Raw genomic sequence first — 1,153,433 nt, forward strand, 5'->3', positions numbered from 1 at the left:
GGGGCCTCAGCTGCATTTCTAGCTTTAGCTAAGGAATGATGGGGGAGGGAACACCACTTGACGCTGAATGAGATCTGCTGAATAGCATCAGTGCAACAAAATGAGTGCTCAGTTGTCTGTTAATGAATGACCATTATTTAAATATATATTTTATGTTAGAGTATGTGTAGAAATGCTCATAGGTCACAATCAGCTTTATAAAGTTTATCTCTATACCTGCCTTAAAAACATTAATATATAGCATCATAATATTTGATAATCACTCTGGAAGTCATTACCTTTATAGATTTCATATAGGTGTGCTTTTCTAGGAAATGTAAATGGCTTTAATTTCCAGGTAAATAAAGACTCATAATAGTCAATGCCTCCACAATTAAACAATGTGGACAATACTTGAACAACAGTCATTATGAATGTACTCTTTTATTTACTTGATAAACCCTTCATTTTGGTTCGTGATATTATCAACCCTAAAATTTCACAAAGCACATAACTGAATGTCTTGATGAGACTAGATATTGTTGTATTTATTCATAGAAATATGGAGGGGATGAGGAGTTTCTTTCCCACACTTGTGAAGGTTGTTCATAGAGAGGAAAACTATTGCACTTTTTTTGGTTCCATTTTTATGTCTTTATTTTTTATTTGAATAGTTCGACTCTAATGGCAGAAGAACTATAAGAGAAATTGTTTTAATTTCTCTCACACTTTACTCTTAAAAGCAGAGGAGAATGACTTATCTGATAACAAAATGAAGAAAGACTGTACAGGCATGGACTTTATCTTTTCCAGAGTGACATGTTTTCAGGATTCATTCATTCTCTGTGTCCTGGGGCAGGCCGCACCCTCTGAAGAAAACACAGAGGTTCTATGGTGTGCCTCACAGTCATGGGTGAGTCTGGCTTATTCACAGATGAAGGGTTACAGTTTGGCCACAGTCCAAGCAAGTATCTTTATCTCTGTGTCTCTAACTCCTGAATCTTATTTCCCATTGCTACAAAAAAGCTCTAGAGGGAGAGTCAGGCTTGCTTACCTCCCCTAAAACCCTAACATGAATGAAAATCGATCCAGGTGTTCTCTGGAGAAATAAACACATGGCATATGTATGAGTATGTCTTATTATCCTTGACAGCTTTCTGTGCCTATTTTCCTATCTGAAAGAAATACAGATGACGTGTTAGCCCTTGTTTCAAGGCCTTAATCCCAGAATCGTTCTCTTCTGCCTTGGCCAACAATAAAATAACCTCACTTACTAGTCTACCTGCCAGCTTTCTGGACTTGGGATTTCAGTTTGATAAAACTTGCATGAATCTTGACTAGAAAGTGAACTGAACTTCTCCATGAATTTCTCTAGAAAATGATTTCATAGACCAGAAGTTTAACTCTTTGAAATCGTATTTTCAGAACATAGGTATTAAACCCCTCAAAAGTCCGCCTTGATTTCTAATTAAGAGCTGATTTACCCACATATATTTATCCAACAATTAGAGTAGAAATTATCACTTTGGATGTTGACCAAGAATTAACACACTACAATCAGGAATTCAGAACATTTATTGCAAGAGCTGAATAATTGTAAATAACGTAGAACTGGCAAAGCAGTAACAAGGATAATTGTTTAGATATTGATTCTGTCAAAGTCATCAAACACCCCTCACAAACCGACAAAAATGTACTTCAATAAGCAATGCACCCCTACCCATTATTTTCCATTATACTGTGGAAAAACGTGAATTGCTATTTACAAAGTAATTTTATTTTTGGTAAGAACAAATTAACTATCAGATTAGCAAACCTTTTTTTTTATTTTTTATTTTATTTTTTTTTTACTTTTAAACTGATGTTGAACCGTGGCATTAAGATAACTTTCACTTCTTTCAATAAAGACATTTTGTTGCATGCTATTTATTTGTTTAAATCATCTGTCATGCCTTAACAAAAACCTCCTAAGAATGTTCGAATTTGGATTTGTTTGCACGTGCAACTGAGATCTTATGAACATTTGTTGTCACTCTGTTGGTTGGACCTAAGTGACAAGATGCTGGTACCTGCCAGGCATTGACCGACTATGATAACAAACAGTTAAACAGCAATAATTAGAGGTTTATCCCTTTATTTCCCCCAACTAGCCTACCTGGAGAATGTTCTGTTACATCATGAAGGCACAACACATTAAATATTTTGTGGCTATGGTCTAACACTTGTGTTACAACAACATTATTGTATATGAGGATCAACACAAACTCCGCCATTTCAACAAAGTTGTAGACACACACTTGCCCGGTTGAAACTATTTTTGAATAGTAATTTTTCTTCAATATATGCTAATTTTGATACATTAGTTTTGTATGAGTGACAAGCACAGGATATTGTATTACTTGCTGAAGGATAACACTTTCCCATTACTCTCACACTTAATGCTACTGATTAAGTGATTTTGCTTTCGCCTACTTTGAAAACAAGGATGTCAAGAAAATAGGTTCTGAGTTTCCAAGCTTTTGCAGAAGTCCTGTTCTTATATAAGGTTTTCATTTTATCTTTATTTTTTATAGAATCCCAGCATCATAAGCAATCACAAAAGAAGCAGGATTCCTGAACCTTTTTTTAAACACAAGCGTTTGAGATCCTTTGAACAATGTGTGTCAAGACAGACTACTAACGCAGAAACACCTCACTGAAAGAAACAACAAAAATAACGACAAAGAGGCAAATTAAGAATAAGGAAAGAAGCAACCATAAAACACGGAATTATGCTACAACATTTTTTAGGTGAACGTTGTAAGTACACAAAAGTTGTTAATAATAACTTGCTTCTATTTACAAATACTTTAACACTGATTGACTTACAAGTATCCACTAACGTTGTTAACAGCACAATAGGTTTAATGCTTAATCTTTTTAAGTTTCGTTTGAAGTATAATGTCAAGTATAGCAGTCCCAGCACAAATCAATGACAAAAAGAGCACAATTTTCTAACTGGATATGTTTGTCAGTCACTCTAATCCATGGAACTTTCTTACTCTCCAAATGCATATTCTATTGTTCATAGCAGCAGTCCAGGGTCAAAAGTAAAATGCAATTAACAAAAAAAGAAAGAAAGAAAGAAAGAAAGAAAGAAAGAAAGAAAGAAAGAAAGAAAGAAAAGAAAAAAAAGAAAAAAAAGAAAAAAGATATTTGCACAATGGAGTGATCATCTCTGGAGAGTTTAATCAATTCTAGTAAACAAGATCACATGGCTAGTAGAACTATCTTCTTTTTTATGTTGTAAAATATTGTATCCTCCATGGTGCTAACACAAAGTTATGGATATCCCTGCTATAAAGGGGCATAGTTATAGTTATAGAGATCTATTGAATACATAAAGCTCTGACACACACAGTATTAGCATGTCTATTTAGATTAAAGTTATTAGGTCCCATATAGCCTTTTTTTTTTTTTTTTTTTTTTTTTTTTTAGAGTTGGTGCTCCTTCGGACTCTCAATAGTACCTCCTGCTTGCTTATAAGACTTCAGATTTGCCAGAGGAATGTCTGTCATGTGGCTGCCATTGTTGAAATGGCCTTCATTGGAGCCATACTGCTTACGGTCATTGAACTGGTTCCTGTTGCTATCTTCTTTCCAGGCTCTGGTAAGGGTGTGCCCATTCACAAGCTTGTCCTTCTTGACCCATTCTTTCTGGGGTGCAAAGGTTGAGAGAGGAGATTTAGGGTGTTGATATGGGCCCAAGCCAGGAGGCATCCAGCAATTATCAGAGTGACCCAAAACCAAGCACTCTTGAGTGCACATCTCTGTGGCTTCAGCTAATCCTCGGGGACCCAAAGGCCCATCTACAGAGGGCAAGAGACAGAGAAAATAAGAAAAGAAAGTGGTTAGAACTGTAATTTAAAATTGTCACCTTTGAGAAGAAGTGCATTGGTGATTTCATTTTCTTATGAAAGTATAATAAGTTACGCAATTCAAAGAATTCAGTCTTTTAAGAGGAACAGAAAGAATCGAATTCCTTGTTGTGGAAGTAAGAATCATCTCTTTCCTTCAGCCTTCATTTATATCGAGAAACAGACATGAGTAAACAGATATACCCACAAGACACCATTTCTGATCAACTGTTTCTGTCGAGTATGTATTGTTACTGATTTACCGTCTAATTCTCAACAAAAAGCCCTTATTCATGAAAAATTATGAAGAGTCGAAAATTTTTATGTGTGATGTTGAAAAATATGTAAATATGTAAATGTACAACTTCATAAAAACAAAATACTTGAAATATAATATTAAAAAATAAATACTCTAAATGATTATATAAAATATCAGTTTTCCATAAAAACATGTTATTTTTATACAAAACCACACAAAAGTAATTGTGCAACATTTTTAAATTAAAAAAAATTAAAGCATATTTTAACTGTGTGTATTACTAAAGGAACACCTGGTCTGCTGCAAGCATTCTGAAATCCAAGTAAATAAAGAAGTCATTTGCATTCAAAGACAGCATTTGGTTGTTTCCAAACCTAACCTATTTTCTTTTCTTTTAAATTTTTTTAATGTTTATTTACTTTTGAGAGAGAGAGAGAGAGAGACAGAGTGTGAGTGGGGGGAGGGGCAGAGAGAGAGGAAGACACAGAATCTGAAGCAGGCTCCGGATTCTGAGCTGTCAGGACAAAGCTTGACGTGGGGCTGGAACCCACGAACCACGAGATCATGACCTGAGTTGAAGTCGGACGCTTAACCGACCGAGCCACGCAGGTGCCAACAAGCCTAAACTATTTTCTATATTTCTAAGCGTATTAAATAAATTCACTAGAATGAAAGTCTAGCTAAGTTGCAAATTGGATCACATGGAGTCTAATATTCAGGGGGGAAAAAGGCATTGTAGATATTTATCTATTGGTTTGCTTGTTTTTCCTAGCAGGCAATCTAGAACATATATTTTAACCTTCATTTCAAAAGTAAACTCTTTTCTGATTATATAAAGAGGAAATTAGCCCTTTACTGAAAAACAACAGCCAAATGATTCAGGAAAAAACTGTTTTGTTTTGTTTTCTTTCCCCTTGATTAAACAGTCAAGTGATAAGTGATAGGCTGGAAATTAGGAATTGATTTTACGAAGGAGGTTAAGTGGAGAGGCAAGAATGGCTGAGGCAAAAAGCATTTTCAAAATAGTCACCAGAATAAAAATGTAGAAGAAAATGAAGAAAACATTTCTGCAACTTTGCCTCATCAACAATTAAAACACTTAATCCATTGATTGGAATGTATGTTTTTGCTAAAGCCCAAGTTAGCACTACTAACATTTTTAAGTGCCCCAAATTGTGCTTTTTAATTTTAACATCTATTTGTCTTACTAATATTCCAGTTATTCCTTGCATATGAAAAAATTCCTGCTTAAATAGGTAACAGTTGATACAAATACCTGAGACCACAAAACACAAGCAACATCAGAATGGTCACCAGATGTGAAAAAAATGTGGCTAAAATTTACTCTTTCCTGCAAATTCAAATTTTAGTCATTTTTAAAATCTAAAACCTTCTCTTTAGAACAACTTTAAAATTCTTTCTCATCTGACCTGTATTTCCATCCCGCCAAAAGCAAACAGATTTATTTCGTTTAAACACACGCTCATTACTCAAAACTATTTCTGTCACAAACCTCCAAAGATTACTTACATCCTAGTATATTTAATTTGAACTTCTCTATGAGCCTTTCTTTGTCCTCAGAATTCTGCCCACCCTTCAAAAGTTCAAACTAATTTCTCCCTTTTAGGTTCAGTTTAGTGTGCTCAGTGATTCTGTATCCACAAAGCGAACACATTTTGCTCAAACCAATTCATGCTCCTTACATTGAGATCACAGGTTTAGAAGATGCTTTTTGCATGCTTTGGACTATTTTCATTTAATTACTTATTCTTTCAAGGTCAGCTTGCTTCCCAAGTACCAAAGCTAACTCCCACAACTACACCAATTCATATTTTGTGTGTACCTTGAAGATATCCACAGATCTCCTCTTAGTGATGAATGACAATTTTCCTAATTGAGCTTCCTCAACTCCTGCCTTAATGATACCTTTTTCTTTTGAGGGAGGTTCTGTACTTTCGTGAGTTTCATTTTATTTTTGTTTTATCCCAACTAGATTTAAAATCCATTAATGGAAAAAAAAATGACTTCTCAGTCTTTTGATTCCTTATTGTGCTAAGCAACAGTGATGATCTATGAACAATGTTAATTGTTAATTAAAATTTTATGAGGTTGAAAATGTTCTGAGAAATAATTAAAAATATCCTCTGCTTAAAGGCAGACCTTAAGTAATTCTAATAGAAGATGCTGATTTCACAAACATCACACCAAAAGCTTCCTCAACAGCACATCTCTTTGCTTCACAATACTTTGTGACAGATAATAAATGAATTATTTAACTTCGCTGTTAAACATATTCACTCCTTTCAAGACATCAATGGAGATAAAGTAATCACCAATTTGATGTGCAATCTAGCTTGAGGCCTCTAAACCAACCTTCGTTTTTTACTTTTCTAGAACCATTAAGTTTTTCTTTTTTTGTTGTTGATATCTCAAAGGAAAACAAATAATTAGCTATCTCAGAAATATCAATAGAACTAGGTTTTTATTGAGTACATAAAAGGAAAGAATATGCAAGATTATTTTTGTTTTATTTATAAATATTTTTATTTATTTTTAATTTTATTCAAATCCAAGTTAGTTAACATATAGTGTAATATAGCTTCAGGAGAAGAATTTAGTGATTTATCACTTACATATAACACCCAGCTCTCATTCCAACAAGTGCCCTCCTTAATGCCCATCACCCATTTAGCCCATCCCCCCACCCAACACCCCAACACCCCTCCAGTAACCCTCAGTTTGTTCTCTGTATTTAAGAGTCTCTTATGATTTACCTCCTTCTGTTTTAATCTTATTTTTCCTTCTCTTCCCCTATGCCCATCTGTTTTGTTTCTTAAATTCTACATATGAGGTAATCAAAAAGTATGAAATCTTGGCTTTTGTAACAACATGGATGGAACTACAGGGTATTATGCTAAGCAAAAGAAGTAAGTCAGGGAAAGATAAGTATCATATGATTTCACTCAAGATTGTTTTTTAAAATAGCTTTATCCAACATTCATTATCCTCATATTAAATTAAGAAATTACCCAGGGGGCACTTGGGTGGCTCAGTCAGTTAAGCACCTGACTTTTCACTTAGGCTCAGGTCATGATCTCACAATTTGTGAAATAGAGCACCATATGAGGCTCCGTACAGAGTCTGCTTGGGATTCTCTCTCTCTCTCTCTCTCTCTCTCTCTGCCCTTCCCCTGCTGACACACATGTTTTCACTCTCTCTCTCTCTCAGAATAAATAAACTTCTAAAAATATTTAAAAAAAGAAAGATTACCCAGAGATTGAGAAAGTGTGTGTGTGTGTGTGTGTGTGTGTGTGTGTGTGTGTGTGTGTATCAGAATATGTGGACCCTAAGTCTTCAGCAATGAGTGACACATTTTAACAAATACTGTATTTTTTTTTCAGAACTGGTAACATTTATTTATTCCATAAATATTTACTGAGCACATATTATATGCTGACACTGTGACAGGCACCAGGAATACAGTAGTGGTCAAAATAGATGTCAACACTGCCCTCATAGAGTTTTCAGGTTACCCTGGGAATTTTTAAAATTCTCACTACTTTTATTTTACAAGCAGTGAACAAAGAGGGAAGAAAAGGGTATCCTTAAGAAGGAACAGGTGTCATTAGCAGTCAACTGATTTAGGAAGGCTTGTCTCTTTGCAAGGTAACAGATGGACTTTTTTCCCTATTACATCATTTCCACCTTTTTCTGAAAGTTCCTCTTACAGATAATTGACAAGTAAAGACATCTACAGTTATGAGTACTATACAAAATCCTGACTGGTAAAAAAATGAGCTTCTTGGGGCGCCTGGGTGGCACAGTCGGTTAAGCGTCCGACTTCAGCCAGGTCACGATCTCGCGGTCCGTGAGTTCGAGCCCCGCGTCAGGCTCTGGGCTGATGGCTCAGAGCCTGGAGCTTGCTTCCGATTCTGTGTCTCCCTCTCTCTCTGCCCCTCCCCCGTTCATGCTCTGTCTCTCTCTGTCCCAAAAATAAATAAACGTTGAAAAAAAAATTTAAAAAAAAATGAGCTTCTTTGCATTAAATAATATCAATCGCTCTTTGCGAATTATACTTAGATTTATTCGCACAAGTAAATTTGAAGGCTTTTGATAAAATGCATAAATATATTTCCAGACATTTCTAGATTCTTAGGTAAGTCTTTCAGGTAGCTGATTCCTGTATAAGATTGAAAGATCCACCGCAAGGTGGAACACAACACAACACTTGAATGAAAGCCAGAAGTCTGTGTTCCTTATGGCTCTAAAAGAGAAAAGGCCACGGGCGGGCGGCACAGAAGGTTGCACCAGGAAAAGGTGAAAAAGGGGGAATTTCGGGGGGGGGGCATTTATGCCTGGCAGACAGGGTTGGTGGGGTGAGCTGGTTCCCTGGGCTGTCTGTGGACTGATGAATTTGAATAATTTCTCACATTCTAGGGGACAGGGGCTGTCTGAAGTTGTCTGGTATGTCACCCCTGGGCAATTAAGGAAGGTGCATAATGATCTAGGAGTGTGAGGTCTCTAGAAGGGAAGTAATGTGTGGTGTGGGATCATTCAAGGGGAAGTGACCAGACTTTTGCCAGGACCTCAGCACTCACTCAACACAGCATTAAAGAAAAAACATAAGTATATGAAATTGTATGACACAAATTTTCTTATATGCTTGAACCACATGGTTGGGAAATATACTTCACTTTATGTTTTGGTTAAGTTTTATTTAGGGACATGACATTGAATAAGGAAATTTTTACTTGTTTTATTTGGGCCTATATTTAATCACCAGTAGTTGCCTTGATGTTAAACAACAACAAACCACCCCCTACTCCTGGGTTTTATTTTGGAAAATAACAATGCTTCCAAATTGTCATGATTTGGTAAGAAGGGGAAAAAAACACATTTTTAAAATTAGGGATTATTAAAGGGAAAACAGTCACACCTCTGGTTCCCTAAAAGTCCCTGTTCTTTAAAAGTTTACAATCAGGGGGCACCTGGGTGGCTCAGTTGGTTAAGTGGCTCTTGATTTCGGCCCAGGTCGTGATCTTAGAAGTCGTGAGTTCCAGCCCCAGGTCAGGCTCCGCACTGACAGCGTGGAGTCTGTTTGTCATTCTCTTTCCCTCTCTCTCTGCCCCTCCCCTACTTGCATGCTCTTTCTCCCAAGATAAATAAACTTTAAAAAAATTATAAAAAAAGTAAAAGTTTATAATCGGAAGCATGCTAACCATGGAAGAGTTACCATTCATTGCTTTCATTTTTAGATACAATGACTGAATTGTTTTGTACTTTTTAAAAGGAGAAACACATTCTTTATAAAGCACTGATATTGAATACTGTCACTTCCCAAAATATGATTAAAAACAATCAACCTATAATTCTCCATCAAATATATAGCACTTAAAATACCAGGACATTTTTGCTAAAATATGAAAAATATAGGCACTAAAATATTGCTCTTCATCTTTGACTATAATTATTTTTAATAGTATCATAATAAGTAATTATCTTAAGTGATGAATAATATTTTCCATTCATAAGTTCCCTCAACAAGTGTATACTGAATATCTATCATGTACCACACATATCAGATACTACGCTGGATTCTTAATAAATGCCTTAAGATTTTATGCGTGTACATGTGTTTGTGTGCACATGTGTTTTTCCCATTTCTCCAATTTTTTACACATTTTAATGTCCTACTTGTGCTACCTCATACAATATCTGTTTAGAACCCAGGTCAGGATTCTGAACTGCACATACAATATTTTCCACAATTTCAGCATTGCACCAAGTTATTTCCTTTCTCTTCAAAATAATTAAAATACACCATCATGATTTTTCTAAGACTGAAACATGTATTGATTTTTTTTAAAAAACTAAATTATTTGTTCCCTTTCACAATCTGCAATCTATGGGTTTGGTTATCGTTCCAGGTTTTTGAATGTATAAAGACACGAGGGCTGATAAAACTGTACAAGCCATCTGTCTCTGCATTTAAATGTTGAAAGCAAATACAAAAGCACATAACCAAAAGCTTGAAAGTTGTCTCAGTTAATATTTATATCAGGTGTCAATGTATTTCCCTCTCCACCTTTGCATAGCTCACCTTCTCACTCAAAACCCAACAAAATACTTTTTCTATGGTTAGGCATCAATAGCTGTCAGAGAGCTGCTTGAATTGCTGAGTTTTAAAGATGTGAGTTTAAAATGTGAAACGATCCAAGTTAATGGATCTCCAGCTATACCTAAGTGGTAGGATAGCTGAATGGGTCTTGATCTCATTTTATTATACCCAGAGGCAGAACCGTTACTTCATTGATTAACTCAACTGCTGTAATTAACAAGTACCTTCTGGCTTGTGGTCCACCTACTTTTCAACCTGAGGACTTGAAACCTTTTAATTCCAAAGCTTGGAACTGATATTTTTAAAAAAATCATGATACCTTTCCTATTCCTGGTTAGGCTTCATACTATATGAATATTTGGCCTTTTATGTGAATGAATTTTCTCTAGAATTTTTACTGTGGGGTAAAATATGATTAAACAGACTACCAGGATTGAATTGCAAAAGAGAGGAGTCATTTTTATATCATTTGTGATCAAACTCATCCCATTTCACTCAATTTTTCATTTCACTTGATTTTTATGATAGAAAAATACATCTTCTATGCAGAACACACCTGATTCTCATGTTACAATGGCCTTTTTTTGTGGTAAGAACATATATCAGTATTTTTATGCAAAACATTTGTTCTTAAGTTCAATTTTGCTGATTTCCCCAAGATTTTATGGTAGCAGGTAGGAAGTTCGCAGAGCTGTGCATCACTAAGCACCTTACAGTGAAGGAGGCATTCCCAGATTTGGATTTGCTGCAGCAGTTTCCCAGATCTCTAGGCAAATGATAAAATTTCTTCACTTGTTTTAAATAAATTTCCATTTTACGTAGACTTTCATCCTATAATTTTGCTTTACACTTGCTGTTATTAATATACTGTGAAAAATCTTATTTTTCATGATTGCTCTTTGCCTTAATCAATTTTCCTATAATAAAAGTTCAGGGAAACAAATACTTTCACCCACTACATTTGAAGTTAATTTTAGCATCTCTAAGAGACCAATACAAAAACATCAGTATCTTTGCTAGCTCATTCTCACCCTCATTTTCAGCTTATGTCTTTCATTTTTCTCTTTCCCTTCTTTTCTTTCTTTCTTTCTTTCTTTCTTTCTTTCTTTCTTTCTTTCTTTCTTTCTTTTTCTTTTTTTTTTTCTGGCACTATGTAACAGTGTAACGATTTCTTATCATCGCTGTGGATTACCTTGAATGAAAAGCTGAAGCTAAATGCTTATGCTTATGCAAATATGGAGGGACCTGAAAAATGGGTCAAATTCATTTGCTAGGCATCCCTCCTCTCTACTATTCTATCACCACTTACTATATTTATTGAACAGTTGCTGTTAAAAATCAAATCAATTAATTTGCTTCCCATCTAAACTATGGCCAAAATTAATTTCAAATATGAGAGTTGGCATGAGAAACAGAGGAACTTGCTTAGCATTACCCACATTCCCTTTTGAGACATCATTCTACTTCAGATCACAATACACAATGCCAAATCAAAATTTTTAAATCAATGTCACATGGTTATTCCCATATCAGTTATTACTCTTTTATATAGAAAAACAATCAAAAAGTATAATAAATTCCATTGCCATTAATGTTGCCATTCCATTGGCATACGAAATAGTGCAGCACAGTTATGTGGACAGTCTAAGACCCAAAAATAGATCTGGCAAATTTGAACACACTTATGGGAAAAATATTTTTCATTCATTCACTCAACAAGCTTTGTTTGATCATGTTAGGCTCAAGAGATTGCTAAATAGAATATCTAAAATCAGAACCATCAGGTCACACGGATAGCTAGGTCAAACAGAAATAGATTTAAGTCACAGTCAAACAATGAATGAATATAGACTTTGTGAAAGTAATTTTAGATTCCTAAAAGATTTTAGCTAGTCCTAGTTTGTCATCTATAAATTAAGAGTAAGAGACTAGATTTTCATGCATGACCTCTACCATTTTCTTATTCTCTCATCAAATACCACTGTGGTTTGCCATAGATAATCAAACTTTTCAGTGTTGTTTTCATTTTAGTTATGAGAAGCCCCAGACAGAGCAAAAAAATTATAAATCAATTTTTCCTGTAGATTACAGTATTATTTAGGTCACATTCAGTTTTTTGAATGTGAAACTATATTTAGAACAAGTATTTATGTTTCTAAATCTAAGTAAAAAAAAACCCTAATGATTTAGTCAGAGTTTAGCTTATAGCTCAGATTTAAACGCTACATTGAGACTGCACCTACAGTCACCTTGAGAAGCAAATGCAAAAAAAAACCCACACCAGCAGGATTTGACAAAACCTTTGGTTAACAAGTAAACAAGGATTAAATGTTTTACACACTCCTCATACAGATTTTTTTCCTTGGTCACAGATGAAAAGTCAACATTTGCAGATGGAGACGGTCCAAATACAATAACACACGGCCGGCCCAAGCAGCAGATTCTCTGAGGGAGAGGATATTGCTATTTGGACAGACTTTATAGCTCACAAAGAATGGAGAGCACTTCCTTATAAGTCTTTAGCTTTCTTCTGCATGGCATAAATATCAGCTGCCTTTGTCTCACCTGCAAAAGCTAACCGCTGAAAAGAAAATTATCAGAGATAATGTCATTTATTAACTATTATTAATGTTTGATGTTGCAATCAGTTGAATAAAAAGGTCTAAGGTCATTCACTACCAAATTTTGACCAAACTGCATGATGTGAAATATTTACATTATCGCTGATCATATTTAGTTTCTACCATAGTTTACCACATTTTAAATTATATTTAATATCTTTCATTTTAAATACTCATTCTCATATTGATATTTCCTGAATTATTCTCCATTGCTTGGAATTTGCATTATTTCTCAAAAGCATGTAGTGTGGCTTATTTAATGTGCAACAGACTTTAAGGAGCCAATCTAAGGTATTGAGAAATGAAGTAATTTTTTACAGATTTATTTCAGGCCAAGATCCAAATGTAAAATGGAGAAGCGGCCTATGTAATCTTCCATCTCCTTAAAAACATTCTCAGCTGCTTATCTAAAAACCAGGCCAGGAGTATAAGTATAAGTATTGACTAAGACAATGGCCAAGGGGACAATGCAGACATAATAAAGTCATTTATCAACTAATAAAGTTGGCTTTTAGTTAAATAAAGAGAGATTATCAGGTAGGCCTAATGTCATCATGTGAGCCCTTGAAAAGCAGGGGATTTTCAGCAGCAGGTAGCAGAAGGGAGCTCATACTCAAAGCACAAGAAGGATTCAATGGGCCATTGGTGGCTTTCAAAATAGAAAAGACCACACAGAAAAGATCTGAGAGCTGCCTCTAATGGCTGACAGCAACTCCAGCTGGGCAGTCAGTAGGACAATAGGGATCTCAGTCCTACAATGAGAAGGAACAGAATTCTGCCAACAACAGAGTTGTTTTAGCTAACAGAGTTAGTTAAAAAAATGGATTCTTCCTCAGAGACTCCAGAGAAGGGTTCAGTCCAGCTGATACCTTGATTTCAGCCATGGGAAACCCTAGGCATACTGAGCCCACTTGCACTTATGAGATAATAAGTGGACAGAAGCAGAGATAATACATTTGTATTGCTGTAACCAGCTAAATTGTGGTAATTTGTTACTCAGCAATAGAAAACTAATAGAACATCTGTCGTTTACTCAAGACACATAGTCAGTCAGCAAGTTCTTTAGTCTACCTACTTCCCTGAAAACCCACCAGCTCAAACCACTATTATTTCCTAACAGGACTCCCTTTTTCTTTAAGCTCAATCCCCAATGTGGGCCTCAAACTCACAACCACAGGATTAAGAGTCTCATGCTCTACTGACCGAGCCTTCGTCTACTCTTTTGAAATTCTATTCTCCAATCTTTAGAGTCATCTATATATTTTAATTAAGTGATAGATATAGATAGATAGATATAGATAGATGATATAGATATAGACAGATACAGATATATAGATATAGATAGCCCTTCAGGCACCTGGGTGGCTTAGTCAGTTAAGCGTCCGACTTCGGCTCAGGTCATGATCTCGCAGTTTGTGAGTTCGAGCCCCACATCGGGCTCTGTGCTAATAGCCCAGAGCCTGGAGCCTGCTTCGGATTCTGTCTCTCCCTCTCTATCTGCATCTCCTTCACTCACACTCTGTCTCTGTCTCTGTCTCTCTCTCTCTCTCTGTCTCTCTCTCTCTGTCTCTCTCTCTCTCTCCCTCAAAAATAAATAAACATTAAACAACAACAACAAAAAAGATATAGATAGCCCTTGAACAACATGAAGGTCAGAAGCATTGACCCTCATGCAGTCATATGACTTTTGACTCCACCAAAACTTAACTATTAATAGCCTACTGTTAACTATAAGCTTTACATAATACAGTTATTATAACTGTTATAGTTGATTAACACACATCTGTATGTTGAGGTATTATATGCTGTATTCTTACAATAAAGTAAGCTAGGAAAAAGAAAATGTTAAGAAAATCATAAAGAAGAGAAAGTACATTTGTAGTACTGTACTGCATTTATCGAAAAAAATTCATGTATAAGTGGACCCACACAGTTCAAACCCATGTTGTTCAAGGGTCAGCCAGAGTTGTAAGTATATAACTAATATACTTATATTAGTCTCCTATTTCTGCTGTAACAAATTACCACAAACTTAGTGGCTTAAAGCAACATAAGTTCATTCAATTACAGTTCTGGAGGTCAAAAGTCTGAAATCAATTTCATTAAACTGAAGTCAGCATGTCGACTGCAATGCTTCCTCCTGGAAACCCTGTGGGGAGAATCCATCCCCTTTCCTTCTTTCAGCTTCTAGAGCCATCCATGTTTCTTAGCTTCTGGGTCCTTCCCCCATTCTCAAAGCACATCTCTCCAATCTCTGCTTCTTTTATCACATCACCTCCTCAAATTCTTCCTGAATTCCTCTTATAAGGACCATTGTAATTACATAATACCTAGGTGGATAATCCAGGATAATCTCCTCATTGCAAAATCCTAAATCTAGTCACATCTGCAAGGCCCCTTTGATAACATTGTCACATGTTCTGGGGACTACGATTTAGGTACATTTGGGGGCTATTCAGCCTAACTCGATATTTAGAGCAGAATACCTCACTAACTCGATATTTAGAGCAGAATACCTCACTCCTTTGCTTCGCATCACATCAGAGTAAAAGACAGGGTCCTTTCCATGGCTCAAAAAGTCTCACATGATCTGGCTCCTGCCCAGCTCTCTGACCTCGTATCTGCCAACCCTCCCACCTGTTCTCCTGTACCCTATGTTACTCTGCTACACTCACTTTCTTGCTGTGCCTCAAATACACCAAGATCCATGAGGTCTCAGGGTCTCCGGATTTGCTATGATTTCTGCTTGGGATATCTTCTTCTCATTGGCTCTGGAGAAACTCACTCACTTAATTTAGATGTTTCCTCAAATTAAATTCTTCATAGAGGCATTTCCTGAGCTCTTTATTAAATATATATATATATATACCCCTACCCAGTCACTCTCCATTTCCTTACCCAGCTGAGTTCTTCTTAGCACTTAGCACTCATTGCTACCTGTCATAATATACTTATTTGTTAATGATCTAGCTCTAAGAGTAGAATCTAAGCGCCACAATGCCAGGTAATTTGCTTTTTGATAACTGCATCCACAACATGTGTTACTATGGCCTGGAACATTATAGATAATTTCTGGATACATTTTTTTTAAACAAAACATAAATGAAGCTTGTTCTGAGTCCTCGAATCAGCGAACTAACATAAAAACTGTATGTAGAACATTATGTGACAAGTAATTTACATTTAGAAAAATAGTGATCCAATAGTTTTTACCTGTACATGAGAAACACTGCTAAGAGTTCATAGCATAAAATTTCACTAAGATAATACTTGGAACATCTAAATGGCATTAATAAATGAAAGAAGCTGCATTCAAAAGCACTTATGCACTATCCTACTTTGGACTTGAAGCAAGTGAAATGTTCCAAAGTGAAACATAATTAGGTTGCTTCCTATATCCTATCAAACTACTTTATCATGCCAGAAAATTCGTAACTCCTTTAACCATCAGAGCCCTTTAGATGTCTTCAGAAGTCCAGATTCACAGAATACATAACAAAATAATTCTTTAAAGCCTGAAGACACCAAAGTAATTATTAGCAATTATTCTAAAGCAGAGCCCTAATGAGATGCATATAATTGTGTAGGATTTAGCTCTTTGATACAGGTATGCTCAGGTAAATGGGATGCCATTTAGAAAAAAAAAAGTTGATTAGGGAATGTATTGAAAACTTAAATGTAGTTTAGCCTCTGTAAATATATTGGCTTACAATTATAAGAGATAAAATTATTGTTCACAAATTTTAGGGGATAAGGTGATTTTAAAAGAAGCTAATATGTCACATTAGATTACATATAGAATGTCATGGTAAAATTCATTGCATAAATTCAGTTGTACATAAGGAAAACCTACTCTAAAAATGAGAAGTTTAATGTTATATTTTGAAAGAATCTCCTAAGGGAACTGTTGAAAATAGGATTACTTCATTATTGAAAATGGCCTGTATAATAGACTATTGTGGAGAGAAATCTTGCCCTCTCAGGGTGATGCATAGAATTACCCATTCCAATCTAAAATGTCTGTTTATCTCTGGATGCACCTTGCAAATCCAGAGAAATTACTTCATTAATATCAGTCTTTGAAAGATAAATTTCTCTCTTAAAATAATAAGAATTACATGTGAATTTTATAACATCTATGTAAATTTGGCTGAGATTTCCTGCATTATTTTCTGCTCTGCCTATTGCCAATCAGAGACCATAGTTTTCTGACACTAGAAAACATCTCTTTAATATTTTGATGTTACAGGTAGTTGACCCTAAGTCCCAACTATTCAACAGATAATAATATTGACATATTTATCATAAAAAATCACTGTCATGATGATTTTATGTTATGAGACATATGTCATTATCATTTTTCGGAGATAGAAAAAAGTTTGTTGTAACATCAATGTGCTTTAATATCTAATCAAAAATATTTACAAATTTCTCATGGTTAAGCTGATGTGTACGTGCAAAATTTTAGGCAGACTCTTGGAATTAAGTTTCACAGTGAATATAAGAAAACAAAATAGGGGAGAGGGGCTGCCATTAATTCTATATCTAGAGAAAAAATCTTGGTAAGCAAAATTTGACCTTATCTTCTGAGGGGTCATCTTTTTTCTTCCTCTGGATTACTTCAATAATTTCTTTGGAGGAGTGGTCACAATCACATCTGCTTCCTATCTAGGTCTCCTGTCCCTTTGCAATTAAATATGTTTTTTATTATTTTTCCAATATGTCTCACGAAAATGACCTGTCTCTCGGGCATAATTGGTGGTTGGCTATTCTGACAAACTCATTAATCTTATAATGTCATCGACTAACAGGCTAAGTGTTATCCTTTGGAAAAAAAAGCTACACGTCAGTAAGAGCCAGATAAAGATGCTTTAGTCTGCACATAGGAAGGCTTGAGACATGATGGCAGATGAATAGAGAAGGCTTGGAGGCATCCGTCAAATCATAACGTGAAAATATGCCTCTCCATGAGCTGGCAGAGCTTGGGTACCTTTCAATGTCCTGGCATGGAAGAGATGGCACTCAAAAGGATTCCCTCAAAAGAGTTTAATGAAGGAACTCTGTGGAGTATGGGCTGGGAAAAGAAAACCAATAAAAAGTAGAGAGGGAAGCAAGGACCTGGAAAAGTATGATGTTATTACCACTCCTATATCTAAAGGGGTAATCAACAGGGAGGGCGGAATGGCCCTGGAATCTAGAAAGAACTATGGAAGGTCTGGAAGAAGGTATTCAGGAAACCAGAGAGTGAATAGACAAGATAAATGGTAATATAAAAGATAAGTACAAACACGGGAAAGTCTTTGTTTCTGTTTCTTTTGTGAATCACTAGATACAAAGCCAATAAGTATCCTTCCAACTGAAATCCAACGGTAAAGTCTTCACTGGTCTAGACACATTTTCAAATTCCTTTATGGTCATCCACCGTAAATCCAAGTGTGATCAGTTTGGAAACATTACTTCCTACTAACTATGCATAATATATGAGCCAACGATAAGGATAATAACTCAGAATAAATATTATTTAAAAATTCAGGGGCACTTGGGTGGCTCAGTTGTTTGTGTCTGATTTTAGCTCAGGTCATGATCTCCCAGTTCGTGAGTTCAAGCTCTACATCAGGCTCGTTGCTGACAGTACAGAGCCCATTTCAGATCATCTGTCCCTCTATCTGCCCCTCCCCTGCTTGTGCTCTCTCAAAAATAAATAAATCATTAATAAATAAATAAATAAATAAATAAATAAATAAATAAATAAAAATTCAGAGTAACTGGGTCCTCTGTCCCTCTCTCTCTTTGCCCCTCCCCTGCTTGTGCTCTTTAAAAAATAAATAAAACATAAAACATAAATAAATAAATAAATAAATAAATAAATAAATAAATAAAACATAAATAAATCAATTAATTAAAATTCAGAGTAACTGTGTGAGTTGGTAAAAAGAGAGTTAATATTTTTAATATTTTAGTAAAAATTCTTCAAATGTTGCACTTCAGATTCTCACCAAAAATCTCATTCTTTGTATATGTGAATCATAACAAAAATAACTAACCTAGTATATCTTCATCGAAAGTAAAAATTATTGGTAAATTTCATAAGTTGTAGTTTCTATGTCTTTTTGACTTTACGCAGTAAAGTATGGTTAAAATATTTGATTCTTGTTTCAAGTTCTTGAGTTGGCCTCTGTGCCTCAGTCTACCACATCAATAAAACCACAAGACAGCTGGCCTTTGCCAAACATTACCAATACTGCTTAGGATGTCAGTTAGTTTCTCTCTAATAGAAGTGACCTGCACAATGAACCTTTATTTTTTAATCTGGATGACAGTCAAAGGTTCTGAGATCTGTGAACCTTTGGCAAGATTTATAAAGTTAAGTTGTCATCTAGAACAACTGGTGTGGCTTTGGTTCAAAATCAATCACTAAGAGTATTTTGTATCTGGCTGAAATACTCCAAAATGTTCTCCCTGTCAGCATGGAATGTAAATAGAAAAACAAAAGCATATTTTATAATCATGTTAAAACTAATAAATTACTTGAAGTTACTCCTTGGGACCTACATATATATGTATATATACATTTATGTACATATACACATGTGTAGACATATATGTGGGTACATATATAAATACACATATGTGTGTATATACAGATAGCATTATTTTTGCTAATATAACTATATAGTGTAGGTCTTATTTACATTCTCCAAGCCTCATTTTCCTAAAAGATGACAAAGATGAGAGAAGATTAAGTGGTGTTAGTGGATTAAATAGACTACTTAAGATCACAAATTGCTTGAGCGTCCTCCCTTCAAGCAATACCACTGAACCAAATTTTTTTCTCTCAGAGTTTTTCTCAGTGAATCAAAAGCATTTTCCTCTCAGGTGAATAAACACCTTATGCAGAGCTAAAGAAGTATACTTTGTGTTTCTACACAATCATGCCTGATTGGGTTCCTGAAGCAAAGTATGAATATATACCAGTGACTACAAACTGTCCTTCAAATTCTTTGACATAATGTTGAAGAGAGCCAAAGTCATGAACCAGGAAAAATATCAAAGATCTTCCTCAAATGCGGGTATTATTTTTCCATTACATTTTTTTTCTTGTGGTAAAATAAAGATTCAATGATTTTTTTTTAATTTGCTTGTTTGCAGGGGATGAGAGGTTGATGTCTAATTCATTTTACAAAGAGCTAGAAATGACAACTATAAACTATATTTTCCTTATGTAAAGATTCATTTTTTAAATTTTTTAATGTTTATTTAATTTTGAGAGAGACAGAGACAGAATGCAAGTGGGTTGGGGCAGAGAGAGAGGGAGGCACAGAATCTGAAGCAGGCTCCAGGCTCTGAGCTGTCAGCACAGAGCCTGACGTGGGGCTCGAACTCACGAGCTGTGAGATCACGAGCTGAGCGAAAGTCAGATGCTCAACCGACTGAGCCCCGCAGGTGCCCCAAGATTCATTTTTAAAGTTGGTATCCAGGTGAATGAATAGGGATGAAGGTCAAGGCGACACTGAGAACTTATTTGTACTTATATTAATTATTCTTGGTTAATGATCATCACTACTATTTTAGGAGCTAAAGCTGTTTGAAAGTGTGTTATTTGGCTGGCTGCCTATTCCAATGCCCTCTGAATCCCTAAGAGGGTCAGGTCAATACAAGAAACTCAAAGCTGCTTTCATTTGTTTAATTAAAATAGTCATTATAAATGAACAGATTGTGTTTGTAAACTTATAGAGCTTTAAAAAAAACTTACTCTTTCTAATTGCTACATGACAAGATAAGCAGTCTCTATGAGCGTTTTCGGAACTCCTGCAAGACTTGAAATTACTATTTAATGTTCTCATGTTCTCTCCTTCTGGGCTGCTCAAAGTCTCTGCACGCTGTCTCACTGTAGTTCACTTTTGTTTCCTGTGATTCTTTGTTTCTTCCCTGTCTGAACACCTCAGCATCTTCAGTACACAGCTACAGTGTCAGTAGACTAGAGATGTCTAGGCCTGTAGTGTTACTGCCTCACCAACTATTACTAAATCTAAATTATCAGTGAGACTGATCAAACGACCCAGATTACAGTAACAGGCTCTTATATTTTGGGAAGCACCAATTTTGGGATTATTTTTGTTATTTGGAATTGCTGCTAAATTGAAGTCACATTATTTTTGCTGTTTTTCTGAAGGACACACTGGAGTTTTTAGACTTTATTTTACTTATTTATTTATATTTTGAAACAGAGAGAGCAGGTGCCCAGGAGGGGTAGACGGAGAGGGACACAGAATCTTAAGCAGACTCCACACTCAGTGCTGAGCCTGATGTGGGGCTCTATCTCATGATCCTGAGATCATGACCTGAGCCAAATCAAGAGTTGGACGCTTTACTGACTGAAGTCACCCAGGTGCTCCCATGCTGGATTTTTTTTTTAATTCCTTTCCATAAGAAGACTTTCCTGGATCCAAGTATTTGAGTACCTAACAAAATGTACCAAATGAATGGATAGAAGCCAAGCCATTCCATTCTCTCTAGTTATCTCAGTGACAGATGTATATTAACCTATGATCATTGTGGCTGAGACGATCAGTATTGATTGTGAAAATGGCCACAACTCAGTTTGTGACATACAGATACTGCCTAAGTGTTTAAAGGCATGAATCAAAAATCTGACACAGTTAAGTTCAACTTGAGTGGCAGCACTTAGTGCGACGTAGGGACTGGAAAATAGGCTGGATTTGAGGTAAGCTGGCAATCTATCCCTGTTTATGATTTAACACCGTGCACTGACACATCTTTTTTTCGAGCCATCTGCTTCCTTCATATCATTAGAGAACAAGGCATAGGCCACATTTCCTCTGTTTATTTAACAGCATGCTTGTTAGTGACTGCATGCATACCATCCTTATTAATTCAAGAACTCGTGTTTTCAGATAGGAAAGTGTGCTATATGGATGTTGGAAATGATATATTCCAGGAACCAATAAGGTTAAGTTTTCTGAAGTAGATCCAATGATTTCATAATTAGTATTTGGTGTACATTTCAGTTTCATTTGCATATGCACATATGTTCATTCTTAAGCTTTGCTAACAAAACTAGATGTATGAAAAATCTCTACATATTTCATGTCCAAATGGATTACAAAAACTATGGCCTGGTAAAGCTCTCTGGCTATTTTTCTTTCTTCTTCTCCTCTTTTAAAAATCATCCAGTCATACTTAACAGGAAAATTCCTCCACTGTGAATTATGATATTTCATGAGTTTCCATTTTTTAAAGCAAAGTATAGTTTTAACAGAACCATTAAGTGAGATCAGGAGTAAAGGAATTACAGCATTCCCAAGCGTTAACATATTCAGTGTTTCCCTTTCTTACAAGAATAGCAGTGCAGATGTTAATTATAATATACAGGAATGACCTGTCAAGACACCTAAAATCCTTGGTCTTTGATCCTCTGGTCCTGTGCCGGGTTTGATGACTGGCTTATGAAGGAAAATAAGGAAATGGATCTCTAACAGTCATTTTAAATGAGCTCTTCATCTCCCACCCTTTCCAGAACATCTGGCTTAACCTCAAAAATTGGAACGATTGTAAAATTTTCATTGAGAGAGTCTGCTGTTGCACTTTAACCAGCTACTTACCCTTCCACTACTGGACTCAATTATTAAGGAACAATTCCAGCACAGTGAGCTGTTTGGAGGCAATAGCTGTTAAGTGTGTGTGCCCACGCACACAAGGAGAGATCTCAAATAACAAAAATAATAATATCACAGTACTTACATAATAAAATAAAATAAATCATAGTGTCACTGAAGAAACAAAGAGGTGTTTGGTTTCATTTTAGGGAATTAAAGAGTTTGCTCCTTTGGCTTTTCTCTTGTCATTTGAATCATTGCTTCTAAAGCACAGATTTTACGGGCAGTGTGGAGATTCTTTTATGATAAACTGATTTGCATTTTAAATATTTTCATTGGTTTTGTTTTGTTTTGTTTCGGAACTTGCGTATTTGGAACTGCAGTGCCATCACATTCTAAGTAGGTGTTGAAGTGAGCGCTTAAGGCAAAATTCAGGGGTAGTCAGAAGGACCCTGGCAGCCCCCTCAGCCTGTCAAGTTGGTTGAGTTATAAGGAGCATGAGGGACCCGGGGGAACAAGCATTTGTTACTGTCCAGGGAGGAATTACTAGTAGAATCACCTGGACTATTTTTTTTTTAATTTTTTAATGTTTATTTATTTTTGAGAGACAGAGACAGACCTCTAGAGGGGAAGGGCCAGAGAGAGCAGGAGACACAGAATCCGGAGCAGGCTCCAGGCTCTGAGCTGTCACCACAGAGCCCACTGCAGGGCTCAAACTCACAAACTGCGAGATCATGACCTGAGCCGAAGTTGGACACTTAACCGGCTGAGCCACCCAGGCACCCCTCAGTTAACTACATCTGTCTCCTCGCTATTTCTCCATCTTGGCTCGGCAAGTGTAGCTGAAGTTGTATTGCTAAAATGCACATGCCTACACAGGATGTGACTTCGTTCTCTGAAACAGTGGTGACTTTTTGGTTGCAATTCTTTCCCAGCTCCTCCCTCCTTTCTTTTGTTTTTTCCTACAGAAGGTCTGTGAAGGAGGAAGAGCAGAGTGCTCTCCAGAAGAACAGCAAACTATGAAAGACCACATGAAACATGTGAGGCTAGGCGTTCCTAAGAGAATACCTCCGGGGCCATGACATGCACCATCTCCCTCCACTCTCCTGCCATGTTCTTCCCTTCACAAGATGGAAAAAGGTAGGTACGTTGGTGGATAGTGTAGATAAGATGAGATGTTTTCGAATTGTTGGAGAGAGATAGTACAGAGCATCTCCCTTGGCCCCATCATTTTCATGAGGTGAGATGGGTCGAGAGAGGTAAAGTGACCTGCCAAAAGTCACTCAGCTCTTTAGAACCAGGCCATGATTTAGAGCTTCTAATTCAAAACAGACAAACAAACAAACAAACAAACAAAAAAACAAAAATAGTGCCGCATGCTGCTGCTTCTCTGTCATTGACAGAGGACATCAAATTTTAGATTAATAATGGTATTTAAAACAAGCATTATAAAATAAAATGAACTCCATATGTCAATTAGAATAGTCTAAAGTGCAGGTGCAACCATAAGCCATTCTGTGGAATGAAAACACTTCAGAAAGTAGAATAATAGCCAGTGCAAGAATGGCACAGAAAAATTGGCTGCAAGGTAAAGTATTATAAAAAGTGGAATTTCATAAGCAAATAGAACAAAGTAACTTCCTAAACACAGAAATACACTGCCTCTAAACTGGGATTATTCGTAACACTTAGATTAATACAATTCACCAAGTAAGCATTTAGAAGTGACAGGTTCACTACTTGCCACTAATGTTTCTGGGTTGGTCCTCAAAACCTGGAAAACTTCCTTGTGCTGAAAATAAGTAAATGTGTACATATATACAAACTTAGAGCATCTATTATCTTTCACTCCCAGTCTGGGTAACTAGACATCAACCTCTTCACTTGGACTAAATTACCAATACTTTGACTTAGTATAGCTCATAAAAAAATAATTTGCTGATGCAGCAGAAACAATACCTTTCACGAGAAATCTACATTACTCAAATTCTGGAAGAGAAAACAGGTAGGAAATCTGCAGTGCATACTTCACGGGTATTTTTATAACATGTCCCCTCCCTACTCTTAGTTCTGTATAAGAAACAGAGGCCGCTCTATTCCAGGGTTGGATTTTGTGGCTTTTGCTAAAAGAGAATCATTATTCAAAAAGCTAATCTATAAAGACTAGAAGGGGAAGCACCGATCTTCAGGTTTGTGACACAGTACTTCTCTTCCAAGGGTTAAGGTTTAAATGCACTCACGACGTCTCTGGGACTTGTGATGATTTGTTTTTACCAAGGAAATGGGGGAAAAAGAGTTTCCAGAAGACCAGAAAATTGTTAAGGACAGAGATAACATTTGTGTCAAGTTAAACTATGTCAGTTTATTGTACAATTAGAGCTGCCAAGTTTAAATTTCTGATATTCTTTTAAACTGAATAGGCCAGCATTCAGACAAATACAAGAATGTCTCTCTTTTTCTTGTTCCAGAATTTACTTAGAAAAGTGGTACTTAAGAATAATCACTGTGCACCTGCATTTACATACTGTATATATTTTCTGTAGGGTCACTGTTCCTGTTACAGATATTTAATCCAAGAATACATCTGTGAGAAGTCACTCTTATTTTATTCACAATCATTAAAGCTAATGCTTTTGGTTACGACTAATGAATACAAGTATTTTCGGAAGATACTGAGAAAAAAAAGTCACGGAATTAGATTAACTATGTGATCTTGTGTCCATGGAGTTGGACTGAATCAGAATGAGACAGCTTTGAAGCAGAGGTTCATTACAATCATAATGAAGCAAAATTGGCATATCATTCCCACCTCTTATTCAGAAATCTGACAGGCACTGTGGCTCACATTTTCCTTGTAAGACGTCTCAGCGACACTATTCCTCTCATTATTCTATCAGACCTCTGGCCAGGGGCTGGTTGACTCACATCCTGAAAACCCTAATAGCCTTGTCCTTACCAGTCTCCTGCTTCTCACACCGTTGGCTACTTGATTCTAAATACCATGACAACAAAATTATATTCCTCTTGTATGACCTTGATTACATCTTCATATGGTTCTAACCAGGGCATAGATGGATTAAGAACTGAAACACATAATTGCCGATCCTTTCCAACTTACATGTTTGTAACCCCTTAGGTCCTCTCTTGGCTGTATATTCTCTCTTTCATATTTCCCAATTATAAGTCCTTCAGCCTTAACAGCCATGTCTTTTACATTATTTTATAAACACCCATAGATACCAGAGCAATTCTATGGCTACATTATGTATGTAGCTTCAACTCATGGTGATTCTATTCCTAAGGGTGAAATTAATGACAATGACATCACAAAATTTTATTCCATTGTAAACTTTCTAGATAAAAATAAATGTATTGGCTTTAAGTAAAAATAAACTACTAAAATTATAAAAACCAATGCCTCCCCTCCCCCACCCAACGTAAGCACAGTGCCTTAGGTTAAAACCTATCATTTCTCCCTTAGATAAACGCAGTACCTTAGACTGGGCTCCCTGTTTCCACAAAGATTATTTCTTTCCTTTAGTTTTTCTCTCCAAGGAAGTTGCAATCATCATTCTTAACGTAATTATCTTTCAAATGATTAAGACACTCTTCTGTATACAAAGCTTTAGGAATGGCCTTGAGAATCCCCTAACCACCTCTGAAATAGTCACATCAAGTCAGAGTTCTAAAAATGGAGTATGTACTCATTTGCCTAAAAACCTGCCCAACAGACCAATACGTGTTAAGCTTCTGATATCAGGGATGCCTTTGTTGTTTTGGAAAACCTAAATCCCTCAACTACTATGGTCCCAGGTAACCATAAAGCCACGGTATTTTAGTTTATATTTGGTGGAAAGGAAAGTAACAGACCGCTAGTCCCTTGAAGTTTGCTTGTCTTTACTTTGGTTTGGGAAGCTCACCTTTAGGAGAATATGAGAACCTTTGGTACAGAGCAGAGCTTTGAGAAATGAAAGAAATTATTTTGTCCTGAAGTATATTCTTCACAAGTCTTTCCTTTTTCCTAAATGTACTGTTAGCCACTTTAAAAATACTAACCCAGCAGTAACCAATAAATAAATAAATAAATAAATAAATAATAAACAAACAAACCAACCATGTAAATATGTAAAACATATTCTCATGAGAGGCAGCATAGTGTGGGCAAAAGAGCTGTGGACTCCCTCTTGAGCTCCAAGTTTCAAATACCTATATCATCATTGGTAGTGGATGTTGGGGCATTATCTAACATCTCTGTACCTTAAATTCATCTCTAAAATTATAGACTATACTATCTGATTCATTGGGAGGTTACTGTGAGCATCAAAATCAATTGGATAAATATGTTAGGTGACACTAGTGCACAATCACAATAAAAACAAAATGAAAGATACATGGGCAACGAATCCAAGTGTTTGTACTCTATCTTCCTCAGCTATGGAACCTAGAATTGACTTAATTTTGTTTCTTCCTGGTGGTGTCTTTAATCTTTCTGAAACTATTTGTATTTTTCCACAATCCTTGGAGCTGATTTGGCATCATGTAACATCTAGTTAATAAACCTTTAGTTACTCATTAAAGATCAATGTTGAAAACATAAATAAAATATCACTGACCCTTCAAAGATCCCATTAGGTATCAAAAATGAACGTAGGATACTTTACAATTTGTTGTTGCGTGAAATTCATCAGCCAGTGTTTAATTTTCTTAGGTTTACTTCTATCAAAGGCAGAAATATTTGTTCTCTTTAACATATTTTTGAGGTGTCGAATGAAATGCTTTACCAAATTACTCTCATTTGTTACTTTTATCCTCTGGTTTTGTAATTACAGAAACCAAACTAAGGATATTTAAAAAAAAAATCTTTTTAGTGTTTTATTTATTTTTGAGACAGGGAGAGACAGAGCATGAACAGGGGAGGATCAGAGAGAGGGAGACACAGAATCTGAAACAGGCTCCAGGCTCTGAGCCGTCAGTGCAGAGCCCAACGCGGGGCTGGAACCCACGGATCGCGAGATCATGAACTGAGCCGAAGTCGGCCGCTCAACCGACTGAGCCACCCAGGAGCCCCTAAGGATGTTTTTCAGATGGAGATATTATTGGCCCAGGTCTGTCTGTGATTCAGTGGGCGCACGCAACTTGAGCTCGCGAGTGCCTGGCAGCATCCAAAGAAAAACATTACGAGAGTAAGAAGTACCTTCTAAGTGTGCTATTGTCTTTTATAGGAACGAGAGAACAGTTAAGGTAGGACATGAATCTATTATTTTCAATGACTGTTTTATTTTTCATATAAATACAGCAAATTTACAATGTGGTACTACAATCCAACCTCCTTGTGTGTCACGAGCCCTCCTGGGCTGCTCACCATTCCTACTGAGTCTCAAATAACCTGAGTGAGAGTTGACGTCTATATGTCTTAAGGGCAGTGGAGTGGTTTATATTCTTTCCAATTGATCCATGTTAACTGAGAATGGGTTTTCTGCCTGGATTGAGGACAGTCACCAAGTGTGACTAGCATGACTGACAGCAGCAACACAAGTAAGCACTTTAGTGTTTCAGTATGATTTCTACAGTCAAGATGTGATTTTTTTTCCTCTTAGACAAAGATATCGAATTGAACTTCAAAGAAATATCAAAGCATATTTTCTTGGAGACTTGCCCTAAAAGTTGAATGTTCTTTTTAAACCATAACTTAAGGAATTCTTAAACCTCTCTTTAAAAGATCAGTTAATGTTTTAATCTGTGAGCTTTCAGTTAATCATTCAAGGATGTCATTCGCTAGCAATACTTCCCCTTACTATTTTCTTTTTTTCATTTTCAAGAAAGTAAGCTTACAAATAATTCCCCTTCAGAGATCATTTTTTCTTCATGTTAACTATTGGGATTTAGGACACTGAAAAGTGATAATGGAAGAAGATGGAGAATAGGAAGTCACGTCGGAAAGCACGTATCATTTAATCAAGACAGGTTTTCTATAAACTAACTCTCTGTAATTTCAGTACTTTCATATCTGTAACTTGGAGTTAAAGCCCTCAGGCATAGTTGCCCATGTGACTGTGTGACTGGTAGATTCTGAATACTTAACAATTATTCTGATATGTACTGCAGTGTAGAAAAGCTGTATTAAACAGTTTGGAAAAAAAAAAAAAGTTACCATCTACTGATTCTGGTAGCTGCTCAGTCACTGAATTGAAGATTCAATTCAAGTATATAATTTTAACATATTATCCCACTTACCCTCACCACCCCCACCTCCCAGCACTGCTGCCCAAAGGAATCTCTGTTCAGTGTTTTTCCAGCTTGAGAACGAGTCACATTCTAAGGAGAATGTCTCAGCTGATGAAGGACGCCATGATTCATGATGCTCTCTACCGTCTTTCCCTGTGGCTAATACATGGAATGGGCTTTTCATACAATGTCCAGGAATCCCTTTGAAGCCCTGGTCAACCAAAGGAAGCCTTGCTGTTGCTCAGCTCTTCAGAGCAGTGGGCGCGGGTGTGTGCCATGCAGATGGACACAGGGAGGCTGCGTGGAGAGGAGAACAACAAAGGTCTTCTGAAATGACAAAGACAACCCCATAAAGGTGAATTTTCTCTTCTCAGCCACCGTCTATTGAAGAAGAAAAATAGGTATTGCTTATTTTATGAAAGTACTGAAATTCTAGAAGAAAAAAATGCGTAACTTCACATCTACAATGAAAAACATCTGGTGGCGGTTCTGAATATAAAACGTTTTATTAAACACTTAAAATGCATCTTTTCAGTGCTAATTAAATGAATTTAACCCAATTAGAGGATTAAAAACACTTTGTAAGTGCTTGATAGCAGGGCTGCTTGAGAAACATTACACTCCGTCACTTCTTCCCCTTACACGCCACTTGCACATGGCATGAATCATATGGAAGTCTGTTCAATGCTTATTTTGATGGTTTCTTCCTGTTTTTCTTTGCTCTTTAAAATCCTCTTGTCCAACGGCTTGGCACCGGTTGCTTATTCAGGATGCTTGCTAATTCACCACATAATTACTCACAGGGACCCATTTTCAGAATTGAAAAATAGAAGTGGGGAGATCTTCTGTTTCCTGCTGATACAGTGACATATTTAGAAGCAGTTGTCTATACAAGTGTCTGCCTCAGCATGTCCTGCGGCAAAATTCAGCACCAGAAGCAGTTGTCCATGCTGCATATTCACCGTGTTTCACACACTCACCCTTTCTGCCAACACCTACTGTGCTTCAGCTATAGTCCACTGGACAGATTTGTGGCCAGTGCTCAGTTTGTTTTTCCAACCCTATTCCCTTGTAAGGTAAGAGGAGGGAAATGTGATAAATAAAACTATTCCTTAAAAGAAAAGATCAGGGACAAAAATAACTTCCAGAAAAAGAGTGTTTTGGATTCTTCTGGTATAGTATAGATAGAGTATGGATTTAAAGACTTTTAAGACTTATTTTTCATCAGGGAGCAGGGATGAAACTCCTGCATATAAGCACACGATTCTGTATAAAATGAATGCCTTCGGTATGTTATATGCTTAAGTACAAATGGCCTATATTCATCACATCCAGCCTTAGCATTAGATAGTCCCTGAACTGACTACTACATTGTAAGCAAGGAAGTTATTGTTTAGGGGAAAAAAGGCTCACATCTGAAGGCTAGGCAGGTTTTTGGGAATAAATGTGTGTTGTGGGATATTTTATTGATGTCTGAGATAATGTCTCCCAAATGCACTTCTCCATTAAAACAACAACAACAGCAAAAACAACAACAAAAATGTATAATTAGAAGGATACTGATTAGAAATTAGTGGACTCAGGCCCAATGATAGACACAAACTTTAAACTCTGCTCAGAAGAGGAAGTTTGTGTGTCTGCACATGCCTGCATATGTGTATGTGTTCCTTGGAACATATACTCAGTTATTTAAAATAAGCATTTATACTGTGTGAAAAATATAGGGTCAACAAGTCCTCATGATTGCCAGACAACTTGGGAGATCTTTTGAATTAAAGTACAGTCATATCCGATGGTCACTGGGAAGAGTTGAATCTTGGCAAATCCATTCATGAAAGAGATGATGTTTGACCGATGCATACTGAAATAGTATTATGGGAGCACTCTGGCCCCAGACTACATGAGAGCCAGAAGAAAAGTGGTGGTTACAATAAATCTCTTTCTTCTGTTTAATGTTAGGTGGAATTTATCAGTAGGCATCTCCATGTCAATTAAGGAACAATCATGTAAGTGATCCAAAATTCTTGGAGAATTTGATGAAGCAAGTTTTATTTATGTTTTATTTAAAAACATTTTTTTAATGTTTAATTTTGAATGAGAGAGAGAGACAGAGCATGAGCAGGGGAGGGGCAGAGAGATAGGGAGACACAGAATCCAAAGCAGGCTCCAGGCTCTGAGCTGTCGGAGCACAGTCCAACAGGGGGCCTGAAACGCATGAACCGTGAGATCATGACCTGAGCCAAAGTTGGACACAACTGACTGAGCCTACCAGGTGACCCAATGAAGTAAATTTTGAAAGTAGCATAAGATGGTATAAAATGTCTTATGACATAGTGACAAACTTATTTAAACTGGTGATCAAACCAAATGAGTTGGCAGAAGGATAACTATTCAGCAAACCTTCAGTGATCCCCTAGTTGTTTAGATACTGCTGGGGACAGGGGACACAGCTAAAACAAGAAAGTTTATCCCCACGATGACGGCAGTATAGTAAATGAGTAAACAAGGCAGACTTGCTCTAAATGAGAACGCAGGAGCAGCAAGATCCTTGGCAGGCAAGCAAGGTATTTCTCACCTGAGAAACAATGCATTTATTTAATTCCTGTGCTTTACGTGGAGGGTAAGCTTGAGAATGGTTAAATGAAAATGGAGAGGAGATGCAGAGGCTGGATTCTGTATTGCCTCTTTGGCTCTGCGGTGAAATAACCAAACACTTAAAAATAATTACAGATGGTGATAAATGCTATAAAGCAAGGGAAGGGTGTGTAGTGAGAGAGAATAATAGAGAATCAAAGTTGCCAGCAGGTGTTTTCTAAAAAGCAAAGAGAAGGCTGCTCTCAGTGGTCCCACTAAGGAGAGGATTCAAAGAACTCTCCACGCCTCCCTGGCTCACCGAGGAGAGAAGTGCCTTCCAAATTGCTGAGGCATTCAGGAGTGCTAAGTAACTCTCCATTATGAAGTGATACTGCTGTGCCCATTCAGGGTAGATGGAGGGAATTCGAAGCAAAGAGTGAGAAGCTGGATTAGAGATACAGTACAACATGTTAGAAAGAGGTTCTTTAATCAACTCTTGACCAGCCATGGCTTGCCCATGACCGTCTCTGTTTTGTCAAAAGAATGTTGCCACGCCCTTTTCTTAACACAATCTATAGCGTTCTATCATTATTCTTAAATCAATAGAAATCACAAGTTGTGTATTGATTCATTCACTCAACAAATACTAATTAGGCAGCCCCCAGTGCGAGGTGCTAGGGAAATAAAGAACTTCAAGGAACTCATAGTCTCATGGGTGAGACACACAAGTCAGCAGGTCCACGGTGGCAAATGCCATGACATATACGTGCTATAGAGTACTGAGGTCTGGACTCTCAGGGGAGGAGTGGTCAGGGCATGCTTCCAGGGAGAGGTGGCTCCTGCAATGAGTTCCCTGGAAAGGGCATTTTGGGGAACAGGAGCCGGAGTCAAAGGGGACAGAGCAGCACACCCTGGAAAATCACATGTTCTTCAGCATAATGCGAAGGAAAGGTTTATATAATATAAATCACTACCTGTGAAAATATATGTACTTATTAACTCTGCTCTTTGACTGAACTAAACAGGGATTTGTTTGTCACTGCTCATGGAGATGACAAGCTCATTTCAATGCAGTTAGAGTTCTACTCTCCGAGCATTTATGGCATTATTTGCTCTCTTACATCGATGCTGACAGATGCTTGGTTTATATTTAACCTAAAGGTGGCATTTACAACTGCAAAGACTCTTAATTATGATAGAATTGAAAACATACAGGATTCCCATTACAAGGAAGACTGTCTTACCAGCATACTTTTCCATTTAAAACATCAACTACAAGGTAAACCTAAAAAAGAAAAGACCCAGGAACTATTTTCTTAGGTAAGAGAAATAAGCATACAGTGCGTATAGATTTTCAGGAACCAGAGTAGTGTAATGGTCTCAGAATATTTGTCAAAAGGATAAGATGGAGATTTTATTTTTAACCTGGTCCCAGACATTAACTGCAGGAGACATCAGAAACCTGCAATGTTCTTTGTACACAAATATAGCACTGAGGTAAAAATGATGGGCTAGGCACCCCCCATGAAGGCCAGACCAGCAGGGGTGCTGTGTCCTTCACAACACAGCCATGAGCGGCTAGTCCCCTCGCAATGCTCTTTCTCCTCCAGCTTGAAGTAAACAGTGGGGTCCCCGAGGGCCAGATACTTCTCTGAAGGAGAAAAATTACTTTGGATGGAAATTTTAAAATGGTATGACCTGAAAACAAAGATCTTCAATTCCGATTTTCTTTCTTTTGTTGTTGTTATTGTTGTTATAAAAAATTGGATTTAAAAACAGAAGAAAAAGCTTAAATAAAAATATATTTCTTTCAGAAATAGCTTTTGAAGGATTATTTTGTTGTGTTTCTGCTGCTGGTACTTGGAGTATTTATTAGTGATATAAAAATCAGTTAATAAGAAAATAATTTAAATTCATTTAAAAAACATGGATACAACCCTGTGATAGTTAATTTTATGTGTCAGTTTGGTTGGGTCATGATACCCAGATATTTGGGCAAACACAAGTCTAGATGTCATTGTGACGATTTTTAAAGATGACATTAACATTTAACTCAGTAGACTTTGAGTAAAGCAGATTATCTCCCTAATGTGGGTGGGCCTCATCCAATCAGTTGAATGTATTAAGAGAAAAAAGGCAGACTTCCCCCAAGGAAGAAGGCATTCAGCCTCCAGACTTACACATCTGGGTCTCTAGTTTGTCATCCTACCCTGCAGATTTCAGACTTACCAGGCTAGGGGTGTCTGTGTGGCTCAGTTGGATAAGCATCTGACTTCCACTCAGGTCATGATCTTGTGGTTTGTGAGTTCAAACCCTGTGTCAGGCTCTATGCTGCCAGCTCAGAACCTGGAGCCTGCTTGGGATTCTGTGTCTCCCTCTCTGTTACCCATTCCCTGCTCACGTTCTCTCTCTCTCTCAAAAATAAACATTAAGAATTTTTTTTTTTAATTCAGACTTATCAGCCTCCACAATCATGTGAGCCAAAACCTTAAAATAAGCTTCTCCGTCTCTTTCGCTCTCTGTCTTCCTCTCTGCCTATGTCTTTCTGACTGTCTGTCAATCTGTCTCTCTCCCTCTACACACACACACACACACACACACACACACACACACACACTATTGTTCTATTTCTCTGGAGAACTCTGACAAATACAAACCCCCATAGCAAGTAATTCTTCTCTACTTAAAAAAAAAAAAAAAAGTTTACTTGTCTGATTATACACCTAATTTTTCTTTATGACTTGCTTTTGATGTTCACTTAATGGAATTATTGTGATTGGGCACAAAGTCCCATTCTTATAACAAAGATGTCTCTTTTGATTCATATTTTATAAAGAACAGATAGTGGCATGGCCCTTCATACTTGAACCTGTAATATACTCTAAGTATGTCCCTATAATCCTGGCAACTCCCCCAAATAACAGTTTAATGTTTCATGGCACATTTATATTCATTGATTTCATACTATTAAGTCTCTCTCTCTCTCTCATACACACACACACACACACCCTAAGGTATAGGTATTTTTACATTTATCTAATAGATGATCAATGAGGATGAGTCTTGCCCAAATCTTAACAATATAAGTGAATAAAAAGATGGGGGAAAGACATTTTCTGAGCATGTCTCCTGTACCAGACCCAAGACCTGGAGCCCAGAGTCATATCCAGCAGTACATCCAGGTGTCCTAAACTTATCTCAGGACTAAAACAATGTGTGGCAGAGTTAGGACTGAAATTCACCTCGCTTCTTCCATCATGTCACAATTGCCTAAGTCCAAAACAGGCATTATGGCAATCCTGATGATCTGCTCTGCGTTGCCTTTACATGTTAGTCCAGCAGGAACATACAAACAAAAACATGAGGTGGACACCTCACTTCTGCTTATTTCAAAGTATTAAATTTCTGGATCTTAATTGCTTCCTCCTCATTTGGTACTTAAGAATTTTCCCATCTCTTACTCATCTCTTCTTAAAACAGGGCCTGCTCTGACCTCTTGTACATGCGTGATCCACTTAATATTTATGTATTTCCTAGCTTGTTAGCTTCTTGGATAATAACATTAACAACAGTAATAACCAACATCAACATAAAGCAAATTAAATAAAGAAAAAAAAGTTAACATTTGTTTCAGGACTAAATACGAGGCACCATGCCAAGAATCTGATATGCATTATTTTTTAAAATTCTTAATAATCTTGCGAAGTGGGCCTTTTTTTTTTTTAATTTTAGCAAAGAAGAAACACAAAGTCAGAGACATTAATTTGCACAAAATAGCTGAGCTCAAAAGTGGCCAGACCAGCATCTAAACCAAGGGTTGTCTGATTACAAGATATACTTTTGGCCACAGTGGTAGTTAGGATAAAATATTCCTTTATTGTGAAAAGTGGTTTAACCCTGCAACCTTTCTTCTTGACAGTTTTCCATGGTTTTTAATAATAAACAAGAAAAACTGACTCTTCTCTTTATTAGTCAATAAAACATTAATAAAAAGTACAAGGGGCTTCTGCTGAATTTGAAAGCACAGCTTGCTGAGGCCTGTGTTGTCACTTTCAAGTAAGGTTTACTGCATAAGAGCCATGCGACAATGACTGGTCTTTCACAGACTGGAAAATCCTGGATGTACAGACTGTCCAACTGGAGACCCCAACGTTCTCTGCACTGCAGCCCCTTCTAAAGATAAGCAATCATGTGTGGTAATGGGCACAAGGGCAAGCAGGTTACACCACAGCAGAATGTGCCTCTTCGGCATGTGGATTATTTCGACCTAAGACAGCTGGGGCCCTGGAAACTTAGGATGAACTTCTCACCTCCCCCTGAACTGCCTAAAATAATTTAGATGGGGGCCTATACCAGGAAGAAAGCTATTCCCAGAAACAACTTAAAAAAATTTTTTTTAATGTCTACTTATTTTTGAGAGAGAGAGAAACACAGAGTGTGAGCAGGGAAGGGGCAAAGAGAGAGGGAGACACAGAATTGGAAGCAGGCTCCCGGCTCTGAGCTGTCAGCACAGAGCCCGACACAGGGCTCGAACTCACCAACTGTGAGATCATGAACTGAGCCAAAGTCGGAAACTTAACTGACTGAGACACCCAGGCACCCCAATAATTTATCCTGTATTAATTTAATTTTTTTTTTAATTTTTAGATAGAGAGAGAAAAGGAGAGTGTGCATGGGGTAGGGGCAGAGGGAGACGGACGGAGAGAGAGAGAACTTTAAGCAGGCTCCACACCCAGCACAGAGCCCGACTTGGGACTTGATCTCACGACCCTAAGATCATGATCTGAGATGAAATCAAGAGTCAAAGGCTTAACCGACCGAGCCACCCAGGTGCCCCAATTTATCCTATATTCTAGTACCCCACCCAAAGGCTTCAAGTTGCAGGTATTTGTTTGAGTACAAAATCCACAGTACTATACCAGCAGAGAACACACGTTTGGACTGCCAGCAATGGGGTAAGATTTGTTGTGCAAATGCAAAATCACAGCCTAGACCCGATAGGGCCTGTGTTACTCACTTCAGAGCTGGTCAGGTAAGTTAGAGGAATGATGTAACACTCTGGAAAAAGCAAAGTTATCTCAATTATTTCAATAATAGACATCACTGAATAAAAATAGTTTAAATTAATAAAATGTGACAAGTATGTTAACAAAAAATAGACAAGTATGTTAACAAAGAAACAAAATTATAAATGCTTTTAAAAGTGCCAAATAACCTTTTAAGAGAACTGAATGAAGAAAAATAGTTTAATGTTCTTGTAGCTTTACATAAAAGAAAATAAATGAGCTTTGTTATTTGGGCACAGTGGGCTGAAGTTAAATTTTAAAATGCACATAGTTTCTAAGTTCTAAATGGTAAAATGCATGTTGGTAATTTGTGGGTCTTTAACATCATTTTTTTTATCGTAATGGAGTAAGTCAATATAAATTCTATTTTTAAATTGTTTTGTCAACCTCAGCCCAAATTCTTCTCTTGTGTCTCATAAGAATCAGTTTCTTCCTAATTCCAAATGCTCCAGATCTCTTAGCAACTAAATATAGGCAGTTTTGATTAAATCAATTATATGCAAACTATCTAAAATTAAAAATTAAAAAATAAAATGAAATAAGTGAAAATAATGAAAATTCTCCTCTGCAATTATAAGATACAGTGCAATAATTAATTAAACAATTTTCTTCTTACAAGGTTTTTTTTCCTTAGGGAATATTATTTTCCCTAAAATAAAGCTTGAAAAACACATGAATATAAATCAACATCAAATACTAAACAGAGGATTTAATGACTACATGTACAAAATCATAGAATGTAATAATAAAGTAATATTTGGTGTCTCTCAATATCCAATTTAAAGTACTTTATAAAAAACACTGTAAATGATATGAGGTCAAAATTGGGCTCAATGTGCATAGATTTTGAAATTTAGGGTTGTTTTGAAAATTATTTCCTGATACTTGATTTGGTCTCTGGAGGGAAACACAAATACGAAATAGGTAACTACTCTTAAAAATACAAGAGGGTTTCATTAATGGCCCCAGTACTGATTTGCCTGAAGTTAAGGATTTTCTGCCCCAGAGGCTTTTGGTGACTGAGGTATGAGGCTGGCATATCTGGCTTTTTAATGGTTATATCCCTCTTAAAATCTGATTCACCCTAAAGGCAATGCTATTGGATTGTAATTCCGCAGTTCAGTATTTCCAACCATCCCCCATTGGATGTAAACTCACCTGGGGGATCCTTGTGAAGAAACAAACAAAAATACAGCCTAACGGCCCTCTAATGTCTGTTAATGATGTGAAGTTCCAAATCTAAGTCAAAAACTGCTCAAGTCACTTAGGGACATTTTAAATTTTGAGGTCACCAACCTCAAAAGCTTTTGTAACTTCCATAAGGTTCAAAAACCCTAACTATAGGCCAATATATTAAAGGCATAGAGCATAACATAATGTATAATAGAGGCACTAAATTATATATCATTATACAAAATAAATGAAAGGGTAATGGATCTCTATTTGAGTAACATTCATTTAAAATGAAAAGTGATTTAACTAAATAAATCTATAGAATGACCTTGAGAGAGTAATCTGTGCTCCTGATTTTCAAAAAGCAACATGCCATTATGAATATGACATAAGAATTATGCATGTATATATGTGTATATACATATATATGCATACACATATACACATATAAAATACACGATAAGGTGGATAGAGGAAATGCCCACAATCAGTGAACAATTTTTCTTTTCTACATTGGATTCAGATGGAACTGGCTTCAGAAAACTGTATGTTCTGTGTGTGAGCATCGCGACTTTGGGTAAATTAATTAGACAGGCAGAACTCCAATTTTCAATTCTGTAAAGTTTGGAATGGTAATGCCTACCTCTGAAAATCATTGTGAAGTTTGTTAAAACACATAAATAAAATCACGTCATCTAATACACAGAACATACTGGTGTCCAATTAATATGCTTCCACTCTTTCTTTTCTTCCTCCCTGACATTTATCTTTTTGTGTCAAAATTTTTGAAGGACAAAACTATCACAGTCCCTAGTGAATTATATAAATGTGAATATACACCCAACATATTAAAAACATTATTTAGCATAAACATCACCTAGTGTCACTACTGAATATTAATTTAATGTTCTCTAAAAGCTAATAATCAAAATGAGGGGTTTTACTCACTTTAATATGATAAGAAATGGACACCTAAGCATTAATGTTGTATTCTGGGTATGGGAGTCAGTAAATCTATCTGAAAACTCTTTCATATGGTACTTATTTAGAATATTTTGTGAACTTAATTAACAGTTATTCTTAAAAAGGAGAATGCCTTTTTTCAGACATTATACCCACTGGTAGGTGAGTGCTTTCTCTTCTCAGCATAATTTGCTGTGAAAGATGTGGGGGTGGGGGGGTTTCTCTGTGTAGAAATTCTATCTGCCCTCTAGCTAAGTTTGCTTCAGTGGAAATGAGATCCTGACCACTGGGCTGATGGATGTACACATAACTGACTTGTTCAATTCTAATTTAATTCTGGAAATCTATCTCCTTTATGACTTTAATTTTTCTGACGTGAAAACATTCTATCTTTTTAGGCTTCCATTGTTTCTGCAGAACAGAAGTATTCTCTTGGTGGAAGGAGGGAGAAAAAAAAGCAGTAAAGAAGCAGCAATAAACAATCCTGCAAAACCAATTTTCACATTGGCAGAAAAACACAAGAACTCCAAATAGCCATAACTTGAAACAGTAGCAGATCCTTGGCAGCGTGTGATTTGAAATTATTAATGAAAACTTTCACCACAAACATGCACATCTCTTAGTTTCAGGGGACTTGAGCTTTACGCATAGGCAAGAGTCTAAAAGTGAATTAGACCAGAAGAGAGAAAACACAACTTCAACTCTTAGCAAAGCTACAGGGATAGCCTTTATGACCACAGCTGAAACAGACTCAAGAAGGTGTTCATTTCAATTTTCCATACTATATAGTATGAGAAAAACAACAACAAAAGCACAAGGATGATTCTAAGAGGACTCTGTCTACATTTCTTTGTTTATTCTCAGTCACTGAGATGACCTCAGTCTCCAGCTTTCCAGCTACATTAATAGTTAGGTTTTTTAAGAAGTGTTTTTACTTGCCTCTTACATCACAGATAGCTTATTAAAAATTACTGAGATAATATACCTAAAGTACAAGACATTCAGAATAAAGATGTTAAGCGAATGTACCATATCATGATTTTATTTTTTGCTGTGAAGTGTATGCATTGCTTTATTTCCAAACATTAGGGAGTAAACAAAATATATGCATTAATTTTCCTCTATTTTTATTTTTTTAAATTTTTTGAATGTTTATTTATTTTTGAGAGAGAGAGAGAGTGCGTGCGCGTGCATGAGCGGGGGAGGGGCAGAGAAAGGGAGACACAGAATCCGAAACAGGCTCCAGGTTCCAAGCTGTCAGCCCAGAGCCCAATGCAGGGCTCAAACTCAGGAGCGTGAGATCATGATCCGAGCCAAAGTCGGAAGCTCAACCGACTGAGCCACCCAGGAGCCGCTATTTTCAATTTTTTTGAACACACTGCTTGTGGTTGACTTGAATAGCAGGACGAGAAAAGACAGCTCTAGCCACACTTTGGAGGCACTTTTTAAAAAGGGGAATATTATAGCAACCAGTGGCTTCTTCTGGTTCGCTTCTCTGGTTTTCTTCAACCCTTCCATCATATCAAGAATGCTCTTTATTCATTTTTTGTTTCTCTTGGCACATAATTTTCACTCTCTTTGAAGCAGACTCTCTCACCACCTCTTAAAATTCTATTGTTCTTTAGGCTCAGTAACCTATTGACATGAGCTTCCTCTTTTACAGTCCCTGTGAAATTCTCCTTGAGGGAAAAGATGAAGAGAGAAACTTATTTAAACCAAAGCTGATTCAATGATTTCCTCAATTAAAAACTCCAGAGCAATGCAAATATCCAGTCACCAAGTAAATCAATACTGTGATAATGTCATATTATTTTCAAATATCTCAAATTGAACTCCTTATACATAAAGCCAAAATTAATTTGGTAAGAATAAGCTAATGGTTTAAAAGTCCAGAGGATCTTTTCTATTTTGTGCCCAACTAGTTTGATCCTAGCAAATTTTCTCAGCCAGGAGAAATTCAGAATTGGGAAAAATGAAAGATCTTGTATTTTTTTCTTCAGGGAACAGTTTCATGGTGATGCTTTTCCACTATGTGGCTTGTTTTTTCTGCCCCAAGCCAATGGGCTTGGAATGAATGTAAATGAGGGGCACCTGGGTGGCTTAGGTGGTTAAGTGTCCAACTTCAGCTCAGAGCATATGATCTCATGGGCTGTGGGTTCGAGCCCCGCATTGGGCTCTGTGCTGACAGCTCAGAGCCTGGAGCCTGCTTCAGATTCTGTGTCTCCCTCTCTCCCTCTGCCCCCTCCTACTCATGCTCTCTCTCTCTCTCTCTCTGTCAAAAATAAAATAAACATTAATTTTTTAAAAAAAAATTAAAAAGAATGAACGTAAATGGTATGGAAAACTGGCAAGGCTAGATCTAGTTTTAATGACAAATCAAATAGCTCCTTTCACACTTTAGCTATTCCCATAGAATTGATAATTCAGCCGTGACAGTGAAACTTTCTTTTAAGGATGTTCCTCAATAAGGATCTGCAAACACGTACCTTTTCATATCTGCGGAATGACTTGAAAAAGGTTTATTCCTTTCAGCTAGGCATTTTTCCTAAGTTATTTACATAGTCTATTTAATTCTTACGGAAAAACTCTAGCCACAGGTCCAACTCTATCCCCCCATTACAGGCAGATGTTGGGTGACCTGTTCTAGAGCAGAACTTGCCGCAAGTAGCTCATAGGTAAACAGACATTTATTCTTTTCCCAAATCTGAGAACTACTAGAGATTGTTTATGCTAGGGTTTCTGCACGTAGTAATACTGAAGTCCAAATGCCAAATCCCTGTGGGGTTTATACTATTACCTGAAGGGAAATTAAAGTTTCACAGGATCCTGATGATTTTAGTTGTCCTTACATAAGAGCAGATACCAAGTCTGTATTCTCATAGCAAAATGCAAGTACTTTGAGATGATTAAGAATTAAAGTGCACATTCAAAGATACTGTCACTTATTCACAGGTGACAATGACTTGCTTCAAAAGAACATAATTACTAAGTTTAAATGTTTTTGCTGCGCCAAGTGTGGTACAAGGAGCAGTAGCAGTGGCCTCCCCCCGAGGCTTTTAGAAAGGTTGACTCAGTCCCAGCTTCAGATCACCTGAATCTGAATCTGCATTTTAACAAACCCAAGGCTGATTCCCATGCACAGTGGAGCTTGAAAGGCACTGATTTAATTAATGACTCTGTTGATTTTGGGTTGTACAAGTGACCCAAAGAGAAAACAAACATCTTATATCTATGTGCGTCCTGGGGTACAAGGTGTGCGCCTGCACTGAGCTGGTTTGCTAAAATGACTCCTGCACTAACGGGCACAGGACTTTTGTGTAGCGATGGTCGTAAATCTCCAGAATGAGGGCACGGTCAGGGCAGAACAGAGGCAGAATGGAGGAGCGCTTGTGGCCCCCACTGCACTCGAGGGAGACATAAATATGCACACTTGAAGTGTGTGTTTACATACTCTTTGCTAGCAGCTGCACAGGCCGCAAGTGCCCACCTTAGTGATCGAAGTCTTGGTAAAACTGAAAAAAAGAAAACTCTCGCTTCTTCTGGTCTGGGCTGGATGGGGACGGCAGGCTCATCACTAACGTTTTCATAAATTCAAAGGAAGAAACTTGACATGATTATTTCTGCGAAGGAAAGAACTGTTATTAAAACTGTTAACTCATATCTCACTGGGATTAAAATTAATCTTTTTAAAAATGTTTTATTTATTTTTGAGAGAGAGAGAGAGAGAGAGAGAGAGAGAGGGGAGGGAGAGAGAGAGAGGGCAGAGAGAGAGGGAGACACAGAATCTGAAGCAGGCTCCAGACTCTGAGAGTTCAGCACAGAGCCCAATGCGGGGCTCGAACTCTAGGACCGCAAGATCATGACCTGAGCCAAAGTTGGACATCCAACTGACTGAGCCACCCGGCGTCCCCAAAATTAATCTTACATACAGATTATTAGATCTCCATTTTATGGAGCAAGTCTCACATCAAGGTTGACTAAATACCATTTAAGAACGTGTTTCAATTTTAAAAGAAATGGCAATTCTGTTGCAAAATTTTAAGCTCAAGGACTGCTGCTATTATATTTGCAACACATTAGAAAATTAATAAAACATAACAATTCCTAATTTAAACAGAGTTCCTACTGAAATAGCTAAATGCATCTTCTACAGCTATAAAGATGGACAATTATAATAATCATCAAATAATTTAGACTTACAAAACACCTAGTATATGCTAGATGTTACATGCATTAACTTATTTACTCTGCATAAACAGGACAGGTGCTATTATTACTCTCCTTCTATAGATAAAAAAAACTGAGGCACAGAGACGTCAAGTAACTTGCTTGAGGTCATAAAGCTAGTAAAATTGAGTCACGATTCAAACTCTTTTTGTCTGTCTCCAGAGCTCATTTAATCAAGTTTCACACATCCATTCTGATGTGTTTTTGGTGATCAGAAGGTTCTCTTCATTATTTCCAAATAAGCAAGAAAACATGCAATAAACAAACAACTCACAACTGAATTACTAATATCTGAACAGTTACTAATATCTGTAATTGGTATAGATGGTAACTAGTACTTAATTACACAGGTAAAAATAACAGTTGAACTGCATATGTTCCGGGAAGGGTAAGTTTCTGAAAGGATACCAGAAGACAAGTGTATTAACTTTATATTGCTAATGTAACAACCTATCCCAAATTAATGGCTCAACAAAATCCATTCATCCTGTCCCAGTTCTGTAGGTCAGGAGTCTGGGTAGAGTGACCGAGCCGGGTCCTCTGCAAAACAGAGGTATCTGCAGCACCACAGTCTCCTCTGGAGGCTCTGGGGATTAATCCACTTCCAAGATTACTCCGGTTGTTGGCCAACTTCACTTTCCTGTGGTTGTTGGGTGGAGAGCACTATTTCCTTGATAACTGTCAGCTGGGGGCCATGGTTGGCATCTTAAGGTCTCCTACATTCCTTCCTCCGTTGCCCCTTCCATCTTTAAATCAGCAACAACATTTGAATCCTACCTCTACTTTAAATGCCTCCAACTTCTTCCTCAGCCCTATGTCTTTGGGCTCTGGCCAAGGAAAGTTACAAGCTTTTAAGGCTCTATGTGATTAGATTGAGTCACCTAGGTAACAGAGGAAAATCTCTACATATTAAGGTCCCTAACTGAAGTTACATCTGCAAAGTCCCTTTGGCCATGTAAAGTGACATATTCACAAGTTCTAGGGGTTAGGGCATGGGCATTTGGGGGGAGGAAGCATTCTGCCTGTGTCACTAGGCTTAGAAGAAGTGAAGGATGGTAAGGGAGCCCAGACAGCCTAACTGGGGGACCAAAAATAAATTTTGCGATCACCTAATTTTGTCTAACATAATGCTCCCCTCTCACACATAATCTTTAATTATTTGCTTTATGCAAGACAATGTCTTCAACTATTTACCAAATATTCACTGAAATGAATATCGTTGAAATTCATAAAAAAAATTGCCCTTGTAATTTAAGCGAAAAGTATGCTACAAAGTGTCAGTTTCCTCATTAACTTTTGTCCAAAAATTACAAACTGGATGCGGAAATAAAATCTTTTCAGTTTTGACCTCATGCCACATATTTTTAGCACAATCAAGTGGATGTAGAGATGACATAGCATGGTGAAGAAATGTGAATCTTACCACAACAACATAAAACAACTGCGCTACTCAAGTCTCAAGCGAACAAGTGTGATACGTTTCACATTTGCATAAATGTAAAAACCATTAGAGGGGGCAAAATAAATTTTGGAGTTCTGCCCTTAAGCTCTCTGATAGCTTTCTATTTATGATGTCTTTATTGTTTGAGATACTAAATATTGTCATTACTAATTCTCTAAATATGCCAGGCTTGCCGCTGTGGTTATTAATGTTTTTAACCGTCCCTTCTGTAAAAACCACGCAGCTTAAACCAAAACACACATGCACATCTCCAGAGCAGAGGACTGACACCGGACTGCTGACACATGAATGGGATGCTTTGTCTAACTAACACAAAAATGCAAATGAATTTCAGAGAAAGAAAACTGAGGAGTTCAAAGGCTTTCTTGATTGCCTTCTTTAAAATGCCAAGAACTTAAGCTGGCCTTTCTTATCTCCCACTACATGCATGTGACACTTTAGGAGGTCTTTCTTATTGTGCTATAATTCAGGGATTGTTCCAGCTCTGTGCTCCATGCCTGTTTCCAAAGGGCAGCCCGAGATGTATAATTCGGGTAATGAACAGCTGCATAATTTAAGGGTCGAGCTAGTAGGGCACCGTTCCTTATTTGTGTTGCTTTAGCAGTTGCCAAGATGTTCCGGGCCTATTTAGGAATACAATTTTTTGACTGCTTTATTTCTCTCAGATGATATATGCTGGGATTTGGTTGTGTTCCAGAAAGTGAATTTTATCAGCAGAAGTACCAGAGCAAGCTTTTCTCTCATTTTACTCCAAAGGGCAACAGCACTGAGCTATAATGAGGTAATTTTTTTTCCAGCCATGCACACTCTGTGTTCTGTCAGGCAGGGTTGTTTAAACCCAGTCCTGTCCCTTTCCAAAGCATGATAGACTCAATCACCAAGCTATCAAAGGCATTTCCACACTACATCCCTCTCACACAAGGCCAATCTTCTGAACGTTGAAAAGGGCCTGGCAGCGAGGCCCTTCAAGATGAAGGCTGCATGCTGATTAATCAGTTGCTTTTTTATTCCATCTTGGCAAGTATTCCCTGTTTGTAAATAAAAGGTTTACCCTGAATTTCCTGTAAACTCAGAAACATAAGGCTGATTTGGACCTTAGTCACAGAGCAAAAACAATGCCTGCTGTCCAGCCCACAGAGATGTGCACTGTCCACAGTCACAAAACCTCCTTAACATCTGGAAGCATATCCCAAGTATAAGCTAATCTGAAAACAATTGTCATCTCCTAAGATAAAGCAGAGCAGGCCGACTTAAAATTTTTTTTCCATCTCTGTGACTTTAACACTCCCCATTTTGGGGGTGAGATCCCAGTGAGCATATTTGCAAAGGTATTGGAGTTTACCCTACACAATAAGCTTGTGGGGGTAGGGAGGAACATCAATAAAACAGGAGATCTTTTTTTCAACAAATAAATTAGTGTACTCTTTCACTCGTCAGATGGTAAATAGCTAATGGAAAAGGAATGTGACAGACCACAAGGACTAAGAATTGTCTGCAAACTGGCAGGCGCAGTGATTTGCAGATGACCCAAATTATTTTCAGGCAGTTTGGCACATCTCTATTTGTCACACGTATACTACCAAGCCAATTGCATTCAATTAATGTGGAGTATTTTCCTTTTCTTAAAGTGGGAACAAAACAGCAAGCATTTCTTGATTACTCTCAAACACCCCCAAACAGCAAGACTTCTAAGCCTCTTGTCACCATTCACCTTAGGTTATCTTTCACGATGAGCATAGGACCACTTAAAGATTCATTCTTGACTAGGGATTTTGGTGCATACGGAAGCATGTCTGCTGTATGCACTGAGTGTATGAGCTCCAAGGGCTTAGACAATATGGTTCTTGAAACAACCTTCTGTGATAAAGATTTGGCATTTTTTCTTCTCAGTTTGAAAGCAAGGTAAAGAGGCTTATTTTGCGAGAGGTGAAACCCTCTGAATCAATACCAGGGGTTGACACTAGGATATAAACCCATCCATCACAAGGCGGCCATTATAGCAATGCCTCACAATAGGGTCCATGCAGTTGGTGGGGCAGCCTGGGTACTTAGGGAAATGCAGGAATGAGAGTTTTATTTCTAAAATCCCTTCCTCAATGCGGCAGAATTCATGAGCTACACAGTCCAGAAAATACTGGTTAGGAGGCCTTGCTTCTAGTCCCAGCTCTTTCCCCACCTGACCCCACGTGTCAGCTAACCTGTGTAGGTATGGCTTTACACACCCTTCAAGCGAAGAATTAACCCAGACAAATGCAAATGGCACCTCCCAACTCTAGGAATCTATGAATCACAAACACCCACAGAAGGGTTTTTATTAATTCCAAATGAATGCATAAAAGTCAGAACGGCTCATAACAAAAGCAAACAACCAATAGGCAAAAGAAAAATGCTCATTTCCCCCAAACACAGTCATTTCATTATATTAAATTTAGGATTATGGGGGTACGTTAACTCTTTCAGGCCTTGAGGGCTTTTGTGTCACGACAACACCTCTTTACAACTAAAATTGCACTATGTATTACAATTATAAGTTATAGCTAGCTATATAAATTTTATACACGGATATAAAATGTACCTGGCACAGGAAATTTAAGAATGTCTCTAAAGAAAAATATATTAAAGCTCCCGTTCAATTGCATACCAAATGTATTTTAATGTATTCATGTTTCTGAACATATGTAATACACAAATAGAATGCAATAGTATTTCGCATTTACATCTTGAATTTTAATAGTTTTAGTGAGTCGCTCTGTTTAGATGGAAAAAAAAAAGATCTTTAACAGTTACAATTCCCTTATCATTCAGTGTACTTAAAATGTATAAATGTTTCAGGCCTTAGGCTATGGTTGAGACTGCAAATTAGAAACCAAATGTCAAAATGGGCAAAAATGATTCTACCACTCCGTATTGCCCCACTCCCAGAAAACTTGACTCCTGAAATGATCTGCAAACAAAATCCATCACATCTCCTTTCTCCTGCCCACTCAGTGTGTCCCCCACCCTAATTGAGACCTAAGATACTTTGGGCGCTTTCTGCCCCCCGCGTTCTTGAATTTCTTTCTGGCCGCACCAGCCCTCTTGCCCTGGCTTCTCCCCTCCCCCCATGAGCAGGCATTTTGGGTCCTCCTGCAAGGACCTTATAAAGCCTCGCTCTGCTGACCTGCAGTTCTGGCCTCCTTGCTAATTCTTTACCCTGCAAAAGCCTCACCCGTCTGCTTCCTTTGCTTCTCTCTCGAGCTGCCAGCTAGCGCTGGAGCAACTCCGAAACTGGTGTTGACAGGCTCTTCTACAAATCTGTGCTGTTCAACCTCCACTCGACCCTCCCTGGTGTTCAACAATTCCTGTAATGATCGCTTATTGACTCACGGGAGAATTCAACATGGTAGCTTTTCTTCAGGCCTCAGTTCTGGCCCAAACGCTTCATTCTTGGCAAATGACACCATCTGTTACTTAACGGAGAAGCCTTGAATTGGAGCCTTAATTTTCTTTATCTTTTCCCTTTACTCTCATTCCTTTTCTTCATTAGTCTCTCAGAGAAAGAACCTCTACCCTGCTTTGGCCCTAATCTTTCACCTGTTTTCTTTTATCTCTTTTGCTGTCACATTCCTGGGATCTTGCTGGTTTACCAGCACACCACTGGATCTTGATCTGTAAATCTTCACCCACCCTCCCTGACCAGACAAGACACAGTTCCGTTCAACTTCCCCGTCTGCAGATTTCTTCCACTGAAGACGTAACTGCCCTGCCGCCAAACAAGAAACCAAATTCAACAAGGAAAAACACTTTCCCCTAACCTACTGCTCTCTCAAGTGTTCACATGGTTGTAATTTACCTTTCTTTTTGCTACCAAGTTTCTCTAATGATTAATAGCCTAAGGCCTAATAGATTCCACTTCCACATCGCCTTTCAAAGTCCTTGCCATCAGCACCCTCCCCCGACTAAAATTATTTTTTCAAGGTCACATTTGACTTCCACGTCAGCCAATTGCGTTTTATTTCCTGCCAGCCATGTTCCTTTCCCTCCTTCCGGCACTCCTACAGCTTGTCACGCCCGTAAGCTTCCTCCTTCCTGGTGCATTAGGAGTTTCAGCCTAGGATTCAAACCTTGTGCACACGTATCATTCAGATAGAAGCGGGATGCCAAAAGCAATGGTGACCAAACACATCCGTGCATCACAGCAATCTGGAAAATAGATTCCTGGGCTCACACCAGACCTCCTGATTCAGACACTGCAGTGGTGCGATTCTGAAGTAGTCAGTTTGTCAAGCATGGATCCAGAGACCTGCAGGGATGAGGTAGCTACAAGAGGAGAACACCTCCTCATATGATAACCAGTAGGCAGTGTTTGCTGGAAGAAGGATGCTGAGGCATGCTGGGCTCTCAGTAAAGGTTTGCTGAAGAAATGAGTTTATGAATGACTGCCTTGGCTATTAAGGAGAGGCCATGATTTAACATATAATCCTGCGTTTTTTCCCTTTTTTTTTGTTTTCTGTCCAGTTCTCATTGTCTCAGGGATGACAAGCTACTGCTATTTGATATTTAGGACCCAGAGCAGAAATTATTGTGATCAACATAGAGAAGGTGAGAGAAGGTTTCCTCCTTCTTTGGATCAGAGTGTGGCACTGTGCTTTGGAGGAGATGGAAAATGTGTCATAGCTTTGGCACATTCAGAACTCTTTGCACAGCAGCAGTGCCCACAGCCCTGGCAGGTCTCGTAGCATCCGACATGCCAGGGGCACCAAGTGCCAACATCTTCCACGGCAGCTGATGGGAGAACCAGGGCTTTGGAGCAACAGGAGAGATGGTATTATCAGCAGTAATCCCAACAGCAGTGGTGCTACTTTTACCTGGCTTAGCCAGTGGGGGAAATTTGGCCAAGTGGATTACCAGAAGAGGGCCGAAGAAGGGAAATGTTAAACACCAGTTACAAGCTGCAGGAATGGAGCCCATGGAAGCTGCACGTCTTGCAAGGTCAGAAGGATTAATGCTAAGGAACTATTGGTTCTTATTACCGGCTTGATTTCCTCTTTATCTATAGATGTGTATGGTCAAAAGAAATCCTTGACATTAAAAATACTACAGAGTCAGGGGCACCTGGGTGGCGCAGCCAGTTCAGCATCCAACTTCGACTCAGGTCATGATCTCACAGTTCGTGACATCGAGTCCTGCGTCAGGCTCCAGGCTGATAGTGTGGGGCCTGCTTAGGATGCTCTCTCTCTCTCTCCCTCTCTCTCTGCCCCTCCCCCACTCACTCACTATCTCAAAATAAATTTAAAAAAAAACTTAAAAAAATATTACACAGTCCTGGTTCTATTGATATTGCTCTCACTGACCCTCTACTCTTTTAAATCATTTTTATCATACCCTTAAATTTTAGGCATTCCCAAGGGACTTCTGTTGGTCACTTCACACTCTACATGCTCACTGATATTATCTAATCCCACATTCAACATAATCTCTATTCATATGATACTCAACTTATAACTTCCAAACTTGTCTCAGCTCTGACCTCCAGATTCCTAGATCAGTAAAAAATATCTGACTTGACGTCTCACGTATACTGAGTCAACTCATCCTAAAGTCAATTCATTAGCTTATGCCCCAAACTTCTTCTTTCCGACCCCCAATGCATATTGCATTGCAACTTCTTCTTTCCGACCCTAGTGCATACAACAACATCATATTCCCAATTATATAGGCATGAAATCTTCAAGTAATCCCATCCCTCTTCACCAGGGCACTACACAGTTAATCATTTCCTTTTCTTGAACCAGTATATTCCCTTCCTTTGGTTTCGAGCAAACACCCTGCTGGAGTTCTTCCCTGACATCACTGCCCACTCCTCCTCCAATTTTTTGGTGATAGACTACCAAGTGCTGGAGTATTACAAGGCACAGTCCATAGTCCTTAGACCTCTTCTCTTCTCTAACGGTATTCATGGCAGATGGAATCTCATATAGTCTCAGTTTTCTCTTGTGTATCTTAGTCAGTGAAAAAACAATGCTCCTGGTGTCTCAGGATGAAAATCTTATAATTATTTCACATAACCATCTTTTACTCCACCCCATGTTCATTGCACAGTCACATTCTGTGGGTCTTCGTAAGTAATCCAGGGTCTGCCACTTCTCTCCATGTCTAGCACCCTTGTCCAAATTGCCATCATTTCCTGCCTTGATATTACAATAACCTCCTAACTGGTCTTCCTACGTCTTATTTCTACATGTATTCTTCAAACACAATTAGAGCGAATCTCTTGATCTTTATGTCAGATTGCGTCATTTTTCTCTTTACGACTCTCCTAAAACTTCCATTTCACTTTAATCACTAGATCGATCATTGACAACGTCTATGCTACTTAATAGCTTTCGAAATATCATAGGCCAAAATGCTACTTGCCTTCTTGACAAACTTCATGGCTAATCTTTTCTCATTTACATTGTTCCAAAGAATACATGACCAAGGATATGGGTGGTGTGACCCATAGGATAAGCATTATAATATTAATAATCATAGAAATTAAAAAGAGCTATATCAGCAATAATCATTCATAAAGAACTTACTTCAGTCCAGACACAATACTAAACACTTCACATGTATTCTCTCATTTAATCCTGTCTACAATTCCATAATTTAGTTGTTAAAATCATTCTTCTTTGGCAGAGTAGCCGAGTTTTGACAGATGAGCCCGGCTTGGCCAGCTATATTTTGGGTAAGTTAATTTAAAGAGTACTAGAAGATAATGGTATTATGATAGTAACTAATAATGGAAGAGTAATTTGAACCACATTATACCTTCATGCCAGGAGTCTCCTACGGCTAACAATACCAAAAACTACCAGGAATGAGGCTACTTCTGTTCTTTCTAAGAAATTGGTTGTATATTGTATATTTAAAGTAAGGAAGTAGTAAAAGAAAAAAAAAAGTGTATGTTTGATTTATAGTTATCCTACAGGAAAAACACAACTACAGTTGACCCTTGACCAATGTAGGGGTTGGGGCACTGAACCCTGTGCAGTTGAAAAGCTGTGTATCACTTTTGACTCCCCTAAAACATAACTGCTAATGGCTTACTGCTGATCAGGAAGACTTACAAGTAACACACAGTCGATAACACATATTTTGTGTGTTATACGTATTATATGCTGTACTGTTATCAGAAAGTAAGCTAGAGGAAACAAAAATGTTATTAAGAAAATCATAAGAAGGGTGCCTGGGTGGCTCAGTTGGTTGAGCATCCAACTCCTGATTTCGGCTTGGGTCATGATCTCCTGGTTTGAGGGTTTGAGCCCCACATCAGGCTCTGCACTGTTAGTGCATGGAATTCTCTATGTCTCCCTCTCTCTGCCCCTTCCCTGCTCATGTTATCTTTCTCTCTCTCTCTTAAAATAAGTAAATAAAACTTAAAAAAATTCATAAGAAAGAGAAAATACACTTACAGGACTGTACTGTATTTACTGGAAAAAAAAAAAATCCATGCATAACTGCCCATGCAGTTCGAACCCATGTTGTTCAAGGGTCAACTGTATTTACTTTATTCAAGGTCAATATTCAGTGAAATAATGGAAAATGGGAACAGCATTCCAAATTCTCAAATATTTTTGAGTGCTATTACCACACACTGAGCTAAGTTACTCCATATTACCTCATTTATTTAAAAAAAATTTTAATGTTTATTTATTTTTGAGACAGAGAGAGACAGAGCATGAACGGGGGAGGGTCAGAGAGAACGGGAGACACAGAATCGGAAGCAGGCTCCAGGCTCTGAGCTGTCACCACAGAGCCCGACGCGGGGCTCGACCTCACAGACCATGAGATCATGACCTGAGCCGAAGTCGGAAGCTCAACCGACTGAGCCACCCAGGCGCCCCCATATTACCTCATTTAATCTGCACAATACCACAAAGTTTATCTTGCTTTTACACATGAAGAAACTGCATTTGAAAGAGATTAGCTGACATGCTCAGGACCATAAGGCACAGATTGACTGAATAAATATATTCCAAGCTATATCTTCTTAATTTTGGCCTAGTTTAATTCCTCACTGTAACAAAATAAATACAAAACAAACTGGCTTCACACTATACATTCCTTTCCTATGCCACATCCTTTCCCTCAAAGTTGTAATTGATGCTACACATGGAAACATTCTCAAGAGAGCTGCTTAACTTTAATCACAAATAAATAGCGACTAAAGATACTTCCATTTTGCCTTTGTTTGTAAGCCACCTAATTAAGAGGTTTCTCTGAAATTGTCCATGCTTGGGCATGTCATAATTCTTCTTTATGCCCTATATGATAGTAGGGTCTGCTTGGGCTGCCATAACAAAGTACCACAGGCTGGGTTGCTGAGACAACAGAAATTTATTTCTTAGTTCTGGAGATGGGGAAGTCCAAAATCAAGGTGCCAACGAGGTAGGTTTCATTCTGAGGACTCCTTTGGCTTATGGGTGCCAGCTGTCTCTCTGTGCACTCACCACACCTCTTTCTTTGCGCTCTCGTGGAAAGAGAGAGCAAATGCGTGAGCTCTCTGGTGTCTCATCTTATAAGGACACTAATCCTACCAATCAGTGCCTCACGCTTATGTCCACATTTAACTTTAATTATTTCTTTACAGACCCCATTTCCAAGCACAGCTACACCAGGGTAGGGCTTCACATAGGAATTTTGGAGGGACAAAAATATTCAGGTATAACAAGAATCCATTTTGTCACTGGTCCTGTATACATGTTTTATAACCAATAGCTGGAAGTGTTTCCAGAAGGTCACAATTCCAAAATAAAACTGCTAGTTGACATGGATTGTCACAAACATCTGGCAACCTACAGATGGATCACATTGCTGTGGAACACTAAATGGATTCTTCCATTCGGATCCATCCATTAAATGATAACCATGACCTAATGCACAGTCGTGATCAATACAGATGTACACAGTGGCTGTAAAACAGCCTCTCTAATCAGGGAGGGTAATCCTCCATTTTACAGATTTGAAGAGCCAATCAATTAAACACTGGATAAGGTCAAATAGTATTGATTCAAGATTCAATGGAATCTCTTCCTTTACCTTCCCCTGTTTTGATTTTGTGTGTGTGTGTGACCTAAGTATGGTTTCTTTAAAATACATTTTTACAGTGGCTGCACTTCCATATTGGTAGCAAGTGAGTGGTCCTCAAACATAATGATTCACTGGCATTGGAATCAATAGTGTTATAAAACCTCGAAGGCATGAAAAGGTTGAAAAATAAAAATATTAATGCCTAAACTTCAAGAGCATACTTAAGAAGTAGAATTTAAGAGATGCCCATTGCTAGCGGGAGGTAGGTAGTTTATAAATCAATTGAGACAAACAACTCCCTCCAGTGTATCTGTGAGTGTTGAAAATAAAACAACATAAGGATATTGTTAATAACGAGCTTAAGTGTTCTTCATTCAACTCTGATTTTTGACACAATTTCAGATTACTTCTCGAAAGTGCTCTTGGTACTTACAAGGCAAATTTTGTATACACTTTATGCTTTATTCTGTACCACTTTTGGTTCTACTGACACCTCTTTTTGCAGCTGATAACCCTTTTCGATGTCATAATCTAAAGTCACGTCTTCTAAGCTTACTCAATATGATGATGTTTTCATCGTCCTAAAAATGTAATAAAATAGTGTTTTGTAAGTGGAACAAATGCATTTCAGAGCTCTGTCTGCATTGGAGTCTCAGATACTTAAGTACATTCCTTTGTCTGGAGACAGAACTGTTTGCTGCTGTATTTTTATCTAACTGTCTCCAGGAACTAGTAAACAGAGAATTGTAAATATTGCATGCTTGGAAAAATTCCACCTGGCACAAATCAGTCACTAGGTGGCTGAATATTGTGAATGGAAACAACTGGCAAGAAGGAAAATCCTCTTGTTAGAGGACAGCAGCACACAGTGTTCTGTTTCGAAAACAAAAATTTGCTTTTAGGAGCTTTGATAATGTTTTAACAGAAACAACAGCCCTTTCTCTGTTTACTCCTCTCTTGTGCTTTCTTTTTAACCACATGAATTTTGAACTTGGTTGGAGTGGGTTTTCTTTTCTTTTTTTTAAACTTTACCCAAAGAGAAGCTAGAGAATACAAGATTAAATATCAGGTTCCCTCTTATTTTCCGGATTTATTCTGTAGTTGGAAGTCTCTTTGACATTTTTATTTTAAAGAAAGACATTCTTTAATCAACTCAAAAAAGCTGAAATAAAATATGAAGGCATTTAATAGCACAGCAATTCTTAAACTCTAATGTGGCTTTCTCTTGCTTTTAAGATGGAAGTGAGTTGTTTGTTTTTGTTTATTTATTTTAAAGTTTACTTATTTATTTTGAGAGAGAGAGAGAGCATGAGCCAGGGAGGGGCAAAGAGGGCAAAGAGAGAATCCCAAGCATACTCCATGATGTCAGCAAAGGACCCGACCCACAGCTTTATCTCAGGAATCTCGAGATCATGACCTGAGATGAAACCGAGAGTCAGACACTTAACTGAGCCACCCAGGCACCCCATCTTTTGTTTTATTTCTAGTGAGAAAAATTATATGTGCAGAGATCTTGAGAGTGGCATATTAAAAATCTAATTTCCTGTCTGTTGCAAAGCTTTCACTTAGAAAAAAATTGACACACTTCTTTCCCATGTGATTAAAGAAGTGTAGAAAGTGACAAACACTTTAGAACAGAAATAAAAGTAAGAAAAAAATGGAAAAGAGAAACAGTTGCTTACAAAATGGAGTTTAAGAATGTCATACTTATTGAACAAGATCATATGTGGAAAGGCTTTCATTTTGACAAGGATGGTTTAGCTAAGTAAAAAAAAAAAAAAAAAAAAAAAAAAGCCCCTCCCTCTTCCTAACACCATTTAGGACCCACTGCTTCCACTAGTACATTTCTATAGCATAAAACAGCTACCTATAATTTTCATATATACTTCCCTCATTCCATCCCAGGACTCATACTAGTCAAACTTTAATATGCATATAAATTGCTATGATGCATATTCTTCTTAGTAAGTCTGGGGTGGGGCCTAAAAGTCTGCATTTTCTTTTTCTTTTTTCTTTTAAATGCTTATCTATTTTGAGAGAGAGAGAGACAGTGTCTAAGAGCACACCAGCAGGGAGGGACAGAGAAAGAGAGAGAGAATCCCAAGCAAGCTTCACACTGTTAGAGAAGGGCACACTGGAGTAACAAGGCTAGAGTATAAGCTGAAGGTTAAGTTTCTCCAATACAGTCTAGAGGCACATTTATAGATGAGTCATTGCTTGATTGTGCATAGTGGTTTCTCACCTTATAACAACTTAAACCAAGTGAATACTACATTTTAACTCTCCAGCTGGAATAAGAAGCAAGAGCAGTCAATCTTCCTTATTCACAAATTCTGTGTTTTGAAATATAACTACTTACTAAAATGTATTTGTAATCTCAAAAGTCAATGACCATGCCTTTGCAGTCAGTAATGGACATGTACAGAGCAGTGGAAAATTTGAGTCACCTGATGTACATGTTCACAGCTGAAGTTTAAAATAAGGTGACTTTCTGCTTTCTTGTTGCAATTCTTACAGTGTAAACAAGTGTCCTTTTGAGGTCTATTTACTGCCATATTATGTTCCATTTTTTTGTGCTTTTTTTTTTTTTTTTTTTGGTGATTTCACTGTTTAAAATGACCCCAAGCATAAGGCAGAAGTGCTGTCCAGAGTTCTTAAGATCAAGAAAGCTGTGATGTGCCTTACAGAAAAAGTACATGTGTTAGATAAGCTAAGTTCAGGCATGAGTTATGGTGCTGTTGGCCATGAGTTCAGTGTTAATGAATCAACAATATATATTAAATGAAGTGTCTTCAAATAGAAACATGCATAAAACAAGTTCATATATTGATTGATGAAAATAATGTGACCAGAATTTCAGTGGAACATAACCCTATACTTCCCGAAAGAACAATTCAGTGTTGGCTAATTTAGTGTTCATGGTGACTTTATAGAATACTACTACTAAAAATAACAAGAATTGACTTTACCTTTTGTACTATTCTAGGAAAAAACTTCAATGGAAACATATATTCCAAATTGATGTCCCCCTTGACTATAATATTCCTTTTTGGGTGTCCACTCTAACAGACTCTCAAGCTAGATATTTCCAAACTCTTTTAAGCAGTAAAAAATAGTTTATTAAATGAAAGGTTAAGCTTTTATGGAATTGTTGAAGCTTCACAGAAGCTTTGCATTTTAAAGGTTAGCTTGAAAACCATTCTTTTGAAAGAATCTTACAGTTTAGGCATTTGACAAGGTCATTAAGTTCTACAATATGTTTCCTCTTCCAACTCCTGTCTTTGATAAACCAAAATCAGTTTTCTTCAAAGCTCCTCTACAAACCCCTTAACAGGTTCATAGCTCTTGTTCTACAATTATAATACCTTATATTTATTTTTCTCACCAATATATTTTTTTGGTCAGTCCTTTTTGCTCAAAAAAAGAGAGATTGAAAATTCATCATCATATGAAAGACAATAATGTAACTTGTTTACAAAAGGCAATTGAAACAAAGTACAATAACAAAGATGATGTGTCAATACCATTAACAGTGACTGTGTGGGGTCCAGATAGACTAAATTAAGGACTATTTTTTAAAAGTAAAAGGAAATCCTGGAGTGGTAGCCAAATCACTTACCACTGAACAAATATATGTTCAGTACCTGCTATGTGGGTTTATGCACGAATTCAGTGTCTTGTGTAATTCTCACAACACTCCTTTGATGACAGGGCTACCTTATGAGGAAACTGACACACAGTGCTTAGGTAATTTGCTCAAGGTCACAATTAGTACATGGCAGAAGTAGAAAACAAGCCTGGCAATGAGAGCCAAGGCCCCACCTTTCCACTTTGTCCTCTTGATCAGGAAAAAAAAAAGAATTAGAAGGATAAGAAAGGCATGTCCACTCACGATGGAACTTGCAGCTTCTCAGAAGAGAGAAAAGAAGTACAGAATATCACAAGGAAAAATATGATCAAGATTTGAGACAAATTAAGCCAAAAAAATAAATTCAGAGTACCCACCCAAACTGTCGTAAAGAAGGTTGCATCAAGATGAGCTTTGGTGAATAGGCAAGATTCAGATGGATAAAGAGAAATGTAGACAGCATTTCTAGCAAGACGAGTAGAGAGAATTACAACAGACAAACAAAAGTAGAAAGTTTGAATGAGGACATTGATGAAATCAGATTTTCTGAATCAGAGGATTTCTTCAGGGCAATGTTAGGGAGATAAACCTTGAAGGGCAAGCTATTAGGAAAACTGAATGTTTTCCAGGTGAAGGTAGGGGGTATATTGTTTACTCTAACAAAGATTAGCCACAGATGCCAAAATGAATGAAACAATTTATCAATTAATTCTTTGAATAATTTAAACCAGCAGGCTCTCAATCCTTTATAGCCAACTTCAGACTCTTCAGGGAAGAAGGTAGATCACAAACATAGGAACACATTTGACAAGGTGTTAACATGCAAAGATTCAACTTCACATGATCACTTCCTCTCAGATGTCTATTTCCTGTACTGTAAGACCACAAAGAATAGAAACTATCTCATAATCAATGTTTATTTGATCACTGAGGTATACCTTGATTAAAACTCATTTGTGTGCTCTCACAACAATTTCCCTACAGATGAGAAAACACAATTTAGGTGACTAAAAACAATTTCTGCACTACACACACACCATTAACTATTAGCACAAATGCCTTTCAAGTGTAATCGATATCATATACTTTTAGGTTATTTCCTGATATTATTCCAATAAGTTTATCAATGGAGAAAGCTCAGAAGATTTTTTATTTAATTGTCATAGTAATTGGAATAGATGTATTGCTTCATAACCAGCATGGAAATATTCATCAGTGATATACTCTGAGCAATGCAATATGACTTATAATTCTATTTAAAGTTAAATTTGATACAGTGTAAGCAATATAATTAAATTGATTACCAAAATTAAGTTTACGTTGATGATTATGTAATGATAATACTTTGATATAATTTTATAATCTCCCTTTTGCAGCATATAGTAAATTATTACTCACATTAACTTAAGCAAAACTACTGATTAAAGGAAAATATTGATTTTATCAAATGTTAATAACATAGTCATTTCTATGTCAGTGCGACACCTTTGGCAGGAGGTTAATTATTTTCAACATTTTTATTAGTCTTTGTCTAAAAGTATTTAAAATGTTAGAATGAATTTACCAGATTTCGTGTAACTATTGTTATATAAAAACAAGACAAAATTCTTATTAATATGTATGTTGTTTATAAAAGGTCCTTCATAAATTTAAAAATTATTTTCAAAGTAGATAAATTCACTTTTCTAGGCTGAACAATTACAAACTCTCATTTTTATAAAAAATAACCAACATATATGGAAAATGTTTTTTTTTAGAACGCCCATTGTTTTTCGAACGTTGACTTGGAATGAATTTATTTTTTGTAAACTATTACAAAACAGTTAATTAGCAATTGGATTTCAACAGTAGTATAAAACCTGATTATGCAAGAGCATAAGAGAACAAATCTATCTCTTCTACAACAAAATAAGTGTATGGTACATTATGGGCTACGTCTATCTTCCACCTAAGCATTAGTCCATTAGTTTCAGCATGTCTCTTTGTTTGCCTGTGCTGTTTTTCATGGGGACAACTGACTCTCTTGCAAGGTGATTTATAAATAGAGGTCTGTAAAATGTTAACATACAAAGTGCCACATTTATTTTCAGTTTCATTTTAAATGTTACAAACTTTGTTTTTGTTTTTGTTTTCACAAAGCTTCTTTCTCTCCCCACTATGGTTTGGTGAATAATTTTTTTCTCTGAAGTCACGTAAATTAGTTTTAATTTCAGGCAAAAGACAATTGCTAATGGTGATTTCATACTATACTGGCTTCTTGGGTCTCTTTTTGGCTACTTTCAAGTATAATCAAGCCTGATGGGTATCACAGAAATAAAATAAAACACTGAAAGTAACACAGTTGACATTGAATGATATAATTTCACAGTTTCATCATAAAATTGACTACATTTCAGATGCCTAAAGTTTTAATTCAATACCTAAAAGCACAAGAAAAGCATTACATTCTTATTGCATCATTTTTCGTCTGAAAGGCATTTGAGTCATTCGGAAGGTTTTTTAGTTTGAAGGAATGTCAGCATTCCACAAAGGCTGTTGATATTCTTCATTAGCTATAACATAGTTAAAATCTAACACCTGCAATAAATCAAAGTATTGGAAGATTGCATTAAAACTTATGACAGTTTCAGAGTTTGGTGGGTGTTGGTTGTTTTTTCCTCCCCAGTATTCCAGGGTCATCACTCATAATAGTGAAAAGTATAGCATAAAGGGGAAAAAATTCAGAATGTTCCTAAAAATAAAATAGAAAGCCCTCAGGAGCCCTTTCAGAACAACAATAAAAAGTATTGCTAGCTGTAAAATTTGTAAGCAGGTTCCATCCTGTCGGCACAGAAACAATGAAGATGAATTACATTCTAGGAGAAACATTGAGACTGTCTGGTAACATAGTGGCAAATCTACTACAGTGAGGACAAAGTACAACTATTTCTTCAGTGTCTTAAGTTGAAGGTTGTCTGAACAGGGCTGGGTGAATTAAATGGTAACAAAGGACCATCTTTAGAAATGATCTCTTTAACCATTCAATTCATTCATCTGGCCACTATTTGGGCTATTCAGTTTTCAGAATCTCTGTTATTACCTCTGAGCTCATAAAGGCCAGTATGTAATTACATGGGTTAACAGTATAAGCATGTGTACTTTTAAAACGTAAGACATGAATATGAGTTAGGGTGATGACAGTTATTTATATCTCGTATACATATCTTTAGGTGTGATGGAAAACAGGTTTGAGGTCTGTTTGGCTAGCTCTAAATAAAGGTGCTTTTGTCTCTCGGGTAAAAGGACATTAAGCTACGTGGTAAATGTTGGCAGCTGGCAGGAAACGTTGGGGAGGACCCCACGGAGCTCTGCAAAGCAAACCTGGTATACAGAGACTCATCTGTACAGGAACTAAGAGTCTTGTTTTGCATATGTCCTTGTTTGATGCCCTGGATATTTGTGTGGTAGCTGAAAAGACATGCTGCTAAAAAGGGAAATATATGGATAGGGGTTGTTTTGCAAAAGCTGATGCCCACCTTGATGGCAGGTTGTAAGTTTATTAACAGACTTTCCATATCCTAAATCAAGGTCAGCGTATGCAAAATCAAACTCACACCACAGCAGAAATAGGGAGAGTGTTTATTAAACCTTAACTGTGATTCTCAGAGGATGTTTTGGTGTGCAATATGCCTACCCTCTCCTAAAACAGCTTGGCTTTTAATTTAAATTTAAAACTCAGAGGTTTTCTTTCTTAGGTGTTTATGAATGTTAATTAAAAGAGACATTGGCTAGTTTGAACAACTATTTAAAGTCTTTATTTGACAATATTTGAAAGTTGCTTTCCTTTTATGCTGTTATTCAAATTTTCTACTGGTAAGTAATGAATGTGGCTTGAGTCAATTGTACATTAAAAATTGAAAGTAATATTAGGTTCTCTGGAAATCACTGAAAATTGCCATAATTCATGTTCCAGAGTCTAGATGATTGATTGCATTAAAGCAGTAGTGGAATTCAAGGTGAACTGAAATAAATGTTAAATGAAGGTTCTTTTTAACCTCATCAATACCTTTCTAATACATCAAAATTTCTGAGTTTGAGGTATAACTAACAGTAACCAAATCTCAAGCAATTACCCAGCACTAGATATGGTATTTGTGTGAGTACCTGATAATCTCCTAAACCTATCCTTTTCCCAGCTGAGCTAATTTTTGATGGAACACCATTGAGAACAATAGGTCACTCAGAGCAAATGAAGTGGGGCTGCCACTGTGTTCCTCAAGCGCTCTCATACAGCCCAGGGTTGGATGGCTGATGAGGTAATCTGCATAATAACATGGCCCTAGTGGGTTTCTATTAAGTCAATGGAGCATTGACTCTCTACAAAAGTGCTCCTGGCATCTATGAAGTGGACTGGATCTACAGACCCACAGTGCCTTTACTCATCTGACAGGAAGAATTGCGCACTAATCCCATAATTACACCTCTTTACTCCTCCACTCAGTTCAAATTTTGTCTGTTGGCAGTAAAATAAGTAGCATTCCAAGTATAATTCTAATTAAATGAGTTAAAATACATTGCTCTGATTATTTGTGTGTGTGTGTGTGTGTGTGTGTGTGTGTGTGTGTGTATTATGTGGACTAGATATGTGTAAATCATTACTAACTCAAATAATGAATTTTAATGCAAATATACCTAAAATAATACACAGTAGTATTCGTATGGAGTTAGAAATAGATGAAAAATGTGATCTATTTAGGAAGCAATAAATACAATAGTCTTTCATGGCGTTAGTTTTTCTTGTCGAAATAGCATTCTCTTTTTAAAGATGTCATTCCTTTGATATCTCCAGTGTCAGTAATATCATCATAAAAATGAGATTTCAAAATTGAGTTCTTAGAATGATTTTAGAGCATATATTTCAAGATGTTTGCCAAGTTCAAGAAAGGAGTAAAAAACAAATGCCTACCACATAAAATCAATTTATTTTATATACTGATCACCAGAATATACATTTTAAGGTAAAATAAATTTTCACCTATAAATTGCTCAGAGCACTGGATTTTTAAAAAGGCATATGCTATAGCACAAGCTTATTAAAAAATGTGTAGGTTTATGTGCAGTGATAGTGGCCGCCTCCATTAGTGTTCCAGCAGCCCTCCAAAATCCTTTATTTAGCTGCCTAATGTGATACCATTTATTGGCTTATGCTAACACTTAAATTTCAAAGAAAAAATCTCTTAATTTTGTAATGTCAGATTTTTTAATTGATAATATTTTGATTAAATTAGGCAGAGTATTATTTTAAATCCCTGGTTGAGATATCAGATTCATCTTCTTCCTCTAATCATTTTGGAAATTTTAACTGATTTCCATTAGAATTTCTATGGAGTAGTAACTGTCATTAGAAGGCACTTTAATAAACATTTTAAAAATGTTATTTACAACATTTAAAAATGGATAGAGTACCTATGTGTTTAAACAATAATTTAAAATCTTCGTTTAAAAAATTTTTTTAATGTGTATTTATTTGTCAGGGAGGAGACAGAGGATCTGAAGCAGGCTCTGCTCTGGACAGCCCAATGTGGGGCTCAAACCCAAGAACCCTGAGATCATGATCTGACCCGAAGTCAGATACTTAACTGACTGAGCCACCCAGGAGCCTCTAAAATCTTTCATGAGCAGTTAAAACTCAGTCTACCAACTTAAAGAAAATAATTTCTCAATGTTATGTAAACATAATGGAAATCTATCTTTCAGTCAAAATTGTTGAACACTACATTTCAGGAATATCTAACTTAAGCATTAGCAAAATTTGGGGCCTTCCTATTAGGGAGCTATTCTCAAAGTCTTATCACAGTATGATTCTAACATTCTATGGATCCGACTGGGATTCTATGGGTGAAAGCCTCTATTCATTGTGAGAAAACTCTATCCATGAATATGTCCTTCCTACATTTTCTTTGTATGAAATAGAATGATTAAAATCTTACAAGTTCCTAGAGCTGACCAATATACAAATGCATGTTTCTCTTCTTCTCTCTCTTTTCTCTCTGTTTCTCTTTCTCTGTCTCTCTCTTTATAAGGATTTGGTTACACACTGAGCGGTGTGTGTGTGAGTGTGTGTGCACATGCGTGTGGATGCGTGTAATCTTACAACATATCAAGACTGACCAATTGAGGTAGAAAGTGTAAAAAAAGGACAACCATATCACACTCTAATTGTAGCTCTTGTGCTAACTATGGGCAATATCTTACACAACTTAAATATTTTATCTAGTTTACCTCTCCCTTCACTTATAAAAAGAAATTTATGTAAAGATCTTTACATTTTGTGATTCTTAAGTGTTACCAAACAATCCAAATGCGTTTAGGTTTGTTTTATTTATCATCACCTTAGTAGATCTTTTTATTTTCTCCAATGGCAAAATTAAAAGTACATTTTCACGTTTCCTTTAAGTCCTTTGGCCAAAAAAAAAAAAAAAAAAAGGGATCAAGATTAAGACTGTCTACTGGTATAATCCAACTTAACATTACCCAGAAATCAATTGAGAACTATACGTATCAGGTTCAATGGAAATAAAAGGATAAACCATGAAATTAGAATAGAAAATTATAAAATAGAAGTTTGGTATGGAAATAATATCTTTGGGGGTTTACTTCAAAAGAAATACCCTTAAAATCTGAGAGAAAATTATGAAGATTACTCCAAGTCCTCCTTGCTTATTTTATAGATTCAAGACAGACTCCATAGTAAATTCTATAACTAAAATATGTGAAAGCCAGATGGCAGAGTTCAATTTTTACTGACTTCCATGAGAAAATGTACTTAAATATGAGCAACTATATTGGTACATGTGAGCATATTCTGTTCATGCATTATGCATTCTCTTCCGCATGTCAGTGTGTACATATTTCCATGAACACACGTTGAGGTTTGGAATAATGATGTTGGGCCTACTACTTTTGCAGTTTCTAAAGAAACAAAATTTTCTCATTTCCTTTTTACTTTGTGTTTATTTTATTTAAACACATATTCATACAGTGGAGCAGGTTTGGTAAACTATCGTTAACTTGATTGTCTACAAATACACGGACACCTTTAGCCATGGAGCTGAAGGGTGGTGGAGGCCCTAAGTCTTCCATCATGGATGACTATTTGGTCTGTCAAAATCTTCAGCAAGTCCTCCATCATTGGAGCTATAATATTGATGGTAATTGGTAAACATTTAAGATGTTTATACTGAAAAGAAGATGATTTCATTCCAACAGCTGTCTGAAGCATGATCTTACCCAGCAGTAAGTTTATTTTTTTTAAAGTCGGCTTTGCAGAACTAATATACTTAGGATATATGGGGAAATGATTAGGAATATCTTCTTTCTACCCACTGCATTAAATTGCCTAATTTTCTGACAGCTAGAAGTACATTACCAGAGGACATAGAAAATAGAATGAAATAGTGAGTGAAACCCTATGCAGATTAAGGAAAGAAAAAATGATCTCTATATGAGAAAGAAAACCTTGGAGGGAGGAAATAGCTAGATACTGCTACATCCTTTAAATATGTGAGTCAAAGATTGATTTTCTTGCATTCTGCAAAGTAGATGCAAAGATTATGCTGAAAACAGGAGAGAACATAATTGTACAACTGCCAATGTGAATTGAGGACTCAAGTCGAATAGAGGCTCTGCTGCTAACAAATTTAAAACCAGGGAAAGGCTCAGGAGGTATTCCTAACAAACTCTTCCAACCTTTTAATTCTGTAGCTCTGTACTTCAGAAAGGATGGGTGCATCCTCAGATACAGTTTTTATCATGAATGCCCTTTTGGAAGCATCGGCCCTTCTTTCGTCATAAAAGGGAGTAACACAGAAGGACTTAATTTCTTTCATTTTATGCTACACACCGTTGTTCGCTATCTTCCTTTACTCTATTTTCTGGCTCAGCACATTGCTGGAGTGAAGCCCCTATAGCAGGCAGGGAGCAGAACGACAAGGTTCCCTCTTGGAGAAATGTCACCTAATGGCTCTTGTAGTCCAAGTGATGTGCCACCTCTGGAGAACACAGTTGTCTGACAGTTATTTCTGAGTCATCTTGGTGTATTTGAAACACTTGATTCTCTTCCTTAGACACTTGTCAACATGTGCAGATGATGTTTTAACTGGCACATTGTCACCAGCTACATGAAATCAGGAAAATCTGAGTAGCTGTGAAAACTGTGACTTCCAATTCAAGTAAGAATTAGAGTGCTAGAAACAGAAACAGACCTTTTCCAGAGTAGGTATTATTTTTATTCCTTTAAATGTGTGACTATTGTGTTAATAGATAATCAGTTGGATTTTTTTTTTTTTTGAGAGTGAGAGATCAAGAAAGAGCTTGCATGAGCAGAGGAGGGAGAGAGGGAGAGAGAGAGAGCGAGAGCAAGAGAGAGAGCGAGAGAGCAAGAGAGAGACATAAGCAGGCTCCACGCCCAGCATGGAGCCCAAAGAGGGGCTCAAAGCCACGACCCTGGGTTCATGACTTGAGTTGAAACCAAGAGTCAGACGCTCAAACAACTGAGCCACCCAGGCACCCCCAGGTTTATGTTTTCACTTCCTTTGTCTTTCTTGCACCATGGCAGAGATGAAGAAAAGAATGGTGCTTATTAAATTAAAACATAGAGAAAAATGATAAAATGGAATTTTTTTGTTGTTGTTTGGTATGTGGATGGCATGTACATATCACTTAGATTCCATCTCAACTGGCCTGTGATTTTTCTCTTTGCAGTAACAAATTTTGTTTACCTTTGAATAGCCAGTGCCTAGTACAATTCCTGATATATTACCAGGGCCCAATAAATGTTTATTGAATGAGTGCTATAATTATTTGTTGTTAAAAATTATATAATCCGTATATAGATTTCATATAATCATATAGGAGTAGAAGTTTACTATAAAATAGTTTTGCAAATTTTAAAAGTATCACTTTGTGATTTATTATAATACTTTTAAAATACTTTAGGGGCGCCTGGGTGGCTCAGTCCGTTAAGCATCCGACTTCAGCTCAGGGTCACGATCTTGCCGTCCGTAAGTTCAAGCCCCGCGTCGGGGTCTGGACTGATGGCTCAGAGCCTGGAGCCTGCTTCCGATTCTGTGTCTTCCTGTCTCTCTGACCCTCCCCTGTTCATGCTCTGTCTCTCTCTGTCTCGAAAATAAATAAACATTAGGGGCGCCTGGGTGGCGCAGTCGGTTAAGCGTCCGACTTCAGCCAGGTCACGATCTCGCGGTCCGTGAGTTCGAGCCCCGCGTCGGGCTCTGGGCTGATGGCTCAGAGCCTGGAGCCTGTTTCCGATTCTGTGTCTCCCTCTCTCTCTGCCCCTCCCCTGTTCATGCTCTCTCTCTGTCCCAAAAATAAATAAACGTTGAAAAAAAAATTAAAAAAAAATAAACATTAAAAAAATTTAAAATACTTTAAAATGTACATGTAGTAAATTTATTTATCAAGGTATACTCATATTAGAATTCATCAAATCAAAATGAGGAGACAAATAACAGCAAAGAGAATCTATAATTTCTTCCTTGGACTTCAGATTCAACTTGGGTGATTTACAAGGTTCTTGCAAATTCCATAAGTTCATGTTAAAAAATATTTTTCCTACCCAAGTTACTATTTTTATTATCACAAAATTGACCTCTACAGAATTAGAAAGTTTGTTTCCTGATTATAATCATTCTTTAATTCTATGTATGTATCACCTAATGCCAACAGATTATATCCATGAAATAAACATGTTACCTGAATTTATTGACTAAAATAATCTTTTCCTAACAACTTTTGGGGGGTGTCTGGGAGGCTCATTTGGTTAAGTGTCCAACTTTGGCTCAGGTCATGATCTCAAGGTTTGTGGGTTCAAGCCCAGTGTCAGGCTTTGTGCTGACAGCTCAAAGCCTGGAGCCTGCTTCAGATTCTGTGTCTCCCTCTCTCTCTGCCCCTCTCCCACTCGTGATCTGTCTCTCTCTCAAAACTAAATAAACATTTTAAAAAACTGGTATTTTTCTCTTCCATTACAGTATCTTACAGGTCACCCTAACCCAGACTCCGTCTTTTTGTGAAATGATACTGAAATGGATTTCTCTCTCTTTTAAAACATCCTTACTAAAATTTACTATTTTTTAAATTAGTCATGAGTTATCATATTTCTATTAATGTCTTGACTATTTTTTAAACTTTTATGTGTAAGTATACTATTTACCTAATGAAATTGCATGTTCCAGAGGGAAGTGAATGCATCATACTTTTAATTTCTCATAGAAGATTGCACAGTTCTTAGATCAATGTGTATACATTCCTAGATATATAGTATCTGAAAAATATCAGCTGATTAAAATAGCAGAAGCCCAATACATAATTGATTTCATTATAATCCAATGTACCTGGATAGTGTATATAATTATAATTAAATTGACCTGGCTCATCCTAAATTCTTTTAAAAGTATGTGGTAAAAGCAGTCTGCCTCACAACTGTCTACCAAAAATCTACCTCAACTATTACATGCACATTAAAGTGCAGCAATTCTCACAAACTGTGGTTATGTTTAACAAGGTTCAACACTAATCATAATTTTACTTTTGATGTCACACATGATGTATAACAGAACTTACTGTCACATTCTTTTGTGCTGCTGATTAGCAACTTTTATTTTTTCAGGATCATATATATGTCTACCCCAACCAAACCAACATTAAACAGATATTATGGAGGTCAAATATCCATTTTATTTTGCTCCCACTGATAAGAATGTTTTTCTGTTGTGTATTCTTTTATTTCAAAAAAATCATAAATAACTGATAGACTCATTCTAAGAAAAATTATACGCAAAGAAAAACAAACCCAAACATTTGGAGTGGGGACTGATATACAAACAATGTCTACACTGTTACAGAATAGAGGTTACAGTATACAAACACAGATGGATGCATGCTAGAAAATAGTGAAAACGAAGTCAGATTTATAGTCTAGTTACAGTAATGTGTCAATGTCAGTTTTCTGGTCTTGATATTGTAGTTATATTAGATGTCACCATTGGGGGAAGTTCAGGGAAGGATACAGAGGACATTCTGTACTATTCGTGCAACTTCTTTGAGCCTATAATTGCTTCAAAATAAAAAGGTTTTTGAAGGTAAAATAAAAGACACTTTTTTTTAAAAAAAGGAACAATTGTTTAAAATAAATACACATTTAACAACCTTTCCTTGTCAACTAAAACATGGCTTCAATTCTAAATATTGTGTTGGCATTGCCATTATAGGGTGAATCTTAAAACTCAAATGTCACTTTCCAAGGAAACCCTTTTAAAAAAGCATTCTTGACAGGTTAATTGCAATTTAACATCAAGATTGGAAAATTATGGGTTCAAAGGTGACCAGTGAAAGGAAGAAGCTTCATGTGACCTTGTAGTAAGAAAGAAAATAGTGTGCCAGGGGAACTGACCAGCAGGGTCCCAGATGATGGAGCATGACAGGAATTTACTGAGACAGTGAAACAAAGGGCTATCCATGAAGGGCTTTTACAGGTGTTGGAACTTTATTATGATGAGGAGAAATCATTAAAATATTTTTGATGACATGTAATAAAATTTGATTTAAAATGGTAACTCTAGGAACTCCGTAATACCCTGAAAAGGTGGAAAAAATGCCAGCAGAACATAATCCAAGACCAAAATCTATTTTTGTACAACATCAATGCAATGCTTACAAGTTATGTTAAATCTCTACATCTCTTAAAGTCCCATCAAGATGTCAAGATGTAAATATATTTTTGAAACACAAGTAGAATGTTTACATTAAGAATTTTAAGTGACAAAATTAAATATTTAAAAATAAACTAGGTATACAAAATTTAGTTTAAAAAGGAAAGAAAAAACAATGGACTCTATTGTAAGAACAATTAAATTTGACATTTCCGGAACAGACAGTGAACACTCTATTGGTCTCTTTGTTAACAACACTAAGTGAGTTAAAACTTGACTGAGAAAATTAATTTGAAAGCATACAGGTTTGTCTTCCTTTCACTGAAGCATGTGCGCCGTATATGTTCTAGTATTTTCAAGATTAAATAAAAATATGTGCCCAAATTATTTAATATAGTGTCAGAGTAAAATTTTAAGATAGTCTCTTTCCTTCCATAGGTGTTTGTTAGTTCCTTACAGCATCCAAATACCGATTTATATGGGTTTACCTAAATCAGAGACACTTCTAATTTTAAATTACTCATGACATATTACATAAATCTCCCTGGTAAGTTTCAGAAACAGTGTCTGGGGTAAAAACATTAAATGTTACGAACTTAGGTTCTACACACCCTGTAAAATATATATGGCTGGAGAGCAAATGTAGATTAATTACACTATCACATTTGTATCATTGGGATTCCTGTTTTGATTTTCCAGTGAAAATAAAACTAAGGAAGTTCAAAAAAGATTTTTCTTTGGTTTGGGTGTGCTTACAGAGTGCTTGGTAGTCCTTAGAAATGGCTGCATCTGCAGAGCATAAATGTGTCTTAATTACAGGTTTTTTTTTAGGGTGAACATCTGTGCCCTTTTCTGCAACTATGTAGATACTTTGATGGTTATCTGAGAAGAATATGTGGTTAAATTTGTACCCTGTAGTCACTTGCTAATTCACTTTATTTAGTGTAAATCAGGAATATTTAAAGGTTTATGTGTACAACTTTGACATACCACTTTATACTTAACACTGTTATGTTTTCTATAATTAGTTTACAAGATAAAATTAGAATCAGATCATTTCTTTAATTGAGATTTTGCGTGGCTGAGAAGAAAACTTAAGATCTCTTCCGTTTCTCTTTTCTTTAGTAAAGTGCTAGTTTCTTAGGTGGAGAATAGAGTCCCCTTCTTTTTTACACTCTTTGGCTTTAAAATCACTTTGGCTTTAAAATCACATGCTATGTATGAGAGTACAATGCCACTTATTTTTGAAAAAGGAAGTTACTTTATTTTACTTTTCTTATCATATAAATAATTCTAGCATGGATGAAAGAACACAGGGAAACTTTTTAGTCACAGAATATGAACTTAGGCACTTAGAAATAACAGCTCTTTCTGAATTACTAAGTAAGGAAGCATGCTGTGAAGTGAGGGTGGGTTGAGAATGATCCAGTAAGAAAGATTTTTGATAAAAAGGCAGGTATTTGGAAATTGTTGACAGAAAAGCCTAAAAATTGTCTATTTCTACTCCTCTGTGTATGACATTTTATTTGTCAAATGTATTGAAAATTAACTTCCCCCAGAAAGCAATGAAATACTTCCTTTGGGAAGAATTTCTGTCACACATTGGGTCAGAATCAACTCCAATGCAAAGTGTAGTATAGGACAAATTCAAAATTTCTCCTATGTAGATAACATTCCTAAAAAGCAAATATCTACTGTGACCAAGAAGGCCAGAACATCTCCTCAGTTTGACCCAAACTTCAGAAATGTTTCTTCCTGACTCTAGTACCCTACCTCTTTTTCTTGAAGCATTTACTATAGAGAACTTGCAATGGTAAATTCTTTCTCTACCCCTTTGAGATAGAAATCTTCTACAATCCAGATATGTCTTTCTCTCAGACCTGGAAGCCATCCCTTTGAAATGTAATCATCGTGTATATAAACAAACAATACTACGTGGCAATGAGAAAAAATGAAATACGGCCTTTTGTAGCAACGTGGATGGAACTGGAGAGTGTGATGCTAAGTGAAATAAGCCATACAGAGAAAGACAGATACCATATGGTTTCACTCTTATGTGGATCCTGAGAAACTTAACAGGAACCCATGGGGGAGGGGAAGGAAAAAAAAAAAAAAAAAAAAGGACGTTAGAGTGGGAGAGAGCCAAAGCATAAGAGACTGTTAAAAACTGAGAACAAACTGAGGGTTGATGGGGGGTGGGAGGGAGGGGCGGGTGGGTGATGGGTATTGAGGAGGGCACCTTTTGGGATGAGCACTGGGTGTTGTATGGAAACCAATTTGTCAATAAACTTCATATATATAAAAAAAAATGTAATCATCAAGCAAAAATAGGACCCCTGCTTCCCAGTCCCTGTAGGCAGGTAGGAGATGAACCTGCATAAGGGAAAATTAAGAAATACAAATGACTTAATCATTTAGACCAACCTCTTCCTTAAAGTAATTTTCCATTAGCTCACCACTCTTTGGTTTCAGCAAACTGAGTTCAACTTTCTCCCCTGATTGCAACAGTCTTGACTGCTATTGCAATAGTCTTGAATAAAATCTCCCTTGCAATCTTTAACGAGTATCTGGTACAATTTTTCTTTTACTGCCGTCATTATTTCTTTGGATTTATGAATTTGAGCCATATTATTCAATCATACCTTTGAAACTTCTGGACATGGGTAAATTCATAAAATAATATTTTGCTGAATTTATAAGAAACATATAGAAATGATAATGGCACAGATTTAGTTGATTATAGCTTAATGAGGTTTGGAGAAAATCATAAATGTTCTCTTTTAATTTTAAGACCATCGGTCTTGATGATATATGATGAATTTTTTTAAGAGACAGAGAGAGCATGAGTCTGGGAGAAGGAGAGAGAGGCAGAGACAGAGACAGAGACAGAGAATCTTAAGTAGGCTCCATGTTCAGCATGGAGCCCAAGTGGGGCCTCATCCCACAACTCTGGGATCATGACCTGAGCCAAAATCAAGAATCTGACACTCAACTGAGTGAGCCACCCAGGTACCCCATTATAAGATGATTCTTAAAGTAATATTATGAGTACAAAAATGTTACAAAGTTGATCAAATTGTTCTCTATATTTGCCAATGTCTTTCATGAATCATATTTTTCCAATTTTTTGGTCAGTTATTAATTACAAAGAAGCGTATCCCAGAAATAGTCAATCAACCTGAAGAACATGAGAAAATTAGTTCAGTAACTTTTCAGTTAATTTGTCATTGACACGATATTGAGATTTTATTGGATATTTGGGGATCATACATTCTTATTGTTCAAACACCTGTATGTACAATTTGCCAGAGTAGCACTTGACTTTCTATGTATTCTGCCTGTGTGGAAGAGTTTGTCTATATTTCAAAAGAAATATTTTCATTTCTTACATACAGTGTTGCTCTTTATAGAAGGGATGAGTACCAACATGTATTTTGTAATGTTTCTAAGGCAAAATTTAAGTGTGTTCAAAATGATGTGTCCTTTTGTAGCTATTTGGCTACAATAAAACTCTTTAAAATATTTTTTCTCTCAATGTTTTACTATTCCTGAAATAAGATAGAGATAGAAGTTGAAATACCTAACATATTAAAGTGACTCTTAAATTAATTTTAAATTGAGCTAGTTTTAGTGTTCAGGCGAATATATTAAAAAATAATAAATAATTTATACAAAACAGGATTCTAACTACCAAATAAAATACGACTACTTATTGATTAGCAAAATCCTACTGCCACTACTTACAATTTTCCTGAAACACATATTTCAGAAGCTAAACTTTTTGGATGGTTTCCTCAAATAGCTCCCTAATACTCAGAAAAGACAGAAGTAGTTCACCTTAAAGGATCTGTGGTTATAGGCTCAAATGCCAGCCCTGTTTGAATATGTCTCTCCTTGCTTCCTTTCAGCAAATATAAAGTTTTCACCAATTTTAAGTATCTGAAGAAACTGTGTCTGTCCCAGTCCATATACGTATTTTACTTGTTGATTCATTCCCTCAAAACATACGTATTGATTGCTAATTGTGTGTGAAATACTTCATTATGTACTGAAGAAGATTAAAAGATGAAAACACAAACACACACACAGAATATCTGCCCTCAAACTGCATGTTGGAAGCTAAATCTTGTAGGAAATTTAAGATACATAAATAACTATTGTACAAGATAGGAAGTGATAAATGCGAACAGAATAACAATCAATGAAGTGTTATTAGGATCCTGGGTTTGGAGAGGTTATATAAAACCATGAAATCTGGAATGGCTTCAGAATTTTAGCTGGGGCTTAAAAACATGAAGGATTTGGGTGAGAAGCAGAGTAAGTATGTCTAAAACATTCCAGATGGTGAACAGCATACAAACAGGCAAGAAGATCAGAAAGTAAAAAGTGTAGAAAATATGTCTGTAAGTAATTCAACCTGGCTAGAACCCAGGCTTGGTAAAGAGAAATAGTGAAACCTAGTTTGGAAAAGAGGTTGAAATTATAGCAAATCTTGATCACCAGACTAAGCAGTTTTGATTTTATATGGTAGCCAATGAATGTGGAGGCATTTAAATATCAAGCAAAGGAAGGACAATATTAGAGCAATAATGTAAAAAAAAATTATTTGGCAGGAGTTTAAAAACATGTTGGAGGGAGAAAATGACCATTGGCAAAACAAGTCCCTAAGCACCTAATTTTAATTATCTGGGTATGAGGTAATTTGGTATGTAAACATGGAAGCATCAGGATATGCTGAAGAAATAGAATCTGTAACACATGATCAGTGATTGGATGTGAAGAATAAGGCATAGAGTAGACAGAAAGTCTTAGATCATTCGAATTCAGCCTGGTTCCTAAGAGGTCTTGTACTATTAATGCCCAGCACAATGGCTATGGAAAACAGTATGGTGGTTCTTAAAAAAAAATTACCATATAATCTAGCAACATTACTTCTAAGTATATACCCAAACAAATTGAAAGTATGGTCCACAGATAGTTGTGCACTCACATTCATGGCAATATTATTTCAAAAGCCAAAAGGTAGATGTAACCCAAATACCCTTTGACAGATGAATAGAAACAAAATGTGGCATATATGTACAATAGAAAATTATTCAGTCAAAAAAATGAAGGAAATTCTGACACATGATACAATGTGGATAAACCTTAAGGGCAGTATATTAAGTGAAATAAGCCAGTTACAAAAAGACAAATACTATCTGATTTCACTTAGATGAAGTACTAAGAGTGGTCAAACAGAAAGGAGAATAGTAGTTTCCACATTCTTGGGGGAAAGAGAGATGGGGAATTGTTGTTTAGTGGGTATCGAGTTTTAGTTTCACAAGACGAGAAAGTTCTTCAGATGGATTGGTCAACAATGTGAATATACTTAACATTACTGAATGGTACAAGTAAACTCTTTTTTTCAATGTTTATTTTTCAGAGAGAGAGAGAGAGAGAGAGAGAGAGAGAGAGGGTGAGTGGGGGAGGGACAGAGAGAGGGAGGAGAGAATCCCAAGCAGGCTATGCTGTGAGCTCAGAGCCTGATGAGTGGCTTGAACTCACAAACTGAGAGATCATGACCTGAGCTGACATCAAGAGTCAGACGCTCAACTGACTGAGCCACCTAAGCACCCCTCAAGTAAGAATCATTATCATGATGGTAAATTTTATATCATATGCATTTTATCTTAACCAAAAAATTTTTAAAAATTATTAGAGAGAGAAAAAGAAAAAAAAAAAAAAAGAGAGAAAAGGACCAAAAACAAAAAGCAAAGAAACAAAAAAAAAAAAAAAGGAAAAGAAACACATAGCCATATACACATATAGTTAACCAAAATTATTTCCTCAATACACTGCATAGTGAAGACAGAATGTAAACAGAAATGGCCTTGTAAATTTACCACTATCGGGGGCGTCTGGGTGTCTCAATCGGTTGGGCGTCTGGCTTCAGCTCAGGTCATTATCTTGCAGTTCGGGAGTTCAAGCCCCGTGTCAGGCTCTGTGCTGACAGCTCAGAGCCTGGAGCCTGCTTTGGGTTCTATGTCTCCCTCTCTCTCTCTGCACCACCCCCCCCACCCTGTTTGCACTCTCTGTCTCTCTCAAAAATAAATAAACATTAAAAAAATTTAATTTACCAGTATCCATTTAAGAGCAACAGGAACAAGGCAGGTACAGCTGGTCTATTTAAGGGTAGGTGTTACTATTTATTGCAACAGATGTATGAAATTAATTACTGGAACCTGTCAAAGAAAGATTTTCAAAGAGGCCCCGCTGTGTATGTATGAGGATAATATAACAGGAGGTCTAACTTCCAGTCCTGGCTTCTGACACTTTCTATTTATAACACCTTGGAAAAGTTACTTAATGACTCAATTAAAACAAACAATTCATAAATAATAATACCTGCTTATTTCATGGGATTATTATGAGATTCAAATAATGCATTTATTAGTGGTTGGTATAAAAGAAAGGCAAATGTTATTATTATCTGCTGACCTCCTTGATGGGTTTTGTGTAAACAATGGTAGCAATTTCTAGGTTAATTGCTGCAGAGAATATCGTCAGGCTGTCAAGGGCAGGCCGAGACCATTACTAGCTATGAACGTCACACAGGGCATTCAGGTCAGTGCTGAGAACAAACTAGATCATTTATTTTTTTTTTTAATGTTTATTTATTTTTGAGAAAGAGAGAGAGGGAGTGCGAATGGGGAAGGGGCAGAGAGAGAGGGAGACACAGAACCCAAAGCAGGCTCCAGGCTCCGAGCTGTCAGCACAGAGCCTGACATGGGGCTTGAACTCACGCACTGCGAGATCATGACCTGAGCTGAAGTTGGACGTCTAACTGACTGAGCCACCCAGCGCCCCCAAACTAGATCATTTAGACTCAAAATGCTGGACTCGGGGCGCCTGGGTGGCGCAGTCGGTTAAGCGTCCGACTTCAGCCAGGTCACGATCTCGCGGTCCGTGAGTTCGAGCCCCGCGTCAGGCTCTGGGCTGATGGCTCGGAGCCTGGAGCCTGTTTCCGATTCTGTGTCTCCCTCTCTCTCTGCCCCTCCCCCGTTCATGCTCTGTCTCTCTCTGTCCCAAAAATAAATAAAAACGTTGAAAAAAAAATTAAAAAAAAATAAAAAAAAATGCTGGACTCATTTACCAGGTATTTATATTTGCATTAATATGGTTTATGTAGACAAATCCAGAACTTCTTTACTCCTTGCTATACTTTGCTAATAAGTGTAGATCTTTCAGGTAAATTCTTTTCATTGCAACAGAGAGGAAGGGATGGAAAGGGAATGGGGGACCTATGTGAATATGACAGAATATGAAAAGGCAAGAGAAAAATGAGCATTGAGGAGGAACTAAAAGTGATGGAATAATACTACTTTTAGAAATGTGATTAGGGAATTCTCATTCATTTAGATTGCAACAGACAGGAAGCTGGGGAGAGAAGGAGCAGTTTCCACCACTGAGCTCAGCACTTCACACATTTCATTATATTCAATTTTCACAACAATTCTAGAAAATAGACTTTTATCCTCATTTTTCAGAGGGGGACACTGTAAATTCTTTGACGCAAAGCACACAAGTAGTAAATGGTGGGTGTGTTTCTAGACAATTCTCTCTAGCACCTGTGCCCAGGCATTTTCTAGAATACCGTCTGACCAAACTTCAACTTCTCAAAATGCACTCAGGTGGTTTACCAGAAAGATCACAGCCTCCATGGCATTTTATGTTGTAAATATATGAACTGTCTCTAACTGGAGGGCATATATCTATAAAACAGAATATATTCCTTTGGCGAACAGCAAAATATACTTTTTCCATGAGGACAGACAGGTCAGAGTAGTTTGGAGCTGATAGGATGCCCAGAGATCACCACAGCTAATGTTCTCATTGAGGACAAGAGACCCAGAGAAAGGAAAGAATTTCTTCAAACAGGCTCAACCAGTTGATACCCTTCCAGTATATTATGTGGCCGCTTCATAAAACACTGCCAATTTCAGGTAAATAGATTTAAGTGGCTAAGTATTCCTTATCAATATTCTAAAGCCATTCAGGGATTAATAGAGTATTGTCTAATATGTGATTAACTCCATTAAAAACACTGAACTTGTCACTAAAAGCAAAAGAAATTTCATTGCCAATGGCATAGTTACTTTATCAAAAGCCGTCAGTATTTGCCAGATGGAGTTATGCTACTTCTTTTATAATTACATATTATGACCCAAGTGCCTACTACTAAGTGATATTTTTTCTTAACGCTATCACCAAAATTCTTGGAAGTTACTCCGTAGTATTAGCTGTAATCAGTAAAATGTAGTAAAAAAGTGGTAGCAAAGCTGGCACTCTTTAGTTCCCATCCTTTCAGTGAATCATTTGTTTTCCTGATACAATTCCTCCTTACTAATTTCATCCTTTGTATTAATCCCTAATACTATGCTGTTGCTTTATTTTGATCGACATGACAGGAAAAAAAAATTAGGCAGTATGTTTCCCCTTTCATTCTCTTTCATTATAGTTAACACGTGTATATTTTAATAAGAAACATCAGGACAAGTAATAGAACTGTGCTTCCTCAATACTTGGTGTGACTTACAGGACTTGAAAATTCATCCTGTATTAATCCGTAGAGATTTATAAAGGGAATGTAGCCATGCTGGAAAACACTCATCAAGCTGCAATGTAATATTAGGAAAACGCAGGTAACAAATTGAGAACAGCTTATAATAATGGAGTTAATTACTATTTAAGATGAAATATGATTTGAATAAATGTAGTAATTCAGCCTTTAAAATCATTATTTCAGGGGCACCTGGGTGGCTCAACTGGTCAGGCCTCTGACCCTTGATCTCAGCTCAAGTCATGATCTCACGGTTCATGGGTTCAAGCCCCACATCGGGCTCTGCGCTCATGGTGCAGAGCCTGCTTGGGATTCTGTCCCTCCCTCTCTCTTTGCCCTTCCCCGACTCGTTCTTTCTCTCTCTCTCTCCCTCCCCAAAAATAAATAAATAAACTTTGGAAAAAAAAAGAGAAGCTGTTCTTCTATAATAAATAAGTAATTAAGTAAGTATGTAGTTAAGTAAGTAAGTAAGTAAAATCATTCTTTCAGAGCCAAGAACACACCCCACGACCACTACCACTACCACGCCATCATCCCATAGAATAAATTGAGCCTCCTTTAGGGTCAAAGTCATGCATGAGGCACTGAAAGGAAAGGAAAGGAAAGGAAAGGAAAGGAAAGGAAAGGAAAGGAAAGGAAAGGAAAGGAAAGGAAAGGAAAGGAAAGGAAAGGAAAGGAAAGGAAAGGAAGGGAAAGGAAAGGAAAGGAAGGGAAAGGAAAGGAAGGGAAAGGAAGGGAGGGGAAGGGAAGGAAAGGAAAGGAAAGGAAAGGAAAGGAAAAAGAAAAGAAAAGAAAAGAAAAGAAAAGAAAAGAAAAGAAAAGAAAGGAAAAGAAAGGAAAAGAAAAGAAAAGAGAAAGCAATCATGCTTCAGTTCTCCTTTGTGAGTGCTGTGCATCTAATGAGAAACAGATGTTCAATTTATACACTACCAAAAAACAAAGTCAGAAGATCCTCATAACTGACTTCCTATAGAGTTAGACCACTCCAAATTTCCTAAAATTTTGATTCACACATGCACAAATGCACAGAAAAAAAAAGAAAGTCAATGCCCCTCAATTTACCATCACTTAAAACAGAAAAAATAAAACAATGTTGAATCAGAGAATTAGCACAATAACCCATATTCTAATATAGTAGAAGGTCACTTACCATCAGACCTTAACCAACTTACCTGTTAAAAGGACCTCTGTTTTTAAAACCTAAAGATAGGAGCTCCCTCATCCACCCGATGCTGAACAGATTGCTCTAGTTCACTGGCCTGCTTTCCAAGAGTTGCTGTGGATTGTTCTCAAATTTGATCTTAATATTTTAATTGTTTTTAATAATCTAATTTAATTAACATGAGATATTTTCTATAATCCTTCTTATAAATACATAGTTAAATATGATACATTCCATTAAAATTTAAGCATTAAATAGTACTTTTCATCATGAAAAGTATGATCTCTCTTGAAAGGCAAAATGAAAAAAATAAGTTATCTAGACAAAAACAAACCAAAAAAGCACTTCTGAATTATATGTGGGTAAAATGTGTGAAAGTTGGGAGAGAAATATCATAAAAATGCAAAAATGTTCTGTATCAAAAAGTCTTTCTTGGGGTGCCTGGGTGGCTCAGTCAGTTAAGCATCTGACTTCTCCTCAGGTCATTATCTCATGGTTCATGGGTTCGAGCCCTGCGTCAGGCTCTGTGCTGACACCTCAGAGCCTGGAGCCTGTTTTGAATCCTGTGTCTGCCTCTTTCCTATGTCTTCCCCTCCCCTGTACCTGCTCTGTCTCTCTCTATCTCAAAAATAAATAAAAGTTTTCAAAAGTTAAAAAAAGTCTTTACTTGTATTTTATTATTTATTTATTTATTTATTTATTTATTTATTTATTTATTTAATATAATTTATTATCAAGTTAGCTAACATACAGTGTATACAGTGTGCCCTTGGCTCCAGAAGTAGATTCCCATGTTTCATTGCTTACATGCAACACCCAGTGCCCATCCCAAGTGTCCTCCTCAATGCCCATTACCCATTTTTCTCTCTCCCCTGTCCCCCCTCCTGCCATCTGCCATCAACCCTCAATTTGTTCTCTATCTTTTCTTGTATTTTAAAAATTCTAGAGAATCTTTCACTTAAATATTACAAAAATGGATGAATTATAGTATGGATTAATCACAAAAACCATACAAGTTCCTTAAGGAGACTAATGAAAAAATAGCCCTGGCATTACGTCAAAATAATTGGCAAATAGTTATACATTTACATGTTTTAACTAAGATGTTTTTGTTATTCCCACTTTCATCAACTCATTTAAATAATCAACAACCTATCTAGGCAAATAGCATCAGTATCATATATATGTAATCACAATAGTAGAAAAATACAAAGAAAAACGGTGCTGAAACCAACACTAGCCACCAATTTAATTAAGGTTCCTTCCCAGAATGCAATACGTTTGAAGGATGTTGTGCTTTGCTATGGTTATCTTGTCATCTGTAAGCAATCATGGTGGCTATGAGCAAAATATAATTGAGCCTGAATCGTCAGTCTTCTACACACATGGACTGAAGTGAGACCGACAGTCATATTATTTTTAGTGGACACTTGGTCTGCTCAGCTCACCGTGCAACGCATGCTCCAGGGCACCAGTTCTCAAGTTAGAAGGATCAAAATCACCTGCAGGGCTCCTTACACCCCAGGCTGCCAAGCCCCACCCCTGGAGTTTCTGATTCCAGAGGTCTGGGATGGAGCTCCAGGATTGCATTTCAAAGGAGTTCCCCTGTGACACTCTTCCCACTGGTCCAGAGACCACATTTTAGGAACCAAAAAAAGGAACTATTTTAGAAACTATTTTAGATTGTTAAAAAACAAACAAAAACACTTTCGCTGGAAAACTTTGCAGCACTTGTCCTGATTCGCACAGGATGTATGGAAGGGTTGCGTCACTTATTGTACACCTGAAACTAATATAACTCTGTTAACCAACGGGGATCACAATAAAAACTTAAAAGAACATTTTGCAATCTAAAAAAAAAAAAAACTCACATAAGCTGAAATCACATGCAAAAAGCAAGCCATACACATAATTTAATATATAAGTTCACCAATTGGTTGTCCACTGATGCATCCCAGAGTTGGCTAGAGTTCATGATACAAAGGATTTTAAAGGAAATAGCCAGAAAATCTTCTTTCCCAAGAATAAAGCAAGGTAATTGAATAATTGTAGGAACAGACAAATGTGCCTCAGCATGTGCTAGGAAATATTTTGAAAGCAGGCTGATAAAAGTGTATGTCCCCTTTCTTAAAATTTGACTATACAAATTAGAGAGAACTGAAAAGATTTTTACTATCTATCTTCTCATATCTGTATCCCTATCTTTCCTCCTCCTTACCTTTTCTGCCTGACATTCTTGTTTTCTCTTCCTTTCTTTCTTTCTGTCTGTAGTTTCAGATATAGTCACTACCATAAATGAGGTGGGTTTTTAAAAATTTTTTTAATGTTTATTTATTTTTGAGAGACAGAGCATGAGCAGGGGAGAGGCAGAGAGAAAGGGAGATACAGAATCTGAAACAGTCTGCAGGCCCCGAGCTGTCAGCACAGAGCCCAACACGGGGCTCGAACCTACAAGCCGTGAGATCATGACCTGAACCGAAGTCCGATGCTCAACCAACTGAACCACCCAGGCGCCCCAACAAATGAGGTTTTTAAAGTCTGTATTTCAGTAATAGCTCCAACTGGGTCACAAATTGATCCTAAAGGTACAATTCTGTTCATTAGTATAATAGATTAAAATCTGTTTGGAAAACGTTTTTCAAAGAAATTTAAATTGTGGAGAGAAAGGAAAAATTCACTCAGAGACTCTAGGTTACATTTTCTTCTCCTCTTTAGAGGATTGATTATACAAATAACTCTGCTAAAAAGCCCTGAGGATGAAGAGCAGTGCAAACTGTGTGGTTAAATGAAAATAGATTTAATCACATGAACTGTGCTGGAATTATTTTCGTTCAACATTTCAAAGACGTAATAATTTTTTCACACCATCTTGCCTGAGCCCTGGTTTTTGTGAGAAGTAATCCATCCTGAGTTCATTTTACAGTTGTTAGCTCCTTAACTGTGGATGGTAAGTGCTTGCCTTGTATCTGAAGTTATGCTCTCTGTAAAACAGTACTTTGAGATTGGGACAATAAGTACCTTTTGTGTGTGTGTGTGTGTGTGTGTGTGTGTGTGTGTGTGTGTGTGTTTTAAAACTATACATTTTCACACTGACTCCAGAAGAAAGTGTCATTAAGTCATGGGATGTGGTGGGGGAGGAGGGAAGACATTTTTTCGAAGCTAAATGAGAAACCTGAAAACAATATGAGGCTCTGATTTTAGGTGCTGCGTTAAAGAACTCTGATTCTAGAATTTAACTTACCTTTTTCTATATAAGGGATGTGTGCTTTTTATTAAAAAAAAACTGTTTTTATGTGCTCCAGGAACAAAATGGGCATATGAACATTACTTCTATGTATACACAGAAAGGAAATGAAAATGGTCACAGCTTTAGGCTTATAAACTAGATACAGTAAAAAACTAAATTTTGATATTACTTTTATTAAGTAAAAAACAGCATAAACTAAAAATGAGTTTTCAATAGAATATTAAGTAAATGCCATGTATTTCTAATGTGATCACTGAATGAAATTACAGGATGAAATTAAAACCTAATTCATTTTGAATGCCATGCTATCCAAAAGACAAAAATATCAAAATACACAGAATTACCCTAAAGCACCATATTTTACAAGTGTAATATTATACTTCTGTATTTCACAGATAAGTCCAAACATATCTACTCCCACCCATCTCACCCCCAAGCATGGAATACACTTCAAGGAAGCTATGCGTTTTCATTTCTTCAGCTAGACTTGAGACCTCTTGAGGTTAGGAAATGTATTTTTATATCTTTATTTTATTCATTGTTCCAAAATATGTACTTATCGACTATTAAAGGGGAAAAATCTAAGAATACTACAATTTTGGTAGCTCTTAGAACTTGCTATAACTTCCTGTTTATTAACCAGTTGAATATTTACACATAAGAGGACTAGTCTCAGGTTTTATGCTGTCATTCATAGTCAATACTAGTATGCAAGGTTAGGCATTTTAGAGGTCTGAAAATGGAGAAAAGATTTTTAGGTCATTCAGTTCTGTGAACCTGCAGTTTGCTGCTGAATTAGGAAGATGACAAAAGTTCACCAGGCGCATCACCTTCAAGCCGTCAATATATGGCCTTTGCCTCTCCAGGGAAACCGTTCACAAAGAGACACTTAGAAGTTTTCCACTGTATAGGCAATCCCTACCTAATTGTTTCACAGCAAGAATCCCAACAATCTGTACAGCAGATGTGACTACCTCACTTAACACTATCATAGGAAGAAAATAAGGGCAGAAGAGTCATATGCTCATGGTAAAGACACAAAGAGAAACTGCTGCATGAGCACAGATAGCACACCTCTCTCTGGCCATCTGTTCCACCACGTGTGCCGCACATCACAAGAGGATGTGAAGAGAGTGGACAGCTGAGCAAAAGTCACAAATAAGTTTTCCAGAGTGGCAAATGACGGCTTTCAACAGCAGGATGACACCAGAATGACACGGGAGTAGAAGAGTTTTTATTGGTATTTCAAGGAATGTGCTGCCACTGTTGCTTAAAGGACCCCAAGGCTTTAAGTATTAGATAGATAGATAGATAGATAGATAGATAGATAGATAGATAGATAAATTTTTTTAAGGGGCACCTGGGTGGTTCAGTTGGTTGTTGAACATCTGACTCTTGGTTTGCGATCGAGCCATGATCTCATGTGGGATCTGCGCTGTCAGCCAGGATCCTGCTTGGACCTCTGTCTCTCTGTCTCTCTCTCTGCCTCTCCCCTGCTCGCTCTCTCTCTCTCTCTCTCTCTCTCTCTCTCTCTCAAAATAAATAAATAAACTCTAATAAAAATTTAAAAAATAAATTAGTGTGACGTTATCCTTTTCTGTCCACACCACATTCTGCTGTCACTCTTGAGTGGCAGAGAGGGTGCAGAGTTAATCTGTGACATAGGAATTCCACAGGGTGGCTTCTTGTCTAGGACACCCCTATGGGTGAAACGAAGGCTGACGGGGGCTTGCTGTAGGGTGTCACGGGCCAATTTAATGCTGACAAAGTTCTGAGACAAAGAAGTATGGTATCTATCCTGCAGGGTTACCCTGATTATTAGTGTTGACATCAGGTCAGAACTTGGCATAATATTTTAACACAGTTCAGGTGTTATATTAACTAATCTTTACTTCCAAAGCTCAAATGTAGGAAAAGAAAAATTCTCCTCCTGGCACACATAACTGGATGAATGCATCTTTGGTGAATGATTACAAGGATAGAGTCATTTCGTTGACGTACAGGAGGTGGCCTGAAGAGGCAGGATTTGGGTGATAGGTTTGAGTGGGGGGCTGCCATAGGTCTTGGTGCAACTGGGATTCATCCCTGGGGATGAAAGGGCTGTGTGTAAGGGCAGAGCACAACCTAACCTTGCTGTGTTCCTTAGTAACCTCACTAAGGAAGAGGAGGAAGAGGAGGAGGGAGAGGGGAAGGGGAAAAGGAGGAGAATAAAAAGGGAGGGGGAAGATAAGTAAAAGGAGGAGAGGAAAATCTGCTTGGAGAAATGGAACACAGGGAGTTTAAAATCAAATTCGTGCATTATGTTTGTGCATGGATATATAAAGCTGATGAAGGCAATTAGCCTTCCAGAGTTATGTCTTTAAAAGGAGAAACTACTCTTGGCTGTTTCATAAGGGGTTCAGAATAGTTGGGAAAATGGCCTCTGCCCTAAAAACAAAGAATGAGCAAAACACAAAGATTAGATTTTTGTTTCCAAGGTAGAGAAAAAGATCAGTCAAAAAGGGTTACACTTAGAATATATATGGACCCAGGGGGTGCCTGAGTGGCTCAGTTGGTTAAGCAACCAACTTCGGCTCAGGTCACGATCTCATGGTTTGTGAGTTCGAGCCCCACGTCAGGCTCTGTGCTGACAGCTCAGAGCCTGGAGCCTGCTTCGAGTTCTGTGTCTCCCTCCCTCTCTCTCTCCCCTTTCCCTGCTCATGCTCTGTCTCTCTCTCTCAAGAATAAATAAAAATTAAAAAAAAAGAATATATATGCACCTAGTGAAATTAAAAGTCATCCAAACACACAGTTGAGATCAGGGATTTATTTATATGTAGCATATAGAAAAAGTACGTAACTTCTTTCTAAATTGGCTGTTTAGTCATAAACAATTTAGAAGAAGCCGTAAAGATTTTAATCCTGAGGAATACATTGGGTTTCATGAATTATATATATTAAGCAGCTTTCTAATACTGAGATAATAAGAATCACACTAGACAAAATGATAGCTCTATCTTTGGAAGTTCAAGGCAGAAACTTCAAAACTTTTGTTCATTCCAATATCCTCTGAGGATATTTCATATTATTTTCCTGTTTCAGTGATTTCATTAAACTATACACTGAAACCACTGTAAGCAAGCTGAGAGACTTGGGAAACGATAAGACATAAGCAATACAAACCTCCATAGCGAACTGACATTGTAATAAGGACAGTAGATGGCACAGATTGCTGGGAGAAAAAGGATGGAGAAGGGATTGTGGTTGTTTTAAGGGAGAAAATCACATTTTCCACCATGGTCCATAAAATATGATATTATCTGTTTTCCTTTTTGTGACCCAAAAATGTAACCCTGATTCAAGTTGAGAAAAAAATTTTCATGTCAACCCTCAGTAAGAGAAATATAAAGTTGTGTTTCTATCAGTGTATACGGTGCTTGTGACACCATATAGTTCCCTCATCTCTATAGGTGTAAAAAATAAAACCCATTTTATTGCTTTGAGGAATTGAATTTGAAATTATATTTTTTTAAATAGCAGTTATGATACTTCTCCTTCTGAGGACGATTGCCCTGGCAATAGCCTCTCTCTTAGGGATAGTATTTTCATTCCTTAACTCAATCAGGTCTTTAAGTTTCTATTCTTCAAAAGACAAACTTACATCTTATAATTTATAAAGGATTAGAATCCATTTGGGAAATTCATGGGAAGAGCTTTTTTAGCATTCAACAGTAAAGAGAACATACAGGATAAATATCTGGAGCACCTATTTCTTTGTTTTACAGTGACATAAAATATTTGATGAAAATATGTGCCCTCAAATAATAAGAGAAAACCCAGGTATATGAAAACTATCATACATATATCTGAAGTAACTTCTACAGAATTAAAAATAACTCAGGATGATTTCTTCTTGTCAGACTGTAAGTCTTGGTACTGACGCTAAACAATGCCAAGTTTTCTTATGACTTAGGGCAGTTTCCTCTGAAAAAACAAAACACATCAAAAAAAGTCCTAAATCGGAAGTATAGCAAAAGGTTCTCAGGGAAGAGAAACATAAAGCGAGTCAATGAGGCCATTACATTCTAGGGTGCAAGTAAAGAAGCTAAAATTTTAAGCTAGATCTGGTCATGCGACTTGAATATGAAAAAATCTCTTGCTTCTTTCCTTTCCCCTTGAAAAAAAATTTTAAAGTGTACAAACCTCCCTGTAAGCATCTTATCTATTAGTAGTTTTAAAACTTTGAAACTCTCATCCAGACTGTACTTTAGAACTGCCGTAAATTAGACAGGAGTTTGTAAGTTGTCTCTAAATGGCTATAATTAAACCCTCACTTAGAGCTTTGCCATCTATACCAAGGGCAAACTCAATGTGATAAGGGGTGCGTACGAGTTGGATTATTAAAAGGAAAAGAGGAAAAAAGAAAGAAGAGCTGTGACTTGGTATAGATGCCTGTGGAAAGAATATGGGTTAGGCACGCCAATAATTTCTCCTAAAAAGAAATTATTATATGAAGATCAAAAAGGGTAGGTGAATAGAGGAAACATATTACAACCTTTCCTTTAAAGCTATGCTTAAAAATCAACTCTTAGCCAGGAAATCTATTAATTGTTAAACTTTTCATCTTCCAAATACACTGTGAAAACAAATGTACTTCTTGAAAATGACCCTAATTCAAATCCAAGGTATACCGGTAGGTCAAATTCTTTGAAGTGAATCTAATTAGCAAGAACAGGCCACCTAGCCCACGGGTAAGCAAAGCCATCTGATGAGAGCTAGAAATGGGGATGCTATTAATGTCAAGGATGGCAGAATTGGTGGCTAATGACACAATACGGTTGCTAGGTGGAATGAAAAAAAATAAAAATAAAAAACAGAAAACCTCACTCTTTGAGACAAGAAGGGAATTACCAATTGCTCTTTCCCTAACTCCTAAAGAACTTAAAATATCAGTATACACATATGACATTGCTGCGGTTTCAATTATGACAGTGTTTCAATGATTTTTTTTGTGAATTTATTTACTTGGTCATTTAATAAACCACTCTTCGTTTCAGGAACAAAACTTTCCGGAGAAGAACCGAACACTTATGAGAAGCTGCTGTCCAAGGGTGAGGATTTGTGATTTTTTTTTTTTATCACTAAAAGACACTCTCCAACTGTGATACAAGGATAATAAAATATCTTTAATTATTTCCTATTTGAGGGAAAATGTACCTTACCTTTACAAAGCATAATATAGTTCACATTAAATGTTAGTAGGCATTACTTTCTCTGATCAAGGAGACTGTCACAGAAGAAGGAAGATTACAATATGAGCCTTTATCTGATGAGGCAAACCAGATACAAAGAACACAAAAAAATGGCATGGGTCTGTATCAGTGCTTCCCCAATATATAAGTAGAAGGATCTTCTGACTCTTAGTTCATTGCGTTTCCCACATCCATAAGTTTGGTTTAAAAGTACTGTCACCCCAGGGCGCCTGAGTGGCTGTTAAGTGTCCACTCTTGATTTCCGCTCAGGTCATGATCTCATGGTTTGGGAGTTTGGGCTCCACACTGGGCTCTGTGCTGACAGCACGAAGCCTGCTTGGGATTCTCTTTCTCTCTCTCTCTCTCTCTCTCTGCCTCTCTCTCCCTCTCTCTCTCAAAATAAATAAATAAATAAATAAACAAATAAATAAATAAATGTTAAACAGATTAAACTGACTTTGCCAGGTGATAAAATTCTGTTCCATAATGAACTTAAAAACAAAACAAAACAAATAAAAACACCATATCCCATTGCCTTTTTTCTAAAGAAATGTGAGCTCCTGGTGCTCATGTTTCATTTGAAATGCTCAGAAATATCTTATTTCCTCGGGGGAAGTGCAATGCCATTTTCAAGGATGGCACACATCAAAGTCAATTTGCTAATTGGTTTTAGTTGTTTTCCAAGAACTATGATTGCTACCTAGTTATTCCAGCAGCCATTCTAAGGGAAGCGAGGCTGATCATTTGATACCAGATTTCAGCAAAAATAACAATAATACAGTGTCACCATGATTTTCAATATAAAGAGACTAATATATACATCTTGTTCGTGCTAGTGATCCATTTATGACCTGATATCAGTCTTTTCACTCTCTAGGAATTTCTAACAACCACTAATTTTCCAAATTCTCATTTTCCGCATATGCATCATTATGTGGAGATCAATACAAACACTGCTAAAGGTTTCTAACTAAAAATAATTAAAATAAAATTTGTTTAGCAAGATGACCTTCTAACAGAGGGGTAATAACAGTAGAAAGATACAATGTTTCTACTGGTATATTGTTTATTTATATTAATTGCTTACAGGTGGTTAGTGGACATTATTAAATATGCTTGCTCCTTTTTCTTTAAATATCCTTGTGTTTCAGAAATTGGATTTCAAGCACAGAATCTAAACTAAGTCACTATTTTCAAGTAAAAATACCTCAGATCAGAGTATAAATAACAGTATATATCATATATAAATGAACATTTTTATGTGTACACTCGAGCTATGGATATTTTAATATTTGATGTTTAACGTATTTATACCCTTGCTTTGATTACTAGTTAAGCATCCTATCTTAAAAGTTCAAAAAATCTAATGTTATTTGTGTGTATCTGTTGATTTTACAAAGAAAGAGAGTTGAGACATGTTTAGGTAAGAAAACATGAAGAATATTTACACCAGTTTTCAGAAAAGGTAAAAAATAAATAAAATATAAATGAAATGAAATATACTGTGTAATTTTTTCTCATGCCTACCGCCACCCTGCCCATCCCCTCCCATCTCCCCACCCAATAGAACGGTGCTTCAAAAAAACACTAATCCAACTGTTGACTCAGCATACAATCACTCCTTGTCTCCCATTCCAGTCCCACAAATTAACCAGAAGTGTTTCAGACTATCTAAATGAGGTATTGATGATGTCATGGAAGTGATTAATCAGGCTTATGATGATATGATCACCACCTTCTCAGAGCTTTTGTCTTCTTTTTCATTATCCTTACTTATAATTGAAATGTATAGCTTAGGGTAAAAGGTTATGGATTTTTAGAGGATTCTTAACAGTAAGATTATAAGAGGGTAGTCATTATAATAAGAGTAAAATGGGTTCAGTTACATTTAAATTCTAACAATGGTTTCAAATATTACCTGTCTGCTAGGGTTTAACAGAAAAAAAATCAAGTTTTAGAACTCTGGGGAATAATATGTCAATCTTGGGAAAAAGCCTGGAATGTGAAAGTCTTTGGTGGACAGGCACTTAAATGTGTTTAATGTAGCAAATGAAAGACGGTTACAACTGTATTTTCTATTTTGTTCTAAGAAACATGTCTGACAAAGAAAGGAAAGAAAAGGTATCTTAACTAGAGTCAAAGATGTTGGTAATAAATCAGTTTAATGGCTCATAAGATTCTTCTCATATATATATATATCTATATACAAATTATATATATATATACATATATACAAATATATATATATATACAAATTATATATATTTTGCAACAATGTTGCACATTATCTATTAGTCTAAAACCTCACTGTGTCTGTACTGCTCAGGAATAATACTAGGACAGTATACATTTTCCTCTTAACATTATTACTTACTATCATTTAATGAAACTGACATTAATTCTTCCCTCTCAATAGAAAATCTGGTGAAATGTATTCCCTTCTCCATTACTACAGGTTGATTTTTTGTTTTATTTTTTGAAAGTCAAATATTGTCTCTACCTTCTTTGTTCCCATTCCACTCCACCCCATGAAGTCCCTGACGGACATATAATGAATATGCTTTAGGTTTTTATTTGGGGAGAAGGGGTGAAATGATGAAATTTTAGTTGGATAAATGTCTTAATACCACCAGAGAACAAAGGAAGTGCTTACCAAATGTAACTTGAAAACATAATGATTTATTTCATTGTACTCACACAGTATAGTCTTACTCATAGTAGTAAAACTATTTTTATTTTTCAGTCAGATTAATCCATTATAAATAATTATAATATGACCCCCACTTTGCGAATGGGTTCCAAAAGTTATGGTGACATAGAAATATGCTAGCAGTGATTGTTAGAAGTGGAGGACTACTTAATTCTAACTTCAAGACAAAACTGAGTAGCCTCCAGCACCAGCATGCACGTGTTACATGGCAACACTATCTATCAATATTAACATTAATTTATTGGAAACAAAACACCAAACAGAGATCTGTCAAATAGACCAAGGTATTAAGCTATATCACTGAACATCAGCTTTGCCACATGATGTCACAGTTTCTCCGTCTCTCACCTCATGCCGCAATGTCAAGATAGTTACATTTTCATTTTTAATAATTCTTGAATGTTTTACTTTCCACAAGGAAATCATAACTTGTCAATTTAATGGTACCCTGAGACACAAAACTCAATTCTGTAATTAATACTCAGTATTGAAATAACCACTTATCATTCTGCACTCTAAAGATAAGACACTATTTTGGAGAAAAGTTCTTCAGGGATATACTTTAAAAAACAAACAAACAAACAACGGGCGCCTAGGTGGCTCAATTGCTTAAGCGCCCAACTCTTGATTTCGGCTCAGGCCATGATCTCAGGGTTTGTGGATTCGAGCCCTGCATAGGGCTTTGCACCAACAGTGCAGAGCCTGCTTGGGATTCTCTCTCTCTCTCTCTCTCTCTCTCTCTCTCTCTCTGCCCTTCCCTGCTCTTTGTCTCTCCATCTCTCAAAAATAAATGAATAAATATTTTTTAAAAATTAAAATTAAAAAAGATAAACAAGCAAAAAAACCCTCAGATACAAAGCATTATTTTACCTTATTTTTTCCCTCCTGACCATACACTTACCAATTACAAAACTTTCTTCTCCAGCCAACCAATTAAGCAACAAAAGTCCCCACCTTTTGATTGATTTCTACTTATCTTTCAAATGGATCTCAAAAGTTATTTCTAGTGTGAAATTTCCCATGAAATTACAAAGAGCTTGCTGCTTCCTCCTCTGATCTCCCTGGGCAGGCTTACTGACAAAAACTCTTTTTCTGCAATTATTACTCTGATTTTCACCAGAAGGTTCTAACATGCAGCCTTCTGCTCCATTTGTGTCTGTCTCCAGAGCCTACTATGTGCATGGTGCATGGCTGTACCAATTATTTGATGAATAAATAATTAAAGGCATTAAATATATATAAATAGGGTTCTTTCCCTCAAGCTGATATTGGGCAGTTTTTAAAAGTCAGTTTGCTATTATCTGGATGCCAATCAAATCCCCTGGAATATGTATCTAAGGAGAGGGTGATGATTGTAAACATATTTTCAAAAAGCCTCCTATCAGAGACTATCATTAATTTATAGTTACCTCAATTTTTATCCATGACCACTCAATGTAAAGATATATTTCTTTTAAATAATTGTGCTTGCTAACAGAATGAACTCTTCTAGACTAAAAGGAATGGTAGATATATCATTTATATTTATGAAACTCTGAGATGTATGACTATATTTATACTCATAAGAATTATACTCCCTACTCACTGGAAATGGAATCAGTCTATACTGGGTAATGATTTCACCTTCAGAGAACTGATTTTAGCTTTTTCATTAATGGATTAATATAGATTTCACAGTGACTGTTACCAAGGTTCAAAGGTAGTCAATGTGGTATTTATGATTTTATCAAGTTTTTTTTTCCTTCTTCTTCCTACTACAACCACTTTGTAGGGTTTTTCAGTAATATTTAACCGGTTCTATGTGGAGTTTTTGAAGATTTGAAGGTTTGACTTATTTTTTAATTTTTTTTTAACATTTATTTTTTTTTGAGAGACAGGAAGAGACAGAGCATGAGCAGGGGAGGGGCAGAGAGAGAGGAGACACAGAGTCTGAAGCAGGCTCCAGGCTCTGAGCTGTCACCACAGAGCCTGATGGTGGGGCTCAAAATCACTGACCATGAGATCATGACCTGAGCTGAAGTCGGACGCTTAGCCGACTGAGGCACCCAGGTGCCCCTGAAGGCTTTACTTTTGACTGTGAGATTGTTTACTGTTAGCAAGTTTTTTTAAGAATTAAAAGAAAATGTTCATGCCTTTTATCCAAGTGTTGTGATTTAATATTCACAAAAATTAGTTAAAAGTCATTTTAAATGTTAATTGTAATCTGAGGGCAGACATTTCCATTTTATATGCTACTGTTGTTCATGCTGTTGAATATCACAAACACTTGTTTCAAAATCCTGCTAACCAACATATATTTTCACAAACATGTGATCATGCAAGTCTCTTGGAAAAACAGCCCATCTTCATAAATATGTAATGATGTACCTTCTCAGAGTAAAGTCTACATATACATTCAGATCACATTTCCAAGAAACGAAATTAGTAACAACCAATATAATTATTCTGAATATGACTTATTTTATCATGTCTTATATTATTCTAAAATAGATTACAGTCCTCAATTTTCCTTTAAATTGTGTGCTCAATCTCATTTTGTCTGTCCATGTGTTTTCATGTTTCTTCACACTCTCAGAACATGCATTTGTAAAATCATTGTAGTAACATAAAATCATGCAAGAAGGAAACTCTCCTTATTTTATGAATAAAGTCATTGGATTAAGAAGTTAGCCACTTCAAATTTTACCATCTAATCTTTATCTAGATAATGTGTTTAAAGTATCATCCCAGGGCCCCGTTACCATCTTCTATTCCCCAACATTTAGCTTCCTCCTGTTTCTCAAACTCTTTTTCAAAATGGTTGAAACCAGTGTGGAAGATCATTAAAGAAATATGACCTTTTTCTTTCTTGTATGCACACAGGAATTGGTTCATGAAAACTGATTTCTAAAAACACATGAACAAATATGTTCTGCCATTATACATAAGTCAAGTTCTGAGTCAAGGATTGAGGATGACCACTTGAAATGATAACAATTCTCAAAAACTGTTAAATTTTCTAGGACCTTCAAAGAATTTGAACCAAATGGCTTTGAGACTTAAACATAAATTCTGATGGTATATAAATTCATTTCAACAGCATCTCCCCTGTATATTAAAACAGGGTCCAAAAGAGGCTTAAAAACTTGATGTTTATGCTCTCAGGTGGTTCAAAGTTAGCTGGAAAAGAGATTTCAATTCCCTTGACTAGTTAGAGGGGACTAAATGTAATGTCAGATAAGCAGAGCCATATTGATTTGTTTTTGCTTCCTAGAAGCTAATCTTCCAGTTTCATGCAGACTCAAAAATGTAGTCAATGACTTTATCCATGAAAGTTCTTTCCAGATAGTGATCTTTACCTCAACTAAAAAAACATTTTATAAGGCTTGCATAGCATTTTATACAGATATATGTGTCTATTTTAATGAAAATGCTATCACCTTTCTATTGTCTTTGCTGTAAGAAAATGCTGCCACACACACACACACACACACACACACACACACACACACACATACACACATACACACACACACACGCCTTGTTTTCGTAGTCACATATTTTTCATAATGAGAAAGAGGGAGGGAAAGAGAGAGAGAAAGAAACAGGGACAAAGATATAGAGAGACAACATTTAGACATATGACTACAACTAAAAATGATTGTTAGACAATTTTCCATTGAAAAAAATCTTCATTGATAAACAATGTCTAAAATACACACATCTATGTTTCAAAATGCTGATTCCAGAAAGAATTCATTTCCCCAATGATATGAGTTAATCCCCACTTCCCTTAAACTGTGGACAAATGGCAAGCATGGTAGGCCAAGTCTCTGTGATTTTTGATATGAGAATCAATCGGGGCCACTGATCTAGCTTACACTCCTCCATCTCGTTTTTACTCTGACCCAAAAATAGAAGTCACCCTGTGACTTATGATTAGATCACATCCTCTAGTAGATTCTCTGAATAAACAATAATTCCTGGGGAGAGAGCAGCCAGAAACAAATGGGATACCTGGTAGTTGCCTAAAACTTTGGACAAGATCATCCCACCCACAACACTGCTTTCTATACTATGATTTTTATCGTATAGCACCCACTGTCCCATGCCAGGAAACGGATGGAATCTACATGATGAGCATAGACATTGTTATCATGGAGGAATGGAACTAGCTTCCAAGGTCATCAACCTTTCACACTTCCATTTATCTTATACCTAGGGCTGTCTTTTCATTGTTTTTCTTTTCAAAGCTTCCCATATTCTTACTTAAATTAGTATTTGTCTCTATTAAGTGGAGAGTGAGGAGCACCAAGGTATTTTTCCTAAGTCTGTGCCCTCTATCCCAATCCAGCATGCTATTATCACGAAAAAATCAAATGTGGAAACAACAACAGTTTTTAGTTTGCAGTTCTTCGAGAAAATAAACTCAAATGGCATCTTTATGTTTTACTAACACAGTCATTGTAAAGCAGTGTATAATATGTTAGATTATCAGCATCATTCCTTACTTTAACACTAATCCATAATTCATGCATTATTTTTTATCTTGTTTCAGTAGAATGTTGTAATAGAAAATAAACTGTCATCAGTAAAATGTCAAAAAAAATAATATCCAATAACAACCAACAATTTTTTGAACGAGAATTGTTCTACAGTAAGTGATCAGAACCTATTTAAGATTTTAGGTCCTGCATATGTACTGTCTGCTGACAAGCTATGCAATTATAAATGTATTCTTCATGTCAATGTCTTGAAAGTTCCTAATGAAAATTGTACAATGTAACTAGGAGGTTCCAAATATTGTTAAACTCTACAAATTCTCTGTTTTATCATTTTCTTCAGTGAACAGGTACATTTTTAAGGCACCCAAGTGTCAACAAGTGTATCTAATAGAGCCTTGAGCTTCAGTGATTTCATAAAAGAGGAACTTGCCAACGAATTTAGGAAACTCACATTATATATTCAGGTTAGATTCACAAATCCAATGTTGCATGGCAAGAAGTCTATGCTCATTTCTTGGTATCATGAATTGCAATTTTTCCCCCAATTCAGAGAACCAAACCTAAACCTTCATAAATGAATGAACAACTCAAAGGTAGCTCAGACTGTAGGAGTCTTAGAGAAGGAATTTATCATGTATTCAGTTTAAAGGGTTCAGTTTATGACAGCCATGAAAACGATCTATGTCCAATCTATCCTGATATGGAATCAAGTCACCCAAAATAAATCTGATAGATAATTTATAGTAAAAATACACCTCAACCTCTTCATATATACATATAGTATATATACACAAACACATACACTCTCACATAGATATGTGTATGTAAGCTTTTCTTTTTAATTTACACGGTAATTTTTGTTAAGAGAAAACAATATATTAAGTGACACACTTGCAAACTTCTTAAAATCTACTGCTATACGAAGCTAGGAATTAGAGACAAGTTTTGAATCATCGGAAACAGGGAAATATGCCTTGCTAGTTTGTATAATCTCAGTACTACATGACATACAGTGTGTATCAAATATAAATTTGACAAATGAAAATGAATGAATGAATGAATAAATAAATAAATAAATAAATTTGTCAAATGAAACTGAATTGAAATACTAAAATCAGGAACTCAATGGAAAAAACATGTATGTTTTTCCAAGGTTAACAAAATTATTTCAGCCAATAATTTGAGGAAATAACTTACAAAGCCAATTAAGACATAAATCTTAGGTAGGAGTATTAAATATATGTATTTTAGTGATAGATGAAATACAACGCAAAAGGATTATAATTCATGACATTTTCAAAAATACTTAGGTATCTCTACCATTTAAAAAATTTATGGTTAGATATATAATTCAGGTTAAATATTTTATAATAAATCCCAAACACATTTTATTCTCTCACAACACATTTTTTCGTTCCTTAAGTTGTTCCTCTCAGTCTGTGTGCAGTGCAATTTTCTGTTGTTCTTTGCATGTAAAACAGAGTTGGGGCCCCTGGGTGGCTCAGTCAGCTAAGTGTCCGACTGGCTCAGGTCATTATCTCATAGTTGATTTTGAGCCTCACATTGGGCCTTGCATTGACAGCTCAGCGCCTGGAGCCTGCTTTGGAGTCTGTGTCTCCTTCTCTCCCTGTCCCTCCCCACTCACACTATGTCTCTCTCTCTCTCTCTCTCAAAAATAAATAAACATAAAAAAAAAATAAATAAATAATAAAACAGTGTTGTTTGCCTTTGGAATTGGTAACTTTAAAGTCTGCAGAGCACAAAGTGAAGCAGAGATGGGTCAGTGGGTTAAACATATTTTCCTTGGCAGTCTACACTACTGGGTTTGAACTGAATACTTTCATATCTTATGGAGAGAAAATTGGCCAATACTATTTCAGGGTAAGCTGTGTAAAAAGTGCTATGAAGGTCACATCTCTGTTTCTGAATTGCCCCACCATGGCAGAGCTAGAAGAAGCCTCTCTAACTCTACAAGCAAATTATTGCTCTCCTTTTCTTTTTTTTTTTTTTTTAATTTTTTTTTCAACGTTTTTATTTTATTTTTGGGACAGAGAGAGACAGAGCATGAACGGGGGAGGGGCAGAGAGAAAGGGGGACACAGAATGGGAAACAGGCTCCAGGCTCTGAGCCATCAGCCCAGAGCCTGACGCGGGGCTCGAACTCACGGACCGCGAGATCGTGACCTGGCTGAAGTCGGACGCTTAACCGACTGCGCCACCCAGGCGCCCCTATTGCTCTCCTTTTCAAATGAGGAGAGTAGCAGGAAAATATGGGCATTGCTTCTTTCCTAAAATAGGACTTTTAAAAATCCACTTGAAGAGGACTTAATTGATTTGTTCATTGCATAAACAACATTTATTACACTGATAGTTACTTCAATCTTGGATGTTTTTTAGATGCAAATTAAAACACTTCTCTAGGGGCGCCTGGGTGGCGCAGTCGGTTAAGCGTCCGACTTCAGCCAGGTCACGATCTCGCGGTCCGTGAGTTCGAGCCCCGCGTCAGGCTCTGGGCTGATGGCTCGGAGCCTGGAGCCTGTTTCCGATTCTGTGTCTCCCTCTCTCTCTCTGCCCCTCCCCCGTTCATGCTCTGTCTCTCTCTGTCCCAAAAATAAATAAACGTTGAAAAAAAAAAAATTAAAAAAAAAAAAAAGAAAAAAAACAAAATAAAACACTTCTCTATACTTTCACTTTTGTTGTTTTCTGTATATTTCATCTGACTTGTTGCATGACCTTGAGCTGAGATTTTGGACAGTTTGGGCTCAATTGTTCCAAATGTAAATTTCCTTCTAGTCTTAAAATGATATAATTCTTATTTGTTGATGTTTAAAATCCTGTATCTAAATTCTTTTCCTTTAAAAAAATTTCTGCACACTGATAATAGAAAAGCCAAAATGTAGATGGCACTTCATGTCAGCAAATAGCCACATGCCCATTCAGACAAGACAAGTAATGATTTATGTTATAAGAATAGGGGGAGAAAAGAAGACTTGTAAACACAACCATGGGCACAGAACCACTGCTAACTCCTTTTATGCAAAGAGCTGAGTTGGCACACTGTCTCCAAAGCTCTGCAGGGAGAAAAGCTGTCAGTGGAAGAGGGAGCTGATGTCTGGCTGGGGAACAGAAACTCAGCAACATTGAAAATAGTGCAAAGTATGGACACATTGACAGGCAAAAGAGATTCATGCCATTGGGAAGGCCAGCAGGAATCCAATGTAGCTTTTAGCAATGACCAGTCATTAACACATAATTAATGCTGAATAAATATTTATTAAATAGTGAATGGCTTTAAAGGCATATCATGCATAAATTGCATGAATAAATAAATGAAACAAGTATACCTGAAATGTTCTAGAATCACAAAACTGTGGGTAGGTGTAATGGAGAAGGTTCCAGGTTAACTGAAGGTAAGATGTGTTTCCAGAGGTGACTCTTGAGTTATCTTTTAAATGAAGAATACACTGTAAGTTATTGAAGCAGCACTGAGGTTCCTTTATCCCTGTGTCTACTGGGTAGTTAGGAAATATTAATGGAATAAGAAAGAGAGAAGGTGGGGCAAGAAACAAGTCTATAGAATTTGTTAGGCATAACTGGTACAATGCTAAGGCATTTGTTACTATACTGTGGCTGACAGGAGAAATAAATAGGTTTTCATCTGGTAGAAGGGTGGAAGGTGACTCAGTGAGCTGGAATGAGGCGAAAGGGAGTCTAGTTAGAAAACTCCTGTGATTATCCATATAGGATGAGGAAGATCTGAAAACCAATGGCAGTGGAGGACTCTTCTAGATTTTCATGGGTGATCAGCCTCAACGATAAACTGTAAAGTTTACCTTCTACAGCACTGCAGTGAAACAGATCTTTTTTTGGTAAAATATAAAGGAAGTTACCTTACTATAAGAAATACCAGCACCCAGACTTCCTTCCATTTAAATGTATACCTTCTACTGTTTACAGAAAGAAGTTAGTGTTTGTTTGTATGGTGCTTACTTATAGATCTACCGATTTACTTGGGGATGGGAAGGAGAAGATTGGGAATAATAAATATTTCCATGTTTTGTGGTATTTTCCTTAATGGCCAGCCATAATCAGTTACACAAAAACCTACAACAACATAATCATTTGCCCACAGCAGAACCAAATAGGCTTATTAATGTGTGGCCTAGATATATTTGCATTCACATCTTTGCAAACTCTGGAAAAAAAGTGAGAATTTTCAAACTTCCATCTCATTTGTAATACATTAAGAAGCCATCATCTTTACAATGCCAACTGCCCTATTTCTAATTTGATGTTTGATTTTAATACAAAATGTTCTAATTAATACAGAAGTTTGAGAAATGGACCAGAAAAAGAGGTGTAATAGATTATGTTTCTTTAATGAACACGGTCTACTTTTTAAATGAATACAAGGGACAATTTCATATAGTAGAGGACACAACACAGTTAATTTTAAATAAATGTAGCTGTCAGATAACCAGAAGATGAAAGGATACTATTCTATACTGGATAAAATATACTGAATAAAGTTGAATTATTGTAATGTATGCCAATGATCAGAGCATGGGCATATATATTTAAGTAATTCTGATGGTCTCTTGATAAGAGGGGAATTCCAAAAATGGCAGAGCTCAAGGGAATATCCTTGCAAAACAATGTTGGTCATGTACAATGTTCTTTTTGTGCATTTGTTTGTTTGTATATCTTTGCATCTTAAAAAAGAGAAACATGATATTACCCTTCATATATGAGAAAAACTTCAAATGTTAATGCAACATTCAACAAAACTCGAAATTTTAGTGTTAGAGCTTAAAGGATGGGGAAAAGTAAAAGATACTTCATCAGTACACGATTGATGGATATTTTTGTGCACTAATGGTTTATTCAAGAATCTGAGGTACCCCTACTGAATGACACCACTAAAAAATAAATATCTATAGGAAGTTTGAAATACATAGGACTGAACTTATACAGTACCCAGAGAACATACTTATATAATGAGAAAAATATTCTGTATCAGCAAAATACTCTCCTTCTTAAACTAAAAGGTCATTAGGCACTTGGAAATTATGGGGTAAAATATGAGGTAAAAATTTATACACTAAAAAATGCCCTTATGTTGTCTCTTCCATGGTGTATTTACATAAACTCTAAAGTCTCATTACACTATCAGCTATTTAACTATCAAACATTTCAAAATTTCCTACCAAGTAAAAATCATTCTTCTAGCATAGCCTGACCCATGCATAGATTATGGAATGAAGATAAAAAATAACTACAATTTATTTTGTCAAAGAAGATTTAAATCTATTGAGGAAGCCATATATAAATATCCGGAGAAAGTATGGGTAGGAGGGCTGAGTTTGTGTATAATATGCATCTAACATGTTTTAGTGTTTAGTAATGTTTAGTAATAATGGAGAGGAGGGGATAAGGACAGAAATATTAAGTATCAGAATTACCCTGAGAACTTGGGTAAAGCACTTTTGGTCTCTCATGGAATATCACAATATTAGAGGAGCCATCCAGGGGATATGGGTGATAATTCTGATCATCATAGAACTCCTCTCAACTCCTCCTTCACAGATCACCATTTTACAAAAATGAAAGTTCTTCAAAGGCAAGAACTTTGTCTTATGCACATTTTTATTCCAAGAGCCTAACACCTCCCAAAGGCATAGTTGCTTCTTTAGGATATGTGATGAACTGGCCTCATGGAATGTGTGATGAGCCCATGCTGAAGACCTGAGTTAAGGCTAACTCTACACAGACTGTTAACTACCATTCACTGTGACTCTAACAATGATCCCAAATGTCACAATTACTCTCAGCACCGGTCATTACAACCTATAATGTTTGCTTCCTATCCATGATCAGAAATGAACGAATGAACGAGTGAATGAACAAATGAACAAAGAAACGAGCAAAGGTCTGTGGGTCTGGAGGCAGCTCTGTTGCAGTGGAAGGCACACTAGATTTGGAGTAAAAGTATCTCAGTTCAACTCTTGGCCTTGTCACATACTAAATCCATAGATATGGACAGTGACAACTTTATTCATAAAACTGCTGTAAGCAATAAATAAAATAATGTGTATAAAAATGTTCTTCATGGGGCCTGGCACATATTAGCTTTCAGCTGAGTAGATGATTGTAGATTCTTTTTTTTTTTTTTAATGTTTATTTATTTTTGAGAGAAAGAGACAGAGACAGAGACAGAGACAGAGCAAGAGTGGGGGAGGGGCAGAGAGAGAGAGGGAGACACAGAAGCCAAAGCAGCCTCCAGGCTCTGAGCTGTCAGCACAGAGCTCTATGTGGGGCTTGAACTCTTGAACCACACGATCATGACCTGAGCCGAAGTCTGACACTTAACCAACTGAGTCACCCGGTGCCCCAATGATTGTAGATCCTGAATTTGGAAGGCATCAAAGGGACATAAGTGATATAGGCCAAGCATGAGAAAAATAAATGAGAAAGAAATATTAATACAATGGAATCGGAAAAAGGAGATGGGTGAGTCATGGAGAATATATTTTAGTATAATTCTATGAGAAGCATTAACATTTCTGCTTAAGAAAATGTTACTGATAGCAGGGAGCCATGTAAATACAGATCTTCTATTTGCCTGATAATAAAATCAAAATCATTTACTGGATCAATGACTTCAGCATATCAGCCAAATGTATGCCCACACCTCTTGAATCATAAACATACTTTGAATTTAGGAAATATGTTGACTCTAAGAAGATATCACAGGTTGATATCATGTAATCAATGATTGAAATGTATTAAAGGAGTATTCAGTCCTGTTTCTAACTACAGTAATTGTAAAGCATAAACGGATTGCAATTAATTTTTTAAAAAATATCTTTGTGAAATTGTGTTCTACATGCTTCTTTGATATCATTGACTGGCTAAACAGTTCTGTACTAATTACTGAACTAATTTTCCTTTTTTTTTTTAAGTTTTTTAATTTATGAGAGAGACAGAGCATGATTGGGGGAGAAGCAGAGAAAGAGGGAGAGGGGGAGAATCTGAAACAGGCTCCCTGCAGTCAATGCGAAGAGCCTGATCTGGGGCTCAAACCCACGAAACTGCAAGATTATGACCTGAGCCAGAATCAAGAGTCAGATGTTTAACCCACTGAGTCACCCAGGCACCCCTAATTTTCCTTTTCTGATTTTTAATTAAATTTATTTATTTATTTTGGGATAGAGAATGAGGACGTAGGAGGGGCAGAGAGAGAAGGAGAAAGAGAAAATTCCAAGCAGGCTCTGCACTGCCAGCACAGAGCCTGATGTGGGGCTCGAACTCATGAACCGTAATATCATGAGTTGAAATCAAGATATTAAATCATGAGTTGAAATCAAGAGTTGAACACTTAACCCACCGATCCACTCAGGTGCCCTAATTTTCATTTTCTAAGCATGTTCTTTTATTCTCCATGTAAGAGGAAGGTAATGACACCAAGCTTCTCAATATGAATGCCTGATAATAAAATTTATTGGTGTGAAGTGACTATTATTGCTTACAGTAAACTTTAAAATTATTATTGCCTTCGTGAAATAATCAGGTTTTTTTAGAAAAAAATTAGATATACTTAAATTATAGAATTAAAAATAGCAACATATATGTAATTCAATCAATCCTAGTTATTCAAAATTAGAAAATACTCTTAGTTTCATCTTATGAAACAGAACACTGAGATTCCAAAAGGTTACATGATTTGTCCAACGTCATATAGTACATGATAGGCAGAGTTAGAACTGGAAGAAATGAGGCCACCACATACCACATCTCATGCTTTAAACCAAAGTCAGGAATGAGGACGATAGCAATAAGCAAGTAACTTCTGAAGTGCTCAGTAGAAAGTACAGGATGTTTTTGGTTGATATTTCTTGAATTATTATAACTTCATTCAATAAATGTACTTGGAAATTCTACTGTTGGAATGATTATGACTTCATTTTATAAATAATAGATTCTTGGGTTTAGGTTTATACGAGTGAAGAGTCCAAGAGACCTTGGAGCCTTAAAGGTATTTTAATTTATTTAGGACTTGATTTGTCTATTAAAAAAAATGTATATCTGCCTTAGATTTTCCTTTCCCTTGTGTTGACTCTTACAAATATGTAAAATTGAGATATCCTCATTAAAGGTGAAAGAAAAAAGAAAAAGTTTATAGGTCACATTTAAGGAAATTTTAAATCGAATTCTGGAGTCACGTAAAAATTTAAATATATAAGAAAATAGCATTTTAGTACCTACTATGAAAGTTTAAAAACTATGACCAATGCATTATCTCCGTCAATCACCAGACTATAGCTAATATTGACTGAAATCTTGGAGAGTAGTTTTTATTACAAGTGAAAGTGTGATTTTCATCCACTAAACACAACAAACTTACAAAAAAAAAAAAGAAAGAAAAAAACATATAACAATAGCATGCACCTGGACAAAATAATTTTTAATTGCATGCTGTGAGACTTGTTGATTATGCTGCAAGGGATAAGGCAGTGTTCATCTCACCACTCATTAAGACAGTAGCTTTTTACTGAGTGGGAAAAACTTGGGAGTTAGGCACACCTGTAACTGAATCCTGGTACTACCACATGCAAATAGGGGACCCTGGACAAGTTATTAGGCTATTCAGAGTCTCACTTTTTTCATTATAAATTTTGGGAATCATCATTCCTATCCTGTAGAGCTACTGTGGAGTGTAAATGAACACGCACTTGAAGGTTCCTAGACTAGAGCCTGACATCACACATGTTCAAGTATTTTTCCCTCCTGAATAACCAGCCTGGGTCTCTGCCTATGGTCTTCACTGACCTGAGCTAGGCATATCCATCAGCTCACACAAGGTAAGACTATGCATTTTCTGTGCTAGAAAGAAACTTCTGAAAGGCATGTGCTACACCTGGGGTAAGGCCAGCATCTTTCTCTCTCGACAGCAGCTTATTTTTGATGTTCAAGTGGTTTATGCAGGAGCAAAGATTTCCTGCCTTTTCTTCTGGTAGTGCTTAAATTAGGAAGCTGGGAAATTAGATGTGGTGATGTTACTGATACTTCTTTGGAATTAGGATGGGAAGGTTAGAGTAAGGAAATACGAGAACATATTTGATTATCATACACAAATATTTTTCATTTTTTAGTTAAATGAAAAAAGTGAGCATGAGATCCTAGGTTACAATTTATTGTCTTACATTTTTTTTTTTTGACATTCCAGTTCAATTCAGAGAAAAAAGCTGGGTTCATTAAGCAAAATTATTCCCAGTGCGTTCCACAACATCACCGGTAATCCTGTAACAGCTCAGGGGTTTCCACACTCACTCACACTCTGTAATCACTTTAGGTCAGTGCATCCTGACCCACTGTCATAGGTCATCTAAACAAAAATCGATTTAGGGAAAGTATTATTTTATATTCATGTTTTAGCATAAAACCTGTCCACTTTATTTGTAGCAATCAGCTACAAATACATGTCTCTCAAGGTATAGCTTTGCTTATCAATACCAGGATGAAACTTCTTGATACATACTATGAGTACGAGTCCTAAGAAAGGAGGCACTGTTCGTCAAAGAGTAAAAAAGGTATTTAAAAAAAAATCTTTACAAGTACTTCTTTTTTTTAAACTTTTAAAAAAATGTTTTTTTATTTATTTTTGAGAGAGAGAGACAGAGAACTAGTGAGGGATGGGCACAGAGAGAGGGAGACACAGAATCCGAAGCAGGCTCCAGGGTCTGAGTTGTCAGCACACAGCCCAACGTGGGGCTAGAACTCACAAATTGTGAGATCATGACCTGAGCTGAAGTCGGGCACTTAACCGACTGAGCCACCCAGGTGCCCCCTTACAAGTACTTCTTAATCAAAGGCAATGCATGAATAATAGATCATATATGCACAATAAATTACTAAGGGCAAAAATGTATGATCATCACTTATCCATAGTTAGTAGTTGCTCTCCAATTATGTCTTTCCTTATTGAAAAGAGTCTTACTATATCCAGATAAGTTTATAAAGTTGCACTTACAGTAATGAATAGCAAGAGTGACAGAAGCAGCACAGTCACTGTTGCTGGGTTTCCACCTTCCCTGGAAACAAAATCATGGAATATCTATCCTCCAGGCAAACTGCAGTGGGCTAATCAGATTGGATTATAAGGTTGCTGCAGGATTTGGCAATTAACTGACTGAATCTCAAGTGAATTTGTGTGGAAAAAGCACAGTCTTAATAATCATTATATAGCATATTCCATAAAAACAAGGTGTCTGATCTCACTGTTCAACTTGAAAGCACAGTTTTAGAGAAAAAACAAAAGCACATTAGTGGGTCCCAAGCCTCTTTTCTCAGTGATTTCACTTCTTTTGTGCTTAAAATTTTTTTTAATGTTTATTTATTTTTGAGAGAGAGTGTGTGTGAGCACGAGCATGGGACGGGCAGAGAGAGAGGGAGACGCAGACTCTGAAGCAGGCTCTATGCTCCGAGCCATCAGCACAGAGCCGTCAGCACAGAGCCCGATGCGGGGCTCAAACCCATGAACTGTGAAATCATGACTTGAGCTGAAGTCAGATGCTTAACCAACTGAGCCACCCAGATGCCCCCAATTCCTTTGTGTTCTAGAGGTTAAGAAGACCTCACTAGGAACTGACAATGTAATCTAACAGATGGCAATAAGGAATTCCAGTCTCCTTGGAGGACTAACAGAGGGGAAAAAAAAAAAAAAAAGACATGACTTCCTCACTCCACTTTAAATGTGCACAAGTACTTCATTGAGCTAGCGCAATGCTATGACTATGTCGACATGCATCCTACTGGTTTAATCTTAGCACTGCGTGTATGTTGAAACATACCCATGCAAAGATGAGGAGAAATGTATAGCAACTGCCTTCAAACAAGTACAATTTGTAGTATGAAAAGTTGGCCTTCCTTATTGAAATCACTTCAGATTGTTCATGCCGCCTAATGCCTTAGATAGTATATTTCCATTTGCCTTTCCACATGACTTTCTTCACCTGGCTAATTCTTCCCATGTCTTCTAGATTCGGATCACTTATCCACCCTTCCAGTGTGCCTCCCCCAGCTACTGAGACAGGGCTTCCTGACCCTCTTGGTTTCTGAGCATCCTGTGCATGTCCTTGTTTTTATCACGTATCAGTTGTGGCAAAAGCTGTCAGTTTCCCATTCAACAGGACTGACCCCCTCCATTCCTAATAGAACTAATATGTTTTTCAGAATGTCAGTGTGCCCGGCCTAGAAAGTGACTGAGAAGTATAAACTAGCTATTCGAATCTGAGTTTCCACAAATGCTGACTTTCCAAGATTTGCTTGCACTAAGGGATGGCTATATGACACTCCAGGACAGTAACACATTAGGAGAAGTCTCTTGAAGGTGCCTGGGTGACTCATTCAGTTAAGTGTCCCGCTCTTGGTTTTGGCCCAGGTCATGATCTCATGGTTCATGGGATCGAGCTCCATGTCGGGCTCTGCACTGACAGAAAGGAGACTGCTTGGGATTCTCTCGTACTCACTCTCTGCCCCTCCCCTCACTTGCGCTCTCTCTGTCTCTCTGTCTCTCTCTCTCTCTCTCTCTCAAAATAAACATTAAAAAATAAACAGGTCTCTTGGAGGAATTCTGAGAAGATCTATCCTTCTTGTTTTAAAAAATTAATAAACAAGTCATCTCTTTCTCAGGGACTGCTTTCTGCCTTAGAAGACAGAATTAATATGTGCAATTTCAATTCAGTGCAGACATATTGAAACCAATGAAAGGGAAAAAAAAGGTGACACAGTAGAAGAATAGAAAACACTCAGCCCTTGATGACATCATTAAAATACCATTAAACCAATTCTGAAACTGAGTAGAACCAGAGGTCTTATTAAGTAAACAAGAAATGTCTTTATGGTTCAAAGAAATCTGATTTATTTGAATATGTTTCTTTAATAAGAGAAACACTGAATCTAAAAACTTACATAAAAACTTATTCATTAATATACCCAATATCTATGTTATTATTATTATATTATTAATGGCCACATAAAGTAAATGCCAATATGGTTTAAAGATTTATATCCATCCTCCTAATTTAAGGCTTTGAAACTATAATGATCACAATCTGATTGTTGATTGACCTGGTTCTTTGATTTATTAAATCATCTTAATGGATGCAGCAGGGATGTCACTATTAATTTTGTTATAAATTCAAATTCTTATTAATGCTGACATGCCATTTAAATGTGTAATATGTTAAATTTACCTCTGCTGAAAACTTCTGTTTCTCAGCATTTTAAACTGAAATAATGTTGACTCTTAGTCATGCAAAACGTACTCAACATACTAGTAAACAACGAAAAATAAAAGCTACTTATCCTATGGATACAATAATGACAGAGATATTAAGCAAAAGCTAATCTACATTATGCCATTATGTGTTTTAAATCATCTTTCCAAATGCCAGTTATTTATTTTTATCAAAAGGTGATGGCAGTTGACTAAAATCATATCACTACTAACACTCCTTAATGAAATAAATACGAATGTCTCTTTCTTTAAATACCGTTTAACAAATAAAGCACACTGTCCTCAGGCTAAAAGGTTTTTAGAGATACAGAAAGTGTACTAAGAATGAAGAAAAATGCTGGAGAACTACTGGTAAGTCTTAAGAGAAACTATCATAGAAAAGGCTGGTAAAACCACTTCAGCTGCAGGTGTACAATTACAATTTCACCAAGTATGAGAAATAAGCAAAATATACTTGCAACTTTACACACATTATATATATTTTATAGTTATCATCGTGACTTGGTATATCACTACCCCTGACTGGACTGGAGCAACAGTTCTCAAATATTTGGTCTCGGGAGCTCTGTAAGCTCTTAAAAGGTACTGAGGACTCTAAGAAGCTTTTGTTTATGTGAGGCATTTCTGTCAACATTTACCATATTAGAAATTAAACAGAAAAAATTTAAAACACAGGAATACCAAGCACACACCCTATTAGTGATCAGAGCAATAGAGCCATCACACGTGATGTCTTTGGCTACCTCTTCTACCTGAGAGAATGATGGTGGTGTCTTAGTATTATTGACAAAACAGTCGTGATCTTTCGGAAACCTGGGAGTCCCCAGCCCTTACTTTTGATAACCACTGGCTTACAGTAATGGAAGGAAAAGTTGGAGCAAAATGAATAGACCAAAGCTGCTGGGAGGTACATTGTTGTTCAGGCAAGTATTCAAAAAGAACAATTGATTGAAGGAACAAAGATAAAACGTAGATACTCTCCCGAAAAGCCTGCAACATGGAAAATGCTTTTTCTAATTCAGTTTGTAGCTGGCAGTGCTTATGGGTACATTAACCACCATGAAAACTGCTAGACGACTCTGCTATCTAAAAGTAGAATATCTGATAAAATTTAAGACTTGCCTTGAAGTCAATTTTATCTCACTGAAAGTAGAAATAAATAGAGGCACTGCTTCCTCCTGGCTTAATTCGGATAAATAAGGAAAAACTGGTGCTTGTTTATGTGTAAGTGGTAGGAATCCTCAGAAGACATGAACTGTTCATATTTTAAATAATAAAGAAAAGAACCTATAGTCAAGCAGCAGTTTTAGATGAGCTGAGTCCAACATTTCTATGAAAAGAAACAGGATTTTATTGGCAGAATTTCTGAAAAATAATACTGATAAGAAGGGGGGATCCTAAAAATGGAAATGTAGTAGTATAACTATACAGAAAGCTAATAAAGAAGTTGGTCTAAGAGTCTTCTAAGAAAATTAGGTTCAGAAAGAAATTGATTATCTTAGGACTGTAAGTAAATAAAATGAAATGAATGAATAAAGCAAGCAAGAAGAGAGGAATAGAGGGAAGGAAAAAGAATAAATGGAATTATGAATCAGAGAAAAAATCATGCAATTTAAATACATTACTGAAATTCACAATGTGATTCTATGCTTTATAATTAGCCTATGCTGTTTTAATAAGGGTTTTGTTGGCGGGGGGGGGTGCTAAAGAATTTTTAAATGTTTTTACTTGCATCTCCCTCTTCAATGACCTTTCCCCTACATTTTACTTTGAGATAAGTGTCTACAGATTAAGATATATTTTCTATCAATTATGAGTTTTATGTGAGTTTTAAGGTAAATTATTAAAACACTCCTGCTTGTAACTATGATACTGTAAAACCAGATTTATAGTCCCCTCTCTTTCCTTTTATTTATAGCTTGCTTGCTCTTTAAATGCTCTATTTATAACAAATACTGTTTTCAAAGACATCAACTATCACAGGTATCACAGATACCTGGTAAAGATGGACAACCAATTTCAGCAAATTCACTGATTCTAAACAGATCCTGAAACTCAGTAGAATCTGAGGGAAATCATAATAGCTATATTGTGTCTCATTTCTATTTGCTCTATTTTCTTTCCTTTCTTTGTCCCCCACCCCTGGGTTCAATCACCTACTGAACACTCTGCTTATCTCTTCACTCCTCTTCATTATTCCTTTCGAAAAGATTTAAGCTAGCAGTCAATTTCCAAGATGTTGGTTGCAATAAGAAACTGCCTCAAATAACTGGTGGTTGCCATGATAGGAAATTTGCATTACAGTTTACAAATGCCTCTTCCTTTGAAGAGATACTTAGCTATGATTCAACAAACCATTTTACACAGCACATTTCCTCCCAGATACGCAGGGTGTGTATTTGGGCACTGACCAAAGGATTGCAGGAGAAAGTAAAATATTTTTATCCAAAGATCCCCTGAACAGAAAATAGATTATTTAAATGTTATAAGAAGGTGCTGGTTACTCATCTCCCCTTGGTCTGAAGGAGCAAGACAGGTGGAAATTGCTATCACACAACTATAGCAGGTGGCTGAGTACCAGCTGAGCTGCGTTAATAGTGTAGTGACTTTACTCTGGCCTAAGGGGGAAATGTTTATGTGTCCACTTATCGGGACAAAGAATATTTCTCCCTTTTATGCTCAGTATTTTCCTAATCTAACATACAATCTAAACCTTGGACTCTTGTAAATAGAATGACCCTACATCTTAGTTTCTCCAGCATATAGCTGGTTTACAACTGTTAGCTCAGAATAATTACCATTAGTACCCCTTAATACTCCCCAAAACGTTCCAGTTTGGGAGATAAATTATATGGAGACCTAGGTATGCAGGCACAAATTTGGAGTGGAGTAAGTCAGAAAAGAGGTGATTCTAGAGAGAGATTATTTTAACGGTGGATGGCCAAAATCTGCTCCAAGGTTATGTAGCCAGAGGGCTGCTTTTATGAGGAGATTTGCTGGCTGTCTTGCTGCTTTTAGAATACAGGCTTGGGAAAGGGAAAAGTTTTTCTCCCAAATAGGAAAAAAGAGAAGAATGGCTGCTCCAAGCAGTGCAAACCCCGGATTAAGGTAATGCAGCAGAAAACACATGGACTTTGGCATCAGATGAATGTGGTTCAAGTTTTTGTTCAAAGAAGCAGCTGAGACTCGGATGAGTTTTACTTAGACTCTTGCCGTAAGCCCCAGATCCTCCAGCCATAAAACATAATGATTATACACCACTTGCAGGATGGCTGCAAAGTTTGCAGACGATATTTGAGACCCACACAGTCAATGTACAAGCTGGTATATTATTAGCATCTAAGCACACGTCAAATACTACTAGTAACTAATATTTATTATACACTTCCTGGAAGTTAAGTCGTGTCTTAGGCTCCTTGCTTTCATTATGCAACATAAACTCCAAGAAAGTGATTACTGTTTTTTACCCATGAACATATTGTGACTCAGAGAATTTGCAATGCATATCCATCTACATAGGGCTAATAATTGGTGAAGTTAGGATCACAGTTTAAGTCTGTTTAAATTCAGTTATATCCTTGATCTTTGAATTACTTAGAATTTACATCCTTTAAGGAAGACTGTGTGTGGTTTTCTTCACCACTGTATCATCAGTGTCTGGTATAGTATAAAAACCAAACCCAAACAGAACAAACAAAAAACAACCATATAAAATACATAGATATAATATCCATAAATGCCACAAAGTTGTCGATTCTTATATTTTTCGTCCAGTATTACCAATTTTTGATTTCAAATATATATGAGACTTTTAGCTGCAGAGAAATTTCTATTTTCCATGATTCAGCAAACCCATATACAGTGGTTTAGAAAGAAGCACCCAAGAGACGACTAAAGAAAAGCCATGCCTTACCAAACCAGAGTTTATATGTTTCTCTCAGAAGCAAGACACAGATCTCACTTACAGCCCAAAAGACCCACTTGAAAAGCATTAGAGGGTAAACCTTTCCACCGGAGCAAAGTCCTCCTATTACACGGCTTTTATCATTTCTCCTCAGAGATGGGGAACTTCTCAAAGTTTAAAGTGCTAGTAATACTAACAAAGCAATGAAAAAAGTAGCAATAGATATGCTCAAGCGTAAATATATCTGAGAGAGAAAAACAAGGCAAGAAATAGCTTAGGAATTCTGCCTGACAAAAATCTCTTTCTTCTAATCTATGCTCACTGTTGCATGTTAAACACTGTGTTCAATAAAGGACATGGGTTTGGACTCACTAATAGGAAGATGTGCTTTATCACTCCAAATGTATTCTGTGACACTGTACAGAGGGGAGCCAATTGTGTGGCCTGCCCTTGGGCAGCATTTATCTAATTGCAACCGTGGGCAGAAGTTTAAAAAAAAAAATTAAGGTTTATTTATCTTGGAGAGAGACAGAGACAGAGCACAAGCGGGGGAGGGGCAGAGAAAGAGGGAGATACAGAATCCCAAGCAGGCTCCAGGCTCTGAGCTGTCAGCATAGAGCCTGACGCGGGGCTTGAATCCACAAACCATGAGATCGTGACCTGAGCTGGAGTCGAACGCTTAACCAACTGAGCCACCCAGACTCCCCAGGAATTTTTACTTTTTTTCTTAATTGCTGCTGCTTTAGGTGGATTTCTGTGTATGTAAAACATACGTTAGAACATTTCAGCAAATCAGATCTTAAATATTTCATTGTAGCACCTACAACATTCATGGGAAAATTGTTTCCATTTTATCGCACTCCAAAATATTAGAAATACAACCTATGGCCAACACTAATTTTTAGCATTAAAGCTTATTATGTTGTAAGCATTTAACATGAAGAACTGCAATCTCTCAGTTTTGGTATTCCTGAGATTCACTGTGTTTAAAATAAAACACAACGCATTTGTTTCTACTGAAACAAAAGGCCCTTAGATGGCTCCTTTAATGTTTTAAATTAGATGTACAGTACTTACTTAATGAAATTTTATCTATGTGGTCTATCCTATTTCAGTATTTTGAACATGGTTACATAAAATAAAGTCAGGTTCACTATACCACATGAATTATAGAATTGAGAAAGACAATTTAGACCTTAAACTAAGTTAAAATGAAAATACTCAGAACTGAAATGGATCCTTTATTGGCAAGGGTCACTTTTGAAGGGCAGAGAATCAGAAGAACCAGGGTGTGGCTAATTGAGAATTGTCTACATTTATAATTTTCCTGACAGGGACTACATAATTTAAAATGTTGATACATATAACAAAAATAACTATTTTTTTCTGGATCTACATTAGCAGACTTGGGATAAATATGAGAATAACAGGAAAACACATGGATCCAGTTTTAGTTGATATTCTTTAAAACTCTGGAAAGAGAAAAGCATAATTGTGACTCCTGGTTTTAATTTCTTTTACTTTAGCTAAACAGTAGAACCTACTTTAACCATTTGGATAAGTCATTGTGAATGTCTACTTGCTCTGAGTCTTGAATAGCCATTACAGATGCATACATTTACCTCTTCTTGTTTCCCTCCCCTCACCCTACTCCCATTCTTTTTCCTTCTTCTCTTCTTCCTTTTCTGTGTCTTTCAAATAGCAATTATAGAGGTGATGCACACTAAATCCTTGATTAGGTTCAGGTTAAATGGCATTAAGTAGCAAACATCTTCCTGCTTCGACATGACTATTTCTGTTTCAGTTGATAAATTTTAGCTTTTGAGGTTTTCTAGGGGGGAAAAATATGCACTGACACGTAAGGAAGAAAATCTCCCTACTTGGAAATTTATAGAAACATATTTAAGGATTCTGTGAAGTAAAGCAGACAGTATAGAAATTCTTTATACGTAAGGATTAGGTAACACAATGGAAGAAAGACAGACAGGAATAGGATGGGAGGCAAGGGAGAGAGAGGAAGAGATTAAAATGAGGATGAGTACATGTGGGACCAGAGAGATTTAATGCTTGAATACCACACAGACTTTGATAAATGAAGAAAAGAAGCCAGGAAGCCAAGAAAAACCCATAAATATGAGAAAATAAATACAGGGTTTATAATATTTTTTATATATTTTGATAGAAAACACCTTTAACATTATGTTGCCTTCCTATGAATTCCATGGTCTTTTAAAATATGATTATTTGCTGCATTTCAAAATATAGCTTCAAACATCAGATTTAAGTATTTAGTTAGGTATTGTACTAATTATTTTCACCTTTTTTTCCCTATTAAAGCATATGTTGTAATGGCAAACTCTGTAATGCCAGAAATTCTCTTCCACAATTGGGTGTACCCAGAACAGTAAAGTTTCCAACATTTTCTACATTTGAACATCATCACAAATTCTTTGGTACCAGAATGTTTATTTTTTACAGATATCCTTTTAATTTGTAGCCAGCACCAAAGCTAGTTTTCTTTAACGTGTGCATTCTGAAAACTGCCATCCGCTAGATTAAGCAATCCAGGTATTATAATAACATTGAAGTCTAGACCTAGGTTCCCAGGTGGCCCGTATAGGCAAGATCATCCCATTTTTATTGCCGAATCATGAATATGAGATGGAAAGCAGGACATGGTTGTGACATCTGGGCTTCCATCTATGGCATTCAGCAACGTCAGGATCTAATAAGTGAGTTAGTCCCACTGGTCTAAGTACAACATACCCTGCCCCAAATCCCTGGTAGACACATATGCCTACTCCATATTCCGAAAAGTTAAACCTGGCAATCCTATTTTAAGGTTCCCAGTAGCCACTTAACAGCAGTGAGAAGCAGCAGCAGGAAAGAATGAGCTTTGTCTGCCTTTCCCCTCTCCTAAGCAGATGGTTGGCTAAAACTCACTTCACATGGGAAATCAATTTTAGATTTTTAACTTGGATATCAAGTAATAAACTACAACTGCCAAGTATGAGAAAAGTAGCCTCTGCATTTATTTTTATCTGTAATGATAATAATGGAAATATGAGAAATAAAATTGTATTTCTGAAATCACTTATTCTTTAAAAAAAAGAAAAAGCTCAATGGTGTCAAAGAGTGGCATTTTTAGGAAGACTACAATGTAGGAATGTGTTCTCCACGTAAGGGTTAGCATTTTAACATAGTTTTGCAATGCCCAAACTGTGGCATGTTCATACCTTTGAGCACAGTGTAGAATAGGAAATTAGACAGAATCCCATAAGTAATGTCGAATGTTCCTGAGTGGCCACTGGAAACTACAACTTGTGCCAATGTCACTCTCTGATTATTTTCCTTAGTTATTATGGCCACTTTCAGGGCCAGATGTTACTATTCAAAATGAATGACTTCTGGTGTTCCAGAAAAGTGGAAGGCCAGAAATTTGGAAACTCACCAGCCCCTGCAGCCATACCTGAACTTCTTGGTAAAAAGTTTAGCTCCTGAGGACAGAAATGTTGCTGAGCATGGGGAGGTAAGGAGGTGAGTGAGAAGCTGGGTATCACTCATTCACTGAATAGTGCCTTCTGAATAGAAGGCTTAGACTTAGAATCATACAGCTCTTTTTGGCCCACAAGCTCTGTATCAACTACCTTAATGGAAGACAAAATGCTAACTTTTTTTTCCTAAACAAGACAGAAGATTTTGGTAATTTAATTTTTTTCATGCTTCTCTGTTGCCAGGGATCTGTAAAAACTTTTGACTAAGAAATAGGCTGTACGGGGCTCCTGAGTGGCTCAGTCGGTTAAGCATCCGACTTTGGCTCAGGTCATGATCTCACAGTCTGTGAGTTCGAGCCCCACGTTGGGCTCTGTGCTGACAGCTCAGAGCCTGGAGCCTGTTTCAGATTCTGTGTCTCCCTCTCTCTCTGACCCTCTCCCGTTCATGCTCTGTCTCTGTCTCAAAAATAAATAAACGTTAAAAAAAAAACTTAAAAAAGAAATAGGCTGTATGAATGCTAAGCTGGTCTAAAACCCACAAGTTCCCCCCTAAACAATGAAATTCCTAACTGCTGACAGAGTTCTTCAAACAAATTCAATACTTGCCTCTGTTAGCCCCCATACTGGTAACAAGTAAAAGTTAGAAGAAATAATATCCATCAGTAGTTTTATTTTCCCTTTTGATTTTGCTTCTTAAATGTCCCAAACTTATATTATCACTTAAATGATTGGAATTTTTCAGTCATGTCACTGGGAAGAAATATTCTGACTGTCTTAATGACAAGAGAGTTCTACATAAAGACTGATATTCATATCAGTTGAAATCTTTCCTTAAACTGGATAAACTGGATAATCACTTCTTGGTGTAGTAAGTTAAATATCATTTATCTTTGCCTAAAATGTTACAGAAAAATTCTTGAAATGCTGACTCTTACAATTTTGAAAGCCTGGCTAGCATGCTTGACTTTAACCAGTGAAGATAGATAGATAGATAGATAGATAGATCGATAGATAGATCGATAGATTGATCGATAGATACATACATACATACATACATACATACACAGATATCCTAAAATAAATACCTTAGAGGCAGCGAGGAAGAGAAATTCACTATGTGTGTATATAAGAAAGAGATTCTCTTCTGAAATGTGTACAACCTTTATTCATGTAAGGTCAACCTTTTCCAAATGGTTTTATTTCAATATTGATCTAGACAGATACTTACAATGTGGCTATAGATGCTGAAATTCAGTATCATTCACTAGAGTGGAGAGCTGCTCCCAGAGAAATAGAAATATCACCCTATAGATATTTTCAAGTAACACTCCTCATTGAAAAACAACAAAGAGGGGAGCCTGGGTGGCTTATTTGGTTAAGCATCCGACTCTTGATCTCAACTCAGGTCACAATCTCACAGTTTATGAGTTCAATCCCTGTGTTGGGCTCTGCGCTAACTGTGGGAGCCTGTTTGGAATTCTCTCTTACTCTCTCTCTGCCCCCCTCCCCCACTGGTTTTCTCTCTCTCTCTCTCTCTCTCTCTCTCTCTCTCTCAAAATAAATAAATAACTTTAAAATTAAAAAATTTTTGACATTTATTCATCTTTTGAGAGACAGACACAGACTGTGAGCGGGGGAGGGGCAGAGAGAGCAAGAGAGAGATGGAGACACAGAATCTGAAGCAGGCTCCAGGCTTGAAGTTGTCTGCACAGAGCCCGACGCGGGGCTTAAACCCATGAACCGCAATATCACGACCTGAGTCGAAGTCAGACACTCAACCGACTGAGCCACTCAGGCACCCCAAACTTTAAAAAATAAAAAATAAATAAAATAGAAAAACCAATTCCATAATCTATATAGGGACCATAAGAACATATATCAAATAATTCCCTGCTGTTGAACTTTTCCTAGGAGAATTTACATATAGAGCTCTCAAGACCAGTTTGAGAGCAGATATGAATGGTTGGGACCCTGTTCAAATTACATCCAAAACTCAGAGTTATAGTCTAGTCAGAGGGATATGACTAATAGGACCTTCCTTTATCGGCATAGATATAGGCCAGGCAAGGAAGAAGGATTTTTCTGTAACACACCATTCTTTGGAAAGAAGATTTTATGTATATTATTACTACATTTATCATAGAACGCTTACAGCTATTCTTTATTTATGTATAAATTAAATAATCTCTTTAATTTTAAGTATTATTTTTCCCCTTCAGTAGAGATAGATAATTGGTATCCTGAATATAAGATACAATCAGATAACTGAACAATGCTATAAAGTAACTTTTTCCTCCCTTAGGCTAACAGCCTTTCCATACCAATCCTGGTGTCCAAACTTGTACTCACTTTTTGTATCTCAGTTGCTTTCCTTTGGCCTCTGCCCAATTTTTGTCCTTTTGTTAACTGAGTAAAAATAATCTGGCATGACGTTAAGCGAAATGAAGGCTGGATATGGTAAATTGCTCTAGATATCTAAAATGTTTTATAGGGAAAGCTGAAGGCACTGCTTGAGCTCAACAAACACACACAGGGAATATGTTCATTATTTGCTACCCCTATGCACGAAAGGATATTTTCAGTGGAGTCTGCAGAGATTTAGATTAACAAGCCTTGTTGCTGTTAACAAGCATCGTGTGCCTAATTCCAAGCACATTGTTCTGCAAGTTGACACCTCCACGTTTGAGTAAAACTGTCACAAGACAAGGAATCTTACAAGGAAAAAATGCAAGTGCCTATAATTCATTCCCCATCTTTTCATATCTTACCATCTTCCTGTATGGCCATTTACTTATGGTCGCAAGGGTATAGTTCTTGATTTTTAAATACTAAATTTGTCCTTAAAGAAATTCTGAAATCACTACAATTTTAATACGTTCACAATTATTTAGCGATATGTTCTATGAACACCCATGTACCTATTATGACACAGATTTAATATATAAATTATCTTTTCCAAGAATTCTCAGACTATTTACTATTTTTTATTTAAAAACAATCTTTGTTAAGATTGAGCTGTAATTTGTGATTGTAAACTAATTACTGACCTCTGATATGAGGCAAACGAGCAAAAAATAAATGTCCCTCTAAAAATTACCAAAGTTGTCTCCTAATGTAGCTTCACATACTCAGTTTCAGATATTAAACTTGTGTCGTGGGTATCTAATGTTAAAATGTACTTTTTTCCTTTTGTATATGAAATTCTCACTTAGATTAATAGGTAGAAAGGGGCCCTTTCTTCAAACACTTGAAAATTGAAAGAAAAAAAATACATTTCTATCCTAAAAGATTAAAAAGAAGACTACATTAAAAAAATCAAAGACTAGACATGCATTTTGTGCAGTTCATTTATTTTCATCTCTTTCCTAACACTTTAAATTTCACTCTGCAATTTGGAACAGATTTGATCAACTTGCTTTCATGTGTCAGTGTTTTTCAACTGCAATGAAAATAAACAAATGGGCTTGGTTTTCTACAAACTTGTGGAAATGCTGACTTAGCTACAACAGTTATTTACTTTGGCATATGTCACATTGTACAGCTCTTACAAAATAAAGTAGGGCCTTGGTTATGCAAAGTTTACATGAAACTCTTGAGCTGGCCCCAGGTTCCTTACAGCAATAAAGCCCCTTCTTGATAGAAAGGAGAGTGTTCCCACAACTCTTCCCTTCCTGGATGGAGAACATTTGGCAAGACAAAAGCTCCCGGGTGGGTGGGGGTGGGGGGGTAGGGGGGGTTGGGGGAGGTGGGCATGTATGGACTGTTTTATGATCCCGAGGAAGATCTTCTTGTTTTAACTTTATGGAAACATAAATACATTTGCTTTGTGCACTTGAGCTCTGAATGGTCTATGACAGGGGTTAATAAAGTCCAGGAGTTAAACAAGTTCAAAGGCTTAGAGTTTTCGCAGTATGCCACCAAATACTGCTGAAAATGTGGAACATATGTTATTTCTGAGAGATCAGACTTGCCCATGTGATCAAATTACTACTACAATTCTTCACACTATAATTTGCCATCAGCTCTGGATGTGTAATATTTCAACATGACAACCATTATGTCATACTTTTTATTTTGCCCCCCCCACAGAAAAAAAACAGATTTGAATTTTGAAATGGTAAAAATGTTACAGACGCACAAACAAAACTACATGCATATCCGCTTTCCTTTGTGAAGAGACAGACTTATAAAAATGGGACAAGTATGACTTCTGAAAGCATAAAAATAATACACTGAAAAGAACTAGCATTGCTTAGAGGAAGATGCTCATAACTTCTTAGCCATCACTATGGTATTAATAGATGAGACTTTTGATGCTAAAATTGTGAATGAGATAAATTGATGAGACTGGGTAGACCCAAATGTAGTATCTGGGATTAAGTTTTTAAAATAAACAGGCTGAAGATATTTTGTAAGTTAATTTTTAAAAGAGAATGTGGTTAAAGACATCCATAATGTCAAGGAAAACTTAGCTCTCCCTCCAACATTATTTTGACCATCTACCTCTCACCCCTTATTTAAATGAAGATAGCTGTGCTATGAAGTGAAAGTTCAAGGGAGTGTTTATGATGGAAACATTCTCTGCCAGAATGCCTCCCTCAAATGCATCTGTTCCAGAAAACAGTTCAGATTCATTGACCCCCTGCTCTACATTGCCACACTTTCAAATCTGTCCACATTGTGATAAACGTCATTTCTTCACGGGTAGAATCCACGGCATATTTTTTTCCACAACCCACAAATAAGTTCTACTGTAACTGGCTAGGTAATACCCAATGTATAACAACTGTCACAGCGTTTTGCTACCAGATGCTCCACCCTGTGCTGACTGCTGCTATCTTGCATTCCCTTATCATGCTCTGTCTTTCTTCTGGAACCACTTCCCAGTTCCCTTCTACCCTCATCCAACTTCAAAGAATGAAAGACATTATCATCTTAAAAACAGATAGATAAGAATGCTAAGGGGGAAAAAAAGAGCCACATGAAAAATAAAAGAGATACAAGATAATAGGAAAAACTGAGAGAAGTGACAGAAGCATCAGTCTTATGCCTTTTACCTTTTGATTATAAAAGACGAATCATTGTATTATATACAAGGAGGCTGTAAATTAATTCATATGAGATCACATATTGTTTCACCTTAAAAACCATATTATAAGAATGAACTTCTAATGTGTAATTGCTTCAGAATATTTCCTGATTACTATCAGGAATTTTTATTGGTTTCCCTTCGAAATTTAGTCTACAGCAAAAATGTTAACAGATGTGAAGCCAGAGGAATGCCTCATTACTAAATTCTAAGTGTTGTTGCTTCAGTGAATTCCAAGCTGTTTTAATAGATATTGCTACTTTGTTGGGGTGGAAGGGATGAAAAAAAAAAATTTTGTTAATAAATGACAATAGCATGTGGAATACAACCTTTTATATTTTTTGTCTGTTGTTTTTCTGGGCACTCTGAAAGCAGTGTGACCTGAGAATTCTGAAACCATCTACTTTTTCAATGGTGTGAGTCAAAGTTGAAAGGAGATAACATTTGGGTACTGTTGGCGCTTTATGCACTCCCACCAGACAGTGTACATTACCAGCCCAAAGAAAAAGATATTTAAAAAAAAGCAAAGAAAAAAATTAAAATAAATCATAAGAATTTCTAAAAACTCCCCTTCAGATCATATCCAAGACTCCAAAAGTGTACTGATTGGGCAGTAGATTTTTTTTAATTTTATTTATTTATTTTGAGAGAGAGAGAGAAAGCAAACACAGGCAGGAAAGGGGCAGAGGAAGAGGGAGAGAGGATCCCAAGCCGGCCCCACGCTATCAGTGCCGAGTCCTATGTGGGCTAGATCCCACAAACTGTGAGATCACAACCTGAACTGAAACCAAGAGTCAGATGCATAAACGAATGAGCCATCTGGGGGCCCCTAATGTGGATGAGATATTAGACTTTTTCTGTATGATCCTAAGTGGGATAAGTATGTGATAATGATAAAATGGATTTTTATTCCATTTTTGAAAAAAACAAAATTTAAAATCTGAGCAAGCCTAAGAAAATTGAGTTTCTTCAGAGGAAGGTGTGAGTTCCTTTCCCCAGAGATATACAAACATTGTGTGAAAGGCCATTTGGGAGTAGTATAGTAAGAATCTAAGCTTCAGGCGACCTGGACAGATGGTCTCCTCCAACACTGAGACTCTATCATTTATAAAGGCCACAGACCAGAAAATGGAAACCTAACCTGAATTAAGTGCCACTGGATGGCAACATTGTTAATTTCCCAATTGTCCCACAAGTGTTCATGATAATTCTGAAGTCCTATTACACATTCCTTGTACACTGCCCAAAGTTTATACTACCAAAACAAATACACATCTATGTTTTTAAAAATAAGAAGAAAAAAAGAGAAAGAAAAGGTCATCATATTATTAGACTCATCATTTTATTTGATTGTCCTCTGAGTAAAGTTGTCTGGGGGCACGTGGGTGGCTCAGTTGGTTAAGCATCCGACTTCAACTCTGGTCATGATCTCACGGTTTGTGAGTTCAAGCCCCATGTTGGGCTCTGTGCTGACAGCTCAGAGCCTGGAGCCTGCTTTGTATTCTGTGTCTCCCTCTCTCTCTCTGCCCCTCCCCTACTCATTCTCTCTCTCTCTCTCTCTCTCTCTCTCTCTCTCTCTCCTCCAAAAATAAACAAACATTCAAGTTGTTCAGAATTTGCAGGGTAAGAGGCATGGGGCTAAATCTATGTAAACTTCTGCAAGATCTTAGCAATGCTTAGAATTATACTAGTCAATCTTTACTTTTAATTACTCTACTGAAAAGTAAAGAAATAGATACCTGGAAACTTCATCAATGATACTTGCAGTTATACCCAAAAGCAATACATACAATCTCAGTTCATTTGCTAAAGAAATAATGTTTTTGCACAGGATGGTCAAACCATAACAAATGGAATGCTAGTATCAGTGCAGGACAACTATTTTGCATAATTTGAATGAAAAATTCAAAATCTAAAGTTCTATTATGTTCATCATTTTATGGTACTTGCTGTTAGACACAAAAGAATAGTGAATATTGCACTACATATCTTGTTTGAATATATGTCACTAGTAAACCAATAAAACTTCATCTCTCTTCCTGCCTAAAGAGCTTTGTGAAAGACATTACAGATAAAGACCATTAAAGTTGGACGATTTTGGTCACAGTGAACTTTTTATTCCCAATGCCTTCTGAAGTTATAACATTTAATGGTGCAGCAGTCTCAGCGACTTCCTTTCGCACTAATGTGTAACTTGGTTTCCCATGGCTTGTCACTAATAAAAGCAAGAATCCAACAAACCACAGCTAGTAAATAACAAGTTTATTTTTTAATTTTCCAATCTAATCAAAGACCTTTTGTCCATTTATTTGGGAAGACAATCCATCCCAATGGCCTAGAGCTTAACCTATTTTCAGAAAATGGGGGGAAAAAGATTTGCCTATGAATGTGCCTTTGTTTCACAAAAGTGCTCTTAGAAAATTCTCCTAAGGCATAAATTATGTCTTAGGAGTTGAGGAGGTAGCTGAAATGTATATGTTCAGGTTACTAGGATTATCTAGCATAGCATTTTACATGTATATGTGCAGGCCAAACTTTTGGGGAAATAGTTTTATACAAAATCCTTCCTGTTAGAATAACTAGTGTTTATTATAAATTAGACGCATTTGGACATCTGTGGGTGGTATACCAAAGGAAAAAAAAAAGGTATCCTACTAGAAGTTTGGTAAATACACTCTTGGTTGAACAGACAGGGGTGACTTCTGAAGTTCATTAAGAATTCTAATCCCTATCAAATCTCATCAGCAGCAAGAAATGAAGACATCCATCCAAAATGTAATTAATGAAAGCTAAGTTATAGTCTAATTAATTATAAACATGTCCATCATAACGTAATGCTGTAATGACAGAAGCTGATCGGTACTGATAGCCATGATAGAAAATGGAGAGGTAGGAGCAAAATGTTTCTTGGTTTGTACTAAATACTGATTATGGAAGAAAGTGATCAAATCGGCCACGTGGACACTAGTCTGTTTAGTAGGTAATAGGACAGTGATTCTTTCTTTCTATTCAACTCATCGCATTAATGAAAAAGAAAAAAAATATTGCCTGCCAGAAGCAGAGAAATGGGGTTCTGCATGTTAATGCAGTCTGAGGAGAATAGTAGACAGCATAGTTCTATTTATCTTTTTTCAACCATAGATATACAGTAGAATATATGCGCCATAAGTATATTCTCTGAACTTAAAGCACATCTAGAGAGAATACCTCCACTGAAGTGGTTAATATTTAAATAGTCCTTTAATTTATTCAAGCATCTATTTTAATATATTGTATTTTCCAGATTACCGCTTGACCTTTGAACAGTACAAATTTAGGTTTACGTTGATACTGTTCATAAACATGGGGAAAATTACACCATGTAATGTTGAAAACTCACTCACTGAAATCACTATTCATTATTATTATTATTATTATTACTATTATTATCATTGTTATTTTTAAGAGTAAATATGTGGAAACTAAATGTACCAGTGGAGTTCCACATTAAAAACAATTCTTTAACATGATTTATAATTAGAGCATTTTATCACAGAATCTTACATAGCATGATTACTGTCTAGTTTATCTATTGTATAAATTCTGATATTATATATTTAATTTGAAGTCAGTGAGCTATGTGCTGTCATTTTTATGGCATACAAACATATGGAAAAATGAAAAAGGAACAGGTTTCAGTGACAATGCCAACATCAGAAAATTGGACACTGTTGCTTTGAAAAGATTAACAAAATGTTTTTTTACGTAAATAGAAAAAAAAAACACCACTTGTAAAGGTACTAATTTTCTAAATTACTAATGTATGCCATGAATCTGTGAAAAATAATTGTTTAATATAGATGGTAAATACTTCTGAATACAAAGCTATATCACTATCGTAACAGTTAAGTCCTAATGCATAATCCTTGATTATCTATAGTACCTCTTGCCTGCACGTTCATTGGCAAAATGAAGCTTGTTTAGTTACTTGACTTGTTTGCTATTATATCTCTTTTATTTGTCTACAAATGAATGTCTTTTCAAATCCATCTAATCTCATGTGTGGGAAACTAGCAGCTCACTGGTTTACATAGATTCATGTTTTGTATGAATTCCAGATAGGAAAGTTTGTTCTTGTCATAGTTGTAAATTGGAAGTCAGGAGCCCAGGAATAAAATCTGGGTAACTGCCCCATTTCCATTTGAGTTGCATCCTCACAGAATGGCTTCCTTTATCTATTAAAAATTTTGAGAATGTAAAATATACCTTTCCTAGCCACTTTTTTTTTTTAAGTGTGGTTCATTGAGGATTGAATGGACCTAGTCTTTTTTTTTAAATTTTTTTTTTTCAACGTTTATTTTATTTTTGGGACAGAGAGAGACAGAGCATGAACGGGGGAGGGGCAGAGAGAGAGGGAGACACAGAATGGGAAACAGGCTCCAGGCTCCGAGCCATCAGCCCAGAGCCTGACGCGGGGCTCGAACTCACGGACCGTGAGATCGTGACCTGGCTGAAGTCGGACGCTTAACCGACTGTGCCACCCAGGCGCCCCTGAACCTAGTCTTATAAAGAAGCCCATCAACCAAGTTTTGGAGACTTTGGCATCGAGTATTCTACTTCACAGGTGTTTTTCATGGTAAGCTCAGTCATCACCAAGGGGGATCACCCTCAGTAAATGTGTTTTTTTGATGATGATGAAAGAAAATGAGCCAAGCTCAGTAAAAATGGCAATACATATAAAGAATACAACTGGAGAACTAGCATTATATATTTGGAGGTAATCAAACATTATTAAGTAAACTTGAAAGCTAAAGCTTGATAATTTTCTCTCTTCTTTATTGTAAAAATATTTGTATTCAAAACATTATTTGGCTATAAGTAGTAGCATTTTAGCTATCCCATTTTTGCTGATATTTTGAAAAAGTTCAGTGGAAGTTTTGTATATGAATCTCCATATTAGATGGTGGATCATGTTTGTCTACAATCTTTTTTAAATATCTGATTTCATTCTGTATAAGCCAATGCATAAAAGATACAGAAAAATCACAATCAGTGAATCTATAAATGTCATAAAGTTTTATCTTAAATTAATAATAACCATATTAGAAATATTAACAAAGGTCATAAGGAACAATACATGTCCTTGCACAACCTTTATACAAAAATTGTTAAACTTTTTACTGTAAGCTTGACTTATAGCCCCATGAAACTAGATCAAGGTCTTGGCAAGGGACTATACAGAATGGATGTAAAACTGTAGCACTCTGAACTCCCTCAGGACAGACCTTGGAACTGTGTCATCTTTTTATTGACAAACATTAGTCTGCAAATGTAGTGAAATGTAAAAGACAGTAGAGTGCTAATACACATTTCAGGAAAGCTAATCTTTTTATCCTCAGCTGCCTCCTCGGCCAAGTAGAGAAAAAAAATTTACTACTATAGAGTTATGATAAAGATTGAAATTTATATTTATATATATCAACTGGATAGATGCTGAGTGACTGAATGCATGTACGAGATATCTAGGGTTAATGGGCTTATATCATTCCCAGATAGTCTTTCTTCCTTTTCATCAATTGTATTATTAAATTCAGCTCTTGTTTTACCAATCATTTCAAGTCAATAAAAATGGAGTATTAGCTCAGACCTGACAGCAATTAACATATCAATCTTTTTAAGATATGCCTCAACATTTAAAGAAAGTTAAATTTGTGAAAAATAAATCTATACATAAAAATAACTAAACATTTGGTGGATTCATAGCCACATTTTCATTGTGTACAATCGGATCTAAAATAGAGAAGAGAGGGAAGAGAACTTTAGTTTTATTGTAGCATGCATATGATTAAATTAGTTCTAGCACACGCAGTTTTACAATGGTGACCTGAAATAAGAAAGAATGCACACTGTGTCCTATTTGCTTTGTGGCAAAATATGTTTATACAGTAAAATTTATTCTGATACGACTGCAATTTAGCAAAATGTAAGATTACACTCAGACCATAGATAAATAAAGCATTTAAAGAATGACACATCTGAGGAAAGCGAAAGGGATTAATAAGAATGTACACAAAAGAATTCGGTGCATGGGGAGAAACAAGCCAATGTCATTTCCTGAAGAAGCAGCAGTACAAATAGGAGTGGGGGTGGGAGAAATTATGTAATACGCAATGATGACTATGTGAACCACAAAAATCTCCTGGTGTGACTTGATTTTTGTTTTTTCATTTCCTTTTTCACTTTTTTTTGTTTTTTTTTGTTTTGCACCCACAGTAGGTAAGAAAAATAGACCCCCCAAATTTTTTTTAATACAGAACATTTTTTCCAGAATAAATATGTTACAAAGGAGGTTTGGAGGATACAAAACATGGAGCCTGAAGAGTGCAAACTGAAGAGCTCCCTCAGAGGGATCTGAACTCGGTCTATAAATATCTTCAAGGTAACCGTGTGACTAAGGGAAGGACATCATTCATATGTCAAAAGATATAAGGACACAGAACAATGGCCTGTAGCTAAAGAGAAGGGGAAAAAAAAAACTTTTGCTGGTTATTTTTAAAGTTCTTAAGACTGAGGTCAACTGGTTTGAATCACTAGCAGACAAGCTCACAGCAATGATTGCTGTTGATAGTCAAGGACATTTTGTTAAAGGTACTAGCACAGATCGTGAAGTTAGCATGTTAGAATCCAGATCATCCTTAGCATTACAGGGCTTATCCAGAGGAATGCAAATACCAGTGAGGCAAATCAAATGTACCTTCATCAACTCATCCTCCTCACCATGAGGTAAGTGTGCCTCAGAGGATAAATAACATTCCTAGAAACTGTACTTGTGTATGTAGATGGGCACGAATCCAGACCCGTTGGCCATTATACATTCTATTTCTAGTCCGAGTTACTTCTCCGTTTCAAAAATAGCTTATTTTTTCCTACTTCTAAAAGTAATACATGTTTACTACAAACATTTAGAGAAATAAAGATTATTCTTAATTCAACCACACAATGACAGGTACTGTAAGTATTCTGGTTTATATTCACCTGTATTAACGGCAGACAAACTTGTACTTTTTTAAAAAAAAAATGGGATCATAGTATCAGGGCATATTTCGACATCAATAAATAAAATAAATTTGGGTCAGAATAAGAATAGGCTAAGCTAAAAGTAGAGTAAGAAAGAGTGAAACTAGTCCTCTATTTTCCTCCCAGCTGCAAATCTTGGCTCTGCATAGTGTTCTCTTCAAGGGACAGTGGAGTATGCATTTTTTTTTTAATTTTTTTTTTCAACGTTTATTTATTTTTGCGACAGAGAGAGACAGAACATGAACAGGGGAGGGGCAGAGAGAGAGGGAGACACAGAATCAGAAACAGGCTCCAGGCTCTGAGCCATCAGCCCAGAGCCCGACGCGGGGCTCGAACTCACGGACCGCGAGATGGTGACCTGGCTGAAGTCGGACGCCTAACCGACTGCGCCACCCAGGCGCCCCGAGTATGCGTTTTTAAAGATGTTAAATTCTTCCAGTGAGGGAGTAACAGTATATTCATTCATTCATTCAGCAAACATGTACATGTACAGGAAAAGACATTAGCCCTGTGTTAGTAGCCAGGCAACAACAACATGGTGACAGGGTCCTGCCATCAAGGGTTTCTCTCTGATTCCTTACCCTGCTATTGCCTCTGGGATAACAATACACATTTTTGATTCATTTTATCACCGACACATAGCAGAGTCTTGGAATGTTGCTAAATGAACTGGAGGGAGCTATACGTGTAAACAGTCATTTAAAATATGTTGTGGTAAGTATTACAGTTTTAGACCGACTCAAAGTGAGACACAGGCACAAAAGTTCTGGGGTGTAGGCATAAAAAAAAAAACCTCCTCTCAAAGTTCAGGAGAAATTTGAACTGTTAATTCCCAAGTCATAAGGAGACTGGATGAAGCAATTCACAAATTCACAAATAAATTTGCAAGTCTACAGTTTAGCAATAAGGCATACTTGAATAATGTCAGTTTGAACACTTTGTTTAAATAAAACTGCAATATCTGTACATCTTACCAATTACGCCTTCTGAAGAAATGTGGTGATAGTGTATGTATGTCGGTCTGAGGAAAGGGGAAGAATAAGTTTTATAGGTTTATTTATCCATTTGAGAGAAACAAGACAGCATGAGTGGGGGAGGGGTATAGAGAGAGGGGGAGAGAGAGAATCCCAAGCAGGCTCCACACTGCCAGCACAGAGCCCGACATGGGGCTCAAACTCATGGAACTCGAGATCATGACCTGAGCTGAAACCAAGAGTCAGACACTCAACCGACTGAGCTACCAAAATGCCCCAGAATAATTTTTTATTCAGCTCAAATCTGCATCTATAATTGTGCATAAATTCCTATTACTACACATTCTTATTCAAAGAAGAAAAATTTGAGGCTTTTTTTTGACTCATAACAAAACAATTTAAAATGTATTCAGCATCTTCTATGTGTAAGGAACAATACAAAGTACTCTCTATATGCTAATTTAATTACCATATCAATGCTATAAGTATTAATATTTACATTTTATAAAAAGGCAACTAAAATTCAAACAGGCTAAACAGATTGATCAAGATAACAAAGCTAGCAAATGGTAGAGAAGAGACCAAAACTCAAAGAAATCTGTTTTTATTCCACTATGCTGTTTGGTCCTATTCAAACTGTTTAGTGTTTATGTCTATTTATCAATGATATAGTTTGTTAGAATTGTAAGTCCATAAAGGACATGCAGCATATCTAATATTAATAGATCTTCTTAAGGCTCTTACTACATTACTAATCGAATATTAGTTTTCTCCTGTATAACATGAACATACAATGGTTTAACAATACATGCTGACTAAAATCTTTAGCAAAATTAAAGTAGAACTAAATTCTACTTTAATTAGTAGAACTAATTCTACTAAATAAGTAGAACATATTTCATTTCAATATGCTATATTTTGAAACCAAGATACCTACAAACACATTAAGTGATCGCTTAAAAAGCACCGGTGATATGCAGAGAGACTTTAAAAAGAAAACCTTGCAAAAACATGGGCAATAGCATTGTAATGACTTCTGAGATTTATTAGGGTTTGTGTTTCATCATGCTCCTTTCTATGCTTTCATAGACTACAGAAACAAGACCAGTGAAATGATAAGCCAATTTGGTCAATGGGCAGATTTCTAAAAATGTTGGTTTTGATGATTAACAATACTTCTTTGTTACATTCAATTTAGTAATTCTAAATAGTTTCGAGGAATATGCTTCAAATGGCAAGATTTTTTTCTGTTGGTTGTATTTTCAAAGATATTAATGGTATAGTTTTCTTCTGTGTGAAATTTCTTTTATATATAGGGAAACATGTTTTATTTAAGCAAATTCTTTTTACTTACTTGTAAGTAAGTAAGTTCAAGAATAGTTTGAGTTCAAGAAAATATTAGAAAATAAAGGAGATAATATTTATTAGCCAAATGTTTATATTTAGGTAAACCTTAGCTACACAGAAGTTTTGAATCAAATGGAATATTATGGCATTGCCAGGTCTAATATGCCCAATGTATCATGAAAATCCAACAGGCCGATAGAATATGAGATGAGAAGGTTGCTTAGAGCTGCCTCTGGGAATTTATGACAACTTGATACCTGAGATTTGAGTTAATTTACCTGAGGCAAGTAGAGAATGAAAACTTTCAAAGTAATAGTAGTCAATTCTTCACAGTTTTTACTTTAACTATAAAAACACGGTTGATGTTCTTAAATAAAATTCCTTTTCATGAAAGCTATTGTTTAGAATTTTAAAATATGCAATATTTAGTAAAATTAGATGAATTAATGTCTTGTCCTGAAAGGTAAGTTGGACAGAGACCTCTTTAAGTACTAGGATGCAGCAGGAAGAAAAACGCAGACTACAAAGGAAAAGACTAATGAATGTGGTGGGAAAACTTATTTTTCATCAATCCTTACAGAAAGCAAAGAAGAGGAAAAGATGGTTGGAGGAGATGAAAAGATAGAAGAGAAATTCCTACTCTGGATCCCACCCTTCTCAGCTGTCAGGACCCTCTCAGTATTAGCGCTCTGTGGCCCACTACATGTTCCTATCACAGGTGAACGTGGGACGGAAGACACGAGATAGCAAGGAGGCAGATTTGTAGCTAGTGCTTGGAAAATAAAAATGATAGCTTCAGAATGAGGAAGAAATGGTGACTACCATCTAGTCTAAGTAGTTATTTACTAAATAGCACCCCACTGGTCCGTACGAGTTCACACAGCTCCCAATGTGCCTCAATTACTCCCAGGGCATAGATTGTGCACACCAGGAAAATACGGCTCAATGCCCTTAGGAAGATGTCTAATTTACTACAAGGTAGTAAATTCTGTACTGGGAAAATCCTATGCAGTATAAATCATATAAATAACAGTCCTGGGGCCAGAAGAATATTAAAATTCTATTGTTCTTATTAATCTGTGAAATGAAAGGGATGCTTAAGCAGGTAATTGTCATTTGAAATGGAAGACAAAACAACATATATTTTAATCAACACACTTATTAAATGTCAATTATAATTTTCATCAACTAAATTATATCACACTAACTTGCAATAGCAAGTTTGCCAAATGTTAATTAAAAGAATAAACGTTAACTATTAGTTTAATTTTAGTGCCTTTGGAGTTTTCACATTTTTGTATTTATGATTACTAAGCAATTAATCTTCCCTCACTTTCATCAGATTTTTAAATCTAACTTAACATACAAAAATGCTCTCGTAAAAATTACCGTAATTAACACGTAATTGAAAATTAATGAGAAACTTATTTTTCAAGCTATTTATCTATTTCATAAACAGATCTAGAGACCAGAGAATAATGCCTATATGCTAATACGAACAACTCACATGCTACGGAAACAAATTTTTTTCTTGACATACATTTAAACACATGCATGTATTCATATTAAAGTGTATCTCTTAATTGGTTTGTAGGAGTTGAAAACCTGAGCTATAATCAGTTGTAATGTTATAATGCTTATTATCCAATACAAAATATAACACTTCATGTATTAATATGCTAGGTATTAAAAATATCATTCAAACCTTGGTTCCATTCAAATCTGCCCACATTTAAGTTAGGTAAAATACATTTTGTTGTTTTTATATACTCTTAAATTAGAAGGCTCTCTTTCGTAGATGTAATATTAAGTTGCAGAGCTAGTCAAATAAGCATCTGTCCTAGTAAAAACTGAAGAAAGAGTGTTAATTAGACTTTCACAATTGGATCTTTATTTCAATCATGTTAACTGACCTCTTGTTTGGATAATCTTGCTTGAAACCAACAGCATGATCAGATAGATATTATCTATGGTCAAGAGGCAACAATTAATTTTTTAGACCTAAGGGCTAAATACAGTAGTGTTGATAGAGTTGGATCCAATGTTACTCTAATTGAAAGTGTATATGGACAATAGAAATATATAAAATACAAAATTATCAAGATAGTCTGTGAAAATGGTTGAAAATTTCAAGAATTGGATCAAATCTGTAATGAAGGCAACTTTATCTATGTGATACTGATTCATTTTTCCGACAAGATCTTCACATGAATCTCCCCAATTCTCTTTAAACTGACAAATATCCAGGGCATTTTATCAGGTATAAGCATTCTGGATTTTACATAGAAAACACAATGTATCAGATAATTTTTGTTCGTATTCTCAGTCGAATTTCAGTGTTTAGAAGGTAAGTTCAAATGAATTGTCCTTTAAACTTAATCAAAGCAGCTGTGCATTTCTTGGGTTGACATCATATGTCACATATTCATTTTTTTGTGTTCCTTTTTCCCTGACTCTAAAGCAAGGTACATTAAAGTGGAAAATTTCTCAGTTTTGTTCACTGTTGCATCATTAGTAGAATTCAGTGTGTAGCACATAATGGTGATCAATGCTTGTCAACTAGATAAAAGTATGAAGAAAGCCAAGAAAATTGAAATATAGTAGTAAAAACTGCCATCATTTTTTAAAAATTCCATGAATTTAGAATATATGTACATTTTAAAATGGCATTGATATAAAATGAAAATAATGGTCAAATGTTTTATTTTAAATTTTATTATATTTTAGAGAGAGAATGTGAGTAGGCAAGAGGGGTCGGGGGGAGAAAGAAAGAGAGAGAGAGAGAGAGAGAGGGAATGAGAATCTCAAGCAGGCTCCGTGCTCAGCATAAAACGCGACCCAGGGCTCAATCCAATGACCCTGGGATCACGACCTGAGCCAAAATCAAAAGTCCCACACTCAACTGACTGAGTAATCCAGTGCCCCTCAAACATTTTAACTTCATTTGTAAGCTATTTTCTAAAGCTAAACTGTAACACAGTCATTCATTCATAAAAACATTTATGAATGTTTCCATGATATGCCAGCCATAATAGTAGGAGTCTATGAATCATATTCTTAGTCTATAAGAAGGAGAGTGACCTATAAAAATAATTCAATAGTAATGCAAACATGCTACAATGGAGCATGGAAAAAAAATGTGCTAGGAGAGTCCAAAGAAGGAAATGTCTGACTGCCTAGAACTCAGTATAGGCTACATTGAAAGTGAGGTTTGATTTAAGACTGAAAGGAGAAATCGGGAATGTGGAAATCACAAGTCAAGAAGGTCATTCTGGGAAGATGACAAAAGTGCAAAGGAATTCCTTATATGGGCTGGGAAGACTGCTCATTGTTTAAAAATAAGTTGTGTTGCAGGATGTGTTGGGGGGGTGATAGCAAATAAGTTTAGGAAAGTAGCTGGTAAAATTAATCATTATTTGTGAGTGGAGAATTAAGTAAAACTATAAATTATTGTGCTTTTGACAAAGGAGCTCTATCTATAACCAGTTCCTTTTAAGTGGAGATACATTTGGAAAAAGAAAAACAGGATATATGATTACCTAAATATCATGTCCATAGTGGATATTAGTACATTATCTACAGCATATAAATCAGTTATTAAATGGAAACTACCAGGGTTTTATCAAAGCTGGTAATTCAATATAAAACTCTTATCATAATATTTGTATTGGTAGTATTCTAATTGCTTTCTTATCACATGAGCCAAGTCAGAGTATGGAAGTCACTAATATGTTAAAGTGGTGATAATACTTTAAGATGTATTAATAACTTTACGAAGATTAACCCATTTCATGTTCACTCACACGTTAAGGCTTTAATGTTATATATAGCAAAGTACTTTCACATAATATTCATTAAAATTGAATTCATTAAGACAAAGCAGAGACTAGAGAGATTATATATTGCCTGAGAATAATGGATGAACTACAAGATGTTTCTGTTTTAATCATTCACAGATATTCACAAAAAGCTGAATAGCTAAGAAGAGAAATCCTGTATTAGGAGCCCATGATTGAAGGCAGAGGCACACTGGAAGATCCTAATGGAACCAATGTCTGAAGCCAGAAGATGGTTTTCTCTAGTGCTCTCTTTAGTATTATCGTGGGACCCTGGATACCAGAGATTCACTCTTCATTCTAATAGCTCACAGATTTGACAGTATTAGGACTGTCAGAAAAGCAACAGCATTATTTTTCAAAGTAATTTGGGACACAAAAAATCATTGCCTGATAACCATAATAATAAACCTCATTTTGCTAAATTTTCTTATATTTGTTTTATGGCTCAGTGTTATTTTAATTTAAATTACATACGGGGATAGTCATCATAATCTCTGTAGTGTTGGAGACCATCAGGGGTTTTATCCATTTTTGGTTCCAAAAATAATTCTAGGCCTCCCAGATTTGCTTCTGGATTGTTCAATTCAACATCTACATCCTGAACTCTGTCTCTGAACACAGCATGGTATACTAACTTCACCTCTGAGGTCATTCCTTCATATCGAGTTGAGTATGGAAACCTAAACTGTGCCTTAATTTCAATTAAACTGTTATAATTCTTGACATAAAGATAATACAGGCCTAAGTTCCATACCTTTAAATTGCTTAAACTCATATATAACATATGATTGTAATCTCTTTTGAACTGAAAGAAAAATTATAAGAGAGAAAGCTTATAAGCAATTTCCATTCAATGGTGTGTTAGATTTTTCTTACTGATTTCTTCAAATGAACATTGTTTTCAGAAGCTAAAAATTTTAGGAATGGCAAAACAGTCATAATAAAACATTTTCCTTCCAAGTTCAGGTGAGAATAGACAATAGGTGATTCTCTTTGGTGTGCAGTAAAGGAATTATGATCAAACATACCAGGTCCCCTGTTACCACTTTCCTCCATGATGAGAAAACTACAATCTAGGATGCAGATCTCATCCTGTGGACAGTTCCTGCATTCTGATCTTGTTAAAAACAAGGGAGAGAAAACACAATGGTACCTTCTCAATTTTCAAGACATAATTTGAAATTAAACAGAAACAAATAACATTTAGGAGTGGGATTCCCATCACATAAATCAGAACACTTTGTGACTGAAAAAGATGCTTACTAACATTAGCCATTGAGGACATATGAATAAAATAACAGTGAAATAGTTTATATGCCAATAGAACGGCCAAAATGAAGAAGACATAAAATACCAAGGAGGAGAGCATGTAGCACACCCAGAAGTCTTATGCACTGTAGGTGGGAATGTAAATTGGCATTAACAACTTTGGAATGCTGCTTGGTTTGGCAGTATGTGCTAAAGCTGAAAAACAAACAAATAATAATAATAATAATAATAATAATAATAATAAAACATGTCTTATGCCCCGTAATTCCATTCCTACGTATATACCTAAAATAATTCCACATGTATGTTCACCACAAGACATGTACTAAAAGGGAATCGGAAGGGACCCCTAAAAGAAATTCTGGATGGAGGTTATGTTCTGTTTCTTGATCTGGGCACTGTTTATGTGGTTGTTTTCAGTTTGTGCAAGTACACTTCTGTGTATTTTTATTTAACTATATTATACTTTAACAAAAAGTTTATGTATTAAAAAAAAAAAGAGCATCCTGGCCACTCTTTGACATCAGAAGCAAATTATTTTATCTGAACTGGGCATTCCCACCATGTATCCTATTTATTTAGGCACTAGTAAGGGAAGGCATGCTAAATAATTGTTGATAGCTTATTTCAACCAGGAAACCATTCTAGGACAAAATGGAAGTCTGGTTAATTATTTACAAAACTATTTTTTTTTCCTCCGGGCATTCATTAAGAAAACTTTCCCATTCTTTACTGTTGGTGGATAGCAGATATGTGACTGATCTGACCAATGCAATGTGTGCATTGTCATTCATCATCTGCAGTCCCAACACATAAAATCCCACATGAACCTCTTCCATATCTCTCTACTTGTCTAAAAGAGTTAAAGGATTGAGAGAGGAGTCTAAGACCTAGCCAATTGTGTAACAACAAAAAAACCTCATCTCAGACTCACTCTGAACAGTGATATAAGAATAAATAAATGGTATTGTGTTTAGTCATTAAGATTTGGGGTTATCAAAACAGCAAGCATGTCCTAAAATACTAGCACTGAAACCAGTACCTTTCAGTAAGAAAGGTAGCTAAGAATAGTCAAGGAGGATGAGGAAGGATAGTTCTGCCCAATACTGAAACATTTGGTTCAATATACCCCATCATGTTTATAATCTGGACAGTCTGATCCTAAACAAAAGTAAGTGGGTCTGTTTGAAACCCAAGATCAAGGAGAAAAATTTATACAGAAAATTCTGTACAAACGTTGTGACTCAGCATAAGATTAAACACTCATTCCTTCTTAGATTTTCAGTGTGGAGTTGCCATTTTCCTTAGGAACATCCCTATTTTTCATTCCTGGCCCAACATCGTGTCTTCAAAACAGGAACTGCTTTAATTCATTTCCCATAGTTTACCTGAGTTTTATCTGAAATAGTTACTTCTTATCTGCGTGAACTTGGGATGAAATTTAATGTGTATAGATATCACTTATCTCATTTATGAAATGTGGTTAGTAATATAATAGTATCTTTGTTTAGCTCATTAAAATATAAATACATGTAAGGTATGCTGCTTCTCATGCAGTCATCAGTCAATAAACAGTGGCTGCCACAGCTGTTATTGTTTTTGTTGTTGTTTTTTAAATTGAGAGATTCTAGTTAGGGTTTATTCTTTAAAATAAGAGCTTATTGTTCCACACGATTTATTCATAGAGGAAGGGCTCAGGGCCTATTATAATTTATACAAAATTTTGTATACACATCCCTTTTAGTTTCTCACCAAATCCTTTGAAGTCGTCCATGGCTTTCATGAGGTTCAAATTGGTTTCGTGCCACCAAATAGCTATCACAGCTCTACTATGTTAAGGGAGTTAATAAAGGGTTAGAAGAATTTATTTTTGAATCCAACTCTACAACCCATTATAGTCTATACGTAAGTTTATATTTTCTCCTTAATTTCTCAAGTATACATTTGTTGAGTGAATTAAAGTTTACCTTGAGGTAAACAAATATCACACAAGATAAAATGCCTAGTCACATTGAGGTAAAAAAGAAAAAAAGCAGTAAGGATTCTTAAATGTATGGCATAACTGATGAATAGTTCTTTACACTGAATGAATTTCTCTCCACGTAATGTGAGTTATTCCACCAACAGTTGGTATATATGTATACCTTCATGTGCTACAAGCAGGCCAACTTCAGCCAGTGCAGTAATGATTGTATCAGGAGATCTTGCATGTTTGTCATAAAAGAATGTCTCAGAATTTCCCTTGTGCATTTATGGTTTTTGACCCAAGAGGCATATATACCAATGCTGATGTCACTTGCTACTTTGATTTATAGGAGAAACTGCCCAAACCACTGCTAAAAGAAATTAGGGCATTGCTTAATTTATTATCAACTTGTGTTCGATGTCTAGAAATAATTGTTAGATTTTGGCGGAGACTTCAAGAGTTAAATCAATTTCTGTAACGAATATTACATTTATAAATACCATAGACTAATAAAGATATTTTGAAATAGGTTAATTTCACAATGTATATAAAGCTTTTATGTTCTTTGCAGTATGATATATGTAGAACAGACACCATCAGCTCCAATCTATAGATGAGAAAATAAATTCAGAATGCCGTAAAGTCAAGTCTGAAGGCACACAGGTAACAAATGGATGGAGTGGGACTCAAATAGACCAGGTCTTCTACATCCTTGGTAATAAGCTCTTTTGCATTTCTTCTTTCATTAATGAAAATGTGTGACAAATGTATCTAACAGAACATTATTTTCAAACCTCTTCTTGTAAAGAACCTCTCATGTTCTTATTCTTATTTTCTGTGCCTTTAAAAAAATTTTCTTCTTTGCCAGCATGTTCCTCCATGCATCCAACACAGAGATATGATATGATTTCAAGGAAACATACAGATTTACATCACATATATCAGCCACACAGCCACAAGATCAACTGCAAGCATAATTAACTTTAAAATGACTCAACTTTCTTCAGCCATGATCATCCTGTCTTTATTGAATTTTAATGTCTTTTATTTTAATCAAACAATATCCCTTTGCAGGATATACACTAAGAAATGAGTTTTCCTAAATGAAATTGCTTTTTTATTGCCATTCTACCATACACTCCATTTACATCTCTAGAACATTAAAACCACTCTTTGGATGTGACTTCACCAGCAAGTGAAGTGTGTTATTCGTACGATCTCTGGCGAATGGAGTACTTCCTGTATGGGTACGGGCAGACAAGCTGCATGAACAAGTCTGAATATTGCCAATGTTTTCACAAGTATCCACCAGAGCTGAAGACAAATTTTGTATTCTCAAAGCAATGAAAATTTAAGAGACTGGGGTGAGTTTTTTGTCTATTTTAATATTTTTGTGTTGTAAAGAGGGGCAGTAAATTATTAGGACAACCACCTAAAAATACATTGAAGCAAAAATTGTTTAATTTTAGCATGTACTTTGCAAAGCAAGATACGTTTTAAATAAATTCTTCCACTCTAACAGAACTGGTTTCTCTTAAATAATTATTAAAAGATATTTCAAAAAATATATACAGGCATAGAGTGTTTTAACTTCAGGGGTTTGTTTTGAAATTCATAAATGCAAGGACAGAGTTTCCAAAGCCAATAAACTATCTTTATAAAAATGATCTTCAGAACAAAAACCACATTAAGCCAGTTCTTTTATATTTTATTACTTTATATTTTCACTAAACTCATTAGGGTTTTTATTTTAATGAATTAAAAGAGGAAAAGAATAATCATTAGTGAATAATGAAAAACACTAAAAGTATCTTTAAAAAAAAACTGGGTAGAAGCAGTGCATGTTTTATGACTTCTCAGTACTACATTTCTTTTCTACTCTACAGGTTTCTAGGTTTTTACATTATAAATCTTAAAACCATTTCTTTATATATCCTTAGATTACACCTAGCTGCCAGGTTACGTATGCAAATAGCAAATTTGAAAACATTACTCCAGTAGAATAAACTAGTTGGGTCCTTAATCTAAACTTAATGCTAGACAAATGTATCTGATTGTATCTACACCATAAATTTACCTGTTGCGTTTTCCAACCACATAAAGGTATGGGGCAGGATTCTACCTCCTACTTCTAGAAACTTTCTTATCTAGTGACAAAGCATGACTGTATCAAAACTGGCTGTTACCGACAGCAATTGGCTTTGACTCTCCTGTGAGTACCTTGCAATGGCTGCCCGAGAAAGTATATACCTAAAATGTTAGAGATCACCACCAAGGTCCCTGGACAATACCCAAAGTATATAGATGCACTCTTAAGAAAAATGGGAGAAAAGTGGGGATAAAACAGCATACTCTAGTCTTTCAAAGAGAGGATATATGTTCCTCCTCTTACATAAAACCACAGAGGTTTCTAGACAAAGATTACTGTTAAATCAGCTCTTTAATTAATTAGTTGGAGAAATGTCCAAAAAGATTTCTCCTCCTTGTTCATTAGGTCATGGACCAGCATTCTTTTCATGGAAAAAGGATGTAATGAAATAAATCTAGGGTAACAAAGAAATGGATGATCTCTTGAAGGATGGGATAGCTTATGAAATATATAAAATACTTTAATTATTCAAATATGTAAATTCTAGATTTCAGACTAATGAGAACTACTCAAATGGAATTGCCTAAAAGAATAAATTCTTTAGATTGTTGCTCATTAATTTTATCTGATCTAAATCATTTTGTCATGAGCTTTAAAGGTATTATTAGTATAAAATATTAGTTTAGTGATAATGATTAATTCAATTTTGAAATTGTTTGGACTCCCATAGTGGCGTCTCTGCTCACCATAACATTATTTCTTTTCAGATTTTTGAGAATTAACTGTTGACCAAAAAATCCATATTAAATAGACATAATTTACCTTCACGATTAACTTTATTAAGTTAGCAAAGGGTGTAAATGGTAGCTCCTAATTCCAGGCACATCCACATATTTCCTTTTTCAGTTTACACAGCTGCAGAAATTAACATGTTTAATCAGGGCACGCCAAAAATGCATGGCCCAAGTGCCAGTTCAACCCTCTGACTCCTTCTGAATGCCAACACAAGAGCAAAACAAGGGGCTAACTACACACACCAGAAAACTAAAACAGACAAGAAATATATAAAGTAACATTCAAGGTAAGAATGGCCAAGAAACAGTTCAGAAAATAATGGCTTGGTTTTATCTTATCATTCACAAAAAATGGATTTAAGACAAAACCACATACTTAATGAGCATTTCAAAACAAACTCATTCATTCCTTGGCCAACATGCTGAAACAATTTTAGTCGTCATTGATAATGGATTTTAATTGGTCAAAGAATGTATATCTTTCTAATTCTGACATAATCGTAAAAACTATGACATTTTTTCAAGGTTACAAGTTTCAGTTGGTCTGAATGAATTAGTTTCACATTGCTATTAATCTTGAGCTTCCATATACTCATTGTAATACGAACAAACCAGCGAGACAAAAGAGTTTTAAAATGTTCATGATTAATAGTGACAAAATGCTAACATAACTAATAGTCCTGGTTTTCATGTATTTTTTTTTTTAGTCTTGGAATATAAACTGAAAGTTTGGGAAATACTTATGGTTTTGTCACAACTTTACATGACATGAGTTTGCGTGATGATTCTTTTAATTAAGAGCTTGTTTTCAGTTCTTGGCAGTATTTATTATGTCAAGTCTGATTTCACAATTTTTACATTTTATTTTATTTTGGGTCTGCATTTTTAATGAGTTAAGAATGTCTAACATGAGATCTACTCTTTTAACCATTTTTAAGTGCACAATATAGCATGATAAATATCTTGATGTAGATACGTAAAAAAGATCCCTATGCAGCACTATGCCTCTCATCAGACATTAGTCATCATCCTCCACATCATCTCATGTATTTACTTATGCAAAGAAGGAGAAAACTGTTGAGTGTTATCATTCAATTTCTTGGGACTTACATAAATATTATTTAACAAATTTCTTTTTTAAAATTAATTTATTTATTTTGAGAGGGAGGGAGAAAGAGAGAGAGAGAGAGAGAGAGAGAGAGAGAGAGAGAGATTGATGAGAGGTAGAGAGACAGAGAGAATCCCAAGCAGGCTCCACACTGTCAGCAAAGAACCCTACATGGGGTTCAAACTCATGAACCATGAGATCAAGACCTGAGCCAAAACCAAGAGTAGAATTCTTAACCAACTGAGCCATCCAGGCATCCTTTTTATTTAACAAATTTCTAATTCTTGTTCATTCTGTCTTTCTTGTTTAAATTCCAATTTGACAAGGCAATGACTTGGTTAAGCCAGCTTTAGAAATTATTTTCCTCCTCTACAAATTCACCTGTTTATCTCTAATCCCTGGGTAGTGCAAGGCTGATCCTATAATCTGTTAATATCTAATTTACCAAGAGCCAGTTGTGCCCCATAGAGACTAAGCCATTCTTGCTCTCCAGCACATTAAGAATTAATATTTACCCTTACTGGACCTTTCAGCCTCCACAAGAAACTTTAACAAAAGCTGTGCAAATCCCTATCCAACATATACTAGGAGGATTAATAATAATTCCTTTTGATCAGAATTACTTGGTTGGCCAGCAATGGTTTCCATGGTAATCAGGTGGTAGACAGGGCTGAAACTGATTTCATCAGTTGTAAGACATCATTAGAATTATCCTACATGTCTAATTATAACTTACTAGGAGTGACTTCTACATAGTGTAGCTTAGAGGCAGAGGAAATGAAGTTATGAGTTTTAAGTGTTAGAAAGCTTCCACAAGGAAAGATATTATTTTGCTTTTTCCTAATAAGACTTTTTCTTTCTCCAGCCAAGAATATTATGCATTAGAAAGAAGATACTTTGAAAAGAATTTTTATAAGAAATGGAGCTGAGAGTTGTATATCTATAATGAGAATTTCACTGAAAGTTTGTTGTGCTAATAGAAAAATAATTTGTAATACTAGAGAGCTTATATTTTAGAAAATATTAACATATTAGAAAGAGTTGCAATACCACAAACAGATATCTAAAAATATGTTTCTTTATGCTTGTTGCAGGTTAAAATATCTGCATCCTTTTATGTTTGAAACAGGAAGTCCATTAACAGAGTTTTATTCCAGTGTCCAGCTGGTAACCCTAGAAAAAGAGTAGCAAACATTTGATAACATGCCAGTTCAATACTTAATTCTTATTAAAGGCAAAATCAAGAGGACAGTTGAGGACAGCAATGTAGGAGGACTCACCTCTTTCACAGGCCCACCAAATTTACAACTACTTATAGAAAAAATCTCTCTGAAAAATACCTGAAAACTAGCTGAACAGCCCCTCCACAACAAAGGGTAAAAAGGCCACATCGAGATAAGTAGGAGAGGCAGAGATGGAGTCTAGTCAAAACCCACTCCCCCCATTGTGTCATGACCCTCAAGCAGGAGGGATGGCAGGGCTGGGGAGCATATGCCTGAGGAGCAAGGGGTTTGAGTCCACAGCAGACACCCTTAGCTCTTGGGATTTGCACTGAAAAGATGAGTACACAAAATATTTGGTTTTGAAAACCAAAGGGACTTGTGTGTAGGAGACCAAAAGGGCAGTAGGAAACTGAGACTCTTATTTCTAAAATGTTTATTTATTTATTTTTAGGGAGAGAGAGAGAGAGAGAGAGAGAGAGAGAGAGAGAGAGAGAGAGAGAAGAGGAGGGCCAGAAAGAGAGGGAGTGAAAGAATACCAAGAGAGAGTCTACACTCAGGGTGGAGGCCAACATGGGGCTCAATTTCACAACTGTGAAATCATGACCTGAGCTGAAATCACCATTTGGGCACTTAACTGACTGAGCCACTCAGGCACCCCCTGAGACATTGTTCTTAAAGGGCCCACATAAAGACTCACTTTCCTAGGGACTCAGCACAAAAGCATCAAGTTGAAGAGTGCCTAGACCCTATGTGAAGGAGATTCATTGACTGACCTTAGAGCCTCTTCTCAAGGGCAAGGAATTCTCTCTGGCAATAGAGGTGCTGGCAGACACCATTTTGCGCTCTCATTCTACCTTGTGAGCTCTGTTTGTCATGACTTTGTGCTCTCCTGCAGCCTTGCCCAACTAATCCTGGCAGGTGGACTTGCCTGGACTGGTGCTCCCCCTCAGCCTCACTATGCTAAAAGCAGCAGTTCCCCATGGCCCTGCCCCACTAAACCTGGCAGGTGGGCTTGCTCCAGCTCGGTGTCCACACCCCCACCCCCCCCCCCCACAGCCCCACCAAAGCAAGTAAGTGCACACACTGCACACACTCCATACAGAAGACACTTCTTGAAGCCCTGGCTCTAGTGGTTAGGGGCGGTTATGTTTCTGGGCCCTATAGGATTGAAACAATCAAAGAGACAATTATCAGCTGACTATCACTTCCAGGGCACTTCACAGATAGTGGACTAAAACACACTCTCAGTCTTCCTGTGAAGTCCCACCTAATTCAGGGAAACAAATACAGAGAGCCAAGCAAAATGAAGAAACAGAAGAATATGTACCAAATGAAATAAGATAAAACATCAGAAAAAAAGCCATAATGAAACATACATAAATGATTTACCTGAGGAAGAGTTCAATCTAATGGCCATAAAGCTGTTCACCAATCTCAGGAGAACAATGGATAAACACAGAGAGAACTTCAATAGAGAGATGTTAAATATAAGCAAGTAACAAACAGAAGTCACAGAGTTGAAGAATTCAATAACTGAACTGAAAAATATACTGGAGGGGTTCAACAGCAAAGTAGATGAAGCAAAAGAAAAGATCAGTGACTTGGGAGACAGGGAAGTGGAACTCACCCAAACAGAGCAGCAAAAAGAAAAAAAATAAAGATACTTTAATGCAAAAATTTAAAAAAGTAAAGACTTATGAGAAAACATCAAGCAGAACAACATTCACAAATAGGAGTCCCAGAGGAGAAGAGAGAGAGAAGGAAACAGAAAGCTTATTTGAAGAAATAATGGCTGAAAATTTCCCTAACCTAGAAATGGAAACAGACATCCAGATCCAGGAAGCTCAAAAAATTCCAAAAGACAATAGAAAAGGTCAATGACTAAGAGCTAGTTCTTCAAAAAAATAAACAAAAATGAAAAACTTTTAGCTAGACTCACTAAGAACAATAGTGACAGGGCTTAAACAAATAAAATTGGAAATGAAAGAGGGGAAGTTTCAAATAATACCAAAGAAATACCAAAGATCAAGAAATTAATTATACACCAACAAATTAGAAAACCTAGAAGAAATGGAAAAATTCCTACAAACACAGATTCTTCTAAGACCTAATCAAGAAAAAGTAGAAACTATGAGTAGACTGATTACTACCAAGGAGAATGAATCAGTAATCAAAAACCTTCCAACAAACAAAAGTCTAGGACCAGATGGCTTTACTGGTAAATACTAGCAAACATTCAAAGACAATTTAATACCTATCCTTCTCAAACTTTTCCAAAAAATTAAAGAGAAGCAAATGCTTCCAAACTCATTTTATGAGACTAGCGTTACCCTAACACAAGAACCAGACAAAAACACCTCAAAAAAGACAATTATGGGCCTATATCCCTGATGGACATAGATGCAAAAATCCTCAATAAAATATTAGCAAACAAAATTAAACAATACATTAAAAAGATCATACACCACAATCAAGTGGGATTTATTCCAGTGATGCAAGGAAGTTTCAACATCTCCAATTCAATCAACATGATAACATCACCTTAACAAAATGAAGGATAAAAGTCATAAGACCATCTCAATAGATACAGAGAAAGCATTTGACAAAATTTGACATCCATTTATAATAAAAACACCTAACAAAGTGGATATAGATGGAATATTCCTCAACATAATAAAGGCCATATGTGACAAGCCTACAGCTAATATCATACTCAATGGTGAAAATCTGAAAGCTTTTTCTCTAGGGTCACGTAAAAGACAAGGATGCCCACCACTATCATTTTTATTCAATGTAATATTGGAAGGTCTACCCAAAACTAGGCAGGAAAAAGAAATAAAAGACATCCAAATTGGAAAGAAAAAAGTAAAACTCATTATTTGCAAAAAAAGCCCCCATAATTTTATATATAGAAAACCCTAAAGACTGCACCAAAAAAATGTTATATCTAATAAAAAAAAAAACTCAACAAATTTGCAGGATACAAAATCAACATAAAAAATTATGTTGTGTTTTTATACATTAACAAAAACTATCAGAAAGAAAAATTAAGAGGGGCGCCAGGGTGGCTCAGTCGGTTAAGCGTCCGACTTCGGCTCAGGTCGATCTCACGGTCCGTGAGTTCGAGCCCCGGGTCGGGCTCTGGGCTGAGGGCTCAGAGCCTGGAGCCTGCTTCCGATTCTGTGCCTCCCTCTCTCTCTGCCCCTCCCCCGTTCGTGCTCTGTCTCTCTCTGTTTCAAAAATAAATAAACGTTAAAAAATTTTTTTAAAAGAAAGAAAAATTAAGAAAACAACCCCACTTATATTTTTTTCAAAAAGAGTAAGATCACTAGGAATAAATTTAATCAAGGAGGTGAAGGACCTGTACACTGAAATCTACAAAAAAGCCGATGAAAGAAATTGAAGATACAATGAAATGGAAATGTATTCTGTACTTACGGATTGGAAGAATTAATATTTTTAAAATGTTCATATTATCCAAAGTAATTTATAGATTAAACGCAATCCTTATGGAAATCCCAAAGGCATTTTTCACAAAATAGTACAATCAATCCTAAAATTCTATGGAATCTCAAAAGACCTCAAGTGGTCCAAGCATTTTTGAAAAAGAAGAACAAAGCTAGAAGTATCAAGCTCCCTGATTTTGAGCTGTATTACAAATGTGTAGTAATGCAAATTGTATGTTTGGGCATAAAAGCAAATGCAATGTAATGGAATAGAGAGCCCGGAAATAGACTCATGCAATATATGGTCAATTTATGACAAAAGAGCCAAGCACATACAATGGGGAAAGGGCAGTCTCTTCAATAAGTAGTTTGGGAAAACTGGGCAGCCACATGCAAAAGAATGAAACTGGACTATTATCCTATATCATAAAATTAACTCAAAATGGGTTAAAGATGAATATAAGACCAGAAACCTTAAGCCTCCAAGAAGAGGGCACAGCTGGTAAACTTGACATTGAACTTGGGGATAGCTTTTTGGATCCCACCCCAAAGGTAATGGCAATAAAAGCAAAAATAAACAAATGGGACTATATCAAACTACAAACCTTCTGCACAGTGAAGGAAACCATCAACAAAATAAAAAGGCAACATACTGAATGAAAGAAGATATTTGCAAATCATATATCCAATAAGAAGTTAATACGCAAAATACATAAGGAATTGTTACAACTTTGGAAACCAAAAGAAATCTTAGGTAGCTATACTTATATCAGATGAAATAGACCTTAAAATAAAGACTGTAATAAAAGACAAAGACAACACAACAAAAATCCAATTAAAAATAGGCAGAGGACTTGAATAGATGTTTTGCCAGATAAGACATACAGATGGCCAACAAGCACATGCATAGATGCTCAATGTCCCTAAGTATTAGGGAAATGCAAATCAAAACCACAAGGAGATATCATTTTAAACCTATCAGAATGGCTATTATCAACCTTTTTCAGATTTGGCAATGATGTGGAGAAATGGGAACCCTCCTGAACTGTTAGTGGGAATATGAATGGGTGCAGCCACAATGGAAGACAGAGATTCCTCAAAAACCTAAACACAGGCATACTACATGATATAGCAATTCCACTTCTAAGTAGTATCTGAAGAAAACAACAACACTAATTTGAAAAGATATATGCAACCCTAATTCACTGCAGCATTATTAGCCTAGCCAAGGTATAGAAACAAAGTTTATGTAGACTACAACTCAGGCATAAAAAATAATGAAATCTTGCCATTTGCAGCACTGTGAATGGAAGTAGAGAGTATTATGCTAAGTGAGATAATTCAAAGAAAGAACCATATGATTTCACTTATATATGGAATCTAAAACACACAACAATACAAAATTCATAACTGCAGAGAACAAATTGGTGGTTGTCAGAGGCAAGACGGGTGGGGAGAAATGGAAAAAGGGGGTTAAGAGGCACAAACTTTCAGTTTTAAAATAAATAAGTCATGGGAATATAATGTATAGTATGGTGACTATAGTCAATATTATATTACATATTATTTAACTTTATATGATGATGACAGAAACTAGACTTCTTGTAATTATCAATTCACAATGTATACAAATATTAAATCACTATATTGTAAACCTGAAACTGACATAATGTTATATGTCAATTACACCTCAATAAAAAAATTGCTAAAAATATTACTGATGAGTATACTGTTACAAGGGACTGTTTCAAACTTTTCATAGTGTTAACCCATATTGTTCCTAAGAATTAATCTTATTGACATAAACTTACAGATAAAAGGTATTTATAAAAATGTCAAGAAAAGGCAAATCAGCACTTGGGAATTAAAAAAAGGAAAAGAAGACAGCTAGAGATTATGATATCAAATAAGCACTATGGATTTGTAAGTTTATTCCAATGTTTTCCTACTCAGATAAAAATAGTGTTATTGGAATTTCTGAAGGATGGGTGGAAAAAGAGAACCCAAAATAAGGTTTACCAGAAGAAACTAGAATTATCAAAAGTTCTTATAAAGACTTATAAGGAATATTAACATATCCATGCTACATCTGAAAAGAATGTTGCTAATTTTCTGTTCCATAGGAGAAAGCACTTTTTATACTTAAGATGAAGCAGGTGAATGCAAATTTCCTTTTGATTCCCTTAGGCAATGACTAAAAGATCAGGAAATAATATGTTTGTACTAAATGAAAGGATGTTTATGTTGACTATCATATTTAGAAATATTAAAATCATAGAATCTGCTAAATGTAGGACCCTTTTCATCTAGTGAAAAGTGAAATTGTGGGCTCTGAAAAATGCAAATCCATATTTTTATTCTGATATTCTGGCATACAATTATTTTTTAAATAAATAAACACATAAAAATGCATTTATAAATGAATGACATATTCTGCAAATAAATAGGTAGGGATAAACAAAAGATTCCCTAAAATGTAACTAGGGATTTGGGCTGTAAAATTACAAAGTTAACATTTTCTTTCTAGCTTGCTGATAAGATTTGTCTGTAAGCATTTTTTTCTTCACTCTAATAGCAAAATTTTTCAACAAACATAGGAATACAAACTTTATATTCATCATCTATTTACAATCATAAATATTTAATGAAATCTATGAGGTGCTACTTTTCTAGCTCTATAAAAATTGTTGAAAAGGCTAAAATACAGTTTTTAAGTTGCAAAATAGATTTCCTTTATCAATTAAGCCTTTATTTTGCGATATCTGCAACACAACTCTGCTTGAACATGTGTAGTCAGAGTTAACATAGCTAATAGCCTGGGAGATTTGAGTCTAATATTAGGCTTATAAATTGCACTGTGTTCATAATAAACTGTTAATGCTTAAGAAACATAACTGGGAATAATTACCACATATTATGAGTCTATGTCAGAGGAATCTGCCCATACTAATGCAGCTTTTCCCAAGAAATTTACTTGTGACTTTTTTCTTTCTATAAAAAAAATCATTTCACATTCCTTTCTACTTAATATTTTAATATTCTGTGCTCAATTAAATCTCTATGAGGTAATCAGAACTCAGTTCCTTTTTATCAGTTTGTCACTTATTGTAGTTCTTTAAAAATGCCAGGTACTTAAAGGTTACAGAACTTAATAAAATCAAAACAGAAAGTATGGTTATCGGGGACAAAGATAATCTGTTATTAGAATTGCTTGAAAAAATAGTAACAAATAAAGTGAATAAAAGTCGTCTTACAATTTTTAAACCTGAGCATCTAACAAATTCAGTTTAATGTTGCAAGGACAAAGTAAAACATGATTAGATCTTGATCTTTCATGTTCTACAAATCACTAATCAATTTTCAAGTACTGAAAAAATACCACGTAGTGTGACATTGTATCTGAGTAGTTTCTATTATGTTAGAGAGCAACAACATTCTACCCCTTTCTCATTATATGAACTTCACCTTAGTCATTTATGCCTTAATCATTTAGTTATCACACTGTAATTAAGTCCTGATGTTTGGCTGAATTGGTTCCTGTTTTTTCCTCATTAGCCAGTAAAAAAGATAAAAAGCTAGTGAGAAATTTAGTTATTGACTCTTGAAAAAGGAATTTCTCAGACCAAAATAGACACAAATTCAAGTCCAAGAAAGTGGTGGATTTGAGATGTGAAAATCTATGTCGTGTAGTATTTATGGATGACCTAATGCCAGAAATTCACATAGCTTTGTGAAAAGCAGCTATAGAAGTATATTTTTGATGGCTCAGACCCACAGAACTCCAATTACATCCCCAGAGACAGAGCCGTACATTGTGTGTAGTGAATGTGTATGCACGGTCCACGTGTAGGTGTGAGATAAACTGAGTGAAAGCTGCATTTCACATCGTAAGGGTCAGGCCCTAATTGGAGTCCTGTGTTAGTTCTTTTCACTACATAGCAAAAAGACATTGCAACACTTTAAAGAAAAGATTCCCCAGAATTGTAGCGAGGTTAATCCTAGGATTAAAGAGACTGAGTTATGAGGACAGGTTAAAAATCTTAGTGTGAAAAGAAAGTCTTTCAAATTGCATGTACCGACCTATCTTGGAGGTATGTATAAGAGCACATGCAGTTTTGATAATACTACATCAAAGAAACTGGGACAGGATTTAATTGTGGGCTAACAAAGGTAAATTAGACCATATGTCAAAAGTACCACATTAACGAAAGGAAAATACTTAGAAATACAGCCGAAAGGAACATCTATTGCTTTATAACACAAAGAACTAAGACATTTGCTGCTTACTGTTTTTGACTTTCAAATAATTTTTTCAGCCAAGTTAGTAGATTTGTTTCAAGGAAATTAAGTTATACTGCAAGACCTTCTTTGAAACATGAAATAATTCTAGCTGAAAAAATATCTATCATGGAAATTTATCAGCCACATTTTGGTGCTTTTGGCCCTTTTAGCTGTCCAATTCTTAGTTTCAATCAACCTTTCAGCCCCTAGTAGAGGTGATAAGCCTTTGATATAAAGAAATTTAATAGTCCAGACAGTCCTCTTAATGCAGCTCAGCAAGAGACAAAGGGATAAAATAATCTGCTCCTCCTAGTGAGCTTATACAATCTTCTATGAAAAACTGACTGGAACTGAAAAAGGAAAAAAAAATCAATATTTTAAGGTACTTTAATAAGAAACACCCAATTAGCCACTAGTATTTAAACATGTAACCAGGGAAAGGCCTTCAGAATGTTTCAGACAAACAGGAAAATTAACAAGAGTAAAATTTAATATTATTTCATGCTTAAATATGCCATCTAATGTCAAGGTATAACTTCAAAGTGATTATTTATTCTTCCTTTTATTTCTCACTATTATGTCTTCCTGTCTGCCTTCTTCCCTCCTGTTTCTTCTACTGTATTCGGTTTAGAATGCAGATTTTTTTTGTTGAAAGAAAACAATGATCTGGACTTGGTATTTTGTTCTGCTTTGGGACTACAGGGCCTGTCACCTGAACTTTATCATCTTCCACTGTATTATGGGTATAATAGTGTCATTAATACTGCCCTGGGCACCTCCCATGAGTGTTAAGAAAATCCTATCTTACAAATATAGTGTAAAGTTAAAGAAAACTATAATTAATAAAAAAATACCAATATCTGTTTGGCAGGTTTTCAAAATGAGTGAAATAATCAAAATGTATTTAAATTTATGCATAATACCTTTCTAGAATTTTATCAGACTTCTCTACCCCAATTTCACTTGAGTGTAGGCATATTATAATATTGCTTAAACAAATATGAGTACCATGACTCCATACATGATTCTTTTTAAGGGTTAGAAAAAGTTTTCCTACATGTACTAATTATATTAATTGTACATAAGCAATTATTTGTGACTTCTAAAACATGGAACAGTTGAATATTCCATCACCTTGATGAGTCTTACCTTCTCTACACAATAGACAGGAATATTGTTTTGAAAATTGCCGTCATAAAATATAAAGAAGGCAGTAGAAGTTTAGACTTTAGTACTTCCAATCGTTCCCTTCAAAGGAGTTCATTATTTTCAAAGAATAAAGAAACAATGAAAAATATAGAAAACTGAATCTGATCCAAGAAAATGTCAGTAGTCATCAGTTGATTTTATTCATAATATTTCAAATTGTACAAAATCTAGATTGTGTGCAAGTAGTTAATAGCACCATAAACTAATTGTTGTTTTGCAACAATTCAACAAAACATAGTTAATGAACACCTATTATATATATATATATATATATATATATATATATATATATGCTCTTATACAATATGCTATAAGATTCAGACATCACTACCAAAGAGTCCTTGCCTCCAAGAAACTTTCATTCCTACAAACATGAGAACACAAGCAACTAACGACAATGAATGACAGGATATTTTCCAGAGAATTCCGACTAACGGGCAATGATGAGTCAGAGAAGGGAAAGCACTTTCCTGTTGGCTGGAAGACTCTGCAGACGCTTTGAAAGAAGATTGAACATTTACAAGGAGGCAGGAAGATCCATCACATTTCAATTGGAAGATACTGGAGAGCGGTAGAGAGGGAGAATAAGCATGCTTTTGGACATACAAGAGCATGCTTGAACACTGCTGTTGGCCCGAGTGTATTCAGAGTTGTGACATTACTAATGTCAAATTGTAATCAATATTTTATGTAATTTTTATGCCAAAATTTCTGATAGATTAGGAAATTAATGGCTATTAAAATTCACTCAAAAAACTGTATTTCTAAACCCAGGTCTATTCTACACAAAATGAGGGAAGAAAATACTTTTACAGAATAAACTTTAGGAAATGTATAAACCTAATTTACACAACTGTCTATTCTTCATATTTCACAGAATTCTCTCTATTTTGCTGAATGTTTTTGATATAGTTTACTTAATCTGGCTTTGCAAAATAGTAAATAGGATCTATTCTTTCAAGTTATAATGTCCCAAGCATGAGCTATGGTGACATTTTAATATAAACCTGAGCATAAGAATAACTTTGATTGGGGCACCTGAGTGGCTCAGTCGGCTGAGCATCTGATTCCAGCTCAGGTCACGATCACACAGTTTGTGAGTTCGAGCCCCGCATCGGGCTCTGTGCTGACAGCTCAGAGCCTGGAACCTGTTTCAGATCTTGTGTCTCCCTCTCTCTCTGCCTCTCCCCTGCTCTCACTCGATCTCTCTCTCTCTCTCAAAAATAAACATTAAAAAATTTTTAATAAAAATCTTTGATTAATTTCAACATACCTTTATCTACTAAACTATTATTTACTTGATATTTGCAAAGTTATTGTTAATTAGTTTAACAAAACTTTAAAGTAATATTTATATAAAATAATGCTAGCAATTGTTTGTATTCAGTGCATTTTGTATTCAATATTCATGCACATTCAGAAAACTGTTTACAAATGAGGAATCTAAGATTTAGAGAGACCAGATCAATTCCCAGAAGTCACAAAACTAGCAAGTGAGACATGCAAGACTAAAAATCAAGCATTTTTGTAACTAGGTATCTAGAAAGTGCTCTATTAAAAATGAATGCATAGGAGCACCTGGGTGGCTCAGTCAGTTAAGCATCTGACTTCAGCTCAGGTCATGATCTCACAGTTGGTGGGTTTGAGCCCCACACTGGGCTCTGTGCTGACAGCTCAGAGCCTGGAACCTGTTTCAGATTCTGTGTCTCCCTCTCTCCCTGCCCCTCCCCTGCTGTCAATCTCTGTCTCAAAAATAAATAAATGTTAAAAAATGTTTTAAAAAGAAAAAAACAAATACACAAAAATCCAAAGTACACTATCAACACGTGAAAAATTCATCTAGAGTTATAAATTGGAGATCCTATGATATTCTCTTTTCACTAGACCATTTAGGAACTTATAATAAATTTACATACTATTAGAGTCCAAAGTTAATAATGACAATTACTATCTTTTGCAATAATTTTGATAATGTTGACAAGATTTCCTTCAGTGTTTCTGTTTGGTTGTTTGTTTTTAAGCTCGAGCAAAGGTCTCACCTGTCATGGGGCCCCTAATTCTCAAATATTCTTTTGAGGCTTGATGACCCTTATGTCTTCAATAATCCTCTGGAAGACATGAACATATCACTTTAATGGATAACAACTCCATCTGCTAATATCCAAGAGAAAATATCTTGATATTGTAGCTGACAGGAAGAATGCAAAATTGCCGCATGTAGGTTGCACAGGGAGAAAATGATGCTTTCTGAGGAGGGGGAAAGGGCTTCTTCATTATTCTAATAATGTGGCCCATAACTGGTTTTTGTTATTGCTATTAAATTAGATTATTTAAAATGCATTCTATATTATGTTTGATAGGTCCAAAGCATAGCTTATTAGCCACCTACCTCAAGCAAACTATCTTTGGCAGTTTTCCATTCTGCCAATATTTTACCATTTTCCCAACAGGCAAACTCAAAATTTTGGATGGATTTCTTACTGTTCCCTCTTCATCACCCACATTTGTAATATATATATATATATATATATATATATATATATATATATATATATATATTTCCTGGAGATCCTATCTTTAGAGTGTTCTAGGCCTTGTCTGAACTACTACGTCCTCACTGCTACTTTTCTGGTCTATGACCTCATTGCTGTATGCTCAGATTACTACAATAGGCTCCTAGTCACTAGTCTTTCAGTCTGCTCAAATTACTACTTTCATGATGCCACTCTCCTAAGAGCTCTCAATGACTTTTTCAAAGCTTCTTTGGTCAGGTGCAGACTCACATTTGTGGCCTCTGAGAAGCGCCATATATAGATTTCACTTTACCTATACAACCAAATATAGAACTTTAACTAAATATATACTGTTTCAGACAGGATATTGCCCTGACTTTTACAACTACTCGCTAGGTATCCTTTCTTACATGACTTTGACCAAGTCAATTTTTTCACGTAAAATATATCCATCCATCCACCATCCATCCATCCATCCATCCATCCATCCATCCATCCATCCCATCCATCTGCCCATCTATCTGTCTGTCCGTCCAGTCAAACAGTCCACATTTTAGGAAGAGATCCCCACACCGTGCTAAACACTAGAAATGCAGACTAAACCACTGTTCTGTCCTCAGGATATCCCCAGTCAAGTTGGAAGACAGACATTACTTAATTACATGGCAGCATATACTACAAATAAGGTGTGTTAGAAGAGAATTTGAAAGGACTTTTAACTCAGCTTGCAAGAATCAGGAAAAGAAGGTGAAACCTAAACTAAATCTTAAAATCTTCTCTCTTCTTATGTCTGCCCATATAAAATCCTGCCCTGAAAAAAAAAAATCTGACTCCACTATTTTCAATGAAAATCTCAAGTCTAACTTCCTACATAAAGCTGTCCTCAACAAAGTGAGCTGACCTAGAAAGCTACTCTTTTCACTGGCTGTCAAACACACTTTCAACATAGTAAGATCCTATGTCATATTGTTCTCTAATATTTCCTTTTTGCAAGTCCCAGAACTATAATCTATCCCCAGGAAATCACTAGCTTCATCAAAGGCAGGCTGGTTCTCCTTCTTTGTTCCTCCAGTGCCTATTATAATGATGAATTACTTTTAAGTGTGCTAACATAAACACTCTTGAAGTTAATTAAATCAGCTCCTCTTCCCAGTAATCCTGCAGCCACTGCGGACACCCATGGGGACATCTGTGGAAATGTCATTTTGGAGGCAACCAGTAGCCATGTTTCTGCTGTGGTACAAGGCCCAAGCTGGGCTGAATCAGATTTCTTTTGAGATTTTGAAATTAGGACATCAATGGATTCTACATTGGTCAAAGTTGGGTTTAATTCCTGAATTATTAAGAATAATAATATTTTTGAATTATTACTGATTTGTACATATACCACATTAGTAATAATTCAGGATTAAAAATAAACAAAATAAATCTTTTCACCCCAACTCATCTCATTATCAATAATCAATCCCAAAAGCACAAATGACAGTTTTTTTTAATTAGAGAAAACTATGATATTTCTCTCTGGAATAGTAACTATGATATTTTTACAGCACAATCACTTTATTTTACATACAAATGTATAGTCCTGGAACTAAAAACTTTACAAGACCTTCTTTTTTTGGCTTTTCTAATAAGGATATTTCATAATTATAGAATAAAGATAAAATATATCCTCTAATCTGGGGGAAAAAAGTCTCCAAAGACTTGTTTCTTTAAAAGAATGCATTTTCTTCCTAAAAATAATATGCAGTTTATGGGATAGTTTAACAACAAAAAAACATTATTCTTACAGCTACATAAAAGTTTATATCTGAGCAAATAAAATATAATGAGGTACAATGTAGGAGAAAAAAATAGCAAACTTGAATTTCCTCACCATCAGATTTTTAATTAGCACCTATAATATTTAAGAACATTCATAGATGCACTAAATATACAAATCACAGAACGGTAATAAAAAAGCTCATAAGGATCTCTGTTCTCTGTCTATGCAAAACATAAATAAAATTTGACCTCCCCAATGCTGTATGATGGACAAACGGAAGCAGTACCAATGCAGGAACTATTCCTTCCTTCCCACTCAATGGGAATTATACTAAAGACATATGGGGGGCTGTGATCTTCTTATCCCTTAAAGATGCATTGCCTGAAGTCACAGAGGACTTGAAGAAAAGAGACCCAGACAAGGTCTTCTCTTGTAGAAGAAGGGGTGAAACATAAAGGTCAGGGGATTGCTGGTAAAGTTTTCTTTCTTCCTGGAAAACATGATCTTTGCATATCATTTTTTGGCAAAATCTAGGAAAAGTTAATTCTGAGATAGGATTTTGTCCTCTGAGCTTATTAGTTGATCCTCTTGAATGTGTAATTGTAAAAATTACCAAGTTTCTATCTTAATATGAGGAAATCTTGTTGAGGAACAATGAGAATTATTTTTTCCAATTAGGTATTTTAGTATAGCAATTATTTGTGTTAATTTTCTCTGATATGTTTATGTCTTTTAGAAATGTTTGCTGATTTTCTTTTCACATATTTCTGCAGTTATACAAAAAAATCAAGGTAAGATCATTACCTACCTAATTCAATGAGGGGTTTAATGATTTAATTGCAAAATAAACTATTATACTTTTTTCTGTTTATATTTACTCATTTAAATTCTCTTAACCCCAGTCTAAGGTATTATTCTTTTGTTGACACTGATCAACAATTCCTTGCCTTCTCACTCATATATTTCCATATTTTAAAACCTAAAATGTTACATAAAATAGAATTGTTTTTTGCATAAATTCTTCTTCCCCCCACATAAAAATGTTCACTTTTTTATACTCATAACAACATTTTCACAATAGTTTTCAGTATTTTTATAATAAACACACAAAATTCTATTAAGAATATTCCTTGTTGTTCCCATACTGTGCCAGATAGCAAAGGAAAACTAGTATGCTTTAATCTTGGTCCAATATAAGGCACTTACTTATTAGATTCCCAATAAATGTTTTTAGACTGAGAGTATTAAAAAATAAGTGAATAAATTCTGGTTAATTCCAGTTGGGCAATTCTTCCAATTTGGAATTTTTCTATTTTAAATTGCTCAGTGTGACCATTCATATTTACCAGATTTGTATTTTTAGAGCAACAGTGTGCATGTGATGCTGAAGGAGTTTCTCTTCACTTATAATATTTAATTTCTTACATTGGTTCCCAAACTTGGAAAGTAATATTTTACCTTTTTAATTGTTAGTATTCATCTTAAGTGAAAATATCTAATCATTATGATGCCTTATGTTAAATTTTCAAATGCTAAAAAAAAAAAAAAAGGAAAGAAAACAAAGACTATTTTCAAGGGTATTTTATAAATTGCTTTAATGTTTATTATTCATTTTTGAGAGGGGGAGACAGAGAGAGAGACAGAGCACAAGTAAGGGAGTGGCAGAGAGAGAGAGGGGGAGACACAGCATCTGAAGCAGGCACAGCATCTGAGCTGTCAGCACAAAGCCCAATGCAGGGTTCGAACTCACTAACTATGAGATCATGACCTGGGTCAAAGTAGGGCATTTAACTGACTGAGCCAGCAGGCACCTTAATTTTCAAGGTTATTTTAGTCTAAAGATAAGATACTCAGTTTGGAACCCATGTAGCAATTGCAGAGTGGTTTACATAAGCTATGAAATTGTATGAACAATATTGCATTTTTCTGTGTTGAGGGTCCATTGATTTTCAAATATCTCAAAGAGATCTCTTAACAAAGAGAGTTTAGAACTGCTGTTAGAAAATATTATGAAAAGTTTATAATGAACACATTGTAATATATTTGAATAATCCAAAAACAAAAATAAAATGTTTTCTATTTGATGGTTGAATATTTACAAAAAATAAAAATTTAATAAAGTTATCCAGAAAATTCAAGCCAAAAATTAAGAAAACCCACATTCTAGTAATAAAGAATTGGATAAATATAGATTGGATAAATTGTCTCTATTGAGTTTCTTCTTGGTTTGGTTTTACTGTATTAAAATCCGACTCTGAGTCTCAGTTCCCCTATGAAAAGACTGCAGTATCCCAATTCTTTCCCAGCTTGTTAAATTGTTAAAAATATGTTATAACCGATTCAGTTTGGAATTTTTTATTTTTTTCTTCCAACCATCACAACCTAATTTCTTCTTGTATAGTTTAAATAACAGTAAAATTGGAAGGAATCTTTCACTTTTTCTATGGAATTTTTAAAAATTTATTTATTTTTGACAAGAATGTATATATTTAAGGTATTCACCGTGATGTTTTGATTTGATTACATTGTGAAATATTTACCATAAGCTAATCAACATATCCATAACTTCTCAGAGTGATCTTTTGTGTATTTGTGGTGAGAACAGTTCAGATCTTATCAAATTTCAACTATACATTATTATTAACGATAGTCACCATGCTTTACATTAGATCTCTGAAAGTTTGTAACATTTGATCATATCTTCCTTTTTTAGCCCCAAATTCCAGTAACCATCATTCTACTCTCTCTTACTAGGAATTTGAGCTATTTTTTAAAAATTATACATGTAAGTGAAATCATGTGATAGTTGTCTTTGTGTATCTGACTTGTTTCATTTAGCACAATATATTCCAAGTTCATCCATGCTGTCATGAATGGCAGGATTTCCCTCTTTTTTAAGGCTGAATAATATTCTATTATATATGTGTGAATGGATGAAGAAAATGTGATATACAGCAGTCATCTGTGGATGGATACTTAGGCTGTTTCCATATCTTGGCCATTGTGAAAAATGCTATAAATGAATATGGGAGTTGAAATATCTCTCAGGAATAGTGGATATATACCCAGAAATGGGATTGCTGGATTGTATCGTAGTTCTATTTTTAATTTCTTGAGGAAGCCCCATACTGTTTTCTATAGTAGCTGTACTGTACCCCAGCAACAGTGGCCAGGGGTTCCTGTTTATCCGCCATCATATCAAAAACTGGTATCTTCTGATTTTCTGATAACACCCATTTCTACAGGTGTGAGGTGTGATATCTCATTGTGGTTTTGATTCACATTTCCTTGATGATCATCAATGTTGGGCACATTTTACATATCTATTGGTCATCTGTATATCTTCTTTGGAAAGATGTCTGTTTAGGTCTTTTGCCCATTTTTAATTGGATTATTTGGGGGTTTTTTGCAGTTCAGTTTTATGAGTTCTTTATACATTTCGGATATTAACCCTTTAACAGATGGTTTGTAAATATTTTCTAACATCCCAAGGGTTGCCTCTTCATTTTGTCAATTGTATCCTTCGCCTGCAGAAGCTTTAGATTGCTGTAGTCCTGCTTATTTAACTTTGTTTTTGTTGCCTATGCGTTAAATGTCATTTCCAAACATTTTTTGCCTATGTTTCTTCTAGGAGTTTCATTGGTTTTGGGTCTTATGTGTAAGCCTTTTAATCCTTTTGGATTGATTTTTGTAGACAATGTAAGATAAAGTTCAATTTAATTCTTTTGCATGTGGTCGTCCAGTTTCCCCAACATCACTAGTTAAAGTTATGGAACATGTTAAGTACAGGGAAAACTATAAAGAATAATATAACAGACACATATGTATTACCATCAGCCTTGCCAAATCTTATCATTTTGCTGTATTTGATTGGGATATTATTTAAAGGAGTTAAAGATAACAACTGAGTACCCCTTTATCATTCTATTTCTTCCCACATTTCCTAGAAGTAATCACTATTCTAAATTTAGTGAATGTTATGCCTTTCCATGTGTTTTATGTTTATTACATATTCTTAAACAAGAACAATTATTTTATATCGTTTTATAATTTATATGGATGTTATCATACTATGCCAATGTTTCTTGAGTTTTCCTTCTCTAAAAAGTTTATTTTGATACTTATTCTCATTAATCCTCATTAATATGTAAGCCTTCAATATGTTCATTTTGAATGCTATATAGAATTTCATTAAATGCATCTGCCAGCTGTTGACAACCCAAAGAACCCGTATTGCTTTTTGAATCCAAGTAGTTAGAAAGCATATCTAATTATAAAATACAAGGTATATTTACATTTAAATACAATTAAGAAAAGCTGTAAATACAAAGTTACTGCCTATTCAAAAAAGAAAAAAGCCTCCCTGATATATTTCTCTTTTTAGAGGGTATCACATTCATGCCAGTGATCCCCCCAAACCGCTGTACCTCAAAATAGGCTAGGAAGTTTTTGAAAATCCCAGTGCCTAGCTCATACCCCATAATAATCAAATCAGAATGTTGTGAAGTGAAAGCCAGGCATTAGTATTTTTAAAAGATCCCCAGGTAATTGCAAAATACAGCAAAGTTGGCAACCACTGAGTTATGCTGAGCCATTTTTTAAGTATTGAGATTTCGACATTTTCCTCATAGCCCCAAGCACACTGACTAACTCCCATAACCTTCCTCTACTCTAGGAAGGGTTTTCCCTGAGAAATTTTTATTGGCTCATTTTCTTTATACATGTTACCCCTAAAACTACCTTCTCTAGTCCCTGAATGATATACCTTAATGTGACTTAACTCATCCTGTTCTCAGTTTTGTTCTTTGTTGTTGGTAAGTCCTTTATATATGTTTTTATTGTTACCAGTTGTACATCCTAAGGTCCTAAGAATTTGGAACCATGTCAGTGAATTAGCTCTGTACGGTACCTAACAAACTGGTACATGCAGATAAACAAATTGTGCTTTTTCTGATAATGATTATCTTGCAGAGAATAAAAATTATAACTCTAAAATCTGGTATCAACTCTCCTCAATCATATATAATACCTGAGCCGTTTTTTTGTGCTTTGTTTTTATTCAACTTTACCTATTGTATGCAATTATAAATAGCTTAAATTGTTTAGTTTTTTTACTTAACTTCTTTCAGTTCATAATTTTATTCGTATTTACTTAAAGATAATCACATCTAAATTAAACAGAAACCAGATAGCATGCATATTTAGAGCTAACAATGTATGCTCCCCAAATATTTCATCTTTTGAACAGAGAATTATCTTCAGTACAAAGGAACTTATGTATTGAATTCAACCTAACCTCAGGAAGCCAGGACACCTCCAGCTGACGCTAAGGTACCATGAGAACACATCCTTTTCCGTTGTCCTACATTTTGCTGATTTCTACTGCTTTCCTTACTTTCTCCATCTCTCTCCGGCTTTATCCATCACTTCCAAAGGTAATATAAAGTCTTTAACTTATCTACATGTGGGTAGATAAGTTAATTGATGGAACTGATGGTGTGGTGGAAGGTACTCAGGCTACATGCATCATCAGTACAGTTGGAAAAGCACCCTGACCCCATACAAAATCTTATTTAAGGCAGTTTGGATTATTTACTGAAAGGGCAAATAGTGACATTCAAAGACTACAAACTTACTGTGCATTACAATTTCTACATTCCCAAATTTTCCCATGAGAAAAGACTATCATTATACATTAGGCCTAGCCATTTAGTTTAAAAATGAAATACTCTAATTCAAATTATGTCAGTTGTACGTTGCTGCTCTCGACTAAGGTGACATTCTGCAGGAGGCAGTAATGTTTATGCGGTAGGAAAGCCCGAAGCTAGTGACAAATATATCAGGGCCATTACATGGAATCAAAGTGATATACTTTTTGGAGCATAGGGATAGGGGTACTTTAACTCCACAAAGACCCAGAGATGCTGCTTCTGACTTTTGAAAATAACAACTTATAATTCAGGGTTGTCTGTTTTCAGTTGAAACTGCAGGAAATACTACTTTCAGGGGCCTGATGTTCCAGGTGGAAGATATTAAGCCTGTGGTAAGTCGTTGCCCGCGGAGAGGTTGACCCAGAGGAAAAGAATCCAACCAGCTGAGTCACAGAAGCATGTGCACTTATGGGTTCTGCTTCAGGGTTGTTTACAGTGTTAGAGGGTCCAGTTCCTAACCACGACTGTCACCTAGTTCAATAGTACAGAGAAATAGAGAATTGACAGCATTTATGACATTGGTATCATCTCTGAATGAAAAACAGAAAGATGTTTATTTCTGCCTTCCATGTGGATGCTATTGATCGAAATGACATGAGGTTTTATTTTTGAATTTAAGAAAAACAACTCTTGGAGTTTAATAGCTTTTAAGTTCAGGTTAATAAATTGAAAGTCTATTCACTGATGTAAATTTCTGGAGGGCTTAAAAATATAAAACCATAAAATAGATGACAACCCACAAAAAAATAATAACAGAAAAAAAATAGTTTGTTTTTAGAGGAGTGTGAGAAAGGCAGAAGATTTCCACTTCGGTATCTAACCGTTTACCTCACATTCCTAATGAATTTGAAGACAAAATGTACTATCATGCTTAAAGCTATACATTAATGTTTAACGTTATAGCATCTAATAAATATCTGCATATCAAATTGCATTCTAGATTCAAAGTTTGCGCTGGGATTGCTTCCGAATCCTTTAACATTTAACATTTATACAAATTATGTAAATCATACACAGCACACGAAAATATGGTGAGGAGGTGGACAACTGTTTTGCTTATGCAGAGTGACATTATCTAAACCCCACCTCCACTTTGTAGCTGCAGTTTGTTTTGTTTATTTAAAGAGGATCTGTATTCCAGTTTAAAGAAGTGAGGAACAACACCAGTAAGAAAACTAACATGACATTTGAACGGTCTCATGTGTCAAATCAATAGCGCTAGTTTAATATCTTTATCATATACTATTTAATTGTTTTCAGGCTTGGGGCTAGGCAATGACTTACGTCTAGACTTACAAAACATATTGTTTGTGTTGCTTGAAATATACAACTGAAATTAGTATGACAGAAAATCAATGACACTATCAAGTAAAATACACTGAGGTATAGACCTAAATAATAGGAGAGATAAGAAAAATAGGAAAGCAGTTTATAATTTAGGAATATAATATAAATATCTAAATGTAGGACTGTTACCTCTCGTAATTTAAGAGCTTTATCAGCCTGGAGCTACTTGAACAAGAAATAGGAAAACATGAACTCTAAGCCAGCCCAATATGGCTTACTTAATAAGAATTTTCTCTATCTAAGGTGACAGTAGGATGTCAATAATTGTGGAGAGAAATGGTGGGTATTCAGGAACACTTCCAAGTGAGGGGAAATTCAAATTTCAAAAGTAAGAACATAACTCACAGATAACAAAAAATTATAAAAAGCCTTGGCCTTTTCTAATGGGGACTGCAAAGTGTTGAATGGATGTTGTACCAAGGTTACTATGAGATGGTTAAATATAAACCTATTTCCTGTTTTAAAGATATCAGAATAAAGAAACCTGGGGTTTTAAGTGACTTTTTCCAAGGTCACATAGATGAGTCAGTGGGAGAGACAGGTATAGCTGCTGAGTGACAGAGACGGCAGGAGCTGTAGGCTCTTCTCTCGCTCAACACCTGCAAAATTGCCTAAACTACTCCAGTATGTAAGCCCTTCACTGGTGACACCATCCTAATCATTATAGAATCTCAGCAGAGATGACAACACTGGAAGCTTCTACCTCCACTCTGGTTGTTACTTCATGTTTAAAAATAATACTGTTTAGATTACTAACATTTATGGGGCGAACACCACAAGAGAAAGTGGTCAAAGGTTTTTCATATCCGTTCAGACAAATTATTAGATGTGAAAACAAGGAAGGTTAATGCTGGTCAACAATTTTGAATGCACCTTGTCTGCCTGCCCACCACTAAGGGATGCCTCAAGAGACTGTCTTCAAAATGCTAAAATAAATTAATCAGGAGTCAGTTCCTAAGACGTCACTACCACATTAAGCCTTCTTAAAAGATTATGCCTGATTCACATACTTCTTTGATTATTCATTCATGTGGAATTCAAGACTACAAATCACATTTGTTGCATTTTAGAAAATTCCCGTTGCATAGTTTCAGTTATATCAAAATGAAATAAATCATCTTTAGCCAAAAATACTTTTTAATCTTCAAGTTCCTCTGGGATACTGTAGGTTTCTATTCTCAGACTTCACTGAATTCAAATTAGTGTTTTGTGTTGAATGGAAAAGAAAATGTTGAGAAGTAATATTGATCTTGAAATAATGGGTCAGCAAAATAATGGTTTTAGTTTAAATGACTAACACTGCAAATGCATACCCCTTCTAATCCATGTTAAAACCTGAGTGTCCATAAAATCAGCTATGCCAAAAAAATTAATATGCTTAACATGGATTGTGATTTTGTTTTCCTTGCAGGAGACATCATGACATTAATGCAATATGCACAAAATGTGAGGCCTACAATTTTAGTTTATTGTTTTATGTGTATGTATAGTCCTTTTTGTTTCCAAGAAATGTCATACAGCGCCTAGAGAATTAATCAATAGCTACTTTAGGTCCAACGTCAATTGCATTAAGCTATATGCAATTTTGAGGTAAATTGTGAAGAAACAATATGAGAGTACCAAATGCTAATTTTTCTTTAGTTATTAAATAAATGAGCATATTGGAATATAAAGTTAAACAATTTAACATACAAGTGAACAGATGTTAATGTCAAAATCCACATGTAATCAGAGCCCTTGCTCTAGTTTTCCTATTCCTCACTCAGTGATCCTATTCAGCACCTGTATGTTTTGAGCACCTGATTCAGGGGTGCTCTGGAGCCAGCTCACGCCAGCTTGCGAGAGCTGACTGGTAAGTGTTCTGACTCTCACAACCCATCATTGCCATCGCGGGAGAATTTACACTACGGAAATTGGCAAATACTATAAATTATGTCTCTCCCTAGCCCCTTTACTAATACACCACTATAAATTATTCAGAAAAATCTGTGCAGGAGTGCTACAGGGGTAAAAATTAATAACTAAACCCCAGCCCCAATTCTTAACATACTTATTTGAAGAGACCAAATTAGAGAGATGAGGCATAACACTTAAAAGAGAAAAAGTCAAAGCTAATTTTTGGCAGCTTAAACCTTTATGATTTGGAGAATGAAAGTGCCATTATCAGAAACACAGAATTCGGGAAGGACATTCATTTGGGAAGTTTTCTTGGGACCCGAGCTGTTTGCCTCAGGATGAAATTCAATGGAAAGATCAGGGGAACTAAATACGGGAGTTGAAATCATCCACGATAACATTTTTATGCATGACAATAGTTCCCCAAATTGTCTAAACATTAAAATTAGCTAAGAACATCAAGAAAAAGTTGATGTCTGCATACCACCCCCAGAGACTGTGGCTTAATTGGTCTGGAATGTGGTCTGAGCTTTGGAATATTTTGAAGATGCCAAGTGATTCTAATGTGCAGACATGTTTGAGAAACTCTGGTCTATGATTCAAACATTTAAAAGTCTTTTAATGCCTTAAGTTCCTGAAAGACAGAGAAAAATGGAGACATCACAAGCTTTAGAGCCTTTCAGATCCGTCCCTCAAAGCATGCTAGTTACTGCCATTACTCAGAGCTAAGGTAAAAAAGCACTCCTATTTTCTACCACATAAGAGGAGTTGAGTTAAATGAATTCAGTGGCTTTCCACTACCCCCACACTTTAACAGTTGGTAGTCAGGGAATCGTGAGGAAAAAGTTAGTTGTTCTTGCTAGAAACTGAAATGTGATGTCACACTTGCACACAGCTATCCAAAATAAAATGTCTCATACCTGGCATAACGCATGTCTAACTCACCAAATATAATTCCATAAACATTTTTGAAATTGTGGTGTAAGAAGTAGCTCAATCACTCCTAAGTGACACTTTGTAAAGAAGAGAATTACCTCCTTAGGCATATGCTCTCCCCACAGAGAGAATTCAAGATTATAAGTAATCAGCTTGATTCTACGCTTTGCATTCAAGAGAGTACAACAAACAACAAGTCAGAGAGAGGGTGGAAACAGGTCTGGGAGGCAAGGATTTCCAGCACTTAATATGCATTTAAAACACAGATTGAGTAGTTTTGGACCTGAGATTCTCCGTTTTTACCATGTTCCCAGGGGAAGTTCTTGCCGTTAAAGTCTATTGGTACATGCACCTCACTTTGAATAGCAAGATGGTAAACGCCCAGAATAAAAAGTTTGTTGGATCCATTGGATTCACTCCCTTTACACCCTAAAGCGTTCATGGAAATACTGGGCTCAGATGGAGAATATCATAATACATAGTACATGGGACTATCTTCCCCGCAACCTTACTCCAAAATCACCACATTTCCTCAAAGGTACAATTAGTCATTGTTAGCAAAGAATGTTTTTTCAAGTATTGGCTTAAGTTGGCCATGAATCTACATATGATTCTGTATTATTTATTCATGTGTAAGTAGATGTCTAGGGGGGAAAAGGCAAAACAATCCATCAGCATTAAGAATTCAAATTTAACTGATGCCAGAATTACAGAGCGTATCTGTTTTACACTATATGCACCAAAGTGATCGATGGCATCCTTTCTGCTCATTTATTTTGTAAATATGAAACCAAAATATTGAAGTCTCCTCTCCTTATAAGTATTTGCACAGACCAGTAAGCAGACTCAACTGTTTAAGCCAGGGAGGACTCCGGTACACAATGAAAATTAGCCCATTAACACAAGTGCAGTCCCTGACATATGAAGCAAAGCAAATGATTAAAAAAAAAAAAAAAAAGTGCTCCTGTGGCAGCTTCATAGTGTGATCAATGGTATTCACCTTCCTCTTTCAATGTAACCGGAATGTCTATCAAAACCAGAAAACGGAAGGCTTCAAAAGCATTATGTAGCTAAAAAGGGAGACTATTTTACCCATTAGTAATAAATGTACCTGCTGAGCAGAACACAGTTATACCTGAAAAGGTTCCACAATTCTCTTTTGCTTGGCTCTGCCTGCTACGAGGGAGCCAGTGTGCTAAAGAGCATTTTGTAAAAGCAAAAGATTTTACATAATTGACTTTACTGGAATTAGAAGACAGAGTACAGTATGCTCAAACTGAAGCAGCCCAACTCTATGATGATGGAAAATTGCACAATTTAATAGCCAGATATAGGGACTGTGCAGTAATAGAAGTAATCAAAGGGTGGACATACTTAAAGGAACAAATCTCTTACTCTCCCCTTTAGCCCGGAGAGGGGACTGATAGTGGACTATTTGTAAGAGAGTGCTTGGGCACATCTTCCTAAATTTGGGTGGCATTTTTAGGAAAAAGAGGATTTAGAAAGGGACAAGTGAAAGTATCTTCATGTTAGTGTGTCTCCTGGAAATTTGATTCTTGTGTTCAAAGGTTCTATGTGATATGAAACACTTACAAGAAATATATTTAATTTATTGCAGTTATTTTCCCATCCTCTTCTACTTGGCCACACCAAATTTCACCTTCATTAACGATGCCATCTTACTCTTTCTAACACATATTTTTCTATAGAAAGGCAACAACTAAGCCGTATTTAGGGTGAAAGCATATTAGCCTTTCTTGAACATCTGGTGGAAAGTGAAGTTTCAGCAGTAGCAATTTATACATCTGTACCATCTTGGGGGGAAATGTGACTTGAGTGATTTAATAGCAAGAAGGAGCACTGATTTACAGTGCAGTTTTCACCCTGTGAAAACCAAAAGTATCAGGATCACGACCTTGGATGATCTTAACGCAATCTTGATGTTACCAGGATTCAAATGATAAAAAAAAAAACAAAACAAAAAAAAACAAAAAACATTTTATAGCAGACCAAAGTACGTTTGAACAAATCCAGAAAATTAAATATAGAAATTTTGATGGACCCAAAAATGCTTTCAAACTCATTTAAATCTTGTCATAACCCGAACCTAACAGTATTTATAATGACTCAGACTAAGTAGTTTAGCTTTGGATTATAACTAAATTGCCAGTTAAACACATATAAAATGAATTTTAGTAAAATGTAAGTATATGTGACAGTTCAATTAGTATGATTTATATACTTCAAAATAATTGTACTATTAAGGTAGGCAGGACACCGTCTAGTTTTATTCACATCAAAACTCTTTCTCATGCTTTGGTGAGCTTAAACTAACCAGAGCATGATAGAAGAATGAACACTCAAGGGCTCTTGCCTTGCTCTAAGACTCAAAATGCTGTGTCGTATCATTGTGCCTCAGTTTGTTCATTTGTTAAATTATTATATAAGTATAAATTTGTTTTTATCGTCTAAATAATCCCATGGAAATTAAATGCCTACGTTTATTTTAATAAATGCCTAAGTTTTTAAGTAAAAGCTCCTCTGTGTTAGCCAATATAATATTTTATTAAAATGTATAGATATGGTAAATTCAAGCTAAGCTAAAGAAAAAAGGAATAGTACAAGCCTCTTATGCAAAATCCTTACCATTTGGTAAGTTAAGAAAGGCTGCCTTAAATCAAATGTTAATGTCTTATGTTCTTCAAGAAGCACCAAGTTCACCAAGAGAAATAAAGAACTCTCACAATAAAAAAATATAGACTCTGAATTTTCACTAGAATTACTTTTTTTCCCAAATACTGGTGAATTTATTTTTCTCACGGAAATGAAACTATAGTTCTTCACAGAATTTTTAATTCAGTACAAAACTAGAAAATTCACTTTCCTCCCTCCTTCCTTCCCACTCTGCTTCCTCCTCTCCACCCATTCCCCAACCATGCAGAGGAGAGGAAGAAGAAATGTTCATATTAGAAATATTTATCTTGTTCTATCCACTGATGTACTACTTACAGTGTAACAAATCCATTTCTGAATTTTAATGCTCTCCCCACCTCCCACCTGCCCCATCTCACCAAAAACTCTGCTTTTTATCATGAACCCTGATCTTCATTTATGGGATCAGCATTCCCTCAAAGCCAGTAATTGAGATTCTTTCAAGCCTTCCATTCCCTCACCCATCAAACATCTGTTGAGTCGCCATGTACGACTCAACAGGGTCTAACACCTCTTAAGTATGTCTCAGATCTTATTTGTGCTTTCTATTCCTATTGCCTTGGTTCCAGACTCCTTACTAAGACAAGCAGTGAGTGTAGCTTCTGAAAGCCCACTCCTACAGAGTGAGTTTATTCTCTTTGGGACTTCAAGGGTAATCTTTCTAAAATGATATCTGATCACCTTTACTTTTCCTTTAATGACTTCCTATGAAGCAAAAATGTAATTTTCAAACTTTTGTATTCAAGGGGATGATGTCTGAACACACTCGGAGTGATAGCAAACCGTGCTTTAACATGTATCTCAGATGTTTCTAATACAGGTATTTGGGAAGCACACTTTAGAAAAACTGCTTTGGATCTAGAGGTACAGCATATGGATAAGAGCACTGGAAATTATTCACAATTTTGTTTAAATGTGAGGGTCCTTGAGATGACCTAAAGAAGCACTGAGTTCCACAAAGGCTTGCTCTTACTCACTCCATCACCATTTGTTATTAACTCTGTTTTCCTCAACGCCAACCTTCAGCCTCGTCAGGCCTCTTCCACAAAGACAATCATTATTCCTGGTTTCTTATGGATTCTTGAGGAGATCTTCTGTGCACTATCCAAGTCTACTCGCTAGGAATTGTTCACCTTCTCTTTTTTCAAACTTCCAGTGCCTTCTTTCTCAACCTCATTCTTAGATGATGACTTTGCTATCTACTTCACTGAGAAAGTAGAAGCATCCCGCATTTATGCACTAACATCTGTGTCCATATCCTCAGTCTTTCCTCATCATTCTGATTGACTTGCCCATTCTCCTGTCTAAAGACATGCTCTGGATACCATCCTCTGTGTTCTAGAAAACTAGCTCTTGTTGCTGACTCAAGAATATTCTTCCAGTGATTATCCGTCTATCCAGTACCACTTAAGTTTTCTTTCAAATGCATCATATCACACTTAGAAAAGGAAAACAAAAACAAAAACAAACCAAAAATCAATCTTGATCCCTCATCCCACTCCAGTTATTACATTTTTCTGCTCTTATTTATAGCAAAAAAAATTCTCAAAATTGATTACACTTATTTCTCCAGTTTATCTCTTTCGATTATGTCATGAGCCCCTTCCAATAGGTTTCATGCTCATTTCCCTTCACTGAAACCTCTCTTATCTATGTCAACAGTGGTCTTTCTGTTACTAACTCCCATAGAAATTCTCAGTCCTTATCATACTTTATCCTCTGCCTCTCTTCTCTGAAATCTGTATTTGTACTGCAAGCTGTCCTCTCGATTTGTTTGTCCAACTGTCTCCTCCATACCTGCAATTAAATGTCTGATAGGTTTCTTAAACTTAACATATCCCAAACTAGTCTATTATCTCCTTCCCCAAGCATCAACCTGTCTACCCTGTACTCTTTTTCATCCCAGGAAATGGCACCACCATGCTTTTTCAGAAACAAAGCCCAAACAACTTTAGATCATCCTTGGCTTTTCTCACACATTACTTCTAATTTCTCATCAAATGCTTTATCTCAAAAATAATTTGCCAATCAATCCATTTCTGTGTATCTCCACTGCCTACCATCATCTCAGAGACTTCTCAAATGATATCTCATATCATTAATCCAGAATCCAGAATGAGCCTTTTAAAAATGTAAGGTAGCTGGGGCGCCTGAGTGACTCAGTCGATTAAGCATCCCAGCTTAGGCTCAGGTCATGATCTCATGGTTTGTGAGATCGAGCCCTGCATCAGGCTCTGTGCTAACAGCTCAGAGCCCGGAGCCTCATTCAAATTCTGTGTTTCCTCCTCTCTCTGCCCTTCCCATGCTCATGCTCTGTCTCTCTCTGTCTCTCAATCATAAATAAACGTTAACAAAAATTTTTTTAATGTAAAGTAGTTAACTATCATTCCTCTTAATCACCGAGTATTGAATCTCTTAGTCTTGCCCACTTTTTATTAACCACTTTCCTAATCAAATTTCTTTTTTTTTTAATTTTTTAATGTTTTATTTACTTTTGAGAGAGACAGACAGAGGGTGAGGAGGGAGGGGCAGAGAGAGACAGGGACACAGAATCTGAAGCAGGCTCCAGGCTCTGAGCCGTCAGCACAGAGCCCAATGCGGGGCTTGAACTCACTAACTGTGAGATCATGACCTGAACCGAAGTTGGACGCTTAACCAACTGAGCCACCCAAGTGCCCCACATACTCAAATTTCTTGAAAAGAAAATCCATCTTCATGAATCACACTTACACTTCATGACAATACATAGTCTGCTTGCAGTACAGGGATAATGTAAATATTCTCTGTTAAATGTCTCTCAAATACAAGGCATATTACCAGTTACATATATTTTTGACTAGTGCCCTGCTTTATTCATGAATAAACCATGGATAAAATAATTCTTTGTTCAATGTCTTGTGCACCTAACTTGTTTTGTATTAACAATTAGGTTACATACCTTGTTTCCATATCTACAAGTACCTCACATTGGTCATGAGTTGAATAAAGGTGTGAGTAGACCCTCTCCATAGAGAAAGTTTCTAAGCATTCTTCTGTATACTTCCCAAAGAGGTTTAAATACCTAAAGATACAAGCTTGCCCACCCTGATATGGTAATTCTGCATTCAAGGAAACAGGATTAAGGAATAAAGTTGGACAAAATATGTAACAGCATTACTCTGAAAACATAATGCAGGTAGGGAAGCTCTCTAAAGGACTCATTTATGCATGCCTTTTAGTGTGCTGTGTGTGTGCACGCACATGCGTGTGTGTGGGTGCTGTGGAGTATATGTGTTTGTGTATGTTTATAGGATCTAAAAGGAAATTGGGTCAAAAATATCCCTATTGCCTAATTAGTGACTAATAAATGTCTTCCTTATGTCTTTTCTCAATTTGAGACTGCATTGCTTCCATTTTTTAAGTTCTAGTTATTATTTCTTTTCATATTGCTCCAAAGCTGCTTGTAAATTTAATAATTAGATACGCAGTTCAGTTGACAGTTTAATTTGTTTTAATGAGGACAGTACCATACCTGTTTACACAAAAAGAAGCATTTTGCTATGACAAAACCACATTATGTTGTCTTCTCAGATACCTACTTAAATATATATAGTATATTACTATTGACTTACAAAAAGGCATTAATTATAGAAAGCTAGGGAGAAAGGAAGGGAGAGGAGAGGAAGGAGGGAAAAAGGGAAGGGGAGGAGGGAAGGAGGAAGGAAGGATGCATGAAAGGAAGGAAAGAAAGAAGAAAATAACTGCTCATAGTGTAACCAAACACTTCAAACTGAATCCATTTTCTCTCCTATTTTCCAGGCTTTTTATAACTAAGAAGATATTGATATAATTCCTTCTATACCACTGAGCATTTTTATTATACTTCACTTTTCATATTATTAAATAGTCCTTAAGTTGTGGTGATGGTACACTGAAAATGTGAAAAATGTAGTATCTCAGAGGGCCTCCTATTTGTACACAGAGCTGTGCTACTTTTCCCATTATGGCTTTCTGCAGGCTTCTCATTCCCTAATGGTTTGCTTTCTCTCTCTCTCTCTCTCTCTCTCTCTCTCTCTCTCTCTCTCTCTCTCTCTCTCTCCCTTTAGCTTCACCCGTCTCTCTTTTCCCCTTCTATCACGGACATTGTATCTGTCATGTCTGTAACTGATAAAGCCACAGCATTTCATGGACAGGGGCACTTTAATCATCCTTAAAAGCTAATGGCAAAGGGGTGATCCTGTGAATTACACTGCCTGCCTGTCTTTCTAGACTTTGCCCATTTTCTGCGGTGGTCTCTGGTGAAGCCCTTTCTCTGGTGAAGTTCTATCTTTCTCTCTGTTTCCTGTGTTTGTGTTTCACAGGAATGTTTCTATTCTTTCTAAGTGATTAGGCAAGTACTGATTAATGCCACTTCTATATTAGTATAATTGCTTCCAGAATTAAAAGAATATGACAGACCCTTCCTTGCTAGTTTGAGTTGTGGCATCTGTAGGTATGTATATATACATATAGATGAGAACGAGAAAATAACAAGAAAATAAACTCCAAAAAGAAACAGTATGACTTAAGATGCTTTTATACTTAGAAATATATATATATATATATATATATATATATATATATATATACACACATCCTTCTGTTGAATTTTAGTACATGTGCACACCCAACACATGGCTTGCCATATTTATCCAGTGCCTACTCCCTAAAATTCAGGCACTTATATAAGATGCATTAACTCAATTCCCTAAGTACATTACCACTAGTCACAAAAATAACTGGAAATCTGAAAGTGTTAATGCATCTTTGAAAAGTGCAATATTCCTGAAGAGTATTTGGTGACTTACCAGAATCTGGGTCAGTTTAACTGTGAAGAAAAGCTCACCTCAGCAGGGCCACACTCAATAACATACACAAACACATCGTTATTTTCTATTATGAGGTACAAAATACTAAAAATGTGAAATCTTAAATACCTAGAGGAAAAAGCCAAGAGGGGTGGATCATGTGGCTTTGTACAGATATGAGCCTTGAAATCCAAAAATACTTTTGGAAACTCATGTAGGAATTAACATTAAAGATTGTATAGACACATGACTGGGTTCAAATCCTACCAATTCTGCTTCTCTCTGTACAACCTGGACAAGTGTCTTATCTCTCTAAATATAAACTTCCACAGATATAAAATGGAGACACAATATGTGGCCCTTAGGTAACTTAGAAGAATTAACTTTTTAAAATAAACACATGTGAAGTACACAAAGTACATTGGATAGTAAACAGTAAGTACTCAATAAAAGGCAGCCTTTATTAATGTTGTTCAACTGTTAATATCTAGTATGAAGAAAATACTTCTATTGAGAACCTAGGGGAAATGATTCCTTAATCCAGTAAACCAGACCACCATAGAACCTTACCTAGCACTTAAAAAAAATTGCTACTTGCACATAAAATTTATCTGTGTTTTCTACTTCATATTTTTAGCTACAGTTTTAAAAGGACTGATCAGTTAGTACATGCCTTTTTTCAGGGGAGGGAGGCAGTGAGAAAAGGTGACTGTTAAATTGTTACCTTGACAACAAAGAGAACCAATTGTGAGATAAGCAAAGAGACATTCTTAGTAGTCACATAACTCCTACAAGTTTAGCTAAAAACAGTCCATTTCATTTAATTGATCTTATAGAGAGATTGTTTAAAAAACATTACTGCTGTACATTTACTAAAGAAATGTGCAGAAATAAAAGTTGGCAATAATTTTAATTCCATCATAATGGATCTCAATTTGATCAGCTTGTATATACGTAATGATTCGCTATGACTGAAACACGGACACACTTTTGAGTTTAGCATTGTAGCAGCTAACACATATGCCATATTCGATTTGCCAGACACTATTTAAAGCAATTTACTTATGATGAACATGTTTAATCTTCATAACAATTCTATGAAGAAAATCCTGTTATTGTCCCATTTCACAGGTGAGACAACAGAGTTTAATTAGCTTGCCCAAATTTACATAGCAACTAAGTGATGTAATTAGAATCTGAACACTGGTATCTAGTTCCATCTTGTACCCTCATAACAACCATCCTGCTACTGTCAGAAGAATGTATAAAGCAATAAAAAAGAGAATGTGTGTTGGTTCAAGATCTGGATTACTTTGTGGTCCCCCAAAATTATATTTCTTTTTTTAAAATTATATTCCTTAATATAACATTTTTACTGATTTAAAATAGAAATATAGTTCATCTTTGTCAGAAAGAAAAATGAATCTATGCTACAATTTTGCTTTGTTGATTTTCCTACTTGAAGTTATGGACTATGGACATCTGTCTCAATATTGAAAATAATTCCAGAACTCTCATCTTTGAAAACCTTTTTTTCTAGTTAAAAACCTTCTAACTGAGTTTTACAGCTGAAGTGTCCAAGCCTGTTTTATTATTAGAATTGTCTCAAACTCAGCACTAGATGGGAGGAAAGAATTTGAGAGCTACGTATTTATGCACTCCATATATTTTTTATAAATCCTGTGAGGGTTGATAACCCTAAATAGTTTCCAAAAGTTTAAAACATCAGTGTATTATTGTTAGCTATTATATTCGAAACTATGATTTCTAGTTGTATTTAGTCCATTTACATACAAGTATGTGATCATGAACTTACGAATTTTTTTCAGTATATTTTATACTTTTTTGTTTTTTTGTTTGATTTATTTACAGTAGCCCCTGAGGAACTTAAACTGACAATTGTATAGTCTAAGATATTAAACCACAGCAGCTTATTTAAGCTTCCTTTGGATTCCACAGAGATGCTAAGTCTTATAGAAAAAATCATATAGCTTATGATTATTATCTATATGGAAAACTTTTAAAGTTATGTTGGTAGAGATTTTAACAAAAATATAAAGCAGGTATATAGCATAAAATTGAAAAAAATTAGCAGGCAAAAAGAACTGAAGTATTAACATTTGCCAGTTTTACTTTTAATAATCTGTCTAATATAAATATGAATGATAAATTAATAGTAATGAAGGTATTATATGTTCTTTTAAAATTTCTACTGGCATATATACAGATAATCCACTTAGAAACATAAGTTAGAATTATTACAATGAATACTACTAATAAATGCATACTGAAACTATACTTGTATATCTCTATTAAAATTCTATCAATAAGTCCTGCATAATACATTTATTAGAATTCATGTTGCAATGTAACTATTAATTTACTGAACACAATGTGATAAATGACAAAAGATGAGCCCTTCAAAATCATTCCGTATGTGTCATTAGCAATTCACTTCACATTCTTACCTATACAAAATATCTCCAACCACTTAGCTTTCTAAAGAGATCCCAGTTCAACTTATTAATATCTTTATTTAAATGCAGATTTTGACTTTTCCCTGGGGACTAGTAAAGTCCCATAATGTTGCAAAGAGAAGATCAAAGTTTCATTCATATAGTATCCATAAAAGAAACAGATCTGGCTCTTTATCTCCTATGAATATGTAGACTATATGTTTGCATAGGTTTTCCATTTAGCACTGCCATAAATAAGTGTCTTAATAAAAGATACAAAATCCTTAACTCTTTCATCTCGATGTGCACATACCAATCACAACTTTTTAAAAAAAATTTTTTTTTTCAACGTTTATTTTTGGGACAGAGAGAGACAGAGCATGAACGGGGGAGGGGCAGAGAGAGAGGGAGACACAGAATCGGAAACAGGCTCCAGGCTCTGAGCCATCAGCCCAGAGCCTGACGCGGGGCTCGAACTCACGGACCGCGAGATCGTGACCTGGCTGAAGTCGGACGCTTAACCGACTGCGCCACCCAGGCGCCCCACCAATCACAACTTTTAATGACCATCCAATCTTAAAAGATCAAAATAAAATTTCCATTTATTTAGCTTTTATTTAACATCAATTTTAAGGAAATTGGATAGGACAATCAACATATTCAGCATATTACTATAAACCTAGGCATAGATAATCTCTGGATATTTTTATTATCATGACCAAACCTAGGCATAGATAATCTCTGGATATTTTTATTATCATGACCAAATTTTTACTATCATGACCAAATATTATCATGCAAAACCACAAGTTTGCATCCATTTCTCATTTGGGCTTATCCATCTGCATGGGCAAACATTGTATGACTCAGGAAACACAGCTCCATGGCGCATAGTACATAAAGACAGTCCCCAGTGAATAAGATGGCCCTTATTTCTCTGAGTTCATACAGATGTTAGATGTTTTGAAGACATGATTTAAACAGATAAAATGAGAAAACCACAGAAAAACATAGAGATTCACTTCTAACATCTGACGTACTTACTAATCTGAAACTATATAGAGTAGACTGAACCGTAAATGATAACATAAGTTATATTAAGCACCAGTACGTATTTGCTGAATTGAAAATTTGAAAGTTCTATGTAGTCAATATTTGGCCATAAGGGTCTTTACTATTCATAGAAGAAAACATTAAGTAAAGTAAAAATCATAAAAATTATGGAATAAAATACACCAAAATACAAACATATCAATAATAGTTATTGAGTAGGATTAAAATGCAACATAAATTTAGGTTTAATATGCAGAAATTTTATTTCAATAAATTATTTAAATGACTGGAGTTGAAAGGTAAATGGGATTGATATTTCTTGGCTCATCACCGTGTATCCCAGAATCAACACGCGATTCTTAGACTAGTAGTTATCACACTTAACCCTCTATCTTTTTTATCCAGAGTTGAAATTTCAGAGTTCTGAAATGTTTGTCCCTATGGTTTATGTTCTTAGTACTAATGAATTCTGAGGTGGAATGGAAGACATTACCTAGAGTCTCCTTGAAAGAGTTTCATTGTCATCCCAAAGAATAATTGAAACTTGCCTACATCTACAATTTTTTCCTATGGGTAAATATCATCCTGAAACGCTATATCACAACAGATAGGTAGAAAATATAACCTATCAAGTTAGATGATGTGTGAAGACTCTCAGACTGGTAGAGAAGATGAATTCTATCAAATATCAAAGGAAAGGAGACTGCTGAGTATAACAAGATGGTTTTTCATTATACAAGTGTTATATGCTTATGGCATAAAGAAACGCATTTGTTGTTGGTTGTGGAGACTATCTAGATACAAGATTAGCAAATATCTGCCAGTTTTGCTAAAAGAGACCATATGTATAAAGCACACTTGTTGGCACATAGTAGATGCGCAGAATATGTTAATCACCTTCTTACACCCCTGCTGTCACTGTGACTTGAAAATAGGTTTGCAAAAAACATGTTTCTTTATAAGGGTTTTTTTTATCATGATATTTTACGACATGCTATTCAATTCATAAACAATAAGTTTTAAAACTTCTATATTCTCATAGATGTCTAAATTCATCCATTCTGAGATGAACCATTTGGAACTAGCATACTAGTTTTTGCAACTTTCCAATTTTTTCTGCATGAATATATTCCTTTTCTCCCATCTTCCCTTTCACTACACTTTCTTATCTTTATTCTACCTACATCCACACAAGGTAGATGAAAGAGAATGCAATAAACATATATTTGATATGAGCTCTACTTAGTAAGGTGCCCTCAAAATGGCCTCCTGTCAGGATAGAAAATCCTCAGCTCACCACTGAAGTCCTAACAGCCGCATGCACAGAAAGGGAGGTTTAATGCTTACTTAGTCACAATGAACTGTGAACATTAGTTCAACTTAAATACTACGATAAAGCATTAGCACCAGATGGTCTTTCTCTTTCTCTTTCTCTCTCTCTGAATTCAAGTGCCTCAGTTCACCTCCAAGTCTCTTCCACAACTGAGCCCTGTCTCCTGACTCTTCCCTTTTCCTTTATATTTTACTGTCTTTGAGTTAACTCTTCAAGTGTTCTGCCCTTTTAGGTTTTATGTCGTTTTTTTTCCCTTTCGGTCCGCAGCCTTCTTCAATGAGCTCCTCACTTGCTGAGAACTGGGTTCTCTTTCGGTTTTTAAAAACCTTCTCAAAATTTGTTCCAAAGACAAATGTCCTACAACTTTACCGTGACCTCACTTAAAACACACACATAGCTTTATGAAGTCAAAAAATTAGTTCTTTGCTCAAATATTCTTGATGCAGCCCAGGAGTTTGTTCTGCATCTGTCCACTCTCAGGTACAAATTCAAAATACTATCACTATTTACCCAAAATCTTCTCCCCCCCAACAGGAGAGTTGTATTTTTTAAATCAGTAAAATATTATATACCATTAACATTACCCAAGTTATTAGGCTAGGTTACATAAAGACAGATAAAACATAATTTTGTTATAAAAAGAATTGTCAATAGAATTACTATTATATGCATTCAGTGAGATGTTCCAATCTTGTTTTTTTAAACAAATTTTTTTAATGTTTATTTTTGAGAGAGAGAGAGAGAGAGAGAGACAGAATACAAATGGGGGAGGGGCAGAGAGAAAGAGGGAGACACAGAATCTGAAGCAGGCTCCAGGCTCCAGACTCCTAGCTTTCAGCACAGAGCCCCACATGGGGGGAACTCACGAACCGCAAGGTCATGACCTGAGTTGAAGTCAGACGCTTAACCGAATGAGCCAACCAGGCACCCCAGTCTTGTTATTATATTTGACAATCCTAATTAATTATAACTATATTAAAATATTATAAGATTAAGCAAAATGTTATCATAAATACTTTTTAAATAAAATAAGTATATATTTTTAATATTGGAGATGAGTTATATTTCAAAAATTTAAAAGATTTTAATAACAACATCTCTGCTGCAAAGTGGATTTAATGTATACCTCTTAGATGTCAGTGCTATGAAACCCAGTAAATGGGATGCTTGCTTCTTTCTCATATCACCTAAGAAAAGTATTTTTTTAGGAGTTGACATTATATTTTTAATGTAAAACATGATTTTATTCATTAACTTCAATGTCCTTCCTAACTAAATCTGTCAGCAAATCCAAAAAATTAGTTTGACTCAGTAATGATGGACTTATTTTATTATCATAAACTAGGAAACTACAAGTGTCTTTTGGAGACTAATACCTGACAATATTGTCAGGAAAGAAGGTACAACATTAATTTGATGATACCGGTCGATATTACTTCAACCCTCCATTTGTCAGATAAATATCTCTGTGTAAAACACCACTTCTTGGATGAAAAGATCCTTAGACCATATCCATTTAAATAAGCAGGTAAAATATGGGTAACTCAGTTTTGTTAGCTTTCCTAAGAGTTATTATTCAATGATATGGATTATAGAGCAAATAATTCAGTAGTCATTTTACTTAAATAATTAACTCTATTTCATTTATCTCAGTCATTAGGAAGAAAGCAAAGTATGAATTTTGACATGAACAGAGAGGGTCTTCAGTGTGTGTAAGTGTGTGTGTGTGGGTGTGTGTGTGTGAAATAAAACAATATCATAAGGCCATACATTTTATTAGGAAAGATTTGGTTAGAAGCAGATACTCTAGTCAGACACACCTAAAAGCTCTGGATGTCTAAGCTATGTGACTTAGACAACTTACTCTCTGAACCTGTTTTCCCATCTATAAAACTAAGTAATAACAATACCTGATTAAGAGGATTAGTGTGCGGATTAAATGGGTTCATAACACTCAAGAACTTTACAGTGTGCATTTCATATCTGCTAATGTCGTGACTAGTTATGATTATGATCTGATTTATGGGAATTTGTGCTTACCTAAATTAAATGAGATTTGATGCTTACATAAATTATATGAGATTGGAGATGGATTATAGGCCAGTTACAGATATGAAAGAAGAGCTAGCCAGCAAATATCCCAGGCTTGGATTATCTCTACTGTTACTGGCTATATGACGTTTGGAAAACTGCTTTATTTTTCTGTGCTTTGGTCCCTCATTTGAAAAGCAGGGATAACAATAGTACCTATCTGGGGCTGTTTGTGAAGATTAAAAGAATTACCATGTAGGGGCGCCTGGGTGGCTCAGTCAGTCGGGCATCCAACTTCAGCTCAGGTCATGATCTCACAGTCTGTGAGTTCAAGCCCCGCGTCGGGCTCTGTGCTGACAGCTCGGAGCCTGGAGCCTGCTTTGGATTCTGTGTCTCCCTCTCTCTCTGCCCCTCCCCTGCTCATGCTCTCTCTCTGTCTCAAAATAAATAAAAACATTAAAAAAAATGTACTCCCTGCAGTAGCATTAAAGATCTACTGTTATTAAAAAAAAAAAAAGAATTACCATGTAAAACATTAATTATAGCACCTGGCATATAAGTTTTCCAGCAAACCATACTGAATCATTTTCCTCCAGATTATATATATATATATATATATATATATATATATATATATGACAAAATAACAAGAAAAATCATGCTCCATCCATCCACTTAAAATATAAAAATGGGGCTTATTTTACATAAACTTATAATTCTTTTTAGCATGACCTTATATGACCATGAAACTATGAACGGATTATTATGAGAAACTATGTTGTCAGTTAAAACATCTGTTTTGTGAAATCAGTTTCAAACAGCACAACACAATGCTGAATTACTCAAAGTTAATTGTAGATCCAATTACAAATGTTTGTCTCTGAAAAAGTAATCAACAATTGTAATCTATCTTCTTCTACCCTATGCCTTAAATTAAGCAAAATGTAAAATCTCCACTTCTTTAAGAGAATTGAAAGATATCTAAAGCAATTGGTTATCAATATTCAGGTCCATCTACAAAGCTACTTTGAATAGTACTTCTATAAATGAAGACTTCAAAACTTGCAGTAGGACCACAGCCTTTTTTCTCCATCTCAGTTTCATGTTTATTGAAGCCAAATTGAATTTGCTGATCATATCGGAAATGAATCCTTACTGACTCTCAAAAAAAAAGAAAGAAAGAAAGAAAGAAAGAAAGAAAGAAAGAAAGAAGGAAAGAAAGAGAAAGAAAAAGATATCCAAAGCAAAATCCATTAACAAAGACATTTCAGGAAATATTGAAAAAAAAATCACAAGTCATTAAAAGTAACACACACACACACACACACACACACACACACACACACACTAATGCAAAATAAAGCACAAATACAAAGTTGATAAGTGACTCAATTCAGTATATCAACCAAAATCTGTAAACCCAACTGACGTAATCTTTTCATCTACTTGCAGATAGTAAGGGGGAGATTATTAGTTTGGAATGTTCTCAGCTTCAAGCAATAGCAACACAGTTTCTAACTGTGACCTGAGCAATGAAGGCATCAATATCCCACAGAGCAAGATGGCTGGTGAGAAGACAAATGATGGAGCTACAGCTCAACAATGTCTGCAAGGGCCAGTCTCTTTCTACTTTTCTCTCTGCCATTTTTGGCAGTTGGTCTTTTGACCTGATGTTTGTCATTTTAGTCTCCCAATACAGCTACTTCAGCTCCAGGAATAGCATCTAAAAGCAGTCTCAGCCACTGCTGTCCATTTCTGGTAGACTTCTCTTCATTCCTTACTGATCTGAAGTGGGTCACTCTACCATCCCTAGCTACAGTGAGGCTGAGAAATTAAGTGCCTGACAAAATGAAATCAAATTTTCATGATAATCTTATACAAATCATGATTTATCACATAATTCCGGGTATACTGCCACCACAAATTGAGTCATGCTCTGCAAGCAAGGAAGAAAGGTACCTATGAGATGGATATTGGTTGTGCAAATCCAAGCATCTACAACAAACAGTTATTTCAGCAGCAGCAGCAGCAGCAGCAGCAGCAGCAGCAGCAGCAGCATTTGTATTACAATGGCATGATTTATTTTCCTCTTACTTTTCTTCTAGTTAGATCTCTCCAAATAGTCAGTTAATTCTGAGAATTTGCCAACACTCTTGGGCAAAAAAATTATTCTTACTAGGACAACGCCAAGTGAAACATCCAACCTGCATCGTTGAGGCAAACAACATGAAATAATCTTGAAATACAATTTTATGATGCTTACAGAATAAATGGTTCTGGATAATATTGTAAGGGCCTTCTGGCTGTCTCACTTCTCCTGGCTGTTGGTATCCTCCCACACATACTAAGCCCCACTGTGTTTCTCTTAAACCTGTGGACGCTACAGAGAGTTTTTGCTATAAAGAAGAATATCAACCAGATGACTGAACATAGAAAAATTGTTCTTTGTGATCCATGTTCTAAAGAGTCTACAATCGATTTGGAAATTGTTAATTTGTCTGAAATGCACAAAAGAGAGATGTACAGTTACATCTGAATGTTTGCCTTCAAACATTTTTAATGATTGCTTGAAAGTAATTATGAACCTCTGATTAGAGAATATACTCAAAACTACACTGCACTGTCACTTTCTTTTATTAAACTTTTGTCTCATGGAAACAATTGTATACCCCACAGGAATTACAGACCGAACATACTATGGGTAGAGAAGGAGATAGTTGTGTCAATATTTTTATTTAAAAGGACAACTGATGTAGGCAGGTCAAAAGTCAAGTTTATCATTACCATAACTGTGTCACCATAGCAATCTCCTGAAAAGTGAAGAAAGCTCTATTTTTTTCTCTCATTAGGAAATTCATTTAATGAAGGAATAAATTTTTACACAAGATTTTAGAGAATAGTAAGAGAGCTAGCATACATAATTTGTTCCAAGGCTAACTTAACATGATCTAAGCCTCTAGTGTCAGTAAAGGAAATTTTAGAGGCCATCTCATTCATGAACATAGATACCTTGATCTTAATCAAAATATTAGCAACTCTCACCCAGAAATACATAAGGTTACATCATGACCTAACTGGGTTATTCCAAGAACACAACATTATATAAAAAAGAAAAACCTATCTGACATAGGTTACACCACCTCCAACATAAGAAAACTCTCATCACCAGCACACATATACATATGTTCATTGCATATATACAAAAGCAAGGAAAAAGTCATTTTATTAAAAAATACATTTAAAAATTGAACAGCCATATGGTCCAGCAATTCCACTTCTGGGTATATATCTGAAGGAAATGCCATCACTATCTTGAAGAGATATCTGTACTCTCAGGTTCATTCCAGCATTATTCACAAGGGCCAAGTCATGGTAACAACCTAAGTGCCTAATGAAAGATGAATGGATAAAGAGAAGGTGATAAATCTGCAGCTGTCAATAGACAGGTTGTTTCCATGCCTTGACTATATATACAAAATGGAATATTATTCAGCAGTATAAAATAAGGAAATCCAGCTATTTGTGACAAAATGTATGAACCTTGAGGGCATTATGCTAAGTGAAAGATGTCACAAAAAGATAAATTATGCATTATCTCACTTATATGTGGAATCTAAAAAAGTCAAACTCAAGACAGAAAGTAGATTGGTGGTCAGGAGCTAGGCAGTAAAGGAAATGAGCAGATGTTGGTCAAAGCATACAAACTTCCAGTTATAAGATGAATAAGTTCTGGGGATCTAATGTACAGCATGGTGATTATAATCAACAATAATGTATGGTAAATTTGAAAGTTGCTAAGAGGATAGATCTTAATCTTCTCATCACACACACACACACACACACACACATTGTGTGTGTGTACAGTGGTAACCTTATTGTAGTAAAGTACAGTGGTACTTTACTGGGATGTAGAGTGGTAACCTTATTGTAGTAATCATTATATATATATATATATATATATATATATATATATATATATATATATAATATACATGCACATACATACGCATTATATATATATAATGGCCAGGTTATACACTTTAAACTTTCCCAAGGTCATATGTCAATATTAGATGGGAAAAAAATTCCTCTTCTAAAAGTACTTTGGTATCTACATTTCTAACAGGAAAGGGCAATACAGTGCATTATTCTTAACCAGTATTCTCCTATAAAGTAACCCAAATTAGAAGAGAAAAAGAAAATTACAGAAAAGTATATTTCTGGGTAGTTTTTAGCAACATACATGCAATTTAAGTGATTTTTTTATTAAATTACAATTATTCCCCAGCTGTCTTGCCAATGATATTGAGAAACTCTCATGTAGACACCTATGTAGGATAGTTATATACTGCCTGGAAAATTTTATACCATGCTAATATGCATGTACAGTGACAGAGCACTAGAGTCATAGTATGGGAAGAGTGTGATCCGAATCCAGATATGGCTTTGGATTCAAATTCTGCCCTTGGGAGTATCACTTAACTCCTCTGAGACTTTTTTCTTTAACTATAAAACAACAAAAATTATGTGAATATTTCATTCACTTGTTGTAAAACTCAAGTAGAATAAAACATGTACTAGTGCTTTTTAAGATAAGAGGAGGTATAAAAATATTTGTAATGTTTGAATAAAGGATGTATAGACATACACAGGTACCCTTTAAAGTTTTGCTCTAGTATTAAAAAATAAAATGTACCTGCAATTTGGATTATTTATGTGTTCACAAAATCAATTTTAAAACACTGATATCTGTCACTTTTTTTTCCCATTCTGCAAGAAAGTGAAGTATAAGGGTGGATGATAAATTCTAAGGTGTTCAGCTCTGACAGTTAAATAGTATTCTTGAAAACCTGAAGTATAGCTTGGGGAAAATTTGAAACTACTTTTGTTTTCTATTTCTTTAAAAAAGTAAAAAGCTGTGCCATGGAAACATGTCTAAAACTCATGGAATAACCTCGTCAAGACTAATTCTCTGCCTAATTTCTTTATGTACTAGTCACTCTGAAATTCATTTTTAAAAGCTTATTCTTGAGGTGCATAATTATTTTCATGCACCTAATGACTTATTTTGAGATTATGAACCATTAGATTTACAAAATAATATGCTAGATGGTTTGAAGTAAATTTCTTCATTTGGGAAACATTTACTGGATATCTACCATGTGCATATATTAGCCAATCAGTTCTGAGTTCAAATTTAACAATATTAAATAAGACTTGGTCTTTGCATTCAAGAGCTCCTATATTCAAAAGACAAATAGGGAAAGGAGAGATGTATGTACATACGAGTGTATATGATATACATGCATATGAATATATGTATATGTTATATATGTTTGCGTGTGTATGTATGTGCATGTGCGTGAGCGTGCGTGAGCGTGTGTGTGTGTGTGTGTGTGTGTGTGTGTGTGTGTGTGTGTGTTTATCAACCTGACAACCTCTAGTGATTGGATTGCCAACCAATCAAATAAGGTTGGCACTGGCAACATGTGTGTGGCTCATAATAACCCACTGGATTGTTAGCTAGTAGTGAAATGTCGTAAATGACCTAGAAAGTACGTACATGCCAGTAACCGCACATTATTAAAAAAAATTCTTTGGAACCATTAATGGTGTGCATATATATAAAAACTTTTCACAAGACTAATTTAGAAATTAATTAAACTTTATTTGTCTGATAGATGTATTTTTTCTTTTAAAGATTTTATTTTTTAAGTAATCTCTACACCCAATATGGGGCTTGAACTTAACAACCCAAGATCAAGAGTCGCATGCTCTACTGACTGAGCCAGCCAGGCACCCGTGATATATGTATTTTTAAAAGGAACATTGAACATATTACCACATTCTTAATAGTAATATATCATGTTAGCACTAAATATATACATTTGCAAAGATTTTGACAATTATTCATTTGTCTTGCCAGGATGTGGTGCCAGGAATTTCCTTTGTGAATCAAGTTGGACTGTGAATGTTTAGAGAATAATTTTAGGCTCTCAATATATACGCTAAGTATATGAACAAGCTAACTGTATAAACTACAATGTAGAAAGATGAGATGTGTTTGTGACATTTAATAATCCCTCAAAGCATTGTCTAATGTGGCACACATTTAGTTTTGTATGACCTAGAAAAAAAAAGGATAATTTCCATTTATGTCAAAAGGCTTAGTTTATAGTTATCAAGTGACAAAAAATACGTATGTGTCTCTCACTAAATTTCCTCCTACGGATGTTTTCATTTTTAAAGAAATTGTGCCTGTAAAGTCAATAGAGCCTGCATATTTATAGTATAGATATGATAACATGTTTTTTCCATCATTTGCCAAACTTACCTTGTCAATATGCATAACATAAACTGTTAGGGATGTATATAAAGACAGTGAAATGGCTCGTTGTATGAATAATCGAAAATATTCTCTCTCTATGAGAAATGAGCTATTTCAAAATCTGTACCAAGGATAGTTTTATTGGGTGAATTCTAAGAACATACCTGAAAAAGTCTCATTTCTCCTCCAAGACCAACTCTAATTTTGCCTCTCTGGAGTCAAACTGATAGCTAGGCCAGCTAGATGCAATGAGGACCAAAGATCTATGCAGGGAAGTTGATTAGAGAAGCTTTTAGGCCAGGATCAGGAGAGCCACTGGTGACTACCAAAAAGTGCCACTTCTTGAGAAGATAGTGGCCGGCAGAAATCGGTGTGGCAGAAATTTCAGCGCCGAGCTGAGTGGGAGCTGAGGACTCCAATGTAGGAGGCTTGCGACACAGAGCCACAGCAGCCCTGCAGCAGAACCACAGCATCCAACAGGTTTCATGACCGAGGACGGACATTTGTTTTGTTCTGTTTTGTTTTGTTTTGCTGCTGTTTTTATTTTATCTTATTTTATTTTTTATTTTTTTTAATGTTTATTCATTTTTTGAAAGAGAGAGACAGAGCGTGAGTGGGGAAGGGGCAGAGAGAGAGGGAGACCCAGAATCTGAAGCAGGCTCCAGGCTCTGCACTGACAGCACAGAGCCCGACACGGGGCTCAAACTCATGGACAGTGAGTTCATGACTTGAGCTGAAGTCAGACGCTTAAACGACTGAGCCACCCAGGCGCCCCAATTTTATTTTAAGTTTATTCATTTATTTTGAGAGAGAGAGTACACGTGTGAGCACGGGGAAAGGGCAGAGAGAGAATCCCCAGCAGGCTCTGCACTGTCAGCGCAGGGCCCCATGCGGGGCTCGAACTCATGAGTGAGGTCATGACCTGAGCTGAAACCAAGAGTTGTATGTTTAACCAACTAAGCCACCCAGGTGCCCCTGGCACTTGTTTTAAAACCACTGAGGATGATTTATACTGCAGCCAAACTGTTGACACTGAGGAAGTCCAACCAGCGCTTCTGACCTAGGAGCCACCATTGAGCAGTAAAACTCACGCTAATGTAGTAATGTCATATCTGGAGGTGGATCAGTCCAGAGAGACACAGACAGATGCAGTGAGCCAGAATTACACAGGGGGAGAGGTGGCCTACAGAGATTCAAATATAACATCAAGGAGAATTCTGGACCTAATAAATCTGATTTCCCAATTAACAGTTGAGTGTGTGAACTGATAAAGTGATGGTCACCAGTGAGGACCAAATGAGTGCCTGGAGAACAAATGCAAGAGATGTCATGAAGCAGAGATTAAAAAATAAATACTCTTAACAAGTGGTAAATTATGAAAGGATAGAAGACTTTAAGGAGTAATTGTGTAGCACAAATATAAAAACCCAGAAGTTTATATGGAAAACTAAACACCCCAAAGAGTCAAGAGTAGGAAAAGAATGAAGTTGCTTTAACAGATACCACAAGATTCCGCAGACTCACTGTAATAAAAGTAACGTTGTATTGGTTGAATAATTTATAGAAATAAAATAGAATATATGTACATATACATACACATACATATGAGAATTTATATACCTGTGAGAATTGAATGTATGATACTGGTAATAGTTCAATTCTGTGTGAGTAGGATCAATTATTTAATAAAAGTTGCTGGCATAAAAAGTGCTGGTAATCCATCTTGAGGAAAATAAAATTGAATCCCTATATTGTGTTACATAAAAATGTTTCTCAGATGAATTAGACACTGAAATAAAACTAAGCAATAAAAGCAGTTTATTAATTAGTTTAGTAATTAGTTCCCACAGGTGAGTGTACCAGAATATACAAAATGTAAAATATATAAAAATAAAATGTTTGTGTATGGACACTGACATAGCTGCATGTTAGTTGCATTGTAAATTATTTGTATTTATTAGCGGTTTTAAAATTTTAACAACTTGTAAAGCTTTTAATCCACAAAATCATGCAGGTAGATGCTTTTCAAACTAAGTATAGATGGTTTTAATTTTATATTTTGTCCTTTTGAGTTAGTCATGATACTTCTTAATTGTGGCATGACTAACAGCTGATGCCATATATTGAATATTCCTGTGTGACTGCACTGAAAAACCATTTTAATGCCTACTCCCAAAGGAGTCCATCCCAAACTGGGCTTTTTGCTCCTTTTTCTTATTCTAAAATTCCCTTAGCATATTTTTTATTAGTATACAATTACATATCCACTATGTATATATCCATGCACTCCACTGCAAATCCCTTCAGGAAAATACCATTTTGTAGGCCCAGTGCTTTGTGTAATTTTGTTGATCCCAGTGAACACATACACAGAGAGAAAATCAGTGAAGGATACTCATCAATTACACACATTATTACTAGCTTAAAGTATAACCAGTTTCTGTCATGACCATAACTCGGAAAGCTACAGTCGAAAAATTTTCAGTTTTTATTGTCCTCAAACAGGAAAACCATTTTAATTACAAACTGTCAGCAACCGAGTAAGCTAGTGATTTCCTGATTCCTGTCGAAACACAAAAACTCAAGCACTGGGTTGAAATCTTTCTAAAGCTTGCATCCGCTTTCCTGATTCTTAAGGAGACTATGTTGAAAATAATGCCCCAGTGTTATCATTAGCAATAGAAATGCTTGTCCTCTGCTGAAGGACATCGATGCCATCAAGGCCTCATGAGTTTTTCAGTTTTTTTTTTACCTTTTTACCAAAAGTCCTAAATGGTACTTTCAAGCTTTCTCTGTAGATGAGCTGGGTCCTGTCACCCTGTCATGCTAGCGGCCTTACTGGTCCTGTTCTCAGGGTATCAGCTGCAGCTAACCATTTCTCCTAATTTGCTTCTTTGATCATTGTGCACTTTAAAACCAGATAACTGAGCTGGTAAGAATATGGACACATCTTTTGTGGGTGTAGTTCATGAGATTTAGCACAGGTTTTAGATGTGTTTGTTTGTTTTAGATCTATTACATGTATTTCTGTGACTTATGGTTTTGTTTTTATTTGGGAGGGATTGTGTTTGATCAGCTTGTGATGTTAAACTATTTTTAATGGGTGAGGTGTTGGCCCAAAAGAGTGTTTCAAGCAAGAAAATTGTCGACTGTGTGAATCTATAACTTGCTTAACTATTTCGTGATAGACAAATTAGAGCACATAAAACACAAAACAATTTCCTGACACAAAGAACTCTGAGCAAAGCTAGGGCAATTATCTTCCTGGCACCTGATCCAAATAAGCTTTTCTCTTACAGATAAAAGTTGAATATGTATAAAATTTATTTCTTTGGTCAGAACTTTCTGTGGCTTTTCTCTACGCAGCATGCCTGTCCCTGCTTCAGGCTACCCTGTAGAGAATCACAGCTGGTCTGGAAGCCAGCCTACTTCTTTCAGCTAATTAAGCCCTCAGTTTATAGAAATGAGATATCCTCCCACTTTGGGGTATTAGCTTTACAGCCTTCTCAGCTTCTCCTCAACATCTATTTTACACTGAAACTAAACCTCACTAAACGCTTCCAGGGCTCCTAACAAAACGGACACTTCCTTTGCCTTTTGGTTTCTTTGTTTTAATAAATACACACTTGGATCGGACCCAGGTATCTGGATTGAGTTTAATTAGTCCATAGTTCTTTTTTGTCGACAATGGTTAAGGATCATTTGGCCTAACATGCAAATAGGGAAATTTAATGAGAAGCTAGCTTTTATTGAAATTTTCAGGTAAATTTTGCTGCCTAGAACTAAATAGGTTTTAGACAAAAAAAATGGGGTGTGTGGGGGGGTTCAGTCAGAAAATATTGAGTGAGGACCAACTATGATCCAACAGAGAATACAAACATTTTTTATCTAGTACCAATTAAGGGCTCCCAAATACGCCACACTAGTGAATGAAATAATGTGTTGGTTTCCAACTTCAATGTCTGAGAAGTTTTTTGTTTCTTCTTTAGTAGCTACCCTTTCAATAAAGTAAGATACCAAAAACAATCTGGTTCCTCTTAAGGAATTGGCATTGTTTTTGAATTATTCGACATAATGTGTAGATACTTGAGGACTTAACTCGTATACTGTATCATATAAATATAATTATTTTATCACAATATCATTTGCTCAGATAATTGCAAATAATGTATCTGTTTGCTTTTATATGGCATTTTTTCTCATAAGGCAAGATAAATGTTCATTACAGTAATTTTTTTATAATTGTTAATTATATTCCCTCTCCCCCTTTTGAAAGACATGCTTTATTATCCATGTCTTCCTTCTGTAGTTCATGTGCTTTGATTTAGGCTGATTTCACATCAAGGGAATGTATATTGATATGTCCCATCCCCTATTCTATATAACTTGGGTTAAAGGGATTGATACAGCCACACATGCATGCCATTCTTCTAGTCATTAGTCTGGTTTTCAAATGGGCGTACAAAACCCAACCTGGATCAATAAAATGAGAGAGAAGACTCATCTCAGGACTTCTGAGAAAGAAGTTCCCTTAAAAGAAATATCCTGGAGAGAAACATAGAAGAGACAACTTTCTGTCTTCTCTATTGTATTATCACTCTCTCATGGTATTTATTCTTAGATTCCTTGATTTGCAGTTATTTGCTTTCATGGCTATACTCCCTTATAAGACACTAAGGTCCTTCAGCTTAGGAGGCTTGTCTTGTATATGCATATATCTCCATACCATCAAATTTTCTCAAATCAGTAAAGAGAAAACTAAAGCTTCCTGAAGGTAAGGAGATATCTTGTTGATCATTCTATCCTTAGCATTAAATAGACGTTCAATATCTATTTCTTTAAAGCTGGGTTGAACAAATGGGTGATGAATAGATGGGTGGATGCTTTGCAAGTAGCAGAAAGCATGATGCTAGGATAGTAACACTGCAAACTGTCAGAGAAGATAGATGGCTTTGCTGGTCATGCTATAAATAACCACCAGGTGCCACTCAGAGCTGATGGAAGCCTCATTCTGCATGACAGTCATTGATCTGCAGCTCGACTAAGATGCAACCTTTTGTGACACCACTCGAGGAGAAAAGGTTATGTTTCACATTTAAGCTTTGAATAATAAGGTCATGATCAAATTAAATGAATTTCTCTGGTGAATACATGAAATATATACAAATTAATACAACAAATTAGAGACATTATTTCAAAGAAAAGGTGAGCAGGCTAGAGCTAAGTGTGATCCTGGAACTCAGTGCTACTGAATGTTTTATTAATGAAGTGAAAATCCTGCCTCATTAAAAATATCCTGAGTTCTCACCACCTATGGGGTAACCCTAAACTCCAATCTAGACTAGAATACTATACAATAAATAAATAAAATACTAGATATGTTTCCTAAGTGGCTGTAAATTTCTTAGAGCATATTCCACACACACAAGTGAAATGTTCAGAGGAAAATAATGTATATAAACGCTCACATTTACATCCTTTTGCAGATTTGTAGTAAATCTCACATTTGGTATTTAGAGGAAAAGTTCAATTGTACTTTACATCAGTTTGGCAAATATATTCCTGTGAAATTTGAATACTAGCTAGCAAGTCTTCCTTTATGAGACAGAGCAACAAATTATGTCCCTAACTTCAACTTCTAAAGCTACTGCAAACTGTTCTCTTTGCCCCCCTTCTAATAATCAAGTCTTCTGTTACAACAGTTGTGTTAGTAAATTTAGCACACACATATATATTTATTACTCGGCATACTTGAGCAAATCACAATAATTTCATTCTTATACAAGCAAAATTGTCCACTTATGTTTCATACAACCTTGGTAATTTAATTGATTAGCATAAAAAGTATTTTAAACTCCTAAGTGTGAGTGGTAAAAAAACAAAACAAAACAAAACAAAACAAAACAAAAAAACCAACTTAATTCCAGGTTTCTCAAATGCAAATAACTTTAATGTCTAAGTGTCCACAGTTATCAAGGAATTGCCACACCAAGGAAAATGCCATAACTTATATTGAAAACACTGTTGTATTATCAAAACTATGCACTCACTCATTCAACAAATATTTATTAACGTCCTACTCTGTAGTAGCCACTGATGAAGGAATTTGACAGATTGGCTAATTTATAAAAACAGCTCATTTTGTCAATACATTTGCCTTTTTTATGTATTCACATTATGGTATACCACATGATGAAACATAATTATTAATGATAATTGCAATGCTTAAAAGGTTTAATAACATTTTTCACTATAACAGTAAATATTTATGATGATATAATATGTCACTAATAAATAACAATGGCAGTAATGTCCAGGATCACTGAGTAATTGGTTGAATTTAATTTGTAAGACCTATGAGTTAAAAATCATTTTGTTAATTTATAGAGGAGGAAAGAAATTGTAGCAAGTGAAAGGAAATGGAATGTAAACTTTCTGTGGATGAGAATGCAGAGATGTGAAACATTACTAGAATATGCATCTGATTGGCTAAGGAACAAGGTCAACAGAGCTACTTACCCAATGAATTTTCTATTCAGAGACTTACATGCTTTTAGGTTGGCAGACATTCAGTAAACAGCAAGCTCTCAGCTTTCAGGGCATGAAATTGTACTAACTGATAACAGTCAAGATACTGAGACATTCCATCATAGCATGAAATATTAGGTCTAGATGATCCTGACACGGACAATAATCCACCAAGCCCGACAATGAAGTGGCAAATCTAGTGGAGGTGGTTTTTGATTTTGTAAAGAAACAATTAGATAATCAAAACAGCTCTCAAATTTGCCATGAGTTTGAGGAGATGAATATATCCTGACCATACATAAGAATTATTTAAGTATATATGTGTGTCTGTCTACCTATTTATCCATCCATCTATCCTCTATCTATTGACCATTACTCTCCATCATCCTCTACTTCTTCCAACAATTAAAGCAGAAAACAAAAAGTCTGGGGTTAGTAGTCTTTAAGATATATACACATTAAAGATATTCATATATATTATTTTTCATTAAGAGCAGGGAACCATAACCAGATTGTGGGAGATTTCATAGGAGAATTGGCTTGGTTTCTTCAACATATTCATTACATGAAAAAATCATTTAAAATGGGTGGGGGGATTGCTTTAAATTTAAAAGGACTTATTACATATTATACTTGTTATACATAACAACCAAAAGCAATGTCTAAATTTTGTTTGGTCCTTCGTTAAAAAAAATGCACAAACACTCTTCTTCAAACAGGTGTGAATGTTTCAATATAAATTATAGTAATGAGGCATTGTAAATTTTATTAGATGTGATAATGTCATTGAGTTATATAAGAAAATAACCACATTTTAACTATGCACATTAGAGTATGTAATAAGAAATGACATGATGTCTCGGATTTGCCTTAAAGTACTTCAGTGAAAGATAACAAGGAAGAAAGAGGTAGAAAGAGAAGAATGAAAAAAGATGGTAAAACTTCAATTTTTATACCTGTTGAGCTTAGTAGATGGGTAGATAGAGGTTCATTAAACCTATGACTACGATTTTCATCACTAAAAGAAGCAAAGAAAAAGTTTCTGGCCAACAACTAGAGATTCTTATATATTCGCTGTCAGGATTTGATTTCTAATTCTTGTTTGGGCCAGAAACCTGTATTTTAAAAACACACCAAATACTTTTCATGGCACCTGGCACCCCTTCATGGCCAGGTATGGATTGGGAGGAAGTTAACCGTGGTCCAGTTCTTCCCTGCTGAGCATGAAGGTGATGCTACAGATTTAACATAGTGCTTTGGAAACAGCTGGCACTCAATGAATGACTGCCTGCCTGCTGAGAAAAACTCTGGGTTCACAAGTGATCAGTCTAAAACCTTGCTTCTTTTTTCATTTTTATTATTTAAATTTTTAAAAATATTTATTCATCTTTGAGACAGAGAGAAAGAGAGAGAGAGAGAATGGGGGAGGGACAGAGAGAGAGAGCAAGACACAGAATCCGAAGCAGGCTTCAGACTCTGAGGTGTCAGCACTGAGCCTGACTCAGGGCTCAAACCCACAAGTCATGAGATCATGACCTGAGCCTAAGTCGGACTCTTAACCGACTCAGCCACCCAGTCACCCCTAAAACCTTCCTTCTTAAAATAGAACATTATAAAAGGACAGAATTGTTGAAGTTAGGACTAGCTAGTGATCATAATCATGACTCTTTTTCCTCCTCTATTGGCTGCATTTCTACTTCCTAAACAGAGAATGTGTAGTAAGCCGCTCAATGCAGCCCTTGACGTCTGTAGGATCCACTAGACACTAATAGTACCTAGAAATTAAGAGCTTACACTCTGTAATCAGACTACCTGGTTTCAAATCCTGGCTACCATTGATTTAGTATTCTTGAACAGATTGCTTTACTCTTCTTCTCTGGGACGCAGTTTCCTCTCTGTAAAATAGATGTAATAGTGATATACTGCCTTGCTAAGGGGATTATATGGTTTATATGTTTAAAGTGCTTAAGATTGTGTCTGACCCCCAATAATAAAACTTTGATACTTACTATTGTTATTATTCCTCAGGGCATTAACACTCAAAAATCTATCTTCAATACTGTCTTCATTCATTCTTCCCTGACCAGGAAAAATGTTAACTTGGTGGGTACCTGTTAGCTGGCCCATATTCAAAACAGTACTCTTCTGCTACTTAAACTAGATCACATTTTTGAAAACTTAACATCTGTCCAGTAAATTAAGTGAATACATTAACCCCCCTAACCAATTTTTATCTTTGTTCACCATAGTCAAACTATCTTCCTGTCTTCTATATTATGTATTTCAGGTCTTTTTTTTTTTTTTTTTTTTCTTTTCCTGCTCTCCAAATCCTGAAGTTCATTCTCTTCTAGATAACAATTGTCCTAATATTCCATTCTTCCATTCTTTAAGTATTTCTTACACCTCACACTGGTACATTCATTTCCTCCCCTCATTGCTAACATTGAGCCCCCAGTACAAACTTTTACATTGGTTGAATGAATACGTTCTCTATGTCAATTAGATACTGTGAATATTGGTTGACAGAATAAACGTTCTGTCAATCAGATATCGTGAATATCTGTCATAAGATGACCTATACAGGTTTACACAAGTTGGTAATTTGAAAAATGGAACCCCAGTATCAATAATTCCACAGTGTGATACAATATCATACTTGTACCAACAATTAACTACTTGTAACTTATTTAATAGTGAACATGGCCTCATATCACAAGCAATTAAGTTCTTAATAGTCAATTAGTGGCAAGACCAAATGCAAGCAAAATAAATGTTTTTTTTAACATTAAAAAAAAATTAAATCCCAAGGCAGTGTGGGATTATTTGTCTATATTCTATTAAGGCTCTTATATCCAGTGTGTAACTGGCTGTAATTAGTTATCTGCTTTCACATAATTCATGTATTATCTTTGATTCTTCTTCTCTTGACACCTGACAACCACAAGCCTTTTTTTCAACACTTTTACATTTGCAAAAAATTTTTTAAAGTTTCTGCTTCTCAATAATTTGAGAATCATATCAAGAAGAGCAATACTCACAAATCATCTGTATTTAACAAGCAAGGCTTTGTTTTACTTACCAGAATTTTAACTGAATTCCTCACTTATCTTAAAGTCCTGTAGTCAATATAAATCTGAGTTTATGCTAAAAAAAAAAAAAAAAAAAACCCAGCCATCTCTCTTCCCTTCTTTCTCCAGTTGTGTTTATAACTGAGAGGGATGTTAGAGATCACATTTCAAATGCCACATACTAACAGTTAGAAATTTGAGACCAAAAAAGTTTAGAAACATTTTTGGCATTGCTAGGCAGTAGTAAAAGCCATTGATAATCCACGTTCCCAGACTTAGAAGCAGGTGTTCCTTATACAGCACGAATTTCATCCCCATAAGGGACCAAAAGCTAAGAAAGTGTGCAAAGAAAAACTGCTATAGTCACTCTCTTTGTTTTTGACACTCTCATCTCCCTAAATTGCAACCTCCTAGTCCAATGTCCCCTCTCTCAAGTTGGAAGAACATAGACCAGACGTGTCATTAGGGAATACTCTTGCATTAACTACTAAGCTACACTACTAACCGACACACTTCCTAAACATGCCTGTGGTTGGAAAAGAAACAACTTTTGGAACTTGTTCCCTATACATAATAATGTAATGTCACATCTCATTCCCAACCCCTACAATAATTCAAATTTTCAAGTAGAACATGCTATAGTTTAAATTCAAGAAATATTGTTACAATTTAAATGGATGTTCTAACAATAAAATGCTGATATCTTATTCCATATGATGTGGGGAAAGAGAAGAACTAAAGGAGCAGAGAAGTAGTTTTCCTCTTGCCTTTGGATAAATTCGTTCTTACAGTTGAGCCTTGAGTTTGGCTCTTAGGTCGGTTGGCAGCTACACCAAAAGTTGATTTCCATCAGCAGAATCAAAATAAAGAGCAATTTTTAGATTTAAAAACATAGAATGCCATTCTCAAATGCCACATGGCCATAGTTCATTTAAAGAACAGCAAACAGAACGAAGTGTTAAAGAAATATTTTACTTTTCATCATTGCTTATTTATATTCTGATGGCTATGTTAGACCTGAACACCCAAAGGCAAATGTAGGAGAGAGACAAAGTAAAAGCTTACAGAATTGGGGCTAGAAGAATCTTTATGCCATATATATTTTATCCCAGTATTATGTTTAAAATATAATACTTCTACAACAAGAAAGGAAATATTTGAGTGAAAAGAGGAAAGATTGATGTGGAAGAGATTTATCTTATTTATTCTTTTCTTCATACCAAATCTTTGAAACAGATATTTTTATTTCAAAAATGCTCATTTGTGAAAAAAATCAATTTCCATGATTATATATTTGAATAATGATGGAAGAATATAATACACAGTAACTCATTTTTAAAATGTGTCCAAAGCAGTATGTCAGGATGTAAAGAACACTATAGTTCCAGTTAACCAGCTATATGATATGAACATCTCTGTGACTCAGCTAGAAGTCATAATTCTCTAGTTGGTGGTGATGGAGGCAGTGTTGTTGGTGGATTTCAGAATCCAGTTCAAACCACATAGCCCATGGGGGTGGATGGTGAGTCAGAAGAGTCATTAATCATTTCCTCTGAAATGTACTGAGTGCAAAAGCACTGATAGAAATATGCTGTGTGAATACCATAATGACACATAAAAGGTGGGCAACCTACTAAGATAATCTTCTCTCATTCTATTGTGTAGAATTAATAAATTATTAAATGTATGACATAAAAGAGAGTAATTACATTGTTAAAATAATTCTAATTCCAGCTTGTAAGTCCTGTGTATGTTTCAGGGATTTCTTTTTCGTTTCTTTTTTTAAAAAAAAATATATAAGACAGGAAAAGTAAAATTTCCTACCAGGGTAAATTTCTAATGAGATAGTGAGTATAAACCATTTATCAGGGTAATTGACTCTCAGAAAGAGATGGTTATTGTTATTTTCATTGGTACTATCCAAAGTCTGAAATGCCAAGGTTTTTATATCATGAAAATTACAACTTTAACATACTTTATTGCTGATAACACTGGTAAGTTTCAAAAAAAAAACTGTTAATTCACTTGAAAGACTACATTATACTCTTGGTGTTCAGGCTTTCCTATATGTTTCCTATTCTTATTTTCTACTTTGTTTCTGTAGACTATATTTCATTAATTTCTAAACTAATATTCTAATATCACCATTTCTATTATGAAATCTACTCCTTGTACAACACGAAAATTACTTGTTCCTTTTTTTCTTCTTTCCACATAGCATTTTCTATTTGGTTGAAATTAATAATAAAAAATACTAGAAATAGCTAATACCTGAAATATAATAATTCACCTTTCCAAAACTTTACTAGGTTTAATTATATTTCTATTTTTTTTTATTTGAGAGAGAGAGAGAGAGAGAGAGAGAGAGAGAGAGAGAGAGAATCTTAAGAAGGCTCCACACTCGGCACTGAGCCCTAATGGAACTCGATCCCACCACCCTGAGACCATGACCTGAGCCAAAATCAAGAGTTAGACACTCTACCTACTGAGCCATCCAGGCACCCCAGGTTTAATTATGTTTCTAATAGCTGAGTTAACGGATTAGCTGTTATTTTCTTAGGAAATATTTCATGGAAGAATAACAGAAACTTTCAAATTTAATGCAAAACATAAGAAATCTCTTATACATAGTGGTAAAAACATAAATTGGTACAGCTACTATGGAAAACAGTATGAAGATTCCCTAAACAATGAAAAATAGACCTACCATATGTAACTATATCTATCTCACAGATCTCAAGGGAACTCTTTTGCCTCTTAACCTCTATGTCACCAGGGAATGTGCTGAGAGACAGCTAGTAGAGCTGACTCACACCGAGTGTCTCTTGCTAGCACATGGCCAACAGGGGACTGGTTCCTGACACTCTGAGTCAGGAATGTAGTGCAACAGGTGGTGGGATTCCAGGGTTCTCTAGGCCTGTGGGGACACATCCATCTAAATCCCTGGGATACTGTTCTGAGTAAAAGGGGACCCGCACAATACAATCTGAAACTAGGGCTGCAAAGGTGGCCATAATAAGTCTCCATTTAGTCCTGCTGTTGATGGGGTCCCCGGCCTCTCAGGTGTCTCCTAATCCACATCACCCCAATCATTCCAATAAAGGCTACAGGTTCTGGCAATATTTGGCTTCTTGGTGCATAGGGAAAAGGAAAAAAGAAAGAAAGAAAGAAAGAAAGAAAGAAAGAAAGAAAGAAAGAAAGAAAGAAAGAAAGAAAGAGAGGGAGGGAGGGAGGGAGGAAGAAAGGAAGAAAAAGAAAGAGAGAAAGAAAGAAAGAAAGAAAGAAAGAAAGAAAGAAAGAAAAAGAGAGAGAGAGAGGGAGGGAGGGAGGGAGGAGGGAGGAAGGAAGGAAGGAAGGAAGGAAGGAAGGAAGGAAGGAAGGAAGGAAAAGAAAGAGAAAGAAAGAAAGAAAGAAAGAAAGAAAGAAAGAAAGAAAGAAAGATTGCTAACAAGGAGATCTTGTTTAATTTAAAACTGAAAATGCACATTCTTAACAGTATTCCATGTGTTCCTTGTAAGGTTTGTGCCCAGTTTCCCTATGAGAGAGCCATCTCCTTCCTGAGAGATTCAGGAACCTGAGTGTTTTACATACCATTTCTCCATCAGGGATAAAGCAGTCTTCGACTCTAAGGTATTTCACCACGTGGTGAATCATTATTAAACATTTTGCTGACTCTCAAATGTCAAACATAATCTCTTGTGTCATAAAGAATTTCATTAAACAACACAGAAAAAAAGAACAGAGTGATTTTAGGAAATTTTCCTCCTCTCTATTCATTCATTATGAGCCTTATTATTCCTTTTCCATCCTCTGTTCTCCTGCCAACTATAAATCATCTCTTCCTCATCCAAATGCTTCTACCCCAATTGTCCATTTATATATTTAAGAAAAATGTACCTAGACTTAAAAAGTCACTTTTTCAATAGTCAGCAACAATCATCATACTAGTGAATTCTAACAGGCTCAAATATTAAACAATTAAAATAAATGAGAATCCCAAGAAGTATTCATCATCGTAGTAATATGCACCGTAAAGAACTGAAAAATCAAACTGACCCCCCAAAATCTCCCCTCCACCAGTCAGTAGCACACTCACTTTCAAGGACCTTTAAATAAGCTACGTGCATTTTACTTAAAGGCATTAAGCTCTCCAGAAAGGATAAAGCAAATAGAGTCAAAGTGACTTCTGACACAGCACTGTCATCTAACAGGAGGTAGAGTTATAAAATAATTCATACAGTCTGAGAACCCTTCAGTGCTTTCTGTTCTAAAGTTGTGTGTTAGGCATCCAGAAGGTGATATAAAGGTTTAATTAATATATAGGTGAGAAACAGCAGTATTTTGCAATTTTGCCGATGGCTAGCTTTGATAGTCTTTCTCTGCGCTCGCTATCCAATAAGGTGCCTATGACACACATGTGGCTATTGAGCACTGGAAAGGTGCCTAGAGGCTAAATTTAATTAATTAAATTTTTACTCCACAAACTGAAGTAAAATATTTTTCTGTTAAACAGACTATTGTTCTAGGAAAACTTCATTTCACATTAGCTGTCACATTGCATAAGGTGTTATTGTAGTACACATACACTTCTTACCTTTATTTTTAACACAGCTACTAGAAAGTTTAGAATTTCATATTTGGCTCACATACGTCTATTCTACAGGGCTGCTCTATTAATAGGCTACTTAAAAATTATGGTCTTTAATATGATCAAAATATTTTTTCTTAAAGTTTATTAGATTTTTAAATACAAATGTGATTTATTCTTTATAAAAACTGAAACTATATAAAAACTGAAACTATATAAAAACACATTTAAGTAACATAACAATCTCCCAAGGCTAGCAATTTTAATTGCCAAAATTTTAAAACAATGTTCCCCTTGTATTGCAAAAGGATAAGAATATGGAAGTATATGCATGTGAGGAATGTCTAGATATATAAATAGAAGTAAACTGAATGAAGATAAAACTTTTAATAAAATAGAAGTAAACACTCAAGGCAGTTTGTAGAAATATTGATAGAGTAAAAATCCCACTGTAAAATCTTCCTTTAAGAACCAGTCAATTCCTTCCACAAAAATGCTTGTTATCTACAACTTGGAATTGCACTAAATCTTACTGCTAACTTATCTTCATAAATGTGTACTTAATCGCTAATATCACATAATTCTTGTTTTATGCCATAATTATTAAGCAATGGAATAACTCATTTCCCAAAAGTTTTCAGAATATATGTCTTTATCCTGTGAAGAAACATGAAGACACTGTTTTCCAAAATATAGTGTAGGTAATATCAGTGTTTCTGGAGAGAGGTTAAAAATCTGTATTTCCAGAGTCTCCACGGGAACTGTTTGATTTAGTTAGAATCAACATATAAAGAGATGATTCTCTTTCATGGTTAACCTAAACAATAATTTAGAATTGTTGTAAGAAAATACTAGTGTGTAATTTTTTTCTCCTTTACTGATATATTCTCCTTGTTTTATTCTTTGAAGAAAAAGAAAGCATGAAAGGTCATATAGTGTATTGGATAAGGGTAATTAGATCCACTGATAATTTCTGAGGGAATGTGAGCAAGCAATTTGATTTATTCAAGCTTCATTTTTCTTATCTTTACAAAAGCGATAATAATTATATCGATCCCATCTTATTTTAAGATCCAAAAGATCATAAAGCGATGTACATCTTTCAATGACTGATTTAAATCTTAGTATTTCCAAGTTATTGTTGTTATCTATTCCCCTACCTCTTTCACTCAGATTACATCTATTGACCACCCTTTATGTGCAAAAATTAGGTAGGGCCTTGTTAAATGAAGGAATATAAGATATCATCATATCCCTATAAATCTGTAAAGTCAAGAAAAGAGACAAATAATGTGTGAGACACGCCAAAACAAAAGTTTAAAACTTCTTACCATCATGCACAAATCCATGAAGCAGAATGGATGGTTCCCAACTACAAATCCAACTTCATTTCAAGCCACTTGGCCCTTAGAGCTCACTGTTCCTCAGACACACTGACCTCCTCTCTGCTCCTCAAATACCCTTTCTTTCCTGCATCTGCAAGATGAGCCATTGTACTTGTTGACTCATTTTGTTTTTCAGGTTGCAAATTAATACAACTTTCCTAAAAAGGTCTTGGCTGATTCTTTTTTCTAAGGTGATCTGCTCGATTCATGTCCATCTCATGACAACATCTATTGCCTTCAAAGTATTTTTTGATATTTGTCATTTTCTTTCTTTCTTTCTTTCTTTCTTTCTTTCCTTTCTTTCTTTCTTTCTTTCTTTCTTTCTTTCTTTCTTTCTTTCTTCCTCCCTCCCTCCCTCCCTCTCTCTCTCTCTCTCTCTCTCTCTCTTTCTTTTCTTTCTTTCTTTCTTTCTTTCTTTCTTTCTTTCTTTCTTTCTTTCTTTCTTTCTTTTCTAACTCCTCCTATGGTCAGATGCCCAAACTTCCTTTCAGCTTCTCCCTTCAAAGGATGGAGTCTATTTATCTATCCTTTAATCTGGGCTGGCCATGTAAGACTAGTATAGATCACCAAGTCCAGCTAATTGCCATTGAATGCAGCCCCAAGTGTAAGCCCAGATTAGACCAGTAGAATATTTCAGGGTGAACCCACAGAATTTTGAGAAAGAAAAATGGCTATGGTTTGAATGGTTTGTTTATAGGTAATTAATTCATATACCCTCAAGAAATTAAACTTTGAGCACAGAGATTGTCAACATTGGCTATTTCTGTGTCCACAGAGCCAAGAGCTATGGCTAGAATAATGTTTAACAAATACATGTGGAGAGAGGTGGCCAGATAAAAAAGTGGACTAATAAATTTTGACTTCTAGGAAAGGTATCAGGGGCACTTCACAGGATCTGAAACAGGATAAGTAATGCTTACGAGGTAAAACACTTTCCAAGTAAACATTTATTCCCTTGGTTATCTTTCCTTAAATAGTCTTAACAAATCACTTCCCTTCAATGGCTTCTAATTTCATCAGGATAAATGCAAACTCCTCAGCAGAGTAAACATGATCCGTCAAAAGCTGGCACTTGTATTCTGTTCCATAGTTATCTTCAGAAATTCCAACTTTACACATCCTACACTCTTTCCATATCAGATTATGTCCCATTTCCAGACACACTTCCAACTTTGAGGATGATGAACCTCTCTTAGAATGCCCTTTCTACTTTTCTGAGTATGGGCTGACTCTACAGAGCTTTCAAAGCCTATTTTTAGTTTCATGTCTCATGAGATGCATTTACTAAGGCAGGAGAGTAATCTGTACTCCGCATAGTTCGTGACATACGTAGAGTATATTTCTTTTAGTAAGCTTTAAAAACTTCTTATTTTCTCTCTTTTAAGATTACATATTCCTTGAGGGTAGACATCTTACCTATTGTCTTCCCTATCTTTGGCAGATAGATATTCACTACAAACAGTTGTGAGGTGAACAAATAAGGCTTAGAAGTATTTGGTGAGGGACAGCAATCCAATATTCATGCTGTGAATTTTACGAGCCTGTAAGCTTACACATATTTTGTTTATAGATGGAGTTGAATAGTCCCACAAAACAAGGCTGGAAAATTTCTATGATCATATTTCCCTAACTCAAAACTTAAAAAGCTGTAGATTCCTGCTATTTCTCATTCTTTCCTCCCACCCTGGAAGATGGACATAATAAGAGTCTATTTCAAGGTTCCCTGGAAACAGAAAAACATGTCAGAAATGAGAAAATGCTTGTGGATCATAATAAGAAAGAAGACCAATTTATAAACATCATTACTAGAAAAGACCAGGCTGTTATAGTCATTATTCTTTAACTCAGTAAGTAAAGACAGTGAGTGGGCTTAAGTCCATTCTGTGGTTATAGTAGGTTATAGGCCGCTCTCTTCTAATGGACAGAGACCATGTCTGTTTTAAATCCTGGTTATGGCGCCATGCAACAAGGAAGCTTAATAAATGCTTAATGAGGATAAGATACCATCTATTGCATTCAAAGCGATTTGATTTTAAAACAAAAATGCAAATTAGTTTTAGAAGCTAACTTGAAAAAGTGTTCTATGAAAGCACCTATGCTTTGGTAAATAATAGCCAAAAGGAAGAAATACTTTTTCAATATCTTTAAATGTCTATGCCTCGCTTTATAACACTAGATTAAATACATGGAAAATTCTTTGTTGTGTCGGAAAAGCTGCAAGGCTGTAACAAATGATGGACAAGTTCTCATTCTTAGGCATTGCCTATAGCTAGGGACTTGCATATTTTTATTGTTATGATGGTATTGATTGTTAAGTCAACAGAAAGCTATCACAAGGGATTGCAAATTTCTATACCAATACTCTGTTCTGTAACATTAAAATGTCATTACTGAATCACCAACTTTTTACCCTGCTGTAATATTATTCTCTGTTGATTGCCTGCCTGAGCTGAAATTTGAAACTGTCACCCTCAGACTTGCAAAAGTGATTCAACTTCACTTATAAGGAAAGTGAAATTAAATATTCATTCACAGGCTGCATTTCAAGTTCAAACTGTCTGAAGCTCCTTAAGGCAAAATGTATTTAAGTTGAAACACATTTTTTCTTCATTTTTATGCAGCAAAAATTCAGAATGGGTATCATGGGTGGACAAATTGCAAAATAATAATTTATTTTGAACTTTACATGGGGAGAGGGTCAGGCTTTCTTTCTTCCTTATGCAACCTCTTTACTGTTTCTGGCCTAAGCCATCTATCTCCTTTGTCAGGAAAACTGCATGTATTTGTGGGTGTTGTTTATTGTTTGATTTTTTTTTGTATGTGTCATGTTCTAGCATTAATCAAGTTGTAAAGCATCTAAGGATTCAATGAAAGCATAGCTGTGTCTATGCCTGCCACAGGGACATTGGATTACCTGGTCCTAAGTGTGCAGACTAAATGGGTACAAACCTGGCTCTATTTCCTGTTACCTATGACAGCTGTTTAACCACTATGATTTGACTTGTCTACAAGGCTGCTGTACAGATAAAATAAATTATTTGATATAAACCATTGAAAATAGTGCTTGGGACATGGTACTTTCTAAATAAATGTTGCTCTAAAGGAGTGTTACCTATTATTTGGACACTTCGTGATGGTAACCATTTGCATTTGAAAAAGACCTGACACAAGAGAATTAAAAGCAAAAAGGAACTATTGGGACCTCATGAAGATAAAAAGCTTCTGCACAGCAAAGGAAACAATCAACAAAACTAAAAGGCAACCAATGGAATGGGAAAAGATATTTGCAAATGACATATCGGACAAAGGGCTAGTATCCAAAATCTATAAAGAACTCACCAAACTCCACACCCAAAAAACAAATAATCCAGTGAAGAAATGGGCAGAAGACATGAATAGACACTTCTCTAAAGAAGACATCCAGATGGCCAACAGGCACATGAAAAGATGCTCAACGTCACTCCTCATCAGGGAAATACAAATTCCCACCTCATGCCAGTCAGATGGCTAAAATGAACAAATCAGGAGACTATAGATGCTGGCGAGGATGTGGAGAAACAGGAACCCTCTTGCACTGTTGGTGAGAATGCAACCTGGTACAGCCACTCTGGAAAACAGTGTGGAGGTTCCTCAAAAAATTAAAAATAGATCTACCTTATGACCCAGCAATAGCACTGCTAGGAAGTTACCCAAGGGATATAAGAGCGCTAATGCATAGGGGCACTTGTACCCCAATGTTTATAGCAGCACACTCAACAATAGCCAAATTATGGAAAGAGCCTAAATGTCCATCAACTGATGAATGGATAAAGAAATTGTGGTTTATATATACAATGGAATACTACTTGGCAATGAGAAAGAATGAAATATGGCCTTTTGCAGCAACGTGGATAGAACTGGAGAGTGTTATGCTAAGTGAAATAAGTCACACAGAGAAAGACAGATACCATATGTTTTCACTCTTATGTGGATCCTGAGAAACTTAACAGAAGACCATGGGGAGGGGAAGAGAAAAAAAAAAGAGAGGGAGGGAGGCAAACCATAAGAGACTCTTAAAAACTGAAAATAAACTGAGGGTTGATGGGGGTGGGAGGGAGGGGGTGGGTGGGTGATGGGTATTGAGGAGGGCACCTCTTGGGGATTAGCACTGGGTGTTGTATGGAAACCAATTTGACAATAAAATTCATATTAAAAAGAAAAAGAAAAAGACCTGACATTTTAGGGACTTCTCACACATTATCTCTTTCATGATCAGAACAAGCACATAAAATAGTCACAAACAGTAAAACTTACATACAAATTTGTGGTGGATGTTGTACATTGGCTGTTTAAGATCCATACTACCCCCTTCTCTGTACCTTCCTGTACTACGGAAGGTGGAAAGATAAAACTACATTTCCCAAATGTCTTTGCAACCATGGTCTCCATTAAATTTAGATTTTCACCAATCAGATGAACTTACATTTATATTCAGAACTGAGTTAAGTGAAGGACAGGCGAAGTGCCAAGAATCAATTTTGCTGGTGTGGATTCTAACAGTGTCTCTCTCTTTGTTAGCAGCTTTGTAATTCAATGGCTCCTTACAAAGTCAGCAGGAGTTTTCCCAATCCAGGACAGGGCTAGTGTCTCAGAGGGCCTGGTAATCATTATTGGAAGCTGAGCCTAGAGCCTGCCCCTACAGTTCATTCACTGATTCTGTAAGCCACCTTTCTATTTAAATAAGTTAAAGGGGTTTTGTTTGAAAATGAACCTTAACCTATTCAGCATCAAAGCCAAATGGACTTGGATGGAATTCTTATTTCTGTTTCTTAAAGGTATGAACTTGGGTAAATGGTCAAGATGATTTTTTACTGTAATTTAGTCATCTATAAAATCTAGATCTAAAAGGGAAGAACATATTTAGGGGAAGAAAATAAGGCTCAGTTTGTTAATTGGCTGATACAAGGGGCTATTTTGTGGTAGATTCAGAATAAGAATCCCCATCGTCAAACACCTAGTCAAATGCTCTTTTCCATTATACCATGCTGCTTTCCAGAAGGAGTAAATATTGCTCAAATTATTCTCTGCTTGTAGGAAGGGATGTAATATTGAAGAGATGGCTTGCTTTGACAAAATACTTGGAATGTCTAAGACTATAAGCTTTCACACAGAAATGACAAATTGTTAGCTATATCCTTATACTCCTGACCTGAGACAGATGGGTTAATGTTTGCGTGTGTTTATTCGTTTTACCATCAATATGAGGATACAGAGCAATGGATCTCAATTCTGTCTAATATTAGAATCACCTGGGAAGATTTCAAGGATTATGAAGCCCAAACTCCACCCAGTCCAAATGAACAAGAATTTCTAGAGGGGCACCTACGTAAATGTATCCTTAAAAGGTCCTCAGGTAATTTTAAAACAGAGTCATGAATCTTTGGTACCGAGCAACACTCTATTGCCATCTGAGCGAAGGCATATCTGGAAGTAGCTTCTTTACCCTTCTTTCTGAAAACTAAGGCTATTTTTCTAAAAAAAAAAAGGGGGGGGTTATTTATTTATTTGTTTATTTTCAAGTGTAGTCATTTATTTTGAGAGACAGCATGCACACATGGGGGTGCCGGGTAGGGACAGAGGGCGGGGGTGGGGAGAGACTCTCCCAAGAGAGAATCTGACAGTGCAGAGCCGGCATGGGGCTCAATACCACCAACTGTGAGATCATGATCTGAGCTGAAATCAAGAGTTGGACGCTTAACTGACTGAGCCACCTAGGCACCCCTCAAAAAAAAAGGTTTTACATCACAGAGTAGTAAAGACCTTTTTAGAGCATCATATCTCAGCACTCACTCCCAGGGAACCGAATGACTTCCCCATACCATCCTGGTCTCTCAGCCACATGCTGAGAGGAGAAATATATTGCTTTGTGTACCACCTTCAGGCTGTGGGCCTGGATGCCACATTTCCAAAGTACTGATTTACATGCTTCTCAAAACATGTTTGTGTTTTCTCTTTTCCATGTGCTTTTCTCTAATGCACATGTTCATTGAAACGTGTGCTAATCAGATAACAGACGTTGAATTCTTAATTTTTGTGTTGCTCACTACTAATCATAATATAGAAGTATCAACAGGTACTTTGAAATGCAGATATCAAGTAAGTACACAAGAACTTTGTACTCAATTAATCAATTTTTCACAAGCACCAAACTTCATTAGACAGGGAATCTTGACACCCCAGAGATATTCACAAAAAGCCCACATCAAATAATGTTACTCAATACCATCCATCATATTAGCCAGTCGTCTTACTCACTCCCACTGTCTTGCACCGTATGGCAAGATTGAGTAACAGACGTCGTGCCATCCAATCTACTTTATGAAAACACGTTTATGTTTGTAATGAAGAAACGGGTAGCTACTTTCTTTTGAAAAACTCTTGGGGAGGTAATACTGTGCAACTGCGCTTTGGTGTCAGACAGAGCTTGATTCAAATCCCAGCCCCGTCACTTACGGACCTCCCAAGCTTCCTCCCTCATAGGTAAATTGTGACAATGAAAAAAAAAAACAAAAAACTTCTCAGGATGTTGTGAGGACTTGAGATCATAAACATAATGGGTTTGAATTCTGCTTGGCATATTGTACGTATTTATAAATGTGCCTATTGTAAAAGATTATTATAGAATATTAGGTGTAAAAGAGGTGGAGGTCTGTAGTAGCAGTTAAAAAGAAGCCAGCAGATTCTCAAATCCGACTCTATAGTGTAACTGAGTTCTGACCAAGGGCCCCTCAGCCTGACTAAACTTCCGATGTGTTTCTTCCTGACTCTAGACCCCTGAACTCCCTGCTCTTAGAGCATTTACTTTAGAAAGCTTGAAATTGTGAGTTCATTCTCTATTTCTCTGAAATATTTGCATATCTTCTCCCAGGCTCTTATCAGTTTTACAACCCAGGAAATGCCTTTCTCAAGGACCTGGGAACCATGTCTTTTAAATGTAAACTTTGGAGGAGGGAGCATCCCTATATCCCACTCTCTGTGGGAGCCTAGGAGCCCAACTTCTTAGATGGGTGGCAATTAGCAAACACAGTTGCCTCAGTCAGAGGAAAACAACAAAAAAGTCACCCGCAGACTCAGGAGTACCTAAAGTAACTTAACACCGCCCACTGATCCACCTCTCCTACAGTGGCCTCCAGTGCTTGCCTATGGCGCACCCAGGGCTTCAAACTCCCCCCAACTTTTGTTTCCTCAGTCAGTCTCTCCCCTGTGCTGCAGTAATCTTGAACAAAGTCTTCCTTGCCTGTTTAATTTTAGCTGGTGCAATGTCTGCTTTGACAGTTCGCGCGGAGCCCGGTGACATCTTCCTGGAACTCACAAATTTACACGAAGATTGGGAAGAAAAAAAAGCAGCTTACCTGGACACTTAAGACATTTTTCTATGAAAACCAACATGTGCATGTTATGGAGAATTCAATTTTCATATGTACTTATGAGGTAAAGAAATTTCACTGCATTTCCAAATGAAGACTGATCAATTTGGTCTGGACTTGCAGGTTCCCCTTGTTTTCTGTTCACTCTTCTTCCCTCAGAAAAGTACAGCAGACAATTTTGAAAAGTTCTGTCTCAAGGTATCTCTCAGGATTATAAGTGGTGGAGCCAGGACCCAACAGCTACACTGAACTACGAGTTATTAATATGCATCATTATTTCTATATCTTCAATGAAAGCATTTTTCTTAACAAAACTATTGAGTGTTTTGCATTTTAATGGGCCTCGTTTAAAAAAAAATACATGCATTGCCATGCTGTTCAGGGATTTAATAATTTTGTTTTTGTTTTCCACTTATAAAGCAGCCAAGTCCTGAATTGCGTACTTTGATTTGAAAGGCATATTTTTAACATCTTTACATTACATCCTCTACTTACAGACTAGCTGTGTTTGAATTTTTAAGAGGATGAAATGTATGCAAAAGTAGACCTTTCAGATGACCCCTGAAATTTCTCATCAGAGTGCTGTTAAATTTTTGTTAGCTATAAACAACTAGGTGAAATTTGGAAGCCAAGAAATTTGTTGTGGCAATGCTTCCTTTACTTACTAAAGAAAACCACTCTTTCCAATAAACACGCAGGATAAATGGTGTCAATGAGGCCTGAAATTGTGATGAGCTTTGAACGTTCCAGTGCTCCTCTCAGGATTAATATCCAGAAAGATTCTGATATTAAATCTGTCGCATCGCAATTCCTGAAGTATTTATGTAACATACAATCACTGTAAATTGGAGTACTGTTCTGAATAAATATGAAAATGCTTACATTATTTGCATTGTTGTTGTTTTTCATTGTATATATACAATATAGGATAGTGTCCTATTGAATTTCATTGACTCTAAATCCCTATAAACTTGAATTGGAATTTTTATTCCTCCATTTACTAGCTGCATGCTCTGGGGCATATGATTTAACCTCCTCGGGTATTAACTGCCTCATCTCTAAAATGCAGATAAGAAGATCACACATGCCTCATAGCCTTCTTAGGAGAATTAAATGAGATCATGAACGCCAAGTCCTTGTACAGCTTCTGCCACAGTTGTAACTGCTTCGTCACTGCTCCGTGGATGACGGTAGTGGTGGCCGTGGTATAGACTGGTCAAGTTATCATAACTGATGGGTCTTACCTACGTTTGATAACTTTTTAGCTCCACTCCATTTTGAAAAGAAATTCAGGGGCAAGTTTGCCATGAAGTTCACGAAGCTTAACTTTTAGGGATTCTCCCTTGTATAGGTCTCTTTCTAATTCACACTTATAAATATCCACATTTATAATTTTAGATACTATCCTTAAAAAGGGTCCCACGACTTTTATGGTATTTAGGGCTGGATCCATGGCTGCCTACTTTTTGACTGAGCTTTTAGTGAAACAGAAAACAGTGTAATTTATCCAACAAAAATCTATATATGGATACATTAAGAACTAGATGCATATAAGAGTACGTGGGTGGCTGAGTCGGTTAATCATCCTCCTCTTGATTTGGATTCAGGTCATAATCTCATGGTTTGTGGGTTCCAGCCCTGCATCAGGCTCCATGCGATCAGGATAGCTCCTGCTTGGGATTCCCTCTCTCCCTTTCTTCCCCTCCCCCACTCTCTCTCTCAAAGTAAATAAATTAATTTAAAAAAAAAAGAATTAGGGGCGCGTGGGTAGCTCAGTCAGTTAAGCGTCTGACTTCGGTTCAGGTTATGATCTCACGGTTTGTGAGTTCCAGCCCTGCATTGGGCCGTGCACTGACAGCTCATGGAGGCTGCTTTGGATTTCTGTGTCTCCCCCCCCCCCCCCCGCCCCCTCCGCGGTTCGTTTTCTCTCTCTGTCTCTGTCTCTCTCTCAAAAATAAATAAATGTTAAAAAAATGAAAGGAAAAAGAATTAGATGCATACAATGAGAATGATTCATAGAAAAGAGGCATTACTCATTGCCAAATGGATTATATCAATCGTGTATAAAGACTTGTACTTGATAACATCTATGTGGCATTTAAACAACTTTATTTCACGTTCTCTTTGAGAAATCAGAATGCACAAAATATCAAGTGAGAATAGGCTCTGAGAGTTACCAGACAGTATTTCAAAGGAGGGGAATGAAGATATTTCACACTGTCTGTGGTCCTAGCTGGATCTCTACAATTTCCATTGATGCTGTGAAAATCTATCCCCATCAATTTATAGGCTTGCCTGTATTATTTGAGAAGTTTTAAAGAACACATACACATATACACACATTCACATACACACAGTCTTTACTTTTACAAAAAATAAGAAAAAATATTATTTCATATTGGATGTTGTTTATGTGATGAAAAGTCCCCTGAAATTTAAGCTGTAGGAATATTAACTCTAGCAAACACACACCCCCACACTCACACACACACACACACACACACACACACACACACACTCCCCCATATACTACTATAAAAACAGACAAATTTATTTTCTGTTTGTCTATAAATAGATTTTATATGTGGGAATTCAATTCCCTTTTTTTGCATTTTAGTATTATTCTCATCAACAGCAAATGAAAACTCTTACAAATTATCTGCCATGGTTTATGTATATTCTTTAAAAATAATAATCTACTTTAAAAACATAAAATAAAGCCTCATGTTTTATTATGTATCTAAGGTGTTAGAATACTTTCCCCTCCATTCCCTTAAAATGACCCATCCCTAAATAGTGCTACCTTTTACATAATTTCATCCATCTGCTAGCAGTGTTCTTATGCCCTTGTTCTCTACTGAAGACAAAAGAAGACAAAAACTACAGGCCCATCAATCAAAAACAACACAGTCAGCACCAAGTCCAATAATGAAAACCATGATTTCATAAATCATCTTCTACAGGTTGGGGTCATCTTTAAAGAAAAAAAAATCTTATCAGGTGCAGCTGAATATTCTCATGGTCTCTCATTCTTCAGTCTTTAATGAAAACAATAGAATGGCTGACAGAATACAAGTGTGTAACCTTTCTTAACTTGAAAAAAAAAAAAAAACGCCCTGACTGTGCCCTTGAAATAAGTTGTAGTCAGATATTTTTCCCTCAAAAGGTCCATCCATTCTTTAACAGTTTGGCAATGAGATAACTTTTTTTTTTCCCTCTTCTTACTCTCTTTTCAGATATGTGTGTTTAATTCAATCAAGTGGAGATTAAATTTAAGAACTCCTTTTCAGAAAGCTATTTCCTGGCAATAACTAGCACTAACAGCAGAAGGAGGTTTGACATGGCATTTTTGTTTTAGCTGAATCAACAACTCTTGGGTAAATTCCTTTCTATGACCCCAAGCCCACATCCACATATTAGGAAGTAAAATAAGCAGCTGGTAATCACTAGGTGGATTCGGACTGAGCGGAGATTTATCTCTTTAAAAATATGGACTCTGTATTTGCAAACCTGGTTAAATAGGTCTGAGTAAAATAAAGTTTGATTCGGCATACACAGTACTGTACACTTAATCAAAGTTCTCAAATTGATCTTGCTAAGACATTGCTGCCTGGCATATCCCAAGTTCCTAAATGTGATTCAATAAAATCTATGTTTTTGGACTTGAATTAGCCACATTTACTGGGACATTCACCTTGTTCAAAGATCTAGACCCGGTTTGTACAATATAAAATGCATTTAGTAGCGGGACTGAGACATGGTGCAGGGTATTTCTTCATATGTAGACAGAGAATGGCAGTGTGCCTCAAAAATTAATTGTGTGAGTGTAAAAATTAATGAATGGGAAAATGAGGTAGAAACAATGAAGACAGACATGCAAAACTGGTTTCTGAGTATCAGAAGGAGATGCCTTAGGCAACAGATTACATTAAGGTTTTCTCAAGTATATTATATAGAATTCAGAAATTCAATGCAGAAAATTTATTCTCCAGGTGTGCTTATGTGGCTGACATAAGAAAACCAGTTGATTTAGCAAGTTTCCATTGTCTTATTTAGTAAGCATTCTGGAAATCTCTATTCAGAAGAGGTTGCTATTTACAGGCATTTTGAATTCTTACCAATTTTCTGCCTGCTACATAATGTAAAAGCAATGAATGGCTACACTGCATTGTTCACACTTTCAACTATATGTGATTATCTGGTCCACTGGTCTACTGTAGTGTATTTCTGAAATGAATTGAAGATAAACCTGTAATAGTCCATTTCACACAGAGACATTTGTCTCAGTTTAAATTCAGGGCCCAAATATCTACTTATTTCCATTCTGTTTTATAAGTACAGTGTTTTCATCATCATAAAACTCTATTAGCTTCCTGATTATACCTGGAATTCTGCAAGTTCTGTGAGAGAGCTACCAATCTCATTCCCAGTTCTTTAGTATCCCCACTCGAAAATGAGTAACACAGTTACTGAAGAAAAGGGCTGAAGATTCAGAAAGGATTTATGGAGAGTTTCCCTCTAGATAATGCATGATTTCCAGCTTTGTATAAATAAATGTATTTATTTGTATTACCAAGGTACTCATATTAACCTTGTTCTGCTCACATGAGCACAATATATTATATTTGAGTAAGAAATCAAAATATGATTGATGGCTAAACAAATTCAAGTTTATAATTATTCAACAAATTAGAGAGAGAGTTACTAATACGTTCAGTAACTGTATTTTAATAACTTCAGCTAATCAAATTTCTTGTCATTAAAGTGTTCTTAAGGTAATCTCGTTTCTAAAATAAAAGTTATAAAAGGATAAATGCATGATATCATCTAGGTAAATTTTAAAATAAGAAAAATTATCATATATTGCTTGGGGAATACCTATTTATTTAGAAAAATCATAAAACCACACATACATGGAAAGACATTCCTGGGTAGAAAGAGAGAGAATGTTCTTTCCATAATGTTTTATTTCTTTCATAAAAAATTAAGCAAACAGAATCAAGGATAGTAAAATGTTAATATCTGTTAAGTCCAGGTAGTGAGTACATAAGCATTTCATTTTTCCCTATATTGGAAATCTTTCATAATCAAAAAAGGAAAAATTAAAAATATCCTTTAGCTTAAACACAAATGAGTAGTAAAATTGATAGAAGATAATGGATAATGTAGAGGCATTCTATACAAGTTTTGCACAAAAGCGAATTTATTGCTGTTATTTTCTCCAATTCTTGGTAAAACAAATTTATAATCCCTCCTATAACGAATTTCAAATTTGTAAGCAATAAAAGTTTCTTTGAGAACACAAAATTAGGGTACAAAAAGAGATTGCTTTTCTATATGTATAGGAATGACTTCATATAAATTAAACCTACTGACTGTGTCGTACTATTCTTGATTTAGCCTTAAAATCAGTTACACTTTCTTCCGATTCTGTGTCTCCCTCTCTCTCTGCCCCTCCCCCGTTCATGCTCTGTCTCTCTCTGTCCCAAAAATAAATAAAAACGTTGAAAAAAAAATTTAAAAAAATGGGGCGCCTGGGTGGCGCAGTCGGTTGGGCGTCCGACTTCAGCCAGGTCACGATCTCGCGGTCCGGGAGTTCGAGCCCCGCATCAGGCTCTGGGCTGATGGCTCAGAGCCTGGAGCCTGTTTCCGATTCTGTGTCTCCCTCTCTCTCTGCCCCTCCCCCGTTCATGCTCTGTCTCTCTCTGTCCCAAAAATAAATAAAAACGTTGAAAAAAAATCAGTTACACTTTTGAGGAATCTACGTTGTTTTTCTGTTTTCATACAAAGGAGGATGACTCTAACGTTAATTTCTAAGTTTACAGTGTAACATTTTCCTCCCATGACCACTGGTTTTTGGTTTTGTTCTTTTTGAACATGAAATATTTTTTAAAGAATTTTTCTGAATATCATTTGAAATACATCAGTTTTAGAAGAAAATATTGGCCCACATAACGTTGCTTTCTTTGTTAACTCTCATCAACGTGAAAGTAGTAGAAACTAGTATAATAGCCCAAGGTAATTTTATTTTCCTCAGTACAATTCAATAGATAAAACATATATTAACTTTATAAAGCAAAAGTCTGCAAAATATATACAATATTCAATGGATACAATTTGCAAAAATATTCAGAGTTATGAATATAGTAGCTTAAGATGATATAAAGACCTTCAAGAGAACTACCGAATATCTGCAATATCCTAGAAGGTAATCATAATCCTAGAAGGTGTGCTTCTTTTTTATTCTATAATTCTCTGTAAAGGCAAAAAAGCCAACATGATATCCTAAGCCTTTCATATTTGCTCGCAAGTATTTATTAATAACATTTTAAATTTTTTTTTCAACGTTTATTTATCTTTTTGGGACAGAGAGAGACAGAGCATGAACGGGGGAGGGGCAGAGAGAGAGGGAGACACAGAATCGGAAACAGGCTCCAGGCTCTGAGCCATCAGCCCAGAGCCCGACGCGGGGCTCAAACTCACGGACCGCGAGATCGTGACCTGGCTGAAGTCGGACGCTTAACTGACTGCGCCACCCAGGCGCCCCTATTAATAACATTTTAAAAACATACCCTAACAGGGGCACCTGGGTGGCTCAGTCGGTTAAGCATCCTACTCTTGATTTAGGCTCAGGTCATGATGTCAGAGTTTGTGAGCTGGAGCCCTGTGTCAGGCTCTGTGCTGACAATGTGGAGCCTGCTTGAGATTCTCTTGCTCTGCCCCTTGCTTGCTTTCTCTCTCTCTCTCTCTCAAAAATACATAAACATTTTTTTAAAAATAAATAAATAATAAATTAAAATAAATAAAAAACATACCTTAACATATGTTCCAAACTGGAAAAATTCTAAAAAAAAAAGTATTTATGAAGGTGGAGTAGGAAGACATTCCAACATGGCTTAACATATTTCCATATATACTTTGTCAGCAATTCAGTACTTTAATTAACGGATCCCGTTATTGTCAGAGGCTATTTGATACTTTATTTGACTGCATACCTCAAGGTGACAAGATACCACCCTCCTAAAACTATTTATTCTCAACATACACATACACACACTGTGTGCATGTGCCTGCCATTTTATCTACTCAGGACACAGTCTTTTTTTTTTTTATGTTTATTTAGTTTGAAAGAGAGAAAGAGAGGGGGAGGGCAGCAGAGAGAACAAGTGGGTAGGGGCAGAGAGAGAGAGAGAGAGAGAGAGAGAGAGAGAATCTCAATCAGGCCCTGCGCTGTCAGGGCAGAGCCTGACATGGGGCTGGATCCCACAAACCATGAGATCATGACCTAAGCCAAAATCAAGAGTCAAAATAAATGCAGCCACCCAGATGCCGCATACTCAGGACATGTTCTAATTCACCTTCCTTATTAAAGCCTTTGGCAGCTATCTGCTTACTTAAGGATCTCTATTCCCTTAAATTCAAAACACATCCGTAGTCAGCGTCCCATGGTTTAGAACTAAGTTCAATGCTATTTTCTGTAACAGGGGTTTGCAAACTAGTACCACAGTCCAAATCCAGCCATGCCATTTGTTTAGTATTGTCTATGGTGTCTTTCCTTCTACAGTGGTAGGACTGAGTAGCTGCCAATGAAGCCTTTTATGGCCAGGAAAGCCTAAAACATTTGCCATCCGGCCTTTACTGAAAGTTTGCTAACTCCTGGTAAACTATGTTTAATAGAGAATAGAACATAAAAAATATTTAACTGTATTTTCCCAACATCCTTTAATTTCAGTAAGTGCATTTTTCTAACCAAAATGTAATATACTTGAGATTAAGAATAATTTTTTAAAACTTGTATTTTGAGTGTGACCTCAAAGTACCTCATGCAGCTCAGGGGACATATTGGACACTCGATACCTAATTGATTTATTAAATCATTGTAGAGCAAGAAATCCAATTATGGCATAAACCACATTTCCTCTAAGCTTGATCCCTTTATCTAGTGAGATCACCAGAGTACTACATAACTGGGCTGCGTAACTGTAGGATTAAAGATAGCTTTGAGGACCTTTGACAATAATTATGCTTTTAGCTTTTCCAATGAAACAGGCATCCTTGGAAGTCTCTGTAATTTAAAATAATAATAATAATAATAATAATAAGCATCAAGGACAACATCCACTATGTTCTTCAAAGCTTCTTTTAAAAGCTCATGTTGAAATACTTCCCAGAATTCAACATTAAAGAAAAGTATGTGTTTCCTAATGAACTGCTATGTTTCCCTTTATTAAACAATGACTGCTACCCAATCCACTGTCCTTCCCTTTTAAAATTGGCCTTCTGCAAACCCAGAGCTAGTATTAAAGCTCAATTTAGTAGCTACTTTTACATTTTCCTTCCTGTCATGCTCTCCACACTTTTGCACTCCACTCTTCTGATACATAATTCCTGTTTTTCTTCTTTTTAATATTTTATACTTAAAAAATTATGTACAATAAAATCGTATTGGAAGTAGACATGACAAAAAAGTATGAATGAATGCATGAATAATTAAATGAATAAAGGAGTGGATAAATACATTCCAGATTATGGCATTCATTATTCCCAAGGAGATAAACTGGCAAATTCTATCCAATCCTAATTTCCTATATCATCAAAACAAAGTCACAATAGAATAATACCTTTAAAAATTTCAGTAGTAAAATTTAGAAACAATAGCTGATTTCTGACTCTAAGTTAGGAAAAATCTTCTCCCAAATAAAAACCAGATTTAAGTATTAATCTAATCTGATATTATCTAATCTGTCTAAAATGTTTCCTTATATATTAAATATTAATTAATATTATGGAGATAGACCCCTGTACGTACAAGACTGGGGTTTTTAAGCAGACTTTAAAATGGTACACTTTGAGGTATTCAAAATTTACGTTAGTTTACTTACATCAAGGGTGAGAAGTTAGTCACCTCAAAGCAGATAATTGGTTCATGAGGAAACACCTGAAGGTTGTAAATTTAGGAGGAATATGAATTTATTTGAATGAAAGTTTTGACTCGCCGCACTCTAAAATCCTTGTTCTATGGTGTTGTTGAGTTGGTGGGAGGCCCAGGGGAAGAAGAGCAAGAGAATTCAAGGAGAGGCCAATCCATTTTTACAAAGAATTTTAAAACATTTAAGGTAAGAGGGACCAGAACCCTAACCCATTATTTGAAATCAGGGCAAGCGTCTTTACTAGAAGAAAGTAAAGAACCCAGTGGCCCCAACAGAGGCCTAGAGGCAATCAGGGCAAAAAGATCTCTGAAGTAAAACTACTTGAAATAAAGGAAATTTTGTCGGGAGACCCAGACATAACAAAAACTTTTGACAGAGTTCATGAGGAAATGCCTGTTTCTAGGCATAGTCTGTGTTTGAGGCTGGGAACCTCAGTGGACCCAGCCACTTGGGAGTAACATTGTGCTTTGGGAAAGCTGAGTGAGCATTTGAACTCCATGAACTTAGATGGGTTACTTCTGCTGCCAGTGCTTTGATATCCTATTTGGAAAGAAGGTGATGACAATAGTGTATTCCCCTTGGGGTTCTGTAAGGATTAAATAAGTTCATATATGTAAACCCTTTAAAAAATCAGTTAGCTAATAACTCCTACATGAGTGAATGTGTATTATTGTAGCCAATCAGTACAACTGATTGGCTGAATTCACCATTAATTGGGTTACATATGTAACTGGTGACAGAAAAATGGGCAAAAGCTTTGCGATGATCAAACTGACCATCAACGAGGAGTCAGAAGGACACTTTTTATAATCTCAGGCTTGTTTCTAATTAGCAGTATGTCCTTGAGTAAACCACTTACAGCTCTGAGACTTAATTTCCATATCTGAAAGATAAAAAACGAGTTAGTCTAGAGAATCCCAAAGGTCCTTTTGGCCCTAAGATTTTATTAGTCTATGAATCCTCTTCAGACCTTCACTAGGCATTATGAAAGAAACAGACAAAACACAGACTGGTTTGCTTCCCTACCAGAGGTTCCAATCCTGCTATGACTAAAGAGCCTTTTAATCCACATTTGCACGACACAATAACATTATCAATTATATAAACTTTGTTAAGAATTTTTCTAATTTGGCAGACTGAAGCGGCTTTAGGCCATTGGAAAACTTGCATAAACCAAGATGGCCGGGATTCAAAGGTTCGGAGCTTCTCTTTTTGAGTGAACAGTGGCAGTCTATTAAAACAGAATCTACACTTTCACATTTTACTGACAAGGGATTACACTAAATAAAACTTTTTTGACTGACACATATTTCCTATTACTCAGATTGTCCTTTGCTGCCAAAGCAGCAACCCAAATAGGTTCACGACAAAAAAGTGAGGAGGCCTTGTCCTCTCCTGACTATTAGCGATGACGAGAGGGAGCAACGTGTCTCCCAGCAGTCAGAGGCTATAGGGCTGTTTGTGACTTCACCTCTCTATGTCCTTTCTTCATCCTTAATACTATTATTTATTTTAGCATCTTTCCCCTTTAACTTCTTAAACTGATAAATACTAGGTAGTAAAATGCAGACTTCCCTGAATTTGTATTAAATATGTATATAATGACTTCTCTCTCTCTCTCTCTCTCTCTCTCTCTCTCTCTCCCATTTAATTTGGAATTTATAATTGTCCTGAAATTCCTTAGGCCTTCTTTTCCGTTAATAAAAGAAATCAGTAATCTGAACATGAACTAAATACATTTAATTTTTTCTTTTCATGACTGTGTGTGGGAGATAATATCAGGTCAGAAATTGCCAGGTATCGTGTGCTCCAGTGCTAGTCTTGCAATTGTCCTTCAGGTCACCTTGCAGTCCGGAAGCCACATGAAAACCTAAGAGGCAAAGTCGTCTCCCTGGGACCACAAGCTTATTTTAATGCTCATTGCCCTAAGAATTCATCTATCAGGTATCTGATTATTTAGACAGTCTTTTTTAATGGCAGAATTTTTAGGTCCTGTGAATTGGCCTGATGAGTTCTTAACTCTGGACCTGTACTGTTTAGAACTAATAAAATCCACAACAGAAGCACCTCTGAACCCTAAATGGGGCATTTGCCTCACAGTAATTGAACCATATGATGTCTTGTACTTAGGTATCCTATGTCTTGATTCAAAACCAGTTTTAAAAGGGCCTGTTTCCATGACATCAGGAAACCCTTGTCTTCCAGGATAGAGGAGAATGAAATGCTTCATGATTAATGACACTATCTAAATACTGGCACAAGCTGGCGAGCTCGTGCAAAGGAGGCGTGTTTCACTGCATTCTGCCCAACACAACAGCTCATTAAGCAATATTTTCCCCATTAATGTTTAGTATTAAACACTGAATGAAAGACTAAATATCATATGGAAAAACAAATTGAAAACAGCACAGTAGGGTTTAGGGTACTTGGCCAACAGCATCCCCTTCATTTGGAAGACAGCTTGCATACCTATTCCAAAGATTAATGAGCAATCAGTTCTAAATTAAACCAAGACCTGCATTTAAATCTTTTTTTTTTCCTCAGTGGAAAGCATGACTATGCATTTCACTAACCGAGATAAAATACAGTATTAGCCTTTCCATGTGTTGTGTAATGTGGTTAGAAACATGAAGGATTGTTTCGGAAACATTTCCTTCACATTTTTTCATCATTTATTTTCCTGCACAATTTGAAAGGAAATGGGCCATGATGAGGTCAGTAGTTTCTGCCACATGATGTAGAATCTTGCTCTCTGTCAGTCACTCAAAACACAGTCACTTCTTTGAAGATGGAATAAGAAAACTGCTTTTATGAACATCATAGATCCTATCACAGGCGGCTAACATAGAATTTTAATTTTATAAAAACTGTCAAAAGAAACTACCTTTCAGTAGGAGCACTGATATTGTTATCATGAGTGAAAACAGGGAAGAGCCCGCTATATCACTCAGGCCTCCGGACACTTGTGGTATGCCATCGTGAGACATTTGTATTAACAGAGAGGCTTGGTTTAAGCCACAGTGTGACTGAATCCTCAAAATGCAAAACTGGTCCAAAAAGAATTACCTTAATTGGTGGGACTTGCTCTAGAAAAATTTGATATAGGAAACAATTCACAAAAATCACTCATTATTCAGGGATTTTTTTTTTTTTTTAATACAGGTCTAAGTTTGTGACTGTGTGAAAGGGCTTGAATGGACATATGTGAGCACACATACATTCAGCATTTTTAATACATTATTTTGTTTGTGTGTATACATATATATACACACGTTTCTGGGGATGATCCAATAGCCAGCATCAGATTTTGAAAGAAAAAGTTGATACCAAACTTTTAAGAATTATTGCATAAGACAGTGTCTCCTATACCTTGTCTGTACTTCAAAAATTACCTAGGGAATGTTTTTAAATGTCAATAACAGAAACCTTTCTGAAGATGAATAAAATCAAAATATCAAGGAATAGGATCACAGCATGGAATTTCTTCTAACGCCTTAAACCTTAAAATAACACATAAGCAGAACAGACAATATATGCTATTAACATGGAAAATGGGAGCCTGATATAAATTTGAGTGACCAGAGAAGATCTTCTGGAAGAGATCTGACTAAGACATTAGCTGAGGATTGGGTAGCTTTTAGAATTAAGGAAAGAGATTAAGTAACTTCAATATGGATTAAGAAGGGTAATTTCACAGTTATTTAGAAATATAGCCTCTTATGACATAAGTATATCTGCAGGAGGTTGAATCATGGCTCCAAAAAAGTATGTTCACATCCAAATCTCTGGAATTGTTGAGTGTCATTTCATTTGGGAAAAGGATCCCTGTAAATGAAATTAAGGATCTAGGCATGAGATCATCCTGGATTCTTCAGTTGGGACCTATATCCAGTGACAGGTGTCCTTAGAATGGACTCGCAGAGAGGAGAGACACATAGAAATAAGAAGAGGAAGCAATGTGACCATGAAGGTAGAGACTAGAGTAAGGCAGGCACAACCCACAGAACATGTGCCTTCCCATAGAAACTGAAGATCCAAGGAATAAGATCTCTCCTAAAACTTCTAGAGTGCAGTAACTCCAGCACCTTGATTTCTAACTTCTGGCCTCTAAAAATAGGGAGGAGGGGGCGCCTGGGTGGCGCAGTCGGTTAAGCGTCCGACTTCAGCCAGGTCACGATCTCGCGGTCCGTGAGTTCGAGCCCCGCGTCGGGCTCTGGGCTGATGGCTCAGAGCCTGGAGCCTGTTTCCGATTCTGTGTCTCCCTCTCTCTCTGCCCCTCCCCCGTTCATGCTCTGTCTCTCTCTTTCCCAAAAATAAATAAACGTTGAAAAAAAAATTTAAAAAAAAAATAAATAAAAATAGGGAGGAGAAATTTCTGGTTTTCAAGTAACCAAGTCTGTGGTAATTTGTTACAGCAGCTACAAGAAACTCCTAAAACATCTTATTCTTATTTTAACTATGAGGACAGTAATAACCTCATTTAGTTTCTGGATTGAAATTATAATCTTGGGAGAGAGTGTGCTGTGTTCCTCTTACTTGTAGAGTGTTTCTTCAAAATAACCTAAAAGCAAGGATGATTTTAGGTGAAGTCATAGCAACGTGTCCAGGGAAAAACCATCAGCATTCTTGAAAGTTAACTCACTCTCTCATACGCCTTTCCTGCACCATTGCCTTTCTGTGAAATGTCCATCATCATCGTCCCCAGTGCCATCATTGTCATTACTTACAATTACATAGCACTTGCCCTATGCAAGGTTTTTATAGATGAGGATCTGAAAAACAGAGCTGAGTAACTGCCCAAAAGTGAAGTAAAGAAAAAGAATTGACATGAGAAAAAAGAAACTGCCTACTGGTAACACTGTGGCAGATAATGACAATAATTCATTTGCTCAAGTAACAGATGATATGTGCCTTCGAAGAGCACAGTTCTTCCCCCAGTAAGTTCAGATGAACTTAACTTGTATCTAAGAATAACATGGTAAGCACAGTGTGCCTTCGAAGAGCACAGTTCCTTCCCCCAGTAAGTTCAGATGAACTTAACTTGTATCTAAGAATAATATGGTAAGCACAGTGTGCCTTCGAAGAGCACAGTTCCTTCCCCCAGTAAGTTCAGATGAACTTAACTTGTATCTAAGAATAACATGGTAAGCACAGTGACTGGAGAGAAGGATGCACATGCCCAGCAGTCCACAAGAGTGTGGGGGAGTTGGATTCAGGAAAAGAGGTAAAGTCAGGAGTGAGAAGAGATTAAGTTAATGATGCTTTTTATTATCATCATCATTATCACTATGAACATGATTGGATCAAGTGATGGCACCTGTAGACTCACTCTCATCACCTGGCTTTCTCTGCTGGCACAGAAGTAAAAAACAAAAAACAAAAAACAAAAAAAAAACATGTATCATGGTGGGGTGGGGGGGACATCTTAGAAATGGTTCTTAGAAGTTTCAACTTTTGAAAGATACTTAAATAGAAAATGACTTACCTAGAAGAACAATCAAAAAGTTTTGAATTGGGTTATATACTTGAGGTTCAGTGTACAACAATGAAACCTCCATTGCTGATAATCCATGCTGATAATCAAGGTCAGTATAGCCCATTATGAAGTGATGCTAAATAATGATTAATGTGTTTAATCATTCAGAACTCAGGTAGAGAACTGAGGGGAAAAACTACATAGGTAGTGGGAAGGGTTTTAATGAGTTCATGGATTTGCTGAGATAAACTCCGAATCTTTTATTACAATCTAATTGTAATAATTATTCTGTTAAAATCAAACAAATTGAAAGTAATAAAAATACTTTGAAAGCATCTTATGTCTGATAAATCTTCATAGTTTTATAATCATAAATGGTTATTAATTTCCTTTGGAATATGCATCCCATTTGTATCAGAAGTATCAGATTGTTTTTTCTTATGACTTTTCCCTTTGTGTCGATCTTTATTCTGCCATGGAAGCCTGGCATTTTAATTTGGGAATCTTGTATGGCTTGAGCTTTTATATATAATTCCAGAACAAATAAGCAGCACCCTTTCTGTTCAAGAATATCTAAAGAGGGTACAGGCAAATCTGACAAATTTCAAGACCAGTTAAAAACTCTCTTCTTTTCAGCAAAAGGAGAGTGTTAATGGTAACACAATTTGGATTTGCAAAATGACTTGGAGAAATCTGGAAATGCAAAGCTATCAAAAGGGCAATCCAAAAGGAGAGGAACAGAAGTGAGAATGTTTGATTATCCCACCCTATCCTTCCAAATGTTAACTCAGACTGTTGAGAAATGCAAAAAGGGCTAAAGTGGTTACGTGAGCTTTCCAGTAAAGCCAATAGAAGCCCACATGTGGCTGTTTATCGTGATATAAACTGAGCAATAAAAAAAGCAGAGAATATTCATTCTTAAAATAGAGAATATGATTTTTAACACAAAATATGTAGATACCCCCAGTATATTGAAAAAATTCCATCTTTTGCTCCTGTTTTAGCATAGCTGGCAATCTCTACTAAAAATCTGAAGTGTGTGTGTGTGTGTGTGCTTGTGGGTGTGTGCATATACACACATGTAGATGCACGTGCCCTTGTATGCCTCAGGAGAAAAATCCCAGAATTGCACGTTAGTGTCCCAATGACTCCGTGTTTCTAACCTCAGCCCTATCTCCTTAGTGTTGCCAGTCAGTGCCTGCTAGTTCTCTCTTTCCCTCTCATTCTCCTTCTTTACAGCAGCATTTTAAATCTCCCTTGCTCTCTGTAACCCCTCATCTACACCAATCTCCTGTCTTCTCTAAAACGGCCATTCCTATTCTTGGAAATGGACACCATCAGTAGGCAAATCCCCTAATTTGCCACCTCTTTACAATCCTCCTGTATTGCTCACTTCTCTTTTCTGCTTCGGTGTGTTGAAAGTTAACACTGGTCTGTCTGCTTTCACAACCCAGTCCCTCACTCCACCCAATTTAACTGTTGGAGGTTAGCTCCTAAAAGGTACTTAAATCCCTCCATTTATTTACACCTCCACTGCACAGCTCTTCCCTTTCAAAGCTCTTATGTTCACTACTCAATTGAGTACCGGTCTGATTCCCCCAGTAGAAGGGGCTATGACAGTATTATTCCTTATTATTCCTAGGACTGAGCACCAGGCTTGGACATAATTGGTGCTCAATAAAAATAAATAATAGCCGCAAGCGGAAAGCCGCCTCTCAATTCCTATCAAGAAGGGCAGAAAGCTTCCACTAACTGGAGCTTCCCTATTGTAAGTGCCTTAGAGAAGAGATAATGCTATTTATTTTAATTATGAACTGAACAAGCGTAAAGAAAGAACACCTGAGGTCTGAGTTACAAATGTTATGTAAAATGACTGTGATCCTGTGGTGCTAATAAAAGATAAAAATAAGAGTCCTGTGTCTTGCACAAATATTTTGATTAACAATTTTGTCAGAATGAAGATTCCCCAGAAGAGGAATATCTGTATGGCTCAAAGTTCAGAAATGTTGCCAAGCTAGACTGCCTAAAAATCGTGATAGTCTTAAATTCCGTGTATTTTTAAATGTATGCAATGTTTTGAAATCTCTCTCCCTCTCTCTCCTCCTTCCTCTCCTGAATCACTAATATTCTTTATTTTGGCATAATTTGTCCTCTTATTTTATGAGTATTTTGAAAGAGATCAGTTCTCATCGCATTGGGAGTTAACATCCAAGATGCTTTTGATGCTCTGGTTTTTCTCTGAATGTCGGAAACCTAATATCTGGAACAAATACCTGAAATGAATATTTGAAACAACAATGTCAAATTTCACATGAATGGAAGCTCAAAACACACTTAACACATCCCCAGGAAGAGTATCTCAAAGTCACATATTTTTTAAAAGTTAGAATAATTTTTTTAACAAAATCTGTGTGAATAAGGGAACTTGTCTGTCTTTTGGATTTCTTATAAATGATAAACTTACACGATTGCTTTTGGTGCAAGCAAAGGTGCATCAAAGGACTGTGAGCCATTCCCTGCTTGCCTGAGCTACATTTGAGCAGGCAGGCCTTGCAGTGGCTCTGGAATTTGACTATGAATGTTCCTGGGATTTCCTCAGTCCTTGGCCGGCTTTGTTTTGGGACGCTAAAACAAGGAGCACTAATCCTCTACAGGAGCTTTTCAGAAAACATCATCACTCTCACTGGACACTCCTTGGGGAAAATATCTGACTATGTAAGACGTATGTTGTTAGTTTTGTCCATTTTTCCGTGTGTAATCATTCCCAAATTACTGTAAGTGTCAGGGTGGAACACAGCCGGCCGCCTTGTTTTATTCAAGCTACTAAAAAGAGAATTCCAGACTGGCAAATATTGTCCTGTCATTTCTTTTAATTAAAGATAGAATTCTCTCTCTGAACTCATCGTTTAGTATGTTACATATAAATCTTTCCCACTACTTTGACCTACAGATGATTGGTTTCTCTTTCTCTGCACTCATCTCTGCCCTCTCTCTTTCAATTTATGTAAAATAGGCGACCGTATTAAGGAACATGTGGGGACATGGTGCTGATACTCCACAGTAGAAAGTCCAGGGTTCTGGACTTCTTATTTCATAGACTCAGTTCCCTTTGGCCTGATGAGGTTCCATATGTTAAAACCTACATAAGGAAACCTGCTTGCCCTATTACCTTTTTAAACATACCTTGACATGATGGCCCAAAATGTATAAGAAAGTTGAAGACATGGGGCACCTGGGTGGCTCAGTTGGTTAAGTGTCCGACTTTGGCTCAGGTCATGATCTCACAGTTCATGAGTTTGAGCCCTGCGTCGAGCTCTGTGCTGACAGCTCAGAGCCTGAAGCCTGCTTTGGATTCTGTGTCTCCCTCTCTTTCTGCCCCTCCCTCACTCACACTTTGTCTCTCTCTCATAAATAAACATTAAAAAAATTTATTTTAATAAAGAAAAGTTGAAGATAAAAGAAAGTAGACAAGAATGGATCATTTATTAGAGATAACTTATCAAATGCAGTAATGATGCATACACGTATCAATTGTTCAAAGATACCCATATGCGTCCCTAAATAAATGCTAAAAAGAATCAAGTTACAGTAGCTCCATTGGTGAGTTATTATGAGGTAGTCTCTAAAGTAAGAGGGGTGAAGATGTGATTACAGGAAAAAACCCTAAATGACAGCAATAATAACTAATATGTTGTTAAAGTAAATGGTGACAACCCTGAAGGAATAGCTTTTTTTTTTTTCCTTCCAGCAATTTCACCTTCTCTCAATGACTAGAATTAGAACTATAAAAACAGAAATGGCAGAGGAAGAGGCAGTCCAGTGCCTTTGGAGCTAGCTTTATAATTTTTGAAAGATCCACCCCTGCTTTGTTATCTTGTGCAGTGAAAACTCTCAGCAGTTCCCTTCACAGGGGAATCTTCCATTTCCGACCCGGCATTCCTCCCCAGCCATACAAGGTCACTCAATTATCCTCTCTTCAGATGCCAGCCCCACAGAAGGAAACTACTCTACTGAGGAAGCTCCTAGTGATAGTGCAATTGTACACACAGAAACAAAGTACTGGCATCTTGCTAAAATGTGTTTTCCCAAGCAAGTGAAGTGTAATTTTCAGCTGTACAGTATCAACTACAAAACTACACACAAAATGTGAGTACCTAGTCAAAAGGAAACAACCTTTCTTCATTCTAAGCCAGCCATACCTTTTGTATTACCCTGTAAAGTATCATTTATTTAAGTCAGAGTAACCTATCCATAGACAGGGAAAATCCATTTAGAAAAGTATTACATTAGCACAGCAACCGCTAGCAAAATTCTCCTAAGAGGATGGCAGGAAGAGTATAACAATGGCCTCCTTTTTTTCCTTTTAAACAGTAAAACCGCACTGATTTACAGTTTAGAAGAGCTGTAAAACTCTTGCTGCGAATTAAAAACATTTTTTTCTTGAATTTATCCTAAGTGATGTATCATTCCACTACTCACTTAGATAAGTTTGTAAGGTAGGAGTTTTAAAAATGTCCTCCCATTACTCAGTGGATTTTCAAAGCAGTGGCAAATTCACCTAGAAAACCACTGTTCAACTTTGAGTGGCACCCTTCTTGCTCTTCGCTAGCGGACTTATGGGGATTGATGGCTTCCACAGTTAAATAGAATATCTACTTTAATCTCCTCTAACTGCTGTTGACCTATCTCTGCCATTGCCTCCCAAGTATATAATAAATCAAGAGCATTTTACATGAAAAATGAAGTAATTACTCAGTGAATCCAATGGCTAATTGCACATAGAGGCCTCTGGGAAATATGGGACAAATCAGTGTCAGATTTCAAAAGGCAGAAAGGAAGTTGAAGTTAATAACTCTCAAATACTGACAGGTTGAAAAGGACTTGAAATGCACCATTTCTTCAGACACAGAATCCCCACTTAAGGGAATTGGAAAATTCTAGCTATACACCCAGTCTTTACGCCAATAATAGTACTGACAGCTGAGAAAATAGAACCTATCGCACTAAAGTGAACTATTTCAGAGAAAAAGTAACTACCTTTTATTACCATTTGTATGAAGTTTTCTGAGCAACAAAAAGGTTTGTATCTCTTTCTTTTTGTTTGCACGTCGGTAGAGTCAAATTTGTTCCTAAAACTAACAACTACACTGTTGGTTGAGATGTAATGAAATCTGATTGTCTCTCGAATACTCAATAAAATTGTATTGGAACTGAATATTATGCAATCTCTTTTTATTATAAGAAGTTTTTTAAAAAAATTTTTTCTGTCTGCAAAAGTATCTGATAGATCAAACCTATTCATTTGCATTTTCTTCTTATATCTGTCTTGTAGAGTAGGTAGTATATATCTGTGTCATAAAAATATGATATATACCACCATTACAGAACAAAGATATAAAGGAAAAGGCTCCTCATACAGATCAATACCACATAGGCACAAGATAGTGCTGCATACTACAAAGAACTTATATTACCATACTATGGGCAGGGGGAGGAGGAAAAGGACTCTACTTGTTTCAGAAAAAAAAAAAATTCTCTTTTGCAGGAATTCAATGATCCAAACAAAACTTTTATGATGAGAGTCATAAATATATACACAATGCATTCACAAAGTATACCCTGAACACACACACACACACACACACACACACACACACACACACACACACACTCTCTTATCTCCCTACAAATGTAATTAAGTTATACTGATAATTTGTTATTGTCAATCACTATTAGCGGAATTTAATAAGCAATAACTTCTCTGCTTACAATTTCAAATTCAAGTACAGGTTTTAACTTTAAATTCTTTTTAAGCTTCTCCCACTTCCTCCTGATATGGCCCAGGGTTTTGAAGGTCTTTTGTCTATGGAAAGAAATTATTAATACTGTCAGAGCATGAGAAGATATGTGTTTGTGACAAGGATTCCCAATGGCCTACCTTTCAGACTTCATTACTTTTAGACAGTGTGTGGCTTATCTCCTGAAACCACCTCAAATGAGATGAAAACTTAATGCTGACTTAGTAACATTTTACTTCTCTCTTACCGCAGGGCTTTGAGTATTGGATATCTATTAATTGAGGTAGATTGGTTCCATAGTCATATCTCTATTTGGGGATTCTTATCTTTGTGCCATCTATTAAGTGTCTTTGTGGTATCTTTTTTTTAAAAGTAAACTGTCACATTAACAAGAAAAAGAAAAAAAGTCTTTATTTTTCCTCAATCTAGTATCCCATACATGCTAAAATAAATGCTATTTAGAAATTAGCAGAATCCTCCAAATACAATTGGTACTTCCATATGCCTGCTGATGAATGAAACCATAAAATTCTGGTTAATATCACCAACACAGTTTTCCCTCTCTTCTTACCAGCAAATAAACTGATAGTGAGCAAATCAGAGATTTTATGCAATTATAGCACAACTAAATCCTTTGCTGATGTTGGTTGCATTATCATTATCATTCTGAGAACTCACTCTGGGGAGAACACTGCCTTCTGAAATACTTTACTAATCTCTTTCTCTTTTGAAGTGTTTATCTACCTTTAAGTGCAACTCACTGACTTCTACCAATATTTTCTCCTATTTCTTCAGGCCTGGCTGTTAGATGCTTGATGTTAAAAACTCTGTGGTTTTTAATCCTCCATTGTTTTCCCCATGCTTATTATCGTGATAGTACTGGAGTGCTTTAAGAAAAAGGACTTTAAAAATAACTTTAAATGATAAAGTGTTGGAGGTAAAAACAAAATCCCTGTTTTGTTTTTGAAACCTTTTTTTTTTTTTTTTTTTTTTGTCTTTGCTTCCTTTGTCCCCTGTCTTTGATCCCTTTTGTCCCCTGCTTTCTTGGTAATATTGGTTCTATCAGACTCAGGTGGTGATAAGAACTCTGGTCTAAAGAACAAAAGACAAATGAGAACTTGCTGATAACAGATAGCTCCCCTTTTGCATTTATTTTCAGACTGGGAGGATGCTGCCCTCTATACCTATCAAGTACAAGAAAACAACAGTCTTTATCCCCCTTTAATCTCAGTGTATTGCTGTGATGTACTCATTAAAAGTTATATATGGGGAGCTGATTAACAATCATTGTTTTCAACCTGGCGGTGGAAAGCACTGTTACCAAAAAGACATAAGGTTAAAATAAAAGGATTGTATATTATGAACATCTGAAGAAGCAATCTTCTTGTTATGGTATGAGTCTTTTTCCTTCACTTGAAATTCTTTACTCCAAGAATGTGTAGTAAAAGACGAAAAGCCTCCTCTAAATTTTAGCGGCTCTTCTAAGAAATATAGATCATGTTTTGAGATTCATTTGGGTTGGTGGTCCACTCCTTACACCTGTAAAATATAAGAAGGCTCCTGGACAAACGAACAAGAACAAATTTTCATTTGAGGTTTTAAATAGTATTCATTTAAAAATGATGTTTAGAGGTGTCTGGGCGACTCAGTGGGTTGAGCTGCTGATTTCGCCTCAGGTCATGAGCTCATGGTTTGTGAGTTCAAGCCTGGATTTGGGCTCTGTGCTGACCGTGTGGAGCCTGGAGCCTGCTTCAGATTCTGTGTCTCCTTCTCCTTCTGCCCCTCCCCAGCTCGCTCTCGGGTCTCTCAAAAAAAATGAATAAATGTTAAAAAAATGTTTAATGCTGTTTATACATTCTAATTAGTGAAGCATTAAAATAACATGTCTGTGGAATTTTAAGTTAGATTTCCATCATGTAATTATAAATTAATAATAACAAAAAAGGAACTTAGAGACTTAGGCTACAGACTCCCATTAACTTAAATTCTCTGGGTTACAATTTCTTTCTCTGTAAAATGAGGAGAATGTCTATACATCTCTAATTGCTCTGTTTCATCCAACCTAAGGTATTTTATTTGTGTTTACTTCATAAGTTGGAGACCTCTATGGTTAAACATGTCCTATATGTCAGCATATCAGTTGTCCAAATAAGGATTAGAAAAGCTTCACAGTTAGACTTATGAGTTTTAACATTTAAGACACTGAAAATGAGTCGTAAATGAAGAAACAAATTTAAATGTTTTTCAACATTCTTAGCAGTTAATTGTATGTTCTTTTCTGTTCCAAATATATAAATATTTGATTCATTTCATCTTTGATTGATCACCCCCATATCATAGTAGCCATTCACCATGGCTTTCACTTTTCTTTCTACCTGTTATTAGTGTTTGGCTATCAAAGCTTTTTTTAAGAGTGTAATACACTGTGACAGCATGAGAACTAATTTTAGTTTTTAGAAAATGGTTTAACTACAGATAAGATGTAGTAGCTTAAAGATATGCATACCTCAAAGTGTCTATGGAAAAGTTAAAAGGTTACCCATGGTCTTAGTGACACATCTTCACACAGGCTGAGGAGGCCACTTGTACCCTCATGCACCCAACACCCTGGCAGTTCTGTGCTGCTGGCATTCGAGGATTCTGGACTGATGTTATTTCTGGCAGAGAGGCATAAAACCGGAGCCTCCACTTGAAGCAATGGTGAAAGGGCACCAGCTGTTTCCAGATAATTGTGGATATGCTCCAGACTATCAATCTATTCCTTTTTTTAAAATTTTAACTCACTTTTCTATTTTCTCATAATGACTACTGAACCCCTTTCTACATCTCACAGGTTATACTTTTTTAAGGTTAAATATTGAGAATATATAAAAGTAAATAGAAAGTACAAAACTACATAGATACTCATAAATTAATAATCAAATTCCCTTTGCCTTTGAGTATAATAATTACCTTGAGAAAGAGGTTTTTTTTTTTTTTTTTAAATGAATAGCATTGTTCTTTGGATCCTAAGATCCTGTTTTAGCTAGATCCTAAAATGTTAGTTGTTTCTAGTGTTATGTAGTCAACTTAGTGGTTGAAGTCAGCAGCACAAATAGAATGTGAAAGTTTTCTGAAATATGTTGTTCAAAGGAAAAAAAAAGACTTCCCAACAACATGGCAAGCTTGATTTCTTTTGCCTTTATACCCACATCTATTTATACATCTTGAAGATATATACGAGACTAAAGCCTGAGAGAGGAAGCTATGGAAATTTTAACTATCTATATTTTTTACATCTCTGTACCATTTAACTTTTTCTTTTTTTTTCAAAGAACTATGATTTTTATAATAAAAATATTTTAAAGAGTATGTGAAGACTATGAAAATAAAAGAAATATCCATAATGATTTTATGATTTCATTGAACATGAAAGATAAGGTAGCCACTAAGTTGAATTAAGTTACAAACTATTTTCCGAGCTGTAATAAAATATATTATACTTTTAAAATGGTTTTATATAAAAGTCTATAAGTTCCATATAGACCTCTAAGTTTTAAGTTCTATAGAAAGGTTCTAGTAGTTAAATAACTGAAAAAGAAATGAAAGGCACAAGCAAATATAAAAAAGGAAGTAATGAAAAGTACCTAGGCTTATTTCCTGGAAGAAATGTTACAATAACAGTAAAAGTACTGAATACACAGGGGCGCCTGGGTGGCTCAGTTGGATGAGTGTCCCAGTTTGGCTCAGGTCATGATCTTGTAGTTTGTGAGTTCGAGCCTCACGTTGAGCTCTGTGCTGACAGCTTGGAGCCTGCTTTGGATTCTGTGTCTCCCTCTCTCTCTATCCCTCCCCCGCTTGTACTCTGTCTTTTTCTTTCTCTCAAAAATAAATAAATAAACTTAAAAAAATAGTACTGAATATATAGATTAAGTTTATAAAGTACATAATCATTTAGTAATTCTGGATTTCATTTGCTAAAAATAGGAAAAATTTTATCTTCTAGAAGAGGCTGTAAGTATGTTATCTTTCACTTTTGATGAGTAAACACTATTTTTGATCAATATCCTATAAGATGGTTAAGAAATTGAGAAGAATACATTATATTGAAAGGATCCATGTGATTTAAAAAAAATAGTTCTAATGTCCCCAGTGATTATAACATTTTGTTTAGCAGTTTTAACTGTTAATGTCATGGGCCCCATATGCCTCACTTAGAAGCAAAACTGAAGTAGAAAGTCTTATTTTAAAATCATTGATTTTGGGGATGCCGGGAGGCTCAGTTGGTTAAGCATCCAACTTCAGCTCATAATCTCACAGTTCATGATTTTGAGCCCCACGCTGGGCTCTGTGCTGACAGTTCAGAGCCTGAAGCCTGCTTCTGATCCGTGTCTCCCTCTCTCTCTACCCCTCCCCCACTCTCTCTCTCTCAAAAGTAAACATTAAAAAATTAAAAAAGAAATAAAATCATTAACTTAAAAAAATACATCGTCATAAAGCGGTGCCTGGGTGCTCAGTCAGTTGAGTGTCCCACTCTTGGCTTTGGCTAAGGTCATGATCCCAGGGTTGTGAGATCCAGCCCTGCATTAGGCTCCACAGTGAGCATGGAGCCTGCTTAAGATTCTCTCTCTCTCTCTGCCCCTCTCCCCCACTCGCTTCTCTCTCTCTCTCTAAAATAAAATTGAAGAGAAAACTAATACATGGTCATAAAGCCAAGTAAACTATACCATATTGAAGTTACACCAAAAAGGAAGAATTTTTCTGAAAACTCTTCTAAACCTGTTTCACGTATTTTCCCATGTAGAGCAAGTATCGATGTATTACAATTAAGAAACAGCAGTAAATTATTGAAAGTTTAAGCATTTATCTTTCAGTCTCTTGCAAATTTAACAATCAAAATACTCCTAAAATCTACTTCACTTTAAAAGCATTATATCCCAATCTCCCATTCTTACACTCACTGATGAAAACATCTGCTTTTAAGCACTTTTTCTTCATGTCACTAAATTCAAATAGATGAAATGTCATTACTTATTCATCGCACGATGCACTTATTTAACCACAATATTGTGCTGTTAGCTTTAAGAGGCATAAGCCTAGAGAGAAGTCAACAAGTATTTTGCATGGCTGTCCAACAACTTTATTAATTTGATCATATAATCTAACAACATATTTTGGTTAAAATGAAACCAAATACAAAGTTGCAAAAAGAAAAACCAAAAAAAAAGCAAAAACTACCAAAATTTATTTTATTTAATCAAACCCAATTTTAGTGCAATTGGTTGACTTCTGGAGCTCTGTATGGGCCACACATTTATGGAGGATGGAAATCCATCCAATTAGCCAATTTGAAGTATAACCAAAAATAACACCACGTAATGGTTACCATGACAGAATATACACGTTGTTGGGATTCACTTGTTTTCCTTCCTCTTGCTGTAAGAAATGCTATTTTCATTGATGCATGTTGATATTTCAACCTCAAAGAATGAACCAGATGAATTCAAAATTGGAAATTCAGCTGGTCCCAACTCTAGGATGTCATTTAGATACAACTATATAATTCAGAAGAGTCAGGGTAATTTTTGGAGAAAAGTCAGGAAAATATGAAAACTCTAGTTTTTTTTTTTTAATGTTTTTTATTTATTTTTGAGACAGAGAGAGACAGAGCATGAACGGGGGAGGGGCAGAGAGAGAGGGAGACACAGAATCAGAAGCAGGCTCCAGGCTCTGAGCCATCAGCCCAGAGCCCGACGCGGGGCTCGAACTCCCGGACCGCGAGATCGTGACCTGGCTGAAGTCGGACACTTAACTGACTGAGCCACCCAGGCGCCCCGAAAACTCTAGTTTTATAAAGATGAATAGATACTTTTAAAGGATGTCTTCATTAAAATTTTATTACGTTTCCTTTCCTTTGTCTCTTATACACACTTTCTCTTTACATTGGCCTTAGCTGCACCCATTCCTACGAGAGTTATTCTACCTGTGTCTCTGGACTCACTGCAACTGTCTAATGAATGCAGCATACATCAAGGCTGACAGTCTTTCTAGAACCTTTATGAATATTGGCAGCATAATCTTGTTGTCAGAGATTCTGAAATTCGTAACAAATTCAAAAATAGCTCTTGTGAAGTGTGACAAAAGCTACAGTTATTAATACCTGGCAGGCATATTTTAGTATAAGACAGTGGCTCACCTTTTAGTTTTTCTCAATTTATTATATAAAAAACACCTGGCCCCCAAAGGATAAAATGTCTCTGTAATAAAGAAGTACTATTGGGTCCTCTGATCCAAAGCTCTTTGTTTATGTATACATGGTATAAATGGACACCAAACCAGAGATCCACTAATTTTTTTTTGGCATTCTGATTAGTGAAAGATCGTAACAGAATAATATTTAAATGATATTTTTCAGAACATGCAATATTGAAAAGCCAGAATATGGCCACTTCGATATTTAGTAACAGTAGAAATGATAAACTGTATAGAGGGGACATTAAAAATTGTTAGCAAGAGGGAAACATTTTCTTGATATGCCTGGTTTCTTGTGCAGCATCTCACCACTAGGCCCTGAGTTACACATAGAATAAGATGGTCCCTTTAAGCACACACACACACACACACACACACACACACACACAGACATACACACTGAATATTTTTGCAACCCCTTTAAGTCCAAAACACGGTACTATTATCACAGATGTTCTTGTGGAAACTCTTAGAATAACAAGCTCCTAGCTATACATACAACTTTTTCTGCCCAGCCCTCCACTAAATGAACCAGACATGAGAAGAACAATAGCTGGAATAATCCCAAATACAATTTTATGCCACTTTGTTTCTAAAGTATCATTTTAACTTATGATCTGCCAGAATTTCATACCAAACTGGATTGACTCAGAACGTAAGAGGTGAAAAGCTCTGCAAAGCAGATTTTATGGTTACCAGTGGATTCTAGATAATTCTCTTCTAATTTAAACACCGTGTTTAGGAAGGGCTCCGATTGACACTGCTTGCGTACCTTCCCTCCAACTTTCCAAGAGTCAGTGACACCATCATTGGCAGCCTCATCATAATCACAGCGTTGGAACAGTAGTATGAAGGAACAATTCCTTCCAGGAATATAATGCTAGTTCCCAGAAGAAATTTCAAAGTATAACTCCAAAATGGCCACTGTAAAGTGCTTTTGTAAAGAATCCTAACTACATTTGTAATAATATCAGTGAAATGAGGTAATCAGTTATCAAATGTTATCTTAACAACCAAGGGTATGTATCTGCACAGACCACTCAGACATATCTGTATGGCCCATTAAGTTTAGAAAGTAATTTTTCAAGTATTATTTCATTTGATTATCTTCACTATCCCATACAGTTTTAGGAAAGGTCTTATTGGCATTTTATAGATAGTAAGCAATTTGATTTTATCAGGTGACTTATTCAAGGTCATAAGCCTTAGGGATTGGGGTAGCTGAGGCTCCAACAAACGTCTTCTGTCTCCTCATCTACAATCCTTTCTTCTGTGCCTTGCCTTGCCTTTCCCAGTGCCTTTCTTCCTTTTGTGCAAGGAAGGATGTACCTAAACCAAAATATATATATATTTTAATGTTTATTTTTGAGAGCTAGAGTGTGTGTGGGGGCGGGGAGGGGCAGAGAAAGAGAGGGAGACACAGATCTGAGGCAGGCTCCAGGCTCGGGAGCTGTCAGCACAGAGCCCAAATCAGGGCTTGAACTCACGAACTGCGAGATCATGACCTGAGCCGGAGTCGGACGCTTAACCGACTGAGCCACCCAGGTGCCCCCTGAACCAACATATCAATTAATACTAGGAATAAGTTTAATCATTTAGCACCATTTCGTTAAACATAAAAATAAACTTATTTGTCTGGTTTTTAGAAAAATATTGTTGTGCCCTTGTTTTATGGACTTCTAAATTCTTCCCATGTGTTATCACACTCAATCCTCACCTGTCCGTGATGGAAAGATAAGACTCAAAAGGAAGCCTCATCTTCCTATTATCTACGTGGCTTCTGCTGCTGAATGTTAGTAGTTAAAAACTCTGGCACATCTTTTTGGAGTATTTTGGGGGTGCAACATAAGCTTATTAAAATTGCAGCTCTAAAGGAATTAGCTTCTTTAGCTCTCCACACTATTGTTCTGAGGAACAGGCCTCAATTTTAGAAACGATGGAGATGAAGGATGGAAATAATATATAGCTATCTGGCATGTGTTTCGTGGGAGTCTTGGGAGTGCGCTCAGGTATTTCTAATTATCTGCCTAGATGAGAACCACTAGTTGCATTGCACACAGTGATCGTGAGCACCCTGGTTATGAGCACCCTTGAGTCTTCATGGCTCATTAGTCAGCTAATGATGCATTATGTTCCGCGAGGGCTGAGCACTGCCATCGCTCTTGGAGATACAGGATCTGGACTGGAATGAACCCAAAACCTATCTACGGTGTCCATATTAACTATTTAATTAATTAATTATATAATTAGCAGACAGTTTTTCGATATACATAATAAAGAGGTAAGATGGATAGGATCAGTTGACATTTCATGTAGCGTAAAAGATCCACTGAGCATGTGACATTTAAACAGGTAACCTCAGAGAAGCGAAGGAGTTTGAAGATACCTGGGTGAAGAACATTCCAGGCAGAATTAGCCTTGCAGGTCTGCAGAATAAACGGAAGCCTGTCGTGCTGACGTTGAGAGAAATAAGGGAGATGTGTGGGGAGATGAGGTCAAGGAGAGAGCCAGCGGCCAGATTATGTAGAGCCTTGCAGACTATTGAAAAGTCTTTAGTGTTTACTCTGTAAAGATTAACACAGAAGTCATTCAAACAGTTATTCTAATTAAAATAAATCTTTTATCCAGGGCACATTTGGTCACTGAATAACTTAGTCACTGAACAGGAAGTCCTCTAGGCTTTGGGTATTCAGTGACCAAAGTGAGGGGAACGTTTTTTTCACAACTTCCTATTAAAAGCTACCCAGTAAAATTTTCATTAAATACTAAAAAGACCCTCCAAGTAAATCATTGTGAATTCTCCCTGTGGAAAAACTAGTGTGCTTTTCTATTTGACAAGACCACTAGTAAACCAAAAATGCAACACAGGAATAAAAGAAGGTAAAATATTTTTTTATACGTCTCATTAGAGTTACCTTGGTTGTCTAATTCAGTGACAAGAATACTCTTAAAAAGTCTTCCGTGCTAATGATGTTCAGACAATACAAATGTTTCACTTATATTTTCATTAATTAGGGCTTTGTGCTCTTTGTTTCTGCATATTATTCACAGAGACAGAATGAAAGGTAATAGGGTAACAATTAAAATATGAATATGGAAAGCAATTAGGAATGGGGGAAACATCTACAAAAAGCATATATCACCGGAAGGTAATAATTTAATACTTTCATTTATACAAATGCTCAGAAAACACTGTCCACAATTAGAAAGTTCAGAGAAATTATTCTTGCCAGAATGGAACCTTTTACCAAATTATATTTCCTAGACCTTCAATATTCACCTCTTATAGGGCATTAGGGTTCTCTAGAGAAACATAACTAATAGGGTCTCTGTGTGTGTGTGTGTGTGTGTGTGTGTGTGTATATGAGAGAGAGAGAGAGAGAGAGAGAGAGAGAGAGAGAGAGAGAGAGAGAGAATGAGATTTAGTATGAGGAATTGGTTTATATAACTGTAGGATCTGTCAAGTGCAAGATCTGCAGAGTATGTTGTTGGTGGGCTGGAGACCCAGGGAAGAGTTCAAGTCTGAGTCTAAGGGAACTCTGCTGACAGAATTCCCTCTTCACTGGGAAGGCCACTTTTTTTTTTTTTAATGTAATTTTTTTTTAAGTAAGCTTCACACACAACACAGAATCCAACCTGAGGCTTGACTTCAAGACCCTGAGATCAAGACCTGAGCTGAGATAAAAAATCCGATGCTTAACTGATTGAGCAACGCAAGTGCCCCAGACCACCTTTTTTCTATAAAGGCCTTTAAGTGATTAGACAAGGCTCACCACAATTACAGTGAATAATCTGCTTTACTCAAAGTCTGCTGGCTTAAATATTAATCTCATGTAAAAATATCTTCACAATAATATCTAGAATAATGTTTGATCAAATATCTGAGTACTGTGATGTAGATAACTTGACATATAAAATTAACCATCATATATGGGATAAAGTCCATTACAGGTTTGGAGTGGAGTAAGATTCTCTCTAGGGAGTGTGAAAGGTTCATCTCAGCAAAATATTTGACAAAAGATTATACTTCAGGGAGATGTCTTTAACATCACTCAACACCTTACTACAGTTTACTGGAACCACTTTCACTAAAGCCATCATTGACCTCTGTAAGGCTAATGGGTATTTTTCAGTTCATTGATTGTATAGGCTCTTTCTTCTCGACACTCAACATTAGCTTCCAAAAGTCCATGATCTTCTTTATCTCCTTTATGGGATCTCTATTTTCTGATCATCGCAGGATTTTGCAGATTCTCTTCTCCCTCCCCCAAAACTCCAAGTCAGTATCATTCACTTGGAATGATTTGAAATTTCTATTAATTTGGGAAAATTTACTGTTTACCTTCCGACACCCACCCCCCCCAGATAATATAGGGTAATACCCAAGCTCTTTACGTGATGTCCCAGACCCCGTGGCACAGACTCAGCTTTACCACTCTTCTGCTTTGCACTGCACTTTGAACACCACGTGATATCTTTGTGAAAACTGGGATATTTCCCTTTTTTCTGTCTTACTACTTGCTTCACACTCCCTAATGACTGGTCTGACATCTTGTCCTCACTAGTCAGATTTAGTTCAAATAGAACCTCCTAGAAATTCTTCCTAAGAACCACACTCTCAGATATTTTATGTCTCTGCTGCTTGTTGAATGAAATAAAGAAATAAAAATTCTGACATACCTTAACCACAAACTTGTACTCTTTTTTGTATTGTAAGACACTCCATATGAAGTACATGACATTGAAATAAGCACCATTTTAAAACCAAGAAGCATAAAGAAAGATGTTCTCTAAATTTAAATAGTTTATAATCCAGACAACCTAAAAGCTTTATAATAAAAAGACCTATTTTTTTTTAATGTTGCAATGCTTGGTAGTTTCTCTTTAAAAAAAGTGAAACTATTATACTTTACATACATAGCATTTGTAACCTAATTTTTAGACGCACATATATAATATATGTATATAACTGATCCCATTATAAGCCTATATAATCCCATTGTTTTTCTTTCTTAAGTTTTAATGTAAATTCCAGTTATTGAACATAGAGTATAATATTAGTTTCAGTAGTAGAATATGGTGATTCATCATTTATATACAACATGCAGGGCTCATCACAGCAAGTGCCCTCCTTAATACCCACTGCCCATTCAACTCATTCTCCCTTTCCTCCCCTCCAGCAACCTTCAGTTCATTCTCAATAGTTAAGAGTCTGTTCTATGGTTTGCCTCCTCTTTTTTCCCATGTTTACCTGTTTCATTTCTTAAAATGCACATATGAGTGAAATCATATGGCATTTGTCTTTCTCTGACTTACTTTGCTTAGCATAATACACTCTAGATCCCCCACGTTATTGGAAATGGCATGATTTCATTCTTTTTGATGCCAAGTCCATTGTATATGCAAACCACCTTTTCCTTATTCACTCATCATTTGATGGATATTTGGGCTCTTTCCATAATTTGGCTATTGTTGATAATGCTGCTACAAATGTTGGGGTGCATGTACTCCTTCAAATCAGTATTTTTGTATCCTTTGCATAAATACCCAGTAATGCAATTGCTGGGTCATAGGGTAGTTCTATTTTTAACTTTTTGAGGAACCTCCATACTGTTTTCCAGAGTGGCTTCACCAGTTTGCATTCCCACCAATAGTGTAAGAGGGTTCCCCTGTCTCTGCATCCTCGTCAACACTTGTTTCCTGTGTTGTTAATTTTAGCCATTCTGACAGGCATGAGGTGATATCTCATTGTAGTTTTGATTTGCATTTCCCTGATTATGAGTGATGTTGAGCATCTATTCACATATCCGTTAGCCACCTAGAAGTCTTCTTTGGAAAAATGTCTATTCATGTCTTCTGCCCATTTTTAAATTGGATTATATGTTTTTTGGGTGTTCAGATTGAGGAGTTCTTTATAGATTTTGGATAGTAACTCTCTATCAGATATGTCATTTACAAATATCTTCTTCTATTCTGAAGGTTGCCTTATAGTTTTGTTGATTGTTTCCTTTCCTGTGCAGAAGCCTTTTATCTTTTTTTTTTTTAATTTTTTTTTTCAACGTTTATTTATTTTTGAGACAGAGAGAGACAGAGCATGAACGGGGGAGGGGCAGAGAAAGAGGGAGACACAGAGTCGGAAACAGGCTCCAGGCTCTGAGCCATCAGCCCAGAGCCCGAAGCGGGGCTCGAACTCCCGGACCGCGAGATCGTGACCTGGCTGAAGTCGGATGCTTAACCGACTGCGCCACCCAGGCGCCCCAGAAGCCTTTTATCTTGATGATGCTTTTGTTTGCCTTGACTCCAGAAATATATCTAGTAAGAAGTTGCTATGGCCAATGTCAAAGAGGTTGTTGCCTGTGTTCTCCAGGATTTTGATAGTTTCTTCTTTCACATTTAGGCCTTTCATCCATTTTGAATTTATTTTTGTGTATGCTATAAGAAAGTGGTCCAGTTTCATTCTTTTGCATGTTGCTGTCCAGTTTTCTCAATGTACAGAAATTGGTGGCATTCTATACACCAATAATGAAGAAGCAGAAAAATAAATCAAGAAATTGATCCCATTTACAATTGCACAAAAAACCATAAGATACCTAGGAATAAACCTAACCAAAGAGGTAAAAGATCTGTATTCTGAAAACTATAAAACACTTAAGAAAGAAATTGAAGAGGACACAAAGAAATTAAAAAAAAAATTGCTTGCTCATGTATTAGAAGAACAAATATTGTTAAAATGTCTATACTACCCAAAGTAATCTACACATTTAATGCAATCTCTATCAAAATACCACTAGCATTTTTCACAGAACTAGAACAAATAATCCTAAAATTTGTATGGAGCCACAAAAGATTCTAAATAGCCAAAGCAACCTTGAAAAAGAAAAGCAAAGCTAGGGGCATCACAATTCCAGACTTCAAGCTATATTACAAAGCTGTAGTAATCAAGATAGTATGGTACTAGTACAAAAACAGACACATAGATCAATGGAACAGAATAGAAAACTCAGAAATGGACCCACAACTATATGGTCAACTAGTGTTTGACAAAGCAAGAAAGAATATCCAATGGGAAAAAGACCTATTGTTTTGAAACTTGATGGACAAGGACATCAGTTTTTAAATTGATCTATTGGGGCACCTGGGTGGCTCAGTAGGTTAAGCAACTGACTTCGGCTCAGGTCATGATCTCACAGTTTGTGAGTTCGAGCCCCCCTCCCCAGTCAGGCTCTGTACGGACAGCTCAGAGTCTGGAGCCTGCTTCGGATTCTGTGTCTCCCTCTCTCTCTGCCCCTCCCCCACTCACACTCTGTCTCTCTGTCTCTCTCTCTCTCAAAAATAAATTAAAAAAATATAAAAAGTAAATTGATCCATTAATTTATAAGTATAAAATAATGGACTGGACTGAATAAGATATTTAAAAATAATTAATATAAATTACTCTATGTAAAGAAGGATATTATTTTTAAAATCTGTAGTAAGACAAATGTGAAATGCTTTCTTAGATGACTAAAGTTAAATGGTAAGACTTACAGAACTGAAGGGACATTAGAATTATCAACTCTTAACTTGTTATTTCATTGGTGGAGAAATTAATACTTAACAAAATTATGACTGACCCCAACTTTATGAGAACAAAGGTACTTTGAGTGTCACTATGGGCTGTTTCTGTTCTATAAATATTACTGAAGTAGTTTCTAGACCAACCATATTAGTATCTTTGTGTGGAATTAGTATCTTCATATTTGACAAGCATCTTGTGATAGGCTACAAAAGGGATCACAATTCTCTATCTTACCCTACAGTCACTTTTTTTTTTTTTTTTTGCATTGTGAGTTGGCAGCTTCTCCCATTGATATATTGAGTCTATTTATGTATGTCTTATATCTTGATGGGTTTTGTGACTTGCTTTGAGTAACACAGTATGGGATAAATGGAACTGTGCCAGTTCTAAGCTTAGGACTCGGGAGGATTTTCCCACTGCCACTTACTTTCACCACTAAGACACTGCAAAGCTGCCCATGAGAACAACCTTATGTTAGCCTGTGGGATGATGGGAAACAGGTGGCCTAATTGTCCTTTCACCTCAGCTGACATAAAACTAACAACCAGAGATGTGAGTGAGGCCATCTTAGACCATGCATCTCCTGCCCAATCCACCATATGACTGGCAGCTGAAATACATTCACAGAATCCAGCCATATATTAAAAACAAAACAAAACAAAACAAACAAACAAACAAAAACACCCAGCTGAGCCCAGCTCCAGCTGCTGACCCAGAGAATTTAAGCTAAACAACTGGCCATTACATCAAATCATGCAGTTTCAGGGCTTTCTTTGTTAGTTTTCGTTTGATTTTACACAGTAATATATAATCAATATACACCCTTAGGTTATTTCCTATAAACACTAAAAGTTTAACATTTACTACTTTTTTTGTCTTGCTGCCTCTCCAAAATTCATTTCTAAGAGATTCCCAAAAGGAGAGTTACAATTTAGAATATGAACAACTGACTACTGAATAGCCTTCTAAATAAAAGCGAACAATACACTGAATTGGGGGGGGAAGCTATTTATACACACATATTTATGAATAAACTATTGAAAAACAAATTGTAGGTTCATATAAACACAGTCCATTGTGGTGCAGGTTTTGTAAATTTAGTAATTTTAATAGGAAATTAAATTTGACCTGAACCACATATCAAACTGTCAGTTCTATTCATGTAAACTAAATGTAACCTATGCTGCCTGAACATAATCAGAAAATTAGCTATTAAGCTGTCTTTGCATGGCAACTAAAGTTCAAAGTTCTTCTAAAGCTCTCAAGGATAATTTTATATTAGAAGCTACCCAGGATACAATTAAAATTTTATGACAGTTGTCAGAAAATGTCTTGAGAATGTAACACACATTTATATCTGTGTATGAGTAATTAATACCCATTTCCAAACGGGTACCTCATGTACCAAAGGAACTGAGGACTCCCTTTGGGTAGATTATAACTGCTGTGTCATACCTTAGATATACATAGACCATTGATGGTCATTAAAATTTATTTTGTAATAGTGATAAGCTAAGAGATCATTAAAGGTCATGACTTTGTCCTTAATTATTTGGGTTATTGTTGTTATTTAATTAAACGAGTTTAATGAATCTTTGGTTACCACGTGGCTCTAAACTGAGCAATACACTTCAAAAGACCATGTTTTTGACAGCTTTGGCCGCTCTTTCTTATGCTCATAGAAGTAACTTATTGTACTCAACACACCGCAGATTAGGTCAGTTAATTCTCTGGGCAAGAACAAATTGGATGGGAAAAGCATTTTGACTAAATTTAACAGAATTCAATTCAATTCAGTTCAACTCAGTTCAATGCAACCAAATGGTATGTTGGACATTTTCATGCAAGAAGAATCCCTTCCTTGGCAGAGTAAATGACAGTCTAATTCATTCCATTACTTCTACCATGCAAGACTCTGAAGAAAAGTGCCAAAATGGGGCATTCCCTCTACAGACAAAGTACCAAGAGTGTCTTAGATTTAACACAAGTCAAGCTAGATTTAAGATTCATCATTCCTTCCTAAAGTAATGTAAGGAAGATGGAGAAAGATCCAATGGTTAATTGCAATAGAGTGTATTCATGTCTTAGACCTGTCATACTAAATTACCACAAATTAGGTGGCTTATAACAGCAGAATTTTTTTTTCTCACAGTTGAAGCTACAGTCCCAAATCAAAGTGTCCGCAGAGGTATGCTCCTCCTGAAGGCACTGAGGAAAATTTTTCCTTGCCTCCTTCAATTTCTGGTGGTTTCTGGTGTTCCTTGGCTTCTGGAAACCTAACTCCAATTTCTGCTTCCATCTTTATTGGGCCATCTTCCCTGATTGTTTCTGTTATCTTCACATGATATTCTCCTGTTTCGCACCCTCTCACCCTGCCTTTTTTTCTTTTTTCTTCTCTTTTCTTTCTTTTCTTTTCTTTTTTCTTTTCTTTTCTTTTCTTTTCTTTTCTTTTCTTTTCTTTTCCTTCCTTCTTTTCCTTTCTCTCTCTCTTTCTCTTTTTTTTTTATAGGTACACTAATCATTGGATTTAGGACCTTAATCCAGTATGACTTCATCTTAACCAATTACATCAGCAAAGAAACTATTTCTAAATATGGTCACATTATACTCAATTATAGGCAAAACACAGAAAGAACTAGAAAAATGTGCTCATGCATCTACTTGAACCATAGAATCAAGACATTCACTGCCATTTTCCTTATGTGTCAGTTAATGGACTTGAATTATATATACCCTTACAGTTTTTAGTTCTGCAGTGTTTGTTTACATGTTAAAGGCTTGCACATATAGGTAAAGTGAACTTAGGAGAAGTACTGAGAAATCTTCTATAGGTAGTAGTAGATGAGAAGGCTTTAAATGAAGTGATGTGAAAGTTTTGGGTAGGTTTAGACTAGTAATCATCACCATACACTATATCATTTATACCTGCTTTATTAAGGTCTATGTGAAGTATCAAACAGACTATTTCCATTAATGATACCAGGCTATGAAACTAAATTAAATTTGACCATCAGATTTTACCAGTGAAAGGTATAGGGTTAGTTTTATGTATCAACGAGGCTAAGCTATAGGACACAGTTATACAATCAAATTATAATCTTGGTGTTGTTCTGAAGGTGTTTTATAGATGTGGTTAACGTCTATAATCAACTGAATATAGGAATGTTACTCTAGATAATATGAATGAGCTTCGTTCAACTAGTTGAGGGCCTTAAGAGAAAAAAAATTGGCATTTCCTGGGCAAGAAAAAATTCTGCTTCAAGGCTACAACATTGACTCCTGCCTGTTTCCAGCCTGTCATCCTTCCCTATGAATTTTGGACTTGCCAGCCTGCACAAACATGGGAGCTAATTTCTTAAAAATAGATCTCTTTTGTATGTATGTATTTTACATTTAAAATTTTATATATTTATCATATTGGTTGTTTCTCTGGAGAACTCTTACTAATAAAAATGGTGAGTTACACAAGTCATCATTATAGAGAAATTCACAATATTTATAATTTTCAAATGAATATATGTGTGTAGAAAGTTATATGGTCATAAAATGTACCTTCAATGTAGAAGAAACATATATAAGGATTATTGTAATTGAGTGTTGACCAGAATATCTTTACTTTTTAATAACATATTTTTTCCTTTTTATTCTCTTTACATACTCATTAACACAATGGTGTTCTTGAGGAAGAGAATTAAATAATTTAAATCAATTGCACATTAAACTGTGAAAATCCCTGACACATTATTCTTTCCTATCACTAGAAAGTAGAATAAAAATAATCAGCAGTATATCTGATTTACACCTCAAACATGTATATGTAATCTGGTCAGGTAGTGTAATTCCTCTCAGTCTGAGAAATGAATATTTGTCTCACAAACCCATTAAGTGCACTGTAAAGTAGTTAAGGAAAAAAGAGAAAAGTCAATTGAATTACACATTTAAAAAAGACAGTTCTATTTTTTTCTTTTAAACAGCATGTGTTATACAAACAAATAATACAAATAAAATATAGAAATGTAACACATTGGTGCCCTGCTATAAGAATTTTGTCTTTAATCAGAAATTGTCTAGACCCAAACTACCCTCTATGTGCTACATAAGGAATGAGACAGAATTGGGACACACCATTTGTTATCCTGAGATTATATAATACATTAAACAAGAAAAACATAAAGTATATTTAATTTCCTTTACTTGATTTGTATGTTTATCCTAATTATGATGTTTTATTGTCACTTAGAATCACAACAAAGAGAACAGTAGTCATTTTCATTGAAAAACCTCAAGATTTGTTTTTCCCTTGGTGAACCAGAACAGAACATTCTGATATCGATTAACTTATCCCTAGGTTTTCATTCTCTGGGTTAAACAGACATAAGATAAAACATACCAAATTAGTTAATAAAAGATTTCAAGAAATGTAATAAAAATCAAACTTGTTTTAATTCGATGATGGAATATTTCTGTATTTGATAAAATTGGACTTTTGTAACTTGACAAATTATATAGGTCCATTATCCTATAACTACTTCAGCCTTCAACCCAGTTACTCACAGCACCGACTTCATAGAAATGAAATTCAATTGATAACTTTTAAATTAATCTGGTACCATTTGCCATGTAAGCAGCAATTGCTCAAAAATATTTTATTTTATCGACCACTTAAGTCAAGCTGTGGCCTGTATACTCTTTGTGGGACTTTGCAGAGCCAAGAGTGTCATAGGGGCATTTATTCTTAATATGGGGACATTATTACTGAAAAAGAAAAAAATATTTTTACATTCCTCATTTGATAAGTGAATGTTCAAATCAACAGAGTACACAAGGCTATTGTTTGGGAGCTTAGGTTAATTAGATTAACTTCCTAGTAACCACTGCCACTGTCTTCCGCTGAACCATAAAGTAGATTTTCTTACCGGCATTAGGGTGATTGCATTCTGCATTACTTCCAGTATTGGCGAAAACCTTCCCACATCCCACCTATATTTGTTTGGGTTGTGATCTTTTCCCTAATCCTCTTAAAGATAAAGGTGCCCTTGCACATTTTCCCCCTAATTTTACAGAAGGATAACAAAGAACTACCCTATTGTTGTTTATCTTTAGCAACCTGTGGAAGGAAATTTTCCTAGGGGTGTTATTTTAAAAAGTGACATTCCTGTTTTCTCTTCCAAATAGAGCAAGATATACTTAAGAATGCAACACAGAATGTACATTTTTAAATAATCTAAAGAGTCAAAGGGATATGTTAATATATAAATTAATTCATGTAACTATTTAAATAATATTTCATTAAAAAATAATGACCTTACAGACACTATAACTTGTAAAAAGCTTTATGGTGTGTGTGTGTGTGTGTGTGTGTGTGTGTGTGTGTGTGTGTGTGTTTTAGTGCCTGTTTTTCCACTGTCTTAATGTTGAGGAAAATAACTATACCTTTTTTATTGTGTAATGAGATGTGGTATACTAAAACATAACAGTAATGCCTTTTAAATAGATATTTTAACTTCTCAACATTAGAACTTTATAATTCAAAACATAACTCTATTTTTTTTAAGATCTATTCTTTAAATAGAAAATTATAAATGCTAGTTTTATTCTTTTTAAAATTTTAGTAACTTCCTATAATTTATTGTTGTGAACATAATAACTATAGTGATATCCACTTTATTTTGTATGATATATTTTTCATTTCAGTGTAGTTGACACACAATATTACATTAGTTTCAGGTATACAACATAGTGATTCAACTTCACTATACATTATGCTCTTTTCACCACAACTGTATCTATCACTATACCATCAGTATTACAATATCATTGACTATATTCCCTACGCTGTGCCTTTCACTCCCATACTTTCTTCCATAATTGGAAGCTTGAAATCAGGAGCTGTGAGATCATGACCTGAGCTGAAGTCGGACACTTAACTGACTAAGCCATCCGGGTGCTCCGACTCTATAGGATTATTATTCATAATACAGTTGGATTTAAAAAATGTTAGCTCAGCAAAATTAGAGATTCTTTATATTTGATTTTAATAAATACACAAACTAACCATTTATACATCAGTAATGATTCTCATCATTTCCTAAAATGTTTTACACAGAATACTGGTTCTATGAGAACTGATTAATTGATTTTAGAATAGAGGACAGGTAGTCAAATATGTTTATATATCACAATTCTCTCTGGAAAAGGTTCAGTGAAGAGTAATGTATTAGAAGATCTTCAAAATGTTCCATCATAGAATTCTGCTGAATTTTGTTAAACCTAGTATTTTTAAACTTGCCCAAATATGTGATTATGGAATTAAATACATTTTTATAAACCAGTGAAAAATCAATACAAACATACAGGTAACTTTGCGTGGGTGAGTGTACAAATGTGTATACTAAACTAGTTTTAAAAGGAACATATTATATTGGAAACATTGGTCCAAAGGCTACTTTATCATGAAAGATTTTTTAATTTGTTTAGTGTTTATTTATTTTTGAGAGACGGACAGAGCATGAGTAGGAGAAGGGCAGAGATAGAGGGAGACGGAATCTGAACCAGGCTCCAGGCTCTGAGCTGTCAGCACTGAGCCCGATGCAGGGTTTGAACCCATGAACTGAGAAATTATGACCTGATCCGAAGTGAGACACTTAACCAACTGAGCCACCCAGGCACCTCTATCATGAAAGATTTTAAAGACGGTTGAAAGATTTTAAAGATGGTTGACAAGTCAAATTAGTTTTGTAAGTTTGATGGTCAAAGATATGTTCTAAAATTTAAGTATATCTTGGGGTAACTGTAAAGCTAATTTTCTTTGTTAGATGGTTCTCATTAAAGGGAATAATAGATAAGTCTATGAGAAATGCCACTTCGGATTCATGGATATAATAATACTATTTTTTAGTAGAAAACAAATTGTAATAACATAAACTGAAAGAAAAAAAATTTTTCATTTCAAAATTTGCCCTCTGTATTAGCAAAAGACAACCATAATTGAATAAAAAGAAAGTCTATAATTTCAAAACACTTTTGAGTATAAGGCAAAGAGATGACTTTCGAATTATTGATACATATAATCCATATCCTCATCTGTTTACTGGTGTTTTGCATTTGTATTTTGTAATTGTTGAATGACTTAAGCTTAATGGATAAATTCAAGTAAGAGAATATCATGCAAAGTTTACAAAATCCTTAGTAAGTCATGGACTCTGAAATTCCTTTGGTGTTTCTACAAAAAATTATAGTACAAGAATATTAATATTTTGTAAGACTTCTCTGAAACAAAAGAGGTGCAGAGACTTCTAGTTTTCCTTCTACATCTATCCCTCTCTTGTTGCATGGAAATAGACATTTGGGTTGGGCATGTGGCCACCATAATATATTTTCCAGCCTGCCTGGAGGCTAAGTACTGGGCAATGGATTATAAACAGGGGTACCTCTCAGATGTTTCTGGCCTCTTCTTCATCCCCTCCACCATTCCCCTGCCTGGGTTTCAAAGCTGCTGTCTTAAGTTAGAGGCAATACATGGTGAAGTAACAAATACAAAGCAGCTGAATCCCTGATAGCACAAAGCCTTAAACTTGTATACAAGCACAAACTAAATTATTATTTTGTTAATGTTACATGCTATTTTGGGTTTTGTGTCACTTGCAGCTAAACTTCATCTTAACTAATACAGGATTGTTGGAGGGAAGAGGGATGATGTTGACTAAGTAGCCTGGCATTTTTATCAAAGAACAGTCATTCTTTACCTTTTAAGTGATTCACGAACACACAAGAGAGACATTACATACTGCATGTTTACGACATTACAAATGATACTCTAGACTAATATCCTTGATTTCTCTACTACAACTTGTTTGATTAGCCCCTTGACACTCTACTCAATTGAGGGAAAGAAAAGTAATTTATGACATTTTCAGAAATTTGGCCAATCTACTTTCACAAGCTTGTCAGCTGGGGTTTGAAGCTCAGGGTGACTCAGTAGTTAATTTTTCTTCTTTTTAATTTCTAATTTTCTGAGAAATGTAGAGCTTTTCTAGGGACAAATCCTTCCCTTTATGTTGGCCAAGAGTGTCTTTTCCTTGACTTGATGTGACACCTCCTTAAAATGACCTTGGAACTAGGATCCCAAAGGACCATATCCAATTTAAGCCCTTTCTGCCAAAAGGAGCCTCACTGGTTATTTTTTACAGCAACAGACTTGAAGCACAATGCATCTTGCTGCAGAAAAGATAGAGAATATGATTCATAGCAGCCATATGATTCATAGCATTCATAGCTCACCAACTTTGGGAAAAGCACCTGGAATCACATGCCCTTCTGCTGTTCATTGGCTTTTTCTCCATTACAAAGAATTATATCAGAAAGAATTACAAAGAAGGTGGCAACACAGAAGAAAACAGGGAGGGAGGAGGTAACAGGAAATGGAACAGTTCTAGAACTCATGTCAAATTTAAGGCAAATGCATAGTGACAGCTAACCAATTTTTAAAATTCTCTATGCACTCTGTTACCTACCTGACAGTATAAACAAACACTGATGCCCTAATGATATAGAAGAATGAAGTTCTTTAGTAGAGCTTGGTGTTAAGCAGAACAAAGTTTGTTAATTTAAACTCCAAGGCTACGATTAGCTATTGATGTGCATTTTTTGACTGTCAATTTCTAACTTTTTGCATTGCAAATAATGTAGAATAATTCTCTACCTCAAAAACAGTGGAGCAAAAAACTGTGGAGCATCCTAAAATATAAGATGAAATTTCAGGAGCCAAATAACCTACATTTCCTTTATTCAGTTTCATGAATAAAAAATAGATCTATTTTATGTGGGGATTTTACCCTAATGAGGGAAGTACCTGATTTTTCTATGGCCTATTGCTGAATTTTAAATGTAAAATGAACCCATTTATGGACAGACCAAATACTAAGAATACTAATGTACATTGTCTTATAGCTGTCAGTCCCCAACAAGTTGTCTCTCCAGACCATCAAAGATGAGCCCACAGGTGCCTTGTTTACTATGCCAGTTGGCCCTACCCACTTTCCACACCAGTCTGGTTCAAGGCGGATTATTATCCATAGCACCCCAAAACTCTGGTCTTAGTTGAAATTTCCTGATATTGATTCTTAGATTCTAGAGTATTCCTCCATCTCAGCCTATACTACCTTGGTGTCTAGTTCTGTGAAGAGTTCTGTGGAGAGCCTCTGAGCTATTTTTTTGTGGTCCCCTAGGTTCAACATTTATTTGCCTCTCTGAATGTTTACTTCCTTCCTCTATTCTCTAATGCTAGGCCATCTCTTTCTTTTGGCATCATTATGTTCCACCTTGGACTTTTAGTACAGATGTGTGTAAGAGAAAACCAAAATTTGGATGGTGTTATTCTCTGTCAGGTATCAGCTGGGCATAATCCCGATAACTTCTGATGCACTTACTGAGTCCAGTGACACAGTCTGATGCCTATCCCAAATCCCTTTGTGTTCTTGAGATAGTCTTATGACCAATTCAGTTCTACAAACAATGTTGCAAACCTACAGAGTTCCAGGCACCGGATATATGAAAATTAATAAGGCACTGATTGTATCTTCAGGGAAAGTCATACATCTGAAAATCAACATAAGGTGTTCACTATGTTGATGCTTGGTCCAGAGATTTAACAGTATGAAATAGCTAAAAGAAGAAAGATTGACATCTGCACTGGTCAAAAGGAAGTCTAGTTCTAAAATAAAATCACTCAACTAATTCGGAAAAAAGATTAAAGAAAGAACCAACATAGAGCAGAATGTCCCTTGTGTGTTCTTGTATCCCCAATGCCTAAAATATAGCTCAGTACATTGTAGAAATGCACTAAATACATTTTGAATGGATTGATTATTCTTACAGCAGAAGCTGTCATATAAATTAAATAGTTTCATGTGAACTTCTCACTGACACAGATCTGTAACTCAAATATATATACCATAAGTACTAAATTGTAACACATAAAGTTGATTTGTAAAGTGGCTTTATACATTACTTCCATCAGGACAAAAACTGCCCCAAAAGACAGAGAACACTTCTGTGGAAGATTGAAGAGTTAACTTGGTGACTTGTGTTAAGAAGTTATTCAAAGGCAAAAAGACCTGACCTTCAACAGGAATGTGATTTGGGTGAATGCCAGGGGCCTACACAAGCAATTCTATCATTTGAAAATTAATAAAGGTCTCAAGAGAAACCTCTTCATAATATAAAGTTTCTCCAAAACATATATATATATATATATATATATATATATATATATATATATATATGGATATTTTATTTCCTCTGCCATTTGGTAATATACCCATTTTTACACATTTTGGAGCCTCTTGTATTTCCATTACAATCATATAAATCCAGAAGAATTATTTAATCTTAGTTTCACAAAGTAATTATAAACATTGAGTAATTATTGATAGGTACTATAATTATTCCATTCAATTCACTCAGAGTTTATAGGGCTTCAGTGGGGGTTTCCAAGCATTCTCTCTTTTAAATGCCGGAATAGTCTTTAGTGGTAAAGTGCTCCTTATATCAAAGCTCCTGAGATGCATAAGCTATGTCAAAAGGACATTTCAGACAAAGAAATGGTTAGTCCAAGCCAGACTAGGGAGAACACAATATTGTTTATAACACTCTGTTCTGTATTTTAAGACCTTAATAACCCTTCTAGAGAATCTGAGCCAATTGCTAATCAATAGTAATTACTTTTTTTCTAACCACCTAAAAAGTACTCTTTAACCCCTAGAAGTAAGTTTTTAGAATGCTATATACCACACTTATTTTCTAAACATTAAATATGTAGCTATAACTTCAGTTTTGATATTTATAATGTATTCTGTTGCAACTTTACAGGAGGACCACTTACAGCAACTGAAAGTGAAATAAGATCTTTTCCAAGATGGTAGTTGTAAAAGTTGTAGTTTTTTGAAAGATTAAGGCAGTAAAATACTTCAATCAGCCTCAAAATTTTATTGAATAATGACACAGAGACATTAAATGGATAGCTAGAAATATAAACATACTATGAAATATTTCTTCTGAACTCAAATAAACTAATAGTTAAAATCCATGTAGTTTATATCCAAAAAGTAAAGGCTGATAAATAAATACGCAGTTGGACATTTTTTTTGTTAGTTTACAGAAAAACTGCCTAGGTGTCAGATTTTATTGAATAAGTGTAGGACATCATCATTAGCAAGGTTAATAGAAAATATTACAAAAATCCAGAGCAGTTACTAAAGATTAACAAGGTATTTGCAGGAAAAACAAATGACATGCTAGCAAATTAATGGTTAAAATTGAGTATGGCCCAGAGGCACATCTACTGAAAAGTATAATGTACAACTTAAAGTAGTTCTGTGTGTCCATTTTAAAAAGTGCTCCTTTGATTCCAACATGCTCACGTTGGAGATACAAGAGTTATTTCACAGAAATAAAAAGGCACTTTCTCTCTAATGTTCTTACTTGTTTTTTTATAGATTCTCTAATATAATTAGTGGAATTACTGGGTCATTTATACTAGAAACTAGATAGCAATTTTAAACTTCTTTGTTCCTTTTATCATCCAAACGCTGGTCAAATTCAGAAAAAAATTATCTGCAAACATACTTTTCATTTTTTCGTATCATTGTTACTGCCTATTTCACATTTGCATTATTTCTTTTAATCTTCCCTCCTGAAACAATCTAAAGTTCTTTTTGCATATTAAAGTACTCAATTAGTTGTATTAATCTAACAGTTATAATAATCAGCTTTGAAGTTTTCCGTTTACACATCGATGTTCTCCCTTACACTGGTAAATCTAGAGGGTAAAGGTCCCTGACATACTCATTTCTTTAACCTCTATCATCTAAGATAGTACAGGAGTGGAATGAAATTAGTTTCTGAGCATACACCATCAATACTAAGCTTTGAATGCAATATAAAACCCATTCTAAATTCGTTTAGAGTCCTGTAGTAGTTTAATTAACAAGATATATAGTCTTAAACATATCATTAAATTTAAAAAAAATTTGCAGGTAATGAAGACTTCAACTTTATGTATGTATACAATATAGTATTATGTATATTATGTATATAATATGATATAAATTGTATATATATATTTTTTTGTTTTTTTCTGCTAGAGCCTGAATACAAGGTGTGGGTACTGGGAAAAACTAGCTACTATAATATAAATAGTTTGTGGGGCACCTGGGTAGCTCAGTCAGTTAAGCATATGACTCTTGACTTTGGCTCATGTCAAGATCTTGCAGTTTGTGAGTTGGAGCCCCACATCCGGCTCTGTGCTGCCAGTGCGAAGCCTTGGGATTTGTCTCCCTCTCTCTCTGTCCCTCCCTCCTTGCTCTCTCTCTCTCTCTCTCTCTCAAAATAAAATAAAAATAAAAATTACTTTAAAAAATTATTTAAAAAATAAATAACTGGACACTCAAGTATTAAGGCATAAACTCTATTTCTCTGTATGTAAAAAGGTATTTACTTTTGGGTGGATTTTCTTCAAAGAAACAAATATAGGTAATTTCTGTTTCCACATATAGAATATGTCCTAACATTCAAAAAATAGAAGGAACTCAATCTTTTTCTTCACAGGTAGTTAAACACTTCAGAACTTTAAAAGCAGAATTAGATTTTTAGACAAATCAATGTGAAAAGATCAAAAGCTTTATCACATTGTATACGAATTTCTATTAAAACACAGTATATTATAAACAGTCCTTAGTAGATTCCAAAGTGGTTTTTAATATAAAATTTGAGCCTGAGATAATTAGATGCAAATTACATATAATTCAGTGGAAACAAATCACATTTTGAACACTTTCTGAAGATATTTGACAACTGAACCTGAGAAAGTAACATCAAAATAATCTAGGAGGATTTTTAAGTAAGTTAAAAAATGTCTTCTTGGAGGAACCGGCATATAATATCTTCAAAACCTCTAGAGATGTTCTGCCCTTGAATCTTCGCTGGTAAGATGAATTATAGCAAGCACAATTCTTTCTGTTAACGAACAATTTCACTCTTTTCTGGTTTTTCATTCACTCTTATCCTTGGCATGGAAGTGGATGAATGGAATAATAAGAAACTCCCCAATTTAATATAGAGAATATTATTATAATAAGATTTTTCTGAAAGTTCTGCAGTGGATTTTCATGAGACAGACATATCAGTGTAGGTGGTGACCTGATCATTTCTACTTGTGAATTAGTCTAAAATTATATTATCCAGGATAGGCTACATTACAATGTAAGAACAAAATAACTGAAAATGTGCTATCATTAAACAAAAATTTATTTCTTGCTAATTTCACTTCACCTTTGCAGGTGTTTCCTTACAGAGTCACTCAGAGGCCAGACTAACCAACACTCCATTCTCCCCTGGAACATGCAGCCTTTTAGGTCACCTCAGCTGAAAAAGAGTCTCCAGAACTGGGCTCTTCATTAGCCTGGAAATGAAACACTCCATTCAATTGGCCTGCATGAGGGAGATGGATCTGCCTGGCTGCAAAGCAGTTGGGAAGGACCGGGAAGCAGATGGAATATTTTGGGAGAAGGTTACTCTTTCCACCGCAAGTCTATGTGTTGTAAATGGAACTGTAATTGTACGGTAAATTATGTTTATAATGCTTTTCTGAAGCACATAGTTCAATCGTGAATATTTTGTTGTAAAACTAAGGAAAAAATCCTGAATTACAGTTTTACATTGTTTTACTTAGGACCATTTGTGGCAAACACTCAAACTGCAGTTGTTGTTAGGAAAAAAAAAGTCTACAGTGCTTCTTTGAAATAGAAGAGGATACTATTTCATAACAAAAAGGGTAACAACCATTAGGTAGAAAGAACAAAACCGGAGAACCTATGTTTGACAGGCAAAACTAGATCAGCAGCTATGTTTTGTTATTTAAAATCAATACTTAAGAACCTTTCCTTCTTCACAAAGATAAAGGAGTTATCAGAGCTAACGGTTGATGTGAATGCTTAGCACTGTTTTAACAGATTACAGGTCGATTTTAATTTTGCTTTACAAATTACAAAGGAGACCATCAATAAGATTATGGACGAGGGACACCCAAATACTGCTGAGGAAGTAGTCCACCATTTCAAGTTCAAATGGATTAAAGAAAAACATAAAGGGAAAAAAATTGCCAGCCGGTATGTAAAAGGAATGCATTTTTTTGGTCAGTGTGTAAACCATGTAAAAATCGTACAGACATAATTACAGTGTAAAAAAAAAAAGCTGATAATTATTTATCATAAAAATTTGGTTAGTTTAGAAGAATTTCCTTGGTTAATCCAAAAATGTGAACACAAATTTTTTAAAATACACAAAAGTATCACTACAAAACAATATATTCATTGAGATTTTGAATATATAATACAAAGTGCAATCTATCTTACAAATGTAGATTATAGAACTATTTTATTTCACAGAAAATTAGACAACTTCAGAAAAACAGGCTCTCACCTGCTAATAAATGTAGGTATTGCCATGTCCATGACTAATGATTCATACTGCTTTCCCTTTACTGTATAGGAACCCATTGGAGTTATTACTGAGGATGGAGAGATTATACACAATGCTTAGCCAGCTAAAATGTAACAGGGAGATTTCTGGTTAAGCTTGGGAAGGGCTTGGGTGGGTCTTTGGAATGCTGGAGGCCTGCTTAACCGCCCTGATTTTGGAATGGTCAGGGGGCCAGCCCTCCCAGGTGTTTCTGCAGTCCTTGGGGAACTCCATTCTAAACACTGTATACAAAGTTTAGCAAAACAACAGGACAAGTAGACCCTTGCTACATAGCTCTGATTTGATTAGTCTGTCCTGTAATTGTTCACCTTTAAGTCATGCACTCTTTGTTTTTGCATGCCTGAAATGTTATACGCCCTCTGTACACCTGAAGCCAACTGAGATTTGTGATTGGCCTGATGCTGCAAAAAATGAGAATACAAGTGCAGGGAACATTGTGAGGTCTTCCACTGTGAACATTGACCCCATGCCTTCTCCTCTTTTTCTCAACAAAGTGTGGAGTAATATTTCATCCCTCTGTTCACGGTTTGCTGGCCATTCCCGGCAGGAACCATTATTTCCCTCTGCACTAATTATAATAGAATTCTCTAATAAGTTTGATAAGCAATTTTAAAAACAGGGTAAAGCTAATGCAAAAAAAAATCTAGTCTGTTATAATGTGATAAATGTTCTTAAGTTTATAGAATACTGTTATATTCTAAGAGTATGATCAATAGATGATAGAGAAAAGATGCAAAGTATTGTCGTGTGTACGTGCATAAAGATATATTAAGAGTGCACATCTGGACTATGATATGTAGACTTCTATACAAAGGTCATAATCAAAAGTATGACCAAACTATTGACAAAGAACAGAAGCGAACGATAATAAGCTGGCCATGCCCCTATTCCTTTTATTACTAAATAGCGTTGTTATCACATGAAAGTCTGTTTTAAGTGAAAAGACTCAGCTTTTGCAAATCGTTTTACATAGTACTACACAGATTTGGCCTTTAAGAAAAGCCTTTTAAGACATGACAATTTTAGCATAGTCAAAAGAGAGGTCGAAAGTTCTGTCCTGCAGCCGCCCTGGGAGGGGGTCAGGGGAGGCTATACTGAACTGCACTAGACTCCTAGCTACACTTTTCTGAACTCATTTCAGAGGGCCTCTGGTGAGATTCCATTCTCTGCAAAGTACACAGAAAGATGTTTCACAAGGGGAGAGTTAAAGAGTTGCTGAGGAAGAAAATACCCCAAAGCCCTCTTTGGCACAGACAGAAATAAAAAAAAAAACAAAAAACCTTTCTTCCCTCCCTGAAACTTTAAGAAAGTGCCCTGGTACACAGTGAGTTCCTCTGGAGCAATTGCCGGAGTCAGCGCCTCAAGCAGAGAGGGCAGGCGCTAACAGTAAAAGAAGGCAGTGATGCAAAGTATGGGCTTAGTCTGGAAAATGCTGGATTCCCTTCAGACCACTCTGGATGCAGTCAGCCAGAAGCTGAAATTTGGTTCTCAAGACTCCTCAGGGCAAAGGTTCAAATGGCTTATTCTATAAGTTGTTCCTAGGATTGTTTTTAGTTGTAATTAAGGGAAGTGAATTTCTGTAAGCTAAATGGAAGACTTTGTCAATGAAGTGAGACATAATTACCTGGTGGTAGTTGAAAGTTCTTAATTTGTGCTTCAATGACAAAGCTGACAAACACAGAGTTTTGAAGACTTGAGAAGCGGGGTCAGAAGGAATCATTACAAGGCTAGGAGTGGAAACTTTGCGCTTAGTTTGTTTTGTGCACCGAATTTAAAACCTGTTGTTTCTGTTAGCAAAATTTACCTTTGGTCACAACCAGAAGGGGACTGTCAGGAGAGCAAAGAATAAAACACCTAACCTTTTGACTACTTAAAGCTATGAATATGTTGACTTTCCTAGTGTCTGGCAATCTTGGTGATCTAGAACATATTTGTGGAAACAAATAAGCTACTAAGCACACATATTTCTTAAACCTCTTCTATGCCCACAGAGTAGGAAAATTTGCCCTTTGACATTTTATCAGAAGACACTACGTGCTTACTATATATGAACAGTATTTTATTATATGTTGCTTCATTTCATCTCAAGGCAGACAGTATCTCTACTTTAATGTGAAAGTGGACTTCCTAGAAGTTAAGTACCTATTTGATATCAGCTCACTGAAAGGGTGGATGAGGATTCAAATGGAGGTGAACCTGAGGCAAAGCCCATTCTTTCTCACATCACCAGCTCTGTCTTCAGTTACTTTAATATGCACAGCTAAGGAGCAACATATCTTTCTGTATGCAGAGCAACAGAAATGAAAAATTAGAAACACGAAGCGTATTCTCTCTCAACTGCTTCTCAGTTCTGGGAGACGTAGTTTCATGCAAAGTCTTTCAGCTCTCACTGGACCACATGAGAACAGGACTAGAGGCTACGGGCCCTCACAGTCTATGCCTGCCTGGCTTGGGAATATCCTTCTAGGCTTGATGTGCACTCCTTTACTCTGCTTAAGCACTTGAGTCCATGGACCTCAGGCACACCCTCAGATTTCTGCACTCAGACCCCGTGGCAGGGGGGGTGGGGCCCTTCCACTGCAACACCAGGTGGGGGCGTGTACCTCCATTGCCCACCCAGCTACAGGGTGGGTCAGCTGGCCACAAGGGACCCAGCCATTGCAGGCGCTGGGTCTTGTGCACTCTCCCCCTTCTCGCCGTAAGTAAAGGCTGCACTGCTTGAGCCTGGTGTGCGTGTTTTCTGTTCTTAGCAACACTGAATCATAATCTGGTCTCTTCCCTGGGTGGCACTTATCTGCCTTTTAATCTTGACTGCACAGCCTGGCCTCCCAGTGAATGGTGAAAACACTCAGCTCTGGATGTCTTAGTAGGTAATTATGTGAATTCAAATAAATGGTCAATTAATAAAATTGGCTGCAAGCTACTTTTGAATCGCAGAGTTGAAAGGGAAGATTTGACTCAAGACATCTTTGTCTCCGGGCCATAACTTAAAACCTCTTTTTGATTTAAGGCTACCTTATCTAACTTCTACTTTGGTTGAATACTCCCACAGCCTCTGCCACAGTTCTGACTGCCCAGTCACCTCTCCATTTACTTATGGAAATGTGATCGGATCTCAGTCCAGCAGCCAGGGACTGTGCAATTCTAGAATTTCTTGAACTATGCGAGGCACTACTTCTGCATAAAAATGTATCTCAAGGGAAAAAAAAAAGAAAGTATTCAAACACAATGAAATGTAGATCTATTATCACTGATGACATCATCATCCTGATACATTTTTTTTCTGTGCCCAGCATGTAGGCTGCTGTGCTTTACACATCATTAAACCTTTAAAAAGCTCCTCGTTTTGGACACAAATAGATCTCAGTAAAGCAGATATAAGAAATGCATGAGTGGTCAGAGCAAAGCCGTCTCCCCTGAGTAAGTCAATGGAGAGTTATGAAACCGAGTTACAAGACTCCCAGAGCCACCCAGATGAGACAGAGTCAAGCATGACTGGCAGATCAGGGTCCCGCCCCTCATTTGTATTGAAACTGCAGGCATGTGTGTATGCATATTGGTGTGTCTGAAGTATATATATGCTGCCTACACGTATGCTTGTATAGTAATACTTTAAACAACATTCAGTTGAACACATCCTTTAACAGCTTTCTTCTCTGGTTGAACTCATTGACTTTTGTGGAGTTTATTTAACATTCATGGGGTTGGCAGGACATCACTCAGGCCTGGGGAATTAGATATCACAGACTGATGTCTCAACTTTGCTGTCTTCTATGTTTCTCTATCTTTACTTACTCTAAGTAGAATTCTTGTTGATTCTTCCTTGCATAAACCCATTTCTGCCCCACTCCCACATCCCAGTTCTCATGCCAGCATCACTATCTACCCAGTTGTGAGGTGGAAAACCCAGGAGCCACAGATAAATCCAGTCTATTAGCAAGTCCTGCTAGCTGTGCCTTCAAAATAGATCTTGCGCGTGCACTTGACCTCTTATCTCTTGACTCCTACTACTTTAGCCCAAACCACCATCACAGCGCCTGCTGTATGCTCCAAACGATTCTCCATGCCTCTACAGGGTGCTCCTGAAAATCCACCTCTAGACTCAAGCCAGAGAAATCCATCAAAACTCTACATGACAGCTTGCCATTCTGCCTTAAACACCACGCTGTCTTCTCCTTGTGCTTGAAACAAAACCTGAACTCATTTTCAGAATAAGGTGTTGTGTGGTCTGACTGTTGCTGGCTTTTCTCATCTCCCACCACACCCAACCTCACTTACTCAGCTCCACTTTCAGTGGTCTTTATTTTGTTCTTCAGGAGAAAAGCCCATTCAATCCTCAATACCTTTACATGGCCCTATTTTGAAAGGCTTTTCGCCAAAACCATTGTCCTACCCTTGACATCTCTCCGTTTTCATGTTTGAGTTTAAATGGTACCTCTGAGATAGGGAGTCCTTATCTAGCCATGTTAGATTAGCAGCCTAACTGCCCACCTACCCCCCTTTTTGAATCCATTATCCACTTTTATTTTCATCAAAGCACTTTTTGCAACCAAAATAACAGAGTTTTGTTGTTTTTTTTTTTTTTGCTGTTGTTTTTTGTTTATTAGTTCTAACCTCCCTCACTACAGCCCTTGGTAAAGGTATTGACTGCCCTTGCCCATTATATTCTCAGGGGCTAAAATATACCTATCATGCAATCCATGCTTAAGAAACAATTGTGGGACAGGAATGAAAGGGCTTTGTTGCTGACAATAGACCAGAAGGATACAATCTTAAAAAGCTGGCAGACCCAGAAGGAACACTGACATTGACATCCTGTTTCAATATATGTATGAGAAACTTTGATATTCTCTTACTAACGGCTTGGCAGGGATTTTAAAAATGGTTTAAAAAATTTTTTTAATGTTTATTTATTTTTGAGACAGAGACAGAGCATGAACAGGGGAGGGTCAGAAAGAGAGGGAGATACAGAATCGGAAGCAGGCTCCAGGCTCTGAGCTGTCAGCACAGAGCCCGATGCAGGGCTCGAACTCACAGACCGTGAGATCATGACCTGAGCCGAAGTCAGAGGCTCAACCGACCGAGCCACCCAGGCGCCCCCAAAATGGTTTTTAAATATGGCAAGCAAGATTAATGAAGGAGTAGTGGCAGGATCACCACATATGATGTCACTGAAATGACAAGTAATATCTTCTGAAAATGCAAGACCATTTTAAAGCAGGGAGAACTATGTGTTCTTGTTGTTGTTGTTTCTTCTTCCAGTTATTTGAATTATCTTCTCGGAAGTTAGTATATTGGTCATAAAAATATTCCATCTAGTTGCTGAAATACCACTCCATTTTACTTTTTTCCTGATGCACAGTCAATAGGGAGTTGTCTCTCACAAGTAATTTTTTTCTACACCTTTCATCCATCTCAGAAATGCAAATAAAAATTAAACTCACTCAGATACATATGCATATAATGTAGGTTTTTATTTTATTTTTTTAATTTTGATACCCTAAGGATTTGTTGTTATTCTTCATAAATCAATGGAAGGGTTATACTCATCCACACAGATGTAACCTCTTTTCTCTCTGATAGACATCATGTGGAGAATATTCTTCCCTTAGGAAGCTATACAAGTATAATACAATATCATAAAATTTGTACATATTCTTTTAACTGTTTCAAATCAATAAATGTACATTTTGAATACCATATACTCATTTATGTTGATCGGTGCCAAAAGGCTATGTAAATCATTTTTGTTGGTAAATTGCTATGTCTTGAAATTGTAACCTCAGATTGATCCTAATGCTGATATACAAAGTTTTCAGTCTTGTATGGAGAACATAGCAGCATGCGAATAAGTAAACAGTGATAACAACTGAAGTGCCAAAAAATAATTATCTAGTTTTGTGATAAGGATCGTTCTTTCATTTCCATGAATGGATGTGCCCTCAAGATTCACAGGGTACGATGAAGAAAAGCTGGGTGAGAAGCCTAGAAAGTGCAGTGAAACAAATTCCTGAAATGAACTTTCCCAGTCCTGGGTTCATAGAAACTAGGGAGAGTGACGGATTTTGACAGAACAGCTGTTAATGCTAGTACAGAGAGATCTTCAACTTCTCTCCATCTTAGATTTCGTGCTCTGCAGTACACCTCTCATATGCTTAGTGGTCTCATCTTTAGGACTTTCTGTCATTGGACATTTTCATACTCAGATTTATTTTTGTGCTAAAAATGTGATTTTATGAAAACACACACATCTTGATAAAACCTATGGCCAGACCTACGTTCCTTAAGAAAATATATAGACATTCACATACATTCGTGTATATTTAAGTGCATTCCTTCCAGAACACTGGTCTATGAGAATATAAATACAAAGTGGTAATCTATTCATTGTCAATTTAACATCTGGCCCCCATATTTCCTCTGCTGGGGAGAGACTCTAAGAATTCAGAAAATGATGGCAAGCCAACATGGAAAATCCCTTGGAAAAAGAAATTCGTGGTTTGTATGTTATTTGTTTTGCCCCAGGAGGGCAGGAGGAGTGAGAACAGTAGAGGAGGGGATTTGGAGAAGAGACAAGTGAGAACAGTAGAGGAGGGGATTTGGAGAAGAGACAAGAAAGGAATAGGAGAATCTGGCTTCAGAGTAGGGCTAGTTTTGGGAGAAATTCAAAGTGACAAAGTCCCTGAAAGGATTTTTAAAAACATAAAAGCTTAATGTTAAATTTGAAGTTATTTGGCCTTTGAGGTAACTCATCAGATGTTCCTTCATCCTGGAATATTAAGAAAAAAATAGTTCACTACACATTGAAAAATACTTTCCAGGAGTGTGTATTAAAAAATAATAATAATAACACTTCACCTTTGGGGAAGTAGAATGCAGAGAAAGAAGAAAACTTCTGGAGGTAAACCAGCTGTAGGAATGCAAGCCCACTTTAGATATCCATAAAATAGAGCGTTTTGGGTTTCCACAAGGTAACCAGGGCCACCAATGATCCATTTTTATCTTGATATCAAGAAGCAATGTGCCTTTAGATGATTTCTGTTTTCTATATATATGTGCCTTATCTAATAAAGGAATAGCAACAAGGTCTGAATAGATTGCCTATCCCTTTCTTCACACCAAACAACTACTCAGAGAAAAGGTGAGAGAGTATATAACAAAAAATTCAAAGCAAATAGAATGACTATCCCCAAAGTGCTCTCTTTTGCATGCATTTATTTTACTAACAGTATTATTGCTTGTCAGGGATTTAATAATTGATATATCAAAGTGATTGGGCCTGTTATTAGTTGTTCTGAAGTAGAGCTGTCTTTAAAATATCTTGGAAACCAAATTAATGGGTGGTTTTGATGGTCAATTGGGTCATAATTTTAACATCTAGTTATAATTTTGTTAGACAGCATCTTATAAAAAATCATATGCAGACTTTTGATGCATTCATTTAATAATATACCAAGAGTAAAGCATAGTGTTTTAAATGTTAACAGAGACTGTTTTGACATCTCACACAGTTACACAAGCAAGCTGCAATTAGTAAACCGAGGAAGGGGATGATAGGATCTCAGCAAATCCACTGGGATTATGTGGAAAACATAGGTAAAATAAAAATGATACCTGATTGGAAGAAAATAGTGAGGGGAAAATTCTCCATTTTTGTGATTAAAAAAAAAAAAAGATCCAATTGTTTCCTGGACCTTTAGCCATTCCTAAGGGGAAAACTGATCAATTCAGTGTTGCTCAGTTTAAGTTAATTCCGATTCAGAAAGTGCATTCAGTTTTCTCTGGGAAGAGCACTGTGCTGGTGATACTGAGGATATGACGGAATCTACATCTCTCCTTCTTTCTCCAGGAGTTCACTCTCTAGTTACTTAGGAAATGTTTACATGGATAACATTACCAAACTAGATTAGAATAAAAAGTGCATGGTATGGGGTAGGTCTATTTTTAATTTTCTGAGGAACCTCCACACTGCTTTCCAGAGCGGCTGCACCAATTTGCATTCCCACCAACAGTGCAAGAGGGTTCCCGTTTCTCCACATCCTCTCCAGCATCTATAGTCTCCTGATTTGTTCATTTTGGCCACTCTGACTGGCGTGAGGTGATACCTGAGTGTGGTTTTGATTTGTATTTCCCTGATAAGGAGCGACGCTGAACGATACAGGAGTACTGATGCATAGGGGCACTTGTACCCCAATGTTCATAGCAGCACTCTCAACAATAGCCAAATTATGGAAAGAGCCTAAATGTCCATCAACTGATGAATGGATAAAGAAATTGTGGTTTATATACACAATGGAATACTACGTGGCAATGAGAAAAAATGAAATCTGGCCTTTTGTAGCAACGTGGATGGAACTGGAGAGTGTGATGCTAAGTGAAATAAGCCATACAGAGAAAGACAGATACCATATGGTTTCACTCTTATGTGGATCCTGAGAAACTTAACAGGAACCCATGGGGGAGGGGAAGGAAAAAAAAAAAAAAGGACGTTAGAGTGGGAGAGAGCCAAAGCATAAGAGACTGTTAAAAACTGAGAACAAACTGAGGGTTGATGGGGGGTGGGAGGGAGGGGCGGGTGGGTGATGGGTATTGAGGAGGGCACCTTTTGGGATGAGCACTGGGTGTTGTATGGAAACCAATTTGTCAATAAACTTCATAAAAAAAAAAGTGCATGGTATGGGTTATGTAGTTTTCAGGGCTGTTTTACATTTTTTTTTAATAAGCTCTCTTTTTCCCTGATACTTGTCTTCTTTCTCCCTTTCCCATCCATTACATCAAAATGCCAATCACTGACTGACCTTCAATTACTATTTCGATTTCTTTCATTTTTACAACACTGAATAAATCCATCCTTCAGCTAATAAATCTACAGTCTTGACCTCAACAAATGTTATTACAATACAAATGCATGATCCCAACAAAGAAATGCCTAAACCTACTAACCCCTTACACTTCTTTCTTTTGCATTAAAAGTCAAGAGGACATGTTTGGAGCAAATATTTACTGAAACACAACTTACCACCAGTACCAACAACTCAACAGAAAGTTTTCTTTAAAACTGTCAAAAGTACCATTTTAAAATGCAAAAGCAAATTCAATTGACACTACAGTCAGTGACTTTTCACTATCATATTATGTAATCATCAAGAAATTATCCTTATGAACCCAGAAAGACTATAGTGTTTTTAGAGTTTCTGCTCTAAATTGAAATTTTAATTATTATATAAGCCACATAGAACGACATCCATGCTTACCTAGTTTAGAACTATGTATTGGTTGCAAAATACATTTTTCTTTGGTTTGTGGCAAAAGCCTAACGGATTGCTTAATAAGCAAGCCCATTATGTTTTATTCTGTGTGCTATGCATTGAACGTGCTTCCCCTACCCGTCCCCAAATTCATATAATTGAAGCTCTAACCCTGAGTGTGACTGTATTTGGAGACAGGGCCTAATGAGGAAGAGATAAAGATTAGATGAGATCATCAGGGTGAAGCCCTCAAAGAAAAGGTCTGGTGCCTTTATAAGAAGAGGCAAAGACACAGGAGCTTTATGTCTCTTCCACCAGGTGAGATACAGTGAGGAAGTGACCATCCACAAGACAGGAAGACAGCTCTCACCAGGAACTGAATTGGCTGGCACCCTGATCTTGGACTTCTCAGCCTCCAGAACTATGAGAAAATGAACTTTTGTTACTTAAGCTACGCAGTCTGTGTTAATTTGTGATGCCTGCCGAAGCAGACTAAGACACTGCACAATTAAGACCTGGGGATATTTATACACATGTCTACACCCATGTACACACACACGCACACATACACACACACCAACTGGTAAGAAACATGTAAAGAACATTAAGGAGAAGTGACAAGTGAAATTCAAAAGTCTCTTTACCACTTAATGGAAGTAAAGAGGGCAACAGCAAAATTCATTCACAAAATTGCACAGGTACATCCATAGCAACATTCTAAAGGAAAAGAGGGATGTAAGCTTATAAATAGAAGGTGAAAATTAATGGAAGTTCTGGAAAGGAGAAGGTTTCTTCAAACCACTTGGATGTAAGAGAGATGGGTTTTGATGTGCAAATACTAAGTAATATGTATTATGAAATGTTGGTGTGTTGGGATTCTTTATTAACTGTTTCTTTTCCTTATAAATTGCCATTAAAAAAAGAAGTTGCTAATGAATAAAAATACATTATAAAGTCACATACAATGCTATTACTCAAAGTTAAACATAATAAACATTTTGATTTTTCTTTCTATATAATGTACAATACATACAATCATGTGAGCCTTTTCCACTTAAAGATATATTATCCATTTTTCAATGTCATTATATACTATAGTTATTATATATATTTTTAAAAGATTTTATTTTTACATAATCTTTAAACCCAACATGGGGCCCAAATTCAAAACCCTGAGATCAAGAGTCACATAGTCTACTGAGTAAGCCATCCAGGTTCCCCTGTAAATACATTATTTTTAAGGTTACCACGGAGTCCACTCCATACTCAAAACTTTGTGCCATCATATCACCACTTATGGGCTTTTTATTTGTTTATTGGTTGGGAGGTTCTTGTATTTATGAAGAATATCCAGAGAATTTTAAGGTTTATTTGGCAGAAGATGGAATGATCAAAACTTAATTGAAGACAACACCAAATGTTGGTGAGGATGTGGAGACAGTAGATCACATTAGATTCACAACTGGATACATTGCTGTGAAAATATAAAATGGTACAGTCTCTCTGGAAGCTCAGACTTACGAAATCTTATAAAACTAAAGCTGCAATTACTATATGATGTGCTCTTGGTCACTTATCACATAAGAACAGAAATTTATATTTACATGAAAACCTGTATACATATCTTCTTCAGCGGCAGCTATATTCTTAGTAAGCAAATCTGGAATCCTATACAAATCTGGATATCCCAGATAACCTTGAACAAGTGAACGATTCACCAAACTGATTTTATCATGGAATACTACTCAGCAATAAAAAGGATTTAATTGTTGATACATGCAACCACTTGGACAAATCTCCAGGAAATAATGCTGAAAAACCCTGCTGATACCAAAAGGCTACATACTGTATGATCTCATTAATATTGGTAAAGTGACAAAACTTAAGAAATGGAGGATAGGTTAGTGGTCACCAGGGGTTAGGGATGGTCTGGGAAGAGGACAGGATGATGGAAAGAAGATACCTAGGGTTATAAAAGAGCAATAGGAGAGATACTTATAGTGTGGAACTATTTAGTATCTTGACCGTTATCATGGATACATAAACCTACCCAGGAGATAAAATTGTACAGAACTAATTACAATACACACACACACACACACACACACACACACACATACACACACACACACACACACACACACACACACACACGAGTACCAGTAAAACTGGTGAAATTTGGATAAGATGAGTAAATTGTACAAATGTCAATACCCTGACTGTGATTTTGTACTATAGTTTTGCAAAAATGTTACCATCTGATACACTGGGCAAAGTTGAGTGGGACTTCTCTGCAATATTTCTTAAAACTGCAAGTAAATCTTTAATTAGGTCAATAAACATTAAAAAATTAATTGGAGAAGAAGATTTATAGTGGAAAAAAGTAAAGGCAAATGAGAGTTTAGAAAAGGAAATGTAAGTAGTTAGCTTCACAAAGTGATTAGAGTTAGGCAATGTATTTTGAATACAGAATTGTAAAGGTTGAAGACTACAGAATCCATATGTAACAGTTATAAGACATAAAATAAGATTTTACTTCATATATGAATTAGAGGACACATTTAAATAAATGGCTCTTGAAAACAGAAGAAAATTAGTCTAGAATGCATATTTTATAATTTCAGCACTTATATGATTGAACATTGTGTATCAAAAAAAAGGTAAAATTGACCAGACTGTATTAACATCTATATCAGTAAACTCTTCAATAATGGAAACATATAATTTTTTATATTATAAATAATATTTTATTATCAGGCACAAAAGAATCAAAATTTTACCACAGGTTCAAGGTAACTTCTCAAGAGCTTTTGCTTTATCAAAATATATTAGATGAAGCCTAATAAAATTTGAAGTATGTTTCCTATGAGAATATGTTCAATATGATATGGTAAGTTATCCTACCTAAATAGCACACTCACATATAATATCAGATACTGTGCTCTAAGGCTGGTCCTCCTAGGCATTTACTATGAATTGTTCTTATCTCAAAAAATATTCTAATACATTTGGAAGCCTCTTTATAAGCAATAAATACATGTAATTTAAAACATTGACCCTTCACTTGTTATTTGTAGACCTATCGGAATGATTTACTCACCTAACTATATCTGAGAAATTATAATAGCCAGAGATTGAATGTTATGGATAAATAGAAGGGCATTATCAAAGTCTTAGCAAGCTCTATTTAGGTTAAAAATAGCAATTAAATGGCATTGATGTTCTTTTTTACCTTGTTGCCATGAGAAATAATTGTCCTCTTCTGCCCTACATACCAGATGTACTCCCAGCGAACACCCTCATTATCACTTGACAGTTCAACTGCTAAAGGATTGCTGTTTTTATGTAATTATTCTTATTAGCCATTTTTCATAAAAAGCTTATTAGATAGACTGATAAGTCTACTGCATATGCAATTACAAATGAGAAACCTCAATAGTGAATGGGCAAATAATTCTGCTGAGGTCATAAAATAGTCAAATGTTCCCGTACAAGTTTTTTTTTCCCTTTTTCCAGTCTCTTAATCCGACACTTTTGTTGCTGGCTATCTTGGCTGGGTCTTGGAAGCAAATATGTCATTGCATATGCCTGAATTAATATGAATGTCTGATTACATGTTAAAATCTGCAAGTCCCTCTAATTGCTCTTGTGGCAAATTGGTGATGACATTAACTTTTAAATACATGGAATTTTGCAGACAGTATGTCTAAGTGGGGAAAACAAAGTAATAGGATTTAGATTCAGAAGAGTTGGATTCTACTTCAACTTCTGACTTTTTGATCACTTAATTTTGGGTAAATCTTTTAAAGCCTCTGAATTTCCCTGTTCTCAGCTAGGATCCAATTTAACTATCACCTTCTTTCTGTAATTTTGTATGACTTTCCTAAACAGAATTCTCCATTGCCTTATGGGAGTTTCTTGAAGGTAAGGATCACAGCTTGTTCACCTTGTATCACTGGATTTTAGTACACTATCTGGCTAGATACAACCTTGAGATAGCAGGCTGAGATAATGTATGTTTGGTGCTTTATAAACTGAAAAGTGATTTAGGCTTACATCTTTATAATTATGGCTATTAATGGTAGTCACACAATTAAGGGTATTGAGTTGAGTGATTTTTTTTTTTTTTTTTTTTTTTTTTTTTTTTTTGCGGGGCAGTACAAAACCAACGGAAATGCAATACAACTAATTAGTCAACATTACCTGCATAATGACACAGGCATCCTGAAGAATTCCACTACAGGTCCTTTTACCTTATAGCTACTTTCCAGTGAATTTTCTCCTTGCTTTCTTTCTCTCAATTACTCTACTCCAGATTTATTTTTCTTCCCTGCTTTTCATTTTAAAAATCTGTTCTCCAAACTGAGGCAAATAGAAAAAAAAAATAAAATGAAAAATTCTATAGTCTGTTCATAAAATCCCTTTACTCAATAGCCTACCTGCCTTTGTCACTCTGGGCAAAACCACCAAGAAAAACACCATTTCCCAATAAATTCGTTTCTGCTTCCCTCCATGTCTACACCCAAGTTGTTAATCATTGCTGGAGAAAAACCACATCACATAACCAGGATGGCTTAGTGACATATTTGCGATCACTAGCTTTTAGTGAAAGCTGACCATTGCTTTGCAACAACTGCATTGGTTCTCTGGTCAGTCTGTAGTACCCTCTCCACAACCACTTTTGCCAGCCAGTTTTCACGTGCTTCTTTTAAAATGTAGTGTCTGGGGGTGTCTGGGTGGCTCAGTTGGTTAAACATTCAGCTTTGGCTCAGGTCATGATCTCACAATTTGTGAGCTCGAGCCCCACATTGGGCTCTCGGGCTCTCTTCTGTCAGCCTGGAGCTTGCTTCACATCTTCTGGACCCCCTCTCTCTGCCCCTCTCCTGTTCTTTCTCTCCCTCTCTCTTTTTCTCTGTCTCTCTCTCCCTCCGTCCCTCAAAAATAAATAAAAAAATAAAATATTATAAAATAAAAGCAGTGTCTGTTATTTAATTTTTATTTCTGGGTTTTATATTAATCCTTCTAGGCTTCTCCATACCTTACTGCTGTTAAATCAATCTCTTTTGTATCTTCAAACTCCTACTCTCTTATGGGTCTTTCAAATAGTTTAAAACATGTTCATCTTCAGAAATAATTTCCTCAAGTCAGTGTCTAGCTATGACCTTAAGTTTCTTACTTTCCACCAAAGGTTCCTGAAAAAGTCACATCCTTTACAGTTTCCAACTCAACTAACTCCAGTGTGGCCTCTGCCCTTGACTGTTTCAAAGAAGGTGGCCTTACTCTAAATGCCTTAGAAGGAGAAAGAAGGAGTGGTCTAGCAACAACACAGATATTTATGTTTGAAAATACCTCTGTTCACATGTTCAGCCCCAGATCTTTCCTGGTTCCTAACAGAAATATCCAGTTGTATTTCTCACAAGCATCTATGATTCATCCAGTGGTTTGGTTCCTACTTCAGGACATAGCACCATAATCTAGCAGGTTTCTTAAGTCGGAAACCTGAGTGTCTTTACTGATACTTCCTTTGATTCCTCCCCACATCCAGTCCCAGCAGCATTTACTGAGAATCTGACAAGGGTTCTCCACTGCTTTTAGAATCATGTTGAAAAGCTTTACATGATTCACAAGCCCTTACATGATCTCCCTCTGTCTACTACTCTCTTTTACAGTGATTAGTATGCTCTAAGCCAGTGCCTTCATTTCATTCTTTAAAGATATATGCCTTGTTCTTATTTCCTTCCAAGCCATAAGCACCTCTTGTTCTCATTAGGTGGTATCTTCTTCATCCATCCACACCTTTCCATTCTTTAGGTCTTAGCTGAGATGTCGTTTCTTCAGAGACATTCCTTACCCATTTCCATCCAATTATACCAAGTTTCTCTTTAATTAAGTCTCAAAACACCCTGTAATTTTTCTCAATTTATGTAGTTTTTACAAAGTAATGAATTATATGTTATTCCCTCACTAGACAAATCTAATGAGAGAAAAAATCATATATATAGATATAGAGATATATCATAGGTAATAATACAGGTATTATATATACACCCATTATACCTGATCCTTAGCATGGTCTTGCAGATAGCAGCTGCTCAATAAATACATTAATTATACCTTTTTGTTCTTAAAATTAACAATGGGTATAGAACAAAATATAATCAGACAGGAACATGTAAGCTGAACACCTTGGATTATTTTCAACCTAAATAAGAAAAGCAATTTCTATAAAACATCACAACAGAAAATAAACGAAAATTCTTCAACAGTCCAAAACAGGTAGTCTTTAGTTTTATAATCAACATGAGGTTAGAACCAATCAACTATTTAAATATAAACATTTTATTGCTTTGATAGTTTCATTCCTTTAAAATTTCGAAGTTAATATATAATCCAAAAATGTTCCTTATAAATGAAGTGTATACTTCTATGTAATGAACTGTCATATGTTAACACCTAAGTTTCCTTGCACACACAGATACATACATATTGCTGTGTGTATATCTATTTCTCTTTATAATGGCCATAATCGTAACAGTCAAATTTAAGGTTGTAGCCTCAAACCTTTACAGCTACTGCAGAGCCTATAAAGGAATCCTGCTTAAGATTGTTAAAGATAGCATTCACAGTTAGTCTTAACCTTGGTAGATCATTAAATAAGAAACTACTAATGAGACATGCCCTTCTTCTAGCCAATGCTTCTTTTTTATTCAGCATGACAGCATCATCCACGCCATAACTGCAAAGTAATCTGTTTTGTCTGGGAATCATAATTACATATTGACAAGTTAAACTGTGAGACCTAAATCAGGGGAATTTAAGCTATTATGGGAGCGTTCTCATGGGGAAAACCTAAAGGGACATCAATTATTTTGCCACAATCTCACTCCTTTTCAATTTTCCATTCTTGTGTGGAATGAAATCCTATGAGAAAAGAAGCTATAGAAAAACTGGATGCAGTACTTTGCCTTGGGATTGAGAAATAGCTTCTATGAGTAATTAAAATAAAAACAGGTTATAACTCATCAGTGAATGTATTCAGGGGCAGACATTTCTATCAGTGCATTGTATTTTTTCCATGTAAAATTACATTAAAGAGAAATAATATATATTATGCAATTATATATATTATATAAAAGACTTTACAGCTGCCTGAATAAAAAATAGCATATCATTTCACAGAACAAGTAATTGACAAGCTATCTCCCTGAGAAATAATTTTATATAACATAAATTAATTTCAAAAGTCTTTACAACTGTTATAAAAGATCAAAATCATTGGTATTGATTTCTTCCATGAACCAGTCTACTAACAAATAAATATATGGTCAATTAAAATTAGAAATATTATCATGCATACTCTTTGCCAATGGTATACAAATTAAGATGGATCCTTAAATTAAAAAAAAAATTATTTTCAGAATTGATTCATTCTAGGGGTGGAATTATTATTTGCAGTAAACAAACTACCCTGGATTTCAGGAATAGGAATTACCAGGTAAATAACAGAAACAAAAATGGATAACAGTATTTTTTTTATTTAAATTTTGTTTCACTAGTGACATTTCGGACTAACATGTATATTATCAATATTATACAAATTCTACATTTGGAGCACAAAGTACTTACACTGCCAGGAAACCATGTATGGTCTGACACCTTTTTCAGAGTTTTGTCCTTTTCCCTAGTTGGTAGTCCTGAAATACAGTGCATTGGGTGTTTCATTCATATCTGTATTTTTATTACTTTTGTATCCCCAAAGAAACTGAAATAGAAGCAGCCTCCTTCACTGGCAGGGGACTGCATTCTGATTTTCTTAAGTTTTGCAGTTCCACTTGAGTTGAAGAGCATTAGTTATTGGTTAAGAGAGGGTTTTCAAAGCTCTGGATCTTAGCACATTGTTGACTGAGGATTCTGAGGCTCAGCAAACCTGGCTAAAATCCAGAAGATGATAGATGTATGCAAAGTTGAAAAATAGGACACACAACTGTAAACTCAGCTGATAAACTCCCATCACCAATTTACTAGTTCTCTAAAGTGCTGATACGGAGGTAAAGGTGGGAAAGCTATGATAACAAACACATTTCTGGCCCTTTCCTCTTATCACAACTAGCAATTAGCCTGAGATCAAAGTTAATATTTGTCTTTGTGTAACACGTATACTGTATATCTATCTAGAAGATTATATACATTATCTAACAAGGTTTGATATTTTAAATATTTCCCTAACGTATTAATATGCTCCATGAAGACCCCAGAAGCAAGTATAAAAACAAACATTAGTAAAATCCATGCAAACTAGAAACGTGTACTCTTTCAGATAACTTGTCAAAATATTTTTCAGCTTCAAAGAAAACATCATACTGTCTGGGCTCATATTGTCTTGTCTTGTCTGAGTGTGGTGCCTCTCTGTTCAGGGAGGGGTATCTGCAGGAAGGTTTTTTTCAACCAAGAAAGTTGACTTTGAATTGAATGTTTTTGTCTGACTTTGAACAAATTACATTAGTTTAATGAGCTACAGATTTTTTTATCTTTAGAGTGAGGATAAGAACTACTCACTCTCCAGGGTGATGAGGCACAAATGGCTTGGAGCTGGTCTGCTATAGGGCCTGGATACGTGCTCAGTCTGTCATAGGTTTGCCTTATGAGGACAGAACCACTAGGAAGCTTGCTCACAATAGCAACTTCTAAAACACTGATCTCAAATGTTTCAATCTTAGACAAACGTATTTCACAAGAAAGAAACAAATTTCCAGAACTAGAAACTATACTGAAATCTCCAATAGTCCATGAATTAAGGAGAAGACAGGGAAAGTTGAGTTTCAAATGATCCACTGAAAACGATTGCCTGCACTTATTCTGTAAAAACAATACTAAAAAAACAACAATGATAATAACATAATAGGATAATAACATAACAATGGTAATAACCCTTAATATGAGGTAATACAATAAATTCAGTAAACATTGAGAAAACCAGTGGAGTTCATTTTGTTCCCTGCCACCTAGCCACAAACCCTCCCCTCCCTTGAATTTCCAGTTAACTTAAGCTTCTTTAATCTTTGCAGATCTGAGGGCTGCTTAACTATCTCTGCAAGGCAAGGCTACTTATAATTCTATCATTGATCCCCACTGGAGACACTCAATGTGGGTCTTTCTCTTCTTGCCTGTATAGGTCAACACTTAGTGATCAACCAGTAGGGCTGGGCCCCTAGAATAAACATCCTCCCATTTTTCATAACCATGGATACTACATATTTAATAGAAGCCCCTCCATTCTACAGGTACATGGTCTCTTAATTGCTTTGTCTGTAGTTTTGGCATACATAATAAATAGGAAACTCTATCTTCCGAAATTGATGCTCCTATTAGTTTCATTCTGCAGTAGCCATTAACCACAACTAAAATATAAATATATAAATCATAATAAGTGTTCCATAATGGAGATCATAAAATCTACTACATAAAATGGCTTCATATAATATACTGAAGTATATCAGCAGCCAAAATGCTAAACTTCGAACCAGAAAAATATTGCGACAGGGACAAGCAATGTTAAATCACCAGCAAACAAAATATTGCTACATTCATTTACTGAAGGTCAAAAACATGAATGAGAAAATGACTGTTATGAGAGATATGGACCAAGAGTGGAAAAACAGATTCTCTTTGCAGAAAATTTTGCTGTGAACCTGGCCATTTAATGTGTTGGTGTGATGGGGAAAGAGAAAGTTATCAAGCAACGATGTTTTTACAATAAAAAATATGGTGAAAATGGGGGTATCGATCAGCTAGACTGGACTTATTTGTTTTTGCCCACCTTATTCCAAAAAATGGTTTGAAGTAGCTTGACTGTCAAACATTAAAGCAAAATAGTGCCTGGTGTATAAATATTGAAATATCTCAAATATTTGAAGTGAAGAAGAAGTTAGGAAGAAAAAGAAAAAAAAAACAACAGTGACAAAGGTAGAATTTATGTTAGAACTCACAAAGCTGGTGTTCTTAACTATAAACCTAGAAAAAAAGTAATCTTCAAAGAACCTTCATTGGAACACGTTAAATGAGTCAATTGTGGACACAATTAAACATCCAGATACTATCTCCAGAGTCAAAATTAGATCTAAATCCCTCCCAAAATTTTGTGAAGGTGTTCAAATATCTTTCTTTAAAATGTATCTTTGAACTTTCAAGTTTCTAGTATCCAAAGGATCTATATATCTTGAAAGACTATAGATTCAGGCCTGACATAAACTACGTCAGACAGGATCATGAGAAATGAACGTTTTAATAAAAAAGCAATAAATAATTCCATACAGTATGTATGTATAAACCATTTCCCCATTCCAGATAAATTGTAACCAAACCTTCCTTTGAGATTACATATCAATTTAAAACATCTTTGTTGAAATATCTCTCTCATTTTTCTAGAAGTATGGCATACATGATTTTATTCCTTACTAGATTACTTACTTACAAGTCTGCTTGAGGCCTGAATCCGGTGTTATATTCATCCTTCCATCCTACTCATCGTGCTGTCTGACACTTGGGAGATACTCCATAAAATGCTTTTTAAACAAGCATATCTCTGATATCACCATAATGCATGTGTGGAAAAGGTCATTAAGTCTTGCATGAAGTGCTAAATATTGTCAAATACGAATAAGGCACGCAGGGTGGTGGTGGCAGGAAGTGATTACTAACGGATACAGGTTTCTTCTTGGGGTGATGAAAGTATCCTATAATTGAAAGTTGATGATTACACAACTCTGTGAATATACTAAAAATCACAGAAATGTACACTTTAAATGAGTGCATTTTAGAATATGCAAATGGTATCTCAATAAAGTTGTTAAAAATACAAGAAGCTCAATTATTGCCATGTCAATTTTGACATTTTTTCTTCTACATTCTCAAGCTCATGTTGAAAATCATGGAGAGGGATCAGAACAGGATGGGACGTACATGGAAATGCAAGAGGATTACAGGAAGTGGGAGTTTGCTCAATTAGTAGTGAACATGGCCTGATTTCTGACCCACGCAGAGGTGTTCAGCGAGCGTGACCTCTTGGCTTCAGCCTTGCCAATCTTCAGTTCCACAGATATTCCTACATTTATGAAGCCCTGATTCTTACATTAAATCCCTTTATTCCCATTTTTAAAAAGGCTATGAGAGCTACTAAGGTTTACCATAAAATATGTGATGCCTCACACTTTCCGCAAATAGGAACCATGAAGTCGTTAAGTTTTGAATTCCAGACAGTGAAAATGTGTAAATAGATTATGTTTGGAAAATGGTTTCGCTTTCTAGAGCAAATTTCAAAACGCAAATCAAAGTCTTGAGACTTTATTGCCACTGGCAAGTCACTGTCATTCCACGGATGGGATAAAATAAGCTTCAAGATAGCATGATTATTAAGCCAGGCGATAATTTGCATTGTGAAGGTTTCCTGCAATACTGGGTGGCGGATAATAAGGAGACTAACATTAAATACACCATCTGTCGTGGGTCTTCTGTCTCAAAGAAGATGCACAGCAAAACTGAATTCCCTGAAGTACAATGTTATCAGAGATGCTTTTAATTATACCATTTATTCCTATTCCTCATGACAACAAACTTACGTTGGAAGAAACATGCAAATAAGACTATCAAAAGGAAATACACCACTTCAAAACTTAAAAACAAACAAACAAAAAAGTTCTCTTCATGAAGCAGAATCATTTAATTACTCTCACATTTCCTCCAAAGATTTAGATTTCATCCCCAGAAATTGAATTATAGTCCAAGTGTGCCCAAGAAGTGAAGGGTGCCAGGTGCTGTGAAAACCAGACACTCAATGGCAGGTCCCTGTTTTTGCTTCAGTCTCTTTGTGGTTTCAAATGCCTACTGCTTGAGGCTCTGCCTCAGAGATCTACATAATGATAGAAATTTACACTGTCCACCAGTTATCCTATTTAGATCTTGAAAAAACGTACCTCATCTAGCCAGCATTATAACTATTCATATGGATATGCAACAAATGATCCACTAATCCATTTCTCTTCAGGCCCCCTCCATCAGTCACTCTCAAACTTAAATCTTTCTCTGGAAAGCCAGTGAGAATCTCATGCTCCATCAGGTCATTCTGGGTAATATGTTGAGACCAAAGTATATATCATTACACACCTAACCTATTGAGATAGAGAAAAGTACTCTTATTTTTTAATAGTAGTACATAATACTGGGTTCTGGTCTCTTCAAAAAAATTGGCTTACCTTTGCAATTTCACACTGCTATATTTGATATCGGAAAATAAGATTTCTTTATCTAGATGGCACCTATTCTAAGAACAATCTGGATAAATTAAAATGTCATTAAGCCATTTCAATAATCATCCTCATAGTTCACTCATCTCAGGAAACTATCTCATATTAAGGATAAAATATTAACTAGTTGACTGATAATTGCTACTTCTAGAGAGCCTTGTTCTTTTAACATTTCTTAATGGAGACTAACAGACATACCTTTTATAATCTCTCATATTTAGTACAATTACTTAAAAGTGATTTTTATTTCATAAAAATTCTGAATGCTGACAACACTATTAAGTCCAAAAATCTGCAAAACTACTACTCTGTGGTCAAAACTACCTAAGTAGTACAGAGGCATAAGTAGACAACCAGATTGGGAATCATAAATTGTCCTCTCTAAGCTTAGTTTACCATTAGCAGAATCTATTATACAATCTATTTCTCAGTAAGCACAAGGAATTTACAGAATCTGAAGCAAGGCCTTGGTTCCATCTTAATAGTGTTCTGAGGACAGGGACCCACCATCAATTCCTGTTAATATTTCTTTACATCTCTCAAGCTCTCTTTGTGCTCCAAACACAAATTCTCCATCTACTCTCTACCAAAACACCTGTAATAATCTTTCATCTGGTTTTTATGCCTCCTTTTATCTGGGTGCCAACACCAAGTTTAGTGTTCCATAAGCCCTCATTTTCATTATGTTAGACTGCTTTTTTACATTTGTCTCTCTCTCCTTTAGTCTCATTTTTATCCTCCCCTAAACAAGATCCATACATGGGCTTAAGACTGATCCTGAAATTATATGCAAAATTGAGTATACATGCATATGCATTTTTCTTTTAGTGGTTCATTTTGGTGTCACGAATCACATTGGTGATCTGATTAATGAAATAGATATCCTCTTCAGCAAAATATTTGCATACATGCACCTGGCTATGACATCTTGATAATTGTTATTTATTTGAGACTACTATATTACCATCTGATTACCTATTCAATATTTAGAATTAAAGCTTTCTTTTGAGAGAAAGAGAGTGAGAGGGGGAAGGGACAGAGAGATGGAGAGATAGAGATAGAGATAGAGATAGAGATAGAGATAGAGATAGAGAATCCCAAGCAGGCTTCACGCGGTCAGCATGGAGCCAGATGCGAGGCTCAAGCTCATGAACCATGAGATTGTGACCTGAGCCAAAATCAAGAGTTGGTCACTTAACCTATTGAGCCACGGAGGTGCCCCTAGAATTGAAACTTTTCAAAATAATTTAATGTCCCATGCTCTGTTTAATCACTTCATATGTCAAGAAAGAAACTATGCCATGGAAAATACTTCATGGAAAAGCCTTAGAAAGCTGTTTCTCAAAGAAATCCTAATAAAATATACACTTGATCCCTGAACAACACTGATTTTAATTGTATGGTTTTACTTACAGGTAAATTTTTTACAGTGCAGTACTATAAATGTGTTTTCCTTATGATTTTCTTAGTAACATCTTCTTTTCTCTAGCTTATTTTATGGTAAGAATACAGCATATAATACATATTGCATACAAAATATGTATCAATCTATTGTTTATGTTATTGGTAAGGCCTAAGGTCAACAATAGGTAATTGGTAGTTACATTTTTGAGGAGTCCAAAGTTAACACGCAGATTTTTTTGTTGTATGGGGATTGGTGGTCTAACCCCCACATTGCTAACGGGTCAACTGTATACTCAACAAGGTTGTTTTTGAGCAGAGAATTAATGTGATTTCTAGACTTGAATGAAAACCACGAATCTTAGATTGTAACCAAATATTACTGCTCCAAACAACTTAGGCATTTCCATTTGATTACTGCGAGGTTCAAGTTACCAAATCATTGACCAAAGTGGAGAACCATTAGCTATTATCACCATGCAATTCTTAAATGAGTGACAAAAGTTTCAGTTACTTCAGGTTCCAATGGTTCAAGTGATACCAATATAATATTCGTTTTAACCTTTATACTTCATTGATCTCTATATCATCACTATCTCCAAAAAAAAATCTTGAACATTTTTCATAATTATCTTCATTATTTCAAATGCTGCCAAGAAAATATCATTAAATTCAGTTCAAACAGCATTCATTTGACTCCAAATATGTATGAGGCATGGCAGTTGATAAAGGAAGAAATGAAATATTGTCCTTGACTTCTAGAGGCTCATAATTGAAGTATGAGGCAGTTTCGTAAATGCAAAAAGTTGTAACACGTATCTTAAGAAAGTGAGGGAAACTGTTTAACTCCAACAGAAATAAGCTAAGGGCATTTCAAAGAGAAGGTAGTATTTAAATTAAAGATAAATAAAACTCTGCTATATAATAAGAAGTGGTAAGATCATTCCAGTTAGGGGAAATAGTTTACACAAAGGCATATAAGTAGGAAAGCACATGAATTAGTAGCTTGGGGAGATGAATATGGGGGTACATGTTGGGAAAGTGTACAATATAAAACACACACAAATAAATTGCCTCTGTGCTGTTTAAAGTTTTGATTATCAGTGAGAAGTTGAAACTAATTAGGTAGTTTTCTAGTATAACTAGTAATTTTAATAACCCTTACATAAATATCAAGTGCAACCAATTAAAATTAATTTAAATGTGTATCTCCTTTCTATATATTTAATAGATAATCTTATCTCTGCGTTCCTGAGAAAACTTCCTGAGTGAGACTGTGCAAGGCTGCTTTTTATCTTATCGGGTTTTTTTTTAAAACAAAATAAGTCATTTTAAAGAGTATTTTATCCACTCTTTTAAGAAGTTAAAAAGGTATTTTTGAAATCAAATCCTTTAAAATCCCCCCTATTATTCATTATTTTCTCTTACAAATTACTGGCATGCATCATAAAAATAAAACGCGAGTGCTACTGGCAGTAGGCAGGGGACTTGAAGACCTCACCCTCTCTATCAGAGGACCTCCAAAGTGGCTTGTGGTGCTGCCATTGGCCCTCTCTTTTCCTTTTGGAAAAGACGGACAACTACTTTGAACTGTACTGCAGTGTGTAGAGGTGAACCAATGATCATATAACATGAATTTATGACCAACAAATTCAGTTTCAATTCTGACCTAAGACAAAGCAACTAAAAGAGGTCTTCCGTGTCTTTTGCGGCCAACACTTTGTTCAAGCTGAGACTATTAAATGAGGGATTTATCTTGGGTCAACTCTATTGGGTTAGTACACTCTATCCAACTTCGTGATACAAGGTTGGTCCATTTCAAACCACATCAAACACGGACCTCTTATTATAAAAGTCTATCTATGGAATAGGAAGGAGCCAGAGAAAGCATTCACATCTGAGTATCAGCTCATACACTTGGTAAGTATACTGGAGATAATGCCCTGACTATTTAGACTCTCCACTAGATTAAAGGAGAAATAAACATAAACGAACTAAAAGTAGTTAAAGCACTAGCAGAGTGACGCGTTAGACTTTAGACAGATTGATGCCGGCACATTTTTAAAAAAGTGAACACTATCAAGAGAGCCCAAGTAAGAGTATGTTTCAGCCACAAAAGGGAGACATGTTAGGTATAGTTCAGAGATTAAATTTCAGATTTTTTTCAACCGACTGTAATTTTCAGCTCAAGCAATGCCTTTTAGAAGAAAATAATCACCACAACACTGTGTGCATTTCTGAGGAAAGCACATCTACCTACATGTGTAGCTATTAGCCTTTGCTGCAAGTCTTTTGGCAGACAGACCGGGGTCTGGGCTCAGCTGGGAGGCTGCATGGAAGTCTCAGAGTTCCCAGCAGCAAAACAGAGCAAATTCCAACAAGCCTACACTTTCCCGCCTTTTTATGGGAAGAGTTGCAAAATAGCATGGCTCTTTAAAAGAAATCTACCATAAAATTAATACACAATATGCTCAGGGCTAGAGCGTTTAAGTAACAAATCTTAAAATAAATTCAGAGTTTTTGGCTAGCATAATCTATTTCCAAAAATGGATTGAAATAAACAAAAAGCAAAAACAAAAAACCAAAAACTATCTCCTCATAGCACCGTTTTTTTTTTTCATTTTTAAGGTTAACTGGTAGTATTGATTGAACTATGTTATTATTAATTCCCTGCCCAGATAAATATAACATATTTAAAGAAAAATTAAAAGTAAAATTAAAGTATTATGGCTTAGAATACAGTATAAGTCAACGTAAGTTACAAAACTACAAATAAAAAATACAAGCATGCAAACCAAATGAACATTATGTCAAATTTAAAAAATAATTGGAAATATCATCTTCACTGGCTACCAACGTTTGGCCTATAAGGAAAATCTAAGAGTAATACTGAGTTAGCACTCTAAAGGTAAACCCACCTCAGTACCGGCGAAATTTATGTAACCTCTGTCATCACTACACGTTTCTGGCTGGGAGTATATCGATGTCTTCTCCCAGAGCTCTGAATCTGAGGGTATTTCTCATTGTTGGCAGCTGGACTGCTGATGGCTGTGTGACAGTAGCTGCCTGAAAATACAGTCCTCTGTGTGTGTATGTGATACTTAGGTTTCTAATACGGTCAGAGAGAAAATTCCCGAATTAATTCTTGAAGCAGCGTCTCAAGTGAAAGCATGTTGCAGCAATATGCAGAAGTTAACTTGCAATAAAAAAAAAAGAAGAAAAAAGTCTTGGAGATTTCTGAACATCCATAAAACTTTCAAACCAAATTAAAACACCGCCAAACAATCAAGAATGCTATACAGCTGGAGTGTAATGATTCTTGAATTTTACATCTTTACTTGCCCTCCCGTTTTCGGTTGAATGCCACTGAGTGATCCACTCACCTCCAAAATCTCTCTCTTGTCTTACAACTATCTTGTTCTTCCATATTCTGGGAGATGGGCAAAATGTGGGAAGAAATGGTCACAACCTCTTCATTTTTTCTTTACAATAACTTTGTAAAAAAAATCATCTCTTGCTTGACAGAATTTCCCTATGGCATTGGGCCACCTTCACATAGCCATCTATAATTTTTCTCCTGCTTGAAACAATTTCCCACATGCCACTCTTGTTAATGACTGAGATACCCCCTGATGGTGCTTAACATTTAATAGTGCTAGAGCTCCACATTTGCCCAAACAACCTTTTCCATTTACCTTACCTCAAAGGCCTTCTAATTTTTCTTCAGAGACAGAAATCCTTTAAGCCCATTGTATCCTTAGGCTACAAATTTACTGAGATTTAGGTTTCCAATAAGAGCGTTGAGATGAATGCCACCATCTCATTTATGAATCAATTTTTGCCCATCGGCTTTTTACTGTTATTACTTTTTATTTTATTTTTCACTCAAAGGAGAGAACCTTTATTACATGTGTGTGCATTTATGTGTGTGTTTGTGTGTATATACATACGTGCGCACACATATATATTCACGTGTTTCGTATTTATTAAACTGCTGAAAATTTAAAGAAAATTAAAGTCTATGAACACGAAAACTTCTAAATAAACTTCTTGCCCTAATATCTGTCATACTTTGTCCTTCATTTCTATGTCCACAGGAGAAAGATATACAGGATAAAATTTCTAAGGATTATATTGAAAGCTGATTAAACAAGTTATTTCCCTGAATATAATTCATGGAAACTCAGTAAGCTGACAGCATAAAACATTTTATATAATTTTATGGTTTGGTGTTCTAATGAAGACGGTACCTTGAAATGGAGAAATAACAAAGAAAAAAAAAACCCTAGTTTTCCAGGGAAATTACACATTATTATAAAACTATTTTTTAAAACCTTTCCATTGTTTCAAAAATGAAGAACAAAGGTTGGCTTTTAAATTACCTAATGATCAATACTTCTGAAAGGTTTCCCATGCATTTTTTTTTGCTTTTGTTTTCTTTTAATATGGATGTTTACATTAAATGACTGCTTTCACCTCAACCAAAAGGTGCTGCGTTAGTGGTTGGCTATTGTTTATCCAGTTCCTAAAAATGTTTGAATATGTTCTATTCATTAAATTCTGTTAATTGAATAATTACCGCATGATTTTATAAATACAGTTAGTCGGTGCCTCACTATCTTCAATCTTACGGATATGTCCAGATTAGGTACAGCCAGTGTACTTGAAATGAAGTAATAAACCCTGATAAATTCTGTCAATTATATCAAAACTATAGAGCGGGATCATGAACATATTAAAAAGTTAGTTTTAAAGTAACTCTATAGGATAGTCATGTAGGATGGCAAGATTTCAGAGTAGTGCTCCATAGGTCCCTAGGAGCTCAAAGGTGCCTGAGGGTCTCTTGGGAGGTGGTCACCATTGTGGAAGCTGGGGTGGTTCTTGGGAAGGCAACAGGCTGAGCTCTGTGTTGTTTGTCGTCTTTTACCATAGCAGCCATTTGATACTATAAATAATAATGCATGTGGTTAAGAAGTTTTCTAGTTGAAATTAAAAAGTCTGAGAATACCTATTATAGTCAATTTAATAACCTACAGCTGGGGAGATTATGTGACTGCAGTAATTTCACAGAGCTCTTTAAGAAATCAGAAGCAAATATACTATGTCATGTCAAGAAAAGACTGGCATGCTTTCCAAGTCAGTTAAAAGGAGAGATTCATTGACTTTGTACATATAGAAATGCCTAATCAAATAGAAAAATAGGAAGAACTCTAAAAGAAAAATAAATGATCAATTTCTATAGATGTCATGTAAGTTTGTTTTGCGTTGCTTAAGGCCTCCTATTTTTTACACACATATATTAAGTTTCTATTCTCAAACCAACTAACAAAATTGATTAGATTTGTATTCCACAGTGATTATTTAACTAACATGTTAACTTTTAAATTTGAGGCTTAGCTAAGAAATTCTGTTATCTTTAAAAAGTTATTAACATGATTATTTTCTCCAACTAATATTCTAAAGATATATTTAAGAAAACATTAATGAAAAAGTATTTAGGATTCCTAAAGACCTCTTGATTCCAAAACTCCTAAGCATGAATTTTTTAAACCCTAAAGTTTCTAAATATAAAAATTGACAATAATTCTACAGATGTTATAAGTCTTTTATCCTTGTTCTGGACATTAGAGTCTTGATAAATAGCAGTAATTCAGCCTTCAGAACAGTTGAAAAATCTATGTAGCCAGCAAGAGAAAACAAACAAATTTTTCTTGAACCTACTTTTTTAAAAGTTAGTGTAATAAATATGAGACAAAGTCTTTCTAAAAATTATCTAACTTTATGTTAAATCGTGAGTCTGTAGACAATTACACTAAGTGAAACCTAGATTCAGAGTATGAAATAATAAAGCACACACCATTTATCAGGGAATTAGAATCTCTTTAATGAAGTCCAAATCTAATCTGCATCTACCATTTTCAGAAGAAGATTAGAAGTTGTCAGTCGAAATATACAGGTATTCAGTGAAAGCTGTTCTCAGTGTTTGCTTTTGGGTTTTGTTGCAAAGCTGTAGTTTAGCTTTCTTAAAATTTACCCTTCCCACTCATACTCAGAAATCCCAAACGAAATCTAAAAGTTGAAGTCTATTTCTTTAACTGTCTAGATTAAAATGTTATATTTTCTTTATATATCATTCTATATCTTGATTTTTTTCCTTATGTTGTTTTACTGTCTCTCTTCCTTTAATATATAACCTAAAAACAATAACATATGCAATTTAACACAAGGGCATTTTAAAAAATATAGGTATCTGAAGTAGCCCCCAAACATGTATTGGGTTCTGTCAAACCATAATTTTTAAAAATGCAAAATTACATTTCAACTGTGAGTAATCTTTATTTGATGTTAAAAAGTAATATGTAACTCAGTTGCACTTTATTATTTAATGTTACAGGTTAATGTTAATCTATGATAAGCAAAAATTTGTTTTCTATATTTACTTCATATAAAAAATTCTATAGGAATTGTATGTTAATGTCCCACAGAGGGCACTGACATCAATCCATCATCCATTTCTGTTTCTTCTTTATTTTATTATTGGTTTAGTTTGTTGTTTTGTACCTAAAATAAAGCAACTGTGATATATTGGTTTTTCTAGAATATCATATGCTTTATGCAGCTCTTTTATGTCAACATTTTGCAAATAATACATTTGGCCTAAAATGTTTTTCTCATTTAAATCTAGATTTTGCTAATATTGCATTTACCTTAAGATGAATCACATTAAGAGAAATAGTAGTATGAAAACTAAGCCAGTATGAGCCAAACTTTTTCCCACAGATGGTAACTATCTTAAAAGAAAAACTAAAAGAAAAATCCTACTTTTGGAATCTTGTCAAGTAGTTTGATCTACTGCAATAAAGAAAGAAGCCAAATTAAACAGAAATCAATTAGCATGTAACAAGTAATGATCAGCTATGATTTAAGCTTCAAGGGAAGAAGAGTTGACTCAGACAGAATTACAAGAAGATTAGAACACATTTTAATTTGTAATTATCTAACAACAATGAATTTTGAGTAAGCTGGAAAAAAAGATCTGCAATGGTTATAGCCTTGATAATATTGAAATAGCATAAAAGTTTTATGATTTAGTTATCTCAATGCAAAGTAATGTGGGGAGAGGTACTGGAAGGAAAACAAAACAATAAAACAATTTTAAATACTGAAGAAATATCTTTACTATTTTAAACATTAAATAGTAACATTACAAATAAATGAAATGTGTTTTCATGACAATCTTGACTGAAAAGTATCTAACGAAAATACGGCAATAAAAAGAGAAAATTGAAAACATCTGCAGCTTGTGAGAAGGTCAACTATTTAATGAATTATACATTATCCAGAGAGAGTTTCAAAGAGTATTAATTTGGTGTGAGCCTCTTTGCAGTGGTAACTCTCAGAACATACAGTACAAATAACTACAATAATGGAGAGGCTTTATTTAGATCCTGCATATGATTGGACTAAACTCATCTTTAAGAAACAGCAAGACTGGATCAACAAAATATATATGTTCCACAAAACACAAACAGTAGAATACAACCTTAGTTTACTAGAATGATGGGCATGAATCATTTTGATGCATCTAATGTTCTTGACTCAGAGATCAGTATTAAACTTTTAATAAGAAAGAAAGGGGTATGTGTGTGTGTGAGACAGAGAGAAAGAGAGAGAAAGAGAGAGAGGCAGAGAGAGGGAAAAAGGAAGGATAGATGGAAGGATGGAAGGAAGATTTTAAATAGTCTATTTAATGGTTTCCTGCCTCAATATTTAGTAGTTAATTAATTAGTTAATTAATTTTAATGTTTATTTATTTTTGACAGAGAGAGAGACAGAGCATGAGTGGGGGCGGGGCACAGAGAGAGGGAGACACGAATCTGAAGCAGGCTCCAGGCTCTGAGCTGTCAGCACAGAGTCCAACGCAGGGCTTGAACCCACAGACCGCGAGATCATGACCTGAGCCAAAGTTGGACACTCAACCGACTGAGCCACCCAGGTGTCCCTATAGTTAATTTATGCTTCAGGACTTTTCAGAATGTAGTGCTATTGAAATATGGTATATCATTGGCACAAGATATTAAAAGCAAAATAAATTAACTAAATCTATACTGATACCAGGGAAAGATAGTGCTTTTCAAAAACACTATAATTTCCCTTTATTTTCTGTGATTTTTGTCTTTCTTCTAAAGTCATATGTAGACAAAAAAGTTCCAGTGAATTGAAGATTTCATATTGCTTTATTCCAGTTATACCTATTTTTACTGTAAATGGCTTGTTTAAACTTTTCTTTATTTTGTCTTTGGTGAGGCAAATATAGCTTAATTTTCTGTAATATCATTTTAGGGACATGACTAAGAAAATTTTCAAAAGAAATGTAACAAGGGGATAATGACAAGAATAAAATAAATTATAAAAAGAGTTTATTAGTTAAAACTATTTTATATAAACATGTTTGTTTAGAAAGTAACACATAGATATAATGTAAGAAAGAGGTAAAATAAAAATGAAAATAGAGAAAGATAATGTTTCAATGCAGTCAGTTTCCTATTATCTTATTTAAAAAATAAGCATTACTTGGACATTTATTTCCCACTGTACCTTAAGATTAAAGGTTATGGCAATAATAACAAAGGCCCAAGGAAAGAAAATAATTCAAGAATACAATGGACCATAAATCTTCAAAACTAGTTCTGGAATCTTTTCTAAATTTGGAAGTATTTATCAAGAACTGTTAAAACTCCATGGAACATTTTTGTTGTCTTATTAGATACAGTGCTTATATGGACTCACTGCGTATAAGCAGACACTGCATTAAAGACCATCTACTTAGAGCATTTTTTCTTGTGATTGTAAAAGCTAATTTTAATGATGTTGTATTAACCAGAGCTATATTTTCATGTGATGAAGTAGAAAGGAATTTTAATGATACCCCTGGAAGATTTGGAATGCAGTAAGTTAACGTATGAAGTTGTAAAAACAAATTCAAGACAAGAGAATATGGGATCGAATTCTTAAGAAATACATTCCTCCCCTAGAAGGTGGTTCTGATGTAGATCCAGTGAGTAAGGATAGCACTATATTTGTAAAGGATATGGCTTTATGAACAAATTTGCTTTATTCTGTATATATAAAAAATCATTTATAACACAGAAAACATTAAAATACATGTTTTTTTTTTACTTGGTAATGGTTATAGAGCCAGAAAAATTGTTTTTCTAACACCCTAAAAGCATTAGTCAATAGTCTGATTATAAATAACCATGGCTAGAATTATTTTTAAGGCAGAGAGGGATTTTTTTTTTAATTCTAAGTTCAAATTTGAAAACAAAGGGAAAAAATAGTCCTTTCAAGAAGGAAATAGATTTGTAATTCGTTGTACTCTTGAAGGGTAGCACCTTGGGGAGTTATTCATTTTTCTCTGGGTATCTCACGCATATATATGAAATATAAAATGCTAGTAAACCTGGGTGGTGATTTTTTTCATGATAATCTGTCTTTTATTACAGACATCTCAGCCAAGAACTCAGAAAGGTAGAGGAAAAATTATTTTTCCTCCCCTATACTCTTTAAGTAATTTTATTTTAAATGATATCAAATTCTTCTATACATCAGTATACTGCTCATCAGGGTTTGGAACATGGTGGAATTAATATTATTATAAATAAAGTATTTTTATAGAGTGTTTAAGAATGAATGCCTGGGGCAACAGATGGTATGACATAACTGAAGCAATTATGTTTTATTAATATAGCATACTGTAGAACCACACGAAACACCCACTTGGAAACAAGGCTTTGCTAAATTTAAGTTAATTTAGAAGTAATGAATCAAGGTAAAATATTTTCTGAAGTCAGAACAATAGGACTAAGAAATGTGTGACATGAGGGAAGAGAGAAATAATATGTCCATTACATTCTCATGAACAATATCCTACTTAACATGTTGCAACATCTGAGTATAATCTTCGGAAACAAAGACTAGGAACAAAACACCTCCAACCCTGGTTCTCTGAGAAAATATCTAGGAGAAAATTTATATGAAAGCAGTGTGCATCTACCACATCCATGCCTTATTTTAAGGAAAACAGATAAAGGGCACCTGGGTGGCTCAGTCAGTTAAGCGTCTCTTAGTTTCAGCTCAGGTCATGATCTCACCAGTCATGGGATGGAGCCCCTCATTGGGCTCTGTGCTGACAGTGTGGAGCCTGCTTGGGATTCTCTCTCTCTCTCTCTCTCTCTCTCTACCCCTCTCTGTTTGCATGTGTGCATGTTCTCTCTCTCTCTCTTTCTCTCAAAATAAGTAAATAAAACTAAAAAAAAAAGAAAATAAATAAAATTCCTGGAGAGAACATATTGTTGAACATAGACCATATAACTGGTGAAGGTAGCCAAAATTAAGGTAGCATCAGGTTAGTTTAAACAATTAGTTTTAATGGCGTAAGTACAAAAGACAGTTATAAGTAAAAGATTTAATTCTCTCCATCAATAATAAAGCAGATTACCATCCTTTCCTTTTTTCTTAAAGCATTTACTTTATAAAACTTAAAATTGTAAGTACTTTCTCACCTGTTTGAAATATATGTAAATCTTTTGAAAACTAGAGAGGCCTTTGTCATCTTTATAATCCAGGAATAATTCTCAAGAACCTGGGAGCCACCCCTTTGAACTGTACACATCAAGGTAGATAGCACCCCTGTCTCCCAGTTTCTGTGGAAGGATAGGAGCCTAAGTTCAGTGGGCACCTTGCTACAGGTTGCAAATTTCTCTCTTGTCGTAAAGATATGAGACATGAATGAGCCAATACAGATAGTCACCCCTGTAACTGTAAAGTTAGTTGCACTATATGTGAATACTGGTGCTATGAAGTTCTGTTCCTTCAGGACTGATTATTGTCTATCTTGAAAACATATCTGTAGTGGGTTGTATCTGCTTGTAGATACAGAGTGGGGCGGGGGGGAGGCGCAGGGGGAGATTCCTTTCTGTCTTTGCCATCTCTCAGAATTGCTTGCCTATGATGCTCCTCACATTCTGGTCCAATGCATATTCAATTAGGAAAGTGCTTTCTTTCTCTTCTACACTTGTAGAAAGGATTTCTGGGTTGATAGAAAATTTTGTTTTTAATGATAATTTCTCAACAATGGCCAAAATCAGTCAGAAACAAAGAATTCAGGATATGTGCACCAGAGAGAAAATACATGTCAACATTTTAGTATTAGTGACATAAGTTAGAATAAATTTATGCACAGTTATTGATAAGCACATTTCCTAAATACAGTGTACTAACAGCTAGGAATTATTCCTTTTTTTCAGTAAAAATTAAAAAAAAAAAACTCATTAAAGAGTGTCAGACTCCTCTTAGCCCATGAACACCATTGTTAATTAAGCAAGCAAAAAACCCTGACCTTACAAAGTAAAAGTAACATTTGGCATAATCTTTTAGCAGAATAGGATTTTAAAAATGCATTGGACTGGATAGAATATTAAATACACAAGGTCATATGCTGTGTTAACAAACACTAAAAAATAATTATTTTTAATCAATAAGATCATATAACAATGATATGCAATGATTTATTACAAACTAAACAAATATTTATTGTATTCCCATGAATCAAATGAAGGTCACATTGTTTTGATGCAGTATTAAAGGTATCCAAGAAATGCAAACTTTAACTCCACAGTGTGTAGAGTTTCCTTTTATTACACACACATACCCCTTACCCTGGCAGGGGAAAAATTGTCATATTATGTCTTCATTAAATATCTACTATATCTTATTTCCTAACAAATGATTCTTCAATGCATACGTTAACAAATTGAACATTGTCCATTTTTTCTCAAAAAGTTCCTTAATTTAAAAAATAAAATGCAAAGATTAAGATGATTTTAGGTACATATTTATGTATATACATCTATTTATATATGCATACTCACACAAACATTTAGACTTATAGATATTTTCATTTCTTCTATATGTAACACATACAGGTATTTGCTATTTGCAATTTTCCTTTTATGAATTTTACACATGACACGTTAAATAAGTGGATGAGTCAAAGACTTTATAAGAATTTAGAAATAATGTTCTCCATCACTGGATCATTGTTTTCCTTAACTATAATATGTCAAATGATTAAACACTCAACACAAATATTTGAAATCTATATGATAGAACTCCCATATGTACTATGCAATAGTTCATTATTCTACCAGAAAAAAAAAATTTTTGCTTTGATTCATGTTTTTGCCAAGTAACCACTTTCATAAAGTTCAAAAAAAAGGGAGAGGGTAGATTTGCCCTGGAGCAAAAACATGGCTATGCAAAAGAAACTAATTTTTTGTACATTATATTCCTTTATTTTTCTTTACCTTAAATGAAAAATTAAACAGAGAGGATATATAGAAACAATATACAAGTTGAGAGAAAAATTTTCAAATACTGTAATGATTTATATTCAAAATTATGCTCAAGAAATTAATACATATTTATCTTTTTTAAACTAATGAAGTATTTGAGCCAGAAAGGTTAAAAATGGCTCAGGGAACAACCATGCTAAGTAAATGTTTTAGGGCCTTGATTTATGCAACAAGTTCAGTTTAATAATGAGCAAAACTGCTAATCAGTGCCCACAGATATTAGATAATAAATTCAACAGGGCCAAATGGATATTTGCAGCATAGCAACTACTGGCTTAATGATTTAATTAATCTAAACATGCAAAATTTTGTGCTTGCTTAAATTTGTTTAGCACATGACACATTAATGGAGATTAAAAACTAAGGGTGTATTCATAAATTTTAAAAGTGTTTTAGGGGAAAAGGGACAATTACCAGATCTTACATAAATGCCTCATAAGAACTGTATCAGGAACTTGAGGAAATGAGTTCATATATTTGGCCTTGTAATTATTTACCTTATATTGCTAAACTGAAATGGCTTTGATTAGTACAGTGTATCTATAAAACTGCTCTAAAGAAAAGACAGTGATAATCAAAGTAGAATATAATTAGAATACTAGCTTTCTTTAGAGCTTCCCTGTTGTAACAATTACCTCAAGTGAACAATTTAAAATCATGCAATTTATTTTTCTCGTTACATCTAGAATCTTAGAATGGTTTCTTTCACAAAACCATTATTTTGAACATTTAAAAACATTTTAATTTTAAGCTGTTTTAATATGAGTGATATATATATCTATTACTGTAAGTGGTAGAACAAGTTTACTCAGAAGAAGGAATGATAAGAATAAAATAGATGAAAAGACAATTAGGGAACTCACAGTTAACTTTTTTTTTTCTCTGCTCATTTATTTTATTGCTGTTACTTTTTTAATATTTATTTTTTAATTTTGATAGAGACAGAGAGTGAGTGGGGGAGGGACAGAGAGAGAGGGAGAGAGAGAATCTCAAGCTGTCTTCACACTCAGCACAGAGTCAGACATGGGATCGTGACTGTGAGATCATGACCTGAGCTGAAATCTGGAGTCGATGCTTAACTCACTGAGCCACCCAGGTGCCCCAAGTTTTTTTGAAATTTTTATTTAAATTCCAGTTATTTACATACAGTGTGATATTAGTTTCACATGTACAATATAGTGATTCAACACTTTCACACAACACCTGGTGTTCATCACAAGAGCACTCCTTAATCCCCAGCATCTGATTAACTCATCCTCCCACCCATCTCTCCTCTAACCATCAGATTGTTCTCTATAGTTAAGAGTCAGTTTCTTGGTTTGCCTCTCTCTCTCTCCCCCCGCCGCCCCCGCTTTACTCATTTGTTCTTTTCTTAATTCTACATATGAGTGAAATCATGTGATATTTGCCTTTCAACTGACTGATTTAGCTTAGCATAATACTCTCTCGTTCCATCCACATTATTGCAAATGGCAAGGTTTTATTCTTTTTTATGCCTGAGTAATATTCCATTGTACATATATACCATATATATGCATTCATTGGTTGATGGACACTTGGGCTGTTTCTGTATTTGGCTATTGTAAGTAACGCTGCTATAAACACTGGGGTGGATATATCCCTTTGAATTAGTATTTTGTATTCTTTCTTTTAATGTTTTTATTTATTTTTGAGACAGAGAGAGACAGAGCATGAGCAGGGGAGGGGCAGAGAGAGAGAGGGAGACACAGAATCAGAAGCAGGCTCCAGGCTCCAAGCCGTCAGCACAGAGCCCAATGTGGGGCTCGAACTTACAAACCGTAAGATCATGACCTGATGCCTAGTCGGATGCCTAACTGACTGAGCCACCCAGGTGCCCCATAGTATTTTTGTATTCTTTGGGTAAATACCTAGTAGTGCAATTGCTGGATAGCAGGGTAGTTCTATTTTTAACTTTTTTGTTTAGCAATATTTCCATTAATTGTCCATAATAGAAATTGGGTTCTATATTTTACTATTTGGTAGATTTATGAAATATACTCATATAAACCTCCCTTCAAACAAAACTTATTTTTTCTTCTGGGAATTCAATATGTATTTGTTTTGACTGAGCAGATTTTTTAATTAAAAAAATATTTAAAATTCCTATTCAGAAATATTTAAAACACCTAAGGTCTTAGTATATCACTCAGTGGGTTACTTTTCTAGTGTTTTCCAACTACTACAAGTTACTAAATTAAATGTTAATATTTTGTTTATGCTTGCAAGTGCTTATACTTCTTGAAAAATATTTAATTATACTATACATCATTAACAATTTTCAAACTATGCACAATCATTTTAATTATTTTAATGCAATCAATTTAATTATGTGAATGCTCTATATACATATTAAGGAGAAAACAAAATGCCAGAAACTAACTTTAGTACTTCAATATTTTCTGTGATAAATTTTGTTCCTAATATAATTTTATTACTATTTTATTAAAGAGGGATTTCAGAATTGGGTTTCAATTTTAATATTTAACAATGATAAGGTTCCTGGTTAATATGATGTGATGCTTACAAATGCCCCATTACCTCAATTATAGCAGTTTTCAAATGGAGACCATATCTCATTTATATTTCTTTCCTCAGTTATATATAAACCCCAGTAAATTTTAAATCAAGAAAAGCACGAATAAATGAATGGAATATGCATTCAGAAGTGGAATTAAACTAGACCCTCTCCAAGTACTTTCAATGAGTTTATTAGACCAATAGACCAAGAAAGAAGTGTTAAATATACTGTGCTGGTTTCCAGAGTGATTTGAATTCCAGAATGTGTACATCAAATGTAAAAATTCATGATCAGAACCATGGCTTTAGAATTCATTTGAGACAATCCAAAGACAAACATTTTAGTACTACAGAGTCTCCTGAGGAACTGTCTAGCAGCTGATATTATTGATTTTCAATTATGTCTTTTTCTAGAAAACAAAAAATCGTATTTTGATCTGCTGATATTATTTCTCTTGACTTGTTTTCTTGTGTTTCTAATAAGCTGACAAAAGATAAATACAAACCAGAAGCACTTCAAGTAGTTCTGTAATTACACATTTTTCTTGTAACATATTGTATAAGTGCATGATAAAATACTTAACTGCCCTATACTAGCAATTAGCAGTTGGTCCTGTTACATGTTCTGCACAAGTAGAATATTATATTGTCATATCTGTCTTGTGCTTTACATTTTATGCACACTAATTATGGATATTGGTATAGACGTAAGCATTGGAGTTTATGTCTGAACTCCTTATCTGTCCAAGAAAACACATGTATAACATTTTAGACAAATTAAAAGTATGTGTGTTTTTTTAAAAGAGCTAATTTTATGCCATATTATAATTGATTTGTTTCCTCTCTCTAGACTTATGCATTAAGACTGAAATTGCACACAAGTCCCAGGGAGCACTCTAATTTACTTGAAAACAGTAATTTTTTTTCATGTTTCTTTTCTTAATTACTGTAAAATTCCAAGGAGAGAGTGCGGGGCGGGGGGGGGGGCAGAATATAATTCCATTTCTAGTACTTTTCACAAATAAATTGAACAAATCTTTCCCAGGAACATACCTGGGATTCATTTATACACTTCTGTGTACTCATATTATAAGAAAATACTGCTTTATATTTGAAGGGTCTTTTTAACTCAGGTTATGCTATTTTGTTCATAAAACATATATGTCACATAGAGAATCATACTCTTTAGATGATAGCTCCGGGCTGGGTCTTACAACTTCCAGATTTTATTTCCAGCTGATAGTTTTGAGAGGTATCCTTTGCAAAAGGTATTGGTGCCTTTTGTCTGTCTTTAAAAAGTAGGTATTTAACTTTTCTAAATGCCGTGTACAGATCTTCTTAAAATGTATTTTGTTCTATTTAAAACACAGAAACACACACATACATGCACATAAACACACACACACCATTCAGAAGAATTTTTGCTAGAGAATGATATTGACCACTTACAGGTAGTACAAGTGCAATTAATTTGTTAGTTAATTGACTAATGCAGATATTAAAAATAGATATTAGTTTCACTGGGTAACTGAAATTGGCTTCATTTTATTTGGTGAGTGTATAGGAGGAGTTAAATAATCAGGATACCAAACTATTAAAGCTGTAATTGACTTAATTGTGATAGTACATCCTCTCTCAAAATTGTCCTCATTAGTATCATAATTAAATCAAATCAAATATCTTAATATATAAAACATATTATTTGTATTGGCATTTTATCAAAGGGTTGTATTACCAGACAGAAATATTCTAAAAGCATATTTACAAAATAAATTATATAAGTTCAGAAAGGTAAGCAGAGTTAAAAAGTTTTCTTAAGAACACTACTAATCTCAATGCTATCGATGACTATGATGAAATTAACTATTAAACATGTAGAAATCCAATAGAGTTTAGATCATTTAGAGAGAGATTGGTTGCCTTCCCACTTGGAGAATGTGGCAGTGATAAACACAAAAATGTCTTTTTTATTTAAAATTCATTTGAAAATATAGTTTCTTCCATGTATTCAGCATAAGTCTTCTAAAATTCTAAATATTCTTGTACATACTATCAAAGAGATTTATTCCGGGTACAAAGAGTAGTGACACTTTAGTCATTGAGAAATTGTTCAATGTATTTCATATGTATCCAAGAAATTTTATAGAAACATATGACTGTACATTTATACTGAATTCATACAGTGAGCATTAAGAAATAGTTGAGCTTTGGTCAATGTGTTTTCTTTATTATAAACAGCTCCTTTTTACCACTTTTATATTCCATCTTAGGTTGTGACACGTATTCATGGAAGTGTAAGAGTTAAAAAAAAAAGCATGGCATATTTCTGCTGTCTCAGCTATGTTTTAAAGTTTTATATTTTAGTTGCCTGTAGAAATCCTCCCATTGTTTTAAAACTTTATCTAATTATGCAGTTCCAAACCAGTCGAAAAATACGTGACATTACCAAACAAATCACCAGTATGAAAACAAAAGCATAATAGACACCTGTTCCATTAAACTTTCATGTAGTTTCTCATTCTACTGATTTTCTCTAGTAAAATTCTCGTTAATTAAACATGCTGTAACTCTGCACTTCCTTTTCATTTATGATAGATATTTTGACTCCTCTTTATAAATATAAATACTACTTTTTATAATTTGTGTTTTAGGTTGTGAGATTTATATTCTACAATATAGTTCCTGAAAGTGAGCACGCAACCTTGGCCTGCTTCTTCCTCACTCTCTGACTCCCTGTCTCTCTGGCCCTTTGTTACTTTATGCTTTCTTCCACTCTGTCAGCAACTCTCTCGGCAGCTCAGAGTTCTTCTGCTTGCTTCAAAGAAAGAGATTCTTTTTCAGGTTGAAATCAATGTTATCCCAATGCACCTGACTCAACATATGATTTTTCACACTATAATCTTTCTTTGCAGCGTGGAATATTCTAAAACAAATTTAAATGTGTACATAGTTAGAGAAAAGTTATATATGTACACTTTACTTCCATCAATTCGTTATGATAATGGGACAGGTAATTGTTTTTATTTAACCTAACAATTTTTTTTTCTGCTGACCTAAATATAAAAAAAGGATCTCTATTATTTTGGGTAAGTTATTGTATATTACTAATTATACATTTATGCATTCAAAAATTAGCATATCTCTCTTAATTAACATGAATTTCAAGAAGTGTTAATGACCAGATGGGTAACTGATTTATTCTAACATGATTACCAAAAACTGTTAGCTCAGTGTATAAAATAATTTTTAAAAATTATTAACAAGATTTATTTTCCTTAATGAGAAATGAACACAGGCTTGAAATATAAAATTAAAATACACAGAAAAACAGAAATGCTAAATTCCTTCTCAACCTTATCACTCAATGGAAACCATCCATTAGCAATATGTTTTCCAAGTCTTTTCTATGCACAATTTTTCCAAACATATCTCCGCTGGTGGAGCAACAAATGTATCAGTTTCCACAGTAACTCCTTCTGATTTAACACGTGCTGTTAAGTAAGGCTGAAAATTTCGAACTAGATGTAGTCACATATTGATCAAACCATGACATTTACTAGGTTTCTGGGTGCTGTCTCTCTCTCTCTCAAAAATAAATAAAAACATTAAAAAAAGAATGCTTGAGATTTGTATTTAGCATACTATTATGCTAGCTATTATAGCTAAACTGAACTTTCCTATATTAGTGCAATTATATTAATTGCTGGAATATTTATGACGTAACAAATATACCTTCCATCTAAACTTACCACAACTGGCATACACACACATATATAACCTGGAGTTGTAGATTCATCTGTATTTTCTACATATTGGACCAAATACTTGACCAAAATAATGTCTGTACTAGAACGGACCCGTTATGCTATCTGAAGACAAAACCACTGGATTTATGCAGAAACTGCATTTGGTAGGAATGAGAATCAACAAGTATTATATGTGTTACTCTCTGTGGTATGCAGGACTCCTTGTACATGCTTCCTATGATATTTTACATTGTTGAATACAAAGGTTAAGAATTAAATTTCTAAAAGAAAAGACACAAAAGAACAAAGGAGAAAATACCAAAGGACGATACATGACTTTTACAAGCAGCTCTTACAAATATTGAACTGTAGGGCTTAATAATAAAGCCTCATCTATATTTAAAAGTTATTGTCTACTTGGCTCCTGGTCTGTCCTGTTCAGCCCTCAGCTAAACAGTAAATGAAGTGTCCACATGACAGACTATTCAGCAGAACTGGCACTCTGATTACTTATTTAACAGTTTTATTTATTTATCAGTTTTGCCAGATGAATAAACATGTTTTCCATACATTATCTTAATAGACTTGATGATGCAAAGACAATATTATACGATGTCATGTGTGTGTCTCAAACGATTGCAGTTTTTCTTCTAGAATTCTCAGTGTTAGATAGAAACATTCATTTATCGTGTGCTAGGTCATTTTTTTTTCCCCAATAGCAACATTGGCTGAGTTCACGTTTTCAAGTACAATTCATTATTCTGGATAACAGGGGCGTCCACCTCCTTGAGGGTCTGCCAAGATTTGCAGGATCTAAAATGCAGTTTGGTGGAGTGAAATGGAAATCAAAAGGCTGCCTTCAGCATTCATGCAGCTCTTTAAGCTGCAGGCAGCCCTTTCATCTATCAACGGGCCTTGGGATTAGAGTTTACAGAGAAACAAGGCTCACCCACTCACTTATTTTTCCCACACAAAATCAGAATTAGGAGGACAAGCAGTGAGAACAAATGGCTGGTTCACTGCCTCTGGCACAGAGGGTCACTGCAACATTTTTTCTGCTTCTATCAGTGGTAAGAAAAATGTACACATTTCCCGCCTTAATAAATGTTGAATAGCCAATACAACTGTAGTGAGCACTTTTCATATTCATTCATTGCTTTTTTAAAACACATTTATTAAGTGTCCCCTGTGTGGTAGGCATCATTCTAGGCACTGGGGACACAGCACCAAGCAAACCTTCTCCTGAAGCTTCCATTCTATAGAAACTCATAAATATGTTAGATGGCAACGAGTACTCGGCAAAATACACCAAAGGGAATAGCACTGGAAGATATTCTGGAGGAAAATCTGCTTGCTTCACTGGGAAGGAGGATGAATTAACTGGTCTTTTTCTGTTTTCATTGTAATGGTGATCCAGATCTGTGTGCAACTACTATCAATAAAATTACTAATAGTAAAGCATAATCGATATTTTCCAGTAGGTGTAAGTGTGCCAGATAAAATATCAGATACTCAGTTAAATATGAGTTTCAGATAAACATAAATATTGCTTCAGTATAAGTATGCCCCTGATTAATCACGGTGCATTAAAAAAATGATTATTCATCTGAAATTCAAATTTTACTGGGTGTCCTGTATTTTATTTGCTAAAATGGGCAATTTAACCAGGTGGTACTTTGTTTTTCTTCAGGTAGGCTGTTATAGCATAAGCAGCAGCCTTTCTCTTTTATCTGAAGCTTCCAAATTAGGATCATAATCATCTAAGCACTGCTTAAATAAAAGTTGATTTTTATAAATTTTTATTTATTTTTAAGGTAGAGAGACAGAGCATGAGTGGGGGAGGGGCAGAGAGAGAGGAAGACACAGAATCAGAAGCAGGTTCCAGGCTCTGAGGTGTCAGCAGAGAACCTGATGTGGGGCTCAAACCCACAAATCATGAGATCATAACCTGAGCCGAAGTCAGGTACTGAAACAACTGAGCCACCCAGGCGCCCTGCTTAAATAAAAGTTAAAAGGAGGTCAGAGCTATGGTATTAATGTTTCTTATAACCCACATATTTACATTGAAGTCATGTTACACTATGATCCTGGCTGTCCTTTTGTGATGTGAAAAGCAAAGCTTAGCTGATGGCTAATCTGAGATGACTCATCTCACTCAAATTCAGGAGTCCAAAATTCAATGGTTTTCAATGGGTCTGGTAAAATGCTAAATATCCCTCATTGAAAAATGATTTGCTAAATATAAAAATATGAAGATTAACAACAGAACCTTAGTTAAGGAGTGTCTTAAGGAGCCATTTACTTTAGTAGCTGAAAGCTGAATTCAAGCCACTAATCTCCACTCATTAGCACTGAGGCCATGAGGAATTTATTAGCAATTTATTAGTGATTTCAAACTTCAGGGTTTTTTTCCTTGTATGGGAAAATAATACTTAATTCATAAGGTTGTAATGAGGATGAAATGATTTCAGCCAGGAACATAATGTATCACAGTGCTTTGCACATTGTAAGTGCTCAATAAATGATAGATCTTATTATTAAAGTCCAAACTGTATAACAAATTATGTAGTGTCTTCCACTTTTCTTTCATTAAACTCGGCTGTAATCACAGTTGTACGAGGTAGAAAAATTATGGGGGCTCCCTACAAACTGAACTCCTATTAAAAGCAAACTTGGGGCACCTGGGTGGCTCAGTCGGTTGAGTGTCCAACTTTGTCTCAGGACATGATCTCACAGTCTGTGGGTTCGAGCCCACAGACAGCTCAGAGCCTGGAGCCTGCTTGGGATTCTGTGTCTCCCTCTCTCTCTGCCCCTCCCCTGCTCATGTCTGTCTGTCTCTCTCTCTGTCAAAAATAAATATAAACATTAAAAAAAATTTAAAAAAATAAAAGCAAACTAAAGCATCCTCAGGCACAAAACAATGTATTCTACCAAAGTTAATCCTAATTTCTAATTAAGTATGTCACAAAAAGACACCAGATTAACATCTTATACATAAATACATATGTGACATACATGTTTGTACGTGTTTTTATAGTACCAATGAATCGGCCTCAAAATTTACTTGATTGGATTGGCTATAGGAAAGTATGTCCAAAATCTAAACATCTGCTAAGTGGAATACTATGCACATTGTTGGCTACTGTAAGTAGCTGTAAAATTTTCCAATAGATATTCATCTAAGTCATAATTAAAACGACTGAGGAAATCTTCCAGTTAAGGAGTTGAACATTTTTGAGACTATTTCATAATTTACTTAATTATTATTATGTGACTACATATTTTATACATAATCCTCTTTTTCATATAAAGTGTGAATAAAATGGGCATTGCCTAAGTAGACAAAAGTAAATTAACAATAGCATGTTTTTTAAATGCTTCTTCAGATATCCTGCAACATAAGTTAGAAGTCAGTAAAAATTGGCCAAGTGTGTGAATAAATAAAAAATGAAATTTTTGTAATACATGAAATGCTTTTTGAAATAAGTTAAAATGTTTGAATGAAAGAATGAAGCAATGAATAAGGTGTAGAGAGAAGAAATTTGCTTCTTTGGGAACAATCTGGATCAGAGGGAATTTCATCACTGTGTATTTTGTGGTATATTTATCCTTCAAAACATAAACAGATAAAAGCTAATAAAATTTTTCAGTAAAACTATCCATTAGATGTCTATGATAATTGATTATAGAGTTTACAGAGTATCATTAAGTTTAAGATTAAACTTTTAATTTATTGTGTAATTTCCATAAGCTGCTCTTATTGCCTGGAGAAAACACGCTAAGGTCTAAAATTTCAAGGACACCATACCGATTTTTTTTAATAATTACAAAGTCCCACATATTTACGATCTCACACATTTCTTCTGAATACACATTGGAGGGAAAAAACAATTTTAATATTTAAAAAGTCCCTTCATTTTGCTTTACTAGTGCAAAGAGGCAGCATTATAGTTAACGTTTTGTTCCAGCTGCTTCCAATAAGAGGACAAGTCACATTGTTCACTCAAACCTCCAATTCCCCAAACTAATAGTGCTAGAAAAGAGGCGAAGGGAATAGACAGAGTTTGAACCTCACCCTAAAGGCTAATAGAAGAAAGTTCTGTCAAACTCCTCCAAGCAGGAGATACCCTAAGCTACAGTCAGGCTTAGAATCAAACCAAGGGACTCCTTAGGCGTGCTGCTCCATTTGACCTCCACATCACCACAGGGTAAGAAAGGAAGTCACAGTTCCTAAAATAGTGGGAAAATAGATTAAAAATGTTTTAGGTCAAAATTAGCATCTTGAATTGTGAGAGGAGGGAAAATATAACAGTAAGGAAAACTGAAAGCGGATGATCTCTACAGAATATAATCTTGAATTGTAGCAAAGGAATTTACTTATGGACCTCTCATGGTCTCCTTTACTTCTCTGCCTTTTCACTCCATGGAAATCGCCAACTTGGTGTGTACTAAGTGAGGTCTTTGGGTGTCAGTAATGTTGCAAGTGTGTGATCACATGGCAGCTAATGTCAAAGAGGAAGGGGACGCTTAGCCATGGAGAAAGGAAACACTCCATTCAGGCACTCATGCAATTCATTGAAAATGAGAAAGTCAATGCCATGTATCAGGCTTTCTAACAATGAATCAGGAATATCTGCCCCCAATTCATTTGGGGCCCAAATAAATAAGCAATTCACATATATAAAAAAAAATGGAAACATACTCCAAATGAAATAGAAATTTCCGTATCAATAGCATTTTGATTTCCGTATCAATAGCATTTTGAGTGTAATAAATCATTACAAATATATCATTTTTGTTAACATATACACACATAAATATATATACATATATATATACACATATATATACATATATATATATATATATATATATATATATATATATAAAATAAAAGCAGATGTTGTATTTTGTCCTTATCTTTCCAACAACAATTTTATCTCATTACAGGTTACTATTACTAATTCAAATATCTATCAGTATAACATAAATCTATAATACATGAATTTTTATCATGTGAAGATATAATAGAAGACAGAGTGGGTCTTCAACTTTAAAAACTATGAAAATTTGTACTTTCCATATATATTTGGCAGATTATTTTGACGAGTTGACCACATGAGAATTTTAAAACTATTCAGTAACCACCTAAACTATCAAAATTATGCATATTGTCTTTCCTCCGATTTTATATTTTAAAAAACATTTTAAAATTATTTGAAAAAAACAATTCTTTTTGAAAGCTATGAAGTAGATACAAATGTTGTCTGAACAGTCAAAATACAGTTCCTTGTATTCATAAACAAATTCTGGCACATGATTCATGGAAATACCCCACAGGTGTCTCCTCATTTGTTTACTTACATTATCGTTTTAGTTTATTAACTCAAATTTCATTAGAGACATCATAATGACAGGACTAGGTGTGAGGAGAAAAAGCATTTCTCACTTAATAACAATGATATTGACATTTTTGAGCTCTTATTATCTGACAGACCTTATTTTGGACATTTTGCTTATATTATTTCTAATACTCCAATAGTTACCTTATTATCTTAAAGGGACAGTGAGTGAGCAAGACTGAAAAAACAAGAGAGACAGAGGAAAGAGAACAAGATTGAGAAATAGAGAAAGGAGGACACACTGAGAGAGAGAGAGACTGAGACTTAACATCACTAGAAAGTGCAAGGCCAGTGTCAACCTCAATTTTCCTTATTTTGGAGCACATGTTCCTAGGTCCCTGCAGATAGTAAAATACGTGCCTATTCCATACTTTTTTAAACAACAAACAAACCAAAGCACTAAAAAGCCTTCCAACTGTGCTAGCATCATGTAAAATTGATAGACTACAGACCAATTTCCCTTCTCTCTTATGCTGTTTGTTGCTAATGTCAAAACTTTACTGCATGTGGAGTATTGGTGTTTCTGGCTCAAAATACCTGGACTTCTTATTTTAAAACATAACCTACTGCACAATAGTTTTGACTTAGGAGGGACTACTAAACAGTTACTGTTAGATATTCTATAGTTACTATCATTTTTTTAAAATGTGTTCTATTTATTTGCGTGAGAGAGAGCGACGGAGTGTGAGCGGGGGAGGGGCAGAGAGAGAGAGGGAGACACAGAATCGGAAGCAGGCTCCAGGCTCTGAACTGTCAGCACAGAGACCGACGCGGGGCTTGAACTCACCAACCGTGAGATCATGACCTGAGCCAAGTCGGACGCTTAACCGACTGAGCCACCCAGGTGCCCCTATAGCTATTTCTCAAGGAGCTTCAATCAGAACTCCACATTGTCTTCCAAATGAAGAACACTCTTTTACGTCTTTTAAAAAAATATATTTCCCTATTAAAAAGAGGTCTTGAGAAAATATTCCACTGAGACACCACTCTTCTTATGATAGGATGGTACCTTCGCTAAGACTCAGTGTGCTGTTTTGTGGGGCCCCTGCATCTATTTTTGGTCTCTATAGTTTCACAATTGTCATATTGTGCTTAGTTGAAGACTGCATCTTCAAAAAACATACAAAATAATGTACACCCTTCCTTAACTAAAGCAATTTCTTTTTTCTTTCATGGAATACTTTATTTTATTTTATTTTATTTTTTTTTTTTTAATTTTTTTTTTCAACGTTTATTTATTTTTGGGACAGAGAGAGACAGAGCATGAACGGGGGAGGGGCAGAGAGAGAGGGAGACACAGAATCGGAAACAGGCTCCAGGCTCTGAGCCGTCAGCACAGAGCCCGATGCGGGGCTCGAACTCACGGACCGCGAGATCGTGACCTGGCTGAAGTCGGACGCTTAACCGACTGCGCCACCCAGGCGCCCCAAGAATACTTTATTTTAATTTGTAAAATGTTTATATATTTATTTTGAGAGAAAGAGAGAGCAGGAGAGGGGTAGAGAGAGAGGGAGAGAGAATCCCAAGCAGGGTCCACACTGTCAGTGCAGAGCCCAATGCAGGGCTCGATCTCACAAGCCAAGAGATCATGACCTGAGCCAAAATCAAGAGTCAGACACTTAACTAACTGAGTCACCCACGTACCCCCATGGAAATTTTAAAACATAGCCTAAGGGGTGCCTGGATGGCTCGGTCAATTGAATGTCTGACTCTTGATTTCAGCTTAGGTACGATCCTAGGGTTCTGGGATCAAGCCCGGAGTTGGGCTCCACATTCAGCATGGAGCCTGCTTGAGATTCTCTTTCTCTCCCTCTTCCTCTCTCTCCCCCTCTTTCCCTTTGCCCCTCTTGCCCACTCACTCTCTCTCTAAAATTAAAAAACAAAACAAAACAAAAAACAGTTTAAGTTTTCTTATTTTATGCCAATGTGAAGGGTTTATTATTTGAATACTGAGGAATGATAAAATACTTTTTCATATCAAAACACAAAAACATGAAAAAAAATCAATGAAACCAGTGCCTGCACTTTAGGAAGATTAGGTTTAATTCTTTCCTTCCAATGAGCATTTAAATTGTAATTGTCATTATGTTATTTTTCACTGCACTGTTTATTTGCAGAGATTAAATGGCAAATTTGCTCAAAGTACAGTATATTGCCTGTTTGCAGATTTGACAATGAGTTAGGTTATTACTAATTGCAAAGAAATAAAGAGTTTTCTGGCCAATTAGGAATAAATCTGTAAAGGTCCAAAATGCAAGTGAAGATTAGGATTCTGGAATGTCCTAAGATTTTCATTAATATTCCTCTTATATAACTAAGTGCTTACCAGTTAATACTATTTGTAGATGCTTGAGTTGATCTTATAGAATTGCCAAATTCCCTCCATGTTATTATTCAAAAAGCACACACACACTCTCTCTCTCTTCAAATTGGTATTAAATCACACAATTTTTTCAAACAAAATTTTCTATATATGAAAGTAAAGTGGAATGCAGAGTTAAGACATATTGATAATTCAAAATACACTAAAAAAACAAACAAAAAAACAATATCTATCTTTCCTTAACTGGTCAGCAAGAAATTGGAATTTAGGGAAGATGGGTCCCCTGTTTCTTTCCGTGTATATTAGTGTGAGGACAGAGTTGAAGGCAAAGAGTTTGCTTAGATAATTGTTTGACTTTAATTCTTATACTTACAGCTAACATAATTGAAAACTTACTATGAATCTAGAACTATTCGAAGTGAGTCACAGGTGTTGACCCGTTGCAATCTGTACAATAAGTCTGTAGTCTGGTGCTCATCCCACATGGCAGATGATGTCACTGGGGCAGAGTAACTGGCCCCAACTCTCTCAGCCAGAAAACGGAAGAGGCTGGTTTGTGCTCAGTCTATCTAGCTCCATGGCAATTAATGAGTGTCTTTTGTTTGAGGTCTTTAAAACGTATTTTGTGTGTTTTATACGGATATATTTTCTAGGAAATGTAACCAAAGCCTTAAAATTTCAGGAACAAATTTATATACTGTCTCTTCCTCTCTCTCCCTTTCTCTCCACCTCACCCTCCTCCCATGTTGACAAAGGTTCTCTTGGAAGTGGTAAGATCCTAAAAAGTATAGATTAGATCCTGACAGTAAAGAAAGGACATAAAAGTCAATGAAAACATAAAGAATCCTAAAATATGATGTATTGCAAGAACCATCAAAGCAATAAATAAATAAATAAATAAATAAACAATCAGGAATCAAAAACTTTAACCAGAATTTCTGTTTGAAACAACAGTAAAAGACCAACATAGATATCATCATTCAGCATTGGAACAGTACATTTACAGTGTTATATATAAGCACAAACTGAATTTCCAATGTTGAAATATGATTATTTTCTGTACACAGGAATTAACATATATATAATATATATTATATAATATTATATTAATGATATATAAATGATTATTATATATTAATGATATATAAATGATGTTTTTACATGAGGCAATGTTGCATGACAAATTCTAATATAAGGTCAACAAATCACTGATCTGAATATTATTTACAATTAAATATATACCCAGGATAGATTTCCTCATAATATTTGAATTATATGATTTAATTCATTCAGTGTATCATTAGGGTAAAGCTACCAGATTTAGAAAAAATAAATAAATTTAAATTTCAGGTAAACAATAAATGTATTTTAGTCTAAGTAACTATTAAATATTACAAGGTATATTGCAATATTGCTATATTTGGGATATACATAGATCTCCCTCTAGAATTGTTTATATGAAATTCACTATTTATATGAAATTTAAATGTAACTGGTCATCCTGTGCTTTATCTGGCAAACTTACTTCAGGGTTATTAAAATTTGGGTAGTCATATATTTGTTAGTCACATAAATCTGAATATATCTCCTGGCGAAAATGTATGTCAAATAGCATTAAGGTAAATTTGGGACATTTTACACAAACAGCTGTATTTCTTCAAAACTTTCAAATTGTTTTAAAACTCTATAGACATTTTATTTTATTTATTTATTTTTATATATTAAGATAAAATAATATGGGGTACATGGTGGCTCCCACGATTTAGTGTCCAACTCTTCATTTCAGCTCAGGTCATGAACTCAAGATTGGTGAGATCCATCCCTGCAGTGGCTCTGTGCTGACAGCGTGGAACCTGCTTGGGATTCTCTCTCTCTCCCTCTCTCTGACCCTCTCCTACTCACACTCACGCTCTCTCTTTCTCTCCTACCCCCCCCTTTCAAAATAAATAAATAAAGATTAAAAAAAGATAAGAGACATCACAAGAGACATTGATTTTATGAGCATATGTCCTTTGTAATTAGTAATTATTTCCACGCTTTTCTGTGAGATGGCTTTATTTTGAGGTTTAAAAAAAGAACAACTTAGTTTTATGCTTCTAAGAGTTACTGAAATCAGTAAGCTCTTTTTAGATATCACTACTGATTTACCTATCACTTCTACCAATCTCAAAATATAAACAGAGACATACAAACAGTTTTTCACCACTAGGGCATACCACACGCTCAGGGTTAAGTAACATCATTTCTCTTTATGGATCCGTAGAAGAATGCATCACATGACAGCATATAGCTAAGGAAATTCAATTCCTCCAGCACACCAATGAAAGTTGACATTACCCTTACTTTACACTAGGAGGCATATTGTTACTATAGATTTTTCTACTATAATACTAAACACTTTGTGACCCGTTTAATAAGCTTAAATGCAAGAGAGTATTTACTAAAATGTTTTAAGTATTTACAATAAATGAGTACTCAAAGCTAATTATTTTTGGGAATTAAGTCATACTTTGAATTGATGAGATCTAAAACTTTCCAGCAGGAAAGCTTGTGTCCCTGCCTGCTTTACAGCCATCTTTTAACTACATTAAGTAATATTTTATAAAGTCATCTAATTGTATCTTTTTTTTAAAAAAATAAAATGATAATAAACAGAAAATATATTGTGTATAATTAATAACAAATACTTTAAAAATATTAAACTGAACATAAGTATTTTAAAGTAAAACAATGCAAATACTGGAACATAAATATGCTTTAGTACATAATTTTTACCAGTCTTTATTTAGCAAAAATAAAATAGTGATGCTCATCAGATACGATAAAAAAGTCACATGAAAAGAATTTAAAGCATAAAGTTTTTTAGAATTTGAAGCTAACATTTTTTTGGAATTTAATTTCTTCAAATGTATAACAATTTTTCATTTCATTTTATTTTTTTTAATGTTTATTTATTTTTGAGAGAGAGAGAAACAGGGCATGAATGGGGGAGGGGAAGAGAGAGAAGAAGGAGACACAGAATCTGAAGCAGGCTCCAGGCTCTGAGCTGTCAGCACAGAGCCCGACCTGGGGTTCAAACTCACTGACCTAGAGATTATGACCTGAGCCGAAGTTGGATGCTTAACCGACTGAGCCACCCAGGTGCCCCAACAATTTTACATATTAAAATTCACTATGGTAATTTTTAAAACCTGACTGGAGCCTATATTGTTAAATAATCAGATACATATTTTGCTTGTTCTATACTTTTTCACTATCTAGTGATAATACTAGTATTAAAATATAATGATACCTGTAAACTGAGCATGTTATATGCCAGTGGCCCGCTGGCCCCAACCTTCAGTGTGTTAGGTCATAGGTTATTTTGATTCCATAGTCTTTGTTCTTAATAACAATTCCACACTGCTCTCAAAAAAAGTCATTAACTATATACAGGACTTAAATCTCCCCAGAGTTTTCAAATATCTTTACTCCACTCCACCTTCACCTTTGCCTGCCTTAAATGCTAAGGTTTGTTATGATTTCTTTCTTGGGTTCCTTGTCTCTCCTCATAATTATGATATTTTCTCAAAGAATTTCATTCACGTTGTTTCATTAGTTTCCAGTTTCCAACCCAGAATCATATTCCCACTTCCTAGATAATCTTGTCCAGCAGTTCAAACTTCAACATTAAAGGAAAAATTGGTAATTCCTAACCTGAGTTTTTCTCTTATATTCCCTCATTTATTTCATTTCATAATTTTCCAATGTCTCACAAACTGAAATCTTGAAAAGACCCTCAAGTCTTTCTTTTCCCTTCTCTGCTATATCCTATCCTTACCATCATTTAAAATCTGGTCCCAACCTATTTCTGAATCCAGTTTCATTTATTGTCACACACTCAAACAATTTAATATCAACCATTCACGGAGTATCTACTATGTTTCAGGTTCTGTGCTAGGTTAATATCTGTATCAAATAACTGTAATTTTTATAATAATATTTGTATAGATTATTAATAGTCCCATTTTGGAGGTTAGGAATCTCAGCCCAAGAAGCAGACCTAATCATATTTTCATGTGCTTCAAAGTTATTGAACTATTCACTGCTTGCCCAACTGGCCATGACCTTTAATAGCACCAAGAAGCCTACACTGGCAAGAGTGCTTGCACACGTGCACACATGCATATGCACAAACATTTTATTTACTTAGACAATTTCTATTCATTCAATGCCACTTCTTTAAAGCATCACTTTATCAAAAGAATCTTTACTGATTACTTATTCAAGACTTATTGTATGCTAAAACCCACTTTTTTATACACTTAACCATTAGCATATTATAGTTCACTAACGTATTAGCATCCAGTATCTTCTAAGGAAATCAGTGCTTATTTTCCTTTTTCTTCTAATTCTTTTTTTTTTGTTTTTTGTTTTCTTAACAGTCTATAAAATGCTCATATCATACCATCATAGAAAAAAAAATGCAAAACAATTTCAGGAACTTCACACATTTCCCAAAAACCTTCTCGTAGGCTTTGCCAACTAAGGAACTCAGAGTAAGAACTTTTGCTCTCCTAGTTTATAGTAACAGTGAGTTTTTGTAAGGTTTTCTAAGTCTCAGTTTTAATGTCTATTCTAGAACCTGTCTTAGTACCTGGTATACAGTAGCCTCTACATGAGTATTTACAGAACGAACAGACAAATTAATAAATAAATAAGTAAATCATGGAAAAGCCAAGCGAATAAAGGATCTGAAGCAAAAAACTTTAAATACTAAGATATATCAGGATAACTAAGTCTTATATAGATTATGGTAGAACTACTCTAGGGTGGCCCCTCATAGCCCCTACCTCCGGGTGTTCACAACTATGTGTATACCATTTGCTTGAGTGTGGGCAGGACCTGAGACTTGCTTCTAACCAATAGAATACGGAAATGGTGGTGGAATATCACTCCTGTGATTAAGTCTGTAAGACTTAATGCTGCTACAAACTCACTATAGAGACTCTGTCTCCCTGATGGGCTTTAAAGAAGTAAGTAGGCATGTTGGAAGGCAGCTGCGGGTGGCCTCTAGGAGCTGAAAGCAGTCTCCAGTTAAAAACCAGAAAGATGCTGGGGTTCTTAGTCCTACTAATGCAAGGAAATAAATTTTGTTGACAGTCTGAAAAATCTTAGTAAATTCTTCCATGGTTTGCATGCAAATAAGAATGCAACCTCCCTGATACCTTGGCTGTAGGCTTTTGAGACCCTAAACAAAGAACTCAGCCAAGCTATGCTCAGACTCTTGATGTAAAGATACTATGACATTATGAATGTGTGTTGTTATAAGGCACTAAGTGTTGTAATCAGCAAAAGAACACAGATGATAGATAGATAGATAGATAGATAGATATGGAGGTGAGTAGATACATATTTGGTTTATAATCTCGATGATTCTACTCTAGAAAACTTTCTGCCCTCTCTGATTTTGAGGTGAAAATAGATAACAATAGATAAGTTTTGAGGTTAGGTTTAGAAAAATATATTTAATAAAGCAAAATTTTAAAGTGTCATAGGATTAAAAGGGCAATAAAATTATTTTTTTAAGTTCCTGAGTTTTTGTCAACCTCCTCCCCCTTAAACTCAAATCACAGTAGGACTGATTACCTTTTATTTATAATATTCCCTAAGGATCTCTACATTCATTAACTTAGGGCCCCCTATGCCAGGATCACCATGAATGGATTATAAAAATCCCATGGGGAAATGAACACAACAGGTAACAATATAAAACTTCTGAACAATTTTCTTTGAGTTTGTATAATTAGCTCAACCCAGGCTACTTACAAAAACATTTAAATACAGATCATAAAACTATTTAATACAATACTATACCAAAAAAGTCAAATTCATGCTTAATTTAATTCTCAAAGCATATTATTGTTACTGATTTTTTTCCCCCTGCAGGTTAGTAGTAGCACAAATTCTTAGGATTGGAATTTGGATTTAATTATATTTTTTTCTGAGTTTTTTAAAGTCTTTTTTTACTTTACTAGTTTTTCTTTTCTCCCCAAAATGACAGTCTGTGTCTTTTGCCCAAATATTTTAAATTTTCAATATTTCTTAGCATATAAACTGATGGGAAGAATATTTTAATGTAAAATTTTACTAGATATAACAAATATGTATGCATTAAGAATGAATTTTTTCTCAGCTCTATATCAGGTGCCTTCCATTCATGTCACCTCATCACCAAATGAAAATATAATTTTGAATACATTATTAAAATTGTGAAAAATATAGACAATTAAAAAGAAGAAATCAATGCTCCAAGCTAAAGATAACCACAGTTAACATGGTGTAATTCTCTCTAGTTTTTGTTTGTTTATTCATTTTTATCTTGGTAAACACCTTTAATTTGTCTGATTATGTTTCTGAAATATTGATTTATTCATTCAGTCAACAAATATACATGGCTGGCCTACTCTAGGCCAGGTTCTGTTATGCAAAGAGAATATAAAGGTAAGCAAATTGTCCTTACTGATTAAAGGGAGAGACGGTTGTTAATCAAATAATCATACAGGTTTGCTCTGAGGAGAGAGTATAAGGGTCTTGAAAAGGAAAAATTTTTCCATCGAAAAAAACAGTAAACAAGAGTTGGCATATATGAGTTCACTCACAAGCTGTGTAACTATAGGCAAAGCCTTCCCTTTTCATGACTCTTTTATGAAAATATTTTATACTGTATGATCTGCAGGGTTTTATGAAGCACTAAATTGTCATTAGCCCAATGTCAAAAAAACAAACAACCCTACAAACGAAAACTACCAGAGGAGATCTTTCACAAGTTGTTCTCTAACTATCAGACCATTCAAAAAACTTATCTTAAGATTCAATTTCTCAAATTTTCTCTTAAAAATAAGATTAGTGTTGACAAGAACTGCAACATGAGAGCAGAAAGGTGAGTCCAACTTCACATCAACCAGATCCCTAAAGTCCACCCAGAAGCATGGAAAGTTTTCTCCAACAGCCTGAGAAGGAACATTTTTACAGGGTCTAGTGAGTACATGAGGCTTAAGGCAGCCAGAAAAAAATAAAAAAAGTAAAAAGTAAAAAATAAAATATATATATATTTACATTAAAATATAAAAATTAAAAATATATGTTTAATACAAATTAAAATATAAAAATTTAAATATATATATACATATGTGTGTGTACACACACACACACACACACACACGTATATATATTAGTGTCCTAGAATTTAAAGCTCAATGTCAGTGATGACACTGCCATAAAATATGTGTATACTGAAGGTAGTTTCTCTGAATAGTAAGAGCATAAGCTGTTGAGTCAGGCACTCCTAATGTTCACATTCTGCTTCAGCTACTTGCTAAGTAGCTTTAGACAAATAACTTTAAGTTTCTGAATTTATTCAGTTGACTTATAATACTATCTAACTTGTATTATTGGTGTGGGATCATAAGCAATATATTAAAACATTTACTGGCATTCCTGACTCATAAGTAGACCGAATAAATATTACCCATCGCATAAATATCCTCAAGTATCAAAATTATCCTTAGTGAAAAGTTCACCAACTGATTCACATACAGTCCAGGTAGAATCAGGAGCATATGAACAGATAGGGCTTTAATAAAGTAAATACAATCTGCAATTTTGCACATGATTAAACAGCAGAAAATCCTTTAAAGTGACATTTAAAAGAAATGCCAGATATGAAAATGACTCTATTCATGATTCTCAATGGGACAAGATTAAGCCTTTATTCTGAATTAGTAGTAATAAGCTCTTCCTGATCTGATCACATAATTGTTTTTGTTTGCTTTTAAATTAGTGAGATTGTTTCATCAGTCTAGTTACAGTTGTTTAAATAGCAACCTTCAACTGAAAATCCCCTTAACTATTTTCTTAGAAGTAGTGATTTTATCGAATTATACTTGGAGTGTATGATAACATTAATGAGTTAACTTCTTAAGGAAATATTATTTACTCTGCTATTTGAGAATAGTATAAATTTCTATACGCAGAAAAGGTGACAAAATTCTGTGCAAGAAATTCTGCATGTGAGTGTGTTATTTGTGGCATAGTTGACCAAGTATGCTTTAGGACTCAGATGTGCCTAGAACACAGAGATACCATCTATTTGGTTGCCGTAGGACGCTTGTCATGCCCTGTCCTTAAATTCCCCCTGGGTGTCATACAAACAGAGCAGAGCTGAAGTTACTGCCTAATGATTTTATTGCTATATTCTAAAGAGAACTTTTCAAAGACTTTATATTACTCAAAAGGACTTTAATGGAGGCATATACCAATTTACATTCTGGTTTTCTAAATACAAATGTAATTACTGAAAATCTCTGTCTAATTGCTATTTCACCATTTGAAATGTACTTCGATGTATAAAATATGCTTGCTATATACAAAACCATCTGGCTATAGTTTTGTAAAATACACTATATCTTTGGATCAAAACAATTAATAGAAAAAGGAAGAACATGTATATTTCACATATTGACTCTGACCTTTATATCACTCTCTCACTGTATACTTAAAATAAACTCTGTATTTGAGGAATTTTAAAACTTTTCAAAAATTAGAGACAACAGTATAATAAAGCTCCCTACAGCCATTATCCAACCTCAACAACCACTAACATTTCATTGTTTAATTCCTGTCATCACTCTCATCATTATCATCATTATTAGTATTTTGTTGGAGTATTATTAAAACAAATTCTAAACATCAAACTGTTTCTCCATTAAATTCACAATCTATCACTACCAATAAGGATTTTCTTTTAATAAAACTACAATTTCATTATCACATCTAACAAAATAAATAATTCTTGATATCATTTAAAACCCAACACATACTCATAAATCTGCAATTGTCATAAAAATTCTTTTATGACACTGAAAAAAGAAACAAACTCACTGGTCACCACTGGAGGCTTCTAGGGCACCAATTCACTTTATAAATTAATAAACTAATCAAGTATATATCTTAGATTTCCTGTGAGAACTGAATTTCATGTGGTAATCAATGATTAATGGGGTTGGAGTTATTCACCATATGTTTTTAAAAACCACTTCATTAAAAGGGAATAATTTATTTTACTTATCACTTTTATATCCACCTACTATAAAATTTAAAAGCATGCTCTCAAATTGTTTTAGCAATAAACACAAATATCATTTTACACAATTATTTATGAAAATAATTTTGAAATATACATATATTTTTTTTCTTCTTATATATATCCCTTTACCTACCCCAGCCTATTCATACAGGTTTTGGTATTCATTGCATAGATGAAGATGAAACAGGGTAGAGAATAGTAAAAACATCAGTTATTTTGCAAAATCCTAAACCTACCATGGTGATTATTTTCTCAATAGCTACTAAGCAAAAAAAAAAAAAAAAAAAAAAAAAAAAAGGAGAGAGATTGGGGGGATTGTGTCTTTGTGGAAAACTATCAAGAAATATAGTGGGGATCTCCAACTCCAGACATTAAAAACATTAACTTAGCCTGGCTAGGAAGGAAAGGGATGAAAAGAAATAGTAATAGAGGGAGAGACTTTACATGTGCTTGTTGGGCAGAACTCTGAAAAACCTAAAGAATTAGGATTAGACAGACCTGAGTCAGAGTCCAGGGAGGTAGGAAGATCCTAGAGGGTGATAAACATACCACACATCTAGGCACTATGGGCCAGAGATAGCCACGTGCAAACTCTTTGCCCATTAGTGGCATGAAGAAAATGGCAGTAATCCTGAAGGAGCCAGGAGGACTGGGGCGAAGGCAGTATCATTTGAGACCCATGTGGACACATAAGACAATGGGCATCTCAGTAGACATGTAAATGGGTGGATGTCCCAGGGACCAGAATATTTCAACTTTTTTCAGCATGATGTAGAGCCTGTGAAATTGAGGGGGAAAGAAAAGTAAAGTCTCTGCCACACTAGTGAAATGTGGGCTTGATTTTTTTTTCAATGTGAGAAAAAAAGAAAGTTGTATGTCCAGCACATCTAAATTATTGGCATGAGTCATATCTGATATAAAGATTACTGTAGATTTTACACAATATTATTTACAAAAGCCATAAACTATAGCATAATTTGCAAACCTTATTTTTGGCACTGTATGTAAAGACCTTCATACTTTCTTCACCTTTTTCAAAATTCATGAGCTTCATATAATATAAAATTTATGATGCCAACAAACCCAAAGTATAAAATTGGAAGGAAAAAAATATTGTACATCATGTGTGTGTTTAGAAGCAAGACTCTATATTAAAGCCCAATCTTTCCAAAAATCTCTCCCATAAGATACCATTTTCATTAATTTCTTTTAAAATATATAATGAAAAAAAGTTACTTTTTACTACTAATCTTTAAAGATTTATTTTTATTGAGAAGCTTAATATTTGGGAAAAAAAGGTATCCATACAGATTTGATACTTAATAACTCTACAGATAATACCTACATTCATGATTTATATGAAGATAGCATGGTTACTACAAAATCTTAGCTCTTCAAGAATTATCACACCACAGACAGAAAATCCCACTGAAGACAAAAAATACAGTTTAGATCTAAATAGCAAGATTATTACTATTGAAGATTAGTGCTTCAATTATTCTATACCTCACTTCACAAATTCCTCAAAGTTAATTACAAAATGCAACTACAGAATTTTCAGATAATATATCATAATACGATCCTAATATGAATTACCATTTAGTTATGAATCTCTTAATATTTCTAGGCTATTCTAATTAATTCTGTTCTAGACATTTACAAAGGAAGTTAATATTTTAAGTCCCATTAAATATCAAAAGCATAGTTGGCCTCCAGGGGCCCTCAGGGCTCCTCCTTTCCCTATCTGCCTATTTTCTTCTTTTCTAAAGATAAATAAGGATGCTGTCTCCACCAAGGAGCACTGTTCAGTTTAACACATTTTATTGACTATGATTCTCCCGGGTGGAGTCACTTTGTTGAGTTGAATGTTGCAGTGTGCAAGGGTGCATCATCCCTTGGCTTTCTTTTTCCATGTGACTGGATTGGTAAAAACTCTGGGGGCCTCTTCAAGCTTAAAAGGGACTTATTTGGAGGGGGGGTGCTTTAGAATCTCTTCTGCCTTCTCCCATTTGGCAGCTCATTTAGTGCTATTGCCCTGGTCTAAGGAGTCATTGGGTGAGTAGTTACACATTTTGGATAAAGTTCTGGCCTAAGGTACCTTAGGTTAACCATATTTCTGTATGCCTTTTTCCCCCCTTTACTTCTGTAAAAACAAACAAACAAATGAAAAATCTTTGGTGAATTGTATAGACAAGGCATAAAAGTATCTGCTCTAAATGGAGTCTTAGTTTTAGCTAAGGCCTGAAGATAAGAGAATCCAACCATTCCCATAACCAGAAGAGGAAGCCAAGAACCAGTTTTGGTACTCTTAGCTTAATGCCAATAAGAAATGTTTCAAAACTGGGAAGAGGGAAGTTGGAAACCAGGAAATCAGCTTAGAAAGAGCTATCCTACCTATGTCACCATTTCATACAAGTCCAGGAAAGGATAAGTCAGCGCAACCACTTCGATTCAGTGGTACTTTAGAGACTAATCAAAACCAAGAAATCTAAGGCGGACAGTGGGCCAGTCTACCAAATGCTGTATAATGAGAAGTTGCCTCTTTGCATATGGCCTGCCCCTCTGGGTATGTGAAGTAAAAAGATGCACTTATGTTTTACTTATAGGTGAACATATATAATATGAAAGATTAAAAACCAGAGCTGGTGTGTAATTCACTTAGGTCTTCCTAAGTGGGAGTAGGGAGAAACTGTAGCAGAAAGAAGATGCGAAGGTAACTACACAAGCCAAAGAGAAGAAAGACATCAGAGAGACATGGAGAAATGGATGCACAGCTTGGGAGGGGGCAGGTAATACGTATAAAAGATCCCCACCACCACCCTGGAAACAGAGTCCGTTTAAAATCCTAGAAGTCAGAGACCACCAACACCAGGACTAGTTATGAAGGCCTTTTTGTGCTTTTTGGCCTCTCCTCGGTATTCCACTTCAACCATAGAACTGCCAGAGGCACATTAATGTCTACAGCTGGAGAAGAGAAGTAGCTAGCAAATTAGGGAAAACTCACCCCATCCCCATCTCTCACCATAGGCGACCAGTTTGATGCAGGTTCAAGATGAGTTTGAAAACAGTTTTAACTTAAATTGAATAGAAATCATGGTCATTACTCTGGACTGGAAATAATTATTAAATCAGACTTTTAACTTTTTAATAGAAGTGAGCTAGTCAGTGATGCTTTCTAATAACAGTAAATAGCATCACCAAAATGGTACAGCACTTGCCAAAATTTCCTCCAAAGACAAAGAAAGAAGGAACTTCAAGGGGCTTACTTTGAAGGGGCAGTGATTTCTGAGGTGGGGTATGGATCTGTGGAGAATAAAGCCATTTGCCAATTCCATCCCACTCTTTCCACTTGTTCAATGCATTGTTTAAAAACATACCCAACAATTGAAACACACAAAAAAAGTAAAACCCCAAAACCATTATCACCCTCTTCACACTTGTTTTAATCAATCACTATTGTATCGTTTAAAAAAAACAAAAGCCTTTGGAAAACAGCATTTCACAGAACAAGAAGCACAGTAGACTTTAAATATTTTGAATACAACAACAATAAAGCCAGCAGAAAACAACCGACTGTCCGTGTACTTCCTTCCCCCAATCACTGTTAAAACTCGAGCGCACACAACAGCAAGCCAGAACTCCAAGCAGTCAGAATTGACAAGGGGACTCACCAGAGTTGGGGTCGGAGTTGCCATCTGCTTCGGTCCTCTTGTCCGGAGAGGCCTGGTCGTAGAACTCGTCCTGTGGCTGAACCAGAGGAAGAGGGTGTGAGATCAGGGTTCCACTACCCACCGGCTCGTGGTCGCCTAGACCACTGTCACTGCAGCTTTCCTGGGAGCCGTCGGGGAGGTGAAACGTAACGCGGCGCTGCGACTACAAAGAAGACCACAGGACACGCCAATTAACACTCCTCTCAGGTAAAATGGGTGCAGCGGAACACAACAGCAAAACAACTTTCAACAGATGACACAATGTAAACGAAAACATAAAACTGGAACAAAGCTAGGAACAAACTTTATCATTTGCTATTTGCTACGTAATGTCCAACTTGCAAAACACAAGAAGGAATTTCGGTCTTGTTTAATTTAAGAACAAAAAAACCTAAGGGCAAATTGTCAAAATGATAGCAAGAAAGACAAATATATATATGTAAATATATATATTAATATGTAAAATATTAATATACTAATATCTGAAATGTAGTTCTCGTACAGAAAGAAAAAAGCTGCTATTTTTAATTTTACTTTTTTATATATTATACTCTCATGTGAATTTAACCCTTTAGAGAAAACCAATAATACAAGGATTTTCTGTTTCAATATGCCCATAACTAATCAGTATCCTTTTGTGATAAACACAGTATTAAGGACAATGACCAGGCCACCCATTATAAAACAAAAACAAAAACAAAAACAAACTTGAAATAAGCAGAAATATGAAAATATTTGTTCCATAGATCTGAATAAAATACATACATAATGTGACATTCCATTTCTTTTGAGTGAACAGGCATTTTGTTTACCTAATGATTTTAAGGTAGTTTTTGCAATGAAGTCATTATTGCCACTGGCTCAGATATTACTACCAGTCATTGGCTATAGAACATTCCAGCAGAAAGATGTTTGGAATATTATTTTGGCATCTGTTTGTACAATGTCACTGTCAGAAGTGACCTAAAATATGTAGATGGCTACTTCAATAAATTTTAATGTTCTAATAAAATAAAAGTGTGCATTTCAGCACAGATTGTTGCTTAGTACTCTTGGTAAATATTCTTTTAGCTGATGTAATCCACAAGATATGGGAATACTTACAGCAGTGTGGGGTGGAGATTTATGACTTTTGGAATTATATGAGAGTAGTAAATTTGTGCTGTATGTCTGAGTGCACTTAATTTTCATTCTGCTCTAACAGCCAAAAGACCTTTCAATATCATGTCACATGTGACCACTCTTACTCATATTTAATAAAACTATGATTATATAAATAATAAAGTATATAAAATATAAATGTATAATGTATAATCACTTTATAATACCTAAAACTTGAGTGTTTTTCCAGAAGATGATTTATAGATTATATCCGTTTCAAAGAAAAAAGAATGCAATTAGACACAAAATGCTATAGATATACTGCTACTCTATAAATGCATTTTTATAGACAACAATAGAACATAGTCTATTTCCTATGAGTCACTGGTTCAAATCCAGCTCAGAGTCATAATGGAGATACCCCTTTATTGCTGTTCAATGACCTGTGTGAAATGATTTGATAGTTCAGTACATTTTTAATGAACTGATGCCAACATCACATAAACTATACTCATAAATGGTACTAATTGAGTCTATTGTAGCACATTCACCTTCATGCACAACTATCTCGGTACCATCAAACCCCCACCCCCAAGAGATTTTGAAATGTGCCTAGGTGAATGCTACATGAAAATACCAGTCAAACTTGAATATTAATATCTGAGATGTATTTCTTCTTGTATAGAAAGAAAAATGTGGCTATTTTTAATTTTTTTAAATTTATTATACTGTTTCCTCTCTCGTGCTAAATTAACCCTTTAGAGAAAACCAATACAAGGATTTTCTGTTTCTGTTTCAATATGCCCTTAACTGATCAGTATCCTTTTGTGATAAACACAGTATTAAGGACAATGACCAGGCTGCCCATTATACATGACTCTCAAACATATCTTTTTAAAGTGATTGGCCTAACAAGTACAAACCACCAAAAAATAATAATAATAAAATTAAATAAATAAATAAATAAAGTGGCCTACTAAAATGTCTGTAGTTTCAGTGATTAAAGTATCTTTGGTACTATCTCTGGAGGAATACTTCTTACTTATAACTCAGCTAAATGTAAAACAAGTCAAATATCAGAGAAAGACAATGGGACACATTCTTCAGTCTTTATAAGGCATTTCCAGGCCTTATAAGCCATTATAAAGTATATGTTTCATAGAAGAAAAATGGAAATTTTCCATCTATGATCTTCTAAGCATAATAATACTGCTTTAATTACTATATTTTTTTCTCCTAAGAAATGTCCAAATCGGCAACACCAGTAACACCTGAACCCAGCAGTTCTCACAGTACTATAATTTCACTGAGAATTAGAAGAAAACTATTTCAAATATACCTCACATATATTATATTATGATATTTCTTTACCACTTTATAAGTGAGAATAAGCAAAGTTAGAAATCTAGCATAATTTATTTGTAATGACAGTGTAAATTAGAGTGATATAATGCTTAAACTACTGTGGCTTATGGAAATATTTCCTAATTAATTTGACTCAAAGATGTTTAAGTCTTAATTGGCAAAAGTGTGCACAATTTATCAGTCTAATGGGAAGTGGGGGTGGTAATGCATGCGGACTAAGAACTGGAACACAGATATTATGGTACGAAGCAAATTGATCAAGCAAATCTATCTTTAATTTATCATCATAATGATTGATGCAGGTACAATAATGTCTGAAATTTCAAGGTAGATATAAGGAAAGGATCTGAATAGACTGAAATGAAGGAAAACAAGGATTCATGAAGTGTTAAGAATCAGGAGTTGTAGGTGTCATCAAGGACTCAACAATACTTGCTCAGCTATTGCACAACAGGACCAGGTGAAGAAGCCAGAACCAGACCTCTTGGCCAGGAGTCCTTGCTCTGCAGAGAATGGCCCAAGGCAAGTGACTTTACCTCTTTGAATGAGTTCCTGGCTTTGTAAAATGGACAAAATAGTGCCAAGAAGTCTTGCTGGTTTATAAAACTTGACACATAGTAGGTACTCAATAAAAAGTAGTTATCATTCTTGAAATTTAGAGCTGCATATTCTCTTTTAACGCCCAGGGCCAAGCTGTTTTAAAGATGTGATTCCTTCACCACTGGGGGAAAAAAAAAAGTATTGTCCTTTTGTAGGGGAACTGCCTGCACCCCATAACCTTGGCATGCCTCCTAAATTGTATATCATGGCAGCTCAGAGCCTTTCTGAGGGGAAGCTGTTTTCATGGAAGCCATAGACGAAGACCAACAGTTAATTTTTTTTTTAATGTTTATTTATCTTTGAGAGAGAGACAGAGCATGAGCAGGGGAGGGGCAGAGACAGAGGGAGACACAGAATCCGAAGCAGGCTCCAGGCTCTGAGCTGCCAGCACAGAGCCTGATGCAGGGCTTAAACCCACGAACCATGAGATCATGAGATCATGACCCCAGCCAAAGTCGGACGCTCAACTGACGGAGCCACCCAGGCGCCCCAAAGACCAACAGTTAAAATACATGGTTTCTCCTTTAAAAAAAGTGAAGGTTTTCCCCATTATCCTTTCAAGAAACCTATAATTGTTAGCACATTCAAAAAAGAGGAAGAGGATAAGCTATTACTTACTGCCTCTGGGAATTCTGCTTCTGGGTTATCCCCATGGAAATATACCCAATTTGCGTTATAAATACAGTGAAGCGCTGCCTGACTGAATTGGGACAACATATGTTATCATGAGACTACTTCAGATTTTCCAAAGCCTTCGCACTCTTGTTTTCCTAAAATCTAGTTCCTATCCATTCCGTTTTCTCCCATGGTAAACATTATTATTATTATTGGCTATGTCTTGTTAACGGTTTGAATGTCACATTTGTTTATCTGATGTATCACTAACAAGTTAGCTCTAGGTCCCTGGCTGCCCTGAGAAAGAATAAGATGGGAACCAGTAACTACTAAAGCTGCTTCATGTTATTTTATCTCAGAGCTGCTGATATGAATCCTAACCATGTGAAACTTTCATCAGAAATTCTGTACTCTACACAAGCATAAAGGGCCATGCATACAAATAAAGGTTCAGGATGCTGCAAGTCAGAAGAGGCCACACTGGTTTAATTTAAGAAACATCACCAAACACTTTCACTATATTTTTTCGTGTAGATTAGTAGAGAGGAAAGGGAGGGAAAATTCAAGATGCTCAGGTAAGATACACATGTTTCTATATTGGGCACTGTTCTTCAAGAGTTGCTAAAAGAATAAGTCATCTATGAAATCTCAACCATTGCTTGAATGCTTCTCTTGTGCATTTCTTACTGGTACAGAATATTATTCTATTCACCAATGAATGACTCACATTCAAGTCTACAATCCCAGTCCCATTAACCTACAGGGATTCCTAGGTGCAAAGATTTGGTGGTCAAGTTCATTGTGTCTTTGCATAAAATAGCAAAAAGTTAGAAATGAGCGACATGCCTAATAGGTATTTAACTAATAAATTATGTATCATACAATTGAAAATATCATAATACTTAAAATTATATTAATATTTACTGATACTGAAAATATTTGGAATCTATTGTTAAGTGTGAAAAAGGAAGTTAGTAAAGATTTTACTTGGTTGAATTACACTTTGTTAATATGTTTTTGTGTGTGCATATGCATAAGCTAAGATCTGACTATGTGTATACTAAGTATTTAAAGTGGTATTGTCTGGTCATGGAATATGGTATTTTAAAATTTCAATATTTTGGCCACACTAAAATTTGCATGGATGATCTTGGTAATATTACAACATATTCTAATATTTAAGTATTCCTCTTCATCATTTATAGCAATTAGGAAAAAAAGAAAAGGAAAAGTCTAGTAGATAGTAGGTGGGCTTTCTCTTGAGCTAAGGAATGCTAAACAATCTGATTATCCTTGCCCTGCTATTCTAACTTCTTTACTTTCTTTACCTAACATTTTAAATCACTGTAATTAAAAATGCTTGCCTTCTCAAATCACAAAATAACAACAAGAAGTTGGCACACTAAGCCAATTATTACAAGACAAATAAACAATTTTACCAGTTAATAACTGACACTTAAAATAATTATTCTCTGTAAAATTACACACTAATATTGTTGGAAGTAGGGAAAAATGCACTTTAGAATTGTTTAAATATGGTTTCATTTGTGCAGAATTCCTTAAATATCTTTTAAGGAAATATTCCTAACTCTGATTTAGTTCTTTTAACCACATTCAAGAAATACGAATGCATCATTCATCTATCTAATCTCTAAATAGTATACATATACACACAACCTGCCAGAAATTACTTACAATGAAGTAAAAAACAAAAATAGTATTAAAGTTCAATATGTGAACTTGTATTTGTTTTACCTCAGCATTAAATCCAATAAACATATGCTTTTTATTGATTTGAAATAGTATTTTCCTATATGTCCCCTCTTAAGGTAGCAAAGGAAATCACCCCAAAGAGGATTAAAAGAAAATAAGAGACTAGAAACTGTAGTTTAATACAAATACTTCTAATAATATTAATTGGACACATTTTGACCTTCCTTATTCTTAAGAGAACATATTTTTTTAAAAAAAATTAATGTTTATTTATTTTTAAGAGAGACAGAGAAAGACACAGAGAGAGAGCAGGGGAGGGTCAGAGAGAGAGGGAGACACAGAATCTGAGCTATCAGCACAGAGCCTGATGCAGGGCTCAAACTCATAAACTGTGCGATCATGACCTGAACCAATGTCAGACACTTAACCAACTAAGCATCCAGGAGCCCCTTAAGAGAACATATTTTAATTGAGATCTAAAAAAGAACTGTCATGAGTGTCGTCTTAGGTTGCAAGCTCTGAGGAAAGGAATATTTAAATGACTATATGGTCAGTGCTGGATGGCTGGTTTGTACAAACACACCCTGAATGCCCCGTTAATCACTATCTTGAGAATGTACCGATCCAGTCCCCCCTTTATATTTCCATCAAGCAGAACGTGTAGAGAAACAATTCAACATTCAAGGTCAGGGGCCTGGGGTCACCAACCTGGAGTGTCTCCTTTGTAACAAAGAATGTCTGGATGGCAGGTTTCAATCTCTTTGGAACACTGGCCATGCAAGGAAGGAGCAGCTACAGATAATTGTTAGGCTAGTTGCTACATTATAAAAGCTTGCTGCATGTAGATTTTAGCAGGGGATGCTTTGTACAGTCTCCTGCTCCTGGACTCCCTGTGTGTAAGTTCCCCCAATGAACCTACATCTTAATTGCAATCTTTGAGTCTTTTCCTCAGCTTTGCCAGACCATCACCCACCCTGGGCTTAGAGTCCACTAGGGTGCGGCTGCACAATGACAGAAGAGCACATTTTCAGCTGAAACTACTGATTCAATTCAACAGCAAATTCCTCAATAGCTTCTTGCCATCTAAAAATCAATGCACCTGCATCCTCTTAATAAAATCCAGAATTGAGCAAAACTCATGGTAAATTAGAAAGTAAGGTAAATGGGACCCAAAAAGCAATCTGTGGTTATAAATTTAATTTGCTACTACTCAATACTTGCAGGCTCAACTAAGGAAAACCATTATTAATACACACATGTTCTTCTTCATTCATGTTTGAAACATGAGGTCCAAAGTGGTAGAACAAGAAAAGATTTCTGATATTAGTTAAATAAAATTTAAATTAAAAAAAAAGATTTCTGGATTTATAGCTTATGAAAATTATTAGTAATTGTGAGTAAAGTGAGCCCATTATCAAAAACAAGGAATAGTTTTGAAGGACAAAATCCTAAGGAACTTTTTTGACTGGTGATAAGTGAAATGTTTGGAGTACAGAATTATTTTATAATGAGTCATTTTATTATTTGAAACTGACAAATTGAGTCATTCTCCTCTCCTATTTATTGGGAATACATATGTTAAAATGGTTCGGCTAAGGTATACTTTATTTACTTATTTTAGCTGGAAATCACTTAGGGATTTTCTATTTTAACGTTACATTTTTTTTTCAGATGAGGAAATAAAGTGACTGTCTATGTAAGTTACAATGAAAATCAGACCCTCATTTTCTGATTTCAACATGAAGCACTACTCATTCATTCATCTAGCTATTTAATAAATATTGTTGAGCACATACTATTTGCTAAACACCATTCTAGGTGCTAAGAATAAAATGGTGGACAATACAAAAACTATATCCCACAACTTCTTAAAAAGTCAATTTCATTAAGCTAGTGTCTACCAGTTCTGAGGATGTGTTTGGCCAGCAGCTTTTAAAATGTCATTTCCTTCTAATTCTTGCAAACTCTGCAGACCTAGGCAAGGTCAGTGCACAAATGAGAGACCTTCACTAATTAACAATAACCTAGAGAGAAAAAAGAAGGAAGGGGAGTGCATTATGAGTTTATGCCAAAACAATCCCTAGTCTGTTACCATCCTTGGATTGGAATTCATTGCCAATTTGTGAAAGCAAAAAATAAAAGGACTAAAAGAGTAATAAGACTGTTAGAGCACACTATTCTTGACTCAAATGTAGAATCATTTTAACTTTGCACATCCTTGAACAATTTTTTTCATCTCCAGGTAGATACAGAAATGTTAACAACCTCAAATAAGAATTGATGAAATCAAATCCATCAAGTTTTTCTGAGGAACATATACACTTCACATTTTATGAGCTTATAATGAATATTTACTAGATGAAAATGATTTACCCAGAATTGAACCAGGAAATCCAAAGAGGATGTAGTAGCAATGAAGCATCATTGTCCATCTTCCAAAAGTGATTTCCCATGAGAAAAGTTCTCTGTCTTTCCAGCAAGAAATTTACAGTAAGTTCTGCCTTATTTTAAAAGTAACAAAATGAGGGGCGCTTAGTCAGTTTAAACATCCAACTCTTGATTTTGGCTCAGGTCATGACCTTGCAGTTCATGAGGTCGAGCCCTGCATTCGGCTCTGCAGGGACAGTGCAGAGCCTGCTTGGGTTCTCTCTCTCCCTCTCTCCCCGCCCCTATCTCTCTCTCCCTCTCTCTCCCTCTCTCTCTCTCTCAAAATAAATAAATATAAACTTAAAAAAAACCACAACCCTTTATTTAAAAAAGTAACAAAATGAAACATGATAACTAAAGTAACCTTCAGTCTTTCCTTCTTTCCTCTTTCATTGTTTACATCTTAGAATATTTGGAGACAAATGGGAAGGTTCAGTTTATGTTTGAGAAAGCTGTGTAACAACTTCACTGACCATAGGTGATGGATGTAAAGGTGCCAGCAACTTTAAAATGATTTTTTGTTTTGATTCTTAGTGCTGTCTGTGTTATACAAAAAAGGACTAGGGTGTGGAAGATAACTGGCCACATAAAGCTTAGTAGCATTTTCCACGGATTTGAAGAGTGTTCATCCATACCCATTGGCTATCTGCAGCTAAGGACTGCTGCATTTTAGGATAGATCTGTCAACTTATTTTTTGAACTTCACTACTCAACTGTATGTTTAGTTTGGGGAACTTGTGTCAACATGTGTGGGAAACACACATTAACTTAAACTTAGCCTGCTGACTTAGTTTGTAGGCTTACTGTGAAACAGCCCTCAAAGTAAGGACCTATGTATTCTTGTGCTTTGTACATGAAGTGCATTGTATACCTCTTAGCACCTATGGCTGAAAGACTCATGTTAATAACGTGTGGTGAAATTTTTAATATAATTTTGTTTTTATTTCCTTTTGATCTCAGTATGATTTGTGAGAAAGTTAGGTCGCATTTCTCTTCGTGTGCAAAAACGATAGCTTTAAGAATGAAAGTAAATTCTTTGTACTCTTTTTGGGAGTAACCTTGGTGCTTGAATTTAAATATTAGAAAAAACAAACAAACACAAAGCAGGAGTCTCCTCCCTGCCTCAAAAGGGTTTGAATCAACTTTCCCCTTTGGATTGGTGACATGACCCCACCCTTAAGTTTCCTCTGGGGTCTCAGGCAAGCAGAGAGGATTCAGCATTGTGAATGTTGTTGGTTAGTTTGCTTCTTATATTCTTATTTAGTTCCTGCTATCAGAAACAACCTCAACCTATTTCTCACAGTTAAATGTTGCCCAGTAGGAATGCAGCACTTTATCTGAGCATACAAAATATAAAATGACTACATTAAACAGGAGGAGCTGCTCCTGAATCTGCAAGCAGAATTTCTGCATCTATAAATTCTACGTACAGAAATAGGGAAGAAACGACTCAGCAAGAGTCCTTTCCAATTTAGTCTTCTAGTACAAACAAATCCATGTGACAAAGTAAGTTACCCTCATCATATTTACAAAATCAGCATACATAATAGTTATAGCAATTTAATTAGAAATTACACGAAGTCATCACTGTTATTAAGTAAAAATATAAAACCCATTGACATAGTGTTGATCTTTTACAAAACGTGAGTCTTCCTTTGAATAACAAGAAATCACTAAAAACTAATGTGTCAAATATATAAGTACTGATAGCAGAAATAGAGTTTGGCTCAGTGTCTGGAATTCAAGAATTCATCTCAGGTCATTTTAGCAGAATTGACAAGAGAGATAATGGGCATCTCTCTAGCATATCTCTTAATAACTCTCAACACAAAACAGGACTTGTAAAACCAAAGTAGGCCCTATTTTCTTTAAGTCAGTAGTATCTTTTAGGAGGTAGCCCCAATTTTATAATTAACCTCAGACCATGGGGATTTAACTCAGAAGAGTTTAAGCATGCACCCACACCCATACACTTGTCCCCCCCCCACACACAAACACATACAAACACGTACATACACACTTTAAACTTCCCTTATATATTGCTGAACAGGCACAAAATCATAATTACCTAGGAGGAATAAAAACTAGTAATTTGTGGCTTTAGAGGACAGATCATGTTATTCTATGTTAGAGAATGAAACACAAATAGAGGGGTGGAAGAAATTACCTTTATATCACAGTTTGATTTTGTTTATTTAACTTTTTGGTCCTATTTTTGAAGTATAAGGAGGAATGTTAAAACTCTTTAGAAGCAGTGAAGGAGTAAAAAGTTATTTGAAGTAGTCCTAACACATGTAATGGATATCTATCATTGGCAGCCCCTGGCTTATAATTAATTCTCAGCCATCAATCATATCTCCCTCAGCAAAAAAAAAAAGAAAGGAAAATGGCAATGGGAATAATACTCCAAGAAGAGCGTCCTCTTTATTATAGTCTATGATTTACATGATTCAAATATGGAGATGGTCTTATAATAATCAGTATAGGAGCCACCCCAACAGTCAGTCATGACAAAGAAAATGATCCCCATAGAAAAGTTAATGTCAGGGGGCTGAGTTGCATGGAGAAGATGGATAGTGGGACACAGTCCACAAAACTTAGGTAAATATCCAAGTTACACTAATATGAAAATGTGTATAGGGGCACAGAACATGACGATGATGCTATTAACCAACTACTGAATTTGCTCTTCTAGGCTTTCCTATAAACATGACATGACTTTTCTAAAATGAGAAAAGTTTCTCCAGAGTGGGGAAGGCAAAAGCAGTGCAGATAAGGAAGAGGTTGTCTTTGGCAATATAGGTCACACACACACACAAACAAGCATCCTTGGATTTTCGACTGAAATCTTAGAATCATTGGTAAATCATCTAACAGGTGACATATTGATAGATATATCAACCTATGATGAATTAACTGCATTAACTATCAAATTTTTAAAAATTGCTAAGAACCTCATTCTTTGTAATTGTATTATGAAAGACACTCCATTGTGAAAGACAAGCATTTTTTAACTTTGCCTTTTTTTAGTTCTCTCAAAGGAAGTCAATGAAAATACTGCTTACTGTTGAAAATTTTGATTCGGAATGTGTGATATCCACGTCATATCTTTTTCAGAGTAAGTTAGGAAGAAAATGAGGGTACTTTTAAGAATATAGATACAACAGGGGCACCGGGGTGGTTCAGTCAGTTAAGCATCCAACTCTTTGTTTTGGCTCAGGTCATGATCTCATGGTCTGTGAGTTCTAGCCCCCCATCTGGCTCTGAGCTGACAGTGTAGAGCCTGCTTGGGATTCTCTCTCACTCTCTGTCCCTCCCCTGCCTGTACATTTTCTTTCTCTCCTTCTCTCTCTCCTCCACCCCCTCAAAATAAATAAACTTAAAAAATATAGATAAAACATAGATATAAATTTCTGTGTGTATATTTATACATGCATATATGTTACAAAAGTTATGCACAAACTCCACTACAGACAGATGTCTTAGAACATACACTTTTCCTATTCTTAGACAAGGAAATTAATTATACCTGAGATCTGTACTTTATTAATTTTAAAAATGAAATCCAAACTTTGTTAATTGAATCTAATTTGTTAACTGAATCCATCTAGAAAAATTCTGATACCATAAATTCCATTCTAGAAAGTCTCTTTGTGATTATATTTAGTGCCATATAATATATAGTCTTGCCTGGTGATAAAAATTACTTGTTTAGCAATGATATTTTATTTAGGGTAGAAGTCATCATAGAAGATTGTGATTATTAGATGAGGAAAAACATTTTTTAATAAACAAAAAATGTATAAAGCATCTATTTAATTATTTAAAAGAAGAGGTACTTAATCATCTAAATACTGCAATGATACCACAATAATTTAAATATTTGGAGTTTGTGGTTTTGAGTTGTTATGAGAGCATGACATTATATTGTACAGTCTCAAGGCGCCAGCTCTGAATTTTGTGATCTGATTTTACTCTCTGAAACAACTAAAAGCCATCTGTATTGGTGACCAATAGCATTTTAAGAAGGAGTGATTGCAAAATGATATGGCATATTTTCTTCAATGGCTTCAAAACTCTTTGAGGACCATCATGAAAGAGGAGTGTCAAAATATTTTGAGAAATTACAATTTTAAGTGTAGGCACAAAATAGGGCAAATTTGAAGGACAGTACTCATCTAAGTGCATAATTTCTGTTCCCTGAGATAAAGATCAGTCTTAACTTTATCCTCAGCTAATGTACAGGAATGTTCTCTTTGGATCATAAATTTATAAAGTATAGTGAAGGAGGTATAGTATGAAAGAATGAGATGAATGTGATGGCATTCATAGGGGTTTTGAATTACAGAATAAGTCTTCAAAACAAGTTTGTTACCTATGTACAGAGCAGTAACATTTAGATACGGAAATCATGTCAAAATATTTTTGAGAGAATTAATAAGCATTATTCTGTAGCGTGTAAAACAGTGATGTCCTGATAAGCTGGAGGAAAATGTTTTAAGCTTCTATTGCTTTGAAAAATGTCTACCTCCTCTACTCTGAAAGAATCAGAGCCTTATAATGATCTTAAGAAAACAGAGAAAGTAACCCAGTTGGAATAAACATAAGTAAGACTTTATATCACTTTTCTCCTGGGTAGAGAGGTCTTTGTTCTGAAGTCAAATTGGCTGGACTGTATTTAAAAAAACATATCCATTTATTATTGCAGACAGTCACTGTCATTTTGAGCCTGATATCTGAAACAAAAATCACTCCTACATCTCAGTGATAATCGCACTTGCCCTGTGGCTCTTAGTCTTTCCTTTGAAAACATTACCGAGTCACCAATCTCAGTTATTTGTGCACTGGGGATAATTTGTTTTCCCTGAATACAAATATAAACTTCAAACATATGTCAAGAACTTCTGTATGTCAAAAGCTTCTGTAGATTTAGGTAGCATCTATAAAATAATGTGCTGTACTCAGAAAAAGGTGGTTACTTTTGAAGAGACAAAACTCTCAAATATGTTCCAAATGTGAATACACCAATCCAGAAGGTAAAGATCCAAAAACCTGAACATTATTTTTTTGAAGAGAAGAAAGTAAACACCTGTAAGTCCACTTGACCCTAAGATCCAACACGTATGTACAGAAATGCCTTCTAAGTTTTTTCTGGGGCAGAGAGGAAAAGACAGTTTCAGAATGAAACTTCACAAAATTTTCCCATCGGGGTAACTTACTATATAGTACAATTTAGCCTGTGCACTAAAAATTTAAGAACAGTGAGGCAGCCTGAAATTTGAAAAGAAAAATATTAAATCTCCTAAAGCTTATACTTAGGACTTTGAAATTTAGGAATATATTAGCCTATTTACAAAATGTTATAAATGATAAATAAATTGCTAGTCTAGAATATTGTTTTCAGAGGAATATTGGAGTCAGCAATTATTTATATGTGTGTTTAAATGGGGGGAGTACAATCAAATATTTGAAAGAAAATTTTATTTTCTAGAATATATTTAAAAAGATTAGAATACAAAGAGGCAACACATAAACTATGGACTTTAGTTAATAATAACACATTAATATTGTCCATCAGCTGGAACAGGTGTACCAAATTAATGCAGGATGTTAATAGAAGAAACTGTTCAGGAAGAAAGTATATGTGGGAAGTCTGTATTCTTTGTGTACAGTATTTTGATAAACCTAAACCTGCCCTAAAAATGGTCAATTTAAGGGAAAAAAAAGAATTAGACAGGGAGAGGGGTAGGCAAGGACTTACATAGTGAAAGTTAAGGAAATGTCAGGTCATTTTCAAGGAATTTAAATAATATCACTATTCTATATTATGTTGAATATTAATTCTAGTGTATGTGTGTGGGGGGGGGTGCACGCACGTGTGTGTGTTGGAGATCCAAATACTCATGTATCATTATATTTAGCCTTGTTCGGTGTTTTTAAGTCATAAGGGAGGATTATAATTCACATAATTATATGTATTTAAAAAATATTTCTATACGCACATAAGTTTTATTGTTGTCTAAAACTATCCTTTGTTCCTTTAAAAATATTTGAAACAGTATACACTTTTAAAGGTACTCCATTAAAAAGACACTTTAATTCATATTTTACAATGATATAAACCAATCTTGACACTTCTAAGAACGTATTTCAGAGTTAACTTCATGAAGATGAAATGAAATGTTCCTCATATCAGAAAATAATTCTGATCTAGTCCATGTCCCTGCGTGACAGATGAAAGAAGATAGATGATGGTATTTGGGGAATTAAGGAATTACCTATCCTGGAATAGATCATAGAGCTTAGAGTCTATAGAAGGAATTTTATCTTAGGTTTCACAGACTGACAAAATACATACAGAATGCAACTCAGAGATCCTGTTTGATCACTAACTTTTCATAGATATGAAAATCTAGCAGATTTTTATCAGACCTGCAGTTTGGGTGATAACTGATTAAACATGGCAGCTAACCAATTTTAGCTCCTGGGAAACTCAGTTGGAAAAAAGTTCTTTCAGTGCAAGGGCATGATCACTTGACTTACCATACACATGTAATCTCTCCTAAGGTCTGTAGGTAACATTATTAGACCAAACAGTACAATTATCACGTTTCTGGTGAAAGAAGGAATTAAAAATTCACAACTTGAGATTTAAAGTTATTTTAGCAACATGTGTTAAATATATTCTAAATATATAATGGTACTCTGATATAGCTTCCATTGTTTCTCTCAGGATTTATTTAGATGATTGAAATACATTTTTAGTTTATTATCTGAAATTATGGTCAAAATTATACATGAAGAAATTATGACCAATCAGAACTACAGTGGAAATTCCTGAAAGGGAGGAACCATATGTTCTTTGATTTGACATATCTAGTGCCTTGTATAGCCTTTAACACCTGAAAGGCACTCAAAATATGTATTGAATGAAAATATATAATAGTCTACATAATCACGAAGATTTCTTTTCTTTAACAACAATGTCAAGACAAAATAACTTTCTTGACTGGGTTTTCCTTTAAACATGAAAAAAAGTACTTATCTGTCAAAAAAATACTAAAAATTTATGAGTTGACAGATGGAAAGAAAGAGAAGGAGATAAGCTCTGCATTTCTTTTAATAACTAAAAAAGCATATATGAATGTGAGTGAAATGGACTCTATATAAGTGCTCATTGCCTCAATGGATTTTTCCACCATTTTAATTCTGAAAGCCATCCAAAAAGTTGTATTCCTTCCTACAATGTCTTCTTCTCTGGTAACTATAAGGGACTCTGCCATGGATGACCCCTTGGGTCATGAGAGAAAATACAGAATCACAGCCTGAATTGCAACAATAAAAACCATTGGGTCAAAACCGATGACCCAATGAGTAACCCCCTGACAAATGATGCTCAGTTTCTTGTTCATATGTTAAAAAGAAGAAGAAGAAGAAGAAGAAGAAGAAGAAGAAGAAGAAGAAGACGATGACAAAGAAAAGGTGGTACAAAACAGCTGTACAGAGTAAGTAATAGAAAAGAGGCCTTCAAGGGACATCTGGGTGGCTCAGTCAGTTAAGCATCTGACTTTGGCTCAGGTCATGATCTTGTGGTTCATGAGTTCGAGCCCTACATCAGGCTCTGCACTGATAGAGCCTGCTTGGGATTCTCTCTCTCTCTCTCTATCTCTCTGTCTCTCTCTCTCTCTGCCTGTCCCGCTAGCTCTCCCTCTCTCTCTCTCAAAATGAATGAACTTTATAAAAAAAAGAGGCCTTCAAGCATCTCCTTATTCTCACAAACAGAAAACATTTAAAATATTAGGTCTGTTTAATAAAATTCTAAATCTTAATACATTCAATGCTGAGAAATGTTGTAATAAGACAATGTTGGCTAGAATTTTTTTCATGCAATCTTCTTAATGTGTCTTCTCTTTATGTAGTCAATCCATTAAAAATATTCAGGTTGTGTTTTAAAAATTCCAATGCAAGAAAATATAAGCCACTCTGACCATATAATGATTTATGAAGGAAATACGTATTTATGATAAGCATAATTAAATAATGCTCAGAAACAATATAAAATCCTTACAAAAAACATTAAAATTTATTTATTACACAAATCTTTTACTTAGGTAAATAATTTGTTGCAATGGCAATTGGTAGATACATTTTGATGCAGAAAGACTAATGACCTTCGCTGGAGTCAACAAATATCCTAGAATATATTTACTCCCAATAGAGTTTAATTTCATATTACGATGATTAATCAGAGTGAATGACTTTATTTTCTGCTGCTTTAACTACAAGAAATGATCTCTTCTGTTTTTATCCTATTATAAGGATCGTTACAAAAATGGGAAACAATTAACACCGGGTTTAATGCCTGAGTGCTATAGAGCTGAAGTAATTGCACTCAAGGTCTGCTAACTTTTTAATCAGGCATTTGGTTGCAAGCTGCTCGCAATTGATTCTGAGAGAACTAACACTATCTAAGGAGGAAAGCAGGTGTGCCAGAAAAGCAGGCATGTTGGCAAAACAAATGAAAGATTTTAAAAGGAAAAGGAAAAAAATGCAAAACCAAAGCAAAATGCTTGTCAGCAGGCCATTTACTTGGCTCAGACTGTTACTGAATAAAGCCAGTTGTGCACACAGGCATGTTGGTGGAAGCCCCATTGGCCTATTGCTATCAAAGTGTAATACTAACGCTTAGCAATGAGGAGCCCTGTCCATCCCAATATTAGTGAATTCAGTTAATTAACAGAGAAGGCTTGAAATTTCCATATTCAGTAGAGTTGAGACACCATCAGAGGTTTCTGGAATTACATTCTAATTAGAAAAAGTTCCCTCTTCTTTGCATCCAGGCTACTCTTTGAAAAACAAATTTGGTTAGGTACTTTGTTCTCTCTTAAAAGACAAAAAAAATCTACAATTTCCTCCAAAAGCTAATGACATTTTTCTTTTTCTTTTTTAATAAGTGTCACTCTCCAACTGTGAAAGTGACTCCTTCTAGGCATGTGGCACACATTTAAAGGTGAATGCATTTCTTAAGAACACTGCAGGGTGGGGGACATTTCAAAAATGCCCTCCTCCTCCACAGTCCCTTGAAAAGGGAACTTCCAAGAGTTAATGCTCCTGTGCTTTCCACTAATAGGAGAATAATCTGACAAGAAGTAGACAAATATTTATAAAATTCCAAGTTAGAAATTTCTTAGAATGTTTAGGTACACTGTAGATCTCCCTTTACACAGACAGAGGAAAACAAATGACAGATTTGGCCATTTACCTGGTGAATTCTCAGAAGGTTGCCACTGCTTTCTTGAGTCCCCAGAAGAAAGCAAGAGCATTTGAACATTTGCCCCAGATGAGCAAATCAGAGTAGAGAGAATAAGAAAAAGAAAACAGCAGAAAGGAGCTTCTGAAAGCAACATCCTGTGTGCATTTTAATTACGTGTGTGTGCCTGGGCCACCAGGCAATCTACATTAGAATCTGTTAGGATGTCTCAGTATGTAGAGATAAATGGATCTAAAACACGATAACCATTTATATGAGTTTCCACTCTAGCTCCACTTAACTTATGGAAGACTCCACCCATTTGTGTGGATCACTTAACTTCCCAAGAGCTCTTCCTTATTCTCTTCTTCTGTAAACAGTTCTCAATGGGTCACCACAGCATCTGCTGTTTCTAGGTGAAGGGCTAATACAAATGAAAGAAAGTCATCTGGCACCAATCCATCTGCACATAAAGCTCCTTAATCATATGGGACCCTCACATGGGTATCAACCCTAGCAGTTCAGGAAGTAGGAGGAGAATAAAGAGACTAGTGGACAAGGATAGCTCAGATGTCACAAAAATGTTTTTTGTGAGATTAACAACTATGCACTTTCTAATTCCAAATGTGACTTTAAACAAAATTTTCATTCTCTGTGCAGAATTTTATAGCAATCGGATATCCTGTATTGAAGCAATCTTTTGGAATCCAGTAGATCTGAATGGGGGGGGTGTATTTCATTCCAATAATTCATGGAAAGATATTCCCACAATACTCCTCCTGACAGTGGAGCAAGGAAAGGCATCCCAAAGACCTGGGCTCATTTCTGAGTGCCAAGTGCCATCACTTACATGGATTAGCTGTCCATCAAGTTGTCTGTTATAAGCCTAATGCTAGTCTTCAAGTGTCTCCACATCAAAGAAATCTATCAGGGGCGCCTGGGTGGCTTGGTCAGTTAAGCATCTGACTTCAGCTCAGGTCATGATCTCACAGTTCATGAGTTCGAGCCCCACATCCGGCTCTGTGCTGACAGCTCGGAGCCTAGAGCCTACTTCAGATTCTGTATCTCCCTCTCTCTCTGCTCCTCCCGCACTTACACTCTCACTGTCTCTCAAAAATAAGTAAATATTAAAACATTTAAAAAGATATCTATCAGGAAAACTTTGTCTTTGCTAGACTTTGATATTTTGTGTTGAGTGGTTTGAGTTTTCTCAAGTTGTTTATAACAATCAAATTTATTTTCGGAAAAACATTATTGGATGAGTTGGTTGAATGATGTGAATATCATTAATTATATTTAACTTTTTCTGCTTAAAAAATAATTAATACAATAAGAAACACTATTATGTTAAGTTGTATTTAATTTTTGAGTATTTCTTATATCTATTCTAATTTCCCAAGTAGAAATAAGATAAATTTATTTTAGCTTATGAGATACCTATAGTTTTTAAAGATTGCTTATTCATTTGTTCCAGTCCATTGCTTAAACTACCAAATAAGCAATTCTTAAGGGTAATGTTTAGTCATGATCCTTTACTGGTTAATTTACTTTTTATTTCCATGTCCTTTCCTCAATACACACATGAATGTATACACATATAGTTATCAATTTTATCTTTTCTCTATATCCATTAATAAGAGTTATCTTAAAATTTAAAACACCACCACCATTACGTCTCATGAGCACAATTTAAACACCCATTTCTTAAAATGCATACATGCATTCTAGATTCAAGATGTGTCATATAATCAATGTGCTAAGAAGGTATCATACTGTAATTTGTCAGCATTATTTTCTTAATGGTACATAAAACAATGATACTCTGTACTTTGCAATCTATGCCTTCTCAGAACTGATGAAATACTATCTTAATAGCCAGGAGAAGAAAAAAAATGGAACTGACATTTTTTAACATTTATTACTTTCTGGTTACTAAACTAGGTACTTTATACTAATGATTATATTCAACAAACTGACTTATAAACTAGAATCCTCTTTTTGCAGAGCAAGAAATAGACTTAAAGAGGTCCAGTAATAACTTGCCCCAGGTCATATTTTTAAGTGCAGTTATCAGGGTCAAATCCCTTGCCTGTTATTTGCATGTACTGTCTCCATTGCATAAACAAAACAAACATAACAAAAACAAAGGGAAAACCTAAATTATCTCCAATGACAGGACAAGTAACTAAAATATTTAAAGTGATAAAAATAGAAAATAACCAATACAATGATAAATTGACTAATTTTCCACTAGTTTATAAGTACCATGAAGACAGGGTCATGTTTGTTTTACCGTCAAATATATCCCTAGTCTTACAAGCTGTGCTCAGTGTGTATTGACTGAGTCACAGAATTTCAGTCTCCAGTGAAGGCTGATTTTGTGCATTCGCCATTTATCCAAAAGGAGGTCTAACACCATCAGAGTCATCAGACTCCATTATAAGTCTCTCATCCTTGGGAGGACCCATGTTCCAAGTAATTCCAGAATGATTTATGGAAAAATAACTATGCTAAAGCAGATGTTGAAACATTTGAAACCAGATGCAGTTTAATGTGGTTTATCCCTCCATTTAGGGTACATGTTTTGTGTGTTTGACAGAAGAAGCAAAGAAAAGAGTGTTTGCCTATTCTTTAGCAGGTTTTAATTTTCTTCTCCAATTTGAAATCACATACATCCTGCTGCATTTTCCTGGAGTGACTTTTTAAACATTTATTTGCAATTTGTTTCTTTCCCCTGCTCCCTCTACACCCTCCCTTCCCGGCTCAGGTATCTTCTGTATCTATTCTTCTCTTGTTCTCAACTCCACTCATGGAATTATTAAAAATGTGGCCTCACTGCCTGAGAAGGGATAAATATTTAAATCTTTCCAATATTCAGAGACATATAAGTGCCTAAAGTCTCATTCTTTCCTTCTCTCTTTCTCTCCACCTTTTTCTGTGAGTTGAAAATGCTAACACACCATTGTACACTTGAGCAAATCATAGCTTGTTGGGGCTAGGGATATGGAAGAACACTGGAGGAACAGAAATTTTCCAGCCTGGTAAGTGTTCCTTGGAAAAGTGGGATTATTTATCTTATTTTAAATGTGTTTGGCAACAGCTTCGTTCACCCAGAGAAACAAGAGCAATCCTAGTTACTTGCATTACAGAGTTGAGGTCTTTATTTTTCCACCCTTGTCTACATTGGGTTTGCTTTTGTTTTGTTTTTATTATTCTTACTAATTCATCATTTGATTGTCTGAGCAACAGGCTATGTTGAGACAAGGTGGCCTGAGATTATGAAAGAAGTGTGTTCCAATATTGATCACTGATTATTATTATAATGACCTATCTACTCAAATATCTGATTTCAGTGTCCAATAAATTTACATGTAAAACTTTTTTGAAGCAAAACAAACAAATTTGGGAGGGGGGTTGAAGTTTTCCTTTAATATTTAATTTCTAGGGGTGCCTGTGTGACTCAGTCAGCTAAGCATCCTACTACTTCAGATCAGGTCATGATCTCACAGGTCATGAGACAAGCCCCATGTCAGGCTCTGTGCTGACAGCTGGAGCCTGGAGCTTGCTTCAGATTCTGTGTCTCCCTCTCTCTCTGCCCCTCCCCTGTTCGTGCTCTGTCTCTCTCTCTCTCTCTCTAAAAAAAATAACATTAAAAAATTAAAAGAAATATTCTATTTCTAACTGCAGTGGTAGTTTTAAGGTTACACAATGCAAATTATTTTAGTGATGTTTTTTAGAAATGCATCTAGCAATATTATTCACAATATGTTATCAGCCATTTAGCATGAATAACAGATCTAAAACAATTCATATAGAGTATTAAAAGAAAATAATTCTTGAAAATACAAGGGAGGAATATCAATAAAAAATCAAAATTTAACAATTTGGCATTTATAAACAAAAAAGTGAAAAACCAAGTCCATGTATGAATCTTCCCCCCCCCCTTTTTTTCTGAGGTGAGGATTTCAATTTGGTGACATGTTGGCTTAACTATAGCCGCCACTTCTTATTTCCTTTAATAAGTAAATAAAAATTAAGAACTAAGAATTTCAAGATGAAGAACCTTATTTCTTACAGAAAGCTAACCAAGCATTTCCCTCTCCTGGCTGTAACTGCAGAATTGAGAGAACTCCAAAGCCTGACACTTTGATATGAATTCTAGTGCCAGGAGGATGAGTGTCCTTCACTTTGATCTTTACTTCCAGGAAGTCACTTTAAGTGACACTTCTCATTACCCCTCACCAGCTCTTCCCCAAAGCTCCCTGTCTTTCACAGGTGGCGAATGAGAACTCTGACTAATGGCACCAAGATCTTCTGCTGAACAAGATCGTTTGTTTGAATGCGCAGTTGCAGGATCTTTTACTAATTAAAATCGCTTTACCACTGAGAGGTCCCCTGAGGTTTACCCTTATTTATCTGAGTTAGACCATGATTTCATGGTCGTATCAACCCTGGGACCATAATTTGTTCCATAATTCAAATGAAAAAAGTTGAAACTAAATTGATAAAATTGGCTTGCAATTTAAAAATGTTTAAATGTTTTATTTGTTTTTGAGAGAGACAGAGACAGAGTGAAGGTGAGGGAGGGGAGAGAGAGAGGGAGACACAGAATCTGAAGCAGGTTCCAGGATCTGAGCTGTCAGCACAGAGCCTCTTGCGGCGCTTGAGCCCATGAACTTCGAGATCATGACCTGAGCTGAAGTTGGACACTTAACTGACTGAGCCACCCAGGTGCCCTGGCTCTCATTTTTATCCACACGCAAATACCTAAGTTCATCATAAACCAAATAAGATCATGTGCAGATATACAAACTGATATGAGAAGCTAAACCCTATCTGTGGACCAGTGGAGCTAACTTCCAAATATGCAAGGGGGAAGGGTGGACTTTGAACAAACTACATTTTCTGGCTGATTTACACTTCTAACCATATAGTTCTGGAGTGCTAACAGCATAGTCCTTTGGTGTTAACCAACACATACTTTTTAGGATATAATCACTCAAAGCCAACCAATAAAATAGCTCAGGCTGACATCCCCACATTAGATCAATGCAATGACATGCTGGAAAATTATCATTAGTGTCACGTGCTTTGTAAGCATATGTGTGTGTGTGTGTGTGTGTGTGTGTGTGTGTGTGTGTGTGTGTTGGGAGTAAGAATAGGAAGGCTTTCAGAAATTTTAATCCCTTCAGTGCAGCTAATAGCTTTGTGAAGAAAACTCTTAGGTATATAAAAGATGAGACCCAGAAGGACTAGTAAAATGAATGATTCAAAGGCAATGTAGAAAACAGAACTTGAATGTCAAAAACTAAACAAGTCTTCTAATTAAATGGATTGTCTAAGATATTTCATATTCAGTGTCCCACAAGGGACCAGCATGTAGCAAACCCTCAGACATGAGTGAAAAGGTAACAGGAAAGGATGGATTGGCAGATGAAGCATCAATGGGTGAAGGAAGGAGGTGGGATAGGACTGTGGCTTGTTCTTCTTCAGCTCAATCAGTCAAGGGCAAATAGGAGAAGACAAAGAAAGTAAGACCTAAATAATTCTGTTTCATAACATGGTGGGGTACATGAAAATAAGTAAGGAAAACTATGAGAGAGAGAATTAGTGGCTAAGACTTATAACTAATTTTGAATTGAAACATTTCTAGCTTAGATTTCAGCTGTCCTTATTTCCAGTAACCATAGATTATCAGGAGTTCTCTTACAATTTTAAAAATAAGTAACAATGTTGCATTATTTAATGTTAAATGACACAATTCAGTATCTTCTTTTTTCTGCATCTTTTTGAAAAATTGGTCTCAAAAGGAGAATCTTAGCAACCATAGCTTAAATGATGTGAAGGGAAGTAAGCAGATAACACAGTAAATTTGTCTTGTTCCTGGTTAGGTCGTAGTAACTATTGGTATTTTGGGCATATGATATTTCATAAATATTTTGGCAGATTGCTCATTTATATTACCTAGGAGATTACTGTCCTGGGATATTTAAGGTGTATATTCATCCAAAGCAAACACACAAACACACAACTTGGAATTCTCTATAATCATTACTATCATTTCAGGTTTAGGGACCTCTGAAGGCAGGAGGATCCTTCCAAATGTCAAGAAAAAAATCTGGGCAGAACCTGACAGCATGAGAGAAAAATGCTGCTGAATTAGCACTGTCTGGAAAGGCCTTGGGGAATAGACCATATATTATCATCTTTGGTAGTCAGTGTCAAAAAGAGGTTGGAGAAATAAAGATGAAGGTTTTCATAACTTAAGTCAGTATCTTCGCTAATGTAGAAAAGTGGCCTATAACCTAAAGCATACAATTTTTTTCATGGAATAAAAGGATATACATATACATCTTTCTGCATACATCTTACCTGTACCACTGAGCTTTAAATTATTACTATAACTCCCTACACATGAACTAGATGCATAGAAAGAATCCAGACATGAAAATTTGCTAATTTTGTACAGTCTTTATCCTAATATCCTAAATCTCTTTCAAATATACAGTTTAATCTGGTTTATTCTGTAATTCATAATTTCCTATTGTGAATTACAGACGTGCACAGGCCTTGAAGTTTCCATAAAGTCCTTGTTAGGTAGAGTCTGATCTAAAATGAGGCATATGTTAAAGCTTCTTACACAAGGCCAGACTCTCTTCCTGCTCTGCACCCCACAGTGCTCATTCGAGTGAAGAACCATCTTTGAAGGCAATAGGAGCTTCTTGCTTGGCTGAGCACCATGGAGCTTGGAGCAAGATTAAAAAAAAAAAAAAAAAAGAACCACAGACTTTCAACTGTAATTCTGCTAGCAGGGCACACTGAATCCATCCAACCAGACCAGTGAGGGATAAGTTCACTAGCCCCCTAGCTACATAAAAAATACAATCTTGTCGAATCAGCCAATAGTTATTCCCATTTAAAAATGAGAAAACTGTTTCTAAACAGCTTCAAGATTTATTTTATTGAAATTCTCTTCTGAATAATTTGTCTGCATGCATACATAATTATGCCATTTACAGTCTGCATAATTTTGTCTATCGTGGATAAGGACAAATAAGAAATTCATTTTATTGAGTTACCATTAAAATAACTTACAGCAAGGCCAGCAGGTCAAAAGAGCATTAGTGGCAGTTTGTTATGACTTCAGGGAAAGCTGGAGGTTGCGCATACATACTCTTGTCCTGCCATCAGCAATTTTCAGATCTCTTCCCAGAGAGCTACTTGCTTTTTTCAAAATAAAGACTCAAACATCCTACCTAATACCTACTAACTTTTTAAAAATTAACAAGTTATTCAAGTGATTCAGATACACCATCAAGTTTAGGGACCATTACACTAGATGATATTGTGGCTCCTAAAAACTTCTATGATATTCAAGACAGAATTCATTTTTAAAGTTTTCTTTCTAAAAAGAGAAAAGGGACTCCTTTCTCCTTTAAACTATGATCTGTATTCCCCACGGATAATAATATGCTTAGAAGTGCAGATATAGTTATAAACATTGTAGCCTTCTGATGTCTACTCTATGTGACATATCTCCCATCCACTCTTTCTTATCAATTCTCTTTTACTATCTTTGTTTCAGCACTTACACTCTTTTACCTGGAATATTTCTGAGGCCTCTCCCTATCCCTGTCATCCCACTCCCAGTCTTTCTCCCATACAACATAAAAAATGATCTTCCTAAGGTGTAAGTAAGATATGCTATGTCTTACCAGTACTACATAACACAAGATACACTTCTCACACAAGCTTTGAAGCTCTCTGGAAAATTCCAGCCAACCCGTCAATGTTGTTCTTGGATTATTCTCTTGTACCAACATTATTCTTTTGCCAAAGTAGAAAGCTAGTTACTTTACTGATTGTGTTCCATATTTTACCGATTCCCCATTTTCTCCCTTAACTGTTTTCTCATCCTGTTAGTTCCACATGTATTGCCCACTTGCTGCCCAAATCCTTCTAGTTCATTAAGATCTAAATCAAATTTTACCTCTACAAGGAAGATTTCCGTGGTGTCACCAATATACACCATTTCTGCCAGCTGTAAATGTACTCCCTTTGCTCTGTTTATCTTGTTGTTATTTAATGTACCTGTAAGTTACTTGGCATTGCCTGATTATTATTTATATGGTTATTCTATGTCCAGTATTGTCCTCTATACATGCTTTCCCCTTGTATATGCTCAATATAATTTTAAATTGAATTATTGATATAGATTTATGTAAGTTAACACTTGGATCATGCATAGAAGAGTAAACACATGTCGGCAGGATTGATTTACTTATGGCTTCAAGAGAGATTAGATTAGTGTAAGGAAGTATTCCCCACTAAGGGTGAGTAATGAAGTGCTGTTTCAAAGCCATCCACAAAAGAGGGACATGGACAGGACCCAAATAGCATCAAATAATCAAACTGAAGTTTTCTCCTTCGGGCCCATTTTTGAGACCTTGGGTCTGGACTTCAATCCAATGAGTGAAACCAAAGAGGTTCTTGTTGAATTAGAGGCCTGAAGCAAGTGTACAAATAAGGTTGCACATTCATCCAAAGCTAGAAAGAGAGCAGCCGTTTGTGCGTGAGTGCAGAAGCTGTGACCAGAAGCCAGGCTGAGTCAAAACCAAGGACTGGTAGTCATGGCAACAGGGGCACCTCCAGAAGTCAGAGCTGAAAAACAGAGCAGGTCGAATGTGGAACAGGCTGTTGGTCAGGGCAGAGAGGTGACAGCCAGAGAACCAAACTAGGTCAAAGCCAGGGAATGCTTTGTGCCACTCAGGCTGCAAGGGTAGTTTCTGTGCAAGCCCAGATGGAATTCTGCTGGATGTCTGGTCTCAGCTCCAGCTGGCTCAGGGTCCCATTTGCTCCTCATGCTCAGATTCTTCCAACTGGCTTCTGATGTTCTATGGTTTTCTATCTTTTGGTTGCTCTCGAAGAAACCTGGTAAAGCTGTTTTGCCAGAAGCTCTCGAAGGTGACCCCATTTATAGAAATGCCAGGAGTAAATTAAAGGATAGGTTTTTCTTTATAACTACCTAGAAAGATAGATACAATATATCTTTCTGTACTCTAATGAAACAGTTCAAGAATTCTCACCATGCTAGCCAGGCAGATTCCAGAATGAGCTTCCGGAAGAATTGTTCTACAATGAGCCAGATTCTCCACAGGAAAACACCTATTTATTTATCACTATTAATAATCATGATAATAATTTCCTATTCAAAACAGACTATACTGTGAGAGTCAAGAGATTTTCACATTGCATCCTTTACTTCCTGGTAACGGCTGGCAATTATTGATTCTTGCTTTGACTCGTTATATTCCAGGTATTAGCAAAAATATTTGAATATATGAAATTTATACTCAGTTTTATTTTTTACACAAACCTACAAAATGGGCTATTACTACTCTCCTCCTCCTTCATAGGTAAGGAAAGTGACATTTCGATATACTTGTGAACCAAATAAGAAGAGGAACCATGATATATAGAAGGAAGCTATAATGCCAGCCTTAGTTTCAAAATATAAATCATCTATTTAGGACACCAAGCTTTAGAGCTAGCAGGGTGGCTGTAAGCACATTTTATCTTAAAAAGTGAGCAGACTAAGCTGAGAAAAGGAAGGGAGAGGAACAAATTCTGTCAAAATGGATCTAACAGTGGACACAAGGTGCCCATGCCTAACACAGTACCCGGCTTGAAGACTGGGTAAGGAAGAAGGGAAGGGGGAAGGAGGAAGGACAGGGAGGGACTGAGGAACTTGGGAGTGCATACCCATGTGAAAGGTCTTTGCAAACTATAAAGTGCTCACAGATGTGATGGTTTATTACTTATGAGGCTTGTTGTTCCCAAACATTTGGATGTTTCATAAAACATCTGCAGCTATGGAAACATAAATATACTAGAATAAAATTTTACAAAATAATTCCTTACTCTAAATTTAAATTTTGTTTATTTCTTTGTTTATCTAGGTTTCTTCGAAAATCTAATGAAATCGCTCCAGCAAAATGCAAACCCCGCACATGCTGGGGTTTACAGGAACCCTGAGTATTGAACCTAGGTCCATGGATCTAGTGAAGTTCATGAATCATAGGTTAAGAACTACAAATTTGTAATATGTTATTACTTATTAGCCTAATAAGTCCTTCTGAATTATGAAAATCTAGGGTCTGTCTACACCTACAAATGGGCACGTTTGAATTCATTCTGGTTGCCATAGAGAGTCAACATTATATTCCCTTAACTACTGAATTTATTCCTGATAGTATACATATCTCGTAATACACACAGTGTTGTATTATATACGATTATATCTCACCAATATAATTTGAAGGCAAGCTACATTTAGCTTCACAACTAAATGAATCTTAATAAGTATCTGTCTACGTAGTATTAACTAAGTATTGGAAAAACCCTGCAAATGTGGTCATGATACATAGTTTTAAATAACTGTAGTCTAAGCTTGTTCTAAAGATTTATAACCAATAGCAAATAAAAGGATTATGTATTTCTTTGTACATCTAATTTTACAGTGGAATAACCACAATGAATAAAATCCACTGAATGATTTGAAAAGATATGAGCTTCAGGAGGTTGGGAATTAAATTACTTATTTGTTTCCCTGTCTCTGTAGATTCTATAGTTATAATTCCTAGCAGCCTATATTCAGTAAGGCAGATTAGGGTGATTATTTTTCTCTGCCTCTTCTTTAGGAACAGTTTGAAAATATGAGTGATAAAAATATAAACAAAACACTGGCAACCCTTGTTTTATAACTAAAGATATAACTAAAGATTTTTTTTTTTTTTGGTGTCATACATGGTTTTTCTTGGCCTTCAACCCAACTGGTACACAATAATTTGTTTTTGTAAGAGTTTGTCTGTCTCTCTTTCCACTCATCTCTCTTATCCTCCAGGATCCCAAATCTTACATCTTTTCCATTTGCACATCAATCTCACATACATAGTGGGATCCTACCCACAACTGCCCCATACTGAAAGGCCCTGAACTCAGAAATACTAGTATTTGACTACTGCCATCCAAACTTTATTCATTCTCTTAAAAATATACTATCTAGGTATCCCATTTGTTCAATTTAAGCAATTCAAAATAAGACATAAATTTCTTGGTAAAATGTCGATGGTAAATATGGAGTGATGATACAGAGAGCCCTATAACAATTTGCAGAAGAACTGGCTTTCACCGACCAAAATTGTAAAAGCAACTTGTTATTGAAAATCACTCTTTTTCTGAAGAATTTTTATTGCTCTCTTCCTTCCAAGGACATTTATTTGACATCCACTATGTATAAGTTAGCTCATTGTTAATGAAGGGACATTTTATGTTCTTTGCTCGGATTTTTTAAATCTAGTGTATTTAACAGATTGTACTCTTTCATTGTAGCATTATTATTTTGTATTTGTGTTCAGTAATTTCTGTCCCCCTGCTTTCTGATTACTGATTTGATAGACAAAGCATTTTCAAACTCTTTAGGGAAATATTTCACCTACCATTTTTGGTAATAATTGATTCATTTTACATTTGATTTTGAATTTGATTTTACCTCATTGAATCTGTTTCATTTGTTTTTTGTCCTACAATAAGCTGATGGAATATCTACACGCATGCTTATGGATCTAAGCGTACATCAGGGAATTGTTTCACTATAGGGATGAGATTTAGCTAGCAATTGGTTTGAAACATAAAGAATAAAATGTGAACATTGCACTGTCTATCCCTCTGTTTTCATCTCTTCATATCTATTTGTTCTTTAAGAAAATATATCCTACAGTAAATTTGCTACCTCCACAAACAAGAATGGAAACTCAGGTTGTTTTCACTCTGGAAACAAAACAGTTTCTCAGCCATTGTGTTTTATGTCTGAATTGTCTAACTTAAATTGCATGTCCTTGGGGCAGAGAGTGGCCTTCCATCTTTTTTTTCCCCAGCCAAGTATCCTGTCACTGTTCTACAAAACAATAAATAATGAAGCGAATTGAAGATGTGTGAATTGTGCCAGGTTAACAGAAATGGAGCCAATGTTCTCAGAGGTGTTACAGCCGTATTTCCTAACAAGCAGCCCAAGCCTCTCTCTAACATCTCAGAAAACGAAATAGAAATGGAGGATAAGAAAGTGGAAGTAAGGAGAAAAGCAAGAAGACAACATAGGTATAAGAAAATATTTACTTGGAGTTAACTAGTCGCTATTTGAGCTGACACACCTACACAAAATGAACCAAGATAGTGAAGGGACTTTGAACCATCAAGCTTGTTACAAGGATCACTCTTCTTGACTACACACTGAAAAACAGCTCTCTCACAAAGTTTTTACTTTATACATGTAATTTGTAAATAAGAACACTAAACATAGGTAATCATATTTGTTCAAAAGTTTTTTACTTGGTTTCTCTTATAAACGGCCAAAGTGCACCTCCTCAAAGAAGACCTCCTTGACTCTAGGTAGCCCCACCCATAAATTTCTCTCTAACATGATTCCCACTATCCTGTTATTTTTCTTCTATAATTTACTCTTTTTTGTTTTAAGTTTTATTTATTTATTTTGAGAGAGAAAGAAAGTGAAAGCCAGGAAGGGGCAGAGAGAAGAAGAGACAGAATCCCAAGAAGGCTCCACGTTGTTAAAAGAGAGCCCAATACGGGGCTTGAACTCACAACCCGTAAGATCATGACCAGAGCCAAGATCAAGAGTCAGAGATGCTTAGCCAACTGAGCCACTCAGGAGCCCCTCTATAACTCACTCCTATCTGAGATTGTTCATTTAGCATTTTTAAATTCTCTGTCATAGTATGAGAATGTTTAAGTTCCATAAGGGAGTGGCTTGATTCATCCTGTTTCACCAGTACCTAATAGGATGTTAGAATATGATAGGTATCAAAAATATATGTTGAAAGATAAAAGAAATTGAGTTTCAAAATAAAATAAGCAATTAAGTAATCTGTCCATTTGATTGAAATAATACATAGTGAGATATACCTAACCAAAAGGTGCAGCACATAGTAGGTATTCAATAAATGCATGTGGAAAGAAAAATGGAGATTTGAGATAAAGCCTACACAAACATCATTATCTTGGTTCTGGGTTGGGATCCAAAAATTTAGAACAGTACTTTTAAAAATACTGAACCAGGGGCGCCTGGGTGGCGCAGTCGGTTAACCATCCGACTTCAGCCAGGTCACGATCTCACGGTCCGTGAGTTCGAGCCCCGCGTCGGGCTCTGGGCTGATGGCTCAGAGCCTGGAGCCTGTTTCCGATTCTGTGTCTCCCTCTCTCTCTGCCCCTCCCCCGTTCATGCTCTGTCTCTCTCTGTCTCAAAAATAAACAAAACGTTAAAAAAAAAATTAAAAAAAAAATAAAAATAAAAATACTGAACCAACTTGATGGCATGAATATATTTTCCCTTATCTCCCAGAAGACAACAGGTACTCAATTAAGTGTGAAGAGTGAGGAATGTATAAGGAAAGATACAAATTGTGCGACACTAACTGAAACAGAAATATATTTCCTTACATTCACATGTAACAATAACTATTTCTGGAAAATACTGGTCATATAATCAATCTTTGTGCATATGTTATAGATTGTATTATGTCCCCCCAAAACTGAAATCATAATCTGTAGTACCTGTGATTGTGACCTTATTTGGAAATAGAGTCTTTGCAGATGATCAAGTTACAATAAGGCCATTAGGGTGGGCCCTAACTGAATAGGACTGTGCCATTATCAAAAGGAGAAATTTGAACAGAGACAAGCATATGGAGATGTGCACAGAGGAAGGATGATGTGAAACAGGAACAAAGGAATGCCATCTATAAGCCAAGGAAATCCTGACGCTAGGAGAGGGGCCTGAAGCAGATTCTCATTGTTGGGCTTTTACAAGAAACCAAATCTGAGAACACCTTAATTTCAGACTTCTACCTTCTAGGACTATGAGACAATAAATTTCTTTTGTTCAAGATACCCAGTTTTGGTACTTTGTTATAGCAGCCTTAGCAAACTAACACACAATCCATTTTCTTTTTTCTTTTTTTTTTTTTTAATTTTTTTCAACGTTTATTTATTTTTGGGACAGAGAGAGACAGAGCATGAACGGGGGAGGGGCAGAGAGAGAGGGAGACACAGAATCGGAAACAGGCTCCAGGCTCGGAGCCATCAGCCCAGAGCCTGACGCGGGGCTCGAACTCACGGAACGCGAGATCGTGACCTGGCTGAAGTTGGACGCTTAACCGACTGCGCCACCCAGGCGCCCCCACACAATCCATTTTCGATGTTAGTGGTGCACGTCACTACACAGGCTCGATGCCTAGATATCTGGACACAGGCTCAATTAATTTATTAAGTTCCATGGCATTCATTTAAATAATTTACATTATTTAATAACATTTAATTTAATAATTTACTTAAATAATTACAGAGTTTCAATTAATTTATCTTTCTTGTGTAATTCTCTTGCTATAAAATTCGTTTGTGGTTTCATTCTATTGCCATCAGTACATTTAGGGAATTATAAAGGCTAAAATTAGAGTAATTATTTTGAATTTTATTTGTAGAGTGTATAAACTTAAATATTATTACAATTTGCACATTAAATTATGGGAAGTTAATTTATAATTTTTGTGTCCTCTTCAAATATCAGACGAGATTTTCTCACCATCCAGCAAGATGTTTAATATTAGGAATAGAAATGATATAACATTTTAAAATCTAGGGGCGCCTGGGTGGCGGAGTCGGTTAAGCGTCCAACTTCAGCCAGGTCACGATCTCGCGTTCCGTGAGTTCGAGCCCTGCGTCGGGCTCTGGGCTGATGGCTCGGAGCCTGGAGCTTGTTTCCGATTCTGTGTCTCCCTCTCTCTCTGCCCCTCCCCCATTCATGCTCTGTCTCTCTCTGTCCCAAAAATAAATAAAAAACGTTGAAAAAAATTTTTAAATCTATGGTGATAATTTTATGAGAGTGATTTAAAAATCTTTATATCCATATTAAATGAATATTCAAAAATAAACATTATCTGATAGAATTATCAAAGGAATGATCAGTTATTTGTTTCAACCCTAAAAATTCACATTCTACTTGACTCTCTATAGTATAAACTAAAAAGAACTATCTGTCAACAATATAATAGCAACCCTTATGTATGTAGAAAGGCTTTCTGTTTTATATCTTATTGATTTAAACATGATTGAATGCAGATGGATAACCAGTAGTATAGTTTAATATTAGTATAAATGAGCTCTGTGGGAAGGTGCACCTTGGTGGCTCAGTCAGTTGAGCATCTGACTTCTGGTTTTGGCTCAGGTCATGGTCTCACGATTGGTGAGTTCGAGCCCTCCACTGGGCTCCGTGCTGGCAGCACAAAGCCTGCTTGGAATTCTCTCTCTCTCTCTCTCTCTCTCTGTCTCTCTCCTTATCTCTCTGCCATTTCCCCACTCATGCTCTCTCCCTCTCAAAATAAATAAGTAAACTTTTAAAAAAATGGGATCTGTGGGCAAACCATTATGCTAATTTGTTTTGTAATTTGGAATTGTATAACCTACAAAGAAGCTGCCATTTTTAGTTTTCTTTTTCATACTGTAAACTTGAACATAGGAGTTTTTCACTAAACATCAGTGTTATCAAAGGCATACAATAAACAATAAGGATTAGGATAAAATAATAACTACTTTTCTTTTGCTTTTATTTAAAAACTGCACCATAGTTGTGGATATGTGAGTTTGAATCAACCATCCGTAAAATAAATGTTTGCCTTTAATGTAATTCACTTTAATTTAATTAATATTTACTTCGCTTCTCTAAGATGCTGTAATATTACAGAAAAAAAAACTCAACAAACAAATTTTCTTATTATAGACATGAAAACCTACATTGAGTTTAGTTATATGTAAAAGTGAGGTTAACTGATGCTTCCACTGAAGTAAGGGAACTACCATTAAATTATTATTCTAAAAACATACCAGCATGTATTTAATTCTAAATCTGTCCTGATAATATTTGAATTTAACTCTTGTCATGATTTGTATTTCCACTTACTACTGCGGTCTTAATTTTTGAGGGGTTTGTTTAATGTCACTGGAAAACTAAACAGGAATTTTGCAGAAATAGGAAACTTAAACTCCTGATGCCTGCCATTCCATATCTGTACAAATACACTGAAGATTTTCAGATAAAATCCTACATTTGCATTTTGTAGACTTTTTTTGTGGAGTTTCAGTTCTGAAGTAAAGAATAAAATTCAATAAACACAAATGACAAAGACCTGTGTGTTCCTTTCAGAAGCCTGTTGCTTGTGTCTTTCCTATGGTTTGATTTTTATCCAAGTGCTCTTTTTTAAAATCATAAATATCACTTTCATGCAATCTTGAATGATATTTTTAAATGAGCAAAAGAAATGCAAATATATCTGGCTTTCAAAGCTTCAAAGTTTTGATAGATTTAGCAGAGAATTATGCTGGTAATTGTTTTGTGAATGTTTCTGGTTATGAATGCTACTATCTCCTTCAAAGTAGTCAAAAATGTTCACTTTCGATCAGGATCTATATTCAGTACTTAGAAGGAGAGGAGATTGAGCCTTTCATCCATTATTTGGAGTTATTCACTTGTAAAAGAACAAGTCACTTAATGAAATTGAGTTTCAGGTGTCCTCCCTAAAGTGATCATAATGATGTCTACACTGTGGGATGATTAACTACACAGCGTTAAAGTGCATAGTACAGAATCTCCAACTGTCACCTAGCAAATATTACTTCCTTTCCTGACCCTTCCTTCATCTTTCCTCAGAATAGTTAGTGCAGGTGCCAGGATTGTTGGCTTTTGTAGGGCCCTCACCAAAAAGCTCTGGTTCCCGAGCAAGTCAGTTAAGCACTCTAAGTATTCTTGTTTGTAGAAAGAGGGGTTTAACTTCTTAGATCTTTTCCTTTTCTTTCTTAGATCTTTTCATCTCTACTGTTATTATTCTGGTCTATTTTCAAGCATCACACAAAGTAATTTGAAACAGGGAGATTGCTCAATTCCCCTAAACCTTGTTTAACAACTTAGTACTGCATCTAGACAATTTTAACATTCACAAACAGGTTTTTTGTTTTGTTTTGTTTTGTTTTGTTTTCTTTTGGTAGGTCCAGACCTTGTTAAGGACATCTATCATTCGTCCGTTTATGTGCTATTTTTTTTCATATATTTTATCTCAATCCTCACAGCATGAAGAACCACAATTTCAGGAATTTCATTTCATTTCAGTTAGCTTGGCATCGCACTGTTTAAAAAAACAGTGAGAAACTCTTTGCTTCATATTTCAATATGATTCACTGAATTACTCATCTTATACAAAAGAAATCAATGTAATCGTTGCAGCCCAATAGACACACATCCAATGGAGACATAATATTCGTAATCGGATCCTATTCCATCAGATCAAGTTTAAATATTAATTATTTTAAATCAGTATAAACAATTTTCTGAAACGTCCAAAGGTATAAGAGGTAAAATTAAATACTTCTGCCCATATCCTCAGGTGACTTAAAATATACACTTAAAACTTGGAAAGTTGTGGATAGGTTGTCAATTTCCTGAAGCTCGTGTGACAAGTTATTGATGAAGCTAAGATCTTCATCTAGGTCTGTTCCTCCCAACATCAAGGCTCTCTTCATTAATTACGTCATTCTCGTAAAAAATGACATTGTTACTGAAATTAAGGATTCATAATGTGTAACTATCATCTACCTCTTGGTGAATCTAAAATCTAGCTAAGGAAAAGAAAGCAATTCTGTATTTAAATATGCGCAGGTGACTCTCGTTCTATAACTGATCGGCATGCATGTTTTAGAGTGCAGATCAGGCACTCCTAACTGTTAAAATCATAAAACTGTAGACCTTTGGGTGTACAAGAGCATCATTTTCTGTAAAATATTCATTGCACTTAGCAATCCTAACATAATTCATATATTTGTTTTCCCTTATACTGTTAAAACATGCAAATCTATTTACATGTCAATATTGATTCATTTCCCAACTATTCATAGTATGTATGTGGATTAAAACTTCTTTTAGGCTCAAACTCAAGAAGATATAGATAGTGATACATGAATGTCTTAAAGGTTAATGGATTGGCCATAGTTAGAAAATCATTAAAGGGTGTATAGCCATGAGGGTACCTGTCCTCTTAACTTCTTTATAAAGCAATTTAGAAAACCATAAACACAATGCCCAGACAGCAGTTTTAAGATAATAGACTTTTTTAAAAATGCTATCTAATCAATGTGAAACTTCATTTTAAGTACCTTGAACTTAAAAAAGCCACTTCTCAATGTTTTTATTATTTTTTTAAGTTGTATAAATATTTTACATTGGTAAAATTCTTTTATTCTATTCTTTTAAGCTCTACAATACTAAATAAGCTGGTTTAAGATATATATAAACATGTACAAAGCTTTTTTTAAATAAGTAGCACATATAGTATTGACAAGATTTCTTAAAAATATGTATTAGCTAAAAATACTCTGCTTTGGTAACAGTTTGATTTCCTTTTAAAATACTTGCTTTGTATTTGGATATTTGTTCAAAGAAGAATTTCACTTTTACTTAAAGATTAGAAATAGTAATTTCTTTTTTAACTATAATTAAACAATCATGAACAGAATATTTTAAAAAGACATTTACCATATTATTGTAAGTTATTGTGTAAATTATGAAAATTTATGATTATTTTATAAAGTTTGTTATGGTTCTCATTTTCTTACCTACCTACTCTTGGTGTTAGTGGATAAACATTGGCCTTACCTTGCTTTATTCTTTATTTTTTATCCCATTATCCTTTATTTTTCACTATTGGTTTATTTCTGATATTCATTAATAATTATAATAAATATTACAGTCAATTGTTGGCATGGTAAATCATGTGCTTTTAAACGTGAATATAAATTGGGGCGCCTGGGTGGCGCAGTCGGTTAAGCGTCCGACTTCAGCCAGGTCACGATCTCGCGGTCTGTGAGTTCGAGCCCCGCGTCGGGCTCTGGGCTGATGGCTCAGAGCCTGGAGCCTGTTTCCGATTCTGTGTCTCCCTCTCTCTCTGCCCCTCCCCCGTTCATGCTCTGTCTCTCTCTGTCCCAAAAATAAATAAACGTTGAAAAAAAAAATTAAAAAAAATAAATGTGAATATAAATTAATGTAATTAAATAAATGAAGGGACACCTGGGTGGTTCAGTTGGTTAAGCATACGGCTCTTGATTTCGGCTCAGGTCATAATCTTATGGTTTGTGAGATCAAGCCCCCTCTGGGCTCTATGTTGACAGCACAGAGCCTGCTTGGGATTCTCTCTCTCCGTCTATCTGAGCCCCTCCCCCACTCATATACATGCTCTCTCTTTCAAAAATAAATAAACATTTTTTAAAAAAGAAATGAATACATAGCAGTATAGCATTTAGATATTATCTCCATTACTCTACTATAATGGAAAACTCCTTAAAATTTAGTAGCTAATTAAAAATGAAGGAACCAAAATTGAACACAAACCTGTCTACTTATTATAGAAATCAGTCACTGAGGTTCTTGATATACATTATTTTATGAAATACCCATTTTAAAGGTTTAGAAACTAAGCCTCAGAGTGATTGAATCACCTAGTTAAAATACATAACACTTACTACCAGCTAGGCACTATTCTAAGCTTATCATATATATATATACATATATATATTACATATTTATATGATATATACATATAATTTACATATATCATATATATACACATACATATATTACATATTTATATGATATATATGTATATATATATATAAAATTTATTCATGTACAAAGCCAAAAATAGTTATTAAAAAAGCCAAGACTGGAAACAGGTGTTGTCAATACAAAGCATATGTTCTGCATATTATCAACCATGGTGATTATTCCTTTATATGTGAGGAACATTTAATAAGAGAAAGAATTTTCTTAGAAGAGAATAGGAAAAATAACTGGATTACAAAACAGAAAACGTGGGCCCTTTAACTATATTTACCACTAAGCTTCAGAGAGCTTTGGGCTAGTCACTAATCTGATATTTAAACGTATAAATAATAAACATACATGTAAATATATACATATGTGGCGGGGAGAGAAAGAGAAAGAGGGGAAAAGAGAGAAAAAGAGAAGAGAGAGAGTGGAAGAGGGAGAGAGAATTTTCTCTAGGAGCTGCATATTATGTGAATCTTCGTGAATTTTGCAAGGAGGTCAGAATATCAATCAAACAATTTTGAGGTCAACAGGATACTCTACAGTCCGCTTGCCTGGGCACATAAACACCCATGGGTGGCACGGGGTGTTTACAACATTAAGTTATTTTTGTTCCAATTTGTTTACTTCACTAATACTTTTATTGGTACTATATAAACTAATTAGATGTTATGAAATAATATGAACTTACAGTGAAGTATGAGCACAAGAAAATAAATATTGTTTCTATGGAGACTGAGTTGAGTACTTACGTAAACTTTGATGAATTGGTTAAAAAGTTCTGTTTAGATTGATAAGAGAAATTGCAGAAAAAGTAGAAAGTCAAAAAATCTCTATTGATTCTCACTCTGACTCTTGAACCCAAACCTAGGATTCATAGTTAATGCATTTTTTTTTTTGCTTGTTTTTTAAGAAAGCAGGGGCAGAGCTCCAGTAATCATTCAAAGAAGGGCCATGGCCTGTACATTACACGTTCTGAGGCAAAATAAGTATTTCAAGGTACATATTAATTATATGTAACCCATTAACCATGATCATTTTGGACGCACAATTACATGATATAAATAAATACATAATATATGTGTTCAAATGAAACTTTAATTAATTGTCCTTTTCCAGTATTTTTTTCTCAAAAGATTTAAATGCATTAATTGTTAAGCTCTTGAACCCTTTGTATACACAACTGGAATTCTGAAAAAGCAATAGCATGTTTAAAAAATTGGGGGAGTATAGTCTCTTAATAACCTTATCAATTGTAAAAATTCATAAAATAATGCTCATTGTGCCATAATACAAAAATCAACATAATTATAATGACAGCCTGGTGGAATTGAAACCTTGAAAAAATTGAGCTCAGTTGCATTTTACACACCGTAGTTACACCTGCATTCACCAGCATGTACCCACACAGGAAAAAGCCCTTTATCCAATAATGGGCCTTTTGAAGCTTTTAGGCTAAAGATCCTGACTCAACATAACCTTCTCATGTGTGTTTAATTTTTTTTGTTCCAAATTATTATTGCAATGCTCCAAAAGATGAAGAGAAGAAAAGGTTTAAATTGAAATTAATGTATCTGAAACCTTCATTTTTGTATGAAGATAGCAATGTTAATGTTACAGTAATTTAATTTGAAAAGCAAATCCCCAATAGATTATTTAAATATGTTATCTAAGAATATAGAGACATAATTGCTTTCAGTGATATAATATGCATAGATTTCTAATGCTGAAAAGAACAATTTATATAATTTTTATATGCAAATGCCTTTGAAAATTAGCTCACATGATACATGGCAAGGTCCTGAATGCATCTTCAATTAGATGATCTTTTGGAAATTCTATTTAAAAAGAGGCAGATGATTCATGGGATAAACCATCACATTAAACTGCTTTTTAAAAATCCTTAATACTACTAAAGAATTTTGATAATCTAGCGAGGGTTTTCATATCTTTTTCATTCTTGTTATTTATTCTAGTAAGAATTAGCATGTGTTTAAGAGTTTAGGTTCACAATTTCAACTCCCAGATTTCTCTGGCAAATATTTATGGAAGATCGCCTATGTCCAAGGCACGATAGAAACTGACATCAGCATGGAATATATATATATATATATATATATTGTCCCCAGTTTTATGCTGCATCATCTTGGACTTCCATAAAAGTGACCCACGTCAGGCAGCAACAGAAATAATACACATAGAGTTAGACACTGATTTTGTGCTTCCTCACTTTGAATTAATGACCATGGTATTTGTAGACAATATAGAAAGTTTCTTTTCACTGAGAAGAGGCGGAGATTAGTGGGATATTGCCAGTTTAGAACACAGCCAAACAATCAATCAACTAATTTTACAGTCCACTATACTTAATACACAGATTATTCTCTAGATAACCTGGGTAGTTTTATTTGGGTTAGTTCTTTCATATTTTTTTTTGAGTATTTTAAATTTAAAGACGGTATTCATATCCCTTTACTCTGTAACTATCTGCCTTCTTGGAGTCACTTTTTCACAAAGTGTGTTTGAACAGCTTATGGTTTTTTCAGGTCTTACTTTCATCCACACGTTACTGCCATAAAATAAAATTGCATTGTCATTTATAATTTCCCAATTTGATTAATGGTATTTCAAAAGCCCTGTAGCCTTCTAAATGAACTCAGGGGCTACTACCAATGAGAACTTGTACACAATACACAGTACCAAAATAAACTCCCCTGAACACAAACTCAAAATAAAACAACAAAAGTCACCCACTTCAAGGAAATATGAATTTAAATATGTTTTGTAAATACTCGTGCAGCCAAATATAATTCAAAAAGGAGAAAATAGCAACAAAATTAACATACCAAAAATACAAATTATACATATGTGCATAATAACTATGCACTGATACAAAATAAAACAGACAATAGACTTTTATATTTTTATGCCTTCACTGCAGTGTATTTTTATGTTCATATGTAAACTATTTACATCCTACGAAAGCTTTGATTGTTAAATTCTCACAGTTTGTCACCTGCTTTATAGAAAATATTTTGAGGTAAGGTTTTGGTTTATATTCACTCCATTTGTGAACAAATAAAGAGCATCGATAGGGTGGTGGAATAATTTAATGGATCGCATATCCTTGTTAAGGAATTGGCTTAAAATCTTCTACTCCTTTTCAATTTTACTTTAAGAAAACATAACAGGTGTTCCAAAACGTATCTTGACTACAGCTCACAGAGGAACTGCAGCTTCCCATCGATAGACTGGCCCCAACAAATCCATAGAGATTATATAATGATCCCAATGTTGCAAATAGAAATCATATAGGTCAAGAAAACCAGCTTAATTATACTCCTACTTTTATTCAAACTCTATGTTGAGGCATTCCCCAACAGGGACTGCCCCATTAGCTGCAGAAATGTATGACAATTGTCACAGGCATCTTATTTCAAACTGTCCCCCTGCCCTATAAAAACTTGTCATGATAGTTTTACCCCCTACAAGTACACTACCTGTATACGGTAGTCCCCCACTTATCCATGGAGGATACATTCCAAGACCCCAAATATGTTCAGGATGCCTGAAACCATGTATAGTACCAAACTCTTTTTATACTATATTTTTTCCCTAAAAATACATACTTGTGTTAAAAGTTAATTTATACCTCAGGCATAGTAAAAGATAAACAATGATAACTAATAATGAAATAGAACAATTATAACAGTACACAGTAATAAAAGTTATGTGAATGTGCGCTCTCTCTCCTCCAAAGTATCTTACTGTACTGCCCTCATCCCTGTTTTTTTTTTTAAGTTTTTATTTATTTAAGTAATCTCTACACCCAACATGGGGCTTGAACTCACGATGCCACAATCAAGAGTCACATGCTCCTCACCCTTTTTCTTGTGATGACTGAGATGATAAAATGCCTACGTAAGAAGATGAAGCAAGGGGAATGACGTAGGTATTGTGACCTAGCATTAGGCTACCATTCGCCTTCTGAGGTAGGTCAGAAGGAAGATCATTTGCTTCCAGACCAGGGATGACCTTGGAGAACTGAAGTCACACAAAACAAAACCGTGGGTAAGGGGGAACTACTGTATTTGACAAAACAAGCCATCGCATTCTTCACTCCAATTTCCAGATAGCATATTGCCGAGCAAGGATTCCAGCTTTCAGAATTTTTATTTTAAACAAGAGCTTAAGGTTGTTGCAAGAGTATTTACTAGTACTTGGAAGGAAATCTGTTGTTAGATATTTATTTATTTTACACTGGAAATTTAACTTGACCTAATCCAGGTTTTTAGTCACACAATCCTGAGGAATCACTCTCCTTCTTAAAATTCTGTAACAATTTCCCTATCCTTTTGGGATGTATTCCAAAATGCTTACCATGACATATGTGGCCCCCATCTACCTCTGAGTTCCTTCTTCAGCCTCAATGTCCTCAACTGGCCTGTTTCTTGCCTCCAAATCTCAGCCTTCTGGATCCCATTTGTTTACTTGAACACATCACACTGCCTCTGCCTTCTGGAGTTTTGCCATGCTGGTACCTTTGCTTGTAACGCTTTCTTCTGTGAACTTTGCCTGGCTGCCTTCTATTCATCACTCAAGTCTCTCATTAAAAGTCACCTTCCAAGGGCTTCTCTGCTACATGCTCTAAAAACACTGTACTTCTTCCTTCCTTCTAGCATCCTCCCTGCTAGTAATAGTTTGACCTCTGATTTAATCTAGCTTATATTCCCCATATGAGCATATCTCCGTTCCAGAGGAGGTACAATGCCTAGCATATAGCAGGCACTTCATAAATAACTGTGAAGCTCAGTTGAAGTTAAATGTATGTTCATCTGATATCAGCATGGATATATTCACATAACCGTTTGGGAGTTTTGTTTTGGTTTGGTTTGGGTTTCCATGATGCTGCTGTCCTGTGAGCCCTCTCTCTATAATTAGAGGGCCTGATTGAAGTTACCTATGACCCAAAGTCCATATATCTATATCAGTGTTTCTCAGCATTTTTGCATTGTCTCACTGCTATTATTAGGCACCTTTTCCTCTAATTGCCTGTGCCCAGTGAAGTTGTAATGCCATGCTCATGCACGCACACACACACAACTGTATAGCTCTTTATGTACTGTGACCCTTTGTAGGGTCTATAACATCTAAGATTTTTTTTATTCTTCAAAGTGAATTTTCACCCCTTGGGGCAATATTGCCCCTGTTGAGAATGTATCATCTATCTTTATTTCTATGTCTTTCTGTCTATCTATTTCTATCATGTTTTTTATCTAGAGAGAAAAGGAGGGAGGCAGTCGGGAAAAGAAGAGAGAAAGTGCCCAATTGATCACTCTTTGATGTATTGCTTCAGCTGCTCTTTGCAGAATCTTTTCCTGGTTCCAGTTTAGTCTCAGAGTTTGGCCCAGAGCGCTTTGCACAAAAAGAGCGTCCTCTCTGATTGTTGTGTTGGTCTCCTGGCTACTATGTACTTTATTGAGTGTTAACAAAACATTAATTTGTATGGAAATATTAAAGTCAGAATGTATTGTAATTTTAGATTTTCATATTTTGTATTTACCATAGTTATAATTTTATTCATGTCAGTTTCCAAATGAAATGTTTTATGTGTTCCCAACTGGAATTAATTTTCTTTATCTAATTACTTTCAAAGCTGTATCAGAGTTGAAGCTTTAAAAGCTATTGGTGGCATTAGGATCTGTTCAGTTTCCACAGGCAGCTTGAAAAATAACTTTCTACGGGCAAACATCTCAGGTGCAGGGAAAACTGTGGTCTTACATGAGCAGCTGCAGAGAGAATGCGATTGCAGCCCTATTTCTTACTCTTTCTGGCTTTTATTAGTCCACAGAGTGGTTAGAAACAAATGGCAGGGGTTTGCTGGGAACATTTTGCAATGCCTCCAGGGACCACCACCTTGTTAAATCTACTTACAGTGGTGGTTGTCATTTAAATACAGTGGTACAACCTGTTATGACACAGAAGGTGGGTGTCAGGTAAAAGCCCACAATCAAGGAAGCTTCAATGATGATGCCAAATATAAAAGACACTTTTTATTTGTCTTTTTTTTTTCCCTTTTGCCCAGCAGGCACTCACAAACTATCTGCCTAACACCAGGTTAGTCCAGATACACTGTCAATTTGCATGGTTTAACTGCCAAGTCATGCTTGTCACAAGTCATTAGTTGCTTGCCTCAGTGGAATCATCCAATACCACATTGGCTTCAGAACCAAACAGGCATTAGTTACAGCAAAATTTAGAGAAGTTTCCACATGTTCTCAAATCCCCTACCCCACACTAACCAGAGGGATCATAATATCTAATTTTGCTACTGTCACGGACCCTCTCGTCCAGTCCCAGGGATGCACCCGTAGCCCAGACCTTGATAATAACAGCTGGCACCCACTCTGTTGGGAGACAGTGTGTTGAAGTGTTTCATGTCATTTATCCTCACACCAACCATATGTAGGAGTTATTACCGTTCTGTTTTTACAAATGAGGAAACAGCCAGGAAAGAATAGATCTAAAAATGGATCTAAAGAACAGAATCAAAGCATGAGTGCGTGTGTATAGAACCCATGGGCTTACTCTTTATGCTGACCTGCATCACCTTGCTCAATATTATAAAACAAAGCCAATTGTGTTTCCCCTTCAACACACGTCTCCAAATTTTAGCCATTTTATCATTTTATGTATTATTGTTTAACTTTTCAAATTTATGCTATAAGTAGATCACTTCTAAACAGATTAGAAGGTTTAAGAGGAAGGAACTATTTCTGATACTTCTAGTATGTTTTATAACAAGTAGCACAATGCTTTGTACATAGTAGGCAATTGTTAAAAAAAAAAAATCCTGGGGCACCCGTGTGGCTCAGTCAGTTAAGCATCCGACTCTTGATTTAGACTTAAGTCATGATTTCACAGCTTGTGGGTTCGAGCCCTGCTTGGGATACTTTCTCTCCCTCTCTCTGCCTCTCCCCCACACATGCTCTAAATCTATCTATATATCTATCTATCTATCTATCTATCTATCCATCTTTAAAAAATTCCTTTGATTTAGCAATAGCTGGGAAATGTCTAGAGCTACCATATACTCAGCTTTTCTACTCTTTTACTTGACTCCTACAGAATACTCAATTAAGAGTCATGTATTTTAATTAAAATTGTGCCCCTTGGTTACTCGATGTAATTGGTCACTTGTCTGATTTAGCCTACCTATTGCTATACTCTTACTTATCAATGCATGAATAAACACTTGAAATTCTTTGCACAAATTACAGAATCTCTTGGAAAGCTCCTAATTATTTTAAGTCAAATTTGAAGGGCAGACACACAAATATGAAAAGCAGCAGAAGAGTCTCCAGCAGCAAACAAATAGTTATTGACCTAGTAAATGAAGTGGTCTTAGCTCCCAAGTACACAAAATTATTACTTCATTTGTCCCCAGAATTTTGCTTATTGGTTTCTTTCTTGTTTTCCAAATAGAAAAAAAGGTGTATATACATACACAAATGATTATTATATGTATATAATATATAGATAGACAGAGCTGGAGAGAGAGAAAGAGAGAGAGAGAGAGAGAGAGAGAGCAAGCAGATCAAGACACCAGTGACATTTTGATCAAGAGAAATGGCATGAAAATCATGACTATTTAGGAAGAAATAATAGTGGCTGTCTAATAGTAATAATGGGAAACCAGACCTAAAAAGCTTTTATGGCAACCTAGAATCCAAATTAGACAGGAAACCACACAAGTTGAAGCTAGAAGATATGGTTGCATCTAAGTGGTTGTAACCCTTGACAAATAATTTGATTTTCCCAACTCTTACTTTCTCATTTGTAAATTAGTTAAAACATATCCTACACATAAATCACTTAAGTGTTTATGTCCCTAATCATTGTTATAGGAAATATTACTGCAATTATGGTCATCATCACTACACATTGCCACTTTTTTCAAGTAGTTTTGATAAATTATGGTAAAGAAATAAAACGTAACACTACGAATTATTCATCTAAAATATTCAGTCATTAGTCAGTGTAACCTGGTGATAAACATTTTTTTTAATTATCTACTCTTGTCATTGATTGGTATTTTGAGGAAACTATTATAATTAAGCTATTACAAATGGAAATTCTTGAAGTTGGAAGTTTACAACTTCTCTATACAAATTTAAAACAGGAATTGAGTTATAAGCTTTGCCTATGAACTCCTGCTTTGCTTATAAAATGGATATTATATTTTGTGATTCAAGTCTTGGCTTGAATCAGCATGATCCTTACTAAAAAGCAACATAAAAGGAAGAGAAAAGAATTTTCCTCATGCTCTATTATATATAGTTTCAACTCTATTTGAATATAGTCCCTTTGAAAATTGTATCATTGATTACATGTATTATGAAGAAAGCCATTGTCTTGCATTTCATATCTAAGAAATAAAATATGAGTTGTGATAGTAATCATTAGGAGAGTTTGAAGTATACTTTGTTTATTAACAGAAATTTATTTTATTTCTTTTTAAAATTCAACTCGCATTTACTTCTTGGAAATTTGTTAGAATCTTCTAAATCAATACCAAAATTATTGAATAACTTAAGAGCATACAATCAATGCAGTGCTATCTCAAGTCTCTTGGAGGGATCAACCAACATAGTCAACACATAGGCTCAATAAAATGTTTGCATTTAAAAGAACAAATTAATCCCAATTTTTCAATATGCTGCAAAAAATCATAGGGCAAAATAAGTATTATTTATTCTCTAGAAAATGCACATTGATCTCATCTACTGTATCAGAAATACAGTTGTAGGTGGTAGTATAACTACTTCTTACCTGATACCACTTTATAACACTTATTAAAGAGTGAGTAATTTGCTAAGTGAGTAGTTTGCTAGTAAGTAGCAGACCCAGGGTTTGAATAAAGGCCTCATCCTCTCCTTCAGAAGTGACATTCTGAGGCAGAATATAGGACTGGCAAAAAAGAGCATTACTCGGTTCAGAAAAATTCTCAGAAGTATAGATTGTCAAAAATTTAATTACGACTTACAAACTCAAATCTGAGGAGATGGAACATAGAGAAGTGAAACTTTTAAAAAAAGACTGTTCAGAACAAAAGTCCTGGGTCTTATCCATGCCCAAAGAAAGACAGATTTCTCACATAACGCAGGATCAGATAGAGTTTGGGGATCTGCAGGGTAAAGTGCAGGTGACCCATGAGACAAAGGGTGATAATGGGAGAAGCAGGAGTTACTTTTGTGAGGCAAGCACCGACTCCAATCAGCTGAAAAGTTTTTCTATGACCAAAGTGAAGAGTACACTTGATTCAAACTCAGAAATATAGGAAAGGAAGAGATAGTAAATCCATGAGTTAATCTCTTTTTCTGAGATAAGCATTTCCATTCTCCAGAATTTGAAAATGCTAAGTAGCCATTCTTTTTTTTTTTTTTTAAATTTTTTTTTTTTTCAACGTTTATTTATTTTTGGGACAGAGAGAGACAGAGCATGAACGGGGAAGGGGCAGAGAGAGAGAGAGACACAGAATCGGAAACAGGCTCCAGGCTCTGAGCCATCAGCCCAGAGCCTGACGCGGGGCTCGAACCCACGGACCACGAGATCGTGACCTGGCTGAAGTCGGACGCTTAACCGACTGCGCCACCCAGGCGCCCCTAAGTAGCCATTCTTTAAGTTCGGCCTTACTGATGTCTATTTTTTTCATATGTTTCCACTTTGTTGCACTTACTCCTTTGTTTTACTTTGAGTCATAGCAATTTTTTTCTTATAGATCCTCAAAAGCCCATTTCCTGGGGACTTCTTCCCTCTGTCTTTACTATGTTCAGACTTTATGTCTAACCTAAGTTCGATTATCACTCTATGTAGATTTTTCCAAATTCCACACACTTAGTGTTGAGTTCTTTTTCAAGTTCTGTACTTGCATTTTTTGTTACGTTTGAATACCTACAACTATATATTCTACTGGCTTCTAGGACTTTAGTGTCTAGCACTTATTTTGAATGAATTGGTATACAAAGCCATGCACCTTTATTGCCTCTTATTCCTTAATTTTCCTCACTCTATTCCCACTCATATCTACTGATCTCATCTATTTCAAAACTTAATTGTGAAATGAAGTAGCAAAGTGCCTTCAACTGTTCCCTTTTCATAGCTTTCATTTTGTGCTATAAGATTATTCTCTCCAAGAGATCTTGATATTTTCCTGCCACCAATGCCTATACAATAAGTCCTAGAGGGTAAAGTTTAAAATCCTTTAGTTTGAATTATAGTTTAAGTAGTGGAATTAAGTCTTACTCTTTTGTGCCTGGGAAACTTTGCCCATGCTGTTCTTTCTCCTTAATAATCTTTTATTCATTTGTACTTTTCAGAATGTTACCAAAACCCCAGCCTGTGTTTCAAAGACTGCCTTGTTTATGAAGCATTTTCTACACTTATATCTACATATACTATTCTCTTCTCTTAATGTTTCCCTATTTTGAGACATTTATCATAGTCTGCCTTTTTCTATAGCTATTTATGTACCTACATTATACATCTGACTCAATACACTTGCCTTCTTTTTTCTGTCACAAATGCCTGAAGTGCATTCCCTTTATCCTTACACCTTTGTTACACTTCATACATCCATTGTGTTACCTCAGTAACACCAAAATAATTAAAATTACCAAAAATAATTAAAATTAGATCATGAACTCCACCTATTATTGTTCATGTAGATTGATCTGTCTCCCACTCTTTCTCAGTTTTTTTTTTAATTCTTTTTTTTTTTTCAACGTTTATTTATTTTTGGGACAGAGAGAGACAGAGCATGAACAGGGGAGGGGCAGAGAGAGAGGGAGACACAGAATCGGAAACAGGCTCCAGGCTCTGAGCCATCAGCCCAGAGCCTGACGCGGGGCTCGAACTCACGGACCGCGAGATCGTGACCTGGCTGAAGTCGGACGCTTAACCGACTGTGCCACCCAGGCGCCCCTCAGTTTTTTTTTTTTAATATTTATTCATCTCTGAGAGACAGAAAAAGACAGAGCATGAGCGGGGAAGAGGTAGAGAGAGGGAGACACAGAATCCAAAGCAGGCTCCAAGCTGTTAGCACAGAGCCGGACGCGGGGCTTGAACTCAGGAACTGCAAGATCATGACCTGAGCCGAAGTTGGACCCCTGTTTCTCAGTTTTTAACTGATAAATAGAGACCATGTGTGTAGGTGTCTTATATAAAAGTTCTTTTCCACTTTTCAAAGAGTATTTAGGAACAGATGCGCACAAAGTGTTGATATCTATTCAGCATGAAAGTAGAAGTGGAAGGAGCATATTAGCTTGAAACTAAAAGTTGATATACATAAGCTTGAAAGCCAAAAACAACAAGAATTATCTTTGTTTGTGGTGTGGTTTTGAAAAAATTGCTTTCCCAACAATGAAAGTTTTTCTAATCTAATCCAGTCTGTTATGTTCTAGAAGCCATGTTCTGAAAACCATTACACCATGGAAACTTACTGATTAATAGCGATAAATACAGCCACCTTATATTTTTACAGCACTTGCATATTTTCAAAGCATTTTCTCAGCTATTACCTCATATCAGCCCCCTAACCACCTGCTGTTATGAATATGGCACACATAGGAACAAATTCATTGTAACTACACGCTTTTTTTTTTTTTTGCAGCCTACATTAATGTGCTCCATTACAAACATATTAATTGGGTAAGAAAATATATTGCCTCTGATGGCTGTATGGGAAAAAAATCTATGGCCACTTAAAAATTCAGGTATGGCTGCACTGAAGACTGATACATTCAATAAACAGGTGTTCTCAGCTTTGGTAATTATGCTTTGAAATATACTGGATAAAAGGAAGCACGCATGTGTGTATCTAGCCCCTGGTATACACGATACTTTTGAATTCTGCTGATATTTTTGCATTTTCAAAGATTGAGAGTTGATTTTAATATATAATGTGAACCCCATCTTCTCAGGGATTCCAGTACCATTACAGGTTACTAAAAAAAAAGACTTATACAGCCCTCTAGTGTTCCAAAGCTAGAGACCCCCAGTAGAAAATACATTCAAGCATGGCAAAACTCATCCCCTCACCCACCTCCTTTAATGCAGAATCACTGCTGACAATACCACTGCTAGAAGCACATATTATTTAAACTACTGAAATTATAGCGTTGGCAGTGGGAACTGAACTGTTCTCACATCACTAGGGAAAGAGCGCTGAGTACATGACAGCTTAGAAACTGCCTTCATGGGGGAAAATGTTCAGATAAATCAATTTTCTGCAGAAAAAAAGGGGAAAAATTAATTTGCTGTGTACTTATTTAAACAGCTGACTGAAGAGTTTATTATGCTTGATTGCAGGCCTTCAGCAATAGTTATTGCTTCCTTTTCCTTCTTTCCCTCTCTCCCAATGAATTCCCATTGACAGAGCCTACAGCTATCCTCTCAGAAATCATATAAAACCTGACACTGCTAAAAAATTAACCTCAAAAAGGTGTCTTCGGGTGTTGCCTTTCAAATCAAATTTTAATAGACAACAGTGAGCTGAGAGCTCCTTCTTTAAAACGTGATCGCTAAGCAAGATTCACAAGCTGTCCCTGGTCTGCAGATGGAGCTATTGACAAAACAGTACTATCCACTTGAGAAAAAAGCAGGGCCCAGAGTTTTATTGAATGTTTCTTTCCGTTTTGTTTTGTTTTGTTTTGTTTTGTTTTGTTTTGTTTTGTTTTGTTTTGTTTTAAGGATTATGCCTCAAGACATATCCTAAGTATTATTGTATTCAATTAAAATAAATCTATCCTTTGAAAATTAAAAACAGCTTCAAAATTTGATGTGCATTATCTATCTTAGTTCACAGATTTGGAACACATAAAACTTACATAAATAAAAATAGAGATACATGTCAGTGAAAAGTGATTCAAGCACATAGAGAGGCAGTGTAATATAAGAAATGATAGTGCAGAAAAAAAAATTTTTAAAAAAGGGGGGGCACCTGGGTGTCTCAGTTGGTTAAACATCCGACTTCGGCTCAGGTCATGATTTTGTGGTTTGTGAGTTCGAGCCCCACATCGAGCTCTGTGCTGACAGCTCAGAGCCTGGAGCCTGCTTCAGATTCTGTGTCTCCTTCTCTCTCTGTCCCTCCCCTACTCACGCTCTGTCTCTCAGTAATAAATAAACGTTAAAAAAAATTAAAAAAAAAAAAGAAATGATAGTGCAGAAATAGACTCTGTATCACTCCCTTCCCTAATGGAAACTTAGAACATGGCACAATAAGTTATCTAACATTTAATATTCAAAATACTTTCTGCGATGGAATACATTTTTTTCATCAAATATTCCATCATCACAATATAGCAGGTAGGCGACATGGTTACTTAAGAAAATCTAAGTATGGAATAGATGAATATAGAACTAATTTTTAAAAAGTTTGAAGGAACTTTGGTGATAATCCAGACAAAATGTGTACATTTTTAGAGTTAGAAGAGAACTAGGAATCGTTCATTCATTCTTTCAACAAATACAAATGTAACTCATGTGAATGGTTACATTTGGTTAGTTTTAGGATTAAAGAATTACCTAAACCATCTCCTGCTTTCAAGAATTTTACAGTTAAAGTACATAATAGACACATCAAAAGCTTTGGGACAGTGTAAAGTTCTGTGGAAATGGAGGAAGAAACTGTAACCATAAGTACTGTGTTATGTCAGAAAGGCAATTTTAAAAAGTCAGTTAAGCTGAAGTTTTAAGGTCACCTAGGAAAATTTCATTATTTTCCAGAAGTAGAAACTGACTTGGCAAAACATCACGGCTGATAGGTGTCAAAATCAGGGTCAGAAATGAGCTTTCCCTGTTTCCTGAATTCTCTCAACAACAAACACGTTTCTAGGTGAAGTATATATTAGCATCTGCTCAGAATGGAATTAAAGAGTCCTAGGAATGATAGTCAAATAAGAGATGCTAGAATGCAATCAAAACATTAGTTCTCAACTATGAACCTTATGAACTGTATCAGGAATCTCATGGATTTAGTCCTGAGCCATACTGCACTGTTTTTAAAATTATTAAAACTTTTCTAAAGTTTAAGCAATTTCTTTTACCCAAATTTAAACACTTTTCAACTGCTGTGTACTTCTACTGAGTTCACTAGAACGACAGAATACTGAATTCACGTCATGATAGAATGCTTAAAGTGTGCTAAGAAATAACATCTGGTCCACTGTATTGTCAAAACACCTGTCCTCTTGTGTTTTGTTGCTGTAGGATTAAAAAAATCCAAAAAAACTGATTCTGATACTTCCTGATTATTTTAACTTTTTATGTGATAAGCAATATAAACTTACTTAAACATAGATGCTTTTGCATCTGAAAATTACTATAATATCTGTCTTGATATCTCAGAGGAAAAATAAACTTAATCACTATAATCACCATTGGGAAAATAAACCCACATATTCTATACTCATTGAAATTAGAGTTCTTTAGAAAAGAACAAGAAAAAGATAACACATTATGTTTGTAAAAAATGTGTTCAATGCCATAAAATGCTAAAAATATGATAATGGTATCTTTTTAAATTTCATATTAAAGTCATAATATTTGAAACAATGGTCAGTATCTTTACTTCTGATCTCCAAATAGATGTTTGTGTTATATTTAGTTTCATTGAAAACATGACACATTTTTAAATAAAAGTAAGAGTTTTCACTGGCAAAAGCAGGGAAGGAAGGATACTGTACCACCTGATTAAAACTGGGCAATGTTTAATGCGCATGGAAAATAAATTTTTAAAAATCTACCATCATGTATCCAAAGCTCTGGCTAGGCCATTCTAAGCCATAGAGCATTGAGCTCCTGAATTTCTATTTAAAATCTTACTGTTGGGGCGCCTGGGTGGCGCAGTCGGTTAAGCGTCCGACTTCAGCCAGGTCACGATCTCGCGGTCCAGGAGTTCGAGCCCCGCGTCAGGCTCTGGGCTGATGGCTCGGAGCCTGGAGCCTGTTTCCGATTCTGTGTCTCCCTCTCTTTCTGCCCCTCCCCCGTTCATGCTCTGTCTCTCTCTGTCCCAAAAATAAATAAACGTTGAAAAAAAAAATTTAAAAATAAAATAAAATAAAATCTTACTGTCAGTGTACAAATTTAACAGATTACATGATGCCTATGCTATGGAATCTTCAATCCACCTTCTAAATTATACAACTGAATGAGAAACCATTTCAATTTCTTGAAAGAAACTTAAAACTATAGCCTTATCATCAATGTATAACATGTTAGAACCTCAGAAACAAAATATTTCCTTGATCATAGTATATAAATTATTAAAAAATAAAGGAAAAATTCTAATTTTGGAGGATTGAAAGAATCATATTTGGCTTTGAAGACCTATACATAATTCAATGTTCTGAGTCTCCAGTAAGACATTGAGAAAGAAGTGTTGAGGTGTAACAGTAATTATGTTTACTCTACAGGTATTGATTAAAGTTCATCTGCCAAGCATTAAGGAAAATAATATTCTTAGATTTTATTTCTCTTTTCTAAGATATTTCCAATCCCGACGCAGCCAATGTTTTTGAGAGCATCCACACAAACCCATACTAATCCATAACCAACCATTTACACATTATGTTTTGATTCAGTGTAAGATGTCATATAGTATCTTACACAAATACCCTTAGTTATGGCATAACAACATAACTTAGACATCACGAACATTTCAATTACATTTATAATTACTTTTACTTTTCATTGCAAATTATCCAATCATTGCATTATTTAGAGATATACTGATGAAACAATTATGTACAATTTTTAATCAAGAAGAGTACCATCGTATACTACTCTATCACTAGACAGTTATCAACATGGTATTGTACTGGGCACAGGTGAAACAAATAAGGGATCAATTATTTGAGGAGAACTGTAAAATATGCCTATAATACAAGGAACTAAATATAAAACACTGAATATAATGAGTGGACATTAACATCTATTATGAGAAATCAAAGATACCAAGCTCTCTGTGGTGGAATTATTTAAGGTTTAGGGAAAACTTAGGGTAGTGTATTATCAAGTGCATGGAGAAGACATAAATTCTAATCCAGGTTCTAACATTAACCATGTCACCTTGTCAAAATGTTTTACTCTTTGTGAACATTAATATCCTCAGATGTAATTGGAATAACATTTTTTGCTTGTATCACTGAATTATGGCATCATACCTATTTTCATAAACTTTATATAGCTTGAACATTGTCAAGTCTCAAATACATACTGATTATAAATGATTTCTTATTTCTGCTATCTTTTTCACTAGGCTTTTTAAATTATTATACTGAGAAAAGAATAGTTTGGCTTAAGATTCCTACAGAACCCACAGACAAGAATAGAAAATAAAAGGGATTTATAAGGAGCCATATATCACTGTGACCTGAGCATAGTAACCACAAATAAATACTTGGTGAAAAATCTATCTATTATTTATTTATAATTCATGATTTTATTAAATCCATTATTTATTTTTTAAAATAGAAACATCAGTATGTTTCCTGAGATTACTTTTTATGGACAATCTGCCAACTGTTTACATATCCAAAGCCCTTGAATTTGTCAGCTGTTTTCCCAATAACAAAATTGTTTTGGCAGGCTTTATATTTCTCCAAACTGTATACAGATTGGTCAAATTGTCTCCTCCTAAACAGAAATATGTAATATATCCACATGATAAATGACCAATATGTCATTAGGTGGATCTAGTTAATTAATCCTAATATTAGTAGCATGAGGTAGAGTGGTAGATAAGATATTCAGTTCCATCTGTGAGATATTTTTGCATGGCAAACAGCAGTGGTTCAGTTAACAGTTTTGTTAGAGAGATTAAAACACAATGACATATCTCCAGCTACACATTATCTCACAAATATTGTGAAATACACAAGAAATAAAAAGGAAATGAAGGTGGAATTTGCAGGTGGCCTTCTGTGGGGTTGGAGTATAGGACACTCCTACAGGGACATCCCAGCTGAGAAATCTAGTTAATGTTTTGTTGTTTTAAAAATGTTTTTATACTACCATTTGACAATATTCTATAAATGTAAAAAGTCATCTATGGGTGACACTGTAACTCAAAGCTGGAAGGATCTTATCTGAATTTCTATAACGGATGTCTGTAATAAAGGCTTGTATATAATGTGATTTCAAGAAATGCATTACCAAAGCATAAACACCTTGCTAATAGTGGCTGTGCACAGCACTGGCCTAAGGGGCTGTCAGATGATCAACATAAACCAAAATATCAGAAAACAACTGTGTGGGTTTCAGGCAAGTTAATTTATAAGGTCAGTTAATGTCTTTCCAGACATTATCACACAGCTGAAGGTACATTTACTCCTCAGGAGTATTTTGGTTTATATTGATTGCATCAGGGATACCCTCAGGTGATATCAGGCATTAATTTGTGGTTACTCTCACACAAATGCACCAGTAGGTTAAAAAATATGGCCCGTCTAGGGAAAAACATCATTCCAAAAATTTGTGGTTGTTGTATGTTAACTGGCTATTTTAAACACATTTTATAGAAGATATTAGAGTCAAAGTAAATAGCCAAATATAATATATATTATGTCATAGATTTTAGAAACTTCACAATTTTAAAGGCCTTTTTTCATTAATCTTTGCATATCTAGCAATTTAGACAGTATCAGGCACACTGCAGGTGGTCAATAAATACTTGCTGAATTAAATATATGAGCATTTCTTTAAAAATACACATTCATCATTTATGTAAATATTTTAATCACTAATTGTGTTATATTGACACCAGTTTAAAACTGAGAATCAAAATATGCAGGTTCTAGTTTCTGTCACTAAATCTGAGACTTAAGTCCTATAATATAATCTATTTTTAATGTGGATTCTTCCAGCAATTGATTCAATGAAATCTGAGTCTAATGTCAAACTACCATATTTCCAAGACAGGATATTTAAAAATAAATCTCAATAACCGTGACTCACATGAGATAACTATCTTGAGCACGTATAACATGATCGTGCTTTCTCCTCCAGTAATTATTTTCAGTACACTAGTAAGTTCTAGTGAGTTGATGGTAATTTCCTATGCTAGAAATAAATGTAACAGCTATTATTCTCTCAGAGAGGCTTTGAAACCAGCTTTGGACACTGTGCTTGTTATTAAACGATTGTCTGTCAATTCCAAGCTGTTCTCCTAGTCTCTACTTTATGGGACAGAAGCTGAACTCTGCAAACTGCGTTCCTTTTTTGAGAGCTGGCTCCCTGGTAGTTGCTGCCCGGATGGGGCACTCAGCTGAGTCGAAGGAAGGAGTCGCTCCTGCTGCCAGGCTGGTGCACACAAGAGGGGCCCATGGAAGATGTAACCCACACCTTGTAGGAGAGAGATTCTGTCCATTCCTAACAGCACCACCGAAGCAAAGGCACATTATCCAGGTTGTGGCACTGGTTCCAACTGAAATTCATTTTAGAGCCTAGCTTCTTTCCACACTTCCAGACCCGTCATGACTCACAAGATATACCCCTGGTGGCACCTCTTCAGAATTCAAATTCCACAGGTCCATCACCTGAGCTACTGGGGTTGGGACTCTATCTCTGTGTAACTTGACCTGCAAGCTCATGAGAGATCTGCACTAGGCACGTGGGCCCCTCTGCTCAGTAATCCCAGTATGATAGGGCACCTCCTCCAAGTTCCTGGATTCCAAACACCCTCTTCCCTTTGATCTGGGGTCCTAAGGATGGTAACTGTTTCCAGCAGTTACTACTTCAATGTCCCTTCAGTGTTCTCACTTTGTCGTTTTTGTCTTCCAATATTTCTTTAATCTTTTGCCTATAATAAAAACTCTCTAAGGGGAGACACCTGGGTGGCTCAATCAGTTAAGCACCTGACTTGATTTCGGCTTAGGTTATGATCTCATGGTTCATGAGTCCCAGCCCCGCACTGGACTCTGCATTGACAATGAAAAGCCTGCTTGGGAGTCTCTTTCTCCTCTATCTCTGCTTCCCCTCCCCACCTTCACCCTTTCAAAATAAATAGTTTTTTAAAAAAACAAACAAAAAAAAAACCCTCTCTATTGAAATAACTACCAGGGTTTCTGTTTTCCTAACTTCATCCTGGCTGACATGAGTACTTTTTAAAAAAATTTTAGTCCCATAAAATTCTTTTATTAATCAATTGATTGCATTGTAAACACAAAAATATGCGTGTCCATTTTGATGTCTCTGAGCTTGAATGTGAGATTAACTGTAGTTTACATATTAGTTTAATTATGAGGCAATTGTATTTTATTATATTCTTGGCCCATCTCAACATTTTCAATAAGTGGCTAAATAATCAATATTAAAATTTACATTTGTGACTATATGTTAAAAAGCAATTGGGGGGTATGAGTGGCTCAGTCCATTACGCATCCGACTCTTGGTTTTGGCTCAGGTCATGGTCTCATGGTTTGTGGGCTTAAGCCTGCCATGGGCTCTGTACTGGCAGCCAAGTCTGCTTGGGATGCTCTGTCTCCCTCTCTCTCTGTCCCTCCCCCATTCTCTCACTCTCTCAAATAAATATTTTTTTATTTAAAAAAATTTTTTTAACATCTGTTCATATTTTGAGAGACAGAGAGTGAGTGGAGGAGTGGCAGAGAGAGAGGGAAACAGAATCCAAAGAAGGCTCCAGGCTCTGAACTGACAGCACACAGCCCGACGTGGGGCTCGAACTCAGAGACCATGAGATCATGAACTGAGCCAAAGTCGGACACTTAACCAACTGAGCCACCCAGGTGCCCCCTTTAAAAAAAAAAAAAAAGCAATAAGAACATGGGGCATCTGGGTGGCTCAGTCAATTAAGCATCTGACTTTGGTTCAGGTCATGATCTTGCAGTCCATGGGTTTGAGCCCCATGAGAGGCTCTGTGCTGGCAGCTCAGAGCCTGGAGCCTGCTTCGCATTCTGTGTCTCCCTCTCTCTCTGCCCCTCCCCTGCGCATGCTCTGCCCCTCTCTCTCGCTCTCAAAAATACATAAACATTAAAAAAAGAAATGTTTAAAAGAAGCAATTAGAACATGATTTTCTTTGCATTATCATGCATTATCTTTGCATTTATCATGACTCAGGAAATATGAACATGATGAGTAAACACAATAGATTTAGCTAGTTATCTATCCTGGATTAAAAAATATAGGGGTGCCTGGGTGGCTCAGTCGGTTAAGCATCCGACTTCGGCTCAGGTCATGATCTCGCGGTCCGTGAGTTCTAGCCCCGCGTCGGGCTCTGTGCTGACAGCTCAGAGCCTGGAGCCTGTTTCAGATTCTGTGTCTCCCTCTCTCTCTGACCCTCCCCCGTTCATGCTGTCTCTCCCTGTCTCAAAAATAAACAAACGTTAAAAAAAAAAAATATATATATATATATTTGTTATATTGAAAAGTATACAACCTCATGAATTATTTTGCATGGTGATTAAAAAACAGAACATTATGCACTGATTAAAAACCACTGGTAGTTAGAACTATTCTACAGGTGATAAGTGAATCTGGTAGATTTTAAATCATTTATCTGTGACTCTATAACACTGAAAAAAAGGAGAAATAATTTTCAGTTGTATTAAATTAATGATCACTAAAACTTCATTTATGTTATAATTCAATATTTCAGTAATTATTGATGTGGCTTTCTGATAATTTTAATCTTTCTTGTAGAAAAGATAACTGAAATATTAATCTTTCCTTTTACTTTGTGCATTGACCTATCTTAGAAAAGACATAAGATAACCCCTCTTACAATAGCTTCCATATTCACAGCCTCACCAAACAAAATAACTATTCTCTACCTTTCCTGTAAAAAGGAGTATTCCTCATTCATTTATTGGGTGTTCTACAATATATATCTTAGTTGATTTCTACACAAACCATCACCCTTGTTGAGCTATGTAATTGACTTACTGAAAGCAAAATTGGATTGATGGGGGAAGAAGTTTTGATTAATAGTATACTATGTAACTTTAATTTTGTGCAGTCAAATGTTTGTAGTCACACTTTTTTACATCTAACATGGGAACCAAATGACCAATCCTCCAGCTCTGACTTTGAAGGAGACGCTTTACTAGTTGTCCATGCAGATGCTGGGCTAAGAGCTGCCAGTTAGCTAGGATCTAGCCGTGGATGGCAGAGACTAAAGACTGAATAAAAGCTATAGTAAGACAACACACAAGTTTGAAAGCTAGGTTTGGTCTTTGTTTGGCAACTTTGGCCAAGTCAAAACTCTCTGGGTTACAGGTTCTTCACTTGTGAAACGGATTGACTCAAGGGATTTGAAATGGCAGCATGAGGACCAGCAGAGAAAAGATTTACCTTTGGACTACCACTCATTAGCTGGGTGGTTTTGAGGAATCTATTTAATCTCCTAGAATGTCAGTTTCTTTATCAATGAAATAGGTATTGTGGATTCAGTGCAGTCATAGTTACACAGTTCCATTTACAGTAGGCCCTTTACAACCTGAAAATTTCTTCTAGCTTGAAATTGTATGACCACTAGACGTTTTAAATTCTTTTCTATAAAGTAGTTTCTCTTCTAATTATTGTTTGTCAAATTCTTCCTGCAAGGTTTTAAAGGGCCCTAATGTATTTACCTTTTAAAAATATGTTCATTGAACAAGGGAAAATTATAAGCTTTTAAGCTATGTTCTTGGAACATAAATTATGATTTCATAAATTATTTTCTAAAAGTTGCCCCCCCCAAAAGCCCCCAACTGAGTGAAAGGCCGTTAAACATCAATCCTCTTCACTGCACACCATGTAAACCAATATTAGAGAGCAGAGCAATGGAAGAGGAAAGAGGTGATGGGCCCTCACACAGGGAAAGAGAGATTGTATTGTACAATGATCCATGGTCGGAGCGTTATTTATAGAAGTATACAATGCGATATCTGGTATCTCTCTGACAATATTTGGAAGAATTAAAGTACTAGAATCAAGATCATTCTTAATTTAAGATTTCTTTAAAACAGAGTTTCTCAACAGGGGCACTATTGAGATTCTGGACCAGTTAATGCTTTGTTTATGGGGAAAGGTGCTATCTTGTGTATGATTGGCTGCTTAGCAGCATCCCTGGTTTCTATCCACCAGATGCAAGTAGCACTACCACCTCTGGTCCTGACAGTAAGAAACATTTCTATAATATGATGGTTTCTCAAAGAAAACAAACAAACAAAAACAAAACAAAAACAACAAAAAACAAAAACAACACACACACACACACACACACAAACCAACAACAAAAAAACCCACAAAAAAACTAAACAGAATTATCATATGACCCAATAATTCCACTTCTAGTGTGCATACCCAAAATAACCAAAAGCAGAGACTCAAGTAGCTATTTATATATCAATGCATATAGTATATTATTCACAATAGTCAAAAGGTGTAAGCAACAGAAATGTCCAGATGTGGTATATACATGCAATAGAATATTATTCAGTCTCAAAAAGGAATGAAATTCTGATGCATCCTAAGGCATGGATGAGCCTTGAGAACATTATGCTAAGTGAAATAGACAGGTGCCGAAGGACAAATACTGTGATTTCACTGATATGAGGTACCTAGAGTAGTCAAAGTCATAGAAACAGAAAATAGAAGAGTGTTTTTCAGGGCTTGTGGGAGGGAGGAATGGGGAATTATTATTCCATGGGTACAGAGTTTCAGCTCAGGAGACGAAAAAGTGCTGGAGATGAATGATGGTGACGGTGGTGATATGCAGATACTTAGTGTCACTGAAAAAAAATGTACGTGAAGTATATTTTGCCACAATGAAAAGAAATGTCTCTAGACATTACTAAATATTCCCTAGAGACTGGGAAGAAGGGACAAAATCACCCATGATTGGGTACCACTGTTCTACAACATAATTTGTATTTACATTTCTTTAATTTTTAAGCAATAACTTTATTTCTCATAATGTACTGCTATTTCTTTCACATTTCAAACGACTTTCTTACAAGGAAAATATTTTTTTCTTTAAAAAAAATAATGCTTATTCATTTTTGAGAGACAGAGACACAGCGTGACCCATGGAAGAGCAGAGAGAGAGGGAGACACAGAATCAGAAGCAGGCTCCAGGCTGTGAGCTGTCAGCACAGAGGCCGGCATGGGGCTCGAACCCAAGAACTGTGATATCATGACCTGAGGCAAAGTTGGACACTTAACTGACTGAGTCACCCAGGCACCCCATTTTCTCCTTGTTTAACTGATCAATACTACTTTTCTCCCAAGCCCATTTTTAACTAGAAACAGTCTCCATTTTCAAGTGAGTCTTTAATTAGTACAACAGAAAATAACTTTCAAAGACCAACAAATACGTGACAAATCACTAAGCATCCTGGCATGTCTGATATGTAGTGGGTTGAATGATGGTACCCAAAAATATATGTCAATGTCCTGATCCTGGCACCTGTAAATGTGAATTTATTTAGAAAAAGGGGTCTTTGCATGTAAAACTCAGGTAAAGATCTTTAGATGAGATCATCTTGGATTATCTAGGTGGGCCCTAAGCATAATAACAAGTGTCTTTATAAGGGACACATAGAGGAGACACACAGAGAGGAGAAGTCAATGTGATGACAGAGGCAGAGATTGGAATGGATGCCACCACAATCCATGGAATGCCAACCAAGGGTTGCTGCAACCACCAGAAACTAGAAGAAAGGCATGGAAGGGATGACTATCCTGAGCCTCCTGAGAGCATGTGGCCTTGTGAACACCTTGATATTAGGCTTCTACCCTCAGAGTTGGGAGAAAATAAATTTAAGGCACCCAATTTTTGGTAATTTGTTACAGCAGTCACAGAAGACTGATACAAAAGGCAATTACAAGTTGTAATTCAAAACACCACACTCACTGTTCTCTAAAACAAGATTTCACATATTTAACCTTATCTCAAGCATGACGTTGATAGGAGAGACCACGTGAGGCCATACTTTTTGCCTTTTAAGGGATGCTGCTATAGAGTGTGTGTTTTTACCCAACACTAAAAGCATCATATAGCATTGTCTGTAACCGTCCTAAACATGTTCATTTAGAGACCTCAGAAATATGTAAAGGAAGGTGCCTGCCTCTGTTCTGTGCTGTTAGGGCCGTTTGACTGGGATACAGGAAGCTCGTTAACATGCAGGTACAGTAGCAGACCCCGGCACCTGTATCGCAAGCACTAATCAAAGTGCTCCTTCATGGGGTGAAAGAATCGCTATTTGTAATGCAATAATTAGGCTGGGTGGAAAGGCCTGTAAAGTAAATCAATCTAGTCTGCTCTTGAGATCTGACTCCATTCTCTTGGCAGATTGTTAACATAATGAGACAGAAGCCTACAAGAGGTCCCGCAGAAAAAAAAAAAAAAAAAACTGGTGTCATTTCTTTCCCTTCTGTATTTAATTCTACAAAGGTTTCTCAGGACATAACTGAGATTAAAACTAATATAAGCTGTTGATAAAACAAGGGATTCTAAGCTTACCAAAAGGTTCTGAAAAGGATGAGCTGGAATGCAGTACTAGTCTGAACCCATTAGTCACAACTTCTGGGTTGTCTCGCTGCAAACTCTCAAAAGAACACAAGAATTCCCAGCAAGTAATTACAGTTGAGGGAAAAACAGGGAAGAACATCCAAAGGCCAGCTTGAAAATAGCGGGTTGATTAATCTGAAGTTCAACAAAAGGAAACAAATTAAGTGCTCTTTATAAATCAGGACAAGACTTTCAAAAGCAAACTTATTTGTTCTGTCAAACATGTGCTGAATTGGCAAAATGTGCCGACCTACTCCAACAATAAGCTGTCTCTTATATCCAGCAAGATTCATATGCAATCTTTTAAAAATATATGTCCGTGGAAATAATTTTTACATATGGACAAATTATTTTGTAACTTTTCCATGCTTCGAAATCCTCTTTCTAGAAATTCTACCGTGTACATATTTCTTTTCCTTTTCGTAGGCACAAAGAATTAAATTAGACTCCTCTTTTCCTCTACTTGGATATTTAAAATTTTTCATTGAATTCTATTTTCCGGTAGTTTTTGTCTGGAATAAACAAACATACACCCTAACTAGAAGTAAAAAATTACACATATTTGCATTCCATAACTTGCATCAGACTGACATTTATGTGAAGACTTCAGATACCTTGAAGAATACCATCAGACTCAGTCACTCAGTCAATGAGACTTTTCTGGATAGAATGATGCCGCATGCTTTCTCTCTGATCAGATTTTTGGAACATGGCTGCTGTGAACAAAAATACTGTATGCTAATCTGTGTGCATGTGTGTGTGTCTTTCTCTATATATATAATTATATATATATATGTAAATATTATATATATATATATATATTTGTGCATGCATGTAATACATATATACATACATATACATGTGCTTGTATGTTTCTACATTTTGTTGAGGCTCAGGCTACCGAATGCTTGAGATTAATTCAACAGAAGTTAAGGAACCATAAAATTCCTAATTATCATGATTATCTTTTTGCTTGACCTGATATTTACTTATGTGCAGAATGAAACTGTATTTTTTAAATATTTATTTTTGAGACAGATAGAGAGAGCGGGGGAGGGGCAGAGAGAGAGGGGGACAGAGGATCCAAAGCGGGGTCTGTCCTGATAGCAAAGAGCCCAATGCAGCCTTGAACTCATGAAAGCTCGAGCTCTCAAACCATGGGATCATGACCTGAGCCAAAGTTAGACACTTAGCCAACTGAGCCCCGAAACTGCGTTTTTTTAAAGGGCAGCTTTAGAAGCCTTCAACAACCGAGTTTACTCTTGATTGTTGCCTCTATTATTGTTTGGTTGGTTTTGTTTATTTATTTATTTTATCAGTAACAAGATAACTTTTTAGGCTTTTGTACGCTGAATTTAATTTATCTCATATTCTGTGTTAAGGCATAATAATAATTAAAAATATAGTAAAAAAATGGCAAAAGTTTTCATTTAATGCTGGTTAACTCTGTGCCCACACCATGCATGTTCTACTTTAATCCTGATCAGGTCCATTCCCGTGATACAGATATTGTTATTTGCTTGTTTTCATATGAAGAAATGAGAGTCTAACAAAAGAGTAACTTGCTTAAAGCCAGGAATCTAGGAAAGGCACAGGTACCGGGTCTGTTTCTGAAGTACATGTTCTCACCTGGGAAGTCCTGCTGCTGCAGGAGAGCTTATTTATTTCTACTCTTCTTTTTTTTTTTAATTTTTTTTAACGTTTATTTATTTTTGAGACAGAGAGAGAGAGAGAGCATGAACGGCGGAGGGGCAGAGAGAGAGGGAGACAGAATCGGAAGCAGGCTCCAGGCTCTGAGCCATCAGCCCAGAGCCCGACGTGGGGCTCGAACTCATGGACCGCGAGATCATGACCCAGGCTGAAGTCGGACGCTTAACCGACTGGGCCACCCAGGAGCCCCATTTCTACTCTTCTTTTACATATATCATGTTTCATTTCGACTGGCAACATAAGCAACACTGACGCATACAGAGTTCCATGATATGAAGTTAAAATTTCCTGATTTGCTTGAATACATACTTCCTTTAAAAAATGAACTTGTATTAAAAAAAAAAAAAGAACTTTGCATGAGAGAACGTTGGAAAATTATGAAGCACTAAATATACTTCAATTATATTTTAGCACTAACATTTCTATCACTAAAGGTATTTAAGAGGAAATTAAAAATAAGCTTTTCAGAACACAGATTTTAAATTTTGGAAAATAGGTATACTAACACCCTGATAATAAAGGAAATAGGAATCAAAACATTCAAATGGAGGGGCACCTCGGCGGCTCAGTCAGTTAAGCATCCAAGTCTCCATTTCGGCTGTGCAGAGCCTGCTTGGGATGCTCATTCTCCCTCCCTGTTCCCATACACACACACTCTCTAAATATATAAATAAACTTTAAAAAATAAATAAACTTAAAAAAACATTCAAATGGATAATGACAAAGCTTCCAGTTTTCCAAGGAAAAACATAAATTTGGAATCTATGTCATATGAATTCTATTTGAATGTTTCAAATTCCAATATCACCACTATCATTTTTTAAAAAAATGTTTATTCATTTTTGAGAAAGAGAGCATGAGAAGGGGAGGGGCAGAAAGAAAGGGGGACAGAGGATCTGAAGCAGGCTCTGAGCTGACAGCAGCAAGCCCAATGTGGCACTGGAAGTCACGAACCCTTTGAGACTGTGACCTGAGCTGAAGTCAGATGCTCAAATGACTGAGCCACCGAGGTGCCCCTGTATCACCACTATCATAATGGAATGAGACTCCCAGTGATGGAAAACAAATCAATTTTGAAAAATAAAATGCCAAAATATACATATGTATAAATGTATATATGTATATTACATATGTATATATACTTATGTATGCATAGATGTATAAATACATGTACATATTGTGAGTGTGTTTTTTTCAAGATAAATTTAGAACAAACAATGAAATTATACATTGAATACAAATTAGTACAATGAAGTTGGTATTTCTAGGAAAAATGTCCTAAAATAAATACCAGTATAGGTTGCCCAGAATTTTAATATTTCAGTTTACTACTATCATGCAATGCATTGTATTATCATTATATTTTTGTTAAGTGCACGTAATTCTATTCAAGGCTTACAACTGACCCAATTACTTCCTTCTAGGGATTGTCTTTCCCCCTCTTGCTCATACAAACAATACCACAAATAACTCACTGGCTTTGACTCTGAATTTATATAATGGATTATATTTCTTCGTTTATACAATTAATTGAACAAAGTGCTAGCATTTTAATAATTGGCCTCATGAATAACAGTTAAATGCTAAGATAGATCAAGCTTTGTGATAAAGACCTGAAACAGTCATTGTCAACTCTCTTGGCGTTGATCACCTTTGGATCGAGAAGAGTTGACGGAATTAAGAAATCATTTGTTTTCTCAAGACGGTCTATATACATTTGATAGACAAATACATTAAATTAAATTAATAAAGATTTTTCCATTAGGTAAAATATTTACAGCCATACATTCTTATTCATTGGTATTGATTCAGTCCATAAAGAATAGAAAGTAACAAAACATATCTGCCCTATTATTTTTTCTTTTAACAATACTAAAAATGCTTCACTACACTTCATTACACTCATGGTGCACAGTTTAAAAATAATTTTTTTCTGAATATTTTTGCATACTCAGGAATGTAAGCCATACAGAAGGAAAACTTTGAATAGATGCTTAGTTCTGATTAAAATAAGCTTGTTTATGAAATGAAATTTGAAATCTTCATTTATAGATGAAATAAAATCGCTATACATTCAGGAAAAAATGATAGCTTCAATTTTGTAACATGCCTTCACTATAGTTAAAGCATAAACTGATATTTTACATCTGACAGGCAGTTTAGTTGCCTGAGGCTAAGCTGATATAAGCCACAAGACTAGACATTTCTTAGGGCTGTTTTCTTTCTGTAACATTTCTGCCTTACATAGATAATTCATGTTTTATTAAGAGTCTAAATAAAAGCAAATTTAGTTGGATTTATTCTTTCCTTAATGTAAAATGTAAAAATGAAAAGAAGGTAAGCTTCTGGCACTTAAGAAAACTAAAGCAAATGCAAAAGGCAATTGGGAAGAGGGGAGAAGAAGATTTCCAATTTATTTATAAATTATAGTAAATTATTATAATAGAACCAGGAAGAATGATGACAATGGGAATGATGTCATGAAAGAACAGGACACTGGGAAGTGTAACTTTTAGCATAGGAAAATAAACTCACATTTCCATTATAATAGATACTGTATTGAAACATATTCTAGAGAAACAGTTCTCTGTATACTAATTTAGAAAATGCAGTGGCTCCCTGCTGTATAGCAGACCTCTAGGACCTATGCATCTTCTGTGACTAAAATTTGTACCCTTTAACTAATATTAGCCCATTCCTCCTTTTTCCAGTCCCTGGAAACTAGCATTCTATTCTCTGGTGCTATGAGTTGGATTATTTTAGGTTCCTCCTCTAGGTGCTATCATGCAGCATTTGCTGATGACGGATATGTTTATGGTATAGGTTACGGTGATGGTTTCATGGGTGCATACTTATCTTTAAGCTCATCAAGTTGCATACATAAAATATATGCAGCTTTTTGTATGTCAATCATGCCTCAATAGAGTGGTTTAAAAAAAGAAAGAAAATGCAAGTGACATGAAGCACCTAATCTGCTCATTTTTGTTCTATTTAGAGTGTCTTTTTTTTTATTATTTTTTTAATGTTTCTTTTGAAAGAGGGAGAGAGACAGAGCACAAGCGGGGGAGGGGCAAGCCCCAGGTTCTGAGCTGTCAGCACCGAGCCCGATGCGGGGCTTGAACCCACAAACCATGAGATCATGACCTGAGCTGAAGCCAGACGCTCAACCAACTGAGCCACCCAGGCGCCCCTAGAGGGTCTTAAAATATTCTCTTCATTTGGGTATATATTATATTGGTATTGAAATATTAGTGCACTGAAGCCTATTGCCAATACTTGACACTTTACCATTATTTTATAGTTTATAGCAATTTGTGTTCATGAATGCTAACATATAAAAATTTAGTTAAATTTGTAAATTTTATTTTATAACTTTTAATATCCCTTTCAACCTGAAACTATAAAATATACATCTTTTCTCTAATCAAAAAACAGTTATTCCAGAAATGCTTACAAAGGGTTAAATTTATAGTGATTTTTTATACGATATTTTATGAAATAGATAACTCAGTTCTTTCTATTCATGAAAATATACAAGGTTTCTTGGGATGATTTTACATCCTAGGAATATTATACATAACACATGTGCATACAAGGACATCATTTTCTAAAATGAAGAACAAAGGCAAAATATGTGGCATAAAATCTGCTGCTATTGTAATAATGTTTATAGGAGACATGGGAAAGATTGTTCTCCACGCTGGCATTAATCAAATTTGTATGCTAGCACATTTCTCCAAGCTTAACTATATGTTGATTCAACATGTTTGTTGCTTATGTTGACTTCCTCCTAAATTATACAGTTAGCTAGAGGAAAACAACAAATCGCCCAGTCCCCCATCACGCCTAAATAAAGTTCACCTCATCTATCTTAGAAGGAGAAGCTTGAAAGTGCCTGTGAATTGGTGTCATGTATGGCATTTTTCATCAATAAATTCATATCCCATATATATTAAAACTTGGCAAACAAGCCTCTTTTGTATGTGAAAATATATTATAGAAAGAAATAAAAACTAATATGCAGTTTCACTCTTCTCTACCCAAAGACAGAAATACAGAATTACATGAGAAGCACATATACTAACAAAGGAGAAAATAATATATCATAAGACAGGATGACAATTTAAAACTTAACCGAGGATTTAATTCCATAAACCATATAAATAATCATAAACATAAGGGGGCTATAAAAAACTTGATTCTACTCATAATAAATATATTCAATTGTTCATTATTTAAAAGTCCTTCATCTCATGGCTACTTTTTCTTGGCCCTGTAGGCATCTGACTTTAGACAATTTCCTTTGAAGTTATTCATCAGGTATTGATCACAACCCAAGTGTCTGTAATGAAATACTTTGATTAGGGAAGAATAAAAAGCACACTTGGGGCCAAAAGACAGCTAACATTATGTAAATGAAGAGTTATTAATTATAGTTGAGCCAAAACATGAAGAGTAGAATGTGTATTTGAACAGGAGAAAATACTCTTTAGAAGAAATAATTTAACTTAGAAATGCTTAGAAACCTGGGAGTTAAAGCAAGACCATGAAACTCTGGCATCATCATTGCCAACTTCAAGAACACCCTCAGGTGTAATGGGTTATGTTGGGTGACAGAGATACAAAGATACTGAGTTAGATTCAAAGACTCTTTCTTCAAAGTTCTTATGACTCAGTCTAATGTTGGTCCAAATTTATACTCTTATCACTTACTAGGTGCACAAATTTGGACAAATTCATTAACCTCTTAACCTCTTTCTTTTTCTAGAAAAAGAAACTATTTCTTTAATAATACAGAGTAAAGAAACACTTTGATCCCATGTTTTTGTGTTTCATTTGTTTTGTTTTGTTTTTAGTTAGGATTGTATCAACTGAGATGTGTAAAGTGATTCCTGACATATGTGGTAAATATTACATGCTTGACAAACATGAAAACACTGGTAACTGCTGGAGGGGCAGCATCAGTAATATTTATGAGTTATTAACAAAAACATATCTATATATCCAAGACATAATGCAAATGCCAAGTGCCAAACAATGTGTTAGACAGAAATATCAGAGGTTGTGACTGATAAGCTAAGGCTGGAAGGCTATGAAAGATAAGAGGCCAGCCATTACTTTTTTTCTTTATCCCGTTAAACCTCTGGAAACCAGAATTGAGATAGTTAAGAAGAAAGGAATTTAGTTGTCAGGGCCAGGACTAAACATAGTCAGTTATCAAATGGCTCACAGGTGCTGCCCATCAAGCCAAGACAATGGGTTGTTGGTTGACATCTAGCTCAGTCATAAAGCCTCTCATATTTTGGTGTTAGGTGGGCATCAGTCCACAGATGTTGGGCTCAGCATTCTAAGACTCTAAGAAGACAGATGTAAGACCTAGGGCTACGGTCAAAGCTTTGAGCCAAAGGTAAGCTCAAATCTGACTAAGTAATCTTGCAAACTAGTATGTGCTAAGGTTCCTTTAAAGTTTTTCCCCCAGCAAATATTTTAATTTTAGTAACCCTCCACCATTACCCTAAGAGGTATGGAATATACCATTGATGTGAAAGAGGTGAACTTAGCATGATCATACTTGGTCCTCAACCAAAGCATATAGCTATAACAGAGTCTCAGAAGCTAAGTAGTTGCCATTTAAGAAAGGCTCAGGTTGATAATTTCAACTTCTTTTTGCCATTTCCAACATACAGAACATCTTTGACTGGGTTTCTTACTCTAAATATTTGTGCTGTTGACTTATTTCACAGTGCAGAATGAGGAGATACAATGATGATGAGGCATTTAGGAAAAATAAGGGTTAGATCCCAAAAGCAGCATATAAAGCCACTTGGGAAGCTATAGTAACCCTCACGTCCTGGCAATTTAAAATGAACTTGCCTTAGCTTAGGCAGCACTTAATTCTCTCTACACTTAAAGGGAATGCTCATCACATTTATTTGCTAGGACCGATCAGCATAGGGATAAATGAGATTACATAGGCCCTCTTACTAAACTCAGATAATAAACATTAATTAATTAACTCATCAATGAAAATAACCCACAGAGATTCTCAAGATTTTAAGGATGACAAATTAGTAACAATGGAAAAGAAACATGTTCCTCTTTTTGCTCAGGTCACTCATTTGATTGAATGCAAGGGGGTGTTTGGCAGGATTTTATCTAATCACCATCAATTAACATTTATTGAATGCTTCATGAATATATCACTCTGTATTGAATTGCCAAGCAATGTAATAATGATTTACTAGTTAAAATATTTATATGATTTAATACGCTTTCCTTGATATGCCATGATAAGCACCTCTTTCTTGTTCTTCCTGGAAAATTACTCTGCTTATTTATTAACTTCTTGTTGTTATACCAATTTCTTGATGCCAATCTTCACACCAATTGACAGAATTTTCTTATCTTTTGATTCTGTGTTTCCTTCTTGATTTTCAAGGAAATGTTCAAATTAAACACAGGGAAACCCCTTTATTTTTAATTCTTCTTTTAAACTTAGAAGTGTATGTGGTGATTCAGTTCAATATATTTTTTTCTTTTTGTCTAGTCTGGTTTGAAACAGCTAGGCAACAATTGTACTTCTGGGTGGTGTTCCATAAGACACTATTTCCTCAGGCATAATATTGGTTTTAGAAAAATTAACAGCCATGGAAAACTATAGGCTGATACTCACATGTCTCTTAATGACAAGTGAAATCGATATTCCAGTTTTCCATATAAGAAAGGACCATGAACATACACTATCACAGAATCATTTTCCACCTCAAAAAGATACAGATCTATTGAAAATACATGCCTTCCTCAGTATAAGTTTGTGACCCAAATAATGGACACTGCTTTCAGCGATAGGAGAATCAAATTTGCAATTAAACCCAAGACCCTGTAGCTCAAAAGTAGAGTGTTGATAAAACAATCCTTGGCTTCAAAAATAACACCCAAGAGCAAAATCCATGACATTCTGCTGCTGTTTCGATAGAGATCACTCATTCTGCCCCCAACCAAATTTTCAGAGGTTTAGTTTTAGGGAGATGATTATACCACCCAAAAGTGTCATAGTAGTTATGGTGTGCTCTGATATATCTTTGGGAAACATACCATTTCTAAGTAAGCCCTTGGTTCAGGGACAAGATCAGAATTGAGATTGAAAGCTTTAGCCATAAGATAGTCTTCAGGCTTTTTCATTTGTAGGATATAGTGAGATGTGCTGGTAGAAAACACGACTTGACAATTGATTTACTGCACAACTTCCTGGAAGGAGGTTTTTCCAATCCACTGGAAAAATAACATAATATTTTCTATACCACTGTTATTAACATTAACAGACTTAGGGAATCATGGCACTGTGAAGGACAGCAAGCGACTACACATTTAAACTGATTATCTTACTCTAAAAATACTGTATTCATGAGTATATTTTATACTATTTTAAAATGTTTCCTAGTCTCCACAATAATTAAATGCAACTCTATCAAAGAAAAGAAGTATTTAGCATTCAGAAACACTTATCTTATCATTCAGAAACACTTCTGTTTCCAGTTTCAGTTTACCTAGGACAGGATACATGGTATCTTGTGATTTTTTTCTAAAGCCAAATTTCAAGTCCCCTTCTCTAAGTAAGCACATGAGTTAACAGATATCAGAGAACACAGCTTGATTAGTAATCTACCCATAGGTGGCTTTATGAACAAAACAAAACAAAACACAACACAACAAAACAAAACAAAACAAAACAAAGAAGCAAACATCAATTCCTTCTCTGGTGCCTGGAAATTTCACTGTCAAATACATTGTTTTGAGTCAAGACATTGGCCTTTGAATGTTGATGTTAAAATGAATATGTTTGCAACATGAGAATAATATGTTAAAAGTAACTGCCAATGACTAATTCAATTTGTATTCTAGCAAAAAGCCCCAGTGCTGTGATACAGAACATGCATGTTTTGATGGGATGATAGAAGATGTACAAGAGGGAATATATTATTGACAGAGTCACGGCAGAGGCAAATTTGAGATCTCCCCTCATCTAAGGAGACATATGTATTTTAGAAGAAGGATGTAGTAGTCAAGGTAACAGGATGTCAAAGAAAAATATTAGTGTCTTTGTTATATTTTCTAAGGCTAATTCTGACCAACGATTTGGGTTGAGACAATTAATCATTCAATACACGTGTGCATACCTGTATATATAAATAAGTGAAATATTTAAATACTGTCAGAAAATGAAATATCAAATCATTTAAATACTGTCAGAAAAGAAAGTATCTTCTTATGTAAAATAAATAAAATTTACCACAGTGATTTAAAAACATTAATGGATTTCCCTGTGTTTTTAAAATCTGTGGGTTAAAATTACCCAATGGTCGGCCATTAAGACATGTTTAATAAATGCAATCATCAATTAATTTGGCATTATATGAATTTATTATACAGTCTGGGATGAGATTTGTGGCATTAAGTCTGTACTATTCAACATATAACTGGAACTAGAATACTTTTTTTTTTCTTACTGAAAATTAATACATAACTTTCTTTGCACATGATATGAGAATGTTTTATATCTTCTATTATTTATTGCTCTGGTGCAGCAATTGACTGAATTTGATTTCACTTCTAGCTCCAGGAGAAAACAGAATGCACTGTATTATTCTGGTACCATAAACAATAATACCTAACCATCCACTTTTTATTTTTTTTTTTATTTTTTTATTATTTTTTTAACGTTTATTTATTTTTGAGACAGAGAGAGACAGAGCATGAACGGGGAAGGGGCAGAGAGAGAGGGAGACACAGAATCGGAAGCAGGCTCCAGGCTCTGAGCCATCAGCCCAGAGCCCGACGCGGGGCTCGAACTCACGGACCGCGAGATCGTGACCTGGCTGAAGTCGGACGCTCAACCGACTGAGCCACCCAGGCGCCCCAACCATCCACTTTTTAAAGAGAAAAGCATATATGATGACAAGACAGCAATGCCCTTTGCTTTGTATAACATTTGCTTTTACTGTAAAAGATGTATGTTTTTTGACTTGGCAGGCTTTATACCTCTTTTGAAACACTTAAAGCTTGCTATTATCTGTATTTTAGTAGCTCTATTTCAAGAAGTGGCTATCTACAGAAATGTTAATACAAGCATAAATGTATTAGTTGTCTCTTGCTGCTGTAACAAATTACCACAAAGCTAGTGGCTTAAAACAAGCCAGGTTTATTATTTTACTTCTATAGGTTGGGAGTCTGATTCAGTTCTTATTGGGCTAATATCAAGGCAATTCAGGGCTACATTCCTCTTCAGGCTATGTTTCCTTGCCTTTTCCATTTTCTAAAGCCTGCTCGAATTTCTTGGCTCATGACTCTCCATCTTCAAAGCCAGCAATGTTACATGTCTCTGACCATTCTTCCCTGGTCACATCTCCCTCCAACTCTCCTATTCTTCTCTTTTCCACTTTTAGAGACCTACTGATTGCATTGGGAATACCCTGGTAATCTAAAATAATCTCCCTACCTCAAATTATTTAATTTATTCACATGTCAAAGTTCATTTTGCCATGTAAGGTGACATGGTCACAGATTCTGGGGATTAGGATATGGAGTTTTGGGGGAAGGGAGCATTGTTTGCCTCCTGTACAAATAAAAATATAAAATATTATTTAAATTCACATTAAATTGAAAACTACATAGAATTAACTAGTTAACATAGAATTAACTAAGAAAATTCTGATACACACATGCAATGCAACATTACACACCTGTTACAAAGAAAAAGACAGCCACACATATAGTGGAAGAGAATATGATAACAATATTAAAAATGTTAAATACAAAAAGCAAAGTGTTCTCCAGTATGTTTGTTAACACAATTGAATTCGTGGATTCAGCTCCACTATGTTCAGATCCAAGTCTATATATTGACTTCTTATAGGAACGAATTTATATGTATTGAGGAAGAAGAAAATTGTAAAATAAGGTAAACTGAATTGCAGCAACCAGCGTATTATAACTTATTTTATTAAAGGTCATATGGAGACCGTGATGTTCAGAGTATTCTATTTTTCAGGCCCTATTCTTGAACATTGTGGAGTCCCAAAAATAAAGAACAAATTCAGTAGTATGTTACTTTAAAAGAAGTGTTATTTAACGTTCATGTCTTACACATGAAAGATTATAAAACCCAAGACTGGTAGACACTGGGTTATGTCAGTAATTTTGGAAATAATGAAAACTGGAGTTAAAATTACATTTGAAATATGTTCATTCCTTACCACCAATTACTTATCCCTCTTAAAACCCACGGTCACATTATTGGAATCATTTATACTCTTAGCCTTGAGCTTTTTGGAGCCTGCTCTATGCTCAGTGTTTCAAGGAACATCTGCTGCAATAGTTTCACTTGATTTTTTAGCCCTTGTTGGCTTCTGCTCTGGACAGCAAGCATACTGCTGAGATTTTATTCAAACTCACAAACAGCAACTTCACTTCTATTTTATGTCTCTGCTTCCCAATTCCCAGGTTTATGACATTGCATGATCCCTTTCCAGCTCATGAAGTTTGTTTTTTTTTTTTTTCCCCCTCTCTCTTTCATTATGTTCCTCCTTCATGGGTTATAGAGCAAGAGTACAACTTAGTAGTTAATCTGAATTTTTAATAGTTATATAAATAGATGTTTGGGAAACTGAAAGGGGACATTTCATTTGCATTTGTTGAAATTCTGAACTAATTTAAAACTAAATCAAGGTTTAAACTAAATCGCTAAAACTAAATCAAGGTCATTTTCATATTTTATTATCTCCAGGACTATTTGTCTTTTCACTTTATCAGAGGCATTAAGTAGTTAAAATTATCATAGAATGCATTTGTTAGATCGCAGTGAATGAAAACCATATAAGGTTTTTATTCCATAAAAATGATAGTCAAGAGAAATGGAATGAAACAAAACATAACAAAACAAAAAAATCAGCATTTTTCATTTTGCACTCAGCTTAAATATGATAGATAGGGTCATGTTAATGCTTGTTAAAATACAAGTCTGAAATTAGAGTTCTGATTTTCCTTAAAATAGCCTTCACACAAATATGATGATTTTCATTTATTTAATGTGAAAATAAATATTATAATGGGCACAAGGAAATGAAAAACGAATACAGAAGAATTTCCTATTAAAATTTTAAAATAAGATTTCCTTTTAAGAGGAATATGGACACTGCCACACTTTGAAGACAAATCATTTAGATAATCTTGTCAGTTCTATACTAGCAATCTTATCTTCAGATGACTCCAATTTTTTTTTCCTATTGCTATTAGTTTTGAAGATAGAATTGTGGAACTATTGATGTTGCATAGAGATCACATATTTTCTAGTACATTGTAACAAAATTGAAGCCTTTGGATTGGCTTTTTCTACATAAGCTAGAAAGGCACGTATTATATTAAATCTATGAGAGATGCCTGGGTGGCTCAGTCAGTTCAGCGGCTGACTTCAGCTCAGGTCATTATCTCACAGTTCCTGAGTTCAAGCCTGGCATCAGGCTCTGTGCTGACTGACAGCTCAGAGCCTGGAGCCTGCTTCGGATTCTGTGTGTGTGTGTGTGTGTATGTGTGTGGCATTCTCTCTCTCTGCCCCTCCCCCACTTGCTCTCTGTCTCTCAAAAAAATGAATAAATGTTTAAAAAATTATATATATACATACAAACATATATATGCAAAGAGCAAATGGTCAAATTCAGGCTTCAATGTCAAATTCTAAATACTTAAGTCCAGTTTAGTTGAGAAAGTACTTGCAAAAGTAAGAGGCCAATTAAAATATCAGATTACCCAAACCTTGAGCTCCGATTTTGTTTGCTGAGCTCTTGGTTGTTTGTTGTCAGTGAATGTGTTAGTAGTCCAACATCAGTATGTTTCCAAATTGCACATCAGAATTTTAGACAGAATGAGCTAGTGTTGGGTTTTTTTATTTATCTGTTTGTTTTGGAGGTAGTGGGGGACGAACTGTTTACTCTTGAAAAACCTGACAGTAGAGATTTTTGGGTTCAAAAAGGAAGCTTGGTCTTGAAATAAGGTGATCTTACCAAGATATTCTCAAAAAAAACAAAACAAGGGGCGCCTGGGTGGCGCAGTTGGTTGAGCGTCCGACTTCAGCCAGGTCACGATCTCGCGGTCCGTGAGTTCGAGCCCCGCGTCGGGCTCTGGGCTGATGGCTCGGAGCCTGGAGCCTGTTTCCGATTCTGTGTCTCCCTCTCTCTCTGCCCCTCCCCCGTTCATGCTCTGTCTCTCTCTGTCCCAAAAATAAAATAAAAAACGTTGAAAAAAAAATTAAAAAAAAACAAAAACAAAAACAAAAACAAAAACAAGATAGAAGCAAGCAACAACAAAAACAAAAAGACACTAGAAAAAAATGTCCTTGCCTATTTTCAAATTATGTATGTTACAAAAAATGTTTGTATTGTGTGCTTCATGTCATTGCCATATTGCTTTGAATAAAAGGGTGGCTCTCTTAGATTAAAAAAAAAAGAAATAAAAACTAAACTGTAAGTCATTAAACTTTGTCCAACTTTCTTTGGAAATTTTCTGGCCATTTTAATACTATAAGCATCTATGCCTTCTTTTTTAATTCTAGTGTTTACTAAATCTGATTATCATTTTCCCAAGATATTCTTTTTCTATAAAATCATTCTTTAAAATAAAGGAACTGGCTTTAAATAAATCAAATACACAGAAAGTCAGATGTATAAAAACTTGAGTCATATTTATTTTTGAGAAGAAAAATTCTTCTGCGAAAACATTTCAAGTCAAAACTAATTGAAAGAGCTAAGACATGAAGTGTATTCATGTATGTGTGTTTCTATGTGTGTGTGTAGGCAGGTGTGTGTGTCAGTGAAAAACAGATACTGCTACTTGATTTATAGTGTTTTGAGCTCACTCATAATAATGTACAAAATAATACAGTCTGGCTTGTAAAGGAAAATATATAAACTATTCACAAATAGTGGATATCATTCTAGCTGTTTAACAAAATCTTATTACATAATCTCAGGGGTAATATTTCAGTATAATACTTTTTGTTTTTCAATGAGCAGGGACTTCTTGGGAATTGAAACCTCTATTTGGTTCTTTTACCTTTTCTCTAATGTAGGAAGGCAAGTGACATTCCTGAGTGAAAAAGACAACCCATAGGCCACTTTTCCAAGAAGTTATTTTGACAATATATTCACCCAAAATATATTTTCTGGGATATTTACCTCTAGAAATTATTCCCATTGCAAATATAAAGGTGTTCTGCTAACCTATGTAAAGTAGACTATACCTCATTCATCAAACAATAAAATTATATTAAATTTTATGGGAGAATATGAGTTCCTCTCTGGAATTTTGAAGGTTTCATCACAGTCTACACTGTCTAATCAAATAGAACAGAAACTATGTGCTACATGAAAATTTAACTAAATAGACATAAATTAAATAACATATTAAAATTATATATCTTAGCCTTTTTTTGGAATGTTTCTAGTGAGTGAGAAAAAAAGTGAGGCAAGATGTTAATAAAAGTATTACCATGAAGAGCTTCAAATATAAAACCCTACTTATGCATGGTGAGGCAAATTACAACTTAGACTAACATTTTGCATCACGAGAAATGTTTTATAGTCAGGAGCAGTAAAAATTAACTTTTAAAAACTGGATTTAATTTCAGTGGGTTACCACTAGAAAAAAAAAAAAAAAGCTCAGATGATTTGTTTTATGCTGCCCTAAACATTATATGCTTCTTTAGCATGAATAATCTAGACACACTTGGACCATTCAAATTTCAGAGAGAAATGCTAAAGATCAAAAATAAATGAATGAGTGGCATTTGTGTTTCCAATAGGAGATATAGATATACACATACACACAGATGTGTATATACACACACATATATATACACACATACACACACATATATACAAGTATAAATATATGTATATATTCATATATGAAATATATAAAGGTGTATATATGAAATATATATATATGCATATATATGAATATACAAAATAAATAGATGGAGAGAGAGAGAGAAAAGTCAGATGTACACAAGCAGCCAGAGACAGAAATCTTACCAGTGCTCCCTCTTGGCATTTCCTTCCCTTTGTCCTTTCCATTCCCTGCTCCATTTAAACCTCTCTGTCTCTCTCCCAATAATGTACATTACCTTGCATTAGCAAGGTAAAGCATTAGCACCACCGGGAAAGAATAACAGCAGGAATAAAGAAGAATTAAAAGAAAGGTTTTTGTTTTATTTCGTGAGTACGAACATGAGATCTGGAGGAAAAAAAAAAAAAAGTGACCCAACTGTCATTCTTTCCCTGTAGCTGTGTGAATGCAAGTTCTTTACTTAAAGCCTCTGAGCTTCTGTTTCCTTATCATTAGGCAGAGCTGTTACGGAGGTGAGAGATGGAATGTATTAGTTGCATATTTAATGTGCCTATTTTAATGATGGTAGTTATATTTCCATGCTCTAACCAATGGGTTCTGTCTCAGTATAAAAGATAAAATGTGGGGTGCCTGGGTAGCTCAGTTGGTTAAGTGTAGGACTTCAGCTCAGGTCATGATCTCGTGGTTTGTGGGTTCAAGCCCTGCATAGGGCTCTGGGCTGACAGCTTGGAGCCTGGAGCTTGCTTCAGATTATGTGTCTCCCTCTCTCTGCCCCTTTCCTGCTTATGCTCTCTCTTTCAAAAATAAATAAACATTAAAAAATTTTTTTAATTGAAGAAAAAAAGATAAAATGCTCAGAACTGTGGTAAGTCTGGGAGTTCTACTGTATAGTTGTACTTCATTTCAGTTCTTAAAGAACACAAAGAATCATCTTTATCATTTATTTATTGAGCATCAATTATGTGTCTTATTCTAACCATAGAAAAAGAGTAGTTAAAAGAAAAAAAAAAAGCTGGCACAAGTGAATCTTATCTTCTACTGGGAAAGAGAGACAATAGACATAATAAATGAGTAAGGATAACACAGTGATAAGTGCAAGGTAAAACAAAGCAAAAAAAAGAAATATGAAATATTTGGTGCAGAGTTTGAAATTTTGGACTGAGTGCCAAGGGAAGGTCTCACTGAGGTAACATGTAATAAAAACTCAAATGAATAAAAAAGCAAATGAATGAATGAGTTTCACCATCTGGACTAGGAAGCTAGCAACCATTCATCACATTTTCTCTACAAGAAAATTTATTTGTGGTTCTAAACAACTGACTTACAAATGAACACAAGCTGAAATATACTAGAATCAAACTGTATTTTCTAATTAAACTGAAAGTTTTGCTAATACCACTTGCTGGCTATTCCAAGTTCCAGTTGGCCTTAAAATATTCAAAAGCAGAGTAGCTAAACAAGATCATTTGTAACTGCCAAATACAATTCAATACATTACCCTAAAGAAGCTATAGCAAGAGTGTAGCGATACCTCATAATGTGTAAAATGTTTGATTTTAAGATAAACCATCGCATTTTCTATTAATTATTTTATGTATCTTTTATAACTACTACAACTCTAAGGACATGTATGAAGACTAAAATTAAATATTCTAAAGGAAATGAAATGGATGTTTTCTGCAAAAATAAGAGTTGACAATGATCTGTTGTCTTTTATCCCCTTATTGGCTGTGCAACCAAAGATAATAGGATAATATCCAAATTTGTAGAATTGATGCTTAATAACCTGAGAATAGATAATATTATTTTTGTAGTATTATCAGGAAAAGGTTCATATCAAATTTAGTTTTATTATGTTTACTGTTCTTTAATAAATCTTTTCTACACCCCTTTTTATAGCTCATGATGTCATTATTGTTTAACACCTCTGCAAAACATTTAAAATAATTGTCTAAATTAGCTCATAAATGTAATGATGAGGGGCTAACATTATAAACCACATGTAAATTCCAGTATTGGAGTATTTGGATTAATTATTCTTTCAGATTATCTCTGCAATGGCTCATTACTTTTAAATATTTCTGACATATTTAGGTATTATGTTTCATAATATTTCTGACATATGTATGTTTAATGATATAGCTAAATCATAACTATAAGTGAGTAGAGCCTTCCACACACATTTTTTAAGACCATAGGCTTTCTCCTCTTCAGTAATAAAGAACACATGGAAAAGGATATACATCTCTCCTTTTTAAAAAAAAAATTGTTTACATTTATTTATTTTTTAAGAGACATAGAGAAATAGAACACAAGTTAGGGAGGGGCAGAGAGAGTAGGAAACACAGAATCCGAAGCAGGCTCCAGGCTCTGAGCTGTCAGGAAAGAGCTTAACACGGGGCTTGAACTTACAAACTGTGAGATCATGACCTAAGCCGAAGTTGGACACTTAACTGACTGAGCCACCCAGGTGCCCCTACACCTCTCTCTTTTACCCAGTAACTATTCAGTCTCCAAATCTATGTTCAAACTCCCATCCCTAACAGGGACTCTCTCCCTCTCCTGATATTTTGTTCTGGTTCCCATATTACCTTGTTCTAAAAAATTATCTTGCTCTAGTTATTGCCTAGGAAAGAGGACAGAAATTAAACATATTATCAAATAAATACACAAATATAACTTTTTATAAATGAGAAGAAGCAAGGAAATAGTGCATGCTCTCTTAGTATCTCCACTGCTTAATATATTGTTGAGACCTGGTGAACAAATGGATGCTACAACCATGAGCTTCTATGAATGGGTGGATTTAAAGTTACATGAATGATCCTGTGTGAATTCAAAATAAAATTGAGTTCTACTTTTTCATCCTTAGCTTTTTCCTTTCATTGCTGTGCACATTTGATGCCCATACCAATTAATAGTGTCAGTCAAATTGCAATGGAGTACGTTAAATCTCTGTGAGGTAAGATGTTCGTGGAACTTGTTGAAGCTCTCATAGCCCTCAACTCCTTCAATGCAAGGGCATAGAGAGCGAATCCTGCTAAATATTATTTTTGTTCCTGAAATCATTTGACCTCTAACTATTGCTTGTGAAAGATTGATCCGTTAGTTTGATCATTGTTTCCTTATTGTATAGTTTATTCTAAAGGTGATAAAATTAATAGATTTTTGAAGGTTATATCAGATTCCTAGGCTAGTAGATAGCTACATAAATGTTAATGCTATATAATATAAATAAAAACATAATTTTATACTAGGGTATAGATGTTTCATATAAACAAAAGGGTGTTGCTTATCAATGATGTGCTAAAGAAAACATGGCATGTTATTTTATAAACATGGGGAACAATTTCAGAGTCTAACAATGCAATAAGTAATGGAAATGAAAATATTAATACAATCAGGGGCGCCAGCATGGCTCAGTTGGTTGGGCGTCCGACCACGGCTAGGGTCACAATCTTACAGCTCGTGAGTTCAAGCCCTGTGTCAGGTTCTGTGTTGGCAGCTCAGAGCCTGGAGCCTGCTTCAGATTCTGTGTCTCCCTTGCTCTCTGCCCCTCCCCTGCTCATGCTCTCTCCTTCAAAAATAAATAAACATTAAAAAAATAGGAAATATCAATACAATCAATAAATAAATGGTATATGACTACATTTCTATCCATCTATCTATGTATCTATGTATCTATGTATCTATCTATCTATCTAATCTGGTTTACTTAGGTATTCATGCAAACTGGTTCCATTTCTATCACACCACCACTTAAACTGAGATTATATTAATTGCTATTTACTGAATGTTATAAGAAAAGTATAATTTTGCCATTTTTTGTGGCTTGAATTAAGATAAAAGACTCCCATTTTCTTTCTAGTAAGTTTTCCTTGCAACCTAAAATAGCATGACCTTTTCTTGAGAAGCAAGGAAACATCAGAAATTCAAATAGTTTTAATTATTTAAATTCTATTAACTCATTGTTACTACCTCTCCCCAACCCCAGCATGATAATATATAGCTGAGGAATTAAGTCAGGTATCAGCAACTGATTGTGAATTTTTCCAAAAGCAGTGGTCATATTGCCCCTATTGGAGAGAGCAAGAATGATAAATATTTGTGGTCTTGTAGAATTACATGGACGTAAGAACATAAAAGTTAGTATCTTTGGAGCAGAAAACAACAAGCACATAGCAACAGCTATGACAGCTGTCATAGCAAGCCACTTCTAACTTCAGCCCTAAATCATTATTTAGGTGTGTTTTTGCTTCACTAAGCTGACAGAGATTCTCTAGAATATGGTATTTGGTATTTCTTATCATATGTATGGGGTCAGCTTTTGCAATATGTATATGGCCAAAATTCTAAATTACTTCATATCACACTGCATCTGCTATTTATATTTTCTGCTATCTTGACCATACTTTTTCAAATCTGAAGTGTTAAATTATCTCACTAAAGTGGTCAATATTTTCCTTCTCAAGGTTATAGGTTTTGTTGCTATTTCCTTAATGCTAACTATGGGTTTACTTGGGTTTCAAAGATATGATTTAAATATGAGGTGATTAATAAGAAGAATATGTAATAATGAGACATTTGTTTACCTGAAAATAAGAGGATCCATAATTTAGCCATCAACATGTTGTATTTATAGTATGCTTGAGCCATATATAACTTATAATTGGGTTTCAACTCAATAAATTAAGTCAATTATTTACATGGCCCTGTAAGATGTTATAGTACAGATGATATACATATCTAATTCATCATTGTGCATGTAATGCGCTATCTGTTTCTACAACACTCTACTTCCCCATAATAAAAAGTCTAGTCTTTATCCAATTCCTCTAGGTATAAGGTGTCAATAAATAATGCAGAGACAAATAAATGCAACAATAAACAGATACTAAGAACCAATAGATCAATATGAATGTGCATTAGTGTCTGCATCTCAGACTTGGTTTAACTGAAAGAAAAGCTCTATTTCACATGCATGCCTTGCCTTCTTCCCTCTTTCAACATCTTCTGCTTTCCTAGATATACTAAAGTATATACTTAGGATACTAGTGTACAGGAGCACCTGGAACCTTCAAAACATTTCATAAAGAAAAATAGAAATAATGGATTATTCCTATCTGTAAGAGTTATAGAAACTGCTCTAAGAATAGAGACACTGTTTTTTGTACAAAATAGGATTAATAAATTTCATGCTTGATCTTATCAGGGAGAATCAAGAGGGGAGCTGTAAAGCATCGAGAATAGGTTTATATCTGATTTGTAATTGCTGCTTTTCAAATTTCAAATGATCAGCTCTTAATTTATTTTGTTTTTTCCTAGAATTTGTTTTTGTCTAGAAGACCAGTAAAATCTCTGCTAATATAAAGAGTGCTACAGGAAAATAGCTATGTTTACTTCATGAAAGCAGAAATCTGAGTTACTGAGTCAACATGTGGGCTGTCTGTCAAATACCTTCAGAGAGATAATTAAGTAGTGTTTAGGCTTGGATAAATGTATGTGTATAATCAGTAAGTCTGTTTATTAATTCACAATGAGAAGTACAGAAGAGACAAGAGAGGCAGGATCATTTTGCCTTTTCATTCTATAAACAGAGGACTGGGGATATTGGAGTGGAGGAAGAAGAGCAGTGATAAGGTTTAGGTTGGGATTAATCCAACCTTGGCTTTATAAATAAGGAATCAGATGCTGGTAGGCTTCCAAAATGACCAGATGGATCCATCTCACAATACTGGCACTTTTGCTGACAAAACTCAAAATCTCAAATCTATTATCTTTGATTCTACTCCTTGGCATTGCTTAGGTGGACAATGTTAATATTGGTCTCAGGGATTCTCCTGGTTATACCATTTCCTGGCTGACCCACTTTTTTCTTATTGACATGTTATTCTTTCACATAAGCTCACCCATTAATCAGCTCTACTTAGTGGGAGACTAAGCCTGAAGCTCAAGAAACTTTACCCCCTCACTTGATCAGGTCTCTTCCAAGGTCTGAGAGAAGCCAGAAAAAAATGTTCACATGGTAATATATTTTTATAACATTTGAAAAATAAGGTATTTGTTATTGAAATTTCTTCCAATATAAACTTTGGTATCCACAAAACCCGAATTTATTCCTGGTTATGGTTAAATACAGTAGTCCTAGTCTAGGAGCCATTTTTGTCATACCATGGTGATTTTTCATGTGTATATTCTAATCTTAAAGTGTAAGTTTCATAAAATTATCTTCTTTCTTTTTAACTTTGTAGAGACTCTTCTAGGTGTTTTCCACTTACTTACACCACAAGGCACCTTAAAAATAAAATGAAACCAAAATTTAAGTAGTATAGGATATGTCTGATAGATGAGGACAACTTCACTTGAGTTTATGAATCTCAATTTATTTACTGTGTGCTGTGTAAATAGCCCTAATATTTGCAGACTATTTTACACATATCCCACAAAGTTTTATAATCAGACTGCACTGGGTCTTTGTGTAATTCTTCTATCTCCAAATTCTTAAATATTCTTTAGTGTGGTATTTTCTAAGTAGGTACTAATGTTAATGTTTAATCTTCCTAGATCTGATTCTCAGAATAAACTTCCTAAATGTCTCATATGTGCTTATTGATATGTCCTGCAAAGTTTATAAGTAATCTATTTATTTATTTATATAGTCCCATGCTTCTCAAATAGAGAAAGATAGAGATTATTTTGGTATTCCAAACAATGATCAAAATAATCAAGATTATTGTAACACAAACCATTGTCTTTTCATAGCTTAACACTTTCGGCAACTATATGTTTTCTTTCATACTGAAAAAGAAAACCACCAACTGATGGAGGGCACATCAAGTGGATTTGGATGATGAGACAATGATGGGATGAAAAAAAATTATCTTTTAACCATTGTACTTATTTAAAATATGCTCATGGTCAAAATACCCTGGAAACAATTATTTTAATTGCGTTTTGCAGGTGAGCAAATTGGGGTTCATATACTTAGTAAAATTAAAAGATAAGTATGAGGGCTAGAATTTATATTTAACTTACTCACCATAATATCTATTTATACAAAGAGGGAAGGTGATATATATATCCACACATACATAAACACACACACACACACACACACACACACACACACACACACACACACTAAGAGGTAAGGTTCTCTAGACACAAACACACACACATATCACTTTATAAAGTGTTTTCATATATGTTCTGTTATTTATGCTTCACAACCATTTTTTTGTGTCTTTGTGTCAAATTTTTTGTAGGTATACAAACTGACATTCCAAGGGGTTAAATGACATTTAAAAATACTCCTATAACCCACTGAGGTGGGACTCCAGATGTTGTTGAATCTAATTTGATAATCCACTACACCATAGTAGTAGAAAAATGACTCCTGTTTATGTGTATATCTTAAAACTATGAATGATAGAATTAGAAGGTTGTAAAATATTCTTTGTCTTAAAATTGCTAAGTGCTAACAGGCAAAAAAAAAGGCATAAAAGTCATCACAGATAATAATTTCTAGAAAGCTAATTATTAAGTTGTCATAAGAATTATAAGCAATTGTAGAGGGAACAGGAACAAATGTTTTGATGATTCAAACTTTCCAATGAGACGGAAGCACCCAAAAAAGTACTGCCCCCCAAATAAACACCAGACTCAAGCATGTCTTATGATAGTTCTGAGTTTAAGCATGGCCTGTAAGAGAAGAGTCCTAATATTTCCTTGAGTAAATTTATTTTTATCTTCCCAAAGCCTTGGTGTTACATGGCTGGAAGCATGGGGGAGGTGTCCTGGAATCATGGGTGCAGGACTGTTCCAGGGGCCAGCCTATAGCTGAGCAGACTCCAAGCCTATGAGTCGGTGATAAAGAAGCTAGTGAAAGTATTTCCTGCCGCAGATTTAGTTTTTAATCTAAATTTACAAACCTTAGTTAATATGGCTTAACTTTTTATTTCTTTTTTTTTTTTTTTTTTTACATTTTTTTTTTTAATTTTTATTTTTGGGACAGAGAGAGACAGAGCATGAACGGGGGAGGGGCAGAGAGAGAGGGAGACACAGAATCGGAAACAGGCTCCAGGCTCTGAGCCATCAGCCCAGAGCCTGACGCGGGGCTCGAACTCACGGACCGCGAGATCGTGACCTGGCTGAAGTCGGACGCTTAACCGACTGCGCCACCCAGGCGCCCCAACTTTTTATTTCTTATATTCAAACAGGAACCCACTGCCTAATGTAAATGTGAATAGTAAATTTTTCAGATATTACAGAAGAAAGGGTGGTTTAATAGACTGAATTTGGTCTTGGAGGCTTCGATCCCATCTTTGCTACTCTGTAGCTAAATGGTCTTAGAGAAGTCTTTAATGTCTTGTTTACTTAAAAATAATCTCTCTCATTTTCATGAATGTGCTGATATTATGGATTAAATATGAACATGAAACATGAGTTAGTGCTCAGTATAAAGTGATGATAGAAATGATGAAGGTAGCTAAACATTTGTATTACTTTTGTTTAAGTGAATAATGTGAAGAAGATTTTAGATCTGTTACTAAACAACCATAGTATAGTTGATTAGCATCAGAATTCAAACAATATAGTAACTTGAAAATGATTTCAGATCTCTTTTCTAAGCAACTCTGATGAAGTTATTCATCTAGGACATAATAACAAATGAGGGGACATATTGTTGACAGCACCAGAGGTTTAAGTAACAACAAGAATGGCAGTTCAGTAGAAGAAGGAAGCATCTGTGGCCCTAAAGCTATAATTGAATCCTCCACCTCCTTGGTTGGCTCCAAGGTGCAAATTAATTCCTCATGGCCAAGCCACTACGTCTGACCTCTTAGGTAACCTAAGGGAGAAATGGGCAGAATCAATATTAAATGTTGTTAAATATCTTTAATTTAGGACCAGCAACTAGATTTCATTTAAAATATTTATATTAGATGATATAAAAACAAAGGGAAAAAACATTTACATAGAGATATAACACCAGTAGTTATTTTAAAAAAATGGGGAGGGGCGCCTGGGTGGCGCAGTCGGTTAAGCGTCCGACTTCAGCCAGGTCACGATCTCGCGGTCGGGAGTTCCAGCCCCGCGTCAGGCTCTGGGCTGATGGCTCGGAGCCTGGAGCCTGTTTCCGATTCTGTGTCTCCCTCTCTCTCTGCCCCTCGCCCGTTCGTGCTCTGTCTCTCTCTGTCCCAAAAATAAATAAACATTGAAAAAAAAATTAAAAAAAAAATAAAAAATAAAAAAATGGGGAATATCCAAACATTCTTTTTCTTCTAAGAACCACTAGAACTCTACTAAGTGCCATATAGGCCACACACAATTCTTTATATATATATATATATATATATATATATATATATATATATATATATATATAAATACTGTTTATATATATTTATATACAAATTTATATATTATATACATATATAATATATGTATGTGGTGTATATATATATATACCACATACAATTCTGCTACAAAATGCAAAGTTAAGAAAGTTTAGGAGCTGTATCTTTCAGGAAACCAAAAATATTAAATACATTCTATGGAATGATTTTTAATATTTAGAGGTCAATCATGAAACAAAACCAAGGGAAAAAAACCCCTCAACACATTAAGTAAAACTAAGATACCAATAAATTCTGACACATAATAAAGTACAAAAGAGAAGGTTATAATAATGAGATAATTAGAGAGTATAATAGTAACTTGATGACTGTATATTCTTTTTTTTTTTTTTTTTTTTTTATTTTTGGGACAGAGAGAGACAGAGCATGAAGGGGGGAGGGGCAGAGAGAGAGGGAGACACAGAATCGGAAACAGGCTCCAGGCTCTGAGCCATCAGCCCAGAGCCCGACGCGGGGCTCGAACTCACGGAGCGCTAGATCGTGACCTGGCTGAAGTCGGATGCTTAACCGACTGCGCCACCCAGGCGCCCCAATGATGATGACTGTATATTCTGGGCCCAAAAATCCAGACAGAATTGTCAGTATACACAGTAAAAAATTTTATACAGTAGAATAAAGATAAATAGCATTAAGTGAGTCCATAATATCTGTGCACCTACACTGAATATGACTATATCACAGTGTAAGAGTGACTGTCATACACATAAAAAAATCCATTTATGCAACAGTTTCTAAATGTTATGGGTTTGTAACCACTAGTATTAATTTAATACAAATGTGTTTATACACAGACCATGCAAGTGCTTTTAATGAAGTATGTATAAAACCATCCTGCTGTTATATAGGCTGTGCTGGTTGCATTTTACTAATTTGGGGACAATATAATGCAATATGAAGAAACAATGTAACCAAGTTATGTTTCCTCAAGCTGGGTCCTTAGAATACCAAGAGTGCACCGAGCTCAAATATATCTTGGAAATTCAGCATATTACATATTCCTGTCTTGGATGTATAAAGCACATTGGCATACTGAAGTCTCTGTGAAGTCCTGTCCTGCAGTACAGATACTTATTTATCTTTGTGTAATTTAGTGTGTTTTGTTATCACCTATTAACATTTCAAGAATGTATAATATGCATTGTGAAATGCTGATCTCAACTATAATTATGAAAGTTCTTTGAATATATTTATATTAGATCTTGGATATTTTTTATTTTTCTTGATTTTTCTCATAAAAAACATGACAGAACTCATATTCCCCTACAGCCATATCCTGGTTCAGAAAGAAACACCTAGAACTTACAGAGCAATTTATATTTTTAAAATACAGTGCATTTCATCTGGCAATATTCTCCTGAAGCATTAGCAGCTACCCCAAATACGAAATCAGGAATCCTCATGTCACAGCTAGATCTCTGAGAGCCAATATCATTAGCACCTAGTCAGTATGTAAACCTCCGATGTTTTTCTAAAACCACTGAAGTCTGTATCTTTCCTTTTGGCCTGCCACAGTCTTCTTTTACAGTGCTGCTCTCAATCTATCTCAAGTACTAGAAATTCCTCTTATCGCCCCAAACTTCCAACAAAATGAACCTCCAGTTTATAACCTTACTACGGTTTCTACTCATTTTCTGAGGGGATAAATTTATGAACACAGACCCAAAAGGGATATCCTGCTCTCTGGTTCCTTCTACTGGGTGTCATTTATCTTTAGCCATTGTCTAAATACACTTGCTCAAAGGAAGACTTTAATACCCTCCTTACTTTCTGCAGTACTTAGGGTGACCTAGATAATCATGGACATTTGCCAGAACTGTCATCCATGTGCAAATGGCCTCATAATATTAAAAGGTAAGTGCTGCTTGCATTTTCTTAAAACTAAAGCTATATATCAGGTACGTGAATATACCAAATTAGAATGTGCTCCACGATAATTACATAGTTAGAATATGATGCACTTAATGTTTTGATTTTGGCAATAACAACAGCTAGCATTTATTGGTGATCTTATTTAGTGGTAGGCACTGTTATCCTCATTCTACAAATGAGCACACTAAATCTCAAAGAGATTGAGCACATTTTTCCAACTTAAACAATTAGGAAGTGTGGGAGATAGACTTCCCTGGAAGCCATGATTAATTGTACTATGCTACCCTTCTTCTACTCCAACAATTATTAATTGGACTCGGTTGTTTTAGATAGGCCAAGCTCAGTACCTTCACTCTGAAATTCTCCTGTGGGAGACATTCCTGTCTCAGTGTCAGCTAATCTTTTGAATGTGTGATTTGTGGGGCAGCCATTTTTCTCCTTGTGGAGAAAGACAAGTGGAAGAGAGAAGAATAAAACAAATGTGATAAAAAAAAAAAAAACAAAACAATGAAGGACTCCTATTCTTACTCCTGCAAATTTCTAATTTCTGCTCTTATGTTACAAGGTATACCCATAAATTTTCATATTAAATCACCACACAATTATATTTCCAACATAAGTAATTTGGCATTGCTTTATATTATATGCCACCAAATAGTTTCTTGCTAATATTCTAAGTCTGCCTGATTCTTTGCCTTATTATGTGGCTTTTCCTTTAAGTTTCCTTCTCCTGTCTCTCTTAAGTTAGGAAGGAAGGAAGGAAGGAAGGAAGGAAGGAAGGAAGGAAGGAAGGAAGGAAAAGAAAGAAAGAAAGAAAGAAAGAAAGAAAGAAAGAGAAAAAAGAAGTTATGCCCTTCCTTTCTGGATATCTATAAAACAGAGCTCTACATGTAACACTTCATAGAAACGGAATCATCCTTGATAAAATGAACAATCATTCCTAATTGAAATTTTTAGAATAAAGTGTTGAAAAAGCGAACAGAATTAGGTTTTACAAATTCAGGGAAATGCTGTAAGAAAATCACACCAAAGGATCTGTATGTGTTTAAAATAACTATAAATGAAAGTTATCTCAGTGCTCTACTTAAAAATACAGTTGCAAATAAAGTCAAGTAGTTATACGAAGTATTGACTGTGGTTTAAGGTAGGGAGTTCACTTGGAAGCAGATGGCCTGAAGAAGGAAGGAGAAGGGCATAATCATAAATCATAACAGAAGAAGACAAAGGACGAGGAAGCAAGGCAAGGAGGGTAAAAGAAGCCAGATAACAAAAGATCCAAGCAGAAGCAAAAGAGAAGGGGGTAAAAGGAAGGGCACAGTAATAAAAGGAAGGATAGGGATGCCAACATGATGTAACATGCCCAGAATTCTAATGAAAAGCTGCAGCACTGGAGAGCAGAGAGCTAAGGAGCAACAGTAAAAGGCCACACAACAGTAGGACAGTTTTTAAATGTAGCATTGTGCCAGGGGGCTTGTAGTGAGCCTCACCCCACAGAGAGTCCTTTAAAATTTAAAGTACATCGCTTTGCTGAATTGGAAGTCATTCTTTAAAAGAAGGCCACAGGTTTAGGGAAGAAAAACCTGACAACAGAACGCAATGAAAGAAGAAAAGAGGTGAAAGACAAAAGTGGGCAACAGTACAATAACAGCAGTGGTAATCAATTACGATGTTGAGATGTTGACCGTGCCCAGAATGTTTTTTTCCTCCCTTTAGAAAACCTTCTGCTTCTTTCCAAATTACTTCAACTCATAGTTAAGGTATCCCCACATATCAATCTAATACTTGGGATTTCCACACAATTCATTGGACTATTTTTTACTACAGGTGTTATTTGAATAAGGCAACAATCATATTTCAGTTAGCTGTGTCCTTGCAGAGATGAGTTAAACTTAGGTCAGAAGCATTACGTGGAAAACTACAAGAGCTTAGAGCTTAAAGATGCCACCAGGAGTCATGATTCATCCAACGTGGCAACAAAATTCTAGACACGTTGATATGGATGTAAATCTTCATATTTCTACCCTTGTCTTTTTTACCTAATTTACTTCCATGGTCATCTTATTTAGGGTGAAAGACTGAATATGCAGGCAATGACCAGACAAATATGACAACAGAACTCTGACCCACATAAAATGTCCATTAAGCCAAGCCACAATCTCTGCAGCAACTATTCCAGAACAGTTAGTACTTTGTCAACAAATGCTTGCTATTTTGCTACCACCCCTTTCCCTTTACAACTCAAGTGAGACCAAACAGTAAGCCAAATCACCTTCTGGAACCAATCTGAGGCCCCACTTTTAATGAGCTCACCTCCAGCTTCCCCATGCCAACAACCTCCAATTAGAGCATATCTGAAGTCTTCCTTTTTTTTTCCCCTTACTCCCCTGCCTGTCTTGAAAGATGCCAAACACAAGTGATGGCTGAGTCCCTTGATGTAATAAGCTCTGAATTACTGACCTCTCTTTGTTCTCATTTGGGTGGTCTTTTATATTGCTACAAATGCCTGGGTTAAAAATATCATATCAATGCTCATGACTCCCAGTATTATACTTCTAGCCCAGACTTCCCCTGAATGCCTGACTTCCTTCACAACATCAATACATGGAAATTGAGTGACTTTGTTAAAGTTATCAAGTGCAAAAATACCCACACCCCACACATTTCCTAAATGCTCCACCATTCCAGTGTCCTAAGTCCAATATTTTGACAAAGCTCATGATTTCTCTCATTTCACATGCTTTGCATCGATTCAATGGTAAATTCCAATCACCCAAAAGATATCCAGAATATGATTAAATTGTACTGTTTTACCATTACCTACTTAGTTGTTTGTCCACGGTATCATCACCTTTCTTCCAAATAACTGTAATAGCCTTTTAATTGATTTCCCTGCTTCTACCCTTGACCTCCTATTTCCTGTCAAAACCACATCCACAGTGGTCCTTTTAAAGTGTCAATCAATTTGGCACTTCTCTGCTCCCTTTCTCACTCGGAATAATTGTCAACGTTTTAAAATTCTCTACAAGGTCTTACATAATCTAGTTATCACCTTCTCTCCCTCAGTTAACTCCCAGCTACAGCTGTATGGAGTGTGCTAGTTACCTCTCCAAAGGCTGGGCAATGACCTTTGATAGAAGTCTTGTTTGAAAAAAGAAAAACAAGTGTTAAAGGATAAATTTTAAAAAGAATAAAACCATAATTCTCACACAAGTATAACATAAATGGTGTCAAATAATTTATGTATCTTTTAATTAATGAGGGAACCAGTAAGATGTTACAACTTGTTCCATGGAGATCCAAAAAAAAAGCAGAGACATATACAGAGACTAAGGGATTCTGAAATGAATTTACAAATAGATGCAGATCAGAATTAGCCAAAGGAGCAATTAGTTTTCTATGTATAAGGATCATATCCATCATTATCACTTTTCTCCAACCTCTGCAGTTTTAAAATAGTCCGACACTATGAAAGGAAGAAACAGGAAATAATCACATGAGTGAGTTAGAACATTTCCTAGTGTTTTCTTTTTTTTTTCTTTTTCGTTCTTTTGTTTACTTAAAAATGTTTCAAAACTTTTCCTAGCAAAAGGAAGAAACTGGGAGGAAGAGGGGAGGAAGGGGGAGAGGAGGAAGGGGCAAGGGAGGGAAGGGGAGAAGAGAGAAAGGGAGGGGAAGAATGTGTTTCTGTGCATCATGTGAAGAGAACTCAACTTTCTTTAAAATTTGAAAGAGGCAACATGGAAAGATCACACAAGTCAAAACCAGACCTGAAGATGATAAGATGTATTGTGAGAATTCAGGAAATGGATTTTGAGCTGTAATAGGGAAGTAGAGTTGGGCTAAAGAAGGCTTGATAAAAAATTTTTAGGTTGTGAACTCACAGTCGTGGGTTTGAGCCCCAGGTCCGGCTCTGTGTTGACAGCTCAGAGCCTGGAGCCTACTTCGGATTCTGTTTCCCTCTCTCTCTTCTCTTCCCCCACTTGTGTGCACATGCATGCACACTCTCTCTCTTTCAAAAATAAATGAGCATTAAAAAAAAGCATACATATACAGAGAGTGAGAAAAATGGAGAAGTATAGGAGTCTCTTTAAAGCACAACATTAGGATGAAGATTCAAGAGTTCTTACTACTCTAGTCCCTACAGGTACATTTGAGTCACTATGTCTCTCATGGTTATGAGAATATACTCCCATCCCTGTGAATGCCAGCTGTTCCAAAGGCTTTGGTGGGATTCCTGTTCCACTTACTCCCAAAATTATCTCAAAATAACCTTGCGATATTTGAGGTAGCTTGAATTAGTCTTTTTCCCCCTCCTACATAGCAAAGACCCCAAATATAGCACTATTCATGTATTTGATTTCTACAACAATTCTTGGGGTGTAGTATGAGTTACATAAATGCTTAGACAACGAAAGTGTCTTGAACAAATGTAGTCACATTTCTTGAAGTCAGCCAACCCGTCTTTTCGACTCCTTGTGCATCTCAAGTATATTCACTAAGAGCAAGAAGCTTCTTCTCACATATCAGCCCCATTTGTTCACCTCTTTTCTCACAGATCTTTAGGTATACTGACTTTTTTAACCCAAGAGTTTCAATAACATAGTTATTTACACATTAAATTTACAATCTCTTTCTCTTTCAAATATAGTAAAAGAGGGTAGGTAGTTCAGTGTTTTCCTTTAGTCATCTGCCTAATAATGAAATTTTAAGCCTCTGTTGCTCATTGTCTATCTTTTACTCTATGCTCTATTTCTCAAAAAATAAAACTATGAAGAGATTTGTTGAAATTCCTAAAAGAGGAAAAAAATCAGTAGAATATACTACAAAATTTTGAGTTTTAACCATGAAAAAACAAAAGTCTAATAAAAATAGATTACACTTTTATAGGTAGTATTCTACTCTGTGTGTGTTAAGGATATAGATATAGAAAGAAAAATGGGGGTGCCTGAGTGGTTCAGTTGGTTAAGTGTCTGACTCTTGATTTTGGCTCAGTCATGATCTCTCTCATGGTTCATGAGATTGAGCCCTGCATCAGGCTGTGTGCTGACAGCATGGAGCCTGCTTGGAATTCTCTCTCCCTTTCTCTCTGCTCCTCCCTCACTCTCTCTCTCTCTCTCTCTCTCTCTCTCAAAAACAAAACAAAACAAAACAAAACAAACAAAAAAACCCAAAGAACAAAACCCTTAAAAAAATACAAATAGGAATTTATATACGACAGGTAGAGCCACATTATTCCCTTCCTCTCTCTCCTCTCCCTCATCTTACCTTTTTTCTTTTTCTTCTAAAAATGTGATTAATGTAGAAAATTAATTTAAACTGAGTACAAAAGGAAAAGCATCCCCATGGTTCATTTTTCCAATGAGGTACCAATATTGGAAACATCACTTTATAACTTAAAGAATTTTAAGGCCTTATATCATCTAGGAGACTATAAAACAACTAGTAGTTGGTCTTTAAAACACTCCTAGAAGAGTCTCAGTGTCAAAGAACTCATGATTTTGAGGCAGACATTTTACGTACTGATAACTATGAGTAAATTTATTTTTGTACATTAATTCAAAAATATTCCTCTCTGTGGAGCACCTGGTGGCTTAGTCGGTTAAGTATCTGACTTCGACTGAGGTGATGATCTCACAGCTCATGAATTCAAGCCCCACATCAGACTCTGCTGTCAGTGCAGGGCCCACTTCAGATCCTCTGTCCTCCTCACTCTTTGCCCCTCCCCCCATGCTTGCTCTCTCTCTTTCCCTCTCTCTCTCTCTCCAAAATAAATAAACATTAAAAAAATAAAACTATGTTTCTCTGTAATTCCTACTTGATCATTCAGAATAATACAAAAATAAACCTAATTCCCTTTTTCACATGATAAATCCTTAAATGTAAAAGAATTGTTATACTCTTCCTAAAGCATCTCAGTCTGGGTAACTATCCTTCAACATTATATGATATACATACAATTCACTATTTTAATTATATTGTTCAATAACTCTAATTTTTTACAATTACTTTTATTTTAGGGCAACAATGCTATACTGCTAAATTCCTCTGTACACTGGAGTTACCAAATAACTGTTTGTTCTTAAACCATATTCTCATCTTTCTGGGGCCTGTGAATTATGTAGATATGCCAATTAATAAAACCTAGAAGCTTCATTAGGGATATTTTGTTTGCTTTTAATTTTTATATTTTCTCTTCTGTCTCTGTCTCTTTGTCTCTTTCATCATGCTATATTGCTATTCCTTAGGAGATAATAGTTAATTTAATTCTCCAGGTTCAATACTCTCCAAACTAGATCTCGCCCCTTCCTAATTTGTGCAACTGATTCTTCAATTTGGTACTTTTACATTTGTCTTGTTAAGATTTCTTTTGATTCTTCCTTCAATATATAAATCATCAATCTTTAGACTAAGTAAATAAGTATCATTGGAGGGGAACTTCTTAAACTTGATAAAGACTATCTACAAAAAAAATCCCTAAAGTTAACATCATACTTAATGGTGAGAAACTCAAAGATTTCTCACTATGATCAGGTACAAGGCAAGGATGTCCCTCTCACTACTCCTTTGCAAGGTCATACTGGAAGTCCTTCCTAATGCAACAAAGCAAGAAAAGATAATAAGGGTATACCCATTGGAAAGGAAGAAGTAAAACTGTCTTTGTTCACGGATGACATCATCATCAATTACCACTTATTTGTTGATGATTTGTGTTGTATCTTCAGTGTAGATATCTCCTCTGAGCCTTGAACCTAGAAATTTGACTTTTTATAGCATTGAGTATCTATGCCATATTTACTTGTATGTCTTAGAAATCTCTAATAGCCAACATATCTAAAAGTAGGCTCAACATCTTATTCTCAAACCTGTTGTTCTTCTTGTGTTCCTTTGATGAGTGAATTAAGATAGTATCATACTCTTCCCAGTCATGTGATACCCAAATTGGATCTCTGCTGGATATCTTCAGTCCTCCATTTCTTTTTGGCTCAAAACTTATCACAAATTCCTCTTGGATCAGGCTGTCATCGTTACATTCCAGTGTTAGTACAATAGACAATCAAGGGCACTCCTTACTTTTATTCGTGTGTGTGAGTGTATGCTACTAAGCATGCATTTTTTTTAAAACTTCACCATTATTCTGCTTCCAGTAACATTTCCATAAAATGAAAATCAATTTGTTACTTCTCTGTTTAACAATCTTCAAAACTCCCTTTTAGCTTCAGTAGACAGTCCAAACTTTTTAGAATATATGACATGCTTCTAGGGACTGTTTCAGTCTTTATTTTCAGCTGCCTTTATTTCCAACCTCTGCACTCTTTCCTTCCTGTCACTGAACAAATTGCTATTTATCCTAGTTACCAACTTATATTGCTATCGTTGCTCCTTCTGCTTTGGAAAACTCTTTCAAATACCTACTAGGTCAATGTTGCTTGGTTAACTCCTATTCTTTTTTCAGTCCATGAAGACTTTCTTGAGATTTCTTGACATTTTATGCACTAACTGTCCTTTGTGCTAACCAAAATTTTAGAACTTATCACAATGTGCTAAACAGTAAGTCAGACTTTCTGCTTGTCTGACTTGCCAAGCAGACTATGGATTATTTAAGAGCCCAAAACACAGCATCTTATTCCATCTTAGTCCCTATAACTTCAAAGACTACAGAATACCTATGTTTAAGAAAAGTTTTCTGAATGACTGTCAAGCCATTGCTTTGTGTTCATTTCATTTTTAAATACATTTCACCAACTACAGTGGACCTGTTGCCCCATTATGCATTTTCTACAGATTTATGGTTTTCAGTATATTCTGAAACTTCTAATCATTTAACTATTTAATTCTAATGACAATATCTTATATCTTTATATATATAGTCAAAGAATGGATAAATATAATTCCAAAGAGGGACAGTTAATTGTGATTCAATAAAAATCCTTAGGCTTAGAAAAGGATCTTTCCAAGAGAATAGCCAGTTTTTTTCCAAGTCTATGCAGGAGGAAATGGTAGTAACCAAAGAATAAACCTTCATTAGAGGTTTTAATTTATTTCCAATAAAAAGCTTTAGAAACTAAAATAACCTGCTAAGGAAGTTTATGGAATTTCTTCTGTACAAGCATGACAGCTATATATAGGATTGCTATTGAAGTCAGACAGTTTGTATCCAATTTGTGTCTGAATATGGTTCTAGTGAAAACAGAGAAGATAGCTTTTTAGGGTTATTTTTAGCCTTTTAGATTTTGAATCCACCTTATTTTATTTATGATCATGAAATTCTTGAATAGTATGCCCAGATAATACTCCATATTGTTTCATTAGCCTAATAAAATAAAACCTTGTGTTTCCTATACAAGAGAAATGTAAATTATCTGTACAATATTAAGTTTATAAATGTGTTTTCCAAGACACAACATGATGGATTATAGTCCCACTGAACATTCAATATGAGTTCTTGCATGGAAAGGAAAAGGAAATTCACTTTGAACTGAATTGAGATAAACATATCTCATAAGTGAATCAAGTTTCAATAATTCACAAGCAGTAAAACCCAAAGTAAGTCAAAGGAAATATATTATAAGTGCCATAGCCCAAATCCAAACTAGTATTATCATAATATTAAATTATATGTCCTATTTATCAATAGATTTCTCTTCCACACCTTTCTGGAAAACACAGTTTGAAATATCTCATATCAATATTCAATAAAAGTGTATATTTTATATCATTAAATATAGACTCTGCTATATTTCTTAAAACATTTGATGTTGCTTTATTATCTTTTGTGAACCATAAAAATGTCACCATATGTGGATGGCTATAAGCACTAGTATACTTCTCTTGAAAAGTCAAAATATTTTTGGAAAAATTTTTTTCTCATTTATTTTCTTTCTTACATCTAAGATTCTTTTTGATTTGAAAATAAAATGCAATCTTCAATTTTTTAGGCAATATTTTTAAAATTCAACCTGCTATTATCATCTGTGATGTAATATAAAATTTAATGTCTACACTGATCTGGCTTAAATAATATCTAGATGTTTGCATATAGGCCAAATTTGGGAAATAATTTAAAGTTATTCAATTATTAGCTTCTATTTGAGGTAAGAGAGAAAAATTTCACCACCCTAAGGCAAAACTAATGGAGCATTAAAAAAATTTATTTTTCAAAGTCATTAAAGTCAAATTTCTAAATCCCAAATATCTAACAAATACCTTCATTGTTTTGTTTCCATTTTAGAACTAAATAAGGATTGATAGTTTATTTCTGCCAAATTGCCATGTTTCCAAATTTTGTTAACATAAAACTAATCGAGTTCTTGAATTTAGACAGGCTTATTTGACAATTAGCATTTTTATTTCTATAAGGATAAGTATATGAAAATTAGCCTAAGAGGTTTTTTTTATTTTTATTTTTTTTATTTTTTTTATTATTCTTTTTTTCAACGTTTATTTATTTGTGGGACAGAGAGAGACAGAGCATGAACGGGGGAGGGGCAGAGAGAGAGGGAGACACAGAATCGGAAACAGGCTCCAGGCTCTGAGCCATCAGCCCAGAGCCCGACGCGGGGCTCGAACTCACGGACCGCGAGATCGTGACCTGGCTGAAGTCGGACACTCAACCGACTGCGCCACCCAGGCGCCCCAGCCTAAGAGTTTTAATTGATCCACAAACTTCAAAATCTTCCAAGAGATGCAGTTTACGAGAGAAACTTTATGATACGTATTAATTGTTGATATTTTACCTACTCAGTTCTTGAAGCTCACATCACCTCACTTTATTTAGCTCATCTCACCTCAGTATGGATATGTGTGATATTTACAATCTCTGATACTAAAATGGAAATTTACAATTTAAGCATATATGTATATATTTTACTAAAATTAAATATTTTAACAGAAACAAGTGTTGGTTACACCATCAAGAACACAAATAAAGCCTTATAGGTCATGATGTAGACCAAGTACTATTACAGATTTAAGACCTGGTTCTATGGCTTTGAAAATCTAACCTTGAAAATCCTCTGCATATAATTTTATAAACTTAGTCATCAGGGAGTGTTTTCATTCACATAATTGTCCTATTGAGGATATTTCCACCTCTCACAATGTCCCTTTAACTCTGACATCAATAGGACAGAAACTTAGAACTCTTCCTTACAGTTCTATCAGGTGTGGCCACAGATTATTTCTTTCATGTTTTTAAATTTAAAAAGTGCTACTCAATCACCTTTAGTTAATTGTTTAGATCACCTTCCTCCACACTAATCAATTTTGATGGATATATTTATTAGTCTTGTAATTAAAAACATACAATCTGCAAAACTGATGCCAAGAATTCATTCCCCAAATTAGCAGGTATAAGCTATTGAATATGTGCTCAAATACCACAAATTAACAATCAAGGCAGACAGTTCAATTCTCTATTCAGAGCTCAACAAATTTCTGTGGCAAATATTTATAGGTGTATTGTATTCCAATCTTTCTCAGTGTATATTAAGATTAAGGATACTTTTATAGAGAGAAAAAGGTATCAAAGTGGCCTTTTTTAAATAGCATTAACATTCTGAAGGCCTCACAGCTGTCAAGCCAACTTGTAGGTATGCTTATAGTATTAAGAACATCATTATAATAATGACTATTGGAGATTATACTTTGAAAATTTTCACGATAGCAACATTTTGTACTTTTGTTCATATTTTATATTATCTCAGTAATCACCTAACCGGGCTATTATAAAATCACAGTGCGACAAACAAATAACAAATCAGCTTACTTGTACAATTCTGGCAATATAACTGTGTAGTCAACAATTTAGCCTTACCCAATGAGAAGTCTGACCTTTTCCCTTGGCTTCTGGAAGGTAATCTATGTCATACCTGATATGATTGACTTTGTTTAGGGCAGAGGCTGACTACATCAGGTATTGTGGTGATGCTAGTTATACCCCAAACACCGTAGGGAGTGGGTTGGCCGGGCCACAAAACACCAACCATGTGATTTAGGGTGAGCCACATGGTATCAGTTAACATGGTAACTAAGTCAACCACATGGGCAATCAGTGAATCAATCAATGAGACATATGTAATGAGACCTCAGTAAAAACTCTGTACATCAGAGCTTTAAGGTGAGCTTCCCAGGTCGGCAGTACTCCCTGAATTTTGCCATACATCAATGACAGGAAGATAACACATTCCAACCACATTGGAAGCTTTGCATTTGGTACCTTCCCAGACTTGGCCCTTTGACTCTCCTTCTCAGGCTGGTTTAACATTCATCGTTTCCCTATAATAAACTGAACCATGAGGGGCACCTGGCTGGCTCAGTCGGTAAAGTAGGCAACTTGATCTTGAGATTGTAAGTTTGAGCCCCACGTTGGATGTGGATATTACATACAAATAAAATCTTAAAAACAAACAAACAAACAAACAAAAAACAACTGTAACCATGAGGATAATAGCTTCCATTGAGTTCTGTAAATTCTCCAGTGAATTATTGTACCTGAGAGAGGTTTTGCGAAACCCCAAAATTGCAAGTGGCATCAGAATTGAAGGCAGTCTCGGGGACTGTGCCTTCAGCCTTTTCTGTTTGGCAGTTTTCAATCCTCTAGCATACTACTAGTGTATACTAGACATCAGTTTTAGTTGATATCTCTACCCCTGCTTAGTTGCAAATTTTTGAAAAATATTTAAAATATGTAACTGGTAAAATAAATAGTAGTTTTACGTATCAAGTGTAACTATACGGTAGGCTCTGCACATGTATTAAAAACTGCTTTATCTTATCGGTCTGTGAAACAGATATTGTTATGTCTGTTTCCAGAGAGGAAGAGAAATGAATAGCTTGTCTAAGACTCAACACCTACTGTGTGGCAAAGCCAGAATTCAAAACCAGCTCAATTTCAAATCCCACACTCTGAATGACTATCAAATGCAGCCTTTCCTTGTTAACACAGCTCCCAAACCTATTTTGAGGCTGAGTTGATTAAGTCTGAAATATCTTAAGGCTAAAAGCGTATGCAATTTTGATTAACATGATTAGCTAAAATACAAGGAATAGCTGGTGAAGACACAAAAATATAGTGCTGGACACTTTTGGTGAACCCAAAATATACAGTTGTTCATTGCAAAATTATATCTACAACAGATTGTGCTACTGACTTCTCAAAGTTTCAAGAGTATCAGCTAATTAGGGCAGCTGTGAAATCTCAGGCTGATTTTACTACTTTCATTTGACACAACATGCTGCCAAGATGCTCCCAAATATAATGTGAAGTTTAACTATCAAACACTTGCAAAATCTTATGTAACTAAAGCTCATTGTATTAGGACTGGGAAGGTTTCTAACTATTAAAATAGGGAGAGATTTGTGAGATATCAGAAAATGTCTCATAAACCAAAGACTGGGTACACTTTGTGCACAAACACAAGGTTATCTGGTATCACATACATTTACAAACATTTAGATATGCACATAACTGTATATGTATAGAAACGTGGGACGTAGGCAAACCTAACTGAAGAGAACCACAAATATTCTTGTCCAGGCACATATAGGAATTATATAGGCATGACGGAAACTGATAGAAAAACCAATAAATTTGAAGTCAGAATTTCACGAATTTTAATCTGAGGTTTGTCTCTGTATGATTTTGCTCATCTCCTCACACAGTAATTGTAAGAATTTAATGAAACATAATGTGTTTGAAAATGTTCCTTATACATGTTGAAACATTATAGTTGTTCAATAAAACTTAGTTGAGGATATTAAGCTTTTGATTCATATATTATATTAATTATATGTGCTATTATAGTTTAATATATTTATAATATTTATTTTCTTACAGTCAGAACTTTGGAGTTTGTTATGGCATGAATTATATATTCCCCTAAAATTCATACTCTCGAGCCCAAATACACAGGATTTCAGAATGTGGCTGTATCTGAAAAGAGGGTCTTTAAGATGTAATTACATTAAAATGATGTTGACAGGGTGGGCTCCAATCCAGTTTGGTGTCTTATAAGAAACGGAAATTTGGACACACAGAGAGACAGGGATGTGCACTCACAGAGAAAAGACAATGTGAAGACACCATAAGGTAACAATTTGCAAGCCAAGGAAAGAGGCTTCAGAAGAAACCAAACCTGCCAACACCTTGATCTTGAACTTCCAACATCCAGAACCGTGAAAAAATAAATTTCTCTTGTTTAAGACATCTAGTCTTGTTTTGTATTTTGTTATGGTGGTATTTTGTTTTGGCAGCCCTAGCAAACTAATATAGTCTTCTAATTAAAAAAAAAACAGTTTCAGATTAACATTTAATTGGCAGTACAAATGCTTGTTCAGACATTGAAAACTGGTCACTACTACAATAGTTTTCAATGCATGAATCACAGCATGCGAGTAAGTAGCTCTATTCTCTTTAACTTGAAGATGCTTATGACAGTCTCCCAGAGACTGTGCTCTGTGCTCTGTGCTCTGTGCTCACAGAGCTCCCATTTCTGAAACTTACACTTCCAATACATCTACCTGAATCTAATCTGTCACGCAGAAACTAGCTCACTCCATAAAGATGTAACCAATGATTCAAGCCCCCAGAGATCCTTCCCCGGAATTGACCCTTACCTTTTTTATCTGGTAACCTTTCAGGATCATTTGCCTTACTTATAAAGCAATATAAAATGTAATTTCCTGAGAGAAAAAAGCATGGGAGCCTATAGTTTGGGTATTTTACACAAGCGCCAGGAGAATGCATTCCATAAAATAAGCATGAAAATGATGTTGAATTAATGGATAATTTTAATAAAATATTAACAGGTGAAAATTATTATACAATATTTTTATTTTGTATTCATTCATCAAATGATAGCTGTTTTATACAGGTTGCAGTAACCAATTAAAAATATTATATAATAAGATATTAGATATTAGATAATAATAAGAAAAATTCTTATTTCTTTTTGTCATATAAAAACACACATTTGGGGCACTTTGGTGGTTTAGTCAGTTAAGCGTCTGACTTCAGTTCAGCTCATGATCTCACGATTCTTGGGTTTGAGCCCTGCATCAGGCTGTGTGCTGACAGCTGAGAGCCTGGAGCCTGCTTCAGATTCTGTGTCTCTCTCTCTCTCTCTGCCCCTCCCCTGCTCGTACATATTCTCGCTCTCTCTCTCTCTCTCTCTCAAAAATAAAATAAACATTAAAACATGTTGGTTTTGTCTGGTTTCCTTTAATGTCATTACCATAGTGATTCAAGATGGATACATTTAGTGGTTCTTGAAGCTTTGTCAGATATCTCCTTCAGAATCTCATCAAAAGCTATAGATTTTCTCACTTCAAACTCACACACACACACACACACACACACACTTCTCTGCAATCAGTGTCAGAAGTTCACAGATTCCTCAAAATTCATGTCTATGATCACCATCTTAAACACACTTAGAGTGATTAATAGGCTATTATCATGGAGATCACTAGGTTTTTGTAGGAAAGCGATATGTGAAAATGGTCAAGTTTTCATTTAATGAAAGTATACTCACTGCTTAAGTGAGGAGTATACTCACTGCTTAAGAAGGATCTATGCAGTGATCCTTCATGGTGAATGAAGGATCTTGAAACCTTCATGGTGGTGCACAAATAACTTGGAAGAGCACCATGAAATTTGCCAAAGTCATAACAGGACATCTATTGCAATTAAGTAATTCAATAGATATCATTTTATCATGTTCCATTTCATTGTTTTAACCAGACAGGTTATTTTATTGTACTTTTATTGAATTATTTTGTAAAACAAATCTTTTGTAAGGAAACAAAAACAAGTGAAGTCACAAGATACAACTTAAACATGTGTAAGACATGTGCCTGTTTTTGAAGTAGCTTAAAGTCCACTTAGGAAAATAGACACGTCCACAATAAAACGGAACACAAAGATGCAAAAGAGAAAGGAAAGATGAAGTGCTATGTTCACAAACAGCCAGCCCAAAGGTGTCAAATAAGATTACTGCTTTACCCCTGTTCATTTGAAACCCTCTCTCGGCACTGTGACTAGAAGTAGAGAGTTAACTCTGGGTAGTGGAATTCTGATGCTTGTGCCTGAAATTCCTAAGCTGTAAAACATTTTTTTTTAATATTTGTTTTTGTTTTTGTTTTTGTTTTTTTAAATTTTTTTTTCAACGTTTATTTATTTTTGGGACAGAGAGAGACAGAGCATGAACGGGGGAGGGGCAGAGAGAGAGGGAGACACAGAATCGGAAACAGGCTCCAGGCTCTGAGCCATCAGCCCAGAGCCTGACGTGGGGCTCGAACTCACGGACCGCGAGATCGTGACCTGGCTGAAGTCGGACGCTTAACCGACTGCGCCACCCAGGCGCCCCGTTATTTGTTTATTTTTGAGAGGGAGAGTGTGTGAGCAGGACAGAGACAGAGGGAGACAGAGGATCCAAAGCAGGCTCCGTACTATCAGCACAGAGCCCGACTATAAAACATTTTTTAAACAGTTACCGATTCTTAGGAGTCATAATTATTATTTTGATAATAATCCATTTATAGTCCCTGAAAGATACTTTATGCCTCTATGAAGACTAAATGTGCCTGAAAGAACAAAAATTCTTATTGTATTTATGAAATAACTAAGCAATTTATATACTTAGACCAAATGCTCAAAACTATGAAGATGGTATCCAAAGCATGACTTTGAAGTAAAAGTTAATCAGGAATATCAGTGAATTACCATTTTTAGAGAAGCCCAAAACTAAATGAAAAGCATACAACCACTGTCCAAATTAAACATTATGATTGTGTTAGTCTTTCAACATCCATCACCCACAATACATGTCCATACGAGAAAATACACTCCCCAAACTTGGTTAATTACACATAAAGTCAAGTGTGTCATTGTTTTACTTTCTGTAGTAAACAAATGCTATATAATAAAATGAATCTTTATTATGTTGTTCCCTCCATACTCCATACCATACCCCACACACAAAAAAAAGAAAAAAATCCAGATATAAAGAATCACATTCAGTTCAATGTTATTCTTCCAAGGTAACAGTTTTAGACTGAAAGAAAATATGGCTCTTAGTCCCAATCAGACCACCAATCTATTGACTTTCATAATCTGATATCTCAAATTTATCAGTTCTGGCATTTACTAGCTACTTCCTCACCTATAGAAATAAAGAGATTGTCTGTAAATATCTTAGAAAAGTTTCTTGTTTCTTTGCACGTTCTCTTTTGTTTTATTCATGTTTTTCCTACATTCAATTGTATACAATGAGCAAATACTCCAGAGTCAGAGTGTCTAGATCCAAATTCCGGCTCCATGACTTCTTAGTTATAAAACTGTAAATAATTTATTTTTTCTTTCTGTATCTCAGTTTTTCTGTATCTCAGTTTCCTTAGAGAATGAGAGTAACAGTATCTGACTCCTAAAGATGATGTGAAGATCAAGAGTTAACCTTCAGCAATTAGAATAACGCTCCACATTTAATGAAGATGAAGTAACTGTTAACTCTGATTGTTGCTAATGACGGTGATGCTGATGATGATGGTCTCTTATTCATGTACCAATTTTATGGATTTTTTTCCCAAGTATTCTACCTGAAGAGGTTCATAAGATACAGAAAGCCATTCCTTTCAAACTCCTAATACTCAATTTCCTTCTTGAGTTAAATTCATCACTGCTTGTACGACAAGCAAAAGGAACACCATCTTAAAATGTGACCAGAATAATAGGCTTGATTCAACAAAAAGTAAATTGCTCCTGAGCAGGAGGTTTCCTAATTTGACTTGAGAGATCAACCAAGCAGGAGTGAGCTGGTTCCAACACCTCAGTACAATGCTAATGATTTTTTCATGTTGAATTAATAGGATTGAAATGTTTGTGATTTCAGCAGCTGTTGGGAACAGTGGGAGGGCTTTCACCAATACACTGACAGCCTTGTGCCCCTCACATGGCTGTGTTTAGATAAAACAGGAATGCTAACAGTCTGTCTAGAGTATGCTAATCTTAAATTAATAATAATTATTTCCACCAAAGGCAGATATCGAACATCTCCTCCATCCCATGGAGAATTTGTATATTTTTTTATGTGTGCATGAAAGGGTAATTTGTTGTGTACATAAAGCAAAATTTATGTTTTGAAGCAGGTGAGTGGCTAGTACTTAGCTGTCTGATTAATTATCACAGCAAGAAATGATTAAGATTTGCCAACATGGAGAACATTTTTACTTTGCTCAAGCACATTATTACCCCCTTAGATCCTTTCCCTGGCTCCCGATGGCCTCCTGTTTAAAATTTAAATGTTTCTTCTACATCCGTATTGAGATTTTCTCCTCTCAGAAACGCTACTAACTGATTCATTTCTGCTCATTTTACCCAACACACTGATATATTCGCTCAAATCATTTTTTCTTGTTTCATTCTCTCTCCATTCATTTGGCCTTATCTGTATGTTGTCACATACCTTAAATTTGTCTACTATTTTAACTTCAGATTGCAAACAATATAATGGGAATGTTTCCCTTTACTGTACTAAAGAAAAAATTATTGCAGTGCTAACAGGAGGAATAAATAGAATTTTCAGATATGAAAGTACACTTTAAGTTTCATTTAAAGAATAATAATAAATAGAATAAATTATATTAAATAGAATAAAGAAAGGAAGGAATAATGGTATATGAATCAAAAGAGGATTGACAGCCATTACTAATAAAAATCTCCAAAACAAGTAAGCACAAAAATTCAGTTGAAATTCTTTTAAAAATTCACAAAAATGGAGGGGGTAGAAGTTAAGATGGCAGAGTAGGAAGGGGCCTCTGGGCTTGTCTGGTCCGTTGAACACAGTTAGATCAACATCAAACCATTTTCAACACCTAAGAAACTGTTCTGAGCATTAACAGAACAATCCGCACAATTTGAGGGAGAGAACACGGCAGGTACATGGTAAGGAGAGGAGAATTGGAGGAGAGAAGAGCCATGGTGCCACAGAGAGGAGAGAGCCATTTTTGCGGGGGGAGAAAGACAGAAGGGGAGAGAGAGCAGCACATCAGGTTTGCACAAGAAAGCACTCCCCCTGAAAGCAGCTAGAGAGAAAGAGTGAAAATGTGCACAGGGAACTGCACAAGAAACTGTTCCCCAAAACCACTGATGGGGGAAAAAGAGGGTTGCAATCCCACCAGTGGAGCATAGAGCCTGAAGTTTCAGAGGTCACCCCCTGGTGGTGCTCTGGCAAGGAAGCAGGATGGAGCCCCAGGAGCTGGCAGCTCCATCTAAGGATTGCCTAGGATGCACAGGGAGAAGCAGTTCCCCTGCTTGGAGTGCATTTGGTAGAGGTGATACGGGCTCTCCATAGGCAAAAGACCCAGAAGGCACCCTCAAGCCACCACACTATAGGTATAGGAACAAATACACTGGCTGAGGGCAGAAAACCTGGTGTCGGTTGTGTGTTGTGATTTACCATAAAATCTGAGCCACTGCTGCTGTGTGGTGGTATGACCATTCCTTGGGACAAGCCCGCCCTGGCCACAGCTCAGCAAGACCCTCCCCCAGATCACAGCAGGTCCAAACCAAGGGGGTCTCTGAAACGTGGAGTTTTGAGACACAGCTGTGCCCTAGATAAAACTCTGGAAGGAAGTACCTCCTGGTAGGGGAGAAGGTGGGGAGCTGACTGAAGTGGGGGACACAAGACACATATTGATCATACTTTTTTGAGGGTGTGAACTTCCCACTCTGGAGAATAGAGAGTGAGGTGAAACCATTTTCATCATTAGCCCACCAGCACTGATCTACCCAAGTGAGCTAAACAGTCCCACCAAGGGGAGAAAGCCGCGCCCCTCTGAGCCTTCCAGCACATCTTCACTAAGGCAAGTAGGCCTGAGAATCAGAGCAACAGGCCTCTAACCCAGAAGACGGAGACAAATTCCTTACACCAGCTCAGTCTATAGTACAGGGAGTGCTGCAAAGTTTCAGCTCCAGCGGAAAGTGGACATAGCTTCATTTGGGTTCTTTGGTTTGATCACTTGTTCGGTTTTTTTCTTGTTGTTGCTTCTGGTTTTGTTTTTGTTGTTATTTGTTTTTTCTGTTTCATGGATACAGATAGAGTAATTTTTTTTTAATTTTAATTTTAATTTTTTAAATTTTATTATGTCTTTAATTTTTAAATGTTTTCTTATATTTTTTTTCTCTTCTTTTCTCTTTTTTTCTACCAAGCTTCTCTTAACAAGCAGACCAAAACACACCTAGGATCTAGCTTCCTTTGTTTTAATTTTTAAATTTTTTTAATATTTATTTCATTCTATTATTATTATTGTTTTTTCTTCCTCCAAAATGACAAGATGGAAGAATTCACCTCAAAAGAAAAAACCAGGAAGAAATGACGGCCAGAGACATAATCAATCTAGATACAGGTAATATGTCAGAACTAGAATTTAAAACAATGATTATAAGGTTAAGGACACAAGCTGAGCATGTAAAAAGCATAGAAGACACCACAGAATCCCTTTCTGCACAAATACATGAATTAAAATCTAGTCAGGCCAAAATTAAAACTGCTATAACCAAGATGCAAAACCAAATGGAGTCCATAAAAATGAAGATGGACAAGTCAGATGAGTGAATTAGTGATACAGAAGATAAAGTTATAGAAAATAATGAAGCAGAAAAGAAAAGGGAAACAAAGGTGAGGGATCATGAAGACAGACTTTGGGGACTCAGTGATTCATTAAGATGTAATACATTTGACTCATAGGAGTCTGAGAAGATGAAGAGAAAGAAAATGGGACAGAAAGTTTATGTGAGCAAATTATACCTGAAAACTTCCCTCATCTGGGGAAGGACACAGACATCAAAATCCAAAAAGCACAGAGAACCCCCATTAAAGTTAACAAAAGTCAGCCATCGCCAAGACATATTGTAGTCAAATTCACAAAATGCATAGACAGGGAAAGAATCCTGAGAGCAGCAAGGGAAAAAAAAAAAGTGCTTAACTTACAAGGGAAGACAGATCAGGTTCGCAGCAGATCTGTCCACAAAAACTTGGCAGGCCAGAAGGATTAGCAAGATACATTCAATGTGCTGAATAGGACAAATATGCAGCCAAGAATACTCTATGTAGCAAGGCTGTCATTCAAAATAGGAGAGATAAAGAGTTTCCAAGACAAAAACCAAAAACCACACCAAAACAAACAAAAAAACTAAAGGAGTTTGTTACCACTAAACCGAATCCTACAAGAAATTTTAAGGGGGGCTCTTTGAGCAGAGAGGAAAAAAAAAGCAACAAAGACTAGAAAGGACCAGAGAACATCACCAGAAATACCAACTCTATAGGCAGTAAATTCATATCTTTCAATAATCATTCTGCATGTAAATGAACTAAATGCTCCAATCAAAGACGTAGGGTATCAGAATGGATTAAAAAAAAAACAAGATCTGTCTACATGCTGCCTACAATAGACTCATTTTAGACCTAAGACACCTGCAGATTGAAAGTGAGGGGATGGGCAATTTATTATGTGAATGGACATCAAAAGAAAGCTGGAGTATCCATGCTAATCTCACACAAACTAGATTTTAAAGCAAAGACCAACAACAGTTAGAGAAGAGCATTACATCATAATTAAGGGGTCTATCCATCAAGAAGGTATAACAATTGTAAATATTTACACCTTCAACTTAGGAGCACCCATATATATAAATCAATTAATCACAAACATAAAGAAACTCATTGATAATAATACCATAATAGTAGGGGACTTTAACATTCCACTTACAGCAACCGACAGATCACCTAAGCAAAAAATCAACAAGAAAACAATGGCTTTGAAAAACACACTGGACCAGATAGACGTAACAGATATATTCAGAACATTTCATCCTAAAGCAAAAGAATACACATTCTTTTCAAGTGCACATGGAACATTCTCCAGAATAGGTCACATACTGTGTCACAAATCAGCCCTCAACAAGTACCAAAAGATGGAGCCATACCATGCATATTTTCAGATCACAATGCTATGAAACACATCAACCACATGAAAACTTTGGGAAGCCCTCAAATACATGTAGGTTAAAGAATATCCCACTAAAGAATGAATAGGTTAGCCATGAAATTAAAGAAGAAATAAAATACATGGAAGCAAATGGAGATGAAAACACAACAGTCTGAAACCTTTGGGATGCAGCAAAGGCAGTCCTAAGAGGGAAGTATATTGCAATTCATGTCTATCTCAAGAATCAAGAAAGATCCCAAATACACAACCTAACCTTACACCTAAAGGAGCTAGAAAAGGAACAGCAAATAAAGCCCAAAGCCAGCAGAAGAAGGGAAATAATAAAGATTAGAGAAGAAATAAATGATATAGGAACAAAAAAAACCCCACAGTATAACAGATCAATTAAACTAAGAGTTAATTCTTTGAAAAAATTAATGAAATTGATAAACTCCCATCCAGACTTATCAAAAAGAAAAGAGAAAGGACCCAAATAGATTAAATCACAAATGTAAGAGGAGAGATCACAACCAACACCACAGAAATACAAATAATTACAAGAGAATACTATGGAAAACTATACAGCAACAAACTGGGAAATCTGGAAGAAATGGACAAATTCCTAGCAACATACAAACTACCAAACTGAAACAGGAAGAAATAGAAAATTTGAACAGACCCATAACCTGCAAAGAAACTGAAATCAGTAATCAAAAATCTCCCAACAAACAAGAGTGCTGGGCCAGATGGCTTCCTAGGGGAATTCTATCAGACATTTAAAGAAGAGTTAACACCTATTCTTCTCAAATTGTTCCAAAAAATAAAAATAGAAGGTAAACTTCCAAACTCATTCTACGAGGCCAGCATTACCTTGATTGCAAAACCATACAAGGACCCCACTAAAATAGGAGAATTACAGACCAATATTCCTGATGAATATGAATGCAAAAATTCTCAACAAGATCCCAGCAAATCAAATTCAACAGTACCTTAACATAATTATTCACCATGATCAAGTGGGATTTATTTCTGGGATATAGGGCTGATTCAGTACTTGCAAATTAACCAATGAGATACATCACATTATTAAAAGAAAGGATAAGAACCATATGATCCTGCCAATAGATGCAGAAGAAGCATTTGGCAAAATACAGCCTCCATTCTTGATAAAAAACCTTCAGAAAACTTCAACATCAGAAAGGCCATATACAAAAGACCCACAGCTAATATCATCCTCAATGGGGAAAATCTGACAGCCTTTTCCCTATGGCCACGAAGAAGACAAGGATGTCTGCTTTCACCATTACTATTTAACACAGTACTGGAAGTCTTAGCCTCAGCAACCAGACAACAAACAGAAATAAAAGACATCCAAATCACAAATCAGCAAGGAAGAAGTCAAACATTCACTATGTGCAGATGACATGATACTCTATGTACAAAACCCAAAAGATTCCACCAAAAAATTGCTAGAAGTAATATATGAATTCAGCAAAGTCACAGGATATAAAATCAACATGCAGAAATCTGTTGCATTTCTATACACCAATAGTGAAGCAGCAGAAAAAGAAATCAAAGTATCGATCCCATCTGCAGTTGCACCCAAAGCAATAAGATACCTAGGAATAAACCTAAGAGGTAAAAGATCTATACTCTGAAAGCTATAAAACACTCATGAAAAAAACTGAGGAGGACACAAAGAAATTGAAAAGCATTCCATGCTCATGGATTGGAGGAACAAATATTGTTAAAATATCTATACCACCCAAAGCAATCTACACATTTAATGCAATCCCTATCAAAATACCACCAACATTCTTCACAGAGCTAGGACAAACAATCCTAAAATTTGTATGTAACCCCAAAAGACCCTGAATAGCCAAAGCAATCGTGAAAAAGAAAAGCAAAACTGGAGGCATCATAATTCTGGATTTCAAGCTGTACTACAAAGTTGTAGTTATCAAGACAGTATGGTACTGACACAAAAGCTGACACATAGCTTAGAAAACCCAGAAATGGACCCATAGCTACATCGTCAACTAATCTTTGACAAGGCAGGAAAGAATATCTAACGGAAAAAAGACAATCTCTTAAACAAATGGTTCTGAGAAAACTGAACAGCAACATGCAGAAGAATGAAACTATACCACTTTCTTACACCATACACAAAAATAAATTCAAAATGGACGAGAGACTTGGATGCCTGGATGGCTCAGTCGGTTAAGTGTCCACTTCAGCTCAGGCCATGATGTCACGGTTCATGAGTTTGAGGCCTGCATCAGGCTCTGTGCTGACAGCTCAGAGCCTGGAGCCTCCTTCGGATTCTGTGTCTCCCTCTCTGTCTGACCCTCCCCTGCTCATGCTCTGTTTCTCTCTCTAAAATAAACATTTTTAAAAATGGATGAAAGACCTAAAAGTGAGACAAGAAACCATCAAAATCCTAGAGGTGAACACACATAGCAACGTCTTTGACCTCAGCTGGAGCAACTTCTTACTAGACATGTTACTGAAGGCAAGGGAAACAAAAGTAAACATGAATTACTGGGACTTCATCAAGATAAAAAGTTTCTTCACAGCAAAGGAAATAATCAACAAAACTAAAAGGCAGTCAATGGAATGGGAGAAGATATTTGCAAACGACATCTGATTTGAAGGGCACCCCAATGTTAATAACAACATTATCAACAATAGCCAAAGTATGGAGAGAGTCCAAATGTCCATCAACTGATGAATGGATAAAGAAGATGGAGTATTACTTGCCTTCAAAAAGAATGAAATCTTATCATTTGCAATGACATAGATGGGGCTAGAGTGTATTATGCTAAGCAAAATAAGTCAATCAGAGAAAAACAAATATGATTTCACTCATATGTGGAATTTAAGAAACAAAACAGATGAACATATCGGAAGGAGGGTAGGGTAGAGAAGAGAGGGAAACAAACCACAAGAGACTCTTAATGACGGAGAACAAAACTATGGGTTGATGGAGGGAGGTGGGTGGAAGATGGGCTAGATGAATTGGGTACTAAGGAGGGAACTTGTTGTGATGAGCATTGGGTGTTGTATGTCAATGATGAATCACTGAATTCTACTCTTGAAACCAATATTGAACTGTTAACTAACTAAAATTTAAATTATAAAAATAATAAAGAACAAGAAAAAAAATAAAAGCATGTAATACAAACTCATATAATTAATATAGTAAGTACAGTTTAGTTTGCATAAAATATATTTAGGGGTCTTTTTTCTAAAATAAAGTCAATATATCATCTATTGCTCTATTGCTCTACCTATCTATTGATAGGTAATTTGGCATCAAACTTCTTTCAAATTAAATAGCTGTATTTTAACTCTGGAAAGGCAAATTAAACTAAAATGTGCATAGCCAAAACCAGATTAAATTTTTCTCACCACCTTTGTAAAACAAAACAAAACAAAACAAAATAAAAACAAAAAAAAACACAATACTTTGGAGAACCAATACTAGAAGGGGTATGTATAACAATGTTTGGTACTTTTTGTGTAACAAGGGTGTTGGATTCCTTTTTTTTTTTTTTATTTTTTTATTTTTTTTTATTTTTTTTTTAATTTTTTTTTTTCAACGTTTATTTATTTTTGGGACAGAGAGAGACAGAGCATGAACGGGGGAGGGGCAGAGAGAGAGGGAGACACAGAATCGGAAACAGGCTCCAGGCTCTGAGCCATCAGCCCAGAGCCCGACGCGGGGCTCGAACTCACGGACCGCGAGATCGTGACCTGGCTGAAGTCGGACGCTTAACCGACTGCACCACCCAGGCGCCCCAAGGGTGTTGGATTCCTAATGTGGTTGTACCTCCCTCCCAACTTTCATAATTTGTTAGATTTCTTGTTATTATTTCCACCTACATATCAAAGTGTATCAATTTATAAAGCTCTTCTGCAAAGACATGTATTTATAATGAAAACAAGATGCCTAAATCAGTTAAATATATGGCATGATCCTAACACTTTTCATTAGAGTATTTTAACTGTAAACAATATGAATATTTTGTTCAAACTCCAAGCCAGAGAGAGAGAGAGTGAGAGAGAGAGAAGATTAATGATTCATAAGTACTAGATACATTTATAGAAGAATATATTAAACTGGAAATAAAGCTTTTGACAAATAAATTGAGAATCTATTATGTAGGTTTTTTTTCTCCAATGTATGTATGAATATTTACATATACAACATATATACATATACTGCTATATATAACCTAAAAATAAATTATTCTAAATCTACATTTTGCCAGGGATTTATCTAAAACAGACACATATACACACACGTATACCCTAAAGCACATGTGTACATATATAATATCTACATTATAATGGAAGGTTTAAGATTTCTACTTCATAAAAATATGAAGATAATCACTAAGCGTGGTATCTAACCTCTAAAACTGTACTGTCAGACCTTGTTCATTATGCAGTAATTAGAAAGAGAGCATTAGCATCAATGCTGTGAACTTTTCAATGTAGTTCAGTATATAGTGTGGCATAACCAATTAAAACAAAAACATTTAAGGAGGCAAGGAAACCATTAAAGCCAATTCATTAGACCTTCATATTTTGGGTTCAGTGCTACTGAACATGCACATTCAAGCAGAAAAACTTGAATTGCTGATATATCCCAAAGCATATTGTAAATCTGAGAGGTAGGATAGCCTTAGAGTACTAATTATACATTGACAAGGCTATCATAAGGATTTAAATAGCTGTTAGGAATATAGAGACCTAAACCAATAGCAATGGAGAAATATAAAGTGGATTCTCTTAGAATTATGTTGTATATTGTTTAGACAAATATAATTTAGGCTGATTTATACAGCTGTCAAAAGTCAAATTCATTCCTAAAGTAGATGAATGCACAACAGTTAAACCATAATACATCACAAACGGAGGTTCAGGCATTTCTCCCATTCTGAAATTCTCCAGACCATTCAAGTACCACTAAGATAATTCTCTGGAAGTGGCCATGTATTTTCAAAAGATGATGTGCATTTGCTCTGATCTTTATTATGCTCCATAGCTGTATCTTTAAAAACATGGCCACTGTTTCTTCTTGACCACATAGGTATAGTGCATCAGCAGCACACACTCCATATGCAACTCATCTGAAAGTTGCTCACGGTGACTCAGAAAGAAACCAATAGTAATGATTATACAATGATTTGTGAGACTCTCCCAAATACAGTCATCATTATCAAAATATAATATTACTGAAGGATACACATGCAAATACATATATATGTATCACTCAGCTAGATTATTAACTCTTTAGCAGCATAAAGAATTTTATCTTCTTTTTTATTTATTTTTTATTTTTTATTTTTTCAGAGAGAGAGAGAGAGAGAGAGAGAGAAAGTGCATGTGAGTGCAAAACAGGGAAGGGCAGAGAGAGAATCTTAAGCAGGCTCCATGTCCACAGTTGTGAGATTACCTGAGCTGAAATCAAGATTTGGATGCTTACCCAACTAAGCCACCCAGGTGCCCCAGAATTTTTTTGTCTCAAATGTCATTTCCACCAATAAGATGATGTGGGCATAGAAAGCATTTCAAAATATCTGTAATATGTAACAGTGACTGTACCCACTTTAAACTCTGCCAGTATCAAGAAATGTGCTGATAGGATGATCAAAATCCATCTGTACCTTCCTGCACCCACCCTAGAAACAATAACAACAAATAATATATGACAATCAGCAGTCATTTTTGAGGTACTTACCATGTGTCAAGCAATTATCTCTTTTTATCCTCACTCGGAACAATGCTATGACATAAGCATTACAATTTGATTTTTCACACAAAAAAATTATACTTTAGGAATCAAAGATATAATCATATTAAGAATGCATGGGGGGCGCCTGGGTGGCTCAATTGGTTAAGCGTCAGACTTCAGCTCAGGTCATCATCTCACAGCTCATGAGTTCGAGACCCGCATTGGGCTTTGTGCTGATAGCTCAGAGCCTGGAGCCTGCTTCAGATTCTGTGTCCCTCTCTTGCTCTGCCCCTCCCCCGTTCATTCTCTGCCTCTTTCTCTCTCTCAAGAATAAATGAACATTAAAAAAATGGAAAAAAAAGAAAGGTTAGTATGATTGGAATTCAATTTAATTCCAAAATCAGTTATCTTAACCACAATAGAATGTTGGCTTTCCCATTCCTGCCAGTAGCTTAACACTAGATTTTAGAAAGAGTCCAAAATATTTCAAAGTAAAAATGCACAATTCCTAAATCCAGGGTAAATTTCTCTAGTAGAAGTTGGACACTTACCCCTTATTAGCTATGTACCTCTAGGTTCCAACATAACCCTCTGGCTTAAGCTTTGCTTGAGGAATAGAATGAACTAGAAGACAAAATCTACTTCATAATCAGAGGCTTGACACTGACCATCTCTTTTATACTGGCTCTATTCTACAACAGAAAATCCCAGCATGAAGGAAAAATCAAGAATAAGCATAAAAACAGTCTAGGTGCAATGAGAAAGTTTTAGTCAATATCCCTTCCTCTCTAACACACACAGACACACACACAGACACACACACAGACACACACACACACACACACACACACCCCAGAAGTTACTGAGTGACTCTTTAAAAATGGGTATCATCTAATCTCAGACACAGAGGACAAACATCATTACTATTAAATAAGAAGAAAATGATGGAAATTCTTTAACAGAAGAAATCAAATTATTAAATCACTAAATTATTACTAGGTACAAAATATACTCAGGAATAGAAAAATAATTTTATGTAGAAAAGAAAAATAATATATGTAGAATATAAAAATAATTTTACAAAAAGTGGTTTGTCATGAGTAATAGCAATTTCCTAAATAAGTGGCAATCTAGATGATATATTTGACTCAAAATAACTCTCGTAGATGTGTGAAGGCTGAATTAGAAAGGGACAACAAAAAGATTCTGAGACTACAATGGTCCAGGTGAGAGACGACCTTATCCTGAAATAAGGAGGTGGCAGCAGGATTGGAGAAAAGAGGATTTAAAAGGTTAAAAAAAAAGATGTAAATAGGTAAGTTTTGATGATTGATGAAATGTGAAATTGAGAGAGAAATAAGAGATTCCTCTAACTCTGGCAAATGTTGTTACAGGTAAGATTAATCAAGATTGGCTTATCATTTGTGAAGCCCAGTGTAAAATGTAGAGTCTCTTGTTCAAAAGTATTAAGAATTCCAAGATGGCAACAGCAGAACATTAAACAAGCACAGGACCCTTCTGTGGGCCAATGTCCACAGAGCCAGTCCTGAAACTAATTCACCAATATCCTAGAACACTGATCAGGGAAGCAAAAGAAAATAAGTCAGAGATATTACTCAACCAATATATTTTTAAAAATCCGTGTTAGAAAAAGGATAAACAAGAGTGAATCTCTTACATGGCCTCCCCTTCTGTCCTCCTTTGGGATTCTTCTATCTGTGGCTCTTCTGCCTTTCCTAGCAAACTTTGTCTCTTACTCCCAGGGTGGGGATAGACACACCCACTCAGGTCTTGGCACTCTGAGAGAGCAGTAGAGCCCCACGACATCACCCAGATCCCTTAGTGCCTTAGCAACAGAACTCCTGTGTGTATATGTACATGCACGTGTGTGTCTCCTGTGTGTGTGTGTGCATGTGTGTGCGTACAAGAAAGTGAAAGGATGTCACTGTCCTGTCCAGTCCTGCCTTATGCTTCCCTGCATTCTCCCATACCTTCTGTGTTCTGGTGGAGCTAAGGTTTTATTCCTCACAACACTGCCAAAAGCATAGTACTGCCTGTGAGTTGGACCCAACTCCCAGCCTCTTGGAGCCAGGGTGAAAGCAATCATGAAAGAGAATTTTAACTACCTCCATTCTGACCTGTCTGTACTTTCTAATTGATTAAGTTCTCCTTTCCAGCTTATGTTTCAACTCAGGCAAAAGACCCAGCAGGCAAAGCATCCTGCGATGGGAACCGAAACTACCACCTCAAGCAATAAAGACCTCACATGATTGACCCCAAGACAATGATCGATCTGACCCTTACTGCTCACCTGCATGGACCCACTCACCTTTGTACCACATTTTCCTTATATAACCTGGATGTATTTTCAGCACTTTGGAGACAGCCTTTGGGACACTAGCCAACTGTCTTCCCAGTGTGGGCCTCACTGAAATAAATTCCTTTCTAGTGTTACCACCACTACTCTCTCTGCCTTTGGATTTGGTCAGTGGTAAGTGGGCATAGCCTGGTCTGTTTGGGACCCCTGAAGCCAGGTGCGCTTGCACCCCTGCTCCTCATTTATAATCGTCCTCACTGTGGCCTATTGGGTCCCATGACTGGGGTTGACATCTGCCTAACAGCGGTTACGGAAGAGAGTGGGGAGGCTTCCTCACCGTGCACTTAAGTGTGTCATTTACCAGCCAGGCTTTGAGACACAACACTGCATATTTCTTTTTCTCAGTCCAAAGCACATCCCTTTTTCAATCAAGTGAGGCCCCACTGTCCTCTTACAGAGAGAAAGAGAGAGAGAGCGCACATGAGAGAGAAACAAGAGAGAGAGAGAGAGCGCTTTTGAAATACAGGGCACACTTATATATTTATGTGGGTGTGGGCAGATGGAGCAGAGGGGATTCGGACTTAGGACCTACGTTCCTGTAGTTAAGTGACAATTTCTGACATGCAATACAATTCCCAAGCTGGGATTAGAGGAACAGAGAATGGCAACTGGCCTGTTACTGCTAATTCAAGGTGTGGAGGGGTAGAGAAGGCATCTCCTTGTGTAAAAGAGGCCTCAACTATGAAGCGCAATTTCTGCTTCTCTCTGAGCCCTCAGGTCACTGAAGCTGCCTTTGTTTTTGTGACAATACAATGCCATACCCCCCATCCACTATTGTACAAAAACAAAAACCCAAAAAGATAAGTCACAAAAGCATAAATTAGAATGTCACATAAAAATTTAACTACTAAAACTAAATATGACAAATATAATCAACCAAATTGATTCATTAAAATGAAACCTATATCTTTGGTGGAATTTTTTTTCATCTAAATATGTTTTGCCTAAAATAAACATAAGGAGCCTTAAAAATAAAATTTCATAACAAATAAAAAAAAATGAAACAAGCACAGCTACAGTTGAAAAACATTAGCAAAAGGGAAGCAGGTAGAGCTATATTAATATCAAGTTAATATTTAAACCTTCTGAGGCCAGATGATGTGTTTTACTTATAAATATAATGAATAGCATTTGTTTAAGACTCAATGAGACACATTCATGGGGATGGATTCCTAAGTCATGAAACACCAGAAACACAGAGGGCACTGCCATGCTGTATAAAACATTAGCTCACAGGGGCACCTGGGTGGCTCAGTCGGTTGAGTGTCCAACTTCGGCTCAGGTCAGGATCTCACAGTTTGTGGGTTCAAGCCCCGTGTTGGGCTCTGTGCTAACAGCCAGAGCCTGGGGCCTGCTTCGGATTCTGTGTCTCTGTCTCTGCCCCTCCCCTACTCACACTCCATCTCTCCCCCCGCCTCAAAAATAAACATTAAAACACACACACACACACACACACACACACACACACACACAAAAGCTCAGAACAAACAGCTGACAATAGACCCAGACACCCAGGCATTCTAATTCTTCTACTTTGTATTTTTACTAAGTTCTGTACTCTATCTTCTAACATTTCCATTCCCTCTTCAGAGACTCCAGTTTTCCTTGGCATCTATATTTCATAATAACATAGGTGCCTTGCAAGTTTTGAAGTAGAGCAAATAGACTGGCAATTCATCAAACATATTTTATTTCATTTTATAGATACATGAAAAGGAACAGCATTTTGCCCCCTGGCATAATTCTTCTATCTACTATTCCTGTTTGGATCTCCCAATGACTTCAAAGAAAAATTTTCTGTGAAAGAAGTGAGCAAGGTTTGTAATGTATAAACTGAAGTTTTTTAATGTTAGGACATAAAGTAACAATGATTCACATTAGTTAAAAACTAATAAAAAAGGCCAACAAAAACAAAAACAAGTTTAAAAATCCCCCACTATTAAAAATATCTTTGCCTTATTATAAAAGATAAAATTTCAGTAAGTCCATGTGCCAGTAATGTATGATTTTTACAATTCTGTGGTATGTTAACAATTCTTAGTAGAATAACATAGCAATCTCTCAGAAGCAAGCAACTAACCTGTTACTCATTCTAAAGCAGCACTATTCTTTTTTTAATGCAGTCATGGATATATTCTCTACACTGTCTAATCTGATAGCCACTAGCCTCACGTGCCTATTTAACAATTGAAACGTGGCAGGTACAATCGATGAATTAAACTTTTAATTTTATTTAATTTTTAATTAATTACAATTTAAATTTAAAAAGCTACATGTGTCTATTGGCTACCATATTGGACACCACAGTTCCAATATACTAGGCAGGTGCACAGTGAAAAGTGAAACCAGTCCTAGAATTTATGGGTTAGTTCTGGTGACAGTGAACAAAGAAAGGAATAAATAAAGAAGATTCCAATGGGAGCTGATAAAGAAGAAAAGTGTGACACACATTCATACCTGTATTCCCAAAAAAACTTATTAGTAGATTGTTAATACAAGTTTTATTAAAGTAATTTTCCACTTAAATATTAATGGGGAAATGTCACCTGATCAACAAAACTGGATCAGTGGATCAGTGGGGGGACAAGGTGAGCAGAGTGGGCTGTCTATCCTATCACTATTTCCCTCGTGACTACACTCCCACTCTCACATCAGCTCTACCTATAAAAAGTTTCAGTGCATTGACACCAAGCTCAACACTATTTAATCATTCTAGATTAATTATACTATACTCCAGCTCTAAGCAGTATGGCAAAAAGGCATAAAATATGCCATAATTTGTTTAAACATATGGCATCCAATCAAAACTGTCAAAACACATATAGGGACAAATAAATGTTACACACATCAAGTTTCTTGTAATCATGTCAATTTTGAATCTTAATATTTTTCTGTTAGTTTTAGAAATTCATTGATTATCATAAGTAAATTTAATCATTATGGGTTTTTTTTTTAATTTTTTTAACGTTTATTTTTTTTTGAGAGAGAGAGAGAGAATGCAGGAGAGGGAGGGGCAGAGAGAGAGAGAGAGAGAGAGAGAGAGAGAGAGAGAGACAAGATCTGAATGAAGCAGGCTGTCAGCACAGAGCCCAACGAAGGGCTCAAACTCGTGAACTGTGAGATCATGACATGAATAGAAATCAGATGCTTAACTGACTGAGCCACCCAGGTGCCCCTAATCATTATGTTTTTAACATTTTATTTGAGAGAGAGAGAGTGAGAGCGAGCATGGGAAAAGGGAAGAGAGAGAAGGGGAGAGAGGATCCAAAGCAGGCTTTGTGTTGACAGCAGAGAGCCCAATGCGGTGCTCGAACCCATGAACCAGGAGATCATAACCTGAGCTGAAGTCAGTCACTTAACTGACTGAGCCACCCAGGCTTCTCTAATCAATTTTTTTCCCCTCTAGTTTCTGGTAGTGCTGTCATCCTTTTCTTCCTGAACCTATTTATTTTAACTAAATGGCTTCTTAACTTTTTCTTCATTCTCTTTGTTGAAAGAGCTGTGGGGTGTGTGTGTGTGTGTGTGTGTGTGTGTGTGTGTGTGTGTGTGTGTGTTTGAAAGAGAGAGAGGGAGGGAGAGAGAGAGAGAGATGCTGGGGTAGGGAAGGGGTAAACTCACTTATGAAGCAAATCTTGTAGTCCAGAGTTGTCAAGAAATATTGCATGAAAGATTTTTTTAAAATATATCATGCTATACTTAATCTATAGGCTTTAGGAATTCTGATTCCCTGAGAATTCCATAAAGAAGCATAATTGCTAATTGACTATTTTCATAATTATGTAATAAATACATTAACCAAATGAAAATTATATAAGTGGAAATAAATCAAGTATTTATATTAGAAAATAAAATGAAGCATTTGGCCCTTCCTAGATCAAGACTATAAATCATACTGGTAATTCACTGATTCCTCTTATTTGTGAGAAGTATTAACTAAGGAAGAAATTACATATATGTATTCATAAATACACGTATATATATGTAATATTAATACATTAAGGCAGGTTGAAGTTCATGTGAAATGAATATATCTCTAGGATTTATTTTTATGTAAGGAAACCACCAGTGAAAAATAAAATATATGAATTATAACAATGTGAAAAGAATTTGTGATAAATTGTTTATCACCAGCTTGTAATGTACTTTAAGGATATTTAGTTTTTGCTTCCTCTATATAAAGACAATATTCAAACAACCCCTAAAACTGCAGTGTTAAAATTTTGAAATTAATCCACAGAAGGAAATTTTGCTGACCTCAGAGTAAAAACATAAAAGTTCATATGTATCATAATTATGGGAATCAAATAACATCATTTGATTTCTCATAATATTCTTATGAGGCAGATCTTATCCCCTTTCTACAGAAAAGGAAACTTGTCCTTATAAATATGAACTACATTGTCTATATCACACAGCTGGAAGACTGTAAATACTTTTGAGAACTATGACTGTCTTATTCTTTTCTGAACCTATAGTGTATAGTTAGGAGAGTAACTGACATATCTTAGGAATGCAGTACATGTCTGTTCAATTGAAATAAAATATTGGAGCTGGGAATAAAAGTAAGTATTTTTTTAGCACTAAAACTCATCATTTTTCCACAGTGTTACATAACATTCTGCTGAATAAATAATTTCTTTTTGTCACAAAATACAGGTGTCCAGTACATTGCAAATACCTCCTGCTTAACCTTCTTTATTGTGAAAAGAAATTTTGGTTTTCTGAAATACATACTATATTACAAAAAATAAAAAATAAAAACATAAAACTAACTGAAATTGGGAATCGAAAGTGTTGGGGGATGGAGACAGATGAATCACATAAAATCTGCCAGTTGAGGAAATAAGAAATCTATGCCGTGGATTTTGAAATGTCCAAGAAAACAAGGATGAACAAAACAGTAGAGGAGCACCAAGAGAAAATTCCAATGATTAAGAAATTGACAAGTATAGAGAATTTCTCCAGATTTTGAATCCTAGGTCATGTGTCCTGATGACTATGTACCAGGAGGCCTCTGCATTTAAGTGGCTTTATGTGCACGTCAGAATCATTTGGATCCCTTACAGCTCTCAACAAGGTGCCTTATTAATAACGAGTGCCTGGACCCCATGCCAGGCTCTGCTCTAGGCAAGGAGCCCACTTAACATTTTCTCTCTTCCTCTCCCTCTCCCTCTGCCTCTCTCTCTCAAAAACAAAAACAAACAAACAAAATAACAAATGCCTAGTAAGTATGGTCATATCTTGATATCATGGACTTCCAGAAGAGGCAGAGCAAACAGCACACTACTCAAGGGTGCGAAGTATGGATGCTCTTGAAAACAGTCTAAAATTAGATTTAGATCTACAAACTCATAATTAAATGGCTTTCATGGGTAAATCAGTGTATTTAGTGCTTAAGAAACAAACAGCTATACATTCAGAATAAATATATTTTTAAAATTATGAGAAATATAAGATGAATATGAATATATATACTGAATCCTAGCATATTAGAACAATGAAAAGTCAAAGAAACTTGAATAAGATTAACAGATATTTTATAAACCATGAGTTAACTCATTAAATTGATTACCATATGAGGCTATAGTCTGAATATGTAAATAGTTTTAAGACTTTTGGATGATATACCATTGTACATTATTAAAGATAACAAGGAGATACTGGCAAAAAGATCAATAACCTCTGATGCTGTTATCAGGGAGGTCAACAACGTCTTTCATGGGATAAACTCTGATGCAACACCAGTATGAATCTAGGGCCGCACATGATTGGAATGACAATTCTAATTCCCATGTTTGTGAGATTTATTTCCGAGACTTATACTTTTTTAAAAAATATATTTTTTATGTGTCAAGGGGATTATGGTGGCTATTGGTAATTGTATACCAAAATCTGTTCTCTGCTTACTTTATAATAATAGAGTTTAAGTGAGAGTTAGTGACCACCTAAGGACCATATTTTCCAGCACTCCCTGTAGCTAGGCATAGTGATGTGTTGCTTTCTGGGCCAACTTGCATGTTAGATGCTAAGTTTTTCTTCCTGCACCTTTTCTAGAATGACATTGGAGAGCACTGGTTGAAGATGACAGAGCTACCCTGGATGATGCCATGGAGTACAACAATTCACTGACCTGGAATAGCTAATTTGGACTATTAAAATAAACTTATTTGTTTTACTTTATTCTTTTTTTTCTGTATTCTTTAAGTAACTGAATTATTGTAGGTCCCTTGACAAAAGGTTAGTTAAATTAACTACTAAAGTAATATAGTTCTGAAAGTTCAAGCCCAGGTTTACTTACATTATCATCATATGATTGTTTTATTCATTTATTCATTCAGTTCATTTCTATGTGCCCTCATTTAAAAAAATGAAAAATTCCTAGAATGTGGACATGTTGGAAAACAGACTAGAGTTTACCTTTCAGGATATAAGAGTAGAACTCAACCATGACATGTAAATTACAGAGTCAAACTTACATAGCACATGAGGGAAGGTATTATATCACCTTCCCCCAAAATAGGAAAAATATTTAACTACTGTGGAAAGAAAACATCCAATAGTAATTATTCAAATTCTCCTATGCACCAGTTAGTGTCAAGCTCCTCAGTACAAATTAAACTAAAATGTTTTTGTGTAGATGAAAGAGTAAAGAAGTACAGAAAATAAGACCTTGCCAAACTCTAATCACATGAATAATACAGAAAGATATTCCAATTTTCTATTATTAAGGAACCAAAATAGATCAAATGTCTAGTCAAAATTCCTTAATGTATTCTTAAATGGATTTGAAATTTAAAATGTCAATTATTTCTTAAGTACAGCCAACATTATTACATGTTATTGGCATGATACTAAAGATAAGGAATATACAAAGTAAACAGATGGTTTCTAAGGTGCATATATTAAAATTTATTTGATGTTATGAAACATAAGTTATGGTAAATCACTGGGTTAGTCCATACCATATGAGCATCCAAATTTATTAGCACAGAACTCTTGAGAACTGAAAAAGAAATTTGATGAACTCTATGAATCAGTTCACATTTAAATTCAAGGTTCAGCATTTAAAGTAAAAGTAAATTATTTTCCAGAATTACAAGAGTACTTAGTTTTTTTTACATATGTATTTATAAATTTTATAAAATAACTCATATATTTTCTCTATAATCTATATACATGAGTAAAGGAAAACATAAATACATATAAAATCAGAAAATAAGCAGAATTCAGACAGGGCAACAGGCAAACAAAAACAAGCCATATTTAACTAAATAGCAGTTGTACTGAAAGATAAAACCAGAGTCAAATAAAAGACAGTATTTAGTGGCAAGTACAGTTAGTCTGTAAGCATAAGGGAGAGGACAGTGAAGATGGATTAAGATAAAGATGATTCCACTAAGGATAACAGAATTTTAATTCCAGATTTAAAACAGAGCTAAAGCCAAATACTTTATACCTGTGACCTATTCGCATCCCATTTTCCTAGAGATGCCCAAAAAACTTCCAAAAGAATGGAAGAAATTACGTTATCATACTAAGTAGGAAGGGGTAAAAAATCATCCTTATTACAAGTGAAGCATTTTGTAGAAGAGGTGAGACAGTGTCAAGGCTGACTATAGGGATCCCACACACAAGACAACCAGGAGACTCAGTCTATGTTTCTAAGGAGTCCTGTGCCAAGTTTGTCTGTCCTAGATCTCATTTATTTAATGGTACGCCTGAGGAATTTATTCTCTTTGATAGTTAAAACTAGGCAATTGTATGTAGGGCCTTCTGTATTATATTTCTCAAGAGGTGGAATATGGAGAAGGTCTAAATAGTAGAAATAAAAACACAATATTCAATCATGCGCACACGCGCGCGTGCACACACACACACACACACACACACAGGTGAACCAAAACTAACAAAAACCCTTCGATCTCATCCTGTCTTTATTTTAGAGAAGATTTTACTTAAACAAAGTCAAGGTCAATTAAAAGATATGACCCAGGCAACAAGGAGCCTGTGACTTAGAAAGGAGTTAACTTACTTCAATTCCTTTGGGATACAGCCCTTAACGTTTGCACGTAAAACTTTCTATACAGATTATATGAGATGTTCCAATTCCAGACTTTGAAAGAACCATAGATCATTAAGTTACACCTTTGTTAAGCTAAAGGTTAAATAGTGTGAAGGAAGTGACAAGAATTCTCATAACATAGTATCATTTTATAATTTAGCTTTAAAATGCCTGTTTTCCAAAATGAAAAAGAGGGGAAAAAAATGAAAGGAAGGAGCAACACAATTATTCTACATCTTCTAAAGCAGAGCTAGGGAATGAAGTTCAAAGTCACGTGCAGTGCAAGTTCAATAGCAAAGAAGGCTACAGTTGATCACTTCCACTTTCCTAGTACAGCACAAATTCAGTGATTTATGAGCAAGCAAAGAAATGATTGACAGTGACAAAAATGCTATTACATCTTTTTTGTATGTTAGTGGATGTGTACATTGATAAGAAAACCCTGATTTCTTGATGTTTTCTATTTATATACACATAAATATATAAAATATGTTACTTGAACCTTGAAATAGCACAAAAATACAAGACGAAATAAAAATATATTTTTTCCTAGGTGCTATACAAAATGTACCAATTCAATGAGTAATTAATACACAGAGATAAAAAAATTTATTCAAAATAATTATCTCTTTATAATTTAGGAAAAATTGGGATTTTTTTCCCCTGTGGGCCCCCAACTGATAAATATTTGCTACATTCTTGTCCTTGGGGTATTCTTCATATATAAGATCTTATTTATGCCTGCTAATATTCTTGGAATGGGCTGCAAAATGAAATTGCTTCATGACAAAAGTTGGTTCTTGTGAATAGATGCACCTGGTATTAGCTAAATGGTTGAGGTTTTTAATTCACATGTAATGTTCTTCATAGGTATTCGTTGTGATCAGCTCTAAGCCAGGATTCAGAGTCTGGGTTACAAAATGACATTAATAATTGCCAAGTGTGTGAAAATGACTTTTTACAAGTAATAAAGATTCAGAATGATTTATTTTAAAAGTATATTGGAATAGATTCACAGGTACTTCAGCACAGAGATCAGTCTTAACTTTCACTCAGATATGTCTTCCTGAAGGGGAGAAAAATAGGTGGATTTAGAGCTGTCTCACAAAAAAATTGTACCCAGTTTGAGTGCATCCATTTGGATGTATCCCAGTGGGAAAAATGGACGAAGGCTAGGGGTCTACATGTGACCATACAACAAAAGAAAAAAGAACATTTATACATTTTAAATGTTTATTTATTTATTTACTTTGAGAGAGAGAGAGAGAGAAAGAGAGAGAGAGAGAGAGAGAGTGTGCATACAGGGGAGGGGCAGAGAGAGAGGGAGAGAGAGAATCCCAAGCAGGCTCCAGTGTGGAGCCCAATATAGGGCTTGATCTCCTGAACCATGAGATTATGACCTGAGCTGAAATCAAGAACTGGACACTTAACTAATTGAGCCACCAAGGTGCCCCAAAAGAAGAGCATTTCTTGCAGTAACGCATATATTTGTTAGCTTCTCAATAACTTTGTTAATTTGCAAATACCATATTGTTATTTAAACTTTTCAAATAAAGTAATACTAGGAACACTTTTAAATACATTAATACTAGTCTATTAATACAGGCAAATTTTATCATTTAAAAAAAATTTTTTTTCTCAATGTTTTTATTTATTTTTGGGACAGAGAGAGACAGAGCATGAACGGGGGAGGGGCAGAGAGAGAGGGAGACATAGAATCGGAAACAGGCTCCAGGCTCTGAGCCATCAGCCCAGAGCCTGATGCGGGGCTCGAACTCACGGACCGCGAGATCGTGACCTGGCTGAAGTCGGACGCTTAACCGACTGCGCCACCCAGGCGCCCCCTTTTTTTTTTTTTTCTCAATGTTTTTATTTATTTTTGGGACAGAGAGAGACAGAGCATGAACGGGGGAGGGGCAGAGAGAGAGGGAGACACAGAATCGGAAACAGGCTCCAGGCTCTGAGCCATCAGCCCAGAGCCTGATGCGGTAAAATTATTTTAAATTATCCTAAAGAAATGATTAAATGGATAATATACTCAAAATGAGAAAGTACTGAAGTCATATATCGGCGCTAATGGAGTAAGGGAAAGAATGAAATTTTCAGTCAGAATCCTTAGGTTCTAGCCAAGAAACAAACTCTCAATATTGGTACTTCAGTTTCTCTACCTGAAAATAACAAATATCTTCTGTGAACATGATTATTTACATTCTTTTAAAGTATAGTTTCATTTAATTGCTCAGAGATTTCAAGGTTTTTTAAAATTTTGAAACTTCTACACCTTCATCTATATAATGGAGATTAAGATCTGCATTTATTTTTTAGGCTTGTTGAGAAACCATAAAATCATGGCTGTGAATTGCTTAGAACAAGGATTGCTACAGAGTATTCTACCCACAAATATTAGGTAGTGACAGTAGTATAACTTATATAATAACAATTACAATTTATTTTCTATTACTTGGAGACCAGTCTGCCAGGATCCTTTGGTGTTAAATACAGAAAAGCCCAGCCCCTGATTAGCAAAACTGAATTAAGACCCTAAGGAGCATACCACATGTAACTGTAATTGCCTAGTTTATTCACAATATAAAACAACTGTAATTTTATTTGCTTGACCTACGCTGGTGATACTTTTCAGGTTGTGGTGGGACAAGAGACATAACTGACCATCACAGAGAGAAGGAAGTGAGCAAAAAGAGAAAACATGAGAAGAAAATTTAAGAAAAGTATGAGGTGGGAGGTGTCTGGGTGGCTCAGTTGGTTGAGCATCAGACACTTGATTTCGGCTCAGGTCATGATCTCATGGTTCGCGTGGGATTGAGTCCCGCATTGGACTCTGCACTGACAGCACAGAGCCTATGTGGGATTCTCTCTCTGCCTCTCCCTCTGCCCCTCCCAGTTCATGCTCTCTCTCTCTCTCTCTTTCTCTCTCTCTCTCTTACTCTCAGAATAAATAAACTTGAAAAGAAAAGAAAAGAAAAAAGTACAGGGATTTTCAAGTGGCGGCAACTCTAGAATGAATGCTGGAGGTTGACTGGGTCAAATAGCTGCGGTCACTGTGGTAGCTGTTGAGAACCAGTAAGAAAGAGAAATCCACCATCCCACAGCCTTGCCAAGGTAGAAGAGGCTATTGCTTAGGAAAGGAGGTGGCAAAAACTCTCTCAAAGACTTGATGCACAAATATAGGACATAATCATTTCCAAAAATAACTGAACATTAAAGGGAAAGGTAACATAATCCAAGATCTACCAAAACACAATCCCTACCAACATTTTTGGGTTTGTGCAGATGGTTCTAATGAGGAATAACACAGCAGCAATCTACAGATCTGAGTTAGAATAGTATTTTATATCTCAGAGAGGAAAAGAATAAGAAGAAAAGAAAGGGTAGGAATAAGAAAGAGGAGGAAGAAGAGAAGGAGGGGAAAAAGGAGGAGAAGTGGGGGAAAAAAGACTTGGGGAGGCAAAGGAGAAGAGGGAAGAGGAGAGGAGCAAGGAAGAGAGGGAGAATACTAAAATTACTTTTTGTCATTCTTGACAGCATTAGATATTCTAACATTCTAAATCCCATGTATTTGGGAAATTTAATTATCGGGATGTGTCAATGATCGATGGTACTGGATGACTGAAGATCACTACATAAAACAGCAAGACCCAAATACAAGTTGAGATTTTAGTTTCCTCAATAAATATATCTCACAACTGATAACGGCTATTGTAACGTGGTATTAGAGTACCACACAGTGGTTTCATTCAATAAGCTTTCTGAACATCTAATGTAGTTGTCACTTGAAGCTACAGGTAGAGCTCTGTATACCAAAACAGTGAAGTAACACTGATTTCAAACTAGTTAAAACATGCAATCAACAACTAATGGTTTGAGTGGAGATGCTTACAATCTCATTACGTAAACTGAGTCCCAGGTCTGATCTGGAGTCTAAAAACATAACTGCAGTAAAGTCACACATAAAGAAAAATTGTGCCCATCTGAAGTGGGTACGGTTGACAAAGCAGCAAGGAAAAGGAGTCACTGAAACACACATTAGCAGTAACTTTCAGGGACTGTGTTGGGGAGAAGATCTCTCGTAAGACCAAAAGGGGAGGTTTTGTCTAAAAAGTGCAGATGCATTAATGTTAAGGCAACATCTTAGCCTAATTCCTTTAAACAGATCCCACTGTTGGAATTCCTAGATCAATAAACAATATGCTAGCAATTTACTTCCCTTCCAATTTTCAATTTGAGAAAAACTAGGAGTCAAGATAATCTGAATTATTCCTGATTTAATGTTTGTTCAAGTATTCTTCATTTTCATTTAATAACTGGAGAGTCTGGTTTACGTACATTTTTGTTAGTTCATGCCAGATGGAGACTAAAATTGACCCTCACCGTAACTGTGATATATCCATTGATGCTTTTGAACTTCTACTAACAGTACATAGCAGGTAACTTTCAGGAAAAGAGTTAATGATATTGACCAGCATTGACAGCAAAGAGCTAGAAACTTTGTTGGCAGCAAAGGGTGGAATGCAGGATGAAGTGAACTCTGTTGAAAGGCCTCAAGACCTTATAGATGTTTATTCTGTAAGTACTGAAAGAATGTCTGTAGTGGTTAATTTTGTCTCTAGAACAATCCCACGACATAGATATTAAAAGTGATCCTTCTTTCTCTTCTCCCTTCCTTCCATAAACATTTATTGAAAGTCTTGTAAATACTCCAAGCAATACAGAAAGAGCTGCGCCTGCAGAGATTCCTAAGGCTTAGTGCTACACTTACCCAGTCTAGCAGAGCGGAAGACTTGAAAAGTAATAATAGCAACAAAGTGTGATAGTTGCTATATGGGTTGAGAAATCAACTCATCAGTGGAAAAGACTAGAATTGAGAAAATGCTACAGTCAAGGTCTTAGTTTATCATTATAAAGGTTCCCAGTCAGGAAAGATCTATTTTACTGCAAATATTCTATCTATAGGTGCTTTTGATACATTTATGACTTTTATTGTTCGCTGACATCCTACAGAAATATGGCTCCCCATTAAGTAAGTTTTTCCCGCATAGCAATAGTAGACACAATCTAAGGCATAAATAATAAAAGAAACTAGACTGAATTTATATCTCATGTGGTTAGCCAGATTTTCCAAACAAAAGCTTAAATTCGTACTTATTTATATTAGGCTGAGTATATACAACAAAGTTTTTGAAGTAATTCAGTCCTCATGAAGGCTAACTTCCTAAATTCCTGTAATGTCAATAAATTGAAAGATGAAATGGTTTACTTTCCTTCCCTTCAGGGAAATGCACTCTATGCCAGTGAACAGGATATACAGGATGTGACAAAGGCACTTGTACTCCTACAAAGTTGTATCAATTCTGAATTTAATGAGGTTTTACTCATACATAAAACAATATTATTAACAGCTTAGAAAGTTGGACAAGAATGACACAATTTTAGATTTTAATCTACAATTTCAAAGAGTTTTCTTGATGAACTCTAAAAAGAAGGCAAGAGTATACGAGCTACCAGAAAGAAAATATAAAAGAAACCCCTTGCTGACAAAGTAACCTTTTATCCTTCGTACTTTATCTATGGCCTAGAGGAGATTTAACAGGCAAAATGTCACTGTGGATCAAATGTCTTCCTTCTAGAGCTCACTTTATTATATCTTAATTTAAAACATAAATTAATGTCCTTAAAGGTAATAAAGTTAACAGGTAAATCAGATAGTATAAAAAAAGAAGCAGTTAATTCTATGCCAATTTTCACATTCAGGGAGATAATGCAAAAGATCAATGGGATTTAATAAGAAAAATGTTAAACTTAAAATATACAAGAGATGCCTCATCTCACTTTGTACATATTTGCCTTTAATTTTCATAGAGAAGGACTTGCATTTATATCTCTACTCAAAAGACTCTGGTTAAAACTATCATCTTTATTAAATCTCAACTAGCCATCAAACAAACAACTGCATTTCAAAGTAGTATCCCCACACTGCAGGGTTCCAGTAGAGGAAATAATAAAATAAAATATGAAAAAGAAAAAAAAAGATTGTTCTTTGAGAGGAAGAGATCTAATTAAAAGGAGTCCCTAACAACTCCATGGATTAATTGGGAACCAGCTGAGATAATTGGACCTATGGGAATATGATTACACCCATCATAAACTGCTTTTTTCACAAGTATAGGTTAAGTGCTTGATGCTTTAATTGGGTGTAGCACTATAATAAAAGTAGGAATAATATAGAAAAATTAATATTTGGGAAGGCAATCTCCTGAAGTTCTCTGGCATCATTAATAGCTACATTCTTTTTTTCAAAGATGCAATTCTCTAGGTTTCTTGGAGCCACTTTGTAACAGTGTGGTTACAATTCTATCAACCAAAATATACTTATGCTATTAAAAGCTGACCTACAGACCACATGTAGCTGCTTTGCAATTAGATATTCAACAAGATCACATCACTCTGTGATTGAAGTTAAAATAGGCTGCTTTTTTGAAGATGATGTCCTTAAATGTTCACTGCAACAAACACTGGCTTTCAATTAGGTGATCTTCCAGGAAACAGAACCACAAAATTGTAGAGCCTCGGGGAACCTCATTGATCGTTTATTTGGTCAAACGCCCTATTTTTACAGTTGAAGGGACTGCATGAAAATAAATGATTGAAAGTTCTAGAACAAGTCTAGGTCTTTATTGGGGGCTAGGCGGTGTGGGAGCTCTTTTGGTCAAGGCAGGGTATTTTCTTTAGAAAATAAATCACTGAGAAATAAGTAGTCATTTGCATATATCTCAAAACCTTGTGATTCTATAATATTTTAAAAACAACTCTCTACAAAGAGAAACATAGAGGTGGCAAACAGAGAATCACTATTTGCACTGGGAAATGGGGTTGCTTGTACCATTTAATAATGAAAAGTGTGTTACGTAAAGAGGCAGAAACAATACTCAATTCTTACTATCAACAGAAAGAGGAGAATACCTACATACGCAAATGGGTCACCTTGAATAATATGTTCAGTAGGATCTAGCATCTGCAGGTTTTATAGTAGTACACTGTCACCAGCTAGACCCCAAGACCTAAACTTACTGCTCACCTGCTTGTACCCACTGACCTTTGTCCCATATTTTTCCTTAAGCTCTTTCCAGCTTATCTACTAATTCAGGCAAAAGACTGGAGGGGCAAAGCATCCCATGACGGAAACTGAAACGACCCCTCAAGCAAAGACAACTGCCTGAACAAAGAGTTCCAGCCAGCCCAGACCATGCAGACCAGTTTGAGCTTAACCTCTGACTCACAATGGCACAAATGGACCATGGAGTGACTCACAGTGACCGACAGTTACCTTTATCTCATTGTAATACTAAAATATTTGCTCAAGGGGGAGCACAACACACAATGTATGCGTAGTTTTTTACATAATATACAATGCATGCATATTAAAGTGCATGTGTGACCTTATGCCTGCCTCTACATGTGATGGCAAGGCTCCTTTATCTAAACATTCATCCCAACCCTAAAAACAAACAAATGAACCAACAAACAAAAAAACATTCACTCTTGTTCAAGGAGTCATGACTTTCAAAGTTATTTCTGTGATCTTATTTGAGGCAAATAAAGTTTACTTTGTGTAACAACTCCATCTAGTATAGTTCCTTTCTGTTTTTTTTTTTTAATGTTTATTTATTTTTGACAGAGAGACAGAATGGGGTTGGGGCAGAGTGAAAGGGAGACACAGAATCTGAAGCAGACTCCAGGCTCTGAGCTATCAGCACAGAGCCCAATGCAGGGCTCGAACTCACAAACTGGTGAGATCATGATCTGAGGTGAAGTTGGATGCTTAACCCCTGAGCCACCCAGGCACCCCATCTGGTATAGTTTCTAGCTATGACTCAACAAGGAATGAACTCACATTAGTTTGGTTATAGTATGCCCAAAAGTCTTAGATCAACTCACTCAAGAGGACTATCTCTTTCAAGAAGACTAATTTATAACTGTGCTGGATATTTTGCCTTCTTTACCTGTTTTGAGCTCAGAAAGCTGACCCCTGTAGACAGTCTCAAAAGAACCTCCTACCCTCTGTCTTCTTATTGGGTTCAGGCAAGATGACATCAGTAGGGGATCGGATGGTGGACAGAGAAACAAGTCTGGGTAATTATTCCCTGGGATCCCTTATGAAAGGGCTGTTCTTATAGTCAGTCACTGTGTCCCTCCAAGAAAAGTCAGTTTCTGCCAAAGAGCTTCTGCTGTAATAATAGCCTTCTCCCTCATCCTGGAAAATTCTCTCCTTTTTGGCCCTTCAGGCAAAAAGGAAAAAAAAAAAAAGAAAGAAAAAAAAAAGAAACAAAACAAAACATGTAGCCCCCTTAAGTCTGTTTCAAACAGTGAGGTCAAAGGAACTTTTCAAAAATATAAATACGGTCATTGATAAATCCTAAATTGTTAACCTGAGTTATAAAACACAGTAGGTCCCGGCTGCTCCCTAACAGCCCAGTTTCACCTGAATTACCTCCTACTTATTCTTCAGGACTCAACCTAAATGTCACATTCTATTCAGGTTCATATCCCTATTGTGTCCAGTACTTCCTCACAGCAATCATCTAAAAGTGAATAATTTGTTTAATTAGCTTTTGACTTGCAGGAGAATATGGACCATTTTCTTTCTTCCCTCCTCCCACCTCTCTCTCTTCTTCTCTCCCTTTCCCCACTTCTTTCCTTCACTCATGTCTTTAGTCTTCATCATTCAGTCTTTCTTTCAGTTTGTTCTTTTCAGAAATATTTAGCAGGTGCTCACCATGGTTCCTGCTGTCCTGGATATTACATTTTGACAGGGAAGGCAGATCTTAAAACATTAATTGAAATACTAATCATTTAATTATAATCATGACAAAAACTAGAAGGACAACATTCAAGGTCGTATACCATGTTTACTGCGTTAACATCAGAACCAACAGAAACTGGCAGATAACAGACCTGCCATGAGGGCAAGGACACAGTATAGAGTTTTGATAAAGAACATTGGTGGGCTGTCAGTTTTAATTGGATTCAAATTTTGGACTCTGGCTTTCCTTACCTGTGGACAGTAGGCAAATTGATTTATCTCCCTAATTCTCAGTTTCCTAATTATAAAAAGGATTTATAAAATCATCCCTATGGAATTAGTGTAAACATCAAATGAAAAAAAGTTACATAAATCATTGAGAAGAGAATCTGATAGACATGTAGAGGTAGCATTTAGGTAGCAATCCTAGAAAAGCAAAGATATTTTGGTCTATGTATACAAATGTGTAAAAAAAAAGGAATCAACATAATCAAAAATAGTCTATATCTTTTCTATTTTTAGAAGGCTATCACAATTTAAATTAAGCATAATTAAAACTTTACAAAAACACGAAAAAATTGAATTTTAAACACAAAGCATAAGGTAGCCAACATTGTGGCATAAGGAATTTGAAAAAAAACCCACATTATATGAGCTTCAGAAATATAGCTTTATGTACAAGAAGCCACCTGGCAAATGCAATAAAACAGCTTTATTAATACAGTATGTTTCATGCATAAATCTGATCAGATTTGCTCTAGCAATCATCCTGTGTGCCTCAAGACACCTGCAGTAGGAGAAAAAATCATGTTTCTATACATTCTTAAAACTCCCGGGGCGCCTGGGTGGCGCAGTCGGTTAAGCGTCCGACTTCAGCCAGGTCACGATCTCACGGTCCGTGAGTTCGAGCCCCGCGTCAGGCTCTGGGCTGATGGCTCGGAGCCTGGAGCCTGTTTCCGATTCTGTGTCTCCCTCTCTTTCTGCCCCTCCCCCGTTCATGCTCTGTCTCTCTCTGTCCCAAAATAAATAAACGTTGAAAAAAAAAAATTAAAAAAAAAAAAAAAAAAAAAAAAACTCCCATCCTTTGTGGCCTCTGCTGAGTGTTCATTTGCAATCCAAAGTTAAGTCATACCTCTTTATCAGGGGTAGGCCTTGCTTACATGCAAATATTCAATTTTTAGCTGATTCTTGCCTCTTTTATAAACCTACTTTGGAAGTTTTTTATATTTGACAAACTGTAAGCAAATAAAAGCTATCTTTAATTCTTTTATATTATAGACTCTGTTATTGAAGCATTTGTTTGAATTGTCCCTGAGAAAATTATGCCAATCAGAAACACTACTGTCTTTTAATTTTCTTTATTCCATACCATGTAAACTTAATATAAATAAGCTTATAACATTCTGTTCCTCTTGGTTTACATAATATTTATAAATGTCACAGAGTGGGGGTCAGCATAGGTATAAAAGAACATTTTAGTATACTATATCTTTTTTTATCCATTCAGCAGTACTACTCAGAGATGACAAAGAATAAAATCTTGCCATTTGCAACAACATGGATGGAACTGGAGGGTATTATGCTAAGTGAAATAAGTCAGTCAGAGAAAGATATCATATGATTTCACTCATATGTGGAATTTGAGAAACTCAATAGATGAACATAGGGGAAGGGGAGGAAAAATAAGATAAAAACAGGCAGGGAGGCAAACCAGAAGAGACTCTTAATTACAGAGAACAGAGGGTTGCAGAGGTGGGGGTGGAGGGATGGGTTAAATGGTAATGGGCATTAAGGAGGACACTTTTCAGGATGAGCACTGGGTGTACATAGGTAAGAGATGAATGAATCACTGAGTTCTACTCCTGAAGCCAAGATTATACTCTATGTTAACTAACTTGAAAATAAGTTAATTTAAAAAAAAGAACATTTTAATAAGAATAACAAAAAACAAAACCATGAAAACTTTGAAGTTTACCTTATAAGTTGAAAACACAACTTTTTGATTGTTCATTCTCAAATATCAAATTATATAATGATTTACACATTACAAAGCATATCAGTGTCATAGGACTATCAACATTTATGCCTAGCACATTAGCCATTATTATTTTCTACTGTCTATGCATAGATTCACATTTGGTAGAAAGTAAGCCAGGAATAAAAAAGCTCTCACAAAAATAGTTTTAGTCATTTAAATTTAGTTGATTACAAAGGATGCCAGCAACTCTCTTAAGTTTAGTTGATTAGACAAGAACGGCATAAATTAAACTAAATGTATAAGTTGTAGAATTTCACTTCTTCTGGTAATATGAAGTATCCATTCAACCACATGACTGATTCTAAGTGAGCCATTTAAGACTGTTCCCATGGTATGTCATCCATTTAAGACTGTTCCCATGACATCAAATACAAAAGAAAGAGAAACTTATATGCTTGGTCAGTGCTTTCCATCAGAACTTTCTTCAGGGATGGAAATGTTCTATATCTGAGCTGTATAATATGGTATCTTCAAGCCACATGTGGGCTATTGATCACTTGAAACGTGCCTACTGTTTACTAAAGGCCTGATTTTTTTATTTTACTGAAGTGTAATTAACTTAAATCCAAACAGCCACATATAGCTAGGGGCTACAATATTGGACAGCAAAAGATTATCTGAATAACTGTCCCTATATCTATTTCTACAAGTTTTAAAAATAACATTGGCATCAAGAAACAAGACAAATATGTCCAAACATATTAATTATAATCTGTTTCAAGTTGCAGAATAGGACTCTTCCTGAGTCTCCTTACTTATATTCATAAGGGACTGAAGATCACAAGAGACAGACTTGCTATTATGAGAGGCAATGTCTGACTCACCCCATCTTTACCTAGGGGAATAAAAAGCCACCTTGCAAACCTAACGTGCTTGCACTGTCCCTGCGTGAATCACCGTCTGCTTCTGCGATGAGAGGAAGAAGGCAGCTCCCAAACAGATGGTTTATCACTGTGCCGAAAGACGGGGAAAGTGATGGAGTCATTTTTTTTTTCCTCCTCATCCACGGCATTTTCACTCTGGGGGCAACTCATCACCAAATTTTAAAAGGTATTTAATATATTTCCAAAGCACATAAAATGGACAGATTGAGGATGTCATGCTAAACATAATGCACAATGCTTGTATTTTAGTACTACTTGTTCTATAAAAGAAGCCTATGTATTTATTGTGCTTCATCACGGTACCAACACTTGGGTATTGTTCACCCCTAGAGTTTTCATATCGATCCCTTGAGGTGATTTACAATACTCTAAATGACGTATTGTTATTATCACCCAAGCATTAAAGTGGCCTACATTCAAGCAAAATCAGTACTCTGTGGGTAATAATTCTATTGTGTATAATTACAATTACCCATGTCCTTCTAACTTTTAGCCACTGTTCATACACACTCACCTTCAAACAGACAGCTTTGTTTTATCTACTCAAGTTTGGGTACTTGTCTCCCTGGGAAAATTTTCCATTTTACCACTGACTAGCTTGTTACTTTTCCGCACTTGATTTAATTTTGGTATTATTTTCTAAGTATATGACATTGAAATCTTTTATAATTATCAGATTCTATATGTATGATAATTACATTACTATTTTTATGCTGATTACTGCTAATGCTTTATAAAACGAAGAGCCTTTTACCTGAGCAGCTTTGATTTATGGATTATGAACTAATACAGTGTCTATTTCAAAAATGACATAACATTTGTTTGCCTTTTAAAAAGGATCATTTTAAAGACTAAAAAGTGGAATAAAGAAATTTATCAGTGTCTCAGGAAGCAGGGCATATATGTGGTAAAATCAAATCACTTTACCTTTTCAATATGCCTAATGTTGCTTTCAGACTTGGGTACAGTGTCCACATAATTTATCATACCAGAATGGGACACTTTTGAGAGTGAAATCAGGCTATGTAAATAATTAAGCTAGCATCTGTAACTGGGGTAAACTAGGACATAGTGACCCTGGATTTAAGGATGCTTGGATATTTCACAGGAATTCTCCTTCAAGGGAGATGAATCCTTGGGTACGTAGTAAAACCAAGCTTTCTCTGACGTCAAGCCTGAGTTCCCTTTTGTTACAAGGCAGTTTATTAGTCTACCGTATTGAAGGCCCCATTAATGTTTCTGTTTTTATGTCGTCTTTTCGCACACTCACATTCTGGAAGATCTTGCTGTTTATCTTATTCTCTGAAATATCGTTACCAAATTCCATTTCAAAATTCTTTCCACAAGTATTTGCTTACAGGCTGAATGCTTATGTCTCCCCAAAATTCATGTGTTGAAAACTAAGCCTCAATATGATGCTATTTGGAGGTGGAGACCTCATGAATAGTGTTAGTGCCCTTCTAAAAGAGACCCCAGAGACCTCCCTTGTTCCTTCTACTGTGTGAGGACACAGCAAAAAGACTGCTGTCTGTGGACCAGGACATGGGCTCTCACCAGACACTGAATTGGCTGGTACCTTGATCTTGGGCTTTGCAGCCTCTAGAACTATGAAAAATAAAAGTTTGGTGTTTATAAGCCACCCAGTCCACAGTAGTTTTGCTACAGCAGCCCAGATAAAGGCATATTCTTTTCTCTCCAGTACCACTTTCCAGGAACACCTGTGAAAGTATTTACTTTGGCTTCCATGTTTAGACTGTATATTTTACCTCTTATTTTCAAGTGTGTTTCTTCATATTGCAGATAATTATCTACAAATCATGCCCCCAAGATGGCAGGAATGGTGCCTTTCCCTTTTTTGCCTTGCCATGATGCCTGTCACAGTGTACTTACACACAGTGTTTACTGAGTTGATTAAACAGATTACTGAAGAGGTAATTACACAGGAATTATACTACAGTTATATTACTAGCCCCAGTTGTTGTCTATGTACCCACCACTGTGATAAATACTCTAAAATATTGTTTCACATAATTCTAAACTGCACATACCTAACACGGCAATGATGAAGCTGAGTGAGATTCAAAAACTTAAATATTATGTCTTGAGTCATGTAACTACTAATTGACCAAGCTGGGATTGAAACTCAGGCCTGTCAGTATTTTGTGGGGGTTTTTAATGCAATAACACAACCAGCGACACTCTATGGATCACTGCCTACTCTCTTCTGTTAATATTAACCTTAAGTGGTAAACCTCACCTTTTTTATCTTATTTACAACATAGGTTAAGTAAATCACCTTCAAATTCTTTGACATTTCTACATATTGTAGTGCATTCAGGATTTGAGCTTTAAGAACATCATTTTTTTTTCCACAAATTAAGCTATCATTTTGTATTTATCTTTGGTTCACTTCCAGTTTATCCTATCAATATTTCATAGCTTAAAATATATTTCACAATTATAAAGTATTAATTTGTCAGAGATCTCCCTATGCAGTCACCTCGATTTTGGGTTTATTTATAATTTTACAGTATTATTATGTCATTTTTATATTTCCCTTCTCCTTGAGCAATATTTCAATTTAGAAAGGTTGTGTGTAAAAGCAAATCTCTCCTTTGTTTTAAATTTTATTTTTTAAATTTTATTTCCTAAGGATACGGTTTATATTTCAGTAGGAACAGCATCTGTGTCTTTCTATTTAAACATGACCACGTGAGGCCATGCTGAGTATGGAAGAGAGTACACTTTGGTTGCCAACCCCCAGGCTCAGATCCTGACTGCATGCCTTCTGCTGTTCCCCAAGCACACCAGGTGCTCTCCTGACTTAGGAGCTGGGTATGTCTCCTCTGACTAGAAACATGGCTCCCTATAGCCAGCTTGCTCTCTTTCTTGGGATCCTCACTGAAGAGATATTTTTTCAATGATAATTAAGACCATTCTATTTAAAACTGTGTATACATATAAAAATGTGTGTGTGTGTGTGTGTATGTATACACACACACACACACACATAGAAGATATATACATATATCTTAGGTGTATATATATATATATATATATATATATACATACATACATATAGATATCTTAGGTCTCCTTACAATAGAATGTAAGTCCTAGAAAAACAAATGACTTTTGGTTTAGCTCAGTGCTTCATTCCCAGTACCTAAAACAGTACCTACAATACAGTAGGTACTCAATAAATATTTTTTGACTAAGTGAGTAAATTAAAACTCTATTTTACTTTTTACCATAACACATGCACTTGAAAAGGCCAATAAAAAAATTAAGTGAGGTAATGGCAGGAAGCCGTAATTGAGGAATTTCAGGCCATGTTATTATGATATTATACAATAGCAATACAATATTAATAAGATACTATAATTTGTAATTATAATTTCCCCACAAATTACTTTATGATGTGGCCAATATTAAGTAGCATAAAACTGGGTGGAATTTGCTATAGATATGTTTTTGATACAAAGAATAATGCCAAGAGATCTTTTTATTTTTAATAGGGTTGAATATCACACTTGCTTTAAGTATTATTTGATTTTCTTTATATGTAGATTATTAAAATTATCTAACAATCAAACAGAAAAATGATTTTTGGTTCAGTTACCTCTGTATATGTCAGTCACTGCACATTCTGCCCTTAACAGCAACAACTGCACTAGGTTTCACCTCTTTCAGGGCAAAGTCAAAACATGGATTTAATCCAACTTTTAATCAGCTGTACAGATGGGTTTATTTCATGAATACACTACACTGCACAGATGGAAGTTCCTGAAGGCCTGACAAGGTGTTAAAACTGTTACTGATATTACAAAGGAATTAAAAATCAGCATAGGAAATTATAATTAGTAGGGGCTTGATCTCCGAAGATCGTGTTAGTTCAGCACTTATATTTTGTCCTTGGCAGGAAAAGAAAACATATTTGAGAAGAAAAATGTAAAAGTAAACATTAGGCTTACATATTCTCTGGTTTCATAGGAAATAGTTTTTTGGCCAAGTAAGGACTTAGTAACTTCAGTAACATGCCAAGCTGGTAGAACATATGAATTCATGTATTTTAAAAAATGTTTCAGGGTATGGATTTTTAAAATTATATCTTATCTGAAATAGAATTATAAAAGCAATACTTCAATCATGCAATTAGTACATAACTTACTTTAGTGATATATTAAACTATTTCAATAGGGGCGCTTGGGTGGCGTAGTCAGTTAAGCGTCCGACTTCAGCCAGGTCACGATCTTGCGGTCCGTGGGTTCGAGCCCCGCGTCAGGCTCTGGGCTGATGGCTCAGAGCCTGGAGCCTGTTTCCGATTCTGTGTCTCCCTCTCTCTCTGCCCCTCCCCTGTTCATGCTCTGTCTCTCTCTGTCCCAAAAATAAATAAAAAACGTTGAAAAAAAATTTCAAAAAAATAAAAAAAAAATAAACAAAAAAAAATAAACTATTTCAATAAAATAAGTCATATAGGGGCGCCTGGGTGGCGCAGTCGGTTAAGCGTCCGACTTCAGCCAGGTCACGATCTCGCGGTCCGTGAGTTCGAGCCCTGCGTCAGGCTCTGGGCGGATGGCTCAGAGCCTGGAGCCTGTTTCCGATTCTGTGTCTCCCTCTCTCCCTGCCCCTCCCCCATTCATGCTCTGTCTCTCTCTGTCCCAAAAATAAATAAAAATGTTAAAAAAAAAATAAGTCATATAATAATGAGTTTTAGGATAAAATGGCTCTACCTAGGGTTCAAGCAATGAACGGTATCCACATACAACATGATAATTTGCCCCCAAACACCTGTAGTTCTTTATTATCAGCTTATTTTCTTCATGGAAAAGACCTAGTAAATAGATCCGATATTTTCATTCTTCTGTTCAAGTAAATCTCAATATATTAAACTCACTGTATTCAGAATTTGGCATTTTATTTTTTTGCCATTTTCTAAGCATTAATATCTTACATTGCATTGCATCTCACAGTCTCATCACTACATCTCACATTCTTAACCTTACATCTTGCTTTGGGTGTTCTTCCTCTCTCTTACTCCTATTCACCCCCTCAACACACTGCAGTGAGAATATGTCCCTTCTATTTATGAAATGGAAATTCCTATCTCCTATGAATTAGAAACTAGAAAGAATTGCATCTCTGTGAACACACAATATAAATTATTTCATAGTCTAATGAAAGAATTAAAAAAGCAAGAAGAGTTTAGAAGAGATGGCTGTCAGCTAGCTGACTTATTTATTTTAAAGGGGACCAGAGGCTAATGGTATCAGTCATGATAATCTCTAGAACCAGGCTGCCCAATATGGTAGCCAATCACCACATGAAATGTGATTAGTTCCACCTGAGATGTGCTTGAAATGTAAAGTATACATTATATTTCAAAAGAAATATAAAATATTGCATTAATATTTTCACATTGATTTCATGTTGAAGTGATAATGTTTTAGATATATGGGATTAAATGAATCATATCATTAATATTAATTATTTAGTTAATGGATTAAAATTAATTTCCCCCCAATTCTTTTTACGTGTGCCAATACAGCTACTAGAAAATTTTAAATTACAAATGTGGCTTGCATTTGTGGCTCACATTGTATTTCTATTAGACAGCAGTTCTCTAGAATTCATTTAGAGAGACTATCTTAAATAGGGGAGTGTGTCCTGCAAGAGGTAATTACACATAACTTTAGTCAGATAAATAAGCTTTCTTTTCTGTCAAATCATAATGGATATTATTAATATTTCTAAATTAATGACCCACTATACAGTATGGCTCATTTAACGTAAATTAATCTAAACAATTCCACATTTATGTGTTTTAGCTTTGTTCTTCCCATTGTAAGAACAGAAACTTTTTCTAAAGCAGCAGGGCTGGTCTAGACTAGAATCAAAGCAACTCCAAAGGCCATTTCAACTCTCTGAAAGACACATACATGGTCTTTATTGCCCCATAGGTTTCTACTTGTCTCTGTATGCAGACTCTGGAATTCTCTCTAGCCCATGTTTTCTTGACTTCCTGTCCTGCTTTATTCCTTGCCCCCCTCAGATTTGGCCCTTACACGATTCCCAAGGGCTGTCCTCCAGCCTCTCTCTAATTGTGATTTTTTTTTTTTTGCTTTTGATCCCTGTGTTCTCAGTTGATCCCGCTTTATTTTAAAATTCACACTCCCTGCAAAGGGAATCTGGTTCTCCTTGTTTATCTTCTCATTCCCTGCTGTAGCTCAAAGGTGACTGGCTAACCTCTGGATGCTATAACAATCAGGGACAAGGTTGTTTGGCAAAAAAAATCAAAGAGACACTCAGATCATACCTTTGCCCAGGTTATGAGCAGGGCAGTTTCTTTCAAAAGTGCCATTCTAAGCCAATTTTATCATGAGTGATGTCATACACAGTGAAAGAAATGAAATAAACCTAATTGAAACTAATGAACAATGCCCAGTACAAAAATAGAAACTCCTATGTTTATCAAAAACATGCATAGTTTTTAATAATTACTATTTTAATTCATTTTAGTGGATTTAAAAATATATAGAAAACAAATATGAAAAAAATCCCACACACATTACTGAATGAAGAAACAAAATGAAGGAGATAATCATACTGCTGTATTTCTTAGTAATGTATAATATATTCATTAGACATTCCATATTCTTTCCCCTAAAAATTATCACTCCTTTCATCCCTATACATTTTCTGACTTACTTTAGGTACAACACAGCAGAACTGAAATATCTTGAGCATTATAAAACTGCATTCAAGATGGCATAGTTATTCTTTTTAAATTCATTTTTAATGATTGCTCTATCATTGAATATGATTTAATTTTATCTAAGGGCTGACATATAACAGAATAAATCTCCAATTTCAAGATGGCAAAATGGGATTATATAATTGAGAAGAATTTCATAAACAGTTTAGATTAAACAGAAATTTCATTAAGGAAAGGACAGTGGTATCACAAGCACGAATAGTAGAAATTTAATTATGCAGAAAAAGCTGTTGATTGCGTCCCCCAACAACTATTCTTCTCTTCCACCTTAGTAGTAGTACTGTAATATTTAGTTTTTTAGCTAGCACATGCCACCACACATTAAAAAAAAAAAAAAAAAAAAGATCTGCCAGTGCCCCTTGCATCTAGGTACTACCAGATGGTCTCAATTTGAGCCAATGAGATATCAGCAGAAATGTGTGAGACATGTGGGAAGTCTTCTGTAAAAGAGATTCACCCATTGTCCTTCCTTTCTGCTTCCAGTTACCTGGAATGAAGGAATCCAGTCTAGAGTTCACATAACCTTCTAGGATCTGTGGTGAACTTGAGAATGAAGCCATATACCAGGATGTTGCAGCAGGTCTCTGAGCACACAGGGAAGCAATCCAGAAACTTAAGACCACCCACCTCCAGACCTAATTTATATGCAGATAAATAAACCTCGGTATCTTTTAAGTGATTGTTATTTTGTGTTTTTCTATTACATGCAACTGAATCTAATCCTTATTGATAGATTATTACTAACATTAAAGTCATGTTCTTATTTTAACTCACATGAGCATTTTTTCCCAAAATCGTAAGTGTAAAACTTCTACTGGTGTCTTTACAAAAGGGTTATTTTAAAAAAAGGTCAAGCATATACTTCATAATACAAAATATTTAGACTGCCAATAGCATCTTTATATAAAAAGGTCAGTTAAAACATATTCCTGATGTCAATACATCTTAATATTATTTCCAAAAGGAAAATCATAATTATGATGCCTATACTTCCATAAACTATATGTAATCTCTAAGTAATAAACATATATCTTAATAATTTTTCTAAACTTTAAAGGGATCTGCTGAAAATTATCTTTCCCTTTTCTCTCACTGTTGAAATTCTGCTTTAGTAACTCTACTGTTATTGAAACTAATAAATCTAAAATGCATTAAAAATACTAATAATTGTTGTATATTTACCTTTAAGGAGGTGACACATGGGATGACTCTAACTGCAATTTTTGAATTTGTTTTATTCACTTAACATGATAACAGCTTTATTAGCCATGACATTAAATATCTATCATTAGATATTATTAAGTTTGTTTAATGCTTTACCAAAATACAGCATGGTAACAAGTTAATAAATCCATGTCTGCATCAATTATGCCTTTGGAAAATTGGTGAGTGTAATTTTGAGTCCAAAAGTATGAGTATTTTTAATATTTTTGATGAATATTTTCAAATCATTCTCTTTGAAAAGTGTATTATTTTAGTCTCCTTCACTGAGACTAGATTGATCATTTTTTTTTTATTTTATGGACAATACTTTTGATTCAATTTGCATTCATTTGATTAATATATTTCTCTTGGTTTTTAATATGAGAGAGGTAGACTTTTCCTAGAAACATTTACCTCAGAAAGCATATATCTGTCAAGGCAGGGATGGTGTCATTGGTTTTAGTCTGCTTCAGAAACTTACATTCTATTGATAAGTGACAGACCATCAGCAACATCAAAGTGACATATCTGCAAGTCTATCACTCTGATCTACATCCTCTTATTTTGTCATCCAATAGAAAGCAGCTAGCAGAATGTAATGATTAATATACTATTTCACCATTTTCCTCACTTGAAGAGCATCACTGAACACGGCATATGTGGGACATCCTGACTTTTGCTCACTGATTAGTGTTGAGGTTTCATGGTTCCTACCAAAAAAAATTTAACTACTTGAGAATGTCATTTATCTAGTTCATAGAGACTGGAGGAGACAGTAATGATAAATTTTCACATTAAAAAAAAAATAATAGTGATATGAACATAATACTGTTATAATACAACTATGTAACAATTTTGACAATAGATCATTGCTCAGTATTATATTATTACTTCATGCCATGTTACCTCACTTAATTTCTTAGTTCTTTATGAAGTAAAGTTTTAATCTCTACATTTATATTGCTCTGAGAGCTTTATCAATGTTTTCCTGGTCACAGAGCTAATTAGCCCCAGTGGTAAGTTGGTTGAATGCTCAATATCCATTTCTTCCTATCCACTTCATTATAGACCCTTGGTGTCATTTGAGGTGTCTACTTCTCCCACATACAGCCACATGCACCAACAGCAGGGCACATGCCAAGCTCCAGAAAGTAAATCCTTATGAGGATCAGCCATGTGGTATTGCCCTGGTGACTGCTCCTGATCAAGGATTAGAACCATTATATAAGCTGGTCCAACAGGATCAAAGGAGAAAGTTTCATGTTTGGAGAAGAGGTCTGCTTTTATGGACTCCTGCATGTAAAGGAAACTGTCCAAATTGTCACTCACATCTATCTTGTAAACATGGAAACAGGAATAAATCTGATGCTAGACAGAATACAGAAGAAAGTTCTGGATTTCTCCACATTGTTGAGTCATTGATCTGATTGTGTCAAGATAATTAAGTGAAATACACATTTTCTTATTTTTTAAAAAACCGGTTTGAATCAGGTTTTCGATTACTTGTAGCTCAAATCATCCAATTTATTCCTTTGGCCTACCAGCGCATCAACCTTCTTCCTTCAACTGTCCTATCCTTCCAGAAAGTAGGGCTAGGGAAAATCCCATTTGGGTAGACATAGGATTTAAGGGTAGCAAATAGTTTAATGATTCAAACTGGAAACCCTGTCAATTAAGACAAAGTTGTTCAGTGGAGAAAAATTAACCTTGATTAAATTTTTAAAAAATGAAACATAAGAAAAAGACTTTGGCTTGTAGAATAAGGAGAGCGAAAAAAAATCACAAACAATGGTGTGTTACAGGAGATGTCTAAGCAGCATATTAAAAAAGGCCAAAGATGGGGCGCCTGGGTGGCTCAGTCGGTTAAGTGGCCGACTTCGGCTCAGGTCATGATATCGCGGTCTGTGAGTTTGAGCCCCGCGTCGGGCTCTGTGCTGACAGCTCAGAACCTGGAGCCTGTTTCAGATTCTGTGTCTCCCTCTCTCTGACCCTCCCCTGTTCATGCTCTCTCTCTGTCTCAAAAATAAATAAACGTTAAAAAAATTAAAAAAAAAAAAAAGGGCCAAAGAAGACAACAGAGAGGATAGCAATAGATTCTCAAAAGCAAATCAAAATATTAATCTGACTTCCTAAACGAATGCTCCCAAACCACTAAGACTTAGTTAAAAATTAATCCTGATTGGAAAATGTAGGTGGGAAGTAGAATTCATAATGGATTTCTAGTCTATGATAGTCTGCCACCGAAGTAATCAGGTTTGCTACTTGCGTTTGTTTGTGAGTGTATGTGTTTATAGTAAGTTGCATGAATCAAATACCTTCAATGTTGTTTGGTGTAACTCTCATCTCTTAAACTAGTATCTCTGACATACAAGGTTGGAAAAGAACACACTCAGTAAAAAACACAGAATGCTTTCTATATGATACTGTATTACTAATGTTTTTCCAAAGTGAGGACTGTTAAAATGTGAAAGTTAAGAAAATGTTAAATTTGTAATTGCTGCTTTATTTTAGTTATTTTTATTTTTTTAATATTTATTTATTTACTTTTGTGAGAGAGAGAGAGAGGAAGGGAGAAGCCAACAGAGGGAAAGAGAGAATCCCAAGCAGGCATGGGGCTCACTCTCACAAACTGTGAGATCATGACGTGAGTTGAAATTAAGAGTCACACACTTAGCTGACTGAGTCACCCAGGTGCCCCTACTTTAGTTATTAAAAAAAAAATTTAACGTTTATTTATTTTTGAGACAGAGAGAGACAGAGCATGAACGGGGGAGGGTCAGAGAGAGGGAGACACAGAATCTGAAACAGGCTCCAGGCTCCGAGCTGTCAGCACAGAGCCCGACACGGGGCTCGAACTCACGGACCGCAAGATCTTGACCTGAGCCGAAGTCGGCCGCCCAACTGACTGAGCCACCTAGGCGCCCCATACTTTAGTTATTTTAAATAATGCTTTTGAATTGTAACCCAGTGATTTTCAAATGTAGCTAGCCTTTAGAATCCCCTGGTGAGAATTTTTTTCCCCAACCAATTAAAGACCCGGTGCTATGAAGTCCTTATTGTCAAGGAGAATATACACCTTCTATATTACCAATGGACCATATTAAAGTCTTTGATAGGAAAGTATGTTGAGGAAATTAACTCACTTTTTAAAAAGAGGAATTCTTCAAAATTTAAAGATATAGACCTTGGAAATGAAAAATCTTGTTTTTGCATCTTTTTTGGTTTTGTTTTTATCATTTCATCTCATGTTCAAAGCGGTCAGGGAGATGGCATGGGCACAAGACACCGGGACTTGGTTTAAATCCCTGTTTACCATGTTACTGTTTGACAACTTTGAGTAAATTATATGCTTTGACTGTTGCCTTCATCATCTGTAATTATAGTAATAATAATAATAATAATAATAATAATAAAATAATATATATGTCATAGGAATGTGACTGTTACGTTGAATGGCATTTGTAAAGGCATTTAACAATGCCTGGCACATTTAGCATCCCCCTGTTGTTCTAATATTAAGTGTTGGAATTGCTTGCTGGCCCACAGACTTCTCACTCTGAATTTCAGGGTGAAATTTCAGTCTATTATCTCCCAGGGTACACAAAGAAACAGTATTTGTTTCTCCCTAGGCTTCAGGTCAATATCTTAAAGGCTCTAAGGAAAAATCAAAACAAAATAAAGCAATAAACATCCCAGCAAATTAAACTCATCCTACTATGTCCTCCCTGTTAATCTTCCTTCTTTCCTAGCAACAGAGGATACAGAGTTTTGTCGAGATACAAGTTCCACTCTGACTAGCACATCCAGAATTCCCTTGGTTCTTTACAAATCCACTGGGCTTTAAAAATTGCTCCCCTCTTCGGGGTGCCTGGGTGGCTCAGTGGGTCGAGAGTCAGACTTCAGCTTAGGTCATGATCTTGCTGTTGGTGGGTTCCAGCTCTGCTTCAGGCTCTGTGCTGACAGCTCAGAGCCTGGAGCCTGCCTCAGATTCTGTGTCTCCTTCTCTCTCTGCCCCTCCCCTGCTCCTTCTCTTCCTTTCTCTCTCTCTCTCTCTCTCTCTCTCTCTCTCTCTCTCTCTCCCTTGCCCTCTCTCTCTCTCTCTCAAAAATATAAACATTAAAAAAATTGGTCTGCTCTTCTTCCTCTCCTGGCCTTCCCCAAGAAGACTCAGCAATTGTAACACTCAAGCAACAGTTACAACAAACATCTCCATTTATGAGTGCTTTCCATGTGTCAAGGGTCTGAAGTGAGACATTTATAGATGCTGTCCAATTTGGTTCTTATAAAGTCCCTTTGGATTATGGGTAATTCAGACACTGAGGAACTTGCTCAAATTCAGTTGGGTGACATCTGGCAAAGCTGAGATGTGTGTAAATGTCTATCTGACTCGGTAGTCCAGACTCTTAACCGGCACTCTTCCATCTCGAGGCAATCTTGTAGGTGGCTTACAGCTCTTATTAGCCAGGCCTTTAGCATTGGAAGAATTTCTATTTCAACCAGTGCCTGCTGTTCTAGGCATAATGAAGTGTTTCTTTCCTTGGCAACTGGGTAAACTTAAATTTTCACCTTTAACTTATCAAAATAGTCTCCATATAGTAAGGCATTCATTTATCCACAGTGATTTCTTTTTTTTCGGTTAGGAAGTTTTTAATTGTGAACCTAGTGTTGACTGACAGAGCAACTGAAGCTACTTCCAGACTCCAAAATGGATTACATATGTCTTCCTGGCTCAATATCCTCTATTAGTAAAGCAAAATTTAAGACTGCAACTTCCACTGGCCCTGTTTCCCTCTTTCCTGTTTTATTGATCTTGCTAACAGTTACCATGTTACAATATACCCCATAATTTGTTTGCTTCTTTTGTTTATTATCTGGCCCTCCTTCATTAAAATGCAAGCTCCATGAAGACAGAATTTTTGTCAGTGTTGTTTGCTGCTATATCCTCCATGTTTAGAATAATATCTAACATATAATATGTGTTTAGCAAATATTTGCTAAATTAATGTTAAAAAAGTGAACAATAGACAGATATGTCTATTCTTTGGTAGAGGATTCTGTTAATTTTGAGTAATGCTAAAGTCTGCAATACTTTATCAAACAAGATTATTTCCAGAAAACCTATTTTGTAGTAGAATAGCTGGATTATGGGGCATTTACTAGGTAATGCTAACCTATAGTTAAAGTGGATCTTCCAATTTTTGTTTCCAAGATGAATAAGAATTTGACAGAAGCCGCATGCAGACCACTTGGTATTGTAAGACTTTATTTTTTTTTTCAACCTGAGAGGTGTGAAATGGTATTTCACTATAATTTTACTAGCATTTCCCTCATAATTAACAAGATGAGACATCATTTCATACAACTGTAATTCTTTCTTTCCTGTAAAATTACTTTGCCAATTATTTCCCAATGGATTATTGTTTTTGTTCTTATTGATTCATAAGAGTTCATTATATACTTTGCACAGTAATCGTTCATAGATTTCACAGACTAAATAAGTGGAAAATATGTTCCAGTTAATGGTTTAACTTTTCTTTCATGTCTGGTAACTTCACATAAAGTTTCTTATTAATTGTATTTGAACATATTAGCCTTTTTCTTCATGGTATATAATTTTTTGTATATTTTAAAAGAGGCTCTGGTACTGCAGAGATATATTTCTATATTGACTTCTACAAGTTAACTAGTTTTTCCTTACATACTTTGTTCTTCAATGCATCTGGGGTTGATTTTTGGGTATGGTGTGAGACAGGAGCCTATTTAATGTTTTTATTCAAATGAATAACCAACTCTCCCATCAATATCTATTGAAAATTCTATCCTTAACCCAATGATATGCAATGCCACCTCTCTTATATATCAAATATCACTATTTCCTTTTCAACTGCCCCATCTCATATATAGTTTTAAACAATATTCCTCCATTTGGCCAGAAACCCGTCACCCTGTTTTTAATCTGTGAAACTTTATACAGGATTCAAGAAGAAATCTCAAGTCATACAGGAATCTAACCACCTAAGCTGTTTTTAAAATTGTATTTTATCTACACCAGTCAATGTAAGTTCTCTGTGGGAGTTACATTTCAATAAATAATCAATCAAACACAATGTAGGAAAGTTAATGCTCAAATGTGAGACAATTTCTAAACAGGCAATTTACTATCACTATGCAAATTTTCCAGCTCTGAGCCTGTAGCAAGGCAGACCCTATTGTGTAAGGTTAGCTATCATCTTTCACCACGCAGTGGATTTATTGCCAGAGTAGGTGGAGTGACTTCACTTTCTATTGTAGCTCTGTTAATCTGCAATACTGCGAGAGCAAGGCTTTGCACATTAACACATCAGGGAATTAATACATTTTAAATAAATACAGCAAAATCAAGGTTGGTGAGTCAGAGCACACAGAGAATTTAATGTTTGACAATTATTTTATGTTTTGAATTTGTGAAGTAGTCAGTATATTATAACTTGGGCAGTGTTTTATAAAAATAATTAAGTGTATGTTTAAAAGAGAGCTCTTTACAAGGTTATGCTGGAAAACGCTTCAGTGAAATAAATTTAGGCTCTTGGCACTGTTCAAATGACTAACTCTGCAGGACTGTAAAGATTTTGAGATTTACATGTAATGCATACAATAACATTTTGTTGTAACAGCTTTCTAAACATATATAAACCACACTATCTTTAATCTTGTCCTATCATGTGAACTTTCCTACAATATAAGTATTATAGTGTATCAATTACCACCCAAATATATCGAATTATGTCCCCAAAATCTTTGTTGACCCAAAGTCAATACATACTTATTCTAAGACTCTTAAAGACCTGGGTTATGAATTTTACAATGGAAATCAATAATTTCCTATTTAGAATGCTTACTTTGCTACACCAGAGCACTTTGCAAATTTCACTTCACAAAACTCCAATGGTCTATAAAAGGCATATTCATGTGGTTTTATGTAATACAACCATTGAAAATATTTTTCTTCTTGGTCAGTTTATCACCTTCAGGATTTATTCCAGGGTCATGAAGAATTCCAAAGTAGTAGGAAACTGACTATATTAATATATACAGCTGGGGATAAACTATTACAAGGATGTGCCAGTTAAAATTATGTGAACATGGGCTTTTATTAAATATTAACACATGTATACATATTAATTCTATACAGTTAGGAGAAAATAGAGTATATACATGTGGCTTATTATAAAACCAAAGCCTGTGATAATTTGTTGCATTACTATATGTTACCTTTGAAAATGTCTGATCGCTAAATTGACTCTATGTGCATATATATATATATAAATATATATATATATACCCACACACACATACATATATGTCATGTATATATGCCTATGAGTGCATACATAGGTCACACATGTGTCGTATACATGTCATAGATATGTTGCATATATTATGTATAAGATATTTGCTACATACAACATTCATAAATATGTATAGACTTAATTTTGTGATTAGAATTTTTTTCAATAATATATTTGTGGATTTTGCACTTAAGGGTAGAATGACAAAGCAAATCAAACACTAAACAAGAATATTCAGAGTAGTTACATAGGGTATATTGGTATCTAAAATATTAAATAGAATCACTGAAATAATTTAAAAATAATTTCAACAGTGAATCAAAGAATGAGTAATATTTTCCCCTTGGTTGGTTGGATTCCATTATTATGGAGGGATCCTTTGTGAAACAAAACAAATACAAAAAGATTAAAATTGCCATTTGCTACCAAATTAACAATCTCACAATATTGCATATGTAATATATAAAAAATAGACAACATAGTAGCTTAAAATGCATTGTCATATGACAGTCAGAAGACCTGAAATCTGGCTCCACATTTAATCTGTGAACATCTATCATATACCAGTTCTCATCTTCAGAGAACTTGGACTCTACTGATTTACTGTTAATTAACCATGATTGTATTCACGCTTCAAGCCTACAGTGATATATATTTACCTATAATCTTTCATCAAATATTAGATTTACTGCAAGAGTGGGTGTAGTGAATTAAGATAAGAATAATATAGCTAGAAAATAATTTAATGCTACTCTAGATGAATCATTGATTTCGAAGGTGAGGAAAAGGAGGGCCCAAGATGCAATTAATTTTAAATATCACTACTACATTGAATCTAGTGATACCATACACTCATGTTATCACTGCACTGAAATATATCTAAACAACCCTCATGTTGTCTTTCAACATTTGTAATGTTCTTATTTATTTATTAGTAGTGCCAAAACACTTAATTGGAGTATTATGAAATGAGTTATTGTTCTGTCAAATTTATCTCTCTTTGTAGAAAAATATATGATCATATCGTTTAAAATCCAAGGGAAGAAAAAGAGGGTATAAGGACTTGGCTATTAGAACCTAATTTCTTTCAGAAAGAATTGTGTTGAAAACACAACATCTGTTGTACTTGATTATTGAAGCTTTATTTTCATTGGCTTCCCCCAAAAATGCTGCTACATTCAAGCAAGTAGATTAAATGTTATTAGCTTTAATACCTTTTAAAACAAGTAATCTGTTGAAGTGATAATGGAATTTAAAGTAAGTACATTCATTAAATTGGTTTTTACACTATTGTGGTTTCCCTGTTGGCCACATGAATCTCTAAACCTGACATTGCTAATTACAATTATAATAAACGGTATATGTATACATGATTAACTTCACCCTACACTTAAAGCAGACATAGAGGTAATTGAAGAACTCTACTGTCATATATAATTCTAAAAAAGAAAAACTGTGTTTGCTATTTTTTTTGTCTTACAAATAAGAAATAGAGGTTATTCACATAAATGCACGAACCCATTATAATCAGAAATTTAGACTGCAACAATTACTTGCTAACTTACTATTGGATGAAAGGTAATGAGACTCATTGGGAAGGGAGGGAAGGAGGAGGGAAGGAAGGAAGGAAAGAAGGAAGGAAGGAAGGTTACTGGAGAACATCCAAGAGCAATCTTCCCATACTAATACACCCCAATTTAAATTTTCAGTTACTTAGGCTTGAAGAATTGGCTCCACTGTTATACATGGCTAGAGGCATAGTTTCAATACTTCTTTTTGTGTCAAGACACCTGTCTTTTTACTTCAGTGCCAGAAGGGTTTAGCATCTTGTCACTGAAGCAACACAGCCTGCACATTTATAGGTGTCACTCACTCTACCATCTGTTCCTTAGGATAACAGCCACCATTATCACCCAGCCTCCACCTGAGGCTTTAACAATCTCTGTGGATTAAAGTTCAGATCTACAAGGAAGAATGGTTAGCAGTAATGTTGGCATTCAACTTTGCTTGACCTTAACTCTACTGCTGTCAATACTGTATTGCAGCCTGCTAACTTGCGTTTTCATCCTGTATGTATATTGTACTGTGAAGTTCTTGATTAAGCAATGAAACCATATAAAAGCCTTTGCACTGTTATTAGCATTTTTGGTCTTTTTTTCTGCTTTTACTTTATCAAAACACTCAAGGCTAGATCTATAGTATTTTAATAAATATATTTAAAGTGAATGAACCCTAATGAAATTTCAGTTCTAGGGTCACTAATCAGATAGTTTCATAAATGGAATTAAACACACACACACACACACACACACACACACACACACACAGACTGAAATAAGAAAAAAAGATGGTATTGTGTTGAAAGCTAACCAACACATGATAATCAAGTTCTGAAGGACTTATTTAATATGACATCAATTATTTTTCCTTTGTAGTCTAAAATAAATAACATTGTGTATAAATATAAATTATAACATGATTAACAAATACTTATAGCCTACACTTTCATAAAAGGTACCACCTGACAATTTATAAATATCTTTAACCAAACAATTCTAGTCAATATATAACTGGAGGAAAATATTGCAATGTGATATTTTCCCATTCTTAATTTACTCTCCTTCTTTACTGGTGAAATGAAATGTTTCCACATTAGAAGTGTTTTTTTTTATGCCCCCTGTATTTTAATGGCTGTCATTATTTTTATAAAAGGTACTCTTCCACATTCAAATGATAGGGAAAAGGAAGTGGGCTCTGTTTATTCATTACCGATCAAGCTAATAAAAATGTTTTGCAAAGATGGTAAAACATGATAATGCTGTCAATTTAAAGCAGTTCATTATGAGGAGGAACGTTTGTGCTCATTTTGTTCTACAACTGAACTTTTACTGTGGCTATAAAACAGCATCCCTTTGTTACTACAAACAGTGAAGTCTGCTATATCCTCTTGCTCTCCCCACCAATTTGTTTATGTGTGTGCTCACTGCTTTTAGAAGGATTCAGCTCCTCTCTCCTCTGGGAAGCAGTAACTGTTGCCCAGTAATGTTCTAGGATGGCTGTCTGCAAACTCACTCCCCCATTTTATACAGGCAATATTAGCAGGTTAATCAGTGACTTACTCTATGAAACAAATAGTTTAGGGTTTCACTGCACTATATTCCTATGACAATCAGTGTGATCTTTGGGAGCATTTTTGGAGACCAGTTATCACTAGCCATTGGCTTATGGGGAACTGGTGGCTTTCATCTGAAGTTGTGTCGTGACTACACCTGATCCATTTAAATATGTGTGAAGGAAGCTCATTTCTTTAGCCAGTTCACACTTACGATAGAATGATGGTATTTCTGTAATGTGCACAGAAGCTGAAGAAGAATAATGTTGCAGCCCCTTGTATGCAAAACATGTGAGCCTACCAAGGAACAACATGATAATGTCAATGTAACGTTCTCATTATTGCAGTGGTATCGCTTGTAACTAATTTCTTCAATTAGTGACAATCACTTAAGAGGAACCCAAGTCTACTACAGATAGTGGCAACTTCCTCAAACAATTCTGCTTCTCTAGTTTGAAAAAGAAATTAAGTACAACTGTTTTTTAGTTCTGGATGATATTGATATAAGGCAAATATAACTCAGTGATCCCAATAGGAAGTATATATACATAATAAACTGAACAAATGAAAAAATAGCATTATTCAGAATATAGTTTTGTTCTAGAGAATTCATTCACTCAACAAATATTTATTGAGCTTCTTCCACACATTGTTTATAAAAAATGATGAATAAAATAGCTCCTGCCTTCAAGAAAGACAATGTCTAGGGAGATAGACATGTAGATACATAATCATACTATATTTGCATTATTGATATAGTAAGTGCCAATCAAAGTGCATTAATGTTCACGAAGATAATAATTAGCACAGTAGGAGAAGTAGGAGAATGTTAGACAAAGTCATAAAGAAAAGGAAAAGTTTCATTTTTGACTTTAAAATATGGGTAGTGGGGAAGAAATTTCTGTGCAAAGAAAATAAAAGGTACAAAGACATAAAGCAAAGAAATAATATGGCTCAGTACAGTAAATTTCAAGAAATTTGATATGACTAATTCATACATTGAGACAGAACAACCGAGGGATGTAAACAAAGAAACAATGGAAGGTGTTGTTCTATGCTATGTAAAGTAATTAAGACTCTATTAAGGCACGGGTTACAGGGATTTGTCGATTGGGAGTTTACTCTCAAAATAAGCACTGCTTTAATTTTTCTAGTGCTTTAGGCCATTGTCTTGTATTGGTTTAAAGACATCCAACCTACCCATATTTGGATTTCTTGGGGAAAGTGAGATAAGGAATGATTAAAAATTCAAGATGACAATATGTTTTATTTAAAATTATTTAACCCGTAATCCAAATGTGCGTAGGTTTCTAAGTAGAATTTACCACTTTGCCATACTGACATGGCTCTCTGAATTGTAAGAGTTAATCTCTGGCTGCTTAAAGTTTATTAAAGAATAAAGTTACTGCAGAATATAAAATATTAATCTAGTATATGGAATATTCCATATAAATCCTAACTTTCAAAAATAATTGTGCACAAATGGTAAATGAAGACATCACCAAGTCAGTACATATGTTGCAGTGCATAAAACACATATGATTATTTCTTACAAAATAACTTAACATTGAACCTTCTCCATATGACATGTCTTTCTTTTGTATATAATTCCCCCACATAAATGATTGTATTTAAAGAGTATACACATTAAAATAAATACAAAATGTTTTTTTTTAATAAGGGGTATCATCATATACATACAAGAACAGGAGATTATAACTCTCAGTAGTCATTAATCCCTTTTCCAGTTTATCTGGAATCTTTCTCTTTAGACTAATCTACCAATCATGTGTCTGGTTACAATGTGTTGTTCTCAGCCCATACACACAGAGAGCATTCAATGTTTTATTTTCTTTCATTTTGTGTATGCAATAAAAGGAAGGAGGAAAAGAGAAAGGAGGAAAGAAAGAGTAAGAAGGAGAAAGAGGAAAATAAGGAGAAAGAAGGAAGTCATTCTTGGGAATCAGTCTTTTTTTCTTATTTTTCCACATGCTAATATTAAATTAGATATTCACTAAATTCTTTATTAACACAAATACCATTCTGCAAAATGTATGACTGTCTCCTCAAAATGTGTTCTAAATATGACTTATCACAATATCCTATTGACTTTTGAATACTAAATATCCTAAAGGATTTCGTTTAATAATTAAAACTATCACCTTTTCCTGGTCAGTGAATCTCTAGAACCAAATGCTCCTTTAGGAGAGTCTCTACATATCTTCTCTGCCCTTCATCTTCCTTTCTCCTTTGGAGTTATGAGCATTTCTATTAGCAGGCATAAGTGTCCACTGACATTGGATGTAGACAAAAGAGTAATGTCACAGAGAAAAGACTCCAGTTACCCCATCAAAATTAGAAAGGGAAATGTTGGTTCCCTCTGCATTTGATAAAGGTAGACATATTTGAAATGATCTTTTGGCAATAGAGGCAGTCATTCTGAAGGGGAGTTTTGCCTAATGGAAACCTGTTGGTCAGATGCTCAACAGGACACTCAGACTTCAGGGCTGCTTCATTCATTTATTCATTCATTCAATCAACTTCCTAAGAGGAAACACAATCTTAGACCCATAATATTTTCTTCCCAAAGAAGGTGCTTTCAATCAGAAATCACTGGTGCAGTGTAAAGATGCAAAAGAGGCTCCAAATTATTTGAATTATTTTGCTATTTGATCTTTATTCCACTCCTTTTTTTTGAAGAGAATATTTTACCATGATATATCTTATACATTTCACAACCAAATTTTACCACATACTTTAAACTCCTTCTTATCTTTAATCGCTGGATTTACATCCACATTTTGCCCTTTTCTAAGCTGGATAGCATAGGAGTTGGTTTATATAATCAAATGGTCAAAAGTAGGCACCACGACTAAATAAACACAGGTAGTCAGCTTACTGTGAAGAGCCTCCCATCACACACATCATGCCAAGGCTATGTGATTTGCAAAGTGGAGACACTGCACTATAAAAATCACTTTAGAAATTTTCCTGCATTTCAAAGCGAAACTACAATGAGATATCACCTCATATCTGTTAGAATAGCTATTATCAAAAAGATATGTGGTAACAAATGCTGGTGAGGATATGGAGGAAAGGGAACACTTATACACTGTTGGTAGGAATGTAAATTGGTGTGGTCACTATGGAAAACAGTATGGAAATCCCTCAAAAATTGAAAAATAGAACTACTCTATTATCTAGCAATCTCCTCAGGATATACCCAAAGAAGTTCAAATCAGGATCTCAAAGAGCTACCTGCACCACCATATTCATTGCAACATTATTTATGATAACCAACACATGGAAACAACCTGTCAATGAAGGAGTGAATAAAGAAAATGTGATTATTTATACAGGGAGATAGAATAATATAATTTAGATATATAAATTATATATATTTATATAGAAGTAATATATCTGGATTATAGAATATGTAATATATATTATATATAAATATATAGTATATAAATAAAATAATATATGATTATAATGTAATATATTATATTTATAGATAAAACTCAGCCTTAAAAAGGAAATCTTGTCCAGTTGCAACAACATGAATGAACCTGGAGGACATTATGTTAAGTGACATAAGTCAGACACAGAAAGCCAAATACTTTATGATCTTACTTATATGTGGAATCTAAAACATTCAAAATCATAGAAACAGAGTAGATTGGTGGTTGCCAGGGGCTAGGAGGTGGGGAAAGTATATATATGAATGTATATCATTACATTATACACTTTAAATATATTATAACTCTATTTTTCTGTTATACCTCAATAACACTGGCAGGGAAACAATCTATTGCTTTGGAATATTATCACCATTAACTTATAACCCTGATGAGTCACCTATGAACATATGATTGACTTTACTAGCAATGTGGTCAATATGTAATAAAATTATTTTCCTTAATGTATAGCAATATTCAGTAATTATAAACTAAGAAATATAAAAACCAGTATTTATTTCATTTATAATTTATTATTAGGGAATAAAGAATTACTACATATTGTCTGCTCCTATATTCCCTTTAATACAACCACTGATTTATAAGGAATAATCAGTGATTTTAAATTATCTTTCCTCATAACTTTCATTAAAACCCTACCTTTTTGGGGCACCTTGGTGGCTCAGTCAATTAAGCATCCGACTTTGGCTCAGATCATGATCTCACTGTTGTAGGTTCAAGCCCCATGTCAGGCTCTGTGCTGATAGCTCGGAACCTGGAGACTGCTTCAGATTCTGTGTTTCCCTCTCTCTCTCTGCCCCTCCTCCGCTCATGCTCTGTCTCTCTCTCTCTCTCTCTCTCTCTCTCTCTCTCTCTCTCTCTCAAAATTAAACATTAAAAAATAAAATAAATAAAACCATATCTTCCCTCTTTTTTTTTAAGTTTATTATTTACTTATATTGAGAGAAAGCACACAAGCAGGGGAAGGAGAGAGAGGGAGAGACAGAGAATCCCAAGCAGACTTGTTCTGTCAGTGCAGAGCTCAATGAGGGGCTCAAACCCACAAATCGTGAGATCATCACCTGAGCTGAAGTCAAGAGTCAAACGCTTAACCTACTGAGCCACCCTAGCCCCCCAAAGCCTACCTTCTTTTAAATGTCAATTCACAATATCAGAAACTAGGTCAAAAAATGGAGTATTTTAAGAGTCTGCCTGAAATTTGGACATTTAGCAGTCTGGGTGACAGCTTTAAAACTCCCACCCATCAGAAAGTTTTGTTGGCTCAGCCATTTAAATATTTCCTGAATCTGACCATGTCCCACCACTTCTATACCATCTAGGCCCTAGTCATCTGGATTGGTACAGAAACTTTTGACTTACCTGGTTGCTTCCCAACTTGCTGTCTTATAATCTGTTTCCTATACAGAAACCAGAGTCATTATTTAAAATAATAATCCAGGGGCACCCAGGTGGCTCAGTCGATTGAGCACCCAACTCTTGCTTTCAGCTCAGGTCATGATCCCAGGGTCATGGGATGGAGCCCTGTGTTGGGCTCCGTGTTAAGCTGAGTGTGGAGCCTGCTTAAGATTCATTCTCTCTCTCTCTCTCTCTCTCTCTCTCTCTCTCTCTCTCTCTCTCTCTGTCTTCCTCTGCCCCTCTCTCCCACTCTCTCTTTCTTTCTCTCTCTATAACAAACAACAAAAATAACAATAAAAAATAAAATCATAATCCATAGCACTTGATTTCCTTCCTTAAAAATCTCCATTGGTTTCTTATCATATTTAGAATTAAATCCCAAGTGTTTTCCATGGCCACTGAGTTACAGTTGCAGTCTAGCAGTTGCAGTCTGAGAATTTATAGTACACTCACTTCAACCCTTTGATCTCTTCCTCCATAAAACCAATCTCTTCTCTCCCCCTAGGGTCTATTCCTTCTTCTTGAAGTACTTTCCTTCATATTGTTGAATTCATCCTCACTTCATTCGTTGAAATCTTTGTTCAACTAAGCAATTCCTAACTACTCAAACTACAACTTAACGTTATCAACCCCCACTGTCAATCACCTTGTACTACTTTGTTTTCTTACCACTTCCTGAGAGTATATTATGCATATATTTATTTGTTTATTTATCATGTATCTCCAACATCTTCATACAAGCACCCAGAGCACAAAGTTTGTTTGTTTTACTGAACAACAAATCTTCAGTACCTAAATAGGACAGCTTGGAGATGCATTTCAACGTTTATTTATTTTTGCGACAGAGAGAGACAGAGCATGAACGGGGGAGGGCCAGAGAGAGAGGGAGACACAGAATCGGAAACAGGCTCCAGGCTCTGAGCCATCAGCCCAGAGCCCGACGCGGGGCTCGAACTCACGGACCGCGAGATCGTGACCTGGCTGAAGTCGGACGCTTAACCGACTGCGCCACCCAGGCGCCCCTGGAGATGCATTTCAAATGAATAAATGAAAAGTACTTTGCTAATCTAAAAATGTTGAAACAAGGTTTTAGTCAGTAAAATGCATCACTTGCATATTAATTTTGATTAACTTTCTTGGTATATTTTAATCTAACCAGAAAATCTTGGTAGAAATTAAACTCTGAGAGGTGTCTAGATGGCTCAGTCGGTTGAGCATCTGACTCAGAGGACTCAGGTAACTCAGGGGACTCAGGTGACTTTGGCTCAGGTCATGATATCGCAGTTCATGAGTTTGAGCCCTGCTTCAGGCTCTTCTCTTACACTGTGGAGGCTGCTTGGGATTTTCTCTCTGTCTCTCTGTCTCTCCCTCTGCTCCTCCCCCATGTGCTTGCACATGCTCTCTCTCTCTCTCAAAAATAAATAAAATTTCTTTTTTTTTTTAAATTTTTTTTTCAACGTTTATTTATTTTTGGGACAGAGAGAGACAGAGCATGAACGGGGGAGGGGCAGAGAGAGAGGGAGACACAGAATCGGAAACAGACTCCAGGCTCCGAGCCATCAGCCCAGAGCCTGACGCGGGGCTCGAACTCACGGACCGCGAGATCGTGACCTGGCTGAACTCGGACGCTTAACCGACTGCGCCACCCAGGCGCCCCAATAAAATTTCTTTTAAAACTTACAAAAAGAAATTAAACTTTGATTTTAAATCACAAGGCACATCAAATTGCTCTTTATGCAAACATATTTAACAACCTCTCTATTCTCCATTTCCCGTATTTAAAATGGTGATAATAATGATATGTACTTTCCACGGTTGTTGTGAAAATTAAATGAACTAATATATGTCAAGCACTTAGAATGGTATCTGGTACTTTATAAGCACTCAATAAATGTTGACTCTTATTATTACTATTACTATTTAGTTCAGTTCAAACCAAAATGATGTGATTCCTATTTCACAGCAAATGTATCCTTCCTAATTCAAAATGTGTAGTCTGAAAGCCCTCGGAGGCCAAAGCAAGTCGAAATGTATCCCCAGCATCTCATATGTTGCCTGGAAAAAAATAGATATTAACAAATTCTATTTGACTAAATTAATGAACATGATTAAAAATAAACCTGATTTTTCAGGGGTAAGAAGGTTAACCAATGACATTAGTTTTCTTTTGAATAATGAGGGCTTTTTGCACAGATAGTGTGTTTATCTAGAACTATGTATAAATAAGTAGTAACCAGAGGAAAACATAGTGACCTTAAATTTCCATTTTTGTGTGTGTTCTAGGACAAAAGTATAGACATTGCCAAGGTCACAGAATCAAATGCTCATCGGGGCTGATTAATAAAATTATACTTACCGATATTTTCACTGTAACAAATTTCCATCTTAAAGCTAAATGAAGTTTACGTATTGCTGCAGGCATTGTGCAAATTAGAACTTCATTGAATATTAATGAATTACTCTTTGTGGCCAATTGTTATGCAAATTACAAGAGTGTCAGAATTTATCATTTTATTTGGTTGAGGATTTAGGGAAAAAATGCTTTTAAACATCAAGCAGCTATCTCTACAGACTACTATGTAAGTTCAAGCAAGAAAATGTTATATAATTCTTGAATGTTCAAAATTGCTATGTCAGTTTTTGGTTATTTTATATTTTATATTATATATATGAATTCAATGCATATGTAGTTCAAATTTCAGAAAAGTTAAGATATATTAATGCAAATGGAGACTGGCCTCTGCATTTTAAAATTCTTTTGAACATTTTTTAAAAAATAAAATCTATACAGCCTATTTCTCTACAAATTGTTTAAACTGACTATATTAACTTCAGAAAATGATTTAAATAGCTTATTTCCAAATAATTTATCAGACCCCCAAATTGGGATTTTAAAACATATATCATATATATATATATATGTATGTATATATATATATATATATATATATATATATATACACGATATATTGAATTCTTAATTTTTATAATGTGTGGACTAAGAGAATTTTTTTTATAAAAGTTTCCAAAGGAAATATAACAAAATGGTAATAACACCTCTAAACCAGTCAACTATGCACAGAATTCATTAATCAGTTTTCTTTTTCCCTTAGAGCTATTTATTATTTGCTTTCATCTGCTTTTAAAAATTAATTTTAGTCAGTATATATCAAAGTTGCCAAAATACAGTTCTAATAACTGATTTAGTCTTAAGTGATCCCAGATACTGTTAAAGAGAAAAATACTCAGCTACGCCTTTTTTTCTTTTCTTTTTTTTTAGGCTCCACACCCACAATGAAGCCCAATGCGGGGTGGACTCATGACCCTGAGATCAAGACAAGAGCTGAGCTCAGATCAAGAGTGGAATGCTTAACTGACTGAGCCACCCAGGTGCCCCCTCAGTGAGCTTCTTAAGACTGCTAAGGCAAACTTTATTCAGGACCATTGTGATAGGCACAGGGCCCACTGCAATGGGATTTTACAACGTGGGCGACAGATTAGGCTCAACTCCAAATCCAGCTTGCAGGAATTTTTAGCCAAGGAGCAGGATGGGGGTCAGTGGATGGAAAATTACTAAGAGGAAAAACATCAGGAGTAATGGGGATTCTGGCTGAACCAATCTAATGGGACAGGCTGGGGTAATGTGACATCACCTGGAAAATGGTGGAGGATGAGGAACTGGGACAGATATTGAGGGTGATCGGATATCAAGGGTGGAGGTTATAGTTCAACTAAATTAGCATCATCCTGCTAAAATTGTATTTTTTAAAGAAGTGCACTGATGAGCCTTAGACAAGGCTCAGGAGCCTGACTAAAGTTTGGTTAAGTCAGGAATCTTTGTCAAGACAAAACTTCTCAAAAGGGTGAGTTCCTTTTGAACATACTGCCCCTCCAGTATAAAATCCTGTGAAGAGTCTGGCACACACAAGGCTATTTATTCATATAGAATATTTAAAACAATGAAAATGTGAATTAATAACTATTAGGCACAGTTTTTCTCAATAAGGAAAAAATTGACATTATTCACATGTTTTACCTTAGGAATATTTTGAAATCAGAGATGTAATAACTGTCATTATGATAACATATTTTGTATGGCCTACTTCTTAAAGACAATGGAGAACCTCATTCAAACGAAAACTACTGCAGGTACTGTCCATTTCATGTTATTTAATCTCTTATAAAGTATGTCCGGTACCATGAGTTGTTGTAAAGCTTGAAAGTACTTAATTTTTCTCTCATGAGAGTCATTAAACTATAAAAAATCCATCCAAATAATAAAAAAAACTATTAATATATGGTTTGCAAAGTAATTTACTTCTGTAGTATTGCAAAGCAACTGGGACAATCTTAAAATGTATCAATTTCTCACTCTGTCCTTTCATTTCATTATTTTTCAATTATTTCCAACTAAGAGGTGACTTGCTAATTAAACAAGAGTGACAGTGGAGTCACTAGTACTCTAACAGTACTAACAGATTATTATAGGGGACCTTCTCTCTCCCAAATTCAACCAGGTGTTGAACCATCTTTAACTTAGCAGTCAAGTCATAAAGTATGGAAGACATTACTACTTTAAAGATCTATTTCTAGAGTTCAAGTTATTAAAGTGTGCTATACAGTTTTACAAATGGGATCAACTCTGTACATGGTGGAGTCAAGACGGAATTCCTATGAAACAAATGGGTGTAATTAATTATGATGTCAGCCTCTCTAGAGTGGGTATCCTGTCCCTTGAGGTACACAACTCATATGAGCTGTTCTCAGCCCTATGCCATAAAACAAGCACTCTTTTTCTCTTCTTTACTTTCTATAAACATGCAATCCCTGATGCAATAAATGACTGGAATGAAAAGCTGTCCAAAGCAAGCATGAAGAATGCATTGCTATTGAGGAAACCTATGCAGTAGTAACTACATCGAAAGGTGACGTTTAAGAGCTCAATGAAACAAGTGTCCACTCTCAACCACCCCTATTTTCAAATGCTACCATTTCATAATATTCACGGTAGCAAAGCCTCAGCGAATCTCCCTACACATTTGATGCCTACTACTGAGTATCCAGTAGGGACCACCTGCCCCCAACCACAGGCTACAGCAGAACTCCTGCAGCCACTCTCTGAAATCACAAACCACATGTTCACTGAAGCAATCCCTTTTCTCTGGCAGTCTTCAGTACGAGGCCAGGAGGTTTTTTATTTCATTTTCCCTTCCCTCTTCATTACTCTAGGGTGTTTGGAATTTCATTACAATAATGACTCCTTTCATATGCATATGGCAGACAGGTTTAGAGACTGCTTTTTGTAAAAACGGGTTGATAATGTTACAGTTAACTTGACCCATGAGAAGGAACTGTCAGCTATATTCTTTTGCTTAGTAAAATATTTTAAACAGTATCTGGAAACATGTGTGGCAACTGTATTGGCTTGCAGAATAATCTACAAAATATGAAGGTGCTTTCCAACTTGCTGAGACAGACATGCTGTTAAGTGATCTGTGTGATTAGTTCAGTGTAATAACCAGTTGTCTCTGGCTCACTGGGTGCCAGGGATAACTCTAACAGCTCAGCCCTGAGCCTGACAGAGACTGCTGAGTGACCACAACATGATTTTGATACAGGCAGCCATTTTCCTGGTTAATATCAATGAAATCCTGCTGTAATAGCAGCATTTGGCCATGTGACTCCACTGTTATCAATCAAGAGCCTGCCTATCTTATTTTCCATATGCATCTAATTCTCCCTTCCTCCCCTCTCCAGTAAGAGGTCACACTTTTCTACATTTCATTTTGGACCAACCACTCAATTAAGTCAGCTGTAAAACTGATCTCTGGGTTAAGAACCTTGTCAGTAATTTTTTTCCCTAAAGATTAGTAAATATTTTGATCATGAGAATGTATTCCCACAATCACCATACATGTAAAGAACAGAGGAGACTGGTACTTGGCATAACTAAATGCATAGATATATTTTATGATATTTTGCATGATTCCTAAATTGCTGAACTTTTAAGGTAAAATTTAAATTATTTTAGTAAAGGGTCCTCGTTGGGGAGAAGATGAAGATTGTAAAGGGGACATGTCTTCACAAGCACTGCAGCACGATTGTCAGCTGTCTTTTACATCTTCCCATTAGAGGTGCAAGGGAAGAAGTATTAACAAACAAATTAATACCTAAAATAAATACATAGAGAGGTGCCTGGGTGGCTCAGACTCTTGATTTTCAGCCTCAGACTCCTGATTTTGGCTCAGGTCATGATCCCAGGGTCTTGGGACTGAGTTCTGCGTAGGGCTCTGTGCTAAGCATGGAACCAGCTTAGGTTTCTCTCTCTCTCCCTCTGCCCCTCTCCCTGACTTGTGCTCTCTCTCACTCTAAAATAAAACTAAAGAAAAATAAAAATACACACATACATACATACATACATACATACATACATACATAGAAAGCCTCTTTGCCCTATTACTGCTTAGAAGATCTTTTAACTAATTAGAATTATTCTCATAACAGTCAAGTTAGTTCATAGCCATAGCTCATATACTTCTCCTAAATGAAAATTATTATTGCTTTTTCTAGAAAGTTGGAAATATAATTGATACATCCCAAGTTTGTCCAGGAATGTAGGAGAAAGGGTTATGAAGACCTGAAGTTCAAGTTCAAATCTAGAAAGTTGGTAGGGATTTCTTTCTTTCCTTCTTTTTTAAAGTTTATTTATTCTTTTAAAAGACACAGTGTGAGTATGGGAGGGGCAGAGAGACAGAATCCCCTAGCAAGCTCTGCACTGCCAGCACAGAGCCTTACCCGGGGCTTGAAACCACAAAACCTTGGGATCATGACCTGAGTGGAAACCAAGAGTCAGAAGCTTAACCTACTGAGCCACCTAAGAGCCTCAAGGGATTTGTTACACTTCCTTCGTAGAATGATAAATTATTTAATTACCCAATTTCACACACTTTTGAGTGTAAAAGAGGTTGCTGTTAATAATTGCATGAAGATAACCAGCAGGGTCCTAGACAAACTGGGATATATGGTCAACCTACCTCTAAGCAATGTTTTTGGAGGTTCTAAGGGCATTGCCTAAGCTTACATAGAAAGGTTCCATGGATGGGGTACCTTGGCCAGAATGTATCCTATTCTACTATCTATCTTCCTTGTCTTACAGACACCTAATAAATATTTTGTAAGCCATTATTTATTTATGCTCCTTTGGGTGCTTAAATGCTTGATTTGATGGTACCATATAGCACCATTTTTATTCAGTTTACAATAAGTAAATAGTTCTAAGTTTTAAAAATCCAGTTTTGCAGTGTTTCCTAAAGTACACGTACTATAGAAATCCTACAGGATGTATAGCAGATCTCTCGAGAATATTTTTATGTTCTAATTGCCGAACAAGGGAATTAATTCTACAGTCAAACTTATTCAGCATACTCAATAGCAGTGGTCCAAAGACAATAATTTAAGGCTTGAAGACATTTTAGGAGAATCCAAGGATGACAAGTCTATATCCACAGGGAATTTCAAGAAAGATGCAAACTTTAAACCAAAATAAATAAAAATAAAATCTTATATTAGTGTGTAAAATTAGAAACATGGATTTTTATTGCTAGAAGGAAATGAGTAGTGATGCATTTTAATCCCTTTATGTTACACAGGCAGACATCAAGATCACTGAAGTTAAAAAATAGGCATGAGTTACTCAACCTGCCACTTGCCTACTGGGATTATAACCTTCCCTCCATTATATATTTTATGAAAGAAAAATATTAATAGGTTTGTTGACATAAAAAGTAGTCACTATTCCAATCCCCTCATATTTTCTTCAGATTAAGATGATACTGTGACTTTTTCCTTATTTATTTTGCTACAGTATTTTTATCCACTCTGAATACAATACAATATTTGGCAGATTGCCCTTTTGGCTTAGCAGAGTTGATAAAAGGTTGCCAAATACCACAGTAGTTCATATTTATTTTCTGTTTTATGACATTTTTTCCCAAAGCCCAATGTTCTTTTCCGAAGTAAACCATCAATCAATTCTTGAAAAAAAAAAAATGACTTCTTCAATGGGTTGCCAATGTAGCTCTAGCTGCTGACAGCATGTCTTTTATGAATGCAAAATATATTTTTAATAGTTCAAATCCAGGGGAAAATGTCAAATTTTAGACTCTTGTGTAGGTAGGTGTGAATAGATGTAGATCTATCTATACATACCCACACATAGATGTGTGCTCATCTATGTATAAACATTCCCACTAAAAATATTTACATTAAATTTTATTTTAAATCTCAAATACAATTCAATTTAATTTTTCCTTTCTGAGGCTTGGTATCATGAACAGTTCAGTGTTACCAGACTAGCAGCTGTTCAGAGCTCTGGTAGTTCAGAGTAGCCCCAGGTGGTATGATCTAATGTTGACTAACTCACAGTTTAGAAGATGTTGGAAGAATAGATAACCACTTCTTGCTGGAAACTTGTGTCCAAGCCAGTATCCAACATGAATCAGACTATTAGTTACTATATTAGAACAGGCCCATCTGCTGAACACTTTTTGCCCAGTGTAATCTTGGCTGTGTACGATTACCTTTGTCGTTGTTATGGAAGCAAACAGCTAGTCATCTATTCTACAAACAGTTCTCCAACCCACATATACTCATTAGCATAATTAAATAACTACTATATAGATTAGGACAGTTCCTGGATTTTGTAGACTCTGCTGTTTATAATTCTTTCCGATGGAACCTACAGTAAAGCACTCAATCTAAGTCTGTTTATAAATTTGGGATAATAATAATATAAACTTGGGATAATATACCCTATTTTGCTGTATTTAGTGAGACAAATTAGTACAGTGCTTAGCACAGTGTCTTCCATGCAAGCATCCATCAATCAATCCATTTAATTTTCAAATATTGGCAACTAGCACATGCATAATGGTAGCAATTATTATGCATTTTGCAAAAGGAAAACAGGGTCATTTGTGTCCATTTATACTTTTAAAAATCTAATCTTAATTCTATATTTCATCACAGCTACTGTTCTACCCCAGATACCTACAAATTAAGTTAGGAAAGTATCCTAGCTGGCACTTTACTTTTATTTTTCCCTTAGCAATATAAACAAAAACTCCATTAACATACTCAAACCTGAAGTTTGGTCCATAATTAAGTCTCATATTTATAGAATATTTTTATCAGTATGAAATTAGATCATTTACAACCATTTTTCTTCTCTAATGAGAAATATAAATGCAAATATACAGTAACTTTCAGGATTATTTTAGATGATAGTTTAAAAGCTATAGTTTTATGATTCCCCTATAATTCCCTTTCTTCATCAAAAACACACTTTGTTCTAGCCCATAGCATTCGAAATCTAAGAAAAAACACTGCATTGCTTAAAAGTTTAAATGACTATCAAATAGATATATATGGATTTAGACAACACTGTTAAATACACTATTTTTCAAATGCTTCAAATTGAAAAATTAGAAAAGCATTATAGTCTAATATATCTTATCGTTTAAATACAAACAATTTTGTAGGGTGGTATAAAAGAACTTTGGCTAGGATCTGAAAACTTTCTAACTACTTCTGTCCTTCAACAGGTGTGTGAGTTAGTTAACTTCTCAGGCATCAATTTCCTTCTCTGAAATGGGAATAATAACCAGCATTTTAATGAGCTGTAATGAGATCACGTACATGAAGAACTGCACACAGTGCATAGCATAAAAACATGAGATATTTGTGATTATTATTAACATAATTTTAAATAATTTGAGAGTTATAAGTAGTAGATGATGAAATATATTGTTTTTAGGTCCTGAGAATTTTTAATCCTTTGTATTATTCAAAGCAATACACAAGTCTTAATAAACATTAATTAAATATCTTAATAGTTCTTTATTCTTCAGAGGTATTCATAATTATAACAATCTATAAACTTTCTGAACTCTTTAATGGTAAAAGATAAAGGGAGGCAGATGGATAGCCATCCAGTTGGTTTCCATTTTCCAGATGTATCCTGGGAAGGCTGGATGTGAAGGAATAGTGGTGGGTGTGGTAGGGGTGAATGGAGGAACATTCAAGAACCAGCTAGAAAAGCAGACCAAAGGACAAGCTTTCTCAATTTAAGAGTATTCTGGGTAGTTTCCTCTCAAATTTGCAACCAAAGTAATGCAAATGACCAGACCTGCAGGAAAAAGCTGGACATTACTATCAAATAATAAAAATATATACAGCAAGGGCACCTAAGTAGCTCAGTCGGTTAAGCTTCCAACTCTTGATTTCAGCTCAAGTCATGATCTCAAGGTTCATGGGATCAAGCCCAGCATGGGGCTCTGCACCGATAGCATGGAGCCTGCTTGGGATTCTCTCTCTCCCTCTCTCTCCACCCCTCTCCTGCTCTCTCTCTCTCTCTTTCTCTCTGTCAAAATAAATAAATTTAAAAGAAAAAAATATGTAGAACATTTATAGCCCACAAGTCTATCCTAATGAACAAAGCAAATCTTGGCAAATGTAAGGATATGAATTATATTTGGGAATCTCGATTTCTTTCTCTCTGATAGTGAAGCAAGGCAGGGCATATGAAATTTGATTTTAATCAAATTTCTATAGTGCAATGATATATCATCAACATGCCATGAACAACACAGACTAGATAAAAGTCAACATAGGCAATATGTCATTACTATTTATAGCAAATAATGATATGTGATTTTTATATTTATAAAAGCATTTTTTAAACAATTATATAGTCATGGAATAATTTAACCTCAAATTATTCTACTGTTAAAGTAAAAAAAGAGATTTTAACTGTTAACAGACTTAAGAGCAGGTAATGTGACCCAATTCCTGATACTTGCCTGATAAGTCTTTCAAATTCAATCTGATTAAATTCAAGTTCATTGAATATATTTCCATTCCTGCTTCCCCATAAAGCACTACTAGGCTAATTGACCACAGAAGTTAAATATGCTATCAGCCTTACAAAATGCAGATTAGTCATGACTACTTTTGCTCCTGCTTCTTCAGGTGCAGACCCTAAACCAGCTGCATCATCAAAACCTAAAAGCTTAGTAGAAATACAGAACCTCAGGCCCTACCACAGGATTACTGAATGCATATCTGCCTTTTAACAAGTTCTCCAAGGGAATTGTATGCACATTACATTTTGAGAAACCACACTAAAGGTATTCCTATGATTTAAAGACAAAAACAATAATTTTTTTTAACAGAAAAGAAAGGAAGAACACCTGGAGTCTGATGACTAAGTAGAATACGTCTTAAGATTTATAGAAAACTTTATTCAGCTTTCTTATAATGGAAAACAGGCAAAATGATAAAGATGACAAGATCTCCCTAGAATCTACTTGTTTTAGTAATTATTCTATAGTAAACAAGAATGTTTAAATTATTACCAAATGTGTGGCCAAAGTAGGAAAAGAAATCAGTAAATTCTACAAAGGCACTAAATACAGTAGCAGGTCTCTCTGTCTCTCAGGGTCAATATCATTATTGAAATGGCACTTTTTTGTGTGTTTCCTGCAAGGGTTCATGATCATAACAATTTAGCACCAATCTGTATATACTTCCAGTTCAGCGCCTTCTAATTTCAGTGTATCTCTTTGTTTCTACTTCTGTCTTGTAAGTACTTACAGGCTCATTAAAGTAGGGATCATGTTTTATTAGCTTTTGTACTCTAGTTATCTACCTTAGTCCTTGGCAAAAACAATGGATGCTTAATGAATATTTATTGAATACCACTGAAAATATATTCAACAAAGTCAATATGATCAGAAGCTTTCATAAATTTTATAAGAATATTCCATATTTTGGCCTGGGCCATTGTTACTAGATAAAGCAATGTTATCAAAATAATAATTATCATAAATAAAAATAAATCTATTATTGAAGCATACACAAGGCATAATAATAAAAAAAGAGGCATAGAATATCAAGTGAAAGACAACAAGTCATAAAAGAGAATATGTGTGGAAAGTGCTAACCAAAAAGGACTATATGCTATAGAATTTTTTTATTACTGTCATTTACTATCATAAAAGCATGCAGACACAATTCACTGAGTATGCTGTTAACTTTACAAAAAGGTTTTGATCATAGGTTTGGAATAATTTCTTATGGACTTAAAATTCTCTTTTGGAAGGAAAGGATTAGTATAAATACAGATTTTTTTTTCTCTAAGTTACCTTCTGTCTACATCATAGTTTTAATACCTTGTAAATCAAAATGAATCAGTATGAAAAATGTAGGATTTTACAGTCCAATGAATCCACTCAAATTTAAGGTTAGTGTTGTCATTTACTTACTAGTTGTATGACAATGGATAACTTATTTAACTTCTCAGGCTCCCAATTGCCTCATCTGTTAAAAAGTAGATTAAAAAAATGTATAGTTTTTAATGTTACCGGGAATATAATGAATGTAAAATACCAGGGCAGGTAGGTACTCAGTTAGTAGTAACTATATTGTTTATTCCACTTTATATAAGCAAGAAGGAGCACTGAAGTATATGATGACACAAGCTTAAATTACACTTCTAACACTAATACACTTTGTTTCTATTAAGAGAGCTATATTAACCTCTAAATATGTATCTAAAAGACACCAAAAGAAGTTTGAAGAATCTTATAACTAAGTGCCAGAGAGCAAAACATTTTCAAGTAGCAAATATTACTTTGGTGAAATATTCCAAGCTTAGGAAAACTAAACATCATTATGGAAGCTGGTTGGGAGTTTTTCTATGGTATTGTCAATAACACTACAAGATACATATTGCTAACTTTTTTTTTTTTGCTATCTTCTCTTATACATGAAGAAACAACACCCATATATATCAATTTTAGCTAATACAAATATATTTTTTGTCACACTTACCATTTGTGATCATCTTAACACTGATGATGAAGTGGAACTTCTAATAGCACTTTTTGAGACTTGATTGCAATTTCATTGAATATTATTTTAGCATAGGCATTTTTGTGTCAATAAGAAGTCATGCCTACCACAAATTCTGCCTCATATTTGTTTATAAATAAAATTGTATTTTAGTTCAGTAAGGAAACAAAAACTTATTAGAACAGTGAATATCAAAACACTGTGACTGCTGATTTCAATTATTAGTTTATAGCCTCATAAATCTTTTGTCCACCAGGGGGAAAACAAGTGGAAAGAGGTATTCTTGCCATTTTACAAAGAAATTCTAATTGACAAAGGGGGCAAAACAGTTGTACTGAAGAATCTGCTAATGAGGCCCCTATGGTCCTGCATTAAGCATCTTCCAGTGTACCAGGTGTGTGATTGTCAAAGATTTTGTAATCATGAGGGGAATAACTAATAAAGATATTTTAAGGAATGCTCCCATTCAGCTTCCATAATAATGCTATTTTTCTATGCTTAAAATAATTCATCAAATTAATAGCTCATACTTGAAATATTTTTGCTTACTGGCAGTTAATTCCAATATTCTTCAGACCCATCTCTCTCTCTCTCTCTCTCTCTCTCTCTCTCTCTCTCTCTCTCTCTCTCTCTCTCCCCCTCTCCCTCTCTCTCTCTCTCTCATTCCTTCTTCTTCTTGGTTACAAAGTTTGCAGCCCAAAATATTTTCACAAGCCTGTAGAAAATCATGAAACATAAAGATTTCATAAAATTACTTCTGAATTGAGACTCCTCTTTCAATATTGTCTTATGGGTAGAACTTTCAGGATACACATCACACCTATAAGGATTAAAAATGTAGTTTAGAGGAAGGAGGTATATTATATATATATAAGGTGATAAAATATAAAATCCCTAATATCACCATATACCAAATCTTTGAGAATCAGGTAATTCTAAACTACTAGGCATCTAAAAAGAAAAAAGAAAAGAAAAGAAAGAGCAAAGGAAAAGAAAAACTTGGAGGGTTTAGCTTCCACTCTAATCAAACAGTGTTGGGTCAGGAGGACTCTAATATTTAAAAGACATATTATAGACACTGAAAAATCACTATGTCAAACACTGAAATTATTACACTCTGATGATACCGAGAAAGAAATCATTTGCATATAAAATGTATCTGATTTGTCTAGAAGCAACTTATTTTCTATTCCGATTTCACAGCCTAAGGCACTGACGCAGCCTGGGGGGATTTAAAGTAGTGTGTGGAAGAAAGAGAGCATTTGAGTGCCATAAAATAGAATAGCGCCAAGTACAACATCTGACTATGGACTGTTATTTCCATAAGCAGTAACACACACACACACAAACACTAATCTTATGACTGGGTGACCACAGGTTAGTTGTTACAAGATTAAAAATAACATTTGAGAAAATAATTAAGAACAGGTTTATCAGTTATTTTTCTTTTGGCTTAAACATTATTTCCTAAAAAGGTCAGGTAGTAACACCACTCTCAGTATTTATAGTTCCAGTGGCAACCATCACAGACACCAGTTTGTTCCAGCATTATCCCAATCCTGTGGTTATATGTGTTCACGCTTGCTAGTAACACTGGAGCAGCCTAAATGGGGATAGGCAATCAATAGACAATCAGCGTAATTCCTCACACGCATAAATGCAAATTGTTCACATGGAACTGTTCACTTTCCCCTTTTCTGGCAGGAGCATGATGAATGGAGTCAGTGATGGTTGTGGAAATTGATTTTTCATAAGCACCAACTCTTTTCACTTGTCAAAAAATGAGAAGATCGCTACCATGGGCTGATGCTCCTGGAATTAATAGAATAGAGATGACCGCCTCAAGGCATTCTGACTCTCAGAATTCCTAAAGCAATTCCTAAAGCAGTAAAAACACTATCTAATTTGAATGTAAGCAAAGAAGGCAAGCATTAAAATAAAGTAGATGTATTGTATTCTTTAAGCAGAATATAAAAGAAAACACAGATTTTTGCCAAATAACTCCTGGTGCATAGTTGATACTCAATAAATATTTGTTGAAATGTGTAAATGAATGGAAAAGGAAGGAGAGAAGGGAGGAAGGACTGAAGGAAAAAAAAACAGATATCAAAATAAAGATGAGTTTTATTTACCTAGCATATGTAAATAAAAATCTGAAAGATAAAAACAAAGATATCTTTGGAAACTGTATTGATTTCATGGTGGTTTTTCAGATAGTATTGAATATAATTTGCCTATTATTCTGTTCTTCATTAACTATAGCAGCTTTTATTCTTTGTTGTTAACCATACTATCCAACTTGGCAAATTATTCTTCCATTGTTCTTTTTTAAAAATTGTTTTCTTAATGTTTATTCATTTTTGAGAGAGAGAGGGAGACAGAGTGTGAGCAGGGGAGGGTAAAAGAGAGAGGGAGACACAGAATCCGAAGCAGGCTCCAGGCTCCGAGCTGTCAGCACAGAGACTGACGCAGGACTCGAATTCACAAACCGTGCACAAGATTATGACCTGAGCCGAAGTCAGATGCTTAACCAACTGAGCAACCCAGGGGTCCCTATCCTTCGGGTGTTCTTAAAAAGAGAACAAGGACAAGTGTTCTGTTATACATGACATAGTGAAATTCAGGTTCAAAAAGAGCCTAGCCTCTTTAAACAACCAAGGGGGGAAATCTGAAAAATAATGAATGTTACTACCAAAACCCATGCTTTTAAAATACGAGCAGGACAGAGTGGAGTCAGAGACAAGCTACCAGAAGTTTAGTACTAATTAGTAAAACATAGTCACATTAATGTGGAAATGTAGTTCTGAAGTAAAACATGTAAATGCCACTAGTGTTTAGTTTACCCACTGGTCACAGGGAACAATGGACAACAGGCCTCTTACCTTTTAAAATGTCAACACATAGTATTTAATGTGGCTACGCCAAAATTGTGGCACAGTATCAGCAGAAAAGGCAAGAAAATAAGACTCCTTTTAGTTATGAAGATAAAAGACGTAACATTAAGAAAGCTATGCCTTCCAAATAAACAGGCTTGTTCAGAACGTTTTTAATAACTTATTGCAGACTAATTATAAATAATCGCCATGGAAATTTAAGCCCCAACTAGTGTAACATCTTTGTAGCTTAATTATTTCTTCTTTCTCACTTACAATTTTCTCTAGCATAAATTTATTAAGCTGTTATTAATCAATGATGGTTATGAGACAAGATGCACAATTTCTAACTAATTCCAAAGTCTGCTTAGATATTCATATAAATGCAATTTGAGTGTTTATGCTATTAAAGTGATATATTTGCATAAAAATAAATACTTATCATATTAGGTAATAGTATAAGTCTGTTAGTCACCAATGCCTGGAGCAAGCCTGGCTTGATGCACAGAAAAAATATATACATTTACCTATCTGGGTACAAATATCCAAATATTCATTATTGGGCTCCCAATGAAATAATCAGCTTTGAATGCACTAGTTCTATTAATTGACTTTTAAATTAAAATCAAATATTATGTTGGGCTGGTCATCCTCATTACATAACACGATTCTAATACAAATGCATATATTTTTCATGATATTTCAAAGTTTAGAGAAAAGTTTATTGAGTACTGCTATTCATTAGGACAGGTGCTTTACATATATCATATATGTTTCCCAGATCAAATCTTTAAGTTGTAGATTTAATTCCTTCTCACAAACTAGAAAATTAAGATGTGAAGAAATCAAGTAACTACAGTAAATTTACTAAAATGTTAGCCGTACAGAATTTAGCATGTACACCTGAGGACAGACTGGATACCCTTTCCAGGACACTTTGATCTAGCCCTCGATAAAGGTGTCTATGAAACCAACAAACTAAACCAGTTCTAGATCAGTAAGATTGTGATCAAGTGCCAGTATGCCAAGAGTCAGAACCCAAGTGTACGGGGCATGTGCACAATCAATTCCCCCAACACACACACACACACACACACACACATACACACCACATACTCTCAAAATATTTTTAAACTGGATTTCCTTGACTTTACCTAAGTTAGCATTAATTTTCCTTTCTAGGTTTGTGGATAGCCTAGAGAGAGTAGGAGGGGAAATTTCTCTGTAGGTATTTCAAAAGGTCATGTGTACTTTCATAAATATTTTCTATCTTGATGGGTTATTAAAGAAACTTTTTTTGTGTGAAACAAGCCATAGTTTTGTAAATCTTGGTGTCTTGGCAATATTGTATAGAGTATGAACTCAGTTGACTGTATAATAATTACTATTTGCACGGCTAACACATTGGGATCAAAGTTTTGGAAGTTTATTAATTCCTTTAATGATGAATGTTGTATATACCTGTTCCCTTTTCCTAAATTAGGGCCAAGAAACAGAGTCTGCAAAAGACTAAAACTTCAAAGGATACCATTTTGTTTAGGAATTTTAATTTATATAAAATGTTTCTCTTTCACACGCACGTGCACACACACACACACACACAAGACACACAAACAGATACACATCTATATGTCTCTTTCACATCTATGTGACTGATTCATATCAATTGATAACTACAGTCCACTTACTGAACCATTTGCAATAATCTGCTTTGTGTTTTAAAAAAACTACCTAATACATAGAAGCTAAATGAGTACATTAAATACCTTAGGATTTTCTACTTTAGTTCCAATTTTAACAGAATATCCTAATAATATTGTAATGATATTTTGATATTTTTAGGTAAAATTAATTAAGAAATTTCATGTCAATAAAATTATGCATTTAATTAGATTTTCCAATTTATGGAGAAAAATAGTTGATCCCAAGAATTTTTTTTATCACTCTAGAGAACTATTTTACTAGGGACCAAAATAAAAATATCCAAATAAATCACTGCTGCTGAATATAAAATATACAGAGATTTCCTTCTTAAAGAACAGAATCTCATCTAGTTTCTTCATTGATAACATTTTGAGAATATATATCTATTATCAAGATTTGAAATCTTGACTGGTTTCAGAACACTGCTGTGGTAAGGAGCAGCCTTTATAAATTCAGGTGTATGATTTTGCCCTTTTTCTCCTAGCCACGTGCAGATTCACTTGCTGAGCAAATGACAAAACACACATTTTAATTAAAATGTGTCCAAAAAAAGAAGTCTTAAATTCTCTTTTATAGTTAGTTATATTGCTATCCTTAATTGGTGTTTAAGTTCTGTTGTTTCTTACTGTTATAATTAAAAAAAATATTTGATCATGTTTCTCAGGAGAGGAGGATTTATTTCAACTCCAAGTTCAATGAGCATCTAATTTTTTAAATAAAAATTCATTTATCCTGAATAAGCACAGAAAATGACGGTGTCTAAACTCTTATATTGTGACACAGTATCAGCAGAAAAGAAAATTAAAAAAAAAAACTAAACTGAAAATATATCAAATCAATAGACAAATTAATAACTCATAGTATTCCTTCCCTTCCATGTTACAAATGCTGACAAGGTCAGAAACATACACAGAAAGAAAAAGAATTCGTGTTCTCTGTCAAAAGGTATGATAATTTATTTCAAATGAAAAGCCAAAGTTGTTTAAAGCTTAAAATGGGTGTCAGTGTGCGTGATTACAACAAGTACCCTACAAAGAAGGGGTCTGTTAGGGCAGCCAAAACCAAAAGAATGTGTTCTATGTCATCACTTCCTTCAACTGAGCATAAGAAAGATAAAGCCCTTGGCTGTGGAGTCCATATTTTAACAAATAAAAAGAAGCGTACCCGAACCACTGTTTTGCCAAACTTGGATTTTCAAATCTTAACGGAGCTGTTTATTCAAGCATTGATTTATATATTTATTTTTCCCATCATAAAACTTTCCATTTGCTTTCTCCCACAGCAGTTGATGAGAAGGAAAAACAAATCCTTCAACAGGGATTTTGCTTGACTCTTTATTAAAATGAACAATCTTGAAAGGACTGTAGGGAAAGACTAGACTCTCTTTTTTACCCACTCTGTAGTCCAGAGTGGTTCAAATTAATATTCACTATGACAAAAAATATGTAGATTCTTTTATGGTTGGAACCTATTTGATTTTAAAAGTCAACACCTCTAGTTAGGCTTTCATGAAATCCCTAAATATGAGCACATTGGAGAGAGTAACTGTTGTATTTTTTTAAAATATGCTTTGCAATTTCTCTTCATTCTAATTCATTCTAAGGAACAAACATAAGGTTTAACAGAAAAGAGAACTATGGTACATTAAGATAAAAAAAATAATGCTTACTTCTTTCTCTTTATTCAGAGTAATTCAAAGTAAGTAATTTTTAGGGTATTAATATTATTAATATTATGAATAATCAGAAAATTTGAATATTTATCTTATTCTAATAAAGTATTTTATAAACATTTAGATTAAATTAAAATGCTTATCTGCTTTCCAATGACAATAAATTTAGTCATTAAAATACAAACCAATGGGGCGCCTGGGTGGCGCAGTCGGTTAAGCGTCCGACTTCAGCCAGGTCACGATCTCGCGGTCCGTGAGTTCGAGCCCCGCGTCGGGCTCTGGGCTGATGGCTCAGAGCCTGGAGCCTGTTTCCGATTCTGTGTCTCCCTCTCTCTCTGCCCCTCCCCCGTTCATGCTCTGTCTCTGTCTGTCCCAAAAATAAATAAATGTTGAAAAAAAAAATTTAAAAAAAAAAAAATAAAATACAAACCAAAACATAATCTATCTTATGTGCTATTCATGGTATTAGATACTATTATAAGATAAAAAGAGGATTTATGTTTGGTGAAATAAATTTCCAGGCCTAAAATGGAACCTCTCCTGCCCACGTACCACATCAGCAAACCAAAACTTAAATAACTTCTGTATCCCTGTAAATTCTCCACTTGATAAGACACAAGAGTATTTCTAGGCAGCCAATCCCCAAATGCCAATCCAACTCGCAGTCTTCTCACCCCAAACAAGGTAGATTATATTGCCCCAGCCAATCAGATATTTTTTTCTATTTTTTTCTCATTCTCTATTCTTTATCCTTTGAAAGTTTTCTTCCTTCTGACCCATTCTGCAGTTATCTAAAAGGAAGCTGCCCACTTCATGAAGCATTAAGTAAATGTCTGTGTCACCTAAATTGTTTTTCTTCAATCATTTTTAAACAATTTTTGGTGATAAGGAATGAGGCTGCTAACAGCCTGCAAGACAATGAGATTCACAGGCCAGGTTGCCACTGAACCCTTTGAGTTCACTGTTTTTGTCATAGTAATGAGAACTGTGAGTAAGCCACTCGGATTTAAGCTCTGCTCCTTTGTGTGCAGCTCTGATAGAGAGAGAGAGAGAGAGAGAGAGAGAGAGAGAGAGAGAGAGAGAGAGAAATTGATTTCAGAAAGGTTCTGAGGTCCTGAAAAGATTCAGGAAAAATTCTGGGATAACTACATTGGGAGTCCACTGTGGGTGGTAGCTCTTAGGAAAAAGCCTTAAGGTAAATCCACAGCATAAACTGATAGGGGACATGGGAAAAGAAATTAAAATAAGAAATTCATCAAAATAAAAATCTAAGCAGGCGCAAATGGGACTATTAAAAGATATTAGGGTATCCACCATTGTAAAGAAATCTTCTCTTGAAAGGAATAATAGACCAACTGCAAATGGCAATCTCGGAAGCCAAAGCCACAACATTGGTAGACGTGGGGTGGAGCACTATAAAGCTGTTAAAAAGCTCACAACCTAACTCTAAGACTCCTGTGCTGGAATAAATTGGTCAGGGAATGGGTTAGATTGACACTAAACCAACCTGCTAATCTCAAGAAAATTTATGCACAGTGAGGTACAATGTAAAATATCACAAACTCCCCAACCCAGCAATGTACAATGTACCCTTCTTAGGTATTAAAGTGGCTTTGAGAAACCCAAAGTTTAGTTACAGAAATGGGATCCTCAAGTTTCAAAGAATTGAGCATACCATCCTTTTGGCACATCTGCTTATTTTATGTCTAAGAATTGTGATCCTGGAAGCTGTAGATACTGACAAAAATGGTAAAATCTTACTAAGACAACCAAGAATTACAATGACCATTATGAGGAGCATACCAGTTAGATAAGACCATTTACATCAACAAGAGTGCTTGAAAGAAATCGTTCCCAAATCAAACAGAATGAAATGCCTATTTTAATTATCATGCAGAAGCTATCAAAAGGCTTCAAAATTCCAAAATAGCTTCACCGGATGATTCACTGCAAAGGTCAATGAAAAATTAAAGACACATGTACTTTAAACAAAAACATATAGGACTGAAATAACTTCTACTACTTTCCTCTATCCTCCTTTATCTGAGTACTCACAGTCTACTTACCCTCTATCTGAATTGCTTTTCCACTCTGAAGAGATCACAAGCCTATAAACGAAAGTCCATCGAGCTAGTGGGCTTACAATTGCAACAGCTTAAAGACTAGAGATGTAAAACACTTCGGACTCCCCTGTGCACTCTGCTAGGGGTCCATAATCAAAACTGACCCTGAATTCCAATGTCTCAGTTTCTCTCAAACAGCTTCACTGAATAAACACTTGGGGGAAGTAGACACAGTTATTTAAAAATATATAAATAGGCCAACTGACTTATAGAAGTATTCCTCAATTTGGGATTTCTTGACTTATTTGATTCTGGCTGATTTGGGTCATGGGGACCCTGGCTCAGGAGTATTCTCAAAACCATGGACATTGTTTTGTTGCTAATAATTACTATTGTCTAATATGACATGTTCTCTCAAAAGTTTTAAATGCACATGGGCAGCTATTGACCAGCTGACACATGGTCTCTGGAATGACAGAAGAACAAAACGTTGTAACTATGTGTAAGAGTATACTCTGACATGGTTTCTTGTGTATACTACACTGAGACCTGAAAAGACAATGGTAACTAAGAGTCACACTAAGACTGATATTTTTGATCAAACCTCTTAAATGGTCAAGAGGATGATCAAAAGGGGGGAATGTTGAAATAAGTTTCTAGGTCCAAGATAAGGTCCTGTAAATGTTCTGCTTGACCAGAACACAGTACGTCTAGGCAGCCGATCTCCAAACATCAAGCCAACTATGGTCTCTACACTTATTTCCTTATTCCTTTTCACCCCAAACAAGGGGGACTCTGTGGCCCTAGTCAATAAGATATTTTTCTATTTTCCTCTTTATTCCTTATCCTATAAAACCTTTCTGCCCTCTGTCCCATTTTGCAGTTCTCCAAAATAAGACTGTTTCATGAAGTGTTAAATTAAGTTTGTTTTGTATCACCTAAATTGTCCTCTCTAACCATTGTTAATTTCTTATCTGTTCTACTTTTAGGTTTGTTTTCTTTTAGGTTTGTTTTCTTTTATTGATACTTCTAACTTTCTAGTCTCTATTCAACTCATTGAGATTAAAAGGATTCCTTCTCCGATAAAATTATTTATAAACTAGGGTTACTGGGTTCTGATTATAATGTAAATTCAGATTGAACTCTATGTCTTCAGTTATTTCTATTTTGTAAAACTTTTGTATCTCTGGTGACCATGAATTCTTTGTTGTACAATTGCACGTTAAAGGTGGAAATGTTTCTCTCCATTTTTATGTTCAGCTGAAAGCAGTATTTTACACTAGATAAATAAGTACAATCATGTTTTCCTACTCAGATCTCTCTTAGACCTCTGGATTAGGAAAAAATGAAGATACTTCAGAGGATCAAAAAGAAATAGGCAACAAGAGGAAAATTGAATCACAGAAATATAGTAGCTATTCCTTTTTGAACCTTACAGAGTAATAGGGTTTATATAAACATAAGCTAAACGGACCATTTTATATCCCTCTGAGACTTTCTGGAAGCCAAACTCATAAGAGTCATACTTCACTAGCAATGGCACAACATATCTTCTACCAAGTACTTAGTCAGTTTTCATAGAAAAAGGCAATATTTTAAATGGCATCCTTAAGAGAGTAAGCCAGACCATTTATTTTCTGGAGGAAATAAATTTGGAGTGGTAAATGATGCAGGAACTTTTTTTTTATTAAGTCATCCTAATTTCATAGCAGTTCTACAAACTCTGTGACCAGAATCCCCAACTTAAAAATAAAAACATCTGTTAATTGTTCCTGTATGAAATTGTTTATCCTTATGTGAGGATTTTTGTGGTGCACTCAATTCCCAATGTGCCGTAATATCATAACTGGAAATAATTAGCAACATGTCTAGAAGATTTAGCTAAGAAACATGTTAATTTGGCCTGGAGATAGTTCTTTTATCTTGCACATTTATTTTCACAGATTTCTTACTGAGTTTGTCTATATGATTTTATGTCAACTGACTACTCAAAATTGCATACTATATGAACACTGCTTTTATAAAATGTTGAGAGTTGTTTTATTATTGAATTTTATGCCTCAATCTATATCAATAATTTGAACATGTCAGTATAAAGCAGCATGAGTCAGCTCACTAGTCCCTTAGCTTTTCATTCTTTTTCTTTTAACTTCATTGAGGAATAACTGACATAAAATTATGTATATTTAAAGTGTACAATGTGATAATTTGATATACATATACATTATAGAATGATCACCAAGACCAAGATAATGAACACAATCATCACTTTGCATTAGTTAATATAGGTAACTTTTGTCTGTGTGTTGTGAGAATGCTTAAGATCCACTATCAGCAGCTTTCAAGTATACAATACCATAGTCCATGCTGTTCATTAGACCCTTAGAACTTATGTTTCTTACAACTGAAAATGTGTACCCTTTGATGTATCTCACTGTTTCCCTTTCTCCTCAGCCCCTGGTAACCACCATTCTATTTTGCTTATGTGAAATTGGCCTTTTTTTTTTTTTATTCCACATGTAGGTGATAACATACTTTCTTTTTTATTTTGCTAGGCATAATGCCCTCCAGATACTAACAGCATACATTTGACTCTCATGGGTGGTGGTGGGGAGGGTATGGGACACCATCCTCTCCCCCCTTGCAGTGGAAAATCTGCATATAACTTTTAACTCCCCAAAAACTTAACTACAAATAGTATATTGTTGACTGGAAACCTTACTGATAACATACACAGTTGATCAACACATATTTTGTATGTTATATGTATTACATACTATATACTTATAATGACATAAACTAGAGAAAAGAAAATGTTAATAAGAATACTATAAGGGAGAGAAAATACATTTACAGTACTATACTGCATTTATAAAAAAAAAAAAAAATCCGGGGCACCGTGGTGGCTCAATTGGTTAAACATCCAACTCTTGATTTAGGCTCAGGCCATGATCTCACGGTTTGTGAGATCAAGCCCAGGGTCAGGCTCTGAATTATTTGGGATATTTTCTCTCCCTCTCTCACCACCACTCCCCCACTTGCACATGTGCTCTCTGACTCTCCAAAAATAAATGAATAAAGCTTAAAAAAAATCCACGTGTAAGTGGACCCATTCAGTTCAACCTTGTGTTGTTTAAGGATCAAGTGTTAATATGTTTCATTTAATACATAAGCACATTGGAATTTTTTATTTACACACATAAACATATGTATAGGATTTATTTACTTCATGTATTTACTTTTGTCTCTGCATGCAGATCTTGAGTATACAGCAGGCTCAGTAATTTCAAATTTATCCATAATTACTAGGGAATGAATATCTCTGATGAAATTGGTTAAAAAGTTAAAATGTATATGCTTAATGGATGACCAATATTCAAAGATTTAGAATTTGTATCATATCAAGCAAATCCCACTTTCAATTATTGACATGTTTCAGTCATAATTATGAATAGAAGTTTTTACTATGCAGTGTTACAGCTATGTTGAACAAGAAATTAGTCTGAATTTGTGATACCTTAGAGTTTTTAAATCATTAACCTATTATTGATTTTCATTATTACTTTTAAAAGATATGTTTTAAATAAAGACAATTGACTTCTCTGAATTCTGGATGGATATAAGCTACTACCTATGTACCATATGGCTATTATTCATATATTTGTATATAATAACTGTATTGTGAGACTTTAACATATATTTCAAATAGTTTTGAGTTTTTAGAGCCTGTAGTATACACTCATCTATACATTTAATAATGCAATGTAAAATATTAAAGACATGTAAAATTATTGAGAAATAGAAATGTATTCTATCTCATATTAGATTATAAATTTAACAATACTAAAAATTATATATGTAAAGGAATTTGAGACTATATTTATATGCTAAACAGAAAAAGTGACTCTACTTTTAATATGTTTACGTTTTTAGTTTTCCATAATTATTAAAATATAAAAATTAAGTCATTTTTATGATTACAGTATTTTCACATATCTAACAAAGACAGCATACTGAATCATGCCCCATTTAAAAACGGGGCATTATAGTGGCTCCTGGGTGGCTCGGTCGGTTAAGCATCTGATTTCGACTCAGGTCATGATCTCCTGGCTCATGAATTTAAGCCCCACATTGGGCTCTGAGCTGACAGTCCAGAGCCTGCAGCCTGCCTCAGATTCTGTGTCTCCCTCTCTGCCCTCCCCATTTGTGCTCGCTCTCTCTCTCTCTCTCTCTCAAAAATAAATAAACATTAAAATTTTTTTGAAAAAAATGAATAAAAACGGGGCATTATATACATGTTTCCAATTTAATGCAAAAAGTATAAAGTATTGGGGCGCCTGGGTGGCTCAGTCGGTTAAGCAGCCAACTTCGGCTCAGGTCATGATCTCGCGGTCCGAGAGTTTGAGCCCCGCGTCGGGCTCTGTGCTGACAGCTCAGAGCCTGGAGCCTGTTTCAGATTCTGTGTCTCCTTCTCTCTGACCCTCCCCCGTTCATGCTCTGTCTCTCTCTGTCTCAAAAATAAATAAACGTTAAAAAAAATTAAAAAAAAAGTATAAAGTATCATTTATAAAGACAATCCCTTCAAAATATTTAATTAAGTATAGGCAGATTTTAATAAATAAGCCATGAATATATAGGGAAAAAACATAGATTAAATAATTAAAATAGAGATTTTATAATATAGAGTGAAAGTAACAATTTTGCAAGTTGCTTCTTTATATCAAAGGGTTAGCCAAGGATTTCCTTTGATAACGAATTTTCATAAGACATCTTAATATAATGTTAACTGCATGTGATAATGCATTGATCTTTCAGGAACACAGATTAGTTATTGAGAATGCTTAAAATCTCACCCTATTCTCAAAGCATATTTTGGTTCATCTCAGCCACTGTGCCCTAATATTAAATATTAAACATTCTAAGTAATTTTAGACAGAGCTCATAAAATTGTCCAGGATATTTGCAGTATATTTTAGTTTCAGACCACAAAGAACTTGTTTTAGTGAACAAAACTCATTTCTCTGACACTATATTACATCAGTCATCAAAAATGTCAGGTTTTCTGATTTCCTTTTCTATGCAGTTATCTCATCTTATGTGTTCACCCAGTCAACCAAAATTTATAAAACATGTAATATTTATGAAACATTCTTCCTAGGAAGGCACCATGTGGACTTCTCAAATGAATGGTACCTAAGCAACTTTGTTAGAGCCTTAGTTGTTTGTATCCAAAAATCCCTTTCATTATTTATTAAATAGTCAAAATTAATCAATTCAACTTAAGCCATTAAAAACATTTTACTTATTAATACAAAATTGCAATCTATTGAATCGATTTAACTACTTCAAATCTATTTTTTAACAACTTGTCTTAACATACTAAGATATTTTCAACAAAATTTATTCTTTGACTTGTCAAAGGTAGCTTGGACTAAATTTTTAATTCCACTTTCCTTTGCTTGAAATAATATGTATATAGCTAAATGTTCAAAAAATGTTAAGTCCAATTGGACATAGGATTATTAAACTTGATTTTCTAATTCAAAAAAATGAGCAAGGTGAGAGAATGGAACATATTCCAGAAATATCCCAAAGTCTGAAGTCCATCCAAAAGATTATACCCACATAAAAGGATGGGTTTTTGTAGCTTTCTTTGTGGCCCAACACTAAAGATTTCAAGCCACAGGAGACTTCTATTATCAGCATAGTCAACAAATTAAGAATAGAGGCTAAACTCTTCAGGAATAAAATAGCCCCATAAGTTTAAGATACTTATGTTTATTCTGTTATAATCTACAACATGGCATTCTTTAATTTTAATTTGCTAGCATTTTCTAATCATCTGAAAGAGAAACATGGTTCTAGAATGCTTTCATTCCATATGGCCTGTCACTAAAGGACACATGGAACAAATGCAAATGTACTTGCTACTTTAGGATACATTGTATTTTTTTCATAGCATATTTGAGGAGCATTGAGGACCAGTACTAAACTTTACTTGTATAAATTCTCAGTATCATGAAGCAGGGTATTTCAAAAGCTTTAACAAAGTTTAATGCAAGTTTGTTAGGTTGTCTGTTTAGCTAAATCAAAATTGCCAAAGTAGTGATAAAAGTCGACTGTCTCAACAAAATCAACATGATGAAATTCCTGTTTTCTCACACACCCATGCAACTACTCCACATGAACGCGTCTATTCAAGAATTTGGCTGATAGACAACCAGCTTGATAAAATAAATGGTGCCAAAAGAAATCACAAAATACATGACACTATAGAAGGAAGCTATTCTCATTTATTTAAAATATTATACTAAATGTTTGCATATTGATCATAATCATTGACTTGGTAAGGCATTAATATTTATCCTTAAAGAAACAGTAAATTTAGTAAAATGCATTACCTGTATAAAATTACATTTCTAGTATCAAATTAAAACCTAGAGACTCCTTAAAGATTTCAATAAAACTACCCAAAGAATGAGTGCATTTAACATTCCAGAATCATTTTTAGGATGATAGAAAGATAACTTGCATGTTAAAGACCATATTGTATAACATATTCAAGGACTTACATAAATCATTCCCTGAGCTTGAATTCACCACATGGTCATGGAATGGATTCCAAAATGGCACAATGTCAGGAAAGCACTGACAATAGCACTTATTAGCATATTACTCTCCAGGATTCCCTGAAAAAATGCAAATGATGTCTGTTCTGGGTTTGGTTCTTCTTGTTGTGGCTAATGTAGATGCATACTAATAAAGGTCATGATTAAATTCCATTAAAAAGAAAGAGGCAATATAAAGAATGTGGATTTTCAAGTTAGAAAAATCTGAGATGAAATCTCATTTCTACACTACTAGATCTGTGATCTCAAACAATTAACACCTGTGAGTCTCAGTTTTCACTCCTTTGTAATTGGAATAATATACTGTTTACTCAATATGTATTAAAGAGATTACTATGTTCTTGCCAATATAGTTAATCCAGGGAATGCATCAATGAACAAGATAAAAACCCTGTCTTATGGTGGTGGAGTCAATTACATATAAATCCAAATAAAATAATATCAGAGTTATATGGGCTGTGAAGAAAATAATGCAGAACTAAAGAGCGAAAAGGGAAGAGGAGGAGACTTTTAAAATATGGAGTCAGGAAAGATCTCTCTGAAGAAATGGCTTTTGAGCAGAGACCTAAATGATGAAAAGAGACCATATTCTGGACAGAAAGAAGAAGCAAAAAACTCAAAGCATATAAAAAGTTTAAGTTTTGGTTTCTGCAAAGCAATTCAGGGCTGTGGTAAGTTGAGTAATGACTCCCAAAAATATGCAAGTCCTCATCCCTGCAAACTGTGAATGCTACCTGATAGGACGAAAGGGACTTTGCAGATGTGATGAAGATTCTTGAGGTGGGATAATGACCCTGGATTACCAGCAATTACATGTGTTTTTGTAAAACAGAGGCAAAAGGAGAATTGACTCAGAGGGTGGTAGGAGATGTGAAGCCAGAGACTGGAGTGGTGCAAAGAATGGGTCACCAGTTAGGGATGCAGGAAGTAAGAAAAACCAAGCAAACAGACTCTTCCCCAGCATTTCCAAAAGGAACAATCCACTGACATCTTGACTATAGGTCAGCGAAACTGATTTTGAAATTTCATAGGTAACTTTGTGTTGTTTTAAGCCTCTAAGTTTATGGTAATTTGGACAGCAAGAATAGAAAAGGATACTCTGAGCACCAGATGATGGTAAATTATACCTGGGGAGTGGTGGTGACTGAGGTAGAGAAAATGCTGAGGTGTGGGTTATATTTTGAAGGTGGTGTAGACAGGACTTGCTGATAGTTAGGATTTGTGGAGTGAACACATCCAAAAACATGGAGAAACTGGGTGATTGTGCACCATTTACAAGAGATGGCTAAGCCTAAACAAAGACGGTAGGAAATGGTGGAAAGCGAATCAAGAGTTCATATCTTCTCCATGTTCTATTGTAAGCAATGGAGTTGTTTTAAATGTTAATTAATGAATGGGTAACAAAGAGATTCAGCTAAAAATAATGAACAGGGACAGTAAGGATGATAGTCCCTTTTGCTCCCATGGGACAGTTAGAGGACATTATTAAAAGACAGAAAAAGGGGGGCGCCTGGGTGGCGCAGTCGGTTAAGCGTCCGACTTCAGCCAGGTCACGATCTCGCGGTCCGTGAGTTCGAGCCCCGCGTCAGGCTCTGGGCTGATGGCTCAGAGCCTGGAGCCTGTTTCCGATTCTGTGTCTCCCTCTCTCTCTGCCCCTCCCCCATTCATGCTCTGTCTCTCTCTGTCCCAAAAATAAATAAACGTTGAAAAAAAAAAAATTTAAAAAAAAAAATAAAAAAATAAATAAAAAAAATAAAAAAATAAAAAAAGACAGAAAAAGGGGTGCCTGGGTGGCTCACTTAAGCATCCAACTCTTGATTCAGCTCAGGTCATGATCTCACGGTTTGTGAGTTCAAGCCCCGCATCAGGCTCCACATTGTTACCATGGAGCCTGCTTGGGATTCTCTCTCTCCCTCCCTCTCTGCCCTTCCCCCACTCGCTCTCTCTCTCTTTCAAAATAAATAAATAAACCTTTAAAAATTAAACAAATAAAAGACAAAAACAAAAACAAAAAAAATGACTTCCCCAGAGATCACATTATCAATAATTAGTAATTAAACAATAAAACCAACCATTATTTAAAAAAAATTTACTGAATATAAAAATAGATCTCATCTCTTCTCTCTATCCAGTTTCTTAGAAGTAAAATTGCAAACATATTCACTTACTAATTAAATTCAAGCCAGTATCTTAACAACATCTGAGGAAGATACTGGCACACAGAACAGAAGAAATAACATAGAATACTAAGTTTAAAACATGAAAGTACTAATAACTAATATACAGGGCTGATGTAGGGATAAATGAAAGCATAAATGAAAATCAGTATACCTGTAGTATATAGAGGTAAATCAAGGCACAATTTGGGACTTCAAAGTCCTATGTGGTAGTCAGTTTTATCCTAAACACAAAATAATTCCAAAATTCCTGTGATGTAACCACTTCAGGAGATAAATATAAATACAGCACTCCAAAATTAAACTAATGACAACATTACTGAAAACAGGACTAAATACTAAGTCTGCCCCTAGTTATAAAAGTATATATTTCTTCTCCAACACACATGAGTCTTTTAATTATGCTATTTAATCAACATTTTGAGGTAAAACCAGCAGCATCTATAAACAATACTACATACCATTAATCATCTAAGAAAATCATTGTTTTTTAAGTCTATCAGTACATGATGTTTTAGAACAGTAGGAAAAAGCTAAAATAATTAAGATGTCCATAAATCACTCATCTGTCTTAGTCAACACTAACATAGTATACTAAGGAAAAGTGACAAAGAGTGCAGGGAATCAGAGAGAAGGCATAGAATAAAAAACTTTTTTAAAGGAATTTGAATAAATTATTAAATGTACCCTGAAGATCCACAGTGATTGTTCCTTAAATGTTCATGAAGGCCATATACAAAACAAAAAACAAAAAAACAAAAAACAATAAAAAAAACCAACAGGTAATATTGTCCTCAATGGTGAATAACTGAGAGCTTTCCCCCTATGGTCAGGAACACAGACAGGAATGTCCACTTTCACCACTGTTATTCAACATAGTATTGGAAGTACAAGCCTCAGCAATCAGACAACAAAAAGAAATAAAGGGCATACAAATAGGCAAATTTTTTTGTACTAAAAATCTATAAAATACCTAGGAATAAATCTAACCAAAGAGGTAAAAGATCTATACACTGAAAACTATAGAAAGCTTATGAAGTAAATTGAAGAAGACACAAAGAAATGGAAAAACACTCCATGCTCATGGATTGAAAGAATAAATATTGTTAAAATGTCGATACTACCCAAAGCAATCTTACATATTCAATGCAATCCCTATCAAAATAACATGAGCATTCTTCACTGAGCTAGAACAAACAATCCTAAAATTTTTATGGAACCAGAAAAGACCCCATATAGCCAAAGTCAGGTTGAAAAAGAAAAACAAAGATGGAGGCATCACAATTATGGACTTTAAGCTGTATTACAAAGCTGTAATCATCAAAACATATAGTATGATACTGGCACAAAAACAGATATATAGATCAATGAAACAGAATAGAGAACCCCGAAATGGACCCACAGAGATAAGGCCACCTAATCTTTGACAAAGCAAGAAAGAATATCCAATGGAAAAAGACAGTCTCTTCAGCAAATAGTATTGGGAAAACTGGACAATGACATGCAGAAAAATGAACCTGGACCACTTTCTTACACCATATACAAAAATAAACACAAAATGGATAAAAGACCTAAACATAAGCAAGACAGGAAGCCAACGAAGTCCTAGAGGAGAAAACAGGCAACAACTTCTTTGACCTTGACTGCAACAGATTTTTACTCAACATGTCTCTGGATGCAAGGGAAACAAAAGCAAAAATGAAGTATGGGGGAGGGCACCTGAGTGACTCAGTCAGTTAAGTGTCTGACTTCAGCTCAGGTCATGGTCTCATGTCAGGCTCTGTGCTGACAGTTCAGAGCCTGGAGTCTGCTACTGATTCTGTGTATCCCTCTCTCTCTGCCCCTCCCCCACTCATGCTCTTATCTCTCTCTGCCTCTCAAAAATGAATAAATGTAAAAAAAAAATTTAAATGAACTATTGGGACCTCATCAAGATAAAAAGTTTCTGCACAGTGAAGGAAACAATCAGTAAAACTAAAAGGCAACCAACAGAATGGGAGAAGATATTTGCAAACAACATATCAGATAAGGATTAGTATCCAAAATCTATAAAGAACCTATCAAACTCAACACCCCAAAAAAGAAATAATCCAGGGAAGAAATGGGCCAGAGACATGAATACACACTTTTCCAAAGAAGACATCCAGATGGTTAACAGAAACATGAAAAGATGCTCAACATCACTCATCATCAGGGAAATACAAATCAAAACCACAATGAGATATCACCTTACACCTGTCAGTATGGCTAAAATTAACTCAGGCAACAATAGATGTTGACGAGGATGTGGAGAAAGAGGAACTCTTCTGCTCTGCTTGTGGGAATGCAAACTTGTGCAGCCACTCTGGAAAACAGTATGTAGTTTCCTCAAAAAATTAAAAATAGAGCTACCATATGATCCAGCAATTGCACTACTAGGTATTTATCCAAAGGATACAGGAGTGTTGATTCGAAACATGCACTCCAATGTTTATAGCAGCACTATCAACAATAGCCAAAGTATGGAAAGAGTCCAAATGTTCATCAACTGATGAATGGATAAAGAAGATGTTGTATATATATACAATGGAATATTACTCAGCAATCAAAAAGAATGAAATCTTGCCATTTGCAACAATGTGGATGGAACTAGAGTGTATTATGCTAAGCGAAATAAGTCACTTAGAGAAAGATAAATATCATATGATTTCTCTCATCTGTGGAATTTAAGAAACAAAGCCGATGAACATAGGGGAAGGGAAAGAAAACTAAGATAAAAACAGAGAGGGAGGGTGGTTTTTAAAGATAAAAACTGTTAAATACAGAGAACAAACTGAGGGTTGCTGGCAGGGTGTTGGGGGGGAGGATGGACTAAATGGGTGATAGGCATTAAGGAGGGCACTTGGGATGAGCACTGGGTGTTATATGTAAGTGATGAATCATTAAATTCTATTCCTGAAATCCTTATTCCTCTATATGTTAACTAACCTGTATTTTAATAAAAAAATAAATTTAAAAAGAAAAAAAAATTATTGTAAGCCATATATCAAAATACTGGTAATAATTTGAGGAGAACAAACACGTTTCTTTATCACTTAGGTGAGTTGAGTTAAAAAATATACCTCCTACCACAGCCACATTTGATAAGGATGTCTGTCTCCATTAGATGTTGTCAATAGCCATAAAAAGAAACTAGTAATGACATTATTAAAAATGAAAGACAAGTAAAAAGCCAGAATCAAAAGGTTACACAATGTAAGATTCTATTTATGTGACATTCTAGAAAAGGCAAAAATATTGGGACAGAAAACAGATTAGAGGTTACCAAGGGATGGGATTGGGGGTGGGGTCAACAATAAAGGGGCAGAGGGAATTATTGGGGATGATAGACATGCTCCGTATTCTGATCGTGTAACTGTAGAACTGTATCCATTTGTTGAACATACAGCAACTGTACACTGAAAAGGGTGGTTCCACTGTATAAAATTAATGACTCCGTAAAGTTAACTTAAAAAAGTGAGAGAAAAAGATATCCCTTTGAAATGTTAAAAAACTATACATTCGTCCGAGAATTCTAAGTTCTAGAATTTATTCCAAAATCTCAAGTTTACAGCCCATTTTTAACTTAGCAAATCTTTATTCAAAAATCTAAAGTTTAGGGGCGCCTGTGTGGCTCAGTCGGTTAAGCGTCCGACTTCGGCTCAGGTCATGATCTCACGGTCCGTGAGTTCGAGCCCCGCGTCGGGCTCTGTGCTGACAGCTCAGAGCCTGGAGCCTGTTTCAGATTCTGTGTCTCCCTCTCTCTCTGCCCCTACCCTGTTCATACTCTGTTTCTGTCTCAAAAATAAATAAACGTTAAAAAAAATTTTTTTTTTAAATCTAAAGTTTATATTAAAAAATAACTCATTTACATTCAACCCTAAGGCTACAACATATAAAAATCATATAAAAGAAAAGGAAATTGTTCCAACTTTTTATTACTTTGGTTTTGAGTTTGTTGAGAGGAAAACAAAACAGCATGAACTGGCCAAGCGGGGTTATAAATATTACACAACCGTCATTGAAACCTTAATGTAAATAAAGCCAGAGCAAATCCTTGGAGCAAGAGACAAAATATGCAGCATGTGCTTTGCTTCTCAGTGACTAGCAGTGAAGGACCACAGATATGGAGGGAAACAAATACTGTCTGGTTAAACTAGTGATTTCATGATGGCTCAAATTCCACTTGATTTTTTAAAAGGCTAATGGCTACTTACCTTAGGCAATTTGGCTGGTTTGTCAGTGGTCATTAACACACCTCCACTATTGACTTCTCCAAAAACGAGCAGGTCACATTAAATATATTTCCATAAATAAACATCATCTCCAGGCTCTTAAAGCTAAGTCATAAATATATTCTAATTAAATATAATATGAATGGAAGATAAAATATTAATATATGTATACTCATAAATATATAACATATAATCAAAGGTATTATTTATAATTATATTATGAAAAAGGTTCAAGAGATTAAGTTCTGAGTTATAAGACATGGGTATTTAAATCAAGGTCCTATACCCTAGTTGTAGCTGTCAACACAGTAAAATTAGTGGATCACTTCTCTGAAATTCAAAATGTCTAAATTTTAGAAACTTTAATTGATCCACGGCCAATAAATGACTGAAGATATCTTAAATAAAGACTTGATAGGTTTTCACAATTACATAAATAACTTTGAAAAAAACTTTTTTCTAGGAAAAAGAGAATGAGTTTAAGATGATTAGCACATATATATATTAAAGCTAGAGAATGTTTTTTATTAACTTCAACTTTTCAAATTATACCTTTCACAAACTTTGTGCCTGGGGCACAAACATCAAAGTAAAAACATTAATAGAAAACACATTAAATGGAAACAGCTGCAGCTATTACAAAAGTGAGGTCCCTTGGGTAGGTTAAAGCAAAGATATGAATTTATAGCATGGTTTGTTACAAACAGAAACTAGATGGAAGAGGAATATGAGTTACATAGAGTCAGGCTCTCGATAGACAGGTGCACGCTGCAGATGAGGAGTTCTTTGGGTGTAGTGGTATCTCTTTCTGTCATACAGATCTTTGGTGCATGCTAGGTTGTTGATCCAAAATGTGAATGATCATTTCTACTGACTGTTATGCAGCATTCTACATTTAAAAAAAACAAAACAAAACAAAAAAAAAAACACCTTCGACTTCTTTTTGTTTCAAGCTAAAAGCCTTTTTAAAATTGACAGTATAAAGTATGAGGTGTGGCTTCTGGACACCAATCTTCCGAGAGATTAAGCTGCACTAAGCAGGCGATGTTTTCCTCGCCTTTTACGTTCTAAGTTGTTACAAGAGAATTCCAAAATGATAGCAGCTGTGACGAGCATACTAATTCTTGTGCACCACTTGTGTTTGTTAACTGGCAGGAAGAAATGATCTCTGAGATGGAGAGGTAGGGATAGGGATACGGAAATAAAACCTAGATGGCACACTGGTGTCATATCAAAGCTGAGGACATTTAAACAGCAGAAAAGCCTAATCTTCAGTTGACTTCCATTTGATTTTCACAAATAGGATTTCATCTGAAGCACCAAATTAAATCTGAGACTGAGAAATGGGCCTGTATATTAAGATGCATCCAAATTAATTGTCGTGATGAGTGGCTGGTTTTCAGCCTCAGATTTGTATGTCACTATTAGTATACTGGGGTTACAGTCCGGGGGTTGGGGGAATTTAAACATAGATTTTACCCTCTTAAGCACACGGCTCTTATCTTCTGGGACAACACTGCTAACAGATCTCTATCAGTTGAGCGATATAATGAAAACATCAGTGGAAAAAAACAAAAGCTCAAAAAGGCTACATAATTCCTTGTATGTCATCTTTATATATATATAATATATATATATAAAATTATGGGGAAATGTTTTATATATATATATAAAATTATGGGGAAATGTTTCAAATACATTTGTTTTCTCTTCACACAGTTGCTTAAATGTGTTACTGGATTCAGACCAAACCACAGGAGACCACTCAATTTTCACAGAGTTAAAGAATGACAGTAACTGATCAACGACCTCAAAAAAAAAATTCTGTTTGCTACAATAACAGTACACAAAGGGTATAGGAGCACAGCTGGCTGAGAAGAACACAATCTAACCCAAGACACAAATCATTCTTTAAAGATTATAAATAAAAATTGTTCATGTCTGATCATATTCAAAAAGTAAAACGTATAATAAACTTAGAGCATATACAATTTTATATACAATTTAGTGTATTTAAAGGTGACGAACAACTAAAACAGAATTAGAATGATTGGATTCAATAGTATTTAAAACACCTTGCAAAAATCTAAACTCACTATAATACCATATGTTTTCCCCTAAGCTTTACCTTAAATGATAAGTTCTAATTACTAATGTTTCATAGACATTTATGCAAAATCAAATCTATAGAAATAGTTTTCACATATACTGATATATGTTTATATTTAGTATGTGCCATACATGAATGAGTATATATAGATACGAGTAATGGTTATTCATTTCTCAGTCTCAATATAGGATGATCCCATTTGGTGAAATTTAGGTTATAATACCTAAATCCTTTTCCCAAATGTTTAATCAAATAAAATTAAAAATGTATTTTTTTCTCATGATTGTTATCTTATAAAACAGCTGTTATTATCAACTCAGAGATGTTTAAACATTAGCTCCAATCAGATGACTACCCAATGTTTCTCTGGTCCTGGACCCTTTCCCAAGGTCTTTAAGCCACTGGATGATATATCAGCACTACACTAATCATGCATAGCGCTGAGTTTATTTCTAAGGCCATCAGTATCCTTCCTCTTGTCCTTAAGCTAGTTGATGGAACCAATAAGCTCTAAGTCCCTCTGGTCGAGATCTGAATGCCCTGCCTCTTCACACCATAAAAGAATCAGTTATCAAGTCTTTTTGCATCTCAAAGTGTTTCTTTCTTTTCATTCACAGTGCCCTTATTCTAAATCAAACACTTCACCAAGCAGTGTCCCAGCTTATCGATCTTTCCTTTCCCAACAATCCTACACCTTAATACTTGGTAAACTACCCCAAAGAGAGCTGTGATGCTCCTTACTGATTCCTCACGGTAACAGAGAATGCGCCCATCTTGTTTCTTTCTTTCTTCTTTCTAACAAAACTAAAGTGAAACTCCTCCCTGGAGCCCAGGTCTTATCTTGACCATACTAATCCTGTTGACTTTTCTCCTTCCTTTACTCATATTTCTAGAAGTATAACTTCTGCTTGTGGGCATCATTGGAAATGCCAACTCCCCCATAACATCCTGGCTGATCCTCTCTCCATCTCAAGGCCACGGGAATCATACTCTCATCTTCCTCTCACATTATTTTCCTTCTTGTGGCCAGCATCAAATTCTGTTTTTTGTTGTCTTTTTTTTTCTTTTCTTTCTTTACCTACTGTGTACCTGTCCTTCCCATTAGGGAAATACGACCACATTGAAGGTAGGCACTGTTTCTTATCTTTGTATTCCTCAAACAGCCAGGAACATTATTTTAACTGGGGTACATGTTTGATGATTTTTAATAGATGAATGAATAAATGATTGTAACATTCCTCCCTATTTCTACATATAGTTTTTAGTTTAAGTTAGCAATTTCATACAGAAAAGAGGTCACAATTGTGTAAGGTAACTGGTATCTGATAATGTTTGCAGAGTAGGCCTTTTACAGAGAACCATTTTTGTAAACTTGAAATTTGAACAAATTCTTCCTTGGTTGTGTATGAAAATAGAATAGGTGATTAGTAACAGAAATGACCTAACCATGACTAGTTTCACCTTGTATTGTTTGTTTGTTTTTTTAAAAATTTTTAATGTTTATTTATTTGTGAGAGAGACAGAGAGAGACAAAGACTGAGTATGAGTGGGGGAGGGGGCAGAGAGAGAGGGAGACAGAATCTGAAGCAGGTTCCAGGCTCTGAACTGTCAGCACAGAGCCTGACTTGGGGCTCAAAGTCACAAACTGCAAGATCATGATGTGAGCCTAAATCAGACGTTTAGCCCACTGAGTCACCCAGGTGTCTCCACCTTGTCCTGTTTAAATAGCTGAAAATTAGCTAACATACTTAAGTTCAGTAAAACCACTACCAAAATATATTTTTCTATGGAAGAAAAGAATACCTATTCTACCTTGTGGTAAAGTGAAAAAAACTCAGCTTTTACAAATCCATTCCTTTGCATTAATATGGAATTCTTTATTTCCACATAGTCTTTATGTTCTGGTATCCCCTTAACACACATTTGCCAATTCACTATCCTGAATATAATTTCTATATGCCTAATAATCTAAATGTTTATGCACTTTTGGATGCATATATATTATAAAACCATACCCAAAATTACAATTTACAGGTATTTCTAAATTTTGTAAAAGCCCAGAAGAACACTAGAATCATTGCAAACTCTAGGTGTTTGCTTTATAGGTCATTCAAAAAGTCAGTATATTGTGCTGCTTGTATAATTAGCTATTGAACACCAACCAACTGCTGTTAAGATGACAAATTCATAGCACGTTGGGGAATCTAAGAGTTAAGCTTCCTGGTGGTCTTTCAGTTAGAACACTTTTCGGAAAGAATAGAGCAAAGAGTCAAAATGCATAAGTCTTAAGTTAAATGCCACTAATATTTAAACATACCTGTAAGTGAAGCTTCCCACTGTTCCATTTAACACTTTAGCAAAAGACTAATGAACTGAGGAGTACTTGGTGCTTTGCTTAATCTGGATGCTATGTTTAATAGAATGTTTAAAAGAATGACCTCTTTCAAGTTATAGGAGCAACCCTCTTCAAGTCGAGATCAGAAAATATCTGTTTAGCAAGCTTACTTTTAAACTTCAAAACAATAACTTAAATAATCAGGTGCTGAACAGCGCTCCACATTTCTTACAGGAGTGTTTTGACCTGCGCCGTGTTAATTGGGCTTTGGTTCTGTCTTGAAACTGAAGTCCAAGTGCTAAGCATGGTATGTCCTGAGGACTGACTACTAAGTGTATTTAGGACACAGTTGCTAAAGACAATCGCCAGCTAGGCCCAGTTCCAATGGGAAACGATTTCCTCTGGCAGCTTTTGAAGTTTGTTTTTATAGGAAATTGCCTCTTGGAGCATATAAAGCTAATTCATGGCAGTTCCCAGAGCTCCTGCATACCCGTCTGGAGGTCCCCTGTGGACAGAGACGTCTTGTTGACATAATCGGGCTCAGCTCTTGGCAAAGCTCCAGGTGTTTGCGTGGAGCCAGTCAGATTAGGTTGAAAGCCTCTAAATCTTCCCAAGCGTCCCCAGGAAGGGAATATAAAATGGTGATGGTGATGTGGCAAGACCCAGGGAACACAGCAAAGTCGTGACATTTGTATTTGGGTCTGTCATTGTGATTCAATAACACAGACTTTGCTAGTGGATTCAGCAGAGGTCATGATACAAAAGTGATGGATGATCTGCAGTTCCATTCTTCCCACCGAATCTGCGTGAGATGCTGAGTTAACGTTACTCTGAGGGTTTGTTATCATGCTATGAAATTTGTTTTCCTCCTAACCATCACAGCAGATATTTTTTGCATTAGAACCCTAGCCTATGTACATTTAAATAATGATTTTAAAATCAGTGGGCATTATTTCTTTTATACAGAAATATTAGGTAACAAGCTTATATTTTAAATTTGAAAGGGATTATCCTCCCCCCCAGTCCATATACTTATTAACAGATTTTTAAGGACAAAAAAGCAATTTACTCAAATTATAAAAAGCAAGGAGGACAAAAGCTTAAATATGACCTTAGACATCTAATTGGGGATAAAAGTGGAAAATCAAAAGCACTATGAATTTGAAAAATACAAGAACAAGCATTTCTTTTTCCAGGTGTAAGAAATACTGAGGTTTGAGCAAAAAAGTAATGTTAAGTGAGTTGAAACATCAGAAACAAAGAAAACAGCAGCTGGGTACAGAATAGATAGAAACAAAAGTGACAGTACATTTAGTCACATGGAGAAACAGAGTTGAAAGAAACTGTATTTGTTTGAATTTGATATTGTCCACTGAAGGAACAGTGGGAACAGTAAGGAACCCTGAAGTTGAAAATGCAGAGCTGCTTCTCTTATACCTTTGGCCCCTATTTTTGGCTCTATATTTCTTAGGAATAAAAGAGAATGAAAATCTGATGTGGGATCTTCTTATCAATAGCCTACTTAAATTTGACGACTTTTTTATGTTATGCAAATTTTACAGATTGTCCTTTCTTTTATCTCACTGCTTTCACACTTAAATATCATTTTCATATGATTTTTTAAAAGATGTTCTTTTGTTTGGAAAGCCATCCTGGCACCTATCAAACTTCTTGACCTTCTTAGTGATTCCATTCACAGTCTCCTTTCTCTACTATGTCTTTACCTGAACCCCACACACGAAAGGACAAAAGTTAACTCTATTTTCTGTGCACCTTCAGCACTTACTTCACTAAATGGTAATTCTTGCTTATATGTCTGTCTCATCCAAGAAAAGCTGAGCTTTTTGAGATTGGGAATACCATCCTCTCCAACCCCCCATTTTTGCTTCATTGGCATATCTATTTTCTGGCCCTTTGTGGAGTAAACGTTTCTGAATGAATCCGTCAGTGGCTTTCCCTGTGTCTGACATTCCATTTTCTATGACTGATAGGTAAAAACCAGACTCCAGGTCAGATTGTCTTGGCTTGAATTTCGCATCCCTGATGGACTAGGTGTGTGACCTTCAACAAGTCATTTTTCTGGGCCTCAATACTTCCCCTATAAAACAGTCTACTCATAACAGTTGGCCCGAGGGGTAAATGCGTTAATGTACAAAAACTGCTCACAAAAGACTTCGGCACATACTAAGTACCCAAGCAAGCACTAACAATTAGCATTCTCATTAATGCATGGAGCCACCTGTATCGAAACCGTGAGGATTTCCTTGGCATGTGTACCCATGGATGGAATTGCTAGGCCACAAGAGATACCAAAATTATGAAGGTCCAACTGCCTAGCTAATACTTTTGAAGTACTGTTTAGGGTACATGTTTTAATTTTTTGTCTGCCTTAATTCCAAAATCTCTCAAAAGCAAATAGCCTTTTGAGTTTCCCTTTACTTTGTATTTAACAAATGCTCACCCAGCAATTTCAATATGGCAGGTCTTTTCCCAAATGTTTCATACATAGTAAGTCACCTAATTCTCATGAACTAACATGCTGTTGTTAGTGGCTTCATTTTACAGAGGAGGAAAGTGACAGATAGAGAACTCAACTGATCTGAACAAAATGAGGGAAAAATAAGTGGCTCCAAAGACCATGCTTAGAAGAATCACTGCATTCCTCTGTCCCTCACCTAGCTGAACTCCTTTTGAACACCCTGCCATTTTTAAGCCTCTTCTGCCTCCCTTTCTTTTATTTCTTGTTCTGATTCTTTTCCGCTTCCTTTTTCCAAATCAACTAGCTGGTAAGGGAAGGAGGAAAACAAACTATGTAGTGGACAGAAACCTTTCTTCAATTTTTGCCCTGCTCCAAAAGCCTACGAAAAATATGTAGAGTATTACACGTCTCAAATTTTTATGATTCAATGACTTTGTCTAGAAATAGCAACCTTCTAAGCCATCTTTGTGTAGCTATGAGGTTTGGTAATATTTTCATCAAATAAGCTTTAAGAAAATAAAGGCAATCCCCAGGAAATAGATAAGAGTTACACCACAAGACTGCCAAACACACACCCATGGGAATTAACACCAAGCGCTTCTTCCTCTCCCATTTTAATCAGTGCCAGAAAGTGCATAGCAATTGGAAGATGGTGTGAATGAAACTGAATACTTGATTTTCACTGAACATAAAAGAAAAAATTAAACATCAAAAATTAAAATTAAAGCATAAAAAATTAAAAATGAGATTAATCCACTGTGCCAAATTTTCCAGTTTTGTACTCATTACCATTACTTCCAGGTTTCTAAATATATATTCATGTTACAGAACATATATTTCATTCCACATTATCTTTTCTCATCTTTCAGTCTTCTGTGAATCTCGACAACCTCACTAGAGTCCAACCAGAAAGCCATTTACATTTTCTCCTTTAAAGATCTTCTCTAGGTACACTTCAGCCATTTGAGATATGTAGACTAGTAAAATAAACTCAGCAGTACCATGGACTTTTAAATTTTATGTTTATGAAAGTATTTTATTTAATCTTCAAAAATATTCACATTTTTAAAAGAGCACATTTTTGATGTGTTGATGATTTGGAAAAAAGTAAATTCTGAATTTATTGTAAATAAAATAAAGTATTACATGTTCACAGATAACTTAAGAATAATGTAAAAGTTAGCCAGGCTTTCAATAGAGAAACCTTGCTCTGATATTAATAGCTAAAATGTATTTGATAGATTTTACAACCTTTTGTTCTGCTTCATTAAAATTGAACCAATATTAACACAATTTTTCTTGCTAGCATGAAAAACTATAGTACATAAAAACCCATGTGAATGTTTGCATTTTAATATTACAATTGAAATAAAATCTATGAGTTTATAGCCATGTCTTATTGCAAACATAGCTAAATGTAAGTGCCATGTTTCTACTCTTTTTTTCACTTAAAAGGAAAACATGATATACTACAATTATTTAGAGCAGCTCATTTGTCTGTTCTGTTCATAATGTATGAGGCACTAATCTCTAGTAACAGACTTTTATTCAAAAGGGAGAAGTGATCACTTTAAAAATAACGTCAGCTATTTGAATAATTCAGAACAAAAAGAAAGGAACTGCAAATAAATTTTAAATTGGTGTAAGAAAACTAGCTCTTCTAATGATAATCCAATCTGTGCTTTCATAAACTGCAAAATATAATAATGAGATTTTAACCATTTTCCTTTCCAATACATTTTGTATAAACATAAGTTATTTCAAGGGAAGGGTGGTATTAAAATTATTTAAAATAATATATTATTAATTTATCAATATAGTTATGTTCAAAAATGGCCTCTTATAGAAGATTCTGAAACATATGTAAAATATTGTGTAACTGGTTAGTATGCAATCATTACTTTTTAATGTATATCTAATCTGACTTTTCTCCAGATTCCTATCTCTAAATAATTATTTTGCACTGAATCTAGATATAGCAACAGAATTTTCAAGATATTAGGTGCCTAATTTCTTCACATTATCTCCCAAATCTCTTTTTCTCCAATATCCATCCCCTCTCCCCAAACACACTCACCATCTTCTACCAATATTAAAACAGTGTCCATTCAGTCAGGCTACAGATATCTGGGCCATTTGCCACATTTTCTTTGCTTCACACTTCATGGACTCTTATGCCAATTACACGTCTGAAATGTCTACAATGTCATGGGCACTCCCCAGGTCTTCTGTTCAATTCTGGTATCTTATGTGGTTATTTAAGCAACCCTTTAACTCATCTTCCTGCCTTTACTTCTCTATCCTTAAACCCACTGGCTATAATATCATCAATCATTTTTTCAAAAATACCTCTCTGATAATATCAGTTATTCATTCAGCTTTCTGCCTCAGTTAGCTAATGAGCCCTTGCAGTCTCACTGGGGCTCAGAGGTCTGAGTTGGATTCTAAAACCCTTGATTGGTACCCTAGCACAATCCTAAGTACTTGTCAATTATTTTTGCCTCTCAGCCTGGTCCTCACATTCTCAGAGATTGGCTGAGTTTCTGCTAAAAATTAAAAAGAATATTTGCAATATGAAGTTGTTATTCATTCTATTTCCTGATTTGCCACTACCCAAATATTTTACTTCCATATTTTTCCTTCTGGATCTAACTTCATTAGATACTTACTATATTCATTACATATTTACCTAAAAAGTCTTAATTTAATGGACATTTTAATTGGATGTCCCATTCCACCTGTAGAGGATTTTCCATCCTAAGAAATGGCCAATTACCCTAGACTCTGTCCTGCTCAGTCCAGGTTCTGTCTCTCTCTATACTAGTTAAGCTACTCTGGACCTAATATATCCTCACAAAAGCCTATCAAACAATCTACAAGGCGCCCAGCACTATTTTTGAATATATACTATATCCTATAATATGGAATCAATTACTCAAAGTCCTTTATATTATATTGGAAAGATAATATTTCTTTTTATGCAAAGGGTTCTTGAATCACTTGAATTACTCTTGAATTACAGATGTAATTATAATTGGAATTAATTGATTTGGAGATTCATTTTGCATTTGCAAGTATTTTTTTTAAGAAATATAGTTAGCTAATTCAAATATCTCGATTTATTCCTGAACAAGACATTTTCCTATAAGCTTAATTATTTTAATAGTGGTGACCAGACTTGACAAAAGTCTATAGAAAGCCCTATTATATTTGTTAAATTGTCTACATTATTCTGTGAAGCCCTTATTCTAGATATGGAATCATGTAATAAGACTAAAGAAGAATCACCACATAGCCAACAGATATTACGATTTGTTTGCAGCAACAAAGCACTTGCAAGGAGGAGAAAAATCACAGAATGTTGAGAGAATGGGACTGTGATATAAGAGTGGATCTGATTTCACTCTAGTAGGGCAGTTTTTCCATCTGCCACTTTCAATGTTTCTGTTGTACATCTGTTGCATGACAAACATAAAATGGTTGGGTTCACTATCAGTTACAGGCTGGAACAAGTACGATTTCAATTACAACAGGAGAGCAAAACAGCTGGGAAATCCCCAAGGGGAGGTGCAAGAACCAAGGGGGTGAAGCAGGCATCACAATGGTACATTGCACACTACTAATTAGAGAGAAATGAAGTCAAGTTAAAAGAAAATATACCCCTCGATGTTCTGTTAGGTGGAGACCATTTGGGTACTGAAAACAGCACCTCAGTGGCTTGTCTCAGTATGAATTCTCATGTAATTGTTGCCTCATGAGCAGCTTAAAAGCAAACTCTAATATAAAAATATCTTACTTTTTTTAAAGGCAACTTATTTTTAAAAATTCAATGTGATTAAATCTAGGCATTTAGATTAGATCCAAATATGTTTAAAAGACAGGGTATCTATCTTTAAGGGTAGCAAAGTGAAAAAAATGAAGAAAATTATGATAATGAGTTTTACAATAGCCTGCAGGTCCCTAAATAAGCAATGCATAAATATAGGCACACATAAAAGTCTTCCCGACAAACATCTTAGTCTTAGGAAAAAATCAGGAGTCCTTCTACTATGTATACTGCATGAAAATTATGTGATTTGCCCCCTCTAAGCCTGTTTTTCTTATGTTTAATTAAGTGAACTATAAGCAGTGCAAATTAAAACAGCATAATATGCTATTGAAAATAAATTCAGTATTTTTTTTCTAACATAGTTAGGATCTAGCAATACAGTTAAGAATTAGCCATAGGTTATAAAATGTTAGAGCTCTATAGAACAGCATATTTTTTCTGTACTTTTCATAATTAACATATTTCATAACAATAATGAAAGAAAACAATAAAACTAACTTTATAACTATGCCATATTTGAATTGCCCAATCTATAACCCACCCAGTCCACTTTCTTAGGAAATTCACATATATGGATTTAGGAAAATAACAACAATAATAACAATTATTATTATTATTTTAATAAATATCAATGGAGACTCTCCAAGATCTACCCTGTAGCTCACACATCCCTGCTATCAACGTTGGAGGAGTGAACACGGATCTGAAGTTTTACCTGGAGTCCTCCTGAAGTAAATCTCTTTATTGTTTTATTTTTCTCACTAGAAATTTACATGGGAAGATATAAAATCATTATATTAATTCAGATAAAATATGATTAGGGGCTCATTTAGGACAGTGTGGGAAAAACATGACATTCTAAAGACAGGAATTAGGTATTAGAGAACAATTTAGGTGAAGGTTAGGAAATGGAGAGAGTAGGATAACTGGGATTCCCGGCTTAGGAAACTAAGAGTGGAGAACACTGTAGAAAAATAAGATGGGAATACTGCCATGGATTTATCCAGGCACACAATGCCATACTTTACTAACATCAACTGTAGCTTCATTTAACTTCAGAGTTGAAAATTATCTTTTATATTAATTTGTTTCTATACAGAATTATACATAAGGTTTTTGAAAACCAGTAAATCCTCATAGAGTTACCATTATGTATGAAAGCAGTGTCAGCTATAAAATAATTCAGCAATGACCTGGGTCTTATTTTAAACATTATCTTGGAAAAAGAAAATTTATTTCCTTTACTCCTTTTCTCAATGTATGCATAGCAAATTAATTCTAATGTGATTCAAATCCCAGTTCTTTAAAGCCACATGCACTGAAGAGGGAAGAGCAATTCATGGTCTCTTCCCCTCTCCCCGCTCTTTTCTCCATTAATGTGTTCAGGCTTTGAATGAATGATGCCTTCAAAAGGAACAGTAAGCGTCTCACTGGAGCTTTGACCTACTGTAGCCCCCAAGACTATTTATACCTTATTTTCCTCAAATTATAGAAATAGGGAAACTTAATCTCTTTTCTAAACTGAGGACGGCATAAAGCTACTTCCAATCTGAGCATAAAACAACATAGTACCAGGTTTTTATGTACATGTTTTTGGTATTACCCATTTTATTAATCCTGATGTTTGAGACCTAAGAATAAAATATCATCTGCCGATGTTTAGGTAATGAGAATGAAATATTATAATACTATTATAAGTATTTAATAAAGGGGAAAGGTACAAATTCAATGATGGCAAAGGAGACGGTTTTCTTTTCAGATCTGGCGGTGTGGGATGTCTCCCAAACTCAGATGCATAGGAAGGAATCAGTCAGTGCTTCAAAATTAAATTCAGTAACATGCCCAGCCTCTATGGAAACCGTAAAAGAAGGACTCTGTTTGACAGTCAACAGCAAAATTGCAGCTGCTGAGATTGTGTATGTAGCCAAGTGCCACTTCACTCTTGATCTATGTTAAGTTGACTGAAGGAAGAAAATCAATTATTATCGGCAGTGAACTTCAGGTAGACCCGGGTTTGAGATGCCAGCTACACGCAGGTGTGTGCCCTCAGCAAAGATAATTCTGACTAAGCCTTCATTAAGTAGAAGTGCTGCTTAAAATCTCACTGCTTTGAGATTTTAAGTGGTTGTGTTTTAAATGTAGACAGAGACAGATGGAAAAAACCCAAATATTATAAACCACCTAACATCACTAACAAAAATATCTGCCTAATCTAGTTGAATTTCTAGAATACCAGGTCTATTAGAGAAGCATACACAAATATACATGCACGCACACACACACACACACACACACACACACACACGCACACGCACACTTCAATATTCTCTGTGAACACACTAGAGTGTAGACCTATCAAAATTTTAGAGACACATGTAGTGGATATTTGTCATTGTTTTCAGACCAGAATCTACTTCCTCTTCTTTTGGTAATGGTATCCCAAACTTGGTATAGGGAGACGTTTTCTTCACTTTCACTTTCAATCCCTGAGTCTGAGGGCAGGGGCAAGAACCATTTCAAATAGCACCTCTATCCCAGACACAGACACTTGTTCAGGGACAGAAGTGTGGGCCAATTTTCCTAGGTGACATAGAGAGAATACTAAATCTAATGTAGAAACACCTGGACAAGCCTGTGTGCTGATCCATGAGCCAGGCCTGTTGCTGGGGCCACAGAGAGGAACTGTCAGTGGAGAGGCTCAGAGGAAAGGGACTGTCAGATGCAAACTAGTGCCATTGCTTAGATTTTTAATGAAGGTACAATCAAGGTACAAGTCAGTAAGTGCCCTTATAAATGCTCTTTTGTGAAAGTACCTTGCATATATGTGCATTTGTGGCTTCAAAATCCACATTTACATCAGTTATACACAATGTATTGTGCAGCTAACAAACCTGACTCTAACACTCAGTGGTAGTCGGTTTTCCAATGCACGTTTTCAAGAACAGATTCCTGAGACACAACTGACAAGGTGAGTAATGGGGGGAGTGAAGATCTGGGATTGCCTTATGAGAGACCTCAGTCTAGTTAATTTAGGGGAAAAAATCCACATAAATATACCTATTACTATTTAATTCTGTATTTAAGTATGGTTTCCAAATTCTTCATATCCAACATTATACACAAGTTTTGTGTCTAGTTTTTTTAAATATTTATTTATTTTTAAGAGAGAGAGAGAGAAAATGAATGAGCAGGGGAGGGGCAGAGAGAGAGGGAGACACAGAATCCCAAGCAGGCTCCAGGCTCTGAGCTATCAGCACAGATCCCGATGCAGGGCTTGAACCCATGAACCATGAGATTATGAACTGAGCCAAGTCAGACATTTAACCGACTGAGCCACCCAGGTGCCCCATCTAGTTTGAATCAGTAGATAAAGTATGAAACAAATAAGAATAAAGAATGTACTCCAAATACTCTAAATGGAACAAAAATCCCTCAAAGATCACATAACCCTACTAACATGCAAATCAAGAGTATCCATTCTGTAGGAATTCTTTGGGTAATGGAGCATACTTAAAAGTCATATTTTATATCAATGAATGTTTCTGTTATTGGAAGCAGATATTTTGTCCTGCCACATATATCCGTGCTTTTGAATAATAAATTTAATCCAAAAAAAGAAAGAAAAAGAAAATACCCTAAGCATTCCTTATATTTTTATTGGCTCTTATGTAATTTGTTCAAAATTTTTGATTCCAGGAAACTTATAAAAGTTAGGAGACCAAAAGCCATGGATACACTTTTGTCATAGATTTATGAAACAATTTTCCAAAAAGATAAAAAAAAAATTTAAGTTGTGCAACTAAACATGTACTTTAAATGTACCCTATAGCTTTGTGTTTTATTTTAATAATTAAAAAAAAAACAGCTATAACAATGTATAAAAGGCCAGTTTGCATTGTGTCAGTATACTTTATCATATAAATACATACTTAGGGACCTTTCAAGATACAGATTAAGCTGATAAATATGTATTTAGATACTTCTTAAAATGAAGATCAGTACAATGATAGCTGATAATGCCATCCATGTATTTAGAGAATTTAAAACATGGATTATCGACGAGATGGACCATAATATTTCCTCTGGGGCCATTATAGTGAACGTGTAAACACATATAGATAATGCGGGGGCTGAGAAAAGGGAAGCAAAAATCAGCTTGTATACAAGCAGTGTATAAAATCTTCCTGGGAGTGAAATACAGGACACTGGGTATATATTTAGAAAATGATTTGCAAAGAACTTGGGGAGAGTATCGCTAAATACGTAAATACCTTTTCAATAGAAAAATTTAATTTTGTGTCCTCTGAATATAAAAGGAAATCTCCAGTGTGGGTTACTGTTGATTAATATACTCTGCTAAATAATTAAGCAGATTCCAATCTTGCTGAATGAGAGAATATATTTATGCCTTTTTTCCACTAAGTATTAAACTTGTTTTATTACCCACCAAAAATACTAGAAATAGAAAATAATTCTATCACCTAAAGTTATGTGTTTTCTTATACTTTCTTTGTAGAAAGATGATTCATATTGATAGTCCCATGAGAGTTACATTTCTTTTCTTTTTTGTCTTCTTTTCTATTACATTTCTTTTCTTTTCCTGTTCACAAATCAAATTATTGAGCACTATGCTTGGCCAGAGTCCCCTTATATCAAATGAATTTCCATCTATGAAAAATATATGAATATTACTGACAATAAAGCAGAATTTTTAAGCAGTGAGTAAAATTACCACTTTTTTTTTGAGAGAGAGAGAGAGAGAGAGATCAGGGGAGGGGCAGAGGAAGAGAAAGAATCTTAAGCAGGATATATGCCCAGTGCAGAACCCAAAGCAGGGCTCCATCTCATGACTGTGAGATCTTGACCTGAGCTGAAATCAAGGGTCAGACGCTTAACCAAGAGTCACCCAGATGCCCCACCAAAAATATTTAAAGTAGATTTTCCTTCTCCTTGACTTTCTGTGTGAATACCAAAATAGTAAGAGATGCTGTGAAAAAGAATGGGATCTTTCTATAGACATTCCAGCCATCTCTACCTCTATCCCTTATACACGTATACACACACACACACACACACACACACACACACACACACACACACTGCTGTTGTTTCCTGATAAACAAGACAAATTTTTAAGAGTAGATTTCAAAATTCCAGTGAATCATTTCTCCCATTTGTCTTGAACAGATAAAGAAATGTTAGAAACTACACATACAAAAATTAAAAAAAGTCTAAATGATACATTTTTCTAAATTTGATCCGTTAAAGCTATTAAGTAGTTCTTGCCTTCAGAAAAGATTTGTATTGATGTTGTCTCCAAACAAGGTTTATGTAAAATTATTTTCATATACCTAAATATTCCTTTAAAGTATTCAAGTTTTTTTTCTATAATAGAATTGATTTCATAATACATTGTTTTCTCTTTCAACTCTTACTATAGGCCTTTTTAAAGTAATTTACTATTTCATGTCTACATATTTATATAAAGTATATTTCTACTTGTAAGTATTTAACTTGATTATTCTGTGTGTGTATGTATTTGTGAGTTTGTGACTATGCTTGTGTGTTTTGTTTGATTGCTCCAGCATCTCTGATGCCTTACCACCTGTGGTTTTCCAGGTATTCGAGTATCTTATAAGTATTTTGGCATATCAACAAAATTTAGGGCCTAAAAAGCAAGTCATATTTGAATAAAAAGATATATGAGTTTTACCATAAAGAATTTGTTTCAGAAAGAAAGAAAGAAAGAAAGAAAGAAAGAAAGAAAGAAAGAAAGAAAGAAGCTGTTATCCCCCCTTTTTGGATGTATTTTAAATTGATATTAAAATCACTAAGCTTACTAAAAATAAGCTATATTTAGAATAATGGAACACTTGTAACTTTAAAACAGCTAACATACTTCTAAAATTCTGTAATTTAATTTTTCAGCTTTGCTTATGCTGAAACCTGGCAAGAGATCTGTAAGTGGCCAATCACATTTTATTACTGTCTTACATGACCAAAGGAAAAAAATAATGCCATTGTAATTTACTTGCTAGAAAATCATTAATCAAACCTTCACCCCCAAAAAGCAATAACAGCAGATCTTGGGATGTATAATTTAAATTAGCTTAATGTGGGAGTATTAATAAATGTTCATGCTCTGTCAGTAACTGCTTAATATAAACAGTACTCTATAGCTCAATCTTTTCATAAGTATGCAGTTTAGATAACTCTACATACTTTGGGGACATAATTTCTAGAATATATAAGGGGAGAGAAAATTAATTTTCTTTCATTTGTTATAAAGAGCTTACAGTAACTTCATTACCAAATATTCTACTTGTGATCCCTTTAAGTTGGAAGTTCTAACACATTAGCATTTTGGGGATATATAAATTTGTAACCACTTTCATCAACTATTTAAGTAACAATAATTGGATATCTAAGGATTTAATATTACTCATTTTCTCCCATGATATTATTTTGTTTATATATTATGATTTGATCAATATTACTACCACCACTACCACTAAATAAGATAGAAGAATACAATGACATTCATTTGTTCAATTCAGCATGACAGTATACTTAATATTGCCAATGTATGCCAGTGACAGTGGTTTTGTTAAAATAGAGCTTGAAGACGGCCTTCTTTAAGGCACACTGGATTTGATAAATGGTTTTGCACTTGGTTAGTATCTATGTAACTTTCCGAGAGGACCTATACGATATTTAGGGATTATATAATATATAGACAGATAGATGATGATAGAGAGAGATGACAGATAGAGATAGCAAGTCTTATCTGTCAATGCCCTTTAGGCATGAGCAGAATGGGGGAGCTGTGGTACTTTAAGGTAACAGATTCTGAGAGAGTCACGGAAGGTATATCTATCTTTAGGGGAAAGCATGTGATTGAACCTTTCGGAGGAGGCAAAGAGCTATGTAATTATGACTAGGACTCACTGCCAGCAAGAAATGAGGTAGGAAGAAATCTGGGAACATAAGGAGCCACCAGGTGATGCTGCTTTTAGCATCTGCAAGTCTTCAAGAGCTAGGGAGACAAGGGGGAACAGAAACTGCAGACAACTGCTGCTGACCATGGTGCTGCCACATTCGCATAAACAGAAGGTCGGACCAGGCTAGGTAATGCCTGACAGCACCTGTTTTCCTGCAGTACTGAGTCTCTCTTCAGGGAAGAGAGTGCCAGTCCCTCATGGCCATTTAATATCTCAGGGTCCCTCCTTCCCAGAGACAGCTATTCTTTCCATTTTACCACCTACCAAGGAAAAACATTGATTTAGTGCCACTAAAACACAGTAGTAGAAATGGAAGTGCAGAAAATGGGACTGAGTGCTCAGAATGTTAGAGTGACACCACTACAGAAACAGATTTTTTTTTTAATTTTTTTTCAACGTTTTTATTTATTTTTGGGACAGAGAGAGACAGAGCATGAACGGGGGAGGGGCAGAGAGAGAGGGAGACACAGAATCGGAAACAGGCTCCAGGCTCCGAGCCATCCGCCCAGAGCCTGACGCGGGGCTCGAACTCACGGACCGCGAGATCGTGACCTGGCTGAAGTCGGACGCTTAACCGACTGCGCCACCCAGGCGCCCTAGAAACTTAGATTTTTTTTTGTGACTATTTTTGTTACTATTAGAATGCAAGTTAAAATAACAAAGTAAAGGAAGAAGACATAAACAGCAAGATATAGTTATTTCTTTTGTCAAGGAAGTTATTTTAAATAAATTAAAAAAAATTTCTTTAAAATCTATTCAGGCCTAACTTAAAGATAACACCAATGATTCCTTCTCTTTAAGTGAAATTATATAACAATGGTTAGCCAACATATTTGTTGGTTTTTCCATTTACAATGATTGCAAATTCTTTTGATTGTACATTGAATTGAAACATTAGAAACTTTTAGTTCAAACAAGGGAGCCAACCTTAATAGAAAATTCTTCTGTTTGAAAATACGCCCAGCTGATCTTTCAGATATCTTATGTAGGCTCTGTGTTCTTCTCAAGTTACATCACAGTGTTAAATGCTTTGAAACAGTGTGTCTGTGGACAACCAGTCTTTTCTGAACTGAAATTCGGGACCTCCTTGAGGAACTTCTGTCTCTGCCAACTTGCATGTTTTCAAAGAAATGTCGAATTAAACCAATAGAAATCTAGTTTGGGTTCTTCTAACATCTTTTGAATATGAGGCACTGTACCTACTTTCAAAGAACTTAAAAATACAAAGTGTAACAAAGAACAGGAAAGCATTTGAGAAACTCTTCTAAAAACACATGCTGCCCCTAGACAACTGTCCTTTGAAGTCTGCGACAAAAGCTCTAGTGTCTAGAAATATTTCCACCTATTAGGGAAAAAAAATCTCCTCTGAATAGATTGCAAAATTTCTGACTATATCATACAGAATCACAAATCCTTTAAAACAGAAATAATAATAAATTTATTGACAAAGATTCTATTCAACATGTAACAGTAAGTTTATACAATGATGGATTGCTACATTTCTTATCAAATAAATTACTTATGATGAAAAGTTATTTTAAAAGAAAAATATAATGTTCAAGTGATAAGCCCATAATAAAAAATTAAAAAGTCAAATTACATGTATCTATCGGATTATCACTAGTATTTTAGGTTCTGGTGTTAGACTGAATTACACCTAATAGCCCAAACACACATAATTTTTACTAGTTGTGTGACTTTGAACAAGTTACCTCACTTCTCTAGACTTGGGAATCTTCAACTAAAATGGATCATACCAATTTTTTTCAAATTCCTAAGACCACAAAATGAGAATATATTAAGGTTCTTGTCTCAGTTTGCTTATTTTCAGCCACAAGAAAATACCATGAACTGAGTAGCTTAAAAACAGAAATTTATTTCTCATAGTCCTGCAGACTGGGAGATACAAGATCAGGGTGCTGGCTGATGCAGGTTATGGTGAAAGCTCTCCTCCTGGCTTGCAGATGGCCATCATCTCTCTATATCTGTTACCTGGCCTTTTCAAGGCCCATGAAGGGAGAGAGAGGGAGACAGGGAGAGAGGAAGACAGGGAGAGAGGGAGACAGGGGCAGGGGAGGGAGAGAGAGAGAGAGAGGGAGGGAGAGAGGGAGAGAGATACCTATGTACCTCTCTTCTTTTTTTTTTTTTATTTTTTTTCAACGTTTATTTATTTTTGGGACAGAGAGAGACAGAGCATGAACGGGCAAGGGGCAGAGAGAGAGAGGGAGACACAGAATCGGAAACAGGCTCCAGGCTCCGAGCCATCAGCCCAGAGCCCGACGCGGGGCTCGAACTCACGGACCGCGAGATCGTGACCTGGCTGAAGTCGGACGCTTAACCGACTGCGCCACCCAGGCGCCCCTATGTACCTCTCTTCTTAAAAAAAAAACACTAATCCTATTGGATTGAGGCTCTACCCTTATAACCTCACTTAACCTTAATTAAACTTCTATATAGGTCCTATCTCCAAATGCAATCACATTGGAGGTTTAGGGTAAATATATGAATTTTTTTTTGGGGGGGGGTAAAATTCAGTCCATGGCATTCAGTCCTTAATTATGAATAAACAGTAGCAATGTATGATGATGCCTATTATAATAATAATGATGATGATAATGTTGCTTATCTACTAATACAGGAACAACCTTCCAGGAAGTGCCACCAGCTATAGGACCTGGTAGACCAAAAGTAATTAATCTTCATTTCTTTCTCTATCTTTTGACATAAGTACTGCAAGTCACATTCCTCCAATCTTAATTTCTCTGAATTTTCTGCTTAAACCCAATCAAGGTAATGCATTTAATGGCCAAATTACCAGTAATGAGAGATAAGGAAAAGGTATGAACAGGAAAGATTTCTTTGCATTATTCTTCATTTTCTTCTCTTGCCCATTGTGGCTGAGAACAGTTAAGTTCTCCCAGACCAAATTCTCAACACTTCTTCCCAAAAGATGGCACCATTGTTACCAACCTCTTGCTCCTGACTGTGTACTCAAACGTTGTGTAGAGCTTTTCTCTGGGATCTCTGAAATGCTGATTCCATTTACTTTTCCATATTGGTATGAAAAGATCCTTTGGTAACCCCCTGTATGAACTTCATTTATTTTTAAACACTAAGTCATAGGACTCAAAATGGTCCCTTATCACCTCTATCAGAACCACCTGGGACACATTTTAAAAATGCAGATTTTTGAACTCGACTTCAGACCTATTTGATCAGAGTATCTGTAGGTGAAATCCATGGATCTATATGTTTTAAAATACACGGCCTTTAGATAATCTTGATTTATGCTAAAATCTGAAAGACAAAACAATTGCAGAGGGAGAAAGAGAGGAAGGGGGAAGAAAATTCTTAAAAAAAGCTTATCTTTTTATTATTAACACTAAATATTTTAAGAACATCTCAATTATTTGTGAATTTTGAACTTTAGGGACAAGAATATATGTGAAAGTCTATAGAATTATCTTCTTCAGGGTTATAGGGAGATGGGAAAAAATTGATCAGAAGTAACAAATACAGATGTGAAAAAGGTAGCTTACCCATCAAAATCGGAGGGAGTAGCGGTAAAAAGAGTTACTGTTTAGGTAGGAAGATGTCCTGGCCCTAAGAGGCTCCCCTGGTAGAAAGGCTGTTTAGAAGAACTAGGAATCTTTCTGGTCCCCTCATTCCTTATTCTCAACTACTTCTTTCTTCCCAAACTTCTGATCACCATCTGTTGTTTTTTCTCCTCACTCTCTCACCAGATCCAAACTTTCTAAAGTTCCCTCCAGTTCCTTTCTCAGGCTTCCAGCAATGCCTTTGAGGCGGGGGAGTCTCCATACCCTCCAGGCATCAAGTGACTATGAGTAGCTAACCAACTGAACTGGGGACATATATTTTTGTCATTCTACCCAGAAACCCTTGTCCCAAGGAAATATTGTTATAAAAGGTGATTCCAAAAGTACTATTGCTATTTTTTTGCTAGTCAAGTTTCACTATGAGATAAATGGGCTCGGAGAGGTTGGTCCAGGACATTACCCACTATGTTTAAATAATGAAACCTCTGAATGACTCACAAATGAACGTTAAAAAAACACGACTCATCCATGAATAATTTTTAATGGAAATATAGAGAAAAACATGAAATTACTTATATATCCAAAAATATGATTAAGAATATGGATGCATAATGTATACAAAGAGGGAAATATTATTTTACACTTGAATAGCATGTTCAAAGGTAACAAATAAAGCCTTGAACATGAGATTCAAAGATCAAAGGAGCACTAAAATGAAACATGCTTTTCTTTTAGTCACGAATGTTGCTCTGTTGTGAACAATTGAATATTGCATCCTTATAATGAGAAGGACGACATAGTGGTTAAGAGTTTGTAGTCTCTAGACTCAAGCAGACTGGTTCAAATCCTGACTAGTTCAGGTCTAGCTGTGACATTGTGGCATTATTTCTTTAAGCCCTTACTTTCCTACCTGTAAAAGAGTAGTAAAGGCAAGGTGGTTAAATAAAAAATAAAGTGCTTAATTCAGAACCTGAGCTGACATTTACTCAATGAATGTTTGTTATTATTATAAATCATCTCTGGACCATTGTTATCCTAGTGTAATGAAAAAAAAAACTTTTTAAACATACAGATTATTTAGGTATAGTCAATCCTCATTACTCATTGATTCAGATATTTCATATTTATGAATTTTCCTACTTGCTGAAACTTATTTGCTATCTCAAAATCTAATCACAGTACTTTTGCGGTCACTTTGGACATGCCCAGAGATTAAAAAATGTGAGTTGCCCAACACATATATTCCCAGCTGAAGTCAAAGTGTAAGCACTCTGCCTTCCTGTTTCAGCTCTCATTTTGTAAACAAGCATTTTTTTTCTCCGCAGTCTATTTAGAGCCATGTTTTTTTGCGTATCTGTGCTTTCTGTTGTTGATTTTGCTGTTTAAAATGGACTCCAAGTATAGTGATAAAGTGCTGCCTAGTGTTCCTAAGCACAAAAGGGCCATGATGTGCCTTCCAGAGAAAACATGTGTGTTAGATAAGCTTTGTTCAAGCATGAGTTCCAGCATTGTTGGTCACAAGTTCAATATTAATGAATCAAAAATGTGTATTGCATAAGATGTCTTTAAATAGGAGCACATATACGACACAGTTATGTACTGATAATATATTAAAATGTTGCGACCAGAACCTCGTAGAGGCTATCTAGCCCTGTGTTTGCCCCAGGAGTAATGGTTCGGTATTCACAAATTCAGTGTTTGAGGCAACTTTATAGACTATGTAAGTACTGCGAATAATAAGAACCCAGATGTATTTCTTTCTAAATGGAAGTATAAATATGGAGTTTGAACATTTACTCACCACTAAATTCCTTTCTTCTACTTAACAGGTGACAAATTATGAGTTAATTACAAAAGAAGTAAGAGTGGATTTGGTGTTATGCTACTAATGCTAATGAAAATATGACTAGTCTGTGTCCTGGGCTGATGTCCTTCTCATTTTATTATTTTTTCATAGCAGTAGTGTGGACTTAGTCCATGAGAGAAAAGCCACTTCTCTCATTTACCAAACAAAACAAACAAACAAACAAAAAAAAGATAATGTGATTAGGTGGGCAATCAGCTCTAACATACAGACCTTTGCCTTAAAACTAGTATTTCAGAAATGAATAGGGGCGCCTGGGTGGCTCAGTCTGTTAAGAGTCCGACTCATGATATTGGCTCAGGTCATGATCTCACAGTCATGAGATTGAGCACTGCATCTGGCTCCGTGCTTCTCATGGAGCCTGCTTGGGATTCTTTCTCCCCCCCTCCACCCCCATCCCCTCTGTGCTCGCATGCACGCGTGCTCACCCTCTCTCTTTCTCTCAAAATAAATAAATAAACATTAAAAAAATAAATGAATAATGGATCAGGATTGCCATGTTGTAACAATGTCTTGATTGATTGTTTCCTTATTATGTGCTAAGTGCTGACAAAGTACAAATGTCCTAATCTTCTGAGATGGGACCCACTGTTATTAGAAAACGATTGTGCTTTGGGGGCATTTATTCATTTCCTGATTTTGCTAGACTTTTTTCTCAAAAAAATATAAACAACTTTTCAACTGTCCAAGGACTAAACTAATAGCTACTATTTATTGAGCTATTACACCAGAAACTATGTCAAACAGGATATATACATTTTTTCATGGCAACTCTATGAATTAGGTATTATTACTGTTACTGTGCCAGCTTACTGACAAAACTAAACCAAACAAAAACAAAAAACAAAACCTAGAAAAAGTTAAGGAACTTGTGCAAGGCAAGTGAGTGAATGGTTAAGCAGTAATTCAAACCCTTAATGTATTTGTCTACTGTTCCTTCTGTTCTCTTCACTGAAAATGCAATTTTATGTGTACTTCTATATGTATGAACATAAATATATATACACTTATCTACTTGAGCAAAAGTGAGACATATATTATCATGGATAAGATCTATTGAAAGAGTGAAACATTAAGAATTCTGTAAGATACTCTAAAAATAAAATAAAGAGATGAAATCATAAATCTCAAAACAGTGATAATAATGGTTCACAGTTTCTTTCTACAGAGAGATAAATGAGAAAAGGTGGATCATTTGAATGCATGATAGATATGGGTTTTTGGCTTCATAAATGTTGTTTTACTTTCAAATACAAGAATAAAGGATTTTCTTATTTTAGTCCTTTCCACAATAAGAAAGAATTTACTAACTTCAGTAACATGTATAGAAACATAAAATGTGATACTATTCTGCTACTTTCTAGCACACTGTAGCAGGTTTGACAAATGATAGATTAGCTTAAACTAAATGTTTATCACCATTTTAGAGATTATAAGAGAATAGTAAAATACACTGCACATCAAGAGAAATGGGAGAAAGTCGGAGATAATCTCTTTTTAACTTATGAGAGCTCAACTGCATTTAAGACATCTAGTGTTAGACCATAAATGTGAAAGCCTAGTAATTAGTTTCTCTGATCACCTGAAAATAGGTTATCAACCACAATAAATAACTTCTTTTTAAAATAATAGTTTTATGCCTGTAAAGTATTTTCTGAAACCTGTAGCAACAATGGTAGAAAGATAATTTTTTCCCTGTGTGTGTGCGCGTATTTGTGGGTTTTTTTGTTTGTTTGTTTCGGTTTGTCTTGTTTTTCAAGATATTATGTAGACTGTCTCATTGTACTTCCTCCAGAACATCATGAATCCCCCTTAAAATTTTCATTACAGGTCTCTCAATCCCATCCCTTTGATTCAGGACAACTACCACAGGAACCCAAATTAGTAAGTGATGAAAGTCGGAGATGAGATTATGGGAATAGAATGTCCACTATAAATATGGATATTCAGTAAACATCCTAACATACATATCAGTAATGTTCATGCCAAAAGTGTGATACTCATCACCTGCTCTCTATACTTCTGTATTCCCTCCAAAAAGGTATCTCTACAATCACAATTTTCCCTAAAAACCAAATGCATTCACTCTTACCTTGGTGAGGGAGGAATTTACCTTAGAGTGGAGGGGCATGTACCTTTGAAGATTTATTGCTTTTTCATAAAAAATCTAATAAGGCCTTTCCTTTTAAAAAGTTCATATAATTGAATATAAAGAATTTATAGCAGTCCCTATATAACATTCAATCTCTTAAATTTTCTATCTTTTCCTTTTAACATAATTCCATAGTATTTAGTCTTTAATTTTTTAACTTTACTATTTTTCAAGAATTTAATCATGCCAATTAATTTCATCTAGCAGAGATGCTAAATTCTCCACATCTGTCTTAAATTCTGAGCTCTCAGAGTGTTAACAATATTTTATAGCAAAGTCTTTGAAGAGGTCAGAGGGTATTAGGAGTCTTGTGCTTTACCATGAATTCAATCTATGTTTGACTTTTGAAGTTCAAATGCCTTTTTTTGCTTTGGGGCAAATGAGCATTATTCCATTGGTACATTTGGCTTACTGAAATCTTTTAGAAAATAAATGAGCAGTCAAGATGTGTTTGTTTGTTTGTTAGTTTGATTGATTAGCAATAGATGTTTAAGGAGGTGGGAGTAGAAGAGATGAGGGAAAAGGATGCTAAGTGACCAGAAAGCAGTCTGTGAAAGAGCACCTGATCTACCTGTACACTATAGAAAACTGTACTGTTCAAAGCAGCAATGCTGGAGGTAACTAAGGAATAAATACAGACCTTTATTCATATTGCTTTGCTTATACCCTAATACAAAACATAGATTGTGCATCAGAAGTTTAAACACATTTTTTTCTTCATTTTGGTCTGTATGTTCATTTCTCCTTTTGCTTCTCCTTCTATTCCTCCTTCTACATTTACTTACACCCAACCAATTCCAACTAGATAAGTGATTTCAGATTATATATTATTATTTGATAGGGAGAATAAATATAGCAAATATTAAAGCTTGATAGATCATTTTCTCTTGTGGTTATATCTTTGGAAATACCCACACACTGAAGGCAGAGCAAGTACCCCTCCAAACTCATACACCTATGGATAATATCTGTCTTGACCATAGCAATAGTCTTAGAACCTCAAACTGCTTGTGCAAGAGAAAAACAGGCCCTCAGCAGAAAATGTGCTTCTCCTTTATTTTGTGCCTAATAACCCAAGAGGCTTCACTCTATCAAAGTCCTGGAATGACTAAAATGTGTGGGATCTTTTTTTTCAATTCAGTTAATTAATTCTTTAAAATAATATCTTGACTAGGAAAATAGTACAATTAAATTATTACAGCCACCCCGACTTACTGTAAAGTTTAAATATGGTAAATTTATTCATTTTTCACTTGATTTGTTTTCTCTTTTGGTTCTTAGAGGAGATTCTATTTGAGAGGGTAGTCTGTTAATTGATCAGCTCCATTAACCTGAACAAATGATACAACAGTTACTTTCAAACACTTGCTAGAGTGATTTTTTTTCTAGAAATCAAGTTTGATCCTAATAAAATATGCTTAAAATATTTCATTGTATTCCTTTGTTGCAGGTAAAAGGTATGCATTTTTTAGTATGACATGAAAGTGGCATATGGCTTATGTTCTTGACTTTCCAAATCCGTCTTTCACCATGTCCACACACAATAGTCCTGCCATACTGATTTATTCAGATTCAGATTAGTCCGCAGCTGCTAATGTATACTTTTCCCTCCATCTGGAATTTGCTTCCTTCTTTTTTTTTTTTTTTTTTTTGGCCTAACTCCTATATTTTAAGAATCAGTTCAAATTTCAACACACTTTTGAAGTTTTCTCTGCCCTGCCACTTAAGGATTACCAATCTCCACAGGACAGAGTTTGCATGTTTTTCTGGATATTCTCAGAGCTCTCTGTTGTCTTCCATTTTAATAATTCTCATATGCTCTAATGGTTTGTTTATGTGTCTGCCTCCTTGATTAGGTAACAACTCCTCACACCTCCATCGATTCTTCCTTCACAGTGTTTAGGAGAATGTCTGGCTCAGACTAGACACTAGAGACTTGATGCCTCATAAAGCCCCTCCCATTCTCTCTCCTACTTCCTCTGATATCAATTGTATTATGTCTACATATTCATTGCACAGTTTTATTTAATATTTTATAACAATTAATGGTGAAAGCGAGCTTTGGGGAGTCTACTAGCCAGTGCTCTGAATATCAGATATTTGGAAAGATCTTTTCAAAACAAAAGCATTTGTGTATGGCTTTATCCATATCACCTTCCTGAATATGTGACCATATTAAATCATGATTTTTAGAAAGAACAACCAATGGCTATTTGGCTAGCTTATGCATTTAAAAGGAGATATTACAAATAAAACTTTTCTTTATCCAAATTACTAAATAGATATCCATACTTCAAATACATTTCATTTTTCAGAACACTTTCTATTTGTTGCCTAACTTTCTATTTGTTCTCTGAGTTCCCTAACTCAGAGCTCTATTTCACCAATATTAACATTTCCTTTTTCGTGTAAATAGGAACTCTGATTCATTGTTCTTTTGTTGGCATTTCTTCATATTAATTTCTGTTAGTATCTGCATTTGAATGAAAAGATCCTTTGTAGGGCCAACATTTAACCAACACGTCAGCTTAAATTGCAGTTAAAGGATAAAGTTTAGATGAAGTAGATTAGCTTTATGAAATATCTCATAAAAACCATCTTTAAGTTTTATAGTCAGTCTTTAAATGCTCTCAAGAACAGAAAGCCTGAATGTTTCCAGGCACAAAAATCATTTGAGTGCAATTTTACAGAAGAAATTTGGTGATTAAACTGATATGTAATGCTGCTTCTGGTGAAATAATATAAAGAAATCAAATAAAGTAATTTCTTCTTGTGTTAATTACTAACCTGATTGTGAAGACATTTCTCAAACAGAAATTTTAAAATTATTTTAAGAAAATACAGCATAAGGATAACTATATAGTCTTAGAAAAAACTATGTGGAGCAATACACTCTGGTGTAACTGCCAAACAATTGCTGATTGCTTTGTAAACCTTTGACTTTATGGAAATGCAATTCTACTAATAAAACATGCCGCTTTGTTATAACTTAAAGGTGTACAAGGTCATATGAATGTAATGAATTCTTAAATTTAAAAACTTTACAAACATCTACAGCATAGTTTTATTATGGCCTGATGTATTTTAGGTCCTCAGTCTATTTCAGTGCAAGATGGGTTGGATTGCAAAGAAGTATATGTGGCAATCAAGAGTTGGCCAATCAGTTAATGCTATACAAATGACAAATCAAGGTTTCTCAGAGTAAAGAATTTCCAGTTCCTAACAGTGTCAATGTCTAGACCATTCTAATAATATATGTCCTAAGTGGCATCTATTCTTTTTCTCTGTTCAACAATTTATTTTTGTTTCTTTTTAAATTTAAATTCAAGTTAGTTAACATATAGTGTAGTATTGGTTTTAGGAGTAGAATTTAGTGATTCATCACTTACATATTATACCCAGCACTCATCCCAACAAGTGCCCTCCTTAATGCCCCTCACCCATTTAAGCCATCACCCCCTCACCTCTCCTCCAGCAACCCTCAGTTTGTTCTCTGTAATTAAGAGTCTCTTATGGTTTGCCTCCTTTTCTGTTTTTATCTTATTTGTCCTTCCCTTCCCCTATGTCCATCTGTTTTGTTTCTTAAATTCCACACGTGAATGAAATCATATATCTGTCTTTCTCTGACTGACTTATTTCACTTGGCATAATACACTCTAGTTCCACCCACGTTGTCGCAAATGGCAAGATTTCATCTTTTTGTTTGCCAAGTAATATTGCATTGTAGGTACATACCACATCTTCTTTACCCATTCATCAGTCAATGGACATTTGGGCTCTTTCCATAATTTGGCTACTGTAGATAATGCTGCTATAAACATTAGGGGTACATGTGCCCCCTTTGAATCAGCATTTTTCTATTCTTTAGATAAACACCTAGCAGTGCAATTGCTGAGTCATAGAGTAGTTCTATTTTTAATTTTTTGAGGAACCTCCATACTGTTTTCCAGAGTGACTGCACCGGTTTGCATTCCCCCCAACAGTGGCATCTGTTTTGGGCATAGGATCAAAAAGGAGAATCTTTTCACTCCTGACTTACACGAAAGAAGCCAGTGTTTGTAAGACATCAATATATCAAATGCTATATGAGCATTAGCAGCAACCTGCGGAGCAATGCCACTTCAGCACCTTGTTGGGCTAGGGAAGGCTTGCTGCCTTTGGCCCAGGGTCCAGCTAGCAGGCAAGCAGAGCTGACACCAGTCTCTGCTCAAGTTTGGCAGAAAACCAACATGAGGCAGTGTGGGAAGATCCTGTCAGTGCTACTGGATCTGAAAAGACACAGAAAAATTCACATTCCAAAGCTGTCGGCTTGCAAACTTTGAGCAGAAAGAAAGCCTCACTTTAAGAATGTAAACAAGGACGGTGAAGGTCTTGCTATCTAAAGATATAAGCATGCGAGAAGCCCTCTGGCAGCTTGAACGTGGTGAGGCAGTGGCAAACCCCACACCCCGTTGTGAGAATAAGCCTACCTTGGAGACTCCTGGCACTGTCTTCTTCCTACGAAGTACTTTCCCTGTGATTGCAATGGCAGATTCTTCAAAAGAGTAAAACAGAGGCCTGTCGCTTTAGAAGCAACAGCAGTCTCTCTGAAAGAATGAGTTTGGCATTTCCAGGGGAAAGGTCATCTCTTTACACCTCTGAAGAGGATATAGATAACAATAATAGAAAGAATATCAGGCATGAAAAGCTACATTTTCCTAGACCCCTAAAGGAAATCATGACACAGCTGCAAAGCTGGTACTAGGAGCCAATGCACTAATTTATCCCACTTCAGTGCATCGACTTTCCTCTTCTGTGAACTGGCATCCCAGCTGGGAAAAGAAATATTTACTGAGACTTGCTGAATTTTATTTACAGATCTAGCCAACTCCTTCTAAGTTTCAAAGAAGAGATACCTCTAGTGTTGGTGAGATATGGGCAGTGTGAAAATCACCCAAACGTACTTGAAAGATAGCACTCTCGTGACCTAAAGGGTAATATCGAGTTAAGTGTGGCACTTTGTGTTCATCCAGCATAAATATCAGTGCCAAGGCAATCACATGAAGGGCCCTTGGGAGACTGGGGTGATAAATCAGAACTTGGAAGGAAGCTTCCAAAATTACCCTGATTGGAGTGCCCTAGGAACAACTGATTGAGGCCTCTATTAGAAACTTTTCCCTATTAGAAAATAGAGAAATATTTTGTCACACGTTATCTAAAAGATCTGCATTGTTACAGACATTCCTATTCAATTATTTATATATCCTCTTTCTGGTAAATCTCATCTGATTCTTTCTCCTTTCTAAATGTCACGAGTTTCACTCTCCCATTGGCACTGATGTTAACATTTGAAGGGGGGAAAGGTTGTACTTAAGTTTAATAGATTTCATATTTAATAATGTAGTCAATAAAGTCTGCCCACTTAATCAGTCAAAGGCTATTCCACTCTGGACACTAAATGCCTCCAGTGAGCCATGTTGTTTCCATTACATACAATTCACCCATTATTCTCAGCTCTTAAAAAAATATTTTAATATTTCCAGAGCTTTACTTATCTATAAATAAATAAAATGGCATTGCTTTTATATAAATGAAATAGTGCTGATATTATACATTATCATTAACAAAATCACAGAGCAAGGAAAGAAACTGAAACCTATATGGGATTTGAAGAATTTACAGCACTTGTGGAGAAGCAATCCTTGTAAACTTTTATAACCTTTCCTTTCTTGCAACAAAGATTCTTTGCTTGGCCAAACTTAAGTCAGGCTCTTGAACCTTCCTCTAGGTTCATCTGTGCACTTTCTTGCAAATTCCAAGTTATCCGATCACTCTGAATATCTGATCAGTTTCCTCATCCTCCACCATCCCTAGGTGACATCTGATCACCCTGGCCTATCTTCAGTAATAACCCTGTTAGGTTGCTTTAGCCAGAACCCCAATTAACCTCTGATGTTTTCTCCTAGTAGTCTTCCAACCACTGACCCTCCCACCGTACTCCTTGGTTATAAATTCCCACCTGCCCAAGCCATATTCAGAGTTGAGTCCAATCTCTCTCTCCCATTATAAATGCCATTGCACTGGTCCCTATACCTATTGCGATGCTCCTGAATAAAAGTCTGCCTTAACATCTTTAACAAGTATCATTGATTTTTTTAACAATTGCAACTTCCCATTTTATAAAAGGAGGGCTGTAAAAGTGAAAACAAAAGATTCCATAACCAGCCATACACTCTAACATTTTCATCTATTATTTGTTTTGCATTCAACTTTACAGCAATATACCACCATTAGTCATAGTAATATTACTCTAAGTGGTATTAGCAGTATTGCTCTATTGCCTTTATATTAGCTTTGTAGCCATTTAAATAATATGTTCTCAAACCTCAATTACTAATACCTAGCAATCTTTAGAGAAAGGGACAGTGCATGTCTAGGCATTTTTTTTTCCATATCTTATAGGTGTTCTATTAACTCAAAAGGGAGTGAATGCAAAAAAGAATCACTTGGAAAAAACTTTGATTTTAAGCCAGGATAAAACCTATTCAGTGATATGTGTTTCTGGAGAGTAGGTGGAGGGTTGTAAGTTGTACTAAGTCTAGTGATTTTGAGAATAAAAATCCTTTGCTGTTAACTTTTCTGTTCCAGAGAAACAAAGGACTTAAATCCCCTACATCATCCTCTGTTCTGGTACTCCCATATCCTTCTGCTGTACAGACAGCCTGCACCCAAATGGCTGCTAAGTGCAGATCTTTGACTCAGAGTTAATTTTGACAGGTGTCTTTAGCTATTGCTAGTGTTTATTTTGCACTGTGAAGGAAATTAGTTGTTTACTCTTTTCATTATCTGTTTTAAACTATCTGACATGCAAATTGTTAAGGAAATGAAGCCCACTTTTGTTTCCCTAGTTCATGAAGTTTTAGTTGAGGGTTTTCCTTCTCAAAGTATATCTTAATGGGATTAAAAAATTATTAATGTTTATTTATTTATTTTAATTTTTTTAACGTTTTATTTATTTTTGAGACAGAGAGAGACAGAGCATGAACGGGGGAGGGGCAGAGAGAGAGGGAGACACAGAATCGGAAGCAGGCTCCAGGCTCTGAGCCATCAGCCCAGAGCCCGACGCAGGGCTCGAACTCATGGACTGCGAGATCGTGACCTGAGCTGAAGTCAGACGTTTAACCGACTGAGCCACCCAGACGCCCCAATGTTTATTTATTTTTCAGAGAGAGAGAGAGAGAGAGAGAGAGAGAGAGAGAGAGAGAGAGACAGGGTGCAAGTGGGGGAGGGGCAGTGAGAGAGGGAGACACAGAATCCAAAGCAAGCTCTCCAGGCTCTGAACTGTCAGCACAGAGCCTGATGCAGGACTCGAACCCACAAACCACGAGACCATGACTGGAACTGAAGTCGGACACTCAATTGACTGAGCCACGCAGGCGTCCCTCAAAATCTCTCTTAAAATAATACTCCAGATTGTGTGGATTCATTTGCATGCAGGATATCCTCCCTGCCTATATAGCCTTCATTGCATTTGTCAGTCTCCATTATAATGATCTACCCATACTTCTTCCAAACTACTCTGTAAGTCCCTTAAAGCCAGTAATTTTTAACATAAAGAGATGGAATCATTTGCCCACAAAAATTATTACTATATCATATGACATGAGCAATCTAGATTCATGAAATGAGCACGTTTCCCTCAAGAAAGAATCCCCTGTGACTTGCATCATTGCTGTGTCCAAGGTTTTCAACTAAATGTATTTGCAACTCACTATTTTGTCATCCTCCAGCACACCCTAGTAAGAAAATGGTGGCAAGCAAGAACGTTTTGAGAACGAATTATGAAATAAAAGCTAAACAATCAGAAAATTAATGGTCTACTTTTAGACATTTGGAAAGGTGTAACTTTCCAAAACTGACAGTTTTTAGCAGCTCACCACAAATAAAAAATCCTTACCTCTACAATAGTTTATCTGTAACAGGGGAAAGTTGAAAGTCACATTTTCAAAGTCATAACATCCTATTGCTTTAAAAGTAGTTGATACCACTCAAACATGTAAATATTCCTACTCAGAGGTTAATTTAGTTGTCTCATAGGGCTGGAATAAGGTTTAAAAAAAAACAAAAAGCAAAGCAAAAAACAAGGTCTGAAAACAGACTGCTTAGATTCCAATTCTGCCTCTGTCCTCTCTGGTCATATAATCCTTAGAAAAGTTACTTGCGCCTGGGTGGCTCAGTTGGTTAAGCGTCTGACTTCAGCTTAGGTCCTGATCGCACAGTTCGTGGGTCTGAGCCCCACATTGGCCTCTGTGCTGACAGATTGAAGCCTGGGGCCTGCTTCTCCTTCTCTCTTCTGTCCCTCCCCACTTGCACTTTGTTTCTCTCTCAAAAATAAATAAGCATTGAAAAAAAATTAAAGAAAAATTACTTAACTTTTCTAGGCTTCAGTTTGCTCATCTGTAAGATAGTGGCAAAATAATAACCATGTGAGAATTTGGCTTTGAGCATTAATTGAGATAATGAAGGGAAAAAACACTTAGCATACTGACTAGCAAATAATAAATGATCATTGGGACAAATCCTAGGAAATCAATTTTCTGAATTTTGGTTTTCCAAAACAAAACATATGACTAAGCACATTCTGAAACTGACTTATTGGGATAATATCTAATAATAATAATAACAACAATAAAGCCACTGTATGAACTATGTGACATAGACAATTTCCAGGGAGCCTAAACACTATAGGATATTATAGAAAATTATAATACAAAAAGTGCTTTGTAGTATTATAGGAAATTATAGTGCAGACATTCTGCATTTTTATTTCTCATTTTCATGGTAACAGTGGAAACATTTCCAACATTCTTTGGTCATTGAGCCACCAATTTTCGAGCCTAACTCAGTGCACCTTCCTCCCTCAGAAAGCAGGACTAGAAAGAAAAGCAGATATTAGGTGCTTTGAAACAAGATCAACTTAGGTCTGAATTCTATGTAGTTTTCTTCTTTTTTGTCATAGTTGAAGCCACTTCATTAAAAAAGTGATTATAAATTATTTACTATCAATATCTCATCATATCACTACCAATGCACACTTAAGATATTTCTTTAATTTATATTTAACTCTACCCAAAATTGGTGAGCAAACTGTTTTACTCTAGAGCCAACCCTGCATATTCTTTCCTGCCTACAAAATTTCTCATGCGATGCTCTCTCTCCCAATAATCAGTAGGCCCCCTTTCGTATTTTGCAGGTGGCTGGCCTGCACTGCTTGTTTGTTTGTGTTTCAGAAGTTAAACTGTGAGCATTAATCAGATCTGAGAGTGTTTTATTTTGCGTGTTGTTTTAAAAATGCAAATACACTTGAAAGCGGCCCAATTGCTTGGAAAGTACCAAAAAAGAACAGTTACTGAACAAAAGTGCTAAGGAAGAAACCCAACACATGTTCTCAATCACTTTGTCATGGTGGAAAGTTGGAAAAAGGACAAGAGGTACAGAACAGGAACAAATACAAGATTTTAAAAGCAAATCTTTCCTTCAGATTGAGTTTTGCAAATATGTTAAAAATTGAATGTATGTATCACTAAAACAGAACTTTAACACATTTTTTTATCCCTTTACTTTTATTCTTTTCCTAAAAATATATTGTCTAAATAGTTTCAGATCATGGTAAAGGATTTTAGGGTCAATTTTTAAGTATAATTAAAATAATTTATCCTTAAGCAAGTTACAGGCACATTATGATACTTGTGCTTATTATCCTCATTAATGATCACTTCAAGTGGATGGGTGTATTTGCCTCACAAAAGAATACTAATAACATATTAATAGAGCATTCAATCCCAGAATGATGTAGTCTTTATTTATGTATGTAGTCAATTTTCTTTTCTTTACAATTTTAACCATTTCCTTATGTGCTGTTACAAATTGCTATGATTTCTATTACCAAAAGGACTCAATGGTTTTGAGTGATTAGAACCTATTGGGAAAAAAATGATGTCTTTTGGTCTTTATTAGCTTTTATTTTACAGGGGCAGCTTTAATTCTTTGACTTTTTCATAGGTCAGAAGCATCAGTCAATATAGAGTAGATCATTTTCAGTGGGTCTCTGCTAAGACAAGCCACAAAGTATTTTCCCTATCACTTAGGGATGCCTGATGAACATAACGTAGGATGAGTTAGGAGCGTCCATTTCTTTTTCAAAATGCTATTATTATAAAGGCTCTCCAGTGTGGTAGACATTATTTTCATATTATGTTTCTTCCAAGTTGCTTCTAAACTCTTGAAATACAGCAACTGTATCTGGAACTCACATGTAGCAATGTCAACTGGTTGAGTTTTTAAGAAGACATATTTTTTTAAAATGTATACCTTATCTGTTGTCAAACAATCATTTGAACCAGAAATTTATATGGTCTAATGAAGAATTAAAGATTATCACTAAGTTGTATGGTTTCAAATTCATTCATTTAGTACAAATTTTCAGTTAAAAGTGGGCCTTTACTGGGGCGCCTGGGTGGCTCAATCCATTATATGCCTGACTTCAGCTCAGGTCATGATCTCATAGTTCGTGGGTTGGATCCCCACATCAGGCTCTGTGCTGACAGCTCAGAGCCTGGAGCCTGCTTTGTATTCTGTGTCTCCCTCTCTCTCTGCCCCTCCCCTGATCATGCTCTGTTTCTCTCAAAAATAAATTAATTAAAAAAAAATTAATCAATAAATAGGGGTGCCGGGGTGGCTGAGTCGGTTGAGTGTTCAATTTCAGTTCAGGTCATGATCTTGTGGTTCATGAGTTCAAGCCCCTCATCAGGCTCTGTGCTGACAGCTCAGAGCCTGGAGCCTGCTTCAGATTCTCTCCCTCTCTCTCTGCATCTCCCCTGCTCACACTCTGTCTTTCTCTGTCTCTCAAAAAAATAGTGAATATTAAAAATATAAAAGTATATTGGGGCGCCTGGGTGGCGCAGTCGGTTAAGCGTCCGACTTCAGCCAGGTCACGATCTTGCGGTCCGTGAGTTCGAGCCCCGCGTCAGGCTCTGGGCTGATGGCTCAGAGCCTGGAGCCTGTTTCCGATTCTGTGTCTCCCTCTCTCTCTGCCCCTCCCCTGTTCATGCTCTGTCTCTCTCTGTCTCAAAAATAAATAAACATTTGAAAAAAAAAAAAAATATAAAAGTATAAAAAGGTGGGCCTTAATTAATTATTTCCATTACTAAGTATAAATATAGAAGATAGAAGGTGTGGAGTAGATTGCTTTGTTATGATAAGAAGAAAGAGAAACCAGAACACTGAAAGAAGAAAAGGCAGGAATAAATGTTACATGAGATACATTTGGAATATTTGTTTTATGAGAATCTGTTTCTATTTCATCATTTCTATAGGTATCACTATGTGGGGCAAATATATAATCTTCAGGAAAAAACTTGCTAACATTTATATTAACACCACCACTCTGCAGTAGGGAGGTATACTAAATTTCTGACATTTCTAAACCCAGCAAGCAAAACACAGTTATTCTAAGACAATGGATGTTAATATTAGAAATCCAAAAGCTAGATCTGTATGGTTCTCAAACTGTTTATGGTAATGATCAAATCAGTTTCTTGTGCTGCATTTTTTGTATTCACCACTTAATAAGACTGAATTGTTATCCTGGTTTTATTTTTTAGGCCTTTTATTCTGAAACTCACACAAGAAGAAAGAGCAAACCAAAAGATAAGTGATCATTTTCTTGTTAGTGGTTATCTCCCAGACCCTGAGGATTCATCATAAAGAAAGTGTTACTCATGGTTGGTCTTCATTTAAGTTAAAATCCCATTAAACTACTTCCCAATTTCTATTGAGGCACATACCTAATGATTATTAATGTTCTTTCTGGTGATGTTTATGAATGCGGAACCAGGGAATAATTTGTCTCAATAAGAAAAACTAAGACTGTAGACTGATCTTTAGGTATCTAAATATTTAAAATACCTCATTGCTATCTTTAAGTAATATTTTCTCCCTTTAGGGAGCCTGTAGAGTACAATGTTGAGTAACTGAATAGTATATGATTTAATATTTTTGTATGAATCATAAAATGTAAAAGACAAAGCAGAAGCATGGATGTGTGATGAGAAGAGTTACAATTTCAAAAAGTTTAGAAACATGAAATGTGCTGAATAATTGAAAGTTGCTGAATAACTGAAAGTTAGGAGAAAAGTAATTGTTAAGCATGCTATTAAAAAAAATCCATAATGTGTGATCATAGATGTATATCAAGCTATCATCTATCTTTGTTGACTTGAATTTTGCTATTGTTGAAAAGTAAGTCTTTCAAAATCATTGGTAACGTAAATCCGTAGGAGTCAAGTCAAGCACATTGACATGAACATTTTCTGCCTCTACAAAGTATAATCAACTTTTTGAAACTATCCAAATATTAGTATCTATTCTTTCCTTTTTCCTTTTGAAATCATATTAAGGGCACCTGGGTGGTTAGGGGTCTGACTCTTGATTTAGACTCAGGTGATGATCTCACGGTTTGTGGGTTCAAGCTTTGAGTTAGGCTCTGCACTGGCAGCATGGAGCCTGCGTGGGATTCTCTCTGTCTCTCTGCCCCTCCCCCACTGAGTGTGTGCACACGTGTTCTTTCCCTTTCTCTCAAAATAAATAAATAAACTTTAAAAAATAAAAAATAAATAAAATCAGTTATTAAAAGTCTGTAGTTATTTTTGTGAGTTGCTGAATAAATGTGGATTTCAATTAATTTGATTCTGATTAATTAAAAGTTTATAGTATGTAGCCAGTCACATATATATAATTGATAGATAGTTAAAATGTACATTATTTAAATAATAAATTAGCTAAAGTTAAAGTCACTCTCTAAATAGGTCTCCTAGACTGGTTTACTGTCATAACATAAATGCCAAAACATAATGAGTGATTCAAATTTCACTGATATACTATGACATTTGACAGTTAATAATGGGTTCCTGAAACTGCTGCTAAAATGTAATATGCAGTACAAATTTAGCATGGCTAGATTCAATATTAGTCTATGAAGATAACAGTACAACGGGGCAAATTAGGTAATTTTACCATGACAAAATACTGTAATTAGTTTTATAATTACATTTATTTACATGGCAAATTTCAATAATACTAACTGGTTTTCAATTCATCGTCAAAATTTTTATAGTAGATAATATACAATTATATGAAATACTACAATCATTTAAATTATTGGTTGAGGTTTTCATATTCTCTTAACAGAGGCATTTACCCAAATATACCAACATACCTTCCTTTCACATATTTTTAACAAATGTTTGAGGAATACCAACCTTGTGCAAGAAAAAAAATAATTCAGAACTATAGGAACAAAAATGTGTTGAGTGTTCTGTAGATGGTATTTATACTATTTTTCTGTCATGTTATGAGTTAGAAACATCACAGACATGAATCCTGTGATTCAGACTGAATAAGGGCCAAAGATAGATACTGGGCGACTACAGTGTGCATGCGAAATAAACTTGCTGTTACAGACAATGATTTGAAGACATATGGTATAAGGGTATATGGCAGAAGTTGACTGGCTCCAGGTGATAACTTCTGTTCACTTCAAGGAGAAGTTGGAAAAATACAGTTTCCACCTGATTTAGTGAACAGGTATTTATTACATGTCTACCATGTACCAGGCACCATGCTAAGAAGTGCAGAGTTTTAAAACATGAGAAAAAAACTGGCTCTTTTAAAAAATGTATAAACTGTGTGATTACAGAGGTCTAAGTCAACTGACTACACACTAAATTTAAGATTTAATCAAGCCACACAAGATTTTCATTTATGAGTTATTTGATGAAAGTAACCATAGACCGTGCACCTTTTCTAGGTCTACAATTGACAGTCATGATGAAAAGCTGCCCACCATAAGATGTCCTTCATCACAATTTCTGCTCTCTTACTGAAGATTGAACATGTAAGAGGGGATTCTCAGATGACAAAATTAATACTGAGTGTAACAGTTAGCAGCAGTAACAACAAAGAGAAGTTTTAAGAGCATCCTCGTCCTAACAGAGTCCTAATCATTATCATTGTCCATAAAGTAACATTTACTGAAGGTCTACAATGAGCCAGATGCTGAATACATTATTTGTTGTATTTGTGCAGACTTTCAAGGGGGAAAAAATTGAAGCTTAGAGTGGTCAAATACATTGTTTAAAGTTTTACTTCTAGCACGCAATAGACATGGGATTTGGACACAGATTTCTTGGACTGTAAAGGCTGGAATTTCCCATTTCCATCCTGTTTACTTTCCCATCTATCTTGCTCATATGTTGTGCTCTAGTAGAAATATTTTGAACAATGATAATAATGTTACAGGAAACTGAGGATTTATTCTGCATACCTACATATTTCGTTTTTATATAAGACATGTTATATTGACATTTTGCTGTTGGTCAAGTATTTGTTCATTCCACTTGAATTTGCAAAACCTTGTCAGCCTCCCCACCCTACACACATGCACACGCATGCACACACACACACACACACACACACACACACACACTTAGACACATTCCTGTCACACTTTCCTTACTTTATTCACCATTGTTTCTCTGGTAACTAGAAGACTGAAGATAGATTATGGCCTCAAATTTCTGGATGGAAAGGAGGAAAAGTAGAGAAGGGAGGGTTGGGTCTATAGAGGGGAACTGAACTCCAGTTAAAACACAATTCTCATTAATTCCTCTGTGAGCACAGAGGATAAGAAAAATAAACTGATCATCATGGTTTACTGCTGGTTGTGAATTTGTTTCTTATTGCTTCAAAACTGGATTTTTGTGACAGTCTTGGTCATTCATCTTTCTGAATCAGGATTAGATATACTCTAATTCCTCTGTCCATACTGTGTTCAGAGTGGTGTTCTGCCATACCTGTATGCCCAAGTCACTATCAGCTTAAATTTCTTATTATTTATATTTACCATGTTATCTACATTAATTATTGATATTGGTTATATATTGATCTGCCCTAGTACAATTTAGGTCTTTCAAGACTTAATTCCTGTCATTTTTATAAAATCAAACTTTTTTTGTTAATGCTATTTTATCTCTTTTTTTCTACATTTGTTATTCTTTTTGTCTGAAATAGTCTGCCTTACCTTCCAGACACTGCCAGACCCTCCCAGACACAAGTCAAACTTTATCTCCCTTAAATGACTTCTTCAAGTCTCCTAATCAGAATGAGTGACAATTCTTTCTACACATACCTCTAGCATATTTGTAAAACAGTGTTTTGATTATTTTAACATGTCTATCTACTACCAGACTTTGAATTCTTATAAAATTATCTTAAAGTGCCAGATGTTGAAGATTCTCAATAAAAGACATATGGTAAAAACAGTGGAATGAACCAAATCTAAGGAAAGTATCAAAATTAATGATGTTGCTATTATAAATCTTTGATTTCAAGGGGTTGAAATATACCTTTCACTATGTGTCACAACTATTTTATTATCAGACCTAGCCAAGTAAAATAAATTATATTCATCTCTTTAGTGATGATTCATATGGAAATTTCCATATTCATATGGAAACATAAAGATTTTGTTTGTTCATTTTTATCTCCAATGTTGGCCCACCCTTTTTGATTGTAGTTGTGATGAATAAAACTGAAATAATTTTAGCATATCTGGCCATATCCATGTCCCCAGAATATATCTAACAAGGCTATATTGTTTGGAAGAGCGTTAAGTATCTGGTAATTCCTTATAAAATCACATAGTCCTAGAAAAAAGATGGGTGTGGCAAATTAAAAACCCCACAAACAGTACAAAGATGAGTTAAATAAAAGAAAATAAGTTTTTAATCAAATATTGTATCTATATTAACACTTCTAAAGATATTATTTCTTATTTTCTTCATATCAAATTCTTCAGTGAGGCCAAGTGAAAAGTATGTATGAAAGTCAATATAATTTCTAAGGATGGTTATGAATCAAATTCATAAAACTTCAAGTTGAAGTGGGATTCAACTTGAAAGTCGTTAAAATTAAATAAATATGTTCAAGGGGCGCCTGGGTGGTGCAGTCGGTTAAGCGTCCGACTTCAGCCAGGTCACAATCTCGCGGTCCGTGAGTTCGAGCCCCGCGTCAGGCTCTGGGCTGATGGCTCAGAGCCTGGAGCCTGCTTCCGATTCTGTGTCTCCCTCTCTCTCTGCCCCTCCCCCGTTCATGCTCTGTCTCTCTCTGTCGCAAAAATAAATAAACGTTGAAAAAAAAATTAAAAAATAAATAAATAAATAAATAAATAAATAAATAAATAAATATGTTCAAATATATTGGCCAATATATTTTTTCTACTCCTTTGTCTAGTTACAATCTACTTTAAGAATGTACTTTATGAAGTCAAAAATGTTTTTCACAATAATATCTGTAAACCTTGATATAGAGTGGTTGAAGGGATGATGATAACAGACTTAATAAATATAGAGATTTATGGTGCCATTTTCTATGGATGATTGTAGGAAGGAGATACTTTCCAATTTCTAAATTTAGAAGGCTAAAAACTTGAGTTCTGGAGCGCCTGGGTAGCTTGGTCGGTTAAGAGACCTACTTCAGCTCAGGTCATGATCTCACAATTTGTGAGTTCAAGCCCCTCATCAGGCTCTGCGCTGATAGCTCAGAGCCTGGACCCCGGTTCAGATTCTGTGTCTCCCTCTCTCTGTTCCTCCCCCGCTCACGCTCTCTCTTTCCTTCAAAAATAAACAAACATTAAGAAAATGTTTTTTAACTTGAGTTCTAACATCTACCATATTTATGTGTATATAGATACATTTTAAGGTCACCATTAAAAATAGATAATTATATAAAGCATTTCCTTTTTTCTATTTATTCTGAAAAAAAGAAACATCACCTTGATAAGAAAAAAAGTCAACTTAATCTATATCTGAACAGGATTCTCTTTTTGTAAACAACATTCATGAGTCACTCTACTTATTTTATGTTATTATGGCCTGCTATGAAATGTCACCATAATACCCATAAAAATTTTTTTCAAAGTAGGAGGAATGCCATTTTCATATTTAAAATATGCATAAGCTATTTTCTCTCATTACTTCATTCTACATTTTAAGTATAGAGTCTTAAGCATTTAAAATGGAAGGAATAGTGAATGCCAAACAGTCCAATTTACCTTTTAACATGAGAGATGCATTTCCAAAGAAAGGAAGCTCATTACAAGCTGTTCTGTTGTAGGACATTTTTCCTTGCTATAATTTTCCTTCTAATGTGGTAGGCTTTTTTCCTAATCTCCAGGCACTGGTCCATGAATGCCATAGATTTGGTTCATTTTATTTTCCCAGGATAATCTTTTTTAATATTTGGAGATATATAGAACATACACAGTTCCTTCTCCCACCCTCTCTCCCCCAGATTCCCAAGTCTTCTGGATGATATATCATCCCTGGTTGAAACAGGAAATGGAGTCCAGACCACAACTGTCCAAGTTTACCTCCTTTGCATATACTTTCTGCTCTAGCAATGCATCTTTGAAAGTTTGGTGCCCAGAGTTGAAGGTAAAACTCTAAACAGGATTTGACTACCCCAATATAAAGTCAAATCATTACATTCATTGCACAGGCCCAGAATATTTCTTAATCTGGTCCAAGAAAATATCACCATCTTTCAGAAACAATGTAAACCTACTAGATTACAATGAATTATGATATGATGAATTTAACATTCCGAATCTTATCACTTGACCCATTGCAAAGCTAGATCAAATGCATTTTCTAATTATATTCCTCTTCAGCTCTAATGCATATGTAGAATATCACACATAAAACAGTTAATTTTTTCTTCGTTATTCCAGTCACTTTGAAATTTTCTTCATCCAGATTCTGTCATCTACCTTTTATATTTTACTTCATACAACATGCAGATATGATAAACATACTTTCTGGATCTTAGTCAAAGTCAGTAATAATGTAAGGCTAGACTAAACTAGGATCAGAAGCAGTACCGTGTTGCATAACAATATGTGGAACTCTTTCAGCTTTACACAGCCATCACATGGAAATAATTATAATATAATGGAGCTGTCACAACTAAGAAAGATAAATGAGAATTCCTAGGGAAATATTTGGCTTAGAATAGGTGTTTGGTAAAATATACTTGGTATGATTCTTTTGAGGCCAAAACACTAAACAAGATTCATTTCACTGAATAACACTCATTTAACTGGGCATCTGGAGGTTTGAAGACTTCCCTAAGTATCCAATCCTCTATAAATTGTTGAAATTTTTCAAACTTTTAAAAGTTCATTAAATTATCTTTTTAACAGTATTTTATAGATGAGGAAATTAAGAGATTCCACATGCAAAAGTGTGCACACGTGTGTGTGTGAGAGACAGAGAGGAAAGGAAGAGTCTATCAGAATTCTGGTATCTTTTGGAAAAACAATGTTTCATAAGTACATGAAATAGAAAAATTAGCTTCAAGCCACTAACTAACATCTATTGTACCACCTACAGGGGCAGTATCAACATCTCCCCTAAAGGAGCTAGACTTGATTATAAAATTCTTTCAAATACCATGCCAGCGGCATTCAAACAGCAAGATGACTTTGATAATTCAAGTAGTGTAATTCAAACACATAGTTCATGAATGAGGGATTACAATATCACAACCCACTGTGTAAAAATCTGGTTACAGGGCTCTGTGTGTGTGTGAAAAATTAATTTCATATTAGATATAGATCCACATGCATTTTCTAACAAGTTATTTGGAATATTCAAGCATATGTTCTGCTTTTCTTCGTATGCGCTATGGTAGGAAATTGTGCACCATGCTGTTTAGTAAACATCAACACATTTGGATTCTCACTGAGTGCACATGATGCCAGATACTCAGAGCATACAAAGCAAGGGTGAGAGGCTGCTGGAAACATTTTCCTACTTTTCTACAGGAGGGAGTGTGGGCAGTTTCCATTCCAGTGTCTATTTCAGTGAAAAGAACTACACTATGTATTTTTAAATGTCAACCAGGGAAAAGTTTCCACATACCATAAAAATCACATTTCACCAGGTCTTTTCTATATAATCCTGTATGTTTGTTATCTACAGTCCAAAAAGTAATCTGCCCCCAATTTATTTATAGTTTACTGCTATAGTTTAGTAGACATTAATCAATTCATTATCATTCATATGATGAGAAGACAGGAAAGCAGAATTTACAATGACAATATTTAATGCCTTGATGAATTGTCTTGGTAGTCAGCAATATCTATATTTATAATCCAAAGTCAACTTTTCTAACAAATAGACATATATTAGAATTGGTTGTCCTTCAAGAGAAAGGTATGACTTCAGGATCTGACATGCTGCCTAATATGTAACATGTGTTTACAGTATTCAGGAAGAATGAAAGTATATATTCCGGGCCTCCTCACATTATATCACTAACTCTAATAATGCATGAGTTCCAGTATAAACAGATATGAAAGGGCTCATTGGCCCTTTAGAATTTGTAAACATAGCTGTAAATTTAAAGTATGAATTCTCACAGTGTTTAGTAGTTGATAAAGTTATTTACTAAAATATTGCCAGGACTTACTTAAACCAATGACCAGAACTGATTAGACTTTGTACTGTGAATTAAAGTGGATACTATGCATCAAGAATCAGAGACTGGGGAAATAAAAAAATATATTACTCAATTACTGTGCATCTGTCTTTCTCAGTAAAAAAATGAAAGCATGACAACAGATTAGATATTGAGTTGCTGCTGATTAAGAAAGAAAGCTCAGTGTAACAAATAACTTAGACTTAGCAAGAGTGAAGTATATAAAAAAAGAAAATTACAAAACATCAAGTTTTGTATTGTTAATTCAAATCTGACTCCTTCTCTAAATTCAAGTGCATGTCTCTGCTCTTCAGCATGTCAACAAAGAAACTAATGAACTTAATTTTTAAAGGAGTGAATTAGGAGAAATTCAGTTTCTCTAGTGTTTGATATTACTTGATTTTTGTTTTTGTTTTATAGACAAGGGAATCAACGATGATGATCTCTAGTCATGGTGTGTATAGCCTAATTAGCAGTCAAAATGAGATGAATAATAAAAAGAGGTTATTACAAACTATGTCAAAGAAATTATTTTTGAAATAAGTAGAGAAAAGAGACTTCCAAAGATCAAAATGTTTTAAATGTCACCAGGCAAGAAATGACTTTAAAGAAAAAGAAAAATTTGATAGTTTCACATATTCTATTTTTACCTAATATGATGATATTTTCTGATTTCTTAAAGTTATATTTCTTTGGAATACTGTCCTGAAATTCAGATTGCTTTTACCTCTTGGTATTGGATTCTTCTTTGATACTGGAATAGGTTTATAATCTAAATATTAAAATAAAAACATCTCCCTCATAGATTTCATTGAGAAGATTAAATATGTATATGAAAGCTCCTAGCAATGTTTGATATTCAATGAATCTTAGCCACATTGAAATCTGAAAATAGGGGTGTCTGGGTGGCTCAGTCATTAAGTGTCCAGCTTTGGCTCAGGTCATGATCTCATGGTTCGTGAGTTCGAGCCCTGCGTCAGGCTCTGTTCTGACAGCTCAGAGCCTGGAGCCTACTTTTCAGATTCTCTGTCTCCCTCTCTCTGCTCTCCCCCACTCATGCTCTGTCTCTCTCTCAAAAATCAGTAACATTAAGAAATTTAAAAAAAAAGGAAATTGAAAATAATTGCTAAATGGTTGATGGGTATTAAGAAGGGCACTTGTGATGAGCGCTGGGTATTACATGTAAGTGATGAATCACTACATTTTACTCCTGAAACTAATATTACACTATATGTTAACTAACTAGAAATTAACTAAAAACTTGAAACAAAAAAGAAATGTACTAGTTGAAAGGCAAGAAAGTCATATATGTCCTTTTGACAATAAAAAGTAGATTTCTGTTTAAAACAGTACTATATTTTATAAATGCATAATAGTATTAGAATTAATAGGAAGCAAGATTCAAAGAAGTGTAAATCTGAGTATCACTAGATTACTTTCTCTCCTGGCAGTTTTTGCTTTGCAGGTAAACCTCTGCAATGCTCCTAAAGTGGTTTTAAGTTTAAGGAGAATCCCAAATCAGAAGTGGTCAAAGAACTAGAGAATAGGAACTTAGAAGCCATGGAGTCATCAGCTCAGTTAACAGGTTTTTAGGGGTTTTCTCTGGGAAAATGTATCTGCATTCTGCCCATCCTAGGCTTCAGATATTTGTGAAAGCATTTAGATAATTTTTACTCCAGTTTCTCCCTCTAGGCATCATGCAGTTAGTTTTATGTTTAAACCAACACCTTAGTCAGGAAATAACACCTTCATTGGAATGCACCTACCAAGTAAACAATGTTTGATGTTCATAGAGGAAAAAAAGATTATTCTTCAACTCCTTACAACCTACATTTTTCTTTGTTCTAGTGGGTGGCTCTTGTGGATTTAAATATACCTTACCTGGAACTGTATTCTCCTAAGCTCAGTGGAAACAGGGAACACTTCCTTATTTCACTGACTCCCACAAGCCCTTTCACCTAAATGGATAGTTAATGTTTAGCTTGCTGATCACAGACAAACTTTTAATCCAATAATCCTTTTTACTTCGTTAGCATTTGACACAAGTCTTCAATCCAAGGGAGTTTTAAATACCTTCAGAAATAGCTTCACAGATAATGACAGATACAAAAATGAAGACTGTATCATAAAGGAGAACATAGAAGACACAGAGATGAAAAAAAGGGAGATTAATAAGGGCAATGAAACTCACAAAGGGGCTAAATGTAAGAGCAGGGGTTCTGATTTAAACAGAAAAGAAGCCAAATAAAAAGAGAACCTTTTTCACATATGGACCCTGAAAGCCTATTTTCATCTCTATGGAGTGTGATGTTGGGTACGAGGCTGGAGAGGCAAAATAAACAACTAGGTTTTAGTATCCGTGATCCTGAAAGTGAAGTGAGGAATAGTTGGCATGTTATACATTTTACAACTGAAAACAAAATAATGTATAAAAAAGAAAATCTATTTGTAAACAAAGAAATTTACAGAGAAGGAGAATCATTGGGAATTTGAGATTAAGAAGAAATCTTGGTGGTTTTAAAGTATAATAAACCAGAGAGCAGAAAGTGAAGAACAAAGTAGAGGACAAGTAAGAACACCAGAATAGCTTCAGTGTTTTTCTACTTTCTTTTCTAATGAATGTCCGCTTCCAAATTGGACAGGAGCATCATATATTTAGAAGACAATTAAACCATGGAATACATGTATAAGTGTGAATAACCTAAGACTCTGGTATACTGTCATTCAGTGTAGTAAGGAGGCAGCATCACTATAGAAACAGTAAAGCTGTTGTTTGCAAAAAGCTATGCCTCTCCCATGGAGAAGAGAGTCACTTTAGAAAACAGACACTTAGCAGATTTGCTGTGAGCTAATTTTAAAAGAGTAGAGAACAGTGAGTTCTCAAGTCAAATGAAGAAATACCTAATGCACAATTAATAATTATGTTTCTCCTATTTTGAATTTTATCATGTGAATAGTAGGAATTTCCACTATCAAAACCACTAGTGGAGGCATTCTCTAGAGTCGTGGAAAAGCAAACAAGTACAAATCTTAAGCTAATTTTACAGCTGGCTACAAATTGCTTTGGCAACAGTCATAGGCCATCCTTTACTCTAAAATGCATTCTTATATGGAAAAGAGATGGCTAAAAATGAGGGAGCCCAACATGGTTAGTCCCAGTGGTTGGCTATCAATTATCATTCTTTTTTTCCCCCCCTTGGGAGATATACACAGACACATAACCTTATAGATGGCATGGTAGCTTTGTAAAATAAACTAATGTACCTACCTATATCAAAAGGCAATTTAGGATTAACTGTGTGTAAATAACATGAATTTGTAAGAAGCCCATTTTCCCACCTTGCTCAAATACCCTCAACTAAAATGTATCTTTGACAAAAGACAGCTCACTCATTTTACCTAAACCTAGAGATAGGAAAGAAACATGAAAGGAAATCTCAAAAATGCATTTGTGAGACAACACATCAAGCATCTAATTGAATAAAAGATTATTCAAATTAGATTTACAATAGGTTGCACAATTACGAGTACTGTAAAATTAAAAGGCAGAATAGGAAATGAAATAAGACATCCTTTAAAACTTACTAACACATTTAGATAATTTAAGTGGCTTGGCTTGAAGACAATTTTTTTTTTTAAATGTAGTTTAGTACAAACGAATGCAAACAAATCCTGAAGCCAAAGGACAAATCCAAAAAATGCTTCAGGATACAGGATGAAAAAGGAGATGTTATTATTTAAGGAAAAAATAGCTACAAAGCACTCAGCTCGATGCATAGTGGCAGTGAACAGAACAAACAAGAGATTGGCTATATTGTGCCGTTGATGTACTAAAGAGTAAATCAAACTAAGTAGAATAATGATAAAACACTGGTTGGATTCATAGTACTAACTATATGACTAGTACTTTGTTAGGAAGCCATGGTGAGAGCATTCCTTTTAATGTCCACGAGACACCAAACACAGCTGCCTAAAAAGCCTCTGGGTACAATCATCCTATGAAGTTCAAACATCAGACATCATCACTTGTGACAGCAACAACTCCAAACTAAAGGAAAATTGATGAGGGATGAGACACGTGCCTTTCAAATGGGATGGTCTACTCTCAGTAATGAAAGCTGGCAATCATGAACAGAAAGACTTTAAAACCTCATTGGTAGCAACAACAACAACAAAATAGTAGGAAAGCAAATAATTATATTACTGGGCAGGAAAATAATATAAAATTTAAAGCAAAAACATATGTTTATTAAGATAATCGTTCCCTAATTCTATTGTACTTAATATTTCATAGTCCTGGTATAAATAATCTTAATTGTCTGAAGACTATCTGAATATCTGCCTGTTTTTTTTTTTTACATTTATATATTTGGTATTTATTTGACATGACATATATAAAGCAGGTAATAGACATTGGGGTCATATATTTGGTTGTTTTCCTTAATGTATGGTAATAATTCAATATACTAATACAAAGAATTGTTTACTGCTTACAAACTGATGATACTGAGTTTCATATTGTGGCAGAAACTAGATTCTGGAGCACCAAATCAGATTCCAACACTAACCCTGAATGTATGACCTCGGACCAATTGCTAAACCTTTTCACACCTCAGTAGTCTCCTCTAAACAATGGAAGACAGTAATATTTTTGAGTTTTGAATAAAATAATTCATGTAATGTACGTCAGACACGTTAAACAAGAATACTTTTCAACTATAGTAGTTAGGTCATCTATGAATATCTATTTGCAACTAACTAAACCATTAGAAGTTAACTGTAATTTGCAATTTTGATTTGTGATCAGGAAAGCATTTTACAATGGTAAGAGATATACAGTATGTAACTGCAAAGCACATTATTTGAAAATACTTTAAATATTTTATAAAAGAAACAACGGACATCTAAAAATGGGTTATTGTACAGGCATACAAAAATAATATCAGTTTTTAACCACTCTAGTCCTAAAACTGTAGGGTTATTTCCAATGCCTTCTCTAAATGCTGAAATTCTAAATATTTTTGAATTCATAACCGCAGAAATAAGGCAAATGAAGAGAAATCGTTGCATGTGTGAAATATGGGAAAGGAAAGTTCACCAGTGTTAGAACTGGGTAAAGCAGGATAGCTTTGTACGTCTATCTAAGGTGACCTTAAGCAATGCTTTAAAAATACATGGCCTATTTTTAATTTAGTTGTTGTTATATTTTATGTATAATCTGTTAAATCTATATGCAGTACAATCCACTTTTAAAAAAGCAAATTTACTCTTATCTAAAACATAACTTCCTGCTATATTGCCTATTGGGCCTAGAAAGCAAAGTCACCAAATTCCAAAACAAGTAGTTTTCTGTTTCCAGGGAACACTGGTTTCTAAGAAATTATCTTGGTGGCAATATATTTCTAAAACTAACATTTATCTCATGTGCCACAGAGAAACTCTGGTTAACATTTTTAGAAATCTAAAAGTAATCTACTCTTCTCTAAATTGAAACTCTTGGTTGTCATAATTCGCCTTCTATTTCCTTAGTGTGCTTCCACTCCACAAACAATATTTATTCATCATGTCAGAATCCTGCCTAATCCTCTTGAATCCCAGGCAAATGAGGCAATGAGACTTGATGGTGCAATTTTGCTCATGTTTTCTCCTACCACGTGAACTTAGTGCTTCCTCTCTACCTTTCCAAATCTTCCTCATTCATCATCGATGGGCCCTGTTTTCATTTTCTTTACTAAGGACAAGCATCCTACGTTCCTCTTTCTGTGTTCTCAATTATTGTATTTACATTTTTATTACTTTTTTTAAAGTTTTTATTTTTTTAAGTTCTTTACTTATGTATTTTGAGAGGGACAGAGACGGTGTAAGGGGGGAGGGGCAGAGAGAGGGAGAGAGAGAATCCCAACAAGCTCTGTATTGTCCATGAGGAACATGACATGGGGCTGGAACCCATGAAGCCTTGAGGTCATGACCTGAGCCGAAACCAAGAGTCAGACACCGAACTGACTGAGCCAGGCTCCCTGTATTTACATTTTAATTCCATATTACATAGAATATAATTGCCCTCAAAAAGTGTCATATATGCAGATATGGCTCCCCTCAATCAGAAAAGCACTTGATAAATATTTGTTCAATTTTGTATGCCCTCAAAACATATCCAAAAATCAGTTACTCGATGGCAATTTGTTCACTGGTTTAAATACAAGGTAATGGCAACTAAACTTTGACCATGACAATAATTAATGGGAAAGCTGTCCAGTTTGGGGACATCATTTAAAAATGTATAAATCCCATAAAACAAAACTGTCTTCAAAAAGATATCAGAGTGCCTAAGTTCTATCTGCCCACACTATCTTAATTAAAGATAAATAATGCTGATCTCATGAAGTTCTCAGTTTCTTCTTTCTTATGATGATGTCACAGTTCACAAATGTACAACTTCACACTATCTAGAGATTGACTTTCAAACTCTTTCTCATGACATTCAGTGTCCTTTAGTATCTAGATAACATTAAACTCTTTTTCCTCATTTTTCTCATCTCCCTTTTCAAAACATGCTGCACACATTTGGTTGAGCCAGGGCACCTCACTATTCCCTGAGCTCAAAACAGAACTTTGGTTCCTGCTGCTCCCTCTGCCCAGAAAGCCCTTCATGTACATTTCTATTTGCTGTGAGACACTGATCAATGTCACCTTCTTCAAAAGTGTTCACTATCCCAACAGTTGGAAATAATGTTCACTCCTTTGTAAAACTTGAACACACTCTCAGCTACTTAGAGACTTACACTGTGTTTTACTCATGTTTTTCTTATGCTTACGAAGCCACAGACATACTGCCAGATGTATAATCAGTACTAATGTGTGTGTGTGTGTATTTGTTTGTTTGAAAGAATTTGTCCCAGTTTCAAGCATCCAATGAATCTTAAATACCTTCGTTTTCCTTTTTCTAACAAAATAGGCACATTTTACTTACTGAGTCAGCCTTTCCCAAGTTATGTTCCATAAAACATTAGTTACATTAGATGCCTCCTGAAATAACAAAAGTGTCTTAAGGGAGTAATGAAACATATAGGCTTATTAAAGAGGTTTAAATATTTGCCGTTTTTATGCCATGTTGTTTTGTTTGCTTGCTTTGCCCTATCTCATGGGACACCGTTTGGGAAGTACTGGTCCAGCCTCTGGAGATGAGCAGCTCTTCCAGTAACATCACTACGTGCCTACGTCTTCATCCTCTCCCCTCTTCCATCTGACGCCTCCACCGGAAGGGCTTTTGCTCCTGATGGCTCACCCACCGAACTCCTAATCACCACTCAGGATAGATCTTAAATATCATACTCTACTGGATCTTTCACTCGGCCTCTATCAGAATCAAACTGCTTCTTTCTTTGTGTTCTCACAGCACCTACAATGTAGTAGAAATCACATTTATTTTATGCTTGCCTCTCACTCTTAATTTATGTGAGTGTAATGTCCTGCACTCACCAATCTAAAATGTTGCAATACTGAAAGGATCTTGGGAATTAGGCTGATTTTCTGTGGATGTGTATTGGGAGAGTGGATTGTGGTGGTTATGCTCAAAGGAGGGGGCGGGAGGAGGGAGGTAAAAGGAAGGACAGCATAAGTAAAGAATCCCAAAGCTAAACTGGTTTTTGCCTCGTTATAATATTTTTATTAGGTACCATCATAATGACAGCTGACCAGACCACCTATAAAATAAATGCTTTTGTAAACTGATGAGGTTCACAAGGTCAAATAGAGCGTATGCCTTTGAAGAGGAGAAGAAAATAAAGGGTATATGCCACCTCAATGTTATTAATAAAAATGGGTTTTTTTTTCCTTCTCTGTTTTCCCATCTCTCCCACCTCCCGAACATTACTGCCTGAAAGGAAAAAATTCCTTTAGTAGAAGCTTCGAGAATTAAAAAAAAAAAAAAATGGCACGTTACGTGCTGTTTTTCTCAAAAACGTTTTTTATTTTTTATTTTATATTTGAGAGAGAGAGAGAGAGAAGGGGATGGACGGAGAGAGAGGGAGACACAGAATCCGAAGCAGGCTCCAGGCACTGAGCTGTGAGCACAGAGCCCAACGACATGGGGCTCAAATTCACAAGCTGTGAGATCATGACCTGAGCTGAAGTCGGACACTTAGCTGACTCAGCCACCCAGGCGCCCCTCTCAAAAACATTTTTAAAAACATTTGTAAACTTGAGCTCTATTCCTGCCTGTCTCACTAAGTCTTTAGTGCCATAATATTATTTCTGGTTTACAAATTCATATCAGCAATAAATTTGATTAAAGTGTATCTCTTCTACCACTTCTTGACCTCTCAGCTAGGATCAAGGGTCAAAATGAACCCCTCCTGATAGTGCATGCCCTATACCAAGATGTACCCTAAAACTTCCTATCCTCTGCCCCTCACTTTGCTACCTTGTCTAAAGTGCACTACTCTGTCACAATTTTCTTTCCCAATTACCTCTCTAAACTTCTGATGACTCTCCAACTATTCTCTGATGCTCGACTCAAATCCCACTTCTTCCATGAGGCATTCTTTGATATGTCAGCCTGAATCTATGTCACTGTCCAACTTTCTTCCACCTGATGTGCCCCATCACAGCATACAGTAACAAGGGTTGCACTATTAACATGTACGTAGAATCTGTCCCAAGCTCTAGAAGATTTGGACATAGAAGTTAAGAACTGGCTAAAATATTTATCCCTGAAGTGCCTAGGAAAGTATCTAAGTATTGTGGATAAGCAAGATACTAACATATGCATGTTAAACTAAGTATTAAAAGAATGTACTTAATTAACTAGGCTGTGTTGAATTGAACACATTCACTCACTTTTGAGCCATGATGTTATAGAACAATAATCTATGATATCTCAAAGAATTTGCTTTCATTAAGTTCCAAGATGTTTATTTTAGTGGATATATTTTAAAAAATATGAAGTTCCTGGGCTCAACATTTAATGGAAGATAAACTGGGAGAAGGGGGGGGGGTTGGAGTAAAATTCATGATTGTGCTTCTATAGTGCCAAACCAGCCAATATTCTAATTCACCAGTTGATGTTTCTGAACTCTAAGATGTTTTTAATTTTATCAAGGCCTTTTATTCCCCTAGTCAATTAGAATACTTAATTTATTTTGTTACCTTGAAGGATATAGGAATAAAATTGAAACAAATTGTAGGAATTGTAATAAGGTAATTTGCTAGAGTCTGCAATAGTAAATGGAGATTTATGCTGGGTTATGAACACCTGGGTCTCAGAAATAGCTTATATTTCTTTCTCATGGAAGTCTTTTCTTTATCTAAAAACTCATTTCTATTTAAGGATCTCCTGCTGGACTTTTTCCATTTCTTCCATATGTTCCATGTCTTATCCCTCTTGGTATGGTAAAACATACCATTTTCTTCTCAGTGAAGTCCTCCAGCAGGAAAAGCTTTAACCACAGACGGATTCCCCTACCACGTTTAAATGTTCAGCATGAACTCAGGTACGATTATCAAACCTGGCCTTCTTACTGAATTTATTTGCCTTTGTTGGAACATTAAAAGGGGGACTTCTGTGTTTCGTTCTGTAGTTTTTTGAAGGGCAAAGGTGTCACTGAACCCAAACTCTGACTTGTGTTTTTCAGAGCACACCTGGGCAATTTCCAAAAGTTTTCCCTCTCTCTGAGTGCGTATCAAAGAGGAGGGGGTAATCGGGTGAGAGGAATGTCCCTTCTCTACCTGCCCTCCAACCTTCCACACAAAACATGAGCAGAACTGAAATCAGAAAGGGACCTGTGACATGTGCCGAGGGCCACATAGGTGTTCCCCAGTGTCCGCAGCTGCGGCTTCCGCTTGGAGCCTGCTGGGACTTGATTCTAAGTGGCTGTGAAAAGCCACTGAGGGGGTTGTGTCAGCCAGAGGCCACGAAAGCTGCCATCCCCAGCTGAGTGATTCTCTGTTCAAACTGGGCACAGGCCCAATTTGAACAGAGAATCTGTTTTCTTCCCTCATTTCAAAGGGCACATTTCTGAATACTTCCTCATGTGCAGGGGTGAACTAGGAACAATAATATTCATTTATAAGAGAAATAATAGTGTTAATTATTATAACTGAGTGTTAGTAAATACCTAAATAGCATTGTGATGTGGAAGTGTATGGGGATATGAAGAGCCATGTATTCTAGTCCCTTCTTAGGAAAGTGGACATTTCTCAGAAATTATTTAACATTCTGAAGCCACATTCTTTAAGTCAAAAAGTGACACTGAGCTCTCTGGATATCTCCAATTCATGCATCCTGAGATACATATATGTGATACAACTGCTTTCCTTGTTCAATACAGTCTTAAGGTAATTGAATATTCCCCACTTTCATTTTTTCTTCCATCCTGTTGTGTATGCATGCTCTCTCTCTAACCCACCCACCAACAAATATAGTAACACACACACACACACACACACACACACACACACACACACACCATAATTCTGGACAATTGCTTAAATTATTCCAGGCATTCTTTTAGGCAATGCTTTTTTTTTTTTTTTCTAGATCTGTAGTTTTGGCACTCCAACACCAAGTTCACATCCTGGACCATGCCTTCCATTAGTGGCTGTCTGGGCAGTCTCCCAATAAAGCTGTGCAGTTTCAGTATCATTAGTGGGATGATGGTATTTCAGTTCCTCTTCCTTTCATTCCTGTTTAGTTTACTATCGGTGCCACTGAGCTTAATGAACCAAACCTCCTGCTCATGCATTAAAAACGGAGATGTGCATTCTGCCATGGGGAAAAAATGCCCCATTCTATTTTCTACAACAGACACTTTTTAGCAAACATAATGTAGAAAAGGAAGCATGAGAATATTTGTATAAAAGGGAGATGTTAATAAAAACATTTGAAACTTTCAAATAAGGAATGTACTGATTTGTAACTGTAAGGTGCCCTCATAAATAGCATGCCTTCATAACAATATAAAATCATTAAGAGTACTCTTGGGGGGTGCCTCGGTGACTCAGTCAGTTAAGTGTCCAACTCTTGATTTCAGCTCAGGTCATGGTCTCATGGTTCATGAGTTCAACCCCTGCATCGGACTGTGTGCTGACAGCGTGGAGCCTGCTTAGGATTCTCTCCCCATCTCTCTCTCTCTCTCTCTCTCTCTCTCTCTCTCTACCCTGCTTGCACTCTCTCTCAAAATAAATCAACTTAAAAAAAAAAAAAGAGTACTCGGTACCAGCTACTGCTATACTTTAGAACTGGTAACAGTAATACTAATATGCTAATTACTAACAAGATATCAGAAAAGACCATTAAGTAGCAGCTTTGCTGTAAAATATTACCTAGATCTTGCATTCATATCATTATTTCACATCATCTCTGGTATTTGAAGCATACTAGACACTGACTTAGAAGTAAAAGCACACCTATGTTGCTAAAATTACCAAAAACCCAAATTGTAAAATCTAAATGTCATTTTCCTACATAATAAGAATATCTAAAATTATATTTTTCCAGAACTAAAAGTCATAACACCACTTTTAATAAAGGAGTGATTACATACATAATGTGGGTAATAACCATACATAAGGTTATATAGGTGGTGATCCAAAATTTTGGCCCCATATATTGTGCGATTGAAGTCACTCTGATGTATCAAACCACTATGACATGGTCTTACTGAATTCAGCTTGCAAATACCTCTGGCTTTATGTGAAACTAACTCATTTTACTCACTCACATCTCAATGAGGGGAAGGTGGAAGAGTAGTTACTCAAAATTGTCATTCTCATCAACTACATGTTCACACAACTTAGTTATGCTGCACACGCAGGAAATGGACCCTTGAATCTCAGAGATGTGATTTTTGAAGAAAGGTAGGCCTTAGAAGAGTGTGGATTTTTGATAGTAGCTCCGGCAAAGGAAATACAAGGCAGAGTTCAGAAAGAGAGGGTAGAGAACGGAAAAGATAAACTGAAACTGTCTTGCAATCTTGCTTCATTCTTTCAGTAAACAAAAATTTATCTGCATTTCCCCACCAAGGAATGCATTGCACAGGGTTTATGAATTTTCCCAACATTTTGAACCTCTGAAAAGCAGTCAGGGCTCCTCCTTATGGAAGCTGTGATTTTCCTACAAGAATTTTCTATAATTGTGCCAAAGAGCTAAAAATAAAAATGACATAAGAAGTTTCGCCACACTGAGAATCACAAGCTCAATTGTAGAACTGAGTCATCATCTTCGCGTTTCAGGAAGATATATCCAGGTTAGGAAATTCACTGTGCTGATTGCCTTCCCCCTGCCTGTGCTGGCTGAGATATAAAGTCGATGGTATGGTTATCAATAACTGCTAGGAACTCTGGCCATAATCGAGTAGATAGCTGTAAAGTACTATCATATTGAGAAAGTAAATGTGGTAAGAACCGTAACAGGCTGAGGTTTATTGAGAAAGTCCTGATTACCGTGCAGGCTGAGTACCTCTGATCTGGGGCCAAGTTTGCACAAACGTTACAGAATTTGTGGAGCCTTATTTAAACCAAACATATATCTAGCTTTCTCCCTTTTATTTCTCTTCATCATGCAGCAGAACATAAGTTTTTGGTTCATCGTGAAACTTCTGTCTGTTCCATCTTTTATGCCCTTTGTCAACACTTCTCAAGGTCAGGAGGGGGGAGTGGGGGAAGCCTCAGAGAGGAAATACTTGTGTTGAGTGGTTCTGTGATGCATATGCCTAAGGGTGCTGCTAAATAAGCCTTTTGTATTTTCAGCGAAGTGACTAAAGGGTGGGGACAGAGGCGCTGGTGGATCCCCTTAACCAGCTGTTCCCTGGAGATCCTGGCTCTCCATGCCCCTGGTTCTTTGTCACCTATTCCCTGGTGAAAACAAGAACTTTGCTCTCCCATTGCCGCTACAGGGAGACTAGACGCTGTGGTTCTGGAATTAAAATAAAGCATTCAGCATTTTAGGAGTCAACCTATAGAAACTCTCTTTTCTTTTTCGGCCACTAGACTGTTGCATTCTGAGAAAGAGGCACATGACAAAAAGCAAAGTTCACTCCTGCTGAGATGCTTTTCACTATAACTATGTACCACAGTGGTGGCGGTAAGAATAGTACAGATGCTTCAATTCCATGAAGGTGGAATAGTGACTGTGGTGTAGCATGTGGATATATGTGTATTGATTTTAATCAAATATGCTCCTCTGGGTAACAAAGACTTCTTGCTTAACAATCCAGTAAACAGAAAGATGAGCCAGCAAACAATTTATCTATAGCATCTAGGGTCTCTGTTTTATATTTCTCGGCAGAGACCTGGTGCATATATCGGGTTTTATGAATTATCATGTCACTAATGAAAGATGTTAGATGGTCCATATATGGAAGAGTAAAAGACTCATTTCCTGTGGAGTTATAATCTCACTTTTTTCCTTTCTCTGGGGCATCATGATTCTACTGCTTTCAGTCTACACCCATGATGATATTTTTCCTAGCTGCATTTTTTTTTTTGCATACTGTGAAATCATTTGCATACAGTGAGAGTCACCCATTCAGGAATAAAGTTCTATGAGTTCTGATACACACACAATCATGGAATCTAAGACACTCTTAATGCTCCCCTTAGCTTGCTTCAGCTTGAGACAGGCTCCTTCCTTATGCTAAGCCCTTGACCTCCCTTGACTTAGAACATTTCCTTTAAAACAAAAACAAAAACAAAACTTATAAATTCTGTCTCTGTCCTCTCAAGACATAACTTGGTTTCTCAGCTCTTGCCAGTTTCATGACTCAGGAATGTCTTTCTCAAAGACCTAGTGGTTATCCCTTTGAAATGTAATGTAATTTTTCATCAAGAAAAATGGCTTCCACATCTCCTGGTCTCTGTGGGAAGGGAGGAGCCTAACTTTACTAAGTGCCAGTCAGTAAGCACAACCAGTCTAATCACATTGACCAGCTTCCTTCCTAACATGCTCCAATCTTTTCCCACGAGCTCACCCCAATGCTTAAAAGGTTTCCTGCATTTGTTTCAAAGAGGTTGAATTCATCTCTCTCCCAACTGTAGTCTTGAATAAGGTCTCCTTTGCCTATTTAACTCCATCGAATGCAATTTTTTTGATATACATACAACTACAATCAAATTATAGAACATCTTCATCACTCCAAGAACTTCCTCTGAGCCCCTCAAGCCCCAGCTCTTGGCAACCACTGATCTAAGTTCTGTCTCTATAGCTTTACCTTTTCCAACATGTCATATAAATTAAATTATACAATATGTAACCTTTTATTTCTGTTTTTTCTTTCACTTAGCATAATATTCATCCATGTTGTGGCATGTATCAGTGGTTTCTTCTCTTCACTGTTGCATAGTATTACATTGTATACTACCACAATTTGTCTATGTTTTCAATCCATAATTTGAATTTAAATTTGGTTTTCTTTATTTATCAATATTTGCCTTATTTAAGATACTAAGTATTGTGTTTTCTAGATACATTCTGAATTAAGATTAGATTCACCCAAAAGGTTCTTGCTTTCCCTTTTTGTGTTGAGTGGAAGTTTTCCATGGTTTCAAATGGAAAATATCTCATGTAATAACTATGCCAATAAGTGAATAAACAATCCAGCCGCCTCTTTAAAAAACAATATCAAATCTATAAAATGTCAGTAAAATGCATATCTACAAAATGCTTAAAATTAAATATCAATATAAAATTTGCTGACATTTTATACTATTCATTTGTTCTAAATAGGTATCATGTCCTAAATATCCATTCCAGTCAAAATTGAGATAATTCAGACAGAAAGTACATTTAAAAAAAAGTTTAAGTTTATTTATTTATTTTGAGAGAAGCGGGGAGGAGCAGAGAGGGGGAGACAGAGAATCCCAAGCAGGCTCCACACTTTCAACGCAAAGCCCAAAGATACGGGGCTCAAACTCATGAACCATGAGATCATGACCTGAGCCAAAATCAAGAGTCAGATGTTTAACCAAATGATTCACCCAGGCACCCCCAGAAAGTACATTTTAAGGCTGCTTAGCTTCCTGGCCAAAAACATGGGAATAACTATCTACCGATAGACCAGGAGTGTTGGAAAGTACAAGGCTACAAGAACCAATTTGAAAAGAAGTATAAACCTCTTCCCTAAAGGTATGTTTTTATTTTTGTAATTTTTTTATTACATTTATTTATTTTTGAGAGACACAGTGAGACAAGGTGAGAGGTGGGGAGGGGCAGAGAGAGAGGGAGACATAGAACCCAAAGCAGGCTCCAGGCTCTGAGCTGTCAGCACAGAGCCCGATGCGGGACTCGAACCCACAAACCATGAGATCATGACCTGAGTGAAGTTGGACACCTAACCTACTGAACCACCCAGGCGCCCCTAAAAGTATGTTTTTAAAGAAAATTCCTGTTGTTAGATGCAGGCTAAACTCACATAGTTACCTATTTTAAATGTATGGAGTTCATTATTTCAGAATTCGTTATCAAACTTACATGTGTTACGGGATTTAGTTGGCTAGTTCGTTGGTTAGTTTGTTTAGTTACTTTTTCTACTTTAACTGACCCTGAATGGAATTTTTTGGGAGATTCTGACTCTGGGTTTCAAGGAACTTCCATCTTCTGTAGGTAGAGAACAGATTCTTAAAATGTTTGAATGCAGTGGCAATCTCCTCACATTCATCCCTATTTTAAGATGCAAACATGTGGGTGACATAAAGAAAAATTAAAATATGTTAAGAAAGTATCAAGTAATGAATGACTTTTCCCTCTATTTTCATAATACCCTATACATCTAACTGGCTAGTTTTCTAATATTAGTGGTCAATCCGAAACTACTTACATTTCATATATGTGAGCAGTACTTGACCAAATTAAATTTTAGCCATTCTTTTAATGTGTCCAAATTCAGAAACTGTCTGAATTGCATGCAAAATTCATAAACTTACATTACCTGACAAAGAAGCTGGAGTTGGCTGCCGCCCAAAATGTAGCTCTATTTTTGTCATTTTTCACTGTGTAACAGTGTTTGTGCAATAATTACAACATATCATTGTGTTTGGGATTTATATTTTATAAAGTAGATAAAAACTAGAAAAAATAATTTCATATTGATCTTATTTCTGAAACATTCTTCGCAAAATTGGAAAAAAAAAGATACCATATTTGTGATAAGACATAGAAATCTTAAAAACCAAAACAAAACAAAACAAAAAACACACACATTCGAATGGGTAACAATGTCCAAAACAGCGAGAATTTGGCCTCAATAAAAAAGACTTTGGGCTGCTGCTTTTTTGAATGAATACTTATTTGAAAAATATGTTAGACATATATCATTTAAAATTTTGTCTGAAAAGCAAGGAAGAATCAGAAACTTAAAAAATACTTTTACTTCTTTGGTAACAAGTGTGCGGATAATACATGCATACATGCATACACCTTTGACACCATTTTTTTTGTTTCCTTTTTGTTTTATTTTCTGACCTGCATCTTAATAAATGGAGGTTTTACTTAAATTTCAAGGTTCTTCATTTTAACATCATTAAATAAATTTTAGCATATAGTATCATTCATGGCCTAGGCTATTTGTCAAAGTGAGTTATACGGAAAATAGTATTAATAGGTGTTCTTTCAATTTGAGTCAAATTAGTTTACCACAGAGTAGGTAAAACTAAATGTAAATAGATGCATTTACAATTAAATTACTTAAGTGCATTTGTATGCTAACCCTACTGTAAATCACCAAGAGAAGTCACTGAGGGGAGAACTTCTTAGACTCATTGAGCTTATACACCCTCTTTACAAGGCTGAGACTTTACACCTGTAAACTCTGCCCTCGGATTGAGATTTAGGCTGACAGGAGAGGTCACTGCCGAAGTGAAAGAGTTGTATTACACTGTGAGTCAGGAGGTTGGTCTCAAACCCTGGATCTGCTGCCATCTTTGGTGGAAGCATTAGAGCAGTGGCCAAGAGCACAACCCACAGATCTAGATTTTCTGGATTTGAATCCTGCCACAGCCCCTTATCTGCTGTGTGACTATACAAGTCACGTGTCTCCTATACCTTCCTTTATTCAACTATAACCAGAGTCATAGAAGAGTTTACCCCACTGAGAAGTTAATTCATCAAGTTAATATAATCAAAGTGATTTTGAAGAGTTATTGACCAATGGTAAGTGGTATGTAAGTCTGGGCTATTTTTTATCAGTGACTTTCAAATTTTTTAACTTGTCCCACACTGAGCAACTCATTTTACATAGAAACATGGTATAAGCACTCAAATATAAACAAATGTATACATGTGAAGTAAAGTAAAATAATATTTAACAATTGTATATAACATATACTTCATATGTATCTTCTGTTTATTTCCCTTATCCTCTTCTTTCCTCATTCTATTCTGTTCTAACCTATTTATTAAATTCTATACAGTTTATTCTACTCTGTTCTTTTCTATTCCATTAAGAAAAAGCTGATGCTAAACCTCAGACTGAAGGACTTACTCATTTATCTACATAACCTATATACTGATCATTAATGAAACTCTGCCTCAGTCCTCCTGTCCACCTTTCACATCAAACCTATTAGATACTTCATAAAATTTGAAAATTTTCAAAAAGATCATATTCGGACCCCATTCCTGACCTGCTTAACATGGATCTCCTGGTGGTCTTGGTGCCAAAATTCTTTCTCATGCATAATATGCTGTAGATACTGAATAATCGAGGTTTCCAGTAATTCCAAAATTGAAGAAATAAATGGCATTTAAAGAGAAAGTATGTACTTAGTCTATTCTTTTTGAAGATTTCATCTGTATTTAACATATGCAACATATACACAAATTCTAACATACTCCACTGTTTGTTTGAATCATCTAAAGGAGAAAAAGTAAATCTAGGTAACCACTCCTCAATAATTAGAGTGATTCTATGCCACTTCTATTTATAAATAAGCTTTAGCATTTTTAAACTCAAAATTATTTATTATAAAGCTAAAATAAAAGCTAACATCAAGACAAAGCTGGGTTTATGTAGTTTATATGATATGTATCATTGTCTATTTAACTGGCATACATAAGTGTGTCTCAAGCTTTTTAAATAGGTAAGACATTTTTATATCTATATCCAAAATTTTATGGACTATAGAACAGATAAAAAGACTAGCTATAATTCTATGTCCATACTTACCAAGATTTGGTGACACAACAAATGACATCTCATATGCCCTCTGCAGTAATCACTATATATATTTATAGAGTATAATAATATCTATGTTATATAAATATATATAACTAGTGTAAACATCCAAAAACCCATTTCAAGTTTGAAGTATCTTATTATAAGAATTTCTATATCCTATATGCATACATACAATTAAAATTGTTTTATAAAATACTAAATATCATCTATCATCTATCAAACATTATTCTTGGTAGATATTTGGAAATTAGAATGAGGATTTTATAATATGAAAGCTCTTGTGAAAAATATCTATTTAATTTGTCAATGTGCACTTCTAACAATAGATCTTTTGACTTTCCATTTGATTTCCAAATCCCTTCAATGGTAACTAGAAAGAAATCTCACAGTTCAGAATCATCACAGAGAAGAAAATTTCACTCATTATTATTTCAATATTTTAATTTTCTAAAAAAATGTTAACATTTCCTAGTTTTCTATCTTTTCTATTTCTATCCTCTTCTCACATGTATTTGTATTACCTTCACTCTTCCCAATGGGTCTTCAATGTCCTGAGATATTTAGTGTCCCAATAAATTATTTATGACCATGTACTCTATAGGACTTTAAATACAAAGCTTTCCGTCAGGCTTCTCTATTAGTATCCACAGATATATGCAGAACCTTCTGAAAACTCCACACATCTATGTTAATTCTATATGCAAATGCCCGGCCTGTATTAATCACAACATGCAACCTCAGTTGATTTAAAAAGTACTGTCAGGCAGGGATATCTTTCTCTCATTCTCACAGTTTGATATTATTTATTGTCATTTCATGTGTGGGTTCCATGCCGATGTAACAGATATTGATTTACACCTTTTTGTATTCTCGCTTTTGGTTGTTTTGTTATAATTTCAGGATCCTTCAGTGAAAGGTACTATGGTTGTCACTTGTTTGAAAGGCCCTTCTCTCTCTTTGTACACTCTATTCTCTCCACAAACAGCTGCATCACACTTGTCATTCTGAATGGCAAAGATGTCTTTGGCTGATAAGCCTATGTGCCTGTGGCACACAAAGTGGCTTCAAACGACTAATTAGCAGGAGCTGGGCCACAGCAAGGTTTGGTGCTGTCCATCAAGCATGCAACCATGGCTGACACCATCAGCAAATCTGTCAAATGTGGTTCTTCTTGTGAATAAACCCAAGGCCACTTGCTCTGTGGTGAAGAAGAAATTGGCAGAACATGTATAATAAAAAGTAAGAGAGGGTGATGGCCATCCTTTACACAGGGTTAAGTAATGGGAAAAAAAAAACTTAAGTTAGAGGAAAATTTGATCACTGATTTATAGCTGTTGCTGGAATACAGGGAATCAAACTGAAATCTTCTCCATGAATTTCCAATGGAACAATCCCCAATGGACCAAGCATATTTATTTAGCTTCTGGAAAACATTAATGTGCACTTTCTTAATAGTAGGGAGCTATTGGGGTGCCTGGGTGGCTCAGTGGGTTAAGCATCTGACTGGGTGGCTCAGTGGGTTAAGCATGATCTCGCAGTTCGTGGGTTCAAGCCCGCATTAGGCTCTGTACTGACAGCTCAGAGCCTCGAGCCTGCTTTGAATTCTGTGTCTCCCACTCCCTTCCCTCTGCTACTCGCACTCTGTCTCTCTCAAAAATAAATAAACATTTGAAAAAATTTTAATAAAAAATAAATAAAATCAAAATAAATAAATAAATAAATAATAGGGGGTTATCAATTATTACATATAAAATCAGATTTGCACATCCACATACAGATGCAACCTTAAGTAATATCTATTACATATATTCATATACAGTATATACAATTATTATATATAAAATTCACTTAAAAATCCAAATCTGTAGGAATGCATCTATTAATATGCATATCTGATTTCACAATTGTTCAAAAGTTTTTAAAACAACAATATTGAACACGCATTGAGAAACATTATATAGTCACTGTTCTTAATAATCAAAAGTATATGTAGAGGGGCACATGGGTGACTCGGTCGGTTAAGCATCTGACTCTTGATTGTGGCTCAGGTTCTTGATCTCATGGTTCTTGAGTTCAAGCACTACATCAGATTCTCTGCTGTGGATTCTCTCTCTACCTCTCTCTCTGCCCCTACCCAGCTCATGCTCGCTCGCTCTCTCTGTCTCAAAATAAACTTAATTTTTTTAAAGTATATGTGGATATTGCATTACAAGTTTGATAGCTATTGCCATTCTCCATTATGAGCCAGGATGATGTCTTGATAATAGAGCCGAAAGACATCTGAATTGAGAAGAGAAATAACCCAATGGAAATTTCCTCAAACCTGTGATGCCTCTTCCCAACACCCAGGCTTCACACAGGCAATCTTTCTGAGAAACATTCTCATTTGTCCACAACCACAGAAATCACACCACTCTTGATCATTTACCTGGTAGACTCGTTCAAGCCTTACAGTAACATTATTATGTTTTCCTCTCCTAGGTTAAATTTGCTCCTGCCATGTGTTCTTGATTCTTGAAAATATCTTACTGTACCACTGCTTGCACTTTATGGCAACTTGCTGAATATAAAAATGTGTCCCCTGTAATACCTGAGACAAAAAGAAGTACGTGTGCCTGCCTGCTCAGCATGATGTACTTAGCATATCATGTAACAGAATCTTTGGTATATTTGTTGGATGAATATTTGTGGCAGGCAGGCAGACAGGGATTATTAATGTAGGATTTACAGACTGGCTTCAGTACAATTATGGAAAAGGTCAACAAGGGGAAGATGGGTAATTTGCTTCCACTCCACAGAACAGTCTCAACATCATGTTTATGGGTGAGAACAAAGGAAAGAATGTCTAGCACCCAATCTCTGTTTATCTGGCTTAGGGGATGTATTTATGGCTCCATTTAAAAAATCAAATCAAACCACATTCAGAAGGCAGAGATAAGTAGGAGAGATTTGGTGAAATATGTATATTTTTATATTACTCCATACTGCTAATACCTCCTATGATTTTCAAACATAAGTTTATACTGTGAAATAACAATATTAATGTGTTTGTAGAAAACATCATACATAGGCATTAGACATGAATGTATGTAGTGTCTGTGTACTATTGTACTATAAATTCTTTGACTTCTTAGTAATTTGTTTCAAATTTATCTATACTGACTTGGTAGCAAATAAGTGGTAATTAACAAAAATTCAAAGATGTAGGGAAAATTTATCTCTATATAATATAAACCACACATGACAAATACATATCAAGGAGACTTTTCAATCAGTCATTAAGTATGGTTTAAAACGGTAGTCAGCAATTGTCCCTGGATTTGTTAGAAACTGTCCACAAGGCTAATCTTACATAAAATGGCATGTAAGTAAGATCTTTGACTTTTCCCAGTTGGGCATGTGAGAACTTAACCCTAACAAGCTGCAAACCATGATATGTATTTTTTGTTATTTTGCTAAAGTGCAGATTTGGGTCCTTAATGATAAAAGAATGAAAAGAGGAATAAATCCTTATCTAGTGAGTGAGCTGGTCTGTCGTGTAGCATCCTTTCTCTACTGACTGTAATATATGCAAAGTTTCACCATAAGTGACTGAAGTGTAACACAGCTTTTATCATTTTGGCAGGTAATCTTAGATGTTACTGAGAATTTAAATATTTTGATATACTGAGAATTATTCCCAAAATATATATGTATATCAATGTATATAATAAGAGTGTGTGTGCGTGTATGTGTGTGTGTATATCTTAAATATTTTTACCTTTGGGATCTTAGAAAAGGTAAATGAAAAAAAATGAAAACAAACTGGGTTGTGAATTAATTTGGTATTATTAGATAAAATTACTCCCAAATATTATAACATGTAATTATTGCTAAATGATTTGACTATTAATTACTTTAACTTAAAAGCTGATATCAACTGTAATCTCTATTCTAAGGACAGAACACATTTATTCTTTGAAAATTAAATGTGCTTGGGTCACACAACTATATAAAACACCAAAAACAGGAGAATGTAAGTATGTAGTATAATATTTCATATACTAGATTCTGTTTATTTAGATCCAGACTGTTAGTTAATTAAGTCAAAGTTAATCTGTAATAAATACAGAAAAGAGGAAAGACAAGAGAAGAGAAAAAAGAAAAGACCAAGATCAAGTGAGACAAAAGTAAAAGCCTTTTGGCTTTATATCTTTCCCTTTTTATTTGAACGTAACAGATAACGTTATCATTTTGCTATTACTCCATTTGATATTATTAATTTAAATTAGAGTGTTCTATGCTATGGTTACAAACATGGAGAACCACTGTTCTCCTAGCTCTCAGTGTGCCTTTGTTTCGGTGAACCCAAGCTCAAGGTATACCTGTAACTCCATCTTTAATGGTGGGAAAAGTATACTTACCTGGAAGACTTATTGTCCTAAATGAGGTTATGAATGTGAAATGCAACACACAAAATAATAGTAATAATCTAATACATTTTAATTCTATTCTCTTCCCACATGCTCCTCTCACTCTCCATTTGACATATTTTTATTCTGTTAAATATTTCCATCAAATTACACCATTGGAATGTTTGTGAAGCCAATGATAATTTAACTTCTATGTATCTCTGACCAGCAAACCCTGTGTCACAAATTTATGTAAAAGGTTAAAAACATTTTCCTTATCAAAACTGTTTTCCCAGTTTTGGTCTGGAGATTTATAGTAGTGGTCCATCCTGGGATATCTTGATCAACCATCTGTACCCATGAATTTCACACTTGTGATAACTGCCACATTTCCAAAGTCTGGCGGCTAAAATTCATACTTATTTTAAAAGTCTTCCACCAATCTCCCTAACTCTTAGAGCTAAGATTTTCATCTGACATTGATTTTCGGATTTCATTGCTACAAGGGAAAAGTCTTATCTCAAAAATTCATACACTGAACACTAGACCATTTTGTAAAAATACTTTAGCTCAAGCATCAAAAACAGTGACAGGGAACAGCTACTCATACTGAGATGCAGTCTTGTGTGAATTCCAATAACTATGAGACATTTTCCTACAGATTGCAGAATATAGACACTGAAAGCTCTATCCACTTGCATCCTATGCTATTTCATGGGTAAAGGGAACTGAACATAATAGAAGGGAAATGACAATAAAATTTATGGATCAAAGAGGCTTAGTAAAGGTAATATGCATTTATGGCATGAAAACAATGTGCACTTATTCATTTCTATGCTTGTATTTTAACTATGAAGGCTTTGTGTATCCAGTGACAGAGCTCTGTCAGGAAAACTTAAACATGACAATTTGTTTAAATTCCAGACCTTATTTAAAATCTAGTTTAAGAAAAATTTTTAAATATGAACTATTTTCTCTAACATTTGCATAGAAATTTTTTACGTAGCTTAGAAGTAGTCATTAGGTCACTCAAGGATCAGAAAGCCTGGATCTAATCCTAGTGCTATCACTAGCTAGCTCTGTGACCTAGGGCAAGCTCCTCCATCTTTCTTGTCTTCAACTTATGCCTCAGTAATATGAATATATAATCTCCATGGTCTCTGATGACTAAATAGCCTGCAAATTTGTTTTGACTTCAGTACTATCTTAGGGTAATTAACCTTGTAGTTCCTGTGGTTATATTCCAGCTCCATTAGTTACTACCTGTGTGAATGCAAGCAACTTATGTAACTTCCGTGTGCCTCAGTTTCCCTATCTGTAAAATGGGAATAATGGGGTTGCTGTCAGAATTAAAATGAGCTACATTTTAATGATTCTAATATGTAAGCTTTCTTATACTTTAACATAACTTAAAGTGGGATACATATTAAGGAAATCATATATAAGCACTTACCAGAGTTTAATCAACAGCAATTCTTCTCAATGGTAAATGAAATTATAGCATGGGTTATGCTAAGCTGTTATACATTAACATCTTAACATCATAGATTAGACAAAATTTGGTAATATATATGAAGAGCCTGGAATAATGTCTGCTAAAAGATTACCCATTAGCTGATACTAGCATTCCTCTATGAGTGAGCAGTAATTGTTATATCTAAGTTAAGCATATGGGCAAAGTCCGATAATTTAAGAATGATTAAAACTTTGCTGGTCATACAGCCTTGCTTTTGTGTTGTATCTAAAGTTGTAATACAAACTTAATAGCTTCATTCAGATTAATCAATATTAGTTGACAAAAATATGACTTTCTACTTGAACAGTATGGCTTTATTCAATTAAATATTTTTTATGATAAAAAGACCTAACATGTTTTTTTTTTACTTTAGTAAAGTGATTAAAGTGGGAAAGTATAAATTGTGAGAAAATAAAAAATTAGTAATATATTTAACAGGCTTACCACATTATTCGATGTAAAGGAAAAATAATAACAGCATAGCACAGGAACCAATTTTGTAGGTTATGATCAATTTCCATTATTAATTTTCAAAAATGATTAATATTAGATCAAGAACTTTTAAGGAACTGGTTACTGAAACTATCCCCTTTGTTATTGTTCTATAGACATTAAACATTATACAGAAACCCTGTGTTGCAGAATGCTTTTTTTTTAAGTTTACTTATTTTGACAGAGAAAGACAAAAAGAGACAGATAGAGAGAAAACACAAGTGGAGGAGGGGCAGAGAAAGGGAGGGAGAGAATCCCAAGCAGGCTCTGTGCTGTAAGTATGGAGCCTGATGCAGGGCTCAATCTCATGAACATTGAGATCATGACCTGAGTTGAACACTTAACCAACTGAGCCACCCAGGTGTCCCTTACAGAATGTGTTATAACACTGCAAAACAGGCAGTACTTCTGTCTCCAAGTTTTATTTTCTAAGAAACGTCAGCAGAGATTTTCTCTGTGTTAAAAAAAAAAAAAGTATACTCAGTAAATTAGGTATATTATGATGAAAAGCCATTTAACAAATAACAGAATGAAAAGCCATTTAAAGGACAAAATGTAAATGATGGCCAAATATACCCATAAAGAGCTTGAAACAGACCCCAGCACTGAGTATCAGTGCCACAAAAATATCAGCTGTCAATGTCATTATCTTTATTTAGTATCATAGACCACTAGAAAGAGAGAGGACCTTAGAGATGACCTAATCTGAAACCATTCAGACTACAATGGGCCTGGAATATGATGGTTAAATGAGAATTTGGGGATTTTTAAAAAATAATTTGTTTACTTTCTTTTGTTTATAAGTATAACACAGATTTACTTTCACTGTTCTTTGATAATTGGAATCATAATATAAGTCAACATGATAACTTGGAGTATCATTTTTTCTTTCTTACCTATCTTCTCTAGACAAATAAACCCTGTACAAACTGTGCTCTTGTGCATTGGGCCTTATAAAATATCCAGGGAAGAATAAAAATACCATTCACAGAAAACTATTTTAATTTTGGCTTATTTAAATTCTCTACAAAAAATAAGGAAATCTTCGGGATTTCAGTGGCTTTCAGAATGTTGTGCATGGGCTTTGTAAATATTTACATGAGTTTTTATTTATGAATAAAACTTATTTATTTATGCCATAAAATAACTGTTCTTGTGTTATTATTGGATGCAATAAGGGTGATTCATGGGAGAAATTTCCATGTTCTACACACTTGAAATATACATACTAATGATGATAAATCAAGAGGTTAAATTATCATTCTTCTCTCAACTGCCAAGTGATTGAGATTTTGGAGAAAGAGAGAGGAAATAAAACCAAAATAGGAAGAAGAATATATGCTATAGGTAAGAAGGATGCTTCTGAATAATTAGATCCACACAAAGAAAAATAAAATATGTGAAGGAAGTATTAGGAGATAAAACTGTCCAAAATATCACTTTCACATTTTTCCATCTCAATTAATGGTTTGTTAGAAAGAAGTTGCTTACTCAGTAAAATTTCTATTAATCAAAATAGTTTCTCTGACCTACATTACTACTGGGAGTTTTGAGAATGACAGATGCCTTTACTTGGCAAAAACTAGTGTGAAAAACCTGTACTGGGGCACCTGGGTAGCTTGGTCATTTAAGTGTCTGACTCTTGATTTCAGCCCAGGTCATGATCTCACAGTCATGAGATTGAGCCCTGCATCAGGCTCCACACTAAGCACGGAGCCTGCTTGGGATTCTCTCTCTCCCTCCCTCCCTCTCTCTCTCCTCTTTCTCTCTCTCTGCCCCTCCCCCACCCTCTCTCTCACTCACAATAAATAAATAAATACCTTTTAAAAAGCAACTCTGTACTACTACTACTAATAAAAATGTTTTCAATAACTTTAAGGAAATTGGGGAAAAAACTAGTTTCAATGAGAAAATAGAATACATGCTATTAACCACATATACATATACATATTATCTATCTATTCATCATCTCTGCAATCCATATGTTATGACTGCAGAAATACATGAAACAAATATGTGTGTGTTAATATTAGAGTTAACTATTGAAACACAATTCCTTAAAAACATTGATCTTAAAAAATTGATCTATTATATAATGTGAACATACTCAACACTACTAACTGTAACTCTAAAATGATTAAAATGGTAAATATTATGTGTTTTATACCACAATTTTAATAAATTAAAATAAATATAATAGATTTTTGCAACCAGTACTGTTAGAATGATTGGTACTAGAATAGCCCTCACGACATAAAAAAAGAAAAGATAAAAGAAAAAACAACAAAATGTGGATCTTCTACATTTTACAGTGGATGGACTCGTTAAGCAAAAAGGAAGGTAATTTTTATTTTCAATTCAAAAAATGAGGAAGTAAAGAATCAAGCTGAGAAAAGGTAGAAGAAAGAGAAAAGATTAATAAAAATTCCAGTTACCCTGTTCATATTAAGCAACATGGTCTTCTCTATCTTCCCTAACTGTAGGATATGAAGTAAATAAATCTTTCAACAAATACATGTTCACATCTTTTAGCTCAATAAAAATGAATCAATTAAGAATCTTTAACTCCAAAAGAAAGTTGCTCATTACTTTCTCCAAAAATAGGTAATAATCAACACTTTGCATTCAATGGCAAGAATATTGAATTTAATAGCTGCACTATTACCAAAGAGGAAAGATATTATTGTTTGCTTTTTGTTCTAAAATTCTTTATTTAAGTTGTTTAAAAAAGTACTAGCATAAAAATATGAACATAAAAGAGGATGGCAAAGAAAATGTTTATAATAGTTAACTCAGACTATATACAATCACTAGGAAAACGCAAATTGCTCACTACTAACATGGTCTCTATAGAGATATAGCATACCTCGTAATGGCTTTCTTCATTCTCCTGAATGTGGAAACCCGCAGAGCTGGGACATTTCTGAGGAGTGACAGGAATATTGTCACTTTTGCTGTGTGAGTTACACTGAAAGAGATTACCAAATAATTGTGACAAACTACTCCACATTCAGGGTGTCTATTGAGAGACATGGCTGTTTGCTAAGAGTCTAATCAAAGGAGTACCATTTGAACTAGCAAGCATCTATACTCATAGGTACATGCATTAATATGCAGCCTTTACCAAAAAAAGAAAAAAAATCCCCAGGATAGACAAATTGTCAAAATGTTTTAAGCGAAGCTAAAGAAATCTCAAATGTAGTTATTTTATTTTTACCCTTTCTTTTTTTAAGCAATATGTTCTTATGATTTGGATAACTAAATCTTACATGGTGCTATTCTTTGTGTGACATATTATTCAAGTGCTTGATATATACAATACACATGGTAACAGAGTTATTATTATTTTTCCCACTTACAGATGAGGAAGATTAGGTGTACAAAATGCACTTCTCAAGGTTGGGCTGTTACCCAGCTTTCTAGGACCAAGCCCCATACCTTCTCTACTACATGCATGGCCTTTATAAATGATACATTTGAAACAGACAAAATTGAAAAACTAAAAGTTTAAGGTCCTAAAATATTACGTCACTTTTCTTCTGTACCAAATATCAAGATTCTTTGAAACAAGTTAACGAAAATAATTCACTTAGAAAAGGATGTGAATTGTGGAAAGTAAAATATTGAATTATGGCTTGGGCTTTCTCCATGAAAATATTAAAATGGTTGTTTTCCATATTCCTTACATAATTTTTATATGAAAATAAGATATTATTCACTTCCTGTTATCCTTGCTTCCTTCTTTCCTAAATCTCTTATTAGATTCAAGGCAAGGAATATTTATAAGTATTGCTGTTTGGCCACTTATTAAACATAACATTGGGATTTTTAAGGTTTCTACATTAATAAAAGATACCGTAATGCCTCCAAAAAAGGTTCACCATTGGTATATAACCTTTCCTCTCCTATATGACTACAACATATGCACAGATTTGTATGACATAAGTAGGGAAGATACTATTTTTTCACACTAGTATGCCACATTTCAATTAACTAATGAAATTTTACTTTTCCCATGCCAAAGTCATTAGAAAATGACTTTCAAATACATTTTAAAAGCAAGTTAATTTTAGAATTTAGTATAAGTTCAGTATGTTTTTACCTCAAGACCACCATTTTATATATTTAAATATATTTTTAAACACATTACATTCCTTAAGACTTTTTATTTTTAAATAATTTTAAACACGGAAAAGGTGGGGAATAAACACCAAAAAAGACTTCCAGGATTCCCTTCATTACAATTTCAAATATATCAGTTAATTACCTCATTGTTGGTTGGTTTAAGGGAAATAGCAATATGACAGACTAGGAAGACATGACTCTCAAACCCAAACCCAAACTTTTTCGCATGAAAAACACTATTGTGTTCCTGTCTTCTGTATAAACAGTATCATTTCAACCTTGTTCAAAACTTACCTCCTCTAGGAACTTTTCATGAGTAAGTAAACAGGTAGCAATAGCCATTTTAAACTCTGCTTTTAACCTAAGTAACTTTAAGGTGTAGTCTGTAAAATGCTGCCCTGCCAGTGTTAATTCCTGGCCTGTGCCTAAGTTTGTCTGAACAACTTCCCTGTTAATTATGAAGTACTGACTGTCTCTCATATCTCTCCACAGTGGCTCCCTTAGCTTTCTAAAGAAAAAAGCTTAGACCTTAAAACAGTTATTTTCATTTGTGATGTTCCTAAACATTTTAATCATTCAATTCCTGTCCCTAGTCCTTCTAACTTTTCATGCTGTTTAATCTTTTTTAAAACATCTCATGTTTGTGCTATGCAGTTTTTCTCCCTAGAATCATTTCAATTCCTGTGGCCTGGCAGTGGCCCTCACCCTTGCTATATATGGGAATGACCTGGGAAGTTTTAAAAAATACCAAAAACTGAGTCCTACCTCACACCAGATAAATTAGAGCTCAGTTAAAAACATTTTTTAAATACTTAGGTAATTCTAATGTGCACCCAGAGTTTAGAATCCCTGGGTTAACATTTCTTTGTCTGGTGCCCATGACAATACAGTAAATTTTAGCCTCGCTCCTCTTTTGATCTACTCTCTTGCTCTTTAGTATTTGTTTTCCCTTTTCCTGATATAATCAGTCATATAATCAGGGTTTTTTTTTCCCACAGATTATATCATAATGCCTTGAACCTGAAAAATATCTCATATTTGCATAATACTTTATACCTTTACCTATGAGATTTTATGTATTATCTACCAGAAACCTTTGCAGAGAGGTAGAAACATAAACCTTCTTTAACACATGAGGAAGACAGAGGTTCAGATATATTCAATGCCCTTCGTGTGAATATTTGCCAAGTGAGAGAATTCCTAAGTAACAAGAGTCGGGCTATTTTTCCTCTGCCATATCTCCCTTACGTAATTCGTTGATTTGCTCACTGTTGCACATATTCTATTTGGCGTGTTTGTTCATTTGCTGAGTGCATACTGTACTCTCACTCTGGCAGTGAAACCACACATAGAAATAACCATAATGATATGTGAAATTGCCACATGAAAATGTATGCACAGGTTGCTAAGGGACAAAACAGATAGAATGACTAGACTCCTGGGTTTGATACATGGGAAGAATCTGGACAGATGGGCCAATGAAGGAATCATGGTTAGCACATAGTCACAAAAGAACAAACAGCATATGCAAAGGCTAGAAGACATGAATTCTTGTGACTCTGTAAACTGCAAGGATTTTGACGGTGCATTAACCACGGACCCTGTGAGAACTCATTTGGGGATAGGGACAGAAGTTATTAGAGCATCTTACTTAACAGTGGATCCAATGATGAGAAGTTACAGAATCAGGCTTAACATTAGGAAAGACTACCAAATAATGGGATAGGTGCCTCATGGTGGTGGTGTCACGGATGAACTTTAGTCACCATCCTCTCTCTCCCAAATCCAATAAAGAAATATAAACAAACTGAGTGTTTTTGCAATAGGACCGTGATGCCTGAGCAAGTCTCTCCATCCCAACAAGATCTCACTCAACCCTAAGCCTCTGTGTCTAATTCTGGAGCAGCCTGTTTGTAGAGCAGCAAATGGTATCAAAGGAAAAGTTTAACTCACTTTTCCTGCCTCATTTTTTAAGATTTTTGAGTGTTATGATGCAAATAGCCTCTGGGGATTATAAGTCTATGAGCTAGAGAAAAAAGAAGAAATTTTAAAATAACTCTAAACAATATTTTGAGATCAAATACTATAAATAGCCAAAACTTTAAGAAAACAAGTTCTTAAGTGAAGAACAATTTAATCACCAGGAATCCTTTCTAACAAGTTGCTATTTCAGGAAGAGCTGTAGCCTGAAATGGAAAGAAGATTTATTATAAGTGTCTCAAGATTTCACCCACTAAAAACTTTTTGCCAAATTTGATATGAATAACTATATAATGAATTTTGGTTAAGATGAATTTGCTAAATCAGATTTGATACTGCAGACAAATCACTTGAGAGGTCCAGAGCTTGATAACAACAATCATAGTATATGGAAATCACTGTAAATACATTTGTTTTATACTTTAGAATCCATTTGATGTTTACCATTACCTACAGTTAATAGTCTCAATTTAATATGTGCATAAAGTTTGCTTCTCCAAAACACCCATTGTAGTTCTTGGGAAATTGTCATTTACTACCTACAGAAATACCTACTCAAAAAAAAGTAGGGGGAGGGGCCCCTGGGTGGCTCAGTCGGTTAAGCAACCGGCTTCGGTTCAGGTCATGATCTCCCGGTTCGTGGGTTCAAGCCCCGCGTCAGGCTCTGTGCTGACAGCTTGGAGCCTGGAGCCTGCTTCGGATTCTGTGTCTCCCTCTCTCTCTCTGCCTCTCCCCCACTCATGTTCTCTCTCTGTCTCTCAAAATGAATAAACATTAAAAAAAATTTTTTTAAGAAAAAGAAAAGAAGAAGAGATGAGAAGAGAAAAAAGAAAGGAAATACCTATTCAAACTTGCCTCATAATCAGGAATATTAGCTTTTTCATTTTTGACAAATTTCTGAAAAGGGACTTCAGAGCCATGATATCAAGAGAAGAACATCAACAGTAGCAAAAGCAACAAAAGTTTAATGAAAAATCACGTAAGGCACAGCTGTTTTCTTTGCAAAAAAAGGTTGTTGTGGGTTTTTTTTTTGTTTTTTTGTGTTTTTTTTTACATTTTCTACCCAAGTCTATAGTAGCAACAATATGTCCTTTTATTCTACTCCTCCTACTACCTTCTTATAAAATCAAGGTAGTTTGCTAAAATTCAAGGCCACTGTTATAAATTTCATGCAATCATTATAGAGGCAGTAGCTTGTAATTCTGTGCTATAGGTTTCATTAAATAAAAATTCCATTTGTTAAAAACTCCCACTGAAAATCTTATCCCTACCCATTTTAAGAAATTATTTTGGTGAAGAATTATAAAACAGTCTTAAAACTTTTGATTAAAAAGAGCTCTGAGGTTAGTAAGATATTCACATTTACAGAAAAGAATTGAAAGAACTGTCTGTACTTGGTGTCTTCAACATCTGTGCATTCCTTTCGAGGACCCATATGTATCCAGTTTCACTGCACCCATCCCACTGAAATTGCTCTGTCATAACCACCAATCATTTCCACATTAGTAACTCAAAGAGTGATTTTCAGGTCTCATCTCATTGACACAACTGATAACTCCTTTCTTCCGAACATATTTATGTCTCCAGCCTTCCAGGACACCACACACTCATGGTTTTCTTTTTACCTCTTGTGCTCTCTCTCTGCAACCATTTAACTGTCATGTTGTTATTGTTGATGTAAAAAACAAATTGCAAAGCATAGAGAAAATGAGGTCTGAGTACTTTCTCAGAAAGTATCCTCTCTGATGGTGTTCTCCATGGGTTCTTAAAATACTTTCTCAGATAGACACATGAACAATTTCTTATTTACAAGCCGACAAGGGAAGGACTCTTAGAATATTCCTAAACATGCTTACTTGAAAGAAGATATTTTATGAGCATTTCCAGAAGCTGATGAAAATTTATAGTTTAAGAGATCTGTAGGGTAGATTCTTACCATTTCTGAAAATGTGGTCGAATCGCTTACTGTCCTGAAGCCTACCATGTTTCAAATTAGGAAGCCTTGAGCCTGGCTATCGACAGCCTTCTACTATCTTCTATATATCTTTCTCCAAAGGTTTATTTTCTTGTCATCATTAAATATAATTAGAAAACAAAACTAAAATGTTCGTCAAACTGTGGTGAACACAAAGGTATTCATCTTGGGTAATAGGTATTTTGATTTAAAATTGGGGCACTTGGATGGCTCATTTGGTTAAGTATCTGACTCTTGATTTTGGCTTAGGTCATGATCTCATGGTTTGTCAGATCATGCCCCATGTGGGGTTCTGTGCTGACAGCATAGAGCCTGCTGGGGATGCTCTCTCTCCCTCTCTGCCCCTCCCCTGCTCCCTCTCTCTCAAAATGAATAAATAAAATTAAAAATAAATAAATAAAACAGAATAAAATAAAAATGCAGTATAATAAAATTTAAACCAAATGCCATATAAATAGCTATTCAAATCACAGAAATACAGATGGCCAGAATATATATCAATTTCAAGGTAGAGATTACTTAAGTAAGATGAGAAACAAAGATAAACCATCAAAGGATTCAAAAGGAATATCAATTATACCTGTAGTATACAGGAAATCTGTTTATTTTTTAAAAAATTGTTTGTTTTGGGGCACCTGGTGGCTTAGTTGGTTAAGCGTCCAACTCTTGCTTTCAGCTCAGGTCATAATCTTACAGTTCATGTGTTCAAACCCCACATCGGGCTCTGCGCTGACAGTGCAGAGCCTGCTTGGTATTCTCATTCTCTCTCTCTCTCTCTCTCTCCCTCCCTCCCTCCCTCTCTCCCTGTCTCTCTCTGCCCTTCCTACATCGGCTTGTGCATGCTCGCTCTCGCTCGCTCTCTCTCTCCAAATAAATAAATAAACTTAAAAAACTGAATTGTTTGTTTTACCAATCTCTTTTTGAAAAGAGTATTTTTTCTTTAAAAATTGGAGACAGAAATATTACAAAATGTTAATATTGTTACATGTTAATTGTCATATGTTAATTCGGAGTACCAGGGACCTAGGTATTTTCCTTATTTCTCTTTACTTTTTCTAAATTTTTCAAATACCTGAATGTGAATAAGCACATAGAAAGCATGGCTTTGTTAAAAATTTCAACAAGACTTTTGACAATGGTTGTAAAACAGTTTTAAAAACCATAAAATCTTGAAATTGTGCATCTTCAGAAGTAAAGACCATGTAGGTGTTAGGTGTCTTCTGATTTGGTTCAGGGTCAGTTCTCCCCTTGTCAGTAGAGACTCCTGACCTAAAGCCAGGTGAGAAACATGCCAATTTTTCCTTCTCTAGTTCTGCAGCATAAAGATCTTTCTCTACTTTCTTTAAATATAGTTTCCCTTTTTTCACTTTATGAAGGAACATGATTATCCTGTTGACAATTTATCAGGAGTATGTAACATAATGCCTGCAGCAGCGCTAGATGTTTTATAGGTATTTTAAGTGAAAATTTTAAGTGAAGTAAAAGAGTAAATGAAAGTCTTTACAGTGACTTATATTCACCTAGATTATTTTGGCTTCTAACTCTCCAGGTGATCATTTCTTTGTAGCTGTTCTCTTTTTTTGTTTGGTTGGTTTGGTTTTTTTTTTTTTTTTTTTTTTTGTTCCCAACAGACACATTCATTGTAATTAGCATCCCAAAATTAGTATTTTGTCTCACAGATGCTATCACAAAAATAAGGTGCACTAGTAGCACAGATTGAGAGTACCTGTGGTAGAAACATTAAACAAAGCAGTGGCTTTAGTCTTCATGGTTTGTTTCTCCAACTGGACCCTCAGCAACTCATGGCAGGAAGCAACTTCCTCACAGTACTCTCTTACCTAAGTGAATACGTTTGAAGTCACCTATTATACACATGAACAAATAGCTTCTCTTCAACTGCTGGGGCCTGCAGCATTTCCCTACCCAGGAGACTTTCCCAAGTCCAACTTTGGTTCTTCCAGGGCAGTAGACCACCCAGCAAGCAAGTTGACTAGGATCTGCTTCAGAACTCCCTGAACTGACTGATAACCCTTATCACTTTGAGTAAATTTCCCCCCACCCCTCTCACAATCCCCATTCCAGATGTCCTTTCAGTCCAGAGACACCATTCTCCTTTCTTCTTGTTGTCTCAAAATTACCTCCTCTCTTCTCTTTCTCAATAGTACTTCCTTTGCTCCCTATCCCAACAAGCCTTTTGACTTTTAACCCAGGTATGCAGAGAGACTAGCCAGATAGAGGTGGTCACTACTGCTCAACAAACAGCCAAAAGTTGACCATTCCATGTAGGATTTATGAGAAAAGAAAAGATGATTCCATATAGTCTTTTTTTTTTTTAATTTTTTTTTTTCAACGTTTATTTATTTTTGGGACAGAGAGAGACAGAGCATGAACGAGGGAGGGGCAGAGAGAGAGGGAGACACAGAATCGGAAACAGGCTCCAGGCTCTGAGCCATCAGCCCAGAGCCCGACGCGGGGCTCGAACTCCCGGACCGCGAGATCGTGACCTGGCTGAAGTCGGACGCTCAACCGACTGCGCCACCCAGGCGCCCCCATATAGTCTTTTGTCACAGGCCAAATACATTCAATTATGGTTCCTTGTGAATAAGTGAAATTAACAATTAAAAACGTATTTCTTATTGTGCATTTTGTTGTTGCAAGTAGATCACGTTTAAAGCATTTGTAGAAACTTTCCCTCAATTTACTACTTTATGATACACTAAATGAAACCCATTTGTTCCCAGTCAACACACAAGGAATACTTTATAACCAGAAAAAAATCTTAACAAATCTAAGTTTAAAAAAGATTGGAAAAAAATGTTAATAATGTGAAATTAAAGTCTGAGGAAATTCAGTAAAAGGTATACAGCTCAAGCACCAGATGAAACATCTTATTTTTTTCTTTGTTTAGAAATTTCTCTCTCCTACACTATTCCAAAATTTAATGGTCTCTATCACCAGCTGGCTGATATTTTTCAAATAATTCTCACAATTTAATAAAATGTATAGGTGCCAAGTACCATAACCGAGAAATAGTTTCTTTCAATGTATTATTGCTTAAGTAATATTTCAGAGCAATCTATCGTCATAAATAACTTCGGTTACTATGGAGTTTTAGCAACTCTGTATATTGTCCATTTCCTGACAATGCTTTTTCAGTTGATTTTCCTTCTGTGCTACAACTTTCAAGGCTTTTCTTAAGGGGCTATACACAAATCCAGAAAAAGAGAGAAAGATAGATGGATAGAGATATATTCCAAAAATAATCATTCAGTTTTTTTTTTTTATATGCTGCACCAGGCTGAATTCTGTCTTCTTTTGTCAATAAAATATATAATGAGAGTGAGAAGAAAGGGGAAAATAATTTATAAGTCTCATAGAATTTTTGATAATTCGATGAAGAGTCAAACAGTAACACCCTATGGCAAAACTCCTTAGCCAGTTCCCTCTAAATATGCAATAGAAGAGCAGAGCTCTGAGAACTGAACATTCAGTGTGCCAAAGCTTTTTCAAGGTGCCGCGGTGCTGGGTACATGGGATGACAAAATTTTGCTAAGTAAATAAAATACATAAATAAGCCCATACATTTTCTCACATCTGGCTGTAAATTCTTCATGAGCAATTACTACCAAGCTCTCTAACTTAATATAGATAAACAGGATACAATTTCAAGTCATTACTCATGAAGGAGGAGCAATGCAAAACCACCTTTATGAGGACCACAAATCATAGCGGCTCTGTGCACATTACAACACTTTTCTTTAAATGCTTCCTGGATATTATGTTATATTAGAGTTTTATGTACCTTTTTTGAACCAGTTGACATGGGTAGGCATAGGAAATAAAATTCCTCGGAATTTTAACTTCAAACACTAGTGTTCTCTACTTTAAAATTTCTCCATTGGTCCCCTCCTGTGCCTTGCTCTAAATCCCATTTCACAAGAGCAATAATACATTGAAAGGTTTCAAATTACAAAAGGATTCCATGTTCTGTGACTGAGGCAAAGACCTATTAATGCCAGTTGACACTGCACATTGTAGTTTCATTGTGCTTTTAAATAAATGATGCAGGTAACACAGGCTTTTGCAACTCCACATACACTTAAGAGAGATTTTAACTTCTGTCCAAATATATTTCAAGTAATACAATAACAGACATTTTCAATATCAGGGTTGATCTTGATCATTCATGCTATATTTTTATTCAAGGCAACTGTTTTGGCGTTTTATGTAGTTCATTTAAGTTTATTTCATTATATGTTGTAATAAAATCCCTGAGACAGCAGTTCTGAAACAGTACCAAATACATAGTGCTAAAACCAATTTATTAAAAAAAAACAGTATTAATTTATAACATGTTCCATTAAAAGGCATCAAAATGCACAGAGAAGCCTATGACGCCTCATATGAGCCTATGATGTAGCAGAGCCCAGGGATACAATGACGGGCTTTCCATCCCTGCAGAGATGGCCCATTTGTGAATTGCATGTACATGTGTGCACACACACCATGGTTGTAAATACATATTCCATGTGGGTGATTCATATATTTTTTCATAGAGATGATTACATATATTTGTATATGAAGAAGTATTTCTTTATTACACAGAATTACTTTCATTAATATTATAGGTAGTATATTTTTCTAAAAGATTTTGCCTTTAAATATATAAAATATATAATATATATATATATATATGTGTGTGTGTTTATAAAATTTTAAGTGTGCTATAAATAAGCCACATATTTTTACTATACTAAGCTAATATATAATGTCTAACACAAATGCATCTTAGAGTTTAGGGGTAAAATATTTCTGAAAAATAATCCTATCAAGAATTATATTTTGAAACTTCTGTGGTAGAGAGAGAAAATTTTTTTAAAACCTGGATTGAATGTAATTTCCAATAGTAGGACTATGTCTATTTATCATGAAAAATACTTTCCAAAAGTAAATATTTACCATAATATTAGCTTTCACTATCTGCATGCCAGTCTTTAACAACAGACTTCAAGTCAACCTTTAGTCAAAGAAATCAGATAATAAATTTGGAGATTCAAATCTAGAGTACTTTAAAGTGAATTCAAAATTCAGGCTATGCCAGGTATTTCAATATTAGTTTTTCTAGGCAAATGCTTAAATAAGTTCAGTGGTTTATTATACTTCTCTTCCTGGAAAGTTTCCTTTTTCTTTTTTTTTTAGTGTTTATTTATTTTTGAGAGAGACTGAGTACGAGTGGGGGAGGAGCAGAGAAAGAGGGAGACACAGAATCTGAGCAGGCTCCAGACTCTGAGCTGTCAGCACAGAACCCAAAATGGGGCTTGAACTCACAGGTTGTGAGATCATGACCTGAGCCAAAGTCGGATGCTTAACCAAATGAGCCACCAGGTGCCCCTTCCTGGAAAGTTTTCTGAAACAGACCCGAAGCTGGAACCTATAGTATTAATAACATATACAGAGAGAAAAAGAGAGAGAGCAAGCACACTGATTTTTTTATAGTACACTAATAACAAACGCTATCCCTTGAATACATAATTTTAAGATGTGTTTTTATAATCTGAGTGTTTTGGGTTTTTGATTTTAATTCATTTATGCAAATTGTACAGTATCTTAATTTGAGTGAAAACATATCTCTTTAATGATTTACAGTAAAAAAGATGTTCTAGAATACCCTGGAAAGTGCCACTTGGTCTTTGGGGGACTTAGATTTGACTCTCAGCCCCACCACCATCTGACAGCATGTCTTTGCCTCAGTGTTTTTATCTGTAAAATGGGAAGTTTAGAGGTTAGATCTTCTCCACCTCTCCAAGTAAATATGCAGTATACATGTGAGATGTTATTATATACGTTACCCAAAACTTGGTAGTTTTTTTCCCCAAATACTGATCTCTAAACTTAGATCTTCATAAAATGGTGTAAATAATTTACTTGATAAAATAAACTGCAAGAAATTAGAAACTTTGCCACTGATTCTGTTATAATTCACCACTGATTCATTTGCTCTCATCTTGTTGATAGCTTTGAAAATGTGTGTGGCTGTATTAAAACAAAAGGAAAACTTTTAATTCTCATGCCCCATATACATCTTTTTATTCATGAAGAGGAAAAAAAAACTACTATCAAAGCCTGATGTTTATTGACTATACTTCTACTTTCTGTGTAGAAAAAGAATTGGTGCTTTGGGTAGCTTTTGAAATAATTTAGAGTATTTAGGGCCAAATTAAAAAAATTAATCACAGTGATGTTGGATGGAAACTCTTCAGCAAGTCTGGAATCTCTCTAGCTGTGAATGTTTAAAAGGCTAGAGCATTTTTAAAATCTATTTTTAAAATTAAAGTTCTATGTATTTTAAGGAACAAAACCAAGTCACATGAGAAACATGCTCACTTTCAAGGTCTTAAAACTGGTTCTTCTTATAGGTTTGGGCTGAGAATCCCCGAAGGAATGTATTTTCACAAATAAGGAAATATCTTTAGATGTAGTCACTGCTAATAGAATACGCCTTTTGAATTACTTTACCTCCAAGCTCCAAACTAAAATAACATTGGCAAAACCACTTTACTGTTTGACTTTAATCCTCAGGTCATAGAACTGTAACACTTAGATGACTCTCTAAAACACTATCACTTCTTTGATTTATCCTTATTAAGTTGTTCCTCTGGTGAAGGGAGGTATAAAAATGAACCAGAAATAGATTACATATACATATAAAAATCCATTTTGAAAATTTATATTAATAAATGTGAAGCATAACTGAGAAACATTTATTTTCAGAATAGGAAAATGATAAAACATATAATTCAATACTGTCTTCAAGAAACACATTAAATGCAGTAAATTTTATGATTTTATAAATTCTCCCAAATAAACACATCCATTTAATCAACCAACATTTCTTAAGAACCTCCATGTGCCAAATACTTTTTAATGATTTTGTTAAAAGAATACTTAAGAAATAATCCTTGTCCTCAAACAATTGACGGTATTTTCAATATGGTCATTTTTGTGAACCCTCTGTATTCCCAAATGTGTTCATATATATATATACATACATATTCCCAAATGTGTTCATATATATATATATATATATATATACATATCTCCAAAAAGAAGGTAAAAGAGAATAAAACTTGAAGAGAAGGGAATAGATGGTGGCATTTTTATAGTTTCTTCCCTCATATAGCGTTTTTTTAGAAGAATACAGAAAGATGGCTTTTTGTTAAACAATACCACACTGTTGTCCTATAATGGTATTACAATAAATATTGTACTCCAAGTAGGGGTGCCTGGGTGGCTTAGTTAGTTGAGCGTCTGACTTCGGCTCAGGTCATGATCTCGTGGTTCATGGGTTTGAGCCCCGTATCGGGCTCTGTGCTGACAGCTCAGAGCCTGGAGCCTGCTTTGGATTCTGTGTACCCACCTCTCTCAGCCCCTCCTTGACTCATGCTCTGTCTCACTCTGTCTCTCAAAAATAAATAAATGTTAAAAAAAATTAAAATATTGTACTCCAGGGGCACCTGGGTGGCTCAGTCGGTTAAGCATTCAGCGTCGGATCAGGTTATGATCTTGCAGTTCATGAGTTCGAGCCCCACATCGGGCTCTGTGCTGACAGCTCAGAGCCTAGAGCCTGCTTTGGATTCTGTGTCTCCCTCTCTCTGCTCCTCCCCTGCTCATCCTCTCTCTCTCTCTCTCAGGAATAAACTTTAAAAAATTTTTTTAATAAATAATAAAATAAAATATTGTACTCCAACTAAATAAAGATTAATGTTTAAGTTCATGATAGTTTTTATGTACTGGAGGAGGGGCAATATTTAAAGGTGACTAAACAATATATAGACAACATTTTATTTTTTAATGCTTATTTATTTTGAGAGAGAAAGAGAGTGAGAGAGAGAGAGAGAGAGAGCGAGCATGTAGTGGGGGAGGGGCAGAGAGAGGAAGAGAAAATCCCAAGCAGGCTCCATGCTGTCAGTGCAAAGCCTGATAGGGGGCTTGATTCCAGGAACTGTGAGATCATGACCCGAGCCAAAATCAAGAGTGAGATAATTTACTGACTGAGCCACCCAGGAGCCTCTGGGTGTTATAAAACATTTTCTTGCTATTAATAATATTGATAACAGAAATACACTTCCAAACCAAGAAAAGGTATGATTAAAAAAAAAGTTCCCTTTTAGGAAAAGAGAAAAAAATGTATCCGTACCCTAATTATTGCATATTAACGTAAATTCAAAACCATTGAAGCATGGCACCCTGTGGTCTTGTATTAGCACTCTTTTACAATTTTAAGCTCTTTTATAAAAATTTTTTGATTCAACTTTAGATGATAGGGGTCTGACAAGAATGAGTAGACTTTTTCATTCCCCTTCAGTGAAATAAGAGACGATTCTGCTAGACTATTTACACAATATTTTTCTTATCATTTTGATTACCAAGAGACCTAAAATAGAGAATGAGACCACCAACACTAAATTGTGTTGATTTTCTTATCTCACTGTAGCAAGATGTTGTTTAAATTAATCTTGCAATTCGTAATGTTACACAATAATCCAAACAGCTATGGGACACTTTAAAAAACAAAATATAACTTTTGTCCAGCTTCTAAGAGGTAGGAGCTTGTGTGTGTTTGTGTGTGTGTGTGTGTGTGTGTGTGTGTGTGTGTGTGTTTGCATGTCTGTGTGTCCATAGAGAAGCAGAAGGAAGCAACCAGATAAGGTAGTTGGCTTCTTTTGAGACTCAACATGAAAAGAAATAAGAAATCAGAGTAAATATGATTCATACTCCTGACACTGAGCTCAGTAGTTCTGAATCCCTCTTTGCCTTTCTTTTAGCCTCTGCTCTTTTGAAGTTCTATTAGGTCTCTTTTTTATTCCCCTCAGTGGCACTGAAACTCTTTTAAGAGCTTGGAATCTGGGCTTGAAAACTGTGCTTGCAAGTAAGGATTTGTAGCAATTCGCTTCCTTTGGGTGACTTCAACATCTGATAGGCTTATTGAATGTTAGAGCTGAAAGGAATGTTAAAGATTCTTCTCTTAAACTCTATTATCAATGAGGAAATTAAGGCACAGAGATTGACTGACCCAACATCAAATATTCAGAGGCCAATAGATGACATATTTTGTTTTGGATGACGTTTGACATAGGGTAGAAATTATCTTAATTCCTTTTAATATAATTGAAGCAGAAAGAAATTCAGTCATATTCTCAATACCATATTTTAAATTATAGGCTTACAGAGTTTAAAGGGACCTTTTAACCTAGTTCATTACTATTCTTACAAATTGCCTAGGTCACTCCCACGAAAAAGACTAATAACAAAGACCCATCAATAGACTGAATTTAGACCATCTAGCTCATTCAATCCAGATGGCCATTCAATTTAATAGGAAAAAAAAAATCTCCCTAGAAGGGACTTATAACCAAATCTCAAGAAACCATCTGCTTAACTCAATATTCAAATGTATTCATAAAACACATCTTTCTCAGTTCAACTGAAAATATCCCATACTCAGAATTGGGGAGTTAAAAGGGCCAATCAGATATTCTGAAAAATCAGCTAAAAAAGAGACTCTCATGAATTTAAAAACCAAATACTATGAAATGAATATGGCCAAAATTATAGGTCTATGTATTGTAACTGTATGTGTAATTTATCCATACAGTTTAGACCCTTTTGCGTTAATGGTTGATCGTGAGCGAGACTTAGCTCAACTTTCCCAACTTGTATTTTGTGCTTTTAAGCTAATTGACATTGTACACATCTTCTCAAAACACAGAATATTCTTTCTGATCTTATTCCTTAGTGAGCTTTCTAAAGCATGGAGAAGTATAGAAATTTGGCCACAGTCTTATTAAAATAAATAGCTAAACACAACAAGGAAGCTTTGCATAAGGAGGGAAAACTCATTCACACACAAACATCCAGTAAAGGACACATTCAGCCAATATTTACAAACTTTTAAATAAGCTATAGAAAGTACACATGAAAGAAAACAAAACCTTATTTTCTGCTGCTCATTAAACTGAAACTTGCAAATGAAGTTTTCTTTGAAAATTAAAGTAACAACCTACTTTCCCCTATTTCAGTTGCCTATTTCATATATTGAGCATCAAGTAATAAAACATACACTTCACTTGTTGAAAACTTTATCCAATCATTGGATGGTTTATGTTGATTTCAAGTTCGACAAGACAACAACTTTTGCTCAATTTATTCTTCATAAACAAACAGAGTACACATTAACATCAACTGCCATAAAATCAGGCCTTTGGGAAGGTGTCACATATAAAAGTGGGGCACCCTTGCTTCATACATGATATTAAGTACATATTAAGGACCAAAAATGTTTTCCAGCTTTCCTCATCCTTCAACAGCCTGAGTCAAATGACTCACAATATTCTAGACACATTTTGCATTTTAAATCCTTTTTGAAACATAACCACAAATGAGTTATTTGATTATCATAATCAGAAACACTAATCACTACAGTCTTGATGAAAATTCAGACATTATCTCAAGAGGGCTCTGGCCCAATAAATGTGTTGACATGCTATTTGTTTTTATGATGGTTATTCATTGTGATTCAGTGTAAAATAAGTTTATGGAAAAGTGACAAATACTTGGTGTGAGAATCCAATACAAACAGAAAGTACATAAGAGAGAATCTACCAGAAGACCCCTTTTAATTTCATTACTAAGTTAAATAAATACACAAATATCCTCTTATTAAAATGTTCCCAGAGTAATAATTGTCTTTATACGAACAATTCTGTAAATGTAAAGTGCCATGTTTTCACTTTAAATTATGTATATAACAAACTACTTAAGACATCTCCCTCTACTATACCCAAACACTCTGAAGAGACACCCAACATGCAAGACACATTCACCTCTCTCCCATTCCTTCTCCCATACAACCTTGCACATTAGGAAAGTGCCTCAGGCACCCAGACAACCAAAATCTAAGATGACCATGTCTTGGGCTGAAACTGCTGTATATGCTATTTTCAAAAAAAAAAAAAATGAGTTCTTTTTCCCCAATGCTTTCATGGAAATGGATGTCAAGATAAAGAAAAGAAAGTCTCAGTTGGTGACTGAAGTTGAAATTGAAGGGTTGGAGTATACAAGGTCCCAGCAGCAGTCATGTATAAGTTTGACAAAACCGTACAGAGAAAGTAAGCAGACGTTTCCAGAAATGCACAGGCACCAAGTGTAAAAGGAGAAAGGGACGCAGACAGTGAGTGAGACACATAAAAATACATGGAGAAAGTACTTCATTTATCATTCTCTGTTCCACTTTAGATAAGAATCTGAGTGTTCTTCATTCTCTTTCGTTGGATTCCAGGTTATCTATTTTTAATCTAGCTGGTGTAAATGAATTTCTCTTTCTTATAACCACAAGTGTCTTCATCATCAACTTTCTTAATTGTATATATTAAACTTTATTAAGACTTTTTTTCTTTAAACTGACATGATTGAAACCATTTTATTTTTCTTTTTGAGAGAGAGACAGAGGGAAAGTGAGGGGCAGGGAGAGAGGGAGCCCTAAGCAGGGCATGGGCTGACAGTGTGGAGCCCCAACACAGGGCTTGATCTCATGAACCATGAGATCGTGACATGAGCAGAAATCGAGAGTCGGACGCTTAACTGACTGAGCCACCCAGGTGCCCCAAGACTTTTTTTAAACCTTACTTTATGTCACTTTATTATTCTTCTTTTGCAGGAAAGGCTAAGACAAGTAAAGGGAAACATTTTCAAAAAGAAAATAGAATGTGTCTTAATTTATCATTTTAACAGTTTTTTATAATTGTTATAGTAATAATTTTCACTAATTTTCCCCTCTTGAAAAAAAATAAGTACAGAAGAATGTGCCCAGGTATCAGATGGATGCCCCACTATTTCTAGGTTATCATGATAAGACCACTAAGTATTCCTGACATGCCAAATGGGTTTAAATCTAAATAATGATATACCTTTGTCAGTTAATTTACTTATCATTAATCTAAGTCTCAGAGTACTTTCAACACTCTCTTTTCCACATATTTCTCTTGTTCAGCACTTTGGAAAGAGTATTCTGCACCTTCTATTGTCAACTTCCTCATTCCTCAATTATGCATCACCTTCCTTAACATTTGACAAAAACTACTTGGAAAGCCTCCACTCTTCTTTCTTTCCCTTTTTTTATAATGTTAATCTCTCTTTTCGTCAATAATTCTCTTCATTTCAGTATCCTTGACTGTTCCTTTCTTACTGGAAGCATCTTCAATATTGGTGTTGGTCAAGTCCACATTTTTTGTTAGCTTATTTTCTCATTAGTCCTTATCTCTCTGGGAAACTTCATGTAATTCCATATCTTTAATAATGTCATATACACCTTTAAGTGATGATACCCAAATTCACTGCTTCAGAACCAAGTATTTTCCTATGCTTCATTGTGCATTTTTAAATGTTTGCTTAAATACTCCATCTAAGAGTATCTTAAAACCTCATCTTAAAACCACCTCACCCAAAGTCCCACTTATTGGCCTACACCCTCCTTACTCTTTTTCCTTGTGCATCCAGAGCAAATATAACTTTCGGAACACTCATTGCTCTGAATAATAATCAGCTGTTTTTGTGCCTATTTTCCCCTTGATGTTCCAGTGCTGTGCATAGTGTCTAGCAGGTTGTATATTCTTAAAACTGTTTTTGAATTAAAATATTCAGTATTTTCAATTTCAAATTCTACTTTGGAACCACAACATACATTGGCATTCACAGAACTCCATAGATCTGCTACAGCTAATTGGAAGTATTGAATATTTGGGATTGTTTCATTCAGACAGGTTGGTTACATGCAGGCAAAGTCTTCAGAGTGTTCTCGTGGAAAAAGCTTTGTATTCACTGTAACACCATGAGCAAATGGTTATGTCCTTATGGGGATAATGACCCCTTTCCTGACTGTCAAGGAAGGCGGCTAAGAGGCTTAAATAAGTCAATTAGATTGTGAAAGAATTTGAAAACTATGAGGGGCTATAAAAATCAGGTTCTGTTAATTAATATTAACATTTAAAATTATATACAACATGTTCCATCTATTCCTTGTTCAGTTTTAAAGCTAGCATGATGTTCATTTTTCAAAACAACAGATTAGGGCAATGTTTTAACATTCTTTTCCTTTTTAAGTATATTCATATAACTGATAATATGTCTGCTCCCTAGAATCATATAAATAATATGCTGTCTGTGACCCTGACAACACTGTCCCAAAAATAAACATTGGCATGCTATTGTTCAGAAGGACATGTGCTTTGTATCTAAATACTGCATTTACTTATATACTCTTGGCCTTGTAAGAGACTTGACTTAATGAACCCACATATTTTACGATGTGTGCTTTTAACTTTTACTCAAGAATAATAGGAATAAACAGTTTCCCCCCTATATTTTCAAGCAAGGTATGCAGAATAAGAATTTAAGGAAATATCCCAAAATGAATTCAGTTTCCTGATAAACTAAGATAAACTCAGTTTAAGTGATGTCAATATCAAAATTAACTGTATGTTGGTTGTCACTAATTCTCAGGACTTTGATCACAACTTCCTGAAAATTCCTGAGCTGCAGCATTAATCTCCTTGAAAGGGAGACACTCAATTTACAGTGTATTTTGCATGTCCCTAAACAGGTCTTGAATGATGAATTTCACTGTCTGACTGAGGTGGTTTACCTCAGCACATAATTTCTTATATTAATAACCTTCCCCTCAGGAGCTGAATGACCTTCTATAAATACAATCCCTTCATTCAATCAAAAAATTAAAGCCTGTAACCACCTCGCAATTCATCATCTTTTTTATAGGCAATTGTTGAAGCAGAAACAAAACACATATCCCCAATCCTCAACCCATGTAATGCAAAATTATGCAGCCTTCTGCACTTATGTAACATAGATATATTGAAAATTATGTAGCATTTTGTGTTCCAAATCAATTCTATTGAGTGAATTCTTGTTTCCAGTGAGCCATAATTTTCAGAGAAAAAAAAAATAACCCCTTTCCAAAATCAAAGGCATCCTAAAACAATAACCTCCTGAATGTTTGCATATTTTCAATCAGTATTTAAAAAATGCCTCTTCATATGAATGCTTCAACAATTATGGTGAAGCCAGATTATAGGGTTATTCTTGGAATCTGCAAGACTACCATTTACATGAAACTATCTAAGAGTGAATCTCAGAGTTTAGTAATGGAGGCTTCCTCTTTGAGCAAGATTGATGAATGTTTGTACTGAATTTCATTATGCATAAAGACCATAAAGTATATACTCAACAAACTGACATAAGTTCTTAGTTCAGCTTGCAAAGATCTCTACCTGAAAAACACAATCTAGAGCAGATAATAGAGTTAAGTCAGAGAATTCTCTGGTAAACCAGGAAACATTAGTTAAAAAGCTTCAGGTGATTAGATTTCCAAAGTGAAAAAATGAGGAATATTGGATAAGCATTTTAAAATTCAATATTCTTAACTACATTTAATATTGTAACTATGGAAGCAGAGATTGTATTTATGTAAGAAATAGTATTTTTTTAAATATGAAATTTATTGTCAAATTGGTTTCCATACAACATCCAGTGCTCATCCAACAGGTGCCCTCCTCAATACCCCTCATTGACCCTCCCCTCCCTCCCACCCCCCATCAACCCTCAGTTTGTTCTCAGTTCTCAGTAAGTAGGATTTTTTTAAGACTAAAAACCAGCATTACATTCAGACTAGTTCCCTTTATGAGGCAGACAACTAAATCAACTTGAACAGGTTCTACTGGCTAATCCAGTTGATAAAACTAAGGTGAAGGGCTATATTTATTGCATATGGTCCTCTCATATCAGGTAAGTAATCTTTATTTTACCAAAGTGATATAAAGGGAAAATCAATTTTAGTGGAAGACCTAAAGTGTACCACATGAACACACACATATTACGTGAATATATGCTTTGCATAAATCAAGAGAAAAAGCACATATTCAGACCTACTGGATAAGTTGGAAAGACTGAAACATAGCACCTCTCCTTCAGAATCCTGGACCTCAAAGGAAGACCGCAGTACAAAAAAAATCATTTCAAATGAGGTGGACTGTTATTTGAATGCTTCCTAAATGAGTATACTGGAGTTGAGTTGGGTGATCAGCAAAACTTATGGGGAAATATTCAAAACTATCCTAATAGTAACAATTCTAACAGTCATTTAAACTATTCTAAAATGGATTCAATGATATTGGTAGTAGTTTTAATAAATTAACCATTTTAGAACAGTTAAGACTGTTAACTTAAAAATATTGTTACATGAACATCACTATGGAGAGGATTAAAAAAATTAGGCAAACTCTGTCAACTATGCCATGATATGACTCACTAGCTGGGTTAACTTGTTTCATGTTTAAGTGATATCAATATTTGTCTTCCTTTCACATAGAGAGACCATGCCATCTTTTCCATTTATTATACTCAATCATGTGATTGACTATGCCCAGATAAAATGATTGTGCAGAAAATAAATGTGATGCAAATGTATAATTCATCACAAATTGTTGATTTAATATTATACAAATGTTTTAGAATATATAGAAGATATATCTAATTATAAATATCAAGTGACACATTTCTAGGGAAATAAAAAGATCCGTTATTTCTTCTTCAATTCCAGGAGAACTACCTCTCTGCCTTCTTTTTACAAAGACCATTCTTTCCCCTGACCTAAGAGAGAAAGACAGTACATTCAAATTGCTTCTGAATGGGCAGGAGAGCAGACTCAATGGGCACAAATAGGCATTTTCTATCTTTAATTTTCATTATTCCTTCAGAGATGTGTGGGAGGAAGGTAATAGGAGAAATTAATTCCAGCAACTCACCCAGAAGTAACTTCCTTATGTTCACATCCTCACTGAGCTTTTGGCTTGAATAACTTCGTTGGTGGACAAACATTACCACTGCCTCATGCTTGGAAAGTTCTGAATGTAATTGTCTGTCAATGATATGATGATTTATAATGCAATCTGTTCCCAATGCTAGTGCTGCAGATAACTCTAATTTGCCTCTCTTTGTATTAGGTATGAAGGGCTTGACAGTCCTGCTCAGTTTTACAGTTTAGCCTTTCTTTAGGTGATACAGCCACTCAAAATACATCTCCCTTCGATTCTCATTAGGGAAAGGATAGTGCTACCAAGACTATTATTGCAATGGTCATATTTTTCTAACTCATTTAGTTTTTCATCTTATTAAAAATCTTATTACATTAGTAAATGTTTATAAATAAATAGAACTAGGAGTGTATGTTTATTAGCTTTTAGGTATATCTTATCTAATATTCTCTTGGCATCACTAGAGTATGAAAAGAGGAGATGCTTTATGTGCAATGAGAACCTGAGACTATGATATAGTAATGTACCATGATTCAGACAACTAAAAAAAAATACACACAAATCTGAAAAGATGAAATCACTAGTGAATAGGTGTATTATTGTATGTCCATTATCTGAAGAGCAGAAAATGGCATCATTCATACAATTTTTCCAGATTCACAGAACTAATATTTAAGGTATGCTACACCTGGCTAACACACATATGCAGTTATATAATTGGCACATTTGATAGCTAATTATATGTTACCAAATCTTGCCTATGAAGAATAAGTGAGATGCGAAAAAGAGCACGTCTTTTAGGTATGTACATAATTATATGTAAACTTTGTTTCATAACAGAGTTATTTCTGAAAATTTTGTATTCAAATGTTTTAACTTTATAAATTGAATAAAGATTCCATTTTAATCAAGATAATCAACATGTATAGTTCTATATGATTGGGGTTATTTTAATATCCAAGTTAAAATCAAAAGCTTATAATTATAGGCAACATTACTATGTGCCAAATATGGTTCCAAGTAATTCAAATGTATCATGCTTTTTTAATCTTCATAACTACCCAACAGAATGTATGCACTCTCCATCCTCATTTTATTAGGTAATGAAACCTAGGCATAGAGTAAATAAGTAATTTTCTCAGTGTCACAAAGCTAATTGGTTAGAAAGCCCACTTGTGAGTTCTCTGCCATAGTGATAGGGTCCTAATGTTGACAACTGCACTCTTCTGCTACAGCATTTTAATGTGGGTGAAGTAGATTCTAGGAATCAACAAAAAGTTATTAATACACCTCCATAGTTCTTTCCATTTTACTAGCTATGGCCTATTTCATGAAACTGTTGTCTGGTGCTTTAATACAATACTTAACCTATCAATGCAATTTCATAATTTTATGTTTTAAAAAGGTTTAAAGAAATAGGATCCTCCTGTTTCATCTACTCCCTGCAATGAGCTTTCAGCCTGAGGTTCTAAAAGCATGAAGTCATGTTGGCACAGAATTAAAGCAGGAAGGAAGAGGGCCAAGAAAAGAAAAGTAACATAAGAGAAATAAAGAGACCACCTACTCTTAAGTCCTGTAACCTAAAAGACAGCTATTCTTAAATTTTATTTTATCCTTAACATATTTGAAAAACATTTACTCCCTTTTCAATTTTTTTTTTCAACTTGTATAACTTAAAACTTTCTGAAAATTTCTTTGGGTGAGAACTCAGTGTGGTCACCAATCCATGAACAAGTAGCCACCTGCCCCCTCACAGGAAGTGCATCATTTAAAAACTCATGTAACTTATAAATCACTCTTCTTAGCTCTCATCAAATCAAATAATGTTACATTTAAAATATATTCACACCTTATCTCAGGCAGTCCTCAAATCCAGACAGAGCAGAATGGATTAAAAAACAATTACCCTTCAGGTAGTACTTCTTTGAACATAATAAGATCCCCACTGCAATGTGTTCTCCCCACCATGTTACTGTTTTTGAATATATTATACAGGTAACCACATGCTTTGTGTGGAGAGAAAAATGTAAAACATATAGTATGTGTACTCTGTACATATTCTTAATCAACTACTTTATAATTAGGTCTAAACACAGGGTAAGAATTTTGATGATCTTAGTAATGCTCGTTAAAATGAGATTCTACCAGTATTCAAATGTACTAGGGAAGCTCTTCATTTAAAGAAAATCCATAAGTAATTTCATCATGTACTAATTAAAGCAAACAAACAAAAATACAATCTGGAAATGTGTATAATCAGTCTCTTAAATATTTTGAAAATTATGTTATTAATACAAATGAATAGAAAAGTACACATATATGAGCATACATAAAGTATACACATATGAAAAATGTTTTTAAATATCTACAGGTATGATAAATATTAGAGAATTTCACTGCTCAGAGTGTTTAGAATCTCAGGTTGGCTTCTGTAGTTAAATAACTATATAAATCTATAGGGGTTGGGATCAGTAGAATGCACTATCCCACAAGGCAAACTGGCATGCTGTGATATAGCATATAAATCCTTGATTTTTTTTAACATTTTTTAAGTTTATTTATTTATTTTGAGAGACTCAGAGACAGCTTGAGTGAGGGATGGGCAGAGAGAGAGGGAGAGAGAGAAAATCCCAAGCAGACTCCTCAGTGTCAGCACAGAGCCCAACGTGGGACCCCCAACTCATGAAACTGTGGGATCATGACCTGATCTGAAACTAAGAGTTGGACATTTAACCAGCTGAGCCATCCAGGCACCCCGCTTTTTAAAACTCACAAGGTGGGATGAGTACATGAATGAATGGCACAAATATAAACATAAATTTTTGTAAGAGACACGAAAGATCTCAGCAAATGATATGAATTTGTCAAACAGGAAATAGGAAGAATATAAATCATAAAACTAAAGGGATAAATGACCTACAAATAAACTTTAAACTTATTCTTTGTCAATTTGATTCAACTATCAATATTATATTCTCAAATAGTTTAAAATGGGCTAAGAATACTGTTATGATAAACGACTATTCAAAAATTTTAAAATATGATTTCCAAATATTCTTTATACAGCCATTTTATTTCAACATCAAAAATGTCTTACAATGGTGAAAATAATTCACTTTCCCATGTTCAGAGTCCTAAAAGCCATCAATTTACATTTGTGTCTCTATGCCAAATCTCTAATATGCACCTCATAAAATGTTTTGCCTAATATATCATCATTTAATATTTTGATAACTCTGTATGTGTTCCTTTTGGGGTCCTATGTAGAGGGGCCACAATGCACAGATTTAATTTAACTAAGTCACACTGGAATCTAAAAGTTTGTTTTTCCCTGAACACAATCTTTAACTTCAATTCCCTGTTTATTTTGAGTTTGAGTTTGACACAATGACAGAGTCATCAGTTGTTATCTGTTGTTCTATTTAACTTGTTAAGTCGATTGTATGTTCTCTCCTTATTCTTATTACATCTTCAATGCCTCTTTTGTTAATGACATATTTGGATGCTTTTAAAATTATTTCTATTCCCTTTATCAAATACTTTCTATCATACAAATGCATTATAATATAATAATATATAGTAAAATAAATAGATAACAGAATAAAAATATTTTTCCTAACAATTTCTGTGGTAATCCTTAAAATAAAGCTTTGTCTCTGGATATGGTAATTTAATTATAATTAATTATTTTGCAGGGCTTCATTTATTTATTATCTATATATAATGATCTGAATAAAACTTCCATGGCAATAGCAATACCTGAATTGCATTATTATATTTCCAAATATTATTTTACTTTTCAAACCTTATTTTCCTAGAGAAGCACCATTAACTAACATACTGAATTTCCCCAAAAAACAGTAACCTTATATGGCTTTATCATTGCATCCCATCTTGTCTGAGCACTTGGAGGCAGGTGCTCCTTACTGATCATCCCTGAACACAATTTCCTGTTCCCTTTCTTGACTACTATGTACCACCTATGAAAAAAAAATCATTATTTTTTTTATGTTATATCTTTCTTCTTTAGGTAAGTTAAAAGACATTTGAAATACCCTAAAAATAACACTCAATATTTCAAGTAATTGAAGCTGTCATGCTTTGTGTTGATACAATCTCCTTCATTCCCTCCCTCTCACACATGCCCTTATTGGTAACCAATACTATGTCACCACCCTCTCAATCCAAACTTCTTATTCTCTTCTAATTAATATCACATCACTCTAATTGGGCTTTCCATTTGTAAGCTGCATGGATTAATATTTGTATTGTTATGTTAATTAGCTCTAGGTACCAAGGATGATCTCTACAACCAAGAACCAGAATCACCATTCTGGAATGTTGCTGTAATAACATTGGCATGAGCTGGTGTTTCCTGGAGATCATCCATGTAAATTTAATTATTGAGGTATTTAAAGATCATGTTATAAGACTGTTTCACCACCAAGGCAAACAGTTACATAGCATAGGTATTCAGATCAGCATTATGAAGTGGTTTCAGTATAATTCCATGAGCATTTATCAAGTACCTACGTGTGCCCCACACTACATTTTTCTGTGCTAAGTGCTTGGGGATAGAGTCTTTATTTTATATGAGCTAGCAAACATTCTCTTAGGAGTGAAAGACACATAAAAATCAGTAAAACACAATATAAAGAATTGCCTAGAAGAAGTTCACACAAAGGTACTAAAGTAGATTCATAGGACTGCACTAGGAAAGTATGTTCAAGGAACATTAGGATGGCTTTCTAATGAGAGATTTCTTGGTACCACTCTTCTCCATTGACTCTCACTCAGATCATAATTTTTTTTTCAAGAAAGAATAAAGTCTTCAGTTGGATAAATGACCTTAACATTACCACAAGAGTTGCAATAACTAATTTTGAATCTTAGCTCTGAATGACATAATGTACATCAAGTTTTCAGAAGAGTGCCTAGTGCGTAGTGTTTACTAGGCCTGCTATAACAAAGTAACACAAACTAGGGCACCAGGGTGTCCTCAGGCAGTTAAGTGTCCAACTTTGGCTCAGGTCATGATTTCTTGGTTTGTGAGTTCGAGCCCTGTATTGGGCTCTGTACTAACAGCTCAGAGACTGGAGCCTGCTTCAGATTCTGTGTCTTCCTCCCTCTTTGCCCCTCCCCTGCTCATTCTCTCTTTCTCTCTCTCTCTCTCAAAAAAAAAAAAAATAAACCCTTAAAAAATAAAAAAATAAAATACTGCAAACTGGCTTAAACAACAGAAATTCATTTTCTCACAATTCTGGAAGCTAGCAGTTCAAAATTAAAGTGCCATCCATTAGAGCTCATTCGGTTGAGCATCCAACTTCAGCTTAGGTCATGATCTCGTGGTTCATGGGTTCCAGCCCCACATCAAGTGCTGTGCTGTCAGTCTGTCAGCACGAGGCCCGCTTTGGGTCCTGTCCTCTTCTCTCTCTGCCCCTCTCCTGCTCATGCTCTCTCAAAAAATAAATAAAACATGAAAGAAAGAAAGAAAGAAAGAAAGAAAGAAAGAAAGAAAGAAAGAAAGAAAGAAAGAAAGAAAGAAAAGAAAAGAAAAGAAAGAAAAAGGAAGAAAGAAAGAAAGTGCCAAAGGGTTGGTTTCTTTTGAGGTCTTGTTGCTTGACTTATAGATAGACATCATATTTCTGTCTTCACATTGTCTTCCATCTGTGTGTACCAATGTCCTAATCTCCTCTTTTTATAAGGACACCATCAATATTAGATTAAGGCACACCCTCATGACCTCATTTTAACTTAATTAACTCTTTAAAGACATATTTCCAAATACAGTCATATTCTGAAATATTAGGGGTTAGGACTTTAACATATTTATTTTGGGGGAATACAATTCCGTGCATAACATCTAGTAAATGCACATTTGTTGGGTAGAAAATGAAATAAATAGCCAAGTAACCCCCATCAATCAAATTCTTCAATTTTGAAGTCCTATTTGAATTCATATCACCCTAAACTTCACACTTGTCAAACAGGAGTAGGGGTGTAAGAATGTTAGAAAAGAAAAGTGTATCATATTTATTCTCTTTACTTACAATCATATGGGAAGAATACGAGACCACAAGTCACGAGCTATGGGTTCCTTCTTAGTTTGCTATGCATTTACTGTGTGGTCTCAGCTTTTAGGATCAATTATCTCATTTTTTAAGTATAAAACTGGAAATTTCTCCTAGTTAAAGGAGATTTCAATGGCATCTATTTTAACATGGTGGTGGGATCATGACAATGGAGATGGTAGTAACTGGTAGCTTGTATTTAGTACAAAGTTCAGACATCCTACCCTGGCAATTTGTGTATAGAATTTCATGTTCTCACAAAACACAAGGTGAACATTAGTTTTTCACTTTTCTGATAAGGAAATGAAAGCTCAGAATACTAAAGAAATCTTCTAAAGCCATATAACCAGGAAAGAGTTGGGCACTGTGTTCCACAGTTTATCACCTTCCCATAGCAGGCTGAAGCATGCCTACAGTTTCACAGTCATGTACAGTTAAAACAAAAGTCTCTTGACTCCATCTTCTATGCTTAATAATATTTTTTGGACAGAGAATAACTTCTGTATTGAATATATAAATTCTGGACATAATTCTATTTTAAATGTATTTATCTTTAAGCAGATTGCTTTTTTTTTGTAGAGAGAGAGAGAGGGCACAAGCAGGAGTGAGGGGCAGAGAGAGAAACTCAAGAAGGCCCCATGGTCAGTGTGGAGCACGATGCAGGGCTCAATCCCATGACTCTGGGATCATGACCTAAGCCAAAATCAAGAGTTGAACGCTCAACCAACTGAGCCACCCAGGCACCCCTAAGCAGATTATTTTTTAACCAAATAACAATGCTGTTTTTTGGTTTTGTCTTAAATACTACACATTAAAAATTTAAAAACTCATGCTATCAAAATATTTTGATGAAACCTGAAAGAATAAATATTGATATTTTTAAAAACTATGTTTACCTGATACTTTATATTATATTGATGTTTTCATGTCTTTGAGCCTTATAATTTATAACTTATTAAATCTTATCTTTAGTATTAAATTGAATAATTCATATTAATTTGACCTTTTATTTTGACCTTTTATGTGAAAATTTAAAACTTTAGAAACTGTATATTTTTGATAATTTAAACTTTGTTCTATACCATAATGATTTGTACACATCCATATAATAAAATATAGTGGTATACCTTTTGGAATATATCAATTAGCATATTGTATATTTTCTATATTATTTAGTCTTCACATGAGAAAAATACTGAGATATACTAAGGTATATAATGAAATAGGAGATTTTCACATTAAATATATCATACAAAAATCTTCATAATTCCTGTAATTAAATAGAAACCCAAAAGTACTGTGTTCTACCACGTTCCTAAGCGATGTAGAATATAGTCCTGTGACAAAGTATGTATCCTCACACTATTAATTGGCAGTTATCTGGTTAAATTGAGAATTTTGTTGCTGCTTTCTGATGACCTATATTAATAAGAAACCAGTACTCACCTTACGAAATGTAGCCATGGTCCTTTTATCTACATTGTTTTCCTATGGTATGCTCTAGCCCTGTACAGACTTTGAAAGTACTACAGCAAACCAACAGAATATGCACTTTTATTTTACCTAAAAGTTTCCCTATTTAGCATTCTGCTCTCATTCCAAGGATACAGTCATTCAAATCTGTAACACCATCTGTGACCTTAAAAATCATTTTGAGTAGTTTTCATAAAATGACCAAAATTTATTTCTTCCATTGTTCCTGTTATAAAATCTCTCTCAAGAAGAGTAATTTTGATTTAGTACTTTCCTACGCCCTGTCAGTGACAGCAGCAGCTAAAACTTCAACTAAAGAATATTTACAGGTGGAAAATGAGACCTGGGGAGGACAATGCTTGGTTTTCCATTTCAGGGCTCTGTTTTCGTTCCTTATAACCTTTGATCTGTAAATTTAGGATATCTGGTGTAAAAGCCATTGGAGAAGTATTAGCATGAAATCTTATGAAGCCAGTTTTAAAAGATTACTTCATCTGGGGGCGACTGGGTGGTGCAGTCGGTTAAGCGTCCGACTTCAGCTCAGGTCACGATCTCGCGGTCCGTGAGTTCGAGCCCCGCGTCGGGCTCTGGGCTGATGGCTCGGAGCCTGGAGCCTGTTTCCGATTCTGTGTCTCCCTCTCTCTCTCTGCCCCTCCCCCGTTCATGTTCTGTCTCTCTGTCTCAAAAATAAATAAACCTTAAAAAAAAAAATTTAAAAGATTACTTCATCTGACTACACATATATCATAGGGATTATAAACAATTGTCCTGCTGTCGCTTATCTATTAAGGTTCACAGTCATTAATTCCTTTGGAGGACAGGGAAGGAGGCGGAGCCAAGTCTAGCGACATACAAATATGTGTTTTGCACATATTAATGATAGCTCATTTGACAAAATCAAGCAATGGCATGTATTTGTAAATGTTACCTGCTTCCCCACCTTCTCCCCAACCACCCCTGCCCCTGCAAAAAAAAAAAAAAAAAAAAAAAAAAAAAAGATAAAGAAAAAGAAAAAGAAAATGAAAAGGCAAACTGAGAAACCAAACAAGTTTCCTTTTTATGACAATGACCTCCATATAAGAAGCACACATACAAGTGGTGAGAGGAAATGTGATTAACCTGTCTACTAGAAACCTTTTAAGGTTCTCATAAAAATTGGATGTGCAGGAAATACTTGGACAATGCATTAAGTGGCAGCACACACTGAATGTGCTCAGGGTTTTAAAATTTTCAAAAGGGAAACCTATCTTTTCTGCCCGCATCAACTAATGTTTTCCAGCTCTGTTTTGTTGACTACAGCTCACTGAACTCCCACTGCACCTTACTTATGTCAAAAAAAGGATCAGCTTAGAGCTTTGTAAAAATTGTATTAGTCATGAATAGAGTGTTTTGTATTTAAATTTTCTTTGTAAGCTTAATTCCAACAATAAATGTTACTTTGTCTTTTTCTTCTTTGTTTCTTTAATATTCAAAGATGACCTAACCACATTGTAGTAAAAAATGAGATGTAAAAATGTTCTCAGAATGGATGGGGTCTACATAACAAACAAGATATTAAGAACAAGAAATAATGAGAATCCAGCCTCTAAGCATCTCACCCATTCCGTGGTTTATAAATATATTTCTGAGGAATCTTGAGGAAAAAAATTCCCACGGTCAATCAGAGGGATTCTGCTGTATCCTCAGGAAAGTATAAATAGATATGTTTGATATTAAAGAAAAATTTAATCTATTTAATTTTATTTTGAAGCTAACGATGTTTTAGAAGACAGAGGACAAGCACACATACACACACACGGAAATCAAAAAGAAAAATGCTGTTACTCATTGGATTTCTTTTTTTTAAATTTTTCTTAATGTTTATTTAGTCTTGAGAGAGACAGAACACGAGCAGGGGAGAGGCAGATAGAGATAGAGACAGAATCCAAAGCTGGCTCCAGGCTCTGAGCTGTCAGCACAGAGCCTGACACGGGGCTCAAACTCACAAGCCGTGAGATCATGACCTGAGCCGAAGTCAGATGCTTAACCAACTGAGCCACTCAGGTGCCCTTACCCATTGGATTTCTAATGCATTGTATTCCCAGTGCTTTCAAAAGTAGAAAGCATCAAACAGCTGGCATGAATTCTCTGCTCCATCGGTATATTCCTAGAAGAGAGAAGTTTCCTTTCTCAAGTCCTTAACACCTGATATCACCAGCCATTGATTCCACCCAAGTAATTATACTCTGATTTAATGCTATTAATTATTTTAATTCTCATAAAGATTTTGTAAAAGTGACAGAATTTGATTATCAACATCCCTCTCCTCACAAATGTTTGACTACACAGCAAGGTACTATGGAGTAGCTAGCTGAGAGAATTTATATTTGAAATGACTAAGAACAGATGAGTATGAACTTATATAAGGTCTATCTATCTATCTATCTATCTATCTATCTATCTATCTATATGGGGAGGAATGGGAAGTGTATATAGCTGCTTCCTCTTGTTTGAATGAAACTGTTAACATTACTAGGAATGAAGTACATGGAAGATTTGCGAGGGGAAGCCACTAGTCAACTGAATATAAATATTAGTACGCACTATCATAACAGGAAGGAAATTGTAGAGTCTCTCTTTTGGGAGACCTCAAAGAATAATTCATGATCTCTCTTTCTTGAAAGAGTTATCAGAGCACTTTTGATTCACAGGATATAGAAGCCTTGAGTAAAAATCTTGGCTCTGCCACTGCAAGGTGTTTAATATTAAAGTAAATTCACTTAGCTTTTGAGTGTCTCAGTTTCTTCCTCCATATAATATCAAGTTAGCTAAAAACATTCCTTCAACTGTCTTTCAAAACTAAATCATTTTAAAGAAATTAACTTTTGAAACCCTTCATTGTTCTTTGATTCCGAAGTGATTTCTAAAATATTTCTGCTGTGACTGTAAACTCAGATGAATATTCAAAACTTATATCAGCAAAACAAAAACATCTGCCCCCCCCAAAAAAAAGAAAGAAAAAATGACTTCTCTAGATACAGTAGTATATTCTAATTAAATATTCTATTTACTCCATTCATAAGAAGAAAAGCTACATCATTCACTTTGGAAAGTTAGGAGAAAAAAAAAAACAACTTCCATTTTTGTTCTGACTCCAATGTGTAAATACTCTAGTTTTTTTTTTTTTTAGAATAGACTTATGAGGCTTTTAAATTATGTATTTCAAATTCAGAATATAGTATATTTATAGTAGTATAACTGAGGGAAAACATATGTCCATAAAACCATTTCTAGAATATCTAGTATGTCAAAGGTTTAGAAAACAGCCAGTTATTTAGAAATAGTATAGTTTTTGTATTGATATAAAATACATTATATATTATATAATACACTGGTATAGAAATAGTTAAAATAATAAAATTTATTAGGTTAATGGGAACATTATTCTCTAAGCCATATAAGAGGTATATTTAAATATAACAAAATTTTTAGAAATATTGCATATTCTTTTTATTGTTACCCAGAGAACCACAATACTATTCATTTTCACAATAAACTAACACAATATTTTTGCCTTTCTACATTCTACCCGTGTCCTGAGATATGTGTGATTTCTTATTGTATAAAACTCTTTCTTTGTCCGAAAGCAAATGTCCCCTTTCTATAAAGGAATTTTCTTAATAATCTGTGAAATAAAGTCCCTTTTATTTTTGACAGCACTATATTTTCAACATTGTTAATCAGGAGAATATTAAAGAACTGGCTTAGAGACAATAAGTTTCTCAATAACTCGGCCAAATAAGGTAAGTCACTGTCTTATAAAAACAGAAAAGACTTAAGATGCCTTGTGAACAGCATATAATATCATCGTGTTGTAGGTGGTGTTCTTTCCTATTCAAATAACATAGCCAAATTTGGCAACCACTGAGGTAAACGGTTTCAAGATCTGGTACTACTGTAATAGTAAAGTTGATTTATTAGACTCCAGTAACTGAATTGGGAATAAGAATGCCCAGTGGTTCACAGATTAGATTCATAAGCGTACTTTACTCAATCCAAGGTAAGAGATATTTGCAGTTGTTGTTTTCCTGCCAAGACAAAACATTGGGTTCTCCTGTTTAGATTTCAGCCATTTGAATGTCAGGCAGACAAGGAAAAAAAAAGTCACCAATCAAATCTTAGAATCCTGTGAAGTGTCTTGGATTCTGTAAATATTAATTAGGAAATTTGTATTAATTTGCCTCAGCTCTACTTAAGCAGCTCGAAACATGACATATGTTTTTATACGAAACATTTAGAATCTAGTAAGTCTATAAAAAAATACAAACTGGACAGAAAATCTTGGGGCAGAAGAGACACTGGGTTTCAATTGAACTAAGAAAGGAAGACGAAGATCCACTTACAATGTAATGATCCCAACCAAAAGTTATCAATTTTCAAATGTAAAAATTATATAAATACAAATCATGGTTGATAAACAAATATACCCAAAGTACCTAAAGCCAGCCTGCCCACTGCCCTTGTTACTGTTGTCCCAGAATTCACTTCGACACTGACTCGGCAGGAAGACTTGAGACTATAGCTTTGCAGCTACGTCTCTAAGTTGCACCACAGTTGTCATCACTAACTAACCTATGCTATCTGGGAAAAACGTAAAAGCTTGTGAGCCATAAGAGAAAAAGAAGCAGATACAACAAAAAGCAGATCAGTTACATGCTGTGGAGTTTGTAATGAGTACTTCATGATGACATTTCCTTTTGATATTTGTTCTCCATTTTAATATGTTTGCATTTTTACATTTCACTAATTCATTTAGTTATTGTTTTTTTCTAATTGAGCACTTAAGGTTTATCAAGTTAAGTTTATACTGAGTTGAACTCAGTGGTGCCTGCTTCACTAGGTATAGTGTAATAAACTAGATGTATATTATACAAATAGAAATATAGTGACAGATGGTACAAACAAAATGAAGGAATAAACTCTGTCAAGGTGAATAGTTACAATTAACTCCAATGAAATAATGAAAAGTAAAATCTTTATTGTAGATAATTACTACATAACAGTTGTTCACCTGGAGGTGCATTGTTTTGATTACAAAGTAGACCTTAGTAGAGAAACAGCAGAAAAATAAGAGTATTTAACTAGAAATAAAGAACACAAAAATAAATGTTATGATTTTAAAAATCCTTGGGGTGCCTGGTTGGCTCAGTTAGTTAAGCGACCGACTCTTGATTTCAGCTCAGGACATGATCTTGCAGTTCCTGAGTCGGAGCCTCGCATGGGGCTCTGCACCGAGGGGGCAGAGCCTGCTTGGATTTTTCTCACCTCTTTCTCTGACTCTCCACCTCTCACGCTCTTTTTCTCCCCCTCTCTCTCAAAATAAACAAACGAACGTTAAAAATTTAAAAACAAAAATCCTAATGCTGTCAATGTTAGTTATAGAATATCCTTTGGAATATAATGAAATCTACTTTGTAAAAGTAATAAAGGATAGGCATTTCTTTGAGGTCTAAAATGATACCTGGTTTTTCCTAAATATCTTATATACGTTATTTTTCGAGGTATTAGAAGGCTGAATCTCATTTGGAATATTTTTGTTTAGAAAGCATGCATAGTCACAGCTTTGCATCGGGGATCTATACACTCTATTCTTAACCATTTTATGATTTGACAATATAACTTATAGTATGTTTCTGAGCTTCAGTTTTTGTGTTGTTTCATTTTGTTTTCCAGTTAATAATGTGGGTCCAAAAACTAGGTGCAGGTAGAGAATAATTAAGGACTATTTTTAAAGAGCTTTCATTTTTAATGGCATATTTAACCAGATTTGTGGAAACGTAAGTTAAATACAGTTATGCCATCATGTTGAGTGACAAAATTAAAAATCTGAAGAAATCTAAACAAGTAGAAATTATAGGTTGAAACTAATGTAAAGTAAAATAGTTCTTGGAGGAGAAATCTCTTCACACAGACAGTAAAGGAAACCCTACATTATACCTGGCTTTTTCATTATATGTCTGCTAAATAAACAGGTGAGAAAGATATATCAATAATATCATAATAGAAGCAACAATATCTTTGGATTCAAAGACATGTTCGTTTGAATTGCAATGTTTTACCAGTAATTACAGTGAACTCTCAGCCAAGTTCCTTAATCTTCCTCAACTATAATGTTATATACTATACATTTATGATAAAGTAAGCTAGAGAAAAGAAAATGTTAAGAAAATCATAAGGAAGAGAAAATACATTTATAGTACTATACTGAATTTATCAAAAAATCCACTTATAAGTGGACCATGTAGGTCAAACACTTATTATTCAAGGGACAATTGTAAAAATACCTGAAGTTAAATACTTACTTCTTTATTCTTGTTAATGCCTGCCTCCTCAACTTGCTCCTAAGATCCATGAGGGCAGAAAATATATCATCTGTTCATTGCTTTATGTCTCACATTTGGTATAACCCTTGTATATGTAGTAACTCAGTATTTATTGAATATACATGTAAATAAATAATCTTTCAGATGGAGTAAAACTGTGTGTGGTTCATCATTCAACACTCTAAAAGTATGGCTCATTCATATGACTCAAAATAAAATTTACCAACTTCTCTATAAGTAGCAGACATTTCAGTCTTCCAAACTAGAGTGCTCCTAGCCTTAATTCTAAGACATAATTAGCAGTTTGACAAGAAGTCCTCAATTACCCAAGGTATAATTAGTTACCATTAGAAAAAATAAAAGAGGAAAGTATCAGTAGGGCTTATTTAAGATGATCATCATTACAAAGCTGAAATTTAAATGAAATAATTTCCTTTATGTGATAGGCCAGAATAAGTAAGCACTGATGTTTAAGTATTGATTAAAAATTGATGCCATAGAATTAGAATATAGTGAAGCTTGCAAGGTGCACTAATCAATTAATTTAGTTGTAGCAATTTGGATGTGAACTTCTATGAAACTAGGAGTCATGGCTCTTTTTGAATGGAGAATCGTGACTGAATTTAGGATCTTGAAATAAACTATGGAAACCCTGTAAAAATTTCAGCAGCCATGGGGTGCCAGGGTGGCTCAGCTGGTTAAGCATCTGACTTTGGTTCAGGCCATGGTCTCAGGGTCTGAGTTGGAGCTCTGCTTCCAGTGAGCTCAAGCCCTGCTTCAGAGCTCCACAGATGGAGACTGCATGGGATTCTCCTTCTCTCCCCCTCTCTCTCCCTCTTTATGCCCCTTGTGGGAATCTCTCTCTCTCTCTCTCTCTCTCTTTCTCTGCCCCTCACTCAGTGCCACTCTCTCTCTAAAATGAATAAACTTTAAAAAACCCTGCAGCAGCTACAAATCAAAATGCAATCTTTCCATGTGATGGTTGTTTATGGTTCCAATGTTCTCTTCAACAATTCCCAACTTCATCCAGAACCACTATCATTCATATCATCCTTTTAAATAAAAGAAAAGTAACTATTTCCTTTTTGTTCTTCTTTATCTTTCTCTTTCACTTTAAATTCATCACCATAACAACACTGGAAGAGTGGTAAAATCCAGGAAATTATTCTTGTTAGATTAATGTAATCACTTATACTTTGAGTAAGATGTATTATATTATGAGTCTATCTATTTATGCATCTATCTATGCAGATTTCACACATGCAATCACTTTAATTTGAATTGTATGTGCAAACATATGACAAGCAAAAAGTTCCAATAGAATTATTTTAAAATGCATTTATTTATATAGTATTCAATTTAATTGAGGATATATCTATCAGTTATTTCTTAATATTGAGATACAATACCAGAACATTTGTAAAAAAGGGGCAGTTTTACATATTCAACTAAAATGTAATGAGTTAGTTACCATGAGATAATGGTCTTTGCTTGCATTTGGGTACCACGGTTTTTATTCAAGCTGTTCTGTATTTACCTTTGAGTCATTCAAATGGCTAATGATATACTTACATCACCTTATAAAAGTTATATTTAATAAGTTAACATATTTAAACTACTTAAAACATTTACTGACTTGGACATTCAATAAATATTATTCTGCCAATAATATTCCAGTTAATTTCTTCTTTTTGAGTTTAAATAGACATTGTCATTTGTATAGGATATATTGTACCCCATCCGTGGAGTCATTCAGAATGATATTAACACATTTTTTTTCCTTCTTGTTAGTAACATATGTCCCTGAATCAATATGGAGTTATTTAAGGTAATATCGTGCTCAAAATTTTTTTTAAAAAATCAATAGATTAGAGAGGCGGTTATCATTATGGCTGTATTTCATCTAATTAACAACTCACTGGTGTTCCACTTAGAGCAAAAGAGGAGAAAACACACAGTTTTTTTTTTTTTAAAAGGGTGCCATCTTTTCAAAGAAAGTTTAGTAAACCAATGGACTGATTTTGCAATAGAGCTCTCAGAAATTCCTCTGAAGAAAATTTTGTAAATGTTTGGCTACTTTTATTATGCAAAACAAATACATTTATTTTTTTTTTTAATTTTTTTTTCAACGTTTTATTTTATTTTTGGGACAGAGAGAGACAGAGCATGAACGGGGGAGGGGCAGAGAGAGAGGGAGACACAGAATCGGAAACAGGCTCCAGGCTCTGAGCCATCAGCCCAGAGCCTGACGCGGGGCTCGAACTCACGGACTGCGAGATCGTGACCTGGCTGAAGTCGGATGCTTAACCGACTGCGCCACCCAGGCGCCCCTAAAACAAATACATTTAAAATATCTGATTCATAAAGAAGAATTTTATTTATCAACAAATCACTTAGAATACCAAGAAGACTAATTTAATTAGAATTTAATTTTAATTAATGTAGTTGTATAGTTTAAGGAATCTTGGTTATCAGAATCTCCATAAAATCATGCCATATTATAATAAAACAAATCATAGACTCCAAAAGTTAGTAATTAATGAAGTTATGCTTAAAAATACAACCCAGGTCTCTTCCATTTTGTATGGATTCTGTTTTCAAAACAAGTAATAATCATAGATAACTTAGATCGTAAGTTAAATCATAGAATACACAGATAACTCAAATATAAACCAGATGATATATAATAAAAGATTTAGCAATAAAGAGTGAAGATTGGCAGGAAGGAGAGATCATTTCATAAAATCAAGGTACATATCATTAATGAAAATTTGATCTGCAATCTGCATTTCAATAATAGGAAAATTAAGATTGGCAGACAATTAGTCTAAACGTAAAAAAGAAAGTATAAATGGTATTATCTGCAAAGCAAAACTATACTATTGAAATTACAAACATATTATTGTGCACAGATACAGACTATTTATATCTAAATAAATTCTAAATTCTTTACAAAGTTTCAATGCACATTAGTCTTGAGTCCATTCATATAATAATATGGATTTGGGGAGAGGAGGAAGAAATATTTAGGCATCCTTAAACCATGCTGATGCTTCAGAACAAAATTTTCCTACTCCAAATTATAATAAAGTTTATAAACATTATATCTCTGTCTTGTGATAATTGTTTGTCATAACCTGATACAAGTAAAACCTTGGATTGTGAATAACTTGGTCTGCGAGTGTTCCATAAGACAAGAAAACATTTCTGATAAATTTTAACTTGATAAATGAGCAATGTCTTGCAATATGAGTAGTATGACGCTGAATATTACGCCACAACTGAGCCAATGGTTATTGAAATTTGCTTTGATATACAAGTGCTTTGGATTACAAGCATGTTTCCAGAACAAAATATGCTCGCAAACCAAGCTTTTGCTTATTTTTTATTCTAACTTTTTGGTCAAGAACACAATCTCAATAACATTCCTCTTTCAGGAAAACATATCTTTACAAGAGCTTGACTTAAAAAGTCATTTGGGGGGCACCTGGGTGGTTCAGTCATTTAAGCGTCTGGCTTTAGCCCAGGTCATGATCTCACATTTCATGAGTTCAAGCTCCACATCAGGCTCTCTGCTGTCTGCACAGAGCCTGCTTCAGATCCTCTATCTCTCTCTCTCTCTGTCCCCTTTCCCCTCACATGCTTTCTCTCTCTCTCTCTTAAAAAAATCATTTTCAAGATACGTTCTGATAAAAGGAATTTTCTGTATTGATAGATTTTGCAAAGAAATTCTGGAATTTCAATATATAAAACAATTATTGGAAACATGGGTGTATATGTACAATATATGGATTAGTAATATTATGATACAACACATGATATATCCGATGGCATTACATCATGATGTTTTGTCCTCATTAGCAATGCATAATTCAATGAATTGGACAAATTATAATAAATAGGATATATATATGTGTGTGTGTGTGTGTGTATATATATATATATAAAATGGGACATTAGTGCAACATTTCTGTCAATCCCTGCATATGCATCTGTGATGTGCTTCAAATGACTACTGCCTCTGATTTTTACTCAATAAACCTACACCTTTCAATCCCCTCCACCAAAAAATGAACAAAAGGGTTGAGGTTGGGTGAGGATGCAATTCACTGCATATAGTTATATTATCTAATTCTGTTTTGGAAATTTTCATCTGACCATTTCTTCATCATTCTGGAATAATGAAGTATTGTACCATTCTTTTTGGAACTATTCTGAGTGACCTTGCTAGCTAAGCCATATTTTAAACGAAAACTATATGCTCTCCCTATCTGGTTTATGCAATCACATACACATTTGAAGGCTTTATGAGGAGGATGAAGAAATGGAATAAAGACTCCACTTCAACCAATAATCCCCCGAGATCAGGAACATGTTCTGGAGCCTTAGCTGCCTTTTCTTCCTTAGCAAACAAAACATACCGTTCTCAAGCTTCTTTAAAATCATTCTTATTATTTCAATAGGCATGTTTAATCAACCAGGATTGCACAATTTCTGAGTTGAAAGCAAGCTAGTAAAGACCTAAAATGGAATCTGAATTTCTTAATTTAAATGATGGAACTGATTTTCTGGTTTAACATTGATCTGAGCCAAGAATATGAATATCCCTAGAGAAACTAACCACTAAGGTAATGGGTTAAGAATGGCTGGAGAGTGAGGTATCCGGGTGGCTCAGTCAGTTAAGCATCTGACTTTTGATTTTGGCTCAGGTCATGATCTCACGGTTTGTGGAATCAAGCCCCACATAGGGCTCCATGCTAACAGAACGGAGCCTGCTTGGGATTCTCTCTCTCCCTCTCTCTCTGCCCCTCCCCCACTTGCTCTGTCTTTCTCTCTAAATAAATAAACAAATAAACAAACATTGAAAAATAATAATAAAAAGAATGGCTGGAGAGCAAGTTTTGAAGAACAGAGTTACTTGTAACCTCACATCCTTTCCTTAAGGGTATTTGATATATCTCTCCCATTATTACATCAAATTCACAAGTAGAAGAAAAAAAAAAACAAAAACTAAGAGGTTTTAATTAACCCTACTTGCTAGTTTGAGAAGCATTATCATGACTCTCTTATATTAAGCCTTGTTCATACATCATTTTCTAGTACTGATTCATATTAAAGGTAGTTATCATAACATTCCTCTTTATTGCATTCATAAACCAAATAAATCATGGTAAGTCATTACCTTTACATTACAACTTGTGTATAATTTTATAATAGTATATTTTTGCTCCTTCTGTCATCAAGAACTCCACCCTTGACCTGCTCCCCAGGCCCCACTGTGCCCTCATTTAATTAATTGCAGATCCTATTTTTGTCATAGGCACGGTAATCTACTCAAAATGGGACAACTGAAGAATATTAACAAAGATTATTTTAATGTTCTACCTTAAATTGCCTAAATAGATAATCAATGATTGTGGAAATCAGAGAACTGACATTGCTTTACTCCACTACTGCCAATAATTTCTCTAGTGACAATTCTTGTTCCTTGAAATTTTGTTTACTTAAGTTGGAAAATTTGAACTCACATGAAAATTACTTCCATTAGATTCAAACACAATTACTATAAGGTTTTGGAAACTTTTTTGAAATTAACTACAGACTTGTCATGTTATAGCTTTCTCTGGAGACTCCTAGAGATTAATATAGATCTCTATACTCAAAGGACCTTGTACTTATCCATATCTATCGTCATGCTTTGTATTCAAAGAAGAGAGACTCTTGGCATAATTTTTATTTCAGTATAGGAATAGAAGTCCTTAAGCAATTACTGTATGCAGCCAGTGGGAAGACGGAAAGGAGACTATAAGACCTTCTTGCTGTGAATGGCATCAATGTAGGCCAGAAAATCTGTTTGAGACCATGTAAAATTGTGAGTTGTACAGACTCATGAATAGACTTTTAGTCTTTGCTTTCCTAAATATAAACTGCAGGACCTTGGGACTATCTCTTAAAACTTCAGCAATTCATTCTTCTCAATAGCAGATTTTAATAATTATAATGTTTCTGTGTCTGTATCTTAGGGCTTTTGTGAGAATCTAATAAAACAATGACTATTAAATGACTGAGAAAATTATTAATCAATATTCAAATAGCAGTCATTATAATTAATTCAAAACTTGCTCAAACCCACAATAGTTTTCAATGACTGAGTCACTATATATATATATAATATTATATTATATATTATAATATTATATTATATATTACATATATATAATATATATTACACAAAATACCTATCAATAAATGCTCTTCTTCTCATAAATCTTTCTTCCTTTAATAGGACTGTCTCTTTAATTTTAAAACTTAAGAAAAACTTAGAAATCATACTTTAGCATAAATGCTAACCAAGGGGACCAAAGGGTCATGATTAGAGTGATGAACTGCTGAGTACAAAATAGATACTCATTAAACAGTGGCACAATTAAAATCACATTGAAGGCATAAGAAAATACAGAGAATATTACGCTAGTACATTTATGGAGACATACTCTATTTCATTTGCTGCCTTAAAAATATTTCTCCAAGGTCATATATAACACCTGTGAAAAAAGTACCCCAATTATGGCACTGAGTTTTTAATAGCAACAATGGTAAAAATTAAATTAAATTAAATTAAATTAAATTAAATTAAATTAAGTCATAGCAAAGGCCATAAGTATATAATCCTAAATTATAACACCTTGTGAAAACTAGAGAATCTAGGGGTCACTGGCTTTCTCAAAACAATAAAGTCTTCATGGATTTTATGGCAAAAATATCTCTTCTTCCATCTCTGACCTTACCACAAAGAGTATATCCTTTAGAAATAATTCTTATTGGAATTTTAGTAGCCTGAAGGAGATAATATGTAGTCAATATGGATTTTTCAAGAACAGCTCCAAAAACATGACACTTTTATGTAAAAAGAAGCCACCATATGCCTTGCACAAAATATATGTTCAATAAATGTGCTGTGTTTTTGTCATGAATTTTTCATCCTTAATGCACATACTCTCCTTAACTTTAAAAGAAAGAGAAATAGCTTCAAAGTCACATTTTAGCATAAGGATGTAAAATGCTAACTAAGTAATATTGACTAGGTTGATTTTTAGGGCATTTAATTCAATTGTGCTGAAGGGAGAGCTTGCCCGCCATGACGCACCTCTTTGCTGGGGAGCAGGTTGGCCCAGCAGCAGGGCAGTGTACAATAATCAGAATATTCCAGGTTAGACAACTCATCTGAAATTTTCATACTGTATGTATCCATCTCTGACACCCTGTAATGAGGGGCAAAATAAGCACACCAATGCTAACTTATTTCCACACAGTGTTACCTTATTCATCTGTCAAAACAGGCCTGCCAATAAAACATTATTATCTCCATTTTAAAGGTGACAAAACCAAGAGGCAGAGATAATAGCTGTTAGCATAAACTTAACTATAAAAAAAATGAACTTCACTGTAAAAATAAACTGGTAAACACCTTCTCCCTCCAAAAAATACTTCCCAGTATGAGTATTAGGACAAGTACACAGATTACTGAAGTACAAAGCAAAATATAATTGCCACAGGAAAAATGAAGATAAAGCCCTAAGAAGCTAAAGAAATAACATACTGATTTTTTTTTCTTTTTGTTAATGGTAGATAGGGGTGTTGGTGAGAAAAGATTTCATGGAGACAGAGTTAAATGAAAAAGAATTGTAACAGAAGGACAGAATCAGCAGTACACATCTAGAGGTAGAAACGTCTGGGATCTTTTTTAGAGAAGAATAAATAATTCATTTTAGCTTGAAATTAGGTTATGTTTAGGAGAACTATTGGAGACAAATTTAGAAAGATAGGTCGGTGAAATTTTAAAGGCCCATGCGCAGCTAGGCAAATGTGTTCATGCTTTTTGGGGGGGGAAACAGCAGAGTTAGAGGGCTGACGTAATTAAAGGTACTCTTTAACAAGGTAAGTCTGTCTTTAGGGAGTTGTCTGGATTGAATAAAAAGCACTGGATTAAGAAGAAAGTCAAGTAGCTACTGAAACCACCTAACCTAGAGGGAAATAAAATATGGTGGGGAATTGTTTTTAATGGGGAAAATTGCTGCGAGAAATAGTACAGATGTAGAAGTGACAAGACTTATTAACGAATGTGGGAGCATGGAGTCTAATGGACTTTTTAAAGATACTTTCATAAACTGAAGTATGATTCAGAGAATAGTGGTGACATTGACATAATCTGGGAATTCTGCAGAAATGGTTGGTTTACCACATGCATTTGGACATACTAACAGGTTATCTGGAGACCTCAAACTGCATAAATGTTGATATTTATTCAGAGAGAAGTAGACGCAGTTCATACGGGTACAGCTCCTGGCATACCACAGAAATTTAAGGAATTACTGGTGATTAATGACTGACCGGTAAATCAAAGTAATAGTTAGGGACTCTGAAAAAAAAAATCAGTTGCTACTTAAGATATTATAGTGATGTTTTGCCTTTCTCAGACTTATTCATCCTGCTCTGGGAAGGAAGCTGAAAAGCTGGTTTTGTATTTAGGGTTCAGATTTATACGCCTCTTTCTTTTTGCTTCCTTCTTGAGTATGTATAGCGATGCAGGAAAAAAAAGGTATGACACCGAACAGCTTATCTTTAATTATAAGCTCTATGTTACAAAAGCATCCTCAGAGTGTTTGGAAAAACAAATAACATAAAGCAGGAAGTAGGTAAATGCCTAGAGATTTTTACACAAATATTAAAATGAGTGGCAAATTTTAACATTTTGTCAAGAAAAAAAAATGCTCTACTTGGCAGTTAAAAACTAGGATGTTAACTAATTGACCAAATGAAAGCCAAGTTTTTCAGGATGTTTCCCCAACTTTCTTCATTTCAAGAATGTGTTTGAAAGCCTCCTTTAATTGTTTTCCATTTTTAATGCGTTATCATCACACTTAATTACTAAGCCTTTTTGACAATTATTCAGCATTTTGGGTTTGAAACTACCCAGTAGGGTGTCTATTTTTGCACAGAAAATTACTACGTGAGAACACCCAATTTAATCTAACATATATGCTAAATCAATGCTTAAAAAAAAACACTCTCTTAATCTTTCAAGTTCTTTCAGTTAATAAAACAAGTAGGCGTACTAGTTTGGCTAAATATGCTTTAAAGAGAGATTTCTGCAGGTGAAGTGACAAAAGCTTGCTGGGTGCTTTATTATGCATTCATTTCTTTATATCTAAGAGGACTCTAACAAAATGGTACTTCCCTTTTAGGTGTGCATCATAACACATCGAAAGAAAGATGGCATTTCCAGACAAGTCTTTCATCCTGTGACAGCTGAATTATTCTCTTCCAAATATGCTAAAACAACAGATTTTCATTTTGTTCAAGGCCTTACATCATCGTTAAAAAGCCTTTTAGAATTTGTTCCAGTCATCAAAAATGCGGAACGAGGAGAGAATAAACACTGAGGTACCAATATCACACCATCTCCGAGACAGGATTCAAACCTTTGAAAAAGCATGTGCAATTACAGAGAACCTTCTCACCGTAAACAGCAAAGCCAAGGTCTTACAAATAAATGGAGTAGGCAGCTTATGGGATGTGATTAGAGGGGCAAGCCAGATGCTCCTATCTAAAAATATCTCTCCCGCCTGTTACCTTTAGAATTTACTCCTCTGCATCTTGGAGCCTTTTTGATAGGCATGAGACCCCCATTAAAATGTAAATACTCCTGGGAGATGCAGGGCCTTAATCTTTTATCAACTATCATCTTAGTGGACTAGTTGGAATGAAACAAGAAATAAAATAGAGCTTTGGAAAAATGAGTAGAGAAACAAGATAAAGGAAAAAAGGGATACGGGCAGGAGTGAGAAGACCCTGAAATAGAAACTTCTATAGTTCGCAATTTAGCCTGGCACCAGTTCTGACTAAACTGGATACCTGTGTATGAAAGAAAGAAAAGCGACACAGAAAGGCTTTTAGATTCAGATTTAGATGCTACTCAAATAACTTTCAACAAGAAAAGAATCTAGTGGTTTGAAAAATGTCTTTAGACCTTGCTATCTAGGTCTAGGCTCTATTTACTTTTTAAATGACTATGGAAACTTAGTTAATCTTGGTAAACAAGATTATCATACTAAATAGAAAATAATAATGCTTACCATAGAATTCCTGTAAATATTAAATTAGATGATATATACAGTGACACAAAATAACCATATATAAAGAAAATCAGGGAGCCTGGGTGGCTCAGGTCGTGATCTTGCCATTCGTGGATTTGAGCCCTGAGATGAGCTCTGCACTGACAGCTCAGAGCCTGGAGCCCGGTTCAGATCAGATTCTGTGTCGCCCTTTCTCTCTGCCTCTCTCTCTCTCTCTCTCTCTCTCTCTCTCTCTCTCTCAATCTCTCTCAAAAATAAATGAACATTAAAAAAGAGAATTCAAATGAAAATATACCAGTATATTTCAACTAAATAGGCTATGGCATCAAAATCTTCAATATGCCTAAAGAAACAATTGTTAAAGAGAAAGTAATCTCATGGGGTGCCTGGGTGGCTCAATTGGTTAAGGGTCTGACTTCAGCTCAAGTCATGATCTCACAGTCTGGTCAGTGGGTTCCAGCCTGGCATGGGTCTCTGTGTTGACAGCTCAGAGCGTGGAGCCCGCTTCAGATTCTGCATCTTTCTCTCTGCCCCTCCCCAACTCATTCCCTCTCTCTCTCTCTCTCTCTCTCTCTTTCTTTCTCTCTCTGTTTCAAAAAATGAATAAACATTAAAAAATAAATAAATAAACAAAAAAATTAAAAGACAACAAAAGAAAATCAGTTTTGTCTGTAACTCAAATTGTTGTGTATGTTCCAATTTAATCCACAGAATTCCCTGAGAAGTCAGTATTTTCTCTCCTGAGTCTGAGACATCATGGAGCAGTGGAGTATAATTACAATAAAGGTTCAAATCCAGGTTTTGTCACTTAATAGCTGTGAGATTTTTAGCACTTTATTCAACCTTTATAAATGTTAATTTCCGCATCTGTATAATCACCATCATTATGCTATGTCATGTAGGATTCTTTAAAACAAATTTGAGATACTTGATGTATAGTATCTATGGTTGGGAAACATAAGCACTTTCACAATAAAGGATATCTGTGATATTTTTTTACTCTTAGGATTATTACTTGAAGGAAAATTTCAGTCTATTCTGGGAAAATATTGTTTTCTCTTGTATATTAGGTCACTGTATATATTTGATTAAAAAATATTGTTGTCTTCATGTTTTATAATCCTAAGTGGTAGAATTTAAAAATGTAAAACAGATGACCACAGACATATATACACAGAAAATACTTTACTAGAAACTATCTACTCAGCACTGCCAGCACCTTAATATGGAAAATAAACATTCAAGACAGGTGATCATGTGGGCTTTTTTAAGTGATTAAAACCATGTGAAGAGCTTAAAATTGTCTCCTTAACAAGAAAGAGCTCCTCCTCCACAAGCTAGCTATCCACCCGTCATATGGTATGGGACAGGTTTTCCCATTGTGTATTTATTTTTTTCTCATTACTAAGGACAGCTGGTTGAATGTGAATTTTCTATCAGATACACTTAACCCTTGGCTTGTAAACAAGAAAATATTGAATTGTATCATTTAGTTTATTTTTCTCAATGTTTACTGGGTAAAATGTCTTCCATTCTGCCCTGTGTCTTTGTATCAGTGAAAACCTAGAGCACACTGCTATGAGCACTTAGCTCCTCTGCAAAGCCTCTAGTCCAGCACCACATACAAATAGATTATTAATAAATACTTCATAATGATGAAGGATTTGGGCTTAAGTATTAATTCATTCCTCTCTCTCTCTCTCTCTCTTTTCGACTTTTCAGTGCAGAAGGAATATATACCATTTGCTCATGGTGACAGCAAATGGTATTACGAATGAAGTGAAGATACATAGGGACACATCCAAGCGAAAGTCTCCCAAAGCAGCCTGGGTTGAAAGGTGTCTGGGGAAGATCAACAAAACGGAATATATTTCTCTCAGCCACAGGGAGTTTTCTTTTATATCAGAAAGAGTGAATGCTGACATAATTGGACTCATAACTTCAAATGAGAAATAAGCAGCAGTCACAAATGAAACTGCCATCAAAGATCATGTTTTCACATAAGCAACCTGGTGGATCATTTGTTTAAATGCTGGAGTTGTGAACTAGAAAGAAGAAAGCAAAGATGAGTGTGTCTGAGCAAAATAGTTTCCCAGTATTGCCACTTCCTAACAGAGTCAGCATCCATAATGATTCAGATGTCACAACACCAAGCTAGGTCTCCCAACAAAAACAGACAGAATAGATGGTGCTATCTAGCTTTTCCTCATGGAACATCCTATAGCATTTGTTTAGAAAGAGGGGAGTTCGGGGGTTACGCTTCCCCGATAAAACCTTAATTTCCTAATTCCCCTTTTAAATGTAGATACAGTTTCCATCTTCTAAGTGTCTGCAGGGATCTATTTCAAAGAAAATTTCAAAGAAGAAGGTGAATTTGTATGTTAATGCTCTCCCTATAAAATAAACATGGGGTGTGTTGTAATTATTTCTTTCATCTGTTACTAGAGATGATTTTAACTAAAGTAGGGGGAAGCACCTGTGCTAAGGTAAGCAAGCTGGCTTTACTGGCCTGGTAACCCTGCAAGTCATTTCTCTCAATTTTGTTGTATCTTCTAACCTTAAACTCCTATAGATGAACATCTCACATGGTTATGCGCAGGCTAGTTTCTCCTTCATGCAATAGCAGCATGCTGACAGCACACTCTAGGGTACAAATGCTTCTCCAGCAAAAGCACAATGGATTGTGGAAGGCACCTTGGGCAGTAATTGATACAAATCCCGCTTCCCTGTATTTATTGAGTGATGTTCAACCTCCTGCATCTACAACAACATTGTCCTAATTATTCAAGCTGACATTTCTCACTACCGTGTTTCTTTACTGCCTCACAGACGTGTTTAAAAAATCAGTGTAAGTTAATTGTTGTTTCCAAGTACATGAAAGTATCTAGCATATCACAGGTGCTCAAGAAATGCGTTTCTTTTTTTTATATCCTATTTTTTCTCATTCATCTCATCCAAAATAAAATCCTTTTCATAGCAGAGGGAAATAGTCTCCCGAGAGGGTAAGTAGTAATGTGAAGCCAAAGAAATGTGAAGTATTAAATGTAAGGTCACATATTTAAGGTATACTAATTAAATGCCATAACCTATATTATATCTTGGCTACTCGTGCTGTTACCCAGTATGAAAGCAGGGAGTACCAAAACAGATAATCAGATTAATGATTTTTTTTAATGTTCATTTAGTTTTTAGAGACAGAGGTCGGGGAGGATAGAGGATTTGAAGCAGACTCTGTGCTGACAGCTGAGAGCCTGATACGGGGCTCAAACTCATAAACCATGAGATCATGACCTGAGCCAAAGTCAGATACCCAACCAACTGAGGCACCAAGGCACCTCTTAGAGATATGATTTTTAAGAAAAAAAAAGTTAAAACCAGAGTGTGTATGCACAAATATATACATATAAACATGTACTATAGGCATTAGACCTTACAAAGTTCTGCTAGTAAAGAGTAATTACCAATATGTGAAATATGATTTTTTTAAACTATTTAAAAATGCTAACATTTAAACCATCTGCCACAATATTGTAATTATTTACCCTATGCTCTCTCATGTCATGGACCTGGTAGAATTTGTTCATTCTTGCATCCCCAGTGCTTACAATGTCTGGAACATAGTACATGCTCAAAAATAATCACTGAATCAATGACTGAACATTCTATTATATCTCTTAACTACAAGGTTAGTCACTGCAATATTTAATATATATGTTGTATACATACACTCATAAACCTATCCCCAAAATTTCTTGGCAAAGATTCTAGAGTACAGACTTATTGCTGTAAAAATATTACACAAAATATTTCTAACTGTATCAGTGCCTCTGTCCTTGCTTTTGATCTTTTCTTGTCACATGTCAGTCCTCTACCCTGCACCCACTAATAATAATGGGGGGGGGGCTGGTATTAGTGTTACGTCCTCATGACTCCGCATTTATTACTTCCACTCCTCTTGCCAACAAACCCAGTGTGCAGTATATGTTTGAAATAGCTTTCTTCACAGCAATTTTACCTAGTATATCTAGTATATATATTTTCTCCTTAGGTTCAGAATTCTACTGGGTGAGCGACACTAAATAGAGGAAGAGGGAATCGAATCATAGAAAATCAAGAAAAACACACTCTATTTCCTGAAGAGTTACTGGAAGGCATAACAGTGATTTTCACTTTACCTTTCCCCTTTGCTAGTGGAATTTAGTAGTTCTTTAGTAGTTTGGCAAGCCAGCTGAAATTTCAGGGATACATGACAATCGGGATGCCTCACACTTGGGATCATAATTTGGTCAGGGCACAATATCAAGTGAAGAACCCTGTGCGCCAACAGTTCAGAAGAATGGGGTTGGGCAGTAGCCTATGCCAAGTACCACGAGCTGCTGCAACTTTGAAATAACACAATTATCTACTTTTCAAAACTGCTACGAACCCACACCTTATGACACTATGACACTTGAGAGTCTCTTTCTCTATATATGTACATATGTTGTGTTTATATGTATATAATTATATGTGTACATAATTATGCATGTGCATGATCTACATATAAAATCTTACCACACTTTCAAGATAAAAATTATTTCTCTACTCTTCATAAAACTAGTGTTCACAGAGATTAAGTCCTTTGTACAAGGCCACCCTGTGAGCAATAGGAGAAACACAGTTCAAATCTAGGCCCAAGACTCTGCTCTCACTACCTTGTACTTGCTGCATTGTCTCATACAAAGTTTTAATCTAAATACTGAATAGGCTGAAGCTGACAGAAAGAGCAGTTTCTGGGTTGTTGCAAGAGCAACATGAACTTGCGTATCACTGTGAAGCTTCAAGGGTGCTAGAGTATATCGGCCCAGGGACCTTGGGCTCCTCCCCACTGCCTCCTTGCAGAAAATTCTGAGATGTAGAACACCTACCACAGGTCTCAGCTCATGGACCCAGCCTATGCTCCGGCACAGAATGTAACATCTCAACAGCATCCTCTCTCTCAAAGACCAAGGACACAATTAGAGTAGATCTCTCCTAAACTGTATCTTCTTCAGATCAAATATCTTCCATCACAACTCAGATGGCTACCTATCCTTCCTTGCTCAAGAACATGTCATCAACTAGCAATGATCTGATTATTTCAAAGCCTCTTATGAGGTTAAAAATCACATAGCAAATTAGAATTCAGAGGGAATTGAGGATTCACTAGGAGAACTTTGAGAGAGAGAGACAGAGGAAGGAAGGAAGAAAACTGATCATCCAGCTCTGTTATGATTGCCAGTGCTAATAAACATGCTCTCCTAAAAAATTATCTCAACTTTTAGGAAACTTAAGAATAGTTATTAGAATATTATTCAAATAAATAAAATCAACTGAAATCTGCCACTCAAACATTGGTCCTTTGGAACCAGAAAGATTTCAGTGTACCTCCTTTTTTTTTTTTTAATTTTATTTATTTTGAGGGACAGAGAGAGAGAGAGAGAGAGAGAGAGCAAGAGCAGGGGAGGGGCAGAGAGGGAGAGGAAGAATCCCAAGGAGGTTCTGCACTGCCAGCACAGAGCCTGATGTGGGGCTCAATCTCACAAACTGTGAGGTCTCAACCTGAGCCAAAAACAAGAGGCAGAGGCTCAACCAACTGAGCCACCCAGGCACCCCTTAAGGTTCATCAAGTACCATGCATGCTTGAATGTAAGGTGATTTTTTTTTTTTCCCAAAAACTATCCTTCAGAACAAGAGAAGCTACATTATGTTGGGCATTGTTAGGACTTTTTCATGTTATGAGCCCTGTCTGAGGAAGACACATCAGCTTTGAGAACATGAATCAGTTTCCATTTTGGATGCTTACAGAGGCCAAAAGTTAAAAAGAAATAGCAAAGTATTTTAATAGTGCTCAATAATTAGTCTAGGAATGAACCAGAAATGTATAATGACACATTTTAAAAACCACTTCAAAAACTCAATGGACAAAATGAAGCTGCTCTGGCAATGAGGTACATATACCAAAATGATGAATGACAACTGATTGTTCTATTATGCAAATATAAGAACATAGGGCTAGGCTTTGTTACTCTTGCTCACTGAGTCATCCCTATTACCTACAACAGTGCCTGAAGGCGAGGATGGGCTCAGAACGCATTTCTGCTGACAGAAGGAATGAACGGATATATGGTTAATTATGGTTTGAAATAAAAATCTCTTGTGAGAATATCAACCTTAAAAAAGTACCATCTCTTGACAATAACTTGACAATGGATGATATGTTATAATGGCTGCAATTTAAATGTTACGAGTAGAAATTTGATGATCTATTATATCCTTACATGTTTATATATTCAGATAGGTCATTGTTTGTTTACCAGGGAAATAGGATTGTTTTTGAGGTAGCATTATAAGTGTTCCAGTTTATAAGGAATTTGAAGCCTTCGCTTCCAAGTTGGTGTCTTTTCAGACTGAATCTTCTGTTTCCACAGGGGATACTCATATTCGTAAAGCATGGTTTTGATTGGCCCTAATAAATCATTGAGCATGCGGCACCCAGATTTTAATGGAACCGTGCTTTGTAGTTAGATAGAGCATAGAACAAGGTTTTTATCTCCCTTATTTTGGAAGCTGTATGCTGATTAAAGTAGCTTAAAATTGCATTTGCACTTTGGCAGTCACATCACACTATTGACTAATATTCAGACTTCCAGCAACTAAAATCCCAACATCTTTCTGACATGTGCTGATAAGCCTCATAATCCTCCAACTATACTGGTGCTATAGCTACACTGAACTCTATTTTCACCCTTACTTTTGTCCATCTTACAAGATAGCCTTCTAACAGAGTACTACACCTCCAAGTTTCACATAATCTGCAAATGTGATGTCTATTAGGTATCCATGACCTTGCTGCAGTTTTTGACAGAGAAAACAAATGAAGATGCATTGGTGGCATGTCATGAAGTTAAAAACAGATCCTCTCCTCAAGAAACATCAGTCAGAGATGTTAAATACTTCAGGTACGTTGCTATGGACTGAATTGTGACTCCCCAAAATTTGTATGTTGAAGCCCCTGGCCTCCAGTGTGATGGTATTTGGAGATGGGGCCTTTGGGAGATAACTAGGTTTACATGACGTCAGGAGGGTGAGGCCCTCATGATGGGATTAGTGCCTTATATAAAGGAAGAGACATCAGAGAGCTTCAGGTCTTCTCTTCCTGCCATGTGAGGACACAGCAACAAGGAAACAATCTGCAAGACAGAAGAGAGCTCTTACCAGAACCACACCATGCTAGTACTCTGATCTTGGACTTTCATCCCTTGGAAATGAGAAAATTAATTTTTGTTGTTTAAGCCACCCAGTCTTTGGGATTACTTATGGCAGTCTGAGCTGACTAATACAAAGAAAAATGAAAGAGAGCTACTCGGAAGCTTGAGAGGAGTTATTACACTTTTGATGGTGGATTAATATAAGATTTGTAAAAATAAGATACGGACACATTTGTTATATATCATGCAAAGAGAATTTTGTTTCCAAAAACAAAAAGAAATATGACCAATGTTTAGAAAAGGAAGACTTCTACATGAAGGTATTCACATTTAAGAGATCTCCCATTTGAAGGCAGAAGATATGAAATCCATGAAAACACCGAAACTGAAAATGACGAAAAGGATGATATAGTTGTAAGAGCAACTGGTTGAAATGAAAGCTAACAATGCAAAAAAAATCCTGGAGCTGGAGTATCAAGCTGGACTGTTTAGAATGATGGATTTATGAGGTAGTTTGGATAAAGACAAGGAATTCTATGACTAATTTCACTGCTTGCAAATAAGATCAAAGGAAGTTGAAAGTACAGTCAGGGAGTAGCACTGATATAGTAGAAGGGTTAATTTTCCATTTTTTCATGGCATGCCTTAAATTGTATAAGACTAGAGACAGAGAAGGATGGTCAGGCAGTAATGTTGATTTAAATGACTTTAATTTTATAAACATGCACTATACAGTAGTTAATATTTAAGGACCCATATTTGTTTTCCCATATAGTACATTACCAAACAAACAAACCACCTCTCCGTTTTTCCCCTTACAAGTGCAACTAGGATATGCTATTCATTGATGTATTTTTTTTTAGTTTTTGTCCTTTTATTTTTTTGTAAAATGAACCAGATCTTCTGAGAGCCTTTCTATATTAGGCACAGAGCTTTACTGCTGTTTTTAAGCTAAGTTAAACATAAATAGGAGCTCTCCCCATTTCCACTGAAGTGTCACTCAGAGGAGTACTCAAAAGATAGTGAGTAGGTGGTTCCTTCCACAGAGATTTGTCATGCTGTGTTTTATACTTAGACATTTTTCTCAGGAATGAAAACATTTAAATATCCCATCCTATTTTCTGACTACTTTTTCTCTGAAAACTTGCTGTTCTTTCTATCCTAAACTCAACATTCACCTTTTCCTCCACTTTTAGGACCTGAGTTAAATGATCACTTACCAATACAGTAAAACGTTGGTTTGCAAGCAGAATTCATTCCGGAAACGTGCTTGTAATCCAAAGCACTTGTGTATCAAAGCAAATTTCAAGAACCATTGGCTCAGTTGTGATCATGTGACATTTCGGCATTACATAATACTTGTATTGCAACACATCACTCATTTATCAAATTAAAATTTATTAGAAATATTTGTTCCTCTTGTGGGACACTTGTAGAACAAGTTACTCAATCCAAGGTTTTACTGTACTCCAATTTGTGGCAAGTTAGTACATGCTTTAATGTTTGTTTGTTTGTTTGTTTTGAAAGAGAGCACAAGCAGGGTAGGGGCAGAGAGAAAAGGACAGAGGATCTGAAGCAGGCTCTGCCCTGACAGCAGCAAGCCCCATGTGGGGTTTCAATTCACTAACCAGGAGCTCATGACCTGAGCTGAAGTCAGACACTCAACTGACTGAGCTACCCAGGTGCCCCAGTACATACTTTAAAGTAAGAGTGTGTGTGGGGTTAATATAGTTTTAAATAACAGATTCACATCCTTAAATAAAAATTCAGGAAATATTCAAATGATATTTTTTAAAAGAAATGATAAAAAAATCTGTTTGAATATAGTATTCTTCATATAACATGGGGCACACATAACAGCTGGCACATAGAGCTTCTCAAAGTCTTAAATGAATACTGGGGAAGGTGCCTTGAAATACATATGATTTAAAAATTTTAAAAACTAAAAATCACATCCTACATCACTCTGTTCTATAAGGGTACTTAATAATTATAAACTAAAACAAAGGCATTATTTTAAGAAGAAAGAAATTCTCATATATTTGGCCAACTGTAAGCTATCCATACAAAAACAGCAATTAGGAAATTAAATAAGAGAAAATATTCTTTTGGCCTAAGACTTTTGCATCCCAGTCAATATAAATAGAAATCAACAGACTTTCTGAAGTGCTTAAGACTTTATGTCAAAAGTTTTCCATGGCTTCTGAACCCATTTAATTCATGGAGAATGTTTATATCATTCCCTTAGTGACTCAGTATTCTGAAACAACATCTAAAATATCAGAATACTTCTTAGGGAATGATTTTGACACCAAAAAGCACAAAGCAAAAAGTCCTAGAAAACTACCTAACAGTTTGTGTGTGTGTGTGTGTGTGTGTGTGTGTGTGTGTGTGAATTGACTTAAAGCCAATAAAGATCAGTCCTTACACTTTTGTAACTGAACTGAAATCAAAACACCTCTGATGACCTCATGTTCACTTAAAAAATATATTTAATTGAAAACTGAAATTTTGGTCATCAGCTAAAATTAGGTGTCAATGTTCTATAAACATCTTACAGAAGCAATTTAAAAGAAAATAATAACAAAAGAATAGTTTTAATTTTAAAAAATGACTTATAATTAAATATTTCTAAGCAATACCACATCATGGACCCTGCATGAATCAGAGTTCTTTGTTGGCTATCATCAAAGTTATACATCTAGATTTATCTTATCTACTTACTTTCCTCCAGTAATTGTGAAAGTGTTATAAAGAATTTATAATAGGGATTCAATCACAACAAAGAATTTCAAAGGGCCACAGTGAGTTCATGGAAGGAGATGATCTATCGTTAATTAATATTTGCCCAAGAAATAATGAAGGTAATTCTCACATTATTATTTACTTCCTTGGATTTTACATGACTTTTACATGATTAGATCAGAAGCTATAATATTCTAGCTATTGATATTACAATTATTACTTTAACAGAACTTATAATTGGGCAGTTAAGAAAACAAAACAACATTCATTACAATTTTAATGCAACACAGAGAATGAAAAAAATTTTTTTTCCAAAGAAAACAGTATCACTAATTCAACTCTTAATAATAATGTTCAATTAACTGATAAAATTCTAAAAGTAATGTGGATTGGGTTGCCTGGGTGGCCCAGTCCATTAAGCCTTTAACTCTTGATTTCAGCTCAGGTCATGATCTCATGGTCTTGAGATTGAGCCCTGCTTTAAGCCTGCTTGAGATTCTCTCCCTTCCTCTCCCTCTGTCCCTCCCCTACTTGCACACACACTCTCTCAAAAAATAAGTTTAAAATTTTTTAAATAAATAATTCTGATTATTTTTTTAAATTATTAGAAAACCATACATGTTTATCCATGGCTGGCTTGGTTTCTGTGGAAGGGTAAACTATATAGACTATTTATTGGTAAAATAAGCAAAACATTACACAATTTGTTGGTTATGTCTAAAAAGTTGCAGCTGTAGAATATTTATTCATACACACACACACACACACACACATATATATGTAGGTATATGTATTTAAAACTTCTGTATATCTTCTAGTTGGTATTTCTTTAATTGATTCGCACCAACATTAACATGACTGTAGTACAAAAACTTTACCATTTCTATTTTCCTTTAAACACCATACAAATTTAAAATAGAACTAAAAAAGAAACACTGTGATACATTTTAAAGCATGGGTTCAAATATTCTGGTTGGAGTACCATTTAAAGGATTTTATAAAAGCAAGCAAAGAGTTCATTGTTTATTAATGTAACATGGGGATTGTATCCCTGAAATAAGGTCCACTAGATTTTGAGCACAATGATGGCAAAAAACAAGTCACTTTAACCTCAACATAGTTCCCAACAGACACATTGCCTGATGCTAAATAGTTAATAGGTGAACTGACATAATAAACGGAAATGCTAAGAGAGTTCTCAAAGGGAGTAACCAAAGTTTATGTTCTTTGTAAATTTTAAGAAATATTTAAATTAAATTAATATAATTTAAATGTTTAGGGGCGCCTGGGTGGCTCAGTCGGTTAAGCGGCCGACTTCAGCTCAGGTCATGATCTCGCGGTCTGTGAGTTCAAGCCCCGCGTCAGGCTCTGTGCTGACAGCTTAGAGCCTGAAGCCTGTTTCAGATTCTGTGTCTCCCTCTCTCTGACCCTCCCCCGTTCATGCTCTGTCTCTCTCTGTCTCAAAAATAAATAAACGTTAAAAAAAATTAAAAAAAAATGTTTATCCAATGTAAGTCCACACAGCTTAAAACATCAAATATTTTTGTTTGAATAGATAGAAGTGAATCAACTAAGAAAAGCAGTATTAGATTTTTTTATGATGACTAAAAACTTTGATTATAAATTATAGATATCTTTGATTTATAAAAATTGTAAGTCAAGTAATTACTTAATAATAAATTAGATAAAATTGATTCAGTTGGAGAAAGGGCAATGAGAAAGATCTTCCATTATTGAGTTTGGTAATGGACTCACCTAGAGTTCTAGTGTTCTGAAGACATGTATCACTCTCCTGGATTCACATTAAAGTACAGTGGGGTCATAAGTAGTTGTCTTTAAGTATTAGAGAAAATCTGCAAAACTGGATATGAATCAGAAGTTTCTCAAATGCTATAGATACCACCAAAGAAAATCTCACCAGCTGTAAGTAGATGTCTTCTTTCATACATATCAATGGAAATTTATAGCAAAAATCAAACATTGGATTTTTGTGCTATGTATGAAAAGACTCAATTTAAAGAACACTAAAATGCCATATGAATTCCTACCTTTCACTTTGGTTGGTTTTTTTAAGTTTTTACTTAAATTTTGGTTAGTTAACAGAGCATACTATTAAGTTTCAGGTGTACAATATAATGATTCAACAATTCTACACAACACCCAGTGCTCATCACAAGTGCACTCCTTAATCCCTACCACCCATTTCACCCATCCCCCCAACACCCTCCCTTCTGGTAACCATCAGTTTGTTCTCTATAGGTAAGATCCTATTTCTTGGTTTGCCTCTCTCTCTTTTTTTCCCCCTTTGCTCCTTTGTTTTGTTTCTTAAATTCCATGTACCAATGAAATCATACAGTATTTTTCTTTATCTAACTAACTTATTTTGCTCAGCATAATACTCTCTAGCTCCATCCATGTCATTGCAATTCACAAGATTTCATTCTTTTGTATGGCTGAGTAATATTCCACTGTATGGGTGGTATGTATACATACACACACACACACACACACACAAACAACCACACAAACCACATCTTCTTTATTCACTTATCAGTTGGTTGGGCTGCTTCCATAATCTGGCTATTATAGAAATGCTGCTATAAACATCAGGGTGCATGTATCCCTTTGAATCAGTATTTTTTTATCCTTTGGGTAAATACCTAGTAGTGCAATTGCTGGACCATAGGGTAGTTCTATTTTCAACTTTGTGAGGAACCTCCAATCTGTTTTCCAAAGTGGCTGCACCAGTTTGCATTCCCACCAAGAGTGAAGAGGGTTCCCCTTTCTCCACATCCTTGCCGATGCCTGTTGTCTTTTGTGTTGTTGATTTTAGACATTCTGACAGATGTGAGTGATATATCATTGCAGTTTTGATTTGCATTTCCCTGCTGATCAGTGATGGTGGGCATCTTTTCATGTGTCTGTTGGCCATCTGGATGTCTTGTTTGGAAAAATGTCTCTTCATGACTTCCGCCATGTTTAAATTAAATTATTTGGGTTATAGGTGTTGAGTTTTATAAGTTCTTTATATATTTGGATACTAATCCTTTATAAGATATGTTATTTGCAAATATCTTCTCCCATTTTATATGTTGCCTTTTAGTTTTGTTCATTGTTTGTTTATATGTTGCCTTTTAGTTTTGTTCATTGTTCATTGTTTGTTTATATGTTCATTGTTTAGTTTGTTCATTGTTTGTTTATATGTTGCCTTTTAGTTTTGTTCATTGTTTCCTTTACTGTGTAGAAGTTTTTTTTTTTTATATAGTCCAATAATTTATTTTTGCTTTTGTTTCCCTTGCCTCAGGAGACATATTTAGAAAGAAGTTGCTATGCCCGATGTCAAGGAGGTTACTACCTGTGTTAACTGCTAGGATTTTTATAGTTTCAGATCTATTTAGGTCTTTAATCCATTTTGAATTTTTTAATATTGTGTAGGGTGTAAGAAAGTGGTTCAGATTCATTCTTTTGCATGTTGCTGTCCGATTTTCCCAACACCATTTGTTGAAGAGATATTCTTTTTCCCATTGGATATTCTTTCCTGCTTTGTCGAAGATTAACTGACCATATACTTGGGGGTTTCACCTTGGTTTTTAAACACAATCTTGTATCTCCAGTATTTTACACTATTTGGTTTAATGTCTTTTCATAATTGAATATTTAGTAGATAGGTTTATCCAGGGAGTATCCAAGTAAGGTGTAAAAATCCACTACTTACTCTTACTGATATCCATGGTAAGTGAATTAAATTGATAAAACTTTGCTTTTATGACTGGCATCTGCCCTTTTTTTATTTGTCCTCTTTTTTCCCCTAATAATGTGGAGATGATGGGGTAAAAATATTCAAATAATCTTACAAACACAATTGTTGGTCAAAGGTGACATAGATGAGGGCAGCATCTCCATGTGAAAACTCTAAATGTCCATTATTATTCTTCTGGGGAGTCAGTAAAAAGTACAATGTAATCAGTCAATACACAATGGACATATGGATTCATTTTATCAATCTAAAAGCAGAGGATCCTGTATGTTCCTGATCTTGTGCACAGTAATAATTTTGAATAAGGCAACTTTTTTTTTTTGCTAACAGTTATAACAGGCTAAACATTATTTTAGAGAAAGTGTGTGTTCATGCTGTCTATTAAGTAACACATTAAAATTGTAGTGATATAAATATTGAAACTACTAGACATACTATAAATAGTTTACAGATTTAATAATGAAAACAATAATATGTTATCTCTTTGGTTGATAATTTGTGAGTTTTATGACTTCATGAAATGAATGCATAGCATAAACTCAGTTGCTACTTATATTCAGAAAACCAATGGTAACATGGATGTCTCTATTGGCAATAGGGTAAGTAAGTTCTAAACAAACATGTAGTGAAATCTAATTCTGTAGCACTTCCTGGGGAACACAATACTACCGGGTGCATTTAAAATTTAGGCTTAAATGGAATACTTCTCAGTGTGGTTATACATTTGGCTTCTTCTGAGACAAGATTAGGCATACAAGATAAAGACAGAAAGAATCTAATGATATTAGTAAACACCAAAACCAGAAGGTAATTGGACTGTGGTGATTGCACACTTATCACTGAGAGACAAATAAATTGTATCCATTTGACCTGGACCAAGTGTAATCCCTAGCTTTGGTTTAGGAGGTCATTGTCAAATACTCTGTCAACTCTATGACCTAAAATGATTGCTCTAAGGCAATGTAGACCTACTGTGTGTCTTTATGGCTCAATCTGTTGGGATGGGATGCTTTCCTGGGAAAAATATTTTAAAAGTTTCTTCAGGATTCTAACAGATCTTCAATTAAGAAATCTTTCCTTTTAATCTTAAGTCCTTTCTTGGCAAAGTTTCTTTCCAGTTTCAGAATGACAGACAAAATGTGTATTCTAAAAATATTCCTTCAATTATCTGGAATAACATCTATATATAAACATTCTTTTGACTTAAAAGTGTATGCTCAAGGTTAATTAACCTCATAATTTTTTTGAGTGAGAAATCTGGGGCACTTGTAAAATCAAGGGCATTACAGAACTATACACCTTGCATCTGCCTAAATATCATCAAATAAAAATCTAAAACTATTAAATATGCAGATTTTTCATTTATTAGAAATAATGCACTAAATTAAAACAAGCAAATTTCTGCACATTTTGTAATTATAATGTCTCGTTTTAGAAATAAAAGAAAAATAAAGTATTTAAATTCTTCATACATTGTAAATGTCCTTATATACAGAAGGGAAATAAAATATACACAATAAAATAAATTCAGTATAATGCCATGCAAAGCATAACATGAAAAACTCCAGCTTACCCCTTACTAGATATTCTTAATTTTAAATTCTCCTTTAATCAATGTGCTGAAACTAGAAACTGGTATCATATAAAACCTTCTTTAATCATTCCAACCAATCCGGCCTCTTATTGAATTACTATAGTAGCTTACTCTTTTAAAAAGCATATTCAAAATAATCTTGTGAAGTCAAAAAATAAATTGACCATCTCTACATCTGCTCTCATCTTCCCTCAGACATTTCCCTTCCCCCAGCCTTTCCCTTGATTTATCCAATTTCCATCTCTCCTCACCAGCATTTCTGTGCCACTTTTTCTCACCACTCCATATGCTTAGGAAGCCTTCCAGATTACATGCATCAAGCTATTGCAGCCTCCTCCATATATCCCCAAAAAGCAACCTGCTCAAACATTCCAATCGTGACCTTTTACAAATCTCAATTTCTCCTATTTATATTGGATTGTTCTACTTCTTTTTTCTGTTCAGGGCCATCATACCTTAGATCAGAAATTTATTATTAATCGATTACAGAAGGTTTCATAACTTATTTATTGTAATGCTTATGAATGAATGATTATTTGTAATCACAGCAACTCATTATGCCCTAATAACATGGTGAAGGTGATAACACTATTACCGTATTAACAGAATAATCTCTGGTTATTTTTAACGTCAGCTGTATTTTCTATAGTAAAGAGGAGATAAAATATGTGAAAACATATATATTCTTACATAAAAATTAAGATATATTTCTTCAAAACATACAAATCAATGTCAAATTATAAATTAAGGAGGGGAAGCCAGAAATGCAAGGTCAAAGAGTACTTTATACTTTTAAGAATTAAATTCAGGTCACCTAAATCCTTTTGAAAATGTTCTCATTACTAATTTATACCATTAACAATGAAATAGCTAAACTGTATATGATATTTTAAAAATATTATTATATAGGCACATGGTACTTATTTCTTAACATAAGGATCAGGGAAATTAAGGAAGAAAAAATCTAATTCTTCTCCCATCTCTGCAACTCAACACATACAAAGTCTTGGGCACTCCCTTATTCTAAGTTTTGGTTCTCTCATTTAGCAAACAGGGACAGTAATGATTACCTGTCTATTCCACTTGCTATTTAAGTTGTTTGAAGTATCAAATGAGATAACATAAAAACATTTATATAAAAATGAAATGAAAACAAAATACTACAAAACACCTATTAGAATGGCCAAAAGCTGGAACACTGACAACACCAAATGTTGGTGAGGATGTGGAGCAAGAGGAACTCAAATTCATTATTGATGAGAATGCAAAATGGTACAGCCATTTTGGAAGACAGTTTGGCAGTTTCTTATACAAAGCTGATCATGCTCTTACCATGCAATCCAGTAATAATGCTCCTTGGTATTTGCCTAAGGGACTTGAAAACTTACATCCACCCAAAACCCTGCACACAGATGTTTATGGCAGCTATACTTAAAGTTGCCAAAACTTGGAATCAACCAAAACATCCTTCAGTAAGAGAAGAGATAAACTGTGGTACTTCCAGAACCCAAATTATTATTCAGTGCAAAAAAGAAATGAGCTATCAAGCCATGAAAAGACATGGAGGAAACTTAAATGCATATTAATATGTGAAAGAAACCCATCTAAAAAGGCTACATACTGAATGATTCCAACTACCTGATATTTTGGAAAAGGCAAAATTATGGATACATTAAAAAGGGCAGCAGTTGCCAGGGGTTGAGTGTTGGGAGGGATGAAAAGGAAGAGCACAGAGGATTTTTAGACCAGTGAAAAAACTCTGTATGATACTATAATAGTGGGTACATGTCATTACACATTTCTCTAAAGCTATAGAACTTACAAACCCAAGAGTAACCTAATGTAAAAGATGGACTTTAGGTGACTATGATGTGTCGATGTCTATTCATCAACTATACTAAATGTACCACTCTGGTGAGGGATGTTGATTATGGGGGTGGCTATGCATGTGTGGGGACAGGGGTATACAGGAAATTTCTGTATCTTCCCCTCAATGTGAACTTAAAACTGCTCTAATTATTTTTAATTGAAAGCATTCACCTGAATAAGAAACAAGTGATACAACACAGCAGAAATTCCATATATATATATTCTTAAATATTATATATATAGCTATATATAGTTCATATATATATATACATATATACATATATACATACATGTTACATGTTAAGCATGTTACTATGGTGGTTATAATAATATATACTCAGGACTGTTAATAATAATGGTTTTCTTAGGAAAATATAATCATTCATTAGGAAATAACACGATATCTTTCTTAAAATATAAGTGAGAATAAACCCAATTTCATCTGAAAGCAGTAGAGAAATTCAAATATCCCTTAAATTCAGGCTTGCTCTAAATGTCTACGATTCTATGATTTTTAGATGACGGTTTTTTTTAAGCTGCCTTCATAGTAAGGTAAAAACTATTTACAATAATTTTAGTGCTCCACACCTTTCGCTGCAGAGTCGTGAGGGCAGGCCAGTATTCACAGATGCAGTGGTGCATTCAATGGGATGTTCAGAAATGAACTCCATGGTAATAAAATGAAAACCAGGATGTGAAAAATAGAAGAAAACTGGAAACATATTCGGTATAGATTTGTTAGTGACTCAGAATTGGGAAGCATCAGCAAACAAGATGCAATGGTATGAAGCCCAATGGATAAACTAAAAGTGACACATAGTCTGACCCCCAAATATATGAATAAATAAACATATCAAATACAAACTCCAATGTCTAACCTATGGAAAAATGTGAAAGAAAAGGAACAAGGCCAGAGGACTATCCCAAGGTAGCTCTTGATCTATTTGAAAAGGAAGGTTTAAGGATTCAAACATACTATACTGTCTCAAAGATGAGACCAATTCTAAGTTATGTTAGAGGAAAAGGATCACCTCAAATAGTAACATGAGTTTAAATCCTCGTTACTCTAAAGAAAATAAATAACCCCTTCAGTTCTATGTATGTGTGCTTATTAATTGACAAGTGCTATTGTTTTTACTAATATCAAAATAATCCAGTTGTTTAAAGCAGCATTGGTCCAATATAGTTGCTACTAGCCACATGTGGCTATTTAAATTTAAGCTGAGAAAAGTTAAATAAAATTCAACAATTAGTTCCTCAATTACACTAGTCACATTTAAAGTGCTCAAGAACCACATCCATCTATTGTATTGGTTAACACACATACAGAACATTTCTACCTCTGCAGAAAGTTCTTTGAACAGTACTGCTTTAAGGTAATACAGTTTTCTCACATATTCAAATGAATATTTCATAAGGGACACGGCTGTCTGAAATCGCAGATAAGCCCAACATGTAACTATAATAATACTAATTACAACAGAAAAATAAAGAATACAAATATAAGGAAAATGCAACAGTTTTTTTTTTTCAGAATAAATGCTATCTAAAGTCAGAAGTTAAATCAAACTAAATATTTTACCATCAAGGGTTTAATTTGTTCATTTTCTATTTTTATCATTTTTTATGTTTTTATTTTTATCTATTAAACTTTATTATAGGATTTCACATTTACAGGATAATTACAAATCATGACGGGGGGGTATTAGGTGCTCCTTCATGGCACATACTGTACTTTAAAACTTGTGCCATTTACTAGTCTCTCTTTACCATCTTTGTAACCCTAGTACCTAGCACGCACACAGTACTTGTTTGTGGAATGAGGGAGACTCTCATCCAGTTCTAACAGGAAATCATTCAGCATCTGCTTCAACACTTACATTGGCAAGGGATTTGCCACCTCATAAGGAAAAGCATTCCATTTTTAACAGTTCAGTTAGAAAGAAGTTTCTTAATTACAAAAACTCCAAATTTACCTGTTATGTAACTTACATTAATCCTACATTTTAGCAGATGAAGTTTAAAAGAAGAAATTTATTTCTTTTTCCATATAAAAGCTTTTGAAAACTTGCAGGTGACTATACACTTAACCTACCAACTTGCCTTATAAGGCATCATTTCCAGACGCTTCTTTTTCCTCTTCTAATTTCACATCTCTCCAAATGCAATGTCCAGAACATTACATTATCTACCAATTGGTCTGATCAGTGCAGAGAACTGTGGGAATTACCTCCATGGCTCTGTATAGTATACTTCTATTAATGATGCCCAAGATTCCATTAGCTTTTCTTGGCATTCTCATCACAGGATGACTCATAGTCCACTTACAATCAACTGAGTTCCTAACTCTTTAAGATGAGATGTTGTCAAATCATGACTCCTTTGTCCTTGGTTCTTTTAGTCGGTTTCTTGTATTTGAGTGGAGGGCTTTATTCCATGCTGATAGCATGGGCAATGTTGTTTCCATCAGTCAAAATTTTCTAAACCCTTGATTGTGTCAATCATCTAATATATTATCTATCTTCAGCTTTGTGTTGAGTGCAAATTTGATAAGCATAACCTATATGTCTACATCAAAGTCATTGATAAAAATAGACCCAGGGTAAATAAATGCCCATACACAACACCGGAAACCTCTCTCTAAGACAGTACTCACACATTACTTTTTTATCACTTATGGTATTTTAGGAACCACACATATATGATCTTTAACTTTTAAAGCAACCTTTTAATATACTATCCCTGATTGACAGAGAAAGAAATGGAAAATGAGAATGATTTCATCAAGAGCTCTTAACCAGGCACTGCCAAAGCTGGAATTACAACTGATACCTTCTCACTCCAAAGCCTGCCTGTTACCACATCACACAAAGACTCCCTTTAAGTAAAGTTGGATCCTCTTAGACCTAGAATCTATTTATCTATTTCGTTCCCTGAAATATAATAAAGACTGTCAAAAGCCATGTTGACATTGCTAATTCATTTCTTTAGCATTCCAGTAAGCTGCCAATCTATTTCTTCAAAGTTAAAAATGAACTTTGTTTGGCATTTTTGTTATTGTAGATACTTCTCAGTGATTCCATTTCTTTTCCTAAATGTTTGCAACTACATCTAATTTTCTGTCTCATACTTTGGTATAAAGGAGTTAAGTTCATTAATCTATTTTTTTTAAATCTATCATTAAACCTTTTTTTTTATTTCAGACCTCCCCAAATGCAAATTATATATGTAGACACTTTCTATTTCAATATTTTATTGCTCATTGTTATGTCCAGAAGCATATAAAGTAATAATAAATTGAAATCACTACAGTCTAGTGCATACACTTATGTTCATAGCATAAGGTAAAGTCAGATAAAGTAATACTGTCCTCTTCAATTTCAATATTCTGATTGAGAAATCAAAATTTGACTCTTTTGCCCAGCACTTTCTACGTAAAACAAGACCATGCACATCAATTAAATACCCTCTGTTTCAAATAATTTTTCAATAACAAGCACTGACTGATTCACTTTCTAATAATTACTACCAAAAACCTCAGAATAACTGTGCTTTGACCTACGGCATCTAAAATGGTATTTTCATTATATTCTATGTTCATAGATATACACAGAATCAACTATAGAAGCTAAATCTATTCTTCTGAGTACCAGCTATTAGATATTTCTTTTTATATAATTCTGAGATGGAGCATATACATACTCTTGAGGCATAATTAGCTTCCCTTTACCTTTTTGAGAGCAGAAGTTAATTGCAAAAGTGCTTCCTGGAAAAATCATAGGTTTTAAAATAATCATATTGATAACAATGACATTTTAGCTCCTGGTTATATGTCCAAAGTATTTGCATATATGTATGCTATTAAGACATCATTCTATACCCAGTTCTCCTTTTACTCTTTTCTACAATTATAAACATATACTCTCTGAAATAGAAAATAGAGAAGCGAATCTGCCTTACATATTCTTGCAAAGGAAAACTAGATTATCTCACACCTATGAAAGTTGTTCCAGGTTGACGCTTCTTGAAACTGATTAGAATTTCAGAAAATCTGAATGGATAACAAATAGAGATAGTGTGATGATTATTACTGTCACATAATTTTCACTGCAGAAGAACGTAAAAACTAATTTGTTGAAATGTGTAGCATTATGTGGAGTTACATGCATACTGAGAATAACAAGCGATGAGGCATTTCTTTCGCAGCCCAAACGAAAAATATTAAGTTAAAAAAAGGCTTACCAGCCCCATTTCTCACACTTGCCCAGCTGACTACTCTTGAGTTCTCAGTCTGGGTCCCCTCTGGCTAATGAGACTGATCTTAACATTTTCAGAGATTACAGGAGTGTTCCAGGCAGTGAGGTTTACATTATTCCCCACATCATCCCCTCCTCCATTATGGTTACAAGTCTCTGAGGACATCTTTTAAAAAAAAAAGTTGGCCTGTATCGAATTCTTCTGTCTAGCCTATAATGATCAGTGTCAGAATTGCCGGTTACTCAGTCTAATTGTTTGGCCGTCTTATCTATGCAGATCACTGCGCAATAATGTCAGTCACAGATATTGATCAAAGGGGGCCAAGTTGTCCAGATCTTCGGCTGAGCATGAGATCAAGCTTTCTAATCACAGAACTGCAGATCTGAAGTGTGTTTGGATGAATTCTGTGTGTTTTTAGAATCTTTCTCCTTTTAAGTGGCAGTACAATAGGGTGGAATTGTCATCTAAAACTGTAGCATGATTCACAGGCCTTCAGTGCAGAGAACTGTCAGGATACTTCTATAGATTACAATAATGTATATCACAAAGGATACACGATTGTGTTATTCATATGTGTAATCACCCATGGACTGACTAGAAATAACAGTAGTCTTATTATGCAAACAGCAGTCCATAATATGCAAATGAACATAAACAAAACCAAACACAAACCTCCAGAATAATGTTTACTGATGTGTCCTTAAAAAATCCCTGTCTTAAAACCACATTTTTCCTATCTTCTCAAAAACATTAAATAAGATCAAGGATGAATGCATGGAAAAGTTTATGCTTTCTCTCTTGCATTTTTGAAAAGGAACTACAATATAATCTTATTCTGATTATTTGATTTATATTCTCCCAAGGCCATTACTGCCTCCTGGCATCATTATATGCTTGTGTAAGGTTTATATGGTGTCTCTTTTAATTGCTTAAACTAATCTATTCAATGACTGCAAATCTAATGCACACTGGAACAGGCAGCCCATAAATTCCATCCTTCAGATGTGTCCTTGAACATGTGTTTGTCCTGATGAAGAGCAGAAACAAAACAAGAGTAATAAAAATGGGAGAAAGCCCTTTCAAACAATACATCCAAGAGATCTTAGAAGCCCAAAAGATATTTTAGATGAAAGGAGTAAAAACTAAATAGCTTCTTGCTTTTTTTGCATTTTATAAGGAACCATTCTAATTACATTATTGTTAAGACTTCAGGCTACCCTTAAACAATAGTGTATTACACTAAAAGATAACATTAGGTCATTACGTATGATCTTAATACAATTGATGTAATATAAATTTTGTTTTAGGTATATAATCTCCATTGAGGGCAAATGTTCTTAATACCAAGGAGGAAAACCATGTTAGGTTATTATGATTATTTATCTCCTAAGCTTATGCTATTTCACACTGATTATGGAGAACTCCACCTGAAAGAATTGCTCACACGCGCACACACACACACACACACACACGCTCCACAATGCAAGAAATCAAATTACTTATACACGGTAACTGCTCTAGTTCTTAGAACTAGAATTGCTAAAAGATCTCCAAACCTGGATTCTCTTCCATGTTTAACAGACTAATCATGTCTTCCTACCAAATACAGACACAAGTAGTGGTAGAAGGAGAATGAGAGACAATTGCCGTTAAACAAAAGAAAAAAATAATTTGCTTTCAAAAGTATATTTTTCACATGCTAAGCTTTTTATTTTTATAGGCTTTTCCTAACCTTGCAATATAAACTAGTGTTGAATCCTGAAAGGGATAATGACTTACATGATGCAAACTGTATGTCTGCAGTCATTTCTGCTTAAGAAAAGGCTTCTGTTACTCTACTCCCCAAGCATATTTGCAATACTATAGTTTTTCTCAAAATACTAGAGCACAGTTTACAATAGTCCTGAAATCATTAATTTGTGGCTTTGTTGTTGAGATCAATGGCTGTTTCCAAAAACATCCATCTGAAATCCTGGTTCATGGTCTCATTTATTTTTCACAAGAATGGTTTGACACAGTTCTAATCTCCATTACACTGATATAGAAATTCCAAGCCTGGCTTTGCCAGACAAAAAGTTTCAAGATCAACTTGAGTCACTGGTAGTTCTAACAGAAACTTAAGCTTTATGATTTACACTTAGGCTACCATCCTTCCTTAATATCAAGATAAGACAAGGAAATAAAGCTAAGTTAGAAGAATTGGTCACTGTCTTTTCTTTGTCCATGCTTTGTATATAAAAATTCATCTGGTATTAGTAAATAGATAATAAGCCTCAGGCAATTCCTTTCTTGGCCTTTTTTTTTTTTTTCATGTAGTATGCCCATCCCCTTTCCAATCAAACTCTATCTAGTATTACTGGTTGTACCTATCCCCTATAACTGCTACTTTAGTTCTTTGGTATTCAATGAATTGTAGTTATCATTGGGGGAATTAGCCCTCTGAGTAGCTCTGTGTTCTGTTCTTCATTCTGGCTTCCCCAGGCATAGTCCTTGCATCCAACTCCTTAGTACTCTCCTCCTTTCCTAATTCCCATCACTCCTGTACTAAATGCTATAGGATCTTCTGAAATATTGCTTTGGTCCTCTGGAATTCTAAAGGCTCATCTTTATCCTTTTTACCCCTTATCAAGATGTAAGTTGTTACAATCAAGAACAAGAGCAAACTCCCAAATAACGAGACAGTACACCACAGCTATTTTATTAAAAGAAATGCACAGGAGATTGGGTTGTGTTGCACAGTAAGCTGTTAAAGGAAAGAAACGGTATGTATGAGCTGTAAGGTATAGTAGTGAAAGAGGAAGAGGACAGACTGACACCAGAAGTCCTCAAAGAAAAAGGAAGAAGCGACAGGATGGTGTCCTAGACCAATGGTTCAATCTATTTTGATCACTTTTAAAATAAGTGATAGAAACCAATTTTAAAAATAAGATAGAAACATGGACTGACTATATGTAAGTATCCATTTTCAATTATATCCATGTATTTACATTGTTAGCTAATTTATCAAGACATAATAAACCTAGGGCAAAATTCATCATTAATAACAGATAATGTAACACCTGATTTCAAATATCTTTTACATTTTTCATTTTTATGACTTCTTATCAGATCAGACAAATCATCAGTTTCAAAAATACAGCATATCTGATGTAAAGCTTATTCTAGGGGTCCCTGGGTATCTCAGTCGGTTAAGCATCGGTCTCTTGGTTTCGGCTCAGGTCATGATCTCACAGTTCATGAGTTCGAGCCCTGTGTCGGCAGCATTGGCAGAGTGGAACCTGCTTGGGATTCTCTCTCTCCCTTTCTCTCTGCTCCCCTCCCCTGCTCATGCTCTCTCTCTCTCTCTCCCTCTCAAAATAAATAAACATTTTGAAAAAATGCTTATTCTAGGAGCAGACAAGTGATTTTCTTAATGTTTGTTTGCACTTACTTTCAGTATGTTCAATTATCAGTTATGTGCTTTGTCCATCTGAACACGAACACATGTCCACTTGCTGAGGATTAGTTTAGTTATAATGGAATAATATAAGTGCTGTTTCAGATAACAGGAGTAAACATTTCACATCATAGTGAAAGCAAATGCATGGCTAATGATGCCACTCTTTATCTTTCCATGCTATGGTTCTGCTACCCTTCCCTCAAAATACCTATTAATGGTGTATATGACCACAATAACCTTGGTGATGGAGCTAAGTCTTAATTTATATATTAAATATTAGAAGGTTAAACATTATTTATTTTAAGAAAAAAATGAATTTCTAATATGTTTCCTTACACTACAATGCATCGTATCAATCTCCCCTGGGAAATGATAAAGCCCCCACTTTAGAGGTTACTGTTATAAAGGAGTCTCCGTAATGGACTGCTATAGAAAAGAAAATCCCATTCTGTTTTCCCTAAGCCAACCCCATTCTCTTCCTCCTTCTCTATTTACAATCCTTTTCTAGAGCCTTTTGATGCCTACCTTAGTCAACTTCCTGCTGTAAGCTACCAGCTTGAGAGGAAGGATACTTGACTCCATTTGTATAGAAATTGGATTATATAAGAAGTAGGGAAATTAAAGTCCATAGCTGAGGGGAAGACAATCTTCATATCCCATTTTGAACTTCTGAAAGCATTTTCCACATAGCAATCATGTATCAGCAGACATTCTACAGAGCTTTTTCTGGAGGTAATTTATGGGCAAATTATTTGTGAGCTAGTCTGTTTACCTAACCTCTTCTTAAAACATATTGTTTCTATAACAAAACATCTTTCTAATTTCAAACATTTGACCTTAACCACGTATTTTGGAAACAAAATCCATTCATAAATGACAAATTACACATATAGAGATTTCCAGGTCTTATGCCAACTGAGAGTCTAAAGCAGCTCTAAGGCTAAATTTTCTATTGGGAAGTTTAATTATGAGCGACTGAACATGCAGTACAGTGTGAACTGTTCACCTTATCTGCAACAGTGTTATGACATAACCTGGTTTAAATAAGACAGTTGTAACCACATAGTAGTTAAATGACTTTTCATATGACACTAATAAAAGCCTGTCTGATGTTAGAGATGCTCAGGCTTTTACTCCTTTGTTTATTTTGAGAATATTAACCACTGTACTAAACTAATAAAAGAAAATTGTGGGTTTAAAATTTCCATTTAAAAGTCCATATCTCTGCCATGAACTAGGATGATAAATGCCTATAAAGTATCTCCATCTTATTAGAGTTTATAATGAACAGAAGAGACACAGATAGGCCATGCTACTGAACAAAAAAAAATATAAATAACCTCAAATTATTGAATTATAGCAATCATAATTATTTCTACTACCATAAAGTTTTCTCAGTAGAAGAGATATGAATAAACTATAAATTATTTGGGGGAGGAACACCAATCCATTCTAATGTCAAATTATCTCAATGGATTTTTTTTATTAATATAAGAATTAATAATAATTACTACCCTGACCAACACTTATGTGTTAGACACCGCCCTACATGCTTTATATGCATGGAGTTACTTAATCCAAAACCCATCTCATAAGGTAGATTGGTATTATTATTTCCACTTAATCAATAGGGAAACAAAAGCAAAGGTATAAGTATCTTACCCAAGGGCATGTGCTTTTAACCACTTTGCTGATACAAAATAACTACTGTTTAGGAAGTTGAAGGCTATTTCTGAGAAGTCCAAGACAATTCATTCGATATTGAACATTTTACTTAGAGCAGTGATACAGGAGGTAGGTGGAACAGGGGACAAAGAAATTAAAGAATCACTCAATAGGTATTTCTATATTCATTAATGTTCTCATTCAGCAAACCTTTATCAAGTGCACCCTATGTGCCAGGAACTAGATAACTAGGTGCCAGGAATACAAAAATAATGTACTTGACCTTGGGGAGATCTCAGTATAGTAAAGGAAATAGAAATAATTGCCATAAGATATGGTAAGAGGCAATATATTTATAAACCAAGTGCTATGATATCATCCCCTTCCAAAAGCAACTTTACAATGAGTGAAAAGTAATATATTTCTAAGTAAAATTATGTGGAAGAGCAATTCAATAATCAGTGTGATTTAGTTAATCACATGAAAGTCAGTAAGAGGTGAGTTTTTGCTACATTTTTTTTTTAAAGAATGAGGAACTGAGATTGGGAGAGAGAAAGGAGGCATTGAAAAAAATACTTATTTTGAAAGATAGGACATGTACAAAGTGAGACAGGAGGTATTCCCTTTGTCCTTTGAGGAAAAATATGCAAAGTAGCTATTGCCTACTGTCTACTTCAATCAATCTAATGAATATCCTTCAATCCTAAAATCTCCTCACTAGCAAACTGCATTTCAGTTACGAGCAATTAATTTTCCAGTTTTTTTCCAGTTTTAAATATTGGAGAAAGAAATGATTATTCATCTTAAAAAATTAACAGAAAAATGTATAGAAGATACAGTACTTACTTATAAAGCAGTCCATCTAAGGAACACATAAACAAGAGATGTATTTAAAGTTCCACTAGATAGCTCTTACATGGACATAATTTGAGGAGGACTATACAGGCCCTTTGGCTAAAACTCATTTCCTCTATGGCATCTCTCAGTGCCTGAAATTTTACTGGTAAAATAATTTCTTTAGTTTCAAATGATTTTTGGCTTCATGAATAAACTGTAGATCCCCCTGGGCAAGATATACACCTTATTCCCAAGCATATTGTATTTTACCAGGAGTAGCAATTATGTAAACCTGACAAAGCTGAGAACAATATGGACAACAGAAGTCAATATTTAGGCAACATAGGCAATGCCAAGTTTGGGGGCATGTCCTTTAAGCTGAAGTCAGGGAAGGTGGGAAAACCGAATACAAACTTCCATTTGTCATTTATATGTCCTACATCCTGTCTAGCATATTACACTGTATCTGTTATCTATTATCAATTAACAGTAAAAGAACAAATATCAGGTCTTGGGGAGTGAAGAGAGTTTACTTTACCCTTTTTTCTATCTATAGATCCATCTGCACTATCATTTTTTTTTTAATTTTATAGTTCTTGAGAATGAAGACGAAAACAAAATGAGACATCTATTTTGGAAATTTGAACCTAATTTTTCATTTTTGTTTTCCATTTAAACTTTTTCCAGATTCTCAAAAGTGGACCGTGGCTCCCAACCCCAGGGATCCAAACACCTGATCTGTCACATTTAAATGACTTGTTGGGAGTGTCTTATCCCTTTACTCACTGGAAACCTGTAATAGGTTTGGGGTGTGTCATTTTGTTCTCATTCTGCTAATGTATGTCTGAGCTCTTTATACTTCCCCCTAGGAAATAATTCATAAATAATATTTCACTCTTCTTGAATAGTATACCTCTCTCTACCTGTAGAATATATACATCTCTATGTTTGCCACTCAGAGGATCTTGTCTAATTTCATAGGAAGAAGACAAATCTTGCTTGCAGGGTATTTAGAATACAGTGATGACAGCCTATATGCCAACTTCACAAGCACTGCAGCCTGAATCATAGACTGTGCTCTAAGCGGCAGCATATGGCTAGAGAGTCATAGCAGCAGGAAAGTGTGGCAGTGCCCAGATCACAGCTGTAGGCACACAAAGGAAGTTTTGATGCTGGTATCCATATTCCTCCTTCTCATCAACAACAAAAAGGATGACTACTTAAGATTCTGTTGTCTTAAAGGCTTTATTAAGTTATTGCCCAAGGTAGGAAAGGGATATTATTGTCTACATATGTTTGCCAGAATCATGCAGCTTCTCTATTCTGGCTTTCCTAGCAGGTGTCTCTTTAAGTACTTATTCTAAATGGAACACAACTGGGAGACATCAGAAAGGGCACTGTTGACAACTGTCATAGCAGGCTCCAGCTTGAATGGTAACTGAGCAGAAGGTCTCTCTCCAGCGTACTTCAGATCATCCTAATAGCAGCATCATTTCCACTAGGAACCCAGCTTCTACCAGAAAGGAGTGCTGGGAAATAGTGCTTCTGGTGAAATCTGATCTCCTCAGTGGAAATGGTCCATGCCACCAGATTTCCTACAGAAAATAGCTATAGAGCAATGAAAAGAACCCTGATTTTAAAGGCAAAATTACAATAGTTGAATGAAACACATAACCCACATATATGTCAACACTGATAAGTGAAAATATGTTAAGTTAATCTTTATTCATACCTGTTGATCCCTTAATGTACTCTAAAACCTTTTCACAACATAAATGGAAAGAAAACACTAAAACTATCCAACATTCCCATTAAAATAACATAAAAAGATTAGGTTACCAAAGATAAAAACAATGATTTAGATAAATACATTCAGGTATTTGATATTTATTTTTTATCTTACATTATTATCTCTATTAATCTTTAGGTTATGTTATTATTGCTATTATTGTTGCTGTCATTAACCATAAAAGAACAGGAGACTTATTTTCAGAAGGTGAAATTTAAGAATACATTTAAATGATAATTTTCAGCTAGAGCTTATAAGATATTTAGGGTAAAGTTGCTCTGCAAACCAAATATGGAGAAAGAAAACAACAACACAGATTTTCTTCTTATGCAGTATTATCCATCTGCAAAATAAAAGCTACTATAATTTCTGCATGATTACAAAAAAACGGTTAATATTACACAGCATGCTTTATTACAACTTCTGAAAGGTACCTGTTAGGGGTGCCTGGGTGGCTCATTCGGTTGGGTGGCTGACTTTGGCTCAGGTCATGATCTTACAGTCCGTTAGTCTGTGAGTTCAAGCCCCATGTCGGGCTCTGTGCTGACAGCTCAGAGCCTGGAGCCTGCCTTGAGTTCTGTGTCTCCCTCTCTCTCTCTGCACCTCCTCTACTAGCACTCTGTCTCTCTCTCTCTCAAAGATAAATAAACATTAAAAAAATTTTTTGAAAGGTACCTGTTATACATATGTATTTGTTCATAAAGTGAAATATATTATCAGACAATAACATGTATTCCTATTTTAATCTTTCCACATCATCTACAAAACATATCTATCCAGTCTTCATCTATAGAAGTTAATCATAGATCAGAAACCCATACATATACTGCTTTTTCCTTATTTTAAGCTATTAATTCTATGAGAATATATATATATGTGTGTGTGTGTATATATATATATATATATATAATTCAACCACTTAAATTATCAAAGCTATATTAACTTCTATGAGAATATATATATACATATACATGCATATATACATCATATATATACACACATATACATACATATACATATTACATATACACATACATATATATACATATACATACATATACATATGTACATACATATATACATATACATATTTTATATATATATATATAATTAAGCCACTTAAATTATCAAAGCCAAAATACCATATCTATTTGTATTTATAAAGAACAAACATATTTGTACTTATGAAGAATTAAATATAATTACCCTTAACTCTTACAGTCAATATCCATAATTGGTTAGCAAAGAATGACTTGATTTTTTTTTTTTAACTACATGTTGTTAGTATTGACTTGATATGGAATGTCCTTATCAGAGCAAAGAGATTAAAGCGCACACAAAAAATAAAACTACAAACTTGGAATCTCACTCGTTCTGAGTGGTTTCACCTGCAATCTGAGCAAAAATGGATCCTAGGCAAACTTTCTTAAAATTACATCCTTTCCTTACTTTTGTAACAGAATGCCTTATGTGTATTCCAATGAAAAAAACAAAGACTCTGTATCACATTTCATTGAGAAAATAAAGACATTTAGCAGAAACTTCATATTTTTTTCCAAAATGTCTATAAATCCACATAGTCCTAAGTCTATGTTTTCCATCATCTTGCTAATTAACAATACTGGAAATATCTTTCTTCCTATCAAGTGTTGATATAACCATCTGTCTTGGAGTCAACCCCCACGGACCATGCCTTCTCAAAGACATCCTTCCCCTGAATCTTCAGCATTCCTTTCTAATGGATCATCCTAACCACATACAAACATTCTATCATTCTCATTTTAAAACAGAACAACCAATTGCATTTTACTCTGCACTTCCTTTAAAATATCATCTATTTTCTCTTCTCTCAATTATGTTCAAAGTTCTTAAAAGAGTTGCTTATTCTAATTAGGTTTTCTCCATTGTAACTCAAAAAGCTACAATCCTAGGACCACCAATTACCTCCACATCTGTCAAATTAAATCATATGGATACTTCTTAGTGTTCCTTTCACACACTGACCACATTATATATGACTGTCCTCCTCTACCCTCCTTCTTCCTTCTTCTTCCATCCCTCTCCTTTCCCTCTCTCTCTCTTTGGCTTTGCTCACATACCACCTGGTAGTTATTTTCTCCCATCCCACTGCCTGTCTGTCTTTGATTTTCTTTCCCATCTCATTCTCTTCTATTTAACTACTAACTACTAAAACTCTTAAGAGCTCAGCTTGGAGTAATTTTTTTTTCCCTACAAGGTAATATCTGCTATTCCCATTTGCTTTTAATATCATCTATTTAGAAATGATATCCACATTAAGTAAATATATAAACTATATACATACATACACATACATATACTTATATTTATCATCTATCTTTCTATCTTAACTTCTGATCCTTCCAACAACTTGTTTTTATCTCGTTTCTCCATTTCAAGAAATGGCAGTGTTGATTATTCAGTTGCTCATGTTCCCAACCTGAGGGGCATTGTTAAAATCTCCATCCCCCTCATCAGCCCCATCAAGAGGTAATCTTGATCATACCACATATTCACACACACACACACACACACACACACACACACACACACACACAATCTCTCTCCATCTCCATAGTCCAAGTGCAAGCTCACTTCATACAGGATGGCCAGGATAGTCTTATAAAAGTATAATGGGATCATGTATTCTCCTATCTAAAATGATTGTTAAAGTAAGATAAAGATTTATTATCTTGGCTAGCATATTCTTATGATTTCTAACCACTTCAATCACTCTCCAGTGTTCTAGAATCTTCTATCCATCCTTCAGTTCTCAAGTTGAATTATTACTTCCTATAAGACAATTTTCCTTATTTGATCTAAAGAAAGTCCCTTTTTCCTTTCTCATACCCTCTATTTTTCCAGTACAATCCTTATTACAATTTGTAATCATATAGTCCTTTGCATGCTTACTTATTTAAAACTAATCACTAATTTTAAAGAATCATAAAAATTGTGTTTATATATGATTTCTTTACTACTTTATATGCAACCCCTTGCTTTACACTTGAGAATCAGTAGGTATTTAATAAATATTTTCCAAAGAAACAAATACTGTAGCAAAACCCTTTCAGTAGTAAAGAGCATTAAGGTAAAATTCAGTATAAATCTAAAACAAAATAAACAAAAAATGCATAAAAACACACATGCTGGTTCCAAGCTGTTTTATAAGCTATATTTGTTCCATCATACCCAGCCTTTGTACAATGCTTATTAAAGTAAGCTCCATGTGTTTTGCTATTAACAGTCTATTTTAAACATGTGCTATATGTTAGGTGTTATATCTATTAACAGAATATATAAAGTACTAACCTTAAGGAAATTTCAAGAATAAGGTAAAATAAGGCTAAGACATTAAAAAAATATAACAAGTAAGTTATACTCAAAAAATATACTTGAAAAAGATTTAATTTTTCTTTATTACTAATATAACTACTTATCTAAAACTTGACTCAATTTAAACATACTGAATTCTTGTATTTTATTAAAGATCCTGTTAATTATACAATTTCTACTGAAAAAAAAAAAACCTTCCTTGGTTGATTAACTTATTAATGGAATTCCTGCTATCCTATAAATTAAAACTCTGTACTTACTGAACGCAATATATTTACATCCACTTTCTTGATTTGTCGTAATGCTCATTGCAAACATTATTAAATAGCTAAAAATAAACTGAAATGGTGAAAGTTGAAAATTAACATGGAAAATTGGCCTAAAATTTATGACAGGGGTAAGATTTATTTGCCAGTAACAATAAATAACAAATCCCTTATATCAACTCCTATAAAATACACATTTTCCTATAGAAGGTGTTCCAAAATCTACCAAAAAGCCAAAATTACAAGACATACATAGAAGTAAACATGAGTAAAAACTAGGATGTTGAAAGTATGGTATAATTCAACAGTTATAAAAGGAAGATTGGAAGTACCCTTTTCTGCTTTGGCTGAATTTGTTAAGTATCTGAATGCTGTCTTCCAGCCCTACCAACACCCAGGCTTTCCGGAAAGGAAGACAGTGTCACCTGCTCCCCCTATCTACCTCCTCAAAATGTCTTAGATCATTTCTACCACGTGTATCAAAACTGGCCTGCTCAGAGCACCTCCTCCAAATACTGCCTTATAAAAGAAACGGTGAGAATGTATGCTTTATGCAGAAAATTTAGGAAAAGAGAAAACACTTGGATTCTTCAATCTCCCAAGCAATATTTTTTTAACAAATGTGAACTCCTGGTTTTGATGCACATTTAAATTTATTGTATGTTCTATTGTATGTTCCGTTTTTTTCAAGAGTGAAATTTTCATTGAAACTTTAAAGTTGAAAAAGTTATCAGTTAACAAAAGGTAGCTTCTCTAGGAAAAAAAATAAGTTTATTTATGCTTATCAATAAAGATTTCTATAAAAGTTCTGAGAAAGGAGCAGTCCGCTGATAAGGGAGTCCCACTCAAAGTAGAAGCTTATGGCTGGAAATAAATAATTTTGTTCTTTCTCCCATTGTTTCTCAGCATCTTTGGGTTCATTACTGTTTTCCTTCCATATGACGAATAAACTAGGATAAATACCATCCTTTCTCTTTCTTGTTTTTAGCAAATCAGACAGGAGCTCTGTACCTCTCATTAGTTGTCATAAAAGATCTACTTCCCTTTTACACATAACTGCTTTCAAATTAGGCAGTATGAAGATCCTAACTTTGAGGTCAAATAGGTTTGGGTTCAAAATCCTTTGGGCAAGCTAAACAGTTTCCTCATTTTTAAAATGGAACACATGCGTCACAGATTGTTGAAAGGTTTGCATGAGATTTTAGAAGCACCAAAAAATTAATGGCTCATTTTTTTCAGTGTTTACTATACAGTACTCATTATACTATTTCTCTCCCTTAATTTCAGTTTTTTACATGGCTAAATTGAATGCTTACTTACATAGAAAAATGTACATATGTTCACAACATGTACTACATTTCAGTTTCTTTTTTTTAATTTTTTTAATGTTTATTTATTTTTGAGAGAGAGAGAGATAGAGAGCGGGGGAGGGGGAGGAGGAGAGAGAGAGAGAGAGAGAGGGAGACACAATCCAAAGCAGGCTCCAGGCTCTGAGTTGTCCGCACAGTACCCAATGCAGGGCTTGAACCCACGTGCCAGAACCGTGAGTGAGATCATGACCTGAGCCGAAGTCAGACACCCAACTGACTGAGCCACCCAGGCACCCCTACGTATCAGTCTCTTTATTGATATTAAAGAGTGATTCCTCAAAAGACGTGTTTTCAGACATATTTTTATCCAGTGGGTACTTGCAACTTTATACTATGTAATCAATTACACTGTATAGATATAGACTGCTATGGTTGTGTGTGTGTGTGTATAAGTAAAATATACATATATTATATGTAAATTAAACGTTAGTTTTATTGTCAATATTTACAATTTCTCTCTAAAAAAAAAAAAAAAGAAGAAGAAGAACGATCCCAACTTCTGCTAGTGACATTCAGTGGAAGGGAAGAAAATGACCCAAGAAAGTCATTTGGAGAGATTAAATGTTTTAGTCATCACTAGCATCTCAATTACCTAATAGGTTATCTGGACACAAACATCCAGTTTTGAAGACCTTAAATAGAATTTTTCAAAGTAGGATCATATCTCCTTCAACTTTAGTTTAAAAAACTCCTGTCAAAAATTTCCCTTATTTAAAAAAAAAAAAGCAATTTTATATTCAGTAAGGGATTTTGGAGAAGAGGAGAATCACCATTTAACCTGTTGCTACACTATACACACATTATGTATACACATATCATATATACAATTATTCACACAAAATACATGCATGTATATTTACAAAATGGTGGGGGAGATTATCTATCTCCAAACCCACCTACCATTAATTACATGTCTGGGATTAATCCAACACTGAAATGAGTCAAAAATTACTTATTGTATATTGATTAAAGCAGGGGCTGGGCAGGCATGAATATCATGGTGTTTTCCTCCTCCTACCTCTGATGCAAGGAATATATGTTCTCAAATGAGTTAGATCATAGACTATACTAGTTGGTTTAAGTAACATAGTCCAATAATTTCATTAGAGCATATGTTTACGACAGCGCAGATGGAAAATATTTTATTAGTTTTTTTTGAATAATTGTATCTTACTCTCTCATTTTAAGTATGATCTAGATACCATATGCCAGAACTTCCATGAAAATGCACAGTTCTAAGTCTTGTATTAAATATTCTATACTGTGAATACTGAACATTTTATAATACTAATATGATTGATTATTAATATAAGAGAGGCTATATAAATATAATATAAAAATATTCTATTTTAAATAGCACAGTATTAATATTAAACATTCTGTGAATATTAATATTCATGCAAAATGTGAAAATTCTAATCATTAAAATTCAATTTAAAAATACTGTTGAAGGTGCACCTGGCTTGCTCAGTTGGTACAGCATGTGACTGCTGATCTCAGGGTTGTAAGTTTAAGCCCCATGTTGAGTATAGATTACTTAAAAATTAAATTTTTAAATAAAAAATTAAAAGTAATAATACAAAAAAATACTGTTGAGTAATAAGAAAATTAAACATAACTATTTCATGATAAAATTATTATAACATAGCATTAATAGTAATTGAAGCACTTTAAAATGTGTAATGCATATATGTGTGTGTGTGTATGTATGTACGTGTGTATATGTATATATACATATACATACGTGAATTATATATGTAAATTATATGTTCTACTCAAAAACAACCAAAAATAATTCTGTACATTCATTCTCATTACAAAAGCACTTCTGTTTGTTTCTCATTCCTTCCAAGAGATAAATTATAGCATTTGGTTTTTTTTTACATTACATATTATCAGAGCTTTGGAAGGATGACTCCATTTCTGGCCTTCAGGGTGGCCTCTGACTGCTTTGCTAATCCACATAATAAAACTCCTTACATGGTGGTTGATTTAAGGACAGGTACACAACCCAAGAGTAAGCCAACCCATGTATGGCATCCATAGACACCACTGACTGCTTCAGGATGACCCAATGAAACAAATTGCTCTAATCTGAGGGAAGCCTAGAACTTCGGTTTGATGTTGCAGGTAGCACATTCTATGTAAGGTCAAGAACTATTACAGCATTTTGCTATCCTGAGAGAAACCAGCCAGGGAATATGTCTTATGACAAAGCAAAGATGAACCAAGAAAGTGGCAGAAATGTAAAGCAAAATTCCTGATCAAATCATACCTGAAGCTTATACATCCTGGCCTTTCAGAGACTTGAGCCAATGTACTGTTTGTTTGTCCAAGACAGTTTGAGTTGTTTTGGTCTTTTTGTTGTTGTTGTTTTTGTTTTGCTGCTGACAGCCAAGATTTACTACAATATCTACCATATTACTATGACCTCCTGAGTGTTTTCAAAATATGTAATTAAGAAGTAGCTGCAGAACTACAGACTAACTTCAGTGGGATTCCTGCCAGAGTTAATAGTGCCGTCCTGTGACAGAACAGAGATATATCTAAAGTAGCACATCTGTGTTTATACAAACATACTTACATTAAAATCATGTGTTAAGTAATGGAAGGGAAAAAAATGATACCCCATTGTCTTAATGGAATGTTTTCCGATTCCTATGAATTATTCTTAGGTGGTAAGGATTCTGCTCAGAGTTGTCACTATCTTTAAGGGAAAAAAAAACTATGACATTTTAAAATGTCACTTTGTAGAATAAAATTCGCAGATGATTCACTATGATGGAATACTTTTTTCCCCTTTACCATCCAGCAGAGTGGTGCCACTTAAAAAAATAATTAATAAATACAGGTTCATTTCCAATTTGTGAAAAAGTGAATGTGAAAGAGGTTAAGCGTATGTGTAAGAAAATTTGTGAGTGAAAAAAATAGAAAGAGAAGTTAGAAAGGTAATTAGCCAAATATAAATAGTTTTTGGATTATTCACTGCTTTACTTTATCCTTCTTTTGAGAAGGTAATTGGGAACTGATTGCGTTCTCAGAATTACTAGAGATGCAGCAGATGGCTTTAAAAATATTCTCAAATTAAAACATGAGTTTACTGTGTGATCTGGCAACAGAAATCATAAACTTTTACTTTATACATTCACTCTTGTTTTCGCTGATGTAATCCAATGTAAATAAGAATTGCATTCTATTGAAAAGGAATTTTTTGGCAAAAGTTTCATCTTGAACATCATATTCTAATACCAACTAAATAACATGAGACAAATGCTTATAACCATAGGTAACTTACTACACTCTATATGCATTTTTACCATGCAAATACTCATACTAAGTTTTACAAAATTCAAAATTTCACAAAGACAGATATAAATAAATGGTAATTTTATCAAATGTTAGGTTAGGATTGAGAAAACCTCTTTACCAGCTCAAGATTCCATTTATTGTAAAACTGAGAACAAGGAAATCATTCACAATTTCTTTAATGGCTAGAATAATATTTGCCATCTTCTAAGGTTGCTTTTAGAATTACTGAGGTAAGACATTTAAGTGTTCATGGAAATTGTCCTATGCTTTTAAGATACCATTAATCTACACTTTGAAACCAACATCATTTTTCCCACCTCTTCAGTATTTCCATAAGAAAGACTCACATGTGGTGCAGCAGGAAAACACACACTGCCCTGAGTGCTTAGATTAAGTTACTTCCAGAGGCTCTCCTAGCACCGCTTGATCGACCTAGGAAAAATCACTGAAACCATCTGGCATTGGATTTCCTCATTTGTAAAAGGAAAGCAAGGATATATTTAGATCTGAAACAGCTAATATTTTTCAACACTCATGGAACCATACATTGGTTAGACTCAGGAAAGTAAATGATAGAAATAAAATCCAGCTCCATATAATGAATATGAAAACTAATTTAACTATGATTGCTATTTATTACCAAAATAATTTCTACCCAATTTTTTGATTATCTTTTTCCTTTTTATAAAATAATCGACATGTTATTTTACAAAATATCACACTTGTATATTTCCTCACTATTTTTTTAAGTGTTTATTTTTGAGAGAGACAGAGAGGGAAAGTGCACATGGGAGAGGGGCAGAAAGAGAGGAAGAGAGAGTTCCAAGCAAGGCTTGGGTTGACAGTGCAGAGCAGCTCAGTCTCACAGTTCATGAGATCATGACCTGAGCCAAAATCAAGAGGCGGCTGCTTGACTGATTGAGCCTTCCAGGTGCCCCAATTTCCTCGCTATTTTTAATGATAAGTAGGTTTTTAGTAATTTTCCATAATGCTGCCAAAGGTTGATTTGAGAAGGTCTTCTGTATCAGCAGACCCTCCACCTCATTCTTCCTGTTCCTGCTCTGGAGGCTCTTCCAACTTCCCTAGAGAGTCTTAGCCTCGGGTTATTTGCATGTCTAATCTCTGCCTGAAGCACTTCTCCAAATTTTTGCTTGCCTAGACCATTAAGATCTCAGTTCAACCTTCATAATCTCAGAGAAGAGTCCCTGATTTGTCTAGCTATTACTGCCCATTGTACTGCAGTCTCTACTACTGTTACCTCTCAGGTTTATCTTCTCCAGGGAGCTTCAAGATGAAATCATTCTGCTTGTGTATTTGCTTGTTTTTTCCTTTGCCCTTACAAGAATATACATTCATATACTTATATATATGAAGAATACATATTTTCTTCGCCTTGGCAAAAGGACTTGTCAGTCCCTGGCAATAAAAACTACCATGATTAAAGGAATATAAAAGTGCATTTGAGGATTTATAATATATAAAAAGCTAAATGATTATTAACATAATATAAAGTCAGTTCATTCACAATTAATAAATTATGATCATGTTACATATTTAAGCTGTTTTCATTATTTGGCCTATCAATAAGTAGCTATACCTAATAAAATGCATTGTATATATAATTAAATCTAATATTATGTTTTTTTCTCTTAAAGCTTATTTAAGGTGTTAACAAGACCAGAGTTGTTTTCTTTTTCAAGCATGAACTGTAGCAAAGTTCACAGGCTATAGTTCTCTTTTGATCTCAACCAAGCATCAACATAGCTTATTTGCATGACTGATTATAAAATTTAGTTATTCACTGAATGATGTTCAGCTGCTGCACTGTTCAAGTTCTGTCTAATAACTACAGGGTGAATGATTGACAATGGTTTATCATCTTTCTACTGCAAAAGCAGGTAAATTAGTAAACTAGATGTTTAATTACATATGTGTGTGTTTGTATGTTAGAGTTGGGTATATTATGCTCTTGCATTTCGGAGCAGTGCTGTGCATTCTTTGTACAATCTGGGAGGGAAAAAATGTGTAGAAAATGGTCAATCTTACCCTAAACCCTCAGTGAGTCAATAGCCATTATATTCGCTTAGCCATGAATATGACGTACGAGTTCATAAATGCACAGGTTGTCTAATTTTCACTGGTAGGTCTCTTCATCACATCGACCAAAATGGGAACATGAGCATTTCCTGTATTTTCCTTAATATGAATAAATGATCACAACAAAACAAATGCAACTGAAGAATCTGTTTTTTATTCAGGGCAAAAAATTCAGGATAACCTGATACTATCTTTAATATGTAGATTGGAAAAAAAGTCCAAATACTAGATAATCTACCTAGACAGTTGATAGGAGAGGTATGACCTTTAGTTGCTTCTTTTATCTTGGAATTTAAATTCATTAACATCTTATTACAATTTCTATGGTGAATCTTCAGAGTGATTTTCCAATAGATTTTTAGGGGTACTAAAGCCATGATAGCTTGAGATGCCTAAAAATATATAGCAAGATATCATCAACTACACAGAATATTAAGCTATATACTGTTCCACGAGATTTACTTCATTCTCAATGTTTTAAGTATTCAAAATAAACATAAAATAATCACATAATAGGGTGAAATAGAGAAAAGTAAATATGCAAAACAATACATAAAGCATGATTCCATTATTATACTACCATTGCATATGTAATAGATACATATCTACTGTATGTATCTACATATGGTAATATTTATACGTATATCTGTATCTACATCATTTAATTTTTTTTTTACATTTATTTATTTTTGAGAAACAGAGTGAGACAAAGCGTGAGCGGGGAAGGGGCAGAGAGAGAAGGAGACACAGAATCTGAAGCAGGCTCCAGGCTCTGAGCAAATGGTCAGCACAGCCTGATGCAGGGCTAGAACCCACGAACTGTGAGATCATGACCTGAGCTGAAGTCGGATGCTCAAGCAACTGAGCCACCCAGGCGCCCCTATCTACATCATTTAATAGACAGATTTCACAAGCAGGAAAATTAAAAAAATAATTCAAACTAAACTATGAACAAAGCCCACCTCCACAAACAGCACTGAAGAGGGCAGAGATTTCGATTTTTAGTTTCTACACTTCCATTTTACTTGAATGGATTACAACGAACGTGTATTGCTTTGCAATTAAAAAGAAAGCCAAACTAAAAAGGGGCCTGTAATTTATATTTTGTATGCTTCTATTTCATTCCTTCAAAGTAATGCTTTGTAATATGTATATTGCTAAGCTTCTTGGAAACATTTGAAATCAAGTTCTTTTTAATGATTCCAAGGCTACATGTTGGTATTTTTCTGCAGCATGCATGTGAAATATCTATAGAGCCCAGCTTCCTCGCCTGTTTATAAACACTCAGAGGACCCTGGTGTGATCACTGGCATCATTACATTGCTGCTTAATAGCACATGCTGTTGATACATTAATTGCTTTATTGACTATTTTAAAAGTTTATGACCTCATCTGCATTCCAATTTGACCTTGTTTTGCACTTTTCTAGTGAATCACCACATTCAACAACCTACATAATGTGTATTATACCAATAAATTTACAAAATGAAAAGAGAGTCATATGATATGCACCTCATTATTTTTTTAATCAACTAAATCATTGGTAGGCAGAATTTATATTGCAAAGAACTGCATAATCGCAAAACTGTGATGCTACAGCCTCATGATTAGAAAAGATGCTCCACATTTTTTAAAATGTAATTTTCTTTTAAATAATAATTACCAGATGAGTGGGCCAGGCAATATACTCATGGTTTGAAGCAAGGGAAGTGACTCTAAAACTTAAACTTTAAATAGAGATTATAATTAAAAATTTCAAATAAATTAAGAATGTGCTTTATGATACTATAAATATCTATTCAAAAGTATTTTGTTAATAGAATTGTTGTTTGTAAAACCTGAATAAAGTCCTATGCTTCCCTAGAAATGAAGGCTTATTGGAAAATGCACAAGTTAATTAGGCCATAGAAATGTGGTTATGATGCAAGATGAAAAGAAAATCATCTATATTAAAGGCAACTTTTTAACATGTGGTCTGATGTTTATACAATAAAATCGCACTCAGAGCACTTTTGCCAATTTCTCCATTTCCAGTGCACCCTCCAAATGCCAAGAAAAGTTGTTGTTGTTGTTGTTGTTGTTGTTGTTTTTAAAGAGTGCTTACATAATTTCTCCCTCACTAGACACCAAATAGCAAGTTTGGGAGTTTTGTGTTGTAAAGAAGCGTAAAATAAGGTATTACATCCCATACCAGAAAGGATGACACAGATTTTGGGGTATTTACTGAATTTTCATTATTGGAGAGTTTTGTTCTATATAGTGCTCTGAGTCTTAAAAATGTTGCGCCTGGGTGGCTATGTAGTAAGCATCTGACTTCGGCTCAAGCCATGATCTCACGGTTCACAGGTTCGAGCCCCTGTCGGGCTCTGTGCTGACAGCTCAGAGCCTGGAGGGTGCTTTGGATTCTGTGTCTCCCTCTCTCTCTGCCCCTCCCATGCTCGCACTCTGTCTCTGTCTCTCAAAATAAATAAACGTTAAGAAAACATTTTTAAAAAATGATTTAGAAAGTAGAACTCATACAATATTTCCCATATGGAATGTAAATGAAGGAACTAGGTAAGGACACAAATGAAAGAATGGGGAAAGAATTAGGGGGTACAGAATGTTAGAACTAGATGCAATAGAGTGTAACTACCCATTCCTATTTCCTCATATGAGGAAATGGAATCCCATAATCATTAGATGATTTGTTCACAGCTTCACGGGGTGCAATGGTGACCTAAACCAAAGAGATCTTGTAACTACCTATCTAGGGCTTTGTTGCTGTTTGCAGTTGCAGAGAAAACTATGGAATCATTCAGGGTAAATAAATGGTGTACAAATTTGCTGACATATGAAAGAGACTCTCACATACAGCAAACTTTGTTGGAGCACAACATAAGCACTAAGCAACAGAAACTACTAAGAAGATAGGTGAGTTTTATTGAAAGAATTTTTGAGAAGCAAAAATTAAAGATCTACACTTGTTTCCCAATCATGATGAATAAATATTAGTATAAATATGCGATGTGTTACAAATCATGAACTAATTGTGATTCCAATTGGACTAATATGGAGAAACTAGTATGTGTAATATTGAAACATTACATTTCTAATTAGTTTATGAATGTTACTTGTTAAATTAGCTAAAAATATTTTCCTTAACTGACCCACCAATATCCCAAATGACCTTATGAAGTAAGACAGTCACATTGCTAGTAGGAACAGGCAGGTTCCTTAATATAGAGACTGTAGCCATTAAATAGGCTACAGTTTAATTTCATCTTTACAATGGTTTGTGTCCTACGATCTTACAATTATTTGAGAAACAGACAAAAATTTATTCCTCCACTAATTTTATCAAGTAATAAATGCCACATGGTGATTGTAGAAATAGCACTTTATGAAATTACTCTTTGCTAAGTCTTTTGTTTTTTGTTGTTTTTTTTTTTTTTTACTTAACCTCTTTACCAGAAAGACTTTCATCTCAGCTTCAGCTCTAAATCATTTTATTCATGAATAATGAACTAACAATCCTGTGTACTTGTGAATTATTTTAGATATCTAAATTATTGTTAAAATTTACATTCTCACTTCATGTGACAGTGTGTCTAATTGACTATGCACTCGATATAGCAACCACTTCCTAAGAACTTCACAGAATATGAAAGAACAGGGTGAGCCATTAGCACAATGAGGAAATAAAAAATTGAACAAGGAGAGGAATACTTCTTCAGACTGGCAGCATTTTCACCTGCACAATTCGAAATTACCATCTTGCTAGATGCCTAGACTATTTTCTTAGAAGAAACAAGGCACTCTGTAATAGCACATTTCAAAGACTGATTGAAAAATAATAAGTTTTCAGGTCATAGCAGTTAATAAATCTTATCAGCAACTTTTTTATCTAAAAGTAGATAGTAATTCTTTTCAATGGAAGAAAGGTTGTGTTTTGTTTTCATTTGGCTTCGTTTTATACAGTTTTTGTCATTTTTCACAGTTTTCTAATTTCTTGACAAATTTGGTAATAGTCCAGTGAATGGGGCCATTAACTTAAAGACTAAACTAAATGAGATTTAAAATAATAATCAAGTATATCCTTCTCTCTTGAGGAGTAAAATAGGATAAAGTTTTAAAATCCAGCCTATTTTAAACAATGATAAGCAGTAAACTCCAAACACTAGCAATGTCTGGGCTGGTGAAGACTCAGGTGGCAGTCCATCATCTCCTTATCCTTTTCCTTTTCCTCAGAAGTATAGAGCATTTGTAACACAGTTAAGCAAATGTCAGAACCAAATCAATATCAAAAACAAATTTAGTAGCAAACAAAATTGATAACAACTTCTCATTTACGTTCAAAGGGAATTTACATTTCTGAAGAGGGTAGATGTCTCCACACTTGATTTCTAATAAAATACTAAGCTCTATGCTTATTTATGTTTATTATTTCATTATCCATTGGATAACTTATATAATTTCTACTTTACAACTCCTGGTCAGCCTAATTTTGATTAAAAGTTTCCATATTTTTTTCTTAATAGAGAAGCACTTTTTCTAATCAAGAATAAGTTCATTCATATCAATACGCTAGAAATATTCGCTTTGTCTCTGCAAACCCGACTTAGGGAAACTATCCTACAGAAATAACTACATATGCAGACAATTTTTATGGAGAGATGTTCATAGCAATTAGAAACCAAAGTTAAAACTAAGGAATAAGTTACAATACATAAACTTTTAAAAGGTATACAAATGGCCAATAGACACATGAAAAGATGCTCAACATCATTAGTCATGAAAGAAATGCAAATCAAAACCACAATGAGATATCATTTCAGACACAATAGATTTGGCTAACACAGAATGAAAGATAAGTTTTGATGAGGTTATAAAGATATTGGAACATCCCTGATGGGAGTATTAAATGAAAAAGTGACTATGGAAAACAGTTTGGCATTTCCTCAATTATTTAAACAGAGAATTACTATATGACCCAGAAATTCCACTCCTAGGAATATGCTCAAAAGAACTGAAATAGGTGTTCAAACAAAACCTGTACACAAATATTTACAGCGGCACTATTCCAGCAGCCAAAATGTGGACACCACCCAAATGTCTACCAACTGAAAAATAAACAAAATGTGGTATAGCCACGTAGAGGAACATTACCCAGCCATCAAAAGAAATGATGTATGGTGATAGCTGCTACAACATGCATAAAACTTGAAAACATTATGCTAAGAGAAAGCCACAAAAGTCACAAAAAGGCCACATGTTTTATGATTCCATTTATATGAAATATCCAGATTAAGCTTATTCATAAAGACAGTAAACAGATTAGTGGTTGGCAGAGATGAGGAGGTGGAGAGAATGGGAAGTGACTTCTTAATGGACAAGGAGTTTCCTTTTGGGGTGACGAAAATGTTCAGAAACTACATTTGGGTGATGGTTGCATAACACTGTAAATGTACTAAATGCCACTGAACTGTATACTTTAAAGTGGTTAAAATGGTTAATTTCATGTTTTGAGTATTTTACCAAACACAAAAAGTTATAATCATAAAATGGGAAAGAAAAGAAAAAGTTCACTACAGCAAATCTCTCCCCCCACCCCAAAAAAATAGGTTCTGGCATTTCTCTCTTCATAAAGTTTGGTTTTCTTATTATTGTTTAATGATAATTTTCCTTTCCAGAAGACCCATCTGAAAAGATTTTCAATATTAGTATTTTTTTAGTATGTCCTTGATTGTAGTTTGCCAAGACCAGAGTTCATAATATATTTTCTTTATTTTTTTTCTTTTTTTTTTTTTTTTTTTTTTTCTGTGAGCGAGTGCTTTTAACTTGTCCATGGTCCACAACTTGTCTGGGTCTATGACACAGAATCAAGATGGAGGTCCAAGACATCAGCAGGTGTAAACTCAATTTTGTAAGACCAACTCATTCATATCTAAAAACTATTAATAGAGAAGAACAGATGAGGCACATTTTTTCCCATCGCAGTGAACAAGGATGATTCATGCTGTCTTACTAAAATTAACTATCTCCTGTATATGTTACCAAAGAGTACTCTCTAGGAAGAAAAAAAATATATTTTTTTCTAAGAATCACGGGAGACTTCAGAATAAAATTACCTTCTCCAACTATACACTTTTTTTAAAGTATAATTTTGATTTACTCGTCTTTAATAAACTTACCATCTGCTATAATTTTAATTTAACTCAAATTTAATTTATTCATTGTAATTTCACTTGACTAACTGCTTTTCAATTCCATTAAAATTTTCACCTAAAATCAAAACTCAAACCTAGAAATAATTTTGAGGTTGACTTGAAAACAAGCAAAAAAAAAAAAAAAAAAAAAAACTAAAAAACTAACAAAACCAAGTGTGGTCTTTATTTCAGAAGTAAAGCATATTTTCATGAAGGAAATAAAATATTTTCCTTAGGGGAAAAATAATAGTGTTTTCATGAAGGATAGTAATAAGTTTCACTAGCACAAATATAAATGGAAATAGGAGAAAGAGGCAATGTAAAAAATCATTGGGGCATACTCCTTGATTATAAGGAGAAGTCTCATACCTTCAGAAGGTAGGAAATGATAGATGATCATGTTTGAGTATATTTTTTATTCAGTATTACTTCCTTCCAATTTGATCAAAGTTTTAAGTCTCAAGAATAAGATTTGTTTTTGCCTAATGTTACAATAAAAAACAGTGCCACAAACTCTTGGTTTTTAGAGAAACATATTAAAATGGTGAACAATGACTTCCAATAAATCTTCTATGTCTCTTGATCTATCAATGAGCAGATTATAACCTGAGATTCAGGAGAAGAAAGGAGACTAATATCCCCACAGGAAAACAAAGGCTTCAGTCATCTACTGATACACTCACTCATTAAGTACTTTCTGAGCACCTACTGTGTTTTACATGTTAAGCTAGCAGATGAAGTGCAGTGGAGGAAAGATACTGTTGCTGCCTCAAGAACAGGCAAGGGATCTAACTTGATATTGGGGAAACCATTCCCTCCAGTGAAATGAGGCAAATTGAAATGCACAGCAAACCATCAGAGGAGCTGCTTGCTTTCCTCACCAGCGCACCAGATTAACTGCATCTAAGTAATGCTCCTTTCTTTGATTCCTGTATCTCCTTTGTGATATTAATTCATTTATTCTTTAATATATCATCACACTTCGGGGCACCTGGGTGGCTCAGTCAGTTGGGCGCTGACTTCAGGTCAGGTTCGATCTCGCAGTCAGTGAGTTCGAGCCCCACATCGGGCTCTGTACTGACAGCTCAGAGCCTGGAGCCTGCTTTGTATTCCATGTCTCCCTCTCTCTCTGCTCCTCCCCCACTCATGCTCTGTCTCTCTCTGTCTCTCAAAAATGAATAAATGTTAAAAAAATTAAATATATACATATATAATATGATATATATCAAATTTATCAAAATATATATGAGATATATATATATATATATATCTCAACACACTTCTTTTAAGAGATAAGCTCTTTTAATTTTAGAGCCAGTATCTGTTCTCTCTTCATAAACCCCAGATACTCTTAGCTAAAAACAGTAAGTAGTACAAAAACATTGACTAATTAATAGCTTAATCCAGACATAAAACCCTGGACAACTCACAACAAATGGAACTGATAAAAATGCATGCTCCAAAAGACAAAAGACAGAACAGCAGAGAAAATAGGCCAATGAATTTCATCATCGAGGATCTCCTAGGACCAAGGAGTATCATTAATTTTCCCTATTAATTATCTTTATGAAGATGTAAATCAGAACTACAAAGTAAAAATCTGTGATCAGTTAAAGCCTGGACTAACAAAACAAAAACAAAAACAAAAACAACAACAAAAAACACAAAGTCCAGAATGGACTACAGCTGAAAGGTAAAAGAGCAGCAAAGAGAAAACATGTCTGCCATTACCTAAGAAAAAAATATTTTACATCAAAGTTTAGACACTAAAATTTAGATTTCCTATAAAATGGACTCTAGTCTTTATGAAACAATGTTCTCTGAATGCTGACACTAGCTATTACTTAGTCAAGAGTGATTCCACAAAGAAGTTGCCATTAAAAACGTTTAGTGTTCAATATGTTGCATAAGACCTAGGAACCATCTGTGAATTACCTATTAGGAAAAAAAATGAATGAATGAATATATAATAAATGCAAAAATGATTAACCAAGGAGATGGTTTTCTCTCTTTTCCTGACTTAGCTGATATTTACGTGTACATGTAATATGGAAAAATAGGACAACATCAATAATTCTAACTCTCTATAAATAAACACTAGCAGCTAGGGTCTTTAATTCCATTTGGGGAAAGACTGAAGTTAGACTAATTCCTAACATAGCCTTTGTTCAGTATAATCTGAGGCATGGCTATGAGGCAAGACAAGCTATTTCGGAAAGCAACATTGTTCATATACTGATGAAAGACATTAAGGTAAGGAAGGTGGCTTCTCTGCTTTTTATCAGAAGGTGCTCATTTACTCTGAGGGGGCAGGGAGCAGGGAGACTGAATAGCAGACCTCCTCACTAGTGCCAACAGTTAATAAGGAAGAGATTTCAGAGTTGTAGCCATGTCATATCATTCTGTCCTCCTTCGTCACACCTTGGCCTGAAATACAGAAAGACATACCCAAAGGCTAGGAAGGGTGGGAAGGAAGGAATCAGTAGGTAAATAAGCTGTGAGGTAACCTGCTAAGAACTCTGATTTTACAATAAGTAAATAAATAAATACACACAATCAAGACATTTTCAGAGGTCTAAGAATGAAAGAGATCAAAATTGTCCAATCATCCAATGACATGGAATCCCTTAGAAGCTAGAGACAAATTTTTTTTTTTTTTTTAATATTCTGTGGCACTTGTGCCAGCCAAGGACCAGTTGGGAAAACACAAAGTGTATTAGTTGTTTTGACAGAGGGAATTTAACATAAGGAATTGTTAATCAGATGTTGGAGGGTTAAAGGTGCAAATTAAGAAATGAGAAAAGGAAGTTGAGGGAAGGAGGAAGAAAGAAAGGGAATGAAAAAAGATGCTGAGGTGACAGAGTTATAAATAACCGTGGAGAAGATCAAACACTTATACAGCTTAGGACATAAAGGGAAGAGCCTGGGGTTGTTAGAAACTAGATGCCTGTCAGTGGGCCCCACAGAATTGGAACTTAGAGTTCTGAAGAGGAGCAATGCCTGGCTACACCTGGTGATGCCACAGGGGTGTAATAAGACAGACTCTAGGAATGAATGAAGAAAAAGAGGGGAAAAAGCACTGCATAAAAGAAAGGGCTGCTGCCAAGGTGAAATGCTATTTTGGGGGGACAATGAAAGGCAAACTAGCAAAGAAGGAAGCCATAGCTCCCCTTCCCCTCCTTCCCCCACCCCCCGCCCCAGGCCGGTCAGCCTCCTTCTAGGGCTCCCTGTTGTTGGCAGATCCTAAGAGGAAGCCAGATGACCAAGGGGAAAGGCAGTTCAAAGAGCCCCTGCCCTGAAATCACAAAGCTGGTGGGTCTGGAGCTGGAAGATAACAGCTTTATTACCAACACTGAAATTTAATCAAGGAAATTAAGATGTGACAACTGATAAGATTCCTTTCATTTTGAATCATAATATCATTCTGTGGAAGAACTTGAACTAAGGTACTGACTCCAGAAATAGCACTGAGCATGTCCACAGGCTAGGTGGCTGAAGACTTCTGTGAGCAAGAGAAAAGATGAAAACGTTCAAAGTATGATTTTGTCATCTGAGCTCCCTTTTTGAGTCTCCTCTGAAAATAATAATTTCCTCAATGATTCAGTGGCATTGTCTACAAAACTGTACTGACTTTATACCTTATTGTATACCAAATATAAATATAGGCTAAAACCACACAGGACCTAGCTATATTTGGTATGCCCCATCTATCATGGGATAGTTAATTTGTGCATTCATCTTTTAAAACTAATAATGAATTTCTAAAACCTTTTAAATGGGCTTAAGTTTTGTAATCCATTTATTGAACATGCCGGCAATGAAAAATTAATTATTAAACAAGAACCTTGGGAAGACATCAGTGGCCTTGTCACCCACGCACTAGATTGATAACATGTCAGTTTCCAGACCAGGGAGGGTGCTGACAACTCTCAAATTTAAACCTAGAAGGGTAATGTTAAGCATGTCATGGAGTAAGTCACATTTTTAATTTATTTTTTATTAAATGTTAGATAGAATAAATTCATCCATGCCTCTCAAACTCCTCCTGATTAAATGAGCTGGCACTCTTTCAAATGTAAAGCATGGTTAAGGCTTCTCAAGGGCATCAGAAACGCTGAAGCGTAAGACAACGGTAAATACAAAAGGCAAAAGAAGTGGACAGTGATATATTCACAAGCACCACAGGCGAAGTGAGGTTTTTGAAGATGCTGAGGTTAACAAAACAAGGGCAGCACACTCCCCAAATGGTAAATGCACCTGCACACGCTCTGCTTTAGTGCTGGTGCATAAATGTGTCCACCACTAAGGTTTGGAAAAAAAGGGAGGGGGGGGGAGAGAAGAAAGAAACCCTAAGAAACAGAAAGAACAGCTGTAACCAATTTTCAAACTCTAAGTTTTAGTGTTGGGTTAAGAAGTCAGGAGAATTGTTCAATATCTGTGTCAGATCTACCCTTTAATTTTGCAAAGTGAAGATGGTTTACTGTGACTCTAAAGAAAAGAACAGCTGTTATATTGTGTGTTCCTGTAGCAAATACTGCAGCATTTTGAACTCTTCTCCTTCCAGGCAGAGCTCAATCTCATTGCATAAAATGATTAGAAAACAGTTTATATCAAACATACTCAACCGGGTCAGAGAGAACAGATCATCCCAATATTATTGGCTATGATATTTGAAAAAAGATAAAGAAGATGTTCACAGTATATTACCTCAGTTTATAATTCTCAGTCATTTTTTTCCAGTAAACAGTTATTTGTCATTCACTGGGCTAATAGGCCTAAATGCTATGGAAGATAAAAATATGTAAACGACACTGTCTAGCCTCACAGAGCTTTTTAATAAGAAGGTACAGCAAGGAAGAACATTAAGTCTTATCAGAAAGGCACAAGAAAAGTACTAAATAAATTGTAGCTTGAGTCCTCAGAGGAAATTTCATTAACAGTGTCTTTTGAGCTGGACATTTTATTGACTGTTACTATGTTCCATGCAGTTAGGATACAATGGTGAACCGTCACAGATCCGTGCCCTTGCAAAGCTAACATTCTAGTGAGTAGAGGCAAATTATTTACAATAGGCATAATAAAAGTAAGTTATATTGCATGTTAGAACACTAATGCTAAGAAAAAAGGAAAAGCGAGGTTAGTCATGGATTCGGAGTGCTTACGCTGCATATGAGTGATTACAATTTTAAATAGCATGGATGAGATAGGCTTCATTGGGAAAGTGACATTTGAACAAGAATTTTGAAGAATTTTAATAAGCATTTGCTTATGGGAAAGACTTTTAAGGAAGGAAACAGCATCAAAATTATAATCCATTTTTATGTTTATCCTAAGAGCCTAGTACTAAACTGACACAGAACAGGCACACAAAAGTATAGTGAATGAATACATGTATGAGCAACCTTAATAATATCACCTAGTGCACTTGTCCAAACTTAAATAGTCCCATTTAGTTGAGAAGTGTGGTATTTGTAGCAGAATCATGGTAGAAAAAGCTTTAAAAAAAGAGAGACAGAGACAGAGACAGAGAAGCAAACCTTAAGAGACTCTTAACTATAGAGAACTGAGGGTTGATGGAGGGAAGTGGGGGTGCGGGGCTAAATGGGTGATGGGCTGAAAGGAGCACACTTGCTGGGATGAGCACTGGGTGTTGTAAGTAAGTGATGAATCACTGAATTCTATACATGAAATCAATTTTCCCATATGTGTTAACTAAACTTTAAATAAAATTTTGAAATTAAAAAAGTGAAAAAGTTAGGATAGAGTTTTGTTTTAAATTCAAAGATAAAGGATTTTATAGGGAATTCAATATAGAATTGAAAACTAGTGAAGTTTTAAACTAGAGCCAAGGTAGAGAGGAAAAGAGAAGAAACGAGTGGTAACACAGAGCTGCACTATAAAGGGATGGCTGAATTAGATTAGACGTGGAGGTATCAAACTGGAGGTATGAGAGGTGATTAATAGGCTCTTAAATACTCCTTAAAAGAGGTAACACAGACTTCACTTTGGATTATGATATTGCAACTTGAATGTTGGGCCATATCCAAAAGAAACTTACCCACTTATTCATTGAGAGCTTAAAAAAAAAGTCATATTATGAAAACTCAAAAACAAATATAAAATAAAAAGTGAATACTTCACTTCAATCAATCAATCAATACTTCAATCAATCATTATTGACTACAACACAAACTAAGATAAACCATCAATACCTCAGAAAGACTCAGAGTCCTTTGACATCTATACCAGGCTCCTTTTCTTCCTTTGTAACCATTTCCCCAACCAACCACCCTTTACAACACTGTGCTCTCCAAACAAACAAACAAACCTGGTTAGTTCCCACCTCTGTGCCCAGGCTATATAGCATTTATCATTTTGTACCCAGCCTGACAGACTCCTATTTATCCTTCAAGGCCTAGTTCATATGTCATTTAATCTCTAAATCAATTAGTTTGGCCTAAAATGTCAAGCAAGTTTGAGATACAAGTTTCAGAGTCAGCAGCAAGTAGTAGGAATGTTGATAATGGATGAAAGTAGCAAAGGAAAAACATTAAAAAAAAAAAAGACGCAAAGGGAGATGAGCAAAAACCCATTTATATTTCTAAAGTACTTGCTATCATTACATGTTTCTTCTGTATTCTTTGACTTTTAAACTAAATACACTAACTGCTAAAGGAAAAAGTAACTCAACATCATTTCCATTCTTCAATCATTTCTGAGAAAATAAAATTCACAAGGAATAGAATCAGATTCTTTTTGTACATTAGGAAATAACATTCTTAACTTTTTTAATGTTTATTTATTTATTTTGAGAGAGATAAATAGAGCACAAGCAGGGGAGGGGCAGAGAGAAAGGAAGAGAGAGAACCCCAAGCAGACTCCACACTGTCCAACCCACAAACCATGAGATCAAACTCACAAACCGTGAGATCACGACCTGAACCAAAATCAAGAGTTGGATGCTTAACCAACTGCACCACCCAGGCTCCAAACATTCTTAATTTTTATCCATGCTAAAAAAGTGAGTTTTAGACTTAATCGTGACCAATTCACAGCATTCATAGTATATTTAAATAGTCGTAAGCTAGGAAACAAATATCAAAACTTTCCTAATGCTGAAAATACTAATTTCTGGTGATATTTTAAAGTGGTAAATTTATTTATATATAATATACAATATATATACATATATATATATATATAAAATATATAAACATACTTACATAAAATAGTATATTTATTGGTATTACTGATATGCATTTATTGAGTACTTATACGACCCTATCATTTTCTAAGTACTTAACATCCTCTACCCATTTACAAAACTATAGATGAAGACTAGCTTTTACTGTAATTACCCACATTTTACAAAGATTAACTAAGACTTAGAAAGGCAAAATATCTTCCTGAAGTCACATAACTAATAAATTCAACACACAACTAAGTTTGTGTTAAACTGAAGCTTACTGGGGCACCTGGGTGGCGCAGTCGGTTAAGCGTCCGACTTCAGCCAGGTCACGATCTCGCGCTCCGTGAGTTCGAGCCCCGCGTTGGGCTCTGGGCTGATGGCTCAGAGCCTGGAGCCTGTTTCCGATTCTGTGTCTCCCTCTCTCTCTGCCCCTCCCCCGTTCATGCTCTGTCTCTCTCTGTCCCCCCCAAAAATAAATAAACGTTGAAAAAAAAAATTAAAAAAAAAAAAACTGAAGCTTACTTTCCAACTACAGAGTTAAGCTAGTTTGTATAATTACTATACTCAAGTAAAAGTGGGAGATTTGATATGTGAACTGGGATTCAAATGTACAGTTATCATACTTCTATTAACCACACTGGTTAAGCAACAAAATAATTTCAAAACTATGTAAAACAATGAAAAATTATGCCATAAAACTTTAAGAATTATGTCCCTGAAAATTATTTCACCAGAGACAAAGGAACAAGAGTAGGAGCTATGCTGTGCTGCCGGGAATCCAAGTTTTAGTTTGTTTCTTACAGCTAACAAAACAAGGGTAGAGAAATCCCAAAATGGGAAAAGCCGTGGCTTGTTCCCTGCCTGGCATGGTCTGAGAATGCTCTTGGTATAGCATTCTAAGTACCTAGGAGAGAATGTCAATCCCCTTGGTTTAATTAAAACTGGAGTTGTTTGGCTGTGACTGAAAGACAGAGAGAGAGCAACATGGGATCTAAGAAGTAGGAGGAACAGACGGAGTCGTATACTCCTAGTGGGACAGAGGGGACAGGAGAGTCCCCCATGGTAATAATACTGAATCCCAGAAACCCTGCTCAAGAAGAGAATCTTCCAGAGACAAGTAATAGTCAAGCCAAAAACATGAATGCATTTGATACATTAAGCATTTCTAGTTTTTATTTCTTATTCTCTTAGCTTTAGTTTCTATCAGTACAGATGAGTACTCGGTAGGAATTTTGTAAGAAATCTGTTATTGTCAGGAAGACTTTTCAGCTTAGTTACTATGCCTCAAAGCTTCCATACAAAATGAATATAGGATTCTCTTGTATCATTTGTAAAATAAATCTTTATTATTTGAAATAATGCTAAGCAATTGTTCCCAGAGTCCCCAGAAATGGTTACAACCAAACTACTTTAATACAATAAATGAGCAAGTTAAATTTTCCCATAGAAGGTCTTTATCTTCAGAATTCCTTGGGGTACAAGGGATACAGGAGTGCTGATGCATAGGGGCAACTGTACCCCAATGTTTATAGCAGTACTTACAACAATAGCCAAATTATGGAAAGAGCCTAAATGTCTATCAACTGACGAATGGATAAAGAAATTGTAGTTTATATACACAATGGAATACTACATGGCAATGAGAAAGAATGAAATATGGCCTTTTGTAGCAACATGGATGGAACTGGAGAGTGTGATGCTAAGTGAAATAAGTCATACAGAGAAAGACAGATACCATATGTTTTCACTCTTATGTGGATCCTGAGAAACTTACCAGAAGACCACGGAGGAGGGGAAGGGGAAAAAAAAAAGTTAGAAAGGGAGGGAGCCAAACCAGAAGAGACTCTTAAAAACTGACAACAAACTGAGGGCTGATGGGGGGTGGGAGGGTGGTGGGCATTGAGGAGGGCACCTGTTGGGATGAGCACTGGGCATTGTATGGAAACCAATTTGACAATACATTTCATATTTAAAAAAAAAGAATTTCTTGGGGTAAATATTTGTAAAAAATTCAAAACATTTAGTTTTATGTAAAACCATCAATCTATCAATCACTGAAATATGGACAACATAGCAATCATGAAGAAAAATGTTTATTACTAAAACCTAATTTACTATGTCAATAAACTCACGCTAAAAGACTTTACTAAGGATTTTTAAGTTGCCTATAATAATTCATAAACTCTTCAAAATCCTAACTTAACTGAAATAAAAAGATACAATAAATTTCTCAAAATTTATATCAAAATGCATACCATCTAGTTGCATAACCATACTTTATACTGAGTTAGAATGGTAATAAATATGTTCAAGACTGAATGTTTTAATTTATGGAGCCAGTCTCAGAGGTCCTACTCTGTTTTTGAAATGAATTTAACAATTAACCAGGACTCTAAGATATCCAATTTTTGCATTTCTTATTTTTTCCTCTTTTAAGAAGACAACTACCAATTTTTAGAGATCAATGATTATCCCTGTCTGGTTACCAAACAGGATTAATGATGCGCTAAATCTAATTAGCTACAACTTAACTTTCACTGAAACAAAGTTGGCTTTTTCTAACAGAGAGTTTAATCTTCTATGAACTTTGGTCTTTCATCTGACTATATTTTTACTACCAGGTTTATTATGCTATTTTTGTCTCTAATGGAAAACATTATGAATGGTGTTATTAAAGGACATATTGACCAGTCCATTAATTATTAGTCTATCTAGTGCTCACATTTTCAGCCATCTACCTCAGGCCTTTGTGTAGTTATTGCATGAACACAGACTCTGTTTTGGATTGTCATTTGTTTGGTTTTGTTTCTTGATTGTTGTTTTAATGTTAAATATAACAATTGTACTGAGACAGGGTTGTTTTTAAAAGAATCACACATCAGTTTATAAAACTCCCTACTACATCATGTTTGGCTTTACCAGACTTGTTTTCCATGATCTCCCAATCAAACGGAATTGACCTGGTTCATTTATGGAGCTTTCTCCCAATTATAAGTGTACACACATATACATATATGGTAAGTGCACATGATTTAGAAAACCACTTTATGTAGCAAATATACTTCTGGAATACTGTTGTATTTTATTATTATTATTTTTTTAATTTTTAGAGAGAAAGAGAATGTGAGTAGGGAAGAAAGGTAGTGGGAGAGAGAGAGAGAGAGAGAGAGAGTGAGCGAGCATCTCAAGCAGGCTACACACCCAGGGCAGAGCCAGACACAGGGCTCAGTCTCACAACCATTAGATCGTGATCTGAACCAAAATCAAGATTCAGACGCTCAACTGACTGAGCCACCCAGGTGCTCCTGTTATATTTTAAAAGCAGCTTTACAAATAACTCCCTTGCAACAAAGATATTATATTATTTTATATATATAATACCTGATTCTAAAAAGTTACTTATTCCAAACACTTTCATATTCTAGACCCTTATACTGGACTTTGAACAACAGTTTAAATTTCAAAAATGGGGAGAAATAGATTCAGACAATTTGTCTCCTCATTCTATAGTGTGTTTATTAACACATATTATCACTGTATTACTTTAAGAAACTACAATGATGGAAGTTTACTTTCACAATTTAATCTTTTATTCTTTCTGAGGATACCTACACAAGATGTTTTTCTCCAGCAAAAGTAGCACCCTGTTGGATGCACATATTATTAGATAGATCTAATATACTTACTTGGAATATACTTACAAACATCACTTCCAATTATTTAAATAAAGATTAAAATGAAACCAATATAGTATGAAGCAGGAATTTTCATTACTTCATTCACTGCCAAAGTGTTTGTCCCAATTGTAAACTCAGTCATAATATACTTTTAAGATTTTTCACTCTCTAGTCTATCCATTATAACTACAAAATTAAATAACATTTTCCAGGAACTATTTTAATGATTGGTACTTATTATTGGAGAATATCATAAGAAGAAAGAGCTTTTATTTAAAAAAATAGTCTCTTTAAAAGGCATAATATCTGTCATGAGTTCTCTTCCCTACTAGTCTCTAGGGAAGGCAGATGGATGTGCCTGTTCCCACGTGCAGGGGAGATCTAACAGACCTGACCGAGCTTCTGATAAATCTTCTCTATAGTCCCATTAGTTTTGATGAAGTTCTTTGAAAAACTGAGGAGAGAAAAATGCCTTTGAAAAATGCTCCTATTCTGCAGTGTGGTGTTACTAGGGTCCCGATTTATTCCATACAAAGGATTAGGTCACGGAGGAAAATATTAACTTTTGTTTTCCTTTGATGTATTTATTTGCTTAGTGCAAACATACAGTTAAAAGCCACATTATGGATTTAGAAACTTCTCACAATAGTATAATCAGATTCTTTTAAATATTCACATAAAATATCAGTTTCTTAAATTGAAAAAGGAATTTATACCTTGTACTTTGTTATGAGAATTTCATTACATAGAACATATTTTAAAACAAATATGTTTTTAAAATTTTGGGCAGTAAGCAGTAGACTGTAGGCTTCTGTGGAGTCTAGGTTGGAATCCAGCTTCTCCCATTTGGTAAATGTGTGATTTTGGAGATATGTCTTGAATTATTTGGGCTTTAATTTTCTTTAAAGTGGGGAGGGAAAAATTAGATTAATGGGATTTGGGGAATGATTAAATGAGCTATCTTACTTAAGGCTCTTGTTTTTCCTGACAAACAATGCCAGATAATTAAATGGTTTAATTATTGTTACTGTTGTTGATGATGATGACTAGCATTAGGGTCCTTCAACCCATAGTTACTCTAACTGTGAATGTAACATACAATCAATCAATCAATCAATCAGTAAAAGGTGTACTTTGACGCGGTCCGTATAACAATATTTTTTCCAAATTATTTGTGGCATCTTTTTTCTCCTCTCTGTAATTTAACAGACATTAACTTAAAGAAGGTCTCCTTTGGAAAGATGTGGACACAGAAGGAAGAGATTATGCAGCAAATGTTTCCTGTTTAAAAATGTCACATGGAAGATGGAGGAAATTTGAAAATTAAGGCAAGTAGAATCACAGACCTCTCAGCTGTATCTTTATGAAAAACTTGAGAGAAAGAAGAGACAGGAGGGGAAACTGGTTGGTGAAGTAAGGGGACTTTCTTTTATTATTTGGGCTCAGTTTAAGTCATTGGGTTTTGTTTTGTTTTTGTTTTTGTTTTAGGGTTTGGGTAAGTGTGCTTGGCTGGCAGTTAACCTTGGCAAAAAACAGGGCTAGATGGGCTTTTCTGTAGAGCTATGTCTGTACTATTAATCCCTTTGTCTTCAGAACTCCTGCTCCACCCCCTCCTCCACAATCCCACTTTAAAACTCTAAGTGCACCTTCCATTTCCTTCAAAACATTCCATGTGTGCTCCCTGTGGGTGGCACCCCGTATCCAGTGGGTCATTCAGTTTCCCTGTCACCAAACTCCTCTTCAGGCTTTTGTGCTTCCTATAGTGATGATCATGTTAATTTATACCATAATAATGTCAATCTGTAGATGTTAAAAATGTCTTCCAGAGATAATACACACATTCTAGGGGTGCTTGGGTAGCTCAGTCAGTTAAGTGTCCAACTCTTGATCTCAGCTAAGGTCTTATTCTGAGGGTCATGAGTTCAAGCTCCATGCTGGGCTTCATGCTGGGTGTAGAGCCAACTTAAAAAAAAATACACACTCTAATTTTCAAACACTAGAATTTAGCTAGATACTAGGTGATGATTGCATTCCCTCAGTAAAAGTGAAGAATCAAGAAGGTATTTCAATGTCCTTTAAATAATATATTTCTACTTATTTCACAGGTATTTTGTCCTGCCCTATGTACAGAATGGCTTTAAATAAGGATTAGATGATAAATCTAAAGAAGAAGTAGTGGCTCAGTCGGTTGAGTGTCTGACTTGATTTCGGCTCAGGTCATGATCTCACGGTTCCTGACTTTGAGCCTGGGTAGGGCTATGTGCTGACAGTGCAGAGCCTGCTTGGAATTCTCTCTCTGCCCCTCCCCACCCCCTCAGAATAAATAAACTTTACAAAAATAAATAAAAATAAAAAAGTAGCAGGCGTCATTAAATAATGGGATTAAAATTGGATCTGACAGGGAAAATATAACACGTAAGTCCAAGCCCTTAGAGAACGGGGTCTATTTAAAACATGAAGAAGGAACTGGAGACGGACGTAAGAAATACAAAACAGGAATAGAAATGCAGTGGGCATTCTGGTAATCTAGGTCATTGGTTCTGAATCCTGCCTGAAATTATCAGAACTACCTGGGGAACTTATTAAAAATACTGATTCCCAAGTCTCAACCCCTAAAGATTTGGTTGATAAGATCTGGAAATAATATTTTCAGCCATATCCCTGGTGATTTAATACAGTCCCTTCCACACTGGTCCTTGGACCACCATTTGGAACCCAATAACCTAAAAGAAGAGGAAAGATCAGTGAAGGGATATATTTAAAAGCAGATTTTTTTTTTTAGCTTTACAAGTTTCATTAAGGTCATTTATTCTAAAAGCATCTCTTTGGGACCATTAATTTGAATGTAATTTTCATTTATTTAGCTCCTATTATGTAGCATATATTACTCTATATATAATATTGTATTTATTATATATAATAACTAGGCCTTAATAAGGTATAAGTAATTATATTTATAACTTTAAAGGGAAATAATTTCACATATTTTCTCAAAATTTTAAATATAATTCAATTTCAAAGGAAAGATAAAATTTCCTAGAGAGAAATACCTTTTATTTTTTTTTAATGTTATTTATTTTTGAGAGAGAGAGTGCATGCAGAGTAGGGGCAGAGAGAGACACACACAGAATCTGAAGTAGGCTCCAAGCTCTGAGCTGTACACACAGAGCCTGACACGGGACTTGAACTCATGAACCGTGAGATCATGACCTGAGCCAAAGTCAGATGCTTAATGGAATGAGCTACCTGGGTGCCCCAGGATAAATATTTTTTAAAGGAATTAACCCATCTAAGCCTAATTTGGCCTTCAATGTCAAGACCATATGTGTGTGTGTGTGTGCGTGTGTGTGTGTGTGCATGTGTCTATACACACTCAACCTTGAACAGTACTGCCAATGTATGAAGACGTTATAATGAAATATTTCAGAGAGCATGAAAATTTATTCTGGAATTTTTTCTCTGGAAAATCTTCCTAAGTTTATAAAAGTAGAAAGATCTATTCTCCAACTATTCTCTTTTATAGCAGTAATATCTATGACAATAGGTGAATGACTAAATATATTTTAGAATATCAATCCAATGTTATTACATTAAATATTGTGCAGCCATCAAAATAATAATAGTAAAATAGTAAAGACATTTAAAATATTTAAGATATAATTTTGAGTAAAAAACAACAAACAAACATTAAGATAATAAATCTGTAGATATATTTGTAAAATTTGTATCAGAGGGGCGCCTGGGTGGCGCAGTCGGTTAAGCGTCCGACTTCAGCCAGGTCACGATCTCGCGGTCTGTGAGTTCGAGCCCCGCGTCGGGCTCTGGGCCGATGGCTCAGAGCCTGGAGCCTGCTTCCGATTCTGTGTCTCCCTCTCTCTCTGCCCCTCCCCCGCTCATGCTCTGTCTCTCTCTGTCTCAAAAATAAATAAACGTAAAAAAAAAAAAAAAAAAAATTTGTATCAGAGCACAAAGAACAAAGGAAGAGTTAAAACATTAATCATGATAAAATAGTGGGATTATGAGGGATTCAGAAATATTTATTTAAATTTCAAAATATTAATTATATTTATCAACTTAGAAAATGTGTTAATAAAATGATTTTTTAATTAAAATTTCCTGTATAGGGAGAAACGCTGTATTAATTTGGCTTAGAAATCTGTCCAGCACATTGTCATTTGTGGCATAAGTGGAAACACTATTCTCTCCTAACTTTCTTGAGCAGTTGGGAGCACAGAGTAAAGAGAAGGGGGAATACATTACTTCCATTCGTTCATTCAGCAAGAAGTCACTAACCATATACTACGTTCAGGCCATGCAGTGGGGTTTAGATAAGAATCTCCATGTGTGCCTGTGAGTGATGTCCACCGTTGTTTCCATACTCCTCATTTTGGCTAGTGCTGCTCAGCAATTTGTGTGACCAAACCTCAGGACCTATAAACCTTTGAGTCCTTGTGACTATAGCTAATATTTTTATTCAGGTGTCTTTCCTAACACGTACAACAGCCAATCTGAGAGTGTGGGGACAGTCGTGAGTATAACAATTCCACACAATTCAAGACATAAAATGCAGTTGTATCACTGCTTTGGAAACAACTCGTATCTGGAAAATGCTCCTGGTCTTGTGTGACTGTACACAAAAGAAGGCGTCTAATCAGAGCTTACTTCACCATTCATATCAGCATACATCATGAAATGCAAATACATTTATTATGTACGTAGTGCAAAGGTACAAATAAAACAGGCAGATTTTATTAAAGTTAGAATAATTCCCAATCAGCATTGGATGTAATATGTACGTTTTGGAATAAAAGAATGAAACAAACCATAATCATACGGAACAAAATAATGAAAAGCTCTCAACAAACCCTTTGTTTCTGTTTGCAGTCTTCCTAGCAGTTAAAATAGCTAGAGCCTATTCAAAGTTACTGGAAAGTAAAAAAGCTCTAAAACCAATAGTGGAATTTTTTTTTTTTTTAGGTACAGCTACCCACTGGGAAAAGAACTATATCACATTTCTGTTCTATGTAAACAATTCAAGCAAGGAGAAATCAGCTAGTGCACAATCCATAAAATTGTTAGTTTATTTTTTTGCGAGGTTGGGGGGGTATGTTATTATATATTGTTTTGCATTGTATTGCTATTCAGAAAATATGCTAACTCTATACTTCCAGTCCCTTTGCAATGAACTTCAGTCCCTTTCACCCATTGGGTACTAGACACTTTTTTTAGTTGATATGACTCACTGATATCCCAGAGTCTGCTTATTCAAACAGACTTTTTTTTTTTTTTTTTAAACTGAAGGAGGTCAATTCCTCTTTCTGGGCCTCCCTATGCTCATCTCAAAAATAAAAATAAGGATATTAATATTGGCCTTATTTACATCACAGGATAGATGAAAGAATAAAATAAAAAAATATTTTTTCAAAATAAAAGTTGGGAAAAAATAGAAGATGCTATGCAACTCTAGGTAGTGTAACCCTTCTTCCCCTTCTTTTGTTCTATATGTTACTTATAAATGATGAAGGGGAACAAGAAAAATAAATGTGTACTGTTGTAGAATCTCAGACTTCATTTTTGATGCCTCTGAGTGGTTCTACGGTTTTCTCATCTTCAGATTTGCCTCCCCCTCCCCAGTTTATTCAGATAGCCAATTCTGGTATAAACTCATTTCCAGTTCGAGGTGGAGAAGATGCAAGGAATCTGAAGAGACTACACTAAGCCCCTGCATCCATAAAGCCTCACTCACATCTTCACATCACCTGCTGCAGCCCTGAAGCCCTGAAAACCTCCCCACTCCCCTCCTTGGGACAGTGATTTGGTAGGATGTCAGCCCTGAATGAGTTTTGTTGTCAACTTGAGATTTCAGGGGACACCTCCAGGACAGAAAAAGAAAAAAGAATTTATAATGTGCGCTGAACATGTCTTAGTCTGGGTCTCTAACACTGAAAACAAAATTTTCTATTCTTTCAATCATCCGTCAATCCCATCTTCTCTTTCCAGCAAACAACCTCTCCTTCCTTGCACTGTTGCTGTCCAAAGCAACCTGCATACCCAGGCTCAACCTGAACTGAATCTCTTTCATACTTGACAGGCAGCAATCAAATCTATTCAATATCCCTCTTCTTATATACCTTCTTATATAGCTAACCTAATCTAGCCAATGCTGAGTACTTGCAATGTGCCTAAACCTGTCTCATTCAGAGCATGCTAGTCCCTTACTCATCTTCATTATAGGCAGCCCAGAGCCCATCATCCAATGCCATGACTCTCAAACTTGAGTGTGCATCATAATTACCCGGAGAGCTTGTTAAAACAGTCTGCTGGCCTCCAAATTTCTGGATCCTAAGGCTTGGGATTAGGCCCTAGAATATGCCTTTCTAACAAGTACCTAAATGAGGCTGCTGCTGCTGGTCCTGGAACTATACTTTGAGAACCACTGTTCTAACACACAGTTCTAAACTCCTTTTCTGGGATTTCAAAGCTCTCTACAATCTGAGGCCACCCTACTCATTTCATTTCACTTAATACTTCTCTTAGATACATATGGATTTATAGTGAAGTTAATATATCAGTCCTTCATTTGCACAGGCCTCTTCAAAGGTGTTATGGTTAATGTGTATTCTTTTCTTTAAAGAGAGCTCTAAAAATATATGCTTTAAGTCACACAAAGACTGGGTCCCCCTCTGCTGCTAACCATCTAGAGTTTTGCACTGATTTATGAGCATGTTACACTTCTTTTCATTTATGTACCCTGTCTGATCTGTTCCCTTTGTTTAGTAAGTCCTTCAGCACTCACTCTGCATTTCCTTTTCTCCCACAACAAATTTCACCCATTTTTTACTACCAAAACCATTTCTTTATTTACTAATCTAGTTTTTTTTTAATCAACTGTCAACTGCTTTGTGTTGCTACCAGCTCTTTATGTGTTTTTTTCTAAAAAGAATAAACGTAAAAATCCTTCTGGATGTTACTTTGCCAAGCTACATATCTATCAGCTAACAAATTAATGGTAGAGAAGTGTGAAGAATAAGTTAATCATGTTGATTAAAATAACTGTAACATAGCAGCTGGTATTTATTAAAGACTTACTAAGTGGCAGGCACTGTGCTAGGACTTTACACATTATTTCATTCTAACCTCACATTTCCCCTAAAATAAGTACCATTATTGTTGCAACAATTGCTGTTGTTAAAATAAAACTGAGGCATAGAAAGGTTAAATAACTTCCTCAAAGTCTCTCAGCTAATATAGAGTACCTATTCAAACTCCAAACTATAGAATTCCTAAACCTTAACTTTTAATCACCTGAACTAGAAACCGTAACCTATTATGTTTAGGTGCAGTAGATGTGGGGAGGTTCTTTCAAACATCTTTTCTTCTATTACGTACAAAAGCCTGCAAAGCAGGACATGTTAACTTCAGTTAGTTAAAAGCACAACAGCACCATGGATAACAGCACGACACCGACTCCAAACAGAAAAGATACACGTGGAAGCCAGAAGAATAGCACTGAAGAATATCAGGAACGATACAGCTTCCGGAATGATAAAATATTGTTAACAGATTGTGGTAGTTGCTATTATTTTGATGAATGTTCTATCACACTTAGAATTCCATCTTAATAGATTATCCTGATCTATTTGCAATATTCTTTTCCTTACTTGTGTATATATTGCTCAATTTGTAACAACTCTTAACTCGTGCAGAGGTCCCTTGCCCCAGTGATAGAGATACTACACCTCAGGGCGTATTAACGTTTCCACTGGACTTTACCAATTTAAAGGCAAGTAATTCAAGCTCAGATCAGTCACCTTTGGCAGGAGGTAGAAAATAGTGGGTAAAGTCAAATGTGGAAGTATTTGACTTGCATTTTGCAATTGATTCAGCAAAATTTTAGAATAGTGATTCTATTGTTAACTGTTAAGCTATGAGTAAATAAATAAATTTAACCCTTTAAATAGTAGCAAATGAATATTAAAGCCATCAATGAGGAATGAGTCATGCATAGCATGTTAAACAGCACCTGGCCTGTATTCAGAGCTCAACAGCTCTTCTCTGACAGTATTTTTAATAATAGTTGCATTATTGATGACCATGAGAGTTAGTGGGATTTAGGCTGTAGTCGCATCAGCAAAACAATGTTTAAATATCTGGTAGCATGTTTTGTGTGCACATGTGTATGCAGCAAAGAGAGAAAGAATGAGAATAAACCTGGCCAGCAGGTCTTCTATAATGAGTTACATTCTCTTTCAAGGTACGACAAGCAAATTATTACCAACAGTATTTAATTACTTTTTTGTAGTTTATCATTGATGCAAGAAGGAGGAAAGAAAGCAAAACAAACCATGGGACCTCAAGATTTCTCCTGCCGAATGAACACTGATAAGAATATTATGAATCATTGTTTCACACAGTTTATACTATTCAGGCACTAATGAACAGGAAGAGTACAAATACATTTAATGGTTAGTGAATCACATTGTTTCCCACCTCATGAACAGCAGAGAAGGCCTGATTCATCCAGCTCCTACCCCCGTAACTGTGATGGTTTTGACACCCCTTTCCTCCAACTAAATCAAATGATTAACACTGAGACACTTGATAACAGACAAATATTTCCTTTTTTATGGGAAAAGATTAAACAGTTATGCCGTTGAGAAAATTCTAAAGTGTTATTATATCATGAAAGGCCCAGAAGATCAATTGTAAAGGACCTAAGTGTAAATTGGCTGGCATTAGACATCGTGGCAAAAAGAACACACTTCCCAGACCTGCAGGAGATAATTAGGCCCAATTACTAGGTGAAGCCACTGCATTCATTTAAGATCCAGACACTGTGTCAAAGTGTGTGCATGGGTGTGTGTACTTGTGTATACCATAAAAAACATGGCATAACAAAATTATAGCTGTGATCACATAAGTATTCCTTTTATTAGTAACATTTCTGTGATTAGAAAAGTGATACATGGTCACTGTAAAAAATTCAGCTTATCTAGGGAACTGTATGAGAAAAGCATAAGTCACCTATGAAACTACTACTCAGGAACAACCAATGCAAGAATCATCTTGTATTTTTCCAGGATTTTTTTTTTCTAAACATATGCTTGTAATACATACACACACACACACACACACACACACACACACACACACACACACCTCCCTCCTAAAATATGGGTCATTCTTTTGTATCCTATTTTTTTTAGTTAACTTTATAAGAAGTATTTTTTTCCAATATCATTACATGTTAAGTAAAAACATTACAATTGCAATCTACGGATAGACCATATACATTTAACCATTTATCTATCTCTGATAAACTCTATACATAATTCTTTCTCCATATGTCTGATTTTTTTTCATTGATATAAACTCCAGGAAGTAGATCAGGTTTTGATTTTTATATGCTTCATGACAAAATGTTTTTAAAAAATACATCATTGAAATCCATGTGTTGACTACATAACCTATGATTTGTGCACACACTGGGCCTGGTCACTTGTCATTGCTCAGATGTTGGACTCACTCATCCCTGAATGGTTGTCCTCAAAGGAGTTCCACCCAAGTTGATGAATAAGAAAAAAAAAACTGAGGTTAAATAGGATAAATAAAATGTTCAGCATGAAAGCAATTCTGGATTGAAGAAACAGGTTTAGCATAAGACTACTGACTTTAACTATGAAGAAAGCTAAGGCAGCCAAGAGAGGAAAGGCCTTGAGGGTAGAAGACAGATGCCGCAAGAGACCTGCCAAAGCACAAGTGCTGAGTCCCATGTTCTTGTTCCCATTTTTAGGATGTAACCCACTGCTCTGGCCATCAGCCCATTTTGAACTATTTACTTGTTCTTCAGAACCGTTTCTACATTCTGCATACTTAAGGCATTAAAACACAGATTAAAATACATGTTCCCCTGTTCAAATTTGAAACCAGTCAGGACCACACAACTACTTTTGCCTTCCTTAAATCTAGGCAATTCATTCATCCCCACTAAAAGAAGGATTGCTTTCTATAACTCATAACATACACATCTTGCTGGAGTATTATCCGCAGACAGCTGTTCTGGTCCCGGCTAATAAGTGAGATTGTCTTACGTTGATGTCCTTTGTGTAAACAAACTACTGGCTGTTTGTAGAAGTAGGGCTGTCGTGGCAGCACAGGCCCATATGGGACACTTCGATGTCTCTTGCCTTGCAAAATATCCCTTCTAGGTTGGCTGTGTCCTCTAGAACTTTTATCCACTTGCTAAGAGAAAATACATGCCCTCAACCTTTTCTCTCACAACCTTATCTCTCTTGCTCTGTTTACCTGAAGTCCAGATTTCCTTTGATAATATGACTGCTTTTATCTCAGTGCTACCAGGCACACTTAATCACATCTACATGGCTTCCTTTCCCATTTCCTTTAACAAGGTTCTGAGTTACAACTACCCTATCCAAAATACTCATCCCTCCCACCACCAAACACATATACCAAACCTTCAGCAGGTGACCTATTTCTGCACCACCACTACTAGCTTCTTTACAGTCCTTGGGAATAAGTGGCTCAATTAATTTTAAACTGTGTTTTGATCTTATTCTTCCCCTACTTCTTGCCGCTTTAAGAATGCTATGTTTGGGGCGCCTGGGTGGCGCAGTCGGTTAAGCGTCCGACTTCAGCCAGGTCACGATCTCGCGGTCCGTGAGTTCGAGCCCCGCGTCGGGCTCTGGGCTGACGGCTCAGAGCCTGGAGCCTGTTTCCGATTCTGTGTCTCCCTCTCTCTCTGCCCCTCCCCCGTTCATGCTCTGTCTCTCTCTGTCCCCAAAAAATAAATAAACGTTGAAAAAAAAAAATTTAAAAAAAAAAAAAAAAGAATGCTATGTTCTCCCTCCTGAATTTCCATTGCCTCCCTCTACCTTTTTTTTTTTTTGCTTGTAGATGTGTTAAAATATTCTCCATAGTCAAAGATCTCTTCTGAGCCTAGTTCCTCTTCAAGAGGCAGTCTTATCTTTCCTTTCTTTAGTTACCAAACTTTTTGAATGAATTGTCTAGTTTTATCTTCTTTTACTATAACCATTGCATTCCACCCCACAGTGAATTTGTAATTGTTCATTCCAAAGATCAATTCTTGGTCTTACAAGATGAATTTTTGTCTCAATGAAGTGTCCTTGACATCACTAAAGCACTTAACAATAGGATATTCATTTGTTGAGATTTTCTTCTAGAGCTTTCATGGCATTATTCACTTGTCTCCTCACAACTTTTTTTCTGCTACCTACATGAGCACTTTCTTTGTAAATAACCTCTTAAATGTTATTAGGTTTGGTCTCACTCTCTTGTATTCTTTCTCTATTTTCCTTGGATGGGCACATTGGCCTCCATGGCTCTACTGTTATCTAAACACAGGTAAATATCAAAGGTGTATATATTTGGGTGGATATTTAAAAAATATAGCTTGATTTTTAAGTCAAGATTAGAATGTGGAATATAGAGGAATATCAAACTTAATTTACAAAGATCATACTTTGTTATCCCTTCCCTCCATTTAGACTTGCTTCCCCTTTACTTCTGATATTTGGTTAATGATATCACTGTCCACCTAGTCAACTCATTTTAGAAGTCATCAAATCCTATTTGATTTATCCTTCTCTGTTGCTGTTCCTTTCCACAACCCCTTTCTAATCTACTTTTCTCACTACCATCACAATTACCTTTCAATTACCTTTCAAACACATAGAATAAATACACTGATAAGATGCAGGAGGTTTAAAACCTATGATATTTCTGTTAACAAGACTCAATCTACATATATTATTCAAGTCCTTTACTTTTGGCCCCAATCTCCTTTTCTAATCTCTGTTCCTACATAATTGTTCTCTTCATTCTACACCAGGAGAATGAATCTATATTGAATCTATGCTCCCATGGCTCATCGTTCATGGGGGCAGTTACAGCTCTCAACTGCTTCTGTTTTATTAAATTCTTAGCATGTTTCTCCTTCCAGTTAGATTAGAAGTTCCTGAAAGGTAGCAACCATATTATTCATCTCTGTAACCTATACCAGCACAATTTCTGGTAAATATTTCCGGCTCGATAAATGCTTTAAAAATTAATTTCAGGGGCACCTGGGTGGCTCAGTCGGTTAAGCATCCGACCTCAGTTCAGATCATGATCTCACAGTTGGTGAGTTCGAGCCCTGTGTCGGGCTCTGTGCTGACAGCTCAGAGGCTGGAGCCAACTTTGGATTCTGTGTCTCCCTCTCTTTCTGACCCTCGCCTGTTCATGCTCTGTCTCTCTCTGTCTCTCAAAAGTAAATAAACATTAAAAAAAAATTTTAATTAATTTCAGTAATTAAAATCACTCTGATTTTATAGGTCTTTAGATGAGGTTAATTCAATACAAAACATACTTTATTTAGCAGAGCTTAAAGTTTATTAAAATTTATTGCATGTCTTATCTTCAGAAGAATTCCAAGAATTTTCTCCAGCATAGGCATGACTTCCTACAAATCTCCCCATGATATTAAGATTAGAGTAAGAATATTTCTCCATGGTATAGATAAAGAAAATAAGACTAATGGAGGTTAAGTTACTTATCATTGTCACAAAGCCAGTGGGTGATACAGTAGGGATTAAAAACACTTACTTTGAATTTCCATTCATTAACATATTCACTCTGTGAAGCATTCATTCAATAGTAACTTCCCATCTCTTTATGAGGACAAATGAGATAATGTCTGTAAGACAATTTGAGCTACTCAGGAAAAGCAGGCTATATAATTTAAGAGATGAATTTGATAAATTGGATTCACAAATAAGTGGATTGGCTCAAAGCCTCTACAGAGAGGAAGTTACTGTGTCATTTTCCCAATCATCTTGCCAATTTACCTCAAGCTTTACAATCATACAAGTCTTTTATAAAGCTCAGCAAATGAACTTCTTGAAAATGAGTTTTGGTCTCAATTCAGTAAATTTTATTTGTACTTTTCCCATATTCTCTCAAATAGTTCACTGACCTATTACATCACCAAAGCTACTACTCATCAAAATCAGAATACAAGTGCATTTGACTCGTTTCATGGCTAATGTTATAGCAATAGTCTCAAATAACAATATTGGTTTTATATAAAAGCATTTTCTCTTTCATATTATTACATTTATGTGGGGGTTCTACATAAGAATTCACATAAGCCTTCAAAAGTGTACTTCTTGCACTGCAGTCTTTTTCAATAATAACACCTACTTCATAGGACCCAAGGGCAGCAGTTAAGTGCTCAATGATATTTTCTACAAGACATTTTTTTTGTCCTCCGAGGGCATTTCTAGCACTCTCAGAAGGGCAATACAATCAATGCAACCTCCAATAGTTCTGAATTTAACAATGTGAATGCTTTTGAACTAGCCATAGAGTATGAAGAAGCTTGCATTCATGGGCAAATGTGAATCGTATGCAGGCCAGACAAAGCTAGCCATGTCCTGTCTTCCACTGTTTAGAAAACAGAATGATTTCATTTAGGGCAGAATCATGATCTGTTGAACAGAAATAGAGTAGAATTCAATTTGATTTCATAAGTAAACCTGCTCCAAGAAAGTGGCTCTGTATAAACCAAAAATGCAATTTAAACAACACAATACATTTAGATACCTGAACATTCATTCGGTTTTACTATAAATGAAGTTTCACTTTAAGTGAATTATACTGTCAGTTTTGGGAATCTAAATAAATCTTGCTCTCTAAGCAATTTACAGACATTGATACCCCTTACAGTTTAAAACATCCCTGTTTACAAAGATAAGGCAGATGGGCACCAGCAGATGGGCACCATGAGGGGAAAAGGAGGGGTGCCCACCTGTTACTGTGTATGTGCCCATGATCCCAGGTTTACTGAGGATATAGCTCTATTTTTACATTTTTGTTTCAGTTATGAAGGAGAACAGGGTAAATCATAGTTAAGACATTTTTACTATTTTTGTATTTTTAGAACTTAAGTATATCCCAAATGTAAACTAATGACTGTTTTTAACAAGAATTGCAAAATTTTCAGGAATTTACTAAAATTATTGCCATGAACAGGATATGAGCAATTAAAACTATAGTGCACATGAATTTATGTATAGTGATAAGTAGGGGAAAAATGTTAAAAGCTTTTGCTGTGCACAGATAACAATTACAAATCCAATAATCTCAGATTGACACTCCAAAAAGTACATACTAATCTAGAAGTAATGGTGTAGATGCAGGAAAAGAACTACTTTGAACATCCACACATATACGACTTGGCTGGACTCAAATACAAGTATTTGGACATAGATACATTTATATCTCTTCTTCTTTGGGAACAATCCAACTCTTTGCTGTTATTCTGCTTATTTATCTATTCTTTTATTTTACAAATTCACCTATCACTAACACGCAATGTGTTCTTATCTGTGTCCAGACAAGAATGTGTACAATTCTTTGGATATTGCCTGTGATAGACTATGGCTCACAAGTTAACTTAGCAAATATGGACTAATTACTAATTATGTGCAAATTATGTTTGGAATAAGAAAAGTTACGTTAGGCAAATAACATCATCAAGAGTCTAAATGAACTTGCAATTCAGTTAGAAAGAGAGTCATAAATGGGTAAAATAAAAATGAGAGATTCACTTTGCATTTCAAAAGAAACATAAATAATATATTTGACACATAATAGCAAATGGGATGGCCAAATAATGAGTTACTAAATAGAACACATTTTTCCATGAGATTCCCAAAAAGAACCAATAAACTAAGAGTCATCTTATCTCAGTAATGGCAAGTATATGTCCTCTCACTTGGCCCCTTGGATTGATTGGGGGTGGGTTTCAGAACTGCTGTGTTCTTGAGCCATATTCATCTTTAGCTACAATGAGTACCCCGATTGGTTAGTACTGTGCCCATGGGTACAAGAGTGGGAGGGAGGGCACTCACAGCTGTATTTGCCATCCTTCTCCTAGACCCCTTGGTTTTTCTGATTCTCCACTCCTTGCATTAGTCTCTCCTTAACACCTCAATTCTCTCACATCTGTCACTTAGGTATTGCAATGCTCCCATTCTAGTCTCTCTGCCTTTAAACTCAATAATGAACCTTGATAATTAAATTTTCTGACATTTAAATATGACAATGTCACCCCCTCCCCTAAATCAAAATCATTATAAAGTACGAACTTAATTTATCTGGCCAAATAAGAACATTCCTGATCTCATGACTTCATAAATACCTAGTCTCAGAACAACCATCATCACATGCCCTTCTTGTTCCTCACTTTTCCCTTAAGTAACGCTAAGCTAATTACAGCTCCTCGAACAGCCCCATTATTCACATCATTGTTTTCTCATACTTTTTTTTTTCCCTCTTCTTGAAATGCCTTCCCTCACGAAGTTCACATGAGACTTTTCTCCTCCTTTTGAAAATGTCAGTTCAAATAGTTGTCTCTGAGGCCTTCCCAACATCTTCAGGCAGTAGCTCTTTTATTTTTACTATCTATGCATTTCCATTGTGATGTTTGCCTTTTACGGGTCTCCCACAAGACTACAAGCTCTTGAGGGAAGGCACTGTAATTCTTTCACTGTTCCCAGGGCCTGAACATTACCCTGGCTATAAAGTCTTCAGTAAATGCTTAAGGAGAAGGATAACCTCAAGTGAGGGCAAACTGGGAAACGTTAGAAAAGAGATTATATAGGGATGATGTGGAAGGCAGAGAGGGAGCTACAGGAGCTGCCTGGAGGGGACAGAGCAAAACTTCAGGGGTAGGAGAAGGGAATTCTAAAGACACTCCAGAGGCAATGAACAAACTATTTTGCCCATATGACAGTTAACTGAGAGAGAAGAGTGCCTGGATAGGATGGTAAAGTGGATAAGGTAACTTTTACCTAATAATTTGCTGTATTAGACATACTCTCTCAGTCATTTACAAACAAAGAGTCCTTGAGCTATAAACAAATCTTCTGTAGTTGAGCAACTTAATGTTTTTTATAAATTTTCTGCAAACAAGCCTTTTATATTTTATATTTCAAAGTGTACATGTATCAAATTATAATTTTCTTTTTAGTCTATGTGTGTAGTGTATTTTTTTTATATATATAAAAGTCAAGTACTGCTTACCGGTAGCATCAATCTGTGAAAAAAAAAAAAAACAGAAAAACAACAACAAGCTTTTGTTTGTGTGATACTCACTTATCCCAGTTTGACTATGCTGTATCATGTGTGACTAATGCCGATGCATCCAACCACCTGGCTTCTCCCCATCAGCCATTGACAAGCTGCAGTTAAATAGAAGCTGAAGTACATTGACAGACAAAATTATTTTTGGACTCACTGTTCAAGTAAAGCTTTGTTGAATCCATAGCAACCCAAGCAATGTCCATATCTGTCTGGATTACTAAGAAGGCAAAGCACGGGTCAGGAGGGTTGAACCCTTGAAAAAAATACCCCCACATCAGGAGATGAAATGCAGACATTCCCTTCTCCCCAAACTGTTTGCAAAGCAAAAAGAAAAATAAAGAACAGACTGTCCATCAAGAAAGCAGCTGGAAAAATCAAAACAGTAAAATATGTAGTTGGCATATTGTTCTTACATACTAGCCAAATCCCCACAGGGAAAAATGCTATGTAGATTTTAGTCAATAAACAAATATTTGAGAAGAGGTCAAATAAATCAATCCAGGCTGTTATGTCATATGCAGAATTGTGGGAATAGAATCATCATAATGACACCACTAACAATGTGTTTGGTTTTGAATGGATTATGTATCTGTCATCTATTAATCTAAATCATAGGAGACTATGGAAAAATTTTATCTGGTGTATGAATGTTTGAATTTGAATATATAACATTTCTATCAGCTGTTAAAACACCAGTGAAAATAAGCATGAGAAAACTCAGGTAAGACCTAAGACAGTTGAAACTAAGCACATATTAAATGTGAATGCCTTCATTATACAAATATCTACATATTATAACTTGGCATTTCTATCCTCATTTTTTCTTTGTCTATGTGAAGTAAAAGAAACATACTCCTTTTTCAAAATTTCAGTCTCCTTTTATATTTCTTGTCATTCAGGGTACAATTCATTCCTATGCTACCCCATACAGACCTAGCCGAGCTTCAAACTAGAGAAACAAAGTGACAAATGCTTATGTTATACTGTTACATTTTACAACTACTAGCAGACAAGCAAGACTATTTTGCTATATAAAAAGCTCTCTTTCCAAGATTAAGTGGAATTCTGCAAGAACCATTCACAGCTGTAATGTCTCTCACCTAAAATAGTGCCTTAGTACCAGACACTCAATAAATATTTAATAAATGAATGTAACAGGAAAAACGGAATCATTAAATACTTCAATGCATACTTACACATGACAAGTAGTATAGCTTTATTTTATTCAAGTGCCTTATAAAAGTTTTTGACACTAGAAAAGTATCATTGAAATAAATTGCATATTTTTCCTCTTACACCTCTGGGTTTAAAAGTTTATATGTTACTATGAATATACCAAGGGATGAAGAGTGGCATTTTTTATACTGATTAGGACTTTATACAGATTTTATACTGATTTTCAAATGTAAGATATTTTGTTCTTTCTCTATACATATATGTTGAATTTTTGTTAATATTCACCAAGTAGAAAGTTAGAAAAAAAAGTATTTATGAATTAATTAGTTTGTATGCATTAGGGCCTCAAATTGGAAGGTTTATTTTTTTCATTTCATAAAAATGTTCCATCTTCTAAGTGCTAAAATAACAAGGAGATGGTCTTTAATTATGAGCCTGATTCAGAGCCTAGGGAGACTGAGGTATTCACCCTAATCTCTACCCCTCAATGGTGAAAAGTGTGTGAAATTACTTTGCTGCTTTTCTTCTTAGCCAGGAACTATGCACAGCTTCCACTAATACCTGTTTAGCTCAATCTGCTACACTGAGCACTGTACCTACCCAAAATGTGATTTCTTTACTTTCTTTCAGGAAACAGTATCTTACACTTCCAGTGTTCAGTCACATTTAATACAGATGAATCTTTCTAGCAGTTCAACACCCTTAGCTCTTTTAACAACAAGGAGGCAGAATTTTCTGAGATATTCTCTAAATTTTAAACCCTGGTGTTCTATCCATTAGAAATAGAAAAGAGTATTGCTTGCCGATCAGACATCGGCTCCTCTCCTCTCCTAGGTTGAGGCTAGGCTCCTCTCCTAGGTTGAGGCTTCAAGAATGGGGGTGCAATTATCGTCGAAAGGGAAACCGACTGTTTAAGATTGGCTGCTTCAGTGCCCTGATACTGACTGTGACAGGGTCTGCAGGTGTACAGAGCTTTACCTATTGATACAAATTGAATCTGAAAATAGCAATTTATTCACCAAGTCAAACCAATCACTGCGATGCAGTTTTCTCTTTCAGCTCTTATTTCCAACCAACCACTCTTAACCATTTTGAAACTTGTTTTACAGTAACATTTCTGTGTCAGGAAGAAGCTTGGCGAAGCTCTCCTGGAAAGCCTTACTAGCCTTTATTTTAGAGAACAATTTGTTTATAGTCACACTATTTAATCTAGGCAAAAATGATCAACATCTGTTTCAAATTAGTACCCCAGACCTACCCTCCTTTTTCTCTTCCCCACCAACTGTCATTTGCCTTCCTTCACCCATAAAAAAGCAATCACATTAGCATCCTTTGTAACACAATTTCAAAACTTCAGAGACATACCCGAAATTCTACAGTAAAACTGCATCTTCTATATGCCAACACAATCAACTTCCAGGAAATAGGAAAGCAAATAAAGACATATTTGAAGTGAATCTTTTTGTTTTAAGAGTTACTTGAAGTGACACCTAATAGCTAAGTCAAGAATTTGAACCAAGTAAATGAAAGATAGTTTGGCTAAAGGGAAGCAAACAGAATAAAGAACTCTCAATTTGGATCAAGGAGTGGACAACTAAATGGACTCTTTCAAAGTTCTGAATCAACACATAACCCTGGCATTTGGCCAGCCTTTGCAAAGCTCCTGGATGGAGAAGCTCACAGTGGCTAACCATAGGTTGTTGTCAAGGCTACAAGCAACCAACAGGAAAAAAAAAAAAAAAAAAAAACTAAGAAAAAGGCAGTTGGGAAACACTTAAAAGAAAAACAAGTTGGACTGGAAAGAATGCATATTTAAATGTAATTTTTAGGCAAATACAGAGTCTGTCAGAAAGAATATAAACCAAGAAAATAAATTATATCAATACAAAACCACACTGTATTTCAAGGACGTCCCATGTTATAAGATATTCTATCTGGAGGTGAAAAGAAAAAGCAAGAAAAAGATGAAAAGGAAGAGAATGGTAGTAACTCTGGCTGCCATAATTATTTTCTATGCCCAGGCACCTCAGAAAAGCAAAACCTGCATGCAACTGTTAGCCCACGTATTAGGCTAAATTCTTTCATTAGAAAACCAACAGAAACTTATTTTTCTTATTTTACCTTTAAATGGGTGTATTTTAATGTAAAGGGATAAGAAATTACTGACCATATTAGACCAAGAGATATAGAACTTTACAATCTCATACAAACTTAAGTTGACTTTAGCAAAGATTGACCAGTGATTGACTAGTGATTAATTACTAAAGAGCAAAAATTTGAATCAGAATAGTGCAAACTACCATAATACTCAATGGCCATTGGTCATAGTTTCTGTATCCAGGAGTAGAGCATTCTATTGGCAATGGTGCATGGAGCTGTTAAAACTTGTTAAAATTTTCAGGAATTGTTTAAGCCAGTTAGTAAACAATCATTAGTAAAAATTAATGCATATGAACTTATAATTTAATAAATTATATTCCAATTGTTGTTTTGGGGCACCTGAGTGGCTCAGTTGGTTGAAGGTCTGACTTTGGCTTAGGTCATGATCTCGTGGTTTGTGGGTTCAAGCCCCACATTGGGCTCTGTGCTGACAGCTCAGAGCCTGGAGCCTGCTTCGGATTCTGTGTCTCCCTCTGTCTCTGCCCCTCACCAACTTGTGCTTGCTCTCTCTCTTTCTCAAAAATAACATTAAAAAAATTATAATAAATAGCTGTTTTACTTTCACTATTAACTATGCTCTTGAGGTTTTTCCTTCTATTGTAACTTTATGGTGGAAACAGTCTATAATGGTGTGCTATGTGCAATGCTTTTCAACTCAACTCTATGTTCTGTAATATCATGTTGGTACCTTGAAATGGACTGTGGTGGAAAGACTTACACCATAGAAATTGGCAAACACCACATATGAGGGCTTGATTTATTGCTTTGTTGATTAGACTCAAGAGAGTGATGGAAAAATGTTAATAATACAGAATAAACTATAGCAGTCACATTGAAAACAAGACAAAAATACTGATGAAATATTCTTCCACTGTTTAAAACCTATTATCAGATTACACAAATAAGTTCTTACATTTTTGATGAATGGATGAAGTTCTGAAATATGTCTTACTTCTGTTTTACTTCTGCTTTATTTATTAATGTAAATGAAAATATCAACCAACATGCATGTCAAAATAATACTCATTTGTCATTTACCACCAATTAATGAAAATATTCTGTAAGAATCAATTGGTTATATGGAATTTATCATGAGTATGTTATTATTTATAAATTGTGAGCTACACATTCTTTATATCAGTAAAATGTACAATTAACATATGCGTGTCAGTGTGAAACTATGCATGTGTACACATGCTAGAGAAGAAGAATCTATTGCTTACTTGTGGTGCTGTATTCTAATTTTTTTCTTCTAAATGGATGAGAGAAAATGGCTTAGTATGTTTTATCTTAACTCTCCTATGAAAAGCTAGGCCATCTGTTATAGGTCCTTATCTGATACTAGACAAATGTAATAAAACAGCAAAATCAAATCATTTCAAATATAATTAATGGAGTATCCAAAAAAATTAAAGTGAATGTTTCCTTATTCTTCCTTAAGTATTCAAAACTCTCCATTGCTATTGAGGGGAAGCCCCTTTATTTTTTATTTTTTTTTTAATTTTTTTTAATTTTTATTTTTTTTTCAATATATGAAATTTATTGTCAAATTGGTTTCCATACAACACCCAGTGCTCATTCCAAAAGGTGCCCTCCTCAATACCCATCACCCACCCTCTCCTCCCTCCCACCCCCCATCAACCCTCAGTTTGTTCTCAGTTTTTAACAGTCTCTTATGCTTTGGGGGAAGCCCCTTTATTTTATGTTTTTCTCCCCAGACTATAGGGGCACATGCAGAAATATATAATAATGATTTTGCCATTGGTCTCAAATATTAACTAAATTATTCTCTCTGAAAGATGTGCTTTGAAGCATGAACTTAATATTGATTTACCTAATTTCCATTTGTTGAATGTCCACTATAAGTTAAGTTGAAAGCAATTCCATTTCTGAAACAGTAGATAAGAGTTACTAAGAGAAGGTAGGAGGGGGTGTTTACACAGGCTTGAAGGATCTTTTGTGGGTGGGGTGTTTGGAGATGTCTGCTACTTGGATGGCAGTGATGATTTCACAGGTATATCCACATGTCAAAACCTATCAAGTTGCATTTTAAATATGTACATTTTATTCCCTGCAAATTTATCTCAATAAACCCATTTGAAAGTTTATAAAGAAAGAATACTTTAACTATATATATAACTATATAAATATATACAAATATAAAAATATATATAACTATTTATATATAAATATATATGTATATAAATTTATATGTATATAAATTTATACATACATATATATTTATATACATATATATATTTATATATAAATATATATGTATATATATGTATATACATGTATATATATTTATATATGTATATATATTTATATATACATATATATTTATATATGTATATATATTTATATGTATATATAAATTTATATGTATATAATTTTTTTTACCTTTTTTTATTGGCATAAATTCTGCCAATTTATATGTATATAAATTTATATAAATGTATGTAAATGTATATGTATATATATATAACTATAACTTGTATAATTATATATACATATATATGTATGTATATACAATATATAACCTATATCACAAAATTTAATACTATATAACACTATATAACACTACAGAATACATAGTACTATACTATATGGTATTAGGGTCATCACTGTGTAGCTGATTTTGTGCCTACTTTTTCTATGTTTCATGATATATTCTTTTCAAAAAGTAACCAACATGCAAATTATTCTATATTTTTAAGCAAGTAAAACATTATATACGTGGAATAAATTCATTTTTAAAATGTGCAACTTGGAGAAAAAAATAAAGATGTTTAACTATTAAAAGGTAACCGGAGGCTTATGAGACTGCAATTTTTAAAACTTCCTCTCCTGTACTTGCATTCCAAATGTTTTTCTTCTAAATATTTTATTAATATGTGTTACTTCTCTACATGGAAAATATGTTATTTAAATATCTCCTTCACTGCATACACAGTGACTCCTTAGGATAAATGACACCTTAATTTTAATGGATTACTTACAAATTTAAATGAGGACTAGAGATAGCTTGGCATCTTCAAAGAACTTTATTCTTTCTTAACTTAAGCTAGACTACTAGAGTTGAATTATATCAGAAAGATAATTCTGGCCAAATCATGTTGGCTTAAAATCAAATTAAATTCTAAAAATGGCTTATATGAACTCTGTAATTTTAAATAAATCTTAATATATTCCTATCAATTTCTTAATTTATTCAATAAGTATTTTGACTTAAACATTGATTATGCAAAAAATGAATCAGAAAAAAAATGATCTGCTGTCATGGAACCCATAATATCAAGGCAAGACAGATGGAATAATAATTTTGATAAAATACTTAAAAAGCTGTTGGAATCTTTTTTTATCAGAAAGGAAGAGCAGAAAGAAAGGGGGATGATATCATCCTCAAATTTGTCCTTAGATGGGATTTATGTGTAAAAAGCTGTGCAAGGAAGCTTCAGAAAAATATAATGGTTTCTGAAAAAGAACGTTAATGTAATCTTTTGCCACTTTCCCCTCTAATTATCTAGTTCTTAAAAATATCCCACGTAGACTTACATGGAAGTCTCTCCCCAATCATGGAGAATTATCTATCTTTTTTCAATATTTGCTGTTTTCCCATCACTTCTAAAATAGCTCCTTAGTGGTTAACCTTTTCATTCGAAAGCTAATACATCCCTGTGTTCCCTAGAAAGCAGCTTCCTTTATTGGCATAATTCCCTGCATGTTTTAAGAGCCCTGACTGAGTTGTTTGCCTTTTAGTTTGCAATGTGCTTTTGAATGATCAATATGCATTACGGTACTATGCTTATTCATCATTTCTTCCAACCAGGAAAATGCATCAAAATTCTGCCAAGAACATTTAAACATAAATAATAATACTAACCTCTTGCAACCTCTCATTACTCTCCATTTTTCAACTCCCAAACTCTAAGCATTTTACTTTTTTTATTATTATCTTTGCATTCTTTCCAGGTAAATTCCTCAATTTAACAAATAATGTTTGGGAAAAAAAGTCACAACCTTTTATCTTCTTGTCAAAAGCATGGTAAAAATTAGCAGAGGCCTTGGGACACCCACAACTTTGCAGGTTTAGAAACAGTCATTCTTCTTGCCTAGTGATCCCCTTATCAGAAACAGATTACATTTTATCATGCATGAGTAAAAGAAGAATGTCCCAGGCATATCCTGCTCTGGAGCTATAGCTTTAGACCAACAAGAAAACATTCTCCATAGGTGCAAATGGGCAAAGGTGGAAGATAATAATTGTTCTAGTATTCAGAATGCTCACAAGAGTCTCTAGACCCAACACTCTTTCCTTCACCTGAGGTTGAGGATACTTCTGCCAAAATTCAGGTGCTTTCCACTGACCCTATTCTTCATGAAAAGAACAGTATGTTCCTTACACCTCCTTAGAGTTTTCATTCCAAAGGCTAAGGGTCTGTTGCTCCATATATTAAAGTTTACCTTCACTCTTCTTTCATTGTTGATTAAAAGTATTACCTTACCACTTAGAAGGCAAAATTTAAAGTTTTGGGCAATAAAGTAAAAAGTAGCAGGTATAAGAAGACCTAAAAATCCACAACTCCTAAAGTAAGCTTGCTTATTAGTATTTTAAACTAGTCATTCACAATAATCCATTCAAAGTCCTAGTAACACTGATACTGGAAACTGAGAATAATTAACCCTTTAATTATACACTATGGTTTCACGAGTGACATTTTGAGAGTAAAATAAAGAAAAAAATTACTGCTTCAAACTAACTTCGTATTCAAAGCATAAGTGAGTGAAAAAAAAAATGGAACCATTTATGGAAAGCTTTGAGAGAGCTATAATGTTGCCTCATTTTTTCCAGCCATAAAGTACTTCGAAAGCATGTGTTAAGAAAAGAACCAATAATGAAACCACAGAGTAATCTAAAGTTGAGAGCATCTATAATTTTTGTAATGAGCAAGCAGATAAAAAAGTTATTTCAGAAAATTAAAATATGTATATATACAATGAAGTTAAGGATTAATCCTATTTTCTACAATTCATAGTAATAATTTCATCCAGAATTCTTAACTCTTTTTTCCTACATGTAAAATCCAATTCAAATAATGTTTGCATACCTCCAAAACATCCAATAGTCTATGTGTAAGATACAATTCTTAAAACACTGGATTTTTCATTGTTTGGGTATTTTGATAGCTTTTTCCATTATTTATGTCTGAAACACTTGCTTTGCTAGTACACCTTTTGAATTTAAAATGTTTTATATTGTTTCTGACTTACTACACAAGAGAAACCAATTTTGAGAACAACGCCTATCAAGGAGACATAGCCCTTCTGGTCTTTTAATTGGGCTTCATATGATTTTTGCAGAGAGTTCCCATTGATAAATATAGGGAAAAAATAATTTCAAAACAAAAGTTCTAAAAAGCTTTCATAAGAGGGGCAATTCTATAGAGAGAACAGGTACACGTGCACCAACAAGAATTTTGCAATTAGCCGTTGAGCTTCCAGTGGAAGTTGTTAGAAAAGCCAGCAGTCATGGATTGTAGGTTTTTGGAATTAAAACTTCAGTTTAATGGCTTTTGGAATTAAAACTTCAGTTAAAACAAAACAAACAAATCAAAAAAAAACCTTCAGTTTTAAGAAGCCACTATTTCTAACTTGGAAAAGTAAATAATTGCTTGTGTTTATGTAAAAATTCTTCTGATAATTAAAAAAAATTCTCTCTTGTCCTAAGTATTAAATGTAAAAGCAGCAAGTTTTTACATGTTATTAGCACAATTTGAATGAGACTTATTATAAAACTATTCAGACAAATATCCATGTTATTTTTTAGTTTGAATGAAAGCTGAGAAGCTTTATGTATCATTAGCTGTATTATATACAGGGCACCAAACTTAGGAAGATAGTTCTGGGGTGCCTGGATGGCTCAGTCGGTTAAATGTCACACTCTAGATTTCGGCTCAGGTCAAGATTTCACAATTCATTGGGATCCCTGCTTGGGATTCTCCCTCTCTCACTCTCTCTGTCCCTTCCCCACTCATGGGTTCTCTCTCTCTCTCTCTCTCTCTCTCTCTCTCTCTCTCTCTGTCTCTCTCTCTCTCTCTCTCTCTCTCTCAAAATAATAATAAAAAATAAACTTAAAAAAAAAAGATAGTTCTTAACATGTAACAGGGTTGATGCTGTTCCATACAAGTTACTGAGTAACAATTGGAAGAGCTTGCCTCCCAAGCACAAGTGCTTTGTGTTGAAACATTTAGAATCAGCTATTATTTGTAGATCTACCAGAATGGTTTACACAGTTTCCAAAATCTGGGTCACTGATTTTAATATTGGTCCATGTTTTTAGTCTGCTTGTTAAGTTTTATTTTATTTTAAATTTTATTTATTTATTTATTTATTTATTTATTTATTTATTTATTTTGAGAAAGACAGAGATAGCGCAAGTGGGGGAGGGGCAGAGAGCAAGGGGGAGAGAGAATCCCAAGCAGGCTTCGCACCACCAGCACAGAGCCCAACACAGGACTCAAACTCATGAAACTGTGAGATCTTGACCTGAGCCAGACCAGAAGTCTGACGCTTAACTGACTGAGCCACCTGGGCACCACTGTTAAGTTTCCTTCTAAATGTTAGTTCTTGACTGCTGTGATGAGTGGTGAAAAGTAAACAAATTAGAAGGTCTGAGGAAATCTTTAGAAAACAAGCTGGACTGGGGCGCCTGGGTGGCTGAGTCGGTTAAGTGACCGACTTTGGCTCGGGTCATGATCTCATGGTTGGTGAATTTGAGCCCTGCATGGGGCTCTGTGCTGACAGCTCAGAGCCTGGAGCCTTCTTTGGATTCTGTGTATCCCTCTCTCTCTGACCCTCCCCCGCTTGTTGTCTCTCCCTCCCTCTCTCAAAAATAAATCAACATTAAAAATGTTTAAATATTAAAAAAAGAAAACAAGCTGGACTCACTTTCTTGATTTTCTGTCTACCTTTCCCACCATTCCTTCTACATACATTTACAAGTAAGGAGGCTATAATAGTCACCCTCATGCCAGTGAGAATTAGGATTTCTTTTCTTACTGTGGTCCTGTGTTATCAAATAGTGCATCTCTTTGTTACTAAATGTTGAGGCAAGATAAAGAAATATTTTCCATAGTTAAAGCTTTGAATGACTGCAAGGAAAAGTCAATGTTCATATAAATAATGCCATCAAACAAGGAAAAGGTATAGTACAGGGGATAGGGGAAAAGAACTAACCCTCTGATTAGGAAGTGTTTTTGCAAAGTTAGAGGCTGAGCTTATGTGTCACAGATGTGATACTAAAAGACTGAAGGGAAAATAAAAATGAAACACTGATAGGAGAAAACTTTGTTATTCAATCTTTGAGAAAGTAGATGCTGGAGTTGTACATAAAGGTTTTGCTAATGAGGATAAGTTGCTTTAGAGTGTCCTTCTCCCTGAAACAATGGTATGAGGGCATCATAATCAGTACTGTGGCAGGCATCTTGTGACCTTGAGGGAAAGCCAAGAGCATTTTCAAAATTCTACTCTTCACAAAAGCTACCCTTATATCACTGAGCCACTGAACTCCAGAACTGCCAACCTCTCCACTTTCTATAAGATTATTATATTATTAAATGTTGTTGTTGCTTAAGAAGAGTTGGCTGAGTATTCTTATACTCATCTTATACTGGAAATCATTCTGAGACAATCCCATGAAGCAAGGCATTTAATATCCTTTGAACACTTAATGCCCATTTCATTTCAGTAATGATAAGCAAACATCTATTCTTTGAGGACAGTAAGGATTAGAAGAAATTCAGACTGTGAAATCATTTTATAGGAAATAAACCTACAAACTTCAAAAGGGTGGTGTTTTAATTATTACAAATAAAATGGACAGTGATATAATCTTAAACATGTTATATATTATTTGAAATATAAATAGAAGATGAATGTAATGATCTAAAGCCAATTTTTCTTTTTATTAATTTTAATGTTTGTGTGTTTATTTTGAGAAAGAGACAGTATGAGAGCAGGGGAGGGGCAGAGAGAGAGGGAGAGACAGAATTCTGACCAGGCTTTGCACCTTCAGCACAGAGCCTGACATGGGGCTCGAACTTATGAACCACAAGATCATGACCTCAGCCAAAAAAACAAGAGTCAGACACTCAACCAACTGAACCACCCAGGTGTCTCCTAAGCCAATATTTTTCCATTTTCAATATATTGATTGTGCCTATGACATTCATACCAAAGTCTTCATTATGAAAGAAGTGGGATTTTACTGATGATATTTTAGCATATTCAGTTAAAGAAAAAGAAGCAAAAATATAAACCAATGTATACTGTAAAATAAAGACTTATGTTCTACCTATGCCACCCTGGGCACAAGGAACTATACGACAGAACCAATTCTGGGGGAACAAATATGATAAACAATTGTGGTCTTTTGCAAAATATACCATGGAATTGTTTAGGTCTATATTTTTATGTTAGAATATTCTTCCATTTCTTAAAATTTAGTCGGTTCAAAATTCTAACCTATTTAAGGCATTTAAACTGTTTGGAGTATAATTTAATAAACATAAGTTCAGGAATATCTCATTGCTAGAAGTTTAGTCGATTTGTTCAACTATTCTAGTCAATCCTAGAATAATATTACATTCCCACAGAAAAGAACTCTATGGTTACATCATGAATATAATGGTCATGAAATTTTGTGGTCTCTTGGTCGTATGTACCTATAAGATTTCAGATTGGTTTCAGACTGACAGTATATCACAGGATACCGTGGCAGGCAGACATGTATATACTATCCATTGTATGCAAGTCACATAGAAAGCATGCATCCCTTACCAAAATGTCTTATCAAGCTTTATTCTTATATGAATGTGCTAAACATAACATATATATGCAAATACATTATACACAATAGATATAATCGCCACTTCAATTTTTCTACTGTATTTACTGAGAATTTCCATGATGGCAGAATTATGTTCATATAACTAATACACAGTTTTCTATTTCTTAAGCAAACATAATTATTCATCACAACTTTATCTTCTCTTACCTTTTAAACCTTTTAAAAATAAACTCAGAAATTGGGCTTCAATAGAAGTGAAGAATGCTTCAAATAAATAAATATATAATGCATAATTATATATTAATCTAAACTATATTTTAAAATTATATTATTAAAATTTAATAAACTATTAAATTTTGACTTGCTAGAGAAAAAAAATGGGTGGTAATTATGATAGGCACCTAAGGTAAATTTCAACATAGATTAATTAACTTTGCTGGGGATCAATAAATCTCCCCACCAAATTCCACAACAATCTCAAAAGGTTGAAGAGAGGGTGGCTGGGTGGCTCAGTCGGTTAAGCATCCAGCTTCAGGTCAGGTCACAATCTCATGGTTCATGGGCTCCAGCTCTGCATTGGGCTCTGTGCTGACAGACAGTTCAGAGCCTGGAGCCTGCCTCGGATTCTGTGTCTCTGTCTCTCTCTGCCCATCCCCCACTCATGCTTGGTCTCTCTCTGTCTCTCTCTCTCTCTCTCTCTCTATCTCTCAAAATAATAAATAAAACATTACATTTTTTAAAAAATGTTGAAGAGAACATCATAAATCAGAGCAAATCTATCATTGCTTCTAGAACACTATCCAGACCTTGCTTACCAATGATAGGAACTCTTGTCTTCTCTAATACACAAAATAATACAAATATTTAACAGTTTAGCACATAATATAATATTTGTCCTTGGTTGATTTTCTCATCTGCTAAAAAGTTATCTGAACGCACTCTATTCAGTTATCTGAACACGCACTATTCAGACAATATGGATGCCTGGGTGGCTCAGTCAGTTGAGCTTCTGACTCTTGATTTCTGCTCAGGTCATGATCATCCAGTTCATGGGATGGAGCCCTGCGTTGGGCTCTGGGCTGACAATGAGAAGCCTGCTTGGGATTCTCTCTCTCTCCTTCTCTTTCTGCCCTGTCCCTGCTAGTGCTTTCTCTTTCAAAATAAATAAATAAACTTAAAAAAAAACTATTACAAACAATAAAATGTTAAAATATGACAAGAAAGAATAACTCCTATATATTTTCAAAGCTCTGATAGATTTTCTCTTTTCATAATGATTACTCATGCCATTGATGGAAATTGGAATGGCACATGAGCATTTTAGTTGAGTTACAGTCTGTTCTAAATCTAAAAATGAGAAACATAAAATGTCACATCTCACATTAAACAAAATGTATTCAGACAAATGTAAGGAGGCATAAGGGGCAGGGGTGGGGGGAATGCATGGGTATTTAACAAAAATGTTGTGGATACTGTGAGATTGGTTTTTCCCCACTGTTGTATATTTTATCTGCGTTCATAAGCTAAAGTACATTCCCCAAATCAGGTTTCCAGCCATTGAAATCTCTCTTCCTACATAAAGCGCTAAAGCCACTAATCTCTCAGCCCTTTGATAAGTCAACACTGTAATCAAGAGCATGCTGCCTTTGGGTCTCAGTGGCATCCTTTGATTAATATCAGCTCCCCAGGAGAAACGTATGAAAATCATATCATGTACAACTGGATAACGGTCATGCAACTTTGAGAAACTGAAACATTCAAGGAAAATGTGAAAATGAACTGAAGTAGATAAATGTCAATTTCAGGGTTTTTGACATTTTGTTATATTTAAATTAAAGATGATTTTTTTTTGGTTCCTTCCTGCTCTAAACATGTTGGTTTTCCCTTTTAGGAGATTCTGATAAAATATGTGGTCATCTCTTGCCAACGTTTTCAATTCCTCTTCTGTGCAGACAGCAGGGTTTATATGATAAAATTTTAATGACCACGGACCGGCATAACAATATGAGGCACCAGCACATTTTCAATAAGGCTATGCATTTGTGAAGACTGCCATTGGGTGGTGTTTGCTAAGCGGAAGCCTTCGTGGCCTGAGAAACAGGTTTAGTGGAGATAGAAGATGCTCCAGAGAAAGCAACGTTATCACTCAGCAGTGGTCGGCTGAAACAGGGATTTGTGAATCACTGCCAAGGAAACTGTATTGTGGGTTGTAAATTAAAACTGGGGTTTAGCATAACGTCTGACACTAGGCTAGAGGATCTAGTTTTCAGATTACCCCACAGACTTAGTTGAAAGCAGCTTTAGAGTACCCCTCAATCCCTGATTACATCCCCTTCAACTTTCCACAAAATCCTACACTTTTTTTCTGATTGCTGTTTCATAGGGAGGAAAAGTCTAAGTCAATTCAAGAGAAGTTGTGGATTTTTGTTTAACTTCTTTCCAATTCCAGATTAAGTGGTGTTGAAACTGTAGGGGGGGGGGCGGGATGTTTACTTTAACAATGTTAAAACATGTTTACTTTAACTTGCTTGGTTTGCACAGAAGTGGTTTTTAGACTTAGCTTCTTCACTTATATACATACTCTCAGCCCCGAGTCTGGGGATACTTATACTTTCTTCAGTTTTACTGTACAGATCCTATGAACAGACATAAAATTTCACTATACATCAATTCTAAAAGCGTTATTTTTAAGGGTTATTTTCTTATTGCTGTTAACATGACTATGGCCATCTTTGTGACCTCTTATGATCCAAAGTATACATACAAAATTATGAGGTCTTGATTCTGGATCTATACATGTATCATCTGAAAGAAATTTTCAGGTTTATGTTGAGTACACAATGCTATTCTTGTTATGTTGTATAAATCTAATACTAGGAGAATTCTTCCTGTGAGAACTATATTGTAGCTTTCAGAAAACAGAATTATTCTGAAAGTTCCTCTCTGGTACCAACCTGACTGTCATAGATCACAAGAATGAGAGATTGAAACTCTCAGATGGGTCATGGTTCAGGAATGTTCTATTCATAAATGAAAGTAGTTTACTGCTATACTTTAGAATCTCAGCAAGATGCAATTAATGGAAATTTCTGATAAAGAAGATAAACTTGATAATATGAAGTAGTTTATTTAATCCATAAGCCTAAATTCTTGGCCAATGGAGAAATGTCTTTCTGAGCAGTAAGACTATTAGAATATTGGCATATAGAACAATTTTTTTGGTAATAAAAATAATGAAAAGATCATTTCAATAGAAATGGAAAGATGGTGGTAATGAGAGGGCTGAGAAGAAGATACCAAATTTTAGAATATGTCGTGAGACAGTCCAGTAAAAAGAAATTCCTAGAAGCTTAACATTAAGATATAAATAACAGCTCATATGGAAATGATGAAAACAGCTGTTAAACCAGAAACAGAAATCACAAACACTTTAAAATAAGTAGCACAAAATTCCACTTGAAATCAAGAACTCACCTAGAATCCAAGGAAATAGGCTTTGATATTGGCTGCCAGTATAAGAAATTGTTTGGGGATTTAGATTATAAAACAAATTAAATTTTAAATTAATATGATTGTTTTTAAGGTAAAAATACTATAATATTGATTGTATTAAGAAAAGTCACATATTTCAAACATTTATCCGAGATACTTTAAGATTACCACAGACCTGAGAGAATAAGAATATAGTGATGATGTTTACAATCATTATAAATATAATATATATTATGTTTATATAATTATATACATCATCACTGTAGATAACTACAGTAATTTAAATGTACATGTATATGTTTAGGAATTTAGGAAAATGCAATCTGGTATGATGTTTAAAATGTTAATTTTTTGTCAAAACTAGCAGGAACCACTCAAAATGTTGAAGGAGTTTATGTCTGAGGACTGGAACTAGGGGTATAAAAAGGTTAGGGAAAAACTGCTGCTTTTAGCTATGAATTTTGGAACTACAGAAAAACCCCTTGCTGACATAGCCCACAATAACATGAATTCCAGTGTGATTGAATGAATTGGTGATTGGTTCCTATGATCTGTACTAGACTCACCCTAATTATTTTGTTAACAATGCTACAACCCCATATTATATCACACAATTGAATTTTTCTGGATTCAGTTGAGAATGTTATGGGCAATTTTACATCATTTTTTAACTATGCACATATATTAATTTGGTAAGAATAAAAATTGTTTTAGAAAAAAATGAAGTGTCAATTTTTTAATATAATTGATGATAAAGAAATAATATAGCAGGTTGCCTTAAAAAACACACACATGCCCCAAAACTGAATTAGATTTGAACGAAACTTTTGTATCCAATTTCCTGAAGAAATTATAAATCTAATACTTAAAACATCTAGTCAAGTACTCTATTCCTCTTCATGAAAGTAAAGCACTTAAGCAATAATAATCTCATTAATATAACGTTATAAAAATAAATATTAAGATTATATTGAAAACTAAGAAGTATGTTTTTCAATAACCAATAGCTTTTCAAATTTGTAATTTAGGTTAAAAATTGCAGTACACAACAAGGGCACAGAGCAGTGCTGGAGGTAAGAAATACTGAAGACATTTTGCTGGTAAAGCTTAGTATTTTGAAGAAACAATAAAAATTCATCTGTACAAATAAGACAAGTTATAGTTACACTAAATAATTAACTCCTAAAGTCATAAAATACTTATTTTTATTTCATAAGGAAAATTTCTACTTCTCCAGGACTTAAAAATTTACATATACTATATTTACTCTGAAATATTTCCTTCCATTATAATTGATAATTTTGAGTAATTTATGAAAACATTGATAAATACTGTATTTTCAGAGAAAATGAGACTTCATCAGTACACCACATATATGCATATGGACAACTCCAAATGAACATGCTAATGTTTATTTGGATAATAAGCACAGTGGGCATTTTGTTTGTTTGTTTATTTGTTTGTTTTGCCTTCCCAGGATCCTTTCCTTCAACAATCCTCCTCCCCAACAATCAGTTCAAGAAGGTCAGATTCAGCTGACCAACACATCTCTCCCTGTTCCAAAGTTGTGCAAATAATACACTGGCCAGTCACAATATTTGATCTACTAATCACACTAATTAATTAAGATCTGAACATCTCATATGAGTCAGGGTAATAAAATCTTCTTGCAGGACTTTTCCTGGAACAGTGGGCAAATATATAACTAACACACGTGGAAGTCTATCAAGTACCAGGCCCTCTTCTAGACACTACCTACAGCAACTAATGTCATCCTCCTAATAACAATCCCACATTTACTGATAAAGTAGGGTGAGGGGATGTCGAAAACTAAGTGACAAGAGCCTACCCAGAAATAAGTCCCAAATGAAGGACAGTTGATCTAAAGATGGAAAATGAAAAAAGAATGCAGGTCCTCACATCATTAGAGCAACAGGGCACAGCTGAGCCTGAAGTAAGTGCAGGCTACGCCTGAACTTTTCAATACTATCAGCCAACATGTTCCCCTTCATGTTTAAAAACACAGTTGGGGGCACCTTGGTGGCTCAGTCAGTCAAGTGTCTGATTCTTGGTTTCGGCTCACATCATGATCTCACGGTTCGTGAGTTTGAGCTCTGTTCATCAGGCTCTGTTATGATGGCACTAAGCCTGCTTGGGATTCTGTCTCCCTCTCTCTCCGCCCCTCTCCTGCTTGCTCTCTCTCTCAAAATAAATATAAATAAACTTAAAAAAAAAAACCCACACACACAGTTGGGTCCAATACCTTAGAATGAGAAGTCCTGATGAAAACAGAAGGATGATGCATTACTTTTGAAACTTTACTTATATTTTATTTAATGCTCCACATGCAATTTAATGCAAAAATGAATAAATATATATATATATATAGAGAGAGAGAGAACTGGACTCTCAAATGAAAAGCAGTATTGCTCACTGGAAAGAAAGAAATAAAAGATCTTTCCTTTCTCTCCCTGCCTTATCACAAATTTCACTAACTTTTCCAAAACTGCATTAATATACCCCCACGTATGAAAGAGGTATCATAAGAATGTGGTAGAAAGAATTGTTAACAGTCACATTTGTTCCCTTATGTTTTCAGCCCTCTAGCATTAGACAAAACCATATGACTAGTTCTTGGCATAGAGTTGTGATCAAAATGAAGTGTGTCGCTTCCAAGTTTTGGCAGGAAAAAACCCAAAAAAAACAAAAAAGACAAAAACCCTTGCACAATCCTTGTCTGTTTTGTTCCCCAAGTGAGGTGTGGTGTCCCTGTTGCTCTTGGACTCCCTCCTCAGGGAGGCCCCATATTCCTGAGGGTGCATCTTCAGGATGGGCATATTTTGTCAGCCTGGGTCCCTGAGTGACTGTGTGGAATGGGGGTAATTTGTCATGCATGAGGCTTGTAGTACAAGTGATAAGTAAGGTTTTGTGGCATTGAGCCTCTGAGATCTTGGGGTTTGGGGAGGGGTGTGGGGTTGTTTTGTTTAGTTTTACTACAACATGACCTAGCCTATATTGATAGTTATAATATCTTCACTCACAATAAACTATAGAAGATTATCTCCTGAGTTCACTGTAAGCTCTACAGTCTACCCTTAAGTTGAACAGAATATACATTCATTTAACATCAAGTAATTAACAAATACTTTTGGTTTAAAATATGATTTCCATTTTGTTTTCCTGATCAGTGACTTAGAGTCTTATATAAGACAAATCCACCTCATCTCCTTTTACTAAACACATTCTAGAGCAGAAAAACAACACAAAAACTACAAAATAATTTGAGGTATCTAAGTGAAAAACAAAATAAATGACCAAGACAAATATAAAACTGGTCATGTGTTATTACAAGGATAGTTAAAAAAAAAAAACAATTAACTCTCTGAAATTTTCCTTTTTAACAAGCTTGGCTGACATCATATACAGACAGCTTTTAGTCTTCACATTAGCAATTCTCTTTCTCACTATTCATTAGAAAACAAACATTGCTTGTCTACTATGTGCCAGGCACAATGAGAATATCAGAAATACAATGACAAATGGTGCCTAGCTCCAAGAGTTCAGGGTTTAGTACAGAAACAGAAAAGAAAATAAACAATTAGAATTTGCCTTGTTAAGCTCTAATAGAGGTATGCAATGACATGGCAGGAGCCCTGTAGAGAAAGACCTAACGCTTCGTAAGGAGTGTTAGGGTAGCAATTACATAAACATAATACCTGACAATCTGAGCTTAAAAAAGAGTTTGCCAGACAGAAATATTATAAATTAGAGGGAGTACATGGAAGGAGGTGATTTGAAAAACCATCAAGTTGTGAGAGAAAAAAAAGTCATATTTAGGGAATTTTAGAAAATTCAGTTTAGTTGGAACATGGGATTCATACAGCAATAAACTAGGATAATGTACAAAAAGGAAAAGTAAAAATAGCATGACTTAAATATCATGAAAAAGACTTGTGTCTTTATCCTCAAGGGATAGGAAATTGCTTACAAATTTTATGCAAGAAAATGACATGCCAAATTTGTATTTTAGAATGCTCTTCCTGGAAGTAATTTTGGAGATTGGATTGTTGGGGTAAGAGATGGAAGGCCAAGGAAGTGATTGGCATCTATTGCAGCAATCCATATAAAGAGTGATTAAGGATTGAAGCATGCTAGTTGAAGCAGGCACAGGAGAAATGTATGAATTTAAGAGATATACAGAAATTTGAGTCAATAAGACTTGGTAATCAGTTGGATGTGAGAAGTGAGAGGGAGGAGGAAAGGAAAAATCTAAGATTTCTGTGACAAAGTGAGTGCTAATATCAAATATTGGGATAAGACATATAGGAAATAGTACAAAGGAAACCATGTGATAAAATTGCAGGGCCTACGGAAAACTGAGATAAAAATATGCAATCACTGGAAATATAGATTCAAATGATAGGAAAATGGGCTGGTTTAATAAGAGGGAAGAAATGCCTCAGAGTAGATGGAAAAGTATTGGCTCCTCTAACAAGAATCCAAAGTTAGAGCCTATGTCAGCATTAGTTGATCTAGCAGTTTAATACTACCATCAATTTTTAGTTCCTTTATACATCTGTGGTCTATAGTTGTTTCATCATAAGTTTGCTATTTCTGATGGCGATGGGATGCCCCTCCCCCCAGAACAATAATCATGATTTTGTTAGGTGTGACTTTGTTGATGTCCTGTAGGAGAGCTGTGTGGGCTTTCTAGTCTGTTTTTGTTTTTGTTTTAAGTTTATTTATTTCAAGACAAAGAGAGTACGAGCAGGATAGGGGCAGAGAGATGGGGGAGAGAGAATCCCAAACAGGTTCTGCACGGTCAGCGCAGAGTTCAATACGGGGCTTAAACCCATAAACCATGAGATCATGACCTGAACTGAGATCAAGAGCCGGATGCTTAACCAACTGAACCACCCAGGTGCCCCTATCCTAGAGGCCACTGCAAATCAAACAGGCCACTGCAAGTCTCTAATCAAATTACTTTAAATTGGTTTAGACTAATCCATCCCTAACCTAGGGAAAGAAGAATAGTATTGATAAAATTAGCTCATTTGAACAAAGTCCAGCCCTGGAATGAGGGTTGGAACTGAGGAATAAACCCAAACACAATCAGGGGTCTATTGGCAATGAGGAGTGGAATCACAGATACGAGGCAGACAACCAAAAATGCCCATAAAGCTCAAGGAAGAAATTGGGCCAATTCCTAAAACTCCTTTATCCTGAAGCTGCATTCAAAGGGGGAAAAATGGAAAAAAGCAACATCATTTTGAAAAGTTTAAACTACCCATTGCATCCAAAAATAGTAAGAAATATAATCTTATAACAAAATTCTATTATTAGAGTGGCTAGAAAGATTACAATTCAGGTCACATTTTGTATGGATATCAAAATGATACCCAAAATGCCAATTCCACATGGAATTCTTAGTACTTCTCAAAATTATTCACAGTGTTATTTTCATGTATGAAAGTGTGTGTTTGCGCACGATATATGCACACGTACATACAAAGTGCAGTAACTCACTCATTTCTTTAGCCCCAAGAGAGTTATGCCCTGAGCTTGCTCCAGGCCATCCCTTTTAAAACAAGTCTAATGCTTTCAGTGGAGTATCGTAAGTGAAATGGCAGATGTTAAAGTATATCCTGGGATCTTACAAAGGCTGCTGACTTTACACTATGGTTTCAGAGACAGGAAAAGGCTGTGACTAAATCTTACTGAACATTAATAATTCAAGAAAATGAGCAAATTCATAGAGGTGGTGGGGGAGCCCCTTAAGGGCATGGATGTCAGTTTGTATCAGGGCTCCAGAGAAGGGGGAGAAATTATTCCCAGTGAAATGGAAGGGAGAGGGTAAAGAGGAAGCAGCTTAGGGGTATGGCCTCTCAAATCTTCAGCAAAATTACTAAAAATGTGAGATTCTTGCTGTAAGTGGATTTTTTTATGGAAAAATGAGGATGCCTGATCTGATATCCCATCAGATATCTAGAAGACACATGGTGAAGTGGAGACTGTGCACACACAGAGAGGGCAAAAATGAAGCAGACATCAGAGATGCCAGCCTTTGGGAATTTACAAATTGTGGGGAAAGACTGAGACATTCACAGGATATAATGAATGAGGGAGGCAGAGCAAGTTTACTCAGATCTCCAAGAGACAGGGGGAGCCTCAGCAAAGATCTGGATAAAATAACATTTAAAAACAGAGTCCTTAGTCTAGCATCCTTATCGTTTTGGTGCCTAATAAACAACTTTAGTGCCTCATGTGGTAAATGTTCTCAGTTGAGTTTGAGTTGTTCTACAACATGACTCAAACTCCCCTTTTCTATTTTATACTTTACCACTCTTTACATAAATCCTATGAATGTGTTTAATGTTCTTATCATGCCTACTAAAATTTAACTGAGTATGAGGAGATGCTTCAGTATTCCCTTCCAAAAGGAATAAATACTTGGCCTCATTTTGGCTGTCCAGAACAGCATGGAAAGAAACTTTCCATGATACTTTGGTGACTGTTGTCTCCTGATTACTTTTGGTACTCATTTTGTTTTTGTTTTCATTTTCTCTCTCTCTTTTTTTTTAATTCTTATTTTTCTCTTTATTCCCTCTCCTCCTTCTGAATGGTACTGGGATATTTTAACGGTCAAAGAGAAAGGGAAAAAGGAAGAATGTTTAACTGAGTGTAACTTTTCTCATCCACCTCAAATATAAACTCAAAACACCTCAAACATAGTTTATATTAGTAGGAGATCTTCATCTCAACAGATCAGAATTCCATCCTTGGCCAGTGGCCCATGCTATTATTCACACTATTATAATATGTTAAGAACAAAATCCCCCCGAGAATATAATTATTATAAGATAATGTACTCACTTCGCTATGTGGGCTTCACTAGCAGTTATAAAACTGTTGCCAAGATTACACTCTAGCAATTAGCCCTCAGTGTGGGCTGCTAATGGATTTTACACTCAGCTTTAAGACATAGACCCTAAGACTATTTTGGAAAATAACACTTGAAAGATGTTTTTAGATTAACAGGGACAGAATAACAAATCTTGGTCAATCAAACAAACTTTTTTTCTGTTTGATAAAACTGATACAGCTTAATAAACATATTAGTAGTTGCATCACAAAAACAAACACAAAAACAAAAAGGCATAGCTTTTTTAAAAGACCTACGGTCACCTTCACAATGATCAACACAAAGATCAAAGATTTTGGCAAACCCTGTTGCTTCACTATACGTTTTTAGTGTCTCATGAAACTGAGAATCTATGATGTTTTTGCTTATTTTATCACTCAGAGCAATCTATTGAGGGAATGTTTCACTGTGTCTGGGTGAGTCATTTGAGCTATAAACATAAAATTAAAACAGCAATGATCTATGATAACACAGGAAATGTATACCCCAAAAAAGGCTAAACCATAACCTAACAGCAATAGGGAAAACACTAAGAAAACCCTCCTCACCCTGATGAGAAGAAAATATGATCTTATTTTTATTTGACAAAATAAAAGCCCAAACAATTGAGAAATAAGGGACATAAAAGATCAGTTCATCTTAACAAACCTTACTAACCATCCAATATGTCAATAAATCATAGTCTCTGTCACACAGAGGAATTAGAGCCATGCAAAGATAACTTCAATATAATCTAGTAAATATTCTGATAAGACATTTCAAGTAAAGCAATGCATGTAATGGATTTATCATCATGCCTGCATAGTAAGCACATAATACATAATATAATGTATACATACATAGATAATATGCACATAACATAAATCGCTAATTGAGGAATGAATGAGATGCACTGAGACAAGACTAGTGATGTTTTCTTGGTTACATAACTAGTGGCAAAACCAACTAGAATCCAGGTTTCTTAACACCCACTCTAATGCCTTTTCCAAAAGGCCATGGTGCTCACAGGCTCTACTGGGATGAAATCTTCAATTGAATAATAAGCAGCACCTGCTGAAGTACACTTGCCATTCTTTCCTCCTCAACCCCCACGCGAGAAAAAACAAAACACTTTCTAAATATTCAAGTTATGTATTTCTAATTATAGCCGTAACCAAAATGACATCTGCAATAGAAAAGAACGGCATTTTCTTTTTGATTTCATATATATAAATAAGTCTCCCAGCATTTCAAAGGTTAAGTTATGCAAAACATATAGTTATATACAAAGGACTCTCCCTCCTTCTGTTCATTGGAAATTGACATCCAGAAGGTATTCTCTACCAGTGTTCTATTTCTTTCCCACCCTTGCTGCCTATCGATTTGGGATCACATTTCACCATGAGAAGTTCTTCATACAACTTCACAAATAGATGCAGGAAAGAATAAGTATAATGACCTTAAGTAAAACAAAACATATTAGTGAAAATGTACAATTTACAATTCCAAGTAAAACAGAACCTTAACAGCATGCCACAAAAATCTTGTGTTCTAATATATGCCTACTTATACTGAAAGCCAACTCTCCTGATGTTAAAAATATTATGTGTAGTGAGATGGGAAAACTAATGTCAAATTGGAAGGCTGATGTAAGGACTTACATGGATTACTACTTTAAATTTTTTTTAATGTTTATTTTTGAGACAGAGAGAGACAGCATGAACGGGGGAGGGGCAGAGAGAGAGAGGGAGACACAGAATCGGAAGCAGGCTCCAGGCTCTGAGCCATCAGCCCAGAGCCAGACACGGGGCTTGAACTCATGGACCGCGAGATTGTGACCTGAGCTGAAGTTGGACGCTTAACCGACTGAGCCACCCAGGCGCCCCTGGATTACTACTTTAAGATTATTCACCCCAAACAATGTACAGCATAGGACCACTTTCTCTATCAGCAAAAGTATGGTACGCTCTATGAACCAGATTTCTTTGAAAAATCAATTCAGAGGGATTAATTACTTGAGAAAATGGTTGTTTCTGAGACTGCACTTTTTTTTCTGTAATAGAAAAACTATCCTTAATTTTTCCGTAATCCTTGATAATCAACCTCAAAACCTAAGATTCCAAAGATACGGTGAAATTGATCCCCAAAAGAGATATCAACAAGTTATTTATTTCAAAAAGGATCCAAATACTTGCTCATCTTATAGTCTAACATGAGACCTCTTCATTCATATCTAGTGGCTAAAAATGGCATGGAAACCAGTGTTTAATAGCTTGACTGGGTGTATTTTTCCCCTTGTATAAATCTCTCTCTCTCCCAAGTGGTTCACAAACACTGCATTTTTCCTAAAAGGTACAGTAAATTTTATATATGTGCCATAAGTGGCTCTAAAGACAAGCCCTTGCCCATATGCTCAGGGCCTGAAGTGACACTGTCAGGAGTGAGGGGGAATAAGGCCATGCTTCTAAAAGCATAACATGCTGCCTGTCCCTTCTGTTTGTTTTCATGCGCTTGTGCAGTGACTCAGGGCATTTACTCCCACACAGATGTATATTCTCAGCCTCAGAGGAAGGAGGCCAAAAGAAAGAAATTAGACTGCATGGGAAAACAAAGATAACAGTAAATGGGTGGGAGGGGGATAGAACAAATGTGTACTGAATGGAGTTTCCCTAGGCCTGCTAACTCTGAAGCTATTTGGCTTTAATTAAAAGCTCGATAAAGCCTATCCCTCTCCCCCTAGATTGTGGGCAGTTTATAGGCAGGGCCTCTGCCTTATTCACAGGTATGTCCTGCTCAGTGGCTCACAGAGTTTTTATACACAGCAGGTGTTCATATCATGTCTGTAGAATTGAATCTGCTGCTGGGTTAGTTCTGTTATACCGACAGGCAAACATGGGGGCCTGTTACAGTTTGAATTAAAAGCAAAACCACTGGAAGACACTATAATACTGAAATACCTGCAGGGTTTGTAGTGGTGACATGTGCTTAAAGCCTTAGGAGACCTAAAATTGTAGTCACCCTTGAAAGGTAAATTACTTTTTAGATGTGACTGCATTGTAATCAGATATTTCTAATAGTCTAAAATTTAAAATGATCATCTCTCTGTAAGCTTTAGCTTTCCTTAATCAATATTTTTGTAATCTTAATGGAAATTGGCTTTCTTGAATACTAGGCTGTGTTTATTAAAACATGAATAAATGTAAAAAATTATATTTGAGTGATATAGAATTATTTCATGTACCTAGCACATTCCTTTAAAAAGAATCTTGAGCATATTATTATATGGTCCTGATGAACTATTTTACAGGCACATATTAAGAGTTGATGTTGCTAATAGTAGATATCTGCAAATCATGGAAATTTTCCTATATTGCCTATACTGTCTTATACTTGGACATCTATAACAATAGGGATGAAACATATTCCAAGCATTATGAAAAAAGCAATCAGGTTTTTCTTCCCTACAATGCACAGAGCTTTCTCAAGGGGCAGATTATTGCAGTTCTCACCTCACTGTTGGTGGAGAAGCCCAAAAGGCATATGTATATATATTAAGAACTTATTAACAACTTTTGTAGGAATCTTTGCCTGTGGATAACTATAAAGAAGCCACGTGCTATTAACAAGGTGCCAAATATTTACTGGTAGCTGGCTGAGTATCCTCATCTTCTCTTCAGGGTTAACTTTGCAAACAAAAGAAATATCTACCTTGCCAGTCTATGAAATAACTTCTAATTTAAGAAAGTACATTAACAGTTTAAGAAGTTTAAAGCATCTGTAGGAAAATGATACATTCAGGAAAAACACAAAATATATAATCACAAATACTATTTTCCATCATATTCTGAAGAACTGCATGTAGCCAAAAAATTCTGCAGATAGACAGCAAGACAAGATATCCAACAGTTAGTGTTTGTTCTGCTTCTTGCCTTCAGAGAACAATGAATTCAGATGGAACAATAGCAAATTCAGAAGGAATCACAGAGAATGAAAATGTTATCTAGTTGACCTTAAATGTTTGTCACAAGATTTCCCGCAGGTTCTTCTGAATCCCAGGCTGATCCTATGTGGGGTGCACAGTATGGCACACAATAATGAAATACTTTGGTTTTAAAAATGAAAACATTATTTTCTTCACTAGAGATTTGCTCTTTGCAGATGGATTTCCCCTCCAAATTTTGGTCGTAAGAGATATCCCATGATCTGATATTTATTCTGAAGAGTTCCTTAAATATGTTTAATAAATTCACTGTTCTTTGGATCTAATCTGTTTGAGCTCTCCACACACCCCTGAGTAGGTAGGGGAAAACACACACACACACACACACACACACACAACTTTACCATAATGAAAATCAATCGGTGATATACCCACTCAGTTCCTACCATATTGATAGTTAGTTTATATTTATAACTCTTCCACTTTTCTCAGAATGACTCTTTCAATGTGATATTCACTGGGTATTTATAAGAAGCACTAATAATGATGTTCTTAGCAAGCTCATGAAAATTAAACCTAAGCAAGAATGAAAAAGAGAGCAGAACCCAGTTTATAGTGAAGTTATCACAAGCTTACTCATCTATAAGCAGTATTTAGCTGCATATTGTTATGTTACAAAGCACTTCTAAAATATGCTATCATTTGGCTCAAACTTAACAGAAGCTTAGGATTGGTACTTCAATGACTGGAACAGTGACTCTGTCTAGACTAAGATATGAAACTAATGAAACTGGCAAGTTGTCGTCGTTAAGCCAACAAATTCTCTGCTCTAAAAATCATGTCTATCTGACAAGCAGGAGGTTATGTCTCATAGCAGATCCTAGAGCAGTTACATTCTCTCAGATTTCCGTATTTCATATTGCTTCTTTTTCCCTAGATACAAAACAACAAGTATTGATTCCATATCACCCTGCTGTCTATTTTAATTGAAATCTTCAGCATACGCAAACATGTCCAGAGTTAGTAATAAAAAATACAATTAAAAGCTCAACAAGCAATATATATAGATCTTTGGGGGATTAGAAATGTTATTCCTTCACTTGGTTTTTGAATTGTATCAATGGCTACAAATGAAGATGCAGTAGCTCTAGGAATCAGACTCTACTCAGAGCATAGATAAAGTAGAGAATGTTTCAAGATTCCTTGAATAGAACTTGCTCCAAAATAATTACCTACCAGACTGATCTTGGCAATGAAAATACCTACTCTTACAGCCTTTAGGTTAAACCATTTTATCTCCGAAAGTGCTTACAAAATGCAAAAACATTAATAAAGGGGAAGAAAACATTAGCTAGTTTGAAATTAGCACTGATGTGCTAACCATCCTCTCCTGTCTCCATCTTTCTGGGAGATGGGTCTGCATGATCTGGAGTAAGGATCCATGGTTCTTCATGAAGGTTAAAAAGCCAGCAGCACAATGAAAAAGGTAAGACAATATGAAAATCCATTCTCAAATAGTGAGGGGCCAAGAGGAAAATAAGGGAAACTGGTCGTTTTTTACAACTTTGGCAAGAAAAACCATCCACCTCTCAACTTTTCTCTCTGTCTCCTAATATATGTTAAGATGCCTTCGTATTTGTTAGGTCGCATCTTAGTAGGCAGGATGAAGAGATTATACAAAAGTAAACTCATTGGAATAACTTATATTGGGAAATATCCAGATAATAGCTGCCATTTGTGATGTGTCTTAAGTGTTCCAGGTACTGTGTTAGTACTATATGATATTTTTAAAACTTAACTCAGCCATGCAAGACTGATATTACAGTCCATATTTTATAGATGGGGGAAATAAAACCTAAAGAAATTAAGTGGCATACACAAAGTCACTCAGCTACAAAGGATGTGCTTGGAATTGGTTTTTCATGTTTCTGAATCCAAATTCAATTTCCCAAATAAATATATGCTGGGGAATATCAACAAACAGTAGCAGGATGAGTGTAAACGAATAGGATGAGGCACATATACAACAGCGGGGCCAGTAGGAGAGGGCCAAGGAGATCCCCTGAGAAATGTCACTTGAAGTGAGAGTAGAAGTTACCCCTTTAAGGAGCAGAGGAGAGGAGAAAAGGAAGATGATTTCTGGTAGAGGAAAAGCACATCCTCAGGTCAGGAGGGAAAGGAGGCTGAAGGGCTCTAAGAACTAAAAGATGTGAAGTTAAAGGGTCAGTATGCAGATCACCCTGTAAGCCCTGTTAAAGATGTGGGTGGTTATTTGAAGGATAACTAAAAATCCAGGGGAAGCTCTAGTTGCAGAATCATACCTGTAATCCTGCTAGCAGCACCTTAAAACATTAAAAAAAAAAAAGCACACACACAGAGGGCTTAAGAGGGGATGAAAGAAGACCAGGTGGGAGGGAGGTGCCGCCACTGAGATGAAAGGCTGGTACACGTGGTGGGTGAATGTGCGATGGGAGGAAGTGAGCTATTTATATAAATTACATATAAATGCATATATAAATATATAAATTCATAAGATATGTATTAGGCAGAAAGAGCTGACTGTGATTTACTTGTGCAGGTAGAGGGTAGGGAACAAAGGAGTATTCAAGGTTTCTGGTTGGACGAAGTGGCATGCTGTTCACTAAAACAAGCTACAAAGGCAGAGCATAGATAGAACCATTGTAGACAAGGGCGAGTTTGATGCACAGCAGATATCCGTATGGTGTTGCCCATATGGACATGACAAGTAAGCAGTTCTATCAGTTTGAAAGGAAGCAGTCATCTAGAGATGCAGCTCATAGTCTGAGAAAGGGTAGAGAGGTCAAGCACAACAGAGTGCCTTGTTTCAGAGAAGCCAGAGGGAGCAGGAGAGATCCTAAGGTAGAGGAAAGAAAGGTCATCTGAGTAAAACTTACATTATGGCATAATTATCTCTGAAGGTGAAATAAAACGGGAAATTCAATTTCCATCTAGATTGTCCAATCCATTTTATTAAAAATGGGGTGGGAGAGGAATTTGTGCCAGAGCTTTGTCCAAAGATGAGTGCCATACATATATCCAGAACCTCACTATCATCAGGAACCTCAGAATGAAAGAGTGGAGCAGAAGGATATGGAAGCCACAAATAGCACAGAAGAAACAGGACACAGGACAAGAAATAGCAGTGTTCATAATGAATGAACAAAGTGTGGTGTTCTGGGGTGGGAAATTTCAGTTAACCACATAAAACATGATAAAAGATATTAAAAGGGGTGGGGGGAGGGGGCAGAGACACACGTAAAAACATTAGGACTTGGTCTCTCTTGCTCTCACCCCCTCTTTCCAAATAGGGTCTCCAGTCCATAAGCTATCTCAAAACAGTAATTTACACTGAATTCATGTTCTCCATATTTGTGCACCAAAACAAAGTCAATAATGCAAAATACCCTTGTGATGTATTGGTAAATACACACACACACACACACACACACACACACACACACACACATGATTTGTCTTTTAGGCAAAGTTGACATTTAAGTATGTTAATGATAGAGATGACACACTGAAGTTTATTATTACAATATTTATCAATACTCATGTTTGAAACTAGTTCTGTGATTACTTGAATAACAACATTTAATGAATACTAACAATATTCCAGGTATTGTTCTAAACAATTTATAGCTACTAATTCATTGAACCCTCATAAAAATCCAGTGAGCTAGAGGTCATTATATTCCTTTCAGTGGAGGAAAATACTCTATCCTAAAATGCTCTACAATTATAGAATCATTGAATCGTCATCAATGGAAGATACAAACTGTTGATTCCCCTCATTCACCCACTTACCCACTTTGGGGGAAAAATAGCAAATCAGGGGCAACAGATAGATTGACAAAATAAAGGGAAAAAAAGAGGTGGAGGGATAAACCATTGAAGGTTTCTTCCTATTCTTTCTGACCATATATTTAGCATCACTTCTCAAATCTCTTCAAATATCAATAATAGTTCACTTTAATTGAAGATACATAACTTAGTTAACAAAGTAATACGCTGGGAAATAAAATTCTATTTTGAGATTATCATTGCTATTTCCATATATTTTAATCTGTAAATGAAAGCGTAAGTATATTCATATATATATATGCATATGCACATACACATACATACACACACACACACATACATACACACAGACAAACAGGCAAAGATCTTTGCTTATTTTTTCTGGGAATATGTGAGCTTTTGTACATAGTAGTTCAAAAGATGTTGGATTAGTTACTGTTGATTGTGTTGTATGTTCTAATTTTGTCTGAAAAAAAAAATCATCTAAGATCTGTAAAAGACCTAAGTGGCAGCCTTTGAGGTTAGATAAATTAGAAGTAGTAAAACGTCAGAGTTTTTCTAGCTATTTTTTACTAATTCACATATGATGGGTAAATGTAAGTTTTTGACAGAGTTATTATGTTAACATTTTCAACACTTCAGAATAAAAAAATAAAACTGCAATGCTTGAATGTTAAGAAACTTGTTATAATCAAAACAGCTTGAAGGGTTAAAAGTAGAAATAACAGGACTAAATTCACCCTGAGAAAAATCACAATCCTTAATGTCAGGAATGTTTACTTCCCAGCATCTGTCATATTATCTGGCACTGGGACTTGTATTCAGTAGATACTCAAAAAAATATGCATTTCTACATGGATAAATGCATGAAAGTGCTTGCGTGGACAATAATAGGATAAGCACATTCTATTTGTTAAGACCATCAAAGAACTGTATGATGTTAAATGTATCCTGAGGTGCTAAATTCTTGCTTAAAGTTCTCAACCTTATGTTGATCCTATTATGAAACTCAATTTCCCTTTAGTGGATTATAATTTGTTGTTTCTACTTAAAAGTTATTGAATTACATTGATCCTATCTGATGTTTTTCCATTTTAGGAAAATATTGCACTTACTAAAAAATATTATTTGCTTTGACATTTTTCATGTTATTACAGTACGTTTGCTGAAACACTAAATATAAGAATAATAGTTGCTATAGGAAACAATGGTCAAAATAAACTCTAAGAAGTTCCAAACAGTTTACAAATATCAAATTGTTTTTCTGAAAATTCTGATATATTTGCTGAGATTTTAAAATAAATACGTGTATATCTCAACAGGTTGTGTGGGCAGAATCAGTAGTCATCCAATCTATATTCACTGTCTTTAAAAGCACAGTACTTCCCCTAGGATTTTTGTCATATTCAAAGGGAATTATGAATTCTAGACATGGGCGGGGGGGGGGGTAAGAGGGGTCATATTTTATGAAAAAAAATCTACACAGAAACAGTGCAAGCAGTTACAGAATACATAAATAGCATATTTTAGGAAATGCAAAATGCACAGCCTTACTAAAGTGGAATCTACAAAACTGAGTGCTATTATTTTAAAAGGAGAACCACAAGATATTAGGATATTTAAAAGAGGTCTTATCAATTCTCATAGGCGTTAATGTACTAAATGAGGCCAGGGCTGCAATTTACTTATTCAAGAGACAAGTACTTATTTATTTAGAAGAATGGATGGCACTTAAAAAAACAGCACTAAGAGTCTAATTAACAAAAATGTGATTATTTCTGGATCTGATTGCTACATCTATTCTAGTCAGCGAGATGACCAGATACTATGAGTATGTCTGTCTATTTTTATATCTCTGTGTTTGAATTCCCAGTAAGATGCACAGTCAGTTATTCAGTAATAATTATATTCACTAAAGGAAGGGACAGAGATCCAACATTACAGATGATAAACAAGCTTTCTTGGTAGAAATGTATCTCAGGGGAATTATTTAAGGAAGACCCCTACCCTGTCAGTTCCTTGTTCTTCATGAGGGACAACAAAGCATAAAACCATGAGCCCATGTTCTAGAGTCAGAATGCCTAGGTTTACATCATGGCTCTATAATAGTGTATAAACCTTGACCAATTAATCTCTCCATTCATTTAATTCTCTGTTAAATGCAGGTGAAAATTGCACCTTAGTAATTATATGGATAACAGGATTATATGGGATACTACATGTAAAGCACTTTATATAGGGCCTGGTATTCCATGAGTGTGAGTGGATGCTCTATCATCATTATCATCATCATCATCATCATCATCATCATCATTATCATCATCATCCACACTATCACAAAGACAGGAAGAGCAGATTCAATCCAAGCTTTTAAGCCAGCACTATGATGTAGGCACCATTTTATATATACTATGCAAAGAATGTAAGATACAAAGATGAACGACTATTTATTCTGAAACTATATTACTATGCTATTCATCATATATTCTCAGATTCATGACAATATAGATATTTAATTAAAAATATATAAATCATCACCATGAAATGGGTATTCTTATCTTTTTAACATTTCTAGTTGAATATTAACTTCTTTGAAAACCAGTGGCTCTCAATTAAGGGTGAAGCTACTTGATGTGTCTCCCTGGCATACCAGGGAGGAATACCAGGGACTTGAAAAAGCTACATCAAGAAATCTGAACGTGTTCTCCAGGTTGAAATCCATGATTCAGTGTATATTTTCCTTAGAAGAATGGCTACTTCATTGCTGAATGATATTAACTGGCCAGCCTAAATCTGGATGACTGGAGCTTTTGAGAGAGATGCTAAAGTTGATTCTGTATCCTAAAGTTGATTCTGTATCCACAGAGATGAATGGGTATAGTCTTGGTGGCCTTTGGGACCACTGGCATAGTGACTTAGAAATAACCAAATGTGTAGAAAGTTAACAAGCCACTGTCTCTGCTTTCCTAAAAGTCAATACCATTGATATACTGTTTGGGAACCTTTGCCCTCAGAGTATAGCAGACAGAGAACAGATTTTTAAGCACAAAACAACAGCTATAATGTTATCTACCATTCATTAAAAACCAACTAGATATCACACACCCTTCAAAGAATATCATATATATTATCTCAAATAATATCACAGAAGCTTTATAGAGTTTTTATTATGTTCTCTGTATATATCAGAAAATTGAGGATCAGTGACGTTAAATATTTTACACAGTTCTGGAAACCCAAGATGGCAGAGCAGTATGGAAATTTTCTGCTTCTCTCACCCCTGAAATGCAGCCAGATCAACACCAAACCATCTTGCACACCTAGAAAATTGATCTGAGGATTAACACAACAATCTTCATAACCTGAGCCACATAACTCGGCAGGTACACAGCACGGAGAGGTGAACAGGGGGGCAGAGAGAAGCTGCAGAGGGTATGGAGATGTTTTTGCTTGTGGAGAGAGGATGGAGACAGGGAGAGTACAAGGAAAGCACTTCTGCTGAAAGCAGCTAGAGAGAAAGAGAAAGAGTGGAAATACCCATAAAGGACTGAGAGAGAAAGGAGAAAGAAGAAAGGAGAAAGGAAAGGGTTAAAATACCACTAGGACTCTATAAACAGGGAGCACAGAGTCTGAAACTCCGCAGCTCTATACCTGGCAGTGCTCTGGTGGGAAGGGCGATTCCCTAGGAGCAAACAGTGAGGTCCGAGGGGGCCTCAGGCCCCACAGGGAGAGGTGGTTTTCCTGCTGAGAGGACATTTGGTAAAGGTTGTGCAGCCTCCCACAGGCAAAGGTCCCACAGGCAAACAGTCACGTTTGCTGGTGTTAGAACAAGGACATTAGCGGGCAGAGAAGTCTGGTGCCAGATGTATGTTGTGATTTACCATCATCCCTGAAACACTGGTGCTACATGATCATATGAACTTTTTCTGGGGCATGCTGGCACCCAGCCACAGTCTCTGGGCATCTGTAACAACGTGGTCATGCAAACGTTCCTGGGTGCAGGCTGGCACCTGGCCATAGTTTGACGAAACCCTCCCCCAGAGGGTTGGAGTGGATCAAACCACAGGGCCCTCAGAAGTCAGGGGTTTGGAAACACAACCCCATCTGAGATAAAATTTGGGAGGAAGGTGCTGCCTGGCAGCCTGACAGCTTGGTCGTGGATGGCACAGAAGTGGGAGTGTTGAACAGAAACTGGAGACAAAGGAGGGGTTCTTGACTGTCAGTTTGCAAGAGCAGAGTTCTGATGCTAGAGACTGAGTAGCTGGGTGATGCCATTTTCACCTCTCCTGTGCATGCACATACACATGTACACAGGCCACAGAGATCCACCCCAGTGAACTAAGCATTGCTATCTAGTGGAGAACGTAGTCACAATGTCCAACTATACCAATCCCGCTCTAGAGGAACACCACAAGTCTCTCCTCCTACTTAGTTTACAGACTATAAAGTGCTGCATACTTAACTTCTAGGGGAAACTGGATGTAATTTCAATATTTCATTCTGTTCATGGACCATCTATTCAAATTTTTTTCTTTTTCTTTTATTTTTGAATACAGAAAGAGAAAAAATTATTATTTTCCGTTTTTATAAAAAATATTTTTTCTGTAATTTTCCACTATATTATTTTCTAAATTTTTAAATTTTATTTTACTTTTGTACATTCATTTTATTCTATTTTATTATATTAATTTTTTTTAATTTTCAGATGTTTTCCTACTTTTTTTCCTTTTTTCTTTTCTTTCCTTTCCCTTTTTTCTCTATTCTATCAAGCTTATTTCAACAACCAGACCAAAACACATCTAGGATCTAGCACCCTTTAGTTGATTTTTTGTGTGTTGTCCTAAATTTTTTAATTGTAATTTTTTATTTTGTTAATTCTTTTTTTCTTCCAAAATGATGAAACAAAGGAATTCACCCCACAAGAAAGAACAGGAAGAAATGACAGCCAGGGGCTTAATCGATACACATACAAGAAATATAGCTGAACCAGAATTTAGAATCACGATAATAAGAATACTAGCAGGGGTTGAAAAAAGCATAGAATCCCTTTCTGTGGAGATAAAAGAAGTAAAATCTAGCCAGGACAAAATTAAAAATGCTATAACTGATACGCAATCTCGAATGGATGCCACAGCAGCAAGGATGGATGAAGCAGAGCAGCAAATCAGAGATATACAAATCAAATTATGGAGAATAATGAGGCAGGAAAAAAAGAGGGGAACTAAGGCAAAAGAGCACGATATAAGAATTAGAGAATTCAATGACTCGTTAAAAAGGAATAACATCTGAATCATAGGGGTCCCAGAAAATGAAGAAACAAAAAAAGAGTTTGAAGGATTATGTGAGAAAATCATAGCAGAAAACTTTGCTAACCTGGGGAAAGAGGAAAGACAGACACTAAAATCAATGGAAGCAAAGAGAACTCCCATTAGAGTCAACAAAACCTGGCCATCAACAAGGCATATCACAGTCAAATTCACAAAATACACAGACAAGGGAAGAGTCATGAAAGCAGCAAGGGAAAATAAGTCCTTACCCTACAAGATCAGGTTCACAGCCAACTTATCCACAGAAACATGGCAGGCCAGAAAGGAGTGGCAGGATATATTCAATGTGCTGAATTGGAAAAATATGCAGCCAAGAATTCTTTATCCAGCAAGACTATCATTCAAAATAGGAGAGATAAAGTCAAACAAAAACTAAAGGAGTTCATGAACACTAAACCAGCCACACAAGAAATTTTAAGGGGGACTCTCTGAAGGGAGAAAAGACAAAACACAACAAAGGACCAAAAGAAAGAAAGACTAGGAAGGAGCAGAGAACACCAACAGAAACTTCAACTCTACAGGCAACACAATGGCAATAAATTCATATCTTTTGGTACTCGCTCTGAATGTCAATGGAGTAAATGCTCCAGTCAAAAGACATAGGGTAACAGAATGGATAAAAAAGACCCATCTACGTACTGTTTACAAGACACCCATTTTAGACCTCTAGACACCATCAGATTGAAAGTGAGGTAATGGAAAATGATTTATCATGATAATGGTCACCAAAAGAAAGCCAGAGTAGCCATACTTACATAAGACAATCTAGACTTTAAAATGAAGACTAACAAGAGATGAAGAAGGGCATTATATCATAATTAAGGGGTCTATCCACCAAGATGACCTAATCATTGTAAACAGTTATGCCCCCAATGAGGAGCAAACAATTACATAAATCCATTAATCACAAACATAAAGAAACTCATTCACAATTCCATAATAGTAGGGGACTTCAACATCCCACTTAGAGAAATGCACAGATAATTTAAGCAGAAAATCAACAAGGAAACAATGGCTTTGAATGACACACTGGATCAATGGACTTAACACACATATTCAGAACATTTCATCCTAAAGCAGTAAAATATACATTCTTCTCAAGTGCACATGAAACATTCTCCAGAACAGATCATATACTGGGACACAAATCAGCTCTCAACAAGTACAAAAAGATCGAGATCATACCGTGCATATTTTCAGACCACAATGCTATGAAACTTGAAATCAACCACAAGAAAAAAAAATGGAAAGACAACAAATACTTGGAAAGTAAAGAACATCCTAGTAAAGAATGAATGGGCTAACCAAGAAGTTAAAGAGGAAATTAAAAACAACATGGAAGCCAACGAAAATGATAACACAACAGTCCAAAACCTCTGGGATGAAGCAAAGGCAGTCACAAAAGGAAAGTATATAGCAATCCAGGCCTTTCTAAAGACGGAAGAAAGGTCTCAGATACACAACCTAACCTTACACTTAAAAAGCTGGAAAAAGAACAGAAAATAAAACCCAAAACCAGCAGAAGGTGGGAAATAATAAAGATTAGAGTAGAAATCAATGCCATCAAAATGAAAAACAAACAAACAAACAAACAAACAAACAAAAAAAAAAAACAAAACAGTAGAACAGATCACTGAAAGCAGGAACTGATTCTTTGAAAGAATTAACAAAACCGATAAACCCCTAGCCAGTTTGATCAAAAAGAAAAAGGAAAAGGACCCAAATAAATAAAATCAAGAAAGAAAGAGATCACAACCAACACTGCAGAAATGCAACAATAATAAGAGAATATTATGAGCAATTATATGCCAATAAAATGGGCAATTTGGAAGAAATGGACAAATTCCTAGAAATATATAAACTATCAAAACCAAAACAGGAAGAAATAGAAAATTTGAACAGACCCATAACCAGCAAAGAAATTGAATTAGTAATCAAAAATCTGCCAAAAAACAAGAGTCTAGGGCTGGATGGCTTTCTGGTGGAATTCTACCAAACATTTAAGGAACAGTTAACACCTATTCTCTTGAAGCTTTTCCAAAAAAAATAGAAATGGAAGGAAAACTTCCAAACTCTTTCTATAAGGCCAGCATTACCTTGATTCCAAAACAAGACAGAGAAGAGAACTAAAAGAGAACAAAAAGGAGAACTATAGACCAATTTCCCCCATAAACATGGACTCAAAAATCCTCAACAAGAGCCAACCAGATCCAACAAAACATTAAAAAATTATTCACCACGACCAAGTAGGATTTATACCTGGGATGCAGGGCTGGATCAATATCCACAAAGCAATCAATGTGATACATCACATCAATAAAAGAAAGGACAACAACCACGTGATCCTCTCAAAAGATGCAGAGAAAGCATTTGACAAAATACAGCATCCTTTCTTGATAAAAACCCTCAAGAAAGTAGGGATAGAAGGAGCATACCTCGAGATCATAAAAGCCATATCTGAAAGACCCACCATTAATATCAACCCCAATGGGGAAAAACTGAGAGCTTTCCCCCTAAGGTCAGGAACAAGACAGGGATGTCCACTCTCACCACTGTCATTCAACATAGTATTAGAAGTACTAGCCTCAGCAATCAGACAACACAAAGGAATAAAAGGCATCCAAATCAGCAAGGAGCAAGTCAAACTTTCACTCTTTGCAGACAACATGATACTCTATATGGAAAACCCAAAAGATTCCACCAAAAAACTGTTAGAACTGATCCATGAATTCAGCAAAATTGCAAGATATAAAATCAATGGGCAGGGGAGGAACCAAGATGGCGGAACAGCATGGAAGTTTTTTGTGTGTCTTGCGTCCATGAAATACAGCCAGACCAACACTAAACCATCCTACATACCTAGAAAACTGGCTGGAGGATTAACACAACAATATGCACAACCTGAACCACAGAATTCAGCACGTATGTGGGGCGGAGAGGGGAACTTGGGGAGAGAGAAGCCAGCGGTAGGCAGGGAGCCGCTTTGCAAGTAGAGAAAGGATGGAGACTGAGGGTGGGGAGAATATGGGAAAAGCACCCCTCCCCAAAAGCAGCTGGAGAGAAAGTGGAAAATTGGAAACAGCCACAGGGACTAAACTAAAAAGGGAGAAAGGAGAAAGGAGAGGGTTTAAATTCCATTAAGACTGTAAACAAGTGGAGCACAAAGTCTGGAATTCTGTAGCTCGATACCTGGTGGTGCTTTGGTGAGAAGGGCGACTCCCTAGGAATAGAGTGGGGTCCAGGAGGTTTTCGGAGCACATGGGGAAAAGCGGTTCCACTGCTGGAAGGACATTTGGTAGAGGCTGTTGAAGCCACCTGGTCCCAGCAGACGCCAGAAAATGGCTACATTTGCTGGTGTTGGAAGAATGTCGTTAAGTGTGAAGCCTGGTGCCAGATTTGTGTTGTGATTTTCCATAATCCCTGAAACGCTGCTGCTACACTATCTCGTGAACTTTTTCTGGGACGGGCAGGCAGCTGGCTACAGTCTCTGGGCACCGGCAGCAGCAGGGTCCAGCAAGCGTTCCTGTGTGCAGCCGACATTCGGCCATTGCTCATTCAGCCATTGCTGGGTGAGACCCTCCCACAGAGGGGTAGAACGAGTCAAAGCCACAGTCCTTCAGAAGTAAGGGGTCGGGGAAAATAGCCTCATCTGAGACAGAACTCGGGAGAGAGGTACTGCCTGGGACTTAGTCACAGACAGTGAAGGAGCGGGGAGTGGATGAAAGCTGAAGACAGAGGACAGGTGCGTCAGTAATCAGTGATTACTGATCAGAGAGAACAGAGCTCCCATACTAGAGACTGGGGTAGCTGGGTGATGGCATTTTCACTGCTCCCACATAGGCGCATATGCACCTACGAGGGCTGCAACATACCACCCCAGTAAGCTAGCAGCGCCATCTAGTGGAGAACGGAGCCGTTACACTAAGCCCCCCCCCAACTGGGCCAACCTCGCTGTTCAAGAACACAAGTCTCACCGCCTACTTAGTTTATAGACTATAAAGTGCTACATAGTCTGACTTCTATGGGAAAATGAAATAATTTCAGTCCTATTTCAATCTGCTAGCAGGTACATCTATTCAATTTTTTTTCTTATTTTTCTCTTTTATACAATTCTTTTTCTTGAATATAGAAAGAGAAAAAAATCATTTTTATTTTCAATTTTTATTAAAAATACTTTTAATTTTTTTACTATATTTTTTACTTTTGTGTAATTTTTTTCAAATTCTATCTTACTTCCATCATTCTATTTTAGTCTACTTCAGTGTATTCACCTTTTCAAATTTTCAAACAATTTCCTTGTTTTATTTATTTTTCTTCTTTCTTTTTTATGTTTCTTTTCTTGAATGTAGGAAGAGAAAAACTTCATTTTTACTTTCAATTTCTATTAAAAATATTTTTCTTTAATTTTTTTACTATATTTTTTTTGCTTTTATGTAAATTTTTTCAAATTATATTTTACTTCCATCATTTTATTTTAGTCTATTACAGTGTATTCGCTTTTCCAAATTTTCAAACGAGTTCTTCTTTTTCTTTTTGTTTCTTTTCTCTTTCTTGAATACAGAAAGAGAAAAAATTCGTTATTTTAATTTTTATTAAAAATATTTTTCTTTAATTTTTTCCTACTATATTCTTTATTTTTGTGTAAGTTTTTTCAAATTCTATTTTACTCCCATCATCTAATTTTAGTCTACTTCAGTGTATTCATTTTTTTCAAATTCTCAAACGATTTCCTTCCCCCCCCCTTTTTTTCTCTAATCTGTTAAACCACTTTCAACACCCAGACCGAAACACACCTAGGATCTAGCATCATTTATTCGATTTTTGTGTCTGTGTTTTTAATTTCTTAATTTAATATTTTTTAATTTTAATTTTTTTAATTTTAATTTTTCTATATCATTAATTCCTTTTCTCCCTTCAAAATGTCAAAATGAAGGAATTCACCCTAAAAGAAAGAGCACAAAGAAACGACAGCCAGGAATTTAATCAACACAAATACAATCAAGATGTCTGAACCAGAATTTAGAATCACGATAATAAGAATACTAGCTGGAGTCAAAAATAGATTAGAATCCTTTTCTGCAGAGATAAAAGAAGTAGAAACTAGTCAGAATGAAATTAAAAATGCTATAAGTGAGCTGCAATCATGGATGCATGCAGCGGCAGCAGGGATTGGATGAGGCAGAACAGAGAATCAGTGTTATAGAGGACAAACATAGAGAATAATGAAGCAGAAAAAAACAGGGAGATGAAGGCAAAAGAGCATGATTTAAGAATTAGAGAAATCAGCGACTCATTAAAAAGGAACATCAGAATCATAGGGGTCCCAGGAAAGGAAGAGAGAGAAATAGGAGTAGAAAGGTTATGTGAGCAAATCGTAGCAGAAAACTTTCCTAACCGGGGGAAAGACACAGACATCAAAATCCAGGAAGCACAGAGGACCCCCATTAGATTCAACAAAAACCGACCATCAACAAGGCATATCATACTCAAATTCACAAAATTCTCAGGCAAGGAGAGAATCATGAAAGCAGCAAGGAAAAAAAGTCCCTAACCTACAAGGGAAGACAGATCAGGTCTGCAGCAGACCTATCCATAGAAACTTGGCACGCCGGAAACAGTGGCAAGATAAACTCAATGTGCTTAATGAGAAAAATATGCAGCCAAGAATTCTTTATCCAGCAAGGCTGCCATTCAAAATAGAAGGAGAGATAAAAAGTTTTCCAGACAAACAAAAATTAAAAGAGTTTGTGACCACTAAACCAGCACTGCAAGAAAGTATAAGGGGGACTCTCTGAGGGGAGAAGATATATATATATATAAATACCAAAAGCAACCAAAGATTAGAAAGGACCAGAGAACACCAACAGAAATTCCAACTCTACAAGCATCATAATGGCAATAAATTCATATCTTTCAGTACTCACTCTAAACGTCAATGGACTCAATGCTCCAATCAAAAGACACAGGGTAACAGAATGGATAAGAAAACAAGACCCATATATATGCTGTTTACAAGAGACCCACTTTAGACCTAAAGGCACCTTCAGATTGAAAATAAGGGGATGGAGAACCATCTATCATGCTAATGGTCAACAAAAGAAAGCCAGAGTATCCATACTTATATCAGACAATCTAGACTTTAAAATAAAGACTGTATCAAGAGATGCAGAAGGGCATTATATCATAATCAAGGGGTCTATCCACCAAGAAGACCTAACAATTGTAAACATTTATGTGCCAAATGTGAGAGCACCCAAATATATAAATCAATTAATCACAAACATAAAGAAACTCATCGATAGTAATACCATAATAGTAGGAGACTTCAACACCCCACTCACAGCAATGGACAGATCACCTAATCAAAAAATCAACAAGGAAACAATGGCTTTGAATGACACATTGGACCAGATGGACTTAACAGATATATTCAGAACAATTCATCCTAAAGCAGCAGAATATACATTCTTCTCCAGTGCACATGGAACGTTCTCCAGAATAGACCACATACTGGGACACAAATCAGCCCTAAGTAAGTACAAAAATATCAAAATCTTACCATGCATATTTTCAGACCACAATGCTATGAAATTCGAAATCAACCACAAGAAAAAGTTTGGAAAGGTAATAAATACTTGAAGACTAAAGAACATGCTATTTAAGAATAAATGGGCTAACCAAGAAGTTGAAAAAGAAATTAAAAAGTATATGGAAGTCAATGAAAATGATAACACCACAACCCAAAACCTCTGGAACGCAGCAAAGGCGGTCATAAGAGGAAAGTATATAGCAAGCCAGGCCTTCCTAAAGAAGGAAGAAAGATCTCAGTTACACAACCTAACCTTACGCCTTAAGGAGAAGGGAAAAGAACAGCAAATAAAACCCAAAACCAGCAGAAGACAGGAAATAATAAAGATTAGAGCAGAAATTAATGTTATCGAAACCAAGAAAACAGTAGAACAGATCAATGAAACCAGAAGCTGGTTCTTTGAAAGAATTAACAAAATTGATAAACCACTAGCCAGTTTGATCAGGAAGAAAAAGGAAAGGACCCAAATACATAAAATCAAGAATGAAAGAGGAGAGATCACAACCAACACTGCAAAAATACAAACAATAATAAGAGAATATTATGAGCAATTATATGCCAATAAAATGGGTAATCTGGAAGAAATGGAAAAATTCCTAGAAACATATACACTATGAAAACTGAAACAGGAAGAAATAGAAAATTTGAACAGACCCATAACCAGTAAGGAAATCAAATTAGTAATCAAAAATCTGCCAAAAACCAAGAGTCCAGGGCCTGATGGCTTTCCTGGGGAATTCTACCAAATATTTAAGGAAGAGTTAACACCTATTGTCTTGAAGCTGTTCCAAAAAATAGAAATGGAAGAAAAACTTCCAAACTCTCTCTATGAAACCAGCATTACCTTGATTCCAAAAACAGATAGAGACCCCACTAAAAAGGAGAACTATAGACCAATTTCCCTGATGAACATGGATGCAAAAATCCTCAACAAGATATTAGCCAACTGGATCCAACAATACATTAAAAAAAATTTATTCACCATGACCAAGTGAGATTTATACCTGGGATGCAGGGCTGGTTCAATATCCGCAAAACAATTAACGTGATTCATCACATCAATAAAAGAAAGGACAAGAACCATATGATTCTCTCAGATGCAGAGAAAGCATCTAACAAAATACAGCAACGTTTCTTGATAAAAACTCTCAAGAAAGTAGAGATAGAAGGAGCATACCTCGAGATCATAAAAGCCATATATGAACGACCCAACACTAATATCATCCTCAGTGGGGAAAAACTGAGAGCTTTCCCCCTAAGATCAGGAACAAGACAGGGATGTCCACTCTCGCCACTGTTTTTCAACATAGTATTGGAAGTCTTAGCCTCAGCAATCAGACAACACAAAGAAATAAAAGTCATCCAAATCGGCCAGGAGGAGGTCAAACTTTCACTCTTCACAGATGACATGATACTCTATATGGAAAACCCAAAAGATTCCACCAAAAAACTGCTAGAACTGATTCATGAATTCAGCAAAGTTGCAGTATACGAAATCAATGCACAGAAATTGGTTGCATTCCTATACACCAACAATGAAGCGACAGAAAGAGAAATCAAGGAATCAATCCCATTTACAGTTGCACAAAAAAACATAAAATATCTAGGAATAAATCTAACCAAAGAGATGAAAAACCTATATACGCTGAAAACTATAGAAAGCTTATGAAAGATATTGAAGAAGACACCAAAAAAATGGAAAAAGCTTCCATGCTCTTGCATAGGAAGAACAAATGTTGTTAAAACGTCAATACCACCCAAAGCAATCTACATATTCAATGTAATCCCGATCAAAGTAACACCAGCATTCTTCACAGAGCTAGAACACATAATCCTAAAATTTGTATGGAACCAGAAAATACCCCGAATAGCCAAAGCAATCTTGAAAAAGAAAACCAAAGCAGGAGGCATCACAATTCCAGACTTCAAGCTATACTACAAAGCTGTAACCATCAAATCAGTATGGTACTGGCACAAGAGCAGACACTCTGATCAATGGAACAGAGTAGAGACACCAGAAATGGACCCACAAATGTATGGCCAACTAATCTGTCACAAACCGGAAAGAATATCCAATGGAATAAAGAGAGTCTCTTCAGCAAGTGGTGCTGGGAAAACTGGACAGCAACATGCAGAAGAATGAACCTAGACCACTTTCTTACACCATACACAAAAATAAACTCAAAATGGATGAAAGACCTCAATGTAAGACAGGAAGCCATCAATATCCTCAAGGAGAAAGCAGGCAAAAACCTCTTTGATCTTGCCCGCAGCAACTTCTTAGTCACCATGTCTCTGGAGGCAAGGGAAACAAAAGCAAAAACAAACTACTGAGACCTCATCAAAATAAAAAGCTCTGCACAGCGAAGGAAACAATCAGCAAAACTAAAAGGCTACCTACAGAATGGGAGAAGATGTTTGCAAATGATATATCAGATAAAGGGTTAGTATCCAAAATCCATAAAGAACTTATCAAACTCAACACCCAAAAAACAAATAATCCAGTGAAGAAATGGGCAAAAGACATGAATAGAAACTTCTTCAAAGAAGACATCCAGATGGCCAATTGACACATGAAAAAATGCTCCACATCACTCATCATCAGAGAAATACAAATCAAAACCACAGTGAGATACCACCTTACACTTGTCAGAATGGCTAACAGTAACAACTCAGGCAACAAGAGATGTTGGCGAGGATGCAGAGCAAGAGGATCTCTTTTGCATTGTTGGTGGGAATGCAAACTGGTGCACCCACTCTAGAAAACAGTATGGAGGTTCCTCAAAAAACTAAAAATAGAACTACCCTACAACCCAGCGATTGCACTACTAGGCATTTATCCACGGGATACAGGTGTGCTGTTTCGAAGGGACACACGCACCCCCATGTTTATAGCAGCACTATCAACAATAGCCAAAGTATGGAAAGAGCCCAAATGTCCCTCGATAGATGAATGGATAAAGATGTGGTATACACACACACACACACACACACACACACACACACACACACATACACAATGGAGTATTACTCAGCAATCAAAAAGAATGAAATGTTGCCATTTGCAACTACGTGTATGGAACTGGAGGGTATTATGCTAAGTGAAATTAGTCAGAGAAAGACAAAAATCATATGACTTCACTCATATGAGGACTTTAAGAGACAAAACAGATGAACATAAGTGAAAGGAAACAAAAATAATATAAAAACAGGGAGGGGGACAAAACAGAAGAGACTCATAAATATGGAGAACAAACTGAGGGTTATGGGAGGGGTTATGGTAGAGGGGATGGGCTAAATGGGTAAGGGGCACTATGGTATCTCCTCCTGAAATCATTGTTGCACTATATGCTAACTAATTTGGATGTAGATTTTAAAAAATAAAAAATAAAACAAGTTAATAAAAAAAATCAATGCACAGAAATCGGTTGCATTTCTATACACTTTCTGAAGCAACAGAAAGAGAAATGAAGAAATAAATCCCATTACAATCGCATCAAAAACCATGAAATCCCTAGAAATAAGCCTAACCAAAGAGGTGAAAAATCGATACACTGAGAACTATAGAAAGCTTATGAAATAAATTGAAGAAGACACAAAAAAATGGAAAAATATTCCATGTTCATGGATTGGAAGAACAAAAATGTCAATACTATCCAAAGCAATCTACATATTTAATGCAATCCCTATCAAAATAACACCAATATTCTCCACAGAGCCAAAACAATCTTAAAATGTATGGAACAAGAAAAGACCCCAAATAAGCAAAGCCATCCTGAAAAAGAAAACCAAAGCAGGAGACATCACAATCCTGGGCTTCAAGATGTATTACCAAGTTGTAATCATCAAGACAGTATGGTACTAGCACAAAAACAGACACTTAGATCAATGGAACAGAATAGAGAACCCAGAAATGGATTGACCCACAAACATATGGCCAATGATCTTTGACAAAACAAGAAAGAATATCAAATGGAATAAAGACAGTCTCTTCAACAAATGATGTTGGGAAAACTGGACAGCAACATGCATAAAAATGAACGTGGACCACTTTCTTACACAAAAATAAACTCAAAATGTATGAAAGACCTAAATGTAAGATGAAGCCATCAAAATCTTAGAGGAGAAAGCAGACAAAAACCCCTTTGACCTCAGTTTCAGAAACTTCTTACTCAACATGTCTCTGGAGGCAAGGGAAATAAAAGCAAAAATGAACTATTGGGACCTGATCAAAATAAAAAGCTTCTGCACAGTGAAAGAAACATTCAGCAAAACTAAAAGGCAACCAACAGATTGGGAGAAGATATTTGCAAATGACATATCAGATAAAGGGCTAGTATCCAAAAATCTATGAAGAAATTATTAAACTCAACACCCAAAAAACAAATAATCCAGTGAAGAAATGGGCAAAAGACATGAATAGACACTTCTCCAAAGAAGACATCCAGATGGCAAATAGACACATGAAAAGATGCTCAACATCACTCTTCATTAGGGACATACAAATCAAAACCACAATGAGATACCACCTTACACCAGTCAGAATGATTAAAATTAACAACTCAGGCAACAACAGGCTTTAGTGAGGATTACAGAGAAAAAGGATCTCTTTTGCATTGCTGTTGGGAATGCAAACTGGGGCAGCCACTCTGGAAAACAGTATAGAGGTTCCTCAAAAAGTTAAAAATAGAACTACTCTACAACCCTGCAATTGCACTACTAGGTATTTATCCAAAGGATACAGATGTTCTGTTTCAAAGTGGCACAGGCATCACAATGCACCCCATGAACCCCAAAGTGTTTATAGCAGCACTTTCAACAATAGCCAAAGTATAGAAAGAACCCAAAGGTCCATCGACAGATGAGTGGATAAAGACAATGTGGTATATATATATACATATATATATATATATATATATACACACACACACACACACACACACACATATATGGTGTGTGTGTATATATATATATATATATATATATATATATATACATACATATATATATATGCAATGGAGTTATTGCTTGGCAATCAAAAAGAATGAAATCTTGTCATTTGCAACAATGTGGATGGAACTAGAGGGTATTATGCTAAGTGAAATTAGTAGGAAAAAGACACATATATGACTTCACTCATATGTGGAATTTGAGATACAAAACAGATGAACAAAAGGGAAGGAAACAAATATAAAAACAGGGAGGGGGACAAAACATAAGAGACTCTTACATATAGAGAAAAACTGAGGTTGGCTGTAGGAGTTGTGGGTGGGGGATGGGCTAAATGGATAAGGGCATTAAGGAAGATACTTGTTGGGAGGAGCACTGGGTGTTATACATAGGAAATAAATCACCGGAATCTGTTGCTGAAATCATTATTGCACTATATGCTAACTAGGATGTAAATTAAAAAATTAAATAAATAAAAATAAAAAAGTAAATATCTTACACAATGCACTACAAGACTGTAATTCGAAATCACCAGAATTTGAAGTCAGGTATATTTGACTCAAGATTCCAATCATTTTAAACATACATTTTTGCAGGATGAAACCCCATTCACCTTATTTAATTATGTTATCTTCTTCATTTATAAAATAGATAATTCTAACAACATTTATTTGGATCACTAAATGGCATTACCAACTCAAGATACCTATAATAATAGGTACTCATACATATTTTCTTTCCATCTTGGTCACAGGCTTAATTCCCACTTACTAGGTATCACCAATTGCTTCCTAAATTAATATTTCTCTTCTTATAAAGCAACTATTAACTTATATTGCCTCCTAAACTCTACAAATGCAAAGATAACCTCAGTCCTCTAGGAACTCACTATCTATTGGTAAAAAATCTTTCATAGAGATTTACAATCTCTATAAATAATACATTTCAAAGTGCTGGCTATAGGCTGAATGTACTTGTTCTGAACATAATTATACAGCACCAAAAACAACAAAAACAGTCAATATTTAAAAATGAATGGTTTCATACAAAAATCTGGGAATTTGTTGTTCTCCTAAAAAAAATTACACTATAGGCAATGCTGAGCTATGTCATTACATGGCAACAACTGGCAAGGGTTGAGTAGCATCTATATACTCTTTAACATGGGGCAAGTGTCTTTTGGGTTATTACAGGTGGACCCCATACACCTACTTCTCTTCTTTATATTATCTGTCAGATTTTTGTGTTCTCAACTCTTACAGAAGCCCTTAGGCTCTATAAAGATCAGGACAAGTTCTGGCACAGTATCTACACAGGTAACTATCCATCACGTATCTGTTGAATAAATAAATGACAGAAATCCAAAGTAAGCACAGTAGTTTTTTAATTAACCATTCCTTCTAAGACTCAAACCAATTTTTTATCCATTGACAACTGATCTAGGGAAATAACTGAGAGGATATGAAATTCTCAGCATGAGAACGCTTGGAAATAATCAAGTGTGCATCTTACAATAAGGTAATAGATCATCAGCACAATAGTTGGCCATCAAAAGTAGAAATGTATTTAATCCAGACCTTTTAACCATGTATTTGCTGTGTTGGAGAGATTTTCATGTATTCCCAGAATTGAATTAGGCTTTTTCTATAATGCCTTTTCCTAAATTACATGTTAAGAAAAACAGACAATAAAAAACAAAACCCGTTAACAATATTTTTGTGGAAAGAGGGGAAAAAATTGGATAAGCCCAGCAATAATAAAGATATACTTTGAAGTCAGAAAAATCTGTTATGGCTCTACCAATGACTACCAATTTAATAATAGCCACATTATTGAATGTCTTACATTTGTGTCCTTTCCTCTAAAAATAGAGATGACACTTAGCTTTTATATTAGCTCTGAGCTTAAACAGTATTGCCATCAAAAAAAGAAAAAAATGGCCAAACAATACACATGGCACATAATAAGTCCATGAATAAAACGCAGTGTTCTTTTTTGTTTTTCTTTCTTACTTTGAAATAGTAACATGCCTTAACAATCGCTTTTAAAATCATAAGGAAACATTATTTCTAAATCCTTACATTTTACATTATCTGAAATTTTCTTTTTTAATCAAACATTGTCAAAAATAATGTTATTGGAAAATGAATAATGCCAATTATACAAATAAAGCTTATATATTCAAAATACACATATATCTATGTGTTTGTGTGTCAAAGTATATATGTGTGTGTGTGTATATATATATATATGTATACATATATATATGTGTGTGTGTGTATATATATATATATATGTATATCCACATATCCAAGAGAAAGTTCTAGGCATTTAAACAACAGCCATAAAACCAGTATCTTAGCTTCCCTGAAGGCTATGATTGAATGCATCTTATCTTACAATAGTGACCCCATGTTCTTCTGTGCCAAGTGTGCAAGTCCCAGCAGTGAATTTAAACCCAATCTCATTTTAAGTTTCCATTGTACTCAGCATGATCCTCATTTTTCACTGCATTGCCCTCGTCAGGGCCATGGTCCTGTCTAGGACACTGCTACCGATACACCAGGAGCTGTAACTGAACTTATAACTATACATACTTTTCGTCCTACCACAGAAGTATTACTATAAATGAAAGCAAACAGACTTTTATACTTTGAAGTGCGTGGGGAATCTTAAATAGCAATAACAGCATGCCTATGATCAATGTTAAATAGCAACACTAAGTGGCTCACCTCTGACCCTCAAAGAATAACAAATAATTGTATTAATAGTTTTCTATACATTAACACACATTTAGAAAGGCTTTTATCTAGAGATGAAGACATCATCTGGTACAGGGAAGCCCACATCCTGAAACTAACTGGATACAGATAACCTGCAAATATATGACAGCTTTCTAATAATTGTAAACACATGTATACTACTTGTTTTTAGGTGTAATTTTTTAAAGGGGTCTTTCAACATGTATTGAGTAAAAGGTGTGTAAAGGAAATGTTAGTAGATTAGCACAACATAAGTGAGGATATTCCAAGTGCACCCAACAGCACGCTGTTATCTTCTTCCTCTCCTTATACAGCTATTCCCCGGGTGAGTCTGAGCTCTCACAGGGTCACTCAAGTACCCTGAACCAAAAGTTCCAGAACAACTCTGTCCTCTCCTTCCTCTTCTGTCCTCCTCTATTATTTGCAAACAGCAAGCACAATTTTACTGTTGTTCACCTATAACTGTCTACTACCTAGAAACTCCTCCATTCACGTACACAGTAGACATTTATTACCTATTTGCCACCATTGTCCTAGGTGCTGAAGACAAGGAGTGAGCAAAACAAAGTCTGAGACCTCACGAATCTTATATTCCAGTGGGAAGATGGGAAAAAAATTTTCAAATAAAACTGGAGTATACTGTCAAGTAATTTCAAATGTTATAAAGAAAAAAAAGGCAAAAAGTTGTGGGGTGACAGTAGATAACCCAGTTGGTCAAAGAGGGCCTCTGACAGTTGAGCGGAGGCCTGAATGAGAGGAATGAGTGTAGTCTTGGGAAGAGAATCCAGGTACTTGTGGGTCTGTCTGTCCTTTAAAGACAATACCGAAGCTACTCAACATTTGCCTAATCAAACAGAGGCTTAACAAAAGAAACCGTTTGGAAGGAGGAAATGTATTTCTAGCATTGCTCCTCTTTTCTAACTAACATACTTTTCAATTTTATAAATTAACTTCGAAACTATCAGTTTCTCAGAGGTTTCTAGTGCTTTAAGAGCATCCATAACACCAACATTTCCTGCTTATGTACGTTCATTTTTCCTGCTGGGGTGAAGGCCCACTGCTTTTATTGTACATTCAAAAAGTATAACAAACGATGGGCGCCTGGGTGGCTCAGTCGGTTAAGTGTCCTACATCGGCTCAAGTCATGATTTCATGGTTTGTGGGTCTGAGCCCCCCACCCCCACCCCCCGGGTCAGGCTCTGTACTGACAGCTCAGAGCCTGGAGCCTGCTTCAGATTCTGTGTCTTCTTCTCTTCCTTCCCCTCCCCCACTTGTGCTCTGTCTCTCTTTCTCAAAAACAAATACACCTTTTTAAAACTTTTTTTAAAAAAGTATAACAAACACTTTGCAAAGAAGACAAATCCCATTACTGAGTGCCTGCTGTGTAACAGGAATATGGCGCTGAATTCAGAGAGACCTACATAGAAATTCTAATGGTGCTACTCTTTATCCATGTGATGCTACAGCCTGCATGTTCGTATCCCTCCCCAAATGTTATCTGTTGAAATCCTAATCTCTAAAGACAATGGCATTAGGTGACCTTTGGGAGGAGATCAGGACAGGACAGAGTCCTCATGAAAGGGATTAGTGCTCTGACAGATGACACCCAAAAGAACGCCCTAGCCTCCTTTATCCAATGTGAGGATACAAGGAAAACTATGATCAGAAGAGGGCACTCACCCAACCATGCTGCCACCCCGATCTTGGACTTCCAGCCTCCAGAACTGTGAGCAATAAATTTCTTCTGTGTGTAAACCACCCAATCTGTGGTATTTTATCATAGCAGCCTGAATAAACTAAGATAGAGCAGGCTGTTCACATCATTTGACCCTCACGCTTAATAAGTCATAATGAAAGGCAAACTTCCTCAGCATTTTTTCTGGAAGGATTTCAAGAGGTCATGTGCACAAAATGCCTGAGCACTGCTTGGCACTCCAGAGGAACAAAGGAGACCACAGGTAGTGGATTTTTCCCACGCTTTATTCCGTGTGATTTTTACAACAGCCCAGTTTCCCCAAGAGGAAATCAAAGTCCTGAAAAGATAGGTAATTTCTCCAAGCTCTCACAGAAGTGGAAAGCTAAACTTCAAACCTAGGATCTTTACAACCACAAATACCTGTTTTGTTTTTTGGTTTTCATTTGTTTTTTGTCTGCTATGTCACTTCACAAATAATAAATGCTTTAGATTCTTTTTGCTCACCTGTCATATCTAATCACTCTCTAAGGCCTGGATATTACTTGTGTTTTGTTTTGAAATGGCTCTTTCATACATCTCTTCATCTCCATTCTTACCACCAGCACCACAATCCTGACAATTATCACCATATAATGGGAATATGATGATATTCAAATCAGCCTTTTTGTTTCCCATTTCCTCCTCTATCCCCAAATTGCTTTCTCTAAATCTCTCTGAGAGCAACATTCATGGACTCAAATCCAAGTAGAACATCAAAAATAATTTAAGCCAATTCTGTCCATTCTTGAATCATTTCCCGGATGATGTGGATTGGATTTTCCTTCCACGATTCCTCATGGATTAGAGTATATGAACCTTCTCTAGTGTCTATTCTATAAAGGCTTCCTTTAAGATCATTTACACTATGGGGTGCCTGGGTGGCCTAGTTGGTTAAGCATCCGACTTTGGCGCAGGTCATGATCTCATGGTTCATGAGTTGGAGCCCCAAGTTGGGCTCTGTGCTTCCAGCTCAGAGCCTGGATAGAGCCTGCTTCAGATTCTGTGTCTCCCTCTCTCTCTGCCCCTCCCCGCTTGTGTTCTCTCTCTCGCTCAAAAATAAATAAACATTAAAAAAAATTTATGATCATCTATACTCGAATGCTCCCGTATGAAATCTTTGGGGAGGAAGGAAGAGCAACCCATCTGGCAAATAAGATCTGGCTTATACTATTATTTTATTATTATTACTATCATCATCATCATTATCATCATTATAGAACCAAATAAAGCTACATCTTGCATAGCTGAGAAGTCAAATGATTTTTTTTTAATTTAATTTGTTTTTGTACTCATGTGAAGTTGGATTATGTCAGGTGAAATACGAAAAAAATATTGCCTAGTATTGTCTAGTAGCAGTAAAAACAGAAACTAAAGGTAAAAGCTTCCCCTTCAAACAGTGACTTTGTCCCCCTAGTATCTACATTGTTTCCATTCTCCTAGGTTAAGCAGCCCAGAGGTACAACAGTTAGCAACAGATACTAGTTTTTCTGCTCCTTTGACTACTTCCACAAAGACCTTTGCAGATCAGTTACGGGGTAGTCAAATGAGCAGGAAAACTAATACCCATTGAACTGCAAGGTCATTGAGATCAGGAACAATGCATTAATGATAATTTTTATATATACCTAGCATGGGTATAAAATAATTGCTATATTCGTATGCAAAGGGGATATGGTTTGAAAACTGGCAGGAAATGTATTTGAAATGACATGATGACTGATGAAGAAAAGATTGGTTTAAAAACACATGCTATATTTCTTTCAATTTACTTTTTATTGTTATTTCAGAACCTTTGATCTTTTAGAAACTTTCTAATGAAATAGTTTGAAAGGCAAATCAATTAACTTTTTCATTTCCCTTCCTACCTCTTGCCTCTCAACAAACTCCCAAGAAGAAAAGTGCATTATACACACGTTCTTAGTGGGTTTACAGATAAAGAAAAACAACCTCCCTACTGGCTTACATTTTCTAACATTTTCAGGTAATTATCTGAAACAGACCTTGTAAAGGTAGAATCCACTTCCTTGAATCTGTCTTTTGAGCAGAATCCAAAAGCAAAGGGACCAAAATAAGGAAATCAATTCCTGCCAACGAGTGTCTGAAAAGCTCCAGCTAAATGAACTGATGTAATCTCAGTGCAGGACTTGCAGGGAGGAACGCAGGAATTCTCATCACTCCTGAATCTCCAGGAGGGAGGAGGAGGCTGAGTGAGGCACTCCAGCAGTTCCAGCTGGTGGAAGTCAAAGATTACTGATAAGACAGGCCGAAGGCATGCTCCCCTGCTTCAGCGTGGGTGATGTGTCTTGCGCTATTTCAGCAGGCCACAAGTGACAGGAATCCAAGGTACCACTATCAATCTTATTTGCCCCAAACAGATAGTGAAACATAGACAAGAAATTGGAGAGATTAGATAGATAGATTAAAACACAAAAACAAAAAAACAGAAAAACACAACACACATTCAAGCTTATGACCTGTGCCCCAATTCCTCAACATATTGCAGGAAAAATTCCAGTGTTTATCAGAATTGGTGCAAACATGCTACAGCCATCTGACAAAAGAAAAGCCTTCTTTGCAGTTCCCAAGACTGGTGAGGGAGAAATCTGCAGAGGATGCGAGATTTTTTTCACAATGTTAACCATCTTAGATAATATAAAAGGCAAGCACATCTCCTGCCATTTTACTGTATGACTGCATATTGCACATTGTATACTGTTAGCTCACATTTGCAGAGGCAGATATATGTTGAAAAGGAAGAAAAAGATCATCATCAGGAACTATGAACAATTGTGTGTTCCTTACAACATCTGGAGTACTGGCCTTAAACTATTCCATTTTTTTAAAACTGTCAAAACTGTATACAGATATATTTCATTCAGCAATCTAGTGAATTGCAAAATTATTGTGAAATCATAAGTATTGGGAGTGAATTGGTGTCCTAAAACAATTTTGGAGAAATTACTTAAACATGTGTCAGCTTAATTAAACTGATGTAAATTCGGTCTTTTCTAATGTGTTTGAGAACAACAGCATATATTCATCACTTTTCTTTTAAAAAAGAAGAGAAGCAATCTAAAGCACATGCATTAAAGTTTCCTAATCCAGGACAGAATGTGCTTAGTGGTAAATAGCTTCAAAGAACTAGAATAATGTTGGTATTTTACTCTATATCTATCTAAAGGTTATGTAAATCAAAATGGGGTAGGTATGCTGCAGTAAATAACCCACAAAGGTTGGTATTTAAAGCAAATAAAAAAGGTTTATTCCTCACACATATTACATGATCATCACAGATCAGCTAGAGGCTCTGCTTTGTGTCCTACTCACTTTCAGATCTTAGTTGATGGAACAACTACTACCTGTAACATTGCTGGTTGCCATGGTAGAGAGAAATAAAGAGTCTGGACAATCTTACATGAGCAATTACACGCTCCAGCCCAGCAGGAATAAACCTCACTTCTGCCCACAATTCACTGTGTACTATTCACAAGAGACCATCTAACCACAAGGGAGTCAGGAAGCATAAATATCAGAAGAAGCAGCCACCATTTATTAAGGGCCAACTAAGCGCTCAGTTTGGGGAGGTGCTTTAACTACTTTGCATAATTTTAACACATACAGTAACTCTTGTAGGTAGGTATTATTAAGGTTCCATCTGGCTTACTAAATGAAACTGAGGCTTATAGAACTTAAGCTTTCCAAAGCAAAAAAGCTATTACTATCTGACAATGGTCACCCTCCTTTCTCCATACCACACTGCTGTTTCTCCCATTAGGTCTCAGGTATTATTTAACTTGTCACCTTAAAAGCAACAATAAAATGCATGCTGCATGCATATGGCCATTTTGATGTGACTTTGTGATTTAATATAACAAAATGTTTGTAAAGGATGTTAATGATATAGAGCTAAAAGATGATTTTAATCATTTTTTTACAAAAAAAGGAAAACACAACTTTAAAAATGTGAATACTCTTTGTATTCATTGCAACTCAAAAATACATAGCAGTCTCTGGATATGTTCCAAGACCCTCAGTGGATGCCTCAAACTGTGGATACTACTAAACCCTATATATACTATGTTTTGTTCCTATACATACTTACCTATGGTAAAGTTTAATTTATAAATTATGCACAGCAAGATATTAATGACAATAACTAATAATATAATAGAACAATTGTAACAATATACTATAATAAAAGTTATATGAATGTGGTATCTCTCTCTCAAAATATCTTACTATACTGCATTCACCCTTCTTGTGGTGATGTGCAATCATAAAATATCCACCTGATGAGATGAAGTGAGGTGACTGACATAGGCATTGTGATGTAGCATTAGGCTACTACTGACCTTCTGACATGAAGTCAGAAAGAGGATCGTCTACTTTCAGGCTGCAGTTGACCACAGAAAATGAAACCATGGATAAAGGGGGACTATGGTACTACAAATAAGTTGCAGAGCTACAGGTAATGTGATGAATCGACACGATTTTTATAGGCATCAAGACCTATAGGAGAATGAAGAGAGCGCAAGAACATTTTGGCACAAATTATTCAATTAAAAAAAATATGATATGCCACTCCCTAAATTTCTCCTTTTGTCTCTTTCCTTTGCTTGGATAGTTCTCTTGGCCTTGGTTTTACTTCAGAAAATAGTCCCATCTGGTCCCAACTGTTAAAGTGCTAGAGACCTCTGTCGAGCAGCAACTTCAAAATTGCCAAGTGTTCTAACTCCTTGATATTGGAAAACAGTAGACTGGAAAATTACAGGAGATTGGTTTCCATAGAGTCTTGTTTACAACTGTAGCTGGTAAGTAGACAGCTCCAACTCATTCTATGGCAAGTGGTTTCTCTGAAAATCTCCAGATCAAACAAAACAAAACAAAACAAAACAAAACAAAACAAAACAAACCATGCAGCAAATTTAAAATCCTATTTATTCCTTCCTAAAGTGCTGCATTTTATAGAGGCAATCAGCCTGAGTACCAGCACAAGAGCCTAAAATATTTTCTACATTTAATATAAATATTATAAGCACAAAAATTACGTGAATGGTAATAAAATAATAAGGACTAACTATTTTTAAAAACCTAATAATCAGCGCTTTTATTGCATCAAATGCATTAAACTTCTTTGAATTGAAGCCTTTTCATCATAATGTACTAAATTAAATATCTGTTCCTTGTAGAATATGATTCTGTGAAACTAGATTAAAATCAAATCATGGACAAAATCAATTTTACTTACAATAATCCTAGCCTACTGAGATTCCAGTCTAGTAATCATAATAAACGTCTCTCCCCCCTCATGTTTTTTCCCAGTTTAGACTTTCCCAAAAGATATAATTTGTCAACCATGCACACTTCTTAAAATGTATTTCATTAGAGTACTATGAACAGAAACAAACAGCAGGCATTCAACAACCCTTTACGGCATTCCAAGGGGGAAAATATATGTATGTGTATCTATATATGTGTGTATGTGCCTGTGTAAAGAGATAGATGTTTGATAGATGAATATTGATATGTATATCTGCAGAAATGGAATCCAAACAAACCTAAGGGATTACTTGATTTAAGAAAGAATGATAAATATTTAAGCTGTCTTGGGGGAATTACTCTGACATTGGATCTTGGGATTACTTCTCACATAAAACTCAGAGGATTTGGTATCTTGTCAGGAAACTGGAATGAACCATGCTTACATGATGTTAATCATGCATTTAATCATTCTTTTGTTGCAAGTCCACTATAAAATGAAAAGAAAAACATGCAAGTGTTCCACCCACCCCACCCCTTCACATCTGAGCTTTTTAAAAGAAGAACAGGAGTTTAGATGTGTTCATTTAAGGGGAAAAAAGTTTTGGGCGCCTGAGTGGCTCAGTTGGTTAGGCATCTGACTCTTGATTTTGGCTCAGATCATCATCTCATGGTTTGTGAGATCGAGCCCCGCGTTGGGCTCTACACTGACAATGTGGAGCCTGCTGGTGATTCTCTCTCTCCCTCTCTCTCTGCCTCTCCCTGGTTCTCTCTCATACTCACTCTTTCTCATAAATAAATAATTAAAAAAAAAGAATAAAAGTTTTTATTCATCTAATTTTAAAATAATACCTGAAAACAAGGAAAATTTCACTTAAAGATATGATTATTCTTTCAGAGATGCTATTCAGTTATTTAAAATTATATTCTGGTTTCAGATAATTACTGAACTTCAACTCCAATATAACAGAAGTGAGACAGAATTGAGTTTGGAAGCTTCCTAATCATGTCATATACATGCTAGGAATCTAAGAGCTAAAAATTCTACTAAAAACACCACAATGGTAAGGTTGATGATATAACTTAAAAACAAAATTTTAGTTTTGAACTTCAAAATTCCACTCATAAATATTATCTACCACCACTGCTGCTTTGGAAATGAGGAAACTATAACTCATATTTGATATGAAAATCATACAGCCATATGGTTGTTGGGGACAGAACAGGTTTTACCACACAAGTTCAATATTCTTTCATTTGATATGAAATGAATTTTGCTCTTGTCACTCCTTTTGTTGTACTTTAATTTTATAATTAAAAAAAAATTAAGGGGCGCCTGGCTGGCTCAGTCAGAAGAATATGTGCTCTTGATTTATTGATCATGAGTTTTAGCCCCGTGTTAGGCACAGAGATTACTTAAAAAAATTAAGGCTATAAAATAAAGCATATATTAATTTGAATACTTAGATATCAAGTTGGGAAATGAAAATCAGTATACATTTTGAAAGATTAAAATTTAGAGAAGTCATAGTTAGAAAAAAGAGTCACCTATGTTGCATGTGAAAGTACAAACTGACACAAACTATGGCTCTAAAAATCATGTTGCAGGGTCACCTGGGTGGTTCAGTCCATTGAGCATCCGACTCTTGATCTTGGATCAAGTCATGCTCTCATGGTTAGTTTGCAGGTTCGAGCCCCACACTGGGCTCTGTGCTGGCAGTGGAGAACCTGCTTGAGATTCCCTCTCTCTCCCCCTCTCTCTGCCCTTCCTGTGTTCTCTCTCTCTCTCGTGCGCGCTCTCTCAAAATAAATAAACTTTAAAAATAAAAATCATGTTATATATGTTTCTTTTCACTATGCACCTCTCCCTTAAAAAATTATTTAAAAAAAAATAAGATGTGTACTCTATGATGATGTGAGGGTTAAGACTTGTTTCTCATACTTTCTTAAGTAGAAATTATATATGTGCACATTTTTAGCCTATCAATTCAGTGGAATATTTAGGAGTCATTAAAAAGCAGTCATTATAAATTTGGGTCACTTGGTTTTCAAACCCAAAGAGAAAGTATGCTTTAACTTCAACCACATATGCAGGAGACTTCTTCTTTTTCTTATTTTTTAAGGTGATTTAATAAGTAGAATAAATATTTTAAAAATTTAAGTGAAGCTTTTCATGCAGAAAAATGTTTTCTACACTTATTATGTTTTGACATTTATTATACTTTGACATTCTAGGGATCTTATCAGTGTCTTACTGAAAGAATAATGGATATGGTTAACATAAAAAGATGCTACTTCTTAGTTTTCCACATTAATATAGACCTAGTAATGTTATACCCGTATGACCAATTGCAATATGCCTGATTTTCCTGCAATTTGTTTGAGGTCATACAGAATTTCCCTAATTAGATAATAAGGATATGCATTTATAATGTCCCTTGATGGGGTTCAGGACATGCTACCCCCCAAAATATGACACCTTTGCATATTGAATATTTTAAGCTGAAGAAGTTTGAGAAACAGGAAGTTCAGTCTAACCTTACTCCACCCTTCTCTGAAATAGGTCATAAAACTCTCCCGTGAGAGGTTTCCCCTCTATACCTGGAAGAACAAAGGATCCTTATCTCTGAGAACAAAGGAATGCTGGGAAGAATCAGAACAAATAGGACTTGCTAAGTTTCCCCTCGTTTACTATACTTACTTTACACTCGTTGATCTCTCTTCACCACTCATACTCTTTGATATCTCTCCACTACTGTCCACTTTTCATGAGACCTAGCAGAAAAATACTCAGGCCTGTTTCTCCGGGTCTTCATTTTCTTATGAAGTCTCCCATGTCACATAAAACTTATATTAAATAAATACATGTGCTTTTGTCCTGTTAATCTGTCTTTGCCAGTTTAATTTTCAGATCCACCTAGGGACCTTAAGAGGGTGGGTGGAGGAAAACAACTTCCTCTCCTACACGTATCACCATTATACTCAGAACAGACACAGCATATCCATATTAAGTAAATGAATCTATATCCTCAGTAGCATCGTTGCCTATTAGTTGTGTTGAACTCTGCCTCTCAAAGTGATAAATGGCTAAGGCTTAAAAAACACTTAGGGCTATCATGCCTTCCAGGGTTATTTGCTGTCTTTCTTTTCCTTTTCCTTTTCCTTTTTTAGCCAAGAATTCCAGACAAAATCTTTTCATTCATATATCTAACAATTCTACTTTACATTGTCCCTCAATTTAATTGTGGGACATGTCTGTTAACGAGCAGAGAAACATAATTCTCAAGTTAAGTTCTAAACCAGGATTGTCCAGTAGAAGAGGTAAATCACATACGTAATTTTAAGTATCTACAACAGTCATATTTTAAAAGTTAAAAGAAATAGGTGAAATTAATTTAATAATGCACTTTATTTTACCCAATGTATACAAAATACCATCTGTTAAACATGAAATCAATTTAAAATATTAATGAGATCCCTACAATTTTCATGTGTATGTGCACTATCTTTGGAATGATTGTGCATTTCTACACTCACAGCACATCTCAGTTTGAACTAGCCACATTTCAAGCACTCAGTTGCCACATATGGTTCATAAGTACCCTAGTGGATACACAGACTTTACTAACGTAAAAGACAATTTCTCTTCCCACAGCAGCCACTCTGTAGCCATGCAATTTTGTCTCTTTTAATTTTTCTGGGGGTGAGGGGGAAGGGGGAGGAATTTTAAAGAATAAAACAAAGCCACCAGAGTTAAATAAAAAAAAAACAATAAAACAAAAATCTGAATGTATTAACTTCTCAGGCTAGGGAATGCCTGGCAATGGAGAAGTGGGCCATGTAGGTCACTGATTTAGGGAAAGAAGTCCAGGGTTTGAGGCCAGGGCCTATATAGAACAGAGAAGGTGGGATTTTGCTCAGTTTATGCTAACTAAAGATGGAAAGCTAGCTCCATGGATTGAATCGCATGTGTTAAGTCTTGTCAGAATTTAATGGCAATGATACCCAGGCAGAAAAGTTTTCAGTTACTTCCAATAAAGGTTTGTCCTCCTTAGGTCACTCAGAGCCCAGAGTTCTTTAATACTCTATTTTGGTAGAACCAGTTGTGGTGACACAGCATTCAGTTTTGATAGCTCTTAGCTCCTAGGCAAATACCTCAATAAGCAGCACATACTTGTTTACAATAGAATAACCCAAGACAGCAATGTAAGACAAGCATACTAAATACAAAATAAGGCTAATTATTTTCCAATTTTACATAGCTTCATCACAAACAATAGTATTGATAAAATCAACATATATTTAATAAATAATACCTCATTTAAATTTTCTTTAAAAATGACTTCAAGTATTAGATAAGAGGATATTCTAAAATATGATTTTTTATGTAAGGTGCATTCATTAAAAGGTTTGTTTTTTTTTTCAAAAAGCAGTTATCAACATAAATTAGCTTTGCATGCCACATGGTATATGCATTATACTAAGGCTATACCTTATATACAAGGATGCCTGATATGTGACCTCTATTAATATACAGAAAAGAGAATATTTGTTGTGTTTAGAAAATTAGGAGCTACATAAGCATCTGCCTGAACCACCCTGACACCCCAGGAGCTACATATTTATTACATTTAATTACAATGCCCTAAAAGGTGGCCATTTTACACACGAAGAAACTGAAATTCAGCAACATTAAACAGCCTGTACCTGTTTCTACAGGTAAGTGGCAAAGACTGCATTAGAATAGGTATGTTTGATCCCAAACCTCAAACTCATTTCTGAATGGTATGTTACTTACTTTAGAGTCATTTGGCAAAAAATTGAAGCAGAAAAAAAAAAAGGAAAAACAATCTTCCAAATATTTGCCAAACTGGTGCATTTAATTCAACAGCTATACATGTAAGAACATCAAATATATTTTAATTTTTTTTTTCAACGTTTATTTGTTTTTGGGACAGAGAGAGACAGAGCATGAACGGGGGAGGGGCAGAGAGAGAGGGAGACACAGAATCGGAAACAGGCTCCAGGCTCTGAGCCATCAGCCCAGAGCCCGACGCGGGGCTCGAACTCCCGGACCGCGAGATCGTGACCTGGCTGAAGTCGGATGCTTAACCGACTGCGCCACCCAGGCGCCCCACATCAAATATATTTTAAATCATCTCAACATGTTAGAATATGAAGGACTAATCCTATCAGAATATGTTTATGCCTTACTTTCTTGTCATCTCTTTGAATTTAAAACTTGCATCCTATCCATTTAGAAAGGTCTCTAAACTAAGTTGCGTTGCACAACGCTAAAAGCAAGACAAGAGACCCCAAATGCTTGCTTACACTAAGTCCCATGTCTCCAAACCAAGACTTAATTACAGTTTCAGCTCTCCCAGTAATGGAACCTTAAACCAATCAGCAATCACCTGATCAGCACTAGTGAGGTAATCTGCCTGACAGACCCCTGCCATCCCCTAAAGGAAAGTAAATTTGCAATAACCAACCCACTCTTTTACCCAGTATAACTTCCTTGTTCCTGCTCCCTCCAGCCTATAAGTCTTATTTTGCAAACTCCCCTTAGCAACTTGCTGCTACAATGGATACTGCCTGATTAGAATCAGTTCTTGCTCAGATAAACTCTTCAAAGTTTTAATATGCCTCAGTTCGTCTTTTAACAGTTCCGATGTCAGAGGAGAGAGAACCAGGGAGCAACCCCCCCACCGCGCGCCGAGACCCTAGGAGCAAGGAGCAAACACTGGCGCCCTGAGCTGTACCTGTTGCGCTCCGGAACTGGCTGCTTTCTCGTGGTCCCTGGAGGTGATGGGAAAGTCCCGCTTGGAGCCCAGCTCAGCAGCTTTTGCATTTCGAGCTTTCAGGCTTTACTTGAGCAATTCTTGTTCTCAACGGGTCTGACTTAAGAACAGGACAGGCTCGGACTTAGAAAGTGGGTTGGGTCCGGGGTCGAACTGAGTCCGACTTAGAAACTGGGCTTGGTCTAGGGTCAGATTGGTTCCGCGGTCACACTGGTTCCGATTAGAAAGCGGGCTGGCTCCGGGGTCGGACTGTGCCGGGCTTAGAAACCGGGCTGGGTCCAGTGTCAACTGGGTCCAGGTGCAGACCAGTTCCGACTTAGAAACCGGGCTGGGTCCAGGGTGAGACAGGGTCCAACTTAGAAACCTGAACGGGTTCAGAGTCAGACTGGTTCCGACTTAGAAACTAGGCTGGAGGGAGGGTGGGACTAGGTCTAACTCAGAAACCAGGCTAGGTCCAGGGACAGACTGGTTCTGACAGAAACCAAGCTAGGTCCAAGGTTGAACTGCGTGTTACTGAAACTGGACTGGGTCCAGGGTGAAGCCGCAGGTACCTAAGTAAAATTTTGTTTTAAGGTTGAACAATCAGGTTAACCTTACCAAAGATAGTCCTAAATTACAGTGGCCACAGGGGAGAACTTTTAACCATCTTCAATAAACAAACATTTACTGAGGTGCTCTAGAGAAAAAAGGGGTCTCAGCCAAATACTCACCATTAAGGATAGAAAGAAAATTATTTTTCCTCCTTTACAGTTTCTAGTGACCAGGATGAAACCCACTGGGACAGCCCTGTCACTTTGGAGCCTGCAGACAGGATCCTGGGAAAACTAGCAGAAGCCAGCAAAAGGTGAGAATTCTTACCAAAGTCAGCTCTCCCATATCTCTACTGTGGTGCCTGGTCAAGGAAAAAAAAAGGTAAAATTTCATGTTGTCCCTTCCTTTCCAAATTCAGATTGGCAGGCAAAAGACATTTGTATGAATTAGATCTTTGAATTGTGACTTATTGATCCTTTCATTCCCAGGAACATCTATTGCCCTCTTGCTCCTTTTTATATCCTAATAACTTGAGTTGGCAACCAATTCCCCCTAATCAGGTTGGGGACCCCCAAAATATAGCCAAACAGCAATGTGAGTTGCACCCCATTTGCAACATGGTATGGCTGGACAGAAATGGGAATTTTAGTCCACTTGCAGCTAGGGTCCTACCGACTATTGCCTACTCTTGGGAATTGTCTAAGGCTTTCTTTCTTTTGGTTATCTTTGGGAGTGGTTGTGGATCTTGAGAGAGTAACATCCTTTGCACTGTTTTTTGGAGATAACCTCCTGCTTCCAAGAGGTTGTTCAATATGGCCAGGAATATTTACTGTTTATCCCAGCTGAAACCTGACAAGATATTTGAAAGGTTTTCAGTAACCAGAAACTGGCCAACTTGGCAGTGGATAGTCAGAGTCTAATAGTGATCTGGGAAACAAAGGCAAATGAAACATTTAATTTCATACTGTCTACAGCCCATTGACATGTCCTTGAAATAGGCAGAGTGACCTTCCACTAGGAACTTAGCTGCCTTGATGATGACACTTTGCTAACGACAGAAGGCAATCTTAGCCCAACCCTCCAGGATCCTGTAAGTCTACTTTAACATATAAAAAATCCTTTGGAAACTTCCTTTATCTATATAACTCCCCCCCCCCCGCCCCCCGGCCAAGATACAGGTTGGAAATCATACTCCAAGCTTATGGCCCACTGATATACATATGAAGGGTCTCATGACTGAGGTTTTACTAGACAGTAATAAAAGTCCTTTTCCTAACAGTAGCAACCCGCCCTCCCCAAAGTCCTGGAAACCTTGCTTCCAAAATTCCTTGGAGACTTAGGCCATCTCTGATTAAGTCACCTGTCACAACCCCAGCACAGCTCTTTCTGCCCACGGGTCCTGTCCCGTGCTTTAATAAAAATCACCTTTTTGTGCACCAAAGAGGTCTCAAGAATTTTTCATGGCAGTCACCTCTGGACACCCACCCCTATCATTCCAAAACTGCATCAGTAGGACTTACAGCCTTTTCCACTAGTTCAAATGAAACGATGTACCCAGTTTATCTTTTAACAACACAAAGCTTCCTTCCTTAAATTCTTAAACTTTCTTAACATTTTAAAGTTGGGGATGTTACTACAGCAATGTTTTATAAAAAACTAGAGCTAAATAAAACCACTTGATTCACATTTAATGTTCACTTTTTAGGCATATAATAAAATGCGTTTAATTTATAATTTCATAAAACTAGTATTACTCATTATAATTGCTATATTAGTTATATTAGTAATATTCTAATGAATTTCTTCAATGACTGCAAATATCCTTTCTTTCACAAAAGATATTAATGAAGAGAACATCATATATGATAGTAGTATCTTTTTCCATCCCCCCAATTCCTCCAAAACCGCAAATAAACAGAAGTGAGTTGAGGCAAGGGCAACCCTTATTTTCTGTGTTGGTGTTCAGTTGTGGAGAAAATAACAACTTAACAGAAGAAAAAAATTGAAGCACTATTCAGTTTGCAATTGTTTTAAAAATTATCAAATATTTTGTAATTAATGACCTACAAATTATAAAAAATTCAATCAAAATCAAAGGTTAATAGGATTACAACCTGCCTGAGAAAGATCAGGCCACTGGCACAAAAACAGACACTCAGATCAATGGAACAGAATAGAAAACCCAGAAATGGACCCACAAATGTATGGCCAACTAATCTTTGACAAAGCAGGAAAGAATATCCATAGAATAGAGACAGTCTCTTCAGCAAGTGGTGCTGGGAAAACTGGACAGCGACATGCAGAAGAATGAACCTGGACCACTTTCTTACACCATACACAAAAATAAACTAAAATGGATGAAAGACCGAAATGTAAGGCAGGAAGCCATCAAAATCCTCGAGGAGAAAGCAGGCAAAAACCTCTTTGATCTTGGCTGCAGCCACTTCTTACTCAACACATCTCCAGAGGCAAGGGAAACAAAAGCAAAAATGAATTATTGGGACCTCAGCAAAATAAAAAGCTTCTGCACAACAAAGGAAACAATCAGCAAAACTAAAAGGCAACAGACAGAATGGGAGAAAATATTTGCAAATGACATATCAGATAAAGGGTTAGTATCCAAAATCTATAAAGAACTTATCAAACTCAACACCCAAAAACCAAATAATCCAGTGAAGACATGGGCAAGATACATGAATAGACACTTCTCCAAAGAAGACATCCAGATGGTGAACTGATGACATGCAAACATGCTCAACATCACTCATCATCAGGGAAATACAAATCAAAACCACAATGAGGGGCGCCTGGTTGGTTCAGTCAGTTAAGCAACTGACTTTGGCTCAGGTCATAATCTCATGGTTCATGGGTTTGAGCCCCACGTCGGGCTCTGTGCTGACAGTTTAGAGCCAGGAGCCTGCTTCAGATTCTGTGTTTCCCTCTCTCTCTGTCCCTCCCCTCCTCATTCTCTGTCTCTCTCTGTCTCTCAAAAATAAGTAAATGTTAAAAAAAAAAAAGCACAATGAGATACCACCTCACACCTGTCAGAATGGCTAACATTAACAACTCAGGCAACAACAGATGTTGGTGAGGATACAGAGAAACAGGAACCCTTTTGCACTGCTGGTGGGAATGAAAACTGGTGCACCCACTCTGGAAAACAGTATGGAGGTTCCTCAAAAAATTAAAAATAGAACTACCCTATGACCCAGCAATTGCACTACTAGGTATTTATCCAAGGTATGCTATTTCGAAGGGGCACATGCACCCCAACGTTTATAGCAGCACAATAGCCAAAGTATGGAAAGAGCCCAAATGTCCATCGATGGATGCATGGGAAAGAAGATGTGATATATATCTATCTATATCTATATCTATATCTATATCTATACACACACACACACACACACACACACACACACACACACAATGGAGTATTACTTGGCAATCAAAAAGAATGAAATCTTACCATTTGCAACTACGTGGATAGAACTAGAGGGTATTACGCTAAGCAAAATTAGAGAAAGACAAACATCATATGACTTCACTCATATGAGGACTTTAAGATACAAAACAGATGAACATAAGAGAAGGGAAGCAAAAATAATACAAAAACAGGCAGGGGGACAAAACATAAGAGACTCTTAAATTTTGAGAACAAATAGAGGATTACAGGAGGGGTTGTGGGAGGGGGGATGGGCTAAATGGGTAAGGGGCATTAAAGAATCTACTCCTGAAATCATTGTTGCACTCCATGATAACTAACTTGAATGTAAATTAAAAACAAAAAAAAAGAAGAAGGATCAAGCCAGTTTCAAACCTGTTTAACTTGCCCTTACTTCCCAGTCCACACTGAAAATGAGCAACTTGCTCTCTGACTAGTGCTTTTCACACTCTGTAATAGACAAGCTCCTTTCTTTCCGAATTTGCTTTTTGCAGACCACAAAACTTCTTTATGGTAAAGAAATCATTACATGTATTTACTGTGAGGAAATTTCCTCTAATTAAATTCTTCTTCTTCTATTTTTTTTTTTTTTACCCTTATGGAGGCTAAGAATAAACAGTACTAATGGGAACAGACTTAGGCAGATTAATTGATTTAAAAAAAAAAAAAGCCGGTGGTGCTAATTGCTCTGCTTCTCTGAAAAGTCCTAGGATTGTCAAAAGCAGGGTATATTCATAGGAATATGTTGGGCATGTGAATATCATCCATCGTTCCTGTTACATCAAGTAAAAGACTAAGAACCTCTTTTGACAGAGACCATTAAGCTTTCTTCCATCTCTTGTCATTCTGTGATCCAGAATGCTTCAAGAGCATTCTGAGTAGTTGGCAGATTCTTGACTTTTATCAAACCTGCCACTTACTATACAAAGATTAAACAAGATATAATACATTGTAAATACAAAAATGTATCTTTTAGATAAAATATGATTGCTTTCCATGTAGAGGTTTTTAATGGCTACATATTAGTACTTTGTTTTATTATGGGTCAAATTAAGGAGTATTTACCCCTTGATTCTGTGCATATTAAAAAAAAATGTTTAAAGGCACCAGTAACAAGACTTCCACCTGATATTAGGTAATGCCAAGCATAACTATTGTGAAGAAAAAAAGAGGTCCATTTTACCTTCACAGTTTCCGGAAAAAAAAAAAAAAAAAGTTCATTTAAATCTGCCAACAGGGGCACCTGGGTGGCTTAGTTGGTTAAGTGTCTGACTTTGGCTCAGGTCATGATCTCATGACTCATGAGTTCAAACCCCAAGTCAGGCTCTGTGCTAACAGCTCAGAGCCTGGAGCTTGCTTCAGATTCTCTGTCTCCCTCTCTCTCTGCCCCTCCCCTGCCCAGGCTTTCTCTCTCTCTCTCCCTCTCTCTCTCTCTCTCTCTCTGTCTCTCTCTCCTTCAAAAAAAAAATCATTAAAAAAATGTAATAAATAAATCTGCCAACAGATATTATGAGGTTTGTGAAATCAGTAACATTGAATGTAAACAGAAGTGGCCAGCCTTTCACTGTTAAGTGTGGAAAGTATTAGCACTTTACAGTTTGCATGAAAGTTGCCTTTACTATTTTTAAACTTTTCCTCTTTAGGTTCACAATTGTTTCAGGAATCTACCTGCTGTGCTTGTTTTTAATGATTACATAGAACAAGCAAAACAACTGTTTTATATTGAGCTTTTCCTACTTCACCTAAGCACTGCAATTGCCACTGATTAAATTATGCAGAGGACGTGGAGAATCATTAGATTCAGTCTTAACGTATATTTCCTCTTTAAATTATGCATCTTAATAGCTCTCCTTTTTAGAAAAAAACATTGTGGTCTGTAGTAGGTATTTCTAAGTATTTGTTCAGTTTAGCTCTTGAATGCAAAATTTAATAATTACATATAAATTGGTTCCTCCCCCTCCACCCCTCCCCACCCGCACCCCCTTCTGGCCACAGCGTTGACACTCAAATTATCGTTTGGGCAATGTTAAAATGCAGATTCCTTAACCCCACTTTCCAGAGATTCTAATTCAAAAGGTCTGGAGCAGTAATCTGCATTTTTATCAAGCTCTAGGTAGTCTGGCATATATTTGACGAAATGTCATTCTAGCAAATTGAAGCAATAATCTTAACATTCAAATTTACATATTCATTCCTGTTAATTTCCCAAGCAAAAGGCATTTTCTCTTCAGAGATTTTTCTCTTTAAGGAAAATCAACTTCCCTGCCCAGCCCTCTATTCCCTGGGCATAATAGAGAAAACAAAAAGAACCAAATTATTAAATAACAATAGCATGATCTGTTTTAATAGATTAGTAATCCCATTTCTGTTTCATGCCTTGACCACTGCAGTCATTTTCTTTTAAAAAAATGAATGACCACCACCCTCCAAATCACAAAAGATGAAATATAAAAAGCAAAACTCACCAAATACTATAAAAAGCCAATGGATATTATTGTGTAATATAATGTTCAATTCTTAGAATGACAAAATTTTAAATATTAAAACTTAGTTCTAGTATTGGCAAAATCAATGGCAAGACTAATATGGTAGTATCAATCAAAGCTAAATTCATCATAACCTTTTATCCAGCAACCTTACTTTTAATAATTTTTCCTAGAAAAATAAAACACACTTATTAGAAGTGTATCAAGAAATATTAAAACAAACTATTCAATATTAAGAGAATGCTTAAAAAGCATATGATTCAATGACCCACTATCTTGGTCAAATTACCGAAGGAAGTTACAATATGGTAATGTAATTGAGTTCCTGCTGAAAGCTATAGAGTTTTGCAGAAGGCTTATTTCAGACAATTGAGAGATGTTCCTTTGAGCAGAATAGGAGCCATTGCTGACCTCATGATATCAATCCCATATTGTTGACAGTGGAGGTGGGGTTCTGCATGCTAGAACCAAGGGGCAGGAAGGGAATTTCTTACATAATATACTTCCAAAAACTAGTTGTGGTGTTATGTAAATATTCCAAAATTTCTAAAAAGAAGCATGTGTTCTGCTATGTAATAGTAAATAATAGAAAAATGTATCTATTAGCTAACTAGCTATCTCCCTATAGTAGTGAATATTATGGAGTAAAATTCAATATAAGAGAGTTATATCTTGAAAATCACCCAAGAGGATATTTATATCCTGAAACACCTACAGGTAGTTTCATTTATAAGGTTATCTAGGGGAAGAAAACTCATGACAAGTACTATAGAATTATTCTACCCAACTGTAAAAAATATAAAAGTCAAGCAAAATTGAGAAAAACTTGGAAAGATGTAGTGCAACCTAGTATGTCTTTAATATGTGATTTATAATCTCTGAATAAAAAGGAATTAAGAGTATAAAATTTTAGTATTAATATGTAAAAGATTATTTTGAACTGAAAAAAAGAAGAAAGAAATGCTTTTATGGAAACTATGATTCTTAATATATATTAGTTTATTCTAACATCTGAGAACAGGAGAATCCCCTAGAACCTGATCAGACATTGTTAAACTGAGCTGCAGCCAGAATTTGGTTGTCCTAAGTGTAGACATTTTTTCAGTGCCTTGCATTGTTCCAATGAGGAATGGATCAGTTGTCCTGTATACTCCTATTTGCAATCCCTTAGTTTATTAGTGTGATAGACAAGAAAAAAAAATGTAACGTTTTGTTTAAAATTAAGTGCTCAGAAAAAGATAGCCAAATGACACCAAGGAGTATAATCCACCTATGTGTATCATTTTCAAATTTTTAGTTCTTTCCTTTTGAAGCAGTTTGTATTGCTCAAAACTTCTCAATTTAGTACATTTGTTTCTCTTGGGGGAACAAGGTTATTGTTCTTATGGGTGCACAAAGAGGAAGGTTATTGAATTCAGTTATGAAAGAATGAAAGAAGAGGAAAGGAACTGGGAATGTTTTGATTTTCCATAAACATAAAATGGAAATAAAAAAACCCTGACAGATGTAGCTTTATTAATGTTGACTGGGTAAGGTACAAAAGGATTATAGGGCCTTCCCTTCTATACTATTTTCCTTTTATTCATTTATTTATTTTTATTTTTTAGAAGTAATTATTTTTTTTTTATTTTAGAGAGAGAGAACATGCTGCAAGAGGGGGAAAGGGTTAGAGAGAGAGAAAGAGAGAGAATCCCAAGCAGGCTCCCTGCTCAGTGTGGAGCCTGACATGGGGCTCAATCCCACAACCCTGGGATCATGACCCAAGCCAAAATCAAGAGTCAATTGCTCACCTGATCGAGCCACCCAGGGGCCCCTCATTTCCTTTTAAATCCCTACTTTCTTATATAGTATAACATTTGAGTTAATTCAATTAATTGTTTGAAGGAAAAATGTGATGTTAAAAATCTGGTTCTCCTAAGGAAGGGGAGCAGAGAACCTAGGAAGCTTTTTCAAAGTTGCTTTGCCATCTCCAGCTCTAGCTTCTCTATTGTAACAATCCATTGTTCCTTGAGGGACTGAGAAAACACTAATGTTTTCTTCTGTACTTATGACATGCACATTTCAGAAAGTTTCCTAAAATCTCTCCATTTTTTTTCCGCTCTGGTTAAAATTCCATCACACCTTACTGTGCTGTAACTCATCATATCTATTTATTTATTTCTGTGCTTTCTTCCATATTTTCACACACAACCTGATACACTCTCTGATTTAGATTTTTTTTAATTTTTTTTTATCGTTTATTTGTTTTTGAGAGACGGAGAACGAGCAGGGAAGGGGCAGAGAGAGGGAGACACAGAATCTGAAGCAGGCTCTAGGCTCTGAGCTGTCAATACAGAGCCCCATGAGGGGCTTGAACCCACAAACTGTGAGATCATGACCTGAGCTGATAGAGGATGCTTAACCGAGTGAGCCACCCAGGTGCCCCAAATCTGATTTAAATTTAAAAATTTTCTCAACACTGTACATTGTTTTACTTACTAGCAAATAAAACACTCCATCTGATTATTTTATAATCTTTCAAATTTTTTTATTTATTAAGAAAATAATGATTAAGTGAATGATGATACTGTGACCACTACTATTAATAAATAAAAACGCCAATACATCATGATATGCCAAAAGTGTAAGAAAATCCTACTCTACTGTGTGGAATACTGGCCAGCCCCATTATATTGGGGCCAGATTGGAGAAATTTAGAATTTAGAATTTAGAAAGAATTGACAAAAAATATTGTCAAAGCAGTGATAGGAATGTAATATTAATATAATTTTCACAAACAAAAAGCTTTCACCTAAATTAAAAGTGTAAAGAAAAAAGAATAGTTAAGATATGCAAATATGTTGATTGTCCAAAGCATTCCACTTATAACCATGTCAAAAAAGAAATGGTGAGTATAGTCATTATAATGAGGGAAGAAAAACATGTTGAACACATTCTATATGCCAAATACTGCTCTAAGTACTTTACCTGCATTATTTTAGCTACAGATCTCTTATAGACAAGAATAAAAGCAAATCTCTTATTTGAAAGAGAGTCCATAGATGGAGATTTAGCATAGTAGAGCATTTGCTTTGTGGAAATAGATAATGTTCTGTTCACTTGTGAGAAGCTATGCCTTTTTGGTATGTGGATAACTGGAAACACTCATCCTTCTTTGGTAAATCAAAGAGCTGTGTAATGAGATAGTAGAAGAAATCTCATTCAATGGGAAGGACTAGTGAGCTAAGGGGAAGACAAGTTTAAATCAGCAAGCACTACAAAGCATAGGTGCCATTAACAGGCAAACTAGTGAGGCTGTGGGAGCACAGAGTGGTAACACAGGAGCCGGTGGTATACCCTTTCAGTCAGGAAGGATTTCCCAGCTGAAGTGCTTTTTAAACCAAGAGCAAAACTATGAGGGAGGGAAATAGTGTTCTTGACAAATGAATCCACATCTCCAAAGTCTTCTTTAGTTTCCATGAAAACTATTAATAGAACTGATCATAAAACTTCATGAAACAAAGCTGCTTTTCCAAAAACTAAAGAGAAATGATACTACATCTTATTCAAGACTGATCACCAGCTACACTCAATGTATGTACATTATAGAGTTTAATTTTCCTATTCAAAGTAACATAAGGTGTGTTTATTACCGTTGCTTCAACCTCTGAGAAGTAAACGTGCACAAAAATGACAGGGTTGCTGTGTTTAATGGCTGATTATGTCTGATTAATATATCCAGAATCTGAATTCTTCCCACCACCTTCATTGCTAAACATTTTTTGCCCAGTAATAGAAGAGCCTTCAATGAGATAGTCCTATTCCTGAAATCGCTCTCCTATGGTCTGTTCTCAAAAGAATAAGCAGAATAAAGACCGAAGTGAGATCGTGTCACTGCTCTGCTCAAAAATATCAACAACCTTTAATTTTATGTCATGCCCTAAAAGATACCTGCTCCCACCCCATAATCATCATCACTCATCAGTCTCTGCCATTGTTTCCCACTACTTTCCGTCACTCTCTTTTCTCCAATCTCTCTGGCTCCTTGCTATTTATTCAATGTGATAGAAATGCTCTTACCTCAAGGCCTTTGCCCTTGTTACTTTCCTTCTACCCCTCCCTTTGCTTCAGATACCCATTTGCCTGCATCCTCAGCTATTTCTATGTTTGTTTTTCAACTGTCATTTTAATGAGGTGTCCCTGATCACTATTTTTAAAGAACAACTAATCTCACCTCTCTGGTACTTCTTATTCTTCAGCACTCTCTGCTTGGTTTTTCTCCTAGCACTTATGACCACTTGATAAAAATCTTACTTTTATTTTCGGTCTCATCCCTCGTGGATATAAACCATTTGTAAAGGGATTTTTGTTTGTTCTCTGCCAGATCTCTGGTGTCTATTATAGTATTTGGAACATAGTAGATACTCAGTAAATATTTTTGAATGAGTAAATGGATGACGCTGACATTCTTTGACAGATTTAGATTTAAATCCAGAATCACTTTTCTTCCCCCCATTTTTCCTACTCGTTATCTCTCCCTAAGTCTTTGATTCTTTTGTCAACAAGTTTCTTTGATATTGCATTTCACTCACAGCTATTAACTTTTAATATTAATATTTAGGGCATCATTGTTTTCCCAGTGGAATTACTATAATACATACTGAACATGTTTGTGCAGTCAACCTACCCACCTTTAAAAATGCACTATGTGTATATTAATTTAGATATAGTTCCAAATGCTAATTCTTTCTAAATGATAGTTCTGTAGAAATGCCTAAAACTTTCCACTGTCTTTCCATTAGATAAAATACACATTCCAAAGCATGACACTTCAGGCCCCTAATGATGTAGCTCCTTACCTGTTATATTCTCTATGTTCCTGATAACAAAACTACTTGACTTTCCTCCAAGTGGCTTTGATATCAATGGACATCAGCACCCAGATCTCCTTCACATTTTTATAGGAGCCACAGTTGGGCGTAACCTTTAGTAGCTGCCCATTGACACGGAAGCCATGGTTCCTAGTGCTGCTTCCTACCAAAAGCTCACATGGCAGAGGGACTAGTGCCAGTGCTGAGGCTCCCAGCTGCCCCATCAGCCTGGCCACATTTTTCTCAGACCTGCACGGAGTTCTGAGTCTCTCCTACCCAACCTCCCTTACCTACTCACCTTTCACAGATTTGAGAACATGAATTGGTCTGTAGGTTTTGTCTTCTCCAGCCCCCTCCTCTTTACCCTTCAATAAATCTCTTGTAGATCTTTTCTGATCCTGTTGCCTGCTTCTCTTGGAAAATTAGGATGTGATTCACTGATGATCAAAAATGGTAATGTTTTTCAGCCAGTCTTTGCTCTTCCTACAATGCCTTCCTTCTCTTTCTACTGGTCTAAATCTTAACTTGTCCATAAGATGGCAAACTCAAGGGCTATAACTGTGCCTCATATATACCCCCCTGCTCTGTAATCTTTCCAATTGTGAACTTCTTTAAAAAAAAATCTTTTATTGAAGCTTTTCCTGTGCAATATCTTATCCTCCCATTGAATTTCAAGCCTCTTGATGGCAGGAACCATGTCTTATTTATCTTCATATAATGTAAACACAGCACCTTGGAAGTTCTAGAAATTCAATATGTATTTGATGAATTCGATTGCCGAAGGTTCTTTATTAGAAGGGAGTGAGGCTAGTATATCAAAATAAAGTACTATTTATGATCTAGAGCCCCTCTTCACATTTACATCTAAATCTTTCATAACATTCCAATAAATCAGAAAGCAATTCTCTATTACAGTTCTGCAGTAGCCAATCTGGATATGGTCCACAAATAAGAAACTAAGAAAATATCACTTTACAATAGTGGACAAAGTCCAAGGCTCATGAGTGGTTAACAAAGTCTATGTGTAAGTAGTATAATTACCATCTCCTAAAATATGTTAGATAAACATTAAGGATCAGCGTAAGGGGACCTGGGATTAAGGATTTTGGAAGAGTACAAAAGGCAAAGTAATTAAGATACATTTATCACGTAGGAAAGAAAAGGTGTAGTAAAAAATTATAATACTAAAAAAAGGATAATATTCAGAAATCTAATCCTGTTTATCACTTAAAATATGATGAAATGTATGAAACATAAAATAGTTTCTAAATGTGTTATCTTAAATAGGAAAAGAAACACTGTCTTGGTAAAAAAAAATTACACTAATTTAAAATATGATTTTATCATTCCTAAATCATTGTCAAAGCCCTCAAAATTTTAACTAAGTACCCAATAAACTGTAATAAATATTTTATTCCTGTTCATATATTTCACATAGACTTCAGAACACCAACTTTGGGATTTTAGTGGAAAGTGTGTAAAAAAGCTATTTGAAATCAAAACTTTCAAAATCAATTCTAATGGACATATGGCTACATTAGCAACTTTTTTTTTGCCTAGTAGTCAATGTTTAAAGGTCCCTATTTATGCACTACTCTGGCCATTTATTAAACTATATTTCTATGAAGTGTTAGTTTTCAGTCTCATGCCGTTGTCATGTAACTGTGACCACTTTCTGCATTAAGAAGAATTAGCAAATCAAAATCAATAAAGCAATTCAGGATTTCAGAAGGAATTAGAAAATAAAAGCAAATTATTAATATTTAGGCAAACAGCTTTGAAATCCACTGCCCAATGTTAACAGCCTATTAGGCTATACTCAGTGCTGAGTGGATAACAGAAGTTTCCACAAAAGCATAACCTGTGAATTAAAGCCCATTTGTGGAGAATATTTATTTATATTAGCTATGATACATGTATCACTACATAATAAACACATGAAATTATTTGTGTGTGATCTTATTATAAAATCTAGTGGAATAAATTTCATTAGTTTGCAAAAAGTACAGTAACTTTTTGATTAGCAAACCATTAAAACATTGTCAATCAATCTAACTTAATGTGCAGTGTTCTTATATTAAGGTAGTAGTGATGGTAAAAGAAATCTCTGATTTCATTTTGGAAAAAAAATACCCATACCTAATTGTCCTATAGTTTAAACCTTGTTCAGTTTCTTATGCTGGGAATAGCAACACTGACACAAAATGACAAGGATATAGAGAACATCAGTAATTCAAGAATGAATCATGTGTAATAAATGGTTATTTGTGGTGATAATACTTTAAGCAATGTGATGATTTTTGTTTGTGTTGTTTTGTTGTGCATTTAAGCAAGTACCATCTGTGGTTAATGACAGTCTCATAGAACAGGATGTTGTTTTATATGATTAATTTTGGGGTATGTTGAAACTCTACAAATGTAATCTGTATTCGCTTCCCTGCACTGTGAATCTTCTGTTTTTAAAATGGCAAAATCCTGTCATACCTTTAGTATTAAAGTTATTATTCATATCTGAAATGTAATATTTCTACTCTACTTAATAGTTTCCTGGAGGCTGACTGGAACTAGAAGTTTATCTATTTTACTTTATCACATTTCTCTTAACTTTTCTTTTAATCAGTGATCCTGTTTGGCCTATAATTTAGGTCATGTACACTCACGAATTTTGCTTAATTTTGCTTAACACTTCTCTGAGTTGTGGCTTAATTTTTAAATAAAACTTCACCAATAATTTCATCTTTTTAGGCTCTACTATCCCTTAATTTAGACTTCCCATTTTTTTTTCAGAATTTGGGGAAAAATTATCTAATTAGAAGTCCATTTTTACAAATGGTACATTTTATCATTCTCATGTCTGTGTTGCTTCTTCGAAACAATCACAACTATATATTCTCAGAGCTATGCCCATTTGCAAATTCCTAAATATACAAACCAAATAATTTTACAGTGCTATGTTTAGATAAAATTTCCCAGAAAACTTCTGAAATTCTACATTTTCAGACTTGATTTCTACTTGTTCTTTTGTTAAATGAAAACTCAAGTCTAAAAAAATACTACAATGTCTCTGGAGCTTTCCAATGTACCAAGTAATTATTCAAATTAGATTATAAAGCTAAAATAAAATTAATGACAATGATCTTGAATCCTGGTTAACCAGGAGAAAGGTTTTCTTTTTTTAGCTGGATAAGATTAAAGATAATAACTGTATAAAAAGTACAGTTAATCTCTATGAATTGAAAATATATTCTGCATCTCATACAACAGAATATACAGATTAATAATTTATGTTTTATTAATATGCATGTATTACCTCTGTTGAATTCCATTTTATAAAGTTTTGCATAATTAATGTGGTATTTTAATCATGTTACAATAACAGAAGTCAGTCTGGAAACATAACTGGGTTAGGCACATTTAGTGATGTCTAGTGGGAAGCATTCTTATATCAGCCTTAAATAACTAATTAGAGAGAGCAACAAAAAATGTGTCACTAGCATTATTAAGAAAAGAGGGTCTATATATTAATTTAAAATATCAACCTACAACTGGGAAAAGGAAATTGTGACTGTTTAAAATAATGTATATACAGAGAATATCAGGAAAGTAATCAGTGGCTTCTCATTATTATATCATTATGAGACATCATGAGCCCAATATAGTTTTTTTGTCTTTTTAAATCAAGAGTGTTGTTCACCCAGTAATAAGAAAAAAAGTTGACAAGGAAGTGGTCAGCAGAAAAATGAGCACAAAGATCTCCCTAAGTGAACATGTCAGAGTATATATACATCATGTTAGTTCAAGACACGCTGAGGGTTGGATCCACGCAACACCAAAGAAGGCTCTTTTGAAACCTGCCCTTATGAGATTCCAAATATAAACTCATAACTGCGTTATGGCACAGTGGCATAACTCAATTTATTACCGTGCCTTGGGAACACTCATTTTGAAACAGGTTGACAATCTAGTTTAAACGGTAATTTTAGTCTGTTTTAATTTCCTAACCCATACAAACTCCATCTAAATGTAGGACCTCTATTTAAAGTCCATGCCCCAATAGTTCCTGGTAGATGTTGTCATTTAATCTCATAATTGGGAGTATATTTACTGATTGGAAGTTATAAGTTTTATTAACACATACCCTCACTGTGGGGGAGGGTCAAAATTATAAAATTTTACTCTCTGTGTTTTCCTTTCAGAGGAAAAAATCATTCTATGAATGAAGACTTACACCAACAATTTAAAATGGCTTCCTGATGGAAATATTTCCCATACAAAAATAATCAAGGTAGTGTTCTATAAATATTGCCCTTGAGAATCCTAAGGAGGTTTCTATTCTCTACAAGGAGCAATATTGTATGTCCTTAAGGAAAGATTATCAACAACAACAACAAAAATAACTAAAGAAAGAAAAGATAAACAATATACACATACAATGTGCTGGCAATTTTCAAATATATGTAGAATATTGCTATATGAACTATAAAGGGAAGAGTTAAAAATGAATTAATTTTGCTCTCTAATAATCATCATTGACAAACAAGTGTTGGAGTCTTAAAGTTTGTCAATATTCATTTCACACTAACAAGGTTGTAAAGTTCTTATTCTATTAGGAGGTACCCATGATATAAAGATAAATATTTCTAGGGGCACCTGGGTGGCTCAGTCGGTTAAGCGTCCGACTTCGGCTCAGGTCATGATCTCACGGTTCATGGGTTCAAGCCCCGCATCAGGCTCTGTGCTGACAGCTCAGAGCCTGGAGCCTGTTTCAGATTCTGTGTCTCCCTCTCTCTCTGCCCCTCCCCTGTTCACACTCTGTCTCTGTCTCAAAAATAAATAAACATTATAAAGAATTTTTTTAAAAAGATAAATATTTCTCAAATAGGGAGAGACGAAATATTGAAGGTGCTTATTTGATTGAAAAAAATACTTTGAGATTTAGCTCATAATATATTTTATTTCTGTAGCTAATAAGCAATGTTCCAATAAATGATTTCACCTCTTGACTGAACGAGCTTGTAGAAAGGAACTGACAAATGCAAATGACCTGTTGGGGGTAGACAAATCTCCTGATAGAAATTAGTATTTTGTTAGCCTAGTTAACAAGAATGAATGCCCCAGAACCTCATCACTTATACAGATCATTTGTTAAAGTGAAGTTTCACAATCTGTAAGGTGAAAAACAAAACAAAACAAAACCCTCTTTGACCTCAAAGGACCCCACTAGCTAATCCTGTGAGACCAAGCTAGATATAATCTACAGTTTTCTTCCTTCCTCCCTCCCTTCCTCCCTACCTCCCTTCCTTCCTCTCTCTCTCTCTCTCTCTTTCTCTGTCTCTCACTCTCTCTCTGTCTTTTTTATTTTAGCGAGAGAAAAAGAGACAGAGAGAGAGAGAGAGAGAGAGAGAGAGAGAATCTTAAGCAGGCTCCACACTCAGCATGAAACTGGATGCAGGGCTCAATCCCAAGACCCAAGTCAAAATCAAGAGTCAGGTGTGTGGGGCACCTGGGTGGCTCAGTAGGTTAAGTGTCAGACTCTTGATTTCAGCTCAGGTCATGATCTCATGTCTCATGGTTTCAAGCCCCACATTGGGCTCTGAACTGACAGTGTGGAGCCTGCTTGGGATTCTCTCTCCTTCTCTCTATCTGACCCTCCCCAACTTGCATGCATGTGTACACGCTGTCTCTCTCTCTCTTTCAAAATAAATTTGAAAAACTTAAAAAGGTTTTAAGGGGTGCCTGGGTGGCTCAGTCGGTTAAGCATGAGACTCTTGGTTTCAGCTCAGGTCATGATCTCACAGTTTCGTGAGTTTGAGCCCCTCATCGGGTTCTGTGCTGGTGGTACAGAGCCTGCTTGGGATTCTCTCTCTCTCTCTCTCTCTCTCTCTCTCTCTCTCTCTGCTCCTCCCCTCTCATACTGTCTCTGTCTCTCTAAAAAAATAAATAAACTTAAAAAAAATTTTAAAGAAAGAATCGGATGCTCAAACAACTGAGCCACCCAGGCACCTCTACAGTTTTCTTTCTAATCATCTTTATAATTATGGGAAAGAGTAACACTCTACTCAGACAAATTCTGTGTAGGTATTACTGTGGGTGAAAAACCATATATCCCCTATAGACTGTTCAGTGTTTTTATTTCATAAAAGAATTTATTCTTTAGTTATAAAACATCTCAAATCGTGTAACCTGTTAACAAATTATCTATACAGGCAGGCTCATTTATGTATCTTTTATATGTATGAATTTTAGTTACCTTAATTTAAAACACACCAGTCTCCTGACAACATGGCTCAAATTTCAGTTCCCACAGTGGCTGATATGCAGTTTGTAAAGTTACACAGCAAAAAATTTGCTGCTAGCTGTTCAGTCCACAAATCACTATGTATTTATCAGTGACCAATGTTGGCACTTCTTTCAAAATGCACAGACATCGAAGCATATAGTTCTGTTGCCTTCTGTCTCCCAGTGATAAACCCACATGACATTGTACATAAATGGGCGACTGAAAGAGGCAATTGGCCAACAAAGGTGAAAATGCAGGAAAGAAACAAAAGTGATAATATCACAAGTAAAATTTGGATAGAATATAAATGAGTTATAGAAGAAATAACTGAGTGTAGGAATATTGATCCTGGTACTGTTCACAAGACTCTAGATCTACAGCTAGAGGAACTTAGTGAAGGCAAAACTATTGATGTAAATGAACAAAGAGGCTGTGATAGAAAGGATGACGATGTCCCAGAAGAAATGACCTTGGCAAAGTAATGGAACTCTCAGAGGCTATTCAAAACATTGAAACTGCAAATGATAAAATGTTGCTAGCTGATCCAAACTTAGAAAGGAATATGACATTTCACCAAGACATAGAAAAGATGCTTTTTCTGTACTCTAAGTTATATGAGATGAAAAAGGCAAGCACTGTTTAAACTCCTCTTGATAAGTTTTTTTTTTTGCAAAGAAAAAACAATTTAATCCTCAATGTTTCTGACGTTTTTAATTATAGTGTACTAAATAAATATAGGTTTTACTATTTGTTCACTTCTCTATACCTGTATAGCCATTAGGAAGAGAGTTTTCAATGTTTGGGGAAAAAAAGTGACAGAACAGTTGTATTTTTCCCATCAATTATTAAGATCTCTTTGCAAAGCTTCAGCTACCAGTCATTTTTAAGGTCCTTCCCTAGTGAGTAACACCAGGACTGCCTGTATTTCAACGAAGAGGCTTTACTAGTCCCTCTGCTAAAATCCTCCACTAGGGTTCTTAGTTGGAGGCCTTAAAAAAGTATTTGATATGCTCCACGAGAGCAAAGATTAAAGGATATAGGAATAAATCTTCTTAGTACCAATTTTACAAATATGTCGAAAACCCCATTTTATTCTAATCTACAGAGAGAAAGGTTTATACTTTCTAATCTTCCTTAAGAAATAAATTTTAATATAGTAAGTAATTCAACCATTACTAAAATATAAATGGTAAATGCAAGTGATAAGCGTTAAAAAATGTTTTCAGTGCTCATCTCTTAGTCTCCATGAACTGCAGCATGCTGCGGAACTGTAACACATTCTCCCTCCAAGCTTTGTTCTTCTCAATTGGCAAACATCGGCTGTCCATGCTCCATCCCCCTGTTACACACACTTTACTTATACAACACAAGCCAACACGGTTTTTCTTCTGATGTCTTTTGGATCATGGTAAGCATCATAGACATTTTCATCAGTGATGCCAAGAGAACTGGGAATATGTTAGTTTACTTTTGCTTCCTCTGTTGCTTAGTTGGCTGCTTCTGCAGCAACAGAACAAAAAGAGGATCATGCATGAAATACAGCTATTATTTATGAGAGAATGGCTGGTTTTAAAACAAGATAGATGGTTAGTATTCCGTGGATATTCCCCCACCAGATTGTAACAGTTCTGAATGAGGTTAAATTGTGAGCCAAGACTGTCAAAATTTTCTCTTGATATAGCACCAAAATAGCCTGATCAGCCCAAAAGCTGCTGAGCCTCACTATTAGGAATTGCAGTTACTCTGCAATGTGAAAGATCGGGGATTTGGTCTATTTCATCATTTGGGTTTTTTTTTTTCCCTCCTAGAGTTACTGCCTAAAAGAATAAGAATTTCTGCTTGAATGGCTTGATGTGACATTTAACTCTAGTAGTGTAGATGAGGTCATAGTGTTGTTTAATGTACTATATTAACCCATGTCTCTTGGATCTCAAATCATTTTAGACTGCAGTTCACTTTTAGAAGTGGGTATGCAAACACATTGAGATGATATCCTATACCAAGATTAGTCTGCGGGCCATCCATTCATTCACCAAATTTTATCAAGCATCTACTATGTGCCAGTGATTTAACTTGCATGGACAATTCAGTAGTGACAAAACAGGTTTTTTCTTTTTCTTTTATATCTTCTTCCTGATTTTTCCTTATAAGGCTGATATAAAATAACGTACAATTTTGGCAAAAGTCATAAGGAAACCCTAATGATGAGCTAAGTATCTCAGCTAATAATGTTTATTCATGTCTTTATTTTCAGCTAATAATGTTTAAACTTTTGACAGACTGGCCACTTGTTCTCCTCTAAAAAGGGACACTTATCCCTATTTCCTAGGAGGTCTTAAGGCTTGGGCAGAATTTGCGACAACGTGGATGGAACTAGAAGGTATTGTGCTAAGTGACATAAATCAGTCAGAGAAAGACAGACATCACATGATTTCATTCATATGTGGAATTTGAGAAACTCAACAGATAAACATAAGAGAAGGAAAGGAAAAATAAGAAAAACAGACAGGGAGACAAACCATAAGAGACTCTTTTTTTTTTAATTTTTTTTGATGTTTATTTATTTTTGAGACAGGGAGAGACAGCATGAACGGGGGAGGGTCAGAGAGAGAGGGAGACACAGAATCTGAAACAGGCTCCAGGCTCTGAGCTGTCAGCACAGAGCCCCACGTGGGGCTCGAACTCACGGACCAGACCGTGAGATCATGACCTGAGCCGAAGTCGGATGCTTAACCGACTGAGCCACCCAGGCGCCCCTAAGAGACTCTTAAATACAGAGAACAAACTAAGGGTTGCTGGATGGGAGGTGGGTGAGGGGATGGGCTAAGTGGGTGATGGAGATTAAGGAGGGCACGTATTGGGATGAGCACTGGGTGTCATATGTAAGAGATGAATCACTGGGTTCTGTTCCTGAAGCCAAGACTATACTGCATATTAACTAATTAGAATTTAAGAAGGGTTGGGTAGAGAGTATAATTTTCACTTCATCCAGCAGAAAACAAAGTGTTTTATAATTTGAAGTATATACAGTATTAGGTTTCAGAGTGCTTCAGTCGAGAACTAGGTATTCTGAATTCTGTGAGAATGGTTGTATTATTAAATATATGTTTAAAAAATATTACTAAATGGCTTAAAGACACAATTTTAGCTGTATTTCAGTGAAAAGAACACTACAAGAAAGTCAGTGATTGTCATGTAAGTCTCTTACACCTGAATTAATATTTCAAGTCTTTCTAATCTTAACAATAGAATCATTTTTAAATTTTTAAAAGATTTTAATTTTAAGTAATTTTTAAGTAACCCAACACGGGGCTTGAACTTAAACCCCAAGATCAAAGTCATGCTCCACCAACTGAGCCAGACAGATGCCTCAGAATCATATTTAATTTGTCGCATGGGAGAATAGTAGCTATAAAATTAGACAATATAAGTAGAGAGATGACAGAATTTACTCTCTATAAAAGCATATACATAGACACCCTCTGACTTTTTAATGTTTCTTTTTGTGTATTCATTGCCTTCATTCAATTTTTTTTTACCTAGAAAAGTTTTAAATTTGCTTCAGACTATATATACCAAAAGAAGGAAGAGTAAAAATCATTAATACTGTGTGCTTTATTTCCTAATATCCAATTCCACTCTCAGAGGCAGAATATTATAACAACAAGAAGGAACAATGTGTGTGGAGGATGTATAATTAGAGATTCAAATATCACTTGTCTTCTTTTTCACTTTAATTGTATACAAGTACAGAAATATAATTGCTTAGTTATATAAATTGCATTTTAATTTGCCTTTTTCTAAGTTTGCTATTTATTTACAAAACCCAAAATATATGACCTCAGTGGTCCTTTCCTCAGTGATGAGATAGCAGTAATTCATCTGAAGAACTTTATGTCTCTTGTGAATGAATCCAAATCAAGTTCCATTCAATAAATTTTTATTGAAAAATTTTTTCTGAAAATATAGCATATCCATGTAATGCACTAGGCCATGAATACACAAAGGATAAGAAAATTTGCATTCTGTCTTTATGCAATATAGGGTTTTGTGAAATTTTGTAATTTCTGTTTATAAAAAGTTATATTGTAACAAATAGCCATCTCCTGAAATAGAATTATTTAGACACATGTTATAAATAAAATTATTCTAAACACACAAGAGAAGCTATTCTTATAAAGAATCTCTTTGGTCAAATAATGAATCCCCTAGAACATAAATATTCTCCCCTACATTTATCTGCATTTTAACATTATTTTTCTGTCCCTTTTCAAGTGTTCTTGGAGATCTCAGGGCAAAAAGTACTAAGATCATATTTGGTATCACTTCTTTACACAATTTGTTCCTAGAGCTTTTAGTATACCTGTAAGTACAGTCAGTCACACCTGTAATTTACTAGCATCCCAAATTCACAGAATTGTCCTTATCTTTCTTAATTGCTTCTGGGACCTCTCCCCTAGCTCAAGATAAGATGCTAATTAGTCTGATGAAGTCCTAGCATGGTCATTCCAAATCAACTTTGTCCCCCTTAGTATTCACCATAACCTCAAACAATTAGAATGGAAAAATTTCAAGAAACCAAAATAGGCACTTACTAAGTATCTGAAAGGATGAATTAAATGATGACTAATGAAAACTCCAGGTAGACAAAAGGATTTAGGGCAGTCCTTCTCAAAGGAATTATTTGGGGGAACTTGTGAAAATACAGACTGTGATTCATTACTGCTGGGGTGGGACCTGGTAGTCTGCATTTCAAACATGCTTTCAGGTAATGCTAATATTGTGGTCTCCATCAACACTTTGAATTGGAAGAATTTGGGGTGCTACTGTAAAATGACATTATTGAGTACATGCTTCTTGGCCATAAACACTTGGATTAAACAGCCATTAGAATGAATGATCTTGCATTAAACTTAAAAATAATGATGACATTTGTTTCTTATTTGGTATTTACCATGTGCTTACCACATGGCAGGCATTTTATAAGTTAGGAATTCATAAATCCACTGGAGGGTGAATAAAGAATGTTGTACAACTTAAAGAGAAAAAATAGTTGTAACTGCATTAACCATTATTAGCTATAAAAGCAAAGTTTGTGTAAAATTACAGTGACGTTTTGAAATGCTGAAGAAGGAAAATGAAGAAAATTGTCAAGCTTGATAGAAAAAGAACATATGCTATTACTTGAGGATCTCTTACAATTACAAAGGCTTGAAACAATCACATTTTAGATGCTCGTACTTGTTAATTCTTACGAATAACCTGAGAAACTATTTTGTAGGTGAAAAATGGAAATACAGGAAGGTTAAATTACTTGGTTTAGATCACACAGCTAGGAATTGGTAGAACCAGTATTCACATAAAGTAATTCTATAATCTTCTCTGAAATTATTTTTCTTGGCCATTAAAGAGACTGTAGATCTAACAGTGTGTTATCATTTCTAGAACTTGATTGTACTTTTCCTCAATCCTTGATGTTATATGTGGCAGTGGTTATGAAATGACTCAATTTTAACTTCTTTCTCCTTTGAATCCTTCCTAAAATATTTCACTTTGTTCCTCCTCCAATGAATTTGTAAATTCATAACATGTTTGAACTCAAGTATTAATTTAAATAAATTCTACATCCCTTTGGTGCAATGAAATTTAAAATCACATATGTTCTTTATTTAAATGACTTAAATATTATAAAAGTACATAAAACTGAAATTCAAAACAAAATCTATGTTTTATCTACACAAAAACCCTCATGAAAAATGCAAGAGATGAAGCTAATATGGTGTAGGCTCTGCAAATTTAAATCTACACTGTTCAAAATTACAAAAGCTAAAGTTTATAAAATTGCAACTACAAATATTATCACGTTTTGTTGAATATGAAGATTGCCATGACTTGTAGGATTTGCTGCCAATGTTGTTCTCTTACTGTTATGTACAGATTTTAGCTTACATGCCCAAGAATCTGTGATGGCAGCCAAAACCTTAGAATTTGTTCATATTCACTTTAGTTTGTCATATTTTTAATCTTCCAACATTAATCAAATTATCAGAGACAAATGTCCTCCATTTCAATCATCCTAAGAAATAGTTTCATAAATAGAATGACTATAGGCTCAAGTTTAGACAGCAGGATTGGAGTGCTTTGGAAAACTGCTCCTGGGGGTGCCTGGGTGGCTCACTCCGTTAGGCATCGACTTTGGCTTAAGTCATGATCTCATGGTTCCTGGTTCGAACCCACATCAGGCTCTGTGCTGATAGCTCAGAGCCTGGAGCCTGTTTCTGATTCTGTGTCTCCCCCTCTCTCTCTCTGCCCCTCGCTCTCTCTTTCTTTCTCTCTCTCTCAAAAATAAATACTTAAAAAAAATTAAAAAATTTAAAACTGCTTCCTGACTTTTTCCTTGCTAAGGTAGTTAATAATTATGATAGTAAAAAATCAACAGCTGTATGTGCTCTGTAATTGACAAAACACACATATCATATGACTATTGCATATAAACCAGAGGTGATATTAATACTTCTCTTCACAGATGAGAAAACTGAGGCTCACTAGCCTAAAGGGAAATACTCTGAATTCAGGGGTTGTGAATCAAAATCCTACTGCTATTTATTATACCATGGTTATCTTTTCTACGTATTAAAACTCCTACTTATAACAAATACAAACAGGCACTCAAACATCCTTTCTTTACTTTTATAACCAATACAATTGTGACTTCAGAATCTCCTACAAGGGCTGTGAAATCATTGCCTTTGACATCACACACAGCTGATCCTGCTCTACCCTTTGCTGGCTGCTTTATTTGCAAAATGAAAATACTAACACTCATATAAACATTAAACTTCCAAATCATATGTGAAAATCAGTAGACTATTTAAAACGTTGGCATGGTTCAAATTGTGATAGACCTTTGCCATTAATATTACCTCAGGTATGTCAGAGACACCTTATCTTTTTTTCCTGATATCATTTAGAAAATCAACTATCTAGTGACTCATGAGAAATAAAAATAATCATGTGCTTTCATTCCCAATAAAATGGCTTTATCGATTATTTATTGCTTATTGAGTCTTATGCTTTTTCAAATTGTTTTATAATTATTTTCTGAGGCACAATGTAATCCTTTAAATGGAGTATGTTTTACTTATATCTAAAATATAGAGGGATATCTGGGTAGCTCAGTCGGTTAAGCGTCTGACTTTGGCTCAGGTCATGATCTTGAGGTTCATGAGTTTGAGCCCCGTAACAGTCTCTATGCTGACAGCTCGGAGCCTGGAGCCTGCTTCAGGTTCTGTGTCTCCCTCTCTCTCTCTCTCCCTCCCCCACTCACATTCTGTTTCTCTCTTAAAAATAAGCATTAAAAAAATTTAAAAAATAAAATATAGAGACAAGATTTAAGATTTTGGACATAGGTCAAAAACAGTTCCAGAGTTTCTACACCAATAGGATTTGCTGGTCTACACTGAAATTATCAGTTTTAAATAAACTTACTTTTAAGGTAACAGCACTTTGTCCACTTACTTGGGTGGTTCTGATTTTATGGGATTTAAAAATTTCTTAATATTCACATCCAGGATCTATTCTATATCTAACTTATAAAACATAAATGGAAAGTGATCCCAGTCTTTTATCACTGGAAAATTTTTATTTGAGGTATTTTGCTTTTGACTCTATGGATGAATAGTACTCAATCTGTAGCAGAGTCAACACTTCAATAACTGGCTTATTATTAATCTCTTCATTAAACCTGTACCGAATTGTAAAGAAAATGACTCAATAACAATGTACCTGAATGTATGTATAGCTATTAGAATCCAGGCAAAAACCTAAGGGAGAAAAGCAAAAACCTTATATTTAAGGGCCCATAGAGATTTGGACTACTGCCACAGCCATAACTCTTTCCACACAGTTTATTCCCCCAACTGAGGAGACAGTTCTAATGCCTAATGCCTCTCCAGCCTTCCTTGATGCTAGCATACCTTGTTTGCTAAAGTTGTCATCTCCACAGCACTAAACCACATGATTTCTCCCCTATGTTATTTCATTTTATTTCCCATAAAAAGCACAATGAGAAATATCCTAGGAGCCAGAGCTTTTACTCTCCAACTGTAATGTTCAGTTTTATAACATCATTAAGTTTCTTACAGAAAAATAATAATGTGGGCAATGTGAATGAGTTTCTCATATTGGCTTCAGCATTTCTGAGGCCCAACCAGCTATTAGATTCACTTACTGACTAGAATTCCAGCCATTTAGTGATGTAGATTACCAGGCCAATAGGTAAAGGGGGGGGGGCGCTATAGCAACTTCAAAATTAAGTAATCACACAATTCAGTAACACACTAATAAGATCTGAGCTAAGGATGTTTTGACCCCCAAAAGAGAACTGTTACTTGATACCATCTGAAACCCAAAAGAAGTAGCTATTAGGGAAGTTTAGTTTATACATAAAAAAATAAGATGTGATTAATTTGTCTTTAAAAGAGCAAAAGTGTCAACTATAATCTCAGGACTCTGAAGCAAACAAAAATACCTCAGAATAATACTTCAGATAAAGCTATGCTAATCACTTCTCTCAAAATGATATCTTGCTTCTCTTTCCTCATTAGGAGACTAATACATTTATTTAAATACAACAGATTTGAGGGGATTCCAGCCCCTGCAATCAATACTGGCCTGTAGGATGGCTACACAGTTACAGACACTGGGACCTTCTGAATAGGGCTGTTGGCCATTCAATGACATTACTATCTAGTTCCAACATTAGTTATGCAATTTATCTCAGTAAATTTACTTTCTAGTCTGAGGGAAGTTGGAAGATGAGGTGGTAGAAAAGGTACCAGATATGGAATGTGTAGATTTGGTAGGAAAGAGAAAATGGAACAAGAATTTATTACTCTTCTACTCCAAGGAGTCCTATTGACTACAACAATACTTTGGTTTATATAATTGAAAGTCTTTATACTCCTCTAGTCTTTGGCTGTGATATTAAGTCATAGGAAATACACTCCCTCAAGCAGTTAGAACTTCTGGATATTCAGGAGCAGAACAGGACTTTCCTAAGTAATATCTATAGCAGTGATGGGCATGATTCCAAATCATGGACTAGTAAGAACTCTTGGTGAAAAAGTATTTCAATCATTGTACTATCTCCTTCTCATTTTTCAGTTTCCCAATCCTGTAACTTAGCAAATTTTATCACAAAACCTTCTTGTTGGTGACATAATTTCCACTCTCAGCCTAATGGTCAAGGTTTAATACAAGGGGGGAAAGAATGAAACTGACATTTATGGAAGGCATTCGATGTGTTTTATACTATAGATATTTTGTAGCATTTACCCCTGATTCCTATTCTAAGAAACCCTAGTTTCTTTACTTTGTAGATGATGGAAATAAGTTCATGCAAACTTGCCCAAAGTGACAAGGTACAATAAGAATACCAAGATACAAAGTCATGTCTGACATTGCTGTGTTGTCTATCAAAAAGACTCAGGTGCACCCACTTGGCTCAGTTAAGCTTCTGACTCTTGATTTTGGCTCAGGTTATCATCTCAAGATTCGTGAGGTCAAGCCCCATGTTGGGCTCTGCTTGGGATTCTATCTCTCTCCCTTACCACCCTCCCAGATAAATAAATATGAAAAAAGTATTAATAAAAAAGACCTGACATCTTCTTCATTTTTTGTCTGTATAAACACACTTAATAAAACAGGCATAAATTTCTCTCTGTGTTTTTTTTAAATACTGCCAAGCCAGTATTTTGATTCATGATTCCCTTCTATCCAATTCCCAAATCTTATGAATTTTCTGAATTTCATTCTTGGGGAAATCCAACCATTTACCATTGCTGCCTTCCAACTAAAAGTAGTCCATTCCCTTCAGGTGTCTTACTGATTTGTCTTCTCAGCCCAGAATTTGGCTAAAATCTCAGACTAAAATCAGTAAATAATATTTTAAGAACCAAAAAACAACGCTTAGTTAAAAATCTAGTTGTCTCCCTCAGCTGATGGGAAAACTAAACATTCGGCCCTCCTTATGACATATATTTTGATTTAAAATCTTAAGAGTTTTTTTTTTCCAAAAGACAAATATTCTCTCAAATTGTTTTGTTCATTTTTACCACCTTCACTGAAGCATGAATAGCACAGAAGTAGGCATTAGTCTTTGGCTTGTGTGTGATTCAGTCGAGTGTTACTTGCATTCCAATTACTCAGGCAGCATGGAATACAGCTGTGTCCAAGAAGTATTTCAGAGTTCCTTTAAAAACTCTGTATAAGATGGTATAGAATTCACTTGAATTGCATATGAAGTATTACAGTTTGAATTGGACCCAAGGTGTTTCTTGGTTATTACTTCAAAGTCATGTTTTTTTTTAAATTATTACCAAATTCAGAAAAGATTTTAAATGTGCTGTTTCAAAAAGGTAATATATTTAGGGGGCGCCTGGGTGGCTCAGTTGGTTGGGCATCCGACTTCGGCTCAGGTCTTGATCTCATGGTCCGTGAGTTCAAGCCCCGCATCAGGCTCTGCACTAAGAGCTCAGAGCCTGGAACCTGCTTCAGATTCTGTGTCTCCCTCTCTCTCTGCCCCTCCCTGCTCACAAAAATAAATAAACATTTAAAAAAAATTTTAAAGGTAATATATTTGCGTTCCTCAAGGCCAGTCAGAAAGCACAGCTCAGCATGGTGACCTCTCTATTAAAACAGAAGAGGGTGCATATTTGACTAGAATGAAACATTATCAAATAAGCCATCAGGGCAGTACATTTTACTAAATTCTACCTTTCTTATTTCATAGTTACATGACTTTAGAAGCATTATTAGCTTTCTGCTCTTCAGTTCACTTTAATGGGCTCCTTGTTGTAAAGATTAAATAATGTATATAAAGTACCTATCATACATAGTACTTGTCACCTACCAAGTCTTTGTTACCAAAGAAATGATTAGTTCCTTTCCTTGGCTGAGTGAATCTAAAACAAGGTCTCAGACAATACCTTATTTATCATGAACCGCTGGGCTTGTTATATAACAACACCTGGTCCAAATAACTGCAGTTGGAATCTTTATACTCACAAAAAAGCCACAATTAAATAGAAACTAAATACTGTTTACTAAAAGGCAAAGCTGATTCTCTTACACCAAAGATGAAGCTGTAGTCAAGCCAGTAAGGAAAAGAATGCTAAGTTTTAGAATTATGCACTTTATCTTGGTAAAAATAAGCAAGCACATAATACTCAATGTTTTCTTTTTGCTGAAACATAGTTAATATTTTACAGATAATAATTTTTTTCTTAAGAAACTATAACAGATTTTAATCTATTTGGGGAAAACATTTACTTAACATCTACATAGGAGAACCATTAAAAAGGAGGCAATAAATGATAGATTGTGTGTGTGTGTGTGTGTGTGTGTGTGTGTGTGAAATGTAGGGGAAATGTTTCCTGTATTCTATTTTCCTTATCAGTTTACAGTATTGCTGTCACTATTTTAACTAGATTATCATATAGCAACACAACAAAGCCATAACCCATAAATTTCAACCAAATATTTGAAAAACATTCTATTTCCTAGACTCAGAAGAGTTGCAGAATTTTCAAAAAGTATTCATTTTATTTAAATCTTGTCTCCGTAGAACATTTACCCATTGTATCAACTAAGAGGTATAAAAACTGAATTTATTTTTCTGTAGATAGTTTTTCCCTAGATGGATATAGTTCTCAGCAACACCACAAGACCCCTTAGTAACTCAAGGAACAGGATTCTAATTACATCAGGTTGGCTAAAAGACCACTTTTTAGATGCTGTTCACATCTCTTTAACTGCTCTCATCAGAGGTTCTCTTTTACACCACTGGCTAAGGACAACCATAGTATATAATAGAACAATGATATCTGACATAGTAGTACTGTGGATTTTGTGTTGCCACATTATTTATGCATCTCTGTTATCTTTCTCTGTTAATAGTAAGTGCAAAAAGTATGTGAAACTGGTGTGGGATAGCAATAGCGGGGCAATGCATGTGTGGAAATGGGGGTTATATGGGAACTCTACTTTCTGCTCAATTTTGCTGTGAACCTAAAAAACTGCTCTAAAAATTGAAGTCTATTTTCAAAAACTATGTAAAATTAAAACAATAATTTTCCTGTACCTTGCTTTCATTATCAAATGTGTGACTGGCACAGTTTTAAAGACTTTAAAAAATGTTCAGTTGGGGCTGCCTGGGTGGCAGTCAGTTGAGCATCTGACTCTTGATTTCAGCTCAGGTCATGATCCCAGGGCCTTGGGATCAAGCCCTGCATTGGGCTCTGTGCTGACAGCATGGAGCCTGCTTGAGATCCGCTCTCTCAATTTCTCTCTCTCTCTCCCCCTCTGCCCCTCTGTTTAGCTCACACACTTTCTCTCTCTAAAATTTAAAAAAAAGAAAATTTTAATTGAAATACTTTCCAAATATAATTGCAGGTTTGACTACAAGCTATCTTATTAATTTCTCTTTTCATTTAAGAATTTTACCTGCATTACAAAATAAATGATCTATATTCTTAGGAGTCAGACAATTTGAAAATAAGTCTATCAAATATAACATGAAGCATAGCAATAGGATATTTATTTTATAAAAAATACTTTAACTGCTATGCTGTTTATTATTAGAAAAAAAAGGGACTCATGTTAGCTAAAATAGTAACTGGGCTTTTAAGGACAGGAGTTTTGTAAAAAGTTGTTACAATCTGCCATTAAGTGAACTTTCTGCTCTCATAATCATTTGGTCTATAGTTACTCTTTCCAGTAAAGGAAAAAAAGTAATTTTATTTTTATTTTTATTTTAACATCCTGGAACCCTCGCTAAAGCAAATTTCTAGGGTAAAAAGCATTTATATGCATTCTTGATATAAAGAAAAACTACACAGCTAGAACTGATAAAAACAAGGAACACAACCAATTGAGAGCTAAACAGTTTACTGTTGTGAGGAAACATTATCAGATAAGGACTTTAGAGGACTTGTTATAAATGTGCTAAGTAGTTTTTAATTAGCTACTCCAGACAACATCCTTGTGAAATTAAGTGTTATCCACTTTTATGAATAAAAACTATTAAAAAAAAACTATTGCAGAAGATAAAGTAATTCAAAACCCACTCTTGCAAATTTAGTTAAACACACACAACACACATACACACAATCACATACATAAAAAACACTCACACAACAATTTCTGATCATGAAAGATATCACTGAAAAAGTAAAAATAGTATTATTGGCAGGATTAAAAACAACGTGGATAGTAACGGCAACAAGAACAAGGGACATAGGAAGAAGAAATAACTTTTAAAAAGAACAAATTGAATAGAGCTATAGAATAATGTGCAATACATAAATTAACTTGCAGAATGTCAAAATATTTATATCATCTCTGGACCATGACATTCTGTAAGCATTCACATCTGTTAAGTAATGAGACTAAGTGATCTTTGAAGCATTGCCCAGCTCTGTAATTCTATACATCTAGGAATTAATAATATAATTTTAAAGAATGTTTAAATGCTTAGTAAAAATGCCTATTAAGTGAAATAAAAAAAATCTAGGTATTATTTTATTAAAGGTGGACTTTTTCAAAGTCTCCTAAATGTAATATCTTTTTTTCTTACATCTTCTGATTATAAATAATGAATTTTATTGTGCACAATTATTTTAAAATTCTTTATCTGTACCCTGTTTCTGATTAAATTTCTTTAGACTAAATTTTCTTCAAACTTTATAGTTTGCGTGGCTACTTTATGCCGAAAGTATTAGGAAAAATGAATTTAAAAAGAATGATACCAACAAAAGTGACAATGAGATAGAGAAAATTTGTATTCCTACAACCTGATCTTACTTGATGAACTACATTTTTTATTGCTGGGTGATAGGAAAGGTTGGTTAAAATATCCATAAACCAATATATCCATAAAAACAATATGGTTTATATCCATAAAACCAATGATAAAGTTAAAATGCCAAAAATAAAATAGCAATGAGACAACAGGAGAACTGATTCCTAACTAGAAAGTATGTGATGTTGAGTAGACTAGTTGTTCACTTATTTTTATAAGTGTGGTATATACTGAATAAATCATGAAACATTTGCCCTAAATAACTGTCATGTCAGTTAATCCTTTGCATACAATGATCTGAAGTTAGGCTAGATTCAGAAATCTAGGATTTTACACTAAAATCTGTGGATTCATGTGGTCATTATTCTCTGACTCTAATCCTGAAGTCAACTAAACAACAACAAGGTCAGCAAAGTTTAGAATTAACTTACATAAACCTAGAAATGCTGTGAATACAGTAGATGCCATTTGTCAGACTTTTTAGAATTTTAGCCTGATGCTCTAGTGTTCCTTTTTTTTGGTCAGAGGAATGATTATCAGAGAGCTCACTGAATAGTCTGGCTTGACATATCCTAATGCCCATATTCTCTACATTCTTTTATGTATACTACGTGTCAAAAAACTAATGTGGCCCACATGAAGCCATCCATTTAAGTCAAAAGTCAGTGGACTTTTTTTTGGGGGGGGGGAGCATGGGGGAAGGACAGAGGGAGAGAAAGAGAGAATCTTAACAGGCCCCAATGCACATCAGAGACCGATGTGGGGCTCGATCCCATAATCCTGGGATCATGACCTGAGCCAAAATCAAGAGTTGGATGCTTAACTGACAGAGCCACCCAGGCACCCCAAAAGTCAATGGACTTTTAGGTATCTGTCATTAAATTAAAAATTTAAATGTAAAACTTAAAATAACTGAGGTAAATATCAATGACTTCCAATATTAACTTTTTTATTATCTCATCATATATGTAGAGATATATATGTCTAACTTAAGGGAATGTATTATAGTCAATAAATCTGACATTTGATCCAGAATGTCCTAAATGAAATGATGGAAAGAAATAACTTTTTCTAAATATTCAGAAAGGGAATTTATTGTGTTGTTAAGCACAATTCATCCAACTAGACTGCACAGTGGGAAAAGCTAACTCATCTACAATGCATTAGATAAAGCAGAGGCACTCAGGTGAATGGCCCCGTGGAGAACACAACAGGACTAAGTAGAACTTGATATGAGGGGCTGACACTACAGACTGGATAACATTCATGCTCAGTAGCTGCAAAGGGACAGCGAGTGAGGTGTCTCTAAGGATAATAACTTAGAAATACCTTTCAACCCTTCATCTAACTTCTTCCTCTAGCAAAGGTTAAAAGTAAGTTTGACACCTTGTTCTATTGCCTGCACTTACCCTCAGGTAATAAAAGAGACAATGAAATATAATAATGGGTCCCTGTGCTCCATGGCACTGTATAACATCTATTACACATCTCTAGAAGTTCAAACACACTCTTCCTAGTGATTTTAAATCATTGAACTGCATTTAAAAGAAAATAAAAGAAAACATTAGAGTAGATATGTCACTAAGTCTGTGGCTTTTTGCCCTTGCCTCTGAAGTGGCTGACATCTTCATTAATGCTCCCTCTTCACAGTCCCTAAAGAACATGACATTGCTTAAGTCATTAATGCATTTTAGGTCAGCTAACCTGTAACATACTAATTAATTAAATTATAACCTTACTGGCTTCTTTTGATCCTCATTACACAATCAAGAAATAATATACACTTAGTAATAATAAGAATAATAATGAGGTAATTTACTGGTGCTCGGTATGTACCAGGGACTGTTTTATATGCATTATTTAGTTTAATTGAAATGCAAAAATACTTGAAGAGCACAAAATAACTCACCCCTAAATGTATACATAAAGCACAACCCAGAGAAATATTTCTGTCTTGAATCATACTAAGTTTATCAAAGTAAAGTCTGCTGAAATGGAGGAAATATTTGTATCTTGAATCACATCACTGCATTTAAGGAATGCTATTAATTTAATGGAAGAATTAATACTAAGAAACTGAAGAAATAAGTTCCAAAAAAGTAATCACTGCGGTTTCTATCTTAGGATAGCTTTATCAAAACTTCTTTCAGAAAGACCTTGTAGTTGCTCCTTTCTTTCTCAGAGATACTTGGCACTGTCTTTTGTCACTCTCTTCCTTACTGTCTTCTAATATCAGGAAATACTTGGAGAATTTCCTTCTTTGCCTGCTTGCTTACAAAGTGATCTAAACGATTTATTCCTTCGCAACCTTTTTAGTTGAGCGTGAATATCCATATTTTAGGCTTATTGTGGCATATCTATGGAAAACGTCTCCTAAAGAAGTAACACAACAAAAAGTACAGAAAGAGAGCTAAGAGAGAAAACGCCACAAAAGTAATGTAATCACTCAAAAAATGGGTACATTTCTCTAGAGTGTAAAGTGCCTCGTGAACAGAATCTCTGATTTACCCTTGAAGGGTGTCAGCAAGTGCTTAACTATGTCCATCAGACTGGAAAAGTACTGCCTAGCTGCAGAAGGCAGAACCATTGATACCAAGTGTCTTGTCAGCTCCCCACAGCGATGCTATTCCTTACCCTGATCCCATGCCACTGCCAGCCACCAACGGATTATTTGTCATGTAAACACAATACCAAACACTAACTCCTACCTTTTCATCCATGCTTTCAGGAAACCCTTTAAATGCAATGTGGTTAGAAGCAAGAACATGTTACCCCAAAACTCTAATTATGATGTATACTACCATTTAATCATCACTCACTGAATCAGCTCTGTATGGCTGGGAAAAAGAAGTAGAGCGAGTATATTTTATGTGTTAATAGAAAATATGCAGGGATTTCATATTTAAGCTTTTCTTTTAAAATCCAATGTAATAGCAATTTCTTTAAAAATAAGATAAAAACAGAGAAGGAGGCAAACCATAAGAGACTTATAAATACAGAGAACAAACTGAGAGTTGATCGGGGTGGGGGTGGGGAAAATGGGTGATGGGCATTAAGGAGGGCACTGGTTGGGATGAGCACTGGGTGTTATATGTAAGTGATAAATCACTGGGTTCTACTCCTGAAGCCAAGACTACACTGTATGTTAACTAACTTGAGAATACATTTTTAAAAAAGAAAAAAAAATAGGATTTCTTTAAGAAATTAAAAAGTAGGTTGCCAATAAATTAGCATATAAATTTGCCTCACCCATTTAGCATCCTCTAAATACATGTGTTTATTCATACGTGCATTCATGCATATATGTGTGTGTATACACATACACATACCTACTAAGTGTATCCACAAAATTGAAAATGTAGACCCATGTAAAACAATGTAACTCCAAAATATAGTAAGGAACTTTGTTTTCTATATTGACGTATACATTGAAAATAATATTTTTATATGTATTACTCAATGAGCATTTTAACCCCAGAGAGAATCACCTATTGATTTTTAAGTCTAGGTTTATGTTACACTATTTTCAGCTATGACACATATTTTCTTTCAGGGTAAACATCAGTGAGTGACAATGAAGGAAAAAAGAGTAATGAAAAGAATAAAAGCAAACAATGGATAACCTAGGATGTTACAAGGAATACCAATGCTTGTTATGGGATGGAATAGGTGACACTTCAATGGAATACCAATGCTGCTAAATAATTAAAATTTTCTAAATCTCAACAATTTCTCAGTCCCAAAACTGACTCTTTCTGAGAAAGTTTCTTTCTGTGGTAGCCATAATATTTATGTCCATTTTAATAAGACTTCTCTATCATCAAAGGGCAGAGAGGTCCTTTTCAAAAGTCATCCTCCTACATTGAAAGATCAAACAACTGTAAGTCTTCCAGGGCTTTGATTTAAATGCATCAGATGTGAAGGACATGAGGGACTCTGCACAGTGCCATAGTGAAACTGCTAGAACTTCAAGTCCCATGATTCTTAGCTGTTGCAAACCAGAGCAATGATAGACTTTGCACACAGGCAAAACAAAGACTCCTTCATGAGTTTCTTCAGATTTTGTAATCTTGAGATCTTTCTGAGCCTCAGTGATGTCATCTGTAGTCAAAGGACACCTGCAACTCAACATATTCTGAACATAGAATGATACACAAATATGAATCACTGGCATTTAAAATATTAGTGTTGCCAACAGTGTGCCCTAAAATATAAAACAATAAAAGTCAAACGATCCAAAAAAAGGAAACACTATTAAAAAAAAACAAAAACTACTTCATGTCCAAATTATCATCTTTATTTGTCCTTCATACCTTTCACAGTAAATGAAAAACACATTCAAGCTTTTCTTTACTATCCAGAGGGGACAAGTACAAAGAAAGAATGATTAGACTTGAACTACAGGATATAAAGCATATTATAAACCCACTGTACTATTGGAAGGATAATTGCCAGATGAAAGTGAAAAACAAAAATAAGAGAAACAGATTAGTGTATACAACATGAATTTAGTTCATAATTAAATTGACATGAAAACCATTGGTTTATTAAATACATAGTACCTGGGCGATTGATAAATTTGTTTAAAAGACAATGTTATATTTCTACCTCTCATCCCATACCAAAACAAGGTCCCTATAGAGTAGGGGAATAACACTTTAATACTTACTAATATATATGTAAAAATATAGGTAAGGATTTGCCTAAAATATTTTCTAAGCATTATAGCAAAGGAAACAACCATAAATGAAAAAAAAAAAAAGCTTCACTATGCAAATACTTTTAAATGTTTCTAAAATGTAGCAAAATTTAAGTAAAAACCTGGGGGAAATGTCACGATATGTGACAAAGTGTTAACATTTATTGGGATCTTTAAAATCAATAAAAACACAGTCCTAATACTGGGAAAATAATGAAACCCATGAAAAAATATTCATAAATTTAAAACATTAAATACCAACACATACATGAAGAGGGAAGGGGAAACAAACACAGCACGCTTGCCTTTTGGAAGGCGAATCACTGTGACTTCTTGGTGGACAAAGGTGTTGATAAAAATTGAAAAGGTTTTAAAATTATTTTACCTTGTAATTCAGTAATTCCACTTTCATGTATTTGCAAGTATATTAGAGATACCCACAAACATGTAAACTGTATATTGTAAAATATTAGGAAAAGGAGACGACTTAAGAGAAGCATTACAAACCTCTAAATTCAATATAATTTCAAGCTTGCTAACAATACTAGCAATTAATATTGACTTTCTTCAAGCAGCAGAAAAGTGCTTTTTTTTTTCCTTTTCTGTAATTTCCTAACCTTCTACAATAAACTTGTATTACTTATACAGTCAAGGAAAGTATTTTAAATTATGTTGAAACAGAAGTGATGCATGATGACAAGAAACAGGATAATTCAGCTTGCACTCACAGAAGATAATTTAGCTTGCACTCATAGAAAACGCAGGAGACTGGTGGATTGCATAGGGACTTGGATGCCTGACTAAGGAATTTCTGTCATTGAGTAGGCAGTGGGGAGCCATTGATGTCCTTTGAGCAGGGAATTCACACAGTCAATTTGATGGTTATGTGCAGGGCTAAGTGAAATACTTTGAATCTAGTTGCAAAGAGGCCAATTGAGATCAAATTACAGTCGTGACGGTATGGTTAGAGTTTAGTGATCTTAAGACTATTGCATGAGACATTACAAGATAATCAAATACACTTGACTGATACATAGTTTTTATATGAGATATTCAAAGTTAGACCTTGCTGTCAACCGTCATGAAATGCAGGAACGTTTTAAGCTTAGTGTTTCCCTCTAGATAGATTATCCCTTGAAAAGAATGGTGTGAAGTTCATATGATTCATGTGAAGAAGCAACCGGCAGCCCCTCATCTAAAATATGGGTCCTAGAGTTTAAATATATCATGTTGAGTTTAGGTTAGGTTTTACTGTGAGGATTACGGAAATGCATATCTTTATTACTTCTAATGAGTCTGTTTATGCATTGAACTGCTGGAAACTCAAATATTTCAGGATTCTCTGGCAAAAATAATAAACTCACAGGGAAAATTTAAAGGGTACTTAGATATTTAGAACATTGTCAGATTAGTTATGTCAACTATAGGGGCTGTTTGACATTCCCCCCACCTCCCTTTGGGGTCACGATCCTTCCCAGTTACAATATAGATTTTTAACTGATTGCAAATTTGCTCAGCAAGACACTTTACAAATGATCCCTTTGGATTACTAAACGTATAAATCATATCTGCTTATACAGTGAAATGGTTTTAACCTTTAGGATCTCTCCCTTTCTATAAGAAAAATTTTAGACTGGATTTATCAGATAATTTTTAATCTCACTTTTTAAATCAGTTCAACTTCACTGAAGTGAAAACCATTGCCTCTTCCCTAGAATGTTCTTTTGAAACTTTTGCTTCACAAAATTACCTCACTCTTGAACTCAAGTCCTGTCCCATCACACACTGCTACATCTACAGTCACATATCTTTTTTTTTTTAATTTTTTTTAACATTATTTATTTTTGAGACAGAGAGAGACAGAGCATGAATGGGGGAGGGTCAGAGAGAGGGAGACACAGAATCTGAAACAGGCTCCAGGCTCTGAGCTGTCAGCACAGAGCCCAGATGCAGGGCTTGAACTCACGGACCGCGAGATCATGACCTGAGCCGAAGTCGGCCGCTTAACCGACTGAGCCACCCAGGCGCCCCTACAGTCACATATCTTGCCACTCACACTCTATTAAAATTGAAACCTCCTGGCCTTTGAGTTGCTGTTCCATTCACTCAGTATTTTATGTCTCTTTTCTATAGTTAGATCACCAACTGATTTGGAAAGAAGATCATGGGAAATTGCATACACTTTTTTGGCAAAAGACTGAAAATATGGAGGACTGTACTATTTTTTATTCCAAGAAAAAAAATTAGATAAAAGGCAAGTCTTCCTTCACCTGTCAATAATTTTGTAAATTAAAATCCTATTGGGTAAAGAACACTAAACTTTTAAAACAAAAACACAAGAAACAGGGCACTTTATTTTAGACCATAAAACACCATATTCTTTGGCTACAGGTTTTGAGAATTGCATTCTAGATTACTGGAAAAGAATGGGTCATTGACAGGAAAGTCCTAAAATAAATAATTCTAGCTGCAAATTCTCTGTGTACCCAGAGATGAAGTGAGCACACGAATTAACTATAATAAAACTTACGTATTTGTGAAATACATGGGTACTTTTTAACTAAAAATTGAAAGACATTATGATTTTTATGATGTGCATTCAGAAATTATCTAACTTGGGGCACCTGGGTGGCTCAGTTGGCTAAGTATCCATCCGATTCTTGGTTTGGGCTCAGGTCATGATCTCAGGGTCCATGAGTTTGAACCCTGCATGGGGCTGTGCACTAACAGTGTGGAGCCTGCTTGGAATTCTTTCTCTCTCCTTCTTTGCCCCTCCCCTGCTCTCAGACATGCTCTATCTCAAAATAAAAAAAAAGAAAAAAAGATCTAATTTTACAGAGTAAGAGCAGCCTCCTTAGAAAATGCGTGACAAGAGCAATGATACAGCATCTTTTAAAACTAAGGGACAAATCCATTTTTTCGTCTTTTGTTTCCTTTCTTTTTTTTAATGAGCAGTTATTGATTTTATTTTATGCCATTAAATTCATCCATAAGTGAGTAATATTTATAAAATTCTAAAGCTTGTATTTTGACATTTGCTTAAATGTAAAATATACTAATAGCCCCAAGATAAGCATAATTAGTACATCAAATACATAACATGTAATTCTATCCAATCTCTCTCTCTCTCTCTCTCTCTATATATATATATATGCATATATATACATATCTTTATATATATGTATATGTATATATACATATCTTTATATATATATATATATGTGTGTGTGTGTGTGTGTGTATACATATACACAATCTCAATACATATAGTAGTTTATGGTATAAGGAAAGAAATTTTGGTGGACTTCTGAGTCAGCTAGAACTTTCATCGATACTCACTTGACCACTAAGATAATGATGTCATTGACCAAATCACCCAATTTTTCAAATCTCTTTCTTCAAGAGTAAATTGAAGATAATGCTATTAAAATTAAGGAATATTAAGTCTATAAGGAGCCTCACATGTGGAAGACAGTCAGTAAAATACCCTTGTTTGTGTCAAAGTCACTATGAGGATTAAATTGGACAATTTGTTAAAACTTTTGGGGCCCTGCTTTATATGCAATTGCTTTGTATCCATTTATTCATTCATCCAACACATATATGTTAAGTACTTACTGTGTGCTAGATATTTGAAGAGCTTTACTTTAAAAGAGTGTTTTATGTAAAATATAAATGTAAGATCATCAAGGTTATCTTAAACATTAACTATATTCCTGGACTTGCTCTGTATTTAACATAACAAAGGTTTATATCATCTTTAAGTGAAAAGCAGCAGGTTCATCATCAGTTGTGATTATTTCATATTTTATGATTAAAGTTAACTTGGCCATATTATAATTCTAATTTTAATATGGTAAATTAAGGGTAATGCAGTTCTGATTCAGGATATTATCTTTCAAAATAATTAAATTACTTACTAGTAAGCTGATAGCATAATTATACGAAACTGAAGATTATTCATAATAAGCAATGTATAATGTTTTAAATTGTGACAGTGAGAATGAGGCAGATGTGCCAGAAAGGACACCCATGACAAAGCAATAAATAAGTTGTTTTGTCAATTTCAGCATAGAAAAAATCCCTCTTCAGGACAACAAAAAATTCCTATTTCAGAGGAAGAGCTCATCCCTATTTGTACCATTTCTACCATACAGCATATAGCCTGATATAACATTTATTACAGGAATAGAGAATATATAAGGATACAGCAGGGACTGATTAAACTCACAAATATAAACATGAAAATCACTATTTCTTTGTCAAATAAATACACAACTTTAATTAAACTGGGCATTATATTAAATAGCTAGGAAGAAACAAGGTGAACCTTTTTTGTTTGTTTCTTTAGAGAGAGAGAGAGTGCAAGCTGGGAGGGAAGGCAGAGGGGCTGAAGGAGAGAGAACCTTAAGCAGGCTCTGCGCTCAACATGAAGCCCAACACAGGGCTTGATCCCATGACCCTGGGATCATGACTTGAGCCAAAATCAAGAGTTGGACACTCAACCAACTGAGCCATCCAGGCGCCCCAAAGTGAATATTTTAATAGATTTGAATAAATATCAATTTTACACCAGTGAATGCGTATTTGAGGAAATATGCAACATTTTCTATTTTAATAATTCATAAAGAATAACACTGCAGTATGGACACACAAAACTATTAATCAGGCCACCAAAATATTTAGCATAAACTTAGCAGTTTGGTTCAATATCATTGCCATGTCATATTTAGTCAATTTTAGTCAAAATCATGTGACCTATTGGAATTGAGGTAAGTGGCCCCAGTTCTATGTCTAGAAAACATCTATGCAAATTCAAAAATATACATATTTTGTAAAATTTTCTTACAATAATACCTAACCCACTACAAATTCACACATATGAAATTTTAAAGAGATAATGGAGATTAATCATGTCTCAAAAGAAAAAATAAAAGGTGATCTCTGATGTACTGAAAGAGGGTGTTCTGATTTTGCCACTTTTTCTCTTTTCTCTACACTTCCTCATCTTCTCCCTAGGTTCATAACTAACATTTTACTGGCTATGATCTTGATTTATTTTGAAGTTCTATTTTGCCAATGGGACTTAGGTAATTGTGTGTTATGAAAATGATCAAATTCATTTTCCTAAGTAAGCCAATAATGTAGCCTACTCACGTCGTTTGGCGTATTTCATTTTTCAAATGCATCTGTCTTTAATTGGTATGCTTATAGTCTGGACATCTTCCCTATTCATAAGCACACATAAACCTTCATTACTGATTTTTTAAAAGGTTTCTTTAAAATTTGTGCCTGATACTTTCTAACCCACAATCAATATTTATACCACCCATTTGAATAAAAGTCTCTAGAAAATCCTGATATTTAGTATCATAATGACATAAGAACTGTTTCAAATCTCATCCTCCAGTAAGGATAAATTGATTTTCATACTATCTAGAAATAGTGAAATATTTTATTTTAGATCAAAATGGTTCTTTGAGATCATGAAAAAAAGCTGTTTCAAATTTCTCTATTTAGTTTTAGGACAGGCTATTTTGCATCTTGAAGCTTTGATTTCTTATTTATAAAATGAAAAATCAAAGCTTTTGTGATGAATCCCCAGTGTAATGACAACATGCTTTTTGAAATGCATCATATAACATAATTACATTTAACCATAACAAGTGACCCTTACTATGTACATAACACTTACTTTGCGTACTAATTTTCATAATATTTTAAAGAAGTAGATGAGTCCTTGATCTCAAAGGCTTGACAATTTAGTGGAGGAGGCTTTATACACACACGAAAGAATTTAATAATAAATAGACTGACAAAGCGACATCTAAGTAAAGTGCACATTTTAAGAGCCCTTGCAATCTAGGTTTAAGCTCCTCATATGGAAAACTACTATGCAAAAATGGACATTTACAGAAAATTAAAGAATAGAAAGGATTATTTTAAAGTCACACAGCCTGTTGTTGTTTGGACAATAAGCCAGGTGGCCCCAGAAATGCAAACTGGTAGTAATGCATTTGGACTAGTTTCACCGAGATCAATAATTTCCTAAAATACCAAATGAGCATGTCACCACCATCTCTTCATCCTTTTAGAGGAGTAAAAACTCCCGACCAAGGAAGAATTATGCCATTTATATACGAATTAAAAGTTAAATACAAATACCTATTTATTTAGTTTATGAGGCCTTTGAAAAAGCAATTCTAGTGGTGCCTGGGTGGTTCAGGTGGTTGAGCATCTGACTTCAGCTCAGGTCATGGTCTCATGGTTCGTGAGTTTGAGCCCCACATCAGGCTCTGTGCTATCAGCAGTGAGCCCCCTTCAGATCTTCTGTCCACTGCTATCTCCCCCCACCCCTCTCTCATTCAAAAACAAACAAACAAAAAGGCAATTCTAAAAGAAAGAGACATTATAGACAAGATACAACCACTTGAGAGATCTTCATGGCTTTTATTATGTGGCTTTTAATGATTACAATTATTGAAGACCTTCTATGCACCAAAAATTATACACATAATATTTGTAACCTCACATAATTCTGCAAGGTTGGTGCGATCCTCCTTATCCTGAAAGGAAACAGAAGTTCACTGACCCTGAATAACATACATACTCAGCAAATGGCTGAGCCTTGACTGATATATATATCTCTCTGTTTACCTCTCTGACTCTAGGCCTGTGCTTGTTTTTATATTATTCCCCAGTAAAGCACTCCCACCCAATCCATTTTTACCTATTACCCTGCTTTATATTCTTTCTTCCATGAAGTCAATACTTTCTGTGTTCCTAGCATTTAGAACATAGTGATTATTCAGTGCATATTAATTGACATTGTCTAAATAAATAAACAGTTTGAACTTACTGAATCTCATCCCCCTTTCATTATCTGGTTTGCCATTCTTTCAGGTGGCTTTCAGGTGGCTTCCTGTAGCAACATTTATTTGTTTAACCAAAGTGAGTCAAAATTCCAATTCTGTCTCTAAAGTCATATTTTCAAGTTCCTTTTCATAAAGTAAGCATAACAGGTAAATAAATAAACCTGGGATAGCAAGAGAAATAATGAATCTAGTAACATGTGGGATTTAGATATAGTTATTATCATTCCGAGATATTAGTATACCATATTTCCATATTATCCCTTTAGGCAAATGGTCCCATAAGCTAGAGCTTTACATAAAATAAACAAACATACTCATCTTCAGGAGAGGTGAGCACCAGGCCAAAAGACCAAGTCTTAGATTATGCTATGTACGCATGGCCTATTGCAAGGGATAAGTAATAAATACCAGCCAAGGAGTGAAATATTGTGAAAATGGCAAATTCCTGTCAATGCTACCAAATAGTTTTCTTTTTTCCTCTTAAGGAAGATGGGAGAAATTTGAAATTCACTGTCACCTTACTGATTAATTATCCATTGGAACTTTTTTTTTGCCATTCATTCTTCTAAAGGTATATTTTCTTATTTATTTCAAAGGAGATGGGTTCAGTCACTGGAAATTAGTACGTCAAATCTTATTTTGAGTGGCATTGAAAAGATTGATGGAACAGAATATAATAGCTATAAAATAACTATTAATATATTATATATATAAACATATATAAGCATATATAATATATATTATATATAAACATATGTTTTTATATATTATATATAAACATATATAATTTATGTAAATATAATAGCTGCCAAAATGTCGATTATACGTAACTTTCACCTCTTTATGCTAATTAAGCCTCTCATTCTGCTATTGTCATTCATTTATAAATAAGTTGTTAATTTTATGTAACTAATTGTGTTACTGTCTTAACCTAGAGCTAAATTTCAGGAAATTCACCCATATTTAGTCTAATTCAATCATTAGATATGTTATGCTGCTATTCCTCTTGCCATATTAGCAAGCACATTAGTTTCATACATATTTTTAACAGTGCCATTTGACTTCAGGATAAAGCCTGTTAGGTTATTTCTGAGTTATTTTCTGCATTTAAGTCATAACCAACTTGGAATAGCATCTGGCCCCAACGTCCATATGCACCCCTGCTCAGGGCTCCTTCCAAGACTGGGTATACAATTATTATTAATGTCATTTCCTTTGTCCCTAATATTAGACTTTCTTTCAACACACTGTGCTAGGCAGGGTGTTTTGTCAAATTATATGTATTTACCTTCAAAATAGCTTCGTGATACAATCATCATGGTTATCACTCAATAGGTGAGGTAACACATCTCTCCAAGGACCCATAGGCAACATGTGGAAGGTCCACATTTAGACTCACAGTGTTACTGCATTCTGAGACAGAACACATCCACAGAAGACACATTCTGCTTTAACTCTCCATGCATACTGCTTCCTTGCCCTCAGCAACACAACTCTTCCGGAAAAGGGATTCTCATTTGCCCTGATCTGTTGTTCCTAATAGAGTATATATACTAATCAAGTATTTATTAAACAATTAAAAGAATAAATGAAGCTACAAATTTTCCAGTTTTTTAAAAAGCTAGTAACATTTTGGGGGCACCTGGGTGGCTCAGTCGGTTAAGCATGCAACTCTTGGTTTTGGCTCAAGTCACGATCCCACAGTTTGTGAGTTTGAGCCCCATATGGGCTCCATGCTCAGCAGTGTGGAGCCTGCTTGGGATTCTCGCTTTCTCCGCATCTTTCTCTGTCCCTCCCTCGCTAGCACGCACTTCTCTCTCTAAAAATAAATAAAACTTAACAAAAATGAGTAACATTTTCATGTCATTTGCTAAAATGCAAAAATGTGTAAGGCCTCCACAAGATGATGTTGTGTATCTGTTTGGGCCTCCTTTGCCTTGTGATGTTAGCCCAATTTCACTACAAATTAAATTTCACTATTTAATTTTCCAGTTAAAATCATATTACTGACCTCAGCATGATCTTACTTCCTACTCTTAGACCCTATTCCTTATTAATACTTTGCCTTCAGGCTAAAACTTTATTAGAATTAATTTTGAATCCACAATGTAATACTAAGTAAAAGTACAGCACCCAGATCTAATGAAGTAGATCAAATCAGCCTTTAATCTTAATTAGATAAATATAGCTCTATCCAAACAAAAACCACACAAAATATCTGTGGCTATATTTCTTCTGCCTTTGTCCCTAGAAAAAGGCAAAGGAAAATATTTTTTACACTGCTAACACAGGTGACTTACAGTGTTCCATGTCTTATAACTTCAACATCAACACTGTCATCTATGAGGAATATTTCTCAACAAACTGCAAGTGATAAAATTGCTCTACCTTCCATCATTAGTAATTACTTTTGTTCCATATGGTAACAGAAAGAACACTTTACATTAGATTATGCATTGCCAAGTCACGTTTCCTTCTGATACAGTAACTGCCAAAACTTTGCCCATCAAACACCTGGATCACACTGAGAAATGCAATCACTGAGGTAGGCAATAAAATGTTCCTGTTTTGCTGGATAGAGCTAATTAAAAGTCAAGGTGTTCAATTTGGTACATCACAGAGAGTAATGCTTTATACAGTGTAGCCCAAGTTTTATTTATTTACTTTTTTGAATCAAATTAGAGAACATAACATAGCATAATTTTAAATTATCAGAAAAGTCTGAGTACAATCTACTTAAAGTCAAAACAATTGATCAGTTCAAGGTTTAAAAAAAAGGTAGACAAAAATCATCTCTTGACTATATTGTAATTCACTGTTCCATGAACTACACAGAGGTTGTGTCTGTCAACCTTTTTTTCATTTTTCCCCAGGTAGCCTTTTACAGCTTTTTTTTTCTTAATTGTTAACTCGATGAAATTTTAATGCTACAGATAAAGGGTATAAATGTTTCTGTAATGTATGTATATCTGTGCTTTGTACATACAAAGAGTAAGATTTCTTTCACCACCCTCCCTCCAGGAACCAATTTTAGCCCCTTTGGGAGCTATATCTCCCATTGAGAAGGTATGAGTAGACAAAGCTCAAAGTTTTAAATTATGGAAAATATATTTTTATTTCATTTCAATGAAGCATTTATTTGCCAGTCACATAGTTTAACCCACTCTCAGATTTTTTTTTGTAGAAAGAATTTTGAATGAAAGAAATGAGACAAATGAAGAGAAGCAGAGAAACTCTTTTTTTAACCATCTTTAAAGCAATATACTGCAGTTACTTCATGAGATGAGTTATTTCTGAATGTACAATTTCAACTATATTTACAAAAAAAGAGTTTTAAATTAACTCCAGAACTATGCAACAGCCCCTTTCTGTGAATTCTAATTTTGTAAACTATACTCTCAATGGGGAGGGTGAGGATATGCAGGGGAAGAGGAACAAAGGAGAAAGTCAGCAATAAATATATCCACGTATCAGAAATTTTGGTTCTAGATAGAAACACAAGGAGAAGATTGCCTGGGTTTTTTTTACTTTTTATCTGGTTAGACTGGTATTATATAGCAACTGTCTTACTTTTGAGTACACTTTATATGAAAAAATTATGAAAGACTAAAATTTGTCCTATCACTAATCTGTGCTACATCTCTACTTCATTGTTATATAATTGTCTTTGTGTATTTTTTAAATGGCTCTGTAGAGATAGAATTTAAACTATCAAAAAATGCATGACTTAATTTCAACTGGTTTAGATTGACCACACACTAATCCCCATGGCTACTGACCCAATGCTATAAAATCTATTAACTAATGATGAATGCTATTCAGTAACCATGAATCTACATGTTTTGGAGTATGCTGTATCAAGCTATTAGCATTGTTAAATAGTAATTGGATTTATGATTTGCATCTAGTTTTGGCGAGTGGGGATTTAAAGGTTAATGCTGGTCATCTAGCTAGGATAGGCCTATGTGAACAGCATGCCTCCCACAATGAGCAGACTTTGGGACACCTGGCACAGAGGTGCTTTGCATATACCCTGGTGATGGTTTAAGTCCTGTGCAACCCACCCAGGAGTGCGAGTACAACAGAGCCTTTGCCTAACAGCTCTGGACTCTTTTCATTGCAGATACTCCTGCTGCTGCTGTTTTAAATCTTTTGCCTGTAATCAAGGTGTCCCATAAGAACCAAGTGACTCTTGAGGGTCCTTTTAGCAGTGGGAAAATTAAGGGGATTCTGAATGTGTAATTAATATAGATAGTAATACAAATAATTCTCATCCATAAAAATATAAATTGTCTAGTGGAATGCAATTCATGAGGCCCCTCTGGTGACTGGCCTGTTTTGCCAGTTTGCATCCCTTTATTTATTATTTTTATTTTTAATGTTTATTCTTTGAGAGAGAGAGAGAGAGAGCACAAGAAGTGGAGGGGCAGAGAGAGGGAGACACAGAATCTGAAGCAGTATCCAGGCTCTGAGCTGTCAGCACAGAGCCCAACATGGGGCTTGAACTCAGGAACCGCGAGATCATGACCTGAGCTGAAGTCTGATGCTTAACCGACTGAGCCACCCAGGCATCCAAGTTTGCATCCCTTTATAAATTTATTGCAGCATTCTTTATCTGACTTTAATGTGTGGAATTTGGGGTTCCCCTTGAATTAAATGTAATAACTTATTGACTCCCTCATTAATTAATGAATTAAATAAAATCTTTGTCATGTTTTAATTTTATATCTGGATGAGAGTAATACTTTTATCCTGTTTACATTTTATCTTTTATCAACTCAAATAAGGAGTGGCAGCACAGCATAGTTTTAGGAACAAAGACACTAGTTAGACTTTTTCAGTTAGAATCCAAATGTTGCCAGCTTTGTGATTTTGGCAAAGTTACTTAAATCCTCCAAGTATCCATTTCAGCAATAGACAAAGGGTTTGCATAATATACACTCCTTATATATTTAAAAAAAAAATCAATGTGCCTTTGTTTCCTATCAATGAATTGGGAACACCATCAGCTCCTCTCTCATGGGATTTTAAATTGAATAAATGAGAAAATACATGCAATGAATGTAGACAGCCAAACTGCTGTAGCTAAATATTAGAAACTACTTGGAGTAGAAATGGGAGTAGTAGTGGTATTTGAATTGCTATCATTTCCTTTTTTCTTTTTTCTTTGTGACTGACAAAATGTTGGTTTTCTTCTTTCCTAATCTGTTAAATACATGCATTCTTTTTTTCAGCCTCTTTCTCTTAGATTTATTCAAAGATTGTCATATTTCTTTTGGTATTTGAAAACCCTCCAAACCTAGATGGAAACCCTCAAACCTAGATATTTGGATGCAGATCACTTTATCAGTCAGAGAATGCTGGAAACATAGCCACACAGAATCAGAGGAAATTAGATGGAAGTATTGCATTGGTCCTTATAAATTACTTTTTATTACCCCTCTCCGTTAAAAAAAAATAAATGTTATTTACCTCAAAAGTAGATCCTGACAAGGTTTGATAACTTTCAAAAATCAACTAGTGATTTTCCCAGATTCTTCAAAAGTTTATCCAGTTGGAGGTGGGGGGTGGGGAGAAAAGATTAGGTAGGCCAGTTGAAAAATAAAGTACTAATCATTCCCACTCTTAGCATCTGACTACACTACTATTGAAATCAACCTGATAAAAAAAAATATCATCTTGGGAGTGAGGCTTAGTCAAGTGACCTACAAAACACATGGATGAGCAGTCACTGATATTTTTTCACTCTAAGTGGAACTGACTGTAATCAGGCTAGAGCTATTGATAAAAGCAAACACATTTCTCCTTTGTTCCACACATCTAAGTAGGCAAGAAAATACTACTAAAATCATTATGTTCAAGAGGAGAAAATAAGAGGTTAACTTAAAGTGCTATGCTCTATTGAACCCAATATACATACTTTCCCCAAAGCAACAACAAATACACCTCAGAAATGCAATCAAGGTCTCAGATTCATTCTAGCAAACTTATTGTGCCAACCCATTATTAATGTTGCCTCTCAGGGAATTTCCATTTCCACATGAGTTGGGCCAAATATTATTCACAACTTTATCGTATCTTACATTATCCATTTAAAAAGGGAAGAAATTTATATAATGAAGGAGGATGAACTTTAAGGTATGATAACAGAACCCATCTTTAAAAAAAGAAAAGAAAAAGGAAAAGAAAGTGTCTTGACATATTTGTAAAGAATTTATGATACTGACACTAATTGGTGGCAAATTTGATAGGTTATAGATAAGTGAGTTGTCTTAGTTGAGGAGCAATTCTGTAGCTCCACTTTTCTGTATTCCTTTCCACGCCAATCACGGAAAATGCCGGTGAACGGGCCCAGCTGAATTGAGCCATTGAAGGCAAGAGTAGGGAATTAATTGTGTTCTCTTGCTTCTTTTCCTACTACCAGAGAAAAGCACTATTGTCCTCCTTGAAGGATTCCCTTTCAGCCTTAAGGATCACTGCCAACTTCATTGAGAAAGTCAAACTGCATATCCAAGTGGAATTAAGGGGGGCTCACCGCCAGCTTTGTTCTTAGGAGAGGGAAGTGTGATGGGTTCTAAACATAAGCATCACTGAATATCACATTTTAAATTTACTTTAAAGTGGCTTAATGAAAAATGAGAAACACAGAAGAGTGAGAAAGAAAACAGAATAAACTATGAATTTATAGCCTGAATAAAAGTTACACTGAATGCTATTTATAATGTCGTCTATGTACGTATGCTATGAAATTACACTTGTTAAATGCATCAGAGCCTCTGAACCACAGAGAGCAATCTTATCTGAAGTAATAATATAAATGTCCACTTTCACAGATGAATGGATACATTGGATTAAAAAAAAAAGCACTTTTCTTAATGTGACCTAATTAAGGGTGTAAATTAAAAAAGATTTTGAGCCATAAAAATGTCAGATCTCAAGTATAACTTACTTGAGGATTTGAAGATAACCCACATAAAATGCAAGAACTATTCAGTTACTACCCAAGGAAAGGACGTTCTAGTATTCCTTATGGAATTCGGGTATGTTGACTCAATGATCAGGACTAGAATATATGAAATATTAAGAACAGTGTAACATCACTATATAAATGAGAAATGACATTAAATTTCCAACACTGAGTTTGTCTGAACTCAATACAATTTAGCAGCCTAACTGGCAGTTAAGGCTTCGTATGGGCAATGTTAAACAATTGTACAGTAAGGAAATACCTACTTTCTCTTTAGGAGCAAAAGATTATATGCTGCAGAAGCTTTTGCTGTGGATACTGGATAGAAGGATACACCTCTCCATAACCAAACAAGATGTTATATTCATTAGGTTAAATGTCTTCATAGCTCTTGGCACTTGCAATAGAACTGGGCAGGAACTAGTCTGTAATTTTGTTCACTGTTCTAGCTGGGATTTCATTTTCCTACACTTCCCACAACAAAGACACATTGTTATTTTTTGTTGTTGAATTCTGGGCAAATAACCCTACAGAAAACCTCTAAGAAATACTGGATATGTATAGTAAAAACTGTGAAATGCATAAGCCAACAGTTTTATTCGGTAATAAATTCAATCATATGGCATAATTGCCATATGGCACAATGGATTTTGTTTGTTTATCTGTGCTTCATTAAAGTGAGCTCCCAGCATTTCTTCTTTGTTTGTGAAAGATCTATTATAAAAGTGACTTCTTGCAAGCCAAGCCAGGTGAAATGTATGTGTACACCTTAAATTAACTTTCCAAGTGGCCACAGCTTTCTGAAAAGTATGAAGCCATAGAACATGATAGTATTCAATGGAAGATTGGCCTGAACTAAAGATCAAAATTTAATCAAGCTCCCAAATATTTATATCTATGGCATTGCAGCACCTTCACACTGTAACCCATTTATCCTAAATACCTTTTCCTAACAAGTAATTTTCTGGATGTCACCACAATTTACCAGGGTCAGCATCTAAATGTAGAACAAGTAACTTATTTAAATTAGTTTATTTGGTCAGAAAAAAAGCTGGATGACCTGGCATGCATCATATGATTATTAATGTAGTTGTGCTTGGGATTTAAAACATCTTTGCAGTAGCAGGTGGTTTATAACAGTGAATTAAAGCACAGACAGTTAAGATCACGTTTAGAATATATCAAGTAAGAAATAGAATGTCCTTTCAGCAAGGCTGTAGTGAACGGAAAAACAAAAGCTTAAATGAAAATCCATTGTAGGCCTAAAGCCTTAAGAGGTTTACAAGTTTGCTTCTTTTTCCTTTTTGGGTTTGTTGATTTTGTTGTTGTTATTGTTGTTGTTATGATCTTCATCATTTAATCAACTGGGTTTTGGATCTTAAACTGGAATAAAATACATAATGCACCCTTACATTATCTAAAAGTAATCATCTATGAGAGCTTAATTGTTATAACACGATCAACACAACACCAACTACTTCTTTCTGACACTACCATTGCAACAGTAAATAAGGAAAGATTTCATTCATTTCCACATCAATCTTTCTTCTTTTTAAAAATTAAGTGACTATTAAAATATCTTTCAAACATATTCTTAGCCTATGCTGTCTAGTATAAAATGGGTAAATGCACAATGTACCACTCAGCAATACACTAGCAGAGAAAAAAGAACATGGAACAAAATACAGTCAAGGAGACAAAACAAAACATATGATCTGGAATTGTGGTGACTTACACAGGGAAATGACACCAACTCATTTGTTCTCTCAAGATGCAGCAGAACTTAAACTCACGCACTAATTGGCCAAATGATGTAATCTGCCTTGAGATGTGGAAACGGACACGTTTTAGAGACCTACCCTATGACCCAGCAATAGCACTGCTAGGAATCTACCCAAGGGATACAGGAGTACTGATGCATAGGGGCACTTGTACCCCAATGTTCATAGCAGCACTCTCAACAATAGCCAAATTATGGAAAGAGCCTAAATGTCCATCAACTGATGAATGGATAAAGAAATTGTGGTTTATATACACAATGGAATACTACGTGGCAATGAGAAAAAATGAAATATGGCCTTTTGTAGCAACGTGGATGGAACTGGAGAGTGTGATGCTAAGTGAAATAAGCCATACAGAGAAAGACAGATACCATATGGTTTCACTCTTATGTGGATCCTGAGAAACTTAACAGGAACCCATGGGGGAGGGGAAGGTAAAAAAAAAAAAAAAAAAGGACGTTAGAGTGGGAGAGAGCCAAAGCATAAGAGACTGTTAAAAACTGAGAACAAACTGAGGGTTGATGGGGGGTGGGAGGGAGGGGCGGGTGGGTGATGGGTATTGAGGAGGGCACCTTTTGGGATGAGCACTGGGTGTTGTATGGAAACCAATTTGTCAATAAACTTCATATAAAAAAAAAAAAGAAATGTGTAAGCAATGATTTGTAATGGCTCTTAAACCACTAAGATAGGGTATGCAGGAGCGAGCCAGATTAATAACCTCACGACCTCAAAGAATGGTGCAAGTTAGTTAGGAAGATACTGAGCTAGATATTCATGAGTGGGTTGGGTTTAGAACATTGTGTCTTAAGCACATTAATGGCTTTCGTTGTATACAGATCTTTCATTGTCAATTTTTTTTAGAAACTATGTAACTACATGCAGAAAACAACAATGATTATGCATTAATCTTACTCTAACTTTATAACTTCATATGCCGCTTCTTTAATAATCTCATGCCATCCATAAGAACAGAAAATATTTTTAAACATATGAGGAATTTAAGAAGACTTTCTATTTTTTCCCAAGCCTGTATATGTAGGTAGCATGTAAATTAAAAAACAAGTCTTCTAAACTGTACTACATATCATGCCTGTGCATTAAGAGAGAAGTATCTTCATAAAGGCCCTGGAGAAAGCTGATGGCATTTTCAGAAAACACATTAATACTTATGTCATTGTTCTTACTCTGGGACTATATGCAATCACATGATGAAATGTGCAATATAGATTTTTTCTTTGTATACAGGCCACCTCTGTGGACGCTGATACTGTCTGTTATGAATATGAATCTTTACTAGCCCTCACTCATGGCTAACACCTAGAATGTGGGGTTAGAAATGAGTGTTGAATTCCTTTCTCTGCCACTCAACAATGTGGCGTTTCCTACTGGAACCCTTTCCTTTTGCTTCTCCCTTTTCTCCTTTAATCTTTGTACTACTCAATCTTGGAGATTCAGTTTAAAGTATGAATTTCTCTAATTATCTCTAACTCTTCCCTGGCACAACAAAGTTGCTTTTTCATTATTGCTTACATAGTACTTTACACATAGTTCAATTACATTGTATCAGTATTTAGTCACGGGAATACTTGACCCAATATGACAAATATTAGGTTTCATTAGTATTTGAGTCCTCAGTGTCATATAATAAGCCCTCTTTAAAACCTTGCTAAAATAAATTGGTGTTTCTTCTCTTTATGTAACATTTGGTAGTTTTCAATTTACTTTCTCATATATTAAAACACAGAAAAATATAGATTTTGTAATAAGGAGTCAGCATATGTTTAAGTAGCTTAAAAACATCTGTTTTGAGGAAATTACTCAGACCACTGCAGAGGAAATTGGCCTAGAGGCACTATTCTATTGAGAAGGAACATTCCACTGTTAACAAACTCTACCTACTTATTAATTAATCTATTTAACAACTACTGACTTCCTACCATATACTCTGCAAGATTCTGAAGACACCAAATAATGACAAAGTCAGTACCTCAAAACAACTCAGAATTGAGCAGTGAGACAGACATATATACAAAGCTATCATAAAATAATCTTTATCTGGGGGCTCCAAGGTGGCTCAGTCTGTTAAGGATCCGACTTCGGCTCAGGTCAGGATCTCACAGTTCATGGGTTCGGGCCCTGCATCAGGTTCTGTGCTGACAGCTCAGAGCCTGGAGGCTGCTTCAGATTCTGTGTCTCCCTCTCTCTCTCTGCCCCATCCTGCTTGTGCTGTCTCTCTCTCAAAAATAAATAAATAAATAAATAAATAAATAAATAAATAAACAAACATTAAAATAATAAAATAACCTTCATATGTTTCAGGGTACTCCTGCATAATAATAATTATTTTTAAAATGTGGGAATTGTAAAATGTCAGAATAAATGGACATTATAAGATTTGCAAATATAATTTATTTTGGCCTTATGTGTAGTCAGAGACATATAGATTTTTATTCTTCCTTCTCCTAGAAGCTCCAACTATTTGTCTCACAAGCAAACAATGAGCATGAGTTATTATTTTAAAATGTGTTGAACCTGCAGGCCCCATGAGTTACTGTATTGGGACTGAGGAAATCCGCTCTGTGTTCTTCCAGAGAATTACAACATATTGCTGCCTAGAGCAATGTTAACTTTTAATGTCTTTGTTGTGGTATCTTAAACTTTTTTTTCCCCATCATACAGAATAGTTATTCTTCTCTGCCCTTTTCCACATTACTTTGTATTGTGCGCTCTAATCTTTGTTACATACTATCAGCAATCTCAAGAGAATGCCACTTAAGAGTATACCCCTTTCAGAATTTTGAGTTAGAAAAAGTCCTTGTATAATAGCAATGAATAGAATCCTCTAGATGCATGATCATATGGATGTTGCTCTCTGTAAGAAAAAAATCTTTTGTTATATAGTGGAAAGGTGTCTGAAATTGAGAGTGAAAGAGATTTGGCACGACTTGGGATCTGCCATTAAATAAATGTGTGTAATCTTATAGAACTCGTGTAGTTGCCAGGGGCTTCAGTGTTCTCACTAGCTCTAGATTGCTTGCTTAGTTCCTTTTTTTTTTTTTTTTTTTTTGATGGTCTAATTGATCATAATGAATATACTCAAAACACATTATTTTAAAGAAGAACTTGAAGAGCTCCGGGGCAGCTTAGTCGGTTGAGTGTCCAACTTCGGCTCAGATCATCTCACGGCTTGTGAGTTTGAGCCTCACGTTTGTGTGCTGGCAGCACAGAGCCTGGAGCCTGCTTTGGATTCTGTGTCTCCCTCTCTCTCTGACCCTCCCCTGCTTGCACTCTGTCACTCTCTCTCTCTCTCACAAAATACATAAACATTAAAAAAAAAAAAAGAAAAAGAACTTGAATCTATCTTAAGATGACCAAGTTGGATTTATTGACAAGGCCTCTCCCAATGTCCATTAATTGGTCTAGATTCCTGATTGTGTTTTTATGTTGTTTTTTTGTTCTTATTTATGAATAACTGTATTACAGATGGGACACTTCCAACTGCAATAAAGGAAATTAATTTCTATATAAATACAATATGGCACTGTAACCACCAAGCATTTTCTCACAGACTGGAGATACCTGCATAGAGGGATCAATATCTCTGAAATGTCTTACCTCTTTACTACATTATATATATACATTTTCTAGGTTACTCCTAACAAGAACCACATGAAGAATATGTTTTTGTCATTTATAGATGAAAAAGTTGAGGCTCAGTGTGAAGTTAACAGTTAGGAAGCAAGCATTCTACTCAGCTGAATGTAACTTTCCCATTCCAGAAATCCTCCAAGGAGATGAAGCAAATAATATTGCTTTTAAAGTATAGATTAGTTAACCCATGAAATTAATTTTATTCTTTCTGAAAAATTATCTGTTGCTATTTTGTTAGTGACACAAATATTGAAAATAGTTACTCAAGAGAGCTAATCAAAATTAGTATGCAAATTCCCTACTTTTGCCGTAGGCTTTCTCATTCATTCATTCGTTCAATCAGGTATTAATATCACTGCTTTTAAATTAGTTTGGTTCTGCCCTTTAAACTTGGAAAGACAAAAATCTATTCACTTGTATGGACATGTTGTCATAAAGGACCTCCTTCTACCCATCTTTATACACTTACCTGATTCACAAAAGATAGGTTCCTAGAAGCAAAAAGCAAATAAATCGAGACTGCCATGGTTTGCTACTTTTAAATGGACATATGGCAGCATATTTCCTGTAAGAAATGCTGAGAGATGTAACCACCCAGAACTCCTCTTTCCTCTCCTAGCTGATCTCCAGTTCGAGCAAATCAAGACGTGGCTGTGTTCCAACATAGCATCTTTATTCACATGTTCAAGGCAAAGAAGAATGCTCTCCATCCTTTATAAACATACACTTGGTTGAGGAGAAAAACTGTCATTACTTATGTTTCCTTTTTGTTTTTAGCATAAGCTGAAGACCTACTTTCATTTTCTTTTACTCAGATATGTGTCTTTCTAAAGCAGTTTTATGACACCCATCATTGGTTACTATAATTATTAAATTATGAAAGCATGGTTAGGAGAGAGTCTGTGCTTACACTTAAACTCAATATTGTCATCTCATTCTTGTTTCATCTAAAGACAATATAAGGTATTAGAGAACCAACTTATTCTGTATATTAAGAGGAAATTAAAATTTTCCAAAAAGTTATTTAAAAAAACAAGTTTCTCTACTTTTCCTTCATAAAACACCCACAGTAAATTATAAAACATCTGTTATTTATATGTATGTTATATACTATTGCTCAAAAATAGTTCAGATTAATTAAACAATCTGTACTAAGGAATAACCTAGGGGCACCTGGGTGGCTCAATCAGTTGAGCATCTGACTCTTACTTTTGGCTCAGGTCATGATCACGTGGTTCATGGGATTGAGCCCCGCTTTGGGTTTTGTGCTGACAGTGTAGAGCCTGCTTGGGATTCTCTCCCCCTCTCTCTACCCCTCCCCTGCTTGCATGTGCACTCTCTCTCTCTCTCTCTCAAAATAAATAAATAAACTTAAAAAAAAAAGAATCACCCCACTCTTAATTCTCAAAATGTGCTTCATGTAAAGAGTTAAACAAAAACAAACAAAAAAAAATTCTTGCTATCATGCCTAGCCATGACTGAATATAAGTCTTCACTTTTATTGTAATTTATACAATTGTTATGAATCATAACTTTGTTTTCTTTATTTTCAAATACTAAATAATAATGAATCCACAGTCTCAAAAGAGTAAAATGCATGCATTCCATAACTGCTAAGTATTGTTAAAACAATGGCATTTGTAGTATGCCATACTGCTATCCACTAGAGACAAGGAAGATCAAACTGAGTTTTAAGTATGCTTAGGTCTTTGTTATTCATGACAAATAAATACAGTAAATGAAAACCCTAAACTCAACTAGATAAATGATTAGAGAGGGTCTCAGATGTTGTAGGCATATATATTCATTTGAAGACTTTAATAAATACTTACTAAATATCCAAAATGTATATAGGAATATTATAGGTATAATGAAAAATAAGGATATATAAACAACCTATTCTCTTTCCTCAAGCATTTTTCAATCGTGTGAAGTAGAAAAGGATGTTAAAAATTAATTCTGTAACAAGGTAGAAGGTCCTATGAGGCTTTGTAATCAGTTCTTAGCTGTAAAACAATAAACATATTGTTGGCTGCCCAGTATTAATTTATGACAAACCCAAAGCACTTTTCAAGCTACATTATTCTTTATTAAATTTAATAACCTAACATCTACTAGAGTATTACCCCTACCTTTCTTGCGGTATTATTTGTTGATGTAGATCACTGACCTCACCTGAAGTAATTCTCTCTTGTTTTGATTAATTTTTTGGAGGAGGAAGTGGAGGAGGAGGAGGAAACAAAAGGAACCTTCTTTTGAAATACACAGTGAATTAGAAGAAATGGGAATAGAAGGCAGATTTTGGATTCTCTTTGATTTTTCATCTTTCCCCCCCTATGGTCATTGCTTGTCTACATTAGATTTCAGCTGACCTGGCAGAGTAATATTATTGTTCAGGATGCCTTATTCTTGTGGGACTAAAACCTTTCACTGGTGTTGAGAAGGGATTTCTGTGTGCCTTCTGTGTGATGCATTCCTGTCAATGGCATGAGTGTATTCAGTTTCACCCCTTTAGGTTTTACTCTTTTACAGATTCCCAAGATCTATACCAGATGGGACCTGGTACAACTACATAAATTAACACATTAGGGAAGTGACTTGTTTATGTCAACATAGCCAATGGCAGGCCTAAAACTAGAAATCAGGTCATGTGGAAGCAAAAGGATCCTGGGCTTGGAATCAGAGCAGAGTGCAAATCCTAGTTCTGCATCTCATGAAACTTCTGATTTGGGGCAAGTTTTGAGCCTCAGTTTTCCTGTCTGCAAAATTGGAAATTTGCAGAAACGTGTGAAAATTTAGTGGAATAATTGATATAAAGTGTCTGTGTCTGACAGAGCAGACATGCATAAGATGTTCACCCCTCTTTCTTCTTAGTTTCTAGATCAGTACTCTCCATGGTATGCCACTGGGCCTCCCACAGACATGGATTTAGACCTATGATGTCATCGTATCTGGAAGCTCCTCTGTGACTCTGCAGCTTGTGCCTCAGTGCATAAACACAGTGCATGTGCGTTAGTGTTGCTGATGCACGAAGAATCAACTGGGTTAGGGAAAAATTAATTCTTATCCTTTATTCTTAATCCTTGTTCCCTTTGCCCACACCTGTGTAGGTGTTGTGTAGAGGCCATGGCTTGAAATAAAAGCTCTTTGACCTTACCTGGTCAGAGGTAGGAGAGAACAAAAATATGAGTGGGGGGGGGGGAAGAATCTCTCCTCTCCCCTGTGCAGAAATATTAAGCTGCAGAAAAATTACAGCATGAGTATGGACATGGTAATACATGAAGGAGGAGAAGTAAGAAAGTTCTGGAAATTTTTGAAACCATGTTTCACTTACCTCTTTCATTATCAATATCACCATCATCCAGTCTATGATGCATTTGAAATTTATTTATTCTTAGTTCTAAACTCAATAAAGTGAAGAGTAAGTGATCTATAATCACTACTCATATATTCCAATGGACTTGTCTCTCTTAAATTATCACTTATTTTTGCTTGATTTGTCTTAGATTGATCTGACATTTTTGACATTTATAGTGTCCATTTAAAAAGATTCTTCTAATGCTATAATGTCAATCATTACAATATATAAATGTAGCAAATCAACATGTTATATACCTTAAACTTACACAATGTTATATGTCAAATATATTTCAATTAAAGAAAGTTTCTTCTTAGGGTTCCTGGATGGCTCAGTTGGTTAAGTGTGGACTCCTGATTTCAGCTCAGGTCATGATTTCACAGTCATGAGATTGAGTCCCGTGTCCAGCTCCATGCTGGGCGTAGAACCTGCTTGAGATTCTCTCTCTCCCTCTCTCTCTCTGCTCCTCCCCTGTTCGCAGCACACACGCACACACTCTCTCTCTCAAAAATAAAACAAACAAATAAAAATAAAGAAATAAAGAAACAAAACATTTAAAAATTAAAGTCTCTTCTTAAAGTTTATATGTTTTGCTCAGTCTGTTAAGCGTTCGACTTTGGCTCAGGTCATGATCCCACAGGTTATGGGTTCGAGCCCCACATCGGGCTCAGTGCTGACAGCTCAGAGCCTAGAGCCTAGATCCTGCTTCAGATTCTGAGTCTGTCTCTCTCTGACCCTTCCCTGCTTGCCCTCTGTCTCTCTCTCTCTCGCTCGCTCACTCTCAAAAATAAATAAACATTAAAAAAAAATAACTGAGTGGAGAAAAATGAGAACATGATTTAACATGTGAAGTATCCTAATCTCCTATTCCTGCAACATTCCTTGTATTTTAGGAATTTCAAAGCATCTCTTTTTACATTTTCCTTCATGTATTAACATACAAAGAGTTGAGAGTTTTGAGAAATATGATATTAAAAATTTACAAAATAGGTGTTATGTTTATATACCTAGTTTCCGTGATTAATTTAGTATTATTAATATATTAATATATGATATTTACTTTTTGATTAAAATTCTTCAAAATAATCTAAATAATCCACTAATATTTAATATTATATAGCTGATATTTATTGAGCACTTCTCATGTGCCAGTCAATGTTTTCAGTGTATTACTTCTATTAATTTAATAGTCCTGGTGGTCTATTAATATCCTTATTTTCCAGATCAGAAGACTGAGGTACAAAAAGGTTAAAAAAATTAGATATGTAATATATTTAGTAGGTAGTGATCAAGACTCAAATTTAGACTATGTGGTTCCTCAGCCCGGGCTTTTAGCTGATACGCTGTAGTAGGTTAATTAACATATTGAAGCTATTTCACCATCTTAATCGACCAATAACATTGTTCTCTAGTACACTCTAGTATACTCATAGTGTGAAATTTTCCTCCATTAAATAAGTTCTCATTAGATCAATGTACCTAAGATATTAGTATAAATGGATTGTTTTTTTCAAGGTATAGAGATCAGTTATTTACATATGGAAACAATATTACAAATAGTGGTTAGATATCACGGATAGTTATAAAGCCCTGTTTATTATTAATAAACTAATCATTAATTAAAGCATTAAAGTTCCTATTTCCTGGCAGCAAGGAGAGAGGTATGACCAAGAACAGTAGAGAGAAGTTTCTTCCCTTTCCTAAAAAGGAGTAGGTCTGACTGTAGGCAAAAATTTTAAATAAGTGAAATCTAATTTTGCTACTTCCCAAATATCCCTAGTGTCCTCAAGCTATTTTACCCCATCATATTTCATTTCCATGGCAATCAAGATTTTTATTTCATTAAACCAATTGATCTTTGCAATGTGTTGGTGGGGAGTGCAGACTTTAGCTGAATAATAATATATAAATGACAATCGTCCCATAATGGACCCAGAAATATTTATATTATAAAAAGATAGTCCTTACCAACATTAAGAGTGAATTAATTCAATTTGGTCTCTAAATGAGGAGAGACAATCCAGATGGCCCTAGAAGCAGATTTTTCCCCCCTGTTTTTGGTAGTTTCATAAAAAGCTTGCCCAGCAGACCCAATGAGTTTAATGAAAGAGATGACTGATGTGGTGTTCTCTGAAGGTGTCACCTTCCAAGGCCACTTTGTTGCCTGGAAATTCTAGAATTCTAGCTGTACATAGTTGTCCAGATGTTTCTGTCCTTTGGTCTCTAATATGTAAGGCATTGTTGGGGTGGATTACCCCTCCTAGAGCATTTTCCCTGTTGTGATTGGTCTAGCCATGCCCAGGTTTGGCCATCTGCTCTGTGGGATGATAAGAGTTTGGAGGGGACCTTGGTAGTGACCCTTTCCCTGATAACCCAATCCGCATGGTGTGTGTGTGTGTGTGTGTGTGTGTGAGAGAGAGAGAGAGAGAGAGAGAGAGAGAGAATGTGTGTGTGCGTGTGTGCCCTCCTTGCACTACAACAGAACAATGGTTCATGCTGTGGGGAAGGGCATTTGAGCATATCCTTGCTTGAGCCGTCTAGGGGTCAGTTCCCCTATGCATTTCAAGGTCTTTTGCTTTTGTTATATGTATGTATGTATAACATACCAAGCTATAGTTTCCCTAATTGCACTAGTGTGGATACCAACAGCTCATGTCATTTGTTGCAAGGGAGTCAGTACTGGGGTCTAAAGCACTTCTTTGTCCATAAGGATCATTTGCAAATCAATCGTTTATATGTCTGGCATTTTGTTAATGGAGGGAATGCTTTTTATTATTTTTTTCTACATGAAGTAGATGCTTTGGGATCTTTTTAGCACCACCTGTTTTTGCCAAGTAGAAGGATATTACACAGGTATTCTCATCAAAGTAATTAGGTTGTTAGATAGGCTGTGCATGTGGCAGTTAATGTGATACATTAGTTAAATTGTAGCCCCAAAGGCTTGTAGGATCAGAATTGCAAACACAGTCTGAGTTCCCAAGTCCTATAAATTTACCCCTTTAGGATATACCTCATCTATAGTAAGAGGGAACACTGCAATAACAGATTATCATCATAAGGGTATGAGCTGATTCTCCTGGAGAAAACACTTGTGTAAATATGTTCAGTATTTAGAGAAGCACATTTGGATATGCTGGAATTTTTTCCACAACTCCCAGACATGCCAATCAAAGATAACACAATGCAAGTATCTCTGAGTGACACTTCAAGCTGCATTCATAAGCAACCTGCCTCATTCAAAGTCAATGAAGAGACAGGACTTACAAGCCCATGCTGAAAAGTTATTGAAATGTGACTGACATCTCAAAGAAACTGTGTCAAAGGCTTGCATGACCCAGTGCTGAAACACAGTGAGGTTAATCAAAGTGATGGCAGTTGGGTACCACAAAGGTCTTTCCTAAGTTTATTTATTTATTTAATTGAATTCATACACTCAGTGGGTTTATTATCACCCTCTGCTCTCCCTCTATCATTTAACCCCCAGTTTGTATTGTTGGTTGTAAACTTTTGCTTCAGTTGCTGTTTAGAAAAGAGGATGTAGTGTCATTACTAGTGAGGTCTCTGTGGATAAACACTGCTGTTACACCTCCTTCCATTTCTTGAATTCCCCTAGGAGATACTAAGCCTCCACAAGTATGTTCCCACATGAGGTGCCACCTAGGAAAGGGTGATTGAACAGCTAGCAAACAATCCTGTTCAAAAAATTCTCCACTAGGACATGAGTTTGATGATTTAGTGAAACCCTACTTACTCTCAGAAAGCATTAAAGAGGGGACAGCAGAGGTTAAGTTTGATCTTGGTCTATCTATCCATTTTGTCTCTTCCCAATAACAGTTATATTCTCCTGCCTAGTGTAACCACTTGAATATAGGCAACCATTTTTTGTTTTGTTTTGTTTTGTTTTTTCAACTGGATGCCACCTCAGGACAGAAGGCAATCCTCTGAGAATAGTTGTAACAATCATGAATAATGGTTATCAGCAGTTCTGTTATATTCACATTTTATGCTGAATGTTTCCATGGGTTCTCTTCAATATCATTGTAAAATGCAGAAAGTCGATCATCATCTGACAGTGAAATTAGCTAATAACCTTTCCTAACAAAAGAAGGGGAGAAAGGGAAAGGAAATCTCTCTATGACAAACAGAATCTGGAAAATGCTATAATTATGTTCATGGTAATTATGCCCATGGTTTAAAAAGTGCAAGCAATTATGAGTTATGTTTATAGATGTAGAAGGTAACAATGCATGATATAAATTATATGCATGAAAAAAAAAGAAATTATACACATGAGGAATGTGGGCATGAGCATGTGTGTGTGTGTTTCAATCCAATATTACAGCCTTATTTCAACTGTACATTTGGGTCCGATATTTCTTTGCTTTTTTTTTTTTTACCTTATGAATCTATTAGAAATAAGTCCCTGATTAAAATAGTATAATCACAAACTTCAACATGATTGGCTGCTAAGTGCTCACATATCTGCTCTTCCCTTGAATCAAATATATATATGTATATGTAAATCTATAACAGAATAAATGTCATATATTTACTTATATATGTAATATGTAATGAATATATATTATGAAAATATATAATATGTATTTATTTTCTATAGCTACAAGATCTAGAAAAGAAATTTGTTTTTCTATCCTGTCAGACAATTCTACCACAAAATAAGTCTAGGTCAGATAACATCAAAGGAATTCTCTATTCTGGAATCAATCCACAATTCATATGAAAGTCTGTCACAATAATGCAAGAAAAAAAAAGAGGAAAATGACATTAAAATGACTACATTCCTTGTTATTATTTTAAAAATTTTAAGAAGGATGAGAGCTAAGACTTGGGAAAGATCACCTTGGAAAGAAAGTATATCAAACATGACTAGCAATGGACTTTTCTTTTATGAAGAATAATGGTTTAATGTTTAATTAATCTTATCCATTTCTGCATTTATGGGAAGGCAGAGAAGAGTCTGCTTTATAATGTGGAAAATTAAATATTAAAACCTTGGTGCCTACCAGACTTACATTTTCTTATTATGAATGGGCATTTTCACTTTCTGCACACACAAAGAAAGAAACAGGAGACAGATGTAGTCACTTAGCTCTGCAGGAAAGGATTATTTCAGTGTATCTCTGATACCATCTTGCTATTAGAAACAAAACACATCCAAATGAATAAATGTTTAAAATCAAAACAACAAGAAGCAGAACTAGAAGACGACCATCATATATAATATTAAGCCTCAATTTTAAATGTAGTGAAGTAATTCATTAGTTTTTTTTTTAATGTATGAATTATCTTAAAATTCATAGATCTAATACTCTAAAATGGTAGGTTGCTTACAGGATATAACATCAGTTTTCATGTTCTATGATGTATTTTGCAGTGAGAAAACTGACATATTTGTTAAAAAAATAAAATTTTGCCAGGTTAAAATGTAGAAATATCAATTGAGAACAACGAAAAGAAAGATCAGACACTTAAATGTTTAATTCAAATTGGGGCTTACTTACATTACTTATAGTTTGGGCCAGATGATATATTTTGTAACTAAATATGGAGTTTCGACTTATATTTTAAACTATCATTTAGACCTCTGGTCTCCAATGTATTATATATCCCAAAACAGGAATTGTAGAAAGGGTCAAGGAAGTGTCCATAGCACAGGAGACCTACCTCTTTGGAGATGGATGCTAAATAAATTCATCTCCACTGATCATCAGAGATACTTTGCCTCTCTGTGACTGGTTTATCGCTCCTGGAAAATGGATTTATTTGAAAGGAAAAGAAGGCACACTTCACACACATTGCTCCTAAACTAAAAGGGTTAACATGTATGATTTAACATTGCAAATTCTTCCAATTTTTTGTGTGCATTACTGAACTTGTTGGCACCATGATTACTAACCCTATAATTTGCACCTTCTAAGGTTAAACTAGGATAGAAAATATTACATTCACAAGATCTCGGTGATGTGATTTTTTTCCAATATTGCTTATGAGAAAGCATTAATAACAATTATGGGGTAATGTTGCAGAAAAATTTGGGGAAGTTCAGAGAGAATTTGGAAGATAAATAAAATCCAAAGAAACAAAGTACATGCCTTATTTTCACACAACTTGTGGTTTCTACCTCAGTGATCACCTTCAACCACACAGTACAGTCTTGCTAGAGCAAGCTCCTATGAGACAGGAATCATAGGTATGAGAAACATGATTGCACTTAAAATAGACTCTGTAATGGCCTGCAGACCTCCACCTTTGTTCTGATAATAGAAGACCACCTTTCATTGAGAACTCACTGCTGCCCATTCACCTGGCCACACATTTAATTCTGTGATCTACCCCAAACCAGTCAAATGCCTACCTGGAATACCTGCTGCTATTATCGGGAAGGAGGTGTCCTCTTCTCACAGGGATTATAAACACAAGTGTCTAGTTCAGTTTAATTATCCATCAAATTGCTTTATGTACCTATAGCTATTACTTACATTTCAACTGGTAAGTTATACGATAGTATAAGGGATCAGAAAGTTAGAAAATTAAAGCTGATTTTCTGATCAGGGGAAACGAAATTATGGATATTACTTCAGCCTCAGTTTTTGTTTCTTCCCTATTAGCAACCGATGCTTCCATTTAACCATGTTACTGTGCCTTCTCACCTCCAGGAATATATTTGAATTACTTGAAGCAAACTCCTCATTCTCCTCTCCTTTCACTTCTAGTCCACAATTAAAAGGCTATACCTTTTAAGAAATTGTTCCTGGGGCACCTGATGTCTGAGCCTGGGTGGCTCAGTGGGTTAAGTGTCCAATTTTTGACTTCAGTTCAGGTCATGATCTTTCAGTTTGTGAGATCAAACCCTGCATCAGGCTCTGTGCTGACAGTGCAGAGACTGCTTGGGACTCTCTCTCTCTCCCTCTCTCTCTGCCCCCCCCCCCCCGCCCATGTGCACTCACTCTCTCTCTCAAAATAAATAAACTTAAAAAAAAAAAGAAATTGTTCCTGATTTCTCCAGGTAGAAATATCTTAGGGATTCACAATTGAGCTTACTTTCTGATACCTATGTAAACTGAAACTTTAGTTCAAAGACCTTCCATTTTCACCATGTTTAAATCAATAACTTAATTAAGATATAGAAGGCATGTGTGTCAAATAGAAAGTATCACATAGATCACAACAATGACAGGTACAGCAAAAATTCAAAATAATTTTTAAAGGCTATAATAGTGGGTCAAAATCAACAACAGAGAACTTAGTAGTAATTCATGCCAAGGGCAGAACATAGCATTAAAAAAAGTGAGTTTAAACATATGACTACAGATATGGTTGACAAAGTATATGTGAGAAAGACTGAGGTTCTTAATGTATTAGACGGGGTCAATAAAATTCAAGAATTCAATACAAAATGTTTTGTTAGATGGAAAATACTCCTGATCCTTTTTTTCTACTTAAAACTCTGCATTCCTTAAGGCTGTACTCAGATGCAATTATATCCAGGAAATCTATCCTGAGTTCTTTATGTGTTTTCTGAATGTCTACAATAATCATTTGGTGTACCAGAGCTTAAGATGACATCTTCTTGTAAGATATTTTAGTAATGTTTTTCAAAAGATGCATTCATGGATTGGGTACCTATGTAATGAACAATAACACTTCAAAAGTACTCTGCCACAGTCAGACCATACACGGCCAATTCTGTGCTCATATAAAATCTGCATATCAGATTTTCAAGCAAGAAATGCAAGATCTCAAAAATCAAAAAATAAACTTAATTTGGCATGTGACATCATGATCTATCTACAGTAGAAGAGGACTGTGATAAATTGCTTCAAAATTTTGATGGGTCTTAAGTTGGAGAAAAGTTCATCTACTCATTTTTTTCAGTGGATAGAAAGAGGAACAACAGATAAAAGTAGCAGAGAAGTGGATTTTATTTTATTTTTAAATTTTTTTTCATTATGAACACATATTTTAATGATTTTTTTATTCCTTCACCTTTCCATGTAATTTTATTTCATTTCATTTCATTTTTCTATTTTATTTTATTTTATTTTATTTTATTTTATTTTATTTTAATCCAGGTAAGTTAACATATAGTGTAATAATGGTTTCAGTAGTAGAATTTAGTGATTCATCACTTAAATATAATACCCAGTGCTCATCCCAACAAGTGCCCTCCTTAATGCCCATCATTCATTTAGCCCATACCCCTGTCCAACACCCCTTCAGCAACCCTCAGTTTGTTCTCCGTATTTAAGAGTCTCTTATGGTTTGCCTCCTTCTCTGTTTTTATCTTATTTTTGCTTCCTTTCCACTCTGTTCACCTGTTTCGTTTCTCAAATTCCTCATATGAGTGAAATCATATGATATTTTTCTTTCTCTTACTGACTTATTTCACTTAACATAATACACTCTAGTTCCATCCATGTTGTTGCAAATGGAAAGATTTCATTCTTTTTGATCGCCAAGTAGTATTCTATTGTATATATGTACCACATCTTCTTTACTACTCATCAGTCAGCAGACATTTGGACCATTTCTGTAATTTGGCTATTGTTGATAATGCTGAGAAGTGGATTTTAGCTTGACGTAACTGAAGCCCCATAGTGAAATAAGCTACCTATAAAAATGATAAGTTATATATATATATGGATACACTTGCATAGAGGAATGACCTGCAAGGAATTCTGAATCGGAATTCTTACATTGCTTGGAAAGTTAGATTACATGCCTATAAGGTCTTCTTCAATTCCACAACTTTATAATATCATATCAAAACTCTATGTCATAACATTAGAGAAAAAGACAATCCTTTTTCATTAGTTTAGTGCTCTATAGAACCCTTGTCTACATCAAAGGGAGATAAAGGATTTGCCTAAGAGGAAAACTGGAACAAACCCAGGTTCCCTGGCAGGCAGTTTGAGCTTTATCTAAATGGCTGCATTACCTCTTCTTGTGTTGCTCACCCACAAATGAAAGGTTATAAAAAGACATCACTAAGAAAATATCTCAATAGTCAAGGTTAGATTCTCCATGCAGTAAATTAATCAAAACCAATGCTAGAAACAGTGACTGTTTCATAGATTAGTTTAGGAATACATGGAAATCTCGTGCTCTTTTAAAAAGTCCACAGTGTGGGTAGTATGAGAAAGACTTCGACCTAATGATACCAGGGAATGGTCACAGTCAGAGAGGTGTCTTAGAAGATAATAGCAATGAAAATTCATTAAAGAAAGTCAGGGAGACTCCCATGCTTAAAAATTTTCATCAATGGCATTTTGATGATTTTAAAATATTTATGTCCAATAGTTATATTTTCATGTTGAGCAATTTAACTTCTAATAAAAATGATTTTTCTTCATAAAACCTAAGACAGTTTCCAAGTATTTTCAAAGTCACTATGAAACCCAATGTTGACAAAAATATGCAATCTAAGAAACAAAAACCCTAATAGTTGTATCTTCTTCTTTTCCCATTTTCAAATAAGAAAGATCAGGATTCAGGAGAATTTAAAATTCAAAACACTCCCTGAGGTTCTTCGCTATAGGTCATTTCATTTAGATAAAAACACAAACTTATAATAAGTGATATAAATCACCCTTTATCACAGAATTAGCTGTTTTAATAATCCTGAATAAGCCGTTCTTTTCAGCACTCTGATTCACCATGGTTCATATACGTGACCACCCCAAGGGGACTCGGAATCACTAGCCCTGGTGCTTAGGCAGCAGTAAGATGACCCTGGAGAATCAGAGTCACTGGAATTTTGCTCCCACTGCCAATTCTCTCTTGCTGCATTTGCCTCTAACGTATATGTGCTTCTTTATTTAAAGCTTGTTTTTCCCCCCTTTCTTTATTTTTGTTTTGTTTTTGTTTTTCAAAAGCGCATTCTTCTGGAATACAGGGCCAAACTACAGGGTCGTTTGCTACTACAGTTCATCTGAAAATACTTCCAGAAAGCAGCGTGTATAAACCTAGTAACACGCATGAGATAAACAAGCCATCTCTAAATACGCTCCAGGAATTTCTAAAACAATGTGAAAGTGGCATCTGGGTGAGACGGCAATTTAAACTTCTCAACTCTTCACTCACATTTGTTTAAAACTTCTTCAAACAACTGATCATGTAAAGAGGAAAAAAGGGGCGCCTGGGTGGCTCAGTTGGTTAAGCATCTGACTTCGGCTCAGGTCGTGATCTTGCAGTTTGTGGGTTCAAGCCCCGCGTTGGGCTGTGTGCTGACAGCTCAGAGCCTGGAGCCTGCTTCGGATTCTGTGTCTCCCTATCTCTCTGCCCCTCCTCTCTCATGCTCTCTCTCTCTCTCTTAAAAATAAATAACAAATTAAAAAAAAATTTAAAAAGAGGAAAAAATCATGTTGTGATTGTTGGTTATTATGCTGCAGAAACTGGAGAGAGGCTATAGTTATGAGGTAGCAATGTCATGTGAGGAATAAGAAATCTCCAGGCCCCTGTGTAATATGCATAGGTTTACAAAAATCATTCCTGGGTAGGAAAGATCACTGTTAACTATTATTGCTAATAATAATGCATTTCATTGACTCTAAGATGCCAACAATTATACAATGTATTATAATTCCATTTGCCATTAAAAATGTTATCAACTAGTTTTATGATAGCAAGATTACAAGATGCAGCAAAATCTCAGAAATATCACAATGTCTGTTGTGAATCGTTAAAATGTTAATATTTTTTCATTTTTATTTTGTTTGGAGGTTTACGATGCCATACGTTAGGGTAGGGCAGAGGCATGTGGAGGTATCACAGGTAGCTCAAACTGGACATCTGGCTTCAGAGCCCAGCTTGGGAAAAATAATCTAATCTCCAGCTGCGCGTATCCAATTTATAGTTTCTATGTCTCCCTCCATGTTCCTTGCCACAGATCTCATTTTATAAGGAATATTTCCTTTCTTTCCCCCCCCCTTTTTCCAATCTGTCTCACTTTAATTCACATAAAGCTTAAGGTTTTGTAAAATTATGAGGTAGAACATCTAACCAAATACCAGTACTTCCCTAGCCAAGGCAATGTCACAATAAGAACACAGGGGGGGCAGTGCTTAGGAGATACGAACAATCAGTGGTTTACAAAGAGAGCTCTGAGGGGAGGTTGTACAATGAGAGCAGACAAGGGGGATTTGAAAATGCAAGCAGTAAACTTGTCAGGAGTCAATGGGAAAAAAAAAACAGTTGCAGACAACACAAGTGGGAGAAATTATAGTACATTTGCAAAGTGGGGAGAGGTATTGGCCTATTTTCCCACCATACGTTTTTTTTCTCTTCTTGGACAGTGGGAGAATAGGAGATCTGGTAGTGTTGACTATAGTGAACTACACCATTCTCATATACAATAAGATTTTCTGTTCCTAAAAAACAAGAAAGGGCATCTCTGATGTGTCTGCTACAGTGCTCCTCAATTGCTATTCCTTCCTCTCCACCCATACTGAATATCCTTAAACTCGAACTACAAGCGATGAGGTAGAGAATGAATCAATGCTTCACTGCAGCAGCTAGTCTTCTTAAGAGTACCTGTATTCAAGATGACATCACAGCCAAGAGCTATAGTTGGTCTTCTGAGCTTGCTACATCATCTAGTGCTAAAGTAAAGCAGATTGGGAGGTATATTAAGTATATGCTTTGGGAATTTGATATGTTATATTTAATTGCACTCACTAGAAATGAGGGGTAACTAAACTGTCTATATAATGCTATAGTTTCAGATGAATAGCACTATCTAATCTCTTGAAACGGAGACTAAAGTTGCCATCTGAATCAATCACTTGGACTTTAATTTGACAATTTACAAAGTAGGTAATAATAACAGGAAAGAACAGTAAAGTATCTGTGGCTCCATTTTCTTTTTTCCCAAATTTTATGCAATGTGTCAGTAGAAGGCTCTGTCAAATGACTTACAGAAATTATTTATATTTATGTGCACTGGAATGTTATTGTGTTGCAACACAAGAAGCCATTGAGAAGAACTTCTCACTCATTCATTTTACTCAGTAAACATTTTATCACTGCCTGTATAAGACCAGAAACTGATACACGTAAGCCAAGTCATCTTCAGGTAATAATGTAAGGATGAAGACTAGCTGATAATCTATTTAAAGCAAATCTTGTCTATTGAAATCTACAACCATAAGCTCAATGAAAGCATGAGAGTATCTATCACTATTTCCTCAGTCTGCTTTATCAAGTGCAATTTTATAGGTCAAAACTTTGGGGTGATCTTCTTGCCTCTATCTGAGGGTGAAAATATAGCATGAATTATCTTTAGTGATAAAGAACAGTTACCAAAATAGAGATGACTCAACTTCTGCACAGTGAAGCTATGTGGTAATGGAAATTGGCTTTCAGCTGCTGTGACATGTAATTTTATAATACATTTTAGAACATTTAACCTATCCACATTTATTCAGCTATGTCTGCAATAGTGAGAGGTAGTGCTATTGTTACAGATTCTGCTAAAGCCACTTATGTGCTATTAATATACAAGAACAAAAAGGAGTTCTTTCTTCACTGGTGGTCTCTTCCAGCTATTCGAAAGGCTGCTCGGCCCAAAAATGTCATCAACCACAAGATTTATTTGTTTTTCTTTGTCCATAATCTATACATGGCTTTTACTAAAAATCAAAACTTTAAAAATGTCCAAAAGGGAGAGAAAATCTGTTCAATTCCACATCAAAAATATCTTAAAACTTTGAAAGCTGAAAGGAATGCTCATAACCACTATGATTCCAGTCTTAATTTCAGTAGCTATGCATAAATTATACAGTAATGAAAAAGGAGATTTTCTATACGAGAGAGAGAGAGAGACAGAGAGGGAGACTGGGAAGATGTCCATTTTAGCCATTTAGCAATGGACTGTTGTTGGGAACGTAAATTGGTGCAGCCACTATGGAAAACAACACGGAAACACCTCGAAAAATTGAGAATTAAAATATCATACCATCTAGCAATTTCACTTCTAGGTATTTATCCAAAGAAGACAAAAACACTAATTCAAAAAAATATACACACTGTATGTTCACTATAACATTATTTACATTGTAGCTCAGTGGAAAATGTATGAACTAATCATATAAAGTAGCTTTAAATCCCATCTTTACTATTTATTTTAAAGATTCTGAGCAAAGTATTCTGTCTTATTGAGACTTAGTATCCTTTCCTATAAAAAAAAGTTAAAAATAACATTCCCTTTTTATTGAGTTGTTGTGAGGACCTAATGATCTGGACTCTTCAGAATGTTTAGCGCATTTTCTGACACCTCATAGGTACCCAATACGTAGTGTCCATTATTTATGCAAGTTATGTAAATTTCATGATATGTTTAAGATATGATTATAATGGGTTGTGTGTTCATGTTTTATTTACAGACAGTCTGTTTCTTCTATTGATCTAAAGTATTGAATTCATGGTAATCTGTTAATGTATCATTGAAATAGCCTATACAAATCAGAGTGACTAAATACTTTGATCAAATCACAAAAAAAAAAAATTCTCCATGGAAACAAAATGGAACAGTTCTGGTTTAAAGGAAAATAATGTGAAAGGATATCAACAGTGTGTGTCTCCGTGTGATCCAGGAAATGGATCTTCTACTGTGAGAATCCAAAGCATTAAGATAATACCTGTATCAGGCAGGAAATGATGCACCCCCTCCCCCCAATTCTCAGAGACAAAACTCTAGTCCATGCCATCACATGTGTATCTTCTGCTGTCCTGACATCTGCCATGTCCTACTTTGCATAAGCCATGGTGGATTCCTGTCAAATCACCCAAGTAATAATATAACCATCTGAAACATTAACAGAAGACTCTTCTGACATAAGCTGTCACACTATGCGCAAATCAAGTTTGCTTATTAAAATAATTTAGTTTTTGTTCCGACTGTTCAACGTTGCCATTAGAACCTATGAGCAGTCTTATCGACTCTTCACTGCTATTAACAAGTCTTAATCGCTCAGAGATTCAGCACAGTAGGATATTGCAATCAGAGCAAATTCCCCATTTGATTCCAGCACAGAAGCTACCAATGAAACTAAGAGAGTGATAATACAAAATTCTCTAACTTCATCTCCTTTTCTTCCACTTCACTGTGAATAAAAATGAAACTATCATACAGACTTACTTGTAAGCTGTTATTTCTTAAATTTGCAGTGGCTATTAATATCCAGTATCACCAAGGATTTAACTATATCTAAAATGTTACCATTACGTTAAAATTAAAAGCATCCCAACAATCAGCAGTTTTGCTTTGCAAAGTATATGACTTGTACATCTGGTTACCCAATCCAGTCGAGAGGCAATCGTTGTAATAGGTTCAGGTTGCACCATAGCACGACATCTGCTCTACAGTACACAATCTGACTCTGGATAGGAACCCTTGAAATGGAGTAATTATGCTTTCATTAACTTCAGAACAACTCCCATCAGCTGATATTTGGTCGCAAATGACAAACAGTTAATAAGTAAGTCGTCTGGATTATTTTCAAGTGGTCTTTTCTGGTGTTTGGGGGTTACTTTGGTAACAAGATTGGGTGTTTTTCTTTACCAGAAGTACACTCCTCATAATGTCATTCCATCAGTTGATTTCTCTTTTGCTACTGGAAATGCTTTTTTCTACTCACTCCCCATTGCCTTATTTTTCAAAACAACAATATTCCTGGGGTTTAAAAAAGGGTTAAATCATAAAGGAACATGCTTGCTAGCATCAATGGTCACTGATTTATGATGAGTACTTTTGGTCAATTATTGTCTGAAAGACTAAATGTACCTCCTGGGTCCAGAACTTAGTCATACAAAGTGTCTGACTCACATTGCCAGAATTGACCATTAATTATGATGACCGCAGGTGGCCATCCATGTATATCTTAGCTTTTTCTGGAAAATGTGCAACATGAGAACTATTAGGGGTAAAAGTCCAGTGGTGAAAGAATAAGGAGAAAAATATTGCAAACTTGAAAGGCGCTTTAAAGTAGCTAATTCAACCTCTTTGATTTGGAAATCAGAAAACCTAGGGGAATAATCCTGACAAGCACATATATCTGGTATGTAGCTGCTTCAAGTCTAAGAACCAGTCCTCTCCCACTCTGTGTTAGGTGTTGTCAACCCTGAAGGCACATTATAATTACCTTCAGTGCTTTTTAAAAATAAGAATTATTGATCCTCCTCCCCACAAAGTTTCTGATTTAATTGATCTGGGGCAGGGCCCAGAACTGGTGTTTCTTAAAAGCCCCCAGTTAATTCCAATATGTCTTCCCAACAATATCTATTTGCACCATCAGGAGAAATGTTTCTCTTCTTTTAGGATCAGAAACAGTTCATTCTTATCTTGAGAAATGCATGCTCTGGACACTGAGGACCATGTGCAATACATTTCTCTTGTTGTCTTGGCTACCGGAATGCTTGGTGTGAAGTGTGCAGTGTCTGTGTGGTCCTCCAGAACATACATTCTCTTCAGATTCAGTTTTAAGGCACTACACTTTCTTTCTTTGGCATTTTTTTCCCTCACTGGTTTGTAATAACTGTTATTTTGCTGTTTTGTGTTTTGTTGGAAGCCACCTTTGAGGAATAACTTGGGACATCACAAAAGGTAAGGAACTAGTTCCCTAACTATGGATAAAATATAACACAAACATGTGCTTAAAAGCAGTGAGAGTCCTAAGTAAACTTTAGAATGGTTCTCTATCTATTACTTGGAATTCTGCAAACCCTTTAATATGGACAAAAATAAAAAGAGAAACAAGAGCACATATGCAATAGGAACAGCGGGCTAAGTGCTATGAGTGGGTGGGAAAAGGAGAAACAAGAATTGGAAAGCAGAAGGCATGGAAGTTGAGTGGTGGGAAGAGAGGAAGGGAAGCAAAATGATGGCCGGTGTTGGATTACATGGAATAACCATGATCCTGAGTCTCACCAAATGATTGTACCAACTCTAGAATTCTTCTTTTTCTGGCAACATCATATGAAGTCCATCCTGCATCAGTAATTCTTGATTTACAAAATGCCAGTACTTTCGGTGGCTGAAAGACTTGCCTCTCACCATTTATAAATATGGGGCTTACATTTTTATATGAAACAATTTTAGATGACCTCCTAAATACACTTTGGGTAAGAAAATATTGTGGTGGTATTGGTGACTGCTATTTTATGTTACCATCAGGAAAACAACAATTCTGATATGAAAGTCCGGGAAGATATATGTAAATATTAGAATGTGTTCATTTGAATCCAGAATGTGGACAATTAATCCTATTTCATCCCATTGTTTTGGTATTGTATGTTTTAAGGAAACTGAGCAGAATTAGACTTTTGTATGGTGTGGTAAATTTACAAGCACACCTTGTTTTATTGTGCTTTGCAGAAATTGGGTTTTTTTTTACAAATTAAAGATTTGTGGCAACCTTGTGTTGAGCAAGTTTATTGGCACTATTTTTCCAACAGCAATTTCTCACTTTGTGTCCCTGTCACATTTTGGTAATTCTAGCGATATTTTAGACTTTTAAATAATTATCACATATTCATTATCAGTGATCAGTGATCTTTGATGTTAATATTATAGTTATTTTGGGGCCATGATGAACTGTGCCCATTTAAGACAACAAACTTAATCAGAAATGTTGTGTGTTCTGAGTAATCCACCAACCAGCTGTCCTTCTGTCTGTCTCCCTCTTCTCTCCTATTCCCTGAGATGCAACAATATTGAAATTAAGCCAGTTAATAACCCTACACTGGCCTCCAAGTGTTCGAGTGAAAGTGAGAGTCACATGACTCCACTTTAAATCAAAAGCTAGAAATGATTAAGCTTATAATGAGGAAGGTACCTTGAAAGCTGAGACAGCTTGAAAGATAGGCCTCTTGTGCCAGTTAGCCAAGCTGTGAATGCAAAGGAAAAGTTCTAGAAGGAAATGCGAAAGTGCTACTCTAGTGAACACATGAATGATAAGAGAGCAAAAAGCCTTATTGCTGATAAGAAAGTTTGAGTGGTCTGGGCAGAAGATAAAGCCAACCACAACATTCCCTTAAGCCAAAGCCTAACCCGCAGCAAAACCCAAACTCTTTTCAATTCTGTGAAGGCTGAGACAGATGAGGAAGCTGCAGAAGAGAGTTTGAAGTTAACGGAGGTTGGTTCATGAGATATAAGGAAAGAAGCCATCTCCATAACACAAAAGTGCAAGGAAAAGCAGCAAATGTTGAGGTAGAAGATGCAGCAAGTTATCCAGAAGATCTAAGATAATTAATGAGGGTAGCTATGCTGAACAACAGATTTTCGGTGTAGGTGAAACAGCCTTCTATTGGAAAAAGATGCTATATAGGACTTTCATAGCTAGAGAGAAGTCAGTGCTTGGCATCAAAAGCTCAAATGAAGGACAGTCTGACTCTCTCGTTGGGGGCGAAAGCAGCTGGTGACTTGAAGTTGAAGCCAATGCTCATTGACCATTTCAGAAGTCCTAGGGTCTTGAAGAATTATGCTAAATCTACTCTGCCTGTGCTCTATAAATGGAATAAAGCCTAGATGGTAGCCAATCTGTTTACAGCATGGTTTCCTGAATATTTTAAGCCCACTGTTGAAACCTACCCTTCAGAAAAACATATTCTTTTCAAAATATTACTCCTAATTGACAATGCACCTGGTCATGTGACAGCTCTGATGGAGATATACAATGAGATTAATATTTTTATGCCTGCTAACACAGCAATGCATTCTGCAGCCCATGAATCAAGTAGTAATATCCAAGTCTTATTATTTAAGAAATATATCTTATAAGGCTATTGCTGCCATAGACAGTGATTCCTCTGATGAATCTGCGCAGAGTAAATTGAAAATCTTCTGGAAAGGATTCACCATTCTAGATGCCATTAGGAACATTTGTGATTCATGGGAAAAGGTCAACATATCAACATTAACAGGAGTTTGGCAGAAGTTGATTCCAACCCTCATGGGTGACTTTGACAGTGTTAATATTTCAGTAGAGGAAGTACCTGCAGATGTGGTAGAAATAGCAAGAGAACCAGAAGTAGAGCCTGAAGATGTGACTGAATTTCTGCAGTCTCATGATAAAATTGTAATGCATAAGGAATTGCTTTTTATGGATGAGGAAAGAAATGGCTTCTTGAGATGGAATCTACTTTTGGTGAAGAGGCTGTGAAGATTGTTGAAATGACAAGAAAGGATTTAGAATATTACAAAAACTTAGTTGATAAATCATTGGCACCATTTGAGAGGCCTGACTACAATTTTAACTTAAAAAAATTTTATTAAATATTTATTTTTGAGAGAGAGAGAGAGAGAGAGAGAGAGAGAATGAGTGGGGGAGGGGCAGAGAGAGAAGGAGACACAAAATCTAAAGCAGGCTCCAGGCTCTAAGCTGTCAGCACAGAGCCCAGGGCCCAAGCCCACCAACTGTGAGATCATGACCTGAGCTGAAGTCAAGATGTTTAACTGACTGAGACACCCAGGTGCCCCTGCTCCAATTTTGAAAGAAGGTCTACTGTAAGTAAAACCCTATCAAACAGTATTGCATGCTACAGAGAAAGTGTTCACAAAAGGGAGAGTTAATTGCTGCAGCAAACTTCATTGTCTTACTTGAAGAAATTGACACAGTCACCTCAACCTTCAGCAACCACCACCCTGACCAGTTAGAAGCCATCAACACTGAGGTAAGATTGTGATTTGCTAAACCACAAAAAGATTGTGATTTGCTAAAAGCTCAAATGATGGTCAGCATTTTTTAGTGATAGTGATAGTATATTTTTAAATTCAGGAATGTACATTTTTTCAGATATAATGCTAAACTTAATAGACTGCGGTATAATGTAAGCATAACTTTTATATGCACTGGGAAACCAAAAAATTTATTTGACTCACTTTACCGAAGTATTTGCTTTATTGTAATGATCTAGAACTAAACCTGCAATACCTCCAAGGTATCCTTATATAAGTTTTAATAAACTTTTATATAGTTCCATTTATCAACATTAATTGTCTCAGTTAAGATCTTACATTGATTCAACATGGAAATAAAATAGCTCCGCATCAAAGCCCTAGAAAAATGGCTCAAATTGATTCTAATAAAAGGCTGTTGTTTTAACAATTATGGCTTATAATTCATTTTGATTTTGTGGCTTTTAAATCAGCAACAGTTTCAAGGGCCTCATTCATAGCTGATGTTTGAATTTCAAATGGAAATAAGGATGGTAACCTAGTTCACTACTTTCTACCTAGCAATTAAGAGTGTTTGGCACATAACATGTGCTCAAGAAAATGTTACAGAACGCACAAAGATTAGCTTTGAGAGCACAAAGTGATATTAAGGAAAGGGAAAATGAAAACATTAAGAGAATAAACAAGTACAATGAGTACTAGCATATTTGAATTGGGTTTCTGACATTGAAATCCTGGCAAAATTTAGAAATAACATTTAGATTTTATGAAAGTAAACAAAATGAGAAAACAGGCATTGAAGATTTAGGCTTATTTTCCATAAATATATATTATATATATCAAAACAAATTATCTCATCAAATACATCATTAGTATCACATATAGCAACAGACTAGATTATAATTGTTAAGAACTAATTTTTACTCAATTTTACTCTTTTATATTTTCTCAAAAATATCTTCAGTTGAACTTTACCAACCATCCAATGAGGTAGACGTAGGATTTAATGTTAAGGACCCTAAGGTTTAGAATTAGGAAGTCTCATGCTTAAAGTTTGTTCTGCTCTGGGTTTGGGGTTTTGTACAATGCTCCTTTCTGCTAGTTATTGTAAAAGTGATTTTCATCACACTGACCTCATAATGCAGATGTTTATAAAATATAAATACACTTAGCATAAAATATAAATACAACTAACATAAATAAATGCTCTAGCACAAAATAAAAGACAGCTGTAGCATCGGAACCAAAAAAGTAGAAGAGGTCTCTGAGAAGCTGTTCCTTACAGGTTTAGAAAAATCACAAAAGTTCTGCTGGCTAGACAGAATAGCAGGCCGAACTCTAGGGGAGTGAGTCAAGGGGAAAGGTATACCATCGCATACATGTAGCCTCCCCAGTGATGCAAGCTTCCAACTGAAGTCCTGTTCAATTCAAACTCCTCTAAAACTATCATGGCTGTTACATGCTCAGGCAGACTGTGAGCGGGGGGAACTGAAGAGAAAATGCACCCTGATGTTTAGTGCCTCATCAGCATTATGTACGTGTATATTTTGGGAGAATGAACCCTGTCAGGGAACACACTTCCCATTTCTTCTCCCGAGAAAACGGGTCCTATATCCCCCTAAAAGGCAATAGTAACTATCATGGAAGAACTCCCTTTGGCCTAAGAAAGGCAAAAAGGGTGCATTTTAGGAGCTTTCCAACAAAAAATGAGTAAAGAGGAAATGCAAATAGAACCCTTTAGAGTGACATTTCTCAATCTTCATTTTAGCACACAATTTCCAAAAGAGATGTTTTAATTTGCTTTAAAGATAGTGAGCTTATTCTGTCAGGAAACAAGAAGAAAATGTTTTAAAATGAAAGACAGAGTGCTACAACATTGTAAAATGTGTAACACTTTCTTAGGAACAATGATCCTTGTTTTTCATCCTCATTAACAGTGTTCATGGGAGAAGAAGAGCCTTGCCATATATATCTTACTGTTGGTGTTGTTGTTACTAAAGAAAATACAGTCTGGATAATGAACCAGTGTCTTTTCATCTTGAACCACCTAGGTTAATTAGTGAAGCATTCATACGATTTATAAAATATTCATACTAAGAAATATCTATAGTTCTGGGAACACGCACACATATTAAATGTGTAAAACATTAGGCACTTGCTATATAGCAAACTGACACTGAAGGAGTAAAAATGTCAAGGATCCCAAATCCCTATGTGAACGACTTTTATCATTCACTGTAAAAGAATGCTAATAGAGTGTCCAGAGAATACCTTTGTATATCAGATCCAACGTTCCTTTTGATTCATTCCACTTACATTTTAAAGCTGTTGATAGAAGGTGAGTATGGGATGCATCAGGGAGAAAACATGCAGAGGACATGCAAATGTTCTGCAACTCACTTTGTACTTGCCTTACACAAAAATGAGATGACATAGGAAATACTATCTCAGTGGTCACATTCTTTCAAATTAAAACCTCTCATGTTTGTCAGTTATTTAAATCCCACCTGTCCCTTGACCCCTTGAATTCCTAAAAAAAAAATTTCCTCTAGACACTAAATGACTACTTTACAAGTGTATCCATAGATTTATTTTCTTAAGCTATTTATTTACTTTGGAGAGAGAGAGCAGGCACAGGTGCACAAGCAGGAGAAAGGCAGAGACAGAGGGAGAAAGAGAATCCCAAGCAGGCTCCATGCTGTCAGCACTGAGCCAAAATCAAGAGTCAGACGCTTTACTGACTGAACCACCCAGCCACCCCAGGATGTCCATAGATTTAATTGTGAGGTGGGTGTGTTTACAGATTTTCAGATTCTGCATCTTTGGTGTTTGACATAAAAACAACAAAGAAATGAAAGTTCTGTTAAATCAGACATTCATTAGTCTCCCTAACTGCCTTTAAAGGGAAAATCTATTATGTGCCATTGCACAATGAAATGAAGATACTGAAAAAAAATATCCACTCCAACATGTATTGATGACTGCCCAAAGCATTCTTTGGAGGACTGTCTAAATATTAGCAGCAAACACCCAAGAAATAGAATTCTTCAAGAACTCATGGTTTGGTCTGAACAAGATACTTATAAATGAAGTATCTCTCTATTAAGATTCTTAGGCTGCTTCCAAGTGTTCTGAATTAATTATTTTTACCTTGTCAAATTTTTTTGTTCTTCCTTTTGCATACATGATAGGAATGTTGAGGGATTTTTAGGTACCTCATTTAGTACCAGAGAAGTTCAACAGTCTTAATGAAGACAAAATAATGATTTCTCAATAACAAGTAGAGACCCTTCATGCCTGATAGGAAAGGATACCTTATCCTATTAAATTATCATCCACTATAGTATAGTTTATACCATAGGTTTTATGGTATAAAATTGTAGACTACACAAAGAAAACCTTTTGAAGTTTCAGTCATATATTCAGATGTGCATGTCATAACTTTTCAAATCCAGAAATAAGTAACAGGAATCTTTTATGGATAAAGACTAAGAGAAGCATTAATGCAAAGTAGTCCAGTTCAAAGTCAAATTACTACATGATGGTTACTGTACTATTTTTTATAGGATATAAAAAATTATACTATTTTAATGAATGAAAAGTCTCCCTAAAGTGTTTAGAAAGTCACTTCAATGACATTTCTCAACTTCAGAAGAGAAGATATATCTGTCAATAAAATGACACCAAAATCATATTTTATAAGGGTTTTAGATTAACACGTGCTTTTGAAGGATGACATTATAGGATCTTAATATCTATAATCAGAAAGTCTTTGCTCTTAACTTGCAAGGCAATACGTTTAAGAATTAATTTTGTCTGCTATAAAGCTGGCTTGCCTTTAATCTTCAGATTTAATAGATCTCTTTTCGCTGAATGTTTTAGGCAGGTAATTGAGGAAATAGTCCACGTTCCCTTTCAGTCAACATAAAATGACATTGAAATGTCTTCAAATGTTTCCAGGAAATTCATGCTAAACAGTCTCTGTTATATTTGATATTGAGTAACAGCAGAAATCCCTGTATCTAACAAAGCCTTTCCTATGATTGTATGTAATGAAGCCACGTGCTCGTGATAACTTACTTTACTCATTAAGATGTTGCAAAACTAAGCAGGCATAAAATGCATATAAATTAATGTGTGGACATGTGATGATTTATACAATGGAGGATATCACACATGCCATATGTTCTTTCCTCCAAATGAAATTTCCAGTGTAATTTCGAAGCCAGATTCCTAAAAAGAAACCAAACCAAGATAAAACAAACAAACTAACCAGAATGATTGTCCTTGGTTTGCTCTGATGGACATCTTGATTCAGGCTTTCTGCCATTATTTATGTCAATGGAAATCTTGAAAAATCATCTGCTCAGTAAATTTTGTAAAGTGCACAAAAAATATGCATGGAACATCGGAAACCGGCAAATGACCCTTTCCAAAATAGATCCTTCCAGGAATCTTTGAGACTGTTCACATTTAGAAGCGGCAGTGGTTACATTAAGGACTTATGAAAGGGTTCCAATTCTGAAATGCTTTCAATGCTTGTGGATAACTGGCAACTTCTTTCTCTTTTATTAAAAGTACTCTGCCAGAAAAGCCTTCTTCAGTCAAAACAAACTTCCACTTAAGAGCAGTTTTTTTTTTCTAAACATTTTCATAAAGTAAATAGTGAAGCAGCTTTTTCTCTTCTCCTGTCTTTTTTTTTTTTTTTTTTTTTTTCTGTTAGGAAGTGAGATTTTTGTTTGGCGAGGAACAACTGTGATTTGGGCTTTCTTTTTTAAGTTTAGTTATTCTTTCAAGGTTCTGAATTTTCTTATATAGGTGCCCAGAGGCAAGTAGAAGCATTTTTATACATACAAAGTAGATAAGCAATGTAGGAAAGATGCTCTAATGGACCGTTTCTCTGCTCCCCTCATCTAGCCTACAGCATTTTATCTGTTCTGCAAGTATTACAGTTCATCTGAAAAGACATCTTTTACCATTGCTTTTAGACTTAGCATTCTTTTTGTTTTCAATTTCTTATTTTCAACAGCTGAAAATTGGATGCTTAAACTTTCTCATCAGACCTTCATCTTTTGAATGAGAAATGATCATTTTTGGAAAGATAAAGTGGCTTTACCTTTGCAATTATTTAAATCTACTTATGGTATTTTTTTTTAACAGTACAGGTGGGAGTGGGATAGGAGGAAAGAGTGAGAAGTAGTCTGCATCACACATAGAAGGCCATGATGTGTATTCACTAGGAAAGCAAAATAACGTGCTGTTTGGTCACATCTAACCACACACTGAACTGTTGCTGGAGGGAAAATATACTTGTCTCACTTTAAAGTGACCTCTTTGGCTAATGTTCACAGCTGTGTTAATGAGCTTAAAGAGAGTACCATATTCACTTTTGTTGTTGTTGGTAAGTTTATTTATTTTCAGACAGAGAGAAAGAAAGAATGAGTGGTAGAGAGGCAGAGAGAGAGAGAGAGAGAGGGAGAGAGAGAGAGAATCCCAAGCAGTTTGCATTGTCAGCACAGAGCCGGATACAGGGCTCAAACTCAGGAACTGTGAGATCATGACTGGAGCCAAAACCAAGAGCTGGACACTTAACCGACTGAGACACCCAGGCGCCCCTGTTGTTGTTGTTTTTAACCTAAAGGAATAACAACTGAGATGGAATGATTTTCAAAGAAGGCAAGGACATTTGGGGACTGCTCCACAACAGCAACCTTTTCAAATAGCCAAATCGTTTCCTTCTATTTCAGGGACACATTTACAAGCAGAGACTACTGTTCATTTTTTTTTTTTTTTTGCCCCCATTAGGTATTAGAAAATGCCTTCACAGATGAATTGCTAAGAAATAGCTGGGGTCCGGGCCAGTTCTCTTGCATTTTTGGTCTGTAAACTCACCGTCGTAGTATTGCATTCTTCTCCAACAGGCTCCGTCCTCCCCAGTAAAGGGGCATGATGTACATGCGGGATAAAACTATCATCTCCTTAAACAAATGTCCTTTTCAAAAATATGATATAAAGCAGACCTAGAAAGTCTGCTGCTATAATGATTTCATGTTTTGCTGATCCTGGTCTTTTCTTCTGAAAGGCTTTTTAGTGGTCCCCAGTGAAAAGTTGAGATCAGCATTTAAATGCGGGTCTATCTTTTTAACATACTTTAAGTCCACAGAAGTCACTAAGTCTCAGTGGCTTTGAGAATTTATAAGCATATCTAGGATGTTAAGAATACCTTCCATGTCTTTTTTTTTCCTCCTGCAAAATTACATTAATTGGAATTTGTATTTTTTCTTCCCCTTTGTGATTTGAAGGAAACATACTACAGAATAAAATTTGTTCAAGACCATTTCTATGTGTGAAGCAGCTCTCCCCAGACAGTTAGGGACCAATTATAGGAGTTTCCTCTATTCTTTGGATTTTTACAGCTGATGTACACTACTTCCTCTCCCAGGTAACAGCAGCATGCACTTGTGCAATGAGACACAGAAAAGAAAAAAAAAAAGGAAAAAGTAATTATGTCGTTCCTTGTTACGTGCAATAACCAGCATTTGGTTAGGATGCTTGTATGAGTTTTAATTTTAAGTGAAAAGATTAAGGCAAAAGAAACCAACATTCTCTTTAAAATTACCACTTTTCTGAATCAATCAACATATTCATTTGCATTTAAAACTTGGCATTTTGTGCTTCAGTCATATTTTTCTTACAGGTCCTTTGAAGTCCTTCTCTACATTCTTTACTTGTCATAAAGACATTTTTATTTACCATTAAAAGCCCAAGAAAAATTGATCAAGGCCCGGAGGTTTCATGTTCTTAAAGGCTTGAGTTTACATGTTAAATTGCAAAAATACAGCTACTGAAAACTATCCAGGGATGAATGTAATAAATAGACAAGTTCCTTTGATCTTCAAAAATGTATTATGTGAAGTTTTTCATTCCTAGGATAGAAAACTATCCCATGATCTTGTCAGTTCTAATCAAGCATGGAATCATCCAATGAAACAAACTTTTACTGAGCATCTACTACAGGACTACAACTAGGATGAAGCAAGGGAGGTGCCATGGTTCCCCCCACACCCCCCGCTCCCAGGGTGGTACTCAAACCTGAACACCCAAGTCTCTGCCCTAATCTACTCCAACCCCAATAACCCTGTGACTCTATTTATGAAGCAATCAGGTGCCAAGAGTGTTACTAGATCTTTTGAAGTAATATTAACGGAGTAATTATGTGGGAAAGTGCTAAAATAGAGATCTTTCCTCCTAGAACTTGTGATCCTTCAAAGGCTACCTTCATACTATCGGTAGGAAGACAGCAAGCATAGTGGAACAAGGACACGTGCGCCCACTGCTTGTTCCTCAGCGGGGGTTCTGCTTCTTCCCCCTAGTTCTGTTGTATCAAACATGCTATTTTTAATGTTTCTAAGTCTCATTTTCATTTTATTTGTGAAAGGTGTACAATAGTGCTAGCTTTACAGATGTGATGATAATTCAATGAGATAATCTTCCAAGCATGGTGCCCATGTTCTTGTGGTCATCATCACTTTTACAAGAAAGTAAAGGAACAAACCTGAACAAACATCCACTTTCATAAACAACAAAGTAACATTACGGGGAAAATCAAACTATAAATATTAATAGCTATGAGTTTTTATTTGATTTTTTGGGATTACTCATTAACCTAAACTCACAAAGAAATTGCAATTTCCATTTCCATGAAGAAAAACTACTTTAAAATCTTATTACTTAATAGTTAACTAATTAACAGTCTATTTCTAATATTAACTTGAAAATAATCTAAGATTATTAACTTTAAAACTAGACAATGGCAGTAGTAAAATTACATTTGTATAGAGTTTTAAAAACTCTGCTTTTAGCTAGAGAATTTCACACAAATTATTGTATTTAATCCTTACAAACACTGGGATGTATTTTTATCCCCATTTTATGGATAAAGAACCTAAGACTCAAGGTTACAGAACTTCTTACTGGCAGGAATATCTGACATTCACCTTTAATGACAAAATTCTGAAAATAAATGCTTATAAGGGTCATATGTAGGGAGGAATATTTTCAGTCCTTATTTTAATGATAAAACATAATTTTAGTTTTAATCAAAACAAAAATTCTAAAGCATTGCTTTCCATAATAAGTCCAAAAAATCATAACTAATAGAGATTGTTACACTTATTAAGCCATATATTGACTGCATTGACAAGTAAAATGAACGCGTAATGAAGATAACTTGAACAAATGTTACCAAGAAATATAATCACTGGTTTCTTATTTCTTTCAATGGCCCCACGTTGCTCCCCCACCCTTGGTTTTGCTAAATCAATAAGTATAATTTGTTTAACTCATGTGATTCTTAACCACAATACACCAAAATAAGTGCCTGTAATTATATCAGGGAGTGAGAATAACGATTTGTAAGTAAGTAGAAAACCATTTACAGTTAATGCATACTTGTTGTTAACTTACCAAAAAAAAAAAAAAAACACTGGAAAATCAGAGAAACTAGAACTCGCCCTTTGCAACCACAGGCATTCACACGCCGACAATAACTCTAGGAAGACTGTATCTTTCCATGGCACAACTATTTGCAACAAGAGTTAGTAACTAATCCCTTTTAATCCAACCTACCTGCTACACTAGCTTAGCCTTATCTCACCAATTTTAATTGTGACTCTCCTCTTCCCAAGACCTTCCAATTACTCTCCACTGTCCACTGCATAAATAAAACTTTGTCTATGGAAAAAACTGAATTCGACATTCCCCATATAGGACTTATGCTGTACACGGCCTTGTCTTCTTCTTTTACCTATTTTAAACCAGAAAAGTTCTCCGTTTTTTAAAAATCCAGTGAAATGCTCATCCTCTTCTTGAGGCTTCTTCTCTTTGGCCTTTCTACTCAAAATTATCCCATCCACGAGTATCAAAGTCTCCTGGTTTCTATCACATTTGTGGGTTTTAGCTCTGTACTATCTTGAAATAGGTCCATTTATTATTGTGTGTTCTGTTACTAGAGACAAACTTCTGGTAACTAAGACAGAATCTTTTTTCACGTTTATATTCCCCCACTGCAGCTTAATACAACACTGCATACAGCAGGTGACCAAAAAAATATTGAAGAAAAAATAACATTTCTTCTTCTTTAGGGATATTAATATTTAATGTAGTGAGGGAACATGAGCGTATTTCCTAACTCCCTTGCCATTTCTCCTTATGGGTTGCTGGATGTGGGTGTATGTGTCTGAGCAATGCATGGGGAATGGGGTCAGTTTTTCCTGGTAAATCAATAGCTGTAACTTCTTTGATGACTGGTTTGAAAGAAATGGGCATGATTCTGACTTGGGTAGGAAATCTAAGAGAAAGCACTGCATTCTAAAATACTATAATGTTAGAACTGGAAGACCTCATCTGATCCAAGGACCTCATTTCATACGGCAACTAACAATGGGGAATACTTCCCTTTTAGAAGCTGGGAAAGCTTTTTGCTCAATAGTTAGAGGAAGAAAAAAAAATGATCACTAGAGGAAGAAAAAAACCCTTATCAATCGATCAAACTGAGGCAAATCATAATCAGGAGAAAAATGTCATTAAGCTCAGGGACTTTAGGTGTTTAAGGCCTTGTAAAGACCTCAGAAAGTGACAGCCAGTAGAGCTGAAGGAATATCTCCACTCAATTCTGGACCACACTCTTTTTTAAGGCATCATGGCTCAGGTACACCCAGGGTTCCCATATCATCATTGTGCCTAAAGAGATAATTATTTATTTATTTATTTATTTATGTATTTATTTATTTATTTAATTTTAGGGAGAGAGAATGCATGCTAGTTAAGGAGAGAGACAGGGGGAGAGAGAGAATCTTAAGCAGACTCCACACTCAGTGCACAGCCTGATGTGGGGCCTGATCCCACCACCCTGGGATTATGACTTGAGCTGAAATCAAGAGTCAGACACTCAACCTACTGAGCCACTCAGGAACGCCTAAAGAACTAATTCTTCTGTTGCAAGATGATGCAAATGAATTAAGAGATTCTTAAAAATATTTTTTTTACCTCTTGGGGCACTTGGGTGGTACAGTCGGTTAAGCATCTGACTTCGGCTCAGGTCGTGATCTCACGGTTCATGAGTTTGAGCCCCGCATGAGGCTCTGTGCTGGCAGCTCAGAGCCTGGAGCCTGCTTCGATTCTGTGTCTCTCTCTCTCTGCCCCTCCATCACTCATTATCTGTCTCTGTCTCTCTCTCTCTCTCAAAATAAATATTAATATATATATATATTCACTTCTTAAAACACTCATCCGAATTATAGAAGAGAAATTGCAATGTTTCACAAGTTCACTCAAATTTCACCTTCTCATAAGTAAAGAACTTATAAGACCTTTCTGTGTTGTATTTGCTTCAGGAATTATGTTTTACATTAAATAAAAGCACAAACTGCCTTTTGAAGTGAGACCATTCCATACCCCACAAGAAACCTGTATGCTTTACTGTTGATAGGAGGCAGAACTCTGCCAAACCGTGAACTAATGAATTAGAATTTGGCAGCACTCCATGCCTGACACAATTTAGTTCAAATTTATGAAATCTACTGCTTCCGGAAATCCACTTGTGCCTAAGGCCTCTCTGTACCTTTCAGAGTAAAAAGCATGACATTGCTAGACTTCTGGTTTTACCTTATTGATGAAGAAAGAATTATGAACAACATATGTTTTCTAACTTAAATCTCTAAGCATTTCTTCAATTTTGCAACAACAACGGTAAATCAGTTGAAATCAGCATCTCTTTGGGTAGATGATAACAGAATATTTCTAAATCTCTGATTAAATCCCCTTAGACATGATAGGCTTAAGCATCTCAAGAAAATGTCTGCTGCCACAAAATGATTGATGCCCTTTTGGAAAGGAAGGAATATTAGCTTTGTTCAAAGGCATGTTGTCTTGTCTTTTTACTCTTAAAACAAAAACAGCACCTTTTTTTCTTTTTTCCCCAAGCAAGATGAAAAATAAAACCTTCTATCAATCAATGAGAAAAAGAAATATCATTAATGCTACTTTAAAACTCACTTTCTTTGGGGAAACCTCCTTCAAAATTATACTCCAGAAATAAGAACGAGGAAGATGAGAGAGTGTTACATTTTAAATACCTAGAAAGAATAAATCTAGGATGCTAATTGGAGGACTGAGGCTCAGATCTCAATGAAGCAGTGCCTTCTGTCAAAATGCATATATGATTACTTCTCTTCTTACTGAATTGGAAGAGGTTAGCTACTGCCCCGGGCCCCCACATCTCCGTATGGCATTCCAGATACTTCCCCAACTAACCCTAATCAGTGCCACCTTGACCTTCCCTGTGCCTCTTTCTCACCTCTAGGCTTTATGGCCATGCCATCCTCTCCTCTTATCTTGTGTGCCCAGGGGTACCTTCATGGCCCTATGACCCAGGTCAAGCTCCTCTTTCTAATCTTGTCTAACAGAGCGACTTGTCCTTCCCACAATATATTTTTTAAACTTACAGCACTTCTCACAACATACTTAACTTGTTTAAATGTACTCTCTATTTGTAAAATTGTGAGCTGTATGAGCTTCTCACCTAAGAAAGCTGTGTCATTTTCATCCTTGCATATTTGACATGCCTTACATATTTACGGTATTCCACAGATGTTGATGAAAACAACAACAACAACAACAAACAAAACTTTAATGTCTATCCTTTTGCTTTCCCTCTGGTTTCTTATGTATAGTTACTAGAGATTTACCATTTGCTGAAAGAACACACTTACAGTATAATAGGCACTGATGAAAAATTTAGTTCACCCTGAAATAACTAAATCGCCAAGGGAAATCATTTTGTATGAATGACAAAAGCAATAGCAGTCTCATTTGGCCTTGTGACCTTAGAATTAAAGACACACAATAAACACACACATATACTTGGGCATCTCGCTCAAGGCATATATTGTTTCATGCAACTAATTTCAAAAGAACTGGTGCATTGAATTGAAACAAACGTAAGGAAGGAGAGAATAAAAATAAACAAACTTACAATGACAGAAAGTTCTCCTCCTGTAAGATGTAAAAAGTAAATGTATAAAATAATCCACTGCCAGTTTAGAATACGCAAGGGATACTACCTTGTTTTGGTAACTCATGCTGTATTAAGAAATGTTATCCCATAATGATTTCTTTTTACCTAATTTTCATCACATTCTCTTAATGTGTGTCTTCTGTCAAAGGGATTTTACTTTCCGTACACATGATTTTCAGTTTTGTATTTTGGCATCCTATCTCGGTGTATCAGATATTTCACAGTGTCTCACTAACTTGCCTCTTAAAACTTATATCGGTTATTTTTCAGAAGCAAACTAAAACTGTCTGGAACTGAATGCAATAGGCCAGCAGGCTCAAGTAATTCCAGCATCACTTCTAAATCTCTCAAAACGTTTTCAGAGATAGTTCAATGCTTCCGGCTTGTCTAATTCTTTTAAAACCTGTTATAAGGTTTTGGTTAAGTGATTGCTGGATATTATTGTATCAGAGGCTAGAGCATTACATTAAGCGTGGGAAGATTTCCAAATGGGAAAGAGAGAGGTGTAGAAAACAAATTTTATTTACATGGAAATTGGATTATAACCTTCGTCATAATTACCAAATGTATGGAAAGCAAATATTCTTGTATTTTTTATAACAATGGAGCATACCCTAGATGCATGATGTCTTCCATTAGGTGATTTTATTTTTAAGCCATCTTCTCTCAACTCCCAGAGGCAGTCTCCTTTTTCCTTCTGTATTTGCTGAGGAATTACTCACTGTTGACAGAAGCTAGATACCCTAAAGGAAATATCCAGAATACTAAGAACAGTACGAAGAGGAGTAAAACATTGGACTCACTCTGAAATAACCAACAAAAGAAGCTGTTTTGTGGGAATAAAAAAAGGCAAGATCAAACTCATCTGCCTTTAGGTTTCTGAATTCTATCAATAACTAAGAATCCAAGTCAAATACTAATATGAATGGCAACGTATGACTGTTTCAGAGCTTTTCAGCTTGTTCTGACTGCTTAGAGCATCTACTTCCCTGATTTTCTTCTGGCTGGCCAATTTCATCCTTCAAGCCTCAGCTCAAATACCATATCATTAAGGAGACGAGCCCATATAATATATCGTTCCTCTCAATCTCTAACACATTTCCTCAGATTATTTAACATTACCTGATATTACTTTTTATTTCCTTCTTTGCTTTATAAAAGAAGTTCCTAATCTTTCATTTTATCCCCTGTACCCTTGGTGCCTACATCAATGCCTGACATATATAGAATATTAATTGACTGAGGAAACACCCACCTTTATGGGTATTAATAGATCTTAATTGCACCGTACCTGTTTGTATTTATTCCTGCCCTGACACTGTGTGTGTATTATGTATGTGTGTGTGTACATGTTTATATTTACATTTATATTTATATTTATATATCACCTGGACTACATCACTCTCTGGATTTATGCAATTTAAAAATCTCCTCTACTAAACTATGAACTTCTTGACAGCTGGGTTTTCTTTTATTTGTTTTTGAAATATGCATGTTTCAAAGACCTAGATACACAAAGTGCTCAAGTAATATTTTTTTTTAATTTTTTTAATGTTTATTCATTTTTGAGAGAGACCCAGACAAACAGAGCATGGCCAAGGAAGGGGCAGAGAGAGAAGGAGACACACAATCTGAAGCAGGCTCCAGGCTCTGATCTGTCAGCACAGAGCCCGATGCAGGGCTCAAATTCATGAACCGCGAGATCATGACCTGAGCCAAAGTCTGACATTTAACTGACTGAGCCATCCACGTGCCCCTCAAGTAATATTTTTTAAACGAATGAATGTAAATTACATTAATGGCAAGTTTAAGAACGATTATTTCTTCTTTACCCAGAAGCTTAAAAAATGTTCAGTTTTCTAAAGTCTCTGAGATGGCATCTATATGATTATAGCACTGGCCTGCACTGTGAGAAAACTCTACTGACCCCCAAGCCCATGCAAGATCATGCAAAAGTGTTTATAATTCCAAACAATTTCTTTTATTGAATAGAAATTGGATAGGAAATAAAACACACCATGTGAGATAATGAAATAGTAGTATAATTATGAATGTGGTCTGTTTTTCAGTGATAATACATATTAAAGATATTTCTCTGGTGATCAGAAGGGCACTTAGCAGAAGACAACTTAAGAGTAGCACATAAACACAGATTTTTGTTAAAGTTTCAAACTTGAGTTTGAAACCTTAATGGGCATCATCATTTCTTCATTGCCAGCATAATTCTCTCAGTCTGGGCTCTGGCAGAGAAATCAAACAACTCTCACTGCAACCTGGGGGTTGACATTAATTAAAAACATAAAATCATAAAGCATCTGTGGTGAGTTTAGATGCCAAATGAGATGAAGCGATTTTAAAAGTAAACTTCTTACAAAGGTAACTGAATGTCAGAATCTTATGCTTTTCTCTGAAACAACAATAATTACCATGTCTTTCTGTAGTACATCGAATACACACTCTATAATTGATGTAATTGGTATCACTAGACCTTTTAATGTTTCTATGAGACGAGTTACAAGGATAAGGGTCTCAGTGCTTATTTTAGGCCCCAAGAAAGTAAATACATCTGCTTCTTCATTTTGTTTCACACAGTTCAGCAGTGCCCCCTTACCCGCAGTTTCACTCCCTGAGGTTTCTGTTACCTGCAGTCAACTGTCGTCCAGAAGCAGATGATCCTCTTCCTGACATATCCTCAGGTCAATGGTAGTCTAACACTACATCACAATGTCTGTGTTATTCACCTCCCTTCATCTCATCATCTCACATCATCACAAGACCACATTCATACAGCTTTTATCACAGTATGTTGCTACAATTGTTCTATTTTATTATTATGCTTTCATCTCTCACTGTGCTTAATTTATAAATTAAACCTTATCATAAGTAGATACGTATAGGAAAAAAACATACAAAGTTCGGTAATATCTGTGGTTTCAGGCACCCACCAGGTTCTTAGAACATATCCACCATGGATAAGAGGGGACTACTATCTAAGCTAATAAAACAAAGTATCTATTCATTTCCATATATCCTGGGCTCAAGTGTTTATGTAACAAACAGAGAACAGGAATGAGAAGCACTGACTTCTTTTTTAATGAAAGGATGAAAGGCCCCAAAGCATGGATACCAAAAAAAAAAACAAAAAAAAAAAAAAAAGTTTTTGTTACAGCTTTTACCCTTATGAGACATGGTAAGTGGGACTTGCCTTCTATGGTTTTTACTAGACCTATCTAACCTTAAGAGCACTGAATGAATGATATACGCAAAAGATACACAAACTGCCATGTTGAAATTACACTAGTTCAGTTCCTAACAACAAGAGGAAATAACCATCTCCCTGTAGTCCAAAATAACATCAGGCTAAAAAAACGTATCACTCTATTTATGGATAATAAGATAGACACCAGTCCAGTGACACTATCTTTAACGTTCAAAAAAACCATGAAAGGAAATATTATTACTTCCTCTCTTATGGATGGAGCAATTGAAGATCAGCAAAATAAGAAGATTTCTTCAAGATCATACAACTGGAAATTGTTGAAAGGAAGGAAGGAAGAGATTTGAATGGGAGGATGTTAGAGAGAATTAGGTCGCCATGTAGAGTGATCAACTGTCTTGACTGATGGAGACCTGGGATTTTTGGCTAACCTGGGACAGGCATGGTTAAAGGATGAGAGGAGGGCAACCTATGCAGAGACATAAAATCTACCACAAGGAGTTTAGAATTTATTCTAAAAGAAAAGGTTTGCCACTGAAGAGTTTTCCACAGGAATAACACAACTTGACTCGAGGCCAGTGTGGTCTGTCACATCTGGCACACTATTGGCACACTGGCCCTTCATAGCACTTGTTGAAATCAAATGGAATTTACAAAAAGAAAAGCAATCGGATGAGTTCTTGAACCTCAAGTAGAAAATAATGGAGGTCAGAGAAACAAGACTGCACCCCGGAAGGTGAAGGTAAAATGTTTTTGGAAAATAAAATATAGATATTTTTAGATTTGTGATGTATTCGCACATTTGCATTCCAAGCCTTTAAGCCAGGGGCGCCTGGGTGGCTCAGTTGGTTAAGCATCTGACTCTTGATTTTGTCACGGTTCGTGACATCTAGCCCTGTGTCGGGCTCTGCGCTAAGAACATGGAGCCTGCTTGGGATTCTCTCTCTCCCTCTCTCCCTGTCCCCACTCTGTCTCTCTCAAAATAAATAAATGAACATTTTTGAATGAAAATTTTAAAAACTAAAACCCTTAAGATAACTGGAGAAATGACTGAAGGGACAGGTGGTGAATAATTTTTTGCCTAACAACTGGCAATATATCTTCTTAGAGAATTAATTCGTTCAGTAATTGACTCTTGAAAACAAGTTCGTTCAGGAAAAAAATAAACCTCACATTGAAAAAAAGTATCACTTAGTGCCAATAAACCCAATAATGGTAATAAATAAGTATGCAACCAAAGTATCTTCTTTCTGTAGGCAAGAAGCATTGGCCGCCTTATTTTTGTTTGTTTTTAGCAGAGTTGCTAGAACTCTATGGGTCTCTTTGCTACTGTGCAAGTGGATCAAATCCAGATAAGGACGTCTTTCTTATTTCTTCCATTGTCAAAGTACTGCAGCTCAGAGCCATTCTGAAGAGCCTCTTCCTATGAACATCACTGCCATCTGTGAAATCCTGACCCCTCCGAGTTTTGGAGATTCATTTCTTTTCAGCTTTATAGGTTTCAAACAAATAAATCATCACCCACAAGAGCAACAAAATGCAGCAAAAACAAATACTCCAAAAGTTTCATGAGTTTCCTTTCCTGCAATAGAAAACTGTCTTCATATTTCTGTTTTGATTCAATCATACATAGTCTAATGCTGTTCTTATCTTAAGGTTTCTGGTTTAACTATCATGATCCAAGACAAAATGCAGGCTGTGGCACCCTTTACACCATCATGCTTTTATGAGATATAAATTAGCATTTCTCTGTAATCAGCTACCACAACATCATGTGCCACAAGCCTCGTTCAGGGTCCCTCTTAGGAAAGAATGCTTGTGTTCATAGGCATCTAAGAGAACAATTTGTCCTACTGAGTCAGATTCTGGATACCCTCTGAACATTCATACAGTTTTGAGTACAACTGAATGCTCACAACCTTGAAGTAATGTGGTTAGGAGCTGGTTTGTGGAGCATTGAAGCATTTTTCCTAGTCACTTAGATATTTTAAACATCTCTGAAATCCAAGTACCGTGGGAAAATTTATTTGAAATTTCAGTTAATCTACCTGGAATAACAGTAGTAAATGATGTGGGCAGAGAGATCGTGGGGAAGAGCACTTTTTTTGGGGTGTTTTTCATCACGCTTTCAGATCACAGCACAATTAATGGAATAAAACGATTTAACACCCTGGGTATCTAGAGGAAATCATTTCCAATCCCCTTCCTGATTGCAGAATGAGACAGAATTGTTAGAGGATTCTCTTTAATTTTACTTCAGCTATAAATTTATGTTCAAATACAAGGAAACTCTCAGGGAAACAAAGCATATGCAAACAGACAAACCTCCTAGTTAATGAAATGCCTCCATGAGGATTGCAATCAATAACAGTATAATCTATGTTCGTAAATAAGAGTACAGCCTCGAAAGAGCGTCGGGCAGTGATGAATTATTCAGGAAGTCTTGCTGCCACTTCCACGCTTAGAGCTCTTCAATGACAGAAACACCTGGCTTAGCACTCGTTAACGCCAGCCTCCTCCAAATAGCTACATCCCTTTCTTCCTTCTTGTTCTAAACGTAATTTATCCACAGAGCCCAAGGCTCTCGCAGCTTATCTGAGGGTAAGCTCCAAAGAGAGCCACTGAACTCCAAGAGGCGTAAGTCACTTTCTGCAGGTCACAGTCCCACACGCAGAGCTGTTATTTATGGTGGGGAACTGTTGACTGTAGAAAGTACCGCGGACATTGTATAGAAGACTGGGACCTAATAAACACTTCAATTTCTAAGGACTGTCAATTTCTAAGGGTTAATGTGAGCAGGGAGAGGGAATTGGTAGTTAATAAGGGAGACTGATAGAAAAGGAAACTATTCCCCTCGCCAAATGTCTGTAACTTGTGCCTCTTTCATTCGTTTCACGACTGGAGAAGGCATGGTCATAACAGCAATACCACAATTCCTCCAAGGATTATAAAGAGCTTTGCCCTTCCCTGGACGTACAAAAGTCATAACTGCGATACTCGATGTACGGTCAACAGTGTTTGGGAATTGGAGAGGGCTGAAACCTAATCAGCTGGGCCAACCCACAGTCTAAGCCTTTTGTTCAAATCAGCCTCCTCGAGTGACCCCAGGAGTAGAGACATTGCCACATCTTCTGGGAAACAATTATAAAGCCAATATCTTTTCGTGTTATTAATTTTTCATGTTCAGGCTAAATTTTCCTTGGCTTCATTCCTTCCATGTATTAATACTTATGGGCTACCCTAAATAATGTACATTTGCACAAAACTAATATTTGTAAATGGTAACTTTCGATCAAATAGAAAGATAAGCCAGTGTCTTTCTCAAATTGAATTATAGTTCGAATTTCTCCTCAAATACAAAATTTTCAAAACACATGTTAACTTTGAAAGCATCTGACTGTCTGAAAGCTTCTCTCTGTAACTTTAGTTTCAAATTTTGGGTTGATTAAAGTGGACTAGACATATTCTCTCGGGAATTTCTGTGTGAAATATTTTTATTAAAGTTCACACGCCAAAGACCACAAGCAGTGTTAGCTTCCACTTGCTGGACTCCGAACTCACAGAACAAGCATCAAAAGCCTTTCCTATCTGATCACCAGAAGAAATTGTTCACAGAAGGTCAGCAGTTTTTGACCTAGTTCCTGGCCTGCAGGACTCTGCAACAGAAAATAAAATCGGCCATACTTCAATGCCCTCTTCTAAAACTCCCAAGTGAGGGGAGAAGATAAGGTGCTTCAGAGTCTTTCACATCTTTTTTCATGTCAGAGAGAAAGGAAAACTCATCGAGCCCCCCTCCGCCCCCCAGACGTGGCTGTTTAAGTCATAATGCATGCTGTCCAATGTACAGAAAAAAGATAACTGTCCAATGTACAACTGCCTGCACTATTCTAAACTGAGAAAACAGCATTTTGGTTTGAGGCCGCTAAAAGAGAGAATCTTTCTTAAGCATGCCATTAAATTTAGTAGTGAAAGGTAGAAGTTAACGAGCAAATATGGGCAAGCTCCTGTATGTGTATTTTCGCAGTCTTTTATTGCTATCCATTTCTTCCACATTCAGATCATCATGCACAGTAGCCAGAACAATTAATTAGTTACTATATATAAATAGTAACACTTTTAAGTTCCTGAATATAAAATCAGGGAAGTAACCAACCCTGGGCTTTCAAATGTTTCGTTACTGTAGCAACTCTATGTGCATGAATGAGAATCAAAAGGAATCAAATATAAAGAAGTGCACGCAGATCTTAGCCCTGATAAATAAAAATGTGGAAGAACCACAGCTCTCAATTAAAATCTCACTAATTGTTCATAATTTTTTTGAACCAATCTATCTTATTTTAGTATCATGATATAATAAAAATCTATCTATATTCCTTTTTAAAAATTGTATTGTGGCAGGAACCCTTAACATATCTACTCTCTTGACAGATTTTTTAAGGGGACAATACAGTATTGCTATCCATCGGCACAAAGTTGTAGAAATCTGCCGTACCACAATTGTTCATAAATTTATCAGTCTTCAGCAGATAAGAATCAAGCTACTCTCAAGTATAATATGTAGTAAAAATATCTAAAATCCATATTTTAAAAATATGTAATATATAGGATCTTGAATGGTGTTTTCAGAAGGTAGATCAGGTACTTTAATCTCCTTTGTCAAACAGTTATTGCAATTATCCTCTTCGTGTGCTCTAACTTTTCTATCTTAAATTTGCTTCTCTGTCATTATGTTCCAACCATTTAAAATTCCAGTGCGGGTTTTCTGTAACAAGGTCACATCAAAAACATTAAACTCCATAACTTCAAATCATGTAACATTTCATTTTATCATGTAGGACGATATTCAGGAAGTAATTATAATTTCTGTTATAATATTAGTTATTAATATGTCAAAGCAGACCCAAAAAAGTTGATTTTTCCCCAAAACGTGCTGTGTCCAGTAACTGAATTTAAACACTGCATAATATTTTGCAAAGATATATCATCACTTATATTGAGGTGGCCAAACTGTACAATTCTTTAAGTAATAATCAGTGGCTTACATTCTTCATTTTTTCCTATACACAGTCCAGAAATATATCCAGATTTGTTTATTAGTAATCTGAAACCAGGCCATTATAATAAAGAGAAGCATGACAGCCTACAGGAAGTTTGAAGTAAAAGATAAAAGTTGTTCCTGAAGTTTATGAAGGGAATAAATGACATGATTTTTCCCTTACCTTACCGTAAAAAATTAATTAGCTGGAAGTTTAAAGGATTTCAATTTTTAAAAGTCATTAATCCCCTAGAACTTAATTATGTGCTGTGATATCTTCTAGTCATTGCCCATATGCATGTGCATTTGCACATAATGCAGTTATAATACATCTCCAAGTTAATTTTCTGCTTTTCTCACTTTGTCTATAAACATTTTATACTTATTTCTGTATTTTTGAATAGCACAGATCTATACATATTATCAGTTAAAATATCTGGAAATATGTAACATGTCTATATAGAAAAACACTAAAATCAACAGGAGTGTGAAGAAGAAGGAACATTTGACTCCAGCTGGCAAATTTCCCCTGTCCTCCAAGATGCGCCCTCTGGTGGTCATTTTCCCATTGTCACATGGGCGGAGCTTAATCTTCCCCTTCAGGCCTTTGACCAGATTGCTCTTCACATGTCTGTCTTCCTCTTCCTATACTGGTCTCAGTTCATTTCTTAACTCCTCAGATCTCTGACCACAATATACATATATATATGGCTAGCAACTTCTGCCTCCCTCTCTCTACCCAGTCACTTTCTACCTCCTTACTCTGTTTCATGTCCCTATAACAATAACACTGTGAAAATTACCTTATAAATGAATTTCTTTACCTGTCAACTATACACCTCAGTGAAAGCCCCATCAGGCAGAGACCTTGACCATCCTAGCATCTAAAACAGGGCCCTAGCAAAATGTAGGCACTTGATAATGTGAGTTGAAAAACAATATATGAAGGAGTAAATGAAAAAAAATTTAAAATCACATGCAATCCTACCACTCAGAAATAAACTCTGTTAGGGGTGCCTAGGTGGTTCAGTCGGTTAAGCATCCAACTCTTGGTTTCAGTTCAGGTCATGATCTCATGGTGCCCTGGCTGGAACCCAGCATCTGACTCTGCACTGACAGACAGCACTGGGCCTGCTTGAGATTCTCTACCTCTCTCTCTGCCCCTCTCCCACTCCCTCTCTTGGTCTCTCTCTTTCAAAATAAATAAATAAACTTTAAAAAAAGAAATAAACTCTGTTAATTCTTTTGGTATTATTTATTTCTCTTCTTTCATTTGTTTCATTAGGGAACTATTATAATGAATAAAAGAGTTTGAACTACTTAAACAGTGAAACATAAATGTGGTTATACATGATAAAATAAATATTATTTTTACAAGGTAAAATTATACTATAAATATTGTGTTGTAACCTACAGTTTTTATTTATACATAATACATTAATAAAAATTTCAGCATGCTATTAAATTCTAAAGCTGAATTTTACGGCTACAGAATATACCATTATGTATTTTACAACAGTAATAGCTAATATTTTGTGGGTGCTTATTGTACTATGGTCTGGGTTAAAAATCTTATGTTAATTACCTCATTTATGTTCTCAGTAAGTCTGATACTGTTCTGTTTAATGAATTGTCAAAACTGCCTTAGGATTTAATGGCAGAATTGAGATTGAAACCTGGACAAAGGGAACATTTTATTCTATCTATCTATCCATCCATCCATCTATCTATCCATCTATCTATCCTTTCCAGGAAAAAGAAAGTTATTCTAATTTTATTGCCATCAGCTCTTTAAGAGAATGTCTGTTTTTTGAAATGTAAGTCAATTTTAGATACTTAATTTTTTTTATTTTTGACAGGTGGATAGGCATTAATTATTATCTTTTTAATATAATTTTTTTCTTGGTAAATTTAAATAATTTTCCAAGATGTTTTGGCATTTGCATTTTTTCATTAGTGTAATGAATCATACTTAAAGGCCTGATTTGTTGATTTATGTTACTTCTTAACAGTTTATTATGCTGTTAGTTACATAATTCTACCCATTTTACAGACTTAATGTATGTATTACAAGTAATGGCTTACCCACACTTAAACCACTATTATTAATTAGGCTTTCTGAATCTGTTTCTTCTTGGGTGGAAAATGCTGTAGGGTGAAGTCAGTTTGCCTGAAAATTAAGATCGGGGGCTCAGAAATGGCTTCCTCTGGATTCTCCTATCAGCAGAGCCTCTGCTGGCCACTCCATATACAATAATTTTCACATTTGCCATAACTCTGTGGCTCTGTATTCTTCTTTAATTCACTGTTGATATCTTTATGAGCATCTGACGTATAATAAGTTATTTGTTTTTCTCTTCTATTAGATACAGATAAGTGCCATGAGTGTGGAGTCTCAGTTGGGTTCGTGCTATCCCCCCAACGTCTGATACCTATGGATCAGGCATCCAAAAGATGACCACCTAGAGCAAACGTCTGAGAGAATGGACTGATTCATGGCATTCATCACATCCTTACCACTAGACTACATACCCTTGAACAAGTCCCTTAACCCCTTTGAAAATTCAATTTTATATTATACCAAATGTAGATATTTAAGTATGTACCTAAACTCTGAGTGGGAAAAGTTTATATAAATTATTTGCTTAATACATTGTTAAAACCAACTAAAGTTTGGTAACACAGCATAATTGATATTTTTTGTCACATGGGCTTGTCTACTTATTTTATAAGACTCACATATAAAGCATGATCAGTAAGAATTTTTGAGGGTTTTCAGTTTGTTTTGAATGTCTTGTTGTGCTTTTTTACTCTGTGCTATCTTATTATAATGGTAATAGGAGAAATAAGGTTCTTTAGCAGCATAAGAAAAAAGTCTCGTGTTGGAAAAAATGGCCTACAGTGAGTGATCCAAGTCCATGCTTATCTCTGTCTGCATTTCCGCCCAAAGGACCACAACTTACACTTATTTCTATTATCTGAAAAAATTCTTTGGTAGACAAACTAGAAAAGATCTTTGCATAACATTGAGAGTGACATAGTTTATCAAATGGTCATTGAAAAATAAGGGTTGTTAACACTGTCATTAGTAATTACTTAATTCAAGCTTCTTGCCTTAGAACAAGACCCTTCCCTTTTCTCTTTTACTGAATCTGTAAGAATTCATTATGACTTTTTAAGCCTTTGTCCAATGTAAGTGTAAAATATTTAGGTTGTGTTATTTGACTTTAAAAAGTGCCTATGTGTATCATGAGACAGCATAATGAAATGGTTAAGAGCAGAGAGAATCTGGGACCAGACTATATAAGTTTTAATCTGCTTCTACTACTTAATAACTGCATGGCTCTCAGCAAATTGCTTAAACGCTTTGGGGCTCTATTTCCCATATTTTAAAATGATAAGGATAATAACTATATTTACTTCCTAGTGTGACTGTGAAGATTTAAGATGCTAATATAAAAACAATAAGGGCAGCACCTGACTTTGGTAAGGTCTATATCATATAATTCACTAGTACATAAAGTCAAATTTACTGTTTCATAAGGAGAAAAGCCACTCTTCATCAAGCTTTCACTTAACCATAGAAAAGCTTTTGATGTAGCCTTCTAACTCATTTGCTTTAAGTCAATATCCTTTTCTTTACAAGTGTTGACATTCCCCTGTGGCAGGAAAATCAACATTTTGAGTCACTCACTTTAAATAACGGACTCAGGCCCAGCTTTGGCACCTATCCATTTCCAATTTGTTTTCAAAAGCCTTTTAAATATTTTTAAGCCCCATTTTCCATCTAAATATTAGAACATTTTTGGGTGCCTGGCTGACTCAGTCAGAAGAGTGTGAAACTCTTGACCCACAGGTCTTGAGTTTGAGCCCCACCTTGGGTGTAGAGATTACTTCAAAAAATACATAAACCTGAAAAACAATTTTTGAGAGAAAAAAATAAATATTGGAACATTTCTTTTCTTCCTTTTCTTTAGGACTGTGCCATAATAGTAGTTATTGTGCTAGGATGAAACTTAGAAGAGATCAGCTGTCTGGAGTTATATTCATAATCCAATTGATTAGCAAATGTATTAAAATTCATGTATAGAGGAATGTAGATCTACATAAAATAGTCAAAAATAAACCTTCCCCTAATACACCCAAGGAAAAATAAAAGGAGGCAGAGCTGTCTTCGGGAACTTGAGGTCACATCCTTACTATTTCATGCAGAAACAAATTGTTTGCTTTACAGCAATAGATAACAAAAGCCCATATTAAAAATGACAAATACAATGCCAGCAGAGAAGAAAACATACTGATAAAGGCAACCATGTTGTAGACAACTTCTCTGGAAAATCACTTGTTATCCAAAGCAGGTGGCAATCCGTATTCACGTTTATGACAAGTTGTGACAAAACCTTTATTCTTGCAGCCTTCCTCTAATGTAAAATATCTGATTTGGAAATGATTTCAATATATAATCTCACTGCTAAGCCTTGGCATCATATCACCATCTTATATTGCTATAGTTCAAGAACATTGATTCTAAAGGCTGATACAGAATGTTCATAACCATGGGGAAATAAACAGGGAAGAGGAGGAAATATGAGGAGAGACACAGACCTATACCAAGAATACTAAAAAGGTCTTCAATGACTATAAAAATGAATATTAATAATATAGAATAAAAATACAAAAAAAGACTACCAATTGTCAAACTTTATTCAAGATTCATGTAAAATGCTATCTCAATCTTTAAATTATTGTTATCTCTAACTTGAATGAGCACAACTTCCTCTGAGTCTCCAGAGAACCTTTTTTTTTTTTTTTTAAGTTTATGTATTTATTTTGAGAGAGAGAGAGAGAGAGCATGAGCAGGGGAGCGGCAGAGAGAGAGGGAGAAGGAGAATCCCAAGCAGGCTCCACAGGGTCAGCACAGAGCCCAGCTCAGGGCTCGATCTCATGAACTGTGAAATCATGCCCTGAGCCGAGATCAAGAGTCAGACTGAACCATCTCGGTGCCCCTCCACAATACTTTTTAGGATGACTATTAGGGAAACTTTCATGAGCAAGTCTGGATCGCTTTATTATTTCTAAGGATGAGCAATAGTTCCAATAAATGTTTAATAAATGTTTGTTGAACTAGTAGTTATTAATATATGTTTTATCCATTCTTCCCTATTCCTCACACATTCACAAGACACTGCAAACTCGAGTGTAGAGATGTTATTCTATTTACGCTGTTGGCACTGACAGTCATCAGAATCATTGTAGAAAATCAATGGTTGTTTATGAATGGACACCACAGTTATATTTTTCACACAGATTACTGTATTTGACATAAAAACTAAGAATGCAAATATGAGGCCAGAACTATACAACTACTGAAAATTCACACTTTAAGGAAATCAAAGGTATACGATTCTAAGTTCATCAGTTCAAATTATTTATATATATTTTGCAATGTTCATTGTGGTTTGTATATAAATTTAATGCTTCATTAAGAAAATTTAAAACTTATACATGGATGTGTTTCAGTGCTCTTCTATAGAAAAGTTCTTCCATTTTGTTTTTCTGTTGTTGTCAGGAAATATCCTGACAGATTTTACTCATAACATTATTGCTGTTTCCTTCTTTTCGCTTCTTTTAAATAGAATCTTATAGCAGATTGTGTTCATTTTTTAATTACTGTCACCAAAGAGCTCAAATGGACTAAGAGATTATTTTGTAAGTTAAACAATACTTTAAACTTCCTGTGTAGCTGTTGAAACTGTCATGTTAATGTTAACTTACAGAATCACAGGGACCCTTTGTTGAAACAACAAAGACAACAACAACAACAACAACAACAACAACAAAGTATCTATGTATTTTCCTAACAAGATATTGAAAATGACACTTTTTATGATTAGTAAAAAAAGAAGTAAAAGCTTCTTCTCTTAACCATGTAAGTGCTCTTGAACAAGAAAATTAATCTTTTTAGTATTTATTTTCCTCTCTCTATATTTTTGTCCAGCCAGCTCATTTCTGAAAGTTTCACATGGGTCTCGGTTTCTTGTTCTGTTGTATCTCACTGTGTCAAATTGTAATACTGACAATACGCCCAACTCCCCAGATCTCAGGATTAGGTTAGGTGTACCCCCCCCCCCCCCGTGTGCTTGTAGAGCATCCTGTTATCATACTGTTCCTCTTTTGTATCATTTATCACATAATAAGTATCAGCCTATTTACAGGCTGGTCTTTCATTCTAGATGCTACATTCTTTGAGGACAAGAATTGTTTTATGTTATTCAGAGGTATGGGTACTCTAGCATTATAAAATATCAGGTTACTTTTATTTAACGTTCTTTTGCAAAGTTCTTTTTGGCATTCCTATTTGAATTCAGTGCTTCATTAAGAAAGTTTAAAACTTACATAGTCCTGTATCCCCATATCCACTGGAAAGAAATGGTAACATGTACAACATTGCTGTAGACAATTGCTGTTTGCTTATGAAGGGAAATCACACTTATTTTCCTAACACAGAAGACTGCATTTCACATAAGGTTTCAAAAAACATCCCTAAATCTACCTGAGTGAAATCTATGGAAGAAGAATTATTTCTATACTGGATATGGAGAGTAACTGTCTAGAAAGAAGTTCTAACAAGACAACAAGAAGTCTAAAGTGAGAAATACAATTTTGACTTAAGATAGCGAAGGAAACCCTATAAGAGGGTCCTCCCTTAAGAATCACACTTTTTAAACATAACATTAGAATGTTGTAATATAATAACAATGGGGATGCATATTCCAATATATACCTAACCAGAAATAAGACCCGAGAGCCAGGGAGGTAATTTGAAAGCCATATAATCACAAATAAGGGAGAAATATGGCCACCATATCCCTGGAACTATCAAGGAGTGATGTCATAAAGTTTAACAACTCCTGGCCCAAGCACCTTATTTCTCTTACATTAAATAAAGCATATTCAAGTCCCTTTACCATGAACTGGTTCCTTATGCTTAATGAATGATTTTTGTCAGTTTAACTTTTCCAAGTAAGTTTTTCTACAAGGAATTATTTTTTAATTAACTGTATGCAATCCAACCCAAAAAATATTTAAAAGACAAAGGTGAGGGGCGCCTGGGTGGCACAGTCGGTTAAGCGTCCGACTTCAGCCAGGTCACGATCTCGCGGTCTGTGAGTTCGAGCCCCGCGTCGGGCTCTGGGCTGATGGCTCAGAGCCTGGAGCCTGTTTCCGATTCTGTGTCTCCCTCTCTCTCTGCCCCTCCCCCGTTCATGCTCTGTCTCTCTCTGTCCCAAAAATAAATAAACGTTGAAAAAAAAATTTAAAAGACAAAGGTGAAGACAGGGCATCCACATTAAGCAAAGGCAAGCATAAATAGTTACAAATTGGGATAAAATGTTAACATGAGGTTAACAGTTGACTTTTCTAGCTCAGGGTATACCTCAGGGTTCTATTCCCATTAATAGCAGAAAACTTTGTGGTACTAGGTTGTCCTCAATCATTAAAACTCTTAAATTTATTCTCGATATTGTGTCAAGTTGACATATTTCTTCCCTATATGTCAGAAGTGAAACTAAAAGCCTTGAACCAAGACACTGACTTACTTATGATCTCATCCCAAATCTCAAGAACTAGACACAGGCAAAATTGTGATGGTAGTGATATATCTTTGCTCATATGGTTATATCCTCATTTTGTTATATATTTCAACAAAGAGCTTTAATGGTATAGCGCATAGAAAGTAGGCATTGAAGAAATTATCCTCAGGATATAAATCCTGCCTCAGTGACTTATTAGTTTTGTGATCTTAGATATATTGCCTGGGGCCATGAACCTAAGTTTCCTCTTCTATAGAGTAATGATTATACTTTCCTACAAACTGAGAAATTGTAAAGGTAAATGAGATAACCTTTATAAAGTACCTAGTGGCATGATGAATGCGTCATAAGCCCTCAAAAAATGAGAGCAGTGGAATTGATTTCTTTGAAAAGCCTTACTCTTAGCATCTAATTCTCTGCTTACAGATATCTGGATTTCATTGGCTGCTGTAAAAAATGTTAAAGTTTTCATAACACTAAGGGAGTACAATATAATAAACAGAAATGCACCTTCAAAACTTAAGACTACCACTTACTGATTTTATCACATCAGATGAGACCTTAGACTTTAGCTTCTTATCTGTAAATTGGACCTAACAAGATTATTATGGACCCAAATCTCAGAATGTGTGTTAATCCGCCCAAATAAAATGTGCAGTAAGTACCAGCCTCTCTTCCAATTGCCATAATGGAACTATTTCAGGCAAACTTGCCTTCATCTCAAGTGCGTGTCCACTATGGCTGATGTGATTGCTTGCTTCCCCTGGCAAATACTGTAACTCTTAAAGGGTTACTTTGCTGCTTAGGCCACAACCCCAGCATTATTCTTATTGCCCCTCTCCAGGCAGCACATACTAACTTATAAGAATTGCTAGAAAATTTGTAACATCTCTGTTCTTCCTACAGAATGAACAGAAAACTCAAATGACTTCAATGAACCGGCAGTTAAGTAAATAAGTGAAGCTAAAATGGGTGGAAAGATGAAAAATGGCAATGGAGACATGGCCTCAAGTGAAGGGAATGATAGGCAGTATAGGACCAACAAATCTGAGGGAGGCTGTGCTTTCTAAAGTGGCAGCTTTAGAGGGGTTTTGTGGCCATTCGAGAGTAGAGTGGTGTTGGGGTACCTGGATGGCTCAAGGCGGTTCAGTGTCTGACTCTTGATTTCAGCTCAGGTCATGATCTCTGGTGTTTGGGATCAAGCCCCACGTTGGGCTCTGTGCTGACAGTGTGGAGCTTGCTTGAGATTCTCTTTCTCCCTCTCTCTCTGCCGCTTTCCCACTTCCACTCTCTCTCCAAAATAAATAAATAAACTTTAAAAAAAGAGTGGAGTGGAGTTACTGGTTCATCCAAGCATTCAAGGAAAGCTAACATTTCTTAATTCTTAAATACTGGCAGCTAATTCAAATTTGAAACACTTACAATACCAAATAAATCTATGGGCTGCATTTAGACCTCAGGCAGAAACTCATGCCTTTGTACCCATAGCTGCTAAAATCTAAAAATCAAAGAGTCACCCAATTCTCTGAAAGTACGTCCCTTGCAACTCAGAAAATTGAAAATAATGACAATAACAATAACAACAACAACAACAATAATAACTCTTTAAGGACAAATCAAAGAGAGAGAAATTTAGATCACTGTGGTTACCTTGTACAAACAGATCAAAAAACTGGGGCAGGGGTTGGGAGTACTAACAGTTACCCACATTAAAGTTTTTTTTTTTTGCACCCCTCCCATATAACTGTTCTCGAATAAATAGAATTTGCAATTTGCTATATAAAAACAACCAGGAGAGGGAGTGGAGACTGGAGAACGATGCCACCTGAGAAGTATAGGCATTGAATCGACCTTCCAGTGAAAAACATTAAAGTGGAAAATGTAGGGGTGAATATCTTAGTCCCTTGAAACATACATCCTATAAGATCAGCAAATTATATATATTTTTTCCAGCCGCAAGCCTGATTCACAATATGGGGACTCATGGTGCATCTGTCAGTACTTAGCTCCATTTTCCCCTCTGCGGCTTCGCTGCAGGAGTTTCACAAGATGGAAAATTCACTTAGGCTACCTGCTCTGGATAAAAGTCTGGAATGGTGAACTCAAATCCCGAGAGCTTCTGGTACATACTTCAGTTCGACAGAGAAAAAATTTAACTGCACTTGAAAGAAAATGACCCTGGAAAATAGGTTAGCAAGGCAGCAGGAAGTATATGTCTCGGTATGTTTTGAATTTCGAATTCTAAGCACCCTTTATAGGCAGAAAATGCTGTTTTATGCCTCCAGCTATAAGACAAAAATAAAACAGAACCCCACCACCCTCTTATCAAACCATAAACTTCCTCCAAAGAGGCTCGATCTGTAGAGTTGCATGCATGAATTATTTGTGCCTTTAAAAAAAATCATTTTGTACAGACCCAAAAGCTAACTTTTCAACAACTTAGATGACAGGTATTCCTTGTCACATGAAACTATCCATTAAAGGGGACTAAAGGTTAACAGTCCATATAATGTATAGATATTAAATTTTATAATTAATTTATTCATATTATTTTAGATTTTATGGTGGAAGAAAAAAATTAAAAGCATCTTTAATATCCCATAGACCATATGGTCTACATGAAAAACACTGATTAACAGGATTATTTATTTGTGGGAAAATTAAATATCTCTTTCACACATACACATGCACACACTCCAAATATACATCCAACTTGTTCTTATGTACTTGTATATAAAACATTAATTTTAAGATAACACTGATTGCAGATAGTAGATGATACATATATACGTGCCTACATACATACATACATATATGGACGGTGTGGAGGGAGGAAAGAAATTTATTATTTATTACAGTGGCCCTATGTACATAAAGCCCAGCTATGAATGTCCCTTTTATTATGGATTATAAACATTGTTCAAAATAAACTTATTTGTTCATTGAACTAATAGCTAAAGCTACATTCTTCAGGTAAGAGAGGGTCAGGTGGGCTGGATCTGTGGGTGTAATGCTGTAATCCCACAGCATTAAATGCAAGGCTAATGTGTCCATCCTAGATTTCTTATTTCCATCTTCAACTGTTCTTGAATTTGTCTTGTGTTAATGTCAAATTGGTGTGTAATAAGTTTCTATCAATTTGAAAACAAATTAAGCATCTTTCATGTCAGAAAAATACTTATTCATTGATTTTGATCTAAATAAAGCTAAATGCTATTTTATAAAGAGACATTTCTGATGACTGAAATGTTGAGAAGTTTGCTTTCGAAACACTTTTGCATGATATATCCAGATATGGGCAGAAACAAACATTCTTTGTTATTTGATGTATGTATGTATGATGTATGTCTTTAGTGATCCTCTGAACTTGGACAGTATGGTGCTTATGCCTGAGACATTTATGGTATGCTTCAAAGAAACTTGCTTTTTAATGATGAAAAATAATTGTTACTATTATAGAAAAGTAATTTTCACAACCCCAGAAATAAAGGGGTCTTGGTTGGTTTCTACCTACCACAACACAAGATTCATTACAAATAAATCACCTTGATATGGTAAGCTCTCTGATCTGAACTTTACTATATAAATGATCCTAACTATCCATGAGAATACCTTTTGCAGGGCCTGGAACAAACAGGCTATAAAATGAAACACACACACACACACACCACATATGATATCCTATAGACTATATGATCTGCATGATAAAACATGAATTAAAATAACAAGAATATGTATTTGTAAGAAAATTAAATATCTTTTACACGCACACACACACACACACACACACACTGATGGTTGCTTCTGGTAAAGCCCAGCTTCCTGTTTCCACAACTATTTCCCCTAAGCCTTCACTTCACACTTGTTCGTGATACCACCTGTGCCAATGACCCTCCCATTCAAAGCTCAGGGAGCATCCTAGATATGTGAAAAAGATCTTATAAAGATAATTTCCCTTATCATAAGAGCAAATGGAAACTTAATTGTTGCTGCAGAAGGGTTATTTGTTCAAATTCATTCCAGATAGAATAAAGTACTTAATTCTATAACTCTCAAAACTGACTTAAAAGTTATTCCTCCAGTCCCACATTTTAACTAATTATAAAGAGAAACATGATAATACTTACTTTAAAATGCCAGCGCTAGATTTTAGAAATGCACAAATATATACACATAGAAACCATGTCTAATATTCAAACAACATATCCATAGTGTTCTAACAACAAAATCCAGGGAAACCTTTTTTTTTTTTTTTTTTTTTAAACTGATTGGTTCATTCACAGCAAGAAGACATTTCCAGCTGATGTGTTTGATTGAGTTAGCTGGTAAGTTTTATTGCTCTCATGTAGACAATGAAACAAATGCCTAATGGGGGAAATTGCATGAAGTCTTGCTTGGAAGCAAAGTTGGCCTCTGGCTAGTGAGTGAGTCCAGCTGAGAAAACTACTTTCACTCCCCTATAAGGTCTAAAATGTAAAGCAGGAAAGAAAGACAGAAGATGGATATTTCATTAAGATGGATGAACTCAAAAAGAGCGGCGATGCAGAGAAAGTTAATAAGGGAAGTAGGGAATAAGCAGTGTTGCAATTATTACCAGCCTCCAGCAAATTGCTCAGGGTCCCGTAAATCTTTTCAGGTTCAATCCCCCATGTTTAACCAGATGATCTGCCTAGATCTTTGCACATACATCTTGCCCCACTCTCGTCATTTGTTTCCTCTTCAATGAAAAGGCACTTTCCGTTCAACGTTAAAGTTTTTGACTAAAATCATTCTACTATCAAAGCACAATTGTTAAAGTGTCTCTTGAATGGTTCCCAGAAATAAAAACAAAACGCAAAAATAGAAGTCTCTATTAGGACTGAAAACGTATTTAGAGATGTTTCAACTGACAGTGCTACCTGGCTTCACTTATTCCTGCACCACTAATATTTTTAGACTAAGCAAAAATGAATATATACCTATAAGACAACATTAAGAAAAAAGAGATTATTTTTACTCTTTATCTGGCTTTGTCTATTCCACTGCAAACCTGGTTCATTTGTGGGACTTCTCTTTTTTTGCACTGACAGGCATTCCCTTTTTTAAGAGCATGTGAGGAATATTTTTTTTCTACCCTCGTAAGATCTTATTCCTGTGATCTTATTACCAAAAAAATTTGAAGAAAAATATGCTACACCAATTTGCTATTGGAAAGAGAGTGCAATTATTGAGCTATCTTTGGTACTAACTGTAATTTCTCACAGCCATAATATCTCCATTTCTAAAAATGGGAGCAAGAGTCAAACATTCATAATAGGTTGGTATTGGAATTAAAGTATCTTATTGTTAATATGGAATATTGTGTCCAGTCCATAGTAAGCATTCGGTTAAGTACCTTTATCATTGATGCATTATTTTATGATTGCTTTGAATTGTTATGACTTATCACTCATAAGTCATAAAAGTTTCAGGTATTGAAACTACTTGCAAAATTTAGACTTCCTTTTTTAAATTAAAATTCAGAGTATCTACTGTGTTTTGTTACTAAACAATTAACACTTTCTATTTTTTTTAGGTTTATTTATTCTCAGAAAGAGTGCATGAGTGAGGGTTTACAGGATCGGGGGAGGGGCAGAGAGAGGGAGAGAGAGAGAGAGGGAATCCTAAAGAGGCTTCAGGCTGGGAGTGCAGAGTCCCATGCAGGGCTCAGTCTCACAAACCATGAGTGAAATCACAACCTGGGCTGAATCTCATAAACTGTGCCTGAAATCACGACTTGAGCCAATATCAAGAGTCAGATGCTTAACTGACTGAGCCACCCAGGTGACTTTCTGTCTTTAAATAAAATCTTCTGCCACCTGTCACCTCTCCAAACTTCTATATTTTCTCCACCACTTAGACTCTAACTTTTTAAAGAAAGAAATATCTCCATTCAATCCAGTTTTGTCACCACCACTTGCTGCTCAATTGCCTGACTGCCATCTGGATTCTACACCTTGCTGAAATTTCTCACAGGAGTCCTTTCACCAAATCCAGTTGATTTCCCAGTCTTTACCTTATTTAGTATATTGACAGCATTTGACACCTTGACCCTCTCTCGTTGATCTTGGGCCCTTCCTCCTCCCACCCCATACCTCTGTCCAACTTTGAAAATATAACTCCACAATCTCGTTTCTGTGTATAACCTTAAATATTGGGTGTTATCCCCTATGTTGATGTTTCCTCCCTTTGTCCTCTTCTCTCTTATAACTTCTTGTAGAGCAAGATTTCAACTACTGTTTGTTACCATTTACCACTGATGGTCTTCAAATCTCAGCCCTCAGACAGGAAAACATACGTTATTACACCAGGCCTCTCAACTTGGATATGTCTCAGATGTCTCAACCCCAAGATGTCTAAAACTGAACCCATGATGTTTAACCTCCACTCCTAAAACCAGTCTTCTTCGTGTTTTCCGTAGTTCATTCAATGGAAGCAATACTCACCCAATGCCAAAGCCACGCCTGGAACTCATCCCCCCATCATCTTTCTCAAACACAATGTAAATCAGGTATCAAATGCTGTCAACTCTAAATATCTCACAAGCCTTCTTTTTCTTTTTATTTCGCTGCTACTCTCTTAATCCATGCGATATTATTTCCTCAATTCTTACTGCTGCCAATTCCCATATTACCTCTCTGTACACTGAAGGAGATCTTGTTACGATCACCCAGATGGGGGCAAAATCTATCACAGAAGTTAAAGGCAAGGCTAAAATGGATTCCATTTTAGCCTTGCCTTTAACTTCTGTGATAGATTTTGTATACTCTTGGGAAAATGGCTTCTTTCTTTATGTCTTAATCTCTTCAGATGTAAAATGAGGACAGTAAATCTTATATGGGGAGGATTAAATGATATACGTGGCATACAATAACTGTTTATTCTAATATTCAGTAACTGTTCCTTATCATTGTTTTGTCTACATTTGATTATGCCAACTCTTCATATTAAACACTTTTGATGCGTTTCCTCTATAATTTAATATCTACATTTTCTAACTTAGTTTATAATTGGACTTTTCATAACTCTAGCCTTGAATACTCTACCCTGAACTTTCAGTCTGAAATTGTTACTGTATGCAGTCGCCTTTTTTTTCCAGCTCCTCTAAGTGCCAGTCTCATTCAGTCTGGGTCTCTTCACATGCTGTTGTATTTTTCTGAATCATCCGCCCCTCTGCCTTTGCCAGTTAAGTCCTACTAGAGTTAGATCTTTAAAATTTCATCTTAAACGTGTTAATAATAGGTAACATTTGCTGCATGCTTATTTTATGCTAGATACTAAAGATATATATAAATAATTTCATTTTTTAAATTCCTCAAAATAGTCCCATGATGGAGAAAGACTTTCCTGAGCTCCGAAAGAGTAAAAATCGATTACGCTGGCTATAAAACGTTTTGGTACTCTATACTGACCACAAACAGCACAATGCAAAGTCTTACTTTTCTTTCCAGTTCTACTATGAAGTCCATGAGAACAGAGACTTTAAATATAAGGTTGTACAGTTATGCCCATATCCCCAGTTAAACACAGTTGTGGTATACAGTAATGCACAATAAACATTGTTGAGCTCTGAAGACATAAGGGAATGCATTACTACATCCCAGGTATTGTATTGAGTTTGCGTTCTTTACTATGAGTGAGGTAGTAAAATCCCTATTCTACAGAAAAGAAAACAGAGGTTCAGAGAACACCTACTTATTATGCCCATAGTAACTGTCAAGGCCAGCACTCACCTAGATTGTCAGACACAAAAGTCCAGGTAGAATTTTTTTTTCTTTATTTAAAAATCTTCATTAGTAGTCCTTTTAAGGGGATCACTGGGGCTTAATGCAGTGTCTGTGATAGATTCATGGCAATCTATTCAGAGGCCGCCCAACAAAGCCTGTTCAGGACACAGCTGAACCATGAAGTGGGTTGTTAACGTAACTATAGGTCAAATCAAAACTACAGGGACTACATCCTAACAAACCAGGTTAAGCAAAAACAGATTTCTAGTGTTAAATGCTGTTTATTTAATTTATAATAATTATAATAATTACTGGTATTAAATCTAGTTTTTATGCTTGTCATACTCTATTAGAATTAAAGCTAAAAATACCAGAAGTCATGTTGAGGTCATCATTTATGAAGCAAATATTTCATAGATCTTCTTTAACCAAGAGTTGTTATTTTGGAGGAAAATGATAAAAATTAAGCTAAGCTACATTTCTTCCCAGTTTCTTAGATGTGCTCTCATTACTTCTCTTGGGAATCTGTTTCTATCATCTTTTTTAAAACCTATTTCAAAGTCAAGGTTAAGGGGAAGGGAAAAGAGAAATAGAACAGGAAAGCAAATATTGATTGCAATACAGACTTAAAACTATGGCTTGCTAAGAAATCCATGGTCTATATTTCAGTCACCCCAAGAAAACTCCAAACTAAAATATAGGTATCGCTGCATGTGTTTATGGTCAGTTAGACACCTAGAATAGAATTTCTTTTACATTTCCAAACTACCAGTTGCTACTATTTCTTTGAAATTCTTTCTACAAAACTTGACTGCTTGGAAGGTTAGATGAAATAGCTAATGAATATTTGATTTAAGTATGATATATTGAGATGCTTTTTAACAATCTATAATATTTCCTAGAAGATCAGTTTCATCTCTTACCTACAGATGCTTTCTGCTTTATTATTCATCATGGAAAATGGAAGAATGGACAGGCTGTAGAGTGTGAAGCTTCCAAATTTTAAGTCACATCTACAATGTGTATACTACTTTTCAGGAATTTTTTTTTACAGTTATGCCATTTTATAAGTATTATGATTCAAAGCTTTTATTACCTACAAATCTGCCAGTGAAGCTCACTATGGAGCTCACTGTTGGATTCCGCAAGGCTTCCTGCTATTATTACAGGATGCCTTCAACTCCAAGAGTAACTTGTATTAAATCAACCCATCACATTATTTATGTCTTCAAGTTTCCTAATTCACTTTTTGTTATTGATTTTTGGATTTTGCTTTTGACCTATAAGACTCTGAATGGCCTATGCACATTTAAAATAACTATTCAGAATTCCCTCGTTGGTCTTCAGGAGCAGGGCCGACTCAGTGAGCTGCTCCGAGGTCTTGTGTCATTATGATCACCCCCTAGGCTTTTCTATCTATTCCTCCTTCTACCTTCAGAATTAATAGATTGAGAAGATTAGGTCAATTGGCATTTCTAAGGCAAGTCTGAATTAATTTTCTTTGGCTTGTCTTGTTGAATTTCACACTCCCTGAACATTTCTCACTGATAAGCAGATTATGATGCTGGCTCATGTTCAGGGATAGCAACTCCAAATGTGTTTACAGAGTTGTATTGTTACCTTTTAGTACCATCAACTGCAATAAGCATTATCGTTTATAAAGTTAAAGCTCTTCATTTTAAATTTGTGTCAAGAGGCTAATATAACTGTGATTTTAATTACTAAAAATCAATTTCAAATTAATGTGAAATTTAACCGTGGGAGATGTGTAGGAACCCAGAGACAATCAGCTTGGCCTTTACCTTAGGTGTTGTCCTCTGTAAAAGACATTAGCATAATGCTTGTTTTCTAGATCAGTGGCTTTCAAACTAGGGTCTATGAAAAGCTTAAGTCAAAGAGGAGTTCCTGGGGATTTATTATTGAAATTTAAGTCATGGTAAATCAAACTTGCAAATAGTACAAATAATTTTTTTTCAACTTCCTACTTAAAGTAGCTGCATAGAGAGAATAATCATAAAAAGCCACTGGTTTCAGTGTTTAAGAAATCATTGGTGTCATTAAGCAGAGCAATTTCAGGAGAGTTGTAGAGGAAATTCATATTGCAAGAGGTTTGAGAGAGAATAGGAAATGGGAGAAAAAGGATACAGACCCTTTTCAAAGTAAGTTTATAAAATGAATGTGAAAACAATTGGAAAGCATTGGAGGTTAAGATAATTTTTTAATTTGTTAAGATGGGACAGCATTTGAATCTTCATAGGTAATAGTGTAACAGTGGTGGTATAAACATTCCATGTGAAAATCCTAAAAATGGTGGGAATAACCATGTATGCCAGGTGTAAAATCAGAATAATGTGGGTTAATCTTGGAGACATGGAGGGACACTGTAGTTTAGCTATTGCTTTTAAAGTCATCAAAGGGAAGTGAATGAAAATACAGGACATGAGAAAACTACAACAAGACAGGTTCTAGAACCATTCGTCTCAAGGGCACCACCTCTCTTCCAATGGTCCATTCTTTTACTGCATTTATGCACCCTTAGCAGAATTTTACCAGTTAATCACCCCCCTTTCCCAGACACACTCTCTTTACTTGGTTCAAGGACAGTGCCCTGAGACATGCTCACATGCAGGAGGAGGGGAGCCACCAAAGTAAACAGAGAGTAAGATGGGGGCAAATTGAGGACAGTGGTGTCCTAGAAACCATGTAAACACAGTGTGTCTTGAAAAGGGGGTGATTAAGTGGTAAAATTCTGCTAAGGGTGAATGAATGCATTAAAAGACAGAATGGACCTTTCTCCCACATGCTACCTAGATTTCAGGGCATCAAACTATACAACAATGATTCTCAACATAAATCTCCAGATTCAACCTCCCTCCCTCTCAGGACTCGTTAATTAAACTACTTCCTTGATGATTGTGCTTAGATGTCAAATAGGCATCTTAAACTTCTTCTAACTAAAACAGGACTCTTAGTTTCCATCCTAAATCTACTCCAGCCCTAGGATCCTTCATTCAGGCCCAAAACCAAGGAATCAAGAGGTTAGACACAAATCGTCTTTTTCTTTCAACCTCTATATTTAATCTGTTACTATGTCATATTAGCAGAATGTTTGGTAGGTGCCATGGCAAGATATAAATTCTAAAATTACTCTCCTTTTAAATATCTTGAAAAAGGAAAATGAACAAAAATAATGCCTCTATTTCCTCAGTGCAGCTTTCTTAGCTAGATGTTGAGATGAGTTAATTGGATTTAATGAATTTATCTACAGATTAGAATGATCACTACAACTACTGTTACTACTACTATAGCTGATATCATTGATAATAAAAATAATAATTACTATGTATTTAGTGCTAACTCATTAAATCCATTTGAACCTTACCGCAATGCATTTCAGAAAGTATCAGAGGGGCTAAAATTTTGCTTAAAACCAGAAAGCAAGCAATTGCCAGGAATGAAATTCAGTTCAGTTCTATTGACTCTTAAGCCTGGATTCCTAATTACTAAGAAAAAAATACAAAGTTAGCATGTCAGGTGGAATTTGGGGCAGTGTAGGTAAATACATTTTTGAAAAAGCTTGCTATGAACTAGGTTCCTTACAAGTTCCTGTATCCACAGCCTGTTTTCTCCTCCTCTTCCTCCTTCTTCTTTTTAGAATCCAAACATCACTCCAAATTATCTTAGTTTCTATTTTTATTATGTTTCTCTTAAGTCTTTGGGATATTGTTAAAACAAAGCGCTTCAGAGGATAAAGACAATCATTTTTAGTTACAAAATTTCCCATACCTTATGTATTTTATTTTCCAAAAGCCAGAAAGAAAAAAAGGAAAAAAATATCCTGACTGATGTTTGAGATAAAAGAAAAATGGTTTAAGCAGTTTGACTGGTTTTAACCTTTGTAACAAAAGGTTATTACATTTTGAAATAATAATTTGAGTACAGATATAAAATAACAACACTGTTTAAGTGATTAAAATTAAGATCTAATATACAGATTTGCAGCATCTTTTCATGTATATTTTCAAATCATTCTATGACGTATTGATAATTTTCTTACTTAAATACATGGTGTTAGTAAGTGCCCCAGTGGTGTATTTGTCTTCTCCTAAAATAGCTAGTAATTTGTATGTGTCACTAAATTTTCTATGTCTCATGATCAGGTAAAAATACAACAGTGTCTCTTTCTTTAGTTAGTACTTCACAACAACCTGATCAGTAGAAATGCATGATAAAGTTTCCTTCAGGTGCTTGGTGTCTGAACATGCTATTAAATGACACAGGGAACAAGCTAGAAATAAAAGTCACACAGCTTCTTTAAGAGCAAAAAATATGAAGATGAAAGTTATAATGAAAAAAGGTCCTTTTCATGCAATGGATTCTTTGCTAATTCTAAACAAATTATGCCTTTTGTCCATGTGATAATCTAATTTGATCGCCATTATGTCTCTGAATTTCTGGAGGTACAGGATTTTAAAACTAAGGTATGGGGAGGGTGAGGGATGTTCATAAGTTTTAAATGACAACTCTTCCCTATATAATTCATGTATTGTGTTATCAGAGAAAGTAATTTTATTATCTTGGCAAATAAAACCACGAATTCTAGAAATAGAATAGTTTTTCACCATTTTCCATTCATTTAGAGTGACCTTTCCAGACCCCTCAAAAGGTGATTCACCTTTCAAACCTCATGCTAATGAATTTCTTTTTGGTCTTCTCAGTTGACTGCAATAACTCTTGCACAGAATGTCCATATGACATAATCAAGATTTCCCTCATGGCACTGTCATATACAACCTTCTACTATAATTACTTGCCCACTCATCTTCCCTCTTATACCTACCAATGTACTCGAAGGCAGTGAGTTAATGCTATACTAATTTCTTGATCCATTAGAAAGAATGTCAGTTAAAATTCATTTTTTACAAAGAATGCAACAAGTATCAGGCACTTAAAAATGCACAATAAGAAAATAGATCTCATGTTAAGTGTTCTTACCATAACTACACACACACACACACACACACACACACACACACACGGAAAGGAAACATCACCAACACCAAGGACAATTTATGCAGCATTTTCTTTAACAATATTTCTACAATATTGGGGCGCCTAGGTAGCTCAGTCGGTTGGGCGGCCGACTTCAGCTCGGGTCATGATTTCACCACTCCTGAGTTTGAGCCCCTCATCAGGCTCTGTGCTGACAGTTCAGAGCCTGGAGCTTGCTTCAGATTCTGTGTCTCCCTGTATCTCTGCCCCACTTCTGCTCGTGCTCTCTTTCTCTCAAAAATAAACATTAAAAAACATTTCTACAATATATATTTCTATTCTCAATGCCTAATTTTGGGTATTCTATTTATTTAGTGGTGAATAGTGAAAATCTATCTCCAACCCTATATGAGTAACATAAAATAACTTAAAAGTTAAATTGTCTACTTTGCACAGAATTAAATAAAATACATTAATATTTAGCTAGTGTTATAATTAGTAGCTACTTGTGATTAAGCTTCTTAAAATATAGAACTGTGTATTACTTTATGTAATATATATAATACATTTTTAAGAATTTCATGACATTCTGAAAATGTCTGTGCAATTGTATATTGTATTCTGAGAATCCAATGTATCTCTGATTTCTAGTTGAAGATATATGGCCCAGCAAGAAGTAAACTGGTTAAATTAAAAAGAAATGTTTATTAAATGCATTATACTTTATAATTAATGATAAAGCCTTTGATAAACAATTTAAAATGGTATTCTTTCCCAAATTGTTTTCAGAGATGAAAAGTAGTTGAATGTATAGATGACCAAACTAAAAAAAAAAAATTAGATAAAATGGCAGAACAAAGTATTACTCAATTAAATTATATAAGATGGCTAAAATTAGAACCAAGAGAAGAGGATAAATACAGGTTAAAAGTTCACATGTTTGGCATGAGGGGACAGATGTGATGATTAATCAGGATTATAGTTGTCTGTGTGAAATATACTAATATATAAATATGTAACATGTGTACAAGTAATTGCAATATATGAAATAAGTATACATTAAAACACTGTACTTCATCATAGAAATCTTTACATATGAGCTTAACAAGCTGCAGTTAATAAAGCAAAATCAGTCACTTGAAATATTTAATTTGCTCACATATTTAATCTACTATTAAGGCTTTCAAAGACCTGACACTGAGACCATAGATCTCAAACCTTCTGAAAAAAACTCCTTAGTATCATGGGGACACCCTACCACTGATACTCTTCAACTAGTTGGAAATGTTTTTAATAAGCACTTAAGAGTTTTCAAAAGCTAAAACTTGTTCTGGTGTATGAACACATAAGGTACCAATAAACATGAAATGATCTGTTGTTGGAATGAATTATACTTCACACGCTTGAATCCTAAGAGCATATACTCAACAATATGGATCCTGATGGATAAGTATAATGTTAAAATAATTTATGTGGACTGAACCTTTGAGTATGTCGAGGAACAGTGAAGTTAAAAATTCATGTCTTGATGGTTTTATATAATAGATAAGTATAATTTCATTTCAGGCATCAAAAATTTACACAGGATTGGGAAATATCCACTGTAATATAATGTATACACTAAAATATTACTTTGCAAACTTTAATATTCATTCAGATCACTTGGAAATTCTGCTGAAATGCAGACTCTGGTTCAGTAGGAATGGGGATTCTGCATTTCAAACAAGCTCTAAGGTAATGCAGATGTTTCTGGTTCATGGGTGGACTGCATTTTTAGCAGCAAGACCTTAAATAGAATTAGTTAAGTTGTAATGATTTACCACAAAGAGAAGAGATTAGGAAGAAGAGAGGAAAGGGAAAGTGAAAGATCTGACCAAAGATCAAATGGAGAATAACTTTAATTAATGCATAACAATAGTTAGATATAGTAATGTTTATTTCTTACCATATGGGTTCAGTATAACCCCAAAATGAATAAAAACATCAAATTCGGACACGGTAAATTCTTGGGCTGATAAGCCTGCACATAAAATGGTATTGCAAAGCAAAAACTGAAATACTAAGGCCATTTTTTATGGCCTATGCTATGATTAAAAGAGAGGAACCACTGATAATTTGACCAGCAATTTATAAGTATTTTCGTTTGTTCATTTGTTTGTTTGTTTGTTTCAACTTAGGTGAACCCAAATGCTTTTAACGTTTTCCTCTAAACTTTTCAATACAAATGCAGCAAGCATCTGTCTTCCTCTGTACTGTGTTTTATATCTAACCTATCTCTCCCACAGGCATCAAAGCTGAACATGATGGCCATGCTGTTCCATGCAGCCCTGAAAGACAAACAAAAGAACAAACACACCCCAACGACTTACAACCTGGAGCCAAGGGAGCTCTCCAGGTTGCACGATGCCTCTATGATCCTCCCCGTAAATATAAAAGCCGCTTTCTTCAGTAACTGAAAACAATCATAACTGTCTTTCCCTGAGTCTTGTTGAATCTCTGGGGATAGAGGAAAGGCAGTGTATAGAAATGTGCACCAAAGTGTCCACAGATGGATTTGATTTACACAGTATGGTCTGCTATAAACTGTGAAGATTAGATAATGGGTTTTCTTAGATATAGTTTCTATTTCCAGCAGAAGACCTTATAACACCTTTAAGTGGTATATCTATAAATTCTGTTTATATAATGGACAACTGATCAAAACATATTCTGAAGCTACATTATAGATTTTATATGATCTCATATATAAATAGGTATAATCATAAATGTTGTCACATGTCTATGCCTATAAATGGTAATAAAATTTAGAAATCACATCTATTTTTATTTTATTGATACAGGCTAAGAGAAAATGCAGCTGTATCCACAATACAGCAATTTCAAAGCCCATGTTCTTCAGATGAGCAAGTCCATTTCAAGAGTAAAATCTAACCATAAATATTTTATAAGAAATTTTCAGTATTAAAACAAACCAGTTTATATGTTATAATTTACTAATAAAGTTGAATTTTAAACAGAAATGGAAAAAATCTGCATTATTCTTACCCCACCAATTTCTATGCATCTATGTGAGATTACTATTTTAGTGATAACAGTTTTGTTGATAATAATTTACTGGCTTTAGTCATTACTTTGTTACATAGCAACACTATACTGGTATTATTATAAAAGAGATATTTGCTGTCATAAATACTCACCCTCCCATTCCTATCTTAATGTTGTCTAAATTTTTATTAAACCTACTAATGTGAAACAAGTGTAGTTTTTAAAGATAAAGGTTTGGGGATTTTTATTTTTTACTTATTTGGGGATAATGCTGTTATAATTCACAAGGGAGGTATAATTCCTCATGTGATCATGTCCGGTAATACTAATTCTATTTTCCTAACAAATTAATTTTCTGCTAATCTCAGTAAGTTATTTATCTATAAAGAAATATATCTTCTCTTTAAATGAAATACTTGGAATTACACTTCAAAAGAAGAAAAAACTAGTGATTGGCCTTGGAAATCTTTGATTGTTCAGGTAAACAAGGGTCTGGGAGACAGGCTTCACCTTTTCATTTTTATAATATCTTTCATGGCCTGGGAATACTTCCATCTAAAGAAAGCGGAAAATGATAGGTTTTAACTCCAAACATTAGATTTTTGGATTTGCATTTTGACCACTCATTTATTTTGTATCTTTTGTATGTCAATCACTGTAGTGCTGACCACAATACTTCGTGGGATGATGGAAATATGTCTGCACTGTCCAATATAGTAGCCACTAGCCACATCTGACTATTGAGAGCAGATATGTGACTACCGTGACTAAGGAAATACTTTTCTTATGCTGTCACTTTTAACTAAATTGTCACCTATAGCTAGGGTCTACTTTACTGATTAGCAAAGCAAATCTAAGCAATAGGGATACAGCTTTGCTATGAAAAAGGCTCATAAAGCTTATTTCTCATTAGTCACAAAAATACATACAGATAAAAAATAAATGTGCAATATTACCAAAGATAATAATAACAGCACTGGAGGAGTATTGAACAGAGATGTGAATCAAGTGAGAGAGAAAGCCACATGAGAATCTTGGGGGGAAAATGTTCCAGGTGGAGATAAGGAACTTATCTTAGAGGTTACTAAGCTAATACTTCAAGGAAAAAGTAACTTAGCTTCAAAAGAAAATCATGATATTTTAACTTATCTCTATAAATGCAATTAGTGGATATAAACTAATCCACTGAAACAAATACTCCTAAAATAAAATGATCACAACTAATACAACTTTAAATACTGCCACAAAGGCACGTCAAACATTTATGCCATTTTTGATATTTACCTTTATCAATTAAAAGCTTATTTGTCAGTATTGTTTTGTAAGGCCTACACTCTTCAAAATGTTTTGGAGAGGTCCTCACTGAATCTTAATTTCCAAAGAATCTTGGAAATTCTACTCAAAATTTCTGATTGTACAGTAGATAAAGACCTTGAGGTATACAGATATTATATAATTCCTCTCACCAGGCCCTTTGACATCCAGACCTCTGCTTTACTGCATGATGGTGCTAAGCCTGATATTTTTAATACAGCAAACATTAGATAAGCAGAAAGTAAGACAGAAAGTAAGACACTACTTGTGAACAAAATATCAATGTTTGTTAAGTTAATGAGCTAATGATGAATGGTAGTAGAACTAATTTTTACTTTTCCCAAATTTGAAACTCCCAGATTTCTTCATGTTAAGGTCAGTAAGACTTTAATACCTTAAATTAGGAAGAAATGTTTTATTTTGTTGTGTCCGTAATTAATTCAGTATCTAGAGGAAATTGAGTAATTAATGTATCCTTTGGAGAAAGATGAACTAGCAAATTGAATAATGTAGTTTCCATGATGGAACTTTGTATTTCTACTTTGAAAATGCTGAATCCAGCACACTGGGTGGTCAGAATCAAGTAAAAAGCTGTCCATGCAAAATTAGCAATTATAGATAGGAGAAGTGCTCAAATGCATTAAATAATATAGATTTGTCAACAATTTAAATTTTTTTTAAATGTTTTATTCTTGAGAGAGAGAGAGAGAGACAGAGCATCAGTGGGGTAGGGGCAGAGAGGGAGACACAGAACCCGAAGCAGGCTCCAGGCTCCGAGCTGTTAGCACAGAGCCCAATGTGGAGCTTGAACCCACAGACCAAGAGAACATGACCTGAGCCGAAGTCGGATGCTTAACTGACTGAGCCACCCAGGCACCCCTCAACAAAAATTTTTAAATATGATTAGTCTTACTATTTATAATTTGAAAATTTCTGTAATTTTGAATGATATATTTTAAACATAGCAGAAAACTTAATTTTTCTCTTAGAATACACATTGCTTTTTTAGTGTTCCATGTCCCTTAAGTTCTTGATTCTTCTTGGTAATATTTAAAAATGTTAAATGAAAAAAGTAAAATAAATAAAAATAAAAATGTCAAATGAAAGCTAATTTTTCATTTGACCTTCTTATAGATAAGTAGAAAATGGGGGTAACAATGTCACACTGGTAATTTCTATTTTCTATCCTACTGAAAAATACTGCGAAATGATTGTACAAGAAGTTCTCAAGGCCTTGACCTCTATTCTACTCACGTATGATCTCTTAAGACTGAGTCTCTCAAAGCAATGAAATATATTTTTGATGTTTTAATAACCACTAATACTTGGTGGATGTTATGAAAATACTCCTTTTTTTGGAAAATAATTCACTCTTCGAGGTTTTAATCTTTATTGCTAAGTCCTAATTCCAGAAGCAAAACAAATATATACCTAAATATACCTAGTACATACATTATATAACCACTATTATTTCTCTGACTAGAATGTAAATTCCTCGGAAAATATATGTGCCTTGAAAAATGGAAATTCCTTGACAACAGGGAGAATGTCTTGCTTATTTTATTGTCTCAGATTCTAGCACATAGCAGGTTCTCAATAAATACTTGATAAGTATTTGAATGGCTTTGAAGAGTTCATCTCCACAATCTACCACTTTGTTCATGTCCTCTCCTGCTCACAATCTTGGATTGTTCTGCTGGCCAGAACTGTTTCCAGTATTGTAAAAGAAAACAACATATAATTTACATGTTAGGAACATTTCCCCACCCTTCAGGTTGAAAACACTGGAAACAATGGAAACACCTGGCGAATTATTGTTGCTCCCTGTAATTTAACCCCAGATGCTACTTCAGGCACACCTCTAACCACTTGTCTACACAAGGCTCTGCCTGGTCAAACCAGCAGCACCCCCACCTAGACTGTTAATATACTTCTGCACGCTATTATCTCTCCTCTACTGGCCCTGCCTCAGGCATCTCCCAGAGCATTCTCCTTTTTATTTTTTCCTCTACTAATTGTCCTTCAAGAAACTTTATGAAAGAAAGAAAATTGAATCAAATCAGAAACAAAGCCTTCTTACTAGAATTGAACTATCTGTTTCCATGTGACCCAAAGTCACTTCTTGGATTTTTAACTTGTAAAAATTGGGGCAAACCAAATTATAATTAGAAGTTGGAAGACTTAAAAGAAATTAATATAGTTCTTATTATCTATTAAGAATATAATATATATTTTTCTTCCACTATGCAGTCCATCATTCAATCTTAATTTTACCAATGGTAAGACGTGGGGAAAAAAAAATCTGACTTTCCAAACCCATTTGTTGTGAGTAATGGAGAGAATAAATATTAAAGTGATATGAAAAGACTAAAAACCAAACAAATATGTGATTGCCAACCTAAACTTTGAGACACTTTCTTAAGTTTCAATCTCTTCTGTAAAGTTTTCCTGACCATCCCACTCATAGTTACAGAACCTGTTGGTTGCAGAACCTTTTGGCTGCATATATATTGTCTAATCTTATTATATAAAATCCATAGATTTATAAGTGCTTTTATAAAACGCTTTTAGGATCCTTGGGTTCCACACATACCCAGTGTGACTTAATGACAATAAATTCAAAGCTAGAGGGGTGGAGTTAGAAATGTATCAGAGGGGTCCAGGACTTTCTCACAAAATGGAAGGACAGCTGAATAAGCATTGGTGGCTAAACTCAGAAAAGTAGAATTAATTGTGAGTAAAGCAGATTCCCTGGGAGATGTCATTTAAAATAATATAGATATCCTATGTGAGAGATAGTCCTTTCCTTACTTTTGTGTACAAAGCTGCAACATTTGCAACCATTCAATTTAAACACTTTGGTCATTGAACTATTTATTGCCAGAAGCATATATGACTTCCAAGTGTTATAAGAAGTGTGTATGCAAAATTCTAGTATCTTTCATCAAGTAGCCAGAAGGGAAAACTGTTTAGTAGGAACCATCTTTTCTACCCAATTCTTTTTTTTTCTCCCCAGTTCTGTTGTGGGTTTCTTCCTCCCATTGCTCCTTTCTCAGTCCATTTACACTCAATTTAATTTTGTAAAAACTAGGGGAGATAAACTGAAAGTTTGCACGTGAAACCTAATTATAGCACAATAAATTACTACTGTGCCCACATACACCCAATGAAATTCTCATTTAGTTATAATCAAACATACATCCAGTGTCATGCCAAATTCAAGCTATGTCTAGGATAAATTCTTCAGCCTGGTGAAATAAAGATATCTGATAAATTAATCCCACACCAGAATGGTTACTGTCATCAGATCTTCCTTTTCCTTGAAGCTTTAGTTCTTGGTCAGTTATATATAAGGAATCATGCTGTGTGCCACAGGATGTTGAACACACACACACACACACACACACACAGAAAAAGAAAAAAGAAAGCCTCTGTCACACTTCCCTGATAACTTTATCCCTTCCATTCACACAATTCCTTTTGTGTAGTCATTTATCTATTTTTTCTCTATTTAAGTTTCATTACATCTGATATAAGTAAATGCATAAAAGCACAATATCTCAAATCTGATCCGATGTTGAATGGACTTAAGAAGAGAATCTGAATCCCAACTATATTACTTATCTGTTAAAGTCCAAAACATGAGTGTTTTCAAAAGAAATCAGTCGTAAAAATAAGGAACCTCTCATGCAAATCTGTATTACTGTAGGTCACCTTGGATATATATTCTTAGTTCACTTCCTTATAAGTGAGAAAAGAAAAACTCTAATTACAAGTAATGATGAAAAAAAAAGCCTACAGTTATGTTTATAGGAGTTTCAAAAAAAAGGCTCTTTTAATTTTTCAAATTTGAAAGTCTCTTATAATCCCCATGGCAACATCCTTTTACTAGTTCTGTCCATATTTCTATAGAAGTGAAGTTAGTTTTAAATATTTCTGTTACATCAGATCTGATTCTACAAACAGGGCTATTATTAACAGTGTCAGTGATATTTAAGCTACACATACACATACAGGAATAAAAAACAATGTGACTTCCAAATTTTATACATTTAGATTATTTTGATTTTTTTCTTTCATACAAGTCAAGATGAATCTTTTTTAAAAAACTGACTGGACAGAATACTGTTAAAACAAAAAAAAAAGTTGTTAAACTGAGAGGAAATCTTTGTTTTGTTTAGCAATATTATTTATCACTTTATGATGTTCACCATGTCCCATGTACTATTATAAGCCCTTTCAAATCATATTAATTTATTGATTATTGCACTCATATAAGCATGATACAAATGTTGATACATTTAATATTTCTCTGTTTCACAAACATTGAGACACTTGCAAACTCACTGGCTCCAAATGAAAAGAGGGGACAAAGACAAAAAATTCAATATTGACCACGGAAGATGAAAATAAGCTTTGTAACTTCATTTTCCTCTCCATTATTTTTATGTACTTCATTCTTCATAGGGATGATGCATCTTCAGTGAACTATTGGCCTGTTACGGACTGTGTCTGGTCATCTCCTCATATTACCACCTGCTTACTATTTGCCCAGAGAATAAAATCATTGAAATATTGGCCCAAAATTACAATTGAGGAATTAAATTTACTACCAAAACCCAGGAATGATATCTTAAGATAAAAACAGATATAATTGGATAGTCTGCTGTTTTGTAATGTATATTATCATTGTTTCTCCAATATATTAATATTCCTATTTATTATTTTATTAGCTTGATTATCCTTTAAACTTGAAGTTTTTTGTTCTAATGACCTCTGTAAATAATTGCAAGGAAATTGTTGGTAGTTTGTTTCTGCTCATGTATCTTCCTGAGGGAGAACTGATAGTTTTTTATGGTTCTGTAACTTTTCTGACAAAAGCGCACTGTTGGAACCACTCTGCCGTTAGAATACACGTAGAAATAGAGTAAGAAAACTAACATGTCTCCAAAACATAATGAAGAGACACGATTGATATAAAGGAGGGAATATCTACCAAGAGCCAGTAGTAATTACAATGGTGTGATATAGGTCAAGGAAGAGTTGCCAGTTTAAATGAAGGTGAATTCTGTGTGTGAATCTCCTAACAGGAGGTCATCAGAGCCACATCCAAATCACTGCCAAAAAAATGCTTATAAAAATGCAGTAAGTACAGCCCCACCCAGTAAATTAATAACAAGGGTTATTGTGGGGGATGATTCATGGTCATGGGAATGTAGGAAGATGTTATTATATTTTCACAGTACTAAATCTATAAAGATAGGTAGTAAATTAGTGATTGCCTAGGGCCAAGGTTTGGGGGCTGAAGGTTGGGGGGAAGAGATCAACAGTAAATAGACACAGGGATCTCATTGAACTGATAAAGATGTTCTAAAAGTGAGTTATAGTGTGCACAACTTGCTAAATTCACTAAAAGTTGTGCAATTGTTCACTATGAATGGTGAACAATATGATATGTAAAATGTGCTTCAATAAAGTCATAAAAAATAAAGGGATTGCTAACTTTTAAAGGAAAAGTTGAAGTGATTTACTACTTAATCTTGTAATAGTTTGTTATGAAGTTGAAACAAACTTTTTGGATACATTACTTAGTGTCTTTGATGCTTAAGTTTCCTCATCAGTGAAATGAGGATAAGAGTAACATTTACTTCATAGGGCTGTTTTGTGGGTTAAAAAAATCCATGAATAAAAGAATGTGTGGAATGTATTTAATGCATAATAATTACTACATATAGCAGTTCTGGTAAGAATATCAGTTCACCCAAGCTGAAGAGGAATCGTAACTGGAGGGGAATAAAGACAGAAATGCATCCTCAAGAAACGGACTGGTAAAGAATCATACTCAGGACGTGGAAGTAAGTTTGTGTTGGTTAGAATTCTCATTCAGGACATCTTACCCCTGAAAGATGAGAGAAACTACATTTATCTTTCAATTCTGGCAGAAGACTCACACACTTGAAAAGAAGGAAGAAAGGGAGGGAGGGAGGGAGGAAGGACAAAGGACGGAGAAATAGACACACAGACAGAAAGACAGACAACTATTTCACCTACTTTGAAATGTCTCTGATCAGGAATTAGAGAAAACTATAGATAGTGAAAATGTACAGTGAAAAGTCTCTCTGCATATATATATATATGACAAATACTATTAAAATATTATAATAAACACCTTAAAGTTTTGAACATACTTTCAAAGATGAATTCTTGGCAAATACATTTTTGACGTATGCTTATATAATGTTTCATATCATTGTCATTAACATACTTTTGTCTCTTTTTCAAATCAATCCTGACTCCTGGAATGAGTGTTGGAAGATTAAAAAAAAAATCCTAGCTGAGTCACACAGGAGCTTGAAAAAGGCTCAGACACTGAGCTTTAATTTTCTCAGAAACGAGGATAGAAACCAAATTCGTACACTTTTTGTGGGGTCCAAACACACTATTTGATGTGAAATTACTTTATAAATTTATGTGGCTATGGGCAATAAAGAAAAACATTGTTGTTATTATTTTCTTTGTAAGAAGAAAGAAAATGTCAGGCAAAATCTAGGTTGGAAATGTGAGGGTGAAAGGAAATTACACCTGTGTTATGTCACTCCATGGGGACTGTCTGTGCACCTTATAGCAGCAAAAGGATAATGGACAAAATATAAAAAAGAAATCAAATTTAACAAATAGTGAGGACTGCATACATCAAAGAGAGTTTAAATTTAAAGCTGCCTATTTCATTCGGCTGGCTGTCTAGCTGCTTATTTGCATTTCTGCTCACAGCATCAATTATATATGTGATGAAGAACATTTTATTAATGTGATCAAAGTATCCATTCCTATGGCAAAATGTATGTTTTTAATGTGCTATCTTATTTTTCCTATTGTATGTACAAGATAAGGAAGGACAAATATTTCTAGGTTCTCTCCATTATCATAAGAGAAATTATCCCCCAAAAAGTTCATTTTCTAAAAAACTGTGCTAAGAATATTAGATTTCTTTTATTTGAAATACTTTAACTATTTTCAAAGAATATTTAGTAGGAGTTGCATAGAGAGCCCAATAATTTATATGTATTTGGTTTATTACCCAGGGCCATAGGTCCCTGGCAGATTTCATAGATGGGCTTCACAGGATCTGTGGAAACTTTGAATGATTTGCAATTAAAAAAAAATATATGTGGGTATATGATTTTTTCTGGAGAGTGAGCCTACAGCTTTTAAATGATAATCAAAGGAGTCAGAACACAAAACATTTAAGCACTACTGGTTATAAAATGAAATACTTAAAGTAACAAATATATTTGTTATATTAATAACCATTTATATGCTTGAGGCTATTGTACATTTCCGAAATGACTAAAATAAGTAATTGCTAAAAGGCACAAAATAACATGCGTGCATTTAATCCATATATTTAGGAATAGTCCCTTAACTGTGCCAATTAATAGTTACTATTCATAAATGGATTAATTTCAGCATTCTTACTCTTATATGTAAGACATGAAGTAACGATGCAAAGAAAATAACACATGCTTATCAAAACCAAAGTTTACCAGGATTTGCTTTCAATACTTTAAAAGTAGAATACCATTTTATTAAATATAGACTTATACTCAAACTGGCAAATAGGTGGATGATGACTTTTCTGGACTGTAAAAAAAATATATATTTTAAATATCAAGTATGCTCTATAACAAAACAAAAAATAGTTATTTTCCCCATTGTATAGGAAACATACCTTTTTCTATCTTCCAAGTATAGTGAGGAAAAAGTAATGAAAATAAAGTCACCTTAGCATACATCTTGCTATCTAACAAGATTAACTGAAATTTTATTTGAAAAAATATATGTAAATTATAATTGCTAATATGCATTAATAAAAACAACAACTCTGTCATCAGGTGTCTTCTGTAATTCATTTTGCCATAAAGTATTTGAGTTCCTACTATAAACCAGGAATTCTGCCAGAATTCTTTTGAATTTGCAGCATATTATTAAATCCCATTTGGCATACAAAACTCTGCTTTATCCCCTTCACCCACCCCCCCACCCCCCCAAAAAAAACCTAGTCACCTTAGAAATGAAGGCTGTAAGTACAGCATGCAAAACACATCAAATTATGCGTAAAGAAGACGCTTGGCAAAAATACACGCCATAATAAAGGCGATCAGTAGATATTTCGTCAATAAACTATAGAATCACCCTTTTTCTTCTGACATGTATTTTAAAGTAACCAAAAAAAGAAAGTTAAAAGAACAATTCATTTACACTGGAGAATTCTGAATTTTTTAATATATTCATATGAATAAATGGTTACTTGTACACTTTCAAAGATTCAGTAGGTGCTTTACTAAAGCTTTACTAGAGGAAATATATTTAAATATCAAAAGCAACTATATAAAAATAATGACCTCAGCCTATGATGCTTAGGCTAATAAAAATATTAATAGTAATTTCAAAGGCTCTATTCAAAAATTTAAAACTGAAAGCTGATATGTTATTTCAAAGAATATCAAAAGCAATTGCTGGCATTAAAATATTTATTAAAATTTGATTGTATAGTAGATAGGTAGCTCATTACATTTAATAAATAACAATAATTAGGTTTTACAATATAAAAGAATTAATGTCCCAATCATTCTCAATCTACCTAAATATACATATATTCTTATATATATATATATATATACAAATTATATAAAAATCTATGAACACATACCCATATACATCTCTAAGATTAAGCACTTTATTTCTAGTCATCAAATACTTAAAAATATAGACTACATTAGCTGGCGTTGTCTATCAGAACATATTGGTGTCAGGCATAATATTCATTCTTTTCCACTACTGATTCTTGTTTAAAAATCACTTGCACCTTATAAAATATGACTAATATTTTTTATTTAACCCTCCAGGTTAATATCAGAATGCATGTTTCAGGTGCAATTAAGTGGTGAAAGTGGTTTGGATAATGTGCTATATTCTTATGTTTTAATATGTTTCAGCCCAGGTCATGATCTCACGGTTCATGAGTTTGAGCTGCATAGGGCTCTGTGCTGACAGGGGAGAGCCTGTTTGGGATTCTCTCTCTCTCCCTCTATCTGTTCCTTATCTGCTCTCATGCACATGCTCTCTCTCTTTCTGTCTCTCAAAAAACAAAAACAAAAACATAAAAAACAAAAACAAAAAACAAAAGCAAAAAACAGAACTAATCCAACGGGGGGAATGCATATTTGGGATCGCTCCACTTCTCCAATAGAAAAAGCACCCTGTTATCCCTGGCTGTTTAATATTTAAGATACCAACAAGCCACTTGCCCAGCTCCTATTTGTCCTCACATCTAACTACGTCAGTATTCAAAATATTTTTCGTCATATGAATGGAAGGTAAAAAAATGTTCTGTTTTATGTGTAGCATCAGAATGTCAGCACAGGAGAAAATATTTTCATTCAACAACATTTGATGATTGGATTTGACCAATTTACTCTTTTTAAGGGGAAAAATCTGCAAAAACAAAATCAGCAAATAGGGAAGATGGGCTAAATCTCTCTGGGCTAACATATAATAAATCCAAGGGCAACAGCAATCTTATAATATGCATTCCATATTTATGATTAGTAACTTTTCATCTCTGCTATTTCAAATGGAATCCTTTCACATGAAAAATGCCGGGAACTTTTAAATTTTATTATATGGATAAAATAATCAATATGCAGCTGGTAAAGTGGTTATGAAAATTTAACTCCCCGCTTCTTTTTTTTTTTTTTTAATTTTTTTTTCAACGTTTATTTATTTTTGGGACAGAGAGAGACAGAGCATGAACGGGGGAGGGGCAGAGAGAGAGGGAGACACAGAATCGGAAACAGGCTCCAGGCTCTGAGCCATCAGCCCAGAGCCCGATGCGGGGCTCGAACTCACGGACCGCGAGATCGTGACCTGGCTGAAGTCGGACGCTTAACCGACTGCGCCACCCAGGCGCCCCTCCCCGCTTCTTATTGTAGGAAATCTAAACATGAAACACACACTTATCCCCATCCAGCATGTAGGGGTACATGTGTTTCATGTGGAAATGGCCAACTGGTTGTGCCCCAGCAGGCTTCAAGTGTGATTTGAACTACCGTGGCGAACTCACATAAGAAACCTGAATTTTCTTAGCAAAATAAGTGAGTCTATACCTCAGTGAACTAACCCAAACCAAATATGGACATTTACATTTACTGTATTTGGGAGTCTAGCCTTATCTTTTTAGTGGGATGTCAAAGGTAACTCGCCAAACTTTCACTCTCAAATCTCCACTTAACTTCTGTCACTAGAGCATTAACAAGTTTGATTAACGGATCTGCATAGATTTTCTCCACATTACCTCCATGTAACTGCTTCTCCTCATTCTAGAGCACTCAGTTAAAGTCCAAACTCTTTGACATCCCAATGCTGCAAACTGGACATAATGAGTTACTAGAAATTTGAGGGGGAAGCACATTTGGTGTCTTTTAGCCAAGGTTCCACAGGTGTTAGCAATTCACCACTTAGGAGAACAGCCTCCCGATTAAACAGGGGCTAACTATTCACCACACCAATGTTGTAACTCATCGTTTGATCAATAAGGTTAAGTTCAGGGAACCCTTATTAGAAAACCAGAGAACAATTTCAAAAAATGTTCACAAACAAATTCAACACAAAATCTCAACATTGTACAAAACAATTTCTGAAACTTTATTGTGAATTTTAAGATACATTTAGTAAAGTATGTTTTCCTTAATATAATTAATTAAAATAAATTGGAAAGAAATGCACATACTACTTTTTTAAAGCAAGGATAAGTACAGACTTTTGAAGTCACAATATATACAATTATATGAGTGCAATAAGCTTCCAAATACATTAGGTATATATCTGTTTAAATAAATAGTAAAATACTTGATTTGACATATGTGAGAGTCATACTGATTACACCAAAAATGTTTTACAAAATATAGCCAAAAATGGAATGTTACACATTTGATATACAACTTTTTAAAATACGTTATATATTCATTACTTAATTCAAATTATAGTGTACAAAAGTCCATTTTAATGAGGACAGTTTTGTGTTTTTAACACTGTTCAGCAAATATAGATATTAAGATGCATCCCTATACATGTTACTAAAGCCCCATCAACTGAAATCACTAGCACAGGGAGGAAAAAAATTCTACCAATTATTAATAGTAATAATTTTTATTGATAAATTACTAATGTAACACACTGCGACATTATTTTGGTTATTTTAAGTCTTCTAAAATATATTACCTAATACTTGAGGCAAATTGTTTTTGTGTATATAGAAACTTAATTTGAAACCAAAATAGAAAGATATTGCTACATTGAACTTATCTACTCTGTAATATATTTCTTTTAAATAATACCTTCAGTTACCAGTTTTCAGTTGGGAAAATTTTCCCTATAATTCTTTAATAATAATGCTTTGTGTAGTGCCTTACTATGAATCTCAAGAACTCATTTCACAAAGTAGCAATAGAATATACTGTATTGTGAATGGTACCTATAGAATATTGGTATTATAGGAAAATGTCATGTTAACTGTTTACATCTATAATTATTCATACATTGTAGTACAATAAGGGAAATTATTTTCAGCCATATTTCATCATTTGTAGCATATAGTTACACGTGACAATTTATTTGGAGTATATAAAAATGTGGTTATTTTGCAGAAGTAAAACAATATAATTACCAGGGTTTTTTTTTTTTTAATTGAAAACAAATGTTTTATTTTCCCTAAGGTTCTTTTAATAATAAAAGAATGGAAAAGGAATCAAACATATCCACCTGCCTTAGAGTGGTGAAGTGGGAAGATGGACAACTCAATGGTCATTCTCTAAAAATTACTTAGGCAATAATGATTGAAAAGATGCATTTTGCATTTACATAATGAACAATGTGCTTATCTGACTATGTCTACAAAAACTGCCTGGTAATATCAGAACACAATTATAGAATGACTAGGAGCACATTATCAGTTTTTTTTCTTTTTTTACACTTGAACTACAAAAGCAAAATAAGGAAACCTATTGTATGTGAACTAAACTTGCATTATTATATTTTTAGAATATTAGGATATCAACATATCTGAAAACAAGCAAGACAAGTTAAATTCTCCTAAACCTCCCCAGTACCAATTGCCTACTGTTTTATTGGAGCAGCACCACATGTCAAGCACCCAGTCAATCTCTATAACTCACCAAGTTGCCTTTTATTGGTCAGAATGAAAAGCATATACATTTTCTGCAAGAAGTCAGTTGATATTAGGGAGCTGGGTAGAGGAAACACACAAATGCAGATTTATCTACTTTTAGGCCATAAACCTCTAAAACATGAGCTCTGCCTTACTAACTATGGCACCTTATTTTTTTCCATCAGAGCTATTAACATTGTTTGTATGTTAGAAAGAAATATACTGGTTTATGATGGGGGGATTCCTTCTGTCTATATTTGCATTAGGGGTTGTGTGTGTGAGTGTGCTGGTATGTTTTCAGGTTAACACAAGATTAAATATAATTCAAGTAACATGTGATTGCCAAAGAGTAATTTTATTTCTTGCCCTGTAAAAAGAACAGGGGTTAATTAAGCAAATTGCTATGTCTTCTCAACACTTTGCACTTTAAAAGCTGGACGGTAGCATAGCAATGATTTGTTTAACTACATTCACACTAAGAGAAGACATTTCCAGTCTCTTGGCCACTCTCTCAGAATGTTAAAAACTAAATAATTCCTTAATTATTTCTTAATTTTTTGAAGTTAAATAAACATAAATAAGGGCTCATAGGCTCCAAATATCCCTAAGTTAGGTAACAAATTTATTGAAAGTTTAAAGACAGTCATCTCATTTATCGATATCTGGAACTCCATTACTATGGTCCATAGACTATATTTCTACTTTAATGCCACCCTGTATATCAAAAACTCACCCATAATCACCTCAAATGTCATATGATTATCAAATCTGGGACTTATTTTTTATAAATGATCTTATATTCAGCATATTTCTCATCCTTCTGGCTTTAATAATTATCATTATAAGACTTAATTTTTAAAAGCTTTAAAAAAAATACTGTGAATTGCTAGAGTCCATTGCCTGATCTATAAGTGGTACCAAATAAGTTATTTTCATGTTGCTATAGTTCACTTCTGTCAATCCATGCACAGCATTCATATACATTTTGTGGTTTAAAAAAATCAAATGCATGCAATAGAGATATCTGCTGAGAAGATATCTCAAATTAGGAATTGGTGTCCATTTGCTTTTTCTACCACATCACTGAAGAAAAACCACTACAGAACTTTTACCTACTACTGTAATGTTGTCCAGTTCCATTAATCCTCTCCAAAGAGTCACACTCAAAAATCTAAAGATTAGCACTCCCATCAGAAATCTATGTAAAAATATATTCAAGAGCTTGCCAAATCAAAATAGTAATTTTATTAAGACACACAATCGATTTGCAATAAAAACAACTGAAAAGTTCTCAGATAACTTGAAAAAACACACAGCCTTAGCAGAAGGCATTTAATGCTTGAACAACACAGTGGTTAGGGACACGGTCAAAAATCTGTGCACAACTTTGACTCCCCCAAATCTTAATAGCCTGCTGTTTCCTGGAAGCCCTACTGAAAATGTAAACAGTTGATTAACACATATGTTGTCTATGTATTATATACCATATTATTACAATACGGGCTACAGAAAAGAAACTGTTAAGAAAATAATAAGAGGAAAGAAGTTTACTGTACTGTATCTGGTAAAAAAAAATCCACATGTAAGTGGATCTGAGCCAGTTCAAACCCATGTTGTTAAAGGGTCAACAGTATATTGCCATAATTCTACCACTATCATAGATAAGTTTGTAGCTGAAAAAAGAGCTGAAGGAAGCCTTCAATAGATGATAGTTAAAATATTTTTATTAAAACTTTTGGTAAGATATGGGAAAATCTTTTCACTTCAGACAATTCATACAGCAATATGTATATGGTTATATAGATGCATACAATCATTGTATCTAGTTTTCTTATTACGGTCAGGCTAAGCATACCTTTCCAGTGAATATTTTTAAGAGATAAAAGTGGTTGTAATTAAAAGGACAAAAGCATACAATACATAGACTATCAGGCCTCTTTGTTGAATCAATTCTTGATACTTGTGAAAAATTATTTGATGAGCAAAAACGCATCAGCTTAAGTTACATAACTGTTTTCCACTTTTCTTTTTATTCGTTTTCTTGAAATTCTGAATGTGCAAAGGCTAGGAATTGGTGTCCATGTGCCTTTTCTACTACCTCCCTGCAGAAAAACCACTACAGAACTTTTACTCCAATACTAATGTTGTCCAGTTCCATTATTCTTCTCATGTCCTTCCTCAACTTCCAAGAGTTGATGTATATTAATACATAATTATGGAGGCAGAAAACAAAGTACATGCTGGAGAGCCTCTGCTCTCCTTAAGGCAGAAATTTCCATTAGTAAGACTATTAAATTTGGCTCTTGTAATGTCCATTTGGATGGAGCTTCTGATTCACAATCGTAACCAATAGGCATAATGTTACTACAAATTATCACCAACACCCAGAATGTCAATGCAAAATTAATTTAGTTTCTCACAAGGCCTTGTCTGTTTAGTTTCTAAATACAGAAGAACTCCAGCCATATTTTAAGTCTTCTAGAAAGCTAAAGCAACACATTATGTTAAACAACTATATTCATGTCTGCACGCCAGGATTATAGTTTCCAAACCCCGTCTTGGAACTTTATCATAAGACTGTAACCTATTGTAAAACCAAAACAGTCTGGCAGTCTTCTACCTAAACCTGATAAATAGAGATGACTAAAAGTGTTTGCTTTTATGTTTGGTCTCATTGAACATGAGTTACATCAAAAAACTGTAATTTAAAAAAAAAGATTACTTCTCTAAAAATGACTCTTTAAACAGACATACAAAAATCATTCCTCACAGCCCTACCACAAATTGATTTCTATCCTTACATGTTATTGAGTTCAAAGTAACCTGCCTGTATGCCTTTGAGTTCACATCTGAGAATTACGTTTTTCCAATATCTCACCTTAATAATTTAAAGAAATCTTGCCACTCTAGTTCACTGACAAATTAGCAGATAAACTTAAGTTTCTTACACCAGTGGTTGATCTAAAAGTATGCCCTTACCAGCTTCTTGTTTTCTAATTAGCAACATGGAATCTTTGGTCAACATGTTCAATTCTGCTCTTTAATTAGAGTAATTGAAGATTTTCTGCCAATTAAAGCTTATTAGTAAGGGTCATCAAGAAAAACCTGCTGCCCCCAAATCATACTAAACCTTAAGTAATAACTGAGGCCACAAAATCATAATGTAAGCGATGCAAGTTTCAAAACTATAGGGTTTTAAAAGGATAAGTCAATCTGCTTGTCTCATATCAAACTTTTTCAAAGAGCTAATTTTTGTATTCTTTGGGAATGTGACAGTATGTTCTAAATAAAAGTAGCATTCATGAAAGCTACTCAATGATCCACATGCACTGGACACAACGGACAGAAAGTTTAGCATGTTGTACCCAGAATCGATTTCCTTTGCCAAATGGAATAAGGGAAGCTGTGTATGCCTAACACCTCAGTATTTCATTTTAACCTTCAAATGTACCTCAGATCTGCAACTTCCTTAGAAGTTTTATCATAATGCATCCTTTATAAGAATCAATGATAAAGAAATTCTATTTGACTATAGGGCTGAAATCATTCTCCCCAGTTCTCAGACTTCAGAGGGATCTTAAAAGTCCAATAGGAGGTTGACAAGTGTTTACCATCTATTGTTAGAGTTGTAAGCAAGGAGGTATTAAGCCAGTAATGAAATATGGTATATTTATCAAACTATATAAAATTAATGGATAATTTTGGGGGTTGTGGGTGATAAATCTGAAAAACCTAAGCAAGAAAATGGTTAAAATTGAATAAACAATAACTTATATGCATGTTTCTAAATAGACTCGAGGATGTGTTCCCTCAGTACATTAGAAATAGGTTGGGAGAAGGCCCGTGCTGATGTTAGCTGGCTCCTTTGTGCAGAGGTGGACGGTGGTTGATATTTCTGACCCATGCAGAAACAGGGGCTGGAATAAAATTTTTTGTTTAAGTCAGAAAGCATCATTCTAGTCTACAGGGAGAAGAAAGATCTTTTTGTTATCGTTATGGTTTGACCTCCCCCTCTTCTCCATGCCTTCTTATCAGACATGAGTAGTTTAAAAAGAGGATAATCAAAAAACTCTTGTTCTATTTTGAGCTTAGCAGAATGTTTTAAATTCATTGCTAAAATCCACTGTTTGTGAAAAGCATTCAGAATCCTACTGCCTAAAAGATACAAATGTTCTTCCTGCTCTTCCTACCTACTGCCTGTGAAGGTTCACTGCAACCTGGAAAGAAGTGCACAAGCCCCAGGTACAGTTGCATCACCGTGCCATGTGCTCAACGGCAAAATGCGTATGTGAAAGGAATTAAAAACAAAACACAGTAGACTTTATCCTTTTTTGCCTTCATACAAAGAATTTATTTTTGGCACAACTGACTCTTGGTGATGCACCACAATTTCATCTTTTTAACTTAAAGTGCAATCAAGAGGCAGTATTGCCTAGCAACTACGAGCAAAGCCTCTGGTAGAACACTGGGAGGGTTCAAGTCCTGGACTACTCTTCACTTACAGGAACTGTGACCTTAAGCAAATCATTTAACTTCGTCTCAGCTATAAAAGAGATATTAATAATAGTACCTGACTCACAAGGTCACTGTTCCTATTTAAGTAGTTAATACCTGTAAAGTGTTGAGAAGAATGCCAGGCACACAGTGAATTCTCAAGTAAATGTTGGCTATTATCATTGTCTGGTGTTGGAAATCTAGTTTCAAAGCACTGTAAACTATGTTTTAGAAACAAAGGGATAATGGTGCCAAAGTGAATATTGTGATCTCTTTCAGAGCCCAAAATGCCCCCCATTTCTCCTGTGAAACTGTTTGCTATTTCACTGAAATTACTGTGGTTTATTTTGACCAGTTACTTTAATATACGCTTAAAGCATGTTTATATTTTTTTAGTAATAAAGCAATAACTAGTCATGTTAAAGTACTCAATAATTAGTTTCAACCTCAATAACATACTATTAGGATTAAGGAGTTTATTCTTCTTCTTAATGTTAGCTTTTCCTCGATACAGGTTACTCCAGCTCTATTATGGTTATCTCATGTTGCTTTTGTCCAAATTCCTAATGAATTTCTTTTCCAGGCAAAACATTGGAGGGCACAGTCTACACAAATTCATTAATATACAAGCATTCAATTCCAAATCAGATGCCAACACATCATTCTCTTTGTACTTTAGAATAGAGGACTGATCTGATTAATCATATAGCTGTGATTCACTGTATTGTCCACAGAATGGCTCACACTGACAACGCTCCCTAAACTCACAGGATTTTAAGATTTAGCTTGTCCAGCTTCTCACCTTGCCAGTGACTGTTTACATCTCATTCCATCAATTACTGCTCAAAATAGCTAAGACGCCTCTTAGGCAAAAATCATAGAGTACTCATTTGACACTAATCTATGCAGTTTTTTGTTTTGTTTTATATTACTTTTAGATTCTTTATAATTTGTTGCTGCCTGCATTAGTAACATTAAATAGTTTGGGGGTTTTATTTTAAATAACTTCCAAACGACCTTATATCCATGGAAGGAATATTTTTAAATATCAGGTCCATATAGCCATATGGTTAAGAAAGGCATCTCTCTTGCTGCACATTTAAGATGTGAGCAGTGGGATAAGGTTGCTTAATACGAAAAACAAAAACAAACGTGTCTGTGGCCAATATGTGGCATTCCTAGAACTGTACTTCCTCCGTCTTTGTCAACTCCTAAACCCATCCACCTATGGTGTAAAATTGTTTGTTTGTTTGTTTTTGGTAGTACCTCCACCAAAATCCTGATAGAATTGCTCTTTCCTGAAGTTTTCATAATTTGACAGAGCACAGGGCAGTAAGTCATGATAAATGTAAGCAAATGGTTCAGAAATCACTGAGGTAGTAGATATATAAAAATAAGCACTCCTGGGCTACTGTCCAGGTTTCAGAACCATCCTGAAAGGCCCTGTTTCTGCATTGTCCTGGAGAGAATATGGTAGGCTGCTCTGTTGTGGCAAAACATAGCTCCAATTTATGTACCTGTAAGCAAATAGCACTTGCTGTTTGACATTCAGGTGGCATATTTGGGGGCTATTTCAGCTAATTTGCAATTCAGTCCTTTTAATCCCAAACTTGATTTTCCTTCAGCAGATTGACAGTTCTGATTATTTACATTATTTCTTCAGTTTAACTCTATTTTGTCTTTGAATGAACAGGCTGCCAATGAAAACAACAAGCATTAATTAGCTTTTCTAAGACACATCCTGGTAATAAACACCAGCAATCCAAATGATCAGTTTGACTTTTCAAAAATTATATTTACACATTATCCCAAAACTATGTGTCTCCAATATTCACAAAAGTTAAAGTACTAAATTCATCTTCATGCTTTACTACAGCAAAAAAAAAAAAAAAACAATCAGAGTAATATTACTGACAAAAATAGGGTAGCTACGTACTATTTCAAGTGGATAATTTTCTAATCAAATTATAAACACCAATAATCTGCTTCAGATTTTAGAGTCCTTCTGTTTTGTGATTTTTTTATTTAGGAGGAAAAAGTTAGTTTTCTAGTTCAGAAGGGAAAAATTAATCAGGCAGAGACAAAGAAGATAAAGGCAGTGCTCTGTTATCAACACTAAGGCAAGAGAGTGACAACAGATCATACAATGGGGATATTGCAAATTGTTCATTGTCAGGAGAGACTGAACCACAGGGTTTATTTTGTAATTGTTTTTCATGAGTCAATGTCAACATTGATTTGCACTGTTTGAACATGTATAAAATGATAAAAAGAAATAGGCCAGACAGATGTTGGGTAGTATGAGTAAGTCTGCCAAAAAGGATGACTAAGTTATTAATTAAAGACATAGTTCAATTTTTAATAAAAATGAAAAAAAAAAGGCTGAATCCAATGATCTAATTTTCAGATGAGAAAATCTAATTCTTAAGATGCTAAGTGAAACTTCAGCCAAGTATAAGTGGTTTTGGATAGATAGGACTATTGCCAAAAATTAGTAAGAAATACCTAAGTTTTGAAAATTGGAAAATCTATTTATTTTAATAACCCCTACTGGTTCATTTTCTTTGGTAAAGCAATGCATAGTCACTTCCAAAAATCATAATAAGAAATTAAAACTGGGTAAAAACACCAAGTCAACAATCACTGTAATGATGAGATTGACACATTTCTAATTGTGTATGGAAATTATTTACTGCCAACAGAGTAACACTCATGTGATTTCCACACCAACCTTTGTTTAAATGTATCTGTTATCCTAAGCTTAATCTATCCTGTTTCTTGGTTTGAAATTAGCTTACCTAACTGTCCGTATTTTCACACTGAAAATGGATTACATTAGTTATATGGTGGGTCATAGCAATACATTTATTATTTCCCCCCAAATTGCTTATATTTTAATCAGTATATTTAAGTGCCATTACACATTTTATTTCTAAGGTATATCATATTTTACCAGGTTTCAATTTTGTAGCTCATTTACATTATCATAATTACTTAGAGATAGTTGCCTAAGTATCCACAGAACAGTTGGAAAGATCTTTCTGGAGTTAGGCACCAGCTTGATGGTTATCACTGAAGCCTAACTGCAATTAAAATAGTACATTTGCTGGAAGTAAAAATTTATCTTAAAAAATGTCTGCACAAAAAAGTGCAGGTGAGGCATTAAGTGCATTATTTTTCAAAAAACCACCATAGCATTTAAATGCTATGTTAAAATTTCAAAATGACCTGCTCATATAAACATCATCCATATGCAAATTAGTTTGAGAAATGATTACAGTTAAAAATAACATAGTCTGTCTTGCCTGAAATGTAAAGCTCAATTATGACATTTTCCTCTGTGATTAAAGGAAACCAAATTTTTAGGATATGAATGTTTCTCAATATAAGAAATAATATATATATACACATACATATGTATATATATGTGTATATATATACATATATATGTGTATATATATGTATATATGTATATATATATAATAAAGGCCTCTAGTTTTTAGTATTTTATTGCATCGATTCCTTGAAATATTGTGATAAATATTCATAAAGAAAATGGACTTTCCCAAATCATAACCATCTGGAGGTAAAAACCAATTAAACCAAACATTTATTCTGGCCAGAGTTTAACATCTCTGTTCCACTTATGCTTATGTCTTTTCAAAGGGTGAAGGTTGAAACACTGCTTTGCAGAATATCATGATTCAAAATACCCTTTTCTAAATGGATCCCTGTGTAAGTGGATCTCCATCTGTAGAGAACACTGTCTTCTTCAACTTAGGTTATTACTCAACATTATCAATGTATGCCATGTTTTTAAAGTGATTTTTAATATGGCAAATATGCTAATCTCAGAGTTACAGAAATGAAGTTTTCTTGCAACTATATTTTATTAACACCTTTGCCTGTGGAAGAAGTGTGATTTTAAGGATGAAAAAGTGTATTTCCCTCTAAATTAACCAAAGGATAAATTTAAATGTGGCATTCTTATAATTGAAGTAATAGATCTTAGAATTTTATTACCCTACTGAAAGATCAAGTCTCCAGCACTAGTTTAAAAAAAAAGGCTTTAAAAAATATATTTCAGGGAAATGATGACATCAATTTAAAACAGAGAGAACTCATATTTTAAGTAAGGGAATTCCAAGAAAAAAAGTATTGTGTTTAAAACCCACTGGAATCTTTTAAGGCAAATAAAATATCTTATTTTCTTAAAACTTCCCACTGTCAAACACTGTTTCAGGACCACTGAAGTTACACAATAGATGTCTGTTGAATAAAAGAATTAACAAAAAAATATAGATTAATTTTTGTATATATCAGTAGAGGTCTTTGGCAAGAAAAATCATAGTTATGTATTTTTAAGATAAAAAATATTCTTAAAAAAGCATACATTTAAAACTATAGGATATTAATTCTGGAACACATTTTAGTATCCCTTAAGGAAAATATAATATGGTTTAATAGTCCAGTGATAAGTCTGGATATTGTCTGGTTGTCAGGCTTATACCCAAGTAGGGGTTCCAGGCAGAAAAAATCCTTCACATTGCTAGATGAGAAAATCAAGTGGACCCTGTTTACATAAGGAGAGATGTGAGAATTGCAGTACAAGAAATATAATTTTCTTCATAGAATAAGTGTTTGGTCATTATCTGAACTGAAACTCATATATACTTCCAGGGGTGTACAATCACCTCTCTATTCTAAGAGTTAATAAAGGTTTATCACTGAGATGAACAACACATGATGGTGGCCATCTTAACTTACATTAAGCCATGTTTAGTATACATTTATATGTGCTTGATGTCATGAGAAAACTAAATTTTTTTTTTAACAAAAGCAATGAATCTAAATCCTTGAAGCCTGATTCTTGCCATTTACCTTCATTTTACCTGATTATCTCCATGTTTGTCCTTATGGTGACATTAAGTAAAATTTACTGAACATCTATAATGCCATGCTATAATCCTTACAACTCCATGACGTTTGATACTCGAGGTAATATTCATACTATATGCCCCCTCTGTTCACTATCTTAGTATATTACATCTTAGTATAAAACAAGCAGTAGTCTAAAGGAAATCACACTAGTGTGTCATGTTATATCTGTTTGATTCAATTTTTCCAAGCACAAGGAATAAGTTTTCATATTGTTCTTGTTCTAAAGTCCTTTTTTCTTACTTAGCCACTGTCTATATATAAAATTAGAACTAAACTAAAAGGCCAATACAAAAATAATTTTATCACACTGAGAAAGTAGTAAAGGTCAGTAAGAAGTTAAAAATTTAATTTCTACAATCCTAGTTACATTGAGGCCAACTAAAAATTGGCTATATCTACTTATTTAGTTGATCAAGTTAATTGAATTAGTAACAAATCCCCACTACATTCTGCTCCAAATCCAAATCAATAACTTTGTCTTGATGATTTCAGCTAAGCTACCATAAGGCAATGATTTTGACCTCTGGTATATTAAGAAAAGGTATTTTTTCAGATACTATCATATTGTGTTATATTTTTATTTGTTGGGTCTCATTTATGTTATTATGTCACCCATATACTCAAATGTTATAAACTTGCATATTCAAACATTAAAAACTCATTTATAAGTGAATATGGTATTTTAAAATAAGAAAGAAAAAAAAACTATTGGTTATTATGCTTCTGGCTTAAATTTGATGAATCTCAGAAATATGATCCATATACTCCAAGGCATTTTAACTAGTTTGATTACACCATGGATGTCACTACTTCAACGGAGATGCTTTCTAGTCTATGGAATAATTGGAAGCAAAACCCAGCAGGTTTCAAATGGTTCCAGCTGTGTTAAGTACTGACTGTGAAACAGATTCTCTCTCTTATATGTTGTTTTGTAATAGGAGTGATGTATAAGGTGAAAATCCCCAGACGGGTGGAGTTCCTATGGGTAATCAACAGGGAAGTGAATTAATAACAAACGCTAAAAGCAGAATAATTTTAAATACAACATGTGAATGAAAATGGCGAAATACTCAAAATGAAAGATAAAGCAATTATATAAATGTGGCATAATAGGGACTAAGTTCAAAAGAAAACATAGGATCCTGTCTGTACTATTCAGATGCTGTTACAAGACCAACTTTCCAGAAATCCTAAATATCCAAAAAAAAAAAAATTAACCAAAAGCAGATTAACAGCTGACATGCTTATTAAAAAGACATAAAACTCATATTCCAAAAAACCACCAAGAACAAAACTAAGAGGACACACATTAAGTGCAATCTTCACCTCTGTCAGTGGCAAACTGGTATCCTTGAAGACAAAAGAGAGAAAAGCAGGTAGGTTTTGTTTTTTGGGGGTTTTTTGAAGTGTCTGCCTACCATGGAACAGACGTTGACGGGATCCATGTACCCGTTCACTTAATCTCATGATAACCTTATGGATTAGGCACGATTACACTCATTTTACAGACAAGGAAAGAAAGAACTGGTACATTTAAATGATGTGCCCAATGTCACAGTTTCTAAGTAGCAGTTCTTGGAGTCATTTTTCCTACGCCAAATATCAAATTACTTCTTGGGTCTCAGTTTTTTTCATCTAGAAAAAGAATTAAATAGGCCAAATAGTCTCAAAGGCCCATTTGAGTCTTGAGAAACTATCCTGTGAGTTCTTTTAGACACCAAATTTATCTTTCCAAAATTAATATAGTAGCTAGACACTGCTCTAGTCACTATTCAATTATTATTTTGCTTCTTTTTATAGAATTCATACGTGATTCTAGGGTGATGTCTAGATGACTCAAAAGTCTATTAAGGGAACGATCACGTGACAACTTTTTTCCCTCTAAAACACCTGTCCCTAACAAGCAGATAACAAAGTAAATCTATTGATCATTATGTTTAGAGGTAATGACTCAATCTAAGTATTGAAAGGTATAAGTACAAATTTTTGATAAGGAGGCAAAGGAATCTGACCCTGTTTATTTAGTTTACCCTTTCTTTTCCCATTATATCCCAATTTAAGAAAAAAAATGTTATGATGGACAAACATAGTGGTGTGGAATAAGGGAGAAAATGGAAACCAGAGATATCTGTTTATGTGACAGAAGAGTATTTATGTACCTCAGAATCAGCAGCTTTCTAATTTTCTGCTTCTCTCTGTCCTACATGCTGAAATCATTGAGTCAAGACACTGATAAATGATATAAAGGTGTTAATTGTACTTCACTGTTAAAAAATCAAAATGGTAAAATGCAGAGTCTAACAAGGCCTATACTTCCTCATCTGTAAGTTAGACCTCCAGAAATATGAATGGAGGGTGTCAGGGAGATCATAATTTCTTAGATTGGAGAGCACAAGGACTCCTCAGCCACAAAAAATTCTTCAAACTAATTAGAGCTTTCGTCATCAGGCCGAAGATGTTACAGAGGAAAATATGGACAGCAGCTGAAACCAAACATTCACTCTCCACATATACTTTATTCCTTTGCCCTCTGTCACAGCCGCAATGGATACAGATGTGCTTTGGGTGTCATATGCTTACCACATTTCAATATAATCTAGAGTTGGTTTACTCAGAGGTAACCTGTAAAGAACAATTTTGGGTACACTGAGTTGCCCTGTAATATATTTGTTTATTTTTTTTAATATATAAATGGGTTGCAATCCTTTCCAGTGAAATTATATCCCTAATGAAGAAAATGTTTCAAACTAATATATAGCCTAAAAATAGTGTTTTACAAGTAAAAGTAGGCCACACATAAGGAAGAAATACCAGTGTAAAGGCAGGGCTCTGGATTGGAAATAAAAGCCATTGGCTTTAGCCATGTTACTTGGGAAAAAAAACAAACAAACAAGCAACATTTTCTGAATCTCAGTTTCTACATAAAGAATGGATTGTCTTCTTTATATGGTTATAGGAATGAAATCAATGGAACTGTTATACATACATAAAGTATGATTCCATTATCAGCTTATCTCTCAGGCTAAGTCAATATTTGCTGACTGCCTACTAAGTTCACTCTTAGGCATTGTAGATTTGGTCTTGGAAATACAAAGGTAAGAAAGGTTCAGTCTCTTACTCTAAAGAACTTTCTTACAGTTTCCTTAATTATTAAGTTTTAAATTATGATATACCAGTATTTGATTTAACTGAATTACCACTTGAGACTGAAGGATCATGAGGAACCAGGGCCGTGTTTTGAACAATCCTGAATATACGACTGGGGTTGATACTGCTTTGGCTGGAGAGGATGCACAGCCTTGCCAATAACAGATGGTCCTACAGGAATAGTTTAAACCCTGAGGAGTGTTGCTTTCAGTACCATCCAGAAGTCAATAACCTTAGCTAAAGCAGAATTTAATTGTCTAAAACAGAGACTTTAGGTGTCAAAATGATTTTGCTTAATTATTACCATGTTTAAAAATCAATCAATGAATTCAACATATTTTGCCATCACTGCTTGGCAGAAGATTTTGCTGTCAAGACCAAGAATGAGCTCATGTCAAACTAAAATATCCTAACGACTGTCTGTTTTTACTACAACTTAATGTAATTTTGATACTCATTTCAATTCTGCAGCAAAAAGAATTTATTTTTATAAAATTTTGACATCTTTTTTTATGTTGGAAATTTGAAGATTAGGAATGGCAACATTAATCCATACAGTTAAATTTAGCATTATATCTTCACCTTGAAAATGGTATCAGTGAGAAAAACTCAATTTTAAAAATTGCAAAGGAAAAAATATAGATATTTTCTATTTCTAGGAAGAAAGGACACACTGTGGGTATTGTGATACCTTAGGGATGTTCTTGAGCAATATATATATATATATATATATATATATATATGTGTATATATGTATGTGTATATATGTATATACATACATATATATGGATGTATGTGTATATATATATGTGTATATATGTATGTATATATATGTATATACATACATATATATGGATGTATGTGTATATATATATACACATATATATATGGATGGATGTATATATATACATATATATGGATGGATGGATATATATATACATATACATATATACATATATATGTATATGTATATATATATCCATCCATCCATATATATGTATATATATCAAGAAACTTATCTGTGTATTTTAAAATCTATCAAGAAATTTAAGAAAGCAGACGTATATTAAGTAACATAAATGAATATAATCCACCTAGTGAATGATAAGAAATGGAGGAAAGAAAAGTTGCCAGTGCAGGTGTGTTTACAGCTGACAAACAGAGGTAAGGCTATTGTGATTCTAGGTTTCCAATGTGAAAATTGGTTCAATGACATGAATATATGACACAGGAGGGCATCAACTCACAACTCAGAACTCACTCCATTTTGTCTCCATTTGTCACTTGCACCTTCTACAAAAAGTTTCCTGCAGAATCCTGTGTAGCTGTGTATTTGAAAGTCCTCAGCGTGCAGCTGCTATCACACAGAGGCACAGATTGGTTGTATCCTCCGAATCCAAAAAAGCACTGTTTTTTTTTTTTTCCTCAAAGAAAAGATCTACTATGGAACTACTGTCAGCAGAAGACATTTTCTTCCTATAAAAGAAAGGGTTTCACTTTATATATCCTTCTGTGTCTCCATTCTTCTCCATATTGAGGTTTGTTTAAAGAGGAAAAAATTTTAAAAAACCTCATTCACTGAATTGCGGTTGCTATTGTCTTGCACAAAAACAGTTTTGTTTTAAAAATCAATCATCTATGAAGATTCTCAGCAAGTCCACCATACCTACTGTGTACTGCACGTGGATTATATGCTCTTTCTAGTAGGCAAAAATATAGTATTTGTAAAATCATTTAAAAATATACATGGCTCTTTCCACTGATTTATATCTAACAGGGCCAAACATGTGAAGTATTGAAGAACTGCGAGGCATTTTACTGAACACTGTCATGAGGTAAATATATTGAAATACACGTATGTCTGGAATGAGATGCCGTGCTACACACACACACACACACACTATTTACAAATGGAGCAAGGATGAATTCTAAAAATACAGCTTGAGAAGTGATTCAATATCAATTCCTATGAGGATCAAAGCACTCACTTAGTAGCCAGCCCTCTTCATTATGGTAATGCTATGGTTTTATGGATACCTAGGGTTTTCATCTGATTTACTTTTGGAGGAGAGTCGACACACACAACTGAGAGTTTCTTCTCAGGAAGAGTTGAAAGCCAGATCACGGGCATCGGAGGTACCAAAGGTAAGTGTGAGCAGGCCTGCACTGTCCACTTGGAATAACTAGATTCATCAAAAAGTAAATCTGTCTATTCCAAGGCGTGTGTTTGAGATTTTTATTCTTTCAGACACATCCAATGTTTCTGCTTTTGGAAAAAATAGGCAAGACTAATTCTCTAGGCTATAAATCACTCTAATGTGGAGGGAAATGTGTTAGCTGGTTGTATTACAAAGCCTTTACTTCATATTTAATAGGCACCTGCAATACCAGCATTATACAAAGCTCTCTACTTTGCAAATCTTTAAAACCCCACTTAATTTTCAGTACCGATTTCCTGCAATCTAAGAGCTTATGAAGGGTTCACTGTGTTCATACAGATCTATGCAAAATGTGCCAGAATTTCCCTGTCTGTGATGGCATTCATTTGGAGGTGAATCCCAAATTTTTATCACTGGCGTGCTTATTTCTGACCAAAATAAATATCCTTAGAATGAAAGCTGAAGATTACGAGGACAAAAAGGAGGCAAAGTAACTAGCACTGGGAGAGATATATGCAAATATCAGCTCAATGACAATTCTTCATACCATTTACAATTGAAGCTTAAAGACCCAAATACTCTGCAATCCATTAGTTTCTCAATATCCTGGAAGGGATTAGAGTATTTCTTAATCAACTGCTAACAGACTGAAAAAGGCCAGAGAGTGGATATTAACAAAGCAGGGTAATACTAAAATGCAGAGATGGCCAGATAGAAAGACAAATTGTGGAAGAATGTTAAAATATATTATACAAACGTGGTAAAATCAACCCAATTTCCACCTCCTTGCAGCCCACATAATTAAAAATCTATATAAATGAATGAATGCTGAGGCTGTAATAGAATCCTTTTAAGAAAAGATAAGTTCACTTGTTAACAAATTCTGGAATAATGAGTATAACATGACTAGAAAGAATTAATCAAATATGCCCCTCAAATTGTGCTTATATCTTCACCACCCCCAACTGTACAGATGGTCCCAAGTCCATCATTTTAAATGTGATATGTGCTGATGGACCAGTAATCGATTGGACTGTTAAAATTGGGGAAATATTTAAGTAATGTAAATAACAGAGAAGTATGGAAAAACCTATCCCTAATCAATGACTTCAAGTTCTGAATGCCTTAAAATCATATTATGGCTCAGAAATTTCTACTAATTCCAGTACTATTCTTATCTATAGGATACAAACTGTCTAGAGGACAAAATGTGAGTGAGATAGTAAATATGGGTTGTTTTCCCACTTTATTCCTGCCATCACCCTTTACCATTAAGGAAGGGTAGTTGTTTAACTTACTTAATGAACTTCCATTTTAATGAATCTTGGCTTAGGGAAAAAAGAATATAAATCAAAACCAAAATGTCAATCATAGTAATATGTCTTTCTTGTTCTATGTTTCTGATGACTGACAACCCAATAGGTTTGTATCAAACAAAGGTAAAAAGCATGTGTTCCTTTCCAAATGAAATGTTTGACAGATTTAACAGCTATCTGAAATAACTGATGAAATCCTAAACAGCACAGCCTATCTCCTAATGTACACGAGAAATCTTATTTCTACATTTGGATTTTTTTCCCTGATCTGATGCAGATTCAGGGGGTCCTAACTAATACAAAGGATGTACCACATTAGCATTATTAGTTATTGAACTCCTATGCTTCCAGATATTGAAAACTTTAGAGCAAGCCCCCTGCTGCCTTGCATTCCCAAATTCTCACTAATATCTGACCTGTGATTAGAGTCATATTTTTTTTAAATGACAAATTTTAGGGCCCTGGTATATAGAATTCTGGAAAATCTATTAAACATAAAATCAGCTGTCAAGAAAGCCAAAATTTAAAAATCCGTGTATTTCTAAATAATTCTTAGTTTCCAACTACCTTGACTATATAAGATATTAACTAACTTGTTAATATTAGCAAGAGACTAGTTTGAATAAAGGGTCTCCTTCAAGAAAACATCACACTAAATTCAGAGAATGCTTACTGCAGGGATTTTAAGTGAAAGTGGTAAACAATTCACTAAACTCACTTTCTTTTTTGTCTGAAATAATATGCAAGCTAAGAGTTCAACTCTGACAAAGTCAAACTGAGAAAGTGCTAAAAAAGGAGCAGTAAAGTTGACATGGCCCTCGATCCCATAAACACTCAGTCTGGTACCGCTAGACCAGCATGGCGTCTGTGGGGGTTAGTTAGCATTTGGACCATTTCTGCATTCCCACCTACCCCCCCCCAAAAAAAATTAGAAACCAAAACAATCTGAACAATAAAATAAAATTGTGGAAACAATGCTTCTGAGAAAATAATTTACAGGTCTCACTTTCATACCTCAGTACTGTCACAGAAAATAATGCGATATGAAAAATAATTCATTAAGAGACCATTTCTAATATTTTGGGTATAGTTTATGCACATCTCACATGTGTCAGTCAACATAAAAAGTGAAAGTTCAAGAGTCAGACTAATTCACAATTGGTTATGAGGAAATGGGGTTTTAGATTTGAGGTTTTTCATTAAATCTAAATTCTATTTTACTATTTATGTATATTTTAATTTGAGCTATTATGAGAAGATACATTATAGCTTGAAATATTTAATAAGACTATACATATACCCAAAGAATATCACGTATTCTTAGCAGTACAATACTTGCAAGGTAATTTTAGTGATGTTAAAGCCTCTTCTGTAACACCGTAAGGATGACTCACTTGAAACTAAGGGAACATCAGTTTAGAGTGTTTCTATATATAGAAATAATTGTAAAATTTAGGAGATAGTCTTTTAACTACTGAAATTGTTTTCTCTACGTTAACACGTATTCAGTCATCAGAAGACACATCTATGCTTAATACAGTGGCAACTTTTATTTTTACTCTCCTCAAGGTTATTAGCAATGAATACTAAAATGTACCTTGAATTTTATAGCTTAGCTGTATCAAGTTGAAAAAAAAAATCAAGTATTTGTATCACAAATCCAAGAGGAAAGGTAGCCAGTTTGTATAGATGGCCCATCCTTATTTCAAATTCCTAAATCAATCCAATGGGTCTGGGTTTCCTTTACCTCACAACTGACTTCTTGATCATAGGGCACTTGGCCAAAGGGAAGGAGTGGAAATAAAAATTGCAACTGATAACATTTTAAATATACTTTGCATCTTGGGGAGCAATTTTTCTCCACATACCACCTGTGTTCAACTGTCACGATATACTGCAACATTTAGTAGTTTCAAGTATCGTCACATTTTTTTTAGTAGCCTCACATTAGTTCAGATTTGCTGCCTTCACTTCTTTCAATTGCATTTTCCCACTGTTCTAAATAGCAATTCTATGACTGTCCTCTGCATTTTACGTGACACAGCACTTCAGTGGTTGTAGTGGGATTCTTCAAAAATGAAAAATAATCATAAATGTAGTATGGTATCTCTAAATGACTGGGAATAGAAGCAATTCCCTTTCTGTAGTAAAAGTACATGTATACACTTGTGTATAGCATGCACACACATTTTCAATGTTTAATTTCTTCGATACATACACAGATATACATATGAGCAAATACTCTCGATTGTGAACAGTTGAAGTCAGGATACTTAAACTCTAAAATAAGCATTTCATTTAGAAAATTAAACATAACTGTTTACCCACAACCAGACTGTAATGCAACTCTCACAGATTGTTTTATTACTGGAAGAAGTTGTCAAATGTAAATAGGTCACTTTTTTTTTTTTTTAACATTTTCATTTATACCCCCACAAAAAGCACACTGGGGCCAAGAAAATTAATTCCCCAAGTGCTGTCAACCAGGTTGGGAAATAGCAATAAACAGCTTACTGTAAAGCCCCTCCAGCCACAATAAAAAGGCTGTCAATAAGTGAGCTGAGTGAGAGCTGGGCTGTGTACAAACAGGTACTCTGGAAATGATAATCTGAAAGGGAAAAGACCTGACATTTCTTATTCCAATATGCTGAGGCAGTGGTTCTCAAAGTATGGTCTCTGGACTAACAGCATCAACGTGCCTAGGATCTTGTCAGCAATGGAAACTTTCAGGCTTGACCCCAATGGTACTGAATCAGAACATCTGGGAGTGGGGTCCATATTTTAAGAAACCCTCCGGTTCATTCTGAGACACCTTAAAGTTTGAGAACTTAATATCACATTTTAAAAATCACATCCACTAAGAATATATTTTCCTTTTAGAAAAATACACCAATGAGCTTTGTCACTTAAAGCCCTACTGGAATTGATTATCTTGCCATCCTCTTAAACCCATAACAGTGAACTTTGCTTATTTATAAATAAATATCAAGACATGCTCTTGCTTTTCTTAAAAACGGGAAATTCCACCCAATCTGTGAATGATAAGGGTACTTCTGAAAATTCATGCAAAATAATTTGTGGAAAATCCAGTGACAGATTTGTTATGTTCAAGGAAAATGAAAGCTCAGTGAAATCGAGTGGATGAGGAATATGGTTTCCAACATTCTTTGCAGGGTCACACAAGGCAAAACAGCAGGGGAATGAAAGACAAAATAGGAACTAATGCCCTGATGGCAGAAGAGTCAGACATTATGTTTTCATTGTATCCACAACACAGATGAATGATATTTAAATTTGGTAGCCCTTTACTCAAGAATCTTGCATTTTACTCACACATCAACTAGCACCATTAAGTGAAAAAGGTATTCCTGTTCACAGCACTCTGTGCCCACTCAACTAAAAATCTTCACACATTATATGTTTATAAATTCCTTTGAAAGCTTTTGTTGTGATAAACCCTACTTTTTTCAAAATTGTGTAGCTTCAGGAGCATATTCTGTATAAAAGCAACTAGTTGAAGAGAAGGAGCTAAAAATAGAATTTTTATTTTAGCTTAACTAGAACATCTTCAGATAACACTCATGTAGTTCAGTTAAAAAAAAAAAAACCTAAAAGGATCGTATATAATTTATGTTCTTCATTCATAGAAAATATGCCTCTTACACTAAAATTGTACATATTGCTATCACCAACACTTCTCCTTACTTCCAATATTCCTTTTCTCCAACACTGCAATTTTTCTTTCTCGGTGTGAAAATTTCTAAAAGGTATAAGCAAAGCCATTTCAATAGCTCTTCAGCATAATAGTGAATTACAGCTATGTCTGAACATCCAAATGACTACAATGAGAACTGCACAGTAACACATGGTCTCAAGGAATGTCTAAAATGCACTTTAGTTCCAGTTAGAGAATTAGTCAGCATCCTATTTTAAAGATTACATCATACAAATGTTCTTATGACTAAGCCTAAACAAAATATCTTTTCCATAATTTGCTGAAATGCACTTAACATTTATGTCACTGTACTACATAGAGTTTCAAGTTTTGTGGAGAAGTCAGAAAAAGTGGGCCCGTGCGTCAATGCTAATCCACACCACATTTACATGAAAAGAAAGATGATGTTGGAAGAATATCAGAATGTTTCTTTGGAAAACAAATTTCAGATTTTGTATGAAAAGTTCACATCATGTTTGCTTTTTTCAAGAGAGTATGCAAATCATAAAATATCAGCATATTGTGAGTGACCTTCACCTAAAAAGTAAATAAAAAAGCCGTTTTCTTTCTTTTCATTAATAGTACCTTCATATTTAAGTCCATTAAATCCATTAAGTCCATTAGTTTCAAAAATTACTTAGCATGATTAACTATCTTATTTACCAACTTTCTTTCGCAAACCTTTACTAAGCTCAGAAATCTTCTACATTTTAAAACAACCTCTCTTAAAAAGCTGATGAAGTTAACATAAAAATAAGTCTTTCCAACTTCAACTTCTATCAGATAACTTCATATGCTCCTCTAGAATTCTGACACGGACTTATTTTAATTCCTCTCATTCTGTGCCTTCAAGCTTTAAGTATATGTACTTTTAAAATGCTCTAGATATCTAATCTTTTACATTAAGAAGTAGAGATTTTAGTTGAATAATCACAGATAGACATTATGCTTACTGTTCTGGGAATATCTATGCGATTCACTGTCAAAATTACTTTTATGAATATCTTATTACCACAAAACCTTAAAGTCATTCCAGAGCAATAAACACTAGATGGTAAGAGGGAAATAGAGTTTCAATAAAACATTCTATGTCACCCCACGTCCCACATAAAAAAAGGAAAAACTCTTGAGTTTTCAAACACTGATCAACAATTGTCAATACTGTCCTGCAAATTTATTTTTGCTTTCCTTGATTTTCTGAAATCTATATGTTCCTTATTTTGAACAAATTCAGATGGGCCATCACCATAGGGGGACTCAGTACCAACAAGGGTGGAACTCAGATTACGAAATCCTAGAAAGTTGGTGTGGTGAGAGCTAATCACAAAAGAGCAACCAAATGAATTGAAATGCTAGTTGCTCCAGAGCAACTATCATTAAATAAAAGGTATCTTTGGCTGTAGTACCAGCTTGATCCTTCCCTCCCCCCTTTCCTTGCTACTGCGGGATGGGCGCCTGGCCAGCACAAGCGACATGATACCCTAGTGCCATCTACAGGCTATTACTGACACTCAAATTTCATGGCAATAGACAAGCACCGGTGAAATAAATTAGACAGCACTGCATTTAAATCTTTATTAACAAGGAATTATTAGACCTAAGAAAAACTAATTCTGGATTTGGTTGAAATATGAGTTTCTCAGCCTCTTAATCCCTCTTCATATGGCATATTTCACAGTTTAAAATGAGTTATGACAGATCACTTATGCATTACTAAGATGGGAGAATATTTACAATGGATTCATTCTTTTCTGTATAAATTGGTTATATCAGGGAGAAAGCATTCCTTCTATTTTTTTTTTTTTTCTTGAAAGAGTACTTTGGCCATTACGGACAATTTGCCAACCTTCTATTCAATACCCAATGTACTATATTACAATGAAATCATCTGAAATCAAAGAGAAGGCTTCCTATATGGCTTCGTTGCAATCTATCAACAATCATGTGCTTCACGGCTGATGTACATTTAATAAACTACTATCTTGTTTAGAGACTAAAAAAAAATTAACCCCTTTAGCAACCACAGCTCCAAAATAATTATAGCGACACCTTCAAACGTCATTTAAAACTTGGGATTTGAAGGTGACTTTTTAGATCAAAAGGTAACGTGAAAATCTTGAAGCAGTCAATTTGGAAACCCCAGGAGCAGAATTTGGCATAACAGGACAGGTTTTCTTCTTCAGCAAACATTATCTTGGGACATTTTGGAATTATTTCCTCTTTTCATCTTTTGTCATTTGAAGGAAACTGGGAAGTTAAATAATTCTCAGAACTCAGAAATTTCAAAGCTGTTCTAAAAATTATTGACTGAGCCCCAGAGGAATAAAAAAAGGGGTCAAGTTTTTTTTTTCCCTCTTTATAACTAAGCTAAAGTTAGACCAAAACAAGAGACACACTGGCACGTTAATACTGGTTGACTGGGCACTTGTATGCAGTACTTATAGACCAGTAAAAGTGCTCGTTTACCTGTCTGGTGTGTAAGGGGCCCTTTGTCTTGAAGCCTCCTTGGGAACTGCACTCTGAGGCACTGAAGTGATCTGAACTAGTGGAAGAGCGTTTGGAGAGGGTGTCACAACCCCCGACAAAGGTGTTGTCCAAAGGGAGTTCCTGAATCACATGATGCTTTTTCACGGAAACCGGAGTGTCTGGTTTAAGATGAAAAGCAGGCTGTGGAGAAGCAGATTTGTAGTGCTTGGCCAGGTCAGGGCTGTTAGGCTTGAAGGTTGTTGGAGGGGCTGGGCCCCAGTCAAATCTTCCTATACTTTGCTCCTCCAGCTCAGCGGGCAGGCTTATTGTCCCATTGATAGGTTCGTGAACTGCATCGTCAGGTTTGGACTCTTCAATTGTAACAAAGTTCAAAAGAGAGCTCTTGGGAGACTTTCTTTTCTTCCTTTTCTTTTTCTTGTTTTGTTTGTTCTCCTGGTTTGGGGACATCCACTCAGCACCTTGCTTGCTCCTCTGAGCTGCTTTGAACCTCGATGCATGGCGACATCGCACCAGGACGGTGACGAAGATCACCACTATGACCACCATGGCCCCTGCGACGATGGCAATCATGATGGTGAGATAGTCCTCATTTTGATAGGGTTGGCTACTGTCCCCTATGTTCCTATCCAGTGGGGTCTCCATAGTCCTGCGAATCAAGTCATAGATATAGGAGGCATTCCCAGCGGTGTCATTAACGTAAAGAAAAACAAGCACGAGTGTGTGCAAAGACTTAGGGTATCCCAGGTCACTTATATTGACCACCAAACGGTGCAAGCCCACATCAGTAGGTGCTGGCTTCTCTTCCAGAGTGATGTTACCTGTTACTGGATCGATCCGAAACAAGCCTTTGTTGTTCCCACTCACAATTGTATACTTCAGTTCGGCGTTCATCCCAGTGTCGATATCCACTGCAAAAACTTCTGCTACCACAGAGCCAGGAATGGCTGAGAGGGGTACCAACTTAAAAGAAGTGTTGGAAGGTGGAGAAATGACAACTGGGCTATTGTCATTGACATCCATGACATTGATAGTTACTTTTGCGGTGGAGGAACGAGGTGGTTGTCCTCCATCAGTGGCTTTGACATCAAAAGTGTAGGAACTCTGCTGCTCTCTATCAAATGAGACATTTGACTTTATGACTCCAGAATAGGGATCCAGCACAAAATTATCATTGTCATTTAGAATGGAGAGAGTCACAGCTTTATTCTCTCCAGCATCTGCATCTGTCACTGTGATTACCCCCACAGTACTATACTTTGGCAGATTCTCAGACACAAAAAATTGAAAATGATTATGAGTAAACTTGGGGCTATTGTCATTCTCATCCAGAACAGTAACTATCACGGCCGCTTGGCTTTGGAGGGGAGGGGTTCCATTGTCCCTGGCAGTTACTGTAAAAATGAACCGCTCCTGTTCTTCTCTGTCAAAGACTCTGGAGGCTGTCAAAACTCCTGTCTTTCGGTCCAAATCAAAGAAGGAGGCATTCGGTCCAAGCTGATAAACAATGTCCGCATTTTTCCCACTGTCTTCATCTGTGGCACTAATAGTTGTTAAGTATAACCCACGTCGGTTGTTTTCAGAAACTGACAGCTCAATTACAGGCTGGTTGAAAATTGGTGGGTTGTCATTTTCGTCCTCAAGCTTAACCCTTACCAGGGCAGTCTGATTTAAACTGGGTTTCCCAGAATCAGAGGCAACAATTTTAAAGCTGAATTCTTTGGTGCCCTCATAGTCCAACAAAGAGGAGGTCTCTAACAAATATTGGTTATCGTATACTGCCTTCAAATGAAATGGGACCTCTCTTTCAATAAAACAGATCACTTTGCCATTCACATCTGTGTCCTTATCTGAAACTGTAATTAGGGCAATCTTTGTATTGACAGGATCTTTCTCAGATAAATACACTGTGCCATTGATGGGACTTATAATGTACCTGAGGTCTATGTTAGGAGGGTTATCATTTACATCAGTGACATTGATGGTAACCGTTGCTCGAGCAGGAGTGGAGCTGCCATCACTAGCCAGCACTGTCACTTTGTGAATGGCTGTCTCCTCTCGATCTAGGGACCTCTGAACTGTAATCAGCCCAGTAGTATTATTTAAAGCAAAGAGCCTTTTGGTTGCAGGGGCGACCTGGGCACCAAAAATGTACCGGATTTCAGCATTACTGCCTATATCTGCATCAGTGGCATGGAGCTGAATTACAGAGGTGCCCACAGGAGCATTCTCTGGAATATGCACCTCCACTTGACCCTCTTTAAACACTGGCCTGTTATCATTTACATCACTTACTGTGACCTGCAGTATGGCCGTGCTGGATTTCTGTGGAGTGCCTCCATCCTCTACTTTGATTTTCATCACATAGGTATCTTTCTGTTCTCTGTCCAAGTTTTGCTGAACAATCAATTGCGGCCACTTCTCTCCCTCCGGAGTTTCCACGATATCCAGTCCAAAAACACTCTGCCCATTTAACAATTCATAATGCTGTACACCATTGAAGCCTGTGTCAGGATCTGTTGCTGATGGAATTGGAAAGCGGCTGTTGATCAAAGTGTTTTCTGGAATGGAAATATTGATGACAGGGGATGGAAACATGGGGGCATTATCATTGGTATCCTTGACAATTATTTTTATTTTGATCAGCCTGAAAAAATCATTGGGGAGGATCACTACCTCAAGTTCAAAGAAACACTCATTCTCCTCAGCATAAGAGGCTCCAGCACAGAGTTTTTCTCTGTCTATTCTATTGGAGGTTGTGAAAATTTCCCCAGTGCTACTGGATACTTTCACCAAAGGGGCATCCCCAGCTTTAGAAACCAGTCTGTAGACAAGGCTGGCACTGGTCCCTGTGGCAGCATTGATGTGAGAAATGTTCAGATCCTTTGGTATGTTTCCTATGGGCACATTTTCAGGCAATTCCTCTCTAATAGTGTAAATAAGTTCTTGAGCTATTGCGGAATCCAGCCTTAAACAGGCAATCAGAGCAGCCAACAGGTAAAAATCCCTCAGGTCCATGATAATGTATTTATTTTCTTTTCCTGGATTTTAGGGTTTAAAGGTTTCCACTGAGGGATGATGCACGAATTGCAAGAGGAAGCGTGCATGGACTGGAGGATGCATTACATCTCATCGCTTATTTGGAGACAGCCACTGTCAACACAATCGTATAGACAATATTATTCTTCAGTAAACAAAAACACACAGTCATGAAATATCACAACACATTTTCCACTGCACATTAGTAAACATGGCAGTTTGCTCTGCCACTGTTTGCAAGTTAACTCTGTGGATGAAAACACTAAATATCCACTGCTTGTTGCATTTGCCAGGAGAAAATGAAATTAATCTACTTTTGAATTAAGGACAGCTGCTATTTTTACCTGAATTCACCCACACTGTTTTTCAGGACACTGTTTAATTCAAAACATGCATTCTTGTTCTCCTCTTCCCCTCCCCCTGTCTTACCCGCCTCCTGGCTTCTAACCCACCTCCCTTAGTTTTTTTAGGTGCAAGTGAAAAACACCAAGTATTTAGCTATGGTTCCTGCTAATTGCTTTGTCACATGTCAAATGTGATGTTTTCTTCTCTGCTACACTGAGTCACCTCTTTCCTCTAAAAAGACTGTCTCTTCTTTCCTCCCAGTTCCTCAACTGCCTTCTAACACAATCTTACTGGGAAACAAGCACCCGGACATGCTGCTGCAGCATCAGAAGCAATAGTCACCGGCCACTACATAGCCTCATTGCTTAAAAGCACGATACCAACACTTCAAATTTCCTACCCAGACCTTGCTCTCATTTCTCCATATTACCAAATTATCCCCATTTGGATTAAGAAACACACTAAAACTTTTAAAAATGTATAATACAAGATTCCTCATCCTAGATGTGGAAGAGAGTGTGGAGATGGAAGTAAAACGCAGCTAACATTTCCATGTAACAGCACAATATTTTCTACTGAACATAAAAGAGGAAAAAATGCAGTTTCTTAACCCTGATCCCTGGTTATAATATGAGTAACATCTGCCACACATAAATACTGCAACCCAGTAACGCAGGTAAAAAGGCTTCTGTTTAGATGCTCCCCTAACTGCAATTTACATGGGTGCAAGGCTCCAGGCAGCTACCTACTTGAGTAGAACTGGTCAGTTCCCAGGCTCTAATCTTATCTGCATTAGGCTGTACGGTAGCTGATGCCCGCGATTAGTTCCAGCAGAGTGATGCAGGTAGGGATGCAGATACAGCCTAGTAGGTGAGCTCTGCCCCAACCGTCTACCCAATTACAAACATCCCTCGTCCACACTGAGGACATATCTAAACACAGAATTTACAATTGTGCATGCGAAACTTTACACTTACGTTAGTTGCCTCAACCTTTCCCCTTTCCCGGTATGCTGCAGTTAGGAATGATTTGTTCCAACACATAGAAAGCCATGCATCTGGTAGCACCAGTTTGGGGAGAAATCAGAAGCAGCAAAACGTTTCCTCCTTGTGAATTGTGTTGCTTCGGGCTGGCAAATTAGCAACTCCAGAGAACAAATTCACAGATTTGTCGTTAGTCATTCTCTTCACATTTTCGTCTCTATTACCACGGGGTCTGGGCTCTTCTGGTATTTAACACACACACAACATCCAGTTGCACTTCTTCAGCTCAGGGGTATTTTCCACAGCATCAGGCATACCATTTCCCTCCGATGTCAATACTGCTTAAGTCTAACTTCTGGTAGGAAACGTCAGAGTTGGGGTGATGGTGATTCTCTGGCTGCTCTCCGGGATGACAGTTGCCCGAAAAATTCCTAATCGGTTATCTCTTTCGTGCTTCAGAGACTCTAAGGCGCTCCTTCCTGTCTTGCATGCTCTCCCTCTCTCCCTTCTCCTCTGCCCCTCTCTCCTTCTCCCTCTCCTCTCTCCTCTCTGAACTGAATTTCTTGATATAACTCTCAATAAGCCCAGAGGGAGGGCGTGACTGCCAGAGCCCCGCCTCCGGCCCCTGATTGGCCCGCATCTTGCGGTGCGGGCGGCTGCAGCCAGGCACGAGGGAGGGGGCGAGGAACAAGGCGCTGACTGTCTCCCAGCCTCCCCTCCTCAGCGCCCCCTCGGCAGCCGCGAAAACCCGGAGAACTGATCCTGGCCCCGGGAGAGCCGGGCTCCAGGAGGCGCACTGAGCATGCCCAGCAGGGTTCGGCCCGGAGGGAAGTGCCGCTGCTCCCCAGGCCGGCGCGGAGGCAGCTCTCGCAGCGTGAGCCGCCCTTTGGTTTGCTCTGTGCGGCGAGGGGCAGAGAACCGCGGAGCACCGGTGGTGGGACGAGCCGGGGCGGCGCGGGAGGCAGGCGGGCAGTGCAGGCAAGGATCCGGGGAGCCTCCCGCACCGCGATGGGCGGATGGTGGGGGGGGGGGTGGTGCAGAGACGGCTCATCTCCGAGAGCACATTTCGCACTTGTCTTTACTAAATGGAGGGGCCAGAATGCGAAGGGAGGGAATAGTCAAACCAGGGTATGAGACACGATATGCGCTGTCACCCCTCAGGAGGAAGCACGGGCCAACGGATCTCCGGAGAGCGTGAAACAGACAACATGCCCGGTGCTGCAACTAGAGGCTTTTGCTGGCAGGAACATTGGCAAGAAGGGCAGAGAGGGCGGATAGCGAAAGGTCGGGACAGGATATTTGAATCTCAACCAGGACCGGAAAGAAAATTAATTTGCGCACTTTCTAGAAGCAGGGTGATGGAAGATGCCTGGGGAAAGGGAAAGTGGCAGCTTCTGGGACGCCCTTGATCAGCCCCAGGCCTGTCTGGCGTGCGGTGCAAAGTCTCGTCTCGGAGAACAGCGTGGGCCACGGCGACCTATCTTAGCTGTCCTTGCACTTCGACTCCCGCGGTATCCAGAAACCTAGGAACCGGAGCTCGTCAGGTCGCGCGGCTGCAGCAAAACCTGCATCCAGCTCACCTAACTGCAAACTTTGCTTGTGAGAGGCTGGAAGGAGTCCCGTCCAGCTGTTCCCCAAGCTGTAGAGCATTTCCTTTCCTTTTGCACTTCTGATTGCAACTTTACATGTAGTACTTGTCTCTCCCTGTGCATTTCTGACTCCAGTTCTGTACCAAATCCTCACAGGTTTCTCCTTTTCATACAAGAGCTAAACGGAATGACTCCGGAAAGGATCAGCCTTATTCCCTAAATATTAGCCCCCGAAGCACTGTTTTCGATTGATCTTTTAAAATTAGCAAACCACGAAGATTTCTGTAAGGGACTCTACCCACAACGCCAGATACCTAAGTTTGAGGCATTAATAACAGTTCACTTGGAACAACACACACAAAAAATGTTTTTGAATGACCTGTAAAAGTTGTCTGAGAAAGTCTTAATGCGTGATTGAATAACTTGTTCTAACTTAGAGGATAAAGAGTATTTGTCTTAAACCTCCGTGTTCCTCATTCTGTACTGGGCTGTAGAAGCACTAAAGACTCTACAGTTAAGCACTATGATGGCATGTTCCTTTTGTTTCAGTACAATGTTTTGGTGGTTGTTTTTTTCCAATAAGAACAACTTCTTTTTAGATATTTAAAAGTAAAAAAGGAAATCATTAAGCCTACCAATCTTAGATATTGTATAAATAATTCCATTATTTAACCAACTCATTTGGCATTACAATTTCCCCTCATCTGTGAAAATATAAGCTCCTTTTTATTCAAACTTTTCCTCTGGCGAATATTCACAATAAAAGTGCAGTACCTAAAAGCCCACTGTAAAATACTTGATCCCTTATACATAAAATAGAAAAACAGTTTCTTGCAAGCAATAGGTGGATATTGTTTTTAAATAGCCTAATGACTCTTACAATAGTATTTTGTAGGATTAGAATATGCGGAATGAAAAGGTCTGCTTAAGTATACAAAAGTCAAAAAAAAATTACCTGATACAATGTGAATTACAGGAATTCTTTTATTTTACTACTGATGATTATTTTGCCATTCACAAAATCTACAGTTAAAGCTAGTGCATTGTTCCAACTGTCACCTATTTTATGCTCTGAACTAGTTTAAAATAAATGAACCATTATCCTGATACATTTACAATAAACACAGCAGCACAGGCACTTTCCAGTTCATTTCATAAGCATCGTGCTATCTCACCTTCTTATTCTAATCATACTGTAGTCATTTCAAAGTTCTGTTGTAATCGCAACACATAGCTTAGCAATAATTATTTAACCTTATTACCAAGCGTAATTGTTTCTGTTTGCTAAAGAATAGCTTGACTTGTAGTCAGAACCCATTATTATCTTATACTCAATAGACGAAATCTTAGAACACAGATGAAGGTTAGGAAGAGAAAAAAAAATTATCACATGATTAAATTTACAACCATGAGACTTCAATTAATGGAAACCACAGGTCAAAGCCCCCAAAAAGAAATACATTTAGATTCTTTGCAAAGGAAATTGAACACAGAAATAAAGCTGACTTCAGTGCATTCTATTTTGTGTTTACTTAGCATATCTAAATCACTGAGATTCTTTAACCATACCAGTTTTAGCTCTTAAAGCCAGAACAGTTGAAGCTTATTGTTACCCTATTATATTCCAACTTATAAACTATAGAATGAGAACTACGGTTAGAGATCTCATGAATATTCCTGGGAAAAAATAACTTGAGGCTTCTGACCAAAACACTATGTAAAACATGTGCATAATGAGAGCTGCTCACAATTCACCTCTACTTTTTGAAAGTTGTGTCAACAGAATTATGAACTTGGGAAATAGTATCGTAGGGGAATCTATTGTGGGTTTTTTTTTTTACTGCATTTTAATTGTTTTTCCTTAGTGAATTGAATAAAATATTAGATTTCCAATTATGACTTCCAATACAGATCTTCCAAGATGTATTCTAGACTTCCAATTAGATCTCTTTTAACCATTATTCATCTTTGTTAGTGCATGTGTTGTAGAGCCGGGAATCACGATATTCTCACCTGTGTTGTACCTGATTAGTACTTTAGGAATTATGTCATCTGGGCTATATTAAAATTGCCTTAGTGTTCTCTCTGCATTATGTAAGTCATGGGACACTTACAAAGCTAAGTCACCTTCAGCCAGCTAACTGAAAACTAAAATGCTATTACAGACTTATGTTGAAACAGATGTCAGGTTGAAATTATTATATTCTGAAATTTTAATGTTGCTCTGTTTATATATATTAAACAATAGTTTCCATGTAATGGCACTTAATAACTTAAATTATGAAGTTTAATTGGATTTTCATCTGATTTTCTAGTTATCACTCAGCATTTTAAAATTACATTTCATATCAATTGTAAAGGCTTCTTTAAGAAAAATTTATACAAGAAACAGACTGTGGTACTTGGAATGATCAAATGAACTCAAGGATTTCAGAAGTAAAATTTTTGACTCTAATATACTAGTTCTATATTGCAATCAAAGTTAAAAATTAAAAAATATTTCCATGCCCTATATTTCTAAAGTTCCTTTAATCTAGATGTCTTATTGTGTCTGACACACATTAATCAATCAATCACAGGGGCTCTTACCTCACAGCAGGTATTATTGTCCCCATTTCACAAAAGATGCTAGACTATTGTACCCTACTTCTGGGGGAGAATTGTGTGAAGAATACTAAGGGTTATTTGTATTATCACTGTTTAGAAAATGACAATGCAGAATTCTAACACCACAAAAAGAAAATTAACACCTTTTAAGCCTGTGCAAACTGGTTAAGTGTAGTAAGCTTCTTGAATAATTCTTTTGCTTCACTATTAGCTTTTTCTTTGAATACTTTTTTTTTTCTTTAACGAAAACCTAGTTCAAGGTAATCAAATCACAAAGGAAAGCAGGTGACAAGAAGCTTCATTCTGTTTGAATGACTGAACTAAATTTATCCCAATTTGCTATATTTTTATGACTGACAACGATTATAGATGTCAGGTTTGTAGCTCTAACAGTTATTACAATATTAACTGACATTTTCCAGTGCCTCTATGTTATCATGACTACTATATAAAGAAAATATTGAATTTTCAAGTTTCGTTATTTTTTTTTAAGACGTAAGGTCATATCAAGACATAGCTTTCATAACAAAGCCTTTCCCCTCTCATAGGTGGGGCTCAGGTAATCACTCAGGAAAACATGAAAAAGTGGTTTTAAGCTAGTAAAGAGAATACATGTTTTTTTAATTTGATCACTTTAAGTCATGGAATTTCAAGTAAAGTATAACATACAAAACTTTATTTCCTGTGTATATTTCTATTTTCCAGTTTTTATGGGCAAAAACTGTTAGATTAGAATATCAGGTATGATCTATTCACAATTCATATTTATATAAATGTCCAAAGATGCAAAAATAGCATGCACGTTTGGAAGCACCTGTATTTACACTGAAAAATAGAGATAGGAAAATGTTCGAGACAAAAACCTGGTTCAAACACAACAGTATTTGCCCAAGGATAATTGGGAAAATGATTTTCTTAGATATTAGGACTTTCTCAAGTTAAAATATAGAACAAGTTTTTTATTTTTTCAGTACTTTATCAATAAGAGTATGTTGTTGAAAACAAAACTTCATGTTACTTGAAACATCATTCTGGTAACTCATTCTATATCCTCCCTGCCCCCGACACACACACAACTTCCTGCTTATAAATCTTTCCTGTTGTGTGTGTGTGTGTGTGTGTGTGTGTGTGTGTGTGTGTGTGTGTGTGTGTTTTAAGACAAACTCACATGATATTCTTCTAGGAGCCCAATTTGTTACATAATGTGCACATAAATAGACTTAATATAGGGCAGGATGGATAAGCCTCATTTTTCTCTTATAATCTCCTCTCAGGAACCAAATTCAACCCACAGTCCCCTCTAATTCAATTAGGATGAGTCAGGGAGACGATGCATATTCCATTGACTCCTGTAGCTCTGGCTTAACTCCATATCACTGATAAGACCCAAGTGATGGATATAAGGATTGCTCAGCCTTTAAAAGATACTGGTATGCTTTGACTGGGACTTAAGTCAATACCACTCTGCTGACAAAAGTTGTGTGTATACATACAATTCTTTAATTTTTTCTTAAATGACAAACTGATTCTGCAGTGTATACTAATACGTTCCTTAAAAGGTTCTAAAATGCACATCATCTTTTCAATCCTATGCCTATGAATTTACTGTGCTCCAGCTATAAGATTGGTGAATTTTCAGAAAGGATTAAAAGAGCATCAAAGAAACTTCTTGACTTTATAGAATGGGGTTGATCTGCTTTAAGGCAAACCAGGACACATAAGTGATTTATTTTTAAAAATAGTATGTTACGAGACACATTACATGGAGCTTATAAGAAAGCCTAAGTATGAAAATTTTCCTGGGAAAAATATCACTTGTAAAATATAAGAAAAAGCAGTAAATGCCTCTTACAATAATTTCAAAAAGATCATAAACATTTATGTCACAAAAATATTCATGCAATGTATTGATTTTGGAGAGTAAATAGCACCATGTTTGAGAGCAACATCAGTGTATCTATGACCTAATTGCAAATTTATTTGTTAATTTCTGGGAATAACAACTATACCAATAGACGTGTCTTTAACAGCTATAATGGAGTGTAATGGGATTATTTTTCAGTAATACTTGTCTCTCACCATGGAATTAGGCTGACTTTTTGGTATATTGCAACAGATAAGATCCTAATGACCAAGTGACACTTCATGTAAATATCGCAATTAAGAGTATAAAGTGAGGATTACATGAAATTATTAAACTCCTATGGGACAAATTTAGTGTCATTAATCTATTCATGAGTTCATTCAAAAATCTATTTAAAACTCACACTATATAAAAAAAAAACCTACTCTACTTTTAAAAACCTCCTAAAAAAAAAAAAAAAACCTCCTATATGCTCAACATAGAAATATTCAAATGTCTCAAACATAATTCAGCTGAGGCCTCTTACTATTTTCTTTTTTTACAGTGAGCATACTAGCCTGTGAGTCCTTTCTTTTTTTTTTTTTTTTTTTTAAATTTTTTTTTTCAACGTTTATTTATTTTTGGGACAGAGAGAGACAGAGCATGAACGGGGGAGGGGCAGAGAGAGAGGGAGACACAGAATCGGAAACAGGCTCCAGGCTCCGAGCCATCAGCCCAGAGCCTGACGCGGGGCTCGAGCTCACGGATCGCGAGATCGTGACCTGGCTGAAGTCGGACGCTTAACCGACTCCGCCACCCAGGCGCCCCTACCTGTGAGTCCTTTCTACTTTGCTAATACCCATGACAATATCTCTTCTTCATATTTTAGATTTAAAAAATTTTGCTTGTGACATTATTCTTAATAGTTTAAATGCTCAGTAGCAAGTTTTTGATAATATTCATAAATATGCCAGCAATCTAGTTGTTTTTAATCTTCACATTAGTCCAGAAGGTCTACTGAGTTTATTATTTTAAGGTTATTATAGTAAAATTAAATTTGTGATTTAAATAAGAATTAACCTGATTCTGTGTTTCTCAAACCTTAATATGAATACTAACTCTCCATATATCTTGTTAAATTAAAATGCAGGTTCTGATACATTAGTTTCGTAGTGGGAGCTGAAGTTGTACATTTCTACCAAGTTCCCAGGGGATCCTGATGTAGGTGTGGACCACACCTTAAGTAGCAAAGACCTAAGAGGAATTTTAAAAAGTATCCTGACACACAGGAAAAAAATAATAATAAAGACAAAAAAACACTGGAGAAAGGATTATACCTTTCTGGAGAAAGGATTATACCTATACTGGAGATAGGTATAATCCTTTCTCCAGTGTTTTTTTGTCTTTATTATTATTTGAGATGATAAAATACTTGTGTGGACACCTTGTGTGGACATCTCCACAGCTCACAAGACTTCCTGTTTTGGAAATGTTTTTCTCCATGTTCCATCCACATGGGCAGCAAAACATCCATGTTCACATGGTGTGGACTCCTCCCATCCTGCCAGAAGTTGATGGATCCATCCCACTCTGCCAACACTTGATTACATTTAGGAAGATATTAAATTCAAGACTGACCAGCAAACCCCACACTAAAGAACCTAGGTCTGTAACAAAGATATACCAAGATCTAATTACTCTGAACTATGTACTCAGGAGTAATTAGAATCCGTTTTTCATTACATAGGCCAGAAAACCAAAGGAATTTTGAGAGAGAGCAGAAAGGAGATGATGCATGGAAAGAACCAGAGATGAGGAACCCCTATGGTAGTGAATTACCTGGCTCCAGTTTATTGTCAGTATCCAATCATATCCCTGCCACTATGTCAGAGCTACACTTTATAGTAGCCTGTATAACAGCTATTACTTGCAACAGTGAGCCCTAATGTAAGAGCTCAGCACAGCAACTTGGTAATTTTACTTGACCCCATTCCTAACTTACCCACTGAAGGACTAATGAACTACACTAACATGACTGGCATTTTATAATTGCAAGAGAGAATACATGAAAATAAAAATCAAACATATCAGTGGTTTTTAACTCGGGGTGTGCCTGGAGACCTTTTGATTACCACAACTGGAGCATGAAGAGGGGTTTGTGGGAGAGGAAAGAGTTCATGGGAGGGGCTGCTACTGTTTGCTACTGGTATCTAGTAGGTGGAGGCCAAGGGATGAGGCTAAACATTCTATAATGTACAGAACACCTTCCCTAACCTCTGCCCTCCCCCCCCCACACCCCAAAGAATTAAATGGCCCAAAGTGGCAGTGGTGTCAAAGTTGAGGAACACTACCTTAGATGAATAGCATTTGTATGTTTTATATTATGATGTCACTTCTATTTATAATTTCTAAGTCACCAGAGCAAATGTTAAAATACCACTGGAGTTCATTTGATACCCAAGAGGACAATGGACAAAATAGGTTACAAATTACATCTCTGAAATACTAGTTGAAATAGAAAGAAATCTCTTCCAACTCAGTTGGGCCTAAACTTGGCCATTTCTGTCCATTCTTGTTTTCAGAAAATTAAAGGTTCATGTATATGTGAGGCATTTTTACTAGTTTTATGCTCGTGTGTCAGTTAATTTTATCTAGTGTAAGTTAAGTTTATATGCCCTTATCATTTCTATTATTTCACAGTTTTAAAAAATTTACCCCACCCACAAGTACTCTCACAAAACACGACTGCCCTAGATTTTGTTACATATCTGACACATTTGGGTTGTTCATCAGGGCAAAAATTTAAACTACAATCATTCCAAACAGAAGATGAAAACCTCCCTTGGTTATAAGATTATAATTCCCAGTAAGGCATCTATAGCTGTGTTCAAAGCATCTATAACTCTATATACAAGCCAAAAAACGAAATCCAATTAGTTGCTAAAATTTCTTTAATCCTGGTTATCATAGTCTCAAGAACTTATTTTCATTCTTCCAAAGGATATAAATCACATACATGTTTATTCTAAAGTTTTGAGGTCAATTTAACAGTTCCTTGGAATTTACAAATTAAATTGCAATCGTGACTTAATAAATGAGAAAAATCTTGCTGCATTAGGTTAAACATTCACTCAGGGCAAAATAAAAATTCTGGAGAAACAGTACTAGAAGACTGAAGTTTTTACTATATACAATTTGTCTCATTCGAGAATAATTTTAAAAGTTAAAATATTTCCTAACTGTGGTAAACACTGCCATCTAGAGGACTTTTTTGGTAATACATATCAAAACTAAAATACACACATGGATTAAATGTATGGATTCATGCCATAATTTTTAGAAGTTTCACAAATCTAACAAAATTCCTAGCTTATGAAGTTAACTCAATGGCAACATTAAACTATTAAATATTTTTTTATGATTTCAAGTATCAAGGAAGTTCTTTGAAATTTTAACCGTGATATTTTGTTTACTCACATTTGTCACATAGTAAATTTGATATTTAATTATAAGCTAATTGTAACAGAATTATAGTCAGATTCTTGCGAAAGAAACAGAATCAAGAGCTAGAAAAAGGAACAATACAATGATTTTAACAACCGAATGTATATACTTTAAAACAAATATTTCTTTTGAAAAAACAACAAAATTATGTGTGCTATTCTTGTTAGTTCTTTCTTTACTCTTTTGTGTTAGTTTTAACTTGAACATTTTTCACTGCTGTTTCAGTAACTGACAATGTGCTGATTTCTAAGGTCTGCTTTTTGAGGCCTTACCCATTAATCAATGGTGGCTGAGTCTCTGCAGGATACTGAGGACCTAAAAAGGTGTAAAAAGAGGTACCTTGCTGTGTTGCCTATTTAAATAGAAATACCAACACCTCAACACTTGTGAAGTTTCCATCATCAAAAATCAGTGAACAGTAAAAACAAAACAACATGTATTTTCTATGACAATTTTTCCAAATAGCAATGGCATCTATTTTAAATTTAAATGGCTATTAAATGTAAGCATTTTGTGAAAAATTATACAAGTGTTACTGAAATTTTTTATATGCTCCTTGAATTCCAGATTATTAATGAGATTTGTTAAGTCTACTTTATCACTTATAACTAACTTCATGTGGGGGCGCCTATGTGGCTCAGAGGGTTGAGCGTATGACTTCAGCTCAGGTCATGACCTCATGGTTGGTAGGTTCAAGCCCCACATCAGGCTCTGTGCTGACAGCTCAGAGCTGGGAGCTTGGAGCCTGCTTCAGATTCTGTATCTTCCTCTCTCTCTGCCCCTCCCCCACGTGTGTGTGTGTGTGTGTGTGTGTGTGTGTGTGTGTATGCGCGCGTGCACGCACTCTCAAAAGTAAATGTTAAAAAAAGATAACTAATGTTATGTGTATTTGCAATTTTTTAGATGGCTGGGCTCTATTACAGTATCTTCTTCATGTTAGATCCACACTTAAACTGCTAGAGATTATTCTGTTAGTAGGAAGACAATGGAAGAGTGTAAATTTCAAATTAAGTCAAACAAGACAGATACATAGCATTAAAATGCGGTTCTGCAAAGTTGCTATAAAGCTGTTCAGATGCCTCGCTGAAGGAGAAATCTATGACAAGTTATTATACAAGTAATTTTTCTTTTCATAATTTGATGGTTTAATCACAATGAATATCCATGGTAGAGACCAATTTTATTCAATTATTATTTTACATTTACGTGAGTAAAAATTACAGGGTTAATGATATGGTGGAATTCTGACTGGTATAATCATCACCATTTTGCATCTGGTGTTTCAATTGTAAATGATCACTGATGAGAAAGGAAGGAACTAAATCAATATCAATGTACATCGAAAATTATTTTTATAGTAGAGAGTGCTAATATTTTCATATTATTTGATATTACACAGTTATGTATTGTATTTTTTTATCAATGTAAGAAATACGCATGGAAGGAAACAGCATGCCACAGAGAAATAGAAACATAAAATTTGGGGCCATTCTTTCCCACTTAAAACTGTGGACCCTTGCCTCTTAATAAGAAAACTGACATGCACAAAAAATATAATTTTTCACTAGATTCAGCAGTTTTTAACATTTTATCCAATATCCTCCATCTCTTCATCACATATTTGCTCAGTTATTCCATAGATATAGACCTGTCACTACAAAATCATTCAGAATGCAGCTCAGAACAATCTTCCACATAACCACAATATCATCATGCTTTAGTAGTAATAATTCCAAAATATCTAATATTTACTTTATATTCAAAATTTTCTTCTCATTCCCAGGAAGTTTATAGCCAATCCAATCCAATCCAATCCAAGCTACGTTCTGAATCCAATCCAATCCAAGCTACGTTCACAATGCCTTTGTTATAGTTCTTCAGTCTTAAAGCACTCTCAATTTTTTTTTTTTTTTTGGCCAGTTTAAGACAGTTGTAGGATAGACTATTCCATAATCTGGATTTACTTAATTGCTTCCTATTGGGTTACTAACCTGATTCTCTGTGATCTGAATTTTTTGTAAACTGGGAGTGAGATCTAAAGCAGTGCTGTCCAATAAAAATATAATTTGGGCTGCATATATAATTTTAAATATTCTAATAGCCACTCTTAAGAAAAAAAGAGGTACAATTATTTTTTTAATATTTTTTGAAATTTATTTATTTTGAGAGAGAGTGTGAGTGGAGGAGAAACAGAGAGAGGGAAACACAGAATCCAAAGTAGGCTCCAGGCTCTGAGCTATCAGCACAGAGCCCAACACGCAGCTTGAACCCACGAACTGTGAGATCATGACCTGAGCCAAAGTCAGGTGCTTGACTGACTGAGGCACCCAGGTGCACCATAAAATTATTTTTAATAATATGCTTTATTCAACCCAATATATCAAAAATACATTTCAGCATTAATCAATATAATTTTTAAATATATTAATTATTGGAGTACCAGATCTACAAAATCTGGCATATACTCTAAGAGCACAATTCATGTCTTCAGTAGCCACATAGGTCTAGAGGCTACCATACTGGGTAGTACAGGACAAGAACCAGAGTCTTAGGTGAGGCTGTGTTCTTCACATTCACTTACACCGGGAAACTCAATTTCAAACTGTTTCACTATTCATGATGCCAAGTACAGTCATTTTATATAGGAAAGGACTGTAATCCGTTCTACTGTAGAGGGATTTTTCCACTTTTCAATTAGTAAATGATCTATAGGATGACACACTGTCAAATAACGAAATATTCAAAGAGAGCCAAACTGGCAACAAATGCTCCTGACATGCCCTGATGATTTTTGACCTGAATCAGTAATTACACATTACAAAACAGATTTTCTAATGCTATTATCTTTTCTTCTTTTATTAGATGTCTTTTTAAAAAAATGTTTTTAATGTTCATTTATTTGAGAGAGAGAGAGAGAGGGAGAGAGACAGAATGCCAGGAGAGAGAGGAGGGGCAGAGAGGAGGATACACAGAATCTGAAGCAGGCTCCAGGTTCTGAGCTGTCAGCACAGCTGACACCTAGATGTCATTTTTCACAAAGCTGTCCTTCCTCATTTTCTTTTACTATCGTTTAAAAAAAAATTCCCAATCAGATTTTCAAATTCCAATGCTTCTTCACATTCTATAGAAGATCCTTTTTCATAGTATCCTGTTCTTACCTCTTGAATGCAAGTTTTTCCTCAAATTGTTTTGTGTAGTCGATAGTCCTGGGTTTGGCTTAATTTTGAATGCACATTGTGAAGGTGTCTGAGGCCCCAAATGAACATTGTGAAGACCCAGGCCTCAGATCTTGGAGACCCAAACCCTGATCAGTAGTATCCATGGAGGAATGAACATGAAATAGAAGACTAAGATTTCAGGGTTCTCTCACAGTTCACCTAGGATAACCTAAAATCACATAGGCAGTCTTTCTTAATCCTAAACTTCTTGTAAGCCTGGGATCTTTCTAAGTTCAGCTCTAAACTTCCTGTGTCCTAAACTATAAGTTTCTTTGCTTTGAACATGTGCTTTCCTTGTTTTCTGATCTTTCATAAATGTATTGAAACTTCAACATCTGCTTACAACTTTGTGTGTTCCTCAACCTTGTGGCATTTGCCTCATCGTATTTCTTTACTGGCATTGTGAAGGTTTTTTTTTTTTTTGGAAGAGTTAAACAAGCAATCATTCCCTTATCAAGAAAAAAACCCTATGTATATTTATATACTAATTATGTATTTATATTTACGTTAGAGATATATTTTTATATAAATAAATATATGCCATATCAGATTCAGAAATCTATCTCAGAAATGAGTCAATTCACATTAATGTGAGTACAACTTCACCTATGCCGGTTGCACTTAGAAAAGCCAGCCTCCAGTCATCTGATGATTTCTGCCTTTAGAAGATAAATTCAACATCTAATTTTTTGTCATTTTGCACATAGAATGTAATTCTGAGAAAACACTTAAAAATGTCACTTCTCATGGCTTTGTCATGGCTCCTTACTCATGCTTCCTACAAATCACTGATGCCATTTTCCTAGTATGAAGGATATCCAGCTTGCTGCTTGGTAGAAAAAATAGTCCTCAGTCACAGTATCCAAGTATAAGGCGGTTTTCCTTGCCTTGCCATTCAGCAGATATTAAAAGAACATCACTGGCAATTGAATAAAATGAATTCGTGGCTAAGTACGTTTCTACATTTGCAAAACCATTTGAGGAAGAAACTTAAAGAACCTCTGTTCTGCCATTTTAGTTGCTGGGGCTTTCGTACCATCTTGAAAAAGCTATAAACACTGCTCAGAATGGCATTACCTGAAGTAGAATGGGAGACCAATCCACCGTCCTCCTGGAGAATTCACCAGGAATCCTCAATGACAGCGTCAGGACAAAGCATGAATTCTCTGGAGCCCCAGCCTTCCCTAAGATTTCTAACTTCTACCTGCTCTGTCTTCCTGGCTCTCCCCTCAGTTCCTTATGGGGTCTGAGGCCTGTGCAGAGTCCTGGCCTGCAGGCATCCTGAACTCCTTCCTCCTGACAGGTGTTGCTACACCTCCTTGTTTGCAGGAGGCCTTAATTCATAGAGCAACAGTGGAGCCAAATACTGTCATTGGCCAGACTCTGAACCTCATCGTGGTACAGACTACAGTCACCAAATATGGACCTGCTAGAATAGGTGTCCTGTGTTTTAGACTCACTGATCAATTTGTCTTGGATGTTAACGTTTGTAATGCTTACCTTCTCCACCCTCATCCCCCATCTGCACTTCCGGGGAGCATTCCAGCAACCAAATTAAACCTCAAGAACTGAAAGGATCAGCTTCTTCCCTGCTGACTTCTGGCCCAGCTGCTTGCCTAAACACCCTCCATTCTTCCTCCGTTCCTCTTCTCTCCCTTACAAATACTGAAAAGTCTTCCAATGGGGTGGTAGTGGTTTTCAAATGGATTTGAGGGCATTCCCACCTGGCTTCTAAACTTATTGCATGAATACTTCCTTAAAGTGTTTACTCTAAGTCAAGGGTTTTGTTTTTGTTTTTTCTGTAACTTCTTTACTTACAAAAAAAAAAAAAAGATAATCATCTGTACTCTAAACAAATATAAAAGACCACGGTGCATTGTAGAGTGCTTACTCACAATTTCAAGAACTGGTATCCACCTACTATGATGTCTGTTGATTATTTTTCTGAGGTTTCAGGGTTGAACTCCAAGTTAAGACATATACGCTATTGCCATATAGTAGCCAGGTCTATATACCACCTGCATATCTCTTTCAACAGAATTACATGCTTAATAAAACCCAGTGACCAACAGTGAAACAAATATATGCACTAATCAGGTTTCCAGCATTCTGTTAACTTTTTAGGAGGTCTAAATCATGCAACGTGGAAATGGTTTATTTTTCTCCGAATATCTTTCTCTTTAAATTTTTTGCTTAATGTTTTTAAATGTTTATTTTTGAGAGAAAGTGCAAGTAGGGGAGGGGTGGGGGTGGAGAAGAGTATCTGAAGTGGGCTCTCCACTGACAGCAGCAAGCCTGACGTGGGGCTTGAACTCATGAACTGCGAGATCATGACTGAAGCCAAAGCCAGACACTTAACCAACTGAGACACCCGGGTGCCCCATAAGTTTATTTTTGAGGGGTGGGGGAAGCTGAGAAAGAGAGGGAGAAGGGGAGAGAGAGAATCCCAAGCAGGCTCTGTGCTGTCAGTTCAGAGTCCGTTCTGGGACTCGCTCTCATGACACAAGATCAGGACCGGAGCTGAAATCGAGAGTTGCATACTTAACCCACTGAGCCACCTAGGCGCCCCGATATCTTTTTAAAGACTTGAAAAAGAATCCAGAAAATTACATATAATTGAAAAAATACATAATTTTTAAATGGCTTTATTACTGAGACTTTGAGATTTGTAGACATATTGTCAAGTCTCTCATTTATTTTTTTTTTTCAACTTTTTTTTTTTTATTTATTTTTTTTTGGGACAGAGAGAAACAGAGCATGAACGGGGGAGGGGCAGAGAGAGAGGGAGACACAGCATCAGAAACAGGCTCCAGGCTCCGAGCCATCAGCCCAGAGCCTGACGCGGGGCTCGAACTCACAGACTGCGAGATTGTGACCTGGCTGAAGTCGGACGCTTAACCGACTGCGCCACCCAGGCGCCCCTCTCATTTATTTTTTAAAAAAGACACATACATACAGCAATTGCATGGATTTTGCTGTTTTCCAATTTAACTATTTTATTGATTTTATTTCAGCAGTATTTTATATTTTAAATGTCAGTATGAATCATTTTTATTTTATTTATTTTAACGTTTTATTTATTTTTGAGACAGGGAGAGACAGAGCATGAATGGGGGAGGGTCAGAGAGAGGGAGACACAGAATTTGAAACAGGCTCCAGGCTCTGAGCTGTCAGCACAGAGACCGACGCGGGGCTCGAACTCACGGACCGCGAGATCATGACCTGAGCTGAAGTTGGCCGCCTAAGTGACTGAGCCACCCAGGCGCCCCTGAATCATTATTTTTAAATGTTTTTGAGAGAGACACACAAACAGAGCATGAGCAGGGGAGGGGCAGAGAGAGAGGGAGACATGGAATCCGAAGCAGGCTCTAGGCTCTGAGCTGTCAGCCCAGACTCAGGGCTCGAACCCACGAACCATGAGATCATGACCTGAGCTGAAGTCTGACGCTTAAACGACAGAGCCACCCAGACACCCCTAAATGTCAGTATGAATTATACTTGCTGTTTGTAATTCTGATAGTGTTAACTGCACTGTCTTTATCACTTAGTATCTTAAATTTATACAATTAATCTTCAAATCTCTCACAGAATGCTTTCACAACAGCTGAGAAATGGTGTATATATACATATAACTGAAGCAAGTGTTATAAACATTTTAACAAGTTCAGGTTAGTAACAGGATTACTTAATTTAGTATGATACAGAAAGAATGGTTACCTATTCACATTAGTGATTAAATTCCATGTTTAATTTAATCTTACTTTTAATATTCTCCTTCCACCAAAATGTGGCATTTATATATAAAAATGTTTCAGTTGAAATAGCTCCTTGAATTACAAAGCTATACAAACTCGTTAGAGAAAGGGAAATTTTTTAAGAGTAGTGTAATATGGAGTGTGAATGTCTCCTCTCACATTGTCTGTTCTGCATTACCAACAGATTAGTGTGTAATAACTCTCGACTGCCTGGCTCTTCCCTCACCCCCACACCATACTCATGCACACAAATATGAACTCGTTATTTAGTTTTTGTATGGAAACACAGAGATCAACTTTATCAGTACTGGGGAGAACATTCTTGATATTTAACCATTTCCATATACTTTTTCTCTAAAACTCATTTCTATGTTGGTCATCACAACACATATATCCTTGTTTCTTTTGTCCTCCTATAAATATCTAGAACTGAGATTGCTGGGTAGGAGGAAACGCATATGTTAAATATTTCCAAATTGCCTTCCAGATAGAAATCAACTTAAAGATGTACCAATAGTATATTTTCAATCCTTTCTAACATTGATAAAAATGAACAAAATTGATCATTATCCAACAGGCAAAAATGATTTAACTTTTCATTTATTTGATCATTAATTTGATATTTTAAAATTACATATATATATATACATATATATATATATGTATATATATATACTTTTTATTTCTTTTAGTATTGCCTGTTCATGCCATTTTGTTTTCTAACAAATTATCTATTTCTTATTGAAATACAGAAGCCAATTCATTTTGAAAATATTCTCAAATTATTTTTATCTTGTTTGCTTTTCAACTTTATGATATTTTAATAGAAAATTTAAGACTAAATGTCATCAAATCTGTTATGTGTCCCTTTCCAGTTTTGAGTTTCACATCATAGCTACAAGAATCTAACCCATCCCAAGATCATAAAAAAAGTCACTAAATTAAGCAGTTACAGACTTTAAAACATGTTTTACTTATTACCCTCCATCTTTAACACTGTTCTAACATGGCAATAATAAAAGCCAAATTTCAAACCTGTACAATAGTTTAGCAAGGAATGAATATTGATGCATTTAACAGGAAAAACACCCAGTTTATGAGGAAATTTTGAACGAATAAGGTTTAAGCCCAACTATAATTTATAACATGTCAAATGTCGAGAATACAGGATAAATAATAGTGGTTCTGCCCTCTCAGAGAACAGGTGGAGGTAGAAAACGCAAGAAGAAAAAGCTCACTTAAAAAGCTGATTATCTATGCCATCCAACAACATTTCCTATAAGGTGTTCCTCAGCATTCATGAGAAAATAAAACAGATCTAAAGAGAAATGGGTCCTATGGTCAAATATTTTTGGAATGTTCTACTTAAACATATTTTAGAGCTCTACATAAAATATATTACCATATGAAATGTTATCACTTACTAAAAGAAACAATGTGTTTCTAAACTGTTTGAACGCTTTTACTTACAAAGGAGCAATTGCAAATGGTGTGTCAGGAAACAATAGACAAAATGTATCTATGATACATAAACTAAACGTATTTGCTATTTGTGTCTAGATGTGTAAATAAAACGTGTTTATATATGCATATACCTTAACCTGATAATCTTCTAGTCTGGGAAGTTCTGGTTTTTCACCTTGCCTGCCTCTGGGAAAGGAAAAGTTCAGACTAGAAACACAATGCCTATCTGTTGAATTTCAAAATACACTTAATATTCATCTCAAAGGTATTAATTTGAGAGAATAATGAGTTCCAAAAGCTTGGATTTGAGGGCTAAGCCCCCCAAGTCCATGGCATTTTGGATAGGAATTCCCATGCAGTGATTTAACAGTCTGTGCCAGCTTCAGAAGATCAAGCACCTTCGCTGGTCAGTGCCAGACAGCTGCACGGAAGCCCAATGAATTACCAGTCTTCACGGTGTGAATGAATTCTCCCCACAACCACGTGGCCAAGAAACTACTTGTACTTCTCATTTCTGTCCTGCAGGGACTTTTCTTTGGTATTAGCCTATCTCCGCCTGAAAGTTCAGTGGAGCTGATGCCTCTAAGTCTGAAATCTTTGCTCAGCTCATCTAAACTCTGCCAGGTGGACAACCTTCCCATTTCAAAACGTAGAACATTCAAAAACCACTCTGTCTACCTGGAGGGACAGAGGGGTCGTGAAAGGTAAAGGAGTCCGACATTTGCATTTGATGTGTCTCTGGCACAAATTCACTTAGTACTTTCAGTTGAATAAATTATGTTTGACCCAAACTTTGTCTTCTAACACCCATTGTTCTATACTGAATAGTGACAGATAGTTTGCTAATTGAATATCTGTCTTTTCTTATTTACAAATGTACATTTTAAATATTTACTTAGTTCAAAGTTCAACTCTCTATCAGAGCTCTCTTCCACCCTAACATTGCATCTTTTCTCTTCATTTCCTTTACTCATCCCTGGTAAGGGAACTAAGGTAGCTCCTCTTCCAGAAAGACTTCAGCCTTCCCAGAGCAACACCCCTTTTCCCCTTGTACAACAAGCACCCCCACCAGCGTCTTAGTTATGTGCTCTTCTCATTCTAGGTCTTCTAGCCCCCTGAATGCCCTCTATTCTTACTTACCAATATACATTTCCTTTGGCCCAGTACACTAATTGACCAAAGGTGAAGAGAGCATTCTGCATTTTTCTGGATGCTCTGTGTCTCCTGTCTTACTCCTGGGAATCTCAATAGACACTTAGTAATTATGTATTTGACAAATGACTCTCACAGCAAACCCACATTAGAAGGTGGAACTAAGGGTCAAGAACGAGTCATTTTTCATTATGTTTGTGACCTCAGCCCTTGACAGTTTCACCCATTTCTAAACTTTACTCAAAAACCGCAATGATAACCACAGACTTTATTCCAAATGTTTCTCTCTATGCCTCTATGGAAATAGATGAAACCAGGTCCCAGCAGAAAAGAGGGTTGATAGGACTGGAGGTATGCAAAGTGGCAGGGCTGAAGTCACTTAATTGCCCTATTTTCAACCTGGAAATTAACTATGTTTTTCTATCTTCAACCTCTGTTAATTACTTCCTGGCAACTTATTGGATATATCAAGGGATACTTTCAGGAAAGCTGTTAAAACATAGTTGAAGCTGTCCTGACCTCTAGAAATTTATCAAGCCAGTATTGGTTTAAAGTATTTGTGGTTCAAGGTTGATAGGACTCAGATATGTTAAAAAGTAGTTAATTCAATGTCACTCTTTGTATTTTGAATAAGCTGCTCTTGTTACTCTATTGTGATGTCCATTACCTAATTTTTTTTTCCTTTTTAAAAATGTGTATTTTTAATGTGTAATAATAGTCATAAGGGTCAGAATTCAAAAGGTACAAAAGATTATGTGATAGGAAGTCCTCTCTCCCATCTACCCACCAGCCACTCCATTCTTCAGCTGCCTCAAGAAAGAATGTGTATAGACAAGTATAGTCATCTTGCCTCTTTACTGGCCCCCAAACATACTGTGTTTACTGCTCTTCTAGCTGGAAGTCTTGGTCCATATCTTCCTGCTTATTCATCCATTTTCTCATCCTTCAATGCTTAGTCTAGCTAACATTTTTAAATGAACATGATGGCACATTTTCTTTATGCTGTATGCTTTTTTGTTACAGGGCCAGGGACAAATAGAACTTTAGAGCAAATTAATGTTATTGATGACAGACAGCATATAAAATCCATCCTCTGAGGTTAAGTTCCAACAGTATGTTATTATATAACATTATCATCATAATGATTATAATGATAAGTCTTTCTAATATTCCCTCCCACACATTCATATTGAGAAAAATCATTTTGCTAGTGAACACAGCAATCATTTGTTGAATGCCTACTATGTGCCAGGTATTCCACTAAGTACTTTACAAATGTCATCTCCTGTGTAAGCCTTTTCACCCTTCTGGGAACTTTTATCTTCATTTTGCAGATAAACCTCTCAAAACACTGTTAAGTGCCATGACAAGTTCATACCAGTGGTTGGTGGCAGAACAGGGATTCGAAATTATTTCATTCTCACTGAAAAGCTCAGGCTATTTCTTTAAAGACAGACTTCCTTCCAAACCCATAGCAATCACCTCAATATATTATATTTGTTTACAAGTTCGTTCTTCCCTAAATTTTTTATTTCCTATAGTATCCCATTAAAAAAAAACAACTATCCACACTATACCTAAGATATGCACATTTGTGAACTGAAAAAGTTGGTCCAAAAACAGCTACATAAAAAAGAAGCTCCCAGTTCTGAATCCAAATATTTAAATTAATTTTTGTAGCCTACTTCCCATTTTTATATGTATTTTAATGACCCCTTTGTTCTTTCTCAATGCGTTTTCATCCTATCTGCTATTCAAATATGGTATCCTGTGATGAAATAGCATAAGTAGATTAAAAGGGCATTGAAGTCTTTCCTATATTTTGCTTAATGACAGAATTCAAATATTTAATATTTGGACAGTGACATTTCCACCTTATTTCTGTGACTCTCATCTTTACAAATTAATTTTATCAGTCTTATCTGCTGTGCTAGTCAACTTAATTTTATGAGTCCTGATTTTAACTGTCAAAGTAAATACAATATTCCTAGAAGTTGAAAGAATCCCTGTGTGAGAAAGAATATTTTACTAATATTTACATTTTTAACATAACATATATATCAGCTGATGATATGTTAGTACACAAAACTTGGTAATTTCAAATATCTAAACTTTACTTGCCTTTAGGCTTTTTTCAAGTGGGATAGATTTCAGTTCAAATGTATATATTTTCAGAAACAACTCATCATCATCCTAAAAATACAGCAGATACTTTGTATATTTAAAAGAGAAAGTTCTAAACTATTCTCGCCTTGAAAACCTTTGTAAAAATAAGTGATTTTTAGTGCCTTTGGCAAATAGTCACAGGCAAACAGCCTTACTTCTCTTCTTAAAAAAATGCAAAGTTTACCAACCTGAGAATTCTTAACTTTCTAGGACTCTGTCCATCATTATAATGAGGGCATCACATACATCTCTTCTAGAAGACTACAAAAGCTCAAATCACAACCAGTTTCTATTCACTTATAGAGCTTGATCTCTAGTCTCCAGAGAAAATGGTGAATTTCAGAACCTGTATGAAACAAGACTACATGGCCGCAAAGAAACAATAAGGGTTGCATTTGCAATGGGTATTAAGGGCTCTGGGACTTTGGAAAGGGAAGAACTGTGACATTTATCCACTTTTATAAGCAAATCAAATCCTGGCTGTCCATCAAGTTCTGGATGTCCATTGCAAAGGTCAGCATAAAACTCAATGACATACATGCCTCTCTACTCAATCTGGGGCTACTATTATCCAAGAAAATTGGAGGGAAGTATGTAGGCTGGGTTGGGAAGTTGCCTCTGGTCATCAACAATTGTGCTGGATATTCTTTGGTCACCATGGAAAACATATCTCACAGACAGTGATCTTACAGCTGTGGTAAATGCTTAAAACCCAGCATTTTAAGGAAACAGAGATGAACTACTAAATAAGCAATTACCAAGAATTTGGAGAAAAAAAATGTCAGGGTAAAATTATGAAAGTATGGTACCATGTAATTAAGTAGTTCCTTCAAGAATACCAGTTGACTTCATTCCTGAGAGGGGTTCCTGGGATAACTATGAATTATAGCCCAATTAGTCTCATTTACATACTTCCTTCCAATTAGGATGCAATAAAAGGTAGGATTAAGAGACGTTTATTGAATTGCATGTATTAAGAAAGAGATAGCAAAACGATCTATAAGAGAAGATCATTTTGGTTAATTGAAGGATATTTTGGCTTATTTTTACAATTGGAAAAGACCAATAACAGTCAAAATTTTTTGAAAAAGTTAAACAAAGTATTGAAAAATTAAAGGATTAGGCAAAAGGAAGAAATCATTTTTCTGTTATTTGTCCATAAAGCCAATGAACATAGATTAAAAATAGATGGAAAGCTGTGAATGGAAAGGTTTCTAAAAATTGCTTGAGACCATAATAATTTACTAGTTTAATAGGATTTCTAAAGTGATTAGTAAACCTGCTACATTTATAGATGTCACTAAGCTTGTGGAGAATGAAATGGCACTTGAGTAATAAAATCTAAAGGTAATCAGAAGTTAAATACATGGATGGAGGAGAAACATATCAAACACAAGAATTTCACAGTACAGAGTATATAACTATATTAGATATAAAAAAAATTACTTCGTTTTTAATTTCTCTAGTAATCAGCCATATTCCAGGATTAATTACTGTGAGCTTTGCCTTGAAGATATCACAATATGCTGGGAAGTTGAGAATCCTTAAGCAATGTTAAACACAAAATAGAATAATATTCTACTCTTCTGTAAAATGATACATTCAGACATGAAATATTACATGCATTTCTGGAAACCACCTCAGGCAAGAAATTAACACATTGAGAAAAGCCCATACAACGTAAAAAATTTAGGGCAGTGATCCCCAGTTGGTCAATGAATGATGTGATACATAGCCACACCTTCTGGACTTGAATTATGCCTCAAACTCATCTGCGGCCCTTTCTGAACATTCAGGTAGTAGTCCCCACTAGAAACTTAATGAATCAGATTATTTTGCCGGTGTGGCCTAGATACCTGTATTTTGTAAAGTCTCCCACAGAAGATGATTATAGGATATAAACTATTCATCAATTGTTTACTAGTTCTTGTTAAATTTTGAAAAGATAGAATTGGAAATTATCATTTGTGTCTAGTCCTGTGTGATGGCTTCCAAAATTTGTTTTCCTACCAGTGGGGCAGGGACATCAATTAAAGTCTTTGTCTTCCTTTCCCTTATCTTCATATGAGTGTGTGTAAAAATTACTAAACCAATGAAGACCAGGGTCAGCCTACTGTGTGTGTGTGCACACGCGTATTATCAACTTCTCTTCAGCATTACCATAAACAAGTTTCCAACACATTATTTCTTAAACAAATGAATACATTTACTAGAGACTTCTATAAGCTAAGTACTAAATAACAATATTAGGCCCTTGCAAAAATTACAGTTTTTTAAAAAAAAAACTTTTTTTTAATGTTTATTTTGACAGAGCATGAGCAGGGGAGGGACAGAGACAGAGGGAGACACAGAATCTGAAGCAAGCTCCAGGCTCTGAGCTGTCAGCACAGAGCCCGACATGGGACTCAAACCCACCAACTGTGAGATCATGAGCTGAGCTAAAGTGGGACACTTAACCGACTGAGCCACCCAGGTGCCCCTACAGCTTTTTTTTTTTAAACAATCTTAGAGATAAATAATACCTAGATTAGTATATGGACAGTAAGGACTGAAATTTAAGTAGTCTAAGGTCACATAACCAGTTAGTAATCTGCTTTGGTAGTGTCAGTCCATAGCCCTTCTCTCCATACCACTGATATCAAGGCTTCACAAAAAAAAAAAAAAATGGCAACCTATCCTCTCCTCACAGAAGCTTGAGGCCTCATGAATTATGGAACCAAAAAATGCTACTATATAAGTAAGGAGTTTTAAAAATCGGAATCCTTCAACCTGGAGAAATAAAAGTCAAGAAGGAATATTATAAAATCCATAAATTCAAAAATATTATGAGAGAATGGACATGAAAGTTTTTAGCAATCTGAGAACATTTGAAGAGGCTGTCCCCAGAAACTCACAAAAGATACTTTTTAGAAGTAATAAAAGATACTTCCATTTTACAGAGTTAGTTGTAAAACTGTGAAACTTAAAACCCTGAAAATGCTGCATGTTAAAGATATAAATAAACCTGAAGAGGGTAGAAAAATTTCCATAGGTAGCAAATTCATACCAGACTGAAGGGAAACTAGAACTTGAAAGTCAATACACTCCAAGCTCTGACTTGTACTAATGAATTCTCTCAATATTTGAGGTTTCCACTACTCCGCCTTCTATCTGCCTAAGTTTTAAAGACTGGGTTATCACAGTGGTTAGCTACCAAAGTTAAACAAAGGCTGTGGTTCCATGAGGCAGATGCTTACTATACAGATGGTGGCTAGGAAACACACTTAAAGATCAGCACCAAGTTAATAAATTGTATTAATAAAATCTGTATTTTACAGGACTATAAAAAAATATAACTGCATATTTTTGTGTGGAGCTACATAGTAGGGTTTTTTCACCAGTGGTTTGTAAGCAGGGGCAATTTTGCCTCCTAGCATATATTTGTCAAGGTCTGGAGACATTTTTGATTATGACAACTGGGTGGAGCATGTAACTGTTATCTAGTGGATAGAGGCCACAGATCCTGCTAAACATTCCCCAATGCATAGAAGAGAACCCACAACCAAGAGTTACTCTGCCCTGTGGTAGGCAAAATTCTAAGATGTCCCTTAAGATAGATCATCCCATCCCATCCAGTTCACAATGGAACTGTGAATAGATGAGATTTCATGCCTGTAATTCAGTTATATGCTCTGGCCAACTTTAAGATAGAAAGATAATCAAGTAGGTATCATATGAGCCCTTTAAAAGCAAAGCGTTTTCTCCTGATGGTCACAGAAGAAGAAAACATAAGGGAAGTTCTCTGTTGCTAAGATTCAGGGGCCTGTGTTCAAGGATCTGTGAGCAGCCTCTCAGAACTGAGAGAAATTCTTCCAGCAAAAGAACAGGGTATTTGATCTCGAAACCACAAGGAACTGAATTCTTCCCATAATAGGAATAAGCTTGGAAAAGGATATGAAGCCTGTAGATGAGAATTCAGCCCAAGCCGGAGTAGAGAAACAACCCATCTAGTCTGTATTGGGTTTCTGACCTACAGAATTGCATATTAATAAATGGGTGTGGTCTTTGAGTTGACTAATTTGTTCTTTATTATGTTACACCAATAGAAAACAGAGGTTTAGCATCTCAGTAGTGCCAAGGTTGAGAAACCGTGGTTTAAGCATTCTAGTCTAGGACTAAAGGGGTATTACTAGGTTTGTTTTCATAGAAACAAAAAACTTCTGTGGAAATAGGCTTCTTTAACTCAAAGTTAAAAGAGGTTTCTTCAGTATGGGACATCTTGGGAACTCTGACATCTTAATTTGGAGAAAAGTTAATTCTATAGTAATTCTAAAGAGCATTTGAACAAAGATCTGTTCTTAGAAAATTAATATCTTTTGAGCTGAAGATTTCTTAAGATTGAATTTTGAAAAATGTGCAAATTAGTACACTTTTTAAAAATCAGCTAAAAATCAGCTTTATCTTCCTAATTTCTAACAAAATCAAACATACTAAAAATATGCATCTCTTATCATTTAGACTGTTTCAGTGATGCTTCTTTATTATAGAGGTCTTGGAATACTCTATAGCATATCTAGAACTTTATTTTTTTTTAATGTTTATTTTTGAGAGAGAGAGCACACGCGAGCACATAAGAGAGTGCATGAGCTGGGGAGGGGCAGAGAGAGAGAGAGAGACACAGAATCCAAAGCAGGCTCCAGGCTCTGAGCTGTCAGCACAAAACATGACTTGGGGCTGGAACTCATGAACAGTGAGATCATGACCTGAGCCAAAGTCAGACCCTTAACTGACTGAGCCATCCAGGTGCCACAGCATATCTAGAACTTTAAATCTGCAGAGGGACTGCATAGCTCATCTGCAAAGGGGAGGAGCTAGAGTGGTGGCAGGGATTGCTACCTTTCTTCCTGGGTGTGCTCTATGACCCTACATGAGTTTCAAAATGCCCTACTGCCTATTTGCTACTGTTGTTTCAATATTTGCTTATCTGCCCAGATCTTTGCTCCAGTCCATTGAGTACCATCTTTGCTTTTACTTTCAGGCTCTAGACCTTCAGTTGTGATTTACAGTAATGGAAGTTTCTCCTAGCCCAGTATCTACCCCACGTGTGGCTCCAGTTGGAAAGAAGACCAATATTTAATATATATTACACTATAGATGGTAACCAGCCATTGCTGTTGAATCCAAGCTATGGGAAGGCCCTTTTTGTATATTAACAATCCTAGCAATGATTTAAGGGCAGACAACCAAATCTTTACCAAAATAGCTTTTGGTATTTCTTCAAGTTACCAGTTAGTTGAACAGTTATTATATCTTAGTGATGAGGGACCATAGGGCAAGCAGCAAAAGCTGGCACACCCCGGCCCCCAGGTGGGATACATGTGATATTCCTCAAGCACTCCTGGCTGCAAGAGAACAAAGGAAAGAAGACAAATGGTTAGTTGATAGAGATCACAGTCATACAGGACATGAGTCTCCATCAGTTTACAAATGTCTCAGGGAATTACAAAAGGGCAATCTTATCAATAGCCTCATCTCCAGAAACCAGTAGACTTTCCTGGAGCCTCTAATATCACCCTCCCCTCCATAGTGATGTGGGGAACAAAGACAAGAAGGAAATGGCAGGTAAAATTAAATTTCCTTATAACCTGCAGCCCTTTGACAAATACTTGAGGTGAGTATTTCTTGCCTCAGAAACCTCCAGGAACCTCCTATCTTCCTAATGTCAATGCCTCACTAGAGGGGAAAAAACAACTTGAGCATGACAATAGCAAGGCCTCAGATATCTTAGGAATCCTCGTTAGCATATCAAAGTCCTTCTGGAGGCCTCCCAGTTTGGACTTTACCTCCCCAACTGGTAGTATAAAACAGGTCATTCTTCACAACCCCAGTGCAGCTCTTTCTGCCCATGGGTCCTGTTCCAAGCTTTAATAAAATCACCTCTTTGCACCAAAAATATCTTCAAGAATTCTTTCTTGGCTGTTGGCTCTGCACCCACCCATCACCCCAAATCCTCATCATTAGTATATTTATATTCCTAATATTATCATCCTTAGTTGTCTAATACAGCAAACATGTTTATTTTAAATAACATCATTCCAAAACTATTTCCAGCTTATAGATTTTACAAAAACCATTTGAGAGGATTGTTTATATCTACTTAATACAGAGAACAGATTCAAAATCTAGAATAATAGATTCATTAGTTTAGAAAGCACTTTTAGCCTATGCATTGTATGTTGATGCAATCTTCATGGGATATATTGAGCCTGCTGCCTAAGCACTGAATTACACCTACTGAATTGAGGACTGTTGCTTTCCTTCCAGCAGTTAAGGACTTCCAAACCACAGACCTAACTGGTCTTTATAATTTCCTCCCACATTATTACCTTACACAGGTGACTTACTCTTGCCATACAACATTTGTTGCTATTTCACACTCTTGATGTACTCTTTGAAACATTTATATTTACTGTTTCCTCTACCCAGAATGCCTCTGACTGAGGGTCCAGAATACAACCAATGCTAAGTAATACAACCCAAGAAAAGTTTATTTCTTGCTAACAATGACAATGTTTGTGTGGCAGGGTGGGGTAGGTGGGCGGAGGGAGTGCTTTGTTCTACCAAGTCTCTCAGAGATAGATTGATACAGACCCTGCAGTACAGTTGTCTTTTTACAGTTTCTCATCAATAAAATGGGAATGCCTACCTTTCAGGATAATACATAAAGCACTTTTCTGAAGTCACAAAGAGAACGTTCATTCCCTCTCACTTTCTCTTTCTCTCCCAAACACCTGTAACAAACATTCCACATTTCATTTTGCCTTGTACTAGTATTTCTTTTTTTGTCTGCTAGATTTTAAGTGTTGGAGGGTCACTGCATGTGTCTTGTTCATTCTCATATCTGCATTAGCTTTAAACACCTAGCATAGACTCCAGTGGACATTTTAAAATATTTGGAGAGGAGTCATGATTCACCAATGCAGAAATGGCTTGCTAAAAGTTAATCCTCAATCTATTTAATCTGAAACTGACATAGAAATAAAACATTAAGAATTTTATTTTTAAAAAGTCATATGAAGTATGAATGCATAATTAAATTTAGCTTTAACTTTTTGCCCCTGCAAACCTGAACTTTTTCTTTAACTAAAGTTTGTGGATCAACAAACTTTCCAAAGCATGGGACTTGGGATACAGTAGTTGCTTAATACATATTTATGAGTGAAGTCTGATCCATTTGCAGAAAATCTATAAAAGTTCAGAGATATTGTACATTTATAAAAAAATAAATTAGTATTGACTCTTATGAAGAGTTGTCCTAAGAATATCAGAAGAAAAATATTTCCGAATATTTAAGTTGAAATTCTTAAGCCATGTACATTTTGAAAAAAAATTAGTAATTTTTTAATTTGTATACTTTTTTCTTAGAATTTAGTAGGTACTTAATATATACTGGGCAGGATTTTAAGTGTTGGAGGGTCACAGCATGTGTCTTGTTCATTCTCGTATCTGCATTAGCTTTAAACACCTAGCATAGATTCCAATGGACATTTTAAAATACTTGGCAACAATATTAGAATTCATACTTCTACAAATGTTATTTTCAGTGTTTGCATGGGTTTGTCTGTATTGCACAAAACGCTTGGGTTCTATAGTCCTGACTTGACCTATAACTACATGATTCAAATGTGAAAATATGAAAAGTGCTTACCCATTCTGATAAAGTTGCCACACTGGTAACATGTGAGAAAGTGATCAGATGCAATATTAATTGAAATGCAAAATGTGAATTATTGTTGTTCTACTATTGTTTTTACAGGATTATTTTCCTTTAGCAATTGTCATCTATAGATTTGCATCAAAACTAGTACATCTTCAAGAAAAAAATACCAATGAGATTTTGTCTCAGAAAAACAAAAAATTCTCAATGACACGGGTAACTACATCCATGTACCTATGTATTTACACACACCTCAACTACTGAAAGTGGGCTGGGGGAAAAACCTTACTAAATACACTCAGGAACATTTTAGGAAGAGCTAGGTTTTGAGAAAACATTCATATAGGAAATATGCATTTTACTTATAAATTCCTTGCTTCTTGATATTCTAGGTGTCAACCAATTTTTCACCGGATTTTCAACCCATAAAAAGGAGTTGTAAATTTAAGAAAAATGAGAGTGTGATTCCAAGACAAATACATCACAAAAGTGTGAATAAGAAAGAAATGCGTTTCTCCAGCACAGGCAGGTATTCCTCCTAATTTATGGAACCGTTTGTCCTGCTTGTAAAATTCCATTTTTTATGGAATAGAGAATTATTGCCGCTGTAAGATGTAACAAAATGGCTAAACGCCTGAGGAAAATATAATAAGGACATTTGGGTTAAGAATATAATATCTAAAAGCTTTCACTGGGAAGTTAGACAAAGTTATCCTAGATTTTTTAATAAATCGGGGCTAACTGCCAATATAAATATAATAATCTGAATGTATCACATACACTAATGCAATCCCTTTAGAAGACTGGACAAATGGTCTGTATGCATTAATAGTTAAAATCATTACTGAAATTCTAGGACTTTTTTCCTATCTTGAAAAATGTCCATACGTCTAATTTGGACTAAATATTAAATATCCAAATGACTTTGGTTTGCTACATATAATCAAACAAGATCAGATGTTAAAGAGAAAGAGGTCATAACTAGACAGTACTGACTGTCCACTCCATCCCCTCCTCTGCCCTTTTTTTTTTTTAAAGGAACAGAAACCCAATTCTATTTGGTTTAATAATGTTTCCAGCTAAGTACATGATTTTCCAGGCTGCTGCCCACCTAGGTGTGGCCCAAGTGATATGCTTCTGGCCAGTAAAATGTAAATGGAATAATACTGGGCAGAACCCCAGGAGAGTGCTTTATTCTTGGATTAAATGAAACAGATTTAGCTGTCATTCCCATTTTACTTTTAGTTTCCACCTCTCCTTTTATCTTCTGGAATGTCTTTGTGATGCATGGGAGTGCAGAAGCCCTGTTGCAACTGAGGATAAAAGTCACTTTTCAAACCTGCAGGCCCCATAGGTAGATGGTGCCCAAAGCATTGATGACATTGTAGGGCCATTGCCCTAGTTATGGATTCTTGTTAGAGGAGGAAAATAAATCACTTTTGCAATGTTTCCTATATACTTTTAAACACAGAGAAGAGAAGGGAGCTGGGGAGGGCAATAAATTCATGTGGTTTGAAAAGAGGACACAAAAGATTTCAAATCAGGCAGTTATTGTGAACCTTATCATCATGCTCAAGAAATGACTTCAAGAGTCAAGACACAGGCAGTTCAAAAAAAGAATAAAAGGGCATGTGAAGTTGAATCAGGCATCTTTTAAAAGGTCTTCTAGGGGTGCCTGGGTGGCTCAGTCAGTTTAAGCATCCGACTTCAGCTCAGGTCATGATCTCATGGTTCCTGGGTTTGTGGGTTGAACCCCAGGTTGGACTCTGTGCTGACAGCTTGTTAGAGCCTGGAGCCTGCTTCAGATTCTGTGTTTCCCTCTCTCTCTGCCCCTCTCCTGCACACACACACTCTCTCCCAAAACTGAATGAAAGTTAAAAAAAAAAAAAAAAATTAAAAAAAAAAATGGTCTCCTCAGAATCTTGATTCAGTAACCTGTACTTGGACCAAAATAGTCACAGGTCTACCCCTCTTCTAACAAGGAGCCTGGGGAATAGACAGCTTTACCTTGGTACAGTGCCACTCCAGTAATGGAGTTACTACCAGTAATAGAAAAACCCAAGTGGCCTCAGTGAGGCTGGAGTTTAAAGTAACTTTTTTTCTTCTGCAAACCTCCCCTCCTCCCTTCTTAGCTTTTTGTTCAGGAACTCAGCACCACCCTAAAGACCTGATAAAGGAAGTTGGCAGCAAGTACACAATTCCTGTCAAAACAAGCAAGATGTTGTATTTCCCTGTAACCACCCCCCCTCCGCCCCTTCCTTGGGTCAAGTGTGCAGTATTTTGAAGGCCATAACCTGCTGCAGCTTTCCTTTGCCAGGCAAAGCAACAAAGTTATCCTTCCTCTTTATCCCAAACTCTGTCTATGCGTATTTTGCTCAGAAGCACAGACGTCAGTTTGTGACAACAGGAAGGGGGACAGAAAGCTGTCACTTTATCATTTCAACAGTAAGCTCATGGGGCACCTGGTGGCTCAGTTGGTTACGCTTCAGACCTTGGCTCAGGTCAAGATCTCACTGCTGGCGAGTTGGAGCCCCATGTCGCACTCTGTGCTGACAGCTCAGAGCCTGGAGCCTGCTTTGAGGATTCTGTCTCCCTCTCTCTCTGCCCCTCCCCTGCTCGTACTTTGTTCTCGCTCTCTCTCTCAAAAATAAATTAAACATTTTTTTAAAAATATTAAGCTCATAAATGAGGTGGGTATATTGTTTCTACTATTCTCTTGAAAAGTTGGGGGCAATTCTTGCTTTCAAGATATTTAAGATATTTTTCAATGTATGTTAGCAATGTTGCATTATGATCTCATAATGAGATGCATTATGGTTCATCAAGAACCAAGGCCTGCATCAGTAATAAGAATCCTGAAGGGGGCAGGGGGGAGGGGGAAATGTGACTTTCTTGCTCTAGAATCCTGGCTAAGACAGACATGTTTTTGTCCTGCTAGTGGGTTGGTCTTTCCTAATGCTGCAGGATTTTTTTTTTTTTTTTAACCTCAATACCCAAGATTCCTTGTCTCACGCTTTGAAGAATGAAGAGGTGGGGCACCCTGAGTAGCTCAGTCAGTTGAGTGTCCGACTTTGGCTCAGGTCATTGTCTCTGTGAGTTCGGGCCCTCACCAGGCTCTGTGCTGACAGCTCAGAGCCTGGAGTCTGCTTTGGATTCTGTGTCTCCCTTGCTCCCTGCCCCTCCCCCACTCACACTCTGTCTCTCAAAAATGAATAAACGTTCAAAAAAATTTTTTTTAATAAAAAAAAAAAAGAATGAAGAGGTGGACACAAAATGAGGGGGAGCAGCTGGGCTATGATGTTACTATGGTACACTCTTAAGAGGAACTTTATACCTGAGAGGATTTGCTGTGGTCCGCAACTGTTCCAAAATGTGTGTCCTCCGCCCCAGGGACCTCAGGTCCAAATCTTTCCCTCTGCATATTTATCCTCTTTTTCCTATCATATGAATGCACTGTTTCATTGAGGGTGAAAATCCTATGTTCTGAGTCTCTTTGGATCATTGTCCAGACAGTCTCAGTTCTAAGTGTCTATCTTACTTCTTTCAATTCACATCTTTTAAAAACACTGCTTTTCGGGTTAGCGGGAGGGCTTTAAAACAGGTCTGCAAATTCTTTGACATTTCCCCCCGGGTAGCAGATTCACGGACCAAATTAAGGTTGTTTAAAAAAAAAAAAAATGTCACAAGTTATGGACTAGTGGGGTTTGTTTTGTTTTGGTTGTTGTTTGTTTCTGCAGTTGTTGTAACTGGAACAATTATGGGGAATACATCCCCTTAACCACGTAAAGCTCATCTTCCTAGTTTTCAGTTTCTTCATTTGTGAAATGTGGGGATTTCACCTTTCCAGAAACATATTTCATTGAAAAATAAAACTGTATTCAGGGGAAATATATAGTTTTTTTTTGTTTTTTTTTTTTTCAGAAAATCTTGTTTAAAAGTTTGAAAATCAGCAATAGGGTAAAGCAGAACATAAGTATCTGGGCCTAGTGTATTTGTGTGCATGACATAAAGCCAGCTATAAATTCAATTTCCATCGTTATAGGCTTTTCAAATTCTTGACTTCCTGAATCCATTTCTAGAAACTCTTCAAGAAACTGGTCATTTATCTAAGACTCTGATTTATTGGTATTTAGGACATTCTCCTTTATTTAAAAAAAGTTTAAGGATTCGATCTTTTAATTGTGCCTTCTGTGTTTTTCTTTAAACTCATGTTATTTCTACTTTATTCAACTTTACAAATAATTTTTGGCATTTCTTTTTTCTCTATTGAATCTTTAAATTTTTTTAAATTGTTTTTGTTCTCTACAACTTTAAAAAATTCACTGACATTGATATCTTCCTCAAAGTTTAAGATGTTTCTCATCTTTCCCCCCATTGCAAAATCAAATATTTTAAGTGACCTACATATCATGTATTCTATTCTTAAGAAATGATGTTATAAAAGGAATAGAAAGTTGTAGTGAAAAATTAGAGTAAGAACCAAGGTTTTAGAAATTTAAAGTGTACTCTTGGGAATCAGCTGCAGAAAGGGAGGGGTAACAGAGGTCACTGAATGAAGAAAATAAACAGATTTGGTTGTCTGATGAATATCCAAATAGACACGTGTACTTCTCACTCTTGGGGCAATTGGAGAAAAGGAAAGTGCCTTTAGTTCAGTTTAAGCCATGAATGAATGGAAACAAGTGACTCCTCAAAGTAGATTAATGAAAAGGAGGGCAAGAGGGTAGGAATTTGAAGGACGGTATTCTGTGGACAGAGGGTGAAAGAATGCTTTGAAAAGCATGGTTAGAAGAAGGGGGACTTTGCCTCCTGGCTTCATGGTCAATAACATGAGGGGAGATAAATGGACCAATTTCCATGCATGGAGGCTGCAGAAAAAGCAGAAGTTTCTAGTGGAAATCCAGGTTTCAAGTTAAGATGGGAAGCAAATGGAAGACTTATAAAGAGACTAATTACAGAGAACTTTTGAAATGCAATGAAGTTGGATTTTGCAACAAGAGTGGAAAGCGGAATATGAAAAAGTAGATGAGAAAAACGGGTAAGTCGAAGGGGTAAGATAGCCTCAGGAATGGCAGCAACAGAAAGATATGGGTGGGGGGGGAGGGGAAACGTCAGTGTCTACTACAGGCAGGTTGCTGGTGAGCCCAGCTGGGCATAGCTTCGACTAGCATTTGGTACAATCTCAACAGGTTCTGTGTAACCCAAATCTAAGTGGAAAAGAGCACTGAGTGCCTTGTCCTGCTTCCTGTCTGCAGGGCTGGTCAGTGTTTTTCCACTATCGTTTGAGCCTAGACTTGCTGTGTCCCATCTGCTGTTGAGCACAGGTTACTACAAAGTGAGAGTACCTTTGGGTACTTTGTTTTCACTGAAGAGTAAAGGCAGCATCTGGCAAGTAAGGCTTCATGCTTATGAATGCTTGGCCCAGATTGAGAGTAAAGTTATATTATCAGATCTTTTAAGATGGAGAATTCAAGCATGAATTTGGGTTTTAGTGAATAATTCTGGCAATAAAAGAAAGCTGGTACTTCAAGTAGTAAGAGCTCAGAGCACCAGTTTGGTGTTAGGTTGTATTGGCTGGCATTCTTTCTCTTTGATGTGGAAGGCAAGGAGGAGTTTTTTCTGGTAATGGGAATGAAATAATGGAGACTTTATGTGAAGCACCCAGACAAGGACGCTTCTTTCTTGGTAATCCTTGTTATTCTCTTCAACAGGCTTTTTAGCTATACTACTGTACATTTTCAACATTAATATTCCCATTTTCTCCCTTAAATTACCCAATAAGAATGATATAAAAGTTATTTCCAGTACATTTTCATTTAAGGATAATGATCACTAATGACTACAAAGCTGAGATTTCCTTAAGAAAGTGAATATAGCTGAAGATGAGCAAGGCTGGTGTTAGTGACAAATACTGAAGATTAGCCTTCTTATTGGGGTAGAAAAAAAGATATGTAGATGGCTAATTTGTAATGAAAATTAAAATAAAACCTACAGTTGCTAAATAGTTCTAGGCCAGCTGCTGCTTAAAAAAATCCTCGGTCTCTATATTAAATCTACATCAGTCTTTCTTCTAACTGCAACTTAAATGTTGGAGACAGCCCTAAATTTGCTGACGTTGCCAGGTCACAGGATCTCCTCTGGTACCTCACAAGCTCCTGCCCCTAAGTCACAATTTGCATATTCTCTCCAAGTCTGTAATAACTACAAAGTACAGCATGATTTTTACCTATTCCATTTTAAATTTATACTTGGTTTAAATATATGACATTTCATAGAATTGATTTAAAAGTTGTTTAAAATAGTTGTTCTACAGATTTTCCTTTGACATTTTTATTAAATCTGGAAACCACTTCCATTTCTTTTGTTTTCAGCTCTTTATGTTGCCTACCCTTATTCTATGCAGAAGTAAATGATGAGTATCAATCCATCTCCCACTTTTCAGCTTTTTAACCTTACTTCCTCTGGCCATGGCTTCCTAAAACTCCCTCATCTGGGACTGATACTCTGCCTCTGCACTCTTGACTGGCAGCGTAACTCTCCCATCCTTCAGTCTTCTTGGCTAACCATAGAGCTAGGTTAGAACCCTATGGGTGAACAGTTTGGAGTCCATTAGCTCCCAAGTCAGTTGTTTGGTTTTTTGGTTTTTTTTTCACTTCCTTTGTGGTGATGGCTTTTTAAATGTAACTGGATTGTGTCTTAGAGGGTTTTTTTTTTGTCTGTTTGGTTTTGTTTTTTTTACATCAATCTTTGAGATACAGCAAACCAGGGAGGGGTAGATAGAGAGGGAGACACAGAATCTGAAGCAGGCTCCAGGCTCGAGCTGGAGCTGTCAGCACAGAGCCCACTCTTCGCATGGAGCCTGACATGGGGACCAAACCCATGAACTGTGAGATCATGACCTGGTCGAAGTCAGATGTTTGATGACTGAGCCACCCAGGTGCCCCGAGTCTTAGAATTCTAGTTTCATTCCAAGATATAATCAGTTATGAAGTGTGTTGCCTGGTTGAATCTCCTCCCTACCCTTCAATCCTACAAATCTATCTGAACTGTGGATACTTGTCTATGACAGGCATGCCTACTTACAATTGTAAGAGATCACATGGGTCTTGCCAAATTATCTGGCCTGTTTCCAGTCTGCCTTGATATATCTCTGGAACCAGGCTTTACAGATAGCAGTTCTCAATGTATCTTATGACCAGATAATAGGTTTTATACAAAGTTTTGCCTCCAAGTGGATAATTGAGCCATAAGCCTGAACTTCTAATAAGATGCCAACGACTATACCATGTATCTTCTATTAGCCTGACAATCACACCGCCTGCATCTTCCCTAGCACTCTAATTCTGAGAAAGCTCCCCTAATCTTGAGCACAAAGAAGTCTAACCTTACCTAAGTAGAACTAAAAATGCACCCAGATACTGCAGCCTACTTCATGGACTCTGGAAACTCCATGCTAGGTATGGTAAGGGGTATTGAAAAACGAGTGTAAGTGCAACACTATATAGCCTTCTATTTGGTGTACAGAGTGTATTTGTATGTGTATATGCACACACTTGCATATATATTAACTTTGTAAGGTTTAACAGTGATAAGTTTACTATGCCCTTATAGACTACAGTATTCCTTTCCAGTAGCAAAGACCATAGAGAACAAGGATGGCATCTAAGTTATCCTCTCTCAAGGAGCACTTAAACATGCTAGTAATATAGGTACCTAGCACATACGGGGAATTATATTCATGTGAAGAGAAAGTAGAAATTCATTAGTTTAGAATAAGAGCATGGACAAAGCAGTTTGAGTAAAACTCATTTGCCTGATATCCCTTTCCACAAGAATTATTATTTAACATTCTCTATCTTATTTCATAAGTCGACTAGGACCCTACTGAATAATTCAGTTAGGTGCAAGGACAAGTTTTTTACCTTCCTGAAACCTTGCCTGGCTTACCCACCATTAAAGGACAAGGACACTTTTTTTTTTTTAACATAGTATCTTTAGTTTTATGCAGAAAAAGCAGTCTCAAGAAAGTCATGACAGCATTAATAAAATATGCTTTGATAAATCTATGTTTGTCATTTGAGGTATGTTTAGTTTGGTAAAATAAACCACACAACATTGATCATTAAGCTTCAGAGGCTCAGGTAATTAAACTGCACTGGTCATAAATAATGGGTATCAACTAATAACACTGGCCAGAAGTTTGGCTGTAGGTATTAAGGTATAATATTTTCATTAGCGTTTGGTTTGTTCTTTTCATGAAAGCATGAGAGTTGAATTATTTAAAGAAAAAAAATTACCTACAAGGGCGATTATTCAATTATCTTATGCATCACTGAAAGAAGTTAATAAAATGTGTTACTTGTTTTCCTGTCTCTTTTGACCATAATTTACATGTTTAGTCATGTTTATATATTTGAATAATGTTGAATTGATATGTAATGTAGATAGATACTTTAAATTGAGTGTCAGGGCACCTGGGTGGCTCAGTTGGTTAAGTGACCGACTTCAGCTCACGTCATGGTCTCACAGTTTGTGAGTTCGAGCCCCGCGTCGGGCTCTGTGCTGACAGCTCAGAGCCTGGAGCCTACTTCGGATACTGTGTCTCCCTCTCTCTCTACCTCTATACTGCTCACGCTCTGTCTCTCTGTCTCTCAATAATAAATAAATGTTAAAGAAAAAAATTAAAAAAAATTGAGTGTCCATTTTTCTTCAATTAATTCCCATGGTAGTCAAGCCTATTGGTATATACCAAATATTTCTATTTCATAAAGTTTAGCATAAATTATTCACCCATATTTCCTTCCCCTTCCTTTTCACCTGAACCCACTTTCCCATCTCTTCTTGAATTCATCTTGATTTCTTGCCTTTATATAACTATGTACATTTGAGGGTTCTCTGCCCCCAAGAAGATTTTAACCCAGTAAGAGAAAAGATACACGAATTTTAAAAGTTAATGGACAATCCACTGATCATAACCTAGATATCTTTTCATAATTTCTACCATAGCTGGAATTATATATGTATATATGTATACACATATGTATATATGTGCATATATTATTTACATAGGTCTATTACATGTGTCCTTTCCTTAAAATTATAGGGTGAGACAGGCACCCAGATGGCTCAGTTGATTGAGTATCTGACCCTTGATTTCAGCTCAGGTCATGATCTCATGATTCGTGGGTTCAAGCCCAACATTGGGCTCCACTCTGACCACACAGGGCCTGCTAGGGATTCTCTCTCTCCTTCTTTCTCTGCCCCACTCTCTCAAAATAAACTTAAAAAAAGTTATAGGGTGAAAGAAGAAATCACATGCCTCAAAGATTAGAAAGTATCCTGAGTAAACCCAATAGCATATATCAAATAAAGCTGACAGAAAAAATGGCAGAATAAACAGGGTCATAACATTCCCATCCTCCATACCTAATAAAACAAACAAGTAAAGGGACAAGAAAGAAAAGCAGCAAAAAAAATACAACAGCAGTAATCAAAATAGGGGTAAAAACTCCTAAGATAGTTGGAAATTTATTAGCCAGAGAAAGAAATGGTATGAATAGGTGAATGTTACTTTACCCCACCAGTAGTGTGCTGGTGTGCAAGAAGTTGATGGTTAAGGTAGTAGAAATTGCTGGTTAAGGTAGTAGAAATTGCTGGTTAAGGTAGTAGAAATTGCTGGTTATCTTCACTATCCAGTCTCCTTTTTTTTTTAATTTTTTTTTTTTCAACGTTTATTTATTTTGGGACAGAGAGAGACAGAGCATGAACGGGGGAGGGGCAGAGAGAGAGGGAGACACAGAATCGGAAACAGGCTCCAGGCTCTGAGCCATCAGCCCAGAGCCCGACGCGGGGCTCGAACTCCCGGACCGCGAGATCGTGACCTGGCTGAAGTCGGACGCTTAACCGACTGCGCCACCCAGGCGCCCCCAGTCTCCTTTTTTAAAAAATTTGTTCCAGGTATTTATATTATACCAGAAAAGATACATAGATTTAATAATTTAAATTTCACTAATAAATTAGTGTTGTCAACACTATTGGAATGATGTATTACATCATTCCAATTAAGCAGGTTTTTTTTAAATTTTTTTCCACGTTTTTATTTATTTTTGGGACAGAGAGAGACAGAGCATGAATGGGGGAGGGGCAGAGAGAGAGGGAGACACAGAATCGGAAACAGGCTCCAGGCTCTGAGCTATCAGCCCAGAGCCTGACGCGGGGCTCGAACTCGCGGACCGCGAGATCGTGACCTGGCTGAAGTCGGACGCTTAACCGACTGCGCCACCCAGGCGCCCCAAGCAGGTTTTTTTTAAAAGGACAAATATGGTGTTAATCCATTTGGGGGTTAACTCCATTAATTAGCTACTGCTACATATTATCCCCAAATTTAGCAGCTTAAAAAAATTGTTTTATCATAGTTCCTTGATAGTTCCATAGGTTTAGAAGCTCAGAGCTGTTTATCTGGGTCCTTGGGCTCACTGTGTCTCAAGTCTGAGATCAAGGTACAAGCTGGGGCTACAATCCTCTAGAGGTTGAACTCAAGAAGGAACCCCTTCCAAGCTCTTTCATATGATTGTCGTTTCAGGTCCTTCGTGCCTATTGGTTGGAGACATCAGGTTTTTCCCCACTAGGACCTCCCCACTGAGCAGCTCAAACAGTGTCACTGGTTTGTCTCAGAGCAAGTGACCGGAGATAGAGACGATGGAAGGGCACACAAGACAAAAGCCACAACTCCTCAAAAGTTCATCTTGGAAGGGATAATTCATCACTTTGCCTTCTGGTCATTACAAGATTATTGCTGGGTAAGCCCACACTTAAAGGAGGGGATTATACCAGACTGACTAGTAAGAGACCAGAATCATTACAGCCACCCTAAGATTGCAGACACATTCATATCAAATGCTTGTGCTCAATTACAGTAAAAGAAATAAGATTCCAACAGTCTGACCTCCACACTGTCTAGACTTTAAGGAACAAGTTATTAAAAAAAAAAAATCAAACTGGCTTTATCAAAAAGAAAAAAAGGTAATTTGTTTAACAAAAAAGTCTCAGCCTCAAGGTTGTCCTGACTGTAGGTCCAGTAGGATTTGGTTGTGGCCCTGACATGTAACTGCTTTCTAAATAGTTCTGAATGGATTCTATTGATTTTGTGTTCCATGGCCAACCCTACAACTAGGAGAAATGGAACTCCTCCCCAACTTACCTGTTCTGAGTCACCTTCCCACTCCTGGAATCCAGGAAAAAGAGACAGGAACAGAAATCTAAATTCTTTGACTAGGCAGTAGGGGAAGGAAAAAAAACAGTACCTCGATTTTTTACCACAATAATATCCACATCACTACCATTTTTTGGTGTGTGAATATTTAAAAATCTATTCTTTTAGCACCTTACAAGTATATAAGATATAGTATTAACTATAATCAACATGCTGTACATTAGATTCCCAGGACTTATTCATCTTCTACTGGAAGTTTGTCCTTTTTTGCCCACTATCTTCCCCTTTCTCCTATCCCTGATAATCGCCATACTCGTCTGTCTCTAGGAGTTTGGCTTTCTAAAAATTCCAAAGTAGAAAGGTCTGCTTTCCTTCTTTCTGCATCAAGGGTTCAAGACAGACAGTGGATTATATTAACATTTCTGCTCTACCAACTCTATCAAGAGGGCTGTGTCAAGACCGTAGTTCAGGTGATTTAGGCTCACCCTCAACTGCTTTCTCCAGAACTTTCATTCATGACAACTTGTTCACTTTGAACACCACCATTTCCAGTCTCTCCATTAGTTAAGAAGTAGGAAGGAGAGGGAGTAATTTATTAACAGTCTTAACTGCCAACAGATATGTAAATGGGGGAAAAAAAACCTTCACCTCAAAATCCAGAAGGGACTCGAGCACAGATAGCAAGCAGCTCAGAGACAAAGATATGGCACATAACTCTGGTTTAGCCCTCCGCACCAGCGTGTATCAGTAGAAAACAGAAGACTTGATAATACCATTCAGTTTTCCTCTGCTGAAAAAAAGGCAGAAGAATCCCAGAGGATAAGATCATAACACTTATTGTTTTCTAGCAAAAAACAAAAACAAAATCATAAGAACGAGAGATGCTAGAAGTTATGGGTACATCAGAGAAAAATACAGAAGACAGCCTAGAAAATTTAGCCTGAGTGGAAGTCTTTTCATTTGAGATTATTATCTTCATCTCTCGTTTGGTGGCAGTGGGGATCATATGGAAAAGACTGAATAATGTACATATAACTTTCTAAGGTGCTACTCATACTATAGGATTTTCATTATACCCTTCACACTTCCATTATCTATTTTGGTTTAGAGAATTTTTCTTGGAATAGTTCTTACTCATTTGGTTATCTATAAAATTTCTATTTTCTTTATATTCTTTTCATAAGCATACTCATGTTTTTAATCCTACATTCACTGAAATAGAGTAGTTATTCTATAATCAAGAAGATGATCTTTTAGGGGCCACAGTATTTACTCCACAAGTCCTAACCCTCAAGCCACCATCATTTCTTGCTTATATCTGATTGCTTTTTTTCAGTATCAAAATTTCTAATTACTAGAATCAACTTGTCATCAAAATGGTTTTCTGTCTAGAAAGACTTATTCGCTCTATTTTCCATTATCTCGCCTAGATCTTCCTTGAGCTTATTTTTTCATTAACAGATTACTATCTATATATCCCATCAGTTTTATTTCCTTCCACCAGGTTTATTACTTCCACTTCACTGCATTCAGACAGCTATTGTAATATTTTGAGGTCATTTTCAAGTTTCCTTTGTTTTCTGTAGATACAGTTCTTGTAATGTTGATATTCTTGAAAAAAAGTCAACCTGAGTTTTCTGTACCAAAAGAGGTAAGAAAAAAAAAGAACAGGCAAGAAGAATCTTGACACATAAGGTGTGTTATGGACCCATAAAAGGTAAGTTTAAGTAAAAATGATATAAATCAAACCTGATTTTCCTACACAAATAATGGGAAAATATTTCTGACAGAGGCATAACTTTGAATTCTTTTAAAAAGATGCCCATATATTTTATATTTAATCCAGTATGAATACTTTTTAAAGGTCAGAATACTAAATCTTTTTAAAGGTGTTAGTAGAATAAGCTTACCAATCATATGTAATTTTACTTAATGTATTACTTCTTATTGACTTATCATATTTTTACCAATGTTAAATCTTGTCTTCGTAATTCCAGACATATTTTGGAAAAATAAAGAGGAAATAAATATTTCCTAGGTCAAAATGTTCTGAAATGCTTTTTTCTTTTGGCAAGTGATAATAATGGACATGTTTGAGGAGACTTATTTCATCATGGAGCCCTCCAAACAATGACCTGTGGAGAACTAAAAAAATACTCAGGCTTTAAAATGGGGTGGCATTTCATAAGCAAATCAAACTATAGATTTGAATGAAATCATCTGTGTGGCTCTATGTGCTGCTGCATAGGTGATTTAAATGTAACTGGCTGAGGTTCATAAATGCAAAGTTCTAGAACCAGTTTCACTCACCTGCTTCCCCTGGGGAGAGAGTTGCAAAGAGAATTTGAAATAGGTTTCAAAAGGAAGTAGTCTGTACTGAGTTTTGCCTTTTGATAACAATGTTATTCTTTCAGGTCTGGATAATATTGAGCTCTGTAAATATTCATTAAAGACCTGTGTGTAAGAATAAGAAACTAATTTCATATTCCTTGGTATGTGGTAGGCACTTATAGTAGTTATTTATTGAATAAGTAAATGAACTAATGGTTTCTGGATAGGAAAACCACCAACTGAAAGTTAAAGTAAGTAACTTTGCTTTTAGAGAGCCCCAAACAAGAACCTGAAATGGCCATTTGACTGCCTTCAACCCTTTTCTCACCTCAATTTATTCCAGCCCATATTTGTGTATTGAGCCATCACAGCCAGAGCAGAAGCACTAATCAAATACACCCAACCACAGATTTACTCACAGTTTACACCTGTGAAGTTGAACACACCATAAATAGTCTGCTAAGCTTTCTCTTAAATCTGCCTGCAAGTACCTTACAGGATTATGGTAATATAAAATTTTTCTACCTTCATCATATTTATAGTAATGAGTAGTTTAATTGACTTCCCTACAGCAGAACTCTCTTCCTTTTGAATTAAAATAAGAGTAAAGATGGGGATATTAAACTCTATTAATAGTTTAAGATGTAATAAATGGCTCAACCAGAAATAGCTGACTCAGACAGACGAAGATATTTTAATTTCTAGACAATTCATAGGCAAGGATTGATTTCCCAAGTATAGAATTGGGGAACTGTGGGTTCTGTGCAAATTACTCCAAGGCCCAAATCAGAAACTCAGAGAGGGACTGGTGTTCTTTACCAAATTTTCCAGGTGCTTTTTGGACATTCTAGGTTTTGTCAACCATACCTTACAGTTTTTCCTATTGATCAAAGATTTCTTAATTATGGTTATGCACCATCTTAAGCATTTCATTCTATAAAATTTAGTCACATTGACAACTGACTGAAAAATTGTAATAGTAGGAAAAACAGCTGTAGCAACTATGATAATCACATTCTTAAATATTTTCAGGGAAAAGACAATGCAATTCATATTCATAGAGAAAAGTCATGAAAATGACTAAAACATGTCATTAGCAGCTACAAATTCACAAGCATTAATAGTTCTCCTTTAGTGAGTTTCCATTATGCACAGTGCACTATGCCAGCTATGTCTATATTGCTATTTTAGTAAATATTAACCACAGCACTGTGTCTTAGGAATTAGCATCTCCTTTTCAAGTAATACTAAGGGTTAGAGAAAAACATGGCAAGCCCTCTGCCATCACACCAATCAGTGCTTTCCTTGCAGAGAGTTTGCTTTCAAAATTAGAGGAATACTATAAAAGGAGGCAAAAGACAGAAGGCAAAAACAAAGCCTACTCACCTTACGAAGGAAGCAACAATAACAGAGGCTCCTGAAGATCTGGGATTCAAGCATTCCAAAGACTGAAGTCTCCCTTTTCAAAGTCAAGATATAGCTCTCCAGTGCCTGCAATCCCACCCACCCACTTCCGCTTCCTTTCCCTTTCTCAGTTCCTGATTGGAGCCTAGTTGTAAGGAGTGCCCCGCCCCTAGATTCCATTCGATTCACCTGGGATGGAGGCCCTGAGGTGGGGTTTACCAAACACTATCCTGTGTGGGGAAACTTACAAGGAGCACCTGCCCGCTCGGCCTAACTAATAGCTCACGGCTGAGCCACCGTCAGCTTGGTGTGGACAAATTTCTTCAACATCCAGTATTTCTTTATTTCATTTCTATCATTTTGCCTCAGGATTTTGCCTAATCTACTCCCTCTAGTGCCCAGCTTCTCTCATCTAAAATTTAGATTTTTTTTAAATTTGCATATTATTGAGCATTTTAGAAATTTTCTTTCATTTAAGGGTGATGGTGGCATTTTAAGCCTGAATTTTAGGCAAGATTCTACTGCCAAACAATTTTCAAAATGTAAGTGCTCTTATAAGCACTCTGACGCAGTTATATTAGGAAATCTGATTAAGCAAAATACAATAAATATAAACATCTGGCATTGAGGGAGAAATTTCTTGTGCACACTTAGAATCTCTTAGTAAACTCACTGTTGGATACCAATTTACCCAACCCCCAACCATGACACGTGTTTGTTCATTAGGTTAACAAGGAAAATTTGGTAATGTGCTGTATTTCCATTCAGACCTCTAAATGTTCTAGCTTTTCCTGACTTGAGTTTGACGCCCTGCAGAACTTTGCTTAGAAACATGTTTGGAATGTGTTATTTTTACTACTATCACATGACTAGCCCTTATATACAAATTCTACTCTATTCAGTCATAAAATCAAATAAGAGATCATTTTGACTCCAAATTAAACAAACTATTAATCTCTTCTTCTAGAGCTGTGGATCCTATTCCCTTACTTGTTGCTCAGGAGACTTGTATTAGGTAACAAGAGCCTTCCAAGATCTTGGAATGTTAATGAAACTCCAAACTCTTCAACAGAAAGAGCTACTAGCACTTGCAACAAAAATGATCTTCTTATTCTGTCTGCATTTTTTTTCTTGATTACACTTTACAAAAGATAAGACACAGGAATAGCAAAAGTCAGGCAGAAAAACAGAGTATCTAGCATACTTTAATGGAAAGAGCAGAACCTATGCCACTGTCTGAATAGGAGAGTTAGCCAAGAGACAGAGGCCTTCTCCTCTTACTGTTATGGATATCAGCCAAGTTTGGGCAGTATACCAGTCTAATTTTGACCAGAAGCCAAAGGGATGGAACTGGGGCCAAATAGGAAAGAATTCCTCACTACCCTAGAGATTCAAAGAGAGACACAAGACAATAACTTGAGCCAGAAGTTGGAGACAGGAAAGACTAACTAGATCAGCTACAACCTTCGAGGTTGAGAGGTCTGCACACTAAAGGAGAATAATAACACGTGTGCCATGAAAGGCTATATTTTGAAAACTCCACTATCTAATGTTGTGAAGAGAAATACACCAACTATAAAACTACTTGTAGTAAAGAAAAGATTAAATAGCAGTGCTTTTTATTTTAATTTATTTCACTGAGAAATTACGGGTGATTTGGTAAGAGATTCCTGCCTTCACAAATATAAATACAACCACTTCATAAGTACTCTTGGTTAGGATTCAAGGCCAATATCTATAGTTGTGCTCTCAGTATCATCTCCTCTAACTTTTTCAGAGAACTTGTGAAGTTATTTTTTACTCCTTTCCTGTTAATTTGCAATCTCTATTTCTTTAACATCTAAACATATTTAAGTAAACATATACTATACCTTTAAAACAGTCCTCAATTTTATATTCTTTCTTTTACTAACACATTCTATCTCTTCCTCCCTTTATAGCCAAGCTTTGTGAAAAGTATACTTTTTTAATTGAAGTATAGTTGACACTCAATGTCACATTAGTTTCAGGTGTACAACATGGTGATTTCACAATTCTATACATTATGCTACTCTCAGCAAGTGTAGCTGCCATCTGTAAGTGCCATCTGAAAATTATTTTTTGTTTTGATTTTATGGTACCTTAATGCAGTTCACACTTCAGACCATTGTGAGCTTTTTAAAAATATATATTTATTTATTTATGTTGAGAGAGAGAGCAGGACAGGGGCAGAGAGAGAGGGGGAGAGAGAGAATCCCAAGCAGGTTTCGCATTGTCAGTGCAGAGCCCAATGTGAGGCTTGATCCCATGAACCTTGAGATCATGACCTGAGTTGAAATGAAGAGTCAAGAGATGGATGCTTAACCAACTGAGCCACCAAGAAGCCCCAAACCATTGTAGTCTTGACCTAGCTCCTAATACTTTAGAAATATTTCCCTTTAAAGGCCATCAAGGAGTTTTTTGTGATTAAATCCAATGAGTGTTCCTAGTTCTCATTTTTATTTGATCAGCTAAAAGCATTTGACTTCTCCTTACTTCTGTTAACATTCATACATGTCACTCTCAGGAAAGTTCACCTGGCTTTTTATCCTCTTTCAAAGGATTTTACAGTTAGTTTGTATACGCTTTACCACTGTCCAGCAGTGAAAGCAGAGAGTGCAATCTGAGAGAGAGCAAGAAAAAATGGAATTTCAGGACTCTGGCTTTGGATGGGATATTTTCTTTCTTTGATTCTTGGGTTCAGATTTTAGATCAAAGACCAAAAAACACTCAATGGATAAGATAGTGTTGTTTCTGGGTGTGGCATGTAAATGATGAATCATTGAATCGTACTCCTGAAACCAATATTGCACTATATGTTAACTAACTAGAATATAAATAAAAATTTGAAAAGAAAATAAATAAATAGATAGATAGATAAGTTAATGGTGTGTCTCATTATTACCTAAGAAGTAGTTTGACAACTCCAAAAGGAAGCAACTCCTAAGAGGTTTGTTCATTTTATTTATATAGAAGAGTGACCTACAGTTGTAGAACAAATTTTCCTTGTTACCCATTTTGCAAGAACAATGACAATTTCTACTTGTTTTCCCAGTATTTAACATTGATTAAAACTGTTAATTTAAGAATAGATGGCTACACTCTCAAGTGTGTATGTCACTAAAAGTGTACTGATAATGAAGAATTAAAGATATGCGTTTAACAATTTTAAAGTAAGGTTTAAAAAGAGAAAATAATTCAGATAATACTGGGGATATTGGAAATATTCATTATTTATGGAATAGTCTATGCAAAAATGAAAGATGATTTGAAACTGGAGAATGAGGACCCATAGAAAGTATTAACATTTTGAATGTCACATTTTGGGTGTTTTATTTTCTTATTTTAGAATCAGGTAAAAACCTAAGAAATGTATACTTTTGAAAGGATAGGTTTGAAAAGAATATTATAAAATGGTATTTATCTTCATCTCCACTTTTTATTACTTCTTCCTTTTGAATATATCTAAACATCCACAAGCCAAAAAAACTCTAAAATGGGCATGGATAATTACGTTGGTTTCACACATTTGGTAGAAAAGAGAGAATAGAGGACTTCTCTCATATGAGATGCAAATCAGAAAATATATGTGATTTAATGGCAGATTAGCATCATTTATTTTTATATTCACTGCATTTTGTTATTTTTTAATAGAATTCCATTTGCCAGGATTTGGTTCCAAAATGTAAGTTATTTAACAGATATCATTAGGTTGCTAAGCATTAACACTTAATTATCATATTAATAAACAGTTATTACTCTCTTCTACACTGAGTCTTGCCTCTGCCGCATTAGTATGCATGCACTGCTCTTAGGCAACTTAATTGTCCTTAAAGGAAATCATTACAATTTAAATGAAATTGGGAGCTACTGGTTAGGGAAGGCTGTAGGGCATGCAAAATACATACTAAACAAGGAACTGTAATTTCCCCAAATCACATTTTTTTTTCAGTAATTTCACATCACAGCACTATATCTATTTGGTTAAGGGGAAAACAGTTTATTTTTTGCCTTGCAATTTTACAAGGGCACCATTTAACCAAGGACATGCAAGACTCTGGAATGGTAGCAAAAGAACTTGAGTAAATCAAATAATTTCTTTGCGGCTGGTAAACTGTCGTCAGCATTTGCAACACAGTCAATGAAGCAATAAAGTATAGCATGGTGGGCAGGCATCAACCACCTCGTCTGCCTCTAGGATGGAGGGCAGCGGGAGGCCAAAGACTTTATGGAGACAGCTGTTGCCTCTCCCCATATGTGATTTTGTTTGTTCACTTCACAGCAACACACTTTGCATGCTGTCACAAAAATGGGGAAGAGGGTCATTCTCTTGTGTCATGTTACCCCTTTCTCACAGTTAGGAGCTCATTTTTCCGCATCCTCAATCCTAAAATGACTTAGTGATAGAAGTTAAACACCGTCTGCTATTGCAATGCAAATAATTTGAATATGCCTGAACTCTTATTTTTGATAGATAATTAATCAGTGTTTTACACCACCTTAAATAGCTCTTCATTTTTAGTGAGTGACTCATGATGAAAACAAGGATTTAATTCACGTGGGTATTTAGCATTTTCAGATTAATTAGCAACTGAAAATTAACCTTATTAGTGTCCAACTTTATAGGACTATACAAGAGGGATAGTAAAATGAATAAATACCCTACCTTTCCTGAAATATATACATAATAAAATAGGAATTTAAGGTATTGAAATTAAGCCATAGAACTGCCAGATATTAAGGAATCTGGAACTAGGCATCTACTGAGCTCACTGAAAATCATGTATTTTACACATCAGTTAGAAATCTCCATTTTGCATATTAGAAAACTGATGTGGGAAAGATTCCCTGACTTCACCTAGGTCTCACAGTTATAAAAGGCTGTATGAAGTTTTAGATCCCAGGTCTGTCTTCCTCTGCTGCACATATACATACTTGAGAGCCTCACTATGAACCCTAAAAGCACCTATATAATGGCACAGACTATCCTAGGACTGCTAGAATGCTCTATCAATTCAGGAAAAGCAAACTGATCAATTACTGGAAAAGATATACAGAAATTCTTAAACATTATGAGTTACTGTATTTTTCTGTTTTTCCATTAGTAGAAATGTTTTCTAAGTGGAGTCCACATTATGGCCCTTCTTCATAGAATTTTGTCTTCCTTTTTCAAGGGGGAAAAATAATCAAATTAGCAGGCAGATGTGCAGTGGAGTGAACATTGACAAATGTGATACATAATGTAAAGTTGAGCCACATTTTTAAAGTATTTCTGTGTTTCTTGGAGTTCTTGTGATGGTTTACTGAATTTTCATATTGATGATGCAAATATTTCCTTAACTTTATGCCCTGCAGGAATGTGAACTTAGGTACAATGTTTACCTTCTCTGAGCTTCAGATTTCTTGATTGTATAATAAGAGTAATAATCTATATCATTCTGTAAGTTTTAAAGGGGACAAAATTCATGACTTTTTTATACTGTAAAACAATGGACAAACAGCAATTTGATTTTACCGAGTTGTCACAGTATAGTAAAAGCAAACATGGGATTCAGAGTCAGAACTAGGTTGGAATCACAAACTCTAATTATCTGATAATGGGGCATTATTTCATGTCTCTTACTTTCAGTTATGGCATCTCTAAAGTGGAGATTTTATATGATACTTACAGTAAAGATTAAAGAAAATTCTTGCAAATGTCTGGTATACAGAATACCTGAAGAAAATGATACTAATTACTAACATTAATGAGCGTGAATAACTTAAAAAACAAAATATAATTTCAAGAGCAGTGTTCAGAATTTATGCTTTATAATTTATGTCATTGGGACCAATTCACTAGTTTCCCATAGTGGCTTCTCTGTGGTTTAACCAATCCAGGATGTTGTCTTATCACTAAACCTCTACCATTGCTCGCTGCCCCATCTCTCTGTCCTGGGTTCAGGACGAGGCGGTCTCCATTATTCCACTGCAGTAAGAGTTGCAGTAGCTCCAAAGTCCAAGTCCACCCACATACGATACCTTGTGAGACTAGACCAGGTTCATGACAAACATTGTGTTTGCTTTCTCTCCAACCTTGCTCCGCATTCATTTTCACCTCACTCTCACCAGCTGGGGTTTCACCCACCAACAATGCATTGATATGCAAGCCTTAGTTAAAGCCACAATTTCAGAGGAACTTGGGCTGAAACAATTGACTGGCCCTGGCCCTAAAAAAGTCAATCTGCAGGGTGGTTCTTAAGGCTGTAGACTTAACACTATTTGAATAAAATAGGACCGTGCTTCTTGTGATAAGTGGGATATTGATAACCCTTTGCACTCAATGACATCAGTCACATTTCACATAAGGTGCAAGTGTATGGCAAGTGCAGTTGATCAGTACAAGGCCAATGCTGAACATTTAATCATGTAATATGACCTTTTTAATGCCTTGCAGACTTTGTTAAAAGTAAATTGTCAACTTAAGGTAGACTGTCAAAGCCAAAGAGCTTCTGTGGTAGATTTGAAAAAGACTTTTATCCTCTGCAGTCACTAGGCAGATTCTATTGAAAATCAGACCAAAGATCTGATTATAGGATTGGTAGAATTGCCAGAAAGTTTTTGGAGTTCTATTTGTTTTTTGGTTTTGTTTTTATAGCCTCAACAGGTGTCGTATAGCCAAGTGAGAGTCATGACAGTGAAATAATGACAGTGAAATAATAAACCCATATGAACCAGAGACCTGTTAGGGGCATTTTTAGGGGTTTAGAGATCTGGGGCATTCAGGATATCCTGCATTAAATTAAAGAAAAGTTGTTGCTGCTCACAGAACTATATATCACTAACAAAGAGCCATCGTACTTGATAAATCTCTTTGCATTATTGATACAACACACACAGCATTTGAGAATATAGCTCCAAACCATTGATCAGAAGTTTCTGAATGCTGTCAGTATTGAATGAAGTTCAAAGATCCGGTCTTCAGTGCAGACTGCCCTGCTGTTGTGGCCATTTCATCCATTGACCAATGTATGCTAGAGGAATCTGTGATATGAATGCTGTGTTGGATCTCTGGATATGGAATAATCACAAAGGGTCCTGGAGCAAAGCCACATACACCATGACAGAATTATCCTCTGTTTGAAAAGTATAGTTTGTCTGCACATGCCAAAAACTGCTTTTGTCTAAGCAATTGCTTTTGTCTGCAGACGTGACCAAAGAACACCAAGAGATTATATAACCAGAACTTTCCACCATGAAGTAACTTATTTTGAATTCAGCTAGTCCTAAGGTTAGTCAGGTGCTATAGCAATCAAATATTTAATAGAAGTGACACATTTAAGAGTAGGCTGAAGCAGATTTCAGAAAGCACAAGTAAATTAAATGAACAGATGGCCCAGACTCCCTTGTCACTTACTTTTGTTTATCTGATGTTTATCCTTCTACTCACAACTATGTCCTTATGGAGGGTAACTTTTGACCAATTGATGAAGGAAGAAAAGATTTAGGCCTGGCTCACTGAAACACCACCACACTGTGTTGGAATTATCAGGAGAAAAGCTGCTGCCATGTTATACCCCCATTTATAGGTGGCCCTGAAAGATACTAATAAAATTAATCATGCCAGGGGACAAAGTTGTGAGCAAAGTACTCAGTCATCCATTTCATATGGAAGTGTCATCTAATATATGGCTATACATAAAATGCTGTGTAGTGGATAATGACTGGAAGGGAATAAGAATGGAAGACTCAGGAGAAGGATGTCTAGAGAAGAGTTATATGGGATGGACTTATGGGAGAGAGCATAAAGCATGAGGATTTTTGTCTGATACATGCCTACCAGTGTGTTTTTACTGAAGAACAGGCTTTCAAAAACTAAGTAACATATGACCTATACTGTGCATGTTAGCTTTCCTCAGCCACCCCAACAGCCACAAAATGGCCCTATGAATAGAGTAGCTATGGTGGTGGCATGGCTGGAAGCTATGTATTTGTCAAAAATTGTAGGTTGCCTGTTACTGAGGTTAAATTAGCTATGGCAGAATATCCAACCCCTAAAGTAAAGAACAGTGCTAGCTTTTCAATATGGCATTGTTATCAGGGAAATCAGCTAGTTTGGGTAGATTATACTGTGTACCTTCTATGTTGGAGGGAACAGAGATTCCATTCACTGAAATTGATACACATTGTGGATAGAGGTTTGCCTTCCCTACTACTGCCAACTTCACCATTTGATGGCCATGACCTTTAGAATCCCTGATCCAATAACATAATATTCTACCCAGCAATGTCTCTAAGGGGGCGTATATAATGGGAATGACTTATGACAATGGGTGTATTACCATGAGATTTTTTTATCTTGCAATGTTTTCTGTTATTCAAAATGATTTTTCCCATAGAATGATGAAATGGCCTGTTGAAGTATCAACTCAGTTATCAACTTGGTGTTACCACCTTGAAGAGTTTGGGGCACTATTCTGGCCAGCTGTTGCTATAACCACCCTTAAACTAAGTGTTTTAAATAAATTATTCCTCACTCTTCTATTGGTTGACTAAGCTCACCTGGAATGTCCTCATTGGAGGTTTGTAGAGAGCTTAAGTCACATATTGGGGCTGACTTGTAGTTGGGGTATAGAAGGCTTGATGGGACTGATAGCTCACTCACATGACTAACTGCTGATGTCAGGAGCTCAGCTGAGGTTCATAGCTTGGGCTTGGTGTCTAGGTTTGAGAAGGGAGCATTCTCACACCAGGTGTTCTAAAAGACACATGTGGGAACTTCAACACTTCTTATAATTTAGCCTATAATATCACCATTGACCCTATTTTTGGTCAAAGTACTCACTAAGGCTGATTCAGATCCATAAAATTGAAGGAGGTGGGCACCCCACCTTCTGAGGTGGGACTGGCAAGGTTACATTTTAGAAGAACATTGGTGAATGGAAGATAGTATTGTGGCCATTTTGGAAAATATGAATTTGAATGCACTGTCCTCTTGGAGATGGTACATGAGCTGATATGTGGAGCTGTATCCTCGAAAGTTTTGGGCAACAAGAATAAGAAATAGAATTGATTCCCTTGTCATAGCTTCCAGTAATCAACTTATAGAATTTGTACAGGCTTTCTCTAAAGTACATATATAGTTGCTGAAACAGAGGTTCTGTTTAGTATGGGAGTGATTTCCACCAGAGGAAACTATAAGAGGGTTTCTTATTCCAGGGGATTAACAGGCAAAGAAAGAATTACTCGATTGCCTGGTATTGTTAACCCTGAGGACCAAGAGAAGCTGGAGGTACTTCTGCACAATAGGTGCAGGAAGATGTATGGAATGGATGAATTTCAAAGTGACATTACTTGTTGTGTATATGCAGCAAATTCAGCCAGACACAAGCAAGAAAGCCACACTCAGAACCTTCACATATGAAGATCTCAGTCACTTCATTACTTCACTAGGCAAGGTGAAATACTGGTCAAAACAGAATGGGGTGATGAATCTAGAATTTGGAAGAGGAATATCAATGAAAGCTTGGGAGCAGCTGCAGCAATAGCAACTATAGTATAGTTTGCTAACCCTCTGACATAATTTTTAGAATCAACCAGCTGAGTGACTGGATTTGTACCTCCATTCTTGGTGAAGTAGCATGGCAATCTTACTTTCATATTGTTAATGGAGAATGTGAGCAAATCTGAGTGGTACAAGGGATGAAACCTAATTTATGTGAACTCCCAACAAATTTGCTAAGTCCCATTTGTCTCTCGAACTGAGATCTTACAAAATGGAGATACTTAGCTGCCATTATTGTCCCCCTAATCTCCTAACACCACTAGCTGTCTCAGGGGTCCTAGAAGTGATAGCCTGGCCTCCACTGCACCTGCTGTGGAGACAGCAAATCATCTGCAGCAGTCGAGTCTTGCCCTATTGAATGCCTAGATATTCTCATAGCTCACTATTTCCAGGGTCAAATAAAGAACCTACTTGCTGGGTAGCAGTGCTGGTGGTGGGCTCTGACTTCCCTAGTAACTACTTTCCAGTGGCATCAATAACAACCTAGGATTGTAGGAAAGTTCATACTTCATGAGGTGAACTTCAAGCCCTAAAAGATAGTATGTGAGGAGGAGATAGCAGATAAATACTTGCTCTTACGTCTCCCAATATTGCAGATCATGTGACATTTTCATATGCCTGTGGGCATATGGGTAGTTTCATACCCTCTTCAGAATGTCTTACATAAACAAGCAACTGAATGTTTTATTAATTGAAAGTCAATAGCCAGCTTGGAAATCAATTTTCCCCCACCTTCCTATTCTTGATCTTCCTGCTCCCAAATTCTGTTGATCGAAGCAAATCTCAGAGCCAGCCTATATTCAAAGTGAGTGGAAGTGGACTCCATAACATGACAAAAGGAGTTTCATGAATATACAGAGATGGGAGGAATTCTTGTTAGGCAGCTTTCTAGACGATTTGTCGCAATACTCATGTATTTCAAACTTTCCAATTATTTTCCTTTTAGTTCTAACATCGGGAAATGTTTTAAAATTTTAATTCCTGAAATTTATTTTAAAATTTCCATTGGACCCTTAGTATTTGCATTAAATTTGAATTTCTAATAATTTATTTTTAGAGAGTTCCTTTTTGGAGTATGCTGTTCTTTTTTCTTTAACTTGATATTTACTTTTTTCTCTTACAGATGATACAGTAGACATTCTCCAAAATGAACTCTGATGATCCTTGTCTTCTGGTATCCATACCCTTATGTAGGCCTCTCTACAATGAATAATGATTAGCCAGTATGACAAATACAATACTGTGAGGAAGTGACTTTATGACTTTTGAGGCTATGCCTTAAAAGACCTTGTAGTTTCTGTGTTGGCTTCTCTTGGACTACTTGCTCTGGGGGACACCAACCACCAGTGTCATAAGGACATTCAAGGAGCCCTAGGGAGAGAACCTACAGGGGGAGAAACTGAGGCTTCTTGTCAAAAGTTAACACCAACCTGCCAACCAAGTGAAGCAGTCTTGTAGCCTCATTCAAGCTTTTAGAAGATTGAAGTTTCAGACATCTTAACTGTTACACCATGAGAAATCCTGCACCAGAACCACATTGCTAAACTGTTCCCAAACTCCTAACCCAAAGAAACTGTGGAATATAGCCAATGTTTATTTTTTTTCCAGATTCTCTGTTATACCGAAGAATTCCCTCTTACTACTCTCAGCACTGAACTCTTTGAGTTTTTGAGTGTTATTTCATTAGTATTTATGGAGAAAATGAGGAGACAAGTGTGTGACCTCTTTGCCATTTTGAACTAGAAATCAGCTGGAAGCTTCATTCATTTTTTAATTGAGATATAAGTGACACACGCTATTATATTAGTTTCAGGTGTACAACATGATGATTCAAATTATATATATTGGGAAATGATCATCACAATAAGTTTAGTTAACATTATGACCATATATAATTATGGAATTTTTTTTCTTATAAAAACTTTAAAGATTTACTCTCTTACTTTCAAACATGAAATACAGTATTATTAATTATAGCTGCCATGATGTACATTATATCCCAATGATCTGCTTATTTTTATAGCTAGAAGTTTGTACCTCTTGACTCCCATCACCCATTTATCATTGTTGTTATTAGTGTAGTGGCTTATTGTTGTTTTAAGCCACTAAACTTTAAGATAATCTATCAATCATCACTAGATAACTAATCTGGGTAGTATTAATTTCAGATCAAAAACATTGTTTTTTTGTGTGTTTTTCTAATATTTTATGAGTTCTTCTTTCTATGTTGTTTGTTTGCTTTGTTATCCTCTGTTTGTGGTATTTTTTTTCCTTGGCTGCCACTTTAAATTTAGAAGTAAATGTTAAAAAGTTAACTAAAAGCTTAGTGTTCACAGGGTTCTTATCAAATCGTAGATTACCATTTTCTTAAGAGACACCTACCTACCAACCTTTGTCGATTTTACTCTTTGGTTTATCATTTCCTCAGAGAGGAGTCTTCTAATTTTTTATATGAGAAGCCTGATATATAGACCTAGAGAAAGACTAGAATTGTACAGTTTTAAGTTTAAAAGTTTTAGTCAATATCTGCTATTTGAGTGTGGTGCTTTACCCCTGCCCTCAGCTAAGTCCTAATTCTTCTTATTCAGAGTATTTTTGATTCAGTCTCTCAAGAGAATCAACTTTCCGTCTCCTGCTGGAATGGGGAAAGGGACCTGGAGATACTATTCCTTTCAGCCAGCTCTTCCCCTCTCCATAGACAGCCAGCAGACTAGAAGACTGTCCAACATGAATAGTAGCTTTACTCCTAGAGACTGTCCAGGGACTCAGGTTCCTTCTATCTTGTTGATTAGAGAGGGGACCTCTTACTGAAAGGAAGATGATTTGCCTTTATTGCTCTGATACTTTCAGCCTTCTCTTCTCTAATCCATTACTTCAAATCATATACCTTCAATCGCCCAAAATTTATGCACCTATCTTGTCTATTCTCTCCTCCTTCCGTGTATCTACATTTTTATCTCTTAACTATTATTTTAGTGGGTTTGGGGAACAAGTAATAACTCATGTGTCCAACCTTCCATATTAAATTGGAAGATACTTGCTCCATACAACACATCTTTGCAATCTATATAGTTGATCACAAAATAGTGTATGTGTAAGTGTTTTCTCCCTTCTTACAGCTTTTCACTGGGAGATGTGTACAGTTAATTCTTGTTATGCACAGTAGTTATCTTCTAGAAAGTTGCCAAACACTGAATTCACAAACATGAGACCATTGTCCCAGGGGAAGTATGTAACATATAGATATATACATAACTCACATAGATCATAATCTTTAATCCTAAAAACAACTCCTTCTGGTTGATTCTCTCTCTCGTTTTTTTCTCGTGTAAAAGAGAAAATGTGGTTCGGGAATGTTAAGTGACTTAAGACCTCTCCACGAACAGGTGCCAACGTTAGAATTCAGTCCTCATCCCTGAGTGGGAGCCTCTTGCACTTTCCTTCACTACCAGCTACTGTTACCATTTTCCAGCCATCTCTGTGTGACAACAGAAACAAGAAGGTGGGGCTGCTACTCCTATCAGCTCAGCTGAGAATGTGGATGCCAGGTGACCCAACTTTTCTGCTGCTGTGAGCATGTTCACAAATGACCGAGAAAGAACCAAAAGTATTAATTTTGAGGTCACAAATAACTTTTAAGAAGTAGATTAATTCACAAATATAGAATCTGGGAATAATGAGAATTGACTATAAATCGTTGAACGCTTCTACCTAATAATCATATATGCCAAGAGCTGATTCATATTCTGCACATCAGTGGTCTAATTAAAATGTAAAATGTGGTATCTGCTACCATTTACATTTTCATTGATAAAGGAATTTTGCTAGTTCTCCATTCTGTGTTCTCTCCAAGGGTAATGTTTATTATAAATGCATTGAAATAGTGTGTTCTAATATGATTGTGTGTTTTTCTAATATTTTATGAGTTCCTCTTTATATTTTGTTTGTTTTGTTATGGACATTTTGATATATCCTTAATTTTGGTACCTAAACCATGATAAATTTGTCAAAATACAGTGAATTAATATTGAGTATTTGTTCTAGAAAAAAGTGTGATTAGTCTACCAAAATTAAAATTGCTTTGAAAATTATAAATTTTCATAAATTATAACATATTGAAACTTGAGTTAATGAATTTCTAGTGTAATATACTCCACTTTCCAATCCTATGACTTTTCAATCATTTTAGTCTATTTGTATAAAATTATCATATTCAGTTTTATTTTCTCCAGCTCACACAGACTCATAATCTACATCAGTATTGGCATCTACCTCACTACTTATTTATGACAAGTCTTGACTGTAATATTTATATGACTGTTTTTATCACTAACTTTCATCTTTTCAAAAATTGCTTTTGGGTCTATGCCATTTATATGCTTTTCCATAATTCAATAAAAATACAAATTCTAAAAATATAATTTATAACAGGCACAATGAACTGACCCCCCATCATCACCTCAGATAGAATCAGTTATTAAGCTGATAAAGTTAAATAAGACACACACCCACAAAATTTAGAAACTTTAATAAAAACCTTTAAGAATATAAAGATTATTGTGACAGTACAAAAATTTCCGAGAAAATATCAATGAAGCTACAAATTCAAATCTGGAAAATGCATGTAACCAAATTTATTTCATAGTCTCTTTGATTTTTATTTATTTTTAAAAATTTTATTTATTTATTCTGAGAAAGAGAGAGGGAGTGAGGGACCAGCAAAGAGGGAGGGAGAGAAAGAACACCAAGCAGGCTCTGCACTGTCAGTGCAGAGTCGATGACCCAGGAGCTCAGTCTCACAAACTGAAAGATAATGACCTGTGCTGAAATCAAGAGTTGGACATTCAACCAATGGAGCCACCCAGGTGCCCCTCATAATCTTCTTTTTTTTTCTTTAAGTTTATTTATTTATATTGAGAGAGAGAGAGAGCGAGCAGGGGAGGGGCAGAGAGAGAGGGAGAGAGAGGATCCCAAAAAGGTTTCACACTGCCAGTGCAGAACGTGAGATGTGGCCACGCAGGATTTAAACTCAGGAACCTTGAGATCCTGACGTGAGCTGAAACCAAGAGTCAGAGGCTTAACCGACTGAGCCATCCAGGCACCCACTTCATAGTCTTTTTATTTATTTTTTATTTTTTAATTTTTTTTAATTTTTTTAATGTTTTATTTATTTTTGAGACAGAGAGAGACAGAGCATGAACAGGGCAGGGTCAGAGAGAGAGGGAGACACAGAATCTGAAGCAAGCTCCAGGCTCTGAGCTGTCAGCACAGAGCCCGATGTGGGGCTCCAACTCACGGACTGTGAGATCATGACCTGAGCCGAAGTCGGACACTCAACTGACTGAGCCACCCAGGCGCCCCACATAGTCTTTTTAAATAAACTGTTCTTGGTTCTTTTGATGGACCATTAGAAACTTTGAAACACTGTTTTTTAAGATTTTTATTTGATATGCAAACTTCAGAATTTTGGTTGAAAACCCCAGTTTACGAAATAATGTATACAAACTACTGTCCAGGGGGAAGATAGATTTTCTTTAAAAGGGATAATAAAGTCAAGAAAACAATTCTAGTTGTTAAGAGTGCTTTAAATTTGAAAGCAATAACTCCATATTACAGATTTAAGGAGTTTTTAGATCAATAATGAAACCATTCTTATTGAAATAAGTGGCACCCCAAAATAGAACTAGAAGTAGACTGGCTGAAGTAGACAAAGATCACCTTAGGAACAAGTTAAAAATATAAATTCATAAAACATACTCCCAGAAATTTTAGCTGGTAAAATTGGGGTGGGGCTAAGGGATCCACATTTAACGACATTTCTCCCACAGTTCAAACAGCAGTGATATAAATTATAAGGAATGAAACTGTTGAATGCTTGCTATGGTGTGAGAGTATTTGAGTATTTGAGTATTATATAGATTCTCTAATTTGATTCACAAGACAAAACTATGAAGTAGATTTCACTCTCCAAAATTTGCAACGGAAGAGACTAAAACTCATACAGGTTAAGTACCACAGTCATATATACTGGAAACCACAGAATTAATATAAAAATCTGTATTCCATAAAGATTAGTTTGCTAGGGCTGCTGTAACTAACACAAACTGGTTAGCTTGATTTTCCCAAGAGTTCTGAAAACTAAGAGTTCTGGAGGCTGGAAGTAGAAAATTAGTGTGTCAGTTGGGCTATGCTTCCTTTGAGATCTGTAGTGGAATTCTTCCTTGCCTCTTCCTAGATTTTGGTGGTTTGCTGATAATCTTCGTGTTCCTTCGCTTGCAACTACATAATTCCAATCTCTGCCTCTCTGTTCACTTGATATTCTCCTTGTGGGTCTCTGTAGGTACATGACTGTCTTCTTATAAGGATACCAGTCATATTGGATCAGGGGCCCACCCTACTCCTGTATTACTTCATCTTCGCCAAACTAATTGCACCTACAGTGAATCTATTTCCAAATAAGGTCATATTCTAAGGTACTGGGAGCTAGGACGTCAGTATATCTTTTATGGGTGAGCACAATTCAAGCCATAAACCAGGTCTTCAAAGCATAAATATTTCCACGATGCCACTCCACCTCTACAGAAGGAAAATATACAATAATTTCCCTGAACTTCTAAATAGCAATATTCACTTTGTGGTTTAGTGATCTTTGAAAATAGAGTGCCTCTAAAACTGCGAGGAACCAAAGGATCATTTAACTTATTCTTTTTATTTTTCAGATGTGGAAAATTGAAGTCAAGAGACAAAAGAGATTACATAATTTGCCCAAAGTCATATAGCTAATTAGTGCAACAGCATAGGCCAGAATACTAGTCTTTTGACCATTAAATAAACCAGTGCCTTTTCATAATACAATTTTGTCTGTTGATATAAATTTTATTTTTTTGCTTTCCTAAAGCAACTTTCTTCTAGAAATATTTGTCTTGGTTTATTCAATTGCATTATTTGCAAATGAAATATTTTATTCTCATTTTTTTTTCATATAATCCATCCTCAAGGAGGGTAAAGAAATAAGATAACCCATTATCAAAAAATATTTCTAGGGGCACCTGGGTGGCTCAGTTGGTTAAGCTTCCAACTCTGTATTTTGGCTCAGGTCATGATCTCAGGGTTTGTGATTTCAAGCCCCACCTCTGGGTCTGTGCTGGCAGTGAGGAGCTTATTTGGGATTCTCTCTGTCTCTCTCTCTCTCTCTCCCCCTCTCTGTCCCTCCTCTGCTCGTACTCACTCTCTCTCTCTCTTTAAAAATCAATAAATAAGCTTAAAAAATTTTTCTATAGCAAATGCCTAACTGAAGGTCTGTTAGTATTTTATTATTGCTGTTGCTCTTGAGTTGATGTTATTATTTTAATAATTGACTAAGACACAATAGCATCATAAACCTTAAAATATTAGGAAAAATTTAACAACAAAAGTGAGGACCACCTCAACAAAAACTAAAAAACAAAATCGCTAAACAATGCTGAGAAATTAAGGATATCTAAATGTTTATTTATTTTTGAGAGAAAGACAGAGTGCTAACAGCAGATGGGCAGAGAAAGAGGGAGACACAGAATCTGAAGCAGGCTCCAGGCTCTGAGCTGTCAGCACAGAGCCTGACGTGGGGCTTGAACCCACAAACCGTGAGATCATGACCTGAGCCCAAGTAGGATGCTTAACCGACTGAGCCACCCAGGCACCCCAAGGATATCTAAGTAAGTGGAGCAATATACAATATTCATGGATTGGAAGGCACTAAATGTTAAGATGAGAATTCAATCCAAAATGATTTTGAAATTAATGTTCATTTATTTTTGAGAGAGAAAGACAGAGCGTGAGTGGGAAAGGGCCAGAGAGGGGGAGACACAGAATTGGAAGCAGGCTCCAGGCTCTGAGCTGTCAGCACAGAGCCTGATGTGAGGCTCAAACCACTAACTGTGAGAACATGACCTGCCAAAATCAGACGCCCAACCAACCAAGCCACCCAGGCGCCCCCAAAATGATTTTTAAACGAACAAATTTTCTTTTTTTCTTTTTTTTAGTGTTTATTTTTTATTTTTGAAAGAGAGAGAGAGAGAGAGAGAGAGAGAGAGAGAGAGAGAGAGAGAGAGAAAACATGAGCAGGGAAGGGAGGGAGACACAGAATCCGAAGCAGGCTCCAGGCCCTGAGCTGTCAACACAGAACCGGAAGCGAGGCTCAAACTCATGAACCATTAGATCATGACCTGAGCTGAAGTCAGACACTTAACCAACTGAGCCACCCAGGTGCCCCTAAATGAACACATTTTCAATCAAAACCCCAACAGAGTTGTTGGGAAAAATTGACAAACAGTTGTTGAAATAGTTAAGAAAATGTAAAGGGCCTAGAAAAGTAAACAATGTTGACTGAAAAGAAAGCTAAGAGACTCATGCTACCTTATTTCAATATTTACTGTAACAGTTAAGTGTTCAGAACCATTGAGTATTGTTACAGGAAAGAAAATAGATAAATGGAACAGAATAGAAAGTTGATTAATAGATTTAATTGGGGTTGAACAGAGGAACCAAAAGCAATTCAATGGAGACTAGAGAAGACTTTTTAACAAATGTTACTGGAAGAATTTGAAAAATCTATTAAAAATGAATCTTGCTCTCTACTTCATACAACGCGTAACAACTAATTCGAGTATGATTCTAGATATAGATGTAAAAACTTGAAACTACAAAGTTTGTAGAATAAAACATAGGAAAATACCTTCATTATCTTGGATTAGGCAATGATTTCTTATGAGAACTCAAAAGGCAAGATGGCATAAAATGGTAAAATGATAAATTGTGTTTCATCAAAATTAAATATCACTGCTTATCGTGATATATGGTATAGAAAACAAAAAGACAAGGCATAAACTTATTAGTTACTAGAGAAATATAAATTGAAATCGAGAGAACAATTTCACACCCACTAGAATGGCTAAAATTAAAGAGATTGGCATATGCTAATAGACAAAAAGAATGTGGAACAACTAGAATTCTTATATATTGTTGGTGAGATTGTTTTGAGTGTATCTCTATAGTATTCCATAACATGTACAGAGCCTATCACTGTAGATTCATTCTGACATTTTGCCAGCTAGAGTGAAATGTAGAAACCTATCATTCTGCTCTTTTGCCCCACTTGTTCATAATACAATTGCCTTAAAATTCTTTCCTATGTACACTTATAACCAAAACAGTGTTACATTTTTGCTTCAACCATCAAACAAAATTTGTAACTCTGAAAAGAAGAAAAAAGTATCGTGTTTGCCTCTATTTTATTCTTTCTGCTATTTCTTTCTTCCAAATGTTCTAAGAGTTCTTGTATCACTTCTTTTCTCTTAAGACAACCTCCTTTAGGTGTACCTGGGTGGCTCAGTCAGTTGAATGTCTGACTGTAGCTCAGGTCATGATCTCAGGGTTCTTGGAATTGAGCCCCGTGTCAGGCTCTGTGTTATCAGTGTGGAGCCTGCTAGGGATTCTCGCTCTCTCCCCTTTCTCTCGCTGTCCCTCTCCTGCTTGCACTTTCTCTCTCTCTCTCTCTCTCTCTCTCTCTCTCTCTCGATAAACAAATAAAGTTAAAAAAAAAAAAGACAACCTCCTTTAGCCAGTCTTTAGGGTGGTGATAAATTCTCCGGAATTTCCTTCATATGAAAATGTCTTAATACCCCCTTCATTCTTTTTTTAATTTATTTTTTAATGTTTTTTATTTTATTTTTGAGAGACAGAGAGAGAAAGCATGAGTAGCGGAGGCACAGAGAGAGAAGGAGACACAGAATCCGAAGCAGGCTCCAGGCTCCGAGCTGTCAGCACAGAGCCCGACGCAGGGCTCAAACCCACAAACTGCGAGATCATGACCTGAGCTGAAGTCAGAAGCCTAACCAACTGAGCCACCCAGGCGCCCCAATACCCCCTTCATTCTTAAAGAAAATTTTCTCTGGATATAGAATTCTGTGTTGACATTTCCTTTCTTTTTTTTCTTTGTATTTTTTTAATGTTTATTTATTTTTGAGAGAGACAGAGTGTGAGTGGGGGTGGGGCAGAGAGAGAGGGAGACACAGAATTAGAAGCAGGCTCCAGGCTCTGAGCTGTCAGCACAGGGCCCAACATGGGGCGACTCGAACTCATGAACTGCAAGATCATGACCTGAGCTGAAGTTGGACACTTAACTGACTGAGACACCCAGATGCCCAACATTTCCCTTCTATCAGCACTTGAAAAATGTCATCCCACCGCCTCTTGACCTACGTGATTTCCAATGAAAAACCTGATATTCTAGTTGCTTTACATCTGTAGGTAAGGTGTTATTTCACTCTTGCTGTTTTCAAGACTTTTCTTTATCATGAATTTTCAGAGTTGGATCATCATGTGTCTTGGTGTGTATGTGCGTGTGTGTATGTGTGTGTGTTTCCCTCAGTTTCTTGTATCTGTAAGTCTAGGTCTTTTGTCAAATTTGAGAAGTTTTCAGACATTATTTCTTCAGGTTTCTTTTCAGCCTCTTCCTCCTCACTTTTTGGAATTCTGATGACATAAATATTAAATTTTTATAGTCACACAGGTCACTGATACTCTCTTCTTTTTTTTCCCCCTTATTTTCTCTCTGTTTTCTCAGATTGGATAATTTCTACTGTACTATCTTCAAATTCACCGTTTTTTCCTCTATACTCTCCATTCTGCTGTTGAGTCCATCCACTGAGTTTTTTATCTTGCATGTTGTATATTTTAGTCTAAAATTCCCATTTGACTCTTCCTAGCAGTGAAGAGGAGTAGGACCTTGCTATTGCTAGGCGGTGGGGGTGAAGTGGGGTGGTGGGGGTGGGGGGTGAATGTTAGCACTAGCAGGGACAAAGTTCTAGCTTACTACTTAGTTTTCTCTGACACCACACTGGCAAGAAGTTTCTGTCTTGTCAGTTCCTGGCAAGAGTGAAAGTCAAGGTCCTGACTAAGCCTTTACTCTTACAGATGGGACCACAGTTTTTCTTTGTTTCCTGTGGTATTTTGTTGGTGTAGAGCAGTTAATGTTTAACAGTACTGTCTTGCCATCTTGCACTTTTCTTGCTCTTTTAGCTAGAAGAGGCTTTCTTAAATTTATCTGCACCAATTGGTATTCTGGGTTGCTGACTTCTTCACCTTGAAATCATGGATATATGAGGCAAAAAGGAAACCCTACGAACATACCACCTGTTGTTCCTTGGGTCCCCTGGTCTCTAGCTAGTTTTCTCTCTCTACATTTTCAGAGAATCCTTATGTTTTTGTTATCTGTAATGTCCAAGACTTTAGATATAATTAGAGGGTAAAATAAGGGAAAGTATATCTACTCCATCTTCTGAGAAAAGGAATCTTAACTCCCATCTTTTGAGAATAGGATTTATAGAGATTGCCTTTACCTCTTGAAAGCCTGCTAGCACACAATATTGTCAGTTTTAACTAGGAATTTGGGGTTTTTTTCTTTTGTTTTGTTTTTTGTTCTTTTTTTGGGGGGGGGTGGGTTTTTTTTTGGTAGAAAGACCTTCAGAGTACTTACACTACTACCATGCAATATTATAAAATACTAGAATATATTTTGTATTATTTTCAGAAGTTTGGAACATTGGAATTCCTGGCCGGCAAATCTAGAAAATATTGATTTTTTAAAAATTTATGTCTTATTTTTTAAAGCATGCACCTGTTTTGGTTTACATAAGAATCATAAATCAATGATTTAGAAATATCATCAACCAAGGAAATTTAAAATCATTCAACCATGTACCATTTTGGGTTCTAGACTCAGGGTACTTTGAAAAGTAGTACTAATTTGAATGTAAGGGTATTGGTATATTGGGCAGAACTAATTTTATACTCATTTTTATACTTTTTAGAGTCCTACTTCACAACAGCAGGCATTGCACATCTAGTGGATTATAATAAATTAAAGATATAAGCTATCTAATTAAAACATAGAATGTAATTAGGGCTTTTGGATGGGCTAAAGACAGTTTTCTTATTAGTTTATGTTTAAATTATCTTTCAAAAATTAAGATTCACATACTCTGATGTAGTTACCTTTCTCATAATTCTTTCTCTGAGAGAGAATTCACAAAGGTAAAATCAGCTACTGCTATGATGCCTCAAATCCCTGTCTTTCTTGTTCAACATCAGAAATGTAGGCACTAGTTTCCCGGCATTTCTACCACACTTGTTTCCAAATTAATCTCTGCTTCCTCTTTTACAACACCGTATATTCTCTTAACTGTCCACTGTGTCTTTCCTCCCCTACCTCACATAGTATATTCCATTCATCATACTCCTAGAACTCACTAAAACCACCATCTTACAAGCAACCCCCAACTTCCTTTTTCCTTAATCTTTCTGTTACACGGACTGGCAAAGTTCAACCCTCAATCAATCCAACTGTCTATTGCTGCTACTTCTTCATTCAGGTTGCTGAAAGCCCGTGGGGAAAATCACTCACTTGTATGGATTTGTGTCAGTACACATTCATTGTCTGCAACTTCAGCTGGAGATTGTAAGCTGTTTGAAATATGTAATATATTTATTTGTGTTCAGTTCCCAGCCCAACATGTTATACATTCTAGATGCTCAAGAAATGCCACCTGATGGATTGGATCCATTCTGCCAAATCTTATTTAAAGCTATTTTATTGTAAATTCAGTACATTTTACATTCCTCAGTTGTGAATTTATTTTTGAAACACTTTTATTATTGCATCTAATATACTAGAGAAAATTCTAATGTAAATGACCTTTAAATAATACCAATAATTGGTTTTGGTTGTCCTCATTTTACTTATCACTTTCACTTCTCTTGCTGCTTCTGTCAGTCAAGAAATTCACAAGGCAGTTCCAGACTTGCTGGCATTTTGGTCCCCTGACTTGCAGCACATTATACCTCTAATTAAGTCTCTGTGTTATTTTAGTATTTTCCTTGTTTGGCTCAATATCTCTCTTCCTTTCAGGTTAAATGTTGTAAACAGAAAGCAAGTATGATAGCTGCCCAATCAAATTATAGAAGGAATGTTGAAAAGGTCAAAACAGCAAAACACACTGCGGTAATTTATGTAATGTAGAATGTATTAAATTTTTGGCCTTCATTTGCCTCAAAAAATGTAATGGGAGGATAAATATGACACAGGCTATTCAGAATGAAGTCTTATCTTCCAACTAGCAGGAGTGAATTCACTTTTGTTTTTCCCCCTGTTCTGGGAACATCTTTCCCCTGGCCAGAAGGAAAGTCACCCCTGTGCCCACTAGCAACCTCTCTCATGCTCCCCTATTCATTTGTCCTCAACAATGGGAAGGAGCAAGCTAAATCCTCCTTGTCTTGTGAGCCCTCATAGACCTCATGTTCTTTCCTCTGTGCGCATTTCTTTCTTTTACAAGCATCGCTTACGAGGCTGACGAAAGACTTCCTTAGTCTCTAGTGATATATGATGTATTGGCTTTGGCATGAACCATTTAAACGAAAACTAGCACTTACAAATAGAAGCAGAGAGGGTCAGAGTATTACCGTTGCCTACTAAATTGACACGAATTTGGAATGAAGTGATGAGAGGCAGGCTGGTTACTCCTATCAGGTAGTAGCTTTTGAATACAGATATAATAAATATGTTGTTGGGGCGCCTGGGTGGCGCAGTCGGTTAAGCGTCCGACTTCAGCCAGGTCACGATCTCGCAGTCCGGGAGTTCGAGCCCCGCGTCAGGCTCTGGGCTGATGGCTCAGAGCCTGGAGCCTGTTTCCGATTCTGTGTCTCCCTCTCTCTCTGCCCCCCTCCCCCGTTCATGCTCTGTCTCTCTCTGTCCCAAAAATAAATAAACGTTGAAAAAAAAATTAAAAAAAATATGTTGTTAAGGACCCATGAGAATATACACTAAAATATTTCAAGCTATGTAGTTTCCTCCTTCTCTTTATTCAACTTGATACTACAGTCACAAAGACAAGGATAGGGGATAACTTCCTTATTTGGGAAAAATTTCTATATTGATGGAAAGTTTGAATGAGGTGGAAGGCATGTATAGGGATATCTGTTATATTTGCTTTGATGTGGCTAGCTAAATTATAGAAAGATAAATTTATATATGCATTTAATTAAATGAAATACTTTATCATTGTTGATTATTGGGTTCCTCAGGAAGCCGGCTTTGAGTTGGAGTTTAGTGTGCAGGATGTTTGTTGAGGAAAGTACTTGGGATCAATGCCTGTGGAAGCAGAGAAGGAAATAAGAGCAGTCAGAGAAGCCATGCTTCAACCCAGCTTTGCCTGAGCCCATTGTGGCTTTGACAATTGAATGGGCTTTCAGAGTGGTCCTCAATTTTTGTGAGGGAGCCAGACGCTATATCCCTACATGTACTGGTCATTGCATACAGGTTGTCCTGGATGGGGCTTGTCTTAGACAAAATAACTCTTTGCAACAGAGGCAATATTTGAAAAAAATAAAAACGTGACAGCTGGAATACATCTGCCGACAACACTCCAGAAATTCCCCTTTACAAGTCCCTCAGTGAAGAGGAATCTGTCTGGAGGGTTCTCTGCAGGTTAGTGTGGCCAAGGGACCAAGTTCTCTCTAATGGAGTATGGATAGTAGATGTAATTTGTGTAACATTTGATTGTCTTGCTCAAAAGGAGGTTGCTTGCCTCAATGAGATGTTTTTATTTCCATAGGCTAAGACATGTCTTGCAAATAACTTCTTTTGCAAATAACATAAAGATGAAATCAATTGTGTAGGGGAAGAAAGGACAATGAATGGAAAGAACCTGGGTTTCCTCATAGAAGGGACGTCGTCACAGAGGCATGATGCTTTTCAGTCTGAACCACTCCCAAACTGCATGTGTGAGAGAAATAACTCCTTTTTAAACTAGTGTATTTTGTGGTTTATTTGTAATCAACTTTGTCCTTAAAAGTACAATAAAGCATAACTGGAAGTGAGATGCTACTAAACAAAAACCAAATCATGTGGCAAGGCATTGCTATAAGAAAGTGGAAAGGGGTGCATGAGTGTCCTGACTGGAAAGATGATAACTTACATTGGGACACAGCTAACTTACAAGTGGGACACTTGTAAAGCTATCACCTGTGATAATCTCAGTGGCAGACCATATGCTTACACGACTGTAGCTTTACTGGAATTTGTTTAAAAAATTCAGACGAATGATGTGTTTGGCTGCTGTTTGTTGTTTTAGCAAAATTACTGGTAAAGAGAGCTGAGATCAGGCAAGAAATGAAAAGTTCTGCAATTCTATATAGAAGAAAATATAGCACTGCTAATCTCTGCCTACAATCAGCAATCATATTGACTGAGCAAGCATTATTCTGGGCCCTAAAAGTATTAAAATACCAACTGCCTTTTTATCCTAAATAGCAGAAGATGAGATTGTCACTTGCAACCTATCTCCACAGCCTCCAAATTAAACTTTTTAGACAGAAAAGGGAGCTAGTCTGTGGTAAAGCTCAGATGAAGGTGTTGCCTTATCATCCAACTGTATTGTTTCAAGATATATTTCATTTAGATACCTTCACATCATTGGAGAGTGGATGAGTCTAGGCCAGAACCAGGAAGTAGAAGAATTGATAGACTTGAGGTATATATCTAGAAGAAATCTTTGGGAATGGTTACTTGAACAACAAAAAAGACTGGAATAAAATAAGATGAAAATCTCGCGTTTTCTGAGAGAAATTTACTGCTAATGAAACCAGACCAAATGTTCTGATTACCAAAGCCAGTTATTTGCATATGGTGGACTGATGTATCATGCTATTACATTTTGGGTGAGAGGTAGTCATATAAATTGTCTATTAGTTTATACATTATCAGGTTGCAAAGAGTCATTTATAGGCTTGAGGGAGACAACCAGACTTCACTAAGAGATCCTAAACTGAGCCAGATGCAATTAATTGTGGAATGAATCTGCATGTGGGAATAAGGAAGGACCCATGCATTTGGGTCTATTTATTCACTGCTGGTCCAAACCCATTCTTCCATTACAGTAGATTTTTGCTGGGCACATGACTGTCGAGACATTTTTCAACCTCCCTTGCAGTTAGTTATGACATTTTTCCTTCAGTATAATATGGGAATGAATGAACATCCAGCTCACTTGTTAAATGAAATTTATTTGAATTGCCTTTTCTCTCTCCACAGGCTATAGTGTGGAAAAGCACTGAGTCACATTTGACAATGCAGAAGAGAATAGCACGTTGGCAATGGCAAAGCAAAAATGTGAAATGAGGGGTGCCTGGGTGGCTCAGTCGGTTAAACGTCCGACTTCATCTCAGGTCGTGATCTCACGGTTGGTGAGTTCGAGCCCCGCGTCGGGCTCTGTGCTGACAGCTCAGAGCCTGGAGGCTGCTTCGGATTCTGTGTCTCCCTCTCTCTATCTGCCCCTCCCCTGCTTGTGCTCTGTGTCTCTCTCTCTATCAAGAATAAATAAAACAATAAAAAAAATTTTTTTAAATGTGAAATGAAACTGGAACCCTGTTTACTTCCTGGAGTAGAATCATCTGAACCTGCCACTGATCTCTGGGGTGTGATGAGAGAGAAAATATATATACTCTCTTCCTTTATATCACTATATTTTGAATTGTGCAATTTAATTTTTTACAATAGCTGAGCCTATACTGTAATTAATATAAGTTAGCAGTTTAATTTTCATACAAATGTCATTATTTACCTTTCATTTTTTGAGATATTATGAGGCTTTATATTGGGCATAATTTGTCTTGATTTTTATTATTACAAAATAACAAGAGAGATTTGTTCAGAGATTTGTTTTCTTTCAATGTGGCAAAAAATGCAAAGTCATATTACAATTTTCAATGAAATATATTAGACATAGTTAACATATGCAAACATTATCAAAAGAAAAAAGAACATCAGAAAAGAGAACATCAGATTGGTTCTCTGTTGTGCTTTCAATTGAAAAACTCTCCACCAGTTTATCTATTCTCTGAAGCACAATGACAGGTGATACACTCACCAAAACATACTCCAAATGTTCTTTGCGAGTGGCACTGGTGAATAAGTAAACATATTACTCACTTTTCCAGCAGCCAGTGATAACTTCCATACTACAGTCTATTTCTCTACATGTGGTAATTTACTGGAAGACCTGGGGTGCTATTCAGGTAATTCCTTTTTCCCCATTCCGGTGCTATTTTTCTCAAGGGCATTGCACCTATATGTTACATTGACCAAAATTTAGAACGTGCAGGAGGTGAATGGAGTATTATGTGAGACTGGACCAACTATTAACATAATCCAAACAGTGTTCAATTTTGTTTTATAAACTGGTAGGTATAATGACACATTCAAAATTTTCATTATTAAAGTTGTGTCTTTAAAAATATTAAAAATGAATAACAGAGGTTATTTTTTAACATTTATTTATTTTTGAGAGAGAGAGAGAGAGCGAGAGAGAGAGAGAGAAAGTGCAAGTGGGGGAGGGGCAGAGACAGAGGCAGACAGAATCTGAAGCAGGCTCCAGGCTCTGAGCTGTCAGCACAGAGCCTGATGCGGGGTTCAAACCCATGAACCTTGAGATTATAACCTGAGCTAAAGTTGGCCACTTAACCGACTGAGCCACCCAGGCGCCCTTAACAGAGGTTTATATTTTTACTTATTTCTCACTAAATTCAAGATGCTAAGGACTATTGAATTCAATCTGTTTTTGTTGAACAAATTTCAATTTTTAATCTATTTTTATTGATAGAATTTTGAAATTTGGTTTTAAGCCGGTTACTTTTGGAAAAATATAGATCTTTAATTCTGTGAAGTGTGTTGACTCAGTTCAATCCTTTTCTCTCAGCTCAGGATGTTCATCAATATTACCTTTGTATAGGTGCTTTAAAATGATTATTATTAAAAGTAGAAGTAGAAGTCAATTATTATATACGAAATGTTATCTGAAGTTGAAAATATACAGACAGAAGGTGCATGTGTTTGACTTCCTATTGGCGTTCTTTCTCCAGCTTGTCGGAACTTAACCTACAATTCACACAAAAAACACTAACAATAGCTAATGAAATACTCGTGCATAACTTATCACACCCCGTTAGTTATTTCAACTTACTTTATTTATTTATTTCAATTTAATGAAACATATTAGAATTGTTTCACATAATTATGTGGAGCCAGTAATTACGTGAAGCAGTTTAAATATATCACAAAAATCAGGTTTTATTAGCAAATGGCATCTTAGTAATTCTAATTTCTTAGTTCTTACCTGAAAATGGTTTGTGTTTTTTTTAAAACACATTTCCTCAGACTCCCAGAATTGCGGGATGACTTTTTAAATTTGAAATAGATAGCTAATTTATCAAAATGTACATTTGAACAATTTGGAAACAATAACAAAATAGAATATTTCCATATAATTCTTTCATTTTTATTGTATCAGTACTTGATTAATTCAAATATATAGGTTATATCACACATATTTCAGTATCTCTACTTACTGAATTTAGAATAACTGACATCTTAAATTTTCTTCTCTTGCTCTTCTTTATTCACTAGTTCAACCTCTTAGGTTCTTTTTATCCATTGGCAGAACAGCTTTCTTATTAACTATATTTAATGTGCTATTAAAGCTAACCTCTCATGCAGTGAGGACATATTTATAATCTCACAAGGATCCACACTCATGCCAGTGTCTCACAAGATGTTTTTAGGAGAAGGAGGTTTCTGCTTCATGCAGGCCTTGACGTGGAGACAGCAAGACTATATTAGAACATCTTTATTTGTCACTTACCTCATTGCATGCCAAACAGATAGAGCTTTAGGACTTTTTGAGTTGTGGCATCATTTGGTACATCAAAGTAATAAGCTTGGGTTTCATACAGCACACATCCTGTGATGTACTTCTGCTACGTAAGTCCCTCCACGCAGAGTTACCTTAAAGTGGCTCATTATTTAGAGCCTGTGTAAGAAAAGTACTTCCTCTGGACAAGGAAAAAAGTCCCCTTCACAGGAAAAATTGTATAATGCCTCCCAGGTGTGTAAGAAAGGTGAAAAACTACAGCTCATCTGATGTCCTGTTCATGACTTAGTGGGCTTATTAGTTCCCCGAACGAAGACTCATCTGCCCTGCATTTCCGTGGTTTAATTTAATGGACAGATTCTCCAATAAAGGTAGATGGAAATAAATGCATTAGACAGCTCGTACAAGGGGCAAAAGGAAAAGGATTTAACCATCAGGGTTTTTATATCTTTGAAATGATATGTTGTTTCAAACCATCTCAATTTCTCTAGCTTAAGTTTATTATTCTTTTATCTGATTCTTACTGCCATCTGGTTCATGTGCAAGTGCAAATCATAAGCAAGAAAAAGCAGAGCTAATTTTCTGTGTCAGCTTAACAAACAAAAGCTGTGTGGTATGGATAGCTATCATTAAAAGTATCTATCATGAAATATTGATCTGAAATAGGTTACTTTTTCAATGTTTAGATATGAGATGGTAATTAGGATTATTTGAAAAAGGATGAGTGTCAATCTGTAATGTGGGAGGTTGTATTGATTTTGGAAAATGACTTTGTAAAGCAACTTTTATTTTCTACACATTTCTTATGAGTTCATATTTTGAATTCTTTCATAGCATAGATTTTATTAACTGAAAATATAATAATTAATAAATGACCTGAAATTTCTCTTGCATGTAAATAGCTTTATATTAATCCCTTTCAATGGTATAAAATGTAAATTATAGTTTCAGGGGAACTCTTAAACCTAATAGAGAAAATATGATCGAAGGGAGAAAAAGAGAGGCACCTTTCTACTGTCAGCTCATTGTTGATATTTTATGTATCAGAGATAGTTTAAAATCTCTTATCATTTCTCCTTGTTCAAAGGAACAAATATGTTTTCTTCTACCATAAATAAAATTATTAAATATAATAAAACAATACTGACATAAATCTTTAAATTGTTAGGAACAACACATTTCATAATGAAATATAAAACATCTGTTCAAAAAGCCTTTAACCTCTTACACTGTTATAATAAGTAAGATTGTTTTGGCTCTGTGCATTAAAAGTAGTGGATAATTACAAAGGTACTTTATCAAATAGAATTTTTACAACTTACCGTAAGGTATATATATATAATGTCTGCATATATATATAATGTCCATATATAATGTCTGCATGCATAAATGTTTCCCTTTGGAGTCAGGTAAATCTCACAGATGGAACAATTTACTTTTCCCAGTGTAGAATTATATGAAGCCAAATCTCTATTAGTATTACAGTTAGGTCTGTTTACATAAAGAATGGAAAATTACCTCAAGAGACTGTTGTTTTTTTACACTTTCTTGGATATTAATTCCTTTTCTTAAAACCTGTATGCCTCAATTACTTCCTAATGATCTTATGTATTAAAAATATTTAAGGTCACTCAAAATAGTATTTATTTCAGTCATTTAAGATACAAAACATATTATTATAGTTACCCAGTAAGATGACCCTCAATGACCATGGCTTTTTGGTATCCATGCTCATGTGTAATCTGTTCTTCTTGAGTGTGATAAGGACTTAAAGACTCTCTTCCAAGGAACAAAACATGGCTGACATGATGAGAGGTCACTTCCAAGATGAGGTTGTAAAAAGCCTCTGGCTTTTCTATTGGGTACTCTCTCTTGGATCACTAACACTAGGAGAAGCCAACCGTCTTGTTTCGAGGCAACTGGGAGAGAAAACAAGCTCTGACAACAGCCACGTGAGCCTTTAAGAGGAGGCTGCAGCCACTCCTAACACTTTGACTTTAACCTAGTAAGACTCTAAGTCAGAAGATCACGCTAGACCATGGCCAGAATCCTGATGAGCGGAAACTGTGAGATAACAAAATATTTGCTGCTTTAAGCTGCTATATTTGAAGTAAATTGTTACACGATGTTCTAGTAAGTTTTATACGTTTTCTCTTCTGTGTAGACCCAGAGCGCATTTTTTTCATGGTTTATTTATCTGGAAATAAACGACTTTGCATGTGGATGATACTATATACCTGGATCATGACATTTACAAAGGTAAATTCTTAAGCCACATCTTCAGATCTAATGAGCTACTTTCTTTAATCTGAACCCTGTTGGATTTATGAAAACTAGAACAATATAGTTGGGCATAACCCAATATAAATTATTTAGAAAAGGGATTGCTATGAGACAACTAGAAACTATTTCTTTTTTTTTTTTAATTTTTATTTATATTTTAGAGAGAGGGAGAGAGAGCATATGCGAGCAGGTAAGGGGCAGAGAGAGAGAAAGGGATAGAGGATCCTAAGCGCGCTCCCTGCTGACAGCAGACAGCCCTACACAGAGCTTGAACTCATGAATCCGCAAGATCATGACCTGAGTGGATGTTGCATGTTTAACTGACTGAGTCACCAGGCTCCCTGAGAGTACTATTTCTGTGAAGCAAAAAGGAAAAAAGTAGAAAAACAAAAACAAAAACAAGAACAAAAACTATGCTAATGCCATAGAATTTGTTTCAGAATAACTCAGTTTCTAAAATGGGTCCTTGGTGCTTTCATTTATGATGTAATGATCTTGTTTACTTAATGTTTCCTTCAATTTAGTTTTTATGCTTTCTGCTCTCTATTGTTCTAGGCTGACAACAACACTGACACTTAAACTATATAATTTGATATACCCTTCGTATATTATCATTTTCGAATGATCATTTTAGAAGGAAAAATCAGCTGAGAAAAAGGTTAATAATTTATTTTATTTGAAAATATACAAAAGTAAAAGTAAAGAAATACAAAAAAAATCCAACTTGTTTTGCAGAGTAGATAAAATGCTGCATGTTGATAAGCTAAAAGAGAAGGTCATATGTCTATTAATATCGGAGTATGGCATTTTTTTAATTTGTAAGACAGAAATGACAACTATTTACAAAATCCGCTACTAAGATAACATGTTACTGGAGGAAATGTATTGAGTTTAATGATGAAGCATGACCTTTATGAACTTAACGGACAAAGCTGGACCCTGGCATTAAGCTCCAAACCATTTGAATGTGTAAAACATGATGTTAATATCTAATTTTGAATGAAATTTGGACTACCCACAAATGCCTTACACTACTTCCTGAGCCTTTTCATCAACAGCTTGCTAGATTGCATCCAGTTCACCATCTGGAAGTGTCACTTGCTACAAAATAAACCTGCTCCCTGGATGACAGCAGGATACCTAAGCATCTGCTGTTTAATAAGCTACAGCAGAATATCCACCACCAGCACAGGAAGGGGCAATATTTCAAGGAAATGATGGAATCATCTAATATTAGCCCTTGAATGTGCCTTAGGGAATTATCTAATCCATCATCTTTAAGGTGTATTCCATGAGATACTAGAACTGTGGGATAATGAGAAGGATCCCAGGTTTAAAAAAATAATAAAAAATCCTTGAATCCCCAATTAAGTTTAGGAAATTCTGTGTTAACAAAGACAAAACAGAAATGATAATAAATGATAATTAAGAGTCTTAGTGAGGAAATAAGACATGTGAATAAATAGATGAGGAAATAAGACATGACATAGAAAACAAAATAACAAAAAGTAGATGCACAGGTAGGGGATGGGGCAAATGTAGCAGAGTCTGGGAATCTGCCTGCATAGAGTAACATGGTACAAAGGAAAGAATATCCCATTTTTTGGAAATTCTCTACTATCTATTTCACCTTTGATAATTCTACTTTTTTTTTCCTTTTTGTAATGGAATATAATTGATACTTCTTTTCTACTTTCTTAATTTCTGTTTTTCCCTTCATTTGACTCTGAGGAAGAAGGCCAACTTTGGACAGATGTTGGAATAAGTCCTAGACCTAGGTCTCATGATCTGTGAACATTCTGATCAGGCTGATGTTTATAAACTTTCAATCATAGGCCTGGTTCCTTAATTGTGAAATGGATATGATTTTCCAATTTAGAAGGCCTAGCCATATTCTTTCAATGTTGCCTTTTCTTAAATTTGAGGTATTTCAAGCATACAGAAAGTCACAGAAAGACACTCACGATTACTTATATGCCTACCATGTAATCTAATATGGCCTACCATTTTGCCATATTTAATTCAGATTTTTTTAAAGAAGTAAAACACTAAAGATAGAATTTGTGTCCTGTTTTTACTTTTCCCTGATTCCATTTTTCTTTCCCTTCCTAAGAATGCAGGGATAGAGGTTATGACCTTGTTAATGTTCAAATGAATACAAGATAACCACAACTTTGTTGGCTCTTTTCCCAAGTCTTCCCGTCTCCTATCATTCCAATTCCTTCATTAGTCAGGTGCAAAAGAAATTCCTCTTTTTGACTAACGCAGAGCAGTTTAGTTAATACTGTTGTTTTTTCCCCACAACCCAAGCTTGAAATTCCTACTTCCCCATATAGATTCAGCAGCGTAATTTGCTCAGCAATGATCATTACTTTTCTAGGAGGGATTCTGACGCCCTGTTTTCAGTTAATACATTTGTGTAGCTCTTTACAGTACTATGAGTATCTTCTTATTCCTAAAAGCATCAACACTTGAGATTCTCAGTGAGGAAAAGAGAGGTGCAAATTTGTGCCTATTGAAAGAAAATAAGTGCCAACAGAGACTCAGCAGAACATGTTTTAGGAAAGCAAAAGTTCCATAAAAAGTCATCTATGAATTCTGTACATTTAAAGACTCAACTTTAAGCCATTGCAGACTCAGAGAAAGAATTCTTTTCAGTTGGTGCACATATAAGGATGATTTCTGCATTACTTAAAAGTTCCTGTTTTGATGGCTGGAGGCAGAAACACTGTTAATCTCAGATTACCTTAAAGTCAGGTAGGTGATTGGTACTGAAGATGGCAAAACTGCATCCAGGTACTGCCCATCTCCTAGGAGATGAAACCTTCACGGCTTTATAATAAGCAAGAAATGAAGAGCACTGCAGTGTACTGAGGACAACAGTTAGAGGGAAATTTTCACTAATGAGAAATTGATTTCAAAAGCAGCAGAGAGCCAGTTAAACAGGTGGGTTGAGCACATGCTTTTATCTCCATGTTCTCTGGAAACTCCAGCAATATAACAATTAGAGACTTTTAAAAGTCATGCACACATATGGACCAAAAAAAAAAGAGAGTTAAGAAGATAGTAAAAGATAATAGAAGGCATCTATCAATAAACATTTTGAACTTGGAATGTGGAAAAAGTTCAGCAGAACCAAGAAAACTGCCACCTAAGCTTTCAAGAAGATAGTTAAGATGTGGCTGAATCATGAAAAGGCTCAGGAATGGTGGGGGGGGGCGATTATAACAAAGGTGTGCTGCTGTGGCCAAAATCCAGAAGATTGTTTGAAACGCTGTCTTATTGGAGTTATCAAAAATTCTCTCATCCATCCTTCAAAGTGAGAAAGAACTCTGTGAATTTTGTCTCCGGAGATGTTGAAACAGAGGACTACGTACAGGAACAACAGGACTAAGTGAAAGTCTACATACCTAACAGGGTACTCCTACCGTCTTTCTTGAACTTGCTTCCATATTGGGAGCAGTCAGTGTGAGACTGGAAAATTTCTCTCTGAGATATGAAAACCTAGATACTCAGGAGGAAAGCTCTACACATACCCAACTAGGCTGTTGGATCCCTGCTGATCATTATAGGATAATGATCACCTACCTGTTAATGAACCCCATTGCATGGGATTATTTGTGCTTCATTCTTAAACAGGAACTGAGAGCCAAGGAATGTGAAATATTTGTGGAGAACTGTTAATTTGAGAAATGGAGACCAGCACAAATGAAACACCCAGAATGACAGTCATGCAGCAGATATATAAAGGAAATGACTCATTGGAACCAGAGGATTCCTGTGAAACCTTGTCCAAGAAAAAAAGAAAAGAAATGAATAGAAACTTTGATGTGTTTGACTGTATTAAAGGAGATATTTATTTCTGTGGGAGAGTTTGGGGATGAATTATGGAAAAGCATAAAAAATCCTCACCAATGAAAAATAACTATACTATTAATTATGAGTAAAACAAAAGAAATTATATAAGAAAGGAAATATGATACTAATAAATGACATAACTCAGCTGTAAATAATAGTCAACAGTTAAAGGATAATGCTAGTGGCCATCATAGAAAACAATATAACCAAAATTTTTGTCATGGTTACATTGAGGGGATGAGATTTATGGTGGATGTTTAGATTTAAGAGAGATAAACCTCCAACCACCTGTAGATGGAATTTAATAGATAATCATATTTAAATTTTTTTATATCAAGAAATTAGGAAAATAGTTTCTAAGACTAAAAAAAAGAAGAAATGTGGATAAAATGTAGAACAAAAGATAAATATGAAATATGCTACTTCTGAGGAAGAGGCATGATATATAAGGAATGTGAACCACAGATCTATTTTTTATAACCAGTTTTCTAGATCTCTGTTATTAAGTCTATGGATATTTACTACTCTGTTAAAAAGAAAACATTTTAACAGAGAATGGAAAAAAAGACAAAAAGACAAGGGCTGTGCAGGGTGATCTTTTTTAGAAGATTCAATCTGCCAGGGAAAGCAAGAGGCTTCCTGGGGTGCCTGGGTGACTCAGTCAGTTAAGCATCCAACTTCGGCTCAGGTCATGATCTCACTGCTCCTGAGTTCGAGCTCTGAGTCAGGCTCTGTGCTCATAGCTTGGAGTCTGGAGATTGCTTCAGATTCTGTGTCTCCCTCTTTCTGTCCCTCCTCCACTTGTACTCTGTCTCTCTCTCTCTCTCTCTCAAAAATAAATAAAGTATTAAAAAAGCGAGAGGCTTCCGCAGCTTCATAGTGTATAAAAACAGGATTATAAGATTACTGAAGATTATAGATATTTTTCAAGCTATTTAGGAAAATACAGATTATGGAAATTATTAGAGAAAGTGTGGGGAGGAGGAGCCAGCAGAGATGACGAGGTTCTCACGGAGAAGAAATATTAACCTGGACTAGAACACTAGACATCTGATCAGTGTTCTTGCAACATAGCAAAGAATGGCTGGTGGACCTGTCCATATACTTTGCTTCATTTGAACTTTGGGTTACAGACTGGGAGTGTATATTGTGGATGCTGAGGCTTATCTCAGTTGCCTCATGCCTGGGTTTTTGGTGACAATGGGAAATTGGGCAACAATAGTAGTAAGTACAGTAAAACCTTGGATTGCGAGTAACTTGTTCTGTGAGTTTTTCACAAGATGAGCAAAGATTTCTAATGAATTTTAACTTAAATGAGCAATGTCTTGCAATATAAGTAGTGTGTGACAGCGAATGTCACATGATCACAACTGAGCCAATAGTTTTTCTCTTTCTCTTACTGCCGGATTGTGGGTGATTGTCTCCCATGCTTAGATGCTCGGTCTCAGGCTGTGGTGTTTAGCAGAAATCAGTGATTTTTCAGAAGGTGGGATAGTGCTTACAACTGGCACTAGTGTGTTTTTTTTTTTTGTCATGTCAAAGCACCTATGGACAGTCCTTTGCTTTTCCATACAAGAATAAGTTTAGGAATGCTTTGCTTCATTCTAGGTCAGGCTGCCTGCAGATATAGACCCTTTCCTCTGCTGTCTTATTGCCAGTTACATTAAATACAGTATGCGACAGGAGTTTATTAATACTGTACTGTAATCAGCATCTGCTAATGATAGTGAAAATCGTCTTACACAATAACCCTCCTCTCTCTTGTCTCCCTTACACCAGCCACAAAGGTTTCCAAATATAAGTGCAGATTAATTTATTTTCTTTATATTTTATATATTTTTTATTATTTTGTATTATATTACTGTATTGTAATTGCTTTTATATGAATATTTGGGGGATGTGGCATGAATCATCTGAGTTTCCATTATTTCTTCTAGGGAAATTCTCTTTGATATGCAAGTACTTTGGATTACAAGCATGTTTCCAGAATGAATTATGCCCGCAAACCAAGGTTTTACTCACTTGCAAAGAAACAATCTTATAAAACACCTTGGGACACAAAGGAGCCAAACAAAGGGTGATGCAGTTTTTTGATGATGAAAGACCAACGGAACCATTTTTTTCTTAGTCACACTTGCCTAGGATCTCTAACAATTTTTTAAGAGTTAATGGTCACTAATATAATATCTCTATCGCTGATTATTTGAAGTTGTTTTCTATGGGTCCAAAATATCATTCCAAAATGTGGATTCTTTCTTTCACAACTAAGTATTTTATATGTTTATAAGGTCCAAAGTTTAAAAGTACTCCTTTTCAGATCCATGAATAACTAGATAGAATGGATACAGTCTAAGGACAATGCTTGATTTACCAATGCCTAGAGTGGGAAAAACCATGTTAGTGTACCTTTTCCTGAAAACTACCCAGAATAGGCATCTTCTAGCATCAGTACTCCATTTTCCAACAGAGTATCTTCAAGTATGGTATTGAAAGAGTTAAACTAGGAATTCTCAAATTCAGTATTCTACAAGATATGAGGGTAGCATTCAGAACTATAAGACCACTTATCAATTGATTTATTATTTATTTATTTACTTTTATTTATTATTATTTATTATTATTATTTAATATTATTTATTAATTTATTATTCTTTACTAAATTAAAACTTAATTCCTAAAAATTGCCAATGGGAAGAGTGATGGTTGAACCTCATACTCCTGACCCTTTTCATGAGACCCTTAATCTCTTGACAAACTTTCACTAATTTTCCTAACAACACTAGACTGACCCCAATGAGTTGTGGCTCCTAAATTCTTGAAACACTGGTGAAATCTGGTGAAATCTAGCTAGAGCATTTAATCATGATTTTACTGTCATATATATTTTCTTGAAGCCAATATGTCACCTAGTTATAGGATGCACAATCCATTTTTGAATAATGTACTCTGTTAAAGACCAAACTTCTAATGAATCAAGAATAAATAATACTACCTTTTCAATTCCTAACTATTTTTCCTCTTAAATGTCACAATTAGAATTTGATCTTATACCTAGTTCACTTTCAGGGTACAAAGATTTTTGTGAATCACTTCAGACAATTTGCAATCATTATAGCAATATGATACACTTCTACTATGTAATATCTGTAAGCGTAAGTATCCTTAATCCTCAATATATGATTCCCAATACTATTGAACAATAGCATGATTCTGTCTGTAGTTCCTATTTGGCTGAATTCTTTTTTTTAACTATAATTAATTTAAATATTATTGAAAATTAAATAGCTCTTGTCTCAATCTGCCAAAATACTTTCTTTTTTGATAGTTGTTGGTATTTGTGTCATAGTTCTTCATGTATGAATCTGTTCTGCACAAAATCCAGATTTTGAAAAGGTTTATCCTATACTGAGAAATTTGACGATTTCTACCAACTTTGATTACATTGCTTGGTGTGTGACAGGCAATTTTCTGTGTATGATTTTTTTTTTCAATGCCAGATTGTAGTGCTATCATTTTAAAGACATTTTCAGGGATGTTTAGGGATCTAAATTTAAGTTAAAAGTCAAACCTCTGCTGAGTTGTACAGACAAACAAACAACTAAGTTGATAAAAAAAAATGAACAGATAAAATCTATTGCTAGGTTTGCACCTGGGCAGATCGTTAAACTGTGGTAAATCTCAACCTCTGGATCTATCATCCTGCTCATTTCTCAATTATAAGTCACATACAAATGCCACAAATTGTAGTTTAGAATGTAGGGGGGTGGTGGCAATGGTTTCAATAGTGATGTTTGGATGTAAGGAGAGAAAATTAATGTAGATAGTCTTGTGCTACCAGGTAATATAACTTCACTGGCAATTCAAGACAATCAATATAGGAATTGTTTAAAGGCCCAATCTATTTTGGAAGGGGTACTGATCTTAAAGATTCATTTGCATGTCCAGGATAAGAAACTTTTGTGTGTGGCTGGAGGTTTTGAGGGGTGTTATAGTGAATAAGTCTGAGCAGCAGGGAGGCCTCTAAAAGTCCAGGTAGAACTGCCATTAATAGCCCACAAGTTTTAAGTTAACTCACCTTTATCTTAAAACATACTACTTCTCTTCATTGCTTCAGCTTTGTCTTCATGAGACTGGGACCATCTTTATCTTCCCACCTGAAAGTACACCCAAACCTGTCTAGAATCTTTTTTTTTTTTCCAGCCTTATGGAGATGTACTTGACATATAATGTTGTGAGAGTTTAAGGTGTACGATGTAATGATTTGATACAGTTATATATTGTGAAATAATTACCGCAGTAGAGTTGGTTAATATCTCCATTACTTCATCTAATAAACATTTTTTGTGTCTGTTAAGCACATTTAAGATCTACTGTCTTGGCAACTTTCAAGTATATAATATATTATTGTTAACTATAATCATCATGCTGCACATTAGATCCCCAGAATTTATTCATTCATCTTTTAACTAGAAGTTTATACCCTTTGACCCATGTCTCCCTATTTCCCAATCCCACAGTCCCTGGAAACCACCATTCTACTCTCTGTTTCTATGAATTCAGCTCTTTTAGATTCCATATATAAGTGAAATCATATGGTATCTGACTTTCTCTGCCTGGCTTATTTCACTTTACATGATGTCCTTAAGATCCATCCCATGTCATAAATGGAAGGATCTCCTTCTTTCCAATTGCTAAACAATATTCCATGATATATATATATATATATATATATGAATCCATTTTATGTGTATAACATGTAACATATGCATGTATGTATATGTATATTATATATGTATACATGTATATATATATATTATATATATACACCACATACATCGCATACACACATACACACACACACACCATATATACCACATCTTTTTATCCATTCATCCACTGACGGCCACTTAGTTTGTTTCCTTTGCTTGGCTATTGTCAATAATGCTGCAATGACATCTATTAGATGATCCTGGTTCCCTTTACTTTGGATATATACCCAGAAGTGAGGTTGCTGGATCATACAGTAGTTCTAGTTTTAATTTTTTCAGGAATTTTCATATTATTTTCAATAGTGGCTGCCTATTCTCACCAACAATACCCTAGGGTTCCCTGTGTTCTACATCCTAGCCAACACTTGTTATCTCCTGTCTTTTTGGTCAGAAGTCCGAAGTATGTTTCACAGTGTAGAAACCTAGGTCTCACCAGGGCTGTTCATCCTCTAGAGATTTTAGGGGAGAAAATATTTTCTTGCATTTTCCAGCTTCTAGGACTGTATTCCTTGACTCATGCATCTTTCACCATCTTTCAGTTAAACAACATAGCATCTTCCAGCATCTGTTTTGTCTTCACATCTTATTTTCCTCTCATTCTTCTCTCCCTCTGCCTCTTTCTTATGAGGATGCATGTGATTACATTTAGATCCCATCCTAATAATCCAGGATAATCTCCCTATTTCAAGTTCCTTAATTTAATCACATCTGCAGGGATGCTTTTTCCAAATAAGGTAACATTTACAGGTTCCAAGGATTATGACTTTATAAATTTGGGGACCATTATTCAGCCTACCATGGTAGGTGTGAAATGAAACTTTAATCGAATCTGATTTATTTATTTGTAGTTATTTTTTTAAAATTTTTAAATGTTTATTTATTTTTGAGATACAGAAAGGGAGAGAGGGAGAGAGTGGGGGGAGGGACAGAGAGAGAGGGAGACACAGAATCCAAAGCAGGCTCCAGGCTCTGAGCTGTCAGCACAGAGCCTGATGTGGGGTTGTAATTCATGGACCACAAGCTCATGACCTGAACTGAAGGTGGACTTTTAACTGACTGAGCCACACAGGCACCCTTGTTTGTAGTTATTTGTGTTGATTCCGTTTCCTTCTCATTCTGCCAGGTGTTGGTGTCAGTCGTCTATCTATCTATGCATGTATCTATCATCTGTCATATATTTCTAATATACTTTGAAAAACATATGATATAAATTTAAGATAATATAATTGATTATATAAAATTCTCTCTTGTATGTCCTATGAGAGTTTCCCCAAGTGTCTTGATAGTGAAAGATCTGGCAATGAAACTCACTCTATGTACTTTGCTAATTCTTATTTTCCCAGAAATCTCTTTAAAGGCAGAAACTATGTTTAGGATATTTTTCTAAACCTCGTACATATCACAGAACAAATCTGGTTATAGATCATCAATATTTTAAAATTGATTAGAACAAGTGAATTTAATTCAATGAGTTCTGATTTCAGAACTTTATTGAATAAACTGATCCCATGGCTTGATGGAAGTAATTATTTTTCCCTAGAACAGACGTATGAGGATGCCATAATATTAAAAAAAAAATTTAATGTTTTATTTATTTCTGAGACAGAGAGAGACAGAGCATGAACGGGGGAGGGTCAGAGAGAGAGGGAGACACAGAATCTGAAGCAGGCTCCAACCTCTGAGCCGTCAGCACAGCCGACGCAGGGTTCGAACTCACGGACCGTGAGATCATGACCTGAGCTGAAGTCCGACGCTTAACCCACTGAGACACCCAGGCGCCCCGGATGCCATAATATTTTAATGTTGTTGTTTATTTGTTAATCTGTTTCTCCACTGGGAAGGAGGAAAAAGTTGTGTTTAGAATTAAAAAAAAAATTTTTTTTTTGAAAGAGGGAAAGAGAGACAGAGTGTGAGCAGAGGAGGGGCAGAGAGAGAGGGAGGCACAGAATCCGAAGCAGGCTCCAGGCTCTGAGCTGTCAGCACAGAGCCTGACGCAGGGCTCAAACTTACAAGCTGTGAGATCATGACCTGAGTGGAAGTTGGACAGTTAACTGACTGAGCCACCCAAGCTCCCTGAGAAATAGTTGTATTTTGAAAGAACACTTGGATGGTGGAAGATAGACTGAGAGTTCCAGTGTATAGATTGCTTTGACAGGGTATGATGGCTCCACACATCAGTTTATGAGAAAAGTCATTGTTTATACTGAAAATCATGTGTACACTTTAGCTCACTCAGGGCTACCACAATACACAACTTCAGGGGTATAATTTACAATTATATTCCTTTCTCTATGTAAATGGTGCTCCCCTAGAGTTGTGTGGTACATCCATATATGATGTACCACTTTATGAGTCTCATAAAATGGACTCAGCTAGAAATTCATTTAATCCCTTTTTTTGCTACTGAAGAAACACTTGTAGTAGCATATATGAAGTCAAGAGGGATAATCCGTATTATGGAAAAGTGTTATTAGGAAAGCCAGAGTGATCTAACAATTCTTTCTATTGAAGGATATTAATAATCCTCCACAAATATCAGATAGCAGGCCTAGTAAGAAGGAATAAACAGGAACTTTTCTGCTTGTAGAAAACTGGTTCCAATATTATTGTATGCTCTTCATTTAGTAATCCTTAACATTTCTGTAAAGTTTATATTATATGCCAGATTCTATGGTGAAAACTGATACACAGATGGTAGTATTTCTGTTTTCTTTTTTTTTAATGTTTATTTATTTATTTTTGAGAGAGAGAGAGACAGACAGACTGAGCATGAGCGGGGGAGGGGCAGAGAGAGAGGGAGACACAAAATCCGAAGCAGGCTCCAGGCTCTGAGCTGTCAGCACAGAGCCTGACGCGGGGTTCAAACTGACAGACCATGGCATCATGACCTGAGCCAAAGTCAGATGCTTAACCTACTGAGCCACCCAGGTGCCCTTAGATGGTAATATTTCTTGATCTTGTCTTCAAGTTTTGTCTTAATCTGGTCTTCAACAAATGGAATTTGTATAAAGGTATATAAGAACCTGGTTTTCAGATAAATAAACTATCTAAAGACCACTTCATATGGAGTGTGCCATTTATAACATAGTCTACTCAAGAAACCATATTTGCATTTTAATTTTTTTCCATCACTTGACTCTAAATAAGATTGTTGTATGCACTATTTAATTCAACAAATATTTATTGAGTATTTAGCAAGTTCTCATGTCATTTCCCCCAAATAAAATACTAGCTCATTCTTTGATTCAAATAACATTATGAAGTGGGTTCTTTTATATTTTAATAACGTTTGTAGCTTGTAGTTGTCTGATGTCTTTGAATGTTAAAATGGCATTGGCATTAGACAGTTCCTCAGGGCAGGGACTGTGTCTGCTTAAATTGCTTTGTGAGGAACACAGGTGGCTGAGTAATAAACACTTTTTGCTGATGCAATGTCTTGTATTGAAGACAAAGCCTCTGATTACTTAGTGTTTTGAAATTAGTTTTTAAAGATGCATCAGGAATCCAATTAGTGTATAATGTGTGCCTGACACTGAAAATGGCTTTGGAACAGATTAACAAGACCACAGCACCCTCATCACAAAAGTTTATATGTTAAAACCAATACTACGGGATGAAAACAAATGTGGACATTGAATAAGTAGATTATTTTTTCTAAAACCTTAATAGAATACCTAATATTGCACAAAACAAACATGCATATTTGTGTATGCATGTGTGTGTACATTTTTCTTCATGCTTCCATTTTGAGGGTCGTAGTTGATCAATGACACTGTCACAGGAATGATCAGCAGCAAACTGGCATTAGCTTGGCAGAGAATTTTAGTTTGACATTGATGTGTTCAATGTGATATTTTGGTTTTGTTTTTCTTTCTCATACGGTATAATGCTCTATTTAGCAGAAAAGAAGTGTCATTCTTTTGGGGACACCTGCAACGCCAGGCCCCCTCTTCCAGCACAAGCCTCAAGTCATATCGAGAGAGGCCTCTGAGGTCCCGAGAAGCTGTGATGGTACAGCTCGTTCCTTTGACCTTTAACTCCTATGGCTGCTCTGACACTAACTTTTCCCACTTCTTATCTAGGCTTTTCTTGTAGCTTCCACATGGGGCATAAGCTTCTGTTCTTCTGTGGTTACTGTTGTCTTTTCAATCCCATCTCCCTCAATGGTGCGAGAGTAATCATACTACAAAGCGAGTGATCAGATCACACAACAGTCTAAAATCAGTCAGTGGTTTGTCTTTCCCTAACTGCAAACTCTGAAAGACACAGTACATTTCTCACTACATTTCCATCTGAAGCTTATGCATAAGACACACTCAATACCTGTTTGTTAATCCACTGACTGACTGACCTGATAACCATCTTGGTCTTTCACTTTTGACTCAGTCTTATCCCAGACTTTTATTTAAATTTTCTACTTGTGATTTGAACACTGGCTCTACCCATACCGTGGTGATTCTCACTCTCATTCTCTTTTCTTTCTTGCTTGGCACTGCAAGCAAGTTTCATCAGTTTCATCAACTTATAGTTTCATCAACTTATAGGTTTTTGGCTATGCTGTTTACCTGGTTACTATAACTATGGACCAAATTTGACTCTGTGCATTTTTTCTCTCCCATCCTTTTCTTATCGCTGCTGTAGCAAATTACCACATGCTTAGTGGCTTAAAACAATACAAATATATTCCCTTTCAGTTCTTGAGGCTAGAAGTTCAAAATCATTCTCATAGGGCTAAAATCAAGATATTGACAGTGCTTATTCCTTCTGGCGCCTTAAGGAGAAATCCCGTCCTTGGTTCTGCCAGTTTTTAGAGGTTGCTGACATTCTCTGGCTCGTGGCTGCCTCACCTAATGTCTGCTTCTGTCTCCACGTCCCCTTCTCTCTTTAGCCAAATCTTCCTCTGCCTCCTTCTTGTATGAACCCTTGTGATTACACTGGGCCCATCTGGATAATTAAGAATACCACCCCCCCCAATCTCCAAATCCTAAAATTAATCACACTTGCATGTCCCTTTTACTATATCAGGTAATCTATTCACAGGTTTCAGGGACCCAGATGTTGACATCATTGAGGGAGTCATTTCAGCATACCTTACTGCCTTTCTTGAAACAGATTTGTAAGTAACCAGAGGTTCCTAGAAATGATTATTTTGTGCCCCCCAATATGACATATTTTCTTTGGGCTTCTTTGTTGATTTATTCTCTTTTTTCAAATATAGTATGATCATCATACAAATTTCACGAAAAACAGAACATAATATATAAAAAGTTTTCTGACTCCTGTTTCTCAGCAATCACCAATATTAAGAGTTTGGTGTGGATTATTCCATTCCTGTGTAAATGCACACACAGAGAAAGGAAGAAAAATGCATGCAGATTCTATGTATTCTATGTATATACAACTTCAGTTGACTGATACAGGATCAGATATTATTCTACATCTTGCTTTTTCTCAACTAATAATATGCATGGAGTGTATTTCCATGTCAGCACTTGTATATATACTTCTTATTACAGTTTGGAAGGAGATTACATTGAAATATCATGTTTATTTTGGGATAACTGATATATTTGTATTATCGATTCTTCTATTCCAGGAATATGGTACCTTTTATTAAGACTTTAAAATTAATACTTCTTTACTATTTGTTATTTTGTTCAGTTGCACCTTTCTCTAATTTCTGAAGTTCATTCCTAAGTACCCAGTAGGAGTTTTTTTCTCCTTTAAATTGTGTGTATGTGGTGTGTGTGTGTGTGTGTGTGCGCGCTTGAGTTCCTAACTGATTATTGCTGGCATTTGAGAAAGTATTATTTTGGTATGTTTCCTTGTATCTATTTTACTGAATACTCATTAGGCTTATTAGTTTTTAAGTGGTCCTTTTGCATTTACCAGGAATAGAAATATATCATGTGCAACTAATGACAATTTAGCTTTTTCCTTCTTAGTTCACCAGTGTAAAAGTTGCCAGATTTCTCTGTCTAATTACTCTCTGGATGCCCCAGCTTCAGTCACCTGTGTGTGCAGGTGAAGATGACCAAGGAGCCACGGATCAGCTTCTTCTGATAACCTATCTTGACATCTATTATGGGGAGAAGACAAGGAATGGTAAGTACATGAGGCCGATGTGAGAATAAACTAAAAATCTCATATTTTAATAGGAAGCTACAAGTCTCTGAGCTTTAATTTCAGTATATTGTGCAGATAGAGAAAGGTTCAAAGAGAAGAGCGTGGAAATCGCATGGGATTACTTCAAACTCTGCTTGTGCCACTTTCAATCATGTGTCTTCACGTCTTCATGGCATGTCACTAAATGTTGTTCCTGTTATTTTACTTGTCTTATGGCTAACAAACGTGAAAGTGGTGTATATGGCAGAAACTAGGTGAACAATCCTTTTACTAACAAGGCTTATTTCTATCTGGGAGTGTTATATGCTAAGCAATTGTTTTCTACAGTGTGAAACAATATGCTATTTCTAGTGTTAACGTTAAACACTAAAAACACAGAGAAAGTTGTGTACTAAAAATGAAGGAAACCTAATGACAAGAACCAGGATGTAAATTTTTCAATATACAAAACAGATATACTGTTTTGAACAGGAGCAAGCATATAATAAACATCACTGTCAAAGTCAAAGCACTCGGTGGAGAGGAGACTACAAGAGGCTGGAAGAATGGCATATAGGTTCTAAGAGTATTCAGATTCCTTTCAAAACCGGGCATAATATTCAGCTTCACTACATTTTTTTCTATTCATCTTTAGCAGTTTCGAAGCATGCTTGTTATAAATATGTGTGCATGTATTTAGATATATTCTTGAGTTCCCTGTGTTATTACCGGGAGAGAGCTGCAAATTCATTGAAATATTCTGGACTCACTATCATAAAAATCAGTTACAAATGTTGCTCTAATGCTTACTTACTTAATCTTCATAAATAATGTATTCATTTTACCCAGCTATTGCTAAATCATTTCAGAACAAATTGCCAGTGTGAAAAGAGTTACACCATTACTATCCTTTCAAAAAATTATCTGAATTCATTTTATCCTTAAAAACACTTTATGAAATATTTTAAATATGTAAAAAAGTTTAGAGAATAATTCTGCAGACACCAGTGCAAACATACACATACGTTTCTTAACATTTTGCCAGAGTTGCTTTAGGTTTTTTAAGAAATAAAATACAATAGACTCAATTGAACCCACTTTGTACCCTTTTTCAATCATATTTTCTTCCATTTTTACCTCAAGTTAATCAGCATTATGAAGTTGCAAAGCAAATTTCATCCATGCATTTTAAAATATTTTCAATAAGTATGTATGCATCCATATGAAATATTGTTTTGCACTTTAAAAAGATACACAAATTGTATCATGCCATTGATTTAGTTTTGTATCCTGTCTTTTAAAGTCAATATTATACTTTTGGTATTTGTCCAGATTAATACCCGTCCATCCAGTTATTCATTTCAACTGCCTGTAAATGATTCTATTGAATAAATACATTTATGTTTGATATTTGTTGCAGTCTTCTGAATTCCGAATATGTCCAATGTTCTGTTATGGATGGCCATTTAACTTATTTCCACTTTCCCCCGGAAGACGCAGTATACAGTTACACGTCCAGGGCTTTCTCTAGAGTGGTGCTTCTCAAGTGTTAATTTGCATGTGGATCCGCCTGGGACTCCTGTTAAAATGCACATACTGATTCAATAGATCTGGGATGGAGCCTGAGATGATAAGTTTCTAACAAATGCCTAAGTGATGTCTCTGCTGCTTGTTCATGGAGAACAGAACAGAACACATTGAGTAGCAACACACTAGGATATCCTCTCTCTAAATGTATATCTCCTGTATCCTACATTGTGTGTGTGTGTGTGTGTGTGTGTGTATTACATTTGGCTACCTTTACTTTAGAGTTTGAAAAATTTACTTTAGAGTTTGAAAAACAAAGTATTCTGGATCCCCCTGTCTTTTGCAGCTAGAGGTAGTTAAGTTATGAGATAGTTCTGGCCATTGCAATATAAGCATAAATTAGCAGTGATGACTCAATTGAGTCATCTCTAACCTTTCTCTTGCCTGGGACTGTGGCGATTCTGGAGCTGCAGCAGCCACACATTAAGGAAAGCAGAGTGACAAAATAGGTCTGGTTCCTTGAGGGCATTGTTAGCCTCTGCTCCAGCCCTGGATGTCTGTCCAGATAATTTTTATTTTACTGTCTGAGACAAACCTTTTGCTTGATCAAACCACTGTAATCTGGTTTACAGTTACTTATATGTGAACATCATGCTAAATGATACAGTGCCTCTTAAGCTTTTCTAGATATTGCCAAATTACTTTCAAATGCTGCTGTTATTTTACACTTCCATTAGGAGTATGAGACAATGCCTAATTTTATTTTTCCACATGCTTGATATTTCTTGGCATTGTCAAGTATTTGGAAGTTCTTTCCCATATAAAAATAATGAGGATGACATCTAATTGTGTTTTAATTTTCGTTTCTGTGGACACTAGTGGTGTTAGATTTGTTTGTGTTCACTGCTCATTCAGATTTCCTTCTGTGTGAATTGTTCCTAACAACAAGCAATTTTTTTATATATGCTTATAAGTATTTCTTTCAGATTACAGCTTTTCTTGTCACTTTGTTTTTGATATCTCTATCTAGACAAAAAGTAAATTAATTGTGGTCACATTTATAATTATTTTCCTGTGCATTTTGTGCTCTTTGTTTCTTCTTTAAGATATCTTTCCCTATCCTGTGGTCATATCTTCTCTTTGAAAACTTATGAATGAATAAGTTAATTTCTAAGTGAAGTAAGTCAGACAGAGAGAGACTAATACTGTATTATATTACTTGTGCATGAAATCTGAAAAAGTTATGTTTTCTTTTAAAATTTGAACATTTTGCTTTTCTGACTTAAATTTCAGTCTGCTTGGAGGGGGGATTTTTGTCATATGATAGGAGGGAAGAATCCAAATTTATATATTCCATGTGAACGACCAATCATCCTAGTTCTACCATGTAGAAAGTTTATTCTTTACTGCTTTGTAAAGTCAAATCTGTCATTTCCCATGTCGCCAAAATGCCATTCTATTTTGTCAATCTATACTGATGATACACAGCCTTGATACGTGGTAGAGTGAGTCTTCCCAAATTTGTTCTTCAAAATCCTCAAAAATCTTCATTATTCTTGCCCTTTTGTTTCTCAAGTAGTTCTTTTGGAGTAATGTTTAGAGGGGCCAATCCTACTCCCACTCATTGTTCCTAGACCCAAGCATTCAAGCTTCTGAGGACCTATCACTATATGTAAGCTAGTGGTTCAAAGAAAATACTGGGAAATTGCAACTCAGATTCATAAGATATATTAATCTGAGCTATTTCATAGTGGTGACTTTAATGTCCATTCCATTATTCTATTAGTCAAGTTATGTCTTTGTGACATAACATATTGTGGAAGCAGTGGGTTCTATGACTAGGAGCTCATTGTTCGACCTCTTGTGCCATGAAATTGACATCTTGGTATAAGGCAATGCAGTGCAGGATCCCATGCCAATAAGTCAGAGTTTCTCTTAGTCCTAAGATGATAATGTTCTCAGAGGCCCTGCAGCAGACAAGGACGACAAACTTCTATCTGAGGTAGGTGTCAATTCCAGTAAGAATGAATTGCTGCACATTCCAGGGTAGAAAGAGTCCAATATATTCAACCTGGCACCAGAAGTCTCTTTGAGGAATGGTGCTAAGATAAAGGGCTCAGAGTTGTTTTCTTCTGCTGGCAGGTTTATAGGTGGTGATAATGAACATATGTCCTTGAACCCGTATATAGTTTATAACCCTGCTACCATGTGCAATCTCTTCTTGGACCCACTGTGCAAGCATAGGAGGTTATGAAGAGAGAGACTGGTAGACAGAGATTAGAAATATCCTGTCCAACTCATTGTCACTTTCCCTTGACTCTAATTTTCCCAACTTTGTCCTTCAATTATCTTGAGCAAAACGGTAGGCCATCCATGCCTGCCTGGGAGTTAGCGTACATTGGTACTGAAGGCCATTTCCCCCCAAAATGTCCAGTGTGCACAGTGTATCGTTCTTCCCACTGGGAGAATATTTCTTCCTGCTCACTATCTTCAGGGCCAGCCCTGAAAAGGGATTGTGGTTTGGAAGTAGTCAATTTTCCTCTCACCTGTAAATTACAGCTGAATTAGCATCCACCTTTGTCAGTGACCCTTAGGGATCCCTCTAGGAGACTATAGGTGTAAAATTGAAGGAGAGGTAGCAGCGAGACAGAGGTAGAGAACATGAGAGTTTGGGCTTCCTATTTATGTGCCTTACTTATGTCCTCTGGAACTTCAAGGACTCTATCCTAAGTATATCATTTCCACCAAGTGATGAATTGCTTCTGTACGCACCTGACATTATGAGTCTCTGTGTGTGATAATAAACATTCATTGATGTCACATGGTCAGGCACCTAACCTCAGCTGGTGCCCAATAGATTACAAAGTTTGCTTCTTAAATAGTGTTTTGCTTCCGGCTGCAGATGACATGACTTTGCATTACCAGGGATGTCTTTGGAAATATAAATTCTTGAGCTCCAACTCAGACCAACTAATCAGAAATTTTGAGGATGATATTAATGAACAATCAAGTTTAAGAACCACTGACTTACAAGGATATCCTTGCAAGGATATCACTGGCAGACCAATGATTACTGAAACCCTTCACTGATATGGCAACCTCCAAATTTTTGAAGGCTTAATCTCTCATCTCTTGGCATATCTGCATTCTTCCAAAGCATTCAAAATACTTGTCTCAACCTTCAGGTCAAATTAGCATAGTGGACCACAACTCTAGGCATTCTGGAATTTATCCTGAGTTTTTGTTTACAATATTCATATTTTTTTCAAATATTCCCAATGGGCTTTTTTACAGTTGTCTGATATTATCTCATTTCTGCACTGTTTTTGCAGAAATAAATTATTGAATCTTATTCTCTCATTTAGCTCTTGAATGATACTAAATATAAGAATGTAAAAGTTTTTACATATTATCATATTATTTTTATTTAATGTAGTGTAAATTCATTTAATTTGCTAGCTTTTCATTTTTTGTGTTTGTTAACATTTTGACTTTTCAGGTTCATCTTGTGTGGTATGTATGTGACAGTGATTACAGCAGTAATTCTTTCCCTATCTTTATCTCTTTAGAATAAGCCATCTTGAATACTGTATTTAAATGCCTCCAATTAACCTATAAGGCCCATAATCCTGAGCCCATTCTTAATTTAAAAAAATTTTTAAAGTGTTTTAATTTTATTTTTGAGAGAGAGAGAGAGAGAGAGAGAGAGACAGAATGCGAGCAGGGGAGGGGCAGAGAGAGAGGGAGACAGAATCTGAAGCATGCTCCAGGCTCTGAGCTGTCACTGAGCCCATTCTTAAAATGTCAGCTTGGAGCTCCTATCCTATAATGACACTGGGGATATAGTAAATTCAAATGCCATTCCAGAGGTGGACTGTTTTAGTTTCTGGTCTTAAGTTGGGTTTTTGTCCATCTACTTGTCAGATTCATCATTTCTGATAAAGCAAAATTGTAGGCCCTATTTGGCATTAACTTATTTTAGCTCCTTTCACTATCAGTAGACATCCTCCTCAGCTCTGGTTTTAAGAGGTGAGCCTATCTCTGCACCTCCCTTCCCCCCATCTTATATGGTGCAGTTTCCATTTTTATTACTTAGACTGAAATTTAGGCTTTCCCAGCTTACACTGATATCCCAAACCCAAGAAGTGTGTGACTTTACTTCTACTCATTGCTTTACATTTATATTCTGTATCTGATACTTCGGAAAGCTTATTTTGTTGGGCTTTTAAAAATCTCTCCTCATGGATTTTTCTACTGTTGCTACACATTTTGGTGTAGGAGGTAGGGTATCAGAGAAATCAAAGTTTAAAAGTGTCAATGTACAGCTTCATCTTACCCAGAAATACCATATTTTATTTTTCACTTTTTTGATGTCTAAAAATAACCTTTTAAGCAAGGCAGAAAACATTTTAAAGATGAAGAAACCACACACTGATACTAGCTGATGCACCTAGAATACCTAACCATTAAACAACATTAATAATAGTTAGGCTATCCTAGATGATAGAACTCCTGGAGTCCTCTCCTTCCTCTGAAACTGCTTTATGCAGGGGAAATTATTTTAGCTAGATAACATCCTGAACATTGGCCGGGGAGTAGCTGGGAATTACATTAATATGTATTGGTTTTGAATGAAATTGTGTTTTCTTCAGTATTTCCTTATTATCCAGCAGATCAAGTCCAAATATCTGCTCTTTTTCATTATTTTCCATGAGCTATCTGCTCCTTCCTAACCAAATATATATCAAATTATCCTGTGACATTTCATTGAGCAGTACAACTCCTTTCTCTTGAAGACAAAGCATGCTCCTTGATACTGGAATGGGTTTGCTCATTCTGGCCTGCCTTTCCATGGCATTCTCTAATACCTTTTCTTACCTATCCATATCCTCCACACCCTTCATGAGACAATAAACTCCAATCTTCGGCACTAAGCCTTCCAACTTTTTGGAAATTTCACACTAGTTTGGTGTATTCCGTTTATGTTACATATCATTTATCTCTATTAAGGTTTTATTTTTACTATTTTAACTCTGTATGTGTTGGCACCCTATTTGAAATTTAAACTTCTTACGAAGAAAAAAATGTGTCTTATACTTTCTTGAATATCCCACAGTGCATGGTCAAATGCAAAACACTTTGTTGACTGGCTGATTTGATGAGAGCTCTAGGGATATAATAATCACATGCACATTATTCTTTTTCACTCTTGGTAGCTTCATCCCACCCTACCCTTTTTGTTTATTTGTTCAGAGATATCCATGTAGTTTCTGTCAGAAATAATTGGAAAGAAGGACTAAATTTGTTTCCTCTTTATTTGAGGTAAATGTTCATTTTCCCTCCATATATCCTCATTTTGATTTGTCATAAATAATGATATTTGGTTACACAAACTTCTAAGTTTCAAGCATTTTATGTGTCAATTGTCAGTCAGTAGTCAAGCATTCACTGACCCCTTGCTTCAAAACTTAAACTACCCCCAGACATTTTACACCTCTCTTATACTGAGAATATAGCCATAAAGTTAACATTGATGTTGAAATTATATGATTAACTTATATTTATAAGAATAATCCACTAAGTGAAAATAAGATTCTCCATATCATTTCTGCACATTTTCTATGCATTCTTCTACTTTATATAAAAAAAGATACATAGGGAATATATATATCGATATATATATCAGTGGTCAATGTACAGCATGTAGCTTGGAAGATTCCAAGAAAATGGCAAGAATAATATGTAGGCCAAAGTTCAAAGTACCTTACGTTCTTAACCAAGTGAATCGACTGGTATATTTTCTACATGACTTGTGTTCCTCCAAATTTCTAAGAACTGCATGACAAAGGAAATGCAGTGAATTACAGGCAACTTATATAATGGTGTTCCAGTTTTAGCAGTGTAAGCAAGCAATGGCAAAATGTTATCTTCCTCATTATGCCAACTTAATGTATTAGCTTGTAGCATATGGCATGTGAGCCTCGTGATAGGAGAACAAGCTTGGGTTTTTATTCTGTCTACCAATAGGTGCCAGCATTCATTCAGTTCCCTCCAGGCATTGTAATTGTTCACATAACAGCAGGATGCGCATCTACACTCATGGCAATGGCTGAGAAATTGAGTTCATCTCACATTTTTCTTTCAAGCTTTTATTACATCATGTATTTCAGAGTAGTGACTTGATTTTTATGCAATTTAATCCTCTTGCTGTGAGCATCATCTTTGAGAACTTATGATCTTTCAGTTCATTCTTCATTCAATAATGTGTTTATGTGCTCTGTATACAGCATTATTTTGATACCAACCATTCTGTAAAATGTTCCAAAATGAATCAATTCATATAAACTGGGCCAAATAAATCAGTCCTCAGAAATATACCATCAATTCCATTACACAAGTGAAGGGTAGAAGCACTGTATTGCAGTGAAAAGTAGAACAACTGTAGACACTAAAATACACATTACTACTAATACATCAACCCTCTTATTTTGGTGTATACCACTTCAAGCTAGCTCTTTTTAGGATAGTAATTACCATAATATAAGTTCTGATAGGGATTTGGGCTATAAAAGGAAATATGGAATGTCTTGAATATGGCAATTTCAGGTAAGGCATCGTAGAAGAGATCTCAGACCACCACAGTACAGTATTATCATATTAGGATATCTAAAAGATCAGAGTGGGATGCCTGGTGGCTCAGTCAGTTAAGCATCCAACACTTGATATCGGCCGAGGTCACGATCTCACTGTTGTGAGGTCGAGCCTTGTGTTGGGCTCCACACTGAGTGGAGCCTGCTTGGGATTCTCTCTATTCCTCTCTTTCTGCCTCTGTCCCACTCGTGAATGTACTCCCTCTCTCAAAGTACATAAACTTTAGGAGTGCCTGGGTGGGTGAGTGGTTGAGCATCTGACTTCGGCTCAAGTCATGATCTCAAGGTTTGTGAGTTCGAGACCCACACCCAGCTGTCTTGCTGTCGGCACACAGCCCACTTCAGATCCTCTTTCCCCCTCTTTCTCTGCCCCTCCCCTGCTTGCCCTCTCTCTCAAACATAAACATTTAAAAAAATAAATAAACTTTAAAAATAAATAAATATAAGATCAGAGAGCTAGAAAGAAAAGAGTATTTTCCATATGTGGAATTTAAGAAATAAAACAAACAAACCAAGAAACAGACTCAACTATAGAGAGCAAATTGATGGGGGGCGGGGAAGTGGGGGGGTGGGGTAAATAGATGATGGGGATTAAGAAGTGCACTTGTGGGGCACCTGGGTGGCGCAGTCGGTTAAGCGTCCGACTTCAGCCAGGTCATGATCTCGCGGTCGTGAGTTCGAGCCCCGCGTCGGGCTCTGGGCTGATGGCTCAGAGCCTGGAGCCTGTTTCCGATTCTGTGTCTCCCTCTCTCTCTGCCCCTCCCCCGTTCATGCTCTGTCTCTCTCTGTCCCAAAAATAAATAAACGTTGAAAAAAAAATTAAAAAAAAAAGAAGTGCACTTGTGATGAGCACAGGGCATTGTATGGAAGTGTCAAATCACTATATTGTATACCTGAAACTAAGATTACACTGTATGTTAACTAACTGGAATTTATTATTATTATTATTTTAGCTAATTGGAATTTAAATAAAAACTTCAAAAAAAAAGAAAGGAGTATTTTCTAGGAATGAAGAAGAACTCACGAAATCAATAATCGTATTTTAAATCCTCAAAAGAGAGCACCAATCAAATTACTACAGCCATGCTATGTATCAACACACACTTTTGATGAATTCACTGCATGGTAATCGGGTTTTTTATTGCAAGCAGCAAAAATCATCTCTGACTCTCTCATGCAGTAAATAATGCATTTTGGAAGAATGTTAGGTCTTGGAAACCACCAGGAGATTGGAGAACTTGATCAGAAGATGAGCTAAAGCCAGGGGACACCAGGTTGTGGGAACCAGAGATAGGCCCACACCCCAAGAACATCACAGAGAACCTACATCTCTGACGTATCTGCCCTCACTCTCCCATCCCTGCCTCTTTTCCTGCAACATTCAATGTTCCCACCACCACTGCCAGACACAGAGGCTGGGAAAACAAATTGCAATCTATACTTTTCGAGGGGCCTCTTGTTCTAGATTCAAAGTCTCAAGAAAGAGATTATGAGTCAATAAACTGAGATCGCTTGCTCACCCCTCACTATCCAAGGCTGCTGAGAGTGGGATCTTGCTCCTTCAGAACCTGACTCGTGTAAGAAGCACATACTCTTCAAATAGAACTAAGATACCTGCGCATTTACAAACTTCAAATAGACTAACCTTTTCAACTTCTCTCTGTTCATTGATTAATCACTTAGTTATATTTCTTACAGTTTCTAACAACATTTTATTTTTTTTTTTAAATTTTTTTTTCAACGTTTATTTATTTTTGGGACAGAGAGAGGCAGAGCATGAACGGGGGAGGGGCAGAGAGAGAGGGAGACACAGAATTGGAAACAGGCTCCAGGCTCTGAGCCATCAGCCCAGAGCCTGACGCGGGGCTCGAACTCACGGACCGCGAGATCGTGACCTGGCTGAAGTCGGACGCTTAACCGACTGCGCCACCCAGGCGCCCCTAACAACTTCATTTTATAATCATTTTTTTAACATGCAATGACACTGAGTTATGTAGTGTACATATTATTTTCTATACTTTACAGACAAAGGTAATAATATCCAAAATATTTAACCTACTTGAATAGTTAAAAATTTGACCAAGATTGAGCATTCTTTCTACTACGTGTAAATCATTAGTATATTTCTGTTTTCTTTTCTGACCTGCTTCACTTAAGTCATGTTGTTGGACAAAATGCTATAATTATCTTACTAATAAAGTTTGTGTATGTCAATTTTTTATGTGTAACTAACCACTCATAGAAAGAATGAAAAAATACACAATGCGACTTGAGGACATATGTTTACTCAGTGTGAATTATTTCCCAAAATACATATGTGGTCAGCATTCAAAATTGCTAATGAAAACTGTCTTCACTGAGATACAATTTAGCTGATTCCCAACAGTTTATTTCTTTTTTCATGTTTTTTACCCATTTTAGAATGAATTCTAGAGCAAAATAGATTAGCCAACTTTAGTCTTCATTTTCTAAAATACTTTTTGAGGATGATTTTAAATATTACATATACAAAGACTTACACCAACTACAAATTGATCATCTTTATTTTCTTTAAGCTAGGATTTCTATAGTTTTCCACTTTATAATCAGTGACTCAAGCCCTTGGCTTATGTGGAATTAGTTTAGAAGTAAAGAAAAACTCCTTGAGAACTCTCTCAAATAGCAGTATGCCACCTATAGTACATCATTTCCATTTATAAAACTGATTATACTCTAAGTGCTGGATAATGGGCAAGGACAAAGAATTTTCAAACTGCTTCTGCTACATGAGCATGTTTTCAGTGTTTTGTTACCAATATCCTTAGGTCTGAACTGCTTGGAATTCTTTTGCAGCCATTTTCACATCTCTGTACTATAACAAAATAGTTACCAGGACATCTTTCCTTGACAAAGACATCATAGGTCAGCTAAACTGTCATATAAAACATCTACTAACGTAGAGAAACTAGTATATAAGGAATATGCAGTGTTCAAGCACAGTTGAAATGTTTCACATTCAAAATGATTTTTATCATCCAGATATTTGTTTGAAAAAACCTGTCTTTTGTAATTATATAAAAGTTAGTGAAAGATTGCTTTACCTTGGTCACTTTCAAGGATACCTTAAGGCTAACATGATTTTTGTGTATATAACCTCCATCTCTTGGGAAAATATTAAATTACTTGTGTCAAGAACATTCTTAAATTTATTTTGAGACACTATATTACCTTGCACATTGTTAGGAGTGTAAATGATGGCCAATGAGCTTGGTATGTTCATTAGGTGAAAATGAGCTTTTGTTTCAATATTGATTAAAGTGCTATCTTATTATGTAATTGAAACTTCCTTAAATGAGAAAATTTATATGATATATTCAGAATCTTATCAAGCACCTATTAAGCCTTCATATTATTCAAAATGAAACAAGTATATCATAAGTTGCTCATGTTTATATATCCTACATTGTTCTCAAAGCCGATAGAGAAGCAAATAGGACACATTTTATTAAATTCTCATCCCGAATTGTCCTCCCAGCACAGTAGGAACAAAAAAAGAAATAATGTTTATAGTACAATATAAGTAAAAGAAGAAAATATAGGTACAATCTAATTATGATGTCTAAAGACATCAGAAACAGTATCGCCATAAGCATTGTTTTCACAATGGTAAATAAAATAATGTTTGTTTTATTTAGGTTTCAAATAACATCCTCTTTTCCAAATTCCTTATGGTCCTTCACATTAGATATATCATTTTCCATCCTTCTGGAAAAGGTAAGTCATTGTATTGCTATTCTCCAAGAAACATTATAGTCAGAGCAACATTTCACAGCCTATATACATTTTTTTTTGATATGAAGTGGCTCTCATGCATTATCTACTTGCTGAAGGAGATGAGGCAGGCTGGTAAGTATCACCCAGATAAGTCAGAGTATATTGAAAGAATAAAAGACAGAATACCTAGGTTCTGTTTCTGCACATGCATAAGAGCTGGGAAGAAACAAAATTTTGAATTTCAGTTTTCCACCAAACACAACATGCAGCCCATCTTTGCTTTAAGGTACCTAAATACTATCACCAGTCTTCTATTTGAACATGTAGATTAATAGGAAAATTACTACATCATAAGATACCCCATTCAGTTTCTTTTTTATGAAGTTACTTTTAATGAGTGTCATTGCCCTGGGCACTAGGTCCTTTATACATTCAAAGGAAATGTAATATATTCCTTCAAACCTGACTCCATTTCATACAAAATCTTCTTTTTTCTGGGTAAGTATAGTCGCACTTCTACAGGTTGAATTTCCTATAATGCTTTCTAGACCCTCTATAACATCTAGCAAAGTGTTTTGCAAATTATCAACGTGCTGATGTGTGATAAACTGAATTAAACTGATTGCTCTCTTCAACATATAATAATTGCCAATGTTCTTTGTAACAAAGATGTCCAGAATTAAACACTAGGTATGTAAAACATAGTGGAATATTGCTTCACTTGATCTAAAAGCCATAGTTCTTTTAATTGGTTATTATTCATTGTATTAGAATTTGAGACATCAAATGATATTATGCTCATATAGACATGAAAATATTTCCAGATATTTTTGTTAGATTTTGACTTCCCCATTCTGTACTTCCCCCAAATTTATTTTAATTACAATTGAAATCTGCATTATTATTAATTTTGTCTGGATTATTTATACCCATCTTTTCAGTATGTCAGAGTGTACTTATATTAAAAATTTTCAACTTACCTGTATACTCTTTAGTTTGGCTTTGTACAAAGGACCATTATTGAATGAAGAGTAAATATATAAAAATACTTAGTAGTTCTTATTGAAGTTGCACAGTGTAGAGCCATGAACTCAGAAATTCTTGCTAGCATTCATGTTGGGAATCTCAGTTCTTAATTCAGGTAAGTTGAAGATAAATTTCTGTGCCTCAGAAATTTCCTGAAATACAAGGATGCACTATAAATCCTTGTGCCACATTCACATCCTAAAACATCTAACTGCTACTTACCCAGAAACATTTGTGTTGCCCAATGCATCAGTGTCACAATCTATTGTCGGAGAGCAACCACCGCTGAGGTGACACCTATGTGTCATCACCCTCTCTCTTAATACATGTAACTTGAATCTTCTCTTAAAATCCAGTTCTATGTGGATGTCTAACCTCCTGGTCATATCTGTCTGGCCCAGATGACACCATACCCTGTCAAGCACCAGTTCTGGATTTTTAAAAAATCATCATTATAAAGAAAATATTTAAAGATGCTTCCTTTAAGGGTATTATTATGTTAAGATTTCTGTACTGAGAAGAATCTTTGAATGGGAAATTTACCTCATGCTATTTAGGACTCTAGTTTGTTGAAGTCTGGGTTAGAACTGTTTAGGTTTTGGGGTTTTGAATTGATTTGGGTGTGCAGTACAGAATACCCAATTTCTAGGGAATCATATGCCGGAAGAGATACAATTCTGCCTTTATTCATTCTTCAGTGTTTTTCATGGCCCTGGAAATGCTGTGTCGATTTTTATATGATTATTATAGCAAACATCTGGAATACCAGATGTGAGCAGACACATTAAGGGGCATTTAATCTATACATTTAAGAATGAGTCAAGTTAATCAGAAAACTCATTTCATTTCTGAAAATGAGTTAGATAAGCCAAATCAATAGTAAAAGTCTATACAATCTGGGAGACAAAAGATTTAAAAAGAGACCATATGGCACTTAAGACAAGAAGTTGTATGTGACTATTTGTGTGTGTGTGTGAGTGTCCATACAGAAATACAAACTTCTTTGCAAGTCATATATGCCCCTGAGAAGAGAAGGCTACATAGTAAAAAAAAAAAAAAAAAAAAAAAAAAAAAAAGATGTGTGTGTGTGTATATATATATATATATGTATACAATTCTTGCTTATATTATCTCACTCCACTAATTGTATGATAACTGGATTTAGGAAGATGGATCAGATATAAATATTTTCGTAAATATGTCTGAAGAAGTATGCCATATATTTCATATATTATCAGTTTCATAGAGACTTTAGCTCCATAACTTATCTTCTGATTACTGAAACCTATTAATAAAATTAAGTATATAGCATATATGATAGAGAAATTCATATATTATGCAAACCTTTGATTGTCCTTCAGCAAATTCTGCTAACAGAGATTTAATTCAAGAAGGGGCATTTCATTTGAGCATATTTAATGCTTAGATCATCAAGCAACTATGACTGCTAAAAGTATTAAGCAACTCTGTTTTTAGAAGAAAAAGTATTACACGTGCCATCTTAAGATATTGGGAGACAGCTTAGTTGGCATGTGAGGAAACCAAGATTTAGGGATTTAGGATTCCATAATTCAACTCTGCTCATTATGAAAACAAAGATGAGACTTTGCTTCATGTCAACCAGCCTATTAAAAAAAATTACCCCACTTTTTCTTGCAGTATTTTATAAGGATTTATTTTAACTTGGGAGTTAGCCAAAATACAGATTTCTGTGTTCCACAGACCTAAGAAATACAAATTTTGGTTCTTAGGACTCAGAAATCTGTATTTATAATAAGAACTTTAGAAAATTATAAAGTTATTAACTATACTGTCTCTGGTTTTCATATAAATGTATAATAGGCAAATTAATATAAATGCATAAAATCATTTGTATAATACATATTTTTATGCATCTTATGTTGCTTATATTCTAGTGTGGATGCTTCATTCTGTGTTTTCAATAGGCATCAATTGAGAGCCTACTATGTTTCATCCCTGTTCTAAGACTGGTAATACAAAGATGAAGACTTTTCCCTAAAGGTATTTTGAATCTAATAAAAAAGGCACATAATTTAACAAATACTGATATTGAAGTTTGGCAAATGGAAAAATAAACATAGCATAGTGGTAGCTGAATGAATATTGTAAATTTGAGGTTTTAGAGAAAAACAAGAAGGGCTATGTCTCTTCCACCTCTCAGATGGATAAAAGAGCTATTTTCTAGAAGTAATGCTTGAGCTGAAGCTTGAAAGAAAAATAAGAGGAACAAATTGGGTTAGGTGTTCTATTCAGAGGGAACAGCATGAACAAATGTAGAGAGGCATAATGTACTTCAGAAGTGGAAAGTGTAATTGGGAAATAATTGGAAAGGAAGGTGCAGGGAGGTTTGTACCTGATCAATGAAGTACCTTTAAATCATGTTGAAATATGTGGATATTAGCTTGTAGGCAATGGAGCCATTGCAGGATTTTAAGAAGACTAATATGATCAGACTTGTGTTTTAGAAAAAAAATCAATTAAGTGACAGTATGATGAAATTGGAGGCAGAGACCATTTAATACTTCAGAAAACAAAAAGCGGGGGATTGAAGGATTGCAGTAATCATGGGGGTGAAAAGAGAAATCTTTTCACGATTTTACAATTCTATAATACAATGAACTTAGTTGTTATATAAAAGCCGCCCCAATGAATTTGAAAAAACACATAGGTCTTCAGAATGAAAATAAGTTATCATGCATGAAAGATATAGGTAATATAAGAACTTGATAGAAAACACACTGATTTGACTATACCAGAAGCCCATAGAAATGTACAGCTATAGTAAAGCTTAGAATCATCTTGTCCAAACCAAAGGAGAGCTAGTTGTACTTGTGGACCACAGGATTCGTGACTAGGGACCATAGTATGTTCACTGAAAAGCTTTGAGCCTAATATTGAGGGGTTCTGTCCTGTTGCAGGGATACAAATAGCGATTCGTATACATTAAAAAGGATTTCCTATAACTGAAAAAGAGTGAAGTTTGAGTTGGTAATAGTGTTTGACCTTACAAAAAACATAACAGTAAAGCCAGAATTTTTACATTTTATTTTCTGTATTTGTCTCTTCAAAGGATTATGGGAAGACAGTTCATTTTCACATTGATAGTAGTTTTTACAGAATTCTTGCAGAGATTAAAAAATAAGTGATTTGAGCTTAACTCATTATAAGAATGTTCATGTTTTATGCAACAATAATTTATTTCAGGAATCTCTGCTTTAGATTATGTTCATCATATGCAAACATTGACATACATGCTACTATCTATTCACATACGTAAACATATACACATATAGGTATATATGCATACATTTATATATGTCTATACATATGAAATATGCAGATATTTACATACACATATTGAGTGTAAAATCCATAGTTCATATTTTCTTTGTACCACAAGTACTATCTAGTGTGTTGGGCAAAAGCAAATCAAATAAACAACTACATATATACATATGTATATGTATATATACATATATTCAAACAACTCTACATATATATGTATAAATATATATATATATATTCAAATCTACCCCTTGTTTTCTTCTAATTCTGGAAAAAAAGCAAAAAAGAATAAATACAATTTTACTACTTAATGAGTAGTTAAACACACATGTATGTATTTTACCTGGCAGCTATAAGTGTTACACATTTTATTATCAGAAAAATGGTTATATTTTCATTTAATGTTCTTTAAATATAATTTTGGCAAATACATGCATATTTACCCTGTACAATGGCATTTAAAGTATAATTTTGACTTAAAATTAAAGGTATAGTCACAAATAACTAGTATAAAATAGTGTTAAATTGGGGCGCCTGGGTGGCTCAGTCAGTTGGGCGACCGACTTTGGCTCAGGTCATGATCTCGCAGTCTGTGAGTTCGAGCCCCGCATGGGGCTCTGTGCTGACAGCTCAGAGCCTGGAGCCTGTTTCAGATTCTGTGTCTCTGTCTCTCTCTGACCCTCCCCCGTTCATGCTCTCTCTGTCTCAAAAATAAATAAACATTAAAAAAATTTTTTTTTAAAAATAAAAAATAAAAAATAAAAAAATAAAATAGGGTTAAATGTAAAATCTATTCTCACCAAAACCAATCTAGTTTTCCTCTCTATTTTAAAATCTGGAGATAAAAGAGTAGATCAGAATGAAAATTCTATGTAGTTTATATTATTTATGATGATGTTGAGAATGTCATTTTCACAGACATGAAGATTTACATATTTTCTGTGGTTTTAAGAAAGTCTGTAATAATGGTGTATTGAATTCTACAAGTTAGAAAATTGTCAGTAACATGAAGGCTTGAGCCCCAAATTATCTAATGTAGTGATATCCAATATTAATATACATATAAACATTGGCATATGGAGTTCTTTTAAAAAACAGTCATCAATGGAACCCACAGAAAGTCTAACATATGTATTTAGATAACACAAAATTCAGCAGTTTTATGAAATATTAATGTAGTTTTGCAAGTCATTTTAAAATTCAGTGATTAATAATTGATTAGTCTATAAAACAGATGTACAACATCAACACTATATCAAATTTACTTGAAAAATTAAATTTGACCTAACCTCCCACTTTTTTTAATAAAAAAGGAAGAACAATTAAAGTACTCCTTTTTTTATCCACAGCATTCTGAAACCTAAGTGCTCTCTACTCATTCTCCTGTTCCTTAGTAAAACCTAAAGCAGCATCGAGACATCTTAGAGAAAAATCAATATTACAAGAATATACTCCAAATTTAAAGAAAATATGTGATAAACTCTAAACAATAAATCATCTTTAACTAGTAAACATACAACGAGGCAAATAAAATACATGGGAGAGGGAATCAGCAAGCTTTCCAGCTTGCCAGTTGCTTCAAAGGTAGTTCTATGGTCACTCGAATCAATATCCAAAAAGTTATCTTCAAATCCACAGCCAACATTAATTTTATGTTTTTTCCTCCCTAGAATTCAGACAAACCTAAAAGCATTAATAGTATTAATTTTTTTTCTTTTTTTAGAGAGAGAGAGCGAGAGCACAGGAGAGGGGTAGAAGGAGAGAGAATCCCAATCAAGCTCCACACTCAGCATGAAGCCCAACGCAGGGCTCGTTCCCAAAACCATGGGATCATGACCTGAGCAGAAATCAAGAGTTGGATGCTCTGAGCCACCCAGGCGCCCCTTAATTTTGTTTAATTTTTTAATTTAAATTTTTTAATTTTAATTTTTTTCTTTGTTTTTTTTCTATAATTTATTTATTTTTTATAATTTACATCCAAGTTAGTTAGCACATGGTACAACAATGATTTCAGGAGTAGATTCCTTAAGCCCCTTACCCATTTAGCCCATCCTCCCTTCCACAGCCCCTCCAGCAACCCTCTGTTTGTTCTCTATATTTAAGAGTCTCTTATGTTTTGTCCCCTCCCTGTTTTCATATTATTTTTGCCTCCCTTCCCTTATGTTCATCTGTTTTGTATCGTTAAGTCCTCATATGAATGAAGTCATATGATATTTGTCTTTGTCTGACTGACTAATTTCACTTAGCATAATACCCTCTAGTTCCAACCATGTAGTTGCAAATGGCAAGATTTCTTTCTTTTTGATTGCTGAGTAATCCTCCATTGTATATATATACCACACCTTCTTTATCCATTCATCCATCAATGTGCAATTGGACTCTTTCCATACTTTGGCTATTGTTGATAGTGTTGCTAGAAACATTGGGGTGCATGCGTCCCTTAGAAATGGCATACCTGTCTCCCTTGGATAAATACCTAGTAGTGCAATTGCTGAGTCTTATGATATTTCCATTTTTAACTTTTTTGAGGAGGCTCTATACTATTTTCCAGAGTGGCTGAACCAATTTGCATTCCCACCAGTTGTGCAAAAGAGATCCTCTTTCTCTGCATCTTCACCAATATCTGTTGCCTGAGTTGTTAATATTAGCCATTCTGACAGGTGTGAGGTGGTATCTCAATGTGGTTTTGATTTGTATTTCCTGGATGATGAGTGACAAGCATTTTTTCATATGTCTATCTGAATGTCTTCTTTGGAGAAGTGTCTATTACTGTCTTGTCCATTTCTTCCCTGGATTATTTGTTTTTTTGGGTGTTGAGTTTAGTAAATTCTCTATAGATTTTGCTCACTCTTCGCAGATGACATGATACTCTATATGGAAAACCCAAAAGATTCCACCACAAAACTGCTAGGACTGATCCATGAATTCAGCAAAGTCACAGGATATAAAATCAATGCACATAAATTGGTTGCATTCCTATACACCAATAATGAAGCAACAGAAAGAGAAATCAAAGAATCAATCCCATTTACAATTGCACCAAAAACCATAAAATACCTAGGAATAAATCTAACCAAAGAGGTGAAAAATCTATACACTGAAAACTATAGAAAACTTATGAAAGAGATTGAAGATGACACAAAAAAAGGAAAAGTATTCCATGCTCCTGGATAGGAAGAACAAATATTGTTAAAATGTCAATACTACCCAAAGCAATCTACACATATAACACAATACCTATCAAAATAACACCAGCATTCTTCACAGAGCTAGAATAAACAATCTTAAAATTTGTATGGAACCAGAAAAGATGCCAAATAGCCAAAGCAGTCTTGAAAAAGAAAACTAAAGTTGGAGGCATCACAACTCCAGACTTCAAGATGTATTACAAAGCTGTAATCATCAAGACAGTATGGTACTGGCACAAAAACAGACACTCAGATCAATGGAACAGAATAGAGAACCCAGAAATGGACCCATCAGTGTCCAACTAATCTTTGACAAAGCAGGAAAGAATACCCACTGGAATAAAGACAGTCTCTTCAGCAAATGATGCTGGGAAAACTGGACAGCAACATGCAGAAAAATGAACGTGGACCACTTTCTTACACCATACACAAAAATAAACTCAAAATGGATGAAAGACCTAAATGTAAGACAGGAACCCATCCAAATCCTCTAGGAGAAAGCAGGCAAAAACCTCTTTGATCTTGCCCTCAGCAACTTCTTACTCAACACTCCTCTTAATTTTTAATTTCATAAGGATGAAGAAGGAAATGCATCTTGAGAGAATTAAGGCTCAAAAGTCAAGGACAATTAGTCTAAAAAACCTCATAAGTTTTTGCAATAAAGATTAGGTTAAATATGGAAGATGTGCCAAAACATTTTATGACACTGTCAGAGGGAATGTACCTGCTTTATTAGCCAAACCAAACCAAATCAAATCTCTTTCCTTTTTTTTTCCTCCCCTCTCTCTCCCTACCCCATCTGTCCCTGTCTCTGCCTCTGTCTCTGTGTCTCATGTATGTGTATGGTGGGGGAGGGGACATCAGTTATCTACCATTCCTTTACCACTTTTACATGTTCAGGTTGACTTTTACCCCATTTTTTATTATGAAATAGTTGTAAATAAAAAGTGTTAGATAAATGTGTAAATTATAAAGTAAAAAAGTAAATAATTAGGGGCGCCTGGGTGGCTCAGTTGGTTGAGCGTCCGACTTCGGCTCAGGTCATGATCTCATGGTTTGTGAATTCAAGCCCCACATCGGGCTCTGTGGTGACAGCTCAGAGTCTGGAGTCTGATTTGGATTCTGTGTCTCCCTCTCTCTCTGACCCTCCCCCGTTCATGCTCTGTCTCTCTCTGTCTCAAAAATAAATAAACATTAAAAAAAATAAAAAAAAAAGTGAATAATTAAAGATCTATGAACTCACTCTCCATTTAAAGAAGGGGAACATTTCCAATGTTTTTGTAGGTTTTTGCCATTCTATCTTTTTGCTTTTATTTCAGAAAAAGAGAAAACACACACACAAATTTCCAAATTAGTTTGTTTTATCATGCTCTTTGTTTTTGTAATATATTTATTATTTATGTATGTACCATATTTTAAAACATTTGCAGTTTTTGCTTTGCCTTACAGTATGTTTTCATATATACATTTTTATTTTTACAATTTTGATGTCCATTGGTATAATACAATGTTTCCAGTTGTATGACATTAAAAACTACACTTCTATGGTGTTCTTTTTCATGTTTCTTGGGACAAAGGTACAAGGTTTACTTGTTTACATGAGGTCATTAAAGTATTTTCTCGACCGATTATAATGGTTTTGACTCACAAGCAGTATATGAGAGTGAGCAGAAGTGTGCAGGCATTTCATATTCTTACAGGTTTGAATTCTTGCTAAATTAATGGTACAGAATATTATTTCATTGTAGTGTCAATTATGAATTTTGTGTTATCTAAGGCTGAGCATATTTTCACATATTTATTGACGTTTGTGTTATGATATATTTGTTTATAACTCTTACCCATTTCTCCATTAGGTTGTATTTTTCTTATTAGTTTTTGGTATCTTTTTCCTGTCAACTCATTCTTGTTGATTAGATATGAAGCAAATATATTCTCCCAATGCGTGGGTTATTATCATGGTGCCCACACTTACTTTTTTCTTTTAACTTTTTAATGTTTATTTATTTTTGAGAGAGAAAGAGAGACAGAGCTTGAGTGGGGTAGGGCAGAGAAAGAGGGAGACACAGAATCTGAAGCAGGCTCCATGCTCTGAACTGTCAGCACAGAGTGGGATGCGGGGCTAAAACTCATGCCCTGAGATCATGACCTGAGCCAAAGTCCAACACTTAACCGACTGAGCCACCCAGATGCCCCACACTTACTTATAAAATAAGTCCCAAAAGGGGTGCCTGACTGGCTCAGTTGGTAGAGCATGAAACTCTTGATCTTGTGGTCATGAGTTCAAGCCCCACATTGGGTAGAGAGCCTACTTAGAAAAGTAAATAAAATAAAATGTAAAAAAACAGTATATAATAAACCATGATGACAGAGACCACAAATGACTAAATGGAAGTTCTTGTTCTTAAAATTCCTGAGGACTTTGACAGTTCAAAGCAGCACAAGTCAGTAGATTATTGAACAATTTAACTGGAGTGAATATGAAAGACATTGTCCTCACTTTGTGCTGGTCACTTGAGCACCATAGATTATGGGGATGGACACAAAGATCTAAACTTCAGTTTAAAATATCGATTCCTGATATGCAGCAGAAGGGGGAAAACTTGAATTATTTATAGTATATTACACTATATTATATTAAAATTGTATAAATTATTACAGTCAAAAAGAGTATGAGAAAGAGAAAAAGGAGACATTTCAAGACTAAAACTATCTACCGATTTCTAGAACTGTCAGGAAAATTTAATTATAACAAGGCTATATTTCATGCAAAATGGATGAATGTTTCAATTAGAATATTTATCTATCAGTTATGCTGATCCTGTTATTGTCCCGAGAGTATTAGAGCAGGAAAAATGATTGCAAATTATAATTACAAAATTCAGATAAATTCAACGGAAGGGTTTCACAACCCTTGGTGACAAATACATATGAAATATTTAGGTTTCTCTGGATTATGGTAACAGCTTTGTCAATTTTAGCTGCTTGTACTAGTTTCGAAATCCCACAATCAAAATGAAGTGATATTCAGTGTGTTTTAGAGAGACTCACATATCAATGTTGGAAGACAATTCTCCATGACATTTCTGCACATGTATCAGCTTTTGTCCCGAACTCAACTCAAAGGATGTTTTGTATAGCAAACAACCTTGGAAAATTCAAATAGTGTTTCCCTTCAATGTTGTAGACAGGTTTTTTTGAAGACCAGTTTAAAAGAGAATGTCTCCCTTCAGGAAAAGTGTGGACAAGTTTGCTAGTGGCTCCTTTTAAAAGATTGGGGGTTCCTAAGCTCAGAGTTCTTTAGCTGTGACACTAAAAAAATGATATAACATCCATCTAAACCCAACTCTGCTTCAATTCAACTCGGTGGAATCTAGGGTGGGGGATGGGGAGGGAGCTGTGGCGAGGGGAACTGATACACTGTCTCCTGTGTAGTGTGGAATAAAATAATAATGTCCTTTGTTTCAGACGCAGGAGTCTCACATCTTCTGACAGCATCTGTGAAAGTGTGATAGACTAGTACTATGTTAGTTTGCAAAAAGGGTAATACCTCAGACCTCGCACAGTCCTTGAAATATATAAAAAAATGTTTCTTTCACTATCATTTCTTGCACACTTTTGTATCTACCACTACTACTCATTCTAACTGAACTTCCTAATGATTCCCCCAATGACAGAATGGCTTAGGAATTCTTGCAGAACTAGAGAAAAATTTATCCCAAGTGTGAATGTTTCTCAGTTATCTTATACCAGTTTCTTTCAAATTTGCTGTGGTAGTGAATCTTCAAAACCAAAGAGTAGAATTTTCTGAGATGGCTGCCATGGTGAAGAGAATTGCAACCTGGCTCTGACCACTTAGCATTAACTGAAACCAAGAAAGTTACTATTAACATCTTGTACACAGGATGTTGAATCTACTATAAAAATTTTAAGTGGGCCAACATAAATCCTAAAATATATCGAGTTTAACTGCGGGAAATGCGAGATTTCTAGTTCATATTCCTGTGTACCTTAAACAAGAAATAAGGAGATTCCAAGGAAACCTTTTTGCTTTTTACTTTTGGTAAGGGGCACATAAAAAGTTCTTAAATATTATAAACAATCCAAGCTACATAATGTACAATAAAAGAGGTTTAATTATGGATATGAATTATATTTTCTATTTAGTTTCTCAACGTGACTGCATGCTCATGCAGGATGTTGTAAAAGGGATTTCCTATAGATGGCACATGCAACTCTAAGACTCAATGATTTCACAACTTTTAGAAATTTTAAAAATCCTCACAAGTATTTCTAATTATATATTTTTCCTAACAATCTAATTGCAAGTTTATAGTTTACACATCACTACATTAATCCTATTCATGGAATCATCTTGTATTTAATGTGCCACAAGGGTCTCCAGTTTCATCCCTTACATAAGCTAAAAATAAAGCAAGTTTTAAGGTATACTGGGACATTTCAGGTATTATATACATTTGGGTTTATAAAAATTCCTAAACACTCATGTGTTCAGAAAGCTTAACTCATGCAAATAAAGCCTATAACCCAGAAATGCATATATATTTACCCAATCTTTGTGTCCTTTAATTGTAAAAACTAAGTTGATACCTTCTCTTCAAGAAACAGTTTTTCAGAGGCCTATGGATTTTTTTATAATGACATTTCTTGAAGAAACCTCTGACCTCATTTTTTTTTATTTAGGTTTTAAAAAATCTCATATATATTATAACTCAAAGTTAATAATATCAAGACTAACAAATGCATTATATACTAAAATTTCAAAGATAGGAAACATCGGTCTGAAAATGCACCTCTGTGTCTTAGTAACAGAAAACCTGGGCAATTACTTGTAAGAGAAAGTTAATGAATGCATAATCCAAAGTATGCAAGCTAAGATGTTTCCCTGTCAATAAAACAACTGAAATATTTGATTCATACCATAATTCTAGTTCAGTCTATGGCAACAAAAGAAAATCTCTGGCTTAAACTAAGTAAGTTAAATTGCTTTAATCTATCATTTCTTGTGGATGTTCATTATAATGTTGGACTCAGTGGAAAACATATCTAGTTTATTCTAGAAAGATAGAGAGAGCAAGCGATAGAGACGGGCAGAAAGAGAAAAAGGGAGAGAACTAAAGAGAAGGAAAAAAATGAAAAAGTAGTGGCTTGTAGCAATGATGAAAAACATGTTTTAGGTGGTAAAATGAGATGCATGCAAATGACAAGCTAGCTCTCTGTACCCTGAAAACATTCAATTCTGAGTGACCTGTGGCCATAAATTACCAGCATGAAGCTTCAGATCCTAGTCCTGTAATTTCATCAAGATCAACAAGATGCAATCTTGAAAACTGTTTGCATGGTGTGAGGACGAATTGATGCCCTTGTTCTTTCAGACAGCTGAGTTTGATGCACAAGAGTCTGACTACTTTTCTGTCTCTCTGTAGCCGTATATGGCCATTGTAAATAATTAAGTAGAAATTTGTTACCCTTTTGTCAAATGTATTTCTGATGTTGCTCTTCCTAGCTTCCATTAAGGAATCCCTTGATTAAATTTTAAAGTCTTAAACAATTTGAGAGTCTGAGAGCATTGGATACAAACTACAATTTGAATGTTTTGCAGGGGAAAGTCATATTCTCTTTGGGAGTAGGAAAAATAATGTCAGGTATTTAGTATGCAGCCCATGATTCCTTTTCAAGGCACGATATTACGGATTTGATTACCAAGCCTGTAGCTGATTCTTGTGGGTCATTTATTTTCCCAAATCCTTTTTTTGTAGATACTTATAATATATTGCTCAAAATGTTTGAAAATATTTTAATTTAAGCAAAATATGCTTGTAACTAAAAATTTAAACTCCTAATCACTTAACATAATACAATAAAAAGAAAACACTAAACAAATGCTATTTACAAAAATAAACTTAAAATCCATAATTCCTCTTTATACTTTATAACATTCTAAAATAGTTTTTAGGAAAGAAACCAAAACAAGGAGTAAAGGAGCTAAATGGTGAAATATAATTTTCCTGATTTATGCTTTAGAAAATATGAATAACTTTAATTTTTAATCATATTCTTAAAATGTATGAATTCAAAACAGATTGGTATGAATATGCGGCACTTGTGGGGGTATACCATAATTATTATATATAGTTTGGAAAAAATAAAACAACCTTTAAATCTAGAACACATATAATTTAAAAACAAAATATGGCATTAATTTTCTATTATAATGAAAAGAAGCAGAACATGTTACCTTTTGTGAGGTGTCATAATGAAATGTTTTCTGCAGATTTTTCCTTTCTTTTAATGCAGGTGAATGTTATAAGCCTTTATTTCTCCTCTCTGTATACCATTTCCTCTTTTGCTTCAATAAAATGGTTGAAAATGAAACATACTTATAGTATTTAGAATTACTCTCCCCAGGGACTTTATTTCTGTGGTGATGTTATTTCCTTAACAACTCATCTTCTTTTTGACCCTTGTTCCCATTACATTTACATACTATTAGTGTCTCTTTCATTTTGGGATAAGAAAATTAGAAATCTTAGGATTCTTTATTTATTTAGGAAAATTCTCTACAGGTTTGAGTTATGTTTTGTATATTATAAACCCTGAATCTAAACAGAAAGTGCTAAAAATTAAAAATGCACCTCTTTGATCATACTGTCTTTCCTCCACCCCTACTCCCAATCTCTGCCTTTCATGAACTCTATAGAATTCACGTCCATGCTTCACTATTTTTATGTTTTACCTCCTGTTAGGTCTTGACTGCTGAAACCTGACTATGTAAACCAAGTTTAATTATAGGAGTTGTTGATCCAAAGACAGAAGCCAGCATAGCCTGCCACTTCCTCTCCTCCTCCTCTTTTTTCAGGGGCACCATCTCCCCACATTCTGGTTGTGCCCCCTGCTGGCATCTCTCCCATGGAATTGCTCTCTCCTAGCGTTACTTCATGTTCTGAAACAGAAAGAAGTGAATAGCCTTCTGTAACTGGAATCTTTTGTAACTGGTTTCTTTTGTAACTGGTTTGTAACTGGAATCTTTTACTCACATGATATCCGATGAGTCAATTATTACAACTTGTTTCCTCATTTAAAAAAAAACAAACAGAATGGTAATTTGTGCTTTGCAGATTGGTTTTGAGAACTGACATATACACACACACACACACACACACATATATACATACATATGTGTATATATACACACACATATGTATGTATATATATATATATATATATATATAATACACACATATGTACATATATGTATATTTTATATAAGTTAGCAGGATTCTGATACATAATAGGCTATCAATAAATGGTTAATGTCTTTTGTTACACTCATTAAAATATTAGTCCCAGACTTACAGGTGGAAGGGGTACTACGGTTTTGACTTGGTTATAAGCCAACTCATCAATTTTAAAGTTTTGGGCAGAAGGGTGGGTCACTGAAGTGGTTTAAAACATTGAAATTACTGGCCTGGAGAAGAGAATGTTTAAAAAATATTGATATATGGGTTCTTCCTCCACCGACTCTGATATAATTGACCAGGATTGTGGCCTTGGCTTTGGGAATTTGAAAAACTCTCTGAATGATTCTACTGTGCAACCAAGGTTGCGAACCAGTGGTATCATGTGCCATGGGTCTCTGGTGTATTTTTACTTTAACAGGAGCTTCATGAGTTACAAAGTTCTGCAGTGGTTCCTAAGCCGGGGGGGGGGGGGTTCCTAAGCCGGGGGGTTCCTAAGCCGGGGGGGTTCCTAAGCCCCCCCCCAATATAACCTGGTTATATTTGGAAATGTTTACATATAGTTTTGTTTTTCATAGTGATTGAAGGTGTCACTATCTTTTACATGGGGATCAAAGGATGTGAACTATCTCTCCACAAGGAAGAGTCATTGCCCCTCACCCACAGCCAGTAGAGTACCTCTCTCCAAAAGACACTGGGATTCCAAAGGATATTTCTACCATTTTTTTCTCTTTCCCCAGTTTCTTCCTCTACCTTCTTTTCATCCATCTATCTATTCCTTTCTCTTAAATTAACATTCCATATTTCTTTCTTTTATTTTTGTTTTATTTTTAATTATTCTATTATCACAGAAAATAAAATAAGAGCTTGAATTTGCCTATGCCCTCCGCAGAGAGGTCAATATTATTTCCAACAAAGGTGGGCAGGGAAGGATTGCAATATCTAGAACTTACGGTAGACATTTTGTTCATGCTGTCCTGAAAGTACCCCTTAGCAATGCTGCGTCGGTAGGTATCTGCTCTATTTACTCCTTGCCATTCTTGCCCCGAGATAATAATTTTAAAATCCACTAATGTAATTTGTACTCTCTTTCCATTGATTGTACAATGTTCTGAGGCTGCTTTAGCGTACTGAAATAGCAGCAATAATTACTATTTATTGAACCGCCATTGGGTACATGCCTAGCACCACGTAGTAGACCACTGTGTGAATCTTTAACAATTCTGCTACTGTGGACTTCCATGGAAAATAGATAGCCAAATAGCACTTTTACATTAGGTGGAAAACCATCTTTTCAGGCATGTGGTCCAAATTTAATTCTAATTTACAATTTTTCTGTGCTGATTGGATTCACAATGATTTATTCTTCCTTCTCTATCTCCCTTTATCACTTGGTTCTAAAAAAATCCTAGGTAACTATAATTGCCAAATGAAAAACAGTTGCAATTTCTCTTGGCATAATTATGTAACTAGGTTAATGCACGACACTTGCGTCTTGACTGTGGCACTGTTCAATGTTTATCTGAACCTCCTTTTCAGAGTCTATTCAGAAAGGATACATAGAGCTTGTATTGTAGAAAACCCGTTTTACACACAGAGGAAGGGGAATCTTGCAGACACACTGAATGCTAAAAAACACAAGAATCGTATTATTCTACTACTTTCTGCCATTGGATTTTTGGTTAACTTCATTCCTTTCAACTTTTGCTGTTCTAAAATCAATTATTAAAATGCAAAACTTAGTTGGAAGGTGTGAGAAAGGGGTACTGAGCGGATAAGCCAGTGGCATAAGTGATACACACCGCGATTTTATAATTACGACTCCTTAGCTCTAATATTTCTGGATGTGAATAATGATCATCCATATTTTCCCATCAAAGAAACTGGGATATAAATAATTAAGTTAATCTTGGCAAGGATTTGTGTTAATTTGAGTATTTGAGTGTTATAAATGAATAAATAAATAACAATGAAACAACCAGGAACTTGAAGAGGAGAATTTTATAAGAATTAAGATGATACAGTGCTTTTATTTGTCCTTTTCTTTTAAGTAATTAACATCACAATGCGTTGTTGCAAATGCAAAAATCACGCATTTCCAGAACCCTGGATTGAAGAGATCCTTTTGATCTTCATCCATTCATTTTTACTGAATAGCATTGAGTTGATTTGCTGATTTTGCAGTGAAATATCACACAAAGTACCCTAGCACATGAAGGTACAGCGCAATAATCTTGGTGCATTCTCCTGTTGATTTTACAATTGTTAATTTAAGTGCTATGTTAGATAAAATACAAAGGGCTTCTGGCAGGGGAGTAATTTAACCAATTCTCTCTAAAGATATTGATTAACTTTTTATATAAAGCAGAAGGCATTATAACATGCTTGAGTATTTCTTTTAGAGATACATAGCCAATTAAGTAGAACTTATTTTTATAACTCTACGGGCTTTAATAACTGTATAAATATTTAAATATGCAAACCTATTCACCTGCCCAGCATGCATGCTACCCTTTCTGCCACAAGCATCTTCCTTTTCCAAACAGTTTACATATTTTTTTCTGTTTAAGCTGTATCTCTTATCCATGATGCAAATAGATGAAAATCTCACTTGAGCTTCTTTGGAACATAAGGAAAAAAGGCATATTCAAATGGTGTGTGTGAAGATATTGTTAAATAATTACATCTTGTACTCTATTATTTGTATTTTTAGGATTTTGATAAAAATATTTCTGACTACAGATAGGATTTTTTAAAAGACTTTCTTTTCTTTTTTTTTATATATATGAAATTTATTGACAAATTGGTTTCCATACAACACCCAGTGCTCATCCCAAAAGGTGCCCTCCTCAATACCCATCACCCACCCTCCCCTCCCTCCCACCCCCCATCAACCCTCAGTTTGTTCTTAAAAGACTTTCTAACCCATTAACATTATTCAATTGAAATAATTAAATAAATCAAATATGAAAGTATAATCAAATATAGTATACTACTCCACTATCTATTACAATACTGAAAATAAGACTAATCATAATTCTATTACATATCTGTATTATAGACAAGTTTGTAGCCCTAATGTGTATAAGTCTCTTCAAGGAGGTACTTCATAATATGGCGTCCATCTGGATGAGGAGGAGAGATATTATATTAATCCAGGGAAATATTTATATTTTTCATTAACTCGAATCAGCTGCTGGGTTAAATAAAAATGTATTACTGTGGTCTGCTAATATTTTAATCTATACGTTTTTAGAAACACTACATATCTGAGCATGTGCTCAAGGCATAGAGATACACATAATGAGAATGTATCATATCCTGATATACATAAGTATTGTTATGGTACTTTTATTTAGCAGGTACTACTAGCCTGCACACCAGGAATCAAACTTTTAACTCTTTTAGTGGAGATTCGTCAGGAATAGATAGTCATAAATAACAATATCCTGAGAGGTATTAAAAAATTGATGTTTCTAAAAGTTAAAAATTTTAGACAGTTTCGAAAATAGTTATTTCTGAAAGACAACAAAAATCTTAGAGAACTAGTGAATGCATAATAAACACAAAGAGGATAAGCTATTGGATTTTTACACATAATAGGTTATGTAGAAATTTCTGTATGGTTGTCAATAGGATTATCACCGAAAAGAGTTCTCAGGGGCTGCAGACATAAGTCATGTGCTACACACCAGAACAACCAGAAACAGAGAAAAAGTTGGTTGTGAACCACATTTTGGGGAGCACTTGGGATCAAAAGCCTGAAAGCAATATTTATATTTGCAACCCAAATATATGGGGGTTTCATTGGGCATCATTCTTTCTCCCATCATATAACGTTAAGATTTGATCATGTGCAATGGAAAACAAATATGACTCCCAGAGTATTGAAGATATTCAGCTAAAGTTTTTGCATAGATGAAAATTTGGATCACATTATATATAACTCAACAATCTCTTTAAAATCTTACACTTTCACCAAATTCTCCACCCTAATAGCTGATAAACACATATCTTGCAATCAAAATCTTCTGCTCAACATCTCCATTGACATGGATTCAACTTGCCTCTCAAATACTTCCTTTTTAAAACTGTCCAGAATCTTATTCCATTTAGCAAGACAAAGCTATTTAGGTATTACTAAGAAAAAGGAAAACCTTGTTATTAGCCAAAGTCCAACCAACAATTGCTTCTTCATAATAACCCTGAAGACTTTCATTTTACTGTAGTACACACAGTTTAGGTCAAACAATATGTAAACTGTGTGGGGGTAAGTAGAATACTTGTCCCCCAGGGATGTCAAAATCCTAATCCTCAGAACCTGTGTTGGCAAAAAAGGAATTAAAGTTGCTAAATAGCAATAATAATCCAATAATCCTGGGTTTCCCAGGTAGGCTCCATGTAATCACAAAGGTCTTTACATGATAGAGAGGTAGGCAGGAGAGTCAGAAACAGAGAGATGTTATCATGAGAAAGACTAGACAGATGATTATTGGCTTTGATGATGGAATGGGACCCTGAGTTAATATCACTCAATTAGGAAGCATCTAGAAGCTAACAAAGGCAAGGAAGCAGATTCTCCCCTGGAGCTTCCCAAAGGAGAGCAGCCCTGTCAACAGCTTTCTGTTAGCTCACTCAGTGAGAACCATTTTGATCTCCAGAATTGTAAGATAATAAATATGTGTTGTTTCAATCCACTAAGTTTATGCTGAATAGTTATAACAGCAGTAAGAAACTAGTATAATATATTTCTTAGGTAGTTGTAGAAATTTTGATTTTGAAAACATTTCTTCCAGTCTTTTCTGGGAATCAGTAGAACATGTCCATACAAACTATGGTCAAATCCTTGGGACTAAGTGCTTCTGCCATCTTCCTTTACTGCTATATATGCTGCTCTCTTTCTGGTGTCCACTAATGTGTCTCCCTTGTTAAATATCTTCTTAATTTATTAGATACCATCTTGTAGGTCCTCAAAGCTACACTCAGACCTAGAGAGAATGTTATTTGCTCTCAAGCATAACACTTATTTATATTTTTCCCAAATTGTTGTTATTTAGGCCTTACACTACTCATTTAGAATAACAGCATTACTTTAGGGCACACTTGTGACTTCATGGAATTAAAAAATTTAAGTGACAAACATCATTCTAGAAGCAGAATTTGGAAAACCATTTTCAAAAAAAGAAAAGTTTTCAGTATCCAATATTCCTTTTATTTTAGAATGGAATATTTCCGAGCAGGCTTCTGACAGGTCCACCTTACAAATGTCTCCAAGTTCCCGGATATATCTGCATTCCATAAAGAGAGAGAGCTCAACTGGGACTTCCTGCTGCAAACATTCCTCACCCCACCACAGAAAAAAATCCATATCCGTTTAAAAATATGCTCTACATTTCTCCTACTGTTTCAATGAACAGCCAATTAAAATTTATTTGCACAATCACCAAAAGTTTGACATAAACAATTTTTATGTTTACAATAATTCTTTTATCTAAATGTGTCATAATTTATGCTGACATTCGGTTCATTTAATTTATATTTCCTATTATTTATAATTTTTATTTTGGTTATCAAACCAGAAATAAATGTATTTTTTCCTAAGTATTTATTACCATTTAGAAGCATATGACCCTACATATGGATTTAAGTAAGGGGAAATGAACATTTTTAAGGCTCTTGATAGATTTTTCCAGATGGCTTTTTAAAAAGTTTTTGAATCAGTTTGCTCTTAATAATCAATGTTTGAGATGTCTTATCTTACCACACACTAGCCAGTAATGAAGTAGTCTAATTAATTTGATAAGCAAAATGTTACCTTATTCCTGCTTCAGATTGAATTTATTTGGTTACTGGTAATTTGAAGCATTTTAATATACTTTTAGTTTTAGTATTTGATCTTCTATTAAATTTCTCTTTGTGCTTTTTGCCTATTTTTCTATTGGAAAGATTTTCCCCCTTATTCACTTATGTTGAATTTTTATACAGTAATATAATTTTAACCACATGTTATATTTGTTCTTAGTGTTTTTCCTGATTTGATAAGTATCTTCAATGTATTTATTCTTTTGAGGTACGTGTTTCTTTTTACTTTTTGTAGTTACATTTATATTTTTTCTTTGAAATTTACATACTTTCTTTTATGTTTAGAAAACATCTTTCTAAATAGAGATCATATGGATATTCAGTGTCATTTGTTCTATGTTTTTTAATGAAGTCCTCTTCTACACAGCCTTCTTGAAATCTCATTCTTGCCTTCTGCGGCATAATCAGTTTTGGATTTTATTCTTATTCTCAAGTGCTTTTCTAAGCTGTTTCAAGATTTCTCCTCCTCATTCTGTTCCTAAACGTTCTGCTGAAATTCCTTGGGGTTCTATCTTTGAACTATCCTTATTTCACCTCTTTCAGATGAGTGATCTCATTTACAATCACGTATTCATTTATTACTTACACAAAGATTTTCTCAGATATGTGTTTTCTACCCAAATATCTATCCTATGTTTTAAAACTGTGTATTTTATTGCATGATGTGCACCTTACTTTGGAAGTTTCTAATCAAAGTCCTCATGTCCAAGATCCAGTCTCTTCTCTTTTCTTGATCAAGAATGCTGACACTTTATTCCTTTTCTTAAACTGATATGGAAAAATACTTCTAGAACCAGTCTTTTTCTACTTGCATAGCCTCAACTCTTACCTAGGTTGAAGGGATGTAGAATTCCTTAAACATACTGGACTATTTCCCTTGGTCACACTCATCTTTCTAAACGGAACCCTTTTATTCTCATGACACTCCCCAAGCTTCAGCCCAGGCTGGCTGATGTTCCTCATCTGCATGCCTATAAGGCCACGCACAGGTTTTTTCTTCCTTTCTTAGCATGTGTCCAACGTTATTGATTTCTATTTTAGCTCATGTCTCTAACACCCAGCACAAGGAATGTTTCTCAAAAAGAGGAATTATCTCATTTTTCCTTTATTTCCCTGTGCTCAACCATGTGATGAGAACTGAGTGATAGAGGCAATGAATAAGTATTTGTTGAATTAAGTGAAATTGAAAATGTACAGAGACCGATTAATACAATTACCATACTTTTCCTAGCAAGGCTAGAATTAAGTAAAGGAGATAACGGATTTACTCAGGTCTGGCCATTAGTAAATGTGCATAAAAGATTCTCAGAGGGTGATATCTGTTGGTTTGAACATGTTATGGATTGGGTTGTGTAAAATAGAAAATTATTTTAGAATTATGTTGGAAATTTGTGATAGTGGCTGGGGAGAAGGAAAGAACTAATATCAGAATAGGGATAAAGAATAAAGGACATTATGAGTTAACATGGGAGTAATATCCATGTTATACACTGGTGTATACTGAGAGGGAAAAAAATCTGAATTTTTCATCCGATCACAATGTGAAATCTTGGACATTTCAAGTGATAATAATGTATTTATAACTGCTTTTCTAAATGAGATAGCATTACCAAAATTAAAAGTGCATAATAAATACTCCTTAAACACCATTTATTAAGATTCATATTTTAATTAGACATTTTATAGCAAATTGAACTTCAAGCATGTTGCCTTTGAAACCAAATTTGAATTGTAAGAAGTATTTTTTTCTAGTTCCTGTATTCTCAGTAACAGACTTTCCTAGGTATTCTTGTTTGGCAGCTGCCTGGAAATGCCAGCATGGACTTTCGGTAGTATACGTAGACCTCTTAATGATGAAAAAATCCTAGACTAGGTGTTACAAAGTAGAGATAGTGATCTTGGTAAGTTCTTTGTACCTCTCTCTTTGATGTAGCATTTTAATTCCTATGTGGGATCATAGAATACTTTTATTGTTGAACAAAGAGGAATGGAGACAGTCTATTTGCTAAGACAGATAGGAAGAAGGTCTGGGGTCAAGGGTTACCTCTGGCCTAAGAAGAGTAATATATAAAGGTACAGATAAGTATGTGCTGATAGGTGTTGAGTTTGTCTATAAAAAGGACATTGTGAAAATTATTTCCAATGATTTTAGTCTTACCAGAGAATAGGCAAAATTATCTACTTAGTGAGTCAAGCAGGAATAATACTGAAAACGGGAGGAATTCTGAAAACATGAAAAGAACAGCTATAAAGAAGCCTCAAATGAGCCCAAAAATAATGAAAATATTTAATGAGGAAAAATAAAGGACCAGTTATAGCTTGATAGCAAAGATTATATGTGACCCATTCATCAGAGTTTTATGACTTTTGCCCATCAGGAGTTTCAAACCCAGAAACAAATTGGAGAGAATAAGATTGAATTGTTGACCAAAAGTTGCATATAGTTTTGCAAGTAGTGAAGAAAGTCAAGGGAGAGACGATTCAGGGTGAGTTGGATAATAATGAGCAAACTTGGGAATAACTACACATCTAAGACGCAGAGTGGTATTCATGAATCACTATAGGTCAAGTGGAATTATGGGTCAATAGTAGTTATTTTTGTTCTACTGGGATTTAGTCTAGCAAAGTCCACATGATTTAGAATATGTATTGCTTCCTAGGATTTTTTAGCTATTCAGCTATAGCTACTGCCTGTTAATTCTTAACTATATTCTTGCCCAAACAATTCAGGCTTTGCAGGACTAAAAAAAGATATTGTATGTGTAAATATTATGAATTGGAATCCTAGGTATGGTTTAAGCAAGTATAAGCAGGAATAGTAAACTTGGAGTTGTGCTAGGAAATGATTAAAAATGGGACTGAATTGATTCATGTAGGTTGGTGGGTGAGTGTGCAGAGTGTACAGGATGGATTTAGAACTGGAGCCTATGGATAGCAAACTTTCAAATCATCGACTTTTTTTTTCCAATTGTGCTTGGTGTTAAAGAAAGAATCACAAGCACATAGGCATTACATAATATGGGACAGGTGTCAATATAAAGAATTTAACTCTGCATAAAATTGATCCAGTTAAGCACTGGGAGTGGGTGGATCCCTGTTAGATCTGTTGCAGAAGTAGTCTTCCTGAAGTTGTAAATTAGAATAGCATATGAAGTTACCCATTATTAACATGAAATAATGGAACAATATGCCAAACGTATTAATTGAGAACTTTGGGGAATGTTTACATTCTTCCTCAGTGTGGTCTTGTTTACCACAGAAAATAGGCAACAAAGAAAAATTCTGTTCAGCGACCTCTTGGGTGATCTAAGCAAGAAATAGAAATTGCATTATTTAGCAGCATGTGTATGCTGTTTCCAGAGTCTTTTGACTGTTCATAAACTCACTAACTGTATATTTGGCCACATTACAACTGTGTATCTAAGTTGCAACTTTTCTGCATGATATGGACATTAAACCTTAGAATCAAAAGCTTTTCATTTACAGTTTTTGCAATGAAATGCAAGTCTTCAGAGTATATATATTTTTTTATTTTTTTAATGTTTATTTATTTTTGAGACAGAGAGACAGACTGTGAGTGGGGGAGGGGCAGAGAGAGAAGGAGGCATAGAATCTGAAGCAGGCTACAGGCTCTGAGTTGTCAGTGCAGAACCTGATGCGGGGCTTGAACTCACGAACCGTGAGATCATAACCTGAGCTGAAGTCAGATGCTTAACCAACTGAGCCACTCAGGTGCCCCAGAGTATATTTAAGGGCTATTGCTAACTTTTTAAAAGAGTTACTATCTTTTGAAATGCTTATGTATGTATAAACATTTAATCCTATATATTTGTTCTCAAACTGCTTGTGTGAACACAGTTGTACACAGTTTAATAAAATGCATACTTACTTCTTGAGAAGTAGACTCAAATATATTAAATAATATAATATTAAGTAATTATTATAAATCCTGTAAGGCATTTGTATAATAGAGCAGAAAAAAGAACTTTTATGCCTGACAATCGGAAGTATTTTGCTTTTCCAAGGTATGTAGCCTGTTGGGTAAAATATTTAAAGTAACATTGTCCCGTCCCATTAAATCAAAATAAAAGATTAAGACATATTTGTAAACTAATGATACATAGCAATTCATGTTCTTTTTGTTGCATTTGTTCTTCCTTCCTTTCTTTTGAGTCAAAAACATTTACTTTTTTAAAAATGTGACTACAGTTAGTCTACCTCAGGGTATAATTTAAAGACAAGAAAGGCTTCAATTTTCCCTTCTCTCCTCCTCCTCCTTTCCCTTCTTCTCTTTCTCCTTCTCCTTCTTCTTCTTCCACTTCTTTTTATTTCAGCAATAATGAGGGTTAAGCAGACACTTATAAGAGTTAATGATGGTGGTTTCATTTTTAAAGTGAACGATTCTTGCCATGTTATTGAAGGTAATTTAAAGTTGATCGTATTGTCCATTTTATTTTCTCATTATGTTTGAAGAAAACTCTTTGTGGGAGTGGCCCTTTATGATGCTCTATGTGTTCACCAGGATGAGAGATTATGGTCATCTCCCACTGTTACAAAAACAAGGCTACAACAAATGTGAATTGCATACCCAGCTGAACCTTGAACAACCTGAGTTTGAACTGTGCTTATACGTGGAATTTTTGATAAATACAGTATTGTACTCTAAATGTATTTTCTCTCCCTTATGATTTTCTTATAACACTTTCTATTCTCTAGCTTAAGAATAGAGTATATAATACAAATACAGAATATGTATATTCGACTGTTTATGTTATGGGTAAGACTTCTGGTCAACAGTAATCTATTAGTAGTTAAGTTTTCTGGGAGTCAAAAGTTATCCACAGACTTTCAGCTACACGAGGGGGTCAGTGTCCCTAACCCTCGCATTGTTCAAGGTCAAGTATAATTTCTTCTTACAATTTGCATTTATACTTACATGAACAGAGATACATAAATGCAGGTGCAGCTCATACTGCTTTACGGGCTTATGAAGTCTTATATCACTATGATTTTTTAAAATTTAGATTCAAGTTAGTTAACATATAGTGTAGTATTGGTTTCATGAGTAGAATTTAGTGATTCATCACACCCAGTGCTCATCCCAACAAGTGCCCTCCTTAATGCCCATCGCCCATTTAGCCCATCCCCTCACCTACCTCCCTCCATCAACCCCCAGTTTGCTCTCTATATTTAAGAGTCTCTTATGGTTTGCCTCCTTCTCTGTTTTCATCCTATTTTATTTTTTCCTTCCCTTCCCCTATGTTCATCTGTAGTGTTTCTTAAATTCCACATATGAGTGAAATCATGATACTTGTCTTTCTCTAACTGCTTCTTTTGCTTAGCATAATACACTCTAGTTCCATAAATGTTGTTGAAAACGGCAAGATTTCATTATTTTTTGATCACTGAGTAATATTAATATATATACATACATATATCTCACCTCTTTATCCATTCATCAGTTGATGACCAATTGGGCTCTTTCCATAACTTGGCTATTGTTGATGGCACTGTTATAAACATTGGGGTGCTTCAAAATTGCACTCCTGTATCTTTTGGATAAATATATAGTAGTGAAATTGCTGGGTTGTAGTGTAGTTCTATTTTTAATTTTTTGAGGAAACTCCATACTGTTTTCCAGAATGGCTGCACCAGTTTGCATTCCCACCAACAGTGCAAAAGGATTCCTCTTTCTCCACATCCTTGCCAACCTCTGTTGTTTCCTGAGTTGTTAATTCTAGCCTTTCTGACAGGTGTGAGGTGGCATCTCATGGTGTTTTGATTTATATTTCCCTGATGATGGGTGATGTTAAGCATCTTTACATGTGTCTATTGGCCATCTTGATGTCTTTCTTGGAAAAGTGTCTATTCATGTCTTCTGCCCATTTCCTCACTGGATTATTTGTTTTTTGGGTATTGAATTTGATAAATTCTTTATAGATATTGGATACTAACCCTTTATCCAATATGTCATTTATTAATATCACCTCCCATTCTGTCAGTTACCTTCTAGTTTTATTGATTGTTTCTTTTGCTGGGCAAAAGTTTTTTATTTTGATAAGGTCCCAGTAGTTCAGTTTTACTTTTGTTTACCTTGCCTCCAGAGACATGTCTAGTAAGAAGCTGCTGAGGCTGAGATTAGAGGTTGCCACTTGTGTTCTCCTCTAGGATTTTGATGGTTTCCTGTCTTACATTTAGGTCTTTCATCGATTTTGAGTTTAATTTTGTGTATGGTGTAAGAGGGTGATACATGTTCATTCTGCATGTTGGTGCCCAGTTTTCCCAACACCATTTGCTGAAAAGATTGTCTTTTTTCCATTGGAAATTCTTTCCTGTTTGTCAAAGATTAGTTGGACATACATTTGTGGGTCCATTTCTGGGTTCTCTAGTCTGTTCCATTGATCCATGTGTCTGTTCTTGTGCCAGTACCATACTGTCTTGATGATTACAGATGTGTAATACAGCTTGAAGTCTGGGATTGTGATGCCTCCAGCTTTGATTTTCTTTTTCAAGACTGCTTTGGCTATTCAGCATCTTTTCTGGTTCGGTAAAAATTTTAGAATTGTTTGTTTTAGCTCTGTGAAGAATGCTGGTGTCATTTTGATAGGGATTGCATTAAATGTGTAGATTGCTTTGGGTAGCATAGACATTTTAACAATATTTTTTCTTCTAATCCATGAGCATGGAATGTTCTTCCATTTCTTTGTGTCCTCTTCAGTTTCTTTCATAAGCATTCTATAGTTTTCAGGGTACAAAATGACTAAGCTTTTAAATATATATATATATACACACACATATATAAGTGTATATATATATTTTTATATATTATTATATATGTGTATATATATATTTTTTATTTAAATTAGTTAATTTATTTTGAGACACAGAAAGAGAGAGAGAGAGAGAGAGCAAGGGAAGAGAGCAGAAAGAGAGGGAGAGAGAGAATCCCAAGCAGGCTGTCTCATGAGCATAGAACCTGACGCAAGGCTCGAACTCATGAGCCATGAGATCATAGCCTGAGCCAAAATCAAGAGTAGGACACTTAACTGAATGAGCTACCCAGGCATCCCATAAAATCACAGTGATTTTGTTTTATTAAAACATTTTTTAACGTGTATTTATTTTTGAGAGAGAGACAGAGAGACAGAGCGTGAGTTCGGAGGGGCAGAGTGAGGGAGACAAAATCTGAAGCAGGCTCTAGGCTCTAAGCTGTCAGCGCAGAGCCCAATGCAGGCCTCGAACTCATGAACTTCAAGCTCATGACCTGACCTGAAGTCAGACCCTTCATCGACTGAGCCATCCAGGCACCCCACTATGATTTTAAATATAAACTCACTTTACAATGGAAATAGATCTGTCTGAAAGATTAATTGTGACTTGTTTTGGAAAACTTCTGTATTAAGGAAAGTTAAATCTGATATATAACCTTTTAAACCAATTTTTAAATTTCTAACACGAAACAAAGTTCTGCATCCTGCATTACACTTCCTATTTTCTTCAAATTCTTGATCTTTTCCAAAAAAAAAGTTAAATACCATTTTATATGTCATTCATTTTACAATACTTTAAACTTTTCCTTGTACAGTTCCAGCTCCCAGAAAACTAAGTCCACCATATTTTATTTTATATTCCTCTAATAATCATAAAATATTAACACAAAAGTGATGTTTTCATTTAGATAATTAATTAATTAATTCAAAAAATTGTATGCAATTCACCCAGCCAAGTGCTTTTAAATTTGCAAAATAGTTGGAACATGTGAATCAAATAGAGTAACAAGTATGTAATTTGAAACTCAAAAAATGGGTTTTGAATTTAATATGTGATAGAATATGGACTTGAAAAAGTTATTTTACCACTTTGAGTCTCAGTTATACATTTCTAAAAATGAGGATAGCAATATTGATTTGCTATGAATATGACTGCTTCATCAGTCTTATTTGTTCTGAAAGTCAAATGAGATACTGCAAGTGAAGTTATCTTGCATTTGATAAAGTTTTACAAATATTAATATTACAGTTTTCAAAAAGTTCATAATGCATTAGATGAGTATATACATTATCACAATAAAAGTTTGTTGATAGGGCATGGATTTTGTGATATTGTGATTTAAAATAAGAAATATGTATTTGTTCTTCTTCTCCTTTTGTAGCACAGAGCTTCTTTTTTTCTTTATTTTTCTTTATTTATTTTGAGAGAGAGAGACAGAGCATGCACAGGGGAGGGGCAGAGAAAGAGGAGAGAGAGATTCCCAAGCCGGCTCTGCCTACTGTCAGCACAGACACAGGGCTCCATTCCATAAACCCTGAGATCATGACCTAAGCCAAAATCAAAAGTAGGATGCTTAACTGACTGAGCCACCCAGGTGCCCCCCAGCAAAGAGCTTCTAAAACTTTTGGAATTTCCTAAACTTTGAGAAAGATAAAGCTGTCTCTTGTTATGTTAGTGATCCAACTTTTGGACCACACCTAAAATTGGGGGCTGGCTGCCAGGAGAACCAACCATGTGATGACACAGGCAGAACTTGAAGTCCTAACCCCTGGCAGGAGAAGGGAGAAAGGTTAGAGGTTAAATCAATCTCTGATGGCCAATGATTTCATCAGTTATGTCTATGTAATGAAGCCTCTAAAAAATCTAAAAGGATAGGGTTTGGAGAGCTTCCAGGCTGCTGAAGACATGCACACTCAGAAGAGTAGAACACTCAGAGAAGGTGTGGGAGAACTGAACCCTTTCCCCATACCTTCTCCATCTATCATTTCATTCTAGCTCTTCCTCAGTTATATCTTTTTATAATAAACTGGTGACCTAGTAAGCAAAATGTTTCTCTGATTTCTGTGAGACATTCTAGCAAATTAACCAAACCCAAAGAAGAGTTTGAGGGAACCTCCATTCCGTAGCGAGTCATTCAGAAGTACAACCTGGACTTGTGCTTGGCATCTAAAGCAGAGGGCAGGCAGTCTCGAAGAAGTGAGCACTGAGCCCTTAACCTGTGGGATGCAACACTATGTCTATGTCTGGGGAGATAGTGTAGGAACTGAATTGTACTATAGGTTATCCATCTGGTATCTGAAAATTGCTTCGTGGTGTAGGGGAAACTTCCCCCCAAATGTTGGAATTGGGTATTCAGACCCCTTCGATTTGTTATATTAAAAATTTTTATTATCTTAAAAAAACTTAGATATTAATGAATGTCTAAGAAGTACATATTATATGCCTTGGGGAAACAAAAGTGAATAAAGTATACCCTGCCCTCTAGGAGTTTACTGCCTTGTAGGACAAAGGAGAACTATATAAATTAATTTTTTAAAGTATACATGCATACATACACATGCATGCATATGCACATATATACGTATATATGTATACGTATATATACATATGTGTGTGTGTGTGTTTAGATATATTATTGATAGATACCGAGATAGATAGATAGATAGATAGATAGATAGATAGATAAGCTATAAAAAATCCAGGTATTCTATGGAATCAGACTAAAAGCAACAAAACTCAGCTACCTTGAGAAATCTGACGTGAGAAAGAGCAGCTAAACTACTGCAAACAAGGAGGACAACCCCACAGAGATGCCTAAATGATAGGCAGGTAAGGAAACAGAATGAATGGAATCAGTGGCAGGGAGGCATGGGAGCCCTTGACATTTGATATCAAGTGATAGGTGAGGAATAAATACAGATGAGAAGAACTTCTCCTACAATGAGTTTTGTAAACCAAATTAAAACATTTGCACTTTATTTCTGGGGACGATGGTGCTTCTTTGCACTGATTTAAACAAGAGAAGAACGAGATCAGATTTGTTTTTGAAGGGTTATTTTTGATTAAGGAACAGAGATTAGATTAAATAATCCATGACTGGAAACAGGGGAAATATTTGCTAATTTGTAGAAGTAATAGGGGTAAAATTTCATGGTAAGCATGGAAAGAGTTGGCAAGATTTGAGAGAAATTAAGGGAGCAGAAGAGATAGGAATAACTTGTTGGATGTTTAATTTCTGGCTTGAGTAAATACATAAATGATGCCATAAAATTAATCCATGGTTACAAACTACAACGATGCAACAAAGGAAAGATAGACGGTGCTAAAACAATGTAAGTAAAGGAATCTAACTTGGTCAGAAGTCAGGGTAGGAGAGCTGCCTTGAAGAACTGATGCGTCAGCAAAATTGGAATGCAAATGAGTTAAGTAGGTCAAAGGGGAGGAGGACACTTACATAGAAGTAGAACATTAATTGCCAAATCTTGCAGTGACTGTAAAGAACTAGGGCATGTTACAGGAAATGAAAGCAGACTAGTTACAAGAGTCCGGAGAGCACAGGGAACTTGTGGGAAGTGAGGCAGTTGCAGAAAGCAAAAGAAACCATATAGCACTTTGCAGGTCAGGTTAAGAACGGTGGGCTTTCTTCTTAGAAAAAAAGAGTTTGAAGTGATGGTGTGTGTGTGTGTGTGTGTGTGTGTGTGGAGGGCATGTTTGGGTTGTATTTTACCAATATTAATCCGGGTTCTGTGTATAAAATAGATCACAGGTGCCCACAGCATTTATAGGGAAAACAGGAAGGAAGTTCTTAATATTCCAAGTAAGATAATGACAGTTTGGGCTAATAATTCTGATAATGATGGTGATGGAGAACTTTGGGAGTACATATGAAATAAAGTACAGAATTTCAGAATTCAACATTTTTGGGAACTTGTCATCGGTTATAAGCATTATTACTAATTAGAAGAAAAATATGTTGCACATATTTTTACAGCTCATCATTTTTCTTTTGATTGAAGAAAACCAATATTTATGAAATAGAAGGAATAGAAAGAAACTGAAAGGGAACAATCAGACATGGGAGAAAAAAGACAGCAAAAGGAAGAGAGCATTAAATATAGAATCATTGTCAAACGTTCGAAGAAGGTAGGTACTGAGGGTTAGTCCATGACTTAGTAACAAATAAAAGGATCTTCAATGTCCTGGGGGTTGGAAAGAAACTGAAGACACATTGAGAAAGGTCTTTGAAAGATGTGACCTGGCAGATCCATGGGAAGACTTGGAAAAAGAAAGGCTGAGGTTGGTGAGAGTTCTCTTTGATATCTTCTCTTTATTTTGTCTGTGAAATGGAAGGTGTGTGGCCATGTTCAAGAGATTACTAATGTTTGAAAAAGCAGCAGTAGATAATGAAATCGAAACTTGACTAGGGAACTAAAGAATTAGTGAGTTCCCAAGGCCCTAAACATCTCTTGGAAAAAGCCCCACTTCTGGTGATATGGGAGTTGCAGACTCTCTAGAAAGTCTCAACTTCCACCAGGCACTAAGATAGGTTCAGATCTAAAAAAATTTTCAAAAGAAAAGAAGAGTCTTTGGATTGCAGTGGAGGAAAAAAGGGTATCTCTATGGTGTTTTTATACAAATTTAACACTGAAGCATAAAAGAAGTGTATCCAGATGGGTTTCCAGTTGGATTGGGATTGGAGGAGACAGATATTTCAGGCAATGGCATAAAAGACTTGGCATACATTTAAACTGATAATTATTTTTTTTTTCAACGTTTATTTATTTTTGGGACAGAGAGAGACAGAGCATGAACGGGGGAGGGGCAGAGAGAGAGGGAGACACAGAATCGGAAACAGGCTCCAGGCTCTGAGCCATGAGCCCAGAGCCTGACGCGGGGCTCGAACTCACGGAGCGCGAGATCGTGACCTGGCTGAAGTCGGACGCTTAACCGACTGCGCCACCCAGGCGCCCCTAAACTGATAATTATTAACTAGATACCATGTGTAAGAAGGGTGCTGTATTTAAAATAAAATATATTTGCCTCTTTGTGTGACATATGCTTTATTTAGAAAAAAAAGGTGCAAGAATATGAAAACAATATTATGTTGGTATATAAGTGCAAACAATTAACACAGAGAATAACTAAAAAATGATACTAAAGAATTTTAATGTTTTAATAGTCTCATTGAACTAAACAAATACACTTAGATGAAAAGCTTTTTTTACTTCTCTTTGTTTTCTTTTTTTTCTGTTTGTTAACAGCAAATAATTTCAATCAATTTGCCGTGTTTCTTAGTATGCAAAAGTCTATTTATTTTACATTAGAGTACACTTCTTAACTAAGTAGGATTCAATGAATTGAACAAATGTCATTACCACAAAAACAGGCCAAAGATAAGTAAACTCCTTCTCAGAGTGAAAAATGGTACAATGTCTGATGCAAAATTTTAATAGATACATATAGGAACTGTTAGTTTACATTAAGGAAAGTTTGGAAACACTTCATTTAGGAAACCATTATGGGGTATGAAGTTAATTTCCTTGGTGATATTTACGTATCCCATATATGCTTGTTATAGTTTGCTTCTTCTATCTCTGATAAAAAAATCTGTTATGAATTGACTTTTCCCGTTTGTTATTGTATTAATGATGACAAACTGTGGGCCAGGAACTGTGTAAGAGGCTGATAAGCAGAAAAGCATGTGTCTTCTTCTGAGGGTAACATGAATAAGGAGATTTCTAACCCTGAATGGTAGGTTTATTTATTTCCTTTGATTTCCTTTATTTGTTACTAAGTCGTGGACTCTCAGATCAAGAGTATAGATATTTAGTTTTAATTTTCTCACTAAATCATTGGAGTTATAATTATGATATCCAGAAGTTAAATGTCTCAGAAGGAAGATACTCTTTTACTACATTTCAAAAATTCATAATTCTACTTGTGGATACTGCATAGACCATTAACTCAAAAATTGCTTCGTCGATGCACTGATGAGCCACACTGATATCTTAAGCAAAAAATGAATTCTAGCGTCTGAATAAACAATTGTACATGCAGAAGATATATTATTTAGGCCAAAGTAAATTGTTGAGTCTGAACACTTAACTAGAAGTGTTTAGACACCTCTTATCATAGTTGTAATTGGTATCACTTAAGCCAGTGGCCTGAGGGTAATAATAGATCAAGGGACAAACAACATCAAAAAGAATAAAAATAAAAATAAACCAGGAATTTATGGGCTACCACCAGTGATTCTACTCAGGAGCTAGATTGCTGTAACTGACATATGTTTACTTTTTTTTTTTTTTCACTTGCTCAATTGGATAAATCCTGGGAGGTCTCACAATTCCATCTTTGTTCCCATTTTTACATGGCTTCCTGGCTCGTATATTGCCAATATATTTGCTTCTGATTGATGTCTCCAGGTGTATTAGAAGCTGACAGCATCTGACCAGCGCTGCACCCAGGTGAATGATTCCACCAAAAAAATACTGCAAAGTGCATCTGTCTTGTTGTCACTTCTCAAATATTTCCCTTTTATTAAGCTCTTATTGTTGTACTAAAGTCACAAGGTGGAACTGCCTCTTGTCTACAGAAAGCACAGTGATGCAGCTTTGATTTGCCTTGTTCTTTATAATAACCTCCGTTTCCCTCGATTCCTGGCATTTGATTGAGTGGAGTTAGGTCAAGGGATAATCTGAGAGGCTCTCAAATCAAAATGCACACAGTGGTCCTTTCTCTCTCTGCATCAGAGACTGAAGTGTTCTATGTCAATGAGCTGGCTGCAGGACCAAAAATGCCCCCTCAATTTTCCTTTCTTTCTAACTCTGGTGTGCTTTATGCAAATCAACAAGAGGTGGTAAACTGGTAGTCTGCTGGCCAAATCCTTTTATTGTTGGTTCTCCTGACGCAGAGAAATAATCCTATGTCCGAACTTGAGAGTCTGTTTTTCAGATGACTCTATTTTCAAGAAACAATCTAGGTATTATCTGATGGGAATGAGTGGTGTGGGCTTTCCTGATTTCTCTGATAAACACAATTGCCGATTGAGTTATTTCTGTTTCTATACATCTCCTTAGTAATTTTCAAAGGGAAAAATGTTAAAACTTTGGCATTTTATAAAACACAAAAGAATTAGCACGGAAGCATTAAACACTGCAGAGAAAAATATAATTCAGGCTCATGATAGTAAATTTTGGCAGAGTTTATGTCACATAAGATTAAATGCATTAGGTTTAATTTTAATTACCACTTCCCCCCTACCTTTGGTATTGTTGAAGCCTCTATTCAAGAATTACTATTTCTACCCTGTATTGGTTTGAGAATTCTTCCCTTAAAAAAAATTCCTAGTCCTCTTGCTTTTAATAAGGTTGATAGTTCTTGGTATCAGAATGAAACATAAATTGATAATAGCAAACGTTAAAAGTATATAATACTTCTTTCTTACAGGGTTCATTAGCTGTATTTCTGTTTATCTTTTTTTTTCAAAGTCTATTCAAAATTATGATTGCAAAAATCTATTCAATATGGGAACTGCAAAGAAACCAGCATTTAGGAGAAATGCATAATGACATTCTAATATATAAACAAACTCACTTTTATACAGCTGTTATGGAAGTTTTTCTAAAACTCGATGTGTTTAAAAAGGTTAGAGAATACTTTAAGTAAATGATCCCTATCTCTGCCATTACGCAAAAAATCCTTCTCAGGGGGCCTTTTCCTATCTCCCACTAAAAAAAATATCCACTGAAAGTGAATAGTTTGTCCCTAAGGCATTGGAATTTAGCATAGTCTGATGAGTGAGGACATTTTATGCGCACGCAGTCAGAGATTAATAAAAATAAGATGTGATTAAATTGTGCTGGAATTCCAACCTTTTGAATTTTCTTTCTAGCACTGCTTCTGTGTTATAAGGAAGATATGGAAGGGATTTGTTGTCTAGTTCTATAGGGATTCAGTCACAATCTCCTACACATAATCACTAATGGGGAAAAGCCACAATGGGCTTGTATGGCTGTAAATTTTCATTTGAAGTCCTGATTTAGAATCAGAACATTCTTCTGGTCCATGTACTCTAGGCCAGGCTATCCATATAGTTGAATAGGAAAAAAACAAAAACAAAACATAAAACATCTTTCTTTTCCCCACTAACCACCAACTGGAATTTAACACTTCCTTCAATTATGAATACACAACAATAACAACAACAGCAACAAACACTGTAGAATCAGCTAAACTGTTGATATATACCAGTGATATATACCAATGAAGTTAAATCTCTTTTTCTGGTTGCCTAGTTGCTGTGGTTATCTTGAAATATCACTTGTCACCACTTTGAGGTTATGCTTAATTATATTTTATTATATTTTATATATATTTTGTTTTATATTATATTTTATTATTTACAGTGTTAAAAAGGCAAATGTATTAGTATACAACAATTTTTTTAAACATTTTGGTAACTGTATTTTAAAATAATTGGCTTTAATTTTAATTTGTAAGTATTTTATTTTAATGGATTTAAATGGGGATATTCTAAGAGGTTCATAGGCTTCATCAAACTGTCAAAAAGGTTTATGAGACAAAGAAGTTTCAATACCCTATCCATACATTCTAATCTTGGTCCTCATGGCCTTGCTGTTACCAAGGATCAAAGACTAGGAAAGATCACTCTAAGAAAAGATTAACAAGTGAAAAGAAGTATGTTATCTAATTACTTCTTGGGTCTTAGCAACCTATACCTAAGAGTCTCTGAAAATTTACACACCTTCAAAATAAGAGGCATTCCAGCTGTATCTTAGAATGTGAGACACATGAGAGAATAAATCCCCAGAGGGATAAGGATTAAGAAAAATCTCTAGGTACAAATGGAAAGAGGGTTTCAGAAAGAGGTTGTCAACAGAGAATTTGAACAAAGATTACAGTATCATCCCACATCACACTAAGAGACATTGTTTCCTAACACCATGATTTTGGCTTTGTCAAAGCAAACATTGAAATGGTAGAAGTTAAACAAGTGAGGAAGACTTTATTCTGACCTTTGTAATAGAGCAGACAGATAGAAAACTCCACGGAAAGGAAGGTTAGGAAAGTGCTTAAGAGCTGAAGTCCTTAAGAGCTGAGGGGGAATCCTAGGCCACCCATATTTGTTAACTGGCCTTATCAAAAGGAAAACTAAGCTTTCTTACCTTCATGCCAAGAAGTAGGTTTACAATCTGGAACAAGGCTACCTGCTGAAGTTAGGCTCCTCCTCTCCTACAGAAACAGAGATTGGGGTGCCATCTTCCTTGATGAGTATATTTGAAAAGTATGGTCCTCGAGAAAAATATTCCTGGGTTGTAAAATTTGCAAGAGGCTTTAAAAAAGATTTATATCTCAAAGAAGAAGATAAAGAATTTACAATTACAAGTTTTCTAAGGTTCTGAGAACATGTTCTAAGAACATGTTCTTAGAACAAATGTTCTAAGAAAAGGGAGCTAGGGCCTAGAGTCAAGAATAAGCCTGTCTAAAGACTAGTCAAACTGAGGAAAACCTGAAGGCCATCTTTTCATCTTGATTAGCTTATAACAGCATTACTCCTTCAAGGTAAAATGTGGGAGACAGAATCAGGTTTATGTTCCTACAAAATAGACTATTTCTGAGTATAATGATGAGTGTGTGTGTGTGTGTGTGAGAGAGAGAGAGAGAGAGAGAGACAGAGAGAGAGAGACAGAGACAGAGACAGAGACAGAAAGAGAGACAAAGAAAGAGAGAGAGAGATTCGGGATAATGGACATTACTACCACATAAATACGATTCTGAATGTTAATAAACAATAGCAAATTAAAACAAGGAGTTATTGAAATGATAAGTTCTTGAGATCCAGAAAGATTTCAGAAAGTATTGTTGTATATTTACTAGATCAGATTAATCAGATAAATAAAGTATCTTGGCTTTGTCAAGAGGCAGAGGTTTTTCCAACAAGCTTTTTAAAATAAAAAAAACCTACCATTTCTTTTTCAGTTTGTCTCTAAAAGAAATGCTATGCCATCCAATCTCAACATAGGTACTGAGTATACCACAAAGAGGCAAGTAAATCCAAAGTCATTCTTGATTAAACAATCACCTTTTCAGTACAAAAGCAAGAAGTGTTAGTTGTTCTTTTTTTCTCTCTGTATAATAGGAACTGCAACCTAATTCTCATTGTTAATCACAGAATCAAAGGTTAGCGTTTGACCAACCTGACACTCACTTTAAATTGTTCTATTTTTCTCCCAAAACATCAGCTCTTTTTACTTCCTTGATTATTCACATTCATGATTGAATCAGCTATTTTTGTGCTTGGGTATTTCTTGTTCTTCACATTCTAGTCTATATTTTTCATGAAACAGTATTCCTTGAACACAGTATTTGAATCAAGCAATCAATTAACAACTGATACAGACTTACTATTTTTCTTTTTATTTTAGGCAGTATTAATTTATGATGCCTTTAAGAGTTATGGAATACATAAAATTAGTTTTTAAATGAGCACACATTTTTAGGTTGGACATTTAATTTATAAACCTCTTATACCTGTGTTTCCAACTATTCCTGTTATTCTTATAATTATCTGAGTCCAGGGAAAAGTATTAAATATATGCCTGTAGACATGCAGATTTAAACTTGAGCTTCTTTGAACGCAGGCCTTTTTTTCTCTTTCATCCAGAAACTGAAACTAAAATCATGTGGTCCTTCCAAACTCCTACTTCGGCAGAACAACAGAAGTTAGGAGTCTACTTGGAACTCAAATTCTGCATCATAATAATTCGCTTTTTCTTCATTTTGCGAACTGCTCGTGCTATTATTTAAGACAGAAGCATGTAGAGGGAAGACAGGATGTTATGGTTTTGTTTTCTCAATGTAAATTAAATTGCTGGTTTTTCGCCAAAAGGGGGCAGGCATTTCCATGATAACGGGAGAGATGTGCTTCCATCCAGGAATACAAATGGTTAAAAACAGAGACAGCTATTACCTATTCTAGGACTCTACTTGTGCAGAGAAAGCTCCTGGGTACTTCCAATAAGAAAGATATACCAGAGCTTGCTGACAGGAACAGAGAGAGCCTTTGTTAGTCCTGGACTTTTCTGTCACTCACCTCTAGATAATATCAAGCACTGTGACAGGGACAAGGTGTATGAGACTGCTGTTCAGGCAATGGGGACTTGAAAGCACCTAATTGAATTTCTCCTGGAGATAAAGAGATTTTTTAAAAGTAACAATTTGTCAGTAAAATGATCTGCTAATTGTTGTAGGAAATTGCTCAGTTTTTAAAATAATAGATCTTAGTGTTATATAGAAGTCTCAGTTTCTTCCTGGTGCTTAACCTTCTCAACAATACCTATCGTAGATTTTTTTAGGATATATGTGTGAGAATGAAAATGTATTCTTTTTAGTTTCTAGAACTTTATTTATGAGAAATCTTCATCTGTGTGTTGCAGTTATTGCAACATTTAAAAACCACCCAATAAAATACTAAAGGTGTTGTTTTATTGCTATCTGCCTAATTATTGATGTATGTGTATGTATATATAAGCACAATTGATCACTTACACTTGCTCATGTAATTTATGACAATGTTGCCATTCTATGCTATCAGTCAAGACACACAGTCAACATACACTAAGTTCAAGGCACTCTGAATACACGTAGCTTTTCTTTTTGCCTGGAGACACAGAAGGCCTGTATCTTCTTCTTAATCATTTTCAGTCTCCTTCCAAAACTCTGAAAATTAAAGCTTTCCTCCTTGCATACATGCCTTTATTTCCCTCCCTCAGATAGTTGATATAATTAATTTTATGCTTATGTTACTAAATAGAAAAATGTAGACAGATAAAAATCACAATTTCTTTGTTATTTGGTGAAGGTAGATGGAGATAAGAGTTTTCTTGTGTTTAAAGATACCATCATCATAGGAAGAACAACTATGGCTTTGTGTGAAAACTTATGTAAAGGCATCTTGTGTGAGTTTAGTATCTGTGATGGTGGATAACTCATTTTTTTACATTCCCATATAAGACAGCATAAATCATAAAACTACAGTAAATGAACCAAAATTTAATTTTTTTGGTTCTCTCCAAATATTTTATCTTTTGGGGCGCCTGGGTGGCGCAGTCGGTTAAGCGTCCGACTTCAGCCAGGTCACGATCTCGCGGTCCGTGAGTTCGAGCCCCGCGTCAGGCTCTGGGCTGATGGCTCGGAGCCTGGAGCCTGTTTCCGATTCTGTGTCTCCCTCTCTCTCTGCCCCTCCCCTGTTCATGCTCTGTCTCTGTCCCAAAAATAAATAAAAAAACTTTGAAAAAAAAAAATTAAAAAAAAAAAACAAATATTTTATCTTTTGAACATAGTTACTGAAAAGAGACAAACCCAAATGCTTTAAAAAGTGAGAATTTTTCATAAATACTCCCAGCACATGGTGATGAAAAAATAAACATACATCAATAGTTTAATTTTATTTTTTCCTCTGAATAGAATGTAATGTTAGTTGTCATGTATGAATCAACATATCAATGTATTAATTTTATGTGACAGTAAAGAATATAGCTAGTTAAATTTAATACTAGATATTTTAAACTCCATTTTTTTGCAGCCCCAGAAAATGACATCTACTTTTTGTAGCTCTAGTGTATATATGAGAATCTGTCAATCATGTTGCAAGATGTTTCATATCTAAGTGTATCTGTCAGGAAGTCCTATTCAAGGTCCAAGGGAGTTATTCTGGGCAAACAACTGAAGTGAATTGTTTTGGAATTATCAAAAGTAATTACTAGGCTTTAAAAATGTATATGCAACTTGGAAAACAGAAAGTAAATTTTGGAAATATATTGTCAGTTCTCAAGCCATTTAAAGGTAGAAAAATTTTTGTGAAGATATTTTAATATTTTTCTTTAAGTGATACAAATATGGGGATGTTCTGTCTTGCATTCTTAAGGAGAAACTTATTTCAGTGAGAGTGTCTAAAGAAGCTATTTGCTAAATGGCTTTATTTCCAATATTTAATGAAGAGATACATCCTGACCTCCTTTCAGAAAATTAAAGATCTTTTGAGAAATCACCCAGTCCTTTCCTATATTATAGAGTGATTTTGATTCCTTTAGAAATTCTAAAGATGATAGTTAAATCAGAACTATGTTATGTTTTTATTGTCATTTTAAATAAACCCCACACTTTATGTTATTTTGGGGGCAATAGGTAGAAATGTTTAGAGCTTACAAACACTTTTGTAAACAACACAACCCCCCCTACTGAACATTCAAGTAAAGTGTTTAAAAACAAAAGAAAACTTTAACCCATGGCTTCTAACACTGCTTTCTTTTAAGTGTGTAAAATTTATTTTAAAAGTTACATTCACAAGATATTTAGTTTTCTTTATTATTTTTTTTTTATTTTTTTTGAAGATATCTATACAGACGGCATGTTTCAAGGTTAGAAAAGCTGTAAAATGTCGAAACCCTATATTTTTCATTTTCTTTTTATCAGTCTACAAGAGATACAATTATGGGAATGCTCTTCCCTCTATGAGTTTGATACTATTTTAATTCATTTTATAGATGAAGGAATTGAAACTCAAAGATCTTAGATAACATGCTCCAATAATGATTTTCTTGATGTTATTTCTACTTGCTTTCACGAATTAATCAGAATCCTATTTATTTTCAAATGTCTTTCCATCACCTTATTTTCTCAATACCTCTGTTTAGTAGAGGTAAAGAGATTATGGTGGAAAATTTTGTCACTTACCAATGCTGTAATTTTAGTCAAGTCACTTACCTCTTGTGAACTACTTTTCTCACTTCTAAAATGTGTGTTTAATAGTAACACTCTTATCAATATTTTATCATTTGAAAATCGATGTATCTCAAAGTGCTTTCTAATCTGCAGTGTAAAGTATTTATTATAAGTTAACCACTTAATTAACTACATATACAACTTTTATTCAGCATGTACTACATGTTCAACCCTACATTAGGACCTTATATTAACCTCATCCAGCATTCAAAGTCTTTCAGAGCCCTTAAAACAGTATCAGCCAACCAGAGTTTATATTATGATGCCCCTAGCTTAAAAGCCATATACTATATTAGTCTGCTATTGCTGCATAACACATGCAGACTTAGCAGTTTAAAACAACACCCTTTTATTAATTCATAGCTTCTGTAGGTCAGAAGTTGGGGCATGGCTTCCCTGGGTCCTCTGCTAACAAGGCTGAAACGAAGATGTGGCAGGCTGTGTTCTCATCTGAAAGCTTGACCAGGGAAGAATCCATTTGCCAGCTCATTCAGGTTGTTGGCAGAATTTGGTTTTTGTGGTTGTATTTCTGAGTTCCCTCTGTGCTTGCTGGCTGTCAGCTGAGGATCCCTTTCTGGAACCAGAGGCCACCTCAATGCCTGAAGATGAAGCCCACTTACAACACGGCAGCTTACTTCTTCAAAGCCATGAAGAGAATGCTTGAGATGTGGAGAAGTCTAAACTACATTTAAAGTCTAGACTACATCTTTCATTAGGACAGACCTACCTAGACCAAGTCCTTTTATCTCATCATGAAATCTCACATAAATATCACATAATTATGTCAGTGATAGTTCATCATATTCGTAGGTCCCACCCACACTCAAGGAGAAGGAATTATACAAGACATGACAGCTGGGAGCAGGAATCTAGGAGTCAACTTTGAATTATGCCTACCTATCACATGTGAGGATAATTTGATTTGAACAGTACAGGATGCTAACAAATGTGCCTTACTCTCAGAAGATTATAAAGATAGGCTAGATTTGGAAGGTGGAATGAAGAAGCAAGTGATAGGCCCCTGGTAGAAGTGGACTGTAAGCTTGCTATCACTGAAATGTTCTTTCTAGTTTGATTCTGTGAATTTAGCCAGTCTTGACAAGCAGAATATGAGAGGCATTCTGAATTATCAAATTATGTTTTATGTCTCCTATATTGGTCTTAGTCTCTGATATCCCAAGACAAGACAAATTGCAATCCAGAGATCTGATTAATGAATGTATCAAAGTGGTTATTAAGACATTGGAAATGAAATAGAAACTCAATATTTTGAGATATTGAGCTAGAGACACATACATAGACAATGGTACAAAACTGTCTGCATTCACGACCAGTCCTTGAAAGTTCATATTAACAAATGTCAAACACAATAAATCAGCTATTCTTGGTCACTTTATATTTGATTCTTCTGTCACAATAGCTTTCTTCCTTGCTTCTGCAGATCAAATTGGGAAGTGACTGTCTGCAGTCATAATGCAAAAAATAGTCCACACTTTGATAGGTTCTTATTACTTATTAAATGTTTAATAGGCTGAAAGACTCACTCTAAGCTTTGTTTCATTTCCCTTGGTGAATATAGTATTACTTGTTAGGGGAAGAATACTTTCAGTTCTTGGAGAGTTTTATAAATAGTAGTGGGTAAAACTTCAAGATACTTATTATTTTCTCCTATTTAGCTTACACTGAGTTGAATTTACAAGCATAATAACCTCAATGGGGAAAATTACTAAAGTTAAATAGAAAATAGAGGAGAGAAAAATCCTTATCTGCATACCTCAAACTAAAGAATTAAAGAAATATTTTTTTTTTGATCTACACAATCTTCAATGTATTAAGAATAGAAAAAGGTCACTGGGCTCAACAAGCAACCCCCTGCTGTTTTCCTCATCGCTGGTTTCCTGTTCACTCTCTATACACTTGTTTCTTCTCTTTGTCTAATACATATTGACTTTCTTATTTCACAGACTCTGTGATATTTTGCAGCAAGGGTGATAACCCAGAAGATTTTCTTTCACTGCAAAACAAAGGGTCATTCCTCTGAAGATGTTTCATATATCCTGGTTTTTAAATGTTGTTTAGAAGCAGAAAAGATTCTGTAGCTTAATATACTTTTATATGAAATTTTCTTTCTTTAAAAACCCTAACACAAAGTATCTACAGTTTGGCCATATGCAGTGGATATATACAGATATAGTTTACAGTTCCATATAGAATTAATGTTCATCCCATCTGAAAAATGCATGTGCTTGAGTAAATGCATACTCACACACACACACACACACTCATACACACATACACAAAACACTAAACTTGGTTGGAGTGAAAGCCTATTTTAACAGGGTTCTGTTTTCTCACATTGAACCCTATAAACTCAGTAAAAATGGATTGGCCACTTATGAAACCGATGTTGCCTCTCTCCATGCCCAAGAAATATTGTGTGGGTTAATGTTCTTGTTTTACTTTTCTGAAAAACAAATGTTTTCTTTTACTTACAGCACAGAGCCCAACACAGGGCTTGAACTCACCACTTTGAGATCAAGACCTGAGCTGAGATCAAGATTCAGGTGCTTAACTGACTAAGCCACCCAGGAGCCCCTTCTCATTCATTGTGTGCAACATCACTGATTTCTACTATTCCCTATGTTCCTTATTTTATAAAATATACATCAAAACCACTTTAATATCTTCCCCTTTATATTGAGGGAACTGAAAAAAAATGTGTAGGAACAGGGAGTATATTCTTTCAGATATATTATATATTTCTCATACAGGAACCTTCTACTTGAGGAGAATGTACACCTCTTTTCTGAACCACCCACTGCTGAACTAGAAGACTGAAAAATGGATAAGTTGGTTCTCTCCATTCTTCTTCACTCAAACTCCTGTCTCCTTCAGCTTCTCCTAAAGTTCAAGCATTTAAAAGTTTTTGGGAGCTGACTCATCTTAGAAATGAACATTCAGAATACTTAGTCCATTCCATCTAATTTTATACTACTTAAAAATTTTGGCTGCCAATGCCAGAGGGCATACAATGGGTACTCTTTTTCTCTCTAGATCTCTTCCAAATGTGTGTGTTTGTATTTAATCTTAGGATGCCCTTGAGTTGCCAGATTTAGCAAACAAAGCAATGAACAGAGCATCTACTTCCATTGCAATTTCAGATCAACGATGGGTATTTGGTTAGATGTTGGCCACCCTTTATTTATTTATTTATTTATTTATTTATTTATTTATTTACATCCAAGTTAGTTAGCATATAGTGCTACAATGATTTCAGGAGTGGATTCCTTAGTGCCCCTTACCCATTTAGCCTGTCCCTCCTCCCACAATGCCTCCAGCAATCCTCTGTTTGTTCTCCATATTTAAGAGTCTCTTATGTTTTGTTCCCCTGTTTTTATATTATTTTTGCTTCCCTTCCCTTATGTTCATCTGTTTTGTATCTTAAAGTCCTCATATGAGTGAAGTCATATGATATTTGTCTTTCTCTGACTAATTTCGCTTAGCGTAACACCCTCTAGTTCCATCCATGTAGTTGCAAATGGCACAATTTCATTCTTTTTTTTTGCTGAGCAATACTCCATTGAATATATATATATATATATATATATATATATATATATCTTCTTTATCTGTTCATCCATCAATGGACATTTGGGATTTTTCCATATTTTGGCTATTGTTGATAGTGCTGCTAGAAACATGGGGGTGCATGTGCCCCTTTGAAATAGCACACCTGTATCCCTTGGATAAATACCTAGTAGTGCAATTGCTGGGTCGTAGGGTAGTTCTATTTTAATTTTTTGAAGAACCTCCATACTATTTTCCAGAGTGGCTGCACCAGTGTTCAGTCCCACCAGCAGTGCAAAAGAGATCCTCTTCCTCCGCATCCTCACCAACATCTGTTGTTGCCTGAGTTGTTAATGTTAGTCATTCTGACAGGTGTGAGGTGGTATCTCATTGTGGTTTTGATTTGTATTTCCCTGATGATGAGTGATGTTGAGCATTTTTTCATGTGTTGGTTGACCATCTGGATGTCTTCTTTGGAGAAGCGTCTATTCATGTCTTTTGCCCATTTCTTCACTGGATTATTTGGTTTTTGGGTGTTGACCTTGTTAAGTTCTTTATATATTTTGGATACTAACCCTTTATCTGATATGTCATTTGCAAATACCTTCCCCCATTCCGTTGGTTGCTTTTTAATTTTGCTGATTGTTTGCTGAGCAGAAGGTTTTTATTTTGATGAGGTCCCAATAGTACATTTTTGCTTTTGTTTCTCTTGCCTCCGGAGACGTGTTGAATAAGAAGTTGCTGCAGCCAAGATCAAAGAGGTTTTTGCCTCCTTTCTCCTCGAGGATTTTGATGACTTCCTGTCTTACGTTTCGGTCTTTCATCCATTTTGAGTTTATTTTTGTGTATGGTGTAAGAAAGTGGTCCAGGTTCATTTTTCTGCATGTTGCTGTCTAGTTTTCCCAGTTTGCTGAAGAGACTGTCTTTATTCCATTGGATAGTCTTTCCTGCTTTGTCAAAGATTAGTTGCTGGCCAATCTTCTTGACCATTCTTCCTAATAATGTGCAAGCAAGTAAGTGGGAAGGAAAGGGTAGAGATGCCATACCAGCTGGATCTTTTTATTTGTATTTCGTTAGAGAACAAAGGTTTTTTTAGATACGTCCCTCTGCTAGCCAGATTTCACTTAGGTCCACCAAATGTAACTGCATTTCTTGGCCATCCATAGCTGCCAGGAAGCTGAGAATTGAGTGCTGATTTTTATTCTCTCAGGCCTTATATTAGGAGCCAACAAGGGAGCCTGGAGCTGGGAAAGGGTGTTAAGTAAGCCAATTACACTCTCTGGAACACCAAACAAATTAGGTTTAAGGACAGGAAATTAAAAATGTTTAGCACAAAGAAACTCATAAAATCTACCCTTCATAGACTCTTCTTGTCGAAAAAAATTACTTGATGATAAACACATATACTAATGAAAGTTTAAATATGTATGTGTGTATGTGTGCGTGTGTGTGTGTGTGTGTGTGTGCGCGCATGCACACACAAAGCAGGAAGCCATTAAATTAAAGAAACAGTGCACTAAACCCAGGAGTAAAATTTTTTTCAAGTGCTGAATTTTATTTTATTTTATTTTATTTTATTTTTTTATATGAAATTTATTGACAAATTGGTTTCCACACAACACCCAGTGCTCATCCCAAAAGGTGCCCTCCTCAATACCCATCACCCACCCTCCTCTCCCTCCCACCCCCCATCAACCCTCAGTTTGTTCTCAGTTTTTAACAGTCTCTTATGCTTTGGCTCTCTCCCACTCTAACCTCTTTTTTTTTTTTCCCTTCCCCTCCCCCATGGGTTCCTGTTAAGTTTCTCAGGATCCACATAAGAGTGAAACCATATGGTATCTGTCTTTCTCTGTATGGCTTATTTCACTTAGCATCACACTCTCCAGTTCCATCCACGTTGCTACAAAAGGCCATATTTCATTTTTTCTCATTGCCACATAGTTTTCCATTGTGTATATATACCACAATTTCTTTATCCATTCATCAGTTGATGGACATTTAGGCTCTTTCCATAATTTGGCTATTGTTGAGAGTGCTGCTATGAACATTGGGGTACAAGTGCCCCTATGCATCAGTACTCCTGTATCCCTTGGATAAATTCCTAGCAGTGCTATTGCTGGGTCATAGGGTAGGTCTATTTTTAATTTTCTGAGGAACCTCCACACTGCTTTCCAGAGCGGCTGCACCAATTTGCATTCCCACCAACAGTGCAAGAGGGTTCCCGTTTCTCCACATCCTCTCCAGCATCTATAGTCTCCTGATTTGTTCATTTTGGCCACTCTGACTGGCGTGAGGTGATACCTGAGTGTGGTTTTGATTTGTATTTTCCTGATACGGAGCGACGCTGAACATCTTTTCATGTGCCCGTTGGCCATCTGGATGTCTTCTTTAGAGAAGTGTCTATTCATGTTTTCTGCCCATTTCTTCACTGGGTTATTTGTTTTTCGGGTGTGGAGTTTGGTGAGCTCTTTATAGATTTTAGATACTTGCCCTTTATCCGATATGTCATTTGCAAATATCTTTTCCCATTCCGTTGGTTGCCTTTTAGTTTTGTTGGTTGTTTCCTTTGCTGTGCAGAAGCTTTTTATCTTCATAAGGTCCCAGTAATTCACTTTTGCTTTTAGTTCCCTTGCCTTTGGGGATGTGTCGAGTAAGAGATTGCTACGGCTGAGGTCAGAGAGGTCTTTTCCTGCTTTCTCCTCTAAGGTTCTGATGGTTTCCTGTCTCACATTTAGGTCCTTTATCCATTTTGAGTTTATTTTTGTAAATGGTGTGAGGAAGTGGTCTAGTTTCAACCTTCTGCATGTTGCTGTCCAGTTCTCCCAGCACCATTTGTTAAAGAGGCTGTCTTTTTTCCATTGGATGTTCTTTCCTGCTTTATCAAAGATGAGTTGGACATACGTTTGTGGGTCTAGTTCTGGGGTTTCTATTCTATTCCATTGGCCTGTGTGTCTGTTTTTGTGCCAATACCATGCTGTCTTGATGATTACAGCTTTGTAGTAGAGGCTAAAGTCTGGGATTGTGATGCCTCCTGCTTTGGTCTTCTTCTTCAAAATTCCTTTGGCTATTCGGGGCCTTTTGTGGTTCCATATGAATTTTAGGATTGCTTGTTCTAGTTTCGAGAAGAATGCTGGTGCAATTTTGATTGGGATTGCATTGAATGTGTAGATAGCTTTGGGTAGTATTGACATTTTGACAATATTTATTTTTCCAATCCATGAGCAGGGAATGTCTTTCCATTTCTTTAAATCTTCTTCAATTACCTTCATAAGCTTTCTATAGTTTTCAGCATACAGATCCTTTACATCTTTGGTTAGATTTATTCCTAGGTATTTTATGCTTCTTGGTGCAATTGTGAATGGGATCAGTTTCTTTATGTGTCTTTCTGTTGCTTCATTGTTAGTGTATAAGAATGCAACTGATTTCTGTACATTGATTTTGTATCCTGCAACTTTGCTGAATTCATGTATCAGTTCTAGCAGACTTTTGGTGGAGTCTATCGGATTTTCCATGTACAATATCATGTCATCTGCAAAAAGCGAAAGCTTGACTTCATCTTTGCCAATTTTGATGCCTTTGATTTCCTTTTGTTGTCTGATTGCTGATGCTAGAACTTCCAGCACTATGTTAAACAACAGCGGTGAGAGTGGGCATCCCTGTCGTGTTCCTGATCTCAGGGAAAAAGCTCTCAGTTTTTCCCCGTTGAGGATGATGTTAGCTGTGGGCTTTTCATAAATGGCTTTTATGATCTTTAAGTATGTTCCTTCTATCCCGACTTTCTCAAGGGTTTTTATTAAGAAAGGGTGCTGGATTTTGTCAAAGGCCTTTTCTGCATCGATTGACAGGATCATATGGTTCTTCTCTTTTTTTTTTGTTAATGTGATGTATCACGTTGATTGATTTGCGAATGTTGAACCAGCCCTGCATCCCAGGAATGAATCCCACTTGATCATGGTGAATAATTCTTTTTATATGCTGTTGAATTCGATTTGCTAGTATCTTATTGAGAATTTTGGCATCCATATTCATCAGGGATATTGGCCTGTAGTTCTCTTTTTTTACTGGGTCTCTGTCTGGTTTAGGAATCAAAGTAATACTGGCTTCATAGAATGAGTCTGGAAGTTTTCCTTCCCTTTCTATTTCTTGGAATAGCTTGAGAAGGATAGGTATTATCTCTGCTTTAAACGTCTGGTAGAACTCCCCTGGGAAGCCATCTGGTCCTGGACTCTTATTTGTTGGGAGATTTTTGATAACCGATTCAATTTCTTCGCTGGTTATGGGTGTGTTCAAGCTTTCTATTTCCTCCTGATTGAGTTTTGGAAGAGTGTGGGTGTTCAGGAATTTGTCCATTTCTTCCAGGTTGTCCAATTTGTTGGCATATAATTTTTCATAGTATTCCCTGATAATTGTTTGTATCTCTGAGGGATTGGTTGTAATAATTCCATTTTCATTCATGATTTTATCTATTTGGGTCATCTCCCTTTTCTTTTTGAGAAGCCTGGCTAGAGGTTTGTCAATTTTGTTTATTTTTTCAAAAAACCGACTCTTGGTTTCGTTGATCTGCTCTACAGTTTTTTTAGATTCTATATTGTTTATTTCTGCTCTGATCTTTATTATTTCTCTTCTTCTGCTGGGTTTAGGCTGCCTTTGCTGTTCTGCTTCTATTTCCTTTAGGTGTGCTGTTAGATTTTGTATTTGGGATTTTTCTTGTTTCTTGAGATAGGCCTGGATTGCGATGTATTTTCCTCTCAGGACTGCCTTCGCTGCGTCCCAAAGCGTTTGGATTGTTGTATTTTCATTTTCATTTGTTTCCATATATTTTTTGATTTCTTCTCTAATTGCCTGGTTGACCCACTCATTCGTTAGTAGGGTGTTCTTTAACCTCCATGCTTTTGGAGGTTTTCCAGACTTTTTCCTGTGGTTGATTTCAAGCTTCATAGCATTGTGGTCTGAAAGTATGCATGGTATAATTTCAATTCTTGTAAACTTATGAAGGGCTGTTTTGTGACTCAGTATATGATCTATCTTGGAGAATGTTCCATGTGCACTTGAGAAGAAAGTATATTCTGTTGCTTTGGGATGCAGAGTTCTAAATAGATCTGTCAAGTCCATCTGATCCAGTGTCTCATTCAGGGCCCTTGTTTCTTTATTAACCGTGTGTCTAGATGATCTATCCATTTCTGTAAGTGGGGTGTTAAAGTCCCCAGCAATTACCACATTCTTATCAATAAGGTTGCTTCTGTTTATGAGTAATTGTTTTATATATTTGGGGGCTCCGGTATTCGGCGCATAGACATTTATAATTGTTAGCTCTTCCTGATGGATAGACCCTGTAACTATTATATAATGTCCTTCTTCATCTCTTGTTACAGCCTTTAATTGAAAGTCTAGTTTGTCTGATATAAGTATGGCTACTCCATCAAGTGCTGAATTTTAAAGAGGTAGCAAGAAACAAGAGAAATCTATAAAACATATCTCCAAAAAGGTGTTTCACTGCAATTCAAGGAAAGTTAAAATTTTGTGAGGACATTTTCCCCCTCTAAGCAGGATGAAAGTTAATCTATAATTCTAACAAAAAGAAAAATCTATTTTAAAAAAGCCTTATCTATCTATGCCAAAAAATGCAGTATGATTTTAAAGCAATTGACAGAAATTTAACTGATACACTTTTATGTTGTTGTTTTTGTTAATGGGTTCAGTCATAGTACTTGATCCTGAAGAAGAAAGCAGTTACTTAAGCATGCTATTATGATTTTGTATATGGCTTTTTAATTTGTTTAATCAACATATAGAAAAAAGGCAGCAGACTGACTTGTAGTTTGGGAATGTAAATATTGTAAACATATATAGTGTAAAAAACAACACAATGAACAGTAATTGAGAGGAGACCGTAGGAGAGATGAGTCAGATATGAAATTTCAATAAATCCTACCTATAATTAATAGAGTAAGAATTGGTTTTATGAATGTGTACCCAGGTAAAGGACTAAAACTAATGAACAGTAACAAAAATTGGGAGGCGATAGCAAAGAAAATTTTTAAAAGATAAACAAATTCTCTAATATTTTCCTTCCTTGTGTTGGGGAACCAATAAACCCTGTCTAAGGCAATGAAATAAGAAGATGAAGTACAAACATTATATTTTGATATTTTCTTGAGAACCACAAAATGATCCCAAAGCATAGTAATTAAAGTTGGTGATCTCAAAGAGACTCTAGGTATTTTATCACTGACAATGAATGGCCTCCTTTCAATCTTAACAATTTAAGCATTCTACTTCATTAAAGTTTTAATGATACCAATCGAAAGTATCATTATTTTAAAACCTTAAGAAAAAAGTTGTAAATTAAACTATCATTCAGTAAATTACTATAATTTGAAACCATAATTTTATACTTTTTAAAAGAGGTCTGTCAGACTTACATAGAGTTTTTTATCTCAAATCACCTTGGTGAATAAATGAATGGGAAATAGAAGTGAAATAAATTGGATAAGGTATTTTTTAAAGTTCTTTACATGAGGAGTCAGAACTACTGTTCATCTGTTTTATTAATGTCCCTATTTTTGTCTCCTATAATATTTGTCTCCTGGACCATTAAGATAGTTGATGATAGATAATTTTTTCAGGCTGCTCAGCATTGTCTCCAGAATTTTCTTCTATGATATGGATGCCAATTCTACAAGACCTGTTGCTGCTGCTTTATCATACTAGAATGTGTCTGTGGAAGGTTTTCAAAATATAAACAGAACTCATATTCCTTCCCCAGATGGTTCTTAAATAGTTTGAGATGAAAATGTCGACATTTCAGTTGTATTATGCCGCAAGTAACAATGATGTGTGTGCATGCACGGGCAGTGATGAGTTTGTTGTGAACGCCGTCTGCCTGACAAAAATTATAGAATGCCATCAATCATAAGATGCATCTTGATTTCAAACGTGTTAAAGTATGAAAAAAAGTAAGTTATAATGAATGAAATGCAATACTTTATCTACCATAGGACTTTCCTGCTACTAACTGACATGGCCATCAAATACTGCCTTCCCAGATATTTCATGTTGACTAGGATACATGAGTTTCTATGCCTCATTTCAATTCATGTCAACTACCTAAATTTTTCAATGAATATTTAAAAAATTTCTTTACTCTGACTCTGAGAATATATAGCATAACTATATATACTATCTATATAGTATATATATATTTATAATTTTCATTTCATATATATTATATATAATATATATTATATGGTATATATCATATATACTATTATATATAGCATAAATTATAATTTTCATTTTGCCTGTTATGTTATTTATTATGGGTAAGGAAGAATATATAAAATGTGACTGAAGAGTATAAGAAGTAGTGATTGGTATAATTGACTTAGCAAAATTGGGCTGCATACATCCTAATTCCTTAGATAAAGGGGAGGCTTGGGTGCTGATTGGCCAGTGCAACCATGTACCATTGCACTTTGGACCATGTGCTAGTCTAGGCACTTATAAGGCTTTTACGACTACTTAGGACAAAGCCCCTCTTTTTTAATTTATAGAAAGGCAAATAACTTTGCCTTGTGGTGGGTAAAGTTCTAGACCAGTACAATCCAATAGAAATATAATAATTTTAACTACATATGTAATTTAACATTTTCTAGTATCGATACTTATAAAAAAGAAGAAACAAATGAATTGTAATAATATATTTTGATATAAGTATTAACAAAATATATTATTTAACATGCAATCTATATAAAACATTAATGAAATACTTTACATATTTTTGGTACTAACTCTTCAAAATCTAGTATGTGTTTTGTACTTACAACACATCTCAATTTGGACTAGTGCTTCTGGACAAATGTGACCAGAGGTTGACATGTCGACAGCACAGCTCTAGATTGTAAATGACAGTGCAGTTCTAGACTATAGATGTCAATGTTTTTGAAGTACTTGTATCCATTGCTTCAATTTAGATCTACCTGCCATGGACAGACATATGTGTCCAAGGTGCTATGATTTCCCAAGCAGCAGCGGTCATCCAAGTACTGATGTGTATATGAACAGGGAGGGAAGACGTCAAGGCTGAGGGATGGCATAGGACTCACATTGTGAGAGACAGATGAGAAGAAACTTCAAAAAGGCCTATTCAGTATTAGAATGTCAGTAGAGGCAGGAGCCCGGGAGAGTAAGTCTTTTGTGAGTGAGATCCGTCTGGCATTTTAGTTTATATTTTCAGGCCTGCATTTTCAGAAAGAGATCTCCCATTTTGCTTTTTCTTGTGACATCTTTCCCCTGCTTCTCTGTCTCTCTGTCTCTCTCTCCGTGTGTCTGTCCTCTCCCATCTCTCTCTCTCTCATTTCCTATCTCTATTTCTGTTTTCCCCTTTCATCTCCAAAATTTTTATATCAAACTTGATTCGTCACCTATACTATTTTACTCTTTGCCTTTCTTTTCCTTCTCTTTGCTCTCCCAGTGTGTGTCTTTTCTCTGATTCTTCTGTCTTGGGACATAAAATCCATTCACTGTTGATCCATCGTGGGGCAATAATGCTTTTTTCTCTTTGATATTAATACATCCACATGCTCAAGCACGAACTGCACACTCTATTACTACTGCCTAGCCCTGTGCTTTTGCAGAACATCAGCTACTTGCCACGGGTTTGTGGTGTTTAATGCTTGCTTATAATTTATACTCCACATAATTTCTTAAATTTTATCTGACTCTCTTTCAGCAGGATGGCTTCAGCATTCTGAGCTGTATTCCTCAAGCTGTGTTGCGCTCTGGTAAATACTCACAAATCTTTATTATTGCCATATGTTTGGAATGAAAGATTAAAGAGTTATTAGTTTCTTGTTGTCTAAAGCAGGCTGTTTTTGTTTTTTAAACATAATCAGAGTTTTTTAAAGTTAACATTTAAAAATAAGAATAAGCTACTTGATAAACCTATTTAGCCAATTAATGAAGACATCATTTATGGATTTGGATGTAAAAGTTTTAAAAAACACCTTTGTTAGAAATTGTTAATATAAACTTCAATTTAAGAAAAAAAATTATATGGTCTTGATTTAATTGTATATTTGGCATTATTAAACAGTATGAGGTTTAAGAAAGTAAAACAGAAATCTATAAACAGGCATTAAAAATGAAAAATTATAAAAGACCAAGAAGGATTTTATTTTCAAAAAACATTCTAGAGAAAAGCAGATACATAGTTCTACATGCTAAATTTATTGCATTCTTATGTGTCCAGTATTAAGCATGAACATCTAGAAACATATTTAAAGTTTTTTAAAAGAAATATTTATTTATTTTGAGAAAGACAGGAGACAGAGAGAGTGAACAAGCAGGGAGGTGCTTTGAGAGAGAGGGAGAGAGAGAATCCCAAGCAGACTCCATGCTGTCAGCACAGAGCATGACATGGGGCTTAGCCTCACAAACCGTGAGATCATGACCTGAGTTGAAATCAAGAGTCCTACGCTTAACCGACTGAGCTTCCCAGGTGTCTGAATCGAAAAACATATTTAATATTTACAGGAAGTTAATGAAATTTATTTCCATTTTTTTTTTTACCGATGAGGAAATTAAGGTACAAAGAAATGATTCAGCAAGAAAGTAGCAGAACCAGGATTCAATCAACAGATGTGTACATGTATTCAGAGATGATTTTCTAAAAAGTTGTATCATACCACTTCTCATAAGATCTATAAATCTTAGTAGAATGAGGACAATAAGAAATTATTACATAAGAATTTTTTATTAGAATAATAGGATTGATTACTATGAGTCTTAGCATTCAATGTACCTTATAGTTATAGAACACTCAATTTTTAGCCTGGTACAAAGTTGCCTGGAATGAAGACTGTCTTTCCCAGAATCCTCAAACCCAGATGTGGCATGTGACTAATTTCTGGCCAATGTTATATAAGTAAATTTTTTTTTCTGCAGGGTTTTGCCCTTAAAGTTTGGCCACATCATACATGACCTTTTCCTTTCCCCTATCCCAATATGTAGATTGCACACTTGGTGTTGAGTCATTTTAAATTGTAAAGTCAGGTCACCCAGAGAAGGATGTTATATAAGAAAAGAGAAAGCACCTCAACCATAGATAAATTCATGTGTCACAGTCTCCATATCAACCTGAATCTACATTGAAAAGAAAGAAACTCCAATTTTCTTGAACCCCTGTTATTCTACGTCTCTGTTAGTGCAGTATAACCAATTCCCTGACCAATGTAAGTGAGTTGAATTTACTGTAGTTCTTGCATCAGTTATCACCAGTTTCCCTTCTACCTGTCCCTCACCTTTTCTCTAGGTGTTCACTAAAATATCTGCAGGAGGAAAGAGAGCAGAGCAGGTAGTATTACATGTTTACTATAAGTTTATTCAAGATCTTTATATCCTGCATTCGTTACCCTGCTGATAAACTACACTGTGCATCTATTACATGCACACACATATATACACGTGTACACACACTGTTTTATTACTATACGTCTTCAGAGATAGGGAAACAGTTCTGCACACACACAAAAAACATGTGTCTCTGATGTGAGATGTATAGGTGACAACGTTTTCAGGACTATGATAGCCTAGTGAAACTTCTTGTTGGAAAATATGACCTAACTTGATTTATTCCAATTGACTGAGACAGTAACCAAAGAGTATCTTAGTTCGCAGAATTCTTTGAATGAAATGATTTAGTAGGTTCTCTTAGAATTTGAAGGATTTGGGCTTCTCATGCCTCTAAGTGATATTAGAAGTACCAATTAAGTTGGTGCTCCAGCTCTCAGGTTTTTCTCACTATTCCCTGAAAAACGATGGGACTGGGAAAACAATGTCATTATAGTTTGTTTTAAAGGTTTCATTTTTTTTTTACCTTAGACAAACTATGTACGTAGAGTCAAACCGTACTGTTTGAAATAACTTGACACTGCATGTATTAAGCTAAATGGAAGGCAACATGAGTACACTGAAACTGATTTAGTATGCAATATTTATCTGTGGGAGACAGAAACACAATTCAATTCAGGCTGATTCATCCTCCAATTTCTGTGCACAGAATCCCACAGGAGGTCATCTACCATCATTTTATACCTATTTGGTATGCTTGAATACATCAGGCAGTAATAGAGTAAACCCCGCAAGCATGGGTGGCAGGGTAACGGGCTCTTCCCCATGCAGCCATCGTGCGGAGCTTAAGTTTTGTTTTTTCCCCTCATCCACTTTGTGAGCATGAAATTACTGTAATTGTTTTTGAAAAACTTTTATGTTTTCACTGTATCCATCAACCTAGGAGGTCTTTCCATGCTGTGTACTGTTTCTGTCTCATGATGAATATTATTTTAGAATTTGAAGCTGATGTTACTTTTATTTATTTATCTAGTTCGGTTAACCCTCTTTTCACAACCCATTGATAAGTCATGCCTTTCTTTTAACTCTCTTTTCTTCTAGATTACATTGCTCTCCAGATGTAAACACTATTGTTTTCTTCATATATTTTTCCAAATGCAACTTTTTACACCCAGATTTACTAGGAATTTGTATACTGGTAGGAGTAGTGTCTGAGAAGGGAATTTTGAGCATTGAGTATATTTAACTAAGTATATTTCTTTACCTGTTACTCCCTCTTCACTGAGTTCCTATGAATTCTATTATTATAGTGCCATTATTTTTAGTAGTATCTGCTGTGGTAAAAAAAAAATAACCATCAAAGTTTGACAATGCTCTTAGAATATCCATTTTTTAAAAATATACACACTTGTATAGAACATGAAGACTGGCAAAAAAAAAATCAAAGAATTTATTTTTCTAAATGTATACACTAGAATTTCTGTATCCAAATGATAATTCTTTAAAGTAGTAATTTTGGAAGGTTTTCACTTCAGTAACATTATCAACGTTTAAAACTTTTATGGAATAATTCTTATTAATCTTCTAAGTTATTGTGAAAGTTTTACAAAATGACCACTTTTATCAACAGACGCATGGAAAAATTTTTTATCACCATTTACCATCAGGGAAATACAAATCAAGCTACAATAAGATAATACCACATACCTGTCAGAATGGCTAAAATCAACAACACAAGAAACAACAGATGTTGGCAAGGATGTGGAGAAAATGAACACTTGTGCACTGTTGGTGGGAATGCAAACTGGTGCAGCCACTCTGGAAAACTGTGTGGAAAAAAGTTTAAAATAGAATTACTCTATGAACCAGCAATCACACAACTGGGTATTTACCCAAAGAATACAAAAACACTAATTCGAAGGCATATGTGCACTCTTATGTTTATAGCAGCATTATTTATAATAGGCAAATTATGGAAGTGGCCCAAGTGTCCATTGATAGATGAATGGATAAAGAAGAAGTAATATATATATCATATATGTATATGTATATGATATATATATGTGATATACATGTATATGTACATATATATAATGGAATAGTATTCAGCCATTAAAAAGAATAAAATCTTGCCATTTGCAATGACATGGATAGAGCTAGAGAGTATAGTGCTAAGCGAAATTAGTCAGAGTAAGACAAATACCATATGATTTCACTCACATGTAGAATTTAAGTTACAAAACAAATAAGCAAAGGGAAAAAAAAGAGAGAGAAAGACAAATCAAGAAACAGACTCTTAATTATAAAGAACAACTGATGGTTACCAGAGGGGAGGGGGTAGAGGGATAGGTTAAATAGGTGATGGGGGTCATGATGAGCACTGACTAATGTATGGAATTGTTGAATCACTATATGTACACCTGAAACTAATATAACACTGTATGTTAACTAACTGGAATTAAAATAAATACTTTTTTTTAAATAAAAGACTACTTTTTATTACCAGATAGCCACACATTTTTTTTGTAACCAAAAGGGGTTTTATTCCAGTTTCATTCCTTTCCATATTCATATTCAATTGAAGGGATTTTGACCTTTTTAAAATACCAAGTCCATACAATATAAATTTTTGCCAACAATAAGAATGTTCATGCCCAGTTTCAGCTAATGGTCTTCCTACTATTTTTTTTTCTTCATGCTCCGTTTTCTTCCTTCTTAGAACTTTAGACTTGAAATGTGGATATCTTTGCATTTTTCTCTCCACTCTTCTTAGATCAATTTTTGAAATCCTCAGATTCTGTGGGATCTAACCCCTTTCCTTATCTCCACGGCAAGAGCCACCACTAATTACATTCAGGATTTTATTACCTCTTGCTTTGTAACTGGTTTCTTTCCCCAAACTCTAGTCTCAGCCTCCTTCCAATTCTTAGTTTTTTCACATTGTACCTTGAAGGTTGGGTACTATGCTCTTTGTATGGTGTACATCTACAGGTTGGCCTTGACTCTTCATTTGTTGGGTAACTTTAAGGCTGGCAGATAACGAGTTCTTCCTGGCCAGCATCATGACAAGGTGACTCTTAAACAATTATAGATTCAGGTGACAGTGCAAGTGGATGTAACTAGTAAATTCCTGCTTATGGATGTATTTACTCAGGAAAGATTATAGATTTTCTTCACTTTTTATAAACATATGTTGGAACTAAATGCAACAACGTGACCTTGTTCCAGGCTAGGATCTGAAAGGTCAGTTAAAACAACTGTCAGCCAAGAAGATTGAAGTTGTTGTTTATTTTCTCTGGGACAAGATCAAACACTTGTTGCACCTAGGTAAAAAAAAAAAAATTCTTTAATTGATAAGTGGAGGATACATCCCAGAACAAACAGAATAGAACAAACAGAATAGAATAGACATGGCCTTCTAACTCTCTTTATAGGCTTTAGAAAAATATATGTTCTAAACAATAATCTAACATAGATTCCTGTAAAAATATCATAATAATGAGATCTTCGGTGCTGAAAATCCCTTTACTGCAACTCAATTTATCACTAATCTTGAAAATAATTACACAAATTACTCACAAATACTATTACCATCTATCTCAGTATTTTCTGGTTATGGATCTTTTTTTTTTTCTGGGAGTGGGGACATTTGATTCTAATGCTATTATTATCAATAACTTTCACCTGGTAAAAGAAAACCCATGTTGTTTCAGCTTTCTTTTTTCCTTCCCAGGCACTTACTATCTGATAAAAACAAAACAAAACACAATTCAAAACTGTGAAAGACGGGAGTTCGAAGCTATGACCATTCATAAAATTCATGATTTTTGTTCTTCTTATGTTTTGAAGCCCGTAGTGGGGGTGTACATAATACCTGCTGACCGGGATCCCATACTTAAGTGCCTCTCAGTTGTGAAGCATTTACTTGTCTTCTTGGAATTCTTATTTCTGATCTTCTTCAAGCCTCTTCTGTCATTCTCCATGCTCAATGAAATTAAACATAGGGAGCTGGGGCACAATTTCCACAGAAAATATTTTGAGTACAGAGAGGTTCTTAGCTGATATCTTCACAGAAGACTAAAACGTTCTCTTCAGTCACTGAGACTCTGTCTCAAGGAGGGAGAATGAAAAACATTTGAATAGGTGGAATTAAAGAACATTCTGAAATGCTTCTTTTTTTTACCTAGTCTTTTTGTTCATAATTATTATTATAATAATTATCATTGTTTTTCATTTCTCAACTTTCCTTTGGCTTGGAAAGACAAAAAAGAGCTTCACACAGAAAATTGTTCAGTGCTATTCCTTCACTTATTTGGCAGAATGTATCTTTCGTGTTGGCTGGCATTTATTGAGTGTTTACTATGTACGAAGACCTGTCCTAACCAACTGAGATGGAGCAACTCATTTAATCCTTAAGGCAAGTCAGTGAGGAGAACATACTAACCCTATTTAACAGGTGATAAAGCTCACACAGTGAAAGATTTAGAAGAAACTTGTCATGCTCTTACTGCCTAGCATTTAGTAAGTGTTCAGAAAATATAGTTTTACCAATGCATAAATAAATGGGTAAGCAAAAACTCTTCTCCAGAGTTAATTTAAGGAACTACCTCTAAATAATACAGGCTTTTGATATGAGTTTCTTATAACATTTCATTAGAAACTGGGAAAATTTTATACCAGAATGTTAGAATTTTAGAATGTTCTTCTCTGGCTAGGTTTGGTTTTTCTTCTTCTTGAGTTTTCCAAACACTACCACTGATTTTCTGTTACTTTTCTGTTATTTTGCTCAAGGTGATTCTGTATTGGAATGGTTATGCCCTACTGTTTAGGACTATTTTCAGACTCTGCTTCTGTTTTTATCCAAAGATCACCTTAACTATGGGATTTTTATCAAAAATAAAAATTTTTGCCAAGTGGCTTTGATGTCATTCACCAAAGGATCCCATTAGTTATTATAAGACATCACCTCACTCACTATTTGTGTAATCCTATGCCTTCAGCTTCTCTCTGCTTGAATGATCTGAATTCCCTGGTTGTCAGCCTCACTACTCTGTCCTAGCCTTGTTTCATGCTGCCTGAGTGGTTATTATACCAAACGTATTATAAACAAGGGCATTTTGGAGAGAATGTACTACAAATTTGAGGCCAAAAATGCACACAGTAGCTCTTCATGAGTAATACCATTAGAAAGCAGAACAAAATCCAATAGTTTATAGTCTGATGTTGAAAGATTAATGGGATTATAAAATTCATTTATTAAACCACTCAGTTATTCAAATAGCAGCCATTGAAAATGCTCTGTGCTAGGCAAAGTCTAGCCATAGTGAATGCAAAGAGTAAAAATAAACATGTATTTTTCTCAAGAGCTCACAAGATTTACCAAGTATTATATTATAAGCAAATTTGAACTGAAAAAAATGACATTGCTGCCTGCTTACTGAATAAATTTAGGCAATAGTCTTTGATCTCCTACTATATGTGAGTTAGTAGGAGATATAAAGATAACAGCATATGTATAACAATTGGAACTTAAACAAAAACTATTGTGGTTAGGGGGCGCCTGGGTGAATCAGTCAGTTAAACATCTTATTCGATTGTGGCTCAGGTCATGATCTCACCGTTCCTGAGTTCAAGCAGCTCAGGATCCATGCAGACTGCAGGGAGCCTACTTGGGATTCTCTCTCTCCCTCTCTCTCTTCCCCTCCCCCCTCTACCTCTCTCAAAATAAATAAATAAACTTAAAAATATTGTGATTTAACATTATGAATTAGAGATTAATTAAAACAATTTTTTTAATGTTTATTCATTTTTGAGAGAGGGCACAGCATGAGTGGGCGAGGGGCAGAGAGAGGGAGACAGAATCCGAAGCAGGCTCCAGGCTCTGAGATGACAGCACAGAACCCGACATGGGGCTCGAACTCACAGACAGTGAGATCATGACCTGAGCTGAAGTCAGATGCTTAACCTACTGAGCCACCCAGGTGCCCCAAGATGAATTTAAAGTTTGCCTATGCATTTGCTATGTAGTTTTATCTGTTCAATTTTTTCACCCAATATCTAATTTGTCAGACTATTTTCCTGACTGTTGAATTAAAACTGTAGTACTTCCTTTAGTGAACGTCTCTTGATGGTAAATTTTCATAGCTTTGGGTTGACATTCACTCTTAAGAGTTTTGCCATTTCTTTTAATTTTAGGCTGATAGTTTTACTCTTTTGTACTTTGGAAATGTTATTTCATTATTGTTGGGAAGTCTGGTGCTACGTCCCTTTTCATTCTTTTATAAGTTATTAGGACTGTAATATTTGACAAAATTTTATTTTAAGGCAGAACATTAAGTGAGAGATAGTTCAAGTAACTAATAAGATAAAATATTTTATCATTCTATGCAACCAATAATACAGCTTTGAAATAAATGAAATTAAAATTGAGAGAAATATAAGAAGAAATAATAAATCATAGTTAGAAATTTTAATATACCACTATGGTTCCACTATCAGTAATTGATAAATTGATAAAACATGTAAAAATATTAGAAAGTATAGATGTAATTTAAATATTAAAATTCACAAAAATTTTCCTAATAAAAATATATCTATCTACTTACCCTTCTACATTATCCTTGCACACAAATGAAATTAAAGTTTGCCTATGCATTTGCTATGTAGTTTTATCTGTTCAATTTTTTCACCCAATATCTAATTTGTCAGACTATTTTCTTGACTGTTGAATTAAAACTGTAGTATGTCCTTTAGTGAACGTCTCTTCATGGTAAATATTTACTTAAGCACACCTTGAATGTTTATAAAATTTGATCATATACTTGTCCATGCAAATGTCTTGACACATTTCAAAGAACTAAAATTTTGTGACCAAATGTAGTTAAGTTAGAAAATAATATCTAAAAGAAAAAATGCTAGAAATTAAACCCCACCTCTAAATAGCCCAGGAATTAAACAAAGAAGTGAAAATTGAAAATAAAACTTATTTTGAACTTAATGATAATGAAATGTTATACATAAAACTTGTGATTGAGACCTAATTACTGAAATAGAGAAGAATAAAAATGAAAAATTGATGTTAGCATCCATTTCAAGCTATTAGAAAAAATACCAATTGAAACAAAATTTAAAGTTGAGGGCATAATAATATAAATGCAGAAATTCATTAAAAAGTAAGCAAGCATTCAAAAGAAAAGATTAACCAAGGCACAGTTGGTTATACAAAAGTCTAATAAAATGATAAGCTTATACTTAAATTCATATAAAATAAAGAAGGCAAAAATCCATTATATTATAGGTATTTCATGTAAATATTGAATGATACTATGAAAAACTTTATGCTTATAAATTTAAAGGTGTAGGGGCGCCTGGGTGGCTCAGTCTGTTAAGCATGTGACCGGCTCAGGTCATGATCTTGTGGTTTGTGAGTTCGAGCCCCTCGTCAGGCTCTGTGCTGACAGCTTGGAGCTGGAGCCTGCTTCAGATTCTGTCTCTCTCTCTCCCCTTTCCCTGTTCACACTGTCTCCCTCTCAAAATAAATAAACATTAAAAAAATTAAAAAAATAAATTTAAATGTGTATATGAAGTTAATAAATTCCTAGAAAATAACATTAAAACTTAAGGAAAAAGGGAAATTATAACCATTTTATAGTCACTTAAAAAGTAGTAGTCAAACATTTCTCAAAACAAAACCAAACAAGCAGACAAATTGCTAGGCTTGATATATTTACAGTGAATTTCTACTGAAATGTGAAAGGTAAACATCAATGCTTTTAGAATATAATGATCTCAGGAAAGGGAAGGATTTTTAAACTGGACTATTCAGAAGGGCAAAGATTGACAAATTCGTTTAAATTCTACTTAAGAATTTTTTTTCCATCAAAAGACACCACAAAAAGAATGAAAAACAAATAACATGAGATATAATATTTTCAAAGGTTTAATTCAACAAGGACTAGTGTCCAGAATATTTTTTTTAAGCTCCTAAGAGTCGTTAGTGGATTAAAACAGCAAACCTTAATTTCTCACACTGCATGTCTACCGCAGGTGGGCTTTAACCCTACTCTATGGTCTTACTTAGGAACCCTGGCTATTGGAGCACCCATCTGAAATATTGGTCTCAGACAGAGGATAGTTAGAATTATGAAAATCACAAGTGGGCTTTAAAATACTGTGCAGAGAAATGACACACAGTTTACACCCACACTATGTCCACCCTTCATTCAGTAGGACAGAGTGTAATCCTGATACTGGGAGGAACAGCCCTAGAAGGTGCAGCTAGGTAAGAATGGAGAAGATTTAAATGTTCATATAGTCTCCCAAGGGGCAGGTCACAGATGAGAAATATATTAAATGACACTCATTCCCATGATCAATCATGAAGATGTTAATTAAAACCACAATGAGATACATTGATTTGCCAGGTTGGCATTTTTTTTTTTTAATCTGAGGGTAACCTTGGAACAACTAATAGGTGCTCAACTACTGCAGTCGGAGTATATATTTGTAGAAACACTTTGGAAAGAGAGTTGTCATTACCTAGTAAAGTTAAAGTCTAGTAAAATTAAAGTTTTTGCACACTTATGACCTAGTCTTCTACTCTTTGAAACATACCCGGAAGGACACGTTCACAGGTATGAGAGAAGATATATACAAGAATCATAGCATATTTGTTTTTAATACCATCACATTGGAAACACCTTAAATTTGCATTCCAAGATAGACAAATTATTAATATTTTTATCCATTTTATCTATTAATGTGACCCAAATAATTTTATCAGAGTTGCATTTGTATAATGAAGTCATACATAGTAATAAAATTTGTAAATTACAGTTCATATAAAAATCCAAATATTTTTCACAAACTTATTATTTAAGGAAAAGTTATTAATTGATAAAAGAATACGTAATGCGATTATATTCATATAAAACCTAAAACAGGCAATTATAAACTAGGAAGATGCATACATAGTTAATGAAATCATACATTCAAACAAGGAAGTAATTGTTTTTTAAAAGTCACAATAAGGATGAAAAAATAAAAATATTTTGTAAGTTTTTTAACTAAAACTATATCCACTTCTTTAACTTGAGTTATTAATTTCGGGAACTTAGTAGGAATAGAAATTTTCTGTATGGAAGTCTATAAAGAAGAGTAAAGATTTTCTACTTACATATGAGATTGCTTTGGGTTAATAGTAACTGCATAATAAATGGCCTTAAAAAGGATTATTTTCAGAATGTCAAGTGATACAGGAATTTTTATTCATATACCAAATATGAACTTTCTATAGTATTTGAAAAATGTATCTTTTTACTTAGGAATAAAATTTAGTCTACCCCTTAAAGAAAACCTTTCCTCACAGAAGTAATAGTATCTTCTAAAGCAATTTCTGTTTTGGCTTTTGCCAACCTGACAAGATATCAGGCATACAAATTGCAGGCTGCTTAGTTTAGCCAAATCAACTTGAAAAGTTCTGCCCATAAAAATCTCTCACTTCTCTAGCTTTCACACAGATTTAAATGAGGAGAGTCTGGTACTTAATGTTCTTCTGGTTGGGTTGCTTAGCGACCACTACACCCTGCAGCTCACACTGTGGGTTAGGTGTAAAGTTAACTATTGCAACACTTACAGGAATACAAGCAAATATACAAATACATGTAATAAAATAACAAAACTGCAAAAATCACTTCTTTGGTAAGACTAAGCTCCTTTAAGATATCAGCTCTATTTTCTTTCTTATAAATTTTATTTCTAATGTAGCCAACTATGCCTAATTCGAGAAGTGATCGCTTGTTTACTTTTTTTTTTAATTCATCTTCACTGATTTAAAGGAGTTCAGCTTAAGAAAGGTGACACATATAAGATGATTTTTGAACAAATTGATGCACATGTTAAGTAAATGAATATTTTAGAGTTTTTTTTTGAAGAGAGATGACTTGAAAATGAATAAAGGATATACATTTAGTTTATGTTAATGTTACCAACTTAAAACATTTTCAAAGAAAATATAAAATATTTTATAAGTTGTCATCTCCTAAAATATATTTTCTTTTATAGTGTGAATGCTTTGTTTTGTCAGAGCACGAGTTCCATCTGTATTACTAACAAGAGTTGTGATCATTAAAACCATAATAGACATCATTTCCTGTCAGATGCTCTACTTCAATTTTTAACCAAATTCCTTTGATTGGTGTTTTATTCTGGATCATTTATGCTATAATTTTCAACTTGTGCCTGTCACAAAACTTTACCACTAAAGGTTTTTTTCAAAAACAAATGAAACCTATTTTTCTCGGTTTTCAACATACGTGTAAATAATGATCCGGGTATGGTGCAAAAACACTTAAGCTTGGTGTAGCATATTTTTAACGTATAAAGATTCTTTCTTGTGAAACTTTCTTCTTTAGATGCTTATTTGTAAAATGTATTATTTCAAGAGACATACAGCCTCTATTTTTTTATTCCTAGTATAAATAAAACTAAATCAAATTTTGAGACCAGTTGTGGATTTAAGTCGTAAGTCTTACCCTGTCATTTTCATTAGCCCTAAGTCATAAAAGAATTTTGATTAAGTTGAGATAGTAATGTAGTTAATAATTATTGAGATGTGTTACTGAAATGCATTAATGATAGTAGTATTACTCGTGAAATTCTGTCACTCAGGTTTAATATTTTCCTGTGAATTGCAACACATTAATTTTTTCTACAGAAAAATATTATGTTACAGATAAATGATTTTCAAAAATGTGGCTGCTTTGGTTTCTCACAAATTTTCTCGATTGAACATTACCTTTTTCGCAGGAAGAAAAATGATTTTACATAGTTTCCCAAGCTGAGTATAATGGGAACATCATCACTAAAGAATATTTAAAGCCTTAATTACTGTTGATTAGTTCTTTTGCTACCTTATAATGAAACTGAAAGTAAACATTTTCATTTTCATTTGTGAAGTGTCAAAAATTTTAGAGTTAGCAGATCGGACCTAAATAAAGAATGAGGCTGAATAAACTTGATGGGCTGATCCTAGTGTGGGAAACAGAAACTGAGAGTACTGATGTTGGGTACAAAAATAGTAATATTTTGAACATTCATGACAGTACTTCTGTGCATGAAACCCTGGAATTCCTTGTGCACTCGTGGTTTGAGGAATAAATTCCTGAAGTTGTAAATAAATCAGATAATTTTTCCTATTTATTTTATACTTCTCATAGATCGATCAATTCAATACAGAAGACCCAAAATGGATCACAGAATTTCCTAAGTAGAAATTCTGAGCCTAGAAGTTGTCTTTAAATCCTCTTATTGTTGTTGACCTCATGGTCCCTTGTTCTGCTGAGTGTGCCCAAGGCAGTTCTTGCTGTCAGTGCCAGAGAAAAAGCATTGATTCTCTCCTAACTATTCAGTACAGCACAGACAGGCAGATTAAGGATCTTGCTATGGCAAGATCGGGAGTAGAGAACAAAATTTTCAGAGGCATGGGGAGGCATATACGATTTAGAAACGAAGTTATTGCCTGCATTAAAGAACACACACACACAGAGATAGAGAGAGGAATTTATTGAAGAGTATAAAAATGGATATAAAAAGCAGAGCTGCCAATGACAAAAAGATAAAGGAAAGAAAACGAGGGTGTTCCTTGAATAAACAAGTAACATTTGGGTAAGGAGGGAAGTGGAGGGGACAAAAGTAAGATGACAGATGGAGCCAGCTTACAAAAGTGCAAGATTATATGAAAGAACTTCAACTTAACATTCAACAGAGGGTTAGAAGGTTCTCTTGCACAGATTGGAATACCTTTTCCTGTACTAGAAAATGAAATATTAAAAGCCTTTATTATTGCACTGGAGCAGATAATTAGGCAATTAAAACTATTAAAATTTGATAGAATATCAGAATTTATAAAGCATGCCTTCCAAATTTTAACTCCTCAAGCTAAGACTTGGCTATTGAAACATTACCCTTGCTTTTAAAAATTCTTAGTGCTTTGTTGCTGACAAAGTCTGCTTTCCATAATTGGGAATCAGAAGTACTGAAGGCAGAAGTGGAGTGTAGTGTTAAGAGAAAAATATTAAATTTGTAAGGAATTCACATATAGAAGGCAAAGAAGCAAGGCCAGGCAATGTGAAAAAAGATTTGTGAATTAAAGACAATCATATTAGCCAAGAATAGTTCTTTCTGAGTGAAAGGCTATTATAAAAACCTTTTTCGGGAATGCATATAAAACACAAGCAGTCACATAACAGATTCATTATTAAACTGTTCTACATTTAAAAAAATTCAAATGTCTAAACCACATAGAATTATTTCACATAAGAAGATGGGAATTAAATTTCAGATTGATACAAAATTTCCAACAGAAAAGGTTTTTTGCAAACTTTAGGTAATACATAAATTAGAATTATGAAGGATATTCTAATATTTTACTAAAAAATAAGGTAATTAGAATTTTATTTCTAACCAGGACAGAGAGGAAAATATAATCATCATGAGCAAATTAAGTCTCTTTTGTTATCCTACCTCAAAAATATCATTATCTATAGTTGTTGTTTGACCATTACTATAGCAACCTCAGGATCTGGTTTGTACTATAAAAATAAACCTCAATATTTAAACATAGAAGCCTCCTGAGAGCTTAATAAATTCTTGATTGCTTTATTAAACCACTAAAAAGTTGCACTTAAAATGTGAATGGTACCCGACTTCATATTTTGGATTTTAGGTAAAAATCAGATCACATTTCTGGAAAATATTGTAGTGTTTTAAATTTTCCAGCAATATATTTACACATACTTCTGAGTACATAAATAGCCTAATGTGTTAAAATAATTTATTTCCAAGTTCTTAAAAATTTTGTCTGTCAGTTTTAGGATAACATTGGGTCTTTAGTTTATATGTTCAGAGAAACCATGACTTTCAAGAATAAAACAAGCAAAGTTCTTTTTTCTAATCTGAGAAAATTGTTTTAGATCATAGTGTGTCATTATATTTAAAAAGTCAGTGTTCAAGATTTCCAGCCAAGATAATTGATTCATGACATGTTAGAATATTCTTTCATTTAATTTTACTAGATAGCCATGTTCAAAAATAAGAAAAGAAAATCCCCAGGTGACTAGAAAGAAAATGGGTATCCAGAATGCGAATAAGAGTTAAATTCACATAGCCCACAGAGGGACAAGAAGTAAATATGGATATTAAGCATAAGATTTAAAACACACGTGGGGCCCACAGTTAAAACTGGTTTGAATAAATCCAGAAGCCAGAATGGTGCTACACTCCCTATAATTAAGGACTAGAACAATGTCTATCTTCTATCTTAGGACCTCACCTGAAGACAAATCTCAATCTAGGCTGAAATATAGGGGAATCAACCACTAAGAAGTAAAAACATAACTCTCACTTGCTGTCAGTTTTACAAAGAACAAAATAGAAATAAAATTTAAAATTGGTAGCAACTGAACTCATAATGATATTTAAACCTCTAGTAAATCAACAATTGTCAGCAGTGTTATGGAACTTACAAGGAAAAAAGTAATAGTAGAAACACCCTACAAAGACACAGTGAAAGATGATTACTGCTGAAGATGAGCTCACAAACAAAAACTATAGAATATATGTGAAGTACTACTGTATGAAAAGTCCACAGACTTAACCTAGGAAAATTTGCAGCAGAGTTTAAAGAAAGCAGAACAAGATTAAAGGGCCTGAAAAGTCTATATTAGGAATTGTGGTTTTCAACCCTAATCTTGGGCAGAATGTTTGAGAGTAAGAGATGCACAGGCCCTATGCTCAGAGGTTTTGGGTGAATCTAAGCTTTTAAGTTGATGGTAGTGGCAGTGATTTGTAATATTCAGAGAGTTTTGGGATGAGATAGCTCCCACAAAACATGCATAAAACATTGTAAAAATCTGGAAATGAGAAATACAGTTATTAAAAAAATAAAATTATTTTAGTTAGAAAAAATCAATATATAGTTAAAGAATAAATAAGCTCAGAGTTTCCCACCACTGTGGTTCTTTTAGTAAATTATAATTTACTATGAGATATAAATGATCATAAATTTTAATTTTAAAATACTTTCACAACCGTTGAAATTATGTTAGAACATGTTCATGTCTTCCTCTATAAAATTCCTGAATGCATAATTTATATTTCTGTCCATGTGACTCTGTGCCTAGTCCCTGACACTATAGAATGTTCTATATTGGCTGTGCTGCATGGCCCCATTTCCCATCTTTCCCTTAAATATATCACTTAGTTTGATAATTACTTGTACTTTTTGTTGTTACAGACATTCCTTGTTTTGTATTATATTTTATATACTTTATTCTTTAATCCTGCACTTTTTTTTGTAATTTAGAATTTTTGTTGAACTGTTCTAGCAATTATTATTCTCAACATCTGAACTTAAGTCTTCTGAAATAGAACATGCTTGAGTACATTCATTTCCCAGTTTTTCTATTGATCCTTCTCTCTTTTATCATTACTAATTTTTGAAACTAAAAATTAGCCACAGTTTGATATTTGGCAGAATTTCATAATAAACTATTTTTTAGAATGGAAACATTGTTTATTTCTAAAAACTAGCTATGTTGATAAATAAAATGAGCTTCTTAAGTACCTTATCATATACAAATATACCATTACTTTTTTGTGGTTTTATAAAATTATTTATTGAATTAAACAAAATTACTACTTCAATATTTTTTAATTTTGTTAAACCATGCTAGATTTTTCAATATCTTCATTACAATTTTTTAAAACATTATCTTTTAAAAAACTGATTTCTGAAGCCAGAAATGTTTCTACTTAAGTTTTTTATATATAAAATAATTTAATTTTTGCATATTTTTATAGTCTAAGCATAATGAACATTTTGATTTCAATAATCAAAGTCACAAGTAAATGTAGTAATCAAGGAAAAGACACAAAGAAATGAGAAAGAGAAGGGAAGGAGTGGGGGGAATAGGAAGAGGCAGAAAAAGAGAGAAGAAAGAAGGAAGGAGGTAAGAAGTAACAAAAATTAAGCTACACAAAGGTATCTTAGTGTGACTCAACAATTAATTTTCAAGCTAAACAGTTTATCAGAAATTTATCAAATAAAGCAATGATGTAGTTATACCAGCAATAGTGCCAAGCCTTATATAATTATACCAGCAAATGATCACAAAACTATCCTTTATAGAGAGAGATTTAAACTTTTTAAACTTCTTTTATGAGGACATCACAAGAGTATTCATTTGAGCACTAGTTGTAATGTCTTGCAGTTAATAGCTGAAGTCCAAATAGCACACACATTGCAGAACAATTCTCTTAATTAGCCTGCATGGCAATTGTCAACATTTGGCATTACTACAACAAGAGAAATATAAAGGTCTGGTTTCTAAAAAACACGATGAATACATGTCACCACATGTCAGTTGGTATAGATAAACCACAAAATCTTATTATTAAGTCAAAAAACCTTATTACTACAATTTTGAGTACCTAAAGATATTAGTCACTGTGGCTGGTTAAATAATACTAGTTATAAATCTTGGAGACATTATTGAAAGACCTCAGTTGTTATGTTCAATATTTAAAGCAAATTAGTAGAATGAGCAGGCTTGTCTTTTACTCAAGTGTGCCCTACAAGTATTAGTATTTTCTACAAGTTCCATGATGAGATGGAAGCTGGGAAACATTGAGATTGAAATCTTTGTACAGATACTTAGTGAATTTAAAGACAGAGCAAGAGAATGTCCCAAAAACCAGTATGGAGGGATAAAAAGATGGCAGACAGGAAACAGGAACAAGGAGACAAGGAGATTATTATGACATTCTGTAACATACTTCTAAAAGAAGAATAAGCAGGAAAAATAAAGTGAATGCTAGAGAAGAAATATTAGAAACAATAAAATCTTCAATTATTCTACAGTGAACAAATGTATGAACAATTAGGTTGAGAAGCCCATGTGTGGAATAAACACATTATAGTAAATTCACAGAACATCAGGACAGACTGAAAATCCTGGAGTCCACCAGAGAGGACAATTTCAGATTCTCTACAGAAGAAAGGTATCAGGACAGCAAACTGTTCTTCAGATACAATCGCTGAGAAAAGAAAATTATGTGATTACTTAGAAAGGTTAATCCCAGAGACTGTTGGTAAAAGAACTCTGTAAGATGCATTTCTGCAAATGAAGAAAAAGTGAATGCTGAAGAAAAAAAAAAAGACAAAAAGTCAATGAGAACACACATTGGCAAAATGTAGTAATATACTTACTAAGTACTAACAATAAAAAATAAGAAGTAAAATATAAAGAAAATAGAATAAGTTTAATATAGTTTTATGGGTAATAAAAATTAGAACTAAATGTGCAAAAGATGCATGAGATTCTGCAGAGGACAATTTCATAAGAAACTAAAGTATAGGCCATTCAACCTTTCTTGTTCTGGATCAAGAGCAAGGCATTGATTAATATTAGCATTTATTAGGGAAAAAAATGTAGATTTAAATATGAATGTTAACAGTGGTTCCTGGGTGACTCAGTTGGTTAAGTGCCCAACTGACTCTTGGTTTTGTCTTAGATCATGATCTCACAGTTCCTGAGTTCAAGCCCTGCATCAGTCTCCTGGGCTGACAGTATGGAGCCTGCTTGGGATTCTCTCTCTTTCCCTCTCTCTCTGCCCCTCCTCAACTCATGCACATATTCTCTTCCTCTCTCCTCACAATAAATAAATAAACTTAAAAAAAAAGTAAAACTAAATGTTAACAACTGAAGGAAAAACGAGGAAGAAATATACAATATGCAACTCTGAAGATGAAAATTAAGGGAAGTACAAAACTAATTAATCTAACAATAGTCAAAAGACAGTAAAAGCAAAGTGAAGCAAATTGTCAGAAGACAATGGTGCAAAACAGTTCAAAGTGTCAGCATTTGCAACAAATGTAAAAAGCCTTAACTCCATATTAGATGATAAAAAAGTCTTTCATTGGGTAAAAGCTGAAATTCAGATATATGCTCCTTTTAGAGAAATCCTAAATCAGAAGACACAGAAAAGTTGACTATAAAAGGGTTATAAAGATATACACAAGTAAGTGCTATCCCGTAAATCCTGGTGCAGCAAAGTTAACCTCAGATAAATGAGAAGGCAAAGTAAATAGTGTTAAAAGGGGGGAAGAGAGCCCTTTCTAAGTATTTTCTCAAGAAGAGTAAATTGTCCAAAAATAAAAGCCATAGAAAAATATCAATTGGAAACCATTATATGGCTCTTAGAGCCACTATCAACAAATGGAAGACAATGAGTGAAAAGTAATGTTTGTGTCACTTTCAAATTTGTCAGTTGTCAATAAATATATTTAATGGATTCAATAATTACTTTATACAGTTTGGTTTGAAATGGAGTTAATGTTATATTATTTTGTTTAATACATATTTTATAGCTTATTAATATTTTGGATTAGTACTGTTGGATTCTTTTCATTTCATTTCAAAACACTATTTTATTTACTGCTAATGTAATTAATAATCCTTGTAAAGACCTGGAAAAGAGAAGATTTAAAAATATATAAAATAATAAATTTTAATTCTAATGTATAAAGGTAAGCCTTGCAAATATTTTGGTTTGTATTATTTAAAAAAAATGGTGATAATGGTGATGATGATGATGATGATGATGATAACTGACTTATTGAGTTCTTACTACATCAAAGATTATTTTCCCCCTTCATAGCTATTATTTAATACATACAATCATATTATTATCCCTATTATAATAGGCATAGGAAGGTTAATAAACAGAAGCAGGAATAGAAACAATTCAATCAGATATAGTAGGGCTCCCCACTAGAACCTACATTGGAATGTAGAAGTGACTGCAGGTTTTTTGCAATTAGAGCCACCTTACCAGGAGTATATGATCACATACATACATACATACATGCATACATACATATATACATTATATGCATATGCATATGTGTGCGTGATTTTGTGATATAATAATAAATATCTATTTTAGTCTTTTTTCTCTGGTCCTGGCCTGACCGCTAAAACCCTTGTAGTTTCTTATTAAGAGCCATAATATTTGTTTTGTTATAATATTTGGTTTTTGTCCTTAGTTCTCAAAACAGCTCTGGAGTGATAAAAGGATGATCTTTTGTCATTTATAAAAAGCATCTTTCAACCACCCCTGAGTTTATGTTAACGATGTGACTTTTGGAAAGCCCCTAAAGATGGTAGGGGATGATTGCCAGGGCAATTGGTCATGTGACTAAAGTATTGGAAAGTTCAGTCCTGCCCCCACTACCATGGAGGTTGTATTAGTCACCAATAGCTACTGACCTATTCATGCCTACTTATTGATGCCTCTAATAAACACCCCTACCTAAAGCTTTGTTTTTGTATGAAAGCAGTAATTCTAAAAACAACATAGATTCGACACTTAAATACTTCTGTAAACTCTGACGGGATCCCAGGGACAATTTAGATTGGTAGTAGGGGAGAGGGGCCAGGCTATGAATGAAAAAAAGAAAGCAACAGAATGTTTTCACAGAAACACTGTCACTGTGCAACACTTGATTGGATTAATATAATGCTATTTACTTCACTAAATATTTTTGGACTTCTAACTAAAATAGGTTTTAGCAAACGGCGAACACACACACACACACACACATTTACGTACAGGACCTCATACTTCATGTTACCTGTATTCTAAACTACCATTATAAGATTAATCACTTCACCAGTATAAAAGGAGAGAACAGAGTCTAAATATGTATTGGCAAATATTTCCAATTTGTACGTGTCTTTTTTTTTTAATATTTGTTTATTTATTTATTTGAGAGAGAGAGAGCAGTGAGCAGAGGAGGGGTGGAGAGAGAGGCAGAAAGCGAGGGAGAGAGAATCCCAAACAGCTGACAGCATGGAGCCGATGCAGGGCTTGAACTCAGGAACTCTGAGATCATGACCTGAGCTCAAACTAAGAGTCAGATGCTCAACTGACTGAGCCTCCCAGGCCCTAATTTGTGCATGACTTTAAGGAAAGAATAGGACAAGAGAAATAGGACAAGAGGAAAGAATGGAGGTTCTCTACCATTTCTTCAGTGTTAGTCATAGAATTGCAACTTTGAAAGTTGTAGCTTTAAAATACATATACAATTGAAATTTTACCAAGAAAAACTTTTATATTAATGTTGAAACACATTGAGTAAGATGCTATTAATATTTTACAATTCTTAATATTTTGTGTTTTCTCCTGTAAAGAGTTAGTATATTAAGAGAGTTGCAGGAAAAATTGTTTTGGATAGGTTTTTCAGGGTACCCCCACAAATAAGCCAGCTTATAGATTTTGTCCAGAATAGGCCAATAGGCTGATTAAATATACTTCTCATCGATCATCTACCTAGCATCTATCTATCATCTATTTATGTACTATAAAATTTGCTAGTATATTTTCTAATATGCTAGTAGTATAGACACATATTATGTGACATATATATATATATCATAATAGTGTAGGTGCTATTATCTAATATAGAATTAGTAATATACCAATTAGTCTAGATAGCATTGTACTGTTAATAACATATTTGGCTAATGGTCTAGATAGTATTGTATTGTTAATAATATATTTATATTATGGGTTATGGGTTGAATTGTGCCCCCTAAAATTCATCATGTTGAAATTCTAAATCTTAGATGTGACCTCATATGGAAATAGGGTCATTGCAGATGTAATCAGTTAAGAGGAGGTATACTGAAGTAGGATAATCTAACATGACTGGTGCCTTTAGGAAAAAAGGAAATTAACATCCAAATATGCACACAAGAAGAATGCCCATGGAGATAAAGACAGAGATTGGTGATGCTTCTACAAGCCAAGTAATTGCAAAGAGTTTCAACAAACCACAAGAAGCACTGAACAAGTTTTCTCTCACAGCCCTGGGAAGAAACCAACCCTGCTGACATTTTGATCTTGGACTGTGAGCCTTCAGAACTGTGAAAAAATATATTTCTGTTGTTTTAGCCACCCCACTTGAGGTACTTTGTTACAATGGCTTTAGCAAACTAATACACTATACTACATGATATAGATGACATACCTAATATACTAATATATCTATAGTAATACACACCTACCTCTCTAATATAAAACATAGTGCCACCATTCTGAAAGACACAAAAAGTTCTAAGATAAAAGTGAAATTAAGTGAAACATAGTTGTATTTGGGTTTGTTGATTGATGTGGCTAATGTTTATGCATACATAATAGCTTGTAGAAAAGTGATAAAAAGTTAGAAATGACCTTTGTGGTTATTTAATCAAGCATCTGTCTCAGTACTGTAATAAGCTCCATAAGATGTTTGACTAGCAGCCAACGACCTTCTTTCATGGGAGCAGACAGAGAGGTATGACTGACCACCAAAAGGCACCAGGGAAGAGTTGGAAAGAGGAAGTGATAATTAGACTGAATTGAAACATGTACAAGAATGGCAAAGCGCCCTCAGGCTAGAGTGGCAAAGAGAAAAGTGACAGTTTAGTGGGAGAAGTTGATTTAGCCAGTTTGTGAAATGTCAGTGGTACTTAAAGGTGCCTTAACTAGTAGTCTCTTAGGTGATGGGGAGTTTTTAGGATTGTTTACATCTTTTACAAAGTAAATGTGCCTATTATTAATAGCTTTATATTTTAGGAAGCTCACATGGGTGAAAGACTAAAGGTGCTTGGGAGAAAGGTCAGAATGCAGGCAGCTCGATCAATAGGGGAATGTTACTTGCTTGTTTAGTCTTAAAATAATTTGCAGTCCTTCATCTAATATCATTTGATGATTGGATGTGTCTTATCAACAGGTTTTGTTCCAATTGTATCTAATGTCACTCACTGTCATGTTTCCTATGCATTGGTCATAGTGAAATTTTTGGTATTCTATAAATACACATTTTCTTCATGGTACTGTGACTTTGCACAAGCTACTCTTATTGTCTGAAAAAACATTTCTCCCATTACTTGACTATTAAAATCTAATCTATGTCTAAGATACAACTCAGAGTCACCTACATTTTGAAGTACCTTTGAGCATCCAAAGCAATATTGTTGCTCATCCCACTCTGCTCCCAAAGTATTTTAAACTTTATAACAGCCCTTATGTATTATATTATTATTATTTTATATTGATTTATTTTGAGAGAGAGAGATAGAGCATTCATGCAAGTTGAGGAAGGGTAGAGAGAGAGGGAGAGAGAACTCAAGCAGGCTCCATGCTGTCAACACACAGTCTGATGCGGGGCTAAGTCCCACAGACCATGAGATCGTGACCTGGGCCAAAATCAAAAGTCCATGAAAACTGACTGAGTTACACAGGTGCGCCAACGTTATTCTTGCATATTTTTGTGGCCATATATTCAGTAACATATGCCACTTTGATATATGTAATAGATATATAGTACTGTATTATATTTATCTTTGTATTTCCTATCTGCAGAGTGTTTTATACATAATATAAAGTTAGTAAATGTTGGTTATATTAAAAATGGGATGAATGTTATATCAGGTAAATTTTGTGTTGGAAATTGGAGGATAAATAAAAGCCATCAGATTAGAAAGATGTCTTGAAGATCTTATCAAATACCCATTATGAAAAAACGTGAACTCATTGGAAAGCTGTCTGTATAGGCTAACTTGGGGTTTTTATTATTGTGGCCCTGGCCCAGCAATGAATTGGAAATTCCATTAATGTTTGACAAAAGGTCAAACTCAAAGTGGATATTTTAGAATTAATTTTAGAATTAAGCTTGTTTGAGGTTGAACTCACAGGATAAAACTATGCAAAATGAGGATTTATAAAAATTTTAATATAAAAATATTGAGATAGATTGCAAAATTTATTTACAAAAGTAAACGGACTTCTTTGTTTTTGTCTTGAACCAATCCTGTCTTTTTTTTTAAGCTGGCAGATATCTATTACAAGAAAAAAAGGGTTTAAGTTTTGGTCCCATCTTTTTAAAATGTAGTAAATTGATCATTTAAATAATTTTCTATGATAAGACAATAAAAATCATCATCTCTCAGATTTCTTACTCATTTACCCTTCCTCCATAGTTATAGTCCACTATAATATCTGAGTATTTTGGAGAAGAACTTTGCTTTATGAACTCTATGGTGGGAGGAGAAAGCAGTACTTGGCGAGGTGGGAGCAGTCCAGTTCCCTTACTCTGCAGGACTATCTGTTGGGTACTTATTTGCTACAACTATCTGTTGGCAATTGCAACTGAAAACTTCAGTAGCTATAATTTATGATCCAGTCTTTCTTGGCCTCACTTTAGCTCTTGCTGTCATAGAAAACCCTTCTGGCATCTGGCTGGGACTCCCACTTATCTACCACTTTGACCCTGGTAAGGAAGCATCCTGGAGTAAGTAGAATTTGGAGGAGTCCTGGTATTAATGTATATTACTCATTCAAAATTATGCATCTGTTAGTTTATTATAATCTTAAGTAAAATGTTTTTAGGGTCTTAAGGAAAGCCTAATTTACTTACACTAGTATTTAACAGGAGGGATGGTCATGAGTACGTTTTAGGTTGACCTTTATTCAGCATGCTTTCACAAACAGATATTCATAAAAACACTTCTCAATAGCTATACATGCAATACAGATCTCCAGTTAATGATTCTCTTTGGAATCATGTCCTCCCTTGCTGCCATGAGAAGGAGGTTTTTTAGGGTTCTTTCTTGATGAATTTTTCCATAAATACTTATGAGTCTGATGATCCTTTTTAATGTGTTTCTTGGTGATTTGAAATAATAGACTGCCTGAGAAACATGTTTATACAGGCCTTCCTGAAAAACAATATAGTGTGTGTGTGTGTGTGTGTGTGTGTGTGTGTGTACATGTTTGCCTGTGTACGTGTATAAATATTATAACCCCTTTAATTATAGAAGTTGGATTAAGTGAATATTCTTATTAATAAATATCATGTATAAGATCCAATTTATCTATGTGAGTCAAAGATACTTTTTGGAGAAACTACTCTCCCAACTTTTAATAGGTTTATAGTTAATAATTACTAATCAATTTTCCTCCATTTTTCTTGCTTAAAATTGTTTTTAAGAAATTTAGACTATATCCAAAGGATACAAAAATGCTGATTTGAAAGGACACATGCACCCCCAAGGTTTACAACAGCACTATTGACAACAGTAAATTATGGAAAGAGCCCAAATGTCTATGTCTATTGACTGATGAATGGATAAAGAACAGGTGGTGTGTGTATATATATATATATATATATATATATATGGAATATGCAATGGAATATTATTTGGCAGTCAAAAAAGATGAAATCTTGCCATTTGCAACAATAAGTGTATTATGCTAAGTGAAATAAGTCAGGCAGTGGAAGACAAATATCATATCGTTTCACTTATATGTGGAATTTAAGAAACAAAACAGATGAACATAGGGGAAGGGAAGGAAAAATAAAATAAGAAAAAAACAGAGAGGGAGGCAAGTCATCAGAGATTCTTAAATACAGAAAACAAAGTGAGGGTTGCTGGAGGGGCGGTGGGTGGGGGGATGGGCTAAATGTGTGATGGATATTAAGGAGGACACTTGTTGGAATGAGCACTGGGTGCTATATGGAAGTGATGAATCACTGGGTCTTACTCCTGAAACCATTATTACACTATATGTTAACTATGTTGGAGTTAAATAAAAAATAATTAAAATAAAGTCTGTTAAAAAAAAAAAGAAAGAAATTTACATTACATGATAGCAGTGTGGTCAGAAGCAATGTCTCTGGATTCAAATTACATGAATTTTTTGTAAAATGGAAATAATAATACTATCTCCAGAGGATTGTTGTGAGGACTAAATGAAATGACACTTCTCAAAGCTTATCCATTGCTTGATGGTCTGAAAACAAAATTATTAACTAACATCATCTTGTGTTGGAGAAATGGGCCTTCAATTTTAATTTATCTATGTAAGCAGAAACTACCTCTACTAGGGTGGACTTCTTTGGCTCTCTTTCCAACAAACATGTGATGACCTTATATTCAGTCAAGTGTTCTAGTATGGATCTACAATTTTTGTAAAAAAGTTAGTAGTTTGTTCTCTATACTTGAACAGTTACATAGAATAGTTTCCTTAAAAGGATTTGTCAGGGAGGTAATCTTTAGCCCAATATTGCTCAACAGCTATTATATTTCAGTTGAAAAGAAAAAACATTGAGGGAGGCTTGCCATAAGGTTATGTACGCTGCACCCACTAGTAGAGATCATTGGTTTTTAAACACTGCTGTGGTGTTGTCATTTTTGTTGTTTCAACAGCAAAAGCATTATTCTCCAAGGAAATCTTACAGAGAAAACCAAGAGATGAAAGAGACTTCAAAGAATTTACTCAGTTTGAAGGATGTAAGGACCATCATAACCACACAGTTATTCATCAACTCTTTTAGTCCATAATGCAGAATCCTCTGATTTTGAGGATCGAAAACTACTCCTTTGGATAATTTTATTTCTATTCTTATATTATCAAGGAAGTCAGAGAACTGTGTACTCAACTCATATTGTATTAGTTTCCCATTCTTTTTATCAACTTTGTTTTTTTATTATTATTTTTAAATGTTTATTTATTTTTGAGAGAGAGAGAGACAGACAGAACAGAACATGAGTGAGGTTGGGACAGAGAGAAAGGGAGACACAGAATCTGAAGCAGGCTCAAGGCTCTGAGCTGCAGCACAGAGCCTGACATGGGGCTCTAACTCATGAACAGTGAGATCATGACTTGAGCCCAAGTCAGACATTTCACTCACTGAACAACCCAGGTGCCCCTAGTTTCCCATTCTTTGAATCACTCAAAAATCATTATTAAATGCCTGCTCTGAACCAGACATTGTCCTTAGTGTGGGGGAATAGCAATGACATAACAGCTTCTTGGGCCATGCTTTACTATATTTGAGAGGAGAGGAGATAAATCACAAATAAGTAAAAAGTAAAAAATAAGTGTACTAATCATTGTCACACATATTCATTATCACATTGTAAATTCTGCGAAGGTGATAAAAACAGGGTGTTATACCAAAGAGTATGGGTTGCAGAAAGGGATCACGTCAGACAGGGTCAGTGAGGAAGTTCTCTCAGGGGAGGTAATGTTTGGACAGTGGCCAGAATTAAATGAATTAGTCATGCATGTGAAGATCTGGGTGGAAAGCCTTCTGTGAAAAGAGTAGCGCAAATGCAACAACACTACTCTCTATTGAGTTGGAATTATTAGAAGATCAGAAAGAAGGAGAGCATTTCAGAGGCTGAGTGGGAGAAGCAGAAAAGATGCCAGCTCAAAGATGGTATGTAAGACTCGGGCAAGGACCAGTTCATATAGGACCTTGTAGAACTCAGGAGGTCAAACTTTATTCCACATGCAATAAGATATCATTGGAGGATTTGGGAAAGAAAGGATTTGATTTACATTTTAAAAGATCTCTCAAGGGGTAGGAAGAGAATAGCCCAGGAGCAAGAGGGCAAACAGCCCCTTTTTGAAGGGCTTTCACAGACTAGCAGTTTGACCTCTTTTGGGAATCACAAAGTTCTTTTTACAATGTCTTCAGAAAAAAAATCAATTTATCTGGTTTAAATCCTAAGAAAAGTCAAATATCTGCCAAGTAATTAGTTTGCATTTATTTGATGGATGATTATACATCACGTTACTGATAACTGTGTTGCTTCCTGGACCCCAAATAAAAGTGTAAGGAATCCCATGCAGCCCATTATGTGCAATGTACGTATCACTGATGATTCTTAATTTAAGTTCCTTCTTTTCTCTTTGTCTTACCTTTCTCACTTATATTCAAACATTTTACAATGTATCATGCATAGCTATATAATATACAGTGTACAGCTTTGGAATCAGATTTTAATCCTCTGGGTTTCTTTAATTTGAATAAGTGGAAGAGAAAGTCATTGTTGGATGATTAATAACCTAATTAATCATTAAAATTAGATGTACAAATTCCTAAGCATTATATCAATTTATGTTCCATGTGTCACTTAAATTTCAATAAACCTTAATAGATTTTTGTGTTATATAGTCATCTTCACTACCAAAATAAATAAACACTGTGGCTCTAAGCAGAAAACAATGAAAGATAGTGGTATGCATTATAAAAGACTGATACAGGATCAAATCCTAAATCCTTAATTTATAAAATGTTACTTAAAACCAGAAATTATAGCTCACTATTTTTCACAATTATAAAGAATATTACATTTATTTTAAAAGGTATTTTCATAGTTTACATATGTATTTGATTTATTCCAAAGATTCTTTTCATATTGTAATTATATATATTATTATCACTGATTTATGAAGCATTCAGTGTGAATTTCTTAACCCGCTGAAATTTTATGACATTTGTGGATTTCATTATATATGCACGTAGATATATACATACACAGATGTGCTTATCATATTCAATGTCAGGACTGAATTTTAATATTTTTACATTATATGATTTTGCAAATATATATAATGGCTGAGGTTTTTAAAATAAAGTTTTAGAACTATTGACATCCCATGGAAGACAATAGAAAATGTACTTAACCAGAAATGTTAGATCAAGTTCTAAAAGTCAGAAAATAGTGTCAAGAAAATCTACTGTTATTGTTCATAAATCAGCAAGTGTAGAATTAAAAATGTGACAATGTTTTAAGTTAGACTTCATGAAAAACCTATACAGTTTTGAGAGCATGTCTTGACGTTTAAAGTATATGCAGCAACTCATTGTATAAAAATGGCCTAGTTCCCAAGACAGCAGCTCAAATATATTCTCTACCTGAAAAACATCTGCAAAGCTGCCTGCATTTTGCAAAATTGTTTGCCAATGGAACACAGAACAAAATATTCAAAACACAATAGACAGAAGGAAATTTAAGAAAATTAAGATAGTATGTCTTCATGATTATATGTTATGTTTAAAGATCTCACCTTATGTCAAAAGCTTTAAATAGAAATTTGCTTTAGCAATTTGTGTTTACTTTTTGCAAGTGTTTATGCCATGTAACATGGAATCTAATGATATATATTATCTATCTGTATCTATCAATATCAGGAGATGCTATAATTTTTATATTTATAAAGGTGCATGATGACATCTCATATAATACTTAGTTGTTGATTAGTTAATCATTAATGATTTGAGTAATTAATGTGTTTAATGTTTTATAATATTTTATATGAATTGTCATTACATTTTCATAAAAATTCCAGGAATCCGATATCCTTCTTGCTTTACTTATAAATAAGAAAATTCATACACATAAAATTTAGATATATATCAAGTACTAAGTAGCAGATCTGGACTAAGACTGACCTATCTTGGTCAGTGTATATTGAGCTAGTCATATAGCATTAAAGAAAATCCTTTCTAGTTGAAACTTCGAGATTCTCTGTACTTTTTGTTTTTGTAGTAGACATCATTCTGTTAAATAAAATTCAAAAGCAAATGCACCTTCTTCTAAGTACAGTCATCCTCCAGATGGCGAGTTATTTTTTTCCTCACTATATTCTCCAAGGCTTTCCTCCACTATCTTCATCTGGATAACAATTGCATCTTTTAAAACAAAAGGAATCTTGTGTTCTCAGCGCTGAAGACTGTAAGCTTCTGCTGTATTACCTCTCAGCCTTCTATCACCCCCATGCACTCCTTTTTCTTCCTTATTTCCTATTGCTCCTAGATTGGTGTGTATGTGATTTTTATTCTGATACATTAAATTTAGAGAAAATTGGTGAAAATAGTACAAGAAATTACAGTCTATCTTTTACACAATTCAGAAAATATCCACTTCCTTTATTATTCTCTTATATACACATACATTTTTCTTGTCTATTTAAAAGTTATGAATTCTTTGGGCGCCTGGGTGGCACAGTCGGTTAAGCGTCCGACTGCAGCCAGGTCACGATCTCGCGGTCCGTGAGTTCGAGCCCCGCGTCAGGCTCTGGGCTGATGGCTCAGAGCCTGGAGCCTGTTTCTGATTCTGTGTCTCCCTCTCTCTCTGCCCCTCCCCCGTTCATGCTCTGTCTCTCTCTGTCCCAAAAATAAATAAACGTTGAAAAAAATTTTTTTAAAAAATAAAAGTTATGAACTCTTAAATATTTCAATTAAATATTTCAATATATATTTCCACAGAAATTCTCTGACATAACCACAGTTCATTATCAAAATCTGGAAAGTCATTATTACAATATCCTGGTTCATACTCAAATTTTATCAATTTCTCTAATGATATTTTATAACTATTTATCCTGCTGCAAAAACCAATCCAAGATGATGCATTCATTGTATTTCGTTGCCTTGTTTTCTAAAGCTCTTTAAATCTGGAACACATGCTATCTTTATTTGCCTTTCTTGATGTTGACATTTTTGGACTCTGGGCCTGCCTGTGATTTTGTAAAGTGTACCTCAGTTGGGATGATAGATATTTCCTGATGATTAGGTCCAGGCTATGCATAGAGTGTTGTATTTTATGTCCATGTCAAGATAAAAAACAAGTCCCTCATTCCAGAAGCTTTTCCCAATAAACCATGTCCCTCTACCTTCCAGTGTCAATAATCATTATTTTTTCCACAATATATTTGTTTTACCTGTTCTCAAACTGCCTATACATACTTTTGTAACAAACTGCTAAGACTTTTCCCATCTTTCCATGTTACTCACAGTTTATAGTTTGTCTATTTTCTTAAACGTATTTTGTAGAGAAGTATTTAATTACAATGAAGTTTGATTGATTTTATTCTTTTCTTATTTTTTCTATGTCTAGTCTATGAATACTTTGCTTAACCCAAGGTTGCAATGTTATTAAAATAATTTTGTGTGTAGAATGATACAGGAGTCTGAATGTTTTTCCCCATATGTACATTCAGTTTTTCTAGTACCATTTGTTAAAAAATATTTGCCTTTACTTACTGGATTTCTTGAGTGCCATAGTGAAAAGACAATGTTGAGACTATTTCTGTTTGGGCCCTATGTTCTGTTTCTTTCTTTTATTTATTTGGTTCTCCTTATTTGGTTTTATTTTAGTTTTGTATTGAATCTTGATTTCAAGTTCTCCAAATTTGTTCTTCAGGATTTCTCTATGTATACTAGGTACTCACCTCCATGTTTTCATATGAATTTTAGGATTCATCAAATCTTACTGATATTTTTTAAACATTTTGAGCCCTGTAATCCATGCATCTGATATATCTCTCCATGTTTTAAGGTCTCTTTAAATTCCTCTTAACAACATTTTGTAGATTTTTATACAGACAACTTGTCCATCTACAGCCTAATTTTTCTAACATGTTTATATTTTAACACTTTTAAAATTATTTTAAGCTGTATTCTTCTACTTTGCTCTAAATTATAGAAGTTAAATTGATTCTTACATATTGAATTTGTATCCCATGAACTTTCAGGATTTGTTTATAGTTTAGTTGTTTTGTAGATCCCTGAGGATTTTATGCATTAGGGTTCTATATAAATAATCCTATCTATGAATAGGGGCAGTTATATTTCTTTCACTTTTATCTTTACTCTATTTAAAAAAAAAAATTTTTTTTCTTGCTTTTTGTTGTGGTCACTTGTAAAATTTTAATGTTTATCTATTTTTGAGAGAGACAGAGAGAGTGAGTGTGCAGAAGTAGGGGAGGGGCAGAGGGAGAGGGTGAGAGAGAATCCCAGCCAGGCTCCGCACCGTCAGCACAGAGCTCAATGTGGGGCTTGACCCACGAACCATGAGATCATGACCTGAGCCGAAATCAAGAGTCGAACTATTAACCGACTGAGCCACTCAGGTGCCTCATTACTTGTAAAATTGTAAACAGAAGTGTGGAGAAAATAATTCCTTGCCTCATTGAAGGTATTTGTGAGAAAAGCACTAAATCCTTTAGGATTAACTATGTTAGGCAGAGATTTTTTAAAGATGCTTTGCTGGGTTTTTGAAAAGCCTAAAAGTTTTCAATTTTGTCATGCAATTTTTAAAAATCTTCTGAGATGACCATGTAATTGTGCTCATTTTTCTGTTAATGTAACGATTGATTACTTTTTATTAGTTAACCATTTCTGCCTTTTTGGGGTAAACATAACTTGGGTATGTTGTATTACATTTTACTGTATTGGTGAATTTTATTTTCTGACATTTTCAAGGATTTTCTCATCTATATTTATGATGGATATATATATATATACTTTTTGATAATCTCTTATTATGTTTTGGTGTTAAGGTTGTAGTATTAAGGTATTAAGGCATCAGAAAATGAGTTAGGACATATTCCCACTTTCTCTATATTCTAAAAGGATTTGAGTAAATTTTGTTTTATTTCTTCTTTGTAGATTTCATTAGTAAAGTTATTTGTGCTTAAAGTTTTTGTTGTGTGAAGATTTGAATTCATTTGAAAATGAATGAAAATAAATGCCTCTGCCATCGAATTGGCATTATCTGTTTGGCCTATCTGTTTATTTTATTCTAAGCTTGTTATGGCTACTTACCTTGAATGTTGTACAGATTTGAACTCACCTTGAAACTGTGAAACACTCTTTTACTAAACTCCAAATCTTCATTAACAACATATTAATTTTCCTTAGCTTTTGTGTTCTGGAACTAATTCCTAATAAAGCATAACTATGTCATCTGTAAATGGGGAAATGATTTGATGTTCTTTTGCTGTGGTCATAGCATTATTCTTTTTTTAAATAAAATTTTGTTTATTAAATTTATTAAATAAATTTATGTTTCTTTTATCTAACACGATAATGTTCTTAGAAATGAGATGTAGAATGTTTCTAAACACAACTGACAGTAAATGAGTTAAGTTTTAAGAAAGAGCTAAAGCCAAAATACTCTTACTTCTGACCTCATCTCATATAGTATGACTTTATAAGGCAAGAGTAAGTGGACTGATTGGCTTATTTTTTGAGTCTGGTATTTTATAATTTCCTAATAATATGATTCCTAACAAGCCAATATAAAAATGCTGAGCAAGTGTGAACAAACTACTGAAGTATGCAACTAACACTAATTTTATTGTTTTTCTGTGCTCAGGTAGAAAGGGAACAATTTCACTGGAAATAAGGTGGATACTTTTGAAGGTTTCCGTAATAAAATAAAGATGATCACTTACTTACTTATCAATTATTGGTAGGAAATAGTCTGCCAGCACTGGGAGAATAAAAAAATATGTAAAAGTAGGAAGTATATGAAAATGTGACATATAACACTTTATATACTATATAGGCTGAGATGTTTGTCAATAATATGGTGTCAGAAAGGGTGCCAAATCAGAAATAGTTTACCTTTTGTCAATTGCTTATTTATTGTAGCTTAGAAATCAATATAGAGTATGGTTTCTTTTTTTGAGACTGCATATTATTTAAAGAAAAATGTTTTCATTTCAGCAGATATCAAAATCTTTCATATTAGATTAATCTTATCTTCACTTTTGGACTTTTCACTACTTTAGAGACAGCATTGTGCATTATTAATTTTTGTACTTTGGCTCTCTCTGAGGTAGTGCTCATTCAATATATTATTTGTAAATATTTAAACTTGATGGATTAAAATATTTTAGTAATATGAGTGTCTATTCATCCATTAATGGACACAAATTTCTCAAAAGACCTAATATGATCTATATTAGAAGAATTATACTGCCTTCAATCTGAGTAACTTCCAGCTTCATCAGAAAGTCCCTACTCCATGCTTAGTTAATTAAGGCTGTATATTTTAACAAAGACTGCTTACTCACTTGTGAAAACAGAAGGTTGTAATTTTAGTTCTGTGCTTTGTCTGATCTCTTTCTGAAGACAGATGAGAAAAGCAGCCCATTTGAAATGTCTAAAATATGACATTCCAGGCCTTATGATATTTTATTGAACTTGATTACCACATCATTAATTGTCAGGACTGAAATTATTTTCTTGATCTTCTCATAAGAGTTGTTTTATTTATCAATCCTTCACTTGAAATGATCTTGATGTATTCTGAAACATGATTTCCTCTTTTCTTAGCATTACATCATATTAGAACCAGATTGAATGACATTCCCAGAAGCAGAATATATCAGATTCTATTGTTTTTTTTTCTTTTCAAGATATTGAGTAGAAAGGTCACTCTATTGTTTCCAATACTGAATCTTTTAGAGGTATGAACAAAGTAAAATTTACAAAGATCTTGGCATCTAGGTTAGTACTGCTATAATTGTATTTCAGCATTTGGCTTCAGTTAATTTTTCCAGGATGATTTCACAAATTGCAGATATACTACTCACTTCAAAATGGTACTAGATTTTCTTCAAGATGTTTGTCCACAAAATTCATCCCCTAAACCTCTTTACTTATAAATAAATTTCATTGAGTGCATTCTTACCAGATAGTCAAATACAACTACAGTTTTTTCCTTTGTTTGTAACCAAAGAACAAAACCTTATCATTAGAGAGGGATATGAGACTCAGTTACTGGCATAAATAATAATGAGATATTTTATAGTGGATGAATTACACCATGTCACCTGTAATACTGCTGACACATTTTTGGAAAAAAAAAGTAGTATTTAGTTTGAAGGGAAATGTAGTAAAATGACAGCTCTAATTTAATTTGTGTTGATACATAATCATGTGAAGGTAACTAACATATTGAACTAGCATTTTGTCACTTCTGGTGAAGTATAACCATGAAACTGTGCCATTATAATTACTTTTAATAAATTACTGACATTATTAAAGTGCATGAATGCACAACGTTCAGCTTGCCCCAGTTTGTCTACCTTTATGTTACAGACGCCATAATTTTCTCTTTTACTTTGGGATGGCTTTCTGTACAGAGGAACTCTAAATCTTTCCCATCCCATAAATACGTGAACATAAACCCATGATTTATTACAATTTAGCTTCTGTTTCTGTGGAGGAGGTTTACTGTGCTGAGAAAACTCATTAATCTCATTCACAGTTCGTAGTATAAACATAACCTTTACAATATATAACAGAACAAATTATGTGTTTGTGTGATTTACTGTCTCTGCTTTGGAAAAAGAACAAATTGTAGTGTTTTTTCTACTTTTAGTTTCAATATTCATTGATAAATTTGTACTTTTAACCCAAACCAGGTATAAAATACATTATTTTTCACTTTGACATGTGTTCTTGCATTTACTCTGTATAAAAAGAAATACCAAGATGTGATTTGACAAGAAACAAACTTTAGAGTAAAACTATCTGCTGTTGTGTTTGTGTGTTATGAAACTGGCTTGTGATACTGAATGTGATTGTGGATACAATCTTATATATACGCAATTCTATGGTATCTTTTAAACCCCATTTCATGTTAACTTACTACAGGATTTCTTTAAAGGAAATGCACTTAAAAGCATACACTTTTAATTTGTGCAGAATAACTTCTTTATTTTGTACAGTTTTTGCTAAGTCACTACAGATTCCCCTGAGACCCAACAGTTGAGTTTTAAAGATGTAACTGTGGTAATAAGAAAAAAGTTCTGCCACCACCTCATGAGCTTTGTTTTAAATCCTTTCTCGTCTGTTTCATTTGTCTTTGCAATTTTCTGAAAATTTTATTTTACTCAATTTCTTCTCTTTCTAAACATTTGTATTTTAAAAAGATAATTCTTCTTACATCAAATTGGACTTTCTCAGTGAAAGCATTCTAGCATCACTTATTGATTTGCAAAATGATAATTTCCAACAATTAGTGGAAGGGAATACTGCTTTTTTTGGGTTCATAATCTGCAGTATGCACATTTTATTTTTAAGTAGCTAAGATTAACCTATGAATTGAGTTATATAAGGTTAACTATAAGATGTTTACCTATCAATTAACTCATCAATTAAAAGACTATTTTAACTTGTTAAAAGGTATTTTTTTAAATAAATTAATAATCATCCAATGGAAGGGTAATTTTTCTTTTTAAATTTACTTGGATAGAATATTCTGAGAGGTATTCATGAGGGATCTTTGCCCTAGGACTGAAAGAGAAATACTGCTTACAAGCACTAGGGTGGCTTTAAAATATATTCTAGTAATCAAGAACAATTTAAAAGGAAATCTACTCATTACTTTTATTGGTCTGTCATATCTGAAAGCACATGCTTTAGCTGTCAACCAACTGTTGTCCCCAAGCCTGCCAAAAAGGCAGTAGAGGGCACTGTGAGAATGTGACAATACAGCAAAGATATTGACTACTTTCAGCAGGATACCTTGAAACGCCGCAGACAAAGAAGGGGAGTCGTTTTTCAATCCTAAATTATCCTTGATTTACTGATCCTTGAGTGGAGAGTCACCTGTCAGAATCTGCTTCTTACCAAATGGATGTTTGGTGTTCAGTTGGCTCACATCTCAGTCTCTTGAAGCCTTTTCTCTGAACCAGACTTGGACTGTAGGTCAATGTGCATCAGCATATGGCTTAATTTTCATCTGAGAGCTTTTTCCATAATACTCTGATAAATGGTGATTCTTTCCATCTGTCAATTTTCCTTGCCCCTTTGATCCCAGTATAGATAGAGCAAGGCTCTTACTCTGACTGCCAAAAACAAATTACTTTTGACAAAGAAAACTCTCAAATTCAAGGTACCTCTCTCATTTCCTTGCCTCCAAAGTGTCCTGGCCGATTGTATATGACAATGGCAATTTTGGAGTGGGATTTGAGCTCACAATAGCAGCCCTGTGGTCAGATGACTAATTTCTTGGTTAGTTTTTACTTTGTACTTCTTAACCAGGGAATAGGTGAAGAGGAGGGGCAAAATATTATCTGAACAATTTACCCTAATTGCATTATTTAATCCAGGTCCATAGGTCTTATATTTTCTGAAAATTTGTCCCAGATCATGAAAACCTGTCGACTGTCAGCTCTACTGTTCTGCACTCAAACTGTTTCTTATTTTTGGCTTTCCATGAGTAGTTAGTAGAAAATTGAAAAATATTGCAGCAATAATTGCTAGCAAGACTCTATTTATTATCAAAGTATCTACTTAGAGAAACTCGCTCCTCCTCTTCTTTTACAAGATTAACATAAACCCAGACATTACAATTTATACTTTTCTAGTCTTCTATTGTTATCTTTGATATCTTCTGATGCACTGTGATTGGAAAAATAACTCCAAAGAACTGAACCTACATTTACCTCTGAACGTTATACAACGTATATTTAAGTATTCATAATGAATAAGAGAATGATAAAAAGTGGCAGAGCATTGCACCCAAATGCACCTACACCTACCAGCTTATGTATTTTCCAAATTAGTGTTATTTCAGGAAAACATGTTGAAAGGAAGTTTAAGAATTCCATACTGCATTATCCTTAATGTTTTTATATTTGTAAACAAAGCCTGAAGGGTAGCTGAAGAGTGAAACCAACTTGCAGAATCTGCAGTCAGGTATTCTAGATTTCGGTAGACACACAGACACAGTTGATGTTCAGCGCCTGGGACAGAAATAGTTGAGTCTGCTAAATTCAGAGCTAAATATATGTGATCCAAGATCGTTGAAACTGTGCACAAAAGATACTATGGTATATACGTTTATTTTCTTGTACATTTATTTTATATGGTTAATATATAATTCCATACATATATGAATTTCTTGATTTCTAAAATTAATAAACCAATGTTAAAATATCACAGAGAAATTAAAAAAGGCAAAACATGAATTTGTAATATACTCCTTGTTCTCAGACTCAAAGATCAGCACATAATTTGATCTGAAATGAATGGTGTGCTTTATAGTAAATCAGGTAATGTATTGCTATTATATTTTATATGTGTGTTCCCTCCTTACCACTTCCTTACTGCATTAGTCCTTCCCCCCCACCGCACCCCACACTCCCCCCCCCATAACTCTGCTTAATTTTCCTTTAGTGGTAACAACATCTGGTGATTGTTCCTGTCCCGAGAGTGACTTTTCAGAAATTGGTGGGATGATCAGTGTGTATTTATATACTAGGATAATTTACTGCATAAAATACCTTCCTAGTCCCTGGTATCTTACAGTAAAACAAAATGTGCTGTGACTTGCCAACTTCATTAGATCAGCAATTTTACTGGCATTATTTTTGCAAGCATTAAGCTTTTGGAAGCAACATTAAATAAGCTTTATTTTCTGTTTAAAGTAAGTAAAGAAAAATAGTCATGATGTGTTAAGTGCTTATCATGCATCAGACACTCTAATGATAGTCTGCATGCGTCATTTCTAATCCTCATGACGGCTATGTTCAGCCAGTCTTATCAGCATTTTAAAACCAGGTAAGTGAAGCTCAGAGAGCTTAAAACACTGCTGAATATAAACCCAGTATGCAAAGCCAGGCCCTCTGAGAGCACAATTCTTGCTCTCTCTACCATGTCCAGCTGCCATCGCCACTGTGTTCTTCTTGACCAATATTTAGGTCCGGGTTTGGACGGAGTGTTTCCCTTACAGATAATAGTTACATTCTTCAGCACAATGTGGAGGACCCTATGAGGAATAAGGATTCTGTTTTTACTTTTTCTGGCCTTTCCTCAGTATTGGCCCATTCACTTGAATTTGTAATGGTCTGTGCAGAGCCAGACTTAAGTCTGTGCTGAGATTTAGAGACCATTTATTTGAAATAGCAGCTAAGACAAGCCCAAAATTAATTCTGGAGAAGAAATAATAAGCCTGGTCATAGTACACTCGATGCAAGTACCATGGTATTGTGGTGGTCATTTTTTTTTTGGACGTAGGATTTTTATTTGAGAATTTCATATGAGGGATTTCACACTGAATATCAGTGTCAGGAATTCTTTTTTTCAACAGAGAAACTCTTTAATTTCTTTTAGGATTTTCAAAATGGTTTACTTTGTAAACAGAATCATGTTTCTGTATTTTATTAATTTCTAGAAATTTTGTAAACAAATCGTGTCTCCCTTTGAGTTAATATACAAAATAGTATAGCTTACAACCTAATGAATTTTTCTCATTTTTGGTCTTTACCTTTAGTCTTTTTTTTTTCAACGTTTTTTATTTCTTTTTGGGACAGAGAGAGACAGAGCATGAACGGGGGAGGGGCAGAGAGAGAGGGAGACACAGAATCGGAAACAGGCTCCAGGCTCCGAGCCATCAGCCCAGAGCCTGACGTGGGGCTCGAACTCGCGGACCGTGAGATTGTGACCTGGCTGAAGTCGGACGCTTAACCGACTGCGCCACCCAGGCGCCCCTAGTCTTTTTTTTTTGAATGTTTATTTATTTATCTTGAGCTAGAGAGAAAGAGAAAGAGAGAGCACGTGCTAGCTGGGGAGGGGCAGAGAGAGGGAGAGAGAGAACCCCAAGCAGGCTCAGCACTGTCAGCACAAAGCCTGACCTAGGGCTCGAACTCACAAACCATGAGATGATGACCTGAGCCAAAATCAAAACTCAGACGTCAGATGTTTAACTGACTGAGCCAGACAAAAGCCCCTACCTTTTGTCTTTTTGCTCAGTGTTCACCATGATTTTGCTTTTATTTTTAGTCAACAATATCTTTAATACAACTACACATTAGAACCTTATACAACAAGACAAGGCATAAAAACTTGTAAGTACAGAAATAAATAATCTTGTATCACTAACAGAATAATTTTTCCTGTGTCTTGTCAAACTTTAGAGGCTCATGTCTGTTAAAGTTTCCAAAGACCTAATGTCTAATGTTTAATCTAAGCCAGCATTACTCACCTAGATTATTGCAGTAGCTTTTGAATTGATCTCATAGTACCCTCTCCACAGAGCATCCAAAATGATGCTGCAAAAGATTACATAGTCGCCATCTTCCATATACTTAAAATATTTTCATGACCTTGCAATGTAGTTCAAATAAAATCCCAAATTCCTTAACCTTCCCTAAGAGATTCTTGATCACTTGAACTCACCCGATATTTCCAAGTTTATCCTAGATTGTGCACACTCTGCTATGTCTACCTTGATCTGCTTCTTAGCACTTTTAGGTGCATATTTTCAGCCTGAAATTATCTCCTCCCATTCATTTCACCCCCAAATATCCTCTAAGAACCTCAGGTCAGTTACAGTGGCTCTTTGTGAAAACTCCCATTCCAGATCATCTGTTCTAAACTCGATCCCTGGGGCTATTCTTTTACATAATATTATTTTTATTGTAATCACAGCAGTTGTCGCAATTAATCATTATATATTTATTATATGCTTTTTTCTAGAGGATAAATTCCCCCAAAGGAAGGAAGGCTGTCTGATATCCAGCAGCTAGTAGACCATCACTTAGCTTAGATCATTAAAGAATAATTGTGGGTACTTACAAATATATTTTCCTAAAACATGTATATATATATATATATATATATATACTTATTATTTTTCACTGTGTTTCACCACCAATTTAAAAATCTGTGATACTTACTCAGTTATTTACTTAAAATTAAAATTAAGCATGTGGAAGTGATAGCATCATTTAGTGAATTCCATTTAAAATTACATGTTTCAGGAGCCTGGATGGCTCAGTTAGTTAAGCATCTGACCCTTGATCTCACGGTTTGTGAGATCTGTGCTGTTAGGAAGGAAGCTACTTGGGATTCTCTCTCTCCCTCTCTTTCTGCCCCTCTCCTGATTGTTCTCGCTCTCTCTGTCTCTCAAAATAAATAAATAAATAAATAAATATTAAAAAAAAATAAAACTACATGTTTCATTGTGAGCCCACAGTGAGATCACATTATAAAGAATTGTTGAGTTATTAAAAATATGAAATATATATTTTACATTTGGAGAAGAAAGTTGAATTATTTGTATGCAATTTTATGCATATTGGATGTATAAATTTATATTGCAGCTATATTTGTGATAGGATATAGATGTTATAACAGAGATAAATGTGGTCTGATTGAAAAATAGGTTGAGGCGCCTGGGTGTCTCCAGTTAAAGTTCTGACTTCAGCTCAGGTCAAGATCTCACGGTTCATGAGTTCAAACCCCACATTCAGCTCTGTGCTGGCAGCTCAGAGCCTGGAGCCTGCTTCAGATTCTGTGTTTCCCAACCTCTCTGCCCCTGCCCTGCTCACGTTCTGTCTCTCTCTCAAAAAAAAAAAAACAAAAAAAAAAAACGTTACCAAAAAAACTAAAGAAAAATAGGTATTATGTTAATCAGTAGAATGGCTACTTAGAATCTCTGCCATTACTAAGCCTTCAAGAACAGAGTTAGGATGAGCTGTTTCTGTAGAGCTTGTTTACATTTGACATATAACCCTAATTATTAATTTAATGGTAACAATCTGTGCTAATCAGAAGACACATTTTTGCTACTTCATACTTCCATATGTTTATATACTGTCATTAAGCCTCCTGATTTTCATTTTGCAACCTTGCTTTCTCTTTAAGAACAACTTAGCTCCCCAATCGCTTTAATTTCTACCTTTCTGTTGCGCACTTGTTGCTTATGCCATATCCACTTTCTCTTTCTCACTTAATTATGCCAGCTTTTTAAACAGAACACCTGCTGAGGGGTTAGCTACTTTTGAAAAGATCCAATTGTCTTTGGAGCAAAATGAAATATAGGCACAGAGGCCCAATTATTATTAAGTGTTAGCATAATTGTAATTATAAGTAAAGTGTTTCATTATATTACATCTGTTGAAGTTTTAAATGAATCTCTGCAATGTGCTATATTAATAAGCAGCAAGGAACTGCTGACTTGGCACCCTTTTGGATCACATTTGTGACAACAAAACAGGTTATGAAAATGAATTCGCCATAGGAGCCCTACTGAGTTAGTTACTGTGATTCACAAGCTTATTATGGTAATAAAGCAACATGAGACAATGCTAAGGACTCGGGTGTACAAGACATGCTCAGTATTGCTCCAAAAACATTATGAAGAAGAAGTAAGAAGTGCTGGGAATTGTACTTAGTGTAGCAGCTGTCGCACGGCTGAAGAAAATCCAAGTCCCTCTTCACCTCGCCCTTCTTCTTGATTCTTCCACCTGCAGTTTCCCTGACTCAGAATATACAGATTGTTTCAGTGACACAGAGGAATTATTGTCATCATGGTGTAGAGGTTGCAGATTCACCTTTTCTGTAAGAGGACACAGAAAAATGTCGCCGGTCTGATCTTTAAACACAACGGGGGTTGTAATTGTTCTCTCTCCTTTGTGATTTCCACATGGAATGGCTGGGTTCAAACAAGCGCAAGAAACAGAAGAGAGGAAGGTCAAGGGATGTTGAAGGAAACAAACTTTCGAGATCTGTAAATCTGGATTATCTCTCTGGCAAATAAAAGAAATCAGCATGTGTTTTGTACCAATGCATAAATAGCAAAACCCCTGCCAAATATTTAATGTTTCTTTTAAAAATATTGTTTCAAAACCTTCATTTCCATTAACATTGTCACGTTTAGCTAATTTATAGGATGTTTATAACAAAGTAATTTAATAAACTGCTCTTTTTCATTTTTTGAGACTCAACTGTAACTGTTTAATTTTATTCATTTATTAAAATAAATTTTATTATTACACAGTTAAAATTGAGTCTTAGAAAATTATGGTCAGGCAAATTTAATTCATCTGAGTCCTGTACAACTTTTCTTTGCATTTGCACCAAATCTACTTATTTCTATAGAGATATAAACTTTTTCTACTGATGCATAATAAAGTACAGTACTATAAACTTAATGACTTAGGAGAGCACCCATTTATTTTTTTTAATTTTTTAAAAAATGTTTTAATGTTTTATTTATTTATTTATTTAAAATTTTTTTTTTAATGTGGGGTGCCTGGATGGTTCAGTCGGTTAAGCGTCCAACTTCAGCTCAGGTCATGGTCTCGCGGTTGGTGGGTTCAAGCCCCTCATCAAGCTCTGTGCTGACAGCTCAGAGCCTGGAGCCTGTTTCAGATTCTGTGTTTCCCTCTTCCTCTCTCCTCCCCCGCTCATGCTCTGTCTCTCTCTTCTCAAAAATAAATAAACGTTAAAAAAAATTTAAAAAAATTTTAATGTTTATTTATTTTTGAGAGACAGAGAGATACAGAGGCGAGCAGGGGAGGGGCAGAGAAAGAGAAGGAGACACAGAATCTGAAGCAGACTCCAGGTTCTGATCTGTCAGACAGAGCCCCACGCAGGGCTCAAACTCACCAACCATGAGATCATGACCTGAGCCGAAGTCAGACACTTAACTAAGTGACCCAGGCACCCTAATGTTTTTTTTTTTTTTATTTTTGAGAGAGAGAGAGGTTAAGAGAGAAGGGACAGAGAATCTGCGCTGACAGCAGATTGCCCAATATGGGGCTTGAACTGAGGAACCATGAGATCATGACCTGATCCGAAGTTGGACGTTTGACCAACTGAACCACCCAGGTGTCCCAGGAGACCACCCACTTATTAGCTCACAAATCTGTGGGTGAGAAGCGTAGGGACAATGTGGTTGGGTTTTCTTCTTAGGATCTCAATGGCTAAAATTCAAGATGTTGGTTAACCTATATTCTTGAGCATCTGGCAAAGAAATTTTTTCCAAGCTTATTCAGTTCCGCAGCTAAAGGACTGAGGTTCCTGTTGCCTTGCTGGCTGTTGGTTGAAGTTCACTCTAAGCTACTAGAGGCTGCTACATTCCTTTCCACTGGTCTCTTATCATCTTCAAAGCCAGCAACACAGGATCTTTCCTGCATGGAATTCCTTATACTTCAAACATCTCTGATCACTTCCCCAACCTCCAGAATCCAACCTCTAGATTTGAAGGGTTACAAACCCTTCCAAAATATAATCTTCCTGTTGTAAGGTCAACTGATCTGGAATCTTAATTCCATCTGCAGAATATCTTCATAGCAGCACTTAACACTAGTGTTTTATTGAATTACTAGAAGGACATATTTGTACTTTTGGTACAGGCCAAACTATTGAGGTTTGGTAGAGGCCAAACTATTGAGGACTATCACAAAATTCTGCCTTTCACTTAGTCCTTAATACAAACACATATTCACGACATCAAGTAAATGCCAGAGAACTTGACTAGGATTATATTGCTGGACAGTGACTTAAGGCAATGTTTTCAAAGTGCAGCACCAAAAATCTATATTGTAACTTTTCAGAATATCTTTGATTTATCAAAAAATAATAATTTATCATTTTTGTTATATGTTAAGTTTTTTATTCATTCATACAACAAATATTTATTGCATCCTCTAATATGTTCAACAGCTAGAGATAAAAAGATTAGGCTAGATCAATTCTCTCAGGGAACTTACAGATCCTTCATGTCAGACACTGATGAAACAGGAGACGTAGTTGCAAACAAGAATGATTCCTGTATTTGAGCAGTTTACAATTTTGTTGTGAAAAAGACGTAAAAGGAATAACTACAGGAGCAATTATTTCACTACAGTTGTGATGAAGGCGATAAAGGCAAGAATGTAGACTTCACAACACATGTATCAGAGACTTCCTTGAGAAAAACACATTTAAGCTGCCATTTGAGGACCAGGAGATTGTGTTGTAATGAATGGTGAGAGGAAGAAAGAACACAGAGTGCTGATGGAGAATCTATATGTTTCTTTTTTTTTAATTTTCTTTTAATGTTTATTTCTGAGACAGAGAGAAAGAGAGAGAGAGACAGAGAGAGAGAGACAGAGAGAGACAGAGAGAGAGCACAAGCAGGGGAGGGGAAGAGAGAGAGGGAGATACAGAATCCTAAGCAGGCTCCAGGCTCTGAGCTGTCAGCACAGAGCCTGATGCGGGGCTCAAACTCACCGACCATGAGACCATGACTTGAGCTGAAGTTGGACACTTAACCTACTGAGCCACCCAGGTGCCCCTTAGCTCTTTCCTAATGATGAAAAATATTAGTAACATGTTTTTCTTTTGTGATACTACCCTGTAAAATGGACTAAGAAGTTTTTCTGTATAGTAAAATCTGTAATTTTTCTATAATTAAATATATCACTTCTTGAACTACTCATGGAAACAATTCTTGAGACAACTTTTATCCTTTTGCCTTAAGGCATATAATAATATGCCTTCTCCACAAAGTGGAATGCAGTTAAAATTATATTTAAAACAAACATGCACACAGAGTTCAATATGTCTCTGGCACTCTTCTAAGTCATTTACAAATAACAACACATTTAATTCTCATAATAACCCTATGAGGTTGACACAATAATTATCTGAATTTTACATATGAAGAAACCTGAAGCACAGGAATCAAGAGTGATCAAGGAGTAAGAGAGACAGAGTGTGAACCAGGTGATGCGACTCCTGGTTCGTGATTGTAACTCTTAGGCTATAGTGCCCATTGCTGACACCCACGGCCTGGATCAAAAGAGACTATGCTGTACAAACAGTTGCTATTTCTTTCTTTTTTTATCTTGACCCACTTGTGTCACAGTATTCTGCCTTTTTTTGCATGATGATGATTACTGATCAACTTTAAAAATAAATCACACCTGAAAAATTTGCTTTCTTTCTGCCTTTTATCACACTGCTACATTATTTTTAGAAAGTTCTCAGAAGTTAAAAGAGCATGCATTCTTTTTGCATGCTCTACCTTTGGTAAATATTTGATTTCTGATATGGACAAAAATACATCTTTAAAGAGATGCAAAAATATAATCAAGTGGTTTAAAATTATTGTAGAAATATTGTATTGAATTTGTCTCTTTTATTTTAGGTATGTAAAGATATATGAAAAAGTCTGAGTTGTTTGTAGAATCAAATATGGCCATAAATTTTTCTTTAATACTATCCTTTCTCTTCTCAGTATCAATCTTATTTTCATTCCTATGAATCATTTGTCATAGCACAATAAAGAACTGATAATTTTTTTCTAAGGCTTGGGTTAGAAGCCTTTCTGGATTAACAAGAAAAAACAATAAAACGTATACAATTCGGAATAAAAAAGTAATTTGTCTTCTTTTGTAGAAAAGAATATTCATACACAGAAATAATCCTAGAGCATCTAATAACAATAACTAAACAAACAAGTGGATTTAGAAAAACTGAATAATGCAATTTGAAAATAACACAAATCAGTTGAATTTCTTTATACTAGCAACAAACAAATAAAATCAAAAATATAGTTAGCAATAGCATCAAAACATATAATGCTTTGGGATAAATTTTAAATACTGTGTGTAACATTTTTTACAGTGCATATTTAAAAATATTTTCTGAAGGAAATTAAATCCTAAAAAAAGGGAAGAAAAAAGAATTTATCAGGCAGGGTCCTCGGGAAAAACAGAACCAATAGGATGTATGTAAATAAAGAAAGAAATTTATTTTAAGGAATTGGCTCACTCATTTGTTGGGGCTGGTGGATCCAAAATTTTCAGGACAGGCCAACATGCTGGAAATTCTGGCAGGAGTTAATATTGCAGTCTTGAATCTGAAGGCAGTCTTGAATGCTCCCTCTTTGGGGAACCTAAGGTGCTTTTCTTTTAAAAAAAATTTTTTTTCAACGTTTATTTATTTTTGGGACAGAGAGAGACAGAGCATGAACGGGGGAGGGGCAGAGAGAGAGGGAGACACAGAATCGGAAACAGGCTCCAGGCTCTGAGCCATCAGCCCAGAGCCTGACGCAGGGCTCGAACTCACAGACCGCGAGATCATGACCTGGCTGAAGTCGGACGCTTAACCGACTGCGCCACCTAGGCGCCCCTAAGGTGCTTTTCTTAAAGCTTTCAATTGGATGAGGTACACTCATAATTTGCTTTACTCAGAAGTCTACTGATTACAACTGAATAACATTTTGAAAATATCGTCACGTTCAGATTGAAGTTTAACTAAACAACTGGATATTGTAGCCCAGCCAAGTAGACACATATATTTAACCATCACAGTAAGACATATACCATGTTCATAAATTGAGAAACTCAGTATTGTAAACATGATTATTATTCCCAAATTAATCTATAGATTCAGTACAATCCCAAGAGAAATCCCTGCAGGCTTTTTTTTTCTTTTTGGTAGAAATTTATAAGCTTCTTCTAGAATCTGTAAGTATTTGAAAATGAAATATTACAGCAAACAGAATCGTAAATGCAAAGGGCAGTGTTAGAGAAGTTAAATATCTCAATTTTAAAACTTACCATGAAGTCAAATTAAACAAGAAATTATGGTGTTGCCAATAGGATGGGCATAAACGTAGAGATTAGAGAAATACAGCCACACATACATGATGAAGTGATTTTCAGAAAGATGTCAAGGTGATTAAATAGGGAAATAGTTATTTCAAGAATAACTTTGAAACAATGTGGTATGGTTTTAGTAGTACATATATATCTCAATCTCTACATAGTGCAATATGTAAAATTTAACTCAAAATGAGTGGTAACCCCAGATGTCAAAGCAACAATGATAAAACTTCTAGAAGAAAACATAGAAGAAAATGTTTGGGGTAGGCAAAAGTGGCTTAAATAGTACACAAAAAGCACCAAATTTGAAAGAAATGATTGCGAAGTAAACTTTGTCAAAATTAAAAAAAAATATTTTGCTCTTCAAAATTTGCCACTTTATTAACAAAATGACAATGCAAAACACAGATAGGCAGAAAATATCTGCATTCATATCTTTGAAAAAAGACTTGCATCCAGAATATATAAAAACTCTTAGAATCCAATAAGAAGATAATAAAAAAAATATGCAAAGGACATTAAAGAAACATCATGAAAGAAACTCTTCAAAAGCTGTTTAACCCTATTAGGCATCAAAGAAATGTAAATTAATACTCCAGTGAGATACTACCACATGATTACTGCAATAGCTTAAAATTTTAAAAAGACCAAGAATTCAAGTTTAGTGAGGTTGTGATATAACTGGACCCTTGTATGATCTGTTGTTGATGCACATGATGGCACAAACACTTTGGAAAAGGGTTAGACAGTTTCTTACAAATTTAACATAACCATCATATGATCCAGCAATCCCACTCTGGGTATTTACCCAGGCAAAGCAAAACTTACCTTCTCACCAAAACTTGAGGATGATGCTTCAGAATAGATTTATTCATAATAACTCAGAATTGGAACAGTCCAAAATGTCTATCAAAAAGTTCATTCTTAAACAAATTGTGCTGTGTTTATAAAAGGGAATACTAATTATCAATTAAGAAATGAACAACTGATATAAAAGCACTGTGGATGAAGTCCAAAACCATTATGTTGAAAATAAGAAATAGACAGAAAAATGTACTATATCATTCCATTCATATGAAATTCTCAGATAGGCAAAAATTATTTATAGTGTGAGTAAAAGGCTTGAAGGAACAATTTTGGGATGTGAAAAGTTATACTTCTTGATTGGAGTTGCAGTTACATTGTGTATACATTTGTCCAAACTTATCAAACTTCCGCTTAAAATGGGACAATTTTACTCTATGCAAATTACATCACAATAAGGTGACTTAAAAATAAAATCTCATATTATGAAAAACTTGTGGTTGTGTTTTAACAGTTTCATGTTCATCATTTGTCCTCAGTCACTTCCATGGTATAATATTACTCACTTTTCCAGATTCATTCCCTCCACCACCACTCGTTATTGACAAGTTGAGCCACTTTTCAGTTGATAACATTACTGGGATAATCAAATAAAACTGGAAGAACTTTTGGACTTTACTCTGTTACTAGATATTAAGACTCATTTGTTAAGTTTGATAGTATTATGTTGTGGAATGATGACAGAGATTAGAATGTTAAACCTAGTTTAAAAGGAAAGGTGATGCGGGGTGCTGGGATGGCTTAGTCAGTTAAGCAGCTGACTCTTGATCTCAGCTCAGGTCTTGAACTCAGGGTTGTGAATCCAAGCACCCTATTGGGGTTCTCGCTGGGCATGAAGACTACTTAAGAAAAATGAACAAATGTGGTACACAAATAATAGGAAAATTGCATAATACATCAAACTCCACTTGGCACAAAAATAATAGGGTAGAATTGGACATAAATTTTAAAGTTATAATATCATCTTTGACGCTATAATGAGAAAAATTCTTGTTTGCATTGCAATTAAACTGTTAACTGAGTATTTCTTGAAATATATGGAAAGCAGAGTTATGGACTCAATGTTTGTGTCCCCCACAGAATTCATATGTTAAAGCTCTAACCCCTAATGTGATGGTATTTGTATGTGAAGGTTTGGAAGATAATTAGATGCAGATGAGGTCATGAGGGTGAGCATATGCTGGGATTAGTGTTCTTCTAAAAAGAGGAAGAGAGACCAGCACTGTGTCTTTCAACCATATGAGCACACAGTGAGAAGTTAGACATCTACAAGCCAGAAAGAGGGTTCTTACCAAAAACCGAATCATGCCAGCAACTTGATCTGGGACTTTCTAGCCTCCAGAATTATGAGAACTAGATGTCTGTTGTTCAACCACCCAATCTATGGTTATTTTGTTATAGCAGCCCAACCTGACTACGAGAGTCAGTTTCTAAAGAATTATTTCCCTCTCCCCTCACAACTAGTTTCTATCCAAGATGATTTTAGGTGGCATGTACTTTTAAAAACTCACAGTTATATGTTTCTTCAATATATATTAGGAAAAGTACAAGTATATATCAAAACCATAACTTCATGTGAATTTTAGCTTCATCTTAAAATAGGTGGAAATGCATTCCAGGTGTATTCTACAAATCTCAGGTAGTATTAGTAAACTTTAGTTAGAAGAAATTAAACAAAAATTTTAAGATGATGCAAAAACAATCATTCAATTATTAACAATTCCATTAGTCAGTTTCCAAATCACTGTGTTATTTTTTTAAATTTCATTTCAAATTTCACTCTTTTCTTAAACAATACAAATCATCATTCATTATAGTCATTGATTCAAGTGCACAAAATCCTTTTACCAATGGTTTAATATTCCTAGATATTAAACTATTTTGTGTCCTTTAAATGCTGCTTGGAATGAATTTCCAGTCAAAAGTAAAAGAAGTACACTGTTGTGCAACTAATGCTTATTTTTCTGAAGCGTTATCTCTCAAACGGTATAAAATACCTTCATTTAGCTTACATTACACAGACTCAACATCCTGTGTTTACAAAAGACTTTTGTATAGCTGTTGCTCTGTATGAACTTATGGAGCACATTTTTTCCATGTTCTCCTGTCTCAGGATAAGACGGCATTTGTGTTTAGCACATGAAGATTGATTTTTGATGTAAGGAGCTTATTTTTGCTCAGAAATTTCTGCTTATTTTACTGAAATCCATCCTTACATCTACTATTCTAGTTCTATATAAATGTGACACAGACTTTCCATATCGAGCACTAAGGTAGATGATTTTATATGGTATGAACAATTGTCAGTTGCTAGTAATCAATTACTGCCAAGGATAATTTGATGCAGTCATATTTCCAAGAACAGTGTTTAAAAGTTTTGTCCTTCTGATGACTCACTGCTGTCATATTTCCAGCTGTGCTGAGTGTCTTTCACAGGTCTCTTCACATTCATTTTAATTTGTTATTTTAATCAATAATATTGAAGTCACAGAAAGGAAAACCAGCCAGCTCAGTAATGACTGTCGACTTTTTGTTGATTTGAGCTAATTATGCCAATTTCACATATACACACATAACCAGGTTAAATGCAAGCTTGATCCCTAGCCTTGTACACAATAAGTGTTTAGACAGTGACATCTCATGGTAGAAGCTTTTTTTTTTTTTTCTAACTCTAACTGATTTCTCCTGTTCCTGGTTCTTATAAATTTAGGGACAAAATTTGGGTATGTTCCTAGAGCACATGCATGCTTCCCTGTTTTTATGCCTTTCCTTATGCCATTTTTCTGAGTGTTTTAAGTGGTAAAATGCTAAAGAGAGTTCTAGGGAGAGGAAAGGTTGAGAGAACACCGAGTTTTGGAATGCAGAGGTAATAAGTAACTTTTGAAAGAGGAGGTTCCTTAGAAGCCAAAATATGTTAAATGTTTCTTAAGAAGTTGAGAGTTGGTGATTAAATAAGCGCAGTCAAGGTGCACCTGAGTGGCTCAGTCAGTTAAGCATCTGACTTTGGCTCAGGTCATGATCTCATGGTTGGTGGGTTCAAGCCCCATGTCGGGCTCTGTGTTGACAGCTCAGAGCCTGGAGCCTACTTCAGATTCTGTCTCCCTCTCTCTCTGCCCCTGTCCTGCTCTCTCTCTCTCTCTCTCTCTCTCTCAAAAATAAATAAACATTAAAAAAAGTTTACAAAATACAGTCAGTACACACCAATTGTTTAAAAAAATTGGAAGTGAGATTGAAAAGGGAAGAAGGAAACCAAAGTATCATATGAAGATATTTCAAAGATTTAGACATTGGAGAGTGAAAGTTTAGAGACCAGTTCAGTACGGATTAGATATTTTACACTGTTCAGGGATAATTGAAGGAGCAGGTCCCCAGAGGATGAAGAAGAAAATGGAATTAAAGAAACTTAACAGACAGTGGTATATCAATGCCTCTGAGAACATAAAAAAACGAAAAAAGACTATTGTAAAGACCGAAGTATTTTGGATGATGCAGATGTATATTGGTGAAGTCATGCCAGTTAAACTTGATATTTTAGCAATGTAAAAAAAAACGTTATGTATATACAGGGCATGAGTATATAAAAATTCTTTGTACCTTCCTCTCATTTTTGCTGTGAACCTAAAACTGCTCTAAAATTAGTCTATTAAAAAATGTCATCTCCTTAAAATTAATGGGATGAATTAAAGCATGGAAAAAACAAACCTTTTGAGCACCTATCATCAACATTATAAGGAATCAGCAATCCCTATCAAAATAACACCAACATTCTTCACAGAGCTAGAACAAATAACCCTAAAATTTGTATGGAACCAGAAAAGACCCTGAAGAGCCAAAGCAATCTTGAAAAAGAAAACCAGCACTGGAGGCATCACAATCCCAGACTTCAAGCTGCGTTACAAAGCTGTAATCATCAAGACAGTATGGTACTGGCACAAAAACACACTCAGATCAACGGAACAGACTACAGAACCCAGAAATGGATCCACAAAGGTAAGGCCAACTAATCTGTAGTAAAGCAGGAAAGAATATCAAATGGAGTAAAGACAGTCTCTTGAGCAAATGGTGTTGGGAAAACTGGACAGCGACATACAGGAAAATGAACCTGGCCACTTTCTTACACCATACACAAAAATAAACTCAAAATGGATGAAAGGCCTAAATGTAAGACAGGAAGCCATCAAAATCCTCGAGGAGAAAGCAGGCTAAAACTTCTTTGACCTTGGCCACAGCAACTTCTTACTCGACATGTATCTGGAGGCAAGGGAAACAAAAGCAAAAATGAACTATTGGGACCTCATCAAAATAAAAAGCTTCTGCACAGTGAAGGAAACAATCAGCAAAATGGCAACTGATGCAATGGGAGAAGATATTTGCAAATGACATATCAGATAAAGGGTTAGCACCCAAAATCTATAAAGAACTTATCAAACTCAACACCCAAAGAACAAATAATCCAGTGTAGACATGGGCAAAAGGCATGAATAGACATTTCTCCAAGGAAGACATCCAGATGGCCACCCAACACATGAAAAAATGCTCAACATCACTCATCATCAAGGAAATGCAAATCAAAACCACAACGAGATACTACTCACACCTATCAGAATGGCTAACATTAACAACTCAGGCAACAGGAGATATTAGCGAGGATTGTGGAGAAAGATCTCTTTTGCACTGCTGGTGGGAATGCAAACTGGTGCAGCCACTCCAGAAAACAGTATGGAGGTTCCTCAAAAAATTAAAAATAGAACTACCTACCTATGACCCAATAGTTGCACTACTAGGTATTTATCCAAGGGATACAGGTGTGCTGTTTTGAAGGGGCCCATGCACCCCAATGTTTATAGCAGCACTATCAACAATAGCCAAAGTATGGAAAGAGCCCAAATGTCCGTCGATGGATGAATGGATAAAGAAGATGTGGTATATATATGCAATGGAGAAGTAGTCGGTAATCAGAAAGAATGTAATCTTGCCATTTGCAACTACATGGATGGAACTAGAGGGTATTATGCTAAGCAAAATTAGTCAGTCAGAGAAAGACAAAAATCATATGACTTTACTCATATGAGGACTTTAATATACAAAATAGATGAACATAAGGGAAGTGAAGCAAAAATAATGTAAAATCAGGAAGTGGGACAAAATATAAGACTCTTACATATAGAGAACAGAGAGTTGCTGGAGGGATTGTAGGAGTGGGGATGGGCCACAAGGGAAGGGACATTAAGGAATCTACTCCTGAAATCACCGTTGCACTATATGCTAACTAACTTGAATATAAATTTAAAAAGTAAATTATAAAAATAATAAAAAATAAAAGAAATTCTAAAAAAATAATAAAAATCAAAAAATATTGCAACAATTTCTGGTAAAAATACTGAAAAAAAACATTATAAAGAATCAGTCTCAGGGCTTAATAAAAGAATTCTAGAACAAAGATAAAGTCCCAATTAAAGTTATGACAACATGATTTTGCAGTGGGTTTCATTTTTTTTTCACTTTTAATAAAACTTAAGATGTGTTTTGTTATGTTTATTTTTTTGGTTTGGGGGTTTGTGGGTTTTTGTTTCTTGTTTTTTTTTTTTGCATAAAGGGACAATATTGATGAACAAAATAGAGGCAAGAGAGACTAGGGTGCTAATAATGGTTGCTAATTATTGGACATCCACCATGAACCAAGCACTGTGGTGGCTGTTTCATAGAACTTATCACCAACCTTGAGAACATCTTGTAAGGTAAATGTTATTGGGTTCATAGACAGATTATTATTACTATTATTAGTGTTATTGATTTTAGAATATAGCATTTGTTGAATGCTGACTGTGTGGTACTGATTAAATACTTCATAAGAATTATCTCATTTAGTCCTTGGGACTTGAAGGGGACTCATATGTACTGGGCTGTCTAAGATGCTTGACACTCATTATCTCCATTTACATTTAACACAAGTTTATGCAGTAGCTCTCTCCACTTTTAGATAAGAGAACTCAGGAACAAAGTTGCTACATAATTTTGAATTCAAGTATAGATCATTTGGATTTAGAAGTTATATTCCTAAATGCCATGTGGACCAAGAATAAATTGGTTGACAATAGACTTCAGGCTAGTAAAGGAGTCAATTATTATCGGACTGGAAATGAAATGGGAAAGCAGGAATTGTCATCCCATTTGTATTTAAACATTAGATAAAATCAGATTTGGAAGATGTGATTTATTAAGAGTCAAATGGATTTATGCCTATGAGGCTGTTGGAAGTGAAACACGACAATGGATATGTCCAAAGAATTGCCGTTTATCATCACAAAGCACTCAGATATAATAAGATGACTATTAGAGGCTGGATCAAATAGGTTTGGAATTTTTGAAGGATAAAAATGGGCAGTGGGATATATAGTAGCAGAACAATCCAGATACTAGTGCTAGGTAATAGTATAGCAATGGTTAAGGGGACTCAAGTGATAATATTGATGGGGCTTTCGAGAGAACATTACTGATGTGTCACGTAGGACTTATAAGAGGGGAAACCAAATGGAGAAAAAAAAAACAACAACCATTGTTATCCAAGACATGTTGTACTGTGTGTTTTAGTCTCAGTTTTCTTGTGTATTAAAAAATTTAAAAGATCTAATCATTATCACTCATGGTGATATAACAATTAAAAGTGAATAGATCATTTCTGCAAAACCACTGGTACACAGTTTTTAAAGTACTGTTATTTTATGAGTTTGATAAATTAGGAAATTTAAAAGAAGATGAGTGTCTACCTTCTCATTTGCCATTTAGTTAGGGAAATCTTTCTTCTTACTCTGCTTACATTGAGAGAAAAGGTTATGTAATCCTAGGAGACAAAGATTGTGGAGACAAAAGAAGTAAAAGAGGGGCACAGTCAGTGACTAAGTCAGTTAAATGGTCAACTCTTGATTCTGGCTCTGGTCATGATCTCACATTCATGAGACTGAGCCCCACATCTGGCTCTGCACTGACAGTACAGAGCCTGGTTGGGATTTTCTCTCTCTCTCTGTATTTCTCTGCCCCTCCCCTTCTCATGCTCTCTATCTCAAAATAAACAGTTAAACTTTAAAAAAAGATTAAAATAAAAGAAGCAAAAGAGACCTACAACAGGCAGATAAAATCCACATTCTCATTGTCTCAAAAGACCTTTTCCTTGTCCTTAACCTAAGTTTTATGCCCTGTTTGAATGCCTGGGAATGAATACATTAAACGCTAGATACATATTTTCCCCTCTAGTACAGAGTCTATAGTCTCTGGAGCCGACAATCCCAGAAGCCATCAGGATGCAGACAGAGCAACCACTTGCCACGTCACCTCATCCTGGTCCTAATGAGCCAAAGGTGAGGTGCTACTGCTCCTCAGACACACGTGCATGTCAAAGCGCTCTACTTCGTGAGGTCCATGGCATCTCTCCTCAGAAAAGCAGTTTGGATTAAACCCATCATGCCTATTTTTAATCTTACTTCCAATTCCATTTCCAAAGTATATGTCTCCAGGCTCCTAATTCATATCCACATGACCATCTTGATGATAGTCTATACTTCCCAGTTCTCCACTCCCTATCCTTTCCAACATTCGACTAGGCCTTCTTCTTTATCACCAGACACCTCTATAGTCACATCACCTTCTCAGAGACTCCCCCCCCAGAACACATTTCCTCACCCAGGGCCTTTAAAGTGGGAAATGTTGATTTTCTCAAACATCATATATCTCATTGTAGGAAAATGGGTTAGTATTCTTCTTACTCACCTTTGCTGCTTTAAGACTGTCGTTTCCCTAACCTCTTGTAAAAAGAATCACTTCCATGAAGCTCATGAATTGTTTATACCATCCTCTCCTCCATCCAATAACAATCATAGCTTACATGTATGTAGGGCTTATTAGGTGCTAGATGCTGTTCTACACACTGTATATTTTAAATTGATTAATCATAATAATAGCATCCTTGCCTCCCAACTCCTTCTCTGGTCTCTATCATACCCATACAGACACATTCTGCTTTACTGCTCATTAAATGATACAATGCCATAAAATTGAATCCCAGACACATTCTCTTCTCACTCCGTCTTATCTCCATAGGTAATCTCATTCACAAATTTCTTTATTTACCAGTTAAATACTTCTGAGCCCCACATGCATATCTCTAGCCATATGTTGCCTCTGAGTTATAGATCAGTTTATGCAACTAATTGCTTGAAAATGATATTTATATGGTGCCTGGGTGGCTCAGTCAGGTAAGCATCCAACTCTTGGTTTTTGGCTCAGGTCAGGATCTCATGGTTTGTGTGTTTGAGCCCTGCATCAGGCTTTGCACTGTCAGTGTGGAGCCTGCTTGGGATTCTCTCTCTCCCTCTCTTTCTGCTCCTCCCCTGCTCATGCTTGCTCTGTCTCAAATAAACTAAAAAAAATTTTTGAAATACTGTTTGCATACCCTAAAAATCATCAAATTCAACAGTTCTAACATGTATACTCTTCCATATACTTTATTATAGTGAATAGGACCATTTATTTGGTAGTATGTGCCAGGACCAAAGGAGTCATCATGGAAACATGCCACATCCTCCCCACCTAATAGATCACCAATTACTTTCTTTTTTACCTTTAAATATACTTTGAGTCCATCCACTTCTATTAATTAACACTACTGGGTTTTTTTTTTTGTTTAAACTACTACCACCTACCTAGACTATGTCTTCCTAGATTCATTGTTACCACTCAAAATGTTAACACATTGATTTAGAATGAATTTTTTTTAAGTTTATTTATTTATTTTGAGAGAGTGGGGTGGGAGGTAGAATAAGTGCACAAGCTGGGGCGGGACAGAGAGCAAGGGAGAGAGAGAATCCCTAGTAGGCTCTGCACTGACAGTACAGCTGGATCCCACAAACTGTGAGATCATGAAATCAAGAGTCAGATCCTTAGACTACTGAGCCACCTAGGTGCCTCTGATTTAGAATAAATTAAAAAAAATCTTCCTGGCTTCATGGTGTTCCTGTATGAATAACAAAATTTTCATGTTTTTTAAAGTAAGTTTCCATAGGATATCCAGGAAACATCAGAGAGCCATGCACTTACTTGTATTCTTACAACATTAAAAAACAAACAACAATAACTTAAAAAATGAACTTCAGCCAAATTTAAGTCATCATTCTTGGGAAAGACCTTTAAAGTCTGTGGGGATGTAGCAGGGTTAGAAATAATGGTCTTATGATTTATCAAGAATAAATTTATCAAGAACTACTAGAGTAGCTCCCTGTAAACCAACTCAGAGATGCAGAATTATATGCAGGAAGAATACTGGGATGTGTTCATGGGATATACAGCTACAAGGAAGTGATGGAGGCACAATTTGGTAGAGGGAAATGCTATAATATTGCAAATCACACCTTAATCAAATCTATGGGACACTTTGGAGTTGGCATGTACCTCTTCTATTGCCCCCGACTGTATCCCTCAGGAGGGCATAACCATGAAGTATGATGTAGTGCCTTGCAATCAAGGGCACATTCCAAATGAAGGGTAAAGCTGTGAGCAACCAGCTACTGTTACCCTCAGCAAATAAGGGTTGGGTTAATTGTCCCTAAAGAGAGGATATGAGACAGGACCATATTATCTAATACAGTAAATGTAGCTAAAACTTACCAGCTTCTTAACATAAATTTGTCCCATCTAGAAACAGATTTTCCAGGAATCTTGTTGGTCTTGTATTGTATCTTGGGAAACTTACAAGGAAAGGTTTAGAAAGACACAGCCCTGATGTGCAATTGATCTCAAGGACACAGGTGATACGCACCACCCCTCTCCTGTACCACCATTCTATATTCCTCTCGCCAGTCATGAGCACATTTGCTGGTCCATATGACTTATCTGGTGGAATAGCCCAGACCCTCAATACTGAGATAGCTGAACCCCTGTTTATCATATCTTGATGTCGAGCTCTGCTTGCTACCCTTGTCTGTTTCCTAGTGAAGCTGGGCACAGGGCTATCACAAATAGCCAGGTGGAAATCAAAGTTGCAAATATATTCTTCTGGTCAATCTGGCACTGAGCCTGCTTCCTGAGGATGATGTTCTTTATCATACATAGACTATCATTGTCTTGATACTTACTATCCCCTTTTCAATGGGTGAATACCCAGACAAATCATCCTTAATGTTGTTTCATTTAAAAAAAGAAATTTTGAATTAAAAGTGAGAGAAATGCCGGTCAGGCACAGGCACTGTCAGGCATAGTTCTAGCCTTAAAATTAAGTAGTGAGCAATTAAGCCCTTCAATTCCTTCTAGAGCTGCAAAACTCAGTTGGGCTTGTTGGTTTTTCTAAACAATGTTGCCATAATAATTAATATTTCCTGTTTTCATTTTGTAGTTGTTTTTTTTTTTTTGGAGGGGGATATGCTGTTGCTATGATAAAAAGGTGACATCTGTATGTATCAGTGAGAGTTAGAAACTGGTGAGGAATAAGGGATGGATACCCATGTCCCAACCAAAGGAATGGAGTTTAGTGGGCCATCACCCAACATGCTCTGGATCTGACCACAGAGAATGAAATAGAAATAGAATAATGCAACTCTAACACAGTAAGTGCTTGCCTTGGATGGTATTATATAGACCGTTTAGCATTAATATAGTCCTTTCCTCAATTTAATAATATAAAATAGGTGTCATCAATCTTTTTATTTAGAGAACTAGATAATAAATACTTTAGGCTTTATGGACCATAATAGTTTCTAGTGCAACTACTAGACTGTGCCATTGTAAAGTGAAAGCAGCCACAGACAATATGTAAATGAGCAGGCATGACTGTGTTCCAATAAAACTTTATTTACAAAAACAGGTAGAGGGCTAGATTTCACCTGTGGACTATAGTTTGCTGACACCTGGTATAAAAGGAAGAGAATCCGTAGTTTTCTGGCAACAGTGCCCTGTGGATACCTCACTCTCCATGAGATTTATTAAAGAAGGATGTCTTGGCAGGCTTCCAGCAGAAATGAAGGAGACATAAATGAGTAGTGTCCACTCTTTTTACATACTTATTCATGAATCCTTTGCACTGCAATCTGCTTGTCATTACCAATCTTTAAATCCATGCTACTTCATTATAGTAGTGCTTAATTAATTTTTGGTAAATATTTCACAAATTAATGAAAAAATAAAAATATTGGTATCTCATATCTTTGTAAATGTTTTCAAAGTTAGTAAAATGATAATATTAACTCTGTTCTGATGCTAGAAATGTGATATTAATATGTAAATAGTTATATTTTAATTTTAGGTAAGATAGGAATGATTCAGTGATGTAAACCATTAAATTACAAATGACTTAGGTCATACAAATGACTTAGGTGTGGGTACCATTAAGCATTAACTGATAGTTATCACAAGTTAACTATTTTACCTACAACATGTTTTAGAGGACCAGCAATAAGTATTTATGAAATTATGTATGTGCAATTTCTGTAACATAAGCTGAAATATAGGTTTCCACAATAAATAAGACAGGAGCAGCATTTAAAATTGAAAAAATGCACCCTATATTTTATAGTTTGTATTTAAGGAAATATTCAGAGACTTTGTATTTCCAAAGAATAGACTTTTTCACATATTTAGCACAACATGAAAATTAAAATGTTATAGTAGAGCAAAAAAAATCTTGACTTAGGATAGGCATGCATCAAATATAAATTTAATTTTAGAATGCATAAAGATGCACTAATATTCTATTTATATTTTTAAAATTACCTCCAGAGATATGCAAATTACATATTTTATCTTTGGCCAAAATTTGACACCGGATGTCAAAAATGTTACCCTTATCACCCCATTAAAATATATTAGTGTATGGTGATAAAATAGTTTTGATCATTAAAATGATTTAAATATTTTTTTCTAGCTTGATTACTTGGTTGTGAAAAAGGAATAAAAATGATTTCTTAAAAATAAACCCTATGTGTAATGGTAATTACCTGTGAAGGTGGTTTCCAAATTCCTAATTTCTGGCCTCCATCCTCAATGTAGATGGGAAAAGTACAAATGGAAGACTGTCAAGTAAAATTCAGTATGGAAAATGTCAATTGGATTTTTTTTCTTGTGCTGTGATAAAGCTGCACATAACAATTAAATTTCCAAGTTTCCTTGCTTTTTATCAGATTCGAATGAACTCACTAACACGTAGTTATTGTGATGATTACAAGCTCAGATTTATGGCAATAACTGTCTTTTATTTCTTCATAGGAAATTGGATTATTTATTAATAAAACAGTGTATTTTGTAGGTTATGACACTCCACTGAAACAATTCTTGTTTATAGGATTGGCATAGGTACTGTACGATCTTCGGATGCAATAGTCTCACTATCATTTTTTATGATTTTCTGATTTTCCTCTTTGTGCAGATGTTAAAATTGAAAGGCAATGGTAACACTGCCAGAGCTAATACTATAACAAGTTATCCCAACTCTCCTTATTCTCTTCAATTTATTGGGTTTTGCTGTCATATCTGACTTAGACTTCATACTATGTCAGATAAAGAATATGGTTTCAAGAGATAAAGGAGGATAGCAATTTTCAGATACATTTTTCTCTCCTCACCTTGCTAGAGATCTAGGCATACTATTCACCAGAAGACAGTTTATATAAAGTGCTTATGTTTATACAGTTGAAAATATTTCAGTTGTCAAAGTCAATCTATTCCATAGAGGAGAATGTTTAAAAAAAGAAGAAAGAAAAATAAACTTAGGAGTTGCTGTTGTGAGATTTAAAAAATCATGAAGATTATCATTCAGGTCAACTGTTGTTTAAAATTTCTCAAGTCTTGTTGTTTTCCAACAATACGACTGATTCTGCATTCTCCTCCCCAACACAGTTCACTTGGCAGGGGAGTGCATGGCTCTATGATTGCTTCTCCTGAGTCCAGAGCTGCTCAAATCCAGAGGTTCTGAGATTATCTGAGGTTTGCTTCTAAAGGTCCTTCTGGAGTTTCATGTGCAAACATTTCCAGAGTTATTACATTTATTATTACATTTATAGCCCACCACCAAAGAGCCTATATGTTAATTAAAACTACCTGTCTGGTTTCTGTCTCTTAAATTTAACATACATATTGGGCACTGATTCACCTCTCACATACACATACTCTTGACATTCAAAGATGCAATAAAAAGTGACTATATTAAAAACTAATATTAAAGTGTATTCCTCCCATGCTGAAATAAATTAACTGCACATGGAATATTGTGGATTTACAAATAATCAGATAGTCTTATTACTTTCAAGACAAGTAAATTAAAATTTCTCAAAATTTTAAATGGAAACACCTGTGTTCTCACACACATAACTGAAAAATTTAGCTTCCACTTTTATGTACACCATTAAATTCTTGATAGTAAGTATGAATATTGATTTAAACAGAATTTTGGCAACCAATCCCATAAACATAGATCATTGAGCACTAATCTCAGTTTAATGATATAAAATGTAGTTTTATTTATAAACAAATATGATAAATATAATAAAATAAGATGATAAAATCAATTTTATCATTAAGCTTAGGATCTAATGTATGTGTATTCTTAAAGATAAAGGATAAATGCTACAAGAAAATATTGAAGAATTTATTGCAATTTATATATAAGAGTAAATAACAGAAAGGCATAATACAAGGGAACCATGGAATTCATTAACAAAGCAGAAACTATAACAGCAGCAGAAACTACCTAAGAAAGAATGAGAGGTTGTGGAGTTGCTCAAGGTGTTATAGTAAAAGACTATATGTGCTTTTACCCTTTTTATATCAGCACCCAAACAAAACACAAAGCTAGACTATCACTTGCTCCAATGAATAAACAAATAATTATCCAATATCTTCTTCAGACATGTTTTCTAAAGATAGGAAAAACTTAGAATGCATAGGTACAAACAACAGTCTTGAAGTCTAGAAAAATGCAAAATATACACAGATTAGCTGATTAGGAAACTCAGGGCATATAATGAGCAACTGAAAAAAAAAGACAAGCATTTGGTGAGGGACCCCACTGACAGTTATTGGGGGTGCGGTGTATTTTGGGGTGACAGTGACAAGATTGTTGGAGAAACTGAAAAAAGGCTCAGCTTTTGTGGGCTTAGACCTGAGTTCTAGGGAGAAGGAGATGCAACCAGAACTCGAGACATCTGTCCACCCACAGTCCCAAAAAGTCTTTAAACTGAAACACAACTCTCTTTTTGAGATCATCAGGGCAGTGTGTGACACCAACTTTAGTGTCTTATGGTCCAGAGAGCATTTCTTCCCCTTTCAAGAGATCACCACATGCCTTGAATGAATGTCTGTTTATTTAGAGAAAACTTATTAATCCAGGAAGGTATTTACCCTTTAAAAATAAGATGTATTAACATGATTTTGTATGCACAGAGCTCTCTAACATCTGTGGGTGGTTTGAGAGAACCTGAAGAAAATTCTTTGGAGACTTGAATTTTACATTTTCACTTTATAACAAACTAAATTATTTTTATCCTTAGACTTAGGATCTCTGTATTTAAAACTACAACCATTACATTCATGTGTATTGTTAAAGATACAATTTTTCAAAGTCAAAGGAACTTTTGTCCAACATTTTTTGAAGTAATCACTTTAATTTATAAAATAGTACATAGTAATTAAAACCTGACTGAGCAAAGTTCCTGGGTATTAAATCAGAGGATTTTTTTTTGCATTGTATGTGCATGAGTATATATCACTTGTCTTTACATATTACAGAAGTAAGTACCATGACAGCAAGTTTTAGTTTAATAAATACTTTTCTAAAATTTTAACTACAGTGTCAGCTCCTGCTTATGATTCTATTTGCTGGTTCTCAGATATTTTCTGCCATACACTTAGGGCTATTAGAGAGTAATTGCAAATAACCTTTGAGGGATGCCTAATAAGTTACAGTACTTTGAGGTTTTCATTTATTTTAGTAAATAATTTTCATATTCAGATCATGGCCTATTGTAAAGAGACTGTGGCATATCAACCAATAACTTTCAGGGATTGTGTGGAAGTAAATTTTAGATTTTATTTAGTCAAAGGGCTCTGATAGGAATATTAATATAAGGACTGGTTGGAGTTTAAGTGCTCACAGTCTATTATTTAAAGTTGAGTTCATATTGAACATGCATATTCTTAGATTTATTCAACAGTATATTTATGGCCAGACTGTCACTATTGTGTCATTTTGTAGGAGTGAGCAAAAATTCAACAAGGCAAGCACTCTCCAATTTAGAGCCATTTTACAAATGTATTAAACTGACAGAAAAAAAAATATGGCACAATCTGTCAGTTAAGCCAAACAAACAACAAACAAGTCAACAAAGTCAGTCAAACAAGTTTTGGCATTTTATATACAAAATAAATGTTGATGACTTTCAAACTTAATTCTTTAGCATAAAGTCTAGGTATTAGGCAGAGATTATCAGAGAACTACCTTTTCTTGATACCCCCCTCCCATCAATTTTCTAAATTCTCTTTAATTGTTTGATTGTCTAGTGCCATTTCCCCCCCTTTACCATTTACCAACCATGGTGATTACACAATATCAGTTGGATATAATTTATTACTGTGTAAACTGTCCTGGGAGAGGGAAGAAATTTTATTATCATGATGATAATGACGATGAAGATGATGGTGATGAGTAATACCTTTTAGTCAATTTTTATTCCTCACGATTTAATAATATTTCCCTGGCAATCAAGAAATAACCTACATTGTTCCAGCCATTCTCTGTGAGTCATTTTGATATATTATACATTTCCGTAGTAGTAATTTGTACTTGATTCTCCCACATTACCTGAGTGAGGAATTGGAATTTGAGTTGTCTGTCATTCTCCTCCTACTAAAAGATTACATTTCCAGCAAGAAGTAATAGAGGATATAGCTAAGTGTAAACAGGGTTTCTTCAGAAAGTAAACTTCACCTACTTGCATTATACACTGTGTTTATGTCCATCATTTTGTCCTTTTGCTTTCTTTTATAAATTAAACATTAAGAGCAAAATAAAAAAAAAAGCTAGAATCAAAAAAATTGCAAAATAATTAAAGAAGAGATTAACTACAGATTTACATGGCCAACTGGAAGGCCTACTAGCCATGATCGAGAGGTACCTAGGACTAAATCAATACCCACTATAAAAATCTATCTTCCTCATGTCAATATTAACAAGAGAAAGCACATAATCAAGGAATGGAGTGTTGTATATATCCCTTACAATTCCATGTGAGATTAATAATTTTGACATCTGAAATGAAAAAATGAAGGAAGTGCAGCCAAGTTTTCACTATTGATGTTTTTTCTCCCCTTACATAGTTTGGTCTCACAATCATACATCAAAAGATCAGATTACTTCAGCAGCAGTACCTATATGGAATGAAGTTTTCACTTTCTAAAAATTGTGTCCCCAAGTAAGATAAATTTGTTCGACTGACATTAGTTAATCCCCTGTTCTGTTGTTAGTACTATGAGGGGTGGGGGTGGGGGGGAAGCCAATACATATAGGAACTCGATTTCTGGTCCTTGAGGAAGAGAAGTGGGTATTAATATTGCTATGCTCTTATAGAAAAAAAACGAGAAAGCACTTAGATGGTCTGAACCTTATACATAGACTGACTGGTGCTACTGTGACATGAAATCCATACCATCATATTGAAGTTCGGAGATGCAACTCTACTCTCCTTCTCCCCAGCCTAGGAACAATGGGGAAGAATGGACCACCTTATGATGAGCCAAATATCAAAAAACAAAACAACAACAACAACAACAAAAAAACATTGCTATTGTGTCTTAAATAGTCAAATCTATCCAAGGTAGGCATACTAAAACCAAGGAGCCTTTTATTTTGAATGTGGGTTGGAGAATTGGGGAGTTGAGCAATTGTGGCTATTTGTGTTTTGTTTTAAATATTAAACTCCCATTACACTAATTATGGCCACTTTTAAAAGGTTTAATTAAGGTGAACCACTATGATGGCTGGGAAATTTTAAATTGGTGAATAATTATTTAATTTAGTCTATAACAGATGTGAACTAGAAAAGCTATAAATATGTTTTGTTAGACAGCACATGAAACCTGGTGTTCCATGCCACCCCTGCATCACTCTCCAGAAGAAAGAAGCCAACATCTTTTTTTTTTTTTTTTCAACGTTTATTTATTTTTGGGACAGAGAGAGACAGAGCATGAACGGGGGAGGGGCAGAGAGAGAGGGAGTCACAGAGTCGGAAACAGGCTCCAGGCTCTGAGCCATCAGCCCAGAGCCCGACGCGGGGCTCGAACTCACGGACCGCGAGATCGTGACCTGGCTGAAGTCGGACGCTTAACCGACTGCGCCACCCAGGCGCCCCAGAAGCCAACATCTTTGCATACATATTTTCATGCTTTGTGTCACATGATTCACTTCTAGTTGCCCAAACAGGAATTAGGATCCTTCCAAAAGCTGCCATATATATTCTGGAAATTGGTAGCTATGGTTTCTTCAGTAGCCTGATATGAGAACTCTGCCTGACAGTGAATTAATTGTATATTGAATAGATCAATAGTAATTAACTAAACCAATCATATTCCTTTTTTTAAAAACAACAACAGATACAGAGAGTTAGGAAGGAATAGAAAACAGGGAGAAAATAAATAGAAATGAATAGTATGAGGAATTTGAGAAGGAAGCAAAGAATGCCTACTTCTGAAGGTATGATAAAATGCCATAAATTCTTAAAATTCCTGAATTTCCTTAAGGTATCCCTTGATATCAATGAAGCCTAACTACCAGAGAAAAGGTAGAGATGGTTTTCTATTCTCCTAAAACTTTTGATTAACTTTGCAATAAACACCTATCTGTGAGACCATTTGCTAATACCCCTACCTCCTGAAAGAACCTGGAAAGAATCAGGAAATAAATGTTCCCACAAAATACAAAATATTAGCTTAGATTGTGATCCATTTTAGTAGTTACAGATTACCATTGTTTTATTGTTACTTCTGATTCAGAAAGGATAAACGGATGACACAGAAATTATAGGAACCTTGAAGAAAATGACCATGGAGGCACAGTAGACCGTGGGATTAATTCCTCCTAGCAGGAGTGGGGAAGGGGTTCTGGGCAGAAGACTACATATTTGAACCCACTGGAATTTGAAGAATGAGTTGAAGGACTTTATCAAATAGGGGTTCAAGAGAATCCCAGAAACAGAGGAAAATGTACAGAGTGTGAAGGTATATGAGTGAACCCTGTATTGAAATAGTTAAAAAATCACTTCTAGAGAGATTAGAGAACCAAGGCTGGAATGCCATAAAGAAATGTTATAAGTTCAATAGGTAAAATCACTCCCAAATAATTATAACTTTCAGAAAGTCATTGTCTACTCTTTGAAATACTTACATTTATGACTTGGATTTCCCAAGTAGAGGGTAGATCTTCTTCAGGAATATTATCATAGTGTATCATATCATATCATATCATATCATGTCACATTATCCATTATAATAACATCTTACTGCATTGGAAATAGTCCTAGATCATCTACATGGTCTTCCCCAAATCTAATATTCTACTACTCTATTTAGATTTAGGACTAGGTAATAAATTAAATGTAGCAGTTTAATGCAATATGGTCATTAGAAAAGTACCAGACTAAAAACAAATATCAAACCTTTATTCAGATCTTACTCTGACTTGTACTGGCACTGCAAAAAACATTATTGAATGATACGGAATTCTTTCTTGTATAAATTCTACACGAGACTATATTTTTCTAAGAAATTCCATCTTCAGACATTGTATAAGGACCTGAAGTATGAAATAGTTTAACAATTTGATATACATTATTCAGTGTTCTACTCTTCGTATGTGAAAAAAAGAAAGAAAACAGAAAAAAAAATAAAAACAAGTTTGAACTGTGTTCAATCTTTGCAAAAAGAGATAAGGGTGAATTGGTTAGCTTATGTAACTGAGGAGTCCAGGGCACTAGCTACAGTTTTGGCAGTTAAGAGGAATTTATAAAGTTTCTTCAGCTTCACTAAGCGATAGTAAAAGAAGAATGAATTTGGGAATTTGCTTCAGCAAAAGGATATCAGGGTATGAATTCATGAAATAAAGGTGGTGAATCATCTGTTCCAAATATCGACTACAAGGGGAAATTTAGGGGCTGTTTAGGAATAGGGAGACTGTATCTGTTGATATTTCCCTTACCCTAACTAAAAGAGACACACTTTTGTTTAAAAAGTGATTGCATGTGGAGTTTTATTTTGAAATGTTTGCATCTTTATGTTGTTTATACTAATTAACATTACTTCACCTCCTTTGATAATTATTTGAGCTGCAAAGCAAGTACTCCAGACTCCTCACGTCATTGTTTTGTTTCATTTTACTTTATTATAATTTTTTAATAGACTGATATTGGAAGCAGTTTTAATTTTTGGCTGTGATTTTGAATCCAAGCTTTTTTTTGCAAGCATATTAAAGCCGATAAATGATAACTGTTACACTGGAAAAACAAATGCCATTAGGAAAAGTAAAAATTCTGTGTCTTTAAGGTAGTATTTATTCCTTGCTTACTCTTGGAAAAAAAATAGGTGCAGTTACAAGATAAAAGTGAGTGAATGTAGAAATTACATATTTTAGAATGTTGCATGTAAAAATATTTAAATACATTTCAAAACGACTTGAGAAAAATCGTTATATGAGTGCAGAATATATATATTCAAGATTGAATCACTTTATTTTTTAAAATGAGCAGAGGTTAGGTTGCAGTGTGATGTGAGACCCCAGAGACTGAATTTAGGAGTGGTCTAACAAATTACATTAGTTTCTGGGATGGTCAAGTTGATCTAAGGGAAGCTGGGCTGATTACATACAACTCAGCAGTTCAATGAGGGACAAATCTGAGAACAAAACGTGATTGCATTCACTGATCAGACTCCAAGCTATTACTTTTCTGAGAAGAAGTAGAAAGCTGAAGTTTGAAGACAGAGGCCAATGGCAGAAAGACACAAGATGTGTCAGATAAAGATTTGATATTTAGTGTTGTGCTCTAAAGAGTGCTGGAGCATTTATCTCATGGTATCTTTTATTTTCTTTAAACTTTTTCCTTACTGGATTTCAGCAGGTGTATCAAAGTTTTAATAAAAATAAAGATCTCTAGAAAAAAAAGGAACAGGACTACAACAGGATACATTATTTTTTATATAATGAATTATAAGAAGCAATTAAAACCATAATTTGACAGAGAAAGTGAGAAAAAGAAGTACTTAATTGATTGGCAGTCAATATTAAATTTGTTTCCTGAAGAAGAAAGCGTATGCAAGTTCAACCAGCATGACATATTCTGGACACTCACTAACTTGGGAAGAAGCACTTCCCCAACCATTGCTGTCTAAAGTCACCACTAGCATCCCCTAGGCTTCCTGTACAATTTCATGTGACCTTTAGTTAGATCTCATCTCTGCTAGGGAACTACTTTTTAAAAATTTTCTCTGGGGTTGCATCTGAATAAAGACTTAGCTATAATTAAACAGGAGTTACAGGGGAAAGAGAATGTAGGCATGCTAATGAGATTTTTAAAGAAATGCTTTGGGATTTATCAATTTAGTAGTTAAATTATTGATGAGAAAGATTTCACTAATCAAAATCAGATTTAAGTGTATTTTCAAAGTTCAATTATGTTCAGTCAATTTGCTTTTTAATTAAAAATAAATAAATGATCTTAGACTTCTTTGGTCTATTATATGGAAACCAATTATTTAATAAAATGTAATTCACTATGGCTTTCTAAAGGTGGAGATTTTTTGTATGTGACTTTCTTCATATAAAAAAATAATAAACATGGTACTGAAAGAGGGCAGGCCATTTTTACTTAAAAGTGATTCTCACTAATGTATGTATACAGAAGTTATTAGCAGACATTTCAGAAAAATCTTTCAAAAAATCTTTATCAGCATACCAAAAAAGATCAGATTAGATTATTTAATATTTTACATCTTCTACAATTTTTTCATTTTATTTTATTTATATTTAATCAGATTTAGTAAGCATTTTACTTATGTATGTATCTTAACACCATTAATTTAACACTGAGTGCTTACTGGGTGACACATTTTGTATAGTTCTTTTATTTAAAATGGTTGAAGTTTAAACTTTATGTAGTTAATTGACTATTTTTCTGAAGCCAAAATGTCCAAATATAGGGCATCAATTTTCTTTTTTTTTTTAATTTTTTATTGTTTACTTATTTTTAAGAGAGAGACAGATGGAGCATGAGTGGCAGAGGGGCAGAGAGAGAAAGAGACACAGAATCCAAAGCAGGCTCCAGGCTCTGAGCTGTCAGCACAGAGCCTGACATGGGACTTGAACTCACAAATCGTGAGATCATGACCTGAGCTGAAGTGGGATGCTTAACTGACTAAGCCACCCAAGTGCTCCAGGGCATCAATTTTCTAATAAGGACTTTTTTCCTGGTGACTGTATATCATTTACCTGTGGTCTCTAGACACTTCTATTTCCTTAAATGTAAGATGGAGATGTTATTAGGCTACATGTCTATTGAGTCATTACAATTAAATGAAACAATGCTTTAGATAATGTTATTGTCCTATTTTTTGTGAAATTTTCTTCTATTCCGTTTCTAATTTCAACCTGTGAGTTTCATTTGTCTTGAATCACTGAACTTTTGAACTCTGCTTTTGTTTCCACTCTGCTCAAATTGGTCTTTCTCTTACCCTACCATCCTATTTGCTCTTTCTTTTAAAAATCCCATTTAATAATCTCAGTATTATAAAGATTAGTCTGTCTCCAGTGAAGAAATGGGCAAAAGACATGAATAGATACTTTTCAAAAGACATCCAGATGGCTAACAAACACATGAAAAAATGCTCAACATCATTCATTTTCAGGGAAATACAAATCAAAACCACAATGAGATAGCACCTCACACCAGTCAGAATGGCTAAAATGAACAACTCAGGCAACAGCAGATGTTGGTGAGGATGTGGAGAAAGAGGAACCCTTTTGCACTGCTGGTGGGAATGCAAACTGGTTCAGCCACTCTGGAAAATAGTATGGAGGTTCCTCAAAAATTTAAAAATAGAACTATCCTACCACCCAGCAATTGCACTACTATGTATTTATCCAAATGATACAGGAGTGCTGATTCGAAGGGGTACATGTACCCCAATGTTTATAGCAGCACTATTGACAATAGCCAAAGTATAGAAAGAGCCTAAATGTCCATCGTCTGATAAATGAATAAAGAATATGCGATACATATATACAATGGAATATTACTCAGTGATCAAAAGAATGAAATCTTGCCATTTGCAACAGTGTAAGTGGAATTAGAGTAATACACTCTATGCTAAGCGAAATAAGTCAGAGAAAGACAAATATATGATTTCATTCATATGTGGAATTTAAGATACAAAACAGATGAACATAAAGGAAGGGAAACAAAAATAACATAAAAACAGAGAGGGAGAGAAACCGTAAGAGAATCTTAAATACAGAGAAAAAACTGAAGGTTGCTAGAGGGGTGTTGGGTGGGTGAATGGGCTAGATGGGCAAGGGGCAATAATGAGAGAGGAAGACATAGAATCTGAAGCAGCCTCCAGGCTCTGAGCTGTCAGCACAGAGCCCGATGTAGGGCTCGAACCCACAAACCGCAAGATCATCACCTGAGTTGAAGTCGGATGCTTAACCGACTGAGACACTCAGGCACCCTTGAGTATTTCTTAATGCTATAAAGATAACTCAAAATATAAGCATCAAATAGAAGAATCATATCAGTGGTTGTTCAGATTTTATCTTGAGTCACTTTCAAATTACATTCACTAAGGTTTATTTTGGTAGAAATTTCACAAGAATTCATTTTTTCTTTTAGTTTCATTGAAAACTTATACAAAACTTGTTACAAATCAGCTGTTCTTTCAAACTAATCACAATGTCTCAAATTTTTGTATATTTTTTTACAAACTGATAGTTTTTGGAAGATTTTTTTTAACAAGCTAGAAACTTCTATTTTAAAGTTTTTGTCTGTTTTTTAAGTGTACAGATACAAGTTTTTTAAATGGGTGGTGCACATATGTCATTACCAACAACCAAATGACATAACAAAGGAAACATTTCCAAATAGTATCTATTTTCTAAATACTTTTTAAATGGCACACATTTCTTTCCAAGAGCATTTACCTTCTGACTCTGTTAAAATGTTCCATTTTTCTTAGATATGCAGATTATATGTGCTTTTTTTCAAGAACTGATAGGTGTTATACTGGTGATAATATTCTACCTTATTAGTGTCTATCAAAATAGTAATGATAGGTCAATAAATTTGAATGTCTTTCCTTTTTCATAAAGGAACAATGTGTAATCTATCTTTAAGTTGTATAACCCATTTTCTCTTCCTCCTGGATAACTGTAAATGTCTATGTGGAAAAAAAGTAGTTTCTTTTTCTTTTTTTTAAGTTTATTTTTGAAAAACGTAGTTTCTTAGTCAATCCTTATCGTTTAGCAAATTATGATGAAGATTTAACTACATTTTAAAGGTGTTGACTTTATACAATTAGGCACATCAATAACATAGTGCAATTATTGCAGTGAATTCTTCGCAAAATAACTGAACTAAAAATAATGCAATAAAAGAATTTCAAATATAATATTCTTATTAAATACAGTGGACAAAAATCCCTATTTCAAATAGTGTTCTAGATAATAGTTTTCTGAATTCTGTGAACAGCTTCATTTTATATCTGATTAAGTTGTAATCATTTTCACCTGAAAATGTAAATGACTGTCAGTGCTGTCATTTTCTTGTGAGCTGATGCTTGCATAATTGGTCTTATCTCAATCTGCGTTTCAGGAGGAGGGGTAGGAAGCTTTTAAGATGTTTATCAATTTTTGTGACTGTTAGTTTGGTTAAAATTAAATAGAATAATCTGAAAATTCCTTAACTTGGTATGCATAAACTGCAATAAATTGCTATATACTGAAAGTGAATGGTGAGGT

At 35.3% G+C, this 1,153,433-nt stretch overlaps 1 protein-coding gene across 4 annotated transcripts; it reads right to left on the reverse strand.

Moving 5' to 3' along the window:
* Positions 1-3,452: 3,452 nt before the first annotated feature.
* Positions 3,453-925,782, reverse strand: PCDH9 (protocadherin 9). 4 transcript variants are annotated; one of them, XM_047081038.1, is made up of 4 exons: positions 922,747-925,782; positions 585,083-585,184; positions 317,972-318,047; positions 3,453-3,826 (listed from the first exon to the last, which is right to left on the reverse strand). In XM_047081038.1, exons 1-4 carry the CDS (start codon positions 925,780-925,782, stop codon positions 3,453-3,455), a joined length of 3,588 nt encoding a protein of 1,195 aa, XP_046936994.1. The 4 variants fall into 4 exon arrangements, with proteins under 4 accessions (XP_046936994.1, XP_046936842.1, XP_046937070.1 ...); XM_047080886.1 differs by having other exon boundaries at positions 317,972-318,173; XM_047081114.1 differs by lacking the exon at positions 585,083-585,184.
* Between the last annotated feature and the right edge of the window lie 227,651 nt (positions 925,783-1,153,433).

This window comes from Lynx rufus, unplaced genomic scaffold (assembly GCF_022079265.1).
Source record: "Lynx rufus isolate CCGP_SWC_20201006 ecotype Redwood Valley unplaced genomic scaffold, mLynRuf1.p SCAF_1, whole genome shotgun sequence".
Taxonomy (NCBI): Eukaryota; Metazoa; Chordata; class Mammalia; order Carnivora; family Felidae; genus Lynx; species Lynx rufus.

Coding starts and splice junctions, on each gene's coding strand:
- PCDH9 (XM_047080886.1), bottom strand. CDS start 925,782: ATGGACCTGAGGGATTTTTACCTGTTGGCTGCTCTGATTGCCTGTTTA. Junction 318,174..585,082: donor ATGAAGAAAGCCATTACGAG/GTATGCTATATC, acceptor TCTTCTTTGTAG/TCGCAGCGCCGCGTTACGTT. Junction 3,827..317,971: donor CAACTCCGACCCCAACTCTG/GTGAGTCCCCTT, acceptor TGCCCTCTGTAG/ATGGGCCTTTGGGTCCCCGA.